The sequence below is a fragment of the Heterocephalus glaber genome, unplaced genomic scaffold (genome assembly GCF_053883595.1).
Source record: "Heterocephalus glaber isolate CG9 unplaced genomic scaffold, H.glaber_assembly_v1.0 deba00001537, whole genome shotgun sequence".
NCBI lineage: Eukaryota > Metazoa > Chordata > Mammalia > Rodentia > Bathyergidae > Heterocephalus > Heterocephalus glaber.
The window spans coordinates 5,983,520-7,118,474 of NW_028258332.1; the positions used below are offsets into that span (position 1 = coordinate 5,983,520).

The following is a 1,134,955-nucleotide window of genomic DNA, read 5'->3' on the forward strand; positions in this document are numbered from 1 at the left end:
CAGGGGAAATGCTGACTGCCCACTCATTGCCCTCCCCTTGGTTAAGGCTGTTTTGAAAATGGAATATTTAATTGTGCCTGGAAAGTTAAAAATGTAAACTTAAAACTTACTCTTAGAATTAATCTTCAGAAGTTGATGTTTAACCATTTCCCTGAGTTGATATATTGATGAAAGCACATTTCTGTGCAATGCCTTGAAGTTGTTCAGAAGGACACATATATTTGTGTTAAATTATGGTCAGTTTCAGACTTAATGCTACAGATTTTCCTGTGACTGAGTGGACACAAGTTTGTCCCCTTGCCTTCACGATATTACTCTGGGAAAAAGGAGATAGCTACTAAATAAGAAGGGCTCATTAAGCCATTCTAATTTGAAATTCAAAGTTGAACTCAGTCTTCAAAGTGACTTACAAGTAAGAAGCTTTCACTTGTTAAATATGAAGTGTCCCCGAGGGGACCATGTTTTCAGGGGTTTGATCCCCCAATCTAGCCAATCAGAGTTGATTTCAGAAGGGTGATCAGATCTATAATCTCATCAGTGGAGCCATGTATGAGCTCATAGTTGAATTGGCTGCTAGAAGATGGGGCCCAGTTGGATGGAGCAGTTCTCTGAAGGGGATAGCTCTGCAGAGTCCTTTGTCTGTCTTCCTGCCTGGCATGAGGTGAGCCACTCTGCTCTGCTCACACTTCTCCCATACTGCTCTGCCTGATTCAGGCCTACAGTGATAAAACCAGCAGACCATGAACTGAAGCTTCAGAAACCATGAGCCAAAGTAAACCTTTCTTCCTTTAAGTTCTTGAATGGTTTATACCTAGGGGTCCTCTCAAAGCCTCATGTGCTCATAGGTGGGACTTTTGGGATATGACAGGATTATGGGTGTCTGATACTGGAATAGCCCACAGATGGGTTTACATCTGGGTGTGATGCTGGGAGGTGAAGCCTGGTGGGAGGAATGGGTCATGATGGGGTGACCTTTCCCTGAGGACTGCTGCATCTGCCTGCCACACCATGAACTATTTCTCTTCTGCCATGCTGTATATTGTCCTGCCTTGGAAGCAGCTGACTATGGACTGAAAGCTCCACAAATTGTGAATCAAAATAAACCACTCCTCTTTTAATTTATGGCTATTGAGTATTTTGTCCCATCAATGAGAGAGTAACTAAAATATCAGATATTATGGCATAATGACAAGAAACTGACCAATGCACATTTTCATGGGATTGGGCCGGGGATTTAGCTCAGTGGTTTTGCCACTTGCTACACATTTTCATGGGACCTTGTGATTCTTTAATTTTAAGGCACTTAAGACTTGGTGAATTCATGATAGAGAAAGAATACTACACTATTTTAGAACATTATTTTACACTATTTAAACACTATACTATTTTAGAACATCAACATAATTGGTCCCTTGGTGTCTTTTGCCAAATGTATGGACATGATATGAGATGCATTAAACGCATCACTTCTTTTGTATTGCCCTTAGTGATCCCGGCTCATTTTCTGGGCAAACCTTCAGAAATCAAGCATATCTCTGTGAACTCTTCACGTTTCCTCATATTTCTCATCCTGGTAAAATATATCATGAGTCACCTTATCATGGCAAGTCATTGAATTTTTAAAGCTTGGATGTAAGACAAAGTAAAGAAGGCTGTGGTGTTATGTCCTTAAACTGTCCCTACTGAACAAGAGATAGCCAGGAGAGAGTGATGGGGAAGGATTCAGTAGGCTCTGGCATCAGCTCTGTTTTTAAATCTTTGCCCACATTGGGCTCCTTTGGGTGTTTGAATCTCCTTTAACCTCATTGTTCTTCTCTGTACAATGAAGAGGATGCTACTGACCTTGGAGCAATGTGGAGAGGACTACAGATGACATGTGTATTCTGTGTCCTGCATACCTGGCACATTATGAATGGTGGAGGGAGGGTTTTATTCTAAAATAACTTCTGACACGGTGACACAAAGTTTCTGAAGCGCATCTGTGCCCCCCACATAGAGAATTTCCTAATTACCCTATGGTGAGGACAAATCAGCCTGAAGGTAGGAAGGAGTGATTGAATGTGTAGCATCAGATATCAACCTTGTTTCACAGATATATTTCAAATCCATGTCTCTCTCTCCTAGCCAGTTTAAACTGTGCGAATCAGAAATCTCCCCTGAGTTTCACACCACTGACTCTGAAGGTAGTTCTCAGTTCACAGTGCCCCTTCAGCGCTTCCTAACTGTGATGCAACACACAGCCAGCCTGCACTTGGTTTCTGTTGATGCTGTGGTCCTTCCTTACCTCTGCCTTAAAGTCTGCAGATTTCCTACACAAACGTTTACTTCCTAATCTGCACTTGTCTTTCTGTAGCTTGTTCTGTAATCTCCGCTTCTATTTATGAATGTGTGTTTGCACATGACACTGGGCTGGGGAACACTGAGTACAAGTGGCTCACACCGCAGGGGCCCTGGGGGCGAGGGGTCGGCCCCAGGCTACCGAGGCCCTGAGGTTGCCCATCCTGGCTGTGGTCAGCTGGTGAGTGAGCTTTCTGGGAGGACACCCAGCTCCACAGAACCCCTCTGCTCACAATAAGCAGGAGTGAATTATGTACAAGTGCAGACAGGATGTTTTCTCCCGAGTAAGTCAAATGTAAGCACTAGAAAGCTAATTGTTGTTATTTTTATGCCATAAAGGAGTCTGTTTCATGCTTAGCTCACGTCTTCAAAGCACTTAAAACATGGACATATTAAGCAGTTTTAAGAGTCTACTAAACTACATAATAGCTCCTGACATACTTTTGTTCAAATAAGAATACTTGTAGACAGGTGGTGAGTGGATCTGACACAAGATTTCAAGATGAGATCAGAACTCTCAAAAGAGAAAAACTGGAAGCTCATTATGACAACTGCAGATGGCTTAATAATGGTTCTTCTACAAGTGGAAAACAAATGTACAGTTGTTTAATGTAGATAAAGCCAAAGTCTGTGTTGAATCATTGAAGACTTGTGAAGTATTTTTTAAGCTCCCACTGACTTCACTCTGTCAACAAGCGTGTAGCCCATTATGTTCTCAGGAGCTCAGCTTCACGTTCTTATTTGGAAATCTCATTCCTGGTTCCTGGATTTCCATCTGTTTGAAGGCAAGTTTTACATCTGTCTTTTAAGGACTATCAATTAGATATTCACTTCTTTTCAGTAATCCCAGCTTACAGAATCATTTATAGGAGTTATTAACTGATTAATATGTAAAAGCACTGGGGCAGTACAAATCTATCCCTAAGCACATTCATGTGTTTTTAGAGTGATTTGGTCACAGAAAGGATTTGGTTTTGAGACTCTGATTAATTATCAATCACATAACTTGGTATTCCTTTTTTAAAATTAATTTTATTGATACATTTTAGGTATAAAATATAATGACATTTATCATTGGAAATTTGCATCTTTACATAGTCTCTCTTGGCTCTTATTTTTCCCCCTTCCCCCGCTCTCCCTTCAATCCCTCCCTCTGTATTTACAAAGACTATGTTTCCATTTTTACATTTTCTCATATTAATTCCATTCTCTTCTTTCCTTTCCCCTACCCCACTTCCCCTTCCCCTTTGCCCCTTTTCTTCCTATTTCACATTATCTATTATACCTTTCAGTCCCCATTTACACTTTCAGTTTATCACACCAGAGAAACTATTTGGTATTTACACGTGCATCCTATTTATTTTACTTAAGAGTATCTCCTCAATGTGCATCCATTTAGCTATAAATGTCTCTAATTTCTCATTTTTTATGGCTGAGTAGTACTCCATTTTATTTAAAAGACCACATTTTCTTTTCCCAGTTGCTCCAGTTGATGGGTAATTGGGCTGCTTCCAAGTTTTAGCTATCACAAATTGTGCTGCTATGAACATGGGTGCACATATATCACTGTGATATGATTCTTTTAATTCTTTGGGGAAGATCCCCAGCAGGGGAATAGCTGGGTCAAATGGGATTTCCAGTCCTAGTTCTTTGAGGTATCTCCATACTGATTTCCACAGTGCTTGCACCAGTCTACATTCCCACCAGCAGTGGAGCAGGGTTCCTCTTTCCCCACAGCCCTGCCAGCATTTGTTATTGGTTGATTTCATGATAGCAGCCATTCTTTCTGGGGTGAGGTGGAACCTCAGCATTGTTTTCATTTGCATCTCTCGAATGACCAGTGATGTTGAACATTTTTTCATATATTTATTTGCTATTTCTTCTTCTTTGTCTGAGAAAAATCTGTTCATCTCAGATGCCCATTTTTCCATTGGGTCTTTAAATTGAGAGGTCTGATTTTTTTAAGTTCTTTATAGATTTGAGATAGTAGACCTTTGTCTGAGGGACAGCAGGTGAAAATTTTTTCCCACATTGTGGGTTGTCTCTTCACACTGTTGGTGGTTTCTCTTGCTGTGCAGAAGCTTTTGGATAAGAAGAGATCCCACTTGCTGATTTTTTTTGCTAGTTCACAGGTGACTGAAGTTTTGTTCATAAAATCTTTTCCTACACCAGTGTCTTCAAGAGTTCCACCTAACCTCTGTTCCAGCCAGTTCAGCTTTTCTGTTTTAATATTTAGATCTTTAATATTTAGATCTTTAGTTTAGTGCATGGTGAGAGATATAGGTCTAGTTTTAATCTTTGACAAGTTGAAACCCAATTTTTCTGGCACCATTTGTTAAAGAGGGTATCTTTCCTCCAGTGAATGTGTTTGGCTCCTTTGTCAAAGATGAGGTGGCTGAGTGTGTCTGGTGTTGTTTCTGCATCTTCTAATCTGTTCCACTGGTCCTCAGGTCTGTTTCTTTGCCAGTAATATGCTGTTTTTATCACAGTAGCTTTGTAGTATAGTTTCAAGTTGGGGATTGTGATACACCCTACCATGTCTCTGTTGCCTAGAATTGCTTTTGCTATTCTGGGTCTCTTCTTGTTCCAAATGAATTTTTGGATTGTTTTCTCAATATTCATGAAGTATGTTGCTGGAATTTCAATTGGGAATGTACTGAATCTATATAGCAGTTTTGGAAGTATGGCCATTTTCACTATATAACTTCATATTTCTACTTCCTTTACAGCTATCCCTGGGTGAGTCAACCACCCTTAATATATAACGTAAGAAGCAGCCAAAAACATGGGTTGCAAAGAATGGTGTAATAGTATTTGTTAATTTTGTCATCTCTGATTGATTTGAAATGGATTGATCTGCCATTTCCTTCTGGGTTATTAATAATAGAGGTTTTTTTCTCCTTTGATTGTTGATCAACATCTTTAAAATTTCTGCAATTTCTCAAGATAATTTGTTTTTCATTTATGCTAAAATTATCAATTGAGTCTGGATAACATTTCAAGTTTTAAGTAAGGTGCTAATATTCAAGTGAGTAAGATGTCAGTGTGATCCTCTAGGAGTTCATGAAACAGTCATTAATTTATCTTGTGTAAGTCAACTTTCTGTCATTGTGACAAAATACAGAAGGTAATCAACTTATAAAGAGGAAAGACTCATTTTGCGTCTGAGTTCAGAGGTTTCCAACCATGGATGACTAACCTGTTGTTTTTGGCTTGGGGTGAGGCAGCAATCGTGGTGGGGCTCATGGGGTGGAGCAAGGTGCTCACCTCATGGCAGATGGGAAGAGAAAGACAGAGACAGGAAAGCTCCTGGGCTGAAGCATCCCCTGCACAGCCCCAGCCCCAGTGACAACTTCCTTCCATCAAGCCCCATCCCTTAAATGTTCACCAGATGGCGCCAGCGATGGCAACCTTATTTGCCATCCAGCACCCATGATACCCTTACACCTGCGGGCCAAGCCTTTACATGGGCCTTTGCCAGCCGCTGCTGCTGAGTGGCCAAGTGGAAAGGGGATATGAGAGAGGGGAAGTGGGGCTCAAAGGTGGGGTTTTGCCAAACTTGAAGTGGAGATTGTTTCTGGTTTTGAACAGAGCATTGACCAAGATCGTGGAGGCGAGAGTTGCAATCTAGAGTTTGGAGAGAAAGGCGACAGGGGCTAACAGATGTTGGAGAAGAGTGAAAATTCACTGGAGCATTTAATGAGGAGGAGCAGGCACTACCCAAGAGGAACACAAAGGAACAAGTCAGAGCTGACACAACTGGTAAGGAAACAGGCAAGGATGCATGCAATGCATTCAGGAGACCTGGGCTCCTTCATGGAAAATAAGAGACTCCTGTAGGAGACTTGTGAGAACTGAATCCAAAGAAAAGCAGGCTGACCATAGGGTGGAAAGGCTGGAGGAGAGGAAGAGGAAAACACAGCTGTGGAATCGAGGCTGGCACTGCTGGGCTGTGTGTTCATGCCTACCTAGTGTGCAAGCAGACCAGACTCACTACACAGATGGAGCAACTGCCATGCAGGGGGCTCAGTATGTTAACAAACGACCTCTAGCCAGTGAATAAGACAACAATGTTAAGCAGTAAACGTTATACCCAAAGCTCAGGTGTTAGACCAAAATGGTCTGCCTTCTGAGAGGAACGTCTCAGCCCCCTTCAAAAATTACTTGTGCTGGAGTTTCAGGATGACACAACTGGGCTTATAAGCAGCTCAGTAAAGGCTTACTCAGAATTTCTTCCATCCCTGCCAAAAAGTGCCATGAGGGAGAAGGTTCCCGGGAGAACCTGCAATCCCTGGGTAACCGTGGACTGAAGTATTCTGTCAACATTGGAAGCCACAGCCTCTGTGCCCACAGGAGTGACTGTACCTTCTCTAACCCTGTGATTGGAGTTCCATATTTGTTATTCTTTCAGCCCAATATTTTAAAGAATTGAATCAGAATACCATCCTAACCAATCAATAGTTTGCCTAAGAAACACAAAGAGATTCAAAAGAGAGCACTTAAGTAGAATGTGGGGTCCTTCCACCCCTAAGACCACTGGCAAAAGAAGCAGTGTCTGTGGATGTAGGCGGTGGTTTTCACTGGGTTGTGTGGTGTGCTGACTGCACTAATGTCCTGCTTCTCCCTTTGTCCCTGTAACAATGACTCCTTCACCGTGTTATTGCCCAAAGCCCTTCCACTCTGACTTTGATGAGGGCATTTGCCTTGGCCAACAGGGTCTCAGCAGAGTTGACAGTTTTGGAAAACACTCACTGTCTCATATCTCTCCCATCACCAGGAGAAAAACTAGCTGCATGGAACAAAGTAGAGCCACTTAGTTGAGCTAAACAAGCCCAGCCCAGGTCAGCCTACCAGGCCTCACAGATACATGAGTAAACTGAGCCAGGATCTTCTGACCCACTGCAGATTAGGTGAACTCCACAAATCCATGGTCAAAGCCAAAGTTTGTTGATGGATACTTCTGAGTTTATGGTTGCTTTTGATGCAGTGTTCTACGGTGCTAGGGAATGGATATTGTCCATGGTGAAGAGTGTAGCTAATTAAGACAGAGTATGTGTTCTTTACTTGAAGGTGAACATAATTGCTGCCCGAACCAGGACACTCTGGAAAATGAAAGGGGCAGTGTTAATAATTACTGTGCACAAGACTTTCAGGAAATTCTATAATGACTAGAGAAGGAAGAAAAATGATGTGATGAAAATAGGAGCAATAAGCCTAAGATCCAAATTCTGAAAAACTTGACTCTTGAAAGTAAACAAAAAAAAGAATAAGGTTGTGTTTGGAAAATAAGACATTGCAGTGGTAGATTTCAGAGTTATAGGACCATACTGAGAATTGTGAGAAGTGGACAGCTGAAATGCAAGTGCATGGCTGGGTGGAGGATGGAAGGAAACTGAAGGCCTAGGTAGGGAAAGCACACTGCATGGTACAGGAAATCTGGGGAGAGGGGCTGGGCACAGTTTATCCCATAACTCCAGATAATGCCCAATACTAAGGGTTCTCTCCGTCCCAATTCGTCATTAGCAGCTCCAGAAGCCAAGAATCCCAGTTCTATTAGACTCTCCCAGGGGAAACATTAAACTGGAAATGATGTGCACTGGTCCACAGCTCCACATGTGGGGAAGAAGGAAGAGCTGCCACAGACATGAGGGACTCAAGAAAAACTTCCAAAGTGAGAAGAAAGAGGAGAAGGTCAGGCAAATTGAGCTGAAATGCTCAGGAAACAAATGTTTACAGAGATGTAAGAGTGGTCCACTGAGGAAGTACTGAAAGGCAGACCTGATTCAGGGGTGACTGGTATAGTGGTGCTTTTCTAGAAGCTGCAAGGCAGTGACCCCAAGTCCTTCCAAGAAGCTAATTAAGACAGATAAAAGCTGAAAAGTCATTTCTCCAGCTTTGTCATTGGATACTGTTCTCCTAGGGAAGGTTGTTCAGCTAAGCGCTGAGAGTCTGAAGAGAAATGCAGTGGTGACAGTGAGGGCAGCACCTGCCTGGGGTCTTTAGAAGGTGTTCAAAACAGAATATTTAAATCAGTCTCCCTTAAGAAATTTGCATGAGAACAGAAGGCAGGTGATGGGCGGAGTGTGGTGAGTCTAAGTTACAGCACTCCCCTAGGCTGAAGCAAGAAGGTTGCAAGTGGAACCCAATCTGGGCCATAGGGAGATCCTGTCTCAATCAAAATTAAAAGGGTGTAGGATGTAGCTCTGTGTGAAGAGCCTGGGTTCAGTCCTCAGAACCACAGGGATGAAGGAGAAGGAGAAGGAAAAGGAGAAGCAGAAGGTGGCAGGTGATGAGAGAGAGTGATCATTTATTCCTTTTCCTGAGGTTAAGACAGAACATTCATTCCACTCATGAGGAAAAGAGGAAGGAAGGCTGAAAGCTCCTCTTGCTGCCCGTAGTACTTTATGAACCCATTTTCTCCAGGCAGCTCAGTGAACAACAGGTCTGACTTGGTCTCCATCTGCCACATCTCCTGCCTTGTGGCTGATTTGGTTGAATACTCACACAGAATGCAAGTTTTATTTACTGGCTTCACAAAAAGTGAGAAACAAGTAAGATGTGTGCAGCTTGTTCATCTTGTTCATTGTATTGCTTGAGAATAAAGGGACTTGAGCATGTTTTAAAATTAATTGATGAGAAGTATTCATTAGAGCCCAAGAAGACATAAGTGCAACAGCAAGAAGAAATAACCAAAGCAACAAGATCCTTGAGAAAAAATGCTCAGCCCCGGCCAACAGCACTCCTTTTACTCCACCAGGGGACACAGAGCTCCTTCTGCAGATGAAGCAGGTGGTGATGTGGCTGGTGGTACCTGGCAGGTTTCATGAGGCTCTATAAGTACAAAGCAGGAAGAGCAGCTGGAAATCAAAGGGGAAGGAGAATCCAAAGGAATCCAGTCCCCTTCCTGCCCTCTTGCTTTCCACATGGGTAGTCGGTCCTTACGTCACAAAGCTTGGAAGCCACAGTCATTGGTTGCTGATTCCAAATACATTTTCCTTTTTTCTTTCTGCCAGGTAGATCAGTCCCTGATTTTTATGTATCTACCTCTCTTATGGATCTGGGCTAAATCAGGTCTAATTCTATTTGAATCCCTTTTGTTGACAATGGCTTATATAAGAATGGCATGTGACACTTATATCCAGGGAGACATGAAGGACAGTCTGCTGGGGCATGTGGTAAATGACTCTTTTTAATGAAAGAGATCCCCATGAGAAATTAAATATTGTTTGTTGGCTGTGATACCTGAAGCACAAACTCCTTTTCCATTCATGAGGAGAGGTACTTCAAGGACCAAGGGGAAGACCACAGAGTGGACATGGAAAGGACTCCGGATCCTTATTAACTTCTTTGACCCAGTGAATTAAGAGACACTGAACTTGCAGAAATGAAAATAATGATGTTCTGTCTCAAGCATTTTGTCCCACCTACTGCCAAAAGAATATTAAGTGGGCTCCCAGCACTCCTGGCCCAGAGGTAGGGGCTTCCAGGCTGCCATCCATCCCACCACTCCTGGGCCAGAGGTAGGGGCTTCTGAGCTGCCATTCCACTGCTCCCAGTCCAGAGGAAGGGGCTTCTGGGCCACCATCCCTCCCTCTGCTCCCAGCCCAGAGGAAAGGGCTTTTGGGCCATCTTCTGTCCTGCCCCACCCAGCCCAGAGGAAGGGGCTTCCAGGCCACCATCCCTACCGCCACTCCCAGCCCCTGTCCCACCTCTCCCAGCTCAGAGGAGGCAATCCTCAAGGGCTCCAACAGCACCCCCCCACCCCCCAGTCGAAATGAGAAAACACATAAATAAGTCTCAAAACCAGACTTCCAGATCACCTACAGCAACCCCAAAAGGAAATGAGATGGAACACTCTGATACTCAACCACCTGGACCCACTGAACTGGCAACAAAAGGGGATCTGGAAAAAATGAAATCAGAAATAATCTGTCAGATAACAGGAGAAATTGTGCACCTAGTGCAAGACATGATTAATAAATCTAGAGAGGAGCTGAGGAACATGATGGAATCCCAACAAAGGAAACAAATGGAATCCATAAAACAGATGCAAATAGATTTCCAGGACATGAAATCTCTATTGAAAGTCTACACAGCAGAATGAGCCAATGTGAGGACAGAATTTCAGATATAGAAGATAAGATTGCAATTAGTGACCAGGAAAAGAAAAATTCCTTCAAAATTAGAAGGGAACACAAGAAATCAATCCAGCAGCTGCTAGATGATGCAAAGAAGAATAACAGAAGACTGATTGGAGTCAATGAAGAAAGAGGAGAGAGTGCAGATGACATAAAAAAAAAAAACAAAAAAACTCTTCACAGAAGTGATGGCAGAAAACTTCTCCAGCAGAGGAAAAGAACTTGACATACAGATAAGTGAGGCATATAGGACTCCAAATAGCCTTGATCAAAAAAAATCTACACATAGGCATATAATTGTTAAGATTCCAGAAACTCAACAGAAGAACAAAGTTCTACAAGCAGTTAGAGAAAAGAAACAAATCACATACAAAGGAAAGCCCATCAGAATCACAGCAGACTTCTCAACACAAACCATCAAGCCAAGAAGAGCTTGGAGTGACATATTCCAAGCCCTAAAAGAAAACAGCCTCCAACCCAGATTGATGTACCCTGCAAAATTATCTTTCAAAATGGATGGAGAAATAAGATACTTTCATGACAAAGGGCACCTTAGGAACTTCGTGAATACCAAACCAGCACTCCAAAGAATTTTACACAATATCCTAGGAACAGACATTGAGGATCACAACCCCAGGAAGCAAAGCAGAATGAACCCATCTGACATGACAAGAAATTAAATGTAAAGGGGGAGAACCCAACAGAAAGAAAAAGTCATGGCAATGATAACTCAGTACATATCAGTTATGACCATCAATGTTAATGGTCTCAATTCACCAATCAAAAGAAGTAGACTGGCAGAATGGGTCAAGAAGCAAAATCCAACAATATGCTGCATACAAGAAACACAATTAATTCAAAATGAAAGTCATAGACTGAAAGTTAAATGGTGGAAAACAATACTCCATGCAACAGGAACCCGAAAAAAAAGCAGGAGTAGCTATCCTCTTGGCAGATCAAGTAGATTTCAAACCAACACTGATTAAGAGAGACAAAGAAGGACACTACATCCTTGAAAAGGGAACAATCCAAGAGGAAGAGATGACAATCATAAATATCTATACACCAAACACTAGTGCACCCAACTATATAAAACAAATACTAATGGAAATGAAAAGTCATATATGTCCTAATAAAATTGTAGTGGGGGACCTCAATACCTCACTGTCACAAATAGATAGATCAACTAGACAAAAAATAAGTAATGAAATACTAGAACTCAATCGAACTCATGAACAAATGAACTTAACAGGTGTTTACAGAGTCTTCCACCCCATAAAATCAGAATACACATTCTTCTCAGCTGCACATGGGTCATTCTCCAAAATAGACCACATCCTCACACATAGAACATGTTTAAGTAAGTGCAAAGGAATTAAACTTATCCCCTGTATATTATCAGACCATAGTGTGATGAAATTGGAGATCCATAGCAAAAGAAACTCAAAAAATTTCATAAACATGTGGAAATTGAACAATACACTTCTGGATAACCAATGAGTCACAGAGAAAATTAAAGAAGAAATCAGATATTTCCTTCAATTAAATGACAATGACCATACAACATATCGGAATCTATGGGACACAATGAAAGCAGTCTTATGAAGGAAATTCATAGCACTGAATACACATATTAGGAAAACAGAATGAGCCCAATTAAACAACCTCACGCTGAACCTCAAGCTTCTAGAAAAAAAAGAGCAGGACAACCCCAAAGCTCATACAAGGGAGGAAATTATAAAGATCAGAGGAGAAATCAATGCAATGGAGACTAAGAGAATGATACAAAAAATCAATCAAGCCAAGAGCTGGTTCTTTAAAAGAATCAACAAAATTGACAAACCCTTAGCCATCCTTATCAGAAAAAGGAAAGAAAAGGCCCATATCCATGTAATTAGGAATGAAAAGGGTGAAATTACAACAGACCCAGCAGAAATCCAGAGGATCATCAATACCTACTTCCAGAACCTATATGCCAATAAGATGGACAACACAGAAGAAATGGACAGATTCCTAGATACATATGAATTACCAAAGTTGAACGAAGAAGACCTAAAAATTCTAAACAACCCAATATCAACCAATGAATTTGAAAATGTAATTAAAAACTTATCAACTAAGAAAAACCTGGGCCTTGATGGCTTCACTGCTGAATTCTATGACATTTAGAGAGGAACTACTGCCACTACTGTTTAAACTCTTCAATGAACTTGAAAGGGAAGCAATACTCCCAAATTCATTCCTGGAAGCAAGCATCACTTCGATCCCCAAAGAAGAGAAAGACCCAACCAAAAAGAACTACAGGCCAATCTCAGTAATGAACATAGATGCAAAAATCCTTAATAAGATACTGGCAAATAGAATGCAGGAGATCATCAAGAAGATCATACAACCTCATCAAGTGGGATTCATCCCAGGGATGCAGGGATGGTTCAACATAGGCAAATCAATCAATGTAATACACTATATCAATAGAGCCAAGGACAAAAACTGTATGATTATCTCCATAGATGCAGAAAAAGCATTTGACAAAATCCAACATGCATTTATGATAAAAACCCTACAAAAATTGGAACAGATGGTCTCTACCTCAAACTGATAAAAGCCATCTATGAAAAACCAATAGCCAATATCATACTAAATGGTCAAAATCTGAAACCCTTCACACCAAATTCAGGAACAAGACAAGGATGTCCACTATCACCACTCTTGCTCAATAGAGTTCTGGAAACATTAGCCACGGCAATTAGACAAGAGAAAGAAATAAAAGGAATAAAGATAGGTAATGAAGGAGTCCAATTGTTATTATTTGTAGATGACATGATACTCTATATAGAAGACCCCAAGAACTCCACCAAAAGTCTTCTAGACTTAATAACCAACTTCAATCAAGTAGCTCATTACAAGGTGAACACACAAAAATCAAGAGCTTTTCTCTACACAAATGACAGACTCACTGAGAGAGATATAGGGCAAATAATTCCTTTCACAATAGCATCAAAAAAACTGAAATACCTAGGAATCATCCTAATGAAAGAAATCAAAGACCTCTTCTCTGAAAACTATAGCACTCTGAAAAGAGAGATTGAAGATGATATCAGAAAATGGACAGGCATCCCCTGCTCCTGGGTAGGAAGGATTAATATAGTGAAAAAAACATACTTCCCAAACTGCTATATAGATTCAATGCAATTCCAATTGAGATCCCAGCAGCATACTTCATGGACCTTGAGAAAACAATCCAAAAATTCATTTGGAACAAGAAGAGACCCAGAATAGCAAAAGCAATTCTCAGTAACAAAGACGTGGCAGGGGGGTATCACAATCCCTAACCTGCAACTATACTACAAAGCTACAGTGATAAAAACAGCATGGTACTGGCAAGGAAACAGACCTGAGGACCAGTGGAACAGATTAGAAGATGCAGAAACAACACCAGACACACTCAGCCATCTCATCTTTGATAAAGGAGCAAATATACTCACTGGGAGAAAGATAACCTCTTTAATAAATGGTGCTGGAAAAATTGGGTTTCAACTTGCCAAAGATTAAAACTAGACCTATATCTCTCACCATGCATTAAACTAAAGATCTAAATATTAAAGATCTAAATATTAAAACAGAAACGCTGAACTGGCTGGAACAGAGGTCAGGTGGAACTCTTGAAGACATTGGTGTAGGAAAAAATTTTATGAACAAAAACTCAGTTGCTCATGAACTAGCACAAACAATCAACAAGCGGGATCTCTTCTTATTGAAAAGCTTCTGCACAGCAAGATAAACCACCAGCAGTGTGAAGAGACAACCCACAATGTGGGAAAAAATGTTCATCTACTGTTCCTCAAACAAAGGCCTACTATCTCAAATCTATAAAGAATTTTAAAAGATCAGACTTCCCAAATTTAAAGACCCAATCCAAATATGGGCATCTGAAATGAACAGATATTGCTCAGGCAAAGAAGTAGAAAAAGCAAATAAATACATGAAAAAGTGTTCAACATCACTGGTCATTCGAGAGATGCAAATGAAAACAATGCTGAGATTCCACCTCACTCCAGAAAGAATGGCTGCTATCATGAAATCAACCAATAACAAATGCTGGCGGGGCTGTGGGGAAAGAGGAACCCTGCTCCACTGCTGGTGGGAGTGTAGACTGGTGCAACCATTGTGGAAATCAGTATGGAGATACCTCAAAGAACTAGTACTGAAAGTTCCATTTGACCCAGCTATTCCCCTGCTGGGGATCTTCCCCAAAGAGTTAAAAGAATCATATCACAGTGATATATGTGCACCCATGTTCATAGCAGCACAGTTTGTGATAGCTAAAACTTGGAAACAGCCCAAATGCCCACCAACTGGAGACTGGATAAAGAAAATGTGTTTTTTTTTTTATAAAATGGAGTACTACTCAGCCATAAAAAATGAGAAATTAGAGACATTTATAGATAAGTGGATGCACATTGAGGCGATACTCTTAGGTGAAATAAATAGGACACACATGTATAAATCCTGAATAGTTTCTCTAGTGTGAGAAACTGAAAGTGTAAATAAAGACTAAAATATATAATAGGTAATGTGAAATAGGAAGAGAAGGGGCAAAGGGGAAGGAAGTGGGAGGGGTAGGGGAAAGGATAGAAGGGAATGGGATTAATATGAGAAAATGGAAAAATAGGAACAAAATCTTTGTAAATAGGGAGGAATGGAGAGGTTGAAGGGAGGGCTGGGCAAGGGTGAAAAATAAGATCCAAGAGAGACTATGTAAAGGTGCAAGTTTCCAATGACTAATGTCATTATATTGTATACCTAAAATGTACCGATGATTAGAATGAATAATCAATAATGCAAAATAGGAAGAAACGGTCCAAAGGGGTAGGGGTAGTGGGAGGGGCAGGGGAAAGGAAATAAGGGAAAGGAAAAATGATGAGAAATGGAGAAACTGGAAATATAGTCTTTGTAATAGGGAAGGGTGGAGGGGTTGAAGGGAGGGCTAGGAATGGGGAAAAAATAAGAACCAAGATGCATTATGTAAAGGTACAATTCCCAATGAGAAATGTAATTGTGTTGTATACCTACAATGTAGCAATAAAAGAATTTAACAAAAAAAAATTAAGTGATATGTTGATATCTGAATATTTTAGTAACATAGTGTTTACATAAGGGGAATAAAAAGAATAAAATAATGAATTGCACATGTTGATTTTTACATATTTCAATCAATGTATATAGTATATAATAGTTTAAAAGATGAATGATATAGGGATGAAAAATAGAGCTTGAATCTATGATAAATTAACACTTAACTTTAACTTGTTATAATTTCCAGTGTTGTCAGTTCTATGATGTTGGAGCTATCATATTCCTTATACAAAAGACCCATGTAGTATGCCTCCATGCATATTCTTTCTAAGTATCGAACATGGGTAATTTAGAATTTTTAGGGTTTTTTCTTTATAAATTTGAAATTATGTCTCTAAACAGTAGAAACTGGCATTATAGTATTATCAGGTAGAAAACTTATAATACCTTTTCACTGAGCTATTGGAAGTTCTCCTGGGCAGAAGAGAAAGGAGGTGAGGAGTTCAGACTTTGGGAAATTCCAGGTCATGTTGCAGCAAATATAGACCTTTTGAAGCACAGACACCCTGGTCTATAAACAGACGCCATGGAAGTGGGGAGAGGATCTCAGTCAAGTTATCACCCCAGGAGTAAGAGCCCAAACTGACAACCTCAGAGGAGACTCTATGTCTTAGTGTTGTTGGTCTTCCGAAACAAAGTACCAGAAACCAGGCAGCCTGAACAAAACAGGAATTTATTGCTCACAGTTGTAGAGGCTGGTGAGTCAAAGACCACAGCAGATTCAGTATGTGGTGAGGATCTGCTTTCTGGTTGACAGATGGAGCCTTCCGTGTCTTCGGAGGATGGCAGGGGCAGGGTCCCTTTCACAGGGATATTAATCACACTCACAAGGGCTTCACCCTCATGAGCTAATCACCACCCAGGGAGTCTGCCTTCTACCACTGTCAGTGTGGAGATTAGCATTTCCACAAATGGATATGGGAAAGAAACAAACATTCAGATCACAGTGCCTGCTAATGATGTTTTAGATTACATATACCAGTATCTTAACTGAGGCATTTGCAGCACTCTCCAAAAATACCAGAATGAGAGACATTTGTACTCTGATTTCCTTGGAAATTGCATATGGTCATAGGTAGACAGTGCTTCTGGGTGTGTTCGTGTGTGTGTGTGTGTGTGTGTGTGTGTTGGTGTCTTTTAACAGATATGGACTTCAAATCATTAAACTGAATAAACCCCCCAAATACAAGCATTGCTATTCATTGAAATAAATTCTTATATATGGTTGTTATTTACAAACACATGTTAAATGTCCATTAGAATTTCTCCTTTAATAAGTATTTGATTTTTAACAGAAATAAAGACCAAGTAATGGGTTGGTGTGTGTGTGTGTGTGTGTGTGTGTGTGTGTGTGTGTGTGTGTGTATCTTTTAAAATATAGGCAAATGGTTAAAATAAGGCAAATAGTTAAAAATCACATAAAACACTGTGAATATGTAGAAGAGCATGACCTAAATATTTGATAGCTATATTTTTCAGTTTTCAGGCAGACACCAGTATCATGCAAACATCTGTTGTGATCCCAGCTTCACAAATGTTGCCGCTCATGAGCTTGAAGTTGTCCTGGAGCACAGTAAAATCTTCATGACTCATTCCCCAGTAGTGAACATGCCATTGCAACTGGAACTACAAACTTCACAACCACACTGACTGAGTTTATGCCTTGGATCTACCCCTTCCCATACAACTAAACTCAAGCCACTCTATTTCCTCTTTTGTAATCAGAGCTAATAAGATTATCTATGAATTCACACACTTAAAGCATTTAAAACAGTATCTGACAAATAATAAATGATTTTTACGTGTTATCTATTATCATCCAATAACTGAATTTTAATTCAAAAATAATGAACAGAAAAGAGTAGTTCATAAATTATAGCTCCCATATTAGTTGAATAATCAGGAATTGTACAGTATATTTTTTCATTAGGTGTACTAAAGAAAAATCAATACTATTGAGTTACTTTCCCAAGGATCCCATGACAAAGTGCCACCAACTGTGTGGCTCAAGCAGCAGCCATGCCTGGCTCCTAGTTCTGGAGGCCAGGTACCCAGGTTCCAGGTGTCTGAAAGGTTGGTTCCACTGAATTAGGGCTTCGAAGAAGAATCTGCTCCCCACTTCCCCAAGCTCCTGAGAGTTGGATGACAATCTGGCTTTCCTTAGCTTTCTTGAAGTTTCATCCTGACTTCTTACTTCATGTTACATGCTATTTGTCCTATATCTGTTTCTCTCCAAATTTCCCCCTTTTTGTAAGGAAATAATCTCTAAATATGGTTACATTTTAAGCTCCATTGTGTGAATTTTTAAGGGACATATATTTTTGCTAGAATAACCTACTACTACATTTTATTTTATTTTATTTTTTCCCATTAAGTTTATTGGTACATTTTAAGTATAAAATACAGTTACATTCATCATTGGGATCTTGTACCATTACATGAGTATCTTGGTTCTTATTTTTTTCCCCTTCCCTTGCCCTCCCTTCACCCCCTCCACCCTTCCCTATTTGCAAAGACTTTGTTTCCATTTTTTTCCTCTTCTCATATTTTTTCTTTTCCCTTTTTTCCTTTTCCCTACCCCTCCCACATCCCCTGCTCCTTTAGAACGTTTCTTCCTATTACACAATATCAATTATACATTTTTAAAATTACAATATCAAGATCTATGAGACATTACCACAGATTTTACAGAATTTAAAAGGATATAGAAAGCATATTAAAAAAACTTTTTTGAAATAAATTTGACAACTTCTAAGAAGTACCTTAGAAGACAAATTAATGAAACTAACTCTGGAGGAAATATAAAATTTGAATAGCACCTATTAAAGAAAGTATATTCCTAGCTTGTAAACCTACCTATATGACAACAGCAGTCTCATATACATTTTAACTGATAAATTATATAAAACAATTAAAGCAGAAAAAAGAAAAAACACTTCTCCCCTCATTTTAGAAGATCAACATTGTGCTAATCCTAAAACTGGATAAAGATAATAGAAGAAAAAGTATGAACATAGATAGAAATTTGTTTAACAAAACAAACTATTAGAAGTCAGATCTGGCAGGATGTAGAAAGTGATTTTGTTACAGGGATGGCAGTGTTGGTTCAGCATTGGAAGATCCACCCCCAAAAGTCAGCATTTTAACAGAGGAAAGGAAAAAGCCATGTGATCCTGTCACTGGTTGGAGAAAAAATATTGGACTAAGTTCTACAGCTGTTCCTGATAAAAGCTATCAGGAGACTAGAAGTAGAACAGAACCTTCTCAACAGATTAAAGACATGTACTCCATACTACCAGTGAGAACGCCTTCTATGAATGGAGAAGATACAATGCTTTCTCCTTAAGGTGGGGAACAAGGGCAGATATGCTTACTCTTTATCTGTTCATTAAACTTTGAAACCTAGGCCCCACCAAAATGATCTGGCAATAAAATGACACAACTAGGATATGATTGGCAAGGTAGAAGCAAAATCTTTATATGTAGATGAAATGATCATCTACAGAGAAAATACTAAGAAATCTTGAGGAGCCCCTAGAACTTGTATTTGAATTCAGCAGGATTGGAAAACACAAGGTATATATAAAAATTCAGGTCTGTGTATACTTGCTATAAATGAAGAATTGGATATTGAAATTTAAAAGTTATGTAGGCATACAAAGGACCTAGAAAAGTTAAAAAAAAAAAGACATAAAACCGTGTTGGAAGATGTTTAGTATCTAATTTTAAGACTTCTTCTAAAGCTATAGAAATCAAGGCAGTGTTGGTGTAAGGAAAGACATATAGATCATTTGAATAAAACAGAGAATCTAGAAAAATAACCACACATATATGGTCCAACTGAGTTTTGAAAGATTATTTAACATTAGCATTTTTTAGAATATAAACTCAATTCAAGAGCTGAGGAAGAGGTAGTGTTTTCAGCAAATGGCACTAGAACACCAGGTATCCATATATAAAAAATTAACTGCAACCATTTATTTCCATACATGAAAATAACTTGAAGGGATCTATAAACCTAAATATGAAAGCCTAAAAGTATAAAACTTTAAGAAGAAATTATAAAGGAAAATGTTTACGAATTTAGGGTAGGCAAGAACTTCCTAGTATATAAAAGACATGATTTATAAAAGAAAAAAATTGATAAATGAGATTCCATCAAAATTTAGAACTTTAAATGACATCATTAAAATGAAAAGTAGTCCTTAAACAGACCATATTTCCAATGCATATAACCTATGACCAGAATATATAAAGAATTCTTAGAGTTCATTAATAGACAACACAATTAAAATGTAGACATAAGAAGATGATAGTCAGTATAGCACAAGGAAAGGTGTGCAACTCTAGAATCAGAAAAATACTTATCAGTACAATAATAAGATTGAATTATACACTCATTAGGGAGATGAAGTCAAAAGTTTTGAAAGCCTTGTCATGACTTTTTATTTTTGTTGGATTCTCCCCCTTTGCGTTTAAGTTGTGATGCCCAATGGATTCATTCTGCTGGGTTTCCTGGGGTTGTGATCCTCATTGTCTTTTCCTAAGGTATTGTCTAAAATTTTTTGGAGTGCCAGTTTGATATTCATGAAGTTCCTGAGGTGCTCTTTATCATGAAAGTATCTTATTTCTCCATCAATTTTGAAAGATAGTTTTGCAGGGTACATCAATCTGGGTTGGAGGCTGTTTTCCTTTAGGGCTTGAAATACATCACTCCAAGCTCTTCTTGCCTTGAGGGTTTGCATTGAAAAGTCTACTGTGATTCTGATGGGCTTTCCTTTATATGTGATTTATTTCTTTTCTCTCACTGCTTGTAGAATTTTATTCTTCTGTTGGATTTCTGGAATCCTAACTGTTATATGCCTATGTGTAGATTTTTTTTGATTAAGGCTAGCTAGAGTCCTATATGCCTCACTTATCTGTATGGCAAGTTCTTTTCTCCTCCTTGGGAAGTTTTCTGACATCATTTCTGTGAAAAGTTTTTTTATGTCATCTGCAGTCCCTCCTCTTTCTTCATTGACTCCAGTCAGTCTTATGTTATTCTTCTTTACATCGTCTAGCAGCTGCTGGATTGATTTCTCGTGTTCTCTTAAAATTTTAAAGCAATTTTTCTTTCTCCTGGTCACTAATTGCAATCTTATCTTCTATATGTGAAATTCTATCCTCACACTGGTTCCTTCTGCTGTGCAGACTTTCGATGGAGTTTTTAATCTCCTGGAAATCTGTTTGTATCTGTTTTATGGATTCCATTTGTTTCCTATGTTGGGATTCCATCATATTCTATTTTTTTATCTGTGTCCTCTCTAGATTTATTAATCATGTCTTGCACCATGAGCACAATCTTTGTTGTTATCTGAGTAATTATTTGTGATTTCATTTTTCCCAGATCCTCTTTTGTTGCCGGTTCAGAGAGTATAGGTGATTGAGTATCAGAGTGTTCCATTTCATTTCCCTTTGGGGTTGCTGTAGGTGATCCAGAAGTCTGTTTTTGAGTCTTGCTTACATGTCTTCTCACTTCCACAGGGGGTGGAGGGTGTGCTTCTGGCAACCACGTGGCTTACCACTGCCCTAGGAGCATGGGATGGCAGCTGGGGAGCTTCTTTTCGGGTGCTGGGACCGGCTCCTACCACATTTTATAATATGTCTCTTCCATGTTAGATTTATTTGTTATTTGTAGACTGTTTATATACTGTTTATCATTAATTTGGAGGGCTTTTTTCCTCCAATGATTATTTTGGTTACTTTAATACTTATTGGCAGCTCTACAATAAAGTAAATATTGAAAATGAATCTGTTTGAGAGTCAGTTGATTCTTTGGCATATAATAGTGTATTAACTATTCCAGTCTTGTATTTTAAATTTTGTTAAGCTTCAAAATGAAGCTATACTGTGTGACTCACATGGATAGGAATAAAAATGTTGCCTTCAAAAAAAAGTTGCCTTCACAGGTTAATAATTTTTATGGCTTGTGTTTAAATGTCTCCCCAAAGCTGCATGCCTTTTCAGAGGTGGTTAAATATAGAGTGTGTAATTGACTCATGGTGAGGCTAGGGCCCAGGGCACTAGGATTAAAGGAATGAGTGCTACCTATGGTAAGTAGTCTGAATAAGATAAAAGGAATAGAAATATGCTGTTAAGGTTTCTTATTGCTTTTGCTATCTTCTGCTGCCATGAACTGTTGCCCTTCTGTCACACTACCTTGGAACCTGTCAATTATGGACTGAAGCCTTTATGAACTGTAAGCCAAATAAATCTTTCCCCTTTAACTTTGGGTGTCAGGTATTTTGTCTCAGCAACCAAGACAAAAATTTGGTACCAGAAGTAGGGTTGTTGCTATGACATTACCAGGCCATGTGGGCCATGTGAGACTTTGGAACTGGCTAGTGGGAAGGGGAAGAATTAAGAAAGGTTTGGAGATGCCAGTTGAAGAAGTAGAGCTGTTTTGTATGGGAGATTCTGGTCAGAGCTCAGAAGATCAGAAAGCCAGTAAAGACCAGGCTTGGGAGGTTTCTTCAGGGAAGAAAAACTGCATTGGCTGTTGAACTCCAGATGATGCATGCTATGGCTTGGCAGATAGTTTGTCTGCATTTTGCTTGTATCCAGAGACTTTGTGTGAGACTGAGATTAAGGGTGATAGACTAATCTGGCAGAAGAAATTTCAAGGCAGTCTAATATTGAGGCAGTGGCATGGTTACTATTGGGGGCTTTTAACCAGATTTATGTTGAGAATCAAAAGCAAAGAGCCTGGCAGAAAGATTCAAACTATTTTGAGTTTGGTCAAAAAGGAAGCTCCAGTAAAGTTGCGGCCTGCAAAGATAGAGCAGAGGGGATCTTAATTGCTGAAAGAGAACAGGAGAATAAAAAGATGGCCTGAGGGCATCACAAGAAGGAGCAGAACTCAATCCCTTTCAACCTCAATATTTCAAAAGTGAAAGAATTTTATTTGAGAAGAAAGCCTTGGAACACCATGTTCCAGAATGGCAGCAGCCTAGAGAATTTGCTCCTCAGAGCTGTACTCGGAGTGTTCAGCGATCTAGGCACTCAACCCCTACAGCCAAGAAAGAGGAAGCCTGGCTACTGCTCCAGCTGGCAGCAGACACTGGCATCATCCAGGTGGTGCTGATTTTAGGTACATGCAAAATGGCAGAGTTGTGGGGTGAAGTAAGCTTCTACCCAGAAGGCACCATGGGAGGCCAGGCAGTGTGCTCCTGAGAGGGCAATGTTTGAAGCTGTCAGTGTGAAGCCAAAGGTGCAGTGGTGACCCCAGCAGTTTGGAGAAGCCAGGAGCGTGGATAATCTGAGGACAGCTGCAAGGAGGGAGCTAAACAGGCCCAAGAAAAAACAGGTATGAGCTACAACCATCTCCACTGCTGCAAGGGCAGAGCCACCCAAGCCCTTTTGAGTTCACAACTTGCTACAAATTGCCAGGGATGCTGGAAATGGAACTGTGAGATTTAATATTTGCTCTGCTGGATTTTGGACTTGCTTTGGTCCCATTCCTTTGTATTCCCCTATTAGTACCTTTTGGAATGGTGATGTCTGTCTTGTGCCATTGAATGTTGGAAGTGTTTAACTTTCTTTTCATTTATACAGGGGTTTGCAGCTAAGAGTTTGCCTTAAGTCTCAGAGGAGACTTGAGACTTGGACTTTTCAGCAATGCTGAAAATGTTAGGACTTTGGCAACTCTTAGAGATGGATTAAATGCTTTTCTGCATAGAAGGGCATGCATGAGTCTTTGGGGACCAGGGGCACAATATCATGGCTTGTTTCTAGATGTTCCCCCAAAGCTTCATGCTTTTTCAGAGGTGGCTAATTCTAGAGTGTGTGATTGATTCATGATGGGGCTAAGCCTAAGGACAGTAGGATTAAGGATGTGAGTGCTATCCACTCTAAGTATTCTGAATAAGATAAAAGCGACACAAAAGACGCTGTTAAGGTCTCTTGTTGCTTTTGCTATCTTCTGCCAACATGAGCATCTGTCCCTCTGCCATCCCTGGCTTCAAGCCAGCTAATTATGGACTGAAACTTATAATCCAAATAAACTTTTCCCCTTTAACTTTGGGTGTCAGGTGTTTGGTCTCAAAAATAAGAGAAAAGTCAGGAAAACAATAATTTAAGGCTATCTGCCAAAAATTCCCAAATCTACTTTTTACATTCTTCCTGAAAAAATTAAAACAATATGCAACAATTCCCATTCAAATGAAGATAAAGAAGTTAATAAATTCATCCAAGTAATTATTATAATACTATTTGGCCAGTAAATAACCTTACATTGAAGTTTGAAGAAAAGTGACTTAATTGAACTGTAAGAGTATATCTCTTGAAATTTATTGATGCAAAACACTGAAATCATGTTCAATTAACTTTTCAATGCTCCCCCTCTGATGGATTCCCTGCTGTCTTAATCCTCCTTCCTGTCCTACCATAGTGCTGTCCGTGCACCCCCATGTTGGTGTGCACACCATCTTAAACTGCAGTCTGCACACCCATCTCTCCCCAAATGTGCTCCTCAACATAGATGGAGTTCTAAACTACATTTTCCACTTCATTAAGATCTCAAGTTTAGAGTTCAAAGGAAGAACTTGAGAAAGATTTGGACAAGGGAAGCCTACTAAATTCTTAATTTATTTGTATAAAAATTCCCAGCTTTTATGTCTGATGAATCCATGTGATTCTAATAACCACAGCAGTTTTTAATCCCTTTATCATTCTAATGTTGAGGCAGTCTGCAAGCCCAGAGCCTTTTGAATGAAATAGAGGGCTCACTTCTTTGAGAAAGGATCATGCTACAGTGTCAGAAATTAATAGTGAAAATCTCTCTTATCCATCTACAAATAGATGAGACAGTTTTCCAAGGTGGTTGTGCACTGAGGAAGGGAAAACATGCTTCACCCTCTACAGTGATTCTTGTTTTTAGGAACCTAAAATGTTACTGCCCATCATTCAAAGAAAGGAAATATACAAAGGACTCATGGAGTCTTATTTCAGTTCTTCCTCTGGTTTCAGTGAGTCCCAAAACTTCTTTGGTGGTTGTTTTACCAATTCCAACTGCAAAGTTGAAAGAAAAATTCTCAGTTTTTGGAAGTATTTCTGTATTGGTCTTTATACTGCAGTAAGAATGGCAAAGTTGAGCCGGTTTCCACCAGTGTTAATAAATATTATCACACCATGGGAAAGCAAGGAGATTTGGGTTTTATTAAGAACCTAAAGGATGCAGGGGTTTTACATGATAGTTGGATCTTGACACAAGACAATGGAGAATCATCCGTTAAATTGTATGGTGACTTCAACTGTAGATGCTCCTTAATTATAGTATTGAGGGGGGTACTAAGGATTGAACTCAGAATCTTCCCAATTAGTCACACCCCCAACTCCCATTTTTAGAAATTTTAGTCAGGCTCACTAACTCTCTAAATCGCCCAGGCTGAGCTTGAACTTGTGACCCTCCTTCCTGAGCTTGCCAGAATGCTGGGATTAAAGCTGAGCCAGTATTCTCAGCTAGTAGTTTCTTTATTAAAGTAAACACAGTCCTTATTATTGCATAGGTGGCTATACATTTTGAGAAAGGGTACTAAAATCAGTTTTCCTGGCAGGATTATTAAAACACTGTCTTACTTCAAGACTAGATGAAAACACCAGCCCTGTCTAACATCCTTCTCCTCGGGGCTCTTGATGGCCTCTTCATTCCACAGTACATTGTGCTGGCTGTCCACACTGCTGATCATATCTGGTGAGAACAAAGTACAGAATATCATAGATCCTTTGGTTAAAGGGTGGTGTTATGGTTTATATCTCTTTGCTCATAGATGGGGCTTTGGAGAAGTAACTGGATCATGGGGTGTGATACTGCATTCGTCCACTGATTGTGTTTATAGCTGGGTGTGCTATTGGGAGGGGAAGCCTCCCAGGAGGAGGTGGGTCACTGGGGCATGGCCTGGAAGTATACATCTTTCCTCCTTCCTTGATCCCTCTCAGCTTCCTGCCTGCTCTCCCATGAGCTGTTTCTCCTCGCCAGGCTCCTCTGTCATGCAGCCTGCTTGGAGCCAGCTGACTATGGACTGAAACCTCTACAAACTGTGAGCTGAAATAAGCCTATGCTCCTTTAACTTGTGGGTGTTGGGTATCATGGGGTGACTGTACTTCATAAAAAACTATTATATATTTTATGGAGATATAGTAGAGAGAAGCTGGAATGCTCCACACATAGTATTGACATAGGAATTGATAAGGAAAGGGAGATGCTAATTACTCTGATTTATCAGCTCGTATTACATGCATGAGTTGAAATATCATACACTGAACCTCATTAATATGTATAATAGTTAAAATTTAACAAAACATAAAAAATTAATGTAATGTTGACCTTTTTTTCCAGAAAAAAGCACACATGTACTCTTATTGTACATACTTTCTGGAGGCTCATGGTTTTATGTTCTAAACAGTGTCCACAAATCTCTTAGATGAAAGGTCAGGAAAATCTCTTTGAAATAGTATACGTCTTTGAAGACTTGAAAAATCAACAAATTACTTGATTTCACAGGTAAGCAACAATATTTAAAGCTTAGCCAACTAATCAGTCTAGTTAACTGAGCAGTTTAATGTGTCAGAATTCATTGAATCCCCTCCCCACTCAGTTTCTCTACTTTACTGTTGTTGTCCATTCACACTCCCTAAATTAAAGAGGCATAGCATTTTATAAATTATCTTCGAGATCAAGATCAACTAACTTAACTTTAACTGCCCTGGGTTTTGTCAATAAAGCAACAAATCCCAAATGTAAAATACCAGGTACCAGGGTGATGACTCAATATCTGACACAGAAATAAAAACTATAACGAGTGTTTATAGTTTACTTACTTCCATTATGCCAAACTGTATTCTAACCTCCTTACATGAATTAAATAACTTAATTCTCATGCAAACCTATTAGTGGCATCTCCAAGAAAACCAAGTTTGGAGAAGTCAATTAACATCCAAATCTCATGGCTGGCAAATGATGAAAGTATCAGGTGCAGAGTCTGCATATGTAGGTGTTAAGTGCATAATTCCTAGGTGTTCCTATTCCTTCTTCTTTCTCTAAAGAAATATTTGATTAGAGAAAAGAATCCAACTTTTCTAACTTCAGAATCTTTTCTACCCTTGGGTTCTCTCTTTGCTTCTTCCCCTACTGTTCCTCCATCTGACCAGAGTTAGACAATGAAGCATCTATATTTGACTAAAGACATCTCGCCTTCCTTGACTCACAATCAGAAGACTCTTTTGAGTGTATTCCCATTAGAAAAGTTTTCCTGAATTCAGTTCCTTTTCATTTCTCTGTGGCTTTATTTCCCTTTCCCCTAAATTTCACAGTAACATACAAGGTTCTTTTGTTACCAGTTTAAATAATCTTCTGCTCAATCCAATAAGTATTTTTATCTCCCACGTATTATGTTCTACCTACTTTCTCAGTGTACATTATCTTTAACTGAGGTCCATGTATCTGGCATATTTAGGTGGACTTCTACTAGTAGGAATAAATGTAGCCTCTAAAAGGAACAGTACCATCTACTCTTTCATGAGGTTGTAGCCCAAGTTATAGTAATGAGCAGCAGCAGGTCTCTCCCTGGATGAATATTTTAACTCTTCAGGCAAATCCTGACCTTCCCAAAGCTGCTTGCTTCCCTTCCCATGAAGTGGTTGGGTTTATTTAGCCATTTTTCTTGTCATTCAAGCACTTAGCCATGTCATGACCTCTATTTTTTATTTTTTATTTATTTATATTTTTGGTGCCGGGGATCAAACTCTGGACCTTTCACTTTTGAGGTAGGCACCGGAACCTCTGAGCTAAATCCCTGGCCCATGACCTCTATTTTTTAATCTCATTATGGAAAAAAGGCAAAACAATGCTTGCAAGGTTTATAGACTCTAAATTGTCACAATTTCAAACATCAACTTAGTGTACTCTCAGGAATTATAACAAGATCAAAAAATTAATGGGAAAAGTAAGGGTTAAATATACTCAACTGTCAAACAGATGACATTTGATCTGTGAAGATTAGGTGAGAAACTTCAACACTATTAAGGGTGAAAAACAAAATGAAGGAATATTACTTATTCTAGTTTCCTAAACAAAGTATAGGTTCTGGGGGCAAGTATATGACTTGTTTTTTTGTTTTGAGACAGGGTCTCCCTATGCAACTCAGGCTGACCTGAACTCCCCATGTAGCCCAGGCTGGCCTTGAACTCATGACAATCCTCCTGCCTCAGCCTCCGGATTGCTGGGATTACAGGCATGCCCTACCATGCCATGATTGACTTTTTCAATTAATTTAGTTATCTGAAAAACAAACCTGGTAAAACATTTTATCTAAGGAGGGAAAACCAACTTTACTACTGCATTCAGTGTGGATTTTTAAGGAATCAGTTTCTAAGGGTGGTTTCCAATGACTTTGCTCCCAAATTCCAGCAACTTGTGCTGGGACTTAAAAGAAAAAAAGGTGGTGTGATTGCTATGTGTGAAAGGCTCTGAGACTTTACGTAGCCCTTGTGAGAAAGCAGAGGACGGGCTTCTCAGCAGTTACTCATGTACTAGGCAGGGGGAGTTTCTGACAGGAGCCAGCAAGACACTGCACATAGGGTTATCGGTTTAGTACTCAAGTTACCATCAACAGAGAAATGTGGACCATTTTATTTTTATTTTTTAGTAACTTATTTTTATAAAGAGTTTGTTCACCCAATTTTTAGCCAAGCACATTCTATGAAATGACCCAACGAATGGCCTTTGTGTAAATCCTGATTTTTCACATTGCTTCCCCTGCTGTACGCTGGGCCTGGAGAGCTGGATGATGCTTTCTCCAGTAGTAAATCTGAATTCGTATGAGCTCTTAGGAGCCAGTTCTGGCCTCCAGCTGTCAGACTTCCTAAGTTACTTGGGGAATCCACATGCAACAGAGGAAGAGCCTACAAAGGAGTCACACAATGAGTATTTGACAGGCTTTACCATTCAAAATGAGAAATATTGGATTTTTCTCTATTATTACTCTCAGAGGCCTTCCATCCTCCTTTCTTCCCATTTCAAAGTAAGTGGCAAAACTTCTGCTGCAGAGTAGCAGGCAGCTCCTCTAATGAAGAGAATTCTTTTAGCTTACTGCAAAGCATCTAGTCACCCATTTTTTTTTTGTTCACTCTATCCAACCTAGGTACTTAGGAAACCAACAAGACAATTGACATTTTTTGCACAGAAACTTTTCATAGAAAGTATAAACTATAAAAAATCTATTTTTTCTATTCTTTGGGGGTTTCTTTGGGGGAGGAGATGGTCTTGCTGTGTAGTCCAAGGTGACTTCAAACTCATAGTGATCCTCCTGTCTCAGCCCTCCAAATGCCGTGATTACAAGAATGCACCACTACCCCATCCTGAAAACTCTAACCACGACAGATGCTGGATTTAGCAAACATTCTTTTAAAAGGGTTCTTCTTATTAAGAGACATTGACAACCCAGAATTCTACATTTAGCAAGACCAGACTTAAAAAAATTTTCTGTGCAATGTTATCCAAATCATGTCATTTTCATTTTCCCTCAATGGGACCTTAGTTTTCAAAAGAATACAAATGAAGTGGCTTAACCAGTATACTAGAAGTGTCTCATTTGAGAGCATGCCTTACTCGACAAAAATTATCCATGTTTATGGAAATAAAGGTCTGTGAACAAAGAAAAAATCATCCGCATTAAGTTAATTCATGCGGAAATGAAAGTCTTTGGCCCCTGCGTTTTAAACCCTGGAAAAGTGTCATCACTTAACAAAATACTAAGGCTGGGCCCTGCGAAGTGCTTCAGGCTTCAACTTATTCAGTCCCTGCAGACACTGGCGTGCAAGCGGCGGCCTCTTCTCAGGAGAACCGAGGCAGGAAAGGAAATACGTTTGCCAGGCCACCTAAGCAAGCAGCAGATGAGCTCACCCACTGGGGTGGTACAATCCTATCACCCGCATATTTGTGGAACTGAAAGTGTTGAGATCAAATAAGTTAAAGAACAAAAGCAAAAAGTAATCACAAACTGGCTAATTCTCAGCGTAACATGGTGAAATTCCAGAGCTGCGGCTGCCGGGTGCCTGAGGTCGGTCCGGGACGGGAGAACGCGCGGCTCACCTGGCTGGAAGCGAATCCCGGGACCCAGAAGACCCGCGCTCCCACGCGCGCGCTCTGTGATTGGCCTCAGCTGCTCGGCCTGAGCTTCTTATTGGTCATGGGTCCCGAGCATGCGCGCTGTGTGACTTGGGCTAGCTGGAGCCTGCACCTGGCAGGAATTTGGGGACTGGATGCTCCTGAGAAGTTTGTCCGCAGTGATAGGGGATTATTAGCTGTAGTAAGAAGGGCTTTCCCTCACAGCATTTTGGCAGCACTGGCTAACGACTGCACATTGCCATCTCCTTGTTGCCGCTTGAGTGTCAGCACCCCACTGGTTTATTTAGCAAATGTATGTTCAGGGCCGCTGTGTGCCATGTGGAGTCATAATCCCAACAATCATAGACCTGAAGTGATTTCGTTTTTACTGGGTTGCCTAACATCATTATTTTACCATTTATTTCCTTTGAGGCTTAATTTGCCCTTAGTGAGGTGGATGGACAGAGAATCATAAACTTACTTCTAACTACAAGATACCTGCAATCCAAAAGTGTAAATTATGTGTTGAGTTTCAATCTTTCCTGACAAGTATTTCTTGTGCCCCAAATTTAGACGGTATGATGAGCATGGAAACTGAATGACCTTCAGTGCAAGGGCATGCATCAACCCGTGAAAGGTTTCAGTGTGCTGGAAATGTGTTTTGTTTATTTTTAGTGTTAATATACACTGGTTTCCCCCTGATCCGGGAGATTGAACACAGTCCCTTCACACTGACCAGTATCCCCAGAACTTTCTTCATTATTTTTTTTAAAATTTTCAGACAGGGTCTAGCTAAGTGCTAAATTGTCTGATATGGGTTTGAATACATGATCATCCCCCCTAAGCCTCCCAATGTTAGGAGTACAGGAATGCACTACTCTGCACCACTAATATGCACTTTTTGAGCGCATAGGCTAGTTCAGGGACTAGTGTAAAATATCCATGAAAAAATCTTGCACTTTTGATCTAATTATTTTTGGTATTCATTATCTAATATCACAACAACAAAAGCCCATTTAGTGAATATTACAATATGACAAGCATTATCTTAGTACTTTTATCAGATTGATATTGGTAGCTCCATTTTATAGTTGAGGAATCTAAGATCAAATTAGTTAAGTAGTTTGCTAAAAGTTATCCATCAATTAAATGGAACATTCTCATATTCAAGCTTTGTAGTCTAACTCTATATTCTGACTCTGAACTCCTGTTTCAAGTTTGCTTTCTCTATTCAGGTTTGATATATCCAGTAACATGGGGAGCAGTTTACCTACTGTAAAATTTTTATGCTACTATGTGTTTTAGCTGACTTCTTTGATAAGTGAAGGAACGCTTTTCTGTTTAACATGTAGGAACAATGTATAATCTTTGAAGGGACAAAAGCATTCAAGGAAAATATAGGTAAACTTTATGTATTTTAAAAGCAATATTTTTCAGATGCTGTCTCAGTCTAAGATTTGGGAAACTTGTTATCTTACAGGATAAAGTCTTCCTATCACTTACATCATCCTATGGCTGTGACAGTTCTGAAACCTTCTTTAAAGGAATGGACGTTTGTGGCCTTGTGTTTATGTCCTTTGCTGCAGGGAAATTGTTTCTCCAGACGTTGGACATGCCTGCCTCCCACCTCCATGCTGAGCCTCAATAAGATGTCATATGACATCTTCCCATGGTGTTGTCACTCACTGAGACTGTCTCTGGAGCTTTTATACACTGTGTAGCTTCAGCTTCCTACAGTCCCCTCCAAGAACTCTGCTGTGGGATGGGGCAGTGATTTGGGGTTGAGAAACCGTTGCTGTCAGCTGACACCGGTAAAGAACTTCATTCTTTCTTTGTTCTCTTTCTTTGCCGATCACATGACTTTGAAACTGTTTACTTTTACAAGTTTTGTGAAGTAGCACTATTAAGATATTGCCTCACTAAGGAAGATAGGAGTGAGACTTAAATTGCTTATGGCTTCTCAAATTGTTTGCCAAAGGAGTTGGTAGGAATATGCCTTGAAGGAGAATATGCAGTAATAAATTTGTGCTCAAAAGTAGACATACACATGGTACTGTGGTGTTCTGGAGGATCCTCCAACACACACACACACACACACACACACACACACACACACACACTCTCTCTCTGTTGATCAGTGTGGCTCCTGAAAAAGTTACTGCCTAGGGCACACTGGACCCTTACCATTTTTCTTCTAAAGTAAGCTAAATTGCATTTAGACTTCCTGTTTTACTGTTTCAAACAATTAAACCTGCAGTACAATACCTGCTAGTCTGATGTTGAAGCCACTATGTTAGCAACCGTGTGCTACTTCAGAAGTTTTTTCCCCTAGTATTTCTTACACTGAAAGCCAAGAGAAGAGAGCCTGAAAACAGCAGTGAATAGTCAGCTGGGTTGAATTCTGCCAGGACACTGGACTTGTATTTTATTGGATAGATAAAAGACAGATTAAAAAACAACTGAAAGGCACTGTCACTAAAATCCCATCAGCAAGTAGGTAGAGAGGTTAAGGGAGAACGAAAAACAACTTTTCAGAGCTCCGTGCTCTGAGGTGCCAGGCTAATGCCGAGCCCCTTACTTGATGTGTGCTAAATACCGGACTCTGCTTAGATGTTGACATCAACACAGCTGAGGCCTGGTGCTACAGGGATTCATTACCTAGTGGGAAGGTGACTCTGATGACATAGGGCAGTGTTATGTGGGGGCACCCGGGATGGGGGGCACCTTACCCTGATGAGTAAATCAAATGAGTTAGGATTCTTAAACCATTTAACAATGAACACACACATGATAAATGCAGCACTTTTATAATAGCAGCACATACAGCACACTCGGCAGGTTAAGCATTAACTCATTTTATACCGTCAGCATCTTTGTATAAGGAAAGCGCAGGTGCACAAAGCAATGTGACAAAGATCTGATAACCTAAGTGGCAAAGCCGATATTTGTATCCACATTAGTATTTGTTTTGGTCTGTGTAACTTAGCACTAAGCTATGTCTCTCTCCAACTTTTTCCTTTTTCTTCTCTTTCAATTTTTCTAGTGTGTGTGTGTGTGTGTGTGTGTGTGTGTGTGTGTGTGTGTGGTATGCAACAATTGAAGGGTTTTTTGTTTTTTGTTTGTTTGGTTTTTAGCTGTATCCAAATTGAAGCCATGTGGAATGCCAGTGGTGAGGCTGGGAGAATATTCCAAGTGGAGGGATAAAAGTGGAAAGGCAGAGCTGTGAGAAAGCTGTCACTTTAAGGTGACTGCTCTGGCAGTGCCCCTGAGGAGATAAGAGGTGGGAAGGAACCTAGAGGTGAGCAGATTCAGGTTCTGAAAGTCCTTAGACTCCTATTAAACAGTTCTGATCTCACCCTGTGGGCAGTAGGAAGCTTTTGCAGGACTTTAAGTTCTAAAAGGAGAAAATCCCCGAGGGTTGGAGCTCTCCCTGGCTGCAGCCTCAGGGAAGTTGAGGGTGGGGGCAGAAAGGTTAGGAAGCGAAGTTTTCCGGAGAAGTGTGGGAGAAGTGTGGCTAGGACCAAGTGCTGATGGTGAAGTCAGTGCACGTAGAGAATCTAGGGAATTAGGGAGGATTTGATAAGAGAATTGGGGAGAATTTCTGTACCCAAAACGGTAATCTCTTTTTTCTTTTCTAAAGGTGATAAACAGCCAAAGTGTAAGTGACACTAAATATTAAATACTAGAAGAACTAAAAGCAGTGAAAATTTGACATTAATCTGCCTCAAAGTATTCCCCCTTCCTGTGAGCATACTCACTAATCTCCCCCTTCTAGCCACTTTCTGAAGCAGCTCTGGAAGTCCTCTTCCTGAGTGTCATGGCTGGCACTATCGTTAATTTGATATCCTGATGCTGGTCAAAGTGATTCAGAATTTTTGTGAGATATCCCCTGTGTAATGTTCTCCTTTCATGGTCATCTTTACTTTAGGGAAGAGCCAGAAGTTACATGGCGCCAGATCTGGATAAGACCCTACTGTTTTTACAAGCCAGCCTTTCCCTTGATGGACAGTATGTTTGATCACATCCTGTAAATGCACTTATGAGAGGGGACTTCCAGAATTGCTTCAGAAAGTGTCCAGGTAGGATAAGTGTTTGAAGTGATGGGAGTTGAGGATGAGGTGTCAATAGCCATAGTTTTTTATTGCCATAATTTTTTTATTATTTCAACATTCACCGTAGATTTTGATCACTCCTTGTATCTACATCTATCTTAGCAAAGGTATCCTGATCCAGACAGAGGTGCTAGGATTAACTGGAAAGATTAACTTCTGAGAACCTATGCTTTTAATCCTGTAAAAGTAATTTAGAATTTCTGTGAGATATCTCCTTCACAATATACTGAACTCTGGATTACTTCATTAGATGCATAGACACAGCATAGTAGATTATGTGTTAACATAACATTTTCAAAACTTTTATCAATGCTGTTTTTGTAATGACTTACAAAGCTGCTTATAAAGTTCATGTCTGATGGGGCTAGACATGTATATTTTAAATTTCATTCTAATATTTGTCACTATGCATTTCTAAGATTAGTTTTGGTTTATGAGTCTGATGTTTGAAAATGTTTCCTATGTCAGGGCAAGTGTGCAATAGCCTGTTTGATGGTAAGAGGGCTTTGTCACCGCCCTAGGTGGGTCCACTGCCTGTCTGGTGGCAAGGAAGCCTCGTCTTTCGTGAGTATGCAGAGCTGTCCCAAGGCAGAGGGAACGTGACTTCGGGCTTCAGTTCTGCCATGCTATGCAGGGGCAAGAGGCTACCTGAAAGTTTATGATGCTTAAGTGTAGTGTCACGAATGGTTTCCAAACCTACCATGCAAAAGAGAACAAAGCAAAACACCCTTTGCTTCATTTCTACTGAAAATGGAGACAAATATACAAGTATCTTAGTTACTAAAGGGCATAAAGTGTTTATTCTGACGAAATAGTCAGTGTCATTCTTCTACTCATGACTATTTTAGGCATCTGTGAACTAATGTTCAGAGCCCTTTGTTTAATATGTAATGCTAAATTTTAAATGGTTAATGATGAATAAAATTAATATATGGAAAAGTAGTGAATAAAGAGGAGGGAAATTCAGGTTACTGTCAATCAGGAAGGAGTTTGTCAGCCTTTGAATGATCATTGTTATCCAGAGAATAAACAGGTATTGAAGGATGTGGAACATAAGGGCAACAATATTATAGGGTGAGTAGGACTGTTATGGTAAGCAAGGTGAGATGTGAGCACTGTACGTGAACTAAGTAGTGGCTGTAGAAATAGGTAACTGGGTAGAATTCTGATATTTAGAATATCTCAGTTGCAGATGGTTTACTCAAAACAAATAGGCAACCAAAATGCTTGGCCGAGTTATAAATGTCCAACCTTGCCTCCCTGTGTTGGCGTAGCTTCTGCCTCGCTCTGTCCTTGCTAAGATTCTGCTGAGTCACAGAAGATCCCTGAACATCGGTAATACAGTCCTTGGCTCTGGCTGGGGCTCGGGTCTCGGTCCTCCAGCAGTTGGCGCTGACATGGACGGGGTGACAGGCTCTTGGCTGTGAGCACGTGGAGGCCATGTGTCACCCTCCAGCTTCCCTTCTCTGCCGCAGCTGCTGTGGAGGGGCTGAGGAGCTCTTGTGGTCTCCTGGCCGTGCAGCCTCCATCCAGCTGAGGAGCAGAGCTGCTGCTGATGTGTGGTGGGTGTGGAGTGTGGAGGGAATAAACTCATGCTGGGCTACTGAGAGTCAGGGGCTGACTCTTAGTCCACAAATCGCTAACCCAGTGCCATTGTGTCCAAGGGTGCAGCCCTGGCTCCCTGCGGCCACGCTGGCCCTCTGCCTGCTGTAGTCTGCCTTGTAGCGCTTGCTCTTGTATTCATTCTTCTTTCTCCTCTCATCACCTCTACCTGCTCCCATTCACACTCTAAACTGTAAGCACCGTGCCCTGCCAGAATAAATAAAGTAAATAAAGTCTCCCACTTCTATTTGCAATTTATCAGCAACACAGAAATACTACTGCATTTATACTGTGTTTTGGCAATTCTCACTTGAGGTGATTTTGTAATTTTTTTAAAAATGGCTTTGCATTTTCTAAGTGATAAAATATTTAGCAGAAATGTTTTATTAAAATCATTGAGTTTGTGGGATGCATCTAGCATTTGTATGAAACACTGTACTGAAAAATCACCGTCTGGCCAGACATAATCGACGTTGTACGGAACTCTTAGGGTTCTGTGGGAAACTGATGCAGACATTTGAACACTGAGACTTCTCTCATTGTCTTTCCAGGTTTTAGCATGAGTTGTTTTCTGTCTTTTGCCCTCCCTGACTCCTGGGATTAACTTCCATTCTCTTGCAGAGGCCTCAGAGTAGGAGCTGTGCGTATCCCGGGTCCTGGGACAAGTCCAAGTGTGGTCAGCGTATGATGCACACGTGCAAGTGAACAACATTCAAGCACAATCAAGGACCTGGAGTGTGACAGGGCAGCCCCAGTCTCAGTTTTGCCACTCTGAGGGATGGGTGTGTGACAGCACAGTTGTAGCGACAGAAACCAGATGCAAGCAGCTGATTGTCCTTGTAGGTGACAGCTTAAAGTTTATATCTGTTTTTAAATTTTTAAGCAATGCAACCGCATAAACTGCAAGTGATAAGTTTTTGTTTGGAAAGTACAAATGTAGTTAAAAGATGAATGCTCTGAATAAAAGTTTAAATGGAAATTTACTTGTTAGTTAACTCTTTAAAACAATAACGAATGAGACAGGAAAATCACAACTATCAACAATTACTACACGGTGATGGTCAGTTATTACAGGACTATACTTTTACTGTGTGCTTCAGGGCCGCCACAATGAATGTTGCTGTAGGGAATTTTCTGCTGGGAAGTGAGAGATGGGAAAAAGTAGCGAATGAGGCTGAGACAAATAGCTAGTTGGGAAACTGCAGTGGCCAGAACAATGTCATGTTTCAAGGAAAACACAGGAGGCAACCAGTGCTAAACTAAGGAAGATAAGAACTGAAAAATGCCCAGGTTGTTTAATATGGTGACTGCTCAGAGCAGTTTCAAGGGAGTGGTTGTAAAACAGGATGTGACAATTACTAAATTACAATAAACTCCAATGTTTACATTAGAGTTTAAAATACATCGAAAATAAATTATGTAGACAGTATCTTTAAATTGAGAGAAGTAGATAAAGGAACAATGAAATAAGTAGGAGGAAGGAAATTGTGAGAAAAAATAGACCTAGGTAGTGAAAAGCAGAAAATGTTTTTACAAGAAGATCAATAAAGCAAAATCTGTGTTCTTTGAAAACCCTAATAAAAACAATGAAGAGAAAGAGTACACACAAGCATCGTCATCAAAAAAAGGACATAATTCTAAATAAGAGGAGTTCATTTTAAAGGTAAAAGAATATACTAGATATGATGTAGCATTGGTTCTTGAGCTCCATTTGTACTTCTTCCATGATGTAGGGGAAAAGGTGGGGTCTCGTGTTTGCTATAGGACCTGCATCTCCCAGGGGGGTGGTAGAGCTTAGTGGTTGAAAGCCTAGCCTGGAGCCAGATAAAAGAGATTCAAAAATTGGACCTGACACTCACTACCTGTGAAGTGGCAGTGCCTCAGTTTCCTGTCTTTGAATGAGGATGTTGGAGGTCCTTACTTCATAGATGGTCATGTGGATAAATTGGTTCGTGAAAAGGCATAATAGCTCTCAGCACATACTGAGCACCGGCTTGTGTGGGTATCATTGAGCATGAAGAGCGTGATACATAACAAGTAATTCTACTGGCATGGATCTCCCCTTTCCCTCTTTAAAATCCAACAAAGATAAAGCTAACATCAGGTGTCATACCATAATCTTACTTTGATGCTGAGATATTAGCAAATCCTTTGCTTTAGATCTTTAAGCATTAAATTAATTGGGCATTAATAAACATGAAGAACTTTTCAGCTACATCTACTGTCATTCTGAGCTGAAGGAGTAGAAGCTCAACACCCCAGGCTGCCTGCTGACAGCCCTGTTACTCCACATCCCCAGGCCAGGCAATCCACAGCCCCTTCGGCTTGTAAGCCTGTCAGAGGGTACAACTTTGTGCAAAATATATATCAAATATCAGATATATATATATATATATATTTATATATCAAGTTAGTTAATTATTTCAAAACCTTAAAAACATAATTTGCATGTGTTTAAAATACTTTGACTAATGCAATAAACTTTCCTCACCTGCATAGGAGCATTAACTCAAATCCTTACAAAAGCCTTGGTATTTATACTGTTGTTAAGTCAGTTTTTTAATTAAATGTATTGACACATTTTAGGTGTACATAATGATCGCATTCATCACAGGGAATGTGTACCTGTACATGATATATCTTAATTCTTCTTTTTTCCCATTCCCCTCCCTTCCCTTTAACCCCTCTTCCCCTCTTTTTTTACAAAAGCTTTATTTCCATTTTTCCTTATTTTCTTTTCCCTTCCTTCCCTTCCCCCTGACTGTTCCCTAGTTCCCCTTCCCATTTGAATATTTTCTTTCTATATTACAATATCTGAGGACAGAATATCAGATCTAGATGACAGGATTACAGTTATTGATCATGAAAAGACAGATTTCTTATAAACAACAAGTGACCATGAAAAATCAATCCAACAGCTTCAAGATTATACAAGAAGAACAGCATAAGATTGATTAGTCAATGAAAAAGTCAGTTCTTACAGATATTCCTCTACATTTTTATTACACATAATTTTATTTTAAAAATAGTTGATACTTAAAGGAAATCTAGATATATTTTGACATCTTTTGATTTTTTTCAGGGCTAGAGTTACGATGGCTTTTTCTTAGCTAGTTTGCTATTGAAACAGTTTATCCAAGAGAGAAAATGTTAATGTAAATGATTTAATTAAATCTGGCCAATTGCTTCTGCATATATTGTTTTGTGTTTGCGTGTGCAATCTATCAGTGTGATCAGTCGCATAGCCAAAGAGGTAAAGGCCCAGCTCCAGTGCTGTAATGGGGAGCAGCTGCTGAAGTTTGATTGATCTGCCCCTCAGCAATTCTTAATCCAGGAGGCTAAAAGTACTCATCATGATGCCAAATATTTCTGTTAAAAACAAACAAAAGAACCCGTGATGTGCGGAACCGATCAGACATTAACTACTACCATATTACTACAAGCCAGCGTGATGCCCACAGAAGTCCCCTGGGTTCTGCCATTGGACAGGAGTGATCTCACATGATACCCAACAAGGTCAGCCTGAGATAAAGACACAGTGAGACAGAAACAAGGTCATTCTGCAGTGTAAAGTGGCAAATGTTCTACTGGCCATAGCTTTATATCCCCACTGGCCTAACTTCCCTTTAGCTGGGATCTATTGAAGTTTCTAATTATAGCACCACCCCTAGCTTTCTGATGCCTTCCAGTCTGGAGCAGACCCCTGCCTTCTTAGATGCACCTGCCAACCACCCAACCACAGCCCAAATCCTGTAACAGTCTCATTAGAGCACCCCCTTACCGAGGCACCCCATGGCTCCCCATGTGTGTGTTTGCTCCTACTGCAGAGTAATGAACCCCACTTTACAGTATTCCTGGTGGGCTATGGATTAAAGGCACTGATGAAGTATATTGTCTTGAATTCGTGCAGCTCTTCAGTGATAGTCGCCATTTCATTCTCCATAGGAGGAAGCGGAAGTTCTGCAGGAGTGAGCATCTTGCCCCAGCTTGTGTGGGTAACAAATGGCATGGTGAAGGCTCAGAGACAGTGCTGTGTGTTTCCGATATATGATCTTCGCATTGTAAGTGTTTATACCAGCAGAATAATAAATGTAATTTAAAGGTAAGTTTTGACACATAAAATAATGAACACCTGTATTTTACCTACCCAACTAAGAAGAGCTATGCATGGCATAGCCCTAGAGTTGTCTGTCCTACGGCTCTTTCTTATCCTTCCCTCCCACTTTCACCCCACAGGAAGTTGGTACCTATGTGCATTATGTTTTCTTTTTTTCTTTTTTTTTCTTGTCCTTTTCTTTATTTTTTCCTTCTTTCTCAATGTTGAAGGCTTACAACGTTACAAAAACTGCAAGTACAATACAAAGAACTTTTTGTCTGAGAAGTTCGAGAATAAGTTGCAAACCTGATGCTGGATCTCTCAGAATTTTTCAGTGTGTTTCTTGCAAGCAGAACATTCTTATGCCTTGTGGGCTCTGGATAGAAAGCACTGGCAAAATATGGTGTCTGTTGGATCTTCACACCTAACTATGGTGGAATCACCAAAATAATGAAATTATTTCTGATCCATTATTAACATCTAATCCTTGATTTCCATTTAGTCTTTATGAATTGTTCCAATAATGCCTTTGTAGTAAAAAGGAGGGTTAACATCGTGCATTGGACTTAGTTGCTGTAGTCTATTAGTTTGGAATTGTTCCACAGCCTTCCCTTGATATTTATGATGGAGCTTAATGAAGAATCCAGATCCTGTCATTTGCAGGAAAATGGACGGAACTTGAGATCACAAATTTAAATGCAATGAGACAGGCACAGAAAGGTAACTATAACATAGTTTTTCTTACATGAAAAACCTAAAATATAAGTAAATAAATGAGTAAGCGAGACAAAAAGTTTAGTCTTTTGGAGATAGCAAAGGAAGGGACTGGGAAGGGAGGGGCAAAGTAGGGAAGGGGTGAAAAATGATTAAATTGTATATTCATACCGAAACCAACATCACTGCTATGTATTGCAAATATACACTAATTAAAACTTAAGATGACAGGATACAAGAGAATCCAGATTCGATTGTGCAGAAGCTTTCTCAATTTATTTTTTTCATGATGAGGTTTAAGTTATGGATCTTGGGTTGAGATGCCACAACACAATGCTGTGATCCAGCAGGATTCTCTTAGTAAAAAGTGACTTCAGTTTGCTCTGGTACTTGTGATGTTCATTTTGATCACATGATTGATCTGGGGGCCTCCAGCCTTCTCCACTGTGCATTCACTGGGTTTTCCTTCATAAGGGGCATTTTGTGCAGAAGGTTTTGGAAGCTGTTTATAGAGCATGTTGCTCATGAAACTTTAAACTAATTAATCATATCTATACAGATGCGTGATGTTTTACTTTATTCCTAACATTATAATCCAATACTGTTGCTGACTTGATGATTAAATTATTCTAGACTTTTCCAGGTGGGGATGTGTCGCGACAGGTGTCTTGTCTTTTTGACACATTCCTACCATCTTTCAGCGCTTCCTTCCTTGATTTTTGACCCAAGATGTTCCAGACTCATCTTGAACTTGTTGCCTAACCCTGCCCAGCTACTAGCCGTATTTTCAAGGAAACATGGTTCCTTTTAGTGAAAAGCAATTATTATGAGCACGGAGCTGGGCTCGCAGTGTGGTCAAAGCTATTGGAGGGTCACTGTTCTGAGGTCATCTCAGTGAAGAGAGCTAGGAAATGCGGACAATCCCTTTCATTGTGCTCAGGTTCTCAGTGCACAAACCAGTCCTATGTCAGCCTGGCCATGACCCTTTGAGGCCTGCTGCCCATGCTATCTGATCTTTCACACGGACAGCCTTCTAAATGTGCTCAAGTTTTGACACATCTCACTGAACTGGCTCCGTCCCTTATGTGGGGATCTTTCCACTCGCCCCAGGCTTTGACACACCAGGCCAGGCGGCTCCTTCTGAGGGATGTGGCCCTCACTCTTCTAAGCTGCACTGCCCCACGGCGGGCTGGGATGCTCTCCCAGTGGAGTCATGCTGGGCTGCCTGCTGGTTCAAGCTTCCCTCCACAGGCTTTCCTAACCTGTTGCCTGTAACAATTATTTAATTCATTTCCCTTGCTATTTGCATTCCAGGTGCAAGTATGTTCACATTTGAATATCTGTTCTTTTGAACATGCATGTTTGTATTATTCCACATCTCCCCCTTTTGTAGACCATATCGCTTCCTATGTGTGTTTGTCTACACATGGGAAATTTTGTAAACTCTATACAAATAGTATAAATATAAACAAATTTACTTAAAAAACTATGCAAATCTATACATTTATACCATATATTTTTAAACCAGAAAGCACAGTTTTTTTAGACTGTTCCTCAGAAAATTTCTGACCCACTCGCTAGGTATGCTAAAGGTTGCCTTCATAAGAGGATACTGCGCTTCTGTCAAATCCTCTATTAACTTACACAACAAAGAGCTGTGTATGAAAGTTCTTATTGATTCCTGCAGTCAGCAATACCTTGACAGTGTGAGATTATTTATGTTTTTGCTACCCAAGGTGCTAAACTATCTAATTGTGAAACTAATTAACATTTCCCTTACTTATTAATAAGTTTAAGCATCTTTTCTAACTTATGACAGGGAAAATATTTTTAATTTTTCAGAAATATTTTATCTATTCTTGGTTCTTTGTTGTTTAATGTATGACTTCAAATTTCCTCCTCAAATTTCCTGAAAAACACTTTTGGGATTTTTGACTGGTATTCTATTGAGTCAATTTTTGTACAATTAAAATTTTTATCATGTTACAATTTTCTGTCCTTGAGCAAGTTATTGCTTTTCTTTTATATAGATATTTGTAATGGCTTTCAATAAAATTTTATATTTTATATAGGCTTTGGATATCTTTGGTTAACTTTATTACTAGATATAAATGTTTCCCATTTTTTAAAAATTGTCTTTTGAAAAGTAAATTCTAAATCACAGCTTCTAGTGCAAATAAATATGATTGGCGTTTCTACATTACTCTTACATGTCTACTAATCTAGTTACACTTGCTCATAAATTCTAATACTTTAATTAGAAAGTATTTAGATTTAATCCAGAAAAAATTATATTGTCTATAAATGATTTGTATTTCTTGCACCCCAATATCTGAGTTTCTTTATTTTGTTTTTTGTTGTTATTTTGATTTTCACCTTACAGTTTTGTGTAGTACTTCTACTGTGACAATGACTATCAATACTGACAGTAAATATGTCTATCTTACCTCTGATTTTAAGGACATTTACAATATTATGCCTGCTAAATATAAAGCTTATAATATATTTCCTGTAGATTTTATTAGACAAATAGGGTTCTTTCTCTAACAGGGTTCTTTTCCTCTAATGCTAAAATTATGTATTTTAATCAATGTATACAATATTTTAAATAAAATTCTATTTTGCATCTGCTGTTATTATGTTTTCTTTAATTTGTTATATGTTAATTACTTTAATTTGTTCATGTAGGACTGACAATATGTATTTCTAAGAATAAAATTGAATTCCAAGGGGGAAAAAACTTAACTTACTTATTATGGGTTTTAAAAATACACTGCAGGGTTCATTTCCATCATTTCATTTTCAATGTTGACAAATTTATTAAAAATGAAATTGGGCTATTTTTTTGCCCCTTGGTTCCTGTCTTTATCAGATTTGCTTGTGCTTCAATTGCTGCTTTAGGGAGCATTGAAGTATTGGGGGTTGTAGATTTGAATGACTTATCACTTAAAGAAATGGGAGAACTCAGCATGAAACTGCCTTGACTCTGTATTATGTTTCTGAAATATTGGTTCCCAGCACTTCTCTGGTACCTCACACTGCACACGCCCCATCACGGTTCATCCCTGGAGCCACTGACTGCGTACTACTCTCTGGGCAAAACCCTTGGAACCTTGTGCCTGCCTTTCTCTGGACCCTGCTTCATGTACCTGTGTGCTCTGTGACTTTGCTCGGTGTCCTCCTGCTATAGCAAACTGCAGCCAGTATCTGGGCCTCTGCTGAGTCCTGCTGTCACTCCAGCAGATCAGGAGACCTGGAAGTCGTCTTGGGGAGCTCCAGGCACTGAGGTGCTCCTAGAAAATTTCCATTTACTCTCTGGTTTCAAATGTGTCACCATAACCATGTTCCTAAGTACTTGCATTATCTTTAAAAATTCTGTATGAACAATTATTTATTGTTTTCTTGATTAGTCAATGATATTTAGTCTGTTTCTTTGAATGTGTTGTTCTTTTCTATTCTTTCTTTCCTAGTTCATTACTCTTTGCCCGTTCCTTCATTGCCATCCATGCTCTTTTGCTTTATTCACTTGATTTTTAATCTGATTTAAGATCAAACTCTTGAATTATCATTCCTTTCTTTTTTTTTTTTTCTTTTTGGTACCGGGGATTGAACTCCGGTCCTTGTGCTTGCACAGCAGGCAACGAAACCACTGAGCTAAATCCCTGGCCCAATATCATTCCTTTCTTTTCTAACACAAATTTCAAATTTTACATTTTTCCGTGGTTCTTCATGCTTCTTTTAAGATCTTCCACCAAATTTTATTTGTGATATTTTTGTTACTGTTGAGTTCCAATTATATTAAAGTTGTATTTATCATTTCTTCCTGGACCCATTAAATATTAAGAAGTGTCTCCACATATATGGGATATTTTTGTTTATTTTGTTACTAACTTCTAATTTAATTATTTTAATTCTCAGAGAGTCATTAAAAATTCATTGTAATTTTATTTAGGCCTAGTTTATGTTCAATTGTTTTTAGGTCCATGTGTGTTTATAAAAAATATTTATTCACTGTAAGATAAACAATTTTATATATCTCTATTAAGACACAATTATGTCTTTGAAAGAAATATTTTGTCTAATTTGGGAACTATTATATTGTCAATTATTAAAATGTATATGTTATATTCCCCACTATAATGGTGAGTGTGCTTTTGTAGTTTGATTTTTTTTTTCTGTATGGGATTTAAATCCACCTGAATAGGTGCTAGCACACCAAAAAGTTTTGTCTTTCTAATGAAATGGATTGTTTATATATATTTTTCCTAACCCCCAAATATGTCTAAAAGTCTATTTTGTTTGAAATTAGATTACTATTTCACTTTGAATTTTTTATATTGACCTAGTATAACTTTTTACTTTTAACTCATTTTGTGCCTTCACATATGGTGTATTTCTTCCGGTGTGTTTAGCTGGAATTTTTTTTTTTAACCTAGTAATTTTCTTGGGACCTCTGACCCTACAGAGATTTTGTTTTCCTGGGTTATAGAAATCGAAACTGAGAAGGCTATTTTACAACTTTTAAATTCATTTTAATTTATGCTAACATAAATAAATTGCATGTTAATATAAATAATGAATGTGTTAGCTTTCTGTTACTATGACAAATGGCTCAGTACTGTATATCAACTTACAGGAGAAAAGATTATTTTGGCTCACAGTTCAGAGGGTTTAGTCCATGGTTACATGGTTTCTTTGAGTCTGGATCTTGAGTGAGGCAGAACGTCATGATAAGAGGTTGAAGTGGAACAGAGCTTCTCAGTTGATGGAAGCCAGGAAGCAGAGAAAGAGAAAGGGCTGAGGATAAGGTGTACCCTTGAAAAAATGCCTCCAAGGACCTTCTTCTTTCAACTAGGTTCCAGCTTCTGAAGTTTCTACCACCTCTCTATACCACCATCAGCTGTACACTACCCTTCAACCTATGCATGAGCTTCTGGGGAACATGTAAGAGCTAAACTGTAATGATACTTTTACTAAACATAACTTTCATTCCATTTTTGCAGATCTCTTTAATGATTGGTTTACTGTAAGCTCAGTGAATTATGATATCTTCTATATTTCATTTGGGGCAATATCATATGTGTTATATCTTCTGAAAAACTTGACTGTATTCTGGTGAGAAATGGGAGGGAAAGAGGTGAATCACCTTTTGGAATTATTGTGAATATACCCTGTGACATTTTCATGCAGTGACTTCCTTCAGCCCCTGGTCCACCCATTGGTGATTGCTGATCTAATCTGATATGGCTACCTTTTATGTAAAAGTTTACACAATTTATATTAATTATGAACATCAATATGTTCTCCTTGTTTCAACAAATTTTCTTTATATTTTCTATTTGTTCCATTATTTTGCCAATTATTCTTTAGCTAACTTGTTATTTTCAGGATTGTCCTTTTGAAAAAATTATATGTCTTCATATATTATCTCTCTCCCACAACTAGTTTGGAAAACATACACTCTATTTCTATACATTAATTTATTAAAAATAATATAATGTTTTAGTTACCTTCCCAGAACAAAGAATCTTAGATTCCAGTAACTTAGTTACTTCCTAGTTTATATGACACTGATGTCCCTTATTTAACTTCTCTTTTAACCTCACCCAAACAAAACTACAGCTTATGGGATTAACATAATTGCTGAGGTTTTATCCAACCTTACAGATATACGAATATATATTTGCTGTATTAAAATAACATATATACGGTTACACCTATAACATACTTAGCAATCCTGTTGAATCTGACTAAAGCCATCTTTGGAATATTTTCCTTCTTTCTAATGAACATCATTTAGAATTTCCACTGTTGAAGAAGGTCTTTGATTATTTGCGAGCATTTGTTCTTAAATTTGAGAAACACTTCTGGATACCAAGTCCTAGGCTTGTGTTCATCTCGTGCATCGTTTTGACCTTATTAGTCTATGGATGCAACTAACAATTGCCTCATTAGAGTCCTCTCATTGGTGACTAAACTTTTTGTCTATCCATCCAAAATGCCTCCATTTTGAATGCTGTATAGTTTTACTATAAAATATTATTTATGTTTTTCTAAATCCTCCTTGATATATGTTTTACTTTTTATATCTATATACTTAGAATTAATTAGTTCTTAAATTGCATTAATTTTGCAGATTTCATTTATTTTGGAAATTACCCTCCTCCATTATGTATTTTTTTCTCTGTGAGACAAGGTTAAACATATGGTATATGTTTTCATTTTATCTTTCATCACATGTCTAACATCTTTTCCTGTTTTCTACCTTCATTTCTCCTTATCTTCTACTTGAGTAATTCCCCATATTTATGTTTTGACTTGTTCATTTTCCCTTCGGCCATATCTAGTCATCTATCATGTTCAGAGAAAGTGTAATTTCAGTGAATATGAGTGTACAATCATGTTTATTTGTTGATCTTTAAAACTTACTCTTTTCATTTTGATATATTTATGCCACACATTTTTGTGATTCTAACTTTTATTCCTTTATTTTAGACAGATTTTACATTTTGTACTTCACAATTTCAAGTTTTGAAACAATCGAGTCTGGGTCTGTTTATTTCTGCTGAGTTTAATTCACAGTGTGTCTCACTTTCTTTGGTTAGTTTTAATTGTGGATTCACATTTATCTGATTTTTAAAGTTTTTTATCAGTGTATGTTGTGAAACATAATAATTATATGTATCTTGGAGCCTTGGTATATACACGTATCACATGCTTCCCAACACAGAATGGTTCCCTAGAGGGGATTAGCTGCTTTTAGGAACTGTGGTCTGCACTGACACAGAACCAGTTTTGCAAACCCTCTGCTTTGTCTTCCGACAGATCATTGATGCTGGTGGGAAAAGCTGCATTTTCCTCATTCACTCTCATCTCTTCTCGAGTTTGACCTCACATTTTCCTTTTCTTTCCTTTTCTTTTTTTATGAAAGCAAGAGAGGCAATAGCCAAGCTCTTTATCTTATTTGTATTACTGCTCATGTCCACAGATTTTGGTTTGAAGGAGAGAACGGTGTTTTGGTGAAATTAGAACTTAACCTCATTCCTCTTATGGTAGATCGACGGAAAGTGACTTCCTAGAAGAATATGTTCAGCAATGCTGCCTGACCTATGGAAACCACTATGGTAGCAGGAAAAAGGTCCAGGTAAGCACTGATTTTTAAGTCTTCCTGCAGAATATGAGGTTTATAAAAAGTTTTCCTCTAAGCACATCTCCTGGATTGTGGTACTGCTAGGTTCCAGTGGATTCAATTTGGAGATAAAATGTCACCACTCTCTTTTCATGCGGTTACTGTCTACAAGAATGTTTTTCCATATTTCTTTAAGACCATACCATTTTCTTCTTTCTTTTCAAATTTCTTTAATTTTTGCAACACACATTCTCAATCATATTTATTTTTGTCTTCTCCTAAAATTACAATATGATACTCATTTTGCCTTCTCCTAAAATTTTATTTCTAAAGATTTGCTTCTCATATATGTCCGCTTTTTCATGTGTTATTTTTTCATCATCATTCATAAATGGCCACATAATTAACACATAAAAGTTTGACAATTAGGAAACACACGACTTAATTTAGTTTTATGTCATGTAAAGAGAACTTGGAGCCACATGAGTTCTATTTAAATCCTAGCTCTCTCTCACGTCCACACCTTCTGCCACATCAGACAAGAGATTTGTTTGTTTTGTTGTGCTGCTTTTCAGGTTTCAACTTTTTCAGTTATGAAGCTATCTCTAGCTGCTTTTCTGGTACTACTAACTGGAAAACCAGCTTACCCACAAGATGACAGCATCTCACACAGTGATTCAATTTTCCTGTTCATGTCTGCCTTCTTTCAAAAATTATTTGAAGGTGTCTGTGAAGGGTACAGAAGAAATCAATGAAATGAGTCATGTTCTGGGTGACAAATATTATGACTGGGAGGCAGGAGGTGAACTGAGATGGAAACTTTCTAGATTTCAACTATGGAAACATGCTATTGATTCCAGCAACATAAACCCCACAAATTGTAAGTAGAGAAAAAGACCTCAGGAGGGTGAATTTGGGTTTATTCTATGATTAGGGCAATTAAAAATGATACTAAAGTTGTGTGAGTAGAAAAATATAATTAGAATTTTGCTTTTTTTCTTTGCTATTCCTTTAGAAAGAATGAATGCTAATTAGCAACAAATACCCAGAAGAAAGATTAAAAATTTTTGAATAATATTTATTGAGCCCCAATGGACTGGAAACTTGCATTTATTCAATATTTGTTCTGTCTATGTTTGTATTTCAGTGGAAACCTAGAAAAATCTGGAGCTAAATCATAAAAAGGGAAAATTCATTGCATACACAGACCTAAGGAGTATGTTTCACATGAACTTTGCTCTGTTGTCATAGGACCCGAACATCAAGCCCTCACCACACTACTGCATGCATTGACAGTAGGAATATTTAAACATTTTTAAACAACTATTTAAAGCAGGAAATGAGAGAAATTATGTGTAGTTCTGGAAACAAATCAAATACCAATGTTTTTTTATTGCCATAAGTGAATAGACACTTTTAAGCATTTCAATATTTCTACCTAATAATCGTGATCTTTATTCTCAAGTATGTTGGAGAAAAGTAGTGTTAGTGTGGACTTAACAGATTTCAGTATAGCAGGAATATTTAATATAATAGCAAAGACTTATTCTGGCACCTAGTCATGGGAGCATTTTGTTTAGCTAATGCTAGCTAATGTGTATTGTTTCTTTACAGAGCAGTAAAAATTTTTAAAAAGGAAAGGTGGACCTCAGTTCCTGAAAAAATTACATCTGTTGCTGTATAATACTAACTATATGTTTATGTAAGTAGAAAGAGTACCAAAGGTACACTGCATGAATTATAGTGAATGACATTTTCTTGTTTATATGTAGATTTGAAATCAACAATAGGAACCAAAATAAAAGAAATTAAAAAGCCAAACAACAAAAACCACCCTACATCATTATGGCAGAAAAATTCCACTTCATAGTCTCTGTCCAGACCTGCGGGAGCCTCAGGACCTGCCATGGATTCCTGAAAGCCCTCCCACTCCTGAAAGTACAGTGTCCACAGTTGTTCAACCACGACGAGACAAAGTGAAATGAATCAAAATTTACCTCTGAAGAACAGGTATTCGTGGGTTTGCATTTCAGATAATATTATAAAAGAATGACTCAAAAACTAGTTAATAAATCTCACTGAATGCTCATCCTTCCTTTTTGTCCTTGGCCGTACCCTGGCTCAGCTGGGGATGCTCATGTTCATGAAGCAATATTGTATTCTGAGCAGCAGACCTTGCTTTGAAACATATCCAATTCTCTTTTGAAAGCTCAAAGCTGCTTTCATCCGGGTACTATTGATTGAGAAATTATTCCTTCAAATAAAGAAAAGGAAAAAAGAAAAGAAAAAGCAAAGAGAGAGCTCAACAATGCAAAAGTTTGATTTTAAAAGAGAAAATCTCACTCCCTGGATTTCCTCACATTTAAGCTATCTCCAATAACAGTAGCCATTGTTCTTTGCTTTATTTTCAATCACCATTACATTTTTCTGAATCTGTAATTTGCATTGCATAGTAATAGCAGGTAAAGGACATTTTGGGCCTCTTGAATAATTAATCATAACTTTCTAGTGACACATTTTAAAATGCCAGGAGGGAATGGTACTCACCATAAAAGCTGATCAGTAGGGATTTGACTCAAAATTGTCTGATACTCAAACACATTCATGGATTGCCTGAGCTTGGATGTTTACCCACAGAATTTGGTCTCATGGTTATGAGATTGAATAATATCTGTTTTTTGTATCTTCCCAGCAGAGAAATGGCTTAAGTTGTTTTAAAGTGCTTGTTATAGAATAATAATTTATTGGCCGAATATCAGTGTTGGCTCATTCCAAGGACACCTCCAACAAAACTTCACCAGCCAGTTCAAGTTCTGCTCCACACTGGTCTCTCTTATTACTTTCAAGCTCTAGTTACCAAATTATATAATGTTAACGAGTGCTTTTGAAGCACTTTCAAGGGCAAATGGTTGATTTTTAAATATAGTACATGTATACGAGATTTAATTTCAACTTACAAGCATCTTTAAAATATCTTTATTAAGTTGAATTAAAATTGAATTCAGCACTTCAAGTTGTATTTTGTGGTGTCTACCAGTTTCTCGATGTAAGTGCAAATGCAGTTTCAAATAAGAGGCTTAGTTCTCCGTATTGAAAGCTTACGAAGGAAAAATGTCCCTCATCCACTTCTCAGAGCAGTTTTAAAAATCTTGCAATTGCAAGTTCTTTCTTGTCTCTCTGAACTATGTGCACAACTTTTTGCAAGAGAAATAAGCCCCTGTGCCACCTCTGTGCCCAGCAGTGTCTCTGTCCAGGAGCCAGGAGCTGTCTACGTGACATGTGCCCATCACAGAAGAGGTGTTAATTTGTTTGCATAGCTACTTGGGCATCTGCTGTGAGACCCAGCATTGTCCCTGGAAGAGAAAAGTTCCACTTAGTGTCCACCAACACCTTTTAGGAAGTAAGTGTTGATTTAAAAAAGACAAAAGTGAAAGAAAAATATATCCTGGAGATTTACAGGAAATTAACGGTAAGATTTGCTTCCTTTTCTCATTTCTGAAACACTCAACAGGGATGGGACCTCTCAGTGCCATGATGAATAAATTAAATATGGATACTTTTATGTACCTACTTTTTCTTAAACTCACTGACCTTTTCCACCCATGTAACATAATGTATCCATTTCTTTGCAATAAACACACACAGGTGCATGCCCACCCTCGCACACACCCACACACACAAAAAGAAATCCATTCTCTTCACAAGAGTTATGCTGGCAAGTGAGTCTCCCTTTCATATGTATTTCTCGTGAAATCCCAACAAATGTGATATCTGATTTTTATGTTGAAATGGGAGCACTTCTTGCCCGTAACCTGAATATGCTAAGATTTGAGCAAACTTTCTTTATTACACTTAGAATAGAAGGAGAGGGCATCTCACACCAAGCTGTCAGTGTAGGAAGTGTTGGAAAAGCAAACACAGTCATTATGCATGGTTAGCAACAGTTTTCCTCTATTATGAACATAATACATTTATTTTCTTTTTGTTTCTTTTCACAAAAGTCAGTAACGTTGAAATTATTTTTTGGATTCAGTTTCAAAGAATTGCATCCATTGTAAGCATTTGAGGGAAGGCTTAATTATTAAAGTAGATGATAAGTTTTCTATGAGATTGTGAAATGGAATTTACTCAAAGAAAATTACTCACCCCAGGGATGAAAACTTCTGGGGTTATGCCTGGCACTAGCTGCTGATGTATACTATTAAAGTACCAAATAAAACTTGTATGGTACTTTTAAGATTTAACTTTCAATTATTACCAATTCACATATGAGGGTTATTTGAAAAGTGTGATGAGGTAGAAACGTACTATGAAGCACTTTATCCAAGAGAAGCCAATTAGCTATCATTTGGCCTTTAAAATACTTTTGTCATAATAAATTCTAGCATATGTACTCCTAGAGGAATAAGGGTTCTGAAACTTTCCTACTATAGAATTTCAATAGAAATAAAAAAATCTGAACATTATATCAATATGAGCAATTCTATTTTCTCAAATGTCTAAAGTTTGTTAGCAAGCTGGTCCCTTAAAATAATTTTAAAGTAGTTACATAATCTTTCTATCACAAAAAATGTTTTTTGGCAACATTTCACACAAATTTCAATCTTTAACTTCAGTCTTGATTTAGTATTATTATTTCACTTAGCAATAAACTAATCAGATATTTCTGATAAAATAAGGTTTCCATTTAAATCTTGTAATTACAAGTTCAAGATTAGTTTTGTTGTCAGAGTTTTAACTATTGTTTTTAATGAAAAGATAAAAGAACAAGGTCATGATACTTCTGTCTCTATTTACTCCACTCCCTGACATGAATGTGGTAGATATCATATCACATATGAAAACCAACATGTCTCTTAATGAACAGCTGCTGTGCACCCATTGGCTCATGCCAAAGTAAGTAAGAAGTTGTGACTTGTCCTAGTGCAGAGGCTGAGCACACAGAGATTCCACAGCAGTCGTTGACCTTGAGCATGCGGTGAAGGACAGCAAAGCAGAGTGCTGGGGGAACCCAGAGAAAGGATACAGAGAAGGGCTACAGAGATAGAAAATCAAGGAATCAGAAAGGCCGATTATTAGGCACAAGAGAGAATCAATTTGAATACAGTTCATTTGAAATAAACAGAGAGATATGAATATAAAAGAGTGAATAAAACTGTGACTTAATGGGATATCATTAAGTGAACCAAAATATATGCATGGTGTGGGTCTGGCAGAAAGCTCAGGGTAAGATATGTTGGACGAAATCTTAATTAAAGACAAATTGACTGAAAATTTCTCAAGTCCGGAGAGGGAAATAAATGTCCAGATATATGAATCCCAAAGAACATGAAGTGGATTAAACATAAAGTGATCTTCACCAAGACACATTATCATCAAGTTCTCAGACATTAGAGAGATGATTTTGGAAACAACAACAACAAAGAAGCAATTGGTCACATACAAGGGAGCCTTCAAAAGTTTATCAGCAGATTTGTAAGGAGAGCACCGTATAGGCCAGGAGTGAATGAGAGGATAAAGTGCTCAAAGGAATCATTGCCAGCACCACCCCACAAAGCTGTCCTTCAGAAATGAAGAGTAGTAAACACTTTTCCAGAAAGACAACAGAAGCTAAGGGAGTTTATTAATGCCACACCTGCTTTACAAGAAATGGCAACTGGAATCCTGCACATTGAAACAAAATCATTGTAACTGTCTTGATTACTTTTCTCCTTGCTGAGACAAAATATCCAACACCCAAAGTTAAGGGAGGAAAGATTTATTTTGGCTCACAGTTTCTAGAGATTTCAGTTCAAAGTTGGCTGGCTCCAAGGCAGAGGGGCATGGCAGAGGGGCATCACTGAGGAGAAATAGCTCACGATAGGCAGAAGGCAGAAAAGTGGCAAAGAAATGACAAGTGACAAGTGATGACCACAGCAGCCCTCTTTCTGTCTCTTATAGTCCATCCAGTCTAGCACTCACACCCAGCATGGGGCACCCTTAACCCCCACCGATTGATTCATCACCCATGAACCAATCCCAGCATCACATCCTTAATCCCAGCATCATATACTCTAGATCCAGCCACCTCCGAAAAGCTCCACCTGTGATGGCATGAGGCTTTGAGGGAACATCTAGATATAACATAACAGTAACCAACAGCATGAAAACTTACAGATATGCAACTCACCATGGGATATTTTCAAGTGGAGAATACTCTGAGCATAGGGAATAAATCATTTTAAATGTAGTATAAAAGAAAAAGATATTAAAATGTCTCTAGCTATAAAAATTTGATAACAATCAATAGTTAAAAGATAGTAATTGTGACATTGATAACATAAAGTGGGAAAGGGAGAAAAATTCATGTGTAGAATTTTTGTATATAGCTGAAGTTAAGTTGGATCATGTAGATAAAATATACTGGTATGCATAGAGGATATTTTATGTAAACCTCATGGTCACTACAAGGAAAAGTGTGTAGTCAGTACAGAGAAGACAAAGACAAAGGTGTCAAAGAATAGTATTACAAAAATAAAACAGAAAGACAGCTAGAAGGAAGGAATGAAAGAACTACAAAACTGCATCAGAAAACAGGACAGGGGCAATAGTTAAGTTCTTATCTATTATTAATTAATTTAAGTGCAGACTTCATTCTGGATTGAATTCTTAATCAGAAAGTAACAAAAGGGCTCAATGGACTAGGAGAAGGAGATAAGGAGGAAGAGAAAACAGTATGTTGTTTATAAGAAAATGCTTTCAAAATTAAGGATGAACATAGGCTGAAAGTAAAGAGATAGAAAAAGACACTATGAAAAAGAGCTGATGTTAATCCAAAAGAGCAAGTAAAATAGACTTCATAACAAAATTACTGCAAGGCACAAATACAGTCATTATATAATGTAAAGAATTAGTAAATCAAAGGAATATAGTAACTTTAAAATTATATGCACCCAACCTCAGAACACATAAATATAAGAAAAAACATTATCGATTATACCTAAAATGTACCAATAAAAGAATTTAACAAAAAAAAAAAACCCCAATTATTTACACAGCTGAATGGACAGATTTACAGCAATACAATATTAGAAAACTTCAGTGTTCCATTTCTAAAAAACAGATAGATCAGCCAGACAAATCTTCAGTAAGGAAAATGTGAACTTAAAGAACACTATAGACCTAACATAGACAGAATATTCCATCCAACAACCACTGGAGAATACATAATATTTTCAAGCACTAGTGGGGTATTCTCCAGGACAGATCATTTGTTAGTCCACAGAAGCAGTCTTAAAATGTAAGCACACTGAATTATATCAATTTATCTTTTCTAATTACATAGGACTAGAAATCAGTAACAAGAAATTTGAAAAATACATGAAGGTGAACATTAAACAGCACACTCTCAAGCAACCAGTACATCAAAGGAGAAGTCATAGAGGAAATTTAAATGCATCTCGAAGGTAAGAGTGCTGCTATCTCAACACATTCATTTCAAAATTTGCATAGGTGCACAACAGTAACAGGGCTGAACCAGCCTATTTTTAGGTTTTTGTTCTTTGAGGAATTTCCCTGTTTTCCAAAATGGCTCCACTAATTTGCATTATCAGAGGTATGCAAGGATTGCCTTTCTTCACATTCACACCAACACTTGTTTATCATCTTTCTGATAACTGCTGGTCTAATAGATGTGAGGTGATGTTTATTTATAGCTTTAATTTGCATTTAACTGGTGACTAGCAATGTTGAAAATTTTCTCATACGTAACAGCCATTTGTCTTTATTCTCTTGATAAATCACTATTATTATTTATTCACTTGTAATAGGATATTTTGTTTCTTACATGGTGGATATATCAGCTTGTTTGGCCATGCACACATGTATTGAAATATCCCATTGTATCCCATATATATATAACTATTATATATAATTATATATAATTAATATAATATAATTATTATGTTATTATATCATAATTATTTGTCTATTAAACTTGAAATAAGTTTTAAAATACTATATTTTGAACCCAAGCATGATGGTATATGCTTATAACCCCAGCACTTGGGGAAGCTAAGGCAAGATATGCAAATTCAAACCAGCCTGGGAAACTTAGAGACTGAGAGAGAATCTGTCTCAAAATAATAAATAAAGGAGCCTGAGAATGTAGCTTAGTGCAAGGCCTTGGGTTCAATCTGAAGTTGTCATCACTACTATACCAATCACAATGTTGACACAAATGAAAATACAAACTTAGGGGATACTTCACATGTATTTCTAAGAGGGAAACAGATACCAGTCATGAGCTACATTAAGAGAAAATAAAGTACTTAAATACACAACCTACCTCTTAGATGAAGAAAAGAACAAACTAAAGCTATATTTAGTAGAAAAAAGGAAAAAAAAAGATCAGAACAGAAACAAATAAGAGAATAGAGAGATCTTGCCTCATGCATCGGACATGGAGCTATGGGATTTAGGGTTTGTCCTGCTGGGTTGGGTCTGCTTTGGTCCGATCCCTTTCTCTGTCCCTACTTCTCCGTTTTGTCATTGAAATGCTTACGCTACACCATTGTGTGTTGACAGTGTTAAATTTTCTTCTTTATTTTTGCAGGGGTTCATGGCTAAGAGTTTCCTGAGTTTCAGCCGAGACATAAGATGGACTTTTCAGCGATGTTGGCACTGTTAAATTTTGGCAACTCTTTGAAGACAGACCAAATGTGTTTTACAGGAGGAGATGGATGAGAGTCTCTTTGGGGGCAGGATGGGGCATTATAATTTAGATCTAGATGTCCTACAAAGGCCTCCTGTGCTCAGAGGTGGGGCTTTTGTAAGGTGATTGGGCCATAGGGTGCTATAACCATCAATGGCTTCATCCAATGATGAGGCCACGGCTAAATATGCCCTGAGAAGTTTGAGTAGGTTAGAAGAGACATGTCACTGTGGAAGTGACTTAGAAAGGCGAGCCTCCCTCTCCTCCTGCTCCTTTTTCTCTCCACTTTCTGGCTGCCATGACCTGAGCAGCAGTCCTCCACCCGGCCTTACCACCTTGTCATTTCTGCCTTGGAGCCAGGATCATGGGCTGAAGCCATGAGCCAGAGCTGACCTCTGCTCCCTTTATTTGTGGGTGTTGGGTGCTGTGTCTCAGTGATGGAAAAGTAACTAAGACAGTGTAACATTTTCCATAAGATAAAGTCAGAGCTTCACTTCAGACATTGCTACTCTCCTTTGGCTTGAGAATGTGACTTCAGCCCATCTCCCATCACACCCAGTGAGCCTGATCTCAGTATTCATTGGTCATTTGTGTTTGCCCATAGGTTCTTTTGCATAGTCCATGTCTGCTTCCTGGACCAATACAACCCAAAGACTTTGAGAATCTCATTCTTAGCCCACTTGCAGTGGAGAGATGCCTTTTTCCCATGTCTAGGATGCAGTTTTTACTTTTCAAAGGAAAACATCCAACTTTGGTCTGGAAATCCTCAGCTCTGGCTGTGCACAGTTCTGGCGATGACTGGTCAAGGTGTGAATCCTCCTCTGAATGTTAGTCATCTCTTACTGCACAATACCTGTGAGAATCAGCTTATAAAAAAGGTTTACTTTGGCTCACAGCTTTGGAGAATCTAGTCTAGAACTTTTTGGCCCCATTGAACTTGTGAGAATACAGCACTTCACAGCAAGAGCAGGTACCAAACTGCTGTCATCACAAGCCAGGAAGCAAGATAGAGAGGAAAGGGCTAGAGCCTCCTAATGCACCTTGAGGGTCATACCCCATGACCTAAGGACCTACCACTGGGCCTCACCTCCAAAGTTTCTACCCACTGTGCCTCTTTGCTGACCAAACATTTCACACATGGTCCACTGGGGACATTCAACATTGAAACTATAGCTCCGAGCAACAACTGAGCCTGGGACCCAAGCAGATCCATGGATCCTCCCAGGGAAGTACCCTTCAAGCAGGTAGGAACAGGCTGAGTTTACCCACCAAGGTGAATCCACCCAAGGGCAACACCCTGCTGTGGTTCTGTGCATTTTCTTCTCACCACTCTGAGCCCAGACCTGGAGCTGCCTGTGTTAGTGCATTTCTGGGCATGCTGGTTCCATCTGAGCTCCCCCACTCCCTTCCTGAGCATCACCTTTTGTTGTTTGTAGGTTTTATCCAGAGGTCATTTTTGTGCTCAGAAGCTCTTTGCTGAAGGAGTAATAAGGACAAGCTTTTCCCAGAACATCCAAAGCAGGAGGAGGGGGAACGGAACTCAGGAAAAGCCAAAAGGAACCTCCAGCGGGCTATTAGAAAGTACTGCACACAAAGCCAGTTACATTTCTTTGGCAAGAGTTTACTGCCATGGCAACAACATTCTCATAAAATAAGGAGTATTTTTACCAGCATTTCACAAATGTCCAAAGTTACCCAAAGATGTGTTATCCCCGATCTCACAGCCAATGGTCTGCATTGGACTCTCTGGCGCCACTGTGAGGAACACAGTTCTTTCCCTCCAGTTGCTTCCAAACCATCATGCTGCATGGAAGGCAGCTGTTTAGGGAGAGTTGACTGCATTCACCTTGGGCCGTGAATTTTGAATGCAAATCCCTCAGAGGCAGATCCCTGAGTGAGAAAGAACCTGAGTATTTTGGAGAGTGCGTATGTCCTAACAGCCTGGCCTGGCCTTCTTGCAGCCATGCAAGTGTGAGAGGAATATCCTGTTGAAACCATTTAACTTGTACTCTCTCTTCCTCACAGAAGATCCTAATCTTGATTGTTATGATGAATGGTAGGAGAAAGGGGGGGGGTGTTATGAACAAAACTATAAGCCAAGTTATGAAGATGTTGCTTTGGTCATTGGAAAGAGTATTAATTTTAACCCATTGCCAAAAGTATTTTCATGATGGGCTTAGAATTAGCCTGAATGACTAGATTTTGAGGGAAGATAACTTTAGGGCATTTTAGAAAAGGGGCAGCTACAAGTGTGGTTTTATACAACAATATAAATGAGGCAGAAAGGGCTAGTGAGCCCAAAATTTATAAGGAGGGAAAGTGTAGGTGAGATTCAAGTAAATGCTGATGTAAAATCCTGGATTGGAGAATCCATTACCGTGGGAGGTAAAAGAGAAAAAGGAATCAGTCATGAAGTTGATGTTTGCATTGTGGTCACCAAGAAAGAATGGGTTAGAAGTTCACTGCAGGAAAATGAAGGACTGGTTTTGGGAGGCCCCTTTACTCACTATGGGGCTATTGGGGGGTGAATTGTGTCTCCTCTCCAAATCCATGTGATGGAGTCATAACTCCCAGGACCTCAGGATGTGGCTGCATTTGGAGACAGAGCCTCTACAGATATGGTTAATATAAAATAAATTCACTAGGGCAGGTGCAATCCAACTTGACTGGGGAGTCTTATAAAAGGAAATCTGAACACAGACAGAAAAGAAAGATCAAGTAAAGACACAGGAAGAAGATGCCAGTGCAAGGTAAGGAGCAAACCTCAGGAGAAACTAAAAGTGCAACCTTTGGTCTTGGATTTCCAGGCTCCAGAACTTTGAGATAATGATTTCTATTGTGGAGGCACACAGCCCAGGTAGTTTGTTTTTGTTTTTGTTTTTGTTTTTTTGGTACCAGGGATCAAACTCGGGTCCTTGCGCTTGTGCAGCAGGCTATGAAATTGCTGAGCTAAATCCCCAGCCCTGCCTGGTTAGTTTTTATGGCTGCCCATGTACATTAACCCAGGGGTGTAATGTTGCCCGGAGAATCTCAGCTGAGGCCCCAGGGTCACCTGAGGCCTGGGCTCAGGTACCCAAGGGCTTCCCACCTCAACTTCAGTCAGTGCTGTCTCACAATAGGTTTGGGCTCAGCCTGCAAGTAAAATTCCTGTAGCCTGTGGAACTGTGACGGTTGCTAAGTAGCAAATCAAACATACTCTTTTTGCTTTAGTGTATTGAGAATTATTTAATAGCAATTGACAGTGCTTGTAAGGCAGTAAGCACAAAAGGAATTACTCAGAATTGTATAATGTATAAAATGCATTTTAACTGTATAAGACAGTATTTTAAGCTCTCTGCAATTTCTCTCATACTTGCTTACAGGGGTATTTGTTGTGCCTTTGCCAACACTTCTAGAAAAGTATGCAATTTACAAAAATACTCAAAGTTCAAGGAACTATTTAAATAGAAATGCATAAAATTTTTAAAATGTAGTCTAGATAACCATGTGAATGTTAAGAAGATTAGGAAAGAAAAGAGCCCACATGGATGGAAAATAGAATTGCACTTCTTAAATGCTGAGTGTTGCCTCTTTACCTCTCTGCATTGTCAGGAGAGATTTCTGCATCTTTTCTAATTAATTTTTTTACTTGTACACCATACATCACCCTTTGCTCCTTTTGTGAGTTTATAATTAAAAGTATGCAGATGGGGTTCCTTGCACACAATTGCTCCCAGCCCAGAGTCAGTAGGTTTGAATAAAGCACACATTCAAGTCCATGAGCTGAATGTGGTGGTGGCGGTGATGCTAGTTGTTGTGACAGTGACATCACAACAGAGACACTGAGTGTCGTGAGCTGGCATTGTGTCCCGATGCTGGAACCTTCCTTCAAGACTTATAGGCCTGCTTCTCTGATGGTTCATGTGTAACACTGTGCAGCACAGATATATACCCATTCGCTTAATGGTGCCAATAAGCAGAAATTAACCAGCCCTTCTGTTGACTGTCATTCCAGGGCTTATGTTCTTCCTGAAATAAGGTTCCATTTTTCTAGATGAGGCTGGTAGGCATCTTAATGTCGAATAATTTATACAAATATAACCCATAACTGACCCCTTTCTTGTCATTCCCCGATCTCTCGTCTGTTGGTGGTGACGGGTCTGGTACACTTGCCAGACATTGGTGGATACAAAATGGAACAAAGAACAAAGACAAATACTCTGGGTGATAACAGCTATGACTTGCTGAGTAAGAGTGGTAGATCAGTTGTCTCTATGGACACTTTCCTTATGCTTGGTTTCCATAGGAGTCCAGTGAATTATGAATGGATCCACCTTACAGGAGAGAAGAGAGAAGCTGAAACAAGTTAGAAAAACTGGCAAAGACACCAATTTAATAGGCTCTCTCTTGTGATGGAGTCTGATCCCTCCTTGTCCTGGAGACAGAGGATGTGATGCTGAGCGGTGATGCAGCTGGCATTGTGGTGTTGTGTTCATCGATCAAACTTACGAGGGAGAACGTTTTGCATATCTGCGGCGACTGATCGTGTGCTGAATCAACCAACTCCCCAGTAAAGAGGCTCCTCGATTGTGAATGAGGACTTCACCACTGCACTCCCGGCCTACAGCAAGGGTTCTGGGGCTTCACAGAGGCTTGGTCTCGGCTTAGGAATCAGTGAGAGCTCTGGCTTTTCCTGGCTTGTGCACTTCGGTGGAAGGAGAGCCTCTAACAGGAATGTCTATCGCTGAGGCCTGGAAGACGCCACTCTTCTGCCTGCTGTACAGTGCTCTTATTTCCCAATTCAGGGTCTCAGTTGGTTGCTCCATGTCTATTCCGGAGCCATACCTCAGCCTGACCCTTGCTGTAACCTAGGGGATGAAGAGGGTTTATTGCAGACTTGCTTTCCCACATCTGTCCCTGTCCACAGCTCACGGGCTGGGTTCCAAAACAGAACTTCCACTCATTCCTTCTCATCACCTCTGTCTCCTCCCTATGCTGCTGCACACTTGAAGGCAGACCCAGCATTGCAGGGGGGCTGGCACTGGGTCCCCTTGAGCTCCCTGGCCGAATGGAGTAGCAAGAGTGTCTTATTTTTGGCCAAGTATCCAGAGGATAATCGACAAGTAAAACACACATGCTCTCTGTGGGCAAACTTGGGTACTACAGAGAACTGAGCACTAGAGAGGCACATCTCCCAGGGCCCGAGGTGGACAAGAGGCCCCCTCACAGGGGAGGGCCCCTCAGCAGACAAAGGGGGTTCATCACCCCATCCACCTTCAGATCCCATCCCTTGGAGTGCCCTGCAGAGCAGCAACACTGCTCTTCTCTGAAAACCAGGGCTTGCGTCTGTCTCTGACACACAAGGTAAGCTGAGGAAGGAGGACTGCGAGTTGATGTCCCACCTGGGCAGTTTAGCTAGAACTTGTCTCAAAAAATAAAAGCTAAAAGGGGCTGGCGATGTAGCTCAGTGTGACGGTGCTTGGTTCAATTTCCATTACACTCCATCCCAAAGGGATGTGAAATGAGTAGTGCTAAGTCAGGATTCAGCCTTAGGCTTGCTTGCCACCCTTCATTGACTTTTTAATGGGGAAAATATGCTCTGCCAGTCGTCTTTGTCAATATCACTGGAAAATAGTTACTTTTAAGGGTCAGAAAAATAAGTAATGCCAAAATGTTATGAGGACTTTCCTTTTATAATCAGAAGACTGTAAAGTTGAGCAGATTGCTAATTTTGGATTTATTTACCTGAGTTATATAAGGACCAAGTGGTTTCTCCACCTCGCCATTCTGTAAGCCATTTGTCGGCAGAACACTGGAGTCGTAACAGGTAGGCAGAGAGCCTGTTGGGGAGACGCTGGGATGACGGGCTCATACAACTGCAGCGCTTAAAGTAATTACAGTTGGCTCTCCAATTGAAAATGAGTTCTTTGTTAGAATTTTGGATCCTTTCCTTCAAATATTGTCTAGGGTATTAAATTCATTTGTTGAGGTATTCCATTTATGGAATCCCTTACCTCTCGTGTATATGTCCTACAGCAGCTCATGTATCCTTGTGACTTATTATGTCCAGATGCTACCCACGGTTCTGACGGAGCTGCATCCCCAGCCTCCTTGTTTTTTACTTTTTCCTTTCCTTTCCTTTCCTTTCCTTTCCTTTCCTTTCCTTTCTCCTCTCCTCTCCTCTCCTCCTCTCCTCCTCCTCCTCCCTCTCTCTCTCTCCCTCTCTCTCTCTCTCCCTCTTTCTTTCTGCTGAGACACTGTCTCCCTAATTTTCTAAGTTTTCCAGGCTGGGCTCAACATACTTCAGCCTCCCAGCATGCTGTGGTTACAGGCATGGTCATCATGCCCAGCCTTCCTGTCTCTCCTAGGCAGCTATACAGATGTGGTGCTCTGCATTCTGAGGTAACTCACTGCAAAGAGCAATTCTCTCACCTTGGTAGGGTCAACTCTCCATGTCATCTTTCACACAAGGTGGAAAATGTGGAGGTCTCTTCCAGGGCCTCTTGGATGGCTTAGAGCATCAGAGAAACAGTGGGACTTTTGCTTAATGATGTTTCTGTGTTGTCTCAAAGCTGGTCTGTCACTGTGTGTTCTGAGCACCTGTCCCAAGTCCCTCTTCTGATATTCAGGAGGATCCTGGGGTCAGGGGGGCTGTGAACCTGTGACAGGGCAGCTGCCCAGGGCTACATTCCTAGAAGGACTCCAGGCTTGTTCATGGGGGTCTTCGGCTGACGTCTTCAGTCCTAAGTTTTAAAAAAGAGCCTGAACATTTTAATTTCTCACTGGACCTCACAGGTTCTGCAGTGGTTCTGCCCGGAGCAGGGCCTCCATCATCTTCTCCAGCCAGCCTGGAGAGGATTCTAGCTTCTATCACACTGACTGAGGAAGTCTTTCAGTTTCTCTGTGATTCCCTCTCTGGAATCTGAGTCTTAGGACCCTTTCCTTCTTCAGGTGGTTATGAGCTGGGAAGGTTTTAGTAGGACAGAATAATGTCAGGAAAGGGCCTATTGGCTAACATACAGGGTATGATCAGAAAAGACAGTGAATGTTTAAATTCTTAAAAATATCTAACAGTAAAAGAAACATTGCCATTAATCCCATAAAAATTCTCCCCCTTTCTTTGAATCCATTTATCCCATTCTTCTTGCCACTTTCTGAGGCAGGTCTGGAAGTCCTCTTTTATGAATATTAGCGGTGCTGTCATGGTTTCCCTGATGTCCTAAATCCATTTAAAACATTTACCTTTCATAGTCACATTGTGCCTGATCTGGTTAATGGGGTGGATGAGGACACATATTAAAGTTTTTACTTGATAGAAATTGCCAGAAATATTTTGAAAGGATTCGGGACATTGAGGCAGCCATGAAAATACACTCATGAAAGAGGGCTTCCAGAACTGCTTCAGAAAGTGGCAAAAATGATGGGATAAGTGTCTTGGAACTGAGGGAGAATGGTTAGAGGGGGTATAAATGCCAATCTTTCATTGTAATGTGATTTTTAATTAAAATATTCTCTGTGGCTCTTAATCCTCTTGTTCATGTTGCTACTGTGTGATGCTGTTCTGGAAAGATCAATGAATATGGTAACTGGTTCTGGAACTCGAGGTGTCTCACATGAATGAGAATTGATGCTGTGGCCTAGAGGAATACCGGGGAGTCAGCAGCAGTGACTGCCAACGCCATCTGCAGGGACCCCCATTTGATAACTGTTCCTCCCTCATTGCACTCATTCTTTTCTAGTTCTCTCCCTCTCCTCCTCACACCCATTCATAATGAGCATTCAGGGAGCCCTGGTCTATTTTCTAAAAAGAAATAAATAAGATGTGACATGTTCAGACTCTCCTGCAGAGAAAAGTGGATTCGAGTTAGCTGTACACGTTTTAGTGAAGAATTAGAACAGCTGCTCTGGTTCCTGAAAGTGATGATAATTACTCATCTTCCCATTTAGAACCCCCCCACCCGACTGTCTACTTCTCTGGTTTCTCTTTCCTGCCCTCAATCTTTGTCCCTCCAGCCTGCCTCTCTCCAGGATCCCTTCACTTGAGTTGCTCTAGGGTAGAACTGGTCCCTTTCAAATTTATTAGAAGGAGGAAGTTGTGTTCTCCACCACCATCTACTTGCTAAGGTGGCTTTGGACATCTCACTGAGATGCCTGGTTAAGAGCACTCAGCTTCTGTCCGTTGTCCCTACCCAGGAGCTCACGGTCCCCTGAGGACACCTTTGCCTTGGAACTGCTGTCAGGACTACATTTCACCATGAATCATACAAGCTGTCTATGTCCCTGTTGCACTGAGGCCAGGATGTGAGTCCTGTAAGCCAGGGCTGGAGAGCACACATACAGGAGAAACCTCCCTGGTTTCTATAGTTACACCTCCCTCCTATGAACGCTGGAGTGAACATCCCTAGGCCTGACTAAGTCACTGTTCATCAAAGGATTTGAGGGCCAAATTATGTGCATTTTATCAAGTTGTTAGCTTAATATTTGCAGCGGAGACACGCTGTTTCTGTACACTCACATTAAGTATAAGGTGGGAAACAGCCCCTCTGGGACAAGCTCCGTGTTCTGCCTTCCTGTTTAAGACTCTGCTCAGCTTTCTCCAACCATCAGCTTTCTAATAAAATAGTCTACTTTGTATCTAGCAGTGAGTCCTTCATTTATCCTGGTTAATTTTTAATGTTAGAGATTAATGCAAGAACCTGTTTAAATACTTGCTAAGAGCTAGGAAAAATAATTTAAAAGAATTTATGGAAAAGCTTGTAAGAAAGTTCCTCTCAGGGCCAGACTCCTTGGCAGACTCCACTTCTCTACAGCTGTACATTTGCTGAATCATCTCATTGAGGTGTGTTTTAAAGAATAGAAAAAGATGTGCCTAAGACCTAGTGTATTTCACTGGACATTTTGATGATCATTGCTTTCTGTCTTAATAATCCTACAACTAGTCAATATGGATATACCTCAAAAAACTAGGATTAGAGGTCACATTTGACCAAGCTATTCCTCTACTGGGTATCTTCCCAGAAGAATTAAAAGAATCATACCACAGCAATATATGGGTGTGATATATACCCACCCATTTTTGTACTGGAACAGTTTGTAATAGCTAAAACTTAGAAACAGCCCAATTGCCCATCAGCTGGAGACTGGATAAAGAAGACGTAGTTTTTCTATAAAATAGAGTACTACTCAGCCATAAAGAATGAGAAACTAGAGTCATTTATAGCTAAATGGATGCACATTGAGGCCATACTCTTAAGTGAAATAAATAGGACACACATGTGTAAATACTGAATAGTTTCTCTGGTGTGAAAAACTAAAAATGTAAATAAATTTCAAAATATATAATTGATAATGTGAAACAGGAAGAAAAGGTCTAAAGGAGTAGGGGAAGTGGGAGGGGTAGGGGAAAGGAAAGATGGGAATGGAATTAATATGAGAAAATAGAAAAATGGAAACAAAGTCTTTGTAAGTAGGGAAGGGTGGAGGGGGTGAAAGGAGGACAGGGAATGGGGGAAAAAAATAAGAACCAAGATACATTATATACAGGTACAAGATCCCAATGGTGAATGTAAATGTATTGTATACCTAAAATGGACCAATACAGGCTGAGATTTAGCTCAGTGGTGCCACTGCCTGCCTCACAAGCACAAGGTCCTCAGTTTGATCCCTGGAACCAAAGCAAAAAAAATAAAAATTAAAAAAAAGTACTAATAGTCTTAATGAAAAAAAATCCTACAACTACTTGGTGAACCGTGTTTCATGTACACCATGTATTTTCTTTAATGACAAAACATTACTATATAGCCAAGATATAAGAAGATCTTATAAAAGAAGATGCCAAAGTTTGTGGAGATTTAGTGTTTAATTATCTTTTGTAAAAATTTTGAAAATAAAGAAAAATGCATAGATTTGTATTTGCATAAGATACCTTTGGTGGAAGGATATAGAGGTCAATTGTGTAAAGAAGGACTGCAGTTTTTATATTGTTAACCATACCTTCTTGAGGTTCTGAACTTCTTATCATCAACAAGTGAGTCATTTTCTCAATGGCAGTGCAGGTTATCAGATACAGTCATCCAGGTACAGGTTAGGCTGAAATATCTCCATCTCCAGGGGATGCTTATCCCTTGTTATGGAACATATTCCATGAGGACTAGCAGAAGCCCTTATCCTTCATCTCCTCTGTTTTTTTTTTTTTTGTATATGTTTATAATACATCACATTTCCACACACTCTGGGGAATTAGCGCATTTGTATATCATGTCTATCATGTCTTGATCACTTTTAATCTCCTTTCCCTGTCTCCATAGCCTCCCTTCCTCTGTCCTCTGATTCCCTTCTTCATTGCCAAAAACTCTGTCTCCTTGTTTCCTGCCATCTCGTTTATTGCTCTTTTTAATTTATGTTTTGAGTTTCTCATATAAGAGAAGCCATGCAATATTTAACTTTCTGTGTCTGATTTATTTGATTAACCATTGTGGGCTCAGGATCCATCCATTTTTCTGCAAATGATGTGAATTCGTTCTTCTTCTGCCATCTTGATGGAGATTCTGTTATCTGGGCCTCATGGAAGACCCAGGAGAACCAGGTTGAGCTTGCAGAAAGTGGAAGGGGGGCTGGAGCTCCTGCTCAAGTTCATGGCTCAGTACTGCTCCCAAGGCCTTACCTAATGTGAGGCCAGCTCATGGTTATGAGTTCTAATCCCAGGGACACAGGAAGGGATACAGAGCACCAGAGACACTACTGTAAGGACTCATAAGAAGAGGACACTTTCTGAGACTATAACAAATACCATAATGTTCCTAGGAACCAGCTATCACAGTTAGAGCCTGGGCATTTCCTGCTATTTAACTCTTCCATGCACTATGTCCCATTTAGTAATGTCAGTGAGGATCCATTCATATATCTCAAGTTTGAATCTTTATGGTTGCAAGATGGCTGTCACATCTCTTGGTAAGGTGTCTTCCTGAAACTCCATGAAAAGTCAAGAAGCAAAGAGATTTTACTTACTAATTTCTTTTTATCAGCATCTTAAGCTTAAGATTCAATTCCCTGCACCAAATATCTAAACTTCACAGTAGTGTAGTTGTACGAATTATAGAAATATTAGGTTGTTGGAAGCAGAGGTGTCTGACACATTTACACGTCAATCAATAGTGGTTCTAAGTTCCATTATCATGTGTTGTTAGTCCTAGGGTGTGGTCTGCATTGTATTGTTCACAGTAGTCATTGGAGGTCCAGAAATCACATTTGCTTCCATACAACCAAACAAGAAGTAAGACAAATAGGTTTGTGCTTAAACTTTTATGTGTTTGAGGAAGATTCCCAAGGGACCACCACTGGCTGTTTGCTTACCTCCCATCATTGGGTATTTGGATTCCTAGAAATCTCTGTCATGATCATCAAGGAAAGCCTTTTCTAAATGTCCTGGTAAATTTACCCTCTGATCTCACAGTCAGGATTGAACTATGCCTGCGATCTATCCCATGACTATATCAGGATAGTAAGATATAATGCAATTATATCCAATTAAGTTGAAATGTCAGATAAACAATGTATTTTTAGTATAATTATGCCCTATGTAAAATTCCAATTTAACAGGGCATCTCACATTTCTATGCAAAAGTTGGCGGCACAGCTATGCTATAAGTACAAAGGATTTGGGGAAAGTGAGTGTGTGGTGTATTCAGGCTCTACTGGGCTTAAAGAAAATGGAAATAAATGACAGAGGATATCTTAATTTGCTCAAGGTCATACATAGGAGGCCATTGAGAAGCTGCAATTTGAAGCCCAGTAGTGCAATCCCAGAGCTATTCTTCAGCCACATTACCAAGAAATAGGGTTTGGTTTACTCACCTCCTTGGGATTTCCCAGATCAGTACCTGCATGTTTAAAGGGCCATTACACAGTGTCCAATCTTTCTTTAGTAAAAAAGAAATGACATTTCTGGTCTCCATCCTTCAATGTGGCCTCCCCAGCTGGTGACCCCGGCCTTGTCCTGGTCCAGACAACTGCAGATCTAAATATCTGTTTTGAATTGATCAAGACCAAGAGTCCCTTATGTGTATGGACTTCCTAAGATCACTCAAAAATATTCTTATTTTACAATCACCTTATAATTTACTTTTCAAATCATGACCCCATATTGAGTAAATCCAATGCTTTTGATAATTAATTCTAATAATAGTTACACAGTAGGTCTGCTTCGAATAACTGAGGTTCCTGGACACCCAAAGTATTTCTTTCTGTTATAGAAAACTGTGATCTATTATGCACCTTGCCATATTAGATGTGGGAGAGGAGAACACTCCTCCATATGGAATTGGCCAACTATGGATTAACTGTGTTGTTAGCAGCTATGGGTTAACTGGGTAACTGTATCTTTGTAGAATGCACCCGAGTAGCCATGACAACTTCTGTAATCTGTCACCAAAGGAACATAGGGGACTCATAAAGTACTGCCAGAACTCTTTGCTCTCCCCCCTCTCCACTGTGCTGCTTTGTGTAATCCTGCTTGCTATACTCCCAAGGAAACTCCAGTGGAATTAAGCTTCATCGAGGTAAAAAAGAGGTTTATAAGGAAGTGCAAACTTCTACTTGGGGCTCTTGAGACTGACAAGAGTCACTCACTGAGCTGAGCCATCGGCATCATTAAAAGCTGCTTTTTGCTCCTATCCCTAGGTGAAAGAGATATCTGTGTTGGGGTCCTCACTGTTTCCTGCTTCAGGTTCTGTCTGCAATAAAGAATAATGCCTATGTCAGACATGCATTGCTGTGTTGTGTTTTTGTTTTAAAAATAATATTCTCGTTGATAATAGCCCCAAAGTGGAAACAACCCAAATGTCTATAAATTGCCAAATGATCTATCAGTGGAATAGGGTACCACTTGGGGAAAAAAGAACAAAATACTAATACAAGATGTGATTGAAAAATGAGGAATATTTACATTGAAATATTTATTACAGTAAAAGACATATTGTCACTAATCCTTTTTAGGTCCCTTTCACATTAAATACAGTTATTCCATCATTTTTGCCATTTTCAGAAGCCCTCTTTCCTGAGTGTCTTCAGTTACACTGTCACAGCTGCCTCAGAACATTTACCTCTTATGGTCATGCTGACTCTGGAGAAAAGGCAGAAGTTAACCAGTGCAAGATCCAGTGAATAAGGTGGATGAGGACATACTGTAACATTTTTATAAGCCTGACTTTCTGTTGGTTGTCACTTAGCAGCTTTCACCAAGTTTTTGATAATTACTAGTAAAGGCACAAAATAGGACTTCCAGAATTGCTTCAGAAAGTGGCAAGAATGATTGCATAAGTGTATTGGAAGTGAGGTGGAATGTTTTGAGGGAGATTGAGGGCAATGTGTCTTTTACTTTAATAATTCTTTAAAATGTAAACATTCATTGTATATTTTGATCACACCTCATACCTTTTACAATATGGATGAACTTTCAAAATATAACACTAAATGAATGAAGCTAAACATAAAAGACAACATACTGTATTATTCCATTTATACAGAATGACCAGAAAAGATAAATATAGAAGGACAGAAAGTAGACTAGTAATTTTATTGACTGAAGATGAAAATGCAAATTAAGTAGACATAAGCAATCTTAATGAAATGGTGAAAATAATAAAAATCTAGATAATGTTGGGGGTTGCATAATTTGATGAACTTATAAAACCAATGTATATTTAGGATGGGTAAATTTTATGATATTTAACTTATCCCTTAATAAGTTATTAAAAGTAATAATAAATGTACCAATAAAATTAATTTTTAAAAAGTAATAGTAATGGTTGATGACCCACACCAAATTGTATTATCGTAAAAGCAAAAATAGCCTTCTATTTTTTGTTCTGAGACAAGGCCTCACTCTGTAGTTGAGGCTGGACTTGAACTCACATCCTCTTGCCTCAGTCTTCTGAGTACTAGGCTTAGAAGCAGGTGTCACCATGCTCATATAAAATTATAATTATGAAAATTTTGATAATGAAGCCTACCTAATTATACTCACAACTTACCAAGAAAACAAAAGGAAGTATTTTTAGGAAAACAAATGCCTCAATAGAAGAGGAGCTCATATGGTGTGGTTTGTTTCAGTGAAGATCAAATCCCATGCTATGTGCCCCTTGTTATGTATGCATCATTCTCAGTATCATATTGAAAAGCCTCTAACATAAATTCAGTCGTGATATTGTAGTTCATTATATATTTAGTAATAACAATGCAGAAGGCAGAATAATTTACACACAGAGCTTTGGTAACTTCAAAGGAAATAGTATTTAGAGTCAACGCAGTTAGTTCTAGAAACTTCTGACAACCAAATCACCTCAAAAGAGCATTTCACTGAAGACGACACCAAAGACAGCATCAATACACTAGCAAAAATGCCAAGAGGATAAAAGTTCCAGTACATTTCCTTTATGTTTCCAGTGACTTCTATTTTTCTTCTAATTTACAATGTCAAGGTGTTTGAAATCAACCCTCTCTTGTGTCTAAGCTTTTTACTTTATTCTGAAGTTTTCATCCAATTCCACTGAGAAGCAAAGGCAGTAAAAAGACTGAAACTTAACAAATGTTTGGCATTATATGCTCACTGGCTTTTAAGATTATTGTGCCTAATTAAGCCCATTTATTGATTGTCCCAGTGGTCCTGGATCACCATGATCTTCCATCCATGCATTGGTAATAAAATCCAGGAATTCTGTTTTTACTTGTGTTTTCAAAACGAAATTAAGCATAACTGAAAGTGATTTATCTCTTAGACTAAAATGTCTACATTCTGTTTTGTTTTTAATTCTGGGGGAAAAAGGAGATTTAGTGCATGTCACCCAGTTGAGATTTTGTTACTTTTCCAACAGTTTAGACTGAACAGAATCTAGATATTTATGCCAGTTGACTGATATCATGGTCACAAATTGAGCCCCAAAAAAGGCAAGTCAGCATCAATTGGAAGAAGCTGAGCTTAACAAAAGAGTGTATGGGTAATACTCAAAGATAGAGATGGGGGCGGGGGTTTAGCTCAGTGGTACCACTCCTGCCCTGCAAGCGCAAGGTCCTGAGTTTGATCCTGGGTACACAAAACAAAACAAAACAAAACATGGAGATAAATAGTCACAGAAGGAATTGTAGAAAGAAAAAGTTGTAATTTTAAAGCCACTAATGAAATGAGTTATGCAAATGATGACCATAAGTGGCTGCTAAAAGCATGCCATAAAATTTGAAAGTTATGTCTGTAATGGACACATCAGTAAACAGCACCCAAATTCACCAGTCATTTAGGTTATTAATCTAGGGACATAGAGGAATTGTTTATCTCCTGTTAATGGTACAACTGAGAAACAGCACCACCAAAGGGAAGGAGGTGAGGGGATATATCTGCCTAAAATGCATTGACCAAAAACAGGGAAAGGATGATTTTCTGAAAGGCTGCTGAGCATGACCAAGGATTCAGTCACTCCACAATCTAGTGTGGCAAGAAGTAAGAGGAGTCCATGTTGTGTTAGAACAGAACAGTCTTCCATGTCTATCTCCATTACGTGCCAAGCACTTCCATCTTCTCACCTAAGTCTTCATCTTTGCACCAGTGCAACCATGATTTAAATGAAGAAATTAGACAAGGGCATGTGAAGACATAAACCCAACCATGTTAGCTTAAGACACAATGTAAAATGCTAAATGCCTGCATTTGAAATAAACAGATACAAAACTTTATCAAAATGCTATAATTTTAAAAACATGTCTAGTTTATATTTACACTCACTAAGGGACAGAGAAAGGGAAATGAGGAAAAGAAAAGAAGTACTAGAGAAGAGAAAAAAGAAAATGGTGGTGATAGCCTGGATGGAGAAAATGGCAAGGTGAGCAAAACGAGACGAAACAAAAATCAGAAATGGAGCTATCCAAGATGGAGGTGAAGATTTGCAGTCACACAGGAGATGCCGAATCACCCTGCTGCAGACAGGCAGGTCTGCTCATGCCCTACTGAGATCCTGAGTCACACAGAACATGCCAAATCAGCCCACTGCAGACAGGCAGGTCTGTGCATGCCCTACTGAGGTTGTGAGTCACACAGAAGACACCGAATCACCCTGCTGCAGACAGGCAGCCACCTGGTTCCACACTACAAAGACACAGAGGACACCAGACCACCAGACCATGGTACTGAGTCTCTCTGCTCCCGGCCCAGAGGTAGGGGCTTCTGAGGCACTGTCCCACTGCTTCTGGTCCAGAGAAGGGGATTCCCAGTCACCATCCCTCCCACTGCTCCCAGCCCAGAGATAGGGGCTTCTGAGCTGCCATTGCACTGCTCCTGGTACAGAGGAAGGGGCTTCCCAGCCACCAACCCTCCTGCTGCTCCCAGTCCACAGGAAAGGGCTTTTGGGCCACCATCCTTACCTCTGCTCCTGGTCCCTGTCCCACTTCTCCCAGCTCAGAGGAGGTAATCCATGCAGGCACTAACAGCTCCCTGCCCCAGCTGAAATGAGAAAACACATAAATAAGTCTCAAAACCAGACTTCCAGATCACCTACAGCAACCCCAAAGGCAAATGAGATGGAACACTCTGATACTCAACCACCTGGACCCACTGAACTGGCAACAAAAGGGGATCTGGAAAAAATGAAATCATAAATAATTTCTCAAATAACAGGAGAAATTGTGCCCCTAGTGCAAAACATGATTAATAAATCTAGAGAGGAGCTGAGGAACATGATGGAATCCCAACAAAGGAAACAAATGGAATCCATAAAACAGATGCAAATAGATTTCCAGGACATGAAAAACTCCATTGAAAGTCTACACAGCAGAATGAGCCAACATGAGGACAGAATTTCAGATATAGAAGGTAAGATTGCAATTAGTGACCAGGAAAAGAAAAACCCCTTCAAAATTATCAGGGAACATGAGAAATCAACCCAGCAGCTGCTAGATGATGCAAAGAAGAATAACATAAGACTGATTGGAGTCAATGAAGAAACAGGAGAGAGTGCAGAGGACATAAAAAAATCTCTTCACAGAAATAATGGCAGAAAACTTCCCAAGCAGGGGAAAAGAGCTTGACATACAGATAAGTGAGGCATATAGGACTCCAAATAGCCTTGATCAAAAAAAATCTACACATATGCATATAATTGTTAAGATTCTGGAAACTCAACAGAAGAACAAAGTTCTACAAGCAGTTAGAGAAAAGAAACAAATAACATACAAAGGAAAGCCCATCAGAATCACAGCAGACTTCTCAACACAAACCATCAAGGCAAGAAGATCTTGGAGTGACATATTCCAAGCCCTAAAAGAAAACAGCCTCCAACCCATATTGATGTGCCCTGCAAAATTATCTTTCAAAATGGATGGAGAAATAAGATACTTTCATGAGAACGAGCACCTTAGGAACTTCATGAATACCAAACCAGCACTCCAAAGAATTTTACACAGTAGCCTAGGAACAGACATTGAGGATCACAACCCCAGGAAGCAAAGCAGAATGAACCCATCTGGCATGACAAGAAATTAAATGGAAAGGGGGAGAACCCAGCAAAAAGAAAATGTCATGGCAATGACAAGTCAATACGTTTCAGTTAGAACCATCAATGTTAATGGTCTCAATTCACCAATCAAAAGAAATAGACTGGCAAAATGGGTCAAGAAGCAAAATCCAACAATATGATGCATACAAGAAGCACACTTAATTCAAAAGGAAACTCATAGGCTGAAAGTTAAAGGGTGGAAAACAATACTCCATGCAACAGGAACCCAAAAAAAAGCAGGAGTAGTTATCCTCTTGGCAGATCAAGTAGATTTCAAACCAACACTGATTAAGAGAGACAAAGAAGGACACTACATCCTTGTAAAAGGAAGAATCCAAGAGGAAGAGATGACAATCATAAATATCTATACACCAAACACTAGTGCACCCAACTATATAAAACAAATACTAACAGACATGAAAAGTCATATATGCACTAATACAATTGTAGTGGGGGACCTCAACACCCCACTGTCACAAATAGATAGATCAACTAGACTAAAAATAAGTAATGAAATACTAGAACTCAATCAAACTCTTGAACAAATGAACTTAAAAGAAGTTTACAGAGTCTTCCACCCCACAAAATCAGAATATACATTCTTCTCAGCTGCACATGGGTCATTCTCCAAAATAGACCACATACTCACACATAGAACATGTTTAACTAAGTGCAAAGGAATTGAAGTTATCCCCTGTACATTATCAGACCATAGTGCGATGATATTGGAGATCCATAGCAAAAGAAACTCAAAAAATTTCATAAACATGTGGAAATTGAACAACACACTTCTGAATAACCAATGGATCTCAGAGGAAATTAAAGAAGGAATCAGACAGTTCCTTCAATTAAATGACAATGAGAATACAACATATCAGAATCTATGGGACACAATGAGAGCAGTCTTATGAGTGAAATTCATAGCAGTGAATATGCATATTAGGAAAACAGAAAGAGCCCAATTAAACAACCTCATGCTGAACCTCAAGCTTCTAGAAAAAGAAGAGCAGGACAACCCCAAAGCTCATACAAGGGAGGAAATTATAAAGATCAGAGGAGAAATCAATGCAATGGAGACTAAGAGAATGATACAAAAAATTAATGAAGCCAAGAGTTGGTTCTTTAAAAGAATCAACAAAATTGACAAACCCTTAGCCAACCTGGTTAGAAAAAGGAAAGAAAAGGCCCATATCCATGCCATTAGGAATGAAAAGGGTGAAATTACAACAGACCCAGCAGATATCCAGAGGGTCATTAATACCTACTTCCAGAACCTATACACCAATAAGATGGACAACACAGAAGAAATGGACAGATTCCTAGATACATATGAATTACCGAAGTTGAACGAAGAACACCTAAAATTTCTGAACAACCCAATATCAACCAATGAAATTGAAAATGTAATTAAAAACTTATCAACTAAGAAAAGCCCAGGCCCTGATGGCTTCACTGCTGAATTCTACAAGACATTTAGAGAGGAACTGCTGCCACTACTGTTGAAACTCTTCAATGAAATTGAAAGGGAAGCAATACTCCCAAATTCATTCCTGGAAGCAAGCATCACCTTGATCCCCAAAGCAGAGAAAGACCCAACTGAAAAAGAGAATTATAGGCCAATCTCACTAATGAACATAGCTGCAAAAATCCTTAATAAGATACTGGCAAACAGAATGCAGAAGATCATCAAGAGCATCATACACCCTGATCAAGTGGGATTCATCCCAGGGATGCAGGGATGGTTCAATATATGCAAATCAATCAAAGTAATACACTATATCAATAGAGCCAAGGACAAAAACCATATGATTATCTCCATAGATGCAGAAAAAGCATTTGACAAAATCCAACATGCATTTATGATAAAAACCCTACAAAAATTGGAATAGATGGTCTCTACCTCAAACTGATAGAAGCCATCTATGAAAAACCAACAGCCAATATCATACTAAATGGTCAAAAACTGAAACCCTTCACACTAAAATCAGGAACAAGACAAGGATGTCCACTATCACCACTCTTGTTCAATAGAGTTCTGGAAACATTAGCCACAGCAATTAGACAAGAGAAAGAAATAAAAGGAATAAAGATAGGTAATGAAGAAGTCAAATTGTCCTTATTTGTAGATGGCTTGATACTGTATATAGAAGACCCCAAGAACTCCACCAAAAGTCTTCTAGACTTAATAACCAAATTCAGTCAAGTAGCTGGTTACAAGGTCCACACACAAAAATCAATAGCTTTCCTCTACACCAATGACAGACTGACTGAGAGAGAAATAGGGCAAATAATTCCTTTCACAATAGTATCCAAAAAACTGAAATACCTAGGACTCAACCTAACGAAAGTAATCAAAGACCTCTACTCTGAAAACTATGGCACTCTGAAAAGAGAGATTGAAGATGATGTCAGAAAATGGCCAGACATCCCCTGCTCCTGGATAGGAAGGATTAATAGAGTGAAAATGGCCATACTTCCAAAACTGCTATATAGATTCAATGCAATTCCAATTGAGATCCCAGCAGCATACTTCATGGACCTTGAGAAAACAATCCAAAAATTCATTTGGAACAAGAAGAGACCCAGAATAGCAAAAGCAATTCTAGGTAACAGACACATGGCAGGGGGTATCACAATCCCCAACCTGCAACTATACTACAAAGCTACTGTGATAAAAACAGCATGGTACTGGCAAAGAAACAGACTTGAGGACCAGTGGAACAGATTAGAAGATGCAGAAACAACACCAGACACACTCAGCCATCTCATCTTCGATAAAGGAGCCAAACACCCTCACTGAAGGAAAGATAGCCTCTTTAATAAATGATGCTGGAAAAATTGGGCTTCAACTTGCCAAAGATTAAAACTAGACCTATATTTCTCACCATGCACTAAACTAAAATTGAAATTTATTAAAGATCTAAATATTAAAATAGAAACTCTGAACCAGTTGGAACAGAGGTTAGGTAGAACCCTTGAAGACATCAGTGTAGGAAAAGATTTTATGAACAAAACCTCAGTTGCCCATGAACTAGCACAAACAATCAACAAGTGGGATCGCTTCTTATTAAAAAGCTTCTGCACAGCAAGAGAAACCACCAGCAGTGTGAAGAGACAACCCACAGTGTGGGAAAAACTCTTCACCTGTTATTCCTCAGACAAAGGTCTACTATCTTGAATCTATAAAGAACTTAAAAAGATCAGACCTCCCAAATTTAAAGACCCAATCCAAAAATGGGCATCTGAAATGAACAGACATTTCTCAAACAAAGAAGTAGAAATAGCAAATAAATATATGAAAAAATGTTCAACATCACTGGTCATTCGAGAGATGCAAATGAAAACAACACTGAGATTCCACCTCACCCCAGAAAGAATGGCCGCTATCATGAAATCAACCAATAACAAATGCTGGCAGGTCTGTGGGGAAAGAGGAACCCTGCTCCACTGCTGGTGGGAGTGTAGACTAGTGCAAGCACTGTGGAAATCAGTATGGAGATACCTCAAAGAACTAGGACTGGAAGTCCCATTTGATCCTGCTATTCCACTACTGGGGATCTTCTCCAAAGAATTAATAGAATCATACCAGAGTGATATATGAGCGCCCTTGTTCATAGCAGCACAGTTTGTAATAGCTAAAACTTGGAAACAGCCCAAATGCCCATCAACTGGAGACTAGATAAAGAAAATGTGGTTTTTTAATTAAATGGAGTACCACTCAGCCATAAAAAATGAGAAATTAGAGACATTTATAGCTAAGTGGATGCACATTGAGGCGATACTCTTAAGTAAAATAAATAGGACACACATGTATAAATACCAAATAGTTTCTCTGGTGTGAGAAACTGAAAGTGTAAATAAGGACTAAATGTATAATAGGTAATGTGAAATAGGAAGAAAGGGGCAAAGGGGAAGGAAGTGGGAGGGTTAGGGGAAAGGATAGAAGGGAATGGGATTAATATGAGAAAATGGAAAAATAGGAACAAAATCTTTGTAAATAGGGAGGAATGGAGGGGTTGAAGGGAGGGCTGGGCAAAGGTGAAAAATAAGAACCAAGAGAGACTATATAAAGGTGCAAATTTCCAATGATGAATGTCATTATATTGTATACCTAAAATGTACCAATGATTAGAATGAATAATCAATAATGCAAAATAGGAAGAAAAGGTCCAAAGGAGTAGGTGTAGTGGGAGGGGCAGGGGAAAGGGAAGAAGGGAAAGGAAAAATGATGAGAAATGGAAATTGGAAATAAAGTCTTTGTAAATAGGGAAGGGTGGAGGGTGTGAAGGGAGGGATAGGAATGGGAAAAAATAAGAACCAAGTTGCATTATGTAAAGGTAAAATTCCCAATGAGAAATGTTATTGTGCTGTATACCTACAATGTACCAATAAAAGAATTTAATAAAAAAAATAAATAAATAAAAGAAAATAGATTCACATATTAGAAAACAATTTTGTTTTTCCTACGTAGTCCATTTAGGGGAAAATATAGCAGAAATATATATAAATTTAATTCGTTACTTATCTACAGAAAGTGCTAAGCATATTTTGACCTGGTTGCATGGCACAGAGGGAATGGCAAGAAATGTCTATGAGCTACTCACTTCTATAAGATTTCTTTTATGATTTTCATGTTTAGATTGACCTGATATGTAGCTGTAATATCTCTCAGTAGATTATTTATTTTTGTCTTTTATGAGGTTTAAAATGATAAGTAACTCAGGGAGATATTTACTTTGCACTTTTGAATATGAAAACCAATAGTATAAATTGGTATCCACATGTACATTTTCTCTTACCCTCTGGAGGGCAGTGAAAAACAGAAGGTGAAAATCATAGATTCAGAAATTGTGACTGTCTCCATTTTAAATATATCCAAAATTTCAGGACATTTCAGTTTAGATTAGAATTGCCTTGGCCAGGTTGCCATTGTGGTAGGGAGTAGTTGTCATTTTCTCTGTTTTGTTTTGTTTAATTGCTCACTGGCTTTACACTTGCAGTATGACCTTGGGCCTCTGAATCATTCATTCTTCCAGAATATGGACCTTATCAAAATTACCCTAAGTATATAGGGTTTGAAAATGGTTTGAAAATAGTTTGAAAATCAAACAAGATAATATGAGAAGTATTTTGAAAGATAGAGCATTAAAAGATTTACAATATCTGATCATGATTATCAGCTGAGATAATACAGCCACCTCCTTGCTTTTGTACATCTATTAGAGTGTTCCAGCCAGAACAGAAATTACTATAGGTCAGTACTTTATTTCTTAGACCCTCTCTGCCTCTCGAGGCTGCAGTCAGGATCTGGAGACTGGAATCATAGGTCCTCTTATTTCTTCTTGTGTCTTGAGCACCTTGAATAAAGCTCAGACTCACTTTAGTAGATATATTTAAAGTCAGTGAGTTAGTCTTATTTGTGGAAATTTAACATGGCACCTCTACAATGTCATCCAACACCTCACATAGTTCCCACATGAGAGGAACACGTGTTCTTAAGTAGTGGCAACTGAAAGATCGTGGGGTATATAGAAAAGGTTCTCTGACCTTCTTTTTCTTAAAATGGACCTGAAACTGGACAAAGAATTTTGTGAACCAACTTGCTTTGAGTAAGATTTCCCCATGGTTATTTTCCATTCCTGGTTAGTGATTCCCAAGCTACAAGTTTCTCATTCTTCAGGATCCCTAAATTTCTCCTGGTCATCGATAAGTAGGCTTGCTATAAACCATGAATAGAGCGTTTTGCAACATAGGATTGTTACTGGGCTCCATCACCAGAAGTAAGGCTGTAGATTATTTTTATAGGGCTTCAATAATTGAAATATAAAGGAATGGAATAACTTTAACCACATAAAGTCCACATGATTAAATGGGCTTGGCACAGCTTCCTTCGGAGGAGAATCACCTAAGGCCAGCAAAGGTAAAAAGCCAGAGATAGATTCACTGTGGTACTCTCTGAGCTGAGGTGTCCAGTGTTAATCTTATGTTACCCACTTAAATGTACTTGCTCTTGTAGCAAAAGCCATTGCTATTTTTTAAAGGACTAGAGAATGTAGCATCAAAATTCATGCAAACATCCTTCCTACAGCCCGAGTGGTGGCAGGTGGACTATGCACTCTTCCTGCATGGCTCCAGCTGAAAGAGTTCACTCTGTTGCTGGAGCAGAGGCATCATTATGATCAGCTATGGTGCTGCCCAGCCCTTGGTGTTGATGGCAGTGAAGGTGGTGGTGGTGGTGGTGGTTGACAGTGGCCATTGTGGGCTGTTTTTGTTGGTGGTACAGGACTCTGGTGAAGGTGCTAGTGGGGTTAGCTCAGTTTATGCCTGGTGTTGACTATCTGTGCCTACTAGCTTCGTTATGGTTGGAAGTCACTGTATCTCCTTTGGAACATCTAAAACAAAGACAGGATTCTGAGATAAACCTAGAGGGGTGAATGTTGTTTGCCATTAGTGTAAAATGGGAAAGGGATCAAGAAACCTTGACCTCATGCCTGTACCTCTTGGAAACCCACACAGAGGTGCATAGGCCGCTATTGCGAGGTGCTGCTCAGTTGTGCTCAGTGGGCTGTAGGAAACTGAGGAAAGAGGCTGAGCCTGTTGGAATCTCCTATTGACCCACTGTGCTTATGATGAAATCCTCAGGACTTTGCATCATCTCCTAGGCCCTATGCAACCTGTGATAATGAATTCTCAGGCTCTCCTCAGCCCCCTGGCCCCCTTCTCTCTCCGCTGTGGCCTGCAGGCCTTCTCTGTTTCATGACTTCACCCAGTGTCTTGCTTTGGCCTGTCCTTCTGCTGCAAGACTTTTCTCCTGAGGGCCTGGTTCACCGACCTCCTTCTCAGGGTGGTCTGTCCTGCCTATTCTCACTAACATCTCCCTATCTCAGGCACTCACTATCTTCATCTAGAGTTAGGATGAATTTTCCTTCCTAATGAACCTGAGCCCATGTAGTCTGCAAATGCAGGTGTTCCTCAGCTTCAAGAAAAAATAAGTAAATACAAGACTCATTAACTAAGGAGCCTGATTGTACGCTGCTGGGTGTAGCATGACTGAGTGTGTGTTTAGCTGATAGGAGTAAAGGACAATTGGTGTGCGCCTTGTAGCTGTTGACTGTGAGCGGCATTTGGCTGGACAGAAAAGTATAATGTGCAAAGTGAAAGATGTCAACAGAAGTAACAGTTTCACAGAGACTGAGAGCAAGGCTGTACCAGCCCTACATCCAGTGAGGGCTGGATTCACAAAATCCACATGCACCCAGGAGCCATTAAGTTTTATATTCTGAATTTATTTCCATTATAAACATTATCAAGTAATTTCCTATGGAAAACAACTCTTTTTCTGATTCTGAAATTCTCCCCAAAGCCCCTTTTCCTCCATTAAAACCACTGTTATTTCGCTTTCATAACTTTTAAATTTTGTTATAATTTTAAGATTTGGATTGAGAACTTTCTGACACTCTTTAATGCTCTCAATGAATTGTCACTTTGTCCCATTTGATTTATTTTTCTCTTCACATGAGTATCCATATATTTGTGTTTATTAATTTAATAACCATTGGCGATCAAATGGGATACATTATACCATTTTACCTTTAAACACCTGAGTGGGTAGTTTATAACGTAACTATAGAACAAGGATAAAAATCCAGTCTTGATAAAGTTATCATCCTATTTGTAACTACTCATATTCACATTCTGAAGTGTCTTAACAATGAAATTTGTAGATATTTCTTCTTAATCTAAGATCCAGTGCAAATTGGATTATTTCTAGTCTCATTTAATCTGGAAGAACTCCTTGGTTTTTCTTTGACTTTCTTAACCTTATTATTATATTTAAATAGTGAACTGTAATTAATTTGTTGATTTTTTTTTTTGAGTAAGGGTCTTGCTCTGTAGTTCAGGCTGGTCTTGAATTTACCGTGTATCTCAGGTTGGCCTCAAACTCACAACGACCCCTCTGCCTCAGCCTCTGAATTGCTGGGATCACAGGGGTGCACCATTACGCCTGGCTTTTGTTGGACGTTCTTTATGTCTGATAATTCCTCATGACAGGTTTCAGTATTTTGACATATATTACTATAAATAAAGCCTAGTAAACAGAAAGCAATATCTTTGCAATGTATTAGGTAAAATTTACATGCAATGAAATAAATCTTGATTGTGCCATACAATTCATGTTGACAAATACATAAATCTATTTAACATATGGTACTATCAAGATACAGAACATTTCTATCTTTCTAAAAGATCCTTTGTGCTTCCTAGTGAACCCTTCTATCCTACAGTTGATCTATCAACTGATTTTTCTGACATGGATTATTTTTATTCTGTTCAAATATTTTATAAGGATCCTTTTAAACATCTGGATCCTTTTGTTTAGCATATGTAGCCTCAAAGGCAGCTCTCGGGTTCCTCCTGGGAAGGCAGGCTCTGGGCAATGCGCACTCTCCATGAGTGAGACTCCAAAGGCCCCTGCAAGTGAGGCCCTTACGTAACAGCTGGGACCAAGTGGTCTTCTCCAAACTGTGTGTGTGACCAAGAGCAGGGAGATTGTGGCACCCAAGAACTGGCCAAGTGTCCAAAGAGTAAACATCTGCATTGTCTAGACAGGCAGGCAAAACACTGTCCTTGGGCTCACTGGAGTTTCTGCTTGTGTCAGGGTGTCCTGGCAAACTCCCTAACATCTGATCTTTCAACAAGCTCATGGCACTGCTATAAACAAGAAAGACTTTTCTATATTTAATTGTACCCTTTGTTATAATGCCTGTGAGACTCACATATGTTGTGCATATCGATGATATGTTCTTTCCTTTTTGTTAAGCAATATTCTGGGTGTGAATATGCTAGTTGTTTATCCATTATTTTATAGTGATATTTATAATGGACTTGTGTACCATGTTGTATTTATCACAATCAAACCAAAGTAGCAAAACCAGTAGAAGATGTATAAAGGAATTTGTTACAGGAGACTAGCTTGCAAAATTGCGGTGGATGGTTAATTAGCCCACACAGCTGTGACTTCTTCATCAAGTGATGGAACTTGAAGTCCATAGTGCATGGGTTCAGGAGGTAAGCATCACAGTTTGCAGGAACCCACACACATTAGCTGGAATCCGGGAGAAGGAACTGAAAACAACGTTCATCTTTCTTACCTATGCTCATGGTGAACAAGGCATCCTGCAAAACCCAGAGCTTGTCATTGTAGTGACAAGGACACACACACACACACGCATGCATTCACACACACACCTACCTGGCCCAGGAACAGAAGAAGTTGGAAAGGATACAAGGGAATCTAGGGAAATTGAAAGCACAGCTGTAGCTTCGACTCAGTAGGGTGAGTCCCCAGACCAACCCAGTGTGTGAGTCACAAGATGACCATCACCTCCTTCCCATTCACCTCTCTCACGAGGTTCACCCTAACTGTGAACCTACAGGAAAGTGAGTCCCGAGGAACAGAGCTCAGTCTGACCAACTGGGTACTCAAAGCAATCACTGCCCAGCCCGTATCAAGTTGCCACCCATAGAGTTCACTTCCAAACTGTCCTTAATGTCTCAATAAAGACACTGCCAGAGTCATGCTCTTTTTCTAATATGTATCCTGCCTCCAGTGAGAACAGGCTCACTGTCTTCCTAAAGGAACTTAAGAGTTGTTTGTCAGGAGTAATATTTATTCTCCTGGCTGATTCACACCTCTCCTCTGATGTTCCACATCTTAAATACTGAGATATAAATTCATCTGTTATTGATATATTTGTGGAAGTGGATGAGAAAGGACAGGAAACAAAGATGTTTTGCTTGATTTGTACACATACAAACATTTTCATAACAAAATAAAACACAGTCATAACATACGCTTCTCATTTTTTAAATTAGTTACATAATCATAGCTGGCACTTATAATAACTGTAGTCCTTGCACTGTAAGCAGCAGGGGTGGGAAATTTTTAATATAAACTCCCTTATATAAAATGACACAGTATTTGCTTATAACCTATACACATCCTCCTATATTCAGTAAGCCACCTCTAGATTACTTACAGGACTGAATACAATGTAACAGCTATGTAAATAGTTGTTACATTTATTGTTTAGGGAATAATGACAAGAAAAAAAATCTATACATGTTCAATACAGAAACAACCATCACAGGTCTACCTACATAACAAATCAGCAATAACAAAACTTGTCTTTTAAACTGAGGCTTTTCTTTAAGTATAATTTATTCATATTAATTCATTTTAAAATACTCCACAATAAAACTATTTAAAAAATATCTCCATACTCAAACAAGCTGTTATTACTTTTTTGACTTCCTTCCAATCTTTTATAAAATAAAAGGCAAAAGATTTATATAATGTGAAAAAAACCAGAGTATTATTTTATAAATCATAAAAAGAATGATTAATACTGTGTATTGGTACATCACAACATGAACGAGAGAACAGTTTCATTTTTATATTTTGCCCTTTGCTTCCTTTACTGATAATTCTTCTTTTTTTGTGTTTATTATCTCATTTGTTCATTTCGGATGACTCATTTGATTGGTTGAAAACATTAACATTATCCACTGGTAAATCTGTTATGCCAGACAAACAAAACTAGAAACCTTACAAGTCATTTTTTTCAGGAGTAGTCAAAGACAAAAGGAATATAAGATGTCCATTAATAAACTGGCCACCTGTCATCTATGTGTGTGTGCGTATTTCGGGTGAGGGGGCTCTTTAAGGTATGAGATCTATTTGAATGTTAGTTGCAGAGATAACAAAGAACAGGAGCAAATTTTCAGGTTTATGAAAGAATTCTGAAGGGAGATGGCCCAGGTCTGCAACTGCAAGATCTTTGGCAACTCATATTTCCACTCCTAAGATCTTTGATGATCCAGACCTTTTCTATCTTCTTACTTTTGCCATTTTCATAGCCAAAGAGAACTACTGGTCTCTAGCCATCAAATTGGCGATCCTGGCAGGAGGAAATCACCTTTAAACATGCTTATTTTCATTGACCAAAATGTTCTGCTCGTAGTTCATTAGCTAGAACTTGGTCTCAAGCAACCCTGGAAATGTCGCTGCCTTTTGTCTGGGTGCACTGCTTCCCCAAACAATTCAGAATCTCACTGCCAGGGAGGAATAGGAGAAGGATGGCTTTAAGTATCTAATGGACACCTGATAGGACTTCCTGTGTGACGATCTCATCCCCAAGCTATGGACCCCACCTGTGGTGGGCTGTTCTGGTTCTCAGGTGCCTCATCCTACTTTAGGATGCTCCCATCCTTCACTTGGGAAGTCATGTGTGCTTCTGGTGCCTCTTTGGGCTTTAGGATTTCCTTCTGAGATCTTTCCACAAAGAACTGTGTGTGCACTTGTATCTGCCCTGATCATCCCTGCATCCTGGGAAACTGCAATGCTCCGGGTCATCTCCTCAGGCCCAAGCCATCTCCTCTGGGAAAACTCAGCTCTATTTCATTGTGTTCTTTAGTCCCATGGATGAAACCAGGTCTATTGTTCAACTTGAAACTATCTTGAACAGAAAGTCAAGCAAATTGAACTAATGCCAAAGTCATATTAAACAGTACTTTTTCCTATATAAAGTAAAGTAACACGGTATGCAGATGTATAATGGTCCTGAAATTCTCAGAGCAGTGACCCAAAGGGAAGCTACCCTGAATTACAGAGATACATGTCAAGAGTGATTGGAATTTTGGCTGTCTCTCCTAGATGGACGGATATTGGCTGTCTCTCCTAGATGGACGGATCAGTGCTTAGGGTTTGTACTAATGTGCTTAGGAGCCGGTGGTCTGGGCCCCTGCAGTGGGAACACAGGCCTGTGCAGGGCCCACGTGCGGTGAGACCACTGCATTCTCTTCTGGACATTTGTGCCCTGGAGGATGCCTTTGGAATTCAAACTGAACTCTGAAGTCCCACGATTGAGGAACAGGACATTTAAAAGGATTTGTCTTTTTTTCCCTATTTTTAATCCTTCTATTTATTTTCATTTTTAATAAAAACTCGTATGTTTTACTTTCCAGAAAGAACACCCAGAATTTGTTGAGAACTTCAGAAAAAGCATTACTTTCTGAATTATGTACCAGTAAAGTTTTATTGTCCTACAAAAATAAATTGTTGGGGAGCCTAATGATGGCAATTGGTAGCCTCGAGAAAGAGAAGCAGAAGTTTACGTGATTTAGAACATGCATCTAGAGGTCTTAGGAATTGTTGGTTTTTACATTGGAGTTTTTATTTACATAATTGTGGATTTGCATGCAGTTCTGGAACTAAGATAGAGATATCTCCTGATCACTCCTCAAGTTTCTCCTGATGGAAAAGCCTTGTAACTATAGTATAACATCACAACCAAATGACTAACATTAATTCACTGATCTTATTCAAATTTCCTCAGATTACTTGTGTGTGCATATATATTTTACCTTTATACCATTTTAGCACATGCTGGTTTGAATCTCTGTATTGTAAAGTAGAGAGAGCTCTACTTTGAATATATGAACTTGGAAATGCTTAGAGAAGTGTATGAATAATACAGACCATATTTTCTGTAGATTTCTTAATAGACTGACATGAATGATGGTGTAGACCTTGGGAAGGAGGGTGTGGCAAGTTAGAAAGAAATCCCTTGACACATGTGTGATCTGTATGGCATCTTCCTCAGCAACCTCAGGGCAAGTCAGAATTCAACAACTTTCACTGAAAGACTGCGAGAAAGCCGGTTTCCTTATATAAATGGTCCTGGTGCAAATTTTTTAGTGACTTAAAAATTTGTTTCAAAATTTTAATGGTCCAAAATTTCTTATTTGTGAAATAAGAGGGGTAATGTTTAGTCTATCTTTTTGAGAGCTACCTTCTGTTGTAACAACACTGGTCTGAGCATTCCTTAGATGATTTTCTTCTAATTTAGGTGCTACACTGAGAGAGAATTGGTTTTCAGAATAAACAGCAGAGTTGCTGGAACTGAAATCTCCTAAGTTATCAGGTAATTTCCTGAAGCTCTGGAAGTGACTTGAACAAGATTCGATCTATTTCAGTTTTCCTATCTATAAAGCTGAAAGTGATGATAGTGTCTACCTCAAGGATTTGTTGGGAAAATTAGTGGCTTAGTACCTATGAACTGTACCAAACTGCATGGAATACTGCTAATGAGTGCTATTTACTCTATTGTTATGGTTGTTACATCCTATTTACTATTTTGGTCTGGGCACTGGGGCTATGTCCATAAACAAGGCAGAGCAGTGGGGTCAGGGTGGCCTCTAGAATTTGAAGGCAGGTCCTGGGGAGTTGGCACTGCTCCTGATGACTGTCCACATGAGACCTCTCTCGCTGTCCAGGCTTCTGTCTTCCATGTGTTCCCTAACGCATGGCCCCTTCTTCTGTCTTCAGGGAACTTCACTACCGTCTCTATTTTCATCGTCAAATCACCTTGTCATCTCTCTGATTCTTCCGTTTCCCTTTGTAAGGATCATTGTGACTACAGCAGGTTCCCTCTCATTAGATGGTGTGTCTCCATCTGAAAAGGCTTAATGACAACCAAAAAGTCTCTTTCTTGTCATATGAAGCAGAATACGCTGTTTGGGAGGACTAAGAATATAATAGGGAGGGTTCTATTCAGCACCACATGATCCCATCTTTTTGTTGTTATTTTACTGAATTGATTTTATTTTTTGTTCTTTTTAAGTTTCAGTGATTTTTTTCTTTTATTATTATTACCACCTTCTGCCGTTTTCAGTATTTGTTGGCGACACTCTTCCTGTCTTAGACTGAGCACCCAGTGGCACCCATGAACTCTGCAGGACAGAGGTGACTCTGAGCACCAGGAGTTGTATTAGCATGATCTCCTTTTCCTTCCTCCTTTCCAGCCCTTCGGCTGATCCTTAGTTCCTTGTCCACTGACTGAGCAAAGCTTCCAGCTCTCTGGGTAGGAAAGACAGAGGTCAAAGGTGCCCAAGCCCCCTCTTCCCATCTGCAGGACAGACCAATGACCAGGGATGTCTGCTCTTCCTTCAGCAAATGCGCACTCCAAAATCCTGCACTCTGACTGTTGGCTCTGCGACGTCTGCCCAGCGTCACCCCTAGTGGCCTGCACACAGATGCGTGCAGACGCGTTGGTGGAGGACCGGTCACCTCCCAAGGACAACTCAGCAGCACACACGCAACACCTGCTCCTCTGTTCTTAAGCCTCCCGCAAACGAGGTGGAAGCTAGGGCCTTAGGGCCTCCACCCAGATATCAAACCACACAGACCTTCCTGCCTCTCCCACTGATTGTTCTCTGACAAACTAAAAATCGAGATCACGTAAGAAAAAGTATGCAGAGGACAGTGACCGCTCCAGATATGCTGCTCTTTTCCCTCTAGTCTTTATTTTTTCTGATGGTGACCAAAAATGACGAGGAGATGTCCTAACAGTCTTCTCTGCAGAGCTAGCAACCCCGTTGGACTAAGATCCAGTGGCTTTATTAGAACTGTAACTGTGCGCATCTCCATAGGTAAAACCGCGCCTTCATTTGGGGCGCTATGGATTCTTAAAATATTAAATTTTATCGACGTAAGATACGGATATGATTGTAAAATTTTCTACAAAAGTGAATAATTAAAAGCAAGTGTCTCTGACCCCACATCCTCAGTGCTGCATCCCAGACTTAATTGCTTCAGTTTTTTCATTTCCTCTGATGGTTGTCTGAACATCTTTAAATTACTTGCCTATGCAAAGCTTGGTTAATGTTTCATTTTTGGATAATGTCTGGATTTTATCCTTGGGGAATGTAGTTATCAGTATTATTTTAGTTCCTGTATATATTGCTATTCAATTGAGGTTTTTTTCCTCAAATTCCTCACTCCCTTCCTCTTCCACGTGGCAGGGTAGTGCACTGAAGTAGGACAGAGTATTTTCCCAGCCAACTAACATTGGCCTCACGCAGGAGGCTCCCTTTATACAGTGATATGTACGTGTGTGTGTGTGTGTGTGTGTGTGTACGCCACGTCTCTTCTGTTGCTTTAGTGACCATGAACTGGGTCCCCTTACTCCTGTCTTTCTGTAAACTCTGGAAGTTATAATCCATAATTGCTTTATTTCCCTCTTTGTACGCTAGCTTCTTTCTCCTTTTATTGTCCAGGTTCATGGAATGAACATTCGGTTTCAAGAATACAGTTAAGTCTACTGTGCTTTATTGGTTGATTATAAGCTAAAAATCAACTGATTGTGAAAATTTTTATAAGTGAAATTGTCCATCATCGTCCAAATTATATGTGATGAGTATATTTACTTTTAATGCAACTTTTAATGCTTGTATTTTTGCAAATCTCTTCAAGGATGCTCAAGAGAGGATTATCTCTATTTGTAAAAATTTAATTATAAAATATTCTTTTGCATTTTTCTAAAATGTTTACTGTTTCAAGTCTAAATTGTACTTTCATGTGAGATGAATTTTTTGATGTGTAGTTTAGCTTTCTTTTTCATGAGTAGTTGATTTTTCCAGAATCCATTTTTGGTAAGACATAACTGCTCACTGATTCTGAAAAGCCACAATTAACAGATACACACTCTTGTATCTTTTTTTTTTTTGGGTACCAGGGATCGAACTCGGGTCCTTGCACTTGCACAGCAGGCAGCAAAACCACTGGGCTAAATCCCCAGCCCAAAATCTTATTTCTCTCTTTTTTTTTTTTTGGTACCAGGGATCGAACTCCGGTCCTTGCACTTGTGAGGCAGGTGACGGAACCACTGGGCTAAATCCCGGGCCCTCACACTCTTGCATCTTTTGGAATCTGTGTTACTCTTTCTGTGTGAGGAATCTGGCATGGATGTTTAAAAGACTTCATTACATTTACTCATGGATTAATATATATTTAATTTCTAATCAATTGCTGAAGTTTAAAAATAATTCATGTGACCTCAAACTTTTGTGAAAAACTAAACATTTGCCAGGGAAAGCTAAAATCCATGTGACATTTTCTTTCCCAAGGCAGTTTTTATGAACTTTGTGAAAATTCTGTGCTTTCTTGGTTATATTTGTGTCTATGAATTTCATAGCTTTATTATGATGATGATTTACAATATTTTGTCCATTTCTATTTCTAAACAGTTGCAGTGAATATAACAGAAAGCTACTGGTCTATGTATCTTTCTTGTACCCAATTACCATAATAAAGGCCATTGTTCTGTCAGATACTCCCAGTTATTTCATTTAGATTTTTCATTTAAATATGATAATTTTCTATTTTTAAACATAGAAGGTTATTTCTACTTTAAAAGCTTAGTTATAAAATATTCTTCTACATCTTCTTAGCACATACTTCATGTTTTGTTTTTATTGAATTTGATGACACTCTTAATGTCATCCCTGTTCTTCAACTCCTCCAAACCAGTGCTGTTCTTCTGGACCACACAGCCTTTTCAAGGGGACTGAAATATTGGCCTCTTATTTTTCTTTTTTTTTTTCTTTTCTTTTTGTTTTTTTTTTTGGTACCGGGGATCGAACTCAGGTCCTGGCGCTTGTGCAGCAGGCATCGAAACCACTGAGCTAAATCCCTGGCCCCTGGCCTCTTATTTTCCTTATTGCCATAATTCATGGGAATTTATTACATGTAGAAATTATTTTATAAATATAAAGGTTAATATGTAAATGCAAGTTGGGTTTTGTTTAGCTAGGAAAAGAATAGTTACTTTGATTTGGTATTAAATTCAATTCAACCTGAAGGAGGAGGAGGAGGTTAGGAGGTGGAAGTAGAAGATGATGATGGGGAAAAGAAGAGGGAGAATAGGGAGAAAAGAGAGGAGGAGGAGGAGGAGGAGGAGGAGGAGAAGGAGGAGAAAAGGGGAGACAGAGAGGTTAATTCTAAACCAGCAATAGAAATATGTGCTATGCTTCCTCCCAGTCTGCTTATTCCCCACACCTTTAGAATCAACTTCTTGTGGTGTGGACCCCAGCATCCGCAGTTGGAATCAGGTTCTCACAAAGTGAAATTAAAATTCTCTACTCTAAATCCATGGGAATAAATGCCATTTTTGTATAGCTATGTAAGATTTTCAGTCAATGGAATCAGCAAAGGCAGTACCCATGGGGCTGTAGGGACTTGTGTGTGCTACTCATAAAACTGTAAGATTCACATACAAAACCCAACAACTCTCAGAGGACAGGATTGGATAAGGTGAGGAGAAGCAGAATAAGAGCAGGAAGGCTGGAAGAGGGACCAGAGACAGAATCAATGGAAAGGAGAGGAAGGTGTGACTGAAGAGACCAGTTAGAAAGAGAGGAGATGCACTGGGATGCAAGGAGTCTGCTTAGCATGCTGTCCTCATGCACTTTCTTGTGTACACCTCCCGAGCAGGGAGCAGACTTCAGTCTTGTTGCCTGCTCCATCTTGGAGTTCACAAAGCCTCTCAGAACCTGAGTTATTCCACAGTTGTCTACATTTCCCAAGGTGTTTGATCAAAACCCAACTGTCGCTGGCCTTACACAAACAGAGGTGACCGAATTGGAGGCAGTGATCTGGGGTTTACACCGAAGTGAACACTGTGTGCCTTTAGAAGATGTTATTTTCCCTGGAGCTCTGAGAGCAGGCTCCTTGGAGTGCCTGAAGACATTGACAAGCGTTTATGTCTGTAGCTCACTTTGGATACATCCCAGGCTATGTTCTAAGATCCAAGTAAAGACTCTTTTCTCTTTAAGGAAGATATCTAGAAGAAGGTTAACTGGAAATGAAGTTTCTGGTTTCAGTTTTTTGAGGCATCTCCATACTGATGTTCATAGTGGTTGTACTAGTTTACACTCCCACCAACAGCATAGAATATCACAGCGATCCATGCTCATATGTATAAAAGCACAATTCATAATAGCTAAATCTTGGAAAAGGCCTATATAACCATAAACAGATGAATGGATAAAGAAAATGAGGTATTTACACAGAATGGAGTACTAGTCTTTCATAAGGAAGGATAAACTTGAGTCATTTGCAGGAAAATGGATGCACTTGGAGACCACAATGTTAAATTGAATAAGTCAGGCACACAACCTTAAATATCCCATGGTTTCTCTTATATGAGAAACTCAGGGTAAAAATAAAGAGCAAAATAAATGGAAGATTAGATAATAGGGAGTAGGGAGATGGATCTTTCCCAAACGGGAAGGGGTCAAGAAGAGATGGGGAAGGAGGAAGCGGGGGAGGGACAGGGGATGAAGAACAGGAATCAGAATGTGCTGTGCACCTGCAGCAGCTCCACACAAGGCACGTAAGCGTTATGTACTGTGAACATGTACTAACAATATGAAATAAAATTTGAAAAGAGAATCTTTTCTGGCTCGGAAGAGGTTTCCTGGGCTGGGTTGAGCAACAGGAAGGAAAAAAACCAAAAAAAAGGCAAAAAGACACAACTCTATGGAGAATGCATGAGTAAGTTGAGCACTCTTGAGGAAAACTAAATGCTGTGCCCTGGGACATTATGGAAAAGATTTAAGATAAGTTAAACCAGTCTCTTAAGCAAGTTGCGATAACATATGTGAGATCGTTGCAAAAATATAAATAAAAAATAAAAAGTGAAACACCGATTTTTCTTCTTTCAGTAATAATATTAGAATGAAAATAATGGAACCTCCAAATCTCCAAAAGGTGATTTAGCAGTTTCATGGAAAGAGAGAGAGCTACAGGGGAAATAATTCCAAAGCAGATACTAGAAGGTTATCCGTAAATGTCATCTTTCCCAGTGGGAGTTTAGGATGAGGCTGAGACAGATTTGCAAGCGAATGACAAGCTGATCCTCCAGGTTGTTTCCCTAATCTCTGTAAACCCAGAGTAAGCCCTGGAACTAATGGAAAAAAATTGGAGAAGGAGCAAGATAGTGTTCCTTATTCAATGAGCACCATCATCTTTCTCTTTGCCTTAGGCTCATTTTCTCCACTGAGAAGTAGGAACTGGGAAAGATGATTTTAGTCTAAGACAGAGTAAGTGACACAAATCCGAGGAAGATTAGTGCTCTGGTTGACAGGTGTGGGGTGTGGTTGCGATGTAGCTCATGGACTAGAGTTTGCAATGGTGAGTTTGTATTCATTCGCTAGTCTTGTTCTCCGGATTTTCCCCCTTAGTTTCCCATCTATTAAATGGAGTTTGCAGAGGGGGTGCTGTAGCCCCAGGTTCAATCATCAGCACTGCAAATAGACAGATGATAGATAGATAGATAGATAGATAGACAGATAGATAGATAGGTAGAAGAGCCAAATCATATTTTAGATCTGTTTTGCATTTTTGAGGAACCACCATGCTGTTTTTCTACTGTGGCTTTCCTAATTTACATTCCTATCAACAGAATGTAAGGGTTCCTTTTTGTCACATTCTCATCATGTTTGTTATTTGTTTGTTTCTTTGGAAACAGCCATTCTAATCGTGATTGACACCACTGTTCCAGCCCACTCTTGAGTATACATTCAGAGGAAGAGAAGCCCACATGCATAGTGGTACCTGCCTGTCCATGTTTATTGTGCACTGTTTGCAATAGCTAAGGCATGGAATCAGCTTAGGAGGCTGCCAACAGATGAATGGACAAAGAATATATTGCATGCACACATAGTGGGGTATTATTTAGCCATAAAGAATCATGTGAAGCCCTGTCATTGCAGGAAAATGGTTGGAACTAGAGGCCATCATAATGAGTGAAATGAGCCAGACAGAAAGAACAAATATCTCAAGTTCTTCCTCATATGTGGGGGTTTGGGAGAGTGGTCTGAAAGTAAGAAAGGAATTACTAGGGACCTGGAAGGATTCTGGGGGAGGATGACTGTGGAATGGTGGCTAGATAAATGAGACCAATGTACAACGGTGTATATATGGAAGTATCAATGTGAATTGTATTGATTTCTACAATTCATATGTGTTCATAGCTATAAATTTTTTTAAAGTTTAGTGTTTCTTGGAAATTTCCTTTCTCCATTGCCTCAGTAATATTTTAATATATTTTAGATTATTAGAAAATGAAAAAATCTGGGCATGGTGGCACAAGCCTGTCATCCCAGCCCTTGGGAGGATTGCTGTGTTTGAGACCAACCTAGATTACACAGTGAGTTCAAGGCCAGCCTGAACCACATAGTGAGACCTTGTTTCAACATCCACCAACCCAAAAAAGAAAATTAAAAAAAAAGATTTTTTTGCACTTGGTAAGAGGAATATAATAGAGATTTAAAACTGAGATATGCACCATGAAATTATCCTTCTAAAGTGCACAATTCAGTGGATTGGGTTTTTTATATTCACAAAGCTGTGCACCCAGCACTGCTATCCAATTCTGGGCATGGAATGCAATGGTTTCCTTCCCGTCTGCTTCACCCCTGTGGAACAGGCTGCTTCTCCTTGGAATCCCCAGGGGGCTCCATGCCTGAGGGGCTGGAGAAGGAGGAACAGAGGGGACTTGTGACAGCAGGGGCTAAAGTACGACAACTGCTGACCAGATGAGAAGGCACCAGGAAGTAGGCCTGCTGTGGGAGGGGAAGTGTGCTGGGCACAGGCTGGGAAAGGGAGGTCGTGGTCACTCTCTTCCTGCTCCTCTTGGCAGCAGGGTGTGAATCTGTTCTCATTCACCTCTGTGACCTGACGAGACTCATTTGTCCCAGTCAGTGGTGGCTTTCAGTGCTGCACTAGCGAGCCTTTTCTCCAAAGGCAGATCAGGGGAGCTGCTTGGAAGGGTCCTGCAAACATCGTCAGACTTCTGAGCATCCCTGTCCTCCTGCAGGTCATCCAGCCAGACACTGCTCCTAGCAGATCGCAGCAGAGGGGGATCCATTTGGATCAAACACAGAGCAGGGAGTTTTGGTGCCCATAAACATGAATTCGAGAGACGTAAACCTCTGAGCTGTCTGTCCCTGAGGCGTAAGTCAGAGCAGCTGTTCAGGGTGCTTCTCATGGTCCTGAGCTGCATGGTCACTTTAGACTTCAAGGGGGGCCACGGCTCCTGATGGAGGACTGAGCACTCCGCACCAGCGCCTGATTTCACTTTGAAACTATGTAAACTCTGGCTGCTGCCCTGAGGGTGCTAGCTGGGGACTGTGTGGCCTGTCCATGTTTCTCTTGAACGGGAAATGGGAAACCAGAGCCCCCAGTTTTTGCACAACTCAGGGAGGCTGAGGCTGTGCCAGGGACTGGGTCCTTCCATCTCTGGGAAGAAGGAGTTTCTAAGGGTTTTGGATCATGGCAACAGTGGGTGTCGTGATCTAGGTAACAGTCAATCAAAACACGGTATCCACGACTGGCTTTTAAACTTGACAAAGAGCCAAAGTAACAAGGATGAAAGACTTCGTATTCAAAAATACAGAGTCTAACAGGACAGTAAGAGGCCATAAATTACTCCCAAACTCACATCTTAAAGACAGGACTAAAGTTCAGATTAAAGGTGAACCCTCCTATGTGGCTTTTGTTTGAAAAGAGGAGGCTAAGAACTAACTGAAAGGTTTGCATTGGGTATCTGAGAATCATCATCAGTGTCCCTTCAGTGATTTGTGCATTTATCTATGTGTTTGTCTGCCATCCTCCAATGTCACGAAGCTCCTGCCTCGTCCTCTCTCCCTTTCTGGTAGCTGAGGAGCCGCGTAGCCCATGTGTTCCTGTTGGGTGTCCATGAAATGGCTTGTGCAAGTTCCAGTGTCACTTTTAGGAAAGGTGAGTAGACACAAGCTTGTGGTTGAGACCTTCCGGGCTTACACATCCCCCCGAGTCCTTTCTCTGCTTATTCACTTTTCTACCCTAAATGAATGGCGTATTAGTCATTGACATTCTCTGACATAAAGTAACAATGAAAGGCCCCATTTTCCTCTCCGTCCATGGAACCAGCATGATCTATATAAAATTTCTATTTCCATTTAGAAGCAAAAAGATTGACTTAAGAAAAATATCTTCCCACAGCTCTAAATTCTCAACTGTTTTGTTGCACTCACAAGACAGGAAAATGTAATTCAGACACAATTTGAAAAATAGGTTTGTCATTGTTAATATCACTTTGAAATTGTCAAAATCAGGCAAAAGAAAGTTCCATTTTGAAAATTTAAGAGTTTGAGCCTAGGCAATAATAGATTTAAATATTACAATGTAGAGTTGTCATTATCATACATGTCATAAATGAGTAGGATAAACTTTAGGAGTTGAAAAATAGAAAATGAAAGGCAATGAGACCAAATCATATTTTAATCTTCTGCTTCATGACAGGAGAATGCATCAACTGTGATCTTATTTACACAGTTTTACAGCTTTCAGCACTCTCCACAGAATCACGGGATCCTCCATCTGTCACCCTGATGAAAAGGCATCACCTTCATCCTTAGCCTTGTGCCACACCTCCCTCTTGTATAGGCCTCTCTGGTCTGGACTAATCTGGGAGATTTTAAATTTCTAACCATTGGATTTAGCTTTTGTAAAGCCTCTTTCCACTGCTACCATGACTGGACTAACATTCTACAGGGTGAATATAGTCATTCATTTAGTCTGAGTAAGTGAAGATCCCCAACAGCCCAAGAGGGTACAATGACTTCTCCCTTGGGACAGCACACTCATCCTAGGAAGCAAGAAGTGAGCAGGGCATGAAACAGGGAGAAACTGGAAGGCCAGATTCCAGCAGTCTGGATGCCAGCAGTCTGGATATATGGACTCCCCACAGTGGTATGTGCAAATGACTTGCTAAATCCCCAGTGGCCTGCAGGAACACTTGATAAAGGATGTAGCAAAATGTCACGATATGAGAGGCGAGTTTGGAAAGATCTAGCTGAAAATGCTGAATGTGGACAGTCCTCCAGTATCAGGTATCAGTGCTGATGTTTTATGGAAGTTTCTCTACGTGTCAGAAAACCACTGGCCAAGAGTTACCCTAATGTGGGTGTTTTGGGCATGCGAAGTGAGTCAGGAGTTTGTATTGTTTGTGATGGAAGTAAGCAGTCACACGAGGGCTGGACTCAGGGTTAGGGTGTGTTGTATGAGCAGTGGGAAGGTTTATTCTGGGCTATTTTGTACTGCATTGCACCATATTGAGTTTGCCCAGTGTTTTCATTCTGATTTATTTCTTAAGGTTTTAAAATTCATTACATTTAAGGGAAAAAACCAAAAATAGTCCGTGACCTTGAAACGACTGAAGATTCATCCCAGATATTCCTTTGTACACCAACATCCATGGTGAGGGATTGCGGAGATTCAGGCAGGTTCCAGACACTGCAGAGTCCCCAGTGTGTGTCATAGGGTCCAAGGCTCAGGACGCCATAGCGCTGGGTGCTCGAGGACATCTAGTCCTAGTGAAACTTGCAAAGCACCAGGGAGTCGTCATTCATCATGAAAAAATTTATTTTGATTTTTCTGCAGAGGGTGAGTTCATTTGACTGACAATGTTTGCATGAACAAAGAAAAGAGCCTTTGGAAAAACTGAAAATTCAATAAGAAATTTTATTAAGTATATCATTCTGATTTTCAATGTTATTATGGAACTTTAAAAATTTATATTCTACCTTCAGAGGGTCCAAATGTTTCCTTAATAAGCTAAAATAAAAATATAATTTAAAAAGTTTCCAGTACCTCATAAGTTTTAACTTTAATTTAATTAAGCTTCTCTGTCTTGCTAAATCATATAAGCCTGTTAATATCAATCATTTTATGTGTATTTCTTTCTTAGATATTTGATGAATTCACTTGCATTTCTGGTAGCTGTTCTTATTTGTTGTCAGAAGGTACTCAAGTGTCTCTTTTCATTCTATTTATATTTTAAATACTCTGTTACTGTTTTGTGATCAAAAAAATAAATAGTTGTTATTAGTAAGGGCATATTGTATAGGTAGATGAAATACGTAACCCTTGCAGGCATCTGTCCTGACCTCTGCTGGCGGGTAATTGGAGCTGTGAGTAGGCTGCATAGGGTTGGAGACTGCTCAGCCTGGCTGTGACTGACTTTCTTTTTCTTTTCTTTTCTTTTCTTTTCTTTTCTTTTCTTTTCTTTTCTTTTCTTTCCTTTCCTTTCCTTTCCTTTTCTTTTTTCTTTTCTTTTCTTTTCTTTTCTTTTTTTTCCGCAATTAGGGATCGAATTCGGGTCATTGCACTTTGCGCAGCAGGCGGCAAAACCACTGAGCTAAATCCCCGGCCAGTGCTGGCTTTCTGATGAAGGACTGGGCTGAGAAACGTGTGAAACCAGCTCTGCCGGAAAGGTGCATGTGCTCATCTCCCCTCTCCCAACTGTCTCCTTCTTGCCCAAAGCCCAGGGCTCCTGTGGAGTTGTCTCCTTTTTCTTCTTCCCACTCTGACTTCTCAATCACCTGTATCACCACCCAGGGGTGTGTGTGTGCATGTGTATGTACACTTGCAAGATAGATTATTTTTATATTTACTTTTAAAAGTTAAAGTTTATGCATGGGACTTTTACATTTATTTTTAATTTTACTTGTATTCATGTAAAATGTATCTTAATATTTAAATATATTTAACATTTTATTGCCCATATTGTAAAATACTGTTCAGTTTGAACTTATATTAATATTTTAAATTGTTACACTGCTCAACACTTAAAGAATCTAATGCAAAATCTGGGAAGTCTCTAGCACAACCTATATCCCATACCCACTCCTCCCCAAAGGCAAGTACTTTGAGTTCTTGAGCAGATTTCTTTGGTGTTTGGTCCACATCACTAAGAAATGATGCTTATAGCATTGCTTCTTGATCTTTCAGCTTTACTCATCATCTGTTCTCTTCCTATGATGAAAGGTAATTTCACTTTCTTATATGCACCCGTGTAACTGACCCCACTTACATATTATCTGACCTTCCAAATATACACACATCATGATTTCGTTTGGATGGACATTCACTGTTCATTCACACCATTATTGCTGTACACATGCTGTTCTTACATATTTGTGCAGAGCACTACAATTAAATTTTCTTCGTTGGGTAGGACTTGGTTTTCCGTGTCACCCTTCCCGTCCCAGACCCTTCTTCGGTCACACTCACACACTCTCCCGTATTCAGAGACACCCTTGGTTTCTTCTCCTGGTGCAGGTTCCCCCACCCCACAGCTCTCAGCAGTCTGGGCTGCTTTCTTCCAGGGTCTGCTGCCTGCCCACCCACTGGGGACCCCACCGGCACTCACCCTTCTTAATGACAAGTACCCAGCTTTCTGAATTTCCTCTGTCTTTATTTCTTTTTTCTTGGTTCACTCCCTGAATTCTGCTAGGAATGTTTTATAACATCTTCCCAGGGCAGGGGGGAAAAGATGTAAAACTGAGAATCTGGCTGTCTGAAAGTCTTTTTTCTACATGTCAATTCAATGTATAGTCATGACTTGCTTTTGAGCTCTAGGGGAAAAGAGATTCTCTTCCGAATCTGGAAAACACTTCTTTCTATATCTTTTATAGTCTCTCAATCCTTTATATAAAAACTGCTAACCTCTTTGGAAGCTTGTTGAATTCCCCCTTTGTTACACTCAGTGTTTTGAAAATTTGCAAGTTTATCCCATACTGGCACTCAAAATTGACCCACTGTGTGGTCAACCAGTGGGGCTGAGAAATCTGGAACTCCAGTTCTTTAAGTCCAACCAACTTTGTGCCTTTCTCACAATTTTCTCCTGTTTTCTCTGTTCATGCATCATCTTTAATTGAAAATCTGTAATCCATTTTATTCTAATAATATTTTGAGGGTCTATTTTTGTTGATGCCCTTAGAACTGCTTAAGTTAACTACATTATGGCACTGCACTGTAGAAATATATTTTAACTCAATAATACATCAATAGACATTAAGGTCATTTCTCTTTGGAGTTTGTAAAACATTATAATCTGCTTCAATAAATATTTCTTTGGATGTATGTTTGTGCATATGTACAGAATTTAGAGAAAGTAGCAAACGATTAGGAGAGAGAACAATGCACATTTACATTTTAGTAGACAGTGTTACTTGTTTGCCTCTGTGTTAATATCAATTTACACTCCTGCTGGCATTTCTCTACATCCTCATCGAGGCTTGACATCATCAGGTTCTTAAAATTTTCCCAAAGTTGTGGTGAGAAATTGATTTACAAATAAAAGGCGAATGTCCTTCCATGTATTAATTATATATGTGTATTCTGTGTAATTTGTCCATAAATTCTGTACTAAATCAAATCTCCAGATATCATAAAATGCAGAGCACAAAATACAAAAATGAAGTAAAATGTAAACTGTATAGGAATTGTAATTTATTCCTAATAGGGCTCCAAAATTAAAACTAAAATATCTGGATTTGTGGGACACATTTAAATAAATTTATTTATAATTTGTATCTCACTCCATTATTTCAAATAAGCAGTTCTTTCCTTTTTAAAATTAAAATGGCAAATGAGCCATAAACACTGATTTACTTTTACATATTAATCTTGGTGGCTGTGTCTTCATCATTTATGGAACATTGCTAATGTGTCTCATTAGGAGGCTGATTCATTTTCAAAATTATAAATAAGAATATATATTAAATATTTTTCTATGTTCAAGACAAAGAGAAGAAAAATTAAAGAAACTCCTCAAAGTATAAATAACAAGCATTAATATTTTATAGACATTTTCACTCTTCTCTTTATGGATTTGGAAATGTTTTGTATTTTAAATGTGAACACTATGTACAGTTTTGCATTTTTTTTCACTCAGTTTCATATGATGAACATTTCTCTCTACATTATAGAACAACTTTACAATATTTTAAATTACCCAATAACATTCTGGTATAGAAGTATAGGACAATTTATTGAAACAATTTCTCATATTTAATAAATATTTATTTTACTTGGATGAAGTATAAGAAGTATACTTTAAGAAGCATAAAAAGGTCATATCTTCATTCCTTATTGAAGAGCTTGACATAGAAATAGTAAAAGACCCTGGTAAATTCCTAGCATACACTGTGTTCTCATGTCTACTTTTCCTAAACATCATTTTTATTTCTCATTCTCAAACTATTACAATTACTTTATGTTTCCTGTGCTACAAATGGCATGCTTATGTTCATATGTGTACACGTATACACACACACACACACACACACACACACACACACACACACATGCAAGCATCACGGATATCCTAATGGGTGAGATCACAGTTTCTATGACAGAAATGTGTAGATCTTTAGATGGATGCTTTGTTTGGCTGATTATGAGATCCCTCAGGAAAGTGTCAGCCTAGCTCAATTTCCTTTCAGTTTTTCAGTAGACGTTTAATGTTTATCCTGACATCCAGTTGCACAGAACAGTATGCTAATAAGGAACCTACTGAACTCCTCGAGTGTCACCGGATGTCCAGATTAACATCCCTGACTGACATGGTCCATATGCCATCATTAAGGGGGAAGGGCATTAAACACATTTTTTTGAGATGCTGCCAGAATGATCACTGAAAAGCTCAATATTTCACTATATAGAACATACATATATTCTCAACATTTTAACAGTGCAGAGAGGAAAGACTGGAGGATTGGACATAGACCCCAAGTGACACCTGCATGACCCTCCTTGAATCACCAAGAAATGTTCTCCACCAGTCCCCTGGGCAGCTCTCAAAGGTAATCAAGTTGCCATCACAGCTTAACCATGACTGCAGAGAAGAAAATGTGAGCAATAATCCAAAAACATATTCCGCTGTGAGGTGAGAGAGAATTTAGGGAGGAGTCAGAGCTCTGGCTTAAGCAAGGGGGCACCCTCAACAGAAAGAAAGAGCAATGGTAGAAGTAGTACTGCTTTAGGTTACAGCATTTTGGATACATTCTTTCCAAGATCCATATGAGACATTTTATGAGAAAAGTCCAAAATATTTCTTCTCAGTAATAGTTTATACATTTCTTACATTCTTATTCTCTATACTGTCAAGTCCTCCTCCCTTTTTTTCTCCTTTCTACATAGAGGAAGAATTCAGGTGGGAATTTATTAAAATATTCTAAAACTACAGATTCAGTACTATGACCTTATTGAGTTGGAATGCTTCCTGGAGATATTACAGTGGAATTAATTTGTGAAAATGGTAAGAGAAACTGTCATTTTATTAATGTTTGTATCTTACTTATTTTCAGAGACAGGTTTTTTCCCCTTAAACTCTCAATAATAGAGCTAGTTAAGAAATAACAAAGAAATTGTTTTGCCAGGTTTTTGTTGTTTTTATCTTTGTATTTTAATAGGATTATTGAGATACAAGTGATGACATGCAATTAAATCATTTAAAATACACATTCATTTGATCGTTAAATACACCATTATGTAATCATCATAAAAATCTAATTTCAGGATATTTTTATCACCCCAAAAGACATCTTATATTCATCATCAGCCTATCAGTTTATTGTTGATTTCCTATTTAAATTATACCCCTTAAAAAACACTTGCTCCATTTCTAACATAACATCACAAGTCATATTGGATGAGGGCTGATCCTCAGGAAGAAAAGCTCATAGCTCTTTTCCTTTGCCCTCCTCTTTCCAAGCTCAGCCATTTAATGGTTTTCAACTTATTTTATTTCTAAACACTATTTAAAGCCCAGGCCCACAGCCTGGCAGTGGTGATGTCCCCAGTCCAGCGCCTGCTCAGGGGAGCAGTGCCTGCAGGCTCAGCGGCTCTCTGGCTGGGTCCCCTTGTCCCCTCCGGGCCGAGCATGCTCAGTGTCTTCCCTCCCTGGCTGTTCAACAGAGCTTCCTGGATTTTGTAGATTTAGCAAGCAGTTCTTTCCCCCCCTTAATACATAATTTATTTTTAATTGACAGAAAATTGTACACATTAATGGGTTTCCCTGTGATGTTTGAACTCATGTATACATTTGTAAGGTTCAAATCAGGTTAAGCGTACTTGCCTTCTCAAATAGTTACCACTTCTTTGTGGTGAAAACATTAAAATTCCTTGCTTCTCGGTGTTTGAAATATACAGTTCATTATTGTTAACTAAATCACCTTAAAAGGCAGTAGAATAGCAGAACGTTGCTCAAGCTATAACTTTAGCACTTGTCAGATAACCTTTCCCATCCCACCCCACCAATCCCTTGGTCTCTGATAACCCACGTTCTGTCCTCAACCCCAGAGACCCACTCTTTCAGATTCCACATAGGAGCACGTGAATGAGGCCACTGCAGTACCTGTCTTTCTGTGCCTGGCTTATTTCATTTGAGGATTTCTTCCTTTCTATGGCTGAGTAGTATTTCATTATGTTTGTGTACCAAATGTCCTTTATCTGTACATGAGCTGATAGACTTAGATTGCCTCCATTTTTTGGCTACTGTGAATTCTATTTCAGTAAACATAGAAGTGCAGATGCCTCTTTGTCATGCTGATTTCACTTTCTTTGGATATACACATAGAGTGTGATTGCTACACCATGGAGTGTTCAATTTTTAATGTTTTGAGAATGTTCTATACCATTAAACACCTTTTACTGTCTGAGTTGAGTCTCATGTTTGGATTTCTAGGTTTTCAGGTTTCCTCTGAAACATTTTTATAGAGACTAAATCTGAAGTATTCCTAAAATCTAAATATGTAATGCTAATTTATCAAGGCAATGAGAATAGAAGACAATGAAGGAAAGATCCAACTAAATTATAGAAGCAAAATCATGTTAGACCAGGGGACATATTATGGCAAGATATGATAGGAAAGAAAAAAATCCATGTAAGCTTGGTCATAGGCAGAATGGGTTTGGAGTAAAAACTGAGAACACTATTTCCTGCCAAAATTAGTACAGAGTTGGTAGCTGCTTTGAACCTGGGAGGTGTCTGAGCAGATAATTGCAGTGTGTGTGGCTCCTGGTCTGAGACTTTTGCACCCAGAGTATGAGACAGAAGATGAAATTACCAGAGGTTTAAGAAAGATATCCCAGAAGGGCAGACATCAGACTGGACTTCGGGTCTTCTGGAGCACTGTGAGCGCTGTGACAGAGTGGGACAGCAACTTGTGCAACACGTAAGGAGCATCTTCCGGGTAAGAAGCAGTGGCAACCTTGTGTGTAGGGAGCATGAGATGCATGGACCAGAGAGGCAGGAAGGGACGAGACCCCTGCCACTCTGGGAGAGGAAACCTGTGGGCATAACAAGGAGCAAATAGTACTGGGATTAGCACCCAATGTGGATCGGAGGCAAATGAGCTAAAGGACTGGCCTTTATGTTGCTGAGGACAATGAGAGCCCCAACATCCTCTGAGAGATGAGAGTCACAGCAGCCACACTTAACAAAAGGCGGACCAGTCAACCTTCCCACTCCAGAGTGCTTGGAAAGAAAAGGCAGGAGAAGCTGGGGATTTAGCTCAGTGGTTCCGCTGCCCGCCTCACAAGCACAAGGACAAGAGTTCGATCCCTGGTACCAAAAAGAAAAGAAAGAAAAGAAAAGACTGGAAAGTGACAATTAGTTGAACAAGAGCAAAAAGGTCCTTGTAGGTGGTTATGGTGGCGACATCAATGAGGGTGGCGACACCCAGGAGAGAGAAGGTCCCCGTGGGGCAGGACTGAGGTCTGCAGTGGGTCCCACTTGCCTGACCATCCTGGAGCCCCTGCTGAGCAGTGAGAGCACAAACATTATTTTTCTCCAGCCTGACCACTGGGGTGAATATCTCTGGATCTCTGACAGGAAAATTTCACAAAATTATTGTAAAAAGGTTTTTTTTTAGAAATAAATAATTTTATCCAGTAAATGACTACAAAATAAAGGCACAAACCTAGACATACGGATCGAGCATTTCGGGGGTATTAGGGCTTATATCTAGCTGTTCCTCAAAGTCTCAGGTGGACATAGGTAGGGGTTCTGGGTGGTGGCTGCATCGTGGGTGTGTGGTCCTGGACCATGGGTGTGATACTGGATTGGTCCACTGAAGCGTTCATAGCTGGATGTGATGCTGGGAGTAAAGCCTGGTGGGAAGAGATGGGTCATCGTGGGCGTGGCCTGGAGATATATATATCTCATCCTGCCTTGAGAGGTCACTTGTTCCTGTCTGCCACCCCAGGGATTGTTCCTCCTCTGTGATGCCCACTTGTGCAGCCCCGACTTGGAGTCAGCCCGCTATGGACTGAAACCTCTACAAACTATAATCAAAATAAACATTTCCTCTTCTAACTTGTGAGTATCAAGTGTTTTGTCCTAGCAATGAGAAAGTGATTAAGAGGAGGAGTTACTAGGCATCATCAAAGAGTCTGTTGATTGGAAGTTGCTGTAGAACAGCAAAGTGAATACCCATAGGCTTAGAAATTGAAATCAAACTTAAACATCATCAAGTTTGATGATAAAGAACATCATATGCATATGAAGTTTTGGATGAATGAGTTATTAATAAGGAAGATAATTTCAAAATACATTATTATCAAAGATAAAGTGATGGGATGCAGGGTACGAATAGTGAATCCACTGGTTTCTTGTACTGCTCCCACAAATTCCAGAACATGCCAGAGGAATTACTAAAATACAATTGCATAAATTTATGTTTAAAATTCAATTCAAGGACTGGGGATTTAGCTCAGTGGTGCCACTGCCTGCCTCACAAGCCCAAGGCCCTGAGTCCAATTCCTGGTACAAAAAAAAAAAAATTCAATTCAGGTTCAAAAAAAGTTTATGTGGATGGATAGTTCAATCTTTTCAGGAAAATTGTTCTGCCAGAACCAGCATCTTCAATGAAGTAAAATATATATTTTTAAACAATTTATCAGATACTTAACCTAAAGTTTTTATAACCTAGTTATACTTTCATAACATTTCAATCAGCAGAAAATATTTTATTCAAAACTAAAAGGCTTCAAAAACTATTTTCAATCTTATATATGCCAAGAGCAAGTGATTTTCCTTTCAATTATATAGAAAATATAAGTTGCTAAAAGTATACATTTTGATGACAGTGTATTTGCAAAAAATGTAAGGCTTGGAAATCTTAGGTCAATCAAACTATCACATTAATGAAGTTTTATTAATTTATATACTTATTTATTATATAGAATTTTTACCCCAAAATATAATTTTTGCTATTTATGTTGTATAGTTACTTATATATAAAGATGATTCCTAATACACTTATTAGTAATAAAATGTCTCTTCAAAATGGATCGACATTGCAGTTTCTTTAATTGGATCTTTTTCCTGCTCTTTGAAGAAGGGGCCTATTTTCATTTTTTAAGAAAAACATCAAAATTCTATGTCTCTAAGGTGAACAGTATGATGTTCAAATATATGAAAATGTAATGAACAATGACTAAAAAATCAAGATATTGGATGTATTCATTGGCTCACAGTTACAATTTGGGTTTGATGAGAAAGGTCTCTTTTAGCAAAATTTAAGAATACGAAACAGCTCTAGCAACTATACTTTCCATGCTCCACAAAAGTCTCTACAGCAAATTGACCCTGCATAAATCAAAGCCACAGTGAGCCATTACCTCACAGCTGTATGCGCAGCTACTATAAAAATGTTTCATGAACTTGTAGAGAAAAGAGAAGCCTTGAACACTGTTGACGAGAATGCAAATTATTGCAGTTACTTTGGAAATAGCATCAAGGTTCCTCTAAAAGAAAAACTGGAGCTCTCTTCTGAAACAGCAATTCCACTTACTATCCAGTTCCAAAGGAAATGAAATCAGCATCTGACACTCACACTACACACACACACACACACACACACACACACACACACACGCCGGATCTTCACACTGAGCTACACTCCCTCCCCTTCTAAGACTGTTTATTTGGAGGCAGGATCTCACTAAGTCACTAAATTGCCTCAGCAGTCCCCCATGGCAGTGTGGGGATTATAGGCATGTACCACTGCCTCTGGCTTTACTTCTGGTGGGTTTTTTAAACAGTGCTTCACTACGTTAATATTTCTGATATATTCTACTTAATAGCCTTTCAGATTAATTACACTGAATAAATTAAACAGGCAGACAGGGCAAACAAGGTTAATGATTTGTAAACTTCCTCACACTTCCATTGCTTTACTGTTTCTAATTGAATCCATCACCATTTGTTTGTTCATGTTGGTGAACATCTCTCCCTCCCAGTGAACGGGGAGCTCTCATCTCACCACCCAATGTGCCAGTATGACTGCCCACTAGTTCCCAGCCAAAACAGGAGCTCACTGAAGACATCACTACCAGTACTGGGTTTTGGGTGCCCAGATGAGTGAGCCGAGATACTGCACAGAACTTCCTCTAATGCCCATTTGATACTAGCTGTTCCCTGCCCTTTGGTCGTATGCCCACTAATGCCATAGCATGCCTCCGAGGGCCTGAAACTTCAGCCCCATGGTCTTTCCAACTCAGGCTGGACTCCAGCACGGCTGTTTGAAGGAGAGAGCTCTATAGAACATGGAGAGAGCTCTACAATCCACCTCCTTCTGTGTGTGTGTGTGTGTGTGTGTTAATGAGTGCAAAGCTTCATTCATTGTTATTATTACTATTTTTTAAACAGAGAGATTCTCCGACATGTGGTGTCAAACTGTCCTGAACAGACGGGCAGTGTGAATCTAAACCAGGTGCTTGGCAGGGGAGGGAGGTCACACTGAGGGTGGTGAGGGAGACTGAGTCCTTCCAGGATCTCATACTCCTAAACCAGGATGTGTTAAGGAAATCTACAAATGAGGCAAATGAAAACGCAAAGTCGTTCCCAGGTAACAGCACTGACCTTTGCTTCCCTCCAGACCTCTGCCCTGGATCCATCCTAGGTAGGAATTCTAGAGCCCCCTGAGGCCGAGGACTGAGGGAAGCGATGGGCATGGCGGCCCTGTCCCTGGGACAGATGTGGTTCTGGGGCCAGGTACAGCCCAGGCTGCAAGGCGGCCTGGAGCCTCCCCAGGGCTTCAGGCTATGGCCAGAGCAGACCGTGTGGGCCCAGCACGGGGCCGCCCTTCTCCCAGACATGACCCAGCAGTCTATGCAGGCTTTCTGTGTTCTCGAAAATCAGAACTGTTACTCTGTGTTGAATGATCAGCGCCAGAATTTTAGCTAAGAAATGCAAATACTGCCATTGGACTATTTGCTATGCATAATTTATTTTGAACAAATCTATTATAACATCCCTTATTACCTGGCTTAGCTTTGGTCTGTGAGATAAGACAAATGTCAATGTCTTTTCCTCAGCTTCCTAAACTGATACAGAGCATCTCCATTCAGTAATATATTAAGCTCCTTTTCCTTTTGTTCATCAAGTTTATTGGTACATTTTAGGTATACAGTACAGTTACATTCATCATTGGGATCTTGTGCCTGGACATGAGTATCTTGGTTCTTATATTTTCCCCCTTCCCCTGCCCTCCCTTCACCCCCTCCACCCTTCCCTCCACCTTTACAAAGACTTTGTTTCCATTTTTTCCTTTTCTCATATTTTTTCCTTTCCCTCTTTTCTTTCCCCTACCCCTCCCACTTCCTCTACTCCTTTAGACCTTTTCTTCCTATTTCACATTGTTAATTATATCATTTGATCCTTATTTACACTTTTAGTTTTTCACACCAGAGAAACTATTCGGTAATTACACATGTGTGTCCTGTTTATTTCACTTGAGGATGGCCTCAATGTGCATCCATTTAGCTATAAATGTCTCTAGTTTCTCTTTCTTTAAGGCTGAGTAGTACTCCATTTTATAAAAAAGCCCTCACATCTTCTTTATCCAGTTTCCAGTTTATGGGCATGTGGGCTGTTTCCAAGCTTTAGCTATTACAAACTGTGCCTCTATAAACATGGGTGCACATATATCACCGTGGTATGATTCTTTTAATTCTTTGGGGAAGATCCCCAGCAGGGGAAGAGCTGGGTCAAAATGGGACCTCTAGCCCTAGTTCTTTGAGGTTTCTCCACACCGATCTCCACAGTGGTTGCACCAGTCTACACTCCCACCAGCAATGGACAAGGGTTCCTTTCTCCTCACACCCCGTCAACATTTGTTATTGTTTGATTTCTTGAGAGCAGCCATTCTTTCTGCAGTGAGGTGGAATCTCAGCTTTGTTTTCATCTGCATCTTTCCAATGACCAGTGATGTTAAACAATTTTTCATATGTTTATTGGTAGCTGAGGGATCTGTTTTCCTCTTGTGAAGGATGGGCCTCAGCTCTTCAGCATTCTGTCTCCAGGTAGGGAAGACGCTGGTCAATTTGGGGAGAGTAACTGAGCTGGGGTCCGCCTTTCTTGGCTCCGCCCCAGGTGTCCTCACCTTCCTCACCCTGGGAGTCTCACTGTGCGGGCTCCTAACTGAAGCAGCCCCGATCCAGAGTTATGTCTCGACGGGATGGAAAATTCTGACTGATTTGGGAATTCAGTGCACACTCACACAAGCTACACTTCAGCCCCTTTAATAATGCAAGTTATTTGTTGGATAACATCTCTTTTCCAGGGAACGTTCTTCACTGACGTGCAGTGTACGCACATCATGAGCACCCAATTTCACACTTCTTTATGTCAAGAATTCTGTGTACCTAGAACTAGATCCAACGGCAGGCGTTGCCAGCCCTCTAGAAGATACCCCCTTGCTTGTTTTCCATCGTTACTCAGCTGTCTCAGCCTGAACCGAGTCCTGACAGAACCACAGGATGTGACGTGGAATCCGGGGGACTGAGGTTTTTGCCCATCTTTGTGGGTTCTCCCACTGCGGTTGGAGACAGCAGCCCTTCATTCATTTCCAGTGCTCTGCCGTTGTCTACTTATGATGTGAGATGTGTAATTAGGATGCCTCCCCAGAAGCCTCTTAGGATGCCTCTCAGGCTAGTCAGCACTGGAAGATGAAGGATAGGATATTATATTCTATCCTTATAGTTCAATTAGGAAAAATCCTTTGACCGCAGAACTCATCCTCTACATCTTTTCTGCTTTCATGGATTTTGGCAGAAATCTACAATGAAAGACCTTCTGCTGGTGGACTGGTAATCACTGGGCTCCAGTGCATGTAGTGGCCCATTTTCCTCCTTCGGGGAGCTGCTCTGCCACTCTGAGATTGTCATTACCATATTTTGTTTATTCCAGTATTTCAAAATCAATCCAACCCTCATTTAAATGCAAACTAGGCAGTAGTGTTGGAAATGAGCAGAAAGCTGCAAAGAAAGTAAACAATGACCTTAAGAAGGAGTGTGGAGTAAGATGAGATTTTGAGGAGCTGTGCAGCCCTCCTGGCAGTAATGTCCTGCTCAATGAGTCACACTGCTTTTGCCTCTGAATATGTAGTTGATAATATTTTCTGTAAAATTTATCCTTCAGTCTGCACAGAAGTTTCAATCAGAATGAACTGCTAGCTACGGGGATTTTAGATGAGAATAAAACTCACCAATGAAACTGGAACAAGTAAAAACTTACACTTCTTGAATGAGATCTGCTAATAGTAACAAGAAATTTCAGCTAATGAAACCAGGGTTTTTTGTAATTCAATCAGGAATACAATGCATCGTTTTTATACAGACCAAGTCCCCTGTTAGGGTCTCTCCCTGTGTGATTATGATGTCAATGGGGCTACACTCTCACCTGGAAGTTTTCCTAGGAAAGAACTGCTATGGATCCTGTTCAGGCTGGCAGAGTTCACCTCCAAGCCTGGATAACCTAGGATCCTGTTTTCCCACTGGTTGTTGGCTGCAGTCTGTCCTTAGGTATGGGAGGCCACCCCTGTTCTTAGCCACATGACCTTCATCCATGACCGCGGTTTGCTCCTTCCTGGCCAGCAAGAAAACTTTCCTTCTTCACACATGTTTCCAGTTCACTCTCCCGAGCGTTCACCTGATACAGTAAGGCTCACTCGAGGTAACCTTCCTCTTGCTGCACTCAAGGATTCAGCAAACTTACAGCCTACCTACCTAGGAAAGCTATCACTTTTGCCTTCCATAACTATGTAAATGGAGTGAAATCTGTCCATTTTGTCAAACACTGTGCTTTCCTCAGAGGAGTGATGCTCTTCATAGCCCAGGTGATTCTCATGCCTCAACCGCACTGGGCAATTTGCATAGATTTTATAAAAGAAGAATCACACCTCTCAGATATAGTTAGTCCCTTGTGGAGAAATGAGGATTTGACTCTAGAAACTGATTGTAAATGGTTACCTGGATAGATGAGTTTCCTGGATTCGTGGAAAATCCCTTAAGTAAGTCATATCTCATCATTCTAATTTTTCTGTTCACTGATGACCTTGTGATTTGCATTTTGACCTGCTCAGTGAATGTTTCCATCACAAGAGGGTGTTCTGAGAAAGTTAATAACACTACCAGCTCGAGTCCTGTTTAGAATGACTAAAATGTCACTCCGACTTCCCACTGTCTTACGATTCTGAGTCGGTTGAGATAGTCTCTCCATGTTGGATCCACTGGAGAGAAGTATTATTCTCAATAGAAACCCACACAAATTACCTTTGTTAGTTGGGCAACTTTGCCCCCGGTGCCCAGTGGGTTTTCCCCTGTGGCATCTTTCCATCTGCCGTCCTGCCCTAGTGCACTGGGTGATGTTCATGGCTTTGGTGCCAGCACTGATCCAAATCCCATGTTCTTCTAGTATCACAGCAGTCTTTCAAAAGTGGCTTTAGCAATGGAAACATCTCCCACGTGGAACTGCTTCTAGGCTGTGTCAAAGGAAGGCATGGCATTTGGCATGGAGGTTTTATAAGGACAGGAGGGAGTGCTTTTCTCTGTCTCTTGTCTGCTGTCCCTTTAAGAACAAGGACACTTTTGCCCTTGCTCCACCCCTGGGCAATCTGAGGCTGGCTGCTCTGTTAGGCAAGGACTTATTCTTGCTGCTGTACCTAGTAAGCCTCCTTTTGGATCCATGGGTATCAGGTCCCACTGTCCGACTGTGTGTGACCTCTCACCCTACTCTCTTTTGATGTATGCCAATTATAATGAGCAGCCCAAAAGTTAGAATGTGCTTGGGAACAGTTTTAACTGAATCTCGGCACATATAGCATGAATATTGAATGTGTATCTCTGACTATTCTTCTGAATGCAGATTTTGTTTTGTGTCTTTGTGTCTGACAGCAAAGCACATCTGGTGTAGATTCTGTGATCCCTCTTGTCTGGCAGAGGCATCCATAATCACCTTAGTATTATGCTACACACAAGGCTCATGTGTCAACACAGGAGAGACTGAAGAATTTGTTAGACAGAATAGAGACTGAAGATTCTGTTGGAGGCTCCTCTGGTGATTTTTCTTTTTCACTCTTCATCCTTGACAGTTAATTATTCAACTAATGAATGTAGGTATTGAATCCCCATTATCAAATCTCATATTCTTGATTGTATTCGAAGCTGCATAGGAAGAAGGGACACTGATGGGCTATACATAATGATGATTGTAAAATAGACCCAGAGGTGGTACAGTAATGATAACCTCTGCATATTTTTTATTTCTGTGTGATAGAAACTGTTTTAGGTGCTTGGTTCAAATTATCAGAAAACTCCTATTTGAGAAACTGTATGGTGAGTAAAATTAGCCTCTGTTAAAAAAAAAGGAAAAAAATGCTCAAAGTACTCTTACCCAAGATTCCACATAAATATGTATGAATGTGAAAGCATCACTACTTTTTTAATTATTGTGTTGATATTAGGAGTTTTCAGATATGTGCTGTGGGTTCTCGTGTGAGTTGGATGAACCCAAAATGAAAGAGTACTGGGTAAATTGGAGTCAGGATAGAGGAATATGGTTAAATTGAATGCTTCATTTTTTTCAGATAAGATGGGATATTTTTATTCCTGGGACCTGAAAATTAGAAAATCCTTTACTATTCACACAAAAAAATGGTCTTAGTTGTGAAGATAGGATATGCAGTATCTACTAGTCAAATTGCTTTTCCACTGAAATAAATGGGAATATCCAATTTTACATTGCGGTTATACTGTCTCCCTGTATTTTATAGCTCCTATTTGGAATTAATGATTGAAAATTTAAAAAAATCCTTTTTTTTAAGAAATGAAAAAGTACAGGGAACATTGTATATGCTTTGCTAAGAGTATAAATGTTAATGAGGGGGGTTATCTTTTTTAAACTTTATTCTTTACTCATGATAAAGGGAAAGTAATATTCTTCATTATGATTTTCAGGAATATTAGTTATTTTCCATCATTACTGCTACTATACATGATTGCTGTGAAAATGAATGAGATAATAAACATATGCTGTACCAATGAGTAGATATTACCTCTTCCTTCAATACATTTGAGTAAGAAAATTAATTTTGGGCTAATTATCTGTAAATTCAGCCTTCAAAATAGAATTGATAGTTTCTTAATTCATTGTCCTAAAGAACAATCTCTAAAGTTTCCACTAATTTCCAACAGATTTGTTTTATTATATTATCAACTTTTCATCTTGTTCAAAGTTTAGCAAATTCAAAGCTCTTTAAGAATTTCCAGGACCATAAACTATTGGTGATATTGAAAAATTTACTTTTGCTGGTATGGTTTATAATAAACATATTTAATGTTCTCCATGTCTAGGTGTTCTTGACAAACAATATGTTCTACATACACACTTAAAAATAAAAGAACTAAGATTTTTATGAAATGTAAAGACCCAAAGAAATACTAAAATTTCCTCTGTATTCTAACACCTGTGGGGGTTCTTTTAGACTGGAAATAATTTTTATTTCTTTGGTGGAAAATGGAATAAAATCTTTGCAGCCGGGCATCTCTTTCTGCCTCTATCTTGAGAATAAAACTTGGATCTTGGTTAGTGGTTGCAGGACAGATGGCTTTGGCATTGAGGCAGTGAGACTGTTCGCAGTCCAATCTCTCCTCAGTTAATCAGATACAAGGTCCTACTGGAGTATACTTAGATTCAGACAGTGAGTGGGATTGGATTTTCGGCCAGCACAATCCAGCTTCATGTCACGATGGTGAAAGTGTTCAAGATCAACATCTTTGCAAAATGTATTTTACAAATGACTTTTTGGTGATGGATTTGTAAGCAATTTTTAATTCTGCAGAGCTCTTTACTGTTGTATTGAAATATTTTGTTACTTTGAAAACACTTTAACAGTCTTTGGAATGTTGTGTTCCAATTCTAGCAAGAGAACGAAGCTCTCTGCTTTCAGCTGGACATGACTCCAGTGAACTTTTCCATTCGGCACATACTAATCAACCATGGACCACGTAAGAGGCTGGAGCAACCTAAAAATGAATTAAACATAGCCCTTGCCTTCTAAAGCTTTCAGAGCAGTGGCTTCTGTTGCTCATTAGGATTCAAAACCTCAGTTGTTTTCTCAATGATGGCTTTTAGATAAATTACTGTTTTCAGTTGTGTGTTACGTAGTCGGAATATATTACTGTTTTTACTTGCTTTCCATATATTTTACAATAACGAGTGTTTTTTAAGAGTGTTATTAATTTAAAATTACCAGGTAATGTGACTAGATAATGTATTATAAATTAGCGATTGAAAAATTAAAAGTTATTGCATTTTTCACCACTGGAGGATGAGTAATAATTAAAGAAATTTTCTGTCAAGGAGACTGAGTACAATAGTAGCAAAATGAGGAAGAAAAGACTAAACTAATAAATAAAAAATTCTTGCCCCGCATGACTTCACAAGGGGAATCTGCTTGATCTGCTCAAAGACCCCAGTTGCGTAAGCTGGACACACAGTCAACAGAAGGATATGGAATCTGAGATGAAGGTGGACCTGCAGCACGCTATGGATACCCCTGCAAGAGTTAATCCTCTCTGTTTCCTCCCACTGCCAGCTGCTTGGGAAACATCACAGCTAACGCATGGGGATGGAGGAGTAACCCTCATCCAAAGCAGATGAGCTCTGGTCCCTGTACTTCTTTGCATGCTTGCTGCCCATTTGCCCCCTGAGGGTTAAGAGAAGCTAAATAAAATGTAGAATGCTTAAAACGTAAATTATGACAAAGGATAATTGCATTTGTTTTAAAAGCTGGTAGAGCACAATTATATCTCTTTGGAGAAATATGTCTAGACATTGCATATTGGCCGTGACCCTAACACAATGAGAGTGCAACAGATTCCATTTCAGTTCCGAGAATTTGTAGCTTTAGGGCAGACAGGGTGCACTCAAAACTCTGTCCATGTAAGTGCTATCAGTGACAAGTGTTGAAGTAATGCGTCCCGGCTTGTGCCTTTTCATTTCTGACCATATTGGTCCAATTTCTCTAAGATATGAGAAATCAGAATTCATTCATCTCAAAAGAACAACATTTTGTTTATTTTCTCTACAGTTGCTAAACCAGAGTAAACTCCCAACCAAGTGAATGCAATTTCTCAGGAGGGTGAAGTAGTTGACATTAATAATGCAAATTTTGAATTACTGATTTAATAGGATGTTGCTCCAATATGTGTGATATTTTTCTAATGTTAAAGTTACAGAAAGCATTGAGTAGAATGCTTCGTACTGCACTGTACTGCATACACAGCTTTCATCGCTCGGCCCATCCTTCTCAGTCAGCTTCCACGGCGCATCCCTTGCTCTCTCAAGGAACTCAGCCTTGGAGCCCTGTAAACAGCAGGCAGTTAGTCAGTGAGGAAGTGAACTTCTTCACCATCTTGTGGGGAAAAAATCACATCAGTCCTTATCTCATTCACACTGTAATTTGGAAATTGAAAAAAATAACAATAAACAGGTTGAAAACAACAAATAATCAGAAAAACCAGAACAATGACCACATGAGGCTGGAAGCGAGGAGGTCATTTTGGCACATTTGCTTGGTTCTTCCTATTAAAGTCATCACTGTGAGTGCTTAGGAAGAACAACTCTGCCTCTAATCCCATCTTTAACGCACTTTCATAAAACACAGTTTTATTTGACAATTTGTGAAGACAGTTCCAGAGTTCCCATATGCTCCCTGCCATATTTGCTATTGATATCTTGCAGTCTTTATGTATACATTGCCATGATTAATAAAATAGCGCTGATATATTTCTGCTCACCAAAGTCTGTATACTATTTAGGTTCCTTGGTTTTGCCTGCTGCTGCACTTCTGGTCCAGTACCACACTGGGCACCCCCTCCGGTTGCATCCAGTGGTCTTCATCTCTCTCGGACTCCTCCCCTTGAGCCTCCCGGACACTTACATCACAGCAGACCTGGATCGCACCTCTCCCCTCACTGACCGCTTCTGATGCTCCTCCTGGTCACCACAGAGGTGATGCTTGCCAGGTTTCCCTGCTGGTAAAGTTATGTCCTCTCCCATCCTTGGGATTGAAGTATCTAATAAATTCCTTAGAATTCTTAAAGAAAGTTTGCACATTTTCTATTGTTGTCTTCTTATATAATCATTAATTGTATCAGTATGGACTGATTGATATTTGATATATACTTTGGATTATACTACTTGTTAATTAGTTTTGTTGCCACAGTGGCTCCCACTTTGGCTTTATTAGGGCAGTGTCAATGGCTTCCCACATTGCTTAGATAAACCCTCATGATTGTAGGCTAAACACTGGTGTTGGGGCAGGCAAGAGAAACTGTCACTCTCCCCTCTTCTGGGCAACATCCTTTTGAACATGAAAGAAGGAAACAGATTGAGAAGGCATTGTTAACGTCAAGGTACAAAGGGATGGTCAGGTATCGTATCATGTAGCCATACGAGAAGCAAGCAGACAGGAGGAAACAGACTCATGATTTCACTGTGATCAGCAGCAATATGAGTGAACCAGAGGAGATCACTCCACTTCCTCTACCCACCCGGGTACAGGCACCATCCCAGAGAGGATCCCTTTCCTCACCCTCTACTCCTCCCTGCTCCCTGCAGAAGAAAGAAGATGAGGGTCAACCTTGTATTCTCCCAGGAACCCACTACAATTGGACGGAAGAGGATGGAAGTATAATGAACGATTAAGTAAAAGCATATTTTCCCAAACAGAGATGAGGTTTGATTGCTACATTACACTACTAATTCATTGAATAGCTTTAGTTTTCATCTGTGTAATCCTAGAATGAATAGAGGAAGGATGAGGATGAGGGTGCAGTGACTTTACATAGCCAAGGTTGGCAGTAATTGTAAGAATAAAACCTACTCTGTCCCTGCCCCTCACCAGAGCAAGGTAACTGCTGTGAGCAGACAGCTGGTTCGGAATTGCCAGTTCCTCCTCATTCTCCCCATCGATTTTATTTCCCATCTATTTCCTGGATGTGTTAACCTTTCTTCAGCACCACCAGAATCATCCTGGCCCAAACCACAGTGAGTGTTTGCCTGGCTTAATGTGATTTTTCCTCAGCTGGTGATGACTCCTGCAGCTCACACTCCATACAACACCAAAGTAACATCCAAAAGCAAAAGAACAAGCAAACAATCAGTGCGTTCAGTACTTCTCCTCACTAACTACAGTAACTGGTTTCTTCAGAAAATAAAACCTAAACTCCTTTGCATAAACTAGTTAGCCCATTCGTGCCATCTGTTCACAGCTGCAGCCTTTGTCCCTACATTATTTGCTCAAAATCCCATAAGTGTGCCCATGTCTTGTTTCCTGAAAACCCAACATTCCTTCCATGTCTGAGTACTTCTGTACCTGCTTGCTACCTGGATTCTCCCTCTGCTCTTGCTTCCCCTAGACAAGTCCTATCAGTCCTCACATAGTCACCAGTTTCTCTTCCACTGTTTCCTGCATTTGCATTCCCAGAGCCATTATTTTTTCTACGAAAACTTGCTGTTTCCTTTGTAAAATTTAGTATGATTTTCATGAAATGCATTGTGTGATCATGTGTGTTATAGCTGTCTTGCCTCTAGACCATAATGAGCTCTGTGATACCTTGACACTTCCGTAAGACACAGTAGGGAGAGAATATGTGGACCTTGTTGACTGAATATTTTAAAAGTCTTGAAATAAATGGCATTATCAAAACTATTATTTATGAAACAAAACGGTGTGTTTCAAGTAATAATACCAGCAATGATCATTCAAACCCTTGCGGGGGGGGCTTCTTCCCTCCTGGCTTCCTCACGTCCTGTAAGTCATCTTTGTCAGTATCCTCAAGACAGATATCAACTGATGAACTCATGATTCCAAGAACATGGACAAAAATGAGACTCTGTAGACTGAGCAAAAAGCCACATTCTCAAAGCTGAGGACAATATTCCCACTTTTGCTATTAACGTTCTCCCGGATCTGAGAAAAGCACTAAGAATTTCCATGTGAAAGTTCAGCCCTTCTGCCAAATGCTGACTCGCCTCCTTAGGGAATAAAATTTTGTAATCCATTTTGGATTTTAAAAGATGATATTGAAATGGTAAGCAATTGCTGTTTGAAGATGTAATATTGATCACAATCCAGCTATCTTACTGATCCAATAACATATGAATATTGATGAGAATTATGTGAGATTCAAACTCAGTTAAACATTATTGTCATCACCCTCATGATGATGTTGCATTTGTCACCAGGACTGTTTGCTGTTGGATAATGTGGATGTCCTCCACCATGTTGCTCTGACAGTTGGTTTCTTCACAGCCCAGGAGGATAATGGGCTTGATTGTATTAGGAAGTAATTTGCACACTCAAATGCTTCACTAGGCTCCTCCCAGGATGTCCCCTTACTATAAACTATTTAAACTACCAAAGTGACTCTTCAAATGTCCCAAGGAAGAAAACCCCACTTTGCTCAAGATAGTCCTTCTGCCTTCCCAAGTTCTTATAGATGCACATGTCTGAGATTTAAGAGAGTATAAAGACACACTGCATGTTCAGCTGGATAACCTGGACCACCTGGTTTTACTTCTATTGTCTCACTTATCCAACTCTGTTAGCCAAGAATGCCAGTTATAAGAAAGGCATATAAGAAAGGAAGACAATCCCGTGATTTTATGTGTGTGTATAACCAAGCCCCACCTCCTGACAGCACATTTAATTTCGAACTCATTGGTGTATTAATCTAGGGATTGGTATAGTGTCCCTCTGATCCAGTCACCTTCCAGACCCATGCCTCTGTACAGTGACCCTTTAGGGGCCATACTAGATCTAACCAACAGCAGTGGCTGGTGCCATCTTGTATATTTCTGAGATTATCAGAAAAGGCTTCTCAGTGATACGCTTGACTTTATCTCTGAACTATGTTTTATGGACAGCCTCCTGGGTTTGCCCTATGTCTGAAGACTTCTTTAAACTTTAACCTCTTTCACTATGTGATGAGTCTACAAATGAGAAAGAATTTTCCTTTGAATGTAACTCCAACAAATCCTGGTTTATTTTTTAAAAAACAAAAAACAGGATTTTGTTACCTTGGTTTTTTCATGACTTTTCCCCCTATTCTTTTTTTTTTATGGCTGGCAGAGGAAACCTGGAATCACCTTCCATCCATGGCCTAGAAAATTTTTTTTGTGTACTGCCCAGTTGAAAAATTAATTATTTCTGTTTTCCACTTTGCACAAGAATTAGTGTTGCTAAACTAGTGTTGCTGACCCTGTATAACTTTATAAATGAAATCCATTTTCTGCATTTTTCTTAAATTACACTAAAATTCTACAGCCTTCTTGAAGGCCACCAAGCTTCGGCTAACAGCCTCCTCCAAGCAATTTGGGATTTCAGTGATGTACGGCCCTGGCTACCTCCAGCTTCTGCCTACTGCTTGGTCTCAATGCCAATCCCACGTCTATTAGGATTTTCCTTTCTGTGACTTTGAATTTTTGGTGCCAATATCTGTACTGCTCACCTATTTTTATTTAACAAGCTACTTGAAAATTCGCATCTCATAGCAATGATTTATTCTCTTCTGCCTTCTGTTGGTGAGAAACTGAGAAGTAGACTGGTGTGGTGGTTGATTGGTTGTGTTAACTTAAAAAGTGTGGTTAAGAGAAGCTTAACTAAATTGGCTCAGCAATTCCACACACTGGGGTGCAGAAGACCCACCCTAGGGTGGCTCCTGCCTGGAAGGGAGGAAGATCTGCTTCTCTTCTTCAGAAGAGCTCCAGTCTTCCCTTCACCTTGGACGTCATCCCCTGGCTTCTGGCGCAGACTCTTCAGCTTCCAGTGCAGATCCTTCAGCCTCCAGGTGCAGACTCTTCAGCCTCCATCGCAGCCCCATCGGATTCCTGATATGGACTTGCAGGAGACACTGCAGGGAGCTCCAGACCTTCGATTAAATCTTTCAGTCTCAGGTGTGCAGATGGACCCTCTGTGCTCTTCCTTATCTGACTCTGGGCGGCCGCTGTAAGCCAATCTTGTAAATTCATATGTATTTGTGTATCTTGTGTTATATCTTTCTCTAGTAAATACTGACTGATACGATGGGTAGGGAGACTCTGGGTAAGAATCTCTTAGGAAATGCTGGTTGGATTTGGCTGAGACAGAAGGTTTGATGGAGCTGGAGAATCCTCCTTCAAGGTGTCTACCTGACATTGCTGTGAAGTAGGTGCTTAGAGACCTTCATGCATCTGCTTGTGGGCCTGGCCCAAAGCTGTTTGAGTGTCCCTACAGATGGCATTTGACTTAGCCTAGATCAAGGGGTTTAAGAGAGCAAGTTGGAAGTTGCGATGCTTTTTATGATACAACCAAATGTCCGTAGAACTTAATTGGCCACCCAGGACTATCTGTGACTCCATGGGAGGATGAGGCACACAGAGCCATGCACACTGCAGTGTGAAAGTGAGAATCCCTGAAGACAATCCAAGCCCATGGCCACCACTGCCCACGTGATTCCAGGAGCTCAGGAAAGTTCTACCCGACTTATGAAGAAGCAAATGATGGGAAGAGAACATGAATGTGCCAGTGTTACTGCTCAGTGGAATATGCTTAGACTCCAAAGCGTGTCAAAGAGTCAACTGTAGAAACAGAATACTGTAATCCAAAATGTGTCATCAGAATAGGGTACATGTGTGTGCCAGTGGGGTCTGTGTGTCTTCTTTTAGTTATTCTTTGAAAATATAAATGTATCTGAAGATATTTTCAAATAAAATTTTATTTTGGAATTACTTCCAACTTACAGACAAGTTGCAAAAGAAGTGCAGAGAATCCCCATATACCATTTATTCAGTTTCTCTAACACTAACATATTACATGCTCATTTGACATTTGATATAACTAAATGAAAAACGAACACTGGGGCCTACTATTAACTAAACTACAAATTATGGATTTCACCAGGTTTTTCACGGATGCCCTTTTCTGTTCTGTGACCCAGTCCAGTGAACCACATTACATTTAGTTAGTTCAGTTGTACATGTATCATTGCAATCCCAAAACACAGCCTTCCCTACTCTTAGATCTCTTATGCATCTCCTGGGTTGGAAAATCATTCCTACAGCCCTCCTCCCCAGTTTTCCTACTTCCCATACCCTTTTATTACATTTCCAGATTTTTCCATAGCAAGCATACTTGTAGCGGCTTCCTTTTTAACCATTCTCTCCCAAACCCATTATTCCAGTGGGGCTGGTCTTCCCGAGGACATTAGCAATGACCACACTGTTACATGCTGCTGAATGTCACCACTGCAAGGTGCAGCTTGAATGACTTCACCTTCCAGCTCAGTGCTTCTGTTCCTCAACACCAACATATCAAGGATTCCATCATCTGCAAGCTTCTCCTCCAGTTTTAATACTGAGGTTTTACCCTAACTTCCTTTCCCTATTATTTCTTTCTCTAGTTAATGGAATGATCACTTAGACCCCCTCTGCAAATTCCCCCCTTCCTAACAGCAAATATATATATATATATATACACACATATATATACATATATATATATATAGAGAGAGAGAGAGAGAGAGAGAGAGAGAGAGAGAGAGAGACTGGATTTTAATGTTCTCATGCCTAATTTATTCCTAAAGGATGAATGCTCAAATAACCTTTTAAAGTGTCATTATCTCTGAAAACTTATATGTCATGATTGGTGACAAACGTTCAAAAATTCTTAAAATGTATTCATATAGTCTCAAACTGGTTAATTATAGTTTACAGTATTTGAATGTTATCTCCTAAAGACACACATTGGACAATGAAGAAATCAAAAGATAACGCATGCTGGTGAGGTTGTGGGGAGAAAGGAACTCTTCACTGTTGGTGAAACTGATAAAAACACTGTGGAGTCTTCTCAAACAACTAAAAATAGAAACTCTGTTTTCCCCAGGCATTCCAGTTTAGGGTATCTTCCCCCAACAGTGATACACTGCAGTGATATATGTACACCCATGTTGATAGCAGCACAATTCATAATAGCTAACTCTTGAAAATGGTCTATATGCCCATCAACAGATGAATTGATTAAGAAAATGTGGTATTTACACACAATGACATACTACTCTGCTGTAAGGAAAGACAAACTCTAGGCATTCATCGGCAAATGGATGTACTTTCAGGCCATTATAGTAAATGAAGTAAATCAGATACACTAGCTGGAACACAGCATGGCTTCCCTTATATGAAAAATTAAAAGGAAAAGAGAGAGGGGGAAAGTTATTGTATTCTAAGTGTGTTTCTGCTCTTGATTTCTAGTTTCAGTCAAATATGGTGTGAGAACTGACTTTGCAGAAAATCCATTATTTTCAATATGTTAGGGTCTTTATAGTTGCTATCAGCATGGTCTATTTTGAATTTTAAAAAAATAAAAAGAAAGAAAACTTCTCAGAATAAGAAAATCTATGAAGCTAGAGAGTAGCTCAGCACTTGGCTGGATTTAGGGAGGAGATATTGAGAGATGATAGCTAGAGTGTTTTAGAGTGGTAGCTAGAGTGAGCAGTGTTTTGTTTTAGGATAACAAGAATGATCCAAATTCCATGTGGTCATGGTTGTACAACTTTATCAATGTACTAAAATTTACTAAATCTTGGGCTATAAGTTTGTAAATTCCATGGTATGCAAATTTTAGTTCATAAAGCTGTTATTTCAAAAAAGATACATATTGGGCTGGGGATTTAGCTCAGTGGTGCCATCGCCTGCTTTGCAAGCACAAGGTCCTGAGTTCGATCCCCAGCACCAAAATAAAAAAGGATACATATTGGGTGAAAGGATTAATACTCATCCTTTCTTTTTTTCTGTTTTCACTACTTCTCCTAAATATGTACTTTCCAGTGAGATTGCAAATCAAATGTCACTATAATTACTCAAGAACTTGAAAATTCCCACAGAATTCCCATGTCTGAAATATTAGAATTTGCATAACTTAATACTCTGTGCTTCTTATTAATCATGTAAATATATTTAACTCCGTTTTAGCTTGAAGTTACTCTACACAAACAGACATTAAAGATATATTTTATTTATGCTTCTTTACTGCATAGTAGTATTCCATTGTATATAAATACCACAATTTCTTTTCCATTTATCTGTTGAGATTGATGGACATATTGATGGCCACTTTCATGGTTTAGCTATTATGATTTGTGCTGCTATAAAAGATAGGTAATAGGAAGGGAGATAAATCCTTCACAAAGGAAAAGGAAATCAAGAGATAAAGAGAGAAATGGGAGGGAAGGTGTAAGGAATGAAATAAAGGAACCAGGATTTGTTATGTATATGTACCAATGTCACAACAGGAATGTACACACTATGTACTACCTGAGTGTAGTACATACAAAATGAATAGGATAAAATCACAAACTGCTATGTTGGGAAATTAAAGAATGGCCTATCTATGTGTGTATGAAAAATAGCATGGTAATGTGAGGTCTTTAACTCTTAAAGTTTTCTAGAAGGGAAATAGCTGGGTAGAGTGGAATTTCTATTTGCAGTTTTTTGAGCAGTCTGCACACTGGCTTCATAGTGGTTTCCTAGTTTACATTCTCACCAGCAATGCAGAAGAGTTCCTTCTCCCCCACAGCTCCATCGGGATTTATTATTGTTTGATTTTTTTGATGATAGTCATTCTTTCTGGAGTAAGATGCAATAAAGAAGGATAAATTTGAGTCATTTGTAGGAAAATGGATGCACCTTGAAATAAACCAGGCACATGAACTTAAATATTGTATGGATTCTCTTATATGACAAAACCAAAGTATAAATAAATCAAAGAGCAAAATAAAAGATAGACAATAGGATATAGGGAGATAGATCTTTGACAAGTGGAAAGGGGCCAAGAGATGTTGGGAGTGTTAAGCAGGGAGGAGAAGGTGATGAACAAAAGAATTAAGATGTATCATATACATGTGTCAACTCCACACAATGAAGGGATTTATTATGTACCATGAACATAAACAAACATAAAAGGTGGCAAGAATGATGGGATAAGAATGTCTAAAGCAAAGGGGAGTACATAGAAGGGGATAAATGGTAATGTGTCTTTTATTGTAATATACATTTTAAATTAATAAAAAAGATACGATATTTTAATTGGCATTGAGGTAGAGCAAAAGTATTGAAGTTATTATTTACAGCATAGGAGGAAAATAGATTAGAAAATAAGTCCTAGAATGGCATCTCTATGGTCTCATGTATTTATCATTTGTATTTTGATTAAGCCCAGTGGCAATGTTGATCAAAAATGTAGATAGAATTTTCCATCCTATCGAATATATTTTGAAGAAGAATATTTTCTATTCACAATGTTGCCAGTGTTTAACAGAGCTCTTATTACATAAGTATGTATTCTTCTTTTCTATTCTTGGAGGGCACTGGCTTATTACTTTCTATTTATTTTTTGTATGTACGATATATCACCATGATTCAATATTCACAAAATATAAATGGGTATATGCTAACATTCTCCTTGTACACCTTCATTTTATGGATGTGTTTACTTAAGAAGTCATTGTTAAGAATGCTGAGGTTAGTACATTTTATTATATTTTATTATCACAAATAATGCTTTGGTGAGAAACTGTATAGCATTGTACATGTGTACAAGACATGCGTCGTATAGTCTTAGATAGGATGTTATCAAATCAAATGGCATACTCTCTTTTATTCTGCTATATGCATTCCCAAATTGCTCTTGGTAGAAGTTGTTCCAACTGCCATTTTATCAGCAACACATGGAGCCTGGCTTACTTTGAAAACAATCTTAGATCTTCTTTGGGAAGTTGTTGCCATTCTCCACTTCCTGAATGAAAATTGCAGCAAACTTAATTCATGTCACAACAACTCATTACTGTTTGTGTGGAGATCCTATGAAGGGACAAGGAGCCACTTTCTATATGGTACTTTTGAAATTTGTAAACACTCTACCATGTGGCATCGTGTCCCCAGCATAACGGCCTTGGGGAATTTCCCTCAGTTTTATTACATTTCTATTATGAGGTGAAATGTGAGCCTCTTTGGGGGAGACCCTGATTTTCACTTATTTACATGCAGAGAAAGGAGAAAGGAAATGAATAAAAGAATATCATTTGAGGTGTGATGATTCACGAGTTATGACACAGGCTTCATATTAGCTTTCCAAGAGTCTCTCTGCTTCTGCTATCTCATTTCCTTTGTGAACACATTGGTAATTCACTCCTAAAGAAATGGGATGTACCTTAACACAAAAGGTAAAAAACAAGACAAAAAATTAAAACGAGAAAATAAAAACAAGGCTCAGCCATGTTGTAGAGTTAATGTGAAAATATCATATCAAAGGTGTGTTGGAAATATTGTTTTGAGCTTCTTAGCACCTTAAGCAGAGAAAGAAGTAAGTTCAGTTTTGTAATGCCTAGTAGCTATGAGAAAGGTAATTTATTCAGTGAAAATATATCTATTTCTGGCTTTTAATTCTGAGAATCTTTCTCCAAATGGTTCTCAGTGTGAATAAAGTGCTCAGCAAGATTTCCTCCCTGAATTCTTAACGTGGTCACATGATACTTTCTTGCTTGTGCTTCATACAGGACAAAAGCAATGTACATCTCTGTATAAATGGCCCAGGCAAGAAACCAGAGAGAAAAATCTCCCTGGGCTTCTTATCTAAGCAAAATTAGCCTTCAGATCTGAGCTTCAGTGGCAGTCATGTGGTCTCCTTCAATCGGCGTGTATAATCCTCTTCATATATGTGACCCTCAGTGTGCTCATCTAATGGTAACAATAACTACCCGGACAGTTGTTTAACAATTTTGAATCACACAGCCCCTTGTGTGTGTTAATCTACACTTAGGAAGGGGGTGTGATGGGAAAAGTCCTGATAATGCTAACAGTGGGGTCTTAGCTCTGGTCCGTGTGTTCAAGGTCATATTCTGTGACGTACAATGGAGAGCAGATAGTCTACACTCACTAATTGCAGGATTCTCCAGATGTCTGCACTTGAAATGGCCTTGATGCTCACTAGAGAGCAAAGAACCCCAGGGAGGAAAGGTACCTGTCTACCACGGTGAACAGGCACAGGCCTGGCTATGTGTCCAGGATCTCAGGAAACCATGATCCTATTGATGATCAACAGCTGATGTATGACTCGGGCATGTGCTCCCAGATGCGTGGTGCTGTTAAAGTTCAGGTTTGGATAAAACCTCCCAAATAAGCTAGGCATTGGAATAGCTTAGTTTAGTCTGTGTAAATAAGGCCTATGGAATATTTCAAAAAGCTAGAAGAAAAGACACTCCCAAGTTTTTACCACAAAGGAAAGTTCTAAAGAGGGAAATATGTCTAACGTGAATTAAACATTATGCAATGTACATAACTATCAAAATACTACAGGTTACCCCATTATTATATGCAATTTTAATGATGTTATGTGCCAGTTAAAATAAATTTAACAAAAAAGAAATAACCAAAAAATAACAGTGCTTTCTAAGGGCCCTAGGTCTGCCAGTCACCCATGATCCTGCTGATAGCATGAGCGCAAATGGATCATGATTCCCAGACTTCCGCAACATTTCCATTGTCTTTCCATTGTCCTCATTTGGGATCACAAGCTGGATGGGGCAGGGATACCTGTAATCATTGATGAATGAGAGACCGGGGAATGGAAACAATTCTTCAATCTATCAACTCCACCATGTGGCTGCTAGATTTGATCCTGAGCCTAACCTGATCAAATTTTGTAAATAAGTGTCTGGGCTTCTTTGATTACAAGCACCACATTTATACACAAGAAAATTATCCATCTCCAGGATAATTTTTCTTTCAGCTAGAGAGGTCTTCTAAAATACATATCATATTCCGGGTTTTTTGTTAGACATCAAAACTTACCCAATAATATTTGAACTTCTCAGTGTTTGGAGATTCATTTTTTCAATTTAACTTTCCATGATTTCGTTCTGCTGTAGAATGTGCACACATGCCCATGAGAGAGAGAGAGAGAGAGAGAGAGAGAGAGAGAGAGAGTGTGTGTGTGTGTGTGTGTGTGTGTGTGTGTTTGTGTGTGTATGCTTTGGTGTAGAGTGATATGGTGCTGGGTAAACACCTCCTGTTGTCAAGGTTAGCACTAACAATTTGACTCTCATGATTTGGAAACTCATTCAATTTAAATTATCAGCAGCTTAAAGACAGTGAAAATTACTAGTAGAGTTTGACAGATTCTCAAGACATGGATCTAGTATTATACCTTGCTATAACAACCTTGAACAAAGATAAAACCCAGAATATTATGTTGGGGAAAACAAAAATGATTACTCCACCTAGTTCTTAAACACACAGATATTAGTGCATATGGAGTGAGTTTCTATAAAGTGACCTGCAACATCCTCCAGGTTAAAAGGGAGTCATGGCTCCTCTGTATCAGTCCCCTGGGTTGCATCCTGCAAAATAAATTCATCTGATCAGGGCTTTCCAGTTATAACACATTTCCCCATGTCAGTTCTACACAAACTCACTTTCTTAGAGCACTGAGAGCATTATGTGTCCCTCCCTGATGCCAAACTCACTTGGGAAATTATTTAAACAAGTTATTTATTGTGAGTTCAGTCAGAGCTTAGTAAACCAATGGGCTTTCAATGTCCACGAAGGACCCCAGATGTTGGCTGGTTTGCGTAGTCACTGGATCACATTTCCTTGGGGAGCATCTTGGGCAATAGTTTCCCACTGAGCAAGATAAGAGAAAAAATAAGACAGATGTAACTAGGATCTGGCATCTGGGAGCCCCATCATCCCCTGTGGCACAGCCTTCCATAGGGCTGGGTCAGTGACCTCACCCTAGCAGGGCTCCCAGCTGTAAAGCAATGTATGCTGAGACCCATCCTACTGACATCTGGAGGGGACTGTTTTGAGAGGAAGGGAAGAGGGCTCTGGGCCAGCATCCCAAACACTGCACAGGCCAGCTGCAGCCCGGCAGCTTCCGGCGGGCTCACTGCCTGAACTCACTCCTCACTGGGCTGCATGTGCTTCTTCTTTCAAAAGATCTTGAAAGTGCCAGGATGAGCTTCTTTGCTCTTCCAGATGAGGCACATCCCATTATAAACAGAGTGACTTTGCTAAGAGAGTAGAAGCCTTCCACTCTTCACCCAAATTCTTTCCACTTGGTGTTTGAGCTGGAACAATTGGAGATCTATGCAGTACTACTGTGTCCAAGACAGGTGAGAACAAAGAAAATCATCTTTATTCTTTCCATGCATGATTGCCATAGATGTAATCACAGGGAAACATTTAAAGAGAAGGCAGGGGCTATTTAAATAGTTAAGTTTGGTGAAACACCCCTGGTAGAGAGCAGGAGTTTCTTAGGAAGACAAAGGAAAGAGCAGACCTTTGCACAGCCAGAGATCCAGGAAGGCAGAAAATATGCCAGGAGGCTTTGTCTGTGTGGGGCAGTCTCAGTACTCTGTGAATAAGTGATAAATATGAAAGACTGTGCATTTTGCTAGCTTTACCCTAGCAGCCACTGAATATTGTGTGAGACGGAAGAGTTTTGTTTATAAATAAAATTTATAGAACAAGTCTTGGGTGGTTTGTGGAAAAAATACATTTTTTATTTTTGATCAACAATAGTGTCATTTAAAAAAAGCAAAAATGGTATGGCTGTCACAATTATTTCCTAAATGATCAATACATATAGAAAGAGGGGTTGTTAAGCTAAGAAATCAAAGAACTTGAATATTACTGTAAAAACCTAGGCAATTGTCTGACTTCAGTTATTGTAATTTTGCAGGCAATTAAATTAAAAGAGAAAAATTTACTCAATTAGAACTGACTTTGTCATGGCCTGGGGACACTTAAAAATAACAAAATATGCAAAAATATGACAACCAGAAATCATACCTCAAGAAAGAACAACTTGCCATTACAAACATGTTTAATAAGTTAAAATTCAAACCATATATCAGAATTTAAAATGAAAAGCATTTCTACATGAGTTTGAATACCTGGATTCTTCTCACTTCCATGGCCTTAGTTATACTGTTTGCAGATAGCCACTGTAACAGATTCTACTTCCCTGTCTCTGCACAGCTATTATTATAACATTAAATGTCATAAAAATAAATTAATACTTTACGTTGACATATTTACATATTCTTACATATTTATATCAGATGATTATCTTCTTATAACACAAACCATTTCTTATCCTGGATGAAAAGGGGAGGGACAGTATATATGTATGAAATTCACAGCATTTCAAACATCCCTCAGTGTGCTTGAATATACATGTCAACTGAATTATAAATTACACTTAGGAGTGATTCTAGTCTTTCTCAAATTGGGAATTTAACAAGGAGGTAAACAAATACTATTATTCTCAGAGAATAGGTTGAGATTACACAAAATCTTTATGTCTTCTGCTTGATGCAAATAAAAATATTATAAATTAAAGTCTAGGAAGTTTAACCTTGCAAATTCATAAATGTAAATACAATACATCCTCAAAACCCTTTTTTCATTCTTTTCTTTTCTTTACCTGCTAAGACACATTCTGCAGAATTTTAGGATTGATGTTACCTTGCAAATGTGCTTGCCAAGAATGACTCTCCTACCAGCCAGCACCCATCTGTGGGGAAGGAAACATCATGAGGCCTGCCTGTGAGGGTTTCCAATGTGATCACCTGGAATCCATTTCCTGCCTTGCCCCAGGCGTGCTTTGGCGGTGGCAGTGACTGATGGGGTTCATGCTTGTGCGTCTCAGGAATGTCTTGAGCAGAGTCTGGATTGGCACCGTGCCTAGCATCTACCCCTGGGTGCATCCAGGGCTCCTGAAAAGGATGTGTTGTCCTCTCTTAGTCTCCCTTTGTCCATGCCCTGAATCTCTCACCGTTTCAGCCCCATAATTTACCAAAAACAGCATTGCATGGATTATTTGCAACAGTTAGGGTGGAAACCAGTACTTTTGAATAAATTTTAGGGTAGTCGGGCATTTTCCATCTCTCTGGGATCTCATTTACAATAGAACCTGAGCTGGAGAGGAACCAGACCCTTGCTTGAAATCTGTCGGGAAGGCGGAGTAGGGAGGGGAGGAAAGAATGGGCATAAAAAGGACCAGGGCGAGATTCATTCTCTTTGTTTTCCAAATCTAGCTCTGGACACTTCTAAAATTTCATGGAGAGAAACAGATGAACTCTATTCATAAATTAGACCAAAAGTCAGACTTCTCATCAGCTTCAGAAAGGGGCTCAATTTCTTTTGAGCAGCACGCTTTGGAAGGAACAGTTGTACTTTTGGTCTGCAAAGCTCACTCTGCGGACATCTCAGGTGGCACCAGGTTATCCATGAAGTGCAGGCAGGCTTGGGTCTCACTGCAGCAGAGTGGGGTCTGGCACCTGCATACTGTGCTGTGGATCTTAGGTGCTAAAGTTTCTTTTCATTCATTTAGATTCAGAGGTGATTGTGCATGGTTTCCTGGTTAAATACCGTCTGATGCTGCTGAAGCCAATACTTGAAAAAAAATCTTCACAACCAAATGGATGCAGCAATTGTTAATGATTATTTGTCAGAATTCACATTAAAATGAATTAAAAATGGAAAGAACAGAACATCAATGGTAATTATAGTCAGTGTTAAATGCCACTAACCCAAAAAGAAAACAAACAATGGATTAGTAGGAGACTTTAATCTAAATGGATGCAAAGAACAGGCCCAAATTGTAGAATAATTTTTTAAAGACACTTTACATTCCCTAGAGATTGCTGTCACAAGACTCACCCCTTAGCCTCAGACTCCCGATTTTTCCATTTGGGGATTTTTGTTAAAACATATTTTATCTTCTTAAACTTTCATAGGTGAGTTCACAGCTGCTTCAGTTATCCCTGTACTTTCATGTGAAGCAAACATTTGCTCTGCTGCTCCAGAACTTGATTGGGAGTGGGCGGTTTCTTAAATCCACCAAGAGTATTGGCCCGGGGAATAAGTGTAGTTGCTTTCTCCTCTGAGAGACTAGAAAATGCCATGGTGATAATTAGCTAACTTCAATCTGGAATGATCCTCACTCTCTGCTAAAAGAATACCATGTTTTCCTGTATTCCTCATATTTATTAATGCATATTGCTTGTAAGGTTAAATGGGTTTCATTTTGGCACATTTGTACATGCATATGACATCCTTCAACCATCCTCCTTTATTTTTGATAGTTAGTTTCCATTGGTCTCTAGAAAAGGCTTCCCGTAAAGGACACCCAGGTCATAGGCAGGACGCTGCAGTGAGGAATACTGAGAGGAGACTGCGAGTCTTGGAGGGGAAAGCATCATTCTTGAGGTAGATTTTCTTATTGCCAGTAAGTATTTTTTTTTTTTTTACTATTTCTGAAGTTTAATTGCACTCCATGAAAACAAATGAGGTGAATTCTGTTTTCAACATTTGCGAGTTTTACTCAGAGAATTTATATATCCCAGGAGAAGGAATTATTGCAACATTTTAGTATTGGGAAGTGTTTCTGGCAATCAATAAAAGAGATCAACTTTAAGATCCCAGGATCCACTGAACACTCTCAGAGCTTACAAATCCCTCCTGGGTAGGACACTTGGCTATGTTTGTCAATTCTCCAGGACATTTTCCCCAACTGAGCAGACTGCTTTTCTGACTACATGTGTGAATCCTAGACAGTTGGGAATAAGAATGGGTGAGGTGTTGGCCTGAGAAACCGACCTTGGGACATCCTGGGATTGTGCAAAGCAGGGCCTCAGAACGGAGGGAGATTGGGAAGTGCAGTCATGAGGACCACACTGTGTCCTCCTCAGAGGATTCCTGGGGAGAAAACTGAAATCTTGTCATTTGTGGCAAAATGGATAGAACTGTTAGGTGAAGTACAGCAGAGACAGACAGGCAAGCTGGGCATGGTGGCAAATACCTGTAATCCTAGGACTCCTGGAGGATGAGGCAGGAGGATCACTAGGTCCAGCCAAGTCTTAGTGACTTAATGAAACCTTGTCCCCAAATTTTAAAAAAATTAAGAAGAAAATAAAGGAGGAGGAGCAAAGGGAGGAGAAGGAAGAAAGAAGAGGAAGAGGAGGAGGAGATGTTTTCTCTCATATTTGAAAGCTAAAAATAAGGAGGAGCTAAAACAGTAAACCTGGACATAGAGTAGCAATTAATAGAAATTGAGATGAATATGGGGAATAAGTGGATAAGGAGAAGATGGATTTGATTAATGTACAATATATGCATGTGTGGAAATACCACGTTAACCCAATTAATACATGTTTATTTTGATTAATATACTATATATGCATGTGTGGAAATGCCATGTTAACCCAATTAATACATGTTTATCAAAATTTTTAATAAACTTTTTAAATCTTTCAAAAATATACTGGTACACCTCCTGGTCAAACCCCTTACCTAGGAGAGAACAGCTAAACACCGGTTTCATAAGAGCCCTGGGTAAAGGCAAAATTCAAGTATGTATTCCAAAACTGGTTTTCATGATATTTCATCTGTACTTATCTTTCTTTATAAAGATTTCATCACAGCTTTGTAATGGATACGCTTGAGACCACGGGTTATATTTTTACATTGCATGTGGTCTGTGTTTTCAAGAAAAATGACTACTTTTTCTAGTAGAAGTAACACTCTTGATGGATTTCAATATATTACTTCTGCAGTGAAAGCTATGTGCTTTGAAAACAGTTTAAAAACCCCTCAGATTAATGTATTTTTAAACAGCCAGTTAATTTTACTTACTCAGACTCCCATGCAGAGACTGGGACTGTGTTGAGTGGATCACTTTTCTGTTGAATAAGATCTGTCATTCAAAAGAAACACCTGGGGTCTGGTTAGGCTTGAGACAGGGGTTGTCTGGAAAGACAGCAGAACAAATATTTTGTGCAAGTAGCTAACGGCTGTAATCCTGGCTGAAGAAGCTTCGAGGCTCCAGAGCAGGAACCCTCTAGCCGGGTTCAGGTAAAGCTTCCCCGTGGAAGAAGGCCAAGTGGTCACTGCAGTAAAACAACAAAATGAAAGCAGCAGGAAAAGACTGAGAGGTTCAGAGTCACAAGGAACCAGGCAAGCTCCCTGAAGGCTGAAGAGTCTGCAGAATCTCATCGGCTGGGGGGTTGGATCTAGAGAAGAGGCCTTAGGATCTCCTATCCCTCTGGACACCCTGGAGGCTGCTCGCAGGTGAGCGGCACATCTGGCTGCCCAGGTGACTCAGATGATCACCTATTCTCTGGGAAGTGACTGCAAACTGCTGGCTGTGGGAGTCTATGCATTTTTTTCTGTGTGGAATTCTAATACTTTTCACTGACTCTTTAAAAAGGCCCGAGAAGTCACATTTTAAATTCTAGAACAATGCTCAGTAGTTTTCAAAAATTTTTGAGCAAAAACCCAGCAAAGAAGCATTTGTAGGGCACAAGTCTTAGAGGTGGGGATTGGATTGGTCTGACATTGCCTCTTGGACCACATGGTGTGCACCACCTGGGCAGCTGGAGAGAGGTCAGGCACTCTCCACCTTGGCAGCTGCATGCCTTCAGCACCGCGCACGTGGTCGTGGTACGAAGGTGGAACTTGCATTCTTCGGGAGAGAGGATTTTTGCATCCACTCAACTCGGCTTACTAAGAAGTACTTCCACTCTCTCTCACATCCCTATCTGCCTGAGTACCTCCAGGACAAACCATCTGATACTTCTACCAGTGCAGAGACTTTCCTGTGTCCTGGGACTATCAGTCTTGTGTAATCTACAAATACTTGAATTTCCGTGGCAATTTCTGCACCCCTCGGTTCTTACTGTGAAACTTAGCTGCTTCTCGAAGACTTATTTGTGCCATAGTCCTCTCAAATGTGGTATCGGCATCATACCCACTGCATCTCAGGCCGGGTCGAGGCCGCCAGGCTCATGGGGCTCCTCGGTGCTGCCCCAGACCATCAGTACATCAGCAGCTTTTACTGTCCCTAATTCTGTGAGACCATCAGGGTTCAACCCACTGCTACCTTGCTCTCCTCACTACAGAATCACACAGGTCCTGGTTTCTGCTCTTCCTTCCCTGAAGACTTTGGCTCCTGGAATCCTGCCTTCCTCTCTACCTTGATCTGCTGCCAATGAGTTTCAGCACCCACATTGATGCACCATCTAAACAGAGTCCATGACCTCTAAATTCTCACTGCCTTTCTCAAACTCCTCCCTTCCCAGCCCTCCCAGGAATGCCCTCTCAGGGGCATGGCATTCCAGGGTTTCACTCAAGTCTCACAGCTTTCTACTCCTCCAGATCATTTGGCAAACAACCATTTGCCTCAAGAATGTGTGGATCTTACTGATTTTAACCCATTGGATCCTACTCCTTCACCAACACCCAGCCTTTCCCCGCTTCTCTGTCTAACTTCAGTTCCAAACTCATCATTAAAATCCCTCAATTTCAATCAATTCACTTCTTTTTTTTTTTTTTTTTTGGTACCGGGGATTGAACTCAGGTCCTTGTGCTTGTGCAGCAGGCAGCAAAACCACTGAGCTAAATCCCTGGCCCTCAATTCACTTTTTACTCTTCCTGTCTGATACTTTGCAGGAATCCACAAGTCGGCTAAACTCATCCACGTACCATCTTGGGTCTTCCGTGGAGAAGCAACTGTGCTAGCGAAATCTAATCACACCTTCAGGTCATAATCTCAGGCCTCCTATGGACAGCAGTGCCTGTTAACTCTGCTTATATTTGTGCAACTTGGTTTCTTCATTTCTGGGATGACAGGGTCATTAATGCCTTTACTCCTTCTAATTCTTAATGATGAGCTACTTCACATTTCATAGAATAAACAAAAAGCTCCCTAATTCTTCTACTACAAAACCCACAAACTTGCCAGTTTCTTCACAGCTCTTCCTCTTCCTCCTCCACCTTCTCCACCTCCTTCTCCTCCACCTCCTTCTCCTCCTTCTCTTTCTCTTCCCTTTTTCCCCTCCTCCTCCCTCTTCCCTTCCCCCTCGACTTCCTCCTCCTCCTTTTCCATCTCTCATATAACAACTGATTAAGTGTTGCTGCTTTTGTAGGAAGTCAGTCTCCACACAGCTATAAATCCTATAACTCCTACTCCTCCTTAACTTTGCTTTGTTTCTTCTATTATCTTCTTTCATCTTCACGTTTGACTATCTTATTCCTAGGTATCTTATTCCCAGCTTCTAGGACCGCCCTTCTTAAGCAAAACAAGACAGACAAAATAACACAGCTATCTTTGACTGTTTACCCCTTCCCACTTCTTCCTAACACAACTCTAAATTGTTGTCTACTCATTAACTCTTTCACTTTGTTGTCTTCTATTTGCTGCTCACATCACCCAAATCTAGCTACTCTACTAATTCACTGAAACTTTCCAAGATCTCCGATGGTCTTCATAATGCTAAATTCAGTATCCTATCTTGATTTTCTCAGCACAGTGTTTTCAGTGTACTTGGTGCACCTGACTTCCATAAGCGCTCTCGCCCTTTGGTCTCAGCAAGATCATCCCCTCGGTGTGCCTGCTTCCCTCTCGCTCTGCAGCTGCTCTCCTCTACTGCAAGACTAAATGATGAATTGAAAGAGCTCACTCCTGGCTATTCTAATATTTCCTCTTGCTGTTCTAATCCTAGATGTTATCATCTTTTAATATGAGTTTAAATCATATTCATATGGTACTGGCCCTCAAAGTTAAATAATCTGCACCATGACTAATCAGCTGCCTGTTTGACATGTCCACTTGGGTATTTCGCAGGAATTACAAACTGAACATATTTCAATTAGGGCTCCCAATTTCTATTCCTAGCATCCTCTGGAACCCACTCTCTACCTCCCAGGACTGTGAATGGTAGGAAGTCTACTGAGCTGCTCTCTAAGGCTGCATTTGGGTGGGCGGAGGGAGATGTGGGAGAGTAACTCTCCGTTCACCAATCTGTCTTGTCGCTTGTATTTATTACTCCTTTCATTTCTACTCTCTCCTTAAATCGCAGTGCTCTCCACTTCGGCCTGCACAACTCACATGGGTTTGATTTTCCTGAGATCACATGAACAGTGCAGTGGCTTCCTTGCTGATCTGCCAGTGGCCAACTTCATCCTATTTAGTCTATTCGTTGCTTATAAATTTAGCATTCAATACATATGCAAACCTGATGGTGCCACTTTTCTACTTGAACCTGTGCAGTATCCCACTGTGATCATTTAAAGAATAACCTTCAGCAGAGTCCAGCCAGCTTCCTGATTTTGCCTTTGGGAAACATGCCCCCCTGACCTCATGTCCTGCCCCCCATTTTCCCTCAGCTGCAGCCACTTTCCTCAGGACATTCTCTCTGAGGGGCCACTTCAGGACCACAGTGAAATGCCTTGGCCTTGTCTCTGGATGCCCTTCTGCTCTCCTTGTTGCTGGCACCACTAGTCCTGGTCAACAGCACCTTCAAAAAAGTTGAACTATAGTATAACAATTTCCACATGAGCATGACTCTATATTAGGACTTAAAACCTAGAGATGAATTTACTGGGATTTACATTGTATCCTTGATATGTAGCAAAGCATGGACATCTTTTCATTTTATCATGGAAGGGCAAGGTGTGGGAGGCATTAATAAAGGAAGGACTTGGCACTTGGGAAGGGGACATTTCAATCTGGGATATAATTATAATCAGTAGGAGTGCTTTTGGCACATTTTGGGAACACGTTCTTCAATGTAGATCATTGTCTCTCATGTTGCAGACTTGTAGCAAACCTATTTCTTTCACCTGAATAGTATTCTGGGTTCCGCTTTTGTTTGTATTTTAATAAACAAGAGATCTCTAAACACTTCCATGCACCCTCCAGAGGAACACTATTAACCATGGCTGTGATTGAAGCTCTTGACAGGAACAAACCCTGTAAATGTTTTATTCCTGGTGGTTTGAAGCTTCCAAGCAAGAAACCTGAAGCCCTCAGCCCTCTGATATTTTACTCCAAAAGATTCCTGCAGCTTCTGGCTCAGAACCAAGGTTCACATGCAGTGCCGGAAGTGTGGAGGCCTAGCTGAACTGTTCTTAGCTAAGGCCACTCACAGCCTCAGGGAAACCAACATGGCACCTGGGTTTTGGCAAATGAGTGTGTCCCCAGGATGGCTGCAGCTAATAGTCGAAAGAGTAGTTTGTATCTGCTGCTCAGTTTTGCATTACAAATGTAAAGTTATTAGAGCACTTAAGTTTAAATAAACATTGGGACTCATGGAGTTTTGTGGTTGAAATTTAGGTTGGGCTGCCTTTGTTTCCAATTTACACCATGAGGAAGCCCAGCTTTGCTCCAGACTCTGCAGAAAATTCTAGCTAAATCAAGAGTTCAATATTAGGAATCCATTTTACTGCTGAGTCTGAGTTATGTTCTCCAGCTGTTTCCCACTCCACTCTGACCAGGAGCAAGCTGCCTGCAGAGAGAGTTACTTACCATTATTCTTAGCTCACATAATGTCAGGGTACAGTCCTCTTGCCCCATGGTGGGAGTTCTAGAGAGGAGGGTGTGAGCTTAAAACCTTGGCCATATATTTGACGGGTAGAGGTTCATATTCTCTGACTTCTACAAGCTTCTTCACGTATTGTATCAAACAACTAATCTAAAACGAACCCACACACACTTGGGTTTGAGGACTGGTAGGACTGCTAAAAATATTGAGTAAATTATTTTAAGGGTCATTGTGTCTTTAAGAAGGGGGAAATTAAAATTAATAGCGTAATGTAAGAAAGCATGAGGGCTTAGACAAAAAAATGCCAGTGGTTTTATATTAAGTTATTTCCACATAAAAGTGATTTCAAGAACTACAGAAAGCATCTGACATGAGAAGTAAAAAGGAGTTGTAGCATGTTAAAATAAGACTTCTGCAAAGCAAAGGAAACAATCAACAGAGTGATGAGGCAGCCTGCAGAATTGGAGAAAATTCTAATTTATCGCTGTGCATCTGACAAAAGGCTGATGATCTAGAATGTATAAAGAAGTCAAACAACTCAATAGAAAAAAGCAAATAAACTGATTTTTTTAAATGGGCAAACTATTTGAATAGATAGTTCTCAAGTAAGACATATAAACAGGTTAATGAGGAAATAGATATACCGACATATATATGAAAAAATGCCCAAAATCATTAATCATCAGAGAATGCAAATCAAAACCAGAATGAGCTATCACATTACTCCATTTAGAATGGTTATTTTCAAAAAGAAAAAGCATAAGAAATGCTGGCTTGGGTATGGAGAAAGGGGAACTGGGGCATACTGTTGGCAGGAGTGTAAATTAGCAGAACTTTACAGAAAGCAGTATAGATGTTCTGAAAAAAACAAAATAAAATATAGAAATAACATATGATCCAGCAATCCCACTGCTGGGCATATATCCAGAAGAAATGAAATCAGTATGTGAAAGAGATGCCTGTATTCCCATGTTTATTGTAGTACTATTCACCATAGTTAAGGTATGGAATCAACCCAAGTACCTATCAGTGAGTGAATTGATAAGAAAAATATGATGTATTTACACATTGGAATAATTCGGCTATAAATAAGAATGGAATTCTGTTGAGTCAGTGTGGATGAGACTGGAGGACCTCATGTTAAGTGAAATAAGCCAGACACCAGAAAACAAGGACTACATGATCTCATTCATAGGTGAAACCAAAACATAGCTGATCATTGAGAAGTTAAAGCAGAACTGTGGGTATCCGAGGCTGGGGAGGGGCCAGAGGCAGTTTGAGGGGAACAACATCACAGGTACTAAGTCACAGTGAGGGAGAGTAAATTCCAGTGTTGTAGTGCACAGTGGGGTGACTATAGATAACAATAATACAGTATATATTTCAACATAGCTACAGGATAGGAATCTGAGTACTCTCACATCAATAAATATTTAAGATATTGGTAAAGTTAAGAGTCCAGTTTGAACATTACACATGCTACACATGCACCAAAACTTCACCCTACACACTGTACATATGCACAATGATTATGTGTCACCAAAAAGTAAAATAAAACAGTAAAAGAAAGTGAGACTTCCTCTATTGATGTAGTTTTGTTTTCCCATCAGCAGAACCAAGAAACAACTGAATCATATTTTGAAAGAGTCGCTGTAAAATTTGGTGGTAAAGAGATTTTGTGTCACTGAACCACCCAAAGCCATCTGGAGATGATTTTGCTGAAATATAATTACCTGTGATGTGACTAAGAAGGACAGGATCCCCAATCCCCACTTGAGGGCAAATCTGGTAACTCCTGGGAGGGGTTTCATTCCTGGACACTGGCTTTATTTAAGGGCACAGACTCATGTGTCTCTGAATTTGCCTCAGAATATCGAAACAATTTCATTTTAATAAATTACCATCAATTTCCCAATCGCTCATGTCTTCTCAACCTTACTAGTAACAGTGATATAAAGATTTTTACTTTCTTAACTTTAATAATCAATAACAGTAATTCATCTATGTAGTTGACCATTACACATGATATACATGTACCAAAACATGTATATTTAATCTTTGTATTCATAATTCTTGAGTAGCAGTCATTATACCCAACCCAAAGGATTTACTTCCTAAACTTCTGAAGTATTAAAATTGGAGTGATTCCAAATAAAGCCAGAGTAAAATTGCACAGCTTCTCTGCTAAGCCAATTCTCTGCAATCCCTCCAGGGAGGAACTCTTTTCTTTAGTAATCACTGTAGGGGACCGTGATGAGCCATTTGCCTAGCACTGCTGAAGCCTCCTGGACTTAGGCACTGAGACAGTGACCCCCACAGGGTGCCCCAGTTTCGAGGGAAAACCTGCATTCAGGGAATGACTTAGGGCCCTGGAGGATTATTGCTAGTCACATTTTTAGGTCATAAGAGTGATTCCTAGCAAGGAGATTGCCTCTCCCTGCAGTTCTCCAGAGGATGAAATCTCAAATCAAAACCTCAGGACACACTAAATGCTTTGGCTAAAAACCAAGCCAGGGATGGTTATAGTTTTCCTAGATGACAGGCTCAGGATGACTAAGAATGCATGAGACATTCCAGAGTTTTCCTTATGAAACACCTCTTGACAAAAACAAAACAACAAAAAAACTAAGCAGGATTTCTGCCTTCAGATATGTACAGACCATTCATGACAGAATTTCTACACACTGACAAAATGAGGAGGACCACATTGTATACACAGCCTATTTTTGATGGCCTTCAACCCAAGACCTTTCAGCCTGTACCATATGCTCCCCTGACACTGCAAAGCAGACCAAAGGATTCACTTTATTTGTGCGCATGAAATAACCAATGCCTGAGAATCAGCATCAGATTAATCAGTTAATTTTTTTATTGGCTTCAGATGACCTGAATTAGCTAGGCAGTGGATAGAATTGGCCATCAACTGGAGACTGGATAAAGAAAATGTGGGTTTTTTTTTTTTAATAAAATGGAGTACTGCTCAGCCATAAAGAATGAGAAATTAGAGACATTTATAGCTAAATGGATGCACATTGAGGCGATACTCTCAAGTGAAACAAATAGCACACATGGATGTGTAAATACTGAATAGTTTGGTGTGAGAAACTGACAGTGTAAATAAGGATGAAAATGTATAATAGATAATGTAAAATAGGAAGAAAAGGGGCAAAGGGGAAGGAAATGGGATGGGTAGGGGAAAGGAAAGAGAGGAATGGAATTAATATGAGAAAATGGAAAAATGGAAACAAAGTCTTTGTAAAAAAGGGAGGGATGGAGGGGTTGAAGGGAGGGCAAGGGGAATGGGGAAAAAATAAGAACCAAGAGAGATTATGTAAGGGTGCAAATTTCCAATGATGAATGTCATTATATTGTACACCGAAAATGTACCTATAAAATTAATTTTTAAAAAATGTAATGAAAGGAGATAAAGAAGAAAACTCCAACTCCATTCTGAAGCGAGTTTAAATAGACAGCCTGGTTAGCTCCATAGGTCAGAGTCTAGAACTGAGGAGGCTCTGAAATTGGATCCCGTGTGGATCAATTAACCACTCAGAGCTCCAAATGCTAATGCAGGTCCCTAGAAGGCAGAATAAATCCAGTCCATCCTTTCCAGAATGGGCTCCGCAAGTCTGCTGGGTTAATGTAGCTATTCCATCCGCACTTCAGGGATAAGAAGCTCAGGTATAATGTCTTGAATTGCTATCAGTAATATTACATTTTTCAAATACCACAATCTCTTTTGTTTAGAAAGGTAGATGGATGTCCTTAGAATAAGGATTAGCTCTTGAATGCAGGATCAGGAAGAGGTGCCATCTGTGAATTTGGCATGCAGTAGGAGGTGGCGCCTAGTGGCCTCCAGGAATCTGGGCCATTCGCTCCCCACCACTGCGCAGGTGCAGAGAGTCTCCCTTGCCTAACTCCTCCCTGGGTCATCCTGGGTGTTGCAATAAAAACTGCTCACCTAGTAAGAGAGAAGTGATGCTTTATTTAGGTTTATAGCATTTATTAAATATGTAACATTTTATAACAAGAAAAGTAAGGTGGAAAGGACAATTTGGGAAAGTTAACATTTTTTTCAAGTGGTTGTTGACTTTTATTTTGTTGCTATCCTTGACTCCTTGTATTATCCCTTTTCCAGAACATTTTTTAAAGTTCCATATAAATATCTATGTGACATTTTCAGCAGATTAAAAACAAAGAAAACACTGAAAAATATTCTGTGCTTACTTTGTGTTTTTATTGTTATCTTCTTAACCTAGTAATAATGAACAGTTGGTATTTTTAATGCTATTTGGTTTTCCATATACATGTATGCAAAAAAACATATATATATTACATGTATATGCATGTGTGTATATGTGTGCTTAATGTATATGAATATACGTACACATACAAGTGTGTATATATGTAAATACCCCCATACTAACCAATACATGCTCTTATAAGTAAATTTATAATAAATCTGTTTCATGAACACACTTAGATAACTCTAATAATGGGACTGGGTTTATATATGACTGTTAATCCAGATTTGTTATGATGTTTAGTCAACCTTCATAAGCATATAGGAAATAAAATTCAGAAGAAGCCATTGATTTGGACTGAGCTCCTGAGCTGGGCCCACTGAATTTTCATGTCACCAAGTCAAAACTGAGTTGTTGATCCATTCTCCTCAGATACCAGGGGAGAAAGACAACAGCCAAATCCTCAAATGGGCCAGTTGTAGCCATGGTACAGGCAGAGTTTCTTCTGCTTTGACCTGGGCATGATAGTAAGTTAGAAAAGACAGACCTGCTCTTTGCTGCTTGCTTCTGCCCTCTTCCTGTTTTCTAACTGTAGTGATAACCTCCCATGCTCAGCTCTTTGGAACACGCAGTTTTATAGAAAGTGGAGCTGCCCAGTGAAAACCAATTCCGATCTTTACTCTTAGTATTTTGGACATGAAGGGACACTTGTCTCAGGTCGCTCTGTAGTAGTAAGTAACAGTCACACATCAAGTTTTCCTTTTGTTTTCAACAGAATGAAATCTACTTTGTGCAGGAACCAGTGGAAGCTCCTAGGAGCAACCTTCCTGAATAGCTGCTCTGGAGGCTACACCCCTAGAGGAAGGGAGGTATCATTGCCCTTAAACCATCAGAGGCTCATTGCAGGGAGCTGGGGTCAGGCCTCAGGCTCTGGCCTCTAAGGAGTGAGTGTACACACAACCATGAAGTGTCTGTGGTTGTTGCTATTGGTCTGATGTATACTGACCCTGCTTTGGTTAAATAAGAGAGCAGATATATCCAAAGCTGCTTTAAATACTTCTGAAGAGCATGGACTCCATGCCGCATGCCACACTGCACAGTTCTGGTGTAAGACCGCTGTCCTTACCAAATGCTCCGAGGAGCTGACTATAGTGAAGCACACCCAGGGATCCCAGCGGTGCCTCCAGAATGTAAGACCAAGGGCCTTACCAAATGCTCCAAGGAGGTGACTGTAGTGGAGCACACCCAGGAAGGAACACACGGGACAAGTTGGAAAGTGAAACAGACCTTAGTCTGGCCAGATGACACTCCCAAAGCAAAGTAGTTTAGACAGGCGATCAGCCCAGAGTCCGAGGCTCTTTTTATAGGGGGTTGCAGGGAAGTTAACAGGTGAAATTTACAGAAGAGGGAACAAAGGTTAGTGGTCTTACATTTGCATGTTAATTAGCCTGACATGTACTGATGGTCAGCAGATGTTTTGTAGATTGTTCTATAGATAGAAGTGTCTGAACATCAGTTTTTGAACAAAGAGTTGAGGCTGATACAGATCTTATCTAGTGTCCCGGAACTAACAAGCATCTTTATCTATTTACTCACATTCAGTCACGGTTGGGGCTAGGGGAGTTTTATGATTACAGAGTTATGCAGTCCCACACTAGGCTCGAGGCCCTCGAGTCCTCCTGCCTCTGCTCCCCAAGGTGTCCCCAGACCTGAAGACTAGAAGCTGATTTTGTGGTGCTCTCCAGCGCGGAGCACGGTCTTGGGTTATTTTACACTTTTAACTACGTGGACAAACTGTGCCAGCAAAGTCCAAATGCGTGGCTGTGCCTCTGGGCTCCATACCCTGCTCGCCAGAGCTGCTTCCCTCTAGCCTGAGCCTGCCCCGTCCCGCCCAGCTGCCCTCAGAGCTGCAGCCTCTTCCCTGAATGCTTGTGCTGAGGTCGCTGAAGAGCAGCAGTCCCTCGAAACTCCACGCAGAATCTCAGTCCCTCGGGGCTTTGTGCCTGGCATATTCCAGTCAAAAAATGTCACCCTATTTATTTTCAATATCACAGCCTTACCAGCTGCCAATTTGATAAATGACTTCTAGCTGAATCCACCTTTACATGTAATAACATCACCAGAAAAAAAAAAAAGTGGCATTTTTTTTCTATCTAGTTCAGTTGTCAAATTCCATCCCGGATTTAGTTTTAAAATAGAGATTTAAGAAAAACTTTGTAGTTCTTTCCTTCTTCTTCATATCTTTCCAAAACTTTCCTGGCATGAAACTGAAGTCCCAGAATGGCGACCATAGCCGGGCCAGCTCCACCATATGTAAGTGCACCGAACAGTGGCAGGGGATTGGAGACCACCGATTCAGGCCTCTTCCTAATCGCTGAGGTCTGAGTTGAAAATCACACAGTGGAATCCATGACTTTACATCACAGATGAACTCTGTGATTTATAAATCATGTGTAGGAAACTACAAGTGATGGAACTCTTCCAACTGTGTTCTTTACCATAACTACATAAGAGGGGGAACCCCATAATCCTAGCCAGTGCAGACCTATTTAAACCTTGCATAAGAAGAGACCTTGAATTTAGAAATAATTATACTTATGTCACTGGTGGAGGGGTTGAGGGGAGGGCAGGGAAATGGGAAAAAATAAGATCCAAGATGTATCATGGACAGGTACAAATTCCCAGTGATGAATGGGATTGTAATGTACACCTAAAATGTACCAATAAACGGAATGAATAGAAGAATAGAAGCTATTTAACACTCGGGATGTGCGGTTGCACGTTTTCATTGTAGATACAACACAGTCAGTCCATGTCCACAGCATGACAGGTTCCAGACCTCCCCAGCCCAGCCTGGACCAGCTCGGCCCTACATGCCTCACCCTGCATGACCCCTGTGCTTTCCTGTGTCCAGTGGTGAGCCTGGACCATAGCCTCCCCCCAGCTCCGGGTCCCCAGTGGACCGTGTTTGTCCTTGGTGCTGGGAGTCTGCACATTCCTGGACTTGCTTTTTTTAGGAGCCACTTTGGACCCCACATTTCCCTGCACTCCTCATCTCCCAGATCCAGAGAATTCTTTCTGTCCTTCTTTCCTTTGATTTTTGCTTCCACTCCCACCACCTGGTAACCAGACTGTTACCAGTTTCTTAACTCACCCCAGCATGACTCTCAGCCTTCCACCTTCCCTCCCAGCCTCATCAGTCCTCCCTCCCTCCCTCCCTTTCTCCAGTTCATGCCTACCTGACCTGTTGCAGCGGGTTTTGAATTCCATTTTGATCCCATGTTCCTCAAGTTACCAAACATCAAAGGAGTTGGGACCATTTGGAGCAGGCTCCAAAATTTATCTCTATCTTTCCTGATTCTTCCTTCCAACAAATTTGTGCCTTGGTTGCATTGATTAATCTGTGGTCCTGTAACATGCCAAGTGAGTTTTGTTTATCCCATTCTCTATTCTTTGCTTTCCCTTCCTGCTTTGCTAATCTATCTTTTTCATACCTTTCAAGTCTATCCATTTTACATAGCCCTGTTTTCCTCCGTGTTCCTCATCCTCCTCTTCTGAGCCCTGCATCACTGCCTGCTCCATTTCATGTGCTTTCCAGACAACCCCGGGCTACTCAGAAAGCTAATGATAGGGATTATAGGGAACAGGAAAGGGGACATTACCAGAGCCCCCACGGTGGGACCTAGTCTCCTGTGAGCCACTACAGCACAAGGCTAAATAGAGAATAAAAACAGGAAATGAAACTTAAAGAAAAGGCTGGGTCATGGGTATGATCAGTGCTGCTCTAGGTAGCAAAGACAAAAGGACTCCTAACTTGCCACTATTTGTTGGGTTCATAGAGAGTATCAGGTGACTCAGAGGGTAGCAGTAATTCTAAATTGACAAAGATCTTATAATCAGAGGAAGTATTAGATGACTCAGAGGGTGGTGGTACTCCTATGACCATGAGGATCTTATGCTGATGAGGATCTTAAGTCAATGAGGAGCTTATGTTGATTAGGATGGTAGGATGAGGAAAACATTCTTACAACAGTAGGTGGGATGAGTTAAGTTGAGGAATTTGTCCCTTCCCAGGTGAAACCTTTCTCTTTTTGTATTACTACTCAATTCTCAAAGAAGCAGGATGTCTTCAGCTGATGTAATCATGCCCTTGAGCATCACAACATCATCACAGGACCATTGAGGCCTCAGCTGTGACCAGAAGCAAAATGGAGTTATGTTTTGGCATGCCATAGCTGGCCTGCAGGCAAGAAGACTAGGCCTCATACAGATATAGTCATAATTTAATTGTGAAATGTTTTTTTCCCCAAAATTATGTAGAATGGCTCCCAACGAGGGATTTTCTGCATCACCAGGGTATTCAGATTCTCTGATCTAATCCAGGGATGGGGTGTTATGGCCACCTCTCTCCATCATCATCAATCTGTGTTGCACTTCATTAGCTTAGCATGTGTTTATTAGGCTCCTAATATGGTGTAGGCACTCAGCTAGGTACTGGAGTTATAAAGTAAATAATTTATACACCTTGTCCCAGGACACTCATGATACTAGATCAAGTGAAGAGAAAATTGAATGGAATATGCACAGGGTGCTGGGATATTGGATTTGGGCCAGACATCTCAAGGTTCAGATCCCTGTTTTAACACTTCTTATTTCTCCCTCAGACATTATCTATGCCCAGTTCTTCCTCTGGTAGAGGAAATTAGTAGTTTCTCTGTTCTAGGAAAGTTGTGAGAATAAATGTGAGAATGGATCAGCACCTAGTCCAGTACCTGGCACTGTGCATCAGCACAGCAGTTGCCCACATGGGTGCTTGTCACTCAGTCCCCAGGGACAGGGAGACTCCTGTGACTGCTTAGGACTCAAAGGGAGGGACAAAATGAGTGTTTCCCATTGGGTGTAAATGCGCTGGGGGAATAGAGGAAGATTTGAAAACTTAAAAGTGCTTTCTCATTGTTGCCATTCTGAAGATTGTTTTCCTGAAAAATTAACTTACAAAGGATTTGACACCACGTTGAAGAGAAGGAACATAATGAATCCATATTCACCTTTAGAGCACAGTGTATTTAGACAGCAGTGTTACAGCCAGACAATGCTGTTTTAAGGGGAAAAAAATCCATATTCTTTCGTATCCCGTTTCTAAATTTTAAGGAATAAATGTGGATCGCCCAGTACATAGAAATCCATTCTATGTTAAAACATACTCCCCTCCACCTCAAGCCTCACACATACACTTATCACAACAAAACTATTACTCATCAGCACAGCGGAAGTCAGAGAGAGCGCCATCCTGCTGCAGACACAAGAACTGTGGGAAGGAGGAGAGAAGAGGATACTGGCCCTGCTTGTCCTACTCCTAGCAAAGCCAGGAACCCAAGTACTACAGTTATGCCTGAGCTGAATATTCTGTCCCCTAGGACTTGGGCTGCTGCCTCCAGTGAAGTGGAGAAGGAGCAGCCCTCAGAGAGACTGTGACTTTTGACAAAATGCACTCAATTATTGATAAGCTGATGATTTAAGCTGTTTGGTCATAGATACTTTCCCTAGTCCCCAGTGGACTAGAGCTCAAAAGGATGAAAAGTTAGGTTCTGACTTGAATTTCATGGTCAGAAGTGTGGCTGGATGAATTATCCATCATATAGTTGTGACAAACTTGTAAATCTTCAAGCAGTGACAAGAACAAGAGAGAATGTGTGATTTGTGCACCCAAATGCTATGCTGACTTGTATTTATTTTATTTTATAACTTCTGCTGACAACCAGATAGCCTCCCTAAAGTAAAAATAACCTCCTTTGTCACCTTATCGTAGTTTGTTCCTTGCATAATATTTTGTTGGATAGTTTTGTTTCTGACATGATGTATTTGGAAGCAGAGAGCATGACACGGTAGTTCAGGGGACATGGATTTGAAGAAAAGTTTCCTTTCAGAAAGAGGAAAGAAATGGGGGAAAAGTAAAGACAGCTCCAGTTGTTATTGTTATCTTATGAGTTGTGTGACCATTTGTTATGATGCATCAACTTGATTGGATTAGAAAATGCCTAGCTGATGAGTAAACCACGCCTCTGTGTATTCTGAAGGTGTTTCCAGAAATGATTGACATGTAGATCAGCAAACCAAGGGGGAAGGACACCCTGATGGTGGGTGGGACAAACCAATAGGCTTGCAACCTATTGGAATGAAAGGAGAGGAAGGAAGAAGAGTCATTCTGGATGAGCAAGTGCATCTTTGGCTACTGTCATCAGCTGTCGAGATCCGATTCCAGTTTTGTCAGACTTTCAGCACAGACTCACACCAGTGACTCTCCAGGGAGACTCTCCCAAGTCTTCAGTCCTAGACTGGAGCTGCATACTATATCCCTCTTGTTCTGTGGCTTTTTGTTCTTCTCCTTGGACTGAGCAGCTGCTGGAATCTCAGGTCTCCAGCTTGCAGACAGTTACTGTGGATCCTCCCACCTCTGATCCTGTGAGCCTGTGAACCTACCTAATAAACTGTGTGTGTGTGTGCCTGTGTGTGTGTGTTTCTGTTGATTCTGTTTTGGTAGAGAACCTTAACCAACACAAATTATAGATATTCTGAGTTAAGTGTTCTGCACTACAGCTGTGCATTACTCTTGTGGACTCCACAAGCACAGGAAAGTAGCTGGAGAAGAAAATTTGGGAACATAAAGCAGAGTTGGCATTCTAACTCAGCCAGCATTCTCTCAAGTCTTCAATGCCTTCGGCACACATGTTACTATGAGTGCTGGGTAGAAAGCCCACTGTAAACTTATCTTTCAAGGACGGTTCGTCCCTGATAGTGTGAATGGAGGAATTTATCTTTGGTGAAACAGATTGCATTGCGGTAGCTAGACACAAGGTTGGCAGGTAATCACTGAGGATTACAGGGGACATGGTGTGGACAGGGTTCTCCTGAGCATAGGCAAGCAATATGCAGTCCAGAGACCGTAAGACCCTGCCCTCCAGCTACCCAACCACCTTTCCAAGATCCTTCCCACCCCAAGTTTAAACTTATCTGAAACTTCCAGGGTTAGAATGAGTGTCAGTCAGACTACAACCTCAGGAGGAGAAAAGAATCTCAGCATGGAAACGGGTAGAAATTTGCTCACACGGGTGACGGTAGATAGGAAGGACCAAGAGAGAAGGGTGAGAACCCCAAGATCTGTGGCAGAAAGGACAGCCACACAAGGCAGGGTGGGGGCCAGAGAAGATGGGGGTCTCTGGAGCTCAGAAACTGGGGTGCCACGCAGAGGCAGAATATCCGGGCATTCGGTCTGGTAGAGCTGGAGCCAGGAAGAGATGCCCACCACAGAGGTGACCCCTGCGGCAGGGGAAAGAGGCTAACACTGAGGCTTCTCTCTCTGCCAGCTCTGCAGTCGCTCCAGTGGCCAAAGCAGGCCAGGAGCCCAAGGGAAAGGGATTTATCCCTGAGGAAAAGCCCAAGAAGCAGCCCTGCTGAGATGTTTACTCAGCGTTAGCCAAGCCCGAAGCAAGGGCCATGTGCCACCTGGAGCCACAGTAGAGGCAGACTGCAAGGAGTGTAAAGTCCAGAGAAGGTGAATCACACATAGAAAATCCCACAGGAAGCTCACACATGCAGAAGAGATACCAGATTCAGGTCAGTGGGAATTTAAGTCCATAAGAATCTGAAGTGCGTCTTAAAAGAGAGGCTGGTCTTTGGGTGTGAACGTGGAGGACCCCCTACCCCAGGCTGAGGACATGGGAGATGAGAAGGCAGAGATCTGTTCAAAGAACTCTGGGTGAGCCTCTTTGGCCAAAGCCTTGGGGTGTGAGGAGAGAGTCGAGAGAAGTGACAGCTCCGAGAAGCAGGCTGGGGCACCTGCGGCTTATCTGAAGAGGAGCCAGAGGAGCATCAAGTCCCTGGCTGAGAAGAGCCCTCAGCCCCGGCAGTGAGGGTGCGCTGGGGAAAGAGTTGTGTCTGCACCCTGCTTCCATGCGGATAAGAAACATTTGGGTCAGTCCTGCAAGGAGGTGGGGAGACTGGGCTGAGGGAACCTGTCCTAGTTGCTTTCCTAGTGTCGGAGACAAAGCACCCAACAGCCAAAGCTGAAAGGAGCGGAGGTCCACAGCCGGCCAACTCCAAGGCAAGAAGCCCTAGTGGGAGGCCTGGAGGGTCAGGAAAGCTGCTCACCGCGGCTGCCAAGAAGCAGAGAGAGGAGTCCGAGAGGGAGATACCTGCTTCCAGGCCACGCCCCTGCCTCTGCCTCTTCAGTCAGAGCCCACCTCCTACCATCACATTTAGCTGTACATCCCCATGATTTAGTCACCTTTTAAAACCCTGCCTAGAGCCCTTCAGGCTTTGTGGCACACCTAGATAGAAACTACAGCAGTTCCCCAGGGTGAGGACACCTCGGCGTGTGCTAAAGGAGTGCATGCTGGAAAGGCGAGGACAAATTCCGAATGTTTCCTGTAAACCCCTCCCACAGAATTGTGGAATTGTATGGAATCTCCCTGTTCCATAGCATGGGACTCCAGTACTTTTCTCCTGGGTGGCCGTGGAGGAATTAGATGAGCTAATGTGCACGGGCCGTGTGTGGTTCTGCTCACAGCAGGCACCAGACACGGATCGTGCTGTTCTGCCTTGGTAAGTGGCAGATGCGAGGGGCAGTGACTCCATGTTTCTGGGACAATAATGAGAAGAGGTAGGTGGTTCTGCTCCCATCTCTTGGGCTAACATGGAAGCAAATCCAGCTGTGAGTCCACTGGGCACCCTAAATCAGGCTCAGTGCCCAGGAAGGTGCAGATGGACACACAGGATGGATGGATGCGTCCAGGCTTGTCCTGCTGGGTGAGAGAGATCCAGCCCCATTGCCTTCAGGGCAGCCAGGACTAACTCACACCTGCACCTGCATTTTTCCAGAGCTCAGGGAGGCGTGACCTGTTAAACACCAACATTGTGAGCTGGGGAGGCCCTCGGGCAGTTAGGGTCTGCTTGAGCCAGCACCCTTCTGTCAGGCTCACGGCAGGAAGGCACACGCTGTGGGCTTTCACTTCCTGGGTCTGGCCGACAAGCCTCTCGGGAGGGCCAAACAGGGCTGGTGCAGCAACACAGCAGCGTGCATGCTCTTTCCTCCCTGGGACTTTGTTTTGCATTGCTGGAGAGACTTCAGCCACAGATATAATACATCCCCGATATTTCTAACCTCTGTAAGAAATCAAGCCTTTATTAAATACTCTAAAAAATAAATCTAGCACTTAAGCAGATCAGCTTCTATTTAGATTCTGCGATCTGTCCAAAGGCAAGCAGAGCTTGGTCAGCATCAATTAAACTTCTTTGTCTTTCAGGAGTTTTTCATTATTTTAGGAATATGCATTCAGTGGAATACAGAGGGATGTCACTGTTGCCCCTGTTTCTGAGCCGTGGAATGTTGTTTATACTATGTTCATCTTAATCTGGACACCCACCAGCTTCCTTCCATTCTTTCCTGTTGTTTTCTTTCCACCTGTCTTCCTTCTTGTATCCCTTCCTGGGTAAAATGGTGGACAGCCAAAGAGTTTATAAAGGTTGACATTCTTAAAAGCTCCCTCAATGAACAAAAGCTCCATAGGAAGATTAATTGCCTTGCTGGGTTTTATGGGTACATTCACTAAGATTTAGTCATTCTTTTTATATCATTTTGCTTGGCAGTCCTGCCATACACAAGAACAAAGCACAAATCCTCCCAAAGGCAGCAAAACCTCCCTCCTGCGGTATGATGGCCAGGAGGGGTAAAGACATTGACAAACGCCAGAAGAGGCAACTCGTGAGTCCTATAAACTAATGTAAATTCAGCAGACTATTTCAGCACGCAAAGATAGCAAATTGAGAAATCATGGCCCTGTTGAAGGCTAACATGGTTACAAGGTTTTTCTCACCATGAATGAGTTTACAGGAGAAGAAAAAAACACATTTCCTTCTGTATTATACAGTTGGTCTTAAGAGAATTTAGATCTGTTAGAAACTGGTTTCTCCTGTCTGTGTAGGTTTTCACATACACCCCATGCACCATCCTCCGGCTGTACTTCCTCCTGCAACTAGTTGCCTTGTTTTAGTCCTGGGGGATAAAACAGCATCTAAATACACATGGGGGATATTTCAGGATATAAATGCAGCCATTGGTTCCCAAAATAGTTGATTCGGGTATTTTTGTTTATACCTTGTGCATAGGATTTTGGTGATTTGATTTTCTGGGGCTATTAAAGCCCTTTTTACTTCTCTATTTTAATTTTGAGAGAGGGTCTCCTTAAGTTGCTGAGTTTTCCAGGCTGATCTTGAACTTGGGTCTTCTTGCTGCAGCTTCCCAGAGTGCTGGGATTACAGGCCTGGACACCCTGCATGGCTCAAGGGTGTGTTTTTATTCTTCATTCAGAAACTCTAAGGCCTTGTCTCTAGTTTTCCATAGGCTCCCACAGTACAAAAAGTAGAATTACATGGTGCTACTCTTTTACAAGTTTTCTTTGAGCTAATTACTCAACCCCACTACCTGGAAATAGCTTCCTTTTCTTTGGTCTCACATTTCCCAGATCCTGAGTTGTCTATATTGGCTACATGTTAATGTTTAAGGTCCTGTGTGGAAATCAGATTTTGATGGTTAATTTTATATGCTAATCTGACTGGGGCCCACAGAACATTCTGGAGGTCTTGGTGAAGGTTTTGTTGTTGTTTGCTTCTTGTGTCTTTAGGGTTTTTTGGATGAGGTTAACATTTCAGTTTGTGAGGCTGGAGGATGGCTGTGGAGTCCAGCTGTGACACCTCCTGTGGTCTCCAGCCGGGCTTCCCAGTCCCAGTTGGGGGCTCCTCAAGTCTCCAAAGACACCAAAACCAATTTTTTCAAACACAGCAACCCTTTTCTAGCTACTTCTAGCTATATCTCTAGTTACCTACCTTTCATCTATTCCTCTACCTTCTATCCACAAGGAATGATAAAAATATGGCTAATATTTAAATTTTAAAAATTTATTACAGTAAAGGACACCTTGTCATTAGTTCCCATTAAAACTCTCCTTAACACTTCAGACACACTTAGCTCTGGAAGTCTACTGTCATGAGAGTCTAGTCGTCCTGTTGCCTCTGACTCCGTATCCTCAATCCATTCCAAATGTCCACCTTTCACTGCCATTGTGACTTCACGTAGTGCCTGATCTACTGCAAAAGGTAGATGAGGTCATAACATAATGTTTGTATTTGACGGAAATTGTCTTAGACATTTTAAATCAATTCTCTACACTGAGGAAGCCACACAAAGACACTCGTGGAAGGGTATGGAGAATTCCTTCAGAAAGTGGCAAGAATGATGAGCTAGTGTGTTCCAAGCTAGTGGAAGTTCTGTGAGCAGGAGGAATAGTGATGTGTCTTTCACTGTACTTACTTTTTAATTAAACACAAACTGTATTTTTTGATCACACCGTGTATTTCTCTCTCCATGTGGTTTATTGTTTCTCTAAGAATCCTGGCTAGTCCATGTAACACTGGGTTTTTCTGCCCCTTTGCCCTGTCTCTGGTTTCTGTAACAGCTTCTGGGGCCCCTTTCTGCCCCAGTTTCTCTCAGAGCCCAGGAAGTACCTATTCCCTCCCAGCTTGAGCCTTTCAAAGAACAGGCCCCGCATGCAGCTTTGCTGTTGAGGAACCAGCTTCTCTCTGAGGCTCCCTCCTGAGCCCCTTCATCACCACCTGGAACCCATCCTCCTTGGACCCCATTCCCCTGACTTTTGGGAGCAAGGGCAGTTCAATTAGTTTCCTGCATCTGTGCCTGCTTACTTGGGCTGGCTTTAAGACATCCAGGGATGAATTTTATGTGCGTCTTCTGGAGACATTCTCATCCTTGCTTGGTTGCAGCCAACACATGCCCTTCCTCTTCCCAGGAGGCTTGCTGGGTCCCTGTGACACTGTGCCTTTTACACACTACATTCACACTTTTCACCCTGTTTCTAGCCTATTCCTAACCAAGCAGGATTGCAGCTCTAGCACACCCCATTTCATCCTGGAAAACCCATGGAAAGTCTCTGCCTCGTGGCCCTTTCCCCATTTTAAAGACAGCCTGGGCCCAACCCTATGAGATCCTGGAGCTGTCCTTTCTCCCCCTGGGCTACATGATTTCTACCGTTGATTTCTGCGCCGAGAGACCAGGGACTTGAGGCCTCGATGTGAAATCAACAGCACCAGGTTTTGAGCCCTAATTATCTCAGGAACTTCAGGCTTAATATGGATTTCTTTGCAGGTGCAACTCTCAGTTCAGGCATCTTGTTCCCAAGCATGATTCACAGTAATTAGGTTCTCAGGGATCAATTAATCACACAGGTAATCTGGCCTTCCTCCCCTGCTCATAGAGTTTGAAAGCTGCCTCCTGTTTTGCTTGCTCCTGGCCCTTGTCTTCTCTAGAAAGGGCTCCTGCAAAGCCTCTCTGATGTCCTGCGGCCTCCAGGACTTGGTGCCTGTCACAAAGCACGGAGCTACTGTCCTCCACTGCTGCGCTTCTCACCAGCCCGTGTTCTCCTCTCTCTTCTTCACTGTTCCCCTTAGCACCATGACCCCGGCACCAAAGCAGGGAAATGGTTGGCAGTGTGTGCATCCAAATGTCACAGCCACGCATCCTCCGCAGTCCCCATTGCTGTACAGCATGCAATGCTGTGATCCTCTCTACCATCCTCTGTCACCTGGCAGATGAAAAAAAAGCCAAGAGAAGGAAGTGAAGGCAGCCAGTGACCACCGCAGAGGGCGCTGGAGAGAAAGTGCCCAGAGGTGCTGGAGGTAAGGGCCTTGTTTCTCTGCTTGAGAGGTGCTTGTCCCAGGGCAGTGATGGGCCAGGGCTGTCCAGCGCCAGCTCAGAAAGCTGATCGGTAACACTGCAGAATTTTAAGCAAACAGCAGCTTGAAATCGCCACAGAAGGTGGCAAAGCAGCAAACCTGTTTGTGTTCCTGTTGTGTTGTAAAGAGCCAGTTTGCCAGCACACCGCTGGTTGCTAATTGTTTCCACAAAGGCCATAGCTTTACTTTAGGTTCTTCAAGAGAGGCAGAGATGCACACAAGGGAGAGGAAAGAGCCAGTCTCTAGGGTTCACAGCACCCTCCTTCTCCCTCCCTAGCTGGAGAGGTGACCCCTGCTGGGCAGCTTCTTCCCTCTGCCAGATGCCACTCCCCTGAGAAGGCATAGATTCCGAGGCCTTTCCAGCACAGCCTCAGACGGGGCCACTTCCAGGTACAGACTAGGCCATCTGCGTGTGTCTGTCATCATCTGGTCCCCATGGTTGAAAAGCTGATCCTTCTGTCTGCTTTCACAGACTGTAGCCACCTTGAAGACAGAAACCCAGTTTTCCCACCCTTGAAAATACACAGCCTCACTCTATCTCTAAATATCACAGATCATCCTTAAATCTTCCCTTCTTCCTATAAAAGAAGAAAAAAAGAGAAAAGAAAAAGAAAGAAAAATGTACCAAAGGGCCAAGCATCTTGGGAACGAACCAGACCCTGAGGACATTCCAGAGCAATGAGAACCCCAAACCACTTCACTAAGAAAGGTAAGAGTGGACTCACAAGGAAGTGTATGTCTACATTTCTGATGTGCAGTGAAAATGAGTCTAAAGAGATTTATGAGAAAAAAATTTAAAAATCAGTTATGTCAGCATTTGTTTCCCAGTTTAGAAAAGGTTTGCACTGTAGCTCCTCAGCCACTCCTATGGCCACATTTCAAAGTTAGCTGGTGGAACTAAATTACTACTGAAGAATTCGTAGGGCTGATTAGGATTTTAAATGATTGCACTTGAGCAAAAATTCGTTTATAAATGAATGGCGTTCAGCCAAGGGCCAGCCTGAGATGCCCCAGAAATTGAGCCCCATTTGCTCCTAAGAAATAGCATGTTTTCTGCAAAAACAAATGAATTTGAAAGTACAGTTTAGAGTAAAAAAATAGACTAATTTATAGAGTTAACATTGAGACTCCTGTCAGCTAAATAAACAGCACACACCCGGAAGTAGACACAGAGCCACACGTTCTCATGGATACAGTTCTGTGAACTTCTCTCTCCCCTCTTTGTCCCTCCTCTGCTCTCCCTTCCCCTTCTCTGTTCTCTCTGTCTCTCCCTGTCTCTCCCTGCCTCTCACTGTCTCTGTCCCTCTCTCCTTCCCTCTCCCCCCTCTCCTTCTCCCTCTCTCTCTTCTTAATTCTTGGTCTCTCTTTCTCTTTCTCACACACATAGAGAATTGCTCAGTTGGGTGCTCAGTCAGAACATGCACAAATACCATGTTTTCTTTGTGAAAGAGTACTAAATGAAATGTATTATGAGAAACTAAAAAGGATATCAACAACAAAATACCAAATAGAACAATAACAATAACGCAACTTAAAACTCAGTCCAGTGCAATATATATGCTCTGATTTAGAACTGTTGGAAGCAGACAGAGAGCAGATCTGTCTGCTCAAGTATGCTCAGCCACTGCTCTATCTCAGCTCCCTTGAGGACCAATCAGAACATTTTCTTTCCATTCTTTCCCTTTGTATCTGAATTCTACATTTCACATTACAGAAGAGTCCAACCTAATGGCTGCCCATGGGGACTAGCTCTTGATTTATGCACTTGTTGATAGGATAGGTCAAATGAAAATTTAGTCTAACATACACTTAAGTGGAAAGCAGAAAATCAGGTACTTTCATTATTTCTATACATCTCCAAGCCAGACGAGCTGATGTTACTTTGAGATCTTGGCAACTGGATTTTTTTTTCAAATGAACATTAAGGAAAATGGAGCTTGCATCATACTTAATGTTTCTGCTAATGTGATTCTTGATTCTAATCTGAAATAAATTCACTGCAATTATGTGGTAGAATTATTTAATGTGATTTTCTCTGTCAGAATCTATTATCATTTGTTCACAAGAAGCTGTCTGGCAATACCAAGAACGTGTATCACCGACAGGCAAATAGATTTCCTTTCTCAGCACAGTAAAATGTGTAATTTAAACTCATTTTCCTGGTGAGGAGCAGCTGCATTTCCACTAACAAAATATATCAGATCTCTACCATATTAACAATTTTATTACTTTTTTTAAAAAGAAGAAAAAGTGCTGTTTTAATCAGCTTTGACCACTTGTATTTGTTTTGACTCTTGTATGTGTCCTATTCTCAATGGCTTCGAATTTAACCAGTAGAGCTGACCATATGGCTCTAACTTTTGTTGTTGTTGTTATAAACTCTGATGCTCATTTGGAGTGGGGATCGGTATTGGGGATTAAACCCAGGGCCTGGTGGGTGCTGGGCAATTGCTCAACCACTGAGCCACACTCTTATCCTTTGGTCCCTTTATAATTGCTAAGACATTGGTCTTAAAGCTCATTGACTGGAACCTAATGTGCAATGATCCTATATTAAGGGAGAGGGCCGTGGGAAGTCACTGAGCCTCGTGGGTGCCACCATTAGGATGGGATCTGTGCCCTTATGAAAGAGGCTTAGGCTAGTCTTAGATATTTTGGGACGGCCTCCTGAATGGACTAAGACATTGGCTTTTTTAGCACACCAGAGTTCCATTTGGACTCTAACTGCATTTCCTTTGATTTTAGAGTGTTCACAAGGAACGAGAGCTACAGAACCTGTTCACTTCCCCATTTACTAAATTAGAACACTAAGGCTCAGAGTTAGTAAGTGACATGCAGAAACACAAGTTCCAATATTCTGTAGGCTTTCCTTCTTCAAGTCTTCCTCTAATATGTTTTGATCTAAATTGTCCCTCAGAAGGTTCACATGCTCACAGGTTGGACTTTGGGGAAAGTGGTTGTATTAGGATGGCATTAATTTATCAACTGGCTAATGGGTGAGCTCATAGCTGAATGGGCTGAATGGGGACCAGCTGAAGGAAGTAGGTCCCTGGCAGGGGGAGGTGCAAGCCTTTGAAGGGTATATCTCCTCACAAGCCTCTTCCTCTCTTCCTCTCTGGTTCTTTCTTGCTCTCTGCACTTCCTGGCACAGGAAGAGAACTTCCTCGAACCATGATATTTCTGCCCTGGAGCCAGCCAACTGCAGACTGAACCTTCTGAAACCATAACCCAGAGACCCAGAGTAAATCTTTTCCTCTTGCCTGTTACCGCTGCCAGCAGAGGATTTACTCAGGTCAACCCCTGAGGGCTGCACACATGAGGTAGACCTGTAGACTTCAGAGGGCTTTGGCCAATCCACACGTGCAACCCTCAGCAGCAACGGGGCTTAGAGGTGACCTTCTGGTGATGCCCCTGTCTTGGCTCCCTCCATGTCCTCCCAGGTTGGACAGTTCCTGTGCCTTATCTGTTCTCTGCTCACCCCCTTCCCAGGGATACTACCCAAAAGGGCTCACAGGAGTGTTCTGCTGAGTCTTCCACTGACCTCTGCTGAGCCATACCCACCTCCTGAAGACCAGGCCTCCTGGAAGGAGAGCTCTTCCCAAGGCATTGCCAGTACCCGGAAATAGGAAAGATGGAGCACCCCAGGTGGTGGAGCAGGGCTGGAGAGAGCTGGGTGTGGCTCTGTATAACCTCAGTGGCTTACGTGGGGTCTTGGCCACTAGTGTGCAGGGGGACAAAGAAGCCTGGGACCCATTGGCGCTGCCACCAGGCAGACAACACGCAGGCGAGCGAGCCTGGTGCCTCCCTGTGCAAGTGCTCAAAATGTCCTGCCCTAGCCCCAGAATGGGCCAGGAAAGACTCTCGATTGGTAAAACGGAAAAATCAACAGTGCCGTCTATTTATTTATGTTTGAAATTCTGTAGAGGAGTGACAATAGCTACCCCGCAAACATGACTAAAATGGACCAAATGAAGCAAATCCCAGAAAAAAAATGTATGTAAATTTCAGAAGCAGCACTTCAGCACATTTTGTTGAGCTGTATAAACCCACAGAGATACGTACATTATACGATTGCGGTGCGTCGACGAGAAAATGACATGAGCAGTATAAAATCCAGCCCTGGGTCCCTCTTGGGACATGAAGGGAATAAGATTAGGAGAGAGTACAGGAAGTGTGTGAGGTGCTGGGAGTTTACACATTTATATGAAACTGAGTGCCTGGTAAGCCACAGAGCATGTTGTCTTATTACATTCGCTCAATATGCAGGTCATATGAATCCACTCACCTCAGAAACACTGCAGATGCAAGCGGACACTAGAAAAACAACAAACCAATCAAAGAGCTTTAATGTTATAAAGCACTGAGTTTGCCATTACATTTATATAGATGAGAAAATAGAGTGAGCATGCGTCAGTTCCTGTAACAAAACCAGTTACATCTTTACTTGCTCTGTAGGTTGCTTTGCTGTTGAATTTTATTTTTGTTTTGGTTTTTGTTAGTACATTCTGTGGTACCTGATGTCTATAGTCCTTGTGGAGAGTGGTAGATGTACATAGCACATCTTTATTCTTTTTTTCTCCTTTCCCTTCCTCACACTCCCCTTTTCTTGGCTCCCCTCTCTTATTGTGATAGCGTTTAATTTACCTCTGAATCTATTATCTCCAAAGAGATAAATAAATTCCCTAGTCTTAGCAGTTCTAAAGACTTCAATTGTTGCCTTGTAAATACAAGTTACCAAACAAGCTTGCCAGGAACTTTGTCATAGAGAATCATGGTTTTTTTCCCCTTAAATTTATAAGGGAAGTTATATTAGAAGTTTATTTTGGTCACCAACCTTCTGCTAATTAATCAGTGATAATGACTTCATCATTCCAGTTAAGATGAAGTAAGCCAGTTTATTAAATAGGTAAGTATATCTAAAATATTTACTTTTTTAAAGTGCTATTTTTCCAAATTAAATAGCTAATTATCAGATTAGCTGCCATATTAAATACTGATCTTCTAGATCTCTGACCCAATACAGTGGTACCCTGGTTCACAAACTTAATTCATCCATGATTCTGGGGAAGAGGCCTCTTTCATGTTCCTCACCCAATGTGGAGTTTGAGAACAGAAACAAAATTCTGCCAAATGCTTCTGTTTGGGAACTGAATTGTTCTCGAAAGATGTGTTCCTGAAGCAATGCATTACTGCATTTTCCTATTCATCTGTCACTGTTTGCTTTCATCTCTCCACCACCACAGAATGTAGGCATCACGAGCAAAGGCTTGTGCTGTGACACAGATCCTAGAATGGCCTAGAGGGCCCGCTCCTGGGGAGCCTGGATACGTGTTTGTTGAATAAATGAATGAAAATCTCTTGGGAAGCTTTATTGGCACAGGGCAGACATGACAAGAGAGACAGCTGAAGCCCTACAATGAGCTTAATAGACAGAGATATTGCAAAATTATATTAGCTACAATTTCAGTAAATTCAATGATTCTGTCTCTAAATGTTTAAAACATTTTCATTCTTAGGTAACATTGTATGCATTTATCATGTACGATATGATGCTTTGAAGTATATGTGTGTGTAATTCATACATACAGATATAATAGAATGTTTAATTCTAACTAATTAACATGTATATTACATCACTTTGGTGGTAGTGGTGAGATTACCAGATCTTCCCTCTACACCTAGAAGATGATGTTTCTGATACTGTTCATTTGGGGAAGTCAAATATCAAACACTGTATTTTTATAGACATTTCTGCATTTCTGATGGTAGAGTTCTTCAGCAATGAATATTCATCGTATTTTCCAACTTTCTCCACATACATCTACTGAATTTTCCCTAGGCGAATGTCTGCTAAGGTTGTGTACCTGGCTCTGAACAAGGTGTTAGCTGGTCAGTCACACAGCTGAGCCCGGAGGGTCTACATGGACTCAACCTCCCTCACACAGCTGCTCAACAATGACCCAAGAGCACTTTGCAAGAAAAAGTAGGAGCTGCACTCCTAGGAGACGTCACGAAGGGCCACCTCAAAGGGAGTTAGAATGAACCCAACCAGACAGGTTAAAATGCTGCTGTTGGGTAAAAGGGCTGGAGTTCCTATGGCGGAGACAGTCGCTGCCTGAGGCTCTAAGTCCATTGAATGGGAAAATGGGCAGAATGCAGAAAAAACTGTCAGACTACAGAGAGCTGAGCTCCTGGAACAGGGAGTCTAGATGGTGCCAGCTGAATAAGCAGATGGCAGATCAACGAGAAGAGAGAAAGAACTTGCTGAGATGTTCCAGCTCTGAGGAAATTTGACTTGTGTAAAACAGACATCATCTCCGACAGGAAGATAGATAGATAATATATAATACTAAACATAAGTGAGGTTTGATGATTTTAAAAAGTATAAAAGTAATGATACAACATGAAATAAAGAATAAAGGGAGAAATATTCAAAATATTAGACAAAGTTTAGCATTAATTTTGGCTTTCATGTGATATTTTCAGTAACCCTAATATATATGGCTACCAACTATCATTAATTGATTCATTCCTAATAAATAAATAAATAAATAAATAAATAAATAAATAAATAAATTGATTCATTCCTGCACATGACAAACAATGACATATTGAAAGTCAGCTTTGGTCCAGGAACCATGTGTTAAAAGTTGAATAGGACTTCATCTTGTTAATTCCTTATTAATTCTTCTGAATTCCTCCCCTAAGGAATTAATGCTGTCATTTCAATAATCATTTTGTGCTATATCTTTTTTGCAAAATCTTTCATTATTATATATTTATACTTTTTAAAACTTGCTTTTATTAGCACAAGTTTGCAGAACATAATGATTACTCTCATCAAGGGAAGTTAGTTCATGTTCATCACACTTCTTAATTCTTTCTATGTCTTCTTTCCCTCCTCTCCCTCCCCCTTCCCTCCATCTCTGGGTCCCATTACAATTTGCAAAACATCCGTATCCCTGTTCCAGTCAGTGGTCACTAGAGAAAGAGATTTAATATAAGATATGTATATGTATATGTATATGTATATGAATTTCCAAGTTAGGCTTTCGGTGGCTGCCTGCAGAGCCGTGGTGGAAGTGTGGAAAAGGGCCATCCACACTGCAAGGCTGAAGAGTGTGCTGGAGGTGAAGTGACAACTGGAGCACCTCTGAAGAAACAGAAGCAGGCCTTCCTTCTGCTTTCCCTTCTATTCCATTCAGCCTAAAACCCTAGTGGTTGGTGCCACCCACACCCTGGATGGGTCTTCCATCTCCAGTAGATCCATTCAATCACACCCAGAACTATGCTAAGCCGAACAGCTGGGCATTTCTTTCTCAAGCTGACTCAACTGTTAGCTATCATAATCCCTGTTTCCTATTATCTATCTTTTATTTTGCTCTTTAACTTATGCTTTAGATATTTGTATAAGAGTAACTATGAAATATTTAAGCTTCTATGTCTTATAAATGGCTCAAATTTATCCTTTTTTATACAGAGCAGTACTCATTTGTGTGGACATACCTCCTTTTCTTTTCTGTTTTAAATCAAACTTTTGAAGAATTGGAATACTACTAGTCCTTGTATGAAGGCTGGCATTGGAAATTCAATGAGATACACTTTTAGCCAATTCTAGAAAGTACATTTAAAAATGATAAGTATTATCAGTATCATTTTGTAGCACATTTGTTGGGAGTGATGGTACAGAGGAAGAGAGAAAGAGTTTTGGTTGTCTCTAGGAAGAGGGGCAGAGGCCCCATTGGGTAGAAGGAACTACATGTAAATATTCACAGGAAGGGACACCTAATATTCAAAAATGTCCTTCACGTTGAACATAAGCATAAGTCCTCACACAACAGTACCAAAATATAAAAATTCTAGTTTGATTATAGAATATTTGTATAATTTGACTTATTTTATGAGTGTATGTGGAGCTAGACATGTAGAAAGATATGTAGACCCACAAATATTCATTTTTTAATTAATTCCAAATCCCTTACAAAAATAATATTTGCATTCTTTAGAAAATTTTTATGTACCTTTAATCATTCTTATTTTTTCTAATGCTTTTTTTCATAGCCAATAACTTTAAGAAAATGTATTTAAATTTCCTAAGCCTTAGTTTTTTTTATTAACAAAATATAATACCTAACCTGTTAATTTTCTTGTGCTGTACAGCAAGTCACCCCAACTTAGTGTTCTAATGCGGCCCCCATTTATGGTCTCCCCATTGCCACAATTGAGGGGCTGTGCTCAGCTTGCCCAGGGCAGACTTCTCATCAGAGGCTCCACATCTAAGCCCATGTGGCTGATGGCACCACTCAGTGATTACTGGGTCCATGCAAGATGATCTCCCTTCTGATGACATCAAGGTTAACTGGTTCTGGATGATGTTATGCCAAGCAAGCCGGTAGATCACCAAACACTGGGACGAATGACAAAGTTAAAACTGAAAGTAGTTTATTCATGTGCGTGGACTCCACTCCCTAAGAGAAGTGAAGCCCTGTGTCCAGAAACAGCACAGTTTTTATAGGGTGTTATAATAGCATAGCTTTTATAGGTGTTATTTAAAGAAGAGAAGTTCAAGGGGAGGTTAACATGTTTTGGGTTTTTTTGACTAGTTGCTCACCACTCAGCTCTCTTATCTTGCTGCCTTGTCAGATTAAGATGTTTTGTGGTTAAAAGGAGGCACCAGGTACCAACTGTTTCCAAGAAGTGATGAAGGAAGTTTACAGAAGCAGAACAAGTGGTTACAAAACATCTACTTTATAAGGGGAGGGGTATGAGGAGAGTTCATCTACAGGCCAAGATGGCATTTCTTAGGTTCATCTTGGTCTCACATTCCCCACTGGTTTTTGTACAAAATCAAACCTTTGATTCATCATCTCATCTCTACATCTCATCTCTACATATTCTCCTTCTTCTTCTTCTTGAAGCAATGGTTTATACATCTGGTTTCACAACATGATTTTCACATTGTCTATTTGTTTGGATGCATACCTAGTTATGACCTTTAGCATGCAGCAACATGATAATAAACACACAATCACAACTATGACCACAAGAAAAAGCTGTTTTAACCATTGCAGGTCAGGCAAACATTGGGTTAATCAGTGGAACAAATCCCATATTAAGTTTTCATTGTGTACTTTTTGGGCCAACTTTTCTAATTGTTTTATTTTTTCTTGTACTCCTGGGCTATTGTTGGTCATATTAAAACAGCACATATTTTTTACTTTTTCACATCCTTGATGATGAAGTAGGAGCAAGTAATCTATTGCCACCCTGTTGTCTAGTATAGCTTGTCGGTGTTCTTGTAATTCCTGATTAATTAATCCCAATGCAGATGAGGTGGCGTTAAACCTTTGACCACCTTACATGCCAATCTTCATGCCACTTTTTCAGCATGAACCTCTACAGAAGGCAGAGCAACCACAGATGCTATCATAGATCACTTCAGCATCTGTTAAGAGACCTACATCATCATCGCATCCTAGTTCAGTGTAGAGCAGCCATCATTTAACTCTGTTGGCACTATCAAATCAGTTTGATCCGGCAATATTATGGCCAATTGACTCAAGCAGCACTGGGCCTCAGACAAGTAGGCAGGGATATAATTATATGTTACTCCTTCACATGTATAAAACCATCCTAATGGTAAGGGTATATAACCCTTACCGTATATGATCTCTTGTTCTTCACAAGTCAATTTTTCTGATCTTTTTAATCTTAGACATCTTATAGTACAATTTTTATTTAAAGCACATTGTGTATGATTTAATATAACCACCTGAGGTGATATAACTTAATAGCATTTTTTGATTTAAAATAAGAGGGGGTTCCCCAATTGTAACTTATCTTCATACATAAGGTTTTTTCCTGGGATGTCTTTAAACAGGGTGTAAAGGTGTATCAGGCTCAAGGGAGTACACACTGGGATGAGACAGCTCCCTAGCATGTGATGAAAATTTACATCTACATTTAAACAGATCTCAGACAGATTAAGTGATTGTGCCAGCTGAATCCAAACATTACCAGTAACATCCAATTGTCTTTGGGGTAATATTGCCAATGTTTCAGAAAATAATGACTTAAAAATAATGATCATGACAACTGCTGAATTACAGGTCAATATAGCAAACATCATTTGTCCCTTTTCAGTCTTAGCTTTTTGTCACCTGGTTGACTGATGATCTTCCATTTGACCTCTGGGGTGTCTTCAGGAGCCGCTTTAATGTGACAGTGATGTATCTACGGTGTCTTTCCTGCGACCTTTATGGCAGATGGCATCATCAAGATCACCTGGAAAGGTCCCTCCCAATGTGGCTCCAGAGCTTTAGATGAATGTCTCTTTACCAACCCCAGATCTCCAGGCTGAAATTTATGGCAGGTGACCTCATGTTGAGGGGCCATCCTGGCCTCCCTAACTCGATTCCACAGCTCCTGTTGGATTACCTGGAGGGCTTTTAAAGAATTCAGCAAAGTATGATTTTCACATTCTGATACATTTTCCAAATTCACCCTCAGCAGTAAGGGAGGTGGTCTCCCGAACCTGATTTCATAAGGTGTGTTAACTTTTCTATATAAGGAGTGCACCTAGCCCGCAAGAGGGCCAGTGGGAGGAGGTCTAGCCAGCTTTCTCCAGTTTCCAAAATGAACTTAGTTAATGTTTCTTTCAAGGTACAGTTCATCCTTTCCACTTGCCCTGAACTTTGTGGCCAATAGACACAATGAAGTTTCCAATCAATGTTGAGGGCCTTGGCCACCAATTGGGATAACTTGGCCATGAAGGCCGGGCCATTTTTGGACCCCAGAGCATGGGAGAGGCCAAATTGGGGAATGAGCTCCTGTAATAACTTTTTACTATTGTAGCTGTCTCTCCTTTAGTTGGGAAGGCTTCTACCCATCCAGAGTAAGTATCTACCCAAACCAACAGGTACTTATATCCATGGCTGGGCTTGACTTTAGTAAAATCCAATTCCCAAAATTCTCTGGGATGCTCAGATCAGTGTTGGGTTCCCTCACCTCTTAGCATTGCCTTGGCATTACCTGGGCACATGTCTGGCATCAGGCACAAACATCCTGGACCATGGCAGCCAGATTATGGGTTAAGAACCTGGAACCTATCAACTGTCTGAGTTTATTTTCTCCTAGGTGAGTAAACTGGTGTATTTGTTGAATTAGCTGTCAGCCCAGAGCCTGAGGCAAGCAAACTCGGCCATCGGGATGACTCCACCATCCATTTTTATCTTGTATAGCCCCCACCTGGGTGTTTTGTTTTTCTTCTTCTGATGAATAGTGTGGCATAGCCGGCAGCTCAGGAAAAGTTTTAAGGAGCAGGTCGGGGGCCATCCCCACTGGTTTTTTGGCAGCCAATTTAGCAGCTAGATCAGCCTTTTGATTTCCTATGGCCTCCGGTGTGTCGGGCCTCTGATGACCCTTGCAGTGTATTATAGCCACTGATTTAGGCTTCCATATGGCTCTAGCAGAGCTAGAATCTCATGTTTGTTTTTAATGTATTTCCCTCTGACATGAGCAGGCCCTGTTGTTTATATATCTCTCCATGAACATGTACAGTTGCAAAGGCATACCGACTATCCATGTAGATGTTGACAACCTTCCCTTCACCCAGGTTTAAGGCTTGAGTAAGAGCCATCAGCTCTGCTCCTTGGGCTGAAGTTCCAGATCTCAGAGCAGCAGCCCACCTTGTCACTCCCTGGTCATCCACCACTGCCGCCCCTGAATACCTGACTCCTTGCTCGATGAAGCTGCTTCAATCCATGAAGAATGTCTCCTCAGGGTTTTTTAGGGGCACATCCTGCAAATCAGGTCTGGTTGCAGTTATGTCCTGGAGGGTCTCCTGGCAGTCATGTAGAGGGGTCATTGGGTCTGAGGCAGGCAGCAGGGTCACAGGGTTTAAGGTAGTGGCCTCTGTGAACTTGATCTGGGGCTGGTCAATCAGGAGCACCTGATATTGACTCAGTCTGGTGTTTGAAATCCATCACTCAGAGCCTCCTTGCAGCATGGAGGAGACTGCATGCAACATGCTGATCGTGAGCCTCTAGCCCAAGCTTAGCTTGTCTGCCTCCTTTACAAGGAGAGCTGTTGCCATGATGGCTCTGAGGCAAGGTGGACAGCCAGCAGCCACAGAATCAATCCTTTTGGACAAATATGTCATGGGTCTTTTCCAGGGTCCTAAGGTTTGAGTAAGGACCCCTTTTGCCACTCCATTTTTCTCAGCCATGAACAATTGGAAAGGTTTTCCAATGTCTGGAAGGGCCAAAGCTGGTGTCTGAACAAGGGCTTGTTTCAGGGTCTCAAATGCCCTCTGTTCGGTCTCTGACAACGTTAAGGGTGTGTTTCCTCCAGCTGTGGCTGCATATAGGGCCTTTGTGATCTCCGCAAACCCAATAATTCAGAGTCGGCAGTAACCAGCAGTTCCCAAAAACTCTCGCACCTCTTTGTGGTGGGTGTTGGGATCTGTAATATAGCTTGTTTCCATCTCTGAGACAGTTGTCGGGTGCCCCCATCAATATCATACCCAAGGTAAGTGACCCGGGAAGCACACATCTGGGTCTTTTTGGCTGACACTAAATATCCCAATTTTTGTAACAATCCCAACAAGTCCTTAGTACCTGCCATACAGGTGTCCTGATCATCAGCCGCTACTAGGAGGTCATCTACATACTGGAGAATGGTCACTTCAGGATGAGACACTCTGAACAGAGCCAAGTCCTTATTTAGAGGCTCATCAAACAGGGCGGGAGCATTTTTGAACCCTTGTGGCAATCTCATCCAGGTCAGCTGTCTCAAGTACCCTCTTTCAGGATCCACCCATTCAAAGGCAAAAAGGGGCTGACTCACCTTGGTCAGTGGCAGACTGAAGAAGGCATCTTTGAGGTCCAGCACAGTGTAGATTTTTCGTTGTGGGGGCAGGAGGCTCAGCAGGGTGTAGGGATTTGGCACAGTGGGGTGTATGGTCTCAGTTCTTTTGTTTACCTCTCGGAGGTCTTGGACAGGCCTCTAGTCAGAAGTATCAGGCTTTTGGACAGGCAGGAGTAGGTGTTCCAAGGCAATTAACATGGCTTTAAGATTCCAGCATCTAGGAGTCGGTTGATGTGTGTCCGAATCTTTTCTCTTGCAGCCTTTCTGATGGGATACTGTCAGACAGAAACAGGCTGGGCATTGGACTTTAGATTTACCGCTATAGGAACTGGATGGCCAGCTAACACAGGGGGATTAGTCTAAGCCCACACAAGTGGAAAGTCCATTTGTAGGTCACCAATCAGCCCAGCTGACTCATCTTCTGCCTCTGAGAGCATCAGGTATTCAGAGGCCAATGGGCAAGTCACCATAACTTTGACAGTCCCCTGTGGGATGCCTAGTCTCAGATCTGCCTTTTCCTCTGTAAAGGTCATTGTTGCACCCAATTTCCTTAGCAGGTCCCTACAAAGCATGGGGTATGGACACTCTGGAATCACCAGAAAGGAATGGGTCACTTGCCTGTGACCCAAGTCTACTGTTCATGCAGTTGTCCATTTATAACCTTGAGCACCCTTGCTAGTAGCCCCCTGTACCAAAATCTCTCGTGTCATCACTTTTCCCAAAGGTTTAGTCAGTACTGAATGGACCACTGCATTTATCTACCAGGAAGTTGGTCAGTGTGCCCCCAGTTTTTAATTTTACCATGGGCTCACGGGGGCTCAGTTTGAACAAGCCTTGACTTTCCTATTCCATATCTTTGAAGGTCAGGACCTCTTGTGTCTTTTTCTGGTCCTGTCCCTCTTTTTCCTTCTTGAGGGGGCACTCATTTTTCCAATGTCCAGTCTGTTTGTAATAGGCACATTTGTCCCTTCCAAGCTTAGGCCACAGGGCTCTCTTCAGCTTAGGTCTCCCAGTCTGCTTACTTGTCTCATAGTTTTTGAGGGTGGCAATAGTAATTTTTCCTAGTCGCTTGGCAACTGTCTCTTCCAGGAAGTCTGGGTTGTCAAAAACCTTTTGTGCTGTACTCAGGAGCTCGAGCCTGTTCTTTCCCTCAAGCCCTTCCAATCTCTGAAGTTTCTTTCTAATATCTGGGGCTGTCTGTGACACAAAAGCCAGATTTATTACAGCTGTGTTTTCTGGAGCATCAGGATTAATGGATGTATAGACCTGATACACCTCTTGAAGGTGCTCCAGGAAAGCCGAGGGGGACTCCATCTTATTCTGTTTTACCTCATTCACCTTAGTCAGATTAGTCGGCTTCCTAGCTTGGCAGAGTCCCTGCAAAATTTGCTGGAGGTAACTGGCCACGTCTCTCCTACGGTGTTGGTGTCCCAATCCAGTCATTGGGTCGGCACTTCAGCCTCTGCTCTCTGCAGATAGGCTGGGATTGGGGTTGGGACCTAGGGCTGCTTTGACAGCCTCCAGAAAAATCCAGTGCCGCTCCTCTGTAGTGAAGAGGGTATGGAGCAGCTGCTGGTAGTCATCCCAGGTGGGCTGATGAGTATGGAAGACAGACTCTAGAAGATTAATTAAAGCCTGGGTTTTTTCTGAAAAAAGGAGCAACTTGATTTTTCCAATTATAAAGGTCACTAGTAGTGAAAGGAACATAGATGAATCCTCCACCTGGTTCAACCTGTTTCAAATGAAGGACAGTGGACATTACCTGGCTGGTTGGCCCTTGAGACTCATAGGACTGTCCTGACTGGGTGTGAGGAGGGGACAGGGGATCAGGCAGTACAGAGGGGACAGAGGAATCACAGGGGGCAGAATCAGAGGGGGAGTCAGGATCTTCTTCAGGCCCTTACTCATGAGCCTGATAAGGGGGTGGGCGAGGCCGGAAGTCATCCTCATCCTGTGGGGCCTGAAAAACCCTACACTTTGGAAGGGGCTTGGTGAAAAGAACTACTGATTGTCCTCTCCTGTTGTGAATCTTATCTTCCACAAACCTCCTGGGTCTCAATCCTGGGCAATCAAGGGAGGGAGGAGGGTCCTCTATGAGGTCCATCCATAAGTCAATACAGGGAAACTGGTCAGGATGACAAGGCCCTCCCTTTCCTGTGACCCTGTTCCAATCCTGCCGGGTAATTTGAGTAACGAAACTTCCCACATCTGGCCATCCCACCCCGAATGATGGCCACTGTAGTTGACATAGGGTCTGGAGTCTTCCTTTTGAGAATTTGATGCTGTATTCATCTGCTTTCTGTGGGGTATAAATTTGTGAGAAATGTTGTAAAACACACTTAAGGGGGGTTGACAGGGTAGACAATCCAGATCCCAGGGCTCACTATAGAACAAAACTGAAAGCAAAAGGGACACAGAGCAAGCTGACAGACAACAGACAACAGACAAGAGATACACAGAAATATAGACAGACTATATCCCTGGGTGCCAAAGGGGTAAACTGACCAGACCAGAAGGCTTCCCACCTTCGTGATGAAGCCCTGGGTGGGGGAATTACTGTCTCATCCGACTTCCCTTTCACCCTCTTTTGGATACACTGACTGACGATGGAGAATCATAAGATTCTTACCTGACCTCCAGAGGTTTTCCAGATAAACTCCCCTCAGCCGGACCGACATGAACTCATCACTCAAGACCCGAGTCCCCAGGGCCCTGATCAAATGGTCAGGGTGGCCTCCCTGGGGGTCCCAGACTGCAGCGGCCTGAGACAGAGGCCATCCACTGGACAGAAGTCACTGAGTGATGGTGATCTCCCTGGGGCCTCCAAAATTGTTATGCCAAGCGAGCCGGTAGATAACTAAACACTGGGACAAATGACAAAGTTAAAACTGCAAGGAGTTTATTCATGTGCGTGGACTCCACTCCCTAAGTGAAGTGAAGCCCTGAGTCCAGGAACAGCACAGTTTTTATAGGGTGCTATAACAGCATAGCTTTTATAGGTGTTATTTAAAGAAGAGAAGTTCAAGGGGAGGTTAACATGTTTGTTTGGTTTTTTTGACTAGTTGCTTGTCATTCAGCTATCTTATCTTGCTGCCTTCTCAGATCAGGATGTTTTGTGGTTAAAAAGAGGCACCAGGCACCAATCGTTTCTGAGAAGTGATGAAGCAAGTTTACAGAAGCAGAAGGAGAGGTTACAAAAACATCTACTTTATAAGCAGAGCAGTATGAGGGGAGTTCATCTATAGGCCAAGATGGCGTTTCTTAGGTTCACCTTGGTCTCACAGATGACAGTCACGTCTCTAATTCAGTTTCAGTTTCACTGCACAAGGACAGTGAGATCTCATCACATCATGTGTTCTGCACACAAGGGGCAGGAACTACGGGGGGGTGTCTTTCCAGGGGGGTGAGAATTCCAAGAGCCATTTTGGAATTCTACCCACCACAATCCCCAGTAGGTATGGTGATATTTAAAAATGATTAAATGTGACTGTATCCATAGGTTTAGCGATGGCTTTGGGAAATCGGAAGTGACTACCAAGTCAACATCTTTCCTCTCAGGTTCCGGCCTTTTCTGAGAGACCTTGATGGCCATAGCATGCTTGTCTGGGTGCTGTCAGAGCTTGTCATGGGGATGCAGAGCTATCCCTTATCTCCATTGCTCTTCTGTGGAATGGTCTCTGGGATGGACCAGGGCCTGGTCACTTGCCTGGGTTCAGATACAGTGCACAGGGCATGATTTGAGCCTGGGTCACTTTTTTGTCTGCCCAAGCAAATTTCTGAAACCCAGTGCCAGCCACTCCAGAGACACCCAGTACTCCCTGGAGGATGGAGGTGCTGCCTGGAGATCTGCAGGAGGTCAGCCCAAGGGAACAATTTCTGATCTACTGGATTCTGACAGTTCTGACATACACCACTGCTGCAGCACCTTGCTGGGGTTATGTAGCATGTTATTAAGGCTTTTTTCTAGACATAAATGGTCTTCAAATAAATTCTAGCCCAGCCCTTTCAATCAAACTACTACAGCTATCTGAAAGCTTGTAAAACTTCTGAACTTAGATCAGATGCAGAAATAAAAAGAGGAATCAACCATAGAAGTGCAAATGGAGTTAAACCTGATATTAACTACAAATGCTTTTGAATTTTGTTTCCTTGCCTAACACAGATCAGCTCTTTACATAGGTGCACAAATCTTTTCATTTTTTTTTCCACATTTGTGTTCTATAAGCTTTGCATCATTCCGAACACTGTTGTTGTCATAGACTGAGCTGTCTGGTGGCAACGCATCACACTGCCAGTGCTTACAATTCTGCAGAGCCCTCTCCACTCTTCATCTTACCTAATTTGATACACCTGGTAGGAGCAACAAACCAACAGGAAGTCCCGAGCCAAGGTAAGTCCTACCTAATTGCAAGGTTTCCTGCAAATGTTTTGATTCCTATGAAGCAAGGTTTCTAAATGTGGGCAATAATACAAGTGTTTGATGGCACTAGGCCTATGTGAGGATAATAAAACCATTCCCATTACATGTTACAATTCTCCCCTTGTAGGTTAGGCCCCTTTATCCCTGAGAAGGGAAAGAGTCCTGCCTCATCTGACTGCCCTCGTGATACATGGAACCGGACTGTGGGCCAGAGCCTTCTCCAGCTTGTCTACACAACGCTGTGCAATTTCTCTGCTGGAGGCCTACTAGCCAGTGTTTCTCTGTAAGTAAATAGAAGTTCTCTATCTTCACTCAGTCCAAAGTGTGTCAGGTATCCATGCATTAGAAATGCACTCACAAATCTTTGGGACTCTTTACACTAATGAAATCAATTACTTTGCCTGACCTGTATGGTCCTCCAAACATCCTCAGGCACATTGGCTCTTGGCTATTCTAGCCAAGGTTGGTTTTTACTGTCATCCACACAATCAACCAGTGGGATATTTTGTAGTGTTCATAGTTGATTTACATTGTTCTAGAACTGATTTCTGTCAGTGCCCTATCACTAAAACGATGTTGGAAATATTTTTAGAAGCTTAAAGAAAAAGCAAGGGAAGGGAAGCAAAAAAGGAAAGGAAAGAAGAAAGAAGAAAGAAAAGAAAAAAATCAACTGTAATTACATTATGGAAAGCTTAGAAGCAACATTACTGACTGCTAACATCTTGCTTCAATCATCCTGGAAAGGGGTCGAGAAGGAGCCTGGAGCAGGACCAGGACACATGGCCCCGGTTTCCTTTTTCTAATTATTGTTCATCATATTTTTGGATTAATAGTGTTAGGTAGATATATTATAATTATACAATAATATTGCTGTGTACTTTTACATCAGTACATTTACTGTTTGGTTGTTGTAGATCAGAAATGGAGGTGGTTGTTCTGCATGAGTGGAAGGGGTTGTAAAAAGACTTGGGATGTGTCATGTTCAGGGGCCAGCTCCCCACAAGGAGTAGCATCATTGTGTGTCACAAACATCATTGTGTATCATTGTGTATAAAAAAGAACAAACTCAGGTCTTCCCCTAACCAGAGTGGTAGCTCTAGGCAGAAAGGGAAGTGGCCAGTCAGTGGAGGGATGGGCTGATGATTAAGACTGGCCTTAAGCCTCCACCACCCCTTACCTCAACTTCAGATAGGTTTCTTGCTAACTTCAGATCCCTGAGCTTACAGCATTTACTTTAAAATCTTCTAATTATAACTCCTTTCTTTGTCCTTTTGAAATGTAAAAATTTTTAAAGTGTCCTGCCAGTTTTATAGCCCCAGTGTCTTTCTCTTTCCTGGGACTGCCTTTGAAATGTGACCATCAAGGAAGAGCCCTCTCTGACTCCACAGGAGGGTGGGAGGCTGAATTCAGTGGGCACCTTTCTCCCAGTTGTGAAAGCCATTTCCTTTCAGGAAGATAAGAGAAAGTTTACTTTCCTTTCCAGTGAGGCCAATTTGAAAGCACACAGGCCTAAGGTCTGCCCTTCCCGCAGTTGCTCCAAACCCTGCCACCTTTTGCTTTGGATGAGTTTAGTTCAAACTGCATCCTGGGTGTGACTGCAATTGTCTCGATAAAGTCTTTAGCTATTTCACTGTGTCCAGTGTAACTTTTGCTCTGATACCTGTTATTAATAGCAGGAAAGTGTTCAGAATTTTGGGAAATATTTAAAATACAGGAAAGTCAGAAAACAATGTACCAGACACTATGAATATGCTACAGGTTTCTCTATTTGGGGAAAAACATGGAATAAAAGGAACCTTTGCTACCTCCAATTCTTGTGCCTCATCCATCCCCACTGACATAGGTAGAACATTAGAGCTGGGACAAACTGGACAATTAGGCGGAACATGTCAAAGATCATAAAAACCCAGAGAACATGTGCAGAACACGGAACCCAAAATGACCCCATGGCTCTGGGGCTCTGTACCCCAGAGCCAATCTGAAAGCAACATTTTCAATCCCTACTTTGAAGCTGGTGCTGTTGGAAGGACCAATAAGAACAATGAAGGTTTTAGTCTTTAGTTTACATCTGGCGAGAAGCCAAGTGAGTCTTTCCAGTGGGCATTTTAAATCTGTCTCCTGGGCAAGTGTGTTTTCCATAGGACAGCTGTCCTAATGCCTTCCTTGAACAAGGGAGAAGCTCATCCAAGAATCTAAGCTACAAAAGACCCATCTCCCCTCATTCTCTGGGCTGCTGCCAGCCTTTTCACCTTTTTACACTCTCCATAGAGCGTTCCTCTTCTCCCTTCAGTAAATGTACACTTCTGCTGCCTTCTCCATATGTCTTGTCCAATTCTTTTTACAGGGCTTCTCTGTCTGGTAAAGCTACAGTTAGCACCCCTCCCAGGTCCTCCGAGGACAGGGCTCAAAGACTCAGGACTCCCCAGGCTGCAGAGGAAACCTCGATCTACATTTCTGTAAGGCCTTAGCAGGTTCACTCCCCTCATACAAGGACAGAATATTCAGGATGCACTGGTAAGAGAGATAAAGTCATTGAATGAGGCAAATTTTAGAATATACACTCAAAGAAGATAGAGTGTGGGGCCCCAGTGGAGAGGCACCTTCTTTCCTGGAAATGGGAACATGCGTGTTTTACTTGAGGAGGTGGAAGCTGATGGAATTTGTGAGTCTATAAGACATCCTGTCTTGGTCTTAGATTACAGGACAAAAAAGGGTGGTCAATTTACAGGGGAAAGTCACAAATGCAGTTGTATTGTTTTTAAAATGGATGGTCTTTAATTCTCTCAATCTTTTCCTTTATCTTAAGATCAGGTTTCAACCCTTTTCTTTACCATCTAAACTAATTCGTGCACTTACAGTATCCTTAAGGAATCTTGGGTGAGATGGATCTAGAAGGAACTTAACTCAGGAAATGCAGACCTGAATAGCTCTGGGTAACTTTGTGTCCCAAAACTTGCAATCTTTTTAAAAGTACAATTTTTATTTTATTATGTTTTTCAGAGCAACTCAATGTTTGAACATAAAATACATATATAAAATCTAAATGTCAAATAGTAAGTATATCATCACAGAAATTATTGTTAACCCATATTTTAAAATATTAAAGGGCTGGGGATTTAGTTCAATGGTTTCGCCGCCTGTGGCACAAACACAAGGACCCGAGTTCAATCCCCGGTACCAAAAAAAATAAACAAATAAAATAAAATATTACAAACTAAACAACTTATATAACTGTAACCTAAAATGTGTCAATAAACTTAATGAAAAAGAAAGAGTTCGAGATGGAGCTTTCTATGAAGATCCAGGTTCAATCCCTAGTACAAAAAAAGAAAAGAAAAGAAAAGAGAAGAAAAGAAAGAAAGAGAAAAATGTCTTTAAGCTAGATTTATCTCAATGTAAACTTAAAAGTGCTAAATTACATCCTAATGCAATTAGACCATTTGAAGTACCTGAAAAAAATTATTACAGAATAGTCAAGATAAAAGCAGAATATAAAGTTACATGCACTCGACTCCTGAGTTCATTCCAGTTGAGTAAAGGAGTATATGTTCTTTTCACTACTGGTGTGACCCTCTTGTTGAAGGTCAGCCAAAGAAGCTATGATAAAATGGAAGGACTCTCTTCAGAGCAGTGGTGGCTTCAGGAGACTGAGCCCAAAGCTCTTGCATGAATTCATATGCCTCTGAGACTGAAAAACATAACTATTATGTCCTGCCTATCACCACAGATCAGAGGTGAAGGGGGTGCAAATCTTCAGATGACTTCAATCCCAGCACTTCTGAAGATGGGAGAGCCCCATCTCCATAGAGATTGGCAGAGTCTCTGGGATCAGAAAGATCATACTGTAAAAGAATGGAGGTTTGTTCTTCTAAATTATGATAGGAAAAACTGGGGAACATCCTAAATATGGGAACAGTAATAAAATATCCTCCACAGCATAGGAATCCAACCAGCAGTGACTAGCTGCCTGTGGTTATTTCCAGTATAATAAAATATAATGTCCATGCAGTTTCCACTTAAAATGATTCTAGGATATTTTACAAACATAAACTTGGGTGATTTACTGATAGCCTGACAAAGAAGAATCATTCTCCAAATCAGTAAATCAGTGTCCTGAAGGTAAGGAATCTTGATTTCATGAAATAAGAATAACATCACAGGTCCAAGGGCAACCAAAGCCAGAAGAAGAAAAGGAAGAAGAAGAAGAAGAAGAGGAGGAGGAGGAGGAGGAGGAGGAGGAGGAGGAGGAGGAGGAGGAGGAGGAGGAGGAGGAGGAGGAGGAGGAGGAGGAGGAGGAGGAGGAGGAGGAGGAGGAGGAGGAGGAGGAGGAGGAGGAGGAGGAGGAGGGGGGGGGGGGGGAGAAGAAGATTCATGATCAGTAAGGTAGTATTCTTTTTTATTTTTTAACTCTTTTCTTTTATTGGTACATTTTAGTTATACAATACATTTACATTTATCACTGGATGCTTGTACCTGGACATGATGCACCTTGGTTCTTATTTTTTTCACCATTCCCTGTCCTCCCTTCACCCCCTCCACCCTTCCCTATTTACAAAGGCTTTGTTTCCATTTTTTCTTTTCTCATAATTTTTCCTTTCCCTTCTTTCCTTTTCCCTACCCCTCCCATTTCCCCTTCCCCTTTGGATCTTTTCTTCCTATTTCAAATTACCATTATTCATTTTAATCCTTATTTACACTTTCATTTTCTCACATCAGAGAAACTATTCGGTATTTACACATGCATGTCCTATTCATTTCACTTAAGAGTATGGCCTCAATATGCATCCATTTAGCTATAAATGACTCTAGTTTCTCCTTCTTTATGGCTGAGTAGTACTCCAGTTTATAAAAAAACCCACATCTTCTTTACCCAGTTTCCAGTTGATGGGCACATGGGCTGTTTACAAGCTGTTATAAACATGGGTGCACATATATCTCTGTGGTATGATTCTTTTAATTATTTGGGGAAGATCTCCAGCAGGGGAATAGCTGGGTCAAATGGGACCTCCAGCCCTAGTGCTTTTAGGTATCTCCATACTGATTTCCACAGTGGTTGCACCAGTCTGCACACCCACCAACAATGGAGAAGGGTTCCTTTCTCTCCACACCCCTGCCAGCATTTGTTACTGTTTGATTTCTTGATAGCAGCCACTCTTTCTGGGGCGAAATGGAATCTCAGTGTTGTTTTCATCTCTATCTCTTGAATGACCAGTGATGTTGAACATATTTTCATATGTTTATTTGCTGCTTTTACTTCTTTGTCTGAGAAATGTCTGTTCATTTCAGATGCCCATTTTTGAACTGGGTCTTTGAATTTGAGGGGTCTGGTTTTTTTCACTTCTTTATATATTCTAGAGAGTAGTCCTTTGTCTGAGTTACAGCTGCTAAAATTTTTTTCCCACATAGTAGGTTGTCTCTTAGTTCTGTTGGTGGTTTCTTTTGCAGTGCAGAAGCTTTTTAATAAGATGAGAACTCAGTTGTTGATTCTTTGTGCCAGTTCCTGTACTACTGAGGTTTTGTTTATAAAGTCTTTTCCTATGTCAGTGTCTTCAAGAGTTCTACCTAACTTATCTTTCAGCAAGTTTAGTGTTTCTGTTTTAATATTTGGATCTTTAATACACTTCAATCTTAGTTTAGTGCATGGAGATAGATATGGGTCTATTTTTAATCTTTAGGAAGTTGAAATCCAGTTTTTCCAACACCATTTATTAAATAGCCTATCTTTTCTCCTATGAGGATGGTTGGCTCCTTTGCCAAGAAGAGGTGGCTGAGTATGTCAGAAGTTGTTCCTGCAAATTCTAATCTATTCCACCAATCCTCGGGTCTGTTTCTTTGCCAATACCATGCTGTTTTTATCACAATAGCTTTGTAGTATAGTTTCAAGTTGGGGATTGTGATACCCCCTGCTATGCCTCAGTTTGCTAGAATTGCATTTGCTATTCCAGGCCTCTTCTGCTTCCAAATGAATTTTTGGATTGTTTTCTCTAGTTCTGCAAAGTATATTGTTGGAATTTCAATGGGCAATGCACTAAATGTATATAGCAATTTTGGAAGTATGGCCATTTTCACTATATTGGTTATTCCTACCCAGGAACAAGGGATGTCTTTCCAATTTCATGTATCCTCTTCGATCTCTTTTTTTTCAGGCGGCTATAGTTTTCTGTGTAGAAGTCTTTTGCTTCCTTTCTTAGATTGATTCCTAGATACTTCATTTATTGGATGCTATTGTAAAAGGAATTGTTTTACTAATTTCTCTCTCAGTGAGTCTATTATTTGTGTACAAGAAAGCTATTGCTTTTTGAGTGTTTACCTTGTATCCAGAAACTGTACTGAATCTGTCAGTTAAGTCTAGAAGTCTTTTGGCAGAGTTTTTTGGGTCTTCTATGTAGAGTATTATATCATTAGCAAATAATGACAGTTTAAATTCTTCCTTTTCTATCTTTACTCCTTTTATTTCTTTCTCTTGTCTAATTGCTGTGGCTAATGTTTCCAGAACTATGTTGAACAGGAGTGATGAAAGTGGGCATCTTTGTCTTGTTCCTGATTTTAGTGTGCAAGTTTTCAGTTTTTGACCATTTAGTATGATGTTGGTTATTCATTTTTCATATATAGCCTTAATCAGGTTGAGATAAAGACCTTCTATTCCAATTTTCTGTAGAATTTTTACCATGAATGGGTGTTGGTTTTTGTCAAATGCTTTTTCTGCATCTATTCAGATGATCATATGGTTTTTGTCCTTGACTCTGTTAATATAGTGTATTACATTTATGGATTTATGTATGTTGAACCATGCTTGAATCCCTGGAATAAATCCAACTTGGTCAGGGTGTATGATCTTCTTCATGACCCCCTGTATTCTGTTTGCCAGTATGTTGTTGAGGATTTTTGCATCTATGTTCACTAGGGAGATTGGCCTATAGTTCTCATTTTTGGTTGGGTTTTTTGCTGGTTTTGGAATCAAAGTAACACTTGCTTCCAGGAATGAATTTGGAAGTATTCTTCCCTTTCAATTTCATTGATGAGTTTAAAGAGTAATGGCAATAGTTCTTCTTTAAATATCTTGTAGAATTCAGCAGTGAAGCCATCAGGACCTGGCCTTTTCTTTGTTGGTAAATATTTAATTACATTTTCAATTTCACTCATTGTAATTGTGGTGTTTAGAATTTGTATATCTTCTTCATTTAACTTTGACAATTCGTACGTATCTAAGAATCTGTACATTTCTTCTGTGTTTTCCATTTTATTAGAGTACAGGTTCTTGAAGTAGGTAGTGATGATCCTCTGGATTTCTGCTGGATCTGTTGTGACTTCAACTTTTTCATTCTTAATTGCATGAATTTAATACTTTTCTTTCCTTTTCTTGATAAGGTTGGCTAAGGGTTTATCAATTTTATTCATTCTTTCAAAAAACCAACTCTTTGAATCATCGATTTCTTTGTATTTTTCTCTTAGTCTCCATTGCATTGATTTCTGCTCTGATCTTTGTAATTTCCTCTTTTACCAGCTTTGGGTTTGTCATGCTCTTCTTTTTCTAGGAGCTTCAGGTTCAGCATTAAGTTGTTTATTTGAGCTCTCTCTGTTTTCTTAATATGGGCATTCACTGCTATGAATTTCCCTCATAGAACTTCTTTCATTGTTTCCCATAGATTCCTGTATGTTGTTCTGGCATTATCCTTTACTTGTAGAAACTGTCTAATTTCTTTATTAATTTCCTCTGTAACCCATTGGTTGTTCAGGAGAGTGTTATTCAATTTCCATGTGTTTGTGAGGGTTTTGTGGTTTCTTATGCTTTTGAGCTCCAATTTTATTGCACTATGGTCTGATAATATACAGAGGATAACTTCAATTCTTTTACATTTACTTAAACATGCCCCATGAGCTAGCCTGTGGCCTATTTTGGAGAATGACCCATGTGGCACTGAAAAGAATGTATATTCTGATTTTGTGGGGTGGAACATTCCATAGACACATATTAAGTTCATTTGTTCAATAGCTTGGTTCAGTTCTAGAATTTCATTGTTGACTATTTCTCTAGATGATCTGTCTATTTGTGATAGTGGGGTATTGAGGTCCCCTGCTACAATTGTTATAGTGCTTATTTGGTTTTTCATGTCCATTAATATTTGTTTTGTATAGTTGAGGGCATTCATATTTGGTGCATATATATTTAGGGTTGTATTCTCCTCCTCTTGGATTGTTCTCTTCACAAGGATGTTGTGAACTTCTTTGTTTCTCTTAATTAGTTTTGGTTTGAAATCTACTTTGTCAACAAATAATATTGCTACCCCTGCTTTTTTCCCAGTTCCTGTCATGTGGAGAACTGTTTTCCATCCTTTTATTTTCAGTCTATGAATTTCTTTTTGAATTAGGTGTGTTTCTTGTATGTACCATATTGTTGGATTTTGCTTCTTAATCCATTCTGCCAGTCTATTTCTTTTGTTTGGTGAATTAAGGCCATTAACATTGATGGTTATAATTGATAGATATTGACTCATCCTTGTCATGATGTTTTATTGTTGTTGACTCTTATTTTTCCCCCTTTTCCTTTAGTTTCTTACATTGCCTGGTGTCTTCCCTCTATTGAGCCTCTTGGAGTTGTGACCTTCATTGTCTTTTTCTAGGATATTGTTTAGAATTGTTTGGAGTGCTGGTTTGGTGATCATGAAATTTCTCAGGTGTTTTTGTCATGAAAGTAATTTCCCCAATGATTTTGAAAGATAATTTAGCAGAATACAACAGCCTAGGTTGGAAGTTATTTTCTTTTATGGCTCAAAATACTTCGCTCCTGGCTCTCCTTAACTTGAGGGTTTGTGTTGAGAAGTCTGCTGTGATTCTGCTGGGCTTTTTAGGTGATTTGTTTCTTTTCTCTAACTGCTTGTAGGATTTTGTTCTTCTGTTGGGTGTCTGGGATCTTGACTATTATATATCTAGGTGTAGATTTGTTTGATCATGGTTAGTTGGAGTTCTATATGCCTCACTGATATGTATATCCAATTCTCTACCTCTGTCTGGGAAGTTTTCTATTATTACTTCTGTGAACAGTTTTTTTTTATGTCAATTATACTTTCCTCCTGCTTTTTCATTGACTCTTATCAGTCTTATGTTATTCTATCATCACATTCCCTTAATCTACTGTGCATACTTTCATTGGAGTTTTTAATCTACTGGATATCTGTTTGAATCTGTTTCATGGATTCCATTTCTTTCTTATGTTGGGTGATCATGGTCTCCATTTCTTTCTTATGCTGGATATTCATGGCTTCCAGCACGGTTCTGGGCTCATCTATTTTTTTTTTTATCTGTTTCTGTTCTACAGCCTCTAATCATATCTTTCACTCTGTTCACCATCTCTGTAGTTATCTGGGAAATTATTTGTTTTGAATTTTTCTAGAGGCTCATTCGTCTGTTTTGTTACTTCCTGTGCTATTAGTTCAAAGTATCCAGGTAGTAGATTATCAGACTTTTCCACCTCATTTCCCCCAGAATTTGCCTTTGTTGGGGTGGAAGTCTGAGTTTCTGCCTTGCTTAAATGTCTTCTCATTTTTGTTTTTGGTTCTGTTTTTTGTTTAATTCCTGGATTGATACTTCAAAATTGCTTATTGTATCTTTGCTGCTTGTAATTAGAGCCCTTATGGAATGATTGCTTCTCAGAGGTGTCTTCCAGATATAGCTGGTCTTTAGGTTTTGAGTCTCTAATGACTCTGAGGCTATCTCGTTTGCATTATACCAGGAAGGTGATCACAACACCTTAGCCCAAATGATACAATCAGTCACACCATAGCATCAAGCACAGCCTAGAAAATGACAATTAGTGGTAGTTATCAATCTATCACCTTTAACTGTGTAAATTAAATCAAAATTGAGGACCAGCCCCACATATGTTTATAGTGAATAAACTGTTCAATATAGCAACTTTACCCTTCAGGATGGGGAGTTAGAAGGAGTTGGGGAGGGTGGGATAGGTACACAGAAGGATAGGGGAAGGTTAGCAGTGAGGCCACAGGACACAGGAAGATCACGCAAACTCTAAGAAACTGTTGGAGACAAGAGGAAAAGACAGAATGAAAGAACAAAGATGAGAATAGAACAACCTAACAGCAACAGGGAGGCTAGAAACTATATTTACTTTCTTTTAAAACTAATGACAATGGAGAAAAGCAAAAAGAGAAGAAAAGAAAAATAAAGAAGAAATCCAAATGAGAGCCAGAACAGGAACAAAAAGAAGAACAATGTGGGACAGCAAGAGAATGAGAGAGAGAGAGAGAGAGAGAGAGAGAGAGAGAGAGAGAGAGAGAGAGAGAGAGAGAGAGAGAAAGAAAAAAATAGAAGAGAAAAATAAAAATTTGAAGAGAGTAGAAAAAATAAAATTAAAAATAAGAGCAAAAAAATTTTATTTTGAAAATAACAAAAAATAAAAATGAAGGGCCTCCTTCAGGGTGTGTCTCTGCTGTCACAACAGACAACGTGGGCAGCAGTGTGCAGATATAAGTCAGTGAGTCTCAGCAAGCCAGTGAGATTCAGGCAAATTTCTGGCTGCAAGTCCTAAGTTGAGCTCCCTGTCCTCCTGTAGGGGTAAGCTCTGCAAGGTTCTACTGCAGGTTCCAGCTGCCTTTCCCCTGAAGAGAGTCCAGGTTCCTATGGGAGGTGATGACCCCTCCAGCTTACCAAGTACGGTGGTCTGCTGTGCCTTTATTGCAGAGATTCTCTTCACTTTTCCAGTGGGCTTCAGTTTTCATCAGGGAGCCTGAGAGAGGCCGTCTCTCTGTTGTTCACTTCTGTTCTATCTTCTGGAGCTCAGCAAAATGGCCTTTATGTCTCCCTGAGCCTCTGTAGTGGGGAACCAGGTAGTAGCACAGCCAGGAGACCAGAGGCGGGGAGTGGAGGGAGGGAGCTGCAGGCTCCCGCACTGCTAAACTGGTTGCTGTGGGTGGGGCGCGGGATGGAGTGGGCTCTCCATGCGGCAGGGACCTCACCCTTCACTGGCTGGTTGCTGTTAAAAGTCCAATTTTTAAATTATTATTTTCTTTGTCTCCTTTCAAACTATCTATTTTTTCTATCTAATCTCAATCCATCCTTCATACCAGGTGCTATTTTCTAGGCCAGGTAAAGGGCTTGGGGTGTAGGTGACACAATCCCACTGCACTTAGTTTGAGAGAAGAGGAATTTGCTGAACTGACCCAGGTGGCTGCAGTAAACACAAGGCGAATCTGACCCCAATGGTAGCCCCTTGAGAGCAGCTTCGGGGTTTGTGCCCTTGCGGCCATCTCATAACCAAGATTCATTTTTTGGAAGAGAAATGTTCAGGCTGGCCTAGTTCTGGACACATGCTCACTTGCACAGTAGGCAGGGAGCAGCCAGATGTCTATTTCACTTTGTGACTTCAGGCAAAGCAATTACTAGTTTGACCCCCGTCTCACCTGGAAAGGGCTGAGCGGTAGCTCTAAAAGACTTGTGCCATGGGAGATCCTTCAGCATCACGAAGAGTGAGAGACTTATTCCCTCAAGGAGGGCTCATTCCTCCTAGGAAGACTGAGGTGTTGTCTTCAAAGGCAGATTTGACTTGGCAAAATACATACATACATACATGCATACATGCATACATACATGAATACATACATACTCAGGAGAAAAGACATTTAGGTTTATTACCAAACAAACAAAATACGAATACTGGGCAGGCCAACAACATAAATATTGACAATGGCATCTTCAATTTCAGTTTTGACATTACTTACTACATTCTGTTCATCAGTCCATTAGACCAGGAAATATGAGCAGGAATGACAGCTCCAACATGGGCTTAATTTTGCACTGTTTCCTAGGATCACTAGACTCATTTTTTAAGGCAAGGGATTCATTAGTTCCCCAAGAATGTCATATACCTCTAATTGCCTCTTTCTGGGTCCTTCATTATATCTCATTGGGATTTCAAAATAAATTTCCTTCCAAAGCCTGGATTTTGCAAGATAATTTATACACATTTTATATTAACCTCAAAATATTCCTGATAAATTCAAGTTACACAAAGTCTAGTTTTGTATTGACTCTGTATAAGGGGTAGAAAGATTTCTGGAGTTATAGACCTGACCAAGACCATGGCCGTGCTTCCAGGGCCTGTGACCCAGTGACCCATGTCACGAGACCAGTGTCTGGTATTTGTTACTGATGCTGTTTCATGCCACAGTGTGTGCCTCCCTCCTTGTGTGCACTGCCTCCAGCATGTCTCCAGGGGCCAGAGAGCAGAGATCCTATGGCCACTGAGAACATTTTTTTACTCTCTGAGTTTTATAGACTATGTTCATTCTCCTGGTTGTAAGCCGTTGGTATACCGTGTGAATGTGAAGAGTTGCATCCGTACAATGGACCCTTGTAACGACCTGACGTACAAACAACCTGGATTATAACCAGAATTTTAGTTTTAACCTACAACCAAAATGCTGGCCACATGTGCTTCCAGATGATTTCAGACACAGATTTAACCCTTACAGAGCTCTGGAGGGAACACGTCAGCATCCTTTCCTGTGTGGGGTTAACTGAGAAATCCTGGGCCAGTGTCTCTCTGAGGACACTGAGATCTGCCTGTAGGCAGGAGAGAGGCTTTGAAGGCTGTGTAGAGGACCCTGAGCCTTCAGTTGACCAACTTGAGTTACAACCAGCTCTCGTGAACAAACTGAGTTTGTAAGTCAAGGCTCCACTGTTTGTGACATGATTAATTATAATTTCTGTGCAAAGGTCAAATGTGCAGGTGACAATGCTTCATGATACATCACCTTCCTATCTCATCATCATTCTATCCAATTCTGCATCCTTTTTCATTAGAGAACATAGCTGAATATATACAGCCAATGTAACCACATTAGGAACACCTAGAAACAGAGACTTGTCAAGGCCAAACAGAGTTTCTTTCCAGTAATCATTGCTTTGTGTCTTAATGAAACCATTTTGACATGTATGACCTAAAACTGTAAACTCTTCCTCACAGGCTTACACAAATCTACTGATTTTTATTTCAAGTTTTGACTTTTTTGTAGATTACCCTAATCCTCATGCCCTCAATTGTCACAAAATAGGTCTCTATATTTGATAATAATCCTTTTGTTGCCTAATCCAAAATCAGGCTCATTCCAAATATTTAGAAAATGCCTCAGTTTACCTTGATTTTCCATTTTCTGTATCAATAAAATGAAGCTTATATTTCATTGCTCAGCACTCAAACTTTAGGCCATGAATAAACTTTCGCAGTAGAAACATGATTATCCCAAATTCTGTTTAGGGGAATTTGCTGAGATTGCACATGTCTCTTGGAGAAACCAATGCTGTGTTTCCAGACTTGGCTGGACACACAATCCGTAAGAACAGCTAATGAACAGAAATAGCAGTGACGCCATTTTCCCTGCATTTTAGCTAGCAAAGATTCATAACTTTAAAAGAATTGCAAAAATCTACCAATTAGCCATCAATTTTCTGTGTCAGGTGATTGTTGAGCACATTACAAGGTACAAAGGAGAAAGAACAAAATTGTGGGACCCAGTGCTTCAGGTTATGAGTTAAACTGTGTCCATTAGCTCAGTGGTGCCACCGCCTGCCTTGCAAGCGCCAGGTCCCAAGTTTGAGCCCCAGTACCAACAAAAGAACTGTGACCTTCAAAAAGAAAATCGGAAATACTAAATCCCAGTATCTGTAAATATGAGCTTACTGGAAACAGAGGCTTTGTAGATGTAATCAAGCTCTAATGATGTAAGAGAGGGGGCCTTAATCCAACACGACTGTTTCATTTTAAAAAGAGTAAGATCGGAACACACAGGGAGGATGTCCTAGGAGCTATAACACACTTTAAAACAGTATTTGAATTGTAAGCATCCTTCTAGAGATGCAAGATATTTTTAAAAGATGTAGATTTAGAATGATAAAATCTAACAACAGACAGTTATGCAAACTGTAGTTTTCAGCTCCTGTATTTTTTAAAGAATTGCTTCTGTAGGTTAGAGGACTGAGAGGGTGAAATGTCATCCATTACCTCTGTGTACACTACTTTGCAGTCTTGTGCAGGACACAGAAAGAGAGAAGCCTGTGTATTTTACTGCTGTGTAGTCTCGGATTGTATTCTTTGTGGATAATTGTTCTTGCGTTTTATACAATGGTTCAATTCTATCTCTTTCGAGCTAGTGATGTGTTTGATTTTAGGAAAACATTAGTGGCAACTGGCAAACCTGGGATGTCTGCAAGTGAAATTACATTAAAAGCAGAACACATCCTATCTTCCAAAGCTTTTATTTAATGCCAATTATGACCATTTTTAATTGGAAAGAGAATTTGAAGATCAATAAAAAGTAGAGGTCTTTCATGATCCTGGCACCATTCTGACTTAAATACAATGGTGTTGCGACGTTTAAGTTACAACGAATCAGTCTTCTTATCATAAGTTCTCAGCATATAATATTAACACTTGGTCTATTGGCTTAGAAACTAGCCACAAAATTGGCCTAATGGGTACTAAAAATTAAAGAGGATTTAGTCAGCATTTCCCTCCTCGTTTAAAACAAATTTATTAAATTACTCACTCTGAAAAGATTAAGAATGACTTAGAATCATTTACTTTCTCTTTCAATGAGTAAATTACAATTTAATAATAAGAGATACAACTCATAGCAGATGAAAATTTTCTCTCTTTGTAACTTTGAAGAATTTCATTATAATGCTTTAACTCAAAACAATAAGGTCTCACTTTGTTTTCACTGTAAGGCAGACTGTTTTCATGTCTAGCATAACGAAAGTTGATTTATGAGTTCAAATTTACACTCCTTACCCCAGAAAGTTTTAATCCATTATATTTTCAATTAAATTATTTTTTTTCTTACTGCAGAAATAGGTCAGAGTTCATTGTGCCAGATTTTACGGCAATGTGTTTTGTCTACATCGTAGACACATTGAGGCTCACGACTGTGGCATTCTGATGAGACATTTGACCCCGAGTCTTGGTGCTCCTCATTACTAGCTTGTTTTGCCTGTTTTCAATGAGCTGGATCATTAGAGGATGTGCTGCAGCTTTTCCAAGCCTGTGCAGTAAGATCAGGCAGTGACTCTGAGTTGACCTCCCTGAGCTAGCATCTTGCCTTTAGGGATGTGATCAAAGGGAACATATCCTACATGCGTTCCAAGCTTCTAACAAACTCCAGGCTAGCATTTGTGTTTTATTTTCACAATCCTGCCTCAAATTTGTGGTGATCTCTAATCCATGCTGCTCTTTTCTCTAGCACACAGTGTGTGTTACTGTAATAGTCACATGTTGAAATACACAATTTGTGTTTTCTGAGACCCATGGGAATAATTAATGGTGGTATTCTGTGAAGTGACTAGAGTCAGGGGTATCGGGGTCTTCCTTTAGGCAACCACACAAAGCCACACTTTTCTCTCAGTTGTAAGGTTGGAATTGATTTATTTGTTATTTGTTCATCCAGTTGGAAATCTCTGTACAGGGACTTCTATCTGATCAGGGTATCAATCTATGGAAAGCAGCAGAAAGAAAGCAGGTTTATGAGGAGACATGGACAATGGTGAAGCAACTACTGAAAACATCAGGCAGGAGAGGCACATGTCAGACCAGGAGTCAGATGACAGGGAGTACTCTGAGTACATGACTGACATGAATTAAGTGCGGTGATTCAGCAAGTGCGACGCGTGACAAAATATATCTGAACAAATAACCATGGAAGATGAGCAGAACTGCTAATTTATTTGGCTTATTCAAAAGATATTTGCCTCAAGTTTCTACCATGCATTAAGCCCACACAAGCCTTGTGAGCGATACAGGTAGAGAAAAGAAACAGGCTGATGACAGAGAACGGGCACACTTCCCAAGTAACACAGTGGACATGATTGTTATGTAATGGACATGTGTGCTAACAAAAAGGAAAAAATAAAATTACATCTTTAAAAATGAAATGGATATATGAATAGTATCTATATCATAGGGCGGTTGTTTTTCATTAAACAGTTTTTCATTTATGGTTGGCCTCAGTAAATTATCTATTTTGTTAACAATAACAGAACAACAACAACAGAAAAATAAAGGGAACGTTGGATCCAAATGCCTTCTTGGAGGATAAATGTTGGAGAGAGGATGATAACACTCGAGAGTACATCAGGACATGGATCCGAGAATCCTGGAAGAGGTATATGAGGCGGGTCTTGGAGAAGAAGTGGATTTTGATAGGAGGAGGAAGGTAACAGCCAGCATTCCAAAGAAAAGGACTGGAGTGGGCAGAGGCAGAGGTGGAGGTAGAAAGGTACTGAGTTTAACCCAGTATGGGAAATAGACATGTAAGGAGACTCACTTAGCAAGGTTTCCGGTGGCCCCAATGTTAGAATACTCTACACATGCTGTTACAGATGCGGATGAACTTTCACAGCCAAGCAAAAGCACTACTATTATTGTTCACCCAACCCCTGCCGCCTGACTGCTATTATTTATACTTTCTTTATTAAGGTAAAACCTTAATACAATGAAGTGGACACATCTAACTGCAATTCAGCAAGCAGTTTCTGACACGTTCTGCCACCACCCTCCATCCAAAGGGACTTTTCCATCTTTGCACCAGTTTCTCTCTGGTTTCCTCCTACCCAGGCTCACAGCCAGAGGCAACCTCTATATTGATGTTTTCATTCTAAGTTAGTTCTCTATAAGTGAAACCCTACAATGTCAACTTCTTGGTGTTTGGAATTTTTTACTTACTATTTTTCTATGAAATGTACGCATCTCACTTCACATATGAGAAATTTTATTTTTTTAAACTTCTAAGTAACCCATTGAATTTATAGGTCACAATTTGCTTATCCATTTTCTTGTGGATAGACATGAGAGCAGTTTTTGTGTTTTGGCTGTTCTGATTTAAGCTAATGGCTATTTTCATGTAAATCACTTTGTGAAATATTCTTCAAATATTAGTATAATAACTGTGAAATCCACCCATGCTTTGTCAAGTATCTGTGGTAGATTTTTACTGCTGAGTAAATTAGGGTATGAATATACCAAAATCTACTTACCAGTTGATGGACATTATAATTGTTTCATTTTCTTGACTACAATAAAGAAATATATTAAGAATATTTATATACAGGTGTTTTGTGGACATGTTTTTGTTTTTCCTGAGTAAATAATATTGAGGAGAGGGATGTGTGAACATATGGTACATTCATTTTTAACTTTGCAAGAAATCCAAACTATTTTCCAAATTGACTATATCATAATATATTCCAGTCAGCAATGCATGAAAATTCTTGTTTCTTATCTTCACCAACATATGAACACGTGTCAGTCTTTTTAATTTTAGCTACTCTAATGAGCTATATAATGACACTTTATTATTGTGGTTTTAATTTGTATTTCCCAGTAAAGTCACTAAGCATCATTTCATGCTAATTGGCCACTCAAACATATACACTTTTGGTGATATATGTTGTCCAAATATCTTGCTCACATTGTATAAATGGAGTAGGTTTTTCATCTTTCCATTTTTGAGTAGTCAAATCATTTCAGTATACTGGATATACTTTATTTACCCAAAACGTATTCTGCAAATATTTTCTGCCCAATGACTGGCTTTATGTTAAATTTTTTCAAAGACAACAAGTGTTTAAGTTTTGTTTTCCCTGTGGCTTGAGGATTGAACTCAGCACCTTGCACTTGCTAGGCAGGCGCCGTGCCACCAAGCTACATCCCCAGTCCATATAGCTAGTAACTTTTGTATGAAGACATTGTCTACTCCCATATTCAAAAAGGGTCATATGTGCTTCTCATAAAAGCTTTAATTTTTACCTCTTATGTTCAGGTTGACTTGATCCATTTAAAGTTTATTTTTGTGTACATGGTGTGAGGTAGAATTTGATGTTAATTTTAACCACATAGATAGCTGTTTTTCTTGTATCATTTTAAAAAGACTTTCCTTTTTATTGAATATCTTTGTTAAAAGCCAATTGTCAAATTTAAGTGTGAATCTATTTTTGGACAGTCTGACCTGTTTCTTTGATTTTTTTCCTATTCTTTACTTAAATATTTCAGGTTTTTATTAATTAAAGTTACATAAGTCTATATGTCCCTTAGCAATTAATTCCTGAAGTGTCTGAACTGGACATGGCCAGAATCTGAAGGCTGACGACATCATGCAGGGGGGTGTTTTAGGGCCCAGAAATGCCAGCTTTGACATCTGGGGACTCAGTAATTAATTTGATGGACACTGACAGGGTCAGGTGTCAGTGATAATCCAGGTAGAAAATAAGTTTATACAGGTGAAGTGAGGGGTCCTTTTCCTCACCTAAACCCATTCCCCAAGCACCCATTTTAGGAAAAGCAGCAGATTAAATCCAAAAGGCTGTTAGGCAGGAAGGAAAATGAAAAATCAATCACATTTTAATAGTTTAGGAAGTTTGAAGGGGAAAAGTTATTTCTAGATCTATAAAATTATTCCTTAATTCACATATTTTAAAAAAATTAGTCCTGAGTACTGAAAATCATTTTATGTCTCTTCCTACCTATTTTTAGTATGATAAGGTAGAAGTGTTGACATCTTTTACAATTTCGCTTGTAACTAATTACTTGCAAAATATTTCGTGTCTTGGAAAGATAAATGTAATTAGACTGCAATGCACAACTAGCTCCTCCTCTTCTTGTTCACAGATACTCATTTCCTCTTATCCATAGAAGGGGACGAAAACAAATCTGCACTGTTCTAAGTTCCTGTTTGTGGTACAAGCTGACCCAGCTCCCTGAATGCATTCTGGGGAGAGGGCAACAGGGAAGGGCCTGAGGGTCAGGGGCAGGCTAGAGGGAGGTGATCCAGGAAGATGTGTGAGATCCCAAAGAGTTCTCCAGGTGATGCCCAGTGATCCTATTTGTGTGTGTGCCTAGGCAGATCTGTGTTCTGCTCTGAAACTTTCGTTTTCACTCATTTTTTCCTCTTACGTGTCCCAGTGTTTTAAAGCCGGGGCCAGGGAAGTCCCGTGATTCCTGTCTGAACAGGCCTGGCTACCTGCAGCCCCGGAACTTCCGGTTATTAGTCCTGCGCATTTTACACACTGACTTTGCAGTTGACTGCTTTCTTATCTTTGATGATTTTTTTATGCTTTTTAACTATCCACAGAAACACAAATAGAGCTGCAGTTTCCTCTTCTATGTCTTCCCTATGTGTATCTTCATTCTTTCTTCTTTCATAGAAATTATAAAATCTTAGGAAATAAACTCAAGAAATATATTCATGGGTACAACAAAATATAAGTGATAAATCAATTGCTTTTTCAAGCAATAAACCATTATGTTTACTTAGAAGAGTTTCTTGATAGTTTAAATTGTTACGTAGAATTAAGCCAGTGAGAAATATTTTCCTGACATAGTATAGATCACAGTAATTAAATATTTCTTTCTGTCAAGTTAAAGGAACTATTATATTAAATAGTTTTGGTAATAACATTCCATGTTCTAGAAACACTACCTTACATCTCTGGTATTTTTTGTATGACTAAGATTGCATGCTACTAGTGCCTTCCCTGTATCTGTTACTGAACTAAGACAGCATAAATAAATAATGTGATGCTGTGTTTATAAATACTGATGAAAAGGCAAAGTGGTTGGTGTCAAATCTATGAAAATATTGAAACAAATTCTATTTGGGGGCCAGTGCTGGGATTCCAATGCAGGGCCACTTCCATACTCAGCACAAGCTTTCCCAGCACTCTACCTTGACAACCCCAGCAAACTCTATTTTACATATGTTTTATCCTTATGAAAATTATTGAATAGCCCTATCAGTGCAATTTGTAGTTTTGCAGTTTTCTTTCAAGTAATGTACTGGTTCTATGTTTAGTTGTGCTTACATCATATGACAATTTACAAATTATATTTTCATAAATTTATGTACCCAGGGGTGGAGGCACAGGAACTAAATGTACTAGGAAAAGTAAAAAGGTGGCTAGCGGGCGACCATGGCATGGAGAGGGTGGGGACCAGTTGGTGAGGAGTACAAAGCTGTATCTGTGTAGGAAGACTGAGTCTAAGACCTAATGCACACGGGGTATTGTGGCTAATGACGTCCTATCAGGCACCAAAAGGTTTCTGAGAGTAGACTTTAGGTAGTCTAATCTTCAAAAGTAAGGTAACAATAAGGTAGCAGATAAATTAATATGTTTGACTCTACTGCTCATTTCGATCTTATTAAATGTTGTAGGGTAAGTTATGTTTTTAAAATGTGTATATTGAAGTCTTAACACCTGGTATCACAGAATATGAATGTATTTGGAGAAAGGATCATTAAAGAGGTAATTAAATGAGGTCAGTAGGCTGAGCCCTAATCCGATGTTTCTGTTATCCTGAAAGAAGAGAAGGTTGGAATATAGACACGCGCGCACGCGCACACGCACACGCGGAAGGCCACGTGGACACAAGGAGAACAGCAGCAATTTACAAACCAAGGAGAGAGCCCTCAGAAAGAACCAACTGGGCCAGTACCTTGAGCTCAGGCTTCTGTCCCTAGGACTGGGAGAAAATTACTTTTTCCCCTTCAAGTTGCCTAATCTGTGAAGCTCTAGGATGCCAGCCCTAGCAAACCAAAGCAGTACAAAACTCTTTATAACCAACAGCTCAGCTCCCAAACACTAAGCAGCAAAAGCAACATATATGTGGTCTCCACAACTACCATTTACTGCTTCTAGATATTATGTTAGGAAAATTGGCAATAAAAAATCTTATAATCTGTATGCTTTGTTTTGCACACAAAATATTTTAGAATTTTTAATCTATATTTGTAATTTGAATTATGATTCAAATGATTCATTTGATCAAATTATGATCAAATTATGATTCACTTGATTACTATATTTGGGGGTTTTGGGGGGGGGTGGTACCGGGGATCGAACTCGGATCCTCCCGCTTGCAAGGCGGGCGGCGGAACCACTGAGCTAAATCCCCGGCCCCAATTACTATATTTCTTAAATACATCCAGAACTAATCTAGACCTTAAAAGGTTGAAACTACACATTTTTCATAATTTATTTTTACTCTTGTTTCCTTCAATTCTTGTATTATATTTTCTTAATCTGATCTGTTCTTTATTTTCTAGATTGTAAATTTACATTTTTTGCCCAACCTTTGGATTTCAGAAATGCACAAGCTGGAGAAATCAATTGCTGCTAGCTCTACAATTAAAATTATTATACACTTGTTTATAAGGAAAGTTGCATTCAAAGTAACCATTGGTGATGACATTTATTGTTTTCTTCTCTGATTGAAGACAGAAAATTTAAATTAGCCCCAGAAAGCAAGACCTCACTTTGAAATCGAATAAGAAAGGCAATGCTTTGGAAAATGGCAGAGATAGAATAAGTACATGGGCATGTGGATTTAAAAACAAAGGCAAACTGGGCAATCATTTTTAAAGATACTTTTATATTGTAGAGAAAAGAGGGCAGCACCCTAGAAATTTTTGGTTTCTATCTTTTTAAAAATCCCAGCAATATTGTTTATGTAGCTTATTTTACATATTGAGGAAGATTCTATAAGCAGCTCTTCATTATATCTCTACCAACTACTTTTTAATCATGCAGATGTTTTCTAGTAAAAACCAATAAATAGAGGCAAGATTGATTTTTAAACAACATATGCTGCAAACATTAAAAGCATGGCTCACTGATTGCTGGCTGGTAATTTGCAAATCGTGTGTTTGCTTTTGCTCATGGAATGAGAAGCACATATGCTATTGATTACTTTCTTCAAGAAGGTTTTTAAATTCAGTTACTGAAGTTATACTCTTTTTCTGACCGTCAAAGTAATTTGTAATTAGTGCCTATTTAGAAGCAAACCAAACTATTCTGGATATTTAGTGAATAATAACTTCAGTGTTGAGAGTGAACTTACCATTATTCTTTGACCCAAGGATCAATAAATTGCTAAGAAGAAGAATGCTAATCCTAGTTGTTACTTGTATGAGCACGAGCTGCTTTCCCCCTTATATGGTTCTGTGACCTTTGAAAATAGGAAGGCTGTCACATGCCCTTTTCTTTTTTTTCCAGTAGCTGTCTTTTTTGACAAATAATGACTGATCTTGTACTTTCCTTTAGTATCATGAAGGGTCGCTGTTACCAGAAAATAATTACAATGAAAAAGTAGATGAAAATTGACAAAGAATTTAAATTTATAGGTTATTCCAGAAATTAAATATATTATATTTTTCTAGGTTTTCGAGAATAACAGGAAATTTTAAGTATCTATAATTTTGATACATGACAGTATGCTTTTAAAATTCTACATTTGTCTTTAAAATGTGTCTTCTGGAATTTTCAAGGATAATTTTATCTTATTTGTATTTGATAATTTGTTTTGAACACATACCACATATCTGGCTGTTTTCTAGGCTCTACTATTTGCTTAAAATATACCAAGTCTAATTGAAAAAGATTTAAGTTGAACTAAAAGGAGTAGTCAGTCATCTGTCTGAACATATTAGACTCCCAGGGTTTGCCCAGTGGGGTTGCTGACTGCTCAGCTAATTTGGTTAGTTTTTATTTCTGTCACAGGCTTGCACTATTCCTGCTATTGATTATAGATCGACATGCTGAATTACAGGAAGAGAGCCAAATTCAGGAACAGCATTGCAAAGTGCCTCAATCCATACAAGCATGTGAGAAATTTCCCCCCCCCAGAAAATTATCAATACCTAGGCTGTGAGAGAGACTTTTCCCCTAAAATTTATATAGAGTCCTTCAGGAAGTGGAGGCAGCAACCAGAAAGAAAAAAGTTAAATAGATATTATTTACATAGATGTATTTTACTAAACTATCTTGGAGGAAGGCACATAATAGTGATAGGAAAATACAAGCAAATGTAAAAAAAAAAAAAAAAGGGGCAGACAGATGGAGAGGCTGAAAACAGGTCAACTGACCTTGAAACAAAACTCAGGTAATTGGCCCTGAAGAATGGTCACCTATGTTGTGGGTGGCAAATAGTGTGGTGGGTTGTCCATGAGGTTCATGAGTGTGCTCTGGATGGTGAAGCCAATGAAAGTTTCAGCTGGGAGGACCCCATTAATCAAGTCCTTCTTTAAACAACCATCTGCTCAGCATTTCTTGCACTACATCCACTATAGACAAAATGAATGATGAACACCACAGTTTTTCCCCTTAGGGAGCTGGACCTAGAAAAGGAGACAGGAAGGTGAACAAATAATGGACATCCACATGCCCTGATTTAATGTGGAGGCATGAATAAGAGTGTGACTGATAAGATTATTAATCAGTTTGACTGTATTTTGTGGCAAGGTGATTGGATCACAGGGACACTATATTCATCAGTGGATTAATCCACTTATTTTCATACCCTAAAGGGCTGTTGTAAAGAGAGGCCAAATAGGAGGAGGGTCACAAGGGCACAGCTTGGGAGGGATTATCTTTGTTGTTGCTGTTCTCATGAGCTCTGCTTCCCAGCCACCATGAAGTCATCAACTTTTCTCCATCACACCAGGCAACCACAGAGTTTCTGCTTGAGAGTGAGCCAACCATGCACCCAACCTCCTGAAACCAGGAGGCTAAAAAACCTCTGCTCATTTAAGGTGAGTATGTCAGTACTTTGTTCAGCGAAAGGAAAGATGACTAACCTAGAAAATTGGTGCCAGAAAACTAGAATCATTGAGGTCATTGTACCTGACCATTTGGTTCAGAAGCCTTTAGACCTGTTTTGTAACAGGAGTTTGGAAAATTTGGAGAATCATGCTAGAGAAAGCCTAGGAGGCTTTAAGTAGAGAATGATGAGCAATTGTATGGGCTAGGGTTCTCTAGAGAAGCACAACCAACGGACTATATGTATATGTATGTAATACATATATAATATACATATACATGAAGTATTGAAAAATATAATGAATATTTAAATTTTAAAAAAATTATTACAATTAAAGATAAAATGGAGTAATCCCCTTCCAAATACTCCCCTTCACATTGAACACACTTGTCCCATAATTCTTAACACATTCAGAAGTAGCTCTGGAATCTCTCTTTTGTGAATGTCTTTAGTTGTTCTGTCGTGGGTGCCTTGATGTCATGAATCAATTCAAAATGTTTACCTTAATGAACATTTTGACTCTTGGGAAGAGGTAGAAGTCACACAGTGCCGGATCTGATGAATAAAGTGGATGAGGATTCACTGTGATGCTTTGACGGGCCTGCCTTTCCATTGGTTTGCACGTGGCAGCAACATTCACCTTGGTTTTGATCACATCTCCTAAAGACATTCAGAGACTTCCAGAACTGCTTCAGAGAGTGGCCAGAACTCTGGGATAAGTATGTTACAAGTGGGAGCAGTATTTTGAGGAGGATTAGTGGCAATGTGTCTCTTACTGAAATAAATTTTAAAATGTAAGCCTTCACTATATATTTTGATCACCTTTTGCTTATATAATTATGCAAAGATATTTATTAAGAAGCCTTACAGGATCAGAGATGGGAGAATCTACAAGGGCCATCTGCACACTGGAAAGCCTGAAGATGCAGAAACAGGTCAGTCCATGAAGCTGGAAGCTACAGAAAAAAAAAAGATCAAGGACACAGTACCAGTCCAAGACTGGAGGGCAGGGAGCTCCCTAGAGAGTTGCTGGGATGAATCTGCATTGAAAGGCTGAAAAACCTGGAGTCTCACTGGCAATGGCAATAGGAGAAGACACCCTGCTCAGCCAGAATGGAGCTTTTCAGACTTAGGCTGATTTACCATTTCTTTCCCCTTCATTCCATCTGGACTGCAAGCCTGTTGTGTGGTTCCATCCACAATCAAGGGGGTCTCTCTCCTCAGTTTGCATTGCCTTTGGGAAAGAAAAAACTATAAACACATGCAGAAGTGTGCTTTACTAATGTTCTAGGCATTTATTAATCCAATGAAGTTGACATAGTAGGACTAGTGGGCTCAGCAGTTCTGGTGGGAGCTAAGACCAGAATGATAATAGGAATATGGACAGAGAAGGCTATGCTCATGAGGTTTCATTTGGGGATGAGTAGTCAATGGGGAACTGAACTAAGGTCATGTATGCCTCTCTCCTGAAAAAAGTTTGTTTACATTTTATCATAGGCTGGGATTGTGGGGGGATGACTTTAGGGGAGTGGAGCAATTGATGTGACACAGGACATTTCAAGGAAGCCCAATATTCAGGCAGTGGAATAGGCGCTGCTGACTGTTCTTAGATGACAATTTGGAGGGAAGAGTAGAGTCAAAAGATTTGAAAATCTTAAATTTTGGTATGAAAAGTAACCTATATAAAGTTGGAACCAAAGAGAGTAGGGATAACCCTCTGTGCCTCCATTTTGGAAAGTTTACCTTGTGCTGCTGTATTTTGGGAATAAGTAACTTAACTGCTGGATTTTACAGAGGTTCCCAGGTACACATTTGCACTGAGTATCAGAGGAGACTTGGACTTGGCATTTTCCAGAAATGCTGGCACTGTTGAGACTTTGGGGAACGGATTAGATTCTTTTCAGTTGTGTGAAAGATGGTTACATCATGTCAGCCAGAATTATGACCTTGATACTATCTGTATTTGCAGATCAAGTGTGATTTAAGGACATGTGTTTTGGTGTCAACTTGGCACAGATTTCAATATTACCATTAATTATGATTGTCAGCTATGAATCATGAGTCTCGCAGAAAGGTGATTGGATCATAGGGACACCATGCTTGTCCGAGGATTCACCCACTTGTGTTCACAGCTGATTGTGCTGTTAGGAGATGAGGCCCGGTAGGAAGTGGTCACTGAGGGTACCCCTTTGTAAGGTATATTCCTTGCCAGTGCTGTTCTCCTCCTGTGCTTCCCATCCACCCGAAGTGGGTAACTTTGCTCCACTATGCCCTTTAGGCATGATCTTTCTCTCTTGGAGCCAGCAAACCATGGACTGAAACCTGTGAAAACCTGGACCAAATAAACTGTTCCTGCTTTAAGTTGTGGATGTCAGGCATTGTGTCCAGCAGTGAGAAAGCGGACTATTATAGAGAACATAGGGTGGGAGGATGAACTCCGCCAGGGCTCATCCTGCTGATATGCATCCTCTGTCTGCTGGCAAGGTCTACTCTGCCTCAAGTGCCCTGACACTCAACTCCAAAGGGGCCCCGGGAAGCAGGTACTTTGCCATGCAGATGAGGCACAGAGGTCTGATATCTGCCCTGGGTCACACAGCTAATCAGCACACAGATGCAGAAAGACTCAGGCACTCCAGGAGGCCCAGAGTCTCCCTGTGTTTCTTTTGTTTTTCACTCTGTATTACCTGTTGGATAAACTGCAGAAATTTAACTCATATTCATATGAAGGCCTTTGATTCTACACTTGAGAAATGCTAATACTACACAATCTTTTGAAGTAGAACTCTTAAAGCAGAGGCACACATTAATTCTTTAAGGAAAATACTATAGAAATGGAAAATTATCAGGCTGGGTATTGATTTTTTCCCACAATTTTCAATGCATCTTTTGTTTCTACTTTATTTGGCAGACTTAAAATTCAAAGCCACTGGAAAGACAAAAATTGCTCTTAACAAACCAAAGGAATTGCTATTTCTATCTGAAATGCCTAGTTTTTAAAACATACACATAGATAGTGGAGGAAGGAGACGTGGATCCCAAATTGGCTGTGATTCTTTTAACAAACATCAGCATGTTCACCACTGAGTCCTAGAGTTCATCCAAAGCATAGACACAGAATCAAGGGCAAACACGTGGCCAACATGTCCAGAGAGAAGAGTCTTTGGTTTGCAAACGTTTGGCTCCCATGTTATCTTATTTCCTTTTCATGACAATGTCACATGATATGGAATTTCATTGTTTACCCGTGACAGATAAGCAAGGAGAAATTCTTAATGAGCTGGGTCCTTGCCCAGGGCTGTGTGTCTCAGTAATAGCATGGCCACTGAAGACAGGGGTGTGGAGAGAGGTCCCCAAGAAAGGAGTTAGCTCCATAGAGAAAGTGGTAGCTCAGTCTGGTTTACTTTATGCAGGCCTCTTCGGAAACCTACTGTGTCTTAAATAACTTCCACCTGGAAAACACTTCCATTGTGAGATAGCAGTTAAGTTTTGTAATGATAACAGTTTTAACATTGTTTTTGAGAGAAATTTATGGATTACTACTATGCAAATTTCATAATACATTATGTCCAAAACCATGTGCCTCTCCATGCTGAATTACAGGTTTAAAATTTCCAATCTCAGCTACAAAGCAGAAAGTATTTTCTTGTTTCAGCCAAAATTAGAGCTAAGCACAATGGTTTAAAGGCCAATGTATGTTTTTAAAATTCCATGAATATAAACTCCACAAGATCATATTAGCTTTGAGGGAAACAATAGCATGCAGTAACTCTGCCTCATTTTATTTAAAAAGAAAATTTGTGTCTATCAACTTGGCCAAGCTTTCCCTTTATTCAGAATATTTTTCTTAGGGACCAGCCACCTGTACAGTTCTTTGTGTGGCAGTTGTAGAATCAAAACGGGCTGAACAACACTGTAGGAATTTCTGCTACCGGAGACAATTCTGTGAGCTTCAGTAATATGATTTTTCTGCCGTGTAGATCTTGGATGGGGATAACTTACATCATCACAGGAAGTCACTTTTGTGGTTATCATTTTGGCTGGATTTCAAGATGTTTCTTGGAATCACTGTATTCCAAATTGGGGGAATATTTGAGAATATATTTTATCTCAACATTAAGGATATTTTCAAAGTAAAGTTTCCTATATTAAGGTAAGGAACTATATAAGGATTGCACCCTTAAGTTGAAAGTAATCACAGATGAAATAGTCACTAAATTGGAGCTCAAATTCCTGCTCCAAACCTGGGACTTGTGAAGATAATCTGGATATTTTAGGGACATCTGAAGGAATGGTTTGAGGTTTGTAATCACCACCCTGGAAATCTGATGTCTGGGAGTGTTGGAGACCAGAGGAGAACCGAGGCCTAACTGACCTCCTCTGTGAGCACAAAGGAGAAAGGCTGCACTCAGGGTGACTGCACATTTCGGGGGGACACCCGAGGTTAAGTTGTTTACCAGAGCATGTACTAATGGTTATTGGAAAGCAGATGAATCGTGTGTTACTTTGATTGTTTGTAAACATGTTTGGGCGAATACAGAGAAGAGGAGCCAGACACTGGGGACTCCTCTGCCTGATGCGAGCATGAGCCCCCTGGCTGCCCACATGTTAAGCTGACCCTTTGTCTCTTTGTCATTCATCTTCATTCTCCTCGGGTCAGGGAGAACAAAGTATCAGGACTACAGGGTGCCCCAATTTAGGGCTCAGACCCAGACTGGCTACATGGGAGGGAACAGGAGAGGGATGGCACATCGCTGGGGAATTTCATTTTCACAGGGAACTCAAGTATGTCTCAGCTCACACAAGACTGCCATTTGTGGTTCTTCCCTAGATGCCTACAGAACAAGGAACTTGGGCATACTTTAACGAGCTATATATAAGTTATGCATGAATTACTTTGAACCAAAGCTGGGCAATGTTTGAGAAGGATGGCCTGCTTGCTTGGAGATGAATAAGGACTAGATCTGCTTCTTTTTGGTGGTCTGGGTGGGATCAGGGATTTATGCAGTCAGCTAATGAGTATGCCAATTGTCATAATATTGTCTTTCCTTCACAGAGTTCTTTATTCTCCATCCCTTACCCTGGCATTCATTCTGAAACATTTTCTCCTATTCTACCAACCTGTCTGAGATCTATCTGCATCTACCAACCTGGCCAAGCCTTTGCTCCATCCAGGGTATTTCCTCAGAAAGAGGCCACCTGCACTATTTGCACTGTGATTTTCATATTCAGAGGTGGGTGATCATCTCTCATCAATCAGTCTACTCAGAGTGGAGAATGGGTGCAACTAGAGGAAAACATGGCAAAAACAACAAAGTTCTGTGGGAATTAGAATCCATTTCCATCCCTGGAACTAACAAGGGCACCAACTATCATGGTGTCAAAAGTTAGCAGCTTTAGAACATTTTATGGGAGAAGAATTATTACAAACAACAATTGGCATATGACTCGGAAAGTTTTGGGCAGGATCGATGGCATCAGCATTATCTGTTGGCTGGAAAACATGTCCCCTACTTACCTGCAAACTCTACCTCTGTTCCATGCACTACTGCTTCCAAAAGTGCCTATGAAGTGTGGAAAATGGTCTGATGCTCTTACCCAGCTGTGTACTGAAAACTTGGCAAAAGCACAAGGAAGCATTTTAAAAAGCAGGATGGTCAAACTTATGTGGCTTCTCAGCCCACAGAAGTCGGTTTGTATTGCACCAAATTCTCTGCCTGAAGTAGCTGAAGCCCCTTCTCTCCTGACACCTGCTGGTTCTCTCTTTTCCAGGGTTCATGTTCCCACAAGTCCGTTTTCTCTCTCAAAAGAAGCTTAAAATCTAACAAGCAAAGAAACAAAAACCAGGAAGCACCCCACTTAACATGGCTGTATGGCTGCACCACCACAGCCTTATCTTGAGAGAGGGGCCCCACCCAAGACCTCTGCTTCTCAGGCTGCTCCCTCATCATCCCCTGAGATAAGCACCCATGGAAAAGCACAGGGTGCACCCGTGTTTCTCATGTCTCTGTGCCTTGGGCCTGGTCTTCCTAATGTGATGCCCAAGGATAAAATCTGTGAGTTTCCAGGAAAGTCCAGGAGTCCACTTTGGCCATTGGCCGAGAAGGAGTTTTCTTGGAAATTTGGGTAGAGAAATTGAAATAATATACTTATCTGCACTAAAGGGTGAAATATATGCATAAATACATGCAGAGGCATAGGATCAGGAGTAGATTTTTAAATCTTTCCAACAGAGCATGTATTTTGTGCCACAGGGAGTCATGGTTTCTCTTCAATATTTTTTGAACTGTTGAACTTAAAAAGAATGAAGACTCATGTTATTAAAAATTTCTCTGTGTGAGTATAACTTTGCCTTTGTAGATGATAAATCTACTTCTGCTTTCTGGAAATATAAAAATACTACACGGAACTTTCTATCATTCATAATTTAGACATTTTGCAAAATTTTTGACAAAAGAATTTACTCAGCCACGAAGAAAATAAAGCAGGGACTAGAGAAATGATTAGAGACTTTTGTCCTAGCAGAGAGAGCTGAAGATTATGGACTGAAACGCTTCACCTGAAAGTAGACTATGGATTGGCAGAGGTTGGGAAGGATGAGAGATGTGGCTGGACTTGTTCAGGCATGTTATGTGCATGTATAGAAACACAACACTGAACTCCATAGATACATACAGCTAGTACGCATTAATAAAAATTTGAAATGAAAATAATTTTAAATATGTGCTTTTCAGATTTTCAACATTTTCTAAAGATGCAGCACCTCTCTCCACGTGAGTCATCAGTGTCCTACCTGTCATCATTCAGATGTGGAAAGTGTGTACAGTCCTATAGGAAAAGACTTTCCTCTATACTCTTCATCTGATGCATCGATTATCTTGAATGAGAGATCCATGAGAGAGGTAAGACTGGAGTAATTGGGTTTATCCCACATTTGAAAGCCAGCTGTACAGAGTCTTTTCTGGAGGGCAAGGTAATGACCCTCCAAAGTTTCTTCCTCCATACAAGCTATGCAAAACTGGCAAAAATGCGCACAATTGGTGTATTAAAATTATTAATATCAGGAATGAAATGGGATGTTACTAACAACTATTCAAAAATTTTTTTAAAAAAGATCATAAGGAAATATTTTGAATAATCATATGCCAACACATTTGACAGCCTAAACAAATCAGACCAGTTCCTAAAAAGACAATACCAGTACGCTGATGTACTATGTGTTGTATTGTTAATGGTACCCAAGCATACATCCACATTGTAATGTGCAGAGGATTGTAATATTGATTATGCCCAAGGTAGGCTGTGAAGAGTTAACCCCATGACTGGCTTGTTTATAGAAGTGAGTCTGGCTGAAGTTTACATGCCGAGGTCAAATTCCATTCCCACAACTAAAACCTTCTGACTAGAAGGACAATGTTCTAATTACAACCATACATTTTGTCTATTCTGTTCTTCATTGGAGAATGCTTTGTCTTGTCCTTTATAAGCCTTGTTTACATTAATTCCATAGAAACCACTCATAGCTCACCTTTAACCCTATTGATTGCCAATAAAAGTCAGTGCCTGGAACTGGCCAGGGCCTTTGTCGGTTGTACCTGTATCAGTCATCCTGGTGCCCCACTTTTTCTCTCCTAGTTCTGTCTCTTAGTGTATTTTTTTCTCAAGCCTGCATCACAGACTGGGCAGGTGGGGACTAGAGACTTACTGCAGGAGTCTCTAGCAGTAATCAGCAGAATCTGTGAATATCAGCTTACCTGGAAATGTCAGGCCAATGTGATTAAGAAACTGAAGGTGTAGGTCACTATCCTCAAGGGTCCTAAGCACCACCAGTGTCTTTATGAGAGAGAGGCAGCGTATCACACACACAGGCAGGTATAGTCAAGGAAAGGGTGTAAGCACAGAGGAAAAGCCTGGACTGATGTTGCCGATAGGCAATAGATGCTGGGAGTTGCCAATGAAAAGCAGCCTTCAAATTCCACAAAAATCATAAATACAATTGTGATATGACTAACCAATGCCTCAATTAGTTATATATGTAAAACAAGAGAAAACACAGGCCTAACAAAAATGTGTATACAAATATCCATAGCATTATTTACAATAGCCTAGAAATGTGAAAAACTCAAGTACCAATAAACTGACAGAGATAAAATGTGATATATATATAACATATATATAACATATATATAACATATATAACATATATATAACATATATAACATATATAACATATATAACATATATACATATAACATATATATAACATATATATACATATAACATATATATATAACATATATATATATATATGTTATTCAGCCATAAAAACAATGTAACTCTTACATGTGCAGCTACATGGAAGAATCTTGAACAAATATTATGCTGAAGAAAAGAAATCATGCAAAAAGGTCACATACTGCATGTTTCCAGTTACAGGGAATGTCCAAAAAAGGCAACTCCAGAATGAAAAAAGGTAAGCTGGGGCTGGAGGAGACAGTTGGGGGTCAATGGGGATGGACATGAGGCTTCCTTAAGGGGCAAGAAAAATGCTCTGGAGTCAGGGAGTGGTAATGGTTGAAAAGCATGAATGTAAACATCCCTGGTGTACACTGTCCTAAAGTTATGACTTTTAAACTAAAAAGGAATAAGAAAGACATCTGGTTGGTGGATGGTGATTTAACAATTGCAAGCAGAATCTGCCCTTCTTAGCCTTGGGGGAAAAGAAAGCATTCTACAAGGAAGTCAGTGCAGGACTTCTCTCCCCTTCTGCAGCCTGGAGCTCAGGAAATGCTGGGCCGCCAGGGCTCACTCTGCAGAGAAGGGTGGTGCAGAGCCTGTGATCTTCTCGAAGGCGTGCCCAGGTCACTGCCCTGTCACCAGCATTTGCTGAAGTTTCACTCAAGCAGAAAATAAAACAAACAAAGGAATAAAATGCAATTCCAGTTCATTTTCTGTTGCCCATCGTGCTGTATCACAGACTGGGTAAGTCATGAGGAATGGATTTATTTTGGCTCATGCTCCTGATACTTGTCCAAGTGGTGCACCCTGGGGGTGAGCTTTGCCCAGGAGGAGTCCCAGAGAAGCAGCTGAGGCCATTGCATGGCAGGAGACAGAGCAAGCAAGAGACCTGGCCAGACGGCGTTTACACCAGACCCCCCTCCCAACGCAGCCTGTTAGCCCATCCATCACACGCATGTTTGGATCTTTTCCTGTGTCGAGTTCTAGTCACCTCCTCAAGTCCCCCAGTCCCACCTCTAAGTATCTTTATAGCTAAATTTCAACACGTGTCTCGGGGGGACAAAGCGTATTCAAATGATAGTGAACATACTCACCAGCTGTATTTTTCAGTTTTTCACTTTACCCTTTTTTTGGCTTCCTCACGTGCATGGCTGCAGAAGGGGACCAAGCCCTTATTCAGCTCTCCTTCAGATCCTCTTGGGCTGTACACACGCAGGACACTTTCCCTTAGTGAGTGGCGACTGTGGACCTTAGAGCACACCAGGCCCATGGAAGGGCGTTACTGATTTCACGATTGGGCTTGGGGCCACCCAAGAGGAAGGAAGAGCTTTCTCAGAGCACGCCAAAAGCCTGGCGTCTCTAGAGTGGCCATGTCCTGTCTCTGGAGTCTTCTAGTCACAAGTCCTGAGATCTCTGCAAAGTTCTGGTCATATAAAGTCTAGGAAGATTTTATTTTAGTACCAGGGATTGAACTCAGGACCTTGCGCTTGGGAAGCAGGCGGTGGCACCACTGAGCTAAATCCCCAGCCCAAATCTAGGAACATTTTATGAACTCAGTACCTTTTTCTGAAAGCACCTATTCCTGTCTCTCTATGAAGAGGGATAGATAATAAAATGATTGTATAATTATATATTATAAAATACATGTATGTATAAATATACAAATTTTTATTACTTTTTTCTGATTAACAGCAACATTTCCATCTTCATAACATCACTTAATCCAACATAAGACTCTAAAAGAACAGTATCAGAAATTGTCTCTCATATGTGGAATCCAGAAGTAAAAAAAGATGCCATGAAAATAGAAGAGAGATTATTAGAGCAAAGGAAGAGACTGAGGGCCAGAAGGGCAGGGCATGGTGATGAGGGTCGAAAGTGACCTAAATATGCTGTATGAAAATGTCACAACAAGACCCATTATTGCTTATATTAGTATACACTTTAAAAAGAAAATGAATCAACCTGCGTAAGTTTCCAGCTTGCTTCCTTCAGGCATCAGAAGCAAAGCATCCACATTAACTTCTCCCTGAACTTCTGGTCCACTGTCGTTCCCCAAAGATTTCAGACTTGCCAATCCCCGTAGTCAATTGTTTAAAAATATATCTGGGTGTTTTTCTCTCAGAAATTTACGTATATGTAACTATACATATGTGTGTGCATCTGTTTGGAATAATGTGTAGGGTATAGTTAAGAAAGTTGAAGCTACTACTGACCCCTGTGTATTAGTTTTATGCAGATGCTGCAGAAAGTTACCACAAACTGGTCAGCTTAAAGCAGCAGAAACTTACTCTCTTCAAGTTCTAGAGGCCAGAAGATGAGTCATGACATCAGCAGGGATGCAGGCCTTCTCGGAGCTCCAGGACAGGGTCCTTCCAGCCTCTTCCAGTCCTGGTGGATCCATGTGTTCTGTGCTTGTGGCTGCAACCCTTCCCTCCCTCCTGAGAGCTCACAGAGCTTCCCTTCTATTTGATTGTTCCTTTTGTTGTCAGGACACTTGACACTGGAATTAGGACCTACTTGTATAATCCAGGAAAGTTCTTCTAGAGATTCCTAACTTAATTCCATGTGCAAAAAATCATTTTCAGTGAATGAGTTGATGCTCAGTAATGATGGTCTTATTTTTCTCATCCGAAGAATATGCTTCTCATTTTCATCTTTTGTCCACACGTAGTTTTGTGTTTGTCCAGACTTCTTTTCTTTTCTTTTGTTGTTTTTTTTTTTTTGTGGTACTGGGGATCGAACTCATGATTTTGTACTTGCAAGGCAGGCCAGGTGCCACTGAGCTAAATCCCCGTCCCCACACTTCCTTTCTTTCCTGAATTTGCACATCACCTGTCTTCTCCAGTAGATGGGAAGGATGTGATTTACAGGTCGAATGGCTGTGCACATACAGACAGCTCCTCTGGTGGACCCATGCTATTGATTCGCATGCTGACCTTGTTAGCTGGTAAGGGCAGGCAAAGGGTTTGAAATAACTCAATTCTATTTTAAATTCAGGAATAAATGGAAGAGACAGTACTCAGCATCAGCTCCCTGTGCAGGGGCGCTGGACTTAGTGACTCAGCCTCTGTGGCCCCAGGAGGTCTCCATGTTTGCAAATTTTCTTTTAAGTCAAGTGCATGGCTAATTTGTGGACTTTCTCCCTCAGTGGACAGAGTATCTGAATAAAAGCATGAATACAACAGCAAGACCTGCATTTCCCAGCCACCCTGCAGCCCCCTGTTCTCCCAGTGTCCCTGCTAAGTGCCCCTCATCCCAGGGTCCCTGGCAACCGAGGAAGTGGCCCTGCCCTGCCGTATTTGCTCCTCCTCCAGGTGGATGTGTCACTTCTGATGGGGCTCTGTGACTCCGACTTCCAGGTGCATCTGGGAATAGAGGTTCTCCCAGCCCTGCTCCCACACCCAAATACCCTGCTTTGCCCACAGATGCAACATCACAATATGCTGCCCTCTTTTTTGTCAATTTTCTTTTTATGCATATACACAAACATATGGGAAATAAGGATCCAGAAAATCGGGATCTAATGAAACAAAGACAACCATAATTTTTGTGTGAAAGCCTGAGGTAGTCATGGGTTATTGACTATAAGTCAGGCTCTTGTTATAGAATATTACATCCAGTTCCTCTTCTATGTCATGTAGAATAGCTGGATTTTCCTGATAATTTGACTGAATATGGAGAAATGAGTGGTAGAGATATCTTTGAAGAAAAAGCCCACAGGACCACATAGGTGGCTTTTACATGGCCAGGGAATGGCAAAGGCAGGCACTTCCAAGTGCCAGTTATGGATGAATGGTGCAGTGCCTGACATCCTGCCAGAGTACTGATGGTTCTGGTGAAGGTGAGATTTCATTTCATATGTTCAGTTTCCATCCCAGGAAGTCTGGGCCCCATCCAACCTGTTCTTGGGTTTTTGCAGCTTATGAACTGAAATTCATGTAGATATAAAAGGGGGTTGGGGGTTACATTGTTTCCTTGATGGAGGTGAAGGTCATGAGTAACTCCCAATGTGTTTTTTCAATCTTTCCCATTACCGTTTTATCTCGTTCTTTCTCTAATTCCTGTACACAACTCTACTGACCCCCCTAACTCCTGGGAGGCTCAGGTCTAACACTAATACTCAGCAGGCAAGATAGTTCTTGATTTCCTGGAGCTGATGCAGTGCAGTATTTAGGGACTAGCGGAGCTCTCTAAAATGCACTTGCTGCCTCCACGCCCTGGGTTCAGTATACGCAGTTCGCCCTTCACACTTCTGCCAACAGTTGCCCTGAATTCCCCAGTGCAAGTGGAAAACAGACTGACTTACTTGGCCGATCGATGTCAGAGACAGCTATTGTTTTGAACTGCAGAGTAGAACTCAGGGCCAGTGTGAACACAAAGGAGTCATCATCACACAGGTGAGGGCTGAGGGTACAGAGCGGGAGGAGACAAGGCATAAATCTGAAATCTTAAAAAGCCTCCAAATGTAAGAAACCAGCAGAAGGGGTAACCTGCATATGGCACCTGACGGATCAAGGAAAATGTTATCTGTATCATCAAAAGTTAGAGCCTAAAACACGCTGGTCACAGTGAGCTTTCACAGCTCCCGTGCAGGTGAATCTTATTCCACTTGGAAATTAGTCACATTTAATGTTTGGCTACTTCTGTTTTAACAAATGTACTAGGTACACGGGCTGATGTCATTGTTGTGACCCTTCAGAGTTGAATCCAAGCCTTCATGCAAAGCTATGATAAGTTAGACTTACAAACTTCACAATTCAACACTCTGCCCATTTTGTTTGTTTAGTAGATAACCTCATGCAGTTAAACACAAGTGGATGCATTATTTCTACAGCAAAAAGCACTGAAATAAATAGATTTAGCAGAAGAAACTCTTAAATGCTTCTGTCTTTTCGTTTGCTATGCCTGAGATCAAAACCAGGCACCGGCACCCTCACTGCTTGGCCGGTGCTGTACCAGAGCCACACACCCTGCCCATTATTCTATTATAAGGGATGTAACATTTTGACAATAAAAAAGAATCCTTCCTGTGGTTGTGAAATTACAGGAGTTACTACTCCAGGATAAGAGTTCACATTAAAGTGTGTTCAAATTGTATCTTTCAAAACATGATGGGCAATGCAGTGTTGCCTCAGTTCACCAACTTAATTCTATCCAAGGTTGCATTCCTCTTCCCATGGGAAGTTCATGAATAGAAGCAAAATTTTCCAAAACACTTCTGTTTCTAAACCGAATTGTTCACAAACAAGCGATCATGAACCAAGGCATTACTGTACCATATAAGATAAAAATTTATTAGGAGCATCACTATTTTTGAACAGTCTTGAGCGATCTTAGTCATGGCATGGCAAAGTACTCCAAAATCTATTGCTTTACAGCAAACTTTGCTCTTTTGAATCTGTAAGCATAACTACTACAAGATTTATTCAAAGCAAGTTGGCACAAAATTTTCAGTCAAGTATATTTTATGAAATTCTTGTCATTTCAAAAGGTAAATGGACTCAATGAGGTAAATTCAAAATCTTCTGTTATTATGTTTACAATTTGAGATTAAATAGTAATAAATTGAAATTTGAGTTTCTACTTACAGATCAAAGCAATGAAAAAATAATACTTTGAAGCATAGACTATTTAAATATTATTCCCAGAGTAACTAATCTTTAAATGATTCTTCTAAATATTTTGTTAAATTATGAAGTATAAAAATGTCTAATGTTGAGGAGAATTTACACGAATATGGTCTCTTATGTGCAGCTTATGTGGATGTAATTTGGTTTAAATATGTTTAAAATGTATTTTAGATATGTTTTGGTAATATTTTCCAAATTTAAACATTCATATACCATATGGCCCTGAAATTGCACTCACATAAGCTGTGGCTCATCTCACTGAGGGTTAAGAGCATTCAAGGGGCTGTAATTCAGACTTGAATGACCCAGATGTCAGCAGCATGATGGATTCACATGCTGTAGTATTTAACAGTCCTGAGGGGGAAATCACCAGAACTGTGAACAGTAATGTGAATTAAAGCTTTGTAACAATACTGGGAAAAGAAAAAGTAAGTATAGGAAGATTTCATATAGTGTAGAATCATAATAAAGGTAAAGTAAAGTAAGAATATTACATGATATTCTTTAAGGGATGCATATGGTTCGTGTGCAGCCAAAGAAACACACAATTTTTGAAATTAGCTGTTGGAGGAAGTGAAATGCCTTTGGTGACCAAATAGTATCTTCTCGTCCCTCAGGTTTGGTTGAGGCCATATCTGTATGAAATTAGCCTCTTGTAATTTAGGGGCGAATACCAGGAGACTTTCTGCCTGCATTTTAGTACCTCCCTACAGAGTCAGGTGCCTGTGACCTATAGCAGTGACTTTGATAATCTTCCCAGAGAATCAGGACTAAGATTTCCGACTGTGGATTAGCATGAGTTGAGAGTATCATGAATGACGATTCAGATATAGTGGTAACTCAGTTCACGAACTTAATTCTTTCCCTGATTCTGGTCCCTAACTGAATTGGATGAGAATGGAATCAAATTCAGTGGTTAGGTTCTCTGTTGACCTTATGGGGAAATGTGATTCTGTTCTCATTCAATTCAGTTTGCGACTAGAATCAGGGAAATAATTAAGTTCATGAACTGAGTCACCACTGTAGTATAAGTAGAAAACAATCCTATAACCATACCTACCTACATGCTGGGAAATATCTAAAAGAAGCTTTGGACAGGAAATATTGATATATTTTTGTTAAAAATACTAAACAATGTAAAGGCTAACTGCACTGAAAACAGGTAGAGAGGTATTTGGTCTTCCCATGTGGGCAAACTTAAGTGTGAAAAGAGAAAAATCCCTCCATGATTGGAAGATCAATAAATTTGGCTAAAAAATTTTCCAAGGAGCTCTTACATTTATCTCAGTAATATAATTATAGAATCATCAGGAAAAAACTTCAAGGATAATGATACATGTAAATCACAAAAATGGGCCTTGGCATTTCAAGTAACAAGACATATACGCCCAGTGTAACTAAAACACAATCATCTTGACACAGAAATAGGCAAGTCAGTCACTGAAACACATGAGACAATATTAAAAGAGAACATGAAAATCTCTTATCAGAAAAATGGAGATATTTATAATAAAGGTGGTATTTCAAATCAGTAATGAATAAAGGAATTACAAAAATAAATTCCACAAATACCTAAGTGATAAACATAAAACAAAAACAAGCTATAAATATAAGATAATGAAGGGAATTCATTTTGGGGCTTGAGATAAAGGATCCTTGGTATCAAAACACAAATGATTATGATTTCCCCTTCACAGGGAAATCATAAAGGAAGCAAGGCAATTGGACAGCATAAAAGCAGATTCAAATGTGAGAAAATCTCTATAAAATTAAAACATGAGAGTGAGACTTTGAAAATGTTTGCAACATGCATAATGGAAAAGGATTAATATACACAGCCATAAACACAAAGCCATAAAAGTTTAATAGGCCAAGGGGACCAAGGGTGAAAACAGGGAATCTAGGAAAAAGGAAGCCAGAAAACCCAAACTGCAGACAGGATCCAGCCTTCTCCCTGAAGATGAGCTGCCTGGAATTCAAGCACAGGGTATCATTTTCCCCACAGGATTTGCAAAACGAAAACTATGAGAATCACATTCCTAGCTTCATTGAAATGTAGGGAAACAGTTACCATCATTCTTAAAAGATAAACTGGCCCAGGCTTAAAAGGACAACATGGCAATGTTTACAGAAATGAACAATATACTTCTCTTTTGACCATAAATTCTATTTCTCCTTATCAAATGTTAAATCGTACTTGCATGTGAAAGAAATTAAAATGTTTTATTATGCTTTTGAACTTAATATTAAATTATATGGGGGGGTTCCTAGTCAATCACCTTTAAGGAATGTGTACACTGCCGCACCACCATGTTGGCCGTCCTGATGACGAATACATCCTATAGGCCAAGCTTCTCTCAAATTCCAGGCTCCTGGGCTGGGGATGTAGCTCAGTGGTGCCACCACCTGCCTCACAAGCTCAAGGTCCTGAGCTCGATCTCCTGTACCAAAAAAAAATAAAATAAAATTCCAGCCTCCTTAAAAATGGCAGTGCTAAAGTACGGTGGATGTCCTTCCAGACATTTGAAGATAGTAGTCCTAGGGTGTACAGAAATTATATGTATATATATTTTATGTATTTGCATATGCATATTTAAAAATTTGCACAAGAGCTGAGGTGAAAATCCCCCTCAAAATAGTCCCCCCAGCTTCGAACACACTTATCTCATTGTTCTGGCCACTTTCTGCAGCAGTTCTAGAAGGCCTCTTCAGTGAGTGTCTTCAAGAGATGTGATTAAAAGAGAAAAATCCAGTGAATGCTGCTCCCCAGTGTGGTCCCAGGCAAAGGCAGCTCACACAAACATTCCAGTGGTTCTTTATCCACTTTACTCACCAGATCTGGCACTGTGACTTCTGGCTCCTCCCCAAAGTCAAACCGACCAAGAAAGGGAAACATTTTGAGTTGATTCAGAACATCAACATAACCATGACGAGGCAATTAAAGGCACTCAGCAAAGAGCACTCCCAGAACTGCTGCAGAAAGTGGCAAGAATGATGGGATGAGTGTGTTAGAACCAAGGGGAAGGATTGAGGGGGTGTTAGTGGCAATGATTTTTACTGTAATAAAATGTTTAAATTTAAACATTTACTGTATTTGCTATTTTATACCTCATAAATACCAATATACATATAAATACACATATACAAATTTACATATGCAAGTGTGGGGATGAATGCTCCTTGCGTATTTTTTTTAAAATGAGATATTTTACTAGATATATTGCTTTTTTTGATTTCAATTAATTTTTTAAGATATTCTCATTTTCTATAGAGTTTATATTAAGCTATTTAAAAATACCTATTGACTATAAGGAAGAGGACAATGTCATGCATGGAAGCATGTATCTGTGCATCCATTTGTGCATGGTGGGTGTGCATCTGTGTGTGAGTGGACGTGTGTGTGTACAGAGTCTGTGTCTGTGCAGGAAGATGTATGTGTTTGTGTCTGTGTTACATTTTTTAATCTGTTAAGCCAAACCTGAATTCCTAGGGAAAGTCCAGATTGTCACACTATTTTAATTTCTGTGTATCTTTAACTTGCTAACTTAGATTGCTCATATTTTGTTTAGAATTTGTCGACTCAGTTTGTTAATATTTCGTTTTTCACAGTTAATAAAGATAATGGACTGTGGGGCTGGGGATGTAGCTCAGTGGTTCTGCCGCCTGCCTCACAAACGTAAGGTCCCAAGTTTGATCCCTGGCACTGTGGCTTACTTTTCTTGCCCTATCCTTTTTTGGATCAGCATCCATGATTTACAGGTCATCTTTTTCTGCATGCTATAACAGACTTTACTGTGTTTACTTGCTACTTCGTATGCTTCTTTGATCATGTCACTTATTTGTTATATAATATTAATATATATTATTAGATTGCAATGTTAAGATCAATAATAGTATGCTCATATTGGCCCTGAACCATTTATTTAATGGTGATATTATTATTATTCATCTTTACCCTGAGTACACAGATCTTTGTTCTTATACTTTCATTCATTCTGTGTGACTTTAATCAGCACTGCATTAGTGGAGTCTCACAGTCAAAACATCACATCCTCCTTTGAACAGTAAGGGGTAAATGTGCAAAATAATTAATGGCTCTTTTAGATTCCAAGGTCTTTCAGTGACAATCACAAGAGGACAGTGGAAAAACAGAGTAATGAGAAGACTTTGCCTGTTATGGTTTCTGGCTTAATGAATTTACCTTAGCTATTTTGAAAAGAGTAAGAGGGATTTAGAATGTTTTTACGCTTTACCCTTAGGATACTGTCTTGTATGCCTATATTTTTAATAATTAAGTGCTTTGTTGGACATTTTGTTTATCCTCATAAAAAACTAATGAATTGATTTTTCTGAAGATGCTCTGTAAACTTGAAGCCCCCTGAAACACTGTAATATACTCAATTTAATTCATTTGCTTTTTTGCTTAACTAAATGATGACCACTGGAAAGCAGATGTAACATGTAAATAGACACTGTCCCAGTAATAATAACTTGGTTATACTTTGCCAGGATGCCTCACATGGAGTTTTCAGTTAAGCTTATTTTAAACAGTGTTTGCGCCTCCCTAAAGTGACATTTTCAGTGTCACGGGGCACTATCATAATGATAGCACCACTTCGATGCAGGCAAGATCCACAGAGTGCCATGAGCTCCCCCACAACATCCTTTCCCAGCTGTACGCGCTCACCTCTGTCTCTGACCCCTCATTAGTCCTCTCTCCATGTCTGTCACTTTTGTTCTTTGCAGAATTTTATCGAAGTGGAATCATTCACTATGCAGGATTTGGGGATTGATTTTTTTTTCTCCCTTAACATACAAGGTGCAATAAAAATACAGCGAATGTTTAAATTGTAAAAAATTAAATTGTAACAATAGAAGACATTGGCATTAATTTCTCTTAAAATAGTCCCCCTCACTTTGAACCCACTCATCCCCTCATTTTGCCACTTTCTGAAGCAGTTATGGAAGTCCTCTCTCACGAGTGTCTTTCCGTGGCTATCTTCATGTGCTGAATTGATCCAAAATGCTTACAGCATTTTCTGTCAGTTAAAACATTATGGTGTCTCCTCAGCCATCTCACTCACCAGATCTGGCACTTTATAACTTCTGCTCTTCCCTAAAATAAAAACAGACCCAAAAGGTAAACATTGGGAACCAATTCCAAACATCGAGGTAGCCATAACACTGTAACTAAGGGCACTGTTGAATGAAGACTTCCAGAGCTGCTTTGGAAGCTGGCAAGAATGATGGGATCATTGTGTTTGAAGTGAGGGGAGGATTTTGAAGGAGATCAGTGGAAAAGCATATTTTGTTGGGGTAACTTTTTAAATTGAATCATTCACTGTAGTTTTTAAAAAATTGTATTGGCACATGTTAGGTATACCATATAATGACATTCATCATTGGGAATTTATACCTGTACATAGTCTCTCTTGGTTCTTATTTTTCCCCATTCCCCTGCCCTCCCTTCAACCCCTCTATCCCTCCCTATTTATAAAGAGTTTGTTTCCATGTTTTCATTTTCTCATGTTAATTCCATTCCCTTCTTTCCCTTCCCCAATCCCTCCCACTTCCCCTTCCCCTTTGGACCTTCCTTTTTGATCACACTTTGCAATTCTCCAGAGATTTACCCAGGTAGTTGCCTATATCAGTGGTATGTTAGGGTTTTTGTTGCTTGGTATCCCATAGTATGGTTGTGCTATTTTAATATTTGCCCATCGAAGGAGGGCAATTAGAAGGTTAATGTTGTTACCCTTCTCTCTGTATGGGTGTCTATCTGCAGTGGAAAGGTAAATTTAGTCAAAGATGGTCTTCTACAGCCATGTCCCCTGTTCTTCTCCTACCTGTCTTTGAAACTTATATTTTTGTTTCCTTCTGACAACACTTGTACACTTTCCTATTCATTACTTATCTATCCATCACACATAGAATCTCAAGTTCATTGGGATTTTGGATCAGAATATTAACATCCCTAATTTTCTAACAGCCTTTTATCTTATTCCACATTCCAACATTGTATCTCTATTAAGATTTTTCAAATTTAAATGTACTAATCACTGTAGTTAAGAATTAGAATTTTTTCTGTAGGTTATTCCTGAAATTTGAAGAAAGTAGCTACTGCATACATGAAGATGTGTTATGTGCAGAAACCAACTCTGCACAAGGAATGGAAACATTATGTACATGAACATGTGCTAATAAAATAAAAAAATACTTTTCTGAAAAGATCCTTGTTAGCAATACAGAAATTGTATATGGATATATGAGAGCGACAGAGAGACAAAAGTGACGAAGACAAAGAGCAAACTTGGCTCTACTATGTGGCTTCACTTTTGCTTCTTCTCCGCTCATGTGCAGTAACTGTCACTGTACTGCTTATCACTTTGCCATCTGAGTTCCAGATTTCTTTAATGACCATTGTTGACCTTCAGCATCACATTCGGAGCAGGTTGTGGGTATACTCCTTACTAAATGCCTCTAAATGACATCTGAGCCTTTCAACAATCTTCCTTGTTCCTGACCTTCCAGCTTTGTGGAGAAGCACCTGATACCACACATCATGCCCACTGCCCACCTGGTGGAATGAGGGTGATTTTATGTCATCTAATCCATACTCCCATGGGCCGTCCTGGAGAAGATAATTATTCTTGGCTTATTTATAGCCTCATGAGAGGAAGAACCCTAGATAGGAAAAGTTCCAGATCCCATCCAAAGTCCTTACTTCACAGGCAAACTCTGGGAATTGGCAATTCTGCTATGCTCTCCCTGTTGCCTCCACAAGTGTGATGCTGCCACATCATCTCCTACCTGAAGGACTCACTGATACAGCATTAAGAGGCAGCGCTGCATTTCAGTTAATTGGGCTCCTTCGCTAGTTTGTAAAGAAACACAATTAATAAATTAGGTCGTACATGTCTTAATTTTTGGCAGTCAATTTTGAAATGATGACTGTTTTGACTGTTCTTCTCTGAATAAAATGAAGAAAACAATTTATGCTGAATTTGTTATATGTGGAAGTGGTGAACATATGTTTCTAATTTTGAGCTAAGAGGAATGAAAAATATACAATTTTAGCAATCTTATTCTTGATAACCACTCAGGGTATTTCAGTGAAGAAATGTGTAAATAGCTCAGGGAATTAAGAAAGTGCCTGGCTTAGTGTGAAAATGATAGCTTTATGCTTAGAGTTTTATGAACCAAGCGAGCTCATTCCTTCTGCGATCAGGGTCAAGTCTTGAATTTTTGCTTATATTTTCCCCCCAGTATGTCGATGCTGCTTGAGCATGCAGGTGAGTGCTGTGGGGGACACACAAGGCTCCCTGTTTTTTAATATCACACTTTAACTTGGTGAGTTTCACAAGGGAAGCTGAAGGCCTCCTCTTGTGCCACAATTATTTTTACTCTGGTCAGACTGAGGACAATTTCATTTCTTGGTGCATCCATTAATTTTTTTATTCCTAATCTTGGATACAAAATTTTTATTATGCCGTGAAGATGAAGGCTGAATTTGCATTGCAATCGATAAAAACAACTTATGGTTTGGATATGATATATCCCACCAAGTCTCACCGTGTTGGAAGCTTGGTTGCTGATGGGACTTGGGGAAGTGATTGGATGGTGAAGCCCCAGCATAGCCAGCAGAGTGGCCTGTTGATGAGATCACAATCTGATGACATTATCAGGTGATACTGGAAACTGGATATGGAGCCTCCTTGAAGGGAGTGGATCACTGGGGTGAGCTTGGGCTCGGTGCCCGTTTCCCAGACTCTCCCTTGTGGGCTCAGGCTCCTTCCTCCTCTCTCTGCTTCCTGGTTGCCAGGAGGTGAGCAGCTTTTCCCCACCACACCCTTCTACCATTGTGTTTCTGCCTCCCCAGACACCTGAGTGCAACAGAGCCATCTAGCTGTGGTCTGAAACCTCTAAAGCCTTCTCTCCTTTAATTAGTTTACCTCAGGCATTTTGTGATAGCAATGAAAAGTAAATTAAACAAAAGCACTTGTTACAATTTAATGACTGAATCACACTGCATTTTGAGGACCTCACATGGGTCCTGTGCACAAAAAAGCTTGAGAAGTGCTGGGTATGGGGAACTGCATGGCAACAGGGCCAGGGTCTGCCATCTGATCTCCCACTGCAGAGCTGAACTGGGAGAGGACGGGTTGGAGCTGAGCCCTCAAGAGTCACCTCTGCAGAGGGAACATGGTCCTGTCACTTCACCTCACACACCATGGTCTGCTTTACCTTCACCACACTTTCGCTCTGTGAGCCATGCAGTCAGTGCTGCCTCTACCTTGACCCTGGCCTCAGGTGTGGCCTCAGTGCCCACCAGGCTCCTTCGGTCCTAGCCCATTGCAGTGCAGGCACTGTCCTCACAACCCTGCTTCTTTTCAGGGCGGTCTCAGTGGGAAGCCATTCTGACCTTGTCTGCAGCTGCAAGGTGACTCTCCTCTGAGACCTGAGGCCTGCTGACAGAAAGTCTTGCTGAGAGGTGGACCATGTACCTCTACTCCCACGGGACCCCTTCTGGGTTTTAAAGGAGATTTCTGCTGTGCCATGAAGCTGGAGATGAAATAAAAGATCTCAATTCATGTAGTTCTGACTCTTCTTGAAACATCTCCACATCTCCATTTCTCTCTAAACTCTCTAAGTCCCCTTCAGGGAGGAGGGCCCATCTTTCTCCATAGTTCACCTCTCAGGTCTTCCGACCCTACCTGGTGGACACCAGCTGGAGCTGAGTTGTCTCTGAGCCTGCAGTGAGTGGTAGTCTACCTTCACCCTTCCTGCCTTCTGTAAATAGAATTGGAGTTCTTATTTTCTGCATGGGATCTCAGCTGTGATGTAATTGCATTCTTTCTGATGAACCCCTAAGCACCTTGTCCAGTGTCCTTGGTCTGTCTTTGCTCCCATCTGTCCAGAGCTTCCTTTACATCTCTTCCTAACTTTGCTAAATATCTGTGTGATACAGCTGAATTACTTATTACAATTGGCCAAGTAAAGTTTCCATAGCCTAAATCTGCTAGGCTGACCTTCCAGTCCATTCACCTGGCCCTGCAGATTATTCTAGTTAAAAGATCTTCCTTGGGAAATCAAATACAATTCTCAAGGTAGTATCTCTAAAAAATAAGGGAGAAAGATAACTTCTATGGGAATTCAGTCTGTATAGGATGCTTTAAAGATGCTTAGTTGTGTCTCTCATTCCTCCCACCAATACAACTGACCATGTGAGCTGTCACATTTATTGCATGGACAGGAGCCTGGCTCTGGCAGCGGTAAAGTCATCAGAAAATCATGAGTGAATAAAGAGTCACTGCTTTCTAAATGGGAGCTGCTGAAAAGAAACTGTACATTTGAAAATAATAAGAGTTGATGGCTAACTAGTCGCCCTGGCATTCTTGTCATTATCCCAGTAAAACCAACCATTGAGTAATTGGGCCACAAGATTGCTTTCAAGCCATTAGGAAAGCTGTCACCTCTTACTATGCAGTGAGAGAAAAGCTAGTAGAAAAATATCTTTATTTGCAAAAGTGGCTGGAAATTTTGCAGGTAAAAATAAACTTCCACTTTCCATTTTGTATCTGAAATATATTCTTACTGTTCTCTGGCTATCTAAATTGTGAAAGTGATTTTTAATGTCTATTTCTTACATTTAATGTAGGTAATGCCCTAAAAAACTCTGATAAGGAAATTACTGAGGAGATTTAGGTATCAGTTTTGAATAATTAAACCTATGAAATAACTAGATTACTTTCCTTTATGGATATAAGGGATTGAGTTCAGCTTTTTGTAGGGAATATTTTACAAGATACTAATATTTTATTTGATTATAAGATTGTTATATTAAAGTTGCACTCCTAAATCACCTCCACCTTGTAATAGTTCTCCTGTCATAGTGATCATTGCCATTAGAATGGTAACATTAATAGATGGTCCTAATAGAATGACAGTGTTACACAAACCAGTAATTGAGAACTAGCAATGAACTTCCATGCAATCCATTTGAGGCTGAAGTCTATAAGTGGTTGTAGTAGCACATCCTATGAGGGGAGTAAAAGAATGAGGACAAAATTATTGCATTCCACTGTCAGTAATACATTCATGAAGTGGGTAATCTGTTCAATCAAATGCACTTGGGTTTCAACTCTCCCTTAACTCCTGTGCTCACAGCCAGGGGTAAAACTTTGGCTGCCACAGCCTGTGCATAGAGGGGCTCTTTGTCCAGTGTGGAGTTACTCAAACTTAGCACTCTTGATATTCGGGCCAGATAATAAGGATGGTGTGGACAGTCATCTGTGCACCATAGGATATTTGGTGACATCTCTGGCCTCCAACAACTGAGTGTTCTTAGAATCTCCCCTCTTTGTAGTGGTAACCAAACTATCTTCAGTGCTTGTCAAAGGAACTCTGGGAAACCAAAATGTTGGTTAAGAAGCCCCATCCTAGTAAGACAGAAGGGTCTCCGAGGACAATGCAGTGTGGAATGTTCTGGAAGTCTGGAGGTGTGTCAGGAAAGCTGTGGACAGAATGACTCAACACTAGGGACAAGAGGGGCAGAGGCCTGGAGGGCTTCTTGTCATGTTGCTTCACTCAGTGGAATTAGGCTAGACTTTCTGACTTAATCTGGGGGAAATCAGATATGTATAAGGCAATATCTCAGCAAAAGACAAGTTAAACACCATTCTCTTAGCCTATCAACTAATAGGTTTTGAGATCACAGGCATTTCAGTTTTGCCTTTTACATCCATGCAGTGTAATCAACCTCGAGACTTTTCTAAGAAGTTTAAACTAAGGCACAACTCAGATTTATTTCTCTATGTGATAAACACGTTGTTCCAATGAGTGGGCTACATTCATGGTATCCAGAGAAGTGTGGTTTGCAATCTAGACTCTCTTCATTCGTGTTCATCCCTTTCTTCACATCTTCAAGAGTCTTAGATAACAGTGTTATCATATCATATTTTAGGTAGCAGAATAAGCATCTTCTTTTTCTTTTACAGAGTTGGTTTATAAATCTGAGGAATTTTGCACTGTAATATAAAGTTTAAAAATTGGTCAACTGTCCCCAAGTCTTTGAGGTATCTATTAGAACCCTAAAATACTGTGACAGGGGATGTGGATGTGTTAACAATATTAAGTTGGTGCATCACTTATTTCATCTTTCGTTTCATTCAGCTGACTTTTAAGACTCTGATTACCTACCATACCTGGGATAATTGCTGACTATATTTAATATGCAAAAGTATCTTACTGGATTTTCTGAATTCTAGGTGTGTGTTTTGATCTTTAAAGACACTGTAGTTACATTTTATAATTAGTCTTTCTGTGGTTTATTCTCTCTCTCTCTCTCTCTCTCTCTCTCTCTCTATATATATATATATATATATATATATTTTTTTTTTTTTTTTTTTGGTCCCGGGGATCGAACTCGGGTCCTTGTGCTTGCACAGCAGGCGGCGAAACCACTGAGCTAAATCCCCGCCCCTATATATATATTTTTTTTAAATCCCCTGCAGAAACTGACATTGTTCGCCTTTTTTCCTTTATCTTTACACTGTATATTTTTCTTTTCTGTAAAAATATTGGGGGAAAGATTTCCAAAATGGAAATATTCATAGATTCAGCTACCTTATAATTGAAAACATTACCGGAAACAAGAGACAAATGGTCAACCCAGAGTTTATATATTTTCTTTAATTAACCAATGAATACTCTCAAGATAGGTCATTAACTCCTAAAATCAATATGGAAAAATATATATGACAAGAAGATACATTGTCAGTGAATCTAAGAAGGCAACTCATAGTAAAAAACAAAAGAAAAGAAAAAAGAAAAAACCTTACAAGTTTCAGTCTCTTTTCATATGCTTATTAATGAGTAGATGACCATAAGTTAAAATTTTAAATGCCACTTTATGTGTCCTTATTGATAAACTTTAAAAAGTTAGACTCACTATTTATTATCAAGCCAATGGGTAAACAGAGAGCCTGTCCAAGTGCAGTAATTTTGGAGAGAAATTTCAATAAATTGAGATATGTTTAGCTTAAAACCCAGTGGTTATCCCTCAATATTTTCATCATGATGACTAGAACTCACCTCAACTAAGACGCAGTTATAAAAGAGTGAGAAGTTCTCACGTGGTTGTGCACAGGAGATTGTCCATAGACAAGCGCAATCCACTGTAATTTCAAAATCTGGAAGAAAAGCTTTTGAATATATTCACCATAAAGAGATATTAAATGCTTGAGGAAATATGTTTAACTTGATTCAAACATGATATAATGTGTGTACATGTATCAAAATATTAGTGATACTCCATTAATATTTATAGTTTTTATATTTTTATGTATCAGTTAAAGAAAATTGAGGGAACAAACAAATCCCTACCATGCATTATTACTTTTAAAAAGTGATTCTGTCCCCATGAAATATCTAACATGGGGCTGAGTCAGTAATTCATTGTGCACAGTGGACTGGAAAGGTCACCAATAGCAATGCATGCTCTGCCACACAGCCACTCCAACCCTGGATATTGGGTTACCCTCTGGAAATTTCAAGTGCACTCAAAAAGCAAAAAGGCATTGAAATAAAGTTTATTCCATTGTTGTTTGTAGTAATGGAAAGTAATAAAGCCTAAATCTATCAATAAAATAATGAAATATCAAAAAATAGTCCAAACTTGCACATTGTCTACATATAAATATAGATTGATCTTCAAAGCAAACTTGGAATGAAAAAGTAATATCTGAAATTTGAATTTATACATGTATATACAACATGTGAATAAAAATAGCATTAGTCACTCCTCATTTTAAATATTCTTATAAAAAGGAGCTGAGAGGAAGCATGGTAAGAAAATAATGTGCAAAGGGAGATTTCCTTGCTGTAAAGTACATTTCTTTTTCTTTTTTTTTTTCTTTTTTTTTTTTTGATATCAAGGATTGAATTCCAGACCTTGTGCTTGTGAGGCAGGCAGCAGAACCACTGAGCTAAATCCCCAGCCTTGTAAAGTACATTTCTTGAAATTTACTCTCTAAGAGTAACTATTGATCCTTTGACCAGTGTTTCCCTGTTGCTCCCTGATGACCTTCAGGTGACTAGTCTACTCTCCGCTTCTTCTGTTTGTTTCATTCCCTTTTTACTAGTGCATTTTGGCTATTTAGGTAATTTGAAAATTTTTAGTTTTATTAATATCTGTTTGCAGCACACAACAATTACATTCCTTGTGGCAAGTTGGTGCATGTGAAGAACACTTCTTAATTTTTTTTATGTCTCTTTCCCCACTCTCCTCCTCTCCCCCTCCATCTTTTGAAACCTTCTCTCATTTCCAGGAGATACTTTCTCAGGGTCCACATAGGACTTTATGTGGTCTTTGTCTTCTTATGCCTGGCTTGTTTCTCTCAACACAATGTTCTCAGCATCACCCATGTTGCTAGAAATGGCAGGACTTCAAAGGCTGAATAGTACTCCATCAAGTATTTCCACTCCCTCTAGTGATTCTGTACCCACCCTCCATACCCAGGCTGGAATCTCCTCTTGGTTTTGCTTCAGCTACTCTCAGACTCAAAGCAATTGCCCGAATATGTGGTGTTCTTGGAGACCAAAGTCAAAGATAGCAGATTAAAGAGTCTCCTCTTTCAAAATCCTTTCCTTCTATGTTCCAGCCCCAAACATCTCCCTGTTTAAGGAATTTCTAGACCATTTGCAGTCACTCAGATGCAACATAGCCCTGAGCTAGGCATTACATCTTAGGATCCGCTGTTTCTAGTAGATCATCTATAAAAGGTCTGGGTAGTTGATCTACAACAGAGTAGGGCAGGGCAGGTGTCTCTGTGCCTCATAGTTACCTCTATCCCTAAACTAAGAGCAGCAGATTGTGTGCTAACCTGTCTTCACTGCACAATGTCATCTCCCAGATTGATAGAAACTAAAATCTCCTATCTAGTGTGACAATCTAAGAAGGTTCATTAAAATTTGTGAGATAAAGTAGTGTTAGACCCAAACTAAAGCATCAAAACATACATACTTATTTTAAATAACATATCATGGGCTCTCATCTTGGCTCACAAATCTACCTCAAAATAGTTACCCACAAGTTAGAAATTAAGCATTCTGATTTGGGAAATGTTTTATTGTATTTTAAGGTTGGGTATACTATTTCTCTGTTAAACTCTGGTAGTCAGCAATTATGCAATTTTATACTTGGTCAGGTAGAAATCCTACCCATGGTCTATGAAAGAAGTAAGAGAGAGGAAGTGTTGGAAAATACAAACAATTCTATTTAGACATGAAAAAGAAGAACAAATCCTGAATAATATGCCATCTCTGTCACTGTAATATTACATCTCTACTGTATACAGAGAAAACATGTTAAAATTCACAAAGTTTATGAATGATGAGTCCTTTCTCTTATGAATCAAGATTTTCTTTCCTTTGGGAAATTTAATCTCATAGATTTCGACAGGAAATACATTTTGAAATGAAAAATGTTAGCACTTTATATTCCTCAGAAATGTGACACTTTTCTCTCCAAAGGCAAAAATGCTAATATTACTGCAGACTTGCATTTGAAAGTTGTGAAAATTCACTTGTAAAAAATAAGATATTTTTATTTATTTTTATTTATTTTTTTTTTAATTTTTTGTACCAGGGATCGAACTCAGGACCTTGAGCTTGCAAGGTAGGTGCCGGAACCACCGAGCTAAATCCCTGGCAATAAGATATTTTTAATTGTTAAAGATATTCTTCTTTCCTAAGGAATTCTTTCTTTCCTAAGAAAAGACAATTTAAGCATTCTGTCAGATATTTGGAAAATTACAGTTTATGAAGTTGGTATTTCTGGGGGTGTGTGTGTGTGTGTGTGCGTGTGTGTGTGTGTGTGTGTATGTGTGGACTGCCTTTTGTTGGGTAGAGACAAAATCTTGATAAATTACTGAGTTGTGGCTTGAATTTGAGATTTTCCGGCCTCAGTCTCCCAGAATACTTGGATTACAGACGTGTACCACACACCAGGTTCTTTGTTTAATTACACATGTATGGGGTTCTAAAGAAATGATATATACATTGAATCCACAGTAGCAATGTTTAAAGTACCTACTATGTGTGAAGTGTTGTGTTGGATTCTGTGGTATGCTAGTAAACAAGACATCTGTATCTTTCAAGAAAACAATGGCGCCCATGTATTACTCAGCCTTTGTTATGGTAACCAAGTATCAGATAAATTACTTATAAGTAAGAAAGATTTATTTTGGATCATGGTTTCTGGTACTTCAGTCCATGGGTGCTTGACCTTGTTGCTTTGGGTCTATGCTGTATGATACATCATGGTGGAGGAAGACTTTTCACCTCATGGCAGCTGGAAAGCAAAGAGAAAGAGACAGGAAGGGCCTGGGGTCCTGATATCCACTTCAAGGGCACATACCCAGTGACCTAACTTCCTTCTATTAGGCCCCACCCCCTGAAGGTTTAATCGTTTCCTAATTGTGCCAAAGGCTGAGAACTAAGACTTCAAAACATGGGCCTTTAGGGAACATTCAAAATCCAAACTATAGCAGCCTATAATCACCATAAAGCTCAACCATGCTATAATGAGGGGAGTGCCAGGCACTGAAGAAGGTGCGCTGGGCAAATTCTACCTGGTTTTGCCATCAGAGAAGGGATCAGTAATAAAGAAGAATCTAAGCTGTGATCTGATCCTTGGGTAGGCCAGGACTGCAAGTGAGACCCCATGTGATTCCTCTGGGACAAAGAAGGGAGTCTGTAATCCTGACCTTGGAAGAAATTCATGATGCTGAGGTAAGAGGGCCCAGATCTGGAACATTTGATGGCCAAGTGCTTTGTTCTCTATCTACAGATAGATGAGAGGCCATTAAGGAATTTAAGTAACAGAATTGTGTTTATAAATGTTATTCTCACTATAGAGCCTAGAGGGGTAGTAAGAGAGGCAAAAGTCAAGTGAGAAAGCTGATCCATAGTCCAGGGAAAAGATGATCAAGGGCTGTAGTAGAAGTTGGATGGAAGAAAATTGGCAGATGCCGGAGCTGTTCCAGCAGCAAACCTAAACATGTTTGGTGATTGTTGGAAAGATGATGACGGGGAGCATGGCAGTCCATGGAGCTGTGGGGTTGTGCACTCAGTAACCTGAGGGTACTTTTGCTAGAAAGCTTCCTGGTGAAGTTGTGCAATGTGATGGGACATGTGAGCCCTATTATGAAAGAGCACACTGGGATCTACCTCAAATACATGGGAAAATGGTAATTCCATTCATTATAAAGTAAGAGGAGAGTCAGGGATCATAATTGTGGTAGGAGTTGTAGCAGTGACTAGGGAAAATCACCAGGTGAATGAAAATAGCTTGCATTTGAATAGAAATAGGCAAGGAGGAAGTGAGTATGGGTCTGGTATTCAGGATATTGGCATAACTGCATGTTTGAGAAACTGCAACATTCAGAGAATAATTAAATGGAGGGAGTTGCCTGAGAAGACAGTGCACAGAGCCAAGGAAATTATGGAACTTCAAAACTCTGGGGTGTTGAAGCTTATTGGTGAAGGAGAAGCGAAGAATAAGGAAATAGGGGAGACAGTGAAGATGGTGACACAGAGCCCAGGAACAAGAGCGAGAAGGCTGAAGTAGCTGATGCTGAAAAGGGAGGTGTTTATGTGTATGCATGACTCCTTTATTACAAGAGTTTTCATGGGAAGGTGGCAGAGTCTAGATGGTGAAGACAAGAAAATGAAGTTGAAAATGCATAGAGATAGGAGCTGTGGGCAGATCTCTCACTCAGCTTAGTTGAAGACATCAGGGCAAGTAGCATGGCAGCAGAGTTAAAGGTAGAGTAAAGGGAGACATAAAAGATACTCAACAGATCAGTATTTTTAGAACATTAAGCAAGCAAATTTGAAACAATTAGCTTCTTGGAGAAGCAGATACATGCCATTCATTATAATGAGTGTGCTACTCCATGTGCTCATTTATTTTTGTTTCACTTGAGCTAGCTCAAATGAAAAGGACCTAAACTGATACAGAAAGATGTTCAGAGGAGAAATTTTCCAGGAACCATGTTGAAAATTCATATGTTCCCTAATGCAGCTACTATTTTACAACTTTCTGGAGCACTTTTCTTTCTATTTTCCATTTACCTGTTCACTGGCTCATAAAATTTTGATGTTAGTGGTACAGGAAAGTCAAATAGTGACACATATATAGAAGGAAAAGAACATCAATCTCACCCTAAGTAAGCTGGACTCATCTGGAAGCCAATTTAGAAGGAGTAGATGGGTTCCTCTATGATCCATGGCCCAGCACCAGCAGTCTAAGTTGGAAAACAGTATGTATTTAGAATATCCAAGTGTATAACTTGTTTGAAATCTCTAAATTACATAGAAAATTTGTTATTAAATGGGTCCATATGTTTTAGGGTCTTTATTTGAACCAACTTTTAGGACACATTTTACAAATGAAATTAACCTTTCTGTCATATTACATGATTGATTACATCAAAATCTGGAAATGTAATCTATTTTAATAAGATTAATGTATCATATTTATACTTGAATTAAAGAGCTGATATTTATTAGGTTTCATTATTCTTGATAATATTTTCAAGGCAACTTTGATTAATCATCAGTTTGCTTGACTTTTATTATGCTGCTACTGATATTAATATATATTTTTAAATTACTGTTATAGAATGTTATGTTATCACTTCCCAATGTACTAGTATTGGGAGGTGGGGCTTTTGGTATGAGTACCCTTACAATAAGACACATGTGTCTCTCTGTCTCTCTGTCTCTCTCTGCCTGTGTCTCTCTCCTCTCCTTCCTCCCCCTCCACCTTCTCCTCCTCTTCCTCCTCCTCCTCTTCTCCTGAAGATTCATAAAGGCAGAGGAAATTACCATGCTATGATGACTGATACATAGCATACACTCATAAATACTGATTATATAAATGTATTCTCCATTTCTATGTTTAAAGGCAAAATTCTCTTTTCCAGGCAAACAGAGAACTCAGGTAGATGTTCAATGAGGCTCAATTTCCCTAAATGCATATGACCATCTACATGTAATGGTGTTCTGTGAAATCTGGACAGGGTGCCTTCTGGCCAGAATATTATGAAGCCTTAATTTGTAGCGAATTTGAATCATGTAGTACCAATACACCATGACACACGCAACAGCTTGTTACCCCGATGTACACAACTGTAGTAGGTCCCATGGGTATTGGGTTGGGCTGGCAGCCAAAGCAGGTGGCTTACATAATCCAAGACTCTATTGCTGTATCATCCTTGATGGGAGAAACAAAGTAGCAGCTAGGGCATAGAGTTGGGAAGCTGGTGGCTCTTAAGGAGGTTTCTTTGGGGTGATCTGCAGGTGAGGCTCATTCTGGTGATGAAGACTCAAATGCACACAAATGCTATCATCTGACATTTATCCTCCCTCCCCCCCCCAAAAAAAAATGTGGGCATGATACTGGTGTAATCTTCTAAGGTCTGACCGATGTTGGTAGTATACCAAAATTGTTTTTATCATTCGGACAATATGTTGTGATACCATAGGAGATTATTTTTATAGGCAGATGCATGGGTATAGAGGAACTGTCCATATTAATTTTTCAAACTGTAATGAGTCTTAAATTATTTCAAAATAAAAACTTGCTTGAAAATTGTTCCAGAATTTAGTAATGTCATTAAAATGTAATAGCATCTCATGGCTGATTTCAAGGTTATAATAATAAAATCTTCATTATATTTCAATAAAAGGTAAAAAAGAGTTATAAAGAAAACAATTTTGTGAGTGGGGAATAAAATTCAGGCACTGACAAATATGTAAAAGGAGGAAGATTATATTTGTCAAGAAATTTTACAGGAAAGCAATTCCCAAGGAAAGGTAGTTGAAGAAGCTTTACAAATATCTTTCAAAACATGAGGAACATATTTTTGAAAATAGTGCTTTTAAATAACCAGTGATTCCTTTTGTTACAGTAACATACAAGAAATTTTCATTCTAGAATCAGAGAAACTTGACCTGACTGATCACAAGCCTAAAGCAGCACTTCCAATAACTAAATGATAGTAGATTTCATATTTCGATCTTTCAAGCCATGTTCGTCCTCTTGAAGATTTCACAATAGTTCTTTCACAGGAGGACACCTTCATTATTCACCAGCAAGCTGCTATATTAAATCAGCCTGGAAGTCTTTTGTGAGGTGCATTTTCAATGTCTGCATGTTGTTTCTTTTTAACTTGCTGTGTTCCATTCTTAGATGTATCTCCCCATATCTCAGGGATGCCTATTGCCATGTGAATATGCACCCAGCATTTAACATGATATTTACTTTGCATGTGTGTGATGTATAGAAACAGATTTTATGAAGTTTCTGTTTTGTTTACCACATATCACATGTTTATAGGCAGATATTACATGGCATTATGTTCCTCCTAACTGCTTTCTTGTTTTTCTTATATACACAATACAGACCTGTTTTGGTTGGCATGACTGTCTCGTGAAAATGTTCTCCCATGTCCTTTGTATGTTCAACTGTTTCTTGGTTTACCCACATTCTGCAAGGATGGATTTCAGAACTATCTATGGGTGTTCCAGGCGTGTCTGTACCATTGTTTTCCAGCTTTGGGTTCTGTGGCAGAATTTTTATATTTTACTATAGTTCCTATTGTCACACAGCCTACTTTTACATTTCAACAAATTAATCCCTCTTGAGCATCAATTATACCCTACTGGCCATGTGGGAAGACATGACATAACATTAACAACGTCTACTAATTCGGGACATAAAGGCACACATTTTTATGACTTCTGTGCTAATGGTGGGCATGGCCAGTGACATGCTTGACATTTAATGACCCTTCTTGAAACAAGATTTGACTGCCCTGCGACCAGGGTTTAGTTTGCTGTTGCTCATTCAGACAGTTTACAGGGCACTCATGGGAGCAAACAGGAAGCACACAGAGCCCTACGTTGCCTCTCTCCCTGGGCCTGGAACTCACTCATTTCCTCTTCCACACAGAACTTCCTGAGGAGTCCAGGCCATCAGAGCAAAGCTCTGGTCCTTCTTTGAGTCTTCTTTTCATAGCTGGAGTATGAACTGAAGGATTGGGGAATGACCCCATTTCCTATTTTCTCTGACACAGGTAGAGAAGTCACATGATTATCATTGGCTCAGTGGCGACTGTCTAACTTCAATAGATAAGTTCAGTAATGCTCTTCTGGTGTCTAAGATTAGTTTAAGGTGCCACCCCTAATTTAATTAGCCTTTTCTTCAGGAAATAAATAAATCACAAATAACATTGTACAATTACAAAGTGACATCTTAATTTTGCTTCACAACTGAATCTAAAGGTGTACGTAATAATAAAATTGGGTTCTATTTTTATTCTAGACACATAAGCTAACCATCCAGGTTGTGGTGAGTATCATAGAATTTAGAGAATGGTCACAAAAGAATAGCAACGTTCGCTCAGGACTAGCTTCCTAATTGGTAGGCTCAAGTCAAAAACAGAAATGTATTCTTACTCAAACAGCAAGCAAAAGAGCATAGTTAAAAGTCCTGAAATGCAAAGTTTTTTATCTTTTTTTTTCTGCAACATATCTGTGATGGCACTTGATTCAGATCAATCTAGGTAAAGACAATTAAAATTAAAAATCGTTCAGCGAAAATGTCACCAGTTATATCTATACCTTGTAAGAACAGTTTTAAGAAACAAGATAAAGGCATTTAATTCACGTTCAAAATCACCCATTTTACACAGTTCGTGTTTTGCGGCACCCATAGGCGGACAAGTCCATTTTGTGCATATGAGACCCAGGTAACTGACGCCCGTTTCTATCTGCTCGTTTCCACTGCTTTACGTGTCCTCAGCAAGACGCTCCCCTTCACCTTCCTCTGACTTGGGATTATTCCACCTAGCCCTGGCCTTGTCGGCCCTTGTGTTTGGCAGAGTGATTGACAGACATGGGGATTTAACACGATTTTAAAAACCAGATACCACAGGGCTCCTTGATTGTGTTCCTTGCAAGGCCATCACCTTTCCGTGTTTGGAACAAGCTCCTTTCCAAGGCAGGTCGAGTTTGAAGGGCAGCGGGCTCTGGGCCCTGCTGAGGGCTGCGCTATGTGGGGGGGGGGGTATGCCCACTCACCCCGCCCATGGCTCCTTTGCCCACCATATTTGACTTAGGAAACATCAGCTCATGTATTTTAAATACCTTTAAACAACAGAAAAGGTCATTTGGGAAGTTATTTGAACTTCTCCCTACTTCCTATGTATCCATCTACTAGTTTGCTCCTTTTTTGTCTATAAAATGTGTTTTGTTTAGTTTCTCTTAGTTCATTGAAAAGAAAGTTTTGTGTTTTATCTGTTTGTTTCTTCTTGGTCAGAGGGAATCTTTTTGTCTATGTCTTGTACTCTGAGTAACTACTTTTATTAAAATTATGATAGACTGTTTTCACTGTTATTATTCTGTTATTTTTTTACAATTTTTTTCATAAAAAGTTAGAAATAAACTCACTCCAATATCATAGAAAAGTTCAAAAATAAAATTAAGAATTTCAAGACTATGACACCAGAGCCTGAAACCGAGTGTGTGGCCATTCTGAGTGTGGGCATCTGTGCAATTGTACCCGAGCACTCCCATGAACTAATTGACCCCAGAAAAAGTACCCAGTGCACAGCAGCACCTTGGTTAGCCTCCCCGTGGGCTTCCGTACCATAAGCAGATCCCCATGCAAGAGCCCATTGTTTGATATGAAAAGCAATGAACCTTGCTCTTGACTGACTCAGTCTTCCTAGTGGAAGCCAGGTGGCATACACAAGCCTGCAACCTCAGGTTGAGGCAGGAGGATGTGAGTTCAAGGCCAGCCTTGACTACTCAGTGAGACCCTGTCTCAAACAACAAAAGCAAATTCCTCGTGGTTATATCCCTATGTGATCTGACTCGTCAAGAGCAAAATTATTGGGTTATTCCAGTTTTCCAGGGCACCCTGAATTCTTATTCAAGGCAGACTTTACATGAACTCAGTCCCCAAGGTACCTCCTTCCTGCAGCATTCTTCAGTGAGAAATCTTAAAGCAGACCCAACGTGTCTGGCTTCAACTTCCTGTGAACCTTTTGGTGATCGTAAGTGAATGTGAGATACTGGCTCATTCTGCCTTAAACATGTACTGACTTTTGTTTGGTTCATAATTCTCATCCAAAGCCAGATGGAATTTTAAACCTGTCTTCTTCATTTTGTGGGTATTAATGTACTTCCTCTGTCTCCTCAGTCATAAAGGGAATCCAGCACACCTAGAGCATGAATCGCGTGCCTCTGATGTTACTCTTCCCCCACCTGTCTGCCTTGAACCTCACGGGTGCACTCTGGATGTCATACAGCAAGCCTGCTGCTGGGATGGTTGCCGCCAATTATGTAGTTCACAGGAGAACAGCAAAACAACCTTGGGTGTACTTAAATAGTATTAAAGACAGCTTGTAAACAGAGACATTGCCTTGCTTCAAGTCACCGTAGGTACCCGGATTTCTCACCCCAGCGGTGGCTGCTGTTGAATCACACTCCCCACCCTTTCTGAACCAAAACTGTCTCTCCAGGGCTGCATATGCACAGGCTTGTCATCCTCACCTTAGTTCAGTCAACTCAAAACCAGACTTGCCATCTCATGCCTGTCTCTGACTCTTCCTTTTGGATGACAAGTTTTTCAGTCTGTTCCCCCCTGGTCGAAGGCTTAGCATCATTGTTCTTTGTTTTATTTTTAAATACCTAATTAATTTATTTTTATTAGTAAGTGTTTACAGTGCATAACATTTACATTCCTTGCATGGAATTGGTACACTTATATAAAGCATCTTAATTCTGTTTTTCACCTCCCTTCCCTTTCTCTCCCACCTCCTTCATCTCTTGGTCCGCTTCTGTCTTGAGAGAGACCTCTCTCCCCACTTCCTATTATCTATCTTTTATTTTGCTCTTGATTGATACTTTGGGTTTCTCATATAAGAGAAACCACGTGATATTTAAGCTTGTGTGTCTGCTTTATTTCACTTAGCATCATGGTCTCAAGGTGCCCCTTTTTCCCTACAAATGACTCAAGTGCATCCTTTTATATGACACAGTAGTGCTCCATGGTGTGTGAATAACACATTTTCTTTATCCACTCACCTGTTTATGGGCACATAAGCTGTTTCTAAGATCTAGTTCCTATGAGTTGTGTTGCTGTAAACATGGATATTCAATCTCACTGTAATGTGATGTCTTTAATTCTTTGGGGAGATACCTAGAAGTGGAATAGCTGGGTCAGATGGAATTTCTCCTTTCAGTTTTTGAGGATCTGTGCTGATTTCCATTGCAGTTCTAATATGATCCCCATCATTCTTGATTCATGTGTGTCCTTCATCCCCTGAAGCCAGGCAGCTACCACAATTTTTTTCTTTCTACTGTATAATTATAAAGATGACAGACTGCACACTGCTTATTTTTACATAACGATACCAATTTATTTTCAGTATAAGCACTGTTATAAATTCATCCTCATTTTATGTTGTTACTGTAACAACTGATATCTTTATACCAACTGTATATGTTAATATAGCTTATAAGTATTGCTTTATTCGTTTCTTTGAGTCACACAGGGAAAACCAGGTTAGCAAAAGGAATGCAATTATTATGTATCACAAACATATGCTAATAAAAAACAATAGATGAAATAATAATGAAGAATAAAGGCAAATGAAACCACAGGTAAATATGAAAGCAGGGCTGCTATCCTTAAAAGACTTGTATGCAATGTTAGGTTTTGGCTGGCACCTAAAACTGGACCAGTACCTAGGTCCCTAACCGGATTTATACATCCATAAATCCCCGAAGTGATAAGTAGCTCATGGTCCCCTCCCTGCAACTGCTTTTCTCGGTGAGTGTGGGCTGCTTGTCCCTGCAAGGAAGGAAGTGTCTGTGTGACCAGCCTCTCGAAAAATACCCGGGCCTGATCCCCTCACAAGGCCCAGGTAGACAGGCCATCTCACACAGCCCACCGACCCAGAAGAACTGCACATTCCTTGCAGCTTCCCTGGGAGAGGACTGTGAGGAGCTCAAGCCCTGTCCTTCTGCTGATCTTGCTGTTTCCTCCACCTTAGCGGTGAATGCAGTTAATTCTGTGCTGAGCCCCAGGGCTTGCCAGCGAATCAGTGCATCTGCTGTGGTTTTGGAGACAACTGCTCACTCACCCCCTAGTAATTTTGTCCTACTCCTTCCCACTATTCCACTCCACTTCAGATCTTTATTCACCCCCACATGTAATTATTCTTAGAACCAAGTCCTAAAATGTGTCCCCCTAGCTCTCTGCTTTCCAGCTCCAAAATGATGCCCTAGATTACTGCAATTCTTTCATCTTCACCACTCTTTTCCTTATTGTCTCAGCTTGGTCACTAATTTTCTCACTGGGGTCATCGTAGGGACGTCCTCCTGCACTCACCTGGTGCCAGTCTTGCATCTAACTCATCATCCACATTCCCTCCGAAGTTACCCTGGTGAGACAAAAACGTGACTGTGCCTGCTCCCCGTTACAGCCTCCCCAAAGCCCCCTGGCTGACAGACCACCCACCTTAGGCCACTGGAGTCCCCACTGCTCAAGTCCCATTTCTTGTTGCCTCTAACTTCAGCCCTGGGACCCACCGGAGGAACCTGTCACGACAAAGTGCTCCTGTTTCCTTTGGACACACAAGGAATTTCAGGTTTTGTGAAAAATATTCCCTCTTATACGAATACTTCCCCATGTAGCAACTAGTGAAATTTCAAGATTCATTTCAACAGTTCTTTCCTTCGTGAAGCCATTCTGGTTTCTCATTATGCTCAGGAAGAATGCATTTACCGCATAGCATGGCCTCGCCAGCTGTAAGTGTGTATGTGTGTGTTTGTGTGTGTGTGTGTGAGTGCGCATATGCGTGCGTGCATGTGTGTGCGTGCATGTGTGTGAGTGCGTGAGTGTGCGTGCGTGTGTGCGCGTGTACACATGTGTGTCCATGCGTGCGTGTGTGCCTGCGTGCGAGTGTGTGCGTGTTTCCACAGCTTTGTCCGAGCACATAGCGTTTTCCTTCACACTCTGCTCGGTGAGGGCTGCTCAAGCAGGCCCAGCTGCTTTTGACTAGGCGGCTTTGCATACTCCTTGGGAAAAAATAGGTCCTCAATCGCCAACATACATTGAAAATGTGAAAGAAAATATGTGCATTGTGGTATATACAAGGTTTTGTTTTCATTTCTTTTTGATAAAGATATATCCAGTCAAATCTTACAGAGTGAGATAAATAAGAAAGGTAAATGATTCATATTTCATTCTGGTGTTGCTATTATGATAGTGTTTTCATATTATCTTTCATTGTCTTGAGCACAATTCCAAAATATCTATCATTATGCATTTCTGTGGTTGAATTGGAGTAAATCCACAGTATATTGCAATTGAGGAGAATAAACAATAGGGCATGAATAATTCTGACATTTTAACTAGAGTGAGCTCATGCACATTTTATAAGGTAAAATAATGTTTTTGAAAATTTAAAAAGAATAAAAAAGTACAATTTTGAACCAATATTAAAAAAAAACACCAGAAATGATAAAGAGGTACTTTTAGCCAGATGAATACGAAAAATGGAGTGATGAAAGAGTTACAAAAACTTTGAATTTTTAAAAGTAAACTTAATAAAGGCTGACACTTTTATTCATCGCATCATGATACAGTGAAATTATGGATGATCGGCAGTGGACGTTGAATTTAAGTAGCATTAAAATTCTCTCCACTGAGTTAAATGTCAGCATATACAGATAACTAATGAAGGGCTGAAAACATCACTGACTCCATTAAGCAAGCACCTGGAGGTCAGCATCGGTGCTTTGAGATTCCACAAATGTTATGGTTACAGTGGATCTTGCAAACAAGAATAAAACTCAGAGCTCCTACCCAACTTTTAATGCACCCAGACACTTGTGTTACTCCCCTTTAACCTTGGCCTAGTGCCCAGCATGAGCTGGATCCCTCAGCCCTATTCCTTGAATAAATAACAAAAATGAACTTCATGCTGAGATGGATGTTCCCAGCAAGATGTAGGTCCTCTCTCAAGCATAACAAATGTTGGGGGCTCCTGTGTGTGTATCGCAGCCCTTTCACAAAGCTTCCATAAAGTTTGCACCAGGGAAACCCAAGAATTTCTATCCTGGCATCTTAGACTTCCAGGTACTTTGGTGAATTTCCAGAAATAAGCAAGCCACTCTGATAAATCCAGAAAACCTAGTATAAATTGGCTTTAGCTTTCTGTCTCATTTAGTTGATATTTTAACTTTTCAAGGCAGTTTACTATTTAACAAAAGCTTACAGTGAAGTTATCATATGAAATTAATAGTTGGAGACAATCTATCTTTTCTTTTTAATATGACATATAGCATATAATATCTGCTTTCTATGTTACTGTACATAATAATTTAGAGCACTGGATGAGGAAGACAAGGAGATTAAATAGTATCTTGTAGCAAGACAGTTTGCTTTCAACTTGAGCAAAATTCAGGCCTTGGAGGGTTATAAGCAGAGATCTTACATGGTATCATTCATGTCTGTAGGGATCATTCTGGCTGCTGCACTGAAGGCAGAATATAAGGGGTCAAGTTCCTGAACAGGAAAACCATTGTGTGGTTTGTGTACCATTTCAGTGATTCCTGTATGAAGCGAGAGGAGCTTGAACATAAGTGAGGGTAGGTAAAGTGCCAGGAATTGAACTCAGGACCTTACGCTCACAAGGCAGGAGCACTACCATTTTGAAGGTAGAAGTACCAAATAATATTTCCTAAGAGATGAGGTATGTGTGTCACACTAGAGAAAGAAGGAGGTCAAACGTGCACAACAGACTGGGAAGCGAGGGCAGGTATGAGAAATGGTCCAATTCTGCTTTTCCCATGTTGGGTTAGGATGTATCTTAGATGTTCCTGGGGAGATAGTGGGTGAGGAGTCACCGATATGATCCTGGGAGTCTAGTGATCTAGTGATAGCAATCTAAAGTCACAAACACACAGGATGATAGCCATGAAGAGCATTTACTATATTTATTATATTTTTTACTATGTTTTTGTTGCTATGGCCAAATTACTAAGTTATACAATATAATGAGAGCAATTGTTTCTGCCTAAGTCTTTTAGACATCTTTTGATCAAGTGGCTGAAATTATCCAATGCTTTCACCATGCATCATAATTTTATAATAAAACAGAGGACACTTTTGGCAGGATCTCTGTGAAACTGCCAAGCGCATTTTAATTCTTTTTTAATTTTAAAAAGGACTTTTATTTGAAGCAACTAGAATAGGAAGGTAGTGTTTGTTTTTTAAATTTTTAAAATGTTTTACTCTCATTCACTTTACGTACATAATAATTGCATTGGTTTAGGAATCTGTTATATATAATATGTGAGTAGGTGTCAATAGGTTAATTTTTTTGCAATATTTTGAGAGTTTTGAGAAGGATACATGGTTAATTGGCACATATAACCAAACATAATTAATATAATAAAGCTATGATTTGAAACATAAGGTGAAGGGAAATGATCTTTAATATCTGAAGATCAAGCATGAAATGTCACCTCAATTCTCCATGCATGATGCTAAAAGTTGTCAAAGGTTTAAACTTCATAAATTCAAGCTGATTCCACATGAATTGAAATGAAGCACAGTAATGTATACTGTTCATTTCATCCTTGGTTATTTTTAGAAGCCCTTCATCAATTATGAATGGAAATTATTTGGCTAAATTATATGAGTCTGAGTCTGACTATTGAATGTTTTAAATTTATATGTGTTATTTTGGTTATAACAAAAGATTTTTCCCTGTAGTCAAATATATCATTCCTTTTCCTTCTTGTATCTGAATTTTAAATCATAGGAAAAATATCCCATTCCTAAGTTTAACATTTTGCCTGTGCTTTCTTCTGCCAATTGTGAATCTACAGTTTTACATCTGAATTTACAATTTATATGGAACTTGTCTTTGGGAATACTCGGGGAGACTGATTTTTCTACTTGGTTCAGTTGATAAAATGGATTTCTTAAGATTGACTATTATTGTATTGTTGGAAAATACTTGACTTGTGAGTAATGTACGGCTTTCTTTAATATGCTGTCTTATGCTACTTTGCCAATTAGAGTAGAGGATGATGCATTAATTAGTCTTTGCAAATTTTCAGTTGTGCTGGAGCAGTTTCCACACTACACTCCAGGACAGTCAGTACTAGGCTGCAAGTTTCTGCTTTTATTCTTTACATTGCATTATCTGCTCAATTAAAGAAGGGGGATTATTAACCAGCTGAAGTTTCATTGCCAGTAATGTAAGTAATAAATTAGATCCAAAGAGCATGTCTGTCTTGCTCTCTTCCGGCCTGGTGACAGTGGCTGGGGATGTTTCTCTTTCTGTCCGTTGTTGCACTTCAGGAACCATGGTACAGGATTCCCAGTTCACCACTCAGAAGATAGAGTCTGTGGGAGAGAAACTGCTCTCAAATGGAGGCGCTCTGCCTCAACTGTGCACTCTGCAATTTCCATGAGCATCAAAAGTAGACTCACCTCATCTTTGCTCACAAAGTTCTCAAAAAAGGCCAAGCACCTAGATAAATTTGCATTATTAATGTCACTAATTTCTAGACTTACTTCACAGGGCATATTTCAGGCTTTCAATTTTCCCTTTACAATAGCACTTTATTACGGCCCTCTGAAATTAATTTTTAAAATCTTCAAGAAAGATTCTATAATACGAGAATATTGCAAATTAGTTGACATGGTGATGTGAGAGACCCTGGGCCATGTGCCTTATAGCATCAGTGACATTTCAAACCCAGTTAGAGAAGCTTCAGAATAGCTTTAGCAAGAACTTCTTACGAAGAACTTCTTCTTCTACCAGTGAACTTTAGCATTAGGTGTAGGAAACGGCTATGGTTTTTCCACGGGGTCACTGGGTCACTATCTACACTGTCTCGTGTGCCGAGCCAGGCTGCTATTTCAACCCCATCAGGATTCCCAAGAATTATAGAAAAGCATGAATAATTCTAATAAAAACTAATAAGTATGAATGTATGGTGAGGAATTGGTTAGTTGTATGTATACTCTGCGGTGCTTTTTCATATTTTAGGAGAAATCAGAATGAGATTACAGAGAAACAAACATGGTAGATTGGATAAGAAATATTTCGGTAGTTAATGGAGAAGTATTGTGGCAGATTTTGCAGGTGTACCAGTCTTTACCCTGTTGTCAGAAATGATGAAACTTATTAGTGTTTCTAGAAATAATGAGGTTTTTCTTTCTGGTTGTGCTGGCATTCACCTTATTCTTTCAACTAAAAGTTTAAAGAATTAATCACTGTTACTTTTCCCCTTTATACTGCAGTTTTGTAATACACGGCTTTCATGACTTAGAGGGACAAATAACAGATTCAGTTTGTTCCTGAAGTGAGCATTTATTTTAGTGGATTTGAGAGTTTAGTTAGAATCCTGAAATTACTCATATTTTGAAGTTCTGTCTGAAAACTGTACTTAATTTATATTTCTTAAACTTTATCATGAAAGTTATAATATTATAAATCAAAACATATAGTAATATAATAGAAAGTTCAATATTTGAAAAAGCTAAGGTCAAACACTTATCTTAAATTGAAACTTTGTCCTTTCATTGCCTACCCATGACAAGACACTGTCATCCCATAATTACAGTGTCTGGACTGACTTAATTTACATAGACTTCATCAATCACTGACCGGTTCGGAGTTCACTTTCTCCAATATTTAAAGTTGTGTTTAAGATTTAAGGTATGATTAGAAACCTCTTGTACAATTAAGGTGTGTCCATTAACATCGTGATTTTCTTATCTGTCTTAATGCCTGAAATAAAAAAGTTAATCTATTTTACAAAACACAGAGGTTTGAAATTTTTCAAACAGAAACCTACTGATTTTGGCATTAACTATATGACTATATTTGTGTGTGTACGCATAATATAACTATATATTATATGTGTGTGTATAAATGTAAAATGCAGATCAGAACTATGTCAGTGAATAAGTCCCTCTGGTCCTCTACCTGGTCCTTTCCTCTCTTATGAACCCAACATAATAACACTGTAAACTCATCAGAAATCATCTACCGGGGAACTGATGTAGGCTCAATGTCCCTACCACTTTATTTACATATTATTAACAAACGTGCTTTACTGTAGTACATACATTGTGAACCATGTACAGAAACACATTTTAAAGGGGCGACACAAAGCCAAACATAGGATACTGACAGCCAGCAGGCCAAGCATCTATTTCCTGGGGATACACCATAGTGCTAAAAATGAATTGTGATGACTGCATAATGCTGAAAATTTACCATAAACAAATGAACTTTACACCTAAAGGGCTCCTTCATGATTGTTCCATATGGCCTCAGAAATGCTATCAAAATAAAAGCAAATGCAAATGACTGGCAGTCCTGCACGCTGGCACGTTGTATTGCCCCATGCCGGCTGAGCACTCTTGTCAGGAAAGGGAGGGACTTTGCTCACTCAGACCCTCAACCCCCCTTGCACACTTTCTCTCTGGCTCCCCCATCCTGTGCTCCCCTGCACACACTCCTGAGCTGTGTTCCTGGGTGGCTTGGTAGGCTTTATCATTCCACTTTCCTGCTCCAAACTTTGAGAGAGCATTAACCACAGTTGATAAATGACTTTCAGATTTCCAAAACAAATTGAAGAACATACCAAAGGGTACCTGATGACAGCTCCAGCTTGTGCTTCGTGTCTCTTGGCCACTGTAGGTGACAAGATTGTCCTATGTCCACCAGCACTGTCTCTGTCTTTCCTACCTGACCTGCAGGCTCCAGCGACTTCCAGATACATGGTCTTCCAGATGAATGGTTTATAAATGGCCTTCCCTACCATAGGATGTGTCTGAAGGTAATACTGTGTGGTTTTTATCTGATGAAGAAATTGCCAAACCAGAAAATGAGTGAAAGAGCAGAAAGATTACAAAAAAACAAAGCATCATGCATGGGAAATGATTTTCATTTGGCTCCACCACGTTCAAACTGCACGGCTATTCCTGGGGAGTCCTAGAGCTGAGAGAGAAGTTACTGGTCACTGAGGTAAAAGTACAACCACCATCTTTCCAGATCAGCAAATCAGGCCTCGATGTTTGCAGCCAGAGTATGTTTGCAGTATGTTTGTAGTCAGAGGCGGCAGATTTATAGAATAAGCACATATTCTTGGATTGCAATATACAAGTAAAACATACTGGCAGATAGATTCATGTGGGAGAATTAAGAGGTAATGAGATCTTGTGTAACGTAAACCCTACCAAGAAGCATTCCCCAGCTAAGGCTTGGCCATACATGTACTTGCCCGAGAAACCCAGTTCATGGCACTTTCTGTCACTGCAAACAAGCCAACCAAAATCTCTCCATTGATAACACAAGCACCTAATTTTTTCTGAGCAAATTTTTCAGCAAATACAACAAAGTGCTTTAGTTTTCTTGAAATACAGCTTTGACCATGCTGTTTATGATGATTTTTTTAAAACTGTATTCCCTTTAATTGTCAGACACTTTGCCCTGGTGATAAACTAAATTCATTTAATTAGGCTTTTTGCATCTGTATATCCATTCTCATAAGCAAAGTAAAAATGTATCTTTCTGACACTGAACAAAGGCTTTTCACTTGCTTTCTGTTAGCTTCATAAGCCTTGCTACACACCAAGATGTTCAGCTACTATTCAGAAAATCATTATATCTGTTTTTACAGGAACTATTAATTGGGTCTGAAAAAACTCTATCCGAACTGATGTATCTGCATTTAACTACAGAAATAGTGGAGGCCTAGAAATGCTGTATCATTGACCCACTATCATTTTAGCATCACCAGGGTATTCTTTTAAAATCTTCTTTAGTAACTGAATTGGCATGTCTGAAAAAAATAATCATTTGAACAAGTAAAAGGTGTGCTGGGCTTATAGTAAGATACAGGAGAATGTGAGTTCAAGAAATAGAAAGATGAGCTTCCAAACTCCAGCCCTTCAGGAAAAGATGAAGACCTTCTGATCTGTGAGACCCACTGGATATCCTGCTTCCTGTTCTCCTCCAAAAGAAGTAAAAGTGATGTTTGTTATATTTTAATAAATTTATATTTCTTATTTCCTACAGTATATCCTTATATTCTTGACAATATTTTATATTTTTGGTGTGATACAGGTAAATACCAATTCTTTTTGTCAAAGCATGTATAAAGAAGTCATACTAAATGTTATTTTTGACATTCTATCACCTACTCTGTAGCTGTAAGATGTATATTCTGTGTATTTGCTTACAGATATAAGAATAAATACAATATAAAATACACACCCAACATTGTCACTTACGTGTCCAATTGCTTTGCCAATGGAAGCTAATGGTTAGTTTAAATCCCCAAGAAAGGGGTAACAGCAGAGGATTATGGGACATGCCCACTCCTCCCTGCAGTGTGGACCACACAGCTCTGTCCTGCACTGCTGTAGTCATTCATTCCCCAACCTGCTTTGCCTGAGCTGAAGCTTATCACGGAATATATGAAGCTCAAGAACATCTTCTTTCCCCCGTTATGTGTATAATGACAGTATTAATTGAATAAGATTCATGAGAGCTTTATTTGGAAATACTCTTCAATATCTTTTTTTCTTTTTGAGGAAGGGTCTTAGTCTATATCCTTGAACTCACATTTCACATTCCTCCTCCTGCCTCAACCTCCTGAGTGCTGAGATTACAGCCATGTAACTCATGGGCACCAATTCCATAACTTACATTGTTCCACCAAAATATCTTCCACCAAAGCATATATATATATACGTATATACATACACATATATATACATATATATACATATATATACATATATATACACATAGAGAGAGAGAGAGAGAGTCCAAAAAGGTATAGAGATATACCTATACAAGATATACCTATACAAGGAGTCTTTATTACTTTTCAGTCATAAAGAGCTTCAATATATTTTTTGGATGGACTTTTCATTACTACATTTCATTTCCTAGCCTTATTCTGCGCATACTGATAGGAATTTGATGAGGATCTAGCACACGATCCACGCTAAAACTCATAACTACAGAAACATACAACTTTGGTTATCAGTTTTTATCTTTCAACACTTGTCTCCCCAACACACACATAAAATGTACAAGAAAAAAAATGTATAAAACTGTCAAGAAAATAACTCAAGTGAAGGGGGCATCAGAGCCTCAGGAGTCCCACGGACACATGGTCTGGTTGCAAGGAGACAGAAAACCATGGGAGGGAAGGGGAGGTGTTCGCGGAGAGGCAGGGACTGCTGGCCGGGATCGGGAGGGTGATGAGCCAGTCTGCAGCCCACAGGGCAGACCGGGTCCCTTATCTTTAGGAAACGCCATTATTGAAGAACTTGTGAAGACCGGTATTTCTCTTACCTCTTCAGATTCATCCTTTAGTAGAACACCGAGTCTGAGGAACTGTTTTAGACGTCCCTGTGTAGACAGCAAACCGGTGGTAATGGCCCAGGGACACAAGTATGAGAAGTAAGAGCACCCACCAGTAACCTTAAATCCACCTTCTCTACTTCTTCCCAGACTTCACTGAAGGAGTCTCCTCCATATGTAGATGTGTATGCAGACTCACAAAGCATACAATCTCACACACACGCACACACACTTCATACACACACAGACATGCCGATGTTCATGGCCACAGTGTTCTTAAGGGACATGGGCGGTCGTTTATTTTCTGAATTGTTTTTCTGGTTGTAGTGTCAGGATAATAGCATCATGTATTAAGTTGAGAAAGGATTCCCATCATTTCATTTTCTAGAATAGTTTGCATAAATTCAGGATTAGCCTTTCATTAGATGTTTCTAAGAATTCTCAGGAAAGCCATCCGGACCTGGAGTTTACTTTATGGGAAGTAGTTTAGCCAAAAATTCAATTCCCTTGGCAGATATTGTTCTCTTTAATATTTTGTTTCTTTTTGGCTAGGTTTTGTGGTTTATTTATTTTAAAGAATTGTCTGAGTTATCAAGTTTATTTTCAAAAACATCATAAAGTTCCCTTATTATTCTTTTAATATCTAAATATTATATAGTTATATTGTCTTTTGAATTGAGTACATTGATAATTTTGATCTTCTCCTTTTCCCCTAATTTCTGGTTTTCAATTTTATTGATCTTAAAGGACCAGATTTTTATTTCATTGATATTTTCTTTTTTATTTTAGTTATCACTTTTATTGATTTCTGCTTATGTTTTTATTATTTTTCTGCTTTAATTTTTATATTATTTTGTTTCTTAAGACAGAGGAAAAGTCACAGATTTCAGATGTTTCTTTTTGTCAGTACATTACATATTACAAAATTTCTTATATATAATACATTAAATTAGCACACAAATTTTGATATGCTGTATAGTCATTTTCTTTCAGTATACATAATTTAAAATTTCCTTTTCATTAATTTATTTCTGAATAGGTTATTTATAAATTCATTATTCAGTTTCCAAATGTTTTGGGGCTTGTTTTCAGATAGCTTGTTGTTAGTGCTTTACAGTTTAATTTCATTTGGGTCATAAAACACACTTTACATCAGTGAAATCCTTACAAGTTGATGGAGGCTTGTTAAATAGCTTACAGCATAGTCCGTGCTGGTAAACATTTTATGTTCAATAAGGCTGTATTGTGATATTGTTTTGTGAAGTGTTCTAGAAATGTCAATTTGATCAAATTTGTTGATAGCTTTTGAATTGTTTAAGATTTCTCTCTAGTTATTGATTTCCTGTTTAGCCGTCCTATCACTGACTGGGAGGTAGGTGTTGAAGTCTCTGACTATAATTGTGGAATTTTCTGTTTCTCTTTTCTGAAGCTCTGTATTTCGGTGGATAAATGTGTAAACTGCTGTTCCAGCTTGTTAATTCGACATCTGGGGGTGATGAGGAAAAGTGAACAAAAACCTTTCCTCTTAGTGGCCCTAGAAGAAAGTTGAATGTCTTTAAAAAGATTTTGTTTCTACTAAAAAGCTTAATGCATTTATGTTCAGAAGCTGATGCCTGAGAGTTTGGAGGATGGAGAATCAGTTTAAGTCCCTGTAGAGAGATCAGCGCGGGAGGGGGAAGAGCCAGCACATCAGGGGACTCTGCTGAGAGAAGGACCAAGGAAATATCTGGTGGGAAGATGGCCACCATGAATTGCCTTATAAGGGACAGCAATTCCTGTTGGGTATATGGCATGGACCTTGCCTGTAGGTGACCCACAATATTTTTATTAAAGTTTATTTTTTCACAAATGCTCTTTGTTCAAGAAGAATCTTTGCCCAATTCATAAAAGCTCTGAGGTTCAAGTCTGCGACACACCATGTTGTGGTTTAGATCTAAATATACCCCCACAGTGTCCTGTATTCAGAGGTGGGGTTTTTTTGAGGTGATTGGGTCATGGGGGCTGGAACTGCACCAGTGGTAACAATTTGGTGATATTATTGGGAGGAGACAGAAACAGGAGGTGGTGAGTCCTTGCGGGTAGTGGACCGTGAGGCCTGGCCTTGGGAGGTACATCTGGTCCCTCTTTGGAGGTTCTTTGCTTTCTGTGCCTCTCTCTCCCTCCCTCCCTGCTGCCACGGGTGAGCAGCTTTCCTCCCTTCTGTACATTCCTGCCTCACCATAGGCCTTCCAAGCAATGGGCCCACTGATCACAGACTGCACCTCCGAACACCAGAAGAGCCCTCTCCTCCTCTGTGGTGACTATGTCAGGGTTTTTTGTCACAGCGAGGGAAAGTGGCTAAGCCTAACCCTGGTGAGGCCCAGGGACAGCAGGAAAGGCAGAGCATCTAGTCAGTTCTGGATGCAGCCATCGAAGTGGGGTGCCTGAGAGTTTGAAGGAATTTGGAAAGCTTTGGACTTTCCCAAACTGTGGAGTATAGAGCTGGACGTACTTTACTCTGTTCTGGAAGACAAAATTGTAGCAAAAGAAAATAAAATTTTATCCTTAAATACCATGGGCTTATTTACAGTGTGAACAGTGGAAAAAGTTCCTAAAGCCCAGAAAATACACTGCTTTCTATACTGCTATGGAAAATTTCAGTGAGGCATGGTGTTAGAAGCTTTGGATTATATGTCATTTATTTTGCCCATACTTTTGAGAATTACCACATCTAGGTTTATACATTTACTGACATCAGCAATTGTACACATATGCTTACAATGACCACAGAAACATGTGAGGGGAGCTGACAATGGGCGGAGAGAGTCTGTAGCCTCTACTTACCTGGTTTGAGTTGTTTCCAACTTTCCATATGCCCAGAATTTAGCAATCTGTCACATAGATTAAAAACTCATCTGTAATCATTCAAATTCACTTGAGCCTAAAGAACATATACCCAGAAATGTTTGAAGATAATTAAAATGGAGAGCATCAAGTTCGAGGATGCTGAGTATAAATTACAGCCTGGCATCTAACTGAAGTGTTTTGCTAAAGGAGCATATGGTGCTCCGCCAAGTGGGGAGCATTCTGTGAACTGCAGGGCCTGGGGCGGCCCCACAGGTACCATGGTGGGAGGTGGGGGTGGGCACATCACACCAGTAAAGCTACCACTCCATGCAACATCCTCAACGTAAAGGACCAAAAGCAAATTAATGGTGCTAACAATTCTTCTATGGAAACCTTGTGCAGTTCTAAAATTCAGAACCCATGTCCCAGTTGACCTGCAGTACTGGCACTGATTATGAAGTACTGACTTCTTACATAGGATGATGTTTACAGTGAGGTTTTAAAACAGGGCATGTACTAGGCAACCTGTAATCCCAGAGCTCTAGGAGGCTGAGGGAGGAGGATCACAAGTTCAAGCTCAGCCTGGGCGACTCAGCTGCTCAGTGATACTCTGTCTCACCAACCAACCAACCAGACAGACAAGACAACACCCCAGGCAAACATCCTTCATTTTGAGGTGGCTGGGAAGAAGGCTGAAGGTACTACTTGATCATTTGGCTTCAAATCAACTTTACTCTTTGGCCCAGGATGCACATTCTGAGCACTGGTTCGCTGTGGAAAGACAGAAATGATGGCGGCGTCTCCCTGAAGGCTGATGTGAGAGATAAATGGCAGGATGCTGGGATGCTCAGAACTGCTTACTACATGTAGTCCATGTTCAATAAACATTTGCTCATACTATGAGCACATTTCCTCACCAAAGGCAGTGCACCAGCATCTTTTCCCAGCGACCATAGCATGCACCACGTCTTGTGAATGCTTATTTTAATGACTGCCATAAATAGTTTTATGAACTACTATATAAAGGCAATTCATTGATACCTCAGCTCTTCAACAACATCCAGTAAATGCAAGTGTATAGAAGACAGTCCCTTGTCTTTAGCAAAAGGCAGAGCCATGAATCAGTTTATCGTTCTAGGGAGCAAATGAACTTTGCCTTCAAGCATCAACCTACACCATTATGAATGAAATTCTTATTTTAACAAAAGTCTTTGCTATGAAGCTTTTACAAGATGGAAACCTAGGGCCATTCAGTTTACTCATTCCCACTAACCATTATATTAGAGTGAATGAGTAGGCAGCTACAATTCTTATTAAACTCATTCGCAACAGTTTAATTTACAACACTGCGGCCTTCTGACAGAAAGCAAATGAAAGCCTTTGGTTTTAAGTACAGTTCTGCCATTAGGCAATAAATGAGAACCAAAAGACTCAACTGTGTAAAATGCAGATTATATTTTTACGAAATTAAAGCACAACACAGTCTTCTCTTTGTACAGATTGCCACAAAGATTCAGAAGAATAGAAAGTGAAAGACACAGACACCCACAACTACTCTGAGTGGAGAGAATCCACAAGGTGGGAGGTAGCAGTCACTTTCTTGCCAATTTCTGTGAAAATCAGAGGGCCTGTCCAGCCGTACCTGACGATGCACACCGGCCTATTCTGTGGTGCTGGAGCCCAAACCTGTGGCTGATGCGGGGCTGGTGAACACATTCTCCCGGCGGGCTGTGCCTTCTGCTGCCCTTCCCAGAACCTGAGCCCGCATGCTGCTCCCTGCCCAGAGGCGAGGACAGGAAGCCCTCTCCTGTTACCTGGAGGTGCTCCTCCCTGCAAAGAACCCACCCAGGCTGCTCAGTGGGAAAACTGAGTGAGGTGAGAAACCAGCATGTCCAGGCCAGGGCTGGGGTGGGCGCTGCAGGGACAGGGGTACCTGTACCCCGTCAGGACCCACCATATGCCCTGGGAACCGGGAATGGCTGGTTACCACATGGACCCTCAGCCAGGCGATGCGCTCCCTCATAATTCTCCCCTCATCCAGGGAGGAAATGTAAAACAATAGAAGGAAGAATGTTTGGAAATTGCACTTTACTAAATTCCAGGTTAACTAGTTAATGAATCAAATCTCTGCCCAAATATCCTTTCTCCAGCCAGGCAGCCTCTGACAATTGATTTAAAATAGGCATCTGTGGCTTTTTCAGAAAAGAGGGCATCCTTCTGAACCTACCTCTCTACCTAATATGCAGTAGTTTAATTGTCAGAGTTTTTCTATCTTCCTCCCCAAAATGTTAACCCCTCAGAAATAATGGCTGCGTCTCTCTCGTCCACCGTCACCATTTTCAGAGGCTGGGAGAGGGCCTGGCACAAGGAAAGAGCTCAGAAATATTAGCTGAATGAATCACGACTCATTAATTTGGGCACAAACATAAGGGGGCTCTGAAAGCTCCTCTTCCATGCTGGGGCCTTGCTTTGAGGGACACAAAGAGGCCAAGGGGGTACTCCTGTATCAGGTAAGTAATTCTGGGTCAAACTGCCCCTTGTTGCAATGCTGCTGAGGCCCATTAGCACACCAAAGTGCATCCCCCCAAAAATGCATCACTCATGGATTTTTAGAAAAATTATATGATCATGTCATCATCACAACAATTCAGTTTCAGAACAATTCCCTCAAACCCCAAAGAATTCTTATTTCTGTTTTACTATTAAACTCTACTTCTAACCTCTATTCTGGACAACAAGGAATCTTGTTCCTCTCTCTAAAACTGTGCCTTTTCTAGAAAATTCATATAAGCAGAATCATAACATAACTTGCCTTTGCATGTGGGTACTTTCAACTAGCATGATATTCTTGGTTCATTCATATATTTACATATATTCCTTCTAACTTGGATATGCTTACTATTGCTTATCCATTCAGGAATGGGAAGATATGTTTTGGTTATTATAAATAGCATTTCTGTGAACATTCTACAAAAGATTGTGTGGACACAAATTTTCATTTCTCTTGGGTAGACATCTCAGAGGACTTGGTGGGCATTCTAATAGTCTGTGTCCAACATTTGCAGAAACTGGCAAACTGTTTTCCCAAGAGCCACAGCATTTCCATCAGCAATGCATGATAGATTCAGTTTTCGTCTTTCCTTGTAGTTCTTGAAATTTTCCAGAATTAATATATGTATGTAGTGATATCTTGGCATTATTTTTAATGAAATTCTCTCTTTCTTGTTTTGTGTTTGAGGATTGAGCTAAAGACTTTTTCACTGAACTACACACTCAACCCTCCCTGTTTTATTTTATTTTCTTCTGTTCTTTAAATTTTGAATCAGGTTCTCACCAAGTTGCTCAGACTGGGCTCAAGTTTGAAAGACTCCTACCTCAGCCTGCCAGAGGACCAGAAATGCATGCATATGATTTTCTTTTTTTTCTCCACTATCAAACTGTTTCAATATTTTGTATTTTCTGGTTTGAGTTCTTTCCAAGATATGGTATTTATAAGTGTTCTCTCTCAATTTGATGAAGTCCAAGTTATCAGTGTCTAATAAGCTTATGGATCATGTTTCTGTCCTAATATCCAAGAAATCCTTGCCCACCATGAGATACACCTGACTTGCTCCTGTTTCCTCTGTAAGCTTGAGATGTTGAAACAGCTATAACTTCACAGCAATCAGTTGTGTTTTAACCTTTTATCTATTTTCTCATCTACCATTTTTTTCCTCGAAAGGTTTTCCTCTGATTTTCAAGACCTAGGAATCGGGTGACTCCCCTCCTTGCTTTAGATAGAGTGAACAACCATGTATCTTTTCTGGTTCCAGTGTCTGTTTTTCTCTCTTTATTACGGTAGGAAATTTCTTTGATGCCATGGTAGCCTCCGGGTATAACACCAGGTATGTTCATCAAGTTTGGACAGAAGGGCCACTGAGCTGCAGGGAAAGCACAGAGCGTTTAATGCATTCTGCATAGGTGAGAAGAAGTAGAGGAAGGGCAGCAAGGGGCAAAAAGAGTAGGAGACAACAGGATGTCAGGTGTCAGCTCTGAGATGGAGCAGAGCTGTCAGGTGTCAATTAAGGCACCAAGCTATGAATGAAATGGTTGAGCTCTTGACTGTTCACTGCAGTGGAAAAGCAGGAGTCTAAGAACAGAGAATGAGCCAACCCCCATGTTCCTCTTTCCCCAAAGAAAGTTAGGGGGCCAGCCTGTCAGTGCCCCTATGGAGTTCACTCTACTTTGTGGGAACCCAAACAAAAGACCCCAAAAGTTTTATGGCCCCCGGGGTCTGAATGAGGGAAAGGTTTGGTGGGAAAATCCTGAGTATTGAGTCAGAAAGGAGAAAGCACCCTCAAAGCTCTCCTTCCCCTAGAAAGAGGCCTCAGCAGGAGTGACTGAAGACCACCTAAGTACACGACCTCAGTGGACACCTGGAAACACAGGCGGCAGCTAGCAGTACAAACACACCACAGCCAGGGGCCTGAGTCTTCAGCTGCAGCTTTGTCCAGAGATGCAATGGCTTGACTGTGCACCAAGTCTGAGGTAGTGAGGGCAGCTTGCTTCACCAACCTGCCAAATTGCACTTGCTTAAACCTCAAGAAACACACAGAGGTTTGAAACCAAGAGCCAGACTCCTGCAGACTAAGACCAAATGTCTTGAGTCCTGCAGTTTGCAGGGTTCCTTTGATAGAGCTTCCTCTTTGACACAGCTGCCTCCCTTTCGGGCATTTTCTGGTTGACCAAGTGAGTCCCTGTGACTGGGGTATCCCAGAGCTGTCAGGTGAAACACCACAGACTCGCCAACCCCCAGCTGAGCAGCCACAGCCTTCATCTGGGAGTCTCGGGCACTGGACAGGCCAGCCAGCTGGAGCCCAGGAGCAGGCGACCAATTTAAGGCTGGGATAGCTTTCAGTCTGGGACTAAAAAGCTTGGTGCCTTACAGAGTTATCATTTACTTGGTCCATACTGTCTCAATGGAAACAAGTACAGATCTATCATATCGTAGAAGGAACTTGTGTCTGTTCTTTTAGCAGAAAGGAATATTGTATCATTTTAAGATTTTAGAAATTCCACTGTTGACCTCAAATATAAACAGCCTCACAAAGTGTAATTAAAAGACTTTAATAGTGCTTAAGGAATACTTCAAAATAAACTTTGACTTTATTAATATTGTAACATTTAAATAAAATTAAGAGCAGAAGTAGGTATATATCAGTCCACATAAACAATGCAAAGAGATTGGGATTTTTTTTTAATGAAATGAGGAAAAATGTAAACTATTGTACACACTTTCTAACTAGAAACTTTGCTTTGTTAAACAAAATGAGTTACATTTTTGAAAATATAGGTCCAAAATTTTTTTCAGTGACATGAAATGAAAAAGGAAGATAAAAAGAAGTGTTAAGAGCAGGCACACGCAGTGGTATCTTTGGATAACTTGAGTTCATTGCAATCTTCTGAAAGTAAATTTTAGGCTACCATAGATGATAAGAAAAAATAATAAACCCATGCAAATACATGAATATGTGATTCATTGGAGTCCATATATAACTCACTTTCCCTTCCACTAGAGAATTAAGATAGAGTCCGTGTAAGAATTTCCCAAATGCACATCTATCTCCAAACCTGAATATTTTTTTCATGTAATTTCTTGTGTTCTTTCTAGAATACATATAATAAATTACTTTCCCCAAAGCAGTACAAGCATAGAGATGGTAATTAGAGTGAAACAAATTGCAGTGGTCATTTACTAAAATGATAAATGGCTTAGAATCAATCAGAGAAAAATAACTTAATAAGACTGTGATGAATGGGTGAGCAGTGGTGGGACCAGACTGAGACGTAGCTAGAGAGGAGGGCGACTTCCAGCCCAACCATGAGCAGCTTCTGGCCTACTTGGGCACTGCATATAAGAGGAAAAGAGATAAATCTATGCATTTTAGTAGATCACACCAGGTTCTTTGTTTTATGGCCAAATTAATTTCTCTCTACATAGAAATATCTGTATTCCTTTCTGATGTTGTGCATGGGTTCCCTGCATATCTCTTTATAAAATCATATTATCCTTTAGTTTTTTCCAAGAAACTACTGTTTACTTTTATGGTAACATGACATTTCCTGTAGTCTTATTTTCTGCTCTAGTATCTTATTCTGTTGACCTACCCCAGGAAATCACTTTTAGTTTTATACAGTGGAAACTATATTAAAACTATTGAACTTATAGCTCCAATTTCAAATGTATTCTGAACCATAGAAAAATGGGCCAAGAATGTGATTGCAAAAAAAGGGCAAACTATACTTTAAAAGTTATCATTAATTATAATCATAAAAGATTTTTCTTATATTGACTCATACTCTTGTTCAATCCACAGGAAAATCCACATGTTCCATCTTCTAAAAAGTTTAATTAAAATTTGACAATTCTTGAACATGGACAAATTAGAGGCTTTGATGCGTTGCCAGAGTCAGGTTGTCTGAATTGTTACCGTGACTCACTCCCTTGTGTGCGTGCCGGTGGTGTCAGTGCATCCTGTTTCGTGTTTCCCAGCCTTCCTCTCTGAAGCCAGTGCCCCTGAAGCTCATTTCTCGGACTTAGTAATCAACTAACTTAATGTACATGGTGATAAATCAGAAAAACATTGACTACCCAGGGTGTGCCATATATTAGGAAAGATACCAAGAAGCATCAAAACTCTCCATGGCCTCCTTTCACTTTGAATTGGTGGTGGCACTAGCAGACAGCAAAGTCATAATCCAATTTGAGTCTAAGGCAGCTGTTACTGAATTTCTTTAAAAGGGCAGGTAGTAAATATCTTGGACATTGGAGGCCACATCAGTCTCTACTGCAATTGCTGATCTCTGCCTCTGTGCCATGAGAGCAGCTGTAAAGGATGGTGGGAAGGAGGGAGTTCGATTTGTCCTCACCACAATCTGCCTATCCTGGTATGGGAAAACATCCAAAACTGGACGCTATGTGGATGACACTTTAAAACATCTTACAGTCAAATGTCATCAAACAAAAGCACATGAGATCTTTGTTTGGATGATTTCTGAAACCTTCTTTAAAAATAGTGTCATAATTACTGCTTTTTAAATGCTTAGAGAATATGATAGGAGTTGGAGAAAGGATAGTTATTCAAAATAGAACTTCACTTGTTTACCAAACATTTTCCAAGCCGAGTGTGAGCCAGAATGATGTGAAATAACCAAGACCCAAATCAAGTGTCTCTGTGCTTTGGTTGATACAGAGTCACGGAGGAGGGAAGCAGCAGCAAGGCCCCTCCTTCACCAGCCAGCCCAGTTTGTAGAGGAAAAGTTGGAGCAGAGAATGGGGAGATGAAGAATGAATACATCATGGCATAAAAGAGTAAAAGCCTTTACTCACTGACTGCTGCCAGGCCTATGAACCTTTCTCAGGACAAGGGGTCTGTGAGTTCAAATATTCATAATTTCTTTTTCTAATTTTGAAAGAGTAGTTGCTTTACATAACAGCTCAATGATGCTTCTAAGTTCTGTGGCACTTATACTTAGGCACATGTAATTAATTATCGTATTACTGTTCATATTCTGGGCATTAAGCAACATCAAGGATCTGTAATTAATTTAGACGTATTTGTTAACTCATATATTTCTACTACAGTTATCTTTCAGTCTATAGAATTATCACCTAAAGTAGAAGTCTACTACATGCAGAGATGTGCTATAAATGCTATCAATGCTTGACTGTTTTTATGTTTATTGCTTTTTAAAAATTGTACAAAAAAGTCTTCAACTATGACTTTTCTGCAACCTCCGTCTTCTCTTTCCCCTTACTAATAGTGGCAAATTCTAAGTCCTGAGGTCCTTTTTACGACAAATAGCAGAATCCTTTGCTTAGACTTTTGCCCTACCAGATTTGGTTCTTTTTTGTCAACACATTGATGACCTAGCAAGTAGAAGCCACATTTAAACTTTTGTCCTCTAAACCATGACAATCAACACTTAAGTACTTTATTATTATCTTAACAATAATTATGACTATATCTTTGCTATTTTTTATCATTGTCCCACTAAAAGCTTCTATATTCCAATGCACTACTATCTTTTTTAAGATGCAAAATAACCTGTGTCCTTTGGAAATGAGAATTAGCATTTATTATCAAGAGTAACTTCAGGGACTGAGAGAGATTTAAGTTGATCTACATTCATTCATTTTACTTTTAACCACTTAAAGCCATATTAGTCAGTAGTTATTGATAAAATCATCCATGGAAGTGACATATTATTAATGATTAATTTTGAAAAGTACATGATAAGTTAATGTATTTTCATTACTCATTATTGAAGTAACAGACAGTAAATTATATCAGCTGTGCATCCAATATAAAGAGGTCCCTGACTTACAGGATATACAAAGGACACCAGATGCAGTGAATGTCAGCTCAATCTCAGTGATTGAACAAAAGGGTCAAAATAAATCAGCTTTATTAAATTGGTCTACAGACTCAATTTCATTCTATTTTCCTCACTGAGATTTTTATCATGCACTTACTATATCAAGAAAAAGAAATTATATTCACATTTAGGATATTCTCTTGGTTAATTACATCTACCTATGGCTATCTTTTAGATATGTCTCCTAAAATACTGAAGATGTCAAGATACACCACCATTTCTCAGAGCTTATGCTATTAGAGCTTATATAAGGAATAATTAAAAAGTCATTCAATACAAATCATTTTAAACTGTTATACACAAATGGGATATTGGCTACTGATTCTTAGCAAGGTTAGAGCAAGTCAGGTTCACTGTGGCTTTGCTTATGAATGCTTAGTCTTCCTGGTATCACATTCTGAATTGAAGCTTCCTCATCAGATATTTGTCTGTTACACATTAGGAGCAGCTCTGAAAAGATAAGTAATAGATGAACATCACATGCAAGATAAGAATGAGTTGAGATAGCAAGGTACACTCATCATCTGCTGGCATTTCAGTTTCACTACTTCTCCATGAAAAAGCCTGCAGTTCATCCAAACTCTGTTTCCCAGGGATATTGCCAGCTTGTAGAGTTTCAGTTTTGCTCCCGATGATGTGTAGGAACTTTATTTGCTTGTGTTTTGTTGCTCACTTTCCTATTCTTAATTCTAATAAGATAAGCTAAGGGCTCAAGTGTCTACAGTGAAAACAGAATGAAACTACTTGATCCCCTGGGCCGCCTGACATAAAGACCTTGAGGATGAGAGTTTGTTTTAGTTTTTTTACTGATAAAAGGCGTTTTAGGCTCCCTGTGGGTGGAAGGGGTGCCCAGGTAGGGAACACCGGAGTTCGTGTGTTTCTTGTCCACCGGCTGTAGTGAGGGAACCACAAGTCATCTGGTAGTGGTCAGGGAGACCTTTCATTACGATGTCCCATCCTCTCCTCTGACAGCCACACAGGGAAGATTCAGAGAGCTTGGGGCCCATGAAGGACTGAGCTGGGAAGGGGATCTGTGTTATCTCATTGATCCAGTGCCCTGGGCCCCAGGACCATCCTCTGGGAAACGGACTGGACCATGTGGATAATGTATGTGCACAGATGGGCAGCCAGGGAAGGTGAGCTGCCGCCTTCTCAGCTCTCCTGTAGGCTGGACCCCGACCTCTTTCTGCCCTCTCTGGTGTGAAAAAGAATCTGTCCCAGGAAACCACAGTGATCAGGAAGCCTGTGAAGGGCAGAAGGGCTGTGTCTGGCCTTCCCTGTGAAATCACCTTTCCCGACTCCTTTCCTGCAACTCCCTGTGCCCAGCAGACTTTCGTCTCTGCAGTCAGCAAAGTCATTTTCCAAGCAGGTGTAGTCGTGGAAAGCAAATGAATACGCACAGAGCACAGTATCAAACAAGAAAGGAACAAGAGTCCAGCTGCTGCATTTTTATATTGTGAGATGAAATTCCTACTCTGACACAACTAGAGACACATGAGTTCACTGAGTGGAGTCAAGTTTATGTGACCTGGGGAACAATTATCTACAAGAAACTGAGAGCACTGATTCCAAATGACCCTGGGATGCAAAATCTCTTTCACACTTTTGACTTTGGTGGAAAGATTTTGCTTAGAATGCCCTATTAACTTAGAGTTCTACCCTAAAATTAAGCCATTTAGGGTAAATAAATAAGCCATCTATGCAGAAAAATGGTCAGAATCACTGCTCACTGGTGATTCTGTTTCACTGATGGGAGAGATGTTTTCTAATAAAAAGCAGAGTTAATGGAACACTGGGCTCATTTTGATGATATTAATTCTCTTCAATGAGCTAAGCTGGAGGTAGTTAACCAGGCATATTATCCCAATTTTACCTCATCACCAATCCTTAACAGCCCACCTCTGGTTCTGCGTCTCTTTCCTCTATCCTGGCTGTCTGTCTTGTCTAGATTTTCCCTGGACACACTGCTGAGTTCCCCTGAGTGTGTGAGAGCAATAGGTATCACACATTGAGGATGGATGGCATCAGAATGGGCACCTCATTAAACAGCGATGCGATTTCCATGTTATTTCATGCTTTTCACCTTCCTGTCCTCCAGCCTTGTCAGTGTTGAGGCAAAGCTGCTCTCAGTCACTCCAGGCTCCTCTGTCTGCACCCGTTCATCATCCTCGTTGTCACCACTTCCATGACTTTGACAAACTTGACAGCAGTGGGGGATGTTGGTAGGACCATGGGCTATTTTTGCAAGCCAGTGCAAGCTGTGGCCCAGTCACCAGCTGTGTGATCTTGAGCAAGAAAGATGACTATTCCTATCTTCTTTTGTTTTTGTATTAATTATAGCTTTGGTTGTAAAATTGGTGGCATGCCCTGTGATGATTCGATACCTGTTCACAGTGCAGTTATCTAACTCAGTGAAGTCTTGGCTGTGTGAGGAGATGATAGTTCCTGCCTTGAAATCTTGCTGAGAAAATGAAATGAGTCTGTGGATGCAAAGAACTTAATTTTGTCTCCACTTGTTCACTGCCATGTTTTCCACCATCCCCACACTAATTCTGTTTTTACCTTTGTGGGGCATATTCAACGCATTCATCCTTCTTTTTCTAAGCTTTTCTAGAAATTTCCATTCCTACTCTCTCTCACTTCTTTGAAGAGGTTGGTGCTGGTTCCCTTGTCCAATCATCCTTCTACCACCAGAGGCTCTGCATTGACTGATCTGAACAACCACAGATAGAAAATACTTTTAAAAACTGCATCTGTAGGGAACATATGCAGGCAGAGCTTCTCGTGTTATGACCCAGAAAAGAAAGATAACTATTTAATAGTGTTGACATTGTAGTGGCTATGATATATAACCTAGAGAGCACTTAAAGTATATGGGAGGATGTGTGTAGGTTACATGCAAATACTAAAGCATTTTATATACAGGACTTCAACTTCTGCAGATTTGGGTCTCCACGTGAGGTCTTAGGAGGAATCCTCAGAGACCAAGGGATGACTGAGCCTGGCTCTTCTTTCCACCATTGCTATTTTACTAAGTCATTGATCTGGGTCTCCACTCAGGGATAGTTCTAGGCAAAGACACCCTCCGCGTTAGTTTCATCTACTGAACAGTTGCTGGCCATGCACAGTGCTCTTGTTCCTGCTTTGCTACTTCCTGGACTCTCCAGGCCACAAGCACGAACAAGTATAAGTTTTATTTTTTCCTTATGAAATATCTGTTCATACCAAATATCAGAAGCCGTGAATATTGCTTAGGAGTCAAGATGAAATGCAATCAAGCAGATGTTTCGTGACTCAGCATTAATAGCAGGTCAACTTTTAAGAAAGATCAGAAAAATAAACCTTAGTGTAACCACTGCTGTGATTGGCAGCTAATCAGAATTTTATTTTCATAGATCTATTGGCTGTACCGAATCATATTTTATTAGACATGCTATCACTTCTCATAACATTTTCTTTCATTCTGTGAGAATCTGATCTCACTGTCATGTTCTAGTCCTACGAATTGAGTGGAAATAAGCCTTTAGGGATGAACTAAAAATTCGGAAGTGGCTCCAAGTTTCAAAAATGTCTCCTATCATTTACTAAATATATGTATGCTAAGAATGCTGTTAGACAGGGACTAAATCACACCACAGAGAAATTAACTACATTTGAAAATTCTGAGATGGACAGTGTATCCAGATACAAGCAATTTCTAAAAGCAAAATAATTGTTATTGATCAAAAGCTTTTTGCTAATTTTTCTGCCAGTCTGCAAAGGGCTTGATATAAATCATGTTCAACACTCACAAAACCCCTAAAATTAACGATACTCACACCACTTCCCATAAAAGGGTATGGCAGTGCTTAGGATCAGAGTGAGGCCAGCAAGGCTAAAGGTTGGTTGTGTTTCTTGGTAGATGGGAGAACAGAACTTTCAGACAGTTTGGGGGAACTTCTGAGATATTTCCAGTCTTTAAAATCACATTATTTAAATTACTGTATTCTTTCTTCACAGAACTATGAACCTGAATATTACAAGTAATGGCTTTTATAAGATTATATTCATCTTACCTTGGGAAATAGGAAAATATATTATTTATTATATAGGATAAACGTACTCATTACAGAAAACAAAAATTCATACCACTATTTTAACCATTCAGTACAATAAATATTTTTTCTGCATATTTTTCTCCATTTTATTCACACATTCATAGAATTGTATGTTATCACAATCAAGAGACAAAGACAGTTTTGGCTTCTATTTTCAATATCTATTATTTCATAGAAGATTTTTAAATTATTCCAGTGACCATGTCAAATGCAGAGAAGGAAGTGAGGTGGGGGAAAACTGGCTTAAAAATAAATGATCTAATACTAAGATTCAAATTGACCTTTACAGTTGAAAGAGAAAATATTGAGTCTCAATATGTGGTAGGAAGTAACAGTTTATGAACATAAATTATCCTGGCACTTCAGATTTTCTTCTTCATTCAATGTTCGCTTTCAATACCTTTGAAACATGCTAGAACTTTTCCTAGCAGACAAATATTACTGCCAAAATCATCCCTAATTGTATTTTATGTAAGTGTCAAAGCAGTGTTTTGACTCCTCTCTGGGGACAGACACGCTGGTCCTGAAGGGAATGTTCTCATCGCTGCATCGCTGTAAAGAACCAATCTGCCCTCGCTAAAAATTGATAGCGGAGGTTCTGCAGTGTGACGATAAAACACATTTTTAAAAATAAGAACAGGCAATACCCTTTTGAGTTCCACTCTGTCACACACACATTGTATATTTATTTGCAGTCTCACAAATATTTTCATTCATCTAAAATCTTGGGTTAGAAAATAGTCTTATTGTGCACTCCTTATTGTGAAAAAATAGAGGTCACTTCACTTGAACTTCTACTGGGAGCTTTTAGTAATCAATGAGAAAATATTTTTCTTAAATACTTCCTGTAAGTTCAGTTTTGAATATTTGAGGAAATTCCTTAATTAGAAATAATCTACATTTTTAAAATCTGAATAAGTCTCATTGGATAGTTTCTACATGAATGAATGCATCAAATGGTTGGCTGACTTACATAATATGTTTGCTTCTCTATCTCTGTATCAGAAACTCAAAAATCAGATATTTGTGTTACTTACGCATAATGATATTTACCAAATTGTTTTGCGAATGAATAAAAATGGAAATTACCTTGCAATACTCCTGAAAACCCATTTCTTCTCAACTAGAAATGCTAATGTTTCTCTATGTAAAGGAATCCTAACTGAGCATTCCTACCACACCAAATTATTTCCCTACATTTCATCTCAAGCTACTGAAATTCACACAAATAGTAATATCTATTCACCAACCTAATATTTGCCTTGGAATGTTACATAAGTTTTTATCACAGACAAAAAGATGTTATAGAGCTAGATGCACTGTGTTTCCCAAAAGAGACATTTAAAGGCATAAGAAGAGTTTTACTGTATCTCTCCAGGTCATCTACATTATTACCTAAAATGGTTTAACCACTAAACACTGTCTAAATTATAGCTTCGTCAGTGCTTATCCTCAATTTGCTTAAAATTCAAGAACCATTAAGAGAAATGCTGCTTAATAGTAGGCAGCAATTACAGCTCTGATGAATGTATTTTACAGATCATGTATTTCCAAACATTTGTGTTGTTCTACAGTAGGCTTAGCACAAAGGATCACAACTTGTAGATAGTTATCTAAAATTCAGGCAAAGTGGATTTAAAAGCAAAAGTAACCACAAGATAATAAAAAGCAGAATTCTGTGTCATCCAAGACTTAAAGTAGTAATGTAATTTAATTTCTACAATGCCCCTTTGCATACATGAGTTCCTCAAGCATGTAATTATAAAATATAATTCACAGTTCTGAACAGAAGTAGCACCTGTAGAATTGTGAGGGTTGGGAACAATAGTAATTTATGGGACATTGAAAGTGCTGAGTTCTTGCTGCTTTTTGTTTTCATGAAGGAAATCTGGAATGACAGGTGGTGATATGAATTAAGTGGGACTCCCCAAAAAGAATCCATGCCTGGGGAGAGAGATGTCCAGGCCTTGAGAACAGGTGTATCCTGCAGCCACCTCCAAGAGCATGCATTCCCTGGGAATAGTTTCCACTGTGAAGTCTCCAGCTGTCAGGTGAGGTGGTAACATTCTTGGCTTTACTGGCACTGGGTCTAATCAGCTTTTACAGTTTTATTACAGCAGGATTAGTTCGGGCCATTAAACCAATACTGTATTTTAAAATAAGTGTGACATATTAAGTAAATACAAATGTAATTGAGTAGAATCGATATTGTTATTTTAATCTAAACTCTTAAGTGATAACCTTTGTCACTGGAACATATTTAATTTGACATGAGGTCCACAAGATGATAGGAAAATAAAATTCCTTGTTCTGGGCATATTTATATATCTCCCCAATTAACTGCAGAGACATAAATTATTATAAAGGATACAGAGTAATAAGTTTTGTCATTTTTTCAAAGAAGACTAAGTTATATCTTAATAAAAATGTCACTTTGGATAAAAGAGTATTATAACACTATTTTACCTGTTAATTGAGATCTATTCACCATAGAATATAGCTCATATTTATGCATTTTTATATGAAAAGGTATAAAATCATTATTTTTATGACTAAATGAGAATTGATGTTTTATAGCCTAAATTATTGGCTTATATTTATTTACATTTCCTAATACTTATAAAAAACTATATTTCACACTGTTGTTATAATGAAAGTTAGTATATCAACTTTATGTTTTTTGACGAATTTTAGGTTAATTTAATAACAGCCTAACATTGACTATGATTTTGCATGTCTTATAGTCATCTCACAAACTAGTCAAGTTGCTTGCATTGTTCCTGACATTATATTCCATCAAAAGCATTTCAGATTATTGGAAATCTACAAAACTCTCTCTAGAGAGATGAAATGTTCAGATTTTAAGTCATGAGAATGAACTCCAATATATTCTATATGTGCATTAAATCATTACAAACGGAAACTGAAAAATCACATGCAAAGGGTTGAACTATTTGGTGTTTAATTCTTCCCTTCCCATTATTTCTGATATAATTTTGATCAATGTCTGGATTTATTTCTCTAGTAATATTTTATTTTTTTCATGAATTACATCAAATTTTGACAATGTAAGGATACTATGCAGTATGAGCATAGTGAGATCCAATGTTTGAAGATTAGAAGATTACAGTTTTGATTTTGGTGAATGAATGAATCGGCTGTGGTTTCAGGAGATCCAATTTGAAGAACAGAAAGAGGGCTGGGACATAGTCATTATTTAATCCATATTGATTTAGGGTGGTTACGAAACACCAAAGTGACAAAGCCTCAGGAGAAAACTGCTCTGAAACTCAAGGCAGTAGTGAGCTGAAGTCTAAATTTTAGAATAGTCAGAAAACAGGTGGATAAATCTACCAAGATGAGCATGGTATTTATGGTAAGATGGGGGTGGGGTTGATGAAAGGAAATCATGGGAAACTGGCATTAATGGAAACACTCAAGGAAGAGGAGAGAGGCAGTATTACCAATCAGATGTTTCAATTCCCTGTCAATGAAAACTATTCAAAACTTGTGGAAAAATTAATTCACTTTAGTAAAAGACAGGCCTTAGAATGTGCTCTTTCAGCCCCTGCCATAAGGAGTTGGAAGAATCGCGTTATCCTTTTCTTGTCCTTGATTTCCCTCAGCCCTGTTGTGCTCCACACTTGCTCAAATCTCAGTCATGACCATTTGCAGCTTCTGTGCACATTTTCAAGTTCACCTAGAAGGACTATTTTATTCTCATAGTCGCTCCAGGAAAATTCTAGATCCCACTCTGATTGAACTGTCCTTGAGTGAAACTTCAAACACAGGGACTCTACGCTTTCACTGGCTTGGTCCAGGGTCCACTCTTATCCCTGAGTGCTGGAGGAAGACATAAAAATGAGAAGCATCTGGCATGACAGTGCGCGCCTGTAATTCTGGCATTCTGAGAGGCTAAGGCAGTCCAGATTGGCCAACTTAGTGATTTAACAAGACCTCATCTCAAACAAACAAACAAACAAACAGGGCTGCAGGTGCTGCTCAGAGCAAAGTCTGGGCTCAAACTCAGTACCAAAAAAGAAAAAAAAATAGTTACATTAAATGACAGTTTTTAAAAAAATAAGTTAACCTTTTTCTTCTGATATCTAATTATATTATTAGTCCAATTTGGTGGAATGCACTATTTTTGTAAGGAGTTTTTCCAGTTTTGTTTATTAGAGATGTTTGAAACAATTTTTCCCTAGTGGCTCTTAGCTAATCCTGTTGTTTATTATTTGCCACAATACCTAAAATTTACTTCTTTTTCAAAATTATCTTTTCAGAGATTGGTCTTGCCTTCCTAGAAGCAAAATAAATGTTGTTTACTGAATCACAGTCATGATATTCAGATTGAACATCATTTACAACAGTAGTATTTACCATATTGAATGGGTCCATTGTTCTCTATTTGTTTTTCTTATGAAAAAATATATTGAGATGTTTAGTATATCTTATGTATTTTTTATTAATTTTTAAATGTTTTCTTTCTATATAAGCTTTATTTTTCTTATTTAAATTAAATCCATTAAGAAGTTGATTTGAAGAATCAATTGAAAGGCATAAAATTGCCTGCATTTCTGGTAGGCATGTTTTTTCATAAAATGTTATTAACTTAATTTTCTCCTTCCCCTACTAAATTGCATCTTCTTAAAAATTGCTTGTGAAAGTTATGAAACAAGTTCCTGTAAGCTGCTTCACGTTACTTAAGTAAGAATGATATAAATATATGAAGCTAATACTGGAAAATGGTATTCGTCAGGTTGAATTTTGAATTTCTCCAATGCAGCGTCTCATTAGTGGCAATCTGTAACTTACCTGTCTCAGATAAATAATGTCCAGTATTCACTCTGGACATTTCTCTTTCCATGTGCTGTCTCAGGTTTGGCCTCTCCTTTAACCCTCTTCGTGCAGGAATGATAAAGATTACAGAATAGGGTAGAAATAATTTGTCTCCTGAAGATGTCCATAGATTTCTTTATTCTATGTACTCTTGATATTGGGGCAATGTCAAACTGTTATCTGCCTTTCTTGTTCTCAAGGAGCTGGCTAGGACAAGAGTGTGTCCACTTGGAGGCTCTTTCTGGGAATGGAAACTCGACTACATGTTTGGGTAAGAATATAAACACCCACAATATCAACCTCTAGCGAATATTTTCCAGGGCTTGTTAGTGCCAAATGCTCGTTCCGTACATTTTCCTCAGGAAGCACCTTGGCCGTGACCACTCATGAATGTGTGACGATTCTTTGTAGATACACAGTTCCCAGTAGAACCTGAGGAAACTTGACAAGCATGTAATGCAACCTGCACACTCTTCACATGTGGAAGGAAAGTGTTTTTCAGGGACACTTACTCAAGGGCTCCTTGTCATGAGATGCCATAGTAAATAAGACAGTGTTTTAGTTTAGTGATTTAAGTGACTTAAGACCACATTATGCCACTGATTTATATGGTCTTATATGTTTAGCTGCCAGTTTTTCTTTCCCTTTAATTTTCTAGTTGCAAAAATATTTTGATTAATCTCAGATATTCTCATATTTCATATGAATTTCTATATATAATATTCTAACCTGCCATGATCAAGACTGACTCTCAGCTCTCAGGACCTAAAACCTGATGGCAGAGGTCTAAACACAGGAGGATTTGATCTCTTAGACCGAAGAGGCCTGGGGTTGGCCCCAGAGCTGACACCATCTCCACACTGAGAGGCCTCTGGGGTACTTGCATCTTTTACATATATTGCCATGGTCAGCATGCAGCTTCCAACCATGGCAACAAGTGTGTGAGAAACTAGAGGGGGTGATCAAAAAATATGGCCTGTATATTTAAATTAAAATATCTCTTGCTACTTTCTGAAGCAGTTCTGGAAGTCCTCTTTCATGAGTGACTTTATGAAGTGTGATAAAAAACAGTGTGTGCTCCTTCTGAATGCTGTCCAGTGGAAAGACAGTAGCATAAAAACGTTAGGGCACGGGCCAAGAGTGGTGGCCCTGAGTGTAATCCCAGCACTTGGGAGGCTGAGGCAAGAGGATTGTTGTGAATTTGAAATGGTTAATAGAAATATATATAGGAATATATATACAGAAACGGGTAATGTGTTTCATGAGTAAGGAAATGTTATTGCCCCACAGCATATTTTATACTTGTTTTTGATATTATAAAACATACATAGAAATCAGGAAAAGGAAAACTTGTATAAATATTTTAGTACTAAAATTACTGAGACAACATGAGATTCATACAAGTTACATGTGGCCTCTACAGTAACAAGAGGTGCTCAACGTGGTGGCCATTAGCTTGCAGACATTTATTAGAATGGCGAACTGCTGGAGTGAGTATATATTTTTTGGGCAAAATTTGTATACATATCCAGCAATAATCAATTTATAAAAAATGATTAACGCATGTTTCATGAGTAAGGAATCATAAAGTTTATGCTTCGTCTTGACCAATTAGAGAGTAGAGTGCCATAGAGTCTTGGTATAGTCCTGTTATTTTTATCTTGATTTATTTTGGGGAAAGGTGTTGAGTGTTTGTGTACTGTGATGGTACTGTCTATGTTTGTGGGACTGTTTACATCGGGGTGGTTAACATCTCGGACACTGGACCAGAGCTTTTGGAGTTTGTGGCTTTCACCCCTCCTGAGTTTTCTGTTTCTTTGGCTGTAAAATGTGGATCATCTTAATACCACGTGGAGGGTTGTCTCTAGGATTAAGTGAGTTCAGGTGTGTGAAATGCTTAGGACCACAGGTTGCTCAGAGCTCTGTCACTGTTGTGTGGCTCTTGTGTCTCTTCCTGTGTTGTTGATTTGCATCTTCTCCTTCTGTCTTAATCAGACTTTCAAGGCTCTCTCTGTCTTTGGCTTGCTATATTGCTCTTCCATTTTGGCTGTTATATTTTGTAACCCTTTTATTAGGAATTTTTTTTCCCAAGGTCTTTCAGATGGGCCATTAGTGACTATTTTTCTTAATGCATATATTTAGAGTTTTATTTCTTCCTCAATAGTTTGATTTGTGCTTCCTATTGACCACCCATATGTCTTCTTTATAATGTCTTTTCAGAGTTTTTCATTTTTATTGAGTTTTCTTATTGTTAATCCTTAATAGGTATCCTTGTATGTTCTGCATACTACAAATATCTTCTCCTAGTGTCTGACTTCCTTTTTCACTTTGCTTTTGGTATCTTTAGAAGTGCACACATTTTTCACTTATTTTCCTTTCACCGTTACTATTTTTTACCTGCTAAGAAAATTCTATGTGACTGAGGACATGGGGATTTCCATCTATCTTATGCTTCGCAGTCCTAACACGTTTGCATTACATCACAGTGAGTGTGAGACTGAGCCCCCCTCAGCCTGCCATCCTAGGTAGGCATGACCTCTGGCTCCAACACCATTTGTTGAACAAACTTCACCTACATCTACCAGTTTGCTGTGTGCTTTATTTTTATTTCAACAGTTTGATGCATGTTTTCATGTCTTCTGTTGGTTTCTTCAGGCTTGGTTCATTCATTGCCATTTTTACTTTTCAGTTTTGATTTTTTTCAAACACAGCTTTAGGACTTATTAAGAGTTATTGCATACTCCCGTGTGTTATTTCATTCTTAAAAATATTACTTTCATTTTCATCTTCCTATGCATTACTAAATACTCAAGGACACTTTAACTCCACTTATATTTATATGTATTTTAAATATTTTGTTTTACAGTTGTTTTATACTTACATATATTTCATGTACCTTATGACCTTATTAATTATGTTTCTAATGTTACTTTTATTTTTGCTTCACAATGAATTTATTTCTGTTATTTTTATTATTCTATTCTGAATTTGTTTCTTTGATTATTTTACTGTTGTGAGAAAACTACTTTCAATATTTTTTTTAGTGTGTGTCAGTAGGTGACAAGTCCTTGACTTGTTCTTATTAGTTTCACCTTCATGCTTTACTTGGTGTATAATTCCAGAGTGAAGATTTTGTAGCCACCTTGTGTTCCGTATCCCATCACGGACAGCTGCAGTCCTGAAAACCTAGTTATTCCCATCTAGGTCTGAATTAATCTGGTTTGGGTTGAAATTTTGAAAGCACTCCTGACTTCAGTTCTCCCCTGTACCCTCTGCTAGCTCTCCACATGCGAAACTTAGAGCCTGTGGTATCAGAAGATTCCAAATCCATTCAGATGCTCAGCTTTGCCTCCTGTGCCTCTACAATGGAAGCTGCCTGAGTTCTATACTCTGACAGGCAGCTTCTGTCGGCTGAGCATCCACCTGCTTGACCTGTGTAGGTTAAGAATTTGGGAAATGCTAAGAATACAACAAACAGATCAGTGCTCAATACTTCTCTTATTTCTAGGATTCTGGCCTCTCCCAGCACACATTGCCTATCATTTTGGTTCCAGTTATTCTTGTGGTATAAAAATCCTAGAAGAAGCATTTTTTTTGTTAAAAAATTTTCACATTAGTAAATAGTCTTTCACAAAAATTTAATCAATTCACTATCACCAAAGTGCATATCAGAAAGTGCATTTACTTCTAAAGTGACTATTTTCTACAGTTCCTTGCATCAATATAGACAATAAATGAAGATGAGCAAAATTGAAAAAATGCTTTTGTCTATAAGAAAATTGTCCTATAAATAAGAGAGAAAATGTAGTGGCTGAGAATTCCTTTTCACTCAATAAGAGAAGATAAACTAATGGCTTTCCCTTGATAAACTGTAAGCATTGTATCGAGGTCACTATAAATTTGACATTAGGACAGTATATCAGGGAATAATGTCGGAGAGCATTTATATCTTCACTCAGATTGCTTAGCTGTGAAAAGAGATAAGCTTTGTTGTGTGGCTATCCCCATTTTTCCTTCCGGACACAAATAATACCTATGTGTTTTAATGAATTATATATGATTTGAGGTTGAGACTTTCTTCTTCACCTGGAACCAGTGTGGGTGAATTGTGGGTGTTTAATAAGAACTGGTGAAATGAGACTTCCTGAAGAATGTGAACTTAGCAGCAACCATAGTGTCTTTCATCTGACACGTGTCAGCAGGGTTGCTTTTATCCTAAAAAGCCTTTGAGGAGTGGAAATAGGTTCCTATTGCTAGTCAAAAACTGTTATCCATGCATCTAAAGCAGAGAGAGCCCTGGACCAGGCACCACGGATTGCTACTTATTAGTCATTCAATGTATTACTTTGAGTACCCTATTAAAAATACTTTCTTATATTTCTTAATTTCTGAATATTTTCTTTTTAATTCAGCTCCAAGTAACAAAGAATTACAGTTTTTGTAATATTAACATTAAGACAGAAAAAAATTCTCGCTTCAAGATTCTTGCTCCTGGATCTGAAGGAATGGATGTGGGAGACAGAGGACAACCTGTGGCTCCCAAAGCTAAGAAGAGAGGCCTCAGGCTGCACAGCTCTGGCAGGCAGAAGCAGAGTTTCATAAAAGGATTACGTTCCCCTCACTGAGATCCCATTCTTCTCCAAGAGCCTCCTGGCCCTGCTGGCCCTGAAAGATGGAATTTGCCTACAGGGCTCCCGGCGACTCTTCACAGATGCTGGCCCAGAGCACACACGCTCTGCAGGGCAGTGGAGCCTAACGTCCTGATGAAACTATCCATCAAAATGTCATTGTTTCACACCTTTAATTTACAGCGTTTAATAATCTTGTGACAAGCCTGATTTTGAACATCCTTGACTTCAATATTTTATTAAGAAGTCTCCCAAATTCTCAACAACTTACTCTATTAAGTGATAGGGATTCTGGGAAAATATAGGTGTTCTATAGCATTAAGGTAAAACAATAGTCTGGTTCTAAGGAACATTCTTGGAAGATAACTATCTCAATGAGGTTGGGGTGATGGTTTCTGCCTCAACAATTTTGTCTCCACTTACTCCTTTGCTAACCCAAGTACAAGTGTAGCTAAATTGGAAGGTATTTTTTACAACTGAATAAAAATAACACGGTCACATGTAGCAAAAATAATGTTTGAACCCATTAAATGCAAAGCTACAAGCTGTAAAGAGTGTGTGGGCCAGCAAGAAGTAAAGGGAAACAGGTGCATTGAAACAATGTTTCCAGAAATATTTTCTTAATGGCTGTCCAAGAAGCTGAAGAAATCTGTCTAAATGACTGAAATTTATTGTGTGCATTCATTTCCTAATTTATTAATTTATCATTACTGTAGTTATGCACAATTGGTACACTTTAGAGAATAAAATAATTCATTTAATTTTTAGTATGAAGTTTCTTCGTGCATCGGTACTAAGGGATACTTGGAAGAGTTCTATAAAGTTCATGTTTCCTTTTATACAGCATTTGTCATACATTCACTCATTGTCCTTATTCAGCTTTCCTGTCTCTGAAATACCACAAGATAGCCTACACTCAAGACTTAGAGGAGGAGATGCTTACTTTGGCTCATGTTTTAAGGGAATTCAGTCCATGATCATCTGGCTCCAAGGCAGGAACATCAGGGCAGAAGGGCATGGAAAGCAAGGATGCTTAGTTCATGGAAGCCAAGGAGGAGCACAGGAAGGGGTTGTGGACCAGATATACTGCAGTGCCCAAGGCCACACCTCCATGACCCATCCATACACCCAGAAGTTTGCTCCTCTATTTCCCTAGTCAACTCCCAAGCCAAGCAAAGTGACACAGTCAAGCTTAACCATCACACTCCTACTACTAGGTATATATTATTTCTTTTCTGAGTCATTTGAGGACGTGGCTTCAATATCATGTCTTTTCCTGTTACTGCTTTAGTGTGCATTTCCTGAGGAGGAAATGATCTCACACTTAAGCACAGAATGGTTGTCAAGTTTTCAAGAATATAAAAATTTTAAAAATATTACAAATATATACTATGAATATATACTGCAAATATATAATCTTTATAATCTATAATAGGTTAAAGATTTTCATCTAATGTATCTTTTTTTTTTTGGTACCAGGGATCGAACTCGGGTCCTTGCACTTGCAAGGCAGGCAGTGGAACCACTGAGCTACATCCCCAGCTCATCTAACGTATCTTTGCTATTCTAGTTCATTCATTTGCTCTAGTGGTATCATTTTTAGTATTTGCATTTTCTCTAATACAGATCTGCTTCGGGATTCTATATTGCTTTTGTTATTTCCTTTTAGTCTCCTTTACTTCTTTATATTGTTACTGCCTGTTGGCTGATATTTTTAGGGTGGGTCAGATATTTTGTCAGTTGTCCCCAGTTTGGATTTCCCTGGTGCATCACCATGCCCTCACACAGTTCACGCATGCCTAAAGGCTTGGCAGGCTGACACGCCCACTAACTGTGCCCTTTTCTACCTGTCACTCACATTTGGACCATGTGGTTGAAGGGTTGTCGGATTTTTTTCCATTTTACAATTACTATTTTTCTCCTTGAAATTTTGCCAGTGAGAAGTGTGGCTTCTAATAATTTTTGCACTTAATTTTTTCTCAATCTTACCTGTGTACAAAATATTTTCAGAGTCACTGCATTTGTATAACTCCAATAAAACCTTGGTTTTAAGAGGCAAGGCTGGTAGAACACATTTCTGGATGCATCTGGGGGTGTCTGGGTGGGTCCAGGAGGGGAGACCTTCAGCACTGTGACTGGTCCTTGTCCTTGTCCTCTCTGTCCTTGGTTGTAAGAGAAAAGTTTGTTTATGATTCAAGTAAAAGAAACAGACCTTGGCTCTTAGATGACAGTTCACATTTTTAGGTAATTCTAATAATACCTTTCAAATTTAAAAGCCACTGATACAAATTTCATGACACAGATTCCACAAGTAACTTTACCATTCGTTACTTATTTTTAGAGGAGATCATCTCATTGCCCTACGTGCCTTTTTTTTTCCATGTGCGTTTTTGTAAATGGGTCAAATAGATACCTCTGTGTAACAACCGAGTAAAAAAACATTAACTCAGCTCCCGATTTTGTGGATAGGAAACATAGCCTTGGCTCAGCCCAATGCTTCTGTTGATCTATGCTAGACTCCCTCACACATCTGTGTTGAACATGGAGGAGGCTGGCAATGGCCTGTCCAGCCAGTCTGCTTTTGATATTTGGCAGCTGCCTGACTATTGGCCGAGGCACCAAGCACCACCTGGACTATGCATCCTTACCATCCAGCAGTCCAGACAGCAGATGTGGATGTGGAAGTGGCAGTTTTCAAGACAGTGAGCAGAACATTCAACTCTCTTCGAGCCTTCGTTTGGAATTGACTCAGCACCATTCTACATCATCCTGTTAGCCAAAACAAGTCAACACAAGGTCAAATTTCAGGGGTGGAGAAGTGAACTCTGAAGAGGATATGGAAAGCTATATTTTAAGAATGCCTGAATATAGCGAGAAATGAAGAACTGTGTCCTATTTTACAATCTACCAGGGGTTCCATAAATCTTTTGGGGAAAGAGTATGGCTTCAAAAAGTCAAATCCAAAACAGAAACAAAAAGGAAGTTTTATACATTAATGAAGTATATTCATTGGTGCTGATGAAAATAGCATGAAAAGCCGCAAGTGAATTCCGTATTATTTTGCTTTATGACAGCTTCGTTGGTTGCTGCTTTAGCTTCCCAATTATATAACACAAATATCAAAATGGCTTATATCTCCTACTAGAGATATGGGCCCTAGGAAATGACAAAGATTTAAATCAGAGATTACCTACATGAAACAGAAGAAAATAAATTGTCACAATTTTATTTATGTGAGTATTTAATCTACAAGTCCTTGTAATGATTGCATGAGATATCATGACACTGAAAATATCTACTACTGTACCAAGCATAAACATTAACCTTGCAAGTTGCTTCTCATAGTTTGACAGATTGTTTGACACTGCCCTGGGTTGTTTTATCTAATAAAGTTTTGTCCTTTATTTTATAAGAACATTTTTATATCATGTTCACATTCAAAAGTTACTTTAATATTCTTTAATAGTTAACAAGAATCTATTTTAATTAAGTTAAAATTGGACTGTAGATTTTCATCATCTTTTACTATGCATTTGGTGTTAAAAGGAATCCAGATATCCTCCTCTCCAGTCCAAACTACAGTACACTTGTAAGGATTATTTTTTTCCAAATTAACTGCATTCTTAAATACTGCAAATAGAAAGCTCAGCACATGACAACCTAACTGTCCGAAGCGCATGGCTGATGGAACTGACACACAACCTCCCATCTACTAGACAGTCTCGCTGCTGCCCCTGCCCTGAAGAACAGCCTCTCCCCACTAGGCCTCAACCTCCCTGCCTGGCACGGCTGCCTGGCAGCCGCCCACACTCACCGCCAGTGTCCACTTAGCAAAAACCCTTCCTCTTTGTACACATGGAACAAGCCCTTTCACGCTGTCTATTTTTGTCTCCTATCTAAATTTCCTCCAGGAGCTTCATGTGCTCATAGGTGGGGTTTTGGGAGAAGGCTGGGTTATGGGGTCACTGTAGCTGACTTGCTGTCGGGAAGCGGGGTCTGGTCAAAAGAGGCTGTGACCCAGAAGCGTATAACTCCCTTCCTGTTTCTTCCCTTACTCTCTTTCCTTGCTTCCATGATGTAAGCAACTTTCCTCAGCCTAAGCTCTTTGAATGGCTGCTTGTTCCTGGAGTCAGCTAATCACACAAGGAATGAGACTTCTGAACCCAAGCCAGAATAAGCCTCTCCTCCTTTGAATTGTGTGTGTTGGTATTGTGTCTCAGGACTGAGGAAGTAACAGACACCAATGAGACCTTATCATGGTTTACTGTTTCTTACTCTGTTTTTGCTGATGTGAGGGTGTTACCAGGAAGAGAGCACATTCCAATTGTTCCCATGAAGAGGGCTCACTGAATGGACTCAAGATTCTCTACAAAGGTGTTGGTGGGAGATATGAGCAACTATGGCATTAGGGTCTAGAAACTGAGGAAGCCTATTAGTCAGGTTTCTTGAAACTAAGACACAATACCCAACACTCTCAGTTTAAGGGAGGAGACGTTTATTTGGCTAATGATTTAAGGGAAGTCAGTCCATGGTCAGCTGGCTCCAAAGCAGGAACAGCATGGTGGAAGGGCTGAGAAAAGCAGAGATGGTGAGTTCAAGGTACCAGGGAAGCAAAGAGGAGGAATAACTCAGAGAAGAAAGGGTGAGGGACCACATATAGACCCCATGACCCACATGAGCCTCCACAATCCACCCAGACACACCTAGACATGTGCTCCACCAGTCTTCCTAAGAGATCCCAAAGCCAACCAAGTTGACATTGTACCCTAACCTTCACAGAAATACAATGCAATGCTTATATCTGAAAGGAGAAGGGGGAATAAAGAGAACTGCAGTCATGGGGTAAGAGTTTTCCAGGCCAGGAATAGAGGTTAAACATGGAAGAATGAAGCCATTGTCCAAGAGTGGCTTGGAAGGAAAGGAATGGGATGTAGGTAGAACTTCAAAACAAATGTCCATTGATTATTGTTGGGTTTTTCTTTACAATTTGCAAAACCAAATATCAGCAAAGAGCTGATATTTGTAGGTGATGCAATCAATAGAAGTCAGCCTCCAGGACATAGGACAGAACAGAAAAGGGCAGAAAGCATTACAGTTTCCTAGAATGCACATAGGAAATCATCGTCCGGATAACATAAAGAAATACGTCTTCTCACCAAACATAGTAGAACAACACAGAGAAAGTTTTGGTGCCAGCCAGGTTATAGAATATTTGAGAAATGTAGGGTTTGTGTTCTACTTAGTTGTGGTAATTTGGGTATGGAGAGCAAAGCTTGCAAAACAAATTAAATCTAATCTCTGCTAAATGACTCTATTCAAAAACTTTTCCTCTCATTGCTCTGTTTTCTCCTCCTTCCTAAACATAATAGGTAAACATTGAGTCTAGAATTGTCCTTTAAGGAGATATTGACTGGTTCATAAGGGATCAAGTTCTCGATCATTTCTTACACTTTTAAAGGGTAATTTTATAAAAGAAGGTTCTCAGGTGGAATATTTACCTCAGGGAAAGGGAGCATTATAAAATATTTGAAGAGTTTAAAATACGTCTTGGTGTCTTAGTTTGCCAGACAAAGGTAAGAAGAGAAATTTATTTATTATAATCTGGAGGCTGAGAAATCCAATATTGAAGTCTGAGCAGAGTTTGATTTCTGGTTATAGGACTCCAGATTTTCTGGGCTACCGGGTAGTTCTCATCCTGAAAAATAAATGTAAGACAACCCTATTTGTTTAACATTACCTCTTCAGGCTCAGATGTGTGAGGGTTGGATTTTCTAACAAAAATTCTCAGCTCAACATGAAGTTCCTGTGTTGTTTGAAAAGAAAGTACACACGAACTCTTATAAGTGAGAAAGAAATTTGTAACACTCCGTCTATCTGGTGTGGGGTAATTTGGAGTGGTTGAGTTCAACTCTCTCCCTTTAACTCCAGGTAAAACCTTTTCTTGTATTCACAGTGAAAAAAATTGAGCTGACTTTCAGTATTTTTGGAGGCTGAATAATTATGATATTTGCTTAGGTCAAACTAGGTCGTAAGAGGAACTTGTCAAGTTTTGTCTGATGACTGCATTCATCACCTTTAATAGAACTGGCATCAATTCATAATGAAGAAATTCCATGTACTCATAGGAGGCATTTAAACAGGATGTGCTGTTCCATCCAACTAACAAAAATTACAGCTCGTGTGCAATGGCACATTGATTGTATAGCAGCTGTTGCTCACCTGGCTACTCACCTCTGAGCAGTCACTTTGACCATAAAGAGGTGACAGAATGGGATTAGTGAGAACAGGGGGCATAGGAAGAAAGTCTTGCTTCACCCACCTGAATTTACTGAAAGATAACCCTTCTGACAGACTGCCTGGGCCATAGAAAAAATAAACATATAAACCACGAGTTAGTCCTGGATGCTTGCCTTACAGTATCATCATCAAGAATAACCAGGTAACTCAGTTAATTTATGATGCAGATGAAAATAAACTATATAGAAAATATAGTTTATAAAATAAACTACATAGAAGTCAGAAACAGGCTGCAAAGTGTAAAAGAGGAATTTGGAACCAGTGTTGACTTTAGTGGCCCATAAAATTCTAAAGGAAACCAATCAGGAGGAAAGCGCCAGAATGAAAGTTCAAGACCGCAAATTGTGGCTTCACTGGGAGGTGAGTGAGATTTAAGTCAAATTTGCTATTGGAAAACTCAAAATGTGATCCAATGAAAGGACTGTCCTTCAGTTATAACTGATAAACATGATATAAGGCTGCAACTGTCTCCAAATTATTTTGGAATTCATTTTTGTATCTCTTTTTTTTAACTCATGCTTTTCTTCTGTTTTGTTCTTCTGTGATATCTTTTCAGTTTTGTTACTATCACTCTTTTTTAAAAGGTCATAGGTAAGATAGGTACAATAAGAAATACCAAACACAGAGGAGGCAGGGTTTGTCTGGTGCAATTTCAAGTAATTCACTCAGCAGGTAGGATAATGTAGAGTACTCTTGGCCTGGAAACTTGTGCCTTGGATGTACATTAAGTTTTCATGTGGTTCCTATTCTTAATCATATTTTCTCCACTAATGTAAGATAATTTTAAAATGTTTGCTGAATGTAAAATATGTTCTCCACTTGAATTGGTAAGCGATTGTTAATGTTTTTTAGATAGTAACATATTAAATGCTCTGATAAACAAAAACTGGATAGGCAATCACTGTATGATGGCACTTTCAGTAGATATATAGTCTGCTGTAGTTTTATTAAAAATCTAGACATTTCCTAATATTTCTTCTAACTCCCCTTGAAGAAACTTTATAAGTCAGTGCCTAAAAATTATGGATCAAAACCATCTATTTAATATACTGGTTCTGTTCTGACTCCATTAATAAACTTCAGAAAATTAATAAGATAAAGTACATTTTCTTCTGATACTGTATTTATTTATATATTCCTATTAATAATTAATTTTAGATAAGTAGATGAAATATTAACTTTAAAAAGTTCTGATTAGCATGATTCACATATGCACAGTGTGATAACTGGGTGTATTTATACAGTATGTACTGAACAGATCAGAGAAATTAGCATTTCAACATTTTTAAACACATTTATCATCTTTGGTGTTGAGAATCTTCAAGCTCCTATTGCATAGTTCATTATAAAATATATAATAGGGCCGGGGATTTAGCTCAGTGGTTCCACAGCCTGCCTCACAACCACAAGGACCCAAGTTCGATCCCCAGTAAAAAAAAAAAAAAAATATATATATATATATATATATATATATATATAAAATAGATAGTAAACTAAAGTCATGCTATTGGACTGTGAAACACTCTACCTCATATCTCCTGTCTAACCACCTTCTGCTACCCATTGTCTGATCTGGACTCCCTGTTTCCTGCCTTCTCCCCTCATTAACCTGCAGTGAACACTTTCCTCCTCTCTACTTCTATGAAACCAAATTATTAAGGTTCTGCATAAGGAAGAATGTGTAGTATTTGCTTTCTGTGCCTGACTCACTTGACTCAGCATGCTTCCAGTTCCATCCATGTTGCCACAAGTGATAAAATTTCGTTCTTTTGCAGGGGCTGAATGATATTCACTTACATGCACGTACCACATTTTACTTATTCATTCATCCACTGATGGAAACCCCAATTGATTCCCTATCTATTCTAAAGTGAACAGTGCTAAAGTAAGCATAAGACCACAGCTATCACTTTGGTGAGCTGATTTCATTTCCTTTGGACATGTATTGGAAACTTCAATGCACACACAATGGAACTTCATATAGTTTTTGGTTAGTAACTTAAAATATTGATACCACACATTAAAATAGAGTTATGCACATCAGTCCTACTTACTTCATTAATATCTTCAAGAAAAATCTTTATTTTAACTCAAATACAGTAATGTAATCATCACTTCACTATCTCATTTACAAAATCCTATTGTCTAAAATTCCCAGGCTTATGTACAACCTTAATTCCCTCTCAGTCTACAGTCTTTGATTCTGTAACCAAGGGAATGACATATTGCTTTGATGACACTGTCTACATAGAAAGATGGGACACGCATGTGGATCCTGAGAGGCAGACAGCAGATTTGTCTTTCTTTGATGATAAGAGGTAATAACCCAGGATGCTAGAATTTTCTTTTATTACAGCCATCAGCCCTGAGCTGTCTATGGAGCCTGCTTCACTACATTAGCTGCAGTAGTTCATCAACCAGATGCAGAGACATGTCTAATGGGTTGGACATTTCTCGGCATGTTCCTTCATGGAATGACCCTGTTTGAATTCCTGTGGCTCATGATCTCTAAATTCCCCTTCTCTGGCACAGCTGGTGCCTGGCATTGTGAGGCTTGCAGCTCCTCGGTTGCCTATCATGTTTCTGATTGGTGGGAAATGAGCGGTGGGTGTTTATGCAAGTGTAGCAAGTGCATAGTTTATAGATTGCAGAGTGGCAAGTGTGCGGGTTCAAGGAAGACGTGATACATTTCATGTTCTTCCTGGTCACCACTTCATCCAAGTGATTGGAGAAAAGTTTGAAGGTGGATGTGAGATTTGTATCCGTTCCATGCACAGAAAAGTCTCTGAGTAAAAATGAATCAACTGATCATAACAAAACTTGCACTCAAATATTTTATTAGGAATTTTTTTCTTTTGTTACTTAAATGCTTGGTTTGGTACATCTGGACCAACAAAAGTTACATTTGCTTATGACTGAATTTTTAGAATCACTATTTACAATACAGAAAAGAAAAAGGGAGAAGATGGTGATGGGAGAGAGGTGAAAAAACATGGTTATAACCCCCAGAGGGTATGGAGTAATCAGCCTCTTCCAAAAGAGACTTGTTTTGCTCCAACGGATAGAGAAAATGTGAGAGTCACTTCGCTGTCAGTATGGTTCACTTAATTAATGTTGCTAAATAAAGAATGAATAAAACAGAAATGCTGTTATGTTCATTTTTATATGCTAAGGTGTTCTGCATAAGTTTAAATATAGCAAAAATTTACACATTTTCACTTTGAAAAATCAAGTGTTGAAAGCATTATGAGATTAATTGCTTAAATTAAACAGAAAACGCAATTCGCCCTTTTCCGAGTGACTTGAGGTTTCTGCTACAGTTTTAGCTCTGTGACACCCTGAGAGGTGTGGGCTTTTAAATGTGGCACAACTCTCAGCAGACATAGAATTAGCTGCCCTTCTCTGAACCCAACTCCAGCCCCAGGGTGAGTCCCCTAGTGCTGTGTCTTTCTCACATCACTCTACTAAGTCTTTTTCCATGGAGGCAGATGGATGCGACCTGCCTCTGCTGACTGCGGTATTACGATTTCACACGACTGTCACCTATGGCACTCGATAGCACCAGCCAATAACATTCATGCTCCAAGCCCTCTTGATAAGAACTAAGTACGGACATATTTTTAGGTGAATAAGTAAGGTAAATTTCTTTAAGTGGTTACTTGCTTTTCTCACACTTCCAGAAACATTTAAATACCAATGAAAGGTGTTTCCTTCTGCGATTGCTCACTGCATTAGTTTCTTTTCTTTCCTATTTAAATTCTCATATTTGTAAAAACTAAAGCAACCAGGTATGCAAAATTTTAAAACAGAATATAACAGAATAAACACTGTCCTCCCTTCTATGTGTTTAAATTGTGTACACCAGCTTTCTAAGACAAAATGTGGGAGAGTAAACTGATGGCCTCAGAAGATATATATAACTTTCTTTCAAAGAAAAAGAAAAGGTTATACTTATTATTTTTATTTTGTCATATGTCATCTTAAGTCATAGGTGATCATTTTATAACCTTTTTCTTTTAAAGAAATGGATAGTTACAGAGAGAGGAGAAAGAATCTGTTCAGAAGAACAAGAACAGTAGCAAAAAAAGGAGGGAATTTAAGTTCATCCATATCTTGTTGTCTTAGGCTATTCAGGCTGCTACAACAAAATACAATAAATGAGTCCTTATAGACAACCGAAATTTATTTTTTCATAGTTCTGCGGCCTGGCAAGACGAGGTCATGGCAGATTGGAGTCCAGCGGGGGCTACTTCCTGTCACACAGACCCAACTTTCTCGCTCTGACCTCAGGTGGTAACGTTCACATGGTAAATCTGTCTCTCACCAAGAGAAGTCAATTTCTCTGGGGTCTCCTTTACGAGGACACTAATCCCATTCATGCTTCATGACCTAGTTATTTCCTAAAGGCCCTACTGCCCACTGCATGCCATTGGGAGTTAGGATTCCAGCATGAAGCTTAGGTAGACATGGAAATTCAGAGGACAGCCCTTGTTTGGTTTGCACCATGCCAAAACTCAAAGTAATAAAATATTATGTTGGAGTAACTCAAAAACGCTCATACCTCTTGTTATATTTATAATTCAGAGGTGTGCATTTTTTAGTTTTTAAAAACACCAAATCTATGGTTTAGATCCCAAAAGTTAGATGATATTTAGAAAAACTGAGAAGCCTGAGAGGGAACCCATAAAGCCATACATGAAGTTATGCACATAAGCTTGTGGAAGAGGCAAACACTTCGTGACTGTAGCTACTTATCTTTGCTCAGCATACAGAGATGAAGTTTTTACTAGTTTCTGTATATCTCAGAACATGGAAATTTATCTTGGTTAATAACAATTTAGTACTCTAAAGAATAAGCTTTTGCTGACATATTTCTATCAACTCACAACTAAAAGGCAACTAGGTTATTTTTTCCATATGAAATATTAAGTAAGAAGTTAAATTAGTTTTAACTATGAGCCACAAAACTTTCTGAATTTTTTAAAAAATTGTCTCCATTATAAAATTTATTGTAATTTCATTAGAAAAAGTTTGATCTAAAAGTCATTTGACACAAATCAAAGAAACGCTTTTGCTCTAGATGTGTTTAAAATTCAACTGATCAAAAAAATAAACATCACTGCAGGATACAATGACCATTGTCCATTTACATGGAGAGTTTGGCCCAGTATGTCCACCCTGTACTGTGTTATCCATAACAGGTTGCTGGGCCACCTGCTCGAGTCAGAGCTAAAGGTATAACAGGCTTTTTAATATGGACTATTTCATAGCAATTTATGGTTCATACCAAAATGGAGCAGAAAGGATGGAGATCCCCCATGTTCCCCCACCATCATACACACAGCCTGCCCCCCCATCAGCATCTCCTCAGAGTGGGGCATTTGTTGCTGTCGTGAGCCTGCACTGATGTCATTAACCCCCAGCCCCCACATTTCGCACTGGGGTTCGCTCCTCATGTGGTGCACCTGGGGCTTGGCACAAGGGTGTAACGGTCTTTACCCTCCCTTGTTTACCACACAGAAGGGTTTCACTGCCCCAAATGCCCTCTGTGCTCCTGCTGCTCATCTCTCTGCTTGTTTTTATTGAGTATAGTGCAATTTCAAACCTGTTTAATTTTTGCTTAGTATTATCAAACATTTTAATGGCAAATATCTTTTTTTCACCTATGCGTAATCTATAACCACAGAGGATGAACCTTTTCTGATAGTAACCTCGCGACCAGTTGGTGTGAAGGGAGCTTCCATTTCTTAATCCAATCTTAACCATAGAAAATCAGCTGTGAGCGAGCTCTTGCAGGGACGATGCTAGCATCGATGTGCCTGAAATTAAGTTAACAGTGTGGTGGAGATTCACAACTGAGTGGTATGGCAATTGCCTGTGTGCGAGACCCATGGTTCAATACCCAGCACCAAGGAAAGAGGGAGAAGAATTTGCAGAGAATGAGATGGAGGAGAAGGGTGTACATGAAAATGTATACAAACCTAAAAGGATGTTCTCAATCATATAAATATATAAGGGTATATTTCATCATTCTGTGTGCTATTTTCTGATTTTTCTATCAAGTATTCCTCTCAGATTTTTTTTCTAAATAACTGCATCTCTGTCAGAGTTAAGTAGAAATATCACTGTGCACACGAACCAATGGGGCTCTTCAGCAACTGACCTCTGTCCTGTTGGGAAATTTGTAGGGTGTTAAATGCATGTTACAAATTTTGCTTTCACATCTGTACAACAGCGACACAATCCTACAACTTATAGCATGCTTCAATGGACACATAAACACCTAAGCCCTGCTTTCTAATGATATGTATTAGATATACATATACATCTTAATATACATACCTAATCTTGAAAAAATGCAAGTTATTTTTCTGAGTCTTAAATGGTTTGTTTTTTGATTAGTTTTCCTTATAAGGTGGTCAAAGAGAAAGATCCAAGAGAAATATTCACCTCTTGGGTTCCGACTTCTGACCAGACATCACAATAATACATTCAAGACACTACAAACTCATGAGCATAATGTCTCATTATTAATGTGAGAACTAGGTCTGACTTCTAGTTCTAAATATCACTATTAAAGGCATAGTTTGCATTTTGCATGCCCCAAGTGATTGGTTATTATAAAGACTTTGCAGTTTTCCATTGGCAATCTTTGTTATGTTATTCACCAAAACAATGTCTTTGCGCCATTAATAATGTATTTGATGTAAGTTTTACTTCCCCTCTGCCTCCTTTCCATTTCCTTCTCTCCCTTCTCTCTTTGCTCTGACTTTCCAAATGTTTCCTGCATCCAGCTAATTCTAATACTATGCCCTTGGACATTAAATATTCCTGGGCTAGGCCTAAGGAACTAAATCTTTCCAACTCAGTAGACAAGAACCCTAAAAGAACAGTTCTGGAACAGGGCAGAGAAGAGAGTGAGCTGAGTAATTGAACAAGGAAGAGCAGGAACCTCTTGCTCTCAGCCTGTGGAGATACTGACAGCTGTGTCTCTCGGCAAAATGCTGGACACAAGGCCACACCACGAGGAGAGCAGGCTTAGGTGGAGGATGTGATCTCCGAAAGGTGAAGCACAACCTCGCAACTTTTCCAAGGTTAAAAATAGAGGAAACAGAGAAAGTGCAATTAGTCAACTTAAGCAGAAACAGAAAGAGTCAACAGTAATATATTCATCTCATAAAAATGTTTATTTGCACTCCCTTTTCTTGAATATTATGGGTTAGTAATGTTGCTGATCTAATATCCTTAATGTCCATAGTATAACAGTCTTGTTCACAGAATAGGGTATAAAGAGTTTACAAGCTTAATTCTTATAAGACTAAGATTGAATAATATTTAAAACTTATCAGAAGAAGAAAAGCTTAAGAAATATTCGAGTTTATGAGGCACATTTACAGTATTTTTGCAAATAGACTACAAATAATAAACCATGATTTACATATATATGACACTAATCACGCTTTTAAGTGCATCTTTCTCATAAAGCAGTCTCAGAGTTTTGCTTACTGCAGTGCATGTAGCTCACTCATACAGAGAGACCATGAGAAATATGAATTGTTTCCAGGTCCCAATTCGAGAATATAGACATTGCTTTAGACATACAAAAATCTCTTCTCATGTTTGACGTCATCACAGTTAATTGTAATACTTGGAAAAATGTACATTAAATCCTTGCGTGGATGGACACTGGAACGTGTCCTCACACTTTCATCCAACATAGAGTCTTATGTAACATGTCATATAAATGTCTCTGGCCATTTTCTTATGACACATTTTTAACTGTAATCTTTATAATGTAGAGGGAGGTTAATAGAATATCATTCCAGAAAAGTAAATTTTCTCCACAAAAACCCTTCGTTACTTTTCTCATTGCTAAGACAAAATATCCAGCACAGAAAGTTAAAGGAGAGACAGGTTTAGTGTAGCTCACATTTTGTGGAGTCCAGTGCATAGTTGGCTGGCTCCATGGCAGCATGGCATTGCAGAGCAGGCAGGCAGAGGCAGCAAGCAGCCAGCAACAAGCGGCAAGCAGGGACTCTGTTTGTCCCTTATATTTTATCCCTAAGGGTGGGTAGCACCACACCCAAGGTGGGGCAGGCAGTTTCAGTTCTCAAATATCACCAAGAGTCAATCCCAGCATCACATCCTTGATCCCAGAACCACACACTGTAGATCCAGCTACCTCCAAAAAGCCCCACCTGTGACCACACGAGGCTTTAGGGGGACAGCTATACAGAAGCTGTAACAAAAACTTTTAGTGGATATTTTTCCAAAATTTTTATATCTTTCCTTTATTTGTGCATAAACTCATGCATATATAAGTAGTAAAACAATTAAATGATTTTGATTTGAAACCTTTGACAGCTTCAAACTGCAAAGACATGTCAAAGATTTAACTGTCCCATGTGCAAAAATAACCTCAGAGGCTGTGGAAATTGTCTCCATGCAGAAGCATCCCAGGCAGTAGTGCTCTTGGGTCACAGAATTTGCTGTGTGTGGGTTTCCCTATCATTCTCCACTGACACTCTTGAGATCATGTGGGTTACTCCATTTAGGAAGCTTTTCAATGCTATGTGGGGCCTGGAAAGCTACAAAAGCAAATCAAGAGTGCAAGAACAAAGTAAATGAAGAAAATCTCATCTATGAGAAGAGGAACAGCCAGGAGTATTCTGTAGTTAGAAAACAAGAACAGGTTAAAAAGGAAGAGGAGGGAAAGGAGGAGGAGGAGGAGGAGGAGGACGACGATGACGACGAAGGAGGAGGAAGAGAAAGAGAAACAGGAGAAAGAGGAGGAAGGAGGACAACAAGGAGGAGGTGGAAGAAGAGGGAGATGGACAAAAAGGAGGAAGAAGAGGAAGATAAAGAGCAATGCTTTCCCAGAGGAGCACAGGAACCAAATGAAAGCATTTTCAATGAGAAAAATTGGAACAATTTGAGCAACAAAATAAATGCTTGGATTATCCCCCAAAATATAAGACAGATGTCTACAAATGTAAGCTGATGTAAATAAACCATTGAATAAATGAATAACTGAGGTGAAAGACAGATCATCCGTGCAGGAACATCTCAGAAGATTTGTTTGTGCTTCATCTCAAGGAAAGCAATAAAACTCCTGTGCATTGCACAGACTTCCTCCCAGAGTACCGGACAGAAGGGGAAAGAATGAGTAACTCTCAGAGAGGGCCCTGAGGCCCTGCACCTCGGCCAGCAGCTCAAGGTCCACACCCACAGTTCTGAGCCCTCTGGTACCAGGGACCCCCAGAAGGTATGCTGATAACGGCATCTCACCACTCATCTTCACCCCAAGAACCCCTTTCTAACCTGGAGATAAATGCAGGCAAACCCAAGATGAAGGATATTTTATAAACTACCGACCAGTGCTCCCCACAACTGTCATTCATGAGCAAAGAAGACCTGAGAAGCGGCCCCATGCAGAGAAGTAAGAAGCCCGACAGCCAAATGTAACGTGGAGCCCTGTGTGGGATCCGGGAATAGAAAGATGCTCTGGATAAAAACTAAACAAACAAACAAAAAACCTTAAAACTTAAAAACATTTCATAGAATTACTTTAGCTAAGTTTATTCTATTAATGCTTATTCACTAATGCCACTAATGCATCATCGCTTATTAACCATAGGGAAAGCTGAATGTAGAGAATAGGAGAAGCCCTTAAGCTATATTTGCAACTTTTCTGTAAGCCTAAAACTACTCTCAAATAAAAATTGTGCTATAAAAAATAATAGCATCTTTTGCAATATTTGAGTGTGGTAAATAAAATCTCCTTATTTTTCACTGTGTGTGCCGTGTAATTTGGGTTTTTCCTAATCAGTGGTTCTTCAACTTGTGAATTTCGAACATCCTGAACATCCTCCTCATGGGAACTGTCAGTTGAATTTCCTTACAAAACTACGTATCCCCTGATCCCCCCCCACGCCCCCCCACCCCCGCCTCTGGTGTGTGTCTGAACAACAGAACAAATGAGTCCAGAGATTTCAGTCTTCAGCCACGGTGGGAAAGCCCTGATTTTAATTTTCTACATTGCAGATATTAGCAATGTTCCCCATCTCACTCACAATATGAACAGCTGCCCTCTTCTGTGGTCTATCTAGAGAAGCTTGCTGGAAGTGCAGCTTCCTACTTTATGCGGAAGAAGTCAAAAGGGTCACCTTCAGAAGGCCTGGGGCTCAGGAATCCCAAATTTATTGGAAATAGTGTGCGACTGCACTGAGCTCTATGCGGGGTTCAAATGACTGCAGGTGTCAGGTTGCGAGAAAGAAAGGAGGGAACCCCAGAAGGTAAAATGATGGAGGCCAGTGGCCAGCAGGGAGCCCTGAGGGGAAGAATTATTCACAACGGGGGAGAGGAGAAGGGCAGAGCTCAAGAAGCATAGAAAGGGAACTGGGAACTGCAAGGCCTTGGCTTTGTGAAGGCCCATTTGGCACACGTTATCGGTATCCAGTCTTATTAATTTCTCAAGATGTTCCCCTGAGAGTTAGTGTTATAATTCTTATTTTCCAAATGAGGAAGAGGCTCAGAGGTGGCAGTAAGCTGTTCTGAGTGACCCAGACAGAGCAGGCAATGAGCAGAATGCAGCTCACTCACTGGGAGCAGGCGGGGAGAGGGGCTCCAAGCCATCTTCCCCCGGGCCAGCTCAGACTGGGGTGACAGTGGAGTGAAAAGTTTGCATAACAGAAAGAATAGTCCTCCACAGGTAACCCCTGTGTCTGACTCAGTGTTTCTGGGTGAACTGCTCTGCTAAGGTCAATATGCCCACTGAAAGGTAAATGTTGGAGTAACAACACTGATGCAGCGTGTGCCTGTCTTGGCCTTGTCTCGGTTTGTTGCTTGGTTTATGTCCATAAAGAATGTGAGGATTCGCTGTGAGTTCTCCAGCTGTCGATGCTTCCTCTCCTTGGGTGGAATTTTCTACTCGAATATTGTAAAGAAGTGCCTGAGCCGTGGGCACTTGTACAGAGAGGGTGGGACCTGCCAGTGTGGGGTCTCACATGCACTGTCTCCATGGTGATGAGCATGGGGGTGTCAGGTACGTGGAGATGCATATTGCAAATCTGAGTGCTGAGCCCTGAAAGTGACTAGGAAATGCAAGTGAAAATGCTGACCTCCCCATGCGCAGGGCACATCCAGTGATGCTGCAGTGTAGGTAGACACCTTTTTCAAATAATAACACCAAGAAAAAGTACACAGCACTACTTGGAAGTAGCACAGTGGTACATGGCCTAGCTGGGAGAATGAGGGTATTTATTATTAGATGAACTGTATGGAGAACCTCAAGAGAAATTTGTGCTAAGAAGAGACAAGAGGCATCCCTGGATAATGAAGAGCCACACACCCTATGTTGATGGGAGAAACTATTTCCTAAATGGGTAGTACTTGTGTTACTTATTAAACCCAGTGAAACGGGGGGTCTTGTCTGCAGGTGGCAGAAAGGAAATGAGTAGAGCTGACTGCATCCATGACTCAAGCCATGTGAAAGACAACAGAAAGAAAAGCAAAATCCTGGGGTGGGTACTGAGGTATACTTCACACATCTCTCTAAAGTTACTATTATTTATGTGGAAAGAAAATAGTCTCCAAATGACTGAAAAGACAAAAAATTGGGGACAAGGATAGTTAGGAAGAAACAAGAGAAAAAAGAAACTTCCTAAAGACAGGAAATTTGCACTTAAGGAACTGTTTTCAGAAGAGAATAGAGACAGGGGTGATTTCATTTTTATTTTCATTTTTGGGCTTTTCAAATTTTAGACTTTATTATTTTCATTGAAAATAATAAGGATGGATTTATGGATGCAATATGATATTTTGATCATGCAGTACACAATGTGGAATTGTTAAATCAGGCTAATTAACAGATCCATTTCCCTAAATACTTAACCAATTATAAAACCAGATGCTTTCAGTCCACTCCTTTAACACGTGACCTTGATCTAGAATTGAAGCTCCTGGAGTGAATGACAAATATTGACAGCCACCTGCAGCTATACAGCTGGGAACTGGTTTTTCACTAGCAGTTCAGAAGAGTAATTTCCACCAGCTTACCTTGGTGGCTCAGAAGAGGCGGGCGGTAAGGATTGATGTTAGTGTCTGCTTTCCAGATGTCCTTTGTCATGAGGGTGTGGCCTTTCACAGGTCACTCTAGGACACCTCGTTCTGGGCCCATGGACAGAGTGCAGTGGGGCTCTCTTCCAAGCCTCAGAGGGTGTGGATCTGTGTGTGTGCATGCATGCACCCATGTGCATGTGCATGTGTGTGTCTTGAAAGTATATGGACATCTGCTTTGAGAATACAATTTGACTTCTTTATAGAAAAATGGATGCACCTTGAGATCAGGTTAAGTGAAGTAAACTAGACACACAAACATATATTTCATGATTTCTCTGATAAAAGCAACCTAAAGAATAAATAATTAAATATATAGGTAATAGGAAAAGGGGAGCTCAATCTTTTACAAATGGGAAGCAAATGAAGAAATGGAGGGAGGGGTGGAGGGACTGAAGGGAAAGGAATACAATAGAATTAAGATGTGTTATGAGCATGTACCGACTCCCCACGAGGAATGTGACCGCTATGTACTGCATACGTGAACTAATAAAAATAAAAGTTTGAAAAAACAAAAGAGCGATAAAAAAGACAGTGCTTGCATGTGAGTTTGCATATGTGTGACTGTGTTTAGGGTGAAAAGAAAGAGAACAGATGGAAGAGAGACTGACCCCATCAACATCTTCAGTCCGGAGGGCTGGGTTTCTGCCTCAAGGTGATCAGCCTAGGGTTGCCCTGGTCAGCGCTGGCCCCACCACAGGCTTTTGCAGCCCCGATGAGGTTTCTGAGGGTCAGGACTGGCTCATCCTTGCAGGAGGGTGAGCATTGCTTTTTGGCCCACAGGCCTCTGTGACAGACTTGGAGCAGGCAGGGGGACAGCCACCCTCTCACAGGGTCCCTCTCCTGACACTGTGCAACATCTCCCCGCTGCAAACGAGACAGACTCAGCTCAGCAGCATGACTGTGGAAGGCAGTGAGTGTGTAGCGGAAGAGGAGAAACAACTGACAACAGCACAACTGACTTCCTGGTGTCATCCGCAGCACACTTGATGGCTCACAGGACTGCAGTCTGTGCTTTCTGTCTCCAAGGATGCTTCCGTCTGACAACTGGTCATGTGCCTAAGCACCGAAGCACCTTGCAAAAAGCCACTTGCAACAACATGCAGTCTAGTGATGCCTTGGGAAGAACGTGGGTGCAAGAGGCACCTGCCGTTAAGAACTCAGCCTCACCAGCTCAGCAACACCTGAGTATTTGATAGCTGTCAGGCTGTCAGCAGAAGAAATGAGCATCTTACTTTGTATGAAAGGAATTATGCACTAAAAATTGTTATTCAACAAGTAATATAAAGGTGTAAAATGATACACACACGTAGGAAGTTGGCTGTGATCACAATGAATGGATTTCAGAATTGCACTGGGGAGCTCTTTATTGTAAGGTAAACTGTCAAAAAGTTTTCTTATAATATGAATAAGGCTTTGAAATATTTTTATAAATTCAAAATTATACCGACTTTCACAAAGCTCTAAGTGACCACAGAACTGGTTGGGCCAAGTAAACTGAGTGTCACCCGTCTGTACCTGTGATGGTGACTAAACCCATCCATCTGCCACTGATAGTGCCAGGTACAGTTATCTCGGTACAGTTATCATTCCCTGTCTAGCAAGGACAGGATGAAAAATGGCATTACCTTTACCTGGAAGGATCAACAGCACAGTTATTGAGATAAGCTCACCATACAAGCCGGAGATTCTTTATCCAAACACAGGTTTGGATTGCAAGCCTCTGAAAATGTCCCTAATGGTATAAGAGCTGCCATGATCAACATAATGGATTAGATTTGTGCACTGCATTCAAGTAAGGCTGCCTCCTACTTCACAACCAATGAGGTTTTCATTTTGATAATGTAATATGGGATAAATATGCAAATAAACAGCTAAAATAGGAACAATGGGAAATATAGGGAAGGGATTAGAGCTGGGTGGGAGAGTGTGAGTCATTTTTGTTTTCTTTGGTTTGGTTTCTCGTTTGGGGGTTTGTTGTGGTTGTTGTTATTTTTTTTCTTGAGACAGGGTCTTACTATGCAGTTCAGACTGGCCTTGAACTCACTATGTAGCTCAAACTGGCCTTGAACTTGTAGCAATCCTTCTGCCTCAGCCTTCCAAGTGCTGGGATTACAGACGTGTGCCACCAAGCCTGGCTCAAGAGTGTGTGTCTTGGAACCATGGCAGCCACTCATTCTGCCTTTGCGTTGTTTCCAGTGTCCTCCCACTTATTTGTGGAACGTGAACCAACTATTGCAATGATTGCCCTTATTTTTAGGTATGAATTATGCCTAATGACAAACATAAATCAAGCAAAATAAGTTATTCTGTTTAAAATAGGGGAAACGCCATACAGTTCTTTCCCATGGTGATGTAGAGGAGCTATGCATTCATACATCTAGCCTTGATGCAGTGGCAGTGGGCCTCACACACAGAGCACGTCCAGCTCTTCGTGGTAACTCTGAGACCTGCCTATAGTTTTATTCACACCACAGAAGCTCAGTAAAGGCAGAACAGCTGGTGGAATCTGTTGCCCGAAATGCTGAAGTAGAAATCAAATTCCAAGGGTGAAATTCTCTTCTGGCCACAGGATTCCTGCACACTCTCATCCCCGAATGTCAAGGAACCTCTCCAGAGAGACTCCAGGGTCCAGAGAGGATTACTTACATTTCCAATACAGTGGTTAAGGAGCCCTCACAGAAAAACGGCAGGTAATAGCCCGAGCCCCAAGACAACATGAGATGCAGGGCCAGAGTGAGTTATCTGAAGAGTGTAAGGTGAAGACCACTAAGGTCAATAAGGATGAGCTCTCTGCTTTTTTGGAAGATGAGCTCTGGGAGAATGAATCATAAATAGGTCTTCAACGTCAGTCAGGAAATAAGGTATTACTTTGTCCAAAGAGAAGCAGCTGGGGAAAGCCGAGCCCAATGTGGCGTGTCCAGATGACTGGGTGAGCTTCGGGTACCATGACAACCGGTTCAGGTCTGTGACCAATCATCGCTCTGAAAGGCAATGGGCTGCTACCCCGAAATCAGAGGCTAAAGGTGTAAGTGGAAAATTCATTTCACTGCCCCATGCATGGGACTCCTGAGAGCACATGAACCTCTGGGGCCAGGGTCCCAGGGCAGTGGGTGGAACTCAAGGAGACCCTGCTTCCAGCCACCTCTGTCCTGCTCCTGCAATTTCTCATTTTTGCTCTGTGAAAAACAGCACTATTCAGTGTGTCTGTCAACTGCTGCTGTGAAGCAAAAAATTATGAGAATGAAATCATGTTTGAAAATAAAACCATTTTGGGGAACTCCTACTTTGCATATAATATGGAATGACATTTATCCAAATATGACCTTAGATTACACCCTTTGACATTGTTATTGTGGGCTGACATTCTTTGAAATTACAAAAGCATTAATAATCTACCAATTCTCTGACCTTAGCCATAAAAGGATCTGGGTAATATCAGGCTGAGTTCCCCCCTTTAGTTAGTTCTTTGGTTCTTATTTATAAGTGTAATTTCTTTTAAAAAAAAATCAAACACAAAAATCACATCTGAGCTGGCCAGGGGTGGCACACACTCATAATCCCAGCACTTGGGATGCAGAGGCAGGAGGATCACCAGGAGTTTAAGGCCAGCCTGGACTATGTAGTGAGTTCAAGGCCAGTCTGGACTACAGAGTGAGGCCTTGTTCCAAAAAACCAAACCAAACAAACAAATTTATCTGGACTTATGCAAACATGAGTGGACTAACATTGGACTATGTGACCGAAACCAACCTCAGACACAGTGATTTGAAACATGATCGTGTTATCTGCCATCTTCCTTCTATCATAATATATGTGAATTTGGCAATGTGTTTGCTAACAGTTGCAAAAACCAGTTTCAGATGTAATCAGGTTTCTTCAGGTTCCATAAAAACACACTTTTGAATCCCTTTCCAGACCTTTTCAAGCTGTAGCTTATGTGTGTTTGTGGGTGCAGGCATGTTCCCCAGTACAATAACTATAAAACCTCAATTATATTGTATTTTTACCTCAGTGAAGGTCTTAATTTATTTTTATATATTAGGCAAACCTTTCCTTTTAAATTGATGAATCTGTGATGAAAGATCTTTTCGAAGAATAAGCCTTCAGATTCTTCAAACAGTCTTTTGAAAATTGGAATTACATGTCTTTGCTATTTTAACGTTCAAGAATGCACCTTTATTACTCAAGTTTGGAGAATTCTGCACAACCACCATGTATATCACAATTTGTTCCTAGGATTTTGGGGTATAAATTAGTAAAACTAAGCAACTTTCCTATATCTAGGTATTTAGCAGTCTTGTTTGTCAGAAGAACAGTCTGAGTTTCTCTTGTTAATTAACAATAAAAGCTACTTGGAGCTCATAAAGTATCATCCTTATGTGTTTAATGCAAAGATAAGTAATTTCAGAGCTTTATTGATGTGAACAGATGACAGAAAATTTGATGAATTCAGAATAAAGATCTCTAGAGGCTAAGTGAAAACAATATGTGTCTGTTGATTAGTTGGAAAATAGATTATATCAGCATTAGAATTAAACCAGTGTTTGGAGAAAATTCTGTGTGTGTCTTGAGATTTTGTAATTCTTGTGAACAAAGAGAACAATTGACTTATTCCAAACTATCCACTTAGAAATATTTGTATAACAAACTGCTTTGGAGAATGGTGACAGAGGACAAGTGTACCTAGTGTTTCCCAGACAGTGTTTCCCTCCAACTGAAGAACAGGCATGCTCGCTGTCTATTATAAAAGACTCGGCCTCCATACCCTCTGATTTCTCTTCGGGATGCAAATCACGGTGTGTACAGATACCGCCCCATCTAGCCTTCTTTACACCTCCATGAGACAAGAGAAAAAATATGCTTGAGATGATTTAATGTGAATTTTTTTCTTTTGCAGTAGAACACAGAAATCAAGCTGTGAACTTAGCTAATGATAGGTGAAGGCAGACATACTCTGATTCCAAAGACAGGCCTGAGACAGCCAGAAGAGGCTGTAGAAAGGTAATTTTCAAGCCACTGCATTGTGATATTTTGAGTTGACTGACACTGAATTGACTCCTTTTAGACAAAACGTGTCTCCAGCCCTTCATACTGAGGTACATGGACTAAATGAACTGGAAAGGGCCTCCTTATAATCTTTACTCTGTGGCTGAAAGGCAGGCAGTTGAGGGAATTCCTCCTCCTAACTCAGCAGTGGTCGTCCTGTCGACTGCTCCGATGGAGAAGCTCCATCTGTCGGAAGCTTCTGGGTCCTCTATGGCGAGAGGGACAGGCCAGCCTTGAGGAGCCCAAATGACACCAGTGTGGCTGCTTTTTCAGCAAACACTACCTGACAACTTAGAAAAAAGACAAAGAAGAAAATGCCACCAGCCTTGAGGGCTGCCGAATCCCCTAATACTCATAAACAAAACTTAAGTGGAGAGTCCTAGTGGGGAATTAATTAGTCATTGTTGTGACTGATACTCAAGTGCATAATTTTTCTTTTTGAAGGGAATGATGTGTTATCCAAGCTAATTTGCCAAAATTTAATAACCAGAGGCTTCACATAAGCATGAAAATTAAATCACATGTGATGAAAACCTATTTAAAACATCTAAATAATCAGGGGTCAAACTGCCACTTCTGATCACTAGAAGTCATCAAAAGATAACTGAAAAAGAAATCTTCCAAGTGCTTTGGCTAAAATCATTTGCCCTGTGCTGGTAGCCAACACAGCACCTCACAGGGAAGTAGCAAGAGTACAGACACTTTGGTGGTGGATGTGCCCAGTGAGCGTGAACAGAGCAACCGCACAGTGCCCAGAGTGCACTCCAGGCTCCCGTGAATTCAGGACAGAGAATTACGGGAGTAACAGGCCGGTGTTCGAAGCTCTGCCAACTGTACCCGGAGCCCAGAGACCAGCAACCCTCAGGGCACTCATGGTCTGCAGAGATGGGTTCACCCCCTGGAGGGAGGAAGTAGAAAGAACTTCATTCCACCATGTCTCAGAGGGTGGTGGGCACCATGAATCTCATTCTGTATTTACCCTGCCTATGGGCCTGGGATGCTGGCTTTGCTGCCTTTCCCTGACCGCACAGAGAAAACTAAGATTTTATGAAACTAAAAAACGTGCCTCACATTGCCTAGCAAACAGCTGACAGAGGACAGCACCCAAATCAGGATGTTTCTCATCCCAGAGTAAAAGCTCTGCCCCCTCCTATGGTGCCCTCTGGAACAGCATGGCTAAGGTCCTGTCTTTCTGAGTCTTTTCCCCGGTTTTCCAGCTCTGGACTTCCTCTACCTCTATTCAGAAGCTTGATCTTTTTGTTCACAAGATAGTCAAGTTACAAAAAAATAAATCAATGTTGACGGATGGACAAAAGCTACTGCACTTCAGTATGCTTGGTCAAGCAGTCCATGGTTGAAGGAAGTCACATTTCACAAGGCAGGTGCCAAATATTTCAATTGATCTCTATAAACCACTGGTCTCAAATATCTTTCCTGTAGTAGTAAAGGAAGACAGTGCAGAAGTAGTAGGATGTGGAAGGACCCAGGATGATGTAGGAAGTTCTGTCAACTAGACGTGGAGGTGGAAGAAGGTTTCATTCCTTGCCCCTGCTTAGCCATGAACACACAAATTAGTTTTCTCCAAATTCTTCCCCATATCTTAGGCTGCCAACACCAAAGCCAGCATCTCACGTCTCACCATAGCTCTGTGTTAAAGGCAATATACATTGTTGTGACTGAATCCCTTAGAACATCTATATTTATCTACTCTAAAAAAAAAGAAAGAAAAGTATCAAGATATATCATGCACAGGTACAAATTCCCGATGACAAATGTGATCAGTAAATATACCTAAAATGTAACAATAAACCTAATGAAGTAAAAAGATTTGAACAAATGAAAAATTAAATACTACATCAAAGAGTTACTCAAGGGGATTTGAGGGAAAGAAAGAACAGGACCTCCAAGGGTCACCCTCAGCTTGGTGACCACAGTGGGCAGTGGGCAGACAGATGCTCCAGCTGGGTCACTGAGGGTGGGGCGTCTGAGTTGCCACAGGACTGACTGGCAGAGAAGCTAGCTATGAACGTTTGGGGTAAGGACTTCATCAGAAGGAACAGCCAATGCAAAGGCCTCTGGGCAGGACAGAGCTGGCATGATTCAGGACAGGAAGGAAACCAGCAGCCAGCAGGAAGTGACAAGCAGGAGGACGGACTGAAATTAGCAGGAAGATGGACAAAGTCTCTGTGGATCCTTTTAAACCACGGAAAGAAGTTTGGCTTCCGTACAAGCTATAATAGGAAATTATAGTGGCGTACCTGCTTTTACTCATATTTTGTAAAGATAAAGCTGTTCCTGAGGTTAAAAATTACTGTACCAGGGCGAGAATGGAAGGGGAGCAGAAAGATCATAGGGAGCCACAGTGAGATCCACCCCACGTGCCCCATGACACTGGCTCACATCCTCAAACTAGTACTTGGGAAGGGGCAGTGGGTGGACAATGGGCACACGGTGACTGTAGAGCTAACCAGATGTGCCACTGGCGCAGGGAGGTATGTGCAGGAAGTGGAAGAATGAAGGATGACTGGGATGTCGGCTTTGGTGCTAGCAGCTGAGGATCTGGAAGGCTTCGAGGAAGTTGATTTGTGTGTGTGCATGGCTAAGTAGGAGTAAGGAATGAACCTTCCGTGGGCAAGTCTAGTCGACAATACTTCCCGCAGTCTGTGGAAAGTCTCAGGACTTTCCACATCACCTACTTTGCGGGCACTCAAATGTAATGTCATCGCCATCTAAATGTTCACTCTCATTCTCCTGTATTCTATATTCTAATTTACAGGGAGCATTTATCATTTTTTGAAAATGCAAATCCTATCCTATCACATGGCTTCCTAAATTCTGCCAACGGATGTCTTCAGATCAGAGTAAACATCAAAGCCGCTCTTCCCAGGGCTCTGTGCAGAGGCCTGCTTCTCCTCCACCCTCTGACTCCACCTCTCGTCTTGTACTGCAAGGCACTGTGAGGTCCTCTTCAGTGCCCCAGGCTCACTAAACTCCAGCCCAATCTTAGGACTCTGGGAACAACTCTTATCCCCCTTTGACCTCCACAAAGCCTTCCCCTCCCGTGACTCACATCTCAATGCACATCTCACTCTTGAGTCTTTCTGTTCCCACTCATCCCTTCTTCATCATACAACACCCAGGAAAGTCTCATGTTGTTTTCATGGATGTCCCACAGATTTGTTAGCTGTTTCATAGATTGACTCCCTCAAATGGAAGTAAGATACACAAAAGAAGGCCACCCTGTCTCTGTTCAAGTGGGACAAAGCCTGATGCACAGAAACCCAAGTACTACCTGGATGAGTAGAGTATGATTTTCCTGACATCTCACCCTGCGTCTGCCATGAACCAGAGACTCTGTCATGTTTTTTTTTAAATGTTGTGCTGTTTGTTGAAAAGCAACTTTGGTGAAAGGAAAGAAAGATCCCAAGAATCATCCCTGTGTCTCATTTCTCTCTTGCTAACACTAATAATTTTCTAATCTTTGACTGTTGTGACATCTGTCTGCTACAGACTCTGATGCAGCTAATGTTTTCCTTCCAGTTTGGATTGAGAAGCATTACCTTGTCATACATTGTTAAAAATAGGCACCAGGTATATCATCTCCTTTGAATCAAGACTATCTGTCCTTTTGCCTCAGGTAGAAATTAGTGCGACTGCTGTCATCAAAATCTTAGGTGACTCCTTTTCAACTGGGTGTCCTTTCTTCCTGTTGGGGAACATTTTACTCACAATGGTAAGGTCTAATTAGAAAGCCAGCAATACATTTGCAAGTAGGCTGCATATGAATTAATTTCAGAATAAGTAAGGAAATCAAGTAGCTTGCATTCCTGAGCTGGGGATGAAGCACAGTAGAGTATTTTCCCACATACAAGATGCCTGGAGTTTGCTCTACACCATTGCAAGAAGAAGCAGAAACAACTGAAGAAAGGGGGCAGAGAGGAGGAAGTTAATTCATTTTGCATAATAAGAAGAATGAAGTCTTCCTAAACCAGCCTTTTATCAAACTGATTCTGTTGCACTCAGGCCCCAATTTATCCCCATACAATTAACTGGACTTAAATATGTTGCCAGAGTTTGGGAAAATTGAATAGAAAGGAAGCAGTAGAGAAAACACCATTGCCCACTGGGGGATGTGTGTCCAAGAAGGCAATGGGTTGTTACATTTGAGCCTTGATTAATTTCAAAAATTTGGAGAAAATATTAGGCAACTAAACTTAAAAGTATCAAGAAGCCTATTTTTAAAAATTAACACAATGCCAAACATTCTAAGAACCAGAATGAACTTTCCCATGAGTACATGTGATAAAAGGTAGCATAAAGGAGACCCTTTAGGCAGAGGAAACACTTGGTTTATTTAATCAGAACCTCTAGAATGTCCTTAATGACACGGGGACTTGAGCTGAGAAACTTGAGAATCTCAAAAGTGAGTCAGACCAGCTTCTTTCTGCTCACACTCCAAGCTCCAGCATGCATCCATCCCACCATCACTTTCACTCCTTTCTCAGAAAATCCCAGCTGGCCTTGCTGTGGCCTGTTAGCGGGAACTCCCTGTCGGAAATGTTCCCAGAATGATCCCAAGCATGGCGGCCACCTCACTGTCCATGGGTGTTGAGATTCAGCCCTCTACCCCTTTCCCTGTCTGTTCCTCTGCAGCTTATGAGCCTCTCCTCCCTGGCACTTCACTTTCTTCTCTGCCTTCCTGATTCCTGGTACCATGGAGGCGCAATAAATACCCATGGGATTTATTGGCTTCCTTTTCTTCTTGGATAATTGTGTTGGGCTTGATGACAGCGTGGTGGACAAGAGCATAACACGAGCGAAGAAAGAACCCAGAGGAATGGGAAGCAGGGAGAGCAATGAGAGATGAGAATTCAGTGGTGAGTAGGGAGCAGATCATGGGGGTCTCACAGACCTAGGTAAGGGATTTGAATTCAGAAAAGGTGCAATGAGAGCCCTTGGGAGTTTCCAGGGGACACTCAGAAGTGAGCAAGTGATTGCAATTTGCATATGGTGGCTGAAGGATATTGTGCAAAATAGTCTTAAATCTTAAGCTTTCGTACTCTAAAATACTCTAAATAATTACTACTGTACATGTAGATAATCAGATGGATATCAAAGGCTAACCCTGGTAACAATCCCATTACTAAGCTATGAAATGAGTTAGTTAAATTTTCATTAATTAAAACTTTCACATCAATTTAGGTCATTTTACATAAAATTTATGTTCAATAAGTGTAAATGTTAACTTCTAATTTTAATGTATACACTTTAATATTTGAGAAAAAAGTTTAACACATATGGTAGGTAATACTAGTTTTTTATTTTGGTTAGACTTACTTTGCTTTAAATATCAGTGGAAAATATATCCAATTTTCTGCACTTCAAATACAATTACATTATTTAGTCAGTTTAAATGATTAAAATCAATATTCACAAATATTATTTTGTCATACAAAATGTGATTTTCACACAATGATGTGGAAACCTTGACTTTATAAGAATAGTTATTTTGTTATTATTTATCCATATATTGCCAGCCTGTTAATAGAATACCAGATGTTGGCAATAATAATTTACTTCAGGGGTTTTAGTATTTTTTCTGATTTTTCAATAATGGAAGAAGTTAGAGTGGTAATGCAGTCATGCTTCTGTAACAAAATACCATAAACTGAGTATCTTCCAGGAAATAGAAATTTGTCTTTCACGGCTCTGGGGCTGAGAAGGCTGAAGTGAAGGCGTGGGGCCCCCCGTGTGCCGTTAGGGCCTCTCCCTGCTGCGTGTGGAGCCTTTCCCGAGGTCCGCCCAGGACGGAGGGAGCCACCTCGCTCTCCCGCTCTGATCTGCACCCGGCCGATGGCCCCACCTCTGGACACCACCACTTGGGGCGTTGGGAGGTCCAAACATGAATTTGTCAGGGGAGGAAAAGTTCAAACCATAGCACACAAATTTTACGCATACTTTAAATTTTGTCGTTTTAACGTAATCTTTGGGAAGCCGGGATGACGAACGTATTTAGTGAATAAATGCTTAGCTTGCTGCCCTCATACTGCCTGCGACGTGGTTTTCGGATGCTTATTTGTACCCGTGCCGGGGTCTGTAACGTTAGATGTGTCTGGGGGCCTTGGTGATGAAGCGGAGTCCAGACCTACCCAAGTGGCGGCTTTCTCTGCCCCTGTCTTCCCACTTCTCTTTGCCATGGCCTTAGATTCCCCAGGACAGAGGCCCCCAAATGGGGTTAGCGCCCCCACCAGAGACCCCGGAAAACTCCCTCAGCCCTTCTGCCATGTAAAGACACGGAGGAAGCAGCCTCCTCTGGAACACGAACCTGATGCTCACCAAACACTGCACCTGCTAGTGCCTGGATCCTGGGCTTCTCCGTCTCCAACTGAGGGGAATGAACTTCGTTTCATGAGCCAGCCTGGGATGCTCTTCGATAGCAGCCTGAATAGACTGGGACCCTCATGACCACATTTCTTGCTCTTCTGAGCCCAGCATTCTATTGAGGCCATTTCTATTGGATCGTATTTGATGCATCCCAGGGATGTCATTTTTATTCTATTTTATTAGGTCCACAGTCAGGAAATTTAAAACTTTTTAGGGTGGAAGATGTCCTAGATATTTTTTTGTGTGTTAGTCTCTGCTTCCGGACTTTACAAACATACCAGACTCTGAGGGACTTTGAGGAAGGGCCTGCTCTTTGACTCCTAAAGTCTAAGGGCACTATGGAACAGGAAGAACCTGTAACCCACTCACCTTGCTGCCTTCTCCAGCTTGATGTCCATCATTGTTTCCCCACTCTCACTGGTATTCCTTTGGGCTGCACCCTCTCCAAATTTGTCTCATTTTATCTAATTACATTTTCTTTAGAGGTGGGACTTATGAGCATCCGAATTCCCTTATCTTCTTCTTCTCTCCATAATGGTTGTTTCTAAGAAGTTTTGGTAAGGTGGGGACAACAGAAGGGGAGAAAACTACAACATGAATATTGTATCTGTTAGGGTTCACTAGAGGAACAGATTCAGTATAAATACATATAATATACGATATACAAAGATTTACTCTGCAGTGGCCACCTGCAGAGTCAGGGTGAAGAAAGCAGAAGGGCCATGTGTACGCCAGGGAGCCAGAGTGTCCAGTCAAAAGTCAAAGGCCTGGAGCTTACTGCAGAGTCCAGGGCAATCCCATATCAGAAAAGCAAAGGGACTGTGCTGGAAGGCTGAGCAGTGCTGCCCAGGAAGGCTGTAGATGAAGTCCAAATATGTTGGATGGCCAAGACTGGGGCCCCTCTGAAGAAGCAAGAACAACACTTCCTTCTTGTTTCCTTTTTCATTCCATCCATGCCACAAGCACATTGGTTGGTGCCACCCTTATCTAGGGAGCCTTCCCTCTTTCCTCTTCAGTAAATCAATCATCCAGACAGACTCACAACTGCTAAATCCACTAGGTGTTTCCTATTCAAGTTCGTATCACAATTAACTGTCACAAATATTAATCTTATAGAAATATGCATTGAGCCTTTAACTCAAAACTTCTACTTTCATTCACCTAATAGAAACTAGTGTTCAAATATGCTTCAAGATCCATTAATTGCAACAGTGTAAACAAATTTTCCCAATAAATTCATAATATATAACTATTATTTGTCAATTGAAAATATAATCTCATAAACAACGTCTTTTGTTATTTGATTGTCCTTCATATACTGGTTAAGCAATGTTCTGTACAGCTACGCATTGAAATACAATATGAGCCACCTGCCAAATCCCTGTGTGACAGCAGGACGAGAACAATCATTATTAAAGATCAGGGAGAAGAGGCTGGGCTGACCATCGGGGAATGGGCCTTACTGGAGTCCTACCTTGCCAGTATCGATTAGAATATTGTTACTTTGTTGATATGAATTTTCTCAATATGATAAAAAAGTATATTTCACTTTAGGAACATAGAAATACATATCAGTTTATATGTATCAGTAAATAAATCTCAAATTTTAGGTGAGAGATAACATTTTTCATCTCACAATAAAAATGAGCTATTTTCTCCTTTCCACCATGTTCCAGTTCCGTATATTTTCCTGCATTCTGCTACTAAAATGCAAGGAAGACATGTGGACCACAGTTAGCTCTCCCTGAGGAGTTTTATGCAAAACTCTCCTGCATTGTCATTTACAGCCTCTCAGAAACAGCCTTTGACCTACAAATTCTGTGGCTGTTTCCAAGTCAACCTTGAATTTTATTTGTAAAATTTGAGGGGAGGAAGAAATGAATTCCTTTCAGTAATAAATACTTGAATCAATGTAGTCCTTAATTCACTAAGAGAAAATTAACATTCAAACACTTTGTTTATGAGTGACATGGAAATGTTTCCATCAAATTGCCCTCAAGTACTGTCTGGATTTTTTTTAAAAAAGCAAAACAAAACTTGTTTCTCTGTACCCATAGTTACATCCAGGTGGGTGAAAAACAAGAGCGGTAATTGCATCACCACCTTCTTGTGGCCTTTCTGCACAGGATAATTTCCAGCTGACTCACACATGCAGCAGGTCTCTTCCCGGAGCAAGATGGTAGCATAAGTCTCTCCTTACATAAGTGTGCTTTTCAGACTCTGAGGATAAAATCTAGGGCCCCCACACTAAGCTACCTCCCATCACTATTTTTTATTTTTTCATTTTGAAACAGGGTCTCACTAAGCCTCACAGGCTGGACTGGAACTTGTGATCCTCCTGCCTGAAACTTCCAGAGTGCTGAGATTACTACAGACATGCTCAAATAATGCATTACCAACATTTGTTTGTAATTTTGGCAGTAAATCAATATAACACTTTTTGTAATTTGGCATTACGTTTTCTCTCTTTCCCTTTCCCCCCCCCTCTTGACTTCTTCATCTTAGAAGAATTTATCTTTCATCTTAAAACAATGGTCTTAGGCTTTTGCAGATAATTTTTATAGGATACTATTTTAAAAGCCTTCATCCCTCCTTGTCTACTCTGCCTCCACCCTGTATTCTAAGATTTCTTTGATGACAATTTGAGCCATTTTAAGAGTCTGCCTGGTAGATCCCACCCTCACTCGCCACCACCTCTGGCCATGTCTATTCTTTTCCAGTTTCAGGGAACCCAGGTCAGTTTATATCTTCCTTGGCATCCCCAAAACCCATTGTGTTGTCATCTGTGTTGTTCTCACAACACCATCTTTCTAAAACGGGTTCAAGTGTTGATTTCTAGAAGGAGCACACTTAGCTCTTACAGCTTGAATTCCATTTGGTGAAATATCTAAAAACTGAATATTATTTTTAATGTGATTGCAAAGTAACTCTTTGTAAATAGTCATAGAAGGCTGAAATGGGGGGGAGGCTAACCGTGATATCACACAGAATTGCTAATGCATTAAAGTTCCTGCATATTGAAAATGTTAAAGAATCACCTAACCTCATGCATATCCAGGTGCACAGTTAAAAGCTAACCCATAATATACAAATGAATTTAAAAGAGAATTATCCAACACCTCTGTGTGCAGAAGATAATTATTAGTAACTTCACAGTTCTGAAGTATTTATGTTTTAAACCGTGAAGTAGAGGAGCATTTGAAGTGAGGTTTGTAATCCATTTTTTATTACCTAATTTAACTTCTCCTAAAAGTACAATTAGAAATTTATGAGGAAGGAATAAGAAATCTTTAGGAGTAAAGTTGATATCAAACTTCTAATTTATGAACTTTCAAACTTTTTGCCTTATGCCCTTTTTATCGATTAAAACTCCCTGCCTTTACTAATCCACCTGAACAAACACTGAACTCAAAGTTTTCATTGCAGAATTCATTCAAAATCATTCTGCATGTTCCTTGGTATACAGATGCAATTCAAGCAAAACAATATTTATTTTTATAGACTATGAATTAAACATCTTTATATACAACTATATAGAGAGATATATATCTACATCTATATTTAATGGTATCTTTAGACTTTTATTTCCAATGAGATGGCAGACTAAAAATTCCCAGCATAGTTCGGTCTTGGATGATTTTAAACAAACTCACTGGAGATATAATATGGGTTCCTATATGCAGAGCAAATATGTTAAAAACAGAAGAAAAAAAACTTTTTAATTGTAAGGAAAACATAAAACCTGAGATTTCTCAGGGAAAAGTCCAAACCCAGGGCTGGTATTAGAAACTAAGATTAATGCATGTGAAATTTGGAGACCTTAGTATGACGCTCTGTTATAGCTTGTTTCTAGGTGTTCCCTCAAAGCCTCATGCTATCATAGGCAGAGCTTTTCAGAGGTGGCTGGATCTACAGTGTGTGTGCCAAGAGCAAACATGTGTGATTACTAAATCAGTCCACTGATTGGTCTGGCACAGTTCTAGCTTGGATTAAGAATGTGAATGCTACATCTGTCCTAGGGTGGGCAGCCTGCATAAAATATAAGGACCAGAAAGAGGGCCAATGGACCTCATTTGCCTGCCTACTGTGGACTGTTTCTCCTCTGGGAAGCCCCTCTGCCATGCCACTCTGCTGTGGAGCCAGCCAACTATGGACTGGAAATAGTCCCTATTACAAACCATAAGCCAAATAAATTTTTCCTCCTTTAACTGTGGGTGTCAGGTATTTTGTCTCAGTAACAAGAAAAGTAACTAAGACAGGCTCTTTTTAAAGTCTTGACACATTGAAAGCTTTTAATATATCTTTGATTACATTTAGTGAATGAGAGAAAACTTTTACATCAACAACTGCAAAATCAAACAAGCCTCCAATGAGTATGGTCAGTAAAAACAATCCCAAGCAAATAAAGTCTCAAAAAGCTTCAGATATTGAGATTATAAACATAATGAAAGTGTTATGCATAAAATGTCTGAAAAATATGAAATCAAATATTAAGTTGCAACATACTATCAGAACTAGTAAGACAAATTGAAAATGTAATTAAATCAAGTACAGAGATAAAATATTTGGTCACTAGTAATAAAATCTCAATGGGTGCATTTAATGTAAGTGGGATCTATCCTGGGATAGTCATTGGTGGCACTGGTGAAAGAACAGAAGAAATTAGGCAGAAGTTAGTTAACAGATATAATAAGATATATCCCAGTTGTATTGTAGCATTAACAACCTACCTCAAAATTTAAAGTTTAAACCAATAATTATTTCAATATGTGCATTGATTCTGAGGACAGTAGTTCTTTCAGGGAACAACTATGTTGTGATTTAGATCTAGGATTTCCCCCCAATCTCAGGTGTTGGGGGATGGGGCTTTTCAAAGGTGACTAGGTCAAAGAGGAGCCACACTCATTAATGGGTTGATCCACTGATGAGTTTAAGGCTGATGTGCTGTTAGGAGGTGGGGCCTGGCTGTAAGAGATGTGTCACTAGACATTGTGACCTGGAAAGATGCATCTCCTGCCTGCTTTCCTCCCTTCTCTCTCTGCTTCCTGGCTGCCACAAAGTGAGCAGCATTACTCTGTCATGCTATTACACCTTTAGACAACAGACTATGGACTGAACCTCCTTAACCATGAGCCAAATTAAATCTCTCTTTGTTTAATATTCGGTATTGTGTCCCAGCAATGGGAAAGGTGACTACTGCAAACTAGAAATAAGAATGGTTTCCATCTGATCAGTGATGTTAGGGCCCTCAGAAGTAACAACTTCAGCTGGTGACTGAAATTATCTTGGTAGCAGCTACACTCATGTGTCTGATGGGTGCTGCAGGCTGTCACCTGATACCTACATTGAACTTTCAACCAGAGCAGCAACACACGGCCTCTACACATGTGAGTCTACCTCTGTAATGAAGGGCAGAGATTAGTTGGGTACTGGGCTCCAAGAGCAGGTGCCCCTGAAACTGACTTATGATTGAACCTCAGAACATTCAGATAGAATCACATGTGCTACCCTCTACCGGCTGAGATGGTCAGAAAGATCCATGCAGTCTCAACATCAGGAGCACAAGTATATCCCACTACTCCATGGGGTGGATGTTGAGATCATATTGGGAGAAAATCATGTTCCCTCTTTGGAAAACACACACTGCCGCCAGAGGCTGAAATTCATGGCAGAGAATGGGAAGGCCTAGCACAGGCAATCAAAATCCCAGAAAAGGAAAACACCAGAGAAGCAATTTTCAAAATTCTAAGGGGCTGGGGATTTAGCTCAGTGGTTCCACCACCTGCCCTGCAAGTGCAAGGACCCAAGTTCAATCTCTGGTACCAAAAAAAAAAAAAAAAAGGAAGTTCTAAGAATTTTTCACAAGGACTGAAGACAGAAATCTACCAACACAGAAATCACAACCTATAGCAATCGATATAAATGAAAGAGAATATACCTTCTGCGTATTGTAATGCGGCACACAAACCAACAAGCAAAACAACAGAGAAAACTTTTAGAATAAAAGAAAAAGATCAGGCCAGAGGCAGTGCCATGTATCTGTAGTCCCAACCTGCCTCAGAAAGCTGAGGCAGGAAGATCACTTGGATACACAAGTCCAAAACCAGCCTAGGCAACATACCAAAATGCCTATCTTAGAAAAAAACAATGAAGACTCAGATACCTCACAGAGTAGAGGGGTCTGCAGGCACAAAAGCGGAAGGCAAAACAAGCTAGGAACTATGTGACCAAGTGCTTACAGAAAATTAATTTCCCCCAGAAGTGTCTCCAGAAACACTGATTTTCATTAAGGAAGGCAAAACACATGCCAGATAATCAAAAACTGAAAAATACTGGCCATCTGTCAATCTTTGCTGAAGAGTTTTACAGGATGTATTTTAAGAAGAAGTAAGATGACTTCAGGAAGAAAGTAAATTAAGCTATTTGTAAATGTGTTGGTAAAGATAAACTATGCCTGCGTAAACAATGATAAAATAATAAATACCACTTCTTGACCTGCAGGAAAGCAGAACCCTGAGGGAATGCTGGGCAGTGAGGGAGGAACACAGCATGGACTTATCACCTCCAGCCCCCCGCCTAGGGAGGGCGCTGGAGTTCTCCAAGGGCCACACAGACAGCAGGACAGGCAGCTGCATTCGTGGCTCGTGCACCCCTCCCCTAGTGGCCCTTGCATGAGATTGTGTGTTGTGTCCTGTCATGGATCACTACTGCGCTGGAAAGAAGAGCAAGGCCACAGCTCAAGGAAATGTGCAATGGTATGGCTCACCACTGGGCCACAAAAGAGCTCACTGGTGTGCCCCATGAAGGAGACACCACAAGCACCTCCACACAGAAAGCCCACATAGCGGGGTGAGCCAGACAGGCACGGTGACCGAGGAGAAGATAAAGTCAGAGGCAACAAAGCAAGAACGCTCTTCTCCCTCCTCTGCTTGTCTGAAACAGCAGAGGAGTTCGGCTTAGTGAAGGTGTGTGGTAGAGATGTGTCCTGAAATGGGCTGTGTGCCCTCCCTCTACTCACCAATGGCCTCGTGGAAGAAGGTCTGAACAAGAATGCAAAGGTCAGACCCTTCCCCACCCCAGGTCCCAGGACACACCAGCCTGGGCAGCCATGGAAAAGAGGGGACAATCAGGATTGAACTTGAGATTAGAATTTTAAACTACATGGGGCCTTTAAAGCTAGTTAATAAAACTACAGGGGCCAGTAAAGGAACTTCTCCAAAATGGTGAAGGAAGATTTGGCATTGCACAATTATTGGCAGAAAATATCAAAAATAGACCAAGATCATGCCAGCCTCTACCAAGATCAGACTGTTCCCTAAATGAAAATACAACTTGGGAGTTAGCAACAGGTAGACAGATAAGTAGCCAATCACTCCTTCAATCAACCTTCAATCTTTTCTCAACTTACTCAATAAATTCTTCATTGAGACACAATTCTGACATATTCTCTTAATGTTTAAAATGCTATTGTTCAGAAACATTCTTTCTATAATTCTTCTCACAGCACCTTCCCTAGAATGGTGTCTTGGTTTCTTTTCTCACTGCTGAGACAAAGTATCTGACACCCAAAATTAAGGGAGGAAAGGTTTATTTGGCTTACATGTCGTAGAAGTTTCAGTCCATAGTTGGCTGGCTCCAAGCACAATGGCACACGGCAGAGAGCCATCTCAGAGAACAACACTTCCTTGCACCCAGAAGACAGAAAAAGCAAGCAAGGGACATCAGCAGCTTTTTTCTGCCCCTTTTATACTCTATCTTGGCTTCTAGGATTAGAGTGGTACCAGACCAATCAGTGAGCTGATTTAGTAATCACACACCTTTAATCCCAGCATCACACACCTACATTCAACCACCTCTGTAAAAGCCCCACCTATGACCACATGAAAGAGACATCTAGACCCAAACCATGACAAATGGTAACCATACCCACAAACACAGAGCAAGTATCAGTCCCCATGAGAATCAGAAAGAGTCTGATGGGAATTAGGGATGTGGCCAGAACACAGATGTGGATGAACTTGAGGCAGCTGAGACACATGAACAGATTTACCTTCAGATGGATACTGATAGTAATGAAGTCAGAATTACAAGTTAGTAAGAAGGAGAAGGCAGCCTGCCTGGAAAAAGATCAAAGGTAATATCACTTGGGTACACAAGCTCAAAACCAGCCCAGGCAACATAGCAAAATCCATATCTCAAGAAAAAAATTAAAGAGACAGATATGTCACAGAATAAAGAGGGCTCTGCAGACACAAAAATGGGAAAGAACAGGAGAGACTAACTGACATCAGCTACCAGAGGCCTCAGAAGCACCATGTGATGGGGCGGGCTAAGGAGGAGGCAGTTGGGTGGGGTAGTTCGCAGGTTCAGATATGGCTGGAGAGATGGCATCTTAGTCCAAAGAAGCAGCTCATGAAATTTCAACACAGTAACGTGTCCAGTCCTCCCTGCACATAGGGCAGAACCTGTTCCCCGGATGGCTACGTGGGATGGACAAAACCAGGGGGCAGAGCATGGCGGGAACTTCCAAGATGCAGATACCCTCTAAACTCTGGGAGAAGTTGGAATTGGTCTGGGTATCAGAACTGAGATATCTTAGCATCCACAGGGGCACATGGGCTGCAGGTTTTTGCTGAGAGTATACAGAGAAGTCATCTGCTCCTCAAAACAAAGCAACCAGAGCATTCTTGGAAGACATCATCGTTCCAGGAGAAGGGTGCCCAAACCACATGGATGCTCAATAAGCTTGAGGGTGAATGACCTGCAGTGACTAAATTTCCAAAAGGTGGTGGAGTTACGTATTTTTGTTCCAGTAAATCACTAAATAATAATTAAGACTGGTATTTAGAATGTTATTTAGAATCAACCTGATCTCAGAACACCATCGTTGGAAGCAATGGGTAGCTGCAGCGTAAGACATCCAAGCTATCACAAGGACTGCAGCAGTCTGCCTCTGCTTGCAGACACCTAGGCTTCCGTAGTCCCATCCTCACCAGCAGTGATGGGGCATGGCCCTCACGAATGGGACTTGCTGATATCCACAATTGTCTCAGTTACTTTCTCCTTGCTGGGACAAAATATCCAACACCCACAGCTCAAAAGAGGAGAGGTTTATTTTGGCTCACATTTTCAGTCCGTTGTGGCCTGACTCCAAGGAAGAAATGGCATGATGAGAGGGTCTTCCATGGAAGACAGCTGTCACATCAAGGTGGTGACAGTCATAAAGCAGAGAGAGCAAGGAAGGGCCAGGGAGAGAGATATACCCCTCCAGGTCACAGCCCAGGACTCACCTCTTCCCAACGGATCCACCTCCTCTCCGCAAGTTCAGCTGTGATGAGTAGAGCACTCACCTAATCCAATAACCTTCCTCATGTCTGATCACATGAGAGTCAGAGTGGTCCTTCTTGATACCCTTGAAGAAGGGTAGAAAGTGCTTCTCACCCTCTGGGACCAGAGGTTCTGCCAGTCCTGGGGGTGAGATTGCTTATTCTAATGAATCCACAACCTCAGAAGGAGCAAAACCTCACCCAGTTGCAATTGGAAGGTTGTAAAAGTATCCAGCCAGTTTGAAAGAGTCACAGGAGGGACATTTCTCATTGAATTTAGTCTTATTTGCAGGTAATTTCTTCTAGAAGAGGTCTGTCTTCTGTCTGTGTTTTCAATTAGACATCAGAGAGTAGCTCTGCACAAAACTGCAGGGTGGTGGCTCTTCAGATGGACATGCGCTGCCCAGTGGATCTGACCCCCATCTGAGCTCCAGGCCCCAGCCCCCGGGAACCCCAAGCCCACTCCTTCACCCTTGGTTCAGGCAACTGGCTGCACCCAGCTCTGACCACCTGGCTAAAACTCTTTACAGCAAGGAACCATGGCGAGAAATAAATTGGGACGACAGAGAAAGTCGCCTCTGGGGGACTAATTATAGGAAATAAAGTGGAATGAGTGCCTGTCAGCACCGAGAAAGTGTAGCCTTGAAAACCAGGAAAGACAGGAGCCTGGGGGAAGCAAATCAGATCTCCGCTGTCTGGAGGAGCTCTGGAGCTGGGGCAGAGTCTGCAGAGGCCTGGAAGTGAGGTGGGTGGCTTCAGAGGGAGACTGGCCGGCAGAGCCCACCGCCCTGACTTAGAGCAAGGTGGAGACCTGGTTGGGTTCTGTGACCTCGAGGTCAGCGCAGGCAGAGTCCCCGGAACCCGGGTCTGTGGCCGGCTCTGCACTCAGCACAGCTGATGCTGTGCGGGATGGAAGTGCTAAACCCACCAAGGACCTGACTCCGGGGCTGGGAGCTTCCAGGAGGGGCCGAGAGGTAAGGTCTGTCCCCAGATCTCAGAGCCACTGGCGCATGGTGGGCATGCACTAGAGGAGGAATGAACGGAGAACACATGCATGAGAGGAAGAATAACAGTAAACAATGGCCTGACTCCAGGGGGAGGACAGTGCCTTTGGTGCTGGGCATGGAGGCCTGGGCATAGATGCGGCCGGGCCCTGTTTGCAGCTGAGATGAGATGAGACTGCACCCGGGTCTTCAGGTCGGAGGCCCCTGGCAAACATGCTTCCATAGGAAGAGCTTCTGAGGGGAGGACCAGCTCTGCCTCGAGGTCATGCTGAGGGTATCTACATGCAGAGAAGAGCATGGCCAGTCCTTTTCTTATCCGGTACATGTGACTCTGCCCCAATAAATCAGACCCAGGCATATACACCACTGAAGAGCTGCCTCATGTTGTAAGGTCAATCCTGCACTCATGTGTTGAAAACAAGACAGAATCAGTTCTCTCCTTTCCCCCAATGGAGGCTTTATGTCATTACCATGGTAACTCAGCCTATGATTTCAATATTTAAATAATTTAATGAAAACTAAAAGCAAAACAGGAAAGCATCTTTACCTACTGAAAATGGGAAACAAATCTTTGAAAATACTAAGAAAAACCACAGTGGTCCAAAGAAATAAAACACAAGTGGGCAGCTTATTGAACTAGAGAAATATATGAAAGTTAACCAAAAGTAAATTAAGAATTAATAGTTGATGGTGAAAAAAAAATGTTCTTTAACCATAGTATGCATTTAAGATTATGTTTTACGTGGAACAACAATATTGTATGGGCTCTGGGTATGTATTAGTCTGAATATTTCAGAGAAACGGATCCCATATGACATATATCTACGTAGCTATATATATATATAGAGAGAGAGAGAGAGAGAGAGAGAGGGAGAGAGAGAGAGCCTTGCTATAAGGAATTGATTTGCATGATTATAGAGACTGATAAGCCTCAAAATCTTCTGGCAGACCAATTTCCCACTTTAATCAGAGAGAGAGAGAGCAAAATCTCTCTTTTACTACTTTCTTGTTCTGTTCAGGAACATTGTGAAAGGCATCTGCTTTGTTCAGTCTACAAATTCAAATGCTAATCTTGCCCAGAAACACCCTTACAAACATGTCCAGAATCATGTGCTACCAAACACCTGGGCACGTATGGCCCGCTTCAGCCAATGCAAAATTAGCCGTCACACAGCATGTCAAACACAACTGTTTCTAGACATCACCAGCTGAAATGACTGCCCTAGAGAATATATTATTTTCCTTAATTTTCCTTATTCACCACTTACACTTCAATGAGCAACGACAACATGGGTCTCCTGCAAAAGTACTCTCAATTCATCTCACAGCTGTGGTGGTATGGAGCCAGGGAAAATCCCCCAGTGCCATACTGCTGGGTAATAAAGCCTCATGGTGAAATAGCCAAGGATTTCAGGAGAGTCACATTGGGGTTGGCTGTATGTCCTCCAACCCCACCTCTAGCATCTCTACATATATCTGATGGGCTGAAAGTCATTAATACATGAACTGAGTTTGCTATGATATTTGAAAGTGAAAAATGATATAAACTCTCCCATGGAAGATAATCCCCCAAACTAAGCCAGCCTTGTACACTGCTGCTGAGAAGCATGCAAATTAATAAAACCTTAAGGAAGGTAATTTACACTTATAAGTGTACAAGCCCTTGTATCTAACAAAGTACATGTGTAAAATATACTGTTGATATTCTTTCACTCATGAAAATGTTGTACGTACAGTTTCAATGAAGCAGTGTTCATAATAGCAACCTATGGAAGGCAAGCTAGTCTCAGCAGGATTGTCAAAGTAAACAGATCACATCTGTAAAATGCAGCAGTAATAAGATCACATTCACAGTCCATGAATGTTAAGTTCTGTGAATATATCACTCACACACAAATAAATGGCATATTCTGCTGAGCCCTGCACCCATTCCCTCTTCCTATTCTGTGCTTACAGATTCTAAAGCAGAAAACTAGAGCAACTGTAGGTTTCATTGGACTTGTTTCCTAGTCTTGACTCCCTCTTTATTGTGTGTGGGGTAAAAGTACATCTGATCCCTGTTACTGCATCTTAGCTGGAAGCAGAGCCTCTGTTTGTACAACAGGGCATGAGATGTTTCGGAGCAAGATGTACCTCTGCAGAAAGCCCACGCTGGCAGCCCGCTGGCCTGAGGGAAGTCACCATCCTGTACTGGCTGAAACCACTGATCAAGTCTTTTACTGTTTCTCAGGCATGGAACTGAGCTCCTGAGAATCCTGAGTCTTCCTACCACGCGGATGGATGATCCATTCATTTCATGCCTTTTGACTTCTGTTGTTAGTTTTGCAGTTTTCTTCATATAGATCATTACATCCAAAAGGTGATGGAAATATATGGTGAATGTTTAAAAGTTTTAAAAGTTGTTACAGTAAAAGACACATTGCTGTTAATTCCCTTCAAAACACCTCCCTTGCTTTTAATATGCCTATCCCATTATTTTTGCCACTTAATGAACAGATCTGGACGTTCTCTTTCCTGAGTCTCTTTATGAGGTATGATCAAACATAGGTTGAATGCTATTGCTGAATGCCATCCAATGAAAGACAGCCTCTTAGACACATGTTGCTGTGTCCTCACCCACCTTAGTCACTGGTTTGGGAACCATGTAACTTCTAGCTCTTCCCCAAAATCAAAATGACCGCAAAAGTAAACATTTCGAATTGAGTCAGGGCATTGAGGCAGCCAGGGCAATGCAAGTTTTGTTAGATTATATCTAAGTCATTTGGGAAGATAGGAATGTAAATGGCAATTTATTTTTAATATAAGATATCACTTGCTGATTGCCACCATTAAGGCAAGCATGTTCTTATGTATATTAACCTTATATCCTGCAGCCTGGTTGTAATTCCTTATTTTTTCTATGTTAATTTACCTATTGCTTCAGATTTTCTGTACAATCATGTCATCTACAAACAAAAAATTTTATTTTTTTCCTTCTCAATCTGTATACCTTTTATTTCTTATCTTGTCTTATTGTGCTAGCTAAGACTTCCAGTATGATGTTGAAATGCTGTGGTGAGAAGAGATATCTTTTATTAACAAAATATGTTTAATAGACAAAGTCTTCTTCAGATTATTTTTGTGTCTTTCACAGAAGTACTCCATTTAATGTAAATAATCAAATGTATGGGCATAGAGTTTATTTTTCTTTCCCTTAATTAGCCTGACTAGAGACATCAATTTCCTTGATCTTTGCTAAGAAACTGCTTTTGGTTTTCTTGATTTTTTTCATTGCTTTTCCTGTTTTCAATTTCTTCTCTGACACTGTATCCCAAAAGTTCTGGTGAGTTATACTTTTACCTTAAATCACTTCAGAATGTTTTAAAATTTCCTTTGAGATGAGTTCCTTGACCTTTATGTGTTATTTAGATGTGTGTCGTTTAACGGCCACATATTTGGAGGAAGATTCAGTTATATTTCTGATATTTATTTCTAGTTTAATCTTATCATGGTTTGAAAATAGATGTTGTATTAAATCTATTCTCTTAAATTTAACAAGATGTGTCTTATGTCCAAGAATACGATCTACCTTGGGGAATGCTACCTGTGAGCTCAAAATCCTGTGTATTCTGGATGCAGTAGTCACTAGATATAAACATATCCAGTTGACTGATGGTTCCATTGGCTTAAACTTCATCTGTACTGACTTCCCGCCTCCTGGCTATATCTGTTCATGTCTGGTGGAGGACCATGTAAGTCACCAACTGCAACAGTAGATCCTTTGTTTCTCACTGCAGTTCTTTCACTTTGCTTCATGTATTCTGATGCTCTGTTGTCAGGCACATGAACATTAAGGATTGCTATACCCTTATGGAGAATTGAACCCTTTATCATTATGTAATTACTTACTTTATTGCTGATAACGTTTCTTGTTCTGAAACCTGCTTTTTCTGAAATCACATGGCCATTTCTGTTGTTGATAAGGATTGAAATGGCATACTTTTTCCATCCCTTTACATTTAATCAGTGTATGTATGCAGATTTAAAGTAGTTTTCATGCACACAGTAACCCAACTGGGTTTTAATTTTTATCCACACTGACAGTCTCTGTTCTTATATCAGTGTATATGACCTATCAACATTTAAAGTGACTCTAGATTTGGATGAATACCTACCATAGGTTAAGTTTTCTACTTGCTGTTTGTGCCAACACAGCAATCAAACCTGAATAATGAAGTTTTAACTTAGAAAAAGCAACTCTACATTAACATCTTTTGTCTGAACAGAAAAACAAAATAACACACGTGCCACAGGTTGGCCAATACTGCTCTAGAGATTCAGTATTCACAGTGCACCCAAGTGTCCTTGCAAACAACAGTAAATAACTTCATAATTAGTGAAAGGGATTTCTAATAATAAATCAGAATTTAAGTCTAATCTGAAATCTTCCTCCTCTGCTGACATTCACTGAGCCTCTACATCGGTACACAGAGGCATGTTACAGTGATGTCTTCCTGATCTTCACTATGAAAACTCGCAAAAGCACCGGGGCCTCCCTCTGCCTGAGTTCCTTGTAGGTTTTTAACACAAGCTCCTTCCTTCCATTTGGGCACACATAGCCTCCAGGAATTTGTCAGTTACAGCTAAGGTTTTCTCTTCTAGTGCTTGTTCCTGCAAGCATCAACTCATGTGTTTCTGCTCTGTATGCTGTGATTCTTTCTTTTATCTTCTTTTGTTTTCTTTTTCATGTGAGATAGGGTCTCGCTATTAATTCAGTCTGACCTTGAACTTAACTATGTAGCCCAGGCTGGCCTCAAACTCACAGCAATCCTCCTGCCTCAACCTCCCGAGTGCTGAGATTACAGGCGTGTGCCACCACGCCTGGCTCACAATGATTCTTTTATCTGTCTCTCCAGTTGGGAGGAGGCAGCTGTTTGCCCTGTGATCCCAGTTCTTTGAAGAGTTGACTTTTTCAATTTGTTCAGCTCTTTACCTATTGTTACGACAGAGTGATGAATTCTAAGCTCCTTGCGTGTCATACCGGGAAGTTAAACCTTCTGATTCAGTGTTCATTTTTAAACCAGTCATAGATTAAACTGCATACATGTAAATTAATGAATGAAATTTTAAAATAGGAACACATACTTTAAAATATTGCCATTAAAGAGTATCAGCTGGATGTGCAGGTTACTTGGTGGTTTTTATTTTGTTTTTCTGGTATAACATATATGACTTAAAAGAGAACAAACAGACTACACAATTAATAGCTATCAATGTTAGCATTGCCTATATGCTCTATTGGACTGCGTACTACACAGCAAGTAAGGAAGAGTAAGTCCGAGTACTTGATGCAGAATCACACTATGAGATGCCTGTGAAATGTGTAGTTTATGTGTTTGCAGTCTTAGCATCTCCTAGAGCAGGTACAGTCTCTGAATCCTTTGTGAAACTTGGCATTGTGTTAACAAGAAACAAATCTTCAAATTAGGCATCTGACCAATTACCAGGAGTATAATGAATAGTGCTTTGTAAATTTCAAGAAGCAGCTTAGGAAAGAAGGGCACTTTGCCTATGAAGGAAAACGGTGTGTTCTGTGTGTCACAGCAACCTAAATGCTGCTGGCAGGGAGCGGGAGAGTGTTCTCATGCCAGACCTCCTGGCTCGAGTGGGCTGCAGGAAGGCCCTGGGAAGGGCTTCCCGACCGCACCTGGTCTTTGACGCGTATTGCCACATTTGGCCACAGGCTTATTTGAATTCCTGTATTAAAGAGGAAAAACAATTTTTAAAATTTTAAATCAAAAATTTTGATGTAGGATGTAAAGAAATCAGACCAATGTCTTTTAAAAGTATAGGTTCATCAATATTTATTCTCCAAAGAACATCTTTGCACTTAAGAGATGCAATTGATATAACTTCAACTTTCAGCTACTATCTCTTTCCCTTAATATTCTCTCTCTCTCTCTCACATGTATTCACATATATAACAGAGACCCTAAATTTAATAATTAATCTACAAGCACACTCTACATTAATATTTCAGAAGTGTTAAAGAAAGTTTATAAGTTGATTAATGAGTTGCTCTGATAAAAACACAAATTATTTTCTATTATATTGTGTCCAATTAAATTAATAATGTAATTTAATTATATTGTGTTGCTCCATAGTTGGCTCTACAAGATAACTGCAATGCATTGACTTATACTCAAAACTCTATTTTCTCTTCATGTAATGAATAAATATAAAATGGGGCTTTAAAGTGTTTAGGGGATAGAGATGTAGCTCAGTGACGGTGCACTATGCCTACCTAGTGTCCAACAGGCCCTGGCTTTGATTCCCAAAACTACACACACACAAAAGTTTATACATGCATTATCAAAATCAGAGTTTTTTCTTAAATATAGTAACATGAAAAGCTTGAAAATAAATTGAGCTGATATTTTGGCTGGCATTAAGATCTGGAGTAAAAATAGAAAATTTTACATGCAAAGTGTAGGAAGTTGAGGTATAATTTCCTGCTACTACTGAAACTAGAAAATTTTGTGTTGCAGAGTATTATTTACTGAAAACTGAAGGATAAAATTATTATTCTACTTATACTGTTCTTTGATTAATAGACTAAAACATGTAAATGCAATTTAATACACAATAAAATCAGCTACAATATTAATTCACTCAAATTTGTCAACATTCAACAGAGATCATTTTCTAAATTTAATTATGTTTTTATTTTATTTTAAGCTATAAAGTCATTGTAACAATAGCACTTAGAAATATAACAAAACTGCAGTTTTTAAGATAGAAACATTTCCTCATTAAAAAGAATGTTGGCAGATAATCATATATTATACCAAAATACACATTCAGGCACATGGTATAGGCATTGTTTATAACAGGGAAAAAATTCAGAAAGTTCTTCCCGTGTGATTTTTTCCCCCACTGGTTAATTATAGAGCTGAGCACTGATGCTGATGCACTTACATGTTTCCTGCTTACATTTTCCTCCTAAGTGTAGTGTGACAATATTTACAGTCTCATATTTATTTAAGCAGATCTGTAGCACCTACAATTTAAATTCAGACAGGACACATTGGTCTACTTGTTTCTCGTTTGCTTGTAGATTGATATTGATACAATGTCTACCTTCAGAAAGGCTGTAAGAAAGCTCAGATTCACACAGACAATGCTGTGAGATCAAACGTGACTGAGAGTCAAGTAGACCTAAAGAGTGGACCCTTCTTTCACTTGTGTGTCTTATACAGTAATGCATTCCCTGATAGGATCACATAGTTTTATTCAAACACCTTCATTCTTTGAAAATCAAGATGCAGTTCTATGCCACTTCACCAAGTAAGAAGTAATGAAATTTTTCAAAGGATAAAAATTGTCCACTTTGATAAACAGGTGCTTTAACCTTCTCTTTCTCAAAATTGATAGGATAGAGAAAGCCTAGAAAATTTCATTAAACCTCTGTTTTATCCAGCTGCTCTCCTGTCTTCCTTCACCAGCGCAGACCGTGTGCTAGGCTGGGCTGCACCCCACAGTGACTAAAGCTAGCAGGGGTCTCCCTGTGAGAGATCATCTAAATGAGTAAGTCAATATTAGGGGCACAATCAGAAACTGTGATGTGCGTTACAGAAGCACTAAGGAGCTGGGATGGAGAATATGGAAAGGTGGGAGCCGGACACACAAGGTCCTTAAAGGTTGGGCTCAGAGGGGCTGGGCCAGGATCCCAGCACTCAGAGAAGTCAGAAGCCAGAGATTTGAATTGAGGAATTAAAAACGACTTCTTACTCTGCAATCCAGGGCTGTGATCTCTAGGTCTCCTCATAGTATGGACTATAGAACTGGAGGAGTCAGTAAATGTCGAAGCTGCTAACCTCTCCTTTTCTGTGTCCTAACTCTTGCAATACGCTTGTCCCCGAGCCCTGTTTATACCCTAACTTGTGATTTGTGTGGATTCTTTTTTTTTTTTTTTTTTTGGTACCAATGATCAAACTCAGGACCTTGCGCTTGTGAGGCAGGTAGGTGGCAGAACCACTGAGCTAAATCCCCGGCCCTGTATGGATTCTTAAAAAATTCACTGGGTCTCACCTAAGAGCCATTCTATTTCCCTTTTTTTTCCCTCTCCTTTCCAGATGGTGATAAGAACACTTAACTTGGGATCTAGCTTCCTGACACACACAGTCAATGCAGTATTGTTAAGTGCAGGCAAAATGTCCCACAGAACAACTCTAGAGCTCATTCATCTCACATAATTAAAACTTATGCCTGCTGAACAGCATTGTACGTTTTAAGTTCTTTGAACTTTTATGCCCAGAGAGGCCTACAAGTGAGCAAGTAGCACAGGAGGGGTAAAGAAAGATCAGTCTCCCCTAGCCAATAGAGGCCCAACATACTGTGCTAAGGAGTGTGGCAGTCTCTCAAAACACTCACAGTGCCAAAGGAACAAGCATACACCCTGGGCCGAGGCCAGAAGTCTACTCTACTGAACAAGGAGCACCATTCTTCACTCAGGACTGGCCATCCACGGTTCCAATCACCAAGGGATGCAGGGTCACCCAGTCTGCTCTTACAGATACTCATGTCCTCAGATGGTACGTGGGGCATCTTCTCCACCACTGGTAAGGGTTGTTTTACTACGAATCGGTGTCATAAGCAGAATAATTCCCCTCAAAATGTCCATGTCCTGATCTGTGGGTTCTGAGAATGATTCCTTACATGAAGGTGGAGGAGGGGTTTGGCAGCTTCTAGAATCTGGAAAAGAAAATGAAACAGATTCTCCCTTAGAGGTTCCAGAAGAAACAAAGCCAAGAGAAGACCTTGACTCAGCCCAGTGAGACCTGTTTTGAACTCCTCACTCATGGTCCCATGAGATAATAGACATGAATTGATTCAGCATTTGGAAGCCCATACAATCTGTGGAAAGAGGAATATGAGGCGACAACTTCAATTTCAAAGCTATGGATAGGAGTGAGAAGAAAAAGAATAGTTTGGAAGACACATGGGATCATATCTACCTCTTTAGGAAGAGACATGCAGGTGAGAAAGGAGAGGATGCATTCATAGGTTCCATATCGCTGTCTCTCTCGTGGACCTCAGCATGCATGGGAACAAGGCTGACCATAGCAATCCCGGGAGGCAGGGCTCCCGAGCTGGTATGCCAGCCTGGCATTTCCATCTGCAGAGCCTGGAGCTGCAGAGGGTCACTGCCCAGGCTCTGGGGCAATCTCTATTCTTCACCTTGAATGTGACCTTGGATGATGGACTGAGAATTCCCTTCCCTCAGCTCTGTCTTCTCTGTGTGTCCACAGTGGAAAGTTCCCACCTTCTCCTATTCCCAGGAGGATTGGGTTAATGTGCACAACTGCTTGGAATAACAGTGGTCCTATAATTGGACCAGGGAGCTATCGTTACTATTACTTTTTTCCTACGGGAAGTGTGACTCCTGACACTTATTTTAAAGGAGAAAATATATGGAGGAAAAATAAAAGCAGGCAGTCAAAAAGCATTGACTTAGAGCACACCATTTTAGGGCCTAGAGAACCCAGCATGCCGTCTGATCCAAACTCCTCATTTTCTGAAATAAGGAGAAACGATTGTTTGTGTTCTGCTGAATGTGCTCACTGGGTTAGCAGCCAGGCCCCAGTGGAAGGCAAGGGTCCGAGTGTCTGCAGGGTCAGGGACCCCTTGCTGCACTGTGACTGCAAAGCACACAGTCACCTCCCAGAATCCAAGCAGATCATTTATTTGAGAACCAGTGGGGGAGTCAGGAGCACAGGCCAGATTTATAGCATGTGCATTCTGCTAGGATGGTATAGCTTGTTTTTCTCTCCTATAAACCCTTTTTATTTCTAGTTTTCTACCTTCCGTGGAGAGCAGGAAGAATTTCTCACTGTCAGCTGTTACACAATGGGAAGAGACACTGGACTGGCTGTAAGCATCTGCTAAATCTCAACCTACATGAAGAAAAGCAAGCAGCCAATGGACATCAAGGTTTTAGCTCTCAGCCATCCACCAAGCTGTGACAAGTCCACAAATGCCACAGATGGACTTTCTCGTTTCTACCCATTTGCCTCAAGGGGTCTCTGGACTCTTTAGGAAAGAAATGCTTTTCAAAAATTTTCTCAAAACCCAGGCTAGGCAAAGATAATTGCACCTAGCCTGATTCTCTTCCTGGCACTAACTAGTTGTATTCTAAATGTAATGGGCAGCTGGGTGTGGTGGTGCACACCTGGAATGTCAGCACTCTGGAGGTTGAAGCAGGAGGATCGCATCCAGTTTGATGCCAATCTGGGCTCCACAGTGAGATCAAGGGCATCCTGAACTACACAGTGAGACCCTGTCTCAAAAATGAATGAATGAATGAATGAATGAAATGAACAAGCATTTACATGATAAGGACAGAGACATGCATCATAATTCCTTAAGAACAGCTCAAAGAAGAATTCTTCTACTTTCAAGAAAATAGGATGGTATTTCATGTGTACCTGGAGACGGGACTCTCAGGAGAATGAATATGTGGGGGCTGTCCTCCCTGCCCTAGGCCTGCTGAGATAATCTTGGGGCTGAACGGAAGCTTGGTTCTTACCTGGGACAGATGCATCTCAGTGTTCGGAGTGCCACTGTGTCCAGAGTACAGGAGCCCTCTGTATTCCAGGTGCTTCCTGAGAAGCTGTCCGGAGCCACCCACACCGTCCTGTGGATCTTTCCTTCCTCCCACAGCCCGGTTCAGCCTGGCTTGTTCATATTTATTTCCTAAGATCTAGATCGCTTTTCATTCCCTCCAGGATACCTTTGTTGACCCTCACAGGAGCAGGGGTGGGCATCGAACTGGAGCCGTGCCCACCCGGCGCCTGCTGTGTCCTCACTGTCTCCTTCATCTGCCCCTCTGAGCAGCACACTCCTGGTCCTCTGTGGCTGACACATCAGTCCACATCTGCTTAGCACAGAGCATGACTCTTGGGCATAATAGGTATTTTCCAGACATCTAAGGAAATCTTAAAGTAGGTAGACCACCACCCTTTCTGGCATCTGTAAAGGAGGTATGATCACATACACTCTCAAGGCTGGAGAGCAGCCCTTCTTACCTACTCAAGAAGGAGTATTCGAACTGGGGGAAGGAGCACCTCTATGTTCATGTAAATTTTAAAGACATAGGGAATCCTGAATCAGGAAGGAATTCTTAGAAGACATCCAGTGCTGGACTTAGGGAACAATAATTATGAGAGTGTTTTAAGATTCTAAAGCTCTTGATTTAAAGCCAAACAAAGCAGAGGCAATACTGAGTTACCAGATGCAAAGAATCATAGAAGAAGTGAAGTAAATAGCAATTAAGACTTGTCCTTTGACGGGAAACAAACTGGAATCAAAGTCTACTGCAGTCTCTTATGAATTTTATGACCCCATAGAGTTTGGTTGTCTATTATCTAATGGTCTCATTGTGCTTTAATTGCACAAAATGATAAAAATTATAATGATACACATTCGCTAATTTTAAAGTCAAACAACAAAAAATATGGAGATCGTTAGACTCCTTGTTCACCACCTTCCTTCCACGATCTCTGAAAGAGATCTCAGAGGCGGCCACCGTCAGCGGCTATGTTTGAGTCAGTCTGCTGACTTAATGCTGGCAGCAGTTGGGCAGGGGATGGCCACTCCCTACACTGCTGTCACTACCAAAGTTTTCATGGTAATTTAGTTTTGCTTTTCAGTCTGATCGAGAGGGATGAGGAAATGTCTCACTGAATTTTCACATTTCTGATGACTGGAGAGGCTTGTAACATTTTCCATTTTTGGTTTTTCCTGTGTAATTTATGAATGACTATCCATATCATTTGTTAATTATCAGATACTTTGGCTATTTTTTTCTGTATCACTTTTCAGAATCCTGTATTAGGCTGTGGATTTTAAATATTTTCTATCAATATTTTACTTCACTTTATTCCTCTATCTTAATTACTTCTTAATTTAGAAAAATACATCATTTTATGAAGTCAAATTTATGTTATTTTACTTGCCTCTTTCTCTTTTGATGTTCATATAGACAATTACTATTACTCCACAGTTATAAATTATATTGTTTTCAGTATTCAATGTGTCTGTAATTGTTTTGAAATAAACATATATATTTTTTATGTGAATTTGGAAATGATCTAATTTTTTTTTGGTCTGGAAAATTTTTTTAATTAACTAGTAGACTCCACATAGGCCAAATTTTTTAAAATTTAAATTTCAATACAGTCATATGACAAGTGATGGAAATATAAGCTGAGAAATATGTTATTAGGCAATTTCATTCATGTGAATCTCAAAGAACCACACAGAGTGCCAACTTCTAAGTGCAAACTGAAAAGGTATACATCAATCATCTGTGGTGGCCCCTTGATATTATCCAAATATACAGTTAAACACGAGATACATGAGGCTACCACTGGCATAGCAGCACACTATTTTACAGTAAACTCTTTTATATAAGTAGGATTATGCTCTAAAGGATGAAAAGCACAGCATGTTATGATAAGTACCTAAAAGAGTAACAGTCATTTATCACACTATCGAGTACTGTGTACTGTACATAGTTGTATGTGCTTCTTCTGGAAACACACCCTTCTCTCCTTTGATCTCAGTGACTCTTCCTTCCCAACCCACTGATGAGCTTCAGCTTAGTCTCTATCTACATCTCTTCTTATAGTTTTAAACACAATCTATATATGGATTCTTTTCAGATTCCAGCCTGTAACTCTGATCTCTTCCCTTCCCCTCCTGCCACCCCTACCCCTTTGAACCTTTTCTTCCTATTTCAAATTATCAATTTTTCATTTTAATCACTTTAATCCTTAATTACACTTTCAGTTTCTTACACTAGAGAAACTATTCGGTATTTACACATATGTGTCCTATTTATTTCTCTTAAGAGTATGGCCTCAATATGCATCCATTTAGCTATAAATGTCCATTTTATTAAAAAACCACATCTTCTTTATCCAGTCTCCAGTTGATGGGCACTTGAGTTGTTTCCAAGCTTTAGCTATTACAAACTGTGCCACTAAACACATGGGTGCACATATATTGTTGTGGTATGATTCTTTTAATTCTTTTGGGAAGATACCCAGCAGGGGGATAGCTGGGTCAAATGGGACCTCTAAGGCTAGTTCTTTGAGATATCTCCATACTGATTTCCACAGTGGTTGCACCAGTCTGCACTCCCACCAACAATGGAGAAGGGTTCCTTTCTCTCCACACCCCCACCAGTGTTTGTTATTGGTTGATTTCTTGATAGCAGCCATTCTTTCTGGGGTGAGGTGCAATCTCAGTGTTGTTATCATCTGCATCTCTCATATGACCAGTGACGTTGAACATTTTTTCATATATTTATTTGCTGCTTTTACTTCTTTGTCTGAGAAATGTCTGTTCATTTCACATGCCCATTTTTGAAATGGTTCTTTGAATTTGGGGGGTCTGATTTTTTTTCAGTTCTTTATATATTCTAGATAGTAGTCCTTTGTCTAAGGTGCAGCTGCTGAAAATTTTTGTCCCACGTTGTAGGTTGTCTGTTCATGGTTTCTCTTGCAGTGCAGAAGTTTTTTAATAAGATGAGATCCCAGTTGTTGATTCTTTGTGCTAGTCCCTGTGCTACTGAGGTTTTGTTCACAAAGCCTTTTCCTACGCCAATGTCTTCAAGAGTTCTACCTAACTTATCTTCAAGCAAATTCAATGTTTCTGTCTTAATATTTAGATCTTTAATCCACTTCAATCTTAGTTTAGTGCATGGTGTTAGGTATGTGTGTAGTTTTAATCTTTGGCAGACTGAAATCCAGTTTTTCCAACACCATTTATTAAATAGGCTATCTTTCCTCCGATGAAGATGGTTCGCTCCTTTGTCAAAGATAAGGTGGCTGAGCATATCTGTAGTTGTTTCTGCATCTTCTAATGTATTCCACTGATACTCGGTTCCATTTCTTTACCAGTACCATGCTGTTTTTATTACTGTAGCTTTGTAGTATAGTTTCAAGTTGGGGATTGTGATACCCCCAGCCATGTCGCTGTTGCCTAGAATTTCTTTTGCTATTCTAGGTCTCTTCTGGTTCCGAGGGAATTTTTGGATTGTTTTCTCTAGTTCTGTGAAATATATTGCTGAAATTTCAATTGGCATTGCATTAAATCTATATAGTAGTTTTGGAAGTATGGCAATTTTCACTATATTTATTCTTCCTACCCAGGAACAAGGGATGCCTTTCCAATTTCTTATATCCTCTTCGATCTCTTTTTTCCAGAGTGCTATAGTTTTCTGTGTAGAGGTCTTTTGTTTCCTTTGTTAGATTGATTCCTAGATATTTCATTTTTTTGGATGCTAGTGTAAAAGGAATTGCTTCCCTAATTTCTCTCTCAGTGAGTCTATTATTTGTATATAAAAAGGCTATTGTTTTTTGAGTGTTGACCTTATATCCAGCTACTCTACTGAATCTATCAATTAAGTCTAGAAATCTTTTGGCAGAGTATTTTGGGACTTCTATGTAAAATACCATATAATCAGCAAATAATGACAGTTTAATTTCTTCCTTTCCTGTCTTTAATCCTTTTTTTTAATCTTTTCTAATTGCTGTGGCTAATGTTTCCAGAACAATATTGAGCAGGAGTGGTGATAGTGGGCATCCTTGTCTTGTTCCTGATTTTAGCGTGAAAGTTTTCACCTTTTGACCTTTTAGTATGATGTTGGCTGTTGGTTTTTCATAGATAGCCTTAATCAGGTTGAGATAAAGACCTTCTATTCCAATTTTCTGTAGGATTTTTATCATGAGTGGGTGTTGGATTTTCTCAAATGCCTTTTTTGCATCTATTGAGATGATCACATGGTTTTGTCCTTGACTCTGTTGATACAGTGTATTACATTTATTGATTTATGAATGTTGAAACATCCTTGCATGCCTGGGATAAATCTGACTTCATTAGGGTGTATGATCTTTTTGATGACCCTCTGTATTCTGTTTGCCAGGGTCTTGTTGAGGATTTTTGCATCTATGTTCATTAGGGAGATTGGCCTGTAGTTCTCTTTTGGGGTTGTGTCTTTCCCTGGTTTTGGAATAAAGTAATACTTGCTTCCAGGAATGAATTTGGAAGCCTTGCTTCCCTTTCAATTTCCTTGATGAGTTTAAAGAGTAATGGTGATAGTTCTTCTTTAAATGTCTTGTAGAATTCAGCAGTGAAGCCATCAAGACCTAGGCTTTTCTTTGTTGGTAAAGTTTTTATTACATTTTCAATTTCACTCATTGTAATCAGGGTTTTTAGAATTTCTATATCTTCTTCATTTAATTTTGGTAATTCACATGTATCTAGAAATCTGTCCATTTCTTCTGTGTTTTCCATTTTATTGGAGTACAAGTTCTTGAAGTAGGTATTGATGATGCTTTGGATTTCTGCTGGGTCTGTTGTGACTTCCCCTTTTTCACTCTTAATTGCATAGATTTGAGCCTTTTCTTTCCTTTTTTAATAAGGTTGGCTAAGGGTTTATTGATTTTATTTATTCTTTCAAAAAACCAACTCTTTGATTCATTGATTTTTTTTGTATCATTCTCTTAGTCTCCATTGCATTGATTTCTTCTTGAATCTTTATAATTTCCTCTCTTGTATCAGCTTTGGGTTTCTTATGCTCTTCTTTTTCTAGGAGCTTGAGGTTCTGCATTAGGTTATTTATTTGAGTTCTTCCTGTTTTCCTAATATGGGCATTCACTGCTATGAATTTCCCGCATAGAACTGCTTTCATTGTGTCCCATAGATTCCTGTATGTTGTACTGGCATTATCATTTACTTGTAGAAACTGTCGAATTTTCTTCTTTAATTTCCTCTGTGATCCATTGGTTGTTCAGGAGGGTGTTGTTTAATTTCTATGTGTTTGTGTGAGTTTTACAATTTCATATGTCATTGATTTCCAATTTTATTGCACTGTGGTCTGATAATATACAGGAGGTAACTTCAATTCTTTTACATTTATTTAGACATGTCCTATGAGCTAGGTCCATTTTGGAGAATAACCCATATGCAGCTGAAAAGAATGTGTATTCTGATTTTCTGGGGTAGAACACTCTGTTAGCATCTATTGAGTCCATTTGTTCAATAGCTTGGTTAAGTTCTAGAATTTTGTTGCTAATTTTTTGTCTAGATGATCTGTCTATTTGTGATAATGGGGTATTAAAGTCCCCCACTACAATTGTATTAGTGTTTATTTGGTTTTTCATGTCCATTAATATTTGCTTTGTATAGCTGGGGGCATTCGTATTTGGTGCACATATATTTAGAATTGTCTTCTCTTCCTCTTGGATTGTTCCCTTCACAAGGATGTAGTGACCATCTTTGTCTCTCTTAATTAGTTTTGGTTTGACATCTACTTTGTCTGCAAATAAAAATGCTACCTCTGCTTTTTTCTGGGTTCCTGTGGCAGGGAGAACTGTTTTCTATCCTTTTACTTTCAGCTTATATATTTCTTTTTGAGTTAGATATGTCTGTTGTATACAGCATATCATTGGATTTTGCTTCTTAATCCATTGTCAGTCTATTTCTTTTGATTGATGAATAGAGACCATTAATATTGATAGTTATAATTGATAGTTATTGACTCATCCTTGCCATGATGTTTTTCTATTATTGGCTCTTTTATTTCTTATTTTTTCCCCTTTCCCTTTAGTTTTTTACCTTGCCTGGTGTCTTCCCTCTGTTGGGCCTCATGGAGTTGTCACCTTCATTGTCTTTTTGTAGGATATTGCTTAGAATTACTTGGAGTGCCGGTTTAGTGTTCATGAAATTTCTCAGGAGTTCTTTGTCATGGAAGTATCTAATTTCCTCATCAATTTTGAAAGATAATTTTGCATGATACAACAATCTAGGTTGGAAGTTATTTTCTTTTAGGCCTTGAAATACTTCACTCCAGGCTCTCCTTGATTTGAGGGTTTGTGTTCAAAAATGTGCTGAGATTCTGATGGGCTTTTCTTTGTAGATGATTTGTTTCTTTTCTCTAACTGCCTGTAGGATTTTGTTCTTCTGTTGGGTTTCTGGGACCCTGACTATTACATGTCTAGGTGTAGGGTTTTTTTATCATGGCTGGTTGGAATTCTATATGCCTCACTTATCTGTATGTCCAATTCTCCACCTCTGTTTTGGGAGTTTTCTACTATTACATCTGTGAACAGATTTTTATGTCAATTGTATTTTATCCTGTTTTTTGGTGGACTCCTATCAGTCTCATGTTATTCTTCTTTGCATCATCTAGCAGCTGCTGGATCAATTTCTCTTGGTCCTTTACTATTTTTAAAAGATCTCTGTTTTCATGGTCCTTAACCACAACCTGTCTTCTATATGATATTCTATCTTCAGATTCCATTAATCTGTTCTGCATGCTTTCAAAGGAGTTTTTAATCTCCTGAATATCTATTTGAATCTGTTTCATGGATTCCATTTCTTTCTTATGTTAGGTGATCATGGTTTCCATTTCTTTCTTATGCTGGGCATTCATGACTTCCAGCATGTTTCTGAGCTCATCTATTTTTTTATCTGTTTCTGTTCTAGAGCCTCTAATTATGGCTTTCATTCTGCTTACTCTCTCTGTAGTTATCTGGGAGATTATTTCTGCTTTGAATTTTTCTAGAGCCTCATTCGTATGTTTTGTTACTTCCTGTGCTATCAGTTCAGGGTATCCAGGTGGTTGATTATCAGAGTTTTCCACCTCATTTCCCCCAGAATTTGCCTTTTGTGGGGTGGACATCTGAGTTTGTGACTTGCTTAAATGTCTTCTCATTTTTGTTTTTAGTACTGTCCTTGGTTTAGTTCCTGGCTTGATACTTTGAAGTTGTTTATTGTAAGTATCTTTGTTAATGTATTTAGAACCCTTATGGAATGATTGCTTCTCAGAGATGTCTTCCAGGCATAGCTGGTCTTTAGGTTTTGAATCTCTAATAGCTTTGAGGCTATCTCATTTTAATTATACCAGGAAGGACAACTGATTAAATCAATCACAATGCCTTAGCCCAAGTGATACAATCAGCAACACAACAGCATCAAGTACCTTTCAGAAAATGATAATTTGTGGTGATAATTTATTCACCTATCACCTTTAACTGTGTGAATTAAATCAAGATCAAGAACCAATCCAACATATGTTTATAGTGAATAAACTCTTCAATATAGCAACTTTACCCTTCAGGATGGGGAGTTAGAAGGAGTTGGGGAGTGAGGAATAGGTAGATAGAGGGATAGGAGAAGGTTAGCAGTGAGCCCAGAGGGCACAGGCCAGAGAAGGAGAGAGAAGAAAAGAAAAATAAAGAAGATATAAGAATTAGGGCCAGAACAGGAACACAAAGGGAGATGAAGAACAATGTGTGACAGCAAGGGAGTGATGGAGAGAGAAAGAGAAAAAGAAAAGAGAAAAAGAAAAAAGAGGAAAAAAATTTAAAAGAGTAGAAAAAGAAGAGAAAAAAATCAAAAATAAGAGCAAAAAACAATGGTGGTAATTTTGAAAATAACAAAAGATAAAAATGAAAGTCCTCCTTCAGGGTATGTCTCTGGTGTCACAATAAACAACGTGGGCAGCAGTGTGCAGTTATAAGTCAATGAGTCTCAGTAAGTCAGTCGCAGACCCATGAGATTCAGGCAGATTTCTGGCTGCAAGTCCCAAGTTGAGCTCCCTGTCCTCCTGCAATTTGAACTCTGCAAGGTTCTACTGCAGGTTCCAGTTGCCTTTCCCCTGAAGATAGTCCAGTTTCCGATGGGAGGTGATGATCCCTCCAACTTACCAAGCACAGTGGTCTGGTGTGCCTTTATTGCAGAGATTCTCTTCACTTTTCCAGTGGGCTTCAGTTTTCATCAGGGAGCCTGAGAGAGGCTCTCTCTCTGTTGTTCACTTCTGCACCTCAGGGCAATGACCTTTATGTCCCCCTGTGCCTCTTTAGTGTGGAACCAGGTAGCTGCACAGTCAAGAGGCCAGAGGCAGCAGGGAGAGGGGGCTGTTGTTGCAGGTGCCCGCGTGGCTAAGCTGGTGGCTGGTGGGGATGCCTGCGGGGGGGGGGGGGGAGTCTCACAGCCTCCTGGATGCAAGTGGGCGAGGCAAGCTGACGGAGCAGGGCACAGTCACCTGCGAACTTTCTGACCTCAAGGCCAAGCTGGCAGCTGGTCTCTAATATTTTTATTTAGTAGATATATTAAGAAACTGTGCAGAAATTTGACACAGACATTAAGGACTTTAGTCTATATCATGGATAATCCATTGAAGAATTTTTATTAAGGAACAAATATATCTAAATTTGCTTCTAAATATAAAACATCCTTCTCTATAGAATACCAAAAATGAGTTGGAGGATCAGGAATGCTCTGGATTGGACAATCTCCATGCTGCCTTCTGACATTAAATATTAAATGTCATGATTCTAAGATGAGAGCATCAAAACTCTGCCTTTTTTTTGTATGAGTCACATGAAGTTGGATCAAAAATTATGTCCTATGAAGCAACTCAAAGATGCAGAGAACACTTAAATTTGTAAGGAATCAGAAAGTAAAAGATACTAACAATTTAGAATAAATTCAAAATTAGGTTACATGTTCAACAGGATATCTGAATTCTTCTGTGACACTTTTCAAGACGGTGAAATTTCAAGAAAGCTCATGTGACAAGTACAAAGATCATTTTGGGCTGGAGGCCAACTTAGGAAATTCATGACCCCATTTGCATATATACTTGCCAAAACTAAAGGCTGAAAAGGCATTTGCTGAAATGTTGACAAATTGTATGGATGAGTACAGTGTTTTCACTAGACAAGACTTGAAGTGGCCTTGATGGCCCTCAGCCACGTGTTCTCCCATTATGTCCTTCAGGAAGTGGTATCTGATCATCCATTACTGGAGAACAAACTATCCCTACACTAGGGAGGTGACCTTTCTGGGTAAATCCAGTACCCTGCAAGGCAGCAGAGTTAAGGGTGACATTAAGGGAGTATAAGAGTTTCTTTCAATTCTTGTCATTCTGGGTAAGATTAGCTGGCACATCACACAAGGATACATGAACAAGATAATCTGTTCACTATTTTGAAATATTCTATATCATCTTGGAGGAAGCAGAAAGAAAGATGGGCACTGAGCATTATTATTTTTTGCATCAAGTAAAGAACTAAAGACCTAAAATATTTCTTGGTGTTGGCAAGCTAAAGTTCACACTAGAGGAAAATAATTAGGAGCTATTATTTTTATTGGCAGAAAATGAGTGGCCAGGCCAGGGCTCTGAGTCTACCAGATCCTGAATAAAATAACCATCAAGGAAATGAGGAGCTTATCTGAAAACCAGAACCGTGATTTAACAACTTCACAAATGAGGCGCCTCTGTGGAGCACACTGCCTGGTGTGAATTGTCCCCAGTGAGCGGATCTCTTCCATCCTCTGGTCACACTGGACACAGGAATCTCTGGGATCCTCCGAAGCCCCGACCCTGTGTTAAAGCCCAAGTATCTAACGTCTCATGATTACAAAGCTCAATGTCAGGAGAAAAAGAGCAATTCCAAGAAATGGCCTGAAATAGCTCCTTGTTCAACTTGGCCACCAGACAAGACAGATGGTTTATCTGCAGCTGGCCTGAGCTCCTTTTCAGGAAAACCGGCAGCTGCTGCCCTGCACAGAGAAACTCTATGCGACAGTTGGAAGGAAAGGGCCCTGTCCAGTGGGAACCACAGGAGAGGCACTGTCCAGGGCCGCGGGGACAGCGTCACACTGGAGAAGAGCCACAGATGCTGGGCCACTCACGCCAGGGGCCAGGTGAGCTCTCTAGGGAGGCCCGGCCATCCCAACATCAGCCAGCGGCCTGCAGCTGTGGAGGGGACTCAGGGTGTCACTGGCTGCTCCTGTGCAGGCCGTGAGGAGCAGGAAAGGAAGACGGTTACAGATTCACCAAGGAGGCCAGCATATGCTCACATAGAATGTTCGGTACATAAATAAGAACAATTGAGTTTGTGGAAATCTATTTAACCTCTTCAAGTTTCACCAGCTGGGAAAGAGGGCTGTCAATGTCATATTCTGGCCTTTTAGGCTAAAATCTTCATCTCTTTTTGAAGGAAAAGATCTGAACCCCAGCTTGGTCTTTTTTCAGCTAACGCTGTCACACAGGTGCACATTATATGGCGATGCGTTGTGAATACGGAGGGTGAGAAACAACCCAACAGCATCTTGTGATGAACTTCAGCCAGCACCCTTGACTGCAGTCGCTCCAGCACTGACATCTGAGGTTCCTTCCACCACAGCCTCCACCTCCGGGTGCCTTTGCCTCACCTCCAGAGCTCATGTTCTTCTCTGCTGGGCTATCTTGCTACTCATTCAGCTCTAGGAGGTGCCAGCTCTGTCTTCACACTGTGAGCCCAGGACACCCTTCCTAGGGGAGGGGCAAAGACCAAAGAAATGACCCCACCTTGAGAGAAGATTGACACAGTGAACTATTATTAGAGGACTCACAATAGGAAGGCAATCACAATGCCCCACATGGTTAGCCTTGAGCTCTGGAGACTGCAATTAGCAGAGAGGCACTTGGAACAGGAGGACAACTGCCCTGCCTGGTTTCCTGCAGGCAGCTGGTGTGATTTAGTGTCCTGGAGGCTGAGATTTTGGCAGGGTCTCAGCTGTTCTTAGCATCTGTGTGAAAAGGTGAAGTGAAGCAAGGGAGTGAAATGAGACCATCCAGGTGTCCACCCACCTGGAGGGGCACAGCAGGCTCTGAGGATGTGCATCCCAATGCCCAGTGGAGACCCCTCCCTCCCTGGGGCTGGCTGTCTGGCTTCTCCCTCCCTAGTGGGAACAAGAACATTCACCCATGACTGAGGCTTACACAGCTATCAGAGCTTTTTGGGGAAAGCTCTCCTCTATGTGTAATTAATATTTCTGGCCAGGGCAGGACCACCTGGAGCTTACAGCTGAAGGCTGACGGGAGGCAAGGTTGCTCACGCCATTTAATTCCCAAGTGTCCCAGCAGATATGGTCATCAAGCCATGAGATGATCGCAGTGGATAAAGAGCGGAGCGAGGAGCTGCACACACATGGCTGACCCATGTCCTCTCCACCCCACTGCACCTGTGCTAATGAAGGAGGCCACACTCAGTAACCATGACGATGCGGAGCAGAGTGGGACTAGGCTGCCCTGGGGTCACAGGATCTGACAGGATCAGTCCCCACCAGCTGGGACTGGGACTGAGACCCAGGGCTGATAAGTCCTCGGTCCTCAGTGTAGGGAAGTGCATGAGTGTGTGTGTGTGTGTGTGTGTGTGTGCATTTATGAGAACCTGGGTGTGAGAGTGTGTGCACTTGTAGAACATTCCTCAAAGAAGTGAAACTAGAAATTCCATTTCACTCAGTTGTTCCCCTTCTAGGTATCTTCCTGAAAGAGTTAAAGTGATTATATTACAATGGTCCACGCATACCCATTTTATAGCAGCATAATTCATAATAGCTAAATAACTACCTATAGACGAATGGATAAAGAAAATGTGATACTTACACACCATGGAGTACTATAAAGGAGAGCCATAAAGAAAGAAAAAAATTTGAATCATGTATAGGAAAATGGTGTACTTTAATACCATAATGTTAAGTGAAATAAACCAGACACACACATCGCCTGGTTTCTCTTATATGAGAAACCCATATGAGGTAGGAAAGGAGATGAAAAAAGGTGTGTTATGTAGATGTACCGATGCACACAAGGAATGTGAACATTATGCACTGCAAACATGGACTAAGAAGAAAGACAAGTCTGAAATGTGTTTGTGAGTGTGTCTGTGTGTGTGAGTGGGCGAAGAGGTGAGTGTGTGAGGCTATGCATGTGAGTGCATCTATGAGTGTGTAGGTGTGTGTTCATGGTAGGTGTGGGCATGCGAGAGCACAACTGACTGCATGTGTCTACCCATGGAGTGTGTGGCTGTGACAGTGTGTGTGCGATGGGTATGTTGGAGTGAACTCTGGACAGGGAGTTGCAGCAGGGGGGCAGTGAAGCGCCCCCTTCAGCTCTTTCTCGGTGAATGCAGAGCCTGCAGTTTGTCCAGCACATGTGCAAGTGTCTTGCTGAACCTTCGCTCTGCCCCTGGAACCTGGAAACTCAAGACTCCCCGAGTGTGGCCACCCTGAAAAGTGGAGCGGCTCCCTTCTCAGTGTGGGGTTCCCCTTGCTGGCTCTCATCCTCGTTCTGCACCATCTGTACCTCTGCAGCAGCTCCCAATCTCCCTTGGGGTTCTATGGTGGTAAAACATAATGGTATGGACTTGATTGCTTGGAAGACACTGGGGCATTAGTAAAGCACACGTCTGAGTGCATCTGAGCAGCTCTTCAAGGCATGAATGTGGGGACTGTGGGGACTCTGGGGTGAACCACGGCACCACTGTTCCCTGCTCTGCTTCCCAGCCAACAAAGCATCTTTGCTCCATCGTGCTCTTCCACCAAGCTTCTGCCTTGGAGCAGCCAACCATGGACTGAACCTCCTTAAGGTGTGAGCCCAGTTATACCTCTCCTCCTTTAAGTTGTAGATGTCAGCATTGTGTCTCAGTGTCAGGAAAGCTGACCACTACAGATCCCTTGTCAATGGAAGGACAGCTGAAATTGGTTCTGCCCATCTTCTCTCTTTCCTCCACTTTCAGCCCATCCCCAAGGGCTCTCCGTACTCTCAGAACATGTGACACTGAGCTCTTCAGGTTAAGAACTTTGAAAAGAAATAATTTGGAAAAGCCTGTTAATTTTAGACTCTGCTTCCATGACCCTATTCCAACAAGTGGAGCAACAGATCAGCATGAAATAACAAAGACTCTTCAATATGCAGCTTCTGCTTTGCCCTGCAGAGCTGCCTATAACGGGGCACAGGCAGCAGATCTGGAAGCTCTAGCCATGGAGCCCAGCTGCAACACTTTGTCCTAACTGGAAGCGCATCCCTCCTCCCCTGGGAATCCCCCTTTCAAAGGAGGCTTTGAGGACCTGCATGGAGCAGGGGAGAACTGCCTACCACAGCTGCCTCTTCTGCCAAATCTCCCTGAGAAACCAGCAGTGTCATCTGCCAGTCCCCACATCATTGTCTTTCAACCCAGGACTCAGCTTAGAGAAGGAAATGCACTCACTGAGAAGACAACACGGATATGTAACAGGGAACTAGACTGTTGAGACATTTAGGGACGAGAATCTCAGGCAGGGAGTTAGGACTCAAAGCTTCCTCTCCAGGCCTTCAACCTGAAATGTTCAAGTCTTAAAATCTTGAAAACTCATATGGAAATGTTTGTTGGTAAGTCTGAGACATCTACCTTATCCTAGCAGCATCGTGGCTCACATTAGAAAGCTGGTTTGCTGCCCTCTCAGCCAAGACTAGGAGCTGCCAGTTGTGGTACCAGCAGTGTGAGTCTTGTGACAATGACACTGGGCTGCAGCCCTGGGTATCTGGGAGGAGGCCACTCCATCCGTGACCCTGGCCTCTGTCACTGGTCTGTGATGTTGCTCTGTGCAGGGACCACTTGGGAAAAAGGGGCCCAAGAGATTAAGGATGAGGGCTGAGTGGGAGGGAAAAGACTAATAAATAGAATAATGATAAGCCATTTGCAGGGACTTAATAACCTCGGCAAATGTAAACATCACATGCTGTAAACATGAGTTAAGGTTAGTAATATCAACAAGACTGAAAATGGGGAAAGGGAAATTAAAGGAGGTGGGAAGGAGATTAAAAGAAGAAAGAAACTATATTATGTACATGTACCCACTCTCCAGGATGATTATAAACTGCATGTCCTGAAGCATGTAGAAGAAAAAAAATTTTAAAGATAAAGCAAATAATACCTGTTTTTCTTTTATTAGCAGTAATATAATGCAATATACATTAATTTAGTTGAGTCTATGGAAGAATATTGCTTGTGATTTCTTAGGTGAATTTTCATTTTGTGATCTCCATGGGTTCAAGATTCAAGCCAGAGCCAAAGAGAAAATACCTGTAATATTGTGAAAGAACTGTATGTGTCATTCTAGCATTTTGGGTGGCCAAGGTATTTTCATTTCCCCAAAAGACATCACCTGCAGCGGGGATTCTTGCTCTGGGCTTCTCTTACTCATTTAACTTAGAGACTAAGGAGTTTTTAAACCTCAGTTGAGTGACGGGTGTGAAGGGATGGCCTTCCACTTGGTGATGGCCCCTCTGAGGGTCTCTGTGTCACCTGCAGAGGGCCTGCCTTCATCTCCTCACTCTGCCTTCCGTGGACACGCACGGCCTCCACCTTAGAAAGGTGACTCAGGATCCTCCACAGTCAGGTTGGTCCTAGAAAGCATTGAGACGGAAAGAAGGAAGGAAACGCCAGGCTCCACACCAAGCACGGGGGAAGCTTGCACTATGTCAACTGCATCCAAATGGTGACAATGCCTGTGATGTCTACGATGGTAGTGCTGATGCTCACCTCCCATGATGCCAAGAACAAGAACTTCAGTTCAGGCAGCACTGACAGTTTTATTCATTCAAGAGTAATTAAGTTGTTGGTCCCAAGCAAATGCTGGAAACTAATGCAAACATGTCACTTGTAGAAGAAAGGTACCAGAATCATGTATATCCGGTATGCGTGGAGTTTAGAGGAAGCAAAGTGCTTTTAGGGAAATTTAGAACTAAATTTGTAAATGTGCATCCTATATGTTTAAAAATATTTCCTTTGTGGAATGTATGAAAACTATAAGTATACTATTGTGTTATGCTACTAATACAGAGGGTGGAACAAAGGAGGAAGACTGAATTCAGATTTATCAGTGCAGATTTTAGGAAAGGCAATTTATTGCAGGAGAACAAAGAACATAGTTACCAATCAGTGCACTATAAATTAAACCTCCACCTAAATAGGGATATGTTTAGGAAGAGGTAAAAGGAAGAATATTTATTATACTCCCCCAAATGTACTACAGTCATTTTAGATTTACACTCAATTGCTCCATATTTCAGATAATTCGATGTTGTCTTTCCATATTCTGAAACACATAGCTGGACATGAAGCTTATGTGTTATATCCTTCCCTACATTCAGAAAATCCAGTTCCACTGAAGCCTCTCCATTATTCCTAACAAAACATTTTATGGCTGCATTTTCTTTTAGCAAAGAATGTAATATTGCTTAGTGGAAGACAAACAACACTGCTTATAGCTATTCCAATTGCTTTGAAAGAAAGTATCAAATAAATATTGGTAGTACATTATTCACTTTGCTCTTAACTCCCCCCAAAAATCACCAAAAACTTGGGAGACTTAAAACAACAAGTATATTACCATGTTGCATAACTCTGCAGGGCAGAAATCTGGGTGAGCTGGCTGATGGAGCAACCTCATTAGGGTTATTCCAGTTGTTGGCGGAAATGATTTTCAGGTGAAACAGCAAGGACGTCCTCATTTCTTTGATAAATGTTGGGTGGGAGTTACTCTTAGATTCTAAAAGATGCCCCAATTCCTTGGCTCATGACTCTCTTGTCATCAAAGCCAAAGTCAAGTATCTCTGCTGGGTGTCCCCATAGGCCACATCTGCCTGCCTGAGATGGAGAAAGTTCTCACTTTTCCAAGCTCATGGGACTTGAAAGGACTATCTGGATAATTCAGGATAAATCACCCCACCTTGTGGAACAACGAGTTCCACACATTTAACTACACCTGGTAGATCCTGCTTGCCATGTCACAGAAGAATTTCACAGGTCCCAGGGATCCAGGTACAGTCACTTTGCAGAGCTGTTATCTTTCTTAACTCTGGCACATTGTAAAAATCCAAAAGGTTGAATATCTGTCACAAAGTATGTGTCTATTATTTTGCAATAAATATTAGAGAATTCAATTATCTACAGCCAGTTATTATTGAATTCTATTTTTTAAATATTTTGGTAAGGATATAGATTCCATATTGGTTTATTAACTTAGACTCCTTCCTCTACACATACACATATTTTCAATATTTCTGTTATACACCAAACATTTTATCTACATACATATTTATAAGTAGCATGTACATATGTATACATGACCATGTGCACATTACAGGTATGGAATAATGGTCACTGAAATTGCTGTCTTTATTGAATATTTAAGTCCCTGGCAAATCATCACATTCTTCTTTCTATGAATCTCTGGTGTTTGTGTTTATTCTTTTTATTTATTCTTATGATACCTTTTATTATCTAAGTCATTAATACAATTTTTAAAAGCAGTTTTGTCCAAAGGGAAAACACTTGCTTCCCAAATACGAAGCAGATTTGGCAGTCTTCCATGTACTTTTTCCTAAAATGCAATGGACTACACAGGGCTCTTACAAACTGTGACATATTACACCTCAACACACTATGGTTATTTGAAATACAAAGAGGGAACTAAAATGCTAGTAGTTTTCATTTTAATTATTTTATAGTGATCCATTTTACTTTTTAAGGGCATACATTTTTATAAACTTCTTGCATACATATTTACTAGAGTAAGATATTTAACCTTCAAATTGCAAAATTGTTTTCTGTCGGGCTAGGGATCAAATGCAAGGCCTTGTGTCTGATAGGCAAGCTCTACAACTGATCTCTTTTGTTACAACTATTTTATGAACATACAATTGTCACAACAAAACACTGGACTTGTTTCATGTACACAAGGTGATGTCTTTGAAGATAAGTATACCCATGAAAACATGATGGCAACCTGTGCCATAAACATACGTTTTACCTCCTAAAAGCTTTCTCTTGTTATTTTTATTAGTGTTTCCCCCAGCCTTGCCTGCACTGTGCAGGTTGATTTCTTTTTTTAAAAAGCACATTTCAGTATGAGTTCAGGGAGGGTGGGCTGTTGCAAATCTAGGGCAAGACTGTAATCTTCCTCACCTCGGACATCTCCCAAGTCAATGACTCACAAGTAGCACACAGCATGCTCCCACCCACTGGCTTTTCTCAGACCACAGAGAAAATATACAGAAACCACAGGAGCCAGAGTGACTTTCATTGCTCTGATAGTTTGTCGCTGTTAACATGTCAGTCCCAAATTCTAAAGAAAGCAATGAAAACCAGGTCACAGTACTACCAGTATTAGCTATGTTCTTCATTTCTTTTTTAAAAATCAATTATTTTGTTCACAGAGGCTGGCTATTTCTAATCAAAATAAAATGTTGATTTTTATCGCACGAAGTTTCTCATGTAAGATAAATTCAGAGTAAAATAAATCGAACTCAATTTTTCTAATGCATTGCTTAGTGAAGGCAAAAATTCTGCCAAAGAAGAAAATTACAGTCCTAAAGGTTATACAAAAGAGAAGCATGAAAGGAAAATGACAGAGAGGAAATATTAAATAGGAGAAAACCTGCCCTGAGCAAATATTGTGCATTGATGTCTTGATTGCATAGCATTTCCAATATCAATTGTAAAAATGTTCTACAAATTGCCTTTAATATTTTAATAGCATTCTAGAGACTCAGGTAGAGTGGAAAGGAGCATTCACCAGTGGAGGCTGTTGATCTTGTCTTGGACATCAAAATTAACTGTGGACCATTGTGAGTGTCTCAGTGAATCCCCCAGGCAGTCCTCTGCATGCACCCAAGTGACATCAGGGAGATTCCTTCCAGTTGAATCACTTCACCCAAGGCAAGGTGAGGCCAGCTTTCCATAAAAGTGTCACTAATGGGACTGAAGGTACACAAATCACTATGCAATCAGGGCACAAGATGTCTCACTTTGTTACACTGGGGAGTGGGGACCAAGTGTTAGGTCTCAGAATGGACCCCAGTTCTGTCCACTCACTGGCCCTCCTGAGGCTCTACATAAAGGGAAGATAAGGGAACAGACACATCACTGGAGCCACACTGTCATCTTTGATAAAAGCCAGAAGAAAAGGAAAGATGTTCAGCTAAACTGGGAGCTAGTAACACTTTCCCGCCTACCGAGAGCAAGGTCAGGAACTGCAGGGCAAAGATGCCTAGGCAACCAAATGTGTCCAAAAGGACAGGGGACAGGATGAAGCTGAGCATGCTGAGCTCCTTCTTCCTAGAGTTTCTGCTCAGATCTCAGTTAGGAGAAGGGAAACAGAAATGAGGAATCATACTAATGGAGCTCTGTTATGTTTGAGATCTACAATGGCCTCCAAAGTCTCATGTATGGAAGAGGATGGAATCATGGTGTTCTATACTCATCAGTGGATTTATTCATTGATGAGTTCATGGCTAAATATGGTGTTGGGGTGGGGTCTGGTTGAAGGTTGACCACTAAGGTTGTGGCCAAGAAGGGTTTCTTCTTGTCCTTGCCTCCTCTTTCTTTCTCTCTTTGCTCACTGGCTGCCATGAGGTGAGTGGTTTTCCTCCACCAGGCCCTTCCACCACATTGTTTCCGCCATGCAGCCAGTCGACCATGGACTGAACCCTCTAATATCCATGAGCCAAAATAAACACACTAGTCCCTTAAGTTGTGGGTATTTTGTCCTACTAATGAGAAAGTGACTAATAAGCTCTCACGGAGGGAATAAAAATATCAAGATGACCTTAATATTTACCCCTCAGATATGGGCTTTAGGATTAGATTCCCCTGGCCTTCTCTCTTGACCCAGGACTTAAATCCATTTAAAAAGCAAGTTCCCTAACTCCTACAACCCTGTTCTTTCGTAGGTAAGTTAGGAACACAATTAAATCTGTAGTTTAAAGAGGAGGAGATCAAATATGTAAAATGTCCATCAGTTGTTTAGTACATGGAAGCAAATATAGAAATTACTCTGCAGAACTAAATGTGTATTTAGCCAATTGTGTTTAATGTATAGTTGTTAGCATATAAACATTTGCTACCAAAAAAACCCCAAACTTTTGTTACCCTCACACAGCCACTCTCTTTCCTCTATTTGTACCTATTCTAACAGAAGTCAAAATATCCTAGATGAAGATAATGGAATATCTTCAATCAAATACATGTAAACAAACCTGGGCTCTATCTAGGCTCTCCTCCCAGCCTCTCCTGCGAATCCTTCTTTCTTTTTTTTTATATTAAATTCTTTTATTGGTACATTGTAGGTATACAACACAATTACATTTCTCATTGGGAATTGTACCTTTACATAATGCATCTTGGTTCTTATTTTTTCCCCATTCCTACCCCTTCCTTGACCCCCTCCACCCTTCCCTATTTACAAAGACTTTATTTCCATTTTTTTCATTTCTTACCATTTTTCCTTTCCCTTCTTTCCTTTCCCCTGCCCCTCCCACTACCCCTACACCTTTGGACCTTTTCTTCCCATTTTACATTATCCATTATTCATTCTAATCATTCGTACATTTTAGGTATACAATATAATGACGTTCATCATCAGAAATTTGCACCTTTACATGGTCTCTCTTGTTTCTTATTTTTCACCCTTGCCCAGCCCTCCCTTCAACCCCTCCATTCCTTCCTATTTACAAAGATTTTGTTCCTATTTTTCCATTTTCTCATATTAATCCCATTCCCTTCTATCCTTTCCCCTAGCCCTCCCACTTCCTTCCCCTTTGCCCCTTTTCTTCCTATTTCACATTACCTATTAGCAATTAGTCCTTATTTGCACTTTCAGTTTCTCACACCATAGAAACTATTCAGTATTTATACATATGTGTCCTATTTATTTCACTTAAGAGTATCGCCTCAATGTGCACCCCTTTAGCTATAAATGCCTCTAATTTCTCATTTTTATGGCTGAGTAGTACTCCATTTTATTAAAAAAACCACATTTTCTTTATCCAGTCTCCAGCTGATGGGCATTTGGGCTGTTTCCAAGTTTTAGCTCTCACAAACTGTGCTGCTATGAACATGGGTGCACATATATCACTGTGGTATGATTCTTTTAATTCTTTGGGGAAGATCCCCAACAGGGTCAAATGGGATTTCCAGTCCTAGTTCTTTGAGGTATCTAAATACTGATTTCCACAGTGCTTGTACCAGTCTACACTCCCACCAGCAGTGGAGCAGGGTTCCTCTTTCCCCACAGCCCTGCCAACATTTGTTATTGGTTGATTTCATGATAGCAGCCATTCTTTCTGGAGTGAAGTGAAATCTCAGCGTTCTCATTTGCATCTCTCGAATGACCAGTGAGGTTGAACATTTTTTCATGTATTTATTTGCTATTTCTACTTCTTTGTCTGAGAAATGTCTGTTCATTTCAGATGCCCATTTTCAGATTGGGTCTTTAAATTTGGGAGGTCTGATCTTTTTAAGCTCTTTATAGATTCGAGATAGTAGACCTTTGTCTGAGGAACAGCAGGTGAAGATTTTTTCCCACAATGTGTGTCGTCTCTTCACACTGCTGGTGGTTTCTCTTGCTGTGCAGAAGCTTTTAATAAGAAGAGATCCAACTTGTTGATTGTTTGTGCTAGTTCATGGGCAACTGAGGTTTTGTTCATAAAATCTTTTCCTATACCAATGTCTTCAAGGGTTCTACTTAACCTCTGTTCCAACTGGTTCAGAGTTTCTATTTTAATATTTAGATCTTTAATCCATTTTGATTTTAGTTTAGTGCATGGTGAGAGATATAGGTCTAGTTTTAATCTTTGGCAAGTTTAGGCCCAATTTTTCCAGCACCATTTATTAAAGAGGCTATCTTTCCTCCAGTGAGGGTGTTTGGCTCCTTTATCAAAGATGAGATGGCTGAATGTGTCTGCCGTTGTTTCTACATCTTCTAATCTGTTCCACTTGTCCTCATATCTGTTTCTTTGCCAGTGCCATGCTGTTTTTATCACAGTAGCTTTGTGGTATAGTTGCAGGTTGGAGATTGTGATACCCCCTGCCATGTCTCTGTTACCTAGAATTGCTTTTGCTATTCTGGGTCTCTTCTTGCTCCAAATGAATTTTTGGATTGTTTTCTCAAGGTCCATGAAGTATGCTGCTGGGATCTCAATTGGAGTTGCATTAAATCAATATAGCAGTTTTGGAAGTATGCCCATTTTCACTATGTTAATCCTTCCTACCCAGGAGCAGGGGATGTCTGCCCATTTTCTGATATCATCTTCAATCTCTCTTTCCAGAGTGCCATAGTTTTCAGAGAAGAGGTCTTTGATTTCTTTCGTTAGGTTGATTCCTAGATATTTCAGTTTTTTGGATACTATTGTGAAAGGAATTATTTGCCCTATTTCTCTCTCAGTGAGTCTGTCATTGGTGTGGAGGAAAGCTATTGATTTTTGTGTGTTGAGCTTATAACCAGCTACTTGACTGAATTTGGTTATTAAGTTTAGAAGACTTTTGGTGGAGTTCTTGGGGTCTTCTATATAGAGTATCATGTCATCTGCAAATAATGACAATTTGACTTCTTCATTTCCTATCTTTATTCCTTTTATTTCTTGCTCTTGTCTAATTGCCATGGCTAATGTTTCCAGAACTCTATTGAACAAGAGTGGTGATAGTGGACATCCTTGTCTTGTTCCTGATTTTAGTGTGAAGGATTTCAGTTTTTGACCATTAAGTATGTTATTGGCTGTTGATTTTTCATAGATGGCTTCTATCAGTTTGAGGTAGAGACCAGCTCTTCCAACTTTTTGTAGGGTTTTTATCATAAATGCATGTTGGATTTTGTCAAATGCTTTTTCTGCATCTATGGAGATAATCATATGGTTTTTGTCCTTGGCTCTATTGATATAGTGTATTACATTGATTGATTTGTGTATATTGAACCATCCCTGCATCCCTGGGGTGAATCCCACTTGGTCAGGGTGTATGATCTTCTTGATGATCTTCTGGATTCTGTTGCCATTATCTAATTAAGGATTTTTGCATCTGTGTTCATTAGTGAGATTGGCCTAATAGTTCTTCTTTTCAGTTGGTCTTTCTCTGCTTTGGGGAGCATGGTGATGCTTGCTTCCAGGAATGAATTTGTGAGTATTGCTTCCCTTTCAATTTCATTGAAGAGTTTCAACAGTAGTGGCAGCAGGTCCTCTCTAAATGTAGAATTCAGCAGTGAAGCCATCAGGGCCTGGGCTTTTCTTAGTTGATAAGTTTTTAATTACATTTTCAATTTCATTGATTGATATTGGGTTGTTCAGAATTTTTAGGTCTTCTTCATTCAACTTTGTTAATTCATATGTATCTAGGAGTCTGTCCATTTTCTGTGTTGTCCATCTTATTGGTGTATAGGTTCTGGAAGTAGGTATTGATGATCCTCTGGATTTCTGCTGGGTCTGTTGTAATTTCACCCTTTTCATTCTTAATTGCATGGATTTGGGCCTTTTCTTTCCTTTTTCTGACAAGGTTGGCTAAAGGTTTGTCAATTTTGTTGATTCTTTCGAAGAACCCGCTCTTGACTTCATTGATTTTTTGTATCATTCTCTTAGTCTCCATTGCATTGATTTCTCCTCTGATCTTTATAATTTCCTCCCTTGTATGAGCTCTGGGGTTGTCCTGTTCTTCTTTTTCTAGAAGCTTGAGGTGCAGCATCAGGTTGTTTAATTGAGCTCGTTCTGCTTTCTAATATGCATATTCACTGCTATGAATTTCCCTTGTAAGACTGCTTTCATTGTGTCCCATAGATTCCGATACGTTGTATTGTCATTGTCATTTAATTGAAGGAACTGTCTGATTTCTTCTTTAATTTCCTCTGTGACCCATTGGTTATTCAGAAGTGTGTTGTTCAATTTCCACGTGTTTATGAAATTTTTTGAGTTTCTTTTGCTATGGATCTCCAATTTCATCACACTATGGTCTGATAATATACAGGGGATAACTTCAATTCCTTTGCACTTACTTAAACATGTTCTATATATAAGTATGTGGTCTATTTTGGAGAATGACCCATGTGCAGCTGAGAAGAATGTGTATCCTGATTTTGTGGGGTGGAAGACTCTGTAAACATCTGTTAAGTTCATTTGTTCAAGAGTTCGATTGAGTTCTAGTATTTCATTACTTATTTTTGTCTAGTTGATCTATCTATTTGTGACAGTGGGGTGTTGAGGTCACCCACTACAATTGTATTAGTGCATATATGACTTTTCATGTCCATTAGTATTTGTTTTATATAGTTGGGCACACTAGTGTTTGGTGCATAGATATTTATGATTGTCATCTCTTCCTCTTGGATTGTTCCCTTTACAAGGATGTAGTGTCTTTCTTCATCTCTCTTAATCAGTGTTGGTTTGAAATCTACTTGATCTGCAAAGAGGATAGCTACTCCTGCTGTTTTTCAGGTTCCTGTCACATGGAGTATTGTTTTCCACCCTTTAACTTTCAGTCTATGAGTTTCCTTTTGAATTAAGTGTGCTTCTTGTATGCAGCATATTGTTGGATTTTGCTTCTTGACCCATTCTGCCAGTCTATTTCTTTTGATTGGTGAATTGAGACCATTAACATTGATGCTTTTAACTGAAACATATTGACTTGTCATTGCCATGACTTTTTCTTTTTGTTGCATTCTCCCTCTTTCCATTTAATTTCTTGTCATGCCAGATGGGTTCATTCTGCTTTGCTTCCTGGGGTTGTGATCCTCAATGTCTGTTCCTAGGATATTGTGTAAAATTCTTTGGAGTGCTGGTTTGATATTCACGAAGTTCCTAAGGTGCTCTTTGTCATGAAAGTATCTTATTTCTCCATCCATTTTGAAAGATAATTTTGCAGGGTACATCAATCTGGGTTGGAGGCTGTTTTCTTTTAGGGCTTGGAATATGTCACTCCAAGCTCTTCTTGCCTTGATCGTTTGTGTTGAGAAGTCTGCTGTGATTCTGATGGGCTTTCCTTTGTATGTGATTTGTTTCTTCTCTCTAACTGCTTGTAGAACTCTGTCCTTCTGTTGAGTTTCTGGAATCTTAACAATTATATGCCTATGTGTAGATTTTTTTTGATCAAGGCTATTTGGAGTCCTATATGCCTCACTTATCTGTATGTCAAGCTCTTTTGCCCTGCTTGGGAAGTTTTCTGCCATTATTTCTGTGAAGAGATTTTTTATGTCCTCTGCACTCTGTCCTGTTTCTTCATTGACTCCAATCAGTCTTATGTTATTCTTCTTTGCATCATCTAGCAGCTGCTGGATTGATTTCTCATGTTCCCTTATAATTTTGAAGCAATTTTTCTTTTCCTGGTCACTAATTGCAATCTTATCTTCTAGATCTGAAATTCTGTCCTCACATTGGCTCATTCTGCTGTGTAGACTTTCAATGGAGTTTTTCATGTCCTGGAAATCTATTTGCGTTTGTTTTATGGATTCCATTTGTTTCTTATGTTGGGATTCCATCATGTTCCTGAGCTCCTCTCTAGATTTATTAATCATGTCTTTCACTAGGGCCACAATTTCTCCTGTTATCTGAGAAATTATTTCTGATTTCATTTTTTCCAGATCCCCTTCTGTTGCCAGTTCAGTGGGTCCAGGTGTTTGAGTATCAGAGTGTTACATCTCATTTGCCTTTGGGGTTGCTGTAGGTGATCTGGAAGTCTGGTTTTGAGATTTATTTACATGTTTTCTGATTTCCACTGGGTGAGGGGGAGCTGTTGGCACCTGCATGGATTATCTCCTCTGAGCTGGGAGAGGTGGGACTGGGGCCAGGAGCAGCAGTAGGGATGGTGGCCCAAAAGCCATTTCCTCTGGGCTGGGAGCAGTGGGAGGGATGGTGGCCGGGAAGCCCCTTCCTCTGGTCCAGGAGCAGTGGGATGATGCCTCAGAAGTCCCTACCTCTGGGCCAGGAGCTGTGGGAGGGATGGTGGCCCGAAAACCCCTTCCTCTGGGCCAGGAGTGGCAGGACAGAAGGTGGCCCAAAAGCCCTTTCCTCTGGGCTGAGAGCAGCGGGAAGGATGGTGGCCAGGAAGCCCCTTCCTCTGTACCAGGAGCAGTGGGACGGTGGCTCAGAAGTCCTTACCTCTCGGCCGGAAGCAGTGGGACTCATTAACATGGTCTGGTTGTCCGGTGTCCTCTGTGTCTTTCTAGTGTGGAACCAGGTGGCTGTACAAAGGAGCTGGGGGGGAGCGGGGTGCACTGGATTGTTGCCGGGGTGTGGGCTGATTCAGCGTGTTCCTCACTACTCAGGACCTTGGTAGGGTATGCGCAGACCTGCCTGTCTGCAGTGGGCTGATTTGGCATGTTCCTAATCCTTCTTTCTTAATGTGCCCACATCTGTTTTCCTTTCTCCACATTTTGATGTGAAGCTGTGGGGGAGGGGGTTGAACACCCTCATTTGCCTTTCTGAACAGTCTCTGGTCCCTGACTGCTTCCTGAAATCTCTACCCCAGAAATCCCAAGAGATTCTTTCTAACACTGCCAGCTCCTGGGATTCAGCCATCCTTGCCTTCCACCTTGGCCCGTATTCTCGGTGCATGTACATTCTTTCCAACCATATTTTTTTTGGGGGGGGGGCATTGCTGGGGACTGAACCCAGGGCCTTCTCACTGAGATAAAACCCCAACCCTTTTTATTTTGTCTTTTGAAACAGGTTCACTAAGCTTCCCAGGCTGGGTTTGAACTTATAATGCTATTACCTCAGCTCCCCCCACCATCCCCCAGTGCTGAGATTATAGTCAACTGCCACCCTGCCAAACATAGTCTCCTCTTCTGACCTGGTACACTTCCACTAGGCTGTAACCCAAGTGGCATTGTCAGTTCTTAGGGGACAATGACAGGAAAACCTTCCTTGGCCTCCTGAAGCTGGAGTAAGCTCTTGTGTTCAAGGCATAGTCCCCTGTTACTCTGTGTTCCGACTTAGTTTCCAGTTGCTCTTCCCAGCAGACCAGACACAGAGTGAGGCATTATGTCATCGCTGCATGCACAGGGACACAAACACAATGTGTCTAGAAGAAAGATTTCTCCATTTCTCCCAGCAATCAATGAAGAAACTAAAATCTGTGATTTTACCTCTCTAGGTCCACTCAATATGTCAGTTATCTCAATCACTGACTTTCTAGTCCCAGAGAACAGAGATCCTTTTCACTGTTTTGATTAATGGCATAAATCTCTTCCCAAGTGGCCAGGATGAGCATCAAGGACACTGCTGCAACACAGTTACAATCAGTAGAGTTCTCAGTATGAAGATTAAAACATGGAATCCACTGAGTGAATTCCTTTGAGACTGTCTTCTCTTAGAATTTGTTTCCTGTTGATTTTTCCTTTTCAGATCCTGTTTTTGTACTCTGTTCCTCTACATGTGTTATGAGTTAGATCTAAAATGTCCCCCAAAGTCTCATGTGTTTGGAAGGTGATTAGATCTTGGGGTGCTGTGCTCATCAGAGAATTCACACACTGATGAGTTCACAGCTGAATGTGCTTTGAGGGGATAGGGCTTGGTTTGACATGGTCCTGGGGTGTGACAGAGAGGGTACATTCTTGTTCTGGGTCCTCTCTTCTCTCTCAGCTTCCTGGCTGCCCTCAGTTGAGCAGCTTCTCTGCACCATATTGCTCTGCCACCTGTTCTTGCTTGGAGCCAGTCGACTGTGGACTGAAACAATGAGCCAAGGAAACCTCTCCACCTCTGATCTACAGGTGTCAGGTACTGTGTCTCCAGAATGAGGAAAGTGAATAGACAATATGTCATGGTGATTCCTCTTTTTGACCTGGCCAGTGTGTGTGTGTGTGTGTGTGTGTGTGTGTGTGTGTGTGTGTATGTTGACATAGGAGATTGAACCTGAAACCTTCACACTGAGCTACACTCATGCTTCCCCACTCTCTTTTTAAATTTTGAGACAGAGTTTGGCTAAGTCACTAAATTTCTCAGGTTTGGTTTGGAATTTTGATGTTCCTGACTCAGTTTCCCAGAGTTATGGTAAAACAAGTGCGTGTCCCCATGCCTGGATTGACCTGGTCACCATTGACCACACTCGTGGCTTTTATGTCTTTAATGCTCAGCAAATTCTGCCTTGATGCATCTGCACAAAATAATGTGTAGAACTCTAGGAGTGATGGGTCAGAATCCAGAGAAAAGGAGAGGAAAAATCAAGGCTTAATCCAGAGATGTAAAACATCAGGAAGAAGATATTTTGATCCTCAGAGGCATTTTCTCTCATCTTCTCCCCCACTGATGTGGAGAAACTATGGAGGACAACAGGAGGGCTGTATCCAGGAGAAAGAGGCTAGAACAGATGGTTTTCCAGCAATGTTCTTTTACTATTCTGTCCAGTTCAGAGATGAGCTGGTGTAAGTGAGAACCAGACCAATTAAGTCCATCATTTATGAGCCTCTGAAAGAGTTAAAGGTATCATATCATAATGATCCATGCACACCCATGTTTATAGTAGCACAGCCCATGATAGCTAAATCCTGGAAGTGACCTATAAGTCCATCAACAGGTGAATGGATAAAGAAAGTGTGGTATTTAGCCACAATGTAGCACTACTCTGGCATAAAGGAAGATAAACTTGAGTCATTTGTAGGAAAATGGATATATCTCGAGGCCATAATATTAAGTGAAATAATCACACACACAAGCTTAAATATTGAATGGTTTCTTTTATATGAGAAACCCAAATTACAAATAAAAGGCACAATAAAGGACAGATAATAAGTAGGAAGTGGGCAGAACGATCTTTCTCAAATGTGAAAGGCATCAAGAGATGGAGGGAGGATGAAGGGAAAGGAGAGAAAGAAGATGAAGAAAAGAATGAAGATGTGTTGCATGCATGTACCAATCTGCACAAGGAGTGTAAACATTATGTATTGCAAACAGGGACTAATAAAACATTAAACTGAAAAATCGATTAAATATCCTTTTCTTTACTTTTTTTCTTATTAGTCTCCTCCAAGTCCTTTTGGAAAGGCAGGCAGGAAACCAGTGGAGGCTTCAAAGATCCTCCATCCCAGCCATTTACCAACATCATTCTCCGGACAGCAAGGCGTCTTTCCTCCTAATGAAGCCAGCCAGCTCCATTCCTCATGCCTTTGACCTTCTCTGACCTTATTCCATGCAACACAGCTTCTATCTCTGATGCATCCTTCCTCTGCCCTCTGGTTGCCTCCTTTGCTGAGCACAAAGCAGGTTCAGTCTCTCCTACAGCTTCTCATCACTTCTCCCTCTCACACAGTTACATGATCTCTGCCCTCCCCTTTACTTTCAGACTTTTATAAACAGCTGTCAAACTTCTACAAAGACCTACTGTCTCTACTTTCTCACCTGTCATTCACTGACCAAGAGGTACCTTTGTTACTTCCCTCAATCCAATTCGACTTGTTACTTTCTTGAAATTGGGTTTATCCAGGTCCCTGGTGACCCTGTTTGCCAGTGGGACCTTTTCCTCTCAGATACATCTTGTAAATGAGCTGCTGGAGTCTGCTCAGACGTCCTTGGCCTTTGGCCACCCCAGCCTCCCTGATGCCTTACTGACAGCCCTACACAGCTCAAGCTCAAGTCATCTCTATTGGCCCTTCCTCCTCCACAGTTTCCCATTATTAAAGCATCCTCAGGAAACTGTGGCTTAAACTTCTAAAATGTCATTTTATTGTCGACCCCTAAACATGCTCTATTTTTCCTTTATGGAACTAAGATTGTTTGTTATAATTGTCTGTTAACTATTTAAAATCAGTGCTCTTTCTCACAAAGTTCTCATCATAGTAGAATCTTTGTTGATTTTTAAAGTAGTTGGGGTGGGTGTATTAATGAAAATTCGGGGTCACTAAATGCTTGACAAAAGTAAGAATTTTAAGAACCTGGATAAGTTAATCTGAGAGAGGGAGGAAAGAAAACTTTTAGTAAGATAAGGGCCCTGAGTGTGAGTCGGGGAAAGACCAGCGGTGTTTGGGTTGCTGAAAAGAGTCAAGTTCCAGTGTCACCTCATGGACACGAAAAGTGAGCCCCCAGATGCCCAGTAAAGTGTTGTCTACCTAACCTAGCCATTAAGGCTAATGCAAAAAACCCATTTCTTAGGTCTGGAATACCACAGCAGTGATGTAAGGTACTCTGAAATCTCACACACACAAAATCAAACTTATAGAAGTGTATATTGATGACAAGGACAATAGCAACAATAACAGAGAAATATACAAAAGTGTTGGAAAGATTTGGAAGGTGTCTTCAAATTACTGTGCTTATTGGAAAGAAGGTTGAAACCATCCCTTTCTGAGAAGTAGGCAGTCAGGAAAACTACTGGCAATGGATTTCCTCACTTCAGTTAATAACCTGATCCACTCAGCTTAATGCCTGACTCGGGGCGGTCATCTAAGCCTCCCATTCTCCCACACCCTGAGCTTTGGCTGGGCTCTTGGCTGGAATCTCATTCTTCACCCTCTCTTGCCCTTGCTGTCACAGGGTTGATTCCTGCAAGTGGCACTTCCTCTCCTCCCATGACAGCATTGCTCTGCTATGATCCAGCCCCTAAAAGGTTCCAGTGAGAAGTGGGGGAAGAGACATCCCTTCTCCACCTCCTGTCTGAGCTGTAGCTCAGTGGTGGCAGGTTGTCTTCTGTCTCTGGACTGAGCTCTGTGCTTTCCCTTAACAGTGGCCATGGACCTCCGTGGCTGCCTTCGGTGGCTCTCTGCGGGTGGTCTCACCAAGTCCAGTCCGGATTCTGAACTTTTCCATCCTGTATATAAACAATGCCACTCAAATTTTCTCTGTTTAAATTTGTCTGCTTAAATATACACAGAATGGTATCCTTTTGCTTGGTTAGACACCCACTGATAAATAACTTATGCCCCAAAGTATCCAACAAGTCCTAATGAGAAATATGTGCATTTGTGTTTCACTTTAGGTGCTGTGTTCCAACAATATCATTCCCTAAATTGAATGAGGGAAAGCTATCTAGAGCAACAAGCACACAATGCATTCTAAATGTGTCAAGGATAGAAGACCAATGGATGTAAAATGTTTTATTTAGCAAATGAAACAAACAGGAGAAAGGCAATCAAGCCAACCATTCACTCTTCCTTTCCCTGCCTCATTCCCACCCATTTATTTAACAAACACTTACCAGTGCCGTCCATGAATCAGAAATTTTTTATTTATCGTTCTGAGGAGGAAAGATTAGGGAATCTGTGCAAAGGGATGGATGATAATGAAATACAAACAAACAAAACTGGTTTCTGCCTCTGAGGAGTGCATATGCAACTGCAGAAGAGAACAAATAATTTCCACCCCTCTCCATCTCCCACCAGGCTCTGCACCCCATAAACATCAGTGCCTACTTGAGAGGGAAAGATCCCACAAGTCATCTTTCATCCAAGATACAGAAATGCAATTTCAAATAAATATTGGTTATTTTCTGCATGCTTACTCTGGCTGCAAGTCCGCTTGTCACCTCTTCTGCACGACTTTCCCAGGTCTGTCTATGTCCGTGGACTCTGTCTCTCACAGCCAGAGGCGCTGAAGTGTGCATTTCCAGGTCCATGTCCTTTACCAGAGAGGAGGTAGATGTGTGCTCAGCAAAAGTACCAGGGCTTCCACAGGGCAAGATCTGCTTCCAAACAGACTGCATCGTGAATTTTTTCCTCATGTTTTGGATATTTCCAAGAGCACAAATGTCTTTAAGTTTGACATTTCACAGACTTACCTGTGTACCACCAAACACACTACCTCACTTAATTTAAAATTAATTATAATCTAAGTTGTAACCCACAATTTTTATGAACTGTTGCAGCATGAAACAAACTTCAGAGCATCTCAGATTTTGAGTGATGCTGGGGAGATCTCCTCCATATCTGAGGGGCACAGGAGAGCCAGAAACGAAAAAAAAAAAACAAAACTATGATCTGCAGCTCTGAGCATGACTTAAAATAAGATGGCACAGGGACATTTTTAGAAATCAATTATGTGGGACACTCAGTGTACACATGGACCACAGCCAGGCCATAAAGAAACATAAAAACCTGACCCACAGTCTGGAGTGACAGGCCAGAGAAGCAACACAGTATCTGGAGAAACTCGCCCAAGAATCCATCCTGCTCTCCAAGCGTCAGACCTGGAGGAAGTAAAATCACTCTAGGTGAAGAATCCAGAAAGCCACATAATCATCCTACCATCATGGCCAAGACTTGAATAACAATCGACAGTTGTCTAATTTGTGTCCCTAATTCCAGTTAGGACACACAGGAGAAAGCCAGAAGTGACCCCTAGCCAATCCTGTAGTATGCCTGAACCTGCCTTCCCCCGCAGCTCCAGCCACCAGAGGCCCCCACTCCAGGGATCCCTGCAGCCTCCTCCTTCTGCAGTGTGAAGCTCCCCACCCCTCTGCCCGCCTGTGAGTCTGTGCCCAAGTCCGGTGACAGTGGCTGTCCAGCCTCCTCTAGGAGCTCAGGGTAAGTAGCCTTTGTTTTTCTCTTTTGGTTGCTCTTCTTTCTTTCCCAGGTATGATTTATCTGTTTCCTCTTTGCGCACTCGCCTAGTTTTCCAGACGTAGCCCTCACTGTTGTGAATGAGGATATTGAACCCAGATTAATTATTAGCACTTCAGTAAGCTGTTGTGAAGCCTCTCGTGAGGGTATTTGTTCTAAACCTGGGCACCTCTAATGAGCCCAATAAAAGCAAACAGTGGTTCCTTACTGGGGTCCGGGCCTTCTAGGCTGAGGATTCTGTGGGGAAAAGAGAGACAGGGATAATGCAGAATGTGCTCAGAGAAAACTGTGCTGTACAAGATGATCACCACCAAACACAACACCTCTAAGAAAGAAAGGGCCGGGCCTGCACGGTGCGGAAAGCCTCATCAGAGAGGACAGGAGTCTGTGCTGGGCAGTGAGGGGAAAGGAGAATTCCACAGCCTGCACTGCTGATTAAAGGGACCCGTGCTGGGGAGCAAGACTCTGGCGATGTTCCAAAACACAGAAAGAGGACCAAACACGTTCCTCACAGATGCAGAAAAAACACCTTCGCTTCTTACTGAACATTAAAATGCAGCAAATGCAGGACTTTGGTAGGCACAAGACCGGATGCTTTCTAAGGTCTTATTTGTCACTTAACATTTTCTGATTCAGACTGCAAATATTATACTGAGATAATTAAAAAGGGGAATGCAGATGTGATGTAAAATGATATCCACATTCTTGATTAGTTGTGCCTGTCACAGAATCCTGCGGCTGCTGAGGGCATGCTGACCACCTTCCCTGTGTGGGTGTGGCCTCCGTGGCCACCCAGGGTCCACCTCGGGTGTCTGCCGCCCTCCGTAGCCTGCCCGGCACCAGGCAGGACCGTGGTCAGAGCCACGTGGGCAGTTTTGTGTTCTCCCTGCATGGGGACAAGGCCATTCTGGGGCAGCCTTAGAGGACCAGTGAGACCAGCAGAGGGCAGCATTGGAAAAATGGAAGCACATTATTGCGTGCTCAGAGCCAGACACGCACCTGAGTCCAGGTTCCGGAAGTTTTCATGTGAGATACAAATCCCTTGACTCTGTGCAGTTCCACAGATCAGACTCAGGCAGTGTTGGGCTTCAGAGGGGAGGACTGACTTTGAAAAACAGGAAGACAGTTATAAGAAAGTCTATGTTTCCTATAAGTTTTATAAGAAGATGAGCAAATATGATGTTTCATCCCGGATGAGATCCTGGAACACTGAAGAAAAACAAAGAAATCATCCAATAAAATATGGCGTTAACAACAGTGTATTGTTTCATTAGCTGTGACAGATACGTCTTAGGAATTAGAATGTTAGCATTAGGGCAACTGGAGTGTAGCATATACAGACCTCTTCAAAATACCTTTTGCAACTTTTCTGTAAATTTAAAACTATTATAGAATTAACCATTTATTTTAAAAATAAAGCTCCCTGAGAATGAAGTGACTAATGATGACTAGATGTTGATTTTCCTTTCACTAGAAATTTTTAAGCAAAATTATTTTCAGAAGTGTAAAGTATCCCTGAAATTATAATCTGAATGTGAGTTGAAAGATATAAATAAAGTGGCCTAAGTCATAATATACAGATAATCCATTCACAATAGTTGTTTTCAAAGTGTTTATAATTAGTAATTGCCAGGGTTACAACTCCAAACCATTGTTATTTATAATTTTTCCAATGTTAATGATAAATATTTCAGAAGCAAAGTGGAAATATTTATTACAAAATGTATAAAATAGTATAAATGGGGTCAAACTTTAAAATTTCACTTTAAATTTGGATTTTATTTCTCAAATGTGGTGGGTTTAATTTAATCTCTATAAAATAAGCTATTTTAACCAAATAATAGATTAAAGCATGTTCTTTAATGATAACTACTAATTTGTAGTTACCTGGAGTGATGCCCAAGCCAAGCAGAATGCATTAGCTCCAATAGGTCAGACACTCCTGTTCTCAGCAAGATATTACTGTGAGGGATGACTTGTCCATCATAAATCAAGCTCCATTAACAGTGAGAGAGAGAGAGAGGAGAGAGAGAGATACAATTAGCAAATGTATTTGTAAGCAATCAAGCAATCATTTATGCCAAGTCCCAGTTTTCATTAGAAATCCACCATAAACATACTTTGATAAGACAAAGCTAATTCGAAGAAAAGATCTAAAGAAAAATAAATTACTTTCACATTTTCATACATCTCTACCTATCTCTCTCTCTCTCTCTCTCTCTCTCTCTCTCTATATATATATATATATATATATATATATATATGCCTTTAAAAGCTTAATGAGGTATAATTGACATAAAGCGACCACAGGCAGAGAAGCTGTAAGATGTGCATAAACACACACCCATCACCACCGTCAAATGGTCAAAATATCATCAACCTTCCTGGTACCCTTCTGTAATTCGTCCCTTTCTTGTGGCAAACACTGTTCTGCTTCCTCAATTTTCTAGAATTTTAGATGTAAGAATGTATTTGCAGATACACATACACATTCAGAGACTACAATTCTTCCACTCAGTGTATTTCATGACACAGTCATGTTTTTATATTAATACAGTATTTTGTACTTTCTGATGGCCGAGTAATACTCCCACTATTTCATAGTACAGATATGCCTCATTTTATTCTCTCGGTCCCTGTGTTAAACAGACTCGTCTGCCCTCTTCAGGAAGATTGAGTTTATCCTCTCATGCTTTTAGTGTGGGACTTCATTCTAGAGTACAGTTTGGAAAAGGGGAACCCAATCAACTTCCCGTGGAGACACATGCTAAACACTGATCCCATCGACAAAGGCTAACCTCAGAAACAATTAGTTGTGTTGACGGTGTGCATCCATGATGTGACGATATAAAATGGTACTTTGTTTCTGTGGAATTCCCTCCAAACGCCAATAATCCTATTCTCATGAAGAGAAAAACAGCCAACAAATCCCAGAGGATGGGAAGCCTATAAAATCAGCACTCTTAAAGTTGTCAAGATCATCAAAAGCAAGCAAAGCCTCAGGAGATGCGAAGGCCAGCTGGGGCCTTAGGGGGACCAATGACTAAAGGTCAGAGTAGCCCGGATGGGATCTTGCAACAGAAATAAGACACTGGGTAGAGGCTGGGAAAGTGGAGTCCAGTATGTTCTTAGAGTGATGCAGCAATATTGGCTCATCGTTCGCCATACATGCACCGAATAATCTCAGATTCCAATGATGGGCAAACATGTGAGACAGAAAAGTACAATTTTTCCAGTTATTTTTAATATTTAAAAGCATTCCATTTTTTAATGTTAAAAATACAGAAAAAGTTTGTCAAAGTGTTTGAATTTATATAATACAAGCTTCTCTTTGGGTGTAAGTACAAATTTAAAGGTCATTTTCTAAACACCTTATAATACAAATTTCTTATCAACTACCATAAAACTTTTGATTATATACTTATAAGACAGCATGAGTTCCTTCTAGCGATGTTTTGGTCCAAATGTGTTACTATTATGAGAAGTCACCACCTATGATTTAGAAAATGTAGGTGACATTGACCATCCCGGTCTTCCCTGGCTTATAGAATCCTTTCCTCTTCAGTGGTTTCTGAAACTGAAATTCAAGCTACAACAAATATTATTGTAAAATTTTCTTAGATTTTGGGAGATTCTGTAGGACTAAAAATACTTAATGAAGCAGAAAAAAAAGATCACTTCTTTCCATAGGTAATGCTGAATTAAATACAACAAAATTGATATTATACCAAGTCCCTTTAGTGACATTTATATTTTGGCAGTTATATATTCAGCACATGCATATATACTGTGAGAATTCGATTACACAAATGTAGAACACTACTGAAGAGGGTGGTGATAACAGTGAGAAGATTTTCGGAGTGAGAGAGCAGATTCTGCCCTGTCAGCTGTTTAACCCACAGTACAGATCCATCCTTCTGTTAAACAGAAATAAGAAGCTAAGCTGCTGCTACTTTGTCACACCTTTTAGTTCTCAATAGATCTAAAGCCTACTAGACAGTGTTACTGTTTACTTTAAAAGTCAATACTCTTCTAAATAAATCCCAAGCACAAAGAATGCCCTATCTTGTGTTGTTCATCAATCATTTGTTGTTTATGGTGCTTGCTGTTCTTGCTTGGAGATTGAGGTTTGCAATGGGTTCCTCTCTTTTCAGTCTGCAAAACAGCACTAATCCCTCCCCTACTGCACGTGTGCTGGCACCAAATGGTCTCGGCTTCTGTTACACAAAGATACCTTGCTTGTCTTCACTCATGAGGACTGTTGCGATGGTCTGAATGTGGTTTGCTTCCCACTGGTGTGTGATCTGGGAGCGTGGCTCCCAGGGGCAGCTAGGAAGTTGGGCAGGCTTTTAACAAGTGAGATCCAGGGGAAGGTCATGGTGGGGCACTCCTCTTGGAAGGAACTGATGTAGCTTCTGAGAGCCTCTGGTTATATCTCAGGAACATTTTGTTATAAAGACTGACCCCTCTCCAACCTCTGGTCTCCAGTCTCCTAAGTGATCTCCTCTTCTACCATGATGCTATGGACTGCAACATGACAGAGGCATTGAGGACCCTCACAGGAGTTGACTCATGGGCTCACCTGCTCTGAGACTTCCAGTGTTTGAAACTGTGAACTTAATAAACCCCATTTGCTTGTACATCACCCAGCCTTGGGTATTCTGTGATAGCGTTGGACTAACAATGCTACTATTTTAAAAAATATTTTTTTTCTGTACCAATTTTATACTGTTGTCCTTTTGAGGAGCTAATTACATTTCTGCTGGTTTACTGAATATTGTTCACAACCAAAAATAGCTAGTCATTCTTTATAATTTGCCTCTTTTCATTCTGAAGACTATGTGATTTCTATTATCTGTCTTCAAGTGTACTGACACTTTAATCTTCTAACTCCAATCTACTGATAAGCAACCCAATAAATTTTTCATTTCTGCTGCTAAAATTTTCATTTTCAGAATATCCCCTTGGTTCTTTTTTAGAATTTCTGTATCCCTTATGAGTTTCCTTACTGGTTCCCTCAATAAAAACACAAAGAAGCAAAACCATCAAAGCAATCTTGAACAAGAACAAAGCCGGAAACATAATATTTCTTGATTTTAAACTGTAAAGCCACTGAACTCAAACTATTATGACAGAGGCATAAAAACAATTGAACAAAACATAGAACAATTAAACAAAATAAAGGGCCCAGAAATAAAGCTGCATATTTATGACCAACTGATCTTCAGCAAGGAGGCCAAGAACACACAAGCAGGAAAATAAATAAATGCTGGTGGGAAAATTGTGCATCCACATTCAGGAAAAACAAAAATGGACTGATATTTCACATCATATGTAAAAGTAAACTCAAATGGATTAAATAATTTATCACAGAACCCTGAAACTGTAAAGTTGCTAAAGGAAAACCAAAAACACAGGAAACAAAAGCAAAAATGGACAAATAGGATTGCAGTAAAATTAAAAGCTTCTACACAGCAAATACAACACTCAGAAAGCTGAACAAACACCTACAGAAAGAGAAAATATAATTCCAAACCATACATGCAATTAGAGCTTAATATCTAAACTATGTAAGAAACTCATATAGCCCAATAGCAAAAGATGGAACAACACAAGCTTGAATTAGGGAAAAGTCCTGAGTAGAGTTTTTGTTTGTTTGTTTGTTTGTTTTTGTTTTTGGATTGTTTTTTGGTACCAGGGATGGAACCTGGGAACTTGGGCTTATGAGGCACGCGGCTGAACCACTGAGCTAAATCCTGGCCCCTGAGTAGATTTTGTTTTTAAAAGAAGACAGACAAAAGGATTACAGCTATGTGGAAAGGTACTTAATTTCACTAAGCAGCTGGTAATGCAATTCAAAACCACCATGTGGTATCACGTCCCTGTTGCTGGCTGCTATCAAAAAGATTAAAGGGGGTTGAAAAGGTGGGGAATAAAGAGAAACCTTGTACACTGTTAATGGAAATGGACACTGATATAGTCATTATGTGAAATTAATTTTCCTCAAAAAATTAAAACAGGTGTGGCAGTTGGAGTTCAACTTGGTTTGGGGCCCCACCTGGGGGATTGGTGAGGCACACTTCCAGGTGTTCCTGGTTTGGTCACTGGGGGAGGGACTTAGAGTCATTGTCTAGTCCCTCACTTCTTCATCTCTGGTGCTGATTCCCAGCTCTGCTTCCTAACTGCCATGAACTGATCAACTTTGCTACACCAACCCGTTCTACCATGATGTTTCTTTCTTTGGGCCAGCTGACCATAGACTGAATCCCCTTAAACCTGAGCCAAATTAAGCCTCTTTTCCTTTAAACTGTGGTTGTCACATATTGTTTCCTAGAGAAAGGAAAGCTGTCTAATACAGAAAATTGGCATCAGAGAAATGGGGCTGTGGCTGCCACTCTACCTGATCATGTGGTTTAGAAGCTTTTGAAAGGAGTATATAGTAGGAGTTTAGAAATGTTTGGCAGTGTGGGATAAAGAAGTATTATAATGCTATGAGTACAGCCTGATTCTGGTCAGAGCTCGGAGGAACAGAATGTTGATAAAAATCGAGACAGTAAAACCCAGACTCGGGATGTTTCAGTGAAGAGCAGCGGCTACCTTGACCATTAGACTAGAAGCTATGTGTGTTGCAAACTTTCAGAAAATTTGTCTCTATTTTGTCCATGTCCTGAGACTTTTCAGGAGACTAAGATTAAGGGTAGTGAAAAAAATCGATCTGGTGAATAAAATTTTGAAACATTCCAACCTTCACTTGTGGCATGGCTACTGCTGGGTGCTTAAAAGCTTGATTTACAGTGATAATGAGGGGCAAGAAAAAACAAATTTGAAAAACTTAAATTTTTCCCCAAAGGAACCATGTGGCAGTTGGAGGCAAAGGAGGCAGAGGTGCTGAAGAAATTGGTGCCGTTAAAAAGAAATCAAGCACTTTGTATGTGGACAAGAAGAAAGATCCCTTGAAGGCATCTCAGAAATTAGCAAGACCCCACCCTTTCAGGCTCATGACTGCAAAAGTGTAAACCTTTCATATGGGAAGACAGCCTCTGTCCTCCCTGCTCCAGAAGGGCCTACTACGGAATTGGTTCTGAGGAATTCATTTCACCACGATTGGTCATCCAGGTACTGAGAGACCACTGCAGCCATGGTGCAAGGGTGCCTGGCTACTGCTCATAATGGCAACAGATTTTGGTTTCATTTGCTTGATACTGGATTTATCAGCATGCAGAATGCAAAAGTTGTGGGATCATATAAGCTTCCACCCAGATTACAAAGGAAGGTTTCTTAGTAACTTTCTAATTGCTAGGATTTATTTTGGCTCACAGTTTTAGCTCATGATCAGCTGGCTCCAAGGCAGAAACAGGATGGCAGAGGATATAGTGAATGAAATGGTGCTCAATCCATGTTAGCCAGGAGGCACAGATGGAGCGTAAGAGTGAGGAACAAAAATATACCCTTCCAGGTCAGGTCCATATGCATCCATCACTTCTAACCAGGCCCCACCTCCTAATGGTGCATTCAACTATGAAAACTTCAGTAGATTAATCCATTGCTGAATGGTGCCCTCATGATCTAGTCACCCCCAAAACACATGAGATTTGGGGGGTATATGTGAGATCCAAACCACAGTTGAAGGCTTGGGAAGTCAGACAAAGAACCTAAGAAGGAAGTGTGGAAAGTTGTGGGAATGAAGTGAAAGGTGCAGTGTAGACTCAAGGATGTCAGAAATGCCAGGAATGTTGAACATCTGAGGAAAGCTGCAGGCTGTGAGTGGAGCCAACTCTGGAGGGAGGCCATGTGGGCTGCAAACAACAAGGCCATGGAGTTTTGGACCACTCAAGCCCTCTAGGACTGACTGCTCACCCCCATATTCCCTAGATGCCAGGTGTAATGCTACAGGATTTAATGTATGCTCTGCCATATTGTGTTCTTGTTTTAGTCCAATTCTTTTCTCATTTTCCTCTCTTTTGGTATGGAAATGTTTATTTACACTCTGCAACTATATCTTAGGACAATGTAACTTGATTTTTATTTTCTGCAGCTGTTCATAGCTAAGAATTTGCATTGAGTCTCAGAGGAGACTTGAACATGGAATTTTGAAAAGAGCAGAAATTGTTGAGACTTTGCAGAAAGGATTGTTGTGTTTCTAGTTATACATAGGATAATTGCATTATGTCAGGTTGCTGTTGTCTTTATTTGGCAATGAAGTATGGTTTAAGGAGGTATATTTGGGTATGAAATTGACAGGAAGTGAGATATGGAAGTTAAGGAGGAATGTCATCTTGGTTGCTTTGGGGATCTACCAGAGGGTTTGGTGGAGCACACTTCTGGGTGTTTGGTGTAGCTTATGGAGATGTGGCAATAGGATCACCATCTACTCCCTCATCCCTTACTCTATGGCACTGTTCTGCTCCCCTGCTTTTCAGCTCCTATGAACTGAGTTGGCCCATTGGAGCCAGCTGATTGTATTTTAAATACCTTGAGAACTGACCCAAATTAAACATCTACTCCTACAAGTTGTGGGTGTTGGGTGACTCACTTCCCCACCACAGGACACAATCCTCAACACCCACCACTTAAAGGACAGCTTTATTTGGGCTCACAATTTCAGAGGGTTTAATCCACAGTTGGTTGGTTCCAAAGCAGGAACAGCACAGTGGAAAAATATACTGGAGGAAAGCTGCTCAACCCATGGCAGTGAGGAAGCAGAGAAAAGGAGGAGAATACACACTTCCCAGCCATGTACTCAGCAATCGACCTTAACTGACCAGGCCTCACCTCTGTACACATGAGGGTTTGGGGAACATATCAGATCTAAACCATATCATTGAGATAGCTTAAGTTCAGCAATCTCACTTTTGGGTATATATTTAAAGGAAGGGAACCAAAGTACTTTTAATATTTACTTTCATGTTAATTGCAGCATTATTTTAAAAAACCCTAGACATTAAAACAACTAAATGCATGTTAATAGAAGAATGGATATATATATATATATATATATATATATATATGAATGGATATATATGTATATATGAATGGATATATATGTATATCAGCATTGAAAATGAAAATTCTTGGTTTTTTTGATAAATACTGATGAAGCTGGAGGACATTACATTAAGTAAAATTAGACACATACAGAAAGACAAATACTACACGATCTCACTTATATGTGAACTTTTGAAAAGCTGAACTCAAGGAAACAGAGTAGAATGTGGTTTCCAGAGGCTGGAGGCACAGAAAGTAGAAAAGATGTCACTCAAAGTCTCAGCGTTTCAATTATGTAAGGCGTATAAGTTCCAAAGGTCTCATGTGCAACAATGTGACTACAGAAAACAGTATTACATTGTACATCCTCATGGCTCCCAGAATTTAGGCCCTATTTATACAAGACTTTACCATTTGTAACATCAAAATTATATACCTGTTTTTTTCTAGTCATTTAATTTCTTTTTATTTTGAACTTTAGGAATATCAGAGCTATATTATTTTCCAAATGACTAATTATTCCTTCTCCTGATTAAATGTTTTAAAACACATCTAATCACAGGTGAATTAGTATAAAATGCCGATTTAAGAGTAGGTGTTGTTAGAAAATACTATGCCTTTACAGATTTGGGATATCCTCTTCTTGTTTTAAATAATGTAAATCCATCTATGTTTTAATATGTTGGAGACTTATTCTCCCTATTTCTCTTCTTACAGACTAATTCAGTAGGATTGTGCTTTCTTAATATCCCGGCTGCATGCTGCAATATACCTTGCTGTCCTGAGTAGAACGTGAGCTGTGCAGAAAGGACAGACAGGTGGCACCCCCAGGTTTTTGCCAGCGGACCCTTCACCATGTGCACAGTTCCCTCTGCCTTGGCATCCACTGGCATCCAGCTCGGTGAGGTCTCATCATGGCAACCACGCATCAGATCCACCACGACCTGAGTGAGGAATAAACATTTGTTGTTTTAACTCAACGGTATCAGTCACTTACTGCTGGAGTAAAGGTTAGTGTATCTGTGCTGGCAGCATGGTTCATAGATGTATTCATTCAGTAAACTTTTAGAATATCTTGTCAGCTTTCAATATACCCCATAGATCTGGGGGAGCAGCTTATTAATCACATAGAGTAGTTCAAAATAATAGACATATTTAGGTTCTCAGAATTTCTTCTTCAAGAACATAATGTGTCTTTCCATTTATGTATTTTTATTATGCCACTAAGGGGGCATACTTTTGTCATAGCATAATTTATTTCAGTGTTTCCCTAATGAGTAGTTTGTAATTACTTTTGTCTTTCATCTATTAATAGTGGTGTAATGAAAATATTTTACATAAATATTTGACATGACTCCTAATTAATTCCTCATCATAAATTCATGGAGCAGGACTACTAAATTAAAGATAATAATGATCTGGAGCCTCTATTATTATCTAACAATATATTAGAAAGATTACATGAATTTACTCTCCCACTGGTTATGTTATATATGTTGGCATATTAATACAATTTTACTATTAAATTTTCTCTCTAGTAAAATATCCAGATGAATAGAGACAGAAATAGGTAAAGATAGTACATATTTTAAATTTACATAGACAGTAAAATATACACACATATTTAAACATACACTCACATTGACATATATTTGCATACACATATTTTTGGGCTGTTGATTCCTAAGTGAGATAGAAATCATTATCTGGCCAGTTTGATTACATTTGTTCCTTCTTACTACTTATACCACTTAATCCACTCTTGTACCTCAGTGCAAACTCCAGACAGTCTATGATTTTACCCTTAAGTTCACTGTGAATCTCTAATGATTAAAGAAGCAACACTATCACTCCAAATATCAGAACTGCATTACTTCCTTGATGCCATATAATATTCACTCATTCAAATTTCATCACCTGTGTCACAAATATTTAATTGGTTCTAGATATTTTTCTGGTCCCTTGCTTGTTTTTCTTGTCATCTACTAATTGTGGGATCCAGGATATTGTTTTTTAATTTGCCACAAACCATAGAGTTAATTTGCACAGTAAGTAGAGCTAATTGCCCTTCAAACTCCCTTTCCTCTGTGTCCAGTTCCTTGATTGTCAATATAAAAGCATGATCAGGTGCCTGTAAGGTCTCATTGAAGCCAAGGACATGTCAGTGGGGAACCTGGTTCTTGCTCCCCACTTTGAGGCTCTCCTGGCATGTGCCATTAGTAGGTCACTTTTATGGCCAAACATTGAAACATGTTTTAGAGCAGCAAAACATTCTCATACTTTCATCACATCCTTTCCTTTCCCGTGTCTGGCAGGGACACACATGAAGTAATTTTGTAGGTGTAGGTATAATCTGAGAAAAAGACTGCAAGTTTTATCATTTTAAATTTAATGTAAGCAGTGCCCCCAACCATGCATACCTATGTTTTTATAGCAGAATTTTAATTCTACATTTTTTCAGTTTTACTAACACACACATATAAATCTCTATTCATAGGAATATATCATAAATTATTTATTCATCATTCTAAAAATGGCATTTTAGATTTTATAAAGTCATAATTACCAATTAGACTAAAACAAACATGGTAGTGCTTATGTCCTTCCAAATGTGTGATGCAATTTATCTTTGTCAGTCTTGGGATAAAAGAATCTTTGTTTTTTAATTAGGTAATGCTAAATAACTTTCAAAAGCATTTATACCTCTTTATCTGACCAGCAACATTATTTGATGACTTTTGTTAATCAGCATCCTAGTAAGAATTCAGTTTAATTAGACCATTATATCCTTGTTGAGTCTGCTTTTTCAGTAGTTAGTGGAATCAAGAGTTAGTTCATGCTATTTTGTACTGTACCTTGATTATTTGTTAAAATCTTTTGCCTTCTTTGTTTGATATGAAATTTTGCATTCTTTTATTAATTTGTAAGGTATCTATCATTTTGTGCATATGAATCGTTTGTAATAGACATTGTGATTTTTTCCTTCTAGTCTGTAGATTGACTTTTAGTAAGGTTTGGATGTCATAAAGACGTCTTACATTTTAATGAAATCAAACTTTTTCTTTATGATTTATGCTTTTTATTTCCTATAGAAAAAGTATCCCCTCTTACAAGGTAATGATTATAGATATATAGATATGTAGATATAGACATAGGTATCTACAGATAAATACAAAACATTTAAAACGGTGCTGTAATCTGTATGTTTTAAGTCTAAGTGCATTTGGGGTTTTTCCCACCCAGATCAATACAGTTTTTCTCCTGTTATCCCAATATCTGTATCATTCTTAGGTTTCCTCCACTCCTGTTTCTCTTTTGTGACTCCATTTTATTCCTTTTTAGATTTGTTTATCTCCCCCTAAAGAGAGGTCACAGCTGGCATGCTGTTATGATGGGTCATGATGCCCTGATTAGGGATTGCTACCCCCCTTTCTCCTTACATATTCTTTGTTGCTTTTAGCATTTTATTTCCCCTCATGAATTTTAGAATTAGCTTATCAGCTTTTATTTAAAATGCTTATCAGGATTTGGATGAAACTGTTTTAAATATATAGATTAATTCTGACATAATCAGATTTTTATTTTGGTTATTCCCATATCTCTCCATGCTGTTAATCTTCTTTCCTTTCTTATTAATATTTTTCAATTTTCTTCACAATAACTTTCATCTTTGTGGTTCCTTTCTTATTTCTCAGTGACTACAGTAAAATTTTCTACTTCTTACCCATTCTCCTGGTCACTCTTCGAGATCCATGGACGTCAGGTGTTGACGTGTGACTTGGTCCAGTTGATAAAATGCAGAAGAGGTGATGTTTGTCACTCCTAATCCTATAAATAGTCTCATAGCAACCAAGGATGTAACCAGGGATAGAAGGCAGCTCCAGGGCAGTGTTGCCTTCATCCTCATTAGTGAAGGTGGGCATGATGGAAAGCTGGCCTGGACACATCACGAGACTTACAGGGGACCCTGAACCAGCAAAATGGAGGCTTTTCCATTTTCACATTTTTTAAGTCCATATTCGCCGTACATCATGATCACATTCCTGGTGGGCAGATGCCACATGTACATAAAACATCTTAATTCTTTTTATGTCCCCCTCCATCTTTAGAGAACTGAGCATTTTGCAGCATCGTTTTTTCTAACCTATTGATGGGTACAGGATATTCTTGACTTGCAAGTGAAATCTAAATATAATCAACATTGTTTTTGTATGACCAATATAACACAGTTACTCAGAGTACATAGGAATATTACTGCTTATCTGGATTGATCTTTTAGTAAGCACCTTTTAGAAGGGTTTTATTAATACTAATAATGTGTTTATAGGTTCTAGGAGACTTTTTGTGTAGATTATTATATCTATATTTCTTCTTTTGTGGTTTCCTTACCACTTACACTGTTTTCTCTTCTCTTTGCACTGGAAAGAATGTTTCATGCAGTAATACCTGTCCCTTAAACATTCACTGAGCAATAATGGAACAGTGATATTCATGTCTTGATCTTTTGTTGCTAGGACAGCTATCAATTTTGTTTTATTTGATAAGACTTCTAAAATCATGGATGATACTAAATTTTATCAAATATTCTTTAAAGCTTTATCATAAAGCTGTAGGCTTAAAATGGCTCATTTTAGAGGGAAAAAGGGAGTTTTGAGACAGGGTCTCATCATGTAGCACAGGCTGGCCTGGTATTCGCAATTCTCCTGCCTCAGGCTCTGGAGTCCTGGGACTATACACTTGTGTCACCATGACTTATTCTTAGTCTTTCCTAATTAGTTTCAAGTTGTAGATACTTTGCATTTCTGCATGCAATTTTAAATGGACTTTTAACTTTCAACCACAAAATATAAATAACATGAAGGTCTTATTATAATTTTGAATGCATAAATCTCCGAGGGAGGGATGGATGGAGTGTGTTATTTATACATTTTGCCAGGGATGATTCTTCCGCTATTGTCAGGAAGATGTGACGAAGGGCTGATCTCATCAGGAGCTGCAGATTCCCCACTCCTCTGGTCCCTAGTGGCATGAGCTCTGTCTCGCTTACCCCTGGCCCCTCTGGAGAAGCCTCCTCTACACAACACCAAGAGAACCAGGCTGTGCTCCCAGGAGGGAATTCCCCTCATGATGCTTGGCAGGCAGCTCATGGAGGGGACTGAGCCCCCAGTGGATGGGGCCCCTGATGTCCACCCTGTAGCCATGCAGACCTGCAGAGCTGCTAGGTTCCTGCTGCAGTCCTGGGGTCTGAGCCTAGATTGTCTTCCTGGAAGAACTGTAGCATATCCCTCAGGAGAAAGGAGGCTCAGCAGCTTGGCAAACTGAGTGGGAGTTCTTCTCTATACAGAATTTCACTTCAACTAGTCCTCTTCCCGTGGACTGTCCTTCTTCTACAAATTTCCTCATTTATACTCTCTGTCCACTTGCTTCTGACTTACATGACAGGGGTTGATAGCTGTCTACTTCATGCTATGGAGAGGAGGAAGTTCTTGTAGCCTTTTGGAATTAATTCTTTGGCCACTTTTAAGAAAACTCTTTATGGTTATTGGTATTTCAATGTTTCCTCTTCCTTCAGCTCAATAGGGAAATTTGTTTTATCAGAGATTTGTATAGTGCATTGACTTGTTCCACACTTGTTATACAGATAAAAAAGTGCAAAATTATCTAGATAATATCACCTCACAAATTTAATTCACATTTCATTATTTTAATTGATGATTTATTATTTTTGTTTAAATATACAAATTTCTCTTTGTCTTATTTTCTTTATCTTATTTTCAAGTCACATTTACTTTCTAAATTTTATTGTATCTCTTTGCTTTAATACCTTTGGTGTTATTTTCTGTTTAAATATCCTTCGTCCAACATAACAATCCCTGCTCAAAATATTGTTTTAAGTATGAAATGAGAATAAACTGAAAAATCATTGCCCCAGTACTTAGCCCATTTTAAGGTATCAGTGTCAAAATAACTGTAAAGCCTCATTTAATTATTTGTTTGACAGGCTACATCTGGGTACTTATCACTCTCATCTGTATTAATATTTTAGGCTTTCAGTTAAATCCACGCACAATTGCATCCTGAAGGAATATGTATTTAGAACCTTTGTATGAATCCTACAATTAATACACAAGAATAATAGACTTATGAATGACAGTCAAGTTAAAGATAAGAGAGGGGTGAGGGCTGTGATTTAAAATGTTCCCCCACGCTCTCCTGTGTGAGTGGAAGGCAGCTGGATCTTGGGGCGCTGTACTCACCAGGGGCTTTACCCACAGATAAGTTCACAGCTGAGCATGCTGTGAGGAGGTGGGGCTTGGTTGGCAGTGGGCACTGGGTGCAACCTGGAAGTGTGGATTCTCGTTCCAGGTCCTCCCTTCTTTCTCTGCTTCCTGCATGTCCTGAGGTGAGCAGCTGTCCTCTGCCAGGCCTTTACACCATCCATTCTGCCTTCCAGGCACCAAGTTTGCTGAGAACTGTAAGCCAGATAGACCTCTCCCCCTTTAAGCTACGGGCGTTGGGTACTGTGTCCCAACCACAGAGAGGTGACGGAGACTGGAAGCATATACTACCTGCTTTCTCACTAAGTTCTAACTGTGAGCCTCTTTTAGGTTCTCCTACCTTCCAAGCTCTCTCTTCTAAGAGGGCTAAAGATGCCCCATCCCCCTAATGCTCAGCAAATGGTGGTCTGCTTTTCAGGATTTTTGCTGTTCATCTTCTGAGTCCTTTTAATTCCTTTTCATAAAAGGAAGATAGGATTCCTGTCACTGCACTGAATGACATCTCTATTTGAACTACAAAAATGTATAAAAATTTTAGGTAGCATGATTTTTCTAATCTTACAATTAATTGTCAAATTTGATCTAGTCTTTCACAGAGCAGGACTTAGAAATGGAAATCTGAATCCTCTATTGAAGCTCTAATCCCTAACTTCATTAACCCTGGCAGAGCTATTGGGTGGCCCTTCTTTACCATGTCTTTGGGGAGGGTTTGAATGGCTGATAAATTAATCCCTGTGATAAGTTAACTCTATTTCTAAGCTCCTGGCTGAGCAAACTGAAATGCACTCTGAGTTCTGCTGCTTTCTTTCTTCCTCCTCTTCCATCTCCGTATGAAAAGTGGGGCAACCACAGAGTCTGGGATTCCACAAACACCGTCACTGCAAGGTGCAGACCTGTCACTCCCATGTAAACAGTGCCCTCCCTGAGGCAGACACCTCCAATGAGCATGAGCCAGCCTGCTCCCAGATTAGGTGGCTGCCAGAGAAGAAGGGTGAGGGTTTAATTCCCCTCTTCTCCCAAGGGATCCAACCCTGCTTTTCCATAACTCTGACTCCTCAACAGAACTGCCACAAGGGTAAGACAAATAAAGCCAAGTCTGAGCTCACGTGTGTGTGTGTGTGTGTGTGTGTGTGTGTGTACTAGATATGAGCCAAGGCCCTTTGCACTGAGCTACATCCCTACACCTTTTTTATATCTTATTTTGAGACCAAAACTCACTGAGTCACTAAGTCCTCAGGCTGGGCTCAAACTTGTGACTGTCCTCCCTCGGCCTCTCACCGTGTTGGGGTTGCAGATGTGACTCACTGCACTCCAACTGGACATCTCAACCCCAGTTTCTTCAGGTATTCTGCCATGTTTCCCAGTATCCAGGCCCTGGAGGACACCCTCCTGAGGATGACACCTCTCCTGCCCACACACAGCTGCTCTGCAGCTCCTGCAGGCTTTGCCTTTTACCTCTTTCACCTCTGTATCTGCAGCAGGAAGTGGATCTGCTAACAGTGACAAGACACTGCATCACCAGTAGCAAAATGCTTCATTTACAGCAGCATTTCTTTTCCTTGCAGTCAGTACCAAGGGTTATGGCAAGTGTTCTGGGTTTTAAGTGATAGAAAAATCCAAACCTTTTCTTCTCTTCTCTGTAAGGAACACAGTGTTCTTATGGCAGGGGCCTTGCCAACAGGTCAGAGAATCAGGCTACTCTCTGAATTGTACATTGTTTAAAGAATTCAGAAGTTGAACCCAGTTCGAAACTGGCACGTCAACCCATCACCTTTCCGACACTCATTAATCAGCTCTTTGTAAGGAGAACAACTTTCCCCAGCTAGGGCGGCACCAGGAGAAAGGTGAGGAACAGAGTGAGGGGTGAAGAAAACGAATGCCGTGTGGGCTGGAAAGCTGCAGACAGCAGCTCTGGGAGGCTGGCTAGGCTTTCCGGTCTTGAGAGCTTCCTGAGCATTTTCCCAGGAGTGAGAGGAGGAACCGCAGAAGTGGAGCAAAGCTTTGTGCTGCCCCATTTATTATTCTCTCCCTCCCCGGGTGCTTGCTAACTTGAAGCCACTAGCTGCCCCACTTCCTGTTTCTTCTCCGTGTTTTCCTCTTGGATACTGGCTAATGCATGGCACCTCCATTTGGGCAGAGAGGTTCACCTCCTGGCATCGCACGTTCCTGTGCCGAAGGCCTCACCCCTGGGTGACGGTGAGGAGGCTGTGAGGTGAAGTCAGCGCCCTCCTGAAGGACCGCAGTGGTCTCATGAAGGAGGCCCGAAAGCTCAACTCACCCCGCCGCCCTGTAGGACACAGAGAGCAGGCGCCGTCTTGGAACCAGGAAGCGGCCCCTCGAGGACACCGTCTCTGCCCACACCTGGCTGGAGCCCTTGGTCTCACACTCAGCCCCCAGAGCCATGAACAATGACTTTCTGGTGGATAGCAGTTACTCATCTTAAAAGACAGAGGCGGCGTCTTCATTAAGCACAGATCCCCGAGGCCCAGATGGTCACCTCAGATCTCTGGCCGCAGGGTCCTCTGCTGCGGTGGAAACATGGCCCTTCCCAGGGCAGCCCTGATCTTCGGTGAGGGCTTGGGGACAACCGCGCTCGCTGTCCTCAGCACTGATCCCCAGCTCCTGAGCTAGCTCACCAGCAGCCTGCTCGGCCACCTGAGGGCTGCTGGTCTCACTGGTCTTCTGCACCGGGCACAGGCTCGTGTCCAGTGACACTTGGTGTCCAGGTGCTTGTCCCCTTCTGACACAGCTAACGGTAGCCCATTCAGAGCCTGTTATGTCTGTTAGTCAGTGTGACAGCAGATGTCCCCATGCCTGACTCTGGCTTGTCTGGACCCGGACACCCCACTTGCTTGTTGGAGATATTTCCATGGCCGGAGAATGCTTGAAGTCAGCAAGCCTCACTTCCTTGGTGGCCCAGCCAGCTATGTTTCTATCTTAGCTGTCAAAGTTAGCTTAGAAGAAGTCACAGTGGAGAAGCTGATCACAGTGGAGAAAGCCCACAGTGTTTTGATTTTGCTCCAGATCCTAGGTCTCTGGTAAACACTGCATAATTGAGGACCTGTGAGAAGGACCTAACCTGATCAAACAGGGGGAGAATTTTGTTTCTGAGTGGTTAAAGGACATTCTTGGGGGGGAGGATACTTTTTTTTTGGTACTGGGGATCGAACTCAGGTCCTTGCACTTGTGCAGCAGGCGACGAAACCACTGAGCTAAATCCCCAGCCCGGGAGATAGTTTTTTTAAACTGTGATTTCTCACAGTTTGTGGACCAAGGAAGATTATGAGTATTTCATTGTGGGTAGAAGTGCGTACGAGACTGGACCTCTGACTCCCTGCTGCACTTGAAGACTGAGCTTGAGGCTCAGTTGCCATGGAGACTGGCCATCTCTCACTTGGAGTGCATTTGTGACAATTAACTTTCACTGTGGCTATTGTACTTTGCGTCTGGTATGTTTTGGATCAAAAATGTTTCCCAAGAGTCTTGGGCACTCATAGACGGAGCTTTTAGAAAGTGATTGAATCACTGGGGCAATATAGCTGACTTCCTATTAGGAGGCAGGGTCTGGCCAGGACAGACAGGTCCCTGGGGCATGACCTTGGAGGGTGCACCCCCTTCCTGGGACCTCCCTTCACCCTCTGCCTCCTGGCTGCCATGACATGAGCAGCTGTTCTCGACCAAGGTCCTTACACTGCCCTGCTTTTGCTTAAGCCTGTCACACAGGAACTTAAATTGGTAGGCAAAAGAAACTTCCCTCTTTAAGTTGCACATGTCCTGTATTTTGTCCCAACAGTGAAAAAAGTGAATAAGACGGGTTCCTTGTGTGGATATCACAGAGATGGGGTGTTCAGAGAGGTACACCAGAAATCTCTGTTGAGACCAAGCATCCCTAGACCTGAGTCCCATCCCAAGATCTATTTCACTTGTTCTATGACCAGGCTTTAGACATTGGGAGGTAGAAAGAGCTCATCCAGGATTACGAATCCTCCATTTCATATAGAGTGGGTATTGAGTGTTTCAGAGACCAGAGTGGGCAAGTGTTTCAGGGATCCTTTGGCTTTCTGAGACTTACTCTGAAAGCTGATTGTAAAGACAGAAGAACTAAGGCAACTCATTTATATGCACATTCCTAGTTTCCAGTTTTCTTTGGATAAATGAGCTTTCTGGGTTCAGTGAGATGTCTGTTGATCTCCAGCACCTTTGCCCCCAGGAGTTCCCTCACTCTGCTCAGATAAGAAACAGAACTCAAAGGGAAAAGACAGAACATTGAAGAATCTACTGTCACCGAACCCGAGGCCACCCAAGGGCTAACCCGCAGGGCAAGGCCTCCCGTGGCTCATAGGCTCTCACTCGAGGAGTGGAAGGGTTACCATGGGTCACTGTGCAGCACCTTCTCAATCTGTGTTCTCTCCACCAGGTCATCTGTGTCACATTCCCCCCAGACTTGTACAAGTCTTTCCTCCCAGCATGTGGCAGGGATGAACATCCTTCCCTCGAAGTGGGCTGGCTCCTGACTCCGTTTGGCCAATGAGATGTGAGTATGAAATATGGAACTGCAGGTAGACACTTTAATTAACACCTGGTACATAATTTGTCACCTCCCCGTTCACTTCTGTGGCAATTGTGCTGTGCATAGTGATGAAACTTGTTCTTCTAGGCAGCAAATGATTATCATGGCCATGTATCACTGCTCAATCACACAGCATAAACTAGTAGCTGTTTTAAACCATTAAGCTTTTGGTATCATTTTTTTTTTCTAGGAGCAGGTGCATCAGTTTATTACTTTTCTTTTAAATTTTTTTCCTTAAATGCTTTTATCGGTACATTTTAGGTATACAATAGGTTTACACTTATCATTGGGTGCTTGTACCTGTGCATGATGGATCTTGTTTCTTATTTTTTCGCCATTCCCTGCCCTCCCTGCCCTATTTACAAAGACTTTGTTTCCATTTTTTCCTTTTCTCAAAATGTTTTCCTTTCCCTTCTTTCCTTTCCCCTTTCCCCTCCCACTTTCCTTACCATTTTGGACCTTTTCTTCCTATTTCAAATTATCAATTATTCATTTTAATCATTTTAATCCTTATTTACACTTTCAGTTTCTCACATCAGAGAAACTATTCGGTATTTACACATGTGTCCTATTTATTTCACTTAAGAGTGTGGCCTCAATATGCATCCATTTAGCTATAAATGTTGGTATCATTTGTTACAGGAGCATCTCATAAATTTTTCTGACTGTTACACTCTAACCCAACTTCCAACACCTTTTGAGGACTTAGAAAATGATTTGTGCCATAATGAGAGTGCCTTAGTAGAATATATAATATTGAAAATGATGATTCTGATAGAGTAACAAGATCATTATTCATGTATGAAACATATTTATGACTTATTTGGCCATGTCTGCCAAATGAGACATAACTCTCAATTTCTTTGAGTTTTCTGATTTTAATGCTGAAAATTAAAATTTTTTCTAGGAATATTGTCTGTACGTGCCAGACTTCAAAGAAGCAGAAGAAACTCTTTTTGCCATTTGGTCAGTAATTAGTAGGTCAATGACTGCACAACTTGCAAAAGAAGCTTCATGAGAAATTAATTTTCCCCGTTGAGATCTTATTTTGTTGGGTTTAACATTTCATGCTTAGGATGAGACAATGCACACAGCAATGAGCTAGGCATGTGGCATTCAGCTGAAATCATAGGCAGAAAAGTACATGAAAAATTATAGTAGCAAGGTTCATTTACCACAGCTGCTTGCTAATGAAGATATATTACTAATGAGGAAGTCTATCCTGTGACAGAAACATCCACCTAAGCATGAGGAAATGCAGAGGAGAAAGGTAAACTAACACAGAGAAACGAAAAGTCACTCCCACTTAATACCAGCCAGGTATTTGCTGAACCTCAGATGCTACAAGGCAGAGTTCTCTGGTTTCTAATAGGGAACTACAGGGCCACCTTCTGGGAAAGAAAAAAGTCATTGTGGACAAATGCTAGTTTGAAATCACTGTGCTTCTGTCATTTAAATGGAATCCTTGTGTCTTTGCTCCTAGCTTGCACGTTCCAAATGGGCCGATCGGATCGCTGCAGTTTCAATGTGTCCCATAAAGTCGATGCGGACACTTAAACCCCAATGCAATCTTGAGGACAGGTGGGACCATTACAGAAGGAGGAGAAAGGGGAGACTATGGCTTATGCAGTTCGGAAGATGAATGCTCTTAGCACAGAAGTGAGTTCGCTATCTCTGGAGTGCCCCTGCCCCCTCCCCCCGCCGTCTCTCTCTCACTGTGAAGATTTCCACCAGGTCATTACGTAACAAGAAAGCCCTCAAGAGATGTAGTGTGGGCTCCTCAACCTTGGACTTCCCAGCTTCTGGAATTATAAGACATAAATCTATGTTCTTTCAAAATCACCCTGTTTCAGCTATTCTATTATAAGGCAGCGAAAAATACCCATCAGTATCAAACTTTAGAACAGAAGTTGTGGCACCAGCAAACTTATCCTGTCTTTGTTTTCTTTCTTCTGCCAAAGACTGTAAAATACCTGAACTTCCCGAAGCGAAGCAAGGCCTGTCACTTGTCTGATGACCAGGCCCACAGCCTCTTGCTTAGCATATTCCCCTTTGTCCTTGCTTCAGAGAAGCTCATGGTAACATTGAGTCAAAAACTCTTAGATCTGCAGGGATACTTTTGGAGTGAAATACTATCTAAAAAGTCACGAAATGGTGGTCCTGAGGCCATGAAGTCAGAGGGGATGGTGTGCAACGTGGCAGGGCTTACTGGACCGGGGGGGACAGTGCCAGGATGGTTTCAGGCTCAAGACAGCTCCTCCTGTCTGTGCTGGCCCCATCCTCTCCCCTGTGGGGTTGCTCAGACAATGGGTCTTGGAAAACCCAGGAAGGAATCTGGAGGACCATTCCCATGGTGTATGTCTGAGGGTCTTTACGGACCCACAAAAGGAGCCCAGTGCTGTGCAGTGCACAGGGCTCCCTGTCCCTGGCCGAGTCCATGAGCTCCAGGAATACCCCTGGCGGAACATTGGTGATGTTTGGGTGTTGATGTTCTCCCAGCCTATGGGGGTATTTATTGGGTGCATCTGTGCTAAGCTGAGAATATAAACTTAAACAAAGTTGACACCCATTTTCAAGAAGGAAACCTGGTTGGTCCTGCAGGTTTAGGTTAGCTTTTCTGTTAGGAGCTCAGCAGGGAAGGCTGGGTAAGAGCCTGTAGAGCAAGTTGGATAGAAGAGCAGGCTGATACCAAGGCCTGATGGCCCTTATTAACCAGGCCACTCCTCAAACTAGGGAGCCTGACTGGCAGTGATCACACAAGGGTTCCCTGCTGCCGTAGATGTGTAGAGCACCCATAGCATGTAAGTGTGATGTCCTGGCAGATGAGCTGCAGGCATGGAGGTTAGATGTAGGATAGTGATAGCCAAGAGGTGTGCATATGTTCTCTTCTTTCTCTGCTCCTAAAATTTTCTATGCCCAGGAAGTTCTACCTATAGGATGTGCTGCTAGTATCTAACAGTAACCCCTTCGTACAAACAGCTCAGAGGGGATGGACAGCTAGCAATCAACTCAGATGCTGTTAGGTTGAAATAAAGCAATGTTCTTTTGTATGGCAAAGAAAAGAGCACTAATTCCACCTGGAGTCTATGGGACAGTTTCATGAAGGTTCTGGCTGTAAGGTTGGGCTCTCAGGATAGGTACAAACTTGGTAGCTGCAGGGAAAAAGTATTTGGGGTGGAGGCAGTACCTTAGGAGGGTGTGCGATGCTTGGGTAGAGAGGAGTTCTTTGGGCTTGGGTCCTTCTCTCCGTAGATGAAGCTGCCCACACAGCAATGGGCACAGGTAGTAAAATTCATGTTAGTTTCTGCTGTGTAGTCATCAACGCCTATGGACAACGCACTTTTTGTTAAATATGCATCAATTTTAAAAGTTTGTGTTTTAATAAATGTCATTTATAAGTTTTGATTGGTATGTATTGGTATTAGATAGGTCCCGCTTCTAATCTAGCATGTAGATTTCTGGGGTCTTTTCTCTTTCTAAAGGTTTTGTGGTTTGAATTTGTAGCTTAAATGGATTCACTGTTGTCAATATCCAAGGAGAAAAGATCAGGACCCTATAATTTTCTAAGACAACACCTATGCTCAAATGCCAAGTAAACCATGTAATAATAAAGTAACATTCTATGAAGAATTGTCATTTTCCAGTAAAGCTCTCTAAGTTACCTTGACAGAATAAATACCGGGAAAAACTTGGAAAGGTCATCCACTGCTGCTTTCTATCTTTTTCTCAAAAACATACAATATCACTGACCTAAAGTAAAGTTTTTTAATTAAACTGAACATGCCTATGGATTGCTTAGTAAAGGTTTTAAAGACTTGAGTTTAGGTGAAAATTATAACTCAGCTTGAAATACTCTTGCTTCTGACTGTAGACCATGGATTGGTAAAAAGGACAGATTTTTACATTGCATCAAATGTGGAGTTAATATTTTTTATCTGTCTTCTTGCTCCAATTGCCTTCTTTTCCTAATATGAAGCTCACATTGACCTTCTAAAATAACCAATGCTAGGGCCAGGGATTTAGCTCAGTGGTTTCGCCTCCTGCTGCACAAGCGCAAGGACCCGAGTTCGATCCCTGGTACCAATAAATAAATAAATAAATAAAATAACCATTGCTAGTAGCTGGAAGAGGGCCAGTGCATGAAACAATGAATACCACAAAGTACTGGGGAAGATGCCTACTTAGAATTCTAAGTTAGCTATGTTTTCATCATGAAGGCAAAATAAAGGCATATTTTTGTCCTCAAAAATACGGGGTTTTTTTAATCTGGTCTTCTCAAAAATACGATAAAGAAATTTCTTCAATTTGAAGAGAAATACAACATTGACATTTGTATTTACATAAATGATTGAGAAGCCTCAGAAATGGTAAATATATGAGCAAATGAGACAGATAATTCTATAATTTATTAAAAAGACATTTAAGAACTTTACAAAGCAGTTCTCAAATAGTTTCACCCTAGCATACCTGTACAGTCATAATAAATATTGAAATCTCACAGAGACTTTGTTGATGTGAGTTCTATATAACAGTTGGCTATTTGTGTTTCCTTTTTGTAAAATGTCTATTCAGGTCTTTTGACCATTTTTAATTAGGTTATTAGAGTTTTGACTATTTAGTTGTTATTTCTTGCTCAAGATTCCTTCAGCTATTCAAGGTCCTTTTAGTCCCATGTAGATTTGAGAATATTTTTTCTATTTCTGTGAAGAATGCAGTTAATATTTTGGTAGGTATTGTACTGAATCTGAAAATCACTGCAGGCTTTATGGAATTTTAATAATACTAATTCTTTCAATCCTTGAACATGAAATCTTTCTATTTATTTGTGCCTTCTTCAGTGTCTTCCATCAATTCTTTAAGTTTGCACTGTAGAGATTCTTGACTCTTAAATTTGTTGCTAAATATTTTATATTTTTGTAATCATTATGAATGAAATTTTTTAACTTTCTTTTTCAGATAGATCACTAATAGTGTGTAGAAATGCTACTAATTTTCAAATGTTGATTTTGTATCATGCAGCTTAACTCATTTATTAGTTCTAACAGTTTTGGGGGGCATCTTTAAGCTGTTCTGTATGTAACATCATGTCCTCTGTACATAAACACGATTTAACATACTCCTTTCCAATTTGGATGCTGTTTCTTCATTTCTTCCACCTAATGGCTCAAAACCCCAGGGAGATATCACCCTACCCCACTGAAAATGACTATCATCAAAAAGATAAAGCATTACACCTGTTGGCAAAGATGTGAAGCAAAGGGAATCCTTGTACACGGTTGGTAGGAATGTAAATGAGCATGGCCTCTGTGATGGAAAACAGTATAAGGGGTTGTCAAAGAATGAAACAACAAAATTACTATATGATCCAGCAATCTGACTACGGTGTATGTATCCTAAGGAAATATACTGTAATCATGTTAAAAGAGTATCTGTATTTCTATTTTTATCTGAGGAATATTCACAACAGCCAAAATATGGAATTCACCTAAGTGTCCATCAAGGATAAATAGACAAAGAAAAGATGGTACACATGGAACATAATCCTGCAGCCACAAGAAGAAGGAGGTCCTGCCATGTACAGTATCCTGGATAAGTCTACAGAACATCACATAAGTGAAATTAGCCAGATGCAGGAATAACACCTGACTTCATTCACACGTGGAACCAGAGAAAGTCAATGTCATAGACACAGAGAGTAAAATGGGGATTATCAGAAAATGAGGTGGTTGAGGGGGAAGAAGTGGGAAGATGTAATGGCTGAACCTCTCATGCTCTCATAAACCCATCCCACCAGGAAATGCTCAGCACCATGGTTGGTTTCCACTGAGAGTTAAGAAATTAGGAAGCCATAGACAGTCTTCTTGAGGATGTTCCCTATACTCTTATTTGCCAACCCGAAAAATCCCTTTTTGTTTTCCACATGCCTCTCACAAAATATCAACAGATTTAAATTGGAAATTTCTTGGACACTGTGTGTCAATCATCTCGGTGAACACAGCACACTCAATTTGACTCTTCTGCTAACTCGGAGAGAAAGGGTCAGGCAGCCCCATTTCTGTGTTCACCTTTGTAGAGGTTTCACACTCTATTTTATTAGCCATTTAAGGACTATGCTTCTAAAAACTGCTGGGAGCCCTTTAAATTGTCAAGCAGTTACATCAAAGAACTCTGCATAGGAAAAATATCTCCTATAAAAGGGGAATATGATGAGAACAAGGTAATTTGTAAACCTGATGTCTCTTTTAGAAAGCTAATTAAAAAATAAAACATCAATGTACTGCACTCATGTTTCCCTCAATGAAACCGAGCAAGGCAAGGTTTGGGAGGATTTGCTTTGTTACATATACTGACAGAGAGAAGGCAAAATGAAATTTGAAAATACTTTATTGTCTTTTATGAAGCATTCCTTTCTGAAATAGATCTATACCAAGTGAGGTAAGAAGAGAGCCGGTTTTGTTTAATCACAGAGCACAGGGGTCAGTGGGATCCAATTTAATGAGAAGGCATAAAGTCATCTCCCACTGCTGAACGCCCTAGCCACCCAGCACTGGAGTCATGCAGAAAGGCTCAGCCACCTCCTGCTGAGACCTCAGACAGCAAGCCCATGAGCCTGCTGCGTCTGTCTTTGTGTGTGACAGCTGCACCCCAAGTTGGGGTCAAAGACACCACTTCACACAGATACCCCACAAGGAGGTTGCATGTGCTCCGAGATTTTAATTAGCAGGACACAATGGATCTCACAGCCACTTGGAGGCCAAGTCTTTTTCTGAGACCCATCAGTCTTCTGCTTTCATCTGATGCTGAATTCAAAAGAAAGATGCAAAGTAGTGGTAAATTAGGCAGGACCAATCTCTGAACCCCTGGCAGGCTCTGTCCATTCAGGTGGGTTTCTTTGTTCTAATGAACAGCAAGATAACGCAGGGCTTTTAACTAAGTGGGCAGATGCTGGCATTCTTGAAGATTATGATGCATTGTGTAATCTTGAAGCCCTGGGCTGTATATGCTGCAAGGAGAATGGGCTCAAGATTCTGAAGCAGCAATTTTCAACTATTTCAAGGGAGACAAGACTAAGAGTTAGGGGAGGGGCAGAGGAACTGGAATCTCGTGACTAAACACAATCAAAAACTATTTCTTGCTCCTATAAAGTACAGTGGTGCCTCAGTTCCTGAACTCAATTCTCTCCACAATTATGGTTGCAAACTGAACTGGACAAGAGCTAAATCAAATTTCCCCACAAGGTCAACACGGACCCTAACCATTGAATTTGATTCAGTTTTCATCCAACTCAGTTTGTGATCAGAATCATGGGAAGAACTGGGCAGTTTCATATACGAGTCCAGGGCCACGCCACTGGGAACATGGTCAGGCACAACACCTGGCTCTCTGATCACCCACATCCTGCTGATCTCCCACCTGAAGAGTGGAGATGTGGCAGAGATCTGACTGGGCCTTTACAGCCCTGGCCCGGAAGCAGCATGAGTTACATCTTTCCTCATCCTGTTGGCTAGGAAGAAAACACAGGGCCACATCCCCAAATAATAATAATAACAATAATAATAATAATAATGTCCAGCAAAATAGTTGCATTTTGGAAGAAATCCAGGAGTCCCTGGTGGTTCCAGAGCTGTCTTCACCACAGACACCAAAGTACTGTTTGAGAAGAATTTTCACCACCATTAATGCAATAAGTTACTTTCAGGGATCAAAACTAGAAAACGTTTGTCTTGGGTATGACAATATCCAAAACAAGTAGATTCAATTTTTGAAAATTAATCTGCTAGAAAGACTTGGCTTTGGGATATAATAATACCTATTTTAAGGTACAGCAACCTCCCTACTTTAGGGAAAGAGCAATAAGAAAGATTTAATAAGATGCAAGTATATATTAAAGGGGTATAAAGGTCAATATTTCTTAATAGAAAGAGTTCTTAAATGGGTTATGATAAATTAATTTCTCTATCGGAATCCATGAGGGAAAGGTTTGCAATATTTAAAGTCTGTTTTGAAGTAGCTTCTTCTCTGAAATGCAATACATAGAAGTTAGACAAATAAAATTAATTTCAATTAATTTTCACAAAAGGAACACAGCCTCAAAACCAGCACCAGATCAAGCAAAAGAACATGTAATGTGAGACTAATCACAGTACCAAACAAAATTAGCCACTGTCTTGGCTACTAGTATTTCAAGTTTACCTGATTGTAAATGTTATAGCAAGGGTCATACAGTGCATACTATCTTGTCAAATCTCTTTTCCTTGTCATTACGTTGCCAGATTTATTCACGCCATTTCATGTGGTAGAAGTGTATACATTTTGTTCCTGAATAATCCATTCCTCTTTCTGAAACTTTAATAGTTCCCAGAAGTCTGTACACAGCCCTTTCCTTCTGCAGGACTTTCTTTCCAACTTCTGCGTAGTGCTTTACAGTATTCTTACAAATTACACCTTGGTCAAGATCCATCTCTGAATAATAATAGTTATGTTTATTGGAGGCATTAAGTGTAGGGCTTTGAGTTAGGGGGATTGATATGTGATTTCTATGTGCTGAACTCCCAGCCCCCTTTGCAGTTAGGTGTGGCCATATAACTAGATTCATTGACAATGACACAGAAGTCCAAAACTTCCAAAAGTGTCCAAAACTTGCAGAAATGGCCCAAACAAACTTCTTCAGATCCCATCTTCTTTCCCTCCCATCACCAAGTTCAGAGGTCATGGAAGCCACATCTGCAAGAGGAGAGAAGCAAGTGCAAGGGACCAGGAGGCTGGGCTCCCATGAGCCTGCCCTAGGACAGCCCCCTGCCAATCAGGAACACTGCCGCAGGGACGCCTGTGAGTACGCAGGACTAGCTCCCTACTGGTGTTTGAGATGTTATGCAAGTATGTTCTCTTTTTGCTTTGTCTGACATATTCACATGCCTGCCTTCTGTTAGCTGGAGAAGCTAGAGCCACCCTAACTAGTACATCTGCTGCTGTCCACTGTTACGTCCTCTGAAGATTTTACTGGGCCTCAAGCTGAGCTGGTCCAGAACTGACCGTGTTTCTCTTACTCATCACAAATCTACTCACTGCCCAGGACTGCATGGTCTCCAAGTTATCCCGACTCCACCCACCCCACCCATTTAAAATTTTTTCTTCCCAAATAGCTCCTGTCCTGATCTTCTCTCATGGATCACTGTCATTGTGTAATTTGAGTTCTTGTTATTTTTTTCACTTTATCCTTGATGTTTTTCCCTTCAAGTTTTTTGTCAGAGAGAATTGTTTTTCTAAACTGACAATCTTAAAAGATCTTTCCAAACTGAAAATCTTTTGAGTGGCCCTTAATTCTACATTAAAAGGCCAGTGATTACAGCTGTGATACACGGTAACTCTCTGCTTCATCTCTTAGCATTGATCTCAACCAACTCACTAGTGCTCCCCCACGCAAAACCCTTGACCCCATCGTGTGGCCCTGCTGTGTTTTTGTACTTCCTATGATAAGCCACCACGTGCTTTACCTGGGGGTGTACTTATATTTGGTACACCCTGCATCTTTCCATCAACTTCTGGGGAATCAGCTCAGAGAGACTCACTACAAAGGTTCCCCTTAGACAGAAGGCAGATGTCATTCCAAATTCATACATAGTTGAAACCTTATCCCAGAAATGATCAGATTTGGAAAGAAACCCTTTAGTGGAGGAAGGAACAACAGAGTTCACTTTTTCATTATTGGAAAATGTAGTGAGGAAAGTCTGCAAGCCAGGAGGACAAGTCCTCCCCGGAACCACCCAGCCATGCCAGCTCCCTGACCTCAGATATCCAGCCTAAGAGTCTGAAAAATGAATCTGTGTTGTTTGAGCACCCATCTATGACATTCTGTATGGCAGTCCAAGCTAGGACACTGGCTGTTGTACTCCCAAGGCCTAGCATACTGCCCAGATTGTGATGAATTCTTGGTAAACATTTGACTGAGCATTTGGGCAGATGCAGATTCTTTGTAAACATTAGGTACGTATGTTCTAGTCTGTGTTACACTCTCCTATGGGAATTTGAGACATTATTAAAGCAAAATCAGGAAAAGTTATATTGGATAATACTGACATCTTTATAAGTTGGAGGAAATGCTATTTTTTTCAAGGCCTCTTTTTCATATGGAGGCTGAAGAGGTATTGTTCAGCACAGTGTGCTTGACTACTGTGAAATCTGAGTTAATGGATCTTGAATGAGACTTTAGTGCATAAATTACTTTCTACCCTAGAACAAAATGATTGACATATTAATAGCACATGTACAGCATTTGAAGTTGAGGTTATGAGTCAAGTTAATTGCTTTAAAACTTAGTAACTTAACCTATAGTAAAACAATGACATTGGCAATAGCAGTCTTAAATACCTTTTTGTGTACTTTAAGTCTTTAGATGATGAATTAATCTAACATAAATGGAACACTTAATAAATACAATGACTTTGAGGATTAATCAATAGTAAAAAAGAACAAAAACAGTGAATTAAATCAATCTCATGGGAAAACCAGATGTACACTCTTGCAAAGACTATAGGAAAAATCTAGAGATAGTATAATGAATTCAAGAAAGAGTCAATAGTTGAAGCCATCCTAGGATATCTACAAAACCAGAAACCCTCAAGCACAGGAGAGTCGAGATGCAGTTTCTACACCAACCTCAAAGAATGAAAAGGAGCTAGCTGGGTCATAAGACCTTATCCTTATGAAGGCACTGGAGGGGAACATGGATTTTGCTTGCCTGGAAACCATCAGTACTTATTCTACTTCAAGTACTCATAAAGTGGAAACCTGCCAAGGACTTTTTGAACCAGAGATGTCAAACATGGTTAGCCTCTGGTTAGCCTGCATTAGACAGGACAGATCTGCATCTCACCATCTTGCGTACCCGACACAAGGACAGCCCTACGAAAAGAAGTAATGGTAAAAGTTCCCCATGCTCAGACTCCATGTCATCTTTATTTTCCATTTCTATTTTTTTTTCTTTCAAATTTTTAACAGGAATCACCTTCCCTTCCCACTCTAGGATTTGGACATTTGTTTTCCAGAATCACTGCTCTTCCATGATTCTGTGACATAGGTGGGTTTCCACACAAGCCACTTCTTCCTAGGACTTGATACCAAAGGGCAAGTCCTGCCCAGGAAATCTAAGTGAGACGGAAGCATAGAACTTCCATGGCTTCAAGTAGCCCTTCAATTGCTAGCAGTTCTTACACATTCTTACTGTAGAATCAGCCTTTCCTCCAAATATCCTCCGGTCACAGTCAGCACCTAGAGGTGCAGCAGAAAAGGAAAATTGTTTATGGTGTATGTTTGTGACACATAATAGTCACATTCATTTGGGGCAATTAGTACTTATACATAGTTCTTTTTTATTGATACAATCTCAATTACATTTATTTATTTACTTTCTATTTGTATGTGTTTGCGATATATAACGACTACATTTCATCATACATATTGTTACATATACATGTTGCATCTTAATTCTTGTCACTTCCCCTTCTTTTCCCCTCTGTCCTTTCTCCTGTCTCCCCATCCTCAAATTCCCTTTTCATTTTCACCAAATCTACTCCATGTTTCCTATCATCTATCCTTTATTTTGCTCTTTAAATTATTTATAACTTTGGTTTTTCATATGAGAAACATGAGATATTTAAATTCTGTGTCCCTTTGCCCCTCTTTCCTACCCTCCCCCAGCCACACCCCCATCACCTTCTGGGTCCCCATAAGGTCTCCCTCATTCTTTCCTACAGTCTCTCCTTTGTTTATTCTTTAATTTGTTTATAGTCTGGATTTCTCATATAAGAAAAACAATGGGATATTTAATTTTCTGTGTCTGACTTATTTACTTAACATTATGGACTCAAGATCCATCTATTTTTCTGAAGATGGCACGATTTCATCGTTTTTCTTTATGACTAATACATATCACATTTTCTTCATCCATACGTCTCTTGATGGGCATCTAGGAATAGAAGAGAAGACACAGAAACAACCCCATAAACCTTTTGTCATCTGATCTTTGGCAACGGGGCCAAAAACACATGCTGCAGATGATAGCCTCTTAAACAAATGTTGCTGGGAAAACTAGTTATCAATATGCAGAAGAATGGAAGGAGACCCATATCTCTTGCCCTGTACTAAACTTAAATCAAAATGGAGCAAAGACCTAGATATGAGAGAAACTTTGAAACTACTGGAACATAACATAAGAGAAGCACTTAAAGCCATTGGCACATGCAAGGACTTCCTGAACAGAATGCCAAGAGCACAAGAAATGTAACATAAATCAACAATGGGATTGAATGAAATTAAACAACTTCACAGAACAAAGGAAATAGTCAACAGGGTTTAAGAAACAAACTATGTAATGGGGAAAATTGTCAGCTACACTTCTAATAGAAGACTAGTACCTAGAATATATAAAATAATGAATCTCCCAGAACAAATGACCTATGAAAAATGAGCAAGTGATAAGTACATGAAAATTGCTCATCATCTTTAGCCATTAGGAAAAGCCAAATCAAACCAACTCTGAGATTCTATCTTCCTCCAGTCAGAATGGCTTTTATCAAGCAAACAAAAACAGCACATGCTGCTGAGGAAGTGGGGAGAATGCACACTTCTACTTGGTCGGTGGCAATGTAAACTACTACACCTGTTATAAAAGTCAATGCCAAGAAGCCTCAAAAAACTCAAAATACAAATTCGTTTTGATCCAAACACACCTCTCCTGGGTATCTTCCTGAAAGACTTAAACATATACTATTGTGATGCGCGCATACCTATGCTGAAGACAGCACAATTCCCAATAGATACGCTTGGAAAGAATCTCCCACAGATGAGAAGAGCTGTGTATTTTTTTCTGCTCTTAAAGTTCTTTCTTTCATTGGTTTAGCAATTAGAGATAAGCTTTAAACTTAATGAGCCTTTTATTCAATTCAAGTAAAGTTTCATTTTTACATGATGCATCTAGACTCAGATTAATGGAATAATTATAATAATTTTTTCTATTTCATTATTGGGTATATTTAGGTATTTAGTTTCACAGAGAAGAACTGGTCTTGTGTAGGCATTTGTAATTCACTTTTATAAACTGACCTTGAGATTTTTTGTTTGCTTTTTAGACTACAGAATAATCTATGTAATTTTCATGATCATGATTTTCTGTAATGTATTTTTACAGTAGTTTTGTCCCATGCACGAACAGGTGGCTCAGAATCCATCATCACTGATTCTGTTGCTCAATGTCATTTTCCTCACTCCATCGCCAGGGATTCCTGAGAAATCTTTATCAATGGAGTAAAAAATGAAAGGCTCAAGCCTGGTTGACCAAAGAGTCTGTATGGTGCACTGGCAATGCTCAAGAGTGGGTAGCAGGAGCACTCCAGGTACACCTGGAAGATTATATGTCACCATTGTCTTTCAGGCCTCCTTTGAGGATTCGGGAAGGCTCGTTTTCCCTCTTCAGCTCTGCTCAGCACCAGCCTCCAACTTGCAAGCCCAGAAGCTCTAAGACCTGCTATGGCTTGCTGGTGTTTTGATGAGGCTGGGGCAGCAGAAGGGTCTCCCAGAGTTCTTGGCAGGTAGTGATTATGGGCCCGTAGGAATACAGCCAAATAGAAGACAACATAAGTAGCTTTGTGGATCTGTGGAGACACACAGATGCCCTCTAAAGAAATCCATAATCGGGGCGGGGGGGGGTGTCTGTGGAGGACAGATGATGCATCACTAACACAGAGCGAACTTATCAATGCTACTGACTCCATCCTCACTGTCACAACCAAGGCCCTGCTCCAGGAAGATCCATGTGTTCTGGTTTACTCCATTCCTACGGATGGACCTCACCTTCTGCTAACTAAGTCACACATGTTCTCAGCATTCCCCACAATTCCAGAAGAGTTTCACCTCTAAAACTAACAAATATTAAAAAACAAATCAACATGGAATTCCCCCTAGCATCAGTGAAAGTATTTGGAAGTTTAGTGGAAATATAAAGTGACATAAAGTCTTCAAAGAGTAATTTAGCAATCAAGTCAAAAGCTTTGATCCAGTAAGTTTGTTTACAGGAAGTATTTTAAGCTGCATTAACATTGAAATAACAAACACTTGGAAACCACCAAATTTCCCACATGTGAGCATCGCACATTCCTCAAATGGAAACCACCATACTCAGATTCAGGATGCTGAAGTCTAAGAGTCACTGAGGCTCCTCTCAAGATTATTTCTAATAGCTAACTATAACTGCTGTCCCAGAAGCATTTAGCTCTACTCTTTTGAGGTCTTTTTTTTTTCCCCAAGGGCAACGGTTACCCCAGGAGATACAACCATGGCTCACTGGAAAATAAGACAAGCATCTGGTCATTTGGGGCTTCTTGTGTCCTTGAGTCAGTAGAGAAAATAAAGTGACAGCTGGCTGGAGTGACTAATCCTTATTTGTGAGGGTAAAGTCTGTTGCTGCTTACACCATGAACAGCAAGGGAGGATCTGGGTTGATTCTTAGAACATCCATAATCAATATGAAAATTTAATGGACAACTACAGTAATTGAAACATAGAACTCTTGAATGTAACTACTATGCAGGAATGAGGTTTGGGGCCGGGTCACTATGTATGAAATTCTGAAAAATATTTGTAGTTGATGAAGATGGGGAAACTGTGAACTTTGTTCTGTTTTTTAAAAAAATCAGAAAAAATAACAAATTTGTAGTAGACTGACCAAGAAATAGAGCACACATTCCAAATATATAATAAGGAATGAAAAAAGAAACTTTATCCCTGCCTTGGCAGAAATAAAAAAGGATTATAATGGATTTATGTGAATAATCATGTGCCCAAACATTAGATAATGAAGATCAAATAGATAAATTTCTATAAAGGCACAAACTATCAAAAAGAACCCATGAGGAAAAGGAAAATCTGGTAGCTGGTAATTTATAATACATGAAAAGATTGGATTCATTAATTTAAAAACAACAGATTCTCATAACAAAAAATGCATGACCAGATGACTTTACTGTTAAATTCTATCAAATATTTAAGAATAATTAACACCAATATTTCATAAACTCTATGGAACACTGGAAAGAATGTTTTCTATGTCACTATGAAACCAGTCTTACCAGACACAAAACTACAGGTGAGCATTCCAAATTAATAAACGAGGAGAAGATACAAATTTCTGATGCAGAATTCCAAATAAATTACTTACATACTCCAAATAAATTACATTGTCCACACTGAAGGAGGACAATCCTGACTCCACACTGTTGAAGTTTTTTTTTATTTATATATATATATTTATTGGTACATTTTAGGTGTAAAATACATTTACACTTATCATTGGGTGTTTGTATGAGAACATGATGTATCTTAGTTTTTATTTTTTCTCCCGTTACCTGTGCACCATTTACCCCCTCTACTCTTCCCTATTTACACAGAGTTTGATTCCATTTTTCTTTCTTTCTCATAATTTTTCCATTCCCTTCTTTCCTTTCCCGTTCCTCTCCCACCATCCCCTAACCCTTGGACCTTTTCTTATTTCAAATTTTCAATTATTGATTTTAATCGTTTTCATCCTTATCTACACTTTCAGTTTCTCACACTAGAGAAACTATTCAGTATTTACACGTGTGTCCTATTTATTTCACTTAAGAGTAAGGCCTCAGTATGCATCCATTTAGCTATAAATGTCTGTAGTTTCTCATTCTTCATGGCTGAGCAGTACTCCATTTTATTAAAAAACCCACATCTTTTTTATCCAGTTTCCAGTCGATGGGCACTTGGGCTGTTTCCAAGCTTTAGCTACTACAAACTGTGCTACTATAAACATAGGTGCACATATATCGCTGTGGTATGATTCTTTTAATTCTTTGGGGAAAATTCCCAGTAGGGGAATAGCTGGGTCAAATGGGACCTGTAGTCCTAATTCTTTGAGGTATCTCCATACTGATTTCCACAGTGGCTGCACCAGTCTACATTCCCACCAACAATGGAGAAGGGTTCCTTTCTCTCCACAACCTCGCCAGCATTTGTTATTTGTTGATTTCTTTATAGCAGCCAATCTTTGTGGGGTGAGGTGGAATCTCAGTGTTGTTTTCATCTGCATCTCTTGAATGACCAGTGATGTTGAACATTTTTTCATATATTTAATTGCTGTTTTTACTTCTTTGTCTGAGAAATGTCTGTTCATTTCGGATGCCCATTTTTGAATTGGGTCTTTGAATTTGGGGGGTCTGATTTTTTTCAGTTCTTTGTATATTCTTTTTTTTTTTTCTTGGTACTGGGGATTGAACTCGGGACCTTGGGCTTGCAAAGCAGGAGGCAGAACTACTGAGCTAAATCCCTGGCCCCATGTATATTCTTGATAGTAGAGCTTTGTCTGAGGTACAGCTGCTAAAAATTTCTTCCCATACTGTAGGTTGTCTCTTAGCTCTGTTGGTAGTTTCTCTTGCAGTGCAGAAGCTTTTTAGTATGATGAGATCCCAGTTGTTGATTCTTTGTGCTAGCTCCCATGCTACTGTAGATTTGTTCATAAAGTCTTTCCCTATGCCAATGTCCTCAAGAGTTCTACCTAACTTATCTTCCAGCAAGTTTAGTGTTTCTGCCTTAATATTGAGATCTTTAATCCACTTCAATCTTAGTTTAGTGTGCAGTGATAGGTATGGGTCTAGTTTTAATCTTTGGCAGGTTGAGATCCAGTTTTTCCAACATCATTTATTAAATAGTCTATCTTTCCTCCAATGAGGGTGCTTGGCTCTTTTGTCAAAGATGAGGTGGCTGAGTATGTCTGGACTTGTTTCTGCATTTTCTAATCTATTTCACTGATTTTCGGGTCTGTTTCTTTCCCAGTACCATGTTGTTTTTATCACAGCTGCTTTGTAGTATAGTTTCAAGTTGGGGATTGTGATACCCCCAGCCATGTCTCTCTTGCCTAGAATTACTTTTGCTATTCTAGGTTTCTTCTGCTTCCAAATGAATTTTTGGATTGTTTTCTCTAGTTCTGTGAAGTATATTGTTGGAATTTCAATCAGCATTGCTTTGAATCTGTATAGTAGTATTGGAAGTATGGCCATTTTCACTATATTTGTTCTTCCTACCCAGGAACAAGGGATATCTTTCCATTTTCTTATATCCTCTTCGATCTCCTTTTTCAGAGAGCTGTAGTTTTCAGTGTAGAGGTCTTTTGCTTCCTTTGTTAGGTTGATTCCTAGATATTTCATTTTTTTAGATGCTATTGTAAAAGGAATCATTTCCCAAATTTCTCTCTCACTGGGTCTGCTATTTGCATATAAGAAGGCTATTATTTTTTGAGTGTTGACCTTGTATCCAGCTACTCAACTGAATCTGTCAATGAGGTCTAGCAGACTTTTGACTGAATTTTTTGGATCTTCTATGTAAACTATCATATCATCAGCAAATAATGACAGTTTCACTTCTTCCTTTCCTATCTTTATTCCTTTTATTTTTTTCTCTTTTCTAATTGCTATGGCTAATGTTTCCAGAACAATATTGAACAGGAGTGGTGATAGTGGGCATCCTTGGCTTGTTCCTGATTTTAGCATGAAAGTTTTCAGTTTTTGACCATTTAGTATGATGTTGGCTGTTGGTTTTTCATAGATAGCCTTAATCAGGTTGAGATAAAGACCTTCTATTCCAATTTTCTGTAGTGTTTTTATCATGAATGGGTGTTGGACCTTGTCTAATAACTTTTCTCTATCTATTGAGATGAAAATAAGGATTTTGTCCTTGACTCTGTTAATATAGTGTATTACATTTATTGATTTACGAATATTGAACCATCCCTGCATCCCTGGGATAAATCCAACTTGGTCCGGGTGTACGATCTACTTCATGACTCCCTGTATTCTGTTTACCAGTATCTTGTTGAGGACTTTTTCATCTATATTCATTAGTGAGATTGGTCTGTAGTTCTCTTTTTGGGTTGAGTCTTTCTCTGGTTTGGGGATCAAAGTAACACTTGCTTCCAGGAATGAATTTGGAAGTATTCTTCCCTTTCAATTTCCTTGATGAGTTTAAAGAGTAATGGTGATAGTTCATCTTTAAATGTCTTGTAGAATTCAGCAGTGAAGCCATCAGGACCTGGGCTTTTCTTTGTTGGTAAGTTTTTTATTGCATTTTCAATTTCACTCATTGTTCTTGGGGTGTTTAGAATTTCTATATCTTCTTCTTTTAATTTTGGCAATTCGTATGTATCTAGGACTCTGTCCATTTCTTCTGTGTTTTCCATTTTATTTGAGTACGGGTTCTCAAAGTAGGTATTGATGATTATCTGAATTTCTGCTGGATTTGTTGTGGCTTCACCTTTTTCATTCTTAATTGCATGGATTTGAGTCTTTTCTTTCCTTTTTTTGATAAGGTTGGCTAAAGGTTTATCGATTTTACTTTTTCTTTCAAAAAACCAACTCTTTGATTCATTGTTTTTTTTATCTTTCTCTTAGTCTCCATTGCATTGATTTCTGCTCAGATCTTTATAATTTCCTTTCTCATACGAGCTTTGGGTTTGTTATACTCTTCTTTTTCTAGGAGCTTGAGGTTCTGCATTAGGTTATTTAACTGAGTTCTCTCTGTTGTCCTAATATGGGCATTCACTGCTATGAATTTCCCACATAGAACTGCTTTCATTGTGTCCCATAGATTCCTGTATGTTGTACTGGCATTATCATTTACTTGTAGAAACTGTCGAATTTCTTCTTTAATTTCCTCTGTCACCCATTGGTTGTTCAGGAGGGTGTTGTTCAATTTCCATGTATTTGTGGGAGTTTTGCAGTTTCTTATGTTATTGATCTCCAATTGTATTTCCCTATGGTCTGATAATATACAGGGGATAACTTTGATTCTTTTACATTGACTTAGATATGTCCTATGAGCTAGCGTGTGATCTATTTTGGAGAATGACCCATGTGCAGCTGAAAAGAATGTGTATTCTGATTTTGTGGGGTGGAACAGTCTGTAAACATCTATTAAGTCCATTTGTTCAATAGCTTGGTTCAGTTCTAGAATTTCATTGTTAACTTTTTTTCTAGTTGATCTATTTGTGATAGAGGGGTGTTGAGGTCCCCCACTACAATTGTATTCATGCTTATTTGCTTTTTCATGTCCATTGATATTTATTTTGTATAGTTGGGGGCATTCGTATTTGGTGCATATATATTTAGGATTGTCATCTCTTCCTCTTGGATTGTTCCCTTCCAAGGATGTAGTGACCATCTTTGTCTCTCTTAATTATTTTTGGTTTGAAATCTACTTTTTCTGCAAATAAGATTGCTAAGCCTGCTTTTTTCTGGGTTCCTGGCACATGGAGAACTGTTCTCCATCCTTTTACTTTCAGTCTATGGAGTTCCTTTCAAGTTAGATGTGTCTGTTGTATACAGCATATCATTGGATTTTGCTTCTTAATCCATTCTGTCAGTCTATTTCTTTTGATTGATGAATTGAGACCATTAATATTGATAGTTATAATTGATAGTTATTGACTCATCCTTGCCGTGATGTTTTTCTATCATTGGCTCTTTTATTTCTTATTTTTTCCCCCTTTCCCTTTAGTTTCTTACCTTGCCTGGTGTCTTCCCTCTGTTGGGCCTCATGGAGTTGTGACCTTCATTGTCTTTTTGTAGGATATTGCTTAGAATTACTTGGAGTGCTGGTTTAGTGTTCATGAAATTTCTCAGGTGTTCTTTGTCATGGAAGTATCTAATTTCCTCATCAATTTTGAAAGATAATTTTGCATGATACAACAGTCTAGGTTGGAAGTTATTTTCTTTCAGGCCTTGAAATACTTCACTCCAGGCATTCCTTGATTTGTGGGTTTGTGTTGAGAAATCTGCTGTGAGTCTGATGGGCTTTCCTTTGTAGGTGATTTGTTTCTTTTCTCTAACTGCCTGTAGGATTTTGTTCTTCTGTTGGGTTTCTGGGATCTTGACTATTATACATCTAGGTGTAAATTTTTTTTTGGTCATGGCTGGTTGGAGTTCTATATGCCTCACTTATCTGTACATCCAATTCTCTGCATCTGTCTGGGAAGTTTTCTACTATTACTTCTGTGAACAGTTTTTTTTATGTCAATTGTACTTTCTCCTGTTTTTTTGTGGACTCCTATGAGTCTTATATTATTCTTCTTTGCATCATCTAGCAGCTGTTGGATTGATTTCTCATGGTCCCTTACTATCTTTAAGAAATCTCTTTTTTCATGGTCCTTAACCGCAATGCTGTCTTCTATATCTGATATTCTGTCTTCAGATTCTCTTAGTCTGCTCTGCATGCTTTCAATGGAGTTCTTAATGTCTTGAATATCTGTTTGAATCTGTTTCATGGATTCCATTTCTTTCTTATGTTGGGCGATCATGTTTTCCATTTCTTTCTTATCCTGGGAATTCATGGTTTCCAGCATGTTTCTGATCTCATCTATTTTCTTATCTGTTTCTGCTCTAGAGCTTATAATCATGTCTTTCATTCTGCTCACCATGTCTGTATTTATCTGGGAGATTATTTCTGCTTTGAATTTTTCTAGATCCTCATGCATCTGCTTTTTTACTTCCTGTGCTATCAGTTCAGGGTCTCCTAGTGGTTGCTTGTCAGACTTTTCCACCTCATTTCCCCCAGAATTTCCTTTTTGTGGCATGGAAGCCTGCATTTTGTGCCTCGCTTAAGTGTCTTCTCATTTGTGTTTTTGGTACTGTCCTTGGTTTAATTCCTGGGTTGATATTCCAAAATTGCTTAATGTAGGTATCTTTATTGCCTGTGTTTAGAACTCTTGTGGATGATTGCTTTTCAGAGGTGTCTTCTAGATATAGCTTGTGTTTGGGTATTTTATTTTTCTTATACCAGGTAGGAAAATGACTCTGAGGCTATTTAATTTTCCTTATACCAAGAAGGAAAACTAATTAGATCAATCACAACATGTTAGCCCAAAAGACATAGTCAGCAATACCATAGCATCAAGCACAGCTTAGAAAATGACAATTTGTGGTAGTTATTAATCTATCAATTTTAACTGTGATTTAAATTAAAACCGAGGACCAACCTAACATAAGTTTATAATGAATAAGCTCTTCAATATAGCATCTTTCCCCTTTGGGTGGGGAGTTAAAAGGATTTGGGGAGGGAGGGACAGTTAGAAAGAACACGTAAGACTAGCAGTGAGGCCCGAAGACACAGAAAGATCACACAAACTCTAAAACGTTGTTAAAGGCAAGAGAAAATGGCAGAATGAAAGAACAAAGATGTGAATAGAATCTCCTAACAGCAACAGGGAGGCTAGATACCAAATTTACTTTCCTTTAAACCTAATGATAATCAAGAGAAGGAGAAAGAGAAGGAAAAAACAGTAAGGGAGAAATCCGAATTCAGTGCAGAAAGAAACAAATGGGGAGATGAGGAATAATGTGGGACAGTGAGAGAGAAAGAAAGAAAATATAAAAGAAAGAAAAGTATAACTTTGAAGAGGAGAGAGAAAGTAAAAATTAAGAATTGAAAATAGGAGAAAAAAATTTTTTTTTTCTTTTTTCCAAATAGCAATAGAAATTATGGGCCTCCTTCAGGGTATGTCTCTGGGGTCACAGTAGGCAACGTAGGAATCCCTGTGCATATAGGAGTCAATGAGTCTCAGCAAGCCAGCAGCAGACCCAGTACAGTGGTCTGATGTGCCTTTATTGTAGAGATTCTCTTTACTTTTCCGCTGAGCTTCAGTTTTCATCGAGGAGCCTGAGAAACCCTCTTTCTGTTACTAACTTCTGCTCTATCTTGTGGCGCTCAGGACAAGGGTCTTTATAATCTCCTGTGCCTCTGTAGTGTGGGACTAGGTAGCAGAAAAGCCAGAAGGCCAGTAGCACCCCGGGGGGGGGGCGGACTTGAAAGGCTCCCGCGGGGCTAAGCGGACCTCACCGTGGAGTGGGCGGGGCCCGGGACAGCCGCGGAGCTTCAAGCTGCTTATCTCTCCTGGCCAGTCCAGCTTAGCGACTCCACACTGTTGAAGTCTGATCTGCAAACAGTGACTTCCTTCCAAAGACCACAGTATGGAAAATGGGAAAGGAGTGCCTTTACTATGGAGAAACTTACAAAGACTCCCTCATCCTGATGACCCAGGTCAGTATCAACAGTCAGGAACCCTGCTTACAGTAGGTATTTTTAATGCCCCCTTACCTCTGGGCCTTTCTCCCCAAAGCCAGTAAGTCCAATATAACCATGAAAAAACCATCAGACAAACTTCAAAAGAGGGCAATCCTACATTACAAGTGGGCAATATGCCTCAAATCTGTCAAGGTCAGTAAATGAAAGTCTAATAAAGTTGTCATATTCAAAAGAAAAGAAGCTCAAAATGACATAACCTCTGCCATAGATACTTACTCATTGTTGGGACAAAATATCTGACACCTATGAGTAAAAGAGGAAAGGTTTATTTTAGCTCATAGTTTGTAGTGGTTTCAGTTCACAGGCAGCTGGCTCCAGGGCATGACAGCATGGCAGAGGGGCATAGCAGAGGAGAAACAGTCCATGGTAGGGCAGACAGGAGGCATGAAGCAGTGAGTATGATGTTTTTGCAACAGATGGTGTTACTCTCATATGCAGAACCCTAGAGGATGTTGTATATGGAAGAAAATCCACTACACTGCGAACCCTTAGGGAAGAAATTGACAATGCATGTGCAGCAGTCTCAATGACCCAGGTTACCCAAGGATCAGTTTGCCGTACTTGTAAATATCTGGAAGCTAAAGGCCACCACTTTGAGCTCCTCCTATAATTGTAGAGGCCAAAGATAGCTTGTATTGATCTCATAATGTCTCAATAAAATTAGTATTAAAATATTTATACAAGTGTTTCTTTTCCTGAAGTGTGTATGCATTTTGGCAGACTCTGTAGTTGCCTAAAAATAATTCTATTAAAAAAATTAATTAAAATACTTTTAAAGGAACAAAATACTTGAACAGGCACTTCTCCTAACATTATAGAACTAGATGATGAAAGGATGTTTGATATCATTAATCATCAGAAAAATGCAAATCAAAACTGTAATGAAATACCAGTTCATATATACCAGGTTGAAATAATATTTTTAAATAAAAAATAAAAAGTGTTTTCAAGAATGTGGGAAAATTAGAATCCTCGCATTGCTGGTGGTAATATAAATGGTACCACTCCTGCTAAGCACAGTATATCATTCCTCAAAATTTTAGACATAATTATCACATGACCCAGCAATTCCAGTCTAAGATACACCCAAGCAAACTGAAAATAGACATTCATACAAAACTTTAAACATGTATGTTTAAAATAGAACTATCAATATAGGTGAAAAAATGAGTATGTTTATAAAGTGTATAATAAAGAATTTTAATGTGTTCTTCTCTACAATGGAATATTATTGAGACATGAAAATGAACAAAGTATTGACACGTGCTACAACAGTAATGAACTTTGAAATCTTCATGTTCAGTGAAAGCAGAAAGATGCACCATGCCAGAAATCGCACGATTTCATGTGACATGTTTGGCTTCGTATCTCAAATGTGCTGCAAAGCTGCAGGTGGGGAAAGCTTGGTCCTCAGTCTGCGGTCTACTGGTGGGTGCTGTGGAACCTTCTGGAGCCAGGGCCTGGCGGGAGCAAGTGGGCACTCTGGGGGCTGCTCCAGCAGAGGTCCTGGGGCCTGCTCCAGCAGAGGTCCTGGGGCCCTGGCTGCTCCCACTTCCCTTTTGACTTCCTGCTTCTCCAAGGTGTGTAGCTCTGCTCCACCGCACTCTCCCTGCTGTGATGTTCTTCCTCGTCTCAGGCCAGAAGCAGTGGAACCAACTGACCATGGACTCAGTTTTCCAAAACATGTGCTCAGAGTGCATGTTTCCTCCTCTGAAGCTGATTATCTCAGGCATTTGTCACAGAAGCAGAAAGCTAACAGAGGAAGTGACCGAAATAGGGAAATCCATAGCAGTCGATTGATCAGTGGTCACCAGGGGGCAAGGTAAGAGGCAGGAGGGAGTAACAACTTTTGAGCATGGTTTCTTGTGGGCATAGAGTGTGAAGAAATTTTTCTAGAAGTAGATTTTGGTGATGGTAGCACAACCTTGTGAATATATTAAAATGGCTGTTAGGTACATTGGTTAACTTCATGGTCTGTTAATTTTATTTCGAATTTTAAAACAAACTTTAAAAGGTGGTGTGGAAACTTTAAGTGGTTTAAGGAGGAAAGTAGAGATTACACCATGCAGGTGAGCTGAGACCAGGTCATTAAAAGGCTATACATGCTGTGCTGATCAATGATTTTGCATGGTGAACTTAGACACGTATTTTAAGAAGGAGAGCAAAGTGGTGAGGATGAGTCCTAGTTGCTCCTTGCACATGATAGAGAGTCAGATAGGAAGAAGGAAGAGCAGCTGGGAGCCCACTGCAGTGGTCTCAGCGGGAGACAATGAAATGACAGCCTGGACAAAGAGGGCCAAGAACTGTGCCAAAGGAAGGAGAGGCTGAAAGATACACAAGGCAGGGTCAATCTGGCTGCTGACTGGCTGCAACTGTAAGGAAAGGGAAGAATAAAGATTTCTAGAAATTCCTGTCCCAAGCTCAGAAGATGGGGTGCATGGAGTTTCCTTATCCCAGGACTTAACAAAAGAAGAATGATTTGGGTGGGGAAGGGAAGAGGTATGTTTTGGAGATGTTGAGACTGAGGTGTTTCACAGTACATCTGGGTAGAGACATCCAGTAGCAGTCAAATGTTTCTGTCTGTGTTAAAGGTAAGCTATCTAAAGCTGGAGATTTGATTTTATATTCATAGCTGTATAATTATACTTTATATCTGTAGTCTGTAATGTAATTTTGTACCAATAACTGTAACTGGCAATTAAAATCACCACATTCCTTCTCCTCACCAATTGAGACCTTCCACCTGAGCAAGCTATAAATGTAGACGTGTATCAGGAAATTGAGAGAAAGCAAACACTAGCACTGAGAGGGCAGAAAAATACAATACAGGAGCTGAGGTGGTCCCAGGCTAATCCCAAATCCACTGCGTCTTTGTACCATAGCTGTCTCTGCACTGCATTATCTACAAAGTAATCTACGTGCTGATGCACACTGAAAAGTAGCAATTTAAAGTATTGTTGTCCCAGCAGAAATTTGTCAGCATAGGTATCATTGAAATTAACTGGATGTCCTGATGAGAACTGAAAACTATAATTGTATCATATAAAATCTTAAATAGCAAGGCAACCCTTGTGACCAGATCATCCCTTATATTACCATGAGGTAGGGTCAAGTTTCCTCTACCACCAATTAATGAAATAGTCTTTGCATCTGCCTCGGTCCACAGAGTGAACAGTCTGGATATGCATTTGTAGATTGTGGGTAGAGAATTGCTTTTATCTTGTTCTACTTAATTTGCGGCTTCCTCTATCTTGGGTGTCTCTATGTAAATTATTAGATAATATTGTACAGCATATTGAATGACAAACATCATAGAATGAATATTTTCAAAGTATTTTTGTCTTGTAATTGTATGTAGGACATTAAGGTACACGCATCTTATACAGTGAGGAAAATGGGCAAAATATATTCCAGAGCAACCTGCACTCATACTAATAAATCTAGGAAAAAATAAGATAATGATGCCTTTAGAAACAAGCACCTAATTCCCTATACTATAAAAAGATGGACCACTCATTAAAATAAATATTACTGAAGTAAAAATAAAAAGTATATACAGGCCTAAAAAATTATGAGGAAAACAACCAATCTGAGTGGAAAAAAAGGTCACCAATCTTTTTTCCTTCAAAAGATCATTGTTTTTGTCATGGTTGTGTTTCATCAAGAATAAATGTAAAATTTTCTATTAGAGATTGGAAGTGGAACATCTGGAAAGTCATAAGAATAGGGCCATTTGTTACAGTTATAGAAGAAATAAAAATAAATCTTCCAACTTCATGTTTGAAAATCTACTGTTTTATGTTAGAAATGAAAAACAAATACAGAGGGAAATGCACCAGTGAGCAGAGACCACTAACTTGGGATTCAGTAATCTGAGCTCCAATCTACACTCTGCCAGTGGTACAAATCACTTACGAATAATCTCAACTTTCTCATCCTTAAAGTGAGTATAAAACTGGTACATTCTGAGCAGCCAACTTATTTAAACATTTAAAAATGGGTATCATCATCTTTTCCTCATTCCACATAGAGATTATTTTGGAAATAGTAAAAGATGATGTGCTACTTTTGAAAATAATAAAGTTCTTTAATTTGAAAGTCAGAAAACAAATGTTTTAGGCCTGACCAAGCAAGCACTGGGCACCTTCCTTTCAGCACTGGGCATGCTAGATCAAGAATCCCATCAGTTATGTGTGAAGCTTTTCTCGGAACACGTGGAACGGCAGATGGCTCACTGCTCTGTTTCACCTGAGCTAAATCTGCTCTGATCTCATCCACCTGGTAATCGGGAAATCCTTCCTTGTGCAGTCATAAAGCCAAACTTGGGCAAAGATCTAACCAAGCGAGGATGGTTGCTTAGAGATAGACACAGATGGAGAGTCAGGGCTTTTGCGCCTCTACACTGACCACAGAAGTTATCAGACCCTTTACAGGTCTCCTGCCGAATAGTGCCCCTCCATCTGCTCAGAGCACCCCACAAGGTTCAGAACATTTAGGAATCAACTGGCAGTCCTCAAATCAGGAGGGAGGAATCAGATGGCCCACTCTATTCTATCCTGGTGAAGCCCTGGCTTTCTTACCACCAACAACAGGCTGTTAAACAAGCAGGCATGAGTTCATTTCCTTTCTACTAGTTCATTTACTTGCTTACATACAGAGACAGACACATGTCTATATGAGGTATGATTAAAATATCATGTATATTTAAATTGAAAATATTACAATTGGGCCGGAAATTTAGCTTAGTGGTTCCGGTGCCTGCCTCTCAAGTGCAAGGTCCCAAGTTCGATCCCCAGTACCAAAAAAAAAAAAAAAAAAAAAGAAAATATTACAATTGCCCGTGAACCAGCACAAACAATCAACAAGTGGGATCTCTTCTTAGTAAAATCTTCTGCACAGTAAAAGAAACTATCAAAGTGTGAAGAGACAACCCACAATGTGGGAAAAAATTCTCACCAGCTGTCCCCCAGACTGCGGTCTACTATCTCGAATCTATAAAGAACTTAAAAAAAATCAGACCTCCCAAATTTAAAGAGCCAACCTGAAAATGGGCACCTGAAATGAGCAGACATTTCTCACACAAAGAAGTAGAAATAGCAAATAAATACATGAAAAAATGTTCAACATCACTGGTCATTCAAGAGATGCAAATGAAAACAATGCTGAGATTCCACTTCACTCCAGAAAGAATGGCTGCTATCATGAAATCAACCAATAACAAATGCTGGTGGGGCTGTGGGGAAAGAGGAACCCTGCTCCACTGCTGGTGGGAGTGTAGACTGGGGCAACCACTGTGGGAATCAGTATGGGGATACCTCAGAGAACTAGGACTGGAAGTCCCATTTGACCCAGCTATTCCCCTGCTGGGGATCTTCCCCAAAGAATTAAAAGAATCATACCACAGTGATATATGTGCACCCACGTTCATAGCAGCACAGTTTGTAATAGCTAAAGCTTGGAAACAGCCCAAGTGCCCATCAACTGAAGACTGGATAAAGAAGATGTGGGGTTTTTTTAAATATAAAATGGAGTACTACTCAGCCATAAAAATGAGAAATTAGGGACATTTATAGCTAAAGGGATGCACATTGAGGAAATACTCTTAAGTGAAAGAAACAGGACCCACATGTATAAATACCGAATAGTTTCTCTATTATGAGAAACAGAGAGTGTAAATAAAGATTAAAAGGTATAATAGATAATGTGAAATAGGAAGAAAAGTGGCAAAAGGGAAGGAAGTGGGAGGGGTAGGGGAAAGGAAAGAAGGGAAAGGAATTAATATGAGAAAATGAAAACAAAGTCTTTGTGAATAGGGAGAAGTGGAGGGCTTGAAGGGAGGGCAGGGAAGGGGGAAAAATACAAACCAGAGAGATTAGGTAGAGGTGCAGATTTCCGATGAGGAATGTCATTATATCGTCTACCTCAATCAAGTCCATTCAGGTTGTCTGGACATGGAAACCCACCCTTTACTGTGCAGTGGAGAAGGGCAGTTAATGCTGAAGAACTAAGGGAGACAGGAACTTGTAGGTATCAGAGCTCGGTGTGAAAACAATGGCTGTAAACGGCTCTGCTGCATTGTGTGGTCTCACTTCCATTGCCTGGTAAATATGAAATGTATGGTTGTTATTTAACCTCTTGAACCTCAGTGTCCTAAACTGAAAGTGAACGATAACGGAATCTCCCTCAGTAGGTATGGTATGAAGATTACATTAGCTCAGCTGGGTTAATATTCACAAACAATTTACAGCCTGCTACACTGTAATTCCATAACTATGTTTTATTTACCAGACATGTATACAACATCTATCATCTCCTTGTGTTGAATTCTAGAAAATATTTGCACTGGTAATAAAGTTTCCCCAACTTTCACAGCTTAGGAGCCTATAGTATTTGTCTCAAAGAGAGAAAACTTGAAAATGAAAGTCTTTGTCAGCCTGGTAAAGATAGATGGTGATGAGGTGCTTTAAGCTCATGAAAAATGTAACAAATTATTAAATTAAACATGACAAATGGAGCACATTGAAAAATTTGTATGCCCTTGAGTTACTTTTTGAGTATAAGTTGAAGGTTTCTACCAGAGAAGGCTTGGTCACCCTGACACAAACAGGGAGGAATGGAGGGGTTGAAGGGAGGGCAGGGGAAGGGGGAGAAAATAAGAACCAAGAGAGATTATGTAAAGGTGCAAATTTCTAAAGGTGAATGTCATTGTATTGTACACCTAAAATGTACCAACAAAATGAAACTTAAACAATATTATAATAAAATACACAATGGCACAATTCCTCCTCTAGACATTCTCCTTCACTTTGAATGCACTTATCCCATCATTCTTGCCACTTTCTGAAGCAGTTCTAGAAGTTCCCCTTTGTGAATGTCTTTTCATGGCTGCCTCTATGCCTGAATGGATTCAAAACATCTACAGCCATTTTTGTCAAATAAAATACAAACATTACAATATGCCCTCATCCACCTTATTCACTGGAACTGGCACTGTGAGACTTGTGGCTCTTCTGCCAAGTCACAGTGACCAGAAAGATAAAGATTTGGAATCAATGCAGGACACTGAGGACCTGGGATAGCACAATTAAGGACACTCATGCAAGAGGACTCCGGAGCTGCTTCAGAAAGTGGCAAGGACTAAGGAAGAAGTGTGCTTCATGAGAGGCAAAGTATTTTGAGGGGGTTCATAGCAATGTGTTTTTTACTGTAATAACTGTTTCCATTTAAATATTCACCATATTTTGTGACCACACCTCATACATTTAATGAATTGCTTTTCCAGTATTCATTTCTTCATTTATTCCTCCTAGCAGGTCTCTAATTCTCTAGAGTCAGCACTGTATTCATGTGCTTTGTCAAGGTCTGATTCTATCCACTCATTGCTTCATCATTCACTCACTTATCTGCTCCTCCCATTGTTCCAGATATTATTTTAATATTTATTCAAAAATTCGGGGTGCAGACAGGCACCCCAAATAACATAAAGCCATCAAGCTCACTCCAGCTTCATGGACAGTGTTTGGGAAAAGAGCAGCCACACAGCTCTGTCTGCCCAATACAGAAAGCTCTGAGAGCCATCTGAAAGCTTTCCTCAGAGGAAGCCTTGTTGCTTTCCATTCCAGGTGCCAAGGAGGAGTGCTTGAGTGCAGAGTTTGGTAGTTCCACCCTCAGGAAACCAGCCCTGGGATGTCCTGAGAGAATGGAAAGTCTAGGTCTCCCATTATTCAACTAAGTCATGGGATCCCTCAGCACCCAGGCCAGAGGCATCTTGGTTTTTCAGGGGAGACAGTGAGGACTTCCTTCCTTACTGTATTAGTCAGTGCTTACTAGAGTCAGATGTGGAGAAGTGCAAAACGTTTGTCCGTGTGCTGGAGACCTGAAGGAGCCAGTGGAGGGCGTGGAGCCCACCGCTATGTCCTGTGCAAGTCCTATCAGGAGGCCAAAGCATCAGTGACAGGAGACCGTAGGATCTGTGATAGAAAGGCCCAAGCCCCAGTGCTGGAAGCTGAAATGTCTGTGCCGAAAGGCTGAGGGAGCTGCCCTGGGGGCCACGGAAAGACCACCAAGCTGGAGATGGGGACTGAAGCACCTCGGAAGGAGGCAAACAGCCAACACTCTTGGGAAGAAAAATCACAGAGACTCCTCCAAGGAACAGCAGTCACAACGAAGTTCCTCCATAAAGACCAGCTGAAATCCTTCCCTCCTCCGACAGTCCCCCTACAGTGGGTCTTCTGTGCCCTCGACCATGCTGACTCAGTCCAGCTGGGTGTTCCCACTCAAGTTGACCATTGATCAGTCAGTTAACCACTGACCGCACTTGCTAACCGCTACACATAGTTTCTGTCTCCCAGCCCCCATGTTTCGTAAGCCCTGAAACCCCAGCGAATTAAATTGTTTCAAATTCTGTGGACAGTGTTCACCGAGGAAGAAAAGTGGCCGGTGGAATAAGTCCTAAAAGTTGACTCAAATAAGAGACCTGGCCCCCAAAGCGTCTTGCCTTTTAATTATAGACACGTTTGTTATTTTCTATTTCCATGCTTTGGCCCTTCCTTGGTCTTAATACTCAAGTAGGTAAGAAAAATTATTCCATGGGATTCAATGAACACACAAATGATTAGCATTACCCACACAAAGTCAGTTATAATTAAATTTATCATGCTTCTAGCTTGGTCTGATTCATGATGGAAAGGTAAGGTTTGAGACAATGTTGAATTAATTCTGGAACACAATTCTGTTCTCTGTTTCCTTCCCCGGAAGCTCTATTAACAGACAGCCTGTGGCTGTGATTTAAAATGCACTCCATCTGGAAGCCTGCCAGAGGAACTACCTTACAGCAGGAAGAGGAAATGAAATTACTTGGCACTTCCATGGGTCTTGTTCAAATTGTGTATCAGCAAAATTCTTTGAAAATGCACGTAAAATTCAGCTTCCAAACCGGCAGATGCTTGCATAGCAAACATTTCCAAGGAGCGTATTAAACTAATGCACATCTTCCCAAAGTCACACACAAGTTGCTAAACTTCCAACAGTGCAAAATCCATGCAACAATGGAGCTCAGAATACAAAGCCCTTATGAATTCACAAGAAATGGGCAAATTAATTATCATCTTTGAGCCTCAGTTTTCTCTTCTGGGAAAGAGTGATGATCTTGCTGTGGGAGCTAGAGGAGGTCATATTGACACCACTCAGTACCATGACTGTCTCACAGTGAGACTGCAATTGCTATTTGTGATCTCATCCTTTTCTACTCCCAAGACTCAAAAAATAGCATTTACTCAGTCCAGTATTCAAGCCCTTCTCAACGTGGCTCCAGGTTAACCTTTAATGGCACCTTGCATTTCCTCCTAATGAGTCCTCCTTTCTCTGGCCCCATCTCTCCACCCTCTTCCAATTGCTGTGCCTCCTGCACCCCTCTGCACCTCTGTCACAGCTGAGTCCCTCTGTAACTCCTCCCCAAGGTGACAGCCGGCTGCTAAACGTGAGGTGCCACTGCCACTGCCCTGCCGAGCACACTCTGTCCCTACTGCTCTCCAGAGGCTGCCCGGCTGCACCTGCTTCCACCAGGTTGCTCAGCCTCAACTGACTGATTTCCCACCAGCCAGACTCTTGAGGTACACAAATCACTGTTGAGGTGGAGACTCGGGTTAATCCTCTCCCACACCTGGTCACAGAAGTTTAGGGGTGCTTCTCCGCTCCTCGACGCTTTCACTTTTCATCTATTCCCCTGGTGGAACTGGGCAAAAGTATTCATGTTCTTTCTCTACCTTGACAATTAAACTAGACCTTCTTTATTAAATATGACATAACTGGATAAGAGAATGCATTTCTTAATTTTGAACATGTATATTTACAAAACACAGAATTAAATTCCATGATCCAAATTGATACAGAAAACTACTTTCAGAAGGACTAGAGGAAGTGGATGTTGGTGGATGCCCAGCGTGGCTGTGGGCAGACTCTGGCTAGGCAAGGCTTGCAGCGCTGAAGTTAGCGCATGCGGAGTATCTCGGCTGAAATCCAAGCTCTGTTACCTATTACGTCCTGAGACTAGGGTGAAAACTGCAGTTAAACTCAGCGCGCCTCAGGCCCCTCCTAATAAAATATAATGACACCATCTACCTCATAGGTTTATTGGGCATAAGAATCCTCAGAGAATTCATTTGAAGACCTCAGAAAGAAGCCCTGCCTGCGCTCTGTATTGTGCAGTGACACAGATCAACCAGTAGGGGTCGAGCGCTCTCCAACAGGGAAACGAAGTGGAAAGATCTGGAAGTGGACCCTTGCTGGTGTAAGGAGAATCCCATAGTTGCCCACTGTGGTCAGCAAGTAGGTTTACAGGACTGTTAGGATAAAGAGCAAGACATTATAATTTCTAGATTTCATGTGATATGATTTAATTTCTATAAGTGTATATTTTAAGTAGTTATATAACTCCTCTAAGAAAATGAGAAACTGATAATAAAAAAAGTAAAGAGTCTACTATTAATTTTAATTACATTACCAAGTATATACATGGTGCTAAAAAAATATTAACCTAGACCCTGAATTCTGTATGGAAAATTACTGGCCACATGACCTTAGAATGAGTCATTTCCCTTCGAAAGCTTCATTATCTTTATTTAAAAGAACACAAATTAAACACCTAACTTCAGTACTTAATGGATTTATTAAAAGTTTGGATTGAAGCAATTTATAACAGAGTTGTGTAAAAACTATAAACTACTATTGAAGCACACATTTCTACCAGGAAGCTGAACTTTACCAATGTGTTTAAATTAAAATTTTCCAAGTGACAATATTCAACTGTTAAAAGTCAAGAGTCTGTTACTTTAGTTAAGAAGTTAGCTTTTTGTAATTCATATTTAAATCAAAAGATAAAATGTGGACTTTGTTAAACTCTCCTTTAATTGTTAATGAAACACGTAGCCAAGTATGTTAATGCTCTGCTCACTGGATAAACCATCTGTAAAAGACATTGCTTCTGCTGGAGGAGTGTGCTTGAACAGTTTTCTAAAAGGAAGGAAGAGCATACATGGTTTCAGATCATGAACTTTTCTTACTGCTCTTGGGGACCTGGGCCCCCTGAGGTTTTCCCTCATGCAGCAGCAGAGATAGGAGTGTCACATTTGGGTGTCTGTCCCCTTTAGCTGCTGCAACCAAGGCCAAGAGGCAGGAGACAGGGGAATCCTGGGCTGAGCCCTGCTGGTTCTGTCTGTTCCTCATGGGCACATGCTCCTCCCTGTGACCAGAAGTAGAGGAGGCAAAGGGCTGTTTAACCATGTAGACCTTCATTTCCTTATCTCTGAAATGGGGGTGCTGGAGCCAGCTTCCACAGTACAGAGGTAAGGATGCACTGTAAGTAGGGACAGTGTCCTGGAATGCTCTAGTTCTTCTTCCTTCTGCACCTCACAAGACCCTGACCCCCGATTTCAGGGAGCAGAACTATGATGGATGCTCTATGCTGGCAGAGAAGGCATCAAAAGACACATGGATCCCAAGAAAGCTTTCAGTATAGTCCTAATTGTCTGTTACAACTTCTGAGCCTCCACCACCTAAATGTCTTCCTGGGGTAGTCCAGAGAGTGGGAGAAGTTCAGTCTTTTCCCTATGGGGGCAGAAGAGAGTCAGAGAAAGAGTGGGAAGAAGGGAGGGGAAGGGAATAGCAGGGAAAGGGAGGGGAGGATGTATGCCACATTCTGAACCAGTTCTGGAGGTCCTCTCTCATGAGTGTCTTTACAAGGTGTGTTCAAAAATACATACAATGAATGCTGTTGCCAAGTGCTATCTAAAGGAAAGGCAGACACATATGAGCATTGCAGTAGCTCTTCATCCACCTTACCAGACCTAGCACCATGTGACTTCTGGCTCTTCTCCAAAGTCAAAATCACCGTGAAAGATAAATGTTTTGAATCAGTTCAGGACATTGAGGCAGCCATGATAGTCAACTAAAGACAGAAAGAGGACTTCCAGAGCTGCTTCAGAAAATGGCAAAAACAATGGAATAAATGTATATGAAACAAGGGTGAGTATTTTGGGGGGGATCCATGGCAATATAACTGTTACTGTAATGATTTTTTAAGATTTAAACATTCACAGACTTTTACTGTCACACCTCCTATTGCTGGGTTCCTCATAAATCTCCCCTGCAGCATCTGACATGAGATTGTCTCTCCTGTAGGAAGCAGAGTGACATCCAGGGCTCACAGAGAGTGCACACTGCTTGAATTTTGCTGAGTTCAAACTCCAGCTGTCTGAAGTCCCTGAAGAGGAGAGAACCTGGCAGTGGGATGAAAGAGGCATGAGAAGAGTTACTTTGTGAGCCCCCAACATGTGTGCTTGGTTTGAATACGGTCTAAGTGTGTCCCTCACCACCAAAGGTTAATGTGTTTCTCTCCTGGTCCCTGGGGCAGGTGGGTGGAGGGATGATGGTTGAAGCTTCAAGCAGTGGGTCCTTGGGGAGGTCTTCAAGCCACTGGGCATGTGCCCTCATAAGGGACCACTAGTCCCCAGGAGTGAGTTCTTCCAGAACATGTTACTAAACATGAGCGTTGCAGGATCAATCTCTGGCTTCCGGTTTGGCTGTGTGATTACTCATCTCTCTTGGGATCCAGGAATGTTCTTCTGTGGGGCCTTGTCAGAGCCTGTACCTTGCTGTTTTGACTTTCAGCATCCAAAACTGTAAGCCAAGTAAACCTTTTTTACTTACTAAGATAGATTGCCTCAGCAATTCTGTGTTAGTGACAAGAAGCTGACCAATGCAGGAGAAAGTCTCCATTCTTGGAACATGCAGAGAAAGTCTCCTTTTGCTCTTGTCAACTTGGACCCGTCAGAGGAATCAGAGTGGCCTGGGGAGGATCGGGCTCCTATCGCTCAGAATGACTTGGCAGTTGGCCCCAGGAGACTGTTTGATACAGTCATCTCTCAGCCAGAGAGGTGACTCTGTCACCACCACACACCATCACTTAGTTACACCTAAACGTTTCCCAATCAAAATAGGTGCATGTCTTTTTGCAAAGTCTTTCACATTATTGGGAGGGATCAAAATGAATATCCATTTACTGAATGTAATGGGACAAAAATAGCCAGTTTAGCAATATTCACTTCAACAGTTATCTAAACTGAACTTACTATGAATGTTGTAAGACAGTACCGTCAGGGGAAATGTGCTGTCTGGTTTAAAGTATCTTCTGTATAGCATGTATTTTTTGGCAATCTTTTAAGCCAGGAATATAAAGATTGATATTTAGCCAAGTGCAGAAGTCCTAGTTTAATAATATGTGAAGTTTGGATTGTTGTGAGATATTGAGCCTCCAAATGGCTTACAAATTACAGCTGGTAGTCTATTCTTTAAATCATATGTTGTGATTAAATATTTATAGTGAACTCTTTAAATGCATTTCAGTTGCATGCATTACAGAACACTTCTCCTAACTGAGGAAAAAGAAATACTACACAATTTGGAAAGCATAGCATAAATGTTTTAATAGATTTCTGTAATACTGTGATTTCACAGGGTGACTTTTTATGGCTTGATATAAATTATGAATATAGTATGTCAGATGTGTTAGACTAGTGTCTGTACTTAAACCAGGTAACAGAGCCTCTCTCTCTCTCTCTCCCTCTCTCTCTCTCTCTCTCTCTCTCTCTCTCTCTCTCTCTCTCTCTGTCTCTCTGCCTCACTCATACTAGATGAATCTACCACGGAGCTACTCCCTAGCCTAGTGAGAGCCTCTTGATACACAACACACACCTATCAGAGTTTTCATGATTCTGCATAACCCTAAGTTAGAATGGTGTGAGGATCATGTATAAACAGAGAACTCTACTCAGGAGGCAGGATTAGACAGGACTACATCCTAACACTGAGGTGAGGATCCTGCCCTGCACAGCCCCCCACCCTGAGGTCAGGCCATGTGCATGGAGTTGTTCTTTACTCTTTCTTCATCTTATGTTCAACTGGGTCAGTGGTTAATTGAGACAAAAGCTGAGGATTTTTCTTTTTAAGCTTAGGTTATATAATGTTCGTATGCAAAGCAAATAGAAATTGTTTGGCTGGATAGATAAATTGCATGTAATTCTTTGATATGCACATTAAAAGATCTTTTAGGGAACTCTACACTGCATATAGAATCATGAGTGTGTTTTCAATTTTTTTCATATTGTAAGAAGTGCATACTGCAAAAAAATGAAATTGAAACTGGGCCATCACCTCACCTCATTCATCCAGCTCTGACTCTGGGATGGTCCATTTTGTTTGTTTTTTGACATTTGCAGGATTTCTGTCAACTTCTTTATCTGTAAAGATAAGGTGGTTGAACTGTTGTGTCCTTTAAGGAAGATCTCATGGGCCTGAAGCCGATGTTTGTTGTGAAGGAACTGTGTAACACTACTGCACAGAAATGCCACCCCATCCATGTTTCCTGATCCACAGGTGAATTTTAGTTTCAGTTTGCAGGGCGGCATTCCCAGCAAAAAGAGGGTGACATTCGTGCCCCTGAATAGATGTGCTCAAAAATAATAGTGTAGGGTTGAGTCTCGAAATGGGATCTGAGGACCACAGGGATTTTCTGGGTTTCTCGGAGCCAATGTGCAAGGTCCAGACCATCTTTATAAACAGTTCTAAGACATTATTTGTTCTTTTCATTCTCATTCTCTCTTAACTACAGTTGAATTTTCTAGTAGCCACATGAAGACATCATCACTCTGAAACGTACCAGACATGTGCTTGTGTAATTGTGCTTGCTCACTTGTGCTTGCTCTGCGGTTTTCTAGTGCGGGGCATTTGGATCCGGACGCATGCCTTTTCGGCGAGTCCCTCAGTTTGACTGTGTCCACCCATCTGGTGCTCTCACCCTGAGCAACATCGGCTACATTTTCTTTGCTCCATTATTGTTCAGTAAATTATTTTCCAGATTTTTAAATCTGGACATTTTCCTTGTTTTTCAAGAACACAAAAGGCAAGTACAATTTTTTGTCTTCCTTTGTAATATATTTTTGGAAAACATTTCTAAGGTTTTAAAATGTTAGCTAGACTTTTATTTTAGGAGTTAGTGCTATATTTTTCTAAAATAGAATCCTGGTTTCTTTACTCTTAAGACTGAGCATTGAGTATAGAAGTGACTGACACTTGTCCTGCTATGTGTGAAGATGCCCAGGGAGCTGCAGCTGGATCCTCAGAGTTCTCTGACTCATGAAAGGAAGGACTCACAGTGGGTAAAAATATATGTGACAAATTAAATGATGATGAAAACCATCTTTCTTCTCACATTGTAGATGTTAACAAGTTGTATTAAATATTATACAATAGAATGTTGTTAAAATATTATGGTACCAAGTAAATCGCAACATCATTAAGAGACCAGTTATTTGAATTTTAAAGAAAAGAAAATTGAATATGCTGCGAATATGATGTTGGAGAGCCGTGATCTTCAGACTACAGACTTTTGCACCAGAAATGAAGGGCCAGGGCTACACCTTCCAGAGCAGTCAGTACCTGGTAGAGGCCAGAGGATGCACAAGGCAGACAGGGATGACACGGACCATTGCCTGCTGTCTAGCATCGCATCATGAGAAGCAGTGCCACTTTCCAGCAGTACAGTGGCTTTCAATTTTTTAAAAGTGCACTTCAAATTACAGCATCAGATTAACAGCTCAAATATAAAGAACTTGGCCTTGCAGATGGTTAAACCTACACATATGATAGGACTTGCTACTGTGCTTGAACCGGGCCAATAGGAACACCAAATAATTATTGGAAACAATTTCCTACCATGTGGATGCTTAGCACAAAAATCAAGCGATGCTGAAATCTTTGATGATTGAATAATTATTTGAATGTAGTGATTTATCCCAGAACAACCATGCTGACAATTTCACTGGTAATGTAGAAGCAAATGGTAGCTGGCGAGGCAGGGCAGCAGAATGAGGCTGTACTAGCAGTGGGTGTATGCCAGCTGATCACATATTTTCACTTAAAAAACAAACAACCCAAATGGTACACTTTAGCATACCCTCGATGAGGCAGCAGAACACATGGCATCTCAACCTTTCCTTGCTCAACCCTTTTCAAGATATTTTCTGTTAAAATGAGATGCACTGGTTCCCTCAAGAGAAATCACTTCTGTGGTTATTTGAGTTTCAAACTCTATTTTCCTTTTTCCCCAGTGAACACCCTTTATATTTAAAAGAATGGCAGACAAAGTATGGTTATTCAAACATAGGTATTTGGCAAATATTTTCTTAAAAGTGAATACAATGAACCATCAGTATCTAAGGAAATAGCTGACAACATTTCTTTTCAATGATAAAAATCTGGAGCTTTCAAATGAAAATCCGAATTGTGGAGAATTTGTCTACCACTATGAACTGGACAGCTTCCTAACACTTGAATGACATTTCTTATGAGATTAGAAGTCATCTTAAATAACAGGATTGCTTTCTGTGTATTGTATTTACAGTATGGCACATATCAATAGATTTGACACTTTGAAATAAAAGCTCATCAGGAAGATTCATTAATTTCTTAAGCTATAAAGTGGCTCAGAAACCAAAACATTGGAAAAGGTCCAAGGGGGTAGGGGAAGTAGAAGAGGTAGGGGAAAGAAAAGAAGGGAAAGGAAAATATATGAGGAAAGGAAAAAATGGAAACAAAGTCTTTGTAAATAGGGAAGGGTGGAGGGGGTGAAGGGAGGCCAAGGGAATGGGGGAGAAAATAAGAACCAAGATACATCATGTAAAGGTACAAGTTCCCAATGATGGATGCAACTATATTGTATACCGAAAATGTACCAATAAAAGAAGTTTTTTAAAAAATGAGGAAGAAACCAAAACATTGGAAAACGTGCACACACTATTTCAGGAAAATAAAAAAGAAGCAAAAAATAATCCCAACTCAAGCCAGGGATTTAGCTCAGTGATTCTGCCACCTGCCTCACAAGCACAAGGTCCCAAGTTAGATCCCTGGTACCAAATGATAATAATAATAATAATAATAATAATAATAATAATAATAATCCCAACTCATGACAACATGAATAGAGATAATGTTCTCATTTAAGTTTGGCTAATGATTTTCCCCAACACTTCAGAGAATAGAAATTTGTACTCAAACCAACAGAGCCATTTTAACCCAAGTGTGATTGAACAGTGTGCTGTACACCATGTCTGGGAAAGACCAGTCCTCACTGGATGGTGTGAGCTCCATCTAGCCTGGGAGACACATGCTACCCAGGGACATGGGTGACACTGCAGCGGGAAGCACCAACACCGTGACAACTACAAGTTTCCTTTTGTTTCATGTTAGGAGCGTAATGGCACCTACTTCATAGGTTGTTAATACAATGCAAATGCCTGCGATATCCTGAAAATAATATTCAAGATAAAGTAACACTTAATACATGTTCCCAGCCAGCATTATTTGGGTGCCCAGAGTGAACAAAAATCCAAACTCTCCTATTTGCAGCTGTGGCTCTCAGCCTTGATATGTGTGAGAGCCCTCAGCAGACCCTGGGATCTTGGTAGGTTCCCTTACTGGCTGTTACCATTCTGGGCCTCTTGCCTTTCTCCATTCCTGATCCACACAGTCAAAATGGACCAGCCTTTCTGTCCCTGGTTCATTTCTCTCAATACTGTATCCTTCAAGTTCGTCCATCTTGTCACGAATGACATGATTTCCTTCTTTTGAAGGTCTAATTGTGTCCCGCCGTGTGTGTACACCACATTTGCTTTATCTGTTCCTTCACTGATGGACTCTTAAGATTGTTTCCACTTCTTGGCTATTGTGAAGCTGCTGCAGTGAATCTGGGAATGTAGGTGTCTCTTCAACATGCAGATTTCCTTGACATTAGATATATACCAAAAAATAGGACTGCTGGCTCAGGGGATAGATTTAACTCTTTCAGGAACCTCTATGCTGCTTTCCACAGTGCTATACCACTCTACTTTCTCACCACAGTGTGCAAGGGTTCACTTTTCTCCACGTCCTCTCCAGCACTTGTAGCTTCTCTTTTTCATTGACTGTTACTCTCCCTAGTATAATGTGGTTCTCATGGTAGGGAGGAGGAAAGTGGAAAATGTTGGTCAGAGGGTACAAACTTTGAGTTATAAGATGAACAAGTCTAGGGTTCCCATTTGAGCACAGGTGATACTGGATGCACTAAATAATTTGAATGTGCTAGTCATTGCATAAGGTATATGTGTATCAAATCATCACACTGCATACCTTGAGTCTACTCGATCTTTATTAATTAAGTGGTTCAAAATTAAGCAAAGTACGAATGAATAATTAAGTAAATAAGCAGAGCACCTCTGTTACTTCCATCAGGAAGCACCATTCACAGCTAGCATCCATGTTTTCATCTCTTGGTACATCATCAGTCATCCCAAGCTCCCCGCTTCAGAATTGTTTGTTATAATGTATCTCTTTGTCATGCATGAACTTGTCCACCAGAGCAATGATACAAAGCTAACATGCTAAGAACTAGATCCTGAATACAACTGAGAAAAAATGTCCTCGACAGGGGCATAGATTATCAGTTAATAAACCCAGGATAATCTTCTTGCTACTGGCTTCCTTGGTATCTTAAAGGACCTTAACAAAAAAGACATTGTATTCCAGCTGTATTTCCTGCTTAGTTAATATGAGAAAATATTTGATCCCAGCATCATATCCCTTTTCTTTTTTTCTTGTGTTGTGGTGTCAGGGGTTGAACCCAGGACTTCATGCATGCTAAGCACACACTCTTTCAGAGCAACACTTCCATCCAATATCTCTGGAAGGTCAATGTCATGACAGAAAAAATCAGTGCAAATACATTTCTTAGAGGACCAATCAATTTTATATACATGTAAACATTCAGGAAGAAACTCCCAAACATACCTTAATGTGTAAGACTGTCAGATCATGTCCAGGGCCTGGAAACACAGGCAGCACTTGGGATTCCAATCTCACACATATAGGAAGATAAAATGACACTGAGGCCCTGCCTGGTGCCTTATTTCAAGCTTATTTAAATCACATCAGAGAGATGGATCATCCTCTCTTAAGTAAAATACTAATCCACCCATACTTAATATGTAGAAACCAGTAGGCACTGCTAAAAATTTCTTGTGGAATCCCACATGTGAAAACAAAGTGTTCTTTATGTTTCACTTCACATCAAATGATCTGCAGGCCTTGGAGTTCATTAGGGAAGGCCTAACATCCTATTGTTAACTTTAGGCTATGTCAGACAAAAGGCTTCAAATTCTTTTCTTTTCATATATCATTTACAAGGTGATAGGCAATTTCTACGGTTTCTCTGAACATCAAATTTCCTCACCTCTACTGGGAGAAGCATATTCCCTCCTCTCTGCATTGTTGAGGGAATGTAATGTAACATAATCTAATCCTCAATTTGCTTGGCAGAGGAATCATCTTACTCTTGTATTGTCTTGTTTTCTTTTCTTTTGGGAATGTATAAACTTTCAGGAGTCCTAATTTTATAGAAGCTATATGGATAATATCACTTCCATATGCAATAAGGTATTTATTATATTGTGCTCATTTTAAGGCCAAAGGATGAATTAAAAATGACAACCATTTAATCAAAAACAGGTCATTGCTGTAAAAATTGCAAGGTTTAGACACAAAATAATTGTGCAAAATAATTATGCAAATTAAGCATAATTATCCATTTCTGCTCCCACAGATGTTCATGAGGTTCAAGTACAATAAATAAAAGCAAATTGAAACACACATACACATATACAAAGAAGCGTGTTGAGTTTACCCTGAGAATTACAGATAAAGAAAAAACATGAGAATATGCTATTTAAATGTTTCATTAGATTCACTGTATTCTCGTAAGGAACATAGAATGTAGTGACTGGGGACTCCATACCATGTATGTTTTCAAACAATTATTTAACAAATTGTCTACTTTGAACTCTATGACGGGTGGAGTCCACCTTGGGGAATAAAAGAATATTTCCCTCCTTGAGAAAAGACAAACATCAACCAGACAAGATAACAAGTAAAAGGTGACCTTGAGCAGTGATTAGTTCTATAAACGAAAACAACAGTGGGAAATTCTTAAAAAGAACACATAGTGCAGAGCCGACTTAGACCAGGCAGGGGACCACACCTCCAAGTGGTATTTGGCTGAGATCCGCCCAGGAGGGAGACGAAGAGGGTAAGGAGAGGGGCTCCAGAGAAAGCAGCACAGCCAGCATCCCCAGGTGAGCAGGAGGTCACCATGGCTGGGTCTTACAAAGGTGGAGAAGTGTTAGGAGTTGGTGGCAGCAAGGGGACTTGGTCATACAGACCTCCAAGGTCAGGTGAAGGATTATTTACTTAACTCCCACGCGCTGGAATCTGTGAGGTGGTTTCACTGGCAGGTGGCAGGGTCATGGCGTGGTGCGGTGAGGTCACTGTGTGCTCTGCACAGAGCACGCGTGGAAGAGCAGGTGGACCAGCGAGGACAAGACCCTGGCCAGCAGATATGAGGCTGAGAGAGGAGGACAGGATCCTGCTCACGTGGATGTGTGAGAGGACCAGTCCTGGAGGGAGGGAGGAGGTCAGCAAGATCGGGTCATATTTTGTAGATAGAATAAATTTTCAGGAGAATTTGCTCAAATAAAAACAGGCACCGTCATCATCATCATGCTGTAAGGAGAAGGAATGGTATAAGCGGTAGGAAAAAAACACTCCTCTTTTAATATAAACAAAAATGCGCTAGACAGGTGTTTTTTGAGATTTATTTGTTAATATGATTTGAAATGTTTGTGTAACTCTTTTTCTCATAGAAAAAAGATAACAAAAGTCTAGCAATTTCTCAAAAACTAAACAACAGTGTTCGGTGATATTACGAATTGCCATAAGTATTGCTTTACTCCACATTACCATTTCGTTTATCCAAAGATTGCATTTCTATTGCCGTAATTCTTTCTTAATGATTTTTATCAGTATAAGGTTTTTGATTATACTTCAGGGCAATTTCATGCATTTTTATTTGACAGCGCTATTTTCTAAATTTTTTTTACATTATCTTTTTATAGAGGAATTTTATGTTATCTACTTCAGTGTATTAATTCTTTCATAATTGTATTATCCACACTTCTATCTTTTTCCTCCTGTTTTCTTTTTCTTGTTTTCATGCAAATGATAAGAAATGAAAACTTTTCATTACCATTTAAAAATACAGAACAATGTTTCTATATAACTTTGATATAATAAAAGTAGCATAGAAACTAGTTTGCTGAGGAAGAACTTTTCTCTCTAGATACATGTATAAAATCACATAGAATTTTATGATAAATTTTCCAGCCAGCAGCAGGTACATAAAATGTCTTCAGAATTCCATCTTTACCATATTCAAATTTTGTGTTATTAATATGCACCAACTACTCTTTCCTCAGGCATCTCTATCCTCATGGTACTCTCAGCTGGATAGACTGGGAAGCAGGACACACATTCTCTCATGTCTGTACTTAAGCCATCTGTAATTCCTTACTCTCTCAGATTTTCTCACAGTAAATATTTTTATAGACTCCTTCCTTCCCAACTCACCTGGTGATTGATTTTCTCAGTAATGCATCTTTCATTCAGCTGGGCACACATAAAGATAACTTACAGTTTGTTCTGGGGCATCAATAACAGGAGCAATGCTATTGCTGTTGACTGGTACTGAAGACGCTGCGTGTCAGCAAATTCCTAGGAAATGCATTGGGAGTCACAGCAACACTAATGAAATTTTATACTGGCTTCATGTGTCTTAAGATCTTGACAATAAATAAGAATCATTTTACTGTATAGAGATTAATGATTTTCTACTTAGCAGAGAGCTCATGAAGCCCCCTTAGGTTCAGGGAAAGAAAGCTTCTGAAACTGCAGGATCCTGAGCCCATCACTTTTTGGGACACAAAGCCCTCCCAAGGAGCCTTCCTCAGGAAGAAAAAGAACCAGGGTATAAAGTATTTTAGCTTCCCTAGATTTTTTCAGATTGGTGAGACCAACTGAGTCTTAAACCAGCAGGCTTAGGATCAATGCTGAGAAATGGATTTGTCTTTCTTCTGAGTTCTTAAAATCCATGTAACTTCCAATACTGGGGGTACAAATGAGCTGTTAAGTGGACATGATTTGATAGGTAATATAAAATTATAAAGTAAATAGATCTGATTTTGTTTCCTCTGATGGTTCTTCCATTCTCTTTGTTTAGCAATGCCATTAGAAGAAGAAATTTTGTGTAGATTATCATCTTCTAAAGGTATACATCTACTAAGGATACAAATTAAAGTTTAAAATATCCTCCTTATAATTGTAGAAAGTTGAAATAAGCCTCATATCATCCTCTTATTTTTATTTTATTGTTTCCACACACCAGTGGTATGAGGAGGGCAGCATAGTTTTTAGCTGGTTTTCACAACTGAGAAAAATCAGACAAAAAAATGTGATTTTTCTAAAGGTCTTGAAGCCATGGAAATGACAGAGTAAGATTTCTGATTCCCCAGTTCTGATCTCTGCCATAGAAACATGAGCCTTCTCATCAGTTGTAATGTCTCCTTCTTCATCTAAAGTTTTATTTGAGTCCTCTCTTCTTTTTTCTTAGTCTAACTGAAGGTTTGTAAATTGTTTTTGTATTTTAGTCATTTATTTCAGCTCCATTCTATATTATTTCTTTCCTTCTATTAATATTACATTTGTTAATTTCTTGAGAAGCCCTGAAATATTATTTCTGATCTTTTGGCTTTTTGGTATAAGCATTGATTGCTCTACACTTCCCTCTTAGTACTGCTTTTTCTGTATCCTGTACATTTTGGTATGTTGTGTTTCCATTTTTTAAAACTTCATCACTGATCCATTGATAGACCAGGAGTGTGTTATCTAATTTATAGGTACTTGTATAATTTCCAGTATTTTTATTACTTATTTCTAATCCTATTACCTTGGGGCTATAAATGATACTTAATATGATTCCGACTTTTAAAAATTTGTGTCAACTTGTTTTGTGGTCTACCATATATTCTAGCCTGGAGAATGTTCCATATGCTGTTGGAAGTATGTGTATCCTAGAGATATTTTATATTTGTCTGTTAGGTTCTTTTAATCTAGTATAGAGATTAACTCAGTTGTATCTTTATTGACTTTTTCTGCATGACTTGTTCATTGCTAAAAGGGAATTATGCATCAGAATCCATCTTTTCCTTTAGGTCTACTAATGTTTGCTTTATATATTTAAGACCTCCAATATTGAGAGTATATATATATATATATATATATATATATATATATATTATTTCTTCCTGCTGAACTGACACATTTATCATTATATAATGACCTTACAAGTGTCTTTATTTTTTTTGATTTAGAGTTAATTTTATCTGATGTAAGAATGACTATTCTGGCTTTCTTTTAGATTCCATTTGCATGGACTATCTTTTTCTCAGGCTTTCACTTTTAGTCAGTGCATATCCTTACATATGAGTTGAATTTCTTGTATACACCATATACTTGAGTTTTGTGTTTTTTAGTCCTTCCAGCCCCTATGTATCTTTTAAGTGATAATTTAATTAATTTACATTTAAAATAATTATATGGTAAGGTCTTACTATTTGCCATTTTTCTACTTATCTTGTAATTTCCATAGTTCTTTCTTTTTCTTTTTCTTACTATTTTTCTCTGTGGATAAATAATTTTTAATAGCATGCTTTGGTTCCTTACTTATTAGATTTTTCTGTAATAGATTTTTGCTTATGGTTGCCATGTGGCTTACAAAAGTATTTTAATTAGAAGGAGCCATTTTGAAAAATAGTAAATTACTATTGATTACAAAGATAAGAAAAACAAAAAAAGAGAGGTAAAAGGTTTTTTAATCTTTTCACCACAAAGAGATATATGACATATATCATATACATCACATATATACATATATATGCATCACGATGTTCTCTATAAATATGTACAATTTTTATGGGTCATTTACAAAATAAATGGAAAAAACCATACATGTGCATTCCAATCCTCCTCCCATTTTAAGTTTTTGATGTTGCATTTTGCATTTTTTATATTGCCCGTTATCAACATATTAATGTAGAATATTTTTGTTTCATTTTAAATCTTTATAATAAGCATATAAATGGTTTATGTATCATGTTTAGCATATTAGAGAATTCTTCATTTCTCTGTACAGTTTCTCTTGCAAATGATTTTTATGTATTCTAACTCCTCTTAGCATGTCTAGTGGGAGAGCCCACATGGTGATAAGGACTGTGGTCAAGGTTTTATCTCTCCGTTGTTTCTTAAGAATAGCTTTGCTGTATACAGTATTTTTGTGTTGGTAATTTGGGGGTTTGAGCTTCCTTCAGCACTATGAAAATCTCATTTTATTCCCTCCTAGCCACATAAGACATTGCCTGAGAAATCTCTTGTTGGGAGAATTGAAACCCATTTTTGTGTTGTTGGGGATTTTTTTTATTTTCTTCTTGTACCTTTGAGAATACTCTTTGTCTTTAACCTTCGAGATCTTGACTATACTATGCCTTGGGTGAAGCCTTGGATTAGTTAAATCTGACTGATGACCTTCAACTTCCTATACCTGATATTTGCATCCTTGTCTAGATTTGGAAAGGATTCCATTAACTCTTTGCATAATTTTTCTATCCATTTGGCATTCTCTAGTCCCTCTCCATTACCAATAACCTCAATATTTGCCCATTTCATACTGCTCCAATTTCCCATAACCCTTCTTCACTCCTTTTCATTCTTTTTTATTCCCTTTCTCTCCTCTGTATATTTTCAAATAACCTGTCCTTGAGCTTACTGAAGTTTTGCTTGATGTAGTCTGCTCTTCATGCCCTCTATCACATTTTTATTTCATTTAGTGCATTTCTCAGCCCAAGAATTTGTTTGATTTTTAAAAATTAGTTGAATCTCTCCAAGTTTCTCTGATGAAGTACTAAATCTTATTTCGATGTTTTCTTAAAGTTCATTGAGTTTATTTAAGACAGCCTTTGTAAATACTCTGTCTGAGAGTTCATACATATCAACTGTGTGATAATCAGTTTTGATCCTTTATTTTGTCCACTGTTTGTTTTAAATCTCTTATATATTCTGATGGTTAACTGCTTTTCAGATTATAATTTGTAAATATCACCTCATGGTATGAGCATTGTCCCTGACACTCTCAGTGCCTGTGGATGTAAGACAGCATCTGCATGTTGAAGGATTAGGTGTTTACTTCTGTATCGTTCCAATTTTAGCATACGTGCTGCCAAAGCGAGCACAATTAGGTATTTATTTCAGTCATCATACTCTGGCTTTGTTGGGTCTGACCTTTCAGAAATTGTGAGCAGGCTACTTAAGTTCTCAGAGATAGCTATTTCAGCACTAGATGATTTCCAAATCTGGCCTCCAGATCTCTGCCTGACACTGGGACAGCTCCAGTGACTCCATCTCTGGACACTGACCTGGGGACAGGGGCCTCTGGGATCCACATGCTTTTAGGTTTCACTGAGCTGGTCCTGGAATCCAAAGCAAAGTCTTGCACTTACTTCGCTGTCTTAATCCCCACCCCAGCAAATGGAGTATTTCTCTGCAGAGTGATATCTTCTACTTCATCCCAAAGAAGCTGGGGAAGAGAGGGTGGAATCAGTCATTTGGGCTTCAGGCTGACACCAGTCTAGAGGCTTAGTCTCTGGAAGTGTCTGGGGAGGGAGATAGAGCATGATGCTTGGCCCAGTGAGTTTGACAATGGTGAGCCTGGTACTGGGATCCAAGCCTAAGATGAAGATTTAATTCCTTCTCCTTCCCTTAATTGGGAGGCATCTCTGTGTTGCTTGGCATTGAAGAAGGGATGGTACACACAACTCTTTCATTCTTGTTTTCTATAATACATCTTATTTTTCTAGAACCAGGTATCATTATCTTTTATCTGTGGTCTTTACTTCTTGTGAAGATAGTTTCATGCAGGAAAAGCTCTTCAAACTGATGTTTCTGTGGGGAGAAGATCATTTCATGGTCTTAATGCTATGAACACCCCAATGCATTGTATTGTCTGAGATTTTAAGACTTGGTTGAACTGAGTTCACTAGAGGCTCATTAGCCCTTTTATTAAAAGAACAGAACTCAACCTTGGCATCATTTATAGTAAAATATAACACAAAGGATACATTTAAGTTCTATACATTAAATTGTTATCATTAATATTTTCACACTGAATTCCTCATTCTTTTAAACATCCTGCCCTTTTTAAAATACAGAATGATATTCAGCATTTATTCCTTATAGATTAATCTTTTGAAGCCCTGGTATTCCAAGTCAGGAAAGAGATCAAACATTGCTAGATTCTTGTAGAAATGGTAAATGGGAAAATGTACAACTAGTAGATACATAAGCAACCTCATGTCGAGAAGGGAATCTCTACCATCATCAAAAACATTTCTAAAACTTTGCATATTGTTAAAAGATTTACTTTACAGTAAAGACAGCAAAGATGCAGAAGATTTCTTTGGATTTAAATGGCATCCCAGAATGGAATGAAAATTTATTCTTTTCCAGTCTATTTGAGTCTCTACACTATAACTAACTTGCTTTCCCAGTCTCCACATAATTTACAAATATTTTCCATCCTCCTAGAATTTCATCTCTGTTTCTATAGAAATCTTCATGTCCACCATATTTGGGAATTTAGCCGTCCATAGATCTACATCACTTATGCACCAGTGACTCAAACCCTAGATCATTCATGTCCATCACTTCTTTCTGCCATGCTGTCAGATGGGAGCAGGGCTCCTGGGTTCAGGCTCACTCTTCGCCTGCACCAGGGGACATATCTGCCCCAACACTTCCTCGTTTCTCAGGAAACTTGATCTAGACATTGTCTTCTTTTTGCTGAATGTTCAGCCTCACCTTTGTCTCCTATTCAGCATTTTTAAATGTCCAAGAATATCCCATCACTTAAAGTTAGTTTTTTAATAAGTATTTTTCATTGTATACATGACTCTTATAAAAAACATTTGTGTCCTGTCAAAAGCTTTTGTTTTGATGCTTCTTATCAAGAACATTTTTGCTCCATCAAAAGCTAGCTGGAAATGTGCCTACATTTGTCCTTTCCATTTTTTCACCACCATTTATGTGAGGTTTGCTCATCACTGAGGCAAAATACCTAACATACACAACTTGATGGAAGAGAGCTTTAATTTACTCATGGTTTCAGTCTGAGACCAGCGAGCTGCAAGGCAGAGACATTGTGGAGAAAGAGTGTGACAGAGCACAGCTGCCTACTTATGTGGCCAAGAAGCAGAGTAGGGAAAAAGTCCCAGAGTGAAGAGGTAGGGGAGAAGACACTGACCCCAGGGCCACTCCTCAGGGTTCCTCCCAGGCAGGCCTAGAAGTAGCCTCCACCAAAGTCAACCACTGTGAAACCCACCCTCACCACCACAGCTACCCAATTCACTCCTCTCTCCCTCCTCCAAGCACCAAGTTCAAATGCTATATAGCTCACCAGGGACTCTTTTGGCTTGTGCTACTCAGCTTTCCATTGCTGTGACAAAATACCTGAGAAATTCAGTCATTAAAAAAACTTCAATGTTATTGTCTTTTAGATTAGGTAACACAAATGGGGGCCAGAGAAATACGGCCTTAATCAATAGAACCATGAGTTCTGTTTACTAATTTGTTTCTCGACAGACATTAATTGCTCCCCACTGTATCTCAGAGCTACTGATTTTAGTTTATCTTGAAAGCAACCTGATTTTTGTCTTACTTTAAAGTGAGTTGGGTATATGTACCAAATACAAATGCTCCCAACTATTACAAAACAAATATTAATGGACATAAAAATCCAAATAAGCACTAATACAATTATAGTGGGGGACCTCAATACTCCACTGTCAAAAATAGACCATCAAGACAAAAAATCAACAATGAAATAATAGAACTGAAGCAAGATTTTGAAGAAATGGGCTTAAAAGATATCTACAGAGTGTTCCTCCCCACAAAATCAGAATATATGTTCTTTTAGGCTGTACACAGGGCATTCTCCAAAACAGACCACATGCTAGCTAATAGAACATGGTTAAGTAAGTACAAAGGAATTGAAGTTATCCCCTGTATATTATCAAACCATAGTGCAATTAAACTGGAGATCAATAGCATAAGAAACCGCAAGAACTGCACAAACACATAGAAATTGAATAATACTCTCCTGAACAACGAATGGATAACAGAGCAAGATAAAGAAGAAATTAGACAGTTTCTACAAGTAAACGATAATGCCAGTACTACATACAGAAATCTATAGGACATGATGAAAGCCTTTCTAGAGGGAAATTCATAGTAGTAAATGGCCATATTAGAAAATCAGAGCGAGCTCAAACAACCTAATGCAGAGCCATAAGCTCCTAAAAAAGAAGAGCAAGACAAACCCAAAGTTCATACAAGGGAGGAAATTATAAAGATCAGAGCAGAAATCAATGCAATGGAGACTGAGAGAATGACACAAAAAATCAACTAATTGAAGAGTTGGGTTTTTGAAAGAATAAATAAAATCGATAAACCCTTAGCCAACCTTATCAAAAAAAGGAAAGAAAAGGCTCAAATCCATGCAATTAAGAACAAAAAAGATGAAATCACAACAGATCCAGCAGAAATCCAGAGGATCATCAATACATACTTCAAGAACCTGTACTATAATAAAATGGAAAACACAGAAGAAATGGACAGATTCCTAGATACATACAAATTACCAAAGTTAAATGAAGAAGATATAAAAAGTCAAACCAACCTAATTACAATCAGTGAAATTGAAAATGTAATTAAAACTTTACAAACAAAGAAAAGCCCAGGTCCTGATGGCTGCACTGCTGAATTATACAATACATTTAGAGAAGAAGTATTGCCACCTCTCTTTAAACTCTTCAGTGAAATTGAAAGGGAAGCAATACTTCCAAATTCATTCCTGCAAGCATTACTTTGATTCCAAGACCAGAAAAGTCCCAACAAAAAAAGAGAAGTACAGGCCAATCTTCCTAATGAATATAGATGCAAAACTCCTCAATAAGATACTGGCAAACAGAATACAGAGGGCCATCAAGAAGATCACACACCCTGACCAAGTCGGATTTATCCCAGGGATGCAAGGATGGTTCAACATATGTAAATCAATAAATGTAATACACTATATTAACAGAGTCAAGGACAAAAACCATCTGATTATCTCAACAGATGCAGAAAAAGCATTTGAAAATATCCAACTCCCATTCATGATAAAAACCCTACAGAGACAGCCACCAGCCACCAGCTTGGCTGAATGGGGCCAAGTGGTTGCAGCCTGACTGGAACCTGCTTCCTCCAGCTTGCTCCACCAGCTTGCGACCAAGACAGGCTTGAGACCAAGACAGGGTGAGGAGGACCACCCCCCCAGGCATACCCACCAGCCGCCAGCTTGGCCACGCCGGTGCTTCCAACAACAGGCCCACCCCCCCACACCTCTGGCCTTCTGGATGTGCAGCTATTTGGTTCCACACTGCAGAGGCACAGGGAGACATAAAAGCCATTGTCCTGAGCTGTAGAAGTGAACAACAGAGACAGGGCCTCTCTCAGGATCCCTGATGAAAACAAGCCCACTGGAAAAGTGAAGAGAATCTCTGCAATAAAGGCACACCAGACCACCATGCTTGGTAAGTTGGAGGGATCATCAGCTCCCATTGGAATCTGGACTTTCTTCAGGAGAAGGGTAGCTAGAACTTGCAATAGAATGCAGATTGCAACCCTAACTATTATATGCCTATGTGTAGATTTTTTTTGATCAAGGCTGAAGTTAGTGCATGCAGAGTATCTCGGCTGAAATCCAAGCTCTGTTACCTATTATGTCCTGTGACTAAGGTGAAAGCTGCAGTTAAAACTAAAGAGGAGAAAATAAAAACATACTCCATACGTTCAACACATATAGGAAAAAATGTTTAAGTTAAAACAGACCTGAGGATCAGTGCAATAGATTAGAAGATGGAGAAACAACTTCAGACATAGTCAGCCACCTCATCTTTGACAAAGGAGCCAACCACCCTCTTTGGAGGAAAGATAGCCTATTTAATAAATGGTGTTGGAAAAACTGGATTTCAACCTGCCAGAGATTAAAACTAGAACCATATCTATCACCATGCACTAAACTAGGATTGAAATGGATTAAAGATCTAAATATTAAGACAGAAACACTAAACTTGCTGGAAGATAAGTTAGGTAGAACTCTTGAAGACATTGACTTAGGAAAAGACTTTATGAACAAAACCTCAATAGCATGTGAACTAGCAGAAAGAATCAACAACTGGGATTTTATCTTATTAAAAAGCTTCTGCACCATTGGAGAAACCACCAACAGAGCTAACAGACAACATACAATGTGGGAAATTTTTTTAGCAGCTGTAACTCAGACAATGAGTACTATATAAAGAACTGAAAAAAATCAGACCCCACCCCAAATTCAAAGACCCAATTCAAAAACAGACCTCTGAAATGAACAGACATTTCTCAGATAAAGAAATAAAAGGAGCAAATAAACATATGAAAAAATGTTCAACATCACTGGTCGTTCGAGAGATGCAGATAAAAACAACACTGAGATTCCACCTCACCCCAGAAAGAGTGGCTGCTATCAAGAAATGCTGGTGGGGGTGTGGAGAGAAATGAACCCTTCTCCATTGTTGGTGGGAGTACAGACTGGTGCAACCACTATGGAAATCAGTGTGGAGATACCTCAAAGAACTAGGACTACAGGTCCCATTTGACCCAGCTATTCCCCTGCTGGGTATTTTCCCAAAAGAATTAAAAGAATCATACCACAGCGATATATGTGCACCCATGTTTATAGTGGCACAGTTTGTAGTAGCTAAAGCTTGGAAACAGCCCAAGTGCCCATCGACTGGAAACTGGATAAAGATGTGGTTTTTTCATAAGATGAAGTACTACTCAGCCATAAAGAATGAGAAACGAGAGTCATTTATAGCTAAATGGATGCATATTTACCGAATAGTTTCTCTAGTGTGAGAAACTGAGTGTAAATAAGGATTAAAAGGATTAATAACTAATAATTGATACTTTGAAATTGGAAAAGATCCAAAGGGGTAGGGGTGGCTGGAAGAGATGGGGAAAGGAACGAATGGAAAGGAAAAATTATGAGAAAAGAAAAAAAAATGGAAATGAAGTCTACGTAAATAGGGAAGGGTGGAGGGGGTGAAGGGCGCACAGTTAATGGGGAAAACATAAGAATCAAGATACATCATGTACAGGTACAAGCACCCAATGATAAAAGTGAACATATTGTCTACCTAAAATGTACCAATAAAAGAATTTAAAGAAAAAAAAACCCTATAGAAAACTGGAATAGATGGTCTTTATCTCAAGCTAACAAAGGCTATGAAAAACCAACAGCCAACATCATGCTAAATGGTCAAAAATTGAAAACTTTCATGCTAAAATCAGGAACAAGACAAGGATGTTCACTGTCACCACTCCTGTTCAATGTTGTTCTGGAAACATTAGCCATAGCAGTTAGACAAGAGAAAGAAATAAAAGGAATAAAGATAGGAAAGGAAGAAGTTAAACTGTCATTATTTGCTGACAATATGATACTCTACATAGGAGATCCCAAAAATTCTGCCAAAAGACTTCTACAGTAGCTCATTACAAAGTAAACACTCAAAAATCAATAGCCTTCTTGTACACAAATAACAGACTCACTGAGAGAGCAATTAAGGAAATAGTTCCTTTCACAATAACATCCAAAAAATGAAATATCTAGGAATCAATCTAATGAAGGAGACAAAAGACCTCTACACTGAAAACTACAGCACTCTGAAAAAAGAGATTGAGGAGAATATAAGAAAATGGAAAGACTTCCCTTGCTCCTGGGTAGGAAGAACCAACATAGTGAAAATGGCCATACTTCCAAAACTACTATACAGATTCAATGCAATCCCGATTGAAATTCCACAGAACTCGAGAAAACAATCCAAAAATTCTTTTGGAACCAGAAGAGACCTAGAATAGCAAAAGCAATTCTAGGCAACAGAGTCAGGGGGTATCAAAATCCCCAACTTGAAACTGTACTACAAAGCCACTGTGATAAAAATAAAAGCATGGTACTAGCAAAGAAACAGACTTGAGGATCAATGGAACAGATTAGAAGATGCAGAAGCAACTCCAGACATACTCAGCCACCTCATCTTTGACAAAGGAGCCACCCACCCTCACTGGAGGAAAATAGCCTCTTTAATAAATGGTGTTGGAAAAACTGGATTTCAACCTGCCAAAGATTAAAACTAGACCCATATCTTTCACAAACTGATAAACTAAAATTGAAGTGGATTAAAGATCTAAATATTAAAACAGAAACACTAAACTTGCTGGAAGATAAGTTAGGTAGAACTCTTGAAGACATTGGCATGGGAAAAGATTTTATGAACAAATCCTCAGTAGCGTGGGAACTAGCACAAAGAATCAACAAGTGGGATCTCGTCTTATTAAAAAGCTTCTGCACAGCAAGAGAAACCACCAAAAGAGCTAAGAGACAGCCTACAATGTGGAAAAGAATTTTTACCAGCTATTCCTCAGATAAAGGTCTACTATCTAGAATATATAAAGAAATGAAAAAAGTCAAGACCCTCCAAATTCAAAGACCCAATTCATAAGTGGGCATCTGAAATGAAGACATTTCTTAGACAAACAAGTAAAAGCAGCAAATAAATACATGAAAAACCATTCAACATCACTGGTCATTTGAGAGATGCAGATGAAAACAACCTTGAGATGCCACCTCACCCCAGAAAGAATGGCTGCTATCAAGAGACCAACAGTAACAAATGCTGGTGGGGCTGTGGGGAAAGAGGAACCCTGCTCCATTGCTGGTGGGAGTGCAGAGTGGTGCAACCACTATGGAAATCAGTATGGAGATACCTCAAAAAAAATAGAATTAGAGGTCCCATTTGACCCAGCTATCCCTCTGCTGGGTATCTTTCCAAAAGAAGTAAAAGAATCATACCACAGTGATATATGTGCACCCATGTTTATAGCAGCACAATTTGTAATAGCTAAAGCTTGGAAACAGTGCAAATGTACATCAACTGGAGACTGATGTGGTTTCTTTATAAAATGACAAGAAGCTAGAAATTTATAGCTAAATGGATGCACATTGCGGCCATACTCTTAAGTGAAATAAATAAGACACACGTGTAAATACTGAATAGTTTCTCTGGTGTGAAAAACTAAATGTGTAAATAAGGTTCAAATGGTATATTTGATAATGTGAAATAGGAAGTAAAGGTCTAAAGGAGTAGGGGAAGTGGGAGGAGTAGGGGAAAGAAAAGAAGGGAAAGGAAAAAATACGGGAAAAGGAAAAAATAGAAACAAAGTCTCTGTAAGCAGGGCAGGATGGAGGGGTGAAGGGAGGGCAGGGAATGGGAAAAAAATAACAACCAAGAGAGATTATGTAAAGGTGCAAATTTCTAATGATGAATGTAACTGTATTTTATACCTAAAATGTACCAATAAACTTAAAAAAAAACTTTTAAAAAGTGAGTTGGGGGCACCTCCAGTCTCCCCCATTGGAGGGGATCTGTCTCTGTGTGAGTCCCCTGTGCTCCTGCTGAGCTCTGTTGTGAGAACACCGCGCTGATGGGGGTTTCTGTGAAATGAGCAGTAAGGCTGTCCATGAACTCCATTATCCACGAGAATGCAGCCAGTCTTCTTCCTTTACAAATATAGGACTAGGGACCAAGGAAAGAGCAATATGCAGCAATCTAGACTGAAGATGGGATGGGGCAGTTTCCTGGGCAGCCCCCGACAGACTGGCCCGCCCCTTAGAAAGTACATGGCCCTCTGCACACCATCCACCTCCGCCTGGCCTCCAGGCTCTAGCCACTCCCTTCCAACCCTGATGACAGGATCACCCCGTAAATTGTGTTAATTTTGGCTCCATCACTCTCTTTATTCCACAAAGGCTGAGAAGAGCAGGTTGGGGGGCCTGATTCAAAGCCAGACAATTACCGCGTAAAGCATGAGTGCCAGCTACTTTGGCAAACTTTTAAAGACAGTAAGAAGTCAACGACTCCTACTCTTACAAATGGGGTTGAATATCTTGGCACAGGCTGAACGCCTCCACTTTCATGGTACTTGGATGCTCTCTTTCTTCAGATTTGTTCTCCACTGTCTGCCCCAAGTAATGGTTTAGGTATAAAATATCACCAAAAAGCTTTGCGTGATGAGAGGTGGGACTTCTGGAAGGTGACTGGACCGCAGGGGCGCTGTGCTCACCATTGGATTCACCCACTCAGACTTTCATAACAGACTTGCCATTGGCCCATTAGGCTGTTTGGAGGGTGTCACTGGGGCTCTGTCCAGAAGGGTGCATCTCCCTTGCAGGCTCCTGCCTTCTCTCCCTGCTTCTTGGCCCCCATGACACGAGCAGCTGTCCTCCACCAGACCTTTCACCGTGGTCTTTGTACCTTGGAGTCAGCCAACCAGGACCTGAGACTGTGAGCCAAAACGAGCCTCTAGGTTGCGGGTATCGGGTATTGTGTCCAGCAGAGAGGAAGGCGACTAAGACCCCCCACACCTTGCTCCTCACCACATCACGTGCTCACGGAGCTCTTTCCTTCTGGTCCAGTCTCTTCCCTGGATTCCTGTCTTCAGCTCTGGCTGCAGAATCCCTCAGTGAGGAGTCCTCGTCTCCCAGGATTTCACTCCTGTTGCCTGAATGTCCCTAGGACTCACCCTCAGAGCATAGCAGCTGTAAACCATGCAGTACCCTAAGGCTGGCAGGAAACGCAGGGTCACAGCCCTGGGACCCTGGGTCAGAATTTCACCCCCATCCTGGGACACAGTGCGCTGCTGCCAGGCCAGGGCCTTTGGACCCACTCACCTGGAACTTGTGCTGATGCAGGCCTGTACCACTGCGGCCTGACTGGATTCCCTCACTTCCCACTGGTCCAGGGGGCTACCTGGTGGGACCCACAGCTCAGTCTCACCTGGCCTTGATCTGACCTGATGAGGCTCACCTCCCCCCAGGTGATGGGCAAATACAGAACCCACCCTCATCTCCCTGGAGGCAGGACCCGCACCCACACCCCCACAGTCAGAGTCACTGAGATGCCTGGAGAGGAAGAGGCTCCCGTGGGGCCACCTGCCCTCCCTGGGCACCTCAGGAGGAAGGTGGCAACACAGAGCTATGACCCCCAGGACCATAATAGCCCAGAGTCCTCCCACGAGACAATGCAAAGGAAATCAAGTTTGGCAGCTGGGAATGCCAAGCTTTCTCCTGGATTTACCATGGGCTCACAATGATGTCTTTGGGAGAGGGAAATATCACTTCCAGTTCCTGGGTGGGTCAAGGCCCTGCAGAAACTGCTAGTCCTAGCTCCATGTCCGGAGCACTGACCTGAGTGAATCAGGCTTTACTTTCCCCCAAATGATAAGCGATCTAGGGGGTGGGGGGAGCACAGATGCTCAGATTCCAGGCCTTTGACTTTTTCCTTCGGCAGAAGGCTGTGAGATTCAGGGACACAGGAGGGGAGATGAGGCCTCTGTCCATAGGCCCTGGGGCTCTATCTGGGTACAAGTGTGTATCCCAGGCCAGGGGGACAGCTGAGTACTTTTGAGTTCCTACCTGTAACCTGTGCCTTAAAGCAAAGACTCATATTCCTAAGAAAAAAAAAATGGAGAAATCTGGTGACTACCACAGAGGCTCACTTCCTCACCCAATTACCTATTAAGAAGAACCAGTACATGCTGCTGTGAATTTTATATTACTTAAACACTATTTTTAAAACTGTGAATACCATGGTAGTATTTGAGTAGTGTGTCTCTATGTCAGGTAATGTGCCAAATCAGCACACTTTTTGATTAGTCAATGGTAACCATGTAAGAAATGATATCCTTGTTTGCAGACACTCAATATGTGAAACATTTTTAAGGAAGTGTTACATTTCATTCCTGTTGTTCAGTGACAGCTTGTCAACTTTGGCCCTTAATCTAATTTTGCACATTTTCCTTGAGATGCTAGGGACTAACAGTCCCTCAGTTTGCTGTTCCACATTTTGCATCTTTGAACACGACATGAATCATGGAAAAGGAGGAGAGATAGGTACAGTGGACCCTCAAATCACAGTTGGCCTGACATACGAACAACTTGGGTTACAACCAGAATTTTAGTTTTAATTTATGAACAAAGTCTTGAGTTACCACCCAAATGCTGGCCATTTGTGCTTCCAGATGGTCTCAGATACAGATTTAACCCTTACAGAGCTCTGGAAGGAACATGACAGCATCCTTTCCTGTGTGGGGTTAACTGAGAAATCCTGGGCCAGTGTCTCTCTGAGGACCCTGAGATCTGCCTGTGTACAGGAGAGAGACTTTAAAGGCTGTATAGAGGAGCCTGAGCCTTCACTGAACAACTTGAGTTACAATCAGCCATCGGGAATGAATTGAGTTTGTAAGTCAAGGGTTCACTGTGAAAGGAAATGGTGAAAGTTTATTCATGCCTGAGTTCTAGGTTTTCGGAATGATGAGAATTGCTTAATTCATTTAAATACAGAAATCATTTTGATTAATTCCTATGTGATGATAGCCCATAGAACTGATAAAATACTTGATGGATGATTTAAAGCAAGCTATGAAACATTTATAAAGATTTATATTTATACAAATCAATTTATATTGATTTCCCATTAAGTTTGATCACCTAGACCACATTGAGGAGGAAATGTTTTAATCATGCAGTTACTGCCAAAGATAATAACTACCAAAATGGATAATTCGGGTAAAAATGACCCCCATTTCATGCCTCAATTACCAGTGTTCACTGATCCTTGCAATTTTCCTATCAAGGGAGAAAATAGAAACTCATTCAGTCTAGTCATTTGACAATTAATAAGTCTACTAAGAATGTTAGTTCTGTCTAATTTTAGCAAAAATACAAAATGACTTAGGAGACTTTTGGTGTTATTTCTTGATTGATTTCCCTAAGAGAACAAGGAGAAAAGTGTGCAAATATAATGACCAGCAAAGTGTGTTGAGACTGTTATAGCAACAGAAAACAGGAGAAATATCATCTGTCTTGATTCATTCTATTCATGGTGTGCGTGTGTGCGTGTGTGCGTGCGCGTGCACGCGTGTGATCTGTAAAATTCAATGCCTTCAGGGAGAGTTTAAAGGCCAAAATGTGCAGTGCCTACTTCCTGTCTGCTGACGTGTGTATTTCCTTCCAGTTTTATCTTGCAAAAAGTTCCTGAGGTCACATTCAGTCATTTTGCATTGACAAAGAGGGTCAGAATGAGACACTGGGGCCGGGGATTTAGCTCAGTGGTTCTGGCACATGCCTCACAAGCCCAAGGTCCCAAGTTCGATCCCGGGTACCAAAAAAAAAATCCCCCAAAAAACCAAAATGAGACACTGAAGAGAAAGTGAACAAACATTGACATCCAAAAAGAGTGCAAATCTGCTTCCAATGCATGAGATCAAGGTGGGCCCTACAAACCACCTCAGGGACAGTGGTTTGACAAGGGGAACCTGTGTGTTGGTTTATTTGTGCATGTTCCTTTTTCTTCAGGCTGGGATAGCCTAGCTTGGCTGAAAAGAGGACTCAGAGGGGTAGTGGCCAGGAGAAGCTCCTTGAATGTAATTAGAAGGGTTTTGGGGGGCCGGGGATTTAGCTCAGTGGTTTTGCCACCTGCTGTGCAAGCGCAAGGACCCGAGTTCGATCTCTGGTACCAAAAAAAAAAAGAAGGTTTTTTTCCTCAAAGAGAAACACAAATCAAACTAGCTGTATGTAAATTAGGAAAATGAAGTCTCCCAGGGAGGAAACCTTCAAGTAGGGCTTGATCCAGGAGTTCAAACATTGTCACTGAGTGCCTCTGTCTCCCGTCTCTCTGAATGAGCATCGTCCTCAGCCCTATCCCTCCATGCTGATACAGGTGAGCTTTATAAGTCAGCTTTGTCAGTAGTGATAGCCAGTTTAAGGTCAAATACCAGTCTAGATATACCCAGAAAAGTGTTATTTAGATGTGTTATTAGGATGGATTAATGTTTGACTCAGAGGCCTTACAGGAAAGCCAATTACATCTAGCTCTCATAGGCCTACATCTATGTGGAAATACATATGTATATATTGGATATGCTACATATAAATTTGCTTATTCTCTTCATTGCATTTTAGATAGGTGCTGTTTTTCAATGTACAATCAATTAAGATTCATCAAATATGTTTGATATTCTCAGATCCTGCTAAATTGTTGTGTCTCAGGAAAATAAATCAAGTTTGAACCTGCAGTGCACACGGTCTTTCTCTCCTGTGTGGTCTGGATGAGATCCGGTTGGTTCTCACCTGTTCTCCCAAGCAGGAAACTCATGCCCTGCCCTACTCTGCTTTCCAGAGGCCCTCACTCTTTCTGTTCCTCCAGGACCATGAACTCAGCCTTCCCAGGACTCTCTTGCATAGAGTCACTTTAAAATACAACTGATTCATTCTCTCCTGGAAACAGCCATTTAGGGACTCCGATACTCCTGGGGCTCACTTCATGGTTTACATCACAGTTTCTATTCCATACACAAATAGCCAGCCTTGTTCTTCAGAAGGTAATTCAGTAGCAAGTGAATAGACACACCTAGAAATAGGTGCAGAAGTCCCCTTTTCCTATCATACCTCTTTCAGTGTCTTCTCCTGACCATCTATCCTCCCCTGGAACACACTTCCACTCTCGACCCTTAACACATTGTAAGTTGGAGATCAGCAGTTAGTTCACAGGCACAGGATACACATCCACTTCCAACTCAGTCTGCAGCCAGATTGTTACAGACCCAGACCGGTTAACTGAATTCCTGTTGTCAGTTGTTAACATTACACTGACCCTGTTAGAACTAATGACCAAAATCACATCCAGAGGTTTGTTTTGCTATCTTTTGTTTTCCTTTAGGCTTTAAAGGAGCAGAAAATATTGTGGATTAAATTAAATGGTACCCAAATTGTTCCTTGGCAGGCGTTGAGAGGACATCACAGGGCCAGTCAAGGGCCTGAGGTCTAGTCACACAGGTGTTTTGAGCTGGAAGGTCACTTTGACACAGGAGAGCCAGTCACACTGAGGTGGAAATGGCCACTTGGGACATTGTCCTGAATGTGCGTATCAGCTCTTTGCCTTCACAAGATACCTGAGGAATCTTGGTGATGCCCAAGGAAACACTTCCTGGTGGCTCTAAAGACATAATTGTGAGGTCCTCATGACTTATCTTTGAAAAGTCATGTAGTTACCTATGAGAGTGCTCAAGCATAGCAAAAACCAAGCATGATTATCATAAGAGAAAAAAATTATTTATCTAGGAGGAAATCCTTTAAAAAATCTAGGCATAGTCACATTCAACACATAACAATACTGAGATGAATTGCCAAACAGCCCATTTGTTTACTTTACCTCCACTATCAGAAGGACTTGATCGAGAAATCCACAGGGCTGCATGAGCCATCTGTTCTAAAGCCCAAACCAGTTTCCAACAGCATCTTGAAATGTGAAGGACCAGCGGTGGCCATGGAGAGGACCCTTGTGTTGTGAAAGCCACTGCCCCCTCCCATGGCTCCAGAGACAGCAAGCCAGAGAGTCTGGCCCATGGGAACCTCGGAGAGAAATGTGAATCCACTGTGAAGTCACAAAGCCATGCACAGTAGTAAACTGGTGATGAAACCGGAGCGGATTCCCATCGGTTATTACCAAGAAAATCAACACTGGACAAAACAGAGTGGATTTAAGAAGAGGCTCTAAATAATTGTTCTAATGAAATCATGCAAAGTAGAGAACTTAACTTATGTTGTGCTATAAGTCCACTAGGACATTGTCTCTGGGCACTTCATTATTTAGTCATTTTCACTCATCTTATGTTTTATTGAATACTTCGATATTTCATTATTTGCAAGTTCACATAGGCTGTCCCACCCAAACACAGTGAGGGATGGAGTCAGCCACCAGAATGGGGTTGTCTGACCCCAGGACCAAGCTCTGGACAACCCCAAGCCACTGCCTCCTAAATTTCCTTTCCACATTACCTTCTCAATTAAACATTGAGAAGTTTTTTGGAACCAAAATCCTGAATCCCAGCACCCCTGGAGAGTACTGCTCTGATTGTACAGGATCCCTCAGAGAGCCTTTCTCCTGAGACTTTAGGCTCCTGTAGCAGGGACACAAAGTAAATGTTCCCAGGACGAGGCAGGTAACTCGAATGTAGGGCTCCTTGAGTATAGGAAGACATGAGTGGAGAGGCCTGTACCCCGCCACAAACACACACTCCCTACACCAGCCCAGGAATCCAAACTCATGCTAAATAATGCACTGTCCTAACTGAAAACAAACAAACAAAAACCTTGCAGTCCAGATGGTACTGAGGATCAGGAATTTGTGGCAGTTCTCACGTCTGCAGTACAATCACAAGAGATAAACACTCGGCTAAAACTTCTGCTCAAAGCACAGTTTAAGAAGATCCAGATATGGAAGCATTTTGGTGACTCTTCTGCATGAGTAGATTTCACCTGGGAATTATTTTGTAAGACTGAAGAGGAAAACTATTGGGAGAAAGTAATAAAAGTGGACTATTGTATTGAGCAGTGGTATAATAAAATGTGAGCAATATATGCATTCTAATGAAATGCATTTTTAATGTAGTTTTTGTCAGAGAACTCTAATTTTTCAAAGGTTAAAGTCCTTTTTTCTTGTCTGATATGAACACTCTGCAGTTGTTACAAAATTAAAAATTAAAGATTTCAAAATGGAATATCTAACTTATACAAATGATTTGACCATTTGAATCTATTCTGCAGCATATTTACTGAGAAGATTAAGAAATTACACCTCTTATTAATCTTTGTTTAAATAAAAAACATTCTGGTGATGAATCGAAGATGACTGGGAATTACGTTTGATGGGATTGAAGAATACTAATATGTAACATAAGTGTAGACCTGAAATTGGTATGTATCACAATCACTAGACTATCTTAACAGTCATCATATGACTATCCCCAGAATCATTGTCTTTGAGAAGAATAAATATTTTAATTTAGGTTGTAGTTGCATTTTGTTCTCTTTGCCTTGCACTAACAAAACACGTTGACTACTAGATTCACACAATTTTCTATGAAAATTTAAAAATCATCATAAAAAGAAGTAAAGTTTTTTTTTAAATGTTCATGTAAAGAAAGAAAAACATGGAGAAAATCACGTGTAAAAGGAAGATTGGAGTGGATGATTTCTATGAGCCAAGGAATGCCAAAGATTGCTAAGAAACCACCCCACAAGCTAACAAGAGGCAAGGAGAAGGTCCCTACAGTTTTGAACAGGGGACCTGGTGCTGGCAACACCTTGATTTCAGACCTTCAGGCTCCAGACTTAATAGATAATGAATTTCTGTTTTTCTAAGTCACCCGGTTTGTGGTTGTCATTGCAACTCCAGAACACTAATGCAGTGGAGAAATAGAAATGAACCTAACCAGTACAATAAGCACCCTTTCCATTCGCCCACACCATTGCCAGTTTACACTGGTTCTCTTGATGTAACTAAAAATAGCTTCTTTAGCTCTCAAAAGTGATCTAACTTGGATTAGAACTATTAGAGCCTCACTGTCTCCCTCTTGGTCAAACCTGTGTATTCTTCATCTTTAATATGAGTGATGGTAGGGCATGGAGAGCTAAAAGGTAAAGTGAAGAGCATCCAGGTAGGAGGTGACAATTTGTTTTTAAATCTGTGACATAAAAAAGAACCATTGTCCATGAATACTCAGCTGAAACACACACACACACACACACACACACACACACACACACACACACACACACACACACTGGTTGCATTAATTCGTAGTTCAACCAGTTTGTGAATGGCCAATGTTTCAAATGACCAGGAAGAGCAAATAAAAACCTCAAACAAATTGGGTTATTTTCCATGATCCACATCTTTGATTCAAGGGCAGACTTTGGTCAGGGCTATGGCTGAAACTCTTGACACACACAAGGTCTCACCAGCCTGAGAAATGACTTCACAGGGCTCAAGGTGAACATGGGAGCCGGAACATGGGGTGCAAAGCCCTGACGTAAAGGTAGCCACCATGGATGGCCTCACGTTCTGGGCCTGAACTCTGCCCCGTCTCCTGCTGATTCTTGAGGTTCCTACGTATGGAACAAACAAATTAAGCTTATCTAAGGCTAAAAGAACAGGAATTTTAGTTGTTTCCTATTTCCAGGGAAACACATTTGGAAATGTGGGTTCAGTCAAATTGAACTGCCTGTCCAAAAAAAAAAAAAAAACCATTGAGAAGGATATCTCAGACATAATGTTCAAAATACACTTTCAAAGTGCAGGGAATAAAAGTCACATGGAATAGGACCCCATACTCCAGAGGAAAATCAATTAGCGGGGTCTCATTCTCTCCAGATTTCATCCAGAGGAATGGAAAGAGGCAAATGCTGTCCCCTAGAACCACAGAGCTCCCTCCAAAGAGCAGCATGGTACTTTCTCCCACATTCACTTTCATTGTCCCAAGTTCCCTGCTCAAGAGCTCTGACTTCAACCCTTCACCAGTGAACACATTACCTTTGGTCACAGAATGGAGGACAAGTCAACCATGTGGGAAAAAATGGAAAAGACAAAGGTAAAAAGTTTTGTTGTCCTAGTTAGGTGAGTTTGCTTTAACTTTCTCAGGTTTGATGACAAATCCCTCAATTTCTCCCCAGCAACATCTGAGCTTTGGTGATTTTGGTGCTCGTGTGCTAGACTTTAGTAGGGCTGAGGTGAAAAGCTAACTGCACAACAAAGACTGTGCATTTCCCTCATTTACCTCCAGGACTTATTCTCTGGTTCCTTCACCAATGAGGCTACATGGGATCTGAAAGGGACCCTGGAGGTCATCCCATTTGTCCCCATCTTCTAAAAATTAGTCTCAGAAGGCTTAGTATACAGTAACACCTCAGTTCATGAATGCTTCTGTTTATGAATAATTCTCAAGAATAGAAGGGTTAGGCAAAATTTTTCTTCCATTCCCTAACTCTGCATAGGGTGAGGAATATGATATTCACCACCTTTCCCAGAATCTTGGAACAAATTAAGTTCATGAACCAAGCTACTACTGTATGCACAAGATCAAGCACCTGGTTAATACCTCAATTGTTCTGTGCCTTGGTCTCCAACTTTCTGCGTCATTCCACCAATTGCTTTACGAATTCCTAAGCTACAATCTTTATCACATGCTCGCTGGGGACTAGTAATTGCTCTAGGGAATAGAGATCCATTAATGAGCAAGACAGACAATCACCTCTACCTTCAATATATACTTCCTGTTCTGACATGGAAACTATATGTTCCCTGTTTTGGAGCTTTAACCAACTAATATGTACATTATCATAATTTAACTTCTAATACAGGAGTTCCATAAGGTGATTTTCCTAACATGTTATATTCCTATTCCTGTTTACCCATAAGTGGTTAAATGAAACCATACATTTTTTAAAAAGATGTTTTCTTTGATTATAAGTAGAAGTGCATCCAAGCATTACTGTCCCTCTGCTGTGATGTGTCTGTCATTCATTTGTGTGACAACGGACTCACTGAACCATTTGAAATGATGCAAGTTGGATTCACAAAATATTTCTTATTTCAGAATCGTTCAAGTATCTTTTATTTGTTATCCACCTGCTTCTTTGTTCACTGCAGAAAGCAAAGGAAACAGGTGAACCGAGCTGCTCGTTACATTTTTATTTCTTTTGACAGAGTTTATAATGATCTAGCAGAAATTCACTTTTCAAAATTTAAAACTTAACTGCATATTTACATAAGGTTCTTTCTGCTTTTTGTAATTGTTTATCATCTCAGTTTTGAAACTGAAATTGTAACACAGCCTACATTTCATGTTTATTGAGAGCCAGTCTGGCTAAACTGCAAGCAGAGTTCAGACCTAAAGCCATTGAGCTTACAGTGGAGATCGACACTAGGTATGCATCAGTGGTGTGCATGAGGCTTGATTTTAACTGTGATCTGTCAACTGAGTAGGAAATGCCTGGCAGCCTAGTGAACCACAGTCCTGGGTGTGTCTGCCACTGCCACTGAGCAAAGAAGACCCACCCTAGTGGTGAGTGGCACCAAGCAATCAGCTTGTATCCTGGATGGAATGAAAAGGATGAAAAGAAAGAAGTCAGGGCACTGTTTGATGAGCTCCAATCTGTTGGAGTGGGAGTGCCTTTTATGGCAATTGCCCTTGGACAACTCCCTCCTGATCTTCAGCCTTTTGACACAGATCAGAGCAGTGAGCTCCAGGGAGCATCCAGGTCTCCAGCCACAGACTGGTGCTGCACGCTGCACCCTTGACCTGCCTTGTTCTCTGGCTTCGAGCTTTTTGGGCTAAGAGGCTCCAGGAACCTCTAGCTTTCCAGCACCGGATGGCTACTGTGGACTCTCCCAAATCTGATCCTGAACACTTGCCCAATAAATCCCCTTAATCATACATGTATTTTGATTGATTCTTTTCCTCTAGATAATCTTAACCAATATAGGGGGAAGATTGTATTATGACTGTGTTAGCAAAATATGAAAAATACCCCAAGAGTTATAAAGAACATATGTATCATCATTTGTACTACACCGGAGTATGATTAGTTCTTATTTACATATATCAAAGAATCACATATCTAAACTGGAACTGTAATGCTATTCAATAGCTAATATCCAAATATAAAAATGAATTGTCCACTACTTTAAATGCTTACTCATTATTCACTTTGCTCAATGAAAGAGTTTTGTTTTCTTAATAAAGAACCACAGAATGTTCTAATTCAGTGATGGCAAACCTTTTAGAGATGCGTGCCCAAACTGCAGCCCAAAACCCATTTATTTGTCACAAAGTGCCAACACTGAAATTAAACCTGAATACAGTACTGAGGTTTTAGTCTACAAGAAAAATCTCATACGTTAACATCTTTGTCTTAGAAGAAAAATAAAAAATGTTTGTGCCATAGATCCACCAGCGGTCTTCTAGTCCCGTAAGCTCATACCACAACAGAAACAAGAGATTTCCTAGAAGATTTGATAAGACCCACTGATATTTTTCAGTTTGTCTTCGAAAGCCATTTTTCCTGCCTCTGCATCCCAGAAATGAGTCATAATTTCTGGTAAGATTGGACTTCTAGCCAAAAGAGCAAAGAGTACACTCAACTAACTACCATCCATTCAAGATACAGTAGAGACACACACATTGAAAAATAAGTTAAAATACTTTAAATTACATTAAAATAAGTTAAGCTTAAATTAAGTTAAAATATTTAATGGAGCCAAATAATAGACTTAAAAGACACTAGAACTGAAGCCAGAATTTAAGGTTCAAATGTCATTTGACTCACAAAAATAGCAACTGAATGCATCTATTTCTGCAGGAGATGATAAAATATCTCCCTATATAAATTGGGCTTTGAGTCTTAAGAGTAGAGGATGTAAATGCTCTGCCCTGTTCTCAAGGTTTCATTTGGAAAACGTTTGCTTTTCAGTGGTGGGGGATGATTCAAAGATGCCTACACAAGACCAGGATTCACCCTGAGTGCTGCCTCTGAACCAGAGCAGGGTGACACTTAGTTGCTCAGACTATACCCCCTGTACTCCTCAGGAGAAATCCCTCACAACTTCCATCTGCAGGCAGGGCATGTGGGAGGGAAAGTCAAAAAAAGCCTGAGCAGAATGAGATCACACAGCAACTCTAGAGACAGAAGATGCATGAGTGAAGACAACATTAATGAATTGGAAAGGCACAGCACAGAGGGGTAGAGATGAGAAAAAGGGGGAAGAGAGTGAGAAAGGAGGAAAGAAGTAGAGGCACTGGAAGGATTGAGTGAGATTAGAAGTTCCAATTTGTGTTCCTGAGTAATTGTAGAAGAAAGGAAATGGAGATTAAATAAGGAGCAATAATGTAACAGAGGATGGCTGAGAAAATTTTCAAAATTAGAAAAAAACCCCAACTATCTCTTTTATTGAATGAGCACACTCAAGGATAAATATTCTTTAAATGCACCTCAACAAAAACAAACTTTTTTGATGAAATTTCAAAAATCAAGAATATCAAAAGACAGCAACAAGCTTCATTGCCTGAGAGGGGCTCCATATTTCTCCTGAGAAAACACAGGAGAGAGGTTCCAGGAGAAGTTATTTTCTTCCAAGTGGTGTGGGAAAATAGTGTTCTACCTAAAATTCTATACCAAGCTAAACTATCATCCAAGCAACAAGTTAAATAAAATGAATTTTGAATTTATCAAATAAGAAGTTTGGTAACAATAGATCCTTAAGTAAGTAAAAGGTTTAATGAAATATATAATTTATCAGAAAAATGAAAAATAGGATATAAAAATTGATTTATGTAAAAGTTAAAAATTATGTATACATTTTAAAGTACTTTAAATTTTGGTGCAAGAAATTTTAAGTAGCCTATGAAAAGCTAGAGAATAGATTTCTTTATCAGAGCGTGGTAGTGATTACATATTTTTCAATAAGGTTTCAGTGTAAGAAATTAAAAATATGCAAAATTTAACAATCACCAAGGTGTTCAAAATAAAGTACATACATTACAAACTAAAGAGGAGAAAATAAAAGCATAGTCCATACATTCAACACATATAGGAAAACATGTTTAAGTTAAAACATATCCATTGTAAATAGAAATACAATAACCTAGTAGATATAAATCTAATATTATCAACCATGAAAATATATATGTCAGTATTAAGATAATATACTGAGAAAATACTCTCACATTAAATTTTTGAATATTGTCAATAGTATAATTTTATTTTCATAATGTTGATAGATAACTCAAACCCTACTATATAAAAATAATGAGAGACAATAATCTTAATTTCAAACAATTTGCTTTCATCACTGTTTTTCTTTTCATAAGGACAATGTTACAGCAGCAACAAAAGACAAACAGTTTGATCAAGGACTCTATGAAAGATTCATTTTAAATATACTAGCAATTTGTTTACTATTATACATATGCATTGCTTATGAGCAGTTATTTTCCCTTATTTTATAAATTCAACAATAACTTCCCATGACAATATTCCTGTAGCTCTATCTCTTAAATTTGAATCACTACAAAAATATTCCAGTGGCAAAACAAAAAGAACAACAAAAATACTGTGAATAGCCAGGTCTCATCTGTTCAGGAGCTTTTTCAACATCGCATTATACTTCTTATTGTCTTTCATTTCTTCCTCCACCCTCATTTTCCTCTGGGATTTTTGCCTAAAGACCATTTCTTGTTTAGCAGGTAAGGCATATTTCATTTCTGAAAATGAACAGACCCATATGTCCACTGCTATGTGTTCTTTTTACAATGTGACTGACATTCCCTCCAGGAGACACCTGTAGGACTTATGAGAGCTGCAAACAATAGAATGTACAGAAAGAACAATTTGGGATCTGGAAGGCTAGGTCATTCTCTTTCTCTCTCTCTAACTCACTAGGCTTGCCCTTAGAAGCCAGCTACCATGTTATGATTTAGTCCAAACTAGCCCTTGCCTCCAAAAAAAGTCCAAAAGATAGGTCAATCTCCAATGGGCTTAGAATACTCAGGTGAAAGCCAACACTGACCAACTCACAGAGGAGCAAACAAATTTTCAGACTCTAGCCTTTGGGTCTTCCACAGAAGAACATGGATTTGTAGAGTGGAGACCAGTTGTCCCCAATGTACCCCATTTGAATTTCAGACACATAGTATCTATGCATATTGTAAATGTTTGCTTTACACCATGGAGTACTAAGGTGTCACAAGTTTCAATAACTGTTCATTCTTTATCTCTTTATACTTTCCCTAACATTGATTATTTTGGCTTCTAGAGCATAGGACAATGATATAATGTGTTACTTTTCTCTCAACATTGTTTTTCATTAGGGAGTAACACAAATAAAGATACACCATCACTGTATTACTGACCTTTCTCTTTGGTGCCTTTGTCATAATACATCTGCCTTTAATTGTATGTAAATAAGTAAGAGGCATTTTTCATATCCAGGGTTTCTCAGGACAATTTTTGTTAAGATTTATTGTATCTATTTGATGTAGGTGAGGTAGAGAGTGTTTCTTCCCATACCAGTTTCTACATTCTCCCAAAGACCACATTTAATTAGCTTTTACTTTTCAAACTCACAGTGTGAGCAGTCTTACAGCAACATGTCCCCACTACAACAATGCTCCACCACACATAAAGTCTAGTTTTACAAGACGAAAATTTCTAAGATCAGTTCTAAGTACTTTCTATATCAGCCAGAAATTAGAAGGTATATGGATAAGAACTTCAGTTTGAATACCCAAATACAATTTTAAAATGTTAAATTCGTTTTTTAAAATTTTTTTCCCATTAACTTTATTGGTACATTTTAGGTATAAAATGGAGTTACATTCATCATTGAGATCTTGTACCTTTACATGAGTATCTTGGTTCTTTTTTCCCCCCCTTCCCTTGCCATCCCTTCACCCCCTCCACCCTTCCCTATTTGCAAAGACTTTGTTTCCATTTTTTTCCTTTTCTCATATTTTTTTCTTTTCCCCTACCCCTCCCACTTTCCCTGCTCCTTTAGACCTTTTCTTCCTATTACACAATATCAATTATATATTTTTTAAATTACAGTATCAAGATCTAGGAGACATTACCACAGATTTTACAGAATTTAAAAGGATATAGAAAGCATATTACAAAAATATTTTTTGAAATAAATTTGACAACTTCTAAGCAGTACCTTGGAAGACAAATTAATGAAACTAACTCTGGAGGAAATATAAAATTTGAATAGCACCTATTAAAGAAAGTATATTCCTAGCTTGAAAACCTACCTATATGACAACAGCAGGCTCATAAAAATTTTAACTGATAAATTAGAGCAAACATGTAAAGCAGAAAAAAGAAGGAACACTTCTTCCCTCATTTTAGGAAATCAACACTGTGCTAATCCTAAAACTGGATAAAGATAATAGAAGAAAAAAGTATGAACATAGATAGAAATTTGTTTAATAAAACAAACTATTAGAAGTCAGATCTGGCAGGATGTAGAAAGTGGTTTTTTTATAGGGATGGCAGTGTTGGTTCAGCATTGGAAGATCCACCCCCAAAAGTCATCATTTTAACAGAGGAAAGGAAAAAGTCATATGATCCTGTCAATAGTTGGAGAAAAAGTATTGGACTAAACTCTACAGCTGTTCATGGTAAAAGCTATCAGGAGACTAGAAGTAGAACAGAACCTTCTCAACAGATTAAAGACACGTACTCCATACTTCCAGTGAGAACGCCTTACATGAATTGAGAAGATACAATGCTTTCTCCTTAAGGTGGGGTACAAGAGCAGATATGCTCACTCTTTATCTGTCCATTAAACTTTGAAACCTAGGCCCAAACCAAAATAGTCTGGCAATAAAATGACACAAATAGGTTAGGACTGGCAAGGCAGAAGTAAAATCTTTATATGTAGATGAAATGATCATTTACAGAGAAAATACTAAGAAATCTCTAGGAGCCCCTAGAACTTGTACTCGAATTTAGCAGGATTAGACAACACAAGGTAAATATAAAAATTCAGGTCTGAGCATACTTGCTATAAATGAAGAATTGGATATTGAAATTTAAAAGTTATGTAGGAGTACAAAGGACCTAGAAAAGTTTAAAAAAAACAGTGTTGGAAGACGTTTAGTACCTAATTTTAAGACTTCTTCTAAAGCTACAGTGATCAAGGCAGTGTAAGGAAAAACATATAGATCATTTGAATAAAACAGAGAATCTAGAAATAGATCCACACATATATGGTCTACTGAGTTTTGAAAGATTATTTCACATTAGCATTTTATAGAATACAAACTCAAGTCAAGAGCCAAGGAAGAGATAGTGTTTTCAGCAAATGGCACTAGAACACCTGGTATCCATATATAAAAAATTAACCTCAACCCTTTATTTCCTTACATGAAAATAACTTGAAGGGATGTATGAACCTAAATATGAAAGCCTAAAAGTATAAAACTTTAAGAAGAAATTATAAAGGAAAATGTTTATGAATTTAGGGTAGGCAAGAACTACCTAGGATACAAAAAATATGATATATAAAAGAAAAAAATTGATAAATGAAATTCCATCAAAATTTAGAACTTTAAATGACATCATTAAAATGAAAAGTAGTCCTTAAACAGACCATATTTACAATGCATATAACCTATGACCAGAATATATAAAGAATGTTTAGAGCTCATTAATAGACAACCCAATTAAAAAGTAGACATAAGAAGATGATAAATAGCCAGTATAGCACAAGGAAAGGTGTGCAACTCTAGAATCAGAAAAGTACTAATCAGTACAATAACAAGATTGAATTATATACTCATTAGGGAGATGAAGTCAAAAGTTTTGAAAGCCTTGTCATGACTTTTTATTTTTGTTGTATTCTCCCCCTTTGCGTTTAATTTGTCATGCCCAATGGATTCATTCTGATGGGTTTCCTGGGGTTGTGATCTTCATTGTCTTTTCCTAGGGTATTGTCTAAAAGGTTTTGGAGTGCCAGTTTGGCATTCATGAAGTTTCTGAGGTGCTCTTTATCATGAAAGTATCTTATTTCTCCATTAATTTTGAAAGATAGTTTTGCAGAGTTCATCAATCTGGGTTGGAGGCTATTTTCCTTTAGGGCTTGAAATACATCACTCTAAGCTCTTCTTGCCTTGAGGCTTTGGATTGAGAAGTTTGCTGTGATTCTGATGGACTTTCCTTTGTATGTGTTTTGTTTCTTTTCTCTCACTGCTTGAATAATTTTGTTCTTCTGTTGAATTTCTGGAATCCTAACTATTATATGCCTATGTGTAGATTTTTTTTGATCAAGGTTAGTTGAAGTCCTATATGCCTCACTTATCTGTATGTCAAGTTCTTTTCCCCTCCTTGGGAAGTTTTCTGCCATCACTTCTGTGAAGTTTTTTTTTGTCATCTGCAGTCTCTCCTCTTTCTTCATTGACTCCAATCAGTCTCATGTTATTCTTCTTTGCATCATCTAGCAGCTGCTGGATTGATTTCTTGTGGTCTCTTACAATTTTAAAGCAATTTATCTTTTCCTCTTCACTAATTGCAATCTTAACTTCTATATGTGAAATTCTATCCTCACATTGGTTCATTCTGCTGTGCAAACTTTCGATGGAGTTTTTAATCTCCTGGAAATCTGTTTGCATCTGTTTTATGGATTCCATTTGTTTCCTATGTTGGGATTCCATCATGTTCCTCAGCTCCTCTATTTTTTTATCTGTGTCCTCTCTAGATTTATTGATCATGTCTTGCACTATGAGCACAATCTTTGCTGTTATCTGAGTAATTATTTGTGATTTCATTTTTCCCAGATCCTCTTTTGTTGCCAGTTCAGAGAGTCCAGGTAGTTGAGTATCAGATTGTTCCATCTCGTTTCCCTTTGGTGTTGCTATAGGTGATCCGGAAGTTTGTTTTTGAGGCTTGTTTATGTGTCTTCTCATTTCCACGGTGGGGGGGTGCTTCTGGCACCCACGCAGCTCACCTCTGCCCTAGGAGCTTGAGATGGCGGTGGGGGAGCTTCCTTCCGGGTGCTGGGACTGGCTCAGCTTCTCTGCCCTAGGAGCATGGGATAGCAGCAAGGGAGCTTCCTTCTGGGTGCTGGGACAGGCTCCTAAAATGTTAAATTCTTTGTAGGTAGGTTTGTCTACAAATTCTTCAGGCTTATAGTCTGTTTTAGGCTATTTAATGTTATTTCTCTGAATAAGTTAATATTGGTGTTAACACTACTGTTGTGCCCTTTTCTGTGGAGTCAGTACTAAAGATGCAGTCATCTAAATGCAACACAAGCCACAGTTCTTGTGGCTGTTGTTTGTGGCTATATCTTTTCATTATTTCCATTAAGATACAGCATTCTCTCCAGATCATTGATGTCAAGTATTGGAAAAATCTAATTTCTTTAACTGATCTTTCAAGTACAGTGGACACTTGACTTATGAACTCAATTCATTTCCAAGCACTGGTTGTAACTCAAGTTGGTCAGTTGAAGGCTCAGGCTCCTCTACACACAGCCTTCAAAGTCTATCTCCTATATCAGGCAGATCTCAGTGTCCTTAGAGGGATACTGGCCCAGGATTTCTCAGTTAACCCCACACAGGAAAGGGTGTTATCATGTTCCTTCCAGAACTCTTTAAGGGTTAAATCTATATCTGAGACCATCTGCAAACACAAACAGCCAGTATTTGGGTTGTAACTCAAGAGTTTGATTGTAAGTTAAAACTAAAATGCCGATCATAAACCAAGCTTTTCGTATGTCAGGTCAGTTGTAACTCTAGGGTCCACTGTAAGTGTTTTCATACGTGACAACCCAAGATCCAGACTCTTTTGGAGCTGACTTCACCAATTTTAGTGCTGTGCTCAAATTACGATTCTTACCAGTTTTGCTAAGGCCAACTTAATTTCTCTGCATCATAATTTACTAGAGACATAAAATAAGATGTAAGATAATATCTGATTGAATGTCTGGGATGTCTAATTGGGTAGATGAAGAGCGAGTAAATATCAAGATCGCTTTGGCATAGGGACTTGAACATTTAATCCCCCAAACTATGTGATGAAAAGATTTTTCTAATGCCTTTTAGTGCTCTTCCTTTGTGCATATTTGCTTTCTTTTCAGCATGAGATACGTGCACTGGTCCATGAATCCCATGCATCTACAGCACTGAGTTAGATATTGTAGCAAACTACCCACCTGCATGTTGTGCACAGATCAAATTATATGTAGCAAAGAATTCTCAAATCACAACTCCAATACATCAAGGAATCTACAGTTAAAAGAAAAAAGGCTGATGAGCTTCCGACTAAGTTTTTCACTCATTTATTGTTTTATGTTGAATCAGGCTGGTAAAGACCTCTGGTGTGTCACAGCTCATATCAGATGTAACAGATATGAAAATATGATGAAATCTTTTCATTCATAATGAATACAGTCTAAAGGGGGAAAAAGTAGGTGCCAACTAGAGAGAAAATAAACAACCTACAGGCAATGCCTCTTTGTGCCATCCCCTTTCTCCAAGTACTTCCTTCATTTTTCTAATTTCCGTAGTAACTAACATGATGAGCATCCAAAATAGAAGTGGGATAAAAAGCTCTCAGACACTTGAGACAAAGACAGTTTATGCATGAAAATGGAAGAAGCCAAATTAAGGGCATTATTTCAAAATCCAGCTCAACTTTTTAAGAATTAATTATATTGGTACATTTTAGGTATACAATATAATGACATTCATCATTGGCTATTTGCACTTTTACATAATCTCTCTTGGTTCTTATTTTTCCCCCTTCCCCTGTCCTCCCTTCAACCCCTCCACTCCTCCCTATTTACAAAGACTTTGTTTCCATTGTCTCTTTCTCATATTAATCCCATTCCCTTCTTTCCTTTCCCTTACCCCTCCCACTTCCCCTTCCCCTTTACCCCTTTTCTTCCTATTTCACATTATCCTTTATACCTTTTAGTCCTTATTTACACTTTCAGTTTCTCACACTAGAGAAACTATTTGGTATTTACACATGCGTCCTATTTATTTCATTTGAGTATCGCCTCAATGTGTATCCATTTAGCTATAAATGTCTCTAATTTCTCATATTTTATGGGTGAGTAGTACTCCATTTTATAAAAAGAAAAACTTCCACATTTTCTTTATCCAGTCTCCAGTTGATGGGCAATTGGGCTGCTTCCAAGTTTTAGCTATCATGAATTGTGCTGCTATGAACATCGGTGCACATATATCACTGTGGTATGATTCTTTTAATTCTTTGGGGAAGATCCCCAGCAGGGGAATAGCGGGGTCAAATGGGACTTCCAGTCCTAGTTCTTTGAGGTATCTCCATACTGATTTCCACAGTGGTTGCACCAGTCTACACTCCCACCAGCCGTGGAGCAGTGTTCCTCTTTCCCCACAGCCTCACCAGCATTTGTTATTAAAATCTTAAAAATTAAAAATCCATTAAATCTATATAAAAAGACTCCCTAATTTTAAGAATTAGTTTTTCTTCCTTTTAAATATTCTAACTTAGTCTCATATAAGTCTTCCACTGAGATATTTATTTTCAGATCGGGAGGAGTGACCACATTTAAGTGAAGTGATAACTGTTTAGAAATATGATCCCTTCATGTTTGAGCTGGCAGGTACAGGTGAAATTCTCTTCATCTATCTGAGTCAGAGAAAATCCCAGTATGGAGTTAGCCCCATCCAATGAGCACTGAATTCAAAAGATGTAAAGAAAAAATTTCCCTTCTGTCCCTCTGCACTCTCTGAGGGAAGATGGTCTCCTCTCTTCTGAGGTTATTACCAATTACCAGTCTTTTGGAACTTGTCAAATGTCTTTTGTGCAACCTTAAAAAAATGCATAGCGAACCATGAAATCTGGGCAGACATAATCAATGACCATGGATGAATGCCATTGCTCCTCATATATCCTTACAGTGGCTTCTGAGTATGAAAGAATTTGCACCAGAGTCCTGAGGGATGCTTTTAATGCCACCCCTTGCTCAGCAGGGTAACAGCAACATGTGAGTGAAGGTCTCTTGTACTTAAGACGGGAAATGTTTCAGAACACGAAAGCTATAATTTTTACTTGTCAAAATACACAGTTGTACACTGCAGATCTTCTTTCTGCTTTGTTGATAAAATATGCTTGAAAGATCTACTTGCCTTTACATGGCTTCTCTGTATTTCAGCACTCCTGAGTCTCTCTCTCTCCCATGTATATGTATATATACATATGTATATAATCATATACATATGATCAACAGTACGGAAATCTTCCACTTCTGATTATGTTTTTGAAATTTGAGATGTGTTCATTCCCAAAGTCAATGTATTAGATATTTTAATACAACTTAGCATTATTTGTTTATGATTATCATCTTAAAAATGGGAAAGAGAGCACATGGAAAAGACAGTATCAGGCACAGTTCATAATGATCATCTAGGTTCCCTTGTGGAATCAATCCGCTACCAGATGGCAAATCATTTCAAGTAGCTCATTTTATAGCCTTCTCTGGGGCATAGTAAATTGCTAAAAATTAAAATGGAAAATATGTCCACTTAGAGTTGATTTTTTTTAGTAAATCATGACTTCAGAACTCTATGGAAACAGTGTCCTTTTTAGATATCCCTAAGAAAAAGGGCCAAAAAAAAAAAATAGTGCCTAATATGTAGATGCTATAAAAAAAAGTCTTACCATCTTAAGCATTTTGAAGTTAGAGGTCCAGAATGAAACAATGGGGAAATAATTTAGTAAACTTTTGTACTACACACTGTGTTCTAGCTAAATGACTTTTTAATAGAGTAGAAAGATAAGCTCTTAAAGAAATTATGAGGGTAAGGCACTAATTAGAAGAAGAGCTTATGGCGACATTTCTTAAGGAATCTTTTCACCATTTCCAAGTAGATTGCACACATGTCTCCTTCTGTGGGTTACAGACCTGTACCAGATGTAGCAAATTTACTTTTCAAGCAATAGGTTGTATTTAAAGAAAATTTTAGCATTCAGAGTATTTTAAAAGTAACTTTCTGTTTTCTACTTAGTTCCAATGTTATCCCAGAGTGATCAAGGAAAATACTAGAAAATTTATTTGCAATTTATTCAAGTCTTTCACCCTTAATCAGAATGTTTCCCACCTTTTTTAAATGTGTAATGAGTAAACAGAATATTGAAATAAAATCTATGTAAAATATCGGATATCTTTAAAATCTCATGGCCTAAAATGTAATGCTTAATTTTCATGGTCTGAACTTGAAGAACTTTCTCCCTCAGGAATTTAGACAACTATAATATAAGTTTTTTTCCTTCGGAACTTGTCATTTGCAGGTCTGTGTTATGAAAAATGCTTCTCCTGACATTCTCTCTGTCTATATATGTTTTAAAAATGTTTCCTCCCACCAAGCATTTTTCCAAATGAACAACACAGTACACTCAGACCTATCATGAAGATGAACTTGTACAAGATGTACTCAACAATCATCTAATAACTCAGTGACTCACCTAAAACTCTAGGATTTGATGTTCTGAAAGGACAAGAAGGAAAAACATCATATTTCTAAACATAATATGCACACCTTGCTTAACTCTGTGTTTTTCTATAGGCAATCACAATCCCACTTTTATACTTGCAATTTCACAAGCTATTACAAGTAGAAAAACTTTTAAGAATTGTCAGGCATATTATCCTTTGCCAATTAGGAAAACTCAAACTATGACCACAATAGCAAGTATTGCTATTAAAGTACATCTTTACCGAGGTCATTCTTATCCTTAATAAATGGCAGACTAAATAATCATTCAGGACAGGGAGGCTCTAATTTTATTGGTTAACAATTATAATTCAGCCTGATGCTGTGATTTGATTTATTCCTAACCATACTTTCAATGTGATCATTGTTTATAGTATTTCCTTTGTAATAATACTACAAATCAAATTCCCTAAGGCACTTAAGCATTTGAAACTATATCTATTATTATAAAATGACAGAAAGTTCAGAACATTCATTCCTATACAAATAAAGAATGAACCCAGGGTATGTTACACCAAATCACTCAGTCATGATTCAAAGTCAGACATAAAATAAAACATTAACATTCAAACTATAAATCAGACTTATAAAAGAAATGGCAACATTGAGGAAAGTCTACACCATTGGCTGCATCTTTGGATAAGGAATAACCGAAAGGGCAGATCCTGAGTAACAGTTTCCCCGTTCTCAGGGAAAGATAGATTGTCCTAAAATCATAAATAGCCACTGGAATCAGCTCAATTACATCTAATAAATGGATCAATGGAAACTCAGTTCCTTGACATCTCTTTTTAAAGCCAAGTAGACTTTTGCAAATCTGCCCTTTGTCAGCATAAATGTGTCAGAAACTTCCTTCCTGGAGTGAGCAAGTCATCACTGTAGACTCCAGTGACAGTGATCCCCCAGGAAGCTAACAGACCTCCACATCTCTACCTCTCAACATCCACCAATGTCTTCAATGCCCACTTTGCAGAGTCCTGCAGAGGCCCCTGCTTTGCTGGGAGAGCCTGCTCCTGCGTGCATTGCTCTCTTTCATCCAGGCATGTGGTATGCACAGCTCTATTTAGTGGGGTTTCCTTCCTTGACAATCTAGTTTTTCAAACTCTCAAAGACTGATTTAGTGTTATATAGTGATGCAGTGCTTTCTTTTTTTAAAAACCATGAAGAAAATGCTGGAATAGTAGAGAACATGCCTGCGACTAGTGGAAAGATCCATCAAGTCTCTTGAATTTCACCAAAGAGAAAACTTTGGTTCTTTATAAATAAATAAAAAGATAACAATTCTGTCGCAAAAGATTTAGAAGCACTTGACTGGGCTTATTTTGGGAGAAACAAGAAAGCTGATGTTTCTCTGAGCAGTCCTATCTTCAGGGAACACTCAATTTAAAGTGTTGCCAGTTGAAGTCCACGGTGATATGTTGTCTTGCTCTGCTTTCTGGTGGACTCAGAATTCATTTTACTTATTTTATGGCTTTGCTTGAGTTTATATGTGAGAAAAGCAAATAATGAACTTTATACAGAAGATGCTGATTATGGGTAACATTCTATCTCCTAGATATTTTCTCCTTGACTGGAACATGAAAGACATTGCCACCTTCCTCCCACTGCTCCAACACGTACATTACAGAGCATCATTCATTAAACCTCTTGCAGAGAAGAAAAACCATCTAATACCACACTTAGCCTTCTTTTAAGAGAGCAACTGGTCCTTGAAAGGTCATCTTTAAACACTCTTACCTCAACACATTTGCTGCAAACACACACCTGCTTCTATAAAATATCAAAACGTCAAAAGCAAATGACAGGATCTTATATTCAAAAGTGCATAAAATTCGATTCTTCCATTGGTAGCTAAAAATTGGGAGGCATCCAGTGGAGTTACAAATTAAAATGCACCAACACACTCTTGTGAATAAAAATAGTATGGTCCCAAGTGTAAAACATCTCCTGAAGTGTTATTTGAATTTAATTTCAGCTTTAATAATGACTGCTTTTCCCTGATCTTTAACTGATTTATAATTACTGATTATCTTATGTAGGAACCATTGAGTCAGTTTTTTTATATTGGCCTTATTTAAGAGAGTAAAAGCACTTAATAATTTGAAATGTTTCTTTAGTACCTTAGTTAATATTCTTGTTGATAATGAGCTGCTTTTAAATTATATTACTCCTCAGAGAATATGCTTAAATATATTCTTTCCTTTAAACTCTTTATCATGACAGTTCACTTAACTACAAATAGAACATTAATGACTATTTCTAAAACTCTAGAAAGAGTAGGAAAATTAGTTTGAATAAAAGAAAAAGGAGACCATATCATTCCTAGTTTATTTGAGATTTACCTTTTGTGAGACTCTAGGTCATGGTTAACACTCAGTTCAAAATTGAATGAGTTCTCTGAACCTTTACAATTGCTGTCATCCTAGGACACATCTGAATAGAGAAACTAGCTAGGTGTATTTCTAAGCTGTAAATTTCAGAGACATGATGGGTACTAGGTACATCAGCCAGATCCCCAAGAGGAATTAGATAGCACACTCAGGTGGAACATTTATAATGATATGTGCATGGTTAGGAAAAAAAAAACAAGAAGAATATTTTAGCCCTCAAATCTAGCACCAGCAAAGACCTGTTGCTAGCACAGGTATATCCCAAGGGGGGGAAGCTGCCTCTAAACCCAAAAGAGCTTTATTTATGGAAACAGGTCACTTAAAGAACTTTCAGGGACCAGTCACTACCAATCCATGGTCCAGCAATAAACGAATCTTAGGAATAACTATTCAAATTTCATACCACAGCCCTGCGCGTCTCTCTCCTGGGGGCTGCGGCCCTCCCAGCCCTAGCACTGACTGCATTATGGGGATTCTCTCTTGGACACCTGCTTAATGTGGGCTTCCAGGAACACAGCCACCATCCCTAGCACCCGGCAGGACACCTGGCACTAGAAATGAGGACTGAAAATGAGTATTGATTGAATAAGTATCTCACTTATTGGAGTAAACAGTGTTTATCAGTGGTGTTAGGAAAGGCTTTCTGATGAAGGGTAGTATAAATATGTTAGAACCGAGTTATTCCAGCTATACCCCTAGCATTTTATTATTTCAGGTCACACTCTCATTGCTTTTATTTTTTTTCCTAAGAGCTTTCAGAATCCTGCACTCCCCTGAGCTTTATGCCTGTGACATAACCTTCATCAGAAAGGAATTCCTACCGAGCATGTGATGTATCAAGGAAGATCCCCAAGCACCTCATGTCAGCCTAACTCCTGCTATTTTGACCCTGGACTGGAGATGTGGCCCTAATTCATCTCCAGATATGGAGAAAGCTATTTCAATAGTGCCAAATCCAAGTCGATCAATCTCTCTAAATCAAACTGAGATTGGGGGAGGTTTATATGTTGTTTCCTAAACAAACAATAGAGTATCCCAGCCCACATTCCTCATTTTCAACTCTAGCCATATTTCCAGCTGTGTGATCCTGTTGTAGACCTCAGTCTTTTGGGTTTTTCTCCTCCCTTTCTGTGCTTTGTGTGGAGAACATCAAATCCTCATTCCTTTATGCCTTTGCTGAGCAAGTCTCAAAAGTCCTTGCTACTTCTTATAGTTTAAAAAATAAAAAATAAATTTTTAAAAAATAAAAATGTTTCTTTCAAATAAATTGAGTACAACAAAGAGATCAACCCAGTGTAATTGTCAACAAATGGTACTTTGTATAAGAAATAATGGATTACACTTGTCTAGAATGAGTTCTCTTTCTCGATGAACTTATTTAATCCCTATAAACACCTCTTCATATTAGCTTTACTTATTAGGCTCATTATGCCATGGAAAATTGCATTTAATCAATTCACTTCTTTCATTACAAGGATGCTATTTCTTGGTGAGCCTGAAAAAGAAGATGCTCATGTGCTCTCTGCCTTAATCAGGTCCAATCACCCCAAGTGCAGTGGAGCAGAGATGCCACCAGTGCACAGGAGGTGAACCATTGGGGCTGCCATACCACCATGCCAAGCACCAAGGAGGTGAGCCACATGGGTGCCAGTGGCACACATCCCCTCACCCCACCAATGAAATGAGAAGACACATAAACAAGGCTCAAAACCAGACTTCCAGATCACCTACAGCAACCTCAAAGGGAAAGGAGATGGAACAATCTGATATTCAACCACCTGGACTCCCTGAACTGGCAACAAAAGAGGATTTGGAAAAAGTGAAATCAGAAATAATTTCTCAGATATCAGCAGAGATTGTGTCCATAGTGCAAGACATGATTAATAAATCTAGAGAGGACAAAGATTTAAAAAAAATAGAGGAGCTGAGGAACATGATGGAATCCCAACATAGGAAACAAATGAAATCCATAAAACAGATGCAAACAGATTTCCAGGAGATTAAAAACTCCACTGAAAGTTTACACAGCAAAATGAGCCAATGTGAGGACAGAATTTCAGATATAGAAGATAAGATTGCAATTAGTGAAGAGGAAAAGAAAAACTTCTTTAAAATAGTAAGGGACCACAAGAAATCAATCCAGCAGCTGCTACATGATGCAAAGAAAAATAACATAAGACTGATCAGAGTCAATAAAGAAACAGGACAGAGTGCAAATGACATATAAACACTGCTCACAGAAGTGATGGCAGAAAACTTCCCAAGCAAGGGAAAAGAACTTGATGTACAGTTAAGTGAGGCATATAGGACTTCATATAGCCTTGATCAAAAGAAATGTACACATAGGCATATAATACTTAATATTCCAGAAATCCAACAGAAGAACAAAATTCTTCAAGCAGTGAGAGAAAAGAAACAAATCACATACAAAGGAAAGCCCATCCGAATCACAGCAGACTTCTCAACAAAAACCCTCAAGGCAAGAAGAGCTTGGAATGATGTATTCCAAGCCCTGAAGGAAAACATCCTCCAACCCAGACTAATGTACCCTGCAAAATTATCTATCAAAATTGATGGAGAAGTAAGATACTTTCATGACAAAGAGCACCTTAGGAACTTCATGAATACAAAACCAGCACTCCAAAAATTTTAGACAATATCCTAGGAAAAGACAACAAGGATCACAACCCCAGGAAGCCTAGCAGAATGAATCCATCAGGCATGACAAGAAATTAAATGCAAAGGGGGAGAATCCAACAAAAAGAAAAAATCAGGACAAGGATAAGTCAATACATTATCAGTCATAACCATCAATGTTAACAGTCTCACTTCACCAATCAAAACAAATAGACTGGCAGAATGGGTCAAGAAGTGAGATCCAACAATACGCTGTATACAAGAAACACACTTAATTCAAAAAGAAACTCATAGACTGAAATTTAAAGGGTAGAAAACAATACTCCATGCAACAAGAACCCAATAAAAAACAGGAATAGCTATGCTCTTTGCAGATGAAGTGGATTTCAAACCAAGACTGATTAAGAGAGACATTACATCCTTGTAAAGGGAACAATCCAAGAGGAAGAGATGACAATCATAAATACATATGCACCAAACATGAGTGTGCCTAACTATATAAAACAAATACTAATGGATTTGAAAAATCATATAAGCACTAATACAATAGTAGTGGGGGACTTCAATACCCCTTGATACTGTCACCAATAGATAGATCAACTAGACAAAAATAAGCAACGAAATACTACAACTCAAAGAAACTCTTGAACGAATGAACTTCACAGATGTATACAGAGTGTTCCACACCACAAAATCAGAATGTACATTCTTTTCAGCTGCACATGAGTCATTCTCCAAAATAGACCACATACTCACTCATGAACATGTTTAAGTAAGTGCAAAGGAATTGAAGTTATCCCCTGTATATTATCAGACCATAGTGTGGTGAAATTGGAGATCAATAGCAAAAGAAACTGCAAGAATTTCATAAACACATGGAAATTAAACAACACATTTCTGAATAACCAATGGCTTACAGAGCAAATTAAAGAAGAAATCAGACAGTTCCTTCAATTAAATGACAATGACAATACAACATATGGGAATCTATGGGACACAATGAAAGCAGTTTTACAAGGAAAATTCATAACAATGGATACACATATTAGGAAAACAGAGTGAGCCCAGTTAAACAACCAGATGCTAAACCTCAAGCTTCTAGAAAAAGAAGAGCAGGACAAACCCAAAGCTCATACAAGGGAGGAAATTATAAAGATCAGAGCAGAAATCAATACAATGGAGACTAAGAGAATAATACAAAAAAATCAATGAAGCCAAGAGTTGGTTCTTTGAACCAATAAACAAAATTGACAAACCCTTAGCCAACCTTATCAGAAAAAGGAAAGAAAAGGCCCAAATTGATGTGAATTAGGAATGAAAAGGATGAAACCACAACAGATCCAGCAGAAATCCAGAGGATCATCAACACCTACTTCAAAAACCTATATGCCAATAAGATGGAAAACACAGAAGAAATAGACAGATTCCAAGATAAGTACAAATTACCAAAGTTGTTGAAGAAGACCTACAATTTCTAAACGACCCAATATCAATCAAGCAAATTGAAAATGTAATTAAAAACTTACCAACTAAGAAAAGCCTGAGTCCAGATGGCTTCACTGCTGAATTGTACAAGGCATTTAGAGACAAACTACTATCACTACTGTTTAAACTCTTCAATGAATTTGAAAGGGAAGCAACACTCCCAAATTCATTCCTGGAAGCAAGGATCACCTTGATCCCCAAAGCACAGAAAGACCCAACCAAAAAAGAGAACTATAGGCTAATCACACTAATGAACATAGATGCAAAAATCCTTAATAAGATACTGGCAAATAGAATGCAGAAGATCATCAAGAAGATCATACACCCTGACCAAGTGGGATTCATCCCAGGGATGCAGGGATGGTTCAACATATGCAAATCAATCAATGTAATGCACTATATCAATAAAGCCAGGGACAAAAACCATGTGATCCTCTCAATAGATGCAGAAAAAGCACTTGACAAAATCCAACATGCATTTATGATAAAAACCCTACAAAAAATTGAAATAGATGATCTCTACTCAATATGATAAAAGCCATCTATGAAAACCCAACAGCCAATATCATACTAAATGGTCAAAAACTGAAATCCTTCACACTAAAATCAGGAACAAGACAAAGATGTCCTCTATTACCACTCCTATTCAATATAGTCTTGGAAACATTAGCCACAGCAGTTAGACAAGAGAAAGAAATAAAAGGAATAAAGATAGGAAATGAAGAAGTCAAATTGTCATTATTTGTAGATGATCTGATACTCTATATAGAAGACCTCAAGAACTCCACCAAAAGTCTCCTAAACTTAATAACCAAATTCAGTAGAGTTGCTGGATACAAGGTCAACACACAAAAATCAATAGCTTTCCTCTTCACGAACAACAGACTCACTGAGACAGAAATAGGTCAAACAATTCCTTTCACAATAGCATCCAAAAAACTGAAATACCTAGGAATCAACCTAACAAAAGAAATCAAAGATCTTTTCTCTGAAAAATATTGCTCTCTGAAAAATATTTCACTCTGAAAAGAGAGATTGAAGACAACATCAAAAAATGGAAAGACATCCCCTGCTCCTGCGTAGGAAGGATCAACATAGTGAAAATGGCCATACTTCCCAAACTGCTATATAGATTCAATGCAATCCCAATTGAAATCCCAGCAGCATAGTTCGTGGACACTGAGAAAACAATCCAAAAATTCATTTAGAACAAGAAGAGACCCAGAATAGCAAAAGCAATTCTAGGCAACAGAGCATGATAGGGGGTATCACAACCCCCAACTTGAAACTATACTACAAAGCTACTGTGATAAAACAGCATGGTACTGGCAAAGAAACTGACCTGAGGACCAGTGGAACAGATTACAAGATGCAGAAACAACTCCAGACACACTCAGCCACCTTATCTTCAACAAAGGAGCCAAACACCCTCACTGGAGGAAAGATAGCCTCTTTAATAAATGGTGCTGGAAAAATTGGGCTTCAACTTGCCAAAGATTAAAACTAGACCTGTATCTCTCACCGTGCACTCAACTAAAATTGAAATGGATTAAAGATCTAAATATTAAAACAGAAACACTGAACCAGCAGGAATAGAGGTTACATGGAACTCTTCAAGATATTGATGTAGGAAAAGATTTTATGAACAAAACCTCAGTTGCCCCTGAACTAGCACAATCAACAAGTGGGATCTCTTCTTATTAAAGGGCTTCTGCACAGCAAGAGAAACCACCAGCAGTGTGAAGAGACAACACACAATGTGGGAAAACAATCTTCACCTGTTGTTCCTCAGACAAAGGTCTACTATCTCGAATCTATGAAGAACTTAAAAAGATCAGACCTCCCAAATTTAAAGACCCAATCCAAAAATGAGCATCTGAAATGAACAGACATTTCTCACACAAAGAAGTAGAAAGGGCAAATAAACATATGAAAAAATCTTCAACAGCACTGGTCATTCAAGCGATGCAAATGAAAACAAGGCTGAGATTCCACCTCACTCCAGAAAGAATGGTTGCTATCATGAAATCAACCAATAACAAATGTTGGCGGGGCTGTGGGGAAAGAGGAACCCTGCCTGCTCCACTGCTGGTGGGAGTGTAGACTGATGCAACCACTGTGGAAATCAGTATGGAGATACCTCAAAGAACTAGGACTGTAAGTCCCATTTGACCCCGCTATTCCCCTGCTGGAGATCTTCCCCAAAGAATTAAAAGAATCATACCACAGTGATATATGTGCGCCCATGTTCATAGCAGCACAATTCATGATAGCTAAAAGTTGGAGGCAGCGCAATTGCCCATCAAGTGGAAACTGGATAAAGAAAATGTGGTTTTTTTAAAAAAAAAATAAAATGGAGTACTACTTAGCCATAAAAATGAGAAATTAGAGACAATTATTGCTAAATGGAGGCACATTGAGGCAATACTCTTAAGTGAAATAAACAGGACACAGATACATAAATACTGAATAGTTTCTCTGTGTGAAAAACTGAAAGTGTAAATAAGGACTAAAAGGTATAATAGGTAATGTGAAATAGGAAGAAAAGGGGCAAAGGAGAGAGGGAAGTGGGAGGGGTAGGGAAAAGGAAAGAAGGGCATGGAATTAATATGAGAAAATGGAAAAATGAAAACAAAGTCTTTGTAAATAGGGAGGAGTGGAGGGGTTGAAGGGAGGGTGAGCGAAGGAGGAAAAATACGAACCAGAGAGATTAGGTAGAGGTGCAGATTTCCAATGAGGAATGTCATTATATCGTCTACCTCAATCAAGTCCATTCAGGTTGTCTGGATATGGAAACCCACCCTTTACTGTGCAGTGGAGAAGGGCAGTTAATGCTGAAGAACTAAGGGAGACAGGAACTTGTAGGTATCAGAGCTCAGTGTGAAAACAATGGCTGTAAACGGCTCTGCTGCATTGTGTGGTCTCACTTCCATTGCCTGGTAAATATGAAATGTATGGTTGTTATTTAACCTCTTGAACCTCAGTGTCCTAAACTGAAAGTGAACGATAACGGAATCTCCCTCAGTAGGTATGGTATGAAGATTACATTAGCTCAGCTGGGTTAATATTCACAAACAATTTACAGCCTGCTACACTGTAATTCCATAACTATGTTTTATTTACCAGACATGTATACAACATCTATCATCTCCTTGTGTTGAATTCTAGAAAATATTTGCACTGGTAATAAAGTTTCCCCAACTTTCACAGCTTAGGAGCCTATAGTATTTGTCTCAAGGAGAGAAAACTTGAAAATGAAAGTCTTTGTCAGCCTGGTAAAGATAGATGGTGATGAGGTGCTTTAAGCTCATGAAAAATGTAACAAATTATTAAATTAAACATGACAAATGGAGCACATTGAAAAATTTGTATGCCCTTGAGTTACTTTTTGAATATAAGTTGAAGGTTTCTACCAGAGACAGGCTTGGTCACCCTGACACATTTCCTAGGTCTCCACATAGTCCCAGCTCCTAAAGGTGGTCAGCCCAGACCTCTGTTCGTGCCACCACCTGCCAGTGGCACTTGTCCATGTAACAGCTCCATAAACCTGTGGGACTCTCTCCAGTGATCCGCACACTCTGCATGGATCTTGCAGATGCACTGTGGGACCCTCTGTCTCAGCATCCTGCCATATGACTTGTGCCCACTTGCTATAAACCCACAGTTTGAACTTTATGTGGGAAACCTGCTTGGGTTAACTGGACCCCAAAAAAGTCCTCCCCACAATGGGCTCCCCCTCTCCTGCTCCCCACCCTCTGGCTGAGTGTAAAATCCCAGATGCCTCCTCTTCTGATTAGCCCTGCAAGGCACACTGCTGCCCTTTCTTCCCAGAAACCATGGCAATACACTGCTGCTGTTATTTCCTGCAGCTCCTCTGTGTTTGCCTGAAAATCACATTTATGCTGATACATCTACAGCATCCGTGCAGATAGCCCTTACGTATTCCCAATTATCTGCATCTTCTCAGCACCCCTCCAAATTCTAGAAAGCTTTGGCCAAAGATAAAAAAAATAGAGATAATTCCCCTCTCACTAGTGAAGATTCTTGGAAACAGGGTGGAAATATAAAGTCAGATAACCTTTCCAAAAGGCAATTTAGCAAGGAAAAGGGTTACTTAAATAAGTTCCTCAGCTTCAACCTGGTAACTTTATCTACAAGAACTATTCTAACACAACCTTTCAAAGATATTCACTTCAGTTGTGTTTGCCATAATCACATAGGAAACCACTTAACTTCCCTCAAAGAGGGATAGTCCATCCTTGACAGGGAAATGCAGAGGCATTCGCAATGAAAATGAAAAATATTAACAGCGTATTGTGTAGAAGATATTCATGTGTAATGCTAGAAAGGAAAAACAAGCTAAGCAGTGTCTGATCCAAGCTACGTATATTCCTAATAAAATAAACACCACATGTTGGCAAATGTTTCAAATCAAGTGGTACAGAAATCCATCCCCAGGGATTAGCACAATTTTTCTGTTTGTAGCGTCCTCCCAGCCCCTACACACCCACAAACCTTGCTTTGTCTCTGTTTCCTGACCATAAACCACAGAGCCTCTGGACAGCTCTGGAACCAGGGTTGCTGCAAGATTTTCCAAGCCAGCTTGAGCCCAACAAGGACCTTGGACATTTTGAGACATTGATAAAAGAGCTAATCATTTCCCCAAAATACTGAAGGAAACTGACCCTGGCCATGGGCAAAGTTCCTTAAACCCTCATAGACACATCACATACTGCAGATGCACCTAGGTTACGCAGGTTTCTCTCTATTGGGAGAACATGTAGAGCACTCTGCAAGCGAGTGTCCCCAAAATGTTAGCTTTCAACTGACAGCAAGAGGGCTAGTGTTTTTTTTTTTCTTTTTGGAATCCTAACTGGCCCCATCTTGGGATGGTTTGGGGCATACTCTTGGAATTTCCAGGTGCCACTTTGGGGGTGATTCCAGCCACAGTTTATGGGGAAGAGACACTATTGCAAGACCACCCTCTCCTAAAAACTGTCTGTAGTGGCAGAAAGGAAAATGTCAGTGACTAAGAAGAGCTGAGTCAAAAGCCTGAAGGACTTTTTGCCCCTTAGGATCTTGGGGAATTTTTCTCCAGAAAGCCAACTTCCAGCTTTTCCTGTCAGACTGTATTAGTCATCTTTCCTCTTGCTGGAATAAAATATCTAACACCTTCAAATTAAAGGAGCAGAGGTTTGTATGAACTCAAAGTTTCCAGTGGGTTCTGTCCATGGTTGGCTGGCTCCAAGGCAGAAAGAGTATGACAGAAGAGGGTGGTAGAGGAAAGCTGCTCACTGCATGGCTTCCAGGAAGTCATAGAGAAGAGAGAAACAGTTGATGACAGCAATGAACCTTTCCAAGTCATGCTGTTAGTTACCTGCTCCTTCCAGCCAGTTACAAATGGGATACCTTTGGGGATATTTTAAATCTAAACTATAGCAGAGAAACACAACCTCTTGTGAATTCATGCCCCCAATCCTTGGGATTCTTGGGTGGCCTGATCGTCCTAATAGATACACATATATGGTCAATTTTGAAATGTAGAAAAGCAACAATATCAATTTCAAAATTCTTTAATAATCATGTGTGCCTGCCATAGAATATTTAACAACATATAAGCAAGAAGAGAGTATCTTGGACAGTCCCTGTGTGCCATGATCAATTGAGCTGGCCAGGCCTCACCTTCACTAGATCAGACTCAGAATTACATTTCTTCCCCTGTCTAAAAAAATCAGTGAAATAAATAAGTGGTCCAGATTAAATATTCTCTCCTATTGGAACTACTTCAGTTTGACATCTCAGCTTTTGTCTATATTCTTCATGAGTTCAATTCATTTGGCAAAACATGACCCATGATTTTCCAACACTTTAGAGAACAATTTATCTTTTGTGATAAACAGCACATATATTTTCCATATGGCTCAATGATTTCACTCGTAAATGTGTGAAATTTTACACTGACACAAGTACCTGTACATAGATGTTAACAGCAGTTCTATGCAAAATTTCCTCCAATCTAAAAAAAGTCAACTGCTCACCCATGTGCATAGAAATAAAAAAATCAGTGACAAAAAAATTGGTGGCAATCCCTCTAGTGGAATATGAATTATCACAGAGAGAACAACTAGTAAATCATGACACATGGATGTTCCTCATTCTTCTTAAATCCCATCGTAATTAGCTTCATCCCATCAACATACTGACATTCTTCTTTTTTCTCGCCCTTTCTCTCCACTTTTTGATTCTGTCTACATTCTAGAGGCTGGTTGCCCTCCCAGGTGCAGAACAAACCATCCTTTTTCCCTTCTGTCATATTTATAAATACATCATTCCCTAGCCATTTCCTTCTCATAGTCCATATTATTTTGTCTCCTCTGTCTAATGTATTTGTCACAACCAGGGTCCAAATATAGATATTTTATTAGAGAGGTTTTTGTTGCTGTGACCAAAATACCTGACCTGAACGGCTTAAAGCAGGAAAGGCCTGTTCTGGCTCCTGGCTTCAGAGGCTTCAGCCCATGGTCAGCTGGCTCCAATGCAGCTGCGCAGTGTTCTCCTGGGGTGAAGGAGGGAGCCCTCTCTCCCCTCTTAAAGGCTGACCCTGTCTCTGATACACTGTGGACAGATCCATGCTTGTGTGCACTTGCCCTTCTGCAGGAATCTCAGAACCAGACAGGGCTACCTGGGGCTTCAGGTCTCTCAAGATAAAAACAACAAATATAAGCAAGCAATGGGTCCCTAGGAATGTGCTGGACATCACTACTATGATGATACCTCAGTGGCCCTTAAAATGTGGCTCATTGGTGATTGCAGGGTGATAGATACATTTAGAGGATGCTTCCCACATCACCACAAGACTAAGAAATTGGATATCTGAAATATTTTAAACAGGTATATATGCAATAGTTTTCATTTAGGAATTTATCTAACAAAGGAGATCATAATTTTAATGTACAAATCAATCATTTCAGCAATATTGATATTTCTGATCTAGTTATTGCTCTAGTTCACATTTGTTTTATCTAATCTTGCTCATTTTCTACATTTAATTTTTTAAATTATATTTATATAAGTAAAATTAACATGTTTTTGATAGAGTGAACATTTTAGTGTGTATGGAGGTATGTAACCAGCTTGACTATCAAAGATTCTGAAGTTTCTCCCCAAAAACACTCTCAAATACCCCTGTTGTGTTTAAATCCTCTGTAGGATCTGACTCATGACAACCAGTGGTCTACTCTGTCTCTGTAGATTTTCCTTTTTAAAAAATGTCACATGAGTGAAATCATTCAGTATGCATAACCTTTGGAGATTGCTTCTTCCACTCAGCATAATTCCTGAGACTCATCTGTGTACTAACATGACTTACTAGTTGTTCTCTCTGTGATAATTCATATTTCACTAGAGGGATTGCCACCGATTTTTTTTTTTGCCACCAATTTATTTTATCTCTATGCACATGGGTGAGCGTTTGACTTTTTTTAGATTGGAGGAAATTTTGCATAGAACTGCTGTTAACATCTATGTACAGGTATTTGTGTAAATGTAAAATTTCACTTGTTGAAGAGTGAAATCATTGGGCCATATGGAAAATACATGTGCTGTTTATCACAAAAGCTAAATTGTTCTCTCAAGTGATGGTTGCACTTTGTATTCCTATATCACAACAGTTGACCAGGGAATGGAGCCATACTTGCTGATTTCTGGACTAAAGAGCTTTCTTCAAGATTGCTCTCTCACGAAACAGCCTTTCAACATTTCCATTCCTGAATTAATTCAGTATTTAACAATTGAAGGGGTGTTACAAAGTGACTTTCTTAACATGTGCTATTATATTCATATATTTCCACATACGAGACTCAGGATGCTCCTCCTCTAAAACTGTGGAAGAACATAATTTCTACTTTGTCTAAGGAAAGAGAAAAACCCAGGGAGACAGATAAGGACATTCGGCTACTTCACAGCCACCAGAGAGTGGAAATGGAGGGATTTACAGCTTCTGGAAGGGCTGGTAACTAAAGTTTCTAGACTTCAGTCTTTAAGAGGAAGCTTTTCTCCTTGAAGATATTTAAAATAAGTATTCTTCTTAGCAAATGCTGAAAACTTATTTTTCATTTCTCATCAATGCAGAAGTTCTAAGAATTTAACAATGATTTCCACAGGGTCTTGACATTAAAGGTATGGGAAATCTTTGTGAAGTCAATCACCCACTGCGGGCAGTTTAAAAATATAACATAGAACCTGTCACATCAAGAAAACAACATCTACTTTTTAGTTGAGTTCTTTAATTCTTTGGAGAAACATAATGTGTAAGCTCTTGGTCTTCCTATGAATAGGGGCTGTTTTCACTTCAATTATCCTTGATGATACAGCAGAACTAACTTTCTAAAGAAATAGTCATCTTGAAAGATACAATGCTTATCTTTTAAAAACATTAAAGCGTTTACATTCCTAATTTAACATCTTGCTTATGTGAATTTATAGAACTATTATAACTGTTGTTTTGGTAGTAGTCAGGTAAGTACCCTTAAGGTACATTAACTGGCTTAACAAATTGACCTCACATTTCATGATGGCTCTAATATCACAAATGTTTGGCTGCTATCAAACTATATACTTTTGGGTCACTGAGCAGGCAATGAATTATTAATACATCAACAACAAACAGTAATCTCAAAATAATTAAGCTGAATCACTTGGGGCCCTTAGAGAGGAGTTGGCAAATCTTTTGTCAACATATGGCTTCCTGGAACTCACTGGGTACTGTTAGCCAGCTCTTGAGCAGGGCTGGACGGCTCACATCAGAATGGAAGGGGTCATTTTCCGTTGCTCACCTCCCACTGCCCAGATTCGGATGCCTGGATCCACCTACACACTCTGGATGGGAACTAAGTCCCAGCCTGGCACCTGCTTCCTGGTAGAACAGCTCCACATATGGGCGGAACAGCAATCTTTGATGAAAAGTAAACTACCTTTCACAAATCGATTGTCAAAGAATGTTTCATTTGTTTCATTGATTCATACTGAAGAGTTCAATGAGACACTGAGATATGTCTTAGATTTTTCCCCCAAAATATTTCCTCTCTATTTGTATTGTGTCTAATCCTTTGATTTCTATCAATGGCATAAAAGACAGCATAAGATGATATCTAGTGGTGTTTTAGAATTTTGCTTCTTATATTTCTATGTTTCCATTTTTATATTATTTTATGTGTATATTAAATCTTCTCATTATCTTTGCCATGACTCTCAACTTCTATTTTATATTTCATATCTGTGGCGTATTGTGGCTTTCTTTCTCAATTCTGTCTTCTAATCACTGTCTCCTTGGTAGTAGTGTTTAATTTACCATTTAGCCTCTTTCAGTGATGGTAATGTTTTCAGAATTTTGATGGTTTTCCAAGTATCACTTTTACTTGTGCATTATTTCCTATTCTTGCCATCTTGGCTCTGCCCATTCTCTTATCACTTTGAACATCTCAACCATACTCACTGCTGTGGTTTAAACAGGGTTTCTGTCCCTCCAGGTTTCATGTGATTAAGGTCTTGGTCTCAGGGGTCCCTGTGGGAAGATAACTGAGGGCCTGAGGTAGCTTGTGTGAAACTCCTTGAGTTCTCTGTTCCACATGGGACCACTTGGCCCTACACATAGCCCTGACAGGATGGGCCCCACCTATGGCCCTCACCAAAAGGCAAATCAGTGGGGCTGCCTGATCCTGGACTTCGAATCCAACATCGTGTGCTACAAAGAGATTTTCTTTTTATAAGTTTGGTGCTTTGAGTATTTTGTTGTAGTTGTACAATGCTAGTATGTTTATTGTCAAAATTCTCCATGAAAATTAAAGAGTCTCAGACTAAACATAACCCAAATGACCTCCAACTGGAAGTGTCTGGATTTCTCTCCTATAGGGAAAGGGAAAGAGAGAGCCCTGCAGTGGCCCTGGCCTCCTGCAAGCCAGTAGGACGCCTGTGAGATAGGAAAGTGGGAATTAAAAGAAGCACACAGACAGAGACTTGAGGGAAACTGAGTCCTGGGCTGATCTAAGCCACTCTGGGCAGCAAAGACACAGGACTCCCAGGACTTCCAGTGATTACTCATTGCCAGTTTGGGAAGGGGAACCTGGGCAGCCTCGGGACACCTGCTGAAAACAAGCACCAAGCAGGCGGGACTGGGGAATGAGGACACAGCTGTGTTGCAGAAAACACAGGGTTCATTCTGAGGGGAGAGTTTACCTGGAGCCAAGTTGACCTTGGCTGTCACTGCCAATGTCACACACCTGGATTAGATTACAGAGAGGCAGGAAGCTTGTGCCACTGCAGCCTGCTGATACTGGGCCGAGGAGTCTGCTACACTCTCCAGGCAGGGTTTTTTCCTGTGTGCTTACTTTCTCTCCTTACTTTACGTGGGGCTGCTTGCAGGACAGACACTGCCCCTTTGTTGCAGACTCGTTATAAAGGGAGTTTCAAGTCGGTTTCTGCCCAATTCACAGTACTTTTTTAGTTCTAGACAAACTTTTTTTCCCCATCAGCATTAAGGAAATGTATAGATAAGACAAGCCAAATTAAAGTTAACATAGTTACAATTCTGACAAGTGTATAAAGTCGTGTCACCACAGCAGTCTTTCTACCCCCCATGAACTTTACATGCAGCTCCTTTGTTGTGACACATTTTTCCGCCCACTCTTAGCCACAGGTGAACCCAAATCTGTCACTCTGATTTTGTCTTTTCCAGAATTTCAAGTAAATGCAGTCACAGAGCATGCAGTTCTTCTGCACAAATCTGTCTTGTTTCACTCCGCACAATGCTCCTGAGATCCATTTATGTGTCCGTGTGTGCCAGAAGTGTATTCCTTTTTGTTACTGAGCTGTATTCCACTTTATGAGTATTCCACAATTTGTCTATTCATTCACTAATTGCTGGCCGTTTGGGCTCTTGCTGCTCTTTTGTTACTATTAATTTTACACATAAATCTTGTGTGAACATATGTTCTCATTTCTCTTTGAGGACATGTCCAGGAGAGATTGTTGGGTTACATAATAAACATGTATGTGGCTTTAGAAGAGACTGTCAAATTACTTTTCATTATGGCCATGCAATTTTGTATTGTTATCAACTATGTGTAGGAGTTCTCTTTGTTGCAAATTCTCACTGATGCATCATATTGTCAGTCTTTTTAAATTTAGCCATTATGGAGGGTCCATAGTGATAGCTCAGTGTGGATTTAATTGATATTTCCCTAACGAATAGTGATATCAGCCATTTTTTCACACCAACCAGGTGTGGTTATTTACATCTGTATCTCTTCTTTGGTATTATAGGTTAACTTTCAACATGTTTCTCTTCTAGATTCTTCCATGTCGTATGCACTTCTCATGAGGGATTCTTCTCTAATCATCAGAGCTAGTTTCTAAGTGAGGATAGGGCTTCCAGGTGGTGACCACAGGCTGTTCGTCCTTATGACATGGATGAGATGATCCCCAGTTCTTGACTCTGTGGAAGAATGAAATTCAGTTCCAGTTTCCCAGGCACAAGAGAATGCGATCCTAGCAGAGGTATTGTGATTCCTGCTGCATCCTCCACCTCCCCACAGAGTTTCTATAAGCTCAGTTCAGATGCATACAGCCCGTTTTTGGTAATGAAATATTTAGTGTAAGCAACAGACATTTCTGGTAGAACTCTCTGGATGGCAAAGACTTTGTTAGTACAGCTTTTCCCATAAACGTGTTTCCTGAGAGGCAGCTTTGAGGCTGAGCAGGGCACCACAGGGCCATGGGAGTTTGCTTCTAGGACACCCCAGGCCACGGTGAATTACAAGTGATGCAGGAGCAGTGGAGACCAGGAGAATAATTGTCCTCCTCAAAACATCTAGTCAGTAAAGGATAAATCCAAGGTAATGTATCAGACATAATTGTCTTCCCAAAGAGACCAAAACATTGACGGTATTCCCTCCAATTAGTGCATTTCTGAGTGTTATGTGTTAACTTGCTTTTTGCTTTAGGCTGCTAAAATTTTGTAAATAACAATGCCCAGATCTGCTGGTGTAGACTGAGACCTGCCCTGGATTTTTCCCTCTAACTCCTTCCTCTCTACTGCTGCAAGCATCTAATCCTTTTCTTTCCGACGGCCACATTAAGCCTGGTGAGGTAGGTGAGCTATCACCCTCAGGGTACTAGAAATGGACTCAAAGGCTTTTCCACCGCAGCTGGGTGAGATTCATTGTCTCACAAAGGATGCCCTTCAGAAGCCCAAACTCTTATTATCCAGCTCAACAGTAAGGTTTATTGTCACCTGAGATCCATTTTTCTTTTATTACACTGTTGAAATTTGTTTCCTGAAAAGCTGCCAGAAACTAATCTGTCTAAATTGTAAAGTTAGCAGTGATGGTTTTTAAGATAACACAGTCAGCTCCATTCTGAGCTCTGTGCTCATCCCTGCTTCTGCATCTCTGGGCTCAGCAAGCTGACCTTTGCTGACTGCCAACCACACAGGCTGTCCTGAGCCAGGCTCCGGCTCCTGAGCAAGGCTCCAGTGCCCTGCACACCTGTCTGTCGCCGCTCCTCTCTCCTGCTCCACAGTGACAGCCCCGGTCCTCCTGGCTGTGGGCTGTCGCCCCGGGTCCATGAGTGGCCACCCTCTTCCATCCAGGTCTGCAGGGCAGTGGCTCTTCCAGAGCAGATGGAGCTGGAGGTCAGATTGGCGCCTGAAGCCGGGGCTGGGCAGCCGCACAGGAGAAGCGGGTCCCTCCTCCACAGCCAGACCAGCGCCACCTCCAGCGGCTCCAAGCGGATGCTCCTCACTGTCACAGAGAAGAGCTCCAGGCTCACAGGAAGAACTCCTTGCTGTGGAGTAAGAGTCACCTGGGCACCTGGGGCTCCACATGGGCTCCTCCCGACCCCTCTGAGCCCTCGCCTCTCTGTCCACAGACAAGCTCGGCCCCCTCTCTGAATGACCAGCCTCCCGCCAGCTTCCCAGTCTCTGTCGCTGACCAGTACTCTTTCCTCTGCCTGCAGTGCACAGCACTGACTGGACATCCGCCCTTCCGGCCGCTCAGGTCCTGCCGCAGCTGGTGAGCGGCCAGGTGTGAGGTCTCCTGGGTCTCTCCTGAGCCCACAGCGGCCCAGGGCAGCGCCTCCACGGAGCCTGCACGGGACCCCAGACCTGGGCACAGCAGTCGGGCTCCGTGCGGGACTGCTCAGCTCGCCCTGCACACCGAGGACTCGGCGCACACTGGGCCGTGACCACGGGCTAACCAATTTATTTGAGCCGCGCAGCCTCGCTTCCCACACCATTTCGATGAGGGTGTGAACACCTGGGAAGGCATCTTGCTCAGCGTGCCCACCACAGTTCCGTGCTTAGGCTCAGCTGCTGTGAGAGACGATGTTTGCTCACTGGTGTCTGTCCAGGTAGATGCCGGTCCCTGCCCGGCACTGAGGGGTGTGGACGCCGTCAGTCCTCCTAATCTGACGGTGGCCCCAGCTGTGCGAGAAGGGAAAGGTTCAGATGAATGAGGGGGAAGGAAGGAGAAAGAACTTCACTCGGGCATGGCTCAGTGAGCGCCAGCACGGCTTGGCGTAGGCACTTGTTCGACTTATTAAAATTCCTCTAAGCATCTGTCATGCTGGTCCTCACCGGTCCCCACCGGTCTCGTGTGGTCTCTGCTTCTATAAAGGGTTTCAGAGCTGCTCCCTGCACACGCAGGGATTGCTTTTATCTGCTCAAGGACAAATTCCCCCAGGCTGCTTCCACGCCTGGCAATTGTGCAATGCTGCTCTCCCACGCGTGCCCAGCCTGCTCGGGTCCATGCACACTTCAGGTCCAGGACACAGGCTGGCATGACTGAGCCAGCCCCCTCCTGATGGGGGTGAATGTAGGCAAGTGGGAGCAGGCGTGCGCTTGCAGCCCAGGGTGTTGCAGGCCTGCCCTCTGCCCCACCTGCCCCTCGGCCCACTGTGGGTGCCCCCACCCCACTCCCATGAGCCTCCAGGGTCCACGGGCAGGGGCCAGACTCGGCCACACCACAGGAGGGCGCTGTTCTCACCTGCATCTGTTACTGCTGCCCTTGTCTGCCTAGAGTTGCCAGAGTCACCTCCCCTGACCCTGGACAAACCCAGTGCTGCCCAAGGCTGCCACCCATACTCTCAAGAACAGTGGAAATACAGCCCCGGGTCTCAGAAGCAGAGATGATCTGCCTGCTCCCCAACTCCTCACTGATTTCAGCTTGCTCTAATTTCCCCAGCAACTCACAGATCTCTCTGGAGAAGCATTCTCTCTGGCGAGATACCTTCTCCCTTCCAGGCTCTCCTGTTGTGGGACTCGAAGAAGAAACCAGAGCTACCCTGTGCCAGCTGTGCCTGGCCATGATCCCCACCAGTCACCCCACACATGGCTGAGACTCCCCAGGAATCTGCCTTCTCCTTAAAGCCTTTAGAAAGCATATGGGCACACAAAGCTTGACAGAACAAGACCCATCATTTATGTACCTCTGCTGTGACCTCTATTTCCAGGGCACCTCTGTGAGGTGCAGGGCCAGTGCCCCTCACTCTACACTGCCCTTCATCATCCTTTGCTGCTGACCCAGCTACGCTTTGGCCCTCCTGACCTGCACTCTCAGAGGCTGTGCCCTGGCTTGCCTGTCCCCAGCAAGGAGTCACCTTGCATCTCTCTGGGCAGTGCCTCCCCACTCTGCCTCAGGAGAGAATTTGGAGGCCTCTGTGTTCCTGGCCACCTCCTCTGGTATCCTGTTTCAGGTACATACACTGCCTGGAGATGGGAGCAACAAAGTTCGAAAGGAAGAGATCACACATTAGGAAATGAAGAACTGGAAAAAGAAATGCCAATTTAATTTTATCAAAAGTATTATCTCTATTACATTTTCCCTTCAAAAGACTCACGGAGCCTTTTCCTCTACCAAGAGCTTTCACACGGTTTGGATTAGTCAGCTTTCTGTTGCTAGTACAAAATACCTGCCATCCACAACCTATAGGAGGAAAGGTTTACTTTAACTCAGACTCTCAGAGGATTCAGTCCTCTGATTTTAAGGGAGAAACACCACCGAAAAAGGGTGTTTGGGGTGAAGGAAAGCTGCTCACTTCATGGCTGCCAGGAAGCAGGGTGGGGGAAGCCGGGAGGAGGGAGCCACTGACTAGAGTCACGAGTCACGAGTCACAGCCCACAGTCTACCCCTTCACCTAGGTCCCATCCCCTACTAAAGACAGCAAACTGGGATCTCATCAGTGGATTCATTCTAGCCTGGTGATGTGGGCATCATGACCTTCAACTTCAAGAAGTCTCGTCCCACAGCTGCTGGCCTTCTGCTGAAGCCCTGCTGTTGGAAGAAGGAGGCTGGATGGGCCATGTCTCTGGTGCCCTGCAGCTGGTGTTGCCCTGTTCACCCAGGTGGGTCTGGATGTGGCTCTGTCTCCAGGAAGAAGGTCACTGATGCCCTGAGCCCCTCATCCTCTCACCTGGCCTGGCTCCACATTTCTGTTTTTGATTATGTTGTTGGAGCCTCTTTGTTTGGACTGAATCACTTTTCCTTTTTTTGTTTTCTACAAAATTTTCTTTCCCCATTACTTTCAAAGAGCACAAGTGGCTTTGTAGTTGTGTTGATGTGTGCAATCTTGCCAAATGGATTAGGAGTCTTGCTGAGAATCATCCTAGCACCCTTCCACCACAGGTGACTTTCTCCATTTTACACGGTCCTCTTACAAATGGCCCTGATGCCCCCATACACACTTTTGAGGTTCTCCATGATCTGCCCTATCTGAATTTTGATAGTCTAAAAACTTTTCCAATTCCAGTTTTTTGAAAACTTTTAAAAATATGAAGAAGTGAAAAAAATCACTAAGAGATCAAATGGAAGAAGCGTATGCTGGTCCAAAGATACATTTCCAGTGGCAGCTTTTTCTCCCACTCTTGAGTAGTTGGCCTGGTTTGATGATGCCTTTGATCTCCATCTTCTGAAGACGAGTTCAGAGGTCATATGCTTGTTCTTTTTGCCCTTCACAGCTTTCCAATATGATTTCTTCTGGGAAAAGAAAAATAGGCCTAAGACAACAGCAGCAGAAAAAAATACCAGAAAACTGTCTGCCTTTTAAAAGTTTTTTTCTGATACTATCTTAAGAGCAAAGAGACCAACTCTCTTGTTCTGGTTTCTGCGGCTAACAGAATAAAACAGACTGGGTCCCATAAACCATGGAAGTTTTTGGTGCTCAATTCTGGAGGCATGGTCACCCAACCAGGAGGGGCTAAGTCTCCCTGGGCCTCCCTGCTGGTTATAGTGTGGCAGAAGGGCCAGGGAGTGCACTGAAGAGACGGGGAGAGGTGCTGAATGCTAACATCCTTGTGGTGACAACTACGCATGCCTGCCATGATGAGTTGACCCATGCAAGAGCCCTGTGGCATACTAATTCCTCAAGTCTTTTGTCCTAATTTGTTGTTACAAGGACAATTGAATTTCAACATAATTCTTGGAGGAATTATTCAAATCATGCCACTAAGATAATTAGCAACCTTGGCTACTGACCCCAGAAAATTTGTCTTGTCCTTAAGTCTTGAAGAAATTAAAGTATTTCATACCCTGTTTAAATAATTCATGCTAATAATGACAACAGCATCTAGAAGGATGGAACACCTTTTTTCTTTAGGGCTGTGAGAATATTTTGTGTTTGAAGGAGACTTTTCATCTTCACAGAGAACAGGAGGCTGCTTTGCTCTGACAGATTCATTGTTCCACATTCCACAGAAGAGAGCAATGGAGAATCCAAATGGCCCCCTTCCCCTTGGCATCTCTGTTAGACATAAACCTAACTTACTTGTGTTTTGTGCAATAATCACTGAAACATACTCTCACCAACCTAGCTCACTATTTCCATTACTGTTTATATATATCTTTTCTGACATTCAATCTAAAAGTACATTTTCCATCTTCAAATTCTGTGAGATTAAAAAAAAAGGGTCAATATGCACTTGCCACAAGAAAGGTTTCATAAAATACTACTTTTAATGCTATTTACTAATATTCTGAGTTCCAAGGAGAGCAGTTACAGCAATGAGAGGGTCATCTCACTAAGTCCTCACACGGTGGGCAGAGAGCTCTCCTTGGCCTTTTAAGGGCATGAGCCCCACTCATGAAGGCCCCACCCTCATGAACTAATCACCTCCCAAAGGCCTCCCCTCCTAGTACCATCTCCTGGAGTGAGGTTTTCAACCCATGAATTGGATAAGGGTGCTTAGGGTTTAGAACTAAAATGGCCCCAAAGCCTCTTGTGTTTGAAAGTGATTGGATCTCGAGGACCTTACAGTGACCGGATGTGAGAGGTGAAGTCCATGGTTCCAAGCAGGGCAGCAGTCACAGGACCAAGAGGAGTGATGCTAATACAACTGAGAAAATTGCTGGGAAGGAGAGGCACCCAGTGTTCCACCAGAGGCGGGTGGATCTGTCCCTCTCTTAGTCCTTGTGCCTCTCCATGTCCTTGGTCACTTGCTCTTGCACCCAGTTGCTTGAGACCAGCTGTCTTTCCATCTGTTTATGTCTCCATCTCACTGTAATTTTTTTCTCACCCTCTCCTTCCTCTGTTTTCCCCCCAGGCTGACAGTTTTAAGGGCCATTGGTGACTTTAAACATTTTAGGGTACAGATGCTGAGACAGTGGCAGGAGAATTGTGATGAAGCCACAGTTAACCTTGACTTTGCTGTGTGACCAGAGGGATGTTCCTGAGGTGTCCTCATTTATAAAAGGGACAATGAGCCACTGGGTATGTATGTCAAGGTCCCAGAGACAATTTTCTTTTTCTTTCATCTAAATAATTTAAACAGACAATGATAAACTACATATTTTGGGAAAATGAATATATACCACAAAAGTTTGGAAGAAATTTTTCAGAACATGTGATATTAATTATCTTAAACTGTTAAAGTGAAAATGCCTCATAGACCTAATAACATCTTCAGGAGAAGATTGTTTCTAGGCAATTGCTGTCTATATAGCCAGACAGCCACCCGGATGGTCAAATGCTGTCCACCCTGTGTCATGTTTAGTGGCCTGGGTCTTTCTTTTCTCTTCCTTGACTGTGAACCTACAGAGAGCAAGGAATTGCTCCATGTTTTCTTCTTTATATCATTCTTTATTTTAAACATTTGTGGATTGAGCTGACTGTGACTGGTACTCTGGGGCATAGCCCCTGCTCAAAGCTTAGCGTGTTTTTTTCTAGTACAGCTGATATAGCAACGTGCTTGGGCTGCCATAATAAAACAGCCTGGACTGGGTGGATGAGACTGTAGGCATTTCTGTTCTCGCAGTTCTAGAGCCAGATTTCTATGATCAAGACACCAGCACATTCAGTTTCCAGAAAGACGGCCCTGCATGATCCCTCCTCAGTATGGAGAGAGAGGAGGTGCTCCTTGTACCTCCTCTGGGGGCCCTGCCCTCTGATCTCATTTACTCTGTGACCCCCTTAGGGGCGCCACTACCAATGCAGCCACACTGAGAATCAAAGTTTCATTATATGAATTTGGGGGCAAAGAACACAAACTTTCAGTTCATGACAGCTAAGGAGGCAGAATCAGAAGGAAAGCTGTAGTTTCTCACAAACTGAGACTTCTGTCTATTTCTCTATTTTTGTTGCTCCAGGCACTTTGCAGTCATGGGTTGTTTTTCAAATTTCTTTATATTTATTCAGGTCAAAAAGTCACTCAGAAGCAGAGCCAGACATGGACTTCATAATTTATACTGGCTGATCTTGCTCCAAGGATTTTGCCTTTTGTTTTTCTGTTATTATTTTCTTTCCACCTCCTGCCTGTGACAATGGATGCACATTTCCCAGGCACTGCGGTGCTGTCCACAGAAAGGCCCAGAGCTTCTCAGGAGAGGGTGAACTGATGTAGTTTTCTGGGGAAAACTAAATGTTTGTACACAAAGGAGTGAAGCTGGACCTGTGTCCCACATATGTACAAGAATTAACACACATGTTATAAGCTCATATTTCAATCATAATAGCTGAAACATGAAACTCTTGAAAAAAACATAGGTATAAATCTTCATCTTCTTCAATTAGGCAACAAGTTCTTAGATATGACACTTAAAGTACAAAGAGCTAAAGAATAAACAAATAAATAGGACTTTATCAAAATTGAAAAATTTTGTTTTTCAATGGAAATTTTATTCAGGTGGCCAAGATATCATCTGCCTAATAGAAGAAAGTATTGCAAACTATGTAACCAGCAATGGTCTGGTATCCAGAAGACATAAAGTCTTATTATTCAACAATGAAGACAAATTTTTAAGTGGGTAAATGATTTAGCTAGAATCTCCCCAAATCCTCCAGAAAAAAAAACACATGAAAAGATATTAAACATTAACTGTCATTAGGAAAATGTGAGTCAAAACCACAGGGATGACAACTTACATCCAAAACCAACTAATTTTGCTAAGGATGTGGGAAATTTAAAGCCCCATAGATTACTGGTAGCAATTTAAAATGGTACAGGCTCTTTAGAAAACAGCTCAGCATTTCTTTAAAACGAGTTTCCATATAACCTAGCAACTCTACTCCTAGGTACATACCAAAAGTAGTGAAACATATTTCTATATAAATATTATACGCAAATGTTCACACTACTATTATTCATAATAATCAAAAGGTAGAACTACCCAAATGCCAATCAACTGATGAGTAGGTCAAAAAATGTGGTATACACAGTGATATATGTGCACCCATGTTCATAGCAGCACAGTTTGTAATAGCTAAAACTTGGAAACAGCTCAAATGCCCATCAACTAGAGACTGGATAAAGAAAATGTGTTTTTTTTATAAAATGGAGTACTACTCAGCCATCAAAAATGAGAAATTAGAGACATTTATAGCTAAGTGGATGCACATTGAAGCAATACTCTTAAGTGAAATAAATAGGACACACATGAATAAATACCGAATAGTTTCTCTGGTATGAGAAACTGAAAGTGTAAATAAGGACTAAATGTATAATAGGTAATGTGAAATAGGAAGAAAAGGGGCAAAGGGGAAGGAAGTGGGAGGGCTAGGGGAAAGGATAGAAGGGAATGGGATTAATATGAGAAAATGGAAAAATAGGAACAAAATCTTTGTAAATAGGGAAGACTGGAGGGGTTGAAGGGAGGGCTGGGCAAGGTTGAAAAATAAGAACCAAGAGAGGTGATGTAAAGGTGCAAATTTTCAATGATGAATGTCATTATATTGTATACCTAAAATGTACCAATTATTAGAATGAATAATCGATAATGTAAAATAGGAAGAAAAGGTCCAAAGGTGTAGGGGTAGTGGGAGGCACAGGGGAAAGGAAAGAAGGGAAAGGAAGAAATGATGAGAAATGGAAAAAATGGAAATAAAGTCTTTGTAAATAGGGAAGGGTGGAGGGCATGAAGGGAGGGCTAGGAATGGGGAAAAAATAAGAACCAAGATGCATTATGTAAAGGTACAGTTCCCAATGAAAAATGTAATTGTGTTGTATACTTACAATGTACCAATAAAAGAATTTAATACAAATAAATGTGGTATAACCATACAATAGAATATTATTATATCATTAAAAAGGAATTAAGTAATGATTCAAAGTAAACATGAATAAATCTTCAGAACATGCCAAGTAAAACAATAATGCAAAAGGTCATATATGGTATGCTTCAGTTTATATGAAAAATCCAGAATAAGTCTATAGAGATGAATTGTCCATTTGTGGTTGCCAGAGGCTGAGCAAGGAGGAAGTAGAAGGACTCTCAAGGGATATGGATTTTCCTTTCCTTTGATGGAACTGTTCTGGAATTAGTGGTGATAGTTGTGCAATCTGGTGAATATAATGACAGCAGTTAAGTTATACACAAGAAATGATGAATTGTAAAAATGAATTTTAAAAGGTATCCTGGCTGAGATTAAGAGTGTATATCAGGATTTTCATGGGTGATAGCACATTACATTTTGTTTATGCTATGAAGAGGGTCCAGGCTACAAGAGGGTGGCCACCTGTGCTGCTTGGGATGACAGAGACAGCTCGGTGTTCCACACCTTTGTCAAATACTTCCCATATTCTAGTAGATCTGGAGATATTGAAAGGGCCACAGAGCCTTGACTTTGAGTGTCTTGCAATCAGTGTTATCCAATAATCAATGCCAATGGTGTTCCCAATTCTCTATGCCTTGACTTCTTCACACCATGGATATTTTGCATCATCGTGGCAATAATGTCTTAATTATTTCCTTATTGCTGGAACAAAATACCCAATAACTACGAGTTGAAGGAGGAAAGGTTTATTTTAGCTTACAGTTTGTACAGGTTTCAGTCCATGGTTGTGTGGTTCAAGGCAGGGCAACATGGTAGAGGAGAAACAGTCCATGGCAGGGTAGGCAAAAAAGGCAGTGAACATCCCTTTATATTTTTGATCCATTCAATCTACAAGTCTATTGGTTGGGGCCACTCACATGCAGGGTGGATCTTCTATCTGCAATAAATCCATTTAGCCACACCAAAAACCAATCAGTAGACTAATCCAATTATCACACAGCTTTAATCCAGTATCACATGCTGACCATCCACCCCCCTCCCAAAAGCCCCACCTATGCATGCATGAGGCTTTGAGGGGACATCTGGATGCAAGCCCTAACAGATAGAGATTGTGGAGAAAGCCCTGAGAAAAACAGATTCAAGTCTTTTAGTTTAAATGATTCAAACTCTTTTAGTTTAAATGACATTAAAATTACTTTTTATCTGAGTTTATGAACTGAAAATCATATTTTATTCCTTCTACTGGGCAAGTACTTTCCTTCTTTAGAATGTTACTAAACATGCATAAAAGCTTGTAAAAATGGTCTTCTTTTGCTCTTGTAGGTATGACAGTAGTACTAAAGAAAACAAAAAACAAGGACTTCTTTATGATTGCTTTAGTCAAATTTCCAGTTCTATAACAAGTTGTCAACCAGTTTAAATTAAATTATATTTCATGCATTGTGTTACAGTTGTTTCTTTGTATGTCTCCACCTTCCCCAATCCCAGAGGCTTTCTTCTACAGTCTCAGCCCTGGACTTGTCTCATGTGGGGTGGATGTCCTGTACTCACCTGTTTCAATATTAAGATTTGAGTGTGTGACAGAGAGGAAGTTAAACACTCAGAAAGCCTCTTCTCTTTGCTGACAAACACACTGCTCCTTTCTATATAGCAGTGAAGCTCCAGAGCTTAACAGGCTGCTGGACTCCATTTCTCAAACCTGCATTCACCCAGAGGTGACACAAAATAATGCTACAAAGACACTTCTACTTTCCTCACCTGAGCAGGTTGTTTTGAAACAAAGTAAAGCCATAGCTAGCAGCAAAAACTCAGCAGAGGTCTAATCCACTTTCCCATAAAGAAATGACCCATTTTTCCTCAGAAATGAAGCATATTTTATATATCCATGTGGTTATATGGGCTAACTGCTTCAGTTACAGGTAACATATTCAATTACAAGAAGTTGAAAGTCCCAAACTTGGTTAGTGATTATTCTTTTCAAAGAGTATCTCTGACCCCCATAGCTGTTCATTGCAGTCATATATTTGTTCTTGACCTCCCATCAATTTTATCCCGATTTTATGGTGTATATATCCCATTAATGGCTCCAGTGCTTCTAAGTCACTCCAAATAATTTGGAAAATTAGTTCATTTGCTACTTCTGAGTCTAGTGAAGGAAACAGGCCAGTGCTTCTACCTTGAAGAGAAGATGAATACTTGTGGAGTGAACCCCTGATTGATAATAATGACAGTCACCTCTCTCATTTATATGGAGCCAAGAATATGTTAAGCATCAAAGCTATATTTTTCAAACTTATTTTCATATAGATACTTGCTAGGTAATAGGGCATATTTAAATGATGACAAGCATGTGGTTCAAAGGTGGGGTAAGGAAGAGAAGTGATTGACTCACTTTTCATTTTCTCGATCCCCAAGCTTGGTCAAATTCATCTGGGCTTCAGGCTAAGCCCCTGTCCTGTCTCCCTGCTCCACATGTCCATCTGCAAAAGGGGGCTAAGCAGAGGGAAGTCCCTCTTGGTAAGTCAGAATCTTCCTCATATAAAAGCTTCGTGAGTGTATCAGATATTTAAGCAAAACCTACCACAATCACTGCCAATAATTCAAATTTTCAAATCAAAAATTCAAAATTTTTGAAATAAATGATTTAGTGAACTTTTACAAAGAATTTTGGTTTTATTTGTTTCAAGAACAAGCACAATCATCACTTAGAGGAGGAGAGTGGCAATGTCCAGATTGCATGCCCTGTTTTAAAAAAATTAATTTGTTCACAACTGACAGTGCTTAGTTGAAATGGGTTTATTTTCTATGTACTAACTTCTGCTGCAGATGGTCTTTTCTTCAAACAAGGTCTCAGTCTCAATTATTTCAAAGTGTTACGGGTGGAATGTGTGTTAATGAATTATGTTGTTGAATGATAACTGCCACCATTTGTGAAAGAACAACATTTAGAAGAGCAATTCTCTTTCTCTGAGAAAGGCTGACAGAGTCTGGGTCATATAATGTATTCTGGTCTCAAGAAAAATAGCAACCAGAAACAGCAACCCTTCTTCCTTCAGGATGATTAAAGGTGAGCTGTAAGGGTGGGGGCAAGTGGTCTGGGAAGTGAGGCATAGCATCTAAACTTGCTGCCATAATTGGGGCCACCAGGTGATCTTCAATTTAAATGAATCAATGATCTTTTAGGAATTTTGCATTTGCTATGTGCTCCCCAATCCCATGCATTTACCTCTTTAAACTTCTGTCTCCATGGAATACTCAAGCAATTGTTGGAACAGCCATTTAGATGGCATGGACCATGTTCCTCACTTGTTTTTAACCCCACTTCATAGTGCAGTGATGAATACTGTCTATGAACATGAGCATGTTGTGTTCTGCCATATTTAACTTCAGAGTTTCTCTGAATTGTGCAGTCAGAATGGAAAGATCTCTTAGATATAAGCTCTGGACTCATGTATGAGCAGAGGGAGTTGACAACTGTATTATCATGAAGCATTTTCAAGAGCTCAGAGCTGTCCATAATCTTTAAGGATGCCCTGGACATTCTCACATGGGGAGTTGAAGTACACTCAGTTCTTTCCAGGGAAGGGAAATCTGCAGATGGAGGCTGGAGAAGAAAGCACACTTGGTGGGAATTGCCAAATTGGGTTGTCACTGGGCTAACACTTGCTCCCAATACTTAAGGTGCCCACTCCCCCCTCCATGAAATAAGAGGATTTAACCATTATGATGTCATCTTAAAATACTTTCATGTTCCAAGAAAACTCCATTGTTTCATGAAACCGTTTCTTGAAACTTCTAATTAGAAATGATGGCAAATATGCTGCAGCAGTCAAAAGGAAAGATGGCATATTAATCAGCTTTTTGTCTCTGGGTCTAAGTACCTGACGCCCACAACTTTAAAAAGAGACTTATTTGTTTTTATGCTTCTGTCCAAGGTCAGCTGGCTTCAGGGAAGAAACGTGACAGCAGAAGTTCATGATAAAAGAAAACTGCTCAAATTATATCCAGGAGGAGAGGGAGAGAGAGAGAGAGAGAGAAAGAGAGAGCACCCTGAGGACAGGATGTACTCTTCAGTGGCTTGGACTCAGTGGCCTCCCTCCTCTGACCAGGCCATCAATCCATTGATGAGATCAGTGCCCTCGAGATCCTGTCACCTCTTTAAGCCTCATTTTTTAACACTGCTACCCTGGAAATCCAAGCCCTCATTACAGGAGTCTTTGGAGGACACTTCTAATTGAAACTATAACAACGTGTTTTGTGATACGAGGCAAAGAAGGCCCCATTATCTGTAGGGTTGCTTAAATATCCTTCATGAGTGTGTGTTCATGAAGGCTGTTCCATCATCCACACTAATAATCCCAATGGGGACTTTCTGGGCAACTAACATGCTGCTATGCTCAAGGAAGTGTGAGGCATGGCACCACGGAACATGGCAACGCTAAAGACACACAGAAAGAATCACACGAGCTAGCAGGAAAGAAGTGACTCAGAGCTAGGGGTATAGCTCAGGGGCACAGCACCTGCCTGGCATGCATGAGGCCCTGAGTTTGATTCCCAGTACTAAAAAAAAGTGATTCAGAGCAATTCTAAGGTGGAAGCGAAGGAGGAAAGTGAAGAGGAAGAAAACTAGAACTCTTCTGTCTTCAGTTTGATTCACTTTCAAGGAAGGGCAGCGGTGTAACCATGGTTGTGATGAACAACTGACCTTCAGGAAAAGCCACCACTAGTGCCTGACATGTTCACGCCCAGTTAAAGAATGTAAAAAAATCATAATTCAGCTTTTTCATTTTCAAAATATTAACATTTCTTCAAACTATAGACTCACAGTTCCTGTGTATTGCAGGATGAATACATTTTAAAAGTATCACCCTTGAGATTCATTTCCCTGCTTATGTGCTTATTCTGAAGACATTGTGCAGAACTGTGTTTTCCAAATGTGATCACCTTAAATTCAGCCCTGAATTTCCCACTGCAAATGCAGGGCTGGGGGAGAACATCACTGCTTCCTAGGGAAGTGGACACAAACAGATTCATGGGAGAAACACAATTTCTGACATTGCTTTCAAAATCATATGTAAGAAAAACGAAATTAACCCCTTGAAAGGAAAGTAGTGCTGTTTCAAATATTGTTTTAAGGACAGTTTCTTCTAATATTGAATGTTTACAGTTGTGTAGTCAGGACCTTCAGTCATTTCTGCTATTCTTCACAAACTGCCCCTGAAGAGACAGTGTTAACAGAGAATTACATTATATACGTCAAATAGGTATGAAAAGGTATTTTAAATCACAACTGAACTATTTTTAGGAGTGAAAGAAAATTCTAAGAAGAAGACGTGGACACAGGAACATTGTGTGACACCATCTAAATTTTAGAATATGTATTATTATGATCACAAAGGTTCAGAAAAAACTGCAAACAAAATTTTGGTACAGCATTTATTTATTCTATATATTTTCTAAACCAGCAGCCAAATATAGATTCTTCATGGAATGCTTTAAAATTTTAATATTTCATTTCTTGGGAATAAAATAGTTTAATCTTTATAACATGTTCTACCTTTTTAAGTTTATATAAGTTTATTTTATTGTGCCACTATGTACCCTCAAAATTCAGTGAGATTTTTCAGCTTTTTGACCACTTGAAAAAATATGTACGTATATATTCTCTTTCCTTTTTAAGTGAGATCATGAATAGTGAAACACAGTTCTCAGTCCACAGAATGATATCCTGAGGTCAAACATCTTCTAGCTGTGTTCATAGTGATGGATTACTGGCACTTCATGCCAAGGAACCTTATTTTCTGCAAGAAAGAATGGAATAGGGTGTGCTGGAGAGAGTGAGGACAGTAGCTCAGTATGTCTGTCATGCACAGGACCTGGTGTCCACTCCCTGTGAGTGGAGGCCTGGATTGCCTTTACGAGGCACACACTCCCTCCATCCATGGACATATTTCTAAAAACTCCTCACTGCACCATCAGAAATCTCAGAGGTCCTGAGCTGGAACCCACTCCAGGAGCCCAAGGACCGGAAGCTCAGACCGACCGGATTGTGTTCTGAGATTTACCAAGGAGGCCGGGAGTCTTGCTCTGAGCTAACCTGGCCCTTCAGGGCACCTCGGCACACCGTGGGAGATGCACTTTGAGGCTCTGCAAAGAAAGATGCTACTAATTTTGTCCTAAAGGTCAGGATTTATTTCAATGCTCACATACAATTAAATGAGACAAACTATTTACATAAAACCTAAGTACAAAAAATATAATACAATTTATACTGTACATAATCCGGATTCTCTAACCCCCACCCCAATCTTTGCAGTTAGAGATGCAGGGGAGGGGAGAGAGGAGTTGCTACCAAAGGAGGACTGCTGCACTCTTGGCAGGGTTCGGGACAGTTCTTCAGGAATTTGTTTTAAAAAAGATAAACTGGGCTGAGATACAGAAGTCAGCATTCACCGTGGGCAGTGAGAAAGCAGGGCATTTTCACTGCTGTGGTGCTAGCTAGCTGTATCTCACAGATGTGTTTGTGTTCCCCAGAGCTGAGGCTGGGAGAAATGGGGTTGGTTTCCACCGGCTGGCTGGGTAACGCCCTCCTCGCCCTCTTTTCTGAACTACCATAATTGATCCAATGCAAGACAGAACAAGCTCCTTGCCTTAAACTGACTTCTGAGCATAGTGTGTCTGTCAGGGATCCTTACACAGCACTATGAGCCCAAAGTTACACAGCTCCAGTGGGAGCTGGAGACCAGTGAATTCACGGACAGAAAACAAAGAGAGGACCATGGGAAATTGCTGCTGCGCATGTCTGACAAGAAGACCTCGGAAGAGATCTTGACAACAAAATGTTAGGATTGAAAAAAAGTGTGGCGTGCCCAAGAGTCCCTTGAAAAAAATACTCAGCAACTCACGAGCATTGCAAGATCCACTGATATTCCACATTCTCATTCAAAGGTAGAAGACATGCCAAACTAGTTCATTCGTGGGAAAACTCTTCGATTATACAAAAGGATCGATTAAATTAAAATTAACTTTAAGATTAGTAACTGTTTCCAAGTCTACCAAGGGCTGAAATTGGTTTGGAAGAATTATCAGTGAAAAAAGTAAACAATCCCAAATAACTTTATTTTGTATCACAAAACAGGCAATAGCAAATGAACGCAGAATGAGGCGTAACATGTTTAAACTCAAGTCTAGTGGAATAACACACAGGTTTGAGGAATCTTACACTGGACCAAGCTTGTGTGTTTTCTTGGCAGGCAGAACTGATGTGGTGATCCCACATAGTCAGTCCCTATGTGCTTTCCTTCAAAGTGCAGGAGTTCAAGCCCAAGTTCAGCATGCAGCCATGGTGTGAGGGAAAAGCAATAGACTTTAGCAGAGAGAACACTGTTACCTTTTCAAAATGCAAACTGAGAGTTGGTAGCTATTGTAAATTTTGAAGCAGTTTTGACATTGAGTTCAAAAATAAAACAAATCAGACAATGATCTAAGTGGTTCTCACCCCACACTTCCCATTCCTGTTCTGGCCACTGGAAGCCTGGGTCTGGGCTTTCTGTGCCTACGGACTTGGCTGGGGAGGATCCGAGACACAGCTCTAACATGGACATACCACCCGGCGCTCCCATCACAATGGACACAGGTGCTCCTGGAAGACGCAAGACTTAGAGTGGTGTCAGTCTGTGTGAGCTTGCAGCCGGTGAACCTGAATTTTCAGCTAACCCCCCGCCACGGGAGTTAGGCCACATCTGAAGATGAAGGGCTTCTTGGCCTTTTCCTATTCCTGAGTTCAAAGCAGCCTGGCAAGGTGATTTTCTTTTAAGGGTATCCAATCAACTCTCTGCTTCTAAGTGGAACCAACAATATCCAGGTGTGACGATGAAACATCATCTGAAACAAGGCACTAACAACTTTTTACAAGAAAGTGAACTATCCGCACTTACAGAGAGGGCATCATTGTAGAAGCATAGTTCCCACCTTTCAGACGCCAGACTTGGCTCTCCACTTGGATGTGTCTAACATTTGAATCATTTGGCATTCAATTGTCGAAAAACTGAGAAAGAAGAGGATCATGTTTGAACTACTGGCCTCATATTTCTGACTAAATCCCAAGAGGTGGGATGGATTTTCCTGCCTAGTTTAAGAAATGCCATGGGTGCTTTTAGACTCTGCATTTCTCCTTCTAGAACTGGAGGTGTCATTGACTAGAAAGCTTCACTGTGTCTACACAGTAACCCTGCTGCTTAGGCAAGAGTTGATATCGAGTCTGATCATGGGATATAAGCTAGAGTGCTTTCTGCAGCAGAATTAATAAGCTCTTTCCCAAAATGTGGTCTTTAAAAAGGAGTGGCAGGCTCTGAAAGTAGTTGTCTTAAGCACACTGCATTGTGAACTATATTTTAAAAGCAAAAATGTCTCCATTCCTGATACTTCCATAATGCATACCAAATTTCTGATAATTCAATGTGAAACTGAATAAAACATTTTGATCCATCTGCTAAAAAATGTGAATAATGCATCTTAATATAAGTCCATAAAGAAGAGTCATTTTAGAAATTGCTGCCAATAATCCAACATCCCATCTCATTTTGCAACTTTCCAAAGAGAAAAGAGGTAAGTATTAAAGCAATACTTATTCTTTTATCAGGTTATCAAAGCAGACAACCTAAATGCCTTGGCTTAGTATTTGTAGCATTATGAAATATCTTTAAATCAATTTTAATTAATAACCACAACAGGAGAGAACAGCAGAAAAAAGTTCCACAATGTTTCCTGTGTTCCACATATTTTATCTTACATGGCAAAATACTGTGCATGGAATTTCCTTTTGTGCGTTTGTTTCTTAGGTGCAAATGAATATTACTTTGACTTTTTTGACTTTATACTCATTGCCCAGAATGGCTCAGAATGGCTTCTAGTATCTGACGGTAGAAAACTATAGCACAGATGAAATCTAGGACAGATGAAAATTAGTAACCAAATATTGACGATGTCGTGGCAACATAAATCTCCAATGACATCATGCAGTAAGAGTCAGGATGAATGGATGGCCTGGACATGGCCAATGCCACCTGTGAACTCCAGCAGGTATCATATCAAAAACAATGGCAGAATTTGTTCATGAGTTGATGTAAGGTTATTGTCTTGACAACTTCGTGAAAACTCATTGTTGGAGCCATGAGACACAGACACAACCCTGTCACTTGGAGAACTGGGGCTGATGCAGCTCCTTGTAGTGACTATCAGAACCTAAAGTCTTTGCCTAGCTGCTCCAGTGGGAATTCAGTGAAGATAGCCCCAAATACCACTCAAAACAAGAAAGCCCCACTGAAACGTAAAGGAAGCTTTAATGGTAAAAACAGTTGATGGCCACGGGACAAAGGTGACAAGGAAAGTGGCCAGTGTTGAGAAATATTTTATTTACTCTAAAATAAAAATAAATAAGCATGAAGATAGTTGTGAACCCAATGCTATCAAAGCTGCATTTAGACAAAATGCTTAGCTGAGTGCACGCTTGATGTATTTTAGGATAGTTTCCTGTGATATTCAACTACACTGCAATGTCAGGGACATGGCTTCTCCTTGGCTGAGAACTTATCCATACCTTTCTTTGAAGGCAAGCCCCATGAATTCTACAGAGATTCAGGTGGAAACATTCACTGGAAGAGCCTTCACCTCCCATGACTTTCATCCCCTTGCAGAGAAAGAAGAGATATGGACACTGTAGCTTAAAGCTCCTGCATCTGAGCAGTTGAGCTTGGAAGAGGCCAAGCAGCATAACAGAACTGTGCATGTGGTCAGTGTCTCACGAGGGACCATCCACAACACTTGCTAAGGAAAGACCTATCTCCCATTTTCTTTGCCATCTACTTATCTGACTGTTTGCCACATTTGCTTCTTTTCTTTCTAGCATCACCCATGAGTCAAAGGGAGCAGATCCCCAGTTCAGCCCAGAGCATGTGGACTGACCTTTCCCAAGGACAGAGGTGTTTTTTGGCAGGGACCCCCTCACATCCATCCACCATTTGTAATTCTCAGTTCCTGTGGAATCTTTGCCTATCCCTCCATGCACACAAGGAACCTATTCTTCCCTTAATATTAGTGCTAATTCCAAGCACAGTGTACATGATTAAGGTTACATCCCTACACCAGTTAGGAAGTTCAATGCCTCCTTTAAGCTTTAGAGGGAGGAGGAATAGAAATGCATCTTGGGGAAGTTTTGAAGGAAATGCCTGGGGGTCTGGTGACAGTGGCTCCTGTGTAGCTGAGCCTCACCCAGCACGAAAGCTCCTCAGCACTCACTGAGTTCACATCACTGAGAGACAATGAAGCCCACAGTTTTACCAAAGCCCCCCGATATTTAGGGAGGACCCATTGTGCCTCATGCAGGAATTCTGCTATTCCATCTGTCCGCAGTGTCAGTGTACTATAGGATTCGTGGTGACCAGTGTACACCAGAGGAAGGACTCTGATCAATGTGGGGCCTTACTTTCAAAGAATTTAAATGTGTGATTGAAGCCACCTTCCTAATGAAAATCAGCCATAGTTCAACCATACCCAGACATAGTCCTAGAAATTAAATTGTGCTTATTTGACAATAGGGTCAAACATGTGCAGCTTAAAAATGTAAGTCTCTACTTGTGCCGCATGAACACAAAAAGGAGGAAGGAAAGAAGAAGGAAGGAAGGAAGGGAGAGAGGGAGGGAGGAGAAATAAAATGCAAATGTCTGTCAGGAATTTCAATTTGGATGCACAGGTTTCAGCAGGAATCCTAGACCCAAAGTTCCAGCCAGCAGAAGAGCGGCTCTGTGGAGGGGGCAGCTCTGCGGATGGCAGGCACCACGTGGGCCACATGCAAGGCTCAGGCCCGGAGAGCTCTGGCGGTGACAGTGCACAGTGCCACAAGCAACAGCAGCACAGGAAAGGGAAGCCAGGGATTGTTCGGCAGATAGGTGGATCACTTAAAATGCAGCTCAATTATTCTGAACCAAGCGCTCTCCTGTTACGAGAGAGGAGGGGAAGTGCAATTTTCCTTTGAACAGAGTATCGGGGAGCAAAATGTGGGGCTGCTTTTTGTGCAGAGTTCATCTGGAAGGTTTGCATCAGCCGCAACAGGAGAATCTGGGGTGAAGGGAGAGTGGTTTTCCTGATCACTGCATGATTGCTTACAGCCAGCTGGGGTGCCATCGGGAAAGTATTTCACATCAACTTTAGTGACAAGTTCATAAAATATTAGTAGCCTCCTTCTTAGGGGAGATAAAATGATCTTTTAAGCTTAGAAAATATTTAGGAGAGGGCAATTTAAAGAAAAAAGTTAAGATGTGCTATCCAGTGAGGATTTTTTTCTTAAAGAGATGAGTCAAAGCGTCCAGTGAAAATCCAACCTGGAAGCAATCAGGAAACCTTCTGCTTTGCTTCCTCTACTGAGTGAATGCTGGGCAGGTGCAGACAACACAGGACACTTACACCATGTGCACGAGGTGCATGAAATGCCCAGAGGTGCCTGAACAGTCCCTGTCCTTCCCTTTGCACTAACAGCTCGCAAGAGCCCAAGCATCAGACCCACAGAACTGTGAACAGAGAGCCTGCTCCTAACCCAGGTATTTTAGGATATTTAGAACTCAGCTATACTCATCATCAGTCATGAGATCTTCCTGACATTCTCTGAGACCGCTGTTCTAAGTGGGATAAGACAGAAATGCAAAAGTGAATAACTGTGTTCCTCACTACCTGTACTGTACATTTTCACAAATCCGAAGGTTCATTTATCAATAAGTACATGTATCAATATCAGCTCGGGCCTTTCTTATAATGGCCAGAGGCAGCAGATGACCTGTTTTCATTTTGTTCTTACTTTTAAAAATTATTCCACCCACTGCCACACGCTATCTGGATCCATGTTCGTGAGTAATTTATCTTTCTCACCTCTGGAGACTTCCAGGGATGGCCTTAGGATGCCCTGAAATGCTAATCCACAATGGAGACCAAGGCCACATGGATGGTCAGAGCCCTTCCTCCCAGTCCTTCCTCCGGCCCGACTACCCAGGTGCCCCTGTGCCACCCTTGCCTCAGTGCAGGGAGAGGTGGGGTTGTGGACAGGTGGACAGGGAGACAGCACTGAGGTCCAGAAAGCCAGCTTTACACATCATTCTTGCTTGGGGCCAGATGCCATGTGTTAGTTTTATCCAGGAGGTGGAAAACAAAAGGAAGCTCATCATTAAGCATCAGTTCTTCCAATACTCTGAGTAATATGGGACATTTAAAAAAATTATTTTCAGTTTTAAATCCATACTTTCAATACTTTCCCTAATTGGCAATATCAAGGTTCAAGACTTTTTTGTGCAGGGAGAGGTGGGGTGGAGTCATCAGCCTGCTGATCAGTGGTTATTCTACCGGCTGCTCTGTGGGACCGTCCTGTGGACCAGACAGGCGGGCTCGGGCCAACAGGAAACCTGGAAATTGGAGTGAAGGTGGCCTTGTAGTGAGTTGCAGAGTGCTGTCCCATGGCCCTGGGTCTGCGCTTCTGCTCCGCACGCTCATTCCACAGCGGAGCACAGTCTCGTCTGGGCCTCCGGACCTGGAGGGGCCTCAGCTGACCGTCACCTGGGCAGGTGCAGGGGAGGTGGGATCCCTGGGCTTCCCGGGCAGCAGGAAGCGTTCCAGGTCCGCACATGGGTGCTTCTGAGAATCCGCAGTATTTTCCAGACTGGAGAAGGTGGGAGGTCATGGTGAATACCTGTTAGGCCAAATTCATTTTCTTCATTTTATCAAATAATACGGGCCTCATGGATAGAGGGGCCTCTCAGATAAGGTGCTTATTTTCTTGAATTAAAACATCATGAAGATCTATGCTCAAAATGAAGAAGACATTTGCATTTCTAAGACTCCTTCCAACATGAGTGGCACATATGTAAAAGAAAGCTCATGGGACAATGGACTCGTTAGAGAAATAGGCTGAACACAGTAAAAAACTTCACACCATGGATCATTTAACAATGATCAAGTGTGTGCTGTAGACCAGATTTTCATGATGTCATATTTAGTTTTTTGTTGCTTTTAAGGGTGTGTATTTTTGGCAGCAATGGAGCACTCTTGGCTTGAAATGCACTTGAAATCGACCCAGACTTCCACCCAGAAGCCTCAGAAACATGGAAGTCGTGGAGCACAGGCTTTGCAGAACTGAGGATTTACAAGAAGCCAAAAATATAAGAGCTATTAGTACTCATCATAATTATTGAGATCTGTAAAGTAGGCATTAGAATAGGTCTTTCCAGTGAGATGTGGGTTGAAGTATTTGTTTCTTTCTTCGAGAATCAGGTTGTTTTTGTTAAATGCCTGTAAAATATATATAGAGAGAAAAGATGTAAGAATATTCAGGAAGTAATATTCTAGCATGAATATAATCAGGAGCCTATGATGTTGAATTTCAGGTCTCTCCTACTGACCCAGTATTTTCTCACTTGTTGGCTTCCTCAGATTATTTGCCTCATGGAAGACTTGACTAATAACTAGAATGAGGTTAGGTGTCTTCCGTATATTTGGTTCTCCTTTGAACTTTAGTGAAGAAGTAACCAAAAGAAGCAGGGTGTCAGAAAACCTAAATTGAACCTTCTAGAAAAACTTGAATGATTTTCAGTTAATAGACACTTTAAATATTACCACATAAATCAAGAATATATTTAAGTAGCTTTCAGATTTCAGTGGATAAGTATGTTTACCAGTGATCTTGGCTTATTTAGGTAAACACTTCAGATTCAAAGGCCTTGATTTCTATTCACTCTGCACTTAGTATGCCGAGTGGCCTCCTCTGACCAAGGCCCTTCAGTAGTCATTAAAGTCACCTGTGATTTCAAAGAAGTTAACCATGCCTAGGAGAGGGTACATAAAGACAAAATAAAGACGAAGCTGAGTAGGCAGAGACCAATTGTTCAGGACTGGTCTGGGCGAGGTTCGGGTGAAAATTCTAGGATTCATTAAAGCCCAGGCAGCCATCCATGTACTCAGTGTCCACTGCCTTCATGGCAGTGCCATTTCTGACCACTGTAAAAGCAGATACTGGATGGTATCGGGAACAGAGACTGGCTGAATTGCACAGACCCGTCAGTGCACAGGAATCGTGCTCAGAGGAGCCCCTTGGGTTCTGCGAGTTGGTCTGGAAGCTCCCTGCTCATGGGAGGAGCTCCTGTTCCTCCTTGCACTCTAGGAGACCATTTCTGGGGGCTCTAAGGGCCTGCTCTTACTCCTGGTGCTCATCCCTGGGCCCAGCGCCTGACTGTGGCCAGTGCTGATGGATTCTGTATCTCGGCCCAGGCAGGGTTCATGGGGCACGGGGCACGGTCAGCTGGCTGCATGTCTGCTGAGGTAATGGAGAAAGGCAGTCATGGGACAGGGAGGCATCGGGTGGGACAGTGAGGCTCTGGGACCACCTGAAGCTGTAGGAGCCGATGACACTCCACATTTTCACACAGGAAGGAATCTGATTTTGTAGGAATCCATGAGAACAGAGGGGAGCCATCCAAACTCTCCCCAACAGTGTTGAAGGAAAGCGCCAACTTAAGAAGGATATGAGACTCTAGTCCGACTTAGCTCGGGGAAGGTCCTTCATCTAAGTGGGTCACAAGGCAGGCCGGGGAAGCAGACAAGGACCCTTGTCTTTCTGGCTACACAACTGATCCGATGCCCCTCACAAACACAAGGACAGCAGTTACCATCTGCTGGATGCTGAGGCCTGTCACTGAAACCTCCCAACAAAATGCGAGTATGTATTGTTATACCCATTTCAAAGAGGAAGACCCTGAGGGGCAAAGAAGCTCAATAGACTTGGATACCTGATTACCACAGTGTGGCCCTCATCGCTGCTGCCCTGTACACGTTCTCAGTGGGGGAGCTCTTCTCATTGCATGACCTCTCTTCAAATGCACAAAGCACAAATGGGGCTGAGCGTTTACTCATTGCTGACTTCATGTGTCTTTTGTAACTATATTCCCAGTGGGAGATGCCATCTTAGCATGGGCAAAGCAAAGCTAAAAAGGCAGTTCACTGTCAAGGGGCTTTCTTCCCACATCACCTACTGTGTCACTAGGGCTCCCACCACTGGCCTTTGCTAACACCCCCAGGGTCCACTGACCTTGGCACATCTGGCTGCAGCTGTCATTGCTGATTCCTTACCTTGATGGCCTCCACTGAGTCGTACTTGTCCAGTTTGTTGATGTGGTTGGTTATGCTGGTGTTGAGAGGGGCAGGAGACACTGGGTGGATGACAGTTGCGTCATGGGATTGCTGCTGGTAGCGCTGGCAGTAGGTGTAGACAAGCAGGGTGAGGAGGCAGCCGAGGATGGAGCTGCTCAGGCCCACAGCGATCATGTGGAACATGTTGAACTCTGGAAGACAAAGCAACGGCATGCCATGCTTGAAAAGACCAAACAACTGAACTGCTCAGAACGTTCAGGTGAAAACAGAAAGAGAAAAGGCAAAAGAGACACAGGTTGGCCCGTGGGGTTTCTCGGGAACAGTGTATGCTTACTCCTTCATGGGCATCCGCCATGGCATGTTCACAGCCTGAGGGAGGTGTCCGATCCCTACATACCTGCAAGCCACTCTGACTTCCCCTATTCCCTTATTATACTTCATTTTATTTAAAAAATGTTTCCATTTACATGAATTCTCATGTATTCCATTATATTTTTGAATATGAATATACACACATTATACAATATTAGAAACTTGCAAAGGCTCTCAAGGAAAACTATGTCTGCCTTCTTTCCTAAAGGTAACTATTGTAACTACGTCTTCAGGGTGCTTCCAGAGATCTCTGCACACATCTGTGTTTTGTGCACATGTGTCGATAGAATCCTGTGGACTACTTTTCCATGTGTGTTGTATTCTGATGGTCTTATCAGGAAAATGGTTTACTCCAAAGAATAAAGGATTTGTGCTAAAGGAACAAAATATGGTCTTTTAAGAGGCCCTGTGGTAACTCTTTTGTGACCTATTGTTTTTCCATTCAGTAAGCACCTCTTCATTTGCGTGCCTTTCCTTGAGGTAGGAGTATAAACATTCAAAAGGTGAGCTGGTGTGGACTCACATCACTGAAACAGGAGAGGTCTGAGTGACACAAGGCCTACATGATGCCCAAGATGCAACAATACAAGTGCAGGCATCCACTGTGAGTTTGGAAAACACCACTGTCAAAGTGTCAAGCCTTTCTGGGAGCAAAGGTGACATCTCAGTTACAGAGCTGGGGCTGGAGAGAGTCACGTAAGACAGAACAGGACCTTCCTTCCTTCCGTCCTTCTGCACTGCACTGCACTGGACTGCACTGCACTGCACTGCACCGTGTGCCTAACCACCCGTGGGTTATAAGGCTCCTGTCTCCCCTACTCAGAGCACACCCCAAGGACACCGACTTTTCCCCAGGTGTCTCCTCTATGCGTCATAGTGGTGCCTCCCACCTGGTGTCCTTCTGTGATCTGTCAAACCTGGACCCGTGGAACCATGAGGAAGCCCAGACTGGCCTGTCTGGCTGCAGGAGAAGGCCTTGGGCTCTGGCGGCAACATGAACTCCAGGTCTACCCCAGCTCTGTTTGCACCTTAGCCCCTGGCCTCCTGCCTAGGGATCACAGAGCTTCCTCCCCACGCCCCGTGACCCAGGTGCTACTGCCCGTGCTCACTGCTCGGAAGGGTTCCATTCCAGCGGAGCAGGCTCAGAGCTGACACATGGTATCAAGGAATCACCTGGTGTTCACCAGGGGACACCAGGGGGCAAGTTTCAGCGGGTCACCAGGACTCTCTCACTGAGTCCTTCCTGGTCTTTATGGAGGCCCAGGGTGGGGATAGCACTAGGGCAGAGCTGAGCCTCAGGATGGGAGGGGCCCTCAGGAGCTCCCCGAAATACGTGGTATTAGAAGTTCAGTACCCCTCATCTGCCCCTGAACCTCAGCTTCCCCTACACTGTGCTCCTCTGCTCCTGGACACCACGTTCCAGAGACCCTGAGAGATGCACCTGTTGCCTGAGGTGGAAGGATGCAGTGACCCAAGGCTGCTTCCTCTTGCATCAGGGTCAACCCAGCCAGCGTCCAGCTGCTAGATTCCCTGGAATTCCAGACTCCAGCGAAGCTCCTGACGCAGGAGTTTGCTCTTCAGCGCTGACGGTTGGACAGTCCAGGCAGGCAGCACTGGAGCTTTCTGCAACTGCCCCATCCCAGACAGCCGCCTCAGGTTTCCCTGCCTGGCCCACCTGGCCAATGACCACAGAAGACTTTGCACACCTTGGCCTTCCCTGGTTTTGTCTCAGAGCCTGAGAGAGTTGGATGAAGCATCTGGGGGCTGTTCCACCAACAACCACAGAATCTTCCTGAACCCCGGACTTGTCCTTAAGATAAGTAAATGCAGGATCGCACGGCTCCCATTGCTCTGTATTCCAGCTGCTAGGACTCTCTGGGGTCAGTGTCACATACAGATAAAAATATTTCCTGCCGCACCGATAGCTCGTATTTCACTGTAACACACAGAAGATGTATGATGACCTCTGCATGCAGATACTTTGTCATTAGTCAAATGAATTGATCCTGCAGGTGCCTCAGGAAGGCTGAGGCCACTGACATCTTCATGAGGATTATGGAGTCTTTGTGTCTCATGCAACTAAAAATAGCTAAGTTGAAAAATCTCAATAAGAGCACATTTTCCACAGAGGGGAAAAGAGTGCCTGTTAAACCTCTTTGGAGACTGTTTAGTCTGGCTCTTTCCTTTGAAAATGTGTCTTTCTTTGCTGTTATTTTTAAATTTACTTTTGGTCAATAAAGCTGGAATACAGACCAACTACCAGTTGGTTTAACTGTGCAAAGTTTGATTGCTTTGTCAGGGAAAAGACATTTGTAGCGTCTTCCTAAATATCCCCAGACACGCTTGCTAGGGGACAGTTTTCCCCAATGAGCCCTACTCTATGGGCTGGGGCTACTCAGGTGTCCAGTGTAAGTAAGCTCAGTGCCTCACAGAGCTGATAACAGATTACTGAATGAGAGGGTGGGTGGATCAACAGGTGTCTGACTAAACAGAGAGATTGCACCACAGTGAGGAGCGAGGCAATGCAGTTCACAATGGTAAGTCCATAGTCCATTCCTAAAATATGCTTGGGAAGCTCTCAAATCTATGATGGTATAAACAGACCAAAACCTGTCGTGCCGAGCTCTCTGGATCACCCTGGTGGGATGGATTATGGTAGGAATGAGCATGTAAATGTTGTCAGCCACAGATGTGAAAATGAACATCTTAGTATGGACATTAGTTCAAATAATTAGAGGTGGATATGGTCACTGGATTTAGAGATTGGACAGCCAGCCCTTCCATTCAGACATGTTCAAAGTCCACATTTAGCGTAGCCTTGAACCAAGGAATGCAGCCTTTTGACATTCATTGTAGAAAGTTTGAAAAATCCCTCGGGTGACACAGGTATCATCTTATGTCCCATTACAAGACAGTCATTCCTGTTATCTGGAGATTTGAGAGTGGCTGCCATGGGTTTGCATGAAAATGTAAATAACTGCTTGGATTCAGTCTTATGCCTGGAAGATCTACCTGTGGCTTGCATCACTGTCTCTGATTCACAAGGTTTGTGTCCATCAGCAGCTCCTGCAGAGTTCACTAAAAACAGACTGCTGGACCCCACGAGCAAGACACTGGTTCAGTCAGTGGAGTTGGGGCCTGGAGATCTGCATTTCCATCCAGTCCCCAGGGGATGCTGAGGATGCTGACCTGGAGACCCCACCATGAGAACCCCTGACCCACAGGTTAAATATTAACTATTACCATTATACACAGGTACACGATTGGGGGATCCATGAGTTTCCCCACTGGGTCAAGAGCGAAACACAGAAAACATGTAGGGATAGGGATGAGAAATGATTAGAAGTATTAGGACACCTAAGAGAAATTAGTTAAAAGGAAAAACTTACCTCCACACCTTTTCTCTTCTACACTACTGGATCTTGCCACGGATACTTCTGGAAGAACAAAACTCCAATCACAATGCATAAAAGGTGGCAGGAAGGACATTCATATTAATGTTGCATTTACAAAACGTCTAATGATTTTGAATCTAATTCGCATCTCAGTTCCCAAACCTTGATTAATTATAAAGAGTGTATTTATTTCTTGTTTTAATCAATCTGAGGCTTGTTTTAATCAACCTCTGGTACGAAAGGAGACTCACTAGGACAGAAAGAAAGTGCTTCAGCCCCTTAGGCTGAAACCAGGGCTCTGCTGACTTCCTGTTAAAAGGCAGTGTTTCCGGTACACCTGCCAGCTGCAGGTTCCCCACAGTGTTCGCATGAATATTTTGTCTCAACACAGCCAGTGTTGTCACATTCTCTTTGGGGGAAACAATTTACCAGAACTCAACAAAATCACCTTAACAACTAAGGTGACTTAAAAACTAAGTTATTCTTCAGGAGTTCATGACCTTTTTCCTGACATGCGCGAACTCCACAAGCGAGAGACCCCAGAAGAGGTCAGGTCTTCTAAGTGTTTTAAACCCTGAGAAAAAAATATCCTTTCAGGAGTCTGGAGATGCCACTGCCTTCTGTATTGATTTTTCATATTAAATATGTCCCTGTGGTTAAACTAACAAAGTCTTTCTTACACATTTTGGAGTGTGATCAACAACTATAGTGAATGTTTACATTTTAAAAAATTACAGTAAAAAATACATTTCCATAATCCCCCTTAAAACCAGCTTTCCTCAAACATGCTCATCCCATCATTCTTGCCACTTTCTGCAGCAGTTTCCAGAGTTCTCTTCCTTGAGTGTCCTTTAGCTGCACTGGGATGGCTGCTTCAATCTCCTGAACTGATTCAAAATGCTTCCCTTTTAGGATCATTTTGACTTTCTGGAAAAGCCAAGAGTCACACAGGGCTGAATTCCATGAACAAGGTGGATGAGGACACACTGTAATGGTTTCATGAGCCTTCCTTTTCATGGGATTAAGCTGCAGTATCCACTGTATTTTTGCTCATAACTTATAAAAACACTCATAAAAGAGAACTTCCAGAACTGCTTCAGAAAGTGGCAAGAAGAATGGAACAAGAGTGCTGCAAGTGAAGGAAAATACTGTGATTAATAATGTGTAAGAAATTTTATTACAATAACATTTTTCTAATTTGAATATTCAGTATGCCTTTTGATTACATCTCATAATGCTGTCCATAATTAAAGTGCCTTGTGAGGCTAAGGCTAATAATTTTCCCTATGATATTATCTTTCCCACAAATGGAGGAGCTCAAAGAAAATCTGGTTTGTAGAACTGAACCCTAATTGTAATAGATGGTCTTTGCTTTGATTTGCAACATAGTCTACCTTTGCACATAGGTTATACACTAGATGGTTTCTACGCGTACAGTGCACTGTGCCTAAAGTGAGAATACAATGGGTGACGTCACTTACAAGAACTAAATTCTGATCTCACAGTGCAAAGGGGGCTGGCAAGAAGACCCACCAGCCTCTCCTCCAGGGCGAGAACAACGGTGAGCACTCATTTCCCCAGGACAGTAAGGGTTGCTTAAACAAAAGGAATTGTTTTCTCTGTGCACATGCTTGCACACACACACACACACAAACACACACACACACACACACACACAGGGGGAGGGAGAGAGAGAAACACTGGCAAAGTATTTAACCCAGTATTAAAATAACCAAGTAGCCTGTTTTTGGAAGCAAAATCTTCTGAATATGTTAGAATCAAACATTTACAGACAACATTGTGCTCAAGAACTTTTACATTCATAAACTGCATTCTAGCCTAAATCTACAGCTATCTTTACAGCTGCATTTAAGTCATCTTAAAACTGGAAAGTTTGGTAGGATCACTTCTGTTTCACCAAATACATGGGGCAGACACAGCTCTGATTTCTGACCCGTTTTCTCTCTAAAGCTGGAAGGATTCTGTCCATGCTGCACCCATCCCTTACCTGGGATGAAGTTAGAGTCGAGAGCGCACGGCCGGCTCTCGGTGTTGTTCCCGGAGCACTGGCTGCCCACCGGGAAGGGAAGGATGCACTGGCGGGTGCGGAACTGGACGCCAGCTGGGTCGCACCCAGACCAGTCGGACCACTCAGACCAGCTCTCTGCAGGACCGGGAGGAGAGAGAGGCAGGGTTACCACTGAGATCCAACAGCACACGGCCACAGCCAAGCAACGCATATCATCCCAGGCTCCCACATTACGTGGCCATAGTGCCTTTAAAATAAAGTTTCTAAATCCCACATTACTTTATGCAGTTGCAGGCACACAGTCACTAAGCTAAGCCGTGAGACCGAACTATCCCCAAACTGCCAGTGCGGGGCACACAAGTGACTGATGCGACATCTCTACCGGACAGTGCTGCACTACAAAGGGCAGCCCTCGGGCACCTTCCTGCACAACCACTGAGCATGCTCCACGGGGCCCATGCCCGGGTGAGAGGGGCAACCGTGCTCCCAGGGTTTCCTGAAGGCTGAACTGGAGCTGAAAGCCCTTTATCTCTGTTGTGGAAACAGTTGTGCAGAATCCAAGAGGATTTGTGGAAACAGTTTTGCATATCCCAGAGGTAGAATCCATCCGGGGCTACTGAGGCTCATAAGGACAATTCCCATGTCTTGGGTCCAGGACAGAAGTTGAGGGAAGGAAGGACACTTTGCCCTCAGTGGAAGATGTGCTGGGGCCTGTGCAGTTCACCCAGGTGCGTACAGGTGTGCGATAAGACAGGATCAGCATTCATATTCATGTAAGCAGCTCAAAAGATAAACCTTTACTGTTTATGGGCTGCTAATCAATACAAAATGACATTTTTTTCTATTCAGTTTGGAAGGAAACTTTGGAATTTTAACGTATGCTTTGACCCAGGTAAAAGAAATGTGGAATGCCCATGAGATTCTGGTTTCTAGGCCCTATTCAATATCATTGGCACCAGGATGATCTTTCTAGAAAGATCTGCAGGGCAAGCTAATAAACTATGAGTGTTTCGATGTCAGTGTCACACCCAGAGAATCCGTGCAGGTCCGAACACCAAGCTCCCTTTGAGTGCATGTGGAGGATGGGGAGTTCTCCCCAGCGTCTCCACGGATGCTGCACCCAGGGGTGAGGCAGCACCGGAATTCTGACTCCCAGAGTCCTCAGGCAGCTTCAAGGGTCTTCTGTTGCCGGCCTGGAGATTCAACAGCAAAGTTTAGATCCCGTTGCCGGGTAACACATTTTGAGCGAGTCTTGTTATAACCAGTCTCTGGTCTTGCGTGGCCTCGGTCCTCTCCCTACGATTTGACTTCATGTTGTATGATCTCTCTAGTCTTCCGACCACCAAGCATGCCTGCTTGCTGTCTCCCTGTCACCACGGAGAACGCGCCCAGAACACTGCTCTGTGGATCCTCTGAAGACTCGAGGGTGGGGGTGAAAACACAGAGCTATGGGCAGCTCCCCCGGCTCATCCTCCCAGACTCCTGTGGGAGCTCTACAATTACTGCTCACCATTTCTTTCCTGCAACTCTCTGTCTCCCTTAAGGTGCTGCCTATGAATCATTAGCAAACTCAAGGTCAGATTGGCACGCATTTCCTAAATAGTTTGGGTTTTAGGAGAACTTGTGCGCATTATCTCGTGGAGGTGCTAAAGGCAAAGTGAAAGTTACTTTACTATGGAACAACATGTTATGAAGTCACAGTAAGGGTAACTGTGTGGGGCTGCTCTGTCCCCCTTTCTGGTCCCACTGTGACTCGGTATCATCAGCTTCACACTCAGATGTCATGGAAAGAGGTGGCTTCCCACAGTCATGGGGAGGCACCTGGTGCTCACCTGGGCAGGGCTGTGTGTTACACAGGGCCTCTTCAGTGTGCAGCCCCAGGCAGATGTCCCCTCCGTAGGCCGGGGCGGGGTTTGTGCAGGAGCGTGTCCTCATGTAGTGTCCGCCACCACATGTTGCCGAGCACTGTGACCAGGACGACCAGCATGACCACGCACCGTCCACTAGGAAGGAAAAAAAGTCACCCTCTGAAACCCAAAGTTGAGCAACCGACATAGCTCCAGGTAGAACCTGAAGGGCCAGGCACATTAGTGGGCACCATGACGGCTCCTGTTCACTTGCTGGGTTCAGGGCTCAAGAACCTCCTCTCACTCACAGAGCTCAGGCTGGATAGTCTTCCCTACACTTTTTCAGTTCTCTTCATGCGTTCTTTTAGAAACTATTTCTAGACATATATCTAAGCCTGAGGATGACAAAGGAGTGAAATGGGTGGAATAAAAAATTCCAGATCCCGAGACGGACCATGAGGCATACTGTGAGCTAATTCATGTGAACCCTTAGCTACTCCTCACTTTTGATATCTGAATCGGGGACTTGGCCAGACAAGACTTAAAGCCAAGGATCAGTGGTTCAAGCCACAGCTTTTCTTACTAACTAGATTGCAATTTCCTCTTTAACAGTTTAGTAGAGAAGAGCTGACAGTCCCACTACGAAGGCAACTGTGAAGGCTGCCTCCTAAATTTAGGCATTAAATAACCACAGCAAGTGTAACCACACAGACTTCAAATAGCTGAGGGGAGGAATCCAAACGTCTGCAGCCAGACTCTGGCCGGATGTTACACACGCAGCCCCACAGGTGAATGTTGGCCAGCCCTGGTTTCCTGACCTAACCTTTCCACTTGAAGCACAGAGGGCCTCTCTGGCTGCTTACATCATCTCTGATGTCCGAGAACAGTGTCCTGAATTCTGGAGCCTGCCAGTCCTGCTGGGTCTGGGGACCCCAGTCCTGAGACAGGTGACATTGCTGCAGCTGAGACCTACCGTTGGCCTGGGTGTGTGGCCATGTCAGGCATGACCTGCTGTGTGGTCAGCTCCCAACTGAGGCTCCTCTGAGTAACCAACCACACTCTGTTTGACTTTGTCAAAGAAGCATAAACACCCTAGGGGCAGTGCAAAAGACCGTCGTAGCCAGGGCTAACCAAATTAAAAACCTGATGGGAGGAACTCAGCAGCACTATGTATACAGTTGTTATCATATTTGATTTTCTCTGTGTCCTACATAAACAGAGGCAACCACACCCAGATTGTCATAATAATTCAAGCCACTAGGTTGTTTGGGCTAGAATGACTTTAATTATATTTTATTACACCCATAGTCATATACTACATCTTACTGAAGTAATATGTATCTTTAGCTATAGGCATAGGTAAAAATAAAACATTGTTGAGCCAAGCGAGGTGGCACACGCCTATAATTCCAGCACTTGGGAGGCTGGGGCAGGAGGATCACCACCAGTTTGAGGCCAGCCCGGGCTACATAGTGAGTTCAAGAAAAATAATTAAAAAAAAAGGATTTTCGAGGATCATGTCATCTTCAGGGTGACATTTTAATAAGTAAAAATAAAACAAAAACATTTGAACCCAATTAAAAACAAGCTGGCAATCTAACTGGAAATTTTGTGACTTAATAGTTTATACAAATTTGCAGAATTTAACATTTTCCCTAATAGTTAATAAGGTGTATGAGAAAGGAGGAATTAATCAAATATGGGATACTGCCCATAATACCAGCAGTAAGAAGGTAGGCATGTGTTTGCCGAGACCTGCGAAACTTTCCAAAGCCCTCTCTCACAGCTGTTCTCGCCAGGGGGACGCTCTCTGGTTGGCTCTGGCTGTCTGCACGCTGAGCATAAGCTGGGTGTCTAGTGGGTGTCCTTGCACACGGCCCGCTCCAGGGCAGCTCAGTGGCAGAACCTTAGAATCGGATGCCATGGAGGAGCTTGGTCATGCCAGCTCACAGCAGGCAGCATGGGGCCCGGGGCTGAATGTGTCTATTAGACGGTGTCACAGCCACACTCTGAGCGAGCCACATCCTCTGAAAGCCCAGCCTTGGCAGAGCTCCATGAGCCTACAGACGGGTGGCAGCAGGTACTTGAAAGCTACCTGCTAGTCCTCGGGGAGAAGCAAATCAAGCCACAAGGAGCTTGCACCACACGCCTGCTAGGGTGGCTATGATTATTTTAAGTGAAAGTACTGGCCGGGGTGAGTAAAAATTGCAGCCATTAGACACTGTTTGTGGGACAGTGAAATGCTGCAGATGCTACGGAAAATGGTACAGCCATTCTTCAAAGACTTACAAATTGAGTTCCCATATGACCCACCATTCAATCCTATTTCCGGGTACACATCCAGAAATTAAAATTGAGCTCTCCAAATAAACTGAAACCGGGAGCATAGCATTCCTTGGTTCATTACAGTACTTACCCTACACAGTAGATAAGATATACAAACATTGAAGGGAATGGATAAAGCAAATGTGGTATGCAGATACAAGGGAATATTATTCAGTCTTTACAAAGATCATGCTATGTGCCAGAACATGGACGAGCCCGAAGGAGATGCTAAATGCAGAAAGGCAAGTCCTCATGAGCCCACTCACATATAGTATTTAAAATAGCCAAAGCCAAACAAGCAGCGAGTAAAATGGTGTTTTCCGGGGTAGAGAGGAGGGTTCATAGAGAGTCACTGTTGATGAGCAAGTTCTGGAGATCTGCTGGACCAGACTGGACATCTGGCTGCCAATGGCGTCATACACTTACGCACGCATTCAGAGAGTAGATTTCATGTTCAGTGATCACAACTTAGTAAAAAAAAAAAAACCCTAAAAGATTGATGTGCTTATTTGCCAATTTGTCATAATCATGCAATTTTAACAGTCTCACTCAAGGAAGCTGATGTACATACACACGCTCTCCTGAGGTATTTCAAGGAGCATTTGCTCCTCTTTATGCCAACTCACATCTGGCCTAGTTTGATGTTCCTCCCTGGACACAAACACAGCCATCCTTCTGGGATCATGATAGCTTTCCTCAGCATGGATGGTCCACGTCTGGACAGAGAGAGGAAGTGCTGTTGGAAGTGTGCACAGTTTGGGGTGCATGTGAGCGTCCCACTGGGGAGCACGAATTAGGGGCTCACACCATCTCTACCTCTTCCACTGCCCTCAAGGATGTGCTTGAAGAACTGGGAAGTGGGTGTTTCACTCTTGCAGGCAGTTTCCAGGGCTATAATCACCCTATGCCCTGAACAATTTCAAACCTGGCTTCACGTCCTGTCCTTTCAGTGCTGTCCCTGCGTCACAGTTTGAACCCGCACCACCACCCCGCTGCCCCGGAGCACTGCCTCAGAGATGTGGACATGGCGTTTGTGCAGGATAGAAGAGCACATTGAATTCTGCAGAATCCATTCATATCAGGAAGGCTGATGCATTTCTAAAGTGGAAACTACAGAAAACAAAGCTTAACGCAATAGCTTTCTTTGTGACAGGGCATTTAGAACTCTGAATGGGGATGCAGGGACTTTGGGGTCAAGGATGCAAAACAAACGAGTAAATGAGCAAAGGATAGTGCTTCAGGGGTGGAATGAGGCTGGGAATGACAATAAAAATAGCAGTAATAATAACAGGAGGAGGAGGGGGAGGAGGAGGAGGAGGAACAGGAGTAGGAACAGGAGAAGAAGGGGAAGCAGAGACTTGGTAAGTTTTCCACTTACAAGGGCCCTGGGAATGTTCTCAAAATCTCAGGTGAGGCACAGAGAGTTAGGTTGCAGAGACATGAGTGGGGAGCCGAGAAAAGTCAGGGCAGACTGGACACAGGCCGTGCCCATCACCAGAGTCTGAGTTCACATAGCTCCCGGCATTTTCACACCAAAATGCTTCGTGAGAATCATCTCATGGCTTGTACCACCCTCTGATTTACCTAGGAAAGCCCAGCTCACGGGAATCCTGAAACACACTCAAGCTCAGATCCATGTTCCTCTCAAGGAATCAAAACAAGTAATTATGGGGAATTATTTTTGGTCAAATGAAATTCATGGTTTAAGTCAATGGAAGAGGACAGAAACTCTTATTCCAGGAATCCTAGCTAAATACTCCCTCACTACAGAAAAATAAAACAGAGTATAGTTACCAGTGATCAAAGACAGCAGAATCAAACGAGACACACCTGTGTTGGGCATCCTGTGCACACCCAGGGGAAGAAAGTCTGGCACTGATGGTCTCTCAGAATACGCGAATGTGCAGTGTTGATTCCTGCAACCCGCATGTGGCATGGACCACAGGGCTTCCCACTGAAGGACAGCAGGGCTCTCTGTTTCCCTAAGGATCTCTGAGAACCAGGCTCCTGCACCAGCCATGCAGCCACCAGCCCTGCATGAGACAGTGTCCTTGCACACCATGGGTGACGGGCAGGCGTTCCCCAGAGAGCACACACTTGTCAGATTCTCCTGATTCAGACAGTGGCCCCTCCAGGACTCAGTGTTCCTCCCTCGCGTTTATTGTTTGCAGAACAAAGACCACATGGGACCCTTTCAGTCAAATATGCTCAAAAGAGTTTATGTTTTCTGTGGAAGGCTTTATGGGGCCTAAAGAAAACTTTGAGGTTGTTTTCCTCTTGTTTAAATACTGCAGAGCACTGAAGAGCCACCTTTTGCTTACGTTTGTAGGTCAAGGTCTGGATTCTTGGGCACTGAATCAATCATGACATGAGGAAAAGGTGTGAAGGAGAAGCAGCTATTTCTCCACATTGGAAACCATCGACGTACAGAAGGCGCTAGTTAGATGAACCCAGAGCATACAGAAGGGATCAGTTGACCCTAGCATCATCATCTTTAAAACCTTATTATAATTTAATATACACATGAGAATTGGAGATGAAATTTTTCATTGATTAACTTACAGGGTATTTTATGTTCCCCTAGATTAAGATTTATTTACATTCTAAATCAAAATGAAAAACTATTTTTAATGGAACACAAGATCCATTTGTAATTGTTCACTAAGACCCAACAGGGTTAAACCAGAGAATGTCTCAAATGGGTAAAAACAGCCTTATGACTGCTTCTCCAGGACGGTGCAGCTGAGCTGCTGGAGCTCTGGGCTTTCTGCTCTTCCTTGCTGAGCTACATTCTGGTGTATTTATAGGAATTTTCTAGGAGGTCAGCGGGAGAGTTGACATGTGCACTATCCAGCCTTGAATGCATCCACTCCTTGGTAGAAAGTGACATGGGTGTTCTGACTAATTCCACAACACTTTTGGGAATCTTGGCTTTTAAAGGAAAATGGGGGGCAGAGCTATTTTGAGATAACTAAAAACATCCACAGAGGATGCTCCAAAGTATCTCTGAGAGAGACAGGGACTCTCAACAGGAATGAGGGCAGTGTCTGAACATCTGGAGGAATCTTCAGGCTCTGCTGATGGCAGTAAGGAATCTGGAGCCTGAGGAGGGGCAGGGAGTGGAAGGATCCTGACATTCCCAGACACCCTCCCTCCATCCAGTTTACAGCTGACTCAAATCTAGCCATATCACCCACGGGCCTCCTCCCAGCAGCCGGGGAGGAATCTTCTCACTGGGGCTGTGGGAAAGACAGGCTCGGTGACCTTTCCCAGCCTCAGCATCAGCCTGGCTGGGAAAGTTGGGTGTTCAGAGGAAGATTCCCTGAGGCTGGAGAAATTCAGGAAGAGATGCCCTAGGAGGAGTACAGCTGTAAGAGCAGGGACATCATTGCAAGCCTCAGATACAAAGCTGGGGACGTGTTATTTTCACTTTTACCCATCCATCATCTACCTGTCCATCACTGGTCCATCCATCCACCTGATCATTCATCCATCCATTCATCCATTCAACAAATCCTCGTTAAGCAACTACTGTAAGTCAGTTTCCCACTCAAGGAACTCAGAAAGTTGTGTGCACCTATGGAAAAAGATGCTAAGACCTTATGCCTTCAAAGCGTTGTACTGATGTTTGGAATGACTCCCCGCCACACACACACCACCTCCCACACACCATCCCTGCTTGTCAGTGTGACTAACTCCTGTGTTCCCCTCAGACTCAGTTCAGGAGCAACCTGGTTGGTGTCACTGTCATGATTCAAGGTCAGTAGGTCTTTGGTTGGTGTGGCCACTGCATGGTGTCACCAACTTAGCCATCAGGTTGGCATCATTCTCAGAAAGGGTCCTTCCTGACCTGGACTGCAGCACTGTGTCTTTGCATACACTCTGTGAGCAGCACAGAATGGGTCATCCAAGAGCGTGTGCTGCACAGGATGAACAAGGAAGGAGAGGAGATGAGGGCAGAGCTTGTTTCATCATCATTCAGGCTGCGCTGGGCCTGGGCTGGAAGCTGAGGCTGCAGCAGTGGTGAGTGAGACGTCCTAAGAATCTCCACCTCATAGGGTCCATCCAGACAGAAGGCAAAGGCAATACTCTGAGCGACAGATGGAGATCGGCAGCTGTGAGGTACCAGGGCCCAGAGCCTGTGCCCGTGGGAAGGGCAGTGGAACCCATGGAGGTGACAGGGCCCCACCCAGGGCAGTGCCAGGAGGAAGGCAGACACAGGGTCAGATGCTGAAGGAGGAAGGCAGAGGGACTGTAACCAGCGTCTCATCAAAAACCCTGAGCTCCTAGGTCTCATTTTAATGTCCTCATGCTTGTTCGGGATTTGGTGGCATGACAATGTGGGGAGGACACAGGACCCAGTGGTACTGGGGAGGGCTCTGTACTCACACCACACCCCGCCACTGTGACCTGGAGGAGGATGCGGGGGCGTCTCATGGGGCCCTGGGCCCACTGGGGTCCAGAAAGCAGCTGACATGCATTTCAGGGACACCACACATCTCTCCAGACCATCAGGCACAGGGCCGAGGGCCCACAGAGCTTGCAGTGGCTCGTGGGAATGTTTTAATTTGTTTTAGAAACAAAATGGAAAGAATGAACACAATCCAGCCCAGACCATATTTATCTCTCTGCCAGTGCAATCTAGAGAGAGGAGGCCCTTGCTGGGTCCATGAAAGCCACAATCTTAGAAATCAAACTGCTTGGTGCCCTGAAGAGGGGCTGAGTGGCAAGTTTAACGCGCGATGGAGTGGCTGGATTTGGCGTCAGATGAGCGGCACAGAGTGGGGAATCGAGGACTCCTCTATCATTCTTCCTGTCCCCTCCTTTTTTCCTTTTTGGAGACGTGGTTAATCCCACAGGGACTGATGCTGCCTATGAGCGCGCCTGGGTGAATTAGAAGCCCGCCCAAGGTGCCCGACTGTCCTGCTCCTTTGCAGAGGACGACGTGCACTCACCTGGGCAGGGCAAGATGTTGCACTCCTGGTACTCCACGGACGGGCCCAGGCACGGCATCCCTCCGTACCTGGGCTCCGGGTTGTTGCACACGCGCTTCCGGTTCCGAATGCCCCTGCTGCAGTCGCGGCTGCACTGGGACCAGGACGTCCAGGCTGACCACGCGCCGTTGACTGTGTGGGCCGAGTACCGCCCTGCGCGCAGGAAGTCCCCGGAAAGCCCTGCGGAGGAAAGGCCAAGGATGACCGCGGGGCTCAGCCAGGGGCCTCGGCCTAGCCTGGCCTCTTTCCGTCACTTTATGCCTGCAATTACCTTCTCCAATCCAAGGAAACCCTTTTCACACTCCAGAAGCCAAAAACTAGTACAGCTGAGTGACAACCTGCTAGAACCTGGGCTTCTTTCCCACGGCTGCTATGCACAAAGGAAGCTCCATTTGTCAGTGTGGCGAATTCCCTACACAGTTATTCGGTCCTGTATTGGTTGTCCATTTATTTTACGTAGGAACCTCTAAAGAAAATTGACCTTTCTCACTTCCCATAGAAATTCTACAGCAAACTGCCCTCAGGAACCACGGGTTAGTTTCAGACATTTGCTAAGCCTGCTTCTTCACGAGGGGCCGCATTAACCGCTCATGGGACACAGGCCACAGAGACACCTCTCTGCTTTAGAGAATGCATGTCCTGCATTCTCTAAACGCACCCCTGAACAACTCTGCCAATGTCTCATGTGCCTGTTAGGTTTGAGCATACTTGCTGACAACTGTTTTCCAAGAACCAATGGACCAGTGGCAATAGCAGCAGCTGGAATCCAGGGTAGGTGGGAAAATGGTCTTCCTCATATGTCAGCCCACACTCTTTGCAGACTTACTATATATTAGGTCTGCTGGGAGCAGGCAATCCCTTAAACAATCCTAGTCAAAATGTGTGTTTAATTTGATGAAAATCCCTCTCCAGTTACAATAAAAATATTCAATAATTTCCTCAGCTTTAGGCCATGGAACACAAGTTTTAACAAATGCCTCTAAGGATGTAGGGAAGTTCTGAGGACTCATAGTCAGGAGAAAACAAACATGACCGTAATTCTGCACACCCTGGAGTAACTTTGTTGTTTACTTTGAAACTCTGCCTGTGAAATGTAGGCCAGGTATTCTTCAGAGAAAATGAATTAGAAGTGCTTTTCTGTGATGAACCAGTATTTTGTGGGTAATCAATAAAGGACATCTCTGAACAATTAAGCCTCATTTTGTGTGGTCAGAGGCAAATGAGTCCAATTTTCTGTTCTGAAGATGTCAATAACAAAAGGTGAGGATGGCCATTAGGATTTAAAGCCATTAAGACACAGGAAGTTCTTTCCAAGCCATGCCCAGGATACACTTTTGGAGAAAATATAGAATGTCATTTATAAATGCATTTTAAATGTTTCCATACTTTAGATTATTAACATTTAAAACAAACATTAGCTTTGGCTTTATCTGCATCCAAGAATAGAGAAATAAAGAATATAAGTTTGAAAAAGAAAAGCTAATTTTAGAGAAACCATTGTTCATTTTTCTCCCCTTCACTTGCTGCCATGAGAAATGAGACAATTCAGTCTGCTTTGAAATTGGGGAATAAGTGAATAAATCGAAAAGAGGATTGCCAGAGTGGCAATATACTATAAGAAGATCAGTTAGATGTAAACCAGATTAACAACTAATAACACCTTAGCATAAGTGTGCCCCAAGCAATGCGCATCTCCACCTTTAAAAAATTGCACGGGGCATAGTTATCTTTAAAAAATTCATGGTACCCACTTATACCAGAAAAAATTCTGAAAGGCCTGAAATCTTTATGTGAAATCTTGTGTTTTATATCATGACGCTAACTGGAGATTGCAGGATCATCCCTTACAGAGTGCAGACCTTTAAGCTGGGCCTTTGGTCATCTTTTACCTAGAGTTTCATCCTATGTGAATTCTGCTAATGATGTTGAAATTTTACAAGATTAATAAGGAGCAACTGTCATTCTGTTGCTCATTTTTCTAGGTGGGTGGTGGTGGTTTTATTTATGTTGTATGCTTATTTTCATAAAACCCTTCATCAGTGTGACAACACTGTATTCTTTTAAGAGACAATAAGTGTGTGCGATCCTTTAACCACAGAGAGCAGCCCTCTGAGGTAGCAGGGGTGGATGCCAGTAAGGACAAAACACTGGACGAGAAAGTGCTTCTAAAGCAGAAGGTGCTTAGCAGGAGCTGCCAGCCTCCACCCGGCCAGGCAGGCCCCAGCTCCCGGGAGCCGCTTTGGGGACCTTAGATCTGTAAGAGTAGCTGGTGGTCACCATTTGGAGCTTTCCATTGCAACACAGGGAGATTTACTGGGCACAGACTCCTCTGGATCTGTGAGAAGCACAGTGCTACTTTGGGGATCAAATTCAGAGTCAACTTAATACAGTATGCTTCCTCATCACGGCTCCATGGTTTCAACCACAAGCCAAAAATATTGGTATTTGTCTTGACTTTTTGAAGAGGGAGACCACATAGCTTTTATTATATTTTATTTTTATAGTTGTTCTATTTTATTTAGGGTTTAGTGTTGCTAATCTCTTCCTGTCTCTTGTTGTGCCTAAAGTGCAATCGCTGGGAGCCTCTGAATTATCCCCCACAGATAAAGGGCTAAATTCCTATAGTAAAGGTCTTTCCTTCAAGTTAATTCTACTCTGCAAGATCATTGCAACAAGAGCTGCTAAGCATAATTGCAAAGAAAACCGCCCTGTGTGTCTGTCTGTGACCGTCAACACAAGAGCAGGCCTCTGGATGGGAGCAGTCAGTCCCTCTGACACTGCGACTCACCATCCGTGGAGCAGCCGCTGGTTCCGTCACTAGAACAGTACCGCATTTCGATTCTCTGCCTTCCCACCTCCAGCAGGTTCGGATCTGGCAGGCGGGCTTTGCAGGTGTATCGGAATCGCTGCTCATAGTGGCCGCCATTGTCAGAGATGTTGACGGGCGTCCATGGTGTCCAGGGTGTGGTTTTCTTCAGCTCGGGACACGGGTTGGTGTTGCAAGGCTGGTACTCCTGGAGGGAAAGGCAGAGTTTCTTACCCTGTGGCATGAATCTCAGGAGGAACTCCTTTCTTTTAAAGAAAGATAAGGTTACCCAAAATGTCAAATCCTAAGATACTCAAAGCTACTCTACAAAATTAGAAACATATTTATGTGAAAATAGGCATTTTGCAGAATGGTCAGTACTCCAGTCATCTCCAAGTACAACTGGCAGTTTCTCAAGCATCAACAATGACTTTAAATCAATAAACAACATCACATGTAAAAAGAATGCTGATTCTGTGTAAAACATCTTCATTTCACTTGATAGGTAACTCAAGAAGCTGGTTATTCTGATGGTAAGTTTGGGTGTTTTCTTTAAGAGTTTAAAGTTAATAGGACAGAAGCATATTTTTCTTATCAGACTACATAATATTTGTTAAGATTCATGGATATTATAAGCCCTGGAATTATAGATTCAAAGCACTGGGGTCTCTGAGTATCCACATGGAGACACAAAACTGATACTTCAATCTGTAAGATTTCTGCACTTCCTCTATGAATACAACGTATGGTTTTCCTTCCTTTCTCTCACTCCCAGGTACCTTCCTTCCACCCAGCAATGGAAGGGTCCTGGGGAGGGGAGCAGAGAGTGGATCTGAAGGTCTGCTGAGTGGGCCAGGCTATGGGACTTGGATGGGGGCAGAACTGAGGACTAGGATGATAAAAATCTGCCTGGGACACTTGCTAATTTATTTGACAGTAACTGTGAATTCTGTAGCCTCACAGTAAGAATCACAGGGGTTAATCTTTCATGCAGTACTACATCACAAGTCTTCCATCTGACAATAAATGATGTTCTACTAGAGGGAAAACCAACAGTACATATACTTACTTGTGCCCATATTTTAACATATTTTTAATCAATGTTAGCTACACATATAAAACAAGAGTTAAATCACTCTCTAAGTTTTGTTATAAGAAAACTACTCTGTACTTTCCCTATATCTTTCAGTTGAATATTTTTGTATTTACTTTCAGAGTGCTAATGTGAATTTTCCAGTATTAGGCACTGTACATTAGCCATGCACCATGGAAAAGCAGGACTCTACCCTTTCCTGTCTGACACCCTTCCTGTGCCTGTTACATTCCTGCAGTCTTCCCATCTCCCACAGTCTTCACATAGTTACATCTTAATGTCGGTTAGATCAAATCCAGTGTTTGTACTAATCACGAGGTGAGGACCATTCATGCCAGAGGGATATGGTAAACTGTGATTCACTTCTATTCCTGTCTTGTTCGCTTCCAGTCCAACTCAAAAGTTCTCTTGTGCTGGGGATTTAGCTCAGTGGTTCCGCCATCTGCCTTGCAAGCGCAAGGACCCAAGTTCGATCCCCGGTACAAAAAAAAAAAGGCTCTCTTGTGTTTTAGGAGGTGGTTCAGTTTCTATGAACTTGTCACTCATTCACCAGATATTCTGCCAGGCAGTGACTGTACCAACTGCAGGACCGAGGTGGGGCCTGGCTGGGTCATTGGACAGAGAAAGCTGTCAGAATCTGAAGCCTTTCTTGGGGCGCTCTGCAGGGATGCCCTGGTGTCCCGCTCTGCCTGACTGTGGGGCAGAGTCTGCAGGCACCAGGGGGATGAAGGAAGGGAGAGAGCTGGGCTCTCCGTGTCTAGCTGCCAGTTATTCTGGGCATCAGCCTTTCTCAGTTCCAGCCCCCAGTGCCCTGAGGCCCAGAAACTCTTCTGTTTTCTCTCCAGAGAATAAACTTCCTGCTTTTTGACAGATAAAATAGGTCTAGGACTCTTCTTTTTTTTTTTTTTTTCCCTAGCCCTCCCTTCACCCCCTCCACCCTTCCCTATTTACAAAGACTTTATTTCCATTTTTTCTGTTTCTCATCATTTTTCCTTTCCCTTCTTTCCTTTCCCCCGCCCCTCCCACTGCCCCTACCCCTTTGGACCTTTTCTTCCTGTTGTGCATTATCGATTATTCATTCTAATCATTGGTACATTTTAGGTATACAATATAATGACATTCATCGTTGGAAATTTGCACCTTTACATAATTTCTCTTGGTTCCTATCTTTCACCCTAGGACTCTTCTTAAAGAGGAAGGTAGGTCTGCAGGTCTGATCACTTCTTAAATGCAAACTATTTTGCCACTAGCAAAGAACGTGAGGGTACTGATTCCTGAGCTCTCCGGAGTCAAGGCTATGAACTGGGATGAATCTTACCACCCATGAGCTAGGCATGGCCAAGACGTTTCTAGTTTCTGCCTAAGTAGCAACATTCGTCAGACTCCGTGTGTCGATACTGCCTGCTGTAATTTATTACAACGAGAAGCTACAAAGCTAAACCAGTGGAGAGAAAAGGCACATGTGCGCTGGTGCCCACGAAACCAAGCACCAAGAAGGTGGCTCTGGTGACACATGTGAAATCTGTCTCTGTGAGGGAAGCTCACCAGAGTCGGGGCTCAGGAGTTTCACTGGGGTCTGGCACGTTGACCTCTCTGTCTGTCATGTACCCAAATTTCAGACACCCCCGAGGGCCACAGCTGTTCAGTGAGTGCCACGCTGTTTGCACAGAGTTTGGCATAGTAAGCCTGTTGTCATCCCGGGCATGGTGAAATCTTTCCCAAAATCCAAACTTCCAGACCCCAGTCAGTGCAGACCTTGCAAACTAGTTGGTACGGTCTGGGTTGGATGCTGAGTCAGCGCTTTTCTGCAGCTCCCTTCTGCAGGTCTTGGCTTCATTCACCTTGGATATGTTTCCCAACTGCATTTAAAAAATAAAATCTAGCACTTTCTCTTTCTTTTTTTCTGTCTTTGGAGGATTATTAGAGGATTGAAAAAACAAACTTGCTAATGTTTAATTAGCAAATTTCCAGTAGAGAGAAAGGTAGCTGTCCATGTGTGCCCATACCACTAGCTTTAACCAGAAGCACAGTTGCTACTTTGTTATTGTTCTAAATATCCCTACGAGGTTTCTTTTCTTGTAATCTATCCTTTATACATGTATATTTTTTACAATGGACACTACTCAGGAGTTCTTTGTGTTTGTAACATCATAGTCTTTTATCAGGAAATATGTAAAGCATTCAGGGTCACTTCTGTACTATCTGCTCCCATTCCTCCTGGTTCATGCATCTCCACACCACCCAAACTAGAAAGACAGATGACGTCATTCTCCTCCATGGCCAGCATCTTCATTACAGCATCTTTTGGATGCTGACTCTTAAATGAAAACATAGCTCCAGCAAATGCCATGAGTCCAATCCTGTGAAAAGCCTGATGTAGCATGTGTGTGTGTGTGTGTGTGTGTGTGTGTGTGTGTGTGTCTTTCACCTGGCAAGAAGTCTGCATGGCAGGAATTCAGGAACTCTTTGCCCCAGCCCTTCTGTGCTCATAGTGAGGGCACTGTCACCCCTGGATTGAAACATTTACACCACGATCCTTGCTGTTGTCACTCCATGCCAACTTGGCCAGGCAAGTGTCCGAGGACTCACAACATATGTGGTTTATGGACTTCTGTGTAAAATGTGCAGTTTTAGGCAGCGGTAAGGTTTATCTTACTTATAAAATAGTAGGATCCAACAGTTCAGTGAACATAAAACGTACTCTCAAAAGTCGTAGTACTTCACACTGGAAGTTGCATCTTTTCTATGGAGATGAAGTTAACTCGACACCCGTGAGTGGTAAATATTCTTGGGGGCTGGCTCCTATGTCTAGCTGGCATCTCTGAGCTGGTCTGGGCAGGAGAGGACACCACAGGCCCCAGTGGTGGGCACAGCTCCTGGCTCCTCAGACCTAAGCCTCCAATATCTACATCTGTTCTTTGGTTTTTATTTTCTCATAGAACAGATTTTAACCTGAGACTTGAGACTTCTTCCAAATGGTTTTTGAGGTTTGATTATGATGCAACCACTTGAAGTATCGAATCATAAAGGGTTGGGAAATGATAAGGTCAATCTCTTTCCTATTAATACAGTAACCAAAATGATGAAGTGATTCAATTCACTTGTGATAGCTTAGATGGATTAACTGAATCCGTATGCTACAATTTACTGGTTTACTGATGCTATAACTATCCAAGTTTGAATGGAACTAAAATACCATTATTTTTCATACTGAAGAAAAATGGCTTTTAAAAACTATTCTAGGGAGCTAATTGCTCTTATTTGCCACTTAGGATTCTTAACGGTCTGGTACAAATTATAAGATAAGAATGGTTACTAAAGCAATTTTAAACAATTCCTCCTAATATGTACCCCCATGAATTCCCTATCCCAGGCGACAGTGACAAACCTTCCATTTAAAAATTAATCCAGAACCTGTGAGTCTCTGGGCTGGTTCTCCCTCACTTCAATGCCAAGCCCCATAGACGAAGCCTCCTGTGTTCATGCTCTTCTCTCCACTCTATTCGCCTCGTTTGCTTTGCAGGCCACCACCACTGCAGGCCTGTTTTATAGACTCAAAGCATGTAGACACGCCCTACTGAGGTCCCGAGTCATGGGGAAGATGCCGAATCACCCCGCTGCAGACAGGCAGGTCTGTGCATGCCCTACCGAGGTCCCAAGTCGCGTGGAACACACCGAATCAGCCTGCGCCCCGGCAACAATCCACTGGACCCCATCCCCCGCTCGTCTGTACAGCCACCTGGTTCCACACTACAAAGACGCAGAGGACACCGGACCAACAGACCACAGTACTGAGTCCCGATGCTCCCGGCCCAGAGGTAGGGGCTTCTGAGCCACCGTCCCACTGCTCCTGGTCCAGAGGAGGGGGCTGCCCGGTCACCATCCCTCCTGCTGCTCCCAGCCAGAGGAAAGGGCTTTTGGGCCACCTTCTGTCTTGCTGCTCCTGGCCCAGAGGAAGGGGCTTCTGGGTCACCATCCCTCCCACCACTCCCGGCCCAGAGGTAGGGGCTTCTGAGCCACCATCCCACTGCTCCTGGTCCAGAGGAAGGGGCTTCCTGGCTACCTTCCCTCCCGCTGCTCCCAGCCCACAGGAAAGGGCTTTTGGGCCACCATCCCTACGCTGTGCCCGGCCCCTGTCCCACCTCTCCCAGCTCAGAGGAGGTAATCTGTGAAGGCACTAACAGGCCCCCCTCCAGGTGAAAAGAGAAAACATGTAAATAAGTCTAAAAACCAGACTTCCAGATCACCTACAGCAACCCCAAAGGGAAATGAGATGGAACACTCTGATACTCAACCACCTGGATCCACTGAACTGGCAACAAAAGGGAATCTGGAAAAAATGAAATCAGAAATAATTTCTCAGATAACAGGAGAAATTGTGCCCCTAGTGCAAGACATGATTAATAAATCTAGAGAGGAGCTGAGGAACATGATGGAATCCCAACATAAGAAACAAATGGAATCCATAAAACAGATGCAAATAGATTTCCAGGACATGAAAAACTCCACTGAAAGTCTACACAGCAGAATGAGCCAATATGAGGAGAGAATTTCAGATATAGAACATACGATTGCAATTAGTGACCAGGAAAAGAAAAATTGCTTCAAAATTATAAGGGAACATGAGAAATCAATCCAGCAGCTGCTAGATGATGCAAAGAAGAATAACATAAGACTGATTGGGCTCAATGAAGAAACAGGAGAGAGTGGAGATGACATAAAAAATCTCTTCACAGAAATAATGGCAGAAAACTTCCCAAGCAGGGGAAAAGAGCTTGACATACAGATAAGTGAGGCATATAGGACTCCAAATAGCCTTGATCAAAAAAAATCTACACATAGGCATATAATTGTTAAGATTCCAGAAACTCAACAGAAGAACAAAGTTCTACAAACAGTTAGAGAAAAGAAGCAAATCACATACAAAGGAAAGCCCATCAGAATCACAGCAGACTTCTCAACACAAATAATCAAGGCAAGAAGAGCTTGGAGTGACATATTCCAAGCCCTAAAAGAAAACAGCCTCCAACCCAGATTGATGTACCCTGCAAAACTATCTTTCAAAATGGATGGAGAAATAAGATACTTTCATGACAAAGAGCACCTTAGGAACTTCGTGGATACCAAACCAGCACTCCAAAGAATTTTACACAATATCCTAGGAACAGACATTGAGGATCACAACCCCAGGAAGCAAAGCAGAATGAACCCATCTGGCATGACAAGAAATTAAATGTAAAGGGGGAGAACCCAACAAAGACAAAAAGTCATGGCAATGACAAGTCAATACGTTTCAGTTATAACCATCAATGTTAATGGTCTCAATTCGCCAATCAAAAGAAATAGACTGGCAGAATGGGTCAAGAGGCAAAATCCAACAATATGCTGCATACAAGAAACACACTTAATTCAAAAGGAAACTCATAGACTGAAAGTTAAAGGGTGGAAAACAATACTCCATGTGACAGGAACCTGAAAAAAAGCAGGAGTAGCTATCCTCTTGGCAGATCAAGTAGATTTCAAACCAACACTGATTAAGAGAGATGAAGAAGGACACTACATCCTTGTAAAGGGAAGAATCCAAGAGGAAGAGATGACAATCATAAATATCTATGCACCAAACACTAGTGCGCCCAACTATATAAAACAAATACTAATGGACATGAAAAGTCATATATGCACTAAAACAATTGTAGTGGGTGACCTCAACACCCCACTGTCACAAACAGATACATCAACTAGACTAAAAATAAGTAATGAAATACTAGAACTCAATTGAACACTTGAACAAATGAACTGAACAGATGTTTACACAGTCTTCCACCCCACAAAATCAGATACACATTCTTCTCAGCTGCACATGGGTCATTCTCCAAAATAGACCACATACTCACACAGAGAACATATTTAAGTAAGTGCAAAGGAATTGAGCTTATCCCCTGTACATTATCAGACTATAGTGCGACGAAATTGGAAATCCATAGCAAAAGAAACTCAAAAAATTTCATACACATGTGGAAATTGAACAACACACTTCTGAATAACCAATGGGTCACAGAGGAAATTAAAGAAGAAATCAGACAGTTCCTTCAATTAAATGACAATGACAATACAACATATGGGAATCTATGGGACACAATGAAAGCAGTCTTACGAGGGAAATTCATAGTAGTGAATACGCATATTAGGAAAAAAGAACAAGCCCAATTAAATAACCTGATGCTGAACCTCAAGCTTCTAGAAAAAGGAGAGCAGGACAACCCCAAAGCTCATACAAGGGAGGAAATTATAAAGATCAGAGGAGAAATCAATGCAATGGAGACTAAGAGAATGGTACAAAAAAATCAATGAAGCCAAGAGTTGGTTCTTAGAAAGAATCAACAAAATTGACAAACCCTTAGCCATCCTTATCAGAAAAAGGAAAGAAAAGGCCCAAATCCGTGCAATTATGAATGAAAAGGGTGAAATTACAACAAACCCAGCAGAAATCCAGAGGATCATCAATACCTACTTCCAGAAGCTATACACCAATAATATGGACAACACAGAAGAAATAGACAGATTCCTAGATACATATGAATTACCAAAGTTGAACGAAGAAGACCTAAAAATTCTGAGCAACCCAATATCAACCAATGAAATTGAAAATGTAATTAAAAACTTATCAACTAAGAAAAGCCCGGGCCCTGATGGCTTCACTGCTAAATTCTACAAGACATTTAGAGAGGAGCTGCTGCCACTACTGTTGAAACTCTTCAATGAAATTGAAAGGGAAGCAATACTCCCAAATTCATTCCTGGAAGCAAGCATCACCTTGATCCCCAAAGGAGAGAAAGACCCAACCGAAAAGGAGAACTATAGGCCAATCTCACTAATGAACATAGATGCAAAAATCCTTAGTGAGATAATGGCAAACAGAATGCAGAAGATCATCAAGAAGATCATACACCCTGATCAAGTGGGATTCATCCCAGGGATGCAGGGATGGTTCAATATACACAAATCAATCAATGTAATACACTATATCAATAGAGCCAAGGACAAAAACCATATGATTATCTCCATAGATGCAGAAAAAGCATTTAACAAAATCCAACATGCATTTATGATAAAAACCCTACAAAAAATTGGAATAGATGGTCTCTACCTCAAACTGATAAAAGCCATCTATGAAAAATCAACAGCCAATATCATACTAAATGGTCAAAAACTGATATCCTTCACACTAAAATCAGGAACAAGACAAGGATGTCCACTATCACCACCCTTGTTCAATAGAGTTCTGGAAACATTAGCCATGGCAATTAGACAAGAGAAAGAAATAAAAGGAATAAAGATAGGTAATGAAGAAGTCAAATTGTCATTATTTGCAGATGACATGATACTCTATATAGAAGACCCCAAAAACTCCACCAAAAGTCTCCTAGACTTAATAACCAAATTCAGTAGAGTTGCTGGATACAAGGTCAACACACAAAAATCAATAGCTTTCCTCTACACCAATGACAGACTCACTGAGAGAGAAATAGGGCAAATAATTCCTTTCACAATAGCATCCAAAAACCTGAAATATCTAGGAATCAACCTAACGAAAGAAAGCAAAGACCTCTTCTCTGAAAACTATGGCACTCTGAAAAGAGAGATTGAAGATGATATCAGAAAATGGACAGACATCCCCTGCTCCTGAGTAGGAAGGATTAATCTAGTGAAAATGGCCATACTTCCCAAATTGCTATATAGATTCAATGCAATTCCAATTGAGATCCCCTCATGGACCTTGAGAAAACAATCCAAAAATTCATTTGGAACAAGAAGAGACCCAGAATAGCAAAAGCAATTCTAGGTAACAGAGAAATGGCTGAAGGTATCACAATTCCCAACCTGCAACTCTACTACAAAGCTACTGTGATAAAAAACAGCATGGTACTGGCAAAGGAACAGACCTGAGGACCAGTGGAACAGATTAGAAGATGCAGAAACAACGCCAGACACACTCAGCCATCTCATCTTCGATAAAGGAGCCAAACACCCTCACTGGAAGAAAGATAGCCTCTTTAATAAACGGTGCTGGAAAAATTGGGCTTCAACATGCCAAAGATTAAAACTAGACCTATATCTCTCACCATGCACTCAACTAAAATCAAAATGGATGAAAGATCTAAATATTAAAATAGAAACTCTGAACCAGTTGGAACAGAGGTTAGGTAGAACCCTTGAAGACATTGGTGTAGGAAAAGATTTTATGAACAAAACCTCAGTTGCCCGTGAACTAGCACAAACAATCAACAAGTGGGATCTCTTCTTATTGAAAGGCTTCTGCACAGCAAGAGAAACCACCAGCAGTGTGAAGAGACAACACACAATGTGGGAAACAATCTTCACCTGCTGTTCCTCAGACAAAGGTCTACTATCTCAAATCTATAAAGAACTTAAAAAGATCAGACCTCCCAAATTTAAAGACCCAATTGAAAAATGGGCATCTGAAATGAACAGACATTTCTCAGACAAAGAAGTAGAAATAGCAAATCAATACATGAAAAAATGTTCAATATCACTGGTCATTGGAGAGATGCAAATGAAAACAACGCTGAGATTCCAGTTCACTCCAGAAAGAATGGCTGCCATCATGAAATCAACCAATAACAAATGTTGGCGGGGCTGTGGGGAAAGAGGAACCCTGCTCCACTGCTGGTGGGAGTGTAGACTGGTGGAACCACTGTGGAAATCAGTATGGAGATACCTCAAAGAACTAGGACTGGAAGTCCCATTTGACCCCGCTATTCCACTGCTGGAGATCTTCCTCAAAGAATTAAAAGAATCATACCACAGTGATATATGTGCACCCATGTTCATAGCAGTACAGTTTGTAATAGCTAAAACTTGGAAACAGCCCAAATGCCCATCAGCTGGAGACTGGATCAAGACAATGTGTTTTTTTAATAAAATGGAGTACTACTCAGCCCTAAAAATGAGAAATTAGACATTTATAGCTCAGTGCATGCACATTGAGGTGATACTCTTAAGTGAAATAAATAGGACACACATGAATAAATACCGAATAGTTTCTCTGGTGTGAGAAACTGAAAGTGTAAATAAGGAGTAAATGTATAATAGGTCATGTGAAATAGGAAGAAAAGGGGCAAAGGGGAAGGAAGTGGGAGGGCTAGGGGAAAGGATAGAAGGGAATGGGATTAATATGAGAAAATGGAAAAATAGGAACAAAATCTTTGTAAATAGTGAGGAATGGAGGGGTTGAAGGGAGGGCTGGGCAAGGGTGAAAAATAAGAACCAAGTGAGATTGTGTAGAGGTGCAAATTTCCAATGATGAATGCCATTATACTGTATACCTAAAATGTACCAGTGATTAGAATGAATAATTGATAATGCAAAATAGGAAGACAAGGTCCAAAGGTGTAGGGGTAGTGGGAGGGGCAGGGGAAAGGAAAGAAGGGAAAGGAAAAATGATGAGAAATGGAAAAAGTAGAAATAAAGTCTTTGTAAATAGGGAAGGGTGGAGGGCATGAAGGGAGGGGTAGGAATGGGGAAAAAATAGGAACCAAGATGCATTATATAAAGGTACAATTCCCAATGAGAAATGCAATTGTGTTGTATACCTACAATGTACCAATAAAAGAATTTAATTTAAAAAAAGCATGTATTGCACTGAATTGCAACTGTTTCATCACTCTGCCTCCACTCAGAGCCTGCAGGTTGTGAAGAGCACAAAGTTTGTCATATTTAGTTTCTAACACCCATCTTGAACACAGTTGCCCTACTCACTTGATGAATAGATAAATCACATTGATCAAGTTCCAGATAAGCTTTTATTTAAGTGGAATTTGCATACATTCGTGGAGAAAATTTAGGCAGTTCAGTGGAGCCTTCTGTTTTGATTTTATTTATTATACTGTGATTTTGTTTACTTTTTCTTGAAAAGTCTAAATTATTTTGCATTTTCTAGGTTAAGGGTAAAGAGGAGAGATGGAGACAGTCTAAGGGGAATTTTGATACCATAAGCTCCGTGCAAAGCACAAATTACAGCTTAAAGTCAACAGCTGGAAGCAGAAACAAAATGTATTCTTATGTGGAATCCTTATGGTTGCTGTATCCACTTATAAAGCTCTCAGTAACTGAGCTTGGCATGCTGAGACAGAAGGCCATTGGGCATAAAAGAAGTAAGAATCTAGTTCCTTTGTGTTTGTAAAGGGCCAAAGCGCTCAAGAAGCGCAGGGAAGTAGATCTCATCCCAGAGACCTGTGGCAGAAGATCACATACTGAAAGGGAGTTCTGGGCATTAGTGTTGTCATACTCAGCAAGGGAGATAAGTAAAGGAAGGTTGTGGGTTCAAAATCACAAGGTCACAGAGGGACTTGTGCTTCCTACCAAGATGGAGCATAGAAACGGCATTACCTGTTTCAACAGAACAACTAAGTTACAGGCAGAGAACATTTAAGAGGCTGGACTGCAGGCGCACAGAAGGGCAGCGGTCACTGGGTGATGGGAAACAAATGAAGGGAGCCCAGCGAGGGACCCAGCCCACAGACCCACGGCTTCTGGGTGGTGGCTCTGGGAAGGGAAACCCAGGCTTGGGCTGGAGAAGAGAGGGAGGAGGCAGATTCTGGATCCTGGGAGTTAAGGCAGCTGCCTTACTCAGAAAGGAGAGAGCCATGCAGGGAAATTCCAGAGATACAGAGAGGCCACTGGGCATGCAACTGAGAAAAAATCAGCAAAACACACAGAGAACCTGCTCAGGCTACAGAAACAGCCACGTGCAAAGATTATCCGGGCAGGGCTCAGGAGAGTGCTGGCTCCCAAGCACGGGGGGGAGAAGCTCTGGATTCTCAGGGAGTCAGTAGGTACTAAGGAGGGTCTTGGCTCTGCCTCAGGGAAAAATCAGTAGAGAAGAAATGCCGAAACGCCCCTGTGATACTAATAAGCCTAAAGGCAAGAACCCAAATCATCAGCTGGTTTTGCATAACTTAATGCCATCCCAGGAAAAATGTCTGGCATGCTTTTAGAGCAACAACCAGGTGAAATTACAATATCATGCACCTGATCTAAAATTATCAGTATGCCATGAGGCCCCAAACCACAACCTATTATGAGGAGAAAAATGGATCCACTGAAACGAATGCGGAAAAGACTCGGAAGACATTATCTGTAGTTGAGATCACTAATAGAAATATTATAAATGTGTTACAGACATTCAAAACACTAGAGGAAAGCCTGAACACGTTAAGTAGAGACATGGAAGGTACGAGGAAGAAATAACGGAAACAAACCAACTGCACACATTTGCAGCTGACTGCAAAGGAGAGAGTATACGCACGTCATTTTATGAGGCCAACTTTAATCTGATATTAAACCAGGCAAAGACTTTAGAAGAAAGAAAATTACAAGTGAGTAGGACGTGGATGCTAAAATTCCTAATAAGGTTTCAACAAATCTTCAATAAATGTGGACCTGCACGTATTTTGAGTACACACATATGAACTTCCCCACATCGATACCACAGTACTTTGTTCATGTCATTATTGTTTGAATATTTGGGCCTGAATATAACCACATGTACTTGCTGATAAAGTGGTTTATAAAGACAAAATGTTCATCATCAACACCGATTTTACTTGTAATTATATACGCTGCTGGGGTACCGAGTGCATGTTACAGCCTGTGTGTTTGTGCGAGCGTGTACGTGTAGATAGCTTATGATCTTCATCGATTTATAACCACACGTTTTCCTTATAATCAGCTTTTTGGGATACAGTGCACCTTGACATCGGCACAGGCCTTTGAACATGAAGGGGCTGCACTCCTCTGCAGTGCGATTTGAGGCAGTTTGAGTCACAACTCAGAGGCGAGAAGGAGAAGTGGATGTCAGGACCTTTCTTGCCTAGACAGAACCCTCCGTAAATCATCAGTAATTCTCGGAACACATCTGAGCGTATGCTAGACGAGGGGCTAGATGAGATGATCTCCTAAAGGCCAAAAAGCATTTGCAATTCACAGTCTTGCTTTAGATTTGGTCAGTGTCTCAAGTAAATACTCAATGCATGCATTTACATTAGGGTCATAGATGGTGAAAAGATTTCCAAAACCCTAAATAGTGAACTCAGTTTATACTTGTTACTCTGAGGAGAGGCTGATAATTTTAAAACATTTTAAAGAATATTCCTGCTTCCTTTTCACTCGTACTGCTGGTCACAAAAGCACAATGGGATATGGGAGAAATATCCTGAAAATGTGAAAATAATACCATAACAAAAAAGGGAACGTTTTAAATACAGTGTCACCCACAGTCTCACTGCCCTGTGTAGTCACTGCATCTCCGCGGGTTTCCTATGGGGAGCTACATAGCTCCTCATGTCACCTTCACACGCTTTCCTCACACCTTTGCTTGCATGGGGGTCTGCGTGGCCTGTGTGCCTCTCCAGGGCAGAACCCAGGGGCAATACGACTTCTTACGCACACTGGGCAATGGGCACAGGGCTGCTCCAAGCCTGGCACGGCAGGGTCTTTCAAACACAAGCATTCACTTTAAACAGCAGCCAGTCTGGGCTCTTTTAAGTGCAAAAAGAGCAAACAAATACACCTAAAAAAATGGCAATGGTGTGTGTGTGAGTGTGTGTCCATGTGTGTCTTAGATTATATAAATGTGTGTATAAAAATGGAGCTGAATTTCTTCCTTAGGCATTCTTTTTTATAACACTGTAGACAGCTCAAGAGAATAAGAAAATCAGTGCTGTTGCTAGAAATCTTCTTTATTACAGAGGCTGGGATTTGTAGGCACTTTTGCCTCTATAAACTTACATCTCAAATGAGATGATCCATATATTTACTTTATTCCCTTACTATACTGCCTTTAAATTCTTACTCTCTGAGTGGAAGTCAAGAATTCAGACATATTTTTTTGGCAAACATCTTTCAATGAGAGGAGAAAGTTCTCTTAGGTAGAAGTGAATTCTTACTATTGTGGGAATTAGAATGGCGACCTTGTGCAAAGACAGCCACCCTTTATTGCTATTCCTCCATTTTTAAGGGAGAAAATGTTTCAGTATCACGTGTCTGCCTGAGAACTTGTAATAATTTCTACAGATTTTAAGAGTTTCTAGGAGGAATTTTGAGAGACCTAAAATAAATAAGATAAACCAAAGTGAGACTGTACCATTAAGATTAAGATTTTGGCAGGGCTGCTCGTGGGACTTGCTTTTAAAATGGTATATGGAACACGAAGCCCAGATTGTAAGGAGAAAAAAGCAACAAATGTTTTGTGGTTTCTTATTTGGAAATATCCATACATTTAAAACCATAAAAAAACAAGGTTTAGGCAGTGAAACATTGCTTTCCTCGTGGGATTTGCATATGAAGATTACAGTCTCACACATCTTATTTGTGTGAACTAAAGTTGATCCACTTCTTGGCAAGAACATGTAAAACAGAGTTACAATAATACAGTCATTATGGAGAATTCAGTCCTGAAGATTCAGGCTGAAACAGCATTTTTATGCCCTTTACCCAAAATTTATTGAAAAAAAATATGTTGAATTGAAGTCTATTATCTAGCAGCATAGATAACGATAATGATAATGGTAACTTTTACAAGTACCTTATGATTAGTTTATGTTTGATGAGTTAATATTTATATTATATATAAATTTCTAAAAATGTTATGATTTGAGCTTTTGAGAACTACGTTAAGAAATGTGAGCCATATGGGGTTTTTTTTGTTCTTGTTGTTGTTTGGTTTTTTGAGTCAAGATTTCATTATGTAGTTCAGGCTGTCCTTGAACTCACTATGTAGCTCATGCTGGCCTCGAACTCATGGCGATCTTCCTGTCTTCCTGTCTCAGCCTCCTGATTGCTGTGATTATAGGTGTGAACCATAAAGCCAGGCACATGTTATTGATAAATACATAAAAACTTGATTTTATCTGCGTAATGACTACAGACAATTAAAGCATTTTCCTTTCTTTCCTTTCCTTTCCAATCATTTTTTAAATGATTGATGCCCTTTTTTAAAAAAAAAATTTGTTCTTTGGAGACTAAATGAATTTAGGGTAAATCAGGTGTGAAACCTTCTTCTATTGGCTTTTGTAGTTGTAATATTCAGAGGCTCTTTCACAAAGAACCAGGCCTAGTGATGTTGTTTGCACTAATCAGTGTTCTTCTGCCTTTTATCACACATGCAGGGCTGTGCATCCTCAACTGCCATGCTTGAGGATCCTACAGGGAGCCTTCAGAGCAGCAGGTCTATGTCCCATCCGTCACCTGACTCTGATGGTGGCACCACAGGTCTGGCCCTAGCAGCGCTTTCCCAGTGAGCATTCAACCACTCACAGTGGGAGGCAGGACCCTGAGGAGCCCCAGGTTTCTCCCAACTCAGGTGCCACATCCAGTGTGATCCTCTCTCTTGGAGAACCGGCCGGTTCCATGGAACAATGCTCTCCGGAAGAGCTCCCAGAGTGAGGTCCTTCGCCGGCCTTGAGGACCTGGCCTACGTGCTGTGAGATGACCAGGAGGCTGGCACGAAGGGTGGCCCGAGCTGCTGAGAACAACCTCCAGCCAGTGGCCAGCAGGAAGCCAGAGACCTGGGTGCTCAGTCTCCAGGAACTCAATTCTGCCAACATCCAGAGTGGGAAAAGAACCCTGAGCCTCTGGACAGACAACAGTTCCAGCCAACACCTGAGTTCAGACTGTGACACAGCAAGCAGAAAAGCCAGGCAAATTCTACCTGGACTTCTGACCCATGGAGCTGTGAGATAATAACTGCATATTTTAGAAAATCACTAATTTGTGCTAGTTGCTACACAGCACAGAAAAGTAATACAAAACTATGTAACTAAATATGTATTTAAACCCATAATAGGATCTACAATCATGCTTTTCTTCAAATACTCCAAGAATTCAATGTATTAGATGGCTGAAATGAAGCTGGATTTTCTGACCCAATGTCCCTTTGTTTCTATAACCTGATGTCCAAATGCAAGGAACTTTTTATCATGGAAAACTCATTATCCTCTTGCTATGCTATTTTCCCAGTTCTTTTTCATGAGAAAGTTTTGGTTAAAGTTTAAATAAGAAAGACCAGTGCTTGTCAACAATACACAAGGAATTCAAGGTGTCGATGAACGTTCTAGAGGTTATCACCAGGGTGAAGTGAGTTGTTACAATTCATGTTTTAGTAAGGCGCCTAATACTATTCACAGTTAATGTTTTTGAATTGAACTTTGCAGAATAGAGACAAAATAATACATGTTTTGACCACTGATTTGTACTTTACTAGTTTCATCAAAGTTGTAGATTTGACTTCATTGTATTTGGTTGAAACATATTTATCTTTTACTTTACGGGCATAAATAGTATGTAAACTGGTGTCCTGCTCATTCTATGAAAGCGTTGTTCCTACTGTGCGTGTCCAGGGAGGACAGAGATACAACAAGAGAAGCACCTGTGGTCAGGGAAGACTAGGAAGCTCTGGGTCAAACAAAGTTAAATGGGTTTCTTCAACTGAAAAGTCACAGAGCTGATCTGGGAGTTCTTTGCTCTCAGAGATTCCTGTGGAACCAGAACTGAGTAGCACAGAGAAAATTAGCAAATGTAGCCAGAGAGGAGTCCAACAAACAAGTTCTCAGAAGGGGAAAACGAGTGTGTTGTTGTGTGACTGATTCTACAGTGAACGTTACTGACTGAAAACTGAAAACATGGTGCATCCCTGCAGACCTGAGGTTGTACAAGAGCTGACTCTCTTCTGCCAAACCTACCTAGAATTGGAAGGACTGAGGCTGAGGTCTCCCATCTGTAAAATCTTAGGCAACCGACTCTACATTCTAATGGCAAAACCATAAAATATCTGCCACCTTCAAAATCTCCCAGTGGGAGTCTGATAAGTTGGGAGGTGGCTTTTTATTAGTCTTGATATCCTGCAAATGATTTCATCTCCTAATTTCATTCAAAAGTGAAGCTGTCGGTCCACTCCCAACTTGGTGGCCATCTGTGAGCACCCAGTAGGTTCTGCCCAGGGTTTCCATTCCCTACAACCTCTCAACACAGTGTCTCAGCTTTGTCACCTAGAAAATGTGGTTATAAAGAAGTATCTCCTCACGACAAGTTGGAGCTATTAAATAAGATAATGTGCTCACAGTGCTTAGCAGACTGCCTGGAAGATGGGGCTCTTCTGATCAGCACAGAGGCCTGGAAGCTGAGGCAAGATGTAGCGCATGAAAGTGTTGGGCATTCTCCAAATGGGATGACTGGAGAAACAATCCTCCTTCCCCAGAAAATGTAGATGGCCCCAACAACACATAATTTCCTCATCACGATACATACATTAGAATAGATTTATTTAACTGGTGAAACAAGTTGTTGCACACAAACTTTTTGGGTTATCATTTTACCTCCTCTGTGATGTGATCATCTAGGAGAAAAATCATTATCTTCTAAAGTTATTCTTATCTGAGTTTACACAAAGCTGTCTTTTTATCAGTTCCGTGCTCTGACAAATATTAGTAGAGACATTTATTTAATCTAAAATCCTCACATCATGAATGATGCATTTGGAACATACAAAATTAAGGTCAATGTTTTAGTGACATTTCATTTTTTTGTTTGGAAAAATGTAAAAGTCTTGGGTGCTTTTGGCTCACTATGCAGGATTTAATGGCTCTGGGAAATGAAAACCATGTACGTTTCATCAACATCTTTTTGCTATAAAGAATACCCCATGGGACTACATTTTTTTTCTTCCAGAAAAATTACTATGAGAAATTATTTATGTGCTCTTAAATAAGAATATTTAAATGACTTTCTTTTTATAACTCAGGTTGATTAGATTACTATTATGCATGAATGTTTCCTGTCAGAACATACAGATAATGACCTAAATATCATAATTTGAACATTCATATTTGTGAAAGAAAACAAAGTATTATCACCTCAGTGATGCTCTCCATAGAAACACGCTGATGAAAACAGATGCTCATGTTTTCCACCCATCCATGCATCTTTCAGTGATCACCAGTGAAGCATCTACACCGCGCAAAATACTAGCTACATGCTCAGGGGATCTCAGGTATTAATGGTGAAAAAGAACAGGTAAAGTGCAAGAGAGACATAAGAAAGTGCCACAAGCTCCACAAACACAGGAGCTGAGGTGCAAGAGGGATTTGGTGTTAAACAACATGAAGAAATAGCAACTGACACTCTGAATGTTCCACGGAGCACATGGACCAGGATTCTCCATCTGACAGGCTGACCTATCTAATACAATGGTGACACTGTCCTCTTTGGTCACAGAGCCCGAGGTGGGACGCATCTGCTACTTAGATGCCCTGAGCAACTAATTCTGTTATATTACCCATGCCACGATCGTAGAATATCATTCTTCACAGAAATCAAAAGGAAAACCTTCATGAATTCTTAGCCAACTTAAGAAAAGTTAAGTCCTGATCAGAAAATAAGAGTCAGTAATTAAAACACTAAGTTTTCAAAATACCTGGGTATGCTATTGTTTTATTTCCTTAATAATGGATAGAAGCCTTTGGGCCCTCATTTTATGTGTTCAAGATGTGTGCATAGTGTCCCTGCAGTGATCCAGATGGAAAGAGTAAAGCCCGATGGGTCCCTGCCCAGAACACGCTGTCACTACTGATGCCTCCGATTCATCCCACTGCCATGGCCAGGTGGGATTCCTGATCTCCACCATCATTCTACTGACTTTCCTCCCCACCCGGGAGCAATGTTAACAAGACCTCCCAATCTGCCAGCAAAAGAGATTTATTTCATTCACACAACAAACATTCTGTCTAAATGAAGTGCCAACTTCATAGCAAACAATCTGTTTATGACCGCTTTTGATGAGTTTCTCTCTTATAACTTCATGATTTATTGATGTCGTGGCCTTAAAATTAAGATTACTTATTACAGCTGGTCCTCCACATCCATGAGTTCTGTATCTTCAGACTTAACCAAGTGCAGATCAAACTTATTGATTGATTGATTGATTGATTTTTGCAGTACTGGGGATCGAACTCAGGACCTTGCACTTACAAGGCAGGCACAGTGCCACTGAGCTAAATCCCGGCCCTGATCAAACATATTTAAACAGACGAAGCACTTGTACTGAACATGTGCGGACCTTTTTTAAAAGATTAATTTTTGTTGTTTTGCTTTTGATATACATGATGATCACATTCATTGTATGGAATTTGTACCTGTCCATAATATATCTTGATTCTTCTTTTTCCCCCATTCCCCTCCCTGTTTTCAACTCTTCCTCCCCTCCTTATTTACAAAAGCTGTTTGTATTTTTACTTCTATTCACTTTTTCCCCTTTTCTCTTTTTTCCTTTACCCTTCTTTCTCTCCCCCCCCCTCGCTCCCCTCCTATTTGAACACTTTCTTCCCACCTCCCAATATCTATCATCCATTTTAGTCCTTTTTTACACTCTTTTACTCTTCACTTTTGTCATTGTCCCCTAAGCAATACAGAACAACTATTTACATGGCCTTTGTGTTATATTAATTTAAAGTTTATAGGAGGATGTAAGTAGGTTATGTGCAAATACCATGCCCTCTTCCGTAAGGGACTTGAGCATGTGTGGACTTGTTATCTGAGGGGAGTCCTGAACACATCTGTCTCCACTGCAGGAGGATGGCTGAAATGAAAATGCTATTGATGGATTAGGTTTGTTCTTTTTTTGCTGTAACACATTCCCTGCATCTGCTTTTATTTTTTAGCTTAAGTGTTTGCTTGTCAGGCAGTAGTTCTACTGCTTTCTGGGTGCCCACTTCTCTTGGTCTCCCCTCTACTTCTACCTGGGTGGCACTCAGGAATAGATGATTTAGCTCACAAGAGCAAGGTTCATACACAACAGCCTGGCGCAGCCAGATGTCAGGTATCAGCTGTGTCTCTGCTCCGTGCTTGCAAGAGCCCTGCCTGCCACCCGCCTCCTTCACCAACCCTGGTGCCTGCTGTGGTTACTGAGGTCGCTGTACCTGTGAGCATCAGCTGTAGTACAATTAAAATAGTCAAGATATTTACATCAGACTGACTTTAAGATCCTTAACACATGGCAAGGATATAACCCAGGTTATTAAAATTAAAGTATCCTAGAAGATAAAAAATTGCCCCAATTAATTTTTAAAGACTCTTCCACATTATAGATTTTTATCTGGTTAAATATAATTTGGAAATTATTCTGCTGTAACTTCCTAAAAATATAAAATGATGATTAAATAATTAAGAAGGCAAAGTGCATATTAATACATACTCTAGTCACAGATCTGTTTTCATTTTAATGCTAGCCACATACACATTCCTTACTTTTTAGCTGTACAAAGCTATCCTTTATCTCCACTATGCACACACTTGCCTGTATATATTAAAACAGAAAAACCTATGGTGAAGTTCGTTTATTTGGAACCCCCTGTATAAGAGTAAAACCTAAACCAGCAAAAGCAGCTGCAAATCTTCTCTTCTAGAATGCTGTTTCTCTAACAATATCAGAGCATATTCTATTCAAAGCCATCCTTCAGGCCTATAGAAAATGCCTCATTCAAATACTTAGAATTCTGCACTGTGGATGACTTTTTGATTTATTTTCTCTTCAACAGAAACACTGCAAAGTTTAAGCAAGAATTTGACCACTTTTTGTTTTGATTCCTATTTCTTTGGACAAAAAATTCTATTGAGGGGCTGCATAACAATGTCTGACCTTCAATGATATCACTAAACTACCTATCAGTTGCTAAATCTTCCTCTAAATCTATGTATATGGAATAAAAATAGGTGATGTTAGGGTGACTGTAGAAAGCTAAATTTTCTCTTGTACTGTGACAGAAAAATAACTTGTTTTGTTGTTTTAGAATGTGTCTCAGGACCTGAAGTCATTTGGCTTTATTATAGCATGAAATGCTCTAATCCACATTTAAATAGAACATTACAAAAGGGGAGAGATTACATTTACTCAAAAAGGAGTCTATATGGGCAGCTGCAGAGGACACCAGTAGTGGGCAGCTTAAATTTATGTGTATTTTATATGCAAAAATAGTTGTTTAAATGGATAGCTATCCATAGTTATGTAGTTATAAATATACATAAACATAGTTACTTATTTGTAGATAAATATATCTTATATAAACAGTTACATATTTACAGTAATAAGGCTATAGAAACATATTTGTAAGTATAAACACACACACACGCACGCTTTGCATCTGAAATGTTTCCCAGAGGCCAACTGATGGACTTTTGGGCAGTGACCAAGTCATGAAGGTGTCAAGCTCCCAGTGGATGCATCCTGATGAGCTCCTGGCCAGAGGAGGCATGGCCTAGGAGGAGGGAGGAGGTCCTGGCCGCATGACCTTGGGGACTGTATCTCCTCCAGGTGGTAGCATCTCTCTGTTTCCCGGGAGTTTTGAGGTGAGCCGCTTTTCCCTTCCGTGTTTCCGTGTTGCCATAGGCCTGCGGTGATGTGCCGTGTGGCACGGAATTGCCTTAGCACCACATAGGCTGTGGATTTGAGCCCATGTGCTTTTGCTGAAGCTACCTCCTTCTGTGTAATACACCACTCTCCTATATTTACCTGAAAACCTTGCTTCCGCCTCTGTACTGCCACTGTCCCCTAGAACTGAATCAGGATGTGGTGCCCAGTAAGTGGCCTGCACTGGGGTTCCCCTTGCAGACTGTGAAATGCACACAGCTAGCACCTTCTTAGCTCCCACTTTTCCATTTCTAACCAAGCACTGGGGACCTGCTATTTACCACACAGCAGGGCCTCGGCAAGAACTGACCCGCACAGCACTGCCTCTGTCACACTTGGCACTAATGCGGTTCAGGCATCAGAAAACAAGTCCCGGTCCCGGTCCCTGGGATTATGTGTGATAGCTTCTCCTCAACAGTGTCCAGAATCTTTAAAACTCTTGAGCGGCTCCTCAATCAGTAGACAAAAGGAAGGCCCAAAGATCAAGCTCCTATTGTTCAAAGGGGAGTGGTCCAGGAGCCCAGCCAGGTGAGAACTCCCTAGCAGTTGCCACCTGCAGATGCTTGGCTTGGCTTGTTCTCCAGGAACAGCAAGACTAGGAGGGCACAGGACAGACACTTTCTGACCAATCATGAAGTGGTAGAAAAGCGGGAAGGAATCTTTGATGTACATGCCTCTCACCATTTGACCTTCCCACTCTTATTTGTTATTTCTTTGCCTTTCTGAGTGTGAACTCTAGTATAATATTGAATGCTAGCCTGGAAGTAGGAGTCTTTGGTCATTAGAAAAAATTTCGAAAAATTAGAAAACATTTCTAATATATCACCACCAAATATGATGATGCTTGCTGTAAGATTTTGATACGTATCATTCATAAGGTTAAAGGAGCTCCGTCCACTCTGTGTTGAGTATTTTTTTACCTATGATGAATGAGTGTTGAATGTTAGCAAATGTTTCTTCTGTATTTACAGAAATGACTATAACATTATTTCCCTCTTAGTCTTAATATCAAATGTATTATTTATAACATTGTCCACTTGATATCACAAATATATTGTGAATATGAATACATGAATATAAGTGAAATGTAAATACATGCATGCATATTAAAACCTGAGTAATTTGTGTCATGCAGGATTGTTCAGTCTGTGCACTGCATAAAAGGAGATTGTTTTCTGTGCAAGTATATGAGAGGGCAGAAATTCAGCCAAAAGCCATGACACAGGGCTGTCTCCGCCCACAGCATGGGACTCCACTCTTTGCATAAGAACATTCTGTTGCCTGGCCCCATGGTCCTCCATAGATCTTCTGGTTCACATCAAGCCACCTTCCAGGTTAGCAGTGCTCAGGACTATTTCTAATCCTTAGAACCAACTGGACACTAACTACTCAGCCATGGCACATATCTGCTGGGGGGATTCTGATACCCGCCTAAATTTCCCTGTGTCCACTGCTCAGTATCTGGCTGCTCTCTCCACTCATGAGCATCACTAGCTCTTTTAACTCCTAATCCTTTTCCCTAGTACAAGAAGAAACTGTGAACAAAGGCCCTGACATGTTCAAAGCAGAGAAGTAGACAAATACAACTTGCAGCGATGAAATAACTCTGCTCTGCCTGCTTCCTTGCAAATCCGATGACTATCAGGGGACTCTGGACTGTTTGATCTACACCACTGGCTCCCAAAACTGATGGTTGTCCCCTAGCTGGGATGGTGGTAATGCTTCCCCCTTTAGCCTAGGAAACTCTTCAGCAAGCAGCTGCCCTGTGCCAGGCAGTGAGAAGCACTGTGGATGCAGAGGTGAGCAGAGACACTGCACTGTACCCAAGAACCTTGCAACCCCACACCGATCTCCATCGATATCCCCAGAGCTCTGGTACAGAGCTAAGAATCCCCTGGCCTTCCCCAACTTCCTCTATGGTCACGTCACGTGTTATGGCTTGTGTCTAGATGTCCCCCCAAAGCATCATGCGGATGAGGAGGGGCTTTCTTTTCCAGAGGTGGCCGAAACTGGAATGTGTTATGCTGGGATTAAGGGTGGTGATCACTAAACCACTCCCCATTAGTGATCACTAAACCATTGCCCTAATCCCAGTAGTCTGGATGGAGTAAAAGGGGCAGAGAGACGCTGTTAAGGACCCTTGTTGCTTTTCTTGTCTTCTGTGTGAAAAGAATTGTTTTTCCTCTGTGATGCCCCTCTGCCACATGCCACTCTGCTTTGGAGCCAGCTGATTATGGACCAAAACTGCTACAAACTGTGAGCCCAGTAAACTTTCCCCTTTAATTTTGGGTGTCTCACATTTTGCCTCAGCGAGGAGAGAAGAGTAACTGACACATCATGAGAACCAGGGACTTGACCCTGAGATGGTTCTGAGGACATGATTTACAATTTAGAGCTGTGCCAAGTAGATGTCTGTCCACCGGGGAGATGTAAATAAAAGGCCTGAAAAGAGCCAAGCTTGTAAAACATCCTTTTGTAATACTAGCTGTGCTGTAAACACCGGTGTGGAAAGCTCACTTTATTTTTAACTTTAAGTCCTGAAAGTCAATTCTGTTTCCTTTCAAAGGAGGTGAAAACCAGGAAGTTCATAACAAACTCCCAGCTACTCTTACTCAGAGGACTCTTGGTCAAATAACAGAGCTAAAAGCAATAAAAGAGAAGTTCCAAATTCTTCTAAGCAGTAAGGAGCAGTGTCTACTTTGAACACTGCAATGCCCATAGTTAATTTGGCCAAAAAAATCATTTTAAAGGTAGAAGGAAATTTCCCGAATTTTATAATTAAAAGTTAGAACGAGGAGATGAAATTGAATTTCCCTCGCCCAGAATCCTCTGGCTGTTCTCTGAGACATGGGGTACACCTAAGAGGGATATGATTGCAAGGGAGCTGAGAATGACAGAGGGAACAACAGAGAGCAGGATAGGTCCTGGGGAGACCGAGCAAGAGATGCGGGCCCAAGGAAAAGGCCGTCCAGATCCCTGCAGGACAACACCTGTGTAGATGTATGTCTCCTCCAGCCCTAGGAACCATGGTTTGCAAAACTTAATATCAATCCCAGTAGATTGGAAATATTTACACTTCCAGGTTAAAGACCCATTCATTAGATTCTGGCTAAAAGAACCATTTTTTTCAATGAGATTGGCAGTGCCTATGAAAACATACCAAAGTACCAGAGCCCCACCCGCCCCGGGCCAATGCTTATTCTGTAGAATAAACCAGGAAGGAGTGGACATAGAGGGCAACCTTGCAGCCCTCCAGGCATAAGCATGCCACTTCCACAGAGCCTTCCAGTGACATGCCAGAGGTCCAGCTAACCTAGTGCTCAGAGTCCCAGAGAGCACTGGTCTCCCAAAGTCTTAGCCCTCAGCACCCAAGTGATGACCCAGGCCCTCTCCAGAGCAGCCCGACTTGTGTACTGTGGCTGAAGTTTCTAGCCTGATTTCTCTCCCTCAGTTCCACAGCAGCTGCAGCTGCAGCCTGCGTTCATCGCGGCATTCCCAGCAGGAATCTGTATACATTTGTCTTTGGCATTCTCTCTCCTCCCAAGGTGAAGATGCCTTCGATGCAGGCATAGCATCTCCACAGATTCCGATTCCATCCAGCCATATCCTGGGCTGTGGCTCAGATTCGTAGATGGGCAAGGTACCCTTGTCCAGGGAACTGCACAGGGCTAGACTTGGGTGCAGGCGGTGAACACCAGCCATGGTCAGGCCAGTATGTTCAACATTTTATTTTCAAGAAGGAATTCAAATATTGGAATTCATGCCACTGTTAAATATGAAATTCTCTTTTTTTAATTACATGTTTACCATTAGTATTATGTACTCAAATCTTGCCTATGGGCACTTGGGAGGTCACTGACAAGTATAAACTGTTATCAAAACCAATTTTAATGAACTCCGTTTACCATGACTGCAGGTATCCTGGTTTTCAGTGCTAACTTTGTATCATTTGGAGCAGCTTTGTGATGCTAATTAGAATTCAAAATAATTTAAGAATATGAACAAGAAATGTCCATAGGCAAGTATCATTGGAAGAAAAATTACACATGAAATAAAGACACCTCCATCTGGGAGTGAAGAATCTTTAGGACAGCAAACATCAGCCACAAGACATGCACCAAAGTAAGAGACTACGAAGGGAGGAAGAGCAGACAAGAGCAAGAGAACACACATCCACCATTGCTTCATTCAAGAAGATGGGGACAATAATATCTCATGCCATTTAAAAAAATTAATACATGCATTCAGTTACTAGGTTGGCTTATTCTCTATCCTTTACTCTGCTGGAGGTAGGAAAAATGACAGTGAAAGTAATAAAATACAGCCCTTGATTTTAAACTCTAAAATATCCTCATTTTTTGGTATTAAAATTTAAAAAATCAAATCACATCAAGGGCACCTGATATCAGTGTGGTAGAACTCTTTATTTTTAGAAACAGGACGGAGTTCAAGTGCATGTAGTATATCTTGTGTAAACATGGAGGACTTCCAGAGGGAAGTAAATAATGATAAGGATAGAATTTGTGACCAAAGTTGAAGTAATAAGTGAAGGGAAGCAGCATATGTACACACACACACATGCACTCGTGTGCACACACATGCACAGCAGTATGTATGTGCACAATTAGATCATTTATGCTTTTTAGATAGTAAATCAACATGGCTTTTCTCCTAGTAAGGGAAGATAATTCAAAATGCAACCTATATTTGGTGAAATCACTAGTGAAAATGTGGAAATATTAGCCCTGCAGTCACAGTACGTAACGACAAGAGCAAGCCAGGAGAGAGTGGAGGACCATGTGCCCCTCAGCCTGGAACTCAGGATCTGCTGCCAAGGCTGACAGTGAAGTCTGTGTCTGGCCACGTTCCTTCATGTTTCCCCACGCTGCACAAGGGACGCCGCTGACAGCTGCCATGGGTGTGAAGCCCGCACCCTGGGGTCCGCAGCTGTCACAGTGCTCTGGTGTAGAAGCTACTTCTCCAGTTAGTCAGACCCTGGTCACCACAGGCGGGGCCCCGACTGACTCCCCAGGCAGAAGGAGCTCTCCCTCCCAGGTCTCCCTGCTTGATCCAAACTGCATGCACACGTCCTCCTTCCTAAGCTGGAAGGTGAGCTCCTTGAAGGTGGGAATTTTGCTGTTTTCATCTGCCTGGCTTTCAGAGTACCAAGTCATCAAATGCCACAGGCACTCAGAGTCTTCGTGTGACCGAGCACATACAAGAACGGTCCCAATTTTCTGCATGGCACAGGGCGACGGCCATGAATCGGTCATTAAAGTCATTGAGAATTTCCTTTCTTTCCACTTACAAAACTTATACAAATGAATGATATCATGTGAGATCACACCAAGCATTACAGGAATTAATTCTGAAAGCAGGTGCAGAAACAGGCTGAGTCCTTTCCCTCCTCTTCATTTTCGGATGTCAAGATTTCTTCACTAACCCCATTAGCAGTTGCAAGAAGATAGAAGAAAGAAGTCCATTAAATAATCTTCATAACAAAAACTGCCCGGCCAACTTCAGAGGGCTCCCTTTGACGTCTGGATGCCATCTGTTTGCCTTGCTATTTTTGTCTCTCTCTTCAATTTGAGAGGTTTGTGTCTCACGTGCTTCTGGTCTCAGCACCTCCATGGTTTTAGAAGGCAGATGCCACAGCTTCCTTCTCTCAGCCATTGCTATTTCTTTCTTCCACAGGATGACACTAGTTCCTTGGAGGACTGCTTTCTAATAGGGTCAGACTGCACAGTCTCATGGCATTAGGATAGCCCGGGACAGATGTGGAACACGCCTCCCATCTTAACTGAGCAAGATGCCAAATAATGGTAAGTGGACGTTCTTTCCCATGCAGCATGGCTTATAGAATAATACGAGAATCTGCATGATCCGAGTCGGTTCTGCCTGCAAGGGTCTTCACCATGACTGTGTCGTTCAAAGCAGAACCACGGGAGACTCTGCAAGTCAGACAGCTCTAGAAAGAAAAAGGCCCCATGAGGTGAAGTGTCAGCTCCTGAGGTGCCTCATCAGACCATGGGGCAAACCTGTTACTTAGTTTGCTTTTTGGTGACAAGCTTTCAAGGCTGCTGAATATAACATTTTCCAATCTAAAACATATTTATTAAAAACCTAAATATGGCAGTAGCTGCTTGTATTCATTCTTGTTCTCACATAGAAGTGATTGGAACCAGGTGGCAGTTCTTAAAAAGTTTTAGGATTATTAAAGGGAAGCTCCAGAGAAGAAAGAAACCATGGCATCTGTGAAAAGTATTCAATGCTTTAAAACAATTTTTTCCTGCTCCAACATCTGTTGCTTCCTTCCTTAGTTAATTATAAGTTGCTTGGAAAATTATTGTGTATGTGAATTACTATAACAACTGAAATTATACATGCTCAATAATACCACTGGAGGCAATGAGATGAAATAATTAAAAAATGGGAAAATGCAAATCTTAAGCAAAACACAGATTTAAATATATTGTTGATATAATTAAATATTTACATTACTTCTACAAAAAGAACTGTCTGAGGTGATCTAAACCAATGAACAAGCGTAATGTGATCAGAACTTAGAATTTGGCAGTTGCGTTTGTGCACATGTGAACAATGTCTTTGGCACATCTGTCCTTGCTTAATGAAAATCAGGACCACAAGTGCACTGTGAATAGCAGAACCAATACACAAACACTGTAAGGAACCACTAGGACCCAGAACACTGTGGCTTGAGACTCCTGAGAGAATGCTCTTTCCTCAGTTTTAAGCAAAGTGTGCTGTCCTTCTTACACTGATGTCCCAGAGCCCATCGTGGGTTATAGGTCATGTTTATTAAATAAATGATAGAATGGAAATGGAAACACAATGGGGATGCTCAGCTTCTAGGTACAGAAAGGTCCATTCAGGCAAACATCTGTTAAGATGGTGCGGCACATGGTGTTTCAACCTACAGAACCTGAGAAGCCCCAGCCCAAGCCGTGACAAACCCTCCGATCAGAAGGACACTGTCAGGGATGCCTTGGATGGTGTACAGGTCTGGATTTAGGGAGGGCTTCAGGGATGGGTCTGCTGTGCTATATGCTGGTCTCTGCCTCGCCAAGCCTGACAGGGTCACAGCGCTGCCTGACCTCTGGGTGGGTAGAGTTGGGAGCAGTGTGGAGCCTGGGTCTCTCTGGGACAGTGGGGTGAGGGCGATGTTCACCTGCAGTTACGGTCCGGGCTGCTGTAGAGTATGAAAATGCCTTCTGGACAGCAGTGTGCAGAACTGAACATGGCCTTTCAAAAGCGGAAGGGAGCATGAGCTGCCCAAAGATGCAGTTCTCTGCAGATGAAAGCAAGATCCCATGCCCGATGCTGCAGACAGGACCCCAGGGCAGGAGGTCCTCAGACCCAGGTGAGCAAGGTAACCTCAGAGTTCACAGAAAATGTGAACCAGACACATACGACTCCAAGAGCATTGTCTTAATTCCAGTGACAAGCACCTGGTACACCAGGACACAAGCTGTGCTAGAGCAAAAGTAAGTGGTCGAGTAAGAGGGGACATTAAGTCGACTAAAAGGGCCCCTAAGTGTTCTCCGTGGATAACCCATAACTGAAGCCCAAGTGTCAGCAAGGCTGCAATCAAACTTGGGCACACTTGCAAAATAATATCCCTGGATTGTTTTTAAAGGAACTTCTCTTAAACCTTTAAATTTAGAAAGCTATACTTAATTGCTCACTTTTAACATTTAATAATCAGATTAAGAAAGATGTGTTTTTCCTTTGAGTACTGTGTCATGCATTTAAAAGAAACTATGCATTCTCTGAATAACATGTATTTATTAGAACTAAAAAAGATTCATAAACTCATGGCCCTTTAGTGGAAATACTGTTGTTGTGTTCTTACAAGTAAATTTTAGGTGTTTAATATTAGGTATCAGAGAATTTTTCCACACTTTTTTATTGGTTGCACTGATTAATGGATTTCATTTGGGCAGATTTGTACCTGCACAGAGCATACGTGGAACATTTTCGTCTTTCTTTACCACCCTTGCCCCACCTTCTGCCTAGTTTCACATTTTAGGAGGGTTTCAATGTGTTTATTTGCTCCTGTACAGCTCCTTTCCTATCTGCATTCACACCTGTCTCTCCCCTCTTCTCATTCCCATATTAGATGAGTGGAAGAGAATCAGAGAATTGTTATCAAAGGATAGATTTGGAAATGATAAAGGAAAAATGTGTGTGTGTGTGTGCTACGTGACTTAAGTCACTCTCACAGCAGAAAACCGTCTTTCATAAAAACTCCCTTCAATTAATTCTGCAATCATATTACGTGAATTATTGTAGGCAGGAAAAACTAGTGTACTTGTAAAGTCAAAGAAATCTGGGCAACAGATCCTTCCAACTTCATAAATAAAACATTTTGTGAAATATTCCAGATCTCTATACCAATCGCCATTTCCAGAGATTGTAGATGATTATTTATGTGTCCTAGAGGCAGACTTTTGATGGATTAATTCCTATAATCCATCATTTTCCTCTTCTCTCCATATGCGTCATGCATCATTCTTAAACTTGATTGCCAAACTTTGAATGCTAAATTTTAGAAAACTTATACATCTGTGGCCATCCGCCATACCACTCAATTTTGTGTACTGACATTAACTTTTTCAAAATGCTCTAGTCTCTTTTAACAAAACGTGGCAGTTTTACTCTGACAATCTTTCATATTTGCAAGCTCTTCACTGAGCTATTTCATAACAAAAGAAAGCAAATTTTGCATTTCCATGCTTATGAAGATGTAATTTCAAGTTTCAGCTAGGAACATCAATCATTTCCCTTGGAGAAGATTATTTGAAAATATAAGTAAATGCATCACAGTGCAATAGCACAGTTCATCCTATGACCTTCGTGAAGGTCAAGGTCATCTGCTTGGCTGTCATGGTACCAGATGATGTGGAAGTCCTTAGATCATGGCCACCAGATACAGCAATTGTTAAGGAAGAACACGGCTCTGCACCTAAGTTATGAAATGTGTTTGAAGGACAGCTTTCTTGAAGGGGAAGGGAAGGAGAAAGCAGTTAAAATGACTTTGACTCAGACTAGGTGCAGCCAGGGGAGGCCAGTGAAATCCCACATCCGCCATCACCAGTGAGGTGGCTCCTGAGAAGCCTCCTGGGTCTGCTGCAGCTCCCCTCACCCTGGCCTGGTGACTCCCCCAGGCTGCCTGTACCATGAGTTTCCAGAGGCAGAAATGAGCCTTCTTTCTCTCCCCTGGCCTTTCTCTGTGGCACAGGGAGGCCTTTCCTGGAGAGTAGCGGCTGTCTCCCATGTGTCACTGTGCTCAACACAGATGCCAGGAAGAAGGCGAGGTGTCACCTGGCCCAGTCTGGACCTCATGGCTATTCAAGGCTGGGGAGCTTTGGGGTCTGTGGGACCCTGCGGTGCAGCCTTTAGTTCGGACCTTTGGACTGAGCTGCAGGAACTCCTTGGTCCCTTTCAGTGTCTTCAGGAAGCCGGATGTGGCGAGTGCTTTGGCAAGGTCACTGGTGGGCAGTTCTTTACCAGCAGCGTCTACTTGGGGCACAGGAGCCTTTTCATTTTGGGGTCCTCTCTGAAGCCCCTAGTGGCTGCTGGCTGTGTGAGGCTGCAGCCCGAGAGTATCCCCCATCAAAGGACCCACAAAGGCCAGGCACTTTGAGGAGGCATCTGCAGTCTTCTGTCTTTGGATGGCATCAGCCTCTGCCCATAGCAATGACTCTGACACAAATCTGAAGAGAGGCTCTCCCTTCTTCCTCCTTACTCCCTCTCCTCTCCCCACTGCTGCTGTGGTTCATCTTTCAAACAGTCTACCTGCTCTTGTCTCATCTTAAGCTCTACTTTAAACAAAGCCCAAACTAAAATGCGAGATTTCCCTCTCTCAGCATCTACCTCTATGACAGAGAAGGTTGTCCAAGATGAGCAGCGGGACCTGTATGTTTCTGTGCGCATCTGAAGAACTCACTGGATACCTGGCCAGGGCTGGGGTGGCACCCAGGGTGCAGTGTCCATGTACTGGGACACCACTCATATCGACACGATGTTTAGCACCTCCTCGAATACTGCAGTGCACAGCTTGTCTGACTACACAATGGCTTTGCAGGAGGTGTCCCTTCTCGGGTGTATCTGGTGTCTCATGCTTCCCCAAGAATCCTCTTATCTCCCTGGACCCCCAGTTATAGGTCCATTCTGGGGCCATCAGGAGTGGCTTTCATTCTCAGTAACTGATTCATTTTATCAGTTTTTCATCAATATTATTGGCTTAACAGGCTGTGGGTCATACTCAGCTGGGTCAAATGAATTTCTATAAGAATTCCAGTTCTATTAGGAAACCTGCAACTTTCATTCTTTCTGATTGTTTTTCAAACATTAGCTTAGGCTATGGAGTGCAGTGGGAGATAGGTAGACTATCAATATGAATGTTAGCGACTTCGCTGGGCCTAGTTTCCACATCTGTCGGACAGCTGGTCCAGTAATAATGCCACATCATGAGATCATTGAAATAAAAATTCCCCAAGAAGCACTTTGATTAATACCTAGCAGGTGGCAATTATAATGACATGATAACACTGAAGAATAATATTATTTTTATCTATAAAATTTTAACGGAATTAGAATCAACTATTGTATTATCAGATCTTATTTAGGAAACTTGCACTTTTAGGATTATCACATGGTAGTTTATGAAATGGTGGGTATGATGTGTTGTATCTAAATCAGAAAGGTGGGCTGGCTTGCTAATATATGGAAAGCTACCAGATGCACCCATAAGCATCTCTGAGAATAGCCTAAAGGGTAGCAAACAAAGATTTGGAAATGAGACCTAGGCCCAAAGCACTGTGACAATACTTTAACCATACAGAAAATTTAATGTGAATCGATAATGGTGAAGTACTGCAGTCCACCACAGGCTGGGATCACCTTCTACAAAAGTATCCAGTACAAACAAAAATGCAAACACAAGGAAAACATTTCCTATGAATCTTGTAATGAAAATTTGCCTATCTTCCAGGCAGGTAAGAGTGTGGATCTCTAGGAAACCACTATTCAAAATGAGCAAACACCAAATATGTGTACAAAGGAAACTGAGTTAATCAGCTTTCATGACTGTAACAGATACCTGAGGTAATCAACTTATAAAGAGAAAAAAAGGTTTCTTCGGTTCACGGTTTCAGGCCACGTTTGGTTGGCCCTGCCACTTCTGGGCTGCACGTCATGGTGGTGACTGGATGAGGAAACTGCTCATCCCACGACCAGGAAGTAAAGGGGACAGGTAAAGAGGTTCACATCCAACGACCCCAATGACCTCACTTCCTCCCATGAGGCCCCGCCTCTTAAAGGCCCCACAACATCCTAAAAGTGCCATGTGCTAGGGACCGAGATTCCCACACCTGGGCCTTTGAGGGACATTTAAGATACAAGTTATAGCACAAACCATTACAAACAAGTAAGCAGCCAATTTTAAAACCATTTGTTCAATTGTAAAAACTTCACTGTCTCCCAGGTTACTTTAATATTACAAAAAACAGATAGCCAGCTGGCCTATTTGAATAAAAGTCAATGGCACTACAAATAATGTTGTTAGATCTTGAAGATATTTTAGCAGTAAAACTTAAGTGGGGGCCCAGGATCATTCTAATAATCTAGAAAGAAATGGAATAAGTCTTTCTTTAAACTACATATATAAATTGTTCAGACAGTATTGAAATATTGTACACCCAATAAAGGCAAGATAGGAGATTGAATGACAGATATCATTATCTCAGAGAGTGAAATTCTATCAGAGTCTCATAAATTATGCCACGAGTATGCTTGCAAAATATTTACCAGAATAGATTAATAAATTGCTCTTTGCATATTTATACTATTAGATTTTTCATACTTAACATAAAATCAGCATTGTCAGAATTCAAGATGAAAACACATCTTGAAATAAAACTACCAAAATTGTTTATAGTGTCCTTTAAAATACTGCCAAACTAAGAAGAATATAATTATTCTATTTTTTAAAATGCTAAAAGTCAGTGATTTAGAGGAAAACCCTGAACTTTGTTTCTGAACCCTAATTGTGAGTGAGAACAGGAAGACTAAGCAGACAAAATTGGATTGAGCTACAGTTTTGTTCTATTTGTTGTAAATTCAACTGAGACTTTTTTAGAAAAAATAAAACTCAAGATAAAACAAATACACAGTGTACCTGATTAGGCCTTTAGTGGTCTAGCATTGTGGGAGTGGGGCATGAGTCTGGGCCCCTTCGCCCCTCTGTTCTTGCCACTGTGTTTTGTGAGGGGAACTCAGCACCTCCAAGATCTTTGGGTCACAGAAAAGATCTGACCCTGGGACTTCCTCTCCCAGCAGTGGCCCCGGGTACCTAAGTAGTTAGCTCAGCGTCTTGATTTTCTCATTTGGATAACAGCCAATACATGATATAGCATTCTCTCGAGCATTCTGAGAACGCTGATGTGTCATAACACAAAATGAGTATATGTAACACTCATTTTCACACAGCACGACCCACTTAGGCTTCTACGTGCCAGGTTTCACTTGTTCCCAAATTTAACCAGAATGCCATTGTCTGACACAGACATATTTGAGTGTCCAACATCAAATCTGATTAACCTTCATGGAATCCCTTTTGACCATCACTATTGATGGTGATGTCTTTCTTCTTGACCTTTACTGCCCTTCTTCAGCCCAATTCATTTGTATCCAGGAAATAAATATCTGTCCTGTGTTCTCTGTTGATATCTTCAGTCATAGCCTTTGGTCAACTGCTTTGTGCTCTGTGTGATATCTCAGTAAGAAATGTACTGTTGGCAATTCTAAGTCTGCTTCTCTTTTTAAATTATTTTTGCCCCATGCGTCACTATCTTTAGCTCTACACCTACACATCTGCTATCCTTTGAGGGAATTTTGGGTTACATTAAGGTAGGAAGCAATCCTACTCCTACAACATAACATTTTATATCTTTCTTCCTTTTATGTGCTGTAACTTTCAGCCAATAAGGGATTATGCTTTATGCCATGAGTTTATCTTTGATTAATTCTCATACTTATGATGATCTACTAATGGTTCTCTCACAGTTGGGTGCAAGAAAATAATCACAAAATTATGAAAACCAAGAGCACTAATGAATGATAGAAGTGTTACAGAAAGATAAAACACCTTTCTTCTACTTCACACTCAATAAAAGTACGGTATTGTTTATTTTTCTGAAAAATAATGAAAATAGAGTCATGTCTTTAAATTCTGTTTGTGCCCAGAGGATCAGGTCTGTGCTAGTCAAAGTGAGTTTTCCTATCTCCAAGTTGATGTAGTAATGAAAACTGCCTCTCAGACATTTGGAGAAAATAAACATGGTACATTTTAGTTTTCCTTAGTGCAGGGTATGTTATACAGTAGGTGCTCAGTAAAAGGAAATTATTTTATTATGTAACACAGGCCTTCTGGCTGTCATTACATGGTTATCTAAAAACTCCATACACATTAATTAACTTTCCTTGTGCCAGAACACTATGCCTGACATCCACAATTCAAAGGAAGAGAGTTTGAATGTGGCTTACAGTTTCAGTAGATTTAGTCCATGGTCAACTGGCTCCAAGCCAGGAATGTCATGGCAGAAGGCCACTGTGGAGAAAAGCTGCTTAGTTCATGGTAGCTGAGAAGCACAGCAGGGAAGCTGCACCAGAGAGGATGGCACGAGGGACATGTAGACCCCAAGCCACCTCCATGACTCACCCTGATAATTCTGGAAAGATGCTCCAGTAACCCCCAGGCAGATCCCAAAGTTGACACCCCACCCTAATGCTGCACTCCAGCATGTAGAGTTGTAATTTAATTTCACTTCCTGAGATTATTCAGTAAGTTGCGAACTGGAAGACTTGATCGGATGAGTAAGGTTATGGTTTTTGGCTATTATCAAAATTTGTTAAAAATGAAACAGAAATATGTCAACATTATAACCAATATAAAATATTAATAATAGCTATACATTAATGAAAAATTAATATTTATATGTTAATATAAAATATTGGTATAATTTAATATGTAACAAAATATAAATGTTTTATTGTTATATAATTAAAAGGTAGCACTTTTTCCCCTGAAACTGTGTAGATACCAATAATGAGTTAGTGATAATAATTTGTATTTGATGGATACCTGTGTTCAATTTGGTGCTGGGGAGAATATGTACAAGTATCATGTGTTGTACTAACTTCCAAACAGCTGTGTTGGTCAGGTGTTAGAGCTCCACATCTTAACTGAAGATGTCTCCCTGGAGGAGGGGAACAGAGGTCAGGTCTCCCAGTGACTCAGAGGCAGAGCCAGGAGGTGGGCAGGGTTTCTTAGACCTGCACCAACTCTCTACCTGCTCTATGATGCAGGGTGACCGGGACACATTTAATGGGAGTGGGGAGTAGATGCATCTTTCATGTCCCAATGCCTCTCATTCTGAGCCCACTAAGATCTCTATCAGCACCCAGGGAGGGACACTAGTGGAGCTGGCCACTCATTTACCTGGACACATGTGCCTCGGGTATAGAGAGGGATGCAGGGCTCACAGCACCATTGTGTTCAGGCCCTGGTTCTGCCTTTTGTGGCAGACACAGGAGCCAGAGGACACTGAGCAGGGTACAGGTGCACACAAAGAAGTGGCTACTTGAGATCAGGCCTTTCCTCTATGTCTATGGACCCATCCCCCAATCCAGCATGGCCCTTAGGGCTCCAGTGTTTCAAACCTGGACCTTCATGAGCAGCTGAAACCATTATTTCACTGGGATGAAATAACGGTTTGTTGATGTATTCAATGATGAGAGCATGTGGGTTTCAAAGCTGCACTGAAGAAATTGTTGAAGTTTAAAAATGGCGGATGGAGCAAAGAATGATGCAGGAGTCTTTCGTAATCTGTGTGCATCTGAACATGAAACATCCACTCTCATTTATCTATTACTTCATGTCCTTACACTTTTTGCCAACGCGTCCTTAGTGCGTAAATTACATTTCATTAGCACACTACCAATTTTAACAAGCTGGAGTCTTGAGAAACAGCTGCCACCCAGGATGACAATTAAAGAAAGGAGAGTGAAAATCAGGACTCAAATGTGAAGCTTCGGCCAGAATCAGGTAGTCGTTACAGCCTCTGACACAGTGGCCCTGGGTGGGGGGACTGTCACCCTGCTCTCTAAGCAGGAGACTGAGACTCGCAACTCTCACCTCACCCGTTGTCCAGCTTGATATTGGCAAGAGATGATCGCATTAAGACTCAAAATTGAAAAATTAGCTCTGTTTACAGCTCCTATCTTGATAAAAGACTGCCTTCAAAAACAAATACACTTGGAGGATGAAGATTTATAAACTCAGAGAGAATATAAAGACCAAATATGTTGCTTCAGGTAAATAGCTCTGACTTTAAAATAAACTTCTCAGGAAAGTAATGCATAGTATACATGTTCCAAGCAATCCAGAGAAAGCAAGCTGGGTCCTGCCTGTGTGCCACCAGGGGCATGGGCTGAACTCGGCCGGAGGAGGGTAGGGTGCATGGGGCAGCCAGGAGAGAAGGAAGACACACCTGTGCTTCTCCCAAGAAGAACAGGTAGATCCCTTCAGCCATCATCATGCCTGCCTGGAGGAGGTCGGCCAGGAGGGTGAATTTGGTGGGAAAAACAAAAGCAAATACAAATCACTGGAGTACCTAAAAGAACTAATCTCTTTGAAAATGTGAATGGAATGTTTCTAGATTTGAAAGCTGAAGTTATATTTGTTTCATAAGCTATATTCCTATAGCAAGGCAACAAAAACATAGACATTTGGGAAGACCTTCAAGTTTTACATTTAAAATCAGATGTATGTAACACACAAGTACACACACGCACGCACACACACACACTCCAGTAATTTTATAAGAGATATACTCTACTTTTATCTTAATACATTTTTCTTTCATTAGCCTGTTTTTTAATGTAATTACTGAAGACAGTTCACAGTAAGAAAGTGAATGATGTGCACTATTTTCTGAATTCTTTAGATGAGAGAGTTTAGAATCTCAGCTGCAAGTTCAAGGCAGGCTACCCTCCCTGGGGTCTCCTGAGATGAGGTGAACTTTGCTGTAGAAGTGACCCCAGCATGCACACATCAAGACAGCAGGAACAGATGAGATAGTTCAGCAAAGGATAAAAGTTCCCCACTACAGTGGTTTTCCAGGAACGTGCAAGTGTTTCGATTTATCCTCATTTTAATAGTTTTGAATTTTAGCATGTGAAGTCATTCAATCTATCTATCTATCATCTCTCTATCTGTCTGCACCTATTTATACAACTAAGATTTTTCATAGTCTAGAGTTAGTTCAGAATCACCTGGGAAGAATGGTCTTTTTGACCAGTAATAGTCAATTAGAGCTACTGTGATATCTTTACTAGCTTGAAGGGGGAAATTATATTTGCAAATTCCAACACAAACACACTGTAGGCCTGGTATAAGCAGTGGTAAAGCAGCTCATAACCCCCGACCTCTCTTGAGATCCCCAAGGTGGCCTGGGGGCTGCAGTCCTGTGCCTCACAAGGGCAGGCTGCAGAGCAGCACAGGCTTCCTGGCTCAGCCTCACAAGCCAAGGGTGGAAGTGCTGTACAGACTGACCAGAAAGGCCAGTGCAGAGATGCTGAGCTTCCCCGCCACACACTTGCTTGCTGGGGTTTGCACCACAGAGCTGGTACCAGGGAAGGGGAGGGAGGTGAGGCCCAGCCCGCGCCAGGGTTGTCCACCTCACAGAAGGGTGAGGAGAACAACAGTGAGGTTTGAGAAAAGAGTTGGCCCGGCACAAGTGCCTTTAGTTAAAGATGTATGACCTACTCAGTGGAAGAAAGGCAGACAGGAATTATCTTGTTTTCCCTCTGAATGGGCACCAACTTGTTCTTGCAGTGGCCCTCGTCTTGCATTCTGTGCTTTGGCAAGAGCCAGGCATGGAGCATCTTCCCCTTTCCCAGGTCAAACGTGGAAGAGATCACAGTCAGCTGGCTGTAGTTGTTGTCATAGCTCAGAACTCGGAACTCAACACTGGGAAAGTCCTGGGGCAGTTTATCCCCTATGTGAATATTTCATTAAGCAAAGTACCCAGAATGTTCAGAGTCCCATATGGATATTGTCAACAACCAGAGAAACTTGTACAATGTGCAGCTTCTTGCGTGTGCAGAGCACCTGGTACCTGGACATGGCATGACCACAGCGCACATTACCCTGCAGAACAGAGTCTGCTGATGGTCAGTGACTGCAGGGGATCCGGCATGTGTACCACCCAGTGCCTGCAGACACCCAGGTCTCCACATGTGGGATCTGTGGAGCATTTGAGACCTGCAGAGCATAAAAGGTGCAAAGGACACCATGTGCGTATATCAAGTGAGTGTCCAGTACCTGCTGTGTGCAGGGCATCTGGTGTATTAAGAACACCTAGTGTGTACAGAGCACTTAGCAGCTGTCAAGGCTGAACAGCCAGCTCTGGATGGGGGGCTGGGCACGGGAAGGAGGCTACTCACCACGTTGCAGCCTGCACAGTCGGGCCCGTTCTCACAGGTTCTGCGGCGAGCCTGAATGCCACCCCCGCACTGGGCAGTGCACCGTTCCCAAGGCCCCCAGCCTGTCCAGAACATGTGCGGCGGGCAGAGCAAATGTTCATTGCAGTATCTGTAACAGGGAAACCAAGAGGGAAAGGAAACTGTTCAGAGTCACATGAGGCTATGGGCCTGTCCGCTCTCCGTCCTGCGCACATGGGGAACACATGGACATGCTCTGTGGAGGGCTTTCTGCATTTGGAGAGGTGGCACCGTACAGGAGGCAGATGTGGCGCTGGCCATGCTGTGTGGGCACTGACAATGGGATGGATGGCAGACAGTGACGAAAATGCTGAACTCACAATGCAGGATGGGTCTTCCTGTGCAGCCAATTAAAGGAGAAACAAGACAAAACAAAACCCTTCAAATAGACACCCGAAAACAAGAGGCACAGAAAATATCCAGGTAGGGCATTTATCTTCTAAACATAAACAGCGAAAGAGAAAGTGCGTTACAAATACAGTCAGCAAAGCTTTACTTGGAGTTCATTTCTCATTCTTGAACCAAATAAGTCCCACATTCTTCTTAGGAAAAGTTAAAGAAAAGTTAAAGAAAAGTTAAAGCTTGAGTTTGCCATGCCATTGACTGCTTAAGTTACAGTACTTTTAAGTTTATTTTTAGGCTCTCAGACTGATGCCAAATGACTCTACATGAAAAGGCCACCAGTTGTTTTTCCAAAAAATGGAATTACCTACAATTTTACAAACGGTAGTGCTAATTTGCAGGATTACACTCTTTATACACACATCTATTTTGCCAACTTTTAGCCAAATACCCAAAGCCTCCTTTAGCTCTATGATGAGCCACATTTCTTTGCAATCTTTAAAACCACAAGTGAAATGAAGTGAAGTGAGGAAAATAAATAAACAAACTAAAAGAACCCAAGAAAACAACAGGCTGGCATTCTTCAGGTCACAGCACGGGAAGGACATTACTCTGAATACAGCCAGATTCTGTGTGACACAACTGGTGATTTAAAGGACTATTTAGGTCCAGCAGTCTATCCACTGAGCCCAAATTTAGCGTGTAGAGAATATTACAATGGAACGCTTTCTCCTACGCCTTTCTCCCTTGCCAGGTCACCAGACTTAAACAGAAGCAAAGCCTCAAATCATGCAGCCTAAATCAGTCACTTAGGTCACTGTTATTCATAGCAGCTTTGTCGCGCAGAGCACTGTGCAGAGGGAATCACTGAGTGCTTCCTGATCACAGGTGTCCACAGCCTCAGGTGGACACAGGAAGTGTACACAAGGTCAGAAATGCAGGCAGAGCAAAGCTGCCTAGATACACAGTGGGACTCACATCACTTAGCATACAGGAGAGACGCTGCCCTTGATGCACGCCACAGGAAGTGCATTTCAGGAGCAGAAATCTAGGGCTGATGGCAGGGAACAGCCAAGAAAAGGACTTGAGAAGTGTCGCTTCCTGACAGAGAATGCTGGTAAGGTCCAGCTGCTTTTCCAGCAAACTGGAAACCACAGAGAAGGCGAGGCTTTGAGGATGGAGTGCAGTGTGAGGAGGGGCAGCAGGGCAAGGGAAAGGGGCCTGCAGGTAGAGTGAGGATGAGTGAGGGCCTGCTGGTGTTTTGGAAGATAATGAAAGGAGCATCACTAGCATCACAGTGAGCCTGGAGCCCCAGCTCAGCCAGGGCCTCCTCACAATGGGGGGAACCAGGGGCCCCTGAGGTTGGAGGAGCTCCCTGAATGTAGTGTGAAGTCTGAACCTCCAAAGACAGGGGAGGCCAAGGCGGGAGGAACTGAGGGGCACAGACCAGCCATGGTCTGTGCACTGACCACGCAGAGGAGAGATGTTCCTGGAAGGTGTGATGGTGACGGGAAGAGGGAGAGGAGGGGAAGAGTGGACAGAAGTCAAGCTGCAGCTGAAGGCTGAGGCCATGCTACCTCCAGGGAGAGAAGGTTGAAGTGCTGCAACTGCTACAGCCTCCAGAGAAGCAGATAGGTCCAGAGAAACGGTTGAGCTGGTCTAAACTTCCACACGTAAGAGTCGCCAAGGGACATGAAGAGTTGGCATTCTGTATCTGTTCAGCGTTGGGTGCAGGAGGAATGCGAGGTCGCCCTCTTACGGCAGGAGCACATGGGAACCCCTGGATGTCTATGTGGCCTAGTAAGAGGGAAGAGCTTCTAACTAGGACAGCAGAGCCTGGCGTGGAGATGGAAGAGGCAAGAGCAAAGTGGGGTCCAACAGACCTCAAGCATCCACCCCTGGGAAGTGTGCACGAGCACTCAGAGGCTCAGTACATAAATGCTAACCTACGTGTTCGTACTTGGGGCGTTTCAGGGGGAAACTCCCATTCCTTTTGAGATTTGGGTTTGAGGAAGTTGAAAAAACTCAGAATATCAGGAAACTGCAGCTCACTGTAGGTAGAAAGAAAATTAGAAGGTTGTCTCCTCTTACTGAGCTGATTCACAGATATCTGAAAAGTATGGACTCACTTAGCCTTCTTTGTCCTAATCTTAGTTTTCAACACCACACACACACACACACACACACACATGAGTGCACAATAAATGCTTATAAAACCCCTGACTTTTAATTTAAAAAGCATAACAACGGAGCTACAATATCCCCAGAGCAAAATAAATGACAGCACACAAATATTCTGTTGTATTCACCTACAGAAGGACACTTCTGAAACTGCTCAGCGTGTTGTCATCAAATTCTACTGTCAGGTAACCCACAATGTAGCCTGGAAGGTTTGTCCAGCATTAATAAATCATCTCGCAGGCTACATTCTGAGGTTGTCAATATCTTGTCTTCCCATGTTTCTTCTTCCTCGCTTTACAGTAATCCTGGAAAACAAGCCACCCCCGGATCCTGAGAAACATCACCCTCTGGAACAGCAAGATCTCTGACAAGGGAGGTCAGAGGGAAAGAGAAATGGTGAGGTTATCTCTTCCCTTTGTGTCCAGATTTTCATTCAGGAATCCAGCCTGGAGAGGCCGCTCAGTGGCCAAGCTCCTCCCAGCCCTCAGTCTGGATCCTCTCCACACTGTGGGAAGGCAGCTTCTTTCTGACACTCCCCTCACGCCCACTGCTATTAACCCACAGCCCCTCTCATTAAACCCCGCAAGCAGAGGAGGATAGGGGATCCTCACCTGCCATCTCTGCTTCTTGTTAGCGGGTGGATAAAATACTTACCAGGGAGGCTGCCACTCGGCTGCTCATCTCCAGTCCTCAGCACGAAGATCATTTTTACCAACTAATGAGCTAAATGTTTAAAACATAAACTGGCTCTGTTAGACCCCTAGTATTTCAGAGCACTGAAAATCATGGATGCGTTTCATTCATTAAGATTTTAATTTTGTCCATGACTGCTTATTCTTATTTTGCATTTAAAATCTAACTAATGACCCAGCATTTGTTCTTCATAAATTATCCCCTTTTTCATAAACCTAGTCTCTGTGAAAAGAATGGCCTTTCAAAATCCCATACGGGCTAAATGCTCAACATTATTCTCTCTCTCTCTCTCTCTCCCTCTCCCTCTCTCATGCTAGGGTTTGAACCCAGGGTCTCATGGATGCTAAGCAAGTGCTTTACTATTAAGCTATCCCCCAGTTCACTTGCCTTTATATGCCTTTATGCTATGAACTGTTTACCCTCCTGGTTATGTCCTTGCGAGCTTTTCACTGGGCCAGTTAGGACCCTTTCAAGAACAGTTTTCTCCTTGGTCCACTCTAAATGACCATCCCTTTACTGGGCCATACTGGAAAAGATATACTTTTTATAGCACCAGAGAAACTGTACATACATTAAGTGACAGAGCGTCACTTTTGCCCATCACAGGATGAAGCAAACATACTGAAAACACAAAAATAATCTCAATAAATCTCTATTGGTTCCTGGGACCCTTAAGTTTGCAAATGGCTCTTATGTGGTCCAGGCTCCAATGTGGTTCCCTAGATCCCCACCTCCTGGATGGAATCCCCCTCTTTGCGGAATCCCACCTCACCAGGTATAGGTGAGACTTACCATTGGCTCCAAATCAGCAGAATAAATCAACGATGAGGGGATATCAGTTCTGTGATCATGTCACAAGATTTAGTGCCCATATTTCAAAACAACGCTCTCCTTTACTGCCTTTGAGGAAGCAAACAATATGGTCAGGAAGTCTCAGGTCTGGGGGAATTGAAGGTGGCCTGTGGCTAACAGCAGCCAGGTCCTGAGGCTGCCAACAACCACACAAGGCAGGAGGCGGGTCCTTTTCCCACTGAGGTCCCGATGGGGCCACAGCCAGGACCTGCCTGTCACCGTCGCCTTGCGCCAGCGTGCAGCCAAGGACAGCTGCATCCAGGCTCCGAGCCCACAGCAGCAGGCACCAACACCGTGCTTTAAACAGTGTGTTTGTGGTAATGGTGTCAGGGAACAAAGGCTAAAGCAGATTCACGACAGCAGGAACTACGGTGCTAACGTAAGAAACTTCTAAAGATGTGAAAGTGCTTTGGTGACCAGGGAATGCGTAGAAGCAAAAATTTTGAGAGGCAGAGTAGAGAAATCTTAAACTATATTAGCAGGATTTATTTTGGTCTTTGAGGGCACGGCCAGTGAAAGTTTAGAAGGGAATAGGATAAAGAACTGCAACAGAGCAACCCAAAAGACAATCAGATTAGAAAATGGGTAAAGGACTTCAATGGACACTTTTTCAAATAAAATTTACAATTATCCCAGGCTAACATGGTCAGCAACATTTAGACATGAAGGAGATTCGCGTCAGAAACACAATGAGAACTGCTTTATACCTACTACAGTGGCTACAAACAAAAACAAGAATGCAACAATAGAGAATGTGGAAAGCTGGAATCTCACACATGGTGGCATCATTCACACAAGATAAACGGTAGAAATAGCCAAGTATCCACTGCTGGGTAAACAGACAGGCACAACGCAATTGCAGCCCTACAATGGAGTATTATTCAAGCCTTAAGAAAGGAAACAAATTCGGATACAAGCGATAGCACTGATGAACCTTGAAAGTATTATGCTGAGACACAAGAAAGGAGTATTTCAGGCCTCTACTTATGTGAAATACTTATAATAGGTAAATGAGTAGAGACACAGCATAAATTGGAGGCTATAAGGGATAGGAGGAGGGTAAAATGGGCAGTTTTTCCTAATGGCAATGAGAATGCTTTGCAAGCTGATAGTTATGATCAAGTGATAGTGTGAACTAATTAATGTCATTCAACTGTGCACTTAAAAATAAATAACTGGCTAATTTATGTTATTTCTCTATATATTAGTATAACAAAAAATTTTAAAAATAAACAAGTATATTATTAGAAACTGGAAGAAGGAAGAAATTTGTTATATGATGGTTAAAAACTTCCAAAATTGTTGCCTACAGTCACACAAGAATTAGAACATATATGTGTAAAGTGAATTATATAGCTAAGAAAGTTTCCAAGCAAAGCGTTGAAGGTGCTGCCTGATTTCTTCTTGCTGGATACAGTAAAATATAGGAGTAAGGCACACAACTGAAGGTTTGAAAATTAACTTAGAAACCAAAGAAGCAAGGGCTGGATGGTTTTGGAAACTGAAGTTTTCTGATGGCCAAAGATGCTAAAATTCAGAAATGCATCCCAACCGCTGTTAGGAAAAGTTGGCAGAGAATAAAAGCTGAGGGTGTGATTACACAATGTCTTGTTTAAACTTCAGGGAGACAAAGAGTCAAAGAGTCATATACAGTCCTTCAAGGTTCCTTCCAAGAGTCCAGGGTAAGCACATGTCTCCCAGACCCTCTCTCACAGCAGAGGGCCGCTGGAAAGGTGAGGGTGCTGTCTCTCGCCCACCTCCGCAGGACACTGAGGCAGAGGAGAGCTGCCTAAACATCAGAGTGTGGCTTTTCTTAATGGAATACAAAACGTGATCGAAATATCATGGTGAATGCTCAAATTAAGACATTCTTACAATAAAAAAGCACTGACATTCCTTCTCCTCAAAATAGCCTCTCTTGCTTTGAACACATTTATCCCATCATTTTTGCCACCTTCTGAAAGCAGTTCTGGAAATCATTTGTGAGTGTCTTTTTTTATGCTTGCCTTGAGGTCTTGAATCCATTGAAATTATTTATAGCAATTTCTGTTAAAGTAAAACATTACAGTGTGCCCTCGTGTAACTTGTTTACTGGATCAGGCACCACGTGGCTCCTGGCTCGTTCCCAGAGTCTAAATGACCAGGAAATGTGCATGACTTGAATAAATTCAGGACCTCGAGTCAGCCATGGCACTGCAACTAAAGACGCTCACGAATGCCAGAGAAATCTAAGGAGGACCCAAAGCATACTTCCGTGAAAATACTACAAACTTAGACCAAAAGGGACAGAGGCCGCTGGAAACCCAAGGTTCTAATGCAGGAAGAAGCTGGAAAGGCAGATAAAACCATCCAGCTGCAGGCAGGTGGGCATCTCTGCTTCATGACAAAGCAAGGCTGACTCAATGAGCAGAACTAAGAACTCAAAGAAGATCGCAGGACCATAGGGCATTATACCCAGACCTTAGTCAACCAACTCTGACACTCACCTGGCAAGATCTCACAACTTCTAAGAAGCCGTGATTCTTCTGCAACTTCCCTTTTCCCTCTTTTTCACAGGCATGTCTGTCACCATCCTCCTTTTCCCGCCTCTGTGCTGTATGGTGGGTGTGCTCATGGTCGATAAGGTGTCTCTTTTGTTTTAGAGAGAGACAACCAAGAGGAACTATACCCAGGGAGCCTCATGCACACCTGAGCCTGATTTAAATGGCGTGATTCTGGGCTTTGAGGAGATAATTTGGTGGGGTTAGAATTTTGAGGACTATGGCAGAGGTGAAAAGGCATTATGTATGTGGGAGACTTAAATGACTGGGAAACAGGAAAGCATCAGGGGCAGAGAAACCACAGTGTGACTCCAGGGATGTGTGACCCTGGTGTCCCCATCCTGGGTAAAGCCCTCCTAATGAGTGTGGGCAGGGCCTGTGAGCGACTTCTAACTAATAGAATGTGGAATATCTGTCAAGAAACTGGCGCAATGCTTGGCTAAAAGTGTGAAACCTTGGGGCCGGGGATTTAGCTCAGTGGTTTTGCCACCTGCTGTGCAAGCGCAAGGACCCGAGTTCGATCCCCGGTACCAAAAAAAGAAAAGAAAAAAAAAGTATGAAACCTCGGTTTGAATTCATCAATATGATCATCCCAAACACTGACAAGAAGCGTGTGACCTAGACGCTTCCCTGATCTGGTCCCAGAGGAGACCGTGACCTTGACCAAGGCCCTGACTGCCACGTGCTGAGTCCTGAGCAGAGGATGCAGCAGCCACACAGGACACATGACTGTGGAGACTGTAAGACAGTAAATACATGTTGCTTCCATCTGTGGAACCAACATACATAATCATATCTGCACTTTGAGAATATTCACACCACGCCCCACTTCTTCCACCTTCCTTGGAGCCTAAAGGGGAAAGAGTTCTTCTACTCAGTCCTTACTACTGAAGGAAATCGTTTCCAAGGAAATTTTTAAAAAGGGAAGCAGTGTTCATAATTGTAAAATATATTTACAAATTAAATGAGATTTTAAAATCTATTGTTTTTGGGGAAAAAAGGGGCAATGTGAAAATTTTGAGATTTTTGTTGCAACTAAGCTCCTACTGAATTATTCCATGAATTGGAGATTTTCTCCCAGATGATGTCATTAACTGTAATTCTAGCATAAACTTGGGGATTGTGTTGGGAGAATCAGCTCAATCCCTTGGGATCATGCAGAGCTTCTTTAGGTTCGATGACATTTAAATAAGCGAGATCTGCTCCATCATTTCTGATCATGGTTTCCTTTAATTTAATTCTCAAATATGTCTACTGTCAGAATTAGCATGGCTTTTCTTTTGTACAACTTAGGTGGAGAGGCCTCCCATACAACATTACAAAGGATCTAAAATCTTTTTGCTTTTGAAAATCAGGTTCTAGTAAAGCCAAAGTTTTCATGAACCTTCCGGTAAACATTTAGAAAGGAAATTCAGTAGAAATTTCATAAAATTTCATAAAAATTTTATATGGTCTTTATTCTTACCATTCATCTTTTTATTACTCAAACTCAAATTTTCCTCCATTAAACAAAGACAGGTAGGTCTCTAGTAAACTTGTCTTCTCTAAATAAGGAACATTCTAAGTATAAAAAGTTCCCAACATGCTAGCCATATCTTCTCTCAATCTCTTCCTGAAAATGGAGCTTTATGTACAACCATGTGTGGACACAGAATGTGGGTGTACTTTAGCTAGGCCCAAGCAGCTCCTCCTTCCTAGGTGCCTAGGCCGGGACAGAGGAGGGCACCTGTCATGCCTGTGGCAGAGCCTGAGTGGCTTTCCCCAAGTGGGCTGCATGATATGACAACTTAGAGCATTTAAAAACTTCTGACCAATTTTAAATCTTACACAGCTTGGAAATGGCAAGGAGACAATTCTTCTATAATTGGCTTTCCCACTTATCAAATGGTGTTAGATGGAAAATGACAGCCTGCATAAGACTGTCTCAGGGTACTACTTCAACACGACAAACCTTGCATGTAAAAACCATCTTCCTGTCCCTATTCATCAAAAGGAATAAAATCTTAATTGGTAAATGAGGAACACAGAGGAAAAAGAAAGGAAACGTTCTGCCTAGTTGATCTCCGGTTGTAATAAATGCCTAGTAGAAAACTATCTATACAGTTAGTCTATTAGTTTTGTTGGTGTATTGTAAGTGCTAACTGTCCCGCAAATAATTGCATACAGCATTTTTGTAAAAGACTCTGCTAAACTCATCACCAAATAAAACTGTACTACCTTTTCATTAAAAAGCACTGAAAGCCATTCATTAAGTTGACGTCAGTAGGGCAGACTGCGAATTCTAAAAGCATTGTGGAAATTCACCTCCTTGGATTCTCTCCCAGTAGTGCCAAACTAAACAGCCAAGAAAAAGTCAGTGATCGCAAGTGCAGATTCTGAGGCCAAAACCAGATGTCTGATTCTATACAAAGAAACAGATTGTTAGATCTAAGACTAAGCTGAATGTGGCCGTGATGTGCTGAAAGGTTAAGATCCACACAAGAAGGTTCTCACTGTGGACTACACTGCAGCTGCAGGGAGGGTGTCTGGCACTAGTGCCCTGTGGGGGCGTAGGCATCACCAGGCTCTGAGTATGGCTCACCTGTACTCTGGCCACTGCATTTAGTGCTCATGGAATCCTTACACTACCTGCCCAACAGTACCTGGACTTGAGCTTTCCAGTCTTCCTGGGAATTGTAGCTTTTGTTACTAGTGTAGTTGAAATCTCTCCAGAATAATCCTTTGCTAGCAGACGCACTGTCTCCAAGAGCCCAGAACAGAGACACCAGCGTCCCTGGTCCCCGGTGTCTTGGAATTGCTCAGCTGAGACAATCAACAGAGGACTCCACACAGGAGTAGTGTTGTTAAAAAGAAGAGGACAATTCCGCAGAGTCAAAAGAGATGCCATGGACAAGCTAACCTAGATACAAAACCACAACTGACCCCAGTAGGATGGAAGAAGCATGAGGATGGCAATGCTGGGAGCAAGTAGGCACATACCTTTCCTCGCGGTTCTGTCCCACACACACCCGGCCCCCGTGCCTCGGTGTGGGGTTGCTGCAGGACCGCTGCCGCACCTGGAAGCCAATGCCACAGGTTGTGCTGCAGGGTGACCAGGAGGTCCAGGGGGTCCAGCCTCCATTCCTAGGGGAGAGGAGCAAAGAGATCTCTCTGTCATACTGATTTAGAGTCCAAGATCTGCCTGGAGCCAAAGCAAATGCATATGACCTTGGATGGAGCATCTGATTCGAACAGCAGCCTTGGGACAGAACAGACCCAGCCACTGCTGACCTCATTTCAGTTACTGAGTTCCTGCACCCACCTGTTCTCCATCAGCATCTGATTTTAGAGTCAAGACAGGAAATTTGAGAATCCAATTTTGAAGTGTAGCATAAATCATTTAAAATGTGCTGTATCAGAAACTCTTAATATACTTTTGTTATGAAAATTCTAAACCACTACAGAATAATATTATTTTACAAGAAAGAATTTAGAAATGAATCCCTAGGCCTCTAGAGTTTATGATTTTATTTGACTTGTATAATACCCACTATAAGCTATGCAGAGTACACCTCTGGACAAAATAACCATCTAAAGCTATACACAACATTCTTTTTAATCCATCAACATTAGCAACTCTCCTGATAGCCTTCATTTTGATAAGGAGTGCTACCAGCTTAGAAGAAAATTTCATTTAAAATGAACAGACTATTTAAATTCAGATTCTTAACTATTTTCTTGAGAATTGTCCAAGATCACTAAGAACACAAATAAGGAGTATAAATTCCATAAGTCTATATGCCTGTATGTGATTATAGAAATATAATAATGTAGATATAGAAGAGTATAAAATAAAAGTGAAATGAACAAATTTTATAGTATTTATTTATAAAAGAAACCACTATTGACAGCTAGAGGAAAAGTATTGTATTTTTTTCCTTAAAATGCCTATATTCAGACTGTTTATAATTTAAATATCTTCCTTAGCAGTTTTTCCTGGCTATTAAAAATAAGTTATTGATATTTTAGAATTTTAGGTGTTAAAATACTCTATTCAGGCAGACTCTAAATTACCACGGAGATGACCTACCACATCGGGTATGCTTTTCTACTTCTGCTGTCACGTAATACATTTCCATGGGTATGTGTTATTTCCATCCATAGGATTTACATTTTGTTTGAAAAAAATCAATGCGTGCTAAGTCTCACTTTTACTTTATATGTTCATTTAAGGACATGAAAAGCCACAACAATACCATTGAATATACGGCTATAAATAAGTTGAATAGATAATTTTAAAATTAAAATAATTTAAAATGAAAATACTTCTGAGAAAATTCCTAGTATATTTCACTATTTTATTTACCAAAACTTAGTGCTATAAATAAAGTTACTTTATGACAATTTCATCAAAATAGGAGCTTTGTGTTTCTCATAAAAGTAATCTGCTGGTTTCTGATACCCTTCCATCTACAGTCTTACAGATTATCCAAGTGGTTCAATGAATTACTCAAAATCTTTACAATTTTAGCATAGATGATATTTTTGCTTTCAAAGTTTCTTTACATAGGAATAAAATTATTAAAGAAAGCAGAAAAGTACTGTTTTCAAAATTGCTTGGAAATTCTTAATTCCTTAAAGCATTTAAAAACATGAAATTTTATGGTATAGTTTACTTACAAGGTGCATAGTATGTTTTATACTGAACAGTAAGTAATTAAAGGTATATAAGTGGTATATAGTAAGTGAGGGGATAATTGAGTGCAATATTGTGTGTGTGTGTATTTACTGTATGGTCCTGTGTTTAAATACTTTTATTTTGGTTTTTCATTTTGTTTTATTTTGGGTTTTTTTGGTACCAGGGATCAAACTCAGGACCTCGCACTTGTGAGGCTGGCACTGGAACCACTGAGCTAAATCCCCAGCCCTACATACTTTTAAATGCTGTTTAGAGGTAGACGAGGTAGCTGGCAAAGAGTAACACTAGAATTAAATGATCATCTACCAGCCCATGCATTCTGACAATTAAGTCAGTATGAAGTAATTCACTTATGCATTTAGAGCACTGCTAAAACCAGTTCAGTTATTAGACTTTTAATTTCAAAATAAGCGTTGGTTGTATTACAAGCCTGTCTACAGAATGACTCTTAACTGGAATAAGACCTGAAGACCTGACAATAAACGAGCACAGGAATGCACTCGACAGTTCTTTTTGTACTTAAATAATATACAAGAATGCTAGCATTTATTGTGATCTTCAAACGGTACGAGTCTGCCCGGCACCAGCCGGAACCTCTGTTGCTGCACTGAAAGCACACTCAGTGTAACTCCTTGTGGCCGTGTCTTCTGTCAGATGAAGCAGCTGCACCTCTGCAGCCCTAGCTGGCTTCTTTGCGCTCTGTGGCACCCAGTCTGTCCTGGGACAGCTCTTCTTGGCATGTGGACTCTCCTGCCTTGGGCTCTCAGATCCATATCATCAGTGTGATTGTCCCTCTCGATTAATGATTTCACAAACGACTGTCTCAGAGGTCTGAGCATTTTAGTTAGACAGGCTCAGGAAGGGGAAGCAATGCTTTTTACACTACCCTAAATTACTGGACGAGAGAGGAGGGAGCCTGCAGTCTGATCCCCATGATGCTTGTGGCCAGGACGGAGGATGGAGGCATAAACAGAGCACAGTTGTCAAAAATAAATAAATAAAAATCATGCAAGGGCATAATAGGCTGAGGATGCAGGAAACCCCTTCAGCAGGGGTTTGCAGCATCCTGCTGGTCACCTCCTGATTCTAGCTGAGCAGCGTCTCTGACTGTGACACCACCAAGTATGGCAAATCTTCCCCACCAAGACTCAGCTGCTTCCATCTTCCACCTAAATTGCATGTCCTAGTCTAGAAAGAGATCCCTAAGTAACAAGGACGTTTCCCTCCAGCAGCCAATCATTTTGCATAAATTACCAGTATTTTCTTATTCCAATGAGGAACATATGAACAGGTTTAGAGTTATTATCTCATTTGAGGTTTATCAGTTCCTTCCACAGCTCACGTGGTATGTCAGGGGTGAGTGTCCTTGCCTTTTCTGCCACCTCTGATTACAACAGGGAAGGCAGCCGTGAGGAACGACCTCCCAAAGCCCTGGGCACCCGAGCCTGGCACCCACCTGGAGCAGTTGGCGATCTCCATGCTGGGCCCCTCGCACTGCCAGCCGCCGCACTGTGGGGCTGGGCTGTCACAGGAGCGGGACCGACACAGGCAGGACCCCACGGCACTGCCGTCCGTGTGGCTGCAGGGCGTCCACGGAGACCACTGGCCGAAGCGCCCATCCACAGTGAGATTCCGGGTCTGGGAAGCAGACAGAGGAGGGGTGTCAGAAAGGGTTAAAGCTGCAAATAAAGTGGGCTGCAAATGAAGGACTGCTCACAAGGCAATCTTCAGAAGCCTTTAGAAAATATAAAATCTGATGGTTAGAAAGGGATTTGTGAAGAAGCGCTTCAAAGTAAAGCAGCAGAGGTTAATGGTAGAGGAAGGAGGAAAGAAGGGGACAGAGAACGAGGGGGAGGAGGAGGGGAGGAGGAAAAAAAGGAGAAAAAGAAGGAAAAGAGGGGTAAGAGGAGGAAGAAGAAATGGAGGGGGTAGGAGAAGAGGAAGAGGAAAGCAGGAGGACAAGGAGGGAAGGTTACTAGGAACTTCGCAATGAGATTTGGCAGAATCGTTTCCAGATGCTGGAAACCCAAATACCAAGAACTGCAGTGAAAAATTATACATGTACAAATACATATTAAATGGAACGTTGCTCAAGCAATTATTTAAACTAGGCCTGGCTCTAATACCATGGCTGTTTGTTTTGGTACCAGGGATTGAACTTGCGACCTTGGGCTTGCCAGGCAGGCACGGTGCCACTGAGCTACATTCCTGGCCCACTGATATCATACCAACTGACAACATTTGATTAAAAATGCGTCCTGCCACCTGCTGAGCAGCTAGAGCTCCCCAGGTTTTCGGCAAATCCCAGGGAACCTCTGCTCTCACTGCCCTCTGGGGGGTCTGTGGGCCAGTGGGGAGGGGCTGGCCAGCAGTTGTGACCACGGTGAAGTCCACAGTGCAGAAGAGGACTCTGGGAGCTAAGGGATGCTCAACAAGCTGGCAGGGTCTGGGAAGAACCAGCCTGGGATGGTTTTTCGTCTTAAGGGACGAAGGAGGACCAAGAAAGGGAGCTGGGGAGGACAGAGGAGGCTGGAGTGGTGACAGACAGGAGCACAGCTGCCAAACGTGCAGGGAGCCAGGTGCTGGGGGAGCAACTCGTGGGACTGAAGGAGCAGCTGGGTCAGGCCAGCGTAGTGCTGTCCATCCTCCCCGGTCACAGGTAAGGCAGGGTAGACACACACTGGCATCACACAGCATGCGGCAACTCGTGCTGTGTTCAGGGCTCAGTGTGTTCTGGAGCATGAGGACTGGACAAATACCTGCTGAACCTCACACACACATCTTCATGGGAGCTAGGGAGCTCTAGAGAGGGGATTCATGGGGACACCCCGTCCACAGGTCACCCCATGCAAAGAGAATCCATGCTTTAATATAAAGACTTAAGCATCGCTTGGCAAATCAGACAAAGAAAGAGACCTGATGATGAATGGATGGGATGCTTTCCTCATACTCTCTGCTGCCTGCTGCACCCCATCTTTGGCCAAAGATCGATTGGCACTTGATGTATTCATCCCCTGTGCAGACTCACTGTATTCACCGGAAGCAACTCCATGGATGACATAATGAACTTTTGAGGGGACACAAACCATTACCATGTATCACTGTGTCAGAATAATGCCAACACTGTTAGGTGTGTGGGCACACACTTCACTTTTCATCCATCCTTTCTCCAAATACAACAGGACACAGTTTAACCAGAAATGTGTCGATTTTCTGACATGGTTCTTTGGCTGTACCCAACTGCTGCAGTTATGACTCTACCCTTGCTCCTGTCTAGTCAACTCTGATCCTTTCTACTCACCACGGCGGATAAACTGGGCACTTTTCACCATACCTGGCTACTTCTATAACAGCTGTATCCAGAGGGAAGGAATGGAGCTGCTTCATCAGAGGGCAATCCAGAGAGAAAGGGAAGTTTCAAAGGCAGTTTCTCCTCCCAGGAGTACAAGATCTCTATTTCTCAGGTCCCAAAACCCCTGTGTGCATCCCCCTCTCACACCATCAGGTTCCTGGAGACCACAGCTCCTTCTTGACGTACCAGGCCATGCCTGACAAGAGGACTGCAACCACTACCTTGGCAGATTCTCTGCTTAAAGCATCAAAGTTCCTGCCATCTGGGATTTCCCACACTCATCTTCCACCCACTGGACCACCTCCTCTGTCCCTGTCTAAAGGACTCATGTGTACATCAAGAGTCCACAGTGACTGGCTAAGACCATTGAGATTTGCCCCCTGGTCTTGGGTACATCCTGTTCAAGGAGCGTAGATTCCTACTCTGCCCTGGTTTGGGGAGGAAGAATTCTATGTGAGCAAAAGCCCTCTGATCAGCGCTCTGAACACAGTGAGCCCGTGTATCATCCCATCCATGTGGACTGGGTCAGTGCCAAGTCCAGGGAGGGACATGTGACCCGATTCTGGCCAACGAAATTCAGGAGACTGCAAGAAGATTCCAGACATTTCTTGCCTCAGATAAGAGAAAAACTGTTATTCTTCGGGTTCGGATTCTGGGATGTGAAAATGTGACATGTGACACATCTGCTGCCATTTTGGGAGTCTGGGGAATCGGAGACCTACTCACTCAGTGCCCTTCCCAGGGGGCGGCAGACTCAGCCCTGAAAACATCATCTTCAGATGCATCTCAGGGTGGCAATGCTCTCTGCTAAGGTTCTGAGCACCGGGAATTCAATTCTTACAGGTACAGTGTACTATGTTAACTGAAAAGCAAACTAAAATTCAAAGCAATTTGGTGACTTTCCAGTGACCATGCAACTAACACTGGGAAAGGTGTAATTTGAAATGCCAGTCTGTCTATTTATTATTTTTATTTTTTTATTGTTCAGGGTTTTTCAATCTTGGCATTACTGACATTTGGGAGGGATAGTTCTTTTTTTGTGGGAACCACCCTGCACATTGGAGGATGTTTAGTGACATCCAGGTCACTACCCAGTAGATGCCAGAGTAGTACACCATTCCCAGTCTAAAAAACCCGAAAGGTCTCCAGGCATTGCTAGATGTCCCTGGGAGCAATAATCTCCCATCACACTCCCTGTTGAGAATCACTGCTTTGGAATTCTTTGCTTTTTCCTTTGGTTTAGTCTGAGATGAGGGAGTTTTAGATAAGAGATGTTATCAATGTTCCCTTGTCAGTTATATGCATGGGAAAGTGATGAGCTAATAAGAATGACACACACAAAGAGAGGAAGGGAGAACTTGGAATAAGTGATGGTGATGAGGAAGAATGAGGCAGATAAAATAGAACAGCAAGTCATAAAATACTGAAGGGAAAGGGGCTGCATTGGTCCATGACTAATGGGAACAGGAAGTGACTGTAATTCAGCAAACAATCACCTGGCTTCCTTCTGGCCAGGGCTGGGGTATCTGCAGGCTTTGTGGGGCCAAATCTTCAACCCAGCCCAGCAGCTGGTTCCACTCCACGTAGGGGCAAAAAGAACATGTAGTCCTCAGAGTAGCATGAATCTTGGGGAAGGCCCTCGACTTCATTTAGGCATGTGCTTGTTGTGACCCTGAATATATTAGTTTGAGACTGCCTAGGAAACAGGACTCTGAATTATGGAGTAAGTTGTGTGGCTTTATTTTTTCACAGGAACGGGTATTTTTATATTTTCTTAACTTTCCTTAAACAGACATCAGAAATAAAGTTATATGGGGTGGGGTTGTAGGGCAGTGGTAGAGTACTTGTGTAGCATGCATGAGGCCCTGGGGTGCAAGCCCCAGCACTAAGGAAGAAGGAAGAGGAAATAAAGCATTGTAGAATAAAATTTCTAACTTGTGCTTTCTTCCAGGTTTCTGCCAAGTGACCATCTATTTGCAGTATGTACTTTACAGTATTAAACATTAATACATAATAATAGATTTTATCAGTGCCACACATGCCAGCAGAGGATATGTCAAGCACCGTTGTTTATGCATATTAACTTCTTAAGTTTTTATCATGTCCAAGTAAATATGTCTCTTTTTGGAGATGTGCAACCTGAGTCCAGGTGGGATATGCAATTTTCTCTAAGTCACTTGGTTATAAAAGACCCAAGAAATGAGCTCAAACAAGCTGAGTCCAGAACTTGCAGTCTCAGTGGGGTCATTCAGTAATGTGATTCTTTAGGTCCGTCTATCTGAGAATCTCAAAGAAGTCAGAATTACATATTTTACCCCAATTGTGTAATAGCTAATTTCCTTCCACCCAAGAAATAACAAATTGCTCAGTGCTACCTAAGGGAGATCCAAGTTTTGTTAACAAGCATAATCCATAACCCTATGCTTGTTTCATCCCTATTCAGGTAGCCGTCAACTGACCAACGGTGTAGATGCATTGGTGAGTACAAAGGCCCCAGAACACATCTGTATTTTCTTACTATACGCTAACCATTATTCTCTTATGAATGAATTGAAATCTTATATTTTCTACTTGGACATTTTTTTCAAAATCAACACATATTTATTTTCCAAGTTTCTTATACATTCTGCCAGAGATTACTACAAAACAGAACACTGGATGTGCTCCTCAGAAAGCCTTATTTTATGTTACATTAATTAAATCTCACCCTAAAGCCTCGCTCTACAAATGAGCTACAAAGAAAGACGGCAGCTCTTAGAATTCAGCTGCAGTGGTCTCTGACCTCTGATGGGACTGGCAAATGGGGCAAACTTATTTGATGCTCCTGAGCCCCAGTCCTTTTGTCAACACAATGGAACCAATCGTGTGCATCCCTGAGGCTCCCTGTGAACATCCAATGAGTTAACTCCTGGGAAGATGCCGAATGTGACACTGGAGACACGGTCGAGGCACAATTTCCCCTCAGTTCCCTTTACTTTCTGTATAGTAGATTTCATCACAAAAATGCAGAAATGCTATCTTTTCTGCTCTCCGAGCTTAGCATGCAGGATGGCAAACTGGGTCAATAGTCTACTTATCAGCCACTGCTCTGAGAGCTGAGAGTAGCATTATCCTGCAGATGAGAGGAATTCAGAAATACTGGATTGAAATCCTGGCTTCTTCCCCAGTGAAGCTCTAGGACTTCCAGGAAGTCCTTTAGATTCCAGTCCATGGTGTTGCCATGTGAATGAGGGCTTTGAGTTTGATCACTGTCAAATTCTCCTTTCACTAAAGATGCTCATCATACAGTGGTCTGAGAAAGTCCAACTATTGGCCACTATGGAAATGGCAGAGTCCAGGATTAAAGCACCAGCATTTGGTCAGCTGAGGGTATAGCAGTAATCACGTACCTCTAAAGGATTTGGATGGCATTCGTGCATAAATAAAGCCCAAGTAGATTCATAAGACTATACTCACTTGCTACATAATGTTCACATTACAAGTTATGCAGGACCCATATATTACTTTCATTGGTCTACATATACCTATTTATTTATTTAACATACACTAATTTAGATCTTGCCACGAGAGCTCTGTGCAGAACCACTTTGGGGACAGACCTCAGTGCTGTGTCATCAGCCCAGAGTCTGAAAATTTACCACCAGCTCCACACAGGAGGGCCTCAAGTCAGTGCACTGAATCAACTACTTCTAACTCTCACTGCCCTCAAAATAACAGGATCTGCTCTCATTTGCCTCGTACTGTCAATGGGATTTAAGCCAATCTGGAATGCTCTCCACTTATAAAAGTTAATTTCCTTTGAATGGAGATATGTACCTATGTAAGTATACATAGGTGGGCAAAGAAATTTGTTAACTGATTGAAAGTTTTTTAATTGGTATTTTAAAAACTCTAAAACCAGTAGAATCTCTCAATCCATGGCTTCAATTTTTTCCCTTTGCAACACATAGAGCAGTGGTATACTTTACAGCAAATGGAATAGTAGAAATGATGGAATAAGGTGGATTTAGCCAATAAAATTAAATCTTTCTTCTGTTTCACTAAAAATAAAAGATTAACATGGAAGTAAATTACATTTTTAACTGATTATTAAAAACATCTAAAGTAAGTCTCTTCTACATTAGTGCTAATAATTTTCAGTTAGCTTATCTAAGAGATTATTACAAAAAGATGTATAATTAAAATAGTAATTTTAATTACTACTATCACTACCACTAGTATTGTTATTATTGGTAATGATTATAATAAGACTACATTATTTCCCCCTTTCTAGTGGTAATTTTAATAATAAGATATCATTTCCCATTCTCTAGATGGCAGTCCATATAAATCAGAAAAGTATATGGTTTTGTCTTTCTTTTGCCCTGAATGGTATAGTTTATTGTTTACTGTTGACTTCTCTATACAGTCTTACCTTATGGGTATCTATTTTGATACGTGCCCAGATCTATTGGGTAAGAAGACAGGGACAGGGCTCTGTGGAATGAAGTCACCTTCAATCACATGAAACAGACTTTGTTAGGAGTGCCTGACACCAAACTGTAAGTGGCCTCTCAGCTCTATTTTCAAAGCACTGGCACAAATCCACACTGCTTCTGACTTTACTACAAGCTGCCTTCTTTCTAGCCGGAAGAGCTCTCTGGTTACTTCCAAACATTAGCTTCTTCCATTTTTCCTTTTTACTACAGAAATATACAAGACATGCCTTTATCACATACCAAGTGGATGAGAGTAAATTTCCCTTGAGGTCATTAGCATATCTCAGATATTCACTCAAGCAACCCGGGGGCCTGGGATCAAGGACCTCATTGCTTAAGAACTGACTTTTTACCACTAAAAGTGCAAGGCCTGTGATCCGCAGGAAGGTGCGCACATTCTTCTAAAGGGCACGTCTGTATTTGAAGCCACATTTAGAAACTACACTTTGTGTTTTACTTTCTGCAAAGGGATAACCGTTGTGCTCTGAAAGCGTTTACAAACAGGAAGTGAATTAGCACACACACCAGATGTGTTCTAGCTATTTCCAAGAGACATGGCAGAAGAGTTTCCTTCTAAAAGCAAAGACCTGGAGTTATATGATCAACGGTTATAACTGTCCCTGCATTTGGGAGCCTTCAGAGCCTGGAAGCAAGTGCGGCACACACACACACACACACACACACACACACACAAAGCCCCCTTTGCAGGAAGATTTCTCCAGCCCATGCCAGTCTCCAGGAAAGGACCCTGCTGCGCCCAGCCCACCTTCCTCCCTTCAATCTGCCTGCTTTCCCAATTTCCGGTTGAAGCATAAGCTTCAGGACCACATGGTTTAGATCAAGGAAAGAGCGGGTTCCTCAGGAGGAAGCACAGCTCAGACGTCTTAGGCAATTCTAATGTATTGGGGAAAAGCAAGGACTCTATTCGATGATGTGCGGCTTCTCTTCCCTCGCATGCTGCAGAGCTATGCCCAGACAGACAGGCAGAGGTCACAGCTATGTGCTGGGGAAGGGACTGTGGAACTTTTCAAATGCATGCAAGTTAATAGCTGTTGTTCATATGCTGCAAGAACATCTGGGAGAACCCCAGGTTACTGGATGAGAAGTTTTAAAGGCAAACAAACATTGGTTCCTATAAATGAGGACAAATAGATTAACAAAGGAAACAGTAGAATTTGCTCTGCTTGGATACAGGATCTGGCTCTTAGTTTAGGCGAGTTTCTCCACACTCCTCAGGGTTCACCGTGGGAAAACACATCAACTGCTTCTCCCAGGCCTGCCTGTGACCCTGAACAAGGTCTAGAGTCTGCCCAACATGAGGTCAAACTAATATCCTTTTGTTTACCCTTTCAAGTCTTTATATCAGCTTCTGGAGTTATAGCACCCATGGGAAATGTCTGGGTGTGGAAGTTCCCATTTTATCAGTGCTAAAAGGGCCAAAGGGTCCACACTAACTCTGCAGGGAAAAAATTCCAAGAATCAGACAAAGCTGTTATGTCCCAAGATCAAATCAGCAATGTTTCTCTTTTAAGACAGTTCAAGCAGACACAAACCTTGTGACAGCATCCTGGGTGGGCTTGGACAAGCCAAGTGTTAAAAGTGTTTCGAAAGGGCAGCCTGGTTTGCAAGGTTGGAGAAAAGGGGTGGGTGGGAGGCCATGGTCAGGAGGACCTGGCTCCCGTGAGTGGTATTTCTGGAACCTGGACAGACAGAGTGGCGCGTACCGGGCAGGCGGAGATGCTCTGTTCCCACCGTGTCATGCTGAGGCTCTCCTCCAGGCTGGTGCACTTGTTCATCACGACGTCCCAGCCACAGTAAGGGTCCTGGGCCCCGATGCAGGTGCTGGAAACACATGGCAGAGGGTCAAGAGAGGGAGCTCTAACTATCGGATGACACGAAAGTCGAGGCCAGCCTGGCCCTCTTGCGTGGGCACAGGGACAGCTCTGATCACTAATGATACTTATTATTATTAGCTATCTGCACATTGCCGTATCTAATTAATGGCAAATCGCTTGTTTTGGTTGAAGTATCTGTATTGTATCTAACATACGGGACAGATGACCAAATGTGCTAACAGGAACATGCAGGGGTCATGAAATGAACTAGAGTCAGTTTTGCAAAGCTCAGAAATAATAATACAGTTATCGTCACCTTCACCACCACCACCACCACCACCACGATCTTATCATCTCCTTAGTAACAGGTACAATGTGTTAAATTTATAGGGATAAAACCAACTCCTATATTATCTAGACACATAGCCGGTAGGCAGATATTAGTTCTTTCACTTTATTTTCTATATCATCAGCACCACCATAGATATCATCACCACTTTATTGATGAGATGAGGCACAGAAAATTTGAAAAAGGGCCTCAAGGACAAGAAAGTGTATCTAATATGTAGTTAGTTCTAATTCACTCTAATGGGAACATCTTGCTTTTGAGAACTGTTGCTTTAAAATGTATTAAAGTTTTAATTTAATAGTAGTTTCATACAGCTACATCTAGAATATCCAACCTGTCATATCAGAAGTTGTACATGGTGATTATTTTATGTACAAGATGGGCACTGCTAGATGAAGATGTTGGCCCCTACATCACAAATAGGAGAGAGGCTAATAGGGAAAGGGGAAAAACACAGAGATCACAGAGAGGGAGGCAACATCACAGGCTAAGAGGGCAGTGAACATCTGGAAACTCTCTGCAGGGGCAGCAAATCAGACAACAGGAGACCGACATGCAAAGGGGAGGTGACCCCCAGTGGAGGTGCTAACTTCTCTTCTAAGGAGTTCCAGGCACTCACAGGAGGAAAACATTAGAGAGTTACCAGATCACCAGGAGGAAGCCTGGAATCAGCCCAACTACCATGCAGGGGGATGGGAAAGCAGTATAAATAAGTTGTTAATATTAATAATATAAAAGTCACATTTAACACATTAATAGGTTCACCACATATAAAGCACGGTTCCAAGAACTCAACCTGTATCAGGTCCTGTAATCCCCACGACAAACTTATAAATACAGCACTTTGGTTAAATCCGGAGTTTATTCTCATCTTGAGATGAGGAAACTGTAGTGGGATCTATATCTCCCTTACACCTCTAACGAATACATAAATCAAAAGAGAGTGGTTTAAGACTATCATTTATTAAATTGTCCTATTGTTACTATTTATTAACTACCTAAAGAAATTCGAACAGAAATGGTTAAAAAGGCTATTTTCCAGTAGTAGAGCTAGGTTGGGTGCAAAGATATTTTAAGTCATCTGATGCCAGGAGAACTTCTGAACTCTGATATGTACATCCAGTGTTTGCTGATCAGATTTCAAAGAGGAAAGTTATAAAAGGCAAGGGGAGAGTCCTTCTTCTCCAGCAGTAGTACTGTCCACGCAGACCTAAATATTCTTCAGTTATTTCTCCCTACACATACAAGGTGCATGTCTCTCTATATGCACATATCCACACACACAATGTATATTTTGTTGTTGTTGTTGTTGTTACTGGGGGTCAAACTCAGGTCCTTGCACTTGTGACGCAGGCGGTAGAACCACTGAGCTAAATCCCCGGCCGTGTATAAATTTTTATTATTGTTCATAGGTGATTGTATGACATATCACAGATAATATATCATTATAAACAATATGCACAAGTGTGCTTATATATATACTGCATTATGTTCTGCTCTTTACATCTAATTAAATTTCATCACACTATTCTCATCAGTAAAAATGGCTCTTCCTTATTCCATTTATTAGTTATACAGTCTCCATTTTCTGCATGAAACAACACTTATTTAAATTTCTCCTTTGAGAGCAAGGCAGCAATGCTCATTTGGTACAGGTGTAATACATGATAGAATCCTGCCAGAGGAACCGATGCGTCATGATTCAGGTATGAATAATTCTCCACTAAGCATCACGGTGGACGTGCTTCTCTTAACTCACTCTGTTCCACACCGAACACCGTCAAGTTTTTAAAATGTGCCCCTTTGTGGTAGAAGAGAGAAGAGAATCTCCTAGTGGTGGTTTTCGTTTCCTGGAGCTTCGAATGAGGGTGGAAGGGGCACCACGTGGGGTGCACTTCTCTGTCATGTGTCTTTCTTGCTGTGGATCCTTCACTCCCTATCCAGTTCCCATTTGCTTTTCTTCACGGGTCTTTGGCTTTTCACACGGCCACTGAAAGGGGCAATTTTTGTACTAAAATTTAGTCCTGTTTGAGTAATGTGCTCTCTGTCATCAAATCTTTTTCCTTGGGATACTACTGTATAAAATTCTGTGCATTAAAGCTTGCAAATGTTTTCTTTCACAGCATCTAGATTTTGTGTGCTATGTTTAGAAGGATCTCCCACACTTAAGAATTATAGAGAAGTTCCCTTAGCATTTTCTATTGTGCCACTTCCTATTTCCTATTTGGGATCCATTTGAAATCTATTTTAGTAGCCTTCTTTTCTTCCTCAATGCAAACAAACCACATACGTACTTATTTTAAAATATAAAATTCTCAAACTCCCACCGACACAAGTACACTCACGGTGTCAGGACTACAAAGGATATAAGGATGGTTTCTTCCTTTTTCTCTTAGTTTCAGATACCATTTGCTTCACATACAAGTTTATAAAAGAGAGCATGAAGATCAGCTTTTAAGATTCTCTAGTATTTTTAACTTGGAGACATAATTTAAATAATTTAAAGAAAAATTAATTTCAGGGGCCAGTTCCACTGAATAGAATTTGATCTGTTTTTCTATTTATAAAATATAATCACAATTTCCCAGTTTTAAAATACCTAAGTGATTTAATAACATCTTTTTTGCAGTGATATGTGACGTGAAAATAAACTATCCTAACCAATGAATGTGTAAGACTCTGAGAAGTATACATTCTGAAATCGATAAAACATGGGAAAGGCCAGAGCAGTGGTAGCAAATCTATGGTACATGTGTTATTTGTTTTCCTTTTAAGACAAAAGATGCTAAGATATGAGTTGTTATTTCTAAAATAAAACCTCAGTATTCAGGTTTAATTGCAGTGTTGGCACTTTTCCATAAGTAGGTGGGTTTTGGGCTGCAGTGTGGGCACTGGTCTCTAAAAGTTTTGCAATGACTGGGCTAGAGAATCCTCCCTGACTATCAGCTTTGTATGTGTGGGTGGTTTTTTTTGCTGGAAAATACCCAGCCGAAGGCTCACCTGATGGAGGGGGCCTCAGGTGCGTTTCCAGCTTTGACCACTCCTGACTGTGACAGTGAGATTGGACCTCAGCCTGTCCTGGTACTGACACATCAGGGAGGTGTCCTGGGTGACGCCAGAGAATGACTGCCTACAGAAAGAAGGACCACGTGCGTCCCACCTTGGGTTCGCTCTGTGCATGGCCTCGTTTTCACACTAATGGCGTACACTGTGAAGTTACTTAGGGAATCATTCAAAAGCCCGTGTTCCTTTTTATGTTTCTGATTAAAGCAACATGACCACTAGGAAAAATTAAAATTCCAAAAAGGGAACATTCCACAGATCACCCCCCCATTTTGGTCTGGGGCTCCCCCTGCACAGCCCCAGGGACCTGAAACAAAGCCACTGTGTTAGAGGAAATGATGTTAAGCTGTTCTAAATGAAACTCTGCCTGCAGTAACAGCTCCTTCTTCCTATAATACTGATGGTTCTGCATGCCCTTAACATTCCACTTACCCCTTAAACATTACAATCTCTAACCAAACACAAATGCCTCTTCCATAAAACCCCATCAATAAATACAATTTGCTCATACAAAATACCTCACATCATGGGCAAAATTTTGCTGATCACTCCCTCTAATGTAAATTATACTTTAAGAAAGGCCAATCATCACAAGATATTATTTTTGGAAGTTGGGCCTTTTAAATTGGCCATATGGAAAACCATGGGATTCTGATGAATGTGGCCATCATGAACATGGCCTTTCTTTATCCCACTTTGAAAAGGTCTTTCTTTATGTGAGGAATATTTTTAATAAAAAATTTATCTTGATTCATTCCCCACTCTATACATATATCATAGCATCATAAGTGCACTATAAAGATATCCAATTATAATTTTGCAATAGTTAACAAAAATTCCCCTTAATTTGTTCAGAACCTTATAGTGTTCTCATGTATATGCTGTCCTGGTATCTAAAAGTTTCTGACTTCAGGAAGTTGGTCAGAATCCCATAGGTTTAATTTTGAAAATAACATTTACTGAGCGTATGATTTAGAGTGAAATATATTTACAAGTAGGCCTTAAATTCTAGAAGATTATTATTTTAAAATGTAATCTGAATTTATTTTTAACTGCTGCATAAAGACATGGAAATTGTGTGTATCGAGGGAGTAACGTGATGTTTGGTATGTGTTAATAGCTAACGCTAGCCAAACATAACTGTCTCCTCCAACATTTATCATTTGTTTACAGAAAAAAATTTTTAAGCTCCTTGCTGCTAGCTTTTTTGTGGTACTGAGGATTGAATCCATACTGAATTATAACTCCAGTCCTTTAAAAAAAATTTTTAAAATTTTGAGACAGAGTCTTGCTAAGTTACCCAGGATGGCCTTAAACTCATGATCCTCCCAATCTAGCCTCCTAAGTAGCCAGGAATAGGGGTGTGTTCCACCACACACAGCCTTCCAGCTGTTTGAAACGTACACTTTGTCACTGTTATCTAGCACATCAGAACTTCTTGTTTCTATCTAACTGTAACTTAGTATCCAACGGTCAACCTTTCCCGGTCCCTCTTCCTCACTATTCTTCCATGCCTCTGGTAACTACCATTCTACTCTCCAATTCTAGGACTTCAACATTTTGGATTCTACAGTAAGTGAGATCATGTGGCTCTTGCCACTCTGTGCCTGGCTTATTTCACTTAACAGAATACTTTCCAGTTCCACTCACATTCCCACCAACAGCAGGAATTCATTCTTTTTATGGTGCAACAGTGTCCCACTGTTCCACCTTTGTTTTTATCCATTCACCAGTTGATAGACACAGGTAATTTCCGTTCCTTGGGTACTGTGAATAGTACTACAATAAACATGGAGGTGCAGATGCCTCTTGAATGTGTTCTTTCTTTTTTTTTTTTTTTTTTTTTTTGGTACCAGGGATCGAACTCTGGTCCTTGTGCGGTCTTTGTGCTTGTGAGGCAGGCAGCAGAACCACTGAGCTAAATCCCCAGCCCCTTAAACATGTTCTTTGAATTCACGTTCTTTGAATGTACAACCCAACAGTGAGATTGTCATATTACATAGTATTTCTATTTTTAATTTTTGAGGAGCCTCCACACTATTTTCTACAATGGTTGTACTGATTACGTTCCCACCTCTCCCCTTTTCTCCATATCCTTACTAACACTGGTTATCTTCAGTCATTGTGATAGGAGCCACTCTTACTGGGGGAGTTGACAGCTCACTGTGGTTTTGATTTGGATTTCCCCGATCATTAGTGATGCTGAGCATCTCATATACTGTTGGCCATTTGGAAGTGTGGTTTTATGAAAAGGCTTTGCAGTTCCTTAGATTAAACCTCTACTTTCCTTTTAACATAACATTGACATCAATATATATCTAAGTTCTTCCTGTATACTTTAAAATTTGTAATTATGTTGTATGTTAGTTTCAATAAATTTGGGGTTTTACCAAGCACTTTATGAGTACAGTGCCCATACTTACTCGATTACCTAACTATCCAGCCATTTACCTGCCTTTTTAACGTCAGACTGTCTCTATTCTCCTTATTTCAGATATTAAGAATTTTAGCCATACTGACAGAAACTATTCAATAACTGTAGGACTCTATGAGGTTTCAGTTGCTCACCCACTCAGCACACACGAGTGCCTTACTGAACTAGACACAAAAGTGTGGCTGTGCCACGGCAAACAGAATAGTCTCTGCGCTTTAAGAACCTGCTGCTCAGTGGAGAAATGAACACTAAACAATTGCACTGATAAATATCAACTGCCAGTTCCAAAAGAAAACCTCAAAGGGGCTTTGAAGCCTGGGGAACCTCCACACCTAGATGGGTGGGGCTGGGGAAAGGCAATGATAGGGGGTGAGTTTTAAGCTGGGATCAATGAGAGAAATAGGCATGGTCCGTTTGACAGGGGTTAACAGAACCAGGCCACTCTAGCAGAGGTCAGCCTGGGAAGGAAGGCACCTGAGTGGGGGAGGCCTTAGAGAGTCAGGAGAACAGAGGAATAGGAGAGGCTGAGGTGTGAAGCTTGATAAGAGAAACAGGCCTCTGGCCCCAGTAAAGATAGGGTTTCCTAGTAAGTGCTGCACATAGAGAAGTGGATCCCAAGTACTGGGCAGAAAACACATTTCAAATACTGTACTATTGTTTTTTACTAGCATTATAATGTCAATCAATGTTTTTGTTTTGGAACAATCTTTTCCTAATTCCTAAGAAGATCTGAGTTTCTTTTCCTAAGCACCATTGTTACCATACCCTACAGAAAGCACTTTTTTAAGAGTTGAGGGTAAACATGGCATCTTACTAGGAATAGGACAAAGTTCCAGGAATGTCTTCTAAGACATCAACAAATTCTTCAAGTGGTAAATCTACCTGGAACATGTATGTTCTTAGGTTTTCTCTACTGCAAAACTGGGATAATATGTATCTCCCACAGCTGTTTTGAGGGTCATATATCATGCAATTAACGAGACAAAGATTTTTGGGGGGATAAGGACAGATACAGATATTTTAATTATTCCTTACATATAATTATAAGTTATTAGAGGATATGAATTTCTGGGGTGTTTGAAAACAACAGATAGTAAAACCACTAAATCTGCAAATAAAGCAGACACCCAGTGAATTCCATTAAGTGAAGTATTTAAACTACATATTTGGATCCACTAATAATGATTTTTGACTACTTGCATGTAGAAGGCAAAATGTCATGTGCTGAAGACATAAGAAGAACACAAATGAACTTGCAGTCTAGCAAGGCAGAAAGAACATATGTGTGCATGTCAGTTAATTCCACCACCCCGGAGGACAACCGTGCAGGGAGCAGTGAGTGGTGTTCGTGGAGTCGGGAGAACAGAGGCCAGGAGAGCTGCCAGGAGAGCACAGTTAGGCTGGCTTCGAATGCAGGTCTGGGATCAGCTTAGTGAGAAAAGTGTTGCTGGTCATGACGGCCCTCTGAGGGACACATGGGGTGACATCCAGGTGGCATGATTAGGAGGTAACCAGAGCACCTTGGCCAGGCTGTGATTTCCTTAGGGTTTAAAAGAAGTGTAACAGGGCCGGGGATTTAGCTCAGTGGTTCTGCCACCTGCCTCGCAAGCCCAAGGAGCCAAGCTCAATCCCCAGTACAAAAAATAAATAAATAAATAAAAGAGGTGTAACAAGGTGAACACAATGCTGAATTAATGAAATTTAGCTGTGGTACAGGATGTATCCATGAAGGAACTCAAAATGCAATTTATAATTCCCAAGAACAACCGAGGCACAGTTACATTTGCAATAGCATTCTTAAACTAGGATGCATGCCAAATAAATAAAGGAACAAATACTAGTAAAAATAAATGTCTCTACTCATTCTATGTATATTGCTAATGCATTCCACAATAATTCATTATACATTCGATGATTTGTAGATGAATTTAGTGAACTAAATAAATATCAATCAGTGACCGTGATAGTCAATTCTGACTGACTAGTTGAGAAACATCAAGGAAATTTGTCCAGTCCTTTCCTGCATATGGCCCTGTCAAGCATGTGGGGCAGTAAACTCAAAGTGGAGAGCAGCTCTGAAAGTGGGGTGTCTCGTCTAACAATTTAGAGGCCTGGATGGAAAAAAGCAGTTGAAGGAAGAAGCCTGCTAGTATAGGTTCTTTTCTCTCTCCTGTCTGTCTGGTTGCCATGAGGTGAGCAGATTTTCTCCACCATACCCTTCCGCCATGATGCTTCTGTCTCCCCACAGGCATAAAAGCAATGGTGCCAATGGACTGAAATCTCCCAAGATAAACCATTCTTCTCCTGAGTTGTTTATGTCAGGTATTTTGTCACAAATTTTCACATATTTCAACATTAAATTTAAATAATTGATATGTCAATAATACAACAAACAGTTCTAGTTAAAATCTGAATAGACAGATGTAACTCTCAGATTTTCCTGAAAAATATCAATTAAAAAGAGATTTACTGTATCGTCCAGCTATCTGACTTTTGCATATAGATCCAAAGGAAATGAAATGTGCTTCCTGAAGACATAGGGGCTTGCCTATATTCACTGCAGCACTATTCACAGTAGCTAATATAAAAACTCAACTTAATGCCCATTATTGGAAGAATAAAGAAAATGTTGTTTACAAAGACAGTGGGATTTGTATTCAGCAACAACAAAAAAGAGTGAAATCCTGTTATTTGCAGCAAAATAACTGAGACTAAAAGACATTATATTAATTGAAATAAGCCAGAAACAGAAAGACAAGGACACGTGTTCTCTCTCACATGCGAAAGTTAAAAAATAAAAGTTGACGGAGGAAGTAAGCCACTCCCAGCACACAAGAGGAGGCTTCCGGGCCACTGTACCACCCCTGCCAGCACAGAGGAAGTGAGCGACGTGGATACCAGCAGCACCCTCACCCCCCGTCGAAATGAGAAGACACGTAAACAAGTCTCAAATCCAGACTGCCAGATGACCTACAGCAACCCCAAAGGGAAACAAGATGGAACAATCTCATACTCAAACACCTGGACTCTTTGAACTGGCAACAAAAGAGGATCTTCAAAAAACAAAACCAGAAATAATTTCTCAGATAACAACAGAGATTGTGCTCATAATGCAAGACATGATTAATAAATCTAGAGAGGCACTGAGGAACATGATGGAATCCCAACATAAGAAACAAATGGAATCCATAAAACAGATGCAAACAGATTTCAAGGAGATTAAAAACTCCATTGAAAGTCTACACAGCAGAATGAGCCAATGTGAGGACAGAATTTCAGATATAGAAGATAAGATTGCAATTAGTGACCAGGAAAAGAAAAATTGCTTTAAAATTGTAAGGGACCATGAGAAATCAATCCAGCACCTGCTAGATGATGCAAAGAAGAACAACATCAGGCTGACTGGAGTCAATGAAGAAACAGGAGAGAGTGCAAATGACATAAAACATCTGTTCACAAATAGGAAGAAAAGGGGCAAAGGGGAGGGGATGTGGGAAGGGTAGGGGAAAGGAAAGAAGGGAATGGAATATAAGAAAATGAAAAAATGGAAACAAAGTCTTTGTAAATAGGGAGGGATGGAGGGGTTGAAGGGAGGGCAGGGGAAGGGGGAAAATAAGAACCAAGAGAGTATGTAAAGGTGCGTTTCTCCAACAATGAATGTCATTATATTGTACACCTAAAACGTACCAATAAAAGAATATACAAAAAAAAATCTGTTCACAGAAGTGATGGCAGAAAACTTCCCAAGCAGGGGATAAGAACTTGACATACAGATAAGTGAGGCATATAGGACTTCAAATAGCCCTGATCAAAAAAAATCTACACAGAGGCATATAATTGTTAAGATTCCAGAAACCCAACAGAAGAACAAAGTTCTACAAGCAGTGAGAAAAAAGAAACAAATCACATGCAAAGGAAAGCCCATCAGAATCACAGCAGACTTCTCAATGCAAACCCTCAAAACAAGAAGAGATTGGAGTGATGTATTTCAAGCCATAAAAGAAAACAGCCTCCAACCCAAACTGATGTACCCTGCAAAACTATCTTTCAAAATGGATGGAGAAATAAGATACTTTCATGACAAAGAGCACCTTAGGAACTTCATGAATACCAAACAAGCACTCCAAAAATGTTTAGACAGTATCATAGGAAAAGACAATGAGGATAACAACCCCAGGAAGCCCAGCAGAATGAATCCGTCAGGTGTGACAAGAAATTAAACGTAAAGGGGGAGAATCGAACAAACAGAAAAAGTCATGACAATGATAAGTCAATATGTATGAGTTATAACCATCAATGTTAATGGTCTCAACTCACCAATCAAAAGAAATAGACTGGCAGAATGGGTCAGGAGAGCAAGATCCAACAATATGCTGCATAGAAGAAACACACTTAATTCAAAAGGAAACTCATAGACTGAAAGTTAGAGGGTGGAAAACAATACTCCATGTGAGAGGAACTCCCCCCCCCCCGCAAAAAAAGCAGGAGTAGTTATCCTCTTTGCAGATCAAGTGGATTTCAAACGAAAATCTGAAACACTCTGGTCCTAAGAATTTCAGATAAGAGATACTCAACTTGTATGTACAAATCTATTGTGAACATGTGTTTTCATTCCTCTCAAGTAAAAACTTAAGAACAAGACTGTTGGTTCTTAACAGTAATACAAGAAATTTCTATATTGTTTTCCAAAATGGTTGTATCATTTTACATTCACATTAGCAGTATTAGAAAGTTCTAACTGGTTTACACCTAAGCTGACATTTGTTCTTTTAAAACTTTGAACTTCATCTCCCTAATGAATGTATAATTCAATCTTGTTATTGTACTGATTAGTATTTTTCTGATTCTAGAGTTGCACACCTTTCCTTGTGCTGTACTGGCTATTTATCATCTTCTTGTGTCTACTTTTTAATTGGGTTGTCTATTAATGAGCTGTAAGAGTTCTTTATATATTCTGGTCATAGGTTATATGCCTTATAAATATGGTCTGCTGAAGGACTACTCTTCATTTTAATGATGTCATTTAAAGTTCTAAATTTTGTTGGAATCTCATTTATTAATCTTTTCTTTTATACATCATGGTTTTTATATCCTTGGAAATTCTTGCCTATCATAAATTCATGAACATTTTCCTTTATAATTTCTTCTTAAAGTTTTATGGTTTTAGTTTTTCATATTTAGGTTCATAGATCCTTTCAAGTTATTTTTATGTATGGAAATAAAGTATTGAGGTTAATTTTTATATACAGATACCAGGTGTTCTAGTGCCATTGGCTGAAAACATTATCTTTTTCTCTGCTCTTGAATTGAGTTTATGTTCTATAAAATGTTAATGCTAAATAATCTTTCAAAACTCACTGGACCATATATGTGTGGTTCTATTTCTAGATTCTCTGTTTTATTCCAATGATCTATATGTCTTTCTTTATACCAACACTGCCTTGATTACTGCAGCTTTAGAGGAAGTCTTAAAATTAGGTAGTAAATGTTTTCCAACACTGTTTTGTTTTCTTTTTCTTTTTACTTTTCTAGGTCCTCTGTACTCCTACATAACTTTTAAATTTCAATATCCAATTCTTCATTTATAGCAAGTGTACATAGACCTGAATTTTTATATATATCTTACGTTTTCTAATCCTGCTAAATTCAAATACAAGTTCTAGGGGCTCCTAGAGATTTCTTAGTATTTTCTCTGTAGATGATCATTTCATCTACATGTAAAGATTTTGCTTCTACCTTGCCAATCCTATCCTAATTGTGTCATTTTATTGCCAGACTGTTTTGGTGGGGCCTAGGTTTCAAAGTTTAATGGACAGATGAAGAGTAGGCATACCTGCCCTTGTTCCCCACCTTAGGGAGAAAGCATTATATCTTCTCCGTTCATATAAGGTGTTTTTGCTGGAAGTATGGAGTACATGTCTTTGATCTGTTGAGAAGGTTCTGTTCTACTTCTAGTCTCCTGAGATCTTTTACCATGAACAGCTGTAGAATTTAGAATTTAGTCCGATACTTTTTTTCCAACTAGTAACAGGATCATTTGGTATTTCCTTTCCTCTGTTAAAATGATGACTTTTGGGGGTGGATCTTCCAATGCTGAACCAACACTGCCACCCCTATAATAAAACCTGTTTCTACATCCTGCCAGATCTGACTTCTAATAGTTTGTTTTGTTAAACAAATTTCTACCTATGTTCATACTTTTTCTTCTATTATCTTTATCCAGTTTTAGTATTAGCACAATGTTGATTTCCTAAAATGAGGGGAGAAGTGTTCCTTCTTTTTTCTGCTTTAAATGATTGATGTAATTTATCAGTTAAAATGCATATGAGCCTGTTGTTGTCATATAGGTAGGTTTTCAAGCTAGGAATATCCTTTCTTTAATAGGTGCTATTCAAAGTTTATATTTCCTCCAAAGTTAGTTTCATTAATTTGTCTTGCAAAGTGCTTCTTAAAAGTTGTCAAATTTATTTCAAAACAGATTTTTGTAATATGCTTTCTATATCCTTTTAAATTCTATAAAAATGGTAATTTCTTCTAGATCTTGATAGTGCAATTTAAAAAATGTATAATTGATGTTGTGTAATAGGAAGAAAAGGTCTAAAGGAGTAGGGGAAGTGGGAGGGGTAGGGGAAAGGAAAGAGGGGAAAAGAAAAATATGAGAAAAGGAAAATAATGGAAACAAAGTCTTTGCAAATGGGGAAGGGTGGAGAGGGTGAAGGGAGGGCAGGGGAATGGGGAAAAAATAAGAACCAAGATACATCATGTAAAGGTACAAGATCCCAATGATGAACGTAACTGTATTGTATACCTAAAGTGTGCCAATAATCTTAATGGGAAAAAAAAAGTCACCAGGAACATGAATAGTGATCACTAGAGGTTGAGAAGTATCAAAGGAATCTGGATTTGATCCATCCAATCAGTATGTGTGAATTCATGTAGCACACTCCATTCCATTAATACAATTAATACATGTTTTTAAAATGTTTGAAAAGCAGGAAAAATAAACATAAAAATTGGTATAATTTTCATAGTGAATAATTTTGAGAAGCTGGTATGTAAAAAAAATAGTTAAAAAAAAGCAGAGGACATTTGAAATAAGCAAACTGGAATTGTTTTCTGACATTTAGTGAAGGGCACCTTCTTAGGTTTCTGCCTTCCTGTAGACTGTGGATATTTCGTTTCTCCCTTTCTTCAGGCACCGAGTTCTGAGCTGCTTAGCTTGGCCTCCCTATGGGTTTCAATCATCATCCACTTCTCTCTGAAACAAACATAATATCTTCCTCGAGTGGTCAAGTCAGCCTTAGAATGCAGTTCTCCAAGGAAGGCTACCTGAGCTACAGCCAGTGTTATACTCAAGAATCAAACACAGGGCAAAGGGGAGCCCAAGGAGTATCAATGCCGGACCTATGAATTCACAGCTCAGAGATGGGAATTAATCACCATGAACGATGACCTGCAAAGTCCATGTCCAAGAGTCTGAGAAGTGGAAAACAGAATCACTGGTCACTTCCTTGGGGAACAGCTCAGGCTTTCTGCTCTATATTCTCTACTCTATGCAGCGGAGATACTGTGCATCTAATGCATGGAACAGAACCCAGGTGGACAGGCCCGGCACTTCTGGGACAACTTCAAGCTGTTCACAGGCAGAGGAGCAAGTCTGTGCCAGGTAAACTTCCCATCAGTTTGGTCCAGGAGTGATGTGAAGTTCACCTGGCAAGGAGGGTAAACTCAAGTAAAGGAGCAGTTTGCCTTCTCTTTCCTTTAATGTCTTCTGTCTTGTTTTGATTTTGTTCTGCTTTAGGTTTTAGTTCAGACTTTATGTTTGATTATGACTCACATCTGGGAAAGAGGAAAGTTTTAAATGCAACCCTTGACAGAATAAAAGAGACTGAGAAGGACCTCTCTCTCTCAGGCACCACCGGCTCAGAAACAGACAAGTTGAGCAGAAGAGGAAAGGAACCATCTTGTATGGAACTCTTATTATATGCTGACCTATTTATTACACAGTTTCTGATCCTTTGTCTCTGGTGGCACACTGACATAGGCCACATGCCTAGAAAGAACTTCATGGAGCCTGAGTGTTACAGGTTAGATTCAAACCCCCCCCCCCCCGCCCCAGTTTCATGTGCTTGGGAGGTGCCTGGAGCAGGAGGTGCTGTACTCATCAGTGGATTAGCTCAGTGGGATGGTAGCAGGTGGGGCCTGGTTGGAAGCTGGTCACTGGAGCATGACCTGGAAAGGTGTATTCTTGTACCCAGCTCTGCCCTTCTTTCTCTGCTTCCTTTCTGCCATGCGGTGACCAATTCTCTGCTACCACACTTTTGTGCCATGACATTTTTGCCTTGGCACTGAATACTCTGAAAACTGTGAGCCAGGTAAACCTTTCCTCCTCCTCAAGTTTTGAGCGTTGTGTACTTTGTCACGGCAATGGAGAAGTGACTGATACATTAATCTGCTTAATTTACATGCCTCTGCTAATTCCAAAGCTCCTGATCTTTCCCTATGCAAGGTGTTCTGTTTTGCAGACATACCGGAATGATCACTTCCTTAATGTTCATCATTTTGTTGGACTACGCAGCAAATAAAACTTCAAGGGAAGCTCAGGTGCTGCCACGTTAGATAACTCAGGGATAGGACCCTGTAAAACTGCTGCAGCCATGCTTTCCCATGGTTGTTTACATAGCTTTAAATTTGGGAGCTCAAAAGCAAGAGGCCTGAGGTGTAGATATTAAATAATAAAACATTTTCATCGTGAGCTCTTAAGCTGCATTTCTCAATGAAAATATAAAATGCTGGTAATTACATCAATTTTCAAACTTTATTCAACTGTTGTGTAGAACGCAGATTGTCATTGAGGGGCTCCCTATAAACTGTCTTAAATAAACAGAATGTAGAATCCTAATGTACTGGATGATTAACGCAACACTCAGGAAAACTAGGAGCCTACAGGAGTGGATTTGATGTATGAAATATTTTTAGCACAGTTTCTTGCTCTTAGAAATTTATTCCCTACTCCAACAATAATATGTTGATATTAAAATAATAGGCAAAAGAAGAAGAGAGCCCACCCATAATCCAGAAGTATGGTGAGGGGGCTGGGCATTGCAGAAGGCACAGGCAGGCCAATGCATCTGTATGTGATGGTCTTCAAATATTTCCTTTGCTTTTATTGTCTACTAGGATCAAAATGTATGTTTATATCATTGCCAGAGGTGGATTTACCATGAAACAAGGAAGCTTAAATGTTTTCACTTCATGAACCCCTCTAAAGCCCATCAATTGTTCCCAAAGATTTTGCGTTTATAACTTGATGTTCTTTTCTTTAGTGAGAACCCCCCAACACATTGTAAAATGCTTCAGACCCCCAAAATCTATGTCTGCCCCTGATTATAACAAAACAAGTAGTAGGATGCCTTGTGTTTCTTGATTTACTAGGCATGCATGTTCTTATTCTGTCTTCTGGCACATGTCAGGGGGTTTTTCCCCACACTGCCCAGGGCCTGGCAATATCACCTTCTGACACAGCAGGAAGACGCTGTGTTCTCGCCCAAGCCCAGCTTAGAAGCCCTCTGAGAGTAGGCTCCTCACCCTGTAATTAGCATCTGGTACAGGCACTTTCAGTCTTTCCTTGCTCCTGATTTTTGAGTAGTTCCAATGATGGTCTGCACATAATGTTGCCTTGTACTGTTCAATTTCTGCTTTATCATACAGATGTTTTCACACTCATCATTTAATGGCTTTGAAATAATACACGGAGAATGTGTCATAGCCTGCTGATACATTCCCTTAGTATTGTAAATCAGGGAATAGAATCCTAGATCTGATCCAGATTCAGCTTTAGAAATCTCTGGACAGGAATGGTGGGTAGGGAGATCAGGTGCCATTGTGGCCCAGGATCAAACTGTAATGATAAATCCAAGGTGCTCTGGCTTAGCTCCGCAGTGGGTATTCAGGCAGCTGTACTTATGACAGCATTTCTTATTAAACTCCTGCCCCATGAGGCCAGGGTGGGGGATGCCTCATCTGTCATCACACATGCGCAGGGCCTGGCTTCATGTTTGGCATGTGTTCAGCTCAATAAAAACACTGCGAGTGAATTCATCAGGGGAAATACAGTCTTTGGTGGCTAAACGAGAACGAATGTAGACAAAAATTGAAGACATTGAGCCCTGGAGAGCAACACATTCAATTTGAGGGGAGAATTTTACTTTCTAAAATGAGTCCACATTGATGACCTGTTGGATGTTTATGTGATTCCTGTCTGAATGGTCCAAGTTGTCTTGCCAGGGCCATGTGGGCATGCTGCAAGTTCTTTCTACACTTTGTGTGATTTTCTTAGTAGGCAGATGCTCTTTGTAGAGAATATTTAATTATTAGAGATGCCAGTATATTAACCCCACCTTTAAAGCTTTGTCCTTCAAAACAATAAATGTCCTGCAGTCACCTAATTTCCATGCTAATTCCCTTAATGAAGTGTTAACTCCTTTAACTAAATGCCACTATTACAGACTAAGGAATTAAGAGTGACAAGACACAACTCAGGCCAATGGAGCCAATGTCTCCTTCCTAATGATTACATCTTTCCCTTGAATTTTATAAAGGACAATAGAAAATACGTGACCCTCCTATTTTATATATGGGCTACCATGTTTCCTGTTCCTAGATTTTCTTTTCTGCCCAATTATCTCTGAAAGCAAAATGAAATACAATGAATATCTAAGTTTCAAACATTTTCCATTTTTTCTACTGCTTTATATCACCACACTTTTCAGTAAAGAGAGCTCTACTTTTACACAGAAATTTAGGCCTTATTTTCAAGTTACATGTAAAAGGGTGGAAGATAGAAGCAGGGTCCATTTGTTAATTCCACAAATATCTGCCAAGCCTGTCTCTTTTTTTGGTACTGGGGATCGAACTCAGGACCTTGCACTTGCAAGGCAGGTGACAGAACCACTGAGCTAAATCCCCGGCCCTGCCAAGCCTGTCTTAAGTGGGTCAGCACGATGAGGCCAGGAGGAACCTGGGAGCACAGAGCCCGCCCAGCCTTCCAGCTGCACATTCCTCCAGCTGGGCTGGGGCTGCCTGGCCATGTGGGACACGGAATCCGACTTTCCCTGTATGAATGATGATTCTTCGTGCATTCTCTCTCTAGCTCAGATAAGCCCTTCATTCACAAAGTCTTAACTCTACAACCTGATAGCCTTATCGCTTCTCATAAATTGTGGTGTCAAATGAAAACTAAAGAATGGATGCGTGTCCACAGGATAGAGAGTAAATCTAAGTACTCTGCTAGGTAGTACATTTAGTTCATGCATTGGCATATATGTCATGGAAATTCACCCAGTCCAAAGGCAGATGGCACTGAGAATTCAGGAGCCAGTGACTGCAGTTCATGGGGCACAGTCAGCTGGGCTCCTAGGGCCACAAGCCAAAGCTTCATGGAGCTGAGCACAGTGAGCTTCGGCAGAGCCCCACAGCCCTCCAGCTCCTGGACGTGGGCGGACACAGAGGCTGCTAAGGGGTCATTGCCCACCCTACCGCCCGTGTTCCTGAGGGACTGTCATGAGGTAGACTCTTGTCATCTCTGGCTTCTGGGGTGCCCCAAACCACCCCCACAAAGGAAACTGCAGGCTTTCAAACTGCTCAGCAGTGTGCAGATTCGCCTGCTGAGCACGCTGGTTCCCCTGTTGTGTGGTCAACCGGTTGCTTATGGAACGGGACAGGGGACGTAGGAGCTGACACATTTTCTTCTTTCACTTGGCTCCCTGTGCAAGAAGCAGACTGCATATAAAGCAGATCACAGTTTCCTTGCCTGTGAACTTGTCAGCCTTGCTCTGCCCACAGCCTGGCCCCTGCACTGTGGTCACACTCCAGGACAGAGTTGAGCCCTGGCAGCAGAGGACTTCTACCCGGTGAGCCTTGAGGATTTTCTTTCCCTTTGCAGAGAAAGCTCCCCGAGTTACTGATCTAATCAATGCACCATCCTTAAAAATGACAAAGTCCATGTCACAAGCCCTCTCTTCTCTCCTCCAAGGGTCCTTTTCCAACTCTTGAAGAGCTGCAGTCCTCATAGTACTCGGAAGGTTGCCGTATTTCCTCAAAGGGAAATAACAGCCTCATTTCTAGATGGGACTGCTGAAGCCTCAGTTCTGTGCCTGGCCTTTGCTTTTGTTGTTGCTGCTGTTTTTTCTTTTGTACTGGGGATCAAACTCAGGACCTTGCGCTTGTGAGGCAGGCAGCAGCACCACTGAGCTAAGTCCCTTCCTAAAGCCATGACATGGGAAGTCGGTGAGGTCTTCCAAAGAGCCCATCTCTCTCCAAGTGCAGGTTACGACTTGGCATTTACAGCAGGAGATAATTAAGTCACCAACTGTGCTGGCTTTTCCACCCTGTGCCTCCCATGGTGACCTTTTTCCCCTTTAAGACACTGCTAGTTCAGTGGCCCACCGTGAGCCCGGTGCTCATGAGCTAGCCTTCAGGGTTCTCGGCTTCCAGGCCTTCCTCAGACTGAACTCAGAGCTTGGCCCTCCAGACTCTAGGGTCCTCAAACACTGCTAAATATCATCACATTTCATGAGACTTAGGCGTGGGTCAGTCAATCCTAGCATAAAGCAGGAAGCAGGCAGAGAGTAAACGTTTCTTCTGCATCCCAGCCCCAGGGGTAAGCATCCACTCCTGGGAGCTGCCTTTCTTTCATATCATTTTCCCATGCTATTTGTTAAGTGCCCCAAAATGCCAACATTAAAATAAGTATTTTTTACTAGACTTTACCATCAAACTCAAGTAAAATGCAAATTTTTAAATACTGTTCAGTAAGATAACCTTCCTAGGGAAAATGCACGTTTTGAATCACAATGCATGCCAACTGTGGACAGGGCAGGAGGGGCTTTGTCAGTGCCTCCCAGGAGCAGAACCCCCCCAAAAATGGGTAGAAGTGGAGATGCACCTTATAATCCTTCAGAGAAACAAGACACGAAGGCTGCTTCATGTTTCTTTGCTCTGCCTGACCCCATGCATCAAAAAGAAGTTAGTGGGAAAAACCTTGGGCAGCTGAGTCCGCACTTTCCTGACCCTAAGGAGCTCAAAGGCTCCGCCCATGGAATCTGCCCATGCCCTCAGCATGCCAGAAGCAGAGAGCAAGCCACAAACTCGGCGTTCACCAGGGGCTCAGGCAGACAGGCTCTGGCCAAGGTCTCACCCGGCAGAGCTACGTGACCTTGTGCAGAACAGCAGAGCTCTGAGCTGTCACCTTGGGACCTGCAGGATGCGGGTGACACCTCCTTCACCCCGAGGATGGCTGTGATGACTGAGGAGCATGGTGATGAAAGCTAGCACTGTGCCAAACAGATAAGAGAAATCCGTGAGACGTACGACTCACCATCACTCACACACGTTGCAATGACATTGCTGTGCACTCTTTGAAAAACAGACGCTCAACAAAGTGAAATCTGTAAATAGGATTTGGAAGGATCAAGGGATCCTTCAAAGGGTCATATTTACATTTGAGGATACTGATCATTGAGCCAAGCTCAACTTTTCTTTTAAAATACTTCAAGAATTTATTTATAAAATGGACTCTGCAATACCTCTCAAAAATTCCCAATATCCTACTATGAAAAGGGCTTTACAAAGAAATTAGTAGGCAGCCGTTACCCAACTCTTATTCTATTGGTATTCAGTGTACTCTTTTAGAATATTTTTAGAAAATTAAAATTACTTTTGTTTTTTAAAAAAGACACTATTCTTCTCCTTGATTCATAAAACAAATTAACAAAAATATCTCATCGCATAGACCTGAGTGTCTACAAATAGCTTCTTTTCTCTAGTGTGTAAACTGAGGTTTCCTTGTCTGTCTATAAGAGGACAACAGTGAAGAAACACTTTAGAAAAACCCAGGATACTGAGTCAGCATCTTTTGACTGTCTTCTCAAATGGAATATTAGGGGCCAAACTCAAGCCAGCCCACTCAGAGTGGGGCACACAGAAGTCAGTCTGTGGGTTCACAGCGGACTCATCAACGCTTGCTCTGAGAGAGTGAAGTCAACAGGAGGGAGACCCAGCTCTAGACAGAACTGTGAGACTCTCCTTCCCAGGAGCCTGACGAAGATGAACCAGTGGCCTTCCGCTCCTTGGAAAAAACAGGAGACCCAAGAATGCCTCCCTGGCCTCTGGCTGCTGGCTCCAGCCCCTGTGGGTTTTCATGCCCCTGTCATGAAAAGCAGCTGTGGGAGATGGGCAGCACCATGCTCTTTGAGACCTCACATGGGAATTAGGTCCCTGAGGTGCATATTTCAAGAGCTGAACTATTGTAACCAGGACTCAACAAAGTAGAGCCATTTGAAAAGGAAGAGTGAGTGGCCTCGTGCTTTGCAAGCCACACATTCCTGTTCTGGCAGCAGAATCATCCTCCGGACCCCTGTGTGGACGTCAGACCTTCGTCTTCCTGTGCATTACACTGTGTCATGCCCCCAAATTCATCACCAGGACTGGAGGTCATTGAGCTGCAGCTGGAAGACCAGTGGCCTTCTGGCTGTTTCCAGTGTGTGACAGGCCCACGAGCTGGACAGTGACCCTCCTGTCACCCATGGAACCATCAATAGCTGGGGGGGAGTCATCCCCACCCTAGGCAGGTTCTGCAGGGAACTCAAGTCACAACAAATTTCCAACAGTCACCGGGGACACATACAGCAAATGGTTGTTCATAAATATCACTCTTTTACTAATGTTCTTGAAGCATTATTATTCACTGGGAGAATCCTGACAGGATTCTTTAATCCTCTGATGCCAAAGGAGGTGCTGTTTGTTAGATTTCCTTTTCTAGAATGGTCTTGAAAAGAATATTATAATGGCTACATATAAAACCTTTCTGCTACATAAGAATATTCCTCTGCAGAAAGCTTTTGATTTTACACCATATAACTTATCTCATTTGATTTTATACCAATTCACATTGTCAGGAAAGAATGTGAGGTCTAAAATACTTTAGGAGACAGGGTCAAGAAATAGCAAGGATAGGTCTCTACCATGAATCTTGGCCTCTGTGTCTCTAAGCTACCACCCCCATGCACCTTGTTTAGAAAAAGAATGGTCTGTATGTGGTAGGTTTTTCCTTTCTACAACAAATCTACACTTATGTATTGCTTTGAGGAATGGAACTGAATAAGAATAATGGTCCCTAAGAACCCTGAAACTATGATTTCCCCAAGGGCATCTTTTGTTAGGGCTAAGAGTACACATGCAATTTGCAGCATGAAAATACTGGTCATTTTTTTTTTTTTTTTTTTTTGGTACCGGGATCAAATTTGGGAGCTTACACTTGCGAAGCAGGCAGTGAAACCACTGAGCTAAATGCCCTGCCTCGGGTTGTGTTTTTGACATGTACAGCCCTTTTCTATTTCCTAGGTACCTGGGCGTGCATTTTCCACATTAAAATCCAAAGAGCTCCACGGTCAATAGCAACGTCACATGGAAGATGAGAAGGTTGGCCTGGTGGAGGGGAGAAGCTGCAGCACTTAGTTCCCTGTGAATATAGGACGTCCTCTCTGTCCTCCTGTGGCCACCTGCAAGATCTAGAGTCCCACGAGTGAGACAGCAGCCAAAGAAGGAGGTGCCCAGGGCAGCAGCCTGTGGAGCCCAGAGAGGATGCCATGGTACCCTCACTGGTTCTTCCTCTCGGGGTTATCAGAGGAAGAGCTTTGACCTAGGAGTACACACGTGAGAATATCCTCTGTCCAGTGTGTGTGTGTGTGTGTGTGTGTGTGTGTGTGTGTGTGCGCTTGCCATTCAAACAAAATATAAGCACATGCTAGAGTGACAGGAAACATTCACACCTCACTAAGCGCAACAACGCAGTGAACAGTCCATTTCACCCTGACCATGTGGCTCGCCCTCTATGGGTACCTTGCAGGCATCTTGTCATGGTTAGGTTAATCCATTTGTCTGAGAACCCTGCATTCTGGGATGCAGGAGGTCCACAGACATCAAGGTACTGGGGTCACTGGGCCACAGGGAAGTGGGAAGCCTCCTCCTCCCATGCCCTCCCTCGGGGCGGGTCTGTCTAACACACTGCCGCATGCACCAGCCTACCTGCGAGTGCGGTAGAACCGGCACCTCTTCAGGGGGATCTTGGCCACGTGCTCCCGCAGACCCACAAACAGGACGCTCTGGCTGTGCAGGATCTGCAGGCTCCGGATGGGCTCCCTCCTCCTCTCTGGGAAGAGCTCGATCTCTTCCAGCAAACAGCTGCTTGAGGTCTGATTCAGGGGTGCGCGTACTTTCTTAATGGTGCCATAATCTGTGAAGGCAACAAGGTTGGAAGAGAATGAGCCCAACAAGTTTCACAGCTGCTTCCCAACTAAACAGAGCACTCAGCACACACAGCCCTGGCTGAACAGCAGGTAGGCTTATCCAAGCATCTTTCAAAAGTGCAGACAAGCAGTCTACCTCCAGAGCCGTCCCAGCATCCACTCTGGATGTGGGGCTCAGGCACTGGGTGTTTAAAGCTCTCCAGTTAGGCTAACAGTTAGCCAAGGATGAGGACTGCTCATTTACTCTTTGCCTCTTCCAGTTGCATGACAAGGAACAGGGTGCATATTGAAGGTTGCTGTGAGCCAAAGTAGCAGGCTTTCTGCAGCACACACCAGGGAAAGAGAAACCCTCAGGGACAATCTTGTGTCCCCAGTGTCAGAGGTGGGAACTTGGCTGCCAGGGTAAGGAAGACACAGAGCGACAGACAACTGCAAATACACCGGGCAACAAATGGTGCGCGGCTTCCTCCTTCCCCTGTTGGGAAGGACGAACATTCTTCTCTATCTCCCCTCCTCCTCTGTTCTCCTCTCCTTCTTCCTTCTCTTTAGGTCCTGTTCTATGGAATGCTTTTCTGGATTGCCACTTTCTTAGTACTTTTCTGTGCTCCATTTCTTCCCTGACCCAGTTCTCCTGGTACCAGGTTTCTGCTAACCGGTGTTTACCTGTGCTTATTTATGAGCTTGGCTACTGGCACTGCCTGGGGGTGAGGGAGCTGGAACCATACAGGCTCCCTGCTCAGGCTACAAGGGGCACAGAGCAGGGTCCTTTCGACCCCCAGTGAGGGATGCACTGTGGCAAGCACCTTTATCTGGGGTGCACATACTCAAAGCCCACGTGTCACTCCCTGGTGTCCTGCAGTGTAATCCCCACTGCTACCAGCCTGCAAATCCCGAGCCGGGAATCCAGCACTCAAGATCCATCACCCATGCCGGAAGTCATCCTGAATATACAAAAAATAAAATGCACCATGATCCTGAGTTTTGAAACAGCAGAATTCCTGATTTGTAAACAGTGAATGAGGGTAAAATCCAGAACTTCTGGCTTGAAAAGCCTTTGGACAGAAAATACCTTACATATTTCTATCTCTGGCCAAGACCTTAGAGACTGAAGATATTTACATTTAAAGGAAAAATATATATGCATACACGTACACATCTGAATTTACTTGACATGTATATCTGAAACATCTTCCATGAACGTTTACTGATTATGAAGTGGCTGCATAGTATACAGCATTAGTAAACAATGGCTTTGTTTTATTTCAAGGTAGCTGGTTAAATGTATTGCTTTTGAAAAAGTTCAAGAGTATACTAACATTTGCTGTGTGTTAGGAAGACTAAAAAGATAGTTTCTGAATTGGAGGGAAGAGATTGTGTGAGTGCGGGAGACAGAGCAACAGAGAGAATAAGAAAAGAGAGGGCTTGGGTACGGAGAAAAAGAGAAGGACAGAGAAAGACAGAGGGAGGAAGACAAAGAGGAAAGAAAAAGGGACAGCCATAGAATCAGGGCAGTAAATGCAGACAGGGGCCAGCTGGAGAGCCTTGCTTTGTGACTCTCATGGCATTTTCCCACCAGCTTGGCGTGACACTGGAAACACGGGTTCCAGAACTAAACTCTACTCAACTGCTTAACAAAGATTCCTTGATGCATATTAGTTTAGTTTAGTTTTGCTTCGTTTTTTGGTGATCACTCTCAGGAATCTGTCCAAATTAATGATAGACTAAATGTGAATACCATGTGCTTTTCAGTCTTAGGTAATTGAAAAGATGTCAGTTTTCAAAGATTTTTAATAATTTGACTTGAATTAGTCATCACTGATCAAAAACTTACAGTGCTCATCTTGCATCTGATTTTCCAGCTGTGGGGTCTAACAAAACTATGGGGCTTAGCACTTCTGAGGTAGGTGCACGGTATGGGTTCAGTCTTCCCTGTTCTTCCCTCACCTGTGGGTGTCTAGTCACTTGCAGAGTCCCCTCTGAATTACCCTCTTCCCTCAGCCATTGCCAGAGTCACTTCCTGTTTCCTGTTTCTGTGCTAACTTCCTGTTGCCTGTTTCTGCACTCACTTCCTGTTTCCCGTTTCTGTGCTCACCTACCCTCAGTCACAGTCTTGTCTCCTATGGTGACCCATGGAATACTAACAACTGTGATGTCTGTCTTTCTGGCTGGAATGTCACTATAAATTTTGGCCCTGCACCTGTAGTTGAGCCTCAGAGGTCTGAGAACCACAATGTCCTACTCTCCTGGTCACTACTATCTCGTCACCTCCTACAGCCTGGTTTCAAGGATGATGGCTCCATTAACCCCAATGCCGCACCAGGCACTGACCCGCCTGCGGGACCCTCCCCCTCCTCACCGGGCTCACCTGGTCCACATCCAGCTGCTCCTTGCCACCCCTCACCTCCACTACTTGACTTTAGATCACCTTCCTTACCTCCCTTTCCCCAGACAAACACTCTGTTCTCCCTGCACCTAGCGTCAGCTTTAGGTACACATCTGAGGACTCGGCTCTCCTGCCTCCATCCCTCATGCTCCATCCCAGTCTAAGGTCACTGTACAATGGTGTCATCATGGACCTTGCTGGACCTGGACCCTGGGACATCTGGCTCCGCCCTCACCTCTGCCTCTTTGTGCTCGGGCCACCAGCCTTCAGAACTTGTGTGCAGCACTAGGAAACTTGGTTGTCCTAACCTGGTACATGCAGTTCCTCTGCCCAAGGTGACAACTGGCAGTGTCATTTGCATTCAGTTGCAGAAAAACAGAGCCCATTTTACAAAACAGACCTTCTCTCAAAACAAATAGCTATTTGATATGAGAAGGCAGGATTATCCTTTGTGGCTCTGTATTGTGTTGTTGTTTTTGTTTTTACAACACTTATCACAGATCCAGGTTTAATTGATTTGTTCCGTGGCTTCTCCTTCCATCTTGAGCTCCACAGGGGTGGGGGTCAACTTTGTATAGTGGCTACTACTGTGGCTGCAGTTTGGGAGCTTCATAAATATGTGCTGGAAAAGAGTGAGCAAAAGAGAGAGGAAAGAAGAAAGGGAAGGGAAGAAGGAAGGAAGGGAAGAGGGAAGGAAGGAAGAAAGGAAGGGAGGAGAGAAGGGCAGGAGCAAAGGAAGAGGGAGAAAATCTGGCCTACACTGAGAACATCATTATTACTCCAATATCTGCTGTGACGTCTTTCTCATGAGCTTCAGCGAGAGCTACATTGGTCAGTATGAAGAGGAAGCAAGAAACCTGTATTTTTCCAATATGGAAGGATTGTAACCTAAAGTGTCATAAAAATGTCAATAAAATCATTGTAATTGCTTTCATCTGATCAAATAGTAAGTCTGAAAAATGTCCATAGATAAAAAACCTATACATGTCCTCTATATATCTTAAATTCAGTACTCTAATCAAAGTCATTTGCAAGAAAAAAAATGTCAGAAATAAATAAAAGTTTCTTAACATTTTTTTCTGTGTACTAGGAACTGAATCCAGTGTCTTTACCCTGAGCTATGTCTCAGTCCTATTTTTAAAAATTTGTATTATTATTACTAATTATTATTATTCACACTAAGCCCCTAAGTTGCTCATGCTGGGCTCAACCTCATGATCCCCCTGCTTCAGCCTCCCAGAGTGTTGAGATCACAGGTGGGCGCCACTTTGCCTAGCCACCGCAAGACTCCTAAGTGGGACTGAGCTGACGGGATAGTTGTCATTTGAAAGTACTGATGATGGCTATTACATGAAACTTCCGGCCATTATTATGCCAAATGGCATGTGTGTCTCATCTTAGCAGAACAGTAAGCAAGCATGCTTATGTCCTAGGATTGCTAGATTAAGCACACAATGCCCATTAGATTTAAATTCCACATAAACCCTGAATAATATTTGAGTATTGAGTATTACTATATCTCATTCAGTAGTCTTCATCCTTTAAGTGACATTCAGGTTAAATGGGTGCCCAGTATTCTTGTTTGATAACAAACATCCCATCACACAGGGTCCCAGCTGCACATCGCAGTGAGCTGGCAAGGATGAACCTCGTGCATGTCTTCGGAGAGTAGACGGATAGCTATTTCCTGCGAACTGCACGCTCAGCTGGGACATGATTTTTTTCACTTTGGTGACTATCGATGAGGTAAGAGATAAGAGCAATCTTCAAAGAACACACTAATTAATCAGCCAAGGCCAGGAAGCAGCACAAGGCAGGAGGAGAGGTTTCAACTGGATTATTTGCTTCCCCCTGTATCCCACAGGCTCTGGGGGAAGTCCTAACACTGAGCCAGCTTTCGGGTGTGGGTTAAGGGGAAGGAAGTGAGCACTCTGGTCCAGACGCGGCCACCTGCCACCCCTCTGGGCCCCGGTACAAGCAGCACCTGCTGCGGCAGGCCTTGTCTTCTCCCGGTGCAACGCCTACTCGGGAATCTCAGGCAAACACACAGTGCGACATGTCTGTTTCCCCACACACTGCTTCAAAAACGAGACAGCAATGAGAAAGCCAAATTCAAATAACTCTGGATGTGCAAGTTGTGTGCTCACTCAAAAGTCAGTAATTCTGGGGATTAAAAAAAAAAAGGACAATAGCCCAAAGAAACGAAGACCTTACAACGCACCCACCCAGATCAGCCCTCGGGTAAGCACAGGGCTTGCTGCTTGCTGGTGACCAGAGCAGACTGCTCCTGTCTAGACAATTCCTAATCCTGGTGTTTGCTGGTCACCGATGAAGCCATGGAAGATAGAGGCAAATCTGAGGGTGAGTAGAAATGCACTGGTGAAAGTGAATTATGCTAATGACAGAGGTAGTGACTTCAACCTCAACCATCTGAGCCAAAGAAAATGACCAAAGGGGAAAGCCAAATTTGTCAATGGAAATAGTTTATGAAGGTAAAGTTTGCACAGTGTCACAAACAGTGTAAACTCAAATTTCAATGTGACTACCAGGGAAGAAATATCTATACAACACTTATCTAGAGACTGGGGCATAAACTGAAAAAGAAATCTCCCTAAAGCATCCCAGGCACAAGAGATGATCCACAAAACACTGAGGTTTGTGCCTCCCACCTCCACCTGCTGGAAAATGGGTCTGGAGTCTAGAACAAAACAGCGACTCAGCAAACTTCGGAAGAGAAAAATATGTTCCTTGGCGAGAAATAAAAGCCGAAATGTGCTTCCATGAAAACATCGAAACAGAGTCTGGCTGCACAGCTGCTGGGATGGACGCCCAGTGTCTCACAGGGCACAGTGATGAGCCACAGGGCCTGGTGAGACCCCCACATCCCTCCTGCGTCAGAGCCAGAGCGGGGCTGAGTGGGTCAGCATAGACCAGCAGCATCCAGTGCAGACACAGTGCAAGTCACAGAAGTAACAGTTTTTCTGGTGGCCACATCTCAGGAGGGTGAGGGGAAGGGACGAATTAATTTCAATAATAGATTTATTTAACCCAACGAAGAACCGGAATACTAGGATTTATGATATTCTGATAAGTAATCCCTGTAAAATTATTAATGAGACATTCTACATTTTCATAAAAGGCCCTTGAGATCTAGAGATACTTTATACCTGTAATGGGTTTCAACCCCTCCCTGCCATGAGGCCGTGGCCATGGCACCCAATGGCGTGGGGTGCACCCAATGGCGTGGGGCACACCCAGCACCCTGGGGTTCTCTGGAGAACCCGGTGCCTAAGTCGACCCCCACCGCCCAGTAGCAGAGAACTCAGCCCCACAACCATGCTCACTGGAGAAGCCCAGCGGTTATTTCCTTTGAAGCAAAGGCCCTCCTCCTCTCCAAATGCCTGAAGGCCCCTTCAGTAATCAATTTCAGTCAGATGACAGGGACAGCAAAGATCAAGCAGGAGCTCGTGGGTGACATGCCAGGACAGCAGCCTGGACACCGGAACATGGTCTTCCGCTCCTCAGCCGGGTACCTGGCATCACCTGCTGGCAGTCGGCCCACAGGCAGTTACAGATACCCCTTGAGTGAATGCGACTATTGTTGAGTCATCTGAGAACCTGACACAGTGACCAAGCAGTGATAATCAAGAGGGGGGGCCTCTTCCTTTCATTTGTTCTGCAGAATTTCCACTCACGTACAGGTCAAGCTATTGCCCCCTTTCCCTTGCAGTGTGGCTTCTCTCTCACTTTCCAAATGCCTCTGACCCATCTCCCCACAGACACAGTGTGGCTGACATGATTTTATCACCTGCAGCCTTGCCAGTGCATGGGTGTTAGCATTTAGCTCTTCCACATCCCCAGAGGCTTAGGCCCCACTGGTGCCACTGGGGTGACGAAGCACTGTAGGGGTGAGGTGGGAGGGGAGTCTGAAGCCATGGGGGGAGTATCCTTTCAGGGGGCCGTGGGACCCTGGTCCCTTCCTCTTTCACATCCTGGACCTCAGGTGAATAGTTTTCTGCTGTGTTGCCCTGTCAGAGAACTCCAATAACGGGGCCAACAAGCATCAACTGGAATCTCCCAAACTGTGAGTGAAAACAAAGCCTTTCTTCCCCTGAGTTAATTATCTGAGGTGTTCCTGACAGAAAGCTGACAAACAGAACATGCTAAAGCAAATGCATGTTTAGAAAAAACCCTGATATACTTATCCCTAAATGAAGATATCAAGGAATGAGAAGTGCAGTTGTAAACATGATGTACAAACAAAAATTAAAGAAAGCCCTGGTCATCTTGATTTACGTTACTGTAAGAAATATACCAATTTTCTTAATCTTACAAGAAAAATCTTTCAAAGAGAAGATGAGTGACATCACGTGCTACGGCCATCTCTAAATGTTTTGTAAAGGTTTTGTAAAATCCTTATGTTTTGTAAACTAAACTTTCAAGCAGACATAGGGCACTGGAGCTGACAAGGACTATAACAATGTTGTGAACTTTGCAGGTGAGGACAGCATGGTGCAGAAAGGTTAACTGAGTTTCAAAGGTTGGCTTACTGCGCCAGAGTTTAGGACTTCTTCATATGTAGTCAGTGCTTTTTTCTGACTTTTCAAAGGTTTTATTGTTTTGAAAGCATAAAAGTGGTCAATACAATCCCTATAATAGTGCATCAGAAATAGGATGGCTGCTGAGATCCCAAAAAGTCAGCTGACTGATAGAACAGAATATTAAGTAGAGACTGCTATTCAAGATAAAAGATGAAGGATGATTTACAGATGTGTGCTTATCTCATTGTAGAATTCACTACACAGACAACTAACACACAAGCGCAGGACAGATCTGCCTCTTCTATGAGCCTTAGGCTCCATCTCTATGAGCTCATGAAGCAAACAAAAGAATAAACTGACAATGAAAAATAATAAAAAACAAAAACTTTCTATTTCAGTTTCCTTTTTTTTTTTTTTTAAAAAAAGAGCATTTAAAGAAAAAGGATTTAAAAAAAAGAAAAAGGATTTGCTTAAACAGTAAAATTTGCAATAAAAATAACACCCCTATATTACTGTATGGTCTATGTTGTATAAGATGAGGTGCAAAACTCAGTTATTAGTCCTTGAAATAATATTTTTAGATTTTGGGGGAAATAGCTGATGTTTTCTAATTTTCAATACTGAAGAGGCTAAAGTGAGTTTAATAGTCTCAACCAGATTCTATTTTTTATCTTGACAGCAAAGGTCAACTTAAATTCAAGTGCAGTAGTCCCTCGTGTGGCATATGACCATGCACTGAAGTAAGACAGGGACAGCTACAAGCTCCGCTGTGTCCCCGCCCGGCCCCCGTGCTGAGGTCTGAATCCCCTGTATCTCAGGACGTGACCACGTTTGGAGACAATAACTGAGGCGAAAGAGGTCAGTTGAATGTCTCAGGGAAAGAGCAGATTAGGATACAGACATGCGCAGGCACAGAGGGAAGAGCCCTTGAGAACAGCAAGAACACCACAAGCCCAGGAGCGGGGCTGCAGGAGGAACAACCCTACTGACACCGTGACCTCGGACCACAGCCTCCAGCGGCACAGAAGATAATTTTCTGCGGCTCAGCCGCCCAGCCCATGGCACTTTGGTACGGAGCCCAGCACACTAATACTGGAATTCTGTGTCCAAAACAGAAAATGTAAAGTATAGATTCGGCCATCCACGTAGTTCGTTCAGAGTAATTTAAAACTAGATCATGAATTGTTTATCTATTTCTCCCCAACTGTAATATAATTGGATGTTATAACTCAAATCCTGATGTGAAGACATTAGACATTTTATTTTCATTATAAATTATATTCAGTTTTTAACCGGGTGTGATCGCAAGAGTCATCAACACCCTATTGCTTTAAATATTTTTATACAGTTTTAACTAACCCTCTAAAATATATGGATGTAATTGAGAAAATTATCAGAGAATGGTAAATGACAGGCAAAATTTTGCAAACAATGCATTTTGGTAAACATTGCATGGGTGGTGGTATTGTCCAAAACTTTTATATGAATGTCTCTGGTGAACTTTGGGGGAAAACTAGAATTAAATTAACATTCAAGAAGAAATTTCATATATCTGAGAAAAAGGTCTCCAATTACAATGAATTTCTTATTGGAGAACTTGGAATTTTAGTTCTATCAACATTTCAAAAATTTATGAAAACAAAACTTTTACAAGAAGGAAAGAAGATGATGAGAGATACAGTAAGGAAAGGAAAAGAAACACAGTTAATCTGATGATATAACACTCACTGTCATTAGAGATAAAAATAAGGTTTCCTTTTTCATACTTGTATATGACAAGATGGGATTTAAACCCATTAACGCTTATCACTGACAAAATTAATGCCTAAGCAATACTTACAAGAAAGCCATTTTATCTTATTGTTTCATGGTTTAAACTGGATGTTCCTGAGAACCCAGAGCAAGGGAAAAAGACTAAGAATCTATGCTAACACGAGCAAACCAGTGCACTTCCACAACATGAGAAAATTATATTTCTTCTAAAATGTAATTAACAACTCAGAGGATGGAGTTATTACACACTTGACATGAGTAAAAATGTTCACTTTGTAAGAAAAGGAAAACATGCAGACCAACAAATTAAAAAAATTGTCCAGGAGAAAGTGATATAAAAATGGAAGGAATTATCAAAAAACATTTGAGGACTAAATCTGTTACCTGTGCTTGATTCTTTATTTTAATTACTCCTTTACTTATATTTTAGGGAAAGTTTAGTATTCAACTTTCTGTGTGCTGAATCCAAGGCAGGAATCACATGTTTGAAAGGGACACATAGCCGCTGGACAGTATCACCTGGGATCCGGCTGCAGCAGGATCTATGACCCCAAGGCCACTAGCCAGGAAGCTAAATCACTTCATTTCCAATTGTGCACTCAACTCAATTTGATTCTGTACCACTGTATCTGAGGAGCATTTTCCGTGTTTGTCTCCTCGACGCAGTTACTGCAGAGCAAAAAGACCCACCCCCCCAACCCCCCACCACATCTTTTATTTGCATCTGCTCCTAGTCCAAGCTTTATCAGTGCGGTAATGATGAAACACCCGCTTCCACTCACTGGACAGCTCCTCACCATAGCAACAGATCATTATATAAAGTTCATCAATTCAGCTGGTCATTATCCCAAAGCAGCAGCAGCTAACACGTTGAGAAAGTTCTTTCTCTTAACTTGTAATTGAGCAAATGAATTAAATTGGTCCTGGCACTGGGAGCTCAGCATTACATTTATATATCCGGGGGAATTTAGAGGGAAAAAAACCCAGGTCTCTTTGGCTAGTACATGCCTGAAAAGGAGATTTTAATTAACTCTGTTATCAGATCCAACTAAAGGCTTATTTTTCCCAAAAAGAATATGTTAGCCAATTTAAACATTCCCAGTCATAGATTCAATGTAACACTTTCTTTTTCTTTTCTTTTTTTTTTTTTTTTGGTACCGGGGATTGAACTCGGGTCCTTGCGCTTATGAGGCAGGCGGCAGCAGCACTGAGCTAAATCCCCAGCCCAATGAAACACTTTTTTATAGCCCATAGTATGATTTAAAACCACACTCTCCTACCCGCTGCCCTCAGCATATAAATTCCAGAGTCAGGCGCCAGGGCACTCGGTCTGTCTTACTCAAGATGGCCTCTCTGCTTCCACAGCCACGCCTGGCTCAAGCCGTGCACCTGGTTCCTTGACTGGAACCTAGAGCCCGGCGGCTCAGCTAGACTTTCAACTCCAACACTTACAGGCTCTGTGGACAGAGGTTACTCAACTCCCTGTGTCTTTTTAACCCCGGTGCCTGGCTTGGGGCATTGGGGCTACTGAGTTTACAGGGCAGTCTATAAAGATCTGCTATTAATATTTTCTGGCTGCTGTTTGGCAAGCAGATGAAAAGTCCTACTCAGATTTTGTATGAAATCAGCCAGCTTCCTACCCCATTAGCACTGGTCGTGCATAAATAGAGGGGAAATGATTTCTTTTTCATGGCAGCTTCAACTCCTTGTGAAACAAAACCTCAACAGCTTCTTGCAGTATGCTAAATCATAAGCTGGCGCTTATAGGAAATTTACCACTAGAGTTTCCTGTGAATAAAAGCCATATTACATTTAAAACAAGAGCGCAATTAATGGAGCCCTCTGGGATGCTTTCTAAAGCTCTCTTCTAACCCCACAGCTTAAATCTAACTCCAATCATTCTGTTAAGGAAGCAATTCAAGTTTCTAAAAGGAAATTACTTGCCTCAGATTTATTGCAACTAAATTACAAAACAACCACCCAGCTGGCACCGTCAGAGGCCCTTCGGACAGTCATCAGGCAGGAGGACAGTGCAGAGCCCCCTCACCCCCAGCGGTGGGATTTATACTGTCTGCTCCCATTAGCTGTCGATCGAGATGGTTGAGAAAAATCTATGCTAAGCACTTTTGCAACATTAATTTAAAAGAAAAATGAGAGCTCTTTATTCAATGGAGTAAGAAGACTATTTTGTCATTTTTCTGAGTTGCTGCATGACACCCATTCTGAGCTGGTGCCCGATGTTCCGAGCGCTTTAGTAGCTTGAGTCTTTTTTTTTTTTTTTTTGGTACCGGGGATCGAACTCGGGTCCTTGCACTTGAGAGGCAGGTGACAGAACCACTAGGCTAAATCCCTAGCCCAATAGCTTGAGTCTTTGTGAGCTTTCTTCAGGCATGATCATGTCCATTCCAAGATGACCTGGGGTCTCCATTAATGGCCCAGATGTTTCCCCAGCATCACGGAAAGATCTTCCATGCACTCTCGGACCTACCACAAGCAACAGGAAATCAGTATCCAAAACAGAACTTGGTCTCTTCTTTGGACTAACTCTGTGTAGGTACCTGAGATTCTCGCATGATGGGAACCTTCCTTGACATCAAGTCTCATTGTCACTCATGACACTTGATTTTGAGGAGCTGATGTGGACAGGAATAGGGAAGAGAAGGTAAGACAAGAGGAGAGCTCGAAGCTCCACAGACTGGTTCCCAAATCTCATGGGCACAGAAAATACAGAGGGACGCTGTGAAGAGGACATTCGAGGTACTGCTCCTGGGACTCATATTCAAGAGGTCTGCAACAGCCTGGCGAGCAGCACTGCTCCTCAGCACTCTAGGCGAACTTCACAGAATTCACTTTGATCACTGGACCAGCAATCGGGGGCTGCTGATGTCAGTCAACATTATCAAGGAGGGCAGCAGTGAGGACAGTGGCGGGTGAGCTTTGCAACATGGTGACTAGTTCTGAATACCTTTAAGCCCCAAGAGATTCTTCATGTGACGTGTTTGGCAATCTCTGTATCACAAGCAGCACTTTCTGTGTCTTAGTCAGCGTCACGATTACACTAAAAGAAGATGCCAGACAGAAGCATCCTCCCTCATCCTGGAAGCTCTTTATTCTGCACATTAAAACTCCTACATGTCCAGGACAGGCCTGTGGGTGGGGTGAGGACAGCTACATGTGAATAACAGGGACTGGCTCTACGTCTCCTCTCCTAATGCAACTGAACAATTCTGTGCCATAGTCTGATTTTCTGACAGATGCCAAAGCAGACACGGAGTTTACATCATTTTCTAAAGTCACCCAGCCCAGGAGAGGTGAGGGACATTAGGTGACTGAAATAGACCTCAATGGTGGTGTAAATGCCCCCCAGGCCACACTGGCTGATTCTTTTCTATTTTCTTTTATATCAATTCCATTCCTTTTCTGAACTTCCATGGCCTTGGTCAATGTCTGAAGAGTTCCAGTCAACACAAATTCACACAATACCGCAATGGCTTCCTGTCCTGTCCATCAGTGATTCGTTTCCTTCTGCAACACCGTAAATGCCTTAAAGTTATTCCAAGTGGAAGTCTTGGCATTCTAATATACAGCACAGTGACAATCATTGACAATAACGTACTGTATACCTGAAAACTGCCCGGAAGGTAGAAGTTAAATGCCCTCATCTCCTGGCCACCCGTCCAAAAAGAAAGAAAGGAAAACAGCATATCACAAAGTGATGGACGTGTTAATTATGATAATGACCATTTCACAATGTCCATGTTAATTATCAGGCTGTACAATTTCAAAATTTGCAAGTTTTTTTACTGCTTTTTTCAGTTCTGGGGATCAGACCCAGGGCCTTGCGCATGCTAGACAAATACTCTATGAAAGAGCGACTCCTTCAGCCAAGTGCATAGAGTTTTCATTGGGAAAACCACCCTTAAGGAGCATCTCATAAGTTTCTTGTGCACCCTAAGCCTCCATAGTAAATAATGTGCCCTCTCTCCCCCATGCCTCCCTAACCCTGCTTGCTTACTGACATATGGAAACACTGGCCGGGGTTAGAGAACTGGATGATACCCATGACATGCAAACATGCTGAGGTATCATCCCGCTGTTTAATATTTGTTACCTGGATACCCCTCCCCCCAGCAAGGAAACTACATAACGTGCATGGGATGCAAACTACACACCTGCTGGGTGGGGCTTGGTCACCTGACCTTATTCTGCTGTTCTCAGTCTGTCCCTGCACACAGGAAATCAGGTACTGTCAAAGGCCACCTCCACTGCCTGGCAGCAGCAGGGCCCTCACATGTGGAAAAGGTGGACATGGTCTCTGATCTGGATTATTGTGCTTCTCCTTTAGGGCTAAGACAGCTTTTCGAGGAGGAAGGGTTCCCGGGCTGCTCAGCTTGCAGGACCAGTGTGATGACAGTGTGCTTACTGCAACTCCTGACTCAGAACTGCAAACTATTTGCCTTCAACACAGATGCAGATTCATTCCTTGTTCATGTACTGAGAACTCATCCAAGTCATGCTCTGGTTTAGCTCTTGCTAAAATATGAACTTCTGTCATTGTTCTGATGTTGGGACCCCAGACTTAGTGTGCCCCGATTTCCTAGGCTTGATGGCAAACTTTACCTGGACAAATTCCTTTTCACCTGCTAGTGTCCCGTCTGGGAGATTCGAGCCACAGAATATCAAGGTCTCCACTCACCAGTCAGGAATCACAATGCCCATCGTTTTTAAGCTGAAGTCTGAACAGGGCCTGGCCTTCCTGAGAGGTTTGAAAACCTTCAGGGTCCTGCTCTGTCCCAACACAAGCCTGGCAGGCGAGAGGCGGTCAGGTGGGGAAGGCCTGGGAGGGATCAAGGCTCCACAAACCAAGGCAGCGCAGATGGGGCCTCACACCTGAACACAGGAAGAAATGCTCGGGCAGATTTGGAGAGAGGATGGCAGAGGGGCACCCTTCATCTTTCAACTGACCTTGAAGCAGGAGCAGAAGAAGGTAGAGAGAGCACATGAAGGAGGGAGTGAACCCTGGCCGAAGATGAGGGACCGTGGATGGGGTGTGGAAGATCCAGGGTCCCTTAGATGGGCAGGGACTGCAGCTAGGGAAACAGTTCACATGCGCTTTGCAATATCACACTTGGGACAAGTAGAATAAAATGCTGAGCTGTGCAAATTCTGTGGGAAGAAATTCAAAATAAGGCCACAAAGTTGGTGATTGAAATACATCAGCTCTGTGGCCTCCTGTCACGAACATATAACAAATGTAGACCTGTGCTGCACAGTGTTTTGGCCATTATCAGACTGTAGACAACTGTGGTCCCTCAAGATTATAATGCAGCTGGAAAAGGCCTCTTGCTTGGTGTTTTTCCTGTACCTTTTCTATGTTTGCGTTCACAAATATTCACCATTATGTTACAACTGTCTGCAGCAATGGTTGCTGCTCTCTTTAACTGGGATTTGGGCAGCAGCTTGGTCCTAACGCAAGTTTACATTCTCCTACCTTGAAGGTAGGTCAGGGGTCCAGTTAGACAGCAGGAATCAAAGGAGCAGGGGTGAGGGGTTGGGGCATAGACACGAAACCAGAGGAGAAAGTACCCACCAGGGACACAGGAGATGAGGAGGGTACCCATCTTAGGACATAGTACAAGGCTCAGACGCTGGAGCAAAGCACTGACAACAGCTCCCAGGAGAAGATGCCAAAGAATGGATGAAAATGAAAATCAGAGCCAACCCAGGACAAAGGCAGCCAGCACTGAGCCTGGGGCCACACACCTGGCGGGCACTGTGCTCCAGTCCAGGAAGGACCCTGTGGACCCCAGACACTCATCTGAGGGACCCCAGCAGGGAAAGCGAAGGTTCCGAAGACAGAGGCCACAGGCATCAGCACTGGTCAGCAGTTCCATAACGCACAACTAGCTTCTATCCAAGGCCTGCAGACAGAAATCCGCGCTGCCCAGGGACAGTCAAAATGCTAACAATGTGTAGCCAAGATGATTTCAAACAAACAAAAAATGTACGCTCAACTCAAAGAGCAACAACTCATTAAGAAGACTTTCTTTTAGGGATTTAATTCACCAAGGACCAGTTGAGGCATCTGTCATGGACACTACTTTCACATTAAATTAGTCTTCTTTTCCTAAGGGAAAGATCAGATTTTTAAAGTCAACTGAAAGTTTCTATCAATGAAAACCTAAATTAAACCCATATCCTAATAATCAAGATCACTTTCAATACTAAAAGTAAGAATTTCCTTTCCAAAATCCCATAAATATATTTGGGTATTCAGATAATTATTGGCTTTTTAATCACTGTCACAAATATATGAAAATCAAGGCTGACAGAAATCTATAAATGGTCCTTGTGCTTAAAACCAGCTTCTATTGTGCTTAAATAAACATCACTTGAAAGGACTTTAACTGCAATCACTTCTCAACATTGTAGCCTCTCATGTTCATAATGCTTAATACATATTTGCTGGTTATTACAAGAAATGTTTCTTGAATAAATTTCCTTTTCCTTTCTCCTAACTCAATTTTAACTCTTCAAATAAAACTATTATGTATTTGACCAGTTTCATTTTACTCAGCTGAAGTGCAGGAGTTAGCATAAAAAGAGGCAAGAAGAACTCCCTTCTGAACATCATTTTAGTATCAAACTGGTTTAATAGTTTCAAGCACCGTTAAGATTTTTCAGTCTTTTGAAATGGAAAACAGGGTGCTAATTATGTGCTTGCTCAGGAAGTTAATTCATTTGTAATAAATTCTCTTAAATAGCAAAACAAAATCCAACAATTCCTATTGTTGACTTTGTATCTGGGTTTGGTTAATATAATGACTGTAGCGCTGGTAAAGCTTGGGAGGGGGGTGGGTAGACAGGGGACTCGCCACTTTGTATCAGTCTATTCATTCAGAACTTATTTAGCACTTGCTGAGGTCACAACACACAGAACAGGGAAAGAAAATTTTTGTTCTTTAAATATTTTTCTTTGGTCTATAAGAATTGCTGATTCCACAATGATAATTTCAGGAATTATCTACTGGAGGGTGTCTTTAGCCCTTGAAAGTGTCATAACAAAACAGCCCCCAGCTGGTTCTAAGCAACACTTCTTCCACACAGTCTGCAGACTGGAAAGACTGAGATCAAGCTGCAGGCCGCTGTGGTGCTCGGAGGGCTCCTTCCTCTGGGTGGCACCTTCCGCGTGTCCACCCGTGATGGGAGGTGGAGGCATCTCTGTTGTTCCTTTGGTGAAGGCACTGATTCCCTTCCGGAGGAGTCTGCCCTTGTGTCCCTAGTCACTTCCCCAAAGCTCCCCTCTAAATACCTTCCAACTGGGGACTGGATTTCATAATACAGAGGCAAGGTCACACAAACACGCAGGTCACAGCGAGGAGGTTGGTCAGAGGCAGGTTGGCTTGACTCTTCACAGAAGGCCTCGCTAATAAATGTCATGTCCTCAGCTGCTCCAAGGAAATATTCATTTATCTGATGGATAAGTTAGACAGGAGCAGGTAGGAACAGCATTTGCCTCTAGCGACATCATTGGGAATATCATTCCCTGCTTAACAGGAGATTCATATGACTTTAATAGGAGCCTCCATAGTGCCTTTTAGAAAACACAATTCAGTTTAAAAACCATAATGTCATACACGTAAGAAACATAATTTTGGCCATCCGGATGTTTCAAAAAGGAGAGAAGGATAAAAATATCATAAAACAATAAATAATTGGACAGCCTTTTACCTCACTCTGGGATTACACTGCTTTTTGGAACAAGTAAGCTGCTGTGAGTCTGACGCCGATGCCTCTGTGAATGGCCAGTTCTCTTTGGACGACGCCTCTGTGAATGGCCAGCCCTCTTTGAACGACGCCTCTGTGAATGGCCAGCCCTCTTTGCATGACGCCTCTGTGAATGGCCAGTCCTCTTTGCATGACGCCTCTGTGAATGGCCAGCCCTCTTTGCACAACGCCTCTGTGAATAGCCAGTTCTCTTTGCACACATCCAGCACGGGTGTGTTGTGAGAGTTGGGCACTGTCGGTACCTGCACTGCCACTGAATCGCTCCCTCCAATCACAGCTCATGGCAGACAACTCAGTGGCTGTGCCAGGGAGCCCTGGGGAGAGCCTGCCCTGCTAATGGACTCCCAATGGGGGCTGCAGGAGTGACACTCACAATTCAGCCCTTTCTCCTGTCACATTGCTTCTTGTTCCTTTGTAAAGAGTCCCTCCCCCCTCACCTCTTCTGCTAAGGCTTATATGAAAAGAAGTGATGGGGTGTTCTTTCTCCATAACTGCTGGATAACAACAGACCATCCTGGTTAGGGACATTTCCCCATCCACTCCCCTGCCTATTCTTCCCAAGGGTACCACTGTTTGCTTCAGAACAGAGTTACATGCAGGCCAAGGCCTAGGCATGCTTAGGAGTGGCTGGCCATCACTGCCAGAGGGGACCACATATGCAAGTGAACAAGGTTGGCAAGACGTGAACAAGGTTGGCAAGACGTGCTCAAAACTGAAATAGCAGACATTCCAAACCAAGGCATGCGAAATCCTACAAATAATGTGGCTGCTAAATTAGACAGGGTTCCACTCTGCACCAAGGAATAGAGTCCTTTGGAGACCCAGTACCATGTCCAACAGAGTATCCCACATCATTATAGAAAGAGTTGCACTGCAGGAAGCTCTCCTCTCAAGGTGCAAGGGATGAAAGCACTGCTGTGATGCTGTGATTTGAGAGGAGAATCAGAGTGGAGCTCTGTGTGTGTTTGTGTGCAGATGCGTACATGTGTGTGAAGATTCCATTTGTTAACATATCATAACAGAATCAAATTATTCCAGATTTTATGATGTAATGAAGAATTTTGTCTTCTGATTTAACAGCTTAGAAACTGTGGCAAGCCAGTTGATAGCAATCTCATGAATTCCTTTAATGTCCACCAGCAAGTGAAGGTGTGGTGGCATTCTAAACTGCTGTCCCTTCCACACTCAAAGGAATGAACACACCTTGCTGGATCCTGTGTGTTCAGAGGTTCACTTTAAACCTAAGAAGTGGATTATCTCTTCTTGGAGGAATCCTTAATTCCCCTCAGTGGTCTTGGGATAAATGGGTGTAGGGGAGGAAGCGCTCTCCAGAGGGAGGAGGACAAAGTCACAATCACATACATGAACTTGGAGCAGCCAAAGCAGCAGAGACTGGAAATGATCCACTCCAGTAGCAGAGTGTAAGCCCTCCCTGTTGAAGCAAGCACACAGCCTGTGGAATCTAGAAGATGTGGGCAGTTATCGACTGTTACTGTCACTTTGACACCTCATCACCCCACAGAAGTGAGTTTATGGTATGGTTTACAAAGAAAGCCAGAACCAGAAAAGATAAAACCAAGATGATTCATTTGTGGTGCTCCTCTAATCACAGTTCTCAGATGTAACTATGGGCAACAGAGAAAACTGATCACATCCCAGCTTACTGAGGTTCTTTCAGGGGTGAGCTGGGTCCCTGACATGCCTCACCTGAGCATTTGGAGGGCCTCATTCAGGGAGAATTATGCTTGTACTTATTTGTATTATGTATTTCCTGGTTCCTTGCCTGTGCCTTTACTAACAACTGACACATGCATCTTTGCTCTAAGTCACTGTCTCATTGCTGAGACAAAATACTGAACACCTAAACTTAAAGAAGGAAAGATTCATTTCAGCTCAGTTTGTAGAAGTTCCAGCTCACCTTCAGCTGGCTTCAAGGGTGACACAGCAGAGAGGCATGGCAGAAGAGAAACAGTCCATGGCAGAGCAGGCAGGCAGCAGCAAGCAACAACAACAGTGAGCCTGCCTTTCCCTTTTATTCCATCCAGGCTACAAATCCTTTGGGTGGTGCCACCCACACTCATGATGGGGCTTCTCTTTTCAGTAAAACCATTCAGCCACATCCAGAACTATACTCATTCCAATCAGTGGACTAATTTAGTACCATGGCCTTAATCCCAGAATCACACACCCTAGACCCAGCCAGCTCCAAAAAAGCCTATTAATGAGCACACAAGGCTTTTCGGGGACATCTCGATAAGCCTCATGGTGAGTTCCAACAGCATTTCTATGCAGAAAGGGTCCTAAATCTGCTGAGACTCACCTTCAGTTTGCTGCCCCTGGGCATCCTTGGGCACTGGGCTCTCTTTGGAATTCAGGCCTGAGCCTTCTGGTAGGTGGTCATATGGAGTCCTCTTCTGCCTCATAGGTCACAAAGGATTATTTTGATACCCAGCCGAAGTATGCTGTTAGAACTACTGAGCATGAGAACAATGGATAAGGCCACAGTGCACCACAAGTCAAATTTTAACAACCAGCAGATGGGCTGTGTTCAGTTTCTGAGCACTTAGTTTTTAAATAATAATCAGTACAACTTTAGTTCCTCCTCTGGCATCCATAGATATTTCAGGAGAACATATATGAAATCTGAATCTACATGAGAGTAAATCAGGTAAATTGAAACTTACAGGTGACTTCCAAAAGAACAAATAGTCTCAGAGTGACACATTTATTGTACTAAATAAATTTCTTCTAACATTTTAGTTGATAAATACTCATTATGGAGAAGAAAGGAAAAGAAAACAAAGCACTTGGAAACTTATTATTCAAGTTAAACACTGGTACAATGTTCTGTGTTGAATTTTGGTTTTGAAAAATTTCTCACCAGACTCTCTGATAACACAGGAAATACTTTCAGTTACATTCAGTTTTCACAATCAGATCTGACCAGAGTGACCCCCAAAGTGGAAACAAATATGGATAAAATCCCCTCGAGATATGCCAGCATTTGGAAAGGAATAGCTAAAAGGTGCTGGGAATAATTTTAGGATTTTCTTCCCCAGAACATATGGTCCAGATGAAAATGGAAGGGCTTTAATGGGAAGTCTTCATTACCTATCAAGACCCGTCTTCTCAAGATCAGCCAAAAGAATATTTTCTTAATAACACTTGCAAATTCCTCACCAAATTAATAGTCATTTGGGTCTTTTCATTACTGAATTATTCAAAATAAAAACACCTGCTCAAATTTCTTAAGCATGTGACTAAATTATGGACTTCAGTCACTGGTGCTCTACCTTTGACCTGACTTAGAAATTTTCATCTAGAAAGAATTTCAGTGATCCTCTGAAGAAGCAGAGATTTACACTTAGCAAAACAAGAAAACCTGGGGCACTGGATTGGATATTATTAAAACCACCTTGGATCTATGACATCATCATCGTGCATAGAAACAGCAACACACCAACCAGACTTTCCTATTAGCTAGAAGACAGCACATCTGGGAACAAGAATCTATTGTGCTTAATTCCATCAAAAGCCATTAAGCCTAAAGGAGTTATATAACAAATCATGATCAGGCAGAATCTGTATGAAAGGAGGTAAGGAGAAACGATTTCTATTTTGTTGTTGCTATTGTTGTTCAAAGACTGCAATCTTTACTACCTGGGGCAACTTTTAACCAATATTGATCATGTGAAACATGAAAGAGGAAAAGATAGCTACCTTGGGTGGATCTAAAACAAAGAAAGGCACAGAGAGGAAGAGAGAGACAGAGCGAGAGAGAGAGGGAGGAAGAGGGAGAGAATGAGAACGAACTGGGGAGAAATCAGTAAAGTAACGACTCCAAGATGGATAGGTGACTCCATCCCCATCTTATTGGGAATAAAATTGGGATAATTACTAATTAATTGCATACAACTTCACATTATTTTGTGGTTAGGAAACTAGGGTTAAGCTACTAAAATTATTCAAAAAACAGGTTTTAAAACAAATACATTAATATATAAGAATTAAAGTTGCTACATTTAATGAAACAAAACAATGAGCTTTTTGGATAATATTTTAAGAGGTTTGGCATATATAAATTGTTTTCAACAGCAGCCTTTTCATGTCCATGGGGCCTGACACAGACTAATTCTAAAAAATTAATTTTGTTCACTGAGTTCACGGCACTGAGAAGTGTTGGGGAGAGCAGAAAGTCACGGTACACTTTAACTGTGGCTGTGAGACTAGATACAAAGCAGAGCTGTTGGCACACGTTCATTCATGTCCTTGGATTGTGTAGAAGTTTCTATCCATAATTGGCTGGCTCCAAGTCAGGGATAGCAAACAGGCATTGCAGAGGAGAAGCAACATGGCGCACACCAAGTAGCAAAAGCAACACGAGCCAACAATTCATGGCAGTAAGTGGAAGAAACAGCAAAAGCATCAAGGGAATTTAAGTGTCTTTCTGCTCCTTTTATCTTATCCAGACTCCAGGAATTAGGGCAGTGGCAACCCAATCACTCACGTGTAGTAGTTTAGTAATCATTTGCCCTTAATCCCAGCATCACACACTCTTGATTCACCCTTCCATGACTGCATGAGGCTTTGGTGGGACGTCTAGACCCAAACTATAACAGACTGCTATAAAGAAAACCCCACAGTTTGGTGGGGTTAAAGCAGGGAGATTCATTTTCTCACAGTTCTGGTGCTGCAAGGCTGAAATGAACATGTGCACAGAGCCGTGTTCCCTGACACAGCGCAGCATCCTTCCTTGCCTCCTCCTAGGTGCTCCTGGCTGTCCCTTGCTGCTGTCCCTTGGCTTACACACTCACTGCCCAGTCTCTGCCCATGCTGGCCCTGGCCGCCTTCTGTGTGCATATCCTTTCCTCATAAGGGTGCCCGCTAGCCTGGATTAATTCGCTCTACTCCAGGGTGACCTCCTCTTGGCTCACGCACACCTTCAAAGACTGTTATCTCCATGTAAGGCCACATCTTCAGACGCTTCGGGGTGAGGAGCTGCAACTTACCTTTGGGGGAGAGTTTAACTCATAACACTATGTAGCTAAATTTCCTCTACTTTGCTATTACTTACAATTACTCTGTCAAACTAAAATTAATTAACGTATTAAATAAACACTCACATTAAAAGTCCCCTCCTCAACCTATGGGAACTCTTACATAAACAAACATCCATAAAGAAAGCATGAACTAGGCCGAATGTACAATTTTTTGTAGGGAGAGCAGAGTTCGGCATGATGATAAGAAGTCTTTCCAATATTTCTCCTATGTTAATAGTTATTCATGATCCTTGAGTATTGCAAATTGCTTTTCATCACAGAGAGAATTCTTAGGAGCGGAGGCAGTGGTAAACACCTTACTTTATTTCTGGTACCCAAGGGGTTCTCCCTCCTTGGGTCTGTCAAGTCCTGAGCACCTTAGTCAAAGGGAAGATTGGGCCCTGTCCTTTCCTGATGGCTCACCCTGCTGTCTTTAGAAAGTAGCCGGAAGATCTGACAACAGGAGCTGGAAGAAAACCACACTCAGAGAGCTAGAGGCAGGATCAAAGTTTCCACATCTGTAGAATATACAGGCAAGCGTCTCTCTTGCAGGGGTAATTTCTAGCATACATACAACATTGTTGGTTTTTAATCCACAAGTTCATTTTGGAACTCATACTGATTTCCTGATTTTAATAATGATTAGTAACAAGTAACAATAAAAAACCCATGGACTGCATGTAAAATATATTTAGACAGAAAGACAGGGAGGAATGGGCAAGGCCTCTGCTTATATTTCCCCCACGGTACTCATGGCAGAGCCAAGTAAAAGACTCAAGGCTGTCTGGGCCCATCAGCACGAGGCATTACCTCTGTCTCCCCTGAGCTTCGGATGACCCAGCCCCTCCTGCATCCTCATTTTTCTTCTCACTCAGATGATACTTCTTGGAGTTTTACATTTTATGAAAGCCAGATGCACAGGCTCTAATCTCTACTAAAGACCCCAAGGCCAACAATCTCCACAGCCCCTCCCTGAAAGTGTAACCTTGGGTCTATCCCCCACCTCTGCAAAATCAGTGGACACTGTGGGTCCAAGTCATTGCCTGGGGGGACTCTCCTCACTGCTTTTCTTGCCGCTCTGCTGGTTGGCTTTCCTTGGGTGACAGCTCCCTGCACACACCCCTCTTCCCGCCTGCACAGCCTCTCTGGACACTGCACTGCTGATTTCCCTGGAAAAATCAGCCTCAGCGCCAAGCCCTACTTTCCCTGGCTTCTCTCCCGGGTTCTCAGTCTGTACCCTAGAGGACCAGGGATGGGACTGATAGACCCAGGCTCCTCTGCAGCATCCTGGGAAGGATGTGACACAGAGCAGGCAGAGGCCAGGGCTGGGAGGATGTGGAGGAAGCCCTCACAGGTGTGCTTCCCTGTGACAGCTACAGACAGACAGGCCGATGATGTCCCTTGGGGACAGTGCTCTTGCCAACACTCTGCCTCTGCCGGCTCCATTCTGCCCATGTCCCCGCCTGGCTGCTGAGTTTGCCTCTGCACGGTCTTCACGCAGGCCCCCATGTCCTGACCTCTGTCCCCTCCTCGGCCCCTCAGGTCTGCATGGCTCCCACATGCAGTGGCTGTTTCCCTCTTCCCCATACAAACCTTCCAAATACTGCAAGCCTCACCTCCCTTGTTCTCTCTTCCTGCTTTACTCTCCCTTCCCAACATTCAATGCCACTGTTTGCTTTGTGGCTTGCCTCTCCCTCTAGACTTTAGCATAAGTCTCTTGAAAGTAGAATCCTTCCCTTCTGTCTGGGGCTTAATCTTCTCTACTGGATGTTGACAGAAATACTACATTTGCTCCCTTCTAGGAAAGGATTTTGGGGCAAGTATCCATTGGCCAAACCAAAAATCTCAGGAGTCTCTCTGGGTCGTACCCATCCCTTCACCCCTAAATATCTCCAAAACATGCTGCTGATGTCACCTTCTCCCAGGGTCTAACGTAGAGCATTCCTCTCCAACTGATGGGTGCTTCCTTATCTCCCCACAAAAAGACTTCATGTGGTTTTCAGATAATGTGCCGAGCAGAGCAGGCACCTTCAATTTTTAGGTAAAAATAAGAACCTGTGTTCCCCTGGCACTAATTTTTGCCTTCTTGGGCATGATGGTGTCCTAGTCAAGAATGCATACTGTGATCATGGCACCGCAGCTTGTCTACCAACCCCACCAGCCAGGCCCAGCTTCCTGGACCCTGACTATGACCAGAGTAATGCTGACAGCAGACCATCCATGATGCCTACTTATTTTTACACAATCTGCTAATATTGCAGCAAAATAGAAGTGAGAGTACAGAAAAAACATACCCTAAGTTTTATTCTATTTCTGCACTTATTACCCTAATTCATTCTCCAGGAATTACAGCCAGTAATCTTTGAAAACATGAAACAGCTCATGTTACTCTCTCTCTCTCTCTCTCTCTCTCTCTCTCTCTCTCTCTCTATATATATATATATATATATTTTTTTTTTTTTTTTTTTTTTTTCTTTTTGGTACCAGGGATTGAACTCTGGTCCTTGCGCTTGCGCAGCAGGCGGCAAAACCACTGAGCTAAATCCCCAGCCTGCTTTTTAAATATTTTAATGATGCTGATGAGGAGGAGGAGGATGCTTGGATCCCAATCCAAGCCTGTTGACATGAGTGTGAGGCATGTGTTATCTAGTGTCTCTGTGTGTGCAGCTGTGCTCTCTGCAGAGCAGAGTGAATTCCTGCCATTACCCCTGAGGCTGCCTGCTGAGAAAACAGAGTGTGACACAGGGATGGAGAGCTGTGGCACTGTTGGAGGTACAATCTCAGGCTGTTCATGAGGGAAAGGGAAAGCAGAGTGGGAAAGGATGGGAATTAATGCTATGTGAATGTCACCCTGGAGCTATTGGTCCAGGACGAGCCATAGGGAGGGATCTATTATGCTCAGGAACATGTGGAACATTGCCTCGGACAGGACAGTCCATTGGAGGGAAGAGGGGGAAAGGGAGGTACCAGTGGGCTCTCATCTTACAGGAAGCTGATCTGCCCCTATGATTCTGAATTTCACATCGAAGCTCTCTAGTGCCTGCTGGACAAGCCAGGTCCCGCACCCAGCAGTGCAGCCTCTCAGCCAAGCTCAGACCTGGCAGGAGGGCCCAGAGCCTCCTGGCCACAAGCTGATCATCATGGAGGCATCTCATGGTCCTGAGCAGGTGGCAGCCGAGGCAGGACAAATGGCTGAGGCCCGGGCTGGAGCAGCCAAGGGACTGAAGAGGCCCCAAGGCGTGGGTCATGAGCTGCCGTTCTCGGTGCTTCCGTCCGCACTCTGTTCAAAACAGCTGAGCCCTCGCTCAGTATCCTCTCCTATCTGACACCTTCATTCTTCCTTACCAGGTACGGAAACAAACGCAGACTGTCATCTGTGACTTCTTTCTTCCTGAAGTTTTGTTCTGATTTTCTTCTGCTAGCAGTCAAGGTTTTCTGTTTATAAAGTAAGAATCACCAGTGCTGTATCACTAAATTTTCTACTTATCTTTATTTTTGAAGGAAAGTTAGTCGAAAATAAAACTCCCAGTCAGGCTTCATTTTCCTCTCATTTTACAGTATATTGTTGCACTTGAAAGCTAGGACTGAGTGTTGCCCTGTTTTGTTTTGTTTTTCCTTTTTTGATTCTTGTCCAAATCTGTTAGGCTCAATTTAAGCACTAATTAGCTTTATTTAATTCTTGTTAAAAAGATGCATGGTATTCTATGGCCTGAGGTTTTCATTAATTTGGAGGCGGCCTTCTTGTTTTCCTTCCTAGTGGGTGAGTATAGCATTCCTGAATCACATTTGCTGTTCCTCGGAACGCTGTGGACTGTGTTTCACAGAGGAGGCACCTGAAGAGAATTCCAAGACCACTAGATTTTTCCACTTCTAGGTATTCACCCCAAAATGTCCATCTAATCTTTGTCATTGGAATTGGAAAATTCTACCTGCCTACAGCTAATGTGCATTTATTAGGAATTACTATTGCTGAAGTATGGTATGCAGTGACATCTGCAGACTCCATTCCTCCTTTACTTCTGAGGAATTTTCTGTAATTACACCTGTTCTATCATCTCCCCAGGTAGGGGTCACTGGTTCAAGACACCAACTTTTCTGATGTTGCCTTAATTTTGTGGCCCTTCCAATATAGAATCTTTTTTTATTGCTACATTTGTCACTGCAACCATTACGAACACTTATTCTGTCAACCTTTAGCATAGCTTCTGTTCCCATGAAGTTTCTAATTCATGATTACCTTTGCAAGAGTCTGATCTTCTATGCATTCATTTATCTGTGAACTTCCTTTTCATCTCACCTGGCATCTTTTGTCATTTCAACTCTGAGTACTTATTTTATTCATGATCTCTTTTTTATTTAAAAAAAAAGTAAGTTTGTGGCAAAAGTACATTTGCTCCTTCTGTGAAGTATTATATTCTATCTATTTTTCTAGGAACTGACCACAGCGGGGCTCTCCCTCGCATTAACCTTTAGATATTGCTGACAAATAAAAGAAACAAACCTCTCCAATGGCTATGGCAGGTGTTATCCCATTTGCATTTACTCAAGCAAAACTAAAGTGGGAGAATGTACGCTCATGCCCACACCTGGATTCCCAACCTGAGTTGGCAAACGGTTCTCTGAGGAAGTCAGCAGGACTCTGGCTTCAGGGTCAGTGATTGGTGACTCGAGCTATCCTTGTACTCTCTCAGCTGCGTGGGTGTTAACCCCTGGAAGACCACAGCAGAGGACACTGCCGCTGAGGTCTCCAGTCTGCATGCTCCACGCCAGCTTTCATATCCAAGGAGAGAAAAGTCCTTGCTTTGCCCTGGTATGACCCAAGTGGAGTAAGATGTAAATAAGGATCAGACAAATCGGTTTTGTGAATCTGGAATGTCAAAATCTATAATAGTTGTCATCCTTGTCAGAAATCATCCAACTCTTTGTAGGCTTTTAGTTTTGAAAAAGCCCTGCATTTTGGATACTCTGTCTCGTATTCTGCTTTTCCATTTCAATTCACTGGATGTTAAAAAAAAAAAAAAAGAGAATATGCAGATCATCAAAATAATATCTATTAAAACTAACTTTTAGTCCAAGTTAAAATTTGGAAAGGAAGATACTTCCTTCAAAATACATTAAGCAATAATGTAAGGGTTAAATGGAAACATCCACAAGATAGAGGGGAATTGAAGTTCGTAATTTATTGTGGTTCTAAAGCTCAAATTGCCAATCTATCTGAAGAAGCGTGCTCGCGGTCTGGGAATGCAGCTTCTGGGAGAGCTGTCTTTTGCAGCCCGAGGAGCCGCTGATGATTGCAAGCAGGCCCCTCTGGAGGACTCTGTTAGGAGGACTCTGTTTCCATTTTTATTTCTGCTGGAAGGAACTTTTCACCCACTGCAAACCCCTCCTCCCTTGGACTTTAACTGGAGAGAGATTCTGCAAGGGTTCTTTACAAGGCCTCTACACTGATAATCTCAGCCCGAGATTCAAAAAATTTAATCTCAACCTGCACTACAGTCCAAGTCAAGCACATACTGTGCTTAGACAAGTGGGCTAAAATGAAAAGGAATTACCCGGTAAGTGGGAAAATGAAGTAAGTCTCAGTAGGATGCACTTGGCAAGTGACACAGTATATCATGAGCACAACCAGACCTGTAAACCCGGAGTCAGGATCAGGATGCCTGGAACCTGAAGTCTGGGACCTGAGGCCTCAGCTAAGCGCCCTCACTAAAATCCCGCCTTGGGGACAGCCTGGGTTTTGCTCCAGATCAGTGCGATCGAACAAATTTCACAGTAAGGCCAGGCATGGGAATGCCCCGGTTTCCCGTACATGTAAGTCACGTTTATATTATACTATGGTCTGTTAAGTGTGTAATGCTATTAAAAGCAATGTACACAGCTTAATGAAAAATATTTTATTGATAAAAGTCCTAACAATCATTGGAGCTACCAGGAAAATGGCACCGACAGACTTGGTCCAGGGGGATTACAACAAACCTTCAGGATGTAAAAAGCGCAGTATCCGTGAAGCAGAATGAGGGTGAAGGACAGTGAAAGGAGCTGATAAGGTATGAAGTAATCAAGTAATGAAACACACCTGCAGCGTGTGTTTCGAGGGGAGGGTTGGGGAGCAGTACCCCATATCACTGGGTCATCCAGACCAGACTTCTACAAGTAAGTTCCTAGAAGCCGTACTAAGAGGAGACACACATTGTCTGGTATTTCATTTATAATTGATCTAAGTTGCTTTCTTTTGACTTGATTCTGTTCAAATGCACTTTTTGCAATAAAGACCTTCAAGCATTTAACTACTGTGGGAGTGTTTTAAATAGTGTTCCCCCCCACCCAACCCAAATTCACTGGGTGGAGCCCTGATACCAATGCAGTGGCATTAGGAAGTGGTGCCTTTCACAGGTGCCTGGCTCATGAGGTGGAAACCTTCACATGAAGAGATGCAAGACCAAATCTCTCTGAGCCCCCGTGAGGATGCAAGTGGGCAGCACCTGTGAGCCAAGAAAGGGCCTCCGAAGGACACACAGGGCAGGGGGCGGCACCTTCCTGTTGGACCCCAGCCACCAGACCCTGAGGACTAAATTTCCATTGTTTAAGTCACCTGGTCAGTGGTATTCAGTTACAGCAATGAGAAGTGAGGAGGGAACTTAGCAAAGTTTCAGCCAGAGAGTTTCACTAGAAATCTTCAGAGATCACTACTGGTCATCCTGGGCCCCAGGGAAGCAACCATTAGGGACTGTGCCCTCGGGTAGGGAAAGGCCAGATGGGCTGGGCCTCAGGCTGCTCACCTGGGCCTGGCCAGTGCCAGCCCAGCTCCTCAGCACCCCACCCTGGGTACTGATGAGGACTTCAGCTCCCCGCTTCCAAGGAGACGACCCTATTCTGTGCGGCTTTAACTTGAACATTGATGATAAAAAAACACCCTAAAAACTGCAAAGGTCCAGTTCATTCATTTTAGGAACCTAATACACTTCAGACACCCTGTGAGATATTAAGAATGAAAGCAGCAGAAAAAGAGACGCAATCCTTGTCCGTAGCCTGGTTAGGAAGACAGTGCATTGGTATCTAAGACAAACAAAATCCCTTATTTGACCTTCAGCCCTCCAGATACCTCCTCAGTCCTCACTCCTCCTCACTGCATTGCTTCTGCAAAGAGCTGCTCCCCTCTGGGGTTGCATCGGACTCCCTCCATGCTCTCCCCTCCTGCTCCCCACAGGCAGGACTAAGTGACAGCTGTGGCCTCCATCTGCCTATGCAGTGATCACATCTGTCCTCATCTTACTCGGCTCTCAGCAGCTCTGTCCACAGCTGCCCAGATGCTGGACTCGCAGCCTTTGCCAAATCCCTCAGGGGTGCAGGGCTGGCTCCTCTTCTTCGGGCCGCACTCAGCTCAGCTCACAGGCCATCTCCTGGCCAAGGCAGGCCCTGAGCAGCTGAGCACAGCAGCCTCCCTGGCACTGCCTCATCTGCATCAGCTTACGACCATCACTTTACCTACCGGAGATGCATTTTACACTGGTGGGCTCGTCACCTCTCCATCCCCTTAGAATGTGGCCCTCAGGAGAGCAGGCCAGTACCAGGCTGTCAGGCATTGTGCCCCATGCTTCCATTGAACTCAACACAGAAAAAGCTAAATAAATCTTGCTGACTCCATGAGGGAGACATACCAATGGATGAATATATCATTAGAAATTGACAAGATCTATCAAGGGGAGATATATTATTCACCACGAGAACGGTAATTGTGCTTTGGGGAAAGTGCCAATTGTATAGAAGAGTGTGGAGGAACAGATTCTGCAGCGAGGCTGTTCTGCCTGGGCACGGGGAGGTGAAGCTGGGCACAGCCCCATGGCTGGACGGGGCCCTGAGCTGCTGAGCACCTCCCCGAGATGGAGATGGAGCACACCTCACACACACTAGTTGCTTTAGAACTGAAGAGGGCTGGTTGTTATTTAGAATTTGAGAAGCACAGCTGCTTACAATGGTTGTGAAATATCATGTTATTTATGCCCCAAAATATATTCTTTGAATGCTTTCATATACCATTACAGAACCAGTTTGCTATGAGCACTGTTTTCCAAACAACCAGAAATCACAAAGCGCATTTCACCCTTCAACAGACTCTAACAAAGAGTTCCATTGTCTTAAACTATCCAAATTAAGCTGGTCTTGCCAAGAAAAGACATATTTTATGGACAGCTGAAGAGCAATAGTTAGAAAGGAGGCATTCTTTTACCAATTAAAACTATGACCAATATTTCACGAAAAGAGAATGAAGATTTCCCCCCCGAAAAAAATGCACCGAAAATGACAAGGAGAAGAAAGCACTGTGAGTTTTGCTGCTTGGTAAAAGGGAGGCCCAAAGCCTGAGGCTGAAATGCCACGGTTAGCACTTAAAATGTGAAAGGAGAAGATGGTAGCAAACTGCTGGGAGGAGGGCAAGTCCCACCTGTGGCCAGGTAGATGATGTGGAAGAGCAAGTCTCTGCCCTGCACCACGTCCACCACCACGTGGGAGAAGCGGCTGTTGTCCTCTAGGAAGGAGGGCACTGGGGACACCGGCTGCACCACCTCGTGCATCAGGATGAACTTCTGAGCGTCCTGCAGGTTCCTCTCTGTAAGATTCACATACAGGCCCTGGTCCACGGTGCCACACTGCAAGGGAGGATAAGCACATTAGTGGAAGCAGCCTGACAGCCATGTCTTTTGTGGCCACCATGGCTAGAGAGTGACTTGGAAAATGAACAAGCCACGGTACATGACTAAAGGTGTGAAAAGGTTCCTTTCCTCTTGGGACATCCTCTTCTTAGTGTCCTTCTTGCTACAAATGTGAGCTCAGCCTGTTTGGGGAATGTTTGACTCCATCATGAGCGAACGGATCAGAAGTTTTAAAATATAAAATGAAAGTCAAGGCTGGTTATAATTTGAGCAGCAGATGAGTAGAAAGGTCTGGGTAAACATGCACTATTATATCCCTGCTAAATCACGTGCCCATATTGCAAACACAGCAATCAGGAGCATCTATAGATCTATTGGTTTTCCCTTTAAAGCAGTGGGTTTGTTAGCTAACATAGATTCCATCTCAGTCACATTCCCATCGTTAATACAAAATACGCACAATTTTAAAAGTTTATTTTGGTTCATAGTTTAGTGCAGACTCAGCTAGCGTCAAGGCAGATATGGTATGGCAGAGGGGCCCAGGGTAGGGCAGCTGCTTACACGATGGTGACAGGAAGCAGCAAGGAGGAAGGGGGGAGTCACTCACCCAGGTCACAGTCGGGTGGCCCTGCTCTACCCAGCCCTCACCTTTCTACACCACACTAAGCCACTCAACTCATGCGTGGATGAATTCGCTCATGGGTCCAGGACCCCATGATCTGAGAACCTTACAAAACCTATCTCTGAGTACGGGAGACCTTGTGGGACATTCTAGATCTAAACCATAACAGATTCCTAGGCAACAGAATTATGTTTTAATCTGTAAACCTTGTGATGTGATTCATACATACTGCGGAAGTATTATTGTGGTCTGCTTGTTTTATGCTTGTGTTCCAAGATAGAAGAAATTTTAAAATGTGGTTACAGTCTTGGAATCTGAGTGATGATTTGGTAAATCTGAAATAGGAGATGCAGATAAGTAGATAAAGACAGGGAGGAGAGGTGGAAGGAGAAAAGGATGGAAAGGAAGAAAGGAGAAACAAGGAAGAAAGAAGGAAGAGGCTATCTGTAGATGGAGGAAATGTGAAACTGCATTTGAGACATGCAGGGGAAAAACCAGGCCTGGAAATTGCTGAGAATTAAATTCTGAGCCATGCTGGTGGAAGTCTGGCAGGTGTTTCATGTGATGGTTTCTGCCAACGACAAGGTACAAGGAGGTGGAGGAAAGAAAGCACCGCATTCCTGGAACTGAGTGCAGAATCAGAAAACCGCCACCAATGTTTCACATTTCTTTTATAAAGGTTAAATCCTGATACAAATAGTGCCTGAGAGGCAGCAGTACTTCGTATAAGTAGGTCTGATGGGAATGAATTGGGGGCCTATGCCACCTGCACCTAGGACTTATAACACGTCATTTCCAATACCGGGTTTTATTAGAGGTTAAAGGTGCAACAGTGTATGACGGAAATTGCTTTTTTGAAATAGATTATATTTTTGTAGCATTTCATAAAATGCCCTATAAGACACAAACTGATAGGCCAATTGGAGAATTACAGAACCCTAAAGCTAAATGGATTTCATCCATTTAGTCCAATGCTCGATTTAATATCACCCTCTTGTAGGGGCTCCTGGCACCACATGAAGGGGATGTGGGAGTTCAGGTGAGGGCTCAGGCCCGCAAGCGGTGGCCTGAGCAGCTTCCAGCGTGTCCTGACTCCTGCACACAGCTCAGGGAGGCCTTGCCTCTCAGAGCCTGATGCTTCAACTGAAAAGCAGCAGGAAAACCCAGACTCCATGCACTGCTCAGGGCCAATGTGACAGCAACTGAGATACTCAGCCGGGAGCACGTGTAGAGCCCTTGTAAATGCCCAGCTGTTGTGTGTCTGGCACTGAGAAGCTTCAACCGGTGGCAGATGATAAGGACTTCCGTCATGAAGCAGCTCAGGCACCATGGTTCATGGTGCTATGGTGACCAGAGGGGAATGAGAGAGTGAAGAGAGGGACAGGGGAATCAGTGACCGCATAAACAGTTCCGCTGGTGGGATGGAGAAAGGCCATGCCAGAAGATGTTACACCTTTATAGTATCTAATAATACTGCTCGGAGCACTGGCCCGTCAGCTACTGTGTACCCGATGACGAAGAGCTCCACCGCACTTGGTCGTCATGGTGAGTCCCGGGACTGAAGCTGTCCTCGTTTTTGTGGCTCACGGCGATAGCTCAAGCCCAGGTGGTCACTAGCTGTCTACACGCCGGGGGAAGTCTATACACACAGTGCTTTGCATGCGTGGAGTTAAAAAGTAAATAAATAAAAACCAGGAGCTGCGATCTAGACAGAGGCCTCTCACTGTCCTTAGGAACCCAGAAATGTGGGAGGCCTGGGGGTCATGAGAGACTGGGGCTCCTCCGGGTGGGACCACTTTATTCCCGGACCCTTCTCTTGTTTAAATCATGGGCCTGTGCTGCTGTCAAGAACTGCACTGGCAGAGTCCTCTATGACTCCCTGCTTTCTTTTGTCAGCCTAGAGTAAGCATCCCACCCGAGGGTTCTGTTTCCCACATTTTGAAAGCTACCATCTGTACGTACAGCGTATATTTATGGGACTGGAGGCCATTCACCAAGCTCTCCAAAGGCTATAAACTCTCCAGCTCTGCCTTACACACGGTCTCCCTGCTGTCTGCGTCGGGCCCTGAGAAACACCCTGGGGACTCCTGGGGACTCCGTGCAAGAGGAAAACAATAAAAGAGAAAAAGCACAGCCTTTGCCCTCGGGTGGCCACAGCCCACCACAGTTATCATGTCAACACCGCCACAAGAAAGAAGGTCAGTATTTTTACACATTTTTAAAGAATGCAATAAACACTTGTATTTTGTTTACTAATTTGTTTAAAAGACAGAGAATGTCCATCCCTATCCCAGCACACCAGGGCTTGGTGGCCAAGCCCACAGGCACCTCCCTGAGTCCTAACACTCCACAATTTCCGGGGCACCTTGCTCTCGGGCCACCTTGTCCTTCCACATCCGGCTACTGACACCTACTGTGTATCCGGAGTCCTAAGCGATGCAGACAGCTCTGTCCGCGCTCATTTAATGGCCACTTTCACCCTCAGCGCTGATCAGTGGTAACCACACTGCAGAGAAGATGCTGGCCCTGTCACCCCACTGCTGCACCATGGGGTTTGGCCAGGGCTTTGTTTCAGTGGCTGACGATTTTCCTGTGCGGCTCAGGGTTTGGATGATTTTGGAGCCACTGCATCTATTAGGGGCGATACCTCGGAGGGCAGCTTCTAGATTACAAGTGACAAAGGTAAGACATAGCTTTTGCAGTTTGCTATTATTTCAATGGAGCTTTTTCTGTTAAATTTTGAAATATTATGTACTCTCTGTATTAACTCTTCTGCTTCCTGAACCTGCTTGCTAAATAATTAGGCATATTTACTACAGAAATGCTGTGTAAAACTCCAAGTGTCAGCTGGAGAAACAAGAACAAAAATATCTAACAGTTCTTACTGTTGCTTATTGCCAACATTGGGACTTTTACACCTGCCTGGTAGAGGACGCTTAGCCCAAAGTGAATTCCTGCCCTGTGCCGGCCTGCAGGGTTCATGGATGTCATTCTGGACACCTACGCTGGGTAACAATCCAATAGATAAATCAAAAAGAAGAAAACACGAGGAGTTACACAAAGAATCACCATAATCTGTAACTTGAGTTTCCTGCAAATTTGGGACTGTACCCAACCAAAGAAGACAAGATTAACTAGGCGCATTTCTTGCCTGAAATGCACGCACTTTCTGGCACACTTCATTCATTATGCTGCACGCACCTACTCCCATCCCATAAATATGAGTAAGCACTTCAGTGTGACACTGGCATTATAAAACCAGACACCGGTGGCCTTAGGAAATGAGAGGATTTGCTGTGTGCTGCAAATGTATCCAAATGAAGGAGCTAAAAGTTATCCACTGCCTGAAGGTGGTAAAGGATTACAAAGTCTATTAAGCCACTCTGTTCATGGTGAAGACTTTTGCAACAGAAACACTACATAAGGAAAGTACACTATAAATATAATAAACGTCTTTGTTAATTTTTTGACCTTCAAAATTTTCAAAAGAATTTTCTTTAAAGTAATGATCTATTTTATGATCTATTTTCTCCTCCATATACATTCAATATTCAACATGTATATGAGTATACACCATGGGATGACACCAAACAGATGGTCCCTCTGAGTCACCTTTATCAAATATTATGCAGTAAATAACACACATTGATTGATATCACCTAGCTTTATTTTTAAAATATTCCTATGCTTTTGTATTCCTCCTTCCACATTTTCTTGGTGAGATTTTGAGGTGAAGATGATAAACAACGTGCAGTGAAAACAGTGAAAGATAAAAATGACATGTAACTTAGTCATCTTCTTCTCATTCCCATGTACTTCAACAATTTAAAGATAAACACAAACAAACAAAAAAAAGAAAACAATTATAATCAAATGGTACTTTCCAAAATCCAAGTAAAGTGCCAAGTGATTGAACATTTCCATCCTCCCAGTCTTCTCAGAAGCCAGAGGTTTTCCACTTTGGATAACTGGCCAACCAGAACTTGAAGGACAAGTTCTGACACTAAGTGGTGATGGTCATCATCAGTCATTTAGTTGGAATAGGTTGGGATCTGCGAGCAGAGGCTGGGATTCCAGTTGGACCACTCATCAGTTGCGGTCCTGGCTGGATTCTCTGCCCCATGGCTCCGTGTCCTTCTCTGTACGCGGAGAAGTCTTTCTCAGCATGGTACTACAGCCAGCATGCGAGATGACACACCTGCAACATCCAGCTCAGGGCTCGGACTGCTAAACGGTATGCCCTACACGATGACTGTCCCGGCGGAGCTGATGTGGAAGGGAAACTGGTGCTTGTGGGCTACACATTTGTTCCCCTCCCACATTTATATGTGGAGACCTCTCCCTCGGCTTGGCTATACTTGGAGCTAGACTCTCCAAGGAAGTAACTAACGTTCAATGAGATCAGAAGGGTGGTGCTGCGACTCGGTAGAAACAGTAACTTCACAAAAGAGGACAACATGGGACAGATGTCTCTGCCTTCCACAGGAGGGCACAGGGGGAAGGCAGCCATCTGCAAGCCAGGAGCACAGCCCTCACCAGAAAAGGACCCTGCTTTCAGCTTGATCTTAAGCTTTCAACTCCTATAACTGTGAGAAAATAAATAAATGGCTTTAAAAAAAAAAAAACCCATCCAATCTGTGTTAATTTGTTATTGCAGCCCAAGCAGACGAAAACACCTGCCCACTGACCAAAGGTGGGAGATCCCTTCGTCTCTGAGTCTCAGCCTATTCTGAATACTGGGAGATGACAAATCCTGGGACACCATGGACATCCAGGAATTTCATGATGGAAGAAGGACTTTCAGCCTCTACTTCTCTGTCCCTGGTTGTTACTACCACGTCCATTCCCCGACAGGAACTCCCGCCATCGTTGCCAATTAGAGCTCTGATCCTGTCTGTGTCTCCACCACCCTGTGTTGTGGGCCCCACTCATGAGAGAGTCATTCACTTGCCATCAGAGCCCCAGGGACACCGAGTCCCACACTATTAGTGTTAACTGAAGCAGGGGCTCCTAATCAGAGGTGGGAGGCCGGCTGTTTTCAGCCTGGAGTCACAACTGACAAAAGGTCCCTTTGTGGTCCAGGCGCCACAGTGTACAAAAAACTCCCACCTGCTGACAGGAGCCAAGCTGGGTACAGGGCTGTCCTTGAGGGGCAGGGAGAGGAAATCGGTCGGAGCATGGGCCCCAGGTTCACTGCCTCAGGGTCTGCATTGTTCCCGGGCGCCCCTCCCCAGGAAATTACCTGGAAGTTGGGGTTGGGGTTCGGATAAGGTAGCCAGGCGGAGCGAGAGTTCTCCTGGAACTTGAAGGGCCCATTGAAGGCCTGCGAGATGGCGCTCAGGTTGAAGACACATACGGCCGAGGCAGCAATGCTGTTGCTGAGAGCCGAGGAAGAGAAAAGAGAAGTCGGTCAGAGAGCCCTGCAGCGACCCAGCCACCAGCCACAGGGGCGGCAGTGGTGACTCAAGCAGCCCTGGACACCTGGAGACCTAGGGCTCTCCGGTGTCCCACGGGGAGGACCCTGGACGGTGCATGGGGCTGGCCTGTGGGTTCTCGTAGAGAAACAAACAGCTAGGTATGGGAACAAGGGCAGCTGGCAATGATGACACTCGCAATGCTGCCCGCTGGGATTAGTTCACTCAGCCACAGCGAGACAGTGAGGGCTGCGTGGAGCTGCATGCTCCCCCTTTAAATTCTGGAAGAAAGACTTTCTCCTCTAGCGGATGGAGCCACTGTCCCTGCCGGCCAGCCCCTCCGCAGCGCTTATGTGGTTACTCAGCTGGAAGTGGGTCACGCATTTGTCTTTTAAATCTCCAGATATTTATGTTTGTCATCCTTCAAAAAATAATCAATAGAGTATTTTGTAAAGAATGCCTGCCAGACCCCATATATATATATTTTTTTTTTTATTTTTTTTTTCAATTTAAAGAGGATTGTAAATACAGGGGGTCAAAACATTGACAGGAAATCTTGAAGCTTTAATTTAGAATTCAAGCTTTGCAGAGAAAACTGAAAATGGGAGGCTTTGGAAGGTCAGTACCCTTCAACAAAGCATGGAAACAGTAAAATATTTTGGTAAAATTTGCATATTAACCTCAGCTGTGGTTCTTAAGGGAACATGGAGATAAAAGAGTATGTATGTATTTTCCATATTAATGCTCCAAGACAATAAATAGGGCTCCTTATATCAATTGTTTTTCTTATGTCGAAGGAAAAACCACCGAGACTTTGGAACTGGAATACTTAGCTGTGTTTGTTTTGGTAATGAATAGGTACAAGACACCTCCAAGAGGCTTCAGAAATCCCAGTCCAGGAATGCTCCATACCATAAGAGACCCTCAGATAAAGAAATGAGGCAGATAGGTGAAGATGACTGTGGGCCGCATTTGGGGAGCAGCATTTGCCCCCCATGTAGAGTGGGCGCCTAAGACCATGTGCTTCCTTCTCTGTGAGAGGTGGGTGAGGAGTGGATGCTATCTAAAAGCCTCAGGACCATGTGCTCCAGACAGTGAGACCAGATGCTAAGCATCGCTGTGTGCACGTTTCTACTTCTACTCCTCACTACCCTCCGAAAACAAGCAAGTGGTAAGTCAAATCCCATCTGCAAGGAGGGAAGAGACTTTGCACAGGTGACCGGGCTTTGGTAAGGTCAGGAAAACAATTATGCTGGATGGAGAATGGCCAGACGCAGCTGAGTTCACGTCGGGGTGGCAGGGATGGCATGGAGGGCGGCCATGGATTTCTCACCAAGGCCGCAGATCCCAGGAAGAGCCCAACTGTCCGGATGGGCAAATAGCAGCCCAGAGCAGGGCCTCCTCCTGCCACAGCAATGCAGAGGTGGAGCAGGCTTTGTGCTGCTTCCTACCGGGTTCCTCAGGTCATGTCCCTGACCTCACAGTCCTGCTGCTCCCTGGTAAGAGAAACCCCCTTTTGCCCATAGAGGCACTAAATGATCACTCCATTCGCTGGCTCTGAATGGGGTCAGCCCAGCAACTCCCCTGAGGTCCTAGAAGCTGCTAGGCTAAGCATCTCTCACTGGGGCTGAGGGAAAACATATTTTTTTACTGGTGTATGTTCTTAGTACAAAATAATTACATTCACTTTGGGGAGTTGAGATAGACAGGTAATCTCCATCATTTCCAATCCCTTCCTCCTCTCCCTTCTTCTGCAGATCCTCTTCCTCATCTCCAAGAAGTCTGCCTCACTCTTTCCTACAATCTCTCCTGTTTTATGCTTTAATTTACTCATGTTTTGGGTTTCTCATATGAAAGAAAGCAGGCAATGTTTAACTTTCTGTGGCCCACTTGTCTCACTTAATGTTATGGTCTCAAGATCCATCCATTTTCCTACAAAGGCTGGGAATTCATCCTTCTTTATGGCTGAATACAACTCCACTGTGTACGTATACAACCACATTTTCTTTACCCACTCCCCTGTCGATGGGTCTCTCAGTTGTTTTCCTACATTAGCTACTGGGAACTGTGCTCCTATAAACATGAGTATGCATGGACCTCTGCAGGATGATACCTTTGAAGCTTCCTCCCAAGAAGTGGTGAGAAAGCATCACTGGTGGCCCCACTCCCGGGCCTCACTGCCCCTTTGCCTTTGACTGTGCTTTGGGCTCTGGGAGGGGTGGAGAGGAAGAGCATGTGCTCTGCCTTGCCTTCCCTCTGGGATGGGCCTGGCTACAGGAAGTGCCTGCCACCTTCTCTGCCAGGGCCCCGCCTGGCCCAGAGTGCTGGGACCTTGTGCATGAGCCAGCTCAAAGCTGGCTCGGCCTGAATAAGCCCAGGTGGCTGACAGACCTCCAGCCTGGCCTTGCCAGGTCACAGAGGTAGGCACATGTCTTCAGTTCATGTGCTGTTTTCTCTCTTCACTGTTACAGTCCAGGTGGATCAAAAGGCCTTTTGGGGACCTCGGGTGAGCCCAGCACTCGGATATTAAACCTTGCTTCTACTTGAATTCCACTTAAAATTGCCAGCAGCAAAGTTTTCAAAAATTCTTTCTAGGTCTTACTTAGTCTCTTTAGTTGAGAAGAGCAATGAGAATCTTTCCCCAGCACCCACCCACACTTACACTGAGATACCTATGCCCACACAGACCTAAACTGTGCTGTTCATGTCGTATACTCGCTATACCATGCACGCCTGCACTGCTGAGCCATCCTTTTTAGGTTCCAGAAAAAAGGCAAAACCTTCAGATTCCACTGCAGTAGCAAACAACTTCTTGCAAATGAACTCAGGCTCAAAGGGTAGAGAAAAGCCACAAGGTCCTAGCGAAAGACTGAGCCAGAAAAAGTGCTTTCCCCATTCTCCTAGTGCTAAGAACCCCACCAAAGCACAGAAGCAAATCCAAGTCCAAGCCACAAAGTTACAGCCTCTATTTCAGAGGTAGGAAACTTCCAGACTACCTAAACTCATTTTCTTTCAGCTGGAAGCCGGACTTCTCAGGAACATGCTCATAAAATCGAGGCTGAGCCATGAAAGGAAGAGGAGGTGGTGGGAGTCATTGTGGGACGAGAGAGGACAGGTCTGAAATCCATCTGGAGACTTAGTGACAACACGTGCTCAGCACAGCAAGAGCAGCTGTGGCTACCCGCTGCCGGCCTGGAAGCCCTGACGTGCCGGAATGGGCCACACAACCAAACCATTAATTTGAAAACCTTAACACGGCCATCAAAACAAACGATTCACCATCTTGGAAGAGTTTAGACAGGGTGCTTCCAGAACTTTTGAAACTGGGGTTTTTGTAGTTATTTTTGCCCAGAGCCAGGGGAATGAGCAGCCACAGAAGCCGAGCCCCCATTGTGTGTAAAATTGATCTCAGCTGAGCAACTCAACCTTTATCTTAGAGAATACACTATTTCTTAAACAGGGTTTTGGAAAGCAAATCAACTTCAGAAACCATAAATTGATTTTTTTAAAAAAGAAACTTCAGGAAGGAATATAGGCTCTGGGGCTAACCAAAGCAGATTTACAAGAACAAGGACAGCTGCAGAGCCGTGGGATGGGCGTGGGAACATTCACAACACCCATTTTCCAACTTCATAACAGAGAGCGGACCACGGAGTGTTATGATCAAGTGAGTGTTAACACTAACCAGCAGTGGCAAGAGCAAGAAGAAACAGTTAACAAGAAATGAGTGGCAGGTAAAGTAAGGGACTATAGAAATGAAATTCCTGGGCAGGCCACTGAGGCCAAAGAGATCAAAAAGTAAATTGGAAGTGTGCAGGGACAGAGCAACATCACAGCCAGGCTCTTGTCCAGTCCACCCAGGCCCGAGCATCCCAGGATCCAGGCAGTCCTCAGTGCTAAAGCTTCTGTAATTCCCAAGGGATACTGCCACTCACCCTACTTCTCAACGCTTCCCACACATCCAGTTTTAGATCCTTTGCCTTGGACACAGATGTTTGGCTTTTGTCAGAATCGTTAGATCTCCAGATTAGAGATTCCAAAGGTGATCCATGCCAGAACCCAAATGATCAGGAGCACTGCTGATGGGAAAGGGGATGTAGCTCACAGTCTGAACTGCTGTTTCCTACGAACAGCACACCGGCTATGGACAGGAAGTTACGGTGGGCTCCTGTGTGCCTCCCAAGCTAGCCACAGTAAGAGCGAATGAGAGCCCAGGCTTCCCCCAGTCCAGAGACTGTCTCGCTGATATTCTGAGCATCTTCCCAAAAGAAAAAAGTGCTTTCAGAAATATTTAAAAAGTATAATCAGTGTTTAAGAAATATGTGCCCAGGTTAGCCGTCTTCTAGATCAACTGTTCAGAGAGCAGCTATGGGGAGATGAGAGTGTGTATTTCATATAAAAGCATATATAAGACACAGACTCAGGCAAAAATTGTGTTATCTCAAAGATCAGACTTTCCAGAAAACATTGCTTTCATTATGCACAAATGCATGACTTGTGTACAGAGAAAATACATCTAGTATGCACCCGCATTTCAGAAAGTGCTCGTAACACACTAAAAAATCAGGAAGTAGTGATTTATAACAGAATAATTTGATATTACTAAGCTAAAAACAAACCAAAACTTTTTGGATTAACTTTACTTTCCTAATGCCAGTTTAGCAAAGCACATGTATTTCCCAATTATTTGGTGCACAGTGAAAATACTCTTTTTGTTATTTTTTGGCTGTAAGCCCAGTAACATAAGAAAGATTTCCTTTAAAGCAACTTGCAACCTTCAGAGGTCAAAGAACAAAAGGCCTATTGAGAATGAGTGAAAGGGAAGAGAAAGACGTTATTTCAAGCTACATACACGTTGGTGGTAAAGATGCCATAGATCAAGTCCAGCTCGGGCAGCAAGAAAGTGCTCTGCAGCTCGTTGTAGTAGAAGGGGACCTCCCCGGGCCGGGAGCAGTTCAGGCGCGCCTTCATGAAGGTGGTCCAAGTGTCCTCCAGCAGGAAGCGCCCCCCGATGTCGTTCTTGCAGACCCGGGAAGCCCTGGAGAACACTGTCTTCCCACAGTCATGCTCCACAGCATTTTCTCGGAAAAAAAAGTAGGTGAAATTTCCGATGTCATAGGAGGATACAAAGTTCGGTTCTGGAAACAACAGGAGAAGAGAAACATCTCAGCAACCATATGCTGTTCCTTTTTCCTATCATCCGCTCAGCCTTTCTTCCAGAAGACTTGGCTGGTTCAGACAGTACTGGGCTCCTCTAGCACAGACGGAGACCCGGAGCACTGCTTCCTATCAATATGGCTGGGAGCCGGGGGTCACGCACAAATTCTAAGAAATGGAGAATTTACAGCAAGAGTCATGTTCAAACATCCTGAACTACAAACCCAAACCACCATTCACGTTAAACTGACTTTCATACTATCAAATGTGGGCGGCAAAGATGTACAGAACAAACTAGAGCAATACCTCTTAATTCATTTGAAAACTCTTACACCATACCCAGAAATAGAAGGAAGAAATAAGATTAAAAAGATAAACGTGATTTAGAATACAGAGTCTGCAGTTATATTTGCATGTAACACTATGAAATTCTTTGACTTATATCTGCACATGACCGTGATATAATTTGTATGCTTTTAGTAAGGATTTTAAACATGTTTAAAACTGAATCAAAAACTCCAACTGTAAGATTAGTGCCTCCAAATTAGCGTTAGCAATTTCCGTTGCTATGGTGATGGTGTAACTGTGAAAATCAAGCTTTATTTTCTTATTTCGGGTCACCAGGGGAACACATTGAGATCAGGAAAGAGTGTTGAGATAGATCCATTGCCTAGAAGCTTTCTGGTCTCATAATTAGCTTAAATATAAGATTGAGAAATGTGAAAATTATGGTAAAATCTTTTTTTAATTACCAAGCTCATTAGAAAATAGAGAACACCAACTGAATTTTCCATATGGCATGTAAATGTTATCTTTTTAACTTCCTGTTTGAGTTCTTTGAGTTTATAGAGCTTATACCTTACCAGACTCCTGAGATACCCTGATATTCATTTTTTTTAAATCTCTAATAACCAGGTTTTTCTCAAAGCATTCCATTCAATCAGCAAGTGTCTAAATTTTGTTAGGATAATAAAGGCAATAACCATTGTTGTTCAAAATTAATGTTAAGGCAGAGACAACAGCTATGTCCACAAAGACACATTTTCAAGGGCAAACACATTCTTCAAGCACTATTGCTTTAACCTGAAATGAACAATTTTTAAAAAAATTTCATTAAAATGTATGAGGTGGACATCAGATGGATTTATTGTTACCGTGTGCTTCAGAATCCCGGAGAGACACAAGACACAATGAGTGTGAAAAGTGTGTTTTAAAAACATGAACAAAAGATTGAGAAAATTTTGAATCCTCGTTCTTCATGAATCTCTACAAGAATTACCTGTAGAAGCAGACCTTAAAGGCAAAGATATGAAGCATCTACAAAACTATATTTAGTGCTTAAAAAATAGTCACTCGTATGTATGTCCAATTCTAATGGGAAAGCTACATCGTTTCAGAACAGACTCCGTACCCAGGCTCACAGAAGCAAATTAGAATCTCAGCATTACACTAAAGCCAAACCAAAAACCATCATCATCATAAACCACAACAGCAAACCATGTAAAACAGAGAGAGTACAAAAGGCATGGGGACAGGGTGTGTCTAGCCCAGGGCTACAGTTACCCACACACATTTATGAGGCAGGAGGTATAGTCCACCAAGCTATCGCAAATATGCTCACAAGTGTGCACTTCTGCAAGTAATCTGGGACAAAGAGGATGGAAGTCACATGGTAAATAGCTCTAGCACCTTCAAGAAGTCCTGAGCAAGAAAACAACCACGAAAAAGAAAAAGATCTGCTGTTGTTTCTTCCAGTCAGGTGTATGGCAAAAGAGCTGATATTCACAGATTACTGATCCTACTGTGTCAAGTGCTGTGCTCGGTGCTTAATATCCAAGTGCTCATTAGATTCTCAAAAGCTGGAGAGGTAGTCTGCTGTATTCCTTAGCTCTGTGTCTCTGGGACCAAATACCCAACATGCACAACTTAAGGGAGGAAGAGTGTGTATCTGCTCATGTTTTCAGAGGTTTCAGAGGCAAGCTGGCTCCAAACCAGAAACATCATAGTGGAAGGGTGTGAAGGAGCAAAGAAGCTTCTTCATGGTGCCCAGAAGCAGAGGATGGAGGAACAGAATCCTCCACAGGTACACCACCTGTGACTCACCTACTCCAACCGGGCCCCACCCCTAATGGCACATTCAGCTGTGAACATTGGAGGATTCCCCCACTGATGTGTACAAAGTCCCCATGATCTAATTACCTCTCGAGGAATCTCTTATTCCAGTCAAACTGACAAAAAGATTAACTAGCACAGGACGTACTACTCTTCCATTTCATAGATGAGGACTCTAAAGCTGATAGGCTTAATAACTTGTCAATTCACACAGCTACCAATCAGAGTAGAGTGAGCTGGAGAAAGTCCTGAATCCAGACAGCTGGGCCTCAGAGAAATGAACTCACCGTCATAATACAGTAAAAACATAACCGTCTACCAGGGGACATCCTGTATGCTAACAATACTTGCAATGGGATTGAATTTCTGGACAATACCCTTGGATGGGGAGTCATCACACTGGGGTTGGTAAATCGGTTTACTTGGGTACAAGCTTAGGAGGGTTTGAGAATTAGCTAGAGGGGAACACAAATGTGTGGAAAAAACTTTAACCCACAACTGGAAGACACATTAGCAATGAAACACAAAGTTTCACTAAAGTTGGAAGAAGAGGCCACTGATTGAAAGACTTAATAAACAAGAAGACAGTTGGGAAATGTTTGCCCAACCCCCGAGTGGGTATTTCGAATGGCACCAGGATAGCCTCAGTGGGCCAACACGTGACCATTAGGCAGTCTACACTGTGTCCATTATTTACTCCTCTGAAATGTATCCCCTGGCGAGTCTCAGTCAGGGGGAATACTGAGAGGCAGTAAGCAGATTGTCCCACGGCTGCCTCTTTCCACAGAGAAGCTGTCTTCTCTCCAAACCTCCCAAAGCCATGGATAAGGTAGCAATGTACATTTCAGATAGAAATGCTCAAATGCATTTTTCTTCTGGTAGGAGAAAACGAGGGAAGTTTTTGAATGTGTAGGGTGTGTCATTCTCCAGTTCACCTCATGCCAAAAACCATGTGGCCAGGGAGCGAAACTACATTTGGAAATGTGTCCTGCTGTCCTACATTGACCATTCAGGATGCGGACGGTTCTGATTCTGTGACCTGCTGTGAAGGCAAAGAGCTTCATCTCTTGGAAAGCAGACCTTGCTAAAATTCAGCCAGTATCCTGTTCCTTTTCCAACAACAGTAAAGATGTCGGGATAATTGTTAGCAGATAGTGAGTTATCTCTTGCATTTCTAGATATAAAGATAGAAGGGGATATCTGAATTGTACCAGGCAGAATAGCGATGCACATATTGTTTTCCTTCCATTATTTAAGTTCTGTTTTTTTAAAAAATGAAATTCACTCAAACTGGGATTTTTCCCTTCTAAGTAAACTGAATAAGTCATCAATCAGCCACTGCTGTCATGTTTGCAGTGGATATGAATGCACGATAGAAATCTAAATGATATTTTTAATATTATCATCATCAGAGCTACAAATGAGGAGAGCATGTGCTGCTATCTAACTCACAATAAAAATAGGCACAAGTCTATGTCAGCTTATATAGAAATATATGTGATGAGAGGCCATATTTTCTCATATTTGTAAATCATATTGCGTTATAGACTGCAGAGCGGCCTATAAAATATGTCAGATTAATAAGAAGTATATTATAAGAGTTTTTATTTTATGTCTTTACTTATATAATAGACCATGCTGATGGGAGTACAGGGAAGAGACATTATAAATAAACATAAGTGATGAAAAAGCATCAAGAGTTTTGACCCCATAAAGCCAAATGAGTGAAGCCTTCCATTCTGTACTTTTTCTATCTCAATACTTAAAGCATTGATATGGTGATGATCATTCATAGGTTGTTGATAAAGAAATATCTGATCAGTAAGAATGGACATTAAAGACATGAAAAAATTCAATTTTTCCAACTCTACAGAAATATTACTAGATTCTAACAATCTACTAAAAGTCATCGTACACCCCAAGGCCACATTGTGACACACATCCAAAGAGCAGGCTGGAAAATAACTCTGCACAGGCCATGGGCAGTGCAGCTCGCCTGGACCGGACTGGTGACCCATGACTCGCTCTGTCTTCCCTAAAGACATCCGGAGTGTGGAGGTCTCATTCACAAGGATGCAAAGGACTGTCCATGAGTCACAACAGATGATGGCCATCTGCACTGTTTCACAACTTGCTCCTGATGTTTCAATAATTTTACAGCGAATAGAACTTCACGTAAGACAAGGAGTGAAATGTACATATAACCAGTTTGCAGGTGATCAGAATTTGAGGAGCATAAATACAGCTATGCTGAATTTTCAAAAGAGCAAGGAATTTCACAACCAAAGAAAATGAGTTCATAAAAACAATCTTTACATATGACCCAGAGCAAGCAAGGGGTTTTCTGTTCATTGGCTGGTGTCTGTCACTATGAAGCCACTTTCGTTCACATTTATAGATCTTAGAACCTCTCTTATTGCATACATTGTTTCCTTTGTCACAGCTATAGCAGTAAAATGCACTATAGAGGTTTCCAAAATAAATCTAATTTCACTGAGGTATTTAGTAGCATAGATAATTCAACTAAAATTAAATTAAATGTGGTGAAAAGTCATTGGCGGACTAAAGTTTTTTTCCCTGAGATTTCAACAAAATGACAGTGATAGGTGGAGAGAGAGATAGATATTCAATAGGTATACATGTGTGTATGCATGTGTTTGTGTGTGTAGATGTGTGCATTACATGTATGCACTGCTAAACTTCATGTATATATGGCTCAATACTTCCACCTACTGGCTACATGAACTTAGACAAATTATTGAACAGCACATTTTGTTTTTTTCAGTGTTAACAATAGCTGTAACAACACGGCACATGAAGTATTATTGTGAGAGTCAAAGGCAGTGGATGTCAGGTGCCTAGCATTTGGTTGGTATAGATCAAAATGCAAATTACAATATATCTATAGTAACTGTTTTACTGCATAGATTAATGTCACCACACATCAGTAAACAGTTACCCATATTTATATAACAAGCTAACTCATTCATTGTCCATTCCATATATCAAATTTGAGTCCTTTGCTTCTTGCAGAGAGTTTGGGACCAAACATGTTGGCAGGGGTGGTACTCTAGACTAAGCCTGGGATGCCAACCACAGTGGGGACCCAGGGCTTTAATGCCCGGGTCCTGGGGGGCCGTCCTCAGAACTGGGTGCCCTTTTGTAAACTGATGGATATAGCTCATGTCCTCAAGAACAATGCAAAGGAAAAAGAACAAGACAGAGAATAATTTGTGTTCACTGACGGCTAGGCACAGATGGCCAGCTCAGAGAGATGATTTTGAGAATAAGGAACAAGAGGATTGGGGAAATGGCAGGTGTGAAGTTGGAAAGAGCCACCAGGTCAGGAGGAGGTAAGAGAGCAGCGCGGCAGGAGGGAGCAGCTGAGAGAAGATGCCCAGGATGGCCAGGAATGGAATGAGACCAGTCAAGAGAGGAGGGACCGCAGGACAGGAGGCTTAAGGCCACACCAGGCCAGTGACCCACAGCAAGGAGCTTGGATTTAGTCTCAGACTCCTGGGTGTCCTGGTGGAGGTGCGAGAGACTGAGCAGGGGAGGGAAGACAGGGCCACCCATAGCCGTGCTTATCAGTTACACTGCAACACTGTGAGCCTCCTGTCCCCAGGGCTCTGCCCAGGAGAAACAAAATCACTGATTGCTGAAGCGCTCCCAGCAGTGGGGAAACTGGGTTCCAGGACAAAGTTTTCTCTTCCTCTTTGAGAGGAGTATAAGGGTTTGAAAAGGTGTTACGTATGTGGGTTTGCTGATTTAGGAAGAAACGATCTGAATTATGCGCTGCCTTCTCCCTAAGGGAGAACTATAGCCTTTATATTAGCATAGGTCCTAAGGGGCCAGACCTCCCACCTAGTGTCTTCCACACTGGGGGCTGCAAGAGCCTCCCTGCCTCAGTGTCCCCACTCTGAGTGACACGCACTGTTCTGCTGCCTTACTGTGGTCCAAGCACAAAGCTTCTTGCCGACTTTCCACGCTCCTGGCAAGACTCCCACTCCTGCGTTCCTAGGCTCGCTTAATTACAGGGAGTTTCATCAATCGTTCCAAACATTTTTTTAAAAAGGACATGTCTACTTGCCATGTTCACTTCCTTCTGCTACTATTTTAAATGTATGGATTCATTTATTTTAAGAATTAACAATTTATTCTGTGGAATCAATACCTATAATTTTTCTAATTGGAACGTTAACTTGAGTTCAAAGATATGAGAACTATTTTAATGCCCGTAGCATGTTTTAAAAGATTGAAAGTAAAATGTGATCAATTTGAAAGGAAATATTGAGCTACAACATTATTCGGTTTTGATCATGTTCCTCCCAAGAAACTACAACAGAAGAAATGAACTTGTGTTTGGCTCCTGCTTTATCTACTGAGTTCAAGGAGTTCTGGTTCAAAGAAAGATCACACACAGAGCGGTGCTATCCAGCATCTATCTGTGAGGATCTACTGTGCAGGGAAAACTAAAGGTGTCCTGGATAATACAAGACAACTCACCGAAACTCTTGGAGCTGGAGAGCTTATAAACAGGGTACCATGACTTGGACCAAGAGGATGGTTCAAAAAGGGACACTTCTGAGAGGGAAAGGAAGCGTGTCAATAATCGGGTCAGGACACCAGGCAGATTGGAAGACTACTACTAGGAAACTTCTGTCATCTCTAGACAGTGAGCACTGAAGGGTTTTCTTGATGGTATCAGTACTAGCAAATAGCTGCATATTCTGCTCTGCGAGGACTACCTTCTCTGCGTGAACTATTTAAATGCAATATCCCGGGGACTTAGTGTACAGGATCAATGCCTTTACCCTCAAACAGTTAGGTATGAAAGGAGGGGCTTATTCATCCACTCTCCTTTGGAATGTGCATCCACACCCACACGTTGCAAATGGCTCACTGGTGAGTGCAGAAGCTCTGGCCAAGACTGGAAGGGGTCTGTAGCTCCCCTGCATTTACGCACTCAGTGCTGAATGAACATCCCACCATTTTCAAAGACCACAGAAGATTTGATGGCCTCATGTCCCTCACAAACTTCTGTAGCCATAAAGAGCTGTGTTAAATCACCTCACAGGCTTATTTTCTTTGGTTTAATAATTACAATTAATCATTGTCTTCATGCAATGCTTTAAAAATAATCAAGAAAAAATCTCACTGTTTCCCAAAGTCTTCGTATCCCTCCATTGTGGCATCTTGAGCGTAAATGCACGCATCTCAGAGAGATGAGGCCCGTTATGACACTGGTGTTCCCTAAACAAAGGGGGGGCTGGAGAGTGTGATGGGGGAGGATGCAAGCTCTGGGTTAGACCTGTTTTCAAATCCCGGATCAGGTTTGTGTCACCTGTGGCTGTTGTTGAAGTGGTGAAGTTGTCTGAGTACCAGAGTGCTCCCCAAGAGAATGAGGCCCATGAAGTTACCGTCGGAAAGCTGTGCAGAGGGTACAGATGAGGTGCGTATGAAGTCTCCCCTCTCCCTGGCATGTTAGAAACAGCCCTTGGGACGTGGAGCAATAACTGGAGATAAAGGCTCTCACTGGTGTACCAACAGGCAGGCGATACGCAGGGAGGCCATTTATTTAAAAGAATTTCAAAACTTAGGAAGATAATCAGATTTGCTTTGCAACATAGTATCCAAAATATGTCCATTTATACAGCACAGAAATCTGCCCAGTGCCTTCCGATAGACTCCATTATGGCCGGAAGTTAGAAACAGGGGGTTCATTGCTGCACATCTTCTCTGGCCATGTGTTAAACCCATGCCTGGTCATCCTAGCCAGCGTAAACTTCATGAGTGGGGTATCTGGTCCACCGTGGTGCCCACTGTAAGTATCTCCCCAGAGTCTATTTGGCAAAATACCATACTGGGATTCTCTTCCTTCAAAACACGTTGGTCTTCCTGCCCAGGTATGCTTCATTCCTAGTCACCACGTGTCTTTATTTCGCTTGCTCTCTGTCCTCTGCTGCCATGAATGAATTTCCAGCTACAGAAAGTGTCAGTCCTGAGATTCCCAGGGATTTACACCTGTGGGGAACTTTGGTGCGGTGAACACTGAACAAGACTTTCCTGTCCCAGGATGGGACCCAACAGAGTCACCACAGCCCGGCTGTGCTCACACTGATGAAATCAGCATCTGCTCCTGGGGAGAGGCACTAGACCCCATAGAGCACCTTTCCAGGTTCAGCAGAAACGATTTCTCCTTGAATTACACACAGAGGGGGTTTTCTTGCCCGAAGCAATTGATCTCTGATCATTAAAAGGTTAATAATTGCAATTAAAAACCTCGAAGAGACTGCACTGGCTTAAGTAACACCCTCAGTGAATCTCTAACCAGGAGAACTACAGGTGGTTACCATGTTTTCTTAAGTAGAGCTCAAAAAACTGATTCTGTTAAACTGAGAATGATGTGGATTTAAAGTGAGTTCCCCTTCACAGGAGGTCATGGCTGGAGTCTCAACAGAACAGGGGGCTGTGCACTTCCCAGGTCAGCACAGGTGGGCAGACGTCTCCTCTGCAAAAGGAGCAGGGCCAGGATCCTGGGTGGTAACGACTATGTCCCTGTAGGGTTCGTTTGTGTCGAGTTATGTTATGAGAGCTCAGTCGGGAGTTAGCACCTTCAAGTTCCTACTGCTTTTTACACTATTCCCAGGCACATAGTTCCTTCAAAATGCACACATGTAATTTGCACAATATTAATTTCAGTGTAGCACTTTTCCACTTTTTGTGGGTTTACTGTTTCCCCAGTTTGACTGCCAGTTTCTTGAAGGCAAGTTTTACAGCTTCTCTATTTTAAGCATCAACCATTCAACTTTTATTACCCTGCCTTACAGTAATCATTTAATAAGGGTTATTAACGATAAACATTTTAATGCATTAAAGCTGTTAAGGAATTTCTCTAAACAGGTAAATTTGTTTTAAGAGCAATTTTGGCACAGGGAAAAATCTGATTTTAAAACATATTCATTATCAAACATATAACTTAATGTGATAGATTCTGCCAGAAAGTTACCCAATCAAATGGCTGAAAAGGAGGTGGGTCCAAATGAGATGGGGAGTAAAAGGAACATTTTTCAAATTTTAGAGAAGTCAGGTTCAAACATATAATTCTGTTTTTTGGTGGGGTTTTTGTTGTTGTTGACTTTTTAATTCTGGATTACAACTAAGATATATTCTCTTTATAAACTAGTATGGGAAACAAAAGCAAACTATTCACCCACTGTCTTTGTCCGTTCAGCCTGCTATAACAAAAGTAAAGTGGTACTGCGTTTCACCAACTCAATTCTCTCCATGATTCTGGTTGCAAACCAAACTGGACAAGAACTGAGTCAAATTTCCCCATAAGGTCAACATTGAAGCTAACCATTCAGTTTGATTCGGTTTTCGTCCAACTCAGTTTGCGACCAGAATCCTGGAAAGAATCAAGTTCATGAACCGAGGCACCACGGTACCAAGAAAGCTTTAAAATGACATAAATTAATTTTTCCCAGATCTGGAGCCTGGGACATCCCTAGTTAAGGTGCTAGAATATGCAGTGTCTGGTGAAGCCTTATGTCCTGGCTCATGGATGGTACCTGCTCAGTGTGGTTTCACATGATCCAAGGATCCGGGCAGCAGTCTAAGGACTCCATAAGGGCACTAACCCCAGCCATGAGGCTTCCACCTTTATGACTCAGTCCCCTCCCAAAGTCCCACCTCTCCTCAACACACTAGGGCTTAGGATTCCAGCATATGAACTTGGGCAAACACAGACCATAGCACACATGAGCTCATCCATTTACAAACTACTCACTGAGTGCTTAGTCTATGTCCAGCACTACCGTAACTAGGTAAAATCAATCAGTGCACACAATATATAAGCTCCAGTCATAAGAGAATGACCTTCTGGGCGGAGAAAGGCAGCAATGTGCTAAACAACTGGGAGGGCTAGGGTTAAAAAGAAGCACGGTAAGGGGTCTTGTGGGCTAGCTGGCAATGGCTTGTCTTCAAACAATGTGGTCAAGGTAAGGTCCCATTGAGAAGGTGATGTTGCAGCAAAAACTGAAAAGAGTTGAAGGAGTTGGGCAGGTGGATCACCCAGGGGAAGAGCATTCCAGCTAGAACACGCTACCAGCCCCTGGGCCAGATCCTACCTGTGATCTGTTTTGTAAATAAAAGTTTTCTTAAGGCGCAGTCACACTTAATTTGTTCTTGCATTGGCTATGGCTGCTTTCATGCTGTAATAGCAGAGCTGAAATGTCGCAACAGAGGATAGATATGGGACACAAAGCCTAAGGCATCTGCTCTGTGCCCCTTGATGGAAAAGTCTGTGGATCCGTGAGGAAGAGGGAAGAGCTAGTGCCACAGTGCAGTGCTAGAGAGCAAGAGTCTATTATGGAAGGGAAGACAGGAAGGCAGTGGGCAGCCAGCGAGTAGCACTTTGGTTTTCTCTGAAAGAGAAATGGAGGATTTTGCAGGTTTGAGGCAGGCGAATCCTCAAGAGTTCTTGTGTCCAGGGAATAAGAGGCCCCGCTGAGGAGTGGACAAAGACTGTGTCAGGGGGAAACTGTATCTTCAGCAGAAGCTATGGAGGACCGGGAATGAGCCAGGGGGCAAAAATCTAGAGTGTTGAGGACAGGAAATGGAATGCAAAGGAATGAAGCCAGGAGGCAGAATTGCTCCTGGGAAACCGGGTCCTTGCAGGAAAACAGGCTTGCCAAAGGGGTGGGAGCGTGAGCCAGGGCTGCACGGGTAGGGAGAACAGATCGCACCAAGCAATCAAGAGGACACAGGCACAACTGACAAGGTCATTCAGAACCCGGGCCAGCCCTACTCCCCGCCTCTGTTCCATCCATGCCACAGTTGATGTAGGTCCCACCACTGGGTCTCCTTAAACAGGTAGGAGCGGGAAGTTGCTCATCACGGGGGAATCAATAGTGCTAGTGGTATGGTAAGAAGTTGTACTTGGAATTGTAGTGCCAGTCATATGATAAGAAATTATCCCTGAACCTGTGGTAGTGGGTCCCAGGGATATACCCTGCTACAGGTAGGTTTGGGGAACCACACCTAATACTTATGGTGGGGATCTAGGAGGTATGGCTGAAAGATCAGAAGTTTAATACATCCTTACTCCAAGCTTCTGGGGTCCAGGAAGAGCATCACTTTGGACAGGCTAATGTTATGATCTGCCTGCATATTAGCCTTGATTCACTGGGGATCGTGAAAGTCTTGGGATACCAAAGGGAAAACACCTGAAAATGTATCCTTTGCTTTGGGTGAAGATGCTTACATAGACCAGAGTGTCAGAGCACGCATGTCGGCCAAGCCTTCAATGCAGTCCTTGTTGGATGGGAGCTGCTGAGAAATGGGACAAGGGCCAATGCAGTCCTGCATGGGTGAGAGGTACTCTTCCTTCCCCAGGGATTCTGGGAAGGGGTGCAGACAGTGGCTAGAACAGCCACTGTAGTGAAGGTATTGCCCATTCTAGTGTTCTGGAGGAAAGAAGGAAGGAAGAAACAGACACAAACTATCCCTGTCTTGGGCAATGTAGACAAATGGTCACCATCTCCCTACCTAGTGACCTCTGGTTGTCATGCAAACCAAAGAGCAACATGATCTGCCAAGGTTTTTGCTGAGAGGGAAGCATATACATATACATATACATATACATATACATATACATATACATATACAGAGCCAACTTCAGCCCAGCTAGGAGGATAAAGGTTGCTGGTGAAGTTCCAGGTGTGCAGATTTGAGCACTTTCTGGTTAGAAGAATATCATGGGTTTTACTGTATCCCCCAAAAGTTATTTAAACTTCCCATTCTTCCAAATGGGACCTTATTTGGAAATAGGGTCTTTGCACATGTAACCTAATTAAGATGAAGTCATAAAGTAAGCTCTAATCAGTTAAGACTTCTGACCTAATAAGCACAGAGTCATCTAGACAAGAGACACAGGAAGATGGGCACCAATATAGGGAGAGTCAGGAGCAACACTGCTGGAATCCAAAGAAGGCCTGGCAGAAGGAAGGTGGGGACCTCCTCTCGAGGCTTCGGTGGGCTCCTGGTCCTCTCAGCACCTTTATTCTGGAGCTATAGCTCCCAGGGCTCTGTGAGAATATATTTCTGTTGCTTGGAGCCACCTACTTTGTGCCACTTTGTTCAGAAAACCTTGGAGACAAATAGGCACTGTCTATACTTTCCCAAATGCCACAACTCAGCTGGATGAAGTGAAGTTGGCCTGGGGCTGTCTAAGGAGAGTGCCTGGTGCAGTGCTGGGGCAGCCAGCTAATGATCATTAAGGGCTGCTCTGCTGGTCACTTTTTCAACTTGCCCTGAATCGACGAGGAGAATTATGGGAAGGACTAACTCGACCTGTGAGCAAATTGAGTCATCAGCAGTCATTGTGGACGCAAACAGCTTGCTGCCTTGGTGGGCAGGTGCTGTCCTCTACACTTCCCTGCTGAGACAGTTTTCTTCCCTCCACCCAAAAGAGGTGGGAGAAATCTGGAAAGTGTCGGAAACAATAGAGAGCGTTCTGTTTATTGTAGGATGTGAGCAGCTGACAGCCACCTAGAGACTCCAAGTCCTGTGGACACCACAGATATTGTGACTGAGCTGAGCCAGGGCTGGGAACAGGATGATGTGGCAGCATTGCTGAGAAGTCTGAGCAGCAGAGGAGCACTAAGGAGGCCTCCCGGGGCCAGTAAGAAGAACAAAAGAGAATACTGGTCAGTGTCCACAGAGGAAGCAGAGCTCAGAACACTCACCGGTTTACTTTCAGCAAACATTCACTATCTGCCACCTATGCATCAGATAATGGACCAGACTTGAGGAGTTCATGGAAACTACTTTTATTTTCTGGTAACTGACTAGGTGTCTGGCACTAATATTCATCATCTTTTCATGGCTTTATTTTATTCTGATATCAGGTGTGGGTGGTTAATGATATCTGGTTTATAGAAGAGAAAGCCAGGCTCTAACCTCAGGTCTATTTATTCCAAACCTCCACCTCTGCCCGTATATGTAGATTGTACATTGGAAAACAAGCATCTCACTGCCCCAAGCCACTGGGTCCAAATACACTAAGGTCAGAGAAACACAAATGAGAGAGGGCAGAGGTCAAGGGAAGTGAGAAACACACACCACGGGTCCTTGGAGCGGAGGCCTGGGAGGTTTGCAAAGGGCTTCTTAGTGCATCATGTGATTCCTGAAGGAGGTCGAGGAATGAGCCAGAAGAGCAAAGCATGTGTGGGACAGGCACAGGGTCAGGAGACTCCAGGCCCAAGACAAAGATGAAAGGCAGAGAGGCTGGGGTACAAAAGGAAGGTCCAGATCCGACAGCAGCTGATTTGGTGAAGAAGCTCAGATTTCACCATGAAAATATGCAGCCTGGCTGAATTTACCTCAAAAATGGGCATTTCACTAGCTCTACTATGTTGGTTCATACAATCATTAAGAATAGTTAGCCGTCAGCATTTTAACAGCAGAGATTTTACAGGAAAAGCCAAATGTCTGACTTATTAAAGAAATCACAGGGGTTGGGCACATGTTCTGGCAGTGCTCAACCAACACTGTTTATCACAGTCCCCAGAACCCGCACATGTACACTGACCTGCTGCTCCCATTCACATTGACCAACAAGACCTGGGACTGTCACACTTTCATACCCAGTGGCAAGCTCTGTAAGGACTAGAAGAATACGATAAGGTCCTAAGTATTCAGAAAAATCCATCTGCTTACACATAGCAAGGAACATGCAATAGTAGGAAAAGTGTCACTTCATTCTTTTATTTATGCATTCACTTATTAAATAATTAAACATTTGTAAGCACTGCTTGAGCAATGAACAAGACTAATTTAATCTGATGTATTAGTCAGTTTTCCAATTTCTGGGCCCAATTGCATGACACTCACAGCTTTTAGAGAATTTTAGTTTGGCTCACAGTTTCAGAGGATTTAGTCCATGGTTGGCTGGCACCGAAATAGTGATGGCTTGGAAGAAGGGTATGGCATAATGAAATCACTTAGTTCATGGCATCCAGGACAGACAGCAGAGGAGTAGTGCCAAAGAGGAATGAGCTGGGAATCATACATAGTACTCAAGGTCACACCTGCATGACTTACACAGACACATGCAGATATGTGCTTTACTAAACCCAGAGCATTTCTAAATCCAGTTAAATTGTTACACAATCATTATCTGTCTACTCTTGACAACTTGACAATGAGATGTATCTCCTTAAACCACACTTAATCTTCAAATAAAGATAACAGCAAGCTCATAATCCTGACTAGATGATACAATTATCTTGCCCACAACCATCTTGCCCACAACCCAGAAGTGCACTAATTCATTCCCTCAAGTCTCATCAGTTCCAGGATTTTTCAAAAGTCCAAGTCTCCTCTGAGGCTCAAGGCAATCTTCTAGTTATGAATATGTTTTTTAAAAAAAGTCATATAATTCCAAGGTTTGCACAGGCAAACATTTTGATTCTAAAAAGCAGGAATAAGGGGAGAGAAAAAAAATCAGATCAAATCAAGACCAAAACCCAACAGGGCAAACACTAACTCCAGTAGATCCATAGCCAGCATTTTGGTCACATGGTGGTAAGACGATAGTTTCAGAGGGCCTGAGCAGCTCCGCCCCATGGCCTTACTGGTTGCAGCCCACAAACCCTCTCTTTTGAGTTGCTTTCACTAACAGCCTGTAGTTTTTCTCAGTAGACATTCTAAATCCCTGACATGTCTGATTTCCTGGTATCTCTATTGCACCTTTGGCTTCATTTCCACAATTCATACACTGTCCTCTCAGATGTGCATTGTCTGGCCTTCCAGGTCTTACTCTGAAATCACTGTGGAAGTTCCCTGGTCCCATAAGGCTTACAGTGTGAACGGCATTAAAACTAGCATCTCCTTAGTGACACTGAACACAGTGAAAGGAGTCCCAAGGAGGCCCACCTGGAGCAGAGGTAACAGGGACTCTCTTTTCAAATGAAAGATTTACATGTTGTACCTTTGAGCTTGCCATTGGTGGTGTCTTTCTGATTCCTGAGATACCTTCAAAGAATCCTTCTTAAAAAAGAGAGGAAAAAAATGACTCTTTCTTCTTTTCCCTGTACAAAGTACTTGGGGTTTGTTCATGACACTAATTTCTTTACCAATCACATCTCCTTTAGCTCCAACTTTATGTGTGGATCTTTTTGGGCCAAAATTTAAGTTTTTCATATTTTTCTGCTAGGCTTTTTGTCCTAGTGCTCTCTATAAATCTAGCTGAAAGCAGCTAGCAGTATGCATACTATATCCTGGACTGCCTTGAAATTTCCTCGGCTAGATCAATTAGTTCACTGCCCTTAATCTCAGTCTCTCAGTCTCAGGACATGGGCAAAATGTAGACACTTTTATCTGTATGTTTGTTTGTTTTGCCAGAGGTAACACACATGGACTCTGGCTTTACTCTCTGCATTCCTATCAGGATTCTGATCTTCTGAGCTCCCACCAGAGTCATCTATCAAGCTTTGCTTACAGCACTCCAGAGCTTCTATAATCCACATCCCCAAACATTTCCAAATTCCTCCCACAAATGGTCCAAATGCTTCTAAACCGCTGGTCAAGTAAAGTCACAGAAATGACCTCACTTCTCTGGTAACAATTTCTTATATTAGTGCACTTTTCCACCACTGGAAACAAACAGCCAATACCCACAACTTAATGGAAATAATGGTTGATGTGACTCATGGTTTCAAAGGATTCAGTCCATCGGCAGATGTCCCCAAAACAGAAACATCATGGCAGAAGGGCCTGTCATAATACAGCTGCTTAGGTCATGGCAGCACATGGCAACAGTGCCAGAAAGAAAGGAATGTGGGGCCATAAACAGTACCCAAGGTCAGGTCTCCATACACCCCCCCACACACAGATGTTCTTTACAAATTCACTGGGTGTTTCTTAAGTCAGTAAAGTTGAAACATAATGGTAAATGGCCACATCTGGCATGGGACTAGCTTTCCAGAGACAATAAATATTCAAAACAGTGATGTTGGGCTGGGAATGTAGCTCAGCAGCACAGCACCTGCCTGGCAAGTGCAAAGCCCTGGATTCGATTCCCAGTACCAAAAAAGAAACGTGAAAAAAAAGACCAAAAAAAAGCCCTTAAAAAAAATTAAAAAGGTGATGTTAGAAAGAACATTGGAAGGTGCTGGGATGGTCACCTGGAAGCTCCTCTGTCAGATCTCCAGAGGAGATTCCAGGAGGCATTGCACACAAGCTGGGGCTGGAAGACAGACAGAGGAAGTGCCTAGAATCTGGGGATGAAGGTCTGTTGGAAGGGACAACATGCACCATGGGCCAGAGTAGGAGAGGATCTGAGCCATGGGAGGACACTGAGGAGTAGCTGGACTGAGTGATGGACAGGTGTCCAGAAGGAAAGGAGATAGGGCCCAGAGGGTATGAAGAAGCTGCCCAGGGCCAGGAAGAGCTGCAGAAGGAGTGAGATCCTCTTTTCCAAACCAAAGGAAGACATTCAAAGGGCTGAAATTGAAGTGACCTGGTCTACAAATTTGAAAGATCACCCTGGGCCTCTGAGAATGGGTCAGAGAGGGGCTCAGGCTGCATCTCAGAGATGAGCAGAGGAAGTGGGCAGAAGGAGTCACGTTTGTCAGCCAGGCTATCAGGGGTCCAGTCCAGCTGGGAAGTGAGAAAAGGAACTGTCTGAGATGTGCAGAAGGCCAGATCATGAGAGTTGAATCATAAAGCCTGATGGAGCTGAAATGTGAACCCTAAAAGTCATATGTTTAAGTGGCCAGAGGTCCGAATCCATCTTGGATAGAGGATGAACTAGAGAAGACTCCAGGGCCAGGAGCAGAAGAAATGGCATCACGGGTTTCAGTAGAAGAAAGAAGGATCCCAGCAAACACAAGTGAGAGGATCAAGATGTCTTCCCGTGCAGACCTTAGAGCCCTCTGGCTGGGATTCTGTCCCCTGGACATGAAGCTCTTCCCAGTGCAGCCCAGGGATGGCAGGGCTGGGCCTGCTCTTCTGAGAAACAGGTTGTTCAGTGTAATGCAAGCCATGTTGACACGAAGGCTTGAGCGTAGGTCCACCACACTTACCTTGAATTATTTTCAATTTCTGCAGGTGCACCACATATCATAATTGAACAGCAGCCCATAGTAGGAAGCAAAATAACATCATTATGCTCACCACGGCCAAGGTAAGCACTGGGTTGGTTATGCCCCTGCCTGTGGACATCAGTTGGCCCCCAAATGGAATGGATTCCACCCCGTGGGCTTGCAGAGTCTCACCATGGACCAGCCTGGGAGTCTCTGAGTCCAACGTAAGAAAACAGCCAGTGTTTCTAACTCCTTTATGGGCTGGATTGTTTGACTAGGATGCTCTTAAGGTATCACTTTGAGAAAAGAAAGAGATTGTGCTCATGATTTTGCTTTATTTTGCTTTTGGAAACGAATTACAAAACCTTTGGCTGGTAGTTAATACTGAGGTTCTTTTTTCCCCACTCGACACTCTGTCTGGCCGGCAAAGATCAGCAACAAATAGAACAACTTTAAGCTACACAGACAAAAGCTTGGCGGCTAAAAGGGGATCATCCATAGAGTCCACGGCTTCAGCTGAAATCATTTCAACAAATGTGACACTAATGGGAGAATCAAGTTGCTACTTCATTTGGGACACAGTTCATGCTTCCCACGTGGAAGCAATGGTCACTCTGCCTCCTTCCGAGGAGGACACTCCGTTTCTTACCAGGGGGTCTCTTAAAGGCAAACTGTGATGTTTAGGCTGGTTATATTGTTTGGCAAAAACCAAGAATTATGTATATATACACAGAAAGATAAATATGCATAAGTAGTTAATCAAAACCAGTAGCTCTCAAGTAAGGGTAATTTTCCCCTTGGGATACATTTCAAAATTTATGAAACTTTTTTTTACAACTGGTGTTACCAGCTTCTTGCTGGTCCAGGTTGGGGATGCTGCTAAACATGGTGAGAAGTGGACAGTGCTTCTTCCAGAATAAGTCATGATCAGCCCCCCTCTCCCCATTAGTATTGCTGAAGGTGAGAAACTCTGGTCTACTCTGTGAACTTGTGCAGGGCAAATAAATCTTTTTTTTTTGGTACTGGGGATCGAACTTGGGACCTTGCGCTTGTGAGGCAGGCGCCGGAACCACTGAGCTAAATCCCCGGCCCTTGGGCAAATAAATCTTTATAGATCTTGAACTATCAAATCAGTAAATATTATAATGGCAAACTGAAGTCTGCATTTTTACATAAAGTAGCAAACAAATGCTGGGGTAGTGGACGTCACATCATGCATAGATACTGCCTTTGTGAGTGTGCATGTGTATGATTGTGCACACACATTCACATGTACACATTCCCAGCCAGCACACATCAGGACCTTGTACACAGCCAGCCTCAACATGGATGGCTGGCACCCTTGTCTGGTTCCTTCAAGAACAGGTGATCAGGTTCTAGCCCAGAATTAAAGGACACCATCTGCTTCCACAGGGGATGCAGGAACAGTGTCCCAAATGAACTAGCACCTGGATTCCTCCCATTAGATGCCATTCTTAAGAAATGGACATGAGAAGTGTGGTACTTTTGGAGAATACTGCAACATCCTGATGCAATGCCTGAAACTCCAGCTGTGATTCTGTGCCTGCGAGCTGAACACACCCAGCCTGAGGACCAATCTGATGAGCAGTGGAAACTGCAAACGGACGTGACCAGACTTGGATCCATGTCAGCTCTGAGGCACCAAGCTAACCAGTCCTGAAAATGCCTTCCCACACTGCTGGGTATGAGTTGGCAAGTTTTTTGATTGTTAAGTTAACTGGAGTTATCTGTAGCCGAATGTATTCTTCTATGCACTGTCTGAAAATGTCATGAACTGCTAGTAATCTGTTTCAAAACATACAGCACACAAGTTAAGAAAGAAAGCACATGAGTTCACACATACCTATGACTCAATGTCAAACTTCCTAGATTTCAAACAATAACACAGGAAAAAAAACACCAAAACTTTGATGAATGTTCATATCAACAACAGCCCTGTTATCACTGTCTATAGTGATGGGAAGACCGCATGCTCACACTAAAGAGCCATGCAATGGTCTTCCGATCACTAATACTCAACCAGTTACCTTTGGTTTTTTTAGAAAATGAAGATTTTATTTTGCTTTAGCAAGTACGACAGTTTGTATACTAGCAACAAATAACTAGATGACACCCACGTGAGTGGAGACGCTGGGTGCGCTCGCAGGGCCTGCTTACCGTTGAGCCACTTGGAGTTGTACTGCGCAGTGCGGAGCGGAGGCAAAAGCCCCAGGCTTCGGTAAATGGCAGGATCTCGTCCCGGAAAATCCATGGCTGTCGCGGCATAGAGCTCACCGCCAGCCGTGAGGAGGGCTGTGGAGTTGTGCTGGGGACTGTAGGGACAGCGGGCCATGCCACTGATCTGATCGTGGATCTCAGTCAGGTTGCTCAACTGCAGGCGAAAAGAGAGAGAAACAAATCATCCTCGGAGAAGCCCCAGTAGAGGCCCTAATGGATCACATCTTCCGCAATCACGAGCGAAGCATGTGTCATAAACTCTCTGGGGCCGGTAAGAGATGAAAAACTTTCACTCTCAGACTTTATGAAAACAGCCCGCTGTGGTCACGGCTAGAGAATCCATCCATCACGCTGTCTGCCCCATCCCTGAGACTTAATGAAATCTCATGCTATTGAATACTTACAAACGATGAAGTAAGATTACTTTAGATGTGGCTTTGATTTATAATGCCTGGCTATTACCTATTTTTCACTTTTAGTAAAGAACTCAAGTTCAATATTTATAGATATATAAATCATAATCAAGAATTATGTACAATTTTATCAATATGAATGAATCAGAAGCTTTAAATACTGAGCCCACAGGTAAGTATGTGTGCATATTCAAAGCACTGCAGGGCTCACTGACTATGTATATGTAGGTGAGAGAGCCACCTGATATGAAAGGGCTGTGCAGTGCTCCTCCAATCATCGGAATAAGCTGGTTACACTGGATTTGCTTAGAAAACGAAGATTATGTTTCTCTTTAGCAAGTGTGACAGTTTGTTTATCAGGAACAAATAAGTACGTATCACAAACATAAGGGCTGAGACACTGGGTGTGACTGCAGAGCCACTGGCAGTCCTGCCATCATCGTGAATGAAGGCAGCTCCCTAAACGCTGGGTTCCCAACTGTTCATGCAAGGGGCTAAGCTCTCTTGGAATTGGGGAATCTTCACACAAATCAACCTGGTCCCTGAGTCTCAGAAGCGAGTGAACAGTGCAGATGGTAGGCAGGATGATGCAGACCCTCTCTTCACTTTGCTGTTGGATACGGAGCCCAGGGAAGTGAGTTCAACTCCTCACGTCTCCGGTTCTTCTTCTATCACAGAAGGATCCCAGAAAGTAAGGAGCTCATGGGGTAGCTGCTGGGACTGAGTGACTGCACGGATGCAGAGTGCTAAGACAGGGTGTGAACCCGGAGCTCTGGGAGGGCCCGCTTTCCCTCCGCCTTCCCTCCCCCTTGCTTCTAGTAACTGAGCATTAACCTGAAAATAACAAGCAGTAACAGATGATAAATTAAGGTTAGGAGCGAAGTTGTACTATTAGGAAATTAACATAATGGCATCTCCCCATTGTATCCCCCAAGGCAGATTAAATTAAATCAATATCCTGAATTAGAAAGATTAGACAGGACCTTGATGACCCTGGCATGCTACTGCAATAGGATGTGCATGCCGAAATCCCACTGTCTACGACCACAGGTTAAAAAGACGAGGTTCAGCTCTAGCTTCGCTTTGTTTATGGCTGCATTTCTTTTGGTGCATTCTTTGACATGCTTCTATCCAATCTGTATGTTGCACTGCTTTTGCTGGGGTGTGATTTTGTACCATCTTAATACTTAACAGTAACTCTACCATAAAGCACAGTAAGAGAATATATAACATGTTTACGATTAATGGTTGGGTTCCCTGGGGAAAATGCTGACTGAAATAGTTGGAAACATTTAAACTGATTGTGTAAGCTATAATTATTTCCGGGTCCTTATAGAAATGATTAGCCATAAATTAATAAATCCAATATTTATCCTATATTTTACAGAAGTTGTTTTAAATTAAAGAGATCTCCTCGATACACAGAGAGATATTTAAAACTAGGGTTTTAATGGAATGTTTGGCTCCTGAGCTCCAAATCCAGCCATACCGAGCGGTTGGTGCACACAGGTGTGAAAGCGTTGGTTCCACAGGTGAATAATCGGTCGCCACCCACCAAAAGCACCCGGATGTAGTTCTGACACTCCTCCTGGAAAAAATCAAATCAAATCACAAGAAACAGGTTAACAAGGCCTGAGACAAGAGGCATGGTGACAAGAGGCAGTACATTTTGTCTGGCTAATAAAAAAATAAATAATTAAACCTCTCAGATGTTCAGCAAAAATAATAATAGAACTGTTACTCACGTTCATCTGACTTTCTGTAGCTGCACACTTGCTCCATAAAGCATATTTATATAGAAAACCTCACATTCAGACAAATTCTCAAACCATATGACTTCTTTTAACATGGGTTCATTTTGAATTACAGGACAAACTTTAAATTTTCTTGGACACGTATTAGGAAAATAAACAAAATGAACAAATTAGATGCTGCTCATGAAACACTGCCTTGGCAAACTGCCTCAGGACTTCATAAAAATGCTGCAAATGCTTCTCTGCTGAGATCATCATGTGAAACTATCTACAAATTGGAATTCATTTATAAGGGCTCAAACTGCACGAGGTACGTAGACAATATCTATAGGAAATGTTAATCATTGGTTGAAAAGTGAAACTATAAGGACTAACATAAGGAAAGGTTTTTCAGGACATGCAGGACAAAGCCCCACACTGAGGGATGGCAAAGCAACCAAAGAAGATGGGAGATATGGCCATCGCAATGATGGGCTCGAGCTACCTTAGAAAACTCTGCATTCTACAGCACTATGACTGGCGACTCTTTGGTGGGCACAGTGCTAGAAGTCGCAATTTAGGCAGAAAAGTTAAAATACAGTGTCATGGCATTTACTATGGCTGGATCCATATGCGCAGTGAGGAAGTGTGCAGGAAGGACTTACCACCTGGCTCTGATGGGAGATGGAAGGGAGAGGCAGGGAGGTTGCTGGCATGAGTTGAGGCTTCTGATTCACTTTAATTAAGGGCAAGATTTAGTGAGGCTTCCTGGAGCTGTTTATTGGGCACATGCAGGAGTTTACTAAGTAGAGGAGGAAAGGATGGCCAGGCCGGGGGAATGGACCGCACCAAGGCATGGCACCTTCACCAAGCACAGAAGAGGTGAGGCATATGCTGGGTACAGTAGGCAGCAGGTTTGCACCGGGCTCTCCCTGGGATGGGAAGGAACTAGTCCCTGTTCTCACTGCACAGTGTTTTAAATCTACCTCATATTTGTCATTAACACCACTCAAGAAAGAATGTGGAAGGTAAACTGGACGTGGGGAGACCGGATATGGGAGGCAGCTCGCAAGGCCTCTTCCATAATTCCCACATTTATTGTGCCAAGACCAGAGTGAAAGTCAGGTGGGAAAAGACAAAGCCAGCACCTGGCAAACTTACAGGACCTGGTGGGTGGACCCCAGCAAAGCCACAAGATGTTAGGATTATTTGAAACACATCAAGCAAAAAATTCGGGCAATTTAATGGCACGGCAGTCCTCTCTTCAACTCAGGGAACCCCAATCTTAACGGCAAAGCTAAGCTAATGGGCACCACCGAGTCTGCTGCCCAGCCTGGCTCTGATGATGCGAAATACTCAAATACGAGAGTTTTCTTTCTAAATGAGAAATGAAATATCAAGGGTAGATACTTCTCCTAACACCATCACTAACCACAATAGCAACAAATCATTGTGGGCTGCTCACATGAGGAAGAAAATACCCAGAATGCTCCCAGTTAATTCCCAGAAGAGTTAAGAAATAAGTGCAGACAGTGACAGTAAGTTGGGTACCTGAGGAAGGTACCACGGCCGAAGAAGCTTGCTCTGTTCTGTTCTGCAGTGTTTTTATAACTCAGGAGAGTTCCAAAGGGAAAGAACAAAATAAAAGACTTGCAAGATGCATGCATCTACCCCTTCCCAGTCTCAGACCACGCAGGACAGAGAGATCCAGGGGTCTGCAAGCTCCGGGTGAAAGTGAGGACGAGAACAGGGGATCCGAAAAAGTGCCCTCCAGGACACAAGACTGAAGGGCTCCATGGCCACTGTGGAAGACTCAGACACAACAAGGACACTGTAACAAAGACTGGGTGGAAAAATCACAACCAGTGCAGAGGGGTAGAGGTTCTGTTTGTTTTCCATTCCTGCATTTAGAACTTTTTCAAAAACAGGATAAGATGTGCAGGATTCTTTTTTTTTTTTTAAGCCAGTGCCTGCCACAAGGTATAAATGTGCCAGAGGCAGTTGCTTAACCGTGAACAACATGGTCAAGGGTAAATTATTCCAAAAGAATCATCCGGATTGAAAGGATAGGATCAAAGCTGAGTTCTACAGACCTGGAGAAGAGGCAGCGAAAGCTGCTAGTCAATTACATGGGGGTGGGATCAAGAGGGCATATGGGGTGTTTATCTTCATCTCCCAAGAGAATAACACAGTGCAGATGAGACTGTACCTTGGAACAGACCTGAGAGCCATCGAAGCCTGACGGAGAGCCAGAGGACATCTAGGTTGTGTGGGAACCAGGATAAGAAGCATGCATGCATGAGAGGCAGGGTGAAAGAAACTGGTAGTTTAAAAAATCAGAGAAAGGGGAAAGTGAGGGAGGACACAGAAGCGGATGAAGGAATTTGTTCTAATAATGAGGACATCGTGAGGATCCACTCAGCTGCTTCCCCCAATTGCTTCCTCTCACTGAGCGCTGAGAAAGGGGGAAACAGAGCAGTGCAGGGCAGCCAGACAAGGCCCAGCACAGCCTTTCTAAAAGGATGGGGGTGGATTCAGCCCAGTGGAGCTTGTGAGAGTAGAGGGCCACCTCCCAGCTGGGCTTGGGCACCAGGAGCTCCAGGGGAGACAGGTGGAGGATCACGAGGGGAGGCCCAGGGTCACCTGTGAGGCCAGGCCAAGGTGGGCACAGGCTCCCAGGGCTGACTCCCTGGAAAGTTCCCTGGGATTCAACTCACAAACTGCTTCCCTGGCTCTAGAACAAGACTGGATGTGAATCCTATACAAATACATCTAAAATAATAAGCAACTTGTTTTAAAGAGAGATTGATTCAAGCCAAACAGAATGCAAAGCTGAAAATGAAGGAAATGGCGGTACTTAGCTTTGCAAGAGTCAAAATTAAGAAAGAAAGAAAATGGTAGAGTGCCAGACTTGTGTAATAATTAGTCTCCTTTTGATGGTGATTCTAAGACTCAGATTCTCCTGCAGAAAATCAACTGGAAAATTGCTTTGTTAATCCCTGCTACAAACTCAGCCCTTTCTTTGCTTGTCTGAACTTGCTTGAAGTATTGCTTAGAATCACCTAAAATATAGGCACAATCTATATGGAAGTCCCTTAGGGGATTCTTCTAAAGGTTTCCCTTATAAATCAGCATACTTAAATATCTGTGATTTTCCTTTCCTCATCTAAAATTTTTTCCTTCTATTCCACTTCTATCTCTTGAAACTGTATTAAGTAGGCTTAATGAATTCTGGTTCTCCAAGAAGTCACCGTGCACATCTTCAAGGCCCAGCAGCCTGCTGCCCCAAGGATTCTGCAGTTGATGATGAGAGTCATCTATCTACGTTTGATAACACCACTTGAACATTAAAATGACCCATGTGTGCTGTGATCCTCAGGCAAGTCAGCTTGTCCTTGACTTCCAGACAAAGTCTATCTGAGTTGATAGCCAAGAGGCATGGTCCCTGCCTCACAGGAAAGGATTTCTGAGGGGCCAGCCGAGGCCCACTTGGGGTCAAGGACACAAGGCCCCAGCGCCAGCCCCAGGAGAGACAGCATAGGTTTTAGGACCATTTTCTTAATGAATTAACTGGTTTACCTTTAGCCTTTCATCTCCCCCCCACCCAAACAGGTCTATTCTGCTTTTCAGAGGTGGCTAGATCTAGAGTGTGTGAGGCTGGGATTGATTCATGGGGCAATGCTAGGATCAAGGCTTCTAGGATTAGGGTGTGAATGTCACCTGCCCTAAGTAGCCAGGATAAGATAAAAGGGCAGAAAGATGCTGCCAAGGACCCTGGCTTGGTTGCTTTTGCTGTTCTCTGCTTGCCATGAACTTCTCTGCAATGCTGCTCTGCCAAGCCACTCTGCCTTGGAGCCAGCCAATTATGGACTAAAACAGCTACACACTGTGAGCTAAATAAACCCTTTCCCCTGTAACTTTGGGTGTTGGGTATTTTTATCTCAGCAAGGAGAGAAAGGGAACTAAGACAATGGGACTAACTACAGGGTACGTGACCCACAGCTGGTTGAACTGTGGCTGAGGAACTTAGGGATAAACTGAGAGACAGAGATAGAGAGGAATATGGACACACTTTTATATAATTGTATGCTATATGCTATGTAATGTATGGTGAAATTATACATTAAACATACTATATTTATTTACAGTCTATTTTCAACCTTACCTCATGATAAAATTTGAGCACTTCATTAGAAAAAAATTCGGTGTGCAAATCTGCACAGGATGTTAGTATCAGGCCTAAGTATCTTCAATTTTTAAAGCAATTATACAGAATAAAGGCCCATCTATGGTGTGTCTTATGCCCTGATTAACTCACAGTTTTCAACCACTGACACTTCGGGTGAAAATGTCAGGATCTAGTGCTCCTCCACCAAGGCCCTAAGAGGGTAGCCTGGTTTTCTTTTCTTTCTAAAAGTTCACCTCTTCACTAGCATGCAAGGACAACATGGCAGTAGGACCATGGGACTTGGCAGAAAGAAGAATACACAGAGCCCTGGATTCTAATCAAAACTCTCCCACTAACTCGCAAAATAATTCTAGGAACTCAGTGACAGAAATCCTAAAATGAGATCATGAACAAGGGCCTTTTGAAAATTATAAAGTGTAAGATAAGTATGAAGCAGCTCTTTCATTCCCTTTAATAAGCTGTTGTGCTTCCTTTGTCAAGTTTCTAATTGTCCTGGTAGGAGGGGCTTCAGGCCAGACAAAAGAGCCCTAAGCAGACAAGGGACGCTTGTTAGATGTGGAGACAAGGGGCCGTTTGTCTTTAAAATAATATTTGTGTGAAATATATTTAACTAGTTCCACAGTTTTTTTATAATTTCTATAATGCTATTTCAAAAGGACTTAAATGCAACTATCCAAAGTTTTGAATTCATAAAAGTGGATTCTTCTCCCTTCAATACATGGAAAGTTTATCTGCAGCTACAGTAAGCTGATAATTTAATCAGTAAGTAAGAACTCCAACCTTGTGATGAATTGGCAGTCTCAATACATAACGTTTTCCCCCCTTTTCTTTTTTCTTTTGCATTCTGGAGGCTGAACCAAAGGAACACATCTCCAGCCTTTTAGCAATTTTATTTTGAGACAAGATCTCACCAGATTGCCTAATCTGGTCTCAAATTTGAGATCCTCCTGCCTCAGCCCTCCTAAGGGCTGGGATTATGGGTGTGTGCCACCACACCCAGTACCTGCATTCTTCTGAGCCTGGCTCCAATTGTAAATTTAATGTGCTGCCCTTGAAGTAATGCCTGTGTCCAGCCCCAGCAATGCTAGGAAACTAGAGGAAAGATGTCCCAGTTAGTGTCCTGGGCTCTGCAGCCAGTGGAGGAATGTTCTCATGGGAGCAGCAGTGGGTGCAGCTTGGCCCATCCATCCACGCAGGGCATTCAGGAAAACACATTATGCAGCACAGCAGAGGCCATGGTTTTTAGGAGCACAGAAAAAAAGGAATTCGGTTAAAGTGGCTGGGATTTTTCTCATTTTTGAGATGTCACATTTTGCATTATTCTCTGAGAGAAGCGAAACCTTGTAATTCTGTGTAAGTTCTCAGAATGCTACAGCACAAGTGAAAATATAATAGTTGAATTCTACTTCTAAACTTATGACCACTCACAAAGCCTGAATTCTACTCCTCCCAGGAGAAATTTCATTTCTTTCAAGCTGAGCATGAAATGTTATCTGATCTGGGCCCTAAGAACTGTGGGAATAGGGGGTGTGGGGTGTTGGAGTTCTGCATTTGGGGGCATGTGGGGAGGCTGTGCTTGGCGTGGTTTCCCCTTTTCAGAGTGGCCGCCTGGCTTCTCCCCTGTGACCCAAGAGCTGAGCTTCAGGGCCCCTCACCCACTGGTCACCACCAGTGACATCTGAAGGAAGCAAGAGAGATGCGTGAAGAAGGGACCTGCACATGAGGTGCAGAGACCTCTGCTCTAGCCCAAGGACCAGCGCAGGGCTGCTGGCCCAGTGTCCGCAAAGCCCTGCTCCACCTGATGCACAAATGCTCCCCCGTACACAGTTCCCTGCGTTCTCCAAATTCCATCTCACAGGACCATGGGCTCCGTAGAGCTCCAGGAGCATTTTTCAGTGTGCTTAATGCAACCTCAAAGAGAATGAGATGTGTCTTTCTCAGTCTACATGGTACCAGACATTCCTCTTCATTTGCCTTTAGGTGTTAGTCTTAAAAAATGTGGCCCACACAGTTTGAACCAATTTACTATTACTCAGATTTGTTATTACTCTTAACATTAAAACCAAAAACATATGAATCATAAATGTACGATCTTATTTTACATTTGTCTTCCTCATTTTCTTTCTTTGTACAGGGACAACTCAATTAAATGTAGTAGCAATTGATCCTTTCAGTGGTATATTATGTACCAGGGTGTATTACACATGAGGCAGAAACAATGGTCTTTTCCTCGTCTACGGAGTTCAGTTGCTTAATTTCTAAACACCAGACAAAAAACTGATCACAGGATAAAGTAAAACATGAGCCAGTTTTGATTCAGCAGAAACAAACTTCCTCTCGAAAAGAGAAAAATACACTAGGAAAAGAAAACCACACAGACACTTCTAAAACTAGGGGCTCAGAGTAGGTGGAGGAGGAACCCCTGGCTAGACTACGTAATCAGGTGTTTTTCTTTAATATGCAAACAGCACTGAGAGACAGAATTCCCCGGAGGGGAAGGGAGTTAACTGTTAGTTCTGTAGCTCTGTGAAATATATATGTGAGGCAGAAGAACCATGAAAACAGTCCCAGGAAGGACAAAAAGCAAAACGAACACTGTAAAACTTGTCCACACATCACCATTTTAGAAATGAAAGCACAGATTCCCAGACAGGTTGATGTCTGGCGATGCCTGGAGCCAGTTCTGGTTGTGAGTGGCTGCCACTCCCAGGCGGGCAGAGCCCAGGGAAGCTGATGGACAGCGAGCAGGACAGTGGCAGGTGATGCCCATTGTCCAGCTGTGGGGTCCGTGTGGCAGCTCTCTCAATGATGAGGATCCACAAGGAACCGTCCTGCATGGCTCCCAGACCCCGGTCCAGGGCTGGACGACTAACATGCAGTGTGACAGGGCAGGATGTGGTGGATGCCATGTGGGTGTCCTGAGCCAGAGGTGAGAGAGGCGAGGGAAAGTGAGGAAGACAGAACAGTGGGGACTCAAGTGAACCCCCTGGGAGGGGAGCAGGGTGCAGGCCACTCAGGTCTGGGCCAAAAGATCAAACATTTCAGAAACACACTGCGCATGTGTGGACACACTGCGCTACAGAGCGACCCCACATGGAGGAGTGCTTGTGGTATACCCCTGAGGCCCAGGAAGAAAGGAGGAAGGAAGGGCAGAGCACCAAGAGGCACACGAAGACAAGTGGGAGAAGGAGAGAAAGGGAGGTGAGGGGTACAACGGAGGAGCAGGGTCAGAGCCCAGGTCCCCAGAAGGTGCTGCTGTCACAAGGCCAGGCCCCACGTGGGGGCTGAGCCCAGAGGGAGGCCAGTGCAGGGTGCCAGTGTTGGCCTGTGTACAGGAAGGGCCCTCTCCCTTCGCAAGCCAACAAGTCGGCCTCCCTGGCCCACTGTCCGCTCCCCACATGGCAGGCAGAGAGGCGAGGGTCAGGTGGCTCAGTACTGTCTCCAAATGGAGCCTCGGTAATTACAGGCAGGAGACAGAACCAGTCAGAAAGTGCACCTTTGAGCATTTTATACACACATGGCTGAGAGAAAAATACAAGGTTGAAATTTTAGAAAGATTTATTACACTAAAGAGACACTGCCGATAATCCCCTTCAAAACACGGTCTCGCTTCCTACACACTCAGCCCATCCTTTTTCCTACTGTCTTACATTTACAGTGACTTCTGTCCAATATAAACACGACGTTGTCCTCATCCTCCTTATTCACCAAAACTGGCTCGATGCCACTTCTGGCTCCTCCTTAAAGTCAAAATGACCACGAAAGATAAAATATTTCTAAACCTCCAGGACATCGAGGTAGCTGTGACATCACAACTAAAAGCACAAAAGAGGACTCCAGAACCGCTCGGGAAGGTGACAAGAATGATGGGAAGAGGGCGTTGGCAGTGTGTTCAGAACAGAATGTGAGGGAGGCTCAAGGTGATGGCTTTCACTGTACTCGCTGAATGTCAGCGTGCACTGCATTTCTTGATCCTGCGGTGCAGGCTGCCTGGACAGGTGAGGAGGGGCCTGGTCGAGCCATCGGCTGTGTACCAAGGGGCCTGGGAGGGGCACGGTGCTGGAGAACATCTCCCCAGGCCTCTCACGGGCTCTTTCTACAGGAACCTGGACATGTAGATTTTAGCAACAGAAAGGAAACAGAGCTAATTACAAGGATTTGTCAAGATAAATTGTAAAGAACACACACCAAATTACTTTGATACAATAATTTTACTTAGGATATAGCTACTTTTATAGTTAGCAACGAAGTATGAAAGGCGAGAGTAAAAATAGTATTTTTAAATCCATGCCTGTATTGTTTTCAAGTTATAGCAGAGTCAATTAATTTCAGATCTTAGTCTGATGACTGGAAGCACAGATGAGATTGGATCTTATGTTCTGATTGATCCTCTTTGACAATGTTGGATGGTTGGTTCATTTTCATTTAATGTGAAGCCCTTAAGTGTTGGCTGTGTGCATATGTTGAACGAGCCTTCTTACTCGTTGCAAGGCATCCAGTGCTCAGGAATGACGGGCTTCTGAGACAGGCCTTCTACCAAGAGGGTGGTGACCGCGCCGCCCCTCGGCCTTCTTACCTTCGATTTGCCTTTGCTGTAGCAGGCCTTCTTGGTCGCCTCGTCACATGCCCACTCCGCAGCCTGCACAAAACACCAGAGAGAGCAATACCAACCATTAGGGCTTTGATGGGACAGAAGCGGAAAACAGCAGAACACATGGTAACCAGCTCCTGCAACATGGCGCACCCGGCACCCACGCTGTCCCAGCAGCGCAGAATCCACACCAGATGCACGAAGTCCCACCCGGGGCTGACACGGCTTTAAAGCCAAGGCATTTGAAAGACTCATTCCCTGAGTATTTGCCTTTTAGTAATAATAAAAGGAGGCCCAGATCTAGTCACTGCCAGTGAGCAGGTCACTCCAGTGTGAAACCAGAAAACAGACGCAGTGGAGGGAGTAAGCAGGGCCCTTGAAATAAAATGACCTAAATGCCCATTTAAACCAGTGGGGTTTATAGTAATAGTGAGTCATTCATCAACATTCATGGACAACAAAGTCAGAGGGCCTGCACATTCTCACCACTCAGATGCATGTGTACATGATAGTCAAAAAGTAAACGGCTCATGCAAAGAACACATCTATCATGTCCCCCACGCCAGCAATTTTCATGCTGTTCTTAGCTCTGACTAAATATCTAGTCACAACTTTCAACTACTTTTTCTCAGACTTTGTAAATCTAACTCCTGCTGGTCAATTTGATGTGTGTATTTTCACATCTGAAATCACAAACAGAATGTGTGATTAGTTAGGATAGCCAGCGGGGCTCCCTTCTCAGGGATAAATGTTATCCGTGCATGTTAATATATAGAGATTGTGAATCTTCCTCAATAAATGTAGACATCGGACTTGTTTTTCTGTTCTGTCATTGTATGCTGGATAGAATTTTGTGGTGTAAAATTTTTCTCCATTTCCACCCACACTATGCCAATTATTTTTCATCTTACTAATAGAATTGGATTTCTGAAGAATCTGAGATGTGTATCAGTTAAGTCATAACAGGAAAATGTTTAAGCTACAGACAATTTTTTATTAATTTGGAATAATGTCAACTAAACTAAATCAAATATAGATTAATGTCAAATAATATGAAAGGAAATATTGGTTTTGCCCTTGTTACTAGTATGATTTCTTTTCCTAATTCGAACTAAATTTGGGGGAATACTAAAGATAGGCTAAAAACATATCTAAAATCTTTTATCCTCCAAAGAACGTTACATAACAGATTAAATCATAACACACTGCATGACTTGTCTAATTTATCCTACTTGGCAAACATTTGTCTTTAAGAAAAGTATTCCAGAAAGAACAATTCCATGTATTTTAAAGAGAAACAATATTCTAACTGTTTTCCCTTGGGCAGACTGGGAGGTTTTTATCTGATACAAGAGAATTTGTTAATCCTTTCTGTGCTTTTTTCCTGTGCATAATTCTTGATGGCAAACAAGTAACAGATAATCAGTATCTGAATTCCACCCAGGTTGGCGAACACTTTCAGGAAATGTGAAGATACTCCAAAGAGACGAAAGCTTCATATGCAGTAGTATCTCTATAATCCCATGAAAGACAGACAAATAAATGAAAATAGATGCATTGTGTTGATGTGGTTTGACCACTGGTCCACTCCTTTCTTAAATTTCTTCAAAAAAGCTCACTGTTATTTTTGTTTAGAGATATCCATCATTTTGCCTTTATACTTGAAGAAGGCTTGATATAGTCTATGATATATTCTCTTAGAAGAGTAGATTTCCCTGTAACTTTAATTCTATATTCCAGAAGATTTGTGTTACAGACCACAAGAAGGAATTACTATGTATAATTATGAGGAAAATTATACAGTGAAATACTTTAGCTAATGAGGTATTTGTAGTGCTTCTCCTTGGTCTAGGGATTTTGTTAAAAGTTAAATATTAAGAGTCTCTTCAGTAAATACAAAAGCTAGGAGGAGCAAGGTTAGTTCCAGAATTAGGGAGAAGAATATTTATCACATGCAATCAAAATTTTTTAGGTCCTGCTGCTGACAAGGTAAGAAAATAGTTTTATAAGTCTATCTAATGTGCAAGTAGCCTTTGCATTCACAAGATAAATGTTGGCAAAAGGCTAGAGGGGAAAAGTAATAGAAAAATGTAAGAGTTTTTACAAATATTTTATTGTTTTACTAGTTTATTGAAAAATAGCAACTGCTCATCCAGGTTTACTGGACAAACAGGAAAGAGGACAAATATGGGTTTTTCCAAAGACAGTTATTGAAAGTGAAAAGTTACTTTTCTGAGGCATTTTTATTATAGTATCACCAGCATGCCAATCATATTCAAATCCAGAGTTAATTAAAGACCGTGACTCTATAGTTTTTCTGTGGATTCACTTTCTATTGGAATAGAAGATAGGATAAAGAAAAATGTTACATTAAAGATGCAATGTTGCTGATTGTAGAAGACAGCAGGGGTGAACACATAGCATATCACAAAAGGGTAAATGGGTGTAAGTGACAGAAAGTGACTTTTTCCAATTCCACTAGAATTGAGGGCTCCATAGTGCTTTTACTTTTTACCCTGTGAACTAGCCTTGCCTGTTGGGCTATCTGGCAGCTATGGGAAAAAAGTGCTTCCACAGAAGACAAATATAGACATCAGCTGAACCTTCTTACATCTTGCTATCCACTCTGTTCGAATTTAGTTGTTTTTATAAATCTGGTTGCAACTTTCTTTATTCCATTAGAGCCATGCTAATCAATTAAAAAAACTTTTAATCAAGCCATCTTGTTCTATTGTCACTGAAGATAGTTTTTCTTTCCTACAGCATTATTTTGGAACAAAATCTAGTTACTGATTTCAGAATCCGTTTTTTAGCTCGTCTTCCAATTCATTTGGACCATTTCCTACCACCCTCACCTATTTCTGCAACTGTCGACACCAATACAAGGATTTCAACTTCACTCTCACAGTCTGAATTCCTGCATCTTCTTTTTCAAAGAAATCTTAAATGTTTGTCATCTTTTGTCTTTTTCTGATGCATGACAGTCCAGGATAGAAAATTATTCTCTATTTAATTCAACACTTACTGTTCATTATACATTTCAGCAGCTGACACAGGGCAGTAATGATGTGTTTACCTGGGTATTCAAAGACTATATGTAGTAGGTTAGAGGTCTGGAAAAAACTATAGTCAAAAATGACACAAAGATTCCTGATTGTGGCCCTTTTTTCTGTAAATACATACCAAAATCATCTGTGCTACTGAACAACTTAAGGAAGATTTTATTTACTCCCATGCATTCCTTCTCTCTTTCATTTAATAACCACTATGAATTTACTAAGTACAAGATAGTCTGTTAGATAACGATTGATAGAAGGAAAAACAAGTGTACAAATCAGATATCAATTTGCAATAAAATATATGAGAGTCTCAAATGAGCCTAGCCAGCATCATGTGAAGTCTAAGAAGGCAACAATGTTCATTTTTCTTGTTACAATAGCTAAACTCCTTCAACTTGGACGTAAAGTATCCTCATCTTTCCAGAAGTGAAAGCTCTCCAATCATCACTACACAGTCAGAGGCTGGGTAGGCTCACAGAAAAGCCCTGTTGTATCTACAGAAGTCTGAGCTGTGAGGAAGCACATATCATGTGTGTCATTAAGCAAGCCACACCTCACCATTCTGCCCATGGACATGGTCCAGCTAGGATAAACGGGGCTGTGATCTCAGGAGTAATTCAGATGCTGGAAGGAAAAAGAGCTTGGATCTTTTTATGTACATGGTACACACATACAAGTCCACAGTTCTCAGAAGTACGTAAACAAAACTGTGTATTATCACATTCCACAGCAAGAGAAGTTAATTAGATAGGAACTAGTGATGGCAGAGACTTTTCATAAAAATGAAGAGAACAACATTCTAGGCAGATGGGACACGCTCTTTCAGCAGATGGCTTTGCTAATTAGACACTGGCAAAATATAACATTTAAAAAAACTAGTTTAATCACACAGCACCAAAAATTAACAACCACCTGAGAGCTTTTGTGTTTGTATATTTGCATTCATATTCTTATGTCATGTATTTGTGTGACACATCAGAGAATGTTACATTGTCATGACGATTATAAAGAAATTTTCAGGGAATGGAAAACCACATCTTTGTTCAAAACAGAAGCAAAACTCAAATGAGTTTGAATCTGAAAAATAATGAATTTATGTGACTGGAGTAAAATGTCAACCTAGTTAGCCTTTCTTGTGGACATCTTCACTAATTACCTCTGGTGGCCGCACATGTCAGTTTCTAAGCAAGTGACACTTGAGTTGAAACTCCCGAGTGCATTAAAAGTCACAAGATGGAAAATGTTTTAGTTAGGTGGGAAAGCTTTGTGCAGTATTGCTCTCTGCCTTCACTTCTTCATAGGTATTGTGTATCTATTCATTCTTCATATCAGTTTGCAGAACACTCCCATTTCTGTCCACATCAAACTCAGGCAAGTCCAATTCTCTACTGGAAACCTCCAAGCCAGGATGCAGGACAAGAACTTAGTCCTATCATCTGACTTTACACTGACATCAACCCCAAGTTAAGGGAAGCCAAAATAACCACAGCAGCTCTGCCAGAGTAAGTTACAGTGTTTCCAAAGCCCTATATTCACATAATATCAAGTCAAACTTTCTTGGATTAGCTGCAGAGCTTCCCAAATTGTTGAACTTTACAGGGCATGTGGTTTTCTAACTGGTGTAGGCAATGTGTTAGTTCTGAGAACTGGGTGACAAAGTAACCACAGACTGGGTAGTCTGAACAACAGGGATTTACTCTTAAGGTTTTAGAGGCTGGAAGTGTGGAAGCAAAGTGTTGACAGAATACTCCTTCTGGAAACCCTAAGGGGGAATCCTCTTAGGCTCCCACCTGACTCCAGTGGTCACCGTCTATCTTGGTATACGTCCTATTTCTGCCTCAGTCATGGCACAGCTTCTCCATGTGACTCTTTTGGTCCAAATATCCCTTTTCCTTCGAGTACCCTGGTGTCTGGATTAAGCTCCTTCCAAGTCCGGTAACAACCCTGTCATAAATCGGTACCTCTGCAAACAGCCTATTTCCAAACAAAGTCACGTTCTGAGAATCTAAATAGGTGGGATTGGGGGGAAAATAATTCAACTCAGTGTAAACAACGTGACAAAGAAGTAGGAGTTTGGGATTGACAGTAAGGCATAAATCTGGGGTGAGCTGGCTGCCAAATTAAGGCAAAATAATGATAATAATTTATTGGCCTTGTGATATGATAACCACAGTAGGAGCGCTGTTTGTATATTTATCTTATATAAGCATCTTTAATTTTAAGGTAGAAATACACTGAGTATAAGATTTGGATGAGGGCATTGGCTAAATAAATCTTCAAAGGTACCAAGATGGCCATTAAAGGCTGAAACATTATGACTTTGATTTGAACCCTCTTCTATTCTATTATTGAAATGGACAAATTAAGTACCCCTTGTTACCTGATTCTTATGGTTTCTTTGGCTTTTTTTCTCATAAGTCTGAAAAATATATACTTATATCACAAAAATTTTACACATTTAAGTTCAGAGCTGTTGGCACTGAGTAAATATTAATCATAAAAGTCAGTGATTCCCTTGTTGTGGGATATATTCATTTTTAAATCCTCTGGACCCATCTACTGCTCTAGTGTCGATTTTAAATATCACATGATTCAGGGTCGGGAATTTAGCTCCGTGGTTCCTGCCTCACAAGCACAAGGTCCTGAATTCAATCCCTGGTACCACCCCCACAAAAAAAAAGCCCCACAGGATTCATCTAGTTTTTGAAACTCTGTTCTCAACATCTGTATGGCCAGGATGAGATCTAAGAATTTTGGGTTAGCTTTGTGAAATGAAATCTATTGAATGTAAAAACACAGACTATGCTGGACACAGTGGCGGAGTGGAGTTCTACTTTTATAGCAGGTAGAAAGGTGCCATCACTCCTCTGCTAAAGCCAGACTCCTTATCCCACCTGGAATAAACCCAGAGCCATCTGGGGCATCCCACCATGTCCAGTTCTGTGTTTCCTAGTGCCCCACTTCCCTCCCCCCGGTGACAAGCCTGGGACGTCGCAGACATATTCCATATGGCCTGACACGTGGTCTGTGGACCAGCTGTCTCCCCGTCCAGGAATGCTCTTCTTCCAGCCAATTCCCATGCCTCCTGCACACCTCTGCTCTGTCTACAACTGTATGGCTCGAACTGCACCTCCCTCCCCTGGCCCCACCAAAAGCAAAGTGCACTTGGGCTGGGGGCCTGGCTTGCTGCACCCATAGCATCTAGAGGAACACCTAACACAAAGTGCACACTCAATATATCGTTTCTGGACAGACAAATGGACACTGAATACCCTATGTCCACGCTCATGGGAAGTGGCCCCAGATGCCCCGCCAGCCCCCCATGGAAAATGGGCACCTCAAGCTTCAAAAGGGCAGCTTTTCATGATCATTATGCTTGAAGGTAAGGTTAGTCAGAAAACTATTCTTGACTGCAAGTTTCAAAGGAATATTTGTAGCTCTAGAGTTTCAAATAAATTATCTTCATGGCTACAAGTAGTATTGCCTTAAAAATGGCACCTTCTCCAATGTGTAAGCCTAATTTTAGTGAAACATACCTAATTACTAGAGAAATGACTTTTATATATGAATTTACTAGAACTATTAGAATATTAGGAACTCAATTCAAAACCAATCAAGCATAGGATAAAAGTATGGATATCAGAGTTGATTGAGTTCCCAAGGACTATTTTGCCTAGATTAATACTTCCTGAATGCATTTGGCTGAAGGACTGCTATTTCTAATGCTTTATTTTCTCTTTCAAAACAAATAATTATATCTTATGTTGCACAGACGATGCCATCCAAGTACTACACTATCTGTAATGTTCAACAAAAATTGTCATGTCTATCAGAAGTTAAATAGACCTATCAAAACCAAATTAAAATTAGAAGTTTTATCTGAAGTTGACACTTATTCTGCATATGCAGAGGTACTCCAAAAGCAGTAAGGGGATTATGGAAAGTTGTAAGATATGTACTGGACAGAGCTGAGCTTATTAAGACTATTATAGGACACTGACATCACACCTTACAAAATAGAATTTTATACAAGAAAAGAACAACATATGGCATGAGAAGCTTTGTAGGAAGAAAGAACGTGGTCCAGTGAAGCGTGTCTTGGGAATGCCTCACACAGTGAAGTTAGTGGTATGCTGCCGTGGGGAGTGAGTAGTTTCTCGTGCATGCTGGTGGGTTACTGCCAATGATGCAGTCCAGCAGTATGGGGAACTGAAGATAAACCATCCAGATCCCGATACAAGAATGGATTTCCTAGCTGTATCAGGAGATTTCATCTAGCACTGTATTAAAGGGCTCAAAAGGGACAGCATCTAACTGGTAATATGAAGAACTAAGGCTTTTATTCTGAGGTGACATGAAACAGATGTAGAAAAAGATGCTGGTAACCACAGCATGAATACAGATGAAGGTGCAGACTCCCTGCAAGTCTCTGTTTGTTTGGCTTAGAATGTTGCTTTATAGATACGAATAAAATGCTTTTACATCTTCAGCAGGAATATCTCGTGTGTAATTCTGTGCCTGAGATTTCTCTCACTGGAAATGTACCATCACTCATATTGGGGTCATCACTTGGGGTCTTATTATTACTGTATATTCTGGTTAAGTCCTAATGAAGACATTCTACATGAACTCTCAGCTTAATAGCCAATATAGATGTAAATATGTGGGCTTTGTTTTCAGAGTTTTTTTCATAAATCTGTTCCATGTTTTGATTCTTCAGAAGCCACACTTCATACCAGATTACCTCCAAATTATTGATGTGTGTGGGGCAATGACTTGATGCTTACTGAGCCACTCAGAATGTATTTTTTTTTTTTGGTCCCGGGGATCAAACTTGGGTCCTTGTGCTTGCGCAGCAGGCAGTGAAACCCCTGAGCTAAATCCCCAGCCCAAGAATGTATTTATTATTCAGGCTATAAATGCTGGATGTGTCCTATCAGTACAAAGATTGACTGTACTTTCAGTTTGAGAATATATTGATCTATTGGCTGGATCTCAAGATTTGTAGAAAAATGTTTTATGAACCATATTGAGCATTATTTCTATAAATTTTTGTTTGCAGCTAAGAAAAATGAACATTGAACATGTTTCCTGAGATACATTTGGACAGTCATATTTCATTCATTTCTAAAAACAGTGTAATGGGAAGATATATTTCTGTCCAAGAAATACATTATTTATAAGAGTATCACAGTGTTCAGTGAGAACTTAATGAACACTATTGATATATTCATTTTCTGGTTAATATTTAACACTCTCATAATTTTGTAAATATCTACTTAAACTTAAGTCAAATAAATAATTTAGCATTAAACAGCTATTATGTGATTTTGACATTTATTTCTTCAAACATCTCTGTCTCTCTTCTGCAGTACAGTCTGCTTAGTTAAATACCAGGAGGGATCCTAAAGTATCATTACTATTTCTAATCTTTGTTGAGAAAGATCTCTGTCTACAAAAGTGAAGATTATAGAAAGGTCAAAAATGTTTTGGGTGAAAATAAGAACTGGTGAGTTTTTGATATCTGTAATAAGATATTATGATTGACAATGCACTTTTTTATTATAGTTTTACCATAAATATAACTGAATATCACACATTTCCCCTTTTGGTGTATTTTCAGAATCTCTTTTGTTATGTAATTAACCAGGGTTGGCAAGTAATTGCCAAATGCTGAGACTTCATCTAACTCCCTGTGAAAGGAATTTGATTTTTAAGTAAATGAATTGCATTGCCCACACAGTTAGCTTTGCTCTAGGCCTCTGGGTAGAGGTTAGAAACACAAGACAGTGTGGACGTGGGGATGGGCGTTGTGATAGGTTAAATAATAATGGACTCCCCCAAAAGTGACACATCACGAAGCCTGGAACCTATAAATGGCACTTAATGTGGCAAACAGAAGACTGAAAATATGATCAAATTAAGTATTTTTGGATAGCAGATAACATGGGTTATCTGGGTAGGATCTCAAAACAATTGAACGCAGTATTCTTGAGGGAGGCACAAGGAGATGTGAAGCCTTGTGACCACAGAGGCGGAGACCAGAAGGAAGTGTCCTCAAGTTCCAGAAGGCTGGCAGCCACCCAGTGATAAAAGAGACAAGGAAGAGGTCCTCCCCAAGAATCTCTGCAGAAGAAGGTCCAGCTGACACCTTCACTTCAGTATCATAAGAATCAAATCTACTCTCTCCTGGAAAGAATGCATTTCTGTGGCTTTAAGCCAGCAAATGTGCATTAATTTGTTTCCCCAGCCACAAGAAGCTCATACAGACAGAAATACACAGGAATTACACTCCTGGGCACTCTCACATGCAAATGACTTTAGGGTCACAGAGTGGAGGTGTCGGGGCTGTTTCTGCCAAATATCAGTGTCATCCTCACAGCAGGAGATAAGAATATAGCACCTCAAAATATGCCTCCTTGCAATATTCTGGCTTTGTCCATTTGTATTGGGAATCTAAAATATAAAGTAAATATTCATTTGTAAGCCACCCCCCGGCCCCCCGTGTGTGTGTTTCTCTGTCTCTCCTCGCTCTCAGGCACTGACTTCAGTCTGCATAACAAATTTGATTATCCTTACCCTCATTTACCTGCTTTTCCTGGTCCTATAACAAATCTCCCTCCCCACACTCGTTTTTCTTGGATGTACCAGAAAATGATATTGACTCTTGACTTGTAAGCTTCCACTTGAAATTTGCTCATCTCTCTGGGTATTTCCTAAGTACATATGAGAAATACATATTAATAAACTTCTGTTTGTTTTTCTCTTTACAATCTTTTGTTCCAGAGGTCCCAGCCAAAGACTTAGAAGAGTAGAGGAAACATTATGCTTTCCTCCCCCACCATAAATAGGGAAGATGCAGTGGCTGGCATCAGGGCCTTGGAGGAGACGTGTGGGTAACCTGGGGACACTGGCAGGCACACCTGACACAGAGGTGGAGATGCAGGAAGTGGCTGAAGAGTTTTCTGGACATTCAAGGAGATGGGACTGATGGAGGTGAGGTACTAGAAACCTTGGGGGTGAGGAACGGACAACTGTGTGTCTGTACAGTAGGAGTACAGCTCAAGATGGACCACAGGACCCGCGTGCAGGAGGTCAGGTGTGTGTGTGTGTGTGTGTGTGTGTGTGTGTGTGATGAAAGCTATGGATATGATTTTAAAGCAGATATTAGCAAAGTTAGATAGTAATTGAGAAAGAGCTCTCTGGGGACATCAGAAGGCCAGAAAGTAGAATTGGGGGTAGGAGATCATAGAAGAGTGGTACAGAGGTCATCACAAGCAACTAGCAGGAAGGTGTGGAAAGCCCAAGATCTGCAGAAACAACAGAAAAGAAGCAGCAGGAGGTGGTAACCGGCCCCACACAGTGGGAAGGGAGTCGTCTGTGGAAAAAGTAGATGTGGTAGATGTCAGTCCACCCCATCTGGGCTTGGACTGACTGCCACTTACAGTTCTGGGCTGGCTTTTTTCCACCTCTGTGTGTAATTCTAGTCTTAGAAAAATAAAACTATCCTTATGCTACTGTTTGAAGAAAAACACGTTAGGAAAATAAATCTACTTCCAAAACAGTACAATAGTTGGTGAAGAAAGAGACCAAATTCATGCAATGTTTTGATCATCATGTTTTGGAATCAAACACACTTTAGTTTATAGGTAATGAATTCTTGCTTTTCAAAGCAAATGAAAAAAACAACCAAAGAAGGAAAAGTATATTAGTCATACAACAGGTACTGCTATCATCATAGGAATTCAAAATACTTCAGTACAAGAACATCTTGTTAAAAGTCATATGATAATGATTTATTTGTTTGGAACCCCATAATTTTGAGTCAAGTAAAGGAGATTAAATATATATATATGTAAATGAAATAAACAGAAATGATAAATGAGGAGAAATTTTTTATTTCTAGGACATTTAGCAGAGCTAAAGAAATCTAAATTTACAAGTGGAAAAATAAAATACCAAATTAAGTTTTTCATATCTATAAGTCTTACATTTCTCTTAGATTCTTACATATGTTAGAAAAATCTGAAAAGAAGCATCAAAAGCTTCTACATTTCTCATCTCCAAACTAGCCAAGGTCCTCTATGACCAAATTCAGAATTATTGCTAGAATTTCAGACAGGCTGTGTTCCAATTAGAATTCTTAACATCAACAGCAAAATCCCAAAGCTAGTTGTAAGGAACCCTTCAGGTCTGAGTCTTATTTCTCTAGTTTTCACTTCAGCCTGACTCAACACAACTAGCCTTCAGAACAGCACTGAGAATTTAACCAGATGCAACCTGTAAACCTGTCCAGCAGAAAGCCATCCACCAAGCCATCAAGCAAGCTGAGTCCACACAGTGTAACTGGGACGTTGAGGGGCAAAGCAACAATGGAAAGCAGAACCAACACTCAACAGTAAAATCAAGACACACAGCAGAATGACTCCAGAGGAGCACACAAGAGAAGGAACTGATTCCCTCTGGCAAAGATGCTGGTGCTTTTCTGTCCATTGTAGCTCACTCTGTCCTCCCAGGGAGCTGTAACACCTGTGCTAGTATTGCGTTCATGTGACACAGGCTGGTGGGACAATGTCCGTCGGGCTGCCATGCTGTCACACTGAGGACCTGGGCTTTGAACTCAGGCCGTCAGGCTCCGGGCTCTGTCAACTTCACCATGGGCTATGGTCTCTTCTTTCTGTGAGTGGCCTGGCTGAAACACCCCAGATTCCTAATTCTTTCCTGCCTCACCAGCATCCTATTGAAAGATTGGATTTGCCTGCTTTGAACTTGTCAAACTAAATAAAAATGTTGTTTTTAGTAAAAAGGAAAAAGACTCTGAGTAAGGAATGGCTAGAGAGCTGTATGCCCCTTTGTGTCTTCATTTAATTTTGATAAAATGCTTATGACTGCAATGTTGCTTCCACACAAAATCACCCATGTGGTGATGGTGGCTGAAGTTTCTCCCAGATTTGTGCTCTAAAAGAACGTGCGAAACACAGACGTAAACCTAATTTGGATACTTCTGTCCCTCCGGACTTTGTGCACTTATCCAAATGTAGAACAGTGTCAAAGAGTGAGACAAAGGGCACATGAAGGTATTATTAAAAATAGATGTAGTGGAGCTGGGGATTTAGCTCAGTGGTTTGCCGCCTGCTGCGCAAGGGCAAGGACCCGAGTTCATTCTCCAGTACAAATAAATAAATAAATAAATAAATAAATAAATAAATAAATAAATGTAGTGACTATTTAAATTAGAAATTTAGAAAACAAACTGCCATTCATCCCCCTTGGAATATATCCCTTTCTCTGAACACTTATCCCATAATTCTTGCCAGTTTCTGCAGCAGTTCTGGAAGTACTCTCTCACTAGTTTCTATAGCTGTGTTCTCAAGGCTGTGCACATGTTCTGAATCAATCCAGAATGTTTACCTATCACAGTCTTTTTGACTGTGGACAAGAGCCAGAAGCTGCCTGGTGCCAGATCTGGTGACTAAGGTGGATGAAGACAGACGCCGCAGGTTTTAATTTGATAGGAATTGCCATAAATGTTTTGAATCAATTCAGCACATTGAGGTATCCACAAAGTCAGAAAGAGGACTTCAGAACAGTTTCAGAAAGTGGCACGAAAGACAGGTAAGTGTGTATGGAGCTAGGGGGTGTATTTTGAAGATGTCTAATGGCAACGTGTCTTCTACTGTGACAGTACTTTTTAAATTTTTATTTAAACATGCATTGTACTGTTTGATCACACTGCATATATGCATGTGCACACAGGTGAGGATATAGTCACATTATGATACATATTATGGGTAAAGATTATTAAACTCTATACAAAAAATTCCAAGCTAAGTGATATTCTAAACTTAAATGTCTATGTTGTATTACAAGAATAAAGAAAAATGGTTCCATGTGGATCACAAGCTCTTGTAAGACTTAGGTCAGCAGAGCCTGTGTCCCAGAGGTGGTAGGAAAGCAAAGCCGAGCACGTATCTGAAGTCCCAATCTAGCCTGTGAGATTCTATGTCCCTTTCTTCAGAATGACAAGTGCCCATGTGGGATGTGGAGAATACTCACATCCTCTCTGCTGCAGCACTGAGCCAGGTAGGGGCGGGGTGGGGGGGGGACTGCAGAGACAGGAAGTGGAGCCCACCTAGGGGCTGGGAGCTCTGGGGTGTGCCTGCTGTGTGCGCCTCCTGGCTTTCTTATCTGCTCTCCCCAGAACATCTCTCTTCCTTGTCCCCAGACAACCTTGCTGTCCCACTGCTGACCTCGTGCTGCAGTGACCAGCCCACTGGAGTGGCCCAAAGAGCCCTTAACGCTGACAGCCAACACGGGAGCTAGCAGCCCTCGCTAAACTACGGCCCAGGAGATGGGCAGGTGCTGAATTTTACAGTTAGTATTACTGGGGAAAATCATACCCTAAATGAGCTCTAAGAGCTCTGGAATAAGGAACAATAACAGTTGTCGGCCTCATCTTCTAAGACCTACAGGTCTAGCAAGGCTGAATTACAAAGAAAAGCTGTTTTTCCAAATATGGTAACTTTCCCCTGTATATTTCTATGCGCGTAGTCCCTGAAGACTTTATAAATTATGATGATAGATAATTACAACTCTTAATTATTCTCTTAGGATTATTAAAGCTGTGAAATCAAGCCTCATGTACATACATTCAAACAGCAATTACAAAATATTTAATTGCTTTTTCAGTTAGAACAGATTCCTACTTTTGAAAACTATCTCTGGCCCCAGTATATTCGCTGTTGTCATTGCATATTGAAAGATTTTATAAATCTATCTATGACCATTTGGTCTACTTTCTGTGGTGTTCTGATGAATATTTTAATCTATTAGACTTGTGTGTGTTCACACTGAAAGACAGTCACAGTGATTGGATAAATGCATAACGGTTAATCTCCCAATATATGTGGAGATATAAAAATATGGATGTAGCAAGTCCAAATGTTGTGTAAAAAGTCTCAGAGACTTATCTTTTTTAGACATCAGACACAAGCCATTATCAGAAGGACTTTTCCTGCACTGTTTATGAACACTTTTCCGCTTTCATTAAAGAACCAGGAGTGTCAAGAGAAAGAAACTGTTAGCATTAGGAAGTAGCTTCCATTTTGCCTTTACATTTATGATAAAAAAAAAGCTAACATAATAATTCTGAGAGGAAAACGTAAAGTTTCCTCCTTCCCATGCCAAACAACATTAAGGACATTCCTTCTTTGAGACTCATTTATGTTTAATATTAAAATATCCACAATATATGAAATAATGGAAAACTATATCAGCTAATATAATCATTTGACTGGTTCTATGTCCAAAAAACACCTCAAAACAGGATGGCTAACTATTCCATCATACTTTTATGTATTCCAGGTTTAATTTGCAAATGTATTCAACTAGTATTTGCTGAACACCTATCATTGACTACATTTAGGATACCCTGTAGTTTTCTAAAGCCTCCTGCATTTCAGAAATTCTAAGCCTAGTAAAGGCAACGGAAAAGTAATTGGGAGACAACTTGAGAAGCAAAAGCATACACAGTGTTCTTAGGTATGCAAGAGAGATTGGTTTCAGGAGCCCCTGTGGACACCCAAATCTGCCTATTCCAGTCCCTACATAAAATGTCATAATATTTGCATGGAGTCCACACACATTTTTCATATACTTTAAATGATCTCTGTGTTACTTATAACACCCACTTCAATGCAAACATTATATAAGGAGATATTGTGCTATATTGTTCAAGGAACAGTGACATGAAAAAGATTTGTACCTATTTTGAACTGATGACCTTCCATTCCAAGAATTCCTGATCCTCAACTGTTTGAACACACTCACGTGGAACTGCTGGAGAGAGACGCCAACTACATCTAAAGAGCACAGGCGAAGGAACACAATGCTAGAGAAGATGGGAAGCCCACAAACACACTCAGCTCAGTAGCCTTCTGAGCAGGGAAAGAAGAAAAATGTAAGTTCTGGTAGAAGAAAGACACAGGCGCTTCCTGGGAAAAGGCAACAGCGTGTGTGAGCACTGTGAAAACCAGTGTTCAGAGAACTGCAAGAAATCTGCATGACAGAAGCAAATACAGAAAAGTGGGAAAATAGGAAATCATGAAGCTTGAAAGGCAAAATGTTCAATCCAACAAGTCTTAAATCCTGTGCTTTCAAAATAGAATTTTGTTTTTATTTCAGCATTTTAAGTAGTAAGGTAATTGATAGTTTGCATATGTTAAGACATTAACCACAATCTGAGACAGGAGAAACCAACCGAGGTACACAGCATTGCAAATGAATGTCCAAGGTCAGAAAGCACTTCAAGGAGCTGAGATTCTGATAAGATCCAATGGGGGGTTAGAGGAAAAAGGATTACATGTGCAAGGGAGTAGGAAAAAATTCGCAAAAGGATATTAGGTAGTTTAAGCCCCAGGGATAAAGCCATGAGGTTAGATTTAGAAAACATGTCCAGGGCAGAATCACTGCAGACTAGGAAGAACGGATGGGTGTACATGCAGATGCCATTAACCCAGGTGGAAGCTATGCAAGGCATCCAGCACTCTGGAGCTACTACCTGGAGACTCTGAGGCCAGTTAGAGGTGCCCCATCCAAATGCTAATGGGTATCTAAAAATAAGCTTCTCCTCAAGAAAGAAGCTGACTTGGAGATAAAGACAGAGCATTGTTTATCCTTATCCTTGTATTTGCCCTTGCTTGAGAACAAGGGGGACACAGTGACATAAGCACAGCAGAAATTTGTTTATGTCACCTTTTGTTTGGTTCTTTTGCACAGGAGGAAAGATAATGCAAAGACACTCAACACTTCACACAATCACAAATCTGCATTTGATACTGCTAGTCAGCATACAGGATGCCAAAGGAAAGTTCTGGTTACATTATTATGGATATGACTAAGGATAACCCAAGGCAGTTCTGTAAATTAATCCTGTTTAGCATGAGAAATATTTTAACACCAACACAGATACACATGGCTTGAGCACTATCATATTAACATCAAAAAAAACCACTACAATTAGCTCTCCTAGAGAACACTGCAAAGTATCCATCCTGGCATTTTACTAGTGTTCTCAGTAATGGTAGCCAGAGTTGAACCTCTTCCTTCTAGAACTACCTCTTCCCATGGTCTATATCCATACTGTCCAGCTTTATGTTACCATCACTAGCTGCCTGCATCAGTAAGCTTTCCCATCACTAGGACACAATAGGCAACACCAACAATTTAAAGAAGTTTAATTTGGCTCTCAGTTCCTGGGGATTCAGTCCATGGTCACCTGGCTCCAAGGCAGAAACCCTACATGGAACAGCATGCCAAAGCAAAGCTCCTCAATTCATGGCAGCCAGGAAGCAGAGCAGAGGAACAGCACCAGCTGACGGGGCCAGCAACCAGATATAGACCCCAAGACCATACCTTTATGACCTATCTAGATATGTCCAAGATATTCTTTAGTACTTTCCTGGGTGGCTCTCAGGCCAGTCAAAGGCATTACCTCCCATACCACTGTATTTTAATTCTTGGAAGCACATTTACCAGGTTTCAGTACTTTGCTTAATTATTAGTTGGTTAAATGTTAGTCTTCTCCAACTATAACAAAATTTATAAAAGAATTAAGTCATTTTCTTCTGTTCAACAATTTATTTCTTGCACTCAGGAGTCTGACTACCCTACAGGATAGTCTAATTACATGTGTGTGGAATGAATGATGAATCTGGGAGTGCCAAAAGATACAATGACTCTGCTCTTAGTAACTTTCTGACAGATGATATGAATTTCAAGGCAAGAGCCTTAACTCATTTGCCATAGGATAGACCTGGTTTATAGATCACAGATTCAATATTAGTGTGGAGTTTGGGCAAACCATTTTGGATTTCAAAACTTAAATTTTACAAACCCATCTTGCCCAGCTCGATGATGGCAATAACAGTCCCTACCTTCTTCCCTCTTGGCTTATTGTCGTGAGAGGCAGTGAGAGGTCTTGGTTACACTCTGTAAACTCAAGAGCAAAGTAAAGCAGGAGGGGCAACTGCACCTGGAATCTTCCGCCTTCTTCAGCAATTGGACATTCTTGCCACCTAAGGGTTGTCTGGCTCATTATGAGGGGGTCGCTTAATAGGGTGGGAGTTGCCGCCTGTTCCTAAAGAGTTATGCAACTGGCAATAACCAAGAGAATGACTCTTTTGCTGCATAATAAACAGAAAGAAACCCTCTCATCATCATCTCTCAGCAGCACCTATTGAGGACATTTGGGTTGCTGCCTCTCACTGTTATCAGGACATGGGGTGCATGGATTGTCAGAGAGGGAATGGTCACATAACCATTCTACAGTGAGGATTAAGCCTCTGCCCAGGTGGCGAAACAAATTATTTAAACTATTCATACATAGTCTTTTTTGAGTCTATATTATATTTCACTGAAAGTTGATCCAGTGAAAGAAAAGCTTCCAGGTCACCTCTGACAATATCCATCCAAACAAGGACTGGGATTCTCATCCATCTTCTCTCTGGTCAAAAAGTAACCCACAGAGTCAGAGCTCCAGCGCAGGACCCATCTGGCAAAGCTCCATGGTACTGGCCATGGCTTCGAGATGTCTTATAATGTCAATGCCAAGGGCATCCCTGGCATACTGGATAGGGTTTGGGAACGGGTCCCCTGGGAGGAAGCAGGTGAGGCAGCCCTGAGATCGCTCTCCCCAGCAACCAGGGCTCCAGGAAGCAGTGAGAAGCCCAGTGGGAGATCAGGGTGCAACATATTGATTAAACTCAGTTTCAGGAATAGTTTTATATTACCTAATGAAGATTGATAGCCAATCAGGGATGCTGCCGATCAAGGAGGCAGGAAGAAACAGCAGGCCTGTCAGTCTGTCTTCCCTCTCAGGCTAGAGGGCCAAGTCATGAATGTCCCTGGGTCCCTCTCTCTTCACTTATAAATGGCAGCAAAAGAAGACCCTTCTCCAACTGCCCTGGCTGTCTGCCTGTGGATAGCACAGATGAACCTGGGCTATATGCTGTAGTCCAGTCTTTCTATTTCTCTTTCCCTGATTTCTGCCCATTTGGTTACTGACTATAACAAATAGCAACATCATCAAAGGGTTCTGGTGAGTACTAAAGAGATTTATAAATGGGGTCTAGTACAATGCCTACACACCCTAAGCTGGCAAAATATAATTACTTTAATAATTTAAAGAAGTGGCCTTTTTAATCCCATCTTAATCCTTCCGAGGTGTGTCTTTAGCTTAAAAACACAGCTATAATGGGAGAGAGAAATGCAAACTCCTTTGGGGCAAGATTTGTGTTTAATATTCTTAGACGGTCCATAGTAGCAAATATTTCCACATGTGTTCACCAGAAATTATCCTTTGCTTTGAGGGAGATTTAAAAATAAAATTTTAACCAAATGCTTGTGGAACTCCAAATGACTGGAAAAGCTAAATCCATTCAGTCAGTAAAAGGGGGAAAAAATACAGATGTCTGCCAACAAAAAGAAATCTGTTCAGAATGTTAAGTTGCTTCTTGTAATATTCGGGGAAAGCTGGAATGAAGCCATGCATTAAGAATTTCTGAATATTTGTTACCAATGGAAACAACAAAACTCACACCCGAATACTTTCTGCTGTCTCCCAAGACTCATGGAATTCATTAGACAATGTTCCTAACCTTCAACATTCACCTGTGACTTTAATTTAGGTTCTGCCATAATGACAGAGAATTGGTCACGAATGACCATGATGTGTGCAGCAACTTCAAGTGACCACCCAGAGGGTCAGGTTACCCTCACTAGTCACATCAGAATTTTTAACCACATGGGCTTTTCTTTAAAAGGGGGTTCTCATGCCCTAGGTTTCCCTATTTTCATGGCTATTTCTCCATGTGTGCTTCTTCTAGACAGCAACCCCAAAATGCTATGACGATTTTACTTTTTCTCAAACACATGTACCTCATCCTGCCTTGTCTCCCCTGCAGAAATTGATGAGAAGTACTGTAAGTAAGTATCTGGTAAAGTAAGCAATCTGGTAAAGTAAGTATCTGGTAAATCTGTTTGAGTTGCTGCCGTTAAATTAAATCAAGGACTGGAAATTCTCAAATGGTGGCCATGTGCCTACTTTCTTTTAAGGAAATTCAAATTAGTAAGAAAGATCTAAATGGATCCAATTTCAATCTACTCTGGGGAAGCATGTTGTAAGACACAAGGGGAATACAGCTCAGCATGAAGACTGATTACATTAGTTTTGGTTGATGTCTACTACTTATATTTCAAAATATGTCATATGGTCCGAACCCATTTCTATAAGCCATAAGGATTGTGGATTGAGAATAAATATAATAGAAAGAAACAGGACCAAGGAAGAAGAGAAAGGAAAAAAGAAGCAAGGAGAAGAGGAGAAAGGGGCACAGTCCAAGGAAAGAGGATAGCAAGAAGGAAGAGGAAGTGGGAAAACATCACCCCACTTCTCTTCCAAGTAAATATCACACTTTGTTTCAAAATTATTCAAGGCGAATCCAGAATAATGTACCAGAACTTGCAATTAAAATAGGACCATACATGGAGGGAAGAACCTCATAAAGAAATGAAGCCAGTGTCAGTGTGAATTGCATTTGTAGAGTAGAAAGCACCCCAAAGTTCTCAGCTTTGAGCTTCCAGGGGTCAGGACTGCAGGGTCCTCGAGCTGACACCTCCCGCCTGAGTCTTCAGTGAGACCGGATGGAAACACAAAGCAAGAAGCCCATTTCTGGGTTTATAATTGTATATATCATATTTGAGGACAAAGAAAACTATCTTTTTCTGGGTAAAGCCTATAGCGCTTCAGCAACAACCCAACCACTCAACATTACCACTGTGCGATCTGTTTCAGAGACTCCTTCCTGCAGGAAGGACGGGGAGAGGAGCAGAAGGGGACATGGAACTGTGGCCAGTAACCGAGTACCTGTGCCTCCTAAGGAAGGTATCCCTTATCCCGGCCACCAAAGCAGTGATCACAGACTGTCTTTGTCTGAAATTCCCTTGACTCTCATTCTTGGGATTCATCATTGGACCGGATGTGCACTCTAATATTTAGGAACAGAAAGTAGAGGAAGGTATTATATTTGAGTTCCATGATTGAAACTGAGTAGTCTTTTATGAATGCAAATAATGCATTTTTCTCTCTAGGCATCGGGATGTGAGCCTAAAACTAAGGTCTGGTCCACCGCCACATGCTTCCTCAGCATCAGAGTGGAACGGGGGTCCCAGGGGTTGATCTCCGTGTCCCCTTCCATGGAGCTCTCCTGGGTGAGTCCCTCTGCCTGAACAACCCTCCCTGTCAGTGGGACCAGATGCAGTTTCTTTTTCTTTCTTTTTTTTTTTTTTTTTCGGTACCAGAGATCGAACTCGGGTCCTTGCACTTCAGGTGCAGTTTCTACTTCTCCCTGAGGAGAGTACTGGGGTCGCAGCTTCCCAATAGCCCATGGAATTGCTCAAAACAAGTCAACTGTGCCCTCCCGATGCTATGATGCTTGCCATGTCACTGTGCTCCTGAGGAGGATCCCTGTCCCATGAGATTGTGTGTGGTCCTCCGACTCCTGGCTGTGAGTACGTATGACCCATAAACTGCTGTGTGTCCCATCTGGCCAGCTTTGGGTTTCCCTGTACAGATTTCCCCAAAGCCCTATGTGGGGATCCCTGCCTCACAAAGAGGGTGCACACAGGGCATTGTCTCCTGGGTTATGCTACACCAAGTCCGAGTGAGCTGCCAACTGGGATTCTTTCTGGGCCATTGCAGGATTCCGTTCTACCCACACTGCAAGGCTGGGGTCCAGACACAGACCCCAGGGAGCACTGCCTGGCTTGCCACCACACTCCTGGGGAATGTCAAGAGCTTGGCCTGAGTGCCACGCTTTCATGTTGACTAACTGGCATCTAAAAAACGCTGAGAGGAGAAGGGCAGTATTCGTGGAGGAAGACCAAAGAGAGGCGGCAAAAATTTAACCTTCCTTGCCCCACAGTCCTGCTTCCATTCCTCTCCACATCTTCTCCCCCTCACCACAAACAAATCCATCTATCTCACATTTTCCAATCTGTCTGTGAACAAAAAGTATCAGTGCTGGATGCCACCCTGCGTGAGCTGCAAATACTGCTGGCTCTACATCTGCCTGAGGGCGTTTGAGGATAACTTGCCTGGTTCACATCTCAGAGGGCAGTCTGATGAATGCAAAGGAGAGAAGAGTCTTTCCCAGACTTGTGTGCTGGGCTTTGATGTTGCAGATGGCATTAAGATGTCAGAGGTAACCAGGGCAGATTTTAGAGCACACCAGAATTTCGGTACTTTCTAGGTGTCATACAAACAGATTCTACTGGCAAACTCCTGCTTTCACATATGATTGATAAAGAGATTTGTGGAAACATGACTTAGGTGTGTCTGTTACTTGTGACAATCTTTAGATGTCTGTGGCTCCATAAATGACTAGATGCGACACATTTTCAAAGTGTGTATCATTAAAATGATGTAACACTTGGTTGAATAAGCCATTGTTGTTTGGAGTAATTTTAGACTAAAGTGGAAACTTTTATCGGCTCCCTTAAGATAGTAGTAGAAAACAATATTTTATGTTGTAAGCAACATCTTCCCACACTTGCAAGGAAGATGAAAGAAATAACTGCAATTATTTTCTTTCTATTGGAGAAAGTCGGTATGGTCAAATCATTTCTCTTACAGTGGTAGTTTAAACTGGACCAGAATGCCCATCAGATTCCTGACAACTTCCAGAGAGATCCCAAGTAACTCATTCTTATGCCTTCAGTACAGAGTGCAGGACAAATTCATGCAGATTCAACTATCGCAAAGCAATACTGATGAAGAAGGTTTGGGAGGCCCCCGGCCTTTGAACAACAAACTAAACACTTAATGCCCTGTACCTACTCAAGTACAGAATAAAGGAGTGAGACTTAATTATGGACCTTAATTAAGTCCTTAGAAAACTCCTTAAGAGCCCCATGATAGAGATCAGAAAAGAGACACTCGGTGAGCGTTTAAACCTCACTGGGTTTGGCCCAGCAAGTTTGTGGCAGAATCAAGGTGGGTCCCTGGGCTCCAGGATTTTTCCCAAAACCTCTGTGTCCACATTGCAAATACTGAGGTTCTTACTGGTTTCCTATTCAGAAAAGATTATACTCTTATTTCACGTAAAAACTAAAATGTTGACCTGAGAATCCAGCCACCCTTAGTAGCTTTTAGATTTGTGACATCAAGTCTAGGCTAAATCCTGTCTAACTTCCTTTGCTGCTCACCAAAACCTGGCATCCTGTACACGAGGAAACATCAGAGAGAGACAGGCTCTATTCTTGGGACTGTCCCTTGCAGTTTGGCCCATTCTGTCAGGAAGTCCTCTCTTACACTGAGCTGACATGCATCACCCCATTGCTTCCACTCACTTCTCCAGTTCTAGCCCTGGGAGACACAGGGATGGATCATTCTTTAATTGCATATGAATTTGTGTCCCTTTCTTGTTAATGGACCTCCTGAGTCTTTCTTTCCAGACCAGTGTGCCCGAATTCCCTCTCTCACTTCCCACCTCCTGGGTCATGTGACTCCTCTCACTGGCCTGCTCCCTTTCTGCCCTCATTCTGATTGGCTACACTTGTGAAGGATAGAACCCCACTAAAGCACTAAAGTTAAAATGACACTCTGTCTGAGATCGTCTCAGAGCAATCTGAGGCTCTGAGTGAGATGGGATTGCCAATAGAGGAGAAAAGATTTGAAAATTATGTGGATGTCTTAGTCACTCTGCTCCTTGCTGGGACAAAATACCCAATACCCCAAACTTAAAGGAGGAGAGGTTTATTTTGGCTCCTTTTCCAAAAGTTTCAGTCCATGATCAGCAGGTGTAACACAAAACAGCATGGCAGAAGGATCTGGGAGAGAAAAGCTGCTGATATCACAGCAGCCAGGCAGCAGAGAGTGAAGGGCGGAGCGGGGAGGGAGAACAGAGACCCAGTCAGGCCATGGCCCCAGTGACCAGCTACTTCTGGGCCCACCTCCCAACCTCACGTTACAGATGAGCCCCCAGGACTCAAGTTACTGCCAACAGTGCCACCTATGAGAGCACGAGGCTTTGCAGAGACTTCCAGATATCAACCACAGAGTGGACAAACTTTAACCAGCTGCAGAGCATACATGGTTTCGTGACATGATTTGCTTTACCTATACAGGACATTTGAGAATTCCCAGACTCAAAAGGGTTTTTGATTGTTTTGTTTTGTGTTTAGGTGTGCCATCCTAGAACATGCATAGTGTCTCAAACATGACAGAACCCATTGGGGAAAGCTAAGGAATAACATTTTATACAATATTATTATACACCGAATGCTTGAAAGCATGATTACTTCTTTTCAAGACACTTAGACCTGTGGATTCGTGCTAGAAACTCTTTTGTCATTACCCACACTTGAGAAATGTATTTGGTGCTTGGTTTTTTCTGGTGATAGATTCACCCCAAAGGTAAGGTTTATTATTTGGCCTTTAAAATATCATATTGGTAGATTTTATTTGTTAAGAAGTAATGGACTCTATCCACTGATTCACTTGGGATGATCCACAAACAATTTTAACAGATTGATAAAAACATTGAGACAGGCAGGGCTAGAAACTTAAAGAATGGACGCACAAAGCACGTTCTGTGTGTAGAATATGTGGGCAGCTAGCAATTCACTCTGGAAAGATGACGGAACAAACAGAGATGAGGCCACTCACTTATTGAAGAAAATACAGAAAATGGCCCTGGAGACCCCTGGGGAAGAACATGTAAAGCTTATTTTTTAATCTTTTTTTTAAAAACAAAGTTCAGAATTTGTTGGTAAGTAGAACTGTAGTCACACTAACCTGGAATTTGACTAAAGCTTAATTATGACAGAACTAAAAATGTGTGTATTAAATATTATTTGTTAGCTCCTCCCATCAGATGGAGCTGATACAGAAGTAAGGCATATTGAGTCTGGAAGTGAGACAAAGATGCTAAAGAATTGATGTTCAAGAATTCAACTTCCTTGCACTCTGGCAAATTTCATTTATGTCACACTTCAATCACCTTCAACACTTTAACAGACTGCACCGATTTATCATTAATTTTTAAATGCTACTTTGTATATAGATAATTAATCAGCAGCAAGTGTTTGGTTTGTAATTACTTAATTTGTGGATAAATTTTACTTATCTGTACATTAAACATAGTAATTTGTCTTTGAATTAGGTATATTTCACTCTGGTTTAGAAATGAAAATTTCAAGATAATGAAGCTAGTAAGGTATACATTCATATCTTACAATTATCTTCTGGTCTGCTAGGCAAAGACATTCTTTTTCCAAGTGGTAAGATCTTGAGACTAAAGAGACCACCAGGAATCCATCCTACTTTCAATGCATAGATGGGGGAAATTCACTGAGAGAGGATTCTGAGATGAGGACTGAGAGCCTCGTGCCTAATGCATCGAAGTCCTCACCTACAACAAATCAAGTGAGAACAGAACTCTCCTGTTTCCCTCTGCTGGTTCCAACGGAGATACCTTGGAGTCAGATGGAGGAAGAGATAGCCAGGCAGGTGACACAGGAGAGAAAGAGTCAAACAGTCCATCCCCAGGAGATGCAGGGACTGGCTCCACTGCCCACCGACACTGAAGACCATCGACGCCCAAGTCCTCCACATGCAGTGCAATACCACTTGCACATAACATGTACATTCTCGTGTATATTTTAAATTCTCTGTAGATGAGTTATAATACCCAGGACAAGGCCAATGCTGTGTAAATAGTTGCTATACTGTTTTGTTAAGGGAACAATGACAAGAAATAAAAGCCTGTACATGTTAAATTGAAATGCAATACTTATTTTTAAAAATATTTTCGGTCTGTGGTTGTTTGAGCAATAGATGTGGACCTTGCCGACAGGGAGAGCGTGACTGTCATTATCTCTGCAGACAGAGAAACAGATAAAGAAATAGTGATGGTTAAAAACAACCTATTGTGTTGGGACTGTGACTGGTATCTGACTCAGAAAGAAGATTCTAGAGATGGCTATGGAATTCATAAAAGAACACTGTTTTTGTTCTGGCAATGTTTTTATTAGCTATATGACATCGAACAAATTAGCTAATCTGTCTGACTTAGCTTGCCTACCTGAAACTATGAGGAAAAAACAAATTCCTTAATTATCAAAATATGGTGATAGTTCGAAAGAGGCTAATGTTCTTGAAAATACTAAAACAGAATAGAAACATTGCAATTGAAATTCTTCTGCAATAAACAAAAGAGTCATAAATACAGAATGTAAGATTTTGTATAATACTGACCTTGAGGCTTCTATGCTATACTTCTATTCCCATCATATTAAAATATAAGGTATAATCCAAAAATACACTAAATCTCTGGATTTACAAATGCATTACAATAAACAACAAATTACCATTTATTCCCCTCAAAATACTCCCCATCACTTCAAAGTTTTTGGTTTTCCTGGCTGGATACCAATGGTACCCAGAGGGCTGAGGCCAGGGAGGCTGCTACAATCACGCATTGTGCAGAACAAACCCTATGCACAGGGCCATCCAGCCTCAGTGTCAGTGATACCAAGGGTATGGAACTCCAGTTACATAAGCAGCAAATCCTATATCCACATGATTTTACTGATTACTATATTATTTGACAGAGTTCTTGAAGGATAATAAGTAATATGTGCATTCTCATAGACTCTCAGATGACTCCACAGGGTAAGGCAAATACAGCCATGAAAACTGATTAAGAGGCACCAAGATAAACTGGTGTCCCAGACAGGGAAGTAGACAGATGAGTGACATTTGTCAAGTCCCCTAATCCCTGCAGAATTCAGAAGGCTCTTAAGTGAAGTGTGGGGCAGATGGCTCACATTGCATTTCCTCCAACACTGACACCTGAGTGTGTCAGGATTCAGGTCAAATGAGGTTCACTCTTTCACACACACAGATAGGCTAATGTCAGACATACCTTGAAAATACAATGAGTACAAACAAAATTGCAAAGATTCTTCAAATAGACAAAAGGAAAACAAAAAACAAGTAACTAAGAAAAATGAAGCAAAGGTAAGATTAAGACTGGACAAACATGAGGCCAAAGCTGATCCAAGGAGTGAGCCCTACGACCATGCCAGAGGGCCACAAATCTGTGCCTATGGTTTCCCATAATGATAGAGAAGGGGACAGAGATCCTTCTAAAGAAGTCACTGGAAAAACTGCACCATTCCAAAAGCTTCCATCAAACTCACACAAAGTGACATAGCCCACTCTCTGCAACATGGATATCAAAGGAAAATTAGCATTATGCAACATTATTCATAGCTAAATCCACTTTAACATTATGTCTTGAAAATAAGAACAAGAATATTGCCATCTCGAGTGCCACAGGGCACTGAGACGTGGCCTACTTTCTAGCAGTCCTAACTTGACAGGTAGAGAAAGTGACCCTCCCAGAGGGCCCTACAATATCATCAGAAGGTTTCTTTCTAAAATACATGTTTTCCATCATGCCTCATATATACCTCCCTATTTCACATCAACAACAATAAAACCCCCTAAATTCCCAGTGAAAGGCAGAAGATAGATGCCCACACCCGAGGCTTGGAACCAGTGATCATGTTATGCTTCGTAGCAAGGGGGGAGTTGAGGCTGCAGGTAGAGTTAAGTTTTCTAACAAGTTGATTCTGAGATGGAAAAGGATATTGCATTATCCAGTAAGTTCCCCGTAATCCAAAGTTCCTTCCTGCATGACAGAGGGAGGACAGAGAAGCGCTGTGATGAAGGGAATGAGACTCTTGGGTTGGCTTTGAAAATGGAAGGGGCCAAGAGCTATGAAATGCAGGTAGGTTGGAGAAGGCAGCCAACAATTCTCCTCCATCATCACCAGAAGAACCAGCTACCCCACACACTGAGTTTAGCACAAGTGGGACCCATTTTGAACTTATGACATTCAAAATGGTAATCAGTTGGCAGTGACTGAAGTCAGTAAATGTGGAATCAATAACAAGAATCACTACTCTCTGGTCTTAGATTTCCATTGCTCTCTAACAAACCGCTACCAAATGCAACATCTGGTGAACATCTTACAAGTACGGATCAGGAGGCCAGGTTTCCTGGGTCCTCTATTTAGGATCTAACCATCCTGGAACTGAGATCACTCTTCAGGTTTGGTATCTGCTCCCCAACTCCACAGTGATTGCAAAGTTCAGTTCCTTGTGCAATGGGGATGATGTTTTGCTGTGGGAGGCTTCTCACTGTACCCTGCCACACAGTCCTCTCTGCAATGGAGTTTTCCTCTTCAAGGTCGCCAGGAATACACCTGCTACAACCTTTTCTGCAGATGTGCATGGTGAGGTCAAACCCACCCAGGAGATTCTCTTTTCTGATTAGTTTAGACACATCCGATTGAAGTTCTTAATTACACCTGCGAGGTCCATTTTCTTTACCATATGAGCTAATCTAATTATAGAAAGTGATTTCCCACCATGTTCATAGGTCTGGCTCATAAGAAAGAGATGTGTTACATAGGGCATGTCACCCAGAGGCACAATCCTGGGCCGTCTTGTAATTCTATGTAGTTTACTCCATGGCTGGTCAAAACAAGGAACTTTGCTAGCTGAGACATGCTATCTTTATCAGCTCCCCCAAAACAGGCAAGTTAGTTTTGTGCCCTGCCCTAGGCTTGCTCAAGTTTAGACACAACACATGCAAATGCAGAAATGTGCCTCTCTCTCCTCAAGGACCTTCCCCAAGTTACTCCCCAGCTGCATCATACACTCTCCAAGAGTGATCAAAAAGTGCCGAAGTTTGTGGTCACAGCTCAGACCACAGAACACGGGGTGCATGGAACTGAATACCGTGCACCTCAATACACATGATCCATAGTTTCACACACATGTGTATATGTGTCATGCATATCTCCTATGTACATAATCATTTTTGCTTGTTTCACATTGATCCTCCTGATTGAGTTCTCCAATTCCAAATGAAAGCACATTGTAATGAACACCTAGCACAGTGGTGATTTCCAGTAGACTGTAAAACAGTAGCTAATACACACTTCTGAAAAAAACTAAGAGTGACAGGGAAGGCAAAAGGCCTTCATTTTCATAATGTAAGCTCATACCCAGATTGGCTTGCCTGAGAAGTATCAATGTAGACACATCCTGGATAAATTGTGTAGAGAAAGTGACCATTTGGGAGTTAACAATGATCCAGTGAAAAAGGAAAGAGGAGAGTATAATTACTTCCATCCTTTTTCGTACCAGTTTAGGCTGATTCAAAGTCTATGCCATTTATTAATTAATCTTAACAATCGCCAGTGATGGGTTATTTTCCCTTTATTTTGTAACTCAAGAATTCTTTCTTGGGGTAGAAATTAGAGAAAATCACAAACTCAACAGATTCCCTGATCACGGGCTGGTGCAGACCTAGGGAACTTATGTGGAAAATGAGGAACAGCTGCTTTATTTGTTCATACAGTTTTCAGCAGGAAGAAACCTACCAGTCCAGAAAGGATCAGCTTTCCTACACGGCTTGCTTTGTGCTGATACTACACACACTGCTTCAATTACTGTCCTCTTCCAGTGCAGGGGAAGGGAGGGAGGGATCAGCTCTCCACCCAGGGGCTCCTCGAGGAACTTGCTAATGACACAGGAGTGCACCCCCTGAGCCTGCAGAGAAACTGCCAGTCTGGGGCACCATGCCCAGCAAGACAAGGTCCACATCCTTCTATGCTAATAATAACTCCAAAGCAGACGAACCATCTGCAGTTGGTGCTAAATTCCTCACGCCTCCAGCACTTTTAGAGTCCCTTCCCTCAATTAGAAGCATTTAGACACAATTCCATAGTTTCCTTCTCCTTCTAATTACTGTCTAGGATGCCTGCCCATCGAGAAGGCCTTTCTAGCATCTCTTAGTAGAAAATAACCCTGCCACAAATCACCCTCTTCATGATGCAACGGATCTCAAGGTGTAGGTTTCTGTGAAACATTCTGGTATTTTTGATCAGTAACTCCTTTTCCTGTCCCGGAGGGATCTCAAGTGGTCTCCTTGTCTCAGTTTGGAAGGCCAAAAGTGTCTAAGCTCTTCCTCCCCAGGGAAGCACCACATCAATGAGAAAGTCTTCAGTCCTTCAGCATTAGCACGCAAGTTAAACACATTTCTCAACTGAAGCACTTCTTGTCCCGTTAGAGCCGTGAGTCGTAAGACTCAACAGGACTTGGTTCTTCACCAAGCCAAACTGCAACACTAGCTTGCACATCCCCACAGCAGCTGTTTCCGGATGCTGGGTCGATGTTTCCACTAGCCACTCTTCCCAGGACCAACAGTGATGCCTCTGTCTGCTTGGAGGACTGATCTCAGTAGCACAGTCCAGAGGCACTCTCAGAGCAGAAAGGGAAACCGACCTGTTCAAGCAGTGCGGAGGCTTCTTATAAAAAATTGAGTCTTGGAGGCTGAGGCAGGAGAATCCCAAGTTGGAGCCAAACAGGGCAACTTAAGTGACACAGGTAGATTCTGTCACAAAATTTAAAACCATACGGGATGTAGCTCTGAGTGAAGGTCCCAGGTTCAATTCCCAGTACCACAAAATAGACAGATGATAGATAGATAGATAGATAGATAGATAGATAGATAGATAGATAGATATGTTTTTCAATGACTTTTGGGGGTGGCTCTTCCAATGCTCAGCCAACACTGCCATCCCTATAACAAAACCACTTTGTACATCCTGCCAGATCTGACTTCTAATAGTTTGTTTTGTTAAACAAATTTCTATCTATGTTCATACTTTTTTCTTCTATTATCTTTATACAGTTTTAGGATTAGCACAATGTTGATCACCTAAAATGAGGGGAGAAGTGTTCCTTCTTTTTTCTGCTTTACTTGTTTGATATAATTTATCAGTTAAAATGTATATGAGCCTGCTGTTGTCATATAGGTAGGTTTTCAAGCTAGGAATATACTTTCCTTAATAGGTGCTATTCAAAGTTTATATTTCCTCCAGAGTTAGTTTCATTAATTTGTCTTCCAAGGTACTTCATAGAAGTTGTCAAATTTATTTCAAAAAATATTTTTGTAATATGCTTTCTATATCCTTTTAAATTCTGTAAAATCTGTGGTAATGTCTCCTAGATCTTGATATTGTAATTTTAAAAATGTATAATTGATATTGTGTAATAGGAAGAAAAGGTCTAAAGGAGCAGGGGAAGTGGGAGGGGTAGGGGAAAGGAAAGAAGGGAAAAGAAAAAATATGAGAAAAGGAAAAAAATGGAAACAAAGTCTTTGCAAATAGGGAAGGGTGGAGGGGGTGAAGGGAGGGCAGGGGAAGGGGGAAAAAAATAAGAACCAAGATACAGCATTTAAATGTACAAGTTCCCGATGATGAATGGAACTGTATTTTATACCTAAAATGTACCAATACGCTTAATGGGAAAAAAATAGATGAATGTTTTTAAAAACCTCAATTCAAGTGTTCCACTGAGGGCAGCTTCACAAGGGACAGCAGAAATACTGCTACAAAGTTCTGGGAACATGCCATAATTCCAGGACTACAAGCTCCAGATCAGCATGGGGAACTTCAACAGAACCTGTCTCAAACAAAAAACTCAAAAAGAGCTGGCGATGTAGCTAGTAGTAGAACACTCACCTAACATATTGAGGGCCCCAGGTTCAATCTCCAAATAAAACAAAATGCAGATACTACCAGGGAAACTGAGGCAAGACTTACAGATTTGAGGGAAACCTACAGGGTTGATCAAAATACATTCTGAATGTTTGACTTTTAAGAATCACTACTGTACAGGATGCATTGGTATTAATCCTTCTGAACCCCCTCCCACTGCAAACCCACTCTTCCCACTCTTCCCACTTTCTGAAGCAGCTCTTGAATTCCTCTTTCCTATGCATCTTTAGTTCCGCTGTCCTGGCTGCCTGGATGTCCTCAATCAGTTCAAAATACCTACTTTCCCTGGCCATTATGATTTTGGGGAAGAGCCAGGCAAAGAGCCAGCAGCCCCATGGTGCCAGATCCAGGGAACAAGGTGGAGGAGGGCATGCTGTAGTACTTTCATGAGCTTGCCTTCCACTAGACAACACATGGCAGCAGCATTCATCACATTTTTCATGGCATCTCATAAAGACATTCATGAAAGAGGACTTCAAGAACTTTTCCAGAAAGTAGGAAGGCCCATGTGATGTGTGCTTGAACTCAGGAGGAGTATTCTGAGGGAGTTTAATAGCATTGCCTTTTACTGTATTAAATTTTTTTATTTAAGCAGTCATTGACCATATATTTTGATTACACCTTGTACACACTGAATATTTAAAATTGAGTGCATAAAGACTGAAAAACAGCAAATTCACCTCAGCAGATACCTGAAGCAAAGCTGGCCAGAACTTCTCAGGAAGTACTGCGTTAGGACACATGGACCCCTCCTGAGTTCTGACCTGGACCAGGCTCCCCCCACACCTGGGAACCAGGGCTGTGTTTGGACTCTTCGATCTTTGAACCTACCCTCTTACTTTAGTTGCAATCAAAAGACTCGCAACTGATTGCTGCTTACTACTTCCTGTCTACAAGTCTCCAGTACAATAGAGGGCACAGTAGGTGATTTTGCTGGGTCACAGTGCAGAAGATGAGGAACTACTGGGTCACTTAACCCATTCCTCAGTCCCTGATTCCACCTGCTTCTCCTACATAAATGCAGGCAAATGTGCACACATGCACAAACATGTATACACTCACATGGAAGACGACTACAGGCATTCATTTTTCCATTAACCTGGGCGTGAATGCAATTTGCAGAACGCCTTCTTTGTCATCCCTGGCTAAGGTTAATTAAATATCTGCTAAGTGGTTTCAGTATCAGCGACAGTATCAAATCCTACTTGTACGCATCACAAAATGCAGTGGATATTATTTAATTCAAACAGAGTAGACATTTACCCAAGTTCTTTTAGACATATGTTAATTCTTACAACCCAGCATTTCTTTGTACACTGTAATTATTTGCAGAGGAATAGAACAGGGAGTATTTTTAAACTATGATTTACATTTAAATGTCAAAGATTTTATTATTTCATCTATAGCAAAGATTTATAACTTACTCCTTTAAAGACTCCAGGCTTCAAAAAGCAATTATATCCACGTTTTCTTACTTTCACACAAGTCTTGGTAAACTACAGCTAAGAGGCCCCCATCTGTCCCCCACCTATAATTATAAGTAGAGCTTTATTGCGACCGAGGAATCTATTCATGTGTACATTGTCTCAGAATGCTTTTGCACCATGACAGCAGCGTTCAGATACAGCAGAGATCTCAAGGCCCACAAATCCTCAGGACTTATTATTTTGTTCTTTATAAAGTTTGCCAATCTCTATTCAACCCAAATATGGCAAAATATTTTTCTTTTTCCTACAAACTCTAATATAAAAAAATGTATGTCATCATAGCCAACCAATAAAGTCATATATTTCTAAATATCTATCTCTTCTAAACCACTGATGGAAGAAAAGAATGTATCATGGGTTTCTTTAAATGTCTTCTATCACATGCCCATTCCCTTTTCCATCAACGGTTTAGAAGAGAGAGAGATATTTGGAAATACAGGAAAATCTTAAAATATATCCAGAGAATAGTAATGAAGGGTCCTAGGGAAATTGGGGCCCTATCATGTAAGACGCTTTGGGGAAGGATTTACAAGAGAAGTATAAATAAAGACATCAGTGGGGTGGAAGGAACGGGGTCTCCAGTGGCCAAGGAGGGGGGACAATGAACATATACAGGAAGCAGAGGCCACAAGAGAGGCCGACAGCAGAGCAGGCTGCACCTGAGTCCTGTGGGATCTCAGCCAGCCCTTCCCTCCCCTCCTCTCTATCCCAGATCCCTAAGACCTTTGCTAGTGGCTTCACCCAAGTGTTCTCTGGGCCAGGAGCATGTTAACAGGCAGGCAGGCTTCCCAGTAGCAAAGGGGAAAAGGGTACCCAGAGGAACAAGACATGACACCCAGGAGGGGTCAGTTCTCCTCCATGGATGCTGAAACAAGAGAAAATGAGTGTGAAACTCTTCTCAGTGGTGGGTACATTTGCAAACAAATACAGTCTCACGAATGAAATTCTTTTCTACAGTTAGGACAAGGCTAAAGTGATTTTCCCCTAATATTAAAATAGAAACAAATTTACCAAAAACCAGTTATGTAACGAAGAGGCTGGGACTAAGGGGGCATCTGGATGGATTAACCAGGCAGGAGCTAAGATGTGTGTTTGAAAATAGACATCATGCACATCATGTGATATTTGAAAAAATGGAAAGGAGGAAACAAGACAAATGAGAATCAGGCAAACATTTCAGTCTCATTCTCCAAACAAAGGCAACATACCTTTTTTCTAAAATTTCTTTTTAAATTAAATGTCTTTCAGCTACAAATAGAATCCCAGCCACCCAGCCAAGTGACGTTTCTATCAGTTGTTTAAGCTGACTGCAGACAATTCCACAGTGCTCACCAGGCGTCTCTAACACGACACTGCAGGGCTCCCCAAAGGGTTCCTCTCATGCCCTGATCATCAAGGCTCGGGATTTATTCGTTAGCCATGTACACTTCTTCATTGATATATTATCAGCACACACAACAGGTGTACATGCGTACTTTAATTGGAATACACCTATTTTAAAAGGGTGGGGAAAAGATAAAATGGAAGATATTGTAAGATAAATGTTATTCTATACTCTAATTGAACAAAAGTTTTTCTTTAAATGTTGACTTAATAGCGGTGACATATGCACATTTACTTAAAATTCTGTTTAGTAAATCTGTTTCTACACTCAATTTATTTTGCTTTTTAGTTTAAAAACTATAATAAACAGATGCCTCTCATATATATTTATATTGCATTATTATAGTTTTTATTATATATATAATATATAGTTTTATTATATATGCCCCTCATAGTTTTATTATAGTTTTATTATATATATATGCCTCTCATACATATATATGGATATAAATATTATTGCAAGGCTGTTCTTATTAATTTTTGACCCACTACTTCTACAATCTTATCTATAAATTAAACAATTTTTTGGTTGAAATTTGCCTAGCCCATTTCCATCCTCACTGAGTGACATCAAACTCTTGTGCTTGAAAATTTATCAATCAATTTTAAAATGACCTTAAACAAACTGAAATCCTTGATTTTGGAAAAGTTTTTTTAAGAAAGTTAAAACCACACATAAAATATTTGATAAAATAATTTTCTAAATTTCTACATCAAAAGTATAGATGAATTTTTTAAAAATTAATACATGTTTGCAGTACGTAAAGTTTGCAGTCATTTAGGGAGAAGGTGGGTGTGCATAACAAAGCTTCATTCTTTTTAAATCTCCTTCCCCTTACCCCCACCTCCCTGCCTCCATAGCTAAGTCTCCTTTCCCCATTTTATTCCTGTTATTATTATTATTTTATTCATGTTTTCCATGTACAATGTTTACATGCATTGTAGGTTCCTGGTCCATGTACAGAACACATCCAAAACCATTTTACTTACCCTTATAATCTGTCCCCGGGATAACTACCCATTTACCAAAGAACCACTTGTTTCTTTCTATCAATCCTTGATTTTGTTCTTTATTTTTACTGTGCCTTTCTCAGATGAGAAAGAACATATGATATGTAAGCTTATGTGTCTCATTTATTTCACTTAACACTGTATTTTCTGGTGCATCCATTTTCGAACAAATGTTCTGAATCTATCCCTCTTTATACCCAAGTAGCATTCCATTGTATATAGATACCACATTTTCTTCATCCATTCTTCTGGTGATAGACATATAGGCTACTTCCAGGATTTAGCAATCATGAATGGTGCTGCTCTCAACATGGGTTTGCATATATCACTGCTGTATGATAGCTTTAGCTCTTTTGGGAAGAAGCCTAGAAGGGGAATAGCTAGTCATATGGGATTTCTAATTTTAGTTCCTTGAGAAGTCTCCGTGCTGATTTTCACAATAATTGTACTTCCTTCCCATTTCCACAATTATTGTACATTCCCACCAACAGCATAGGAGGGGTCCTTTTACACCACAGCCACGCCAGCATTTGTTATTCTCTGACTCCCTGATGACAGTTATATTATTTGGTATGAGATGAAATACTAGCCTTGTGTTAATTGCATTTCTCTAATGATCAGCGATGTGGAACATTTTTTATATGTCTGTGGCCATTTGTACTTCTTCTGAGAAGTGTTTATTCATTTCACTTGCCCATTTCTTGATTCAGTCTTTTATTATGGAAGCCTAATTTTTTTTTGAGTTCTTTATATACACTAGATGCTAAGCATCTGTGTGAGGAGTAGCTGGCATATTTTTTTCCCATTCTTTAGGTTATCTCTTTACTGTCTCCTTTGCTGTGCAGGAGCTTTCTGATTTGATGGAATCCCATTTGTTGATTCTTGCTGTTATTTCTTTTTTTTTAGGGAAACAAATATTTGTTTTATTAATCATGCACCATAATCAAAGTACATAGGTATTCCCATCTAGTTGTTTATTTTTTCATTAAGTTTAGTGGTACATGTTAGGTATACAATATGATGACATTTGTCATCGGGAATCTGTACCTTTACATGATATATCTTGGTTGTTATTTTTTTTACCGATTCCCCCGCCTCCCATCAACTCCTGCTTTTATTTCTTGTCCAACTGGAGTTCTGCTCGGAAAGTCCTTACCTACATTAGCCTTTTTTCTTCAGTATTACAGATTGAATAAATGCCTTTTCACTGAGAAACGTTCCAAGTCTGTAAATTTAGTTTTTTGTTTGTTTAGTGTGTTTGTTTAGTTTTGAGACAAGGTCTCACTAAATTGCTACATTGCCCAGGCTATCAAATTTAGAATCCTCCTGTCTCAGCTTACCAGAGTGAAGGGATTACATGCATGTGTTAGCATGCTCAGATCTGACTGTCATTTTCAACAGTGAATTCATACACAGATGGCAACCTCTTGGGGCTGCGAGCCTCCACCCAGGCTCTGATGGCCCAGCTGTTCAGAACCATAACTGGGCCAAGGTCAGCAGGGTCATTTAGAAGATGCCAAGAGTCAAAGTAATAATTTCTTGAACTTGTGAAAGTCTTGAATCCTCCTGCCCCTTCCCTAATATCTCCCACATTTACAAATCCATTCTGTGACTCCCCAGCCCGGGGGTGATATTTAAATCACCCCCAGATGATTCTGAAACAGTAGTTACTCCTATAGACTTCATGTATAAAATTCACAATCATGATAACATGTGGCAAAACTGCATGACAAAACCTTACAGAAAACTTTATTATTCTCAAGAGGGAGCCAAGATGAGGTGAATTTAAGTAACTTGCTCAAGGCCGCATGCTGAGTAGGTAGAGGGAGAGGGAACCCAGAGGATAGACCAAGCTCTCTTCTTTACTGTCCCTTCTTATTAACACAGAATTTGAATATAGAAGGGCAGATAAATTTAGTTTGCTGAATTCCCATAAATCAAATGGAATTTACAAAATTATTAACCATTCTATGATTCTTTCTTCGTTTGAAAAATCAGTGCTCATGGTGCTTTATTAAACAAAAGTTGGTGTGGAAGAAAATATTCCTTGGAAATTACACACTCATCCTTGAGTAATACAAAGAGTGACTGTCTGAATCACATGGATAATTGAAAATGAGGAGCAATGGCTCTCGTTACAGATTGGAGTTTGTGCACCTGGGGACTTCTGCACAGGCAACTGATGGAAAAGTCTGGAGACACCTTTGGTTGTCATCAGATGCGCATGTGTTGGTACTGCTGGGGTCTAACAGGTAGAGGCCAGCGATTCTGCTAAATATCCTCCAATACACAGGGTGGTCCTCATGACATTCACTGGCTGACCCCAGACACAGAGACTGCCCAGGCTGCAAAAAGTGCCTTGAGCTGGGTCCTGACCCGCCTTGGCCCTCTCTGCCCATGGTCATCGCATCTCTCCTGCTCGGAGGCCCTGTAACACTGCTGTGTGTCACACACTAGTAATTCAGCACACGGTGCCCGTGACAGCATAGCATCCTCACTATTAATCTTTCAGGAGCATAAGTCTAATCTTGTCAACCAGCACGGAACTTTTTTGAGCGCTCTTGGGTCTGTCTCTCTCACTAGAATGCAGTGCATGGAGTCAGTACCAGCTATCTATTTGTCAATATGATTTACCTTCTGATTTCTAATTTCTTGAATACTTGAAATGAAATGAAAGACTCAGAGCAATCCAGATAATTGCTTCCTTCTGAGAAAAATGTCTTCATTAAATGTCCTTTACTTCTTAAAGGTTTAAGAAGCTATCTATTCTATCTCCTCCTTCAGAGATACAGGAAAAACAAAATTTCCCTCATTTTGAACTGCAAAAGAAAGTTGTCATGGGAGAAATGCAAAATTGAACTTTTGAACACATAGTTGTCAACATTCCAGCTCTTACGCCCACTGTGTGGATAAGCAGTAATTGCTGCATTTTAGCAATAGTAATGAATCTAATGCGTGCTGTTAAATCCTGCCTAGCTGTTGATCTCAGTTTGTCACCATACGCATTTATAGAATGTTTTCATTTCACCTCTCTTGTGCTATCTGATCCTCTAATATCTTTTTTCACATTTTTCTTCTCTTCAAAACTTGAGACATCAAGATCAATTATTGATTTGCCATATGCCTAGTTTAGCCATCCATCTAGTATTTCAAGTTGAGACGGTATTAACTAAAATAGGTAATGATCTTTAGGTTAGGGGTGGAAGGAATGTTGGGGGTTGTTTTGCAAAAATCAACACATATTTAAAAAGATCAAAGCTGTTAGCAGCTGTATTCCTTGCCTAGTAATCCAAGGAAGAGAAATACTGAGCCATTGGTTTCTTTAACTGTAACATTGTCACTGTAGTCTGTAGTCCAGCTCTGTGTCTTATCCCGTGACAGCCCCTCTGCCAATGCTGGTATAAGTGGGTTGAAAACACATTTAATTAATCATATAATTGGTGGAAGTGGAGAGACATAAAAATGAAATGGGGAACAAAGCTCAGATCACATAGCAATGGATGATCTCCAAAGTTTCTCGATTTGGCTCTGAAATACAGCCAGATGGCCCCTGGGCTTCCTGCCACACATCTGCAATGCAGGGGCTCCACACACACAACCACCTCTGCTGGACCGGTGCCTGAGAAGAGCCACACCTCCATGTAGCCCCTTGCCTGCCACTGGCATCACTTTATGGCTGCACATACTCCAACAGTCTCCCTCCCACACATCAGCAAAGCTGCCCGACGTCGGGGCAGGGGACCCTTGCCGTGGGCTGTCATCACTCTGCCAGACCCCAGGAGGTGGGCACTGGAACTCTGCTCTTCCCATTCTTCCTGGGTTCCTCCTGGCCCGAATCTCACACAAGGATGGATGTCCCGCTTCAGTATCTGTTGTCCCCAGCTCCCCACTTAGAATATCTGAATACCAGTGCTGTCCTTACACAGTGACAAACTCCTCATACAATCGTTGTGCCCCTCCCTGCTTAACCTCTCAGAACTCCAAGCACCACACCTGTCCTCTGTTTTGTCCGGGGACCTGGACTCCTAACCCCCGCCCCCTACACACACATGCACAGCTGATAAGCCCCTCTCACATGCACATATCTCACAGCAGAAGTGGTTTCCAAACCAGCCAACCATCTAGCTCTATTCCCAGACATGCTGGTTCCACAATTCATTCAACAGCCGTCGTATTACAGGGATCCAAGGATACCCATGTCCACAGCAGTACAATTCATGATAGCTAACCCTTGGGGGGAGCCTATATGTCCATCAATAGATGAATGGATAAAGAAAATGCGGTACATATACACAATGAAGTATTATTCAGCCACAAAGGATAAATTTAAGTCATTTTTCAGAAAATAGAGAGCCCATGAGACCATAATGCTAAGTAAAATAAATCAGGCACACAAGGTTAAATATTGTATAGTTTTTCTTATATGAAGAATTCAAGTACAAATAATTTAAAGAGCAAAATAAAAGACAGATGACAGGAAACACAGAGAGAGACTGTGGGGATGCAAGAGAATCTGGGGAGGTAGAGGGGAAGAGGAAGAAGGAGAATCAAGATGCGATATGTCTGTCTACCAATTGCCCACAATGGGTGTATTCATTATGTACAGCGGAAATATACCAATAAAGTCAGTCAAATCCTTCATTCTTTCACTTCCACTCATTTTCTGTTTTCCACCCCTTCTTTCTCCTCAATGTCTTTCCTCAGCAGGAGTCTAAACTACCCTTTCAGATGCCCACGGGACAGCCCAGCCAGATGCCTCAACCATCACTGGAGGACATCAGGGCCAAAGCAGAACTTCTGTTCCTCTGTCCCCCCAGCCAGAGCAGACACCCAGCCTATTTGCCATGGTTTGATCTGCCTTTTCCCCCAAATGCCTTGTGTGTTCAGAGTGGGGCTTTGGACAGTGCCTGCAGCACTGGGGCAGTGTAATTTACATGCTGTGGGAATGGCGCTTGGGTGGAGTTGGGCCACTTCTGTCACTCGAGAAGGTGCATCTCCCCGCCTGGCTTCTCCCTTCTCTTCCTGCTTCCTGGCCGCCCTGATGTGAGCATTTCTCCTCCCACAGACTCTCTCACCTTGCTGTTTCTACCTTGGAGCCATCTGGCCATGGATGAGAAAGTGATTAAGACACTGTCAAATCCACCTGCCCCCCCCCACACCCCAGGCTCCTGTGGTGGGACCTGCTGTTTTATAGACCTTGTCTGGTCCATCCTGGAAACCCCAAAGGACCGCTGACACCGGGGTTCTGCACTCAAGTTTGCAGGGGGATTCCCATGCCCTCAACTTCACACTCAGTAGGCATGGATAGGATCTGGGAATTTCCATTATTCCATCCTTCCAGAGAATCTGATGACCAACAGATTCCTGAACCACTGTGTTCAAAGGCTGTAAGCCTCCTGCCCTCTCTGTCACTTGTCACACTGCTTCTAATAGAAAAGGCAGTAAAGAGATAGAAACTTCTTTCTGTGAGTTGGGGATTTCTAGTTTACAAGTTCCATCTGATTTTCAGAATTAAGTGAGTGAAGAGAAAGAAGAGACAAATTACTCACAGAGATTGCTTGGATCGTAGGCTTGGCAGCCTTTCTTAATGGTTTAGGAGCTAGGAGGTGTTATGGGGGAGGGCAGGTGATGGGGAAGGAGGAGGAGGATGAGGAGGAGGAGGAGGAGGACTGGGTGCCACCCCACATGCTGTTCTCCAGCATCTATGGTAGAAGGTTAAGAACACCAGGGCTGGAGCCAGGCAGCCTGAGGTCTAATCTGGAATACACCAAGGCTAGAGACATGCAATAATTTTCCTTATACAAAAAATCAGAGTAAAGATGATATCTATCAAATAAGAGCCCCTGGTAAGACTAAATTAAATATGGTATGCCTGATTTTATCCTACAGCTGGATACAACATAATGACTCATGTTAGCTATCATTTCCATTATATCCATAAGATACAGGAAGCTCTGGCCTCTTTTTATTATTAAATATCTCCAGAGAATTTTATTGCATGAATCCAGGAAGATCTGAGTGGAAGTCTTTGTTCTCTTTCAAATATCATGCTATGCTTTCTTTTATTTAGGTAGAACCAGCAGAAATGATAGTCTACCCTTTGACAAATAGCAACCCTGATCAATCAATTGAACAAACATGATTACTTACTCTTACTAAAGGATATTTTAAGGAGAAGAACGACAATGAAAGATTCTAACTCACAAAGGCTACTGTGCTAATTTAATAAGAGTGTGTGACTAGTACAAGGAGCTAGAACGTTAAACTGTCCACCAGGAAAGGAATAGTCTGAAAGTATAAAATGTTTTAAAAAGGTCAGGGAAAGGTTATGAGTGTATAAAACATAGAAATAATTTATAATCTCTACATCCATTTACAGGCTTATCATGTGTCAGAGGCCGGCCAATCAATCTTCAAATATATTGACTATCTTTAACAGTTTCTGTCAAACTGAAATTAGGTGAAAATTGGTAAACCACTGTTTGCTTTTCAAAACAGCAAAACATGATATATACACGCAGAGCCTTAGCAGCTTCAGTTTGCCTGTGCGATGTGACATAATCTCTTCAACATGCAGATTCTGTGAATATGGGGAAGTCTCCCTGTTCTAATCAAAAAAATGTTCTTTCTACAAATGCCTTGCTTAACAATTAATGTACCTTTTGTGGCAGAATTCATTTCCATTTGGAATGTTTTTGGGGCCTGTAATTTGACTGATGACAATAAGAGATTTTTTTTAAGAAATAACTACGGCAAGGGATTTAGTTCAGTGGTTCCAGCACCTGCCTCACAAGAGCAAGGTCCGGGGTTCGATCCCCGGTTAAATAGTAATAATAATAATAATAAAAAGAAAGAAAGAACTAAAATGTAAAGCAAGACAATGCTACAGAATAAGACATTAGATTATTTCACTAGCCATGCGCACTGGATATTTTCGTTGAGGTCGGGCCTGCATTTCTGCTCCTTTCCGATTCATTTTCAGCACATGCCATGTTTTCGTGGTCACTGCTCATGGCTCCCATGCCATCTTTTGCAGCAAATCCTTCCTTTGTTCTTGGCCAAGAGCAATGAATTTCAGATGATGTGTTCTTGTTTCAACTGGACTTCAAAATTTAAGGGTTGTTTTAATTGTGATTTTCTTAAAAATAATGATTAGTAAAACTATACCTTCATTTATACATGTAAAATTAATTTTAAAAACTCATCAATGTAAGATCTCTATATCTAACATGTATAAAGGACAAATTTTTATAGCATATTTATATTTATGGCTACATCTCATTCATAGCTGTATGAATATTCTTCAACTCTTCAACATATATTGTGACGAGGATTCCATGTTATGCTCACCTGCCGCAAGACATAGATTTATTATGTACTTTGTCAGATTTTATAATGCTTAAATGTTTTTTAATTATATTTTTACCTTTTATGCTTAAGCTTAATTTGGCTACTTGTTTTTATTATCTAATCACAAAAGTGAATTTTCATTCTACAAATTCTTACATCAAATATAAATACACGTTATTCAGAAACCAATGTGATCTAAAATTAATACCTTATCATTTTCAAATTTCAGAAATAGTTCATGAAATAATACCTTCTGTAAAATTTCCTAATTTTTAAACTTCAGTAATGGTATGGGCAATAGTAGTAGTACACTGGGAAAAAGATAAAGGTAGAGAGAGAATTTATGTGCAACACATTATACTCCACACTTTGTGAGTTAAAGAGGAAAATGCACAGCACCCCCTCTGGGAGCCTGAGCTGAATTATTGAGTTTCCAGGGGGATCTTCATGGGCTCCTCCAGGAGATAACCAAAGCAATGCATGATGGGAAGGCAAGAAAAGGCAGGGTTTGGGTTAGAAATCAGCCATACTGAAGGTACACCAGAAGAAAATGAAACGGGTGGGGAAAAGAGAAAAAATAGAGTGGAATGGCAGTTCCCTTGGAAAAATTCAGTAACCCCCAAATGTTGGGAAGTGACAGATTCCAGTTTTTAAAAAATCACACTTTTCCCAGGCTCGATACCATTTGCTGAAATATTCCATAAAGGGAGGACCCCCAGTTGGGTGCACACACTGCTGTGGCCGAGTGACTGTACCCCTTCTAAACTCAATGTTGAGTCTCAACCCTCACGGTGGTGCAGTCAGACACGGGGCCTTTGGGAGGCGAGTAGGTATGAAGGCAGAGTCCTCAAGACTGGAACCATTACCCTTATAAAAGGGGCCCAGAGCTCCCTCACCCCTTCCATTGAGTGAGGTCACAGCAAGAAAGCATCGTCTATGAACCAGAACACAGGATCTGCCTTGGCCTTGGACTTTCCAGCCTACAAAACTGTGAAGGTGAATTCCAGTTTAGATGTTACCCAATCCAAGGTACTTTATTAGAGCAGCCAAATAAAGTAAGAAACACAGAATTGAAGAATCTATCATTATGACCTTAGCTGACCAAATGCTACATGTTCACTAAAAATTGTCTTGATGCATTGTGGGTTGAATTATGTTCCCTCAGAAAAGATACGCAGAAGTCCTGTCTCCCAGCACCTGCAACTGGGATGTCATTTTCAAGTAGGACTGACAGAGGCAGTCGATTACAATGACATCATGAGGGAGGGCCTAGCCCAGCATGACCAGTGTTCTTACGCAAAGGGGAAACATGGACAGAGAGACAGAGAAGCACAGAGGGAAGGCGCTGTGAAGTCACAGAGAGCAGACAGCTGTGGGCCTGGGCCCAGGCAGGAGTCTGTCGGCCCAAGGAAGCCAAGTTCCAAGCTTCCTAGCCTGGGAGAAGCACTGCTTGCCTGAACACAGTCATGGCAAGACCTGTATTTCAGATTCCTCACCTCCAGACTGTGAAACAATGAATTTGACTTTTTCAAGCCTCTCAGCTTTGCTACTTTATCACCCTAGGCCTAGGAAAGGGACCCAGATGCATAGAACAAAGGAATCACAATAAAAGAATCACTATCTTTTAAATTTTGAACAATTCTTTGAGAAATAAAATATATAAATGATTAAAAAGTTTCTCTAGGCCAATTTTCTAGTTCTGTGGCAAATGATTCCATTTTTAAGAATATTAAATATGAAGTCTATTCTCTGGCATAGAATTCTGAACAAAATTGGAAGGAAAATATCTGTGGATGAAGGCTATTTTTCAAGACTTTAGAGGTAATAGCTGGTATTTTTATAGCTTTAAATATAGACAGAGTAACATCTTCAGTAAAGAAAGATGGTGATATTCAAATACTTTTAAATGATCCCATCATTGCAAGATTTTCAAATGCCATTATCATAATATTGCAGTAATGAACTCTCCCAGCGTTGACTTCAAGCTGTCAGGTTGGGTAACTGCTTCCCTTACGGAGCTTTCAGGAGTGTGGGGTCCATGCAGTTAGTCATCTGCACAGGTCTGATACACCAGCTCAACAGTCAAGCAGCCATGAGAAGCACAGAGTGAGCTAGATTTGTTGTACTCTCCATAATAATCAAACACTGACGGTGAGCTTAACTGTTCAGAGGGAGGAGGCGGCCATACCAACTGGACGTGCCAATCTCAGCATTGTAGATAGAAAAGGTCCCTTAAAGATCATCTGTCCATCTGATTTAATCCTGCTAGGGTGGAGAAAACCAGATTAGAAGAGGTGGATGAGGGCAGCCCTGCATGGAGGGGCCCGATTAAAATAATACCCGCCAGGAGCTGACCTGCAGAGTACAGATAGGAGTTGGTGGCGTCTTCGAGGGAGGAACAGTAAGACATGGGTGGAGGTAGACGTGGAGGTGGGCTTCCGGAGGAGCTCAGGCTGACACCTGGGTGTGCGCAAGCTGAGGATGATGAACGGATGGCCATCTTGCCAGGGACCTCTCAGCCTGGGCTGACACTTTTACAGCTTCCGGCCTCGGGCTCGAGGCTGAGTAGTGAAGTGTGGAGGACCAACGGGGGAGGAAGAGGAGGAGGAGGAGGAGGAGGAGGAGAAATCAGCCAAAAAGTTCCACCAAGGACCACAGTCAGCCTGGGCAAGGCTGGTCTCAGATGTCTACAAGGAGTATCCTTTCAAGCAGAGTCATAGCCAGAATGTCATTATGTGCAAACATCTGTCCTTTAACAGTTTGGGGAAGGCAGCCATAGATGTGTAATACCTATTTCTGCAATCTCAACTCAAACCATAAGAAATTAAAGAATATTCCCAGGGAAAAACTTGGCAGCTATTCTTATGAATGGCATAGACAGAAGGAATATTGCCTGTCTTTTCCTTTCCTGGAGAGCTGCCTGCCGGGTCCAGATGCAGCTGATCTATAGCAGAAAGGCTCTTGAGGGGCTGCAGGGGCCCAGCATAGGGGACAACTTGAAGTCCCCACATCTGCCACCCCAAGACATTCTTACAGTATGGAAGTGACATTCAAAGTGTGAAGGGAAAGAACACTAGAGTCCTGCCCTGTCCTTTCTCCTCACTTCAAAGAAACACAAGTTGCTTCCTGAACCCTGGTCCCTGCCTCAGGGACATAAGGACATTGTGGAGCACCTGCTGTCTAGCAGGCTGAGCCCAGCTGTGGTCACCCCGTGAGGCAGCTCTAAGATGAACACTGGGACAAAGAAGCTCCTGTGCATCCTCAAGCCTGTGGTAGCCCTGACACACACACAAGGACGAGAGGATGCCACTAGAGTTACAGTCCCATGCATGCTCCATGGCCCATTTGTTTTTCCAGACAAAAATGCATTCCTCATGCTTCAAGTATGGGAAAGGCAGAATTCATACTTGTCTCCATTTCTCTAGTCCCCTGCCTCTCGCATTACTTTGCTTTTATTGCCATAGTTATATAATATGTGGGATGGAGCCTGTGTTTCTCTACCTCAGGGATATGTGTCCATTCAGGGGACATTTGGCCATGTCTGGAGACACTTTTGCTGTCGTGGTGGGTGGGCTGTTACTACTGGCATCTAGTGAATGGAAATGAGAGATGCAGCTCCTCCACCTTCCATCCTCCAGGGCCCTGGCAGGGCCCCTACAACACAGTTATCTGACCGACTTGTTCATAGCGGTGATGTTAAGGAACCCCAAGACAAAGAAAAAGAGGAATAATTATTTTTATTATAAAATATGCCACATAGAGAATCCTCATGTCACCATGAGCAGGGAGGATCTCTCCCAAAGATGTATGAACAGGAAGAGCTTGTAAAGTTCCCCGACTAGTATCTGCACTGGGCTGACTGATACCTCCCAAAGATGAATCTATGGTAACTGTACATGGAGCCTTACTGAAGAAAAGGTCTTGGAAAATGTAACTCAGTTAAACATCTGGAGATGAGGCCATCCTAGTTGTCCTAACCTGGTTGACCTTAAGTCGAATCACAAGTGTCGCTATGAGTAAAATGGCAAGGAGGTTTGAGACCCTTAGACACACAGAGAAGACCATGGGGACATGGAGGGAGAGGCTGAAGTTAGGAAACCACAAGCCACCGGACACTGAAGCCACCAGAAACCAGAAAATGCAGTGAAAGGGACGGCCCGGAGCCTTCCACAGGAGCATCATCTGCCAAGGTCCGCTTCAGATTTCCAAGGTCCAGAGCAATTGGAACTATTCTCATTTTGCCATGACTTGTCAAGGAAGCCCTAAGAAACTAGTGTGTGACCCAGAAGAGCATGTGTCCAGACTTAACTTGCTTTGTTTCCATGCCCAGAACTGGCTGGTTTAGATGTGACTTCCAAATGGACTTCTTGAGAAGTGTATAGACCAGTTAAACTTGCTTCTCGTGAGCCAAATGACTCATTTAGTCTAAAATAATGTTTATTTTCAGCAAAAGAAAGTCACATCTGGAACGTATCTGAGAACCAGCACTCTAAAGACAACTTCTCCCAAAAAGCTGATAAGTTTCAGGTAGTGAATTCATAAATATCAGAAGTATCACTGCGCCATTAATATCTATATTGAGAAGTGTTACACAGCAGATAGAAGTGAGATTATATTATCTAAGCCCTTAAAAGACTCTATTTCTGGTAAGTAGTTAAAAACTCAATTCCAACCAGCTTAAGCCAAAAATGAACCTTTTAAATATTTTATAACCCAAAGACACAGGTTCAGAAGACAAGATTGAGGCGCAAGCAAACCCACAGATTTCAAACTGTGCCACAGCGACACTATGGTATCGATTCTAGATGCAGTGGCCTCATTCCTGAACAGACTCCACATGGTGACAAGAAGGCTGCATGCAGCCTACAATTGAAATAATCCCTTGAGCTCATGATTGCAAAGAAAACAACATCATTGTTGTTTTCATCATTTTCATCATTGTCGTCTCAGAATACACCACAGTGTCATTAAAGGCCACTAATAAGGTACCTTTGGAACATACACAACACTGGGCCAGGAGGATTTCCATCATGGTTAGGTGTCTTGGGTCACCTGCTCACCTCAACGATGGACAAACAGAAGCTATATGTATTAGTTTACAGTGGCTGTTGTAATAAATCAACATAAATGTACTGGCTTAACTCAATTTGACTTTATGCTTTCACAATTTCTGGAGGCCAGAGGTGAGAAACCATGTCACTGGGCCAGACTGCAGGGCTCAGCAGGGCAGGCTCCCTCAAGATGCTGTAGGGGAGAACTTGTTCCCTGTGCATTTAGCTCCCAGGGGCTGCTGTGGTCATGTCACTCCAGGCTTCACCATCTCCAAATCTGCTCCATCTTCACAGGGCGTAATCCCCTCCCGCTTCCATGTTATGAAGAACATGGACCACCTTGATAATCCAGCATCTCCCTCCCCATCTCAAGACCCTTCACAACCACATCTCCACCATGTGAAGCTACCGCCATGAGGGCAGGATGTGGGTGTCTGCTGGAGGGGGTTTTCCAGCCCAGCTCACCATGCCACCGCCAGAAGCACAGGGGGCAGGATCCCGGCCACCACAGGAAGAAGAAAGGGGGGTGAGGCAGTGACAGAGCCCCTTCCAGGGCAACACAAGCTCTGTTTTTCAGTTGACCCTACTGCTGGATTCCAAAACAATGACATCCAAGCAGATTTGAGCCAAACTCAACCTGAGACTGCCTTCACCTCTACAGTGCAGCCAAGGAGTTAGTGGGGCAGATGGCATCTCTGCTTCTAAGCACTTCTGTGTTCATGTCCCTTACACCATTGACCTGGGGGCATTCACAGCTGATTCCCAGCAAAGCAAAAGCATCACAGCAAAGCAGCCACGATGTTGGTACTGGATCAGTCTAGACAAAGCCAGGCCTCTAGAAGGTCAGGCAAAACCAGCTGCTGCAAAGTTGAGAAATTCGAATTTACATGGCAACATAGCAGGGAACATCCACTCCTTTGGCACTTTTCCCTGAGTAAGATGCGGGCAAAAGGAAAAGAAACCCTTGACAAAGTAATTATAATGTAGAAAGTTGGAAACTAGGTTTTAAAGTTTTACATGTTTTTTCATGAGTTTAAATTATGCTAATGTATGCATATGTGCATATATAACAATGCATACATATGGCAGACAATGTGGGAAATTACAGTAAAGAATGAAAGGGGAAATCCAAACACTCATCACATGGATATGACCATTTACTAATTTTCCTATTTCAAAGAGTAAATTTAACTTCAATATAAAATAGAAAAGAATTTGAGGTCAAATTGAAGAAAATGCACTGAAATTCATATTTCTTTACCATATATATCAACTGCTAAAAAGTTTCCAGAAAGTTCCACTAAATTGAAACAAAAAAAGTTTGAAAGATCTAGAGAATTAAGAAGTGAAGGATGTTGTCCATTTTTAAAATCATGTTTCTTTATACCCAATATGTGTGGTTCCAGGTAGTACAGCTTGAATCATTTAATAAGAATCAGGTAATCAAAAGCAAAACTTGACAAGTACAGTGTCTAACGATTCTATATATGTCTTGGAAGAGATCAATTTTTGAAATGTATGCTGCTTTTAGCATAATTTTCAAAGATACGTAGAAGAAAAAAGATGAGAATTTCTCAAGCGAAATATTCCATTTATAAGAGACAAATCACTTGTTGGGGAAAAATAAAATAGACATCATGGAAAACTGATTGCCATGAACCATAATAAAGCCTAAGAAATTACACACAAATAAATACTGGAGTCTTTATATTACACTCAAATTTGTTGTTTTCATTGCTTATACTCAAACAATTGCTCAGAATCATCCCTTGTGTGTTTTATATTTGGAGCATAATCTCCTGGTGGATCTACTTTCTCTAAAACATTTATTCATCTTTGTTTTCCCACTATAACTTCTTAATGCATTTCTCTGTTTTTTACTGATATAACTAACCACACAATTAACTACTTTCTAGTCATGAACCTTATGATTTGTGATAAAAAAAATCTACTTTTGTATACAGCTATTTTTATGGAAACCTCTACTCTCCCTTTTCATTCTTTGATGAACTGTATATATGAGATAGCATTGTGTTACATCCTATGCACTTACTTGATTTCTATTTCCTTTTTGCTTTGTCAGCCTTCCCTTGTGTTATGGACACATTATCATCTTTATATTATTGCTGTAGCCAAAGTTAACCCTGAATTCAATTTATAAAAAAATCTACAGAATTGAAAAGGAGTAAGGTAAGCCCATAGACTATTTGTTCAAAGAAAGAACTTTCAGTTTTTTACTGTTTTTTGTTTTATTTTTCTCCAAATCTTTGTGCAGTAAGGTTCTACTCTATTTCTGGAATTTTATTTTCAGTTAGAAACAGTATTTCCTGGCTGCTTTGAAGCCTATCCTTCTCCCAATCAGCACAGACACATTCTTACTTTTCCAACTTTCTCTATATTTATTTATCATAATTTTTCTGGGATATGCAGGGACTGCAGAGTTACATCTATGCAAACATTCGTCACAGGTGAGCAGGAAATAACATATGACTGTTTTGTTTCTCAAGAAGATTTTTTTCTTCCCACAGTTAATAATCAACTTGTGTTTACTTTTTATGGAACTATTACTATTTTGTCTCCCAATGCCCAGTGTAAGTCTCCACTTTCTCTCAATATACACAAAGGCCTCAGGTATTCCACTGTCATTTCCTCCTTGGAAAGACACACTCTGCCCTGCTCTCCTCCGTACCAACCCAGCCTGGCTGCCCCCGGATGTGCAGGGCAGGGATCCACAGGCAGCCCCTCTGTCCCCCTCCTGTGAGTACTTGCTCCTTTCTCTCTGTTGGGGTCTTTATTTCTTGGACCTAGCGTGTAGATCATATATCCATCACATATTTGCCTTCACTTTCCATCTCTTAGTCTTTATTCAAACTTATAAGAGATCTTATCAATTTTCCATTAATGTTGCCAACCTTGGTATCATTTATTTAAAATAATCTATGAAGACCTTTAAAATACACTGAATATTTGTCTTATTATTGTTTTGTGGGTACATCTGATTTCTTTTTTTGGAGGGACTGGAACTTTCTGGTGAAATTCTCCATTCTTTAATCAGTTTGGTCTAAATTTACCTGTACTTTCTTGAATATATAAATCATAAACTTTTTTAAAGTCATTTTTCTGCTAACTTCATCAACTGGATTATCTCTGAGTTTAGTTCTGTTGTCCATGTAAATCTAATTTATCTGACATAAAGATCTGTCTTTACTTGAGTCTAGAATTTTTACTGCACACTGGCAACTGTGGATAAAAGAATTCTAGAGACTGCAAATTCTGCTACTTCCACCCGGGTTTTGCATTGGAGAGGGGTATCTTCTTCCCAGCAGACTGGCTGGGCATGGAAGAGGTGATGCAGGCCTCTATCACCTGTGCTAGTGCAGAGTCGGGGTACAGTAACTCCTTACCCGTGATTTCAGTTCCCAAGGGTCTTCTCTGCTAACTGCAGTGAACGAGTCTGGAAATATTAGACAACTTCTGGGAATGAGCCATTCATGAGTTTTGAATTCTGCACCCTTCTGAGTAGCACGATGCACTCTTGCTGCCTAGATGGAGCCCACTCAGCCCCTGACATGTCCTTATTTCCTGGTGTGCAGGTTAGGATGCTGCCTGCCCACGAATCCCTTCCCATGCTCTTGGTTAGCAGACACACTGTGCTGGTTGGCAGAGCCGGTGATCAACTAACCCTGTTAGAATGTCAGATACATAATAACAAATTGATTATACCACATTTACATAACTTTTGCTACAGAATTTTATTATAATTAAATTACATTATTTTATCAGTTATTCTTAATTTACAAACTTTGATATACATAATGGGAAAATAGAGATATATAAAGTTTGGCGCTATCCATGGTTCAGGCATCTGCTGGAGGGTAAGGAACATCTCTCTGATCTTGCCTTCCAGCTCAGGGCCATTCAGAGTTTTCAACCCAGGACTTGCTGGGCATTTATCTCCTCAGTCCTGTAAGAACTGGGAAATCCATCCTTCCTTGTCTTAGCATAGAAATTCAGCTGCATGATTCACACAACACCAAAGAACATCAAAGCCTAGCAAACAACATCAGGGGAAAATCAGTCATAAACTTAAAATCCATGGTGACTTCAATTTCCAAGTAAACTTCACTTCACTGTGACTGCAAACATGTGTGTTGGCTTCCCTTTCTGAACATCATGTGTGTATTAGAGACTTAGATATGTAATTACATAGTAGTTTTTTCTGATACTTTAATTATCTTTAATGTGATTTTATACATATTTGACTATTTCACCTGAAGTAATTAATTCTAGTAGCAATTTGGTTTTTATCACCATATTTTATTTTGTGATTCTGTTTTATTATCTTTCAATTTACTAAAGAAAAGAACTGTACTATCCTTCAAGAATGATGATGCATATGATTACATCTCATCTTAATCATTATATATATATGACTCACATATATCGGAATCATATATATATATATACATATGTATGTATGTATGTATGTGTATGTATGATTCCCTTTCTTGTGTTCATGGAAAATTTCCTTTTACATAACTTTGTCATTTAAATGCACTGTTTTTCATGAATAGAAAATGAGCACGAGGGTTCACTCTCCTATTTGAAACAGAATCTGATGGCTATATTTTGAAACTGAATTGATTCCAGGGCTCATTTAATCAAATAATGATTGACAATTTTTGGGCAAAGGGGTACACGAGGTTTTTGAATGGCAAATATTTAGTTGATTCCAGAAATCATCATATCCATTGTATTATGGGATAGACTACTTAATAGAGAACTACTCATGGTAACTTCCTTCTGTGCACACGAGTGTTCTCTAAAAATTGAAAATAGGTGCCAACCTACCCCCACTCCCAGCACAGAGCACGCTTCTGGGTCAACATGCTACAACTATCAGCACAGAAGAGACTTCCAGGTCAATGTGCCACAGCACCCAGTGCAGAGTAGGAGGCATCTGGGCCAAACTACCCCCCTCCCAGCATGGAGGAGGTGAGCCACACAGGCACCAGTAGCCACACACCCCCTTCGTTGAAATAAGGAGACACATAAACAAGCCTCAGGACCAGAGTTCCAGATCACCTACAGAAATCCCAAAGGGAAACGAGGTGGAACACTCTGATACTCAACCACCTGGATTCCCTGAATTGGCAACAGAAGAGGATCTGGAAAAAATGAAATCAGAAATTTCTCACATAACAGCAAAGATTGTGCCCATAGTGCAAGACATGATTAAGAAATCTAGAGAAGACACAGATTAAAAAAAAATAGAGGAACTGAGGAACATGATGGAATTCCAATATAGAAAACAAATGGAATCCATAAAACAGATGCAAACAGATTTCCAGGAGATTAAAAACTCAACTGAAAGTCTAAACAACAGAATGAGCCAATCTGAGGACAGAATTTCAGATATAGAAGATAAGATTGCAATTAGTGACCAGGAAAAGAAAAAATGCTTTAAAATAGTGAGGGAACATGAGAACTCAATTCAGCAGCTGCTAGATGATGCAAAGAAGAATAACATAAGACTGATTGGAGTCAGTGAAGAAACAGGAGAGAGTGCAGATGACATAAAAAAACTGTTCACAGAAGTGATGGCAGAAAACTTCCCAAGCAGGGAAAAGAACTTGGCATACAGATAAGTGAGGCATATAGGACTCCAACTAGCCTTGATAAAATGAAATCTACACATAGGCATATAATAGTTAGGATTCCAGAAATCCAACAGAAGAATAAAATTCTACAAGCAGTGAGAGAAAAGAAACAAATCACATACAAAGGAAAGCCCATCAGAATCACATCAGACTTCTAGTGCAAACCATCAAGGCAAGAAGAGCTTGGAGTGATGTATTTCAAGCCCTAAAGGAAAACAGCCTCCAACCCAGACTGATGTACCCTGCAAAACTATCTTTCAAAATTGATGGAGAAATAAGATACTTGCATGACAAAGAGCACCTTAGGAACTTCATGAATACCAAACCAGCACTCCAAAATTTTTAGACAAAATTCTAGGAAAAGACAATGAGGACCACAACCCCAGGAAGCCCAGCAGAATGAATCCACTAGGCTCAAGAAGAAATTAGAAGCAAAGGGGGAGAATCCAACAAAAAGAAAAATTTATGACAATGATAAGTCAATATGTATGAGTTACAACCATCAATGTTAATGGTCTCAATTCACCAATCAAAAGAAATACACTGGCAGAATGGGTCCAGAAGGAAGAGCCAACAATATGCTGCATATAAGGAACACACTTAATTCAAAAAGAAACTCATATGCTGAATGTTAAAGGGTAGAAAACAATACTCCATGCAACAGGAACTCGAAAAAAAGCTGTAGTAGCTATCCTCTGTGCAAATCAAGTGGATTTCAAACCAATACTGATTAAGAGAGACAAAGAAGGACACTACATCCTTGTAAAGGGAACAAGCCAAGAGGAAGAGATGACAATCATAAATATCTATGCACCAAACACTAGTGTGCCCAACTATATAAAACAAGTGCTAACGGACATGAAAAATCATATAAGCACTAATACAATAGTAGTGAGGGACCTCAATACCCCACTATCACAAAAAGATAGATCAACTAGACAAAAAACAAGCAATGAAATACTAGAACTCAATCAAACTCTTGAACAAATAAACTTCACAGATGTTTACAAAGTGTTCCACCCCAAAAAATCAGAATACATATTTTTTACAGCTGTACATGGGTCATTCTCCAAAACAGACAACATACTTGCTCATAGAACACATTAGTTAAGTGCAAAGGAATTGAAGTTATCCCCTGTATATTATCAGATAATAGTGTGATGAAATTGGAGATCAACAGCAAAAGAAACTGCAAAAATTTCATAAACACATGGAAATTGAACAACACACTTCTGAATAACGAATGAGTCACAGAGGAAATTAAAGAATAAATAAGACAGTTCCTTCAATTAAATGACAATGAAAATACAACATATAGGAATCTATGGGACACAATGAAAGCAGTCTTATGAAGCAGATTCATAGCAGTGAATACACATATTAGAAAAACAGAGCAAGCGCAATTAAACAACCTGATGCTGAACCTCAAGCTTCTAGAAAAAAAAAAAAAGAGCACAACAAACCCAATGCTCATACAAGGGAGGAAATTATACAGATCAGAGCAGAAATCAATGCAATGCAGACTAAGAGAATGATACAAAAAATCACTGAAGGCAAGAGTTCTTTGAAAAAATAAACAAAATTGACAAACCCTTAGCCAACCTTATCAGAAAAAGTAAAGAAATGGCCCAAATCCATGCAACTTGGAATGAAAAGGATGAAAGTACAACAGACCTAGCAGAAATCTAGATGATCATCAATACCTACTTCAAGAATCTATATGCCAATAAGATGGATAATGCAGAAGAAATGTACCAATTCCTAGATATGTATGAAATTCCAAAGTTGAAAGAAGGCCTAAAAATTCTAAAAATCCCAATATCAATCAATGAAATTGAAAATATGATTAAAAACTTATCAACTAAGAAAAGCCTGGGTTCTGATGGCTTCACTGCTGAATTCTACAAGACATTTAGAGAGGAACTACTGCCACTACTGTTTAAATCTTCAATGAAATTGAAAGGGAAGCAATACTCCCAAATTTATTCCTAGAAGCAAGCATCACCTTGATCCCCAAAGCAGAGAAAGACCCAACCGAAAAAGAGAACCATAGGTCTATCTCACTAATGAACATAGATGCAAAAATCCGTAATAAGATACTGGCAAATAGAATGCAGGAGATCATCAAGAAGATCATATACCCTGATCAAATGGGATTCATCCCAGGGATGCAGGGATGGTTCAATGTACGCAAATGAATCAATGTAATACACTATATCAATAGAGCCAAGGACAAAAAACATATGATCATCTCAATAGATGCATAAAAAGCATTTTGCAAAATCCAACATGCATTTATGATAAAAAAAAACCTACAAAAAATTGGAATGGACAGTCTCTACCTCAATCTGATAAAAGCCATCTATGAAAAACCAACAGCCAATATCATACTAAATGGTCAAAAACTGAAATCCTTCACACTAAAATCAGGAACAAGACAAGGATGTCCACTATCACCACTCCTGTTCAATATAGTTTTGGAAACATTAGCCCTGGCAATTAGACAAGAGAAAGAAATAAAAGGTATAAAAATAGGAAATGAAGAAGTCAAATTGTCATTATTTGCAGATGATCTGATACTTTATATAGAAGACCCCAAAAACTCCAGCAAAAGCCTTCTAGACTTGATAATCAAATTCAGTAAAGTAGCTGGATACAAGGTCAACAAAGAAAAATCAATGGCTTTCCTCTACATAAACAACAGACTCACTGAGAGAGAAACAGGGCAAACAATTCCTTTCACAATAGTATTCAAAAAACTGAAATACCTAGGACTCAACCTAACAAAAGAAATCAAAGACCTCTTGTCTGAAAACTATAGCACTCTGAAAAGAGAGATTGAAGACGGTACCAGAAAATGGAAAGACATCCCTTGCTCCTGGGTAGGAAGGATCAACATGGTGAAAATGGCCGTACTTTCAAAATTGCTATATAGATTCAATACATTCTCAATTGAAATCCCAGCAGCATACTTCATGGACCTTGAGAAAACAAAATCCAAAAATTCATTTGAAACAAGAAGAGACCCCAAATAGTAAAAGCAATTCTAGGTAACAGAGACATGGCTGGGGGTATTACAACCCCCAACTTGAAACTATACTAAAAAGCTACTGTGATAAAAACAGCATGGTACTGGCAAAGAAACAGACCTGAGGACCAGCGCAACAGATTAGAAGATGCAGAAACAACTCCAGATACACTCAGCCACCTCATCTTCGACAAAGGAGCCAAATACCCTCACTGGAGAAAAGATAGCCTCTTTAATAAATGGTGCTGGAAAAATTGGGTTTCGACTTGCCAATGACTAAAACTAGACCTATACCTCTCATTATGCACTAAACTAAAATTGAAATGGATTAATGATCTAAATATTAAAACAGAAACACTAAACTGGCTTGAAGAGAGTTTAGGAGGAACTCTTGAAGACATTGCTGTAGGAAAATATTTTATGACCAAAACCTCAGTTGCCTGTGAACTAGCACAAAAAATCAACAAGTGGGATCTATTCTTATTAAAAAGCTTCTGCACATCAAGAGAAATGACCAACAGTGTGAAAAGACAACCCACAATGTGGGAAAAAATTTTCACCTGCTGTTCCTCAGACAAAGGTCTACTATCTAGAATGTATAAAGAACTTAAAAAAAATCAGATCTCCTAAATTTAAGACCCAATCCAAAAATGGGCATCTGAAAGGAACAGACATTTATCAGACAAAGAAGTAGAAATAGAAAATAAACATATGAAAAAAATGTTCAATATCACTGATCATTCAAGAGACGCAAATGAAAACAATGCTATGATTCCAACTCACCCAGAAAGAGTGGCTGCTGTCATGAAATCAACCAACAATAAATGCTGGTTGGGCTGTGGGGAAAGCGGAACCCCGATCCACTGCTGGTGGTGATGCAACCACTGTGGAAATCAGTATGGAGATACTCAAAGAACTAGGAATGGAAGTGCCATTTGACCCAGCTATTCCCCTGCTAGGGATCTTCCCCAAAGAATTAAAAGAATCATACCACAGTGATAAATGTTCATGATCATAGCAACAGTTTGTAACAGCTAAAACTTGGAAACAGCCCAAATGTCCATCAACTGGAGACTGGATAAAGAAAATGTGGTTTTTTTATAAAGTGCTGTGCTACTCAGCCATAAAAAATGAGAAATTAGAGACATTTATAGCTAAATGGATGCACATTGAGGCGATACTCTTAAGTGAAATAAATAGGACACACATATGTAAATACTAAATAGTTTCTCTAGTGTGAGAAACTGAAAGTGCAAATAAGGACTAAAAGGTATAATAGATAATGTGAAATAGGAAGAAAAGAGGCAAAGGGGAAGGGGCACTGGGAGGGGTAGGGGAAAGTAAAGAAGGGAATGGAATTAATATGAGAAAAGGAAAAAATGGAAACGAAGTCTTTGTAAATAGGGAGGGGTGGAGGGGTTGAAGGGAGGGCAGGGGAAGGGGGGAAAAATAAGAACCGAGTGATTATGTAAAGGTCCAAATTTCCAATGATGAATGTCATTATATTGTATCCCTAAAATGTACCAATAAAATAAAATTTTTAAAAATTGAAAATAAGGTTGAATTTCAATATGTACATCTGTTTCATCAACCCACAAAATATCACAGTAATGGTTGTATGCTATTATTTGTTGAAGGCTGAAGGGCCCTGGGGTCAGTGAGATTTTATGTACTCAGATTAAGTACTGTGTTCTAATGAAGAACAGATCCTTAAAGTTCAGCCAGGAGAGCATGGCAGGAGAGCTTGGCAGATGCCTGCTCAACAGGGCACTGCCCATTGCAGCTGTATCCACAGTTACTGCAGCTAACTCTGTCGTGGTTATGAATAAATTCAAGATGACAAATGACTCATGTATCATCAAATCGAAGACTTTCAGTCTATCCACTGCAGAGAATGGTAAGGCGATGTGATTCATATTTTTTCATTTATAATTCTCCTTTATTTTTCACTTTTATTTAGACTCTAGCTGATTGGGAGACTTCAGCTCCCAGAACATATATTCTCTTATCCAAGTAAAAAGTCCAAAACTTGAATTTAAAATAAAGGGTTTTTCTGGCATGTCAGCTTCTCTATTAATGCCAACACTTGGGGAGGGGCACATAAGTGAGGAAATAAGAATAGGGCAGAGAATTCTGAGCACATGGCCCTTCGCTTTGCAGTTATGTCAGGTACTAAGGCCACTTTTGAAATAGAAACAGAATTGCATTTTAGATAAATGAAATGAACCCCTCCATTTATCTAGCTTCCTGTGATTGTCAGACTGTGTTTGCTATTGGCTTACAGAAATTTCCTGACCTCATTTCGCGAAACTAAATGATATACACAGCTAAGAAAAATATTCATGCACCTTCAATTTAGTTTTTGAGGTTACAAGTGAAGCAGAAATTCGTAAGTGGATAGGGACAATTATTGAAAAGCTGCAGTATGTAAAACACAACAGAATACTTTCAGTAGCAAAGTATCTACTATATTTTTTGCAAAGACATAAAAAGACTTCTCTTCTTTGGTAACAGTGACCAGTGCTTGTGCAGTTAGGGTCTCAGACGTCCAGGCGACTCGGTGAGATCCCTAAAGATAGAGCAGTGCAAGGGAGGCGCAGTGGCTCCCACCTGCTCCACTTTCGGAACAAGGTGCGGGGGTCCGTGGCCCTGGTTGCTCTGGCATTGGCCGGTCTGGCTCACAGATGCCCCCTTCTCTGGAGCGGCACTTGGCTGACAAGGAGGTCAAGTCACCAGGTTCTGAACGCAGCAGGTACAGCTGAAGACTTAGGGGCAACTGGGCAGATATCACCCACTGGCAGTCTTCATCTCCACAGCATCCAGCGTGGCCCACTACTGCTCCATAGCTCTTAGTGGGCTCCGGCTGAGGCTGTGTTCCCACTCAGCAAACCCTTCCCTACTCCCTTTCTCTGCAGTGTTCCCCACTCCACACTTCTGAGAACATGCCCCCAGTAAATCGCAGCTCTGATCCCCTGTCTGGGAGTGTGTTCCCGGGGAACCTGACCTTAAGACACATGTAAAGTCCAGTTACAAGTTAACAGCTAGAGTCACCATAAATCGGCGGTCAACAAGAAGCTGCACAGCTGCCAGCCAAATGAGCACAATAACATGGCGCTCTGGCTGGTGATTACACCCATAGCAGCCCTCTGCTGTCCTCGACACCCAGCTTCAAGCCCAGGACTGCCACACACCGAGTGAGATTGATACAATCAGCCTTCTGTGTCTCAGCTCCTCTATAAAACATGCAAAATAGCACCTCCACCTTAGTGCTACTGGATAATTAAGTGGGATAATGAATGTAAAGAGTTCAGTATAAAGTACGGGTGCAATAGATGCTGTTTCATCATTATTACTGCTGTTATCATCAATATTTCATGACAAATTAGGTCATTACAGTTTTAATAAATAAACATAATGCCAAGTTTTCAATTAGTGCAGAGAATTTTCTTAAATAAATAGGAACCCAGACATCATCTGAGCAATGACGGAAGAGTGAGTTGAAGGATAAAACACATTAAAATTTTATTGCCGATGGGGACATCAGGGGTAATCCAGTCTACTTCCTGTCTCTCCCCTCCAAACTGTACCGTGGGGAAGACTGACGGCAAGAGGGAATGAGCGGTCTGCTCAGAGTATTCCTGCTTGGCACTTACAAAACTGTTAGAAGTATGAATAAGTCTGTTTGGGTACAGTAGCAATTAGTCAAGGGGGTAGAGGAGGGGAGAACAGGGTACAATTAAGTGCATCTCTAGGGGGCACTGCCCAAGAGAAAATGCTAATGTCTGACAGAGTCTGCATGCTCAGGATTTCTACCTCTTCCTGGCTGTATAGACAAGCTACGTCTCCCAGCCTGCCTTGCGGTTGGCTGAGGCCATGGGAGAGAGTTATGGTGAATGGAATGTGGACAGCAGGGACGTGCCACTACTTGGTATGGCTCTCCTCTGCAAGATCTCCACTGCTTTCCTGTTGCCTGGGGGTGTGGCTCGAAGGCGAGGACACCCTAAAATACAGCCTGCAAGTGTGAGTCAGCACATAAAACTCACCAGCCTGGTCTCCTGAATGGTGACATAGTAGAACATTGACCCACAGATGGCCCCGAACCCTGACACACAAGAGAAACGCATCTTTTCTGTGTGTTTAGCCTACTGGGGATGCAAAGCTGTCTGCTATTGTCTATTGACTCAACTTGATGAAGAATACTCTTTGAAACCAGTAAAATCTCAGTCCTCACCTACGTAGGAAACTATCAATCCTCTAGGAAGTTATGCAGCAAGAAGTATAAATATATTGAATAAGTTGGTAGATGAAACCGATATGGAAGAGAATTTTCAGCAGGGAGCAAGACTAAGAGACTAGACCCTGAAGAAGAGTGGTGATACCTTCAGTTCCACATAAGGCAAGGCCTTTAAGGGACCATGCAATTATTGTGTAAGGAATGGAAATAAACTCATCAAGAACACACTGTCTGCTGAAGTAAAATAAGCAAAACCTTACAGCATATCATATCATGTTCACTCATTCATTCAGGAAATGTTGACTGGAAACCTGCTGTATACTTGGTATCCTAATAGGTAACTAAATCAGTTAGTAAATACTGTAGGCTGTGTAGGCCCCATGGTCTATGTTGTAATTGCTCAACTTTGCTGATTGGTAGCCACAGTCATGGACAGTGTGTAAAGGAACAAATGTGTGTTCCCATAAAACTTTATTAACAATGGCTGTATGAGGACAGTACCCAAGCGACTGGGCCTGGCATGGCGCCAATAAAATGTTACATATGATCCTTGCTGATCCTTGAAAATGTTAATACATACAACCTTTAAGATCCTCCCACTTTTACAACACTATGATTTTAAAAACATATAAAGAAATAAAGTTTGGAATCATGATCTTTTAGGGCAGGCCAGACAGAATTTTAAGAAAGTAATCAATGTGAGTATCTCATTGAAATAGTCACATTATTAATTAGTATCTCATTCTTTATATAGAAGCTCTCCATCAGAGGGTAGTGATAGCATAATATTATGACCCATTAGAGAGTATTATAAATTGACTCAATTTATTTTAAATTTCATTTCATATTAATAAAAGGAAGTAATTAAAACTCAAGATTCCCAGCAGGTTCTTTAGAAATGTCCACTAAGGATTCATAGATGACTTGGGTTTTATATATATGTGAAGAAATCCAAAGAGATAAATTCCTTACATATCAAAGATCTCACAGATTTAATTAAGTAATCTTAATGTTAAAGACAAGAAAAGGGGCTTTTTCAAAATATACAACAACTGAAGCACCAATCATTCATCACGGGGCTTCTCAACATCAACACTGACGCTGTACAGAGCCAAGTTATTTCTTTGTGGAAGTGAAGAGGTGGTGGCCCTGGCCAGCGGGAATATGTGGAGCCAGTTCTGGTCTCTACCCAACAGCAGAGTCTCCTCTCCAACTGTGACCATGAGAAATGTCCCTAGACATTACCAAACCTTCCCAGTAGTTGAAACTCCTTCCAGTTGAGAGCAACTGGTCTAGACATAGACACAAGTTAAAACTCAATCCCCAAACCCAGATGGACAGCAAAGGAAGTTAACTCTCCTTTGCCTTTCCAGAGAGCTCTTTTCTATAATGATCCTGTAGTTACAGGGATTTAACAGTATTCAATTTAGAAATCATGGAGAGGCAGGTGGCAAATTGGAACACCGATTTCCGTTTTTCTGCTTATTCCAGCAGTTGTGAGAGAGATACAGACGGTGAATCCCTTTCCCTTAGTAACAAAACAATATGAAAATGGATTTTGAGCTATTTCCCCAAAGAATACTAGGAAGATAGTGAGCTAAACGAGCTGAGGCCCTCCATGTTCCTCGAAATCTGTGCGGGGTGATTCTACTGCCCGAGGGCCATCCTGGTATGATCCCAGATGTTCAAATGTGGTAATTAGTCTTGAGGCCAGCTGCATTTTTATAATTTCCAAAAAGCTTTGTTCTTGTAAAATAACTGTCACGATCAAGGCTAGAACAAAAGTGATGCCCAAGATTTGAGTCTACTATTATGACAGGAAGTAGGAGAGAAGTGGGATGGTAAACTACCATGATGCCTGACCCGAGAAGGATTTGTCTTCAAAAAGCCATGGCTGCCATTGTGCAGTAAGTTTCCAGTGAATTTATCACAGCCCCACAAGGAAAGGAACCTTATAAATGATATCACCACAACATTTGATTCTCTAGTTGTTGATGAAAAATGGCTTTCATTTCTTTAAATTAAAAGCTTCTCTTGTTTTTTCTCTTTAACATATTACCCGATGTCTGCTTGAAATTTATTACAAATACTCCAAATACAGCCATTTCACTTCACAGTATATTTACTTGTGAATATTCTCATGGTGATGCCAAGAAATCTGCCCCTAACAGATTGTGTTCACTTGGAATAAGAGAGTAATTGTACCCCAGTCCTTGTTCAGCTCTATTTACTGCTTTAACGACTCCACAACTGATGTGCTAGTGGATGAGGGAGATACGGTTTTCTGGGGCAGAAGCATGGGGGCCTCTGATTAGGAGCTCTGCTGACTCCAGTTCCAACTCCCTGCATAAGCTCCTCCGGCCATTTCACCTGTAGTGGGATTTCGCACATGGGAGGCACCATGCAGCGTGGTTCTTAGATCTGAGCCACCATGCGTGACAATGTTTGCTGGACAACATAAGATGGGTCCACGTGCCCCACTGAAGGGGAAGTGGACAGGAAGCGCATAGTGAATCCCAGGGGACAGGGCAGGGGGTGATCACTGAGATCTCCGGAATTCTGGGACAACTGCTAGAAAGAAGAACAAAAGGAATAACATTTAATACCTGCCTGCTCATCACGGATGCTCACCCAAAGTCAAGGCAGAAGAATCTGGAAGAGAGGAAATGTGTAGAAGGGTATGGAGGAGTCGGGATGGGTATGTAAGGAAGAACAGGTCAGGCTCCGGAAATGCTCCTGTCCTAGCATCTTCTGCTGGGGAAAGCCTGTGCACATGTGTGCTTCAAATGCTTCTTATAGAAAGTATTTCTTCTTGCTCTAATCTCCAGGTTCTAATTCTTTCCTTTTCTTAAATTTAGGCATAAAAATATGAAGTTTACCCCACATTGCAGTAATGTTAAATTAAAAAGATTAAGAATAAAAGATATTGTTAAATATCAAAGGATTAAAATGTTTCTACGTGTGTGTTCTTACTTTACCACCTGCAAGGTGGTCTAATCTAATAATTGACTCGAATGTGACACTGAAAATATCAAAAGAAATAAAACACTTCTTTCGGACACAGTGAATTTCAGTACAAGGCACCAAGTGTGGTCAGCATAGAGGTGATGAGGCTGTGCTGTGCCTGCAGGGACAATGGCCATCTGTCCTTGGGTGGGTGACACGGAGCTAGAGCCTAAAGTGACACAGGATGTGTGTCTTTTTCTAGATTAAGAAAGTGGGGTAAAAGTATTTACGAGAGACAGGTCAATAAGGGACAGTGTTCAATGTTGGGAAATAGCTGACAGTTGGGGAAGCAACAGGCACCTTAGCATGAGGAGGAAGGGTCCCACTGCAAAGGGGAGAGAAGTGGGCAAAGCAAGCCACCACCTGGAGGAGTCACAGGCTCTATGGTGGATGTGGAAGAGACCCAGCCTGGTGAGAATCCAAGCCACTGCTAGGGCAGCTGCCATTCGCATTTCCTACATTGCTATTTGAAGTAGATGTTCTCCCTGGTCCCCATGTTTTCATCTTTCCATATTTAAGCATTACTTTTGTGTCTCTGGAAAGAGATAGAAGGAGAAAATGACCAGCCCGAGATATATAAATGAATCTAGGTGATCTCATGTAAAAATTTGCATAAATGACAGAAAGCAACAAGCTATGAATGCTGTCTTACCTGCTATCAACAACTCTACTGTCCAACTGGCAATGCTAGCCACCCTGAACACCTGAACTCTGGCTAGTCCAAAGGAAAACATGCAGGAACTGGAAACCACACAACCTAGACTCAATACTAACAAAAACAATGAAAAGGAAATCTCACGATTCCATGTTGGAATGTTAAGGTTTTGGATATAATGATAGGGCCAACATATATAATTAAAAGTGCTTTTCCTTGTTTCTTTGAACTTGTTTTCAATATTTCTACTGGATGATCTTAAATTAATTCTGAAGCTCATATGCTTCTCTTTGATGGCCCCCTCTATAGGACCAGAGCAGACCGCTGTTTGCCAACATGACTATTTCATTTTGTTATCTCTGGAAGTAGTCATTTAAATTAAAACAGATATTCAGAGAAACCAGTAAGACCTCTTCCCTCAAGAGCAGTTAAGTTGAAACAGTGTCATGAAGAGTTGATAGCTTTCTCTCTCTGCATGCTGCCCAAACAACAGGCTACAGAGCTGCACGCTCACCCACGGAACTTGAGAAAGGGGAGTCACTGCTGTGCCTGGCACCAATGGGACTCTGGAGTCTGTCACAATGACTGCTCTTCAAAGCCACCACTCAGAATGTCACTGGCCTGCATGGCCCAGTGTCAGGAAAGGAAGCTCTCGCCAGGGGGTGAGGCTGACGGGCGTCCCTCCCGCACAGAGTGCATTTCAGACCCATCAGTAACTTGCACCACAACCATGCAGGCAGCCGTCAGAAGGGAAGGCATGGTCGGAAAAGGACAACCAGTGTCCTTGCCCTCGCAAGCACAATGTGTACACTCGTTAGTGGCAAATGTATTTCCAACATGTTGCATCTATTTATTTTGACATAATGTCAAGCAAAGCTATAAGAACAGCACAGTGGACTTGCACAAACCCTATACTTCAATTTCATTATTCACATGTTATCACATTTGTGTTATCATTTTTGTCTGCATGTATGTGTATGTATGATGTCTGCATACATGCAATGCTCCTAGTCCCTCTGAGCCATCAGGGCTAAGAAACAAATGAATATGTATAATCAATATGTGCTTGGGAACACACATATATCCACAAAGCCCAGTTTTTAATATACAGGGTTCCAGGATGTATATTATATCATGAGAATCAAAGTAAGTATACCATAGGTTTCTTAGACTTTGCATGCATATATAAAGTAATTTTGTGTCTTTGGAGAATGAGCTACAGAAATGACACAATATCCCCTGTATATTCTAGGAGGTTTTTCCAAAGAAGTAGAACATTCTCTCCACGACACTTGCCATTACAGCTACCAGAATCAGGAAATGAGTCCTCTCTTCTCTCCAATCACATTTTGGACGTTGTCCCATAATGTAACTCCTACCAAGAAAAAACATCTACCAGAGATTAACTTTGGATCAAGTACTGCATTTGACTGTGATGTTCCTTTGTTCTCTGTTTTGATGGATCAACTGTTCATTCTTTTAAAAATATCTTTCATGACTGATACTTGAAGATCAGAGGCCAGCATTTTGCAGGATGTCCCTCACTCTGAGTTTGTCTGAGGGTTCCTCAAAGTAAGGCTGGTTATATAACGTCAGGCTGGGATGTAACGGAAATCTAGCTGCATCTTTCTCAGGGCAACAAATCACAGGCTCTTTGTCTCATTACTGGCAAAGTTACTGTGAACTACTTGGTTGTGTGATATTTACCAGGTTTCTTCTTCTTCATGTCCCCTTCCAAGATATTACTTGCAATTAATATGTAGTGTATAGGAAAGTACTAGGAAACTATAAATATCCTAGTTGTCATCAAACTCATTCACATATCCTAGCAACCATGGATCATTTTTATTTAGATCAATTTTAGTGTGATGATGGCCAAATCATAATTCTCTAATTAAACCATTCCTTCAATATTTAATAGTTGGTATTTTATGAGAAGAAAGGTCACTCCCTTCTGTGTGACTAACAAGTCATTCATTTAATGTTTATGTTAGTATTTGATCATGGATTATTCTCTTAATATATAATAATCTCTTCAATCCCCGGTACCAAAAAAAAAAAAGAAATATATAATAATCTGCTACTATGATTATATATGTTGACCATCCAAATTTCCCAGATATTTTCAGTGAGCATGCTAGAAGCTGATTCTCATGTTCGTTTCATACACCTTCTACATGCTTTGAATATTTCTTTAACTTCTGAAACAAAAATTATTTTGGTCTTATCTGAGATTTTCTTTGCCTAGCTCTGGAATCAGTTACTGCATTAAGAAACTCTAGTTCCTTGAGTTGGAGAAGTCTATTTGGAAACCAAGTGCTGTGAACTATGTGTGCTCATTAGTAGTGGAATGGCCTGCTTCTAGACCCTCTGAGTCATCAGGACTAAGAAACAAATGGAATCGTAGAGTCAGTGTGCTTGGGAGCACACATATATCTACACAACCCACTTTTTGATACATAGTATGCCAGAGAATATATTATGAGAATCAAAATGAGCATAATATAGTGCTCTTATCTATTGAGAGGTCTGTATTTCATAAAATTATTTAAAGTAATGTTTGAGATGTTATTTTGATTAAATTACTGATCATCATTTTTGATTGATAAATAAGAATCATATATCATAATATAATAAAATAATTATAGGCATGTATACAGTTTACAACAATTTTTTTTTTTGGTACCGGGGATCGAACTCGGGTCCTTGTGCTTGCGAAGCAGGCAGCTGAACCACTGAGCTAAATTCCCGGCCCCCCTACAACATGATTATTACATGTATACACTGTGGAATGGCTAAGGCAAGATAGTTTACATATGTATTACCTTACATATGTTTTTGTGGTGAGAATACTTAGAATCAATTCTCAGCAATTTTTCACTATGTAATACATTATTAATTATAGTCAGAGGGCTGTACAATACATCTCTATAACTTATTCTTCCCATTGCACTGGAATTCTGTGTCCTTTGACCACTGTCTGTCCATTTTTCTCCCTAGGCCCCAAACCCCTGGCAACCAGTCCTTTACTCTGCTTCCAAGATTTCCCTCTACATCTCTACATGTAAGAGAGATCATGCGGCACTCATTTTTCTGTGCCTGGCTTATTCCAGTTAACATAATGTTCTCAAAGTGTTGATCATTCTGATTATTTAATAAGTTCCTAATTTTAACAACCACCCAGTTCACTTCATGACTTGTAAAAAGCCAAATCACTGTTGAGTGTGCTGAAAGAATTATAATGATTTATTATTAGTACCACTTTTTAATTTCATTCTTTTATTTATCACTATCATTGTAGAATATAATGTTTATTCCTTCAGGGAAGGTGGTGCATGTATATAACACGTTATTTCCTCCTTTCATCCATTTTCCTTTCCCTTCCCACTGTCTACATCCATCTCCTGATCCGCTTCCCTTTTTTTCTTTTACATGTTTGCAGCACAACGTTTACATTCCTCCTATGCAGCTGATACACATATTATTCCTTTCGGAAACACAAGCTGTACAGTTGCTTGAGAAGCTCCTGCACTTTCTCTCTTTGGCACGTCTCAGTTCATGTGCATTATGAATAGCACGGGGTTGGTAGTCATTTGTGGCCATTGCCCAGTGAAGAAACTAATTATTACTAAGACGTAGGGATCTAGACAACAAATCCAGTGTAATGTTCTTCAAAGCTCTTGCTTGTTACCAACATTAGCTTTGACAGTCAGATTGTCATGAGTCTGATGAATAAAAGATAGATGTAATATTAAAGCCTACCTGTAGAATTTCCCAAATACCCACAAGTACCAGCACTACAGAGAGAATAAAATAATATAATCTCTTCAATCACTTCTTAGAGCTTAGGACAGGAGGCTGATATTCATATTAGCTGAAGAATATTTTTCAAACTGTAGTCCAGAGATTGTGACATAGTCCACAAATAGCTCCAGAATCTCAGCAAGGAAGAATATTATATTATAACCCTCTTTTCTAGGAGATTTCAAATATCACACCTTTCTAAAAGATTAGAGGGAGAAAGGGGGCATTTATCATTCAGATCTACAAGAAAATAAGTATTCCACATTAAGGATCAAAGGCTCATTCTCTAAACTGCAGTAACAGAAGTTGATAAATGCCATTTTATCTACTATCATCTGTTCTTTGCTCTATGTAACTTTTACTCCCATATTCAACATTATGTAATTATAAACAAAAATAGCAATCAAAGGTGTTTCATAAGAGTGTAATGACTGAATGCAGCAAATGAAATAATCCCTGTCTGGGCTGCTCCCTGACTTTGAGGAAATGTGCCTCACGCTGTCTGTCACCACACGCAGAGTGTACCAGGGTGAGGCCCATGAAACCATGGCAGGGGAAAAGGTTAACCGGGAATTGAGGGCACGACACATTGTACAGCGCAGGTCAGCGTCCTGCGTTCCGGCCCCCTGAGGAAAGGACACTCTGCTTGGTCTCTGTTCCTTCAAACAGGGAGTTAATTTGGATGGAAAAAAGGTTGTGAAAAACAAATTGCACCTACCTGGATAAGAGATAGGTCCTCTAGCTGCAATCTGAAGAGGTAGTTTCTACAAGATACAAAAAGAGAGTGGCTTATTTTTATTAGATTCCAAACAATTACAGTTCATAAACATGATGAGCATAAGGGACGGGAGCAATGATTTTGGCGTGAGAAGCATCCTTCTGCTCAGAACATGCGCAGCACAGTCACAGTCTCCAGAGAACAAACAGTCACTCAATGTGTCAGCAACACGCGAAAGACGTGGACTCGAGCTCTCACAGATCAGCAAAGTGAGTGCCTGACTGGGAAATATAAGTTACTCTTGGCTCCTCCATTCTATTTGGATCAGAAAAGGGACATGGTCATTCAAACCAGAAACTGAGACTAACTTATGCCAGATGGCATACAATTATGCTTTTTGAATCTTCATTCTTGCTCAACACCTACACTGACTGTGTTTTATACTTCAGAGTGTGAATGCAGCCTGTGATGTGAGGGTGCCACACTCTACATTGCCAGGTGAATTCAGTTCAGAGATGTGAACATGATGTCTGCCCAAGGAAGCTGATGCCACTGAACGTCTCAGTGAGCCCTGCAGTCCACATGTGATACAGGGAATCAGATAAATAAAAACTATCATTTTTAACAAAGAATATGCAACTGGGATCAGTGGGATGTAGACAAAGGAAAAACAAAAATATGGGGTGCGTTAGTGGCTTTGTAGCTTTGGGAAATGACCAATTTGCCTCCATCGACATGTGATGCTTTGGTATGCAGATGAATCACGACTGCCTCCTTAGCACCACGTGGAAGGCGACAGAGACAACAGGAAGAGAGGAGGAAGCCAGTCCAGGCAGAAACAGGAAAAACAAAGTGGCATATGAGGGAAAGCAGACCTTATGATGCAAATAAACGTGGGCAGGGATCCCAGAGGGGACTGTGATAAAGGGTTGGTCCAAGGTTATGACTAAAACTAAGAGGAAAAATTCTCAACACCACTCGGAAACAAATGCTAGTTCCTTTTACATGCACCATCTTGGGAGAGGGTAGAGGTAAAAGATAAGAACTAGACCTGCTGTCTCAGATCAAGTGACAGCAAGCCAGGCCAAGGGACATGCTCAAGGTTGTGGACAGAGAAGGGGAGGACAGGCACTGTGGACGCTGATGTCCAGTAGCCCACTCTGAACCAGCTCCTCGCACCTGGCTCCCCACCATGGAATAACACTGTCCTGCGCTGAATGAAAATCATCTCCTCTAAACCACTGCAGTGTCCTCTTCACTACCTCTCTTTCCAGTGTAACCTCTGATCCACTGCTGGAGAGGCTTCTGGATTGCTTGGCACGCCACCCCCACCACAGAGCTCTTCCCTGCAGCTTCCCCTGTCTTACTACAGCTGTCAGGCATGCTATGCAAACTAGGCTCAGATGCCCGTGAGGCCTGAGAGGCTATGGTTATCGAGCTGGGCACCATGCAGAGGCCAGGCTTCCTGCAGAAATGTCATGTGAAAGGGAAGAAGTGCTCCTGGGAAGGAGTCCCGCCCAGCAGCCACCTGGGACTGCTGGTGGTTCAAGATCTGCCAGTCCCTCACCTGCTGTGACGCCGTCAGCAATGCCTCCCATAAGGGAGGTTGGAAATCCACACACAGGGACCCGTTTTTCAGACCAGGGGCTTATAAGAGGCGACTGCTGGCCAACGTGCCCATCACACTTCATGCATTTTCCGTGCGCACTCTGGTCCCTACCCGCATACCATTTCCTGCAGGGCTTTCTGCCCACAGGAGGCTGCTGCTCCACTAGGGGAGGCAGCACAGCCTAGGGGTTAAAAACACTCATGCAGTGGCTAGAGCTCCACCACCACACAACCTCAGGAAGGAAGCTGGTCCACTCGGCCTCAGTTTCCTCAGCTGTAAAATAGAGCTAATAATCATATCTACCCCCTAGTGTTGTGAGGCTTAAATCCAAAAAGAACATTTAGAATGGTGCTTGGCCCATTGCAAATACTCAGTTTACAGACGCAGCTTCTAGTTTGGTTATGAAAAATAGTAAAATTTCCAGATGCATCGAAGTTCTCGGCATAGCCCTCAAGGCCCAGAGAAAGGAAGTGTGGAGACCCCTCCAGGGACTGGGGTTTCAGACAGAAGCAGCACACTTACTGCTGCAGGGCTGCCAGTGGTAGGGATGGCAGTGGTGATATTGGGCTTTTAGAAAAGTAGACAGAATTGTTTTCCTTCTCAGTCCTGAGACCAAGTCAGCCCAACCCACTGGCTATTTTACCAAAGACCTTTTTGTGTTAATATTTCCAATAAAAGAAACAATTCATATCTTAGATCAAAATTACTTGGGAGCTTTGGTGATACCCTAAGGTATTCTCTCGCTCTCTCTCTCTCTCCACACACACACACACACGTTCATGCTGCAGTATTTCTCTCTGGGAACCTTCTGCAAAAGTAGCCCCCGTGCACACAGGGCAACCTGGAAGGGTTCTCGGGCCCCTGAGAAGAGCGGATGATATTATTCATGATGTTCTGTAAAGCTCTGGAGAGGACAGCCAGAGATAAGAGCTCAGTGCTCTCTCTACTTATAGAGGCTTGGAAGAGGCTCGGGGAACATTCTCTGCAAGCCCTGGTTCCAGTTCTTACATGTTTTCCAAAGCAGAATATACTGAGTGTGGATGACAAGCATGCCAAACTCACAGTCCACATCTCCCGAACAAATATAACCTGGCTCCACTGTATGTTCTCTGCTTCCCATGTTCTAATAGCCTGTAAATTACTCCTCCCCTCCAGAGACATTGCCAGTGGATTTCAACCATTTGCCCCTGTTTGCCTCCTTTTCCCTCCCAGTGATCTTATCAATAGCCAGCGATCCACATGGTAGAGGCATTCAGGAGGTGAAAAGAAAGAGCAGGGAGGAGGATTTGCTACTTAGGAAAAATCTTACCACAGTTCTGAGACGCCACCTCCACCAGCAACCAGCTCCATGGCCGACACCACAGTGCAGAGACACACAGAGACGATACACACTGTCCATTGGGTTACAAGATGCAAACTGGGGATTTTTAACTCATTCTGAATTTTATTTTGGTCTAACAAAACATCAAAGGCTCCAAAAATTCTAGGACTAAGCAGTCATTGAAGAATATATACCTTTCAACTTATAGATGTAGAAACTTCAACAAATTAAGAAATCCTGCGTGACTTGTCCAAAATTATAAGGATTCAGAGAAAGAAATAAGATTAGAACGGAGACCCATCTCTTTGTGTCCTTTCCTCCTATGGCGTCTCCTGCACCCACCAATTAATCTCCCAAGTCCCCTTCCTAAATTTACCTGCAGGAAATATGCACACACATAGACATGCAGAAGCAGGAATAGTTCCTATAGTACAAGTACTTCTTATCATCACTCTTCCTTTAGAGGACCATTTACAGATCACTGTAAGACTTTCAAGTCCTAGTGCTGCTAATCATAAGCTGTAACTATCAGCCCACCAAAGCTTCCCTCTGAAACCGAGATCTGGCTACGATAGGCCTACTCATTAAAAACAACAGGTAGTTCCTACTGGTCTGCCTAATTAAATGATGTGTGTCCTGTCCCTCCCTATTTGCTTAAATTCTTCCTGAAATTGTTTGTCCATACTGTATTTCACTTTAAGAGTGAACCAGTTTCCTAATGTGTGAAATGAGAGAGCTAAGCTATATAATCTGTCAGTGTGTTTAAATAGCACACGTTCCTTTTATAAAAACGACCACTTTTAGATGTAAACAGTGTCCAGTGCAGTTGGATGAGTATCTGATCATGACTTGGTTCCAGCCTGTGGTCATACCAGAAGCTGGTCAATCCTTGAAGAGGAGGAGCCCTAGTTAGAGGAAGTTAGGGCACTGGGGACATGGTCGCGAAGGGGATACTGAGACCCTGACATGTCCATGTTTCTCTCTTTGCTTTCCACCCAACACAGGGTTAACAGGCCTCCTCAGCCACACAGGTCACCATGATGAATTGTGCCACCAGACTTCAAAGCAACTGGGCCAAGCAACCATGGACTAAACCCTGTGAAGCCAGGATTCAAAATAAAACCATCCCCTTAGAGATGATCTCAGGTACATTGTTCCAGTAAAAGAAAGGTGACTAACACAGCTCTCTAACAAAAACCTATTTGTTGTGACAAATTTTGGTAATTTCCTAACAAGGACTTGTTTTTCTCACCTAACATTTCAAAATAATCTGAAATGATACCTCATCACATAAAATACTTTTAAAAAATGTTTTACTAGTGTACACTTACTTAATAAGTACTAATGATAATATTTGTTAACCATAAATACTTGGGAAAGCTTACTTGAAAGGGTTGAAAGAAGAGTCATCAGAACTATCTACACTTGTACATAGGCTCAACATCTACTTAAAGTCTATTTTCATGTCAATTTGTGAGGCACATATTTGTAGCATGTTTTAAGGCACGGGGTTGGTAGCTGCTTTTAAATATTTGTTAATGAACAACAATGGCACACACAAAACTAAATTAGTCCATTGGACCTTTCCACATTAGAAATATGTTATATTACACAGAGTAATATTCACCTTATTTGTTATAACTTCCAACTACCTAAATGATATCTTATGAGTCATTAGTGAAACATTCATAGAATGCCCTAATCGCCTCTATGGAGTCTAAGAATCTAGAAAAACACAGTGTGGATTCCACTAATCTCAAACCCCTTTCCTCAAACCATTTGGTTCCAAGTACAAGTCCAAGACCATTTTTGCCCTAAGAAAAATTCCAATCCCACTAGCAACCTGAGGGACCTGACATCTCTCAAGACAGTTTGATCCATCACTGTTTAGGTCAATGAACTATGAAGCTAAAGGTTACAAAAAGAAAGAAAATCTTCCAAAGGGAATAAAAAATTGATACTCCCAGATGCTGGGCCACTCAAACAGCAAAGTGAGATCTACGTCCCCTACAGATGGCTGTTCTCCAGGGCACTGCAGGACAGGCAACCACTTTATCTTGTGATTGTGAGAGTGCAGAGGAGGGAAAACAATAAATGTAAGGTTCATGAGACAGGCCACCAGCCTTTCCAGCACGAAGGAGCAATGCTTCTGGCTCTCAGCCAAGCAGGAACAGTGACCAAATGTTGCACTGGGGTCAGTTTCTCTAATGGAGCAATGCTACGAGCAATCCGAAGCATTTAAGTGGTCTCATTAATCTTTGGAACACTCTTCGATGTAAATAGGTAGTAATAGGGATTGTGGCCATTCTTTACGGGGAAAGGCATTGGTACAAGAGGTTAAGAGATTAGATTCTTAGAGTGTCTTGATTGTACAGCTTAAGGTGGCCATTCCATGTTTCCATTTTTTCCCTTCTTGTTACAGAAGTACAAAGCAAAAGTCTGCCAAGTGGTAAATTTGGTTTGGTTTTATGGCTATGCTAAATAAAAATATGTGCTTTTCTTCCCTTCATATTGGTTCTACTTTTTTTCAAATGTCTTGGAATAAAATTAGACCTTGCACATTCAAATGCAATAAACCACTTTCCTTTTAGGAGTAATGATATATGAGGAGTACAAAGATCCAGTAGACTGAATAATTCAAATCAAAGAGCCATTAAGCTTAGCAGACGTAAAATGACAGTATTAAAGCCCATTCATCCTTTCTCCACTAGACATGGCAGTGAGTTTTCTCCCTCTTCACTGGAGTTTATTTCTTATTGACTCACAGATACAAGAGCTCATTTTTGGGTCCTTTCTCATCCTCCAGGGGCCTGTTAATCACAAATCACAAAGCACAACAGTATATTCTCAGAGGGACCAATGTGGTCCTGAATAGATGGAGTTCAATTGTGTGTTCATTAAGGTAATAAAATTCAGCCAGCATTAGAGAAGTTGAGCCATCATGAGCATGTTAACCGAATGAGTCATTTTATCTAGAGACACTATAAAACTCAACTCTGACCTCCATTAATTATGAAAGACACAGGTGTTTTAAAATGACATTCTCTTAGAATAACTCCATTGGTCTCTAATGAATGTGACTGTAAAATCAAAGAAAAGAATTCCAAGTTCTTATTTAACATGGAAGTCACAGGATTGCTTATAGCTGAGTGGAAGACAATGATTGAGGAAAGCAAATTGTATTTTGCACTAAGGTAAGATAGAGATAGAAAAGCAAATAAATCCATAGAAAACATTTTAGCAGTGGTTTTAAAAACTTTTGTTGTTGTTTTATTACTAAAGGTTTAGAGCAAAGCTGGTCAGGAAACCACCTGAAGAAAACACACACTTTCACCATTTGGTGAAACTGAGTTTGGTGACCAACTGTCACCATTTGGGTACATCTGAGAGGCAACATCAGAAAACTTGGTCTCTTCCCTACCTATGTCAAGGGCATCCTCTCTATGCTTTCTTCACTGCAAGTTCCACCCATCAATAGCCAAATAGCACAGATCTTGAAACAGTAATGTCTTACATTATATCCACATTATCATAACAATAGTAGCCCTGGAGACTAAAAAAGTGTGTATGATCCGAGAGCTAAGGGAAAACAGTGTATTTGTTAAAACAGAAAATGCTGTAATAAAAATTAGACTAATTATTTAAACATAAATACTTAACACCTCAATTATTTCTATAACCAAACACTATGAAGACTAGGTTTGAAAGCTCAAAATTTAAAATTACATAGATGTTCCAAACATTGTACAGCACTATATTTAAATAAATAACATTTATATTACAATTTTTGAATTATGTTTTTGTGAATGTTTGCTAATAAATTTTAGAATATGTTAACAAAGGTATATATTATTCAAAAATTCAGTCAGAATTATTTTCTAACCTTCTCAAAAAATAATAAAAAATGGTGGAGCTAAGAAAATGTTTAAACAATTATGATTTTATTTCTTTTGCTATTTCATGTTTCAGTGCTCACTCTCGAAGAATATTCTTGGTTAATTTCATTCCCTATTCTAAAAATGGTATTTCAAGCCCCTTAAAAGTCAAAGAATACACATATCTTACATCAAAAAGTTCAAATAACATTATTATATACACTATTTAGACTTGTAGTCTCTTACTTTAACAAAAAGAATGAAATAACAAAGATAGGTTTAAATGCAGTAATTAAATCAATGCTTTTATCTCAGATATATAAAATCAGAAAATCCTTTACCCATAAGTATACTTATGGCCAAAGCTATTAATTGATATTGCTAATAATCACCCTGATCATTTGAGTTTTATTATCCTTTAAATATTATTTGTAAATTTCTAAGGGCTTTGGAGATTATGGATAATGATTTATTGCAATAAACAATTTCATGACTTGTACTTTTGTGGGTCTACTGACTGGGTACGCGATTTGTTCTTTTCTATTTTTCAGTTAATTGGAGATAATTTTTCACTTGAAAAATCATGTCAACTATTTCTATGATTCTTTTAACCTGTGATTTCCCTTCTAATTACTGCTATATAAAATTATATTTCTGTTTATCATCAGCGTTAGTAAAGTGTGAGTGTTTCCTCCTATGCTTTTAGATAATTGGAGAATGACAGCTCATTCTCCAGCATGCTCCATCCTAGCTAAGGCCATCATGATGGGTCACACTCCCAAAACTCGCTGAGGCCAACTCTGGCCCCAGCCCTCAGTCACCCCGCTCTGTTAGTCCTCAGTTGCTCTGTAACATGTCTCAAAATTGGCCTCTCATCTCCATTTTCACCATCACTGGCTAAGATTGACTTCTGCTCCCTCAACTGCCCTCCCTACTTCATTCTCCAAACTACACAACATGACGGACGTTGCTCCTGGTGCAGAGATCCACACCTGAAGCCACAGCCTTAGAAAGCTCCTGGCTCCTCACTGCATTTGGCAGATGTCTGCACATCTACCACGTAGCAGATGAAGTGGAGCTTGGCTACACCACACGGGCTGGCCTGGCTTCCAGGGGGTCTGACTGAGAAGATCTGAGAGGCCTCTGCTGGCTTGAGAAGCCTCCCAGGGGACTCTCCCAGGTGCTGCTGAAACTTCAATCTCTACCCTAGAAGACCCAGCCGAAGCTGGGACCCTGCCTGAAGCTCAGGGGCCCCACAGACAACTACTTCTGAGTCCCCAGCAGCTCTGACTGCACGGAGCTGCTCTCGGCCCCACCCGCATCTCTGCCTCCAGGCTAGTCTCTCTTTGTTCTCCAAGTATCTGGGGCATCAGCTGGAGCAGGCCCAGCTGGAGCAGCGCCTTCTTAGTGCACCCTTCTCAGTCTCAAGCACCATCATCTCCCTTTAGTCTTCATGTTTTCTGGGCCCTCTGCTCAGATTTCTCATGAAGAATTTCATTGCTTATGTCTCTGTCACATCCACTAGGCCAGGAAACAGCAAACATTTTGTCAAAGGACAGGGAAGCGGATATCTCACCTCTTTTGCTGTGTCAAAACTGCTCATCTCCACAGTTACAGCTCAAACATAGACAGTGACAATGTGCAAATGGATTAATTTGTCTGTGTTTCAATAAAACTTTATTAGTCAGAGCAGTAACTCTACTCTGGGGTCCTAGCTTGATGACCTGTGCACTAGGCTGTAAACTCTTCATCGCGTAGAGAATATGCTTCACCTTTGTTGTAACAATACCTAAGATATTTTCTAGCACTGGGAAGGTAAAATAATTATTTGATGAATGAAGAGTCCCGAAAAAAGAACTCCATTAACTGATAAATTATGATGGGCCCTGGGTAGAACTTGGTAAGGGAAGAGCTATCAATGGTCAAAATTTGTGGCACACACATACACACAAAGTAGAAGTCAATTAATCTCCACCACACCCTTTTGTTGGCTCATTCATAGAAAATGCATAAAGGGGGGACTTTATTTAAATAACTAAACATATAACTACTGTGCTAGGCTTATCTTCTGCCAGTTTAAGCAGCAGAAACAGTATGAAATATTTTGTTGTTTCATAGTATAGTTTTTTAACAATAGCAAGTGGACCAAATTGGTTGGAATAACTCTCTCCCAGAGGAGTTTCTTCAACCAGCAATTTGTCATTATGCACATTCTCCAGAAACTTACTCTGCAGAGCAGGAACAGCAGGCAGATGGATCTTAGTTCTGAAGGAATAGCCCAGCTGATCCTTGGGTACTGATGTTTGCCAAATATCAGAAAATTGTTTTTTCAAAAACCCATCAGACAAAGAAGGGACTTTGTTTTAAAACACAGACCCATGGTAGCTCAGTAATAGAGTCCTTAACTAGTAGTGACTTGGTTCCATCCCAGCCCTGAAAAAAATAAAAAATAAAAATTAAAAATAATCAGGCTAATCCTTCAAACAGACTGAAGAGGAGAGAGGGGAGAAGAGGCGGAAGAAGGAGAAAGATGAACGAGAGAAAAATCTCAAGAGAAAAGACACCAATGCATCTAATGCCAGCCATGGGAATGAAAGGAGTAAGAAAGAGAGAATTTAGAACCAAAGGCGTAGGTTTACAGGAATTTCAGATGAGGATAAGTAAAGATGGAGAGTAGAAAGGAAAGGTACCACCCCTCTTTCCGCTGCCCACGCCTTTCCTAAGTCATAGTTAGGAGAAACACAACAGGAACGTAATCGTTACCTCAATCTCTCTGCTTGATGGTTCTGCTGCCTTTGGATTCACTCCTAATCACAATTCCATACCACTCAGCACATGTGACCTTTAATTGTACAAACCTGACTCAAACACATCCTTCTGAAAATGGGAAACAGTGCGTCTCCCGGAAGCACAGTCTCAGATCTCATAAGCATCTCATTATTCATTTAATTATAGCTTGCGTACAGCAGGTTAATTCTAAGGTAAAACTCTAAAGTTAAACTAGGAATTAAAACCACCGAGAGAGAATCATACTGGCCAATCTTAGAAAAATGAATTTTATATAAATCTAAAACTTAGACCCCTTTGCTTGGAACAAGTGTCAAAGTCATTTTGAAGCAAAGACTTCATTCTCATTAAACAGGGACATGGCTGCTTACTCAACATCACCTTTTTGAACACACACTTTGTTAAAGTAATCAATCCAGAGCCTACTAGGCTGAACTAGCCCTAGTGTGCTGGGTTCCTATGTGAGCAAACCAACCCAGCATAAGCTGTAAAAGGAAACTTAAGTCTAACCAAACAGAAACCATCAACTAACCTCTATCTAGAACCTTCACCAATCAGAAAACACAAATTAACCTCTAGCCAGGAAGTTTCTACTTTTAACCAATCAAATACCTTTATTTTGTCTTGCTTCCTAGAAGAACAAATTAGGAAACTTTCCTCGTTCACCACTATTCCCAAGAGCAAAGAGCCAAATTGCTTGTGGTCTTGTGGCAAGTGATTCATGTATCACTGAATCCTCAAATAAAATTTTAATGTGCTTATTAAATTCATCTTTTAGCAGTTCTGAATATGTAAAGCATATTCAATCCTAGGATGGCAAAACTATGTTAATATTTCTCTTCTTATCCTCAGTTTTGTAGACTCAAAACACGAGTCAAACAAATGGTTCAGGACGTACACTAAACTTTTGCAACCAGTTTGTTACGATGGTGAAGGAGACCAAAGCCTGCTGTGCCTTACCAACACTCAGATTTTAGTTTTGGTTTATTTGTTTGTTTTCATAGTAAACAAGCTGATCAGGAACCTATACTATTATTGTGTAGGCGCACGCGCACACACACACACACACAAGATATGATCAAAATATATAGTGAATGTTAAAACATAAAAACTTCATTAGAGTAAATGCAAATTCCAATTAATTCCTTTGAAAATACTCTCCTTCTCTTTGAACACAGTTATCCTATCATTCTTGCCACTTTCTGAAGAAGTTATGGAAATTTTCTTTCCTGAGTATCTTTATAAAATGTGATTTTTAAAAAATACAGTGAATGTTGCTGCCAAGTGCCACCCAATGGAAAAGCTGGCTGGTGGAAACATGAGGGTATGCTCTCATCCCCCTTATTCACCAGACCTGGCCCCATGTGAAGCCTGGATCTTCCCCAAAGTCCAAATGACCGTGAAATGTAATTTAACCCAATCAGGACATGGAGGCAGCCAGGACCATGCAACTAAAGATGCTCACGTAAGACCTGCTTTCAGACCTCCCTCAGAAAGTGGCAAGAATGATGCGAAAAGTATCTTCAAAAAGAGGAGGAGTATTTTCCAGGGCTTAATGGCAATGTGTCTTTTGCTGTAGTAAGTATTTTTCATTTAAACATTCATTGTGTCTGTCGATTATACTGTGTGTGTGCATGTGTGTGTGCGTGGCATCTGGGATCTAGGAACAGTGGACTGACAGGAATGGTGAGTCAAGCACTTCTGTTCCAGGTGATCGATCCAGTACCGGCTGGCTTCAAAATGGGTCAACTGTGCAAGGGAGCTGGTGCATCTCCGGAGCTTTCTCCTTGGCATCTGTATGTGATTACCATTTGGTCATGCAGTTTTGATGAAATTAAAATTTTAAAATTCTGAACACATAGAGCATTGTGCTTGTCACCAATTATCATTGTCACCTGACGCGAGAACTGGGGCTGTGGGCTTTGACTCCATCACACCCCTGCACAGGGCTGGCCCTGGAGAGAGCTCAGAGAGGGTCATCCTCCCCGGAGCCCTGCAGCTACCAGACGGTGCCTGCAGCATTGACACCAAAGCTTCTGGAAAGGACTAAGTATCGGAAATCAAGTCATGAGAAGAAAATAACTGAATGTGCAAGAAACAAACAACTGAAAGGAAACTCATGTTTTAATGGACATAAAGATTGTTTGCATTTAGAAAATTCACATTCTGAAAAAACTTAAACACCCACAAAAAAATGCCTCAACATCTTCGCCATGATTGAGAGGCAAAGACTCCTGCTATGGATAAAGTGACTGCACGTTCTTTTTCATTACACTGTGGCTGTTGGCATTATTAAATATGGTTACCTTGTAAACACCCCAAAGCCAAACACTGTACTCTGCACGGAATCATTTAGCTGCCACTTGGGATATCTACTGCTACAATTCTATCTGCAGCAAAACTTACACTTGTAGCAAGTTCATGGAGTATTATTTTCGTCATTATTTCCTAATTATCTATACCAAGACTGTAAGTAAGCCAAAACATATTCTTTAGTTTTGTCTTTTTTTCTCTTTTTTTATGCTATGGAAACTGATTCTAGTATGTTTTGTGACAAAGAAGTATACAGCTATTGAAAAAATATGATTCAAAGAATAAAAACAAATAGAAATCAAATAATGTGAGAAAACTGCTGAAAAAAGATTAATTGTGAGCATCCCTAAAACTTGTTTTTTAAATTTATGCTTTACTGTATTTTCCATATTCTCCAAGACAAAGATGCCTGGGTTTAATCATTAAAATACAAATTGTTGTTAATTTTTAAAGAGGATAGAATAAGACAAGGTATGGATGTCAATGTATTTAAAGACATATGCAAGATATCGTGTACCCTGGAAAAGGCAAATATATGAATCCTTCCACAAATTGCATGAATTCCAATTCAAATACCATCTGGTGTTACACAACCACAAATCCCCTACAGAGAGGTTTTTCTTCTGCAGCACAATGCAACCCCTTTATCAAAGAGTGCAAAGAATCTTTAACTGAATTCAATTTCAAGAAAATAAAGTATCAGTGGTATGAAGTGAAACCATCCAATAAATGCTTTCACAATGCCTAGTGCTCACTATGAAAAACTAGAATATCATTCTATTTTTGCACAGCTCATATTTTTAAACCATCCCCAAGTTCTGAAATATACACCTGTTATCTAAACTTCTCTCGTTAAGTCAAGCCTTCCCAAACAGGAATCTGAGGGCTGGGCTATTTTTACAGCTTTATAACTCATTCACACTCCCTCTCCAGCTTTCCGAGACTAATCCCACCGAATTTCCTGTACAGAATTCCTATTTTCTTCCTTTGGTGAGATCTTCCTGAAATGCTCATGTTCCTAAATGCCAACCTGTGTGCGGTCCTCAGTGGTTCCCTACCAATCCTTGTTTACCAAGGCCTTGTTTGTGGAATAGTCATTTATAGTGAACTATCTCACTCAGTCTACAATAGCTGAAATAGGGTTTGGAAACTAACCTGCGAAATTGTGTTTTTCAGCACTGAAAATTCAGCTCTGAGCATTTGCACTGAACTACATCCCCAGCCCTTTTTTATCTCTTATTTTGAGACAGGGTCCTAGTAAGTTATTAAACTTCCCAGGCTGAACTCAAACTTGTGATCCTCCTGTCGCAGCCTGGGATTACAGGTATGGGTACCATGCTCAGCTTCTCTCACCTCCCCAATAAAGTCGAGAAAACTAGGCTTTGAAACCAGCTCAGTGTCACTCAACCAGCAATCCCAGCCCGCTGCTCTTTCCCTATACTTTACTTTTCAAGTGTTTACAATGTATTACACATGGTTATGGTTCTAGAATAGAAAATACAACCCAGGCTCCCAAGGTCACTAGAAATGCGGGCCATACTTGGGACAAAAGAGTGTATGTTGCTTATCAGAAATCCAAACTTTGGTAGGCATTCTGTGCATTGTTGTTAATTCTAGCAGGCCTACAGGTTCCTGGCCTGCACACCATACTGCAAGTTCAGCTGACTCAGTCGCTGGCCCCGTCCTTCCTGATTTGGCTGGGCTGGCAATGGGATGAGACAGGGTCTTCCAGAAGTGCCTAGATGAAGACCACGAGGACAGTGGGGAGAGAGACCACCAGGGACAAGTTCCCTTCAGAGCAATTCCCAGCTACTGTTGCAGCCAGGGTAGGTCCATGAGACAGCCACTCACAAACCCCTTCTCTCATCCCTTACAAGAAGCTTCTGTGTTTGACTTAAAGCCAACTCCTGAAGAGCAGAAGGCACTGCCCTGATCACAGGAGGACTTCCAGAGACAACATGGAGTCATTCGAGTCAAGCTAATAGGAGAGCCTTTTACAAAGTTCTCTAAAGATGAATGAGGGACACAAGACTGAGGGGGATCTGCACCTGCTCCCCAAATAAGACTCCTCTGCCCCTGGGCTGATGGTCAGAGTCCCTTTTCCCTAAAGAGGGACTTGGGAAAGAGCCTAGCAACGCTTCAAGTCCTTTCCCACATGCTGCTGTCTGGAATCAACTTGCCACAATCTCAACCTCTCCTTTCCACGGTCCTCCAGATGCAAAAAGGGACATGGACAAATTAAATCACGGCAATAGGAATAGTGAGTTAATAGGTATCTTAAGAGTTTCTAACAGGAGGATGAGACCGTGCTGCATTCTGGAGAAATGAAGGGAAGTTTGGCACATCCCTCATGGTCTGGGTGAAGGGCTCACACCTATGGAGAAATGATGCAATGCTCTCGGTGAGTGCAGCCATGAAACAGGTGGCTAGAATGCTCACAGGACCTTGGAGTGGAGGCAATGGGGCAGCTCAGGACCAAGGAGAGATCTTGAGCCAGGTCCTCACTATGAGGAGGAGATTCCCAAGCAAAAATATGGGGTGGGAGGAGGTGGAAGGTGAGTATTCCAAAAAAAGGAGAAGTCACCAAACCTCAGGGGCAAGAGAAAGCATCTTCTATAGCTGTGGGAACCGCAAATGGAAAATGGCTGAGACTGTGAGGAACATGGGACCCTGGGCAGAGGGGCTGAGGGCCCCTCCGAACAGCCAGCATTCATCCAACGGGGCTATGTAAACAGATGACGGTGATGGTGGTGTGGAGCAAATCTGGAGACAGGAGGCCAGGTTAACACCCCCGCAGGAGTCACCGAAACTCTAAGTGATGGAAATCAATAAAGTCAGCATAGGAAATCCCCAAGTGTTCTCAGTGGATTAAAGTAAGGGAAAGCTCACCAGGTAACCCTGTCCAATCCATTTTTCAGTTTCCTCAGAACAAGCAAAAGGAGCATGCGTGACTTGTCCCCTGCCAGGCACTAAGCCAACTTCTTACTATTCACTGAAAGGTGCAGTCACACATCATAATGGTGTTGGGCCAGGATTATGCACAAGGACTCCTTAAAACCTGATGGTAGAAGCAATGATCCCAGAAAGTGATAATGTGGTTCTGGAGTACCCAGAATTTAAGCTAGATTCTGCTTCTCTTAGGACTTTACGGGAATTGTACAACCCCTGCAGCTACAAAAGGTATGTTTCATAATCTAGAAAACTTGGCTGAAAAATATTAGTGCACTTTGCTGCCAAACATACCTTCCTTAGATGCCAGAAGACTAAATCTACACAGAGCATCTTGTTTCAAGTTTAATATCAATTTTCCTGAGAGATGAATGTAACATGTTTTATGTGTATCATCCTCAAAACAGTCTGACAGGACAGGTAATTCGAATGGAGGGACTACTCGTATTTTCCAAAGAAGTAGTAGTAAATTTGAGGAAAAGATGCTCAAAAATCTTGTCAATTGTTCTCCGTGGCCTCATTATCCAACTGCATGGAGATGCGGGCCTCCACACGGGAACGTGCGCATCTTGAAAGACAGAAGACGAGGACAGTTCCCTTGGATTCTCAGCCCACTAGGAAAGAGCCGAGAGAGGTCACACAGAAAGGTGATGAGGGGCTCAGGTGCTCAGGAGGGCTGCTTGACCTCTGATCCCACTGGAGAACACAATGAAAAGATCGGAACAGGGTTAATTTGCTGGAGCCTGATTGCCTGGTTTGAAACTCTGTTCTGTCTTTTATTACGAGTGAATATGCCTCAGGACAACATATTTACCTACTCCCTGCCCCAGTTTCCTCTTCTCTCAAATAGGGATGTTGCCAGTATTCACCTCTGGTGGTTGGATGGGAGGAACAAATGCGTTACTTCAGGTTAGAAGGGATCGGGCACACAGTGAGGTCCAGGCAGTGCTTGCTATGAGGGGCACACTCATCCCTGATTCCCTGATTCGTGCACTTCATGACACTCCGACTGCACTTCATTCTTACATGAAATCACCCAGCACTCTTCCACTTCAGCAGAACTCTCGTATGGCCGCACAGACACAAAATGAAGTCTGAAAATATCTACAGTGGCAAAACATAACATCTCTCACCTTGCTCCTACCACAAGCTCTTTCTGTCCTGGGTCAAATGTTAACTGCGAGAAATCCACAGCATTCTTCGCTCTGAACTCCCGCAACCAGGGGCCAATTTCTAAACAGAAAAAATAAATACATGAAAAGATAAAAATGAATGGTTTTCCCCCGGAGGACCACAGAGAGGGCACATCAGGTAGCAAACATTACACTGGAAGAGGATTTGGAGGTCCCCCAGTGAGGTCATTAGGGGCCACTGGAAGTCTTTCGTCAGGATGTCTCACAGCCACACGGAGAATGTGTGAAATGCAGAGAGTCGGTGCCCAGGAAAGAGCATGCATGGCACTGAGGCGTGGCTGAGATTTACGAGCCAGATGTGCATTTTCCTCTTGGCTCTGGGCTGGGCAGAAAATAACATAGCACACTCATGATTCATCGATACTGAATGCAAACAAGACAGTTTCCTGTGCAACCAGACTGGAAAGGGCTGAAGACTTTGCAAACTCACAAAAGCCCTCCTAGGAGCAAGGATAAAGCACCGGGCACCGTTTGCCGTCCATCAAATTAGACATTCTGTTTCCCTGTCCTTTGGGTTCCTATTTGAGCCTGATTATTAGACTTGTTAAACACATTCAGTCCTTTCTAGATGAGAAATCCATAGTTACTTCTGGCCTCATCTGCATTTTTTTCTAAGGGAAATCAGGAAATGGTCACTCTATAGAGACAGAGTTTTTACAAGCACCGTTAACCCCTATTAGAAGGCCTCCAGCCTGGAGCCTGGTGATTACAAAATGATAGTATTTGAAGAGAACTAGAATGGTGCTTCATGAGCCATTTTTGCAACTGTTGGTAGCTCGTGTTTGGCAGCAAAAAACTATGCAGTGAGTTGCCTGCCAGTCTGGAGATACGTTATTGTTATCTTGGCAGTTAATCATGTTTCTGGGTGGTCTTTACTCTTGTATTTCATATTTTGAATGATATCACACCAATTAAACAGGCATGTGACAACTGTCAAATCAACAAAGTTATTGGTTTGAGGAAAAGATGAATAATCTCTTTCAACAAACACGGACACTACAAATAGATATAATGTGGAAATATGCCCATGTCCCGTAACATATCTAAAACATAGAAATTACTTTTTAGCTGTGAACAGAATATTTTTGACTAATAACTTTGTATATAAAATATCTTTTCTATCAGTTATTGGGGGAAAATTAATATCAACTGAGTTATTTTCTGCTTAAAGGAAACAATGCCTGAACTAGAAACTTGTATTTGGTTGTGCAATTTCAATATGCATTTTTTGCTATTTTATAAAAATTTGTTCATTTTTAGAGTCAGGACAATTACAACAAAATATTGATAACAAAGTATGTACAAGGCTTTGGAGCTACAAAAATGTTATTAATGAACAATCCTTCAATAGCTTATAATTCAGTTGGGGGAAAAACAATAATATCTTTTTTTAAATGGCATTTATAATTACAAGGTATTTATAAGGTCTTGTAGAGTCGCAGGGATCATTCATAATATAAAAAGGCAAGATGATTGGGAATTTAGGTATTATGAAAGAAAAGATTTGACCAGAGAGCCACAGGACAGATGTCCTAGAGGGACAAGAAGAGAGCACAAAGGAAACTGTGTCCTCTCTGGCCATAGTTGGTATAGCTACTCTTTACTTAGCCCATTTCTCCTTTTCTGGGAAAGATGGCCCCCAAGGGCTCCCTAAATGTGATGAGCACAATAAATGTGCAAAATCAAAGAACAAGAACAAGTGAGTGAATTCAAGAGCAGGAGAATTTCAAGGAAGGTCGGAATTTGGAAAAAATAATAGCAACTTAAAAATTAGTACGAAAGAGAATGGAAAGGTACTTAAACTGCAGAAAAACTGACTTGCAGGCTTAGAGTTCATCTTGTATGTGACGAAATCAAAGATCCGCCTCATTTTTACACAAACATGTGACCCATTGAATTGTATACCCCACGAATATGAATGAGCTATTGCTAGGCAAGGTGGTTTGAAAAGGGGGATGAATGAAGGGAAGAGTATTATATTCTTTAATAAAAACTTTTTAAAAAGCATAGAATTCTGGATTTATCTATGAAAATATGATAGAGAAAGAAGATGTGTTGGGATAGTCTGATTAGGATGGATGATTGAAAATGAAGTCAAGGGGAACAAATTAAAGAGAACAAAAGTTTCCATATTAAATGAAGAGGGCAGGGATGATGTAGACATAGATATAGAGTTCAGGCTGATTTCAGAGGACGTAATGGATGAGTGCAAATATGAAAATGGTCTACATGAAAAATTCCAATGACAAGTTATTCCCAGAGCCACTGCTAAACATTACTAAGAAGCAGAAGAGTACATAAAGATGTTGAAGTTCAGAGCTTCATTCGGCAAGAAAACCTATGAGCAAGGAGCTCTGCCAGTGCTGGAGGGAGGACACCCCACTCTTTGCCCACCCGTCCCAGGCTCCAGAGCTGAGCATCAGGCACACTTCAAACTGTGTGATGAAAAAAAGAAAGGACTAAGGGCTAAACTTGCTGCTAGGGGAATGGAAAGATGAGCCACATAAGCGAGAGAAGACCATGAAAAGATGCAAAAATATCAGCTTATTTATGCATCCAGTGTTTACTTTCATTAAAAGAACTGGAAGAGAGTGGCCAATAGGCCCCAGGATGATCACACACATTCTAGGTTTGGGTTCTCATCTTGAATAACAAGAGAATAATATACTACTTCCTAAAATAGCCTCCATTAATAAAAGGATTTGTGTACAGAGAAAAAAAGGAGTCAAAGGGATAAGGTTGTGTCAATTTTGTTTGATTTTCCTTATTTAATATTCTAATGTACTTCTCTAAGAAAACTGTTTACTTTTAAGGCCAATACTGCATTCAAGTTGGATAATCTGCATAATCATTTCTTTTTCATTTTCCAGTGCATTCCTCCAGACCACACTATCTCCGCTTTGCACATTGCATGGCCTTTTGTCTTGGATTTCATGAGGTCCTTGGGAGACAGTTTTTGTACCAACCCACTTCTCCAGTTGAGAACACATCCACATGATACCCAGACTCTCCCTGCTCCCCAAAGGTAGGAATGTAGGCATCTTCTTCTCTCTGGGAAGACCAGTCCCCCAGCCTTGCTCCACTCCCATCTCTCCTCTCCTCTTCGGTCTTTTCTCTAAATTACCTCCTTTTTTCTCCCTAATATCTCCAATGTTAGCCATCCTTTTCTCCTCTCCATATAAGTATATGCACATCTCCCCCATTTTTAAAATTTTTTAAAATAGGCCGGGGATTTAGCTCATTGGTTCTACTGCCTGCCTCGCAAGTGGAAGGATCCAAGTTCTATCCCCAGTACCAAAAAAAACTTTTAAAATATATCTTATTACACTCATTTGTTATCAAAACCACCCAAAAATGCATTATAAATTCTTAAGTACTATGTGTTAATTAAAGATAATAGGCTCAGAAAGTTATTTCAGACTTAGAGATAAAACTTTGCAACTCAGTTGGAGGTATTATTATCCTTATAATCTTGAGAATAAGTCTGGACCAAGGCCATTATGAGAAAGCCAATTCACAGGCCAACCTCACTTAAAAACATGGCTGAAGACATTCCTAGTAGTATGAGCAGATACGATGTGTGTGTTTCCACGCTCACGGATGTGCACATGACACACACTCTATTTCTTATGGGCCAGAGCTCCCCCAGGATCACAAGGATGGCTCGACAAGCTTAGCATCAGAAAATCCATCAATGCAATTTACCATCACAGTAATGGAGGTCAAAAGGAGCAGTAAGAAATCAGCGCTATTGCTTTCTAAGGAATCAGAAAACAAAAGCTCTAGGAGAGCTCAAGGCCAGGTAAGGCACAGGAGGGAAGGGTCTCAACACTGGGCAGTTTTGGTGGCCAACAAGCCAGATGTCACACAGACCAGAGAGAGGAAGGAGATTAGGACAAGGGCCACAGCATGCAGAGAACTGAGGGGATTCAACTTCTAATAGCATCAGCATGCTCTTTGCCCACAAGTTAAAGGTTTATCTCTTTCCCTCTCTCCTTCTCTTATGATACTCCCGAAAAACTAATGATGAAATGAAAATTCAGCAGCCACTATGTAACTGATTGCAAGTAACGGGAAACTTGTAAATTCCAATTGAGCACTTTGTAACTGATTTGTAATATTTGCTATCAAGCATCCTAGATAATCCAATCTTTCCCCAAATGTGATTAATTTTTCTACCACAAAATTAGGTGTATTGATTTATATTTGCCTTTTCTTACTATATCACAAGCTCCTACATGATTATTTTGTCAATATTTCAGCAAAGTATAATGATTCCATATTTAAAAGAACCCAGTCTTCCATCTTCAGGAGAAAATATTTTTCTCAACGTGAGAAAATATAGTCCAAGATAATTGGCAACTATAGCCTACCTAGAGAGAAGAAAATTAGTGCCCTCCCTCCAAAAAAGAAAGGAAAAGAAGAGAGAAGAAATGAAAAAAGACAAATGCGAGCAAGAATTGCTATTAAAAGCAAAGAAAATAGCAAGCACCCTAAAGAGAGCCAGGGATAATGAGTTTCTGAAGTCTGATAAGTGAGGATCGCAGAAGATGTGGTGGCAGAAGAGCAGAGCTTATCTGCAACATGACAGTCACCCCAGAAACCAGAGGGACCGCTCTGCCACACGTTGAACCCCACAGCACTGATTGACCACAGACCGAGTCAACCTTGTGAACACAGAGCACGAAGCCTCCCAGGTAGAAGTGGGCGAGCCCAGTGTCCCAGGTTCATCCCACACTCCTTTAAACTTCACTCAATTAAGAAGTCAAGAATGGATCATTTCAATGCTTCCATGGGGACTCGAAATCTACATTGGAAACTGAGTCACAAGGTAAGAAGGGTGGGACCAGCAGATGATGAGTAAAGGCTCTGATAAGCCAAGGAAGAACACAGATGACATAATGAAGACAGAGAAAGGCAAACTGCACTCAGTTCCTTCTAATTCTCATGTAATTGCACGATGAGTTTAATCTACATCATATTCTACATAAGGAAATAATAACAGTGCTAATAATGTGATGATCACTAAAGCAGCTGAAAGACAGCTAATATGTACAGTGTGTGACATATACTAGGTACTATCTCCTGCACTTCATACCTATTACTAATTGCTGTACTTCTCACACCTGCCTTATTTACTCTAGGTGAGGAAACTGAGGCATAGCAAGGTTGACTCTTGCCCAGACTAACAGCTAGTAAAATATAGAGTCAATGGTGAGTGATCTGAACCGTAATGATAAGTTATTAAACTGCAGCAAATAAAATATTTAGCTCCCTATGCATCACATTTGGAAAGCAACAGGAAGAAAAAAAAATCAGTAACTTCTTTGAGAGTGAGTTTATTCTGTTAAATACAACTGCTACCCATTCAGTTTCCAACTATGGACTAGAGACAAATTAAACAAAGGCAGAAAGTTAGGCTCCCAAAGCCAGCTACTACTTCAGCCTGTATGCACCGTGACTATTTGTCATGGCTTGTGTGTAGATGTTCCCCAAAGCCGTCAAAGGTGGGGCTTTTTCAGAGGCGGCTGATCTAGAGTGTGTGACTGGGACTGGCTCATGGTGTAGGCTCAAGGGCACTAGGGTTAAGGGTGTGAGTGCTACCTGCTCTAAGTAGCCTGGATAAGATATAAGGGATAGAAAGGGCTGTGGTCATCCCTTGTTGCTTTGCTACCTTCTATCATCTCTTCTATGATGCCTGCCTGCCATGCCACCCTGCCTTGGAGTCAGACGATTATGGACTGAAGCCTCTACAAACTGAGCTAAATAAACGTTTCCCCTTTAAATTTGAGTGTCGCCTTAAATTTTGTCTCAGCCATGAGAGAAAAGTAACTAAGACACTATTCTTTTTGCTGTTGTCAATATTAATAACGATAATATTCATGACATCTAGAGAAAGATGCATTTACCCTACTCACTACTTGTTTTTAGTCCCAGTGTCTTACGTTAGTACAGAGGAAGAAAAGGGCAGCCATGTGCTCTTCTATTTGACTGGAGTGCAGAATATTGTAGAATGAGAAGGCAGGAATGGTAGAAGCAAATTGGAACTGCTGGGTTTCTAGGAAGCCAAGCCACTGGGTTATAGGGGGTCGCAGTGCTGCAGATGCTAGCTCTGGGTCTCCACCTCCTGAAGATGGCAAATTTACAGTGAGGTGCAGGGTGGACTCCACAGAACATGCTGGAAGTGGTCTTCTTACAATCTTTTCTTAAACTGCAAAAGGAACCATCCTCCCTCCAAGACAGCTGTTACGGCCAGCACTTCTTAAAGTTGACCTGTGTTACCCTCCTAGGGACTTCATTTTTGGCTTCAGAACATTACATAAACCATCCTATCAGTGCAGTTGGAGCTAACTATGATTAAATCACAAGGGGGAGGAATTCTGGAAGGTCCACCAAGGAAAGAGCCCAGCAGGTCTGTACTGTTTTACACTGAGGCCCCTGGCCTACTGTACTTTTCTTACGTTTCCTTGCTACCTGCTCCTCCAGGCCTGTTTCTCTAACAATTACTCGGCAGAAGGCAAGCTCGTGCAGTAAGTCAGCAGCACCCTCATGCCAAGTGTCACCCCTAAACTAAGATGCAGCGGGACCTCAGCCACCCAGGCTTTCTCTGAGATTCTTTAAGGGATTAGAACACATTCAGTCTCTAAACTTCATATGTGCGTGCAGTCAGTACAAATCACTTCATCGGAGCAGAAACAACACATTCACAGGCTTGTTTTTTTTAAAAATATTTATCAGAATAATCGTCAGCTGTTATTTATACTTCTTATTTTACTATGTTTTTCAGCACTTACTTTGCTTCAGGAACTATGTTAGATACTTTTACACGTTAACTATTTTTTCCTAAATATTTCCTAACACATGAAGCTAGAGTTATAAATTGTGTTATATTAATTTGGAAAAAAACCTGAGATTTTTGACAGATTAAACATCTTGCCTTTGTCTGAGGAACAGCTGATAAGATTTTTTTTCCCACATTGTGGGTTGTCTCTTCACTCTGTTGGTGGTTTCTCTTGCTGTGCAGCTTTTTAATAAGATGAGATATCTCAGTTGTTGATTCTTTGTACTAGTTCACGTGCAACTGAGGTTTTGTTCCTGAAATTTTTTTCTATGCCAATGTCTTCAAGAGTTCTACCTAACCTCTCTTCCAGCCAGTTTAGTGTTTCTGTTTTAATATTTGGATCTTTGATCCATTTCAATATTAGTTTAGTGTATGGTGAGAGATATAGGTCTAGTTTTAATATTTGGAAAGTTGAAGCCCAATTTTTCCAGCACCACTTATCAAAGAGGCTATCTTACCTCCAGTGAGAGTGTTTGGCTCCTTTATCAAAGATGAGGTGGCTGAGTGTGTCTGCAGTTGTTTCTGCATCTGCTAATCAGTTGCAATGATCCTCAGGTCTGTTTCTTTGGCAGTAACATGCTGTTTTTATCACAGTAGCTTTGTAGTATAGTTTCAAGTTGGGGATTGTGATATCCCCTAGCTTGTCTTTGTTGCCTAGAATTGCTTTTGCTATTCTAGGTCTCTTGTTGTTCCAAATGAATTTTTGGATTGTTTTCTCAAGGTCTGTAAAGTTTTTACCAGTTGTTCCTCAGACAAAGGTCTACTATCTTGAATATGTAGAGAACTTAAAAAAAAATCAAACCTCCCAGATTTAAAGACACAATCCAAAAACGGGTATCTGAAATGAACAGACATTTCTCAGACAAATAAGTAAAAAGAGCAAATAAACATATGAAAAAATGTTCACCAACACTGGTAATTCACGAGATGCAAATGAAAACAACCCTGAGATTCCACCTCATTCCAGAAAGAATGGCTGCTATCAAGAAATCAACCAATAACAAATGCTGGTGAGGTTGTGGAGAAAAAGGAACCTTTCTCCACTATTGGTGGGCATGCAGACTGGTGCAACCACTGTGGAAATCAGTATGGAGATACCTGCTGGGTATCTTCCCAAAAGAATTAAAAGAATCATGCTACAGCAATATATGTGCCCCCATGTTTATAGCGGCACAGTTTGTAATAGCTAAAACTTGGAAACAGCCCAATTGCCCATCTACTGGAGAATGGATAAAGATGATGTACGTTGTTTTTTTTTTTAATAAAATGGCATACTACTCAGCCATAAAGAATGAGAAACTAGAGACATTTATAGCTAAATGGATGCACATTAAGTGAGATAAATAGGACACACATGCAAATACTGAATAGTTTCTCTGGTGTCAGAAACTAAAAGTGTAAATAAGGATCAAAATGTACAATAGATAATGTGAAATAAGAAGAAAAGGTTCAAAGGGGAAGGGGAAGGGGAAGTGGGTGGCATAGGGGAAAGGAAAGAAGGAAAAAGAATAAATATGTGAAAAGGAAAAAAACAGAAAAAAGTCTTTGTAAATAGGGAGAGATAGAGGGGTTGAAGGGAGGGCATGGGAATGGAAAGAAAATAAGAATCAAGATACATCATGTCAACGTACAAATTCCAAATGATGAATGTCATCATATTGTATACTAAAATGTACCAATAAACTTAATGAATAAAAAAAAAATCTTGCCACATGCAACTAAGTGTAAGTGGCTAAATTGGAATGTAAAGCAAGGATAGGATTAAAGAAAATATCTCCATAAAATCTAAATTTAAAAATTTCTAAGAAACATATAATACCTTCTAGTGTATCACCAAGGTTCATTAATCAGAAATGGTAGTTCACAGCCGGCAATGGGAAGCAAAATTGTTTAGTAGGGAAGTGGGTCATTTTCAGAAGGTGAACAGGAGTGATCCGGCCAGGCTGCCATGGGGCAGGGCACAACTAGCACAAGAAAGGTCTCCAAGGAAAACCCAAAGAAATCAGGATCCTTTGAAGGCAGCAAGGAGCCTGGACAAGTGTCAATAGTGGGAATTAATCTTCATCTTATTTTCATTCAAGACACATCCTGGCTACTTTAGCTAACTGAGAAATATGCTGCTGCATATGCTATAATTTAGCATTGCAAAAGAGGTTAGGATTGAGTCAAACTTTTTGCTCCAAATGTATGGTCCTCAATTATTTTTTAATTAAGCTCCTACCTAGGTTGTAGTAGAATCCAAGTAGGTGATAGGAGGTGGTTACTTCCTGTAGTCCAGTCCCCAGTTTTAGAGTTGATGAAACTGTGGCCTGAGGGGTTACGTGGCCTACCCCCTGACCCCAGGTCATACACTGATAAGCAGAGGCTGAAAATCCTAGTTCTTAGGACTCCTTTGCCAATCTATCTTTTTCCCCATCTCTGCAGCAGCAGACAATCCAAGTTTGAATGCCATGAGGTGATTGATCCCTGCCAGTCTCATCTGAAGACCTAAAGCATTAAAGGGCCCAATTGGATACAGATCTAGATATAGATAGATACAGATGAATGCAGGCATAAATATATTCATTAATACACATCCATATGTATTTATGTAATTTCTGCATAAGTGTATATGAAGAGCTATTATACATTACACACACTAAAGAAGATAGTAGGGGGTCAAAAATAGTATAAAAATGGTCTCAAAATTGCCATGGAAACTGATCAAACGCCCCATTTATGTGACTTTCTTCTTTCAAAGGAAACAAAACTGTTCAGTTATAATTAGTGAGAGAAATTAAAACAGTTTACATCAGTAAAAGACTCAACATAGCAAGAAAGGATAAAGCACCTTTCATTTGTACTTTATTTGTAAACACACTACATAAAACACAGTATTTTAAAAATGCAGAAAGTTCTTTCTCATATAGTTTTGGTTGGGTTTTATTTCTGCCTAAATGAGTCAAGTACTCCATCAAATCCTCTTATGATGTCACGGCACTGACATATGATAAACTTAGTACCTGAGAATGAGTAACGGTCCACAGGAAAGCCTTCTAGGTAGGAAGCCTGCCCTCAGCTTGCAGAGGGCAGCCTCTATGAGCCAGCTGCTTCCCTGCTTCTGTCCCCTGATCCACGCATGCTTCCTTGTCCTCACCACACCTGGCCAGGTATGAAGAGACACTAATGCAAAGATAGCAGTAAGTTAGCAGTAAGCCAGGTTCAAAATCTGACTGGCGGGACAGAGTTGCTTCCCCTTGTGCTGATAAATTCTAAGATCTCGGCAACTTCCTACATCAGCTTTCCATCACTATAACAAAATACTTGAGAAAATGCACTCAAAAGGAGGAAAGGTTTATTTTGGCTCATGGTTTCGAAAGTCACCATGGTGCCAGTACCCACACACAAGGGCAGACTCCCAGTGATCTAACTTAACTCCCTTCTGCTGGGCTCACCTCTTAAAGGGTTCACTACTGCCAATACCACCAACAGGTGAAGACCAAGCTGTCAACACTTGGACCTTTGGAGACCCTTAAAGTCTCAGCCATAGTACTTCCTCTTCCATTAAACTACTGGAAGCAATTAATTAGGATAAGAATTAAGGTGATCGGTGGCTGGTTTTTATTGCTGGATAATGCACACAAGAAGCATTTTCTTCTCGTCCATCAAGAAAGACAGATTTTTAAAATTTAAACGATTATGCAAAAAACATATGCATATTGGACAAGTCCCTCAAGCTCCTGGACTGTGAGCAACTTGTCCTGCAGGCCGTGAGGTCAGTGCCCAGCCTGCCTCTGCCTTAAACTCTGCATGGCTCCTAAGGACCCTGCATCATCTCCAGGTAACTTCCCTCAGCAGAGGGGTCTAAATCCTGACTTGTGACCTGCAGCATATGACTTCCAGCTATAAAACCTAATTGCACAATCTTAATGTTGTGCCAGAGGACATTAAAAAGTAATTTACTTTAGATTTATACCATTAGCATTACAAAAGATGTTAACATGACTAAAATTATAAAAGGGAACAATTTCTATTCAGTGAGCCCTAAGATTTTTCCAGGAGTGGCCAAATGAGCTGCTGAAAAAGCAGTGATATGCAGATGTCCAATAGATGGAAATAAAGCCATTCACCACCAGGTAGCCAGGGACGGCAGATAATAGGTTCTTAGTGTAATTTGAAGTATGATATTTGCTTCTAACACACAGTCTAACACAGAGACCTCAGCTTTAAGAAAATAAATAATTTGCTTGAGCTAATATCTCTCCCTGTTCCACTTTTGCTATTCACGATCAGTTTCTTTTCTGTCCGTTGACAGTAAAATCTAGTGTGTTTTAATGTAGTCCACCTCCTCCACAGACCTCAGGATTCAGGAGAAGGCAGCACAGGAGATCCAAAGACAAGCCAGAGTCCTGCAGTGGATTTTCCTTGCTTGAAGAAAGGATGAATAAGCCCCAAAGCAGCCTCTTTGCAGAGGTCAAGATTTTATCTACACCTCAGAACCACATCGTGTTTTCCAAGACCAACCCAGAGTTTTCCAGGAACTATAAATTAGGGAGATGTGCACCAAAATGTTCGAGAAGGACTAACTCATTTATGTAACAAACAAATATTTACTGAGCACCTGCTACACAGAAGAGTTTACTGTAGTTACTTTCTGGGACAGGAAGTCATGGGAGACACAGCTCTGCCTTCAGGACGCTTGTGACTTAACTGCAGGGTGAGACAGAGTTGTATACCTACAATGTACCAATAAAATAACTTGATACACACACAAAAAAAAGAAACCCAAAGCGAAGATAAATACTATCTGGACAGCTTCACTCCTTGACATGAATGCTCTAAAACAATGCTGTCCCATCAAAATATCATACGAGGTGCGCAGGTAATTTTAAAGTTTAACAGGCAGGATGAAAAAAGAATTAAGATGTTATATGTACAGGTGCAGCCCCCAAATAAAGGTAATCATTATGTACTGCAAACGTGCACTAATAACATTTGTAAAAAGAAATAATACATAAAGTTTAATCCAGGATATCCAAAATATCTCAACATGTTATCAAGATCAAGATTACTGAGATATTTTCACTGTGTAGTTGTGTCTTGTGCATATCTGAAAACCCAAAGGGTATCTTACTCTGCTTCTCAAGTGAGACTGGTCATGTTTCAGCTGCTCCTAGCTGAACATGGCTAGCGGCCACCCCATACACAGTGACTATCTAAGATATTAGGAGCACACTCCTCATTAACTCAGAGGCTTTGTTCTTTTATTCCAGAACCAGAGATCAAGTTAATTCTGGGTCTCATCAGCTGCCACAGAATCCAGCAGAACTGAATCCAGAAGTTGATCCCAAGAAAACTGTCTTCTCTTCTTCAAATTCATTCATGGAAATAACATGGTCCTTGAGTTTGGCCAATTGGATTTGACTCTCAGGTGCAGAAGGTTTGGCCTGGGGTCAAATTAATCAAGTGAGAGAAGCAAGTTGAGTCAGTAGGTCTGGGGTATTCAAACCAAGAACACTCTGAAGAAAATACTTGCCTTCGACCTGCTTCTGCACGGTACCTCTAAGCCCTTGTGATAGCCTGCCTGGTAAGAATGTCTTTCTCTGTCTGACAGGCATGAGTATAGCAGACACCACACTAGTCCTGTGCTTGGTCATGTTGTATCTGCAGGTCAACCACGCAGGCGCTCCATGCTTCCAGGGCCAACCCGCAATACAAATCCTGTATACCAACATGAAGGAAGGCTTCTCTGTTTGATAATACCCCACACATTTTGTAAACCGTCACTTCTGGGACAATTAATTACTGTTCAAATGAGACTAGTTGCAGAGAACAAATAGACCCTTGTTTGCAGACCCTCCTGGACTTTTTTTCCAGTGCCTTTTTGCTTGCTAAGTTTAATCCAATACAGTGCTACCACTGCAAAAAATCAAAGTGCTAAAAATACGTAGTAGCTGTTTTGAATGTGATGGGTCCTTCCACTAAATTATCAAACCTGGGCGTAGTCACGAGGACCCCTGATTCAGAGATTATCTCTCATTTGATGATAGTTACAGTAAGTAAATTAATAAGCCCCATAAAATATCCCTGGGACTTATTCAAATACATATGCATTGATTTGGAAGAGTCAGAAATACAAGAAAATCACTCTTGCACTTAGAGGTTTTATTAACCTGTTAGCAGAGACCCCAGGTTTCCCTAAATAGCATCATAATCTCTTAGGTGGCCACTCCATATTGGTCCAAAGGTGAAGTCCTTTATGGGATCAAGTGTGTCAATTTCTTTACATGACTACTAAGAGGCATGGCTGGGAGGCAGACTGATGTCACTCATAGAATTAGCACTCTCTCTTCCCATGTTTTCCAACAGCCCCCTGCCCTACTATTTATCTTGCATTTACTTGTTTTTACTTTGGACTCCCCAACAGAAACCAATACATTACCAACAGACCACAGAAATTAGCGACTATTCTACTACATTATTCATTATTCCGTTGAGTAATTAAAAATGATTCAAGGAAGAAAGCCAAATGCAGTCTGACTGAATATGCGTTTAAGAGAACTGGAAAGAAGCATGCTCAGACCCTGTGCATGAGTGTTCCAGTTCCCTGTGAAATCCACAACACAGATGAGGACATGCTCTTCGTCTCTAGAGTCCCGTGGACACCCCAACACGTGGACTGGCTCACACCAGGCCACTCCTGGTTAGCAGCACTGCTTTCCCAGGGCCTGGCTCTCTCCAACAGCGAGGTGCTATGGACACAGGCGCCTTTGCTTGGCCTTCGGTCCCTTTGTAACACACCTGCTGCTCACTCCTTTCCCACTGTTGGCCGTAAGAGACTACCTCAGCATTACCAAGGCGCCACCTTGCTATACTGACTCTCATCTGTTGAACTCTCCTCCTACCTACTTCTTGTTTATTCAGATGCCTACAAAGGAAAGGAGCGGGCTCCACTCTGGAGGAGGACACCAGCTCACTGACATCTGCGATCTCATGGCCAGTGCAGCAGCCTTGACTGTGCACTGAACATGATGCAGCACAAGATAGAGCAGCGGTGAGCTCCTGATGGTGCCCGTACCGCCCCACACCCCTCATCCCGGTCCTTCTCCCTTTGAGAACATCCAGTGTTCTGTGTGTAACAGGGCTCCACTGGTGCTGGTGCTCCAGGGGCCGTTATGAACTACAGCCTATCGTTCCCCTGATCATTTTACACGGATTGTTTATATCCAAATGATGCTGTGGATGTATGTGAAGTCATCCTGAACATTTACAAAAATAAACAATGATGTGCAGGCTCTAGGACAGAGATCGGCCCACTATGGTTCACAGGTCCGATCCAGTCCATCACTGCATTTGTAAATAAAATTTTGCACAAAAACAGCTGTGCACATCCATTTGTATGCATTGTACAGCTGCATTTGCATTACATTGGCAAAGTGCTGTCATCTGTAAGACCTAAAATATTTACCATTTTAACTTTTACACAAAAATGTATCAATATTTGCCATAGAAGATCATAGACTAAAAAGCTCAGTAATTATTTATTAGAGATTCTTCCACATACTCAGTTTACTTTTTTGGTAACACAGTCAAAAAAGGGGAAATCTTGTAATTAGTGGTGGCGAACCTATGGTGCACATGCCACAGCCAGCTGTTTGTATCATCGAAAGTTCATCACTGCATTCTCATCTTCTTGGCTACCCTAATTAAGAGTCCCAAAAGGCATAAGGAGTTGCTGAAATTCACCCGGCGAGACAGAACAATAGCTAGACTAGATCTCCCACCACTCATGAATCATCTCTTATCTTGTGGTAGCATTTGCACCATCTTTTATTCTATTGGTTTTATATAACTATTAATATCCTTCATCATAAATGAGAAAGACATGGAGAAAATCGTTATCCTTGCCATAAACAAAAGGTGAGTGCTTTCTACTCTTTCATACAAAATCATTTTGAAATTTCAACTAATCACCATCCTTCCATTTGCCTCTAAGAGGGAAGAGCAAACTTTCCAGAGCTCCTAGCTCGTGTTATTGCATGCCTAACCCCCAGACCTGCAGAGATGCCAGCATGCCCCAGCCAAGCACTCAAGATGTTAGACTTAATATATATATATATATATATATATATATATATATATACATATTGTAAACATGAAACAAATGCTCACATTTACAGCCTCGGGGTTTCATTTCCACAAGAGTGGATTTCTGCCATGGCCCAGCATCCCCAGGGGAGTTCTATGCCCAACACCCTCAAGTCACCCACTTCTCCAAAGAAAGGTCTGCAAGGAAATATGGGAAGTAAATGATATTGTGCCTTTTCTCTGCCTTTTGGTTATTTTGGTGAACATGTGGTTGTTTTCATTTCGAGGTCCTAACTGACAAGATCCATAAGCCCGGTAGTGAGACAGCCACTCCTGTCTCCCAGCAGCCCACAAAGCCATTGTGCAGGCCAACTAGAGGCTGTATTTATGGCCTGCTCTCAGGCCCTTGGAGGGAGCTGGAATTCAGTGTCACGGTCCTCCTTCTCATCTTGTGTCCAGTGTTTCCTGACAAGCTCACATTTTCCTGGCCCCTTGGGTGCCAAATGGCTCCGGAGACCCTTCCCACCCTCAGCTCACTTTCCACAGGACGAGTCCTGCTTACGTCTAAGCACGGCTCCACTCACATAAGCTCATGGAGGTCCCCGCCAGGCACATGAGCTGCAGGCCCCTTCAACCCTTTCTTCCGCAGCCATTTGCCAAGTCTGTGGTTGCTCCTGCATTGGAAGCTGGAGACACTGAAGGAAAACAAGCAGGGGAGATTGTCTCTCACAGAACGTGAATCTCAGTGAGGGAGGCAGAATCAATGGAATGAGTGATAAGAGCCACGATGTCAACACAACAGGATGCCTTCGTAGAGTGTGATTGGGAGCAATGTGTGCAGCTCTGGCAGGGGTGACATTTAAGCTGGCACTAGAATGACAAGGAGAGGCCGTGCAAAGAGATCCGTGAGAAGGATTTCAGGAGCCACCCCGGAGAGGACTCGGCAAGGGTAACTGGTAAGGGCCGAAGTTCAAGAGCCAAGAGGGAGGCAGGGCCAATCCATGTGTTATCTTACCAGGCAAAGTAAAGGGCTCTGGCTTTTATGGGAAAGATGTAAACTCTTGCTGTTAAGGGGCCAGCCCGTATCTTAGGCTTTGCAGGAATATGATCATTGTCCTAACTATTCAGCAGCTATTGTTGCTGTGGACACATCTCAGTGAGAGGACATGACTGTTCCTACAAGACAGGGTTCAGAATAGCAAGTGGGGGCCAGATTTGGCCCATGGCTGTTTTCTTCCAGCCCCTATGCTATTATGGCACTGGGCAGGCAAAGTGTGTGCAGAGAAGGACAGAGGTGAGGGCAGCAGCTGCACAGCATTGCTGGAAAAGCTCTGGTGAGCAAGGAATTAGCACACAAGACATGGAATGCAGAAAGTGGAATGGTCCAGTCAGGGGAAGATGGAGGGAAGTGAAGCGGGCAGTTCTAGGACCAGCTTCGGGCAAAATGATGTGGGAAATAAGGAAATGTGAGAAATTATGGATGGCACCCATGTTCGCCACTAGAGCTACTCAACCTATGTGACCACTTCTGACATGGGGGAAGTGCAGGAAAAAGAGATTTGTGGGAGAATCCCACAGTTCCTCTCTGTATATCTAAGTGGAGTTCCCGACTAGAAATCCCAATGGGGATGGGAGAAAGGAGGTGCAGGCTGTCCCCACGCTCAGGAGTGGGTTGGACATGAGATCAAAAGTTGATAGACCTGGACATGTAGATTGTATTCAATAAGGGGCTGCACGGGGTGTCAATAGAAGTGGGACAGACTGAGAAAAGAGGTCCCCATACTGAGAGTCAGACATGGGCCATGTTGAGCAAAGGAGCAAAAACAAGCATGCAAGAATGAACAGATAAATTCCAAGGTCTTCAGGAGTGGGATCATTTTCCCCTTCTCCAATTATCCACAACTCCAGTAGTTGACTATGGAATTCAGAGGGCATAGCCATCATGATATTGATCTTGGAATTAATTTAATTATTTAACCCCATCTCTAAGATCAGCAAGCCATTCATCTTCATGTATGCTTTTAAGTGCTTTAGAATTGGATACTCTTTCCAAAGAAACAAATATAAATTCTGTCTTGCTTCCTCACCCCAATTCTCTCCCAAGAACGAACAGCTTCTGGCCACAGTCCAGTGCCAGACACCTTTATAAATGCCTTTCTTCTCTGTCAGCTGCCTTCAAAGACAGAAGTGCTACTGGTGGTAACCAGATGGGGCACTAACATCCTTTGGGAATCAGTTGCTAGATATTTGTTCTGATTTGCTTCTGTCTTCTAGTCACCAATCTTCTGTACATGAGAAGTACAAAGGGGGTGATTGTGAATGTTCAGTTCTGCCTCTCTGTGCCTCTGGCTACGGAATGTAACAGATGTTACAGTAACACACACTTTTTATACTGTTGAAAAAAGGATGGAAGAAGTGAAGAGGGCTGACTTGCAGGCACTTTAGACTCCAAACCAAAACAAAAATAAATAAATAAAAACAAAAACTCTGCACACAGTTACAAGAAAGTGCAAGCAGAAATGAACCCCCAAGGAGTTCAAAGGGACTTGTGTTTAATCAGACAAAAACAATTTTTGTACCCTCAGGAGCCCACATGGTGTGCGAGGAAGCTGAACAGCAGGATGGTATTAAGCACTTAGAATTCATTTGGGTTATTTTCTTCTTTCTTTCTTTTTCTTTCTTTCTTTCTTTCTTTTTCTTTCTTTCTTTCTTTCTTTTTTCTTTCTTCCTTCCTTTTATTTCTGCAAATAGTGTTCAAAGAAATTCACTGTGCAAAACAGATAATGGAGTAGGTCAGATCCACAAATTAGCATTATCATGAAAAGCAGCTTCATGTAATGAGCGAGATCATAAGGATTATAGGTGTCCCGTGAGATAAAAGAGTCAAAGGGCTCCACCATGTCACTGGCTTTGTCTCTTCCAATAACCCCTCATGCACAGGCAAAGAGCCTGCATGTGAGCAAAGCCCTATATGACTGGGAGGCAGCCCCCAGCAAGCTGTAGAGATTTCTTTTCTTCTGAAACATCATTCTTCTCTACAGCACAATTCACACCGGGCTTTGTCTGTTCCTACCTGAAGGTCACATGCATGGCCAAATTTCTATCTCATTAATTATAAGTCTTGGCAAGCCATTAAAAATCTCATTTCGTTTTACCGTTCATTCTCCTTTTAACTGACTTTCCATAATTATAATTCTATTATTGATATACTAGCTCTATTAAATTTAATGCCATACAGGGATTTTAGAACTCCTGAAGAAAAGGCGAATTGTGGACTGGATCCACGGAAGGCTGAGTAGTCCCAGCTGAGGACCATAAAAGAGGGAGACGCTGCAGCACATTTATTCTATTTCCATACACAGAGGAGGAGAAGTCAAGATAATTGCATATGGTCAGTGTAATGGTGCAGTCATTCCAGAAAAGCTGTAATTACCGAGAATTGTTTTCACAAACAGGACCAACCAAGCCAATGACTCCAGCCTACATTCATTCTTCTTTTCTCCTCCTACTTATAAACATTTCTATTTTTGTTCTTCTCAAAACATAAACATTACTATATTAGAGATCCCCAGAAATAACAGGTCCTGATAATATCTCTGTACACTCAGGGCATACAGATAGGCCTCCTGTCAAAGGCTGAGTCTGTTGAAGGGATCAGGGTGTCAAGAGGAGGTAGGAGGAGCTGTTACTCAAAAAGTCAACATCGAGTTGATGACATCAAGATGGAAAGCCACAGTGAGGGCCCTCCCAGGACCATGGGAGCAGCCTGTTCTAAAAGAAAACACTCTGGGAGAACCCAATGCTCAGTGTCTGAAAACATGTAAGACAAAAATGACTTAGGCCCATGTGTCATACTGACGGATATTCGTGAATAAAATTCTAATCCATCTTTTTAAACTAATGTTGCTTAAGTAACGTCACTGAATAAGAATTATGAGCACTGCCTTTTCTGGAAGGCTTTTGTTCAACCAGACCAGACACATGGGTCATCCTGGAATCTTCTACATGGATCCTCACGCAACACGTGTTCACACAGCTCTGTCTATTCCTTTAAAAATTAAAAACACAGTGAATTCCAACTTAGTCTGTCTTTATTTTGTAAACCACAGTAGGCTGGGTTGTTAGGTAGTGAGAGACTCATGTTAGTACAACTCTCCTTAACTATTTTTTCAAAGCCAAGAGGAACAAAAAACAAGGCATAGAGAAAAAGAGCAAAAAGTTCACTCAGTTTCAAAATTAAGGACCCGTGGGGCAGAGGAGACACCCAGCCCTGGAACTGAGCACAGAGCTAATCTAAAGGTCAGGCCTTTGATAACCCCAGGGTAGGGTTGATCTTCCTAAGATTAAGATTGTAGGATTTTGTTACCTTTATTTTATACAATAATGAGAGATTGTTTGGTTTAGTTTTAAATCCAGGACAAATGAGAATTCCAACTATGACACTGTTTCTCAACAATGACTTTTGGGTCTTTTGTGTATTTCAAGGAACTGCTCATCCCATGAACCACTCTGTCTCTATGGTGGATCTTCCTATCTCATCTGCACTGTTGTATGTTAATCAGGCCTCAGCATCTGGCATTTGCACACCTTGGACATCAAGGTGTCACCCAGAGGGGGGCCATCTGACTCTGTCACCAACACTGATGGAATACAGCAGGTGGGATCTTAAGAAAATTGAGAATGAACATACTTCAAAAAAAGACATTTTAATATTCTAAAAACAAGTAAAAGTGTTTTACAAAATACATATTTGAGAAAGTAAAAGCCATTCTAGAGAGAGGGTGGACTAGACGGTAGAAACCTGAGGGAAGAACTGTCTTAACAGTGCTGCCCAAGACAAGTAAGTGATTAAGTCCTACACTGAGCTCTAGATAACAAGACAATGCTTCCAAAAGGAAGGATGCTCTAGTAAATGCTCCTGAGGAACATCATTGCAGATGATGGTGAAAACAATAAAACCACAGTGAAAACAACAGCCCCAATCATAGCATGTACTGAGGATTCTGAGCCCTAAGATCAGCAACTCAAGAGGTCACTGACATATACAGGCTTGAATCCTTGAGGAGGACCTGAAGCCAAATATTGTTACTTACCTTATCCATGCAACAAAACTCCAACTCTAAAAGTCAGAAGTCAAAGAAAATGATACTCATATTTTATTTGATAATTTTTTCTAAGAGTCCATAATATAACTTCTGAGTGACTAATTTTCTAATTTCTTCATCCTACTGGAGAGATTAATATCATCTTTGGCAGCAAAAGTTAAATGCACTGTCATTCCCTTTGCCAATATCTGTGAAGTATTTGTTTTGAACACAACAATAGATAAGCCAGGAATCTCACCCTTTAAAAACTCCAGCCTGTGTAGTATTGCATACTTGCCCTCTTCAAGATAAGAAACTGTATGTTTGTATTAGAGAAAGGAGACAAATGATTTAAATGAAACCATTTGAGCCTCTGTATTTTCTGTTCTGTAGGACTGAGTCCTACACTTTTCACATATTATGAGTTCTAGATAAATACTTAAGTTCCTTACCCTGCATTCAAATATCAGTTCATCTATCATTCTCTATGCATGGCCCCTCAGAGAGTTCCTGAGTATTTTCTACCAGCTTACAACTCTCTTTTTCGCTGTACCTATTCTCTTCCACTCTACGTCATGACCCCTAGCTCCAACCATACTGATTCTGTGTGTGAATTTCCTTCACATTCTAAAGCCTACTGGATACTGTCCATTATGCAGAACTAGGGGACAAGTTCTGGGAATGATTGTGTCTGACAAATCGCTCTTAGCATCACTGTCTCACTGTTGTGTTTCCTTTGACTCTGAGTCCAACTTCATTGACCAGAAGTTGTGCTCACCAGAGCCTCAGACCCAGGACTATGGAGCATAGCTAGGGTGCACTCTCCAAGGGTTGGTGTTAAGTTTCGATTGCCAGTTTCTAGGCCTGGCCCTCCTCCCTGGGAAGGGCCCTACTTCCCTGGGTAGCTCATAGGGTCCCACAGAGCAGGCTTGGTACTTCCATTGCTTCTTCACAAGGTGTGTTCCACTTAGAGCCAGCCTCTCCTCTTCTCTGGAGGGGCCGACAAGCTGTTCTTCTGCATTTCCGATTCGCAGGTTTCAAAGCTCATTGTGGCTTGGCAGTTTTAACAGGCAGTGGAGTTACTGCTCCCCCTGCCCATCAGGCCAACCCCACAGCACTTCTCCCAGCTCTAAATATGTTTCAAAGCCCCAGTTCTTGTGGCCTTTGAACTTAGGATCCTGTTGAGGAGTCTACACTTTTTGAAGTGTCCTCCCTTTTTGATTTCCATCCATTGGGACTTTCCTTCTCATAGTTTTGAGGGATCTCTGTATTTTTTAAGGCAATCATTTGAGGGTGAGGATGTCTTCCATCGACTTAGTCCACTGTTTTATTGGAAATCTTACATAATAACAGTCGTCTTTGCCTTCACACCAATTCCAAAACAAGTAAGAACACACCTCACAAGGACAGAGATAATTAGTTTGAATGATATTCAAACATTTTTCATTGATAAATACCAATATTTAAAACTTAAGGGAAGAGATATGTAGTTTTAAGTCTCTACTTTCTGTTTTACATGATTCTTTTAAAATAGAATTTAAACTACTAGTGCAAATTTCATTTAACAGTTAAGTATATCCAAAGAGGAGAATTTAAAAGCTCAAGTCAACACAAGATTAACATACTCAACCCTTAGTTTTGGGATCCAGCTCACCCATATCCCAATCTCTCTAGTGTGTTCCTGTGCCACATGAATACAAAATGTGAGATAATTCCTGGGGTGCAGAGCTAAGGTTAAAGCAGAAGCTCTTTACTCTTCATCAAAGCTGAATTTTTCTGTGCAAAAGTTCCTGTAAATGTCCAGATGAGAAACAACAACCCTACCTGACAACGATTCAGCACTTCACCTGGCCTCTAGGGGTTGCTTTTGGGGATTGGACAGAGACAACCTCCATTTTGGGTTGATATCTATGAATGTATCTCATTAGTTTTGAGTTTTTAATCTATCTTACTGTGGTTAGGAAAGCCCACTTGTTAAAGATTTCATGACTAATAAACACATTTCATAAGGGCAGAATTTTTTCATGAACTCTTATAGCCATGTTGGCTTCTTTGTATATCAGTTTCTTGGTGTGACTATGGGGCCAAGAGGAGGCTGGTCTCAAACTATAAAAGGCATAAATCCTTCTAATCTGCATGGAAAAAGACAGCCCACAGGAAATCATTGCAAACTGCTGATATAATCTCTTCTGTTTCAGTTTATCTGAAGATGGTTCCTGTCTAATCCATGCACACTGGTCGGTTAATGTTCTACAGAGGATAAAAACAAACAGAGTGGAGAGGAAGATGTGGTCATGTATTGGATCTGCACTTAAAAACAGTTAACACCTGCTGTTCCACCTACCACAGTAAGAAAGGGGGCGTCACAATTATATGATAGGGCATGAATAGGTCAAAAGCAAATTGCCCAGATGGGAGAAGTTCTAGAAGCTCATACGGTGGAATTGCTGAAATAACAGCTCCAGAACTAGCTAATGTTTATGCTTGGCTTGAAGTCACAGAGCAGAATTACACATCCTTTGGGAGATATTCTTCTCTCACTCGAAGTGTGAAATTCTTGGTGTTATTGAGTGGAGCTTCACATAGGTATGGAGGTGGGGGCTTCGAGAATTACCAAACAAACCACAGACAGGCTATTATCCAACTATACTTTTCCTAAGCCAACTCCACTCCCAGGCAGCAGTTTTGGCCAAGAGATACAGAGTCACAAAGGGTCAGCTGCTGTTACAGCCAAAACTATTTTTACTTCATCCAATGGGTGGTTGAATCAAAGAAAAATTAAAAAAGGTATCTCAAATGGCCAAAAAAAAAAAAAAAAACCCAAGGCATATGGAAGTAGGCAGGCAATGAGGCAGGATATAGCTGGAGGAAACATAGTATTTCATTGGTTGCCTTAAAAAGATGCTTTAAAAAAAACCAGGGTGTCCAAGTTTGGCTCAGGAGAAAGGGGAAGTCTTAAATAAGAACAGTAATAATAAACACATGCAGAGTTCACAACAATCTTCCGAATCTTCCTTTCAAAGCTGGGTATGTTAATTTTTCTCATAGCAGGGATCTTTAACAACCAACTATATAAATTTATTATTTCCATATGTTCTTCCCTTTTTTTCCCTAAATTCCATGCATTGCCCGCAAGAGCTTTCAAAGGCTGAGTTAAATCGTAGAAGACACTGAATAATTTTGTGCAGACACCTTTGAGAGTAAAAAACGTATATCTTATAAATGGTGTGAATAATCCATTTTGCCCTTAATACAAACTTACTTTGTATCCCTGCATGTAATTCCTACTATATATTTATATTAGTCAGACACCAGGGGTCTAGATGAAATTTTTTCTTATGAAATATTCATTGAAGGAACATCACTTGTATTCACAAGGAGCATCCTAATAGGATTTCAGAGCTTTCCCAGTGAGAGGTGGCTTACTTTTATCATTCCCCTTGAAGGAAGAAGAAGCTGAAAAAGTTTCAAACAAACAGCTTATCAACATCAAATAGTATTTAATCAGTCCAAAGATATAGTGAGGTTAAAATTATGGAAAGGGTATCTTATTTTGTACATCATTTAGTTATAATTCTCTCAATTTTATGACGTGAGTTCTTTAAAAACATACTTAACCATTCTCAAAGGTAGTTGAATTCCCGTTATCCATCTCACAAGATATTGAAAGGTATCCACAGATCATTCTATTCTGCCAAATTTTTCATCCATTACCTTTGCCATTTCAAGTCATTCAATATTTCTTTTAAAATATAACAATGAGAAACTGTTGCTTTGTCCTCAGTATCTCAGACTCTGTAGGGAGAAATCTGCTAGGGCTAAATTTTCAATTGCTTATCCAGAGAATATCTGGTCACTAACTCAAAAAAATGTGCTGGTCATTCACTAAGCAGAAAGCATCCCTGTGTGAAGTGTAAGGTACAATATATGCTATAGGGACCCAGTAGGGTTTCAGGTTATAAAAGGAGAGGCAGGAATATTCCATGAAACATAAATGAAGTCACACGCTGTGACTATTCAAAGATACACCAGAAAGAAACTGAGTACTTCCAGGGCCCAGAGGTGCACTGCAGAAACCAACTCTCCTGTGCTATCAGAACCCAATTTTGGTAAACCAGGGCTGAGACAGGGCAAGATTTAACATGGAGTATAAGATTTAAGAGTGTACTAAAAAAAAGTCAGCAGTCAAGACAAATGATACTTTAATGCAATATTGTAAAGGTCGAAATTAATCCAAAAATGTCCAGTCTGAGCAAGCTATTAAGATTTTTAAATAGACATTAGAGCTCCAATAGGGCTCAGCAAGAGAACGTACTAATCCTGTCTTTATTTAAAATCTGGAGAGAGGTTTCATCATGGATTTTCTTGCATTAATATTGACTTTATTCTAAACATTACATTAATGTATTATTTAACTTGATTGCTGAGTGTTTGGCAGCCTTTAATAGTGCACCGTGGGGGCCTTCCTTTCCTGCCTCCCTAGCCCCAGACCTGCTGGACTCGGAGCTCAGCGTGATTTCTCCCTTTACCTCCCCAAGGCTCTTCCTTTCCCCCCAACAAGGCTCTTCCTTTCCCCTCACACCTTGAGGCAGCTGAGCCGCTTACGACTAGGTGATTCTGCACGTGGTTCCCCAAAGCTTTCGCTTTTGCTGTTGATTCCGGATATGAAACAGATGAGGAAAGAAGTGGGCGGTGCCCTGCTGTCCGGCTGCGGCCTGCAAAGAAAGCTGCCAGCAGCCGCACAAGCACAAAGCAGGAGGCAAACCTGGTGAGGACAACTGAGCAGAGTGACAGCTCGGTCCTCATAGTCACAGCTGAGCTTCTGCCCCAGCCTTGGACAGTCTAAGGCTCCATAGCCATCCAGGGAGCAACACGTGTCCTTAGGATTGAAACTACCAGTAGGTAAATTATCTTCACTTGCAGCTGAAATGTGTCTAGTTGACACAGTGGCTCAGTAGCCTGTAAACTTTCAGAGTAAAATTGATATACTGCACTGATGATTGAAAAGATCTGCTAATATTTAACCTCTGAATTATGTGATGGTAGGTAGCAAAAGAAGTACTAAGTCTAAAGTGGAATGACTCATTTCTTTATATGATAATTAATTGTGGAAACATATGCAAATGAAAGGTTAAAACATCCTTCACATACATTAATTTCTCATACCAAACATTTGTGGTAGAAGCACTGGCAATATCACCAATTTCAACAGAAATCTCAATTTCTATTTGGGCTTCAACAGTGCAGAATTTTACTCTCTTAGTGTACGATGATCAAGAGAGAAGGGAATTTTCTTGAAGCGACAAAAAATATTTCAAATATCCTTTAAACTACCTTATTTTTCCAGTTTCAAGACCAATACAATCATTAATGTGTTCTACACTTTTGATACAGTAGCCCAGCATTTTTAGTCTAAGGAAATTAAGACCAAAAAGTCAGTACAAGATTTTCTTTACATCAGAGAAGTGGTTAATAGAAAAAGCATAATAATTCCACAGTATTGTTCCTAGTATTTGAATCATGATGCTTTAAAAACAAAAAGACAGAGAAGCTTCCATACACACCACACACACACACGCACACACAAAGAGAGAGACAGAAGTACACAAACACACACCCAACCAGCATCATTACTTATTAATAGCACTAAATAAATACCACTAGTAGATTTAGGTCCATATCTGCGCTATCCAGTATTATAGCCAGGAACTGATGACTGCATTTTAATTTTACTAATTAAAATTGAATAAAATTAAAAATGCATTACTACTGTAGCAACATTTCAGTCCTCAACAGCTGTGTGTGGTTAAATATACTACCATATTTTGTAGCATAGAATAGGAGCATTTCCATCATTACAGAAAGTTCTATTGGATACTTTGTTCCAATGAGTCCTCTTATTGATCTATTTCTAATTGTAAGAAGACAAAGATGTGAAGAATCAGCTACAGAAAATTTGCCCTTAAAAGGAAAAAGCAAGGTACTGTGGCTGAATACATATTTGCTTCATTTCTACTCTATGGTATTAAAAGCTACTAATTCCAAGAAGTATTATTATCATTTAAACTCAAATGTAACCTGAAAACCAGCTATTCTCAGATGTGATGACAGCATCTAAAAGCACAAGAGACAGAAATGTTTTCTTTCAGAAACTACCCATGGGTGAGGATGGTGTTTAAGAAACAAATTTGCCACATGAGCCACCTCTCTTATATCAAATTCATGAGAACTACAGAGCTCTTAGTCCTTAAAATAACTTTGTGAAAAAACTTTACTTATGAAGCAGTCTCTATGGTAGGTTTTTGATAAAGACTGATTACCCTGGATTTCAAATAGCTTCACTAACACACACACACACACACACACACACACACACACACTCATTTTACTACATGTTACATAATTAAAAGTATCCTTCTCATTGTAAAGTTTACATATATAATGCTTGGTCTTAATGCCAAAGAAACATGTCATTACGTTCTCACAAACTCAAGCCATTTCTTAACAATGCAGTTACTTCATTCAACAAGCTTCATAAGTCTATGCCTATCTCATAGAGTTGAAATTTCATCATTTCTGAAATTAGCTATGTTAAGACAAAATTTAGATAGAATAATGTTTACTTGTTTAAATGTAAAATTTAGTGAGTTTTAACAAACTCTGTCCATATTATCTCATCATGCCATAATCAACTCAAATTTCTTCTACCTCTGCTGTCAATACTTTTTCTCACCCTATATCCTAAACCCCTAAATATTCTGTTACTACAATTTTGACCTCTAGTGAATTTCCAGTAATGTTGCAATACAGTTAGTGTTTTGTATCTGTAATCTTTCAGTTAGCATAGTGCTTCTGAGGTCCATCTAGTGTGTTGTCTGTATATACGGTATTCTTTGTTTTCTTCTTATACCCCAATAGTATTGTTTGCTTACTTTTGCATAATTAACTTGTCCATTCTCATAAATGAACTTGTGGGTTGTTTCTAGTTTGGGCTATTAAAATAAAGCTGCTCTGAACTTTCAGGTAGATATCTTTCTATAGACATTATTCAACACTTCATTAACCTTGGGCAAGTACATTAAACTGAGTTTGGGGGGACCCATGTCATGTCAAGTCTGTAAGTTTTGAACAAACAGAATGATTTCCAAGTGGGCTGCACCACCTTGAATTATTAACAACAAACCCTCAGGAATCCAGTTATACTATTGTCCTTGTCAACACTTGGTATTCTCAGTCTTCTAACTTTAGTCCATTTTCTGCGTGTGTAGAAATATTTTGCCATACTTGATATTAATATTTGGCAAATGGTCTATCTAAATATCTACTTCACTATACTTTAATTGGATTGATTTCTTCCTTAGGAAGTTAAACAGTTTATATATGCTGGACACAAGACCTGGCTTGTCCATTTTTAAAAATGCTGTATTTGAAAAGTTAGAGTTTCAAATTTTTATGTGGTCCAATTTAGCAAATTTTTTTGGATGTGCATTTTTATACTAGCTAAGAAATCTTTCCCTAACTAAAAATTTTAGAAATTTTTTCTCATATGTTTCTTCCATTAGTTTTAACATTTTAGCTCTTTAAATCTATGGCTCTGAATATTTTGTGAAATAACTTTCAGAGTTCATTTCCTGCATAGGTAATCTACAGTTTTTTCCAATACCATTTGTTAAAAATGACCATGCTGAGAAATGGAAAAAATGGAAATAGTCTTTGTAAATAGGGAAGGGTGGAGGGGGTGAAGGGAGGGCTAGGAATGGGGAAAAAAATAAGAACCAAGATGCATTATGTAAAGGTACAATTCCCAATGAGAAATGTAATTGTGTTGTATACCTACAATGTACCAATAAAAGAATTTAACAAAAAAAATGACCATTTATTTCCTCACTGAATTAGCTGAGTCTTTCAATATAAATTAAATGACAATTTATGGTGGGTCTATTTCTAGTCTCTTTCCTCCTATCTTAGGGTTTTCTTGGTAGAATTTAACACACTGTCTTGAGTTCAGATAGTGAAAGTTTCTCATCACTGCCCTTTTTTCTCAAAATCATTTCAACTATTCTGAATCCTCTGCATTTCCAAATAAGTTTCAGAATCAGGTTTTCAATTTCTACAATAAAAACATGAAAATATTTTATTTGATATGAATGAATCTACAGGCTAATGCATATAGTATCCTTGTAATGCATATGGTACAAAATGCTGTCTTAAAATATAAGCCTTTGATTTATGAATATTTAGCCTTATTTATTTAGGATTATTTTAGTAATGGTGAATAATTTTTAGTATGAAGCTCCTGCACATATTTTGCTAAGTGTACCTTTATTTCCTATTTTTGATACTACTATAAATGTCATTTCAATTTCAATTGCCAATTATTACCTGATATTATATACTAATGTAACTGAATTCTTTATGCTCTTATGCATCCTGAAATTACAAAAAACTCACTTATTAGCTCAATAGTTCTAAAATGTTTTTTTTTTTTTGGTACCAGGGATCGAACTTGGGTCCTTGCACTTGCCCAGCAGGCAACGAAACCACTGAGCTAAATCCCTGGCCCCAATAGTTCTAAAATGTTAATTAGAGAGTTCCATGTACACAAGCTTCTTCAACAGAAAAGATGGTTTTAATTCTTTCTTTCAAATCTACATGTCATTTATCTGTTTGCATTATTATTACATTTATGTTATATTTTTATTTATTGACTCTTGCAGTGGCAGGTCTAATTGCAACTGAAAACCCTAAAATAGGACAGAAAAACCATTCTCATGGGTAGGGTAGTCACCACTTTATGACTATCCATTGTGCTAGGTTTGGATATCTTCAGATGACTTTTTTCATATTTTGACAATATTTTATGCACCTAGGGTTTAATATGAATGCATGGTGAATTTCATCAAATTTTAATCTATTAAGTTTATTTTATTTATTTATTTATTTATTTTTAGTACAAGGGATTGAACTCGGGACCATGCGCTTGTGAGGCAGGTGAAGGCACCACTGAGCCAAATCCCCAGCCCTATTCAGTTTATTTTTAAAATTTTAGTCAATATGACATTGATTTACATTGTTTAATTCTACAATGTTAAATCTTTGAAGACCATACAACCTTGCATTTATGGGATAAAGCCCACTCAGGATCATAATGTGTCATCCTGTTTAAAAATTGTTAGATTACTGTTTAAATGGTATTAGGGAACTTTGTGCCTGTGTTTGTGAACAATTTGGGTGCGTAGTTTTTTCTTCCAACGTCTTGTCTGGCTGTGATAGCAGCATAGTTTTGTCCTCTTAGATTAGTTGCAAAGTGTTTTGTCAGCTGCTCCTTGTCAGCTCCTCTAAAATTGTTATCATTGTTTCCTTGAATATCTTGCAGCATTCATAGTTCTAGATCTTAAGTTTTCTTTGCTGGAAGGTTTTTAACAGTAAATATAACCCTTTCATTGGACAGAGAGTGAGGCTGCTTGTTGCTTGTCTGTGTTTTGGTGGTTGTGCCGGTGGTGGTGGTGGTGGTTGAAGGGATCTTGAGAGATTCCCCAGGCTGGCCTCAAACTCCTGTCTCAGGCTCCTGAGTGACTGGCACTACAAGGGCTCAAAACCCCTAGGGTGCCTGTCTTTTAAGTAAACTTTGTTAGCTTGTATCTTGTAAATAATTTGTCCATTTCATCTAAATTGTCAAATTATGCCATGAGATTGTTTGGCTCACTGTTTTTTGTTACTATTGTATTTGGTTCTATAGCAATGTCACTTCAGTCATTCCTAATACTGATAAATTGTGTCCCCTCTTTTTTTCCTGATTTGTTGATTCTATTGGTCTTGTCAAAGAGTTAGCTTTAGCTTTACAGATCTTCATCAGAGTCTTTCCACTGAACTGATTTATATTCTTCATTTTTTTCTTCCTTTCATTACCATAGGTGAAATTTGCTCTTCTTTCTACTTCCCTAAAGGAGACCCAAAACCATTGACAGTTGACCTTTACATAAGCAAAGAATGCTAAAAGTTTTCCCTAAATTCTGCTTTAGATGCACAAAATTGGATATGATGCTTTATTGCCATTCAGATGAAAATATTGTTATTTTCCCTTGAGATTTTTTTCAAGCCATGGGTTATTCAGAATTATACTGCTTCACTTGCAATGTAAGCTTCATATAACATTCTGCTGCTACATTTAGTTTGGTTCTGATATGCTGAGAGATCACCCCAGCACAACTACAGTCCTTTTGGGATCCCCGTCACTTGGCAGGTTCTGAAAACTTGCAGTGAGATGAAGCAACCTTTACCCCATCTTGTTCATTTCCTTCTCTCTGGTCATCACCATTCCAACTGTGACTTTTGCCTGACCCTAATACTTTTAAGTCTCTAACATATTGTCAGAGTTTTTGATGTTTAAAGCAAGACAGTTTTCAGGGATGTAGCTCAGTGGCACAGCCCCTGCCTGGCAAGTGTGAGGTCCTGAGTTCAATCCCCAGTAAAAAAAAAAAAAAAAGCTAGAAAGTTAATCAAGTCTCCTTTTTCATTATAGCCAGATAACAAATTTCTCTACATCATTTTTCACTTTAATTTTTTTAAATCATCTGTTTACCAGATTGAAAAAATAAGCGGCAAATATTAAGGAAGTTCTCTGACCATCTGTCTGTAATTTCCAAAAGTAATATATTATAGTTAAAAACTCCATAAAGAATTCACACATTCACATATTCTACTATGGTTTGCATTTGTATTCTCAAAGCTAAATAATTTGGGTTTGGGATTTATGCCTTGATCCATGGATTTATCATCTAAGATTTTGTTTCCTCACTATGGAATTGAGGATTTATGATCAGCATGCTGCACTTTGGAGATATGCCTTTTTTTAGTAGAACTGGCCCTTTGGAATTAAGAAATAAAAGAATTCAAATGAGTTTTAAATGTGAATGAATCATGTCTATATTATGCCTGTTCATTTTTTTTAAATTCAGAAACACATTTAAATCTGGCTTGAACAAGCTAGACCAGTGATGGCGAACCTTTTAGAGCTTTCAATGATACAAACAGCCTGCTGTGGCACGTGTGCCATAGGTTCACCACCTCTAAACTAGATAATGGTTTTATATTTTTCCCTTTGCTCCTAAATGATAAATTCCCAACACACTTTTGCATTATAAAATGATTAGTATTAAAACCAGAAGAAATTAGTGAATAAAGACCAAATCTCTGATTTGTCTTTCTTAGCATTCTTGCTACTTTCTCACATTACTGTATCTCAGTGTTTTCAAACGTTGCTAATACGAAGTCGGGAGCATATCGTGACTGCATTTAAGCTCAAAGCTAGCTATTGTTAATGTTGGATATAAGGACACCTAGCCTCGTAGAACACTGCTGTACTTTCATATACACAAACACGCAAATTCACACTGCATCCATTGCATTATTTTACAAAGGTGGCAGTATCATGCTCATTTTTAAGTGTAAATGGAGACAAACAATGACTCTGTAACTTGCACAAGTTCACACCACTAGCAAGATACAGAACACAAATTCAACAGTTTGTCTCCTGACCATACTGTTCTTACTCCTCCTCAACAAGTGGCTAGAAATGACTTCAACTAAGGGGCCAGACCAAATTCCCAGAGTTCTCTTTTTTTTTGTTTTTTGTTTTTTTGGTGGTACTAGGGATCAAACTTGGGACCTTGTGCTTGCAAGGCAGGTGGCAGAACCACTGAGCTAAATCCCCATCCCCCAAAGTTCTCTTTATATATAGCAACCTTAGTACAATTCTGTTTCTAACGATCATTATGGCCACTCTTTGGCCACTATTCAAGGGTTACTGGTGTTCTAAATAAGTGGCCTGAGCCATAGTGACCTGAGCTAGCTGACAAATACCCAAGCCTAACCCTAATCCAAATGGTCCCCAGTCGCTAGGTGGATCCCAGTCCAGACTTAGAGGCTCCTGGGCCCCTCCACAGCTTGATATTCTTCTCATTCAAGTAAACTAACAATGACCTCCTGGTTTCTGTGTTCAGAGCTGTCTCCGGTCTTTAACTCCGGAGGTACACTTCCATCACTGGCCTCCAGGCTGTCTGATTGCCTTGTCCACCTGACTTGTGCTCTTGGCTCAACAAACTCTACAAACGGAGCTGGTCCAAGTTTGTTCACTGGATGTCTTCTCTTCTGCATCTGCACTCTTTCCCTCAGGTTCTCATCTACTCCACACCTGAAGTGACAGCTCGGTGCTATCTGACATTGCACTCTCCTCTAAGACTCTCCCCAGACTTGCATACGCCATCTATAACTCACCACATCCAGAACTGCCACCTGAAATCCCTACACAGGAGATGTCTTAGTCTTCCTCATTTCAAGCAGCACCTCCATGCTTTGACTGTTCAGTGAAAAGCCTAGAGTCATCCTTGCCCTCACTTTTCTCTCGGCAGACGTATAATCAGAAAGGAAACACTTTCAGCTCTATTTCCAAAATAAGCTGCATCTAGAGCCTGATCGCCACTCCGTCTCCTTCCACCAGCAACCCCACCCAAGCCAGCCCCATCTCCGCCTGAGATTACTCACTAGCCCAACGGGTCCCCCTTCCTGCACCGCGCCTACCCATCTCCAGCTCAGTTTAGCCTCAGCAGAGCAGCCACAGCGATCCTTTTATATCACAGAAGATGATACGTTTTTCTACTCCGAAGCTTTCATTGGCTTCCAGCTCAATAAAAATAAAAACCAAAACCTTTAACCCTAGAGGACCTGGCTCCTCTTATCCCTCTGCTGTCATCTCGTCTACTCTTCCCTGGGGCTCACTTCAATCCAGCTGCCCAGGCCTCCCTGCCATTACCCAAACCCACAAAGTATGCTTCACCTCAGGGCTTTGCACCCGCTCTTCCCTCCACCCGGAAGGTCCTTTCCTCGATGTTCCACTTGGCTGCCCACTCACCTCCACTCTACCTGGGCTCAGTGGCTCCTTACGAGCTGGGGTCTAGTTAGGAAACAGATCTCATCAGAGTTGTTCAAATAGAGAATATTTAACATAGAAAATGGCTGCAAACGTGCTGTAAGAATTGAAAAAGCAAAAGAAAAAAGGATGAAAAAAAAACCCCAAAACAAAAAACAACAACAACAACAAAAAGTTAACGGGCCGAGGATTTAGCTCAGTGGTTCCGGGTTCCACCGCCAGCCTCGCAAGCACAAGGGCCCGAGTTCGATCCCCGGTGCCAAAAAAAACCAACAACAAAAGAAAAAAGGACGGGGCTGCAGGAGCCGAAAGGGAGAACACACCACACGGAGATGAAACCTGCTACCCGCCCAGGCTGCAGTCGCTGTGGCTGCTGCTGAAGTCGTTTCCCGCTGCTGGGACCCAGGCGCCGCTGCTCTCCGGCTGCTGGGGCCTGGGAGCCGCACGCTGCTGCCCCGGGAGGCGCACAGGTGACCTCTCTGCTCCCGCAGCCCCCTCACCCGAACATCCTAAGAGGAGCCCAGCGACCCTGGGAGCCCGAGCTAAGCGGCTGACGCCCTTACAGTCCTCAGGACCAAAACAAGAAAGGGCACCACAGCTTACGGCAGACTCCATAGGGATCTGAAAAGCGGAGGTCTAAGGTTGGCAGCACAGAGAAATGGTAACTGTGCGAGGAGAGGGAAAGGCTAATTCCCTGGATGTCATCACTGCACAGCGTGGGTGGAATAATCCCACTGACCCTCGGAGGATGCACAGCTACCACGCACCAATATTTAAAATGAAAAAAACAAAAAGCAAACAAATAAAGGGCAGGTGTGGGCTGAGGGGCAACAGGTAGAAGTGGGGCACACCAGTTCCCTGGCGACACGCCCAAAGCCCCCTGTCCCTTGACCCATCCCTGCTTTATATTTTCCCTCTGCTCTTCCCACGGTGGAACCCACTGTGTGTCCTCTCACCTGTCTGCTTAGGACTTTCTGTGTCCCTAACAGTGTGTGCCAGGATTTATACCTGCTTTGGGTAACACTGGTAACTAAAACAATTGTCAGGGCATAATATGCACTCGATAAATATTGATTGAATTATTAATGAACCAGACCTCTGCCTTTATCTTCAAACACACAGAGGCTAAAATGCTGTCTGTGCTGAAACCAGAGAATCGAGTGATACAAAATCAAAACTACAAATGAGAACGACAATCGTTAATCACCTTCAGAGAGCCACCTCGGGCACTCCACTCTGTCATTCCCGGCAGCAGGGTCTCGCTTCATGGATTTTGGCTAACAGAGCTTGTGGGCTGTCTAACCTGCTGTCCAGGGTGCTTTCAAGGTGGGAATGGTCAAATAAGGCCATGTATCTTTGTGTATCCAGGGCTGAAGGGAGTCATGACACACAATATGACTGTGGATGACACTATGGGCTGAGCTATGCTCTTCGTGATGACAAGAAAAAAATGCTCCTGCCTCCTGCCAGCCCTGTGCCTGGACTCGTACCTGAGCCCCAGAAAGGTACTGGCAGAGAAAGAGAGAAATTAAAGAATAATTCCTCCTAAGGGAAGAGTCTACCTTCTGGCCCTTCTTCACTCCATACTAAAAGTGATTTGGAGAAAAACAAAAAAGTTGCATGTTGATTAAATTAGCTATCTTAAGAAAACTTACAAAACTCACTGTGGTCTCTTTTTAGTCCTATTGGTAATAGATATTTCAGCACTGCTGTCTTCAGAGTTGGCACAGAGCTTTGCCACTCAAATGTAACTGCAGCTGCTTACCTTGCTCTGACATTATAAGACGAGAAGACAGAATCCAAAAGAATGATTGCCTATTTAAAACTTTATTCAACCTGCATTTAATGCCCCACTTTTCCTTCATATTTATCAGGTAAAACAAGGATGACTGAGGTCCTTATTTACCTGCAGTGTGAGAAAGAGGTGACCATGCTTAGAAAGACTATATATTATGGCTAAAGATAAATAAAACCCAATAATACAGCAACTGAGGCCAAGTGAAATCATTGTTTTAAATCAGAATCCTGACAACATCATTATAAAGTCTTGCTCCCTACTTTCATTTCATCATATTGAACTACTTCACATTTAAGGCCATCCACTTACAGTCTTAAGTATACTAAAGACCACTTTCTATTGGGACAAGTAAACCATAAAATAATGAAATTGTATCTGAAGATAAAACATAGATGTGCAATCTCATCAATTATTTCACTAGTGGCCCTAGAATGCAAATGTAACATGAAGATTATTAATAATGTGTACTGATTGATTTTGATTAATTTTCAAAAGACAATGAACCCCTTTGATTGGATCTTAATCACTGCTTTCAAAAATGGACAAAGGGACCCTCTCAGCTCTTACCAGTCAAAGATCAATACAAACATTAAAGCACAATCAATTTGTTCAATGAATGACAAATAATAGTTTTTTGCTATGTTTTTGTCTACACCTCTGTAGAATAATCTTATCTAGATTCCATGGTATAAAATGTATATTTTTTAATATTCCATTTCTCCAAAGAGAAAGCTAGTAAAAATACTTTAAAATCAGAAATGTATTCCAAAATGCAGTTTTAATGAGAAATACAGGCAGTTTGCTTATTACAGCTTATTTGCTTCTTTTGTAAAGATGTGCAAGTATTTTGCCTTTGTGATTGACATTATATATTATATTACATAAAACACCCATGTGTATACATGATAACAAAAGACGAAACACTTATGGAAAGGGGGCTTTTTAAGGGTCTGCATCAACTCTTTTTGTCCTCAAGTAAACCCTTAGGAAGATGCCTCATCCTGTGGGAAAATAAATTGGTTTATGAAAATTTCAATATCTGCAGATAAAAAGGGTTTCCTTCAAGATTGTTCCCAAGTTAGTGGCATTTTGTTATACTTTAATCAAAGTCATATGAAAATATTAAAACCTGATTTTAAATTAATCTTATATAATCTATTTTTAAAAGTCTCATGCTCTACCTACTGAGCTAGCCAGGCAGCTGTCATGCAATCTATTTTTAATTAAAATTAATTTCCTGGCTCCTCCGTGGAGACGACAGGGTACCATCATGCAGTCACACACATATGCAGCTTCTGAAGGTCAAACTGTGAATCCATGAACAGAGAAAAAGCTGAAGCAAGTTTGTGCAGGGACCATGTGTTCACAGACCAGGACCTCTACAGGCACTCAGACATCATCAAGCGCAGGCCCCCAGGGCACCGAGAGCACTGGGTCCGGGAAAAGAGGCGAAACCCACACAGGGCCATGAGTCTATGTGTACACGAGGCACATTAGACATCAGTGAGCCGAAACCCGGGGCAGAAATGAAGAGCTAAGGACACACCTGGAGCCACGGATGCACACGGACACACGGAGCCGTGCACAGGAGCCTTGCCGTTCTTCATGCCCCTCCTTGCCTTCTCACAGGGAGGCTACAGTTGGCTGTGCCTTGGAGCCAGCTGAGGCTGCCTACCTCGATTCTGCCATCTCCAGCCCCAAGGGCAGCGATGGTGGTGGCAGGCCAGCAATGCCAGGGGGCCAAGGACTGTGCAGAAGTCCAGGGATGGGGCTGGACTGGGATTATCAGGGCCCCAGGAAATGTGTGCAGGGTGTGGAAGGGGAGGGGTTCCGACTCAGTACACATGTTGGAGAGCCAGCATGGAGTAGCGAAACATGCCCTGTACCCTTGTTGTCAACCTTTAACAAAGCAATGCTTCAAACACACATAAATATGATGTAATATAAATGTACTATGCAAAAGAAAAATAAAGAGCCCATGACAAATAATCACTCACAGTGTGGTAGGGGATGAAAAATCAAGTTGAAAATGCTTTGCATAATCTAAGCCCACAGGTAAGGAGAGAGGCTGATAGAGAGCTGACACTGATTCCCGCCCAGGCCCAGCGATGGCCCAGCTGGGGACAGACATCTCACTCCCCTTGACTCCCTCCTCATGCTCTTGGGATCAGATACTGCGGATCCTCCATCAGGAGTCTGCGTAGCACTTCCATACATACTCAGACTATTCTGAGGTCAATCAATGAATCCATGGGTAGGAAGACACTCCACAAGAACACCAAGGAGTTAAAAATAAAGCTCTCAGCGACCTAGGAGTATCAATCGATAGCACCTCGTCTCATTCCACAGGCAGGGGTGATCTTGGTTTGGGCATTAATGATAAACGCTGCAAGCAAAGTCCTCAACACAGAGAAAGGCCCCCAAGTCAGTCGTGATATTAAAGCTCTGAGGCAAAGGAAGACCGAGTGTGGCATGACCCCCACCTGTGGTCTTTCCCTTTGCACAGTGTGAAATTACTCCCTCAAGCCAAGTCCTCTCCTTGGAGCACACTCTCTAAATAAGCCAGCATGCTGGGTAAACTTTAATCAATAAACAAAAGCAGAATATGGCATTGTTGCCTTAAGTAGACATTAAACATTTAAAACTAATTTCAGCGATGGTTATGAGACTCAGTAAGCATGCTGAGAAAAAGGCTGCTTGAAGGGTCACTATTTTCTCTGTTTATTGGAACAGACATCTAGGCAAATGACAAGGACAAGTGGTGAATGGTGCACTGGCAATGCATCAGGGTGTTTCAGCAGCTGCTGCATAATCAGGGATAAATACTCCAGAACACACAGTCAAGGGAACAACCTTGCAAACACAGCAAGCTGCTAAGCGTGTTGAGCAATGAATGCACTAGACAGGAAGAGCCCACAGTGGCAAATATTTTACAAAGCCTGGGAAAAAAAGATCCAGCTAGCATCTTCTGCCTGGCCAGGTACATCGAATCCACATGTCAACAAATCGTGCTTAGCGGCACTGAAATGCTGCTTTGGTATCTGCACCACCGCACCAGTAGCCTCTTGTGCAGAATGACTCTAAAACATAAATTATGCTATCTTAAATGCACATGGTCACTGAGATCTTCCAACTCGAGATTACCCAATGTTTGCTTTATTTTCCTTTTATCCATGTTTTGGCTTACTTGCTCAAACACTCCTACCTCCCAAGTAAGTGGGTCAAGTGACAAAGCAGTGGCTACCTCCTCAGCAGTAACATGAGCCAGTCCAAGGACCAACTCACTCCTGCCATCCACAGGGCTGCTTCAGTGTGTGTTTATGAACAGCTTCAGCTCTTCTGCAGAGAACAATACCTTCCTAGAGCTTCCCGGACTTGCCCTGTGGCCTGCCAACCCCTTCTTGGCTGTGATGGAGGTGCTCGGAGCACCTCCCCTTTGCTCTCCGCACTAACAGCCCCACATCCCAGGTGCCCTGGCTCCCTTCCCAGCTCACTGAGGGTGGAGTCAGCCTCCTACAAGCTAACTCTTCACCTGTTCCCAGCATCCCACCACCTCCCACAGCCCAGTGACTCTCCCACATCAATTGGCTCCCCCTCTCTTCCCTCTTCAGCCTCTCCCTTCATCTGGCTCTTTCCTTTCACCAGTCAAGGATGATCCAATAATGCTCTTTCCAAAGCATTCCCTGTCCTAACACCCCCTGCCTGGCTGAGATAACACTTCTCTCCTTTTCTATCTAGCTCTTTACCTCACGCTCATCTCTCCTCCCATGACCATCTGCTTTCTTCCCCAAGTACTGTCTTCAGTCTACTGAAAAAGAGTATATTTAATTGGTCAAATTGTGTCACCAAAAACATTATATTGAAGTCCTAAACGTGACGTTGTTTGGCAATAGGGTCGTTGTAGATGAATTGAGATGAGGTCCTATTGGATTGGGGTGGCCCTAAATCCAACATGACAGGCGACCTTGTAAAAGAAGAAAAGACAGACACTGCTGGAAAGGGAGAATGTCGCGGAGCTACACAAGCAGCCTGGGTGATGGACCCAGGAGCCACCAAAGCCCAAGGTTTCTGAGGGCCAGGAGAAGCCAAGAGCCAAACACGGATTCTTCCCAGGGGAATTCAGAGATGGAGGCCCTGCCAGCACTTTGATTCAGGACTCCTGGCCTGCTGAGCTCAGAGAGGAAATTTCTTTTGCTTTAAGCCACGCACTTTGTGCTAACTGGCCATGGCAGCCCTGGCAGATAAAGAATCATTCCTGGAGGAAAGATCAGAAGGCTATGGAACCATCCTGGTTTCTCAAGCACAGAGGACTCACAGTGCTAAGAACAGGAAGGTCCCGGCCAAAACAGGGACAGGTTTTCCACTCCACCCTCTGACCCAAATCTGCCTTAAGCCATCTGAGTCACTGGATCCTCCAAGGGCCACCTCTCTCCTGAGAAGCTCCCCTTTCTAGGTTCATATGTGCCCTGCTCTCAGATATGAAATTCCTTCTGATGGCTCACAGGAATGCAGCCATTGTGTCCAAACCCCTTATCCCTTTGATATGTTGTACAACTGAAGAGTCAACCCAAAGCCTGGTATGTTTGGAAGATGGTGGGGTGCTGTGCTTATCCGGAGATATCCATGGAGGCATTCCTGGCCCTGTGCTGTCGGGAGGTGGGGTCTGCTTGGAGGTGGTCACAGAAACCGTGAGCTGGAAGGCTTGTTCTGCTCCCTGGCTCCTCCCCCTCTGCTCCCTGCCGCCATGGGTTAAGCACCTTTTCCTCACCCTGGCCCAGGCCACACTTTCTCTCTCAGAACCAGCTGACCAGGGACTGAAACTGTGAGCCAAAGTGAACCTCTCCTTCTTTGAGTTCTGGGTCTTGGTGCATTTGTCCTGGAGAAGGACACACCTACATCTGCTTTCCTTGTTGGTTCTATATGGGACCAAGATCCAGTAATGTGGCCAGCACTCTCAAAACTTCCTCCTCCCTCCTGTTCCTTCATCCATTAAACCAACAACACTCCTTCCAATTTCAAGAATCCACCCATTTTTTAAATATTTCTGCTACCCAACCCTGACCTCAGTTCCTCACCTCTGCTAGCTTTGACCACAGCAACAAAATGGGCTCTCCCTGCTCCCCTCTGCCACCTTCCAAACTGAAGATGAGCTTCCTCAGATGCCTCTCAGTGCCACAGTATCTCGCCCACTATCACTGACCACATCAGCACTGACCTCAGTATCACTGACCACATCAGCACATCAAACTTCGCCTCCTCCCTCATTACTGAAACTAAGATGTTGTGACTCACGGTGTAGAATATTTGCCAGGATGCTGCAGGCTTCCTTGCCCCCGTACCTCAGGCCTTATCACGTGCTCCTTTCCTCCCCTGAACACCTCATCTTCACCAGTTCCTAAACCCCATCCAGCAGTCACCTGGAACTCAGCTTGGGCCTGAGTCCCATTTCCTTAATTAGCCACCTGCTGCAGCCCAGGCTGCCTGGCTTCGATGCTCCTCTCCTGGGTTCCAGGCACCCAACACAGACACTCGCCAGAATCAAATGCAATGGCCCTTTTGGTTCACCTTCCTAAATCAGTCCAAACTGCATTAACAGGAACTGGGCTTTGCCTCTGTCACCTCAATGTTAGCACAGAACTTGCTCATATTGGACACCTATTCAACATCTGTTGGATCTCCACTCAAAATTACAAACACATAAACTAAAAATACAATGATAGATTTGGCACAAATCCCAAAGCCTGGTGGCACACTCTGATGGAAAGGCTGTAGAGAAGTAGCTATTTATATCAGAGGCAAAGAGATTATGAAATAGAGGTGCCCTCACGCAAAGGAATTGGGTGACATCTAGCAAAACCACTCATGCATTTACCCTTTGACCAAGAAATGCCAATCCTAGGAATCCCTTCCAAGGGCACTTTTGCAAAACTATTAAATAATGTGTGCAGGAGGCCCCATTCACTGCAACACTGTCCGCAGTTGCAAGGACAGAAAATAACAGAGCCTTTCTAGTAGGGAATTCTTAAGGAAACTAGGGCACGCCATAGTGGAGAGCCATGTGGTCAGAAAGAAAGACTGCTATGAACTGCTACACTCCACCAGGGACTGGGCTCTACAATCTATTGTTTTGCAAAAAATGTACTCCAAGCCAGGAATGGTGGCGTACACCTATAATCCAGGTACTCTGGGAGGCTGAGTCAGGATTGCAAATTTAGGCCCAGCTTAGACAATTTAGCAACTTACCAAGACCATATCTCAAATTTGAAACATAAAATACATAAGGGCATGGGATATAGCTCAGTGAGAAGGCCCTGGATTCAAAGTCCAGCACCACCAAAAAGAAAAACAAAGTGTTCCATAAATACAAGTTGTATATACGGCACATTTTATCTGACAGTACAGGTATATATTTATGTGTATGTGTACAGCTTTGTTTACATTACAAAAGAAGTATAAAGCATAAAATATAAGTAGAGATTCAGCTAAATGAAGAGAGAGGAAACAGAGTGAAGAGAATAGGGAGAAAAGATAGATTTCTCCAAGGCCTCTCATTTCATCAATTTCACTTTGAAACATACAAGAGATGATAGTAGATTCTAAGAATCAAAAGCAAATTTAAATAAAAGAAATTAACCCAGTTTGAGATTGGTGGCATAATCACATGGAAGGAAATGACCTCAATTTATTCTAAAGCAATAATTCTGCAAGAATCGCCCAGCAAACTATGTATACCAAGGACCAAAGGAAAAGAAAAAAGTCATCTTAAAAGGTTTTCAATAATCAAAAGCAGCTATGTTTGCACAGAGCTGTTATTCTGCAATAACAGGGTGGGTGCTGTGGGAAAAAGCAGAGGAATGAACACATGAGTCTGCAGACATGGAATTCTGTGTGGGGAGAAAAGGAGAAAGATGTAGACAGCAGAGGTCAAGAAAGGCCCGAGAGCCGCGGAGATGAGCTAGAAGTATCAGAGAAACTTACAGTGCATTTTATTTTTGAAAATATTTCTTGGAACTGTACACTACAAAGAAATATCCATGAGCAACTTTAGTGCTTGAAGCAGCAAGAAATATGCAATTCCCAAGCTGCGGAAGGAAGCAGGGGAATGGGATAGGAACACCCTGTGATCCCAGAGAGTAAAACAGCAATCAGAGATGATTGGGTGATGTCAGGAGAACTCAAGACACAAACTGAGATGTTCCCCCAGGCTAGAAGCCACAGTTTCAACACCTACAAGGGTAAAAGCTGGGATAGATTAAAATACAGCAAATGTGCGGAAATCCACATATCAATGATAATATTAATCTGATGAAGGGAGGAGGAAGCAGACAAATATCTTCCTGGTCCCCATGGAAGACCAATGTATGACTAGTTGGATGTCAGAGAAACAACAACTTACTCATCACAAAAAACCTGTAGAAGGTGGAAAGACATTTATGCTGCCTTTCCTAGCTGGACCTTTAGGAAACTTAAGTAGCTTATGAAGGAAAGCTAGTGTGTTAGAGGAGCACTCTACACATGAGATGAAGCAAGAATAATAAAATTAGAAAATCCCAGATGGGGTCCCAGGAGTGAATCTGCACTTAGGTGTAACGGTCGATGGTGGGTTTCCCAAGTGAGAGTTACAGGAGTGCACAGGATGTCACACGCCACCAGCAAGACAGAGACGCCAGCCTGAACCTAAGCGGGTATCTGGATAGCACTGCAGATTCAGAAAGATGTTCTGAAGAGAAGAACATGTGCACAGTATGTGTGCACAGACGCATGAAACCCCACAGGAAAAGGGTTCAGTTTCTTTACAAATTATCTGCATGAAGAACAAATAAAGGAGACTAAAGAAATAGACCAACAAATTGCAGTGTACGGACTTTATATAGATCCTGATTTGATCTCAGTGTTGACCAAAAATGCAGGGCATCCTGAGAACCTCTCCATCCTCACCAGACAACTCATGATCTCATTAAATCACCATTGTTTGCAGATTTGGGGGGGGGGGTTCCTTCTAATAATGGTATTGTAAGGTCTTTTTCTTTGAGAGTTATAACCTGAATTGTGGAAGATAAAATTATATGATTTTTTTAATTTGCTGCAAAATGGTTCGATGGTCTAAGATGGAGCATAGGTGGGATTTAAATGGATAAAAAATGGGCCACGAATTGAGAAGCATGAGAATGGCTCTTCTTTAGTCCTTTCTTCTTCTTCTCCTAAGTTTAAAGCTTATTATATAAAGTTTTTAAAATAGCAAATTATAAAGCAACTTGTTGAGTGAATTAATAAAATCTAAGGTCTGATTTAGGCTAATGTAATTCAATCAGGTCAGGACAATGAATCATTTTGCTTTCATCCTGAATCCTTCAAGTAGCTTAGACATAAAAACTGTACAATTTTTTGATAAATGTACAATTTTTTGATAAATGAAAGAAAAAATGAATGGTTATAATGAAAGTTAGTTAACTAATCACACAGTTTCATGGAGATACCTGAGACATTGAACTAATTCTGCTGCCAAGCAGTACCAGTTAGGGGTAAAGGAGTGAGTTTTGTGGTAAGATGAAGGCTTTGCTGGAAAAAGCCAGAGTGAAGAATTTTTTTGCTTTAACTTGGTTTTGTTGTTATTCTGTGAGTCTTGTTTTTAATTCTCTGGCTCAAATGCCTAGGAGACCAGCAGCATTAGTTCATTGAAGTTGGTCTCAAACAATGGGATTTTCTACCCATGGTGATCTCTTCTCGGAACCTTCAGGAGGGAAGAACCACTTTTTGAGGACTTTTTAAAAATTTTGGATTTTATTTTAAACAACATCCAATCAAGAGTTGGAGAATAGTAGACTAATAGGCACTCTATTTATTGTTCTCTGCCAGTAAATGCAGAATCTGCACATAAGTGGCAGCTTTGCAATCAGAGCTCACTGGCACCTCACCTTTGTAGGAAATGACTGGGTGCTCAGCTCTCTGGCACTGGGCATCTTGTGCCTCCAGCTGGGCCAGTCTCCACAGCTCCAGGCTGGAGAACAGCCACGCGAGGGCGCAGGCTCCCTTCATGGTGGGCAAGGCGTCTCCAACTCCAGGCACTTGTCTTCTACAAAGCTGGTCTTCCCCTCATGTGGGAAAAGTGCCTAAAACACACAAAAGAGAACAACCTGGTGAGTGTGTGCTCAGGTTTTCTGGACGATGGTGTTTTGGAACAGCCTAGAACTAAGCTCAATGTTATAATTTGTGGAGTTGAGAGACCTTAAAGAACATGCACAATCTACTTTTTTTCTAGTTGATGCTGAGAGAGAGAGAGAGATTATAGATCTCTCTAATTTTATAAGGTAACCCAAGTTTAAATTCTACTGAGTCACCCCAATCACTTCTAAGTAAAGCCGGTAAGGTAAAGAGGTCGCTGAGTGGTCACTGAGTGGTTTCCCTTGGAAGTTTGTCATCATTTTCTGTGCAAACAAAAATCTAAATATGAAAACCTTAGAAATCCCTGCCCATCCATTTTCACATCCAAAATGCCCTATACAATAGGGCCGCTGCCACTATCTCACCAGAAACCTGATGAGTATTACACTGCCTAACTCATAAACAGTCCATATTTGGTACATGTGTCCTTTTCAACTAACAGATGATCAGCCTGTGAACATTCTGGCTAGAGACCAAGTGAATCAAACAGACTCTAGATTCAGCAGCAACTGAGTGGAAGGAAAGTACAATGTTGGGGGCTGGAAAATGTAACTGATTATGAACAATTTAAAACATTAACAAGCTTGAAAGGAAGATAAGCTTGTAAAAACAACCAGACTCCCAAGTTCTTAGCAACCCACAAAAAAAGGAGTGATTTGAGAGTTCAGGCAAAGTAGTGTTGCCCTTTAGAAGGGACAAGGAGAGACCCTGGGAGGAATTCGTGTTCAAGTTTGATACTGAAGGATAAAGAGGATTTCCACAGGTGGAGATTTCTAGAACATCATTCCATGCCAAAGAAAGAGAATGAAAGGCACACTAGGGCATGCAATGTGTTTGGGGATATTGTATTATACTTATCCAGATGCTGGTGACCACAAAGGGGAGCAGATGAAGAGCTGAAAGACAGAGTTACCATCGGGAAGGCAAATCATACTAAAGTGCGAGGTCTTTACTTCCTGTAAAGAAGCTACCATAACATATGTGTTGGTTATCTTTGCTGGGGCCAAATACCTGACACCACAACTTAAAGGAGGAGAGGTTTACTTTGGCTCAAGTCTCGGAGGGTTTAGTCCATGGTTAGATGGTTCCAAGGTAGCTACTGCTGTTCAAATCATGGTTGCCAGAAAGCAGAGTACCGTGGAAAAGCACCTAAGAGAAGAGTCAGGGACCAGATATAGCCCCCCAGGTCAACCTCCAGGACTCACCCAAACACACCCAGAAATGTGCTTTACTAGTCCACTAAATGCCTCACAAGCCAACCAAGTTGACAAACAAGATTCACCATCACAATATATTAATTTCAGAAGGAATATTTATAAAGCCATTCTCACAATAGTGTACATCGGCAATTACATAGAGTATACAGACGGTTACGTTATTTTGAAACTACTACAATTGTTCAGAAAAGAAATAGATAAAGCTGACTTTAGGTGCTGTAAAATGAGAATAAATGCAAAGGCAAAGAGAAAATAATAAACAGAGGAGGTAAAAGCCAGTATGGAAATGGTCATAGTTCAGGCCAAGGCTCCTTCTCTGAATCTAGCTTGGATCTATGGTAGCTCTGCTCAATGATCAATACAACAGAAGTGCTGGGAGGCTTGTTTCCAAGATCAGTCCCAAAGAGACTGGCAGTTTCTACTTCCTGTCTCTGAGAACACATCCTTTGGGGCAATTGTGACCTCGGGACAGAACTCCACCTATCTTGCAGCTACCCTGACAGAGAGGTCACAGTTAGGAGCTCTGGCTGACTGGTCTCACTGCTGGCAGTTACATATTTATCCCTGCCACAGCACTGAATATGGGATGAAAACCGAAATCCACAGCCAAAGAGTCACACAAGTCCCAAATTTCGGATCCATAAAATATAAAATATAATGACTGTTGTTCTAATCTGCTAAATTTCTGAAACATGGAGCAAACAGGCACAGATGGACTCCAAATTGATAATGGAAGTAACTCTGCAGACAGGAATGTCATTCATTTAAATACTGTCATCAAAAGAGGGGTTTGGTTTAGATGAGAACATTATCACTGAGGCTTGTACATGTTGGGTTTCAGATGCTGAATGAATATTTAGGGAAATGCAGTAAACTGCTGAAGTTCCAAGTTGGGTGCTCAGAAAGAAAACAATTCATAGATAGCACATAAAGTATGGAATGGTTAAAATCATAAACTTGGTTGATATTTACTAAGGGGAAGCATCAGAGGAATAAAGATAGAGAAAGTTGTTTGCTCAAAAGTAGTAATCAAAAGAAATAGCAGAAAGAGGAGAAAAAAGAACAGAGAGGAGCATAAGGAACTAGGCCTCCTTGACGTCAAGCTAGGTATTGTGCTTCCTGGGTGCAGAGAGAAGTAAGGTATTTACCAAACAGAGTACAGGCTGCCTGCATCTTAATAACACAAAGCAGTGACCACTGAGACCCCTGGCTTCAGCTGGCCCGTGCTCAGTGGTCAGCAGGGAGAGAGGTCCTGCAGCAATAACAGAAGACAGAACCCACATGGCAAGGAATTAAGACAAAGAAGAGGTGCGGGGGACTGCTCCCCTCAATGCTCAGTGAACAAAAAGCTGCAATGAAATCAGATAACATTAAAAGAAAAAAATGAGGAAAATTTTAGAATAGAGAAAACAAATTGGTACAGTTTGAGTTATCTCCCCCAAAATTCGTTTTTCAATGTCACTTTCAACGTAATGATATCAGGAGCAAGGTTTTAACAGATGCAAGACTAATGTCTTCTAAAGGATAAGGAAATGGTGATAGGAATTCTAGAGTAGAAGGGCTAGGAATGTGGCTCAGAGACAGTATATGTGCTCATTATGCACAAGGCTCTGGGTTCAATCCAAAAACCAAAAATTAATAAATAAATGTAAGAAAAATTGATGAATCCAATAGGAGTTGATTCAATATCAAAAAACTAACTAGATAGGATGATCCATGTGGATTTAGTCTCTCATTCACTCGTTATTTATTGAGTGCCAATTGCATGCTCACCTCCTCTCTATATTCATGTACGAATTATGGGTATAAAGAAATAGGAAAGGAAAAATTATGAGAAAGAAAAAAAAATGGAAACAAAGTCTATGTAAATAGGGAAGGGTGATGGGGGTGAAGGGCACATAAGTAATGGGGAAAAAAATAAAAACTAAGATATATCATGTTCAGCAACAAACACCCAATGATAAATGTAAATGTATTGTATACCTAAAATGGACCAATTAATATATAAATTTAAAAAAAGAAATGTAGTACGGGATTCACCAAAACTAAGACTGCCAGAGCAAGTAGAATTTGAGGGCTTTAAGAATGGAACAGATTCTAGAATGCTCCCATATTCAGACTGTGCAGAAAAGCAAATGAAAATCCTGCAAACCAAGGCAAGACAGGAACCTGGGCTCTGCAGGAATAAGAGATGCTGAGGATGGCAGCGGCAGTGGAACAGAAAGGAGAATGGGGGTCCAGAGGCCCATCTGTCCCACAGTCAACCTGATGGTCCCCAGGTACAGGGCACTGGAATGGACAATAGATGGACAAATGCTGATTTTCCTGGATTACAAAATTAAAAGTATGATTTTCATCCTTGGGAAAGGAGTCATAGCCTTCCAAACTGGAGGCCACTCTATAACTCAGATCCAGAGCTAAAGATATGATGTAGCCCATTCTTCCCTATCCTCCTGACCTGAGACTTCAGACACGGAATTTCATCAAGTGGTATGTCTTTAAATAGCTCTATTTTAGAGAAATGTATTTCTGTGAAGACCAAGGAGGTTTGGGCCACCACACCAGCCCACTCAGGAAGGGGTTTGGGTACATTTTCACAGCCCCACATCAAAGCCAACCAGCAATGATAAAGATAAACCAGGAGGAAGATAAAAGTAAGAATAAACCCTCAGGGCATGCCAGCTCTGTAATGGGCAGGATGCCAGTGTTTAAAGCAGTATCAACAACACATGGCTTCTCACCAAGCAGCGTGGCACACAGGAACACACTAACCTATGCCAGCCTCCAGGATTGAGCTCAAATCAATGAGCAGCTAAGAACAAATGCTTCTCTTGTACATAGCTGGTCAGTGTCCCAGACCCAAGCCAACACAGAAAACCATTCTGTTAATGCTGATGTTAATCATCTTTCTATTACTGTGACAAAACATATGAGAAAATCAACAGAAAAAGAGGCGATATTATTGTGGCTCATGGTTTAAAGACTCAGTCTACAGTCACTTGGCCTTATTGTTTTGGGAAAGTGGAGGTACAGTGAATCACAGTGGGAGTGTGTGGAATTGGGGGCCTATTCTCCTCTTGGTGGCCAGGGAGCAAAGAGAGAGATAGGAAGGGGCCAGGCCCCACACAACCTCCAAGGGCAAACCCCCAATGACCTAACTTCCTCCCGCTGACTCCATCTCCTAAGGTTCCCAGATCGCCATGACCTGGGACTATGCCTTCCAAACATGGGCTTTGGGGACACTGAAGATGCGAGCTTCAGTTATGAAGCAAGTTACACACACCTATGTGCAAGTAGAGCCTTCCTTCCCTTACAATGAGCCATCCCCTCCAATCCCAGCTCTAACAACCTAGCCTCAAGAATGAAAGGAAGAGAAACACGACACCAAAGTGCCTGAAGTGTTCTTTCCTTGGGATTCAGAAAGGGACAATTAGAGAAGAGGGCAACACCATGATAAATGAAAGAGCAGCTAAAATGGACCATAGGGCCTATGGTGAGCAGATGAAATTACAGGTTTGCTAGGTTAAAATTAGGGGAGCACATGTAATGAGAACAGGTAATTTTTGGAAGTTTATGTTTTTCCAACTCAAACATGTTACCTTTTCTCTTAAACATAAAGGAGCTATGAACTGCCATCATGGCCAGATGGCAGGGAAGGGCACTGGCAATGTGCATGGAGAGGCATGAGCTTTTCCGAGCATCCTTCTATGCAAGGCTATTGCTCTGGTCATCCTGGTCCTCCTCCCTCAAGTCCACAGGTCGCGGTCCACTAAATCACAGCTCTCACCTCTTGGTTGGGCAGGAGCAGAACTTACACCCGGGCTTTCTCAGAACCACTGCCATTTCAGCAAAATCACTGGTTGTACAGGGCCAGTCTGTGCATTCAGCAGTATCTCTACCCTCTACTCGGGAGATGCCAATTCCACTGCTCTGTTTTTTGTTTCTATTTTTGTTTTGGCAAACAAAAATGTCCTGAGGTATTGCAAAACTACCTCTTGTTGAGAACTTCTGATTTACTCGAAATTAAACTATCATCACTTTGAAAGATTATTCAAAATATGCTTATATAAAGCACCCCACTGACCATGTATTGAGTCATGTCAGCAAAATTTCAGTAAAAATGAAAGTCATGTTCATTATAATTATTTGCTACATCTGACCAATGTATGAAGGAATTTTCAAAGGATCAATTTCAATAAAACTTTTTGTAGTATCATCCTACCACCTCTGGAAAATTAAATCTATATTAGGTAAATTAATATAAATCAGTTTGCTGGTATGAAGATTTGTTACAGAGGACCAATTTGTACTGCAAAATCTAAGGACTTCTGTAGCATCTACTTCAAACCCCCTGAAGCTTTCTTTTCAGCTTCTTGTTGTGGGAGGATCACTCTATAAGCTGGATCTAAATAAGTACAACTTTGTATATAAGTGTTTGTGCAATAAATAACATTTCCCATTCACACCCACACTGCAATCAAATAGGCTTTAGGGACAGAAAATAACTGTTCCTCTTAGAAAATAAAAATGCTGTCAGATGAAAAAGAAATCAAAAGAAGTAAAACTTTTACAAGGAGCTTTGCTGAGAGAGTAATGTCTACCTAGTTATTAGTAAAACAGACCCAACATGAGCATTATGAACCTCCTTTGCAAAGTGAGGGTGAGCTGCTTGTGGGCTGCACTGTAAAGTTAGATGTAGCTGGATCCCTTCAATTCACAGAGACACAAGGCCCTCCCTGGTCTCCCCTCTGCCTGCCAGCATCCAGGATCTCATCGTGAGAGGACAAAGAAGCCCAGAGAGTGAGCCAGCCAGCAAGGTGGCCATAGAGAGGACACAAGAAGCCACGGCCCTTGCTCCCAGAAGCAGAAGAGTCCTGGGTACTGCAGGGCTGGAGCCAGTGTACAAGGCAAGGGCTGCACCCAAGGCCTCCTAAGTTAGTTTTGGTTTTTTTTTTTTTTTACATAGGAAATGCAAAGGGCCAGAGTTTGTGGAAGGAGATGTTCAAAGTGTTGCTTTCAATCCTTCTGTCTAAGCAATCAGATGAACTGCTCACCCAGAGACTAAGTTCAGCTTACAATGAAAGCCACCGAAGCAGAAGAATCACTCCATTACCCAAGCAAGCTCCCCCATGCCCATTCCCTGCACCCCAAGCACAGCCAGATACAGGGTCAGCTGCCCAAATGTCAGCCCTGCCAGGTGAACAGCCCCGCCTTATTTAAAAAAAAGAAAGTTCAGAATTTCTCTCCTGCTTTCCAAAATAAATGCTCTGCCCCTTCAATGGTCAGCTACTCTAACTCACCCTCACCAAGCACACTCCAAAGCCAGGGGTCTAGCCCAAGTCCCCAGAGGAAGCTTGCACACTCCTTTGCACACTTGCTGATGCCATAGGCCTCTCACCCACCCAGGTCACCCAGGATGCATGGTTCAGGCTACCTTTCATCTCCAGCCCATGAAGGCAGCTCCTAAATGCAGACCACAGTGCCTGCCACGTTACCATTCAGCAGAGGCTGCCCTGTGAAGGTGCACGCCCTTTTGTGTTTCTGAGTTTCAACCTCTTATACTGAAAGCAACTGTGTTTAATGTGTAGTTCCAGTGCCAAGTTCACATGCTCGAACATGCTGAATGGGCCACACAAATGAATCAGAAATAATAGAGCCAACGTCCTGGTTAGCATTTATAGTCATCCAGCCCCTGCCACTAAGCACACACCACTGTGAGGTAACTTAGTCCCTCAGTACACATGAGACCAGAAAAGAGTGATGACTCCAGAATTTGACAAGTACAAGGGGAGATCAAAATCACTAGTCCCTCTCCTTACTTTGAAGCAGCGAAGGCTAAGGCTCAAGTAGATTAAAGGATGCATAAGATCAACTGTGAGGGCTAAGTCCTGCCTTCGTATTGCATAAGTTGGCCTCCTGCTCAAACTTGTAAAACCACACACTTGAGCACAGGTGACATGGCTTAAGTCATCCCCAGGAACTCTGCCATGCCTCCCAGAGTGAAGGCTAGGGGTGAGCCCAGCATCTCAGGAGGGTTATTAATCAAGCAGACTCTATCAAAGGGTGCCATCTCTGGTACTGCACTCCAAGACAGGAAGGGCACTGGGTCAAGGAGGTCATTAGTCTCTATGCTTCCAGTCACAGTTTATAAGCTGTTCACCAAGTAAATCCTATCTTTTGATAAATAAGAACAGAAGTAGGGCCAAAGTCGTTGAAGAAGAGGGAATTCTCAGTATCTGGCGGGAGAAGATAAGAGCTGTGATTTTTGATGGGGTTCAAGTCAGAGTGTTAGAAGACAAATAAACCATCCAGCAGAATCAAAGCCCACGATGTGCCCAGGGTCAGAAGGAGTGCACTGCTACCACCAGGGTCAGATACTGTATGTTCTGAGCAGGAAATGGGATTCAGTGAAAAAAAATCAATAAAATAATAACCCTAAGTTAATGTAAAGGTGCTTAAGCAAAGAGAGTCTTCTAACATTTTTTTAACAACTAATACATCAATATTTTATTCTTGGGGAAATATAGTAAAATTAATGTTTCCTTATTATGCTGAATCTATAAGGGAAATTGAGATGTTAACCAAACATACTGCATCTTCAATTGTTATGTACATTACTTAAAAACTAGTTCCTTTTTTGTATTAAATTTACCAGGTTCCTTAATAGCCAACTTTTCAACAAAAAGGTTTATAATAAATCATCAAGTGAAACATTTTAGGAACATGCTAACGAAAACACTGGTCACCTATAAGTAGAGAAACAGGGCTGTTGGCACCTGTGGTTACCTAAGTAAGTCAGCCTTGTTACTCAACAGATTCTCATCATATCTGAACTCAGATGGGAAGACATTTTATGGCTATATAAAATGACCTCATGTTATAAAATGGGAAAAGCAAACATCAGACTATTTTATACATTTCAGTAATAGTTCAGCTCCAGTGACCTTACTTTATATCTCTTCAAAGGGAACTATTATTATGCTTTTATCTTCTTCCCCTTGTTTAGCCCCAGATTGCCTGGAGGAATAATAAAAATAAATGAGATCCATTAGATAAAATTATTATTTACACAGAGGCAATATTAATTTTATCTGTCATCAGGTTTTAAAAGTAAGTGAAAGTTCATTCAATCTACTTCGTTAGCTAAACCAACAAGAAACAAAAAGTACAGAAGACCTAATAATGGGACCTCCAGGCCATATAACTGCATGGGCTATTGCTAAAGGATTTATACAAAGACTTTTTTCAAGGCAGGAAACTCATATAGACGAAATAAAATAATAAAGTTATAAATGACACTCACAGGTGAAATTACTAGTCACAGCCCTCATTTGTCTCAGTTCAGATGAACAATACTAGGAGGACTAGTTTTCCTTTTGTTATTAGCAAGATAGAATGTCTTTGCCAACACAAAAGAGGATGCTACCACATCAGTCAATATCACTGGCAACTTCCTGATAGCCAAAACCAGTAAGATCACACAAGTGAATGCCTCCATGGTGTTAGACCACTGATTTTTTTCTCCTGACTACATCCTCAAATCTCCCTTTCCCTGGTTTCCACAACACACCAAAATCCTTATGTTCCTACCAGGTCCAAAACTCTTACTTCCCAGCCTTCCTTTTAAACGAAGGCACTGTCCAGTATCTTTTGACTCTTCCTGCTTTTCCTCAGCATACTCTCCATTGCCTATGATTTTACATATTTTCTAGAACCTGGCTACTCCAAAATCTACAGCTATCTCCTAGATGACCATACATAATGTAGACTCATAAATCAAGAGATTGTTGTGGCTTGTATCTGGATGTCCCCCCAAAGCCTCATGCAGTTATATGTGGGGCTTTTCAGAAATGGCTGGATGTAGAGTAAGTGTGTAATCCTGGGATCAAGGGTAGGTGATTACTAAATTAGTCCACTGATTGATATGGCATTATTCTGGTGTGGATAATGGGAAGGCCCATCCTGGGTGTGAGTGCTACCCACCCTAAGGGAGTGTAGCCTGGATAGAATATAATGGACAGAAAGAGGGCTGCTGGGGTCACTTGCTGTTTGCTACCTCTCTACTTTGCTCCTTTGCTGCCTTCCTGCCTTCTGCCCACCATGAGCTATTTCTCCTCTGCAATGCCTGTCTGCCAAGCCACGCTGCCATGGAACCAGCCAATGATGAACTGAAACCTCTACAAACTGTGAGCTACAATAAAGCTTTCTTCCTTCTACCTTGGGTGTCGAGTATTTTGTCTCAGCAAACGAGCAAAGCAACCAAGACAGAGATGTTTTCAAGTAAATCAGGCAGAGGCACCTATTCTCCTAGAGAATCTCATGATCTGTCTTCACCAACTGTCTCCTTAGTGTCTGCTTCCTCTCACAGCTGATACAACACTTGCTTGGACATCTAGCTCACAACCAACAACTCGGTCATCTTTCCCCTTCTTCATCTTCCCAAAACTTGCCCTTCATGTTGTCCTTGTATCCCCATGACACCTCCCTGACCCAGGCAGGCCCCTTCTCTTCCCTGGTCAAGTCTTTCTATTTCTCACTTCTGCATTTCCAGCCATTTATGTAGGTTTTCTTGTTTCGCCCTTTAGTTCCAACCCTGAAGCATAACCTCTGGACAGCTTTCGATGATTTTCTTTCTGCTTTCCCCCATTCCTATCTGGCCTCAGTGTACATTAACACTCATTTCTGTTGTAGCCTGCTTCACCCTACAGTTAGTTGCATATGACTCATTCTACAAGTGTCTATGGAATCTCAGTCTCTGGACAGTACTGTACACGGCACAGACAAACCATCAATACCTGAGAATTAAGTTAATAGACGAAAGAATGCAAACCCACAGACACCTCTCCTTCCTCGCAAAGGCTCTTACTTCCATTAAATGCTATTCAGGTTCCTTTGCTCCTCTGACTCTACCATTCACTGTCACAGATGTCTCATCATTCCATTAAAATTCTCTTAACATCTGGTCCAAATACGTAAATTCCCATGGTTTTGAGAAATGTCCTTTGTAAATGTCATAATTTTCCAATTACTGGTCAAAATGATGAAGGGATTACTATAGGCAGGCAGGCGAAAAAGAGGAGTTCTCTTGAGCCTGGAAACATGAAAGCAGATGGAAGACAGAACCAAAAGTAGGAACCCGAGGGGTCTGACAAGTGACTTCAGCACAAATCATTCACTGGAACTACGTAAAACAAGGGACAAAAAGGAGAATATTCTAATTCATAGCCAAACTCTATTTACTATATTCATTTTTCTAGGTTCAAAACATAAATATCTTGAAGTGGCATCAGATAATTTGACAGATAATAGACTGCTAAGATGCTTAGAAAAATCAAACTATTTGAGGAAAAGGCCCTGATTTAGTGTTTTGAGATTTTAGCTGGGAATAACACCATGCATTTTTAATGATACTTTTAGATGGAATGTACCAAACACAGCAAAGTTAGCATATTTGAATTCATTCAAATCTGTCAGTCTTTAAAAACATAACAAGTCAGAATTCAAGGGCAGTAATGATTTCTTTGGTGAGTATGCTAAAAACAAAAAGAAGAAAGTCATGCTAAATTAAAAATTCCTGAGACCATTTAAACAAAATTTTCACTGATTGAGACATAATAAAATACTAAGAAACTCCAAAACAGGTTAAACCATATTCATCAATCTCCTATTTTCATGAAATAAACCTGTAACATATGTAGGATCATTCCACTCTTCTGCAGATACAGAGACATGGCTCAAAGAGGTCCCACGGCTAAATGGTAGAACTGAAAATTTTAACAAATAAGTCTGCAAAGACCTCAACACCAGGGCCAGCTTGCTGTCCAGAAGGCAGATCTCCTATTTCTGCAACAATTCTTTGTTGTTAGGGATGGGAAGCCTTACTAAACAAAGAAATCATCCAGACGAAGAAAGGGCAGATGATCTATTTCTATTTCTCCCAGCTGTCTTCCCATTGGGCTTAAACATGTTTCTCTGTGCACGGAAATTTCACTAGGTCACCCTCTGCAGCAGCATTTGTCCACCCTGGAGACAGAGACTTCACTGACCAGGATGGGCTCCCACAGAGCCCAGAAGAGGGCCACCAGCACTTGCAGATCTCTGGAACTCTGCTGGGGCCACCCCAGTGTTGTTCATCCTTGTCTGTTCACCTTCTTCACACCTTCCTGGGGTTAGGGGGATCTCAGTTCCAAGTCATTGCAAAGCATCAGTCAGGTGAATATAAATTTACACATCAACTTTCATCCATCTTTGCCCCTACTTGAGACAAAGATCTACCTCCAAGTGGACACAGACCAAACAAGCCACTGAGTTCCCCCTTCTGCAGGTCTGCTTCTTGCCAGAATCTCCCCTGTCACAACTAGAGTCCTTTCCATTTCTCTAACCCCACCCCACCCCCATTATACTCTACATCATCCATAAACCTTGTTATCATTTCCTCAATTTTTTTTTGTTTTTATTTTTTATTTTTTGGTACTGGGGATTGAACTCCGGTTCTTGTGCTTGTGCAGCAGGCGGTGAAAGCACTGAGCTAAATCCCCGGCCCTCTTTTCCTCAATTTCCTCAAAGTATGTGTCACACTCTCACCTGCACTCACCGCCACTCCACAATCCCAACTCCACTCTCCTCTCCTGTGGACTGGCAGAAGCTTTTCTGGAGTCTATTTTCTGAGCTGCAATCAGAGTAAACTCTGTAAAGAACTAATGTGATTGATTTTTAGCCTTCTTAAAATCCTCCTGCAGCTTCCTTCAAAGACTTTCCCAAAGGGCGGATCCCTGACCCCAGTGAACAAGCACGCCTCTGTGGCCAGTCCATCAGTTTCTGCATTCTGTCCAGCCTAATCAATCACTCTGCACCAGCCATACAGGGCATGCATGCATAGACACACAAACATCTGGGCATATGTATTCCTGCACACACATGTACACACATGCATGCACCCTTGCACTCATGAGCATACATGGGCTCTTCATCCCAGCCTCCATACCCACAGAGCTCATCACCATGCAGCCAGCACTGGCTGGTCCTTACATCCTGGATATTTTTCCAGATCCTATCAAGGTGCTGCCTTCCAATTACCCAGGCTTCACTCAAATGTCAGATCTCCAGGAAACCTTCCCAGTCAGGCCAGCTAAGTATCTGTCTGTTACTTCTACCAGACTCCATTATTATTTCCTCTTTTTTACATCACATAAGATAACCTGAAATTGCTCAGTGGATGTATTTGTGGGGCTTTTTTTTTTTCTATTTTTATAGCCTATAATATAAAACTTATTAAAAGAAGGGGTCATGATCACAATTTGCTCTTTGCACACATATGTATATAAAACATGTTGTTCACCTCAAATATACACAGTAAATAATAAATACATAAAACAATCCCATTGCAAGAGGGCAAAGGTACATTTGGTACCTTCAAAGAAGACAAATGACACCGGGTAGTCTCAGGGATAGAAACAGAATGAAGCATATTGGATAGAAGACAGCAAAGCACTCCCTGGGCCTCCATCCTCAGCCATCTCACAGACGTAGGACACCGATGCTCTGAGGGGAGGAACTGCAGAATGTAGGTTATTATAATCAATGCATGTATTTTCTTATATTCTCTTCAGTCCTTTAGAATACAAACAAGATGGCAGACACTTTATTTGCTGGCAATCCCCGGTGCTAGCACACAGTGTCATACATATAAATATTACTGTTGATTGACAAGGTTCTAAAGGGAAGAGAAATCAACATAGTGTTTGTCCAAGTGACAGGTAAGCTCTGTGTGAAGACCGGGATGTAATGTTAGCTTCTACATAAAGGTAAAGAACACTGCCCACTTCCTGTTGCCCGCTGAGCAGAGCTTCTCCAGTTAGTTTGCAGTCAGCCTAGTAGATGAAACTTTGGAAGAACAAGTCAATAGAGTCCTTTAAATAGCTGCCTCAAAAGCATCTGAGGATTAGCACATGATGCGATGCCGGCATGAATACATGCAGGGAACATGTAGCACTGTGTTCGTCACTTTGTTAGCCTGAAATGTGGAAAGGGCACAGAGAACATTACATAAAGGTCTTCGTGGTTGAAAAGTTACCTTCAAGTGTTTTTACTTTTGTATTTCAAAGTATTAAAAGTTTTGTGATCATGGATAATGAATATGGGAAAAAGAACAATTCCTAAACATAAATCTAGAAAAAGAAGTGACTGATTGCGTTCATTTTGCAAGCTCTCTTTAAACAATGGAGGGGTCACACACTGTTGCAGGATGTCACACCCCTCCCTCATGCAGTCCAAAGGTTAAGAACCACCCATGGGCTTCCTCAGGCTACAGAGCCCCAGGGACACCCTGGCTGCTGCACCCAGATAATGTAGGGCCAAATCTTAGGTTATTATAACCAGTGCATGTATTGCATCCACTGCCATTATGCATGTATTCCATGCACTGCTGTTATGCTTTAGCTTCTGTGATGCAGAGATAAATACAATAGCTTAAAATCATCTAAGTACCTGTGATCACAGAACTCCGGGGGGCTGAGGCCAGAGGACTGCAAGTTTGAGCCCAGCCTGGGCAACTTAGTGAGACCATATCGCAAAAGTAAAATAAATACATAATGGATCCAAGAATGTAGCTCAGTGCAAGCCTTAGGTTCAACCCAAAACCACCACAAAAAAAAAAAAAAAAAAAGTAAATTTGAAAGAGTTTAGGCTACTTTCTAGTAATTAGGAAGCACTAAGGATGTGATAAATACAAACAAATAAAGACTTTAAAAATGCTTGTAGAAAAGAAATCACCAACAACCAAATTATTAGAGCCTTCCTAAAAAAAAAGCCAATAAAAGTAGCTAGGTATTTAATGAAATCTGTGAGTGTGTATTGCCTTAGTGTTGAGAAAACTCCCCAGTGGCCAAGGAAATGTGTAAAACAGCATCCATAGCAGCACAGCTACTAACAACAAAAATCAGAAATCAGAAAGATGTCTACTGCAAACATGGATAATTTCATGTTATATCACAGTAAAAACGAATGGTCATCCCCCTACAATATAAATATTACAAACATAAAAATGAGAGGAAGAACATTAAGAATAGCATACAATTCAGAAAAATCAATATTTATTGCAAATAAAAATGAGTAAAGCTAAATGATTTTTTTGAATTTGGTAAACTATATCAGAAAGCAAGGATACAGAAATAAACTTCACAGTAGTGCTAATGTGAAAATGATTAGATGTGGCATGAAAAACAGAGGTAGTTGCCACCGAACAAGTCAACCAGAGAGGGAAAAATGCCTCCCCAGCCCGCTGTGGACACACTCCATGCCCTGGACCTGGGCAGGCTTTGCTAGTGAGGCAGACTTGCTTCTTACAACAGAACAACAGGGTGAGGGGCATTCCCAGTGGGAGGGACACTCCTAATATAGTGACACCAGAGCCTGCACACAGAGCCAATCAGAAAAGAGCTATTTGAGCCAATCAGAAACTTGCTATCTTCAACCCTTCATGAGAATATGGTGCTGTTCACAAGACCAATAAGAATATCCTCTTTTCAATCCCTCATTTGCATGTGGGCACAACCAATCAAAACACACTCTTTCTGATCCCTTTCATTTACATGTAACAGGAAGCCAAATGAGTTTTCTGGTAGGGCAGTTGGGTGGCACCACAGAAGTGTTTGATAGGGTAACCTTCCTAGCATCTTATTTACCTAAAAGAGATAAGCAGGGTATCTTGGATACAAGAGATGCCTTTTATCCTTGGGCTTGCTCTCATTTGGCAGAGCTTACTTCTTTTCAACCTTCAATAGATGTGCACATCTGCGGCCTTTTCTGTGTGTGTTGTCCAATTTTTTTACTCAGGACACCAAGAACCTGGAAATAAGTCCCCAGGACTCACCATCTGTCAACATTTCGACAGTGACCCGGCATCAGTGCAGAGTAAGTGTGCAGAGCAGAGCCTGTGGCCCCTCACTCCCCTCACCATGCCCTGCGCCACGCACAGACCTACTGATGCTGGATGCATCAGGCAACCAAGCAAGGACACTGCGTGGCAGGCTAGCGTGGGAGGAGGCAGAAAGTTTTCCAAGTAGGGCAATAATGTCAATGCCCCGGATATAAAAAGAGCCCACTTCTGGCAAAGAAATGCAATAAAGTCTCAGGGTAGAATTAACTGAGAATGGAGGCAGCCAACACATTTGCTTGCTGGAAATGAGAAGACCAAAGTTATAAGTCAGGAGATCAAACAAATCATGGCATATCCATCTATTAAATATTCTACAACTTGTAAAGTCAGTGTAGTAAAACTCTATATACTGACATATAAATTCAGTAATGATGCTGAGTGACAACAAAATGTAGACATTCATTTATCTACAGAGACATACAGAAAGAACAATCCAAGTTTTGACTGAACTAAAACCAAATAAATAATTTCTATGTCATGTTTATAGGTGCAAAGAAGAGCAGGCTCATTCCTAAGTAGCAGGGGTCTTTTTAAAAAATATTCTTCTGTATTGTTTGGACTTTCAATAAGCATTAAGTAATTCTTCACTTCAAGCAGGTAAACATATTTACTTTTAAAATAAATGAGTGAGGTGGAACTAGTTTTAGGGATTAATTTATGAGCTAAATAAGCCCACACACTTCCTCAATGTAGGCTTGCTCCCTGGTTGTAAAAGAATCCAAAGCAATGGGAAGTGCAGTTGCCTCGTGGAAGAAGAGAAAGCAGGTCGGGCTGGAAGAGAGCGTGGCTTGAAAATAGGAACCTCAAAAGAGCAGGGGCCAACTTTTCCTCCTTCTCCAAACGGAACAGGAACAGGGAATTCCCGATATCTGCATTAAATGTGGGTAAAGAGCAGCTGAGACGAAGGCTGTGATTCACAGGCAGTGCTGCAACCAGAACTTCTTGCTCCTGGCTTGCTAGATGCATATTACCTGGGGAAAAGCTTCGCTGCTTCCACAGGACTTGGAACTGGGATCATCGGCCTCATCCAACATACTCTATCATGCAAAGCTCTGGGCTTATGGGAACAAGAAATGCCCAAACCCAAACCGACAAGACAAGCACTGACAAATACTCCCACCCCGACCTGGCCACACTGGGCTCTGGTCCTCCAGGTTGGCTTTTGTGGGGTAAGCAGCACACACCTGGGAAGTCCTTAGGGAAAGCACGGCACACGGCTCACTTTCTGATCAGTAGCCTGTTTCCAGTGACAGAGTAGATGGAGGCAATCAATGTCCCTTCTGCAGCATCACACACAGGAGGCCAAGTGTGACTCGTAATCTGCAGCCTGGGGAAAATCCCCGCAGTCCCCTCCAACCGTGACCACAGTAACACAAGCAGTAGCCAGAGAGACGGAACGAGAGGACGGCTGTGCTTTCCGGCCTAAATACCCCGCTCTAAGAGGTCAGATGTTTCCCCTTCCAGGGCAGCTCCTTGCACAAACTGATCTATGTCATGAGATCAAAAGATACAGTGAATGTTTAAATTAGAAAAAAATATTCGAGTAAATGGCACTGCCGTTAATCCTCCTGAAAATACTTTCCCTTACTTCAAACACAGATCCCACCACTCTGTCGTTCTTGCCACTTTCTGAAGCCATTCTGGAAGTCCTCTTTTGTTAGGGTTTTATCTGGAGGTCCCCCAAGACCCTCGGGTGCTCATAGGCAGGGCTTCTGAAAGGTGACTGGATCGTGGAGGTGGTATTGCTGGCCTGCTGTCAGGAAGCAGGTGTGGTCCAAGGACGGGTCCTGGGGGAATGACCGACTGACCGAGAAGGGTTTATCCCTGCTGGCTTCTCGCTGCTCCCGCTGCCATGAGGTAAACAGCTTTTGCTGTCTCACGCCATCAGATAAGGAGCCAAAGTAAACCTCTCTTCCTTCAAGTTGTGGTTGTACAGTATTTTGTCTCAGTGATAAGAAAGTGGCAAACATCTTCTGTGAGCACCCTGATGAAGTGCGACCAAAAACATGATGAAGGCTGCTCCTGGGTGCCATCCAACAGAAAGGCAGCGCCTAAAAAGGCTACAGTGCGGCCCTACCCACCTAATTCAACTGATCTGGCCCTGTGTGACTTCCGGCTCTTCCTCAAATCAAAATGACTGTGAAAGGGAAACATTCTGAATTGGCTCAAGACATTGAGGCAGCCACAGTCATAACTCAAGACACTTGGGAAAGAAGACTTCTAGAACTGCTTCGGAAAGCGACAAAATGGATGGGACCAGTGTGTGAAGCACGGGAGTACAGTGGGGGAATTAATGACAATGTGTCTCATGCTGTGATACATTGTTTACCTTAAATATTCACTGCAGCACACGTCACATCTAGTTTGGTCACTAATCTCATGGATCCAACTGTCTCACCCTTTCCTTCCCCAGAGAGTCCCATCAAGGCTCTGGTCTCTGCTCCACCCTACGTCTCCCCTCTTCTGCTTCTCCATGGTCCGTGATCCTTCCCCAAATGGCCCTGTGTGGGTGCTGCACTTTCCATTTCCATAGCTTCTTTCATGACATTCGTTCTGTCTTCTGTCCTACTCTACCCAACTAAAGCAAAGCCAGGGTACAGTTTTAACATAGATGTCAGGAAGATGGACAGTGCAATATATCCATCCAACTTTGGTCACTGTGTTATGTGCATGAGTTGCAAGCATCTACAGATGGCCACATTTAGAACGGTTTGACTTACAGCACTTCAACTTTATGATGGTGCGAGAGAGAGAGATGCATTCAATAAAAGCAACAGTACTTCGAATCTGGAATTTGCATCTTTTCCCAGCCTAGAGGTATTCAGCCTAACGCTGTCATGAGATACTGGGCAGTGGCCAGAAGCCACAGGCCCCAGTGGGTCCAAAGGTCACCCAGACAAACCCCACCTGGGCTTCCCTGTGCTGAGCTGGGGTGTGCACTAACAAGGGCTTCTTAAATGCATGTCCACCCCATTATATTTTCAATTTACAATAGATTTATGATGACTTTAACCTCCTTGTGAGTAGAGGATCATAAGTACACATGGGGAAGATGGTCATTATTTAAAAAAAATTTTAGTGACATGTTCAAGATATATTAGATATTTAGGCAGGACCTTAAACACTACACACATGTAACATATCAACAAGTGCACACACACCCTCACGGTCACTAGGCGTATAACCACAAATGCTAACTATGTGCACACACGCGCACACACACACACACACACACATTCTCAGACTGAAATACATCTAAATCCACAAACAGCAAAGCCTGGGCTCCAGCTGCTACGGAAGGTGCACACTCAAGCTCAGTCCTCGCCAAGCTGTGCGTGTTTCCAGCTTCAAGTGTGAATGGTCTTTGTGCCTTCCCTTAAGGTCAGAAGCACCTAACTAATTCACCAATGCAAAACACTTCAAACAAAGTGGGGCCCACTGGACGTCCACAGTCATTGTTAGATATGACGATGTGGATATTTCTTCTTTTGATGAACACCTAGAGAAAAATAAACTCTGAGGTACGTGGTTTTACATAAGTTTTAATATTTCAAAAGGGTATTTTTGCAAGATAACTGCAAATTAGCTTTTACAAGCACTATACTCCCAAAAAATTGCATATTATTTTGCTAAGAAAATGCTGCAGAGAAGAACCAAAAAGGGGTAACAAGAATATTCTCTAATTCATATCCAGGGAGATGGAAGTGCATTTACTAAGTCTACCCACAGTAAAATTTTCAGCCATCGTCATGCTCGAAGACAAGCTCTAGAACATGGAAAATGGTGTCAAAAAGCACGTCCACTAGTCTTTAAAGGAACAGAATCCTTTTATCTTCTCAGAGGTAGAGTGCCACCCAAATGACCTGGCCTTCACACAGTAGCAGCTGATGCTCACGATGCCCTATGGCGTGGCACCTGTGAGGAGCTTTCTGACTGGGAGAGCTAATCCATCATCCACAGAGAGCAATAAAATAGAACCCCACAATACACCCAACTTCTCCACATGAAATCCCACAGGGCCAAAGATTTAACTCACAGTAGGAAAGTGAAATTTAAATTAGATTTTTTTACCAAAGAAGCACATTGTCCAAAGTCCTGCTGACTGAAGTGAAAGCAGAAAAACAAATCAAGAAAAACACTGACATTAAGAAGCCTAGAGAAAATATGAGGCTAGCGTGGCATCAAATTCCAGATCAAATTAAGTGCACTGGTGGTAGCCATCCATAACTTCCTAAATGGAAGTCAAGCTAATGCGTTCAAAAACACCACTGCTGGCATCTCCATTTATCTTGTGAGTTTCCCCCACATATCTCAGTGAAAATAAAATACAATGAGATCATAACCTTTCAAACATCCAGTTTATTGTCCAATATTTTTCTCCAGTGGATAATGGTGATTCTCACAGATTACAGCAGGAAAGGTTATAGAGAGTTAAGACTGTGTACACACTGAGAAAACAATTACCTTAACAGAAGAGAGCCATCCTGCCCTGGAGAAAAGTCCAAAAACCTTAGGACACACCACAGAACTGCAAAGTATGCCCCCTACAAAAGCCTTCAGCTCTCCAGGTGAAAAGTGGATTCCATTTAACAAATTCACCCATGCAAATATCACCACTGCTTCATGCAATGATGTGAAAATCTTGGGGAAAATCTACGAGCATTTGAGAATGACAGACTTAGCTTCAATTTGGACAAGAAACATATTCAGAGAAGTCAACCTTCGAATCCTGGGTTATCAGCCTCTGGGAAAGTGTAAGTACTTGAACTCGCATGAGTTTGATTGCAAAACCACTGGGAAACCGTGCATCACCAATGGTATAAAGATGGATTGCCATGGGAAGCCTGATGACGCTGCAAAAATATCATGCCGTTACCATTCGAGAAGACACCACATTTCCTCTTCCCTTTTATCAGTATTTGTTTGTGTTACATAATAAACACATCATCCTGAGGAAATGGTCCATGTTTATACAGCATCTTGATCCTTTTTACTTACCCCTCCTCCCATCACTCCCATCTCCCACCATCCCTAAACTCTGTCAAATGTATGTTGTTTCAAAGGTAAGACAGCACTAAAATATCTGTCCATGCAAAAGTGAATTCAAGTGACCCAGAAATCCCACCCCGAAAAGGCATCTAGGAGAAATAAAGATATATGTCCACATAAAAGTTTTCCATGAGTGTCAATAGCTGTGCTACTCAGAATCAGTCCAAAGGGTGGAAAAGATCCAAGTGTCCCTCTACCGAAGACTGGTGAGCTGACGAGGAAAATGTGGTGTACCATACGGTGGAATACTATCCTGCCAGAAAAAGAATGGGGTGCTGACACATGCTATGCTGCAGATAAACATTGAAAACATGCTAAATAAAGAAACCAGGCACCAAAGGGCCACATGTTTTATAATTCCACTTGTATGAAATATCTAGAAAAGGCAAATTCATAAAAACTGAGTGTAGATTAGCAAATGCCAAGGGTGCTAGGGAAGCAAGGATGGGGAGATTCTGCTGATGAATGAAAGCAGGCTTTTTTTTTTTTTTAAAGAAATGATTAAAATAATCTGAAATTAGTGGAGGTGATTACATAATGCTGTGAATATAAGAAAAATGCTGAAAATCTTAAAAGGGTGAATTTGTTGGTGTGTAGCTTAATCTCAAGTAAAGATACTGTTTTGTTTTGTTTTGTTTTGTTTTTTAAAAAAAGGCCTCAAAGCCAACTCAAGCTGCCAGGTTCTTGTGATGTGGCTTGCAGCAGAAGCAGGTGGAGACAGGAAGCTGGGCCTTCAGCAGTGGCACCTGGGAGTAGCTGAGATAGTGGAGGCCAAAAACAAAGGAAAGAGCTCTCCTTTTCAAAGTGCAGGCTCCCCAAGGCCTGGTACAGATGGTATGGGGGTGGCACAGGATAGTTAAACATATATACAACAGTAAGAGCTGTATAAAATGCAGAATAGGGCCAAGGATTTAGCTCAGTGGTTTCGCCGCCTGCTGCACAAGCGCAAGGACCCAAGTTTGATCCCCAGTACCAAAGAAAAAAAAAAAAATAGAGCCAGAAATCTTCCCTGAAGATCAGCAAAGGTAATATTTCTTAGAGGCCAGGGATTTAGCTCAGTGGTTCCGCTGCCTGCCTCACAAGCGCAAGGACCCAAGTTTGATCCCTGGTACCAAATAAAATAAAGTAAAAGCAGAGTAAAACTGACATTCTTTTCCAATGCTTTCAGCCACGGCACATGTTTGACTGAAATGCACCAGCAATCTGTATAGCTTCTTGCCATGTACATTTCATGAAGCAATGGATTCTACGATTCGTTCAATACTATCCATTATCTATAGCATCAGAGAGTACTACCTAATTTATGTCACCTCTTTCTATTATTTAATCATTGTGTCAGCAGAGGCCTGGCTCCATGCTGAAGAAGCCACTTTCATCTCCAAAATGCAGGGCACATGTGCCTCTGGACAATCCTGGTGACTATGCCCACCCTTCCTCACCCAACCTCAAGGCACAGAAAATTCTATTCTTTCTCAGCTTTTGTCCAATGTTAAAGCAATGGATGCAGGCAAGTCGCGTAAACGTGTATTACTATCAGTCTCTGTCAGAGAGTAGAGCAAGATGGAAGAGCAGTAGGTATGAGGGAGGACAGGATGGGCCCAGGTGCTGGACACATTATTTTCACGGCTGTAGAATGCAAATGCTCTGGTATTGCACTATTCAGGGTACATAGCGCCATATGTCAGGCAAGGGGAATGTCTCCTGCTGTGTGTATTCTCGATCCAGGAACGCGTCCTTCCAGAGTCTCAGAACTACCTCCAGGCCACGTGTTCCACCTCCAGATGTGAAGCTCGGCCAGGCGACACTATGCAATGACAGCCACTCAGTCTTTTAGGGTCCTCGGCTCGCCTCTTACATATCAGAGTCACCTCTTCCCCACTGTTCCCACATCACAAGGTTATAATGTGGGATGAGCTGTCAAAAGAGCATTTCAGATCACAAAATATCACGTGTCCCCCAAATCACAATTCTATAAATCTTCATGTAGAATTGTCCTCTCAAATTACTCCCCCAGCCCCTGGACAAGATTTTCATCCTCATGGGGATTTTCTGGGGAAAAGTCTCATCCCATGGGAGTTTTCCTGAGGAATTTGGAGGATGTGAATTGGCCCAGGGTCGCTAGCTCAGCACGACATAGTCAGAGCAAACAGCAGCTCTTCTTGACTGTCACCTTTCCCCCATACAGGCAACCCAGGATGCTGTTGTTGGCTTGTGCTCATAAATCAATGAATTGTCCTGGTCAAATTAGCCCCACACAGGCACTGGAAGACAGTTGCCTACACTGATCAACAGCTCGGAGACCAGGCCCTCCCTGGCGGTAATCACGTGCTTACAAGGGTTCGCTCCACACACCAGACTAAGATGTCAGAATCATCATCTTGTGTTCTTTCTCTTAGCACCAACCCATAAAGGAGGATTCACAAAACATCTACATATTTGATATTAATAAAGTGATGTAGGTCATGTCTCAGGACCAAGTAGTTCCATTGTCAACATGCAACCACACAGCTGGGAGAGTCCGCCTTGGAAAACTTCCCATAAGAGCCTATTAACACTTCTCTGGAGGATTTTGAGAAGTGGCCTGTCTCAACCTCACCCACAATTTCGGAAGACATGCTGTGACTTTAGGATTCTGCTGTACAAAAGGACCAGTTGAGAGGCTCTTCAAGCTATTTCTGGAATCAGATGTGAGCTTGCAATATGCCCTGTTGTCTGTTTTCCTGACTTTATAAGTTACTGACCTTTGCCAACCTTCTCTCCTCATCTAGACATTAGTACTCCTACCTGTCAAGGTTTTGTGAGGACCAAACTGGCTCATGCTCTTAATATTCTCATCACAGACCCAGACCTGTCCTCACTGGCCACAGAACAGTGCCTTCCCTCCCTGTCCCACTGTTGTCCTGGTGAAGATCTCTGACTCTTTTCCCCTTCTTCCTCTGACTCCAACGTGCTTTAAACATCTCTGCCAGAACACTGTGCACTTGATCCTGGGTTAGGCCCTGAGCCAGGCCAGCGAGATGCAGCAAAATCTCACTCCACGCCCCCTCCTGCCTCCTCATGCACCATGCACCCATGCCCAGCATCCTACAGACACCCACCCTTCCTCCTACACACCCTTTGTTCTTTATGCTCTGAAAGCCATCCCCAAATGACAATGTTCCTTCTTTTCCTTCTACTTGGGAAAACTGATCTGTAATGCACACATGACAGCTGTGTATTTACTCCTGCTCATCTGACCTGAGAATTAATTCTTTCTTCTGCCTTACTCTTAAGAGTCACTGTATACCCTTTGATACTCCACTTAGAGAGGGGTGTTACTGCTTATGAACATTATTCCCCCAACCAACACAACACATGCCTGTTGCCAAGAATACTCTTATTACTTTTCCTTTTCATTGTAATAGTGCTTGGGTCTTAAGTATTATGGGGAGGTCATCAATGCTTGCTGGACAAAGGAGGAAGTATAGGGAGAGACTGAGAAGCCAAGCAAGCTCCTCTATCCCCCTGTTGGGCAGGATGACCTTGGGTCCCTGCACCCAAGGTACCACCCAAAGTGGAAATCTGGGGAAGATAATCTACTACTCTAAGGCTCAACTGTCTGACAATGAAACTAATGCATAACTGTACTTTCCCATGGGAATATTGCAATATTAAATTCCCTACATGCATCCCCTCTCAAGGACTAGCACGCAATGATTACCGTGCACTTGCTGTCACTTTATAAGGAAGTGTGGAGCACTTAATTTTAACCCACCGCATCCTCTGTTGACAAGGTGGGCCAGGCTTCTGCTGAATACCCCTCCTCAGTGCTCAGAAATGTATGCTTTGGAAACAACTTAACAAAACAAGAAGAAAAGGAGAGAAAAGATCTACAAAACTGTATCCATCTCTCCTGCCACTGGGGCTGACCAGAGACACGGCAGAGGTCTGGGTACAGAACTCCAGAGTGTTTGCCTCCCACTTCTGCTGTGAATCGCCTTAGAAGGAACACAGATGAGACCCAGGCTCAGGTTTCCATCTATAAAATTCAGAGCTCTCACGCGGTCCTGGATGGTGACGATACATGCTTTCATTAGTGGCCTGCCGGGAGGTTAACCTAAGCAGAATATCTCAATAATTTTTTCCTCAACTAAGTCATAAAGTCAAGTGGTTGAAAATAACACTCTCCACTATATATGTTAAAGAGAAAAATAGGGCCAGAACTGTAGCTTAGGTGCCCATAGCCTTCTTATATCAGCAATAAATCTTCCCACCAAGACTAAACCACTTACGGACTTGGTAACACAGCTCAAGCCTCTAATGCTGTGTATTATATATTATATATAATGCTATATGCTTTTGCATAACATATAATGCTATATGCATATATATGCTTAATCAAGGTATTTTGAAATGTGCATTTGCAATAATTCATGACTGAAAGTTCCTCTTACACAAGCCCATTCCAGTGCTCCCCTGGACACATCATTTGAAGACAATTTCCCCTTCTCAGGGCAAAAACCACGACTAGACTAACTTCTCGTGGCTAGCTACTGAGACCACAGAAAGAAAATGGTGACTATGAATGAATAAGCAAACACTAAGACCTTCCAGGTGGGCAATCTCAAGGGACCTTCAAAGAGGGTCAAAGGTTAATTTCTGTGAGGGAGATACTACTTTACGAACATCAACAGCAAGGGATGGGCCACTACCCTTCCTGGAAATGGCGTGACACCCCAGAAGGGATTGTCCAGCTACCCACAGAAAAAGTACACAGAGGATAATCAGTTTTCTGAACATGTTCGCTCACCCAGTTTCATGAGGAGCCACATGGTCTGAAAGCAACTTCTAGAGTTTCAGAATACTAAGCAAGATATTTATTATTTTATCCCACCATGAAACAACAGCCCCAAGCAAACCCACTCTAGGAATGTTCTCAGAAACTGTGTTTGTACACATCAGGAAACAAAGTAGGGTGAGCAAAACACCCTGCTTGCTACAGCATTTCTATCCTTTCTGAGATGGGAATAACAGAAATGGATTCATGGAAAAAGAGACCTGACAGAGCCTGGGAATTCCACGGGACGATCCTTTAGACTGCCCAGATATCCTTGTAAAACTATTCCTAACATGCAGCAGCCAAGAATTCTAACTTGGGGCTCTCAAACTTGCCATGCATCAGAAAACACTTTTCCCAATCTAAGTGAATATTTAAAATCTCGTTTCCTGAAGGTCCAGCACATTTCCCTTGAGCCTGGTTTGCTTTCATTCACCCTCCTTGAGCTGAACACCACAAATCAGAGCCAGAAGGTTTCTAGAAGAGACAACATGAAACAAATAGTGCACCTCGAGCTGAGCAGTCCTAGGTCAGATACAAAAGTCAAAGCCATGAACAATTAACCTCAGCTCCGGGAGGGGCTGTGTCTCTGTAGGGAAATGATGAGACCCCACCAATCTGGCTGGCTGGTTATAAGGCGAAAGTGAGTTCATTCACATCCTGAGGGTGGCAGGAGGCACTGCCAGTCAATGGCCAGTGATTGCAAATTAGCTGCCACCCTCCTTTAAAAGTGTGGACTTCAATAATACTTGATTCTCTCCCAGGCCCCACACTAGTCTGTATCAGGACACTACCCACACGGCAGCTGTGTGTGGGTGGCTCAGCCAAGGAACAGTCACAGCCAGGTGGACTTTTACACAATCATGGGAGAGGCCGACTGGAGCCAGGGCCCACAGGCCAGCAGAAATGGCAAACACTGCTGAATATGCAGGACCACTCTTTATGCACCAGAAAGAGAAGGGCTTCTGGCTTCCAGTTCCCATGAGTGATGAGGCCACTACATGGCTTCTACAGAAAGTGGCTAGAAAAGTAGGGAAGAACTTGTTAGAAATAAATGGGACGCGATTAGTGATACCACCAAGTTAGTTCTGTCTCAAAGAACTCCGCGTCCAGAACAGCAGTATGTGTCCAAATAAAAACGTTTCCTAGTGGCAATCACAGCTATGTTCAGCAAAGAAATGAATATTAGTTTAGAACACGTTGAATAAAGATAAGATAAAACAGGCTTTTGAAAGGTTAGCTAATGGGAATAGTCTCATACAGAGCCTATCCTAGATTTATCCAAAAATGAATTAAATAATTAAAGCCTAGAAAAGTCAAAAGCTAGAATTATTTTCTTCTCAAATGTGGAACAAACAGCCCTCATGTCAGTAACCAAATCCAGTGAGACTTGAATGTATTTCTGCTTTGGGGAAAAAATAAAAAATAAAAAGAAGAAACAGAAACATTGATTTTTCTCTTCAAAGAATTATGGATATCCAGATAATATTTTGATTTGCATACACATGAAATATAAATTTTAACCATTACATATTTATTGGTATATAAAAAGTATATATAAAAATGTAGCACTAGACTACATTTTTAAAATAATTCAAGGAAATTTTACAAAGTATTAAAGAAGCTTAACACAAAACTACATGGAGAAGACAAACAAATGATGACATACAAGAATTGAACAAAATATTATGCTGAAAATCATACATATAGGTGGCAACATTTAGATCAAGAGAATGTACAGAAAAGTTCTTAGATGAAATTAGTCCAACAGAAGTAGTTCTCCTGATAGGTGGATTTCAAACAAGTCTTTAAGCAAAAGTTAAATACTGTCATGGCATATAGAAAATAGAAAGGAAGAAATTCTAGAACAAAGAATATATTCTATCAAATATCTTATAGGATAAACACCATATCCTAGAGTTTCTTTGCCTCAGCATTACTGTGATTTGTGATAAGATAAATTTTTCTTTTTGGAGGTGGTGGTACTCTCCGGTACACTGGAGGATTTAGTAGTACTGCTTGTCTCTCTTCAGGAGACGTGTGCGGCACAAGACAATCACCTTGACAGTCAAAATGGTGTATCTAGATTTTGACAAATGTTTACAGTATGGGGGGAGCAAAATTCTTGTCATTCAGATTGAGAATCACTGTTATATGCAAAGTTACAATCTAGAAAGTATAAAAAATAAAGATAATACAGCAAGCCAAGTAAACATACAAAAGGAATATTCTGATTTCATTTTCCATACTCCAACTCTCTTGTCTGCTTACTACGTTAATATGATCTCTTAGAAAAAGCTATACATAGTAATCAAAACTACATCCTGAATCAGAGAAACACCCAATTTCGCCACAGTGAAATATGGATTTCACAAATCAGTTATATAATGGGAGCCAGAAAAATGTCCTTCTGTTACCACAGTAACAAGGACAGCCCTGCTGGTAAATGAAATGAACACTGTCAAAATTTTCAAGCAAATCCTTCATGTAACCCTGTTTAAAAACCTGAACAGAAACCAGGGACCCCCCCGCCCCGAGAATTTGATCCCCTCAGTCACCAAACAGCTTTTATTTTGCTTTGCAGACAGCAATAGGATTACAGGCCAAGCATGCACTTGTGCAGGAAGGAATTCGACCTCCCCTGGGTCAGTAACGAAGAACGGAGGGGAAGACAACTTCTTTGGTGCCCAACAATTCTCCATATTTCATCACCCGAAAGCCATTTCTTAGTTGACACAGCAGCCTGCCAAATGCCTTTAAGCGGAGGGTGATGAGTATCGAGTTCAAAAAGCACAAGGGGAAAGAGGAGGAGAGTCCAGGGTCCTGGACCACCTCCATCATCATCCCCATCAGCAATGTCACCAAACCTGTCATCACCAAAACTGTCACCATTAGCACCACAACCCTCTCTACCACTCCCTGCATCCATCATCACCACTGTTACCACCGTGATCACCATCACCATCAACCCTGCTAGGCAGAGTCCCACCTGCCACACCCTGGAATTCCACACCCCTGACCAGGCTCTGCCACAATAAAACCTCTCCTTCACCCCTCCAGCATACTCTTCCCAGCTACGGTATGCTTTCTTACTTCTGGAATTTCTTCTACATTTCCAACACCTGCTCAAGTAGTTTTCTTGGTGTGGGATAGCTCTCCACACAAATTTTTAGATTATCGACTTATCAGTCAAACTTCACACACATTGTATACGCAGTAAATACTGAAACCGCTCACAAAGTCCAGAAATCCCTTCTATATTATGTTGAGAAGCTTGTGTTCCAAGGGATGAGCAACTATTTATTTAACTCCTACACAGTGCCTAATAGCTGGCAGGCATGCTTTTAAGTATCTCAAAATTATCGGCTAATTTTTCCTCTTCAGATGCAATTAAAGGGTTACTACTATTTTTATTCTAATTTTACAGATGAGGAAACTGGGGTGTGGCATTAAGAAATGTGCCCAAGATAGTAGTTGGTAAATGGCAGAGCTGAGATTCAAGCCCAGGCAGAAGTTTCTCCAGGATCTCTGAGCTACTCCACTGGGGACCACTCTAAACTAAAAATAGCTCCAAGGCAAATTTTACATTTAAATTATCTTTCCTAAAATAAATGCCATGGAGTCCGGAAGAACTTCAGGAACATTTAGTTGACTAATTTTCAACTTCTCAATGACAATAAAACTGTTTTCAAAAGCCATGAGCCTACCTTGCCTTTCCTTCAAGCAAAGTTTGAAGAAATCCTAGGGCCATTTAAATGTAGTTTTAAAGCCACTAATTTTACTGCAACCTTCTCTTTTCAGAGACATGGCAACTGAGGCACCAAGGGAGAAAGTTATTTGCCTGAGAGCCACCAGGCTAGGTGGCAGCAAAGCTAGAACTGGAAGACAAGAATCCTGAGGCCAGCTGGATGCACCTCGATTATCCTTGGCCTCCCTGGCCCACTGTCACAGGGTTTCTACACAAATGTGCAGTGTCACATCTACCAGTTAGAGACAAGGCTGAAGACACATGAAACTCACCTAGAAAGCCGAAAATAAAACAGCATTCATCCAACATGCATCTTTCACTGTAAACCTACAGAGTCTAAGATCCCACAGCAAAATCTGGGATTCGTGTTGGACCCTACATATAAGGAGTCCAAACAAAGCCACTGGTAGGAAACCATAAACAACAAAATGGTCCAGCTCCTGAGAAAGAAACTGCGTAGAAAAAACATCCCAGATCTACCAGGCTGAGTCCAAGGCTGAGCAAGAACTAAAACCCCAAATCTGTCACCCCAAATTCCAGTGCACCCCCCAGCCCAGGATCTGCCTTCTCCTACCCCTGTGAAGGGCTCTTTGCCTGCACGTGAAGGAGGCTTTCCTGAGCCGGCTCCGTAACTGAGTTCCTCGCTGACCTGCAGACCTTCGTATCTTAAAGCTTTCCATGACTAAGCCTCTTCCTGTGGAAAAGTGTGCTTCACTCCCTGCAGAAGTGTGGAGAAATCATCCAGTGCACCTGGCTGCAGAGCAGGACCACATCAGACAGGAATGAGACACATTAGCCAGGCTGTGCTACTACCAAGGTGGCTCCTGTTGCTTTCATGCCACTACCCACTCAAAGCCTCCAGGTGGAGAAGACACTTTGGAAGACTCCCTGGTTTTAACAATCAGGCAAGGTGCCCTACTGCTCTCCAGTTTCAAAGGAGGATTAAGTATGGTGCCCCATCCTCTACATACAGCTACTTTCCCACCTCATATCCAGGCATGAGGCAGCCAGGTTTTTAAAAAATTATGTTATCTTCCTGTGAAAATACCTATGAAAATTAGCTCGTAAGTAAAATCTCTTTTAGCCTTAGTTTTATCATATGAAGTTCTACCTTTTTAGAAACTGTAAGTTAAAAGTTAATCTAAAAATTATATTTTCAAATATCTTTAATTTATTTTTACTAAATAAAAGAAAGTGGGTAAACAGGAAACAGGCACGCACCTGTATCTATAATAATTACAAAAAACAAACCCTATGATATTGTGGGTCTATAAAGAAAGAAAAAATTATTAATAAGAATAATGCAATATACTCCAGAAAGTTACTGAAATCTTATTAAAAATACAGAAATTATAACCAATAAATTTTCTTTGGTGCTACATAGGATTCAGAGTTAGGACCCTTATTTATTCACCTTTCCAAAGTATTTTGTTCCAGTTTGCTACGGCTCTTTTACTGCCTAATTTGCCTGGGCATTCAGCAGTAAAAGTCCTCAAGAACGGGAATTTCATTTGTCTTTAATCTTGCAAAGCATCAAGGCTACTCTTTTTGCTGATTATAAATAAGTAAACAAAACAATCTGCAAGTGAAAAAAAAAAAAGACATAGAAGCTGCCTACATTCCCACTAGGAGTGTTCTCTACCTACTCTCTATATTTATTCTTGAGTTATGGAAATGACAATTTCCATCTGGACTTTTTTTTTTCACAGAGGCATTTCTCATTTCATCCTGTGATAATGTGAAAAACTATGTACACTGTGTAACCATAAATAAAATAGCTTGCAGCACCACTCCAAAAATTCTTCTCAACCTCCATGCATATTCATTCCAGTTGGAGCAAAAGAAATAGGGTCAGACGGCTGCAGGACACAAAGGCAGAAAGCAAATGGCATGTTTTTAGCATGTGACCCGCTGTGCTATTGATTATCCTGAGGGGCCTTGGTTTAATAATAATTGGATACCATTTTGCTCAGCCATGAACAAAAACGCATGAGGCACCGACTTGTGCATGGAGACCTTGTCTGGACTGTGGCTGCCTCCTGCACTCTGCCACTCCAGTCTCAGCTTGGGGTGACCATGCACAGCCTCAAGGAGAAGCAAACCTCATGTCCGTAAAGCACACGTGACTCTCACTTACACAACCCCCGACCAAGCAGGCCCAGTACTTCTCCCACATCGCGTACTGACAGTCAAATCACAGCATTACCACGTCTAGTCCACAGCCATGAGGATGGTTCAGCCCCAGCACAAGGAACTGAATGATGGTTCCACCCATGGAAGAAGGAGGAAATAAAAATTAATCTTCTATCCCTCAAACAAAACGCACATGAAATACGCCATCATGATTAAAAATATCACTAATTACAACTCCTAGGAAGACAACTTGAGGCTGGTTATGGTCAAAAGGACTGTGACTGTCAATACAAGAGGTGTCCTTTACAAAAAACAGACAGTCTTAGCAAACCATGCATGGTGTTCGCTCCTCCAAGATGGCAGCATCTTATCCTAGCAAATGAAGGACGGAAGCCAATGCTGTAATGGACTCCATGAACCTTTTCTTTTATCCCTCCCCCTTTCTAGTTCTAAGTAAGCCTATGGAATAATTTCTATGAAAATAAAAATTACTAACGACTGCCAATATGATCCTATATGTATAAGGTGGAGATTTCTGCAATGGTTATCTTGATTGAGTCGTAATAGTCTTTAGACTTTCAAATCAGGGGGTCCATAGAAAATATAATTATGAATTGATTTTTACTGTGATTCCTCAGCTGCTTTATTCTTTTTCTACACAGAACACTCTCCACTTTAATATTTTCTTCTAGAAAGACACTTAATTGCCATCGCAAAGCATTTGTAGGTTCAGCCACTCATGATCATCTACCACTCCAAATGGGAGGCATGTGGGATGAGTGTGGGCAGAAGGTGAAGCACTCTCAGCTGGGGGTTCAAGGTCACATTGCCTGGTATTGGGCTTGGAGAAGTCAAGAGTGGAGGAGAATTTTGGAGCAACAGACAGAAGCTTGGAAAATGAGAAATGAAACTATTCCATGACAAAATCTACCCAAGATGGTGGGCAAAAAAAAAAAAAAAATTCTAAAATTGCCAAGGGATGTTCTGGAAAAGTAAGAAGGGAATTACTTAGACATACACCGCGTGTGATAGCAAACTCAAAAGTCCACACTGTGCACATAAGGTGTCAACTAGAAACAAGGAAGTTAAAAGATCAAGAACAAGAAGGATTTCAACTAACTTCTGAAGACTTGGGAAGATTTGCAAGATTTAAGCAAAACACATCCATATATTGAGCAGAGTGGAGCCAGATCTCCTGTAAAGAAGTGGAATTCCCTAACCGGGCAATTCTTCCTGGGATATCCCAGTGGGACGTATGGGAAGATGCACCGGAAAGAAAGATCAGTCCCACTGCGGTAAATGGCCGAAAGGGGGTAGAAGAAGGCAAGGAGAAGGAACTGCCTTAATGGGGGCAATTTCTGTGTACATTTATCCTCCTGAGTATCAACAGCTACAGGGTAGGGAACGCGAGCGACAGCAGACACTTTCTCATATGAACAACAAAAGCTCTATGCTTAATAAAAGGCAGATTCCATTCCATAATAATTGTTATATTTCTGAAACTTTCCTGCACTCTGATTTTTTTCCAATAGCCAAGCATTTATAAAGTTCACCACTCCTCCTTTAATTGAATTTCTGTTGAATAGAAGCAAAGTACATACCCAAATAGGTGTCTAAAAACTCATCAGAAAAAAATTGAAAGAGAGAACTTCATAACATTTTTAATATGGGAGGATGTGATTCCTAATTATCACCTACAGTCTTTCTTGTTTAGCTGGGTGAGACCTTCTAGCTGAAAGAATACCCAACTCTTTTTGTCACTTTGAAATGAAAATATATTACATAATTATTTTAGGAAAACATTATATCCACAGACACAATTATAATAATTGTACTTCATTTTAATAATATGTATAAGACTTTAATGGATACCATTGAACAAAATTAATTTCATTTAAATAAATGAGGCATAAGACATGGAAAATCAGTCGGCTGCATTTAAGATCTAGTGATTTAGCTATATGTAAGAAAAATCTGCTGTCATCTAAAATGACAGTTTTTCTCTGGCTCTTTATACAAATGTCTGTGCAATGTAGTCTCACTAAATGAACATAAAATAAAAAGATGTCTCTTTGATTAGATTTGTCTACATTCAGTGCCATAAATATTATGGATTCTGCATAAATAGAAATAGATGGAGACAAGTCCACTTTTAAATGTTCAGCAGTCACCATCTCAATTGATGCTTCTACTTTCTACCAATCACAGTACAAAAACATCACTAATGTTCTGGAAATCTGCCTAAAATACAACAAGTAACTCACCCCAAACCTTAACAAAATCTATGAGATCTACTCATTTGACAAAAATATCAACTACAGATTAAGAGGTAAAACATTAGTCATTTTTCCTGGTATCAGAGGACAGGGTTTTAGTTAGCAAATAAGTGATCAAATCCCAGCTTCATGAGTCTACCTTGGGAAAGTAACATAACTCCCATGTGTAAGATTTATCTACTAAAGGGGACCAACAGTCCTTTACCATGCAGGATTCCCATCATGACTGATTGAAATAACATACAAAAAACACCTAGAAAGGCCTGTAGGTACCAGAAGCACTATAAATATTGTGTCCTTCATAAACAGCAGTTTTTGGTTTGTTTTGTTTTTTGGTACCAGAGATCGAACTCAGGTCCCTGCTCTTGGGAGGCAAGAGGCGGAACCACTGAGCTAAATCCCTGGCCCTAGACAGCAGTTTTATAATTATTATGCCACTGCTTGTCTGGCTCTCAATTTCTGTGTGATCCACTGCATTCCCAAAGATCAGACCACTGGATACAAGGAGGAGGGAAATTGTGATCATCAGGAGACAGGTTGGACATTCATGCAGACAGATGCTTGATTCAAATTACTTAGAGAACTGTATGTTTCAAATGGTAAACCAATGATTACCGAAAGGTTCCAACAAGAGACACAACTTTTGAAACACCACTTTCTTAAGCACAGTTTCTCTCCACAAAAGAAAGCAAACTTTGGGCAAGATAGGAGAAACTTCGCACCTTTGCCAAGAGCTTAACTGCTCAGTGGAAGACAGAGTTCTCCCACCTAATAGAGACTGTGATCACCAAACACAGACACATGTAGAAAGCATCAGGCCTCAAGATGTAAAATGAGCAGTTCAAGAAAGCCCAGGAAGCCAATCACTTTGTCACATACCAGAGAACAAATAATTAACAAAAAAGACATAGGAAAATTCACCTTAACTATGTGTGCACTTAAAGATGAAAATTAGCATTTCCTTCAACATCAATGGCATTAAAATCAGTATTTTATAATCTTCTCATCCTCTATTTTTCTTTCCTGCCAGCTGGCAAAGTGTCAAAAGGCAATAAAGAGAAAAAGTGCTTCCAGATGGTTGGTCTAAGCAAATTGGGGAAAATTTTCCTTTAAATAAAATGGAAAATACATGAAATAGAAGCCCTGCTGAACACCTATCAAATCAAAATGACTACTGTCTGCATCGCTATAATTCACTCACTGGTTTATGGCCTCGCCATATTTCAAAGAGTTTCCCAAGTTCACATAATGCGGTGCAGTGTTAAGAGTTGGCATCAGATCTTTGGTTCAGCTGAAAGATACAGACTGTGAAATCTTTCATTGTTGGACAACTTCCTTCTTTAGGACACTCTTAAAAGTTGAGCAGCAATAGAAGAAAGTGTCCTTTCAAAGGCAATGTTAAGCTGTAGTCTCTCAGCTCAGTAAATGCCATGGCTTTTGGTTGAGACTAAAAAGACTCTCACCTCGGATTTCCAGGTGTACATTTTATAGTAAAGCCCATGCTATTTTGGAGAGATTTCAGTAAAAATAAGGAAGCAAGGGAAATGATGACAGTGGTTCATCCAATCACAAATTAAGTCACAAAACTGTTCTAGAGAAGTTGACTCTATTTCTTCCATCTTTCATTGAGGAACTCGATTTCCGTGATTTCCATAGTTCTACTCTCTCTAAAATCCATCAGTGCATGAGGGAGGAAACGCTGGGAATTGGATAGTTGGGGAAAGGGAAGAGAGATGTTCACTGGGGACAGTGCATGACCCAGACTGGTAGCTCCAAATGGACCTCACAGTGATCATTCATTGAAAGGCAGCCCTGCCCATTTGCCCGCAATGAGCTCTCAGAGGAGGTGAGCCTCAGGGAAAGGACCAGCAAACCTTCTCATGCCAGGACCTTCAGTGCTACTTCACTAGGGCTCTTTCCAGGGTACCGGGTGCAAGTTTTTGGTGTAAGGTAATAACACTGTCAAAGGCAACAATGGAAATCGCATAGCATTAAGTCCAAGATCCAGCCTCTACCGATGGACAGTAACGAAAGTACACACCATGGCTTCAGGACTTGTATTTGCCCTTGCTTTAACCTAGTAAAAGTTAGACTAGTAGTTCAAAGCTAGAGGTGACGCTACCTTCCCTCCTCAGGAACATGTTGCAATTCCTGCAAAAAACATTGGCTGTCACAACTGGGGGTGCTACTGACATCTAGTGAGTAGAGACCAGTGATGCTGGATACACATTCTATAATACACAGGAAAGTCCCCCTGCAAAAAGAATGCCAATGCTGCACAAGTTAGAAACCACACACACACACACACACACACACACACACACACACATACACACACACAGTGCAAGTAGTAGTTTAGGTAACATTATGCCCTAGAAGAAAAAAAAGAAATTAGAAAGACTGGAATCTTTTAGCACTGAAACTTTTCATGGCTACTAAAATAGGAAGCATGATACAGTCATCGGACAGCTTTCTAATTATCTTTTATATCCTATACAGATTCTCTCTTTATTCTGCTAGGCAAAAATTAAGAGAGGCAATTTATAGCAAGCATTTGAATTCTCTGCTATATTAAGATATGGTAGCTTTTACACTTTACTCATAAATTCTGCTAGAATAAATGAAGCATGGTGGACACAATTCTTGAACAATTGTTTTTCAAAGAAGACCTTTCAACATTATATGCTATACATTCTCATGAAATATATGGTCTCACTGGATTTTATATACAGAAGTTTCCCGTTTCTACTTACGTCTGTCATCTGCTTTGCTGTATCTTTTAATTTCTCACATTTTTAAAGTTTCAGCGGGATCCTACTTTGTGCGTCTTTTAACTTCCCATACCCTGTTCCACGGGACAGACCAGTCCCGGTACTCCCTGACGCCAGCCACAATGTGCAAAGCAGGAATCCACCAATACTTCTGGTCGTTCCCAGAACGACCATGAAGGCTGAGTTCTCTTGATTCCATAATTACTTTTTCTCTTGACCCAGTTTCCCTTCACTTCTGAGCCTTGTCTCTATCATGGCAGATCTTCGGATCTGCACAGCCCTCATCTATCAGCTCTTCTGTTTGACAACCTTGTGCTGGTGTTTACCAAACCCCTTCTGCCTTAGTTCAAGCTGCTGTAGCAAGTTACCAAGGCTTGAGTTGCTTACACAACAGAAGTGCACTTCGTACAGCTCTGGAAACTGCAATGTCTCAGTCCAAGGTGCAGGCAGGTAGGTTCCTGTGTGCAGAGGGCCCCCTTCATGGCTTGGAGATCACTATCTTCTCCTGCATCCTCCTATGGGCACAGCCCTCTCCCGTGTCTTCTGCTCAAGGCACAAATCCCATCACAAGAGCTCCCAAAGACCCCAGCTCCTCATATAATCACATCAAGTGTTGGGACTTCACTGTGTGGATTTTGAGAGGACACAGACATTCCATACAGAACACACCTTAGAGTCACAAGAGAACAGAGCCAGGGCACACTCTCCATTTCCTGGGTTCTTCACCTCAGCAGTAGCAGCAGCACCCAGTTTCAGCTGTTGTCATAACACTGTCCCCCATGACTGCAGACAAAGCCCTGACTTTCATTGGCAATTCCTGCCACCACAGGAGGTTTCTTTGTCCTCTGTCCCTGACAAGTAAACACCAATCAAAAAAACAGAAACCACACTAACTTGCAACCCCCTTGACAACAGGACCGCTGACATACGTAGTTTTACACACTGGAGAATAGGGAAAGTGTACCAAATGTGCCAAGGAAGACAAGTAATGGTGCAGGCAAGAAACAAGCACCCTACCCATTAGGACAAAGAGCAGAGCACAGAACATGTCCTGCCAGGAGGAGGGCCTCACTTGGATGCAAAAGCACCCGAACCAGCCCTTTCCGAGCTCAGGATCGAAGGGGACAAGGAGATGACAGTCTTGGAAGCTGACTGCCAAGTGTGGCATCTTCTAAGTACAGGCTTGAATCAGGAACACACCTGAGCAACCTCTTCTGATGGGGTCAAAGTGAGTACCACAGATGGGCCCGACAGGTGCTGATGACAGCATGAGAGGAGACTTTGCCGCTTTCCCGGGCTCTGCATGCACAGGCTTTACAGAGTGGATTTAATAATTCTAGAATGACACTCGAATGGCTTTTGTTTGTTCATCTACAGAGCATTTCCTACCTTCCCAAACATCTCTGTGTGGCGAGACACGGAAAAGCTCATCTGAATAAACAGAAAACTGGCAAAAACAATCAAGCTCAAGAAGGAAAATTCAGAACAACTTTCATTTGTCAGTGGTGTTGCAGAGAGAACAGTTAATCTAGAGTAGACTCACTTTGATGTGCATCCCACAGCCCTACTGGTATCCCGAGAGTCACACCCGCTTCAGCATCTGCTTTGTGGGGCCCCTGGCGGCCATATTGCTTCCAGATGTGGCTCAAATTGTGCAATGGTGTTTGTGTCAGAGCCAAGCTATTGCATTTCCCTCTGTTCCTCACTGGTAACTGCACATATGGTGCTCCATCATGAACCTCGTATGATAAACCAGAGCTTTTCAAAAACGACCACAGTCCACTGAACTCACGGAAACCTCCACTTTGTAAGTGACAGCAGCAGCCTTTGCCAGTGGAGAAGTGCTGGGGGCTGCCTGTATTATATTCATTCTTTCTGTCTGTTGTACCTCTTGAGTAAAAAGCTAGACCTTCGCCATTATAGTTTACCTTCATTATAGTATTTATCACCATCCATAATGCACAAGAGAAGTGTGATAGCTGCACTCGGAGAGGAGGAAAATGTGACACAGGAGCATTATTGACTTGCCCAGGGTTATCACGGACTGGCAAGAAGGGAATGTATCAAATATCTTTCATCAAATACCTAAGGGCAGACTTATGGGATTTTAATCCTCCGCCGGTGACTGCTGATCTTCTAAGAAGGAAACTTTCAAAGGAGAATGAATGTTGCGAGAAACATGATTCTTGACATAAGGAAGCAATAGCTGGAGAGTGGGGGAGGTCCTATATCCCCTCCAGAAGTATTTCAAGTCCTTTAGAGAAATAGCAAGGCTCTCTCACAGTCTCTTGTAACTCAGCCTGCTATGTTCAGAAGAGTCAGATTGGAAGTCACGGCCCCAATTCCCCAAATCTCCTGCAGTTTCAAGCTCACTGCCTATTTCAGGCCCATTTCTTTGGACTTATTTCTCACCTCACCCACATAATGAGTGTTTACAGTCTAGTGTCCTTCTAGGTCCTTCTAAGATATTTCTTCAAGTTCATGTAATCACATACAGAAAGGATATGTAGACTAAGGGAGTGCTTCATAAAGTGGATCTACTCTTCTTATAAAACATCATGAAAATCTCCCCAAGTTAAGAGTAGTGATTTAAATTAATCTTTAAATGCTCACATCATATCTGAAGCATTCTTTTCTTTTTAGTACATGTTTGTGTACAAAATGAATACATTCATTGAGAATAGTTGGCACATGAACATGACATATCTTAATTCTTTTTACAACTCTTTCCCCTCTTTTCCTCCCCCTTCCAATATCCCTTAGTCTCCTTCCCATTTGCCAAAGATCTACCTCTCTATTTTATATTATCTATCTTTTATTTTGAGTTTTGATTTATTTATACTTTGGGTTTCTCACGTAAGAGAAACCATAAGCTTGTACATCTGATTTTGCCTAACACTATGGGTGCAAAGTGCATCCATTTTACTACAAAAGGCTCAAATTTATCTTTCTTTATGGCAGACTAGTACTCTATTTTGTGTCAATGCCACATTTTCTTTACCCATTAACTACTGATGGACATATAGGCCACTTCCAAGACTTAGCTATTATGAATTGTGCTGCTATAGATGAACCGTTCTTATAAACAAATTGATACAAATCTGTAAATCATGCATACATGTTCAATATCTGAGTCAGACTTTTTAGGAAAAATTATGTCATAATGAAAGAGAGAGCCTTTTATACATACAATCTATTTTATTTCGTATAACCTATGTGCTCAGGATTAGTAGTGCTTGGTGGAAGAGATTGTATATTTTTAATAAGCATCATCAGATTGCTTTTCCAAAACTGTAAGCCTTTCCTATTCCCATCTCTTATTTGGGAGAGACTTTTATGGTCATCCTTGCCCTCAGTAGATGTTTTCTGTGTTTTTTTTCTCATTGGCCATTCAGAAAAATGGTATCATCTTTGCATTATCCTAATAGTAGTAGACAGAACATCACTTCATTCACTTACTGGACATCAGAATTTACTCTAAGTGAACGCCCTACTCATATCTTTGGCTGTTTTATAAGACATTTCTGTTTTCCTCATCAATTTCTAAGAGTGTTTGCACATTAGTGATTTTTATACTATGTATATCATATGCATTGCAAATGTTATCTCTATCTGATTCTAGACTTGTTATGTTGGTCATAACAGCTTTTACTATATACAGAGCTGTTTGCTTGTTGTTTTGTTGACAAACAAATTACATTCTAGTCCCTAGGTTGCCAAAAAGGAAGAGAATCACCAAAAAGAAAAAAAAAAATACCATTCTACAACTACCAAAATTAAGATTTAAAAATTGCAATGAAATACAAACTTGGAACAGATCCTGTATAAATAAAAGGATGAGCACAAGAAGACAGTTCCCACAAGACAGTCCGCACGTTAGCACTGCCGCTGCCCCAGCCCCTCCCTGGCCAGTAAGAATGCAGCCACACGAGGACAGAGACACAGCGGGGCCTTCCCTCCACGGCTGTGCCACTGATGTGCTGCTGGCTGGTGAGCCACTGGGAGTGCGAGTTTTCAGTGGCATACTCCCGTCTGTGTGGTCCACAGGATGGAATCTGACTGGAACACAGATGCTGTATGAGGTCACAGCTCGGAAACTGTATCTAGCCTCCTGAGAGTGCGGAAGTCCAAAGCGGACAAGCACAGTCCTGTTTATGAACTGGGATGCATCTGGAGGGTTCTTTAGAACTGGTACTCAGAGTCAGTATTTCTCTCCACTTTGGAGGCCCACAAGACGCTTCATGAGGGAACAGGATCTACCAGAAACCAGCTTCTGGCATTTTCATGGAGGGCTGGCATTTTCCAGCTTGTCATGTCCCAGAATCTTACAAATGAAACTGCTTGTTAGGTGGTGAAAAAGAGAAATGTATTTACCATTTCCCCAAGCACTTTTCTCCGTTGTTGTTTGTGCTATTTGTATCTTGTTGACGTTTCCTCGGACTAGTAATGTCTGTATGGGTGATACAGAGGGTATTCTGTGGAGTTCCTATTCTTGAAATAGTGGAATGAAATCTTTTTTTTTTTTTTTTGGTACTCGGGTCCTTGCACTTGTGCAGCAGGCGGTAAAACCACTGAGCTAATCCCCGGTCCTGGAATGAAATCTTAAAAACTGTAAGAGAATGCCCAACTCCCTCCCTGCCCCTGTCTAAAAGCATGAATCCACTGGAAAATCACAGTACGAAGCTATATCATGGTGATTTGTTCCATGGGTCTCACAGGCACCTTGCAAGTAATTATTCAAAGGGCTGGCCAACTGAGGCAAATTCTACCTTCATCTTTTATTACCCTCAGCTAGCTCCCATCATTCATGTAAAAATATACAATCTGAGATCTAAACATCAGAGAAAAAGAAAGGTATCATTTTAAAACTCAGGCTGAGTTCCACTCGGACGGCTAACTTGGCTTCTGATCACCTCACTAACTTCTTCCAAATGATTTATTGGTAGGTGTTTCTCAGCCTTGAAAAAATCAGGTTTTTTTTAATGAGATCTATTGTATTATTTATAAACTACTTTCATAATGACATTTTACCAAAGAAATGATCCTCTGGGAAAAAAAAAAATAACTTATCCTTAAGTTACTTATTCTATTCCTGAACTCATCTATTATTTATTTACTTATTTAGTTTTTCTTTTTAACTGATATACAATAATTATTCACATTTATAGGGTACAATGTGATAATTCAATTTATGTGTAATCATGAAATCAAGCATTTCCACCTTGTTATGCATTTATCATTTATTTATGTTTAGTCTTCACTGTCCTCTCTTCCAGTTTTTCACACAGTAAGTTGTAAACTATAGCTACCCTATGGTGCTGTAGAACTAGAACTTACTCCTCTCGTCTAACTGGATTTTGGTAGCTGTTATCTGACTTTCTGCCCTTTTCCCCATCCTCTATAGACTCTACTAATTATGCTCTTCTCCTTGGAAATCCATTTTTAAGATTATACATTGAAAACGTGCAGTTTTTGTCTTTCTGTGCCTGGCTTATTTAACTTAACAGAATGTCCTCCAGTCTGTCCTTGTTGCCACAAATGACCAGATTTCATTCTTTTTTGTGATTAAAGAATGCTCCATTATATGTATGTACCACGTTTTCTTAACTCATTCCTCTCCCATTGACAACTCAGTTGAGTCCATATCTTGACCTTCGTGAACAGTACTGCAATAAACAAGAGTGTGCAGATGTCTCCTTGATAGCTAACTGCATTTCCTTTGGATACACACCCCAGAAGTGGGACTTCAGGATCAGACAGCACTGCTATTCTTAGTTTGTTGAGGAACCTCCCAGTTGTTTTCCATAATGACTAACTTACATTGCCACCAACAATACATAAGAGTTGTCTTTCTCCATATCCTCACCAGCACTTCTTACTTTGGCTTTTTTAATAATAGCCATTATGACTATGGAGAAATAACATCCCATAGCGATTTTGATTTGTATTTCTTTAATGACCTGATTTGTATTTCCATGATGTTGAATAGTTTTTCATGTAGCTGTTGGCTATATTTACCTTTTGAAAAATGTCTATCCAGATCCTTTCTCCATTTTTAATTGAGCTTTTTTATTGTTGAGTTTTTGAGTTCCTTATAGATTCTGAATATTAGCCTCTTTTAAAATGAATAAATTATAAATATTTTCTTTCAACATGTAGGTTATCTTTTCATTCTGTTGACTATTGTTTCCTTTGCTGTACAGAAGCTTCTTACTTTGATAAAATTTCATTTTTCTACTCATGCTTTTTTTGCCTGTTTTTCTGGGGTCTTATCCAAACAATCATTGCCTATACCAATGTCTTGAAGTGTTTTTTGTCTATGCTTTCATTTGATAGTTTCATATCTTATCTTTCAATCTTTGATCGATTTTTAGTTGATTTTTGTAACTGGTAAGAGATAGGATCTAGTTTCCTTTTTCTGCATAGGGATAGATATCCAGTTTTCCCAGCACCATTTATTCAAGATGCTATTGATCACTTGGCCTTACAAATTAAGCATCTCCTTTGCCCACAGTCTTAGTGTGGATTCTGGAGCTCACAACCTATTATTTCTCATCATACAGCCCTATAACTTGCTTTAGAGTAAAATACCTCTGCCTCAGGGAATCTTAGTGGACAGTTCCGAGGCTGATTTTCATTAAATATGAGAAATGTGAGCTTTCAACTTTACATTAATAGGCCAGACGCATTTCTCTCTGATAGAAAATCAAATTTCAACACCACTGATAAAACCGGTGACACAGCTTCATAGGACTGAGCCTCTTACAAAAGCTGTTAACAATGCAAGTGGGGTCAACTAAAATCCTTGCAAGGAATCAAACACTGAGTGGCTCTCAGGCCTGGCTTACTAAGTGCCAAATTATATTAACAGTGCCTCACAGAGCCTCTGCCCCACTGCATTGCAAATGTTCACACAGAGTCACTGAGTCAACAAGCAGGCCCGGCACACTGCCAGCGCTGACAGGGAAAACACGAGCCATACTGACAGCACGTTCAGAAGCCTCTCAAACACGGATGCTTCACCATCCCAAGGTCCTTTAAAAAAATATAATGATTTAAAGAGCAGTGTGCAGGGAGAGACCAGTAGGACAAATTTTCAATGTCAGAAAGTACTGATTAGGTAATAAAGAACACTGAAAAGATCCTCAAAGCTTATGCCTCACCTTGCCCAGTGCTTCCCAAGTCGGGGGACTGAACCCAGGCCCTTCACACTGAGCTACATCCCCAGCCATTTTTTGAATTTTGAGCCAAGAGCTCACTAAGTCACTAAGTTACCCACTCTGGTCTTGAATTTGTGATCCTCCAGACTCAGGCTCCCAGAATACTGGGCTTACAGATGTGTTCCACCAAGCGCAGATAAGCTGCTTTCTGAGAACAATGAGAACATGAACTACTGATTAGGACAGAAAAGCAAAATGAATGCTGAAAGGAACTCACATCAAATGTTTCGCTGTAAGAGTCTGACCTCATTCCCTAGAACCAGCACGGCATTTTATGTTACAACACTGGAGAATTTTGCTGCTGGGATGTTGAATGAAATCTCTCAAGAGGAGAATTACTTTTGGGTCTTCTTGTCACTTTTAAGATCATTTCTGAAGTATCAAAGCACTATGATATCAAATGAAATATTCTCAAGAGCTTTCCAACCATGCCAGTACCCTACTCAAGCATTCTGATGCCCACAGTTCTGCCTGAGGCACCCACTTCCTCTCCACTGTCTCTCCTAGAGGATCTGTCAATACAGCAATGACCCTCAAATGCTTCTCCTAGTGACAGTCATTCCCCAGCAGCCCAGACTCCCACAGATAACTGGTTACTCTGTCTGCCTGATGAGAAATACGCCCTCAACTGCAAAGTATCATGGGCCTTGGATAATTTGTGTTTTCCCTTGCAAAATCTATACAGTTCCCCAGTGCTGCTCTATCTTAGTAAATGACCCATATGTAGACTTACCCAAGAAAACTTACATTTCATCCTTAATTTATCTTCCCCCTCTCCCAATGTTTGACCCTTCAGAATATATAATCTCAACCTCTAAAACTGCCAAACCCACTAAACACCCTCATTCACGGCCCCCTCGAGCTCCCTCAGCCACATGAGATAGCCTTCTAACTGGTCTTCCTTCTCCTCGCCTTCCCTAGAATTCGTTCTCACAATGGTGACCATGACATATTGAAAATCACAACAAATCCTGTTCTACTTCAGCTTCTTCACAGACTCCCCAGAGCCCATAGTAAACACTGGATTTTTTTTTTTTTTTGCATACTAAGGAATGAACCCAGAGCCTTCACTGAGCTACATACCCAGCACCCTACCACCACTTTGTTTTTGAGACAAGGCCTCACTAAATCACCCAGGTTGGACTGCAAGTGATCTTCCTGCCTCAGCCTCCCAGAATGCTAGAAACACAGGCATGAGCCACCAAGCCTATAACACTGAAGTGCCATGCCCTAGTTTACACAGCCCTTCCACTCTAACTCTTGAACCTTCCTTGGTTTCAACTCAGTCTGGTGCCTCCATCTGCACTCCACACAAACCGACCTAAAGGTGCTTCCAACTCAGTCTCCATCCCATGACTCCCTCTTGCCAGTTACTTTTCTCCCACTGCTGAGACACAATACCCGACACCCAAAGTTAAAGAAGAAAGAGTTCATTTAGCTCACAGTTCATAGAGGTTTCAGTCCATACTTGGGTGGCTCCAAGGCGGGGTGGCACATGGCAGAGGGGCATCACAGAGGAGAAACAGCTCATGGCGCCCACATGGTAGCAAAGCAACAAAGGACCTCAACAGCATCTTTCTCCTCTTTTACCTTATCCACACTACCAGGATCAGGGCAGTGCCAAACCAATCAGTGTTTAGTAATCGCTCGCCCTTGATCCCAGCATCACACACTCTAGATTCAGCCACCTCTAAAAAGCCCCATCTAAGACTGCTGAGCCTTTGGGCGGACATCTAGACCCAAACCATAACACCTCTGAGGTCTTTGCAGGCACTTACCCAGGTATGACACTGTTCTTATTTATTGTAAAGGGTTATTATTTACGGCCCAATCTTTGGCCAAGAGTAGGCACTCTCTAAGAGCCAGGAGCCAATCTGTGCTGTTGACCAGTTTATCCCCAATGCCTAAAACCGTATCTCACTCACTCATTGTGCTCAAAAAACATGTGAGTGAAGAGAAGGGGAAACATAGGTTATTTCTTACTGTGGCTTGGCCTGCAGCTTTCAAGAGAAGCAGTTAGTGGGCCACACCAATAAGAGGAACAAGACTTCCAATCAGACATTAATTGGGAGGCCTGGGAGGCCTCGGTGACCCCCATGTTCAGGAAGAGCTGGGTCAGAGTGACCATTTGTTTATACAGATGTTTGTTCATGAGCGATTTTTGTTTGAAATCAACCACCAATCGTATGTCTTCTCCAAGAAAATTACAGTCAGAGTGAGTTCCAACCCTCAAAATATTTGCTAGCCAATGAATAAAAACCAAGATTCTAATTCTAGAAACGTATAGCTGACTTAATTTGCGATAATATTTAAAATAGGTGAGCTTAATCATTTATAATTCTTTTCCATAATATTCTTCCTTTGGAGTTCCCTTGTAGACCTTTGAAATACATATGGGATTAAGCATTTAGATGCTATGCTCTGGTCCCTGACATCAGCTTAATCCTAGGCAAACACTGATGGAGTTTCTTAACCTCTCCAAACCTTGGTTCATTCATCTCTAAACTGGCTGGAATGCACAAAATGTTTGTAAAACTTAAGCCATTATTATGAATAATAAGTCATTCTGAGCATTATATTAAATATTCCAGATTGTGAAACAGTGGAAAATCCTTCTTATATCTGTATTATCCTTGCTAACTTACAAAGGGGTGTTCAATGTCTTCTTTCAGATCCACAGCTGAGTGACTACTGAGGGCCAGGGAAGTGCCCCAGATATAACCAGACTCTATGTTTTGTGTATATGAGGAACTGGCTGGGTTTGCAAATCAAAAAATACCCCAAATTGATAAGATTCTCACAAATCATACACACCTCATTAGAAATGTTAGTTCTAAGAGAGCTTGATCATTTAAGGTTTGCTCCAGAGAAACAAAAATTCAGAGCTTGCCTAAGAAAATGAGAATCAAAGTCAGAATGTGTGCAAGACATTTAACATTGTAACTGCAGAATTGAGTCAGCAGTTGTAACTCACTTTTATTGTTGCTCGTATTATGCCATTGAAGAAGGAATATCTAAGACCATATAGACAGTTTTTACATCTGGATTAGAAAATAATATTACATAATACATAAAACACAAAGTTATAGATAAGAATAAAATAAATTTGGAAAAAACAGAATGATAAAGTTTATTGTACAAAGTGAGCTAAGAAGGAGAAAACTCCAGAAAAATACTATTTATTTGGGACTTAAAAATAAAAGGCCTGACTACTCGCCTCAGTGATGATGCTTTAGAATGAGCACCAAGAAAGCAGGGAGGCTGTCTTTTGTATGCTTCCCTGATGTGCCTTCTGTTGGTGCCTACCATGTGCCAAACTGGTGGACACATGGCACCTGCTGCTCAGTGTGGACACGAAAGGAGGCAGGTGGCCACGAGCACTGGGTGTGTGTGTACATATGTGTGCCTACACAAATGTGTACATGTAGCACCATCAGTGAGGGGCCATGTATGGAAAAAGAGTTTCCCAGGTGTGATTTTCCTCTGTTCCGTAGATTTTTCAGTGGCCTAAAAGCTGATTTCTCGGAAACTGATAATAAGACTACATACCTGAGTGTCAATACACAATTTTATTTCACTGATTATAAACTTGAGTAGTGTACTTTATGCATTTCAATGATCCTTCTCTCTCTCTCTCTAAGCATTTATTTCTATGCATTTGTAATCATAAATATTTATCTATACATACAGATAGGTATTCTATTGTTCTACTTCTCTCTACATTTATATTTAACCCCACTATCTACTTCGCTGTCTGTCTGTCCACTTGACCAAGAATTGTGCTTGCAGTGTCACAGGTCTCGCACATACCAATGTTGTTCTCTAGCCATGGATAGCCAGAAAACTATGATACTGGAAATATAATTTCAGGGTTCTGAGCTTCACTTACCGCATGACCTGATAGTTGTGCTGTGCTGGGCTATTTTTATGCGTCATAAGATGTACTCCTTGAAGATGATACTGATGAAATTGCGCCATGACATTAACAGTAGTCCAAACACTCAGTTTTGGAAATGTTAAATGGCAGGAAGGAACTGACATCTGATCTTACAGTGCAGGCGAAGTCTACATTGCTTTTGGTCTCTGTGACTCTTATTCCTCACCTTCCTTTTCAGTTCTCTTCCAAACTCATAGACAAACATTAACAAGCAGGAGACTTGGAAGGATTTTACACCCTTTGCTATTTTTGATACACTGGGGACAACAGTCACCTGTGTTGAAAAACAGCAAAAACTATAGAGAAAAGCAGTAGTGGCCTTAGATATACAAATGAGGGTGGTCTGCAATGGCTACAACAAATCTAAGTATTAATTACTGTAAAATTATGCAATAAACATCTTAACTATATCACTTAAATGTGGAACACGTTTTATCATACACTTAAGGCCCATTAGAGAAGTCACAGTTTACAAAATTTCATTCTGAATCACTTCATTAAATAACACATGTATATTCAGGATTATTGTGTGCCAGAATGGTAAGTAGTAAGATGAATGCAATAATCCAGCCAAGGCCTTTGCAGTCTGAAGAGGAAGGATTTACGTACACACAAAATGCTACAATGAATCCAATTTCAAATTCCCACTATACAAACATGCACTTGAGGGTGGGGACAGAGAGGGATGCAGCTTTAAAAATCTGGAAAGGGGAGACTAAATTTGGTGATGTGAGCTGAGAATTAATGAACAGGCAAGTGTCAACCCACCGGACATAATGACGAAAGTGAAACCAAACGCAATACACTATGGTTGGGCATCAGGAAGAACCCCATTCCTCCTCTTCAAACAAGGGGATAGACTTCTAGCTCTGAGCCCAAATTAGAAAAGTGGGTGCTTTACCCACGTTGGAAATTCCCAAAAGATCTGCCCATCCTGAATTTATCATTCTTTCTGTCCATCCATAAAAAAACATTATTGACAACCTCTTATGTGGTAGGTAGGTCCCTCCCTACACCTAGGGATACAGTAGTGAGTACCAAAATACATAAGAATCCCTGCCCTGGTGGAGCTTACATTAGACCAAGGGCAGAAATTGGAAAAAATGAGTAAACAAAATATGTAACTTGTCAGATAGTGTTACATTCTTTGAGTAAAAGCAATAAGGCTGAGCAGAAAAACAGAAAATATTAGGGGGACTGTTTTGATGTTAATAAGTTGGTCAGGAATGTCTCCTGAGAAAGTAATAGTTGGATGAAGCTGTAGTAGAAGAGGTGGTCTTCAGCGACAAGCAGGGACAGCGTATTACAGCCAGAGGGGAGTTACCATCAAGACAGGCAGCAACATGGCTGCTGCAGCAGGGGAAGATTAAGGATGCCAGTTTACCTCGAGCCAGTGATGAAGAAAGACTGTGAAGAAGAGGAAGAAATCTCAAATGCCTTGTAGACTGGACAAAGAGGCTGGGTTTCCACTGAACAAGATGGCAGCCACAGGGGGATTCTGAGCAGAAAGCCACTGTGGAGGCACAAAGGCTGAGGCAAGGAGACCATGGGAAAGCTAGTGCAGTCACAGAGAACAAGGTGCAGGGGACACAAACCAGGAAGGTAGCAATGAAGGTGCTGAGAAGTGGTGAAAATCCCAGACAGATTTTGAAAACACAAAAGAACAAGAAGACTGGCTGACAGCTGGATGGTGGTGTGAGACAAAAAAGAGAAGAACCAAGTATTATGGCAACAGTGCGGCCCTTAGCAAATGGATGAACAGACTTGTCTATCATCAAACGGGGGACTCTCCGGAGGGACACATGCAGGAGCCAGGGAGCAGAAAAAGAGTTCAGTGTGGACTGTTAAAGATGGAAACGAGATGTCTACATTGTGAGACAGAATGGGTAGTTAAATGTATAGAGGACAGGTCAGGGCTGGAGACACATGGGGGCAGTCAGTGTGGGAGTGGTATGGACACCTTAGGACTGGATCAGTCTCCCAAGCTGCGAAAATGGTGAAAAAAGACACAAAGCCAGGGCTCTGAACCCTGAAGACCTCCAATGGGTTGACAGCAAGGAGATGAGTAGGTGAGGCTTAGAATGGCCTGAGACAGAAGGGCCAGGCCAGGGAGATGCAGGGTCCTAAAACCGGATGGAGGAAGTACTCAAAGGAAGTGAGTGGAACCACTGGTCCAAACACTGCTGATTGCTAAGCACAACATGCTGATGGATGACTAAATGATCTGTGGGCAGGAAATGGAGGGACAGGAGTCAACAACAATATAAACAAGTGCTTTTGGTAGAGTTTTCTGCAAAGAGAAAGGGAAGTGAGGGAACGCAAAGGATGGGCTAGAGTGGTCAAGTTGGGGTCATAGGCCTCAGTCAAATTAAATCAGAGTGGCCACCAGCTGGAGTTTTGTGACTGGCCAGCCTGGCAGGTACCACATCTTCACAGCAACCTTGCTGGAAGGAAACTTCCTGCCATGGAAAGAGAAAGAACAGTTCTCAAAAGGCAGGCAGAGTCTGTGCCGTGGGAACAGCAGTCACCCCAATTAAGGTCTTCAGAAGAAAACAATGGGAGCCGTGGCAAATGTCTCAGGTCTACCCAACTACAGTAATTCCTCAGCTCTGCAACGTAAGAGCTGTTCACTGCTCTGAGACACTGGTATATGCAAATATTTCCCAGAATCTCCCAACGGTCTTTCCAACCGTCGCTTTTTCTGCTTTGGTTTAACCAAAAATGGTCACTGTTCAGGCTTAAGTGAAAGCAAGTGAAGCAAGTTGACTCTGACTTCTCTGTGGCCTGGAAAGCTAAAAGAGACACAAACACACACGAAAGCCACATGAAAAACTCCAGTGCATGAGCATGAACTGTTGGGATCTGCAGCCCTCACAGGGAGAGGCCCCCTCTAACACTCTGAAGTGGAGACAGTGCAGGGAAACCCCAAAGTCCCGTGAAATCCAAAAATCCAAACAGGGTTGTTTGTATGCCCTGAGGAAAGTTCTGCAAAAAAGCAACTCACTCACATCCAGTGTAATCGAGGAGGCAGTGTCCATATGTTCACATGTAAATCTTCAAATCCCAGCAATGAACCACACAATCTGCCCTCTAAAGGGGGTCTGAGAATAAACAGCACACGCACACCGATCCCAGCCTGATCCCTTCAGGCAACAAGGAAAGGGGTTTTGAACTTCACCTCACATCTGTGATTCACAAATATTTAGAGTCCTCATAAAGCTGGTGACCTGCAGGACGATAGCACACTTGGCAGACGCTAGCCAAAATGAAAGAGAAAAAAGGGGCAAACCTCAAACAGAAGAGAACAGAGGGGAGGCAAAGTTTCCTAAGTTCCATAACGGGAATTCCAACACATCCTACTGGGAATAATGGAAGGAGGTAATCCTGTGGGTGAACTTTGGTAACACGAGTGAAATGCTCGTGACAACACAGATCAGGCCTGCCCGGGCCTTTCCGGATGGGCTCACAGAGACTTTCCATCAGGGTGACTGCCCAACAGGGGAGGAATGATAAGGGCTCTGGGCCCCGGCTTTGCTTTTTCTGACATTATTAAGAATGACAGGATAAAGCTTTACCCCAAAATACAACCACTCAGCATTTGTAAGCAAGCAGGGTGCCTCGTACCTATAACACACAGCAAAATGTACTGCAAATAGCACAAAATGAAATTCCTACTGGACGAGTGATACAAAAGGAATATTGCCAACAACTCCATAAGCACTGTGTTTTTCATAATCTCTGTGTCTCTAGAAAGTCAGTCTGGCTTAAACATGTTATTTCCTAACTAAACCCTGAGAGCTGTGTCCACAGTCAGGGTAATGCGCATCTCAGAAAGAAACATCCAGACTCACTCTTACAGAGACTATAAACTTATGAAACCATGATTGCAGACCTGTCACAGGGTGCTCAAAACTCTACAAGGGTGGGCACTGGGCTATACACCTGAGCTGTGCCTAGACTTGCCTGGGTCTTGTATACCCACCATTAAGCATTAAGGGCAAACACCAATGCGACACAAGAATGAGAAAAGAAGCAAAGCACTATGAGAATGATTCAGATGCTCAACATAATGGGTTAAATTCTACCCAATAAAACATTTCTAAAATATAGAATTGCCAATGATACAGGGTAAAGGCTATGGAACATCTCAAAATGCAGAAGTTATCCTTTCCCTGCAAAAGAAACACTGATAAAAAAAATGAAAGGATTTCCATTGCCTGGCTGTAAGCTAGATGTCTACTGCAGGATGAAGGAATGTGTGGCTGGGTTCTTTTCCTATTCATGCAAATATTTCAATGTCAAAACATTCTTATTACACTAAAAGTAGGGATTGATTTTTGTTAGGAAGAAGCATGAAATAAAACTGTGTGCACAATTTTAGAAAGAACATGTGTTTTTGAGCCCAGGATTTAGCTCAGTGGTTCCACCACCTGCCTGGCAAATGCAAGGTCCCAAGTTCGATCCCTGGTACCAAAAAAAAAAAAAAAAAAAAAAAAATGTGTTTTTAAATAACTGCCCCTTGAATCAAAAAAGTGGCATATTTTTAATAAGATGTGAAGAAACTAAAAGAAAACTTCTGTTTAATTTTTAAGCACTCATTAAAACAACTGTAAGGACAAATTCTGACCTAATTACGCTTCTTTAAATTTAAGAGGATAAAGATAATGAGCATAGAAAATAGGGGGAAAAGATAACAGAATTAACATTCTCAAAAAATTAAGTGTTAAAATCTATTAGAAAAATGTTGAACTCAATAACTAAAGAAGTACAGTGGACCCTTCAGTTATGACCAACCTGACATACAAGCAACTTGGGTTATGACCAGAATTTTAGTTTTAACTTACAAGCAAAGACTTGAGTTAAGACCCAAATGTGGCCACTTGTGCTTCCAGATGGTCTCAGATACAGATTTAACCCTTACAGAGTTCTAGAAGGAACATGACAGCATCCTTTCCTGTGTCGGGTTAACTGAGAAATCCTGGGCTGGTGCCTCTCTATGGACACTGAGATCTCCCTGGAAGAAAGTGTGAACTAAAATTATACCGGAGAGAGACTTTGAAGTCAATTGATCAACTTGACTTACAACCAGTCCTCAGGAACAAATTGAGTTCATCAGTCAAGGGTCCACTGTACAAAATATGGACATCTTCACATACACATTTGCCCCTACCTGCTTCTTGGAGTAATGGCTAATTATCACTTGAAAAAAATTCAACAAAATAACATAATGAATAAGCAATGAAATATATAAAAAGAATGTATATCATCATATTGACAAAAAATTGATGATACTGTGAAAGTGAAAACAAAGTAACACATTGTCCATGAAGTATAAACATTGCTAACACTTTCATAAAGTCAACTTGAAGTCCTATTATAACCACTGGCTTTGAAGCAATAAATCAACTACTATCCTAACCCAATGAACTAACCCTCAATTAAAAGAAAGCTTTATGACAATAGTAATTGTTCTTGTTTATGAAGCATGTACTTCATGCATCAACCATTTACCATTCATGAGAGAGATGACCCTGTGACCTTCAAACAGCTGTAAAGGAGGATCAGAAGTCAGGTGAGTGGGTAAGCTATGTCCTGTCTGTTTTTTCATGATCTTTTCAGCACTATGTGTTTTGTTAACTAGAAACACTGTACCTGCCCAGCAAAAGAATCAATACATTATACATATTATAGTGTCTTTCCATGATGGAATATTGTGTATGAGTTAAAATGAGGCTTAGCAACAATTTGCAAAAACATGAGAAAGAGTGTATGTTATAACAAGTGAAAACATGGTGATCAAAATTTTGCTTAATACTAATTCAACTCCATAAATTATGTATCATACTATACTATAGAAGCCTACATTAAATACCTAGCGGGGTTATCTCTAGTAGAGGCATTATCAGTGAGTTCCCCCTGCTTTTATATATTTTTCATAATGAGCATTGACTAGACTAAATCATTTATGTATTTTTCTCATTCTTTTAATTGCACAAACAATAATACTCCTGAAAATTACACAGTGAACAAGTGACTGATAAAATACAAACTCTTCAACTCCAAAGATAATATGCTTTGAATTTGGGAGGTATGCACATGTATCGTAGCAGTCTTTATTACATCCATGAACTTGTGTATAGAGAGTCTATGTGTGAATATAAATGTATTTGTATTTATATAAATGAATAGGATTCTATTGGATATATTATTCTGTGATTTTTGTTTCCAGTTACCTGAAACAGCTTTCCATTACTTTTGCAATCAGAGTTTTATTTTTATGTCATTGCTATGAAAGTGAAGAACACTGTTCCATTACACATGGAATGAGGGTCTGGGAACCGGGGGCTCTTGAGTATCTCCAAAAGTTCTGCTACATCCGGCTCGTGGACTTGCTCCAATTATTTATTTCTAAGAATGACTGAGTGAATAAAACAGTCATCACCTGGTCAAACTTCTGAAGTGAATGCAAATTGGTTTCTTAGTTTTCTTTGTGCATTTTTTACGTGATAGTAAACACAGTAGAGATATGCCTTGAGGCATCACAGTAGGCAAGAGGAATAAGGAAAAGCAAATAAAACAAAAACAAAGAAACCACACAGCACCAATGTGATGTATGCAGCACAGAGTTTGGGTCCTACCATTTTACAATTAAATGTCAATCTGGTCAACCTCGCTTCCTGCACACCTGTGTCTCTGCCCGTGATAAAAAGGAGTATTTGATACCGGGACATCTTTGTAGAACCCAACTGTCAGAGAGCCCAAGATAACTACAAGTGTGCTCGACATGTCTGCACGCAGTGTGTACAAAACAGAAATGTCCACCTAGAAACTGGATGAAAACCAAAGCATGAAATGCTGCCTAAATTTGTTCCACAAATAAATCATACATTAAAGACTCACAAAACACACCAAGACATAATGTTCATTAGATCCTACTTTGAACAAAGCTATGGTGTAGACACTCGAACCTAGACTAGTGCACTTAGATCATATTGACTACATCAAGCAATGGAATTGCAAATGTACTTATGCCCACAGGTAGACCTTTACGATTACAGCAGATTTCATTAAAATTTATTCATGATTAACATCCATGCATCCAGGCTAAATTTTATGTTCTTTTTGGCAACTTGGTCTTTTTTTTAAACAAAACATTTATTGGTACATTTTAGATATACACAATGATCACATTCATCATAGGAAATTTGTACCTATACATGATATATCCTGCTTCCTCTTCTTTTCCCATTCCCCTCCCCTCCCTTCGACCCCTCTTCCTTTTCTCATTCACAAAACTTTTGTTTCTATGTTTCCTTCCATTCTCTTTTTCTTGTCCCTTCTTTCTTTTCCCTTCCCCCGTTCTGTTCCCCCTTCTAATCTGAACATTCTCTTCCCATTTCCCAATATCTATTATACATTTTGATCCTTATTTCCACTTTCAGTTTCTCACATCACAGAAACAATGCCATATTTACATATGTGCGTCCAGTTTATCTCACTTCAGAGTATGGTCGCAAGGTCCATCCATTCAGTGAGAAGTGTTTCAAGCTCATCCTTCTTTAAGGCAAAGTGCTACTCCACTGTATGAAAAAAACACATCTTCTTTATCCATTCATCGGTGGATGGGCATTTGGGCTGTTTCCAAGATTTAGCTATTACAACTGTATCACTATAAACATAGGTTATAAATATCACTGTGGTATAATGCTTTCAATTCTTTCAGGAAGATACCAAGAAGGGGAATAGCTGGGTTAAATGAACCTCTAGTTTTAGTTTTTTGAAGAATCTCCACACTGATTTCCACAGTGGTTGCACCAGTCTGCATTCCCACCAACAGTAGAGAAGGGTTCCTTTTTCCCCAAAGCCTCGCTAGCATTTGTAATTAATTGATTTTCTTAATAATAGCTATCTTTCTGGAGTGAGATGAATCTCAGCATTGTTTTAATTTGCATATCTGGAATGATCAGTGATGTAGAACTTTTTTTCAAATATTTATTTGCTATTTCTACTTCTTCCTCTGAGAAGTGCCTATTCATTTCAGATGCCTGTTTTCAGATTGGGTTTTTAAATTTGGGGGGTCTGATTTTTCTAGTCGTTATATATTCCAGTATTTATCCTTTGTCTGAGAAACAGCTTGCAATTTTTTTCCCACTCTGTGGGCTGCCTCTTCACTCCACTGGTGGTTTCTTTTGCTGTGTAAAAGTTTTGTAATAAGCTGAGATCCCAGTTATTGATTCTTCGTGTTATTTCCTGTGGTCAGGTTTTTGTTCATAAAGTCTTTGCCTACACCAATGTCTTCAAGAGTTCTACTTATACTCTCTTCAAGCAGATTTAGATTTAGATTTAGATCACCCATACCCACTTCAAGAACCTGTATTTTAATAAGATGGAAAACAGAAGAAATTGACAGATTCTAGATACATATGAATTACCAAAGCTGAATCAAGAAGATATAAAATTTCTAAAAAAACTAGTATCAGTCAATGAAATTGAGGATGTAATTAAAAATCTACCAAGATAAGCCCAGGCCCTGATGGATGCACTACTGAATTCTACAAGAAATTTAGAGAAGACCTAATGTTGTTACTTTTCAAACTCTTTAATGAAATTGAATGGAAAGCAGTACTCCCAAATTCGTTGCTGAAAGCCATCATTAACTGATACCAAAATCAGAGGATTCAATCAAAAAAGAGAATGACAGGCCAATCTCCCTAATGACCACAAACACAAAAATCCTCAATAAGATACTGCCAAACAGAATGCGGCAAGTAATCTGCAAGATTATACAGCATGACCAAGTAGGATTCATCCCAGGGATGCGGGAATGGTTCAACATACACAAATCAATAAATACAATACACCATAATAACAGAGTCAAGGACAAAAACCATACGATCATCTCAATAGATGGAGAAAAAGTGCTTGACATAGCCCAACACCCATTCATGATTTTTTTAAAAAACCTACAGAAAATTGGAATAGATAGTCTTTATCTCAATCTACTAAAACCCATCTATGACAAACCAACAGCCAACATCATACTAAATGGACAAAAACTGAAAGCTTTCATGCTAAAATCAAGAACAAGACAAGGATGTCCACTGCCACCACTCTTATTCAATATAGTTCTGGAAACATTAGACAAAAGAAAGAAATAAAAGGAATAAGGATAGGAAAGGAAGAAGTTAAATTATCATTATTCATGGATGACATGATACTCTACACAGAAGACCCCAAAAACTCCAGCAAAAGACTTCTATATTTAATAACCAAATTCAATAGCATAGCTGAATACAAAGTCAACAGTAAAAAAATCAATAGCATTCCTGTACACAAATAACAAACTCACTGAGAGAGAAATTAAGGAAAAAACACCTTTCACAATAGCATCAAAAAATATTAAATTCCTAAGAATCAGTCTAACAAAGGAAGTATAAGACCTTTACATGGAAAACTATAGTATTTTGAAAAAGGAGATCGAAGAGGAATCAAAATGAAGATATTCTTTATTCTTGGGTAAGAAAAACCAACATAGTGAAAATGACCATGCTTTCAAAATTGTTATATAGATGCAATGCAATCCCAATCAAAATATCAACATCATATCTCAAAGAATCAGAGAAAATAATCCTAAAATTCATTTGGAACCAGAAGAGACCTAGAATAGTAAAAGCAATTCTGGGCAACAAAGGCAAGGTAGGGGGCATCACAAACCCTGACTTGAAACTATACTACAGAGCTATCATGAAAAAAACAACATGGTATTAGCAAAAAAAAAAAAAAAAAAAAAACAGACCCAAGGATCAATGGAACAGAATGGAAGATGTAGAAACAACACCAAACATACTCAGCCACCTCATCTTTGACCAAGGAGACTCTTTAATAAATGTTGCTGGGAAAACTGTCATCCCACATGCTGAAGATTAAAACTAGACCCGTATCTTTCACCATGTACTAAACTAAAATTGAAATTTTTATTTTTTATTAAGTTTATTGGTACTTGATATACACATTGATCACATTCATCATAGGGAATGATACATCTTAATTCTTCTTTTTTTCCCATTCCCCTCCCGTCCCTTTAATCCCTCCTATCCTCCTTATTTACAAGTTTTGTTTACATTTTTCCTTCTTTTCTAGTTCTTTTATTCTTTTCCCTTCCTTCCTTTCCCCCTCTCCCCTCCCATGTTCCCCTTACCATTTGAACATTTTCTTCCTATTTTATAATATCTATTATACATTGGTCCTTATTTGGTTTCTCACACCAGAGAAACAATGTGATTTTTACATGTGTGCATTCATTTATTTCACTTAAGAGTATGGTCTCAAAGTGCATCCACTTACCTAGAAATGTCTCAAGTTTGTCCTTCTTTATAGCTCAGTATGAAAAACAAAACATATCTTTTGTTCATAAAATCTGACTACACCTACATCTTCAAGAGTTCTACCTATTCTCTCTTCCAGCAGATGTAATGCTTCTGTTCTTATATTTAGATCTCTGACCACTTTTATTTTAGATTAGTGCATAGTGAGAGACATGGGTCTACTTTTAGTCTATGGCATGTGGAAAGCCATTTTCTCCAGCACATTAAAGATGCTATCTTTCTTCCAGTGAAGCTATTTGGCCCCTTTGTGGCAAATAAGGTGGCTGAGTGTATTTGGAGTTGTTTCTGCATCTTCTAATCCATTCCATTGATCCTTGGGTTGGTTTTTTTCGGGCTAAATTTTATTCAAGGACATACTGGCCATAGATATACTCTCATTTGCTGGATGATGAGATCTTTATCAATTGCAAAGTTCATACAGATTAAAGCTCAGCAAACTACAGTCTGAGAGCCAAATTCAGCCTGCCATCTGTCTTTCTAAATAAAGTTTTATTGCAACACAGCCATTCTCTTTCGCTGACATATTGTCTGTGACTAGTCTCATGCTATAACAGCAGTTTTGGATTGATGTAGCAGGAATTCTATGGCCTTCACATCCTAAAATTCTTACTATCTCACCCTTTTCTGAAAATTTTGCCAATTCCTGATTTAGAGTCTTGTTTAAAAAATCAATTGTAAACTTTTCTTTAAGGACCTGGATATTTCTAGTAAGGAAAAAAATAGTGTGTATCTGTCCCTATTCTAGGAAGATAATCCCAGGCCTGAGAGACAGAACTAGGCTAAGGTTAAGAACACAGATTCAAATCCCAGCTCTGCCTCTGAATAGTTGGGCTGATTACTTAACTCCCTGGGCCTCAGTTTCCTCATCTTTAAAACATGGGTCATAATAATATTTACTCCAAAGGCTTGTCATGAGAACTGAATGCATACCACTGCACATGGCCTGGTACACAGTGAAAACCCACACTGCCTCATACTCTTTTTGTCCATTTCAGATCCTAAACTGCACAGTCTCTGTGTGGTTTCCATTGCTCTTCTGGCTCTCAGACTCTGTGCTTCCCCGCGGAAATGAGACTGATGGTTAAGCCCTACATCAGACACCACTTGAACTTGAATCTATGCAGCATAGGGAAAGACATGAGATGTGTAGCCAATTTCTCCTTCTGCAAAATGGGAGGACTACCCAAGACCTCCAATCTCAGTGGACCATTTTTACATGTCTCTGGTGCAACCCTAAGTAAGATCCATTTAGCCACTGTCACTACAGAAGGAAGCGGGGTTGGGAACACATAGTCCCAGAGCTGGTTCAGTCATCAGTTACACAGAATGTAGCTCCCATCACTAGTGAGGCACTTTGTGAACTGGAAAGCAGTATAAATCTGTCCATAATGAGATGGTAAGTTAATTAGGAGAGGAGTAAGTTAATAAAATAGGTAGTGTCTTTTCAATGGCTGCCACAGGAAATGAAACTGTTCCTTTCCCTATCTCCTGTCTTTACACCAGAAACCCCATTCTCTTCTATAGATCCCTTTCTTCTAGTCCTTTGGAAAGGTGGACGCAGGAAAAGATAATGCACAGGTTGGCAATGATGGGCTGTGCACCGCCGAGGGCAGAGAAATCAGGACCATCTGTGCAGTCCTGACCAGGAGGACCCCCAAGGGCACAATGAGGACGCTAGTCCTTACCCAGAAGATGCGGCGATCATAGACAGTTAGTTCCAGGACAGGAAAATGAGATGAGAGCGGTAGGGACCGCAAAGTAAACCAGAGCAGAGCACAGAAGTGACTGGAGAGACAAAACCGCACCCCAGCAGCACCCACATTGTGGCCGGAAGATGAGTCACCAGTGCCCCTCCTGGGCTTTGTGGTTCTGAGTGGATTTAGCACCCAAACAATTCTGCTTTGAAGAATAATTCTCTTTCTCAAACCTTGCTCATTCACTTCTATTTTTAAGAGCAGAGATTAGTAAAACTTCTAAGCCATTAAAGCTGTATCCATGCATTTTTGGTTTCATCACTTCCCATCCTTCCCCTCTGATGTCTTACTCACTGAGGAGAGAGAGGCAGAAGGCCGTGTGTCTTCAGTCATGAATCACACTCAACTCCACAGGCACACGGGCACTCCAGCCCCGCTCTCAGACACCAATGCCTGAAAAAGGAAAGGAGAGAGAGGTCCGTTAAGTCATTTTAAAAGACAGTGTGTCCCTTGGTTGTCAACTCTAGAAAGTTCCCATCAGTGCTGGCCTTTAGTGACGCAGGACTTGAAGCAGAGTGACATAGGACAGCATGGTGATCTCCACTGTGAGAGCACTAAAGTACCATCACACACACACACACACACCATGGGCTTCTTTCATCAGAAAAAGAGAAACAGATATTTTTTTTTCTTTTTAATTCTTTTATTGGTACATTTTAGGTATGCAATACGTATACATTTATCATTGGGTGCTTGTACCTGAACATGATGTATCTTGGTTCTTATGTTTTCCCCATTACCTGCGTGCCCTTCAGCCCCTCTGCCCTTCCCTATTTACACAGACTTCATTTCCATTTCTTTTTCCTTTCTCATAATTTTTTCCTTTCCCTTCTTCCCTTCCCACTTCCCCTCCCACCACCCCTACACCTTTGGACATTTTCCTATTTCAAATTACCAATTATTCATTTTAATCATTATTTACACTTTCAGTTTCTCACCGTATAGAAACTATTCAGGATTTGCACATGTGTCCTATTTATTTCACTTAAGAGGATGGCCTCAATATGCATCCATTTAGCTATAAATGTCTCTAGTTTCTCATTCTTTATGGCTGAGTAGTACTCCATTTTATAAAAAAAACCACATCGTCTTTATCCAGTTTTCAGTTGATGGGCACTTGGGCTGTTTCCAAGCTTTAGCTATTACAAACTGTGCCACTATAAACATGGGTGCACATATATCACTGTGGTATGATTCTTTTAATTCTTTGGGGAAGATCCCCAGCAGGGGAATAGCTGGGTCAAAATGGGACCTCTAGTCCTAGTCCTTTGAGGTATCTCCATACTGATTTCCACAGTGGTTGCACCAGTCTGCACTCCCACCAACAATGGAGCAGGGTTCCTTTTTCCCCACATCCCCACCAGCATTTCTTATTGGTTGATTTCTTGATAGCAGCCATTCTTTCTAGGGTGAGGTGGAATCGCAATGTTGGAGAAACAAATATTTAATGCTGTTCAACGTATGAAAACAAAGGATCCTAAAGGATAACTATTTCAAACCCAGTGTAATTACATTAAGCAGTCTAAAAATAAAAATATAGTCATTTTATGACAGCTCCTTCATTCTACGTTTTTAGCCTATCTAGTGCCCAAAGTAATGTATTTCATAAAAGAAATAAAGGCAGAAGGAATAGGGTAAGCTGTACCTGAACTTGAGATTTTATTTTTTACTTACATATAGTTTGTTTGTTGCACAGTTGTGAGACTTCATAGGGCAAAAGAATCCTATATCCTAAAAATAACTTATTTCACCAAAATGAATTCAATTCAATTCCATCTAATATATAAAAATCTGGAAAACTTGATATTGTAATGGGATGAAAAGAATCTGGTGAGACCCCAGCCTCCCGAGAAACATTTCTGCCAGCACCTGAAGAAATGGGGGATACCCCACTTACTGACCATACAGGAAACCTGTTCCTTATTAGGGTTAGGGCCTAAATATCAAGGGCCCCCCAAAGACTCATGTATTGAGGGTTTGATTCCCCACGTACCAAGGTTCAGAGATGTGGTCCAGAAAGGCACCTGGGTCATGAGGGCTCTAACTCCACTGGTGGATTAATCCACTGATGAGTTCATACCTGCATGGGCTATGAGGAGTGGGATCCAGTTAGAGGAGGTGGATCACTGGGAACATGACTTTGAAAGGAATATCTTGTCCTCAGCCCCTCTTCTCTCTCTGAATGGCCTCCTGTCCTTCTCTCCTTCCCTCTCCCTCCCTCTCTCTCTCTCTCTCTCTCTCTCTCTCTCTCTCTCTCTCTCTCTCTCTCTCTCCCCCATTTACCACAAGGTGCCACACCCTTGTACTACCACATTCTGCCTCACCTTAGGCCCACATCAATGGAACCAGCCAACCATGGACTGAACCCTCCAAACCCATGAGCTAAAATAAACGTATGCTCCTAAAGTTATTCATATCAGGTACTTTGTCATAGCAACGGAAAGCTAACACACTTGTGAATCATGCCATTACTCTAAGTACTCTCCTTCTGGGCCATGATCTTCCTGTTCTCTCAATTCGCCTAGCTTCTATCTTTCATCTCTTCCCAGCTGGCAGCTCTGGATGCTGTGCATGAGAAGCAAGCTGCCCTGGGCCATCCCCACCCACACACCTGGGGAGCAGCTGAGAATGGTGGAGGCAAAATTGGAAAAGAACTTCCCAGCATGTTCTGGCTGCTCAGTGAGCCTCATATGGACACTCAGCAATGATAAAATGGTCACTGGCCTCCAGAAAATAACCTGAATTATAACAGCTGGAAATGTATAACATTCTATACCTATTGAAATGCCCTTTTAGAAGTCCTGGTTTCAGAGGCCAGAGAGCAATGAAAATACGGCAGTCCTTGGGAAGCAGGAGGCAGCAAATTTGGAACTGCCCAACACAAAGGCACCCGCACAGCCAGGTGTGCTCACGCTGTGCAGAATCACCAGCCCTAAGGTCCCAGTGAAGTCTTGGAAGCTTGTGACATCACTCCTTGGAAAGCACAAAGGCAGATGCAAATCCTTGAGGCCAAAAGAGGAATCGAGCTCTCCCTAAGGTAAGGAGGCACATTCAGTCCAGAAAATTCCCCAAAGCAGCCAATTTCTTTTTCATGACACCAGCAATTTCTCCTTTGGGTGTGGCAAGGAAATATGTTCATTGGGATTTCTTTATTGAGCAGCATGTTTGAATACACAAATGTTCTCTCTTGAGCCCTAAAATATGTTTTATAACAATTATGGCTAAAATTTACTTCTGTTTACTTAGATCATAATCAAAATTCAGTACAGGGTTGGATGGTACCACTGGGTCCTGCCCTGACAATGTCTGTAAGCTCAGAATTAAATTAAAAACAGAGCTCGTGGGTCTCCTGTCCCCCAGCCCACTACCTAGTAAGGTCACTCCTGAGCTGTGGGGGCTCTCAGTGGACATCACAGCTGAAACTGGGACAAGGGACATTCCCTTAACTAGCAAAGGAGACAGGGCTGAGGACACTGCAAGAATTCAGAATTGGTGACACAAACAGGAAGCAAACATCCCTGCTGAATCCAGGCAAGGACCGTGCAGAGCAGAGACAGACAGCTGGGCAATCCTGGCTCGACCTTCAGCCTTCAAAAGCCACCCCAGTCTTGGAAAAGCCAGCTCTTAAGTGACTCAGCTCAGTGGCTTGGAGAAACCAAGACAGCTTCAGAACTTGAAGTGTAAATAGGAAGTGGGTCCCAGCAGCAGGATTCGGGGCACATTCCCTAAAGGGTTCTCACTGCACCTGTGTTCACACCAACCGTGGAAAAGATATTTAACCAGCTTGGTGCATGAGGGCCATGAGTGAGCATCGGATTTTCTGCCCCTGAGGCTCTGGGGATGGAGTGAGCCCCATTCCACCACCTGTGCACCTGTGCTGGGTGGGGGGGCACAGAAACCACAGCAGAATAGCAGAGACCCGGAGTGAACTAAGCTGAAGAAACAGAAGATGACCAGCTCTGGCCGGGCAGCTGAGCTCGCCTATCCTTCCCCAGTGAGACCACAATCCTGCCACTGTATGCGCACGTCGTGTGTCACTGGGGAAGTCAGAAGGTACAGAAACTAAGAAGCTCCAGAGAGGCTCGCCCACAGGTTCTATAATGCATATGCTTCCCTACGTGGTGCCCCTCCATATTACCCTCATTCTTTTCTCTTGCAGCTTACTATTAAACTTGGTACAAAGCACCTCCAAAGCCCTCTGTGTCGCAATCCTCAATTCATGTTCCACTCTGGGAGAAAAATAGACTGTCATTGTGAACATGTATGTGCAGAACGAACATTACAGAGCTTTTTGATTTCCAAACAATCAACCTTTCCTGGACGTTTACCTCTATACTCACAGTCTTAGGCCCTTAGAATCATCTTCAAATGGAAATACAGAAGTAAAACTTAAATATCTACTGCCCACTGACACATGGCTTTCTGCTACAACATGCAACCTTCTTTCTCCCTGCCTGTGCTACACAGAATGACCTCAGATGTGGATTTGATCATTCTTTTTTTTTGTTTTTTTGTGGGGTTTTTTTGTATCAGGGATTGAATTCAGGACCTTTCGAGGCAGGCGACGAAACCACTGAGCTAAATCCCTGGCCCTGGATTTGATCATTCTTGTGGACACCAGAGGTCACCTGAGCAGCCTTTATCCTAAACGTGCCTGAAAGAAATTAACATTTCAGGCCAAGAGCTCAACTTAGAGATCATTTAACAGTAAAATTGCACAAGAAATATAATGACAATGGACAGGCCTGGCATCCTAAAGTCCAGTAAAGTGAGAGAAAGAAATCCACGGATACAAGTTCAGAAAATCAATTAACTACCAGGTCAGGGTTTCCCAACTTCCAAGAATTTTACCAGTGGCCATGGAGTTTAACGGACAGACATTTCATCATGGGGCCACTGGACAGAGGACTACCATGCACAGTACTTAGTTGTGGCCATGCATATTAGGTTGTGAGAACATAAAGCAAAAGCTGATTACGCTCTCACTTGCCCCGACAAGATAATGTTTGATTGTTCTGCTATTCAGTATAGTAAATACTATGAAATTGGAGTGAAGAGGGATTATTTCCAAGTGGACAGTGAGGAAAGTTTTTGAAAATGAAAGCAACATGTGATGTGAACTTGAATAGGATATGGAGGAGTATCAAAGGAGAAGTATGTTTGAGTAGACACATTACAGTCAAGTAAATGGCAGACTAGGCAGAAACACCTGGACTGAGTATGCTGAGCTGCAAAGTGGGGATCTAGTATTGTCCCCAGGACTGGGCAAATCGACAGAAGCCCCTCCATGGGGCCAGCTGGGATAGGAGTTTGCAGCGATGCACAGGGCACGTGAAAGGAAGCAATTCTGCTAAAGTGGAAAATTAGGTCTCATGAGCAGCAAGAGGCACACACAGAAAGCTGAGCTCCTCCTGCAGTCAGCAGAGGAAAGCGAAGAAGAGGAGAACAGATTCCTAGTGCGAGGCTGAGGAGCCGAGAGGAGCAAGGAGCAGCAGAACCAGGCCGAGCATGGAAGTGCGTCACAGAGTCCACGCAAGGCCACTCCACTCACAGCCAAGTGGACGGAAGCCTCAAAGGATCACTGCAGCAGCAGACAGATGGGAAAATCCGACGACACACAGATTACAGGGAATGTCTCAGGACAGAGAGGTGGGACTTCACCAAAGAAGAGAAAGTCACTGAGATTCCACAGGATGTCAGGATGTGAGAGACGTTTAAAGGAACCGACATGGAAGCTCTGCAAAAGACAGACAAGTCAACAAGGAAGTCACTGGGGCCAGAAGCCAACAGCAGAGAACTGTCCCCTGAGGAAAAGCAGGGGAAAGGATTAAGCTCGCACATCCCAAAGGCAGGTCGGTCCTAGCCAGCTCAGGGAGGCAGCCTTTAGTCCCTCGGACGGTGCATTCTGAGGAGTTTCTCTGTTGGGGGTGGGAGTGGGCATGGCAGACAGTCTCTGCTGACACTGCGGTCAGGGGTGAGTCTTGAACCACACCGCATCCATCTGACTTCTGGCCTGGTTGGTGGCTAAGGTCAGCCAGGCAGGCAATCAGTCATTGCTCTCTGGTCAGTTCCCAGGCTTCGGCTCTATATCCCAAGGTGGCCCAAGAGCTTCACGCACTCATAGGTGGGCTTCTAGAAGAAGACTGGATTAGGGGAGCTTGTAGTTGACTTGCTGTGGCAGGTGGGGTCTGGTTGAAGTCCGGTGCCTGGGGGCGTGGCCAGGAAGGGCTCATCTTCCTCCCTGGCCCCTCCCTTCGCTCTCCCGCCGCCATGCTGTGAGCAGCTGTCCACCCCCGGATCCTCTCACCATGTCTTGCTGCCTTGGAGCACTCAGTTAGGGACTGAAAAACGTGACCCCAAATAAACCTCTCCTCCTTTCGAGTGCAGGTATCAGCGCGCTGTCTCTCTGGTGGGAGAAACTAAAAAGGACTGTGGAAAGGACTGAGATGTACAATGCATGTTGGGAAAGGGGAAGCAAGTGTTCAAATGGGAAGGGGAACGGGGAGGAAGGAGGGAGGAAGGAAGGGAGGGACAAGGAAAAAGTGAAAATAGAAGGAAAAATGGAAACACAGCTTTTGTACATAGGGAGGGGAGAGGGGTTGAGGGGGGATGGGATAAAACAAAATAAAACTTGTTTAAAAAAACAACAACAACAAAATTGCAGGTATCAGAATATGTCTCAGCAATGTGGAAAGTGCCTAAGACACTGATAAAATACCTGGTCGCAATACTCGGTATGTGTTGTCACGCTGCACGTGCTGTACGCTGTACTAGAAGAAGTAAGCTCTGTCCATTGAGCCATGGGGAGAAGACTCCAGAAGGCTCATGCCCATGTCTCTGGGCCTCCATCCTGTGCACTTTGCCCATGCTGGTTTTCATCTGCACTCTTTGGGCTGAAAGCACCAATCACCATTAATATAACAGCTTTTCTCAGGTCAGTCTGTCCTTCCAGCGCATCACTGACCCTGAAGTTGGGCCTGGATACCTCCAAAATAGGACAATACTGGAGAGGGAAGGATCAGATTCAAAGTTGGTATAATAAATGTGAAAGGGTGTCTGGGATTCCACAACAAGATGGAAACAGAGACCCCACAGGAGAACAGCACCCTCCTTCAAAGGCTTGGCCACAGGCTTCCCTGTGAACATGGGGAAGCTTTCCATGTGGCTAAGGACACTGCCTGGGAACTTAAAACCAACAATTAAAACCCAGGAGCGATAGATGGCATTTCACTGTGCAACTGTTCACCAAGAAAATACATTCCATCTCTCTGATCTACGTTAGCTATCTAAAACAACTTTAAATATTTTAAACAAAGGGACTATAAATCACAGCCCACTTTTCAAAGCATTAGTTGTATAGAAACACTGGGCTAGAAACTCAGCATGTACTAAATGAGAAAAGAATGTCCCTGAATTTTAAAATGATTCAAACAATGAGGATCCAATTTTTCTGTCTAGGAATTAGAACGCAAAGTAAGGAAGGGATACAATTCCCAGGGGCTCATTAGTCTGGTGCCAAGGGACTATCTGGAAAACACAGCACCCAGAGGGAGATGGAGGGTGAAGAAAACCCATTCACTCTGGGGAGGCCCCTGTCCCCTTCTGTCATTGCCCCTTCCTATCCTGGCTACTCAGGCCCACAGGAGGCCACCTCTGCTCTTCAAACAAGCGTGCACCTGAGGAAGTCAACAGCAGTGTCAGGGGGAAGGAGGACGCTGACCTCGGACTCCCCAAGTCACCAGGAAAAGAAACAAGTAGCAGTGGCAGAGACAGAGACAGAGGCTTCAAGGCAAAGGACAGAAAGGATAACCGAGAGAGAGGCCAAGGGAGAGAGGGACAGACGTATGCGGGAACAGCCAAGAGGTCAGCAGACACTCCGAATAGTGTGGCCTCTTTTCAATATCATTTCTTTTATCATTATAAAATATGCTTGCATTATTGTTTTAATAGTAAATTTTACTGTGTATGTTTGAAATTTACAGTAAGACGTAATGGAATACATGGAGGCAGTGAAGTGGTTGTTACAACAAAGCAAATTAAAACATCTATCACTGCACATAGTTACTTTTCCTGGTGACAAGAGTGGCTAAAATTTACTTAACAGAAATCTCAAATGCCGTACAACTTTACTGACTACAGACCCTGTGCTGTCTGCTTGATCTCTAGTGACACCAAGAACTGCAGTAGGCCGGGCTCCAGTTAGAGGGAGGAAGCTATCCTGGGCCTTCCACTTTTGCTGCCAGAACTTCTGCTGTTGGCTGCCCTCACAATTCTGAGCAAATATTCCAGCATCCAAGAAACCAACAGAGGGCGGGAGTTGTAGATCAGTGGTACAGCACATGCCAGCATGCACAATGCCCTGGCTTCAATCCCAAGCACAAAAAGCAACACAAATGTAAGAAAACAAGTTGCAAAGGAAAAGCACAATGCACATCAAGTGTGAGGTGACAACCTCAGTCAGTAAGAGGTGGCGGCCAACTGCAGGTTCCAAGGGTGCAATGAGGAGCTGCTGCCCTTCCCACCCTGTGCTTGCAGCACCTGATGGAGTAAGAGGCTGTCCCGGAGCATTTCCTTTACGCCCAAGACAGTGCAGTGTTGGGATCCAAACACACAGAATTTCAGACAAGATAAATCCCTCAGTTTGGTTGATATCACCATCTAAACTTTGACCATTCCTGAGACTGCAATCCTTAAACACTGACAGCACAAAGGAATGAAACGGAGTGGGCCCAAGTCTTAGCACTTTTCCTTCGACCCTCTGTTGCCCATATGGCCAGTGCACGGATCTGGGCAGTGCCACAGCCAGCTCCGCGCTGGCAGCATCACCTCAGTGAGGGAAGATTTCCATAGAAACAACACCACTACAAACAGCAGATGCTTTGGAAACTTAGAGACCTTGCACAAAAATCTGTGATACAACCAACATACAGAATGAAACATTCCAAATCAAGTCTAGAGAGTCATAACCATGCATTGACAGTGCATCCCAAGAGAAAAATATATGTTCTGACTTTCTGTCCACGTCAGCTTCTGTGTGCAATCAGAGGCCCTTCCCTACATCCTTTTCCAGTACAGGATGAGACCAAGAATGACACGTAATGCATAGTACTGAAGTGACATGAACTTTTCGGCTCCCCTCATTCGTTCTCTGTAATAGCTTTTCCCCAAATCAGAAATGATCTCATTAGTAGTCGGCATATTATATTCTCTAGAAATAATTCCACATATGGATCAAGAATATTTACTGAAGAATCTGCATAACTCTCTCCATATCTTTAAAAAGAACTGTTGGATATTGAGATTTCCCACCACTGAGTCTTCAGTGTCTTGGGGCAGAAGGAGGAACACCTGGAGCCTGGCTCCGTGGAGAGCCAGTCCCCTCATGAGGATGCATGACCTCATGCCAGTCACATAATGATGCAAATATCTGGCACTGAGACCAGCAGAGGCAAATCCTACCTCTCTGAACAAAAGAGAGGGCAGTTCTGAAAGTTGTATCCAAAGAGTAGGAGGCAATGGGAAAAGAGAGATGCTTTCGGCTGGTGGCCTCACACCCAGGTCCAGCCTGAGACCCAGCTGTCCATCAGAGGGGAGTCTCTAAAATGTGGTGGTTCAGAAAGGTTAAACACAGCTGAAACCCAGAGAAAATGGAAGACAGAAACCAGGAAATTCATTTCGCAGAGAGCTGACCAATGCTAACAACATTTGGGGAGAAAGTAATGCGATTGCTTTTCATTTAGTCTTCCTACTTTGGACAGGATTTAAAGCTGGCAGTGAGTGATGACCCTAGAACCAATAGCTGGCCTCAGTACCTAACATACAATGGAGAAAAAGGCTTCCTATTCCATGACTCCCAAGGGGACAATGAGACGCGCTCTGTGCTGCAGTCATGGAGCAGGGGGAAGACAGGGGCAAAGCGACTTTTTCACCAAAGCAAACTTGTCAAAAACTAATCAACTGCTCAAAATGAGTAATTTCTAATATTGGCTCTCTAAACACTCAAGGTTTCAGAAGAGTTCATTCTTTCTGGTGTCAGCCACTATGTGCCCAGTTTTCAAAGGGCAGGTTCACTTTCCATGTGTGCAGTTCTGAAGAGCTCATCTGAGTCTCTAGTCTGCGTGGGCAACTGGCCCGCAGCTTTCATTCTGACAGCTAAATGGATCTGTCCTTTGTACATCCACATCTCAGCAGCCAGAGAGGGATGGGTGTGGAGACCCTTAGAAAACAGTGGTCTCTCCATCTCAGCTTACTTAGAACAACACATGCAAGGAGTGCACCCTGTGAGCAGCAGCTTGCTTACACAACAGAGAGTCAAGATTCAACTCTGGATCGGAGTTCAAGGTGCAATTCCAGTATCATGATTTAACTCTCAGTGTTTTCAGCTTAAGGTATACATCAGTGGGAGAAAGTTTCCCTAACACGAGCGAGACCTTGGGTTCCCTCCTCAGCACTGGAAAAACTAATGAACTACTATTGTTACCTAACTATCCGTTAGAGCAGAAAGCCAAGCCCCAGGTTGGTTCTCCTACCAGCCTTCTGGTCATTATTGGGAAGAGAGAGACGTCTACCCCCAATCAGACCCACAAATGGCAGTAAAATCTCCCCCGCAACAAAGCTGAGCAAAAGCAGACCCCTGCTAGGGTATAAAGGAAGGCATATTTGTCCCTCAAAAGTGAGCTGCCTGTCAAATGCACAATGAATTGCAAGTAAAATGGCAACTGATTAAATCATTTGGAAAAATGCTGTCTTAAAATTAAGGTTGTTTTTTTTTTTAGTGTCTTGCTGCAAATCAATGAAAAGAAATGAAAAGGTGCCCTTGAATAAAGTCAGAGGAAAGATGACACAAACCCACTGAGGCCAACCCAGTCTGGGTATCGGGCTGCGTCTGCTCTGCATCATTCGCAGCTTTGCTTTTTTCCACCCTGAAACCTGATGCTACTGTTTCACACCCCGCACAGTGACCTGGGCTGAGCAAGTTGCACTTTGCCTTAGAAGACAAGCTTCGATGTTATTCTCTGGCTTACAACTAGCTAATGCTCTGAAGTCCTTTCAGAATGCCCATCTCTCCAAAGACTTGAGGAATTGAACACTTTAAATTCTTTTGAAATCTGTCCTGAGGACCTGTTGGATCCTTGTCAAAGGTGAGCACCAAGGCCCAGAGAAGGAAAACACATCTCACCTTCAGGTTACACCATACAGGCAGGTAACTCGGGGTCATTCCACCTAAACATTTGTTTCATGTTTTAAGGAGAATTTAACACTAGATGAATCCCCGGGTGCCTTGCATAACCAAAAATCCAATTCTGTTCTATTTGTCATCTTCTCAGTATAAATTAGTGATAAAAATAAGAAATAGGGTACTACGCAAGGGACCAGATGGTGTCTTACCTCCCTATAAATGTTGCTGTGTTTAGAGTTTACACATGTAGGGGAATAAAAAGATTTTGTGTTTCAGATTTAGCAATGAGTCATGTCATCCATTTGGGTATGAATTGTACTGAAACTTCCTCCCAAATGAAGCAGCAGCAGAGCTTTGCTGATGTTTGAAAGCAACCTGTCAGCTGCCTTCGGTCAGTCACAATGCTGCTTGGCCAGCCCCCAACAAGGAGACTGAGCATTCAGCAACCTGAGCGGAACCACGCAGTGCGTATCCCGATGCAAACCCACCCAACAGATGAAGAGCCTTTGTGGAAGCCAAGATCACACCTTACAGCACTTGTCCTTAAAAAATCCAGCCTAGGTTCAGCCTTATGCAGAACCCTATGGAGAGCCTTCCGAAAACTGAACACAGAACTCCCTTCAGATCCAGCAGCATCAATATTAGGCATCTATCCAAAGGAAAGGAAATCAGTCCATGGAAGAGACTCTAGCACTCCATCTTCATTGCAGTGGTATTCGTGATAGCCAAAACATGAAAACCATAATCAGTGGAACAGTATTTACCCATTAAAAAGAATGAAATCCTGCCATTTACAGTGACATGGATGGAACTGGTGGACCTCAAGGTAAGAGAAATAAATCAAACACAGAAAGACAAATATTACAATTTCCATTCACCTGTGGGAGCTACAAAAAGAAGCAAAGAATACCATGGTGGTCACCAGGGCTAGTAGGGGGGAGACGTTGGTGGACTCCCCTCCTTCTGGCAGCTGTTAGATCATATCTCATTGGCATCACCCGGCCGCTGGAGCCATCCATGCAGCAAGCTTCCTGCTGGCTGTCCAGACCCCCTTGGCTCCAACTTCACCTGTGATGTGATGGCCTGTCCTTCATGACCACTGGCACCAGGGCCTGCTGTCTGCTGGTTCTTTTCACCCTTTGCTGTTTCCTGTCTGCCTCCTCCTGAAGGACAGGCACATTGCCCTTGTCACCTTCTAGTCCTTGAGGACAGGGCTAAGGAAATGAGCATGTTCAACAAAGACAGGGTGAGGAGAGTTGTCACTCCCACCCCGGGACATGCATAACTATGCACAGACCCAGGTGGTGCCCCCGAGGCCGCCTGTCCCGGACTCCTCCAGTCTGATGCAGAGGCATCCGCCCTGGCTCTGGCTTTCTGCCATCAATCAGAACCACCCAGAAATGTGACCTGTGAGAATCTAGAGATTACCCAAATGTCCTACAGAGAAAAGTAACCTGTGGGGAATTCAGAGATTGCCCGTTCCTCACATGGATCTAGAACATGCTGGACCCAGGGTGGGTTCCCAGGTAAAAGCTGTTCCACACTGGCTGAGCACCAGCCTCTTACGGGTGAGGAGAGAAGATCGAAGCTCACAGCTCTGGAGCCTGGGCTTGCCTTGATCCCGCCTTTATTCAAGATCAAAATCTCAGCAGGGCATGGGGGCGCATACCTGTGATCCCTGCACTCTGGGAGACTGAAACAGGATAGTCACAAGTTGGAGCCCAGGTTTGGACAATATAGGGACTTAGTGAGACAGTGTCTCAAAAAAAGAAAAAAAAACTAAAAAGGGACTGTAAGTCAGTACAAAGGCCGGTGGGCTCAAACCCTAGTCCTGAAGAATAAAAGAAGAAGAAAATAAGAGAAAAAATAAAAATCTCTTCTCACCCTCATTAAAAGGTTTTCCAGTCCAGGCTGTTTGTTAGCCAGGACCCTGTCCTGAGGATGCTGGTGTCTGCTCAAACCAGAATGCGCCTCCCCTGCGTACATCCAAGCTCGGCTAAGTTGCCTAACACGTGCTGGGTTCTCCCGGGTCCCTGGGGAAGTTGGCCACGGCCCCTGAGAAGCTTCTCTGAGCAGAGCGGCCCAGGAAGAGGGGCTGCTGACATGACTGTGTCTACGGGCAGGACAACAGCAACCTGACGACCAGGAGAGGCCAACAGGAAAATATTCTCCTGTGAGTCACATAAACATGACCACTGAAAACCTCAAGCTCATACTGATGACTCCTCTCAAACCCACATTTCAAAGTTAGCAGGCCAGCAGGTGAGTAAAACTTGTTCCAGTTTCGGAGTGAATGCTCTTCCGTGTGCTGGGGGTATTTCTGCATAGCTGTTGAGGGCAGAACCTGTAGTTTGGGGTCTCCCACGGCTATAATCAGGGGCTTCGGGCACCTTCACACACCAGGTCCCGAAAGGCCCTGACCTCACGAGTCACACACACATACACATACACACACACACACACACACACACTCACTTCAAGTGCGGATCCTACTCTTGACTTTATTGTTTTCTACTTCATCAGCTCACACTTATGATTCTCATCAACTGCGCTCTAGGTGTGCCGACAGACTGACCCTTGCAGGAGTAACACACCAGTCCCAGGACCCAGAGTGCTGAGAAAGGCTCATACACTCCAGCAGAGAGGATGAAACAGTGACAGAGAAATGAAGTCAGACTGCAGCACTTCAAAGATCTGTCCTTGCTTCAAGATTTTTCTCAAACTGTACACACTCCAGTGCTAAGGTGCAGTGCTCCGGCCACATTCTGCTTCTCTTCCATCTCCCCTCCTGGGCCAGCCGACATGGAGCAGCCCAGCCAAGGGCTAATATCAAAGCTGTCTATCTCACCAAAGACATCCCTCAGCAAAACCAGCAGCAGTCAGGGAGACATGGGGGAAATCAAACAATCAGCAGAACCACTAGTTCCAATTGAAAGCTTAGAGAGGGAGGGGGAAGACAGAATTGTGGGAGGAGGTGCTAGGACCCATCACCGTACTTGAACCAAATGTTGGCACTTTCCTCTTCTCGGAGCTTTGGATTGCCCTGAGAAGAAGAACATGCTATCCAGTACTGAGAGAGATGCACCTAAGGTGTGACCCCTTCTTGAATATTACACAACAGCTGTAAGTCAGAACAGTGGCATGAATCCTTGGTAACGGCTGCTATCTCAAAGATTCCCAAGGTAATCCACCAAAGCGCAATTTGATGCAATAATACAGTGTTTGTTGCCACTCCTTGATGCGGAGAAACTACCCTCAATCCCCTCAATCAGTTCTCTGCTGTTGTCCTTCACTGGAGTACAAAGGTGCCTGTAACGGGCAGCTAAAAAGGTGCACAGCACCGTCCTGAGTTGAGTGGGGACAGTCGGACCTGGCCCAGGCCCGCTGGCTGCCTCTGCCGTGAACCCCAAGTGATGGCAACTTCCCTCCTGTCTCCCCTTGGTTGCCCAAGGGTGGCGGACAGTCCTCCTCCCTAGTAGACAAGGTGTGCCTGCCTAGCAAGGTGTAAAGAAAGGTGAGGACAATGGCTCTGTCTGATCCACCCAGCAGAAGGGGGGCAAAGAGGAAGCATGAAGGAAATCTGAGTAACAGAATGGGTTAGCCCTGCATAACATCTGCCCAGCATTGCATGATAAACTGTGAACAGAAACATGCTTCTTTCACCCCTTCCGTGATCAACTCATCAGCATTCCTCCATTTGTCCCCGTATGGCTCAGGATGGGCCCCATGTCTCCATAGCTATGACAAACCTGTAAAGACAGCAAGGACGGAGAAGTCACAATGACAAGAGCTTCGTTCCCCCAAGGGCCTTCACTGTGGAAACTGTCACTGCTCGGAAGATATCTTCATTCTGGCTGAAGTCACCAGGGGCCCTTCCCTCTATTCCAATTTGCTCTGACAGATACATGTTTGTCAAGGAGCGGGTGCTTCCCAGGGCGGAAGCTGCTCAGGATTCCAAAGCTGTCCTCCCTGTCAACACAAGTCACAGGCCTGGGGAGAAGCCGCCATCAGATTGCAGCCAGCCCTCCGGGGCCCTGGATGAGACACCCTCTCCAGAAAAGCCCCCTCACCTCAGAGTGCCCAGCCTGGCCCTCACTGCTCCCTCCCTCTGGGAGAGGGACTGGCCGTGCTGTAGACAGAAGTCACGGATGGCCATGGGAAAGCCATGGTAGAGGCCCACAAACAGGTAGCATTCTTCAGCGCACACCAGACTTCCTTTTAGGCTGTGGGCACACTCTCACTAGAGAAAATTTAAAGAAAAAAAGAAGTAGCATCAGAGGGACGGGACCTTCCTGTCTTCACTCAGCTTTTTCATTGGAGGTGCTGTTTATTACTAAAGCTGTGGAAGCCATTGTTCCCCTCCAGGTCTGTGCTGAAGGCCACATTCAATGACGGCAGAGAAGAGCAGGCAAGGGAGGTCACGTGACATCTCCAAAGTGTACAATTCGTCACCCAGAGAGGGAAAAGTCCTCAGCATGGCAAGGCTGTCAACTATGGCAGCCCTAGATGTCTCCCAGCAGTGATGCTGTGTTACCAAGGATGCCATCCAGACAGAAAGTCCTGCTAGTTATCCTAAGTCTACACATCTACTCTACACCTAACAGATTCCGGACACAAAAGGAGTCACGGGACAACTCCAGACATTCCCTTCACATGCATTCCGTCATCCAGCCCATCAGCACTCTTCCACTGGTCACCCTACGGCTCAGGACGGGCTTTGTGGCTGTGACAGATCTTTAAAGAAAGCAAAGATGGAGAAGTCACCATGGCAAGAGCTTTGTTCCCCTAAGAACATTCACTCCAGAAACTGGTAAAGGTTCATGAAAGAAAAAGAAAATACAGTTGTTCCTCCTTACCCACAGATTCCATATTTACAAATTCATCTCCTAGCAAAAATGTATTGGCAACTTCAAAGTCAATACTACTTTTAAAAATTTATTATAATAAAAGATACATGGGCATTAATTTCCTCTGAGAATACTCTCACTTATTTGAACCCAGTTATCCCATCATTCTTGACACGTTCTGGAGCAGTTGTGGAGTTCCCTTTTGTGAGTGTCTTTGGGAGATGTGATGAAAATATGATGAATGCCTCTGCCGAGTGCCATCCAACAGAAGTCAGGCTTGGAAAAACATTATGGCGCATCCTCATCCAACTTACTCACCAAATCTGGTATCATGCAAATTCTGGCTCTCCCCAAAGTCAAAATGACCGTGAAAAGTAAACATTTTGAATCAGTTCAGGACATCAAGGAAGCCAGGAGAGCACAACTAGACACTCATGAAAGAAGACTTCCAGAACTGCTGCAGAAAGTGGCCCCAATGATGGGATGAGTTTAAAACAAGGGAAGTATTCGGGGGCAGAGGGGTTAAAGACAATGTGTCTTTTACTGTAATAAAAATGTTGAACTGAAACATTCACTGTATTTTTCAATCACAGTAAGTACATAAGTACATCATCAGATGCCTTTAACAGGAACACCCAGAAAACAAGGTTATTAATCGCTCAGTTGACAAAAATGTTACGAGCAACCTAACCTCCTATTTCATCTGTGACCAATGGCTCAGTATTTGGTAATTCTGGACTTGCAGCCACTTCACAGAGCAAATGCACAAATAACAAGAATGGACCGAACATGCGGAAGAACACCAGCAACAGATGAAGACGCAACTGTCCCCAGTTCTGAACACAACATCTGGGCAGACAGAGGTGGGCAGTGGGGCCTGCAGACCACACAGAGGGCTACCAGCTCACGTCAGGTCAGCGGGAGTCCGGCTACCTACTCAGTCCCAAGAGGCCACTGTCACCCTCCCTGCAGAGGCCCCTACCTCGTCTCAGCAACTGTGAGCAGCCAGTCCAGCACCACCCAGTGCGGGCAGAGACCTTCCTGAAGTCATCCTGGAGTGACACTCAGACTCCTCCAGAACCGGGGTGTGGACACTGAGCAGGCATCAGGGGCCACAGGTTGTGGGCCTGGAGGCTCTGGCCTTGGGTGGCTGGGCTCCTGGCTACTCTGATCACACCCCCTGAACCAGCTCCTCACCTTCGCACGAGGAAGACACCCTGGCTGCCTGGATTTAAGGGTGACTGCAATCCAAAGAGCTGACTGGCTCATTACACGGATGATCGAGGCTACTAACAGGAAACTCCAGATATGAAGGCAGGTCACACGGAGCCCCTGTGCCATTTCTCCATCTGCTATGCATCCACTAGGCAAAGGTTTTCTTGACACGCAATGCATGCATGGTGACGGGCCCTGGACACTGAGTACCGTTTACTCCAGTCCAGGAACATCTTATGTCAGTGTAACTGAGTCATTTTTACTACTCCATTGAGTCACTGTAGTACACTGAGATCTTTAACATTAAAAAAAAAAAAAAAAAAAAAGCAAAGCAGTTCATAAATGTCTCAGGGAAAAAAATCCAAAGCCCCCGCTTTCCTGCTTCCTGATCACCTTAAGTCCTCTCCTCCAGCTGCGTCTCCCCTGTGTTATAATCTTAGGGACGCCAGCCACTACCTTCGGGGTGGAGGCAGCTTCCTTCCACACCATTCTCCTCCCATTATGATGACAAAGAAGTGAGCATCTTTCTCTGCCTCCACTTCTCCATTGTCGGGCATACAAAGAAAGTGAGCAGAAGTAAGAGAAAGAGTTCCCATGTGCCCTCAGAAAAAGTAAACACAAAGAAGGATGTCCAGCCTACTTTCAGACTTCAGGAACAGTACTTTCTATTCTGATCATAATAATTTAATCTCCTAGACTCCATTAATGCACTCAAAAAGAAAATCAGAAGTTGTCAAATATGTAAGAGTGCTAATGAAATTTAAATGCTTATGGACAGAAATCAGGCCCCAGAATTTTCACTCCACAGCATGAGATGGGGCTGCAATCACTGCAAACTAACCCGTCCTTCTCAGGGAGTCCCCTGGTTAGTTGCTGCCGGGCTGCCGGCTTTAGAGAAAGCACCTAGGCCAGGGCCCAGCAGTGCTTCCCTAGGAACAGGGCAGGAGAGGAAAAGGGTTTCAAACTAGGATCGAGCAACCCTGTCATAAGAAGTGGTGAACTTTTTAATGAATATTGCATTTAGCTTTTCAGCCACACCTGCCTCTAATCTGATCTCTGGGAATACTGGATGCCAAAGGAAGGGGGGTGTGTCTAAGTTTCCCGGAGAGTTAGAAGACCCCACAGCAGTATGAAAGTAAGGCTTCAGCCCCTCTAAAGTTCTGAACTGAAAGGCCAAAAAAAGGTTGATAATTTGACTAAAACTTAAGAACTAGCTCTTCCTTCCAGAAAGCAAGAGTGGGTCAGGAAGAGACAGAGACGTGTGGTCCGAGAGCATCCAGTGCACCAGGCACGGAGGCGGGAAAGGAACGGAAGAGTCGGGAAAAGCACAGGAAGGACTCGCCCAGGAGGAGGCCTGTGCCGAGGACAGTGGGCAGCTCTGCTTCAGGGGACAGCCGTTTCGGGTCGTAGATGGGAGCAGAAATCATCATTCTCTTTCCGAGTTCCCTGCAGAACTTCCACTCCACAGCTTCCTCTTCGGCAGGCCGGGGCTCCCTGACTGGCAGCTCTGCTCTGTCCCAGGCCAGCAGGGAGGGGACCACGTGACCGGGCCGCACTCCGCCTATGGGACGTTTACTCTCTCTTCTGTTACTGCTGCTAATAATCGCGTGGAACAGACAAGCTGCGGGCCAGGGTAAGGGTGAGAATCGGTGTCTGACTAGGGGAGGGGAAGAAGTGCTCCAATGCAGAAAACTGAACATAATGAAACAGGAAAATACAACTCAGATAAGGGGGAGGAGGCATGCGCACGTCTTGTGAGCCGCCCGCTGACCAGTGAAGGACACCTGTGACTGGGAGCACTAACCCAAGGCACATGCAGTCCTGGACTCCACCCCTCAGCCCGGTCTTGGACCCCAAACCACAAAGGGGCTGGAGGAAAAAGGGATGTCTGAGTCAGGCCGTCAGCTGCAATAACAGAGGCAGAAGGCTCAAACCATAAAAGCTTTGAAAAATAAACACTGTAATTCAAGGCAAGGAGGTGAGGAGACCCAACACCCGGAAAACTTCAAGAAGGGCTGAATCTCATCAGATGTCATTTTAAAAACGACTGGAAATTGCCATTCAAAGGGGCACTTAAAGGACAACAGAGGGGTCCACCTTACCTACGGAGCGCAGCATCAGAGATCTTCAAAAGGGCCCTGTCCTGCTCAGTCTGTTCTACAAAGAAACTAAACTCCCTTTCATCTCCCCACGAGTGCTTCCACCTTCAAAGCCCCCAAGCTACTGTGAGCTCCTGGAGCTTTAATGCCGTTACCCCCAAAAGTTCTAAATCCACCCTAGCGAATCAGCACACATAGTGTACCTATTTCAGAGCTTGTGGGAAAGAACTGTTCTCCTCGTTTATACTAAAAACCCACTGTTTCTAAATTCAATACCTAAAGCATGCAAACTGGAGGCCAGAACATCCCAGGATACTTAAAAGAAAAGGACATGGCCTTCCAGAAGGCTGTGAGCCCATCTGCAATGACTCCTCTTATGTAAGAAGGCTTCTCAGAGGCTCCCAGAAAAGTACAAATGCATCATGACCTGAGCTCAGGGGCAACACTGCAGTGCCTGAGCTATGTGGACATGTTTTGCTAACATTTTTTAGTTTATTTTTCTATAGAAAAGCAATAATTTCAACCAACTTATAGGGAACTATTAAGACTTCAGAAGTATGAATTCCAAATTCCTGGCTTGAAATTAATGCTCAATATGTCTTTAATATTATGATGGTCCTAACAAGCCAGACTGTGTCACATACTGAGAGCTGAGGGCCAAGAGTGTGAATCTATCTCTTCTAACAGCCCAGGTCTAGACCAACCTCATTGAGCTTCACTGCTCAATATAAAAAGTGAGATATGTTAGTGCATTAGTCGGCTTTCTGTTATGTGACAAAATACCTGCAGTAATAAACTTAAAAGGAGAATAAGTTTATTTTGACTCACAGTTTCAGAGGTTTCAGTCCATGGTCAGCTGGTGCTGTTGCTTTTGCCCTGTAGTAAAGCAACACATCATGGCAAGAGAGTGTGGTAGAGAAAATCTGTCTATTTCATGGAGGCCACAAAGCAAAGTGAGAGAGACAAGAAGGGGTCTGGGTCCCAGTATTCCCTTCCATGTTATATACCCCAATGACCTAACTTCTTCCTCCTCTACCTTAGCTGCTGAAGGTTCTATCACCTGCCAATAGCACCACAGCTACCCAGCCTTCAACATGTAGACCTTTCAAGGATATTCAAGATCTGAACCACAGCAGCTAGATCAATCTCTTCAATGTCTGCCTCAGGTCTAGAAAATCCAGTTGTCTGGCAGTCTCATTTCTTCTACATTTTGAAACAGCAAAGATTCATTGTAATCTATCAGGGACATTTTCTTTTCTCCAAGAAACTTTTCAAGATGCTTTTTGGGTCATGTGTTTTGAAAGGGTCAAAGAATAAGATTGTGAAAGGAAGTACAAACGGAAAGAGAAGTTATTCTCTAAAAATCAGCACTTCTTTTATTTGAGATGGGGCACAGCAGTTATGATTCACAGAGTGTAAAGGCACAAAGAGCTAATGACAGAGGGGCCCATTTTCCCCCTAGTGAGAGCAGTTACATTCTAAATCCCCAAGTCTGCAACCTTCCAGAGGCCTGAGCAGTCCTGGCACCTTTCTTAGGGTTCAGGATATCATAGAAAGAATAGACCTGAAACTAAGACAAGCACTTGCCAGTCAAGCCCTTCCCTAATATTTTCCCTGCTGCTGTGTGTGAGCACATCAGTAACAGACATGCTAATGAGATGTGACTGGCAGGCCCTCATCCATGCCTGGTCCAGCACCTACATGCAGGTGGATGTGGCCCAGCAAGCCACAAAAGACAGCTACAAACTGCTCTGGGCTGCACGAAGCATCCACCAGCAGCCCAAAGTGAACCCTCAGGCAGGTCACAGCCCAGCATCCAGGTGAGAGCCCAGCCCATACAGGGCCCTTGGTGGAATCCTCATAAAGAACTCAGCTAAGCCAGGTCCAGAACGCCAGTCAACATCACTGACGAGATGATCAGTGTGAATTCACTGAAGCCACCAACTTCTTCTATTGGTTTATATATTAATAGACAAATAATGCAGATCATTAAAGCCCAAACTGCTAAGTACAGAGTGAAATAAGTAATTTTATTTAAAATAAGTCTATATGATACCTTATTCAACTGAGCTATCTTATCATAAATTATACAATATATCTTAAGCGCCTGTGTTTTAAAAGATTATTTTCAATTACAACACAAAGTCAGACACTGCAGATAGCCATTCACAACTCTATGATGGTTCAAAAGATGGAAAAGTCTTAATCAAATAACAGAGATAAAATTACAAAGTCAAACATCAACAGTTGATCACTAGCTACTAACTATGGAGAGCTTGCTTTTCAAATTGACCTGTAACAATTATACGGCACCGTGTCAGCTATTGTTAGAGTTTATTTTCAAAATTCTGAGAGTTCATATAAACTACCCATTAAACAGGAGAATCTGAATTTCTGTTTATCAACAGTATAAATTAAAAATCTAACTGTCTGGTCAGGTATGAACAAGGTACTGCTAAATTATGTAGCGTTAGTAGCTTAGGAGTTAGTAAAACTGTTCATGAATTCATGTTGCCATTTCCAAGAATATGAAGTTCAAATTTTTACACAGAAAAAAAAAAAGTTTTAACAAAACAGAATACCATATATTTAAGCAAAGATGCAGTAGTTTATTTCAACACAGATTAAATATACTGTGCCCCCAAAACATGAAATATGTTGCTACGAAGGTATTTTTAAAAGCATGTTTATGGAACTGGTAAAGATGATTCAGGGGTGTTCCCGGCACAATGGAAAGACAAATGTCCAAGGTGGTACACGTGCCAATGGCTCCAATCTGATCATGATACACAGTATATACGTATGGAATATTACATTCTTCCCCCAAAATATGTTCAATTATTATGAGCCATTTATATATTTTAAGAGCTAAAATTATGTTTATTACTTAATTTTAACATACCTGTTTCCTTACATCATTTCATTTACCTACTAAAGATTCTAAACAGACATTTAAGAAGATATAATATGCTATGTCAGAGTAGGAAAACTTTGCTGTTTTGTCTAAGCAAAATGGTTTTGGTCACACCATCACTTTGGAGGGAAAAAGATAAACGTGTTCCTCCTTCTGAGATATTCAGCAATTTGAAACTGAGATAAATGTACCAAGTTTATATTTTCAAGCTCCAAGGTATTAGGAATTCTTGTTATAAAATGCATTCTCTTTGCATTAATGACTATAGAAATACAATCAAATGAAAATGCATACTATATAAAAGCTCTGTATTCCTGTACAGAGAAACTATGAGAATCTTTGTCAGTATGTTTTGAAATTTGTACTTATTACTTTATGGCTTAAATTTGGCGAATCTATTATCTTCTTTGCTGCTTTTATAAAGAATAAGCTGCCAAATTTTCCCTCAGTTTCCTTAGATTTCCCTAAACCTTGCTTACCAAGTACCATATGACTTACCACTGGACTTAACTCCGAAGATGGCAAAGAACTTACTCCAGTCTCAATGTAAGCTTTGTCGTGTGTGGAAATGCTGATTTCCTTCATGGTGGGCCCCTCCCACACATGCATCCAGCGCAGATTCACAGCACAGCAGTGTTGGGAAGGGCTCCTATATGAAGATGACCCGGTGCTTATGATCTGAATGTTTGTATCTGCCCACTATTCCCGTATCAATGCCCAATTCCCAGTGCAATAAATAGTATTGAGAGGTATGGCCTTTAGGAGGTGACTTGGTCTAAGGGGGAGCTCTCACAAAAGCCATCAGCGCCCTTATAAAAAGGCCCGCAGGAACTTGTCTGCCTCTCTGTCATGTGAGGACACGGAGAAGATGCCATCTAGGAGGCAGAGTGGGCCCTCACTGGATACTGGGACCTTGATCTGGGATGTCCCAGCATCCAGAACTTTGGGGAACAAACCTATTGTTTATAAGCTGCCTGCCTGGTTTGTGGTATTTTGCTATTGCAGTCTAAATAGACTACGACAGGTAGGAACCTATTTTGTCAAAGGATAAAAGATGGGAAGGCTCACCCCAGAAATCACAGATTTGATTTCAGACTTGCTCTCCTCAAAAGTCCTAGAGAGAATGCTCGTCGAATCTACCAGTGTCCTGGGGCATGGGAGAACCTTAGACTCTATTGTGACAACGCAAATGAATGTCCAAGCCTGGCTGAACTGACACCAACTCGAAATATCACAGCAGGACCAGATACCAGGTAAGGGAAAGTGATTAGAAACTGATATGTCAATTTTTGGCTGCTAAATAATGACAGATCAGACTGGAGAAAGTCAGAGAGAATAAGATTTTCCCAAGTAAAATGTCACTGTCACCTGGTTTTTACAGCAGAATTAAATATGGGGTGGGGAATCCCCCCACAGTATCATGACACCCCTGGCCACCTCCCCTCTCGAAGGATGCTTCTGCAGAAAGATGAGCTGTGTAATTCGAGACACTTGGCTACACACCTAAGCATGGGAGAAACCGTGTTGGTAAAATCCCTCAAAGATCACTGTGAAAACCATAGGAAATTATTTTTTTTAATTTTTTTTAAAAAGATGTAGTCTAATGGGCCGAGGATGTAGCTCAGTGGCACTGCGCCTGCCTCAAAAGCACAAGGTCCTGAGTTTGATCCCCAGTACCAAAAAACAAAAAACAAACAAACAAAAAAGATGTACTCTAAATCTTTTGCTGTATTCACATGCCTGTGCACACATTTCCCAAATGCTTGGCAGTTACCACTGTGTGCTCCTAGGAAGGGCCTACTACTCTGTCCTATAATCCCTAAATCGCCCTTTTGAAACAGGGAAATGGGAAAATGATAGTGGGAATGTGACACCATACAATGAAACAACCATGGATGGCTTTGCTCCCGCTCTGTATGATCCTTCCTGACCATGGCTGCATGACTACCCACCCTCTGGCCTTAAGAATGAAGGCCGATTAGACCAAGTTCTACCAGCTCACTTTCCCTCACTCCTTCCCCAGGAGCGCCTGGGTCCCCCAACCCTGGATAGAACATTCCATGAGGCCTCACCACAACCCAAGAAGAAGAAAACGAAAATGAAGGATGCACCTTCCACCTCAGTACTCACCGCAGCCCACACTGTGGGGAAATACTCTTTGCTTATTTTGAGCAAGGAAGTTTTACTTGAGAAAGGCATAATCAAATAAAACAGAGAAGGGATTCTCTAGTGTGAAGTAAGGATGCTAACACAGCCATAAAATAAATAAAAGTTCTCTGAAACAACCGAAGGGAGGAAGGGGGACTTTTGTGATAATCTGCACTGAAAGAGTCTGCTTAGATTTAGAAACAAGCCCTACACACACTTATACACAGCATCTAAAATCTACCGGGTGTCCTAGGGTGGAGGTCAGGAGAGTATCAATAATACAAAATTCCCTTGCTGCTATCATCTTAGCTTTTACTTTTCCTAAACTTAGATACAATCCATCTATGAGGCAAGGATCTTCCACCCTGGTCCCGAAGTAAACATAGTGGAGTTGCTACAGAAATAAAGCAGCCAGATGTAAACCAAACAAAACAAAACAGCACTGCCACCAACAAAAAGCCCTCAGGGGCTAAAAATGGACGCGCCCTTTTGCTGCAAATTTATAGGTTCAGCAGCTGCTCCAGGTCCCCACAGCCACCCCTGCCACAGCATCATCCTCCATCCCAGGGCAGCTCGCTCTCTTCCATGGACCCCAGCCAACAGGAACTCAAGGCATGCTGGATGTTTTGGTTCCAGATGCAAGACCACCAAAGTCCGTCCACACCAGCAGACATGGCAGCCAAGCCAACCGGATGCGTTCCCATCTGGCTGTGGATGAAAGGAGGACTCTCCTCCCCCAAAGCTGTTCCTGCAGCCTGCATCTGGGGGTGTGGGAGAATGTTGCCTATGCTGTTGTCCTGGTTGATAAGCTACACACTAAAGGCAAAATCCATGAAGTCTTTTAAAGCACTGATGCCACAGCAGCTTTCCACACCCTCACAGACCCAGTTCCGTGGCCAGGTCCCTGCTGTGGATCTGTCCCGTGCATTATAGGGTGCTGAGCAGCACCCCCCGCCTCCACCCGTCTACCCTGAACCCTGACAACCAAAACATCATTACACAACACCAAATGTCCCCTAGGAAGCAAAGCTGGCCCCTTTTTAAAAGCTACTGTGCTAGATTCATACAAAGCAAACCTTTCAAATACAGGTGTCAAAAAACACAAGAAAAATCTATTTACTGCTCAGACACTACGTAGGAGATAAACATCAAAAAGCAGGAGCAAGAACGGTGACTATTCTCCCATCTTTTATAAAGAGTGCACAATTTATCTCCAGGTTTCCACATGCTTAGAAAGTTTCTGGAAAGAAAAAAAAAAGACACTGCTAATAATGCTCCACTCGGGAAAGGGACTCATCATTTACAATGCTCTACTCTTTGATTTATTCACCTAACTCCTGACCCCCTTTTCAATCATTTTTAAAATGCTCTTAATAACTTTTCACATGGTTAGGAGTCTTATTCACTAAAGACTTAGACCCATGTTTATAGCAGCGCAACTCATAATCGCTAAATCTTGGAAGAGGCCTACGCACCAAGCAACAGATGAATGGGTTAAAAATGTGGCATTTACACACAACAGAGTTCTACTCTGCTGTAAAAAAAGGATAACTTTGAGCCATCTGTAGGAAAGGCGGATGCAACTTGAGACCATAATGTTAAATAAGTGAGACACACAAGCTTAAATATCACAAGATCTCTCTTATGAGATACCTAAAGTATAAATAAATTAAAGATACATAAGAGAAAACATGGAGATGGATTTTTGCAAATGGGAATGGGACCGAGAGGTGGAGGAGGGGAGGCAGAGGAGTGGACGGGGACATCAACAGCATTAAGATGTGTCATTCACGTGTACCAACTCCCAAGATGAAGGGAATGAACATTTTAAAGAGGGTCACCTTCATGTGTCCCCACACGTTTCCAGTCAAGTCAGACTGTAAAGCACTAAACACTTTGCTTTGCTTTGTTTTAGGGACAGCAGGGGTGAAGTGGGGCTCCAACCCGTCCAGAGCTCCAAAGCTTGAATGGAGGGTGGGGCACTCAGCCCCGGACAACACGGGGCCGACCGAAGCCTCAGCAGGGACCAGTACCTCCCGGGAGTGCGGGAGGGCGAAGAAACGCCACAGCAGGGCTGTGTGCCCACTGAAGCCAGGAAACAAGAGCCTTAAGATCCTTCACCTCGAAGCTCAAGTTTCCTTTCAAAGGGACTCTGGTCGCAGTTCCCAGCAGTCATTCTGCAGCTGTCGGTACACCATGGTCAGGTGCCTGTGTCCACGGCTCAGGTTCCAAGGGATCCCCAGAAGTGTCTCACTGTGTCACTACGCTCCACTCGCCGCAAAGGAGCCACACAACTATGTGCGTGGGGTCACTTAGTTCCAGGCTCTGGTGCCCATCAGTAAGGAAACGTGAAAACATACAGCCTGCCCTAGACCCACTGCATCGGGATCTCAGGGTCAGGCCTCAGAGCCCCTGTGTTAGCGGGGTGCCAGGTGATCCCTGGGTCACTGCTGATCTATCAGCATTTGAGGTTTCAGGTTAAAACCAGTCCTGTGCAAAACACAGCAAATCTTCCGAGGGCTGAAATTTAAGGACTTTTCCAAAAAGATTGATTAATTATAAATCAATCTTGAAACAGCTGGGAGAAACACGTTTGTGAAAGTGTTTTTGAAAAGTGTTTTAAGCACCCATGATGTACTGGGACACAGCTGATAATCTCAATGGCAGTTGATTGGGCAGCGAGTTTTAAACACCACTGATGTCCCAAGACACAGTTAATAGAGTCAAAGACGGCCCACTGGGCTGACTGCCATGGAAGCTTGCCACTCCTTCACAGCGCTTTAGGTCCTGGGGTAAAAGGATTGCTGCCTGGAGTGACCAGGTGACATCTGAGCAGGCACTCGAAGAGGGAAGAGTGTGCTCACCACCAAAGTGACAGGAGGGCAAGAGCAGACTTCAGTGAGAAGCTCAGAGTGGCTCCAACACAGAGGCACCCAACAGAGTTTGGAGAGGCCGGAGTCAAAGGAACAAGACAGTCTCTGCACTGAGGATCTTCCCTTAGCTGCACTAGTCTAGGCAGTGTCCTTCCTCTGGCCCACTGAAATACAAATCTTCCCCCATCTTCTTACCAGTTCTGCAACCTTGTTTTGTCTTTCTCAAGAAACGGGGAGCCCCCAAATGCAGCTATCAGGCAAGGTATCATGGCTCCATTGCCCAGTCTCTGTGAGAAAGTGGAGCTTAACTTTGATAAATATCAATTAACAAACCAAACAAAAACCAGACTGCCGAATCACAATGCCCGCCACCACCCGCCATAACCTCACCCGACACTTTCCCACTAGCCTGTTCCAGTGTCCACAAATCCTCTTGCTTTCTGTTCCAGTGCACCTTAAATTAATGCCCCCTATTCCAATAGTCTTGAAAAATGCTTCACAACTCAGAGGTCGCTGGACACCAGGGTGGACACCCTGGGGAACACAACTAAGCCAGCAAGAGAGAGCGAAGCCAGCAAGAGAGAGCGAAGCCAGCGGGCCGGCGGGGACTTCAGTGAGGTCAAAGAGAAGAGGGGGTGGGGAACTTCACGATGGATTCTGGCAGCTGACTGCTGGAGAAAAACCTTAAAACAAAGAGTAGAATTCCAAACATTCTGAGATGTCCAGCTTGGGAAACTAGACAAAATGTTTTTATAGACAAAGACACAAAGATTCAGTGACTGCAGAGACATTAAATAAATACAATCTGCCCATACACTGTTACACAGTTATTATTTTCAATGTTTATTGTAAATATTTCAGAGCTAATGATGTAGGATCAGTTTCACCTGTGTAGTTGGCTGATTTTTCTCATTCTTCCTCTTCCCACTCAGCATTAAATACTTGGCATCCGCTCCCCGAGCACACTTATGAAACACTCTTCAAAGTTACTGCCAAGGCAGAGACAGGATTTTCAGTTCTGTGTGCCTTAGATTTGTCACAGGAGTGGACAGATGTGAGGGAAAGAAGGAAGAGACTTGGTAATAACAACATAGGGATGACTTTCATTCCTCTTAGTGAGCACAGGCCTAAAGACAAGAGGCAGAGGCAGCTTCATAAATGATTGTCCAATCTTCCTGCCCCAAGCAACAGTTTCAGCCCTTCTTATCTCAGGAGCAGCTGCCAAGAACAGCAATATGAGTTGCATGAAGTTTTCTGAGGCCAGGGAGCATCTGTTTCTTCCTGGGTTGTGGCACCCGGTGCTTTCCACCTCCACGGCTCGGGCTGTGGGACACCAGCCAGGGGACTCCAGGGTTCTGCCTGGCCATGCCACAGGGAGGATTCCAAGGTGGCATACCTGGAAGTGTCTGTTTCCTGACCCAGACTGAAAGGCAGCAAGCCTGGGTGGCTTTGCACCATGACAGAATTTGGTGAATAAGCCCCAGGGGCCTCCGAGTCAAGCTGAGGCAGGCAGCAGCGAGCCTGTGCCTCGGAGCAGGAGCCAGGGCAGGTGGCAGGTGGGAGCAGGTCTCAGCCCGCCTGGCCCGGCCCTGCGTGGGCCTGGCATCCTGCCTGCAGGAGGCAGGTTCCTGGAGAGGAGCTGCTAAATGCTGCAAATAAGGCAACACCGCAGATGAAAGTTCACAGATTTATTAGCAATAACACCATTCCGGGCACTAAAGCCCCTTATGAGCAAAGTCTAACCAACCTCTGCAACACCACCAGGGGAGGCAGGTAAGTAAACCAGGATGAAGAGCCCGCATCAAGGTGAGAAGAGAGCAGTAAGCAGCTGTGCCCTGTGCTCCGGGAGGCAGGAGCACCGTGTGACGCCAGTCTCTTGGACGACACCAGCGGCTGCTAAAGCCACGGGCTGGGGTCAGGCCAGGTCAGCCGTGACTCAGAACTGGACTCGGGAGAGAAGCAGACGTTGGGTTCCGTCGTACCTTTAATAACCACAAGTGATAGCAATTTCGCAGAATGAGCCCCACCTGCCTTGAGATGTGCGAAGACCAGATGCCTCCACTACAGGGTGGGGCCTGTAGTGTTCTGGAGAATCTCAGGTGGAGATGCGGCACCCTCCCGGGGGTCCCCCTACATCTATGGCTTTTCAGGACCACATAAAAGTTAAGGCATGGGCACCAAACTTTCCTTAGTGGGTTTTTTTATTGCTGTCATTGGGTTGTTGTTTTGTTTTTTTTGTGTGGTGTGTGTCTTCCGTTAACTAAATTATAATATTTTCTGAATACGTATTTATTGTAAGAAATTTTAGATGATACAAAAACTAAAAAGGAAATAGTGGGGAATAATATCTTCGTTGGGGTCATAAGTGATTTCAGGTTACATTTGAGAGTATGTCCTACCTTTAAATTTTTATGTATATATTTTATCATAAAAAATTTGAATTACTCTATTTTTACCCAAATCTTTGAATATTATTTAAAACTTTTGCTTAAATGGCTACATAAAAATTCATCGAAGGGTGGTATCCATTTACTTAGCCAATCTCTAGTTATGGGAAGTTTTTGTGGTTTCCAATTACTCTATCACAACACAAGATAAACATGCTACTGCATAAATCTTTTTCATTATTTCCTTCAACAAAGTTCAGAAGATGAATCACTAAGTGAATAGATTCATACATATTTAAAGCTTTTCTACATACTGCCACACTGTTCTGCAGAATTTTCTGTCAATTCTACTTCATCTGCTTTAAGAAACTAATTTTTCTGACCTCTGCAAACTTTCTAGATAGGTGAGGGTTAAGACTAGCAATGGGGTGTAATTTGTGACTAGGCCATTTGGCAAAAAGTAGTACTTAAGAGAAGCACAGATTTCATTTAGATGTAATGTTTACTGGGGGAGGGGTTAGTGAAGGCTGCCAGACAGAAAGCTAACATTTGCTTTTGCAAAGAAGCCACCAACATATCATAAGCAACTATGATAGTCAGTTTCACGTTACTGTAACAAAACACCCGGGGCCATTAATGTTAAAGGGAAAAGGTTGATTTTGGCTCAGTGTTCTAGAGGCTCCTGCCCAAGATCGGGTGGCTCCATTGCTTGGAGCCTCTGCCAAGGGCAGAACATCATGGGGCAGCACGGGCACAACAATGTGCTTACATCATGAGCCAAGAGAGGGACGAGAAGGGGCTGGGTCCCACAATTCTGTCAAGGGCATGGCCACAGTTCTCAGTCGAGGACAATGAGCCTCAGAGAGACTCTGACTTGCTCAGGGTAATTGTCTAGAAGTGCCAGAGACTGGATGCCAGCTTGATGCTGTCTGCTCCACCCCACTAGGGTATCAAAGGGAATCTTAAAAGTGCTGAGGACACAAGGCAGGGTGGACAAGAGACCCCTTTTGTTCATGACTTTTCATCCTCTTCAAATTACAAAGGGGAAAAAGTCCTCAATGCAAGCAACCTTCATGCTGCCGCAAACCCCCATCTACCAGGTGTGTACTGAAAGCACTTCGTAAAAACCCTGGGTGTCTGGGATACTTTTATTTAAATCCCAAGCCATTTATGGTTAAGAAAGCCAACTCTGAGCCAAACAAAATTCTGACTCTGGAAATTACCATGTGTGTGACTTTGGGCTGGCCACCATCTTCTTTTGCAATCTGGGGTGAGAGAGAGTTAAAGAAGACATGCAGTGGGGTCCCCCAGTGCCTGAACATGGAAAACCCTCGGAAATGGCAGCTCTTGGGATGAGCATGTTAGGAACATCACCACTATTTCAAAGCAGGTAATGAAGACCTACAGCAGGTAATCACCTCAGAAGGAGGTGATCTAGGTTTTACAGATGGTAAGTTCCATCCCTGTGAGGCTAGAGCATTTCTGCAGGCTGTACAATGCAGGTAGGCACAAAGAGAGACTTTTCAGGAGTTGCAAGATCATCGAGCTCCCAGTGTTTGCCACAAAAGAACTGGGCATCAATGTGGTACAGTGGCCAGAGCTTCAGCTTGGGGGAAATGGACAAAACTAGATTCCAATTCAACTCCATCCAGCACCAGTGCACAGCCAGAGCATTGAGCCGCCCTCTGTGGGCTGTGTGTGTAAAATAAGAGTCACTGTAGTCCCTCTGTGCTGCAGTCCTTTGAGAAGTAAAGGAGACTACACAGCAAATGCAAGGGTAGGGACAGCACTGCCTGTCACACACCCCTCCCTGGTCCCTCACAGCTGCGTCAATCAGGGAATGAACAGTGTGGCCCTCCCCACCTATCCCGATCCTGCCAAGAAGACGAGAAACTTCAGTACCAATGTAAGGGGGCACAGGAAGCCTTAATGTAGGACGAGATGTGCCTTTGTAAAATTCAAAAAGATGGTTGCCAAATTAACTTGTCAGAGGTTTGACTACACATATGAGCAAGAAAGATTTTTCAAAATGTCCAAAATATGCATTATAAACTAAGTTTTATAAGTCAGTTTTTATTATGTTAAATAACTAGTGCTTTTAACAGGCCTCTCAACCAAGCAGCCTGTATGCATCCCCCTTAACAAAGATTCATTAAATACCTCGCTGAATGGTACAGTTAAGAGCAAACTCATTTACTCAAAATTAAGTGTGCTGTGCTAGGCTTTTATATCCACTACTGCTTGAAGGAAGAACGCAGAAAAACAGAAAAAGTAACAACCTGCTACCCTGGTAAAATGGCTGGATGTTATTTACAGTGTGATATCCATAATGCAAATTATTAAGAACAAGGCTATACATTTTTAATTAAAAACTATCAAATCATTGCTTTCATCTCTCAAAATACATTAACAGCCAGCCCTATGTTTTCCAAAGCCATTGATCCTTGAGAATGCTTTTGTCCACTGTTTCTGTAAAAGCCTGGCAGTGCCTGGTTTGGTTTTTGGTTTTTGCTTCTATCTGCCTTTTGACACTTTGGGGGCATAGGAAAGACATCATCAAGTGCTCTGGAAGACTTTGCGGCTTTGACCTTTGATCTTTATGGCACTCATCCCCGATCGCGTTCCACGCCTCTGAAATCAGTGCTGGGCTCTGAGGACAAGCTGAGGAAGGACAAGTTCAAAGCACACAGTTCGTTCTCTGGAGCTGGATCGTCCTCTCCAGTGAGGCCCTGGAGTCACAGCACAGTCCTCGGCCCACTGAGGTCAAACAGCACGACCCAGGGCACAGGGGGTGGAGGTGACAGGCACACAGCCCCGAAAGCTGCATCGCAACTCCTGTTCGCTTCCCGACTTTTCCTGATGCCTTCATGGGTTTACTTAAATCACTCATGACCTGACACCACGACATAATCATAATTATCATTTTGGTGCATTTCTTTCATCTTTCTTGTCTATTCATAATTATTTTTGGAAAAAATATATATAGTCAACAGACTCTAGCTAGGCGTGGTGGTGCGCACCTGGGAGGCTGAGCCAGGGGGCTGCAACTTCAAGCTCAAGCTGCGCAGTTTACTGACTCAGTAATACCACATGCCAAACTTTAAAAGGGGCGGGAGTGTAGTTCAGTGTGAAGGGCCTGGGTTCGATTTAAATGAATAAATAATTAACTTTGTGTGCAATAACTTAATTGAATAAAATTTACATAACATATATTACCATGTATATAAAGTGGAACCTTTAAGTAAGATTTTTTAAATTGCATAACACGCATATGATTTGGGTAGCATTAATCATTTCCTGAATGGTAGCCACTCCTGTGCATTTTAAGGTTTTTTTCAGTCTCTTGCTATTTTCATAAAAACAAGAATGACAAAAGTCAGCATGGAAAAGAACTGCTATGTCACCTGGTCACGTCAATGATTTAAAATAACAGTGAAGAGCTGGCAAGGGTGTTGCTCAGCGGTAGAGTGGGGAAGGAACTGGATTCCATCTCCAGCACTGCAAAAATTCAATTAACTGAGATGATTTTTAAAAGAACTTAAAGCTCTCTATATAAGCAATAGTTTTACTGGTGAAGTATACAGCTTGGATCAATACAACCTACCGGCTGAAGTTGAAAATCAATAGTAAACAGGAGGAAGACCCACGGCCCCAGAGCCCACTGAAGACCAGCTGCACCGCTGGCTGCAGTAGCTCTGAGCAGAGGCTCTGGGGCAGACCGTGAAGGGCAGGGTGACAAGACCAGGTACAGCCCATGAAAGCGGAGCGCAGGGCATGAACACTGCACTCAGAACACTGGCCAAACAGAGGGCTCCGTATATTAACTGAGGAGAAGAGAAGAGGGAAGAAAGACACAGCAGGAGATGGGCCTGGGCAGGTGGCCGGGCGGCCAGGCGGGCTGGCAGAAGGGCTCCTAGGGAAAGCCCAGCCCTGCAGGCTGGCAGAGGATGGGCATACGAGCCACTGCACGGGGTCCTGGGCATCAGCACCCATGGACTGAGTGTCCATGGGCCCCAAGAGTGAAGGAAAGGGACAGATTATCAGAGCAGGAGTCCAGAAGCTAGAAGAGCCGAGTTGAGACTCAGGCATGGAAAAACGGGGTCACAGGGCAGGAAGCCCCTTAGTGACGCTCCAGCGTCCAAAGGTGCGGGTGAAAAGCGAGGCTACTCAGCAAATGAGAATCAGGTGGCTGCTTCACATGGTGGACTACTATTTGTTATGGAGCATGTATGCTATTAGGTATGAACAAAACACACAGTGAATGCTTAAATTAAAAAATAATACTACAGTGAAAGAGACATTGTCACGAATCCCCTCAACGCACTTCCCCCTGCTTTGAATACACTTCTCTTGCCACTTCCTGGAGCAGCCCTGGAAGTCTTCTTCCAGACAGCCACTGTTGTGGCTGCTTTGATGTCCAAACCAGTTCAAAATATTTATATTTCATAGTCATTTTGACCTGGGAAGAAAGAGCCAGAAGTTGTCCAGGGCCAAACTCGGTGAATAAAGTGGATGAGGACACAATGTAATGTTTCTAGGAGACTGCCTTCCTATTGGATCCCACTCGGCCGGCACCACTGACTACTTTTGATCACACTGAAAGAGGATTGGCAGAACTGCTTTGGGAAGTGGCAAGAACAAGGGGATATGAATGCCCCAACTACCCAGTTAGTCACCGAGCCAAAGGGATCCTAGGCCACATTGGAGCATCTCAGGAAAGGCCAGCCCTATACTCCTGGCTGGGCCAAGACTGCATGCATACTGCATGTACGAGTTTAGCTGAGCCTGAAGCGCAGGTTAAACCAAAACACCTGCCAGGCTAAAGAATTCAGGGAAAGGAGCCGGATAAGAGCCTGCTTCTCTTCCGTGAGAAGCAAGAATCAAAGAAAGGACAGAATCTTCTACTGAGAAGTAGGAGGTGGGCTTGAAAAAGACGGAGGAGTGAATGAGCACATGGGAGAAGCACGCACACTTTTTAACAATTTTTAGGAAGTCTGGTATTCCATGGGAAAGAGTCCACATATGTTTAAAATATTTATCCGTTTCCTAAGAAATTAGGAAAGGAAAACCCACTGTGTGCAAAACGCTACCAGATTCACCACTTTCTGTGCCAACCTTACTTGGCCTTTGTTCATCGTCTCAGAACTGTGTCCAATCTCCCCGGCCCCGAAACCTCTGCTCCCTGTACCCAAGGCAGCGTGAGCCACTGGTTTGTTAGACGTAGCGAGCCTTCTCCTGCCCTGGGACTGGATGAGCTGGGGACCGACACCATTCTGTGCCACTAGCCATTCTCCTTCTCATATCTACTTTCAAATGCTGGCTCTCGGACAGGCCTTTGTGGACAAGGCTGGGAGAGCCCCATGCCCCTTATCTCAGTGTTAGTGGTTTGATGTCTCTTTCCCTGACTGCACTTTGAAAGGCAAGATCTCATCCTTCTTAATCCTCCTTGGTCAGGTCAACCCTTGAGACTAGCAGCAGAGGGGAGCCACTAGAATGTATTTCAAACCAGGACACACAAGGACTAAATTTTAATGCACGCAGCTTTTAAAATACCATTTATTTTCTATTTCATAATATTTTAAGTGAGTTTAGAAATGTGCAAGAATAACTTCCCTCCACGGTACCAATGATATTATTTCTGTTCAACTTAATTGTCCTGAGCAACGAAGTAACTCAGAACCCAAAATTCAAAAATGTATTAACCTGGGCCAATAAGTGTTAAAGGTTTACTGCTCCATAGCAGGGAAAATGTCTGATTCATGTTTGTACTATCAGTACTATCAGTACAGTGAGCAGAGCACCTGACAATTAATAGGTGCTAAATAAATGAGTTGTCAATCAAAAGTTTCTCCATTTAAAAATAATATATGGTAGTTATCTTTAAAAGTATAAATTATATAAAGTGAAAAGAAAACCTCCCCGCATCCCCTAGATTCTACTCCCTTTCCAGAGGCAGCCAATGGCAATAGCATGGTGTTTATTCTGTCAGAGATTTGCCATGTAATTACAGCCCACAATAGAGACGCCGAGAGATGTCAGGCTGCAGATGCTGACCTAAAACCTGCTTCATTCACATACTATGATGTCAGTGTTTCTGGTCTCAAAACCAGATTAAGTCCATTCTTATTAGGGGCCATGTACTACTCCTTACTTTATTTAAACAACTTCCTATGTGGGGTCATTCAGAGTATTTCCCACTATTGAAAATGTTAAAAGCAATGAACATGTACACTGCTCAGTGAAGTGGACTTTAAGGACAGGGTGAAATCCTAGCAGTACAGTCACCAGGTCAGTGAATGCTGACAGACACGTCCTATATACGCATCCACTCTTATCCACATTGGTAACCTTTTTTTTAATGTTCAACCCTCACCAATCTGATAGAAGAAAAATGGTTGATCGTTTACTTTTCATTAAGGACAAGTAAGGCTGGACAGTTCTGCCTACTATTCGCCATCTTTTGTGTTTCCTAAGAAAAGCTAAGGAAGGGTGATGCTTCTACACCAGGCATTAAGGAGCTGTTGGGAGAGAAACTCCCCCCAGGGGAGAAGGCTCTACAGGGTCAGGATCCCCATGACCCAGGGCTCAAAGAAAACCAGGAGCTTCCCCAAGCTTCCCCATAATATGCTTATTTTTGTTTAAATGCAGTTGACATACTTCTTAATGGGTTTTTGGTATAACTTTTAACAAGGCATAACAAAAACACCCATTATCATTAAGAACTGCAGAACTACTCTGCAGCTAGGAGTGGAAGACACAGCAGAGCCATGGGCAGTGGGACAAACTCACAGCTTCAATTCCTGAGCCTCAGACTCCTCATCCACAACAACCAGAGCCTTGCAGAAATATTGTGTGAGGGAAAAAAATGTCAAGTATCTTGCACTTTAATTGATCCAAGAAAATGGAAGTAGTTATTGGTGGCCATAAGAGGGGAGACATTTGTAGTCAAGTATGAAATCCCTCCTCTGATATAGATTATTTCTAGTACCAAAAAAATCAAAAATGCTCCAAAACATTTTAAGTGCGACCATGGGTGACACTACAGATGGAAAATTCCACACCTGACCTCGAGAGGCAGGCAGGCCACAGTCAAAACCCACATACACCAAAAGTACCTGCAGGTTATGTGTTTAAGGTGTACGTGAAGCATATGTGAATTTCACGTGTGACCTGGGGCCCAGTCCTGAACATACCTTGTTATGCATATACTAATATTCCAAAGTTCAAACTACAACCCCAGAATGTGAAACCCTTCTGACCACAAGCACTTCCCATAAGGGATGCTCAACCTGTGTGTGCTGCATGTCCTGTCCATGAGCCATAAATGTGATCCATCCACCTGGAGAAGCAGCTCAGGCTAGGACCAACCTGGAGACGGCCACTCTGATGCTAGAGCCACCTCCACCAGAGGGTGGAAAAGGACACGCAGGGTGGAGGACATTGATGACCACACACACCCATGTGTGTACCACAAAGCACTGACAGGTACTTGCAAGATACTACTGAGTAAAGAATGAATGAAATACTCACCCAAAAGTCCTGTGATAAATGTTCTTACTTTCTCTTTTCCTCCTTTAGAATCTGTTTAAGCCAGAGTTCTTAGTCATAGCCTTACTGACATTTGGAACCACGTATTTCTCATCGTGGGGGCCTGCTCTGTGTATCACAGGACCTCTACTCACTGGACATCGCAAGCACACACACCCACAAGCTGTGACAACTACACCTGTCTCTAGACATTGCCAAGTGTTCCTTGGGGAGGAAACCACCCCTCGTTAAGAACCACTGGTGAAGACTACTGGAAAACAACCAAATCCATTTTTGTGTCTTACAAAAAAAATACAATGCTGAAAATAGCTTAATGTTTATGACTCTCTTGCATCCAAAGCTGTTCTGAAAATGGAGCCAATAGCACATGCTATAAGTTAGCAAAGTAAGTCATCAGGACAATTTACAACGGATTGGAGAATAGTCACCACCCAAGGCAAACCAGTCATTAGCTGCTGCTGATCTGGAGGAGACATAGCATTAATAATTCAATAAAGGAAAGGCTGCAAGCGAGGAAACCTTAGAGTTATTTATTTAGCCAATTAGATTCTTTTTTTTTTTTTTGGTGGCAACCCTGCTATAGTGAGTATGAATAAGCCATGTGTATTCTTCAATTAATCAGGAAAATTATATGTCACAAATCTGCTCTTATTGCCTTTCAGCTGGAAGATGTGCAGAACAAGTGGTCCCCGAGCCTGTGGGGGTGAGAAACACGGGCTTGTGGGAGCAGGAGACTCGTAACTCACATGCCTCCTGGGAGCAGACCAACTCGAGGAGAGTCCTGTAAATTAGACCACAGGCCACCCTCTTCACTGCTCCGCTTTTTTCTCATTTTCTCTCCTCAATCCAGACCCAGAGGGAAGAATTATATCAAGGTAAAATTTAGAGCCGTTGACACGTGGACATGCAGTTTATCAACTGTTAGTGATGAACAATCCTGCCCCAACCACTAACAAACACCTAGAGAATGCGGAACAAATAAACATCGGAGCAGTGCAGGCCACTTTGCTCCTGTCTGGGCTGGGCTCACAGCTCAGAGTTTGGGAACTTCAGTGGCTTCCTGATGCCAACCTATTTGGTGGCTTATTTTGGTTTAGATCACAGTGGAGAACATGTCCCTGTCACTGGGGGTCAATGTGGTCAACTCCAAATCCTACAGACTATGATGGCCAGACTGGGAGATGGGTGAACACGAAGAAGGATATCTATGAGAGGCTTTCATTTGACACAGCTGGGCTTTTCTGATCATTTATTCCTAGAAAGTGAATGAAGCTCCATTCCTTTATCTCTCCCTATTAGCTTTTTAAATTTGTTAGGAGTTAAAAAATTCATGAGGAGCACACAGTAACTTAAAGCCACACCCCAGAATACTGTTCATTTTTTTCTCCTCATGACCCTCTCATGTTGAATATTGTGTGAAATTCCTGCATCATGGATTTAGATTCAGAAGTGCATGAGTTATAAATAGACTGCCTGCTGATGGCTGTATTTGTCAGCTTTCTTGCTGCTAAGACAAAATATCAGACACCAGCTACTTAGAGAAAGAGGGCTTTGGCTCACAGTTTCAGAAAGTTCAGTCCATGGTTGACTGGATCCAGGTGAGGAACATCATGGCAGAAGGGCACGGTGGAGCAAAGCTACTACTTTATGGTGGTCAGAAGCAGAGAGCAAGGGAAGAATATCTGAGAGGAAGTGGCCTGGGACCAGAAAGTCTCCAAGTCAAGCCTCCGTGACCCACCCTGACACACAGAAGTATGTGTGCATAATCTCCTGGGTGGTTCTCTAACAAATCAAGTTGAAAATCAAGATCAACTGTCACACTGGCATTTAGTGACAGAATTTTCACTTTCTGGGTCTCCACTTTCTCCTCTCCCCCGTTTTCCTTCATCATCATCTTTTCTCTCCCGCTGTTTGTTTTCTCTCCTTTGGGTCTCTCCATGTCTTCTTCATCTTGTCTTCCCAGCCTCTGTCCATATAGATCTCTCTCAACTTTTGCTTTCTTCTCTTTCTCCTGTCAATTTCTCAGTGAGTTAAATATTTCTATCTCAAAAAGCACCTACCAAATCAGGCCCTAGTTTCTAGCCATGTTTAAAAGAGAGACAATCACACTGTAGAGCTCTCAAAGAAAACAAATGGATACAAGCACAGTAAAGTGCCATCCCCAATGAAAGCCTAGACCAGTGTTAGTTCTATGTGTAAGAAGATATCCATCACCCATACAGACACCATATCATGCATCAGAAGTAAATACAACAGGACAATAAGAATGTGTAGCCACAGGGAATGAATGACTGACCAACTAAAGTTAAAGAAAACCCTATAATAAGAATTCTGAGGGGCCAGGATGTAGCTCAGTGGTGCCACTCCTGCCTGGCAAGCACAAGGTCTTGGGTTCAATTCCCAATACCTGGAAAAATAATTCTGAGTTTTATTTTCTGGTCCCTCCCTTCCCCTGGTTGGTACATTCTAGCCAAACCCCTGAATGACATATTTTTATATAGCAAAAGGTACCAAATAAAAAAGCAAACCAAATCCAAATATGGAATAGCTTAACTTATAAAATATGCATAGTTTTAAAAAATGAATATATAAATCCTTTGGGGGAGGGAAAAAGTATTTTTAAAGAGATTAAACAAAGAATTTTAAAAAGAAACTACCATATAATCCAGCTCTCCTGCCACTGGATATGTGCCAAAAGAAAAAGAAATCAGCATGTTGACGAGACACTTGCACCTCTACATTTACTGGAGCACCATTCACAAGGGCCAAAATAAAGAATCAAATATGCTGCCCATGCCCAGATAAATAGATACAGAAAATTTGATACATATGTGTACACACAAAGGAATATTACTCAGTCATTAAAAAGACTAAAATTCTGTTTGTAACAACATTGTTAAAACCAGTGACCACCTTGAGTGAAACAAGCCAGACATAGATGAGTATTCCATTCACATGTGGGAGCTAAAAAAGGTTATATTACAGACATATAAAGACCAGAATAGTGGTCACTAGAGGCTGGGAAAGGTAGAGGGAGGGAAGAGAAAAGCAGGATGGATAACATACAGCTAGATGGGAGGAATAAGTACCAGTATTCCACAGCACAGTGGGAGGACTGGAGTTCACAACTTACTACACATTTTATAAAGAATTAAAGACAGTACAAAGGTTCTCAACACAAAGAAATGACAACGTTTTCTGGAGGTGCAAGTGCTAATTAACCTGATTTGATCACGACACATTATTATATTCCTGTATCGAACTCCACTGCACTCCAAGAACACCTACAATTATTATGTGTGTTTTTAAGTCTATGAGAGATAGACAACATCACAACAAATACCCTTTCTCTTCCTAATACAGGCCAGGTGGAGAACATGTGCATTCACAGACATGGAGTCAAGCAGCTCCACTCTGGCCACTCTTGGGAGCTCATTCTTTATTTGCAGGACCGTGTTGTCTAAGCGGGGGCCTTGGGAAGTGACAAATCAAATCCTGTCACCTGACAACAACAAAGGAAAGAGAAATGAATTGATGAAAGCCACAGATTTTTAAGAGGAATAAGGAGCCAACTGCCAATTAGAAAACTTTAACATGTGGGCAACTTTTTAAAGACCTTCTTGCCCAGGATTAAAGCAAAGGATATGCTGCTGCCCCTGGGGTAAATAAAAGCCAAAGCTGTGATTCTAGTTCGTAAAAACATTTGACAAAAATGTCAACAATAATTAGCTGCTAACATTGTTTCATCGGCTGCCCACAATCGAGACAATATAAAAATTCTCAAGGATCGCCGTACTCTAGAAAGCTGGTTCTGATTTAGCATGGCACTGCAAGGCTGCAAGCAAAGAGCTGTCGTGTTAGCTGTCACCATCACCATCCAATGTCTTTGAGGTTGGTGCCATTTAATGGAAACACTAGTGGTGCAAATAAAGAGTGTGCTTTAACAATGCCACACAAGAATTACGTTAGATTCTAACCCAGCTACCAAAAATATCGCAGTACACTTAATGGCAGCACATTAGAAGTGTTCTTTATTGTGCTTATCAGTAGATTCACCACTAGAAACTCAATCCCAGTTAAACACGAGGTGCACGGGTCCCAGGGGTGACTTGGAAGGTAGCGTAGGAAAGCCCGATCGACTCCAGGCCTGCCAGTCTCTGCGGGGTGAGGATTTCTTGTGGCCTGACCACAGAAGATATTCCCCGCGGGGCTGGGTTCTGTAGAGACCTGGAAGCATGGGTCCTTCTCCTCCACCACGCCGGGCCTCTGGGGTCAGTGTGGGATCTGTCCCACACTCGCCCTGGCTACGGCTGCCAGAATCAGAGCAAACAGACATACAGGATTTGCAACTGACTTTGAGTTCCAGATAAACAACTGCTTCTTTTTTTTAGGGCAATGTAAATTTCAGGGAAAAAAGGTTTTTGGCATAAATACAAATCCGACTTACACAAACACAATTATTCATTGTTTACTCAAAATGCAAATCTAAGCTATCCCCCTGCTGGGTATCTTCCCAAAAGAATTAAAAGAATCATACCACAGCGATATATGTGCACCCATGTTTATAGCCGCACAGTTCATAATAGCAAAAGCTTGGAAACAGCCCAAGTGCCCACCAACTGGAAACTGGATAAAGATGTGTTTTTTTTATAAAATGGAGTGCTACTCAGCCATAAAGAATGAGAAACTAGAGACATTTATAGCTTAAATGGATGCATATTGAGGCCATAATCTTAAGTGAAATAAACAGGACACACATGTGTAAATACCAAATAGTTTCTCTAGTGTGAGAAATTGAAAGTGTAATTAAGGATACACACGGATGAAATGGCCTAATAACATATCTCTCTGATTGTGTTTCCATCACATGTCATATGACTGTATCAAAATTTAAATTAGGGAGAAGTTTGGCTTATATGGAGTCTGCTAACTATGTGGAGTTTTTTCCCAGATCATTATTTGTTCAGTGTTGGTTTTGGGGATCCTTCTGAAACAAATCACATCCTCTGGTGTCTTGTTGGTGCTTGAGATGCTTTTTTAAGTAATATGGAAAAATGTTTAAGTGCTTTTCAGTTTTGTTTTGATTGAGTTCTACTGTATCTGAATATTATTGTAGTTTTTTTCCCTTTGCACTGTTCTTCTTTGAATGGTTCTAATTTTTTGTATGTGTGCGTGTTTGATAATAAAGTTATTTTAAAAATTTTTTTTTAAATGCAAATCTAACTGAGGCCCTGAATTTTGTCTAGGAAGCCCGGGGGGGGGGGGGGAATCCTTGTGCACCTTTGTCACAGTGCAGAGATGAAGGGTGGGGGACACTGCAAGGACCACCTGAGCACATGACCTGCTCTTCACCCACCCAAGGCCCTAAAATGACGAGAGGGACAAATACTTAGAGAAATAAAGTCTGCAGAGGTGCTGGAAGACAAGGACAAAGTGTTGTGCTGGTCAGAAGCCCAGAGGAGTCCCTAGGAGAAAGAATGGAGATCCGCTCATCTCATGGAGAACCCCAGCCTGGATGAGCGCTACAGAGGCAGCCAGGAAATGTTGCAGGAGCTGCTCCACATTCAGAGCAGCAAACAGCAGCTACGAAGAGGCACTGGGCAAGTGCACTCAGAACCACTGAACAAGGCTGCCCACCATGCCCGCCCATCTGCAGCAAGTAGGAGAAGCATCGCTTGGAGACACCTGAGAACCAGAACCGGCTATGCACCCAACTTCATCCCTCTCAGCCTGAGTGCCAATGTTAGAGAAAGCAAAACTGCAACCACAGATAGATCTGTGCTCTCCGATGATCTCCATGTTGAGATTTTTGGGAACACCAGCACCAACATAAAGAGACACCAAAGAGCTGATATGAGAGGTGACAGAGGTAATGCAGCAAGCGTGAGACCCTAAATCCAGTACACTTAATGTTCCTAGAGGTTTAAGGCATCATGTTGTGTAAGGAAAGGAGAACAGACACAATGGAAGAAAACACATTTCACAATCACATAATATGAGTGATAATTAAATAAAAGTAGAAGTCCATAGGTTAAACTGCAGACTGAACACAGCTAAATGTCAAACTGGCACACTGGAAAATGGAAGCCAGACCAGGATAAATGCATAACTTTCAGGAGCCACTGGATAAAAAGCTCAGAGGAGAACTAAGGTAACAGACGGGAGGAAATGGAGGGGGGGAAGGAGGAAGAGGAAGCAAGGGAGGTCAAACACATAGGAGAATATACACTTCAGATTACAATGGACACACAGAATCCCTGAAAACCCTACACATACAGGACTAAAATTCCAAAACAAAGAAAAATACGGACAGCTACCTCAGTGAGGAGAGGGCAAGAAAATGCTACCTATGAAGATCATCAGTCTGCTTCTCACCCCATTCCTCAGACCACACTGGATGCTACAAAGATGGTGGAGTTGTGTTTTCAAGGTTTTGAAGGAAAAATTATTTTGATTTCGAACCTAGAATCCTTCACTGCACAAAATGTTATGAATTAAATTTTTCAAATATGCAAAAAATCGTGCATATTCATTCATAACATACACGAGCAAAACAAAACACAAGCGCAAGAAGTGGGAGGGGAAGTATGATCAGATGCCTTGGTAAATGCACACACCTAAACAACTATTAAGTAGCACTCAAACATTTAATAGCAGTCGGGAACTGAAGCCCCGGAGGAGAGAGATCTACATCTGTTAGGGTCCCGCTCACAGCAGATGCTACTCTAGGCTATTTGTGCATGTTAGCACATTCACTTTGCACAATAACCCTGAGAGGGGCTTGACGTTAGGGTCATCATTTTATAGATCTGAAAGAAAATATAGTTACAGAGCCAGGAAGAAATGGGTTCAGCGAGAATACTGACTGTGGGCATCTGCTTCAAGAGTCCCCCAGCAGTCGCCTCAGGAATTCTTAGTCACTTTCCTCGTTGCTGGGATAAATAACCGACACTCACAAATTAAGACGGGAGATTACTTTGGCTCACAGTTCCAGAAGCTTCCATGTATGTTCAGCGCACTTAAACACAGCAACGGCATGGTGTGGCGGAAGGGCTCGGGAGAGGACAGCTGCTCAGGTCACAGTGGCCAGGAAGGAGAGAAAGAAGGGCGGAGACAGGGAGAGAGACACTTTCATCCAGCTCAGGCCCTCATCCCTGCATCTTCCGACTGGACTCCTGCTCCTGCAAGTCAGCTACTTAGTCCCCATGACTGAAGCCCTTCCCAAAGCCTCCCCCATGAGCTCCAGAAAGCCCAGTGGGACATCACAGAGGTCAGCAAGGCAGAGGGGAAAGTATGAAATGGGGAGGAAAATGCTCTTATTTTGCTGAACGGGAGAATCAGATCATCATTCCTCAAGTGAATGCAGAGGGTAAAGTTCACATGTGTTAAAGTGTTGGGCATAATCTCTAACATAGAAATAAGATCTACAACTGCCAAAACACAGGACACCTTCTATTTCCTTCTGTCTTCTTTAATATCACTCAAATTCTATATCTTCCCTCTTTGGGTCCTGCACATTCTCTTAAGTTAACCCTTAGATATTTTGTGTATTTCCTGCCATCATGAATGGGATCACATTAAATTGTTAGATATTAATCAGCTATTGTTGGTAAGCAGAAAATTGTTGACTGCTATATATTTATTCTATAAGGCAATCTTCCTGAACAGTTATTTCTTCTAATACTTGTAATTCACTGTGTTGTTTTTAGGGGTCAAAGAGTGGAACAATTTTATATTTTCCTTTTCAACATGTACATGTTCTCGTCTCCTTTATTAACCAACCGCACTGCTTATAACTTCTAAAATAGCATTAAGTCACAGTGGGATAATGGGCCTCCTTATTTCTTCTCCACCTTTAGTGGGAACAAATCAGTCACCCACATACTCCTTGGAGCCCAGGGCAGTTTGCACTCGGCCTGGATAGGTACAGAAGGGCACGCGCACTTCCGAAGGAGGCTACTGGGTCCCACTTCGGCTTCTCCAGTTTCACACTGGATCGCCTACTCTCCCATTCTTCCTTGGAAAGGCCAAATTTTTCCAGGTCAGTAGGTCTATGTGCACATGAAATAAGATAAAGACAGAGAGACCATACCCCCGATCACATTTCTGGATGTCTTGCATCTCGCATGAGCTGTAAGTGACATTTATAAAATGACTCCAAAGGCAAACTTTGCTGGCTTGTCCAGGAAAACTTTCCATGAAGGAACACAGCCTTTGTCTTGACCTTTCCTATTCTAAGGTCACTCTGTTCTACTTTCTGCTCATGAGCATATTATCCATTGCTGGCCCTTAGGTCAGGAGAATCAGTGATTAACCTGAACCCTGCATCCAGGGGATACCAATGACACCTGGGTGAGGCATGTGTCTGCCACACATCTGTGGAAGATTTTGCAGTTCGAGTTAATAAATTCCTAAATCCATGTTTCCTGTGCTCTCTAACAGGGCATGCACATGTGCCCAGATCAGAAGTAGTTACTTATAACATTTACCCGTTATTTTCTAGAATGAAATTTGCCATTACAAGGTCTTCTCCACAAACAAAAAGACATTCAGGGCTATTTGAAACTCACAGTCAGGTTAAAAGACTGTGGAAAGCAGAATGTTAGAAATCTGTGAAGCTCCTTCTGAATGGAGAACACTGTAAAATGAACTCTTTCCAGGTGTTCTTTTATATTGTAAGTCATATAGTCTTGTTCTCAACATTTCTATTTTAAAATGCTCATGGGCTGGTTGGTTTGATTGGTTTTGGTTTCTGGTTGTTATTTTCTTTGTGGTTGGTTCCAGGGGAAACAGATTAAGATTTTTATGATTATTGGGCCTCTTTAATCAACAGGCAACATGGGCAGGGCTGACACACCATTGTCTTGAAGGCTTTGCTGACCTTCAGACAACCAAGTAACACAAAGGCCACTGAATTCAGAGGGCCTCCCCAGCAGCTTCAGTACAGCTGGAAGAAATCAGACTAGAAGGCAGGATTGAGCTATCGGTGGGTTCCATGAGTTCCAATGACAATTGCTCAAGAGAACAAAACACTAGCACTTTCATAAAACCTATTTTCAGAGTGATGACTAAATAGCAGGAGCCGTCTTAGACCTGGGGTGCAACAGGTTCTTTCATTCTAAGTAAAACTGTGCAAAGGGAACAAAATCTCAGCCTTCCCATCAATCATGCATGCTCAGAATCCCTCCTGGGAGACAGATCCCAAGCCAGGCTATGACTGCAAGGTGGAGAGGAACCCACGAGAATCCACAGAGATGGCAACAAATGTGTGTGGCCACAACTACCCGAACTGTGCCAAACACTGTGGGTTTCATCTTGAATATATCCGGTCCTTAATATTCACTTTAAGTATCAGAAATTTTACAGAACACCAGTCTCCAAATAGCTTGGCCAAAAAGATTCAAATGGAATTTTTAAAGTGAGGTAGTTATTTAACAGTTTAAAAAACTAAAGTATTCTTGAGTGGAACTCTTGGGGTGTTGAAAGGAGCTGCAGATGGGAAGGGCTATGATAAACTGTGCGTTGATGGGCACATTATTTCTAATGTGGTCATCCATCACATTCCTAGTGCGAATTTCTAACAGGCTGCCCAAATGAGTGTTCACTTCAAGTGTACTCTTTTCAAGAATCACTCAAAATTTCTAATTTTCAGCTATGTGGTGTTGAATTTTCATTGCCACCACCTTCCTACCACATATCGGTGACTTTGAGCTGTTGGTGGCATCTTTCTTCTTGGTACTTGATCCTCACTTGATACAAAAGTGAGCCAAACAGCCGACTATTTGAAATAAGTATACCTGGTGTTTATAATTAGAGAAAGGAGTAAGTCTATCTCCTTCCCAGACAAACTGTATTCCTTGGTGAGACAGTGTGTACATAAAGTAATTAGAAATATGTAAAATGCCTGAGCAAATGTCTTCAAAATAAATATACTTAATAAATAAGATTGTCAATTTTCTTTTACTCATTTGCTAAGGGAAAAAAATAGCCATGTTTGCAGTTTAAGAACATTAAAAAAGGCCCAATTTGAATCCACAAAACACTTCACATGGCAAAGAGCACCAGAGGCAAAAAGGCAGAATTTAAATTATTTAAATTGACACAAGCATTGCTGTGGCAAAGCCCTCCCTTCCACTGCAGCTTTGGGAGACTATAAATCAAATTTTCCAAAATAAGAAAAGAAGAAAGAGAAGCTCATTTTCTTCTCTTATATGTTCCTTCATTTGTTTTTCTCCATGTTAGAAAGAGAACGTCTTAAAGTAATTTTATACTAAAACTTTACCCTGACCATCAGCATTTTATATCGTATCAAAAGCACTTGTTAAACAGCTATGGGGCCGGGGATTTAGCACAGTGGTTTCGCCGCCTGCTGCGCAAGCGCAAGGACCTGAGTTCGATCCCCAGTACCAAGAAAAAGAAAACAGCTATGAAATAAATAAATGGATGGACTCTTCTTTCAGGCTGGTGTCCAGTGATCACACTCACAGGACTGGCATCAAAGTCACATGAAGCTCTCAAAATAACCCATCTGCAAAGCTCCCACACCTCACCCTGAGAATCGGGCCCTCTGTCCCATGCTCCCGCAGTATCCCGAAACAAGCCTCCCTGGAGAGGCCTGAGAAGGCCAGCCCCGGGGGCCGTGTCTTTGGCAGTAACCTTGGACTGCCTCTTGGAGCTTTCATCCTTTGTTCTCAAATTCTCTCTCCGAGCTGATAAGTGGCAGCCAGTCCCGGCCAATGCTGAGATCACCCCGACTGCTGCACGCAGCCTGCCTCTGTGCTTCTAGGCAGACAGAGATTACAGTACACTCCCTGCCTACTCTTTCTCAGCCTCATAGAGTGGCTTTCAAGCCACAGCAGCGTTCAAGCCCCTTAGCAGATCACCAGGGGGAACAGGACACCTCCACCCTCTGTGACGGGCTGCCATCCTCAGGTACCCATGGCAAAAGGGCAGCACCTCACACCAGCAGCCACACTCCCACCACACGGCCTCTGCCCAGGGTCCACCACCGGGCCTGGCCTGGTGTAGGGACCCGTGTGCGTGTCACCAGGCCACCCCAACCCTCTGCTCCCGTCAGCTGTGAAGCCCACATGGGCACTGAAGTTATCTTACATTCATACAATTGCACTGTACATACAATCACAGTCTATCCAGTGTGTGAAATATGCAAGGCAGCAAGAGATTGTGACCAGGCAGTGGATGCTGGCAAAGTCCCTAACTAAAGTCAGGGGCAGGTCTCTAGACTCACTTTAATGTTCCATTGGAACCACATGATCTTTAAGTTGCAATGCCAAAATCATGTTAAAATAGAAAAAGTAAACCCAAAAATACTAAAAATGAATTAGACAAAATGTTTTATCACCACTGTCATTTTACCCAGTGGAAAGGAACCTGGTACCCCAATGTCTTGGGGATAAACTAGGAATTCTTGCCATCTGAGTGGGTATCCCGATTCAGTATTGACAGAAGGAACCCAGAGACACAATTAATTGACTTGGCAATAGTGGTCTTTAATTAGTAGACAAATACAATTTGCTACTATTCTGTCTTCCTGAAATACAACAGAGGGCACACAGCAGTTTCTATGACACCATTAGTTCATCTGGAAACTCTGTTCATTCACTTGTTTGACAGTTATTTGTTAAGTGTCCTCTGCATGCCTGATACTTTTCTAAGCACTGGGGATCCATCAGCAAACAAGTTGTATCTCAGGGGCTCAGATTTTTGTGAGGAAGAAAAGATCTCAAATTATAATAACAATTTAGAAAATCCTGAGTTCCATGGAGAACTACAAACACTGGTAAATTATAGTAACAAGTTAGAAAGCCCTAAGTTCCATAGAGAAGTACAATCACTTGTTGACTGCTTTATGTGGCAGAGAAGCACCCACTGCCAATCAGGTATTACTGAACTCTCTTCTGGAAGAGAAAACTGAAAACTGAAGTTCAGAAAGATAAAGAAATTCGCTTAAATTTACACACATGGGAAATGCTAACACAGTGTCATGGCAGAGTAAGTGTGTGTGGTTCATCCAGTCTACACGATCCCTTTGGCGTAATCCTAGACACAACCCATCAACTATGTGAACAGGGCCCCAAGTGCACTGCAGGAGAACAGACAGACACAGCAGACCTGGGCCCCAGATGACCTAATGCCATTTACCATCCCGGCTCCTCCTTACCGTGTCCATGGTGTCTGCAACAACCCAGCTCTGGTTTGCATTTTGGCAAAAGCCTTCATTGAAAAGAAGATACCATAAAAAGAACTTCCTTTGAAAGCATGGCATCTTTTACAATAATAGCCAGAATATAGAAATGATCAAGATATCCTTCAGCACATAAACAGATCAAGTGTAGTCCATCCAGATAACAGAATATTATAGGTGCTTTAAAAAAATCAGCTATTAAGACATCGTAAGACAGGCAGTGACCTTAAGTGCTTATTACTAAGTAATAGAAGCCAATCTGAAAAGGTTACATACTATAATTGCAATGGTATGACACTGTGGAAAAGGTAAAAACCACGGAGATACTTTTTACTAAAAGATCAGTGTTTGTCAGGGTTGGGGGAGAGAAGGATGAACAGAGAAAGCACACAGGATCTTCAAGGCAGTGAGTCTACTTTGCAGGATGCCATCACGGTGGGAGGGGGGCAGCCACTATACATTTGTTCAAACTCACAGGACAAACACCTCCAAGGGTGAGGCCTGATACAAACCACCACTCTGGGTGATAACAATGTGTCAGTGTAGGTTGATCAACTGTGACAAATGCACAACTTTGATGGCAAATGCAAGAGGCGTCCATTGTTGGGAAGAAATGGGTACATGAGAAATCTCTGTACTTTTCCTTCAACTGAGCTAGGAACCTAAAACTGCTCTAAGAATTTAAGCCAATTAGTATATAAAATTGAAAACTAAAATGTCATTACCACGCATCCATGCATATCAGAAATGTTACAAAATGTGAAACTAACATGTTCTCAAGATTTTTCCCTCTATCTTCCTACCCCCATGTACCTGATTTGATCACTGAGAGACTCCTCAGGCATGGTGCCGTGGTAACACTAATTATTAATTACTCTCTTATTATTTCTGTGGGGAAAGTGTCAGTACAGGCTTTCTATTTATAAAGCAGAATTGAAAGCTATGGGGCAGGGGAACAAGAAAAGAAAAATCTAATTAGGGCCTGGCAGCCCTTGATAATAGGATTAGGTATTTTCCTTCTGTCTACAAATAGGCAACTTCAGTACTGTTATGTCTTCTCTCCTTAGAAATGTGGTCCACATCCCTACAGGTAACTTTTCCATGCTTTGTCTGACTCTCAGCTTTGTTTCAATGTGGAACAGCTCTGCATTACAGCTCAAATGCAACCACACCAGCAATCTGAAGATTCGAGAATCCAAAAGTCACTCAAAGAGATGGAGAAAAACCTTTTATTACACCTGCAGACTCAGAGGAGTTCATACTCTGAAGTCTGAGCACTTGAGCGGAAATGGGAACATCCTTATTATAGGGATTTAGGGTAGGTGAGCATGCTCACAGAAACAGAAAGGCGGAGTTAACAGAACATTCCTGAAAGGGGTGGAGTTAACAGAGCTTTACTGCAAGGGGCAGAGTTAACAGAACACTCTTGAAAAGTCACACAATTCACACAGTTACAAAACATTGATACACTGGGCGTGAGCCCCTACAGCACAAATGGTTACATTTCTGGGACAGAACATGGGGGGTATGGAAAGGAGGCAAGAGCCTGTCTTACTGTGTATTATTGCTCTATTACCAGAAAATGAGTTATCCTTTAATATCCAGGAGAAAGTGGGATTCCAGGACACGCTATGATAATACAGCCTATGTAGGCTCAAATCTGTTACAGAAAAAGGCACCGTATTTGCATATAACCTACATATATCCACCGCAATTTTAGTTTTATCTTACGACTGAAGTCTAATATTACAACTCAAATGTTTGCCATTTGTCCTTCTAGATGGTCTCAGATATAGATTTAACCCTTAAAGAGTTCTGGAAGGAACATGACAGCATCCTTTCCTGTGTGAAGTTAACTGAGAAATCCTGGGCCAGTGTCTCTCTGAGGACACTGAGATCTGCCTGTGTACAGCACAGACTTGAAGGCTGTGCAGAGGAGCCAGAGCCATCAATTGATCAACTTGAGTTACAACCAGCCCTCAGGAACAAATTGAAATTGAGTTCATAAGTCAAGGGTCCATTGTCCTGGATCATCTCCAGTTGACTCATAATGCCTAATGCAGTGTAAAGGCTATGTCAATAGTTGTACTGTGTTGCTGACAGAAGCACTACAGATGCAATTTTTCTCCAAATGGTTTCAATCTGCAGTTGGTTGAATCCCAGGATGTTGAACCCATAGACACAAAGGGTCAACTGGAGGGTGCTTTTGATGTGGTACCAGCAAGATGCCAGTGCCACTAAATGACACACCAGCAGCCACTCAGAAGTGACCTTTATTGAAGAGGAAATTTTTGAAAAAATGTTTTCTAGCAGTTAGCCAACAAATTATCTATTTTATTTCATCTCCTAAAATTTCCAGTTTCAAAGCAACAGGTGAAAGATTACTATAGCCAAAATGAGTAGAATGTATTCCTAGCAAGTGCTAAATACTGTTCTTATTTTTAAAAATACACTTTTACAGTTTTAAAGATATACTTTTTAAGTGAATGGACTTTTTTTGCATTAGTATTTTCAACATTCTCCATAAAGACTGGCTTAGTTATCCCTTTTTAGTAAAACCAAGTCAAGTTAGCATCTATCCATAGTGCTCTTTCTTTCTGCATAATTAGCCAGGTGTTATGGGAACAATAATAAATAACGGACATTCCGTATGCAGATCCCAACCTCAAGGAGCCTATTTACGGGAGCAAACAAAAATTATAAGACAAAGTTAATCTTTTAATCTCAAGACAATCACAGAAAAAGAATTTTTAAGGCAGTGCAATATCCCTTCTAAAGCTGACTAGGTGTTAGCTTGTTCCCAGCAGCTTGGACACTGGCAGTACCTGACGACTGTCCTATCTGGTGGCTTGTACCACTGGAGACACTGTCCCATCAGGGGCCTTGTAAAACCTGATGGGACTGTCCCATGCCACCCAATGGGACAATCATGCAGGTCCCACAGGTGATTCGGACCTGCCCATCAGTGAGACATACAAATTACGCCCCCTGTGTGAACATATTAATGAACAAAGCAAATCTACTTCCTCTTTTGAATATACTCTCTCTGTTTTCCTCGTGAGTTTCCAAAGATCAGACACTGGATGATTAGAATATTCAGGACTCTGAGTCACACAGAACAGGCCGAATCAGCCCACTGCATACAGGCAGGTCTGTACATGCCCTACCGAGGTCCCAAGGCGCCCAGAAGACACCGAATCACCCCGCTGCAGACAGGCAGCCACCTGGTTCCACACTACAAAGACGCAGAGGACACCAGACCACCAGACCAAGGTACTGAGTCCCGCTGCTCCCGGCCCCAATGGTAGGGGCTTCTGAGCCGCCTTCCCACTGCTCCTGGTCCAGAGGAAGGGGCTTCCAAGGCACCATCCCTCCCGCTGCTCCCAGCCCACAGGAAAGGGCTTTTGGGTCACCATCCCCACCCCTGCTCCTGGCCCCTGTCCCACCTCACCCAGCTCAGAGGAGGTAATCTGTGCAGGCACTAACAGCCCCCGCCGCAGTCAAAATGAGAAAACATGTAAATAAGTCTCAAAACCAGACTTCCAGATCACCTACAGCAACCCCAAAGGCAAATGAGATGGAACACTCTGATACTCAAACACCTGGACCCACTGAACTGGCAACAAAAGGGTATCTGGAAAAAAGGAAATCAGAAATAATTTGTCAGATAACAGGAGAAATTGTGCCCCTAGTGCAAGACATGATTAATAAATCTAGAGAAGAGCTCAGGAACATCATGGAATCCCAACATAAGAAAAAAATGGAAGCCATAAAACAGATGCAAATAGATTTCCAGGACATGAAAAACTCCATTGAAAGTCTACACAGCAGAATGAGCCAATGTGAGGACAGAATTTCAGATATAGAAGATAAGATTGCAATTAGTGACCAGGAAAAGAAAAATTGCTTCAAAATTATCAGGGAACATGAGAAATCAATCCAGCAGCTCCTAGATGATGCAAAGAAGAATAACATAAGACTGATTGGAGTCAATGAACAAACAGGAGAGAGTGGAGATGACATAAAAAATCTCTTCACAGAAATAATGGCAGAAAACTTCCCAAGCAGGGGAAAAGAGCTTGACATACAGATAAGTGAGGCATATAGGACTCCAAATAGCCTTGATCAAAATAAATCTACACATAGGCATATAATTGTTAAGATTCCAGAAACACAACAGAAGAACAAAGTTCTACAAGCAGTTAGAGAAAAGAAACAAATCACATACAAAGAAAAGCCCGTCAGAATCACAGCAGACTTCTCGACACAAACCATCAAGGCAAGAAGAGCTTGGAGTGACATATTCCAAGCCCTAAAAGAAAACAGCCTCCAACCCAGACTGATGTACCCTGCAAAACTATCTTTCAAAATGGATGGAGAAATAAGATACTTTCATGACAAAGAGCACCTGAGGAATTTTGTGAATACCAAACCAGCACTCCAAAGAATTTTACACAATATCCTAGGAAGTGACATTGAGGATCATAACCCCAGGAAGCAAAGCAGAATGAACCCATCTGGCATGACAAGAAATTAAATGAAAAGGGGGAGAACCCAACAAAAAGAAAAAGTCATGGCAATGACAAGTCAATATGTTTCAGTTATAACCATCAACATTAATGGTCTCAATTCACCAATCAAAAGAAATAGACTGGCAGAATGGGTCAAGAAGCAAAATCCAACAATATGCTGCATACAAGAAACACACTTAATTCAAAAGGAAACTCATAGACTGAAAGTTAAAGGGTGGAAAACAATACTCCATGTGACAGGAACCCAAAAAAAAGCAGGAATAGCTATCCTCTTTGCAGATCAAGTAGATTTCAAACCAATACTGATTAAGAGAGATGAAGAAGGACACTACATCCTTGTAAAGGGAACAATCCAAGAGGAAGAGATGACGATCATAAATATCTATGCAACAAACACTAGTGCACCCAACTATATAAAACAAATACTAATGGACATGAAAAGTCATATATGCACTAATACAATTGCAGTGGGGGACCTCAACACCCGACTGTCACAGATAGATCAACTAGACGAAAAATAAGTAATGAAATACTAGAACTCAATCGAGCTCTTGAACAAATGAACTTAACAGATGTTTACAGAGTCTTCCACCCCACAAAATCAGGATACACATTCTTCTCAGCTGCACATGGGTCATTCTCCAAAACAGACCACATACTCACACATAGAACATATTTAAGTGCAAAGTAACTGAAGTTATCCCCTGTATATTATCAGACCATAGTGTGATGAAATTGGAGATCCATAACAAAAGAAACTCAAAAAATTTCATAAACACGTGGAAATTGAACAACACACTTCTAAATAACCAATGGGTCACAGAGGAAATTAAAGAAGAAATTGGACAGTTCCTCCAATTAAATGACAATGACAATACAACATACAGGAATCTATGGGACACAATGAAAGCAGTCTTACAAGGGAAATTCATAGCAGTGAATACGTGTATTAGGAAAACAGAATGAGCCCAATTAAACAACCTGATGCTGCACCTCAAGCTTCTAGAAAAAGAAGAGCAGGACAACCCCAAAGCTCATACAAGGGAGGAAATTATAAAGATCAGAGGAGAAATCAATGCAATGGAGACTAAGAGAACGATATAAAAAAAATCAATGAAGTCAAGAGTTGGTTCCTCGAAAGAGTCAACAAAATTAACAAACCTTTAGCCAACCTTGTCAGAAAACGGAAAGTCCATGCAATTAGGAATGAAAAGGGTGAAATTACAACAAACCCAGCAGAAATCCAGAGGATCATCAATACCTACTACCAGAAGCTATACACCAATAAGATGGACAACACAGAAGAAATAGACAGATTCCTAGATACATATGAATTAACAAAGTTGAACGAAGAAGACCTAAAAATTCTGAGCAACCCAATATCAACCAATGAAATTGAAAATGTAATTAAAAACTTATCAACTAAGAAAAGCCCAGGCCCTGATGGCTTCACTGCTAAATTCTACAAGACATTTAGAGAGGAGCTGCTGCCACTACTGTTGAAACTCTTCAATGAAATTGAAAGGGAAGCAATACTCCCAAATTCATTCCTGGAAGCAAGCATCACCTTGATCCCCAAAGCAGAGAAAGACCCAACTGAAAAAGAGAACTATAGGCCAATCTCACTAATGAACATAGCTGCAAAAATCCTTAATAAGATACTGGCAAACAGAATGCAGAAGATCATCAAGAAGATCATACACCCTGATCAAGTGGCATTCATCCCAGGGATGCAGGGATGGTTCAATATACACAAATCAATCAATGTAATACACTATATCAATACAGCCAAGGACAAAAACCATATGATTATCTCCATAGACACAGAAAAAGCATTTGACAAAATCCAACATACATTTATGATAAAAACCCCACAACAAATTGGAATAGATGGTCTCTACCTCAAACTGATAGAAGCCATCTATGAAAAACCAACAGCCAATATCATACTAAATGGTCAAAAACTGAAATCCTCCCCACTAAAATCAGGAACAAGACAAGGATGTTCACTATCACCACTCTGTTCAATATAGTTCTGGAAACATTAGCCTCGGCAATTAGACAAGAGAAAGAAATAAAAGGAATAAAGATAGGAAATGAAGAAGTCAAATTGTCATTATTTGCAGATGACATGATACTCTATATAGAAGACCCCAAGAACTCCACCAAAAGTCTTCTAGACTTAATAACCAAATTCAGTCAAGTAGCTGGTTATAAGGTCCACACACAAAAATCAATAGCTTTCCTCTACACAAATGACAGACTCACTGAGACAGAAACATGGCAAATAATTCCTTTCATGATAGCATCCAAAAAAACTGAAATATCTAGGAATCAACCTAATGAAAAAAATCAAAGACCTCTTCTCTGAAAACTATGGCACTCTGAAAAGAGAGACTGAAGATGATATCAGAAAATGGACAGACATCCCCTGCTCCTGGGTAGGAAGGATTAATATCGTGAAAATGGCCATACTTCCAAAGCTGCTATATAGATTTAATGCAATTCCAATTGAGATCCCAGCAGCATACTTCATAGACCTCGAGAAAACAATCCAAAAATTCATTTGGTACAAGAAGAGACCCAGAATAGCAAAAGCAATTCTAGGTAACAGAGACATGGCAGGGGGTATCACAATTCCCAACCTCCAACTATACTACAAAGCTACTGTGAGAAAAACAGCATAGTACTGGGAAAGAAACAGACTTCAGGACCAGTGGAACAGATTAGAAGATGCAGAAACAACGCCAGACACACTCAGCCATCTCATCTTCGTTAAAGAAGCCAAACACCCTCACTGGAGGAAAGATAGCCTCTTTAATAAATGGTGCTGGAAAAATTGGGCTTCAACTTGCCAAAGATTAAAACTAGACCTGTATCCCTCACCATGCACTAAACTAAAATCAAAATGGATTGAAGATCTAAATATTAAAATAGAAAATCTGAACCAGTTGCAACAGAGGTTAGGTAGAACCCTTGAAGACAATGGTGTAGGAAAAGATTTTATGAACAAAACCTCAGTTGCACATGAACTAGCACAAACAATCAACAAGTGGGATCTCTTCTTATTGAAAGGCTTCTGCACAGCAAGAGAAACCACCAGTAGTGTGAAGAGACAACCCACAATGTGGGAAAAAATCTTCATGTGCTCTTCCTCAGACAAAGGTCTACTATCTCGAATCTATAAAGAACTTAAAAAGATCAGACCTCCCAAATTTAAAGACCCAATCCAAAAATGGGCATCTGAAATGAACAGACATTTCTCAGACAAAGAAGTAGAAATAGCAAATAAATACATGAAAAAATGTTCAACATCACTGGTCATTTGAGAGATGCAAATGAAAACAATGCTGAGATTCCTTCCACTTCACTCCAGAAAGAATGGCTGCTATCATGAAATCCACCAATAACAAATGCTGGCAGGGCTGTGGGGAAAGAGGAACCCTGCCTGCTCCACTGATGGTGTGAGTGTAGACTGATGCAACCACTGTGGAAATCAGTATGGAGATACCTCAAAGAACTAGGACTGGAAGTCCCATTTGACACCACTATTCCACTGCTGGGGATCTTCCCAAAAGAATTAAAAGAATCATACCACAGTGATATATGTGCACCCATGTTCATAGCAGCACAGTTTGTTATAGCTAAAACTTGGAAACAGCCCAAATGCCCATCAACTGGAGACTGGATAAAGAAAATGTGGTTTTTTAATAAAATGGAGTACTACTCGGCCATCAAAAATGAGAAGTTAGAGACATTTATGGCTAAGTGGATGCACATTGAGGTGATACTCTTAAGTGAAATAAATAGAACACACATGAATAAATACTGAATAGTTTTCTGGTGTGAGAAAGTGAAAGTGTAAATAAGGACTAAAATGTATAATAGGTAATATGAAATAGGAAGAAAAGGGGCAAAGGGGAAGGAAGTGGGAGGGCTAGGGGAAAGGATAGAAGGGATTGGGATTAATATGAGAAAATGGAAAATAGGAACAAAATCTTTGTAAATAGGGAGAAATGGAGGGGTTGAAGGGAGGGCTGGGCAAGGGTTAAAAATAAGAACCAAGAGAGATTATGTAAAGGTGCAAATTTCCAATGATGAATATCATTATATTGTATACCTAAAATGTACCAATGATTAGAATGAATAATCGATAATGCAAAATAGGAAGAAAAGGTCCAAAGGGGTAGGGGTAGTGGGAGGGGCAGGGGAAAGGAAAGAGGGAAAAGAAAAATGCTGAGAAATGGAAAAAATGGAAATAAAGTCTTTGTAAATAGGGAAGGGTGGAGGGCGTGAAGGGAGGGCTAGGAATGGGGAAAAAATAAGAACCAAGATGCATTATATAAAGGTACAATTCCCAATGAGAAATGTAATTGTGTTGTATACCTACAATGTACCAATAAAAGAATTTAATACAAAAAAAAAGAATATTCAGGACTCATGTTACTGACAGGTCAATTCTGCCTCACCTTGACCTCGCCCTTTTTAATCAACACTGCCCTAGCTCTAATCAGCCCTCCCCTAGCTCTAATCAATCTTTCCCCCAGCCCTGACCTTCTGATGTAGCACATCATTAATGAATCAGCTTTTGCCATTCCTTCTTCTTCAAAGTCCCCTTACTAACCTCACAGACACAGAGCACTTCAGAGCTTGTAAAAAGAAATTCTTGATCTTCCTAACTTTTGATTTTGTGTAAGATTATGAGTACCATATTGTAGAAGAGAACACATAAAGTTTATAACACCTTCTTGTTTGCAGCCAGTAAATAATAAATGTTATGGAATAGATTTAACATTAAGCAAGACATATCCCTCAGACAAGTATTTGGTTCTTTACTTCAGCATATTAAAAGTAGCATGGATTCACACAGAAAAAGCTACACTTTCCAAAATGTTGGCTAAAATGTGCATGTTTCTAAGAAATAACGAATGCACCTTTGACATTTTTAATTGTAAAATTCTCATGAACTGGCCATATATATTAAAATACTCACTTTGAAGTTAAAACTGGTAATTTCAGAAAAACAGCAATATTTGTACAAATGTACACAAATCCATTTCAAAACCAAAGTAGTTGTATGATATTCCAAAGTTTTTAAGTTGTGTTTTTCCACCTTTGAGATTGCCATTATTTTAGGTAAAACAAAAATCTGTGTTCCTTCTAAACCACAAGACTTCACTGCATTTCCACTAAGATGAAGAAGAACCAACCAGGGATTATAATCAGCAAGGGGTATGGGCAAGCACAGCAGTGGGTCAGTAAGAACCCACACAAGTCTGATCCTGGCAGAGTGAGCAGGTAAATAAGCAAGAAGATGGTTCAGAGTAAGACAAGGAGCCACTTCTAGGCAAGGCTGTGCCTCTCATTTCCGAATCCCATCATGCAAGAAGACTCTGTCCTTGGTAATATGCAGGAGAAACTGTACCTAGAAATAGAATCTGGTGAAATGTGCATTTCTTGAATCTCTACTTTGTATCAGAGCCCGAGGTTAGTACTGGAGTCTGAAGGAACAGGACTGAGCTGAAGAGGAGTCAGGACTTTTCCAGCAAATCACCAATAGCACAGTGAGGCAAGGGACACCCAACAGGACGGAACAGGGAAACTCAACAAGGAGGAAGGGGGAAGACGACCCCCCAACCCCAAACACTCTAAAGATAATCACGGCTTTCCCAACTAGTTCTTAACAGAGCAATATTTATATATATATGAAAGCAGATAGTATTGGGTAAATAATAAACCAGCCTAGACATTTGTCTTTCTTACCTGACCTGTTATTATTAAAAACTAGGTAACAAATATTGAATGTAATTACCATAGTTTGTACTTCTAAATATAATCTGTTCATCAGTTAATAGAAGATAAGTGATTTTTTTTGTTAATTGGAATGTAATAATTATTTTTTACTAAAACTTTCCAACTTGGCAATATAAATATTCAGTGTTCATGTTGCAAAGATTTTTCCGAGCATATATTTACAGTTTGGGCTGAGAATTTATTCTCAGAGTAAAAGTAGGAGGAATGCATTTGAAATGTCAAGTGCAGAAGCAGGTGATGTATGAATTGAAAGAAAGCACTTAGTCCTTGCCTGACTCGCTTGGGTACCACAGGTACATCAGTAAGGCAGGAGAGAAACAGCTTCAAAGGTGTTTGCCTTTTGCATTGCTGGATAAGCTCATTAGCCAGCAGCACCTGTGGCAACTCTCTTGCCCTCTCTGCCACCAACAGGAAGAAGGCTGGTGGTCTCAGACTACACAATCTTCTAGGAGTGGGAAGAGCCATGTGACATGAGCGATTTGGATAAGAATTTAAAGGATAGAAAAAATCAAACTCTTTCTTAAACCTAACCAAATCTAGCTAGGTTTTCTGGTTGACATACATTTGCAAGTGTTTAGAATAACTTTCTGTTTATATTCCTGCCTTATTGTTAGAATCAATAATATACTTAAACAGCAAATATTCTAAAATTTTTGTTTTCACTACTAAAAATCAAGAAAACATTTACTCACCAATTCTTTTAACATAGTTTATCCCTAGAGGCCACTCAGTCGTAAGAAAGGTACTAGATATTGGACATGAATGTCCATGGGATATTTATGTTTTAAGAGAGAAATCAGAAAAAATCATTAATTGGTGTGAAGAATAAAGGCATACTTGATTCAGGGTGGGGGCAAGGAAAGAATAGTGTGCTACGTGGGAAGAAGAGAAAGAAGCAACTTGTAAATGTTTAGTGAGGATCATTGGTGGGATTAGGGCAAAAAGGAATGAAGTCACAGATCTTCAGCTCCCAGGAGCAGAGGTCAACACCTCTGTGTATGTTGTTATCAGAGACTATGTCAGCATTTCTTGCACTGAGCAGAGGCCCCCACGGCCTTTGTCTTGACTGTCTGAGCAAACAGTCTTAGACCATATGGATGGAGCCTCCCTGGAGTGCAAAGGGCCAATCTGTCTCAGATAACAGAGATCGGGTCTCACTCACTCTGGGGCAGACAAGGGGGGAGTTTGAGTTTGTCTGCAGCCATTCTTATAGACAGGTCCTTGAGACTGGGGCTCCTCTATACATTGTGATGCGTACCCACTGTGTGCAGTGCCCCCCTGGACCCCTCTGGGGGGACACATGGGGATAATAGGAGCCCACACAAGCATGAAGCTCATGCCACTTGTTGCACCTTGAGCGACAAAACTTCCTGTCTCTGATGCAAGAATCATGGGTCTTCTGTCCATATCCGTGAAATTGTGGCAAGCTAACTGCTAGCTTCTGAGTGAGGCAAAATTTCAAATCCTTTAGTTTTTAACAGTGATTGAAGAACCCCTTTAGCCAACACTTGCTATTCACAGAAGCTAAGTACAAGACCAGCAAATTGGCCTCATATCCACATGGGTGGCTGGAATGGTCAGAGTACTTAGACTCTAATCTACTCAGTTCTCTAACAACTGGACTGTCTAATGTGTCTGAGAATTTACTTTTCTTTGATATCAGTAAGCAGTTTTAACATACAATGCTTGCTAAAGGATGTCAAATTATTTAAAAGAGAGAAGAAATTGAAAATTAAAACATCATTTATTCCTTCTTTAGGGCCCAGCAGTATTTTGTATAGATAAAGTACACAGTAACCCACTAGTGGACAAAAACATTGGGCTTCATTCTCCATGGTATTCATTTTTCACATTCCTATTGTTACTTCAAAATGAAATAATATGAGTATTTTCAAATCATTCTTTGTTTTCAAACCAAAATGCTAGAGCTGAAAAACTAGTTTTAAAGGAATTCTTCACAAATGTGCTAATTTATAAACAAAAGTACAAATTTTAATACTAGAGAAATCTATCCAGTTTGGAGGAGGACTTTGTATAAAAAAATGGGAGAGGCCAGTGAACTGACTTGTCTGTCTTGAAGTTTGGGGAGTTTTCTAGGAAATTCTACTGGTTTCAACAGAGAGCACCTCAGGGTGTCCTCTGGCATCCTTTAGTTTCCCTTGCTTAAAAAAATAATCCTGACCCACAGCTCCTCAGAGTGCCATCTGTGAGTGTCCTCAAGGGAAGAACAAAGGGTTGCTCCAGTTATGTCTCAGGTCTGGAGCCCTGAGGGCTGGAGCCTGCCCAGTACAAACCATTCACCACCCAACACTGAGGCCAGAGAACAAATAGGTTCTGCGTGTTGAGTGACCCAAAGCAGGGACTGTCCGGCCTAATCCCAATGTGTCACTTCCTTGCCTCCTTGAAATCACCTAACACCTGGTCAATATGAAAATTTTTCCAGATTTCAAACCATACCAAATTTGTTAGAGAAGGTTTGAGGAGAAAGTATGTAAATAAGAGCTACAAGATTACTTCCGTGATATTCTTAGCTAATGAAAGCAAATCTATCATTGTGCTCAAAGTAAACTCCATGTGAAGCCCACACTGGCTCCACTATTTTTCCATTTACATTATTAAAGGCAAAAGATAGAATTTTGGGTAATAGATGCCAAACAGGAAACCCTAATAAATCCCAGAGGAGACAAACATAAACTGTGATTACTCTCAACTGAAAAAAATGGAAGTACTGTCTTCCACCAACACTCAGAATTCACTTAATGAAACCCTCCCTCCCAACTGTATGGCAGTTCTCACCTCAATGACAGGAGCATTTGGAGCACAGAGTATTATCAGTGACAGGGAGGGGAAGGGGGCGCAGGAGAGGGAGCCCTAACTCAGCCTGCCTAATTCTCCTTTGTAGGATGTGCTCCCATGTAATGGAGGGAATATTTGTTTGTTTTCTCATTGCTGATCTCCCCTTGCCATCCACATACACAAGAATGAAAGCTTCCTAAGACAGAGATGTCTCTCACTGTTGTACCTCAGCATGCCTGGTAGGAAGTGGGCACTCAACGTTTCATGAACGAACTTCCGAGTACGTCCATACCCTGATAAAATGCACTTCCAATGAAGCTTACGGAAATACACTAATTGAAGTTTATTTAATAAGGAAGCATTAGAAATTTCTATCTAGAACAGTCTATAAAAGCCATGAAAGTGTTTTAGGGTAGCAGACACGAACCATGGAATTACACTGACTATAGCAAAAAGAATTATGACCACATCCACTTTTTAGAGCAGAAAAGCATGTCCAATCTAACCCAGCTAGTAAGCAGCAGGATCAAAATTTGAAATTCAGAGTTGCTGGACTTTAACACACATGTCCTGTCCACTTTGTTCCGTCACCCAGTAGTAAAGTCGATCAAAACTCATCGTCTTTTTTTTTTTTTTTTTTTGGTACTGGGGATTGAACTCAGGACCTTGCGCTTGTGAGAAAACTCATCATCCTTAAGTACTCAATCAGTTACCTAAAGGAGGCTGGGACTGGGACTTCAGAAGAATTGCCTTCTTTGCTTTTTTATTTTTAGGTTCCTATTTCTATAATTTTCAGCTAAGTCTATGAGAATACTTTAAGGCCCATAAAACCACACACACAACCTGCTGCTCACAAAGCTCTGAGCAGGCCATTTGAGATAATCGTTGTTCATTTGTGTTTTAATATGCATGAATAAAAAGGCCTTAAAATAGCCTTGCATATGAATCCAATATTTATCTTTTAAATTGGTTAATTTGATGTGGTCTTCCAAGTGCAATGCCTTATTAAAGACAGTATCATGTGGGAGCACTCCTCTTTCTCTCTTCAGATTAGAGTGCTGGATACTTAGAGGAACAAGATACTTCTCTTGAAAACATCTGAAAGCTGGTGAAGCCACAAATTGGAGACAATCAGCTTTCACCACTGAAGAAAGATGAACTTCCAAGGGTAACTTGGTCTATGCATATTTAACATCTGTGGCTTCTGAAGAAAAGTATCATCAAGTTGTCATTCATGTTGCCTCAAAAATTATGAGCAGGTATCTTTTTATTTTTGAAAAAAGCTGAGGCCTCTTTTTGCCTGCTGCCTTCCTGTGATCCTTTCAAATATAGATTCCACATGTGTGGATGCACTGGCCTAAGAGATTGCTGCGGTGGTAATGCTAGACTACCCAGAGCTTCCGATACTCATGTGTCTCAGTCATGGGCACACCCTGCAAAAGCTGAGCCTTCACGCCCAGGGTCCCAGCAGACTCTGGAAACAAGTGCTGTGGAAAGACGTTTTGCCAACACTTTAAAACAGGAGGCCTCTAAGCCCATCACAGGCTGGGACTGTTCCTCCTCCCATAAGCCCTATGGGGAAGTACTCATACTACCCTTATTTTACAGATGAGGAATAAGAAACACTGAGCATCATGCCCAAGGTCACACAGCAAGTTGGGGGTAGAACAAAGGTTTCTAGTGAAGTTGTTGCCCCTAAGCACCAGGCTGAAGTGCTTTCATCAATTTTTCAATAAAATGACACATTTCACATCAGTCCCCTGGTACTTACCATCTGATGGCTGGCCAGCACTCAGAGGCAGGGGCACTCTGTTGTATTCCAAGATGGTGCATGATGTTTAATGATGTAGGGACAGGGAGACACATAGGAGGCACCACTCCAAGTGAACCCTGTGCTATCCATCTGACCCTGCTTGCAAGGGTGGCCTGGTAAATACCTTTCAACATCCTGCATATCATGATGCTTTGACATCTTACAGATCCCTGCTTGTTGGGTGGAGAATGCCCCTTCCTAGGCTCAACCAATTCCTAAGAGTAACCAAGGGCCCAGACTCGGTTGGGTGAGGCGCAAAATCCCTGTTCCTCAGCCTGCCCTGTACCCCAAAGAACCGTATTCCTTTGCCTTTATCACCCCAGGGCTAGACCACCAGTGAGTCCCCCTGTAGCCCACATCCTGTCAAATTGCTCTAACTCTGCAGTTCTAAATGGCACCCCCTGCCCTGTCTTGCTATTCCCGTAAAAACCCCTGTCTGGGTCTGGACCTCTCCCTGCTCCTGTCTTCGACTCCTCACTGCCTGCTGTCTTTCCACTGTGGGTCTGCCTGGGGGACCATGCCCCGTCATTGGGCCCTGTGAGTATAATGAACTTTTTCCTGAGCTTCTCCCATGCCTGAATGACCATCGCATAAGACTACAAAGCCCAGACTGCGTTTAAACTCCAGAATTGAAATGGTCCTTTATTCTCTTCCACTGAAAGATGACAGTTGATTTTAAAATTGTTTAGCAATTGAGAATAACTACTGTGCCTTTATTTCTATTGCACATTTTCTACTGGTTTCATTTTTCAAAGTTGTGTAAGTAAGATGGCCAGGAAGGATCATTTTTCACCACCAAGCTGGGAACCACCAAGAGGTTCCCAACTGCCAGATGTGCAACGGCACCTCCTTTGGTCCAAGTCCTCAGACAGGAGAAGACAGAACGGAGCAACAGAAGCCAGGACTCACATGGCTCCTCCCACCACTGGTCCCGACCAGCCCAAGACTGTACAAGTTCAACAGTGTTGAAAGGATGTGTTCCCAGGGACCGAGGCTCCTAGGAAGGTTCTTCCCTCCATGGAGAGGCCTGAGGGGTGGGAGGAGAGGCAGGGACAGAGGCTGCAGGATGCTGGTGCATCCAGTGTCCAGGGAGAAAGAGGAGACTCAGGCTCTCCCCAAAGTCTGGTGGGACCAGCACCCACGAGAGAGGCCTGGTGTCCACCCTGCCCCTGGGAAGTTCTGGGCAGTGGGGAGCGGCCACCAAGTTTGTCCCACCTTGGGCTCCCATCTCTCATGCAGGCTGGGGTGATCATTTTTCCTGGATTCCTCAACATTGACTCAGGCAGAGGGTAGGAGGGAAATGGGGGGCAGAGGCCACATGATCTGCTTTAGAAGCAATTCCCTTGGGTCTGATGAGGGTGAGGGGCTGGGACAGCAGAGGAGGGGCTAGGCTGGGGCTGAGGTGAAGGCTCAGGAAGGTGCTGTTTGGCCTGGTCCTAGCCCACCTCTGGGCTCCTGTTTCCTTCCACAGCCTGGCAGATGGAAGATTCTCTGCACAGGCACTCAGGTCTACCTAAACTCCCTCTATCATCTGACACCACTAACGAGGGCTAATAGGAAACAACCCTGATGTAAGTCCTTATCCATTCATTTACAATTGAAAAACCATTCCTGAAGTTGCATGCAATCCTTGCCCACGGAGCACAAATTCTGGGCCCACACTCAGGCCTGCTTTCTTTATCTATAGTACAAGAGAATTCGTAGAATAGCAATGCATCCATCCCTGGCAATGTATTTTTTGAGAGCATCAGTATCATAAATAAACCCAAAGAGTCTAAAACTTGGCAATGCCACTGTAAGGGAAAGGAGCTACCCTCTGTCTAGCTCTTTGGAGAAAATTATATCAAACGCTGCAATATTTTTATTTCAATTCAGGAATACATTTTAGAAACTTTAATATAAATTTCTGGAAGTCATGACAGTTCCAAAAGACAAAGGCACGGGTATTCTTCAGCTCAAACAGACAGAAGGTGCTTGGCACTGCAGTCCATGGCAATAGGCCCATGGGGTCTGATTCTCACCCACAAAATGGTGGCAGGAAGCAAAGGAGCATGGAATGATAAAGGAGCCTCATATCCCAACCTAGCAGCACACACCTTCTGTAGCTGCTTGTTTCCCATGGGAATGTCATGTAAGGAATATGAAGACCAGCTCTGACCCAATAACCTTGTCTCACCTGGAGCAATTATGATGCAAAACTGGAGACCTGGTGTTGAACTTGAACCATGAGCATATAAAGCATTGGTGAGCATGGTTTGGGGTGAGTTGGACTCGAAAGAGCATGTGACTTGTCTATATTTATTTTATTCTGTGTATAAGAATAACAATCATAGGAATAACATTCATTCTATATATAGGAATATGTATAGGAATACATAGGAATTCCTATGTATAGGATTAACAATCACTCGTTCTATCAAACAGATATATTAGTTATGCAAGCTATAAGGAATGTAATGAGAATATACGCATGCTGCAATTATGATAATGCACAACTAAATGAGTCAGCACCAAGCACTGGTATAAATATCAGTAGAGAAGTCCCACTGGGTAACAGGAAGGTGCTTGTCCTTTTGTGGTGCCACCTGGTGGAACAGGGGAGGTGGGAGTGGCGGGTTCTAAACATGCTGGCTGCCCCAGCAACATGCCTTCAGGAGACGCCATGGGTTTATGTTTTCAAAGCTTCACAAACAGTTATAGAGCACATGGAAAACAATGACTTTAAGGGAAAACATCAAATAATTTTGTTTTTCTTTTTCTTCATTCTCACCTAAGTTGATTTTCCCACATTAAAAAAAAGTCACTGAGAGCTAAATAAAGAATGAAGTAGAGGATGGACAGGAATGGTGAGTTCATCTGGTGACAAAGGCTTCCAGATCACAGGAACTGCACTCTTGACAACAGTACAAAGATGCACTGCGTCTGAGGGAGAAGGAAGCACTTACTTCATCAGCCTAATTGTTCGGATGTGTCATCTTCCACTAAAATGCAAACTGGGTGATGTCAGAGAAGCATCCTCTAAGCCTCTGAACAGCAGAGGAAGCCTTACATGCAGAGTGGGCTCCATGGACAAGCTGATGGGGCACATGAAGCTTGGCAATCAGCACCTTCATGGTCCATGTATCATCAGTGTTCCTGTCCATGGGACACAATACCCACCACCCACGACTTAAAGGAAGAGAGGACAGATGCAGCTCATGGTTTCGGGAGATTCAGTCCCATGGTCAGCTGGCTCCATGGCAGGAACATCATGGTGGAAGGGCATGGGAAGGCAAAGCTGCTCAGTTCATGGTTGCAGGGAAGTAGAGCAGGGGAACAGTGCCAGAGAGGCATTCGAAGGACCATATATAGCAATACCCAAGGTCATTCCTCCATGACCTACCAGGACACACTCAGAAGCATGCTTTCTAATCTGCTAGGCATTTCTTACTCGAATGCAGTTAACATAATCAGGATTAAAGGTAGCAGTCCAGAAACGGACACTTCAGTTCTTTCTACTTTTTGTTATTTCTTAACATAAGGAAACTACAAGCTGGGAGTGGTGGTGCAGACCTGTAATCCGAGCACTCTGGGAGGCTGAAGCAGAAGGATAGAAAGCCTGGGCAATTTAGCACTTTAGAGAGACCCTAGCTCAAAATTAAAAAAAAAAAAATTTTTAAAGGCTGGGGATGTAGTGTAGTGTGAAGGCCCTGGGTGCAATCCCAAGTACCACGTAAAAACATAAAAATAAAAACCTGAGGAAAATACAGCCACAGCAGATGAATAACCACCATAGCCATCAGTACACAGACACTGCCATCACCTTCTGCGTCCCAACCAGGCTGTGCCCCACTCGATCCCATCCACGAATAACAAAATCCATGCCTACAGGGATGGCCAACCACAGAAACTCCTCCACACAGTGAGGAAGCAAGAAGAAACTGAGGCAAGAGACTATGGGGAAAAAATGAAGAAAAAGCAGTCTGAAGCTGGTGCTACCCTGAAACAAGTATAGAAGTGTTTATAAGTAAACAGAAACAATAATAAGAAAATAAATAGGATGGAAAACTCCATTAGCAAGCTGCCATCTGTTGCTCATATTTTAGTGTCTTCTCTATCACCCTACAGGACATCAGCAATTAAGGAATGGCAGCACAGTTCTAGGGCATTAAGTTATTGTCATCAGGCCGACCACAGAGTGCCAGATGTAAACCCCTAAGTCAATTCAGCACCATTTACGAAGGTTTGATTAATGCTCATATCTTTTCATGTTGTTATAGCACATTATTAAATGCTGCATATGGTTCCGACTCATTCATCTGTAAATTCACTACATACTGACTATGAAGGTGGGGTAGATATCATCCCACAGGGCTGATGGAGGCACAGTCTTTCCACATGACAAGAAAACTCCTAAGTCGTGTGTGAGGAGTCAAAAGACACAGTAACAAAGCTTCCCAAGGTAGCTGTTGGCGTGTGCATTTCTGATCGAAGTAGAACTTATAATAAAGTCACTCATTTTCTCCCAACGCATCCAAGCATCAGTCGCTTCCATCACCAGGGCCTCCGCTGAGCAGATCCACACTGACCAGCACCAGGTCCACAGAGTGGCATCCTGATAAAGTACAAGACCTGGTGCGACCTGCACTGCAGATCAACATCGAAAGGCCTCTTGGTATAAACATAGCCCACACTATAGTGTGCTCTCCAGGGACCCCTATCAGAGCCTCGGGCTGTGTGGTCTGTCCCCAGCCCTCCTCCAGGCCACATCTGTTCCAGAGAGGAAAATGCATAGGATGCGGCTCCCCACTTCCCCTGAGGCTCTGACCTCCCTGGAGCCTGCCAACATCTCCCCTCTACAACCAGGCCTTCACTGTCTAGGAAACTTTCATCAACTTCTTCAGAACCTACACTGTGAATCAAAGATCAAACTAAATTAATACCCTAGTGAAAGAATTAACTAATCTTGCCTTTAAGAAAAAAAAAGCTACACCCTTACATAATGCCCCCTGCATGGGACTGGAGTTTATTACCTAGATTTTCTTGACATTTATAATGATTTTTACAAAGACCATGGGAAAAACCAACAATATTCTGAAAAGTACTGCTTTTCTCTAATTAAAATATACTTCAATCACAAAATACATCAGCAGTTTTATATGACTGGGTCAAAATGATAGCTTAATCCTTAACCTCTTATTCGAATTTTAATATAACAGAAAACTAAGATCTATGCATATTTACATTTTTACAATGTACAAGACTAAGACAAAAGAACCTGTATTGCCAATAAATTCTTTCCACTTTAAAAAGTAACAGCAAAACAAATGTGTGATGTGTGCTGTGTATGTATATAAAATGCTCCAGTAACTACACACACACGAGCACACACAATCTTCTGATGTTTCCCCATGCACAGAATTTTAGAAAGGATCTGAGGCTCAGAGACCATCCCAAAGCTAAGTCAGCAGTGTGTGGAGTTCAGAGACCTGGAGCAGACTCTGCTCTGGGGGCTGATATTCTCTCCCAGAGAGGAGGAAGGGGGAGCTCTGCAGAGCCCCTGAACTGCTATCCTTTCTCTCTCTCAGCTGCTCTCAGCTGGAGGTGGAGCTGTTGGATTTCACCCCCTAATAGCCAAGGATGAAGACAAAAGCCACCCACCAAGATGACAGGGCAGAAAAGAAAAGGGCCAGAGTTCCAAAGGTCACCCCAAGGTCACTGGACCCAAGGCTTGCTGCCTGACAAAAACACAGGTGTTACTGGGCTGATCTCCACCTTGCTGAGTCTTCAAGTGCACAGAGCTTAACATTTTCCCAACAGTTACAAATGGAAAATAAAACTTAATCCACCATAGAAAATGTAACTTGTTCAATTTCTAGGTTGTTCCACTGTAATTGCTAAACATAAGATGGAACTGAGATATTTACATGTTTTTTCATGTCGCACTCACCTCGTGGTTTTGCATTATAAAATTTCCTCTGAGAAGTGGGCTCACTGGCAACCCATTTTCGGGTCCTCTCCTGTCTCTCGGAGCTATCTCTCTCAATAAATTTTCCTACTCTTAAAAAAAAAGATGATCAAAGCTACCACAGAAACTAAAACAAACAGGTATCTGATTAGAACCACTTTGAGTCAACTCTGAGTCTTTGTCCTGAAATATTTTTTAAATAAAAATGGCAGAATGGGAGAAAGAGCCAAAGGATATTGGCTCTTGAAGAACAGAGGAAAGGAACATCTTCCTGTGTACATGTACACACATTCCTGTAACCATGGATCGTTTTTCCTTGAGGGCAGAGTGCATTTCCCTGGAGCAGTTAACGGGGAAGGTAGGGATAATTTCCATGCACAGTTGGAATTTACATACAAGCAGAAAGAGGCAGCCTGCAACATCCTCCAAATGCCCCTACACTGGAGAAAGCATCATCCCAGTGATACACGCACACATCAGAGGCACTACTTGGTGTCCGGAGTACAAGTGCCTGGCCGTGCAGCCACTATCTGCACCTGTGTGAATGAAGTAACTGATACCCATGGCAAGCTGACAGTGCCCAGCACAACCTCATGCTGGAGAGAGAGCTGGCCTGGCATCCTTTTCAGCCAGGGTATCTCTTAAACATCCTGCATCTCTGGCTTAGAGTTTCCACAGGCTTCCTCAGGTGTCACATGTGCTGCGCTCATCACCTGTTACTTGGCATGCTCCCAGAGAAACCAGAGAACAGGATCCTGAAGAGAGGCCTTAGCACTGCGGACCTCAACTTCAAGGAGAAGAAGGAGCCTTTGAAATCTATTGGACAAGATGCCTGAGAAAGCAGAGGTCACTCTGATTAAGGGAAGACCGAGGGAAGGGATAGGAGAGAGGGCAGGAGGCAAAGCAAAGCTAAGACAGGAAGTGTCAGCACCAATAGTTTGCTCTGTACTGTGGTCCCCAGCGTCCTCTCTCAAAGGCACATGAGAACTCTCAACCTGAGGCCTCAGGGTCACAGTTTCATTCCAGAAAGATTTATGGGGTCACCGTGGGGTCACTGTGCACTACGCTTTGTGTACAGTACAAGTCCTAAAAATCACAGAGTGCGGGCTACATGAATAACAGGAATAAGGCTGTCAGAGAGCGACTTGGAGGCTCAGGCCTCTCCAGTATTTAAACAAAAGGAGGCAAGAAGCGAGAGGGAGCACCTGTCAGGTTCCTGACAAAATATCTGAGAAAACAACTAAAAGGACGGGAGATTTAGTTTGGCTCCTGATCTCAGAGGGTTCAGTCCATGGCCAGCTGGCTCCATTGCTTTTAGACCTGTGGTCAGGCAGAAATATCGAAACATCGTGGCAGAGGGGTGTGGTGGAAGAGAGCTGCTCACCTCATGGCAACCAGGAAGGAGAGAGAGAGAGAAGCAGAAAAGGGGCTGATGATAAGATATAGTCCCAAAGAGGTCTCCCCCATGACCTACACCCTTCCACTGGGCTCCACCTCCTAAGTTTCCCTCTGTTCCCAATGAGGCTATCAAATTCTAACTTCACTGACTGATTGATCCATTGATGACTGATCTCTCATGAGCCAATCACCTGCCCAAAACCTCACCTTTGCACACTGCTGCACTAGCGACAAAGCCCCCGATTCATGAGCCTTTTGAGGGTACATTTCAGATCCAAAGCATAGCACTCTGTGAAGCCCTGTGCGCTGGCTGACGAGGTATGCATAAAACCAGCATTTAGATTTCCACTCTCCACAAAGAAAAATTTTTGTGACCCTCTCTCTTCCCACAGGTACATGGACCATGACTAAAGCAGAAGTGAGCACCTCTATTAAGGAGCCAAAAGAGCTTCAGGCTCCAGGCCCAGGTGACTTCTTGTGTATCCAAGCAGGATGCTGGGAGAATCCTGTGTCTACCCGAGAGCCAGTGTCCTTGGAGATGACTTGTTCCCACACAAAGCTCTCAGCAAGTGGAGTTTAGAGCCAAACAGGAGCTGTGGGCCACAGTAACTATATCTATTCCAGCACCATATGCTACTGAGCAGACGCCTCCATATGTTGGCACTGACCTTGAATGGTTAGGAATTCACATAGGGACATCTCTGTGTATTTTAAATACCATCCTGAACACTTCCACTTTGGACACCCGGGGTTGAATAAATGTCAGCATAGCAGTCCACTCTTAAAAGGACACCACTTTCATCCCTAAGGATAGAGGAGCTCATGGAGCCAAACACCAGGCACACTATAAACTGCTTGGTGTAATGGGACAAAAACAAAAAGGCAGCTTTTCTTTTTTTTTAACCAAACACTTAGTATCATTTAGGACATTAAATGCCTAGCACAGAGAAAGGGCTCAATCAATGACAGCTGACGTTAACTCTTTTCAGTATAATTAATGATCTTTCACTGTTTACAGATTATAAATGACAGTCTTCTCCTTATTAATGCTATGAAACAGATAAAACATAAATGCACAACCTCAATTCTTTCTATTAAAGTGTTTAGCAAATAGTGAGCATCTGCTATTGGCAGAAACTGTGGCCAGCTCCAGGATGCAGGAGAGAGAAGGACAAAGCCCCCATTCTCCAGGGATGTGTTCACAGGAGGGGACCGAGGCAACAGCAGTCAGTGCAGAATTCTGTGATGTAATGGCAGGTGGCAGCAAGCCCTGTGCAGAAGGAAGAGCATGACACAGTGAGGGGCAGAGTGTGGCCAATCAAGCTGCCCAGGAGGTAGCGACATTGAAGTGGACCCTCCTGGAAGGGAAGGCGGCCATGGGGACCACTGAGCATTGGAAGGGTAATGTCAAGGCCGTGCCTGGAACCTCAGGAAGGAGCACATTTGTGGGTGTGGCTGGAGAGCAGGGATAAGGAAGAACCCCAAAAATGAGGGCCAAGAAGGAACCTAGGGCCAGGACACAAGAAACCACCGTGGAGCGGAGATACCACATTGACGCTGATGACATAGGCAGAGTCCATCGTGATATCTACTGAATGAGGAGCGGCAAAGTGCTCAGTTCCTTTTATATCATATCCTCGTTTTCAATCTATCATCTACCCCAAAGGCTGCCACTTTCCCCTCTGTTGTCATAATCCCTGTGCCTGGCATAACAGAGGTCCAGTCATCACTAGTGGTCCCATAACTGTATTTCTACTGAAATTGAAATTCTTCACCTAGTAATTTCTCCTGACCAAAAATGGCAACAAAATTCAGAACCCTGAACCGAATGCTATTTATCTTCTATTTGGACACAAAATGCAATAACTTGGTGGAGAAGTTTCTGGAAGCATCTAGTGTTGCCCCAATAATGATGAACTGATTTCACATCGAAGGGATTACACATGTGAAACACTCAGTTTTTTCCTCCTAGCCTAGATTTTGCATGTTTTATTAGTTCATGAAAGGCAAAGCATTTCATTTCCAACAGAAAGGTCATTTAGGATTTGTTTATCTCACAAAAAAATCCATTTAGTGTAATTTTTTAAAAATCATAATTCACATCTATGACTCAAACTTTCAATGCAAGCCCACATTTCATTAGTTATTTTCACCAATTACCAGTGAGTGATCTCAGACACAGCTTGGTTGTTTTGGGAACAGAAAACTTCATATTTCCCTCAGAACTGTGTCCACAGATTGTCTCAGAACTCTTATAATTAGATGGCAGAGGTCACTAAACCTTCACTAGTACATCTGATTTCTCTAACGCACTTGGAGGAGTTCCTTGCTCTCCTTGTTCCAGGAAGATGAGCAGCTGATGCACCTGGAGCCAAAGCACCCCAGTCCTTGAGACCAAAGCACTCTGGAGAGGCTGAATCTTGGCAGATGCACCCAATCCCCTCTGCTAGCAGCTTTTCCCAAGAGGAGGTCCAGACTGCTAAAGCTCAGCTGGTGACTTATTTCTAACTGCTGTCAGAGAAATACAGTGCTGGCTCATAAATTGGTATCTTGGTGTCTCCATTGTCTTTCACTTCCCAGTTCATAATAATTCCAGTGATCAATAATAAGAAGAATCTCAAAATGAGCAACCGGAAACTCATCCTGTTAGTTTAACTATCACTCACTCAAGTAACTATTATCCATATTCTCCAAGGACAGAATCAGGTGAAATATGCCAGGGGGGTTAAAAAAAAAAACATAAAAATCAAGGAGAGAAATCAAGGGGAATGGCACCCTCACTGCTGGACTTCAGCCTCATGTGAAGCTTTCAAGTACACGTATATTCATACATCCACCAGATAATTCACATGAGGGCTCCAGACAGATAAGAGAAGGAACCAGATTATTTAAGCTTCATTCAAAGATTGATTTGGCATTACATGAGAGCCGACTTAATTGGAAAAGTTTCCTTTAGCTGTAAGGGGATACTCTATTAAGAGACTGCATATATTATTTTAACCTCCAACCATTGGTTAGGAGCTAATAAAATAAGCTGATCTCTTATTTTGCTCACACAGCTACATTTAGCTCCTATAAAATGTTTTAATATATACTTAATGTTCTATTAGGCTGTTAAACAGCTCTGATAATTATACTGACTTCCAAGTTACGGAAAAATAATGAATATAATGGGGATCTTTGGAAACCTTTAGTTTGGGTTACAATGCCAGGAGATCCGTCTTAAGGAAGAAGCCATATTTATTGTGCAACTTCGTGGATCTCCACAGGAAGAGGTCAAAAGTAAGGGCCTGGGGCTCCTGCACCATCACAGCAAGGGCAAAAGGCTGACTAGGATGTGAAATCTCCATGTGGCTTAATTATGCAATTGTTACTTGTGTGACGGGATCTGAAGGCAAAGGGGAGCTTCCACCACAGCAGATCCAGTAGGTTTCAGATACAATCACCACCAATTCCCACCGGTCCACAGCCAACTCCACCTGCTGCCTCAGGGTCACTGCACTCCTCACAGGCCGCCCAGCCCCACAACTATTCCCAAACATGTGCTCGTGCCAAGGAAACCTTCACAGCTGAGTCATTAGAGAGTATTCCTTAAAAGCAGGTCTTAAGAGTGCGACAACCAAAAACATAATAAAATCAAGTGGATGTCAATTCTTGTTCGATAAGCGTGAAATTAGGAAGGTAGCTTAGGTGCTATTTACCTAGAAATAAAATGATTTCAGTGAGTTCCATGGGGCGTTGCATCACAATGGGCCGTGATTGTGTTTTATCACTGTAATGACAGAGCACTTGGGCCTACATGAAGGAAGAGAAGGAGTTTTCACTCTTGCCAAAAAGGAGCAGGGCTCTGCACTGCCTTCATAACACCTTCAGATCAGAGCTGTTGCAGAATATTTGGGGCAGATTTATGTTAACTCCTCAGACACAAGTGTTATGGCTTGTGTCCAGATGTCCCCACAAAGCCTCACACAGTGGGGCTTTTTCGGGGAGTGTGGGTGGACCTAGAGTGTGTGACGCTGAGACTAATATATGGTGCAATGTAAGATCAGGGGCACTAGGATTAAGGGTGTGAGTGCTGCCTGCCCTAAGTAGCCTGGAAAGAGCCCTAAGGCATAGAAAAAGCTGTGGTCTTCCCCCAATGCTTTGCTACCTTCTGCTCACCATGAACTGTTTTTCCTCTGCGGTGTCACCCTGCCTTGAAGCCAGCCAATGATGACTGAAACTTCTACAAACTGTAAGCCAAATAAACCTTTGCCCCTTTAACTTTAGGTGTCAGGTATTCCGTCTCAGCAATGAGAGAAAAATAACTAAGACAGAATTTGGTACCAGAGAAGTACCTTTGGAACTGGCTTGTGGGAAGGGGAGGAATTAGGAAAGGTCTGAAGATGCCACCTGAAAAAGAAAAGTGGGAATCCCTCTCCCTGTGCTTGATGGGAAATTCTAGTCAGAGCTCAGAAGACCAGAAAGCTGATAGAAATCCTCTTGGTAAAGACTAGGCTCAGGAAATTTCTGCTAGGAAGAAGGATTGCATTGGCTGCTGGACTCCAGACAATGTGTATTATACATTGGCAGAAAATTTTTCTGCATTTTGCTCATGCCCAGAGACTTTGCCTGAGACTGAGATTAAGGGTGACAGACTAATTAATCTTTCAGAAGAAATTTCAAGGCAGTCTAATGTTGAGGCAGTGGCATGGCTGCTGTTGGGGGATTTTAGCCAGATCTATGTTAAGAATGAAGAGCAAAGAGGCCAGCAGAATGATTTAAAATATTGTGAATCTGGCTAGAAAGGAAACACCAGTAAACCTGTGAAGGGCAAAGATAGAGCAGAGGATATTTTGATTGCTAAGAAAGAACAGAAGAATAGAAAAGATGGCCTGAGGGCATCACAGGAAACAGCAGAATTCCAGCCTTTCCAGCATCAAATTGCAAAAGTGAAAGAATCCTTTGAGAAGAGAGCCTCAGAGCACCATGTTCCAGAATGGTGGTGGCCTAGGAAAGTTGTTCCTTAGGATTTGGTTCATAGATACTCAATCCCTAAGGCCAAGAGAGAAGGAAGCCTGGCTACTGCTCCAGCTGGCGGCAGACCTTTCCATCATCCATGTTGTGCTGGTTTTAGGTGCATGCAGAATGCAAGAGTGGTGGGATCAGGAAGGCTTCCACCCAGATTCCAGAAGAAGGCCTGGGAGGCCAGGCAGTGTGCACCTCAGAGGGCAGTGTGTGAAGCTGTGAGTGTGAAGCCAAAGGTGCAGTGGAGACCCCAGATGTTTGGAGAAGTCAGGAACATGGATTATGTGAGGAAAACTGCAAGGAGGGAGCAGAGCCAGCCCAAAAGAGAAGCCTTGAGAGCTACCACCACAGGAAGTGCCCTAGAGGCGGAGCTACCCAAGCCCTTTGGAATTTAGGACTTGCTACAGATTGCTGGAGATGCTAGAAGTGGAACTGTGGGATTTGATGTTTGCCCTGCTGGACTTTGGTCTAGCTTTGTTCCCATTCCTTGCTACGCCTTCTGAAACTTCTGGAATGGAAATGTCTTTCTTATGACATTGAATATTGGAAGTGTTTAATTTTCTTTTCATTTGTACAGGGGCTTGCAGCTAAGAGTTTGTCTTAAATCTCAAAGGAGTCATTAGACTTGGACTTTTGAGCAATGCTGATACCGTTAGAATTTTGGCAACTCTTGGAGATGGACTAAATGCCTTTTGCATAAAGGGGTGTGCATGAGTCTTTGGGGGAGCAGGAGAAGAATGTTATGGCTTGTGTCTAGATGTCCCCACAAAGCCTCATGCAGTCATGGGTGGGACTCTTTCAGAGATGGCTGTATCTAGAGTGTGTGATGCTGGGATTGACTAATGGTGCAAAGCTAGGCTCAAGGGCACTAGGATTAAGGTTGTGAGTGTTACCCACTCTAAGCAACCTGGGTAAGATACAAGGGATAGAAGACCCTGGTCTGCCCTTGCTTGTTTTTGTTGTCTTCTGTGTGCAATGAACTATTTCTCGTCTGCCAAGCCGCCCGGCCTTGGAGCTAGCTGATTATGGACTGAAGCCTCTACAAATTGTAAGCCATATAAACCTTTCCTGCTTTACCTTTGGGTGTTGGGTATTTTATCTCAGCATCGAGAAAAGTAACTAAGACACAGGGGGTGTGAGCAGTCTTAGAAAGAACATACCATCTGGCACGATATGGCCTCTCATCAACAGTTTATCCAAATGCCATCGCCTTGCTTTTCCTACTCAGGCCTTGTCTCAGTCACTTTCCTCAGCACTTGGACACAATACCTAGCACTCACACCTTAAAGGAGGAGAGGGTTATTTTGGACCACGTTCAGTCCATGGTCAGCCAGCTCCAAAAGGAAACAGCATGGCAGACAGGCATGGCAGGGGAAAAGCCGCTCATGTCGTGGTGGCCAAAAAGCAGAGGGAGGAGCAGGGAAGGGAATGCACCCTTCCAAGTCACACCCCCAGGGGTGACCCACACCCTCCAACCAGATGTCATCTCCAAATACCAACTGACCCATAGCACCCCCACGCCCAACTCTCTTCCAAAAGACCTGCCTGCAAGTATATGTGGCTCCTGGGGACATCTAGACACAAACCATAACAGACCTAATCATCTTCTTCAGGAATAAACTGGCTGTCTTGTCAAACCTGCTGTTCCATGCCTTCCGTACAACACAGGTTTAAATGCTCACTACACTGGACAAGACACTCTGGGGGTCTTTCCTTATTTCCAGTTTCTACACATGATGCAATTTCATACACAGCCTTTGAGATAAATTCTCGGTCTACAAGGGAAGGAAAACTGCAAATGCCAAGTGATGACCCAGGCAGAACTAAGCTTCTTCCTCAGAAGTATTCAGCCAGCAGACTGCAGAGATATAGCACTGAGAAGGAGTTTCCACACCAAGATCAGGAGGCTCAGCGCAGTTGGGGAGAGATGAGTCACCACACTGAGTCTTAAGATGCAGAGGTTTGAATCCATTATTCCATTCTCCACCATCAGGAACCACTGATGTGCCTGCCACACTGACCTCACCTTACAGATTGGAGCCCCGTCCTTCTGAGGAGCAAGAAGAACCAGTGAGTGGCACCTCCATCATCACCATGAAACCTCCTCCCCTTGCCTCATCTAGAAGTCACCAGGTCTGACACCCTGAGCCTCCTAGACACCAGTGAGGGGGACTGACCATTTTACCCACTGAGCCTTTGCAACTGTACCAACTTCCTGTCATCGTGTGACGGTTGGGCCATAGAAGAGGCTCCTCAATCAGCCATCCCCAGTCTGATCTTGCCCTCTTTCCAACCACTTTCCAAACTGCAGAAAGGTGGCTGGTATGGTCTACACTGATGCACGCACTGGCTGGGAGGGTCACTAGCCAGACAAGATGTTTCCAGTCCTGCTTCAAACTCTGCAGCCTCCCACCTTTCAATAAGCAGTTCCCCTACCCACTCAGGTCTTCTCCTTTCCTCGGGAGTCCAGAAGACCGCCCCCCAGAAGGCCTTGCATGAACCCTGACTGCCACTTCTACTTGCCTCATGCTGTGAGCCGCCTCAGTTTTTCCTTCCACAATGCTCTTCCCACTCTACTGCAATTACTGTGTGACTACTCATGTTCCTGGGCACAATGGAAGTTCTATAAGGTCTTTCAACCATGTCTATCTTGTCCACCAGTCTGTTCTTGGTACTTATTACAGAGCATAGGCTACAAATGACCCAGGCATGCTGGTGCAGCCCTGTAATATCAGTATTATGGGAAGCTGAGACAGGAGGATCAAATTTTTAAGTCCAGGCTGAACAATTTAGCAACTTAGTGAGAGCCTGTATCAAAATAAAAACAATAAAAAGCTAGCTCAATGTCAAGGCCCTGGGTTCAATCCCCCATCACACACATACATGTATACATAAAAAATATTATGGTGACTGAAAAATGATTTTGTAATGAGGAGCAAATTTGCAATGAAACAGGAGGATGCTTATCAGAGTCTTCCAGGTCTAATGGTGAAAACTGAGCATTTAACAAATCAATGCCTCAAAACAATAAGAGACCACATCATCTGCAACCAAGAGCCAATTCCAGCCAAGCAGAAGCTGTGAGTGGGGTGGGCACAAGGTGGCACTCGCTCCCACTCTCCAGGGCTGCATTACTGAAAGGGGGGGGGGGGGGCAGGTGACCACGGGGCTGAGGACTAGAGAACCAGGATGGGAGACTGGACTTGGGAAGTCCACTCTGACATTGCTTCTGTGACCCCCTGAGAACTCCTTGCCTGGCCCTTAGGAGTCAGTCATCACAAAATTCCCGAAAGAATGAATGAAGACACAACAACCTCAGTGTGGCATCCACCCATCCACATGGGTCCAAAGTTTTATTATTCTAATGTTCTGCAGGAAGTCTCCAATTTTTAAAGTTCACAGATAAGATCACAGGCAAATCAGCTAATTTCTCACTAGGTCATTTCTCTTCAGAGGATCCATGTGTTCATTGAAGAAGTATTTATTCAGAACCTGCTGTACTAGCTTTCTGGCAGTATAACAAAATACCCAAGATAATCGATTTATAAGGAAGAAAAGTTTATTGGTTCTATTTCAGAGGTTTCAGTCCATGGTTCCTGGGCCCTGTTGCCTTTGAACCTATGGCCGGTCATCATGTTGGCATCGTGCAGAAGAGGAGGCTGCATATCTCATAGCAGCCAGGACATGGGGGTGGGGGCAGGATCCTCTTCAGTGACCTAACTTCCTTCCACTAACAGGTCCACAGGTTTTAGCCTAGGGCCTTTGCAATCCTACAGATCCCAATTGAGCCGTGGACCAAGACTTCAACATCCAAGATCCAAACTATCACACTTGCCCTCTGCCATTCACTCCTCTAGAAACAGAAGAGCTTATCAAGCAAGACAAAATGCTTCTGACCATGAACCTTCCTGGAGAAGACAGGAAAACAAATCCAGAGAACTGAAAGCATATTATTTCAAATAATGATGAGAGGGAGGAAAGCACTGAAGGAGCAAGACACAGACTGACTGTGAAGACTGCCATGGGTTATTTCGGATTGGATGTCCACAGGAGGACGCTCTGGCCAGGTAACACACCAGGGGCCAAGATGACAGAAAAATAACTTCCAGAAATCTAGAAAGAGCATTACAAGAAAAGTCCTTTTCGCTGGAAGCCACGCCACGTCATCCCCCTGGCATCTGGCCCAGTGCCTGGCCCAGAGTTCACTCTCATTCTAATAGTCAGCCTCGTGTTGCCAGCTAACTCATTTGCTCCTCCTCCTTAGGTCAGCAGGAATTTACAGGACACTTGGCACTGTTCTGGACAATGAGAATGTAACTATCGTGGAAATTCGCTGCTTCACTGGGACAGCTGATGTGAATGAGAGCACATTAAAATCTGTAGCACTTAAGAGGTTTTGACCTAAAAATGGCAACTTCGTGTGATTAACAGTGGATGTTTTCTTTCTAGATCGGTAAACACAAACTACTGGGAAGTGACACTTTTTAGACACGTGATTTTTCAGGTCCTGTGTGAGTGTGTTCCTTGGCACATCATTACAAGACACTAGGATTGGGCCGGGGATTTAGCTCAGTGGTTTCGCCGCCTGCTGTGCAAGCACCAGGACCCGAGTTCGATCCCCAGTACCAAAAAAAAACAAAACAACAACAACAAAAAAAAACAGGACACTAGGATTTTAGCTCATCTCTGCACTATGGTAAAAAAAATGCTTTAATCATGTTAACCTTGTTCATTTACAGTAAACAGTAAAAATAACCAAAAGTGTATGTTTTTAAAACAGTTTTTACTCCCAACTTGTGCTAGTTGATCTTAACTGTCAGCTCAACTCGATTAAGACTCCTGGACAGGTAGAAGACCATGGGACGTTCTGTTCATCAGTGGATGGATGCACTGGTGAGTTTTTACCTTAAGAGCTGTCTCTCACTGGTGCTCTTCCCTGGGGCCTGCTTCCCAGGAAGTCAGCAGCTCTCCTCCACGCCCTCAGCTCTCCTCCACGCCCTCGCCCTTTCTGCTCAGACAGAATCCTTTGAGGCCAGGTATTCTGTCCCTCCGATGGGAAGGTTGACTAATACGTCACTTTTCTTCCAAGTGCACGCAAGTTAACAATATTTTATAAGTGTTGGTTTACACTAGACTTTCTTCCATGTTGCATCCAACTCGGATTTCAACCTATTTTTCTAATCCTTCAGGAAAGAAGTTTCCGGAACTGAATCCAACAAGTTTGGAGCATATTTTTGGTGACAACTATCAGACACATAGAAAATGCCACAACAACTAAATCAAGGTCTGTTCACCCTACCATGCCAATCCCAACAGACACGTGATTAAATGATGTTACTGTCTTTAGTCACTCAAATTTTTGTCCATACTCTACATCCATCAGTATCAACTGTTGTTTTCCTGGTGTTCCTCAGAAGAGTTAGGAATATTCTGAATTCTCTCAGGAGTAATTAATGGCTCCTTAATCCATAATCTCATCTAAACTTTTATGGAATACCTGTCAGTGAATAATAATAATACACTCCCTAAGTCTTGGGCAGCTCAATTTTATAAGTGTATTCTACACTGAGCCACATGGTCCTTCTACAACTTGTCAGAAGTGTATTACACTCAAGAGAATTAGTAGCATAGTGATACAAAGTTCCTTTTACTCTGATAATTATGATATACAATTAAAATATGTCCTGCTCTTGTTTCAGACTACCTTAAGGGGACATATTCTTTTTACAACCCAGTCCAAGATTTTCAGTTCAGGAGGCAATTACCAGGGTGAAAACTATCTCAAGTTGTAATTACTTGTGTAATAACTTGCCACATTACTCAAAACCCAAGGGAAAGTATCTGCTATCTTAAAGACAGCAGTCCTGACTAAAGAACCTGAATTCATCTTGCTCTCAAAGAGCTCTCTAACCTGAAAATATTTCTGTCTGATTTTTACCTTATTCTTTATCAAGAAACAAATCACTTGAGAAATCATGATAAATACTAGCATGCAACATCAATGCAAACAATGCCATCTGACAAAATGTGACTGATCCTCCCTAGTTTTCACACAGACATCCTGTTCTCTCTTAACCAGAGATTAAAGAAAATAATCTTGGAAACATCTTTTACAGTGTGAAGAACATTCATCGGATGTGGGTTTTCAGTACTAAAAGTTAAAGCTAATCACAATCTCGGCTTCCAGAAGACAGAGGAGCTAAACCAGCCCCAGATCCACCTCCTGTCTGACAGAATGAAACCAGAACTGATTCATCTCAACTTGAACCAAAGAGTACACAAGTGTCCAAGAAGTTAACCATTCTATAACTCTAGCAATGATCAAAATGCTTTCAAAATGAAGCATTCCTCTTTTATATAAAATATTCTCTAAATGTTTCCATATAGCTAAGTTTTAGATCTTCCAGAGACCCCTTAATGCGAAGCAAAGTAAATACTGATATTTTGCAAACAAAGAAACTGAAGCTCAGGGCATTGAAGGGACCAAGTTATGTGGGCTGCAAGAGATGAATCCAAAAGTAGAAATCTGGTTTTCTAATTCATTATCCAGTACTATTTTTCTTTCTGCTCTGTTTTCCTTTTTAATTGGGTATTTGTAGTAACTGAGCTCTCTCTTAGTGCATGCAGAATGATTTTAAAAGTTTAATTCTACGGCGCTGTGTGGAATATTCTGGAAAGATCTCAAAAGGGTCTGGGCCAATGCCAGCCTCAAAGCTCTGCTCTGCATCCTACTTTCCCTTTGAAGGCATTTCACATTAAAAGAAGCCTCAGACACCATTTCTTTCTGTCCCACTGACAACCAAATCCTTTCAATGAAAATATCAATTGGGTTTAACTGCAGATTATTTTTTATCTAATTTTGAAAGTCATATAAACTTAGCCTGAACAAATATGTTCTGCTGCATGTTCTTCCTGAATTGCAGTCAGAGTTTTTCAGTAATTAAGCATTTCTCCTAGCATGTTGTACACCAAATAATGTTGAATGCCAAGGCAAGAAAAGCATTAGTGAAAATAAAGAATAAAATGCAGCCAAAACCAAGCAGTAAAAATGTTCTGCCTTATTTAACAGAGAGGTAATGTAAAAGCAAGCTATTCAATGAGATTAAACTAGGTTCAATGTCGTTGATATGAATACATCCACTAAAATCTTTAGGAAAACAAACCTCACATTTCAAGTAATTTTTAAAAATCACACAGCCGTATGTGTTAAAGATGGCTCCTGGAAAGTTTAAGGACTTTAATGATAATTTTTTTTATTTTTTGCCCAGGTGGGGCTGAATTTCGGGATCCTCCTGCCTCTGCTTCCCAGAGTGCTGCAATTCCAGGTGTGCATCACCACGCTGGCCTCCTATAACATTCTTAAACTGGAGAAATTACCAGCCTTAGAGTGCAAAAGTAATCATCACCAGAAAATTCTACCAATACCTTTCATCAAAAAAAAAGCACTGAGTCCTTTAGATTCCACCAAAGTTCTTTACAAAGAATTCTCTTTTTTTCCTTATAAACATTCAATAAATCAAAAAATAACCACAGTCTATAGAGTGGTGTTTCAGAAAACTTCAGCTGCTGGAACACAACATTCATGTTTGGGAGGAAGAAAGAGGGAAGTATAGGGAGGACTGGAAAGGGGAAACCATAACAGCTTCCCGGGATTCATGATCACTGACTGAAGAGCCTACGAGGGCCTTGCACAAAACACATCTTTCAATACGGAGCTGTGCCACAAAGTGCCCAGAAACTGAAAAAGCACTGATTCCCTATGCTTTCAAAGCTTCTCCAAACAATTCATGCCTCGGAGTCAATTTCAGAATTTCCTGCATTTGAATTCTTCCCTTATTTAACCCTGTAGCTAATACAATTTCACACAGGCTCATTACCTATTTGAATATTAATCGTATTTTTAAAACTCAACATCCTTAGGCCAAAAGCCTACTGGATAGTACAGTGATATATGAGTTTCCTGTGTAACAAACTAACATTTACACTCTAATGAGTTACTGTAAACTCCAACGTATTCACTTGCATTTCTGGGGGTCAGGAATACCCGAGGCTGTGAAGGCAAATCCGTTCCTCGCCTGAGTATGCAGAGCTGCACTCTGCATCTGCCGGCCCAAGGCATCCTCTCCACCCTTAAGACCAGCAAGCAGCACATCTTCAAATCTCTCCCTGCTCCTCCTGTCACCTTCCCTCCCTGTGGCAAATCTTCCTCCACCTCTGTCATGGCTGTGTCTAGCTGTCCCCCACAAAGGCTCATGCCATCATAGGCGGGGGCTTTTTCAGAGGTGTCTGGATCGAGTCTGTGGTGCTGGGATGAAGGCGGGTGATTATTAAACCAGGCCTTCTGCTTGTCATGAACTTCTCCTCTGTGATGCCCCTCTGCCAGGCCACCCTGCCTTGGAGCCAGCTGACTATGGACTGAAACCTCTACACACTGTGAGCTAAATAAACCTTTCCTCCTTTAATTCTGGGTGTCTGGTATTTCATCTTAGCGAGGAGAGAAAAGTGACTAAGACAGCCTCCCTTGCAACTCCCTCCTGTGAAGACTCTGGTGACCACGTTTAGGACTGACAGGAATAATCCAAGGAAATCTCCTACCGCACAACCCTCAACTTAGTCACATCTGCAGATTTCCTTTTGCCATATAAGGCAGCATTCATGGACTCACGGGGATGGGGACATCTTTGGGGGCCACATTTCTGCCCCCATAGCAGCCAGCATGGGTTTGCCTCTGACTTCCACACGTCAGCCACTTAGAACTACTTTTTAGTCACCTTTCCAAAGGAAAATGCACTTTCCACAATTCCTTCAGAAGGAAAAAGTGCACAGGCAAGTGCCTTGTGGGTGTGTGTGGGGGTGTGGGTGTGGTACCAGAGATTGAGCCTAGGGCCTTCACCATGAGCTACAGTCCAGCCCTTTTATTTTTGTTTTTTGAGACAGCATCTTTCTAAGCCACTAAACTGTCCAGGCTGGCCTTCAATTCATGGCAGCCCTCCTTCCTCAGCCTCCCAGAGTGCTGGGATCACAGGCATGCGCCATCACACCCAGCCGAAAGACCAGTCTGTGGTTAGCATGGATTCTACAGACTACAATCTTACCCACAGACATCATGAACATTTAGCAGCAATGTTTACAGGAAGGAGCCCTCTGATTCTTTCATTTTGCCAACAGAGATGATAGAAAGGTTTTTTTTAATGTTTTTCTTTCCCATTCAATCACATTTTCATAGCAGCAGCCAAAATCCGACTAGATGTTGGTCCTATTAGGTAATCTGTGCAGTACATGTTTAAACACTGGCTTGCTAACGTAGCAGCAGCCTTACTAACCAGGAATGGGATCATTACCGAGTGCATTTCTACCGAGGCCAGCAGATGAATCTGCAGCCTGGGGACAGGAGATCTGCCTGTGGGAGGCATACGGTCATCTGCGGGCTCAAACAGGACACACAGGAAAGGGGAGCTTGCTGCCTGCGCTGGGTCATCTGGCCTCCTCTGCCCTTGGCCACAGCACTCCTGGCTCTGGGGGCTGCAGACGCAGACTGAACGCCATCTCTAGCTTGTGGAGGCGGATTAGCAGACTTCTCAGCCTTTATAATCATAGTCGGGAGCCGATCCTTTATTCTTTACAGATAGAGCTACATCACACTGGTTCTCTTTTGCAGAATCTCGACTAAAGTCCAGCTTTAAACTTCCAGCCCCAGCCACAGGGCAGCAGCCACGAGGCCAAGGGCATCCTTCCTTTCCTGGACCCCACAAATGGAGCCCCTCGTCACCTCCTTCCGCCTCCTGCCTACCCCCTGCTTCTAAAGGATGGACGTCTAAAAATCAGTATTTTTCCGTGGTACATCAAAACATGTGAACTGTGGGGTCTCTGGTCTCCCCAAAGTGTCACGTATGAGGTGTGACTGACAAACACAGCAGACGTTTAAAGACCTGGGGCAGAGGGGTGGGAGGGATGCAAGTACCAAATACTCACAGTGACTGTAAACACTGACATGAGCTAAGAATAATAACAGCAACAAGAATGAAAGTGGAGAAAGAGGATGTAAAGATGCAGGGAGAGGCATGCAAAGGGAAGGGGATTAAAAACATTTTAATCTAAACATTCGCCACACATTTTGATCACACCTGGTCCGTGAGGCTGCCATTTCCAAACCCCACAGTCAATGAAGCAGCTGAAAAATAACTCGCCAAAAAGTTGACAGACAGCCGCTTACGTGGCATCAACAGCGTGTGGAAACTCGCGGAGACCTGTGAAATAAGTGTGAAAACTGCATGCCGAATACGGCTCTGGCAAAAGAAGGCCTAGCCCAGCACTTGGGAGAACATGTAGTGTTCCCAGTTAATCCCAGACCACCGAGACACCAATAAGACGAGGAGCCTGTGGCTATAACAAAAGGACGGGTTCGATCCCAGTGAGGCCAGGGCCATCTGAGAGGTGGCGGCCCAGACAGGTGCGGCTACTGCTCCGCTCCTGGAGAGTAACCAGCGAGGTCCACAGAGGGAGAAGAAAGGGCTCGAGGTCAGTGTGAAATCTGAAATTCGCCAGTCAGTGACTGTAACTCCTTAGCCTCCCAACCTAGATATCTATCTGTGTCCCCCACGCAGAGGTGGGGACTCCCATACACCTGGCCCCACAGCAGCCCCACACAGGGTGCCTGTGGATGGACCTGCAGGGAGAACTCTGCTCTTATTAAGTCACTGGCTTAGTTCCAGAAGTAGTCCTTTGACACTTGTGAGTCGAACATGAAAAAAAGCTCTCTTTTGCCATCAAAATACTCTTAGGTTCAATTCCATTTCACGGAACAAATCGACTCTCACCCACACTAACGTGTGTACTGAACTTCACAAGCACTGTGGGATGCAAGGCTGAATTCAACCTGAACCCTGACTTATGGAGGTGTACTGATATGCACACACACATACACCCCATGCACACACATACAGACATACCATGCACCACACATGTGCACACACACTCATGTATGATACGGATATGCAAACACATACACAGTGCACACAAACACACACCACACACACCCAGAGTGACACTGGTGAAGAGCAAGAGTTGTCGCCCTCACCCGGGGAACTGCAAGGCCCACACACGTGAGGGAGTCTGGAGAACCATGGCTTAGGGGTAACGCTTAGAAATCTCCAGAAAAAGAGATTGCTCCTATTCCACATTTCTGTGTTCCCTCAAAGCGATTTAACCACATATTCAGTGGTATAGCTTATGATCCCCATTGGGCAAATTTTAAAAATGCAGAAAACTGTCTTTACTTTAGTAGAGAAAGAGAATTCTTTGCCATCCCTCCCAAGGGAAGCCAGTGCTGAGGCGCGATGGTTTCCACAGAGGAGAGCAGGGCACATCCAGCCACAGCAAGGTGACAAATCTGGCGCCCCTCCCAAGCAACCAGACACCTGCAAGCAGCACACATGGTCAGCCACTGGAGAGTGACACCTCTGGGCACACGTGGAAGGCACTAAGGGACAGGAGAGTCAGAGCTGGGGACATGCTTTCCCAAAGAGCCTGCCCCTTCCCTGGGAAACTCCAGCACAGACCATGTGGGACGAGTCAGCACCGCCCAGGGGAGCAGAGCCTGCAGTCCTACCACGCCCTGATACCCGCCACGCACCTTTTCTCAAAGGAAGAACAGGATTCACATCACTCCTATCACATCTGCTCTGGATCACCTGCTTTCTCCTTGACAACGTTAACACACCTGTGTCAAGAAAGCCAACTGGTTCTGTAAAAACAAAGAAGTCCCAGTTCTGGGCAAATACCAAGAGTCAAACAAGACCCAGGAAGTTTCTTCCTGTCGTTCACTTCTTCACTTTATTGACCATAGATGAACTTCTATTATTAATGAAGAAGGGATGACCTGGACTCCCTTTGCTATCAGGAGGGCTTTCTAATGTAATTAATCTCCAAACCGATCTCTAAATCAATAAAGTTTACAAAGACTACTTCCCCTCCTCATCCTGAAGAAAATAATGTGAACAAAGAGTTTAAGAACTGCACCTTACCCTTGAACTGACTCCCTCCAGTACAGCTTTCTGTGACCAAATCAACTCAATTTCCGCACTTAGAATGCAAAAAGCAGCAACCCAACCTGAAGAATGCCTTCGCTTCTGCTCAGGCTTTATGGTAGCAACAGGTGAGAAAGGCCAAGGAGAGAAATGACTTGCGTTATCACATTATAAAGAGACATTTGCTGTCTTCCAAAAACATATGCAGTAACTACAGATACCAAACAAACTTTAAAAGTGGCTTTCCAGGTACGAAGGGCAGAGCAACTCTATTTCACTTGCCAAAAAAATGAACCCTGGGCAAATCCACCCAAAGCCTTCCCACGAAGAGCTGAATCAGCAGAGGAAAGCAACCGAAATGTTCATCCTGGCCCCATCAGGGACTGTGTGAGCTGATGTGGAACTGGTAAATGATGTTTGTACAACCGGGTTAATTAGGTGTGACTCCACTCCAATCTCCATTTTCATGTCTTCACGGGAGAAAATGAAACCCTTCCTTGAGTCATCTCTTCCCTCAAATGAAAAGCATATTCTGTTGGAGGTCAGCACAGTGGCCCATCACCAATTTTGAGGATTTAAGACATTCTTGTAATTTCTGAAAGAGTTAATTTACACCTAGGGAAGATAAACGATCTAAAGGATCCTGGCTACTACATGTTTATTAAGCTGGTCCTCTAATACATCTACCTATAGATCAATGTGAGTTATATAAATCTGCATGTTATTTACAGAGAAAGTGAAGCTGCAAACTTCAACCAATGATGCCAACCTACTCCCTGCCCAGAGATTTCTACCCATCGCCGCTGCGCTAGCAGCTTCCCCCTTATGTCACAGACTCAGGCCATGGAACTGTTTATCGGCTGGTTCCTATGTCTCCCTGGCTTTCGGAATAGATACCAGTCTATTTTCCAACAAGCTTGTGCACTGTTTGATGCTTAATGGAGACCCAGGAGGAGGAAAAATGACCATTTTATAAAAACAATAAAATAAGAGAAGATACAAAATCACAACAAAAAGAAATAAACATTTTTTTTAAACGAGCCTCAGTGTTTTCATGGTCCAGAATGACATGTTTATCTTTTGCCTATTTTTCGCTGTTCCACACTAAAGCAGGAAATATTTGTAAAGCTTGATAAATGAAGGCACATTTGGGGACACCTGCTACTTGAATTACCACTATCAGGGTTAAATGACAACACTGGCATATTATAAAGCCGTAAGTATAATTTGAGCTCCACTCTTCCTGGCATATTTATGTGACATCTTGGTCTCATTGTGTGTGTCTGGGTTGGGTTTCCTTTCGTTCCCTGTGAAGCATGTCACTGCTAATCATCACTGCCATGCTACTCTGAAGTGTGGAAATAAAAGCCGATGCTGCATCAAGTCGCATTCTAGCTGTGACTTCTTTTGAACGAGAGTATCGCATTTTTAAATAAAAACCCCCCAAAAAATCCTACATCCTTTTCAAAGTGAAATGTCGGCATTCCACTGTACACATAGCACACTGTTAATGAACTGATTAAACTAAAAAAATCAAACCTAAAACTGTGCCAAAAGGAGGATGTCCCTAAACTTTCATTGTTCAACTCTGAGTTGACAAAGTGAGAAAGAGTATTTCATCACAGAAATGCAAAAACAATCTGAAGCAGCTGTTGTGTCCATTCCAGCTTCGTTTTAAATTGGTGTTAATTCCCTAATTTGCTCATTTATTTTCTCTAACCATTTAATTAATGCTGAAGGAAGCCTTTATGGGCTTGCCACTGAGCACTGTGGATTTCGTAGAAGAAGAATTCCTCAGATATGTTTCCAATCACCATGCACGTATTAAAGCCAAGAATGCGAAACCCAGCACTGTGAACTATTACAAAATCCACACAATTAAGGGCTAAAACCAGCACAGGCCAAGAGGGCTAGGCCCAGGCCTGTCAGCGGGACTGCAGTTCAATCCCTTCAGCTCGTCATCAGTCTCCCGGTACCATGTGCCATCGCGGTCTGCTCCCTGCTGACTCTTACAGGTCTCCCTGGAGCATTTCCCTTACACACTCCTGACAATTTGCTTCTGCAGACAGTCTCACAACACTTCCAGTCAGCAGAAGATCAGAACTCCAGGAAGAAAAGTGTTGGAGGAAAAGCAAAATGTCCCTGAATCCCACCATTCTCAACTGGTCCATAGGGAAAGATGGTCAAAAAGAGCCAAGTAACATGGGTTCCCAAGATGGGGCCTCAGGAAAGGCCCTCCAAGGGGCCTCCCTCAGCCTTTACCACCCCCAAAAGATAACCCTCAGATGAGCAGAACCATCCTCTAAACACAGAGGCCTTCTCTCCCACAAATCATTCATGTGCTCATCATTTTTTGAGCCCCTACCACATCCCAGGCACACAGAAAATAAAGCAACTTCTCCAGGCTCCAAGGGCCCATGCTCCAGACAAATCGGTGAGAAATACTACAGACAGTGGGTGCCAGGGGTCGGTGCAGAGGAGGCAGTGCAGGCCGGCACTTGTAGAAGGGGACACTGAGCAAGCCCTGAAGTGGAGAGGCCTGGGGAGGCCAGGGAGGAAGAGGGCAGGAGCCGAGAGCAGCCAGGAGGAGGACAGGGGACGGGGCTGCTCACCCAGGCCTGGGCAGGAGCGCAGACTGGGACCGACCGGCATGGGATGCTGTATTCCAGCCTACCGCAGCCAGGCGACAAGGTCAGCAGCTCAGTGGGAAGCCAGGTGGACGGCGTGTGCCCTGGTGTGACAGGATGACAGGGTGTTAACCAAACTCCAGTTCAGCTGTGAGAAAAACCTCTAACTAACCCAACTGAGGAGCGTCCCGCCAACTCCCAGGCCAGTCCTCCCCAAACCAGCAAGGCCATCACAAACAGGGCAGGTCTGAGAAGCCATCGCGGGAAGAAGAGACATGATATCTAAATGTCAGGTGGTGTCCCCGACGAGGGGTCCCGGGACGGAAAAATGGTGAGAAAACAGTAAGTCCAGTGAGTATGGCCCTTCATTAGTAACAAAGATCGAGTGCTGCTCTCTATTTGTGAAAACTGTGTCAGAGTAGGGAGTGACCCTAACCTGGTTTACTGTTATAAAAGGTTTTGAAAGTGTATTTTGTTTTAGGAAAAAGATGCTGAAGTCCTCTCTTCAGGAATAATGATTTTAAAATGAAAACATATTACAAAAATATAAAAGACGTCAAGTCTATTCAAGCCCTCAAAGCCAGCCATTCCATCTCCTTCAGGCTCTGAACTATGATCTCCTCCCCATTGGCCCCAACTGTTTCCTCCGGGGACACAAATTGCAAGGAAAACTTCCCTTCCCATCAGCGATCCTTCAAGTTACTAGAGGGGCACCTTCAGCTCAAGTGCTTCCTGTCTCACAAGGCATCCCGGCCTCCATTTATCCTCCCTGGGAAGAGCCTGGAGTGTCCACGACTCCGTCTCCCACTCAGGGAGGCCATGTGAGCACCTTCCACCACGGAGGACACTCAGAGGTGTTGTCCCGGCTTGGTGTTCACACTGGGCACAGACCCGAGGAGATGCTCAGGTCTGGCTGGGTGCCACACCCTCCTGTTTCCCTGGGGCCAAGATGGGCTCGGGCAGCTTCTCCATAGATGTCCTAGTCTTCACAGCAGAAGCGCCTTCACAGATTCACTCCTTCCCTTCCTGGTCTCCCCTGCAGCCTAACACACCACTGACCACAGATTGCTCAGTAAAGGTGCTGACAGCTTCCGGGGAGAAGACAGGAGCAGGCTCGGGTGATGCACGTCCTCGTACCTGGGGACCAGCCAGCATGTGGGCACCAGAGAGGAAATGAGCAAAGGACAGGAGAGAGAAGCCAAAATGCTAGACCTCTCTCCCCTGATGCCTCCCTCTCTGAAGCAAGCCTTCTTACCCAGGAGAGTTCAACCAAGCTTCTGAGGTCAGTGTTAACTGCAAAATTAATAACATTTAATGAGAAGGGAAATTTCCTGAATTAGCCTACAACGAAAGCCATAGTACGATTCAGCATCTGCCCTCTGCACTTCAGCTGTGGAACCTCTGGTCGGCTCCTGATCAAATCGGCTTCCAGGGAAAACTGAATCCACACAGCTAGGACAACACAGTGGCTTCTCCTCTCAGAACCGTGCATAACTATAAACAATTTCTCTACTGTCTTCTTTTTCTTTCCAGAGAACTTGTACCTGCATAATCTGAGTTTTAGTGTTTTTCTAACAAGATAAGCAATTCACAAGTGATTAGTACGGAACTAAGAAGTGTGTTTAATATCTGCTGAAGAAATCTGCTCTTCATTTTGATAAAATGGGAGCTAACCTGTCCAATACAGAGAAAAATGCAATCAGGAAGTTGAAACATACATAGGAGAACTGTGTAAGGCCACACCAGGTCCCCACAGGGACAAAGTGACCCCAGCAGAAGAACCAGACTCGGGGACATCCTGGCCACGTGCCTGTGCTGTCACTGCCTAAGTGCTCACCTTGCCTTCCAGAGTCTCCCCACAGCCCCTGCAGAGACACTAGCACCTCCAGTACTCCTGTTCTTCTCAGGGAGGTGGCTTCAGTTTCTTAGGGACAGCTCCATGAAGCTCCTGAATCCCATAAAAACTGTCAGCATTTACACCGAAAACCTTCAGGGCATTTTCCACGTCTCAGACACAATTACAACTCCTGCATACTGTGCGAGATCATCTACAAAGGCTCAAACACAAGTGCGATCTAAGTGACTCTGTATGAGGCTGAGGCACAGAAAGAGCTGAGCAGGGACCACAGGGACGGTGATGAGACCTGGGGCTCAGCACCAAGTCACCGGCTACCACACACTCACCCCCTCCTGGGTGAGCTCCCTTTTGCCCGCAGTTGGTCTGGAGGTGCAGCGGGAGGCACTCAGCAGATGAGTACGGCGCAACCTGAAACTCAGCTGTACCGGGTCCTGCTCAAGCAAGTCAGGCTGATCCACAAGGGCAGAAAAGGTCTGGGTGGCCCTAATGCCCCTGCATGAAAATCCCAGTCAGGATCCAGCTTCAGTGGCAGCAGAGGCCTTGATTCACTCTTCTAGACGGTGCACTGGGATGCACAGATTCCCTGCAAAAGGCAGGTCCACTCAGAGCCTCAGATGTTCCGTTATTTGTAACAGCATACATTCACAAAACAGCCAAACTGGTTAAATTAAGGTGGGGTCATGCTGGAAGAGGGTGAGCCTAATCCAATGGCTGGCATCCTCATAAGAAGGCCACGTGAAGACAGCCACAAGCCACACACAGGGAGAACTCCACGTGACCACTGAGGTTGACACAAGTGATGCTTCTGGAAGCCGAGGACAGCCAAGGACCCAGGTAACCAGCAGAAACCAGGACAGACCCGAGAGCTCTCAGAAGCCAGAGCCATTCTCAAAGGAAACCAGCCTGCCAACACCTTGACTCTGAACCGCTGGCCTCTAAAAGCATGAGAAAATAAATCCTCACTGCTTTAAAAAAGCACCAAGTGTGCAGTAATTAGTCACAGTCTTAGAAGGAAATACAGTCACAAGGACCACAACAAAAATAATGAAAATTCCCTTGGTTAGACTATAAGGACAAGAAATTCTCAACCATTACATAGATACACACACACACACACACACACACACACACACACATACACACACATGTACATATTTTAGGGTAACAGCAAATGCTCAATGAACTATAAGTTCTCTTCATGTGAATGGATTTGAGATTAAGGTTTTATGTCCTAATTATGTAGTAAATATGTTTCTACTGAATGCCTAAATTGTTAAGGTCTTGACTCACAAACTAGGGAAGGCTAAAAACAAGCTAACAAAACAGAAAGAGAAAGACTGAAATATGTTGGGGATAGACATAATAAAGATAATGAGATATAAATAAGGTATTAGTGTTAACTGTATGACACTGCCAATAGGTGACCACTTTTTAACTACAAAAACAGCTTTTCCAATGGTTTAAAGGAGGAGTTGAAAACTATTGCCTGCGGACCAAATCTGGCCTGTTGGTGTAAATAAAGTTTTATTGGAACACAGCCACACCTACACATTTACATATTGCCAGGGGCTGCTTTCCTTGTACAAGAACACAACTGGGTAATCATGGCAGAGACCATATGGTCCTCAAAGCTTAAAATATTTCCTACTTGCCAATCCTCAGTTTAATCTAATATTTGTATCAAATGCCTGGCAGCAATGGTAAAGCAACACAATTCCACAACTGGGTAAGGCCAGTGTAAATGAGTCCCTAGCAGTGTATCCACACAGAGGCCATCTGGGACTTGAGAAAGAGGCCATGGTCTGATGGAGAGAAAGGACTCTCAAAGCAACAGTTCACACCGAGGCAGGAGAGACAAAGGCCCTTTAAGGGACAGCAGTGGACGATATTGGCCATGGTGAACCCTAGGTCACAAATGCCAGGACCGCCTCCAGGTACTGGGACACCAAGAATCCCCCCACTTGCTCCCGGGGGCTGTACCTGCTGAGTAACTTGTGTGAAGGGAAAGCAGAATGCGCAAGGTTCAACACAGTTTGGGAGAGGTCAAGATTCCTTGAACACCACATCAAGAGACAGTATGTTTTCCTTTAAGCATGAATCAATAGAAGGCCGTGACCACAGTACAATAAAAGTGGTATATCACGAAGATTAATTTCTAACAGAGATGAAATAATTGACTCTAAACCAAAAAAATGTACTATTTGGAATCTCTATTCCTGTGGCCCTTTATAGGGTTGTAATATGATGAATAATTACTGTAATAATTGCAGCAATTATACTTTAAAGAAAGAGCTCTAGAGAAGATGGAACCCCGTTGGATTATTATCACACAGAAGTGTAACCAAAAGTGCCTTTTTTTCCTCATTAAGCCGGGCAATCCATCCAAAACATGACCTGCTAATATTGGCCTTTGAGCAGCAACGTCCTTGCGACCCCAGTGCTTCCCAGGAATACATAAATACTGAAAGGCACAGGAAAACCTGCTAGAGTCAGCAGAGTGGCTCTCTTCGCCATCCACTTCAATTATCCCAAAGCATATTGGGAAGTGGTAATAAACATTTAAGTTTAAGATTACCTAGAAAGCCAAGAGGGACGTGTGTGTGTAAACTATTTATATTTCAATAGATATTTCCATGTTTATATATCCAAGATTAAACATATCTTAGATCACATTGATGAGGGCTCCCCCAGGAGATACCATTTAAGGATTTTAACAAAACTACTTCACGTGCATCTTTATTATATAGACCAGCTGTCCACTGCTGGATAGATCCTTGGCTTGCAAAGTAAGAAAAATCTACCTTAGGGAGACAGAGTCATAGCACACCTGCTCCCAATTTTCCAAGGGAAATGGCACTGGCCTGTAGTTACACTGCACTGATTTCTTCCCATGCTCATTTCAGCAATCGACCCAGGAGCCATCTGGACCTCTTGAAGGTTGCAAGAATCCATCTTGGCTGCAGAATGAAGGTCAGGTTCCTGGTGTCAGGACAAGATGTCAGTCCTGCCTTCTACACGTGGTCATGTAACCTGAGCTCCAGGTGACTGCTGGACACCTGGGAAAGCTGCCTACCACACTAGGTGCTCTGTGACTTCAATATAATGGAGCCACCAACTTCCTGACACACACTGGCAAAAGATATTGGAGGCTTTAACTCCTCTCTCTCTTCCCCTTTGCTTGCAGGGCCAGCTATGGGTAAACCTGTGGAGCATGGATGTTAACTTTAATCACCCAGGGGTTGAAAATGGTAAAGATATGTTAAATGCATGAACCAATTTCCCAAAACGAACCCCACTATTCTGTATTACTAGTGCACTAATTGAAAAAAATCATCCACGGATTGATAGGAACATGTGGGTGGGGTACAGCAAGAGCAACAGCACATTCCACACCCATGTGGGGTTGAGAGTGTGATACAGGAAGTGCCGATAAAAGCCAGAGAAACACGAGGAATGGCGCAGGCCCTGGGCTGGTGACAGAGGGCTCAGCTGCCACCTGGAGGCCTGACCCAGCAGCAGGAGGGAGCATTCACCAGGTCCTTTGGAGGAAGGATGCAGCCAGCCCTTAGAGACCCCTGAAGACACAATCCCACCTCGTACCCTCTCTACTGCCCTCCCAGGAGGAAGCCAACCCAGAGAGAGGGCTAAGAGCCTTTGATGTAGTCCAGAGCCTCGGAAGGCTCCAGAGGCCCTGGCAAGGCAGGCAACAGAGATCCAGCACAAACAATGAGAAACCACGAATCTGTCCTTTCTTCTCCCATCAGGATGTATTCGCTCTTGTGCAAAGTGCAGCAACAATTCCCAGCCCTGTTTTTATTTTTAGCATTTGTGCTGCTTTTCCTCCTCCCTCCCTTCCTTCTCTCTGTGTGGGCACTTCTACACAGGGCCGCTAACAGAGCAGGCAACCCAGCTGCACTGTGCAGAGTCTTTTTGAGTAGAGGACATTAAGCCACACCTTGGCAGGTAAGGAGGATTTCTACGCATTGAATCATACAGCAGTCCTATCCTCTAAGATGACAGAGTGTTCACTGTGGAGCAGGCCACCATGTGAACAGACATTACCAGGTTCTGACATTCACAAAACCCCCATGGGGCAGGGACCACTGCAATCATTTTGGAATCCAGGAAAGGGAGTCACGGGGGATTGAACACCTTCCTGAAGTTCTTACAGCCAGTGAGGGGCAAGACTGAGCCACATATCCAGCAACCTGGATTCGAATTCTTCTCTCATAACCACTACATTTCTATTACCTCATCTCTGTACTGCAATTGTAGAAGACATTGAGAGTTACAGAAACCCTGCAATTAATCCTCCTGGAGCACAAACTTCCATTCCCGTGACCAGGATTGCCCACTTCGCAATGTGGAAGCGTGACATTTGGGTGTTGCCTCTGCTCAGGTGCCCACGTCTTGGCTCCCAAGTGCTGTCTGCATGGTGTGGCAGATGGTGTTTGCCATGGCCAGCCCCACGCAATCTCTCCACCCACATGGTCTTCTGCATGGAGCATGCCACTGTCATCTGCTTCTCGTGAGTCTGGGAAAGCCCTAGAACTGCTGAGGCCATCAGAAGACAGCGGAAGTAGCCCTGAGCCACCTTCTGGGCACAGCCTTTACATAGTCTGGAAACATTCACTTCCTGCCTCTTAAAGCCCAAGCCTTCGTGTAAGGGGAGACTGACCATACACCAGGACCCCTGAGCAGCAGTAGATGTGCTTCTCGTGCTTCCAGCTCTGAGGGGCCCACTAACTCCATCCCCAGCCACCAGCACATGACTGCAAATACCTCCACCCAAGGAACCACCCAGCCAGGCCCAGGCCTCTCAAATGACCATGACAGATCTTTCGCAAATGGGTAGATGACCAAGAGATGGAGGGGAGAGGAAGGCGGGGAAGGGATTATAAAAAAATTAAGATGTGTTACGCGCATGATGAATGTAATCATTATGTACTAGAGTCGTGTACTAATAAAAGTTAAAATTAAAAGACCCCTAGACACACAGTAGCAAATGACAGTTTTAAAGCACTCTGTCTTGGGATAACTTGCTGCATAGCAACAGCTCCCTGAATCAAACAAGTTTATCAATTTGTTTTCCTTTGAGAAGAGTGAAAAAATAAGAAGGCCCTGAGCTGGAAATAAGAGAACCACACTGCTTGCCCAAATTCCCAGGTAGAAAAGCAATTTCTCCTGGGAGCCAGGCGTCTGTAGATGTCATGACAGTCCAGCTCCCGGGATTCGGCCAGCCTTTCGGGTTAGGTAGCTCTTAGGATACGATCATTTTATTTGCAAGCTTGGGGACTTATGGGAAACCCATAGAGTTCTGAGCCTGCTGTAGCACTATCCAGATGGTTCTAGTTATTACCACAAGTCATTGCTTCCCCTTTTGAAAGCACAAGCAGCTGTCAGCTACATCACAGTTTCAGGAGCTACCACCTGCCAATGGCCCAGTGCCCCTGGGATGGTGGCCAGGCTGCACTCCTCAGCCTGCCAGCTCTGCTCACACTGCTTCCGCCCCGCATTACTGAAGGAAAAGCTCCACTGCCTTCTCCCCGGCAGCCAGACTGATCGCCTTTCCAAGTGGTCAGCACGCCACATGGCCGCCCTGCTGGGCATCCTGCCTTCGCCTGTAAGCCGCAAGCATGTCCATCTTCTGTCCGGAGACTCACTGTGAGCTACACCCCTCCTGTGGCCTTTATTTTAAGCTGAGCTACTGAACCAATTACTACTAATAAATTTCAATTAGAACCAAATAAAACGTGGAGACCCTTTGTGCCTGGAATATTTCAAACACTGACCTACAGGATTCTGCCAACAGTATTCAGATATCTACTGAACTGGGGCCAGAATTTTTTTTTCACATCATAAACTAGTAGTAAACTGTCCTCCAGCTAGTACTATAATCCTTGTAAAATTCCATGTAACCAGGAACTTAGCTTCCTATTATTTATGCCCTGCGTTTAAGGCCTTCGGGAAGAAGCTGGAGGATAGAAGTCAGAGGAGAATAAGAGTCCTCTTTGGTAACCTGAGATAGTGCCAGGTTCTCTGTCTACCACTTACACACCCGGATTCTTCTTCCATTTGCTGCCCCTTGCATCATTTGGAAACGCAGTGTTAGAGTGTGCATGTGGTCTGACCCCACCCAGACTCATGGTGAAATGTAATGAGCCAGGTAAAGGCACTGAGAGGCGATTAGATCTTTAAGAGGGATTACGGTGACTCCCTGGGAGAGCTCGCTGTTACAAAGCCTCTGGCCCCTCTCGCTCCTCCTCTCTCCTTTCCCACAGGTCCTTAGCAGAGGCAGAGCACATGCTAGGACCCAGCTCTTGGACTTTCAGCCCTGAGCCAGAATAAACCTCTTTCATCTATAAATCAACCGGCCACAGGTGTCCTGCGATAATGACAGAGTGAACTAAAGCAGCCTTCTGAATAGTTATCTGGAACCTAAATACCAGAATCTCCAGAAGGTGTCAGGACTGCTAAGGAGGCTCAGCACACACTGTCACCTCTGAAAAGAGGGCAAAGCTGAGGACACAGCTGGGGAGCCAGAGAGGGGCACGGGGCCTCTGTTGGGAGGAGGCATTTATTCCTAACCCCTTCTCAGCTCTTGATCTCTGCCTTCTCAGCCTTCTTACACGTGAGTATTTCCAGAGATATATATCACAAGCAAAGCTTGCAGCTCCTCCATGTTAGGTTACACCGTGAGGGGATAGACCATGTGTTTGAAAAAAGTCACGTTCACACATAGCTGCTGGTCCACAGGAGAATTCTGACATTCCCATTTAGACTAACATCTACATTTCACATGTAGAGCCTTTAGAGGTTGAATATAATTTGATGGATAACTGCAATTTAAATACCTGTATCCAAGTTAAACATCCAAAAAGAAACCATATACATGATGAGCTCTTGATGCCCCAAAAACAATCTGGCCTTCCAAAGTAAAAGCTCCATTATAATATCCTGTTCTTTATTTTAAACATATTTGCCAAAATTTGCCCCAAAACAAGTGCTTCTCTTTCAGATTTACATTAAAAAAAGAAAGAAAGGGATGCATGTAAGTGAATGAATTCGTAGGGTTCATAAAAACTGAAGCAAGGAAAACTGACTATTCAGTTGCACTAACTCATGACCAGAGGAACCAAAGCGATCTTCAGTACTCGAATGTTATTGTGTGGTCTCAGATACAAGTAGCACTTAGGATACACGCACGAGGAAAGATGGGAAAGACACAGCACTGAGTCTACCTGGGGAATCTTGACCAACACACTGGAATCACTTTACAAAGGAGTGTTCTAAGTGTTCTCTCTGGGTTTCCAAGCTCCACGCTAAACAGCTAGGAAATGGATAGGAAATGGGGTGAGACCCGGTATGCTGTGCTGCGCCCTGCAGGGCAGCTGGACAGAAGCCAGTTTGAAGCAGCTTAGTTACTCAACTTTGCCTAGGCTCCAATTTTCCTCTTCATAACCTGAGGCTGTTCCATTTCTGGAAAGGTTGGCCTCCCCTGCCTCACCCTGACTGCAAAGTGCATTAGACACCGGAAAAGAGCATCCTGCAACCGAAATGGATGACGCAGGTTTTGTCCCGGAAAAACCCCAGAAAAGCTACTGCCCACTGGGGGCTGTGGAGACCCAGTGCTCCCCCCAAGAAGGACCCCCGAAGTGACATCACAGAGACATGGCAGGCTCCACAAGTCTCTGTCATCCTAAAGAGGACGCCGTGCCTGTGAACAGCTCAAGATTTATTTTGTAATCCTGACGCCGTTTCTGATTTTCAGCCACCTCTGCTGGTAGAGAACTCCGTCTACAGATGCACATCCCAGCTTTGCAAGGTCTCTGACAGACACAGACAGTGGAATGCCAGGGCCAGGGTCAGGGACTGAGCCAGAGCCCTGGACAGGCACAAACCGTGCTTCCCTGCCAGCTGGGGGCCCCAGGGGCCCTGCAGCTCCTTTAGCCCCAGCATAAGAAGATGCTGCCAGGGCACTGAGTCGCTGAGGACTGGCTCCACCCTTCGTCTTCCCACTCCTAGCTCGTCCCTGCTCAGTCACTGTGATCCTGGCTTGAGGTTTCCTGAGCATCCTCTGCAGCACCTGATGGAACCCAAAGCCTCCCTTCAGATTCTCAAGGGATCTAGAGACACGCGTCACCCTGTGCCAGTGCGGAAAACCCAGAGCTGGAAATCAGGTGCGGAAGGAGTAAAGCTATCTCTGGCCTCCACACACTGTTTTCCCAGGGCAGGGTCCACAGCAAGGATCCAGGAAGGCCAAAAGCTACCTCTCATTCTACAGGAAAAGCAAATGAGTGGACTAAGTGATGACAGGAGCCCATGTAAGCCCTTCTTTAAGAACAGAATGGACCACCATCTCCCCAGGAAAGTTTAGAAAAGACCCCGCCTGGATGCAAAGAGAAGAATCAGACATCCTCAGCAGTATCCTTCAGACTCTGGAATTCTATGGAATAAGTATATCAACTAGGAGGCAGTCAATATTCAATAAATATAATGCAACTGTTCAGTCAAATACAATTCTCACCTTCCATTCAAACCTATCCCAGTCTGCCATGTCAATGTGAATCAGGGCAACAGAAAGAGTTTATCAAAATAAAGCTATTAAACTCAGCCCATCTCTTTGTAAAGGAAAGATTACAAGCAAATAGAAAACTCTTAGGGAAACAGAGCGATCAGTGGATAGATACCACAGAGGACAGTCTGATTTGATGATGACGCATTTCTCTACACACAGGGACGTGGAGATATAACGTTTTCGAAGCGAAATGGTCATTGGGCTCTGGGATAATTAGGGGCACATATGCAACCACAGATCTCTGCAGAGGGTAACTGGATCCCATTTCCTCCTTCCACAGATGAAAGACCATTCTGACACCTAGCCCTCTGCCCTTCGGACCACAACCCTTCTCCTTTGACCCTTTTATTCTTCATGTAAGCACAACAGACGACAAAAACACATCTCAGCTGCTCTCCTCCGTGCTTGCTACCAACACAAGAAAGTGGCCCCGTTAGGTGCCTGACAGTCTGCGTCACCCAGACGGCTGCATCTTCCTAAGAATGCTCAGTGTGTGCAGCACTCACTCTGTCCAGCTCCTGATTCCAAAGCTTCTGATCTCTTTGTTCACAGTTAGAAGCTAACCTTTTGTTTTCTCCAAAAAGTGATACACGATTTGACCAAAGCTATCAATCCCTGTGTTGGAATGAGGCTGACAATTCAAAGATGTTGAACACATGCTTTGCCTGAGTCCTTACCAGGCTGCTGTCCAAGACACCATGACTAATTTTGGATCATTGGAAATCATCCACCGCAGGGTTCACTGGAGGGGTTAAACACAGCCCAGCTCCGCTCCAATCATTTCAGCTTGCTGTGGCACCCACAGAGACGGCTTTCAGTTACAGAACCTGCTTCCCCTCCAGTGTGGGAGGGGAATGGAAATGGGGGAAAGGGACAGACAGAGTGTCATGGTATGGAATTTTTAAGGTTATCCACACGATTTCTCAAGTAGATTTTTCATGTGAAGACTAAAGTTTAAATACTAGATTATTAATTATTTAATTGTAACCACGCCATTTGTACATTTTACCTACAAAATATGCATTGAAAATATTAACTATAAAACAATACTGTTTCAGAATACCTCTTGGGCCTACAGCCACTGAAATGTGGAACATTTAATTAAATAAATCCAATTAATCATCTGAAAGTTCACATGGGGAAAGGAAACAGCTAGCAAACTCCCAATTTCTTGGAAGAGCAAACCATTTCAAACATGTATATGCTGCAGGTTTCATGTGTGCCTGTAACTATGTTCCTATGCAAATTCCTTTAGCTTTCTATCAGTTCTTAACATTATGCAGAATTCTTTCACACAAGTACATTTACTTTTTCTCCTTCCCACATTTAGGAAAGACAGAAAGGATTTACCCGTCACTGATATCCACTTCGGCCTGGGATTTTTATATATTTGACATGAACTGTAACATATTTTGGGTCACACTGCAATTTTCAGGCCAAATGGTTAAGCGGCAGAAGTCTGAGTCCATCCCAATGGCGAGGCTGAGAAGGACACACCGGCTCTTGCATGGAGAGGGACAGAGAGAACTACCAGAGAACTACGAGCAATTCTACGAATTTTCAAGAAACCAGCCTTCCCTAACGTAATGTACTTCTGATTTGTTTTCCTAAGTTTAGCCCTGCAGGCTTAATTAAACCAGGTAGGCAACTCTGTGATCACTGAAAAGTGCCATTAAAGAAAAATCCACAAAAGCCACTTTGCCCTAGGTGCATCCCATGTGAGTCCACACCAGGAGCAATTCACTAACTGTGTCTCCTGTCCAAGGCACTTACAGATGACTCTGCAGGACACCCAGGACCTGGTCTTCCCACTGCGGTCACCTCCAACACCCTAAGGCACAAAGTTTGGGCCCAAAAGCCAGTTCCTCGGAAGGGCCTAAACTTTTAATTAAAACACTAAAAACTGAAAGGCACTCAGCAGTGAATCCAACACTGCTTTCAAGTGTATGTGCTGCAACTACTAATTAAAAGGTCTCTGGATTGTAGACTGGGAGTGAACTTGTGGCCTCCCTTGATGGGCCACAATGGAGCCCATGCTGGGAAGCAGGCCACCAGCATGCCAGTCCCTGCACCAAATTGGATGGCAAGGCCACCCGGGTCTCCAGTCGACCACAAGATCACTAAATGTGAGAAGGACCAGCCCTGGAATCACTTCTGCAAAAATCCTGCCACTTCAAAAGCAAATGGCAGACAGGAAAGGCCATTGTGAACTTTGACAGGCAGCAAGATGAGACTCGATGGAGCTAAGGTTCTTTGGAGTTCAGTGGGGCCCTCTTCAATTTGGGGAGATCACTTCCTTCCCATGCCTGTCCCTCAGGCTTTCTCCAAACCACCCCACTGAGGTGCTGGTGTCCTGCATAATGAGGATCTTGGTGGCATGGGGGGACACTGGAGCAATACAAGACATGACTGAACCTCACTGATTTTCTCTCGAGTCCATACCCACTTACTGTGGGGCCGTGGAGTCCTGATTATTCTACTCCCTCTGGAGAGAAAAAAGAAAAACTCAGGTTTTCTGGAAGGTGATCAAGGCCTTCAAGGACACAAATGAAGAATGCTCGTCAGATCTTACCTTTCCCAAACTCACTCCCTTCACCAACCAGAACTATTAAATCAAATAAAGTGACTGAATGATGATTGAATCCGGAGTGTATGATTTTCTGTTTTAATTCCTATGTTCAAGAAAACCATCCAGTCTAAGTGTCTTATGAGCACTGGTAAATACCCTTCTCCAGGGAAAACCTGGGTATGTTATACTCTTTGTTCTCTTTCCCCATGCTGAGCAAGCCAGTCTGCCCTGAAGCCAGGTCCACACTGGAAGCATTCATTTCCTCCAGGTTCCTTAACAACTAATTCATCCACAGACAGTCCTTTAAGACACTCCTTACTGTCAGGGTGCAGGACCACAGCCCAGATGTGCCACTGTCCTTTTCATAGCGTCAGGAACTAAAGCCAAGCATTTACATTCTGTTGATTAGGATGTTTTGTGCTCCAAGGTTTCCCAGTCCTCACTGCTGCAGTGCTGGGGGGGCAGGAACTTTAAGAGGCGGAGCTTCATCCGAGGTTGTTACTGGCCCCTCTGAGCACCCGTCTCCGGCTAAGATCTTTCCCCTTCACGTGCTCCTTCCATGGCGATTCCTCATCAGAGCCAAGCCACACCAGTGCCATGCCCTTGAACTGTGAGCCAAACAAACTTCTTTACTGCATAAGGTACCCAGCCTCAGGTATCTCACCACAGTAATGGGAAAGGAACTAATGCATGTTGGCTCAATGAAGTTCTGCAAAGTGCCCCATCTGGGCAGATTCTCAGATCAGGGATGAGTGAGGTATGGGACATGGAAGGGCCTCTGCCCTTCACAACGCTCTGATGTGCCCCATGAGATCTCATGGTGAGCACAGAACTGTACTCAGCTGTACAAAACAAACTTCCAGGAGCAGGGAGCTCAGCAGGTAGGCCTGGAGAAATGGCTCAAAGTTAAATAACATTTGCAGGCATAAGCTTTCAAGGGAATGAATCTTTGCGATCCTGACTTGCCAGCTTGCAGTTTCCTGAATGATTTCTTTTCACAAGCTGGTGGTGGGACCTAGGAATTCCATCACTGCTGGCAGATGGAAAGTAAATTTGGCTCCGGGCCTGACTTCAGAGTCTGCCTGGAAAGCTGTGACAGCCAAAATACCCTGCCTGGACTTGCACAGTTTGCTTCAGGGCCCTGGTCCTGGACCTTCCTGAGTCTGCTCCCCCAGCACACCCCAGGACCACTGCACTGCACATTTGCACTGGGGAGCTAGGCACTCTGCAGAGGTGGAGGAGGCATGGGAGAGACACTGACTTATGAGAGAACACTCTCATAGATGGGGCTTTGGGAGGTGACTGGATCATGGGCCATGACGCTTATTAGTGGATCAGTCCACTCGTGAGTTTATAGCTAAATGTGATGTTGGGAGGTGAAGCTGGGTTGGAAGAGGTGGGTCACTGGAGGAATGGCCAGGAAAAGTTTATTTCCCTCCTCCTCCCTTTGCTCTCCCTGCTTCCTGTCACCATGCTACGGACTGTTTCTCCTCCACTATACTCTCTGTCATGCCACCCTGCCTTGGAGCCAGCCAACTATGGACTGAAATCTCTACAAACTGAGCCAAAATAAATCTCTCCTCCTTTAAGTTGTGGGTGTCTTGCATTGTATCTCAGAAAGTAACTAAGAAGGAAAAGGAAGAGTGAGGTGGGTGGGAGGGAGGAAAGAAAGGGGAGGGCATAAGGTTGATAGGTATAGTGGGAAATACTTTTATCTCAACACGTGTGTTAGGTCTTCTCTCATGCCCAAGGCCACCTCTGGGCTGTGACCAGGGACAAATCAAGAGAGAGAGTGACAGAGATGCAGAGGAGGGAAGACTTCACAGCCAGAGGCTCAGATCTTCCTACGAGGAAGCAGGCTGCTGAATGGAGGGAGTTTCCCCACCCTGTGGCAAGCAAAGAGAGAGAGATGAGGCTCAGCAAGAGCAAGCAGAGTGCAGAAATCAAGCATTACCAACGGCTATCCCATTCTCTCTGTTGTCTGCACCAGTGAGCAGCAGCCCAGGCATGAGCCCAGCAGCGCAAGGACATGTCCATCCTGTCCCTGACACAGCAGCGGCAGCTCCAGACCCACAGCATAGGAGGCACATACTACAGATGCCAGACAAGGTCAGGTAGGATCAGGGCACAGAACCTGGTGCCCCTTGTACATGGCAGTGATGAGACGAGGGCTCAGCTCAACCCATTCTGGAGAGGAGGAGCCTGATCATTAAGACTGCAGGCTCAGCAGAGGAGCCCAGCAGAGGAGGACACTGACACAGAGGAACAAGTCACTATTTGACTTCAAGCTCATGGGGCACAGCCCTTTCTAGAAGGACAGGCAGCAGCAGCCCCCAATGCTCCACCTTCCCATCTCGGACATCTGGTCACTTGGACATGGGCCAAAGAGTGAAGTGACCCTGGTCACTGGAAATACCAAACTTCATAAGTAAAATCTCTACCTGCCATTCTTAGGCGGAAAGTAAATAGATTCTGATTTTAAACTTTGGAACAAAGACAGGAGAAGAGGACATGCTCAGCACACAAGGGATTCAGCCGTTGCCCCCAACCAGGGTGTGGAGCAGATATTCAGGTCCCCTTCCTGCGCCTCAGACTGACACAATCAAGTTAGGGTCCCATATGTCTCAGAATCAAGTTAGGGTCCCATACGTCTCAGAATGCTCAGCATCAGTATCTGATGTGAAAGTCTGGATGCTTTTCAGAAAACTAAATGGTTAAGATGAAGTAAAGGTCCTCGAAAGTAATGGTCTGCTGTGTTTCCTCCACTTAGGACAACGCCCTCACACAATTCTGTGCATAATACCTGATGCTCCTTTAATTATGATCAACTGAAGCTTTCAAAATGGATACAAATTGACAATTATTCTAGAGGAGATTTTAAAACAAGAGAAAATTGCCTCGTTTTCTAATTCTTTCTGTTTGGAAACTAAACATCCATCCTGGAAACAAGGAGATTTCTGTAATCATATACCCAGTCAATCTGTTGAACAGAATGCCTAACTAGTTACCTTGGAAATCTGGAGAACATTAGCCCACTGGGAAGGAAAGAAAACAAAACTAAACCAGAAATCAGAAACTACCTCAGCAGCTTGTTATTCACCAGCTGAAACCATCTAAAGCAGATCAAAGACAGAAATGTCACCCACTACTTTGCCATTGAGTAAGTAGAAGGAACTCTTAATGCAATCTCATAAAAAGCTCCTCATTGCTCACCACAGATGAGTAATAATTTAGGATTTGTGACAGAAAAAATCATCATTTTATAAATGCTACTTTTAATTTGATTCGAGGCTGGGCTCCCTGTTTGGGAGGGGGCAAATTCAGAATGACCCCATCAGAAATTACACTGGTAATTACTACTCCACTAAGATTTAAAACTGCCAATCTCAGTGTTTCCTTACAAACACAAGGACCGAAGAAATGAGGTGCTGGGAAACACTTGCCTGAAACATCTCAGGGCTGGATAAAAACACCTTTTTACTAACACAGAGATGCATATGAGCTCTGCAGGCCAGCTGGCCTTGGCCAAACCCAAGAGCCATGTAGGGAGTAGCTGGGGTGCAAGACCTGTGCCCAAGCCAAGCCTCCCATGGAAAGTCACCACGTGGAAACCAACTGGTGTCAGGAAAGCAAGGTGCCCACAAGGTAGCTGTGCAAGGCCCATGGAAGGGGGCACGAGGGTTCTACGGCACTAAACAGAAGCAACTCACAGTAAACCCAAGAGGAAAGCCAAAGACACTCACTTCCGCCCAGTCAACAGCTAAAGCCTGAGGAAAATACAGGCAATTGCTATGCATCTCCACCCATAACCTATTTTCAGCTTTGCACTTAAACTGCAAAACGTGCCAGAGCAGGAAAGAAAGAGCTAGAAGCGATTCTCTAACTCTTCCCTTTCTAAGAAGAAAAAGCACACTCATCTTTAATACTCGGGCTTAGGGCACCTGCAAGCATGCCTTCTGCCACTGGGTCCCGCTGTTTGAAGTCACCTCCTGGCAGCTGGAGTAAAGGCCTTGCCAGGACACGGGGACACAGAAACCGGTACTGTGAACTTGACCCCACCCCAGGAGGACGGCCTCCCCGGGTGAGCAGAACTTCACCCAAGCAGTTTCAGACCTTGCCACTCTAATGAGGTGGGGGAATCTGTGAGGCCAAAGACCTCCCCTGAGCTGTACCTCCGAAACAACAGAGTGGCGGGTAAGAAGTCCAAAGTCCACAGCCTGGGCGCTGGGGGCTACCAAGCCCAGAGAAGCTAGGCTGGCTGGGTAGTGTAATCGATTAAATGTGGTCTCATCCAGAAACTACCCAAGTCTGTTTGCTTGTTTTCAAAACAGAGCTCACAGCTCTCGTGCACTTTCCAGGAAGGAAACACCCCGGCACCCAAGAAAGGCTGCTTACCTCACCTCCTGCCTGCAGCGGAAATACAGAACAGGAGTTAGTGCATGCAGCAGGGCTTGCGTTTCAGCTGCTGGCGTTTTAATTTACTCTACCATTACAGAGTATATCCCATATTTACTTTTTTTTAACAGTTTTATTGAGGTATATAAGTTACATATTGTAAAGTGTACTCGTTGTAAGTGTACAATTCAATGATTTTAGTAAACTGACAGAGCTGTGCCACTCTCTCCACAATCTCATTACAGACACTTCCATCGCCCCAGAGGAGGCTGCCTGCCAGTCTGTGTCACACAAGCCCAGGCAGCCCTTGCCCGCTGTCCTTCGTAGCAGGTTCACCTTTGCTGGACATTTGTCTACACGGGCTCCTATCACACTGTGACTCGCCTCCTTCACTTAGCAAAATGGACCAAGGGTGCACTCACTTCACTGCTGAATGGATGTACCACACTTTGTGTATTCATTCACCTGTTTCAGCCTATTTAATCTATAAACTCAACCAAGTGACAGGGTTGATTGGCTTGATTAATAAAATAAGAAAACCTGTCATACTGCTAAAACATTCTAGAATATCTAAAATATTTAATGTGTGAATACGTAATAAGGATACAATATGTTCCCTGGAATCTCTGTCAGTGTGTGAGGTTAGGGATTAAGTAAGTAAACCACAGTCCTGAATTTCCATTGTGTATGTTTTATGACACAAAAAGTCTTTTTTTGCTAAATTCCAAGTCAAGCAGAATTATCAAATCATTTAGCAAAGCAACTCCTTACTGAGAAGTTTGTTTAGAACAAATGAAACATTACAGGGTCCCCTGCCCCCATCTTTCAAATGCAACTGTTTCAAGACCTAATAAATCAATTTTGAGGTATATGAAACTCTTTTCCCCCTATAAAGAGTGTAAATAGTGCTCAGCGTGGTTCGCTGCAAAACGTCTTAAGCCACAGACCTGTGTTGAAGATGCTCTGTTGCAGCGGACAGTACGTGTGAACATAAAGAGGATTTATCCATTCAGTCACTGATTCACTGTAGCCTGAGGATCTCCTGTGTGCCAGGTACCGTCTTCAGCATTGTTGGGGACCCGGAAATGAACAACACGGCTGGCAAGAGATGGTAAGAAATAAATACGACGTGTGGGCTGCTGCACCATGCAATCAGGAGACAAAGAGCAGCTCAGGGAGGGGAGGGCTATTTTGGTTCGTGCTATCTGGAGATGCCTTCCTGAAGATGAGGACACAGAGCACAGACATCAGGCAGCCAGACCTGGAGGCAGCAAGCCTCGCAGGAAAGTGGGGAAAAGCCTTCCAAGCGGGAGGAAAGAAGGTAGCCAGAGAGGGTGGAAGGGCTGGAGGCAGGAGGGACATGGGCAACTCTGTTCACAGAGCCATGGCCACACAGCTCACCCTGTTTCCCAGCTTGTGGAGCACACCCTCCCCTCACATCCCAGGAAGGGAATTCCTTCCCTCTGCAGATCCCAGGCCCACGTACCCATCCTGATGTAAGCAGCAGAAATGCCACACGCTGGGGACACACACTGGGCAGGCACCAGTCACACTGGCTTGCAAGTCCACAGAGCACTGCCTCCTTCCCTCAATCTGTGCTCCACTCCATAGCCTCCCTCTAGCAGGGTGTCCCGCACCGTCCTACCCAGGGGCCTGCCTGGTGACACCTAGTCACTCACACAAGGTGCTCTCAGCTCCCACTGCAGGTGCAGCTCTGCAGGAGCCATGCACAATGCAGATGTGGGTGCTGCTCCTCCACCTTGGCCGCCTGCAGGGCCAGCCATTCCCCACAAGGTCCCCACAGATATCCCAACTCCTGAGACACACAAGGACAAGGACAAGGGTGTCGCGGTCACTGCTCCTGCTCACACCACCCATTCGCAGCTGGCACCTCTGCAACTGTGAATCCATCTACTACCACCGCCCTCTTTCCGGGGAAACAAGTGAGCCATTGTTGCAGGTCCCCTCTGCTGCCAGTGAGGGGTCTCCTGCACTGCTCTATCTGTCCAGGAAGAATCCCCACTAAACCACAGGCTCTTGGCAGGTCTTCCAGCTTCCTAGAACTCCAACTTTCTTAAATCAGGTCACAGCTAGAATGCACAAGGTTTAGGTGACATCTCAGAAGCAAATCCTTGTTTAGCTCTCACTCCTCTGTCAATCAGCATGAACAACGGCTTGATTACAGCATGTGCTGGACAAGGGAAGATGAACACCCACAGCAGAGGGTGTTCTCTTTATGCCACTAGTTATAATGTTCTCAGCTTAGAATCTGTAAAGTTTCGTGGTAATTCTAAATCTTGGTCCTACAAAAGGAATCAAAAAGCCAGTGGCAGGTCGGGGATTTAGCTCAGTGGTTTCGCTGCCTGCTGCGCAAGCACAAGGACCCGAGTTCGATCCCAGGTACCAAAAAAAAAAGCCAGTGGCATTTCTAAAACCCGTTTGGTTACGGGATGCTTGACAGTCTTGTCTTTGCTGTGATTGCTTTGCGCAGAAAGTTTGAAGAACACTGGTAAAGGCTAGACAACTCTGAGAGCACTGTTTGCTTGTTCGCTTTTTTTGTGGTACTAGGGATTAAACCCAAGGCCTTTGCACTGAGCTGTATCTCCATTCCTTTTCTTATTGGTTATTTTTGAGATGTCTCCCTAAGTCACTAAATTGCCCAGGCTGGACTTGAACTTGTGATCCTCCTGTCTCAGCCTCCCAGTGTGCTGGGATCACAGGTGTATGCCACCATCCCAGGCTTGTTTGTTTTTCACAGAAAGCAAAGTTCTTTGTGTAGAGTTTTATTTGGAGTCAGTTTGTGAGGAACACATTCTTCTGGTGGTTCCAAAGAGTGAATGTTTTAGCCGAGCATTAACCATTTATGATTCTGCAGAAAACTGTGAGAAACCACTTAGAATTATCATTTTTTGTTTTCCTTTCCATAAGTACCTCATGTATTACTGCCAAAAGCTGGGTGGATCTGAACTGATCAAAAGGAGCTCTATTGCCTGTAAACAAGTTGTCCTGACTGTCACTTGCCTATAACTTCCTTAACTCACATCTCAGCAAATGCAGTATTATTTCTCCAACAGAGCTGGCTCTGGATAACATCATTCTCCTGGCTATTTATCATTCCATCTGTAATTGAATTACCTATTGCAGTAATGGGATTTACTCCCAAATGTACATAAAAATGCAACATAAAATAAGATTGTTGCAGTGTCTGCTTCCTCATTATTCTGCAGGAAGGGTAGCTTAGCCAACTCTACCGAGTGACAGGGACAAATAAGGAATGAAAGACGGGAAGACAAACGATCCCTGGGTTCACAACCAAAAATAAAAGGAATTCACCCTCTTAAAAAAAGTATTCTTTCTCAAAATAGTTTCTTTTTTCAATATTAATCAGAAAAGCAATTCTAGTCCATGTGGAGAAAGTAAAACAGGAGCAATTTTACTTTTCCACATGCAGCAGTAAGTACAGTGCCAATATGTTTCACAACATAGAAGAGGGAAATAAAATATGCTCATCTTTGCTCTTGTCAAACAACTATTAATCTTGGATAAAAAAAAGAAAAAGAAAGATGACAGCAATTCCTTTGGGACGTTGTGATTTTCTTGAGCCCAGTGTTCCACTAATCCTGCTTTAAATGTTGTGCTCCAGGTGAAATACAACTGGCCTTTGAAGTTGCCTGGCTTCAAAATACCCTGTGAAATGGACAGGCAGGTTTCCTGAGTGCTAGAACCTTTCAGATGGCAAAGACTGTGTCAAGAGCCATATGTTAAAATAAATTACTCATCACCCTGTATCGTCTCTTATATGAAGTTGTTCCTTTGATTTGCTCTGTTTGGTTTATCCTCCGAGTAAAACAAACTTTGAAGAGGCTCACTGTAGGTATATCCCAGCTTACTTATCTTTGTCTTCCTTTCTTGCTATCAGAAATGGATTTTGTGCATCTGGTCAACCAGTGACTAGAAGGTTCGTAGATGAAATAAATGATGCCGAAAGCATAACAATGGCTGCTTTTTCCAACTGCTTTCCAAAGAGCTAGCCATCACCTGTTGAGCTGATCTCCGCTGTTACCAGTCCACGGACTGCCTGCTGTCTAAAGCACAGCACTTCTGCAGGGTAGGACGGTGATGGAAACCAGCAATTTTCCAACCAGACTTCCGCGTCTCAATGCAGAAAGGTTGCTGGGCACATACGTGAAAACGACTATTTTGTCAACATTACTCAAAACAGCATAAACAACTTCAAGTACTTATATGCACTCAGTTCCAGAAGACACAGTTAACTTTATAAAACTCTGCAAGGAGATACAGATGAGTAAATTGTACAAGGTTCCCCATTAGACACTTAACACTTTGTCACAACTGAATTTGTTAGACACCATAATTAACATTTTAAACACTATTGAATGCTAAACATAAAAACTCTTCACCTTAGTATTATAATTATATCCTAAGGAATGCATCTAGGTAACTATAGCAACAATTTCAGAAGCATTTTAAATACAAATTTGGTATAATTTTAGAATCAAGAATTATAGAGAATTTCATGCAAGCTGTAGGGATGCCTTTCTTAAATAGTTTTACGCACACTACTGTAATGAGATTACTTGACTGGGATGTATTAAGAATTATTAATTTGCTCTATCTTGCACACTGTATAATTTAAAATCCAAACCTTCTTCCTTGGAATTAGTTTCTGGTCTCTGAGAGCTCTGGAGCTCATGATCACTTGTTTACCTAACAGAAAGTCTTTATACTGGGCAGGACATTTAGCAGATTTCTGCTCTTCCCTCCCACCTCTTCCTGTATCAGAGCCAAAGGCCCAACTTCAGTGCCTTTAAGACCCCTTCAAGAAGAAATCTGGAATCATGAAGCATAATCATCAAGTTAATTAAAAGTACATAACGGCTCAGATAAGCCAGGCTTCCTGACGTGAGGAGTATCTGACATGGTTTCCAAGGAGATGCCGTCTCTTTTGAGCAACTAGCACACACAGCACAGAGGTCTGCAGGTTTTAACGTTTGCTCCTCCCCAGCAGGAGGTTGAAGAGAATCTGAAGAAAAGCAGCAAACCTATGGATGGGGCTTCACCAGGTCCATGTGTGTCTAAAACTTACAGAAAAGCTCAGAAGAATGCCCTTATCCTGGTTTTAGCAGCCTCTGCACTGTAGCTGTTTCATTCCCTAGAGCTGAAGTGAAGACACCATTTGAAAGGGAAACAGCAGTGAAGAACATAGGTTTATTTTCACCAAATTCTGAATATCTCAAAAACTTTCTTTGGACAGGGACATGCTTCCCACCCAGGAAGCCAAAGTCTTAGCTCACAGCAGGGATCTTGCAGCTGTTTACCATTAAAACCACGGAACAAGTTAGTGCAGTTCATACAAGGCATAAAATGATTAGCATCATCCATCTTCTCCCTATTAAGAAAAGTATGTGTTGGCTGAAAGCATCTCAAGTGTAGGAGTTTGTCAGCTCCACAGTTTATGAGTAGACAGGGTGACTACAAGCAGCACCAAAGGAGCTGCCACGCTCCTAGTTTTTACAAGAAACGAGCTTCAGGAAAAAAAGTGGACCAACCAGGTTTAGGACTGCTTCTTCATGAAAAACAAAGCTTCAAAAACTTCGTGTGTGCTGGGGGGGGCGGGGGGGCGGGGGGGGTCACTGGTTCTTCTAGGGTAAATACAAGCAGGGATAAGGAAAAGGATGTCACGGGTAACTGAAGGCATGAGCTGTTTGTTACCAAGCTTTGAAAGCAAAACTCTGCCTCTTAAATAACGAAAGTGGCATTTATTAGCAATTACTTCAATCCTAAGTATATTAAAAAATCTTTCCTATTGAAGATATTGTGTGGTTTTGTCTCTCTGCGGCTCTTTATGAAAGACTAACTCTGAAATTAATAGCAAACACTTCTGCTGTTCCCAAGCTCAGCCATTAAAACAAGAGTTCTTCCCACAATCGTTTTTCTTGAAAAATAAACGGCAGCAATCATTCGTAATTCTTGGTGTTTCTCTAATATATTCCTAAGGAGTCGAACTTCGTGTTTGCGTTCAAGGTAACTATTGCTATTCCCTGTCGACTTATTTCTAGATAAATGCGATAATCACAGGGAGAAAGTCAGATGCGCAGACGAGAGAGTTTGCAGAACACAACTGTCTCCGAAAGGCTCTTTCTACTCAGAGGGCTCGAGGCCTCCTCGGTAAGCACACTGGTGCCCTCCGTCTGCGATGTGAAATCAAGGCCCGACCCGCGCCAGACCCGAACCCGGCCGGAGCCCAGACCCGCGCGGGACCAGCTCCCTCTCCGCGCTCGCTCTCAGCGCCCCCTGCCGGGAACCCCCGGGACACCGCGGGCTCAGGAAAGTTAAACACCGACTCCGGGCAGCCGCATCCAGGTACAAAGCGACCCGGCGCTAGCGAGGACGTGAACGCGGTTCCCGCCAAACCCCGGGTCTCGGGTTCCAACCGCGCTCAGCTCCGCACTGGCGGCCCAGGGATCGCTCCTAGACCACGGCGCCCCCGCACATCTTAGAAGGAACGGTTCCCCGCGGGCCCGGATCTGTCTCCGACCTCAACACCCTAAGCCCAGGGTTGAGAGCCGAGGAGCGGCTCCCCCGGCGCCACCGGCAGGCGCCTCCCTGGGCTCCGCCTCCCTGCCCGGGTCTTCCTCGTCCACCACAGCGCTGAGCGGAGAGTTGCGCCCCAGCCCGGCGCCCGCCGCTTGCTCGCCGCGAGGCCCCGTGAGGAGGGCGGGCAGCCCCGCCAGGCGGCTCCCACCCGGGCTGCGCAGCACGCCCGCCGGTCCCCAAACGCCGGTCCCGACGCGGTGGCTGCGCCGACCTCTCCGCGCAACCCTCGGCCGCGCCGGGCAGGCTCGGGCCGCGCTCTCACCTCTGCGCGCTCAGCCCCCTCAGACAGCCAGGAGCAAACTTCCACCGGGCGCACTCAGCTCCTCCGAGGGCGCCCCGCTGCCAGGCCTACCGCGCACGGCCCGGGTGCGACCGCGCGACACCCACGCCCGCGCCGCCCCAGCCCTGCGCCAGGTCCCGGCCCCGCCACCGCCACGGGGCACCAGCCGCTCGCTCACCGGTGAAGGCTGCGCGCCTCGCGCCAGGCACCCAGCGCGCGGCGGCCGGATCCTGCCGCTCCCTGGGGCCGCCCCGCACGCCTCACCGGCCGGGCACCCGCTCCAGGGTCCGGCTCAGGGGGTAGGCAGGTCCCGCCCGCAGTGATGGGCGAGCTGGCAAAGTTGGGCGCCCCGGCCAGATCTGCGCGGGGCACAGCGAGCGTCCACGCAGGGCCCGGAAGGCTGGGGCGCCGGCGGGGTCAAGGCCGCGGCCGGCCGAGGCTGCAGAGCCCACGCGCGGCGGGAGGGCAGCGGTCGCAGCGACAGAAGCAGCCGCCAGCGGCGCCGTCTTCCCGGCGAGTGCAGCTCGTGGGGCGCCGGGCGGGGAGCGCAGGCGGGAGCGCGAGGAGGCATCGCCCCGCCCCGGCACGGCACGCCCCGCCCCGGCACGCCCCTCCTCCTCGGCATCGCCCCGCCCCCGCCCTCGGGGTGAAATCCGAGCACCCCACCCCCCCAACCCCGCCCCACCCCTCCATCTCCCCGCCCCTGACACGCCCCGCCCCCGGGGTGAAACCCGAGCACCCCACCCCGCTCGGACCCCCGAGCCCCGCCTCCCCGCCCCCCCACCCCGGGAGGAACTCCGGGGACCCCGGAGCCCCGCGCCGCTTCCCTGCGAGGCCTCGCCGGAGCTCGCTCTCTCGGCCGTCCCGCGAGGACCCTGCCCGCTGCCCCCCCCCCCGTCCCGCGCTCCGTGGCTGGGGCGGGGCTGCGCGTGAGGGTGGGGCGCGGGCCGAGGCGAGACGTGGCGGACCAGGCCGCCGGAGCAGGTAGGTGCGCGGCTCTGGCCGGCCGTCCAGGGCGTCGTCCTGGCCCGGAGGGGCGGCCGAGCCGGGAACCAGACCCGCGGCGGGGAAGCGGGCCGGGGTCCCGAGTGGCCACGCCGAGCCCTGGGCATCCGCGAGCCGCGCACTCGTGGGGCGGACGCCCTCGCCACACCGTGCAGGCTCTGGGCCTTGGCTAGGTCGAGGTGCAGCGTCCGACTGGGCGGGCAGCTCCCCAGCTCCGGGCTGCAGACTTGGAGGCCGAGCCTGCCGGGCGGGCCAGGGCCTTTGGGTCCGACTGCGCGAAGCCCGCGCTGTAGCTCGAACGCACTAGGGACCTTCCTCCGGACGCTTTTTCCCTCCACCCAGCCTCTTCCGAGGGTGGCTTGAGAGCGACCTTCCACGGAAACCTTTCCATGTCCAGATGCCTGGCCTGAGTCCTGGAGGGCCTGGGAACTAGAGGCTCCCTGGGATTTCCTTTAAGACTTGGAAGTGTTGCTGGCCCCTGCCTCTTAGGGAACCCGACGCCCCTGGGTTGTGCGGCGGAGGCGCTGCGCTCCGGACTTGAGTGTACAACGTCGCCCCTCTCCTTTGTGCCCTTGGGTGGCACGCAGCGCCAACTCCATCCCGGACTCTCCCTCCGTCCTGTCGCCAGGCGGCACGGAAGCCTGGACCTCCCCGGAAGACGAGGCTGGATGGGGCTTGGCTGGCTGCGGGCGGCCGAGGGAGAGGGGACTTTGCCTTGGGTTTGAGCGCCTGACCCTTAGTGTAGACACTTAGGCCTAAGACAGCGATTAGGACCCAGACGCGTTTAGCTAATCCTCTCCCTGCCTCCCAGCTGCAAGAGACAGTTAATACTTCAAAAAACTCTTTTTAAAAACATCCTCGGCATGTAGGATTAAGCATTGGAAAGTAGAACTTTTGTACACCATTACACAGAGTGCTAATAACAATATTTAAATCCACAAACTAAGTAATTTTGTGTGAATCTGGGAAGGAGATGGAGTTCAGCTTTGCTGTTTACCAGCTCCACTGAATCATCACTAAGTGTATTTTAGTGATAATGAATTATAAATAAATTGCTAATAAGCAAGGAAAGAAGCCAAATTATAATTTAGAGTGCACTTTAAAGTGAAATGGACCTGTAATGAGGGAACGATTTTGCCTTCGACCTGGAGAAAGTTGTTTAAATTTTCTGAGCTAGTATCTTCATCCTGAGTTTAGTCATCCAGCAGGGAGGTGAGCTGTAATGTAAACAATGTAAAACTCTTAGGGCCCAGCACCTAATAGGTCCTCTATAGCTAAAATTATTTTAAAGTATCCACAGGTATTGTTTTTCTATGTAAGATTCACTCTCTTTTTGCTTTGAAAAGGCCTTTCTCATTTAACTCTCATCACGTTGCGAAGTTAAAAGTGATCATTTTTCAACAAAAAGGTATTTTAGTTCTCTGCAGAATAAGAACATAGCTCTCACGGCCTGCTTCAGGTGACCCATGCAGGTAAGGCAGAAGAATGAGGGAGCTAAAGAGACACTGGGTGAAAATGATGAATTTTGGGGCGCTGATTCATGTGACCTGAAAAACGCCATCCATTTCCTGATTCACCTCAATTTCTATTCGGAAATATGAAGCATCGCTTGTGTCTGAACTAATTAGGCCACTTGGTCTTGTCTTTCCCTTTCTCCCTAGTGCCTGGGTTTCAGCCTTGTGGCTCAGTTGCCTTCGCAGACCGGAGCAGTGTGGAGGGGCTGAAAAGGACGATGAGGACACCACCTGGGAGAGATGGAGATGCTTCTATGGGCCACAAGTGGCTTTCAAGGAAGCCTTGGTACGGTTGGTCTCTGAGATGTAATAAGATTGCATTAAAAGTATGAAAACTCTCAGCCTAGACAGTGTGGCTGGCCTCTTGACAATTGCATCTTACCTGGATTTTCCTACAGATGACGTAGGCAAGCATACCAGTCACCACCCGTGAGCTTCTCTTTTTGCCTCTGGTTTCTTTCTTTTAAATCTGTGACATTTAAGAACTGAAGAAAAAAGCTAGATTGTCTGAATGGTCCCATCTTTTTTTTTTCTTACTGTGATTAAGCATTGGTACAAAGAAGTTAAAGTTTGATGTTTCCATAAGAATGTCTAGAGCTGCTTTTTGTTAATAAACTTCAAACTATTGGGAAGACTGGTGATCGTGACTACAGGAGAGACTGTGATATTCCCCAGAGCTCTGACAGATGAAGAATCTTGAAATGCGGGAGATTTCAGAGAGCTATCGGCCCCTGTGCTAGCCTCTTGAGCTGGCTTCTTTGACCCCAAGAAGTGTTCGCTCCTCTTTAATGCAGAGCCCACAATTTGGTGGAGTTAACCAGGCTAGTTTTATATTTAAAAGAGCAACTCAGAGACTTGGATAGAAAGATGAGAATAGCCATAGCACAGAGGGCATGGTACAAAGCACAGATGTCTAGTCCTTACGCTAAATGACCAGGCCATCCTATGCTGCCAGCATGTGCACTGGAAACTCCGCCATGATCACTTTGGTGCAGTCTGACCTCCACTCACATCCACCCGGGGTTCCTCATGCTTCCGGGGTCCGCTCGAGGGATGTACTCTCTCTGCCAGCTGTTCCAGGCAGGCTGACGTAGGATGCCCACCCTCACCCATCCCACATGAGGTTTTCTGCCCTGTGGGCTCTCTGGGATGCTTCCCACACGTGAGAATCGCATCCCCCACTTCATGGCCACTCTCCTGGTTAAGTCCAGCATTTATGGAGGTAAAGAGCTCCAGGATGCAGCCACCCTGAGCACACACTCAAACATGCTCACTCTCAGGAAGCAAGAGAGGACCAAGTGTCAACTCCCACAGTTATTTTTTTGAAGATTTTGGTGACTTCAAAGTCTCAATAAGGATTTATTAAAACACTATTTCACGTCAGCCATATATCCAGAAAAACCAAAATATTTTAGAACTTTGGGAAGGTTTGATCTTATCTTTTTGGTTAGATTTCTAGATGTGTTTTCTGCCAACTCAATTTCCTGAAGACAAAATTGGTCCACTAGAAGAGTCCAGATTGTCTTTGAAAGAATGGCATGAGGAGAAGAAACAAACGGTTTATAAGATTTTTGGAATATCTACAGAAAATGCAGATGGCTTGTGGCACGAAGATGAAGCATCCATATGGTTTCCTGACTTATTTTCTGACATTGAGACTTGTATATATCTTGAGTGTGTATAAGCAAAGAGTGGCTGTACTTTTTTAAAAGATGTATTTATTAATCAGTGTCCTCTGCATTCCTTTGTCTTTGAAAACAGAGCTCTGTGGGAGAAATAAGTATCTTTGGAAATAGTTTCAAAAGTAATATTCATACTGCTTAGATTCAGAAGCACAAATTGCTCTGCCTTTCTTTGGATCACCGTTTACCAGGGAGTTTAGCTCATAATGTTCTTGAGTTCATGCAAAGTTTCTATGAAATTCAGCCATAGGCAAAATGTCTCCAAAGCACATCAGTGGGAAGAAGGGCCATCAAGCATACTGTAGACACTGTCAAATCCTATTTCGGATCTTCCTTTCCATCCCCATTATTACTGCCTTAATTCAACCTGGCAGATTCTCTTACCCAAAATATGAACACCTCTGCTCACAGATCTCACTGCCTTCAGAGATTACTATGCAGAGAGCACCCTCCCCGAACCACACGTACACACAGCATCCTAAATTACACAACCTGATCTCATTTGAATTGCAAACTACTTGCCTTTAAAACGCAAACAAAACTTTTCTTGCAGCTAGATGAGGCCATGGAATTTAATTATAACCAGTAAGATGTAAGTTGGTTGGGATTCCATGAAAGGCTTCAACTAATAGAGCAGGACCTTTTCTTCCCCTCTTTTACCCTTCATTCTGACCATAAGGTAACTATGAGGTATAAGCCCTGGGCCAAGGATGATAGTCAAAAAAGAGCCGAAATCCCCGGTGACTTTAGGAGCCCGCAGCTCAGTACTGAATGCCCTAATCACAGACTTCATGAGGAAGAAATTACCTTCCACTCTACTTGATCTGTCATCATTTCTGTTCTGTTTTCGGTAAGAGGATGCAATTCCTCCTGACGGTATTAATATTTGTCAGCTTTCTCATCTCTGGTACACAATACCTAACACCCACAAATTAAAGGAGGAGAGGCTTAATTTGGCTCATGGTTTGGGGGTTTGAAATCACAGTGGGCTGGCTCCAAGGCAGAAACAGCATGGTGGAAGGGCCTGGTGGAGAAAGAGCTGCTCATCTCATGACAACCAGAAAGGAGAGAAAGAAGGGAAGAGGCAGGGCAGAAGATGCAACCTCCAAAGGCATGCCCAGTGCCAGGCCCTTCCATCTGAAACATTTAGCTCTGAACTCAAAAAGGATTCATCCACTGAGGGTATTGCACCCCATGACCCAGTCACCTCCAGAAGTCCCACCTCTGAACACATGAGGCTCAGGGGAACCCTTTAAACCATAGCACGTGGTGTTCCTGAGCTTCACCTTCCATACCAGCCCCAGGCAGCCCTCCCTTCCCACCTTCCTACCTTGCTTCCCAAACTACAGCCAAGCATGTTGCACACCATGCGCAGTGCACAGCTACACAGGAGGAATCGAATGCCAAGGACTTAGGCCTCCCTGCCCTCCTCAGCTACAGTCTCCTGGAGAAGGTGAGTGTTGACTATGGATCCCACCCCTGTGTAATTGTAAGATCCGATGAGTTCAGTGACAGACCAACACTGAAAAGGGCCAGGGAAGTCTGGGCAATCAAGAGAGGCATCCCTGGAAAAGTAGCACAGTGAGCTAGCATTTGAAGGATGCGAAGAGATGGATGAAAAAGTGGGGGAAATGAGAAGAGGGTAGATTCCAGAGAAGAAAGGAAATACTGATTAACTTTGGCTATTAATCCAAACACAGTTGTTAACGTCTCAAAGGTAGTAACAGTTAACTGCAAAAGAATAAAACAGATACTAAGTTCATTCCATGGTGGTATAAGACAAGACCTTAAATTCAGCAATATATAAACAACAAGTTTATTTTTTACAGTTTGGGAGGTTGGGAAACTTTTGGAGCTTTTAATGATAACAGCCAGCTGCAACATGGGTGCCACAGTGGCACAAGCTCACCACCACCACACTAGGTCAAGGCACTGCCAGGCTTGATGTCTCCTAAAGGCCAGGTCCATTCTTCCAAGATGGCGCCTTGTCACTGTGGAGAAGAGAGAGAAGGGAAGAAGACCCAGTGAGTTCTCTCCAGCACTTTCTTAAGGTCCCTAATGACTCAGGAGAAGAGCGCTCTCCATCCCAAACACCTCCTAAAGGCCCCACCTCTTAATATTGATCTGTTGAGGATTAAGTTTCAACATAAATTTTGGAGGGGACACAAACTTTCAACACCGACCACTGTGTCCCTGCCTCCCCCAAGTTTATGCCATGTACAGTATCCATCGATTCCACCCACATAGCCCCCAAAGTCTTAACTTATTGCAATAGTAACTTTAAAATATAAGTCCAAATTCTCCTCTATATTTGTCTGTATCAGATATGGGCAAGACTCAAAGTATGATTCATCCTTAGGCAAACTCCCCCTCCAGCTATGAGCCTGTGAGATCAAAGAACTTAAGAGCTTCCAGAATACAATGATGGCACAGGCACAAGGTGTTATGGTTCGTGTCCAGACATCCCCAAAAGTCTCATGCAGGTGGGGCTTTCTCAGAGGTGGCTGGATCTAGAATGTGTGACACTGGGATTGATTCATGGTGTGATGCTAGGCTCAAAGGCACTAGAAGTAAGCATGTTGAGTGCTTCCTACCCAAAGTAGCCTAGATAAGAGATAAGGGGTAGAAAGAGCTGTGGTCTCCCCTTCTTGCTTTGCTACCTTCTGCCAATCTGAAACTGTTTCTCCTTTTCGATGCCTCTCTGCTATGCCACCCTGCCTTGGACACAGCCCATAATGGACTGAAACTTCTATAAACTGTGAGCTAAGTAAACGTTTTCCCTTTTAACTTTGAGTGTTGGGTATTTTGACTCAGCAAAGAGAAAAGCAGTTAGAGTTCAGTACCAGAGAAGTTGTTTTGTTGCTGTGTATTATACCTGACTATGTGGTTCAGAAGTCTTTGGGACTGGCTTGTGGGAAGAGTTTAGAAATGTTTGAAGATGCCAGCTGAAGAAGTAGAACTTGATGAGAGATTCTGTTCAGAGCTCAGAAGACCAGAAACTGATCGAAATCCTGCTGATAAAGACCAGGCTCATGACGGCTGGGCTGAACAGAGCCAGCAGGGCCGAGTAGGGCCAAGCGGTTGCAGGCTGACTGGGACCTGCTTGCTCCGGCTTGCTCCACCAGCTTTCCAACAGCCACCAGGGCAGGGTGAGGAGGACCCCCCGGGGCAGGCCCACCAGCTGAGGTCTGGGCCACACGGGCCCTCCAACAATACACCCCCCTACCCGGCCTCTGGCCTTTTCGCTGTGCAGCTACTTGGTTACACACTGCAGAGGCACAGGGGGACAAAAGCCATTGTCCTGAGCTCCAAAAGTGAACAACAGAGAGAGGGCCTGTCTCAGGCTCCCTGATGAAAACAAGCCCACTGGAAAAGTGAAGGGAATCTCTGCAATAAAGGCACACCAGACCACCGTGATTGGTAAGCTGGAGGGATTATCAGCTCCCAATGGAAACTGGATTTCTTCAGGGGAAAAGCAGCTGAAACCTGCAGTAGAAACTTGCAGAGTGCAACCCTGCAGGAGGACAGGGAGCTTGGGACTTGCAAACAGAAATCTGCCTGACTCGCATGGATCTGGGACTGGCTTACTGAGACTCACTGACTTATAACTGCACACCGCTGCCCACGTCTATTGTGACAGGAGAGACACACCTTGAAGGAGGCTCTTTATTTTTTATTTTAATTTTTATTAAATTCTTTTATTGGTACATTGTAGGTATACAACACAATTACATTTCTCCTTGGGAACTGTACCTTTACATAATGCATCTTGGTTCTTATTTTGTCCCCATTCCTAGCCCTCCCTTCACGCCCTCCACCCTTCCCTATTTACAAAGACTTTATTTCCATTTTTTCCATTTCTCAGCATTTTTCCTTTCCCTTCTTTCCTTTCCCCTGCCCCTCCCACAACACCTACCCCTTTGGATCTTTTCTTCCTATTTTACATTATCGATTATTCATTCTAATCATTGGTACATTTTAGGTATACAATATAATGACATTCATCATTGGAAATTTGCACCTTTAAATAGTCTCTCTTGGTTCTTATTTTTCATCTTGCCCAGCCCTCCCTTCAACCCCTCCAGTCCTCCCTATTTACAAAGATTTTGTTCCTATTTTTCCATTTTCTCATATTAATCCCATTCCCTTCTATCCTTTCCCCTAGCCCTCCCACTTCCTTCCCCTTTGCCCCTTTTCTTCCTATTTCATATTACCTATTATACATTTTAGTCCTTATTTACACTTTCAGTTTCTCACACCAGAGAAACTATTCAGTATTTACACATGTGTGTTCTATTTATTTCACTTAAGAGTATTGCCTCAATGTGCATCCACTTAGCTATAAATGTCTCTAATTTCTCATTTTTTATGGCTGAGTAGTACTCCATTTTATAAAAAAGCCACATTTTCTTTATCCAGTCTCCAGCTGATGGGCATTTGGGCTGTTTCCAAGTTTTAGCTACCACAAACTGCACTGCTATGAACATGGGTTCACATATATCACTGTGGAATGATTCTTTTAATTCTTTGGGGAAGATCCTCAGCAGTGGAATAGCAGGGTCAAATGGGACTTCCAGTCCTAGTTCTTTGAGGTATCTCCATACTGATTTCCACAGTGATTGCACCAGTCTACACTCCCACCAGCAGTGGAGCAGGGTTCCTCTTTCCCCACAGCCCTGCCAGCATTTGTTATTGGTTGATTTCATGATAGCAGCCATTCTTTCTGGAGTGAACTGGAATCTCAGCGTTGTTTTCATTTGCATCTCTCGAATGACCAGTGAGGTCGAACATTATTTCATGTATTTATTTGCTATTTCTACTTCTTTGTCTGAGAAATGTCTGTTCATTTCAGATGCCCATTTTTGGATTGAGTCTTTAAATTTGGGAGGTCTGATCTTTTTAAGTTCTTTATAGATTCGAGATAGTAGACCTTTGTCTGAGGAAAAGCAGGTGAAGATTTTCTCCCACATTGTGGTTTGTCTCTTCACACTGCTGGTGGTTTCTCTTGCTGTGCAGAAGCTTTTTAATAAGAAGAGAGCAAACTTGTTGATTGTTTGTGCTAGTTCATGGGCAACTGAGGTTTTGTTCATAAAATCTTTTCCTACACCAATGTCTTGAAGAATTCTACCTAACCTCTGTTCCAACTGGTTCAGAGTTTCTATTTTAATATTTAGATCTTTAATCCATTTTGATTTTAGTTGAGTGCATGGCGAAAGATATAGGTCTAGTTTTAATCTTTGGCAAGTTGAAGCCCAATTTTTCCAGCACCATTTATTAAAGAGGCTATCTTTCCTCTAATGAGGGTGTTTGGCTCCTTTATCGAAGATGAGATGGCTGAGTGTGTCTGGCGTTGTTTCTGCATCTTCTAATCTGTTCCACTGGTCCTCAGGTCTGTTTCTTTGCCAGTACCATGCTGTTTTTATCACAGTAGCTTTGTAGTATAGTTTCAAATTGGGGATTGTAATACGCCCTGTCTTCTCTGTTGCCTAGAATTGCTTTTGCTATTCTGGGTCTCTTCTTCTTCCAAATGAATTTTTGGATTGTTTTCTCAAGGTCTATGAAGTATGCTGCTGGGATCTCAGTTGGAATTGCATGAAATCTATATAGCAGTTTTGGAAGTATGGCCATTTTCACGATATTAATCCTTCCTACCCAGGAGCAGGGGATGTCTGTCCATTTCCTGATATCATCTTCAATCTCTCTTTTCAGAGTGCTATAGGTTTCAGAGAAGAGGTCTTTGATTTTTTTCATTAGGTTGATTCCTAGATATTTCAGTTTTTTGGATGCTATCGTGAAAGGAATTATTTGCCATGTTTCTGTCTCAGTGAGTCTGTCATCTGTGTAGAGGAAAGCTATTGATTTTTGTGTGTGGACCTTGTAACCAGCTACTTGACTGAATTTGGTTATTAAGTCTAGAAGACTTTTGGTGGAGTTCTTGGGGTCTTCTATATAGAGTATCATGTCATCTGCAAATAATGACAATTTGACTTCTTCATTTCCTATCTTTATTCCTTTTATTTCTTTCTCTTGTCTAACTGCCCTGGCTAATGTTTCCAGAACTCTATTGAACAAGAGTGGTGATAGTGAACATCCTTGTCTTGTTCCTGATATTAGTGTGAAGGATTTCAGTTTTTGACCATTTAGTATGATATTGGCTGTTGGTTTTTCATAGATGGCTTCTATCAGTTTGAGGTAGAGACCATCTATTCCAATTTTTTGTAGGATTTTTTATCATAAATGCATGTTGGATTTTTTCAAATGCTTTTTCTGCATCTATGTAGAAAATCATATGGTTTTTGTCCTTGGCTCTATTGATATAGTGTATTACATTGATTGATTTGTGTATGTTGAACCATCTCTGCATCCCGGGGGTGAATCCCACTTGATCAGGGTGTATGATCTTCTTGATGATCTCTTGCCTTCTATTTGCCAGTATCTTAGGATTTTTGCATCTATGTTCATTAGTGAGATTGGCCTATGGTTCTCCTTTTTGATTGGGTCTTTCTCTGCTTTGGGGATCAAGGTGATGCTTGCTTCCAGGAATTAAATTGGGAGTATTGCTTCCCTTTCAATTTCATTGAAGAGTTTAAACAGTAGTAGCAGCAGTTCCTCTCTAAATGTCTTGTAGAATTCATCAGTGAATCCATCAGGGCCCGAGATTTTCTTAGTTGATAAGTTTTTAATTACATTTTCAAATTCATTGGTTGATATTGGGTTGTTTAGAATTTTTAGATCTTCTTTGTTCAACTTTGGTAATTCATGTGTATCTAGGAATCTGTCCATTTCTTCTGTGTTGTCCATCTTATTGGCATATAGGTTCTGGAAGTAGGTATTGATGATCCTCTGGATTTCTGCTGGGTCTGTTGTCATTTCACCCTTTTCATTCTTAATTGGATGGATTTGGGCCTTTTCTTTCCTTTTTCTGATAAGGTTGGCTAAGGGTTTATCAGTGTTGATTCTTTTGAAGAATCAACTCTTGGCTTCACTGATTTTTTGTATCGTTCTCTTAGTCTCCATTGCATTGATTTCTCCTCTGATCTTTATAATTTTCTCTATTGTATGAGCTCTGGGGTTGTCCTGCTCTTCTTTTTCTAGAAGTTTGAGGTGCAGCATCAGGTTGTTTAATTGGGCTTGTTCTGTTTTTGTAATATGCATATTCACTGCTATGAATTTCCCTCATAAGACTGCTTTCATTGTGTCCCATAGATTCCGATATGTTGTATTGTCATTGTCATTTAATTGAAGGAACTGTCTGATTTCTTCTTTAATTTCCTCTGTGACCCATTAGTTATTCAGAAGTGTGTTGTTCAATTTCTATGTGTTTATGAAATTTTTTGAGTTTCTTTTGCTATGGATCTCCAATTTCATCACACTATGGTCTGAAAATATACAGGGGATAACTTCAATTCCTTTGCACTTACTTAAACATGTTCCCTGTGTGAGTATGTGGTCTATTTTGGAGAATGACCCATGTGCAGCTGAGAAGAATGTGTATTCTGATTTTGTGGAGTAGAAGACTCTGTAAACATCTGTTAAGTTCATTTGTTCAAGAGTTCGATTGAGGTCTAGTATTTCACTAGTTATTTTCAGTCTAGTTGATCTATCTATTTGTGACAGTGGGGTGTTGAGGTCACCCACTACAATTGTTTTAGTCCATATATGACTTTTCATGTCCATTAGTATTTATTTTATATAGTTGGGCACACTAGTGTTTGGTGCATAGATATTTATGATTGTCATCTCTTTCTCTTGGATTCTTCCCTTTACAAGGAGGTAGTGTCCTTCTTTGTCTCTCTTAATCAGTGTTGGTTTGAAATCTACTTGATCTGAAAAGAGGATAGCTACTCCTGCTTTTTTTCAGGTTCCTTTCTCATGGAGTATTGTTTTCCACCCTTTAACTTTCAGTCTATGAGTTTCCTTTTGAATTAAGTGTGTTTCTTGTATGCAGCATATTGTTGGATTTTGCTTCTTGACCCATTCTGCCAGTCTATTTCTTTTGATTGGTGAATTGAGACCATTAATATTGATGGTTATAACTGAAACTTATTGACTTATCATTGCCATGACTTTTTCTTTTTGTTGGTTTCTCCCCCTCTACATTTAATTTCTTGTCATGCCAGATGGGTTCATTCTGCTTTGCTTCCTGGGGTTGTGATCCTCAATGTCTGTTCCTAGGATATTGTGTAAAATTTTTTGGAGTGCTGGTTTGGTATTCATGAAGTTCCTAAGGTTTTCTTTGTCATGAAAGTATCTTATTTCTCCATCAATTTTGAAAGATAGTTTTGCAGGGTACATCAATCTGGGTTGGAGGCTGTTTTCTTTTAGGGCTTGGAATATGTCACTCCAAGATCTTCTTGCCTTGATGGTTTGGGCTCTTTATTTTTTAAAGGTGATAGATTAATAACTACTACAAACTGTCATTCTTTAAGAGGTATTTGATGCTATGGTGTTGCTGATTCTATGACGGGCTAAGGTGTCATGATTGATCTAAACAGTTTCCCTTCCTGGTATAATGAAAATGAGATAGCCTCAGAGTTATTATAGACTCTAAACCTAAAGACCAGCTATATCTGGTAGACACCTCTGAGAAGCAACCATTCCATAAGGGTTTTAAATAGATCAGCAAAGATACTTCAAATAAGCAACTTCATAATATCAACCTAGGAACTAAACTAGGGACAGTGCCAAAAACAAAAATGAGAAGGCATTTAAGCAAGCCACAAACCCAGACTTCCACCCCACAAAAGGCAATTTCTGGGGGAAATGAGGTCCAAAAGTCTGATAATCAACCACCTGGACACCCTGAACTGATAGCACAGGAAGTAACAAAACAGATGAATGAGGCTCTAAAAAAATTCAAAGCAGAAATAATCTCCCAGGTAACTACAGAGATGGTGAGCAGAGTGAAAGACATGATTAGAGGCTCTAGAACAGAAACTGATAAAAAAAAAATAGATGATCTCAGAAACATGCTGGAAGCCAGGAGTGCCCAGCATAAGAAAGAAATGGAAACCATGATCACCCAACATAAGAAAGAAATGGAATCCATGAAACAGATTCAAACAAATATTCAGGAGATTAAAAACTCCACTGAAAGCATGCAGAGCAGATTAAGAGGATCTGAAGATAGAATATCAGATATAGAAGACAGGATTGCGGTGAAGGACCATGAAAACAGAGATTTCTTAAAAATAGTAAGGGACCATGAGAAATCACTTCAACAGCAGCTAGATGATGCAAAGAAGAATAACATAAGACTGATAAGAGTCCATGAAAAAACAGGAGAAAGTACAATTGACATAAAAAAAAACTGTTCACAGAAGTAATAGTAGAAAACTTCCCAGACAAAGGAGTAGAATTGGACATACACATAAGCGAGGCATATAGAACTCCACCCACCCATGATCAAAAACAATCTACACCTAGACATGTAATAGTCAAGATCCCAGAAACCCAACAGAAGAGCAAAATCCTACAGGCAGAGAAAAGAAACAAATCACCTATAAAGGAAAGCCCATCAAAATCACGGCAGACTTTTCAACACAAACTCAAATCAAGGAGAGACTGGAGTGAAGTATTTCAAGCCCTAAAAGAAAATAACTTCCAACCTAGACTGTTGTATCCTGCAAAATTATCTTTCAAAATTGATGGGGAAATTAGATACTTCCATGGCAAAGAACACCTGAGAAATCTCATGAACACCAAACCAGCACTCCAAGCAATTTTAAACAATATCCTAGAAAAAGGCAACGAAGGTCACAACTCCATGAGGCTCAACAGAGGGAAGCCACCAGACAAGGTAAGAAACTAAAGGGAAAGGGGGAAAAAGAAATAAGAGCCAACAACAGTAAAACATCATGACAAGGATGAATCAATATCTCTCAATTATAACTATCAATGTTAATGGCCTCAATTCACCAATCAAAAGAAGTAGACTGACAGAATGGATTAAGAAGCAAAACCCAGCAATATGCTGTATACAAGAAACACACCTAACTCAAAAAGAAATTCATAGACTGAAAGTAAAAGGATGGAAAATGGCTCTCCACGTGACAGGAACTCAGAAAAAAGCAAGGGTAGCAATCTTATTTGCAGACAAAGTAGATTTCAAACCAAAACTAATTATGAGAGACAAAGATGGTCATTACATCCTTGTGAAGGGAACAATCCAAGAGGAAATGATGACAATCCTAAATATATATGCACCAAATATGAATGCCCCCAACTATACAAGACAAATATTAATAGACATGAAAAACCAAATAAGCACTAATACGATTGTAGTGGAGGACCTCAATACCCCACTATCACAAATAGACAGATCATCTAGACAAAAAATTAACGATGAAATTTTAGAGCTGAACCAAGCTATTGAACAAATGGACTTAATAGATATTTACAGAGTGTTCCACCCCACAAAGTCAGAATAAACATTTTTTTCAGCTGCACACAGGTCATTCTCCAAAATAGACCACATGCTACCTCACAGGACATGTCTAAGTCAATGTAAAATAACTGAAATTACTCCCTGTATATTATCAGACCACAGTGCAATAAAATTGGTGATCAATAACATGAGCAACTGCAAAACTCCCACAAATACCTGGAAATTGAATAACACCCTCCTGAACAACCAATGGGTCACAGAGCAAATTAAAGAAGAAATTAGACAGTTTCTACAAGTAAATGATGATGCCAGTACAACATTTAGGAATCTATGGGACACAATGAAAGCAGTTCTACATGGGAAATTCATAGCAGTGAATGCCTATCTTAGGAAAACAGAGAGAACTCAGATAAATAATCTAATGCAGAACCTCAAACTCCTAGAAAAAGAAGAGAATAACAAACCCAAGGCCCTCACAAGAAAAGAAATTATAAAGACCAGAGCAGAAATCAATGCAATGGAGACTAAGAGAATGATACAAAAAATTAATGAATCAAAGAGTTGGTTTTTTGAAAGAATAAATAAAATCAATGAACCTTTAGCCAACTTTATCAAAAAAAGAAAAGACTCAAATCCATGCAAATTAAGAATGAAAAAGGGGAAGTCACAACAGAACCACCAGAAATCCAGAGGATCATCAATACCTACTTGAGAAACTGTACTCTAATAAAATAGAAAACACAGAAGAAATGGACAGATTCCTAGATACATATGAATTGCCAAAGTTAAATGAAGAAGATATAGAAATTCTAAACACCCCAATTACAATGAGTGAAATTGAAAATGTAATAAAAAATTTACCAACAAAGAAAAGCCCAGGTCCTGATGGCTTCACTGCTGAATTTTACAAGACATTTAAAGAAGAACTAATGCCATTACTCTTTAAACTCATCAAGGAAATTGAAAGGGAAGGAAGGCTTCCAAACTCATTCCTGGAAGCAAGTGTTACTTTGATTCCAAAACCAGGGAAAGACCCAACCCAAAAAGAGAACTATAGGCCAATCTCCCTAATGAACATAAATGCAAAAATCCTCAGCAAGATACCAGCAAACAGAATACAGAGGGTCATCAAGAAGATCATACATCCTGACCAAGTCGGATTTATCCCAGGGATGCAAGGATGGTTCAACATACGTAAATCAATAAATGTAATACACTATATTAACAGAGTCAAGGACAAAAACCACATGATCATCTCAATAGATGCAGAAAAGGCATTCAACAAAATCCAACACCCATTCATGATAAAAATTCTACAGAAAATTGGAATAGAAGGTCTTTATCTCAACCTGATTAAGGCTATCTATGAAAAACCAACAGCTAACATCATACTAAATGGTCAAAAACTGAAAACTTTCACACTAAAATCAGGAACAAGCCAAGGATGCCCACTATCACCACTCCTGTTCAATATTTTTCTGGAAACATTAGCCACAGCAATTAGAAAAGAGAAAGAAATAAAAAGAATAAGGATAGGAAAGGAAGAAGTTAAACTGTCATTATTTGCTGATGATATGATACTTTAAATAGAAGACCCAAAAAACTCTACCAAAGGACTTCTGGGCTGAATTGATAGATTCAGTAGAGTAGCTGGATATAAGGTCAACACTCAAAAAAGAATAGCCTTCTTATACACAAATAGCAGACTCACTGAGAAAGAACTTAGGGAAACAATTCCTTTTACAATAGCATCCAAAAAAATGAAATATCTAGGAATCAATCTAACAAAGGAAGCAAAAGACCTCTATGCAGAAAACTACAGCACCTTGAAAAAGGAGATTGAGGAGGATATAAGAAAATGGAAAGACATCCCTTGTTCCTGGGTAGGAAGAATCAATATAGTGAAAATGGCCATACTTCTAAAACTACTATATAGATTTGATGCAATGCCAATTGAAATTCCAACAATATACTTCCCAGAGCCAGAGAAAACAATCCAAATTTCATTTTGAACTAGAAGAGACCTAGAATAGAAAAAGCAATTCTGAGCAACAGAGACATGGCTGGGGGTATCACAATACCCAACTTGAAGCTATACTAAAAAGCTACTGTGATAAAAACAGCATGGTACTGGCAAAGAAACAGACCCAAGGATCAGTGGAATAGATTAGAAGATCCAAAAACAACTTCAGACATAGTCAGCCACCTCATCTTTGACAAAGAAGCCAACTACCCTCATTGGAGGAAAGATAGCCTATTTAATAAATGGTGTTGGAAAAACTGGATTTCAACCTGTCAGAGATTAAAACTAGACCCATATCTATCACCATGCACTAAACTGAGATCTAAGTGGGTTAAAGATCTAAATATTAAGACAAACACTAAACTTGCTGGAAGATAAGTTAGGTAGAACTCTTGAAGACATTGGCATAGGAAAAGACACTATGAACAAAACCTCAGTAGCACAGGAACTAGGAGAAAGAATCAACAACTGGGATTTCATCTTATTGAAAAGCTTCTGCACTGCAAGAGAAACCACCAACAGAGCAAAGAGACAACCTACAATGTGGGAAAAAATTTTTAGCAGCTGTATCTCAGACAAAGGGCTACTATCTAGAATATATAAAGAACTGAAAAAAATCAGACCCCCCAAATTCAAAGACCCAATTCAAAAATGGGCATCTCAAATGAACAGACATTTCTCAGACAAAGAAGTAAAAGCAGCAAATAAATATATGAAAAAATGTTCAACATCACTGGTCATTTGACAGATGCAGATGAAAACAACACTGAGATTCCACCTCACCCCAGAAAGAATGGCTGCTATCAAGAAATCAACCAATAACAAATGCTGGTGGGGGTGTGGAGAGAAAGGAACCCTTCTCCATTGTTGGTGGGAGTGTAGAGTGGTGCAACCACTATGGAAACCAGTGTGGAGATACCTCAAAGAACTGGGGCTAGAGGTCCCATTTCACCCAGCTCTTTTCCTGCTGGATATTTTCCCAAAAGAATTAAAGGAATCATACCACAGTGATATATGTACACCTATGTTTATAGCAGCACAGTTTGTAATAGCTAAAGCTTGGAAACAGCCCAAGTACCCATCAACTGGAAACTGGATAAAGAAGATTTGGTTTTTTTAATAAAATGCAGCACTACTCAGCCATAAAGAATGAGAAACTAGAGTCATTTATAACTAAATGGATGCATATTGTGGCCATACTCTTAAGTGAAATAAAGAAGACACACATGTGAAAATACTGAATAGATTCTCTAGTGTAAGAAACTGAGAGTGTAAATAAGGACTAAAAGGATTAATAACTAATAAATGATACTTTGAAATTGGAAAAGGTCCAAAGGGGTAGGGGTGGTGGGAGGGGAAGGGGTAAGGAAAGAAGAGAAAGGAAAAATTATGAAAAAAGAAAAATAATGGAAATGAAGTATGTAAATAGGGAAGGGTTTAGAGGTGAAGGGTGCACAGGTAATGGGAAAAAAATAAGAACCAAGATACATCATGTACAGGTACAAGCACCCAAAGATAAATGTAAATGTATTGTATACCTAAAATGTACCAATAAGAGAATTTAAGAAAAAAAAAAAAAAAGACCAGGCTCAGGAAGTTTCTTCTGGGAAGAACAACCAAATTGGCTCTTGGACTGCAGACAATGTGTGTTACACTTTGACAGAAAGTCTGCCTGCATTTTGCTCATGTCCAGAGACTTTGTCTCAGACCAAGGGCTGTGGAGTAATTAATGTTGCAGAAGAAATTTCAAGGCAGTGTAATGTTGAGGTGGTGGCATGGCTACTGTTGGGAACTTTTAGCCAGATTTCTGTTAAGAATCAAGAGCAAAGAGCCCAGCAGGATGATTCAAAATGTTGTGAGTGTGGACAGAAAGAAAGCTCCAGTAAAATTGTGGTCTGCAAAGATGGAACAGAGAAGAAATTGGTCCTTGAAGAGATTACCAAGAAAAAGCCAAGTATTTCAGAAAGAGACAACAGAAAAGATGGCCTGAGGGCATCACAAGAAGTAAAAGAACCCCACCTTCTGCAGCCTCAGATTTGCAAAAATGAAAAACTTTGCTTTGAGAAGACAGCTGCAGAGCACCACATTCCAGAATGGTGGCAGCCTACGGAAATTGTTCCTTGAGATTTAGTTCATGGGCACTGGACACCTAGAGCCAAAAGAGAAGGAAGCCTGGCTACTGCCCCAGTTGGCAGTACACCTTGGCACCATCCATGTGGTGCTGGTTTTAGGTGCATACAGAATGCAAGAGTGGTGGAGTCAGAAGGCTTCCACCCAGATTTTAGAAGAAGGCCTGCGAGGGCAGGCAGTGTGCACCTGAGAGGGTAGTGCGTGAAGCTGTGAGTATGAAGCCGAAGGTACAGTAGAGGCCTCAGAAGCCCAGAAGATTAGAGAAGCTAGGAACATAGATCTTCCCAAGAAAGCTGAGAGGAGTGAGCAAAGCCAGCCAAAGACAGATGCCAGCGAGCTACAACCACCAGAAGTGTCATAGAGGTGGAGCCACCCAACCTCTTTGGAGTTTATGACTTGCCACAGATTGTCTGAGATGCTAGAAGTGGAACTGTGGGACTTAATGTTTTCCCTACTGATTCTGGACTCATGTTGTTCCTATTCTTTTTTATCCTCTTGTTTGTATCTTTGGGATAGAAATGTTTATCTTGTGCCATTGAATGTTGGAAGTGTTTAACTTTCTCTTCATTTGTACAGGAGCTTGGAGCTAAGAGTTTCCCTTAAATCTGAGAGGAGATTTTGGACTTAGACTTAAACTGTTAGGAAATTGGCAACTCTTGGAGATAGACTAAATGCCTTTTGCATAAAGGGTTGTGAATGAGTCTTCGAGGGGCAAGGGGTGAAATGTTATGGCTTGTGTTTAAATGTCCCTAGAAAACCTCATGCAGTCATAGATGAGGCTTTGTCAGAAGTGACTAGACCTAGAGTATGTGATGCTGAGAGTGATTCATGCTGCAATGCTAGGCTCAAAGGCACTAGGATTAAAGGTGCTACCCACCCTAAGTAGCCTAGATAAGATGACAGGAACAGAAAGAAATGTAGTTGCACTTTGTTGCTTTGCTACCTTCTGCCCACCATGAGCTGTTTCTCCTCTGTGATGCCTGTCTGCTCTGTCAAGTCACCCTGCCTTGGAGGCAGTCATTTATGGACTGAAACCCTTACAAACTGAGCTAAATAAGCCTGTCCTCCTTAACTTTGGGTATCTGGTATTTTGTCTTAGCAACAAAGAAAGTATCTAAGACACAGGTTAAACATTCCCATTGCCAAAAGGACAAATAGGCAAGAAGAAATAAGGAACCTGTCCCAAGTGTGTCCTAACCTCAAAAAAGCAAATGACATGAACTCTTGTGATTGAGAATAATCTTCTCTGACAGCATGTCTCACATCCCATTGACAGTGGGGCTGGGACTCGGTCCCTCAGGCTCCCAGCTTTCCAGCGCCCGTGCGTTCACTAGGCATCACCACACAGCACTGGTCACAGGAAGCAATGCTATACCTGTGGCTCTTCGGAGCTGGCATTGCATACTAGTGGCAGTACGGGTCTCAGCTCAGGGGCAGCTCTGTCCCACAGCTCTGCTGGGCATCCCCCTGGTGAGTTTTCAGCAGGCCTGCTTCTGTGGCAGTTCTCTGGCTGAGCCCTGGGGCTCTCAGAGCACCCTTTGAAATCTAAGTGGAAGCAACTATTCCTCCACAGTTTGCACTCTGTGCTGAGTGGGCACCACAAAAATTCCCCCAGGTTTTATCACTTGTCCCATCCAGAAGGGTGGACCAAGCCACAGCTGGATCTGGTCCAGCACAGTTGGGGCCTGGAGGAGCTCTGAGTTGGAATGAAGGTAGCAGAGACTTGAAGCAGCATAGGTCAGGAGGCTGACCTGGGCCTTTTCCTTGAAATCTTTTGCCCTCAAGGCCCCGGAGCACTGGTTCTCTGATGATCAGTTTTGGAGGTCTCTGAAATGCTGCCGGAGTCACTCTCCGTTGCCTTGATTATTCTCCTTATCAAGTACTCACTGGGCTAAACTCTTGGTATTCTCTACTGAACACACAGAAGTCTTTTATTATTCTTTGCAACCTGGCCAGGCCGAGACTGTTCTAAATCTTTAAATTCTGCTTCCCTGTTGATTATAAATTTCACCTTTAATTATTTCTCTCTTCTTCCATTCACTATCAGCAGTCAAGAAAAGCCATCAGGACCATGGACACTTTGCTTGTATTCTTCTGCCAAATATCCATTGTGAGACAGGAAATTAAGGCGTGACCAGCAGGCTGAGGAAGTGGGCATGACCTGTCGATAACGGAGATCAGGAAACATGCCCTGTATGTCGGACCAATCAAAGAATGCTATCTTCAGTTCTTCTCACAAGAACTGAAGGAGGCTTTTGATAGGGCGGTCTAGATCTGACATCAGCCTGAGGAGGGATGGGTATGAAAGATGGCTGCCACTGAGTTCTTGGCCACTGTGCTCTCTCTGCACAGCACCTCACTCTCATCCTGCAGAGTGTACTTCTCCTACTTTAATTGACCTGCACTTGCTCTGCGGAACATGTATCTTTTCTTACCTTTAAAAAATGTAAAACCTCACTACCTTTTGCACTTGTTTTATCCATGTCTTTGTTCAGGACAGGAAGAACCTAGAAAGAATCTCTAGAACGAGTTCCCAGATCCCCAGAACTTGGTAACACTTGTCCATAAATTCTGCCTTCCATGAGGCACTACAACATGGACACAATTCAGCGAAGTTCTTTCCACTGTGTGACTCGTTTCCGATAGCTTTTCCTCACTTCTGTGTCAGTCTTCATTAGAATGACCCTTATTGACCATATTTCTGCTAACATTCTGACTTGTTGAAACCATAACAAATAAAACTTACATGGTGCAGCTAAAGCAACATTTATAGAGAAATTTAGTCTTGAGTACTTATATTAGTAAAGAAATAAAATAACAAGCTAAATGTTCAACTCAAAGTAAGAAGCAGAGCAAAGGGAAGTAGCGTGTGAGTAGTTAGGATCACATAGTAATGCAGTAGATCAGAAGGGTACTGTCTTAGCCACTTTCTCAGCACTGAGATCCACAGTGCAATAACCACCGCTTAAAGAAGGGGAGGTTAATTTGGGCCCATGTTTCAGTCCGTAGCTGACCGTCTCCAAGACAGGAGGGCATAATGGAGGGGCCTGGTGGAGGTGAGCTGCTCACTGCGTAGACAACAGGAAGCAAGAAGAAGGGAGGAGCCAGGGAGGGAGATGAACATTTCCAGACTTCGCCTTAGTGACCCCTCTTCTGACCAGATCCTACCTCCTAACAGCAAGGTCACTGTAATCCAGTCATCGTCCAGAATCTCCACCTGTGATCACACGAGGCTGTAGGGAGACAGATAAAACCATAACAAATACAATACAAAGAATCAATGTTACAAAGGTAGTTTTAAAGAGATTACTAGAACAGAAAAACCTTTGGCAAAGTATATAAATTCCTAGAAAAAATTAGTTTAAAAAAACTAAAGAAGTAATGAAAACCCAAGTAAATATGTAAGCTACTAAAAAAACTAATCATTAAATACCAAGAAAAACAGACAAATAGGCATGAGTGGTTTTCTCAGAAATATTCTATTCGAGGTACAATTAATCCTTATTTTATGAACGATATTTCAGTAAATAGAACAATCTGAGGCCAAACTAAAAAGTACAAATATGTTTTATCATTAGAAAATACACTAATATAAAGTACTTCATCAACAGGTAAAAGCCAAGAACCACATGATCATTTCAATACTTGCAAAGTATACTTTATAAAAACTAAATACCTATCTATCATTTCAAAAACCTTTTTGCTGAGTGGTTAGTAGAAGGAAATTTACCTGTACTGATAGAGGGAAAAATTGATATAATGAAAAATCAAAAATTTGACATTTAGAAATGAATACTTGGCAGCACTAAAAATCAAGACAAGCATCCTTCTTATGCACACTTCTCTTCAACACTAAAAAAAAGATCCAAAAAAGGAAATACAAACTTTTAATCACAAGTAAAATGATACAAATATCTTCATTAAAAACACAGAGGAAAACCTGTAGATCAACAAAATTAGAATAAAGAGAAAGTTCTACAAATTTCAAAAGATTTTCATGACAAATTTATAAAACTAAATTTAAAGATCCTAAATATGGTGTTAATAAAATGCTGCTATCCCATACTTACATATAGAATAATTCAGTGTATAATAATAGATGCTCCCAAATTCATCCTTTAACATAATGCAGATTCAACCAAAACTTCACCCACCTTTTAAAGAAGAACCTAAAATTTATAAGCAAGAGCAAAATTCTATAAATAGTTAAGGAAATTGCTGGAGAAGATTGGTATTGTAATCACATAGATATTGTTTATAAAGCTGTAAAAACTAAGAAATTGAGGTATTGGACCAGGGATAGACAAAGAGAATAGCATAAGGGAGAGTCCATGAGCAAATCCACGTAGACATGAGACAAAGGTGGCTCACGGGGGAGAGGAGGGATTTGAGACAATTGACTGTCTGGATCCACGAACACTGAATTAGATTCCTCTCTCGACCCATTCATAGAAGTAACTTCAAAGTAGATTTAAGCAAAAGCGAGAAAACAAAACATTAAAATATTTAGGAAAACATACCAGAAGGTATCTATATGACCTCTGGGTAAGGAAGCAGTTCTTAAAATAAGATACAATGAGCAATCATAAAGAAAAAAAATCAATACAGCAAACCACATTAAAGTTTAGAACTTTCATATAATAATATATAACTTAAAACCAAGCCACGGCCGAGGGGAATTTTTCAATGCATACAAATAACAAGAGATGGTAGACAGAATATATTCTCAAACTTCTACCAATCCTTTGTAAAGAACAAAACAATAGAAACATGTGCAAATGTAACAAGTAGTCCAATAGCCAATAAATGGAAATATCATGCAACTTCCCCAGTAATCATGGAAATCCAAGTAAAACAAAGAAGGCCATTTCTTATCAGTCAGATTGGCAGTAATGGCAAAGTCTGATAATTTCAACTGTTATTAAATATTGGCAAGGGGGATTTTGGATATTTCTGGGGAATGTTATGGTCCCAAATAGATGCAAACTGGTACAATCACTTGGGAAGGCATACTTTTGGCTACTTTTACGATGTCAAAAATGTATGTTCCGTATAGTCCATTTGGGAAGGTTGCAGAGGGCTAGTTTACCAGAATACCACCACTGTATACAAAACATTGAAACCAAAATATCATATCCATATAGTTTATGGGTATGTACACAGTGGTTAAATAGCACAGAAAAGATAAATATTAAGATCAGGGTAATTTGCAATGATGAATGTCATTATATTGTATACCTAAAATGTACCAATAAAATTAAGTTTTTTAAAAAAGATCAGGGTTTTCATCACTGGGGAGGGGAGGAAGATTGCATCTAAACCAGGGCCACAGATTTTATCTGTGATTCTGCCTTTCCACTAAAATAAAAAGATACAAAGCAAATGTTAAAAAATATTAAGATCAAACAGCTCTGGTTTCGTGGGCATTCATTAGATTATCACGCTTTTCTGTATGCTCAGAAGATTTCACAATTTAATAAAGAGGGTTAACGAGAAATAAGGAAGTACAGACAATCGGCAAAGGAAGCTCATTAGAGTGGTTTTGTTCTGAACAGAAACAAAGAAGCTGGTAGTGGCTACAAGGATGGACGTGCATAGAGGGCTGTTTGTTAAAGTGGGCCATTCGAAGCATGTTGTATGTTAGTTGAAATTCCTCCATGGATAGGGTGAAGTTGTCGCTGCCGTAGAGAAACAGGAGAATCCCAGGCCCTGAGGAGATAAGAGGGAATGGAGAGACCCAAGGCAGCCAGGAAAGAAGGAAGCAGGAGGCTAAGTTTTTATGAGGAACAGGGAGTGGCAGTGACTGCTGGAAGAGAGGAGAAAGCATAAAGTCAACATCTTTGAAATCAGGAAAATAAACTTGGTGAGAGGGTGGACTAGAAAGCCCAGTGAGCCTCAGGGTCATTATCCCAGGTGGCCCCATCTGTGTTCTCTTGCGAATTTGTCCACCGTCATTCACCAGCTCCAGCGCTGGATGATGGAGCCCAACCCAGAAATTATTTCCCCAGACAACCAAAGAAAGGAACAGAAAAGTGAAGACATTTGCAAAGGAGGGACCTATGAAATGACTGTGTAACATGAGCTGACTCAGGAGGACACAGGGCTAGGAATCATTGTAGTAGGAGCCTGTTGGGTTCAGTGTGTTTGTGGAAGGTAAGGACAAATGGGTCTTGAGACAAAAGCTAGCATCCTAGATATGTGAGGCATAGCCGTTCTGAAACCTCCCAGAGGAATCTGCAGTCCATGAACGATGTGATATAGGAGGATCAACAGGCAGCGGGCACGAGCACAGTCAGCTTCCAACTGTGGACCTGTGGCTCAGAGAGAAGAGACCTCTATGAAGTGAATCATAAACTAACTGCCAGAGGAACTCAGAAGTATTCGGCTTCAAATGCTACACTCTTTCCATGGACCCAAACTTCTCATACAAGTTTCAACACAGTAAACTTCAACAGCCAGACAATGGGATTTACTGTTAATCACAGGGCCTCCTCAGAGCAGACGGTGATAACCCTGACCCCACATGACTAATAAGTATCTGGGGAGTTTTCTCCAGCAAACACAAGCCAAGGCTGATCTTCTACCTAGAGAATCAAGAGTCTCATGGCGTAAGGCCTCGTCCATGAGTTCAAAACAGCTCCCGAGCTGTGTCTGGTATTAGGAACATCCAGCCTCAGATTGTTCTCAGTACTAAATCTCACTTGTCTATAAAACATGAATTTTTATGTTAAGACCGAGAGACATGTTGTTCTGTTCAGGATCTTATATAATTACAGGAGATTTTTTTTTAACTATAAATGCTACTCTTTAATAAAATCGCAGGTACCATAGCAGTCAGACACCACAAAGTCATCTGAAAATCAAGTACAACGAACATCTTCTTAAAGAAACCTTGTGAACAATAAAAAGCCTCCCTTGTATATCTGAGATTGATCATAGAGTCACATAGATTTCACTTTCCCACACTTTTCTTTAGTTAATTAAAAGTTTTTAAAAACCTCAAGCCACTTTCACAATACAATAATATCACTTTGCTACTTCCCAGGGTATAACAAAGTTGAGTTACAAAGGATCTTTTTAAACTGGGTCTCACTAAGTTACAAAGCTGCCCAAGCTGGGCTCAAACTTCAATCCTCCTGCCTCAGCTCCCCAGACTGTTGGGATTACAGGCGTGCACCATCACTTCCTTTTAGTTTAAGAAGATTCCTAATATTTGCTTATTTCACTTAAAGGTTTACTAAATTGGCAACTTTCATCAGATTATTTCTATAAAGTATTTTGTCAGTAATATCCTCTGCAAAAGTTCATTGCCGCATGTATTACTTATAGGGACTACCTACATTGTAGGGTCTCTCTCTGTATGTTTCTCTCTCTCTCTCTCTCTCTCTCTCTCTCTCTCTCACACACACACACACACACACACACACACACACACACACATGCACACGCACAGACCTACTGTACTAGAATCAGCTCTCCCAGCTTTTTTCCAGGGGGCCCCCTGTAGGCTGTGAGTGACAAGAGACCCCCCCAGGGAGCAGCCCCCAGGCCTTTGGACCAAAGTTCACTTCTCCCCACCCCACTTCCCAGCCCAACCAGCACAGACAGGGCTGCCTCCCATGCCAGCGTGAGAGCTGCAGAGCATTTATTTCATCTTCACTTGTCCAGGAACTGCTGCCATTCCGACTTTCCCTGAGAACGACTTCAAGATCTTGACGACAGAGAGGAGGAAATGGCCCAAGGGTGCTTGTTCCTAGAAGATTCTGCCACACCTTCCAGCCTCCACCACGCTGAACACAGTACCCAGAGGGCCTTCTGTCTCAATCCCGGAGCCTCACAGGCACATGGGGATACTGTGAGAGCCATCCACAAAGTTACCAAGCCTGGAGACCTGGGGTGAGCCCCAGCGGAGGGTCTTGGCATGCGTCCTTTGTGTACAGACAGCTAATGCGAATGGAGTTTGTCCTGCCATCAGGCACCTGGGCAACAGGTCTGGAATACCCGGCTCTGACATTCTCTGTGCTGGGGACAGTTCCTGCCACCCCTTTGTGGATGGGAATGTGAGGCTCTCAGATGCTGTCACTCCTCCGTGATTAGACACCAGGAGGCGTAGATGGGAGCATTGGTGGCCCTGCTGACTTCACACCGTGGCTCTTCAAACCACTCCTCTGTGCGTGAGGTCTGCGCTGGCCAACATTTCCTATAAAGGACCAGAAGGAAAATATTTTAGGCTTTGTGAGTAAGATTTTTCTCTTGCAGCTCCTGAAAATATATCAATGAACTGTGTTCTCGCAACAGATTTACACAAGGCCAGGCTTTGTCCCAAGTCAGGACTCTAAATCTTTGTTCCCCAAACTTGAGAATGTTTTCACATCGGTCTGGGGTGGAGCCCAGAGCTTTCTCTCCTTAGCCCACTTGCAGGCCATGCTCATGTTCAGGGCCACAGCCTGAGGACTGCTGTCCAGCAGACCCTGAGACACAGCGTGCGCGCTGCCTTCTCCTTTTAGGAGCCACACTGCCACCCTGTGCCTGCAGTCTTCATCCTGCCACGATGGACGGAGGCTTTCGGGAACATCAGCACCAGGGGATGGAGCCCATTTGGTCTACTAGGTTCTCCCAGTGCTTGGAATAGTGACTTCGCTGCACTAGGTGCACAAAACGGTTTGCTTGTAGGCTGGAAATAAATAATGGTGCTATTGCTCGGTTCGATTGCTTTTGCAAATGTGACAGAAATACTGAGGATTCAGGTAAGTTGCCTGAAAGCAGAGAATGACAGTACCTAGTGTAGGGAACTTATTTGCATTGTCCATTAACTCTTTTTTCCTGGTTCACACATTTAAAGAAAATCTGCATTTTAGGAGTCTGAGTTTTGTCCAAGTCACAGTAAACGTAGCCTGCCCAAGTTACAGTTCTACAAAAGAAACCTTGCCCTTGCACACATTGTTGCTTAGAGACAAGAGCAATGGGCTGTCATAGGGTTTGACAGAAGGCATTGTTGGTGCAGACAGAAGTGAATCTCAAAGTGGCCAGTCGGGCATCGGGCGGAGTGGATGCATCTAGAAAGCACACCGCGGAGGACCCCTGCTGGGCTCCTTCCTACTCCAGTGAGGACCAGATGCAGGTGCGTCAGGGGGCTACCTACAAATCTCAGGGCTGTGGCTGAACTCTGTGCCTACCAGGGACTCACGGTCCACTTTATTTAGAAAAGTGACTGGGAAATTAAAATATTCTCCAAACTATTTTGAATTAGAAAAAGAAAATCTCATTTGGTTTCAAAGCAGGACTCTCCTCTTTTCCTGAGAAAAAGTAGACCCAGCAGTAGGGAGAAAAGACTTCTCACTGCCTTCCCCATGCCACACCAGGGCTTTCCTGCATCCAAACCTTAATTTGAATTGACAAAACACTCCCGGCACTTTCATTTTATTTCATAACGAAAAAGCAAACTCAACTTCTAAGGGCTTTTATTCCAAATTTAATGGCTTACATTCTGAGGTCAGCAAGCAGATGGAGTAGAAGACAAGAATGTGCAACTGCAGAATATGAAACTGCAAAATTAATATTACTTTGTTAATGTCAAGATAGGATTTGAGAGCCAGAAGGCATTTTCAAGAGCATTGATCCTCAACCTCATCATCCAAATCAGGACGCTGAGGCCAGAGAGACTGTGTGTCCTGCTTGGGCTTGAGGAACCAGCTGGGGATGGGACTGCAATGATGTGTGGTCTCCTGGAGAGAGAGAGAGAGAGAGAGAGAGAGAGAGAGAGAGAGAGAGAGAGGGAGAGAAAGCGTTCTTGTAGCTGTTCCCATCTGTGATCTGCCCACAGCTCCACAGTGCAACACAGTGAGCCTGAGCCAGAGAACTCGGGCCAGGAAGGAAAGCTGGAGAGAAAGGTAAAGAGATATGAGTGCCCTTCCCCTGCAGACATGCCCTGGATGTTGCACACTCGTTTCCTTAGCCGAAACTTAGTTACCCAGTCAGACCTCAGCTCTGGGAAGCCATGCGCCTGGGTAAGCATGGCACGTACTAGTGTATACTATAGAAGAAAAGAGGCTTTGGGCCAGCTAAGGATTTGCGCCTCAGGTAACACTCTAGCCATCCAAATTTCTATGCTTACCCTTGTTCTCAGGTAAAGAACTCCTCTATCTCGTAATACTCGTACTTCACTGTCAGATTCATGATCTCTGCAGGATACAGGATACCTAGAGATCTCCTCCTGCCACAGGCTCGCTCCTCCCAGCCTTGAAGCTAGAAACTGAAAGAAAGCTTTCAAAGTCGAACTCAGTGTAAATGGGGGAGTTGGAATGAAAACATCAACTTTTAAAAAGCCGGGTACGTTGTTGCATTCATGTAACCACAGCATTCTGGGAGGCAGACGCAGGAGGATGGCAAGTTCAAGCCCAGCCTGGGCAACTTAGTGACTTAGCTAGACCCTGTCTCAAAAAAACAAAAAAACAAAAAATAGAAGGGGCTAGGGATGCAGCTCAATGTGAAAGCTCTGGGTTCAATTCCCAATTCAGCAAAACAAACAATTCGCTCTCCCACTGGAAGACAAAGAGGGTGACATATCTTTGCTAGTGACTAATCCTTCTGAAGCCCCCCAACACTGATGCTGGAGTCAGCTCCATGGCCACCCCATCTGTTGACCTCCCAGGACCCTGCTTTGTCCTCTGGGTTGTGGACAAGTGGGACCCAGAGTGAGACAAATGGAAAGAGCCCGGCAGAAGGGCCAGGGCAGCCACCTAAACAGGCTGCTTGACTGATGGGAAACTCCTTTGAGAACTCCCAGAAATAACTTGAATAAGATGCTTCGTATAGTGAGCTAATTCCCAGCAACCAGGCTGGGCCCACTGTGTCCCCATAATTATCCTTTACATGGCCAAGGTATGGCCTGTCTGGGTGATGCTAAATACAGAGTGTTTAAGAGAAGGAGATCCCAAATAAAAGGTGAGTGAAGGGCGCCTCATAAAAGAAGGGAAATAGATATCAAACCTAAAAATTAACCTTGTTTAAAACAGTAGGTGATAAAATAACAAGGAGATGTCACTTTCATCTACCAAACTGACAGAGATAATCAAATGCATTTTGTCCTCTAATTTGTCCCACTGATAGGCATATAAATTTGTACAGAGGTGAAGAAGAGAATTACTTCGTGTGAACTTTTAAAATGTGCATATCGTTCCAAATTAATTTAAGGAAATAATAACGAAGGTTTCCAAACGTTGGGGACAGAAGTTGCCTCTTGGACACTATGTCTCATAATAGAATGATCAAAGAAATGTCATTCTCCCTGTTACAGACATGCAATGGAGTCACTTAAATCTCACCCCTTCTCCATCCCTATTTCAATACATAGAACATTTTTCATGACATTAAAAATTGTTTATGAGATATTGTGTTATGACAAAGGCAAGTGGCACAGGTGCTGAAGCAAAATTTAGGGATATAATCATAATGTACACGCCTCAAAACACCACTAGACGTGTGCAGAGAAGAGTGGTTGTCACATTCTTAATATGATGTCTCTGTTTTCTAAGGCTTCACATCAAGCATGTGCTATCTGTGTTAATCAGCATTCTGTCACAGTGACAAAATACCTAGGAGAGACAGCTTAAAGGAGGAATGACTTATTTGGATCCCAGTTCCAGAGGTTTCTGCCATGGACACTCCACTTGCGGGGCCTGCAGTGAGACAGAAACCATGGTGGTGGGGCACTGACAAACACAGGGCTTACTTCAGGGCAGCCAGGAAACAGAGAGAGACAGAGGCGGAGAGGAAGAGAAACCCTCCCAGGCCGTGTCCCTGACTTCCTCAGGTGAGGCCCCACCTCTTAGCAGAACATTCGGCTGTGAACCATCCCTGTACCAATCCTCTGATGAGGCTGGTTCCCTTGTGATCTGATCACTTCCAGAAACCCCATCAGCTTCCCTTTGGGGGACATTTTAAATCCAAACAATAATACTATCTCTGCGTTTTGCAAAAAAGGACAAAAAATGCTACAATTACATCTGCATTGCCTTCTCCATTTGGGTTTCTGTACGTCTAGAGTTTTCACCCCATTGCTCCTCATGCACAGGTGCAGAGAGATGTTCCAGGGAAGAAGACTTCCTCTTCCACTCTGTGACCCCCTGACCAGGGCTGCCCCACACACCCACTGCTAAGAGGACTCTCACCTGGGGACCAAGTAACTTTAGGCCTGGAGGAGCCCCAACCAGGGCTGGGATGTTCTCCTTTATAGAAGAAGAGCTGTGTTTCTCATGCTTTTTGTACTGTCATTTTTTCCTTTTTTTTATTTTTTATTTTATACTAGCCTCCCCCTCATTTTTTAGAATCATCTCCTGAGTTATTCTGCAGCTTAGTAGTTTCATCATTCCTTATGCTGAGTTTCATATAATTGGGTTTAACCAGATCAAATTGCTTATATTTAGTACTATTTTTGACTGGTTTAGCCTACATCATTAAATCCAAGTTATCTCAGTTAGGAAGAAGAAAAAGTATTGTTCCTAGCTGATCAGAAATACTAGGAAACTGGCTGCCCCACGTAGTCAGGGTACCAAACAGAGCTACATGAGCCCTGAGCAGTGTGGATAAATTAGATTTTCCATTTGGCACTTTTAGAATAATCCTGTGGCATTAATAATCAAACCATCAATTTATAGAGTATGGTTGCAGTATTGACATTGAAATAATATATATTACTATACAGGTATATGGGGTTTTTGCCTGGTTTCAATGCAAAAGAATAAGGATAAAAAGAAAATCTGACAACTTTCACAGAATTTAATAAACTGATTAGATTTTTGACGTATTTTAAAATAAAATTGAATTTAAAATGTCAAAAGCTGCAGATGACTAAAAATCACATACAACAGAAAACTGCATTTAAAAAGACATACTTCACATTGGAGTAGGAAAAATATGCCTTTAGAATTGTTCCTGCAGTTCCCAAGGCAGAAGAAAAAAAAAATCTACAAACAAAAGCGAAACCTTTTAGCAGTTCTTAGGCAACAATTATCAAATGGATCAAGTAATTACTCCTGAATGTAATTGTCCTTCTTTTGCTGGTATTATGCTGGTTGTAGCCTGAGTTTAGGAAACCAGATCCTCCTGGAGTAAAGGTGATGGTATGAGGTACTCCTCAGGTAGGAGCTTGATGAACAGGTCTGAAATTCAAGAGAAGGATCCAAGAGTCTCACTTTATAGATGATGAATCTGTACAAAAAATGTGTGAGTGAGAACAGCAGAGAGCAAGGAGTGAGACCCTGAGCTCAGAATCCAAGAGGAAGGGACAGACCTGCAATGGATTAAAGAGTATGGAAGGGGAGGGAAGCCAGGAGGGCTCTGTGCATGGAGCTTGGAACAGGAACAGCTTCAGGAAGAGAAAAACTCCGCTCCATGGATGCTGCTGAGAAGTCACCTAAATAGAGATTGTCTGTCAAGGTCAGTCAAGGTCACTGGTGACAGCAAGAGTCGCTTTTGTAGAGTAAAGGTCTGGGAGAAAATGGCAGAAACAAGAGAAGAAGGGAAAACCAACTATTTTTAAGTTGCTGCAAAAAGCAATTGTAGTAGTTTGAATTCTAACATCTGCAGCCCAAACCAGCAATAAAAATCAGCTCACTTATCTAATGTCTTTAATGTGTAAATGAAATGATCAAGCTGTTATACAAGAGACGCTGTTTCCCCAGGTTTGGACTAAAGGGACCGAGGCCTTGCTTCAAGAGGAAGTGTAGGGGCCAGAATGTAGCTCAGTGAAAAGGCCTTGGGTTGAAGACCTAATATTGAAAAAGAGCTACTTTTACTGCAAGATGTTACCGCCGAAAGGAAATGCATAGAGAATATCTGGAATGTCTCTGAAGATTTTCTTATAACTTCCTATGAATCTGCAGTTGTCTCAAAATGTATCTCAAATGTTGTTATAATTCTTTCAAAGGTTAAGGGGTGATACTGTCCTAAACACCTGGAATGGACAGACTTGAATTTGGATTTTAGGTTTGCTCAGAGTTCCCTTTCAGAACTTAGAGAAGGAACAGCTTGTAGAATTGGCAGAGCCTGGTATACTATGAGAATGGTGGATTCAAAACTGATCAAGAATTTCCAGAAGTCACCAGCAGAGTTGTTTGATTGTGGGGCTAACTGGGAAGTACACCTTGCTGCCCTTACCCAGTTTCTTGGGAGAAGCTGAGACTAAATACCATTAGCCTGGGGAAAGATACAAATGCAAAACTTGAAGGACACAGTGTCTACTGAATGTGCACTGCATTTGAACCATCATAAAATCATGAAATTTTAAGCAGAATCATGGTAAGTTGGGGACTATTTTATTATACTTTTATTATGGCTATTATCAGTCTCCTCATACGTCAGCCTAGCTTTCCCACTGCTGAGACACACTACTTGACACTTGCAGTGTAAAGGGGGAAAGTTTTAATTTGGCTTATGGTTTCAGAGGATTCAGTCCATGGCAAGCTGGTTCCAAGGCTAAGAAGGCCAAGGAAGAGCATAGTGGAAGAGTGTGGCAGAACAAATATTCTTAGTTCAAGATATCCAGGAAGCAGAGCAAGGCAAAAGCAAGCTAAAGAGGAAAAGGCCAGGGAGCAAATACAGTTCATAAAATCCTACCTCCATGACCCACCCAGACATATTCAGAATAGTGCTTTGCTCATCCCCTAGGGAGCTCCCAAGCCCATCAAGCTGACACAATTAAGTTTAACCTCCATACTTCTCTCATTATTAATAAACTCAATAGGAACATTTGTTGGTTTTGTTCCGAAAACAGTGTCAAGCACATATTTAGTACTAAGTAATATTTGTGGGTAGATAGATGAATGGATGGATGGATAAATTTATGATGTAGGACCAAACAAATCAGCCTTGATATAAGTGCTCCCTGGAGAACAAATTTCCTGACTACAGAATATCTGAGTCCTCTTGAATGTGAGTCTTAACTTATATTGTGGCACAAAACTCATTCCCTTTAAAATGAAAACATTATTTAACACTGTGGTAGATTTAGCATATTAATACTTTTGGCCATAAAAGTATAGACCAAAATAAGAACAATGTAAATGTCACCTTTAAGGTATAAAACTACAAAGGATAAGACTTAGCCAGTGTCTGAGTAGAAGAACAGGCATCATTTTATAGCTAATTTTCTAAGAGCAGTCATCAGACAGGACCGTGTCATTTTTAACTGTAGATTTTCAAGTGCCTCTCACTCTGACTGCCCCAGGGAGAGAATAATTGGCTTTAAGATGATTTAGTCCCCGGAGACCCCAAGATTCATGGATTTGTCTGGGAGGAGCAGGGTGCTTTGTGGAGTGATGGAGACTGGGGTGGGTGATTATGGGAAAGGGGAATCTCCCTAAGGGAAAAGACACCCAAGATACACACAGGAGGAGCTAGGCAAGAGGTTGTCTGGACTTGGGATCTCATTTCGAGTTTATGATAACATCAGATTCACTCCAATCCATCTTTTCTAGAGCCTGCTTTTATACCCCTACAGGAATGAGGAAAAGGCAAAGGGAGGGCTCCTACCAGTAGACCTATATTTTGTGATATCTCTGCCCTTTATGACCCACCTGAGAAGTTCTAGCTACACATCCTTGGTCATATGCCTCTTTTATTATCTTGGTTTCGAACTAATATTATATCTGCCTTCTGGGTTTTCTCATGGCTGCCTACTGAAACAAAACAAGTGTAAAAATTTGGCAAAAGAAAGCAAAATATAAAAAGAATTCATCTGTCTCAATCCTACACTTTCCAGCACTCTGTGTAAAATTTCATCTTTTCATTTGACTGTCTTGATTCTGGACTTCTAAGGTTGCCTCAGCGGTGAAGAGAGACTTCATCTCCCATCCCTGCACTGGACCATGTTCCTGAGGTGCCAGCCTTCTCTGGAATTGGCCAAGCAGCTGCATCTCAATCCCTATGCAAATAACAGGGCAGTAAAGTGGAGAATTTCTGTCTCTATCTTAAAACTGAAACATATTAAAATAAAAAGCAAAAATCATTAATCATTGCTTGGAGATGATCATGAATTTTCACCTTGGGAATTTGAAGTTACATAATTAGATAATTAGGCTATGCATCATGTGTCACTCTTTGGGAGTCTGCATCAGTCACAGCATTAGCAAGTGAAAGAAATCTTCAGCATATCTTACCCAGCCACCCCTGTGGAAATACCTCAGTCACACCGAGAGTTTTGTAGAACTTGTGAAAGGACACATCTGCACTCTGACAACTTTGAGAGAGGCTATTATAGAGTTCCAACCCACTGTAAGCATCAACAAGTCTTATACAAGAATAAAGAACACCCTCCCCAGGGTAGGGAGATGTGGCCATCGTCACCCAGCAGGACTTGTGTGACTGATGGGTAGCTTCTTCCGCCGCCCTTCCCCTGGACAAAACCGTGTGCTCGTTGGGCCACACTTCCCTAAAGCCCACTTCAGTTGTTGCTGTGTGCTTGTGGTTGGTAGGACTTTTGATCCAGATGGTCGGAGGCAGACCAGACACAGAGACTACAGGAAATGCTGGACTCTGACGGACAGGTATTTGGGAGCAATTCCCTTCACAAGAGGGTGATGGGTGTTGCATAAAGAAGAAGAAAAATCAGTGTGTGTGGCCAAGGGGTGGACTTGAGTAGCTTTCCTCCCTGTCCTCAACTATCTGTCCCCTCTTCCTGTAAGAGAATTACAGCTGCTTTATCCCCCGCATTGTGGACCTGACCACGTCACTTGTTTGGGCCAACAGACGGGACAGGAAATGTTGGCTGCTTCTGAGTAGAAGCTTTCAGATCCACTGGGCATTCTGCTCACCTCTCCTGACCTTTGTCTTTGGTCATGACCGGGTCATGTCCCAGGTAGGGGCTCTTCCTTCAGCTTTGCTTCTGGAATAAAGACCCAGAAAGCCAACCCACACACAACAAAGTGTGCATGAGAAATAAACTAGAGACTTGGAGTTGCTGGATGCTACAGCAAAATAAAGTGATTGATTCTGCAATCACCTAACTTTGTTATTTAGCCTATCACTCATATTACAAGAGTCAAGCAATGCTGAACCCACAAAGTGTCAGGTTAAAATAGGCAGGGGTTTTGTTGATGTTTAAATAATCTGAAAAATGAAGGCTTGGCACCTCACAAAACATCTGAATTTCAGACCCAAACTTGAAATGATGATGTAGTCTGAGCTAGTATTGTTTGACTGTGATACTTTTGATTGTAGCAGGATCCTGGTCCTTAGAACTCACTTAAACTTTATATAACAATAATGTGTGCCGCATTTGAATTTCTCTGGGAACAATCAAATCTGACTTCTTCAAAGATGCAAAACTCAGAGATTTCATTAGCTGAATCTCTATAAATTTAGAATGAAATGTCTAACCTGACTCAAATGCGATTTGATTTCTCTCTCACTTTATATGTTAGTTTTTGAGGGGGGTTGACAGACTGATACTCTTTATTCCATTTATATTTTTACCCCCACTCCCAAATATTAAGACTTGGACAGTTTCTTCTTTTTAAAAACTTTAGCCTTATGTGTTCAAAGCCGTTTGTATATGTTGCAAGGAGGCCGTGGTCCTCCTGTGATCGGTGGGCTTAGAGAGAAGCTGAATGCAGCCTGTCAGTGCTATTGTTAGAGCACCGATAACCTTGGCCCTTGGGAGGGAGGTCGAATGAAGATGGATAGGTGGAGGGCTCTGGCCAGTCAGGCTCCTCTGCCGCCAACTGTGAACACGTTTGCCAGGGCAGAGCTCCTGGGGCAATGAACAGATGCCAAGGCCAAAGCAACTGTTTGAAGCTCATCCAAGCCATCCCCCTGGTTTTAATCCTCACTCTTGATCATTTTAATAGTATGCCATGCTGCTTTTGTTGGTTTGTTTGATACGTGTTGTAATGACATTTTCCAAGGAATTGTTCATGGTATGCTAGAACTCATAGTTGTCTGTTTCAAACATTTTGCATTGCAGGTGTTTGGAAAAGTTAGGATGTTTGGACTAATCCCTGATAAGAAAGGAGACATGTTCAAATTCAGGCATATGTATACTCAAGTTTATTTAAATATAAACATTTTACATTTCCTTAAATATAAAATATGAACCTTAAATAATGTCTTGTCTATGTATGCTTTCAATCTATACCTCTGCCTTGTTAGGGTAACGCTAGCTGCTGTAATAAGCCCAATGTTTTGATTGTGTGCATTTTTGTTATTGTCATCCATGAACAGATCAATAAAAATCTCTTGTTCAGGAGGCAGTTTTCTTCCAATGTGTGATTCAAAGATCTTAAATAAGCCTTCCAGCTGTGGCCGCCCATCTTCTGGGTGCCTGGGGAGAGAAGCCTGGAAGGGTCCTGTTTCTACTCGACAGAGATGCAGAAAAGAGTGGAGAAGCCTCATGTGCTTCCCACCTTGGAAATGACACACTCCGATCCCATTCACATCTCCCTGGACAGAACTGATTTATGGCCATGACTGGATAGAAAGTTGATTTGGAAGATATACTGAATTGAGTGACCATCAACCCCAAGTCTCTATAGTGGAAGAACGAGAACCATTTGGGGTGGATAGTTAGCCTTTTCTGCCATAAATAGCTTATGGGGTGGCAAGTTTTCTAATTTTTGTCCATATATTTTGAAACACTGGTCTTTCCATGTCAATGTTCTCAATTCTATTATAGAATTCAAGGTGTAACTTCTGGGCACATCATTGAATTATTAACATTCTGACTTCATCTTTCAACATGAATAATTTGTATTCTAGTTTTCAAGGCGTTGTTGTATAACTCTTGCTAATTAATATTCAGTAAATACCACTGGGTCCACTTGGAGAGCTTCAGCCTCTAACCACAGTTTGTGGTTGTGAATAAACATAGCATCATGTAAAGTACCCAGTACTTCTCCGAGATAATATTGAAACTGATGATCCCAGAAACTTACACCCCTGGAAAGCACGGAGATCATTTCCAATTACTTCATTCATTCTTTCAGTCATTCATTGAAAAGTATGTATATTCTCCCAATAGATGCCATGTGTGAGATCTCATTTTACATTCTTTGGCCTATGTAAAATATTTAATTTAATTACCTATCATTTTTATTGGAAATTTGTTATAGGGCTTTTTTAAAAAGGGAAATGAATTACATTAACAGATTCTACACTTCTACCCACAACCCCCTTGTTCATCTCCCCAGAAAGCTCTGCATAATTGCTGTTCGGCAAGAGATTCGCTGTCACTTATATTAAGGAGTAAACAGCTAACTGGTTGACCTGGTGTGGAGCAAGATCACATCATCAGAGACCACAGGCTCCACCCCTCTCCTCTTGTTCCCTTCCCCTGCCTTCCATTCCCCCAGGGATCCACTGGTCTTTTAGAGAGGACAAAGCTATATTCATGAAGTAGAGCCTGTCTCTCCCTACCCCTTGCTCATCATGCTTTGAGAAAGCAGGAGAAGTCTGACTGATAATATGGTTGCACTGCTTCCTGGTTTGTCATGTTTTGTTTTCAACGAAATTGAAGGAGGACTTAATTGAATTGTCAGCGGATAGATCATTAAAAGTAATTTTTGATGACAGGTTATAGTACGATTTTTGGAGTATATTTTGAAGAGTTCCAAGAATTGAGTGACAATGTTATTACAGTTTGATTCTATTTCCATCTATTTATGTGCATGAATTTTCTAAGGGCTTGAACTTATAAAATTGAAAAATAGGAACAGAATGGATGCTGGATGTTTTTCATTTTATCAGTGATATTCTTCCAGGGATATACAAGCTAAAAGAAAAAAAGAACAAAGAATAAAAAGGAAAAGAAAAAGAAATAGAGAACAAAATCTCCCATCTCACCAAAGATACATTTTTTACAAAGAAATGCTATATTTTTCTCGTAATTATCAAAATTTGTGAGACATTTTTATTTTTGTTCCCTTGTGCAATGGTACTTATTTTAATGATAACTAAATGCAGAAGTAATTATTCAAAACATAGAAGAAGATATTTAAAATATCACATGATATTTTAGAAAATTAAATTTAAATATATACCCATATATATACTGTAGAGGAGTATAATGGAAATGAAAATTTAGCGAGTAAAAAAAATGAGGTAAAACTTTTGTAACAGAATTTTTCCATGTAGTTTAAAAATAGCTGATGGAGTATAACAAGTTGCTTTGGAATTTAGAATATTGCATTCATTTGAAAAGAAAATAGAAAGGTTTTCTATAAAATTTCCAATATTTATAGAACCTTAGACATTGTGCTGTTGCAATTATGCACATTGACATTATTTTGTATATTAAAATAAAAATGTGTGAAGAGATACATGCCTTTCCAACCTCCAACCATCCTTCACCCACATAGGATGCTATGTAGTTGATGGTACAGGTGTTGCCATCCTAAAAGTCTGGAGCTGGAGATGCATCTCACTCCCCAAAGGTAACTTAGTGCCTATAACAGCAACTACTAACATCTAATGTGGGAGAAAAGTGGCCACAACAAATTCTTTGCTACTTTGCCCACTGAGAGGCAAATGCTATTTCCTTTGTTATTGAACCTAGGCTGGGTTGAGACTTGTTCTGGTAACCAGGGACACTCTAACCTTTGAGCCTGAGCTACAGTTTTTCTTCAATTTTTTTTTTTTTTTTAAGATCTTTTTTAGCAGTTTTAAATTATGGTGAAGTGGAGAGGCAGGAACAGGAGAGATGAGAATATAAGCTCCACCCCTTTACATGCATGGCCTCCCTCACTATCAACATCCCCACCAGGGGGCGCACTGGTTATAACTGACCAACCTTCAGCGCCCACCGTTACTGGTTGGAGTCCACGCTGACGTTAAGGGCACCTATCATTATGTTGTACAGAGTATCTTACACATCCTTCTACCTCCTCCTCCTAGACCTCAGCAGCCACGGATCTTTCTATTGTTTTCACGTTTGCCTTTTCCAGAATGTCCCATACTTGGAATCACACAGGATGTAGTCTATTTAGATTGGTGTCTTGCACTTAGTGATATGCACTTAAGTTTCTTCCATTTTTTGTCTTGGTAGCTTATTTATTTTTAGACCTGAATGATATTCCACTATCTGAATGTACCATAGTTTTTTTTATCCATTCACTTACTATCACAGTTGCTTTGAATTTGGGACAATTGTGAACAAAGCTGCAGTCTTCTTGTGTGGGGGGCATGTTCAGTTCCCACACTCATAATCCAACTGCCTTGCTGAAGACATCTGCATGGGTCACATGGGGAAGCTTGCACAGAGTAACAAAAATCTCAACCAAAGCCTCAGCTCAGCCCCAGAGGATAGCCAAGGTCAACTGTCAGCCGTATGAGCCATCTCTGCCTGGACAGGGGATGCGCCAGCCATGCAACCTACAGCTGGCACCAGGTGGGACAGAACTCCCCAGCTGAGCCCATTAACTCATAAATCATGAGATGCATTGTTATGCTTTAGAGCTGAAATGTCTCCACAAAGCCCTGTGTATAAGGCAGAGGTGATTGGATCATGGGACACTCATCATTCTTTGATGAGCTCAGAGCTGACTGTGCTGCTAGTGGCTGAGCCCTTGTGGGAGGTGGTCCCTAGGGATGTGGCCCAGGAAAGGGAGCAGATCTCTTGCCAGGACTTTCCGCCATGCCCTTTCTGCCCCAGAGCCAGCCAGCTAAGGACTAAAACCTCCATAATCATGGGCCAAGTAAACCCTCCTCCTATAAATTTTAAGCAACAGATATTTCATCCTACCAACAGGAAAGTAACAAATACACAAGGTCGATGGTTGTGGCTTGTTTAAACCACAAGATTAGGGGCAGTTTATTACATAGCAATAGATAACTGGCATATTCCACCAAAGGAGTCTGTCACAGCATGCTATAACTAAACATATTGAAATTTTTGTAAAGAAATCCAGAAACTATCACAACAGGAAATAATAGAGACTGTCCATAGCCTCATTCATGTCAAGTTCTCACTAGAGTTCAAGCCAGGTCATTTTATAGACAAGCAAGGAAGAAGAGCAGTTTTGACTTCAGGGGATTATGGGAATGTGAGCTCACATTCTGAATCTGAATCTGACTTTTAGCTTAAAGCTAGCTGGAATCTTCTGTTCTCCAGAAAGCTGTTAGTAATGACACCTATCACCTGTTCCCTGTGACCTGATACCCACCACTGCTCACTCAAAACACCTTTCCTGACAACTTCGGGGTCTTTTCTTGTTGCTACGTCAGACATGAATTCCCCCACAGCAAGGAGATTGTCCTTTATCCTTCTGGTAGTCACAAGCATTAAGTGTGCTCCTGAGCTCACCCACAAGGTGGATAGCACCATGCCCATGTGTTCTTCTGTCCTAACTTTATTGTATCACATATGTCCACACTTATTCCCCTTTTATAGAAGATGAAACCAAGGATCAGAGAGGTCAAGTAAGCTTCTCAATGTCACACACCTACAATATGGCAATGCCTGGATTTAAACCAGAGCAGGGGAGCTTTGGGTCCCACCAAAGGAATTACCATTGCCTGAGAGTCCTAATCGAAGCACTGAACATCTCAGACAAAAGGGGCTTGTAAACAAACCTTGTTTTCCTACAAGATTCCATCCATTCCAGAATGTTTTACAGCATATTCATTACTCAGAATGTGTGAAGATTATTTGTGACACTCAAAACTCAAGCACTCACATCAACATGTATTGCTTGATACAGGTGGTTGAACAGAAAATGAGTGAACAGCCAGTTCACCTTACAAGGAGCTCACAAACACCTTCATTAAGAAAACAAAAACAGCCTGGCATTTAGCACACACCTGGAATTCCAGCACTCTGGGAGGCTGAAGCAAGAGGATTACAAGTCCTAGTCCAGCCTGGGCAACTTAGCAACTTACTGAGAACCTGTCTCAAACAAGAGGGGGCTGGGAAAGCAGCTCAGTATCAAGAACCTGGGTTCAATCCTTCAATCGCCAGTACTGAAGAAAGAGTCATCCCTCACTGCCTCTCTTTGCTCTGCGATTCCTGTGCTTGCCTCCCAAACCCTTTAATCTGGAGTGGCCATGGTCCCTCGGTCCTCTCCCTCTGAGTCATACCCATTCCAAACCATCACTCCAGGTGAGAGGTTTTCCGTTTCACAGCTCTGGCTTTTGCAGAACATTTGCAAAAGCAGCTGGACAAAATGATACTTGAGTGGATGAGTCCCTGGAAGTGCGTTCTATCAAATGTCACCGATTTGCCAGGCTCTGATTATGATGGATCCCATTGCAGGATGCCCAGTCTGGCAGCATCTCCAAAGTTGGTGGAGTTTGAACCAACACCAAAACAATGACCTCCTTCTTCTGAGAGCAAATCCTTGCAGACAATATGTGCTCAACTTGCTAAATCATGCAAAGTAAAGTGGAAGAGAGAGGACAGATCCAATTAAACATCATGTGGGGGCTACAAGGAAAGGAGATATTCATCTCTCTCCATAAAACCCTTCGAACACAATGGTAATGAACCCAAATGATTAATGGTAATCTCTCATATTTAAAAAAATCAGACAATTTAATCACTGCATTGGCAGCAGTCCTTTACTATTTAAATAAAGGACAGCCGTGACCTTCTAAGTTTACAGGTTTATATTAATAAAGTTTACACAAATAAATAAACTTAAATTTATAACATACAATCATATACATGCCCATTTTCCCCCTTAAATGTTATCATCTAGAGCATTGTACATAAATGCACATAGGTTCAAGCAGAAGTTATATATTTAGGTAGTATTGTTAATAAAAATCTGTTTTTTTATGAGGTACTGCTTCTAAAATGTTTTTGCCTTTCAGAACAAATATAAATATCTGCTTATTTGCTGATCATTTTTTCTCTATCAAAAAGCACCCAGAGGGCTACTGCCCTTTAGATCTTCTCATCCTAAAGGTAAATCATGTCGGAAATAAAATCATCCTGCAATTTCTTTCATATCTGAATTTTTTCAACAGTTGTCATTTTTTAAAATGTATTTTAACTGATAGGCAACACCTTGTGTTTTTGTCTTATACCCATGATGTCTTGAAGGACACATACAAATTGAATGGTCAGATCTAATTAATCAACAAGAGCATTACATTCAATAGTTATTTTGTGATGAGAGCTCATAACATTTTCCTTTGCTGTATTTTTTAACATTTTTCTAGTATATGTGGTGCATACTGATTATGTTCACCGTGGTGTGGGTACTGGTACTGCTGGAAAGCCAAGGCCACTGTGGAAGGGGATGAGGACAGTGTGAGAAAGACCAGATGGGCTATTTTCTTCCCTTTAGCCCTGGAAAGTTAGATTTTAATAGAATAATCCAGCCAGTAGTGACGAAGCCATTTTACAAGTTGCATCAGGAGGATTGGGGTCATGGAACAGAAAGCCAAATCTAACGCTGATTATACAAGTAGAAAGGCATTTGTCTCACCTGTAAAAGCAGCCCAGAGGAAGGCACTGGTGACACAAATGGGCCTGCTCCCCTAAATCTGTGGGGCACAGATCTGACCAGCAGATACCTCTGTTACCCCTAGAATGTGTCCTCTGACCACAGTGTCTAGGCAGGATTCCAGAGCTCCAGCCATCACACCCGAGGCCCAGGGGAGAAGATATCCATCTTCCACTTGAATATACTGCTTAGAAATCGCACAAAATACTCTTACTTGTATTTCTTTTTTCTGATTCTATTTCATTGACCAAAACACATAGCTACATTTGGACTTGGGGGATATCAGCAAGAAATCATTTGCATTAGCAGCAAAGAGTCTAGAAAAAACTCAGGGTCTTATTACTAAGGAAACAGAATCAATGGATAGTAAGAGGGAACTTGAAGCTTCTGATGCAGAGAATTACACTCTCTTACCACATTAAGCCCTTTTAGGTAGGGATTACTTTAAGAGAGGACATTTTCTTCTTTAAAGCCATCATATCATCTAAGCCTAGACATAAAATAAACGAAGAATGCTTCCTGTTCATGATGATGATATATAGAGTTATATCTTGGCTAGAAATTACTTGGAATCCAATAGACTCTCCTCAGCTACAAGATTAAAAGAGGATTCTCACTAAGCTATATGGAGATATTTTTATTATTGAAATTTATTTTGCTAAAAAGAGGAATAAAACAACAAGAAAATCTATAGGAGAAACTTGCATTTACCACTCTGAAAGTTTCAAAACTTAAATCACTAAAGCTTTTTATACTCATGGTAGTAGTGTTTGAGACACAGAAGAATTCAGTTTTATTTTCTTGAGGAGGGTTACCACTATCTCTCCAGGGCCCTCACTTCCAAATACACACTCATTAACACACACAATCACAATTTTTATTTTGAACTCTAAACCTGTTGCTATGATAATTACAAAAACAACCCTCCTTTTCCTTGGTCCCACTTGTTTTTAGAGAAGGATGTGTTTCAGTCCTGAGGAGACAGGGATGATGAATTGAGTCTCCGGCCAAAGACCAGAAGCTGCGTTCTATTTTCAGCTCCCAGCACTGATTTCTTCGGCCACAGGTGAGTTACTTAGTCTCTGGTTTGTATCCACTTTCTACAAAGCATAGCTGCTTCCATTTGTGTCTCTGTCCATGAACAGTGGTAGGCATTAATTGGGGGACTTACTGAGAGCGTCCTGGGACCCACATGCTCCTGTACCTCCGTCCTCATTGCCCTGTGTGGATACTTCCTCCTCAACACACAACTCATCTATCACTTGGCCAACCCGTGAGGAACGTTCTTTCCTGCATGTCTTCCTGTCCAGACTCCTGAACACCTGCAGACTCAGCAGCTTCAAAACTTCAAGCACCTGTTAGGATTCAGCTGTACTTCAATTATGAGAAACCCATTTCTAACCCATTTGTGGGCAAGGCTCAAGGAAGCTGATCCTCTCGACATGCTGTATGGAATTAGATAAGACCCAGAGTCCAACCACAGGACTGCTGGACTCCAAGCCTCAGGTCCTGGTGCAGACATGAACAGAGAATACTGGGATTCCTGTGTCTGACGTGGTACAAACTGTCATCTGCCACACAAATGGGCCTAATGAACTCTCCCTTCTCATTCCTGGCCCATCCACACACGAGGTGCTGTTGTCATTTGCTCTATTACCAGAAAGGTCTGAGACTAAATTATTCATGCCAAAACAAACCAGTCTGCTAAGAATGATTTGGTTCACCTAGAAGCTTTGAGACTGCCTACATTTCTATGACGGGGAAAATAATCAATAGGTACAAAGTTTCAGCCAAACAGGAAGAGTAAGTTTCAGTGATCTATTGCCCAAAACAGAGCCATAGCTAACAGCGATGTATGTCTCAAAATTACAAAAAAGAGATCTGGAATGTTCTATCTCAAAGAGAAAATGGTAAGTAGGTAAAGTGATAGATACTTTAATCAGCTTGATTTCATCATTCTGAGATGTGCACATGCGTGGAAATATCCCAGTGTAGCTCATGAGCATGTTTAATTTTTGGTTGTCGATTGAAGATAAAATTTAAGAAAATAAAAACGGATTTTCAACTGAAAACACTGTTGTAAAATCTCCATCAAAAGTAAGGCTCTGTGAAGGGCCAGCAGGGTGACCGATGTGAATTGCTTGGGAAGCAAACCACAGCAAAGCTCACAGGGTTAGTGGAAATCCAAGTCCTGAGGGCAGTTAGGACAGCGGAGACATTCTGACTCCTTACTTCCTAGACTTGGGAGTCAGACAGACCTAGACATAAATCTCTTGAGATCTTTGGCAAGTGACATTACCTCTCTGAGCCTCCCTTTCCTGGTCTGTACAATGGAAATCACGCCTGCTTCCTGGGTCTGAAGGGGTTAAACAGTGACAGGCAAGCTGTGAACCCAGGCAGTGATGACTTGTGTTTAGAAGTTGTCTCCTTGAAGCAGGAGGCCAACTCCCTGGGTGGCAGGATTTACCCCTGCCTGAGAACTTTAGCATTCTCACAGTTGGTGTAAAACAGCTAAGTAAGAAGTTTGGGGTTGATAGTCACTGTGAAACCTCATAAAGCCTAAGCTGAGTCTCTACATCTCCATTTTAGTTTTGTTTTGTTTTCTTCCTGTTTGTTTGGGAGACATTTTTGTTTCACGGACATTTACAGAAAAGTGAAGGCTGTGATGCTCATGTGAGGACCGCAGACTCAGAGGAGCCTTTTGCTTAGGTCTACACCTTCCAGAAAACAGCGCCAATGGCTTTGGGACAGTGTGCAGGACTCCAGGGGTCCCGGGCCTTCCTGTCCCCCCCAGACTAGAACTGTTGTCCTTTTGCCCCGTGTTTGGAGGGTGAGGTACAAGGGAGGTGAAAGTGGAGGGAATGTTTGTTGCCTTCGCTGTCTTTCCCATCCAGGCATTCTGGAGCAGGTGAAGGATCCTGGAATGAACCAGCTCGCGTGATTCCTAAAACTGCATTTTCCCAACTTGAAGCACAGGAGAAGCCGGCATCAAAGCCCGCTCTGAGAAGAAGACTTACTTCCAAATACCGTTCTTCCCAGATCTAAAGCCCCGCGTTCCATGTTTAGCTGCACGTCAGGATCCTTTTCCACAGACGGCATTGCTTTTAGGGAAAATATAAAATCCCGGGTATTTGCACAAGCTACCAGCTGGTGACTGAGGCCCGGAGGCCTCTGCTGGTAGCCTAGGCTGTCTCCTTTCCCCTGCTCCGGAGCGGGGCTGGCACCGTGCACAGCACCGTGCGCAGCACCAAGCACAGCACCGAGCAGCCCCAGCCGGCTGGGCCAGTGTTCCCATTAGAAAACTGCAAAGCTCCCCGATGTCAGTGTGCAGGGGCGGCAGGGAGATTCGTGGGTGTGGGTGCGTGGGAGAAGAAGCTGCATCCTAGATCCCGGGGGACTGGCCACCTGCACATTTTTCTTTCATCTAGTCTTGAGGAATTCCCTTTGAATTTTCAATAAATCGCTCCCCTCCGGGTCTGCGTGCCATCGGCTCTTAGCCTCTCGGCCCCTGTGGAATGTGTTTGTGAGCGTCACAATCTCTTTCCCCTTTGTGTCGTAAGTGGGGTGGGGGGTCCAATAGGCAGGGAAATGATCGCTCTTCTGAGAAGGACGCAAGAAGGAACATCCAGGCCAGATCATGGGAGGGACCCGGATGCCTAAACTCACAGAGGACGCAGCCCCACCTGCCTCGTAATTAAAGAATTGCAAGTTAGTACAGCGGGTGTGTGTGTGTGTGTGTGTGTGTGTGTGTGTGTGTGTGATCAAACATTAGATGAATATTTAAATTTTTTAAAATGTATTATAACAAGAGACAAATTTCTATCAGTTCCCCTCAAAATACTCTCCCTCGCTTTACGAACTTTATTCCATCATTTCTGCCCCTCTCTGAAGCAGCTCTGGAGTCCTCTCGCCTATCTTTAGCTGCACTGTCGTGATTGCCTGCATGTCCGGGATCCACTCAAAATGTTTCCCCCTCAGGGTCATTCTGACTTGGGGAAGAGCCAGAGGTCACACGGTGCCACATCTGGTGAATAAAGTGGATGAGAGGACACCTTTGCGTGTTTGACAGAAGTTGCTATAAATGTTTGATCAACAAGGTGTGATAACAATATATTAAAACTTTTTATAATAGTAAAAGACACACTGCCCTCAACCCCCCTCAAAATACTGCTCTCTACTTTGAACACAATTACCCCACTCTTTTTGAAAATGGGTGTTTCACTGTAATATGGTTTTTCTCTTTAATTTAAGCATCCACTGTAATTTTCCATCACCCCCATAAAGTGGAGAGAAGAATCATATCTCCAGCACTTACCACCTGAAGGCTTGAGTGACCCAGGTAATGTTCCGAAGCCTCAGTTCCCAAACATGGGTGTGTTCATCAGCTTTCTATTGTGATAACAAAATACCTGATATCTTCAATTAAGAAAAAAAAAGGAAATGTTTATTTCAGCTCATGGTTTCGGAAGCTTCAGTCCATGGGTGGGTGAGCCTTTTGCCTCTGGGGTTATGCGGAGGCAGCACAAGTGGTAGGGAGGATGTAGAAGAGCAAAGTGTCCACCTCATAGCTGGGGCAAGAAAGAGGAGGAAGGACCCAGGCCCCGCTTACCACCTTCCGGGCCACATCCCCAGTGACCCAAAGATCTCCGCCAGGTCTCACTGCCTAGAGGCTCTACCACCACCCAATGGCATCCCGGCCTGGGAACTGATCCTGTAACACAGGGGCCTTTCGCAGACACAAAGCCATGGCAGTGGGAGATGGAGAAGATCAAACCAAACACACAGAAGTGTTGAGAGAATCACTAACACAACTCCTGGAAACCAGTGGCAAAAATGGTGACTGTCGACGTCACTGGTAGCGGGTACCACATTTGGTGCAGTTTCCTAAATGATAAGACTAGGAGTTTGGAAATGGAGGGTGAACAAGTGAAACAATCATAAACACTACTGGGGGAATCTATAAGGTTTTGAAGGCAGTTTGAATGCGAAGAGCCCCAAATAAGCTCAATATCCTTTGATGCCTTTTCAGCAAATGTGTAATAAGCAAACAATTAAAAATGCAATATGAGTCATATTATTAAGCCATGATAATGAAGTGTAGGGCAGAAAGGGGTCAGTTCCTTTCCTCCCAGCATGAGGGTCATGGCTGATGTCCCTGAAACCAAAGAGGCTAATAGAAGAAAGGCACAACAGCCCTATTTGGTCACACTTAAACATGACACAAGGCCGGGATTTAGCTCAGGGGCACCGAGCCTACCTCGCAAGCACAAGGTCCCAAGTTCAATCGCCAGTACCAAAAACAAAAAAATGACACAAGAGCCTGAAGAATGGAGACCCCCCCCCCCAAACAAGGAAAGGAGAGCTGTCTGATTTTATGCTTGGGTTCACAGAAGCAAGGACAGCCATGTAGAAACGTGATTGAACGAAAAGGGTGTCAGTGAATGGTGACAGAACAAGGAACACAGGGAGGCTGGTCCAGGTTCCTCTTGGCTCTGTGCAGAGTTCCTTTGGGGAGGGCCTGGGCCCTCCAAGCTTGGAGTCTAATGATCAGACAGAGGATGTCAGAGCATTTCTTTATGGCCCACTCTTACACTGAAAGGTGAGTAATACTTTCCATTTTATGACTGGCGTTAGGGCAAAAGAGTTCTGCTTTCTACAGCTCACTTGGAGGAGGGGAATTTTAGTTTCTATAGTTTGTTTCTGGAGAAAATGAGAAGCAAGAGATAGGAAGGCAGGAAAAGGCCAAAGATAAACTGCTTGTGAGGACTTCACTTTGGGGTTATCATTTTCTGAGCCCCAACATAAGACAAGAGCATGGTTAGATGACTAGATGGATGGCCCAAAACAGAAAGTCCAGATGCAAGACCTAAATATATACAGTCAGTCACCTGACATGTGACAAAATGATCCTGCTAGACAAATGGAAGAGGTATCTTTATGTTCGAAGGTGTTGAGCCAATTGGACATCCATAAGAAAAATTCATGCAAAAGATAAAACAATAAATCTTGTATAGAGAAATAGAAGAACATATTCTAGGAATGGATTTTTTCTAAAAAAACAAAACTCACAAGATACTAATCATAAAGAAAAATATAAAAAGTCAGAACCACATTAAAATGAATGAAGAACTTCTAAATGTTGAAACAGCAGTAACAGACTGAAAGGAAAACCCATGGAGAGAAAATTTTGCAAAATATATATCCAAATAGAAACTTGTATCCAGAATATATAAAGAGCTTTTACAAAGCTTTAAGAAAAAATGTAGTCAACTCAATGGGCCAGTGAGCAAAAGACTTAAGCAGGTACTTCATAGAAAAGGACACTCCAGGTGGCAAATAAACACACACAAAATCCTTAAGAGCATTTGGGAGGCAATGGGAAATGTGAATTAAAACTGCAATTAGATTTCACTACACACCCACTAGGACAATGAGAGGGAAAAAGACAAAAAGCTCCAGAGTTAGTAGGAACAGGGGACAAGCAGAACCCTTGTACACTGAGGGTTGAAGTGTAACTGATCCGGAAATGTGTTTGGAGTAACACTACATTCCATGTGCCCTGGGTCAACAATCCCACCACAAAGTTTATACCCAGCAAGGCTGTACAACTATGTATGAGACATTCCTAGTGACACTATTGTAATAGTCCAAACTAGAAACTCTCAATGGCTGTTGAACAATAGAACAGAACTATAGATTGCAGTATATGCATATGCACACACACACACACACACACACACACGTGGATGATCTACAACTGCAAACATGAACAAACTATGACCATGAAATGGTGCAAACACTGAGAGAAGAAAATCAGACAGAGCAGGAAAAGTTGGGCAGTTCTCTGGGATAGGCAATTCTGTTTCCTTCACATTCTGATTACAAAGTGTGGTCATCTTGTGAAAATTCATTGAGCTGCATCTTTATGATTTGTATGATTTCTGTGTCCTTATAATGTATTTGCACTTCTAGGTGTAACTGTCCCGCAACAAAGTTTACCTCCAATACTTCAATGTTTATGAAGATATATACACTTACATACACATAAGCATATGTAAGTGTGTGCAAATATTGAGGATACAGTTTAATGTCCTACGTTACATTTTCATGAGTTCTAGGACAGCAATCCCACCCTGATGCCCCTGAAGCCCCATGCCAGGTGTTAACCCACACATGACTGTATTTTGGGAACCTCTGCCCCAGCTCCATGTTGCACCTACCTTGTATATATATTCATGTATATATATCTCCCAATCCACACAGACACGTACTGGCCTTCACAGGGAGGGGCTCTGAACAATGGTGCTGGTGTGGTTTACACAGTGGGCAGCAGGGGAGAGGAGAAGACAAGGCAATCACATGTATTTCTTCCCATGCATGGTTCAGAATGCCCTCAGTAAAGGGAGGGGACAGGTACACTCACCGGCGAGCCAGTCAGCAGAGTCAACCGTGGCTCTCACTGGGTGACTGTTGTCACACCGGGTAACATCTATCCCGACAATCACATGTATTAACTTTTGCTAAAGAAAGAAAGTTACTCAACGATACTGTTACAGCATAGTAAAAGCAACTTCATTCAGGATGATCACCAGAGGCACAGAGAACTGTGAAAATACGCGGAGAGATTGGGATCATCCCCAAATACAGCACAGATAAGTGGACTTTGGCAGCTGAGGCGCAGGCTGGGGTCAGGGATGGGAAAGCACTGAGCAGAACATCAGGGGTAAGCAGGGCTGTGGCTACACCGACCCCGCAGGATTCTCGTAAAAGACAGGTACCACCTAGGCGGTGGCGGAGGGTGAGCTTATCAGATATTGACAGTGGTTTTCTCTCCCTAAACTTGGTTTTACAATGATGTGTGCACAGGAGCTTCGAAGATGGCTGAGACACTTGGCTAAAGTTTGGACAAGTAAAGAACTGATCGCCCTGCAAGCACAGGGGGCTCCTGAGTGGTCAGTAGCAATTGACTTGCATTTCTTCCATTTGTCCAATGCCATGCCTTAAAGAACATCTTAAGAGAAATCACAGCATAATCACAATGCTGAGGAATAATCTCTATGGAGACATGAAGGGCTCTGCATTTGCTCGGAACAATCAGAAAGAATGAGCCAAGCCACTAGGTGGGCAAGCTGATAAAACCCAAATAGGGCTCCTCAATCCTTCCAGCGACCAGATGAAGCCATTTCTTCAGCAGCAGAGCCAGCTTGGATTTCACTGGGGAGGGGTCAGCCTTGCATTTTATTGGCTAAGGAGATTGGGAGATATTAAGAGGCTACTGAAGGTAGTATCATTGGATTACTTTTGGGATTCCTCCCACTCTCATCAAATTTGGAAACATTTACTGGGGTTTGCTTATTATATGAAGAAGTCAGCCTCTCCTCTCTAGGCAGACTATGGAACACACGCATGCTATTGCAGTTCGGTAAAGTGGAAAAGAAATTGAAATAAAAAATGAATTTGATACTGCAGATGGCAGGGGCTTGATTTGTTAGTTTTATTAAGTAAATTATTTTCCCATGTAAGTAAGTTTGGCATTGGTTAGAAACCCTCCTTTTGCCTGGGGATCTGATGGAGCTTCTCACTGTCCAGCTCAGCACACAAAGGGAAGGGAGTGACAGGAAGCAGCTGTGCTTTTCCTCAGGGTCCTTTAAGCTTTGGACCTGGGCCTCAAATGAAGGGAGAGGACACTGGCTCCAGACTCCAAGTGCAGTGCTGTTTCTGATAAGAGGAAAGGATGCTTTCAGTTCCACACGCCATTCCACTGCACAGCAGCGTTTCCTAAACAAAGTGAGTTCGTGCCAGACGGTGCAGTTCCTCTCCCAGTTACTGCTTAGTTCTGGTTGTAATGGTTAGTTCTGGGTTTTTTGGATGATTTCTATACTTTTGTCCCCCCATTCCCCGAGTTTAATATTTCTGCAGCAAAAGATGAACTTAGAAGCTATGGTTCTGGAAAGGAATTAGTTTGTATTGTAAATTTTCTTCTCTTACCAAGTCATACTAAGATACAGTCCTATTAGGCACAGTGTTTCACCAAACTGCTTCAAACTCAATGAAATTTCATCTCATTCTTCCCCTTGGTTTAAAACAAAAATGTCTAATTATTGCTGTACAAATTGACTGACTACATGTCATCGTTGTTGCAAAACACAGATGACATGAGATGCGCCATTTAACCCTTTTAAGTGTTCAATTCTGTGGCCCTAAATGCATCTTCTAGGTTATGCACCCACCAGTGCTGTTTAGTTCCAGCAATTTGCTACAATTTAACATGTCCAAGGGTCCCGAGAAATTCCGGGTCCCATGGCAAATGAGCATCTGTTGTTAAATGATTTCTCACACAGCCCTTTTGACCCAAATGATGGCTTGAGAATGGGGACTGGAAATAATCAGGGTTTTTCCTTTGCAAATCTCACTCCCTGCCCAAATCCCAAGACAACTCAATTGCAAATGATTGCATGCACATGTGAAAAATTTCAATATATGAAACGACAGTACATTTTAAAAGTTTACACAAATTTGTACTATCACCTCAGAGATACGAAGGCCCTGCTCATTTTCTTCTTCCTCTCTCCGCTAAGCCTTGATGTGATTAATCCTTTTCAATGTGGCCATGTAGGATGCTCTGACCACATGGTGGAAAATGGTGGCTCTGCAATGTCAAAAATACTTTTCTTCACCACACTTTACTTGGGTTCTCCTAGGCTGGTCTGCCTACTTCCTGGTAAAATCCCACGTTAGCCAGAAGCCGGCTAAGTCTGTGTAGTCAGACTCCCCCGGCCTCTGCACAATGGCAGCTGCCTATTTGACCAGGTCCCTCCTCCCCCAACCCGGGGCGATGCCTGCCTACCCGGGTGTCTTCAGCAGGAATCCTGTCAGGGAAGGAGTTAGACAAAGTCCCCTACATCCCTCATGCTTCCTCTTGGTAGTTTTCCATCCATGAACACTGCTCGTCGGCTATAAATTCCTCTTGCCCATGAGGTACTCAGAATTGCCCTATGTTGGGGTCTTTCCCCCTTTGCAATAATCTGTCTTTACTGCTTTAAGTCCTGCCTGGTTCTGGTTTGCTTTGACAGACGACACCAGCCCACTCCCCAAAGGACCCGTTTCCATAGCCCCTGCCAGCGCCAGCAGGATGGCCCCGGGGACCTGCCCACCCGTGGAGCACAGAGCTGCTCACTAAAGAAGCCATCTGCACTGACGCGCTGCTCAGTAGCCCCTCTCTCCCTCTGAACTCTTTTGCCACCTCATCTATCACATGCCCACTGAGATCGGCCTGGACTGCGTCTTTCAGCATGGAGAAGCTTGACATTTGGTAAGAGCAGTGGCAAAAGTTAAGAACTAAGTTGCATCCCTTTGTTTAAACTGAAGGTTCTCTTAACTTCCTGAACAACAGTGCCAGTAATCTCTTTCCGAGACTCCGCTGGATAAAGGAGACATGTGGAGCTGGTTTTAGAGGAGCATAAAGGGCCAAGACAATGAAGTGAATGTGTTTCCCAGTGGAACCTCAGGTCAGGGAATGATTAGGTCCCACTTCTCGCCCCACGCTCCCCACACATTGCCTGTGCAAATCCCAAATAAAACCACAAATCTACCGGCTGCTTTCCCAGGTAAAAGATGCTACTTTATGCCAAGAATTTAGACTTCTCTAAAGTTCCAAACTGCAACTTTAATATTTAAATTGTTCTTATGAATGCCAGGGCTTGAGAAATCTGTGGTAAAATAATCTTTATTTAGAATATAAAAACTCTAAAGTGCATTCGGCAGTGCTGGGGGTTGAACCCAGGGCCTTCATACTGAGCTACGTCTCCAGCCTTTTTTAAGTTTTTATTTGGAGCTTGGGCTCCCCTAAGTCCCTAAGCTGCCCAGGCTGGGCCTGAACTTGTGATCCTCCTGCCTCTGCCTCCCAGGGTGCTGGGATCACAGACATGCCTCGCTATGGCTGGCTAACCCCAGACTTTTATAATAAGCTGCATCCTGCTCCTCATTGGCCAAAGCCCTGTGTCTCACCCCACAAGAACCTGAGCCTCACGATGTGTCCCCAGAGCCCAGAACGGCACTGGCAGAGGACAGAAGCCCCAGCAGCACCGCTAACAATCTCAGACTGGAAGGAAGTCAAGGTGAATGACTCCGCTGTCAGCCAGGGAGGGGACACCCCATGCCACGCGCTGGGGCACCCCGTAGGCTCTCTGCACTCTCTCCACCAGTGCCGTGCTCCTCCCTTCCCCTCCTGTCCCTCACTTCCTGCGGCTCCTCTGAGTCAGCCTCTGCTCCTCTGTGCCTCTCCCCTCGGCCTTCGCATCTGTCCTTGCTTCTCCTTCCACTTAATTCCTGCTGTCCCCCCTCTCAGCCTTTCAGCTCTCTCTTCTCTTCCTCTCATTTTCCATGTCCTTCTTCCGGTCCCCTTTCTCCCCTTTTTAGTAAGCACATGAAACTGAGCTATCTTTTAAATACTGATAAAATAATTTCTTAGAGTCCTCTGTGTAATTTTTCCCCTGGAGCATTAAAATCACAGAGGTAGTGGCAAGGCAACCAACAAACTACTTTTTACTTGTTTGCGGAGAAATTTTGAACCAAGAGGTCTCCACGATGGCCCGCGCTCCATGAGAAGGTGGGTGTGGGTCAGGACAGTCACGTCCAGGCCTCCCTGTCTGTACCACCACCACTCCAAGCGCCCTGGTGCGAGAATTTCCCACAGTGGGAGTGGTGAGTGGTCCTGCAGCCCCAAATGCCTATTTTATGGTTAGAATACAACACAGAGTTCAGAGGAAATAATTCTTTTGAAGTCAAAAGATAATTGTGCACTTTTAACCAGAGTCCCTAACATGGTGACTTCCCTCTGACCTTAGCTTTTCTGATGCATAATTAACTAATAAAATGTATGCAAATTGAGCATCTCTAACATTAAAATCCACAATCTAAAATGCTCCAAGACCCCCACATTTTTTATCACAGACATGACACCACAAGTGGAAAATTCCACACCAAGAAGCTTTGTTTTATGCACAGAATTATTGAAAACATTGTGTATAATTACTTCAGCCTATATGTATATAAAACATAAATGAATTCTGTGTTTACCTTTGAGTCTCATCCCAAAACATCTTGTCGCTACTACATAAATATTTCAAATCTGAAATCCAAGATTCTTCCACTCCAAGTATTTCAGGTAAGTGATACTCAACCTGTAGATATTCCAGTGTACAATGTGATGTTTTGATACATGTTTATATCATGAAGTGCTCAGCACAGTCCAGCCCGATAAATGCCCATCACCTGTCATGACGTAAATCCTTGTGAATGGTAAATCCTTGTGAATGAATGGCAAAACAGTTAAGGTCTGCTCTGAGCAGTTTTCAAGTATACAACACAGTACTGGACTCAGAGTTCGGTGGATACCTTGTGAAGATTGAAAACTATTATCCACTGTCTGCTCTCCACTTCTGGTTTCTGTTCAGTTCATGTTGAAAAACCTGAGTGTGTGTAGAGCAAAGTGCACATCCTGAATCAGTGTAATACAAGAAGTCTATGATTTCGTTTTTGTGTGTGAATGTGGAAGTATTTTATTATTCATATTTTAATAGAATTTATTTCTGAAAGCAGTTTTATGTCCACAACAAAATTGAGTGGAAAATACATTGCCATGTACTCCTCCATGTGTCTGCCCCCCACCCGAAGTCATACATTTGTTACAACAGATGATCTTGCATTGATCAATCATTATCATCAAAAGTTCGCAGTTTACTTTGGGATTCACTTTTGGTCCTGAACATTTTTTAGGTTTGAGCAAATGCATAATGGCTTGTGCACTCCATTGTAGTGTTACTCAGAATAGTTTCACTGCCCTGAAAAATCCTCTGTTGTTCCCTATTCATCTCTCCCCACTAATTCCAGGTCACTACTGATGTTTTTACTGCCTCTATAGTTTTTGTCTTTTCCAGAATGTCATATTGTTGGAAGCACACGGTATTTTATGATTTCTTTTTTAAGGCATACATTAGCATGAGAGCAACTTCCAGTAGTTTTCAATGGAACAATCCAACACTTGTTTTCTCCAAATATCCTCCTCCTAAATTTAGGGAATAACTGACAAAAAACAACGATGTCAAAATGTCTCTATCACACTGCCTTGCTCTGACTTTAAAGAAGAAAACACAATATTGAAAGAGTGGGAAAAAAATACTAGATCCTTCAACACGCCTACTTTCAAACACTGGAGTTTCAAGTTTTCCAGATTAAATTAATTAAAATGATTTTCACACATAATGTGAAAAAAAACATTTCTCTGCAAATATCATACAGTTTGTACTGTTTCTTTCGGAAGACTTGCAGAGAACTTGGCGAGGAGACAGCGACCGGCCCATGTTTCAGGTGAGCGTGATTTCCCTCTGGCGTGTCTCCGTGGGTTTTCCTTCCTTCAGCTCCTACCAGCCTGGGCGTGGGGCTTCTCCTTTCTGCAGGCTCAAGGAATGGGATTTAATGATTAACTTTGCTCCACCTGCAGATGCCTTTGTTCCCTCCTGTGGCTTCCTAAGCTCTTGCCAGCAGCAAGGAAGCTGGCTTGTCAGTGGGTGAAGACTTCAGTACCTGTAGGTGGATGAGGGAAGGCTGTGTACTTAGAGAAGAAAGCAGAAGAAAGTAACACACTTTGCCATTTCTGTAACCTTTCCTGTGAGTCTGCTTTTCAAGCACGGACTATGCCTCTTTGATCAAGACACACCTATTTCACCTTCTCTTTGTAATAGTTAGCACTGGTCCAAATGCTAAAGATCCCTGTCAGCTTAGTGTGAACCAGGAAGCCAGAGAATAGATGTAAGTCCTCAAAAGCTGATTTTGTTTTATTTTGATGCTGAAGAAGAGCAGGTGACTCAAAACCAGGACTGTCACTTTGTGTCCCCAGACTTAGTCTCTAACTCACCCTAGTTCACATCTAAAGATATAACTGTTGCCTGATCCATGACCTTGGGGGATCCTCAAGCCAGATGACTGCAGAGGAGAGCAGAAGACAGGAAGGTCAAGGGCAGCAGGAGGGAAGCCCAGGCGGGAGGCTCCCTGTCAATGGGCCACTATGGAAGGGGAACTGGTGGCCCAGATTGGCCCCCCGCTCTACCCATGAGGATTCCCACAGCAGCTTCCTACTGCCTTGAGCTCTCTTTAGTTGTAGTGCTGTGTGTAGGCTGCATAACTTGTGACTTTTTAAGGCAACACAAGTATTTTTTTTTATTAAATTCTTTTATTGGTACATTGTATACAACATAATTACATTTCTCATTGGGAATTGTACCTTTACATAACGCATCTTGGTTCTTATTTTTTCCCCATTCCTAGCCCTCCCTTCACCCCCTCTGCATCTTTGTAGTGTGGAACCAGGTGGCGGTACAGAGGAGCGGGGCGGCGGGCGGGGGGGGGGGGGGTGGATGTGTCCAGTGGATTGTTGCCAGGGCGAGGGCTGATTCGGTCTGTTCCACACAACTCGGGACCTTGGTAGGGCGTGCGCAGACCTGCCTGTCTGCAGCGGGCTGATTCGGTGTCTTCCGCACAACTTGGGACCTCGTCAGGGCATGCACAGACCTGCCTATCTGCAGAGGGCTGATTCCAACACACGTATTAATAATGACTGAACGGTTATGCAGGATGCAAACTACCAATGGTTTACTAAGCAGTGAATGTACGCTGATCTGTATATCCAACAGACTGTCAATAATATGCATGTGCAGGAGAACCTGATGGAGAATATTAATTATTTCCCTGTGGCCTAATTAGGAAGGGAAATAAAGCTTATTTCCTTTACTCTTGCCAAGCAGAAGTGGGGATCTTGGAAGGAAAGAAGATCTTTTCTTATAAATGAAACTGTGCAAGAAGGGTAAAAAGAAAATGGAAAAACTCATACACAGCAGGATTCACTGTGGTGGGGAGGGTTGAGAAAATCCAGACTGCTATCTGTCTTTGTTAATAAAAGTTTTATTGGCACATGGCCACACTCATTTCTTTCATAGTATTTGTGGTGGCTTGTACACCGAAGGACAGAGTTAGCAGAGTTTGCTAGCTGGCTGTTATTGAAAATGTTCTCTGACCTCTGAAGTATTAGCTTGGGCAAGGACAGTGATGGTGAACCTTTTAGAGCCTTCAATTATACAAACAGCCCATTGTAGCATGTGTGCCATAGTTTTGCCACCACTAGACTAGGGGCTTAGAGAATGGACATGTCAGATTATCTCATTATAACCTGGACCCAGGAGATGGTTTATAAATTTTCTGCATCACTTAGGTCCTCATAGATATTGAACTATAGGCCAGGAGAAGAATCAGTAATGACTCATATTCCCATCTCCCAAGCTCCCAATTCATGCCAACTTAGTTCCAGAATAAAGTATGACATAATACCTGACATTTGTTTTATGATATACATCCCTGCATTTGAAGTGAAATAATTTGGTTTCTTAGACCAAAGCACTACAACCAAATTTATAGTTGCTATGGACTGCACTGGTTTCCCATTGTTGCAGTAAGAAATTAGTACACACTTAGCAACTGAAAGCAACATAAACTGACTAACTCAAAGTCTGGAGTTCAGAAGCCCCTACCAGCTTTCATAGAGTAAAACCAAGGAATCAGCAAGGCTCTGTTTCCCTCAGCGGTTCAGAGGGAGACTGATCGTGGGCTTCTGGAGGCCACCTGGATTCTGTGGCTTGTGGCCCCTTTCTCCAGCACCCATTGCTGAAGCCAGCAGGTCAGCATCTTCTCTCCTCTCTGAACTCTGCTTCCATTGTCTCCCCTTCTCTGATTCTGATCCTCCTGTCTTTTACTTATTAGGCCCTTGTGATTCCATGAGAATTCCTGGATAGTCTAGATAATCTCCCATCTCCAGTCCATTCATGCCATTTCATCTGCAAAGTCCCTTTTGCCATGTGAAGTAACATTTCCTGGTGCTAAAGATCAAGATGCAGACATCCTTATGGGGCTGTAACTGGGCCTTCAGCTGAACGCATGTACAGAACTATGAGGCTTTGATGCTACCTTCACCTCTGAAAAGAGCTGCTGGCAAGACATGGAGGTGAAGGGAAATGGGGCTAGTCCTACTGGCCCTGTCTGGAGCCTGTTTCCCATTCATCCCCCTGGAAAGTGGGGGTGGGGATGGCACAACAGTTGGCAGTTGCTTGTTCACAGTACCTGTCACCACCACCCACTGATCAAGGACAGCAGAGACCCTACCCTGCTGAGGAGCAAACCCTGCACACCCTCACTCTGCAGCTTCAGGGAGAGGGAGCTTCTTGACCCCTGAAGAGGCTTTGGGGTCCACGTGCTCTTCTTCCACACCATCCCAGTGGTGTTAGGAGATGCCCCTTCCTGGAAGTAGCAGGTGAAGGTTGGTAGTTCTTCTTAGGGACAACTGCCCGGAGGGAACACTCAACATACCAGTGACCTGACTCTAAGTAGTTTTACAATGAATTTCCATAAAACCACCCCCCAAAAGACTCCTGGGTCTGTTATGGGCTGAATTCTGTTCCCTAAAAACCTCTATGTTGAATTCCCAATACCTAGTACCACAGGAAGTGACTGTATTTGGAGAGAGGGTCATGAGAGAGGTCATTAAACTTGAAGCAAGGCCCCAAGGATGGCCTTGAAGATGTCCTCATAAGAAAAGAGATGAAGATGCAGACACAGGCAGGGAGGGGCTTCGTGTGGGCCTTGGTGCCACCTACAAGCCAAGGAGTGAGGCCAGAGAAGAAATCGGCTCTGCTGAAAGCTTGCACTCAGGCTTCCAACCTCCAGGGCTGTGTTGCCTGTGTGTGTGTTGCTTTGTGTGGTGGCCCAGGCCAGCAAACCCAAGCTCTGCACAGCGGTACAGCGGGCGCTCTGGACAGTGCCAGCAAGGTGGCTGGCCATCAGTGACGGTAGCTGGTGCTACAGTTTGGGCCTTGTATTAACCAGCTTTTTGTCTCTGTCACCAAATGGCTGAAAACAACTTACAGGAAGTAAATATCTATATTGGCTTCCACTTTCAATACACGCAGACACTTTAGATCCAAACCATGGCAGATCTGCAACGTCCCTCAAAGGTCCATGTGTTAAAAGCTTAGTCCCAGTTTGTTGGTACTGGGAAGTGGCAAAAACTCTAAGCTGGGGCCTAGAGAGGGGTCCTCAGGTTCCAGTGGATGTGCCTCTGAAGGAGACTGGGGGACTCTAATCTCTTCCTCTTCCTGTCTTTCACTCCCTGGCCTTAGGTGAGCAGTTTTGCTCTCCCACACACCCCTGCCATGATGCGTTGTACAGCACAAAGCATGACCGGATCATAGACTGCAACTTGTAAAACTGTGAGACAAATAACCTCTCCTTATAAGACAGCAGACTGACCAGGGCAGTCTCTGACACTCCCAGAAGGTGGGGACACTGGCATTACATGGGAAAGGGGATTGGGGGCTACCAGGGCTGGATCTACCAAAGCAGGCAAGTCTCTGGTGATCAGACATCAGGGGACTACACAGGCCTGTTAAACAGAATGAGAGCCTTCAGTGCTCTGAGCTGTGAAACATAAAACTGGGGCTCTAGAAGAACCTTCTGAAGCTTCTTTGAAGGCAGAGTGTCTTTTACCTTAAAAACAGCACCCAGTAGGAAGAAAAGGGGCAGAGGGGAAGGGGAAGTGGGAGGGGTAGGGAAAGGAAAGAAGGGAATGGAATTAATATGATAAAATGGAAAAATGGAAACAAAGTCTTTGTAAATAGGGAGGGATGGAGGGGTTGAAGGGAGGGGAGGGGAAGAGGGAAAAATAAGACCCAAGAGAGATTATGTAAAGGTGCAAATTTCCAATGATGAATGTCATTATATTGTATACCTAAAATGTACCAATGATTAGAATGAATAATTGATAATGCAAAATAGGAAGAAAAGGTCCAAAGGGTAGGGGAAGTGGGAGGGGTAGGGGAAAGGAAAGAAGAGAAAGGAAAAATTATGAGAAATGAAAAAAATTGAGACAAAGTCTTTGTAAATAGGGAAGGGTGGAGGGGTGAAAGGAGTGCAGGGAATGGGGAAAAAATAAGAAAAACAAGATGCATCATGTAAAGGTGCAATTCCCAATGAGAAATGTAAATGTATTGTATACCTACAATGTACCAATAAAAGAATTTTTTAAAAAAAGAAAGAAAGAAAGAAAGAAAAATAAAACAGCACCCAATGTCGAGCCTTAGCAATGCCCACATTGGTGTTGTTACATCGGGTGAGTAATGGGCCTCTGTCATGGCTGTGTCTCTATGTCTCCCAAAGACTCATGTGGTCAGATGGGGCCTTTTCAGAGGTGGCTGGATCTAGAGCTAGAGTGTGTGATGCTAGGATTGACTCAAGGTGCAATGCTAGGATCAAGGGCACTAGGATTAATGGTGTGAATGCTGCCCACCCTAAGTAGCCTGGATAAGATATAAGGGATAGAAAGAGCTGTGGTTACCCCTTGTTGCTTTGCTGTCTTCTGCCCACCATGAACTGTTTCTCCTCTGCAATGGCCCTTTGCCAAGCCACCCTACCTTGGAGCCAGCTGATTGTGGACTGAAACCTCTACAAACTGTGAGCTAAATAAACATTTTCCCTTTTAACTTTGGGTGTCGAGTATTTTTATCTCAACAAGGAGAGAAAAGGAACTAAGACAGCCTCCCCCATGGATTGTAGAGGTGTCATGCTCCCCAGTGTCTATTGTACAGCTGGGAATAGTCGCTGAATTTATAAGGGGAGCTAGATCATTTTTTCATCCTCTCCAAACCTAGAAATTTGTCTAGGCTTGTAAGGAAACACCACATTTCCTTTGTATCTTAATCCACTCAAACACAGTTGTAGTCACTTTTCTGTTCACTCCATGCCAGAGAGGGATCTCCATGGCTTTTTGGTTGGTTTCCACTCTGGTGGCCCTGTCCCTGGTTGGGCTAACAGACAGCCTTATCTTTCTCTTCTTTCAAAAGATCTGACCTGGCAGATGTTTCTTTTCAGCATGCTGGAATAAAGTGCACCACTAGCCCCTGCTCATGATTTCCCTGACCACGGATCCTCTGTGGTATAGATTCTTATTTCTCATTTTTCTATGATGTTACACCCTGTGAAGAATAGAATGAGTAATGTAAACCATGTCTTACCTTATTTTCCGTGCTTCATAGAGCTGTGGCCATGTACAGTAACTGTCATCAAAGGTGGGGGTACAATAAGACATTCAATTTGGTAACCAAAGAGGTGAATGAAACAGAATGGAACACCAAGTCTTAGGAAAATATTTATATGGTAGTGTAACCCAGAGGTGACTCCAGGTATGTTTTTAAGCAGTCTACACATTTTTCACTGCATAAGGCACCAGACAAAGAAAGGCAAATATGTGGGATTATTTTTTATGATCAAAGCAGAAAAAGTTTAGAGTGTTTTCTTAGTGAAGAATCTTGGTGTGGTCAGGAGGAGGGCTATGGACCGAGAAAAATTTCCTTGTAAAACATTACATGGCATTGCTCTTTCTTCTAACAACAGCTGAATTTAGGTTTCAGATATTGAGTACATATCAACCACGTGGACATGCATGCACTCAATCAGCACAAAAAGGAATGAATCCTGGCCCTTTCTTCATTATTGGTCTGAGATCCACTGTGTCTAGAAGTGAACTCCATTGGTGGTAAAGATCCAGGTATGAAACACAACAGAACCACTGGGTCTATTTGGAGTGGAGTTGGCAAGCTGGTTTCATGGAGAGTTTTGAACCATCACAAAGGCTTGCAAAGCACAGCTAATTGGTCTCCAGGGCTCATTACTGGAAGGCTTCGAGTTCAGTGGCAAAGGCCAGTGAGAAGAGGGTCTCTCGTTCCCAGACACAGGGCTGAGCCAGCTTCCAGACCATCAGGGAAGAGTAGTTCAACAAGAGGTGGATCCTCAGGAAACAAACCTACAAAGACCTACAAAAGAAGCAAGTGTCACTGCTGGCCTGGCCAACTAATGCCATGGGCCATCCCTTCAGTCAGTATTTACTGAAAGTCTGTGACATGCAGTCACTCAGTCACTGCTGGACATGCATCAGACTGTCCTTCCCTCATGGAGCTAGGATTCCAGTTAGACAGCAGATGGACACCCTGTTGTAGAGGCAGGGACTTGGGAATGCAGGGGACAGGGTAGAGTTGCCTGTAATGTGTTCAGGGAAGGCAGGCCTCACTAAGTGGGAAGTCCTGGAACACACTTGGAAGGGAAGAAGTAAGTCATCCAGAGATCTTGGGGTGATGAGAGGAGGAGGGAAGTGGGCAGAGACTCAGTGCAGAGATCTTGAGGTGATAGTGAGGCTGAGGAATTCTGGGAACAAGAGGGTGAGTGGGGCCTGGGGAGGGTGATGAAGGACCTGAGGTCAGAGTGGTACACTGTGACCGGATGTGTGAGGCCCTGAGAGGAAGTGGGGCTCTAGAGAGATGGAATTCCAGTGATGGAATTCCACTCTTTCATGTGGATTTTGCTAAGAGAACTTATTTGGTTTATCTGTTAAGGAGAGGGCTATGAACTGGGTGTACCTATAATCCCAGCACTCTGTAAGGCTGAGGCAGGAGGATTATAAGTTCAAACCCAGGCTTGGCAACCTCAAGAGACCTCATCTCAAAATAAAAATAAAAAAGGTTGGGGATATAGTTCATTGCAGAGGCCCTGAGTTCAGGCCCAAACACACACGCACGCATGCACGCACACACGCACATGATGACTATGGCTGGTAGTGAAATCCACCCTTAGATCACCAGGCTAATCCTCACCCACTCCACTCCACTCTGGAACAGATCAGCCTGAGAAAGAGATTCTGCTCCAGTATACTTTCGATAGAGGCACCTGACTCTGGAGCCACAGTGCCTGTGTGTCAGCCCCAGGCAGGTGGAGTGTGTGACTGGGAATGGGGCTGCAGTTGAGGCCACACTGCAGAAGTTGCATCCCAGGCTTGGTGACCACGTAGGTCCCACTCTTCTTGTGTGTGGGCGGGGGCACAGTTCCTAGCAGCTTATTTCTCCAGGTGTCTCAAGAAAACATGGGCTCCCCAGTCCATTTTTTTCCCCACTGAACCCATCACAATTAGGTACTGGTACTTGCAGTGCATAATGTGGTTTGATCCTGGCTGTTCTCTGCTCATCAGTACTTGTCCCCAGAGTCCACATACACACAAGCAACAGTGTCCCCATGGCGGTCCACAGTCCCATGCTAGTGCACCATAGCTTGCTCAATGAGGTCCCTCTCCATGTACATTTAGGGTGTTTTCCTATTTGTACTATTCCTTATGCTATAGCAGTGAAAACCCTGACACCATTAGCTTTACCAACTATGCTGTGGATTTTGCCAAGATTTCTAGGAGTAAGATTTTAAGCAATCATATATGAATATTAAAAATTTAATGTCTGAAGGCAAATTGCACTTTAAAAGGATACACAAACTTATACTCACACTATAGATGCACAAAGACACCATTTTTTCTATGTTCCTCCTAACACTAGATGATATTTGTTATGGTTCCTTTTTCTGTGTGTAGTCCTGGGAATTGAACACAGGGCCTTCACACCAAGCTATATCCTCACACTTTTATTTTGAGACAGGGTCTCTCTAAGTTGCTAAATTGCCCCAGGCTGGGGCCACACTTTCTGTCCTCCTGCTTTCACTTCCCAGAGTGCTGGGATGATAGGGATGCATCACTACTAGACTTTTAAAATGTTGCCGTTCTGAAAGGCAAAACTGCATTTCATTTTCACTTACACCTTTAAAATTACAATTGAGATTGGGCATATTTTCCCATTTTTATTGACCATTTGCATTTCCTTCTGTTTTTTCTATTTATGTCCTTTGCTCATTTTCTTTTTTTAATTAATATGTAAATTGCACCATATTGTGCAATGTGTATGTTTAAATATGTGTATCAGATATGTTATGTAGTATGTAATCACTACGTATTGCATTGTAGATATTTTCTTTAGGTCTTTTATCATTCATTGTATCTACTATGCATGTTTTACTTCACATTTGTTGGAATAAATAAACTTTAGAGAATATAACAGTATAATAAATACATTTAAAATAATTTAAGAATAATCACATCACATCCAGAGAAGAATTTTATTGACTAGCAAACAGATTGTGGATTAATCACAAATCTCCAACCTGTACCCCATGGGCCGATTGCCCTCTTATTTTAACATTATGCTAAAAACATTTAAAAATAAAGGACATTTTGTTGCTTACATACACTAACTATATTATTTTATATACAGTCCAAGATAATTCCTCTTCACTCGATGCAGCCAAAAGTTTGGAAACTCATTAGATAAAATAAAAAAACACTTTTAAAAATGGCATCAGAAGTCTCAATGAAACCTTATATCATATGGTAAAATCCTAATGCAACCCTCTGGCAGCTGCACATCGGACCAGGCCTTGCTCTAACCCACACTAACCTGGCCTTGTTGGAAGATTGCAGCTGATACAGAATGTTAGAATCCAGGGACCAGTGTGAAGACTAGAGAATAGGGAAAGCATCACCTTGTGGAGGTAATCTGGCATTACCGCTAATTAAGGAAGTGTGACCTAAAGAAAACCCATTAGAACTAATTTTCTCTTGTAAAAAATCAATCACAAGACAATGTCATTTTATAAGTATTAAAAAACTCAACAGCTTTTCTCTGTCCTAGTAGCAGCCATTTCAAAAGAGAAGAGGAGGTTTCCATTCATGACTGAAACTAAAGCTACAAATGGCTAAAACTAAGTTATCAAGAAAGTCATAAGACTGAACTATATATATTAATATCCTACTAAAATGATTAAAAGAAGATGTCAATAATGAATAAATCATATACCTGTATGGAAAGACTCAACATCACAAAAGCTTCTCAAATCCATGGTAAATGTAATACAGGTCCAATTTGAATTCAAATGGATATTTTATTCATCCTGGCCCACCTTTTGAAACTATGCAAATTTATTATAAATGTAGTATGGAAGAATAAACTTGATAATTTCTGAAAATGCCTTGATAAAGAATATGATGGGAGACTTATTTTCCAGATGTCTAAATGTATATTAGAGCTACCCTAATCAAAACAATATGATCCTGACATAAAAATAGACAAATTGATGAGCAAAATAGAACAGAAACAATCCAAAAATACTGGAAGTTTGAACACATGATAAATGATACCTGGACAAATACTAATAATTCAGAAGAAAAAAAATCTGAGTTTTTATACCAAATTACATAAATGCTTTCTAGATGGATTAAAGATCTAGATGAACATCATACCACTGCTCCCAGCACAAATGAGGCTTCCGGGCCACCGTACCACCACTCCCAGTGCAGAAGAGGTGAGCCATGCAGGCGCCAGCAGCACACACAGAACCCAACACCACCTTCGAAATGAGAAGACACGAGAACAAGTCTCAAAACCAGACTTACAGATCACCTACAGCAACCCTAAAGGAGATAGAACACTCTGATACTCAACCACCTGGACTCCCTGAATTGGCAACAAAAGAGGATCTGGAAAAAATGAAATCAGAAATAATTTCTCAGATAACAGTAGAGATTGTGTTCCTAGTGCAAGATATGGTTAATAAATGTAGAGAGGTGCTGAGGAACATGATGGAATCCCAACACAGGAAACAAATGGAATCCATAAAACAGATGAAAACAGATTTCCAAGAGATTAAAAACTCCATTGAAGTCTACACAGCAGAATGAGCCAATGTGAGGACAGAATTTCAGTATAGAAGATAAGATTGCAACTAGTGAACAGGAAAAGAAAAATTGCTTTAAAATTGTAAGGGACCATGAGAAATCAATCCAGCAGCTGCTAGATGATGCAAAGAAAAATAACATAAGACTGATTGGAGTCAAAGTAACAGGAGAGAGTGCAGATGACATAAAAAAACTGTTCACAGAAGTAATGGCAGAAAGTTTCACAAGCAGGGAAGAAGAACTTGACATACAGATAAGTGAGGCATATAGGACTCCAAATAGCCTTGATCAAAAAAATCTACACATAGGCGTATATAATTGTTGAGATTCCAGAAACCCAACAGAAGAACAAAGTTCTACAAGCAGTTAGAGAAAAGAAAAAATCACATACAAAGGAAAGCCCATCAGATTCACAGCAGACTTTTAGTGCAAACTCTCAAGGCAAGGAGAGCTTGGAGTGACGTATTTCAAGACCTAAAGGAAAACAGCTTCCAACCCAGATTGATGTACCCTGGAAAACTATCTTTCAAAATTGATTGAGAAATAAGATACTTTCATAACAAAGAGCACCTTAGGAACTTCATGAATACCAAACCAGCACTCCCCAAAATTTTGGACAATATCCTAGGAAAAGACAGCAAGGATCACAACCCCAGGAAACACAGCAGAATGAATCTGTCGGGTGCGACAAGAAATTAAATGGAAAGGGGGAGAATCCAGAAAAAAGAAACAGTTAGGACAATGATAAGTCAATATGTATCAGTTATAATTATCAATGTTTATGGTCTCAATTCACCAATCAAAAGAAATAGATTGGCAGAATGATTCAAAAAGCAAGATCCAACAATTTGTTTCATGCAAGAAACACACTTGATTCAAAAAGAAACTCATAGACTGAAAATTAAAGGGTAGAAAACCATACTCCATGCAACAGGAACCTGAAAAAAAGCAGGAGTAGCTATCCTCTTTTCAGATCAAGTAGATTTCAAACCAACACTGATTAAGAGAGTCAAAGAAGGACACTACCTCCTTGTAAAGGGAACAAGCCAAAAGGAAGAGATGACAATAATAAATATCTGTGCACCAAACACTAGTGCACCCAACTATATAAAACAAATGCTAACAGACATGAAAAGTCATATATGCACTAATACAATAGTAGTGGGGGACCGCAATACCCCACTGTCACAAATAGATAGATCAACTAGACAAAAAGTAAGTATTGAAATACTAGAGCTCAATCAAACTCTTGAACAAATGAACTTAACAGATGTTTACAAGTGTTTCACCCCACAAAATCAGAATATACATTATTTTCAGCTGCATACAGGTCGTTCTCCAAAATAGGCCACATACTCACTCAAAGAACATGTTTAAGTAAGTGCAAAGGTATTGATGCTATGCCCTGTATATTATCAGACAATAGTGTGATGAAATTGGAGATCCATAGCAAAAGAAACTCAAAAAATTTCATAAACACATGGAAACTGAAAAACACACTTCTGAATAACCAATGGGTCACAGAGGAAATTAAAGAAGAAACCAGACAGTTCCTTCAATTAAATGACAATGGCAATACAACATATCAGAATCTATGGGACACAATGAAAGCAGTCTTATGAGGGAAATTCATAGCAGTGAATACTCATATTAGGAAAACACAGTGAATCCAATTAAACAACCTGATGTTGAACCTCAAGCTGCTAGAAAAAGAAGAGCAGGACAACCCCAAAGCTCATACAAGGGAGGAAATTACAAACATCAGAGCAGAAATCAGTGCAATGGAGACTAACAGAATGATACAAAAAAATCAATGAAGCCGTGAGTTGGTTCTTCGAAAGAATCAACAAAATTGACAAATCCTTAGCCAACCTTATCAGAAAAAGGAAAGAAAAGGCCCAAATCCATGCAATTAGGAATGAAAAGGGTGAAATTTCAATGTTCCCAGCAGAAATCCAGAGGATCATCAATACCTACTTCCAGAAGCTATACGCCAATAAGATGGAAACACAGAAGAAATGGACAGATTCCTAGATACATATGAATTACCAAAGTTAAATGAAGAAGACCTAAAAACTTATCAACTAAGAAAACCCTGGGCCCTGATGGCTTCACTGCTGAATTCTACAAGATGTTTAGAGAGGAACTGCTGCTACTACTGTTTAAACTCTTCAATGAAATTGAAAGGGAAGCAATACTCCCAAATTCATTCCTGGAAGCAAGCATCACCTTGATCCCCAAAGCAGAGAAAGACCCAACTGAAAAGGAGAAATATTAGGCCAATCTCACTAATGAACATAGATGCAAAAATCCTTAATAAGATAATGGCAAACAGAATGCAGAAGATCATCAAGAAGATCATACACCCTGACCAAGTGGGATTCATCCCAGGGATGCAGGGATGGTTCAATATACACAAATCAATCAATGTAATACACTATATCAATAGAGCCAAGGACAAAAACCATATGATTATCTCCATAGATGCAGAAAAAGCATTTGACAAAATCCAACATGCATTTATGATAAAAACCCTACAAAAAATTGGAATAGATGGTCTCTACCTTGAACTGATAGAAGCCATCTATGAAAAACTAACTGCCAATATCATACTAAATGGTCAAAAACTGAAATCCTTCACACTAAAATCAGGAACAAGACAAGGATGTCCACTATCACCACTCTTGTTCAATATAGTTCTGGAAACATTAGCCATGGCAATTAGACAAGAGAAAGAAATAAAAGGAATAAAGATAGGAAATGAAGAAGTCAAATTGTCATTATTTGCAGATGACATGATGCTCTATATAGAAGACCCCAAGAACTCCAGCAAAAGTCTTCTAGACTTAATAACCAAATTCAGTCAAGTAGCTGGTTACAAGGCCAACACACAAAAATCAATAGCTTTCCTCTACACCAATGACAGACTCACTGAGAGAGAAGTAGGGCAAATAATTCCTTTCACAATAGCATCCAAAAAACTGAAATTCATAGGAATCATCCTAACGAAAGAAATCAAGGACTTCTTCTCTGAAAACTATGGCACTCTGAAAAGAGAGATTGAAGATGATATCAGAAAATGAATGGACATCCCCTGCTCCTGGGTAGGAAGGATTAATATCGTGAAAATGGCCATACTTCCAAAACTCCTATATAGATTTAATACAATTCCAATTGAGATCCCAGCAGCATACTTCATAGACCTTGAGAAAACAATCCAAAAATTCATTTGGAACAAGAAGAGACCCAGAAGAGCAAAAGCAATTCTAGGTAACAGAGACATGGCAGGGGGTATCACAATCTCCAACCTGCAACTCTACTACAAAGCTACTGTGATAAAAACAGCATGGTACTGGCAAAGAAACAGACTTCAGGACCAGTGGAACAGATTAGAAGATGCAGAAACAACTCCAGACACACTCAGCCATCTCATCTTTGATAAAGGAGCCAAACACCCTCACTGGAGGACAGATAGCCTCTTTAATAAATGGTGCTGGAAAAATTGGGCTTCAACTTGCCAAAGATTAAAACTAGACCTATATCTCTCACCATGCACTCAACTAAAATCAAAATGGATTAAAGATCTAAATATTAAAATAGAAACTCTGAACCAGTTGAAACAGAGGTTAGGTAGAACTCTTGAATACATTGGTGTAGGAAAAGATTTTATGAACAAAACCCCAGTTGCCCGTGAACTAGCACAAACAATCAACAAGTGGAATCTCTTCTTATTAAAAAGCTTCTGCACAGCAAGAGAAACCACCAGCAGTGTGAAGAGACAACCCACAATGTGGGAAAAAATTTTCACCAGTGTTCCCTCAGACAAAGGTCTACTCTCTAGAATCTATAAAGATCTTAAAAAGATCAGACCTCCCAAATTTAAAGACCCAATTGAAAAATGGGCATCTGAAATGAACAGACATTTCTCAGACAAAGAAGTAGAAATGGCAAATAAACATATGAAAAAATGTTCAACATCACTGGTCATTCGAGAGATGCAAATGAAAACAACACTGAGATTCCACCTCCCCCCAGAAAGAATGGCTGCTATCATGAAATCAACCAATAACAAATGCTGGTGGGGCTGTGGGGAAAGAGGAACCCTGCTCCACTGCTGGTGGGAGTGTAGACTGGTGCAACCACTGTGGAAATCAGAATGGAGATACCTCAAAGAACTAGGACTGGAAGTCCCATTTGACCCTGCTACTCCACTGCTGGCTATCTTCCCCAAAGAATTAAAAGAATCATACCACAGAGATATATGTTCATATTCATGTTCATAGCAGCGCAGTTTGTAATAGCTAAAACTTGGAAACAGCCCAAATGCCCATCAACTGGAGACTGGATAAAGAAAATGTGTTTTTTTTATAAAGTGGTGTACTACTCAGCCCTAAAAATGAGAAATTAGAGACATTTATAGCTAAATGGATGCACATTGAGGCAATACTCTTCAGTGAAATAAATAGGACACACATGTGTAAATACTGAATAGTTTATCTAGTGTCAGAAACTGAAAGTGTAAATAAAGACTAAAAGGTGTAATAGATAATGTGAAATAGGAAGAAAAGGGGCAAAGGGGAACGGGAAGTGGGAGGGGTAGGGAAAACGAAAGAAGACAATGGAATTAATATGAGAAAATGAAAAAATGGAAACAAAGTCTTTATAAATAGGGAGGGATGGAGGAGTTGAAGGGAGGGCAGGGGAAGGGGGGAAAATAAGAACCAAGAGAGATTATGTAAAGGTGCAAATTTCCATTGATGAATGTCATTTTATTGTATACCTAAAATGTACCAATAAAATAAAATTTTAAAAAAGATCTAGATTAAAGACAAAACCCATTTAAATTTATAATAAAATATAGAAGTTTTACTTTTAAATTTTCAAATAGGGAAGCTATTTGTAAGTAACGTAAGTCACGCAAAATGCAAAAGAAAACAAAAAACCTCACCACTCCTCTGATTGATACATATGCACACACACATATATATATATAATGATTGATATATGTGTAATTTTATCAGTACATGTTTGCCGTACACAATGATTGCATTCCTTGTGTGGAGTTGGTACATACGCGTATATATTTTAATTTATTTTACAATCCCTTCCCCTCCTCTCTGTCCTCTTCCCTCCTCCCGCCATTTCCTGGTCCCCTTCCCATTTGCTAAGGATCTATCTCCTTGTTTCCTATTACCTCTCTTTTAATTTGCTCTTTAATTTACATATACTTTGGGTTTGCAATTTAAGGGAAACCAAGTTATTAGAATATTTAACACCAGTTTGTGTCACACTGCTTTCTTTTCCAGTAGTTCTTAAACTTTAATGAGAACAAGAATAACCTAGAATGTTTGTTAAAACTTCTCTGGGCTCCATCCCTGGTTTTTGTTCTGATTTAATAGTCAAGTTAGGGTCTCTCCTCCTCCTCCTCTTGCCCCTCCTTCTCCTTCTTTTTTCTCTCTTTTTTTCTGTCCAAAGAAAGAGCAATCTACTAACAAACTGTATGGAAGTCATCATTGTGGAATTATAAACTACGAGAGGGAATGCTGAAAGCATTCCTAATTAGTAATTTTTAAAAACCCAAAAAACATATTATTGCTGTCTACCTTGCTACAAGAAAAACGGTGTTAGTTTTGAATCTCTGTTCAGAAAATGATATCACAAAATCACTGCTGTAGGAAGAGGCAATAAAGGAACTTGCAGAGATGGCCCAGAGAAATGAGTATCAGGGAGGTGTTCTGCGCCGTGGAGGATGGCTGCCAATCACAGCCTCTAGAGGGATTTCTGGACAAAAGAGGTCCGTGATGTTTGGTCGCTTTGCAGTATTTAAATTTGATGAGGTTTTTTTTTGTGATCACCTAATTTTGTATTCTCTTTTCCTACAGTGGGGCCTCAAGTTGCACAACCCCCAGCCTCCACCCCTGGAGTGGACCCTGCGCCTGAAGTTGGCCGGAGACCTGCAGAGGTGTCTGGCCCAAGCAGGACCCCACGACATCAGCAGAACCCCCACATTATTGTTATGAAGTTGGTCACCACAGTTTCTTATAATTTTCAAAACTCTTTATTTTGCAGGTTTAGTTTCCCTTGCCATCACTAATACAGTTTATTTTCACCTTCCTCTTTGTATTTAATCAGTCTTGCCAGCATGTAGTTTATTCACTTCATGAGATTCTCCTAAAAATCAGTTTTTGCTGGTGTAGGTTTTGTCTCTGTTTTCTGATTTGGTTTCTGTATCACCCCCCTCTGTCTTTCTGCTTTAAATATGGACCCGATGTTTTAGAACTGTAGCGATGGCAAGGATCAAGCCAAAGTCTCCACCCTCATGGAACTTTTGCTTTAATTGGGAGAGGGAATAAATTAAGACTAACTGAATGCATAATTTATTGCTAGATGGTGACTGGTGTTATGAAGAAAAATAAAGGGAGAGAAGAGGGTGCAGTGGACACAACAATGGGGGGATTTATTTTAGATGGGATGATCGGGAAAGGACCTGTGGCAGAAATGACACTAGCAGAAGCCTGGACAAGCCAAGCCATGTGTTTTCTGGTCACACAGGAAGGACATGAAAGGCCCTGAGGTGCAGAGGGGCTTGGCGTTCCAGGCACTGAGAGGAAGTCACTGTGCACCGTGCAGATCAAGGAAGGATTAGGGAGAGTTCGGAGACTCCGGGATCTCAGGGATCTTACGAACTCTAAGGAGAGTGTGGTTTTTATTCTGAGTGTGAAAGCAAGACAGCAGAGAGTTTCAAGCGGCACGTCCATCTCCAAGCACTGCTGCTGTGAGTTGGCTTCCTTTGCATCTGCTTCTAGGTGGCCCCAGAGGGACAGAGGAGCAGGGCCCCATCAGGAACTGCTGGACGGGAGTGAATTCTGGATTTGGATCCTGCAAAAAGTGAGAGAGACAGAGAGGGCTGTCAAGGCCCTGAGCAAGAGGGCAAATGCAGTTCCCCGACACAGGGGCAGGAACAAAAATGACCCACCCAAGGGCAGATGGCCTGGCTCTCCACTGCTCTTACCATTCTTTCATTTTGCTAGAATATGTTGTTCATAAAATATTAGAAAATACAGGTAGAAGAAAAAGAAATTGAGTCATTTTAATTTGTAAATCTAGAGATAGCTGTTGTGAATATCCGGATGTATACAATCCTAAGTTTTCTATATGTTGATGCACATGTAAGTATATGTACATAATAATGTTATTCTCCATTACAAGACAACTATTGCATTTAACATTTTATAAACATGCTTTATTAACAAATGTAGGTCAATATTAGGTTTGTTTTGGTTTTGTTTTTGGTACTGGGGATCAAATTTGGAACCTCGCACTTGCGAGGCAGGCGGTGGCACCACTGAGCTAAATCCCAGGCCCCAGTGTTAGTATTTGTAATGGGCACAAGAATATTTCCACTTCTTGATATACTATAATTTATTTACACCCTTGCCTGGTCATTTAGGTTTTTCCACATTTTGCCTTCACAAGCAATCCTATAATGAAGCTCCCTAAATTTACATTTTGGGTTCTTATCTCATTACTTCTTAATATTAGATACTTAGATGTGGCCCTGTGAAGTCAAAGAATTCAAGATTTCAAATCTCAGGATATTACTGCAAGGAGTTCCCTAAAGGTATTAGTTGAAAATCCCCAGCCCAACATGGGGTTCTTACCATTCTTGCACTGTTGCATTCTCTTCCATGTCCACCCAGCAGCTGAATTCTGGCCCTCCCCAGCTGTCCCTACCTGCCGTTGTTTGAGTTTGTGTTCCTAATCCTGATTGGCCTATTAGTCCCTTTAGAATTGCCTCCTGCATATCTTTAGCCTGCTCCACTGAGCATGCTTGTCTTTTTTCTCATTGCTGTGAAGTGCTCCTACTATGTTAACCTTGACTCTGTTATACAAACAGCGATAGTGTCTCAATATTCTATTATCATTGTGGGGTTTCATCTTCCTGTGGAGATAGTTTTAAATTTTTATACAATCAGATCTATGAAGCTCCTGACTTTAGCGTCCAGCTCAGAAAGACCTCACCCATCCCTGAGTTCTATAAATACTCTGCTCATCTCTCTGTTGGTAAAGATTTATATTCATGTTCCAACCCAGCTGGCAACCCAAGGCCCACGAGCAATCTGGTAGGAAATAATTTAAAAACACAGTTCTGACACCAGCGCTTCTTGTCTGTTAGTCCTCCCCATTATACTATTACTCTAGCACTCTTGTACGTTAACGGTCTCTATTACACTTGCACCCCTTGTAACTCACATTCGCTATGGGGGCAGAGTCCCAGGGTCACTGGTCTCTGTCACTGGGCAGAGCTCAGCCTTGTGGGCTCCCACCAGATCAGGGCTGTCCCCGAGCCTTTCATGCTGCCAGCCCTGAGGGCTGGAGGCTGCTGTCTCCCATTCTCAGAGTGGCCCCTGCAGCTTCTCACACAGCAGGAGGAGGTGCAGGACCACCGGCCTGTTTGGCTTGACCTTTCCCTACCTGCCTCTAAAGAAATGATGGATGACCTCCTCCTGGAGACACCAGTCAGCACCCTAGAAGGCCGTCTGGACCCCATGTCCCTTAAGGTGGCCAGGGCTGGGCTGCGAAATAGGAGCACCCAGCCCCTCTTCCTCCTTGGCAGCCACCCCCATTTATCTCGTCCTAAAAAGCCACGCAGACATCAAGTGATGCTGTTGGAGTTTGAGAAATAGCACTTTTTTTGGGTGGAGCCATGAGTAGGAGGGAGAGGCTCGTCCTAATCCACGGAGTCCAGATGTTTCCTCTTGGTCTCTTGCCAAATGGCACTGTAAGTTCTGAGTCTAAGCATCTTAGCCCGAACGTCATCCCCACAACACATGCACACTCAGTACCTCAGGGACCCTGTGATTTGGGGGTGCAGCAGCTCCTCCTGAGGTTGATAAGCAATGGCTAGGCACAGGGAGCTGGAGGATGTGTCCTGGGATGCTTTCTGGAGAAGATAAAGATTGAGCTTGATTCTCACTCCAATGGCATCTTTCTGAGTTTTATCTGGAGGTGATAGTCATGGAAAGTCCATGCTTTATTATGTGATTGTTCTATTAATACATTAGCCACGGATTATCTTTAAATTTGGAAACTGCTAGTCTCCTTATTTACTAGTCCATTTGTAAAGTAAAAGAAATGAGTTCTTTTATCTCAGTTGTTTGTAACTGGGCATGGAGGGCATCACTGCTACCCTGAAACATTTGGCAATCGATGTCTGGTGCGTTCTGTATCATCACAGCTGGGAAGTCACCACTGGCAAGTGATGAGCAGAGACCAGGGTGGTTGCTGAACCCCCTGAAATGCTCAGGACATCCTGTGCCATCACCAACCCCAAACAGAGAACTATCCAGCCCCACAGGTGACTGCTCTAGTACGAGGGAAAAGATCTCTGTATTCCCTCAGATTTCCTGCTAGTTTTATGCAAGGAAAAAGTTGGCCTAGCACAGAAGTGATGTGGGGAAAAATGGAGAACAAAAGGCAGGAATTGTTGCCCCAGGGCAGACTCTGGGAGACAAACTGCTGATGGGGGAGCTAGCCAGGCCTTCATCCCAGATCCTGTCACCTCCCCTCTGTGACTTACGTGTCCTCTGTACTGTGAACTCTGCCAGCAAATGCGGAGTGGGACTTCCCAGGCAACCTGTGGGCCAGAGGACTGGCTCTTCCTGGTGCTGGGCTGTTGGGCTGCAGCTCAGGGGGCCTGGGCTGTTCCTCAGCCCCTTCTTCAGCTCCTGCTCACCTTTCCTAACCACCTCCTTTCTTCTCTCCTGGTCAGGGAAAACCCCATCCCTGGACCCTCCATCCTTGTCCATCCTTGCTTGGGAGCCTCAGCACACTTCCCTGGCCTCTCCACCTCTCCCTTCTCATGGGCTCCTTCTCCTACAAGCAAATGTTCCTTGAGTCCCCTGACAGCCTCTCCCCAGAGCCCCATTTTGCCTTGTTGCCAACGTGAACTCCATGTGTTGTCTCCTCTGTTGCCCACTGGAACATATGCCTCACGCTCTGCTAGGACCTGGTCCTCAACACCTGGGAGGCTGCATTCCTGTTCAGCCCATGGCACAGATGAGTTGGGAGGCCTGGGTTACGGTCCCACAGGCTCCAGTATGATTGCCCATCTGTAGTGGAATCAGTAATGCCTGCCTTGGTCTAGTGTTCTAAAACCACCAGGATCGGAGCCAGCCCATTTCCGCGTCTGTGTTCAAACAAAATGAAATCAGCAAACCAAAGAAATGCCAGCACGCTCGTCTTATTACGACAGGATTCACAGAGGCTAAGCTATGATCAGCCCAGGCGTGTACCACCAAGTGAATAGATAGAGACAATGTGGTAGTATGCACAAGGGAGTATTATTCAGCCCCAAAGAAGAATGGAATCCCATCATTTGCAGCAAAACAGATGGATCTGGAAGACATGATGTTGAAAGAAATAAGCCAGGTACAGAAAGAGAAATTCTGCATGTCTGTGTCATATGTGGAAGTTGAAACAAGTTGACTTAAAAGTAGAATAGTGAGGACCAGACATCAGGAAAGGTATGGGGTGAGGTGGAAGAAGAGTAGTTGCATTTGACCAGTGCATGACATATGCATGTGTGCAAACATCACACAGAACTCCCTTCATACGTAGAACTGGTACACATTAATCAAAATGTAAAAAGAAATAAAATACAGTAGTATGTCCTCAACTTAAACATGAGTTCCATTCCAGGAGAATTGTTTAAGTTGAATTCATTGGTAAGACCACAAAGTGAGTGAAAGTTTGCAACCCTCAAATGTTTGTAAGTTGTCCTGGGGTCCAGTCGATTTATACGTAGCATCACTGTCCTGGGTGTCTCGTTGTACTGACTCTTCCATACTGATTTTTAAAGAAACCAAATACAGAGTCAGGGTGTGATCATTTTACATGCCTGCGTCAAGACCTGGAAATCACACCTCAGCCCAGGACTTGTGTCCCTCTGCACAGCCCAGCAAGGGGAAGCCCTAGCCCAGGGGCCAGGCAGCCAGAACAGCTGACCCTGAATCCCAGCGGAGAAGCAGTAGCATGCAAGTTGCAACATCCTCGAGCACCCACCTCCGGAGCTGGAAGCAGCATGGAAGGGAGGGCGCTTTCTGTGATGTTGAGATGATGCTGGAGTTTACTCTCTGTGATGTGCTGAGCAGGAGCCCACAGCCCCATGGTAAGCAAGAGGCGCATTGTCAGCCTTCCCCCAGCACCAAGGAGAACTTCGGGTAGAAACAGCGCTAACCTCCATGCACAGCACCCTGGGAGTCCGTCTCTTCGCCATGGCAGCCCCTGCATCTCCAACCTCTGCCTGGCCTGAGCAGTGGCTGTTTGCTCTGTAAGCAGCCTGGCCTGCAACCTCCAGGCGCCTACCATGGGGCTCAAGACATTTCAACTGAGCCCAGACTGGAGCTGAATGGGTGCAGAATGCTCACACGCTAATTTGGAAGGTCTCTAACTTGCTGAAATGAGGTTTATCAAGAAGACTTAAAACTAAATTAGGTTCTGTGTCAGGCCATAAGGAAAAGGCTTATTGAATGAAGATGAAAAGCAAAAGTTACTCGATCATTATTATTTTTTTGGTATTAAATTCTTTTATTGGTACATTGTAGGTATACAACACAATTACATTTCTCACTGGGAATTGTACATTTACATAATGCATCTTGGTTCTTATTTTTTCCCCATTCCTAGCCCTCCCTTCACCCGCTCCACCCTTCCCTATTTACAAAGACCTTATTTCCATTTTTTCCATTTCTCATCATTTTTCCTTTCCCTTCTTTCCTTTCCCCTGCCCCTCCCACGACCCCTACCCCTTTGGACCTTTTCTTCCTATTTTACATTATCGATTATTCATTCTAATCATCGGTACGTTTTAGGTATACAATATAATGACATTCATCATTGGAAATTTGCACCTTTAAATAGTCTCTCTTGGTTCTTATTTTTCATCTTGCCCAGCCCTCCCTTCAACCACTCCAGTCCTCCCTATTTACAAAGATTTTGTTCCTATTTTTCCATTTTCTCATATTAATCCCATTCCCTCCTATCCTTTCCCCTAGCCCTCCCACTTCCTTCCCCTTTGCCCCTTTTCTTCCTATTTCACATTACCTATTATACATTTAGTCTTCATTTACACTTTCAGTTTCTCACACCAGAGAAACTATTCGGTATTTACACATGTGTGTCCTATTTATTTCACTTAAGAGTATTGCCTCAATGTGCATCCACTTAGCTATAAATGTCTCTAATTTCTCATTTTTTATGGCTGAGTAGTACTCCATTTTATAAAAAAAAACAACCTCACATTTTCTTCACCCAGTCTCCAGTTGATGGACTTTTGGGCTGTTTCCAAGTTTTAGCTATCACAAACTGTGCTGCTATGAACATGGGTGCACATATATCACTGTGGTATGATTCTTTTAATTCTTTGGGAAAGATCCCCAGAAGTGGAATAGCAGGGTCAAATGGGACTTCCAGTCCTAGTTCTTTGAGGTATCTCCATACTGATTTCCACAGTGATTGCACCAGTCTACACTCCCACCAGCAGTGGAGAAGGGTTCCTCTTTTCCCACAGCCCCGCCAGCATTTGTTATTGGTTGATTTCATGATAGCAGCCATTCTTTCTGGGATGAGGTGGAATTTCAGTGTTGTTTTCATTTGCATCTCTCGAATGACCAGTGATGTTGAACATTTTTTCATGTATTGATTTGCTATTTCTACTTCTTTGTCTGAGAAATGTCTGTTCATTTCAGATGCCCATTTTTTGATTGGGTCTCTAAATTTGGGAGGTCTGGTCTTTTAAAATTCTTTATAGATTCGAGATAGTAGACCTTTGTCTGAGGAAGAGCAAGTGAAGATTTTTTCCCACATTGTGGGTTGTCTCTTCATACTGCTGGTGGTTTCTCTTGCTGTGCAGAAGCCTTTTAATAAGAAGAGATCCCATTTGTTGATTGTTTGTGCTAGTTCACGGGCAACTGAGGTTTTGTTCATAAAATCTTTTCCTACACCGATGTCTTCAAGGGTTCTACCTAACCTCTGTTCCAACTGGTTCAGAGTTTCTATTTTAATATTTAGATCTTTAATCCATTTTGATTTTAGTTGAGTGCATGGTGAGAGATATAGGTCTAGTTTTAATCTTTGGCATGTTGAAGCCCAATTTTCCAGCACCGTTTATTAAAGAGGCTATCTGTCCTCCAGTGAGGGTGTTTGGCTCCTTTATCAAAGATGAGATGGCTGAGTGTGTCTGGCATTGTTTCTGCATCTTCTGATCTATTCCACTGGTCCTGAAGTCTGTTTCTTTGCCAGTGCCATGCTGTTTTTATCACAGTAGCTTTGTAGTAGAGTTGCAGCTTGGGGATTGTGATACCCCCTGCCATGTCTCTGTTACCAAGAATTGCTTTTGCTCTTCTGGGTCTCTTCTTGTTCCAAATGAATTTTTGGATTGTTTTCTCAAGGTCTATGAAGTATGCTGCTGGGATCTCAATTGGAATTGTATTAAATCTATATAGGAGTTTTGGAAGTATGGCCATTTTCACAATATTAATCCTTCCTACCCAGGAGAAGGGGATGTCTGCCCATTTTCTGATATCATCTTCAATCTCTCTTTTCAGAGTGCCATAGGTTTCAGAGAAGAGGTCTTTGATTTCTTTCATTAGGATGATTCCCAAGTATTTCAGTTTTTTGGATGCTATTGTGAAAGGAATTATTTGCCCTACTTCTCTCTCAGTGAGTCTGTCATTGGTGTAGAGGAAAGCTATTGATTTTTGTGTGTTGGCCTTGTAACCAGCTACTTGACTGAATTTGGTTATTAAGTCTAGAAGACTTTTGCTGGAGTTCTTGGGGTCTTCTATATAGAGTATCATGTCATCTGCAAATAATGACAATTTGACTTCTTCATTTCCTATCTTTATTCCTTTTATTTCTTTCTCTTGTCTAATTGCCATGGCTAATGTTTCCAGAACTATATTGAACAAGAGTGGTGATAGTGGACATCCTTGTCTTGTTCCTCATTTTAGTGTGAAGGATTTCAGTTTTTGACCATTTAGTATGATATTGGCAGTTGGTTTTTCATAGATGGCTTCTATCAGTTCAAGGTAGAGACCATCTATTCCAATTTTTTGTAGGGTTTTTTTTAATCATAAATGCATGTTGGATTTTGTTAAATGCTTTTTCTGTGTCTATGGAGATAATCATATGGTTTTTGTCCTTGGCTGTATTGATATAGTGTATTACATTGATTGATTTGTGTATATTGAACCATCCCTGCATCCCTGGGATGAATCCCACTTGATCAGGGTGTATGATCTTCTTGATGATCTTCTGCATTCTGTTTGCCAGTATCTTATTAAGGATTTTTGCATCTGTGTTCACTAGTGAGATTGGCCTATAGTTCTCTTTTTTGGTTGGGTCTTTCTCTGCTTTGGGGATCAAGGTGATGCTTGCTTCCAGGAATGAATTTGGGAGTATTGCTTCCCTTTCAATTTCATTGAAGAGTTTCAACAGTAGTGGCAGCAGCTCGTCTCTAAATGTCTTGTAGAATTCAGCAGTGAAGCCACCAGGGCCCAGGGTTTTCTTAGTTGATAAGTATTTTATTACATTTTCAATTTCATTGGTTAATATTGGGTTGTTCAGAATTTTTAGGTCTTCTTCGTTCAACTTTGGTAATTCATATGTATCTAGGAATCTGTTCATTTCTTCTGTGTTGTCCATCTTATTGGCGTATAGGTTCTGGAAGTAGGTATTGATGATCCTCTGGATTTCTGCTGGGTCTGTTGTAATTTCACCCTTTTCATTCTTAATTGGATGGATTTGGGCCTTTTCTGTCCTTTTTCTGACAAGATTGGCTAAAGGTTTGTCAATTTTGTTGATTCTTTCGAAGAACCAACTCTTGGCTTCATTGATTTTTTGTATCATTCTCTTAGTCTCCATTGCATTGATTTCTGCTCTGATGTTTATAATTTCCTCCCTTGTATGAGCTTTGGGGTTGTCCTGTTCTTCTTTTTCTAGAAGCTTGAGGTTCAGCATCAGTTTGTTTAGTTGGGCTTGTTCTGTTTTCCTAATGTGCATATTCACTACTATGAATTTCCCTCGTAAGACTGCTTTCATTGTGTCCCATAGATTCTGATATGTTGTATTGTCATTGTCATTTAATTGAAGGAACTGTCTGATTTCTTCTTTAATTTCCTCTGTGACCCATTGGTTATTCAGAAGTGTGTTGTTCAATTTCCACCTGTTCATGAAATTTTTTGAGTTTCTTTTGCTATGGATCTCCAATTTCATCACACTATGTTCTGATAATATACAGGGGATAACTTCAATTCCTTTGCACTTACTTAAACATGTTCTATGTGTGAGTATGTGGTCTATTTTGGAGAATGACCCATGTGCAGCTGAGAAGCATGTTTATTCTGATTTTGTGGGGTGGAAAACTCTGTAAACATCTGTTAAGTTCATTTGTTCAAGAGTTCGATTGAGTTCTAGTATTTCATTACTTATTTTTAATCTAGTTGATCTATCTATTTGCGACAGTGGGGTGTTGAGGTCCCCCACCACAATTGTATTAGTGCATATATGACTTTTCATGTCCATTAGTATTTGTTTTATATAGTTGGGTGCACTAGTGTTTGGTGCATAGGTATTTATGATTGTCATCTCTTCCTCTTAGACTCTTCCCTTTACAAGGATGTAGTGTCCTTCCTCATCTCTCTTAATCAGTGTTGGTTTGAAATCTACTTGGTCTGCCAAGAGGATAGCTACTTCTCCTTTTTTTGGGATTCCTGTCACATGGAGTATTGTTTTCCACCCTTTAACTTTCAGTCTATGAGTTTCCTTTTGAATTAAGTGTGTTTCTTGTAGGCAGCATATTGTTGGATTTTGCTTCTTGACCCATTCTGCCAGTCTATTTCTTTTGATTGGTGAATTGAGACCATTAACGTTGATGGTTATAACTGAAACGTACTGTCTTGTCATTGCCATGACTTTTTCTTTTTGTTGGGTTCTCCCCATTTACATTTAATTTCTTGTCATGCCAGATGGGTTCATTTTGCTTTGCTTCCTGGGGTTGTGATCCTCAATGTCGGTTCCTAGGCTATTGTGTAAAATTCTTTGGAGTGCTGGTTCGGTACTCACAAAGTTCCTAAGGTGCTCTTTGTCATGAAAGTATCTTATTTCTCCATCCATTTTGAAAGATAGTTTTACAGGGTACATGAATCTGGGTTGGAGGCTGCTTTCTTTTAGGGCTTGGAGTATGTCACTCCAAGCTCTTCTTGCCTTGATGGTTTGTGTTGAGAAGTCTGCTGTGATTCTGATGGGCTTTCCTTTGTATGTGATTTGTTTCTTTTCTCTGACTGCTTGGAGAACTTTGTTCTTCTGTTGTGTTTCTGGAATCTTAACAATTATATGCCTATGTGTAGATTTTTTTTTATCAAGGCTATTTGGAGTCCTATGTGCCTCACTTATCTGTATGTCAAGCTCTTTTCCCCTGCTTGGGAAGTTTTCTGCCATTATTTCTGTGAAGAGATTTTTTATGTCGTCTCTACTCTCTCCTGTTTCTTCATTGAGCCCAATCAGTCTTATGTTATTCTTCTTTGCATCATCTAGCAGCTGCTGGATTGATTTCTCATGTTCCCTTATAATTTTGAAGCAATTTTTCTTTTCCTGGTCACTAATTGCAATCTTATCTTCTATATCTGAAATTCTGTCCTCACATTGGCTCATTCTGCTGTGTAGACTTTCAATGGAGTTTTTCATGTCCTAGAAATCTATTTGCATCTGTTTTATGGATTCCATTTGTTTCTTATGTTGGGATTCCATCATGTTCCTGAGCTCCTCTCTAGATTTATTAATCATGTCTTGCACTAGGTGCACAATTTCTCCTGTTATCTGAGAAATTATTTCTGATTTCATTTTTTCCAGGACCCCTTTTGTTGCCAGTTCAGTGGGTCCAGGTGTTTGAGTATCAGAGTGTTCCATCTCATTTCTCTTTGAGGTTGCTGTAGGTGATCTGGAAGTCTAGTTTTGAGACTTATTTACATGTTTTCTCATTTTGACTGGGGCGGGGGCTGTTAGCACCTTCATGGATTACCTCCTCTGAACTGGAAGAGGTGGGACAGGGGCCAGGAGCAGCGGTAGGGATGGTGACCCAAAAGCCCTTTCCTGTGGGCTGGGAGCAGCGGGAGGGATGGTGCCTTGGAAGCCCCTTCCTCTGGACCAGGAGCAGGTAGATTGTGGCTCAGAAGCCCCTCCCTCTGGGCCGGGAGCAGTGGGAGGGGTGGTGGCCTGGAAGCCCCTTCCACTGGGCCAGGAGCAGTGGGACAAGGGCTCAGAAGCCCCTACCTCTGGGCCAGGAACAGTGAGACTCAGTACCTTGGTCTGGTGGTCTGGTGGTCTGGTGTCCTCTGCATCTTTGTAGTGTGGAACCAGGTGGCTGCCTGTCTGCAGTGGGGTGATTAGGTGTCTTCCACATGACTCAGGACCTCGGTAGGGTGTGCACAGACCTTCCTGTGTGCAGCGGGCTGATTCAGTGTGTTCTGTGTGACTCAGGACCTCAGTAGGGCATGCCTCGATCATTATTTTTAAAGTGATTTGCAAATTAAAGATTCACTCTTTACACCTATTAAATTAGCAAATGCTAAAAAAAAGGCATTAACCAGCCATTTTGTCCAAGATATAAAAAACCCCACAATGCTAGAGTATCTCCAGTGAAAAATGCAAATTCAACCAAACCCAATAAAAAGGACTCTGCTGATGCATTTCATAGCCGTTGTCCTAGCGGTCCTGGTTTTCAGAACATTTCCTAATGGAATTATGAGGAATAAGAAAAAAATACACAAATATTCCCATTAAACATTATTTATAATAATGAATGTGTTAGCAAACACAGCACCTTCTAGTAAGGAAGTAGATAGGTGTAGCCAGGGTTTGCAAGGGAATGGATTTAATACAGGACACATAATTGATAGGATTATTTTATAATATTCACCCAAAAAGTGAAATGTGGAAGAGGGCAAGAGATCTGTCCACACACCAGAGATCTGAAGAGGGCCTGGATCCCATGGCAATGTCTCGCCCAAGTCCGTATCAAGGATCCCAACTGGAAAGGCCCAAGGGCCAGTGGTGAAAGCTAAAAAGTCTATGCTGGCTGGGTGGGGTGGGGGTCTGTGTCCGAAGGCTGAGGGGTCTGCACTGGAGCCAGCAAGCGATGCTCAAGACAGAGGCAAAGGCTAGGGCTCCTCCAAAGAGAACAGCAGCCAGCCCTGGTGACAGGAGGACCCTCTAATGATGAGAACAGCCAAGTTCACATCAGGAAAACCAGCCTCGACAGCTGCTCCAGGAAAATCAGCAGCACGCATCTGCCCCTCCTGTTCTCCTTTTATGCCATTCCAGCAACAATCCTCAGGTGGGTCTTCCATGCCCAGACTGTGCTGACTCAGTTCAGCTGGGCGTCCCCTCTCAGGCTGACCATTAATTAATCCACAACAATAGGTAAATATAATAATTCATCTTTTCAACAAATATTCACTAAATGCTGCTATTTCTGGGTATTGTGCTACATCAGTTCAATTAAATATGTTGCATTCATAAAAATAATAAGAAAATACTTAACATAAAAATGAAATAAAATTTATAAAAGTACACGTTGGCTGTGATTATAATGATGCAAAATTTAACTATTTTATGTGCAACATTTAAATGGAACCGTAGCAAATGAATATTGCTGACTTAAAAGTATGGTGAATTCAGGATGATTTTCACCTGCGCTGTGTGTTACTCATTTTCCATTTATTGGTGATGAAGGGAAACCTAATTAAGCATGTGAAACTGCTGCCCAGTGTGAGTGTCCCTGGACCTTCTTAGGATCCCGCACTGGGGACTGAGAGTCTGCACACGGAGGCAGGAGCCATCCTCTCGACCTTGGCTGTTGGACGGCTCAGTGCTGTGGGTCTGAGGCTACATTCCTAGAAAGGCCCGGCTTGTTTCTCAGGGCTCTCTTGCTTTGTTTTATCTTTGTTTTCTCAAACATGATTTAAAACCCCAAAGACAAGGCATTGGAGAATGATTTCACAAGAAGTCCGTGTGTTCTCTTCCCATGAGAACAAGGAGGCAGAGAACTGTGCACACTGGAGGTCCCCCGGGAAGTCTTCAGGAGGGCTGCTCTCCACGGGGCTCCCACGGGGTCACCATGTGGCACATGGGAGGGGTGTGAGTGTCAATGCTGACGAAGACGCTGAGATTTGCAGGAATGGGAACCTGAGGATAGCACGTGGCAAAAAGAAAAAAAAAAAAAGTCGAAGTGCTGTACCCATTTCCATGTGACCAAGCCCAGCTGAGCTGGCAGAACCAAAGCTGGGCTAAACTGGCACTGTGGCTGAGGCTGGGTCCGCAGGACATAGCCCCTCAGAGGGCTCTCTGGGTTGCACTTGCACACCTGGAAAAGGGTCCCACCCAGGAGATGCTTCTTTCACAGTTGGAAGCAAGCCATCTGCAATCAGAGTGCCTTCTCTTGGAATTAGCCAAAAGGGATTAAATCAGTCTTTCAGATACTAGGGAAGCAATCAAGAACAGCGCTGGTGCCCTGAGGGGTGGACTTTGTATTCCTTGACCTGAATATTCTCTATCCATTAAAAGCACTGGAAAGAAATTTACTTTTTTGGTTTCTTTGGATTTGACTCTAGAAAAGAGTTTCAAACTCATTTCCTTTGAAAGGTGATGTCAGGGGACTTAAGTTTTCCTTGCTGTATTTAAAACAACCATGGCACATTCATTTTTAATTATTTTTATTAGTACATATTTATAGTACCATAATGATAAGTGAAATAAATCAGACATATGAGCTTAAATATCATATGGTTTCTCTTCTATGGGAAACCCAAAATATAGATTAAGAGCAAGATAAAAGGTAACAGGAAATGAGAGAGATGTTTTTGCCAAAGAGAAGATTATGGTACATTCTTGTGTTCAATGGCCCATAAGCCATCTTGCCTACTTCAAAAGGAGAAGCTCCTATTGGGATGCCGACTATCTATTTAGGTTACAGTGTTTATCCATTAGTGAACCACAAGATGATTATCCTGGGAAGGCCCTGCAAGGTTAATTGGGAGTTAATCCAAAAGGAGACTGGTCTCCCCTGTTTGTTGACAAACAACATCAGAATACAATGACAGGAATACGCCAGGCCCCAGACTTGTTTGGGATCCCTCCCACATCAGCCCCTGAGAACTTCTGTCCTATTTGCCGTCTCTAGACACCTGTTTGTCCTTTGCATCTCTCTTATTTCACTTTCTTTAATGTTTTTAAGGTTCAGCTGTGTTGCACCATGCATCAGAAATTCATCCCTTTCTTAAGGTAGAGTAATATTCTCTGGGGTGGACATGCCCATGGGTTATTCTCACATTTTACTTCTGTGTAATGTGCTTCTGTGAACACAGGTGTACAGATACCTGCTCCAGTCTGTCTTCAGTTCCCTTGGGTGTAGGCCTAGGCATGGAATTACAGGAACGTATGGAAATTAGGTTTAACTTTTTGAGGAACAATCAAGCTGCATTGCACAGCTTTCTCGTTGTTGCCATTGCTCATTCTCACATGGCAGGACTTTTTTTACCCCAACACTTGCTCCTTTCTGTAAGACATCATGTCCCCTTGATCTTTATATTGGGATTAGTCACTTGACAAGCAATGCATGTGGCAGCACCTTTAGGCACTGTGATTGATTGATGTTGATTGATCGATTATTAGGGTGGAGCATATGCAACTATCATTGCTGTGGGTCAGAGATCCTGCCAGTCCAGCAGTTTCATAGGGTTGACAACTCAAAGTGACAAGGGTGGCAGTCAGGCACTGCGTTTGAAACTTGGTCGCACCAACCTGTCACCTCCTCCTGCTAAGCTTAGAATCAGTCCTGTGACCATTTCAAAGGTGGAGAATGTGAGGTTCAGGCTCAGCAAGTCATCTCAGGGAGTCCATCTCAGCCTCTTTAGTTATGAGCCTGTCTGGTCCACTGTGTTCCTTCCCATGTACTCATCTCCTCTCCTTCTAGGTTGCCGCTGGAGATTCCTGGTGACAGGGCTTAGGACAGTCCCTATCACCTGGAAGTGGCATTCATTTGAACCCACAAATATGTACATGAAGCTTCGGTAAGTTTGTGATATTATCACCTTCATCCTTTCCCCATTTTACAGATGAAAACACTAAGACCCAGCTCATTGCAGTGCTTGCTTGCTTGCTTACTGGGTTGCCTAAATGACTGAAATAAACAGGTGCAGTGCTTTCTTGAATGCAGAGCAGAGGAGTGGGACTACCGGCTTTGTCAAACACTAATTCTCTGTGCTTCTAATGGAAGGCATTAGCTCAACGTTCCCTCCCTTCCCATAGAGCTGGTTCTCCAGTGCCACTGTTAACCCTTGTGATCAAAGGCACGGATCCTTGTTTGAAGAATTTCATGCATTTTAGTAGACAAGCAGTGGCATATATTCTGGAGAGTATTTATCATAAAATTGAGCTTTTCCATCAAGTGCTGGATGTGGTTAATGTTTCTGAAAGCCAATGGGCAGGAGTTCAGGTGAAGCAAGACTTATATTTTACGACAGTTGCAGTGTCTGCTGTCCAAATGGGTGAGTTTATGACCAGTCCATGTATTTAGGAACAGAAAATCCTAGCCCATTGCTAAGGATAGGGACACTTATTTATTTTCTACATGCTTTCCTACCTGCTGGTCTTCAGAGGAATCTGAAGGTTCCACAGTGGCTCAGGAATTTGAGTCATTCGCAGAATATTCATCAAGAGTCAAGTTCAATCAGATTGTGGGACCTTGTTGCCTGCTCTTGAGTTCAGTTTCCCCTGTTGCATGTCAGTGTGTGCTTATATTTTCTTACACAAATCTACCAAAAAGAGAGCTACTGCTGAGGGAAGCTAAAGTGCTCTGTTAGAGAATGCCTCCCAACCTCACACACAGAGACAGTTCAATATATCTCTTTTTCCTAGGAAATGTTGAAGTGCAAACACAATGAACCTTAAGTCATTTTGAAAATAGACGTGTTTTTAGTGCTTTAAGTAGACTGTTGATTCAATATTTTGTTATATGGATGGTCTCATAGAGAAACGCTTAAAATAGAAATAACTACAACACCAAAAAGAATAATAGGCAACCCATGCTTCATTGATTTGAATATGTTTTGAATTATAGGATAAAATCACAACTCCTTGTCCCCAGCCAAAAAGATTAAATACATCCAGATGTCCTAGATATGAATCCAGATGTTTACATCATATCTTAAACAAATCATTATTTAATCTTGCTGAGGTACAGAGTGATGTATCAGAGTTTAATATATAAAGGGAGAGAGATGTTCCTTTTGTGTAGAAATAAGGCAGTGAAATAAATAACTATGAGCTACCCTGAATTTATATCAACTTTTCCCAGAGAAACCACCAGCAGAGCTAAGAGACAACCTACAGTGTGGGAAAAAGTTTTTACCAGCTGTTCCTCAGACAAAGGTCCACTATCTAGAATATATAAAGAACTAAAAAAAAAGCAGACCCCCCAAGTTTAAAGACCGAATTCAAAATTGGGCATCTGAAATGAACAGACATTTCTCAGACAAAGAAGTAAAAACAGCAAATAAACACGTGAAAAAATGTTCAATATCACTGGTCATTCCAGAGATGCAGATGAAAACAACACTGAGATTCCACCTCACCCCAGAAAGAATGGCTGCTATCAAGAAAGCAAACAATAATAAATGCTGGTGGGGGTGTGGGAAGAAAGCCTTCTCCATTGTTGGTGAGAGTGCAGACTGGTGCAACCATTGTGGAAATCAATATGGAGATTCCTCAAAAAACTAAGATTAGAGGTCCCATTTGACTCCGCTATTCCTCTACTGGGTTATCTATGCAAAAGAATTAAAAGAATCATACCACAGTGACATATGTGCACCCATGTTTATAGCAGCACAATTTGTAATAGCTAAAGCTTGGAAACAGCCCAAGTGCCCATTGACTGGAAACTGGATAAAGAAGATGTGGTTTTTAAATAAAATGGAGTACTACTCAGCCATAAAGAATGAGAAACTAGAGACATTTATAGCTAAGTGGATGCACATTGAGGCCATACTCTTAAATGAAATAAATAGGACACATATGTGTAAATACTGAATAGTTCTCTGGTGTGAAAAATTAAAAGCGTAAATAAGGATCAAAATGTATGACTGATATTGTGAAATATGAAGATAAGGTCTAAAGGAGTAGGGGACGGCTGGGGATTTAGCTCAGTGGTTCCAGTACCTGCCTAGCAAGCACAAGGTCCAGAGTTCGATCCCCCATACCCCCCCTCAAAAAGAAAGAAAGAAAGAAAGAAAGGAGTAGGGGAAGTGGGAATAGTAAGAGGAAGGAAAGAAGGGAAAAGAAAAAATATGAGAAAAGGAAAAAATGGAAAAGTCTTTGTAAATAGGGAAAGGTGGAGGGGATGAAGGGAGGACAGGGGAATGGGGGAAAAAATAAGAACCAAGATACATCATGTAAAGGTACAAGATCCCAATGATGAATGTAACTGTATTGTATACCTAGAATGTACCAATAAACTTAATGGAAAAAAATATTGACATTTCCCCAACAGTTTAATGTTTTTAGCTCACCGAGGTTTTCTTAGTACCCAGCTTTTCTCCTGCCATAAATGTTTCTGAGGATAGGCTACAATTATTAGGTGGCAAAGAATAATAATAACAAAAAGAATACCTCACTTGAGTTGTGCTAACACAGGGCTTAAACTGACTCCTAACTCATTCCATAGCAAGACCTTCTTTACAGCATGTGGATCACCGTAGCCTGGCCATTTGGATCTTTCTCCAGCACAGGTGCCACCAGCCTGTGACCTCTGTCATTTCACTGAATACCAAAGTCAATTTGCATAATTTGGCTGGTTTGTTTCTCCCTTGTATATTTCTAGTTAATTACCTGCCTTTCTTCTCATCCAAAGTGGTGTAGCTCCACATGGACATAAATTATAGGAACCATATTATCCAAGTCTAAAAAGAGAATAGTCATAGTCTGAAAAGTAGGACTATAAACAAGCAAGCAATCAGCCCTCATCTTTGAACTGTCTAAAGTATCCAGGATGGGAAATCATTAGCCTCAGGAACTGATTAGCCTGAAGTCCAAGAGTAATCATTAAATGCTAATGTATTCCTAGCATATTCCAGTTCAAATCAGTATATCTTCAAGCACTTGCTACATTTGAATGAGTGACTGAGAATTGAAGGGGATTTATAGATGGGAGACATTTAGAATTGCATGTTAATATTCACATTGTTACAATACTCGTATTTTTAAAAGTCAGTGTACAGAGGCACACAGACTTAGGCTTCTCAGGTGAAGTCACCAACTTCCATCAGTGCGGACTGTGGAGAACTCCCCTGTGGGCCCTGACAGTTCTGAAATGCAATGGGCAGTCCCCTTGGTGGCACCACAACGCTGATCTCCTGGGGCCTCGGGGTGTGGGGGGCAGATGGATAGGCAGGACATCTCAGGCTTCAGAACCCGTGAGAGCCAGGCCTGTGTTACCCCGTCTTCCTTGCCAGTCACCACACTGCAGACCAGGTGGTTACAGGTACACAGGTTTCTCTTGGCTCCTGGCTCTGGGCCGAGGGCTGCATCTCCTGCTGGCCTTCTGAGTAGCAGGGGAGAGACGGTGAGTACACATGTGTGTCTCCTCGGGTGCCTGTCCCTCTTCTTACAAAGCCACCAGGATTCAATTTCGGGCCCCTCTCTGATGACCTTATGTAACTATAAATATCCCAAAGATTCTACCTCTAAATACCACAGGGATGAAGTTTCTTTCTTCTTCATTCCTCATACTGTGGCCTAACTTTCAACACAGGAACCTCAAGGGACACTCAAGCTATATCCAAACCATTGCCATCATCATAAACACTACAAACCATTCTGAAGCAGGAAACAGTAAGGACCCCAGGACAGATAACTCTTCACCAGGAAGATAGGAGCAAAAAGCAGCTTTTAATGGTGCCGGTGGCTCATCGAGTGACTCCTGTCAGTCTCGAGAGCCCTGAATAGAAGTTTGCACTTCCTTATAAACCTCTTTTTACATCTACAAAGCTTAATTCCATTGGATTTCCCTGGGAATAGAGCAAGCAGGATTTATATAAAGCAGAGAAGTGGAAAGGGGGAGAGAAAAGAGTTCTGGCAGGGGTTTGAGTCTGCTATGCTCCTTTGGTGACAGATTACAGGAGTGGTCAGCTACTGAGGTGCATTCTACAAAAAGCACAGTTACCTCATTAACTTATAGTTGCCTAATAACACAGTTAACCCATAGTTGCCCAATTCCATATGGAGGAGTGGTCTCCTCTCACAATTCTTCTCCTCTTTCTTTGTTTCTTTTGGTACTGGGGATTGAACTCGGAATCTTGCGCTTTTGAGGCAGGCAGCGGCACCACTCAGCTAAATCCCTGGCTCCACTCTTTCTTTGTTTCATTCTTTTGTTCATTCTTTCTCTTTCTCTTCTTTCCTTCTTTTCTTTCCTTCTTTGTTTTGTCTCTCCTTCTTACCTCTACTTCATTCTTCTCCTCCCCGTTTCTCTTTCTTGCAGTGGTCCTGGGAATTGAACCCACACCCTTCATACTGAAGTACATCCTAAGTCATTGTAATGTTTTTGAAGAAAGGATTGCTAAGTTGCTTGGCTAGTCTCACATTTGCAATACTAGTGGCTCAGCCTCCAAGAGAACCAGAAGATAGCACTGTGTCAGGACAGATAGAGATCGAAATGCTGCTAGAAGAGAGAAGGGCAAAAACTGGCAATCCTGATTAATCCAGATAAAGAGGGCCCCAGAGACACAAAGTCTGAGACTCATTTGGTTTTAAAATAGAGCAGTTAGTGCTATACACAAAACCCAGCAACACAATAACTAGGCAATATTTCTGGAAGAAATTTATTTCTAGGAAAGTAGGCAGGGGTAATGTTTTTAGAATGCTTTACTTTATCATTTTCCTTTATTACAATTCTTAAAAATATTCGTAAACAAACTTAGTCATACCTTCATAGTTTTGACATTAACTAGCACTATCAGAGCAAAAGTTATGTAAAATAAAATCAGAATTTGGTATCTGAGGAAAAAAAAATCCCAGGAGAGTTGTGTGATGGCAGATTTTCCCCTGCATGTTAGAAGATGTGCTCTCTCTCTCTCTCTCTCTCTCTCTGCCCATCTGAAGGTACACACATCCTGGAGTCACAGAGCAAGTATTTGCTAAACTGGAGATGTGAGAAATATAAGTATACCCCTTCACTGTTGCTTCACAGTGAGAGCAACATTGACCTCTGGACACATCTGCTCTTCCACAGGGAAGAGCTACCACAGGGAGGGCATGGCAGCTACTAACAGGAAGTGGAGGCTTCTACTTGTTCCAGGACCTAAGAAGACACAGAGAACTCCTAACTCCCATAGCCAAAAAGACACCCATGTCTCCAGATCTGCTGATGCCACTCCTGGATGAGTTGCATGTCTTGGATTAGAAAATCAGAATTTGTATCTTTGCTACTGATGATTGGCAAATCTAATGAATAATTGATAATTTGAAATAGGAACAAAGGTCCAAAGAAGAAGGAGTGAAGGGAGGGGAAGGGGAAAGGAAAAGAGGGAAAGGAAAAACTATGAGAAAAGGAAAAAAAAATGGAAATGAAATCTATGTAAATAGGGAAGGGCAGAGGGGGTGAAGGGTGCACAGCTAATGGGGGGAAAAAATAAGAACCAAGATATATCACGTACAGGTACAAACACCCAATGATAAATGTAAAAGAATTGTATACCTAAAATGTACCAATAAAAGAACTAAAAAAAAAATCTAACACATTTTACATCATCATATTTGAAATTTACAGCTAAATTTAAGAAGTTTATTTTATTTTATTTTACTTACTTGCCTGAAAGCAGAGGGTTTTGAATTTGGTTTGGAAACATATATGTACATCTTAGATTACAAAATCATCAGCCAGCCAAGCATAAAAGGCATCTATGAGGTCAAGCAGGTGCTGACACACCCAGTCCCTCTCACACACTGGTGTTGCCTCACTGAGAAGACAAGCTGTGGAGTAGGAGTATCAAGTCACCACCGTCCATTGGAAAGGTCCCGAGCCAAGTGCACACATGCAAAATTAAACATCTTTGCAAGGTATTATCTGTCCAAGGTGCACAATTGGGGGGCTGCAAAATGATACAATGGTCTCAGTTCGTCTCTTTTCTCCTCCCCTTCTTTCATTTCTTCCACCTATCAGCCTTTTTATCTGTTCTTAGGAAGTGTCACCATCACATCTAGGTTCTCTGCAAAATGATACAATCCATATGCTCACAGGACAGATAAGGACTACCAGTCTTCAGCTTCCTAGGAATGGCCTCATTACCTGTGACTTCAATAAAAAGAAGAGGAATCATGTGCATGTAGAAAAAACAGTCAGCCCATTGGACTCAGATAAACCATTTAGGACTAGGCACCCGACCCACAGGGGTGCTATAACATTCTGTGTCTTTCTGACATCACAAGTTCAAGCAAGTGCTTTCTTCCTCTTCAAGACTTTCAACTGTGAGAAAATTATGATTTTTCATACATTTGGAAGACAGTATACAGGAAAATCCCTGTACAATTTGTCTTGCAAAATGATGGTTCCATATCACAAGCAGAGCACTAACATAGATGTAGTAAACTGACACCGGTTGTGGATTCAGATCAATTTAACCCATTGTGAAGGTAACATATCTGGAACCGTGACTTGGGATGGACAGACTTCGATGCACAGCTGTACATTTATGAACTGAATGTTTGTTGGGTGAGTAAGATGAGGCAGGAACTGGGAACCATCGACTCCTAGATCCTTGGGACAGATCCGAGTTCTTCTCACTGACTGCACTGACCACGACACAGGAAAATTTTTGCATTTTGTTTCAGTTTAGGGTTTCCTAAAATTAAGATGACAGAGTGTATACATGGGTAGATGTCAGCCACCGTGGAGCAGAACACATATAGGAAGCTTCCAAACTGCAAAATTTGAAAAAAGAACAAAATGGCAGCTGTATAGTGGAAGACGTATAGAACTAGGAATGACAGGATGGACAGTATGGGCCTGAAGGAGGCGCCCCTGCCTTGGTCCCTGGTACTTGCAGCAATGGTTCTCATCTTCTGGGTATGTCTCCCCAGGGAGAAAATCAAGAGCAAAATAGTAATGAGGAAGATAATTAATGGTACTGTAATCTGAATCAAAAGTGATAATGGTATAACATTCATTCCTTTCGGTTGAGTTGCATTTTTGCACAAAGAGTTGATGAAGAATTTTTGAGTAAAAGTCCATGTATATTTGCTGTAGATGCCAGTACTGATAGATGCATACAGTAGAGACCCCAGGATCAGCCATGGCACCATCTTGGATATCTTCTTCTTCAGCCAGAAGAGCAGTGGGTGTGGGACTGTGACAATCTTGGTGCAGTAGAAAACACCAAGCCATGTGGCCAACCAAAGCCCACAAATATTTACAAACATGAAAGGTGTATAATACATAGGAAGTACAGACCGTTTAATGAAGGAGATAAAAACCAGGTGCACAAGGAAAATGAGCACCTGCACACAAATCCTTGAAGTCGCCAGGCAGGAAATAAGCAGATCCAAAGGAGATATTTTTCTCTTCTTGATGAAGTCCGTGATGTTCACCGCCACAATGAAGCCATTTATGAAGATCCCAGTAAAAACTTGTGTCATTTCTATAAGTAAAAGGATAAAGACTTGAGGGGTTAGCATTTTAGGAAGAGGGAAATAAGTTACTTCTTTAAATGATGTATAGCTTTCTGGACAGTTAAAATTACTCATACTCTCATTTTCACCAACTAGAGCAAGACCACTCTGAGGAGCAAGATTCTAAGAATGAAGACAATGAAGTAGGAAGGCGTTGTGATTTGTTTATATCACTGCTTTCTCAATTTATTTCTGAGACATTCAAATAAGGAACAGATACTCTAGTGATAATTTGCTTCCTCCTGAGTGCTTTTGCATTTTCTAGGTCTTCTTAGCTTTCAGAGTCACCATAAGCAAATAGTGGAACTGGATACCTTCAGATGTCTGCTGAAAGTCTTCTCAGCTGGAGAACCAGCCAGAGATCCTCAACCTTCATCTCTACCATGAGTAACTAGTTGTGCCACATGTGTGATTCTACTACATATTATCAAGGTATTCTTCATAAAACACTTCTTTAATAAATGATCACCTCTGCTATCATGATATGTCACCCCAGCAAGGTAAGGCTCCTTGTAATACTTGTCTAATGTGCAAAGGATGAGCAAATCAGGACCTCCTAGAATTTAAAGTAGTTATCTACTAAAAGATACAGGATGTAACACAAAGTATCATTAAATATGATAGTAAGGCAATAATAGTTACACTTACACGTAGATACTGTGTCAGAATACCAGTGTGAGCCCAAATGAGGTCATTTATAGTTGGGAGACATTTAGAATTGCAGTGTTTGCTATATTATTGTTCAAGTAGTTGGAATACTGATATTTTTTAAATGTCAGTATATAGAAGCGCAGAGACCTATACTTCTTAGGTGATATCACCATCCTTAGTTACTGGAGGCTGGAGAACTGGATTGGGGCCAGAGGGAGTCAGTGTCACACTGGAGAGTGCACAGCCCTTAGGAGCTTCTCTCTGAAATGGAATGGGTTGTTCCTGAGGGTCTGTCTTCAAGAAGAGCCTACCTCATGGCCCACACTCTGTTCAGAAGCCTTCTGTGGAAGCCACACTGACTGCAGCACTACACTAATGTCTGGGAGCCCTAGGGCATGGAGAGCAGTTGGACAGCAGGACATCTCAGGGCTTCAGAACCTGTGAGGGCCAGGCCTCTCTTAGCCCGTCTTCCTTGCCAGTCACCATAGTGCAGAGCAGGAGTGGGGTGGGTTACAAGAACACAGGTTTCTCTTGGCTCCTGGCCCTGGGCCTAGTGCAGGGCTGCATCTCTCAGGAGAGAGATGGTGAGTCTACACATGTGTCTCCTAGGGTGTCTGTCCATCTTCTTACAAAGCCACCAGGATTGATTCTCTGGCCCCTCTCTGATGACCTCAGCCACCAGTAAACATGCCTAAAGTTTCCTCCTTCAAACACCAGAGAGGTTCAGTTTCTTGCTTCTTCATTCCTCATAATGAGACTCAGTTTCACACAGGGACCCTGAGAACATATCCAAACCATAGCCATCACCTTGAATGCTGTCACTCCCTTTCTTTCTCTGTTTCTTTCATTTCTTTCTTTCTCATTTTTTCTCTTTCTTTTATTTCTCTCTTTTCCTTCCTTCCTTTCTTCCTTCTTTTATTTTGTCTCTCCTTTCTCCCTCTAATTCTCTCTCTCTCTCTCTCTCTTCTGTTTCCTTTTTGTTTTCTATGATCTTTGGGATTGTACCCAGACTCTTCACACTGAACTACATTTGAAAGGAGTTATTGCAACTTTGCCCAGGCTAGTGTCACATTTGCAAGCCTCATGTGTCAGCCTCCCAGAGTGCTAAAGTTATAGGCACACACTAACATGCTTGGCCAGTGGGTCCAGTTCTAAAAGCAGAGGAGCTTCATTCTTCATAAAAAGAACTAACTTTCAAACACAGGAATCTTGAGGTGTTGTAGAATTTAACAAATCAGAGATATCAAAAAGTGAAATAGGAGGATTTATTTAGGTGAGCACTGGCCAGGTGGACTTGTGTCCAAAGGCTGAGTCCAGAACAAAGGAATGGCTCTAGTTTTATACATGTTGTGTGTTGGGGTTGGTCTACCTAGTAGCCCAAAACTTGTGGGGAGAAGCAGAACAATGGCCACTAGTCCAGTTGCTGCCATTTTGTAGCTTAGCATATCTTGATGTCTTGGTGGGGTGAAAACAGAACCTTACGTGAAAAGGAGGTTGTGAAACCTTACTTACAGAGACAAAGTTACTAATTTTATTAGTAATAGAACAAAGAACAACAGCCATAGGAGGGGGAAATCTAAGGGGAGATTCCTTAGGTTGTGGAAACTTGTTTTTCTTTCTTTCTTTTTAAAGTCCTGCGTCACCCTCCCCCCTTTGATGCTTTCTATAAATGAATTTCAATAGAGAGAATCATCATCATTATGATCTACCTTGTTAAGGGGTATGGTTCCCTGTTGGGCAGAGATTGGGACTTGGTCAGAGCCATTAGTCCAATGGGGGTGTGTCTGTCTAGCAGAGTCTCTATGGCCAACTGAATGCTTTTGACAAGCAGGGATAAGAGATAAGGGCGAATGAGACAAGCTCCCAAGATAGCCACAACTATTACTATCAAGGTCTTGAGTCCTCCAAAAGATAAAAGCCAGTCTCCTACCAGAGAATCCAGAGACCATCCTTTCCATATTTTGACTGGGACATGGTCTAATATCTGAATTCTTGCACATAAATAGGGATGTAGTACCACATATTCCATCTTCTAGGTAGCTTGGCTGCAGTATTGAATAATTCTCTATGAATGCCACTTGTTGTCTTTCCAATATCCTATATTTATGTCCATTTTGATTCTCTTATCTGGTTCTCCATAGACAGATTACCCTAGAGTTTGTCCTTCTCTCAAAGATATAAGAAAGAAGGATGTTCTAATTATCTTCAGTATACAGGCTCCTGACCATTTGGCTGGTAGATGTCACTATGCTTGGATTCCATAGACCAAATAGAGGCCAGGGTGCATTCCAGTCATTTGGGGCCTCTAATGGGTACCAAGAGTGCTTTAAAGAGGGAAAGAAAAAAAATGGATTGGGGTGGGGTAATTGAGAACTGTTCACAAAGTTTTTCCCAAAGTGTCATTATAGTATCATTGCTCTTGACAAGTTAGTTCTACCAATGAGTCTGTAAAGTTCTTTCACCAGTGAGCAACATACTTGGGTTCATGAATGTGGAGTGGAGAGAAGATGTGGGTAGGGCAAGTCTGTCTTCTGGCCTTAATTCTCTTGCTTCCTATGGCTATGCGTCTCCCATGTTAGTTCCCCCAAATACATAACATGAGGAGATACTTAGGTTTTGAACTATGTTTTCAGGTAAATCAGTGAACAGGCTTTGGCCAGTGAAGGAGGTTTAAGTAACTCTTGCTGAATATATTCATAGAATGAGATGAAGACTAGGAATCATTGGGCCGAATGGGACTGAGTCTTTATTTTCCAAAAAATATATATAGGTCCTTAACTTGATCCTGAATAGCCAAGTGTTGATGTCATAGGGAAACCTGAAGCCATGTGGCCAGATCTTCCTGTAGAATGGTGAAGTTTTACAATTACAAGGTCCTGTCTGACAATTTGGTTTGATAGGTAACTTTGTAAGGGTTGCAGTCTCTTACCCCAGTGTTTGGGGTGTTCTCTTGCTGACTGGAACAGTAGCCCCAGTGACACATTTCCAGCAGAACCATTTGCAGTCTTCTCATGATTGGGTTGAGGAGGCCATAGTAACAGTAATCCCTTTCTGAGGTGCACACAAGAGCATAGGACTATCTCTATGATATCTTTCCCATGATATACCTCCACCTGAGCTTGCAGATGGGCTTCATATGTTTCTTGGCATGTATGAAAGTACAGAGAAATGGTCCCTTTCTGATTTGGAGGGACCTTAGTTCTGCTTAAGAGGCCACCATCACTTGTTTTCTCCTTCCCAGCATGAACCTTAAACCAGATTTCATAAAGTGAAAACTTGAGGTCACAATAGATGCAAGCCTGGTTGTTTCCTGGGTCAAAAATTGAGTAGGAAGTTTGATTATGAGCACATGTTCCCTGATATTTCCCTGTAAATTCATAATAGGCATGGTATAGCAGGATTCTTGTTTTGATGTTCCCCAAACATGTAGTGTAGATACAGGTTAAACATCCTTCTAGGGATTTCTCTCTTAGCAGGGGCAGAGGGAGAATTATAATAAGGAGGAAAGGAGACTTATGCTGTCATTGTAACTCCATATTGAACCTCAAGTTCTGAACATGCATGTACTGGTCAGCTCCCAGAGTGATCAGAACAGGGCTGTTGTTTCCTCAGGTTTCAGCCATTTGTAGACCTGTCAGCTTCCAGGGTGACTAGAGCCGGATTGCTGTTACCTGTGGCAGGTTGATCTCACCATAGGATGAGCAGGTTTAGATGGTCTGGATCCTGTGGGCTGATCCACTTGTATTGGGTTGCCAGTTTTAACCGACTGTGGACTGTGGTGAATCCAGGAACAGCTCCTTCAACTTTAACAGCAGTGAGTATAGACATGATTACAGAATGAGGCCCATCCTATATGGATCATAGGGTGGTTAGATTCCATTTCTTCACCAAGACAAAGTCCTTGGGATTCAAGGGGTATATTGGTCTATTAGGTTCTTGAGAAATCTCTCTGGTACCCAGCCATGCATACATTGCATGGGTATTCCTAATGCTTTCATCTGCTTTCTTAGGGTCAATTTCCCTTGTTTACAGAGATCACTCTTGCTGTGACCTATGATTGAGGGTGGCTGGCTGCACAAGATCTCATAAGGAGAATACCCACTTTGTTTGGGGGGTTGTACCTGACTCAGAGGTGGACAATGGCCAGGACCTGATAGTATTCCAAGCAGGTTTCTTGGCATTAGTTTTTCAACAATTGTTTGAGTCTCTGGTTCATATACTCTACCTTCCCTGAGCTCTGTGGCTTGTAGGTTGTGTGTAGTTTGCATTTTATTTTTAACATTCATGTCAGTCTCTGACTGTCTTGGCTATGAATGCCAGTCCATTTTCTGACTTCAAGATCAGGGACTTACTTGCTAAGACATGTGGCAGAGGGGGGTTGGTCTTCCTAGCAGCAAGAAACTTGTGGACAGAGGCAGAAAAAAGACAGTCAAGCTGTAACAGTTTTGTAACTCCTCATATCTTAGTGGGCTTGGTCCGGTAAAAATAGGATCTTATGGGACCAAGAAGTTGTGAAACTATACTTACAGAGAAAAGGTTACTAATTTTATTTGTAATAGAACCAAAACAACAGCAACAGGAAAGTAAAGTCTAAAGGGAAATTGCTTAGTTTGGAGAAACTTGCTTTTCCTTCTTTTTCATGTCCTGCTTTAGAGAGACACTCAAGCCATATGTAAACCATGCCATCCCCAGAAACCCAGCTCATGCCCTTTCTTCCCTCTTCCTTCTCCCTTTTTGTCTTCCTGTCTTTCTTCTTTCATTTTCCCGTTCTTTCTTTCTTTCTTTCTTTCTTTCTTTCTTTCTTTCTTTTTCTTTTTCTTTTTCCTTCCTTCCTTTCTTTCTTCCTTCCTTCCTTCCTTTTCCTTATTTCCTTCATTTCTTCTCTCCTTTCTCTTTGTCTCCTCTCTCTATTTTTCTCTTGCTCTCTCTCCTTTTCTAATTTCTTCCTGTGGTCCTGGTAATTTGTCCTATACCATATACACTGGGCTATATCCTCAAACTTAGAAAAATACTTTTTGAAACAAGGTATTGTAAATTGATGATAAATTTCATAGGCTAGCCTCACACTTGCAATCCTCCAGCCTCAGCCTCCAGAGGGCTGGAATTACAGGCACTCACTCCTATGCTTGGCCAATAGGCCCCATTTTGAAAAGCAGGGGGTTGAGTACTCTAACAGGACAGATAGAGATCAAGTTGTTGCTGGATGAGAGAAAGACAGAAAAAATTGGCAAGACCGGTTAATCCAGATAAAGAGGGCTCCATAGACACAAAGACTGAGACTGTTGTGCTTTTAAAATAGAGCAGTTAGTGCTGTACAAAAAATGCAGCAACACAATAGCTAGGCAACATTTCTGGAAGAAATATACTTCAGGAAAGTAGGCAGTGGCAATGCTTTTAAAATGCTTTACTGTACTTTATGATTTTACTTTATTACAATTCTTGAAAATAGTAAACAAACTTGGTCATACCTTCATAGTTTTGACATTAACTAGCACTATTAGAGAAAGAGACCAGAAATAGAATCAGAATTTGTTTCTTAGAAAAAAATTCCAAAACGTTTCTCCCTGCATGTTTGAAGTTGCTCCCTCTCTCTTTCTGCCAAACTGCAGGTATACATATTGTGGTTCAAAAAACAAGTATTTGCTGAACTAAATATGTGATAAAAATAAGAGTGCCTCTTCATTGTTCCTTTCACAAGGAGAGCAATATTGACCCTCTGATGCATCTGCTCTTCCCGGAGCTGCCTCCTTCAGGGAGGGCATGGCAGCTACTAACAGGAAGTGGAGGCTGCTACCTTGTTCCTTTGGGAATCAGGTCCAGCACCTGAGAAGTCACAGACAACTTAATTCTCACACTCAAGGAGACACACGCATATCTCTAGATTGTCTAAAGCAACTCTTGAATGAGTTGAATGTCTTGGATTACAAAATCACAATTTGAATCCTTATTACTGATGATTGGCAAATCTAAACCTAACACATTTTCCATCATCAAACAGAAACCAAACCTTACAGCTAAACTTAAGAACATCTTTTTAAAAACTTTTATTTACTTGACTGAAAGCAGAGGAGTTTTTAATTTGCTTTGGAAACATAAATGTACATCACCAAAATCATCAGCCAGCCAAGCTTAAAAGGCAACTAGGAGAACAAGCAGATGCTGACACCGCCAGCCCCTGTCATGTACTGGTGTTGCCTCACTGAGAAGACAAGCGATGTGGTAGGAATATCAAGTCACCATCATCCATTGGAAAACTTATGAGCCAAGTGCAGTCATGCAAAATGAAACATCTTTGCAAGCTATTGTCTGTCCAACGTGACCAATTAGAAGGGATGGAAAATGTGGCTTCAGATCTCAACTTCTTCTTTACTCCTCCTCTTCCTTTTCGTCCACTTGTCCATTTTTTATTTCTTGCTTGGAATTGTCACAATCACAACTAGGTTCTCTGCAAGATGGACACAATGCACATGCTCACAGGGACTCAGTAAAGCTACATCTGCTCAGCTTCCTTTCCAGTCTAGGAAGAGCTTCATTACTACTGACTCCAACAAAGAGGGGAGAAATCATACCCAGGTAGATGAACAGTCAGCCCATTTGAGTCAGATAAACCATTTAGGACTAGGCAACTGGGTTGGGCCCAGAGGGAGCCAGGGTCACGCTGGAGAGTGCACAGCCATTAGGAGCTCCTCTCTGAAATGTAACAGGCTCTTTTCATATGTCTGTCCATAGGAAGAGCCTCCCTCATCACCCAAACTCTGTTCAGAAAACTTCTCTGGAAGCCACATGGACTGCAGCACTACAATAATGTCTGGGAGCCCCAGGGCATGGAGAACAGTTGGACAACACAGAACATCTCAGAGATTCTGAACCTGTGAGGGCCAGGCCTGTGTTAGCCCATCTTTCTTGCAATTCACCACACTCTAGACCAGGTGGTTATAGGTACACAGGTTTCTCTTGGCTCCTGGCTCTGGCCCAAGGACTGCATCTCCTGCTGACCTTCTTGGTAACAGGGGAGAGATGGTGAGTGTACATGTATGCCTCCTCTGTTGCCTGTCCTTCTTCTTACAAAGCCATCAGAATTCAATCTCAGGGCCCCTCTCTGATGTCCTCAGCCAACAGTAAACACACCCAAATGTTCCTCCTTTAAACACCATAGAGGTTTGCTTTCTTCCTTCTTCATTCTTTTCCATGAGGACTAACTTTCAACACAGGGACCCTGAGCAACACTCTAGCCATATCCAAACCATGCCAGTCACCATATGTGCTGCTCACTCCCTTTCTTCCCCTCTTTGTTTCCCATTCTATCTTATTTCTTTCCATTCTTTCTCTTTTGTTTCCTTTCTTTTTCTTCCTCCCTTTTCCCTCTTTTATCTCTCCTTCCTCCCTCTAACCCCCCACCACCACTCTTTCTGTTACTCTGTGTTTTCAATGGTCCTCTGGATTGAACCCATGCCCTTCACAATGAACTACATCCCAAGCTATTTTAATTTTAAAAAATAATTTATTGCTATCTTGCCCAGGCTAGTGCCACATTTGCAATCCTTGTACCTCAGCCTCCCAGAGTGCTGAAATTATAGGCATGCACTATTATGCTTGACTCTGAGTTTAAGTCTCACCCAGTGGCACTTGGTGTCTCTCCCATTTTGGGGCCCCCAAGACTACAGGCAAAGTGAACAGGAGAGTGTTATCTCCAATCCCAGGCAAGCCCCCGTGAAATTTTGCAGAATTTTAGAGTTTGGAGAGACCAGTGGGTGAAACAGGAGGGCTTATTTAGGTGCACACTGGCTCAGTGGACTTGTGTCTAAAGGCTTATCCTAGGACAAAGGAAGGGCTCTAATTGTAGATATGCGGCAGAGGGAGTCGGTCTACCTAGCCAGTGGACAGAAGCAGAAAAAGGCAGTTAGTTAAGCTGTGACAGTTTTGTAACTTCTCATATCTTGGTGGCCAGGTAAAAACAGGATCTTATGGGAATACGAAGTTGTAAAACCTTACTTACAGAGACAAAGTTACTAATTTTATTTCTAGTAGCACAAAGAACAATAGCAGCAGGAAGGGAAAGTCTAAGGCGAAACTTGTTTCTATTTTTCAAGTCCTGCTTCAGAGAGATAATCAAGCCATATGTAAACCATGGCCATCACCAGAAACTCTGGTCATGCATTTTCTTCCCTCTTCCATTTCTCCTATTCTGTCTTCCTTCATTTCTTCCCTCTGCCTTCCTTCCTTTACTTCTTACTTCCTTTCTCTTACTTCCTTCATTTTATCCCTCCTTTCTCTTTGTTCTCTTCTCTCTCTCTCTCTCCTTTTTTTCTTCTTCCTTTGGTCCTGGTGATTTATCCCATACTGTGTGCACTGAGCTATATCTCCAAACTTTTAAAATTTCTTTTGAAACAAGATACTGTTAATCTGATTAATTTCCCAGGCTAGCCTCACGCTTGAAATCCTCCAGTCTCAGCCTCCAGAGGGATTGAATTACAAGCACACACTATTTGGCCAATAGCCCCCATTTCTAGAAGCAGGGGGTTGAGCACTGTGACAGGCCAGATAGAGATTGAACTGCTGCTAGATGAGAGAAGGATGAAAAAATGGCAAGACTGATTAATCCAGAGGGCTCCAGAGACACAAAGACTGAGACTCTTTTGCTTTTAAAATAGGGTACAAAACCCCAGCAACAAAATAGCTAGGCAATATTTCTGGAAGAAATTTATTTCAGGAAAGTGGGCAGTGGTAATGTTTTTAGAATGCTTCACTATACTTTATGATTTTCTTTTATTACAATTCTTGATAATATTCAGTACACAAACTTAATCATACCTTCATAGTTTTGACATTAACTAGCACTATCAGAGGAAAGAGACCTGAAATAGGATTAAAATTGATATCTGAAAAAAACATCCCAAAGATTTCTCTCTGCATGCTTGAAGTTGCTCCCTCTTTCTGCCCAACTGCAGGTACACATATTGTAGGTTCAGAGAGCAAGTATTGGTGGAACTGGAAATGTGATAAAAATAAGAGTGCCTCTTCATTGTTTGTTCCCCAATGAGAGCAAAATTGACCTCCAGGACACACCTGCTCTTACTAGTGCTATCTACATCAGAGAGGGCATAGTACCTACCAACAGGAAGTGGAGGTTGCTACTTTTTCCTTGGGGAATGTGTTTCTCAAGACTTGAGAAATATAGGAAACTTAATTCTCACACTGAAGAGCACACGCACATATCTCCAGGTTCTATAAAGAAACTGCTCTATGGGCAAAGGGAAAGGAGAACAGGGAATGGGGAAAAAATAAGATACATCATGTACAAGTACAAGCATCCGATGAGAAATGTAAAGATATTGCATACCTGATATGTACCAATAAAATAATTTAAGCAAAAAAAGAAAGAAAGAAACTGCTCTATGAGTTGCATGTCTTGGATTACAAAATAACAATTTGAATCCATACAACTGAAGATTGGCAAATCTAAATCTAAGAAATTTTAAATAATCACACAGGAACCAAAATTTATAGCTAAACTTAAGAACAACTTTTATTTTATTTTACTTACTTGCCTGAAAGCAGAGGGGTTTTGAAAACATACATGTACATCTTAGTTTCCAAAATCATCAGTCAGCCAAGCAGAAAAGGCATTTATGAGGTCAAGCAGATGCTGACACCCCCAGTCCCTCTCACACACTTAGTGTTATTTCACTGAGAAGACAAGCCATGGGGTAGGAGTATCAAGTCACCACCATCTATTGGAAAGGTCCCGAGCCAAGTATACACATGCGAAATGAAAGACTTTTGCAAGCTATAGTTGTCCAAGGTGCACAAATGTGGGAGGTGGAAAATGAAACGTCAAATCTCAAATCTGAACTACTCCTCCTCTTCCTTTTCATCCACTTATCATACTTTTTATTTGTTTCTAGGAAGTGTCACCATCACATCTAGGATCTCTGCAAGATGGACACAATACATACACTCACAGGGACACAGTAAGGCTACCTCTACTCAGCTTCCTTTCCAGTCTAAGAAGAGTTTCATTACTAGTGACTCCAACAAAGAGGGGAGAAATCATATGCAGGTAGATGAACAGTCAGCCCATTTGAGTCAGATAAACCATTTAGGACTAGGCACCCACCTAGGACTAGGCACTATACCATTCTGTGTCTTTCTGAAATCACAAGTGCAAGCAAGTGCTGTTCTTCCTCTTAAAGACTAAATTTTGAGAAGATTGCTGTTTTTCATGCATTTGGAAGACATCATACAGGAAAACCCCTGTACTATTTGTCTTGCATGATGATGGTCACATATCACAACCAGGACATAACATTGATGTAGTCAAATGACGTTTGTTGCACTTTACAGATCAATTTAACCCTTTGTGAAGGCATCATGTCTGGAACCATGTTGTGGGATGGATGGGCTATGACGAAGATCTGTACATTTACAAACTGGGTGTTTGCTGGTGAGTAAAGTGTGACAGGCACCAAAATGCCATTGACTCCTAGATCCTTGGGACAGATCCAAGTTCTTCTCACTGATCACACTGACCACCGCACAGGAATATTTTTGCATTTTGTTTCAGTGTAGGGTTTCCTAAAATTAAGATGACAGAGTGTATACATGGATAGGTGTCAGCCACCATGGCGCAGAACACAAACAGGAAGCTTCCAAACTGCAAAATTTGAAAGAAGAACAAAATGGCAGTGGTGTAGTGGGAGAAGTAGAGGATTAAGAAAGACAGGATGGACAGCATGGCCCTGAAGAGGGAGCTCCTGCCTTGGTCCCTGGTGCCTGCAGCAATGGTTCTCATCTTCTGGGTATGTCTCCTCAGGGAGAAAATCAAGAGTAGAAGAGTGATGAGTAAGATAATTGATGGCACTGTAAGATGAATAAACAAAAGCAAAAATGGTATAATAGCTATTCCTTTGGTTTGAGTTGCATTTTTGCAGAAAGAGTTGATGAAGAATTTTGGAGTAACAGTCCATGTATATATAGTGCGGATGCCAGTACTGATAGATGCATACAGTATAGACCCCAGGATCAGCCATGGCACCAACTTGAATATTCTCATCTTCAGCCAGAAGAACAGGGGGTGTGGGATGTTGGCGATCTTGGCACAGTAGAAAACTCCAAGCCATGTGGACAACCAAAGGCATAAAATACTTACAAACATGAAAAGTGTACAATACTCAGGAAATTCTGGCTGTTTAATGAAGGAGAGAAGAGCCAGATGCACAAGGAAGATGAGCACCTGCAGACAAATCCTCGATGTCGCCAGGCAGGAAATAAGCAGATCCAAAGGAGCCATTTGTCTCTGCTTGATCAAGTCTATGACATTGACCACCACAATGAAACCATTTGTGGAGGCCCCAGTAAGAATTTGTATCAGAGCCATAAAAAAATGGATTATCGGGTCAGGCATTAGCATGTTCGAAAGAGGACTATAAGGTACTTCTTTAACTGATGCATAGATTTTTGGACAGTTTCAATTGTTCACACTCTGTCTTTTTCAGCAACTAGAGCAGGACCACTCTGAGGAGCACGATTCTAAGCATGAAGATAATGAAGTAGGAAGGCGTTGTGATTTGTTTATATCACTACTTTCTCAATTTATTTCTGAGACATTCAAATAGGGAAGAGATACTCTAGTGATAATTTGCTTCCTGCTGAGGGCTTTTGCATTTTCATGGTCTTCTTAGCTTTCAGAGTCACCATAAGCAAATAGTGGAACTGGATACCTTCAGATGTCTGCTGAAAGTCTTCTCAGCTGGAGAACCAGCCAGAGATCCTCAACCTTCATCTCTACCATGAGTAACTAGTTGTGCCACATGTGTGATTCTACTACATATTATCAAGGTATTCTTCATAAAACATTTCTTTAATAAATGATCACCTCTGCTATCATGATATGTCACCTCAGCAAGGTAAGGCTCCCTGCAGTACTTCTGTAATGTGCAAAGGATGAGCAAATCAGGAGGACCTCCTAGAATTTAAAGTAGTTATCTACTAAAAGATACAGGATGTAACACAAAGTATCATTAAATATAAAAGCAAGGCAATAATAGTTACACTTATGTTTGATACTGTATCAAAACACCAGTGTGAGCCCAAATGTGGTCATTTATAGTTGGGAGACATTTAGAATTGCAATGTTTACTATATTATTGTTCAAATAGTTGCAATACTGATATTTTTATAAAGTCAGTGTGTAGAAGTACGGAGCATTATACTTCTTAGGTGATGTCACCGTCTTTAGTTACTGGAGGCTGGAGAACTGGATTGGGGCCAGAGGGAGTCAGTGTCACACTAGAGAGTGCACAGCCATTAGGAGCTCCTCTCTGAAATGTTAACAGGCTCTTTCCATACGTCCATCTATAGGAAGAGCCTTCCTCATCACCCAAACTCTGTTCAGAAAACTTCTCTGGAACCCACACTGCTTGTAGCACAAACTGACCTCCTGGGGCACAGGTTTAGAGGGCAGGTGGGCAGCAAAGGACATCTCATGGATTCAGAACCCATTATTTCTAGTCCTGTCTTAGCCTTCCTTACCAGTCACCATGGTGCAGACAGGGAGTACTACAAGAACACAGGTTTCTCTTGGCTCCTGGCTCTGGGCCAAGGGCAGGGCTGCATCTCCTGTTGACCTTCTGAGTAACAGGGGAGAGACAGTGAGTGCACATGTGTGTCTCCTCAGGTGCCTGTCCTTCTTTTTACAAAACTTCCAGGATTCAATCTCAGGGACCCTTTCTTATGACTTCATCCAACAATAAATATGTCTAAAGATTCCTCCTTTAAACACCAAAGAGGTTCAGTTTCTTTCCTTCTTTATTCCTCATACAGAGGACTAACTTTCAATATAGGAACCTCGAAGGATACTGAAGCCATATCCAAACCATGGCCCTTTGCCGTAAATGATGCTCTCCCTCTTTCCCTTTATTTCTTTCATTCCTTCTTTTTTCTTTCTCTTTCTTTTCCTTTCTTCCATCTTTTACCTTCTTTCTCCATCCTCCCTCTAACTCTCTCTCTCCTCTCTCTCCCCTCTCTTCCCACCCCCCATCTTTCTTTTTCCTTTCTGTGGTCTTTGGAATTGAACCCAGACCCCTTCACATTGAAGTACATCTGGAGCTATTTTAATTATTTTGAAAGAAGTGATTGCTACATTGCCCCCAGCTACTCTCACATTTGCAATTCCCATGCCTCCTCCTCCCAAAATGTTGAAATTTTACACATGCACTATCATGCTTGGCTGGCTTGCTCCAGTTGGAAAAGTAGTGGAGCTTTATTCCTCATGACAGAGAATAACTTTAAACACAGGAATGTTGAGGAGCTGTAGAATTTAAGAGATCATAGAGACCAATATATGTAACAGGAAGATTTATTTAGATGTGCACCAAAAAAGGGAATTCCTGTTCAAAGGCTGAGTCCATAACAGAGGAAGAGCTCTAGTTTCATACATGTTGCAGATTTGGATTGGTCTACCCAGTGGCAAGAAACCTGTGAACAGGAGCAGGACAATGGCCACCTACATAAGCTGTGACAGTTTTGTAGCTTAGCATATTTTGGTGGCTTTGGTCAGATAAAAAAACAGGATATTATGAGAACAGGAGGTTGAGAAACCTTTCTTACAAGAACAACAGTCATAGAAATGGAGAAGTCTAAATGAAATTGCTTAGGTTGGGGAAACTTGATTTTTTCTTCTTTAAGCCCTGCTTCACACCCTCCTTTGATGCTTTCTATAAATGAGTTTCAATAGAGAACATCATCATTATCTTCACCCTGTGTTGGGGGATGTGGTTCCCCAATGAGCAGAGGTCAGTACTTGGTCAGCGTCATTAGTCCCGTGGTGCTGTGTCTGTTTAACAGGGGTTTTATGACCAACTGAATATTTTTGACAAGCAGGGATTACAGACAAGGGAGATTGAGACAAACTCCCAAGATAGCCAGAACTATTACTAACAAGGTCTCGAATCCTCCAAAGATGAAAACCAGCCTCCAAAGAGAGAATCCGGAGATCCCTTCCATTTTTGGACTGGGTCATGGGCTAATATCTGTATTCTTGCAGTAATGTCTTCCATGACCTTTCCATTGCCATCAATCTCTAGGAAACAGTTAGATTGAACTTTCTGCACACCTCTCCTTCTTGGCCTAGGAGGTATTGTATTTTGATTAATTATATTTGCTATTTTTGAGATTTATCAGGCAAGTAGATTTAAGACCTTTGCAGTGATATTGGTGATGAGCTTAAGCATGACCTGTAGTGTTATGATGCAATTAACCACATAAATAGGGGTGTGGTATCCTACATTCCATCTTCCGCCCAGGAAGATGAGCTGTAGTATGGGATAATTCTCTCTGGGGACCACTTGTTATGTTTCCAATTTCCTATTTTTATATCCCTTTGGAATCATGTATCATCACCTCCATAGACAAGATACCCTAGAATTTGTCTTTGTCTCAAGGGTATTAAAAAAGAAGGATTGCCTAATTGTATGCAGGTCCCTGACCACTTAGCTGGTAGATGTCAGTATGCCTGCACTCCACAGACCCAGTGGAGACCAGAGGGTGCCTTCCAGTCATTTAAGCCCTCAAATGGGTGCCAAGAGTGGTTTAAAGAGGGAAAGCCAGAGAATGGATTGGGGTGAGGTAACTGAGAGCTGTTTTGTTTTCCCCACCAAAATTTTTTCCCAGAGTCTCAATATAGTATTGTTGCCCTGGACAAGTTAGTTCTCCCACTGAATGTGTAAAGGCCTTTCCCCAGTGAACAATGCAGAACCTCACAATGATAGAAGTTTTAAGCACCAGATGCTTGGGTTCATGAATGTGGAGTTGTGGGAAGATGTGGGTAAGGTGAGGTTGTCTTCTGGAATTAATTCTCTTTCTTCCCATGGCCATTGGTTTCCCATGTTAGTTCCCCCACAGACATAACATGAGGAGACACTTAGATTCTGGGCTATGGTTTCAGAAAAATCAGTGAACAGGTTTCTTGCCAAGGAGGGGGTTCAAGTAACTCTTGTAGAATATGTGCATAGAATGAGTGGAAGACTTGGAATCATTAGTCTGAAAAAATATATAAAGTTTTTCACACTTCATGCTGCATAACCAAGCATTAATGTTATAGGGTATCCCCTAGACCATGTAGGCAGATCTACCTGTAGACTTGTGAAGTTTATACAATTACACGTTCTTGTCTGACAATTTGGTTTGGTAGGTAATTTTGTAAGGGTTGAAGCCTTTTGCCTCAGTGTTTGGAGTGTGCTCTGGCTGACTGCTCTGGGTGACTGAGGCAGTAGTCAGGTTACACATTTCCAGCAGAACCATTCAGAGTTTTGTCCTAATTGGGAATAATGGGCTATAGTAATGGCTTATCCCTTCCTGAGGTACACACAGGAATACAGGACTATATCTATAATATCTTTCCCATGATAGACTCCACATGAAGTTAGAGATGGGCTTAGATATGTTGCTTGGCATGCATCAAAGTACAAAGAAATGGTCCCTTTATGATTTGGAGGAAACTTAGTTCTGCTTAAGAGGCCACTATCACCTATTTCCTTCTTCCCAGAATGGACCTCAAATCAGGTTTCAGAAGGTGAAAACTTAGGGTCATAACAGATGTAAGATTGGTTATTTCCTGGGTCATAAATTGAGAGTAGGAGGTTCGATTATGAGTACAAGTTGCTGGTGTTTTACTGTAAATTTATAATAGGTAGAATATAGTAGGATTCTTGTTATGATGCTCCCCAACCATGTAGTGTAGATGCACTATGAACAGCCCTCTAGGGATTTCTCTCCTCACAGGGGCAGAGGGAAAATTATAACAAGAAGGAAAAGAGATGTATGCTGTTGTAACTCCATGTTGATCCACAAACTCTGACCATGCATGGACTGGTCAGCTTCTGGAGTGACCAGAACAAGGCTGTTGTTTCCTTGGGATTCAGCTGTGTGTACACTAGTCAGCTTCTGGGGTAATTAGAGCAGGGCTGCCAGTTCCCATGGGAGCTTCATCTCACCATAGGATCCAGCCAATTTGGATGTTCTGGATCCTATTGGATGATCCACTTGTCTTGGGCTGCCACTTTTAGCCAACTGGTGGATTCAAGGCATAGTTTCTGAAACTTTAACAGCAGTGGGCATGGACATGATCACAGTATGTGGCCCATCATCTAAGGGTCCTACTCTGGGTGGATTCCATTTCTTGACATAAACAATATCCCAGGGCTTCAAGGGGTGTATTTGGTCTGTTAGTTTTATGGGCAATCTCTCTTGTATCCAGTCATAAATACTTTGCATGGCTCTTCCTAATACCTGCATCTGCCTTCTTAGGGTCAATTCCTCTAGTTCACAGAGATCACCCTTGACATGACCTATGATTGAGAGTGGCTGGCTGAACAATATCTCATAAGGTGAATGCCCAATTTTTTTTGGTGGAGGTGAACCTGACTTGGAGGAGGACCATGGGAAGGATCTGATCCCATCTCAAGTGGATTTTTTGCCAATATTTTTATCAACACTTGTTTGAGTGTCTGCTTCATGTGCTTCATGTGCTTTTCAGACCCTGAGATCTGTGGTAGGTAGGCTGTGTGTAGTTTTCATTGTTTTAAACATCTGTGTGAGTCCTTTGCAGTATATCAGCCATAAATACCCATCCATTATCTGACCTCAAGTTCAAGGGCAGTCCAAACTTTAGATGATGTCTCTTAATAGGACCTTTGTCACTTCTTGAACCTCTTCTGTTTGATTGAGGAAGGCCTCAACCCCTCCTGAAAAGGGATAAACAAGCACCAAAATCTACTGATAGTCTTCTGCTCAAGGCAGTTCTGTGGATTCCATAAGCAAGTTTTCACTTAGGGTTGCACCCATCTCTTGAATACTTGGGGGTTCAGTAGGCCTTTGATTCATGTTGTTTTGAGCACAGGTTAGGCCTTGCTCACAAACAGCTCAGGTGACAGCAATGAGCCGCAGCACATAGAACTGATGGCCTAGTAATGTCTCTAGTGTCATTTTCTGCATGCAAAACCCTAGGTCGAATTGTCTTACAAATCTGGATGGTATCATTTCAGGTGTGACCATTCTCCCATTGGAGAATGTTCACCATGTTTCCTTGATCTAATTTCCAGATTTTCAGGCAAACCAAGCTTTTTCATTTGGAGAGTAATTTGGGGTCTCTTGGAGAGGAGACTCTAGGATGAAGGATGTTACCATTGCCCCTCTTTCATCTTGTGGGTCTGTCACAGAAGACTGTTTTGTTTCTCTGTCTGCCTTTTGGTTTCTTCTGGATTCCAATGTTCCAATCCCGTGGTGTCACCTACAGTATATAACAGCCACATTTTGGGGGTGCCCATACAGACTCTAGGAGCTGTAAAATTTCTTCTTTGTACTTTATTTCTTTTCTTCCAGCACTTAGGAGCCATCTCTCCTTATATATAGCTCCAAAAACGTGTAACATAGCAAAGGCATATTTGGAATCTGTATTGACATTAGGCTTTTTGTATTTTGCTAGCAAAAGAGCCCTTGTCAAAATTATAAGCTCTGCTTCTGGGCTGAAGTTCTAATAGGCAGAGATGGAGCTTTCATCAGAGTCCAGCATCTCTACTGCATGTCCTGCTCATTGGATTCTGTATAGTAAGAAACAGTTTCCACTTGTGAAGTATTCAACATCTAGGTGTCTAAGGAAGTGGTCTGTGAGATATCCCTGGCTTGACAATACTTTGTCCATGGTTTCCACTCAGTCATGATGGGGGATTCCTATTTTGACTGTGAGCAAAGTAGCTGGGATAAGAGTATTCGAGTTTCTAGAGTTATGTGAGTAGATTTTTAGCATACCTCATACCTAGTCACCCTTGGGTTCGATAACCAATGGTGCCTTCTCTGGTTCAATAAGGTTATAATTGAGTGTGGCACTCAAATAGTCATTTGTTCTCCCAAAGTCAGCTTTTCAGCTTCCTGTGTCAGCAGAGTGGTGGCAGCAAGTCTCCTAAAGCATGAAGGCCATCCTAGGGTCACAGAATCTAAACATCTTAACAAGTATGCCATTAGGTGATGCCAGTATCCCATGACCCAAGTTAGGGCTCCTATAGCCATTTCCTTCTATTCATGCACATACAGGAAGAAAGGGTTGGTTACATCTCACATTGCTGATGCTGGGGCCTGAGTCAGGTCCTCCTTTGGTTTGTTTGAAAGCTGATTTCTGATCAGCTTCTCAGAGGAAGGGGTCCCTCTCCCATCTTTTGTGGCTTCATATAGGGGCTTAGCCATAAATGAAAAATTTGGAAATCAGATATGACAAAATCCCACTTCCCCAAAAAACTCTCTTACCTACATGAGGTGGTTGAGATTGGGAGGGCACAGACAGCCCGTTTCTATTTAATGTCCAGTTGACACTCCCCTTTTATCACTATGAAGCCTAAATATCTGGCCTCTTGTCACAAAATTTGTGCCTTTTTCTTGGACACCTCATATCCAGTCTTCCAAAGTAGATGAAGAAGGTCTTTAGTTCCTTGAAAGCACTGGGGCTGCTAAAAGGAGGTCATCTACATACTGTAGCATGGTTTAATTGTCCTCTGGTGTGATGACTGCTTTGAGATTGGTACCCAGCTCCTTTCCAAAGTTTGTAAGATAGTTCTTGAATCTGTGAGGAACCCTAGTTGAGGTAAGTTATTCCTTCATGCCCATAACAGGATCCTTCCATTGAAATGCAAAGATGGGCTATCTGTTGCAAGACAGAGACAGACAAAGGCAACTTTCAAGTCCAAGCAAATAAACCAGACAGCATTTGCTGGAATGAATTCCATCCATGGGTATGGATTTGGTACCATTGGGCTAATGCTTTCATTGCCTGTTTTACAGCAAGCGAGTCCTATACTGGCCTATATTTATTATATCTTAGTTTGCTTATGGGCAAAAGCAGGGTGTTCCAAGATTCCATTCTAAGAGCCATTTTAAATGTCCTTGAATGCCTTATAAGCCTTCCTGGGGGAAAGGGTATTGGCAGACTAGAAGTCAAATTCCCCCAGTTTTAGTTCCACTATCACTGGTGTTAGTTTCACAGGCAATCCATGTTGGTTATCTTTGGCCCACACCTGAGGTACCTTAAGTGTAAGCCCCATAGCTCAACTATTCCTAACTTTGGTGACTTACCTGAATACAATCTCCCTTCTTCAGCTTGTGGGATGGTAATAGTCACCACCATGGCCCCTGGATGAATCAGACTTAAAGTCATATTTCCCTGTGGCCCAAAGGCAATTTGAGCCTGTAGTTTCTGAAGCAGTTCTTTGGCTAGCATGGGGAGAGGACAGTTGGGAAAAGACAGGATCTCATGTTGTACCTCTCATTCTCCTATGACACACCTTTAGGATGACAAAATGGACTATTCCTGTGACCTCAGTGGCCCCAAAATTAATAACATGTTTCTTGACAAACCAATGGGCTGTGTCACTACTGAGTGTTCCACCCTGCTATCTACCAAAAAGTCCATCAGTTGACCCCTACTTTCCTTGTCACCATGAGCTCCGGGGTCCTGAGGAGATGGAGGCCAGTCTGGCCTAATCCTCATAACCTCAGCTCCTGTCAGTCCAAGGAGGCTGGTATCTGGCTTATAGTGGAGGGTGAGAGCCTTAGAAGATAGTCCTGTTTTTTATAATTGTCATTATGTCTGCCATCTTTTCTGGGCATTTATTTTTCCAGTGCCTTTTTTTTATATTGTGCACATTGGTCCCATTCTAACCTTTGTTGATTTCCATGTCCTGGCTCAGTTTGGCTCCTTCTTTGCCCAAGATGGTGTCCCTGCCTCTTGCTAACTTTCAGTCTTCTTCTGGTGAATGCTGCCACCAGACCTGACATTTTTTTGAGCTTCTGATTAGGTTCCTATTTGGGCAACTCATCACTGTTGACATATAATTTGGTGGTCATCTCTAAAACACGGGTCACATTCACGCCAATAAAAATCTCTAGCATCTGTAGTTTCCACCTGATGCCTCCCTGAGCCTGTCCTAGAAAGGCTACATTTATCATGCACTGATTCTCAGTGGCCTCACAACTGAATGGGATGTAAAGCTGGAATGCCTTAACAAGCAGCTCATAAAACTAGCTGGCAATTTCATCAGTTCCCTAGAATATTTCGAGATCTTTTTCACATTTATTGCCTTCTTTCCACACTCCTTTAAGCCTTGTAAGACAGCCTCTCTGTACCTCTGTAATTGCTGTAATTAAGCTTTGTTGTTTGGGTCTCACTGGGGGTCTACCTTAAAGAATTGGTCCTGAGCATATGTTTGAGCATTCATCAAACCTGCTGGGCCATGTTTTCCAAACAGCAGAGGGCTGCTTGAGTCACTCTTCAGCACTCCTTAGTGTTAAACAGCATGAAGAAAAGCTGTTTGCCATCTAGCCAGATTAGAGTGTCTGGAAGATGGATTGGATCAAATCTATAAGGGCCTGAGACATTTCCATGTAGGAAGGAGTATGGTGTTTCCAGTTAAGGTGGTCAGTGGTTGAGAATGGCTGGTAGATAAAGCTCCCTTGTCCTTCTTAGATTTGACTATCCATATCATGATAAATGGGCAGTCTTGTTTTCCTAAGGGTCATCTGTAAGGCCCTCACCTGGCCTGATGCAGCTAGCTTTATCATTGCAGCTCACTTTATCATTTGGGCCTCTCTCATTTCCTTCTGGGGCAGTGGCTCTGATTTTTCCCTCTAGGGTGATGCTTGGGACTCGCTGTTGTCAGATCCTGCTTCCTTGAAGGCTGAGGGTGGTCAATTGAGGTGTAAGGTAGAGGATCTGGTCCTCCTCAGATGCCTCTTGTAGAACCAGCTTTTCATGTACTTTTTGTTATCTTTCCTTTGTCTCTAAGGCTTGGTGCAGTGCTTATTTCTCTTTCCCTTTCATTTTAGGGTCACCTCAGGACACAGTGTTTTGCAATATGCCACCATACAGGGCTGTAGCCATGTGGATCAGGTCTGCACTATATGCAGCCATAAGTCAATGTAAGGAAATTGGTCTGGATGCCCTGACTGTCCTCTGTCCCTAGTTACTACCCAGTGTATATGCCCAATTGTTCTCCTATCTATTATTCCTTCAAATGGCCATCCAATACCAAAGGAGGGCCAATCAACTTCACAGAGTGCTCAAACTCTAGGGCTGTCAGCTTTACTCATTAACCCTCCATGTAGTCTTCTTAAAGGTATTTAATGTACAATCCTTTGGGGTATATTTTGAAGCTTTTTCTCTGATCTCTCAATTGTGGTGCAAATCACTCTTAATCACTTACACTTTAGATGGATTAGGCTGTCTCTTTCATCAGAGTTTTGTTTTGTTTTGTTTTTTGGTACCAGGGATCAAACTCAGGACCTTGTGCTTGCCAGGCAGGTGGTGGAACCATTGAACTAAATCCCTGGGCCTCTCATAGGAGTTTTCAGGTTGTACTTAACAGTTGGAGAATGTGGCCCCATACATTTCATTCTGCTCATTCACACACAATTTTTACCTCCCCACTTTTCAGTTCTCTTTCCTACCCTGGATATAGGTTTTGTCTGAACTTGTTTGGATCAGATTACTCAGTCAGTACACCTCTTGTGAGTTAATCTTGCTGCAGACCACCGTCACACCCTGGGGAGTGATCAAGCTCTCCTTTCATTTTTATGAGATGGGTCCTTCCTCAGAACCCCAAACCTTACAATGATCCTGGAGCTCCTGTGCCAGAATTGCCCTATAGCCCCTCAGGTTCCATTGGATTGAAAGAGAAAGTTACCAGCCTGCAGGACAGCTGATACCCTCTCTGAGTTTAAGTCTCACCCAGTGACACTGGTGGTCTCTGTTTCTCTCACATCTTAGGTTCCCTGAGCCTAGAGGCAAAGTATAGAGCAAGAGTATAGTCTCCAATCCCAGGTGACCCCCCCCCATGAAATGTTGCAGAATTTAAGAGATTGAAGAGCAATGGGTGAAACAGAAGGATTTTTTAGGTGCACACTGGCTAAGTGTACTCATGTCCAAAGGCCCAGCCCAGAGCAAAGGAGGTCTCTAGTGTTATAAATGTTGTGGAGGGAGGGAGGTCTATCTAACAGTGCAAACTCTCTCACCTTTAACCACTAGTCAAGGTGAGAGAGTTTTATAACTTTGGATATCTTGGTGACCTGGATCAGGTAAAAACAGGATCTTATGAGAAGAGGAGGATGTGAAACCTTGCTTAGAGGGACAAACTTACTAATTTTATTTGTAATAGAATAATGAACAACAGCCACAGGAAGAGTGAAGTCTAAGGGAATTGCTTACATTGGGGAAACTTTTTTTCTTTCTTTTTCATGTTCTGCTTAAGAAAGACACTCAAGCCATATGTAAACCATAGCCTTCACCATAAATAAAGCTCAGGCCCTTTCTTTCTTTTTCCATTTCTTGCTTCCTATCTTCCTTCTTCATTTCCTCCCTCTTTCTCTTTTCTTTCTTTCTCTCTCTCTCTCTTTCTTTCTTTCCCTTCCTTGGTTTGATCTTCTCTCCTTTCTCTTTGTGCTCTCTCTCTCTCTCTCTCTCGCTCTCTCTCTCTCCCTCTCTCTCTCTTCACTTTTACTTCCTGTGGTCCTGGGGATTTATCCGAGAACATATATACTGAGCTACATCCCCAGTCTTTTAAAAATTCTTTTTGAAGTGAGGTATTGTGAAGTTTCTAACTTGCTCAGGCTAGTCTCACACTTGCAATCCTCTAGCCTCAGCCTCCAGAGGGCTGGAATTATAGGCACACACTGCCCATCACTGGCTAGCAGGCCCATTTCTAAAAGCAGAGGGGTGACCACAGTGACAGGACAGATAGAGATCGAAATGCTGCTAGAAGAGAGAAGGACAAAAACTGGCAATCCTGGTTAATCCAGATAAAGAGGGCTCCAGAGACACGAAGTCTGAGACTCATTTGCTTTTAAAATAGAGCAGTTAGTGCTGTACACAAAACCCAGCAACACAATAGCTAGGCAACATTTCTGGAAGAAATTTATTTCAGGAAAGTTGGCAGTTATAATGTTTTTAGAATGCCTTACTATATCCTATTATTTTCCTTTATTATGAATCTTGATAATATTCAGTACATAAACTTATTCATACCTTCATAGTTATGGGATTACCTAGCACTATTAGAGAAAAGAGACTTGAAATAGAATTAGAAGTGGTATCTGAGAAAAAAAATCCCCGGAGACTTCTCCCTGCATGTTTGAAGTTGCTCAGTCTCTCTTACTGCCCAACTGAATGTACACACATTCTGGGTTCACAGAGCAAATATTTGCTGAACTGGAGATGTGAGAAATATGAGTGCCTCTTCATTGTTCCTTCCTCATTGAGAGCAATATTTACCTCTGGACACATTTGCTCTTACCACAGCTGGCTACTTCAGGGAGGGCATAGTATCTACTAACAGGAAGTGGAGGCTGCTAACTTTGTTCCTTGGGAAATCAGGTCCAAACCTGAGAAGACAAAGAGAACCTCATTTCCACACTCAAGAACACACGAGCATACCTCCAGATTATCTAATGTAACTCCTCTATGAGTTGCATGTCTTGGATTAGAAAATCAAAATTTGATTCCTTTCAACTCATGGTTGGGATATCTAAATCTAACACATTTTACATCATCACACATAAACCAAATTTACAGCTAAACTTGAGAACATCATTTATTTTATTTTATTTACTTGCCTGAAAGTAGAGGGGTTTTGAATTTGGTTTGGACACATTCACATACATCTTAGTTTCCAAAATCATCAGCCACCCAAGCAGAAAAATGCATCTATGAGGTCAAGCAGGTGTGGAGTTCCCCAACCCTCTCACATACTGGTGCTGCCTCACTGGGAAGATGAGAGATGTGATAGGAGTATCAAGTCACCACCATCCATTGGAAAGGTCCTGAAGCCAAGTGCACACATATAAAATGAAACACTTTTGCAAGCTATTGTCCGTCCGAGGTGCACAATTAGAGGAGATGGAAAATGAGGCTTCAAATATCAATTTCTTTCTTTTCTCCTCCTCCTCCTTCTCCTCCTCCTCCTCTTCTTCCTCCATCTATCAGACTCTTTATCTGTTGCCAGTGTCACCATGGCTTCTAGGTGCTCAGGAAAATGGATATGGTGCACATACTCACAGGATTGAGAAAGGCTATCTCTCCTCAACTACCTTTCCAGTATAGGAAGAGATTCATTGTCTGTGACTTCAACAAAGAGAATAGAAATCATGTGCAGGTTGACAAGGCATGAATGTCAGGTAAACAGTTTAACACTAGCCATCCTACCCACAGGGGTGCTATACCATCCTGTCTTTCTGACATCACAAGTTGAAGCAAGTGCTTTGCTTCCTCTTCAATACTTTCAATTTTGAGAAAATTGTGGCTTTTCATGCATTTGGGAGACTTCATACAGAAAAACCGTGTTTTTGTCTTGCAAGATGATGGTTCTATATCACAACCAGGACACTAACAGTGATGTAGTCAACTGACATTTGCTGTGATTTACAGATTGATATAACCCTTTGTGAAGGTAGCATATCTGTAACTGTGCCTCAAGACTGACCAGCTATGATGAATAGTCATACATTGATGAACAGTGTGTTTGTTGGGTGAGTAAGGTGCAACAGGCACTGGGAAGCCATTGATTCCTAGACTCTTTTGACTGACAAAAACTCTTCTCACTGACCACAGAGCAGGAATATTTTTGCATTTTGTTTCAGTTTAGGGTTTCCTAAAATTAAGATGACAGAGTGTATACATGGGTAGGTGCCAGCCACTAAGGAGCAAAACACAAACAGAAGGCTTCCAAATTGCAAAATTTGAAAAAAGAACAAAAGAGCCATCAGGTAGTGGGTAAAATAGAAGATTAGGAATGACATGATGGACAGCATGGCCCTGAAGTGGATGCCCCTGCTGGTTTCGGTGGTGCCCACAGCAATGGTTCTCATATGCTGGGTATGTCTCCCCAGGGAGAAAATCAAAAAGAGAACAGCAATGAGGAAGATAACTATTGGTACTGTAAGATGAACTAGAAAAACTGACAATGACATAATGTCTATTCCTTTGGTTTGAGTTGCATTTTTGGAGAAACAGTTGATGAAGACTTTTTGGATGACACTTCTTGTATATTTATTGTGGATTCCAGTACTGACAGATGCATACAGTAGAGACTGCAGGATCATCAATGGCACCAACTTGGATATCCTCATCTTCAGCCAGAAGAACAAGGGGTGTGGGATAGTTGTGATCTTGGTGCAATAGAAAACTCCAAGGGAGGTGGCCAAACAAAGCCCCCAAATATTCACAAACAGGAAAATTGTATAATTGTCAACAATTACCGACTCTTCCATGAAGGAGGAAAGAACCAGATGTGTAAGGAAGATGAGCACCTGCAGACAAATCCTCGAAGTTGCCAGGCAGGAAATAAGCAGATCCAAAGGAGCCATTTGTCTCTGCTTGATCAAGTCCACTATATTCACCACCACAATGAAGCCATTTGCGAAGAGCCCAGTAAGGAATTGTATCACTGCTATAATGAAATGGATAAGAAGTTGAGGTGTTAGCATGTTGGGAAGAGGAAAATCAGTTACTTCTTTAACTGATGTATAGATTTTTTGGACTGTTTCAATTATTCACGCTCTCTGTTTCTCTTCAACTACAGCAGGATCCCTTTGAGGAGCACAATTCCAACCATGAAGTCAGTGATGTAGGAAGGTGACATGCATTTGTTTATATTACTGCTTTCTCCATTTAGTTCTGAGACATTCAAATAAGGAAGAGATACTCTAGCAATAATTTGCTTCTTGTCGAGGGCTTTTGCATTTTCATGGTCTTCTTAGCTTTCAGGGTCACCATAAGCAAATAGTGGAACTGGACACCTTCAGATGTCTGCTGGAAGTCTTCTCAGCTGGAGAACCAGCTAGAGATCCTCAACCTTTATCTCTACCATGAATAATTATTTGTACTACAGGTGTTATTCTACTTTATGTTACCAAGGTAGTCTTCATAAACCACTTTTTAAAAAATTGATCACTTCTGCTCTCCTGATATCCCTCCCCAGCAAGGAAAGACTTTTACATACTACTTCTCTAATGTGCAATGTCTGAGCAATTCAGGTCTTCCTAAAATTTAATATACTTATACAATAATATACAGGGTACAACATAAAGTATCACTAAATGTAAAATCAAGGGAATAAGAGTTATACTTAAGTGTAGACACTGGATCAATACACCAGTGTGAGACAGAATGAGGGCATTCATTGTGGGGAAATATTTAGAATTGTAGTATTCCCTATTTTAATATTTAAACTGTTGCAATAATCATATTTTTAAATGTCATTGTACAGTGTAAGTTCAGAAGCAACTCCTTGGAAGGGAGAAAAGTCCCAGGCTCTTTTTAGAGGGTGGAAAATGCAGGTTCTATGTGGCTGTGAGCAGCAAACAATTTTCAAGCAGCTTTGTGGTTTAAAGCTGACAGCCAGTGGTTTCACACTTGTGTCTGTATAAGCTACCACCCTCCTTACCTTTCCCTTCAATAAGGTAACCTCCCCAATACAAGTTTCTCTGAAAATTCCTCTATAACCCACAAGACCACTAGCAAGAAGCCCAATATGCAATCAATCATGTATCAACCTTCAGGGGATAGAGATGGGACTCCTTCCCCATAAAACAGGACCACTGCCCCCAGATTCAATTGTCTCCCAGCTCTGAGTAACCCCGCTCCTTTCCTAGGGTGGCTTTGTACTGCTTCCTGCAATACCCATAATAAAAGTACTTTTGCTTTGCACTGGTCTTCTCTGACTCCTCTTCCTCTTTCCAAGTTGGAGATAGAGACATGCCAAGTGAGAGTGATTCTGGTAACCTTTCGACCCCAAACGCACTATATATAACAACAAAATCATACAGGCTTAGATTTCTCAGTGGATGTCATCACCTTTAATCACTGAAAACTGCGGAGAACTCCTGGGTTGGTCCCTGGAGGAGTCAGTGTCACACAGGAGAGTGCACAACACTTGGGATGTTTCTCTGAAATGCAAAGCACTGTCCCCACAGGTCCCTCTGCAGGAAGAGCCTTCCTTGTGGCCCAAACTCTGTTCAGAAGCCTTCTCTGGAACCCACACTGCCTGCAGCACAAACTGACCTCCTAGGGCCATGGGTGTGGAGAGCAGGTAGACAGCACAGGACATCTCAGTGCTTCAGAATCTGTGAATTCTAGGCCTGTCTTAACCTGTCTTGCTTGCCAGTCACAGTACTGCACACCAGGAGTACTACAAGAATACAAGTTTATATTGGCTCCTGGTTCTGAGCCAAGGGGAGGGCTGCATCTCCTGCTGCTCTTCTGGGTAGCAGAGGAGATGATGAGTACACATATCTGTCTCCTTGGGTGCCTGTTCCTCTTCTTAGAAAGCCACCAGGATTCAAACTCAGGGCCCTGTCTGATAACCTCATTCTGTTACAGAATTTCAAGAGATAGGAGAGACCAATGGGAATCAGGAGGGTATTGTTTTAGGTGAACACCAGCTCAATGGACTCCTCTCCAAAGGAAGAGTACTGAACAAAGAAAAGTTCCAGCTTTTATACATTTGGTCAAGGAGTGGGTCTTTCTAGTGATGTAGGAAGGACTTTACAGAAACAGGACCAGGACATTTTTATAACTTAGCCTTGAAAGAAAACAGTGTGAGTCATATGAGAATAGGATGTCATAAGCTTTGTTTACAGGACATAGTTGTCAATTTTATCTGAATAAGGAGTTACTGCCACAGCAATGGGGGGGTGTAATTGGATGAGGGGCGGCTGACCAAGGCTGGGAAGAACTTGTTTTGCTTCAAGTTCTGCTTTATTTCCCTCTTTGATGCTTTCTATAACAAGTTTTAATAGAGTGCATCATCTTTATTATCATTATTATTATCAATCTTTTCACCACAAGGATGTGCTCAGTACAAACTACTGAGCAGAGGCTAGTACTTGGTTAAGGCCATCAGTCAAGTGCTGATACATCTTTCTATCAGAGTCTCTATGGCCAACTGAGTGTTTTTTACAAGTAGGGGTAAGAGGTAAGGGAGAATTATAACAAAGAGGATAAGAAACTTATGTTGTGGTAGTGACTCTATATTGATCCTCAAACTTTGGTCATGCACGGATTGGTCAGCTTCTGGAATGACCAGAGCAGGGCTGCTGTTTTCTCAGGCTTCTGCTGGCATGGACTAGTCAGCTTCTGAGGTGACTAGAGCAAGGCTGTCATTCCCAGTGGTGGCATGATCTTGTCATAGGATCAGCTGCTTCAGGTGGTCTGGATTCTGCTGGCTGGACCACTTTTCTTGAGAGGTTGGTTTCTGCAAACTTTGGTAAATCTAAGATACATTTCTGCAATATTAACAGCAGTGGGAGTAGACAGGATTACAATGTGGGGTGCATCCCATACGGGCCCTAGAGCTGTTGGATTTTATTTTTTGACTCCAGAAATGTCCCCAGACTTGAAGGGGTGTATTGGGTCTGTTAGGCTTATGGGTATTTTTTGTACCTAACAATGGATACCTTTCAGAGCTACTCACAAAGTCTTTTTTTTTTCTTCTCAAGGTCAGTTGTTCCTAGTTTACAAAGATTACCTTAGTTTGACCTATGATTTGGGGTGTCAGGCTGAATAAAATTTTATAATGGGAATACCTGGTTTGTTTGGTGTGGATGTACCAGACTCAAAGAAGGACCATGGGCAGGACTTGATCTCATCTAAAGTCCTTGAGTTTATTGACAATATTTTTTCAGCAGTTGTTTGATTATCTGGTTCATGTGTTTTATCTTTTTTTTTTCCTGTGGCCAGTGGACAGTGTGAAGCTTTCATTTTATTTTTAACACTTGCAAAACTCCTGGACTATCTCAGTTATGAATATTGGTCCATTGTCTGACCCTAACATCAGGGGTAGTCAAAATCTTGGGGAGATGTCTCTTAACAGCATCTTGGTCACCTCTTGTGGGTAGGGAAGTCTTCAATCCATCCTAAGAAGGTGCAGACAAGCACCAACATACATTGATAGCCACTGGCTCAAGGCAATTCAGTAAAGTCCATAATCAAGTTTTTACATGGGGCAGCTCTTAGCTGCTGGATACCTGGGGGCTATGGGGCCCATTGCCTTGGGTTGTTTGGGGCACAGGTTAAGCATTGCTCACAAATAGCTTGAGGGATGGTAGTGAGCTGTGGCACACAGAAATGTTGGCCTAGTAGTATCTCCAGAGCTATGAGACCCCTGATGGAATTGTCTTATGAACCTGAGGCCTAATGTTTCAGGGTGGTCAGCTTTCCCTCAGGAAACTTAAATTATCCCTCCTTTATATAATCTTTAGGTTCTCAAGCAAACCCAGCCTTTTCATTTGAAGAATAACTTGGGGTCTCCAGGAGAGGAGGTTCTGGGATGAGGGATATGGCTAGGGCCCCTCTTTCAGGTTGTGGGATTGTCATAGCAGCCTGTTTTGTTTTTATGTCTACCTTTTGGTTCCTTCTGGCTTCCAATATCCCAGTCTGTTGGTGTCCTCTGTAATGTATAACAGCTACTTTTCTTGGAGCCCATATAGCACATTGTAGTTCTATTTTTTCTTTGTACTTTATTTCTTTTTCTCTAGCAGTGAAGATCCTTCTTTCCTAACATTTAGCCCTGTGTACATGTAATGTTTTAAAGGCATATACAGAATCAGTATAGATGTTAGTTTTCTTGTCCTTTGTTAGTAAACAAGCCCTGGTCAAGGTCATTAGTTTTGTCTGCTGGGCTGAGATTCTGGTGGGCAGAGGTTGGGCTTCTACCACAGAGTTTAAAATCATCATTGCATATCCTGTCTTTTGGACTCCTTCCACCATCTGGGTCTCTGAGAGGGTGACCTGTGAGATCTCCCTGGCTTGAGAACAGTTTGTTCCTAATTTTCATATCGTCATGAAGGGGGGCTTCCAGTTGGACTGGGAGCAAGGTAGCTGAATTAAGAGTGTTTATTGTCTCTAGAGTTATACAGGGATTTTTACATAGGAGTCCTTGATACCAGGTCATTCTTGAGTTTGATAACCAATGGTGCCACCTCTGGTCCATCAGGTTTATGACTGAATGTGGTATCACATTGTCAGCTGTCAGCTTCCTTCATCAGCAGGGCAGTGGCAGCTAGTTCCATGAAGCATAGAAGCCATCCTAGGGCCATAGGGTCCAACAAGTTTGACAAATATGCCGCTGGGTAATACTAGGATCCCATTACCTGGGTTGACTCCTATAGCGATTTTTGTTTGTTTGTTTAGAAAGACTTGGTTATATTTGGCATTCCTAGGCTGGGGCCTGAGTCAAAGATTTTTTGATTTATTTAAAGGTTTTATCTTGGTCGGCTTCCCAGAGGAGGGGCTCCTCCCACCTCCCTCTGTTGGCTTCATGTAGGGGCTTAGCCATAAGTGAGAAATTTTGGAAATAGGGATGTCAGAATCCCAATGGTCCTAGAAGCTCTCTTATTTGGGACTGGGTGGTTGGGGCTGGGAGGGTACAGACAGCCTGTATTTGTTCTGTGTTTAGTTGGTGTTCTCCCTGAGTCACTATGAAGCCTAAGTATTTGACCTCTTGTTGGCAAATTTGTGTCTCTTTCTTGGATACCTTGTGTCTAGCCTTCCAAAATAAATAAAGGAGGTCCTTGGTTTCTTGATAACAGTCTCCTCGGGTTAGGGCTGCCAGAAGGAAGTTGTGTACATACTGCAGCAGGGTACAATTGTCCTGGTATGATGAAAACTTTGAAGTCAGTATATAGTGCCTCTTCAAAGATTGTAGGAAAGTTTTTGAACCCTTGAGGAAGCCTAGTCCACTTCACCTGGTTTTTGTTTTGTGTGTGTGTGTGTGTGTGTATGTGTGTGTGTGTGTGCGTCCATGACAGGATCCTCCCATTGAAACGCAAAGATAGGCTGGCTTACTGACACAAAGTGCAAACAGAAAAAGACATCCTTTAAATCCAAGCAGGTAAACCAGGCAGCACTTGCTAGAATAAGTCTCATTTGTGTGTGTGGATTTAGTATTATTGGGTGAATTGTCTTTACAGCATGTAGGTCCTGTTCTGGTCATTTCAGGAGCAGAGTGTTCTAAGATGACTGGCATCTAGCCAGGATTTCATGTTTTAAGAGACACTTTAATTTAATTTAATTTAATTTAATTTATTTTGGTACCGGGGATCGAACTCAGATCCTTGCGCTTGAGCAGCAGGTGGCAAAACCACTTTAAGAGACACTTTGAATGTCCTTGAAGGCCTTGTATGGCTTCCCAGGGCAGAGGATATTGGTGAATTTGAACTGGAGCTGCTCTCAGCTTTAGATCTATTACTATTGGTGTTTGATTTAGGGTTAGTCCTGGTGGGTTGTTTTTAGTTATACCCCAGGAATCTCACATACCACTCCATGTAGCTCACCTACTCCTGGCTTTTGAGACTTATCTGAATACAATTTATATTTTTCGGCCTGTAGGACAGTAAGGGTTAACACCATGAATTTTGGTTGAGTCAGGCTTAAAGTCATATTTCTTTCCAGCCCAAAGGTAATTTGAGGCTGTACCTTTTGGAGTAAGTTTCCCCCTCATAAGGGAACTGGGCAGATTTGCAGATACAGGAATTCATATTGGACTTTTTGCCCCCCTATAACACATCTTTTAGGCAAAATAGTCTCTTCTCTGGAACCCCAGTGGCTCCTACAATAGTCACATTTTTCTTGGATAGTGGCCCAATAGGTTTCATGATCACCAAGCGTTTGGCTCCACTGTCTACCATAAGGTCTATCAATTGGCTCCCTGTATTCATTGTGACCATGGGATCCTGGGGGCCCAAGGGGATGGAGCCTGTTTTGGCCTAGTCCTTGTAACCTTTAGTTCTTGCCGGTCCAATGAGACCAGTGTCTGGTTCCTCCCTGGGGCAATAACATTTAGCAGATGACTTCCTATTTTTGGAACTGTTATCATCTCTGTCATAATTTTTTGGGCACTCATTTTTCTAGTCCCCATACTTTCTATATGGTTCACATTGATCTCAACCTAGCTTTGGTCAACTGGTAGATCACAGCTCAATTTGGCTTCCATATTATGCATGTCTCTCCCTTTGCCCCTTAGTGATATCTGTCTTTTTTCCCAAGAGCACTATATAAAAGGTTTTATCTTTTAGTCTCTGTTTGTCATCCTGTTTTGTTGTCTCTGCTGTTCTTGTTGTTGAGCCTCCTGGCTGTTCTCAGTCCCTGGTTATAACCTTATGTACATGCACAATCATCCCCCTTGGCCAGCCACACAACATCAAAGGAAGGCTAATCTATTTCATGAAGAGTTTTCAACCTCTGGGAGGTCAGCTTTACTCCACAGCCCCCCAAGATAACCTCCTTTAAAGCTTTTAAACATACATTCTAATGGTGTGGGCTTTGACTCTTTTTCTCCCATGTCTACTCTGTTGTGACACAAATCATTTTCTCAATCAATTTTGCTTTAGGAACAACCAGAGCTGTATCAAACTAACAAGCAATTATATATATTTTTGAGTCTTTTGAGCAATAAGGAGTTTTTACAAGGATCAGCATGGGCTTTTATCAAACCACCAAGCAAACATACATATTTTCTTTGATAAATTACTTCTGCCACCTTTTTCTTGATATATGTAAGCTTTCCAGTCTTGCCATTATCTCTCTTTTTATCTTTTTAGCAGGACAAAATTTTTATCATACAAAAGCCACTCAAATTAAAAGTATATTTCTTATACTTACAGCCTTCTTAATAATTTCCTCCATCTCATTTTCTCTAAACCTTTTTAACAAACTTGGCTTCAGCTTCTTGGATTTTAAGGTATCCTTCTTGCTGCCTTTTTTTTGGTTTTGTTTTCAGATTGTTACATTTTAAATTGGACTGGCTGCCAACAAACGTCTAAGTAATCTTGAGTCAGTGTTCTTATTTTAAACCAACAGAGAGCAAAGAGCAACTTAATTCTGTAACTACAATAGAAGAATTTGCAATGTACAGGAAATGCTTTAAGAATACCAATTAAACAAAAATATCCACTCAAATTTGAAATCAAAACTACACCTATCAATTAGCTAAACTTTGTAATTTGATTTCTCCTGTAAAACCTCCTTAGGCCTGGCAGGATGTGGTCACACCTTTTCAATTTTGGCTATTCAGCCCCAGCTGGAACTGCTCTGGCTTTCAGATGTCAGCAGGTTGTTCCAGGCTGCTGACACTGAGCAAGCACTGGCTTTGAGGGTCCAGAAGCCAGGAGTATCCCTCACATTGTCTCATTGTGCACTTTCTGGCACTTTGGAATGAAAAGATGATCCTTGCTTTGTCCTTCTAACCTTGGCAGGTGAAGTTGGGTCTAACTCTCTCTGCCTTGTGCCCCTGCCCTAGCCCAGCCACTGGACCACTTGGATGCTCAGATGTTTTCTCAGTTTTGGTCCCCCTCTGGGCTCATTGCTGTCATCATCCTGTTTTACAGGGTGCTTTTAAAATTTCTATCAGCTTGCCTGCAGTGCCCTGTATATTCCAGTTCATTAAAGCTAAACAGCTTTCATCATGCCTTTGCCCATTACAGTGCAAATCATTCTCAATTACTTTTGTTTTTAGACTAATTAAACCACCTCTTTCCCCCATTCCTCAGCTGAGCTCAGGCCACCTCAGACTCACACTTTATTTCATTCATTCATGCACAATCATATTTTTAAATCCATTTTTCTAGCTTGGGTGTAGGTTTTACCCAACTCTCTCTGAGTCTGGCTGCTCAGTACATGTGGGTGTGAGTTTTATGTGATTTCTTCCAAGTTTGACTACTTGGCACACCCACTTTGTGAGCCACTGTTGTTGCAGGCCTCTCACAGGAGTTTTTGAGAGTAACTTTTGGAATGAGCCACTCCCATTACACCTGGGGTTGTAGGTTTTGTCTGACCCAATTCACATCAGATTACTGGGATACCCTGGGAGGTGATCAGGCTCATCTTCTGTCCTAATGGGACAGGTCTTTCCCTGGGCCTCAAAAACTTTACTGCAGTCTTGTAGCATCTATTTTTCCAGAACTGTCCTGAATCTCAACAAGTTTCATTGCACTGGCAGGGAGTGGGGAACTCCAGGCTGCAGGAGGGCTGATTTCCTCTTGCAGCTGAAATCTCACCCAGTGGCACCAAAGGTCTCAGGATTCACACAGCTCAGGCCCCATCTCAGTCCTGCAGGCAAAGGAGACAGCAACTGTGTCATCTCTAGTCCCTTCCTGGTTTTGGAGACTCCAGGAACATTAAAGAATTTTAAGAGACAGGAGAGACCAATGAGAATCAAGAAGACTTTATTTTAGGTGAACACTGGCTCAACAGACTCCTGTCCAATTAAGAGCATTGAAAAAAGAAAAGTTCCAGCTTTTATACATTTGGTCAAAGGAGTTGGTCTTTCTACTGATGTAGCAAGGAGTTCATAGAAACAAGACAAGGACAGACACGTTTGTAACTTAGCATTGAAAGAAAATAATGTCTTCTGAATCATATGAGAACAGAGTATCAAAAACTTTGTTTATAGGACATAGTTGTCAATTTTATCTGTAACAGAAGAAGGAGTTACAGCTACAGCGGGGAGGGGTTTGACCCAGGGTGGGGGAACTGGCCAAGGCTAGGAAGAACTTATTTTTCTTTAATCCAACAGTAAACATCTCCAAAGCTTCCACCTCTAAACATAAAAGTAGATTAAGTTCCTTCCTTCTTCATTCCTCATAATGAGTACTAATTTACAACAGGAACCTCCAAGGACACTCAAGCCATATCCAAACCACTTCCATCATCATAAATGCTACTCACTTGCTTTCTTCCTCACTTTCTTCCTCCCTTTCTCTTTCCTTTTCTTTCTTTCTTTCTTTCTTTCTTTCTTTCTTTCTTTCTTTCTTTCTTTCTTTCTTTCTTTCTTTTGTTCTTCCTTCGTTTCTTTCTTTTTCTTTCCTTCTTTTGTTCTTTCTTTCTTTCTCTTCTTTCTTCATCCCTTTCTCTTTTCTTTCTTTCTTTCTTTCTTTCACTTCTTTCCTTTCTTGCTTCCTATCATCCTTTCTTCCTCCTCTCTCTTTGTCTCTCCTCTCTCCCCACCCCACCCCACTCAGTCTCTCTCTCCTGCTTTCTTTCTTATTTTGCTTTTTGCTTTCTGTGGTCCTGGGGATTTAACTTGGAGCTTTTACACTGAGCTACATCTGTAGCCTATGAAAAAAACTTGAACATGTTATTGCTAAGTTGCTGAGGTGCCTAGGCTAGGCTTACACTTTCAATCCTCTTGCCTCAGACTCTCAGAGTGCTGGAATTATAGGTATGCACTACTATGCTTGGCTATCAGGTATCCTTTCTAAAAGCACAGGGGTTGGCACTGTGTCAGAATAGATAGAGTCAACCTCAGAGAAGAGTTTGGAACTTCCATATGGAATTGGGCAAATATGGCTTAACTGTGTTATTGGACAACTATGAGTTAAATGGGTAACTATGCTTTGTGTAGAATGTACCTGAGTAACCGTTACAACTTCTGTAATCTGTCATCAAAGGGGTGTAATAGACTCAGAAAGTTCTGCCAGAATTTTCTGCTCTTCCTCCCTGCTGCTCTGCTATATTCCCAGGGAAACTCCAATAAAATTAAGGCTTGTAGATGCAAAAAGAGGTGTATAAAGAAGAATAAACTTCTATTCAGGGCTTTTGAGACTGACAGGAGTCATTTGTTGAGCCACCTGCATTGTTTAAGCTGCTTTTTGCTCCTGTGTTTGAGTGCTGTCTGGGATTCCCCTACCATTTCCTGCTGCATTTGGCACCCTTGATGGGATATTTGAGATCCAGCACAGACACTCATGGCTGATTGTCTCTCCTATGGGCAGAGCAAGGGTGCTTGACCAGCTGAACAATGAGCTCCTGCTGAGCACGTACCAACAGAATATTTTCTGTTGTGTGGGACTCTCCCCGTATGACTGGCTGAGGCACCCTGTCTGGCTGCCTGTGGAGGAATCACAGGGAGAAGACCAAGTGACATTCAGCAGATGTCTGAATTATGTTAAGGTTGAGGGTCTCTGCCTTGAGGAGGATATCCAAGAAGGAGTCTCCAAAACTGGAGTGACCATGCTCTGTGTTCCCTGACTAGCTGCCAGAGTGCAGTGAATCTGGAACACTTTGGGCATCAGAAGGTGGGTTGGGCTGCCACTGTTGGTGGGTTGAAGTATTTGTTTGGTTGAATCTGTGAGTGCTTATGTGTGAACAAGATGGTCAAGATGGTCAGGGCTGAAGTGAGTGTGGAGTCCCAAACCTCAGTTCCAGAGCCACCTCATATGGCTTAGGCCAGCACTGTGGTGATAGCCAGGACTACTGGCCTGCCAATGATAAGAGGGGTCTCAAATATCTCTGTGAGGAGACTGGCTGCTGACAGAAAGTGCTATTGATGTCTTATTTATTGTCCAATTCTGTGGGAGGAACAACCATGAGCAGGAGCCAGAGTAGAAACACCCCAATAGAAACTATGATCAAAAACTTTGAGAAGGGATTTACTGGAGATTATGGTCAGAAACTCACTCCAGGGAAACTCATAACTCTTTATAAAATAGAGTGGCCATTCCTTCAGGTTGGATTGTCCCCACAAGGCTTCTTTTAAAAAAAACCTTAGTTCAAGAAATGTAACAGGTTGTCAAGTTATGACAGGAAAAGCCAGTCACCCAGATCAGTTCCCTATGTGGAGTCAGGGTTGCAGCTGGTTCTTTGTCCACCCCCTTGGCTGAGGGGATGCCTTTCCCAAGTTCTGATTGCCTCTATGACCCATACAAAGAAAGATCCTCCAAATCCGCCCATTTTTGAGGGTGATCTGGATGAATTGGCCTTAGATATGCTGAGCCTCCCTCTCCTGGACCAATCTACCCCTTACAGGTAACAGATGCCAGTCCCAGTTCCAGAATCAGGCCCCTCTGGCTCCAAGATGGCCCCCACACCAGCTGCAGCCTCAGAGAACCCCTCCATTCCAACTCCATCACACACCCATCTGACCTCCAGCTTGGCCCCAAATTCCTGCCACCTGCTGCATACCCCATTTCTATGAGGCCTCATCAGGCTGAAACTGCCCAGACCTAATTGATACTGGAACAGACCAGTTGGCTGTGACATTCCCCACTGGGCCTCTTAGCCATAAGACAATTGACATCACGGGGGCCACAAGATGGTCCATCAGTTCTTGTACATGTCTGACTGTCTAGCTCCTGTCTTAGGAGGGATTTGTTGGCCAGGTTAAGGGCCAAAATTGATTTTAGAGATAGAAAACTGCACTTTGAACTGCCACCTCAGCAGTTGATCCTGGCCCTGACTGTTTCTCAGGAAAAAAAATTGAGGCTTCATGACAGGCCGATTCAGGTGGCCCAGAGGGGGATTTAGACTTAATCCAAAAATGGCTCCAAGTGTGGGCAAAAGACAACTCATCTGGCTGATGACAAATGAACCCCCGGTCAAAATAGAACACAAGACTCAAAGACAAGTGGGAGAGTTCTTGAGAACATCAGCCTTCTATAACATAGATTCCCAGCTTCACCAACCTAGCTGCCCCTCTATGAAGCCACAAAAGAGGAAAGGAGGCCCTAACCTGGAAAAAACCCAGAAAACTTTCAAGGTGCTCAAGGAAAAGCTTCAGGAAGCTCCAGCACTAGGTCTTCTGACCTGAACAAGTCTTTCACCCCTATGTGACAGAATAGAAGAGGATTGCAGTAGGGGTGCTTGTCCAGACTATGAGTTTCTGGAAGAGACTGACGGCCTACATGTCCAAGCAGCTAAATGGCGACACACAAGTGTGACCCCCTTATCTGAGAGCCATTGCTGCAACTGTTCTCCTGACCAAAAAGAAAAATCAGGCCCGGGCCAAGACCTGCGAGTGTGAGTCCCACATGCTGTGGAAACCTTCATGAATGCTAAGAGTCACCACTGCTCACCAACTCTTGCCTCACCCAGTGCCAGAGTTTGCTCTGTGGGAATCCTCAGATTAAAATAAAAGTCTCGAACAGTCTAAAGTCAGTGGCCATTTTGCCCCAGAGAGAGGAACCTCTGAGTGCTTGTGAAGAGACTGAATGTCTACACAGACTCAAGGTACGTGTTCCTGACCTCACATGTGCACAGAGCTCTCTGCAGAGACAAAGGATTACTTACAACAGGGAACAAAGAGACTAAGTATGTCCAAGATATACTTCAGCTCTTGGAAGCTGTATGGGCCCCCAGGGAGTTTGTAGTTGTCCTCTGTGGGAGGCATCAAGAAGGAAGATCTGAAGAACAGATGGAGAATAATAGAACCTACCAAGAAGCCAAGGCTGCAAGTTTAAGGTCAGATGTTATGCTCCCTCCCTTGATCTCTTGGAAAGAAATTTTGAAAACGGGTGTATTCACCAGAAGAGCTACCATGGGTGGCCAAAGAAGGGTGAACCAAAAAGAAAAATGGATGGTACCGACTACCAGTCCATTATGTAGGGCCCCAACTGGTGCAGGCCACACATTAGACCACCCACTTAGGGAGAAAAAAATTAAAGACACTGCTCAGCTGTTACTTCTTTGTTCCTCAGGTGACAGCCCTGACAAAACAAATTGTTCAATGCTGTGTCATCTGTGCCCAACATAACCCTAAGATAGCACTGGAAATTCCCACAGGGGTCCAAAGAACAGGGACGATGCCTTTTGAGGACATCCAGGTCGACTTCACAGTTACCCAAATGTAGAGGTTTCTATTACCTCTTGGATATGGTTTGTACCTACTCCAATGGGAAAGAAGCTTTCCCTTGTCAGACTGAGAAAGCCCAAGAATTGGTGCAGAGACTGCTCGAGGAAATTGTTCACCTCTATAGGCTTCCTTTGAGCATAAGACCAGATATCCATCCTGATTTTATGGCAGCTGAAGTTCAAGGGGTGGCAAAGACCTTCAGGATTATTGGAATTTACATGTGGCCTTCCAGTCTCAGAGCTCAGGAAAGGTGGTGAAGATAAATAGAACCCTAAAAGCAGGTTAGGAAAACTTTGTCAGGAGGTCAGACTCATTTGGGTCCAAGTCTTCCTCATTGTGCTTCTCTCAAGATGTTGTACTCCCCGCAGGAGAACAGGCTAGTCACCCTATGAGCTTCTGTTAGCCAGGTCATCCCGTCCTGAGTGGACTAACACACTCCATAGGGACATTAGGAGGGCCTGCCTTAGAAAGACAATTGATTGAACTAAAGAAAGTCTCCCAAAAGATAGCCTCTTGGGCCTTAGAAAGGTCCCCCATTAACATTTCTAGCCCACTCCACCCTTTTCTCCAGGAGATTTGGTCTGAATAAAAGACTGGGAGACAGGACAGCCTTAACCCCAAACAAGCAGGTCCCCTGACAGTCATTCTGACCACCCCCCACGGCAGTCCAAATGGAAGGGGTCCCCACATAAATCCATCATAGACAGGTAAAAAAAGACCACAGCTCCAGAGTGGAGCCTCATCATGACACTAAGATCATCCTGACCCAGAGGGGACCTTCATCAGGCCAGAAGATACTGGCTGAGACCTCAAAAATATCATTGAGAGGCAACAGTATCAGCATTGCTCTAGTCACACCAAAGGCTGACTAGTATATCTACAGCAGAAGCCTGAGGACACCATCCAAGGGAGGACACTTTCCTTTAAAACTGCCTGCAATGAACTTTCATCCCTTGTTTTTAATTATACTTGGGTCATTAACCTTGCTTTTTGTATTAGCCCTTGGCCAAATGGGTAAGATGTTTTACTGGTATCAGCTATGTATAATAGGGATCCTTATCTCTTCCATGCCAAGAACAACAAGGACAACAGGACTCATAACTATGATCCCTGCCTATGTGTCACCCACATGGGGAGCTCTATAATGACTGTTTTTACTTTTCTATGCTACTATAATTGTGATAGAGAAATTATCAGGACTTACACTCACAACCTAACTATCTACAAGATTTATAAGCCTAAAGATGGTAGCCCATCCCTCTTCTTTAATCCAAGATAGGGGACCACTTGAGAGTTTAACCTTCTGACAGTATCTAGGTTTTAAAAAATTGTAAAGAGATGATAAATGGCCACCAGAGAAAATAATCTAACACTATGGGTCAGCCACTTGGGCCAAAGATAAAATATGGGGGTATCAGACTCCCATTTACTTGCTAAATAAAATAATTAGGCTACAAGCTGTGCTAAAAATCATAACCAATAAAACTGCTCATGCACTAAATCTCTTAGCTAAACAACAGATAAAGATTCAAAATACAGTATATGAAAATAGATTAACATTAGATTGCCTACTGTCTGAAAAAGAGAGAGTTTATGGAAAATTTAGTTTGACCAATTGTTGCCTACAGATGGACAATCAAGGATAGATGATAGAAAAAGGAAGGGCAGAAATTGCCCATGTACCAGTCCAGACCTACAAAAGATAAAATCCAGAAAAATTGTTCAAAGGATGGTTCTCAACCCTAAGGGGTTTTAAAACCAGGGTAAAAAGATTTATTGGTCTTATGGGGATCTGCTCAATCATCCCATATTTGTTACCTATGACAATTTGAGCCTTAAACTCCATGATAAAAACCACCATAGATCAAAAAAGAGCCTCCAGGGTCTTATGGGCTAAAGGATATCAATCTATAAAAGATTATATAAAAATAGACATTGGTAAGATAAAACATAATGTAAATGGTAAAAACTGATATAAAATTGAGGTTCTTTGATCAGACCCTCAGGGAAGAATAAGAGGAAGCCACCCTCCATATGGAATTGAGCAACGATGAGTTAACTGTGTTATTAGACTACTAAGGGTTAACCAGGTAACTATGCTCTTTGTAGAATGCACCTGAGTAACCATGACAACTTCTGTAATCTGTCACCAAAGGAACATGACAGACTCAGAAGGTCCTGCCGGAACTCTTTTTTCTCCCCCCTGCCCCACTGTTGTGCTTTGTGTAAATTCCTGCTTCCTATATTCCCAGGGAAACTCCAAAAAAAATTTAAGCCTCATAGATGTAAAAAGAGGTTTATAAGAAGAACAAACATCTATTCAGGGCTCTTGAAACCGATAGGATTCACTCATTGAACCACCGGCATTGTTAAGCTGCTTTTTGCTCCTAACTTCATGTTTGAGTGCTGTCTGGGATTCCCCAGCAGTTTCCTGCTGCAAAACTACTGTTAGATGAGAGAGAGACAGAAACAATTTGGGAAGGCTGGTGAGTACCTATAAAGAGGCCTCCAGACAAAGACTGAGATTCTTTGGTTTTAAAATAGAGCAGTTAGTGCTGTACACAAAATCCAGCAAAACAATAACTAGGCAACATTTCTGGAAGAAATTTATTTCTAGGAAAGTAGGCAGTGGTAACATTTTTAGAATGCTTTGTTATACTCCATTGTTTTTCATTGCTACAACTCTTGATAATGTCAAGTATACAAACTTACTCATAGCTTAGTAGTTATGACAGTAACTAGCACTATTAGAGCAGAAGATACATAAAATAGGATCAGAATTTGGTATCTGAGAAAAAAAATTCTGGGAGAATTGTGTGATTACAGATTTCTCCCTGCGTGTTCAATGATGCTCGCACTTTCTCTCTGCCTACCTGCAGGTATACATGTTGTAGGCCTACAAAACAAGTATTTGCTGAACTGGTGATGTAAAAAACATAAGAGTACTTCAGTAATATCAACCTCCAGGAGATATCTGCATTTCCCAGAGATGGCTACCACAGGGAGGGCATGGTAACTACTGACAGGAAGGAGACAAAATAGTACTTCATTGCTTGGGGAATCAGATCCTAGATCTGGCAAAATGCAATGAACTCTTAATTCCCATACCCAAGAACACACACACACACACACACACACACACACACACACACACCTCTAGATCTTCTGAAGCAGTTCTTCCCCAAGTTGCTTGTCTTAAATGTGAAAATCAGAATTTGAATCCTAACTACTGGCATTAGGCAAATGTAAATCTGACACATTTTACATTATCACACACGAACCAAAATTAACACCTAAATTTAAAAACATCTTTTCTTTTATTTACTTTTTGTAAAGCAAAAAGGTTTTCAATTTGCTTTGGACACATACATGTACATCTTGGTTTTTGAAATCATCATCAAGCAAACAGAAAATGCATCTATGAGTTCAAGCAGATGTTGACAGCCCCAGCCCCCAGCCCCTTTCGTGTACTGAGCTGCCTCACTGGGAAGACAAGCAACGTGGTCGGAATACCATTGCCACCATCCATTGGAGAGCAACTGAAGCCAAGTGCACACATACAAAAAGAAACACTTTTGCAAGCTATTGTCTATCCAAGGTGCAAATTTAGGAGAAATGGAAAAAAAGGCCTCAGATCTCAATTCTTATATTTTCTCCTCCTCTTCCCTTTCCTCCTCCTATAAGCCTGCTAGAAATGTCACCAGGACATTTAAATTATCTGTAAGATGGACACAGTACATATTCTCACAGAGTCTGAGAAGGGAGATCTGTCCTCAGCTTCCTTCTCAGTCTAAGGAAGAAGAGTGATTTCATTATCTATGACTTCAATAAAGAGAATTGAAATCATATGCAAGTAAGCATGGGGTGAACAATCAGCTCATTTGAGCCAGATAAATTATTTAGGACTAGGAATTCTATCCACAGGGGTCTTATACCATTCTGTGTCTTTCTGACATCACAAGTTCAAGCAAGTGCTTTTCTTCCTTTTTAATACTTTCAGCTTTGAGAACACCATGTTTTTTCATGCCCTAGGAAGACATCATATAGAAAAATCCTTGTACTATTTATCTTCCAAGATGATGGTTCCATATCCTAAACAGGGCACTAACATTGATGTAATCCATTGACATTTGCTGTGCTTTCAGATCAATGTAATCCTTTGTGAAGGTAGCATATCTAAAACTATGACTCAGGATGGACAGGTTTCGATGAAAAGCTATACATTTATGAACTGGATGTTTGTTGGGTGAGTAAGGTGAGACAGGCACTGGGAAGCCATTGACTCCTATGTCCTCTGGACTGATCCAAGTTCATCCTGTTGACCACACTGACCACAGAGCAGGAAGCATTTTGCACTTTGTTTCAGTTTAGGGTTTCCTAAAATTAAGATGACAGAATGTATACATGGGTAGGTGCCAGCCACCATGGTGCAGAACACAAACAGGAAGCTTCCAAACTGCAAAATATGAGAAAAGAAAAAAATACCTATTAGGTAGTAGGAAAAGTAGAGGATTAGGAATGACAGGAAGGACATCATGGCCCTGAAGTGGATGCCCCTGCTGCTATCTGTGGTCCCCACAGCAATGGTTCTTATATGCTGGGTATGTCTCACCAGTGAAAAAATCAAGAGCAGAAGAGCAATGAGGAAGATATTTAATGGAACTGTAAGATGAAAAAGCAAAAATGATAATGTCATAATGTCCATTCCTTTGGTTTGAGTTGCATTTTTGGAGAAAGAGTTGAAGAATTTTGGCGTAATAGTACATATATATTTACTGTGGATGACAGTACTGATAGATGCATACAGTAGAGACCCCAGGATCAGCCATGGCACCAACTTGGATAGCCTCCTCTTCAGCCAGAAGAACAGGGGGTGTGGGATGGTTGTGATCTTGGCACAGTAGAAAACACCAAGCCAGGTGGCCAACCAAAGGCCCCAAATATTTACAAACAGGAAAATTGCATAATTGTCCAAAAGTACCGAATGTTCCATGAAGGAGAGAAGAACCAGATGTGTAAGGAAGATGAGCACCTGCAGAAAAATCCTCGAAGTCACCAGGCAGGAAATAAGCAGATCCAAAGGAGCCATTTGTCTCTGCTTGATCAAGTCCACGACATTCACCACCACAATGAAGCCATTTGCGAAGACCCCAGTAAGCAGTTGTGTCACTGCTATAAGGAAATGGATAGCGAATTGAGGTGTTACCATGTTGGGAAGAGAAAAGTCAGTTATTTCTTTAACTAATGTATAGATTTTTGGACTTTTTCCAGTACTGATGCTCTCTGTTTTTCTGCAACTACAGCAGGGCCCATATGAAGAGTAGGATTCTAAGTACGAAGTCAATGAAGTAGGAAGGTGTTGTAATTTATGTATGTCACTGCTTTCTCAATTTATTCCTGAGATATTCAAATAAGGAAGTGATACTCTAGTGATAATTTGCTTCTTGTTGAGGGCTTTTGCATTTTCATAGTCTTCTTAGACTTCAGAGTCACCATAAGCAAATAGTGGAATTAGATACCTTCAGATGACTGCTGAAAGTCTTCTCAACTGGAGAACCAGCCAGAGCTCCTCAACCTTTATCCCTACCATGAGTAACTAGTTGTGCCACATGTGTGATTCTACTACATATTATCAAGGTATTCTTCAAAAAAACACTTTTTTAAAGAAAAATGGTCACTTCTGTTATCATGATATCCCATGGCCAGCATTAGACTCCTAGGTACTGCTTCTCTAATGTGCAATGTCTGAGCAATTCAGGACTTCCTAAAATTTAATATAATTATATAATAATATGCAGGGTACAACACAGAGGATCACTAAATATAAAAGAAAGGCAATAAATGTCACATGCACAGGTAGACACTGGATCAAAACCCCAATGTGAGGCCAAATGAGGGCCTTTATTTTGGGGAGATATTTAGAATTGCAATAGTCACTATTTTCATATTTAAATTGTTACAATACTCATATTTTTAAAGGTCACTGCATAGTGTAGCTTCAGAAGGGACCCCCGTAAAGGGCGAAAAGCCCCAGGTTCTTTTTAGAGGGTGGAAAATACAGGTTCAATGTGGCCGTGAGCAGCAAACAATTTTCAGGCAGCTTTGTGGTTTGAAGCTGACAGCCACTGGTTTCACAGTTGTGTTCATGTAAACTACCACCCTCCTTACCTTTCCCTTCAAGAAGGTACCCTCCCTGCTGCAAGATCCTCTGAAAATTCCCCTATAGCCCAAAAGACCTAACTCCTAGCCATTAGGCCAAAATCCAATCCATCCAGTGTTGACCTGTAAGGGGGTGGAAATGGAAACCCTACCCATAAAAGAGGGCCTCCACCTCAGATACAGTGATGTCTCAGCATTAAGGACCCCAATTCCAGTGCACACCCTACCGAGGTCGCAAGACTCGTGGAACACACCAAACCAGCCCGCTGCAGACAGGCAGGTCTGCACATGTCCTACCAAGGTCCCGAGTCACGTGGAACATGCCAAATCAGCCCATGCCCCAGCAACAATCCACTGGACACTCCCCCTGCTCCTCTGTAGAGCCACCTGGTTCCACACTACAAAGACGCACAGGACACCAGACCATCAGATCATGGTACTGAGTCCCGCTGTTCCTGGCCCAGAGGTAGGGGCTTCTGAGCCGTCTTCCCACTGCTCCTGGTCTAGACGAAGGGGCTTCCCAGGCACCATCCCTCCCACTGCTCCCAGCCCAGAGGAAAGGGCTTTTGGACCACCTTCTGTCCCGCTGCTCCTGGCCCAGAGGAAGGAGATTCCAGGCCACCATCCCTCCCACTGCTCCTGGCCCAGAAGTAGGGGCTTCTGAGCCACCATCCCACTGCTCCTGGACCAGAGGAAGGGGCTTCCAAGTCACCATCCCTCCCGTTGCTCCCAGCCCACAGGAAAGGGTTTTTGGGCCATAATCCCTACTGCTGCTCCCAGTCCCTGTCTGACCTCTCCCAGCTAAGAGGAGGTAATCCCTGCAGGCACCAACAGCCCCCAGCCCAGTTGAAATGAGAAAACATGTAAATAAGTCTCAAAACCAGACTTCCAGATCACCTACAGCAACCCCAAAGGGAAATGAGATGGAACACTCTGATACTCAACCACCTGGACCCACTGAACTGGCAACAAAAGGGGATCTGGAAAAAATGAAATCAGAAATAATTTCTCAGATAACAGGAGAAATTGTGCACCTAGTGCAAGACATGATTAATAAATCTAGAGAGGAGCTGAGGAACATGATGGAATCCCAACATAAGAAACAAATGGAATCCATAAAACAGATGCAAATAGATTTCCAGGAGATGAAAAACTCCATTGAAAGTCTACACAGCAGAATGAGCCAATGTGAGGACAGAATTTCAGATATAGAAGATAAGATTGCAATTAGTGATCAGGAAAAGAAAAATTGCTTCAAAATTATAAGGGAACATGAGAAATCAATCCAGCAGCTGCTAGATGATGCAAAGAAGAATAACATAAGACTGATTGTAGTCAAGGAAGAAACAAGAGAGAGAGCAGATAACATAAAAAATACTCTTCACAGAAGTAATGGCAGAAAACTTCCCAAGCAGGGGAAAAGAACTTGACATACAGATAAGTGAGGCATATAGGACTCCAAATAGCCTTGATCAAAATAAATCTACACATAGGCATATAATTGCTAAGATTCCAGAAACTCAACAGAAGAACAAAGTTCTATAAGCAGTTAGAGAAAAGAAACAAATCACATACAAAGGAAAGCCCATCAGAATCACAGCAGACTTCTCAACACAAACCATCAAGGCAAGAAGAGCTTAGAGTGACATATTCCAAGCCCTAAAAGAAAACAGCCTCCAACCCAGATTGATGTACCCTGCAAAACTATCTTTCAAAATGGATGGAGAAATAAGATACTTTCATGACAAAGAGCACCTAAGAACTTTGTGAATACCAAACCAGCACTCCAAAGAATTTTATGCAGCACCCTAGGAAGAGATATTGAGGATCACAACCCCAGGAAGCAAAGCAGAATGAACCCATCTGGCATGACAAGAAATTAAATGTAAAGGGGGAGAACCCAGCAAAAAGAAAAAGTCATGGCAATGACAAGTCAATACATTTCAGTTATAACCATCAATGTTAATGGTCTCAATTCACCAATCAAAAGAAATAGACTGGCAGAATGGGTCAAGAAGCAAAATCCAACAATATGCTGCCTACAAGAAACACACTTAATTCAAAAGGAAACTCATAGACTGAAAGTTAAAGGGTAGAAAACATTTCTCCATGTGACAGGAACCTGAAAAAAACCAGGAGTAGCTATCCTCTTTTCAGATCAAGTAGATTTCAAACCAACACTGATTAAGAGAGATGAAGAAGGACACTACATCCTTGTAAAGGGAACAATCCAAGAGGAAGAGATGACAAACAGAAATATCTATGCACCAAACACTCGTGTGCCCAACTATACGAAACAAATACTAATGGACATGAAAAGTCATATATGCACTAATACAATTGTAGTGGGGGACCTCAACACCCCACTGTCACAAATAGATAGATCAACTAGACTAAAAATAAGTAATGAAATACTAGAACTCAATCGAACTCTTGAACAAATGAATTTAACAGATGTTTACAGAGTCTTCCACCCCACAAAATCAGGATACACATTCTTCTCAGCTGCACATGGGTCATTCTCCAAAATACACCACATACTCACACATAGAACATGTTTAAGTAAGTGCAAAGGAATTCAAGTTATCCCCTGTATATTATCAGACCATAGTGTGATGAAATTGGAGATTCATAGCAAAAGAAACTCAAAAAATTTCATAAACATGTGGAAATTGAACAACACACTTCTGAATAACCAATGGGTCACAGAGGAAATTAAAGAAGAAATCAGACAGTTCCTTCAATTAAATGACAATGACAATACAACATATCGGAATCTATGGGACACAATGAAAGCAGTCTTATGAGGGAAATTCATAGCAGTGAATACGCATATTAGGAAAACAGAATGAGCCCAATTAAAGAACCTGATGCTGAACCTCAGGCTTCTAGGAAAAGAAGAGCAGGACAACCCAAGAGCTCATACAAGGGAGGAAATTATAAAGATCAGAGGAGAAATCAATGCAATGGAGACTAAGAGAATGATACAAAAAAATCAATGAAGCCAAGAGTTGGTTCTTAGAAAGAATCAACAAAATTGACAAACCCTTAGCCAACCTTATCAGAAAAAGGAAATAAAAGGCCCAAATCCATCTAATTAGGAATGAAAAGGATAAAATTACAACAGACCCAGCAGAAATCCAGAGGATCATCAATACCTACTTCCAGAACCTACACGCCAATAAGATGGACAACACAGAAGAAATGGACAGATTCCTAGATACATATGAATTGCCCAAGTTGAACAAAGAAGAGCTAAAAATTCTCAACAATCAAATATCAGCCAATGAAATTGAAAATGTAATTAAAAACTTATCAAGTAAGAAAAGCAGGGGTCCTGATGGCTTCACTGCTGAATTCTACAAGACATTTAGAAAGGAACTGCTACCACTACTATTTAAACTCTTCAATGAAATTGAAAGGAAACAATACTCCCAAGTTCATTCCTGGAAGCAAGCATCACCTTGATCCCCAAAGCAGAGAAAGACCCAACTGAAAAAGAGAACTATAGGCCAATCTCACTAATGAACATAGATGCAAAAAACCTTAGTAAGATACTGGCAAACAGAATGCAGAAGATCATCAAGAAGATCATACACCCTGATCAAGTGGGATTCATCCCAGGGATGCAGGGATGGTTCAATATATGCAAATCAATCAATGTAATGCACTATATCAAAAGAGCCAAGGACAAAAAGCATATGATTATCTCCATAGACACAGAAAAAGCATTTGACAAAATCCAACATGCATTTATGATAAAAACCCTACAAAAAATTGGAATAGATGGTCTCTACCTCAAACTGATAGAAGCCATCTATGAAAAACCAACAACCAATATCATACTAAAGGGTCAAAAACGGAAATCCTTCACACTAAAATCAGGAACAAGACAAGGATGTCCACTATCACCACTCTTGTTCAATATAGTTGTGGAAACATCAGCCACGGCAATTAGACAAGAGAAAGAAATAAAAGGAATAAAGATAGGTAATGAAGAAGTCAAATTGTCATTATTTGCAGATGACATGATACTCTATATAGAAGACCCCAAGAACTCCACCAAAAGTCTTCTAGAGTCAATAACCAAATTCAGTCAAGTAGCTGCTTACAAGGTCAACACAAAAAAATCAATAGGTTTCCTGTACACCAATGACAGACTCACTGAGAGAGAAATAGGGCAAATAATTCCTTTCACAATAGCATCCAAAAAACTGAAATACCTAGGAATCAACCTAAGGAAAGAAATCAAAGGCCTCTTCTCTGAAAACTATAGCACTCCGAAAAGAGAGACTGAAGATGATATCAGAAAATGGAAAGACATCCATCCCTTGCTCCTAGGTAGGAAGGATCAACATAGTGAAAATGGCCCATACTTTTAAAACTGCTATATAGGTTCAATGCAATCCCAATTGAAATCCCAGCGCCATACTTCGTGGACCTTGAGAAAACAATCCAAAAATTCATTTGGAACAAGAAGAGACCTAGAATAGCAAAAGTAATTCTAGGTAACAGAGACATGGCAGGGGGTATCACAATCCTCAATTTGAAACTATACTACAAAGCTACTGTGATAACAACAGCATGGTACTGGCAAAGAAACAGACCTGAGGACCAGTGCAACATGTTGGAAGATGCAGAAACAACTCCAGACACACTCAGCCATCTCATCTTCGATAAAGGGGCCAAACACCCTCACTGGAGAAAAGATAGCCTCTTTAATAAATGGTGCTGGAAAAATTGGGCTTCAACTTGCCAAAGATTAAAACTAGACCTATATCTCTCACCATGCACTCAACTAAAATCAAAATGGATTAAAGATCTAAATATTAAAATAGAAACTCTGAACCAATAGGAACAGAGCTTAGGTAGAACTCTTGAAGACATCGGTATAAGAAAAGTTTTTATGAACAAAACCTCAGTTGCCCATGAACTAGCAAAAACAATCAACAAGTGGGATCTCTTCTTATTAATAGCCTTCTGCACAGCAAGAGTAACCACCAGCAGTGTGAAGAGACAACCCACAATGTGGGAAAAAATCTTCACCTGCTGTTCCTCAGACAAAGGTCTACTATCTCGAATCTATAAAGAACTTAAAAAAAGATCAGACCTCCAAAATTTAAAGACCCAATTGAAAAATGGGCATCTGAAATGAACAGACATTTCTCAGACAAAGAAGTAGAAATAGCAAATAAATACATGAAAAAATGTTCAACATCACTGGTCATTGGAGAGATGCAAATGAAAACAACACTGAGATTCCACCTCACTGCAGAAAGAATGGCTGCTATCATGAAATCAACCAATAACAAATGCTGGTGGGGCTGTGGGGGAAAGAGGAACCCTTCTCCACTGCTGGTGGGAGTGTAGACTGGTTCAAGCCCTGTGGAAATCAGTATGGAGATACCTCCAAGAACTAGGACTGGAAGTCCCATTTGACCCTGCTATTCCACTTCTGGGGATCTTTCCCAAAGAATTAAAAGAATCATACCACAGTGATATATGTGCACCCATGTTCATAGCAGCACAGTTTGTGATAGCTAAAACTTGGAAACAGCCCAAAAGTCCATCAACTGGAGACTGGGTGAAGAAAATGTGAGGTTTTTTTTTTTTATAAAATGGAGTACTACTCAGCCATAAAAAATGAGAAATTAGAGACATTTATAGCTAAGTGGATGCACATTGAGGCAATACTCTTAAGTGAACTAAATAGGACACACATGCATAAATACCGAATGGTTTCTCTGGTGTGAGAAACTGAAAGTGTAAATAAGGACTAAAATGTATAATAGGTAATGTGAAATAGGAAGAAAAGAGGCAAAGGGGAAGGAAGTGGGAGGGCTAGGGGAAAGGATAGAAGGGAATGGGATTAATATGAGAAAATGGAAAAATAGGAACAAAATCTTTGTAAATAGGGAGGAATGGAGGGTTGGAAGGGAGGGCTGGGCAAGGGTGAAAAATAAGAACCAAGAGAGACTATTTAAAGGTGCAAATTTCCAATGATGAATGTCATTATATTGTATACCTAAAACGTAGCGATGATTAGAATGAATAATCGATAATGTAAAATAGGAAGAAAAGTTCCAAAGGGGTAGGGGTAGTGGGAGGCACAGGGGAAAGGAAAGAAGGGAAAAGAAAAATGATGAGAAATGGAAAAAATGGAAATAAAATCTTTGTAAATAGGGAAGGGTGGAAGGGGGTGAAGGGAGGGCTAGGAATGGGGAAAAAATAAGAACCAAGATGCATTATGTAAATGTACAATTCCCAATGAGAAATGTAATTGTGTTGTATACCTACAATGTACCAATAAAAGAATTTAATATAGAAAGAAAGAAAGAAAGAAAGAAAGAAAGAAAGAAAGAAAGAAAGAAAGAAAGAAAGAAAGAAAGAAAGAAAAAAGGACCCCAATTCCTTCCCTGGGGTGGGTTTGCACTGCTTCCTGCAATGCCTACAATATAAATACTTTTGCTTCCCAGGGGTCTTCTCTGACTCCTCTTCATCTTTCAACATTTGAGAGGGAGAGAGGCCGACTGGGGGTGAGTCTGGTGGCCCCTCGGCCCCAGACACACTGGATGTAACAATAGAAGCACACAGACAGGGTTCTCCAATGATGGCATCATTTTCAGTCATTGCATTGTGGAGAACTCCTGGGTCAGACCCTGAGGGAGTCAGTGTCAAACTGGAGAGTGCATAGCACTTGGGGATCGTCTCTGAAATCCAACAGGCTGTTCTCTAGATCCCTCTGCAGGAAGAGCCTGCCTTGTGACCCAAACTGTGTTCAGAGCCTTCTCTGGAAGCTAAACTGGTTGCATCACAATGCCAGTGGGGCCACGGGTGAGGACAGGTGGACAGCACAGGACATCTCAGGGCTTCAGAACCCATGAGGTCCAAGGCTGTTTTAGCCTGTCTTCATTGCCTGTCACCATACTGTAGCCTGGTGGTGACAACAACACAGGTTTACCTTGGCTCCTTGTTCTGGACCAGGGCAGAACAGCATCTCCTGCTGACCTTCTAGGCAGCAGGGGAGAGATGGTGAGATCATATGGGATGCCTGTCCCTCTTCTTCCAAAGCCACCAGGGTTCAATCTTGGGGCCTTACTCTGATGTCCTCATCCAACTGTAAACACCCCAAAAGTTTCCACCTCTAAATACCGCAGTTGATTAAGTTTCTTCCTTCTTCACTCCTCATAACAAGGACCAGCTTTCAGCACAGGAATCTTGAGGTGTTGCAGAATTTAAGAGATTGGAGATACCAGTGGGTCAAACAGGAGGATTTATTTAGGTGCTGCCAGGCTAAGTGGACTCGTGTCCAAAGTCTGAGCCCAGAGCAAAGGAAGGAATCTAGTGTTATGCATGTTGCAGCGATAGATTGGTCTACCTAATGCTGCAGAACTTGTGGACAGAAGCAGAACGAAGACAATTAGTCAAGCTGTGAGTTTTGCAACTTAGCATATGTTGGTGGCCTTGGCCAGGTGAAAACAGGATCTCATGAAAAGAGGAGTCTGTGAACCTTACTTAGAGGGACAAAGTTACTAGTTATATTTGTAATAGAACAAAGAACAACAGCTGCAGAGTGTGGGAATGGGGAATTGCTTAAGTTTTTCATTCTTTTTAAAGTCCTGCTTCACCTCACCCTCCTCATTGATGCTTTCTACAAATGAGTTTCAAGAGAGAGCATCATCATCATTATCATTCACCTTGTTATGGGGGGGTCCCTAATAGGAAGGTTGGGAATTGGTCAGAGCCATTAGTCGAGTGTTGATGTGTCTGTCTACCAGGGTCTCTATGGCCAACTGATTGTTTTTGACAAGTGGGGATTAGAGACAGGGGAGAATGAGACAAACTCCCAAGATAGCCACAACTATTACTATCAAGTTCTTGAATCCTCCAAAGGATGAAAGCCAGCCTCCAAGTAGAGAATCTAGAGACCATCCCTTCCATTTTTGTACTGGGACATGGGCTAATATCTGAATGTTGGCAGTAATGTCTTCCATGACCTTTCCATCACCATCATTCTCTAGGCAACAGTTAGATTGAACTTTCTGCACATGACTCCTTCCTGGGTTAGGAGGTATTCTAAGGCCATAATTTGATTATTTGTATTTCTCATTTTTGAGGCTTGTTGGGAAAGCAGATTTAAGGCCTGTGTGGTGTAATTGGTAATGAGCTCAAGCACAGCCTATAGTGTTATGGTGCAGTTAAGCACATAAACAGGAATGTGGTACCCCACATTCCATCTTTTGCCCAGGTAACTGGGTTGTAGTATTGGATAATTCTCTCTGTGTTCTACTTATAAATATTTCCAATTACCTATTTTTATGTTTCTTTTTATTCTCTTATGTGCTTCCCCATAGACAGGATATCCTAGAGTTTGTCCTTGTCTCAAGGTGATTAGAAAAGAAGGATGTCCTAATTTCCCCCAGTATACAGGCTCCTGACCATTTAGCTGGTAGTGTCAGTACCCTGCAATCCACAGACACAACAGAGACCAGAGGGTGCCTTCCAGTCATTTAGGACCTCTAATGGGTACCAAGAGTGGTTTAAAGAAGGAAAGTGAGAGAATGGATTGGGGTGGGGTAATTGAGAACTGTTTTGTTTTCCCCACAGCAAAGTTCTTCCCAGAGTCTTATTATAGTATGGTTGCCCTGGACAAGTTATTTCCCACTGTATCTGAAAAGCCTTCCCCCAGCAAGCAATCCAGAACTTCCCAATGATAGAGGTTTTTAAACACCAGATGCTCAGGTTTGTGAACATGGAATCAGATGTGGGTAGGGTGAGGGTGTCTTCTGGCATTAATTCTCTTACTTCCCATGGCCATTGGTCTCCCATGGCAGTTCCCCCACAGACATAAAATGAGGAGATATTCAGGTTTCAGACTATATTTTCAGCCAATTGGGTGAGCAGGTTTCTGTCCAGGGGAGGGGTATTCAGGCAATTTTTACTGAATATGCTCATAGAATGAATCAAAGACTCAGAATTGTCAGGCTGAATAGGTCTGAGTCTTTTTAAACAAAATATACATAGGTCTTTGGGCTTAACCCTGCATAACCAAGAGATATTATCATAGGGTAATCCACAGCCCATATAGGCAGATCTACAATGGTGATGTTTGTAAGATTACAGGATCTTTTCTGATAATTTGGTTTGGTAGGTAATTTTGTAAGGGTTGTAGCCACTTGCTCCAATATTTGGGGTGTACTCTTGCTGAATGGGACAGTAGCCCAGGTTACACATTACCAGCAGAACCATTTGGAGTCTTGTTATGATTGGGGGAGGAGCCGTGGTAGTGACTAGTCCCTTTCTGAGGTACATATAAGAATACAGGACTATCTCAATAATATCTTTCCCATGATAGACCTCCACATGAGGTTAGAGATGGGCTTAGATATGTTGCTTGGCATATATCAAAGTACAAAAACATGGCCCCTTTATAATTTGGACTAACATTAGTTCTGTTTAAGAGGCCATTGTCACCTGTTTCCTCCTTACCAGCATGGACCTCAAATCAGTTTCACAAGGTGGAAACTTGGAGATATAATAGACGTTAGACTGTTTCCTGGATCACAAATTGAGTAGGTGATTTGATTATGAGTACAAGCTCTTGGTGTGTTCCTGTACATTTTTGGTAGGTGTGATACAGAAGGGTTCTTGTTATGATGCTCCCCGACCATGTAGTGTAGATGTACAGGAAGCATCCTTCTAGAGATTTCTCTCCTTGCAGGGGCAGAGGGAGAACTATAACAAAAATGAAAGGAGACTTATGCTGTCATTGTAACTCCATGTTGATCCTCAAGCTTCAGCCATGCGTGGACTGATCAGCATCTAGAGTGAACAGAATAGAGTTGTTTTTTCCTCAGGCCTCAGCTGTGGTTAGACTAGTCAGCTTCCAGGGTGACTAGAGCAAGGCTGCCATTTCCAGTGGCAGCTTGGTCTCACTATAGGATCAGTCAGTTTGGATGGTCTGGATTCTATTGGCTGACCCACTTGTCTTGGGCTGCCAGTTTTAGCTGACTGTGGTAGATCCAGGCTCAGTTCCTGAAACTTTAACAACAGTGGGGTGGACAAGATTACAGTAGAGGGCCCATCACATAGTGGTCTAGGGTGGTTGGAATCCATTTCTTGACTCAAAGTTCTTGGACTTCAAGGGGTGTACTGGGTCTGTTAGGTTTATGGGCAATCTCTCTTGTACCCAGCCATGAAAACTTTGCATAGCTATTTCAAATTCCTGCATCTGCCTTCTTAGGGTCAATTCCTCTAGTTCACAGAGATCACCTTTGATGTGACCTATGATTCAGGGTGTCTGGGTGCACAAGATCTCATAAAGAGTATACCAAATTTTTTTGATGGGGTGCACCTGACTCAGAGGAGGATCATGGCTAGGACCTGATCACACATCAAATGGATTTCTTGACGATATTTTTTCAACAATTGTTTGAGTGTCTGGTTCATGTGTTCTACTTTCCCTGAGCTCTATGGCCAGTAGGCTGTGTGTAGTTTCCATTTTATTTTTAACATCCATATTAATCCCTGGATTATTCCAGCTATCAGTGCTGGTCCACTGTCTGATCCACAAGGCGAGGAGCAGTCCAAATCTTGAGATGATGTCCCTTCACAGTACCTTTGTCACTTTTTGTGCCTTTTCTGTTCAGGTGGGGAAGGCGTCAATCCTTCTGGAAATGGTACAGACAAGAACCAGCACATACCAATAGTCTCCCACTCCAGGCAACTCAGGGAATTCTATATGCAAGCTTTCACAAGGGGTAGAACCCATTTCTTGGACACCTGGGGGCTTGGTAGACCCTTGACTCAGGTTGTTTTGAGCACAAGTTAGACATTGCTCATAAACAGCTCGGGTGATGGCAGAGAGGTTCAGCACATAGAAATGATGGCCTATTAATGTCTCTAATGCCATTTTCCCCATGTGAAACCATTGATGAAATTGTCTTACAAACCTGGGGGCCATCCTTTCATGGATGGCCAGTCTCCCATTGGAGAATTTCCATCATGCTCCCTTGATATAATTTCCAGATTCTCAGGCAAACCAGGCTTTTTCATTTGGAGAGTAATTTGGGGTCTCTAGAAGAGGACACTCAAGGATGGACATGGTCAAGGTCCCTCTTTCAGCTTGTGTGTCTGTCACAGAAGCCTGTTTTGCTTCTCTGTCTGTCTTTTGATTTACCCTGGCTTCCAATGTTCCAGTCCATTGGTGTCCCCTGCAGTGTATAACAATCACATTTTTTGGGACCCATACAGCATCTAGGAGCTGTAAAATTACTTCTGTGAACTTTATTTCTTTTCTTTCTCAGTTAGGAGCCATATCTCCTTGTATATAACTCCATAAACATGCAATGTAGCAAAGGCATATTTAAAATCTGTATAGATGTTAGCCTGTTTGTATTTGGCTATCAAAAGAGCCCTTGCCAAGGCTGTCAGCTATGCCTTCTGGGCTGAGGAGGTTTCAATATGCATAAGCTAGCCTTCATCACAGAGTCCAGAGTCACCACTGTATATCCTACTCATTGTACCCCTTCCAGTATAAAACTGCTTCCATGTGTGAAGTATTCAAAATCTGAGTCTCTAAGGAGATGGTCTGTGAGACCTACCTGGCTCAAAAATACTTTGTGTATTGTTTCATAGTTGTGTGAGGATTTTTGCACAGGAGTCTCTGATACCAAATCACCCTCATATTTGATAATCACTGATGCCCTCTCTGGTCCATTAAGGTTATAACTGAGAGTGTTACTTAAATAGTCAGTTGTTCTCCCAAAGCCAGCTTTTTAGCCTCCTATGTCAGCAAGGAGGTGGCAGCAAGTGCTCTAGGACATAGGGGTCATCCTAGGACCACAGAGTCTAATCATTTCAACAAGTATGCCACCAAGTGATACCAGGTTCCAATGACCTGAGTTAGGACCCCTATAGCCATTCTCTTCCATTTGTGGACATACAGAAAGAAAGGCTTGGTTATATCTGGCAGTCTTAAGGCTGCGGCCTGAATCAGGGCCTTTCTGATTTGTTTAAATGTTCTCTCCTGGTCAGCTTCCCAGAGGAGAGGCTCCTTCTCCTCCCTTTGGTAGCCACATATAGGGGCTTAGCCATAAGTAAGAAATTTAGGATACAGATATGACAAAATCTGACTGTCCCCAAATCACTGTTATCTGGCATCAGGTGGTTGGGATTGGGAGGGCACAGACACCCTATTTTTGTTTAATGCCCAGTTGACACTTCCCTTGTGTCAATATGAAGCCTAAATATCTGACCTCTTGTGAGCAAATTTTTGCCTTTTTCTTGGATACCTTATATCTAGCCTTCCAAAGTAGATGAAGAGGTTTTTAGTTCTTTTATAGTAGTCTTCATGTGTTGGGGCTGCTAAAAGGAGGTCATGTACATATCATAGCAAGGTTCAATTGTCCTCTGGTGTCACGAAGGCTTTGAGGTCAGTAGCCAGTGCCTCTACAAAGATTTTTAGGAGAACTCTTGATTCTTTGCAAAAGCTGAGTCCAACTGAGCTGTTTTTTTATGCCAGTAACAGGATTCTCCCATTAAAATGCAAAGATAGGGTGATTGACTGGTGCATGGCAGAGATAAAAATAGGCATCTTTCAAGTCTAAGCAAGTAAACCAGGCAGCACTTACTGGAATGAGTTCCATCAATGTGTACAGATTTGGTACCATTGGGTGAATGTTCCCAGTGGCTTGCTTTATGCCATATAAGTCCTTTACTGGCCTATATCATTAATTCCTGGTTTGCATAATACAAAAAGTGGGGTGTTCCAAGATGACAGGCATCTAACCAAGATTCCATGTTCTAAGAAACATTTTACATGTCTTTGAACACCTTGTATAGCTTCTCTGGTGAGGGGGTATTGGCAGACTTGAACCACAATTGCCTCTGGTTTTACTTCCACTATTATCTCTGCTTGATTCACAGCCAGCCCAGTTGGGTTATCTTTGGCTCACACCCTGGGTACCTTAAGTGTCAATCCATGCAGCTCATCTATTCCCAGCTTTGGTGACTTATCTGAATACAGTCTTCACTCTTCTGCTTGTGGGATGGTAACAGTCACTACCATGGCCCCTAGCTGAGTCATATGATCATATTTCCCTGTGACCCAAAGGCAATTTGGGCCTGTAGTTTTTGGAGAAGGTCTCTTCCTAGCAGGAGAACTGAACAGTTTGGAAGATTCAGAAATTCATTTTGGACCTCTCATGCCCCTGTGACATACATTTAGGCCAGAAAAAATGGCTTCTTCTCTGAGACACCAGTGGCCTCTACCATAGCCACATGTTTTTTGGATAATGGTCCAATGGGTTATGTCACTACTGAGTGTTTAGCCCACTATCTACCAAAAAGCCCATCTATTGGCCCCCAACTTCTATTGTTACCATAGGCTCCAATAAATTCAATATCTGACTCCTTCTGTGTGTTGTAGTCTTTACAAGTGTTCGTCTGGTTTTATAGTTATCATCATCTCCACCATCATTTTCTGGGCATTCATTTTTCTAATGCCCTCTTTTTTTATCATGCACCTTAATCCCATTTTAGCCTTGGCTGATTTCCAGATTCTGGCCCATTTTGGCCCCTTCCTCAACCAAGATGGCCTCCCTGCTCTTTTGTGACTTCCATTCTCTTTCCCATGAATGCTGCCATAAACAGATTTGCCTTTTTTTAAACTTCTGTTCAGCTTCCTGTTTGGCCTTCTCATCACTGTTGATGTACACCTTGGTGGCCACCTCTAAAAGTGGGGCCATATTCATCCTGACAAAAATCCTCTAGCTTCTGTAGTTTCCATCTGATATCTCCCTGAGCCTGTCCCACAAAGGCTGCATTTGCCATGTGCTAATTCTCAGTTGCCTCAGGGTGAATGGGGTATAGAGCTGGAATGCCTCACAGAGCCTCTCCTAACACTGGCTGGGACTTTCATCAGTTCCCTAGAGTATTTCTGAGATCTTTCTCACATTTATTGCTTTCTTTCCACTCACCTTTAAGCCTTGTAAAAGAGCCTATCTGTACATCTGAAAGTGCTGTAATTGAGCGTCTTTGTTTGGGTCCCACTGGGGGTCTACCTCAGGGAATTGGTCCTAAGCATAGGTTTGAACATTCATCACTCCTGGTGGGGCATTGTTTTCTAACCAGTGGAGGGCTGCTTTATTGTGGAAATCTCGGAAAGAAATACACAGAGAGACAGAATAATAATAAAATAATAATAAAAATAATAAAATTTCTTCTTGCGAGCAGACGGGACTGCCAGAAACCAGTCTGGTCAATATCCGTGCCCCCTTTGTTCAGCATTTCCCTTTTTATATCCTTTTTAGCCATTATCTCATCCCTAGTGGTCTTTGATATGTAAATACAATTCCAGTTCCTATTTACAAGTCACAGACACAAGATAGGCCATATACATTGCAAATTCACCCTGGCCTGGTAACTGTTAGGTTAATGAAGTTACTGGTTAGAGTCAGATAATCTTCACCTTAAACAAGGAGTTACAGGAAAGCATGTCTTAACACATTACTTATTTTGCTTCTACATCTACCTTAATATTCAATCTATTAAGTTATCTAAAACTTTTCCGTATCAGCTTGAGTGACACTTCAGCAGTCCTCAGTGTTAAACTCTGTCAGGAGAAGCTGTTTCCAATCTGGCCAGGTAGGATTATGTAACTGGAAGATTGATTTCATCAAATCTATAAAGTTTGGGGCTTCTCCACGTAGGAGGGAGAATGGTGTTTCCAGGTATGGAGGTCAGTGGTTGAGAAGCCCATTGTCATTCTTGGTTTTGGATATCAATATAATAATAAATGGGCAACCTAGTGTCCCTAAAGGGCATCTGTACGGCCCTCAAGCAGATTGACTGTAGGCAGCTAGCTTGATCATTTGGGCTTCCCTCATTTTCTTCTTGGGGCAGTGGCTCTGATTTTTCCCCCCTTGGATGATGCTTGGGACTCACTGTCCTCTGATCCTGCCTCCCTGCAGGCTGGCCTTGGTAAGTGGATTAGGGTGGATTGCGGTATAAAAGAGGGGATCTCAGCCTCCTCTGGTAGCTTTTATAGAACAGTTTTTTCTTGGTCTTTTTGTTGCATTTCCTTTGTCTCTAAGACTTGCTGCAGAGCTGCTTACTCTTTCCCTTTTATTTTAGGCTCACCTCAGGCCACAAGTGCTTTGCAATATGCCACCATACAGGGCTGTAGCCATATGGGTCAGGTCTGGACTGTATTCAGCCAGGGCTTAATGTAAGGACATGGTCAGGATGCCACAGCTGTACCCCATCCCCAGTCAACACCTCTTGTACGTGCCCAGTTGTTCCCCTATCTATTGTCTCTTTGGCTAGGTATTCAACATCAAAGGAGAGCCCATTTGCAAAGAATTCTCAACATCTGAGGGGATCAGCTTTACTCTATAATCCTCCATGTAGCCTTTCTTAAAGTTCTTTAACATACATTCTAATGGGGTAGATTTCAACACTTTTTCTCCCAACTCCACTCTGTTGCAGCATAAATCACCTCTCAATTACTTACACTTTAGACAAATTAGACATCTCCCTCGAGGGAGTTTTCAGGTACCACTTATCTTGGTGGACTTGGTCAGGTAAAAACAGGATCTGATGAGAATGGGAGATTGTGAAACCTCACTTACTGGGAAAAAGTTACTAGTTTTATTTGTAATAGAACAAAGAACAACAGCTGTAGGAAGGGGGAAGTCTCAGAAAGAATTGCTTAGGTTGGGGAAACTTATTTTTCCTTTTTTTAAGTTCTGCTTCAGAGGGACACTCAAATCACATGCAAAGCATAGCCATAACCATAAATCCAGCTCATGCACTTTCTTCTTTTCTTCTTCCCTTTCTCCCTTTTCCTTCCTGACTTCTTTTTCTCTTTCTTTCTTCTTTTCTTTTCTCTTTTCTTTCTTTCTTTCTCTCTCTCTTTCTTTCTTTCTTCCTTCCTTCCTTCTTTCCTTCCTTCCTTCCTTTCATCTATTTTTCTTTCTCATTCTTCCTTCCTTTCTCCCCTCCATTCTCTTTGTCCCTCCTTCCTATCTCTATCTCTCTGTCTCTGTCTCTCTCTTACTATCTTGTTTTCTTTTTTGCTTCCTGTGGTCCTGGGGATTTCACCTGGAGTATGTACACTGAGCTACATCCCCAGGCTTTAACAAAATCTTTTTGAAACAAAGTATTGCTAAATTGCTAAGTTGCTCAGGCTAGTCTCACACTTGCAATTCTCCAGCCTCAGCCTCTCAGACTGCTTGCATTATAGGCATGCACTACTATCCTTGGCTAATAGGCCCCATTTTTAAAAGCAGAGGGGTGGGTACTGTGCCAAGACAGATAGAGATCAAACTGCTGCTAGATGAGAAAAGGACAAAAAATTTTGGCAAGGCTGAATACAGATGAAAAAAGGGTACAGAGAGACTAAGGCTGAGACTCTTTTGCTTTTAAAATGGAGCAATTCGTGCTATGCACAAAACCCAGCAACACAGTAGCTAGGCAACATTCCTACAAGAAGTTTATTCCTAAAAAGTAGGAAGTGGTAATGTTTTCAGGATGCTTGATTATACTTTATGGTTTTTCTGTAACAACTCTTGGTAATATTATGCACACAAACTTAATCATAGCTTAGTAGTTATAACATTAACTAGAACTATTAGAGCAGAGGTTACATGAAATAGAATCAAAGTTTTGGTATCAGAGAAAAAAAACCCAAGGAGAGTTGTGTGATTGCAGATTTCTCCCTGCATGTTTGAAGTTATTCCTACTCTCTCTCTCTCTCTCTCTCTCTCTCTCTCTCTCTCTCTGCCTACCTACAGGTACACATATCATGGGCTCACAGAGCAAGTATTTGCTGAACTAGAGATGCGAGAAAAATAAGTGCTTATTCATTTTTCTTTCTTTGATAGGAACAATATCTGCCTCTGGGGCCAGGGATTTAGCTCAGTGGTTCCACCACCTGCCTCGCAAGTGCAAGGACCCAAGTTCGATCCCTGGTACCAAAGAAAAAAATCTAAAAACAATATTTACCTCTGGACACATCTGGTCTTCCCAGAGCTGGCTACTTCAAGGGAGGCATGGTAGCTACTAACAGGAAGTGGAGGCTGCTACTTTGTTCCTTGGGGACTCAGGTCCAATATCTAGGAAGAAGCAGAGAACTCTTCATTCCCATATCCAAGAAGACACCCACATCTCCAGATCTTCTGAAGTAGTTCCTGGATGAATTGCATGACTTGGATTAGAAAAATCAGAATTTGAATCTAGTGGTGATTGTCAAAGCTAAATTTAACACGTTTTACATCATCCATTTGAACCAAAATTTACAGCTAAACTTAAGAGCATCTTTTGTTTTATTTACTTGTCTGAAAGCAGAGGGATTTTGAATTTGCTTTGGAAACATACATGCACATCTTGGTTTCTGAAATCATCAGCCAGCCTAACAGAAAAATGCACCTATGAGGTCAAACAGGTGGGAACTTTCCAAGTCCTTCTCACCTACTGATGCTGCATCACTGGGAAGACAAGCAAGGTGGCAGGAGTACCAACTTGCCACCTTTCACTGGAAAGGTCCCAAAGCCAAGTACACACATTTTAAATCAAACACCTTTGCAAGCTATTGTCTATCCAAGGTGCACAATTAGGGAAGATGGAAAGTGAAGCTTCAGATCTCAGCTCCTCTCTTTTCTCCTCCTCCTTTTCCTCCACCTATCAGGCTTTTCATCAGTCACTAGGAAGTGTTATCATGACATCTAGGTCCTCTGCAAGATGGATACAATGCATATGTTCACAGGAACTGAGAATGGATACCTGTCCTCTGCTTCCTTTCCAGTCTAAGAATAGCTTCATTATCTGTGACTCGAATAAAGAGGACAGAAACCATATGCAGGTAGGCAAAGGATGAACAGTCAGCCCATTTGACTCAGATAAACCTATTAGGACTAGGCATCCTACTCACAGTGCAGCTATACCATTCTGTGTATTTCTGACATCACAAGTTTCAACAAGTACTTCTTTCTTCATCAAGACTTTCAACTTTGAGGACACTGTCTTTTTGCATGCACTTGGAAAACATCATACAGAAAGATTCCTCAACCGATCATCTAGTTTGTCCGATGGTAACATCTTGTAAGATGGCAGTTTCATATCACAACCAGAACTCTGACACAGATGTAATGCACTGACGTTTCCTGTGCTTTTACAAATCAGTTCAACCCTTTGTGAAGGTAGCATATCTGTAATTCGGGCTGGACAGGCTACAAAGGCAAGCTGTACATTTATGAACAGGATGTTTGTCGAATGAGTGAGGTGAGACAGGCACTGGGAAGCCACTGACTCCTAGATCCTCTGTGTGGGGGACCTTGTCCCCCCCCCGCTAGTACTCTTGAGTGCCTTTTACGGGCATGTCTAAGCCTGCTGCAAGTCTACCCGGCAACAAGGAAGTAGCCCCAGTACCCTCCCCTTGCTCCCTCCCTCTAGCCCTACGGTATATATGCAGTAGCAGCTTCCACAATAAACGAGACTTGATCAGAAACCTGTCTTGTCTCCATCTCTCGTGTCCCCTGTCCTTTGTCATTCTCACTCCCCCTCTAGGGTCTCCGTTGACTTACCCGCGGGCCGGGACAAGTGGCGCCCAACGTGGGGCCAGAGAATGGGGGATCCAGTGAAGAACGCTGCTGGGGGGCCCAATAAAATAAAATAGAAGAAAGAGGATTGCGTCTGACGTGAACCTGCCGTCTTTCCTGCACCTCGGTGAGTTGAGCAGCGAATATGGGACAGGGCATTAGCCAGCATGAGTTATTTGTACAAGGTCTTAAAGAAACTTTACAGGCACGAGGGGTAAAGGTTACAGTCAAACAGTTGTTAAAATTTTTTGATTATATTAGAGATCTCTGCCCTTGGTTTCCCGCCGAGGGTACCAATGGCGAGAGGTGATGGAAAAGAGTAGGGGAGGCCCTTAAGGATTATTATGCTACTTGCGGACCAGGAAAGGTCCCGATCACTGCATTTTCTTATTGGAATCTTATTAATGACATTATCTGTCAGAAAACTGAAGATCCGGTGGTGGCTCAAGCCATCCAGGTCGGGGAGATAGCTCTCCGATCAGAGGAAGGGTCGATCACTCTCCCTCAGAGTGAGGAGTTTGTAAATACCCTGCGGGACACCAAGATGGCGCCGAGGCCCGAGCCCCTGCGGGACGGGACTCCTTCAAAGGATGAAGGAGAAGACTTGATGTCTTTTGATAGCGACGATGACTCAGACAAAAAAAACCAAAATGTTATTGATAAGTGTTTACAGGCGGGCTCTGCCTCTTCCAAGCCTTTTAAAGAAAAGCTTCGGCGCTCCTCAGCTTCCGCCTAGCTCTTTCAGCCCCTGCCTCTGACCCCGCCCCGCCTGTTAAGGAGGAACCAGCCTTGTAGCCTTCCCTCCGACACTTCAGAAACCCCCCCTTCCCACAGAACGGTCCGGGGGAGGCTGACTAGACCAATCTTGAGGAGGAGACAACCAGATACCGCAATCCTGATTGGCCACCCGTAGTTCAATGTCCGCCTCCTTATCTTCCAGAACCCAACACTCCCATTGCGCCCGCTTTGACATGCCCTGTTGTTGATCCCCAAAAGGAACTCCGGGACAAGATAAAATTTCTAAAAGTACAAATAAGATTAGAAAAGGAACATCAAGAACTTATTGCCCAGCTCAAAGGCTTAAAAACAGGCAAAGCCCATGAAAATGTCCGTAGAGAGGACAAATTTAAGCCACGACCCTCCATTAGAGGGGCGGCCCCTAGGGTGCCATCTGGGTTGGGAGTATCCCTAAAACTTGAAAATGCGGAAGCCTTTCCCATAACTGAAACTACTGACACACAGGGACAGGCGTGGAGACACCACAGTGGTTTCGATTTTAAGGTTATTAAAGAACTTAAAACGGCCGCAGCTCAATATGGGGCCATTGCACCTTACACAATGGCCATTTTAAAATCGGTGACAAAAAATTGACTTCTCTCACCAATATCCGACAGGGGCCTGATGAGCTCTTCGCGGATTTTGTTCACTGCCTGCTCACAACAGCGGGTCAGATTTTTGGGAACACAAAAACTGGGACAGATTTTGTTAAACAGCTTGCTTTTGAACATGCTAATGCTGCTTGCCAGGCCACCATCCGCCCTTATAAAAAGAAAACTGATCTCTCAGGTTACATTCGCCTTTGCTCAGAAATTGGGACCGCCTACCAACAGGGGCTTGCCAGGGCTGCCGCCAGGAAGGGTTACACGGTCAAACAGTTTTTGTTGCACCGCCTGGGTAACAAATGTTTCCAGTGCGAGACAACGGGTCGTTTTGCCAAAAAATATCAGGCCCCTAGGGCGTCGGCCCCTAGGGCCACACCTCCGGGGCCTTGCCCTCGATGCAATAAAGGGAGACATTGGGCAAATAAATACAAGTCCATGACTGACGCTCAAGGCTGGCCCCTCCCGCTTGTCCATAACCCGGACCAGGAAAACGGGGAAAGGGGCCAGCCCCGGGCCCCCACACCCAAACAAATTTACGGGGCACTCAATTTTGCTCCAACAAACAACAATCCATTTCAGACCTCTTCAGAACAACAACGGGAAGTGCCAGACTGGACCTCAGTTCCACCGCCCACACAGTATTGACTCCAAAAATAGGGGTACAGGCCCCCCCGACAGGGGTCTTTGGACCCCTACCTAAAGAGACCTTTGGGCTTGTAATAGACAAGAACAACAGCACTATGGATGGGCTGCTGATCTACCCGGGGGTGATTGATAGTGATTATTCTGGAGAGATTAGAGTTATGGTTTCTTCCCCCAAAGTCATTAACACCATTCAATCAGGCCGAAGATTTGCTCAATTGTTACTCCTTCCCCTTCTCTCTACCTCTAATAAGGCTCTTAACAACGCCCGAGGCAGCCAGGGATTCGGCTCATCTGATGTCTACTGGTCGGAGATGCTTTCAGCCCCAAAGCCTCTCATGACCTTGTGGTTGGATGGGAGACAATTTTCTGGATTGGTAGACACTGGTGCTGATATAACTATCATCAAGGAAAAAAATTGGCCTCAGGCGTGGCCATTAAAAGACACCCTCACCCATCTCAGGGGTATAGGTCAGAGTCAAAATCCTAAACAAAGTGCCAAAGATCTGACCTGGAGAGACCAAGATGGTAATCAGGACACCATTCAACCTTATATCATCTCAGGGTTACCCATTAATCTATGGGGGAGAGACCTATTATCACAAATGGAGATGATTATTTCTAGCCCTAATGAAATTGTCACTATGCAGATGTTTAAAAATGGGTACATTCCAGGCAAAGGGCTAGGTAAACACTCTACAGGTATTGTGCAGCCCATTGAGCCAGTCCTTTGTAGCTTCAGCTATTCAGGCCGTACATAAATCTTGGGCCCAAATGTATGTTATACACTATATAGATGTCACACATTACCTTAAATTTGAAAATCTTAAATATATACATGTCAACATTAATACATATAGTGGATTTGTATTTGCCACCCTACAATCCGGGGAGGCTACTAAACATGTAATTGCCCACCTTCTAGTTGCCTTCTCAGTACTTGGATGTCCACAACAAATTAAGACAGACAATGGTCCAGGCTATACCAGTTCTGGCTTCTCAAAGTTTTACAAACAATTAGAAATAACACACATAACGGAAATCCCATATAATCCACAGGGACAAGACATTATAAAAAGAGCCAACCTCATACTCAAAATTACATTAGATAAAATAAAAAGAGGGGAATGGTACCCTATCAAGGGGTCACCTAGAAACCTGATATCACATGCACTATTTATTCTTAACTTCTTAAATTTGGATGCCAAAGGATTATCTGCAGCCAACCATTTCTGGCAACCAGAGACGCAAAAACAATTTGCCTCTGTGATGTGGAGAGACACCCCTGGACCACTCATGACATGGGCCTGACCCCGTACTCGTCTGGGGCCGAGGGTCAGTGTGTGTTTACTCCAAGGAAATGAAGTCAGCCAGGTGGCTTCCAGAACGCTTAGTAAAACAAGTTGATAAGTGTGTTGATGATGCCGATGACCTAACATTGTCCAATTTCAACCAGTTAACAATGGCACCTACAATTATAATCTAATAATCATAAAGAGAATAATATAATTCAATTTGGCCAGTTATATTTGAGTGCACCCTAATTTTATACACTGTCTCATATGTTTGTCTATTGTCTGTTGTTTGTGTTCGTACAGTTGAGCTCAATATGTTCCTTCCTTTTCAAAGGATATTCGCCTATTGTTAAATTGACTTATAGATAAATATTATTAAATTAAAGACATGCTTTCCTTCCCAGGTTGCTAATTGATCAAAGTACCACTGAAATTTATTTTATGAAAGTGACGTGTATTGTCACCCACATACAACAATCAAATTGCAATTAACAGTTATAAAATAAAAAGATATATATTCTTAATTGTTTGTCAAAACGATTATAGATGGAAACTCCCTTTGATGAATATAGAAGTGGCCACCCAGAAAATGATTATTCTGGTCTTAATTCATTAAAGAGACCCCCTAGTAAATTTTATATTATATAATCTTATGGGAGACATATCACAATGAATATTATCTAAATATGTTATAAATTGATTGTATTGGTTGTCCTTGATATTTAAGCACTGAATATGTTGTTACAAAATGTTTATATTGGTTAAGTTCTGAATATGTTATTGTAGTATGTCCACATTGGTTATCTTCAAAGGCTTAATCAGGTTAGCCTAACTCTCTTATCTACAGCCCAGCCTTGTTCACATCACAGGATGAAATTTTGCTTACAGGTTAAAAAGATGACATCCCTGAATCTGTTGCATGGTCTGTTGCTGTTCCTGGCACCGACAACAAAAAGTGGATTTCAACCAGTTAACAAACAACAATTGCTCATTGCCCTGTATGGTAACCCCTGTGACTGTGCTGGGGGTTCTGGCAGGGCTGCACCCACAAGTTACACTCGTAGTACTGATTGCGGTGACAAGATTGCCTACTTAGTTTATGAGGCCGCGCTAGTGGAAGGATATAACCAAAAATGGGATTGTGTCCCTAAGCCTAAAGTCATACCAACAGTCAATGGCAAACCAGGGCCATGCCCTGCCAATTGTGCCAAGGCCACAGAGATACATTCTACCTGTTACACTGAAGCCCAACAATGTACACATTCTGATGGAGAAATATATCTAACTGCTGTTCTACAAAAAACTTACAGGGGCTCCGTCAGAGGTGACTGGGACTTTTCCAGCCCCACTGGATATCCTAAATTTGGCCAACCCTCCTGCAACGACAGTCCCAGCAAAGATGTCTGCTGGCCGCCACAGGCCCCAATTCATGTATCTGATGGTGGCAGGCCTTAAGATCAGCTCAGGGAAGAGCGAATACAAAACAACTGGAGACTATCATCCAAGAGATGTACCCCTCCCTAAATTATCATCCACTGGCCCTTCCCAAACCTCGAGGCCCAGACCCTGATGCCCAAACCCTGAGTGTCTGAGAGGCCACTTACCATTTGATCAATACATCTAACCCAGCCTTTGCTGCAGATTGTTGGCTATGCTTGACCCTTGGCACACCCCTGCCCCTCGCCTTGCCAGTTGTCGACCAAACTGACTATGCCAACAGTTCTAGTTACAATTACAGTTTTTCTCTGCCCTTCAGGGTCCAGCCAGTACAGTTCAATGCCTCAGTTTGTTATCTAAATTCGGGCCACAACAATAGCTTCGATATACGTGTTGGAGTCCAAAATTTCTCTCTCTGCTCAGTAGTGCTTAATGGCCCTGCCGCCATTTGCCCTGCCCTGGGTCACGTGCTCGTCTGTGGAGGGAGCTTGGCATTCACCTCCCTCCCCACTAATTGGACTGGGCTGTGCGTGGTGGTGACTGTCCTCCCGGACATCTCCCTTATTCCTGGAGATGAGCCAGTGCCCTTGCCCAGCTTTGACTATATCGCTGGGTGACATAAAAGGGCCGTCTCACTGGTCCCCTTGCTCATGGGGCTAGGCATGTCTGGCGCCCTTGCCACTGGCTCTGCTGGCGTCGGGGTGGCGTTTCACTCCTATGCCAAATTATCCAACCAGTTGATTAATGATGTTCGAGCTCTCTCCAACACTCTTACAGATATACAAGATCAGATCAATTCTCTGGCTGAGGTGGTCCTTCAAATTAGAAGGGGCCTGGACCTCCTCACGGCAAAACAAGGAGGGATTTGCATAGCCCTAAATGAACATTGTTGTTTCTATGCCAATAAATCTGAGATCATCAGGGGAAAAATTCGCAAACTTCAGGAAGATCTAAACAGACGACAACAAAAATTCTCCCAAAATCCCCTCTGGACTGGCCTCAATGGTTTCCTCCCTTATCTCCTCCCTTTGCTGGGACCCTTATTGGGTTTACTTCTGCTCATTTCCTTGGGGCCCATAATATACAACAAAATCATGGCCTTCCTTAGAGCCTGGGTAGAGACAATAAAAACAACACCCATACAGGTCTACTATCATAGATTGACAATGGCTGACCAGGACAAATGCCAGACCATTGATTAGGTCCTCTCCATGGCGAAGTGTTCTCGCCCCACCTGGTGAGTGGGCTGGCCAGCCAATGACGGGCAACTGAATAAGCGTGCCATGCAATGAGAGAGCCCTCGTGTGCCGCCTAAGACAGGTGCCAGAGCCTTGATTCTCTGGTTAACCGATGACGGGTAAGGTGCACGGTACAGACACGTATGTTGCTCTGACCCAAGACAGGCTCAGCCCCCGCAGGCTTGGCTCTCCTGACACCTTTCTAAAATTATAATTTTAAAGGGAGGACCTGTGGGGGGCCTTGTCCCCCCCCCCCGCTAGTACTATTGAGTGCCTTTTACAGGCATGTCTAAGCCTGCTGCAAGTCTACCTGGCAACAAGGAAGTAGCCCCAGTACCCTCCCCTTGCTCCCTCCCTCTAGCCCTACGGTATATATGCAGTAACAGCTTCCGCAATAAACAAGACTTGATCAGAAACCTGTCTTGTCTCCATCTCTCGTGTCCCCTGTCCTTTGTCATTCTCACTCCCCCTCTAGGGTCTCCGTTGACTTACCCGCGGGCCGGGACACCTCTGGAATGATCCAAGTTCTTCTTCTCACTGACCACACTGACCACAGAGCAGGAACACTTCCGCATTGTTTTTCAGGTTAGGGTTTCCTAAAATTAAGATGACAGAGTGTATACATGAGTAGGTGCCAGTCAACAATTTGCAGAACAGAACAAGGAAACTCTCACACTGAAAATCTTGAGAAAAAAAACAAAATGATCACCAAGTAGTGGGAGAAGTATAGGACTAGGAATGACAGGATGGACAGCATGGCCCTGAAGGGGGCACCCCTGCCTTGGTCCCTGGTGCCTGTAGCAATGGTTCTCATTTGCTGGGTATGTCTCCCCAGGGAAAATATCAAGAGCAGAACAGCAAAGAGGAAGATCATTATTGGCACTGTAAGATTCATAATAAAAAGTGAAAATGGTATCATGTCTATTACTTTTGTTCTAGCTGCATTTTTGGAGCTAAAGTGTTCCAAGAATTTTTTGTCTAAAATCCATGTATATTTTTCATAGATGCCAGCAATGACAGATAAATACAGTATAGACCCCAGGATCAGCCATGGCACCAACTTGGATATCCTCATCTTCAGCCAGAAGAACAGGGGGTGTGGGATGTTGGTGATCTTGGCACAGTTGAAAACTCCCAGCCATGTGGACAACCAAAGCCCACAATCATTTACAAACATGAAAAATTACAAAATTCTCTACAAGTATCGACTGTTTAATGAAGCAGTGAAGAACAAGATGTGTAAGGAAGATGAGCACCTGAAGACAAATCCTTGAGGTCCCTAGGCAAGAAATAAGCAGATCCAAAGGAGCCATTTGTCTCTGCTTGATTAAGTCCATGATGTTCACCACCACAATGAAGCCATTTGTGAAGACCCCAGTAAGAAATTGTGTCACTGCTATAAGTAAATGGATAACAAGGTGAGGCATTAGCATGTTGGGAAGAGGAGAATCAATTACTTCTTTAAATGATGTACAGATTTTTGGACAGTTTCAAATATTCACACTCTCTTTTTCTGCAACAAGAACAGGACCCCTTTGAGGAGCATGATTCCAATCGTGAAGGCAATGGAGTAGGAAGGTGGTATGCCTTTGTTTATATCACTGCTTTCCCAATTTAGGTCTGAGACATTCAAATAAGGAGGAGATACTCTAGCAATAATTTGCTTCTTGCTGAGGGCTTTTGCATTTTTGTGGTCTTCTTAGCTTTCAGAGTCTCCATAAGCAAATAGTGGAATTGGATACGTTCAGATGACTGCTGAACATCTCAGCTGGAGAACCTGGAATAGTTCCTTAACCTTCATCTTTACCATGATGTGGTAACCAGTTGTGTGATTTTACTTCATGTTATCAAGGTAGTCTTCCAAAATCACTACTTTTAGAAAAATATAATCACTTCTGCTATCATATCTCACCCCAGCAATGTGAGACTTCTATGTAGTATTTCCCTAATATGAAAAGGCTGAACAATTCAGTACCTCCTAAAATTTGAAGGAGTTATATAATAAAATATGCAAGTAAAACTCAAAGTATCACTAAATACAAAAGCAAGACAATAAGAGTTGCATGTGTGTGCAACACTGGATCCCAACAGCAGTGTGTGACTGAATGCAAGAATCACTCTGCACCTTTCATCTGTGGGATACTTTGTAACAGCAAGGAGTCACACATATGTGTCCACAGAAATGTGAGGGGCTCAGATCCACAGGGAGAGAGAAGAGCCACATAATCATTTTGAAAAGATGAAAGTAAGTGGAGACTAAGAGAATGATACAAAAAAATCAATGAATCAAAGAGTTCATTTTTTGAAAGAATAAATAAAATTGATAAACCTTTAGCCAACCTTATCAAAAAAAGGAAAGAAAAGGCTCAAATACATGCAACTAAGAATGAAAAAGGTGAAGCCACAACAAATCCAGCAGAAATCCAGATAATCATCAATACCTACTTTGAGAACCTGTACTCTAAGAAAATGGAAAACACAGAAGAAATGGACAGATTCCTAGATACATATGAATTGCCAAAACTAAATGAAGAAGATATAGAAATTCTAAACACCCCAATTACAATGAGTGAAATTGAAAATGTAATAAAAAACTTACCAACAAAGAAAAGCCCAGGTCCTGATGGTTTCACTACTGAATTCTACAAGACATTTAAAGAAGAACTATTGCCTTTACTCTTTAAACTCATCAAGGAAATTGAAAGGGAAGCAAGACTTCCAAATTCATTCCTGGAAGCAAGTGTTACTTTGATTCCAAAACCAGGGAAAGACCCAACCCAAAAAGAGAACTACAGGCCAATCTCCCTAATGAACATAGATGCAAAAATCCTCAACAAGATACTGGCAAACAGAATTCAGAGTGTCATCAAGAAGATCATACACCCTGACCAAGTTGGATTTAATCCAGGAATGCAAGGATGGTTCAACTTCTGTAAATCAATAAATGTAATACACTATATTAACAGAGTCAAGAACAAAAACCACATGATCATCTCAATAGATGCAGAAAACGCATTTGACAAAATCCAACACCCATTCATGATAAAAATGCTACAGAAAATTGGAATGGGGGGGTCTTTATCTCAACCTGATTAAGGCTATCTATGAAAAACCAACAGCCAACATTATACTAAATGGTCAAAGACTTAAAACTTTCACACTAAAATCACGAACAAGCCAAGGATGCCCACTATCACCACTCCTGTTCAATATTGTTCTGGAAACATTAGCCATAGCAATTAGACAAGAGAAAGAAATAAAAAGAATAAAGATAGGAAAGAAGTTAAACTGTTATTATTTGCTGATGATATGATACTTTAAATAGAAGACCCAAAAAACTCAGTCAAAAGTCTTCTAGACCTAATTGACAGATTCAGTAGAGTAGCTGGATACAAGGTGAACACTCAAAAAACAATAGCATTTTTATATGCAAATAGCAGACCCATTGAGAAATTTGGGAAATAATTCCTTTTACAATAGCATCTAAAAAAATGAAATATCTAGGAATCAACCTAACAAGCAAAAGACCTCTACACTGAAAACTACAGCACTCTGAAGAAGGAGATTGAAGAGGATATAAGAAAATGGAAAGATATCCCTTGTTCCTGGGTAGGAAGAATCAATATAGTGAAAATGGCCATACTTCCAAAACTACTATATAGATTCAATGCAATGCCAATTGAAATTCCAACAATATACTTCACAGAACTAGAGAAAACAATCCAAAAATTCATTTGGAAACAGAAAAAACCTAGAATAGCAAAAGCAATTCTAGGCAACAAACACATGGCTGGGGGCATCACAGTCCCCAACTTGAAACTATACTACAAAGCTACTGTGATAAAAACAGCATGGTACTGGCAAAGAAACAGACCCAAAGATCAGTGGAATAGATTAGAAGATGCAGAAACAGCTTCAGACATACTCAGTCACCTCATCTTTGACAAAGGAGCCAATTACCCTCATTGGAGGAAAGATAGCCTATTTAATAAATGGTGTTGGAAAAACTGGATTTCAACCTGTCAGAAATTAAAACTAGACCCATACCTATCACTGCACACTAAACTAAGTTTGAAGTGGATTAAAGATCTAAATATTAAGACAGAAACACTAAACTTGCTGGAAGATAAGTTAGGTAGAACTCTTGATGACATAGGCATAGGAAAAGACTTTATGAACAAATCTTCAGTAGCACGGGAGCTAGCACAAAGAATCAACAACTGGGATCTCATCATATTAAAAAGCTTCTGCACTGCAAGAGAAACTACCAACAGAGCTAAGAGACAACCTACAATGTGGGAAGAAATATTTAGCAGCTGTAGCTCAGACAAAGGTCTACTATCTAGAATATATAAAGAACTGAAAAAAATCAGACCTCCCAAATTCAAAGACCCAATTCAAAAATGGGCATCCAAAATGAACAGATATTTCTCAGACAAAGAAGTAAAAACAGCAAGTAAATATATGAAAAAATGTTCAACATCACTGGTCATTTGAGAGATGCAGATGAAAACAACACTGAGATTCCACCTCACCCCACAAAGAATGGCTGCTATCAAGAAATCAACCAATAACAAATGCTGGCAGGGGTGTGGAGAGAAAGGAACCCTTCTCCCATTTTTGGTGGGAGTGTAGACTGGTGCAACCACTGTGGAAATCAGTATGGCGATACCTCAAAG

At 41.7% G+C, this 1,134,955-nt stretch overlaps 5 protein-coding genes, 3 long non-coding RNA genes and 1 other non-coding gene across 15 annotated transcripts; 4 read left to right on the plus strand and 5 right to left on the minus strand.

The window, feature by feature from the left end:
- Positions 1-481,729: 481,729 nt before the first annotated feature.
- On the minus strand, positions 481,730-964,877 carry Sema5a (semaphorin 5A). 7 transcript variants are annotated; one of them, XM_021258604.2, is made up of 25 exons: positions 964,740-964,868; positions 958,611-958,761; positions 849,183-849,281; positions 789,400-789,594; positions 745,707-745,806; positions 729,720-729,765; positions 661,561-661,623; positions 652,552-652,650; positions 650,590-650,803; positions 630,906-631,191; positions 625,882-626,017; positions 619,810-620,014; positions 589,625-589,832; positions 567,582-567,699; positions 559,484-559,665; positions 556,329-556,472; positions 547,062-547,079; positions 546,685-546,832; positions 507,563-507,788; positions 504,736-504,954; positions 497,441-497,611; positions 495,588-495,743; positions 493,574-493,621; positions 489,792-490,003; positions 481,730-487,958 (listed from the first exon to the last, which is right to left on the minus strand). In XM_021258604.2, exons 4-25 carry the CDS (start codon positions 789,518-789,520, stop codon positions 487,839-487,841), a joined length of 3,240 nt encoding a protein of 1,079 aa, XP_021114263.1. In that variant the 5' UTR covers positions 789,521-789,594; positions 849,183-849,281; positions 958,611-958,761; positions 964,740-964,868; the 3' UTR covers positions 481,730-487,838. The 7 variants fall into 7 exon arrangements, with proteins under 7 accessions (XP_021114263.1, XP_087045320.1, XP_004845233.1 ...); XM_087189194.1 differs by having other exon boundaries at positions 940,249-958,761; XM_004845176.4 differs by lacking the exon at positions 958,611-958,761 and having other exon boundaries at positions 964,740-964,877.
- On the plus strand, positions 925,706-933,074 carry LOC110349275 (uncharacterized). Its single transcript, XR_002395122.2, has 3 exons — positions 925,706-930,503; positions 930,800-930,894; positions 931,727-933,074. It is a non-coding gene; the product is annotated as an uncharacterized LOC110349275 (long non-coding RNA).
- A 479-nt stretch (positions 964,878-965,356) lies between the features above and the next one.
- On the plus strand, positions 965,357-968,808 carry LOC106009427 (uncharacterized). Its single transcript, XR_001183505.3, has 3 exons — positions 965,357-965,545; positions 967,228-967,366; positions 968,532-968,808. It is a non-coding gene; the product is annotated as an uncharacterized LOC106009427 (long non-coding RNA).
- LOC147824601 (small nucleolar RNA SNORD123) lies at positions 967,075-967,144 on the plus strand. The gene has a single exon (XR_015442184.1). It is a non-coding gene; the product is annotated as a small nucleolar RNA SNORD123 (small nucleolar RNA).
- Positions 968,809-1,011,334: 42,526 nt separating the features above from the next.
- On the plus strand, positions 1,011,335-1,021,914 carry LOC106009430 (uncharacterized). The gene is made up of 5 exons (XR_002395123.2): positions 1,011,335-1,011,450; positions 1,011,994-1,012,081; positions 1,017,816-1,018,054; positions 1,021,064-1,021,110; positions 1,021,244-1,021,914. It is a non-coding gene; the product is annotated as an uncharacterized LOC106009430 (long non-coding RNA).
- A 37,414-nt stretch (positions 1,021,915-1,059,328) lies between these two features.
- Positions 1,059,329-1,060,222, minus strand: LOC147824602 (taste receptor type 2 member 1-like). The gene is made up of 2 exons (XM_087189202.1): positions 1,059,848-1,060,222; positions 1,059,329-1,059,469 (listed from the first exon to the last, which is right to left on the minus strand). Exons 1-2 carry the CDS (start codon positions 1,060,220-1,060,222, stop codon positions 1,059,329-1,059,331), a joined length of 516 nt encoding a protein of 171 aa, XP_087045328.1.
- An 11,158-nt stretch (positions 1,060,223-1,071,380) lies between these two features.
- On the minus strand, positions 1,071,381-1,072,172 carry LOC101699315 (taste receptor type 2 member 119-like). Its single transcript, XM_004845265.2, has one exon. The coding sequence runs from the start codon at positions 1,072,155-1,072,157 to the stop codon at positions 1,071,381-1,071,383; it is 777 nt and encodes a 258-aa protein (XP_004845322.2). The 5' UTR covers positions 1,072,158-1,072,172.
- Positions 1,072,173-1,103,621: 31,449 nt separating this feature from the next.
- LOC101700024 (taste receptor type 2 member 1-like) lies at positions 1,103,622-1,104,733 on the minus strand. The gene has a single exon (XM_004845267.2). It carries the CDS (start codon positions 1,104,731-1,104,733, stop codon positions 1,103,810-1,103,812), a length of 924 nt encoding a protein of 307 aa, XP_004845324.1. The 3' UTR covers positions 1,103,622-1,103,809.
- Positions 1,104,734-1,130,946: 26,213 nt separating this feature from the next.
- LOC147824603 (taste receptor type 2 member 1-like) lies at positions 1,130,947-1,131,672 on the minus strand (the record flags this gene model as incomplete). The annotated part of the gene is made up of 2 exons (XM_087189203.1): positions 1,130,947-1,131,426; positions 1,131,533-1,131,672. Coding segments are annotated over 2 exons (620 nt in total), but the record flags the coding sequence as incomplete, so codon positions are not given.
- Between the last annotated feature and the right edge of the window lie 3,283 nt (positions 1,131,673-1,134,955).

Excerpts from the sequence above, each read along its gene's own strand:
- Sema5a (XM_004845176.4), bottom strand. The coding sequence starts at position 789,520 with ATGAAGGGAGCCTGCGCCCTCGCGTGGCTGTTCTCCAGCCTGGAGCTG. Across the intron at positions 745,807-789,399 it reads CCCAGTCATTTCCTACAAAG|AAATTGGCCCCTGGTTGCGG; the intron begins GTGAGGTGCCAG and ends TTTTCTGTTTAG. Across the intron at positions 487,959-489,791 it reads ACTCAGTGGAGGCCATCAAG|GCATTTAACAAAAACAACCT; the intron begins GTAAGGAATCAG and ends TATATTTTACAG.
- LOC147824602 (XM_087189202.1), bottom strand. The coding sequence starts at position 1,060,222 with ATGCTAACCCCTCAAGTCTTTATCCTTTTACTTATAGAAATGACACAA. Across the intron at positions 1,059,470-1,059,847 it reads AGAAGAAGATATCCAAGATG|TTTGGAAGCTTCCTATATGT; the intron begins GTGCCATGGCTG and ends CAAATTTTGCAG.
- LOC101699315 (XM_004845265.2), bottom strand. The coding sequence starts at position 1,072,157 with ATGGCTCCTTTGGATCTGCTTATTTCCTGCCTGGCGACATCGAGGATT.
- LOC101700024 (XM_004845267.2), bottom strand. The coding sequence starts at position 1,104,733 with ATGGTAACACCTCAATTCGCTATCCATTTCCTTATAGCAGTGACACAA.